Consider the following 1,016,589-nt stretch of genomic DNA (forward strand, 5'->3'; position numbering starts at 1 on the left):
AGATTCCAGTGTATACAGACACCGTTCCATGATGGCCGCTGTATTTGACACCCTATGTGGGATTCCGGCCATGCTGTCCAACTTAACTACCATACTCGTTTTCTAAGGGTTACTTAGACTTGAATGTACATAGACACCATTCCAAGATGGCCGCTGTATTTGACACCCTATGTGGGATTCCGGCCATGTTTTTCAACTTAATTACCATACTCGTTTTCCAGGGGTTACTCAGACTTGTATGTACTTAGACACCATCCCAAGATGGCCGCCGTTGTCTGACACTCTCATGCGAGGCTTTGTCCATACTCACGCATTCTACAAACTTCCGGGTACTAGACACGCCCTCCGCTAAACGATTCAGCCGGTATATCTGTTCTGGCACCACACCGGCCATCAGTATTCCCGGGTCGAGTGGCGCGAGGGTAGGTTGATAGCCCTTCCTGCAACAACCTCTAAGTAAGTAGATCGGCGATATGACTGCACGCGCTGAGGCTATTGACTGGTCAGGTGAGTGGTGTGTTTGCGCTGTCAGCATTGATTGGGATATCTTTTGGTGATCTTATCTCCGCCGCCAAACTGACAATACATGACTTTGACACAATGTTGTCAGTGCCTGCTCCATTCTAGATTCTGTCACCATATCTCGCTAGTGAGTGACACGGGACACATACTATGGGCGGAATTACGCGTCTCGCTCGATACTGGGGAGAGCTGGTGGTTCCTTGATATTTTGCCGATTTACACTCACGGCAGATCCGGACTTGCCCCGGACTCTCCGAGTGGTACGAGTGAGTGTGAATTGGTGCCATTAGTCAACGGTCACGCGGTTTCTACTGGCTGATACCCTGACCGGCTGGGCATTTACAATTGTTGTGACTTCTTCTTTATCTTTAAGTTGGCTCCGCGGTGTTATCCCATCATCTGATCACCTCCAGCGGCCTGAGACTCGCATCACAGCAGCTCATGCAACAGGACCACACATGGGCTTTAGAGTTGATATTTATATTTGCCGTAAATACTTGTCGGACCAGTTGTTGTCACCCCTTATATCACTTTGTTTTTCACTAGGACACCAGAGTCTTGGTGTCCAGGTGGCGCCACGGCCACGGATAGGAGTATGGTACTAAACCATATTAGGTGAGTGTCCCATGAGTTTCACCTTGAGCCTCTAGAACACCTTAGTCACTCTATCCTAGTACCGATTTGGATAACATGTGAATTACAGTCTTCTGTTTTAATTTTTAATTGGTTTTTAATTTCACTAGCTGTGGTCTATCACTACTTACTGTATAGAGTCACTGACACATGGTGAATATAGAAGTCATGTTAGATCATTTAGTCAATAGGGGGTTTATATCACTTTGTGAACTAGACCTGTGTAATACATCCACTTTTTACATTGCCTCTGCTTGGGATGCCTTGCTTATGATCTTCTCTTCTTTTAGGTTTCCCTAGGCAGATGGCGAGATCGTTTCCTAACAACAGGTAGTAGGTAACAGCTGTACTTACCACCCAGTGTAGATTACTGACAGCTTTTTTAGGTCCTGAGGAATTGCCACGGATCAATAGGACCATCAGGCAAGAAACATGTCGACCAGCGCAGATGAGCATAGCCAGACTGAATCTTAACATCAGTTAGCTGCCATTCTGCTCCCACACATTTTTATTCAGGTAGAGAGCCATCCCCAATAAAATTATTTTTGGACTCTCTAACTTGTTTTAATTCACTTACCTGCACTCACATCTACACCACTAGGTCCCTCTCACACACACTGCATCATACGGCCAGGAACTGAAGATCTCCGCCAAAGAGCCCCTTTTAGGGTGCCCGTCGGGCATTGCAGCGCCGGCCCGACGAGGAGCAGGTCCATATGATGAAGCATGACACCTAGCTTGCTGGGTGTGTGAGGACCCTAGTTCCGAATAGAGGTATTCCTCTGCTTTACGGTCTCTTCTTTCCTTTGGCACCCCCCCGCCTTTTCTTTGAGGAACTGCATACTCTTTAATATTCACATGATTAACTGGGCATGTATGCTGGACCTCCTTTAATAAAAGCCCATCAGTCCCTCTCTTGTTTACATAGCATTTACATAATTACAATTGCGTTATTAAATTGAATACTTTCAAAGCTAAATATAGATGACAGATTAGGAAACGTTTCCAAAACAGTGTTTTACAATGTTGCATTCTGGAAAACTATAATATGCTGATTAGTCTCAAACTCTTAGTACTCAAGATTTTACCATAGTTTGATGAAATAACTATTTTCTTTTCCATTCTATAAAATGTAAAATGCGTTACATTCAACCTTCTGTTTCACACTGGTATTTTAGTCCTTTTATTATCACACCTCTGATTAAAACAGCCTGAAAGCAAGGGACACAGAGTATCATTTTATGTATATGTAATAACATACAAAGCAAGTCAGCATAGATCTGTGGCCAAAAGCCATACACCATAATGCATAATAATGTGTTTAATAATGACACCATCAAATCTAAAATGACTCGGAGTCTTGCATAGGAGCCTTCCACTTTACCTTACAATTAAGATGAACATGTCTGGAGGCCAAGGGTCTCTATAAAGTGCTGAAACGTTTCTAGTGGAAGCCCGGGGTCTTCAAAAAAATTAGCACTTTGTCTTCCATGTCCTGGTCATACAGCTAGAGTCTGGAACTGACTCAATCCCTATCCGTGCATTAATATTTCTCCTAAAATGTTGAAGTACCTCAAATGTCTTCTCTTTGACACATAGTTCCAAACTGTATCCATCCAAGTACCGATCACTTGATTTTCTGACATTTTACCGTGGGGCAAACACAGGCACTCTCGATGCTGGTGTTTGACACGTGGTAGTTTTTTTTGTCATTTATTTTTATTTTCTCTGGGGTTTCCTCGCTCCCCATCCTTTGTATGGACATTTCGCCACCTCCAACTACAGCACTGCTTAATTAGGCATTGTGGTGCAGGCAGCAAAATATGTCGGTAAAAAAAAGCGGAACAAAGTGCCTGATCAATACTATCATCTTTCTGTTCTGTTATGTTCCTTCACTCCTATACTTACCTCTTCTATAATTTTCCTTCACTTCCTACTGTTTATCTTCATTCTGCTCCCCTCGTAATGGTACTAATGAACAGATTAGTTATAGATTCCTTACCTTAGAATTACCCCCAGGCATCAGACTGGATCTGGAGAATTTTTTGTCAGCAGTACCCCTGTGTGTCGAAAGGTGGCGTCGGTCAGCTCCGCATTCGTCGTTGGCGTCGTGGTCGCCGGATGACATCGCGGTAGCTACTTAGATGTCGCCATCGCACGTTGACGTCAGTTCTTTTACATGACATTGCACGCCAGAAGCGCAAAGCCATGCAAGACACTGACCACTGGTGCACAAAAACTAGGGCCCTGAAAGGAATTCCCTGACCCTAGAAATCCCTTCGTAGAACGTGAAGGATGGGTGGGGCGGTAAGGAATCTATAACTCTCAATTAATCTCTTACAGATATATGGTTACCAAAGGTTAAGTAACTTGTTTATCTGAAAAAGACAATTAGTTATATATTCCTTACCTTAGAATAGATACCCCAGCAATACCAATTCCGGAGGTGGATCTGCGAACTAAATTCACACCAGAAAGTCCTGGAGAATAGAACGCCCAAAGAAGCCGTCTCTCCGGACTTGACTGTGCAGGTAGTAGTGTTTGGTGAATGTGTGCAGAGATGCCCACGTAGCTGCCTGACAGAAGTCATTAAGGGGGACTCCCCGTCCCAAAGCAGTGGTAGCTGCCCTCGCCCTGGTGGAATGGGCGTGCACTGGAGGCTCCTTCTTTGCCAAAAATAAGCAAGCTTTGATGCACAAAACGACCCACCTGGAGATGGTCCGTTTGTGCCCCGCCCGACCTTTTTTGGTGCCCACGTAGCCAACAGAGAGCTGGTCATCCACCCGCAATTGTTTGGGGCGATCCAAATAAAACAAAAGCGCATGTTTTGGATCCAGACGGTGGAGCCTCTCTTCCTCCTTAGAACGATGCGGAGGCGGAAAGAAGGTGGGCAAAGGGATGGGTTGACCAATGTGAAAAGATGCCTTGGGAAAAGACACCTTGGGAAGAAAGGACGGTCTAGTTCTGAGGACGACCTTGTCCGGATGAACAGCCAGAAAGGGAGGCTTCTAAGAAAGTGCTTGAAGGTCACTCACCCTGTGAGCAGAGGTGATGGCAACCAGAAATGCAGTCTTTAAAGTAAGAAGTCTCAGAGGACAGTTATGAAGCGGCTCAAAGGGAGCGCACATCAGGTAGGTAAGAATGAAGTTCAAGTCCCACTGAGGCATTACGAAGGGAACAGGAGGAAAAAGATGAGTAATGCCCCTAAGGAAATGATTTACAACAGGAGACTTGAAAAGAGAAGGTTGATCAGGAAGCCTAAGAAAGGCTGAAATGGCTGAAAGATAGCCCTTAAGAGTGCCCAGAGCAGAGCCCTGCTGGGCCAATGAAAGGAGGAACAAGAGAACCTCAGAAAGAGGGGCAGAAAGGGGATCCACACACCATGCCACAAATTTGTTCCATCTGCAGGCGTATACCGTCTGAGTGGAGGGACGCCTGGCTGGCAGGATAACATTACAGACTTCGGGAGGAAGGTCAAAGGCTGTCAACTGTCGTCGCTCAATCTGCATGCAAGGAGGTGGAGGCTGGACAGGTTCGGGTGGAGGACCGTCCCCTGCTTCTGCGACTGAAGATCCTCCAGAAGAGGCAGTCGTATCAGAGGATCGATGGCCATGTGTAACAGCTCGGGATACCAGACTCTTCGTGCCCTATCCGGAGCCACAAGGATGACTTGGGCCTGGTTGGGCTTGATTTTCTACAGCACTCTGCGCAGAAGTGATATAGGCGGGAAGGCATATAGAAGACCGCAACTCCACTCGCGATGAAAGGCGTCACCTAGCGAGTGCTGCCTTGGAAATTCCAACGGGCAGAATCGCTGACATTGCGCGTTCTCTTCAGAGGCAATTAGATCTAACTAAGGCTCTCCCCACTGCTGAAAGAGACCTTGCACCACCTCCGAGTGAAGATGCTAGTCGTGATCCATCATGCACCTGTGGCTGAGTTTGTCCGCCCTGGGGTTCAGTGAACCTTAGATGTAAGAAGCAAGCTACAAGACAAACAGATCATTTCCTAACACATAAACATCGTGCAGAAGAAATGAAATGGACGGTTTTGGAACAACCCTTTATCCCTCCCCATGTGACAGATATCTCTAAATTCCTGTTCGTGAAAGAACAAAAATGGATTTTCAAACTTAAAAGTGACATCCAGGGGCTGAACGATGTTATACCGTGGACTTCACTGTAGGATTCAAGATTGACTTGTCAAACCACCGTAAAATGAATAGATGGCTTTTTCTATATCATAAACCCTTCTTTTCACAAACTTATTAATCCAACTCTGACACCAAGGGCGAGCGCTTCTAGTTTCTTTTCTGAATCATTTGAAAGTATTGACTCCCACTAAAAGGGCTATTTGGCCATGATGCTGCCTCGAAAACACCAATATGAATATGCCCTGATCACAAGAAAAATATGTTTCCGGAAAATAGCTCCTGTCTCAATCTCAAGTTGAGAGATTCATTGAGAGAGTCGTTTATTATTAGATCAGAAACTCCATTTCTGAAGTTTCTAACCTAAAAATGGCATAAGACTGGCTTTGTAAAAGACATGTCCCGCATATATATTTATCCATGGTGCACTACAGCACTTATATTACTAGATATGCTTTTATAAACACGCCGTTAAGGACATGATTTCAGAGATGCTGCATTGTTTGCGCAGCATTGCCATTGTAAAGATGGGCAGTTTTGAAGTAAAAGAAAAAACGTTGCTTTAACTACATTTCCCATGAATCCACAGGCTTTTTGTAGTTTAACATCCTCCTGCATAAAGTATCTTGACAAACGTCACAAGACCTGCTGTATCTAGTATTTAAATTGGCGTTTCACAGTCCGACGGTTACCTCCGGAACCAGCTCATGTCCAGACTGGGGTACCGACGGACAGGTCAATCTTAGCACACGCGGTCGCGGTTTCATGTCTCCGCTGCTCTCCCTTATGTTTGTTATAATCATTTGTTAGGCAGCCATGCTGTGCGTTTTTGACATCACGCCGTTAATTATTTTTTATTTTTTTTTATTTTTTTTGGAAAACCTTTATTAACCGCAGTTGCATCATTTTACAATGTACGTTCACTAACCAAAGTGTCGGATCAGCGAAACAAAACACACATGTCCAGATGGTGAGACACAGCCCTTCAGCCGGCAACCCGGAGGTCCTGCGGCGATATACAGGTGGACATTTGTATAGGAATCAGGTGCGTACATTGGGTAAAAGTGGTTCTATGGTGCTTTTCTGTGTTTTGTCGTGGTGCATCTAAAGCGCATTACCTGCAATAGAAGACGGCGCTGTGTTCCAGCCCACATTGCGGCGCCTTCGGTTGTCACCCAGGCCCGTAGGGGGAGTCTCATAAGGCACCGAGTTTACCCCCAAATGCCAAGGTCTCCAGGCAGCGGAGCACTGGTGTCCTGTTCATGGTGCAGGCTGGAGCGCGACAAGGAGGTTACAGTATAGCTCACAAAGACATATATGTCAGCATTGATATCCAACGAGCCCAGTGTGCAGCTTCGCAGTTCAGCTCTATATGCGCGGTGCGTGGCGCGCCATCGTCCCCCTAGCGGCGTGCTCCCCAAGCCGCCGAGTGCCTGAGTATGTCTGGTATGCAACGTTGCGCGGTTCGAGTGGGATCGTTCCGCGTTTTCCGGGCGTGACCGCCACCCGCGCGTAGTGCGCGCCATTGCTGCCTCATCAGTATTATTCAGGGCACGCTAGGTAGGGCAGTCCCTCGGGGGCGCCGGATAACACTCCCAGCAATTGTTTTCTGTGGTTGGATAGGGATGCGGTCAGGGAGCATAACCAACAACCAAACTGCTCCCTGTGTGTGTGGTGCGATGGGAGGGATCAGGATTAGGGTCATAAACTTGGGTGGGGTCCAGGGTAAGGGGGGAGGGGGGGAGGAGATCATTCTGCGTTAGAGTAGGAGAGGACAGCAGCTGCCAAGTGGGGCACAGCTGGGCCACATGAGAGGCGCACTAAGCAACAGGTCGGAGGGGGGGGGGGGGGGGGGGGGAGAGAGGACGCTGTCAGAAAGGCCGAGAGCCCGCAGCGCCTGCGTCCGCGGTCTTTTTCCCGTATGGATAAGGCATTCCTCTGTGTCTAGGAGGGAGCTTCTGAGTAGGGTGGAGTGATCATATCATATCTTCCCGTTTGAGCCCGTATCCGGGTACTGTGCGCGCTGCTTCAGGCTGCGGCAGCAGCAATCCCCACGCGCGCGCCATGGTCGCACCGCAAATGATGCCCGGCAGCAGTCTCCTGTAGGACATAAAAAAAAAAAAATGAGAGGCGCTAGGGGGCAAGCAGAGGGGGCCGAGAGCCAACTCTGTCTTGATCTCAGGGACGTCGCCACCCAGCTAGCAAGGCAGCGACGTCCTCCAAAGACTCAGGTTATCCCTTGGTCCGGCAGGCCACCTGAAAGGCTGTGAGGAGGTCGTCCCAAAGCCGGGCGATGGGGAACTTCCGGAGCCCTGCAGTTTCCTCACGGAGTAGTACCGCTCTCTCCGCCTGTGCCCAGTTAGCGAAGGAGGCCTTCCAATGTTTGATGTGCGGGGGGATCGCTGCCTTCCAATGTTTGGTGAGCAAGCGTTTGGCCGTTATGAGACCCACGTCCCAAAAGCGCGCCTGTGCTTTGTTTGCTTTTGTGCGCTTATATAAGCCTAATATGCATGCATCCCACGTGCGTGGTAGTCGGCCATCAGCACCGCGCTCAAGTAGTGTCAGTACGCTGTTCCAGTATGCCTGTATACCAGGACAGTGCCATAGCATATGTAAGAGGTCCGCTCCCGGTAGCGAGCACCGCTGGCAAAGTGCGTCAGCCCGCAAGAAATATCTGTTAATCTTTTCAGGTGTGAGATATGCACGCTGCAGGATGTAATATTGTATAATTTTAAAGCGGGGATTGCGTGGAATGTTTGTCGGGCTGGCCAGTATCATCGCCCATTCCTTGTCTGTCCAGTCTCTGCCCCTGTCCGCCGCCCAGCGCTCCCTCAGTGCCAAGGTGGATGGTTGCGAGTGTGCCTGCAGCGCCTGTGCTAGCCAATGTATGACGTGCGCGCCATTGCCCATAACGTGCAGATATTGGATGAGGGTATGCGTCGGAGGTTCCACCGCCATGTCGCCCCAGGAAGTCGTGAGCGTGTGCATGAGGGAGGCATGTAGGAGGAACTGCCCCGCCGGGAGAGCCGTATCTTCAGCCAGGGCGGCGAACGTAAGCAGGTCGCCATCTACATACGGATCGCTTAGCGTGTCCACTCCCGCCTGTTCCCATCCAGCCAAGTGGGCCTCCGTAAGCGATTCCATCGGGCCGGGCATGCCCAAGAGTGGCAAACCCGGGGCGTATGGTTTAGTCGCGCGCGTGAGGCGAAGGCACCGCAGGAAACATCTGTGCGCCACCGCCAGGTAGACCTGGGAGGGGCAGGGCGTGCGGGTTATTGGGTGGAACAGTGTATTAATTTGTGTTCGCGTCCAGGCAGCCGCATGCGAGGTAGTGTCCTCAAGCTGCTTGCCGCATAGCCATCCCGCCACCCATTGCATCTGTGCCGCGAGGTAGTACAGCTCCATATTAGGGACTGCCAAGCCCCCGGAATCCGTGGGCATGTATAGTTTAGCCAACGCCACTCGCGGTCTCCCCTTGTTCCAGATGAGGCCGCGCAGCAACACCTCCAGGTCGCGGAACAGCTTGGCGGGAACATACAGAGGCAGATTTGCAAAATAATACAGTAAGCGGGGCAGCACTATCATTTTGGTCAGTGCCACCCGACTAGGCATATTAAGGGGTAGGGTGTTCCAGAAGCCAACTTGTGCTCGAACAGATGCTATCGCTCTAAGGAGGTTCCCATCCAAAACGTCTGCTGGGGTTCTGTAGATTCTGATCCCCAAGTAGCGGAAGGTGGTGGGATGCCACTGCAACCTGTCTCCTCCCAGCCGGACGTCGCATTCAGGCGTCATTGGGCCAAAGGGATAGGCTCCCGACTTGGCCCAATTAACCCTCAGGCCCGACATCTCCTCAAAGGTGCGGAAGACGTCGGTGAGGGAGGCAGGGAAGGCAGTTATGTCCCTGACGTACAGCAGCAGGTCGTCTGCATATAGCGATACCGCATGCAGGCCATCCGCCAATGGAATTCCCCATTCCAGTCCGTGCGCCCTGAGAGTCGCAGCCAGGGGTTCCATGGCCAGCGAAAACAGCAATGGCGACAGCGGGCAGCCCTGGCGGGTGCCTCTGCGGACCCGGATGGCAGCAGAGAGGAGGCGGCCCGTACGGACTCGGACAGTCGGTCTGCCATAAAGTAGGTCAATCATGGCGTTGTATCCCCCCCCCAGCCGGTATTTCTCTGCAACCGCCCTCAGGTACGGCCATTCGACAGAGTCGAAGGCCTTCTCCAGGTCCAGTATCAGACATCCCGCCCGTGGCCACTGTTGCGTGGCATATTCCTGTACCCGAAAGAGGCGGCGGATGTTGTAGGAAATGTGGCGTGTGGGGACAAATCCGTTTTGGTCCCGGTGCACCAGAACGGGTACATGAGGGGCCAGCCTCCTGGCTAACGCAGAAGCTAGGATTTTATAGTCCGTGTTCAGCAGGGCCAACGGACGGTAAGAGCCCACTCGCGTGCTGTCCTTGCCTGGTTTAAGAAAAGAGACCAGTGTGGCCTCATTTAACGTTGGGGGCAAAGCAGCTCCCTCCGCCGCCGCTGCGTACATTCGCAGTAATTCCGGGACGAGGATATCCGAGCCAGCCTTGTAAAATTCAGCCGGTAGTCCGTCCGGGCCCGGGGTTTTGCCATTGGATAGATTAAAGATGGCTTCTCTGAGCTCGTCTGCCTCCAGCGGGGCTCCAAGCTCGTCTTGCTGCGCAATAGTCAGTTGCGGCATTGGCAGGGGGGAGAGATAGTCGGCTATATCAGAATAAGGGACTGATAGACGAGAGCGATACAATGCGTCATAGTGGGTAGTGAAAGCGTCATGTATGCCAATTTGCGTGTACACTAGTTCCCCCCCCTCCCCCTGTATGGCCGTCACCGGGGTTGAGCGGGCGTCCCGCGAGATCAGCCACGCTAAAAGTTTGCCTGGTCTGTCGCCTAGGTGATGTGTTCTCGCCGAGTGCGCGGCGTAGTTGACATTCCGAAGTCGATCCAAAAGGCGCGCATGCTCCGTGTGTGCCTCGTGTAATGGGTCCCTGTCCCCATCCACAGCCCCCTCCTCTCGTATAAGCAAGTCCGATTCCAGCCTAGTTAAGTCCCTCTCCAGCTGGTGTCTCACATGCCCCTGGGCATGCAGGCAGTGTCCTCGGATCACTACCTTGAAGGCGTCCCACTCCACCCTTGGATTGGTTGCCGTACCGGCGTTTTCCTCAAAATAATGCGTGGCGCGCTCGAGCAGGGCATCACGGAAAGCCGCGTCCAGTAGCAGCGCAGGCTGTAGGCGCCATATAGGCACGGGGGGGTGTGGGCGGGCCCAGGCTATGGACATGAAGTGTGGGTTGTGATCCGAGTGCATGCGGCCCATGTACTGGGTGTCTGTCACGTGGGGCAGGAGATCAGCGGACGCCATGAACCGGTCCAGGCGGACATGCAGGTCGTGGGCGCCAGAGTAATAGGAGTATGTCCGCGTTCCCGGATTACGCTGCCGCCAAACATCATGCAGGTCCCATTGTGCGGCCCACTCCAACAGCGCTTTCGTGGCTCCCCTGGTAGAGGCGTTAGCTGGGGGCGGGGAGGAGCGATCCAATGTGATGTCTAAAGTGCAGTTATAGTCCCCCCCTATGAGCCACGAAGTTGCATGCCAAGTCGCCATGGTCGCTGATAGCCGCGCCAGGAAGCCGCCCTGATCAACATTTGGGGAATAGAGGGATATCAGTGTAATAAACTGGCCATCCAGCCTGCCCTGCGCAGCTGTATATCTGCCCTCCCGATCCACTACAGTGTCAGTGGCCTCCCACGGGGTCCCTGGGCTGACCCATATCAGTGTTCCGCGAGCGAATGAGGAGTATTCCGTAGCATACAGTTGCCCTCGCCATCTACGATGGAGCGCCCGCACCTCAGCTCCGTTCAAATGGGTTTCTTGGAGCAGCGCTATGCTAACTTTATGCCGCTTTAAGTATGAGTAGATATGATAACGCCTAGCCGGTGTGTGCATCCCCCTGACGTTCCAGGTGCATATTCGTATGTTAGCCATAGCGGTCGCGTGTGTGCGCGTCTCCCTCATTCCCCCAGGGCATGGCCCCCATCTCAAGGGTCCCCCAGGCCCAGCAGTCCACTCCCATCGTGTAGCTAAATTGAATATTGTGTGCGCAGTGTCTTGATCTCCAGCGGAGCAGGGGGAGAGGGAAGAAAGGGAACATATAAAGCCGTAACATGGCAACAACAAGGTCCAGAATACCAAAAGGTCGGCTGCACAACGGGTCGCCGTCCAAACACTCGAGTGAGCTCATGAACTATACAGTCTTAGGGGGTTCGTGTGGCTTATCTCTTAACAATAATCCAAACAGTGTAGTCCTGAAAGTGCCCTGCATTCCTCCCGGGTGGGGTGTGCATGTCATTGCTGGCCGGCGGGCGTCCAGTGTCTATTGTTCAAGGCCGTAGCAGCTATACGCCCAGTTGTCAGTCTAGTGTGGGCGGGAGTGCCAGGGGAGGGCATGTCCCCTTCCGAATGGTACCTGTGGCAGCGAGCCGGTGGTTAAGCACCGTGAGGCACATTTGCATGTCTGTGAAGTGGGGGAAGGAACCACGTGCTTATAATTGGAGAATGTACTTACAGTGTCCAGCTCCATGGCGAGTCCCCCAGAGTATCGACGGTATGGGCGCAGGGGGCCCCAGGCAGGTCTAGTGGTATGAGGGGCAGCCAAGCAGGAACTCGGGTAGGCCAGTGTCACGTAACAAGCGGCAGTTCACCACCGGGCCCCCTCAGCCAAAGAGGTCCGCTGTTTGAGGGGTGACCTCCGGGGGCCCCCCAGAGCCCTGCGTGTCCGGGATGCCATAGATCGCCTCATCATCCGTTGAGGACACCGCCGGGCTAGCGTCCAGACGGGTCGACGGCGCCGGGGAGTTGCTGATTTCCGCCACCCTGCGCAAGGCATCCCGCTGTTCCTGCTGAACGAGGTCCACCGGTGGGGAGTGGCCCATCGCTCCCCGGACCGGCGGCGGCGTGGGCGACCTGCGGCGGTGCTATCGTCTTGGTCCTCTTACCCTCTCCGCTGCGGCAGCTCCCGGCGCCCGTCGCGGCGCGTCCGGCATTCCTCCATCGAGCCAGGCCTCCGCTTCCTCGGGGCTCGCGAAGAAGTATGTTTTGTCGCGCGCCACCACTCTTAGTTTGGCTGGGAAGAGTAGCGAGTACTTGAGGGCCGCTTCGCGCAGTCTTCGTTTTATCGCCAGGAAGGAGTGCCTCTGCCTCTGCACTCGCGCCGTGTAGTCCGGGAAGAACATCACCGTTGCGTTGTCAATGGTGATTTCCCCGAGGGTCCTGGCTTCACGCAGTATGGCATCGCGGTCCCTATAGTTGAGGACCCGGAGGAGAAACGGTCTAGGGTTAGAGCCTGGGGGAGCGGTCTCGTGGGCATGCGGTGGGCTCTCTCCACCACAAAATGTGGGGAAAGCGCATTGTCCGGTAGCAGGTCTCGCAGCCAGTCCTCAACCCTGCGGGCAGGATCCGCTCCTTCCCATTTCTCTGGGATGCCCACTAGGCGGATGATATTTCTTCGTGCCCGGCCCTCCGCATCTTCAGCCCTGCCCTCTAATAATTCCACCTTGTTCAGGAGGTCTTGCACCTTCGTTTCCGTCCGTTTCGTCGCTGGCTCGATATCCGCCATGGTGTCCTCCAGCGTTTTTGTGCGTGTTTGCAGTTTTTTATGGTCAGCTCGGAGGTGGGTTAGGTCTATTGCCACGCTATCGATTCGAGTCTCCAGGGAGGTGCGTGTCTGCTGCAGGGACTCTTCCATCCTCTCCATGGCTGCCAGAACGCTATCCAGTTTCGCCGCTACGTGTTCAGTATCCATCATGGGTGCTGCTTTCTCGTGCCTTCCCCTCCCCGCCGCAACTCCCGGTCCGGTGCGCGTTCGCGCTCCTCTAGGCATGGAGCCGGCGGCGTGTGCAAGGTATTCCTCCCTGTCGCAGAGGAGCAGGGGCCCGTTCCGCGCGGCAAGGCGGCTCCGCGTTGTCAAAGCCTTCGTCGTGGATCCTATCCCACTCCAAGGGAGAGGAGTGGCTCACTTCTCCACCTCAACGCAGCGCCAGGCTCTGCCGCCCCAATCTGCCAGGCCACGTGTTGTACGTCGCAGGCACCGTGGGTCCAGGGGTCCCAACCAGTGACGGGTCCAGCTGCAGCCGGTATGGCGCTCGATGACTCCCTCCAAGATGTGGGTCGCGCCTGCTTCCCTTTGCCACTTCGCGTTCGTGGCCGCTCCCCGCAGCGGCCAGAGGCGCAGGGGTTGTGCTGCGTGTGTCCAGAGGGCCCAGCCTAGCGCTCCAGCAGTGGTCTCAGGGCCCACGGGTGGCGGCAATATGTGCTGCTATGCCTTTCAGCGATGTAGCCTCGATCCAGTGCAAGTCCACTCCTTGCGGCTAAAGGCCCGCAGGAAGCCAGGAGAGGGAGGGGCGCCACAATTCAGCCGCAACCAGGCTAGAGCGCGGGGGGAAGGCAAAGCCTGTGTGTCTCTTCGCAAGCTCGATGGCAGTCTCTTACGTGCAGCAGCGACCAGGCACCGCACCCCTCCGGGTCCACCCCGCCGCTCCCAGGGCCTTAGGCATGCGACTCACTCTGAATCCGGGTGCCGCCAGCAGCGTCCTCGTGTGTCGTCCGAGTTGTCCTCAGCTCGCCGCCACCTTCCATTGGCTCTACATGGGGGAGGGGGGGCCCCCAGGTGTCCCTAACTGTGTCGTCAGCCTCGCCGGGGCACCTTCGCAGTGGTCGCGGGCCTCCACTCGGCGCCGCAATAGCTCCCCCGCAAGCCGCAGAACGAGGCCCAAGGAGCCAGTCAAAGCCGCGGGTTCGCGTAGTCGCGGTCCCCGGCCGCGCGCTGAACAGGGCGGCCTCAGTCCCGCCGTCAGGGTCGTTGCGGCGCTCCGCCGCCGATTCACTTGAAATTCAGCCAGGACACGGAGAAAGTCCCGTAGCAGGCCCGCCAGCAATAACGGGCAGCGCGGAGGAGTTTTTAGCGGATAAACGACCCGGGGCAGGAGGGCTCAAGCGGGAGCTCTACCCGGGCACGTCTGCTTCCATCGCGTGTTAAGCCACGCCCCACGCCGTTAATTATTTGTTAACGTACTTGTTTGGACAATTACAATGGTTGAGCTCTATTTTAAACGTTGAGCTCTATCATCAGCATATGCGCATTGCTCGCATAGTCATGCTATTATCATTTGGTTCTAAACTAAGTGTTTATGATTTGCTTTTGAAATTTTGAATGATTACTAATGTGATAACATCATATATCAGGACTGAAGGGACAACACAATACTAGTTATTGAAATCGTGAAACAGTCTAAAGATAAATTAAACTTACAATATTTCAGCGAATACCAAAATATGAGACATTAACAAATCTCATATAGCCATAGTTCGCACAGAGCAGGCGGTTGGTTAACGGCTACATGGGTGGGGCTGTAACATACCTATAGCCTGATCAACACCATTCTTTTCATTTGCTTGTGAATCCGACCATGATGATGCAGTTTGTTAAACATTTAGTTAGCCATATCAATAGAATGTTATATACATCTTGAAATATGGTTTCTATTTTTTAATGTTTCCTAAACAGAGCGGTGCCTCACGTCCTGAGCTGAGGCCAGGTGAGGTGAGGAGTGCACCCACAAAATATCGGGTAAGCACAATACCATGACACCATATGAGAATTATATACACAATTACGTATAAGATATACTTATTGATATCAAGCAATGATGAGATTTTGTCATTGCAGAGCATTTACGTAGTGTTAGTTTTTTTATCACATTTCTATATTCTCACTTTATCACAGACATTATGCAAATATGTGCTTTGTGTTTCCTTTGCAGGTTTCGTTCAAATTCCTGTGAATTTTCACATTAATACGAAGACACAATACAAAGTAGGTTGTATCGTATCCAACCACCTTTCATTAGAAATTTACATATCTTGTAAAAAAATATATTTATATTTTCACTTTCTTTGCAGTAGCGATTAATCTTCTAGGTCCTGAGGAAGGCCGTGGTCATAATTTGACCTAAATGGCTGAAACATGTAGACCTCGTTTTTCGGACTAATGCAGCTATTTATTTTACACTGCATACGCACTGTTTTTAGATTTGACACCAGGTTAGATTGTAATAAAGGTTTTTTTCTTCCTAGTAGCCAATTTTAAATCACTATATCACTACATGCACTGCAAACATCACCCTAGAAAACATTTGTTCTGCTTCATACACAGTGGATTTACTATATTCCAGGTCCTGACCACTTGAAAACATCCCTGAGCTCTTCCTTCCCTCCTAGGGAGGGGGTTGTAGCCCTTGGTTGCACTAGGGTTTGCGACCCAGAGGAGGTCCCAGATGATGAAGCATGCCACCTCAGTGGGTGATGGGATTCCGTCCTCTTTAAAGGAGTCCTCCTAGAGTGTGGAGAGATTTGAAGACTAACACTTTGTTGTGCTCTGTTGGCTGGTTCAAGCCTGATTGGACCCGCGGATTCCTTGTTTGGTTTTGTTCATACTGGATTTGGGGATTGAATCCATGCAGGTCAATAAACCTTTCCCTTAGACCCTCTTTGTAAAATTGTGTTGACATTGATAAGTGAACCTGCCAGGTGTTGAACCACCAGGGATATGCCCTGATGATCCAGCCATGTCCAGAGATGGAGAGCCCCTTGAAATAGGGTCCACGATCCCACCCCGCCCTGTTTATTGCAGTACCACATGGCGGTGGTGTTGTCCGTGAACACCTGCACTACTCTTCCCCAGACAGAGGGAAGGAATGCTTTTAGTGCAAGACCGATCACCTGAAGCTCCAGAAGGTTGATGTGGAGCCCGGACTTCGCCGGAGACCAGAGGCCTCTGATCTCCACCTCCGCCATGTGGCCGCCCCATCCCAGCAGTGATGCATCTGTCACCACTGTAAACTCTGGTTGGGGAAGGGAAAGGGATCTGCCGTTCACCCAATCCCGGTTCATTAGCCACCACTGCAATTGACGTGCAGTGCCCTCCGAGATCTGGACGCAATCGGACAGATTCCCCTGATGTTGTGCCCACTGGAACTTCAGGTCCCACTGCAGAGCCCACATAAGCAACCTGGCATGATCTACCAGCAGGATGCAGGAGGCCATGAGGTCCAGCAGCCTCAGGGTCATTCTGACCGAAACCCGGGATAAAGGCTGGAAGATCGGAATCATAGCCCAAATATCCCGGACTCGCTGTTCAGGAGGATAAGCCCGAAACTGCGTTGTGTCCAGAACTGCTCCGATGAACAGGAGCTTTTGAGAAGGAGGCAAGTGTGACTTCGGCGCGTTGATAGAAAACTGCAGCGAATGCAGGAGGTTCGCTGCAGTCTGGAGGTTGAAGACGACAGCCTGGGGTGAGCCCGCCTTCAACAGCCAGTCGTCAAGATAGGGGAAGACTGGAACCCCTGATCTGCGCAGATGGGCTGCGACCACTGCCATCACTTTCGTGAACATCCGAGGGGTGCTGGTAAGGCCAAAGGGGAGCACGGTAAACTGAAAGTGCTCGTGGCCTACCGTGAACCGCATGTAACGCCGGTGGGCCAGCAGGACGGGGATGTGAAAATAAGCGTCCTGCAAGTCCAACGCTACCATCCAGTCTCCAGGGTCGAGGGCAGACAGGACCTGAGCTAGCGTCAACATTTGGAACTTCTCCTTCCGGAGGAAGCGTTTGATGTTCCTGAGATCCAAGATAGGATGCAGGCCTTTGTCCTCTTGGGCACCAGAAAGTAGTGGGAATAGCAACCACGGCATACTTCTGGGACAGGAACTCACTTGATGGCTCCCTTGGCCAAGAGTCCCGAAACTTCCTGTTGGAGAAGGGTCAGATGATCCTCCGACATGTGATGGTACTGAGGTGGCATGGATGAAGGGGTAGTCTCGAAGGGGAGGGTGTAGCCCCTTCGGACTATTTGCAAAACCCACCTGTCCGACATGATGGTGCACCAGTGGGGGAGGTGATGGCGAGTCCTGCTGCCCACTGGTGATTGGTGGCCCTGAAAGTTCGGACTAGGAGGGTTTGGAGGCTGCTGCAGAGGGGGCTGTGGAGGACTGGCCCACCCGCTGGCCCCCAGAACCATGGTGGTGGTTTCCACGTCCCCGGCGGCGCAGGGGCTGAACAGCTTACGCTGGCCAGTGACTCTGGGTGGGACGTTGCGGGGCACCCCTTCAATAGCCTTAAAGGGGTGAAAAGCAGGCTGCGCAGGGCAGGTGGTGGAGAGGCCCAAGGACCTGGCCGTAGACCGAGAGTCCTTAAAGCACTCCAGGTGACGGCCATCAAAGGGCATGTCCATAAGAGATGATTGGACATCCCCTAAAAACCAGTCGACCTCAGCCAGGAGTAGCGTTGAAGGGCTACCGACGTGGATATCATCCTCCCTAGTGAGTCAGCGGTATCCAGCCCACAACGGATGGTGAACTTTGCTACATCTCTCCCTTCGGAAACTGCACGGAAAAGTACTGCCGAGGCCTCCTCCGGCACTGGGGCAGCACTTGCGCCACTGCATCCCTCACAGAGTGGGTGTAACGGCCTAACAGACATGCAGTGTTTACCGACCTCCGTCCCAAGCTGGAGGAAGAAAACATCTTCTTCCCAAGATGGTCCAGCTTTTTGGATTCCCTCTCAGGTGATGCGTTAGAGAATGCGCCTTTGGAGGTGGAGGCTTGGACCACCAAGCTCTCAGGGGTGGGGTGTTGGGAGAGGAAAGTGGGGTCGGGCGGTGACGTCGGGCAGTCATCCTATCCACAGGAACCCCTGTGTTGTGCCTCGACCAGGTTCCCAAAAGGATGTCAGTTAGGGCTTCATTAAATGGTAGCAGGAGCTTTGAAGAGCTCGCTGCCGGTTGAAGCACCTCTGTCAGGAGGTTAGTTTTGACTGCCACCGTAGGGAGCTCGAGGTTGAGAGCCTCGGCCACCCTACGCAACACCACTGTTTAAGAAGCTCCCTCCTCCGTAGCCACGGTAGGAGGAGACAACATGCCATGGTCTGGTGAGGTATCCAGACCACTGGCTTCCCCCAGTTCCTCTCTCCAGTCCGGTTCATAACTCAACTGGTCAGTTAAAAGGTCTCTAGACCATTCCCAGTCATCCTCACCCTCCTCTGGCTGCCAATCTGGTCTAAAAGAGCCAGGGTAGAACAAGGGCACAAAAGTACCCGTCGGAGCTGGATCCGACTACATCGGGGTGGAGGCCAGAGTCGACGCCGGCTGTGGACACAACCGGCGTTGGCTGCAGATGTGATGCCGGTGGAATTGGCACCGGGGGAGGTGTCATCAGGTCTACCGGCGCTGATCCGGATCCAGGTCTGGATCCAAGGGGACCCTGCGGTGCCGGGGGCCTGGAGCTGCTGGTGTCGTAGGCCCAGGACCCCCAGCCAAGTCCACGGGGCCTAAGGTGCGGCGGCGGAGTCAAGCTGCCCAAAGATGGCATGCATCGCTTCGTTAAATTGGCAAAGCTGGGCAGGGGTCGCTCCGAGTCCCCTGAAGAAGGGGAACCTGGAGTCGACCCTTCGGGGTCCGCACGTGGAGCGGCGCCACCCACATCCCTCGTCGCGTCGGCCGACCGACGGTGGGAAGTCGAAGAGCGATGATGCTTCTTCGACTTCTTCTTGTGCTTCAACTTATCTGAGGAGTGTGAAGACTTGGAAGAAGACTGGTGGTGGCGGCTCCGTGACCAGTCCCTCGACCTACCATGCGACCGGGATCTGGAACGGCGCGGAGCCGACTACCAGGCCTCAAGAAGCTTTCAGGACCGCTCCCGCAAAGACTTTGGATTCATGGTCTGGCAGTCGGAGCACAACTTGGGGTCGTGGTCGAGCACCAGGCAAAACAGGCACACCTGGTGCGGAACCGTCACCGACATCAGTCGGCTACAGGAGCTGCAAGCCTTGATACCGGGCATCCCTGACGTGCACTAGGAGTCGAAGACTCAAAAAAGGTGTCGACTAAAATCGTCAAAAAGTCAGTCAAAAAGTGACTGGAGGTACCGCTCTCTCCAGATCTGCGCTGGCTGGTGTGGAAAAAGAAAAAACTGATGGCGCGCGAGGGCGGCATCTAAGTAGCTACCGCGAAGTCATCCCGGTGACGCCGATGACTAACGCGGAGCTGACCAACGCCACCTTTCGACGCGCAGGGGTACTGCTGACGAAAAATTCTCCAGATCCAGTCTGAGGCCTGGGGGTAATTCTAAGCAATCTATAACTAATTGTCTCTTTCAGATAGATTGTTTTCTTCCCTGTTTACCTACTTCACTGGCATACTTACAACTTTAACTGCCTCCAGCCCTTCTTTCTGAAGATGAACTCATTTGCTGCTCTTTACACAACAATCCGATTTACTCGGAGCCTGTTGGTGAAATTATGTATCTGTATAGTTGTAAAGAAAGTATATTTCTCAAACGCATGCAGACGTTCTAATTTTTGATTTGATTGACAAATGTATCAATACTTCAGTTTAATACAGCTGACAAATTAGTGCGCATGGGCTACATCTCAAGGGGCAGTGATTAAAGAGTATGGAATCGGGACTGTCACTTCACCTCAGGCCCGGTTCTAGCGGGTGGGCCAGGCCCACCAAAACATGACCTTTGGCCCTCAAGTCGGCAGAAGAGGCATTGAGGACGGCCAAACATTGTGATGCTTTTTCACTTTGTTTACATTATTTATCAATCTGGTAGCGTTGTTACCTTTCCAAAAGAAATACTGGCTATTTGTTGTAGATTTAAGAGTGTTCACAGGCATGGACACGATAATAAATAGAACTATGAATAAAATTGTATGTATACATTTGCACCATGACTTTTCCGTCTGTTTTTACTATATTTAATAGTCAGGAATCTTTGCAGCTCTAGAATCCATTTAAAAGTGTTTTCCATTTATTTATATGCTGTTTGAATTAGGTACAGACAAGTGCCAGTAAAAAATCGACCAGGTGGCAACCATAGTCAGGTGAAATTAAGGAACCTCTAGAACACATTTTAAAGTGCAATGTTTTTATAAATACTGTTCAAAGTATGCACTGTAAAGGGGAAAAATGCTTACTTTGGGTGATTTTCTCTATTTTTACATTGGCTGAGACATTAAAATAATCATGTCGGAAGGAAACGGCAATGTGGCAACTGTACCTCATGTCAGAGGCAAGCTGCAGTTAGGCGTATGGGGGCAGTGGGAAAACAGTGTTACCTGCCAATGATGCAGCAGGGATGCAGCAGGTGCAGTGGCACCGGAACCCAGAGCTGTGAGCGTCCTTTTGCACCTCAATTATCTAACATAACATGTATTTGTACAATTCACGTTCACCCAAGGGTATCTTGGCACTGAATAACAGATGTTTATTGTTACCCAACGGTACTCACTTTATTGACTTCATTGACTTCAGAAGGATGAAAGGCTAAGTGGACCCGTTGGGATTTGAACCTGTGACCATGAGGTCGAACACAGGCCCCCTACAATGGATGCTTTAGTTCACCAGTGTGTGGATTCTGAAGGTGTTTATGTATTTTAGTCTGTGTATGATGCACACAGTAATATACTGTAGGATGTTGCATACATAATAATATTCCCATAGTGGCAGTGCATGCCTCATTGCATAAGCAGCCACAAGGGAATAATAAATGTCCGACCATTATCTAAGAATAATTGTGGAATTATCCTCTTCAGATGAACACACAATTTTTCATGTAAAACTAAGAAAAACGCGTAATCTCCTTTCATATGACATCAGCACCCTAATACAAGCGGTATCTAAAACAGTCATTTTTCAACGTTCTGTTATTGTATTAGCTTTATTATGGCTTTTATTATAACTTAAGCGATGTCAATTATTGTGATGTCATAAGGATTAAGGTCATGTGACATCACTTTGTAGGAAGATTGAGGGTTAAAGGTCAAATGATGTCACTTCTTGTGATTTCATTAAGATCAAGGATGTGTGATGTCATTTCCGATACCCCTGGCATTTTGGTGAATCGACGTCCATGTGTAACTCTAGGGCTTATAGTCTACCTTTAGAATTGTTATAAATTTGGCCGCATTGGCCCACCCAAATACACCCTTCGGCCGCCCACATAAAGATTCCTGTAACCAGGCCTGCTTCACCTAATGGGATCCCCACTCACCCTTCCTTGCTTTTCACTAGACAGAATCAAGTTACACTCCATAAACTCTACAAATAAAAAAATGCCTGTCACTGCAGACTATTGAAGACTTTTGTTTCCGTAGATGAAATAACTTTTTCCATCATGGAGCCCTGTGGCCGATAGGATCCTGTTCTATTATGAATGCTAGGTCATGACATTTAACGACTTGTTTTGAGGTGACATTGATCAACAGCAGCACAAATTCGCCATGCTTCAGTTTAAGATGTTGGAGGGAAAGATACCTGGTCAGATTATGCCGTACACGATAAAAGGTGCAAATTATACAGTCTATGGTAAAATGCTTTGATTACGTGTCCTGTAGGGAAAATGTAATCTAAAACAGGAGCACAGCGCCCCCACTGAATAATTCCTTTTCCAAATCTCCAAATTCAGTGTAAGACGTCTTATCTTTTAGAAAAGCACTTAAGTCTCACTGTTCCTCACTTCTGACATCAAACTGGAGATGTGCTTCAATTACTTACTTAATCGCATTACTCTGAGTGGTCTTCCTTCACTTCTGTTCATTAGAAGGAGAGGATGTGGCCTAAAGTCTAGAGCGGTGGAGCTCGAAGCTGGGGAACAGGGTTTGAGTCTCGGCAGGGACTCTCAACATCCTGTGATTCTGGACAAATCACGTAATCTCCCCGTGCTTAACAAAAAAAAAATTTCCATTTGTAACGCAACTGGTGCTCATGTAAAGTGATCTGATACCTTCTGGTCTAGTTCTTACTATACAAAACTGCAACAAAAAGAAAGAAATTGCGACATTGAGGCAATCCTGCCTCACCACACACCATACCATGTGATTTTTCCATGAAATGAAAAGACCCTTCCCCATCCAGTACTCCTGTATATCCCACGCAACACAGGCCATGGTTGGCCTGGACCACATGGGAGGGAGGGAGGGAGGAATGTAATGAATAGAAGCGAGGGAAGACGACTCAGATTACCGATAAGTAATTAAAGCATTCATCGTTGCTTTTCTCACTTCCCTTCATTACGACATTGAGATGTACAAAGCCAAACAGGACAACTAAATGGGAATGCACAAACCCATGTCCATGAAACACAAAAGACAAAGTAATGAACCACTAATAGACATAGTGGCCAACACCTTGCACCCAAACACCTGTGACAGTCCCAGCTCCCAAACAAACCAATAAGGAGAGGCAAAAGGCCGATGAACAGGGACTGCCGCACAGAACACAGCAAAGGATGCCCCCTGCAACTCAGCCCATGAGGCAGACATAGACCCTGAACCCCTAAAGGATAAACCTAACCTGAAGCCTAGGAGGCCAGTGAATCAATGTCAGAACCCACCGACTCCAAGAGGAAGTGAGCGGCTACAACCCCTACACAACAGGATATCGGAACACTGGATAGAAGCTGAGCTATCCAAAGAAACAAGAAGAAACCTCCTGACATCCATATACTGCAGCTGCATACAGTTCCCAGAAGGAGACTAAAAAAAGTAGGGCAAAACCCACTCCGGGTCCACATGAAACCGGGAATCAACCTTAGAATGAAAAGAGAGAAAAGTCCTCAACATTCTATCAATGGTTCCTGACAAAAAAGGAGGTCTGAGAGGGGCGTGGCTTGCAGCCGACAACGATGGCCGCAGCCTGAACGAGCTCCCGCATCCCCGCTGGCTATCCTGCCATAATCCTGTGCCAACACTGCTGGATTATCGGGTCTGGGTGTGCAGCTGAAGTGAGGACCCCCTGGAGGGGGCATGTTCCGAATTTGGGCCCGATCGGAGGTTCCTGTATGGTGGTGTAGACGGAGGAAGGCCGCTCCGAACATGGCAGCATCTCAAAACCCGCAGATCGTGTCCGGCACCTGACGGAGCGATTTTCGGCAGAGGCGGGCAGTGAAAGGCAGCGCGAGATGACGGACGGTGTAAATAAGGAGGCAAAGGGGGCTGTACGATGTGGAGCAGGGTCGTGGCAGCCCTAGAGTGAGGTGGTGTGCACCCCGGGGCGGCTCCATCTACGCGAGGCCCCGGCTTCAATGAACCGGCTAGGCCCCGACTGGACTGCGGGAGCATTCTTCAGAGGCAGGGGGCAGAAACCAGCGGCAGGACCTACAGATCTACAGGAAACAAGGCCCCGCAGATCATAGGCCCCCCCTTGCTGGCGCTTCCGGTCCGTGAGGCATAGTGGTTCTGCCCGGTAAGGTGTGGACGGGTGCTGGCAGAGGGCCCTTATAGATCAAGACCCCGGCTGCCGGAGGCCTACTAGGCCCCATTCAGCCTTTGAAGGAACACACCAGCAAGTGACGACCCGGGGCAGAGGAGGAGGCCGAAATCCTTCAGGGGATAAAGGTGCACACTAGAGCAGCTGGAGGGGACATCCAGGCGCCTTCTCCCCCCCCCCCCCCCTCCCCCGTGAGGCACACCTTCCATGGTAGAATTGAGCAGGACACATGCGCAATCACGTAATGACATGGGGGCCATAGGTGCCATCGATGGACAAAGTGCATCCTGACTCGGAGACATCCTGTCGACGTGTACTCTGGGCTGTATACTGGAGACCTGGGGCGCAGTGTGGCTGTGTTTAGACACCTGGGAGTGCGTGGTGGACTGGGAGGTTGCACTGCACGGGATGGCGGCACCTTGGGGCAGGCACTGGATTATACCCTGGAAAGAAGGGCTTACCAGAGAGCAGTCCCTTACAGCAGCAATTTTTAGTGACCAGAAGCAGGGCCTGACGCACCCGCTCCCCCTTGCCCTCGCCGGCGGGACCGCCCAGGGCCTCCGAAAGGGTGCAAGGAGGTGGCGACTGAGCTAATGATCTGGCTGAGCAACCTTACACACCTTACCTAACTCGAGAAAGCATGTGTTGGGAGAGTAGACGGCCCTGGCCTTTTCCTGGTTCGTGTGTGGCACCCAGCTACTGTGGAGAGCACTGAACGGCGAGAGGTTTGCATCTGGTGAAAGGTGAAGGTAAGGAACCAGGGGAAAGCCGACAGGCCGGCGGCGAGTTAGTTTGACTCGCCGGGAAGGTGGCAGAGAATACCCCAGGTCCTTTTCGATTCCTATATCGACCTGTAAGGCGTCGCAGTGTACCAATGGCAACTGGCAGGGGGCCCAAAGCCAGCGCGCAGAACAAACTTGAAAAATTCGCCTGGACCAGGGTGGGTCAGGACAAAGGCACACCTTCAATGGAGAAGGCCGAAGTACAACCTACCCCTGCACCGGGGATGGAACCGACGTTACACAACGTTATGGCAGCAATAAACGGAATGCGTACATCGCTGGACTCAGCTACCGTAGAGATTTCATTGATCAGAGCAGACTTTCGTAAAATGGACGACAGAGTCAAGGATCTCAAAATTGTTACTACGGCGTTCCAAGCTGACACATCCCAGCTTCAACAGCAGGTGGCAGACATGTAGACGAGACAGGATAGATTGGCGCAACAACTTGATGATTATGAAGGTAGGGCACGCCGTAACAACATAAGAATTTTGGGAGTCCGGAACGGGCTGAAGGGCCAGCAGCGGATTTGTACGTGGAAGAATTGATAAACTATTTGCAACCCAAGACCCTCTCACGCTACTTCTCGATAGAAAGAGCGCACGGAGTGCCAGGAGGTAGGCCGAAGCCAGCCCCCCCCCCCCACGTGAGACCCCTCATCGCCCTTGTTTTCAACTATCGTGACAGAGATATAATGCTGCAGGCGGCGAGATCCAGCCCGCCACTGAAGGTCGACAATAGTGAGATCACCTTTTTCCCAGACTTCACAGTGAAGGTACAGGCTCAGCGTCGCAGCTTCCAGGCAGTGAATAAGGAATTACGAGACAGAGAAGTGAAACACGCAATGCTCTTTCCGGCGAAGTTGAGAGTGGAATCTGATGGTAAAACGTGGTTCTTTGCTTCGCCGGAGGAAGCATGGGATTGGCTGGAGGGTTGGAGAAGTGTGGGTGGCCAAAGAAGAGACCATACCAGCGGACCTAGACAACAAAGGGGGACCATGGACAGATCATTGATGGATGACCCAGCAGACAGAAGTGAGAAGACACCGGAGAGGGAATAGACTTTCAGGAAAAGGGAGATCGTCCGGAACTCTGCAGAAGCGCAAGTATTGCCAAGGGGGGTAGTATGTTATTAGGAGTCATGCACATTTACGGTCACTTGGTTAATTGCTAATTGCTCATTGATAATTTATTTGATGTTTTGGTATTTGATAGATGTATGCCTACATGTTTCACACCTCACTGGGGGAGGCCCTCCTGGGACACTAACTAGTTACGGACCGAAGTTCAACTGTGACAGGCGAGATGTAAAGCAAGACTTGCGGGAATGGGGATCGGCTAAGCCCGCGCTCTTTCGAAATGTCAGGGGGGAGATAGGCACTCTGCCTAGTTGGGGAGTGGGTAGTTTTGCATCCACGGGCAGGGAAGCAGGGAGGGGGGTGGGGGGACGGGAGGGGGGAGGAGTGTTCATTGGTTCAAGGTTTTGTCGTATTGTTGTGTACGATTTGTAAGCTGATTTATGCCGATTTCTACACTGGTCTCAGAAGTGGAGTCAACACACACAGAGTAGTTACTCATGTTCAATTGGTACTAAGTGACAAATATCCACTACCATCAATCTACTGTATTATATGCTACATCATGTTATGAGATGGGGACTGATAAAGACCGGGGTACCATCTATTTTATCCTGGAATGTTAACGGGATGGGGGATAAAATAAAGAGGTGTATTGTCCAGCAATATTTGAAAAGGCATTCTCCAGACCTTATGTTACTTCAAGAAACTCACTTAGTGGGTAACAAAAGTAAAGCCCTCACTCGATGGGGTTACAAACTCCTGGTGCATGCGGACTACAACACTGGCTCTAGGGGTACGGGAATCTTGCTGAAGAGAAGTACTCCCTGAGTTGTACTCAAAACATGGCCGGACCCCGGGGGACGATTTGCTGTACTGGAAGCCCAGTGAGAAGGGAGAGCTCTTAATGTTCTCTCATTATATTTGCTGCCGACTTTGGGGAAGACAGCCCTGGTAGACCTTGGCAACGTATTGACTGGCCTCCCGGAAGGCACCTTGATTATGGGTGGAGACTATAATATGACAATGAATGATAGGCTGGACAGACACTCACAGAAACCTGGAGCTAGACCGAATGAACTAATGGCGGAATTCACCACGGCACTAGGGCTCACTGACGTGGGGCGAGAACTACAATCGACTGATGTACAATACACGTATTTTTCCAGCGTTCACAACAGTTTATCCCGTATTGACTATTTTCTAACATATACAGCCTCATTGAGTAGTTTTAGGAACTTCCAGACCCTGCCCAGAGGTATTTCAGATCACTCCCCAGTTAGACTTGAGTTCACATACGGGGAACACCAGCCATGCACCACTATAGTCCTTAGCCCGTGGCTGCTGAAAATACCAGATATTAAGGAGGAACTGTGTGCACAACCAGGGAATTACTTTAAAGAGAATGTAGGTTGACTCTGCCCAAACGAAATGGGAAGTGTGTAAAGTGGTCCTGAAGGGGCAGGCCCTGTCCCTGAAAACCGGACATGTCAATAAGAGGCGACAGTTACTAGCTCAGATAGAAAATGACCTACACAAACTAGAGGAAGATCAAGCACGTAACCCCTCAAACGACACGCTTCACCAACTGACCCTGAAGCAAGACGAATATAGAATTATAGCACGAGAACACATGATGGCCAAACAGCGCAATACTCAACACAGACTATATGAACTGGGTGACAGGGCGGGTAAGACCCTGGCGTGGTTGGAAAAGAGAGCGCAGGGTTTGAGGTGGGTGACCAGATTGCAACTATCGGAGGGAAGGATACTAACACACCCTAGAGACATTGCGGAGGCATTTGCAGATCACCTAGAGATGATCTATTCCCCTTCTACCACCTACACAGCTTCTCGCGGACAGTAATGTACCGACTCTTTCGGATTCTGACAAAGACTCCCTGGAGGGAGACCTGACAGCTGAGGAGATTCAACAGGCTATCGGTCATATTCACACCGGGAAGGGGATGGGACTAAATGGCACCCCCATCGAATTTTTAAAAGCTATGACCTCCCAGGTAACCCCGCACCTACGCACAATGTACGAGGAGAGCTACGAGAAGGGACTATTACCAGCTGATCAACGTCTAGCTACCATTGCGGTTATTTGTAAGCCCGGGAAACCGGCTGACAGGTGTGGTTCCTATAGACCGATTTCGTTGATCAATGTAGAAGCTAAAATCCTAGCGAAAGTTCTCGCTGCACGGCTCATGACAGTGATCTCATCCCTAGTTCACCCTGATCAATCGGGATTTATGCCCGGGAGAAACACGGCCCTTAACATACGACGTCTACATAATGTGTTGGCGCGTAGGGACTTTTTAGAGGAAGATCTTGTCTCTGGATGCCTCTATGGCATTTGATTCCATAGAATGGCCATACTTATTTGAAGTCCTTGCCAGAGTAGGACTAGGACCCAAATTTATTGGATGGGTGAAACTGTTATATATGGATATCCAGGGACAAGTTAGAGTGAACAACTATACGTCTCGCGTGTTCACGCTACAGAGGGGCACCAGACAGGGGTGCCCCCTGTCCCCTCTGATATTCGCTCCGATGTTAGAACCCCTGGCGGCGTGGATACGTCGGGATGCAATGATACGAGGCTTGCGATGGACGAGAGATCAAGAGGACCGAATATCCCTGTATGCAGACGACATACTATTATATCTCGCATCCCCCTATAAATCAATACACAGAGTCCTGAACATATTTACAAACTTTGGGAAATACTCTGGGTACGCGCTCAACTGAGGCAAATCAGTGTTGTTCATACTTCAAGGGCGGATCCCCCGTCTTCCTGCAGATTGTCCGATAGAAATAGCTAAGGAGGGATTCAGGTACTTGGGAGTTTTTGTTACATTAGACCCCACCCTTTTCCACAATTATAACTTGGCACCCCGTTGGCTAGGCTGAGATCAGATGTAAAACACTGGAGGTCTCTGCCCCTGTCCTTGGTGGGACGAGCTGCCCTTTTTAAAATGCTGGCGCTTCAGCGTTTTCTATATATTCTTCAAAACTGGCCACGTCACGTTCCAGACACTTATTTCGCAGCCGTGGATAGTGAAATCCGTACGCTGCTCTGGGATGGGAAGGCCGCTAGAGTGGCACTGAAAAAGTTGACTAAAAGTTGGTATGACGGTGGTTTGGCATTACCAGACCTTAAGCTTTATTACTGGGCCTCAAAACTAGCGGCGGTGAATCATTGGGTGTACCACCCACCCACAGACCCAAAGATTGGCGGTCGACTCTTCTGTCCCCTCACGCTCCGATTTAGGTTAATACAACTTAGGATTCTGCATAGGTCCTATATGACCAGGATTACCCTGGCCAAAATAGGCGCAAGATCTGATGACCTTTGTCTGAGGGGTTGCCGACAGCCAGCCACCTTTTACCATACTATCTGGGAATGCCATCTATGGGAAGAAGCCACCAACCACATACAGACCGCAGTAGGTAAAGAAGGGATACTGACACCGACACTGGGATTGCTGAACATATGGGCAGTAACTGACCTTACCGAAACTGACCAACAGTTTGCGACGTTAGGATACACATTGGTAAAAAAAGAACTGGCAAAGGGATGGGGGACAGAGACTCCACATTCTATTGTTCAATGGGCGAAAGAATTTGACAGTTGCATGGTAGCTGAGAAGGAAGATTTCATAACCCTTGGTTGCACCAAGAAATGGGACAGAAAATTGTACAAATGGAAAACCTATCGTGGTGACATTTGCATATCCCCAATGGTAGAGTTGGAATTACGTAGAAACTTGAACAGAGATGTACACAATTAACATGATTGATTTGATGACCTCTGTAAAATGTATTAAAATGTATTGATGATGTGAGTAACCAATCTTTTGTAATCGGCATATTTTGGTAATTGCTAAACTAATAAAAAGAATAAAAAAATTTGTTTAAAAGGTCTGAAAGATAAAGCTCCCATCTCACACAAAACATCTAACTGAAGAAACAGCCAGCAAAAAGAACGTTGAAAAGGACAACAGCCACAAGATAGAACCCAAAAAGAGAAAGCTGCCAAGGAGAAGGAAGAACAGTCTTCAAACCCATAAACAAACAATCTCCCATACCATCAACATCTGCCAGAGTGGGCCAAGAAACTCCAAAAGCCTCCAAAGCAGCCCATTGAAGCAGAAGGGTGGCTCACATGCAACCCCAATGAAGCACCAGCTCGCAGAAACACCATCACAGCAAAGAAAGAGGAAGAAGTAGGATCCAAACCGGTATCTTGACGCCACTTGCCAAAGGAATGCCAGGGCTGCAAGTAAGATTTAACAGAACATGGGCATCTAGAAGTGTGCAGAGCTGGAGTCAAATGAGCCGGAACCCATATGAAGCAAACCGAGCCCTCACAGCGAGTGCCACAACTGGCAAGCAGAGGAGCTGTTAGTATGCCGACCAAAAGAAGAAGACTATGCTCCTCAGCCAAGGGGAAAATCACCTCCAGCTGAAAACCCCCCAGCCCAGACCTGGAGAGCCCCTCAACAACACACGCTGGAATCCGAGGACAGCAACACCGGGACCGGAGGGAACAAGAACCACCCCCACAGCGAGTAGGAGGGCAGCAGCAACGAGCCCAGGACCCTCGGGATCCCATCTGCCACAGGCAGAAGGCAGGACCAATCCTGGGCCAAAGGAACCCAGGAAGTCAAAAGACCCAAATGAGGACAGCGAGGGGCCACCAAACCACGTGGCACCCAGGACACCATGGCAGCCAGAATGCCTACACCGCCATCCAGAGAGACACAGCTTGAACAGATGCAAACAACAGACCACAGATACGACCAACACTGAAACAGCCTCAAGGCTGGAATTGCAACAATGCCGAGAACTGGGCTACAATGAAAACATGAACTAGAAGAACAATCTTAGCCATGAAGACTCCTGGTGACACAAGCAGACTGTGCCCGTTCCAACCATAATGCAGTCCCAAAGAAGCCCTTAGAGGACATGCCAAAACCAAGGAATACCTGGGAGAAAGGCCCTAGAGACCAGTAGGGCAGACAGCAAAGCACAGCTAGACACTGGAGCCCACATCCCAAAAGGTCGGAGCAAGGCACCAAAGGCTGACAGGGATATACCATCATAGGTGCAAGGAGTTGCTAGAAGTCCAATTTATAATCCAAATGCTGATAAAGACCAACAAGGAAATAGACCACTGTAATCTCCTAGGTGAAATGAAGTGAAGAAATAAAATCCCAAGAACAACTCACAGCTCACTTATAGGCTGTTGTCCCGTACGTCGAACAACTAGTTCTCAACATACAGAGCCTTTCAGGGTCCCAGTGGCACTGTCCGCCAAAAGTAGACACAGAAAACATAGTAAGACACCACTGTAGACTGCCCAAAAAGGCTCATGCAACTGAGAAACTGAAATATAGCACCAAGACCCGCCAGTGCTGGGAAGCCATTGATGCAGCAGTAAACATGCCCCAAAAACAGCAGCAACTGCAAGTCATGCAGCAAATTGGAGCTAGCTTGCGCTCACGGGCACTGAAAAATGAGACCATAACTATTGGCCTGCCATCCGAGTGCCTTTTCACACCAAAATAGAAAAAACAAACATTTGTAAAAACAACTGGGTAGTCTGTGGATACCAAGAAACTCCTGCTACCCCTAGACAATCTGCCTCAAGCAGGACAAGCGCACAGGCCGACACAGAGAACCTTGCAGGCAAATCAGCTGGGCATCGAGGAGACACCTAAACCCCAAAAACCCAGACATGCCCATCCCATCTGGAGGAAGGCACCGCAGACCTCCGGCCAGACAGCATAGGTTGAATCCCTGCCCTTGGTGAGTCTGCCGCACATGCAAGCAGATACCAGACACCACCTGAGCCCCCGGGACATAGCAGTCCGCAGCACACAGATGCCCTGAAACATGCAAGAAGAATCAGCAGCTGAACCCCAGCAATACTCAATAGGGGAGCACTGGAGACACCACTCCTAAACAGCAGAACAACCTGCTACCAGCCACCGAGGGGCCATCTGGCCCAGAGGCACAAGAAAGGCGAAGGGAGGAGGCACAAAAGCCACCATACTGCTGGCGGACACCTCCTACCCCAAGTACTCACCATATACTCTGCTGGTTTCTGCAATTGTCCTTAGTCTGGCAGCACTCCTCAACACAGCAGCACTCCCTATTACGGCCACACCGCAGGGCACGAGGATCAAGTAAGCCTAAAGAAGCCGGCACCCGGAAGGACAGCTCCGGCCACCACGAGCTGGTAAGCACCGTCTAACCAGCATGCGCCCAGCGCGCCGTGAGGATCGCACTTTGGCATCCCCTGAAGCAGGGCATCTTGGCTGACAAGCTGATCGGGCCAGCACCGCAGTGCCGGACCAGCACATTTGCAAACTCTTAACTTCCATGAACAACTAACAGTCTCAGCGCCGCAAACAGCTAGTGCAGTATCACGCAGTCAGGTAAGACAAAATTAAACAGGTGTGTTGGAGGGGAAGGGTCTTTTTATTTCAAGGAAAAATCACGTGGTATGGGTGTCTAGTGAGGCAGGATTGCCATAATGTCATAATGAAGGGAAGCGAGAGAAGTCACGATGAGGTAATGGCTTTTTTGATAGAACTCCCCTCTTTGGAACATGGGGAACCTGACCTCACCTCAACATGGTTCCCATGTAAAGCACGGTTGTACAGCATTATAACGCATGGTTTTACCACACATGCCTTTACTATGCATTTTGTTTTACAACTCGTGCATTAACCACGCATCTGCCTTTCCCATGCAAGAAAGAATAAATACGGTAAATACATTATATTTATTTTTATTTATTTATATCGATCGATCGATCGATAGATAGATAGATATAGCTATATGTATATTGTATTTTTTGGGTGGGAGACTCCCACAAACCCCCCATTTTTCCCCAATAAATTAATTTTATTTTTATTAGGGGGAAGAAACCAAAACCCCCCTTCATTACTTACCCTTACCACCCTATGCACCTGCCCACCCCAAACCCCCAAAATACCCAATGTCTACTCCCAACCCCTCCTACCTGTGAAGCAATTACTGGATTCTGGATGTCCTGATGATGTTGGAAATACTTGTGTGGGTATAGTCCATATGTCCAGATATGGATCTGAATGTTCCTTGGGAGGGAATTACACTGGTTGTGTTAGGGACCTAATAAGAACAACAAACACAAATCATTTCAACCGCTTGAATCTTAAAACATGTCCTCTTTCCACCATCCACACGTGTTTCCACCAAGTTCTGGTAAGCGTAGAACGTGAATCACGTGGAGTGCAGTGACCGCTAACCTTTGTAGGAAATACAGGAAATTGTAGAGTACTGCGCTGGCTACCTGTTCATCCATACAGGCACACAGTGGTAGAGATCCCAAGTTGCACCAGTTAGTGCCAACGGTAAAGCCCCAAGTTAGTGTGAAATGTTATTGAGCAAAGTAACTCCCAAGGTTAGCGCCAAAAGCTACACGAAATGTTAGTGTCAAAAGTTAGTGCCAAATGTAGTGCCAAAACTAGTGCCAAGTAGCCAGTATTTTCATAGGTTATAGGGATTAGTAAAGTAGTCCCTGCCACTATTCAATAGGCATGGTAGCGCTTACTTGCATAGGGTACATTGCTGAATGCCGCTGATGTTGCAAGCAAAAGACACACAATTGAAGGACGGAATGCAGAAAAAAATCAAAACATTCACCCCAGTCAAGAGATCTGGGTTAAATCCATCATTCTTTTGCTCACCATGCCACCCCAGTTTAGACCTGGCCATATGCAAATCAGACTTGACCCTGTGCCTCATGGGAACAGTCCAGCCCGAACTGCCAAGCCAGGTCCTTCCTGGTCCAGAAACAAGCATCCTAGAACCGGTTTCAGGGTTTCACCCCTCTTCAGCCAGGATAGCTTGATTCCAGTGGCACAGTGAGCCCAGGACCCACATCTGGGCATATCTGGCGCACATAGGGCCCTCAATTGTGTGTCTTTTTCTGCAAGTCACCAATCGCTGAGAAAGGAGTCTGGTTTCTTCTCACGGTTTTATGTCTTTTTATTTTGCAGGCAGTCTTCGAGTGCTAAACTGAGATGATCGTTGCCATGCGTCCTTTGGCCCTTGCAGGGGAGTCTGGCGGTATGGTCCGGAAAGTGAACAAGACGCTGCAAGAGGTGTGAACAGAGGATGACCTGCTGCCTTCATCATATTACAAGGCAAAGTGTCTTCCAGAAGGTAGACGCAGAGACCGCACCCATCACTGCTGTTGGAGTCTGTCAAGATCATGTGGGATCCTTGTAGAGTCCGCTATGAGCGGGGCCTCATCACTTGTGCCGGGGAGGCTAAGACAACAGGTTTCTTCATGAGTTGTCAAAAGAATGGCTTCACAGATTGGAGCAACACAAGAAAATAACATAATACATTCATAACACACTCACAGAATACTGTCAAACTAAGCACTCTGTTCTGAACAATGTGATACAAAATACATCAATATGGCTATGCTGGCTGCATGGGTGAGTGGGTGGGTTTTCATGATGCAATAGCCTCTTTGATCACCTGAGGGCCTACACATGTTGGGGCCTATGAGGATCATGACACCACTCAGCACCCCTCCCCTTTTAATTAAAAAACAAAATGGCCCTGGCGGGATGGGGTCCCCAGGGCTCAATAATGCTTGGGAAAGGAGCCACACCCACCCCACCCCTTTAATAAAAAAAAACAAAATCGACCCAGGGGGACCCATGGTCTAATAAGGCTTGGGGAGGTGGAACAAAGATCCCTCCCTTTTTACAAAAAAAGCATAAGGTTCTGTGGCCAACCCACTGCTGTGCATGGCTGAAAGCGTAGGGTTAACTTTATGGTAATAAAATATTATGTTACGTTTAAAAAAAACAAGTTTACGGAAAAAAACTAAGGTTAAAGTAACATTATGATGAAGATGATGAAGTATTTATAGAGGGCAACAAATACCCTAAGGTGTCTAGGCACTACTCTTAGAATATGCGGATCCGACTAGAGTCAAATAGAATTTCCACTCGTTATAGGTAGGTGTGATTGAAAAAAGATCTGTTTTTGTTTAAAAAAAAATAAAAAAAAGCCTTTTAAATTCACTGAAAAAACAAAGGTTAAAGTAATGTTATATATAAGGTGAATATGTCGGTGACAACATTAACGTTTTGAGCTAAAAGAAACACAAAAAATCATCTGTAATAGTTAGCAGCATAAGCAGTGCATGGCTTCCCCGCCATGCACGGCTTATGACCTCACATTTTACATCACTCTTGACATGATCTGTGACATCATTTATGACATCACTGATGACATAAGTAATGACATCACTGATGATATCATCTAATGAGTGTGTTAGTTTGTTTTATAGTTTGCATAATAGTTGATAATTCTATAGTACTGCTGTCCCTAATTTGTTTACAACCTGCGTCTAACTAATGGGTTTAAATGTTTACAAAACGTATGTGCTCCAAATACAGAATAGCTGTGTAGAGGTATTGAACACATTATACATCTTTGCATTGAAGAATATCCCTGTGTGCAGTTGACAGTTGAAGATTTGAGTTCATTATGTTTAATACAAGTTTTTTGGTACTGCAGACAAACGTTCCTGCGGGGCAACGATTCTATATACTCCAAACTGAGTATTGTAAACAGCTTTGAGTTAAATAGATAGAATCGTCTCACCATGAGCATTTCTTCTTGACATAGATTACTGCATGCACCAGGTATTAACCTATGTACATGGGCTTTTTTTGCTTTAGAAGATGGGCTATCTGTAAAGTTTTCCCTACAGTATGAAGGCTGCAGGTAGTATGACCTTAAGCACCTAAAGGCCTTGGTTATTTTTGTCATCGGTTTAGCCACATGTATCCATACAGTGTCTGTCTTTGCTGAGTGGCTGGCATTAGGAAATTCAAGTGTAGCTTATTTTGCCAGTTGTGAGAATTCCCATCTCCCTGTAAGTAGAGCTGGCTTTTAGCATGGGATAGCTGGGCCTAGGCCCAGGGCACCAATATTCCGAGGTGCATGGAGCTGTGTTATGCCAACAGCTGCACCCCTCTCTTCTTGCTCCAGTCTTGCCTGTGTCTCTACATGTTCATTTATGTCAGATTTGGCAGTTTAAAGTAGTTTTAATCCTTCAATTGTCATACATTGGTCAATGTTTTTACCGGCCTATTAGCTGCCTTCCTTGTGATCCCTTCATCCTCTGTTGACACACACCAAAAACCTTCATCAGCATGAGGCAGCTAAACTATGGGTAATTTAAGTGAGCTGGGGGAGACAGAGAGATATTTGTGTTCAAAGGTCAGTCACTGCTCAACTGGGGACTGACCAGTGAACACAAAAGGGCACCCCTGCTGCCTCACTTTTAGATTTCGCCTGCACAGCACTTGCGCTGTGCTTGTGAAATCTATTGGTTTTAATATATCTTAACAGGGACTTACATCCCGCCTTTACTTTTTATTGGTCCATATGCTTGCCAGTTCACTTTCCTCCGATTCTATTGATGGTAGCCTGTTCTCCCTTGTGTCTCTCTTATCAGTTTCCTGTGGCCTAACTACTCATTTCCATCCACAGGCAGTCACAATTGTAGTTACCTTGCAATTAAAAGGGCCTTGATTTAAATGGTGCAGTGGGTGCATTGGCAACGGGGCCTAAACGTTCTAGGGGCCCCACTTATCACAGATTATTGCTAAATGTTAATTCTTAGCAGACAGTCACAAGGGCAGTTATCTAGCAGGAACTAGGGTCATGAGTACAATGGTGCAGCAGGTGCAAAAGCGCTAGGCACACCACTAAACTCCTACTATTGCTAAATGTTACTACTAAACAGGCAGCCACTAGTGCAGTTACCTTACAGGCAATAGGGTCATGGTTGAAGTGGTGCAGCAGGTGCAGTGGCACCGGACCCAAAAGTTGTCAGAACTCCTCTAAACACCAAATATTGCTGTATTTAACTACTAAACAGGCAGTCACAAGTTCAATTACCTTTCAAGCACTAGGGTCATGATTTCAATGGTGCAGCAGGTGTAGTTACACCGGGGCCCAAAGCTCTATATTGCTATATTTTACTACAGGCAGTCACATTTGCTGTTACCTTGCAGGCACTGGGGTCATGATTTGAAAGGTGCAGTGGCACTGGCCCCAAAAGTTGTCAGAACTCCTCTAAATGCCAAATATTGCTGTATTTAACTACTAAACAGGCAGTCACAAGCTCAGTTACCTTGCAAGCACTAGGGTCATGATTTCAATGGTGCAGCAGGTGCAGTTACACCAGGGACCAAAGCTCTAGGAACCCCTCCAAACACCAAATATTGCTATATTTTAATACTAAGCAGGCAGTCACAAGTGCAGTTATCTTGCAGGCAATAGGGTCATATTTTGAATGGTGCAGCAAGTGCAGTGGCACCAGGCCCATAAGTTGTCAGAACTCCTCTAGACTCCAAATATTGCTATATTTTACAACTAAACAGGCTGTCACAATTGCAGTTACCTTGCAGTTAAAATGGGCAGGTGCAAGAGCTCTAGGGACCCCACTAAACACAGAGTGTTGCTAAATGTAACTACTAAGCAGACAGTCACAAGTGCAGTTATCTAGCAGGCATTGGGGTCATGATTACAATGGTGCAGCAGGTGCAGCGACACCTGGACCAAAAGCTCTAGGCACACTACTAAACACCTAATATTGCAATATTTTACTATTAAACAGGCAGTCACAACTGCAGTTACCTTGCAGTTAAAAGGAGCATGATTTGAATGGTGCAGCAGGTGCAGTGGCGCCATGGTCAGAAGCTCCAGGGACCCCACTAAGCACAGATAATTGCTAAATGTTACCACTAGACCAGGCCCATAAGTTGTCAGAACTTCTCTAAACACCAAATATTGCTATATTTTACAACTGAACAGCCTGTCACGATTGCAGTTTCCTTGCTGTTAAAAGGGGCTTGATTTAAATGGTGCAGCAGGTGCAGTAGCACAAGGTCCAAGAGCTCTAGGGACCCCACTAAACACAGATGAGCTGAGCCAATTAAGGACTGTTCCTGATGGCCCCATGATGTGTTCCAAGTGGTCTCGTAGGTTGTCATGCTTGACTGGGTCAGATGCCGATGATAGGTCCAGGAGGATTAGGGGACAAGATTGGTTCTGATACAGCATTTTAATATTTTACTACTAAATAGGCAGTCACAAATGCAGTTATCTAGCAGGCACTAGGGTCATGATTATAATGTGCAGCAGGCGCAGTGACACCGGGACTAAAGTTTCTAGGCACCCCACTAAACACAGAGTATTGCTAAATTTTACTACTAGACAGACAGTTACAAGTGCAGTTATCTAGCAGGTATTAGGGTCATGATTACAATGGTGCAGTAGGTGCAGTGGCACGGGGCAAAAGGTGTCATACCTCCTCTAAACACCAAATATTCCTATTTTTTTACAGTTTTAATTACATAGTTTTTTATAGCGCGAACCTGATCCTCGCGGGTATCAAAGCGCTTTACAGATTTACAGTGAGTAACACAGTGATAGCGATAAAATCAGTATCAATGTATAGATGTCAACCAGGCAAGGGAGAGAATGCCATACAAGGTTCATGAAGTAGAGGGGAAACATCAATAAAAGCCAAAAATAACATTAAGTAAAAACTATAAGAATAGGCAATGTCAATAAACGCGATGGTAGCATCCGGGCTGAGGAAGATGAGAACCAGGAGGTCGTCGGTGCCAGTAGTCTAGAGTGTGGTTGAGGGAAGAAGGGTATCCTGGTATCTAGAGAGGAATTTGTTCATAAGGAGTGCTTTGACTTCAGTCAAGGTGTTTTAAATTCTTGGGGCCATCCCAGAGAAGGATTGGTTTAAGTTTTCTTCTTGCGGAATCTCTGTGGTTTCAAAAGAAGGGTGTTGGAGCTTTTGGAGGATCTGGTGCTGCCAGAAAGTAGGAGCTTTTGAGCAAGATACCTGTGTGTATTGAAGTGAAGGGCTTTATGTGTTGTGCAGACAATGTATTACTGAATACTTGATTTGTATGGGAGCCAGTTGAGGGATTTCAGATCAGGGGTGATGTGGTTGTTTCTTTCTGAGCCGGTGATGAGTCTCGCAGCATCATTGAGCAAGGCCCTTAGTGGTGCCATTATGGATCTGGGCAAACCAGAAAGGGGTAGCACTTCCATAGTCCAGCTTTGGAATCACTATGGCTTGCACTGCCTGCTTGAAATCATTGGAGAAGAGGAAGAATTTGAGTTTTCATAGAGTGTTTATTTTGAGATTCGCTCCTTTGGTGACGGCACTGATGTGCTCCTGCATGTTGAGATTGTTGTTGAGAATTATTCCGAATAATCTCGCTTAGTCAATGACCTGAGGAATGCAGTTGAGGGCTGTAAGGTTTTTAAACCAGTCTTCAATGACAGGTGACTGGTTGGGTGGGGTGATTAGGAGGAATTTGGTTTTTCGAGTGTTTAGTATGAGGTGATTGACTGCAAGCCAAATCTGAATTATCTGTAGAATTGTGTTGAGGAATGCCTAATGTGACCGGAGTGGTCTGCAATAGTGAGTGATTAACCTTAACTCTTTGAGTCCTGTTATGGAGGAAGGAGCTGAGCCAGTTAAGGACTGTTCCTGATGGCCCCAGGCAGCGTTCCAAGTGGTCTCGTAAGTTGTCATGCTTGAATGCGTCAGATGCCGATGATAGGTCCAGGATGATTAGGGGACAAGATTGGTTCTGATACAGCATTTTTATACTTTACTACTAAATAGGCAGTCACAAATGCAGTTATCTAGCAGGCACTGGGGTCATGATTATAATGTGCATCAGGTGCGGTGACACTGGGACTATAGGTTCTAGGCACCCCAATAAACACCGATTAGTACTATATTTTACAACTAAACAAGCAGTCACAAGTGCAGTTATCGTGCTGGCACTAGGGTCATGCTTTGAATGGTGCAGCGGGTGAAGGGGCACTGGGCCCAAAAGTTGTGGAACTTTTTTCTTACATTAAGGATGCACAGTATTTACTGTTTACCGATACTTATCTTTCCCTGGCTGCACACAACTAAAACGTTTAACCACTTTTCACATTCTTTATGATATTGTTCCCGCAAATAAAATTGCATTTTTTTCTGTCATGTTTTTTTCTAGTAAAATAGTTTTTTTTCTGTTTCATGTCTTTGTTGTTGGCGCATTATGTAGCAGAAACCTGAACAAAGCGATTGTATTGCTTGACAGGAGCACGGTCCGGGGTGCTCTGAAGGGATGTTTTAACCTCCTTTATCTGTTGGGACAGTTGCTTTATAACATTACAGCGCCAGACAACTGCAGCAGAGTCTTGGATTGTAAACATGGTCATGTGCCTGTTCTAAAAGTATTCCTCGAGTTTTGTGATTGCAGCCTGTTACTTCTACTGGCTGTGAAGGGCGGCTGTACACCTTCAAGAGCAGTGAATTCAAAAGTTCCATCTGCTGTGCATTGTTCTCGCAGTGCATCAAAGCTTATCTTTGTGAGCATGTGTGTTTGGTGACTGTATGGGATTTGTTCTGCAGTTCTATTTTTTGGAAGGTATCTATTATGTTGGAATACTTTTTAATAAAAAAGCCTGTTTTTTTCTTCTTTGATCTGAGTGATACTATGTAAACTGAAGCAGGAGTTATTTCCTAATAATATGAATTTTGATGTTCATCTTTCCGTTGATGTAAAATGTATTCATATTTATTTGCATACTTTTGACGTGTGATATTTTAGCTTAATAATTGCTAAAAATAGGTTGAGTCCTCCAAAGTAATTTAAACAGCCTCCTGAATTTTCGTTGTTATGTAAAGAACATAAACTGCACAATCTTAAAACAGGCGAAGGCTTTGTCTAATTTATGCCTGGTATTTTAACTTAATAATTGCTAAAAAAGGGTTTGAGATGTCCCAAGTAATTCAAACAGCCTCCTGTATTTTCGTTGTATATAATATAAAGAACACCAACTGCACGTTCTTAAAACAGGCAAACTCCAGTTATCTAGCAGGCCCTAGGGTCATGATTTCAGTTAAAATGGGCTTGATTTAAATGGTGCAGTGGCACCGGGACTTATTATAACAAATGCCTTGAAAAAAATACAGTATTTGTTACAACATACAAACTTCAAAGTATGTAGCACAATAATTGAAAATGTCACAGTGTACTGTGTAAATGAAGACAAATTATAAACCACAAGTAACACCATGCCAATGGCAATGGAAGTGCAAATATTTAGTATATACTCCTTATTGTTTCAGAGCCTATATTCATGTTAAAGTATTTTTGCAATAATGAAAAAATGTGCAGTGCAAAATAAAAATAAAACTTTGTAAGAGCAATCAGCAACAAAAAAAACGTACCCATCTCAATAAAACAATAATCTCACTTTCAGTGCGTTTCTTTCACTTATATTGCACAAATGCTGCTTTGAAAAATGTAAAGTTGATTTTCATTGATCTTAACAATGGACCATAACCAAACAACACCTTTTCATCTATTTTTCATAATTTTGTTTTTTTGGATTTGCAAAAACAGCACTTACGGTGTACTTGTTTGGTTTTTCATCCACCCTTTACCCATGCTCCCCATAGCTGCACCACTTTCAAGCCTACTTATCAGGTAAGTGTTTTTTTATCATTGTCCTCCCCGATTTACCTAATCGCCTCACTTTATAAAAACCTTAGTAAGCGCACAATATATTGCCTTTTTGTTCATAAACAAGTCATAACACTTTAAAAGATTTTCTGTAACTTATATTGTACAACTACTCGGCAAGCTACAACTTACAACAACCAAAAGCTTATTATTAATGACATAGGCGAAACCTAATGCATTTACTAGTGCTTGTTTTATTCACTAACAGCAAGGGCGCCAAAGTTCACTGCACCCAGGGCGCTATCTTAGCAAAGGCCGAATGTGGCTGCAAGCCCGCTATACCGGTCTGTATGTCCAGTGGCGGTCACAGATATCATTAGTGCATTAAGGCGCAGGGGTGTGAGGGACCCACCATACCACACTTACCAATGGCCTTTGCTATCCAAACTTGGTTGGGGGATGACAGATAAAATATTCTTGCTTGCATTACAGCCAACAGCCCTTGCAAGAAGACAGTGCATATCATAAAACTAGCAGAACAGTACACAATGTTGCCCAATATTTGAACCACCCTAGTAAATACTTCTTTATTAAAAGCTACACAAATGTTAAAAGTACCACTCGGAGTGAAATGTCATTTAAGCTACTTGAATTCAGTGCGCCATAGAGCGTACATGCATCCGGCATGCATCCGGCGAGCCCGTGATCTTTTGCCCCCTCCTGGCATTTCAGCGGGGCCGTGACATCATCATGGCACGAGCATGCTTTGAACGGCATAGGAACAATGTTGACATTTCCGCCTAATTAGTAGCCCCCCACTTCGTGATTTGTCTCGCCTGTTTTCGGTTGCTGGCCAAGCAGTTTTTCTATCCCTTTGCTCATCAGAGCCTCGTTTTAAATGTCAGCAGTCGAGTGCTTGTGTAATTGGCTTTTTGCTTGCTTCGTATCCCCCGCCCATCCCCCGACTCCTTTCTTCCATTTCCATCATTTATAAACATTTTATTTCGGTCTCGCAAGTCTTTGATCACAAACAAACGAGTGAAAAGTACTCATTTCAGTCGGACTGATTGCCAAAGATTGCATTCGGGTAAATAAATGTGCTACATATTTTCGCACAATTTAGTGGCAGTTAGAGGCAGTTCAAAGCGTCGACAAAATGGGTGAAAATCTTCTAAGATGACTCTAAGGTGAAAATGTATGAAGAAAACTCAGGCAATTTACTGTAAAATGGGTTAAATGTTTCTTTTAATTCGAAGCCAACATTCCCTAACTAGAGTACATCAAACTGAGTGCAGTGTTTATATTTTGAACATTTTCAGAAAGTAAGCCAAATGACATTTTATGAGTTTCCCTTGCTCACTCCTTTCTTCAGCTCCCTTTGAGCATAGTCATGGCTATTGGAATTATGTGATGCTATGGCGTTTTCCGCATAATTATGGATTTGCCACACATTAAATCATCTGCTGAAATTTTAACTAAAAATAGTTTCTAGCTCAAACACATCAAATGTTACTGAACATTGCAACGTTTTCCTGCGGCAGTAGAAGTAAACTGATCATCGTTTGTGTCATAACGAAACTTGAGGTACCCCCCTGCAAAGTACATGGAGGGGGCCCCCCTCCGGACTCATTCAGGGCGACTGCCTCCGGAATCTGGGGATCACGGTTCGATCCCCGGCGCTGGCAAAAGATTAGCCCAGCACCATGTGACTCTGGGCAATAGCTTGCTTAATCTTCCCAACGGCCCCCAGCGCCTAGAGACCCTTACGGGTGATTGTTCGCGCTTTACAAATGTGGATTATTATTATTATTCGGGAGCTCTTAGCCCAGGGTACTGTGCTGCGGGAGCCCCCCGGAGCCCCCCGGACCACGGAAACAAGCTTCCTAGGACCGGTTTCTGGCATTTCAGCCGTCTTCAGCCAGGCTTGCTTGAATCCAGTGGCAAAGTGAGCAAGGGACTCATGTCTGAGCATACCCTGCCAACTTATGGCGAACAAAGCAAAAACCAAAGGAAATGATCGACGGAGTGTTGAACATTGCAAGCACTGACCCCCAGTCAACTGATCTGGGTTTAATCCATCACCGTTCTTTAGCCCACTCTGCCACCCCAGTTCAGACATGGCCATATGCAAATCAGTCTGACCCTGTGCCTCATGGGAACAGTCCAGCCCGAACTGCCAAGCCATGTCTTCCCTGGACCGGAAACAAGCTTCCTAGGACCGGTTTCTGGCATGAGGCACAGGGTCAGACTGATTTGCATATGGCCATGTCTGAACTGGGGTGGCAGAGTGGGCTAAAGAACGGTGGTGGATTAAACCCAGATCAGTTGCCTGGGGGTGAGTGATTGCAATGTTCAACACTCCGTCCATCATTTTCTTTGGTTTTGCTTTGTTCGCCATAAGTTGGCAGGGTATGCTCAGACGTGAGTCCCTTGCTCACTTTGCCACTGGATTCTAGCAAGCCTGGCTGAAGACGGCTGAAATGCCAGAAACCGGTCCTAGGAAGCTTGTTTCCGGTCCAGGGAAGACATGGCTTGGCAGTTCGGGCTGGACTGTTCCCATGAGGCACAGGGTCAGACTGATTTGCATATGGCCATGTCTGAACTGGGGTGGCAGAGTGGGCTAAAGAACGGTGGTGGATTAAACCCAGATCAGTTGACTGGGGGTGAGTGCTTGCAATGTTCAACACTCCGTCCATCATTTCCTTTGTTCGCCATAAGTTGGCAGGGTATGCTCAGACGTGAGTCCCTTGCTCACTTTGCCACTGGATTCAAGCAAGCCTGGCTGAAGACGGCTGAAATGCCAGAAACCGGTCCTAGGAAGCTTGTTTCCGGTCCAGGGAAGACATGGCTTGGCAGTTCTGGCTGGTCTGTTCCCATGAGGCACAGGGTCAGACTGATTTGCATATGGCCATGTCTGAACTGGGGTGGCAGAGTGGGCTAAAGAACGGTGGTGGATTAAACCCAGATCAGTTGACTGGGGGTGAGTGCTTGCAATGTTCAACACTCCGTCCATCATTTCCTCTGGTTTTGCTTTGTTCGCCAAACACATGGCCCCATAAAGATAAGAAACCTTTTAGCAGGCGAGGCCTGGTTTTTTTTGCCGCCGCGTGCACATCTTCTGTCCCTCCCCTTTTGTGTAATGTAACTGTCTGGTCCGGGTCGAGTTCGCAAAAAAGGAGGTAATGGGGAAAAAATAATCGGGGGGTATGTATTTTCTTTACCCATTACCTAACATTGGAATAAGGGCACTATTAGGCAGGAGACAGTTACAATAAAGACATATCTCGCTTTAAAAATATAGTCTCCAGTCTAAATCGAACATGGTAGAATGTACGGTTATGAAGTGACATGATCAGTTAAGCTCCCTTTCGTATCACTTGTAAGAATCAGCGAGTACCATAACAAATGTAACCATGCTCACGCTCTACGATGGCCGCCCTTGTTGCTCTTCGTAAAAGTAAAACCACAAATGAAACTGTAAATAAATGGCCGCCGCTTGCAAGTACGGGACTTTTAAAAGAGGTACTGACTTTTATCCTACAAATTTTCTTAAACGATTATTGATACGGATGTTTCAATTCAGCGAAATTATGTGAACATCCCATTCTAAAATTACCGGAATACCCCGCCCATCTCTTCTCTACTCTATAGGGGTAAATAACTTCTCCCTAGCGAGAGCCCATGGTCTCGGCCTTTAAATTGTTGAATCCTCCCAATGTATAATGTCCCCCACTATTACTTTGCTTGTGCGAACCAGGCGTAACGGAAGTACATCCCATATGTGAGGTCGAGGCTTGACTCACATGCGCTAACACAGTGTTCGGACTGTGAGTAAAGTCATTTGGTTTTGCCGCAGAAAGATGGCGGTTACCGGGTGCCTTAGCGCAGATAACTTGAGAGAAAAACTGCAGCGAGAGCTCGAGGCCGAACATGTGGTAAGAAAGTTGTTATTACTAGGGTCTCATGGTCCAGTAAGAATGTGGGAGTAATTTGACTGGGGCGAACAGCCCCTTTTACCGGTAACCAGAAATTCCAAATGTCCCATTTCCATTCATCTTATTGTTTTAAATGCATCGTAGTTGTTTACGTTTTTCACACCAAGACAAACGTACTTAAAGCAATTTCAATTGGGGAGGGGATATGGTCCGTCGGCTAGACTGCCGACTTTGGTGCTGGAAACCAGGGATCGAGCCTCGGGGTCGCGTCCACATCCTGTGATTCTGGGCAAATCACTTAATCTCCCCGTGCCTGAATGTGTAATGTTGTTTTGCATATTTATATAGCGCAAACTCGACCAGAAGATATTGGAGCGCTTTACATGAGCACCATATTTACATTACACATTCAGGCACGGGAAGATTAAGTGATTTGCCGAAAATCACAGGATGTGGGCGCGACCTCGAGGCTCGAACCCTGGTTTCCTGAACCAAAATCGGCAGTTTAAGTAAATCAGTTTAATGTAAATACGGTGCTCGTGTAAAGCGCTTCAATCCCTTCGGGTCGAGTTCGCGCTATATAAATCTGCAAAAAAAAGCAAAATACATGGTGTTATTTTATGAATAATCCTATGATGTGGTCAACTCGACAAAATCTTATAATCTAACAAGCATTTGCAATGCAGCAAGTCTCGCATCTGTATAGACAGAGCATTTGGTGTTTACAAATGACAGTGCGGTGAAAATCTGGGTCTGAGGGTTGTTATGAATTGGTAATTAGGGTGTGTGTGGTGTATGTGGAAAGCTTGCTGACGGTGAGGGATGTTTTAAGGGAAAACGAAGTAGCGCAAAAGCGCTTTTATGTATACAGCGGAAGGGCCGGAAGCAATTTGCTGCCTGTCCACTCCCCCCCCCCCTCCCCTCCCCCAGGCTAACATAAGAAACAAGCATTGAAAATGCAATAGGTCTCGCCTTTTATTAAGTTAAAGCCATTTGCTTCGCTATACAATACCATTAGCAAAGCAAATGGCATTAACTTAATAAAAGGCGAGACCTATTGCATTTTCAACGCTTGTTTTATTGTCTTCGCAATTTTACTATATTTTCCTGTTGCTAACCAGCCCATGAAATGTATTGTGTTCCACCACTTCCTCACAGTAGACATTTAGCTAAACCAATCTTTTTTTCTTTGAGAATAACAGTAGGTTTTATTAATTAGAAAATAATGTTTATTTACATGTGTTTAAGTTAGGGTAAGTGGGTCGCAGCGTTACATTACTGGGCCAATGTCTGTTTGCCCTGATAACTGAAAACAATGTGGTTTTTAAGATTGCACGCCTACTACCGCCATGTTTTTTTCCTCTTCTATGTTTTTCCTTTTCATAAAATAGTTGAAATTGTATTCATTTCATGGTGTTGTTTTCTTATACCAGATCAATCAGTGGGCCTTAAGCGGAAACTATGTGAGATGTTCTCCTATGTTGCAAGGCTGTTTCTACAGCAATTGTATTCCCATATATTTTAAATGGTTTATTATTTAGTTTTCTTCAATAGTTCAATGTCATGTCATTTCCCTTGTTTGTAGCGTAAAGGGTGCATTATGTTTAAGTAATTTAGGCAGTCCCTAAAGAAGCCTTCTTTATGTACGTTTTTACACAATGTTAATTGATTTATGTCATGTATTTTGCTAGTACCACTTCTTTCAATGTCGAGAGTGTTGTTTTCTACTCATTTGAAACTATAAAATATACCTTTCCTGGGATGTGTTCCTGACTTTTTCTTTGCTTTGATACTGAGCAGTTCCCAAGTTGTACTATTATCTAACTTTATAATTACACTTTTAAATTGAACTGACAGTTTCCACAATAGATTGTTGATTTATTTATTTCTTTTGACATATGAACTGAGTAGATTCATGCTAGTTAATTACTGAACTGTATTTTGATTATGGCTATTTTCCTTATGTTACGATCTCTCACAGTTGGCTTTGTGTTTGTGGATTACTGATGCTCATTTGAATGTAACTATGTTTTGTGTTCTGTAATGGTTCCTAATTCTGAATGAACCTTTATGGTTTTGACTTTGAATATTGTCCTGCATAGCTTTTCTTTATTTGCTCTAGGGCCTCTGTCCTTTGGAACTCACACAGCACTTATCCTGCACATTGGCCCTTCGATTTTATTGGTGCAAAGTGCTGACAGGAACAATGTGTTTTCATCGTTGGAGTGACCACCTCTCTTTAGGTGATTTTAGACTGTTGTTGATCTTGGACTTTTCTGTAGTAGCCTGATGGATTGCAGAGGTAATAGTCTTGTTTTGGTTCATTTGAACTAATTAGGCTAACTAATCCCGATAACAAAGATTTGTAGGTGAAAAGTTCTGGACTGCATACAGTGCCAGTAATAACCTGGAGTGAGGTGGTATTCCTAATGGTCATTAAAAAAGTTTGTGAATATTCTTATGTTTGTGATTGTTCATGCATTCGGCACTGCCACTCCCCTGATTTCCTCCTTTCCCGTCCCTAATCCCAAAATTTATTATGGCATAAAATTCGCCATTATTGTTTTTATGGTTGTTACTGTGTCCTAGAAATGAATTAGATTTTCAAAAAGTGATTGACTACCAAACGTCTGGGCATGAAATTGTGATTTCCTTTCCTAGGAAGTTAAGTGAAGCGTTGTTCACCTCCTGCCTCTGCCCTTTCTGATGATTGCTATGGCTGTTTTGGGCAATAATAGAGATTATTGATATTGATATTGATATACAGCTATTCCACTTTGAATCAATAGATTTCGAGCCCTGTGATAGTTTGCATGTGTTTTTAATGTTCTTTTCATTGTTTCCATTTTTCTAACAAAATTCAAACAGAGAGAGGACCAGCTATGCTAAGGCAGGGCGAAAGCGTTTGTCACTCACACTGCTATCTGCTCTGACTGGTTCACACCTGCACAACATTCTAACTGCACAGGTGCTATTTGAGTTGTGTCTGTTCCCAGTACTATAGACGCCGCCCAAGATCTGTGCACTCAGTAACCCTGTTAAAGTCATCAAATAATGCGATACAGTCCCTGTTTATATTTCAAATGCATTTCTTTAGATTGCATTCCCTATGAGCATTTACTTTTAACACATGTTGTATTTACACATGTTGTATTTCCATAAGGATTTTCAATGCAAAATATGAACCTTTTATAGCGCAGCGCATACTGTGAACTGAGCCACCTCAAAGGGGCAGATTATCAAAAAAGTTAAACAACGCAGTGCAGACCCCAAAGAGGCTGCATTGTGTGACATGGAGGGAGCAGGATAGCCCCATATCTACAGAGAGATGGCTCTCTCCTCCCCTTTCCCTAGTGTCAGCATTCATTTCAGCTGTAGAGCGCCACACACACACACCTTAGTGCTATAGCGCTAAGGTGCGTCGGTGATTCTAGCACAGGTCTTTTACTGGGATGGTTATTGATTGATGTTTGTGGTTTACCTTGACTAGGATTGTGTTTATTATTTAAGTGGGGCTTCCCCCCCCTCTAAACTAATAACCCCATTTCTTACATAAATCAATGCACCTTCTCGATAGGCATTCGCAATGCCCAGTGATAATCAAAGCACTGCTCAGAGGATTCTCACCATTTCATTCGATAAAAATAGTCCATTGTTTCCTTAATTATCTTTTCTTACTTTGTCCTCCCTATCCTCTTTCTTATTTAGCTAGAGAGAGGCCTGCAAATCTATTAAGAGAAATAGAAATGGGTGGGAGATAGGAGAGGGACGAAGATGACATGAGAATGGTATAATAGCAAAGGGAAAAATGAAAGGTAGGAAGAGCAAAAGAGGTGAATATAGGTTGGATTTTAAAAGGAGATAAAAAGGGCTAGAGACAGGGAAAATTACATTTAGATAATGGGACATGCAAAGAGCACAGTGAGATGTGAATAGGGCCAAAAGGACACAAGTTATAGCAAGCTGGGTCAAGTGAAGAGAGAATCAAGGAAGAGTGAAAGAGATTTTTTTTAAAGAGAAATAGGAGGAGGTATAGAGAAAAGAAATGAAGAAGAGAGATAGAAGTACAGTAGAGAAAGAGATGAGATTGATATAGAGATATAGAAAAAGTGAAAGAGTTGTTTAAGTAGAAAAATAAGATGTATACAGAGAGATGAGGTGGAGACTTTTACCACTCATCGGCATACCTGGCCTACCACCCATCCATCCTGGAGACTCTCACTGTTGGTGCTACACTCACCACTGTGTATCATGCTCAAAGCTCCTGCCCCCGATGTACTAATTATCAGGTCAAGCACCTACAGGCTCCAACATGTCTGTGGGTGAAACCTATTGTTTTGTTGCATGACATTTGTGGCCAGGCAGGTGAAAGTATGCTGTCATCCAGGTTGCTCTAACATTTCTACCAAATTCCTAATGCTTGGAACCAATTGCGATTTGAACATAAGATCTGGACCACAAAGCCTTATTCTGCCTGACTGTAAGCTAAAAGAATCATAGGTTTTGCTGTGCTGCTCAGAAAGTGTATAGACCTTGTTGGGCCTTAATCCTCCACATTATCTTTTTTAAAGCAAACATGTTGGTACAAGTGAGCAGTTAGATTCTGAAGCTCTTAAAATTTTAGTAGACACTTCCAAAGCTTCCAGTTCTACAGGAATCAAAATCTGCATCTACACATTTTGGTCTCCAGCTGCTTTATAATAGGAGAAATGTAATGTTCTAAGGTTGTTAGACATGATTCAATTTTCACTTCTCCAGCATTGAATGATCCAGCTATTTGCGTAAAACCGTTATTGGTAAATTTTCTTGGAACTTAGTTGTCGGTACGTATGTGGTCTAACCTCATGTAATTTTTTAAGAGGGGTTGCAAATATTTGAGTTACGTCAGCCTGAATTCTTTCCTGAAATGCAAACTTATGTATTTGTCACTAGAATAATACCACCCTATTTTGGTCTTTACCCAGCCTTTGATGTGGGAGATGTGAAGTCTACTTAACAGTTCTCAACTTCAGAGTTCTCTTGTGTGAGAGTTTTAGCAAAGGGGTTCCATCACACCTGCTTACCTATAGTCAAGCTGAAAGCCTTAAAGTATGTCATGTATGTTTTTGTTCCTATTTGGTCTTTTATCACCCATTAGAAGTGTTTTTAAAATATATTTAGAAATGGAGGCACTTCTTTGCAAAATGTAAGGTGTGTTTTATTAATTTGTTTGCCTATCGGGCAGAGCAGATGAGGGACCCTTTGTAGCGCCATCTCACAGAGTCAGCCATGAACACTTAGTTGTATTCTCAGACTCCCGTGCCACCATGGTGATTGTCATTAACATTTGAACAGAGAGAGAGTTGTGTTCCCTTCTTCTCGGTCTCTGCGGCAGCTACTTGTTTGAGCTTTCAGGATATCATTTCATGTCCTCTTGACATGTCTTCTCTTCTTGCTTTTGCAGGATTTCGCTAAGATGGTCACATTTATCTAATTTGAAAGAGTTTTATTCCCATGCAGAAAAACACTGATTGATCTTCTGTCCACTTTGACAGTCATACCTTCTTTTTCAAGCTTCGTTCATTATAGGATAAACCTCAGGGATGAGAGCAGGGAAGGTTTGTTCAGGATGGAGATAGGCAAATCTAACATCACCTCAATTCCAGTTGCCCCAGGTAATCCCTCTCAAGCCAATTCTGGAATTGAACTGAAATCCAAATGCTATTTACTTTTAAATGACTTGTGGAAGATATGTTCTCTCTGGCTATATTAGGCATCCCTTTCCTTGCCTAAGAAAAAGTGTCTCTCTTCTTACTTCCGCTTAGTCTTTCTTTCAGCCTCAATGAACCTTAAGTGGACACTTCTGATGGTAAAACGAGCTTCCAGCCACCCTTTCGCAATAAGCATGAAGTGCACTCCCTTCCTCTGCTAGGACATAAAGAATACCCTTCCGGTGCTCTACAGTACCTCATATTTACAAATTTGAAGACCCTCCAGGCCACCCAAATAAGATGCGGTGATGATAGATCCTTTCCATAAAACTCAAGAATTCATATTTATGAATACCTCTTCATAGGGTTTCCAAGTGACATATTGTCACTGGTTACTAACCTTCAATTGCTGTCCTCATCTACAAATTATTGATATTAGATGTGTCTGTACAAAGGTTCATTGGAACCCAACTGAGACTGCGACTCCCAGGCGGTACTGATTTGTGAGAGTGGTGACCCAGCTATATGAAATCATCTTGTAACTGTATATTTATGTGGCTCATAGGCAAAATGTAATGGCTCTGGGAAAATGTTGCCATCCCTAAAATCATACTGCTTTGTTTGGGTCTATCTGTCCCCCTTTATAAGCTGATATTTTCTCATAATTCCTGCAAGGTCGTTGAATGATCCTATTAACATAGTAACATGCAGCTAGTGTTGGGGTGATAGGAGAAATGCTTGCACTAAGTTTAACCACTGGCAATCACTCAGGGCATCGTTCAAACCCATTATTCTTTTGCGCACCATAGCACCACAGCTTGGACTCCATCAGATATGCAAATCAGTCTTGACCCTACTCCAATAGGAACAGTCCACCCCAAACTGCCAGGCCAGGTCCTCTCTGAACCGGAACACAAGCAAACAAAGACTGGGCAAAACCAGTCTTGGATTGCTTCTGTTCCTGTTCAGGTAGCACCTGGCTTGACAGTAGGACTGGACTGTTTCTATTGGAGCATGGTCAAGAATGATTAGAGGGAAAAAAAATCCAGTTTTGCTGTTATAAACCATGTGTCTGTCTTTAAATATTTTTGAAATCCGAAGTATTTTGAAGAGCTTTTGTAATAAATCTAAATTATTCCGTTTTAATCTAGGAAACCTAGTAACAGCCTATGGTGGTGCAGACTTGTGGTGTTTTCTATTGGGCGACCTATGGTACTTTAGTATCCTGCTGCTCATTCTAAGGAGGCCTCACATTGGCAAAAGAGTTGGCGTTAACATGCTACCATATGCAAATAACATTTGTGCATGTCTATGCTGCATGCATTAGTGCATTAAAGCTACCTAGCTACAAGCTTAAGCCAGACCTAAAAGATGTAGTGCTACTTATGGGAAATATGCCAGGCATGATTTACAGAATCATTTACAGAAGAGTTTCTAAAAAGATCCTCCTAACAGAATAAATAGCAAAGAATAGGTGGCTGAAATGTATCCTGGAAAGATTAAATTAAGATGTTCCAAATACTGCTGTGTTATTTCATTTTATGTTGCACTTCACATAGTGCATCACTGCAAACAAAATTACTTTCAAGTGCTTCTTGAAGGTGATTAAAAGACCTATAAGCAAAATATAGCCATGTGATTTATAAATCCATGGTTTACACTTGTATTATTTGTATTTGTGTTGTCTTGCAGGTTTGAAACTTGATTGGGAAGACCTTCCCCTCATTCTTGAAAAATGTAGAGGCATGTACTGCAGGCCACAGCCCAGAAAGATACATTGCCCCAAGCTACTTCTCACTAAAAGGAGTACACAAATCAGAGAATTCAGAGAAGGTGAGTTTATGTTCTGTTGCTCAAGTGATAGTGGTTGGTCTTGGTGCAGATGTTCACAGAGGGCTTGTTCAATGATTTGAAAGTTATGGGTCATATCATTTATTACATGCTCACATTAGCTTTTCTTGAAGGAGTTAACTGGATGTCTCTTGCAAGAAAAGGATCAGTGACTTCTCTCAAAGAGATCATTGGACACTCTTACCCGACTTGCTTTGTTATGCAAGCATCTGGTATCCAGCAGAGAAACCCCACCATCACTTTCTTTCTTGCCTATTCCTTAAAGTGTAACTCAATTTTCCTGATCCAACCATTTTTTCTCATTTATAGTGGAAGAGTTGTCACAATTTGTGAACCATGGATCCCTAAAACCTTTTTCAAAAACACAGATAGTACCTAACCCGCCTTGCTCATCCTCTCAATTTCACTGTTATTTTTCTTACATTAAAGAATGATGCTTCAACACGAGTACGCCTTTCTTCTTGGCTCGCTTTGTTGAGGAATCATTTAAAAACTTACCTTTGTGAGATTGCTTGTCACTCATGAGATCTTCCTGTGATCGCCACTTGACTGTATTCATTACCTGTACCAATATTGTGTACTGGCATCCTGAAAAACAGTACTATATGAAATTCAAATAATTACAGAACATGGTCAATGATAAGGGGACTTAAAGCAACATAAATCTGGAAAAATGTGTATTTCAAGACACACCAGGATAAAGGAAAGACCATATATAAAGAAAAAAGCAGCTCATTTTATTTTACTATACAGGACATATTGTGAAACAGTTCTTCATCTGATTTAAATAAAAAAGCTATATTTTATTTAAAAAAAGGAATTCGAGTTTCAAACCCTACTAGTAACATCAATCGTCAAACTTAAAGCAGATGTCTTCATTTTATCACAGATATTGAACACAACGGTGTAGCAGGCACATTAATAAAAACATATAGTGATTTGCATTGCACTGGAAAGACAAAACAACAATTGTTGAAAAATCCTTTAATCTACACATTGGCACAGGTTGTAAAACTCTTCTTGACCAAATTCAGTCTCCTTAATGCAAAACATTAATTCAATAACAAATGGTACAAAACAGCCAATTGAGGCACACAGTATTCGCTACTAGCATCACACTTTAAGGTGGGAGTTGATTGCTACATGATTTGTTTTTCACTTTCACTGTTCTGTCCTACAACCCTGACTATTATAAAGTAGTAAAATGGCAGGGACTTCTGTTTGTGCACTATGGCAACATTGGTAGCCCTTTTTTGGGGGGTTAGGGAGGGTGTAACATTCTCTCTGTTAGTTTAATGTTTCAAGGTGCCATTTAGAGCCTGGTGGCCAGCCTGGCCTCCGTCATCCTGCCAGAGGACTGTCAGTTGTACTGAGATATTCCCACCTGCCAGACTGAGATCTCTGCCCTGTGAAGGGACCCAGCACTGAACTGTCCAACTAGCACAATGAGTAAATAAACATGTTTGATATGTATGGACTTTCTCTCAACACTTCATATCGTTCATGTGGCCCAGATTTATAAATCTAAACAATGCACCACATCTACTAAGAAATGACACATTGTCATCTCCTACCACACTGGCATACTTTTGGCTACCATGCTTCGGTGCACACAACCTTGCATCATAGTGTAAGAATGTGTACCTTCTCTAGATCATAGGTTTTGTACTGGAAGGTGACCCTTTCAGTAAAAACACTATCCTTTAAAACCTTTCCCACTTGGTGTGCTGTACAATGCAGCACACATGCAAACTTGAAAAAATAGGGAGAAATTAAAACTTTTTTTTTCGTTGCGCCTGCTTCAACGAGGCGTAAGATATAGTTGCAAATCCCGGTCTATAAAATTTGGTAGATCGGGATTTGCGTCCAAACCTGTGTGTAGTTGCAATGTCTGTGTTCCACCCATGGAACTCCCCCTTGACTCAAAATAGTACATAACGCAACTTTACTCTACTTTGGGGGTACATTCCAATGCAAATCCTGGTTTGCATTAGATAGTAAATCCTCTCTAAAACTTTGCACCGGGTTTGTGCAATGTTTGTGACGGATTCCCGACACAAAGTGTTATGAAATCTGAACCTATGCATTTTCTCTGCCTGTGTTTGCTACACTAGCATGGCAGACTAAATGAATGCCAGCTGCCTCAATAGATCAGCCGGCCATTATTGTAACCTGGCCGTCTAGAGAAGAGGTTTGCATTGGCTGAACCACCAGATGCTCTGCTGGTGAAAACATGGTCCTTCCTCCCCCTGACTGTCAACAGAGTGGGAGAACTATAAAATTGGCAACTGAGTCATGCACCTTTTTTTTGGTAGATATATTACATATACCAAACCCTAAATCTGCCCCTAAGTTTGGAAAAAGCGGTCGAATGACTTGGATTTTGTAAGACTTTTTTCACCCTAAATGATTGAGCCATAGCAGTTATTGGTGCAACAATTTGAATACTGCACTTCCTTGCATATAGAAGATCATTGATGGTTTAGAACCAGTCTCGATAAACTGCAAAGGTATGCGGTCAAAACCATAAATTTGAAATTGGGTCATATATATTACCTATCTTAAAATAACTGTACTGATGACTAGTTAACACTTCTTAAACTTTTTGTCATGGTCTTTATTCACAATGTCTCACTGCAGTTTGTTTGTAAGATATAGATGCTTACCAATCCAGAATTCCATCAGCATATGTATTTAGGTCAAACTTATTCTAAATCCCCTTAAAGGAACAGTGTAGCTATAGCCAGTCTGATAGCATGGAACGCTCTCCCAATTGTGCTTAGATCAAGTGACATTTCTTTTCTGATTGATGGATTTCTCATTCTGAACAAGGCTTTTTCATCGTCATCACGAAGACCACAAAAAGGATTTTCTAGAGACTGGACCTGCAGAAAAATAGACCACTAGGAGAAAGTTGACCAGGTGTACTGCTCTCCAGGACTGCCTGCCTTAACTGTGAGTCTACTCTTCAGAGTTTATCAGCAGCATAGAATGCATTATAAAAGCATTGAAATAAATAATAAATAAACACGACCTTCTGGAAAAAAACTGAAATATTGTCTTTTTAGTGCCTCATTTGTTCTCATGCTCTGTTCCTTTGTCCAGATGTATTCATTATGCTAAGGTTTTAGTGCTGTACAAGCTGAAGAGAAGCAAAAGTACCACAAAGGATGAAAGAATTAATCAGTGAGACCTTAAAGAAGGTGAACATCACTCACATATTCAAGAGATTGAATTATGGTGCCTGTGATTTTCAATCATTTTTTGAGTCAATGAAAATGTTATTTGGTGGTAGCAGAGGCAAGTAAGGTGGAAGTCTTTTCATAATTAATGTTAAGTACAATATTAAGTTATAGGAGACAGACTACAAGAACATAGAAAAATAAAAGTATTCAGCTAAGCAGTAAAAAAGAGGAAAGAGCATGTGGGCTCAACAGAGTGACTCGCTAAATGATGGAAATATAAGATCAGTTTTCTGTCAGAATATTGTAGGCAAAATATAGATTTATTAAACTACTTGGACCTAAATATCAGCAACCATGTATGAAGATAGGAATAGACTTAACTTCATATCCATATACAGTGACGATCTGTATATCAGCAAGATACCCATATGTGGGGTTAAGTATCGAAAACCTATACTAGTCTTCATGATGTTTTGGTACTTGACATTTAGGCTAGAGTGTATTTTATACCAACATTTCCCCCACAATGTTCTGTATGTTAACATAACAATAGGTTTCACTGAGGCACTGAAAACCATTGATCAAGCTAGAGTTTAACATTTGATGGTGATTTGCTTTATTGCTCTTCTAGACACACCTGAAGTTTTGATATTATTTGGCAGAGCCGAGGTGATCATGGAACGTTTTCTACTTGGCACGGCGTGGTTTGACCAAAAGAAAGTGACGTGAAGTCGGTCCAATGGCACTAATGTCTTGGAGGAGGTACGTACAGACTTGTCTAAGCCTCACTCTTGTCTCTAGATGAGCCTCTCAACCGGAGGCGGTTGCACCATATTCCACATCTCCACTCTGGATCCCTCCTTCTCCTGTCGGCTAGGGCTGTAGGTCCCCTGGTTGGCTCTCATACTGGCAGCAGTGACGAAAGCACAGAGTCCAACACAGAAGATGAAAAACAAGGCCACTATTACCACAGCAAGGGCGGTGAAGACCCTCGACATCATGGCGTCTGTCAGCTGGAAGGATGAAAACAGGTTGGACAAAATTTACATAACCATAGAAGTAAATCAATAGAGCTGCCATGGTATGAAAACACTGGTGAACCTTATAAGTATGAGAAACATGAAACTATCAAAATAACGTGGAAGCCGTTTTGTTTTGAAGAGTTGTATGTTTTCTGATGTGAATTAGTTATCTTTTGCCCTATGATTAGTCTCTCTGTCTCCTCAGAGTGATCCCTAGTTATCTTCTGGATTGGACAGTTTGAAACTCGTCTCTGATCTTACCCACCAGCCTTGCATTTTAAATTCTTATTTTAAGATCCCATTGTTTATTTCCGGCTCATGAGCTCAGTAAGATGATGTCCAAAAAATGAGTGAGTTGATGAAATGGGTACGCATGGGATGTTTGCTTTCATTTGTAGTTGGTGAAACCACAGGGGCTCAAGTCTGCCTTATTATGATGTTTACATAAAAATGCTATACATTTATTTACTTGTGGAAACAGACAGCAAATACATAGACTCAAAAATATCTGCAACCACACTATCTATCGTACATAAATATTTCAGAACAAATCGTGTGAACTGTGCTAAATCCATAAATCCAGCAGAAGTCATCCCCACCCATGGCAAAACTGTGTTCATTTACTATTCTGATTCCACTGTTCTCAGATATGTCGACAGGTTCTGAGGGTGAAATGTATATTTTTTTACAGTATATTTTTTTCATGTTGTTGTGCCTTAATACTGCAGTCCTGGTAGTATGGTGTTAAGCTTCGCCACATCACTGCCAAAATCTCTGCACACACATTGGCTTCAGGGCGGAAGAAGAGAATGCTGTGACCTCCAAGTGTTCTATGTATACCTTACAGCCTTATTCACACTGCCAAGACACGCCCAAGACATTAAAGTATCATCTTTACATTCATCCAGTACGGTAGTTTTAGGGGACATAGCGGGCCATATTCATAAAGGAAGGTGTACATTCTGGAAAGCGTGGCATGCGTCTAGTCATTGAAACGTGTCATGACTGGTTACCTGCATTACAAACAGCAAGGTGCGCATTAGGGAAAAATTATGGTTTCCCAAAGTACCTGCAGTAGATTATATGCTGTATCTATATTATGGTATGGATCTGTTTTCAGAAATACTATCCGTGTCAGATACAAAGTATCAGAACAGTGACAATTTCCAAATATAATTTAAATCACATTTCGCCTGATAAATTGAAAATATGTATTTTCTATGAGAAGTTGTACATTTTTATGGTGGTTAAGTTCAGGGGGAGTCCTGTGGGCTATTGTATTAGTCACTAGGGGTCATGTTTATCATAAATTCATACAACGCCGCATGCCACCTTGCTGCACTGCGAGAAAGGGGAAGGGCAGGAGTGAACCATATTTACCATTATACGGCACATTCCTGTCCTTTTCTAGCACTGGCGCACTTTTGAATACTTGGCGCCAATGCAGACACCCTTGCGTCATGTTGCAAGGGTGCTTGCAATGCAGCCAGGATTGTTTTTGTGCATAAAGAAACCCCTTCCTGCACTAAAACAATCCTCAGATTGCAGCACACTCAGAAAGAGGTACAAAGAGGAGAAATAAAGATTTTCTTCTCGTTGCGCCTCTGGTGGGGAGGCATACAATTCTGATGTCTATCATTGTTGGTAAATCTGGGAATATGTCAGAATCCATGAATGGATGCTTAGGAAAAGCCATACTCCAGCTGTGGCACACCTCCCTGCTGCACAGTAATTCAAAAAGTGGTTTGCATTGCCTTGCGTTCCTCTGGCTTTATCAAGCCAAACAGGGCCATGCATGGTGGCCTAGTGTGGCTTGATACATCTCCTTTAGGTTTGCATCGCCCTTGCGTGGTGCAAGGGCAACGTAAAACCTTGATAAATATGCCCCTAGATTTGTTAAGGATGTGATCCCTGGGAATTGGAGCTGTGGAAGGATGTTCTAGTACTGAGCCTTCTACCTCTTAGGCCCACGTCAATAGAATTCCCTCCCGCCATTTATTCCTACTATTACCTTGTACCATGAGTTCCAAATTATACTGAGAAGACACTTGCTGCATCAACAAACAGAGGATGGATATCCACCCACTCTGATATATATCTGTAAATTATGTGTATTTTGCATGTACTAGGACTACTACATGACCTTTATGTTCCTGTAGCTGGTGACTGATTAAGTTAATTTGTTATGTGTTTATCTTCACCTGTTTGACTCTGACATCTGTGCAATTCACCAATACCTAGAACAAGATTCACAAAGATTTAGTAAGTTTTACTTTTTTAACGCACACCCAAAGCTACACCTGTTTGGGGATTAACAAACCAACACCAATTATTATTTGTGTTGCTTTGTATGGAAAAGTAACATAAAGCAGCATGAAATTCTGCTTTACATTACTTTGTGTCAAGGGGGCCTTACATGGGTGGTACATTGGCATTTCCATGCAACCACCCATGCTTTTTGATGCAAAACCCTATCTACTAACATTAGCACCAGAAATTAACTCTGCTGGATAGCAGGCGTTAAAAGGAAAAATGTTTTCATTTCTCCTTGCTTTTCCGACTTTGCACGCTTGCTGCACTGTGCAGCACACATACAGAGTAGGAAAAGCTTTAAAGTGTGTCTAAGCATAGTATTTTGTAAACCTATGGTAGACTCCGGCAACCAACCTAGTTCTATAGCGCTAAGGTTTGTGTTTGGCGTGCAGTACCTAAAATCAGCGCCGGTGGTAGGGAGAGGGTAGGAGAGAGGCATCTCTCTGTATATAAGGTGCTCTCCTGCTCCCTCTCTGGCACACAGCACAGCAATTGTGGCTGTTGCGCGACGTTCCATGATTCATTTGAGAATCTGGGCCCTAATCTGCAATTTCCTCAAACAGAGACATTGAGAGATGAATCCGTACCCATGAGGACAAAGCTTCGGCTTTACAGGCAGTCTGTACTTTCACACAAGTTCGTCATAGGAACAAATCTCGATCCCCTCTAAAATCTGCCTCAGATGGAGAATAGGCTTTGATGTTATCTTCTTCTTATTACAGCCTTGTCCTTTCATAACGTACTTTCATGAATTTCCTTAGGCTCCAGACAGATAAGTACTGTCCAAGATCTTTATATATACTACTATTCTATCTCTGTTCATATTAGTACCTATAGTCACTTCTCTACTTACATTATATTCAGGATTTATCAGTATATTTATTGCATAAGATTTACAGTGGTCTAAATTACATTGATATCGTCCTTTCATGAATTTCTTTAGTTTCTAGGATAGGTAAGTATTATTCAAGGGTATTTTTTTTATTTAATTTTTTATATACATTATTATATCTTTGATTATATTTATAAATCACCTACACTTGTACTCTATTTAGGATATATTAATATATTCATTGTATAAGATCTACAATGAGTTTAAATTATATGATTTTTTTATAATATTGGGGGCGCAAAATATTATTTACTATTTTGCCCTCTATCATACAAGTCATACTTGGAGATAAATTGCGTTCATTCTTAAATTTACCTCTTTTGAGTAATAACTTTTAATAAGGTCTGTTTCATTCTATAGCAGATATGTTTATAATCATTATTATTTGCATGAATACTTCACTTTTTACTATAAAATTGCATTTAAGCTTATATTATTAAATGTTATGTCTTATTATAACACATACTATTTAAAGTTATATATTTATTATAATATGTTTCAATTTCTTGAATTTATATGAATGTATTGACAATTTTATACATGTTTTAATGCCAATATTTTACATTCATAGGTCTTCGGGATCAAATCTTTTTAAATATATTCTAGTTTTTGCCTTTAAAGTCACGGTTTTATTCTCTTGAAGGAGTTCTTACCCGTGGCAGCACTCTAGTGAGCCCAGACCCGCGGTTGAAAGTTAGAGGTATACTGATTCCTTAGAATAGTTTGACCTTCTTAATATACTTCTATAGGAACTTTCTTTTACCTTTCTTATATCAACCTTTATTGTGCTAGACGATATTTTGTAGGTGTTATATTGTTTCTGTTTTTCTATCACGTTTCTTTTCCACAAGTCAATCATCTTTGCTTTGTATACTAAACTTCTTACCTTTATATAAAACTCTTATTCTCTTACACTTTTCTATTACATATCAGCCAGAGTGCCCCCCCTTTCCCTTCCCATCCTGCCCTATTCCCTCTCATTGTATTCCCATTCATTTATCATTTCTCTTACTCTGACTAAAACATTGATTCCTGAATTCTTAATCCCTTTTGACCGTATCTAAGCATGGCAAGCACTCATTCACTATCTACCATCATGTGGAATGTCCATGGCCTCACTCAATACATTAAACGGAAGAAAGTACTTTCTTATCTCCAGTCCAAACATGTAGACATTGCTTTACTACACGAAACACACCTTGATGCGCTTGAATCTGACAAACTCTGCAGAGATTGGGTGAGGAAGGTCATTCACAGCAGCATTCAAAAAAGTGAACCCACAGATACTAGCCCTGTCCGCAAATGTGGAGTTGCAATTCTTATTCGGAAATCACTCCCAGTCACGATCTCCAATACCTGGTCGGATCCTGATGGCCAATATGTATTCGCTAAATTACGTATTGGGAATTTTTACATTTGCCTGGGATCAATCTATGCTCCGACTGGCACTAAAAAGTCATTTTTCCTTCAATTGAATTGTCTTCTCACAGAGATTGACGCCTCGCAATACCTTATTGGTGGGGATTGGAATCTGGTAGGAGATCCTATCCTAGATAAAACAGGTACGTTTGATTACGTAAATGCAGCGGATAGAGCTATTTTAAATGATATACTCTCGGATAAAGGTTTGGTTGACCATTGGCGTCTTGGCCATCCACAAGAGACAGAGTATCCGTTCTTCTCTCCCTCGCATGGCACATTTTCCTGCTTAGATTATTTTCTGGTATCACACAAAGCGGTCCAGTTGGTTACAGAGTCTCATATCCTAGAGGCAGCCTTGTCTGCTCATTCTCCTGTCCTTTTATCTCTAGATCTAGGTCTGTCTTGACCAGGGCGTAACCCATGGCGTATGAGCATTCAGCGACACAGGTCACCCAAGGTTAAACTTCAATTGCAATCCCATCTCCAAGATTATCTCTCTATTAATCAGGGCTGTCACTTCCAGCAGGACGGTGTGGGCGGCAGCTAAAGCCACTATTAGGGTCAGTTAATGCGTGTCTGGTGGCTCAGTGGACTAATGCATCCAATGCAGGGGCCTGTGTTCGACCTCATGGTCACAGGTTCAAATCCCAGCGGGTCCACTCAGCCTTTCATCCATTTGAGGTCGATAAACTGAGTACCATTGAGTTGGGTAACAACCTACAGCTGTTACTCAGCGCCAAGATACCCCGTTGCAGGGGTGAACGTCCGCTTTACAAATACACATGTTATGTTATGATGCAGCGCTCACTAATAAGCATAATTTTGCAAAGCAAGCAGAATTAGAACGAGACATTCAATCTTATTCTCGCCTATATACATTAGCTCCTACCGTGCATAATCGCAAATTATTAGAACTAGCTCGCATGTCCCAAAATAGTCTCTTTACTTCTAAAGCTGAATATGATCTGCAAAAAATGAAGGGGCGACATTATGAACAAGGGGAGAAGGCTGGGCGGTTTTTAGCTGCACAACTATGTCAAAAAGAGGCAGCAATGGCCATCCCAGCTATTCGGTCAACTCAAGGTGACATACTCACAAAACCTCAGGAGATAGTTAATGAATTTGCCTCCTTTTATCAATCCTCATATACGCCAGGCAACCAAATAGACCTAGATAAGATGTCATCTTTTCTAGCAAAGGTGAGTCTTCCTCGTCTTTCTGATGATGGTAGAGCTCTACTTGATGGTGAAATTACAAGAGATGAGATCTCTAAAGCCATTGCTGCTCTGCCTTATCATAAAGCTCCTGGGGAGGATGGATTCTCTGCTGAATTTTATAGATGGGCAGGACATAATATTATTGATACTCTGCATGCTGCATTTCTTGAGGCAGATAAAGAATCATCACTGGGACCTCTTTCTAATAAGGCAGTTATAGCTGTTTTACCTAAACCTGGCAAGGACCCACTCTCATGTAGTAGTTACCGTCCCATTTCTTTATTAAACTGTGATATTAAAATATTAGCCAGCATCCTAGCGTCTCGACTCCGCAAAGTCGTACCCTCCTTAATACATCATACTCAAGTGGGCTTTGTCCCGGGGCGTTCCTCTCGGAATCATCTCTGTACATTGGCCCATACATTGTGGCCTGCTAAACATCTTTCAGAAGATGCCTTGGCCCTTTCACTTGATGCAGAAAAAGCGTTTGACCGCATTGAGTGGGAATATCTTTTTACTATAATGCAACAATTTGGATTAGGTGATCAATTCATAACTAAAGTACGCTTATTATATGATAATCCCTTGGCCCAGGTGAATTGTGGTGGATATTCGAACGCATTTCCAATTCAGAGAGGAATGCGCCAGGGTTGACCATTATCCCCCCTTCTTTTTCTTTTAGCAATGGAGCCACTTGTTGCCACAATCAGTCAATCTGATGAAATCATAGGTGTCCCCCTCCCAATTGCACATTCTAAAATCTACTTATATGCAGATGATATCCTTCTTACTCTTACTAATCTTCCTCGATCTCTCCCGTCCCTCCTTCAAATTATTAATGATTTCTCCTCCTTTTCAGGTTATAAAATAAATTGGGACAAAAGTGAAGCCTTACCCATTTCTGCTGGCACTACAAAGGCAGCGGTTTACGGATTTCCTTTTCATTGGCAGTCTTCACATCTCAAATATCTAGGATTTTTAGTCAATAAGGGCTTGGAAAACATGGTTGCAAACAACTCAGCTCCTCTATTTTCTCAAATGCAGAGGGATTTTCACAAATGGAAAACTCTAGGACTATCTCTTTGGGGTAGAGTTCAAGCTATCAAAATGGTCACTCTTCCGCTTTTCATCTATATTTTAAGTATGCTTCCCCTCCAGATCCCTTTAGCTACCCTTAGATCAATAGATTCCAAGATCAAGACCTTTATATGGGTTTCAGCTAGACCACGCCTTGCTATTGCAAATTTAAAGGCCCATCAGTTATATGGAGGTATGGGTCTTCCAGCCATCGAACACTATTCCCTTGCTTTACACATCTCCCAATTCTATTATTTTTTGCCAGGAACTAAAGATATTCCGCAATGGGTTTCCATTGAGCGTCACCTCTTATCTCTGGATTCAGGTCTTTCTCTTTTATATGGTAGTGGCATTAGTCGTTTTGATCGAAAAAATCCGATTTGATCAGTCATGCACAAATCTTGGCAAAGAGGGCATTGTTTATTGGACTCACACTCACGTATTTATGTTAAGGCTCCCCTGTAGAATAATTCAGCTATCCGTATCAATGGTCGTACTTTATCTTGGCCTTTATGGCAAGCAGCTGGCATCTATTCCCCAGATCATCTCCTTCATGATGGTGATTACAAACCCTTTTCCCAACTATGTGAGGAATTTAATCTTCCTACACAACATTCCTCTAAATATTCTCAACTTCAACAATGTTTGAAGAAACATTTGGGATCTCCCCCTTGGTTGCTCCAAGTATCTCCAATATTATCTCACCTAAATTTGTGGGGGAAGCATAAAGGAGTGACTTCTGGCCTTTATAAAAACCTTTATGCTTCCTCTATTTTTACAAACCCTCTCTCATACTCTTCAAAATAAATGGCAATCCCGTTTATCTATTTCCTATACGGCTTCTGAATGGGACCAGATATTGGAGGGATTACATAAAGGAGTACGTGAAGCAAGGCTTACATTTTGTATATTTAAAATTCTTCATGACTATTAAATTACATAAAGCTGGACTACTTTCACACACTAATTGCTGGAGGTGTTCCGCCTCTGGTTGTGATATAACCCATATAATTTGCAAATGCCCAAAAACCCGGTCCTTTTGGGTCTATGTTGGTAAAACCTTATATTCCACAATGTCATTACACTTACCATTTACCTCTGCCACCATTCTTTTGCATGATTTACGTAATTTTCCAAAGCTTTCCAAACTACAAATTCATCTCCTACATACTGCGTTAGCTACAGCTAAAATTTATATTTTGCGCCATTGGAAGTCATCATCCCCACCCTCACAGGAAGAATGGCTGGTGACAATGATGCAGACGGCTTTACATGAACACAAAATCTATAACCTACAGAATCAAGCTGATATTTTTCTCCAGACTTGGTCTCCATTTTTAAAAGCTGAAATTGAGAATACTGTTAACCCTGCTATCTCTCCTAATGCAAACAACCAAATTAATTAATTCACTATTTTCCATCCTTGTATATTAAGCTTCCTCCACCATTTCTTGTTTTATTTTCATTTCCTTCCTTTCTTTCGCTTCCCTTTATCATTTCATTTTCATTACCCCTCCCCCCTTCCTTACTCTGGCTCTATTCTTTCACACTATTCTTTCATATTATTCTTCAAGTTTATCACCTTTCTCTTATTTTCTTCTTCCTTTCCTTTTCCATACTAACTTTATACTCTTCTCCAAACATTTGCGTCCTAAACTCATCAATATAACTATCTCCTATAAAGTTCTTGTCTCTTGTTTACATTTAGATTCATTCATATGTTATCTATTAATACTATATGCAATATCAATCTCTTATTCATGATATTTCTACTATTTATCTATTGACTTATTTATTTATCTATTTAAATATTTATATATAATATGATTCCTTATATATTCTATTTATTCGTCCATATTTATTATTACTAATATGTATTTCATGTTTTTCTTATTGCTATAAAATTTCTTAAGTATTTATCAACAATTCATTGTTTTTACCTATTTTGTATTACTATGTATTTTATTGTAAAATCCAATAACAAATTTCAACACAAATAAATAAATTACTGTTCTGATCACATCTCCAGATCTTTTCTGAATCCTTGCTCCACAACTCCTCACAGAACATCATGGAGATGCTTCTCTTACTCAATCACTCCATTATTTCCCATGACTGTGAAGGTAAAACTGCAATAATATGGGTGGTCCAGTGCTTAGATACCAATGCCCAGATTTATAATTCTTTCACACAGCGTAGCAGTCACCTTGCTGCGCTGCGTGAAAGGGCAGGAATGTGACATATTTAGCATTATGCATGCATTCCTGTCCTTTACCATCGCTGGCACACTTTTGGCTGCCTAACGCCAAAGCAGGCACCCTTGCTTAATGGTGCAAGGGTGCCTGCATTTTGGGCAGGATTGATTTTGTGCAAGAAGCGATACCTTACTACACAAAAACAATCCTAAGAGGCAGTTTCCTCTTTCTGTGTGCATCACAGAATGCAGCACACATTGAAAGAGGAATAAACAACGAAAAATTAAGATATTTATCCTCGTTACACTTCACCTGTGGATGCGTAGCATTTTATCGCATTGCCCAGTCTACCACTGATGGCAAATCTGGGAATACGCAAATCCATGGGTGGACGCATGGGAACACCCATGCTCCACCCATGGAGTGCATCTAAGGGGCAGATTAACAAAAAGCAGTAATTTGCGCTGCCTTGTGATATTCTAGATATTTCAAGGCACGCAGGGCCACACCCAGGGGCCCTGCGTGGTTTGATAAATCTCACTTAGGATTTGCGTCAAAGGGGAGCAAGGGGGATGCAAAACCTTGATAAATATGGGCCCTAGGATGAGCAAATTGTAATGTTGTGAATTTAAAGCCACCCCCCTACACACACACAATTAAAACATTTCAGCACTTGCTAGATTGAAATATGGTTCTTTCTGATATGTACACAGCATATATAGTCAGAGGTGGCCCACTGACACACAGTAAACTATTCTCCCACCACAATTCACAATAACAGAAAGGTGGTCCTTTACTATTTTTATTACATCTCAATTATCAATCATTTACTGCATTTAGGTCATGATCAGTAAGGAATTTTGTAGAAAAATACAAACATTGGCAAAGTGAATGGTTCTAGGCTGTTTATGGTGAATGTCTTTTTTGTGAGGGCTGGAAGTTATGTGATAGGCGTGAATGTACAGTTCCAAGTGTAAACCCTTCTACATATGTGACAAACTGGTGTCACACGTATAAAATAAATGAGAGAGATCGGACCTCAGTCACTTATTCTGTCATGCCACACAAAGTTGTTAAACAACCAAAAACAAACATTGCACATTCCATCTCTTCATAGTAATCAAGGAAATACAGAGGCCCAATGGGCGAACACCAGCAAACATCCTAGGGCATGGAGGAAACTGGTTGTAATGAATGAGCCACTGGGATCCTCAGTTGTCGTCTTGAGCTATTCTCTCAAACCAGCCAGCAATTATATTGTCTTTGCTTTTGCTTCAGATGTCAAAAACAGGTCATTTACTTCTTTCTATCTGTGACAGAAGTCCAGGTTGAACGCCATCTATGTAAAAACACATCTTGACGGTTTCATAAACAAAACATTTAAGGAAGGAGATGACTGCATTTGCCACTTAGAAAAAGAAAAGGAAAACACACAAAACACAGTAGTAGCTAAAATAGAAGAGAAAATATTGAAACTTATTAAAAAAACGAATTGGTTTTAATTACTTTGAGAATTTGACAAAAGAATTTAGAGGAATTAGGAAAGGTATTAAGTGTTTCGTATGTCTAGAACACCATATGCATCACGGCCTGACAAGTTTTGATTAGGTGGCACATGCACACTGGACTCTGAAGACACACTAAAATTGATGTGAAAGGTGTCCACATCGAAATTGCTTCTTGAGTAGTTTTAAGCTTGACCGTGACTTGGTCTTTTGCCTGTCTCCAAGATGTGGTGTATTGCCTTATTCAACAGTGGATGAAAATGGCCATGCAAGACCAGGCAAAACCTTTTGCCTTCCTCCTCCCTCCTCCACTTTTTCTGACCTCGGTTTTGTTGGCTTTAGGACTCTGAGCACTTGACCTATGATACCCAGTATTTAAGTGCATGTAATCTCTCCTCTAAACATGGTAACTTTGGTTCACAGCAATTGGCATATTTAATTTGCTCATAAGCCCTGAGTAAAGTGCAGTACATGTGCCCAGAGCCTGTAAAGTAAATACTACTAGTGGGCCTGCAGCACTAATTGTGCCACCCACTTAAGAAGCCCCTTAAACTTATGTCAGGACTGCCACTGCAGAGTCTATGTGTGCAGTTTTAAACTGCTGAACTGGCAAGCCTTTAGCCAGGCCAAAACCTTCCTTTTTGATACATATGAGTCACACCTAAGGTAGGCCCTGGACAGCCCAAGGGCAGGGTGTAGTGTATTTAAAAAGTAGGACATGTACTTTTACGTTTTACATGTCCTGGTTGAGAAAAACTCTTAAATTCGTTTTTCACTACTGCAAGGCCTATCTCACCCATAGGATAACATAGGGGTTAACTTATTACATTGTATAAGTGGGACTTCCAATTGGGAACAAAGAAGACCTCCAGGTGTGGTGTCTTTGGAATCACAATTTAAAATCGCAACTTCTGGTAGAATCAGATTTTAAATTGCAATTCTGAAAATGCCACTTTTAAAAAGTAAAGAAACTAGGACAATGGTCATAGATTTCAGGTACACTACTTGTAAGCACTTTCTTAATTTAGCCATTTGGTACCTGCTGCCTGTCTCTGATCACTTGTCTTGGGTGACAGCTGAGCTTTGTGAATTCCCTCTAGAGAGCCACACACAATAGGAGTTTAGGTGCGACTTGATTGGCCATCCTGGGAGGATGGGAGGAAGGAGCCTGGCACAGCTTCACACTTACACCTGAATAGGCTGTGTCCTGTCCCAACACAAAGGGCTGCACACCCCCCTGTAGTGAGTCTGGAGCCAGGGCAGGAAGGGAGGACCTAGGTGCCCTTCAAAGACCCTTCTTTGTAGTCTCTCTCACTTCAAAAGCACAATTGGATATAAGTACTGAACCTTTGACACCTCCACCTCAGTACAGTTCTGGACCTGGCTGTAACCACTCTGCCAGGAAAAAGACTGCTGTGCTGAAGATTGCCACTCTGCTGGACTGCAGTTCTGGATGAATTGCTGCCTTGCTGTGTTGTCCTGCTGCTCTAACTCACCTTGGTGATAAAGACTGTCCCTACATCACTTGAACCCAGAGTGACTCCAAGGGCTAGTTGACTGGCCTACTGATCTGAAGTCTCAGGGACATAAAAGATTTCCAACCACACTGTTACTGCACCTGGACCATTGGAAGTGGGCCTAAGGTGCTTGATTCCGTGGAACCGACTCATCCTCTGCTGTGAGAGCAGAATCAAGCCATCACCGCTGTTGCAGAAACAGGACCGATGCATCACCTCGGAACCAGAGCATGTCATTGGACCCGTTGCTTCGGAACCAACGTATTGCCACCACTGTGCGGAGAAGTTCAACACATCACCTCTACGGCATGGAGAAACCTGGTGCATCACCTTGGGAACCAACGCATCGTTGCTGTTGCATGGAGTAAATCGACACATAATCTCGACTTCATAATCAACACCGACACAAGCTCAGCTGCACCCCGCATCTTCATAATCGCAACCAGGATTAAAGTGCTTTGTAAAGCGGGCCTCACTAGGTCCCTGAATCCGGCCCATGCTTCATCACGGTCTGCCAAAACATTTGACTTTGTGCCAGTGCGACGCAACCAGATATCCCAAGTAAGAGCTTACAGATTCGAAGTGCTATTTCAGAGTATATTCTTTCAAAATTTTCACCTCAAGTTCTACTTATTGGATTGTTGTCATTTGGTCTTGTTTTATTTATTAAATTAAGAGCTCATTTTCTAACCTGGTGTGGAATCTTTTTGAATGTTGTTTTCACTGTTTCACTGTTTGGAGTGTTGCACAAATACTTTACACAATGTCTCTTAGGTTAAGCCTGACTGTTTTCTGCACAGCTTCCAGAGGGTAAGCACAGGTTAATTTACGGCGTGTTTGTGACTTACCCTGACTATCATTGAGGTTACTGTTTGACCAGGGCTTGCCATCCCCAGTCAACCAGTATCCCAATTACTAACACACAGCTTGTTAACATGTGACCATGCTCAGCTGTGCTAAAGAACCTTTTCATACAATGCATAAGGGTTCCCTCCAATAAAACACAGACATGTGGTGCGTTTGGCTGTGGGTCTCTTTCCACATGCTGAAACCTCTCCTCTGCCATTACTTTAGGGCCACATGCAGCAGTGGGAATTCACAGTGGCAGAAGTGAGCCATTAGCCAATGGGAAGCTTTAACAGGGGAGGCTAAAGTACATTGATGCACTGCATCAATGTACTTTAGTCTCCCCTGTTAAAGCTTCCCATTGGCTAATGGCTCACTTCTGCCACTGTGAATTCCCACTGCTGCATGTGGCAAAGGGTGCTTTCCTGTAGACTAAATTGGCAGGTTCACCTGCTGGAGAACGAAGACGACAGTGTAGGAGCTCAGCAATGGGAGCAATTTCCTTCCAGTGGAATCATTAAGTAGCCATGCTTTGCTGGATTAGGGCCTAGGTTGAATGAATCCTGTCCATTAATATGGTGCCTTTTTTGTTCATTTTACTTGCACAGCCACTCATTGTCTGTGGGTGTCAAACTGTTGTCTAACAAGTCCTTGGAGGACTCATGTGCAATGACATATTGAGAGGTTGGAGAAGGTCTCCTCTGCTTTTCTTTTTCCCACTTCATGAAGCAGGCTCAAACGGGCCAAAATGCATTCACTCAAGAAGACTGACTACACTGTTTCTGAATGGCTGTCCTGTGGGCTGGTCTGAAACGTGAATGACTGCAAACAAAATAATGATTGAAGGAAGATAACCCATTGCCTAACTCTGTCTGACATTCGTTGGGCTGATTAAATATATGAATGACCCTTTTAACAAAAAACAATGGAGGTGCTTGGCCCAAAGCCATTGTATATATTTTTTCCAATTATGAATTACTTACAAGAGCTCTTTGAAGCAGCTAAACTGTCTCCCCGAGACGCAAAAGAGAATGAACTCAATCAACCAATCAATCAGGTGAATTATAAGCGCACTCCTCACCCATGAGGATCTCAAGGCGCTGGGGGGGGGGGGGGGGGGGATGGGCAGGTGCAGCAGTTCCGTTTCAATCGAAGACCCAGGTCTTCAGAGCCTTCCTGCAGGTGTTCAGGGAGGGGGCATGTCTGATGTTGGTGGGGAGCTCGTCCCATGTCTTGGCCGTGATGTAGGAGAAGGATCTTCCCCCTGCTCTGGCTCTGCGGATCCGTGGGGTTTCGGCGAGGAGGAGGTTGGTGGAGCGGAGGTTTCGTATGGGTATGTGGAGGGTGATTCTGTCCTTGAGGTATTGGGGTCTGGTGTTGTGTAGGCATTTTTAGGCGTAGGTGAGAGCACTGTGGGCATATTATCAAGACAGGCGATAAAATTATCGCCGCTTTAGCAGCAGAAAACTGCAGCTAAAAGGGCGATAATGGGGTTGATAATATGCTCTATGGAATTCCAATTGAAGCTCAGGTTAGATGTCCTTCACATTTAACATGGGCTTCAATTGGAATTCCATAGAGCATATTATCAAGCCCATTATCGCCGTTTAGTGGCAGTTTTCTGCTGCTAAAGCGGCGATAATTTTATCGTCTGTCTTGATAATATGCCCCAATGTCCTCTATATTATAGGTGACTCAAATATGGACATTATTGCTTTACTGCTCGGCTTTATATATGCTAATACACTGTAGTATAAATGTGCAGACATCTAAGCAGAAATAATTGTCAAAATATATTCTAAAATTGCATCAGACTCAAGAGACGACTGCTTTAAAAGGTCATCTAGCAGGATGCTTCATTGAGGTAAAAAAAAATCTATGTATGACACGAGATCACAAGTATAATCCGAGGTGAGGCCTACCCAGCCCCTCATTCTTCCTAAATTGAAAACGGAAGTACAGTTAAATTGGATGATAGCAACGCCTTGTTTTTAGCACTCTTAGAAATGACGAAACTGCTGTAGTGGCTCTATATGGAATGTTATCATTGTCTGAGTATGTTACAATTCCAATGGCATGTCTTGTGGTTTCCACGACTGTTAAAAGTTAAAAACAAAGAAGCTCACATGTTCACATTTGTCTGCTAGCGCGTTACCCCTCATTTCAAAATGCCATTTGTCACACTCGGCGGAGTGAGCACGTCGAACCACGGAATTCCTTGTAAAGCAAGGGCCGAACTAGGCCTACCTTACCTCAGGAAATTGCTTTCTTTTTGCAAACGATAAACTATCTGCTTGTAGTCACTGATTAAATACAGCACATTTTTTAACTGCAGGTTTGCACCCAGTCACCTCCCTCAACGCTTGAATAAACATGGCCATGCAAGAACTCTGCTAAACTGAGAAAACAATTCACTGAAGGCGGGGGTGCCCTATAGCGATGGATAATGGTCGAATACAAACCACATTTTCAGTATTTGTACATGGGACAATTTGCAGAGATCGAATATAAATGAGAATGAATACATAATTACATACACTGAAGTCGTGGAATGGACGCTGCTCTAGCCCACCAATCCTGGACGGCTTTGCTTTAAGAAAGGGTTCTCCAAAGTCGGTCCTGGAGGGCCGGATCTATGCCAGATTTTTAAGGTAACCGCATTTATCTAAATGGGGATATGGTTTAAAATCTGGCATTGATCAGGCCCTCCAGCACCGATTTTGGAGAACCCTGTTTTAAGGTAAACAGACACCATAATGTATCCAACGCTCTTTAGAAAATGATGGAATTGTTGCAGGACCCCAAGTGGAGCATTAGCATAAACCTATCTGCATATCCTATTTACCTAACTTTCTAAACTCCTAGGATGACAAATCTGTTTTAAAAATGAAATTTAAATTTTACACATTAAGAAGAAAACAATTTTAATACAATCACTGATATTAGGTAGTAAAAAATTAGAAAGTACATAGTCTTTATGAATAAAGACAAGTTTAAAGCTAGAACTTTACATACACCTGATTGGCAGTGTTCAATATCATGCTATTGCTGTCAGCAACAACCCACAGCTATCTACTTGGTTGGTGACGCTGTCAATAAAGGAACCTGCATTTAGCAGGCAATGAGCTTCCAATGACCCAGTTTGACAAAAGACGGCAAATCTCTTCAACACACTCTGTCGTAATCCGGGACTGTCTACTGTGCTAGGCCATTGACAAATGTCTTCTAGCTGTAGACAGCAAACAACCATAGAGAGCAGAGGGATAGACATGCCAAAGGGGTAAGTGACGGGTGCAGATTAAGATAGCGCTTTGGTGGCTAGCTAATAGTAGAAGCGCTATGCAATTGCTGAATGACATAAGGAAGATGTTCCAGCAACGTATGTAGTACCCTTGGCCATCACATGACAATGCAAGGTATGCCGTGTAATAGTGCTGTAGTTTGCCTTCCTGTGTGTAGGTGATGAACTTATTAGATCCAATAAAATTACTTCGATTTGTTTTTATTGGATTTCTCCTTTGCAGCTGTGTCACAGACTGGTACTCCACCCATCAGTTCGCAGCCAGTCATATCAATATTGAGAAATATTTTTCATGCTTCATTATGTAATCAGTTTTCACGTTAATGAGGGACTGCTCTAAATGCAAATGTGTGTGCAATGATATCTAATTTTGCTTCAAATCATAGTGTGCCACATGCAGAAGTCTTCAGAGATTGAATTTAAAAGCATATTAATATAACCAAAATTACAGCAGGGGCCTTCATATTTCAGAGTCCCAAGTGCAAGAGAAAATGAATAGAAATCAACTCCCTGAATAGATCGTGTTTGTGGACATAATGACCCCGGAAGGAATTGGACCTGAAAGGCACTTTCCATGTGATGTTCAGAGCAAGTGACAACTGAACTACTGTATGCACTAGAGGCCACCCTTGCACAACAAACTGTTTAAAAATAGTGAGCTGGTGAAGACATTTCAAGGAGTGAGGGTGATTACAGGAGCTAGAGATAAACAGCATCAAAATAGCACCCTCACATTCAGTAGTCTGGTCAGGGGCGGCTCCTCCGCTTAGGCGATGGAGCATCGCCCCACTGCCCTCTGAGCAGTTAAAATGGTAAAAATAAAATGATAATAACGCAATGTTATTATCATTTTATTTTTCCGTACTTGCTCAGCTGTAGGTGCAGGCGGCGGTGGGCTTGGCTGTGCAGAAGGAGTGGTGTTCACTTTCTAAGTGCGTGTGACAGTTTGGCCGGCCAAACAGTCATGCACACTTTGCATGTTCTCCACCGGTCTGTAATGCACAGCCTGGGTGGATAACATGTACACGCTCATAGCCCCCCTCTGCGCGCCGAACCATGGCGCTCAGACCAATTACGGCACTACTGTCATGGTAACAACAGCATGTGATTGGCTTAGGTGAACCTGTGTGCTTCGGACCAGAAATCAGAGGAGACGAGGAGAGGCGGCAACCGTACCCAGGTAAGTGTTTGTTTTTTAATTCCTTCCCCCGAACCACCACCCCCGCTGCGCCCCACCACCAGCTGCCACGGAGTCTGGTGTTATGTGCTTGTAAAATAATTACCTCTAAATACCTTACCCAAGCCAGTCTTTACATGCTTCGATTATCTCTCAATGTACCAGTGGCGTAACACAAGCCTCCCAGTCCCTGCAGCACGGGGGTCCAAGCTCCAGGGGGCTCCCTCACACAGTACTCTGGCTTGCTGTTGATTGAGTCTGGAGGGGGACCCTCCATGTACCTTGCAGTTGGGCCCCCTCAAGGTTTGTTACGCCAGTGCAATGTAGAGGCCACCATAGGACCACAGTTGAGTGTACAAAGTGGTGCAGATGTCATCTCAGGCTTATATTTTTGTTCCCCTAGCACTAAAATTTCATCTGGTCTCAGGGGTCATCAAGGCAATGCTCAATGAGTTGGGGCACCTGATTTAGAAAACCAAAAACCGGGACATTACACAAACATAGAAATAGGACTACAATTTTGCGCTGAATGAACAGCACTGAAGAATTAATTAAAAGCACCCAGCACAATAGAAAACGCAGACATTGAGGAACTAAGGGAAATAAAGTGCAACTTTTACATTTAGTACCATCTGTGTTAACTACATTTCTTTCTGTTAGGGTCTGCTAACTAAGTCTGCACTGGAACACATGAAAACGTCCAGTGCCATATGTAAAGGGCGCACATTAAGAAATCGCTTTGGCGCCATGCTAATGATACAAGGCGCTCTGCAAAGACGGATAACATAAAGTTGATGTTGCAGCAACACATGTAGTGTCCTTAAAGATCACCAGTCAATGCAGGATTATCGTGGTATTCAGTGCAAGACTGCAGATGTTTGCCGGTTTGTGAGTAGTTGATCAACCTATTAGATCCCATAAAATGCCTTCTATTGGGCTTTTTTGATTTCTTCTTTGGAGCTGTGGTACCGACCGGAAGCCCACCCATCAGTTTGCAGTCAGAGTCATTTCAACCATGAGAAACATTTGTCATGCTTAATTTTGTCATAATTTTGTATGTAAGCAAGGGACTGCCACTTATTTAGCTGTAAAAGCAAATCTGAGCTTAATTGTATGGAATTTTGCCTAAAATGACAATGTAAATGCCACATCGAGAAGTCTTCAGAAATTGATTTTTAAAGCCTATTAATATAACTACAATTTTAGCAGAGGTTTTCACGTTTCAGATTGCTAAGTGCAAGAGAAAACGATAGAAACGGTATCAACACGCTGAGTAGATTGTCTTTGTGGACATAATGACCCCGGAAGGAATTGGACCTGAAGGCAGTTTCCATGTGATGTTCATAGCAAGTGACAACTGAGCTTTTGTGTGCACGTGGGCCAGAGGCCACTCTTGCACAACAGACTGTCTGAAAATAGCGCGCTCTAGAAGACATTTCAAGGAGTGTGGGTGGTCACAGGGGCCAGAAACGCACAGCAGCATCCCATTCCAAAACAATGAGGCCATTCAGTGGTCTGTGATTGAAAATAATGACCTCTTTATACCTTACCCATGCCTGCCTTCACAAATTTCGAATATCTCTCAAAGCACATGCGACCATAGACAACAATTATACGTATAAAGTGGTGCAAATGTTCGCTTTGGTTTGCATTCTGGATCCCCCTGCGCTGGCATTTCGTCTGGTCTCTCGGGTCTGACAGACAGTGGTCAGTGAGTAAGGTGATCAGAGTTAGAAAATCAAAAACCGAGATATTCCACAAACACAAAAATAGGACTACAATTTTGTACCGACCAAATGACACTGAAGACATAATTGACAATACTCCACAATATAGAAAACAGTTCTTTCTTTTATGGGCTGCTAACTGCACTGGACACATGAAAACCTGCTTCCCAATATGTTCAGTCAAGCCTCTCTTACAACCGGACCATGTACTACATTTATTGACATTTGCCACGACTGATGGTGAAAACCCTGGGACTGTCCCAGCAAATTGCAATGCCTGGTCACCCTATCAAAAATATACTGTTAATAGGGTAAGTGTGAAACGAGGAGTCAATGCAGTGATGTCATCAACGGTTGGTCAAAGTGTACACGATTGTTCAGTTAGCCATGCTAGGAAAAAATGCTTCCATGTTTTTTACTGTATTAAATCTGCATAATGGTTAAATAATTGGTAGTCCAGAGCAAATAAAGTCCAAAAGTTCTGGCAATGTGTTCTGGTTAGAAACTCAAGTCCTGGAGATCAGTACACATGTTCTAGAAAAGATGTTGACCAAGGTAGGGTGTTTAAAATAAGGTCAAATGAGAAGAAAAACGGGATTGATGGAGGTCTAGACTCCCTTCACATAAATGGCAGTAGATGATGGCCAGCAGAAGACATTTGTTGCAGCCAGCCGCCCATTGCCACAATCCACAAAATGCTGGGATGCTTGTTGTGCTGGACTGGGTTTGTGGATTTGCATGTTGGCATTCCTCATACAACTTACCCACTCCTCCTCCCTCCTCCAGAGCACTGATTCTTTTCTGGAATGCAGAAGGGAGGGCAGATTCACCATACTCTAGACCATCCTGGGATGGTATGGTTTGTAGCAGCTCTACAGAAAAGTAGCTTCAATCCTGTGGGGTATATGTTGGGCAAAGATGTATCAGTCATTGGTGCAGCAAGTGCAGTGGCAGCAGGGCCAATAGGTGAGATGTACCCACTGCAAGCCTGGTATGATCTTTTTAATGCCAACGTAGATCATCCGGTTCTATTGTCTTTGGTGCTATGGCACCCATGGTACCTTTTCTACTGCTAACAGGAGTGCGGGGAACAAGGGGGTCAAATACAGAATCAATGGTAAGAGCCACTTGGACACATTTTGTCATCTGTCTTGTTAAAGACGGAATTCATTTTGTAATCGTCTCCAGGGGCTATTCAACGGTTAAGGTAGACCATTTAGCGCCACCTTAATGTTGCTGTACATTCTGTCATTGAAAGCCTTGGGGCATATTTACCATGAAAGGGCGGAGTGTGGCGCTGCGGCAAATTTCGCAGCGCCATGCTCCACCATTTCCAAAACGCAGAGATGTACCATATTTACAACAACACAGCAAACCCCCTGTGTTTTCCCTAGCGCTGGTGCTAAAAATAGCTGTCTAGTGCCAACACAGACATCCTTTCTCCGTAGTGCGATGGTGGCTGTATTCCAGGGAATGATTGTTTATTTACAGGAAGGTCTCCCTTCCTGCACTTAGACAATCAATAAAGGCGGTTTGTTACTTCTGTGTGTGCTGCATCATGCATAGAAGTAGCAAATTATCATTTTAATGATTGTTTATGTACAGGAAGGGACACCTTCCTGCACATATACAATCATTAATTGTGCTTTACTCTTTCTATGTGTGCTGCAGAATGCACCACTTTCCTCAAAGTCCTAAGGAGTAACAGAGAGAAGGGCAGCTTGTCAGTGAAGCGCATTGTTGTCTACCTCATCCATAAGGGCCTATAAACCACCCAGAGTAAGTGAACTGGAGGGACCATTCTCCTACACTTCATTGGGACAATCACCAAGTTTTCGCTTAGTGGAACACTTGCCTCCTTCTTCTGACTTTATTATCTGTGTGATAAAAATGTTTATGAAAATTCTGCTTCAACCTCTAAACAAGTCTGAAAAGTAGAGAACATGTATTGATCCAGCTCTTACTATACACATAGGTTAGTGTGAAAGTTTATACCCATGCTTTTCCTTTTTAAAAAAAAATCTTTATTTGACATCCCACAGATACATTAAACTTAAAGTGAAAATACAGTTATACAATAGACATTTCAATACAAATGAGCAGGATGTCTGTTATTTGTCTTTTAACCCTCCCTTCCTACTAAACTAAACTACCCCCCCACCCGAGCCACCCCCCACTCTCTCCATGAAACCAAAGAGAGATAATTTAGGTTACACCTATAAGTGCTCTAACCAAAGACTTTAAATTACAATCAAAATCAAATCATGATAGGAACTAAGTAGCTAACCTCCTTACTTTTGCGTTTTCGCTACAAGCTAACAGACATGCATTGATAATATCAAACTGTGGGCTCGATGACCCAATTAGTTATTGGAGCCCAAATTTCAAGCCCCCTTTTCTTGGATTTTAAGCCGGATCGTGCATATATCGCTTTCTCCCACCGATGAATGGCTAACAGTTTTCCCAACCAGCAATAAACTGAGGGGGGTTCTTTATCTAAGCAAACAATAACCAGACATAACCTCAACACCGCCATCGCCGCGAAGAGCATAGCTTGATTTGGGACCGTCATAACTTGCTTATTTACTCCCAGCACAATGACTTGCGGCGTAAGGTCCTCCTCAAATCCCAACATATGTTTCAAATAATTGCCCACTTCTCCAATCAGACTTGACAATTTTGGACAGGTTGCAAACATATGCACGCTATCTGCAGCATGACAGCTGCAGCATGAGCAATGGGTACCAGTAGAGCCGCCCCATTTAAAGATCCGCGCAGGGGTAATATATAGATTCATTCAGGTTTTAAAACATTGCACTTGTAAGTTAGCCGAGAAAAATGCAATCTGACTTAATAAGGAGTGGAGTCCTCACATTCCCCTACCCCTGCTTGTAACTGATCCTGCCTACGATCAGTATGTTTCACGAGATCATCCTCCTTTAAATTGCTAAGTAATTCATAAAATTTAGAGATTGATGCAGGAGCCCCGAGAGCAAACTCCAACAAAGGAACTTTATGCCCCCTAATTACTTTCCTAGATAGAAAGTCTCTGACTTATAAAAACTTAAAGAAATGATGGTTTCCAACCCCAAATTTCGTCTTAATTATATCAAACGAGTGTATTGTGTTATCCGCCATAAGGTCACTGATATATCTAATACCCTTGTCTATCCATATTTTCATATACCCGTCTCGGAAAATTTCTGGTAATAAATCGTTATCAGCCAGAGGGGTATATCTGTGTATCCTATTCATTTTTAGTTTTTTCCTTACTGCAGTCCGTATTTTGAATGCTCCCAGCAAAGTCTTAAATCACACTCTTTTAAAATACACAAAGTCAATATGTCGCATAAAACACCCTTGGGCCTATTGCAGCCATCGGGTCTCCTGACACTTTTGTATAGTCGAAAAGCGTAATTATACGACGGATATGCTCAGTTGTGCCCCTTCCTGGTACAAACCCATGCTGGGAAGGGGAAACTAACTTTGTAATAACTGTGGCTAGCCTTTCTGCTAAAATGTTTGAAAATATTTTAACGTCACTGTTCACCAGTGTGATTGGACGATACGATCCCGATTCCATGGCTGGTTTTCCTTTGTTAAGAAAACCTATAATATTAGCATTATTACAGGAGTCGGGAGAAACCATATCTAGTTGTGCTCTGCGAAATACCTCCAGCATTAGTACCGATAGTTGAGACTTAAACTTTTTATAAAATTCTCCAGGAATTAAATCAGTGCCCACGGCTTTACCTGATGGAATAGAATCTATAGCTTCAGTTACCTCATCCAATGTTATTGGCTCATCAAGACTGTCTCTCTCCTCATTGGATAACCGATCCAGGCTTAACCCCTTTAGATAATCCTCAATTTCTTGATTCCCGGCCTGAGTATCCTCCGTATATAATCTTTGATAAAAATTTTGAAATGCACCGAGGATAGCTCCCGGTTCGCTAACCAAACCGACAGCCGGATCTCTAATTTCCCTGACCTGGGTTTGGACCATCTTTTCCCTGGTACGTATAGCCAGCATATTACCCACTCTCTCACTATTCTCATAGACCCTACTTCTCCAGGACAAATATTTCCCAGCCGATTTATTAAAAGAAATCTCAGTAATCGCAGATCTAGCCGAAATAATCTTTGATTGAGCCATCACCGGATCACCCCCTGCCGTCAGAATCTCAATTAGCTCATCTTCTGCCTTAGCCAAAACCTCATACAAAGTCTGTAGGAGCATTTTGTCTTTTTTTTGGACCCGCCAGCCATACTGCGATGTTTCGCCTCTGGCCTCTGCCTTTAATGTATCCCAGACTATGTCTAAGTTAGTACTTCCTAAATTCTCTTTAATAAACCTAGGGATCCATTCTCCCAATTCCTGTATATACCCTTCTTCAGTTTATAGAGCCCTGTTAAAGGACCACCGTGTCTGTAAGGGTTAGGTCCTGATATCAAATTCTAACAACAGGGGGTTATGATCTGACATAACTTTTGGGAATTTCCTTATTGTACAGTCACTTAAAAGCTCATGTGACACTAGAAAGTAATCCAATCTTACAATGCGTTTGGTGAGGTGCAGAAAAATACGTAAACCCAGGTTCCAACTCCTTTTTTGCAGCCCATACATCTACTAGCCCATGCAATGACTTAAGTTGTGCCAGTGATTTAAAAACTCTGGGTTTATGACCATGATACATTTCCCTGCGGGTGGTGACCTGGCAACTCATCTTAATATTCAAATCCCCGCATAGGATCAGAGGAAGAAGCCACCCCACGAGCTCCACCTTCAACCAATCAAAAAGTGCAGGATCATCCAGCACTGAGCCGTACACTGAACAGAGAGTAAGCATTTTGTTATCAAGGCTAAATTGCACAATAGCCCATCTTCCCATTTTATCTACAAGTGTACGTGGAAAGCTACCCATTCCCTTTCTAGCCAAAATTGCCACTCCTTTAGTCCGGGTATCTTGTGTTGTGTTAGCAATAAGATAGTAGCCCACCATCTCTAAAAACCCCTTCCTACAGCCTTCAATGTGAGTTTTCTGTAGACATAATATATCCGCCTTCAAAAACTGGGTATCAAAGCTAATTCTCCTTCTTTTTTGGGGATCGTTTAGCCCATAGATATTGATAGATGCAATTCTAATTTTACTCATTACGGAATAAACAGTAGTTCCCACATATATAACAATACCATAAAGACATTTACCAAGCTAAGAAATCTCAGTGCCCCCCTTCATACAACAATTTCCTCCCTCTCTTTGGTTTCTACCCCCCCACACCCCCTCCCCTACCCCCTCAACAAGGCAAAAAAGGTCCACGGACCCTTGTGATGCCTCCTGCATGACGATGCACCCTTGGTCGCCTCCCACCACCTATGAGAAAAACCAAAATATGAAGAGAAAAAACAGCCATATTTGTAAACGTTTTGCAAGTTTCAAGCATAAATCAATTCTTTGCAAGCTCCTGTAAATATTCCTGAGCCTGAATCTCTGAAGAAAATTCTCTAATTGAGCCTTTGCAGATAACTTTTAGTCTAGCCGGGTTCATTAAAACGACTTCACATCCTAGCTTCTGAAATGGTGTAATTATTAGATGTAGTCTCCATCTCCTCTCCACCGTGGTGTGGCAAAAGTCCAGCCGAGCAAAAAAAGAGTGACCCGCTGCCGCCCTCCTTGAATCAGGTCTAGCCTTATCAAATATAGATTGTCGGAGGAGGAAATTGCCCAAAAATATGAGAATAGCTCTTAGTTTCTCATCTTGACCTACCTTCTTCTTAAGCATCATAGGAAACCGATGCACTTTTTGAACCTCCGACTCCCAATTCCAAAGAGCTAGCTCAGGAAAGGCCTCTTTAAGCAGCCTCAAAGTAAATCCACGTATATATCGTCCCCCTCTGCTTTTTCTGCAATCCCGAGGAGTCTGAGGTTATTCCGACGCTGTCTATTTTCGAAGTCCTCTAGTTTCCATAGGACATCAGTCATCCTGCTTTCGTTGGTTGTGGAAAGTTTTTCCGAGGTTTCCATACTGGCCTCCAATTGAACAATGCGTTCATTCAGCACAGTGGTGCGTTTTGAGATTTCTGAACAGGCCTTATTCACCTTACGCACCGCGCCCTGTAATTTTTTGGTGGCTAAGTGGGCCCTCTTGTGCTCCTGACGTGCTTCTGCCTGCACCTGTTTCAGTGTAGCATATATTAATTCCATCGATGGTTGCGGAGCCTGTCCCCCACAATGCCACTACTTTCTAAGATGGCTTCAGAGGCCTCTGTTTGAATTTTAAGTTGACCTCCATTCCTCCCTCAAAATGGGTATCAGAATAGTCTCATTTCAGCTGACCTAATTGGCTATTATCTGAAGTAAAGCCCCTGTCCTTATCAGACCCCTTGAGCTCTTCTTCTTCCTTTTAACTGGGATGAGTTTTTGGGTGTCAGGCTTCACAGGAAGGCTACCGCTATCTTCCACAGTAAAGTCATCATCTGATCCATCTTTACCGCTATTGTTGGATAGCTCCGATTTATCAGTCAGCGAGTAGAATTTTTCACAGTCAGCTGTGCCTAAGGATCTGCCATCCACCTGGTTGAAAACTCCTTTTCGCACTTCAAAAGTTGCTATATGAGGAAGCGCCATTAAACTTTGTAACAAATCATTATCTGCCTCTTTCTGAAAAATGCTCTTGTCTTGAAGCACCTGCTCAACTAAGCCCTGAATTTCCTGATCGTTCTGAGAGGTAATAACAGGTTCAATATCTGACTTAACAAATTCCACTGTCCCTGAGGGATTCTCACTTGTACTATAAGTATTAGTGTTTGCCGCCACTCCCGTCAAAGCCACTATTTTGGAGCAATCACTGTTAGCTTTAGAGATGCCGCTGCTTTTACCTTTATTCGAGTTTTTCTCCCCCAATGTGCTTGGAGGCCCGTGCCCCGCAAACATCCCGGGTACTGTTGGCATTTTGGGTCTGGTAACCCTCTCAGGCCTTTGCTCTCTAACTTCAACTCCCCCAAATTCACTTTGGAAGAACTAGCCTTGTTCAGGCCGGCCTGTAAATTGCCGCTTGACCCCAGGCTGCGATTCAGGCTTTTTGCTTCCGTGGCAGCACGCCGATTCTGCGATGTTCATTTTGCTCCTCCGGTCGTGCTGAGATCTTTTCCAAGCACTTTCGTTTTTGGCGGCATATCGGCTACAGCGGCAATAATGTTCCCCGCGGGAGAGGCAGACGTTCTTTTGGCCGACACAATGTATCGGCGTGCCCCTTGAAACCTCAGGAGCAACTCACGTTTGACATCGGATGCCGTCAGTTGAAATTTTTTTAGAGCCCTCGCAGTCCGAATAGCTATCTCCGCTAGAAACCTCATCAGCTTTCCGTCCGAAGTATCAGGGCTAATTAGATACGTTTTCCAACCATTTCAGTCCATTATCATGCTTATCGCACTTTTCCTCTTCAAATTAATTCAAAAGGCAGCAGTGGTAGGAAGGCGGCATCTGCAGCGTTTCACGCAGCCACCATCTTGCCTTTCACAGGCGTCCAGGGACCACACATGCTTTTCCATGGTGGAAATAATGTTTGCTCAATTTTGTTTCACAGCATGAAATAGATGGTGCAAATAGATTTGCTCTTATTTTATTGCACCAGTGCAACTTTTCTATGATAATGCCCCAAGGTGTACCACTGCAGGACTGAAGTAGCACCAGATGTGCCTTGGAGAGCAGACCCCAGACAAGAATTGTTTGTGTTAATTGGAACTACAAGGCCATTTGTAAGGATAACTCTCTGTATATTCTATTGTTTGTTTTGTGTTATAAACATAGGGCATCATTTTAAGTAGGGGTGTGTGAATTTGCCTTATTGGCTTTCAGGTAAATATGAAATCTTTTGGGAAGTAGTTATGCAAAATGCAAACTTTTTTTAGAGAGAAATTTGTCCATGCATCAATTTTTGAGGAGAGGACGAATATCATGCTACAAAAGTGGCATGAAAAACACAATTGCTGTGAACAACAGATGCTTGAGTTGTTCATGGTGTACCTGTGCTCTTTTGGTATAATTTTGCCTTGAACAGCAGAGTTATTGAAATTTCAGACACAATAGTGCATTTCTCTTGCAAATATTGTTATTTTACACCCTACCGTGTGTCACCGCCACATTTTCCCGGTTACAGCTACATAACAGCGGTACAAAAACCACGAGATTTACATGTGTTTTTTCATGAAAGCTGACTTTCTATTTGTGTGTTTGTCTGTATTGTATCTGTGTTATCTTTTCTTACAGGTATCTATCACAAGAGGAATTCCTTCTCCTACCCAAAGCGCACTTTAGAGAGTGCGTCACATACTTGGTCATATAAACACTATCTGACCCTGTTTTATTCACTCTTCACATTTTTCACGTTTAGAGGTCCTGATGAAAGCCAGATTAATATGCGGCCTGGCTGAAACATGTTGACCCCAGTGGATGAGGGAGACCATAACACTCTACAAGCACATCTGCCGCTTTGTTTTTAAACACTGCCAAAGGCCCACCAATAAAATAACCCTCCTGGGTAGTGGGACCCAAGGACAGTTTTTTTAACCTACACGCATACGCTATCACTGCACACTCACTCATCAATACCCGCTCCGCTGTAAACAGACGTTGTAGCATACCCGGGGCACATTTGGTGCCACCAGGTGGGGCCCGATGATGAAGCATGCCACCAACTAGGTTGGTGGGTGAGGGCTTTCATAAGAAACAGACATTTCCTCTACCTGAGAAAACACACAAACTGCTTTCATCCTTAAGCTAGTTCTTGTTGATTACTTATTTATCTTTAGGGGAAGTGAACTAGCTCTCACGCTCCTCTCTCTTACTTTGATACTTACGTAATTAAAAATTTTGCCTAGGCTTATTATAAGGTTTCACATATTAGTGGCGTGGCTCAAGTTCCACACAACTCATGGTTATACTGCCCTCTTTAGAGGTGGGGGAGTGCCAGGTTTACAATGATAGAGCCTCAACCGGCTCCTTCTGCATAACCTCTGACTAGGCGTCCCAATTGCCCCTGGTCCACCAAGTCATAGTAATGATGGCCGAACCAGCCAATATGGAGAAAGCACCATCAATAGACTTCCCAACCATGGATCCCCACACGAGGCATGATGGTCCCCAGAAGCAAAATCAACAATTATGTGCTGGGCTAAAAATTCCTCCGCATCAGGCTCATTGTTTTTATTTTCAAGAGCAAACTTGTTTCATTAAAACAAAAAACCATTCCCTAACTGATATTACAAACATGGCACAAATGTCCATCTCTTCTGTAGAACTGCCACAGCGACAGCTCTGCTCAAGACACTGAAATCCTTGTTTGCTTGGCAGGTATCTTTAAAGATGGCAGGGTTTCTTCTGCCAGGGTAGTAGAAGCCATATCCTCTCTGACCTAGCAGGCTACCTATCTGGGTCTCATTGTAATGATGTTTATAATTTTTTTGAAATAAGACCTTTTTGTCTTATTGTCTCCATTGGGCTTTGGCCCAAATGTTTGCGCATGTGTTCTTTTACTATATGAGGGACCAAAAGCCAGAGTTAGGGTGAATGGTTGTGTCTCATGAGCATTAGAATTGCAGAGGGGCATGAGACAAGGATGTCCCTTGTCCACCATGATCTTTACATTGGCTCTGGAGCCGTTGGCGACTTGGGTCCGCTGCGATCCGTTTATACGAGGAATAGCAGTAGATGACAATTGGGAGGAAAAAATATCGCTGTACGCAGACAACATTCTGTTGTATGTAAGCAAGCCCTATACATCCATTCCGAGAGTTCTACATATTTTTAATCTTTTTAGGAGCTATGCGAGGTACCAAATCAATTGGGATAAATCCAAGATTTTTTCACTCACCCAGGGCCCCCTGGCCTTACCGAATAGGTACCCAGCCCCAGTAACCACAGAGGGGTTCAAATACCTAGGAATTTAAATAGTTAGAGATGAAAACCTTTTCCTGACACGCAATATTGTCCCCCAGATTGATTGCTTTCGAGCGGATATGGACCATTGGCGCACACTCCCTCTCTCGCTGATGAGAAGAGCGGTCCTCTTTAAAATGATGACCCTCCAGAGAATCCTATATGTTTTCCAAATTACGCCATTCCAAATCCCAGATTCTAATATGAAACAAATTATTGGTATCTTGCGATCCCTGTTATGGGATGGGGGGTGGCACGAATCTCGCTGGCAACACTGCAGCGGGGAGTCTATGATGGTGGTCGGGCGGTGCCAGACCTCAGGACCTATTACTGGGCGGCCCAATTAGCTGTTGATAACGAATGGGTGTTTGGGGATAGACAGGAACCGGCATACAGAGTTGATTGCCTGGCCATGGGATGTAGGGACTACCCGGCACTCCTCTATTGCAGGGAAGGCCAAAACCGGCTTCCACCTCACACGCTGGCGGTTGTAAGAGCTTGGAGGACAGACAACAGATGCTTGGGATGGGAAGGGAAGCTTACAGCAGAAACCCCACTATGGGTCGGCAACGTGCTAAGCGAAGTCAAGAAATTGAGAGCATACACGAAATGGCACATGATAGGAATTGAGAAGCTGGGGCATGTATGGAGGTTAGGCACTCTGGTTCCTTTCGAGGCACTAACGGCTGAATTTGACCTGGCACAGACAGAAATGTTTCAGTACCGACAGCTACAACATGCCCTAAAAAGCCATCTCCCTGAGGGGGAGACGATTCCTGAATTCTCTCCCCTAGAGGACAGGCTGCTATTAGATCCGATGTCCTTTAAGGTAGTATCCCTGACACATAAAAAGATTATAAATAATATGCCTGACAATCTTGGCTCGCTAAGAGAAGCATGATCAGCCAACCTGGGAGAAATAGACAACGAAGAACGGAGTGAAGCACTTCAATGCCCAAGAGAGGTAGCGAAAAGGGCTAGGTTCCGACTAGTGCAGCTAAGGATACTACACAGATCCTACCTGTCCAGGACAAGAGTGTACAAAATCGGTTGGATAGACTCGTCCGGCTGCCCCAGGGGATGCGGGGAGCTGGGCACATTTTTCCGCACACATTGGTCCTGCCCTGTCATACAAAATGATTGGTCCAGAATACTAGCAAGAATGAGAGAGGTGACAAGTGTGCAAATACCATTTGAGGCTAAGTGGCTATTGCTGGGAATGTCAGTAGAGGTAAAGTGGCCTAAACACGTCAATACTTGGATGGGGGTGGCGGCAATAGTGGCAAAGCGCAACCTAGCCAGGCTATGGGAAGCAGGGAGGACTCCACTAATAAAAGATTGGAAGGAAGACCTGGACTGGTGCCAGCAGGAGGAACAGACAGCCTACCGCACCAGGGGTATGCCTACGCAAATTCCAGAAAATATGTGGTCATTGGATGCAATATTGGGGGGTGCTTAATCAAACTGGGGAGGGGGTGAAATGTACTTGACGCGTTGGGAGGGAGGTAAAGGAATGGGAGTAGTTAGCCGTCAATGATGACTATGCAGAAGATTAAAACAGGCCAGAACTGACATTGTAAAGGAGACCTAGCCCCCTGCGAGGGGCCTACAAAGGGAAAACTGATCCATATGATTGCTATGTGTAATGAATCAACTGTTAAGTAAAAAGATGTTATATAAAAAAAAAAATTGAAATAAGGAACTAGAAAATCATCTTTGGACCCATAACATTTTTTGCAGTTAAGAACATGAGCATCAATTCACCAAAATGCCAGGTGTAGCAGAAGTGACATCACACGCCCTTTGACCTTCAGTTTCACTCATGCACACATTCTTATACATACACACACATTTACACTTACACACACTCTCTCTGTCATGTAAACGCACACTCATTCGCAAGTTCGCACACAACATACATTTAAAAGCATTTTTTTTTTTTTTACTTATCTCAGTTACCAGAGGAGGTCAGCTAATCATACTTAATTTATTATTACAATAATGGTGACTATTGAAGCATTCACTTATAGTGTAATAATAATTAGAGAAAACAAAGAGAATGAAGCCCCAACCGACGCCCATAAGGACCGGCTGCCACTGTGTTGCTGGCACCGAGTTTGCCACCTCTGAAGCCAGGGTTCGCAGAGGCAATGCCGAGGTCTCAAGGGGCAAGCCAAGGGTCACAACCGCGACCCCTGATGACCCCTAAATGACATCCATGGTTATGAAGCAAGCACACCCATTTCTTGAACCCTCAACAAATAAAAGTAATTTCATGTTTGGGCGCTACTATACAATGCAATCATTTTAGTCATTTTATAAATAGTGTGCTCCCTCTAAAGACATCATCGTTACTGATTTGCCTAGGACACCCTTGACACATCCTGGATTTACAGTGTTGCTCCAGCTAGCGGGCATGTCTATTGCACCATTTTCACTTGTATAACATTGAAATGGACGTGCTGGTTTTGGTCCATATGCATTAGGTTTAGCTACAAAAAAAATAATAAACCAAACTAATTATGCATTGGTGTGCTATGTTAATAATAGGCAATAGAGAAAACAAACAAGTTCACCCCCTTTTGAAATGTGGAACTAAGTCTGAGGCAAAATTCATTTGCGCCATTTCTTACTGCATGCAAATAGTGCAGTATCAATTTGCTCCTTTTGTTAAGCACGTTTATGCATGAACTCAGTTTACCTTGTATAAAGAGATCACTGCTTTGAAAGTGAAATGGCATACATTTCAATAAATGTTTACCCGAAGCAAAAATATTTATATAATAGGACAGAGGCAAAATATATGTGATCTATCTCGGGAAAGCAGAAAGTTGAAAAGTTATGCCTTTTTTTTTGCCCAAGTGAACATTTTGTATGAGATGCTCTCAGAAACAATAATAAAAAATAAATGGCTTTAATATAGCACTTCTTACCACACTTCTACCCTTTCGGCTACTTTTACATAATGTAATAGTACTTGGGATGCATGGAAAGTGAGTCAGCGTTGCTGCGATTAAAATTCTTGGCCTGCAGATCACTGAGCATGTCTGCATGGAGCTTTCAACTCAATGAGCCATTCTGGCACGTGATATGAGAATATATGCTCTTTTTATCAGTAAATACTCTGCTTGACTTGTCTTAGCAACAGTAAAGCCCTTCAAAGTGCTCCACTAATCTTCATACATAAAATGTCAATTGTTGCCAAACACTTTGCATTCATTTTTGGTTTTCTATCTAAAGCAAATTTGGCCCAAGGAATTTTGAGAGCTTTGCATGAGAGCCAGACGCTACCCATTTGTTCTTGTTGGGCATGGGGAGGTTATGTTATTTGCCCAGAATCACAGCATGTTGAGTCAAGGCCAAGACTCAAACCTGGGGCCATAGATACAAACCATTTTTGCAGACGGTTACGGCCCGATTGGGCCATTTCTGACCCCAAAAATGCTTTTACATATGTACAAAACAGAAATTGCGAGTCGGTAACATCTCACCGAATTGCAATTTGTGTTTGCGATTCAGTATTTGGACAGGGCGTGTTTAGGGCGTTCTTCCAAACACCGAATCCGAATGGGATGCATGAATGTTTTGTAACTGAATTACGGTTTCAAAATATTCATATTTTACTGACTCCTTGAAGGAGGTGGTAACTCATTTGCGAAGGGGTTCCCACTGGACCACTGCCTACTGATACAAAAAATTCAACTTCAAAGTTAATTTTTTTTCTTTTTAAATGCCGCCTGTTTTTGGGCTGCATTTTTAAAAAAAGATTGCTTTATTAAAAAGCAATCACAGACATGGTAGTCAGCTGACCTCAGCAGACCACTATCACTGTGATGGCTGTGATTCCTAAAAGGTCCCAAACTTCAATCTACCTCATTGATATTCATGAGGTAGGCCAATTTGTGACCCAATCAATATTGCTGAGAAGACTGAGGTCTTGGTTTTTGGTAGTGCAAGTTGCTGGTCACATTCTTGGTGGCTGAACTGTTTGGGCACATGTTCTATCCCAGTTATGAAGGCGTGGAATTTAGGTGTCCGTTTTAACTCCAAACTCTCCTTCAAACCCTATGTCAAGAAATTGACAGCGGCTTGCTTTTTTACTACGAAAACTCTAAAGAAAATTCCCTCTACCATACCACTGGCATATGAACCGTCACTCATGCAAGCTCTGATCTGATCATCAGTAAATTGAATACTGGCATGGGCTATATGTTGGCCTTCCTGCCTACTTAATTATAGACTTCAGCTAATCCAAATTCTGCAGCAAGATTAGCATTGGGCCTTTGTAAATACAATAGTATATCAGCTCACCTTAAAACCCTACAGTGTCTCCCTGTCCAGAAGAGGAGCCTTTTTAAAGCTCTTTGTTTCTGTCACAAGTTCATGTTTCCTACTCACCACTCTACATACACTTATATGTTCATTCAACACTGACTTGTCAGACTGCTGCGCTCCTCTTCCTCCAATCAGGTGGTTGCTCCCAAGTTTCGTAAGGTTAGATGTGGCAGACATGCTTTCTCTGTCATTACAGTGCAAGCCTGGAATAAACTTCCACTTGGTTTTCGAGCAGAACCCAACCTGTTAAAACTCCTTTTTTTGTTTCAACAACTCTCATAGTCATTTGTCATTATCTAGGACTATGATCTTCTGCATACACAAACTTTTATTTTTAGTTCCAGGACACCTTCGGGTAACGGTGTGCTTTATAAATTAAAATAGAAATAGATGTGTATGGTCTAGTGGCTAAGTTACTGACCTGGTACGCAAAGGGTGGGGTTCTACCAGCCTGACCCTCGGAATTATGCTATTCATGGCAATTGACCCAGTCTTTTTGTGCCTCTCATTGTAGAGATTTGTAAAGCAAATGCAAAAATAAAAACTGTTAAATAATATAGCTGGTTGTAATATCCCACTTTACACCTTAATGCCCTACTCTACATCAGACCTTGGTTTCTGTCACCAATCACAACCAGATCCAAACACCATATTGTTCTCTGCACAGCAACTCATTTTGGTGATATTCTTGCTACAATGATGATGTTCTCTCTAATGCTCTCTACTGCTCCTTAGTGCTTGGAGTGTGGTATATGAACTTTCAAAAATTAATTAAAATAAAATCGTCAAAGGGGTTGAATATATGTTAACATTTTAGTCATTCATTTTCAAGAGTTTTATAAATAATATTATCATAACTATCCTAAACATGACAATTTATTGGGATGGCATTTGTGCCAATGTGGTAGAACTGCATGAGGGACATCTGTAGGCCTCTGGGTCCATTCCTGTGGCTCCATGCCTTGCTGTCTCTCATTTCCCTCCTGCTATTTCCTGTCAACTCTTTATTCTCCTCCTTTTTGTATCTATATCACCCTGCTTCTTTCCCTTTGTGTTCCTTGTCACCTGCTTGCCCACAAGCTACATGTATTCATCCCTCTCTTCTTCCACTATGTGCTCACTCTCACGTTCCTCCTTCCAACTTTCTATTTCCTTAAAGAAAGTCAGGTTGTGCTGAAAGGTTCTTTGCCTTCAATACGGCCTTTTTCTTTTTCTGTGCCAGGATTGCAAGGGAACCTTCACTATAGTCCGTACTTCATTTTATGCTATAGAAACTAAGTAAGTACTTTAGTCAAGGTTCCCTTGAGATCTGTCCTTTATTTTACATAGAAACAAAAAAAAGACTGTATCAAAGGCAAGAGATCTTTAATATGGTCTGTCTTTTTGTTTCTCAGTCTGGCTTTAATATGCTTACACTGCATGAATTAGCTCATTAACCCCATACCTATTGGCAATGCATTGCTTGTTAAAGATTGCCATCTGTTCCTCACAGTCAATGTCAGAACACTGACCTTTCACCAGTTTCATAGGCGATGTAGAAATAGTCCACCACCCTATTTTAATGGATATAGTGATCATCAGTAAAACAAGTCCAATCATCAGCTAAGCCCTTGCCCCATTAACAACCTTTTGTTTGACTTTACCCTCTGTATACGCATGAAAGATGCTCCTATAATCCAAAAGTTTAGAGGCAATGGGAACTTTGCAGCTCCTGAACCTCAACTATAAGGTCTTGTCTTCAACCATTTGAGCATCTTATGACTTTCAACTTGCTTCAAATTAATCCATCAAAACCGCAACAAATATCTGCACTAACAAAAGGCATCTGTGAAATAAGCCTCACTGCATAAGGGGACATTGTCACCTGTCAACCTCCTCAGCATGTGGCCACAAAATTGTAGTAGATAAGAATCCACACTGTAAGACCTGGGGTCACCGGGCCCTAAGGGGGGTAACGTGACTCGAGCGGCTGGGCACCCGAAGGCTTAAGTGTAAAGCGACCATACAACACACTCATCCCCCTGAAGCAGGAAATGCACACAATAATGGACGCCACACAGTAGGTTCAATGAAAATCAAACAAGTTTATCTAAGCAGTTAGATGCAAACGCAGTTCATGAGATGGCTATGGGCATTACTTGAACACATTAGCATTAGAGTCACCAGCATTTCATTATGGTCACATAGGCAATACCTGAATACCTTTGCGTCGGATTCACCAGTAATTCGTTATTACGCAGTAGGCCACACCTGTATACCTTAGCGTCAGATTCCAGGGCGCTTCATCATAGCTCCAGTGGCAATACCTGGCGAACCTGGGGGAGTGGTAACTACAGCGGTGAATCGGAGCGCTGCGCCCCTCCCACCACTAGCGTTTCACTCTGCCGTGGGTACCACGCGCGGTGATTAACAATTATTAGCGCTTTGAAATAGGGCTGGGAAACTTAGCGCCACCTCAGAAAACTAATAGCGCGTCAAGGCAGGACTCGCAAGCATATCGTTACCCCGGGCTTTACTAGCGCTTCGGAGCAGAACTTGAGCACACAGCGCTACTCGTAATCACAAGGCAGTAGGCACTTCAGAGCAGAACTTGAGAACACAGTGCTACTCGTGATCATAAGCATTAACCACTTCAGAGTAGAAGTTAAGAATACAGCGCTTCTCGTAATCATGAGACATTAAGCACTTTTGAGCAGAACTTAAGAACACAGCGCTTCTCGTAATCCTGAGACATTAAGCACTTTTGAGCAGAACTGAAGAACACAGCGCTTCTCGTAATCATGAGACATTAGGCACTTTTGAGCAGAACTTAAGACCACAGCGCTTCTCGTAATCATGAAACATTAAGCACTTTTGAGCAGAACTTAAGAACACAGCGCTTCTCGTAATCAGGAGACATTAGGCACTTTTGAGCAGAACTTAAGACCACAGCGCTTCTCGCACTCAACAGGCCTTAAGCAAGCGGTCCCCTTTTACGCGGCAGTCTCAAGGCAAGGGGGCTATCCCACGGAGGGGAATCAGAGTCTCGGCCGGCACCGGAGCGGTCGCCAGACGGTGCGGTGACGCTCCCGATCAGCAGGGGGCGCACCGGGTCCTCCGCAAGCCTCCCGGGGAGCAGGGGGGTGAGTCCCAGGCCTCCACACGGGCACGCTACCTCCCAGCCCCCAGGGGTTACCTTGATCTCGGCGTCCTGGTCTCGGGAGACACTCGGGGGTTCCTACGGCTTCAGGCCCCGCAGTCAGCGTGCTCAGCGGCGGGGGCGGCGACGCGCAGTCCGCCCTCGTCACGTGGGGCTGTAGACGGCTTCACGGCCTTCCCAGGCCTTCCGCGACTCACTCAGACGCTGCGACGGCAGCGGCGGGGCCCCAGGCTTCTCCGCGGGCCCCGACCCGATGAGGAGCAACTTCTGGTCCCTGGGCCGCGGTGGTGAGCGCGCTTCCGGTCCCCGCGCCAGGGGGGGGGCGGTGATACAAATTAAGCGGGATGACAGCGAGCTCAGAGCTCAGCGTGGGACTGACTCGGGGGTTCCCAGGCCAGGTCGGAGAGCGCAGGGGTCACAGCGCTAGTACCTGGTTGATCCCCAGCAGTCCAGCAGTCAGTTGCAGTTTAGGTTTCAATAAGGAGCTTCAGCATTAGATCTCAGCATTCAGTTTCAGCATGAAGTTCCAGCGTTTAGTTTCAGCATTCAGTTTCAGCCTGAAGGTTCAGCATAAAGTTTCAGCATTCAGTCTTAGCAGTCTTACTGGCGCAGATGTCTCTGGCGCCCTTAGGTGTTCTGTTCCTTGGGGGGTAGGGATTGAGTTGGTGACTAGTTCCCTCCTAGTCAAGCTTGGCAGAGGGTCCCTGGGTTCTCCTACCTCTGGGCTAGATCAGTGGGCTGTACAGGATCCCTCACTCACTTAAAAGGCAGTACCTAAGTCCTGTCACTTTCAGAGGCATAAGTCCCTGGCTAGGCCCTACCGCCTAAAACTCCTGCGTGGATTCCCCAGCTCTGCTTTACCCCAACTGGCCAACTAACTAGAAAAAGTTCCCTCCCTCACTTAAGTAGCCCCAGGTCAGGTGACCACTATCCAAGGCGGCAAAAGTAAAAACCACACCTCCCTTCTAGAAGGTTCCAGCACATTCCAGGAGCTTCCCCATTCTACCTATGGGACAAAAAAGGCGGGCTGGTGTCGCAACATTGTTGTGGGGTTCCAGCCAGCTCCTGGCAGCTAGGGTGCTATTAATGAAGACCACTCTGCAGTAGCAGGGGCCTGTGGCAGCCATCTTGGGAGAAGGGAGCACCTGCACCTTAACACTGATTGGCAATGAAAAGGCGCCCGGAGACCTAAGTCCAACATAAAAATGAGGGTGGAAAAAATGAGGCACGAAAAAAAAATAGAGGGGGAGACCACCCTAGGGCTGACAGGTCTAACACACACCTTCCTGCATAAGTCAACTGTGCAATCCACAACAGATTTTTCCAATTAAATATGTTTTGCGGATACCCTGATTTTTACTTTCTCGCTCTGTTTATTGTGAATGTAGTCTAGTCCCTAGGCCATAAGTAACTCGACGCAAGGTAACCCCCTCCTATTCTACCCTCAATGCATCTGTTTTCATTTTCATCAGAAAGTGACAGTGGGTTTCTGGAAAGTACAATCCTAGGCTTTACGCATCCTCCATTTTGCGTTCTAATGTCTGCATCCCCTTTTCACTGTAGAAAAAGTGTAAAATATCTTTCATCATTTCTATTTACTCTGCAGGCTAACAGTAGAGACCACCATTGCTGGTGACATGTCATCTCCTTGCGACCACTAGCAAACTAACACGTTGCTGACAAACGTTAAATAATATATACATAATATATACATATATATATATATATTATCTACTGGCGGTCGCCAGTAGATAGTTATAGTTAGGACCGAGTTTCCATAGGAAATCTGAAAATTCTATTTTGAATAACTTTGGCGCCAGTTGACGAATCCTCGCGAAATGTTCAAAACTAATGGGGCGCTTCGCTCAGCTCCTACCCTGAAAGTCTCAGGGTGATTCGACAAGCGGGGGCTGAGAAAAAAGGGGGGTCCCAAAACGCATTTTCCCCATGCATTTTCCCATAGGACCTTTAGTCGAAGGTACAGCCCGAACGGCTGAACAGAATTAATTGAAATTTGGCAAAGAGGTAGTCCTCAGGTCAGGCATGTGCCTTTTGGATATATGGTGTCAATCTGTTCAGTAGTTCCTGAGAAAATTGCAGTTAAAAGTACATAAATATCTATGAGCGCGCACCGTGCGCGCACCGTGCGTGCACGGTGCGCACACCTTAACGTGCGCGAGCGTAATTCTGATTGGTGGTTACATGTCAGTCAACATTCGAATCGGTCGAAATCAGGAAGTGTCGGCCGCCATTTTGTGTGTGACAGTGAAAAAGAAAGGTGGAGAACGTGAAAAGGGGCCAGGGTAGAGAGTTCCTGACCCCCTAGCCTTTGTCAGGGGGTCCCTGAAGGACCCCGAAGGGTGACATTTTTTTTATTTTTTTTTCAAAAAATCGCGGGGTGCGCACACCGTGCGCGCACCATGAAAAAACCTTAAAAAAAAAAAAACATTTTAAACTGTTTATAAGTTTATAGAAGATATTAAGTATGCTGTTCAACTTCATCCAAATAAAAAAAAAAAAAAGCTGAGCCATTCCATATTACAGGATACAGTCAATCTATAACTATATACATAGGTAGTTTATTGTAAAATAAATATATAAAAAATATAATAATACATACATAAATTAGCATTTAAAAAACCTTACAAATTCACTTAAAAAACCATAGGTTTCACACACGTTATAGTTAGGAATTAGCATTTAAAAAACCTTGCAAATTCACTTAAAAAACCATAGTTTTCACACATGTTATGGTTAGCTGGACATTTCACTCGTAAAAAACCATTGAAATTCTCCCGTTAAAGTTAGTTCAGATAACTATAACTCGCGCGACCGCCACTCTATCACAGGGATGATGTCATCAGTGATGTCATGAGTGATGTCACTGACCATGTCATGAGTGATGTAACATGTGACGTCATCAGCAGTGGATTGCGGTCGCGCGAGTTATAGTTATCTGAACTAACTATAACGGGAGAGTTTCAATGGTTTTTTACGAGTGAAATGTCCAGCTAACCATAACATGTGTGAAACCTATGGTTTTTTAAGTGAATATATATATATATATATATATATATATATATATATATATATATATATATATATATATATATATATATATTCATTGAAAAAAGCAAAGGTTACATGGACGTTATAGTTAGGCTCAAATTTCACTCATACAAAACCAGTGAAATTCGGCAGCTATTGTTACCTGGGCTAAGTATAACTTATTCCCCTGCAATGCACTGTAAGAGTTTATGATTGTTAAACATTTATACTAAGGTACTACAGAAGTTAAATTAGTATACTTGGTGTACTAATGAGTATCATTACTTATATATTATGTGTGTGGCTGTGTGACTGTATGTATCCTTGTGTGTATGGGTGTGTGTGTGTGTTTTTTTGTTGGTGTCCTCATACCACCATTGTTTGCAAAGTCGAGCCTGACATCCGACCTGTACCGCTCCAGGCTATTTGCAGTATCGCAATAATCCTGCGTACCAGCCCGCCCAGTTTCCTGGGTGCTAGTTCCACACAGGTGTAATCATACGACACGAGGGATTAAGTTCTTATTGTATCATTCCAATTCAAAAATTCCTCCCAGATCTTAGAATGTGTACCGGTCTCGAGTCCCATGTCCGTTTTGCAAATAGTTTTAACCGCCTAGAGCCAGTCCGACCCTGAGGCGGTACAGCATCTGTCCATTATAAAAGAGTAGGGCCCGCCTGTTCGTCGATATGGGCGAGGTCGGCTGATCCTCCAACCCCATCATGATCAACGTTAAGCTTATTTTTATATTAGTGCAGAGAATCTTGTTTATTACTTTCTCGATCAAAGACCAATAATCCTGTAACAGGGGGCATTCAAAAAACATATGCCGATCATCCGCACTTATCATACCACATCTGTGACATCTTGGGGCTACAGCTGTTACGAATCTTCCCAATTTACTTGGTGTCCAATATAGCCTATTGACTGTGAAAAAATGTTTCCTTTTCAAATTTGCTGGCTTGACCACCTTATACAGCAATTTAAAAGAAAGTAGCCACATTCTCTGTGGCTCCGTCATCTGAATAGCACCATCCCAGATCTCATGTGGTGCTTTCAACTTATTTTCTTCGGAGAACACCAGGGTCCAGTACCAGTCAGTAATTTCCTTCCTTTTCGGGGCCTTGTTATGGAATTTCTTTTCGAACTCCCAAGTTTCTCCGATCTCTCTCCTATTTGCCTCCCCCCAGGATAGCTACTGCAAGTATGGGTGTGTGAGTGGCTGTATGAGTGTATACATGGGTGTGTGAGTGGCTGTATGAGTGAGTAAGATGCTGTGTGAGTGGCTATATTGGTGAGTGAGTGCGGTGTGAGAAGCTTTATGGGTGGGTAAGTGGGTTTGTAGTGGCTGTATGGGTGAGTGACTTTTTGAGTGGGTGTTTGCTTAAGTGAGTTGGTGTGTGAGTGTCTGTATTGGAGAGTGTCTGTGTGAATGCCTGTATCGGTGAATGAAAGGATGTGTAAGTGCTTGTATGGATGTGTAAGTGCTTGTATGAATGGGAGAATGGGCATGTAAGTGACTGTAGGGTGTGTGAGGGCTCTTGTATGGGTGAGTGAATGGCTGTGTTGAGAGGCTGATTGGATGAGTGAGTAGGTGTGTGAGTGACTTTGTAGGTAAATAAGTGTGTTTGTGAGTAGCTGTATGGGTGAGTGTGTGGTTATGTGACTGGCTGTATGGGTGAGTGACTGGTTGTATGAGTGACTGTATGGGTGAGTGAATGCTTGTGTGAGTGGCTGTATGAATGAGTGGGTATGTGAGGGGCTCTGTGGAGGAGTGAGAGTGGGTGTGAGTACTGGTATAGGTGTGTGAATAGGTATGTGAGTGGTTGTGCAGTTGTGTGAGTGGACAGACAAGAGGTTGAATGGCGGTGTGAGTGGATATTTGAGTGGTTCTGTGGAAGAGGTCCTTAGTGAAGTCATCAGTAATGTCACTGACCATGTCATGAGTGATGTAATATGTGAGGTTATAAGCAGTGCAGTGCGTAGGCATAAGTTATACTTAGCTCACGTAACAATAACTGCTGAATTTCACTGGTTTTGTATGAGTGAAAACTGAGCCTAACTACAATGTCCATGTAACCTTTGTTTTTTTCAGTGAATTTCTAATGTTTTTAAAATTCTATTTCCTAACTAAAACATCCCTGTAAGCTTTGGTTTTTAAGTGAATGTCTATGTTTTGTAACTGGTAGTCTCATTTGCAGAGTGGTGAAGAAAGGGGGCAGGCCTCCAACCCGCTCTCAGGAATCCTGGTGTGTCAGACTTACTGGAGGTAACCGGAGGACTTCTGGGCCTCCAAAAGCCCTCAGCATCCAAGAGGACTTCATCACCCAACCAGCATTGTGCCAGGAGGTGCTTTTGCAGAGTGGTGGAGGCATGGCCTCCTAAGTCCTCTCAGCAATCGCGCTCTATGGCACTTACTGAAGGTAAAAGGAGGGCTTGTTGACTCCCAAGGACCCTCAGCATCCAAGGAGACTTCATCCCCCTACCAGCAGTGCGCCAGTAGGCACGTTTGCAGAGTGGTGTAGAAAGGGAGCGTGCCCTCCGAAGTCCTCAACAATCGCGATTTGTGGCACTTACTGAAGGTAACAGGAGGGCTTGTTGGCCCCCAAGGATCCTCTGCAGCCAAAGGGACTTCATCCCCTAACTAGTTGTGCTCCAGGAGACACGTTTCCTGAATGGTGCTGTAAGGGGGAGTGGCCTCTGGTGACTTGCCGGTCTTTTTTTAATTCTTTTTTTTTATTAGGGGGGGAGGGCCGCTGGCCCCCCTTCCCTTGGCTGTTTTGGGCCCAGTGAACTCCATGCCTGGGGACATGCCTTTTTTTTTTCAATGGGGCAAGAGTTCTGCGTGGCTCCTCTCCCCAGGGCAAGTAAAGTAAAAGGGAGGGGGAGGCCGAGCGGCCCATCACCTGTGGCACAGGCTTTTTTTTTAATAATGGGAGGAGGGCCCCCCGGCCTGTAGTGTGGGTGTCCTGGTTCCACCCAGGGCACCCACTTTGTACAATTAGGAATTGTGAGTGGAGCCTCAAGGCCCAGCGGTCCCTGCCGACTCCCCACCTCATGCGGGAGCCAGCATTGCTATGACACAGAGGGAGCTGCTAACATGCAGCTCCCTCTCTGTTAAAGCAATTGTGCTCCGCTTTGAGCAAGCGAGAGCAAAGTGCTCTCGCTTGCTCAAAGCAGAGCACAGTTTGCTATGTCTTGGCGGGAGCGGTAAAACTCCCGCCAAGCCATTGTGAACAACAATGTCCCGGGCTGGGCACCCCAGGACAGGAGCCAGCCCTGGGAGGTGGCGGTCCCAGGGCCATGTATGACTCCAGGAGGGGGGCCATGTGCCCCGTCCTTGCTTCAATTCTGCCCCGGGGAGGTGACAGTCCCCTGTGCTGCAGGGGGGTGAATGCAGCCTCCACATTATTTCAAATTAAACCCCTGGGGAAGAGGTGGCCTCTGGGGTGGAGGGGGTCCACATGCCCCCCTGCTTTCTTTACATATAAAGCCCTGGGGAGGAGGTGGTCTGCGGGACATTAGTAAGCCCCAGGAGGAGGGCCCATGTGCCCCCCTCCTGTAATATGCAAATGCCCCCAGGACCTGGCCCACGCGGGAACCGATTAATATCAAAGCGCAGAAGACCATTCTTCTTTGGCCCTTGGGGGTCCCTGTGGCACCACCCTGCACCCTTTTATTTATTTTTTAACGTTTTTTCCTGTGACTCGGTTCAACCGAGTCACAAGATGTCGGACAACACTTCCTAGTTTGGAGTGTTGGCAGCCAATCAGATCTCAGTACATCGGGAGGGGTCACAGATCCTCTGCCTGCCCAGATATAAAACTCAAAATTTCTTTACATTTCTCAGCAACTACAGAATGGATTTACACCAATTTACAAAAATTTTGCTTTCTGGACCAACAGCTACCTTCCTGCCATATTTGATGTAATTCCGTTCAGCAGCTCGGGCTGTAGCCTTGTTTAAAGTTCTAGGCCCCTGCTTGACGGATCACCCAAAACTTTCAAGACAGCAGCTGAAGTGAGTGTTGAACTAATTTAGACATTTTTGCGAGGATTCATCAAACTGCGCCAAGGTTATTGGCAAAACAAAAAATGATCTTCCTATGGAAACTACTTCCTAACTATAACTACCTACTGGCGACCGCTAGTAGGTAATATATATGTTATTTAATATATATATATTTATATATATATATTAATTGTATTAATGACCAGACCTCTGAAACTCCCACCTGATGTAAGTCCATTTCAGTTCTCTCAAGGAAGTTGAAGGTAACTAGGGACTACAATCAGGGCAATTCAAGTGGAGCTGTTTGGGACAATGGGGGTGCGAGAAATATTTTTAATTCACAGTGATGTACATAATTTATAAGCCCTCACTATTGCATATTTCGCCATGGCTTCGGAACACTGAATAAACGACTTGCTGTTTATATAGGTCAACCAAAGAAGACCTTTGCCACCTACTTTGCATCTGCCCTAAACTCCTAAGGAATAGGTGGGACCTTTTGACAGTGCCTTTCAACCAACGGGGCATTCGTTCATACAGACAGTAGTCCTTGCCTGTTTTATCTCCGCCGACACGATCTGGAACTGTTGATTTACCATATTTTTAGTAAAGGCTACCCAAAGACGTGACGTTTTAACTATATATTAAACAGAATACAGACTTCTGTTGCCAGTAACAGCTGCCACACAGGGTTCAAAGCCATAAGTCTATTTTTCTTATTTTATGCTTGGTGTTCTACAATTTCATATTTTTACTATGGTGATTTAGTATTGTATGTAGTGATTTTTACAATTTTATAATTTTTGTATGATGACCTGGCACTGTCTGGAATGATTTTAATTAATGAGGCGTAATAAAATCACTTACATACATTGAGGAGAGGGTCACTATGATCCCTAGGTAGAGCAGAACAAGTGTGTTTTGGAAGTTTTGCTGAATTTTAACTGTTCTGGTTTTAGGTTGACATTAATACTCTAATATGACATCACCATCCTATTTTGCTGTGAAACCTGCTAAGTGAACACCTTTTTGTTTACATATTCTTTTGAATACTTAGATTTGAATGAGGACATTTGTTCCATACAAACATGATGGGTGAATGTTTTTACTGCCAGTGTCTCTGCCATTTTAATACAAAATTATTTTTTTGGAAGGCAATACTTTTTAGGTAAGAGAGATGCCAATACACACACCACATTTGGTGCTTCAGCACACAACAGGCCATTAATTATGTGTGTCTCCAAGAAAGGAAGTGCCAAATAGTTTTCTGATAGTAATTCCCAATAACAATTGAGTCATGCACCTATTTCTAGCCCAAATAGAGGGGAAGCAGGACTCAGTCAGTTGATTTTTTTCCCACACTTTGAAATACACAAAAGTCAGTATATATGATCTAAAAAGAGATGCTAGTTTGTACTAAGCACTGGAAATTAGAACGCATATGTGTTGGGAAGGAAGCCGTGCTCTGGAAGGGCCAAACACCATTGGCTTTCATTTTGATTGGTGAAGATTCAAAGACATCAAAGACCATAAGTGTTAGACTAGATCTCGAAGGTTGTAGTAATTTACAAAGATGATCAGGTTGAAAGTTGAAAGGTTCCTCATGAGAATACCAAGTATCTAATGGCAAATGCATGGTGATAGAACACATGGTTCAGTGCATTAGTAAAAAATAACGAAGCATGGCTACGGAAGAATTACTATTCAACGTTTACTGTCTTATTTAGAGATTGTAGAAGAGCTTCCTTGTGAAGCAGATGGGGTAGTTTGGGGGGGAGATACATACGTATATACCACTAGTCAGTGTGGGCTCCAGCTCACTCTTTTGTCAACCAAGGGATATCTCAGGATAACTCTTGCTAAGCATCATTTACTGCAGGCTAGTCCTAGACGGAGATGATGATTTGTGAAATATTGTATGCTTTACCTCAGTTGTGACAAACATATGCCAGTAAAAGTGTGTCCTGTGGAGCTGAACTGTAGGAAAGATCATGGAATAAACATGTTGTGCTCATAATTGGGGGGTACATGATTGAACAGATAGATTGTGACTTTAAATGAGTGGGCATTTGTTTTGTAGGAATCCCAGTAATACAACATAAATATGATGAAGTTCTTTTACAATGTGTATCTTATGTTAGAATACCCATGGTCATAGTCTCAGTCAATGTGGAAAAAATGTATTAATTTTGATGTAGATAAGAAATGTTCTTATGTAAAGCGATATAGTGGGCAAAAGGATGGTGGCATACCATCCTTGAGTAAACTGATTTATTGAGTGAATTAATAGAACCCTACCTGAATGTGCACAGTTGATGGTGATGAAGTGTTTTACTATAATAAACTCTGTGTGCAACATATGGTTCACATCACATTTCTACAGTACACACTCCTTTTGAGTTAAATGGAAGACCAAATATCTTGTTGATGCTGGGGTAAATGAAGAACTAGGCAAATCAAGTGTTCATTTAAAGTCATTGAGTACAGTTGGTAAAATGTTCACTACCAAATATCTCAGACTAATGGAGCATTTTGTGGCTTAAATTAAAGTCCGAAGCTGACATATTGACATGAGAGATGTTGTGCACTGAAAGATGCCATGACACATCAGCACAATAGCCTGAAGGTCAGAAATAGCACAAATGGACATTTACAAGTTACTGTTGGCATGCTGAATGGCATGCAGAGTGTTGTACCATGTGGCCTAGAACATCCACACGGAGAAGGGTTTAGTCAACTGGCTACTGGGACTTGGAATATTGGAGTATAGTGTATATTTTGTTTGGGAATTATTTCCGTTTGCTTTTGTGCTAAGTTTCTTGTTTCTTTAAACATGTGGATTTTATGCTTTAGCAGAGGTTGCTTGTGCACCATTCACCTCGTGTATGTTGGTCATGATATGAAAGATCTGTAATGTGCAAACTAAAAAATCTGTTCTTCCAGTGTGTGTTCCATTCTGATTTTGGAGTGATTACGTTTAAATGAGGATCGTTGCTCCAGAAACATTTGGGAACAGATACTATGGTGGGTCATTTCTCCAATAGAGCATTATATATTCCTATATGTATTACAATGCGTATTATTTAAAATCACCAAGAACACTGTGTTAGTATCAATATCAGAAATGTTTTATTTAATCATGAATAGTGGTATTATTCTTTGATATTTACAATTCAAATAGATTAGTCTGAGTGTTCTTCTTAAAAGCAGTGTTTTAACTGCCCGACTGGAGCAACCATCCAAGATGCTCTTTCATTTTCATGTATATATACACCCAGCACTGTCGTACTTTCTTCTTCTCTAAAACATTTAAGGCATTTGCCCTAGATTGCTGATATATTAGATCAAAGAACATTTTGTGATTTTTATTTTTCTATTATAACATATAAAAAAGCTGTGACAGGTTTAAACTAATTTGTTTATGTTATCGTCAGTGCACTTTGGTATACAATCTCTCTCTCTCCATATATATGTATATACACCCCTCAAGATGAATAGAGTGCAGCGCTTGCCCTCTTAAATGATGCCACCCTGAATCTAGAGTGAGCGATGCATAGCAAAATATAACCAAGGTCTTCAATCGCCATAATAACACATTATAGTACCATATGATGGCGTCCATTGTCAGCTGAGCATCATAACATTATCATTAAGGATTAGTTCCAAATACATTAGTGATATTTCACAGATGGTGATCTTCAGTTTTAGTGAGACAACGCTAAGCACGTTGATGGTAAACAAGATTGTGTGAAATAACTGCTATGTTTGCGACACCACTGCAGTCCTAAAACCATTCTTATGCAAAGAAACTTCCCAAATTAATCTATCACTAAGCACGTCAACCATAGCATTTATGTTTTTACATTACACATGCAGTAAATCTTCCTCTGCATGCGCACCATTACATAAATAAATAAAAGCCTATCTCAATGATTAAATTCACAGTAAGGTAACTGATGCATAGAAATGTTCAGTGTATTTCTTTTCTCCTGTAAGGCATATGTTTATTGCCAAAGGGTTACTGGGTCGACTCCAGATAGTGAAAGTGTTCACTTAAGGGGTAGTTTAGAGCGAGAACAGAACATCTACCAAAAACTGGTGGATATCCCCTCTGCCCCACTCATTTCCCCCGCCTCATTTAAAAAATGTAATACTTTCTATGGACTGATTTACACAAGTTTGATTCGTTGTCTCAGTATAATGTATGTGTGAGATGTAAAGTGCTCTGAAATCCTAGACTGGTAAAAATAGAGATAGAAAACAAATTAAATGCATGTGAGAAAGGAGCTATGCAGACATAAGTGGCACTTCTGGAGTATGGTAGGGAGGGAATCCATGGAGAAGTAGGTCATGGGGAGGCACCAAAAAAGAATGTTGCACCGGGCGCCACAAGTGCCAAAGCCGGCCTTGCCTGGGATATGTTATGTAATTCAACCCAAAGAAAGCTGGCATGAAGTTTGTATCTTGTATTGCTAGGGTAAGAATATATACACATATACGACAGAACGACCGGCAGCGGAGTATGCCTGCCCATTTTTATAAGGCCATGTAAAGTCACCCTGTGTGACTTTCATGGCCTTCTAAATATGGGCCCCTTTCACACATTACTCTGCGTAAAAGGGGCATTCCATGGGTTTCAATGTGGGTGTCAATGTGGGTGTTACCACGCAACATCCATGGAACCTGACACATTCCCAGGTTTATAACGTTTTGTAAAGTTGAGAATGTTTCAGAGTCCTATGCCTCCCCAGGTGAGGCATAGAAGTGGGGCAACGAGGAGAAATACATTTATTTCTCCTAATTTTTTCCTCTTTCTATGCGTGCGGCATTCATAGAAAGCATAGAAAGAGGAAAATGACATCAATTATTGTTTTTATGCAGGCACAAAATCAATCATCCCCGCAACGCGGGCACCCTTGCAACATGACGTAAGGGTGCCTGCACTGGTGCATGGCAGCCAATTGTGTGCCAGGGGTATTGTGGTTAATACGATGCATTTCTGGTATTTGAAATGACGCAACTCTGCAAAGCAAAATGGCTTGCCGCACTCTGTCAGTTTTTTGTAAATGAGATCAATAGTTTTTAGAGATGTGGACAATTCAATGAATTTAGCACATTGAAAACCAATACACTATTCACTCAAATTCTGAATAGAAAATAAGGCATTTGCTTTACATTTTTATTTACCTCTGCCGATCACGTGCTATGTTCTTATAACTATCAGTGTGCTATATAAGTATGTCAAAGCTTTCAAATGCACTTTAGTTAATTTGTAAAAATGTTGAACTAACAACCCAGAGCCTGCTGTGTGTAAATTGTTTATAAGCAGTGAAGCACAGTAATTGCATTGCTGGCAAAAACATGTGCCTTTGATTTACCACTATCATCTGTTTATTCAATTATTTTGCTTCTAATCGTCCACCTATTCTACCTCTTGGGTTCCCTACTATTTATCTTGGGTAAATATAATAACTTAATTTTTGGACAGTGCTTGATATAGTAATTTAGCCACTTTGTGGTGCCATAAATAACTACTTTTCGATTAGTGGTACTTGTTTTATTGATCTCGAATAGGTGAGAGGGTTGGCCAGTTTGTTTCTTCTTTAACATTCTGTCTTGAAAGGTACAGATACCCTGGGAGCAAGTGCTAAACTCTCACTGTCATGTTTCCAGTACAGTTTTATGCTACCATGTTATTGTTAGTAGATAGGGTTTTGCATCAAAAACCAAGGGTGGTTGCATGAGAATGCTCGTGTACCACCCATGGAACACAATCGGACACAGATAAAGCAAAGCAGTTTTTTACCTTAGATTGTGGCAACCTTTCAGCATTGGAAAGTAAATAAAAAAAATTATTTCTGCGCACTTTTACGACACAAACCCAGTGCAAAATGTTTGTAGGTCTGGGCTGGTCTGTTGTTTCTATATTAAACTACTTTTAACATCTGCTTCTCTACATAGAATGAAGCTTTTGAATATCGATAAATGTTATGATAGGCAGATTTTTTGATTGCCATTGCTCACAGTTAATAACATCTAGTTGTAAATGTTCGCTAAACTACTTTCAAGGCTTTCCCCACAAATGTCTCCCATTGCTTCACGTCTTCCTCCATGCACATCTAAGAGGGCTTCAGTTGGTGATTCCTAGGTGAGCAGATGAGATGTTCGCGTGATCATTCTCTCTTGTGACAATCAGGTGATGACTGCGGACAAGTGACAACAGCAGGAGTGCATAATGGTGCTTGCTAGGCAGAACAAATCCATGGCAATGGGTCCAAAAAGCCATTTCACAACAACCCGTTTCCCCCGCTACTCCGTCAAACCCAGAATGTCATATCAGACGCTCTTCCGGCGGCACCTTTGGAACACTGTACGCCATTTCCACTTGAGATGCAGTTTGCTCCATGCCCCTGGGATTGAACTGTCCTTCTGCCCTCTGCAGCTCGAGGAACTTTACGATTAGCATCACTGTTACAATTCCTATGACTATCGCCCCTCCAGTGACACATGGCGCAATAACATATGCCAAGCCAACTGCAGTCCTTGTTGCCGCAGTCTGTGGAGATAACATGCACACAAAAACATATTTATACAGAGGTTTGGAATAAAAAAAACACAACCAAAATAAAAGTGAACATGATAACCCCATGCAATACTACTTGCTGTGGAAGCAAATAGGTACATAGCTAAGGTTACATGGAGCAAAAATCCAATACAATATATCTATTGAAATGGATCAGTCAGTTCAATATTCATGGCTACCAAGTAAGTATGTCATGTACTATGCGCTAAATCAGGCATATTAGGCACCCCGCTAATGCCAATAGATTGTGAATACAGCACCAGCATTCAGTAGTTGTACAATACACAAATAGTCTCTGTTTTGCTTAAAAGGAGTCGTATTTAATGTGATGTCCTTGAATTTGATTACCTCAGATAGGGGACCTTGTATGAAACAGTCCATGGGAAGTAAGCACTGCACGACCTGCATCTGGGTATGATCTCACAATACTTGATCAAACTTTGTGGTGTTGTGAGGAGAATGAGTTGTGTGTAGCCATACTCCTATATACTGCCTTTTGGAAGAGCATAGGTAGTAGAAGGGGAAAGATTGAATTCTATTAGGGACTACAAATGCAAACATTTGTTATTATTCTAGAGACCTAATCTAGAGATGCACTGTGGATTAATATAATTAAGTGGGAATATATTATAGCAAGAAAAATGCAAACTACTTTGGCAATAGTAATCGTAGACCGGTCAATGAAATATTCCTTTGGCAGTTACAGAAAGATGTCATTCTGGGCAGCCTGCAAAAAGTACCTTGGAGAGAGCCCAACCTATAAAGAACCAGCTTTACATCTGAGAATCGAGAACTATTTTGCAAAGAACACTTTGGGGCATAGTGAGCATCACGAAGTGTATAATATGCAAAGAATTGTGCAAAGATGTGGGGTCCCTGCAAGGATGCAGTAGCACGAAATGAATCTTGAATGGAGCAAAATTAATCATGGAAACAAAAAAACGAAACCACCCTAAGAGGTATTTAAAAAAGGACAAATAGAAAACAAATAAGTGAAAAGGTAGATGGAAACATAGGGGTATAGGGAATGATGCAGACCTAGTAAACAACACTCATATAGTAATTAAGTAAGTATAACAAATGATGGAAATCATAAGCTATAGAAGTGAATTTGGACAACCAGAGAAGGCAGTTAGTAAAGCAAAAAGCCCAGATATATCATACAGGTAGACAAGAGCCTCACTTTACAAAGTAAAATTTCAAATGGTGGCAGTTGAAGAAAGTGCATTGGTAGGATTAGACAAGTGAGAGGCGAATGAGAGGTGCATATAGACAAGGACTCCAATAAATAATCACTCACGTTGTGTGAAAAATGTCCTGTGTGAAATTATGTTTTACGTTTTATTTATCTCCTTTCCTCACCTGGCTTTGAAACGCAAAGACGTGTGGTACAAATCAAGAGCGTTCCAGAGATGAGAGTTAATTTCAATTTAAATATTCTATTTCTATAACACATCCATATAACCTTTATAATAATGTTAAAGGTTCTTTTTTATATTGTAAATGATATGTATATAAAATCAATAGACCTAAAACCAAAACTAAATTACTATGGGAACGAGATTTGGAACATATGGGTCCTATTTCCAAATAGGACAAGATATGGTCTACAATCCACTTAACATCTCATTCTGTCAGCACAATTGAACTGTAGCCCAGATTTACAAGGAATTTGCGCAGCATGGGACTCAAAGTTGCTGTGTTGCGTGAGAGGGCAGGAAAGTGCCATATCTACAAGGATATGGGGCTATTCTGCCCTCTTCGTAGGGCTGGTTCGCAATCAGACTGCCTAGTACCACACAACACCTTTGTACTGTACTGCAAAGGTGTCTGTGTCATACCTAGCATAGGTTTTTTATTGGAAGGGTACCCTTCAAGTACAAAATACTATGCTTAGACTTACTAATAAACTTTTCCCTCTCAGGATATGTGCTCGTATACTGCAGCAGTAAAAGCATTTCTCCTTAGTATGCTTGCTTCAAAGTGGCTATATGTTTTGGTGAAAACAAACCTGTCTACTATAGTTATTAGTCCGGGTATTGCTTAAAAAACAATGGGTGATTGCATGGGAATGCTAATGCACCACCCATTGAACGCACCCTGGACGCTGAGTAATGCAAGGCCTTTTTTTGCATTATTTTGTGGCAACCTCACAGCACTGGAAAGTAAATTTAAAAAAACATTTTGTAAATCTGGGCCCATGTATTGTTTATCTAGTAGACTACTTTTAATACACATGTATCTCTGCATAGCATGAAGCTTTTGAATGATGATAAATGTTATGATAGGCAGATTTGTAGACATTTTAATTGACATTGCTTACAGTTATAGACATCTAATTGAAAAAGCACCATAAACCACATTCAAGGCTTGGTGGTACTTGATAGGCTTGGTGGTACTTGATATGCACCAGCATCAGGCCCGATAGTGCGCTACTTCCGTCTACAGAATTTCCAATCAAAAGAGATATGCTAGGGAGGCCAATGACTTCCTATTTATATTTATCGGATTCAGTGGACAAAGTACAAAAGATCTATGAAGGTTTTGAACCTCTTTAAACAATTAGACTTGCTTTGGGAGTGTTTTTTTCTCATATGGTTCTCAGCTATGTTAATATTTCCTTATCAATATCTATTTAATATACATTTTCTACAGTATGGAATCAAATTTTTATAAAACAAATATTTTTCTTCTCGATTTCCACATCTAATATTTTTGTCAATTACTCTTTTTTTATTTATTTATAATCAAAAATAAAAATGCTGTTTATCCTGCAACATTTTCACATTAAATGACAGAATATTTGCAATGATCATTACTATTCATATAGTCATATTTTTAATATGTGTCACTGCTGTAAAATTCACTGCTATTTTTAAATATATTAACTATTTGGTAATTATTGTTATAACCTGAGGTATTTGTCTGTAGCTTCCTTAATAAAAAAGAGATGAGAGTGATTCGTAAGTGGTTTACGGGTGATAACATAGATCAAGAGGGGGAACTGAGGGACTACACTAGGTGCAGAGTTAGCAACACATTATAGTTGGGAAGTGGACTGTGCTGGAAGGATCGGTGAGAAGAATGAGAAAATGGAGAAGAGTGGTGATGAGGTTCTGGATAGGAAGGTGATTAGGGGTGATTACGGAGTGTTTAAAGACTGATAGTAGTGGTGCTTCTCGAAAATCTGAACGCATGATATGTAGAAAAAACTTTTACCCTGCTGGGGATCAAATTTCAAAGTACTGGGGCTTAAACCAAGAAGGCTTCTCTGGTGATTTATCTATTTACATTTATGGAGCTTACATTCAGTGTGGAGTGGCTTCCCTGTGTTGTGGAGTGCATCATTACATCCTTTTAACTATTGCAGCTTGCTTTGAAACAAGCTTGTCGATGGTGCCAGTATAGTTCTGTGTGTTTGTGGGTTGCATGTGGATAGTTGCATGGTTCTTTCATTATTCAGGCAGAAAATGGGAGATGATCTTTATATCTGTCCAGGTGAAACCTTAGATGCCTATGAACAGGGTATTTCCTCCATTTATGTGGTATAAAGTTAAAGTATGAGCAATTGTTATGCAGTGGTTTCTAGTAAGAAGGCTTTTATCTTGTGTAAGAGGGATCATTGATATTCATGCATTTTGGGTCCTCTTGCTAATTGAGGATTTGCTAGATGGTGGCTCTGGAAGATAAGTGATTTGGAACAGGATGTCCCTGCAGTATCTATGATTTTATTGGATGAGAAGAGCAAAGTAGGGTGTGAAGAAATCCCACACATCAACTTAGGAATGTCTGGAAAGAGAGAACAATGTTAACCACAGAAATAACACGAACAGAGAAGTTTTGCTCTCCTGTTACGGAACTCTCTTTGACATAATCTCCACTGATCCCTCTTACTATCAAAATGGAAATCAAGGAAACTATGTCCCTAACCATGTTAACAACTATAGAAGACGGATTACCAACTTCTCGGATACAGGGTCTTCTGACTCTGACAATGATCATTTTCAAGATATGGGGGAGCCCAATACAATCCTAGACCCTATAGGGGTAGACAGACTCAGCACTCTTACCATGGCCAGGGTTTTTTACCGAGAGGCCAATACAGGGGGAGGAACATCCGTTGGCAACAGGACAGAGGGGGACAACATTAGATGAGCCCTCAACCTCAACAGATGTATGTAAAGACCCAAATTCAACAGTACTGGTGGTAGATAGTACAGCTACTACCAAAAAGTCTAATGAAGGAGATATATTACCTATCTACAACTTATCCAGAATGGATTTAAGTGTAGAAGAGACTTCAGGGCTTAGTCATGGTTTGTCATTTGTTCCTAGTACTCAACTCGATAAATTTATACTCCATGAGGACTTATTTGCCTTTTTTTAGAAAAGTCAGACTGAAAAAATTCTTCATGGACAGGCCGCCTAACCAACAGGACATAAATCAGTCAAAGTGCAAACCTCCCTCAGTATTCACTGCCACACTAGATATGGTAGGTCCGGAGGTTAATATTTTTGAACAAAATGTCCCGAAAGACATTGCTCGTATTGGTAAACATCCGACCAAACCACGTTTTAATCTATCTAAGAATGACAATATAGCCCTTGAGAGAATCAAGTCTAATAATGAGCTTGTAGTGAAACCCTGTGACAAGGGAGGAGGGATCGCCATTTTAACGACACTGACTGTAATAATAATATGTTGGATATGCTGGCAATAACAGAGCATTACAGGACGGCACAACCGAGAGAACTTACTAGATTAAATGCACATATTCAAGAGATGACACATGAGGCCTTGGCTGATGGGCTCATTTGTGAAGAAGAGTGCAGCTTTTTGAACAAAATGTGCCCTATAACACCAGCCTTATATGGCCTTCTGAAAACGCACAAAAATAAGGAAAATCCACCGATGCGTCCGATAATTTAAACCATTGGTTCGAGTACTGAGCCATTGTCAAAATATGTGGACTCTTATCTATGTCCACTGACTCAGAATTATGCCTCTTTCATACGTGACATAGGTGATATTATCGGTAAGATTGAGGGGGTGCCCTTCAAACCAGGCTCTGACATATTGGTAACGCTTGACATTGAGGCTTTATATACAAACATTCCTCAGTGTCAAGCATTACAGGCAGTGGCATCCCTCTTACAGAGGTCTCCTGGGAATAGACCGGGCGGTTTTATATTGCAGTGCCTGGAGACAGTACTTTTGAACAATTTCTTTGAATTTGATGGGTCCTTGTATAAACAAATCAAGGGCACAAGTATGGGTGCTTCTTGCGCGCCGAGCGTGGCAAACACCTATGTGGGCGAGTGGGAGTTGAGAAATGTTTTTAATGAAGCAGCACCTTTTTTTTCAGACTGTTTTTTTGTGGAAACGTTTTATTGATGATATTTTTTTAATTTGGAGAGGTGATGTGGAGAATCTACAGGAATATATACTTTGGCTCAATGCGAGTGATAAGAACTTGTAATTCACTGCAAATTTTAGCTCCAGCCAAGTGGAATTTTTGGCTATTATGATCAGTGGTTCAAGTGGTAGTTTACAGGTTTGCCTTTTTAGGAAGCTTACGGCCAAAAACACTATACTGCAATATTGTAGTTTCCATCCGAGCTGCCAAAAGGATTCAATTCCTTTCGGTGAATTCCTTCGTGTCCGTCGGAATTGCACGAATATGGAGGATTTCCATAAACATGGGGATGCGCTGAAAAAACGGTTACTATGTCGAGGATATCCACATCGCCTTGTAAGACATGCCTATAAGAGGGCAAAATATTATGACTGAGACGCACTCTTACAAGGCACAAAACGTGCACCGCGTGACCAAATCACATGTGTTATTAATCACTCAGCATTGAATTTTAAAATAAAAAACATGATTAATAAAAATTGGAGGATTCTAAATACAGATGAGAACTAGATCCAACTTCCGCGACCACTAGTGGCATATCGTAGGAATCGGAACCTCAGAGACCTTTTGGTCCATACCAGAAACAAAACTGTGACGTCCAAACATCAAACGACCATCACTGGATTGCCTATGGTACTGGGAAATCACAGGTGTGGCTCATGCCATGCTTGTGATGCAGCATTAGTTACTGAATCCTTCAGTTATAAAGATGTAAATGTCAAATTGAGATATCTCACTAATTGCAGGAGCAGTAATGTTATATACATACTTTTCTGCCCATGTGGGCTTGCATATGTAGGAGAGACCGGACATGTATTCCGTTTTAGATTCAGTGAGCATAAGTCCGCTATAAGGACAAGGAAAACTACTGCACCACTAGTACAGCATTTTCTGGATAAACAACATTTAGAATCAGACTCAAAATGGTGCACAGTAGAAAAGGTACAGAGTAAAGCAGACCAACTCACAGAACTAACATGTAAGAAACGCGAAACCTTTTGGCTCTTTCATTTGGACTGTATTCGGAAAGGGTTGAATGAAGACATAGCATGGCATATCACCAAATCATGACCTGTCTCTTTCCTCAGTAGTAGAACATCTGATGAAACATGTAACATATTGCGGGTGTCTATATATATAGACACCGGAGAACACTACAGAGATTGTAAGACCTTAGGGCTCTAAGGTTGCCGTATGTTAGAACAAGTATGATTCCTTGATTTAAAATAAAGATATAGTATACTGAATCATGATGTATAGTATACTGAATCATGATGTATCTGCTTTTCCTGCAGGAAGGGACTTGATAAAATATGGAACATTTTGGGTATGTCTGTAGTTAGACATTGTAAAATACGTGGAGATAGCAATGACTCAGAGCTCTGAGTCTGATTTATGCTAGAACAAGTGTGACTTGTCTATCTAAAAACATAGGGTTAGCCGCAACCATCAGGAACTATAACCTCGATCTGTAGCAAAGCAAGTATAGCTCCTGTGTAAACAGTACTGGACTTTGTGCTCTGGTCAGCGATTCCCTCATTGTGAATCCATGCTCTATACGATAGGGGAAAATAAATGTTGAATATGCATCTCCTTTGTGACTATGTCATGTAATACCCTAGCTCCTTTTAACTTGAATATATGTCATTTGTGAACAGACATTATATTGTGGTATGGGTTATTTATATAGGCTTAGTCCTATTTTTATGAAGATGATTATTCACCTGTGTCGTCTTCTTAATTACCCGACGTTTGTATCTTAATTTTTCAGCCTTCGTTTTCTCCCTTTTTTCTACTCTGATAGACTTTATCATACATTACAATATGGCGCCCACTTTTGGCTGAGTCCTATTTCTATGGAGACGACAACAAACCTTAGTCGAAGTACGTAACGTTTCGCGCCTTTTGTAACTCGAATACGGGGCTATTTAAAGCCCTTGGAATCCGTGACAACCGAGCGTACTTTGATTGGAGAGCCGTGGGCCATTGCGTGGAGGGAACCGGATTTCATAAAATAGGTAAGCGCTGTAGCTGGGGGTCCGATCATCTATTTCCTCCTCTCCTCTTATAAGCAGGTGGGGGACTATGTTAACAATAAACTCCTTCTTTATTGAGGAGAGAGATGTTGGAAAGCCGGTATAAACGGAGTCGGGACTGCCTTAATTTTCTATGTGGGGAAGAGCACTGTACCCGTGTTTAATTTAATCACTGTCATTCGCTGGCAATACCATGTTTATAAGTAGTGGGGGTACTATGTGAATGATAAACTCCTTCTTTATTGAGAGGAGAGGTGTTTGAAAGCTGGTATATCCGGACTGCCTTAATATTCTATGGGGGGAAAAGCACTGCACCCGCGTTTAACCTAATTGCTGTTCTTCACGGATGACAGCACTTACGGGAGGCAGGTAGTTATGGAGACCAGCAAGAGAGGTATATTATCTATTACCCAGCGAATAGAACAGGAGTTGGGAATGCGAAGAAGAGTACTGCACCCGTGTCCCATTAAATCACTGTCGTCTGTGTACGACCGGGTATACGGGAGGCAGCTAGTGATTTAGACAAGTAAGAGATGCATATTATCACTAATCTATGAGCATAGAATATTGTTAATTTTATATGGCCACTAGATAAGGCCAGACTGGGGCCTGTGATGAGGAAGCTAACTGGCTGCCTTTCTCTTAGTTTCCTTTCATTTTAATGGAACGTACAAATCGTCTGAGCAAAAGCCATAATATTGATGTGGAACAAAGATTGATGCATAAGAACATAGAAGATTGGTCAGAGTCTTACTTCCCTAAAATAATTTAGGTTAGTATTTGTGGCAATTTGTAAGACATTCACTGCTACCAGAGATAGACTAGTTGTACTCCGTGAATCTACTTTGAGAGACGCAACATGACAATGTGATGTTTCCCTTTTTCTAGGACAAGCCTGTCCCTTTAGCTCATTGGACCACAGGACTAAGAGATAGAATAAGTACATTTTGATTAAGGAAACTACCTTTGGTAAGGCTAACAGGGTTTGTAGGTTACACTTATACCATGTGTAAATCCCCTCCCAGGTACTTTTTCCTAATGACTTATTTTACTATTTATACAGACACAGAGGCAGCTTTTGTCGAACATAAGGGAGCATTCTGTCTCTGAGCAAGAGATTACATGAATAGCTGCTGGCTGATAATTTCTAAAAAATCCTCCCATTCTTTGATCCTTTGAGTAATTATGTGAATTGATTTAACAAATGGCCACAGAATTGGATATATTGACTATAAAGGACAGGGTTCACCCTAGCTCTTTCTCTTCTTTTTGGAGACACGTTTGATCACAGTATGATGGTGACCGTTATCTTCAAAACTGGTGGCTGGTACTCTTGAGTCTTTCCATGTTCACATTTTTCTAAACACCATTCACATTATGGTATGTCTAATAAATGTTGGTATGAATGATTTGTTTTGGGCCCCCATTTGTAAGTAGTGGGAGCAGTAAATCTGTATGGGTGGCTTATGACCGACAGTATCTACTGTGTGCATGTTTGGTCCAATTAATTATTTAGTAGCGCTTTAAAATTAGTATTCACAACAGTGACTTTCTTGTATGTATTTTAGGTCCCCTGATTGCTGTGATATTGATGTGGGTATCTGGAACGGTCCTGATGAAGGTGGTCTAACTACCCTTCTTACAGCACCGAAATGTGCGTCGACCCTGTGCTGAGCCTTGTGCTCTGAATATAAAAATCTATTTGGTCGCAGAGGTTCCTTTTGTCACACATAACCTCTACCTTGTACAGATGCGGATTGTATGAATTTTTGTGAGAGTATGGATGTGTTTGAATGGTTGTGGTATGGTTGTATTTATTGAAGTCAATCCAGGGGCTGTTTTTCTATTGAATGGATTTGTTTATATAAAATTGTATGTAATGATTGTGTTGATTTTGTATTTTGTATGAACTTTTATGATCAGTTTTGTCACTTTGAATGAAGAAAAGATATACATTAAAAAAAAGAAAATTGAATTGTCATAAAATATATAAAGCAATGAAATAATAAAAATAATGAGAAATTCAATGTCAAGTGTCGCTGTTGTGAGTAAATGTATGAGATAATTTGAGAAGAACTAAGTTTTGAGGAACAGATAGGCTACGAGGGAGTATATTCAGTTGTTTATAATCTCCACTGAGCCACAAGGCGGTCCTCATATTATTTTATGTATTTCACTCCTAGATGCTTGACGAAGAGCTGAGAGTAATACTCTGTGGAACATGTTGTTTAAGGAGGTTGCTGACTGTTATGTATCAATATCATGATTGAATTTTCTGTACTCTTTCATTGATCAATCTTTTACCAGGCAACAGGCCTGTCTTGCTTCTACCACTAAGGATGTCTGTGGTAAGAGCTACTCTCCCTGGCTTACCCTGATGTGCCCATGGCACTGTTTATGCTAATCTTAGACATGTGGGTCAAAAAAGTAGCACTAGAAGCAGAAAGTAAACCAGATTCTAGTAGCCTTGTTTACCTTGTCTACCACTTTGCACTCAACAACAAATAGAAACCTGGGCCAAGATTTAAGCCTTTGCATCATGCAAGGTGATGCAGGGCAACGCTAAAGCTCATTTGGGATCTGCAAACCGAACAAGGCCTGATTTGCATCCCCTTATGTGGCTTAGTAAAGGAACAATACAACGCAGAAGCTTGCACTGCATTGCGTTACAGTTCTTAGTGGTAGGCATTCCATGAGGGGAGCATGGAGGTTCATGTACATCCACCCATGGATTTCAGGCAGTTTTATATTTACTAATGTTTGTAAACCTGGAATTGTGTGAAATCAGTACGCCTACCGAAGGAGGCATAACTAGAAGAAATATGTTTATTTCTTCTCGATACTTTCGCTTTCTTTGCTTTCTGGATCATACATAGAAGCGGTAATATGCCTCTTTGGGTTGTTTGGCATAGGTGCAAGGGTGCCTCTGTTGGTGCAAGGCAGCGCTGAAAAGTGCTATATCTTAGTATATATGGTGCTCCTCAGCTCTCTCCTGTTCAAGCAACGCATTGCCCTGCATTGTGTGAAAATTTGATACACATGTCCCCCTAATGAGGGGCTAAGGAGGGGAAAAGGAGCTAACCATATGATGGTACTGCTAGCCAAAAGGGACGTGATATTCCTTCCACTGCCCCTAGCAATTTGTTTAATTGAAATCTATGTGCATCAATAAGAGCCAATATAAAGGGAGGAAAGAGACTGACTATTTGAGGAGACAACCTCAACAGCATTGGAAAGGCAATTGCTCAATTTGTGACAATTATTTTTCCATATGATAGCACATTAAAGATTGGCTTAATGACTTTACCAATGCTTGGTATGGGTATTATTATTAGTGTTGGTGGTGATGGTACTGGTAGCAGTGTTTGTGGTGTGGTTGCGGTGGTAATGGTAGCATTAGTGATATTTATGATGTTAGTATTGGTGTTTGTTTTAGTGTTACTATTGATGTTGTGTTTGTGGTGATGGTGGTATTTGGGAGGGGTCTGGCATCAGTGGTTAAATTAGTACGTGATGGCTTTGGAGGTTGTGGTATTGGTATTAGTGGTGGTATTGGAGGTGGTGTTATTGGTGATATAGGCGATGTTGGTGGTGATAATGTTGGTGCTGGTTTTGAAGGTATTAGTGGCGATTGTATTGATGTTGTTGATGTGTTGGTGGTGGTAGTGTATTAGTGGTGGTGTGGTTGTGGTATTGGCAGTATGATAATCAACAACACAATTAGGAGACCATGCAGTCTCACATGCAAGGAGACGTGACAAAAGCATTGAAAAAAATGCCTGCTGCAGCAAAAAAGAAAATAATTGCTTTCTGTATGCATGGGACACAGAATTGCATGTGACAATGTGTGATGATTGACTGCACATTTTAGTGCATTGTAGTGCTGGCAATCCATGGGTGGGGAATGATTTACCAACAGCTAATAGCACAGCGGAGAGAAAGAAATCTTTTAGGTTGATCTAAGCAGCGGCGTAGGAAGGGGGGTGCGGTGGGTGCAGGCTACCCTGGGTGTTATCACTGAGGGGGTGACAAAATGGCAAAAATATGTACGTATTGAAACTTTTTAGTTCAGTCAACAAACGCAATGAAACGCGGCTGAACTCGACGCTGAGGGGGTGACAAGAAATTTGCCGCACCTGACCTTGCTACGACACTGGATCTAAGATTGACACTACCTCAAGCCATTGGCTAATAGAGGCTGATCCAAATGCACAAAAAATGGATGAAGGGTTCAAGCGCAGTGTTCGCTCCAAGGCCCTGGATATTTGTGGAATGTAGTTTTCTGACTCCTATTCAAACCTCTGCTGGAAGTCCTCACCCCCTCCACCCCCCCCCCCCCCATCTCCGATACGTTCATGATCACGTCCTATGTACATTGGCGGACTTGCATCAGCTGTGCTGCCGCCTAGGCCTACATAGCTAAGAAACAGATCTTCATTATGTTGCTGTGAACTAACCTAAGTGCTAAAATGGTCTCCCCATAAAAGGGTCAGCGTGTGAGGCTGGAATAAACCTCACATATGTAATAACTAAATAAATTAAATGAAAAAGAGAATTCCATTGCTAGCAACGACTGTCATACTGAATATAGGCATTTGACTTCGAAATAGGAATAATTCGAAACCAGCAGAATAAAAAAAAAATTTCGATAGGTGTATTTAGTTGATGAACAAGACTTCAATAAAGGAACTTAACAAAAAAATGGGGGGGGGGTGCATATGCATTAAGGAATACTCAAAAGGAAAGCGATACAGTTCTGAGTTGATTAAAAGAAAGGATGGCAAGAGGAAAAGCTGCTGATAGGAAGAAGGACACGCCTTAAAGAAGTGCAGAGGACGAGCAAAAGGCATAAGTAGGCCAGAAAAAACTCAGAAATTGCACAAGGTAGTGGGGTGCCGAAAGACTTGTTACACGTGCATAAAAGAGTGGAACAAGTTGAAGAAAAGGTAAGCGGACCTATGGAACAGTACACAACAAGATTAATCAGTGAGGCTGTGATGATGGAGAAACACACAAACTGCAGCAAAAGAGGCACGCGGGTCCAGAAAAGGGGTAAGAGACAAGATGAACAGGACCGCAGGCCCTGTAAAGCTCGAATTGATGGTGTGGGAGGCCAGACGAGATAGGAACGTGGAAGTACAGGGTGAAAAAATACAAGGTACAACTATTAAAAGCAAATGAGCACTCCGAGGCAGTCAAATGGGGGAGAAGGGAAAACTTACAACACATAAGGTACATTTGCTCAGTAAAAGCAAAGCCCATTTAAAAATTGTAAAGTAACCTTCAAAATGTAGGAGTGTGCACACACACACACACACACACACCCCAAAACTTTCACTATCAAAATAAGATTTTTTTTAAATACACTTACTGATGTGTTTGGTGTCTGTGTATATATTTTACTTTGTTTCAGTGCTGAAAAAAATACAAAATGAGCAATAAATCTCCAAAGAACCATAATAACGAATCTTATTTATCTAAAACAATTACACCTGTATGTGACTGTCATAATTAAACTCTGCAAAAATACTGTTGTCTGATGAGACTGCTTCAAGGGAATATCCCAATTGTACTAATATATGAATGTACGTTCGTGGTATTTCTATAGGGTGAACCTAGGCGAAAAACAGAGGAGCGCTGTCTATGGTCAAAGTCTGGAATAAAGTCAACGAGCATTTGTAAAGGTAGCTGGTTTGTTTGGTGACTGGTTTGTGCAACTCTCCTATTCTCATTCCATCAGTGTTGCTGTTGCATTTGTATTTAACCTTCGTTTCACCTTATTTAGTGCATGAAATAATTGAAAAGTGAGTGAGTGTAAAACATGGTTTAGTGATGCATAAGTATATTTGTGTTCCTGTTTATTCATGTCAGTTGTGAAGGTAAACCTTGTTTAACTTGCATAATGGCCACTCTCAAAGAAGCATCCATGGTAAAACAAACAAAGCAGTGCTTATGACAAGGTATGATGAGGTTATGCATACATGTCATTCACAGATTGTTGTCCAAATCGTTATTTAAAATTGGCCCAACCCTCTTTGACAGTTCCTGTCAGGGAAGTCCCCTGACAATTTGAAAACGCAGATTAGAATTCTATCCCCTTCTCCAGTACCCAATTGCTTGATTGATATATATTACTGGATCCTTACTGTGGTCTCCTTTACCGCTCTGTTGTCCTATATTCTTTATATGACTGTTTGTGAATCCCACTTTACTTTAGTCATGTACTTTTTGTAAACTTATTCTCAAAACATATAAAGAGCTCTGATACCCTTGGGCCTAGCCAGCACTATATAAAATTCAAAAATAAATAAATAGTTTATATAGACATAAGTTTTGCTCCGATAATGCAGCTGTCTGTGTACAGAACTTTTGTGCAGTTGCACGAAGTGCAGATATTTGGTGAGGGAGTTAAGGATTTATTTGTCCTACCTATTCCTAAAACACTCCATGAGATTTTTCATTATATGTTTTAAGGTCTTCTGCTGCAGGGCAAATTCATGCTGGATAATATTTATTTAAGCCTTACATGTGTAACTTTTAATGGGAAAGAGTTTAGAACCAGATCAGCAGCACATATTTAATCTGATTTAAAAAGACTAGGGGTGAAGTTGAATTATTATTGCTTAATGCCTTTATATCTTCTTTTAAACATGAAATATATCTTATCTGAGCTCAGCTGGAGTGCATTCCAAATGGCCCATACATTGCTCTTTGCATTCACACCTCAATGATCCCTTTGAAGCCAATTGCCAAAAGAAACACAGGAAGCCACCTGCGGCAGACGGGACATTTGTTTTTAATAGATCCAGGATGATCCTTTCATATTTTTAGAAGATGCAAAGGAAGAGTCATTATTGGAGCCTTGGACTACCTGTTGGCTCAGTGATGCAGAGTTCATTTGAAGTCCAATGAGATGAATTGGGAGGTCCAAAGTTGAGAGCGGATGCAGGGGAGTATTAGTTACAATTTTTAGGTCTTGGAACTCCAAGATAAATTTGATGTCACAAAAATATGCCATAAGCAGATGCCGCACCATTTTTCAAACAACTTTTGGGGAGGAAGCCTGGTAATTTCTGCAGGATTGTCAAAGGCTTCGTCTCCAGTGCCTGGTCTGTTTGCCCTCTAAAATACCCGGCAGAACGTACTCCAAGGATAGAATTGGCCAGGACCTTAAGAAGAGAGAATTTTTCCAGGTTTGTATTAAAATATTCCTGCTGGTTAGTCAAAATAGTGGAAAGTATTGTCTCTAGCTCTCTTGAATATCAACCGATAGCACTTTGCTCCAGGACATGTTGCATCAGTTTACTTCTAGCACACAAAGGCAGATTTACTAACAATTTGCGATGGATTTGTGTAAAAAAAAGTTTCAGGAAACTGTTGATCTGGGATATACTTCCTTGTGTAAAAGTTTGTTTACACTGATAAATAGTCCAAAAGTACCGCAAAGTGGCACTAGCGCTGCTTTGTATCAAGTAGGCTTGCCCAGGCAACCACCTATGGTTTTCGATAAAATATCAACTCATATTTGAAGACAAGGCTTTGTGCCAAAAGATTATGCCTCTGAGGCTGGCGTTAACTTGATGAACTTATTGGTTCATGGTACAGTGGGAGCTGATGTTTTCGGCCGGTGTTTGTTCTGTAGCACCTCAACGGTTGAGTGGCGTCTATCTCTTCTAGGGGTTGTCCTGGCTTCAGCTCTTTCCCCTGTGGTTTCCTGGGGTCTGCCTGCCTTCAGTCATTCGGGAGGGTGTGTGCTTTCCCATTCCTGTTAGTTCGTGTCTTCGGAGGCTCTGTGGTTCTCTGTGAAGTTGGGCCATTCCAGTTCCAAGTCCTTTCATTTGGCCTGGAGTGCGCTCCATGGGTTTGTGCCAAGGTGTTGGCTCCCCTCTTCCCATGTCTGGACGACTGTTGATCACTTGGGCTTCTCTTCCCCTGTATTGTTCACGTGTGCAGACAGTAATGGTTCTTCTGTCTTCTAATGGCTTGTGTGTGACTGCACTATAGTCGCAACTGGTTCCCTATCAGGATCGTGTTTTTGTGGGGGCCTGGTGCCAGTCAGTTCTGGGCATTGTGTGATGTTGCCAGGACTCAAGGATGCTGTTGATTCATTCACTTCTAGTTGAATCTCGGATCTGCTCCTGTTCAGGTGGTCTCACTTTTGATGGGGTTGCCTTTTTCCCTGGGTGTTTGCTCCTGTTTGTCCATTTTGGGGTTGGTGAACCTGCCGTGTCCTTGACAGTTGGTCTGTTCGCTTCCCTTCGTTTCTTTTGATCCAGAGGTATTTGTCTATGGTGCAGGGGGAGGGCCTTAGATTGTTCTGGTGGCTCCAGCATGGTACCGCTCTCTATGGCTTCCTCTGTTGCTGGTGGCAACGAGGGGTTTGGGGTGGTGGCTTCTGTTGCCTCTGTCTCGCTTGATGTTTCCATGACTCCAAGTGCAGTCCCTGGCGTCCCTTGAGCTGGAAGCCTGGCTGTTGCAGAGGGGGTTTGGTGTTCGGCCTCTTTCTCCTCTTCTGTACTGGTGTCTGGGCAAATGTTAAGTGGTCTTAAGCTTTCGGTTTCTCTGCCTCAGGTATTGGAGTTCTGCCACTCTTGCTGTGCTGTGGGCTGAGATTTCGGCTTTCCGGTTCCCCGAGGAGGGGGGTGGTTGGGTCAGGTGGATGATTGGGGTCTGGTCTCCCGGATTGTTCTTCAATTGGACCCTAGCTGTGTGCCCGAGGTGAAATCTCGGTTTCATTGTCAGCAGGAAGTGCTTCTTCCAGTGTTTTTCCCTGCTCTTCAGCATCCTGGGCATGTGGCGCTTTGTTCACTGGATGTGCGAAGGGCTGTTTTTTCCTTTTTTCTTTTATTTCTTCCTGAAATGGGTGAAGGTGTTCCGGGTCTCCTTTGCTTTATTTGAGTGCTTTTGTCCTAACTGGAAGGGGGATGACCCTACCCCTCAGACCATGAGCATGTGGCTTGGTCCGTGATTGTGTTTCCCCTATGAGCAGTTTGGTTTGTCGTCTCCTCTAGGGATCCAGGGAGGTCTCCTCGGGACTTGTCCGCTTCCGTTGTGGGGTTTCAGGGTGCTTCTTTGCAGGTGCTCTGTTGGGCTGCCACTTGGGTGCTGCCCTCTACCTTTGTGTCCCATTATCGGGGCTTTAGGGTCTGGAAGTTCCAGACTTGTTGGGTTCCAAGGTTCTGGCTTCTGTGTTGTAATCAGTTTTTTGCCTGTGGCTTGAACTTGTCTTCGTGTTTTCTGTGCCATTGTCCTGGTACATCTCACTGTGCGATTCATCATGGCGAGAGGGACAAGGAGGTAATGCTGTGATTACTTACCGTTAGTGGCATTACTCTGAATCCTTCTCTCACCATGAAGGATCAGGCCCTCCCTCCTGTCCTATCGACCATTCCAACTGTGTAGTGTTTGGACTTGGTACGGGACAGGAAGCGAGGAGGAGGGGTAGGGTGTTTTATATGTTGGGAAGGGATTGAGAATGGAGGCACAGGAGCCTCACGATTTGATTCTTTACAGCGAGAGAAGGACTCAGGATAATGCCATTACCAGTAAGAAATCACAGCATTGTTCCTCATCAGGCATATCTCCCATGAAAACTTAAATCAATACAATCAATCATCCAGGGGCAACGATGCACAAGTCAGTGGCATAATGGAAAATGACAGGTCCTACCTGCAGAATGTGATGAGGTGCCGCTAGTATCCCATGTCGCAAGAATATTGGCATTGGGCTGAACAGGGGCTCCCTGAAAGGCTGGCATCCCCTTTAAGGGGTGGTGCATCCCCTGCGCCATAGGGGCTACTGTGGCTTGTGTTATACTTCTGGCACAAGCACCAACCCATACGTACAATAGTCTTTACTACAAGCAACGGTAGAAATCCATTTGACTGTCTGATATTCTTTAAGGTTGAGACTTATTTGACTCAAGACGGTTGACAACGTAACACAGTCTTCTTTCCAGGAAACCCTCAGTGCTATCTAGCAGAATGTTCACAATAAAGAGCTCTACCAGTTATATTAGAACTAATGTTTACTCCCAATAAAATTACATTGGTTTAGGTCTGGACTAGAAGCTAAAACCAGCCTGGGAAATGTTTTAATACCAGTCACATATTGCACTGAGCAAGCCCAACCTAATCTAGCGTTTGTGTTTTTCAGGGTTGGCTTGCTGGGTGGAGACTTGTTCTTTAAAAAGTTTTGAAATGCAATTTTTTTATATTCTGATGTGAATAAATTGGTTAAAATGTTATAGTTTTTCCGGGCCGCTATGAAAGGGAACTCAATATATTATCCATTATGTCTGAGTCTTGCACATTACCCAGGAGCAAATCCTGTATGCACCTAAAAGAACCTCTGAGATGTTACCTCAGGGCTGCTTTTGGACGCTAGATTAAGATCGCTTGACCAATCCAGCCCTAAAAGCAGCCTACTGTTCTCTAGCCCCCCGCCAAAATAGAATTATTTTCCACTCTGGATATATTATCCAATAAATAAATAACTTTCCAATAAATAACTTTTATTCCAAAGTTCTATAGCTCTATTTACCCTGCTATATTATATGAAACGTGCTGCTCCGTATATCTGTTTATAAACCAGATGGTGATTCAGACACCAATGGGTGCTATACACGTGCCAGCAACATTCTCATTTTATGTTCTGAATATTTGAAATTTGATACCAGATCCACTGCACTTCATTACACATTTGCTAAGTCTAAGTAAACCTTTAAACATGTAATGTGACAGAAAAGTGCATAGAATAATGTGGTCCATTAATCTAATTGGGGTTGGTCTTTTTAGCTCACCCGGTTTGTATGGCAAACTGGAAATATATTCTCACACATAATATAGCAAATTTCTATCTTTTAAGGCCCTGATTAAGAGAAAGTATGAAAATATGAGTCGTTAATTGTATAAAGGAAAATAGCTATAGTGATGGTACAAGGACTGGAGCTTTCAACATGTAATGCATATTTCACAACTTAAAAAAAACCTCCTGCTTCTATATGTGTAAACACTGTGCATTTTATTTAAAATGTTGCATTGCCTTCTAATGTGATGTGTGCTACTAGCTTTCGTTCTACCCCAGTTAACCCTTAGTTCGTGAAATAAAAATGGTTGCAGTTAAGAAAAGAAACAGAAGTTACCTTTTAGGTCGAGATCCACCGTATGAACTGCAATCACCATCACTGTTAGAACACAGATCCCAAGGAAAGGTAGTCGATCCATTGGTTACAAAAGGGATCTGCAACAATCTCCGGTCAGTGAGTATCACAGTAGTGGATCGCAGTAGCGGCTGAGGGGAGGGAACAAGTTGTTCCTTCTCGCAGTTGACCCTGCGGTTCCTGCAAAGACGTGCACTGTTGCAGGCTTTCCTCCAGTAATGTGCTTGCCCTTGAAAGGTCGAGCCAGTTCTCTGGATCACTTGTACTTGAAGTGAATGACTTCCCTCTCACACACCTGTAACTCACTTTTTCCATTTCCTTCCCTTATCTCCTCCTGGGCATCGCCCATGTCAGGTTACACACATTCCTAATGACCACAGAACTGGAATGATCGTGATTTTATCAGTCCAGTACTTGGTGCTTTAAGAAACATCCCAAGGCTCAAGTTAGTTTTTGCCCTGCTTCTGAGGTTTCAACAATGATGTCTGGTTAACACCCTTAAACCGTGTGAAAAAGTCCTAACATTGGTATTCTGTTTTTCAAAGTTTCAGTGCTTCACCGAGAGTTTTTCTTTTTGCATGCTTGCGTTTTTAGCATCATAATAGTTTTCCATCTTGCTTTTTGTGTGGTAGTGCACCCTTGTCGAGAGTTCTGCATACACGTGTGGGAAGGCAAACTGTAAAACCATACTCTGACAATGAACGACCAATGTGAGCCTGGCCATTCCCAAATTTACAAGCTATTCTACACTGTCTGCCTTTGTTTTTCGTGTTTAGTCAGAAAACGTTTTGTTTTACAGAACTATTTAATCCAATCCGTTACTCCCATAATTGTAATAAACACAGACCTTTATAAGGCTGTTGTAACGCTGATTCTCTGTTACCCTGGCAAAGCTTTCTTATTCTCGCACATATGAATCTGTACTTGTGATCTGTGTCATGGTTCTAGGGGCAGGCATCATGATTAAGTTATGTTTTTAAGATTCTAGTATGCTGTTTACGTATAACCTGTTGGTGCTTTTCAGGGTGCTTGGTTCAGAGGGCCAAAATGGCGATTCTGAAAGGCTCGTGCCTTTTAGAACCGGAACTGGGCTTACCATAGCCCAAGTAGCTGTAATGAAAATCCATATTTACATAGAATGCATTGTATAAGCCATCTGATGCCAGGATGTAGCCATATTAATTTCCAGCAAATGTTACTTTAAGTGGGAAGGATTTATATCTCCACTGTTGACGGCATGCCATGAACAACAAAAAAACATTGTTTTATCACAAGACAGTCTAAGCTGGTAAAGTATGTATTGGAAAGGTGATGTGGCACAAATGGCGAACAAATACGGTCTATTTCAGGCATACGTAATTGACTGGCCTCTTCCCTGCTGCTTTATAATATCACCTAAAACAGGGCACCAGTCCTAAAAAAAAAGGTGGTGGACTAACCAAGTTCGGCAGTATGCCAGTGACATCATGGCACATGACATCATAGTGCGGGACCTCAAGGTACATGACAATGCACATGGTATCACAGGAAGTGGCATCACTACCCATGACCTCACAGGAAGTGACATCAGATCGTAAGACCTCACTCATGTGTTTATCAGGTCTAGCATGAGTACATTTGTGTGCATTATAATATTTAACAAATTAGATTTTGCGTCGGGTTTGTGCCAAAAAAGTGATGCAGCCGACACAAAATCTGGGCCTCAACTTATACATTTACTTTTTAAACCCTGCCACAAAAAAATTGGCAACGAGGAGAAAGATGGCAGTAAATCTGTTCTGGTTAATTACTTGCAACGTCTGCATTTCAAAATACCTTATGTTGATAAGGCACCTGCTGCAGAGATCTTTGTGTGCCAAATAAATGTCAGGAAAAATAATAATAATAATGGTAAGATAACTCTGGAGGTTAACCTGTTGGCTTGAGAAAGCTGTGTTTTGTCTAGTCCTAGTTATGAATCAAAGTAACAGAGTGTTAATATGTCTCCAGCAAAGCACATTATGCAACACGCAGATGACAGATTTTTTATGTAAATGGGTAAAGTGGGTTACAGTTTTTAACGTAGAGATCCTTTTAGTACTTGTAATTCATAAATTGTCACTTTTAATGTAACACATCTTGCACATTGATTTACACAATTGTCAATGTATAATGTGTACGCGTGATGTAAAGCACTCTGACAACCTACATTGGGATTAGTAGGGCTATAAATGAAATAAAACAAGTGTTTTTTTTGTAATTGTTATTTGTGTAAAATACTGGGACAGACCAACACCGCTGACATTCCTACATTCCTCCTTATGTGAAGGGACTGAACAAAGTCAGAAGCATTCCTCTCTTAAGTTAGCGGACCTAACAAGTCCCCCTGGTTCTCCCCAGAATTACGTACTTTAAAATAGCATTGCAAAAAACTGGAAAGGATTTGGAGGAAAGATTTCTCACTCAATAAGAAGCTGGAATACAGGGAGGCCATTGGCACATATGAGGCAGAAATTTAAAAAATCCCAGGCCGCCTACTACGAGGAAAAGATCTCATTAGCTGCGAATTCCCCTGGAGAAACTTTTCTTATTGCAAAAAAGCTACTTAAAGCACCCGCCCCTCCGGCCGTACCAGACAACTCGGGTCAGTGCTACAATGAACAGGCAGAGTATTTCTCCACCAAAGTACAAAACATCCTCAAGTGCATGCTCCAGAAAGATAGTGACACCATAATCGAGCGTAAGGACTCTGGTATGCACATAATTGAACATTCCTTGGAGACTTTCGCTCTACTGACCCAAGAAGTACTTTAAACTTTTCTGTCCTCAGTCAAAAGTGGGTTGCCTTTAGATCCAGCACCACCCAACATCTTCAAACTGGTAGCACCAACAGTTGCCCCCTTTGTCACCGACCTGATCAATACCTCACTTTCCACAGGTACGGTTCCCCTTAAGTGCTACTAAAAAAAAAACTTGGATCTTGCCGACTTGGGCAATTATCGCCCCATCTCGCTCCTCCCTGGAATCAGTAAGATCACGGAGAAATATGTCAACCACATGCTCTCCGCCTTCCTTGAGTCCCATGATCTGCTCCACACCTCTCAAATGGGATTCCGCCCGCGCTAAGGCACTGAAACTGCCTTGTTGGCGGTGGTGGAAGAATCTAGAAAGATTCTTGATTCAGCAGGGTCTTCAGCCATAATCCTCCTCGACCTTAGCGCAGCCTTCGATACGGTGAACCATGGTATTCTGGTTCACCGTCTCAGGAGCGCAGGAGGAACAGGTACAGCTTTACTATGGCGTCAATCTTTTCTAGAAGAAAGATCCTTCCAGGTATTTGAAGGCGATGCCACCTCAAAACCCATCTCCTTACAGTGTGGAGTCCCCCAGGGCTCATCGCTGAGCCTCACCCTTTTTAATGTGTCTATGTCCCCGTTGGCAGATATTGTAGCCCCTTCAGGATTCACATAGTGACATATGCTGATGACACACAGCTGGTTGTAGCGTTGAACCAGGCAGACCAGATCTCCAATGGCCTCCACTGCTGTCTTGAGGAAGTTGCCAAGTGGATGAGTCTGTCACATTTAAAACTCAACGGTGAGAAAACCGAGCTCATGATTCTCGGCAACCCTGTAAGCTTCAAATCAAGCACTATGTGGCCAGCCTGCATGGGCCCCCGGTGCGTGCCCCAAAAACCAAGATAAAAAGCCTGGGCATCTGGCTAGACCAGAACCTCACCTTCAAAGCTCAAGCCAGGAAGATTGCTGCTTCATGGTATGGCTTGCTGAGAATGTCCCGCAAAGTACTTCCTCTCCTACCCTTTCAAGCAAAAAAACTGCCAATTCAAGCACTAATCCTCTCAAGGATAGACTATGGCAACGCTCTATATTTAGGTGCCCCAAACTCAGTGGTCGCAAAAATTCTAACTGCACAAAACTGTGCAGCAAGACTGCTGATGGGGACCCCCAATCGTTGTTCAGCAAGGCCCCTGCTACACTCTCCCCATTGGCTTCCAGTGCAGGAGAGAATCAGCTTCAAAGCCTATGCGTTTTCTATAAGTCTCTGCAAGGGAGCGGGCCACCGATCAACACTGCCATGATTCACCCCTAGAAGGCAAACAGAAAATTGCGCTCTGATGAGCTCCACCTAGTAGTGGTGCCCAGGATCAAGAAAGCCAGAAGTGGAGGCCGGCTTTTTTTGTATAATGCCGCCAAGCTCTGGAACACCCTACCACTGTATCTTCGCAGGGAATCCAACCATCTTGCCTTCCGAAAGCAGCTAAAGACATGGCTCTTTCCTTAGGTTGTCTTGTCTGCTCTAGTTACCGCTTCAGCGCTGGGATGCTCCTGGGTTAGCATGCGCTATACAAATGCCATTTCATTCATTCATTCATTCATTCATAAGGTGTGTGCCTTTGTTTCCCCTCCAATATACTTAGGTGTGAGGCTCCCAATAGCTCCCAGCCTTGATACTCCAACAAAAGGAGGCTGGATGGTACCTTTGTTATGGGCCCAGCTGGAAATTGATAAGCCCCCTCTCTGCCTGCACATTGCTGCTCCGACTGAAAGAAGACAGCGTGCAGGCACTTTTGAACGTGTCCCAGTGTCTGAAAATGACACCAGGACACGTTTAGCATATTTTTGTGGGGCCCTATCACTTGCTAGAGTCGACGGTGTCCACCCTGTGAAAAGAGCGAGTAGACGCCGTCTACCTGTGTGTACTCTCGACTTGTGCCCTGACCTAAAAGAAACAATAAAATAGTCAATACAGGCCACAAAGTGTTACTGGAGAGACCTTCACCATTGATTTACTTTTATAAATCCTTCCTCTAATATACAAGTCTTCTAGCATTTTCATTTTTGCACAGTTTTTTTACTCCTGTGTCTGTACATTACACTGTGGCAGTATCATTAAGAATCTCTTAATCAGTGTGAAGTAATTCTGTTTATTTTTGCCACAATTTGTCTGTTTAATTTTGTCCTTTAAAAAAAAAAAATTATGGACTGTACTTAAGTGTTCTAGCACCTCTATAAACTTGAACATTATTAAAAAAAGGAAGCCTACTGTATCAAAGAGTATTACCCACTCTGTCTCTGTAGGAAATGAGTTTATACATAAATGCTCCCATTTCATATTGGCAGCCTCTATTTATGTTGCCTTTGCTAGGTTGTTGGCCACCTCAGCTTTCTGTAAATTGAGCATGGCCAGGAAGGACACTTCAGTCTCCTCCCTCCTCATGGGATAAACCCTTAGCCTCAAAAGCATACTGTGCCCACTACTGTTGCTTAGCCACTAGCCTTGAATATTGATAGCTGCTGGAGAGGCGGCGCTTCATGAGATTTTAATCAATACTCTTCTCTGACTTTAATACATTTTGTAAGAAATCAAACTAGCTAAACTTTAAACATTATATCGTTCGTCCATTTTTGTTTTTCAATGTTCAGTTGGACACAAGCTCTGTTTGTTACACTTGAACTATCTTGAGCCCTTCTTTCCCACCTTGAGGCGCTTCAGCCTCGATTTCCTCTCCTTCAACACATTAGTCTCAAAGTGAAAGGTTAATCCAAGTACTATTCAACAATTTCTTTCTTCAGAGCATTATGTAAGTTTGTTCTTCTGTTTGTCCTTTAATGAACTTATGGCAAGATGGATATCTTTTTAACTGCGTGCAGTACAAACTTGAAAACAACTTGACTGTGACAGCTAGGCATCAAAACATTACAGCAGATTGTATTTGAAGTGATGATAACCCGACCCTCCCATATGTGCCACTCTAGAGCCAAAAGAGGTCCATCATTATGCAGCCCCCTCACCCACTATCACCCATGCTAAGTTTTTCCTTAATCTGTGAATGTACCTGGAAATTCAATTAATAGATGTTCCCCCTTCACCTCTACGCCCTACCCTGCTTTCTATGAGATCTCCCACTGTCGATGTCAAGTACCACGGGTGTTCGACGGCCATAAGCATGGATCCACATGCTTCCAGGTCCTCAGGGATTTTCACGTCCTTACGTGAGTTTATGTGGGTCTCCTCTGCCACTACCTATTCCACCATATCTCACACCTACCTGTCTATCGCTGATCCTCTGGTTCCCAGCCACCCCTTTGCCACCCATTTTTTTGCCCCAAAAAAGTACCAAATTAAGACATTTGTGGTGCAGTTTGCATTGCTTGGGCTGCTCCATTAGCCCAAGAAAGGATTGTTTGGGGGAGGGGCCCAATGTCAAGCTTGTCGAAATCAGCCGGCCACTGCGCCCAGTATGTTCTGTTCGTCCCATAGTACCATGACAGTTGTGTGAAAGATGCTCTCTCTTTACCACATCAGGGGTATGCTGTGGAGCGGCCCGGGTAGATTCTGCCCAATTTTATGGTTGTGAGATATGTGCAGGGCACGGAATTGAAATGTATTAGCTTCAAACTAGCATTCCTTGAAACCCGCCATGTCAGAGAGCATGAATGTTTCCACTCACTGTCAGTTAGAGGTAACTCCATATCTTCACCCCTGGCCTCCCTGCCCCACAATGGCTTTTGGGGTCTGTCAGCTTAAGGGCTTTATATATCCAAGACTCCAGGGGCCGCATTATACAAAGTGCACGCCTCAAGGCACTTTGTTATTACAGAAGGGGCCGCAGACACCTGTTCGGCCCCTTCTGTAATACAGATAGTGTTGGCTCACATATAGCGCCAGTGCCATCATCAGAAGGCGTTCCTTCATTATAAGGGGTGTGGCCCCATGCAAATGAGGGAATCTCTTTGCCTCTGCACTGCGCAATATTATAGACGCGGGTGCAAAGGTAAAGAATCTGTCGGGAGGCATGCTGACAGTGCGCCACCTAAAAGGCGCTGTCCGTGTGCCCCCCTAATGGCAGCTTTCTTGAGGGGCTAAAGGGGGGTTTTATGGATCCCTGGACATCCCCTTGCAGGCAGGTGCAGTCACTCACTGCACCTGCCTGCAGGGGGATCTCTTACCCCTCTTAAAAGTGCTGGCGGATTGCCGCCTGCATAATTAAATACAGACCAGCCACTTCAAAGATGCTCCATATTTTACTTGAATGTGCTGCCCCCTAGGGAAGCACATGTTCGCGGCTGCAAATCTAATACAGCGCACTCTCCTTGTTTGCCCAGAGTGCACCTTTTGAAAAGTGTGCCCAGTGCAAACAAGGAAAATGCACCAAATTTCTTAATAAGGCCCCAGGTGTCCCCTGTCACCAATATTCAGGAGGGACTGGAGGTTGGAAAAATGGATTTTACTTGTATTGTGGCAATGAAGGTTTTAACAAATTTTTGAATGCGCTGGCTTAGTTAGGCACCTTGCTGTTGGCAAAATATTCCCAATCCTTCTGACCTCACCCACAAGAGACAATTTCCTGCTGCAGTATGTCCAGAGGATGGCATGGCTTGCATAAGGGAATCACAGTATCTGTGACTCTCCAAGCCTCTCGGACTGTGAAAGTACAAGGTGCAAAGTAGGGGTCACTCCACAAGAGGTCTGGGGGTATTTCAGGGGAAGGTGTGATAGCAGGCAGTGCTCCACAAGAGGCAATGTGTCAGTGTCCGGGCACAGCAAGATCAAACTGTGAACAGTAGAAATTGGGCTCAGGGGTCTGGATTTTTTCTTGGGGCTGAAGGACTTAGTGACGGGGAAGCTATCAAGCCACCAGTGATCCTCTGCAGCAGTTGGAATGGTTTCATGATGTGAAAGACCGTTAAAGTAGCCTCTATTGTTGAAAAGAGTCTGTGAACTTTGTACTTGAATCTGTATGTGTGGCCATTTTAGATTTCCAGGCTTTCAGTAATTGTGAGAGTCCACAAGTTTCTAGAAGGCTCTCAGATTTATTGGTATGAGTGCAGTGTTAGTTTCAGTTTTTCAGGCTTGCTTCTAGATTTGCAAAGAGAGTTCCTGAAATATTCCCAAGTGACACTTGTATGTCATTTCTTTCAATTTTTTGAAATTGTGATTGTTTTGAGCAGATTGAAAAGCTCTGTAACCCTAGTCTTCATAGTTGGTTTTACGTGGAGGAATAGTGAAACCGAGACCTTTCACATTGCAATCATATCCATAAAATATCTTATTTCTGTTACAGCGTATTGGTGGTTTGTTAATGCTAGAGACATCTTTAGTTGTGTGCCAGAGCTCATGCAAACAACACAAAGAAGAGACTTGGGTCACTCCGTCAGTCCTTTTTTGTCTGAAGTACCTTTTACTCAGTCAGGCCACAACACTGATATTGGGAGTAAGGACTTTCAACAAGAATGTAATTTATTTCATGGATAAATACTTTTGACAGTTTCCTTTAGCAAAAGAGATCCTCTCTGAGACCACTACTGATGACAGAGAGGGGTACCCACACTATTGCCAAAGTACTGGTGTTTAACGTGGAGGCCATCTTGGAATGTTATTAGCATTTCAAGATCATCAACACGTTTCAGTATCATTGCAGAATGAGGTGGCCATTGGTTTTGTACAGCATCAAGAGCAACAAATATTGGCAGCTAGGGAGTCTATTACTACATGTGAACATGTATGTGGCATTCCTTTGGAACACCTTCATGCCAAACACGGTGAATCAAAATAAACGTTACTAAGGATTTCTGAGAGACTTGTGATTCTTGGATGCTCTTCAGTCTTCTACGTTTTTTGTTCCAGGTGTTCACAAATACAGAGACGTGTTAGCATGGAACAGACATTTGCAGTCTCAGTGTTACGCAGTTATCTGCCCATACATGGTTAAATTTATAGGTACTGTCCAGAGGAAGCCTATGGCTAAGCAAAACACATTGGCTGTGCTTGTTTGTCTATCTGAAGAAGAAAAGAAGAAAAAAGAAAAACTCGAGCAAAAACCAACTTGTCTTGTTTCCCTCTTCAGATGTCAGCAAAGGATTTGCCTGTTATTATTTTGAAACTTTGGTTGCTTCTAATTTTTTGTTTTAAAAGCATCAAGAGCAATACCATGACTGCTAAGGTCATTTGCACAATATCTGATAATCAACAGTGTATACATGACTGAGCTATCATTCCAGAAACTGTGAGTATGCTGTTATGCCTCAGCATTACAATGATTGTACCCTTCCAATATGGCCGCAGTTGGTACTACCTGGGAAAACACTCCTCTTCAAACATAACCATCACAGTTTCACTCCTCATGATGGCTGTCCCATGGCAACATGTGTCAGCACTTAGCTTGGCTGCACCAATATTTGCTGAGTAGGTGCATCCCTCATGTTAGTGAAGGAGTATGGGATTGCTTTCCACTGTCTCATTTGGGCATCCAGATTCCCTTGTACAGACCCTACTGACATCCAGGACACAAGTGAGCCCCACCAATCCACATAAAACAACCACATGCCCCACTCAGTCATCCTGAAGCTGTGGATGAAGTACATGAGCATAGTGAGGATGGAGGAAACCAAACCACACCAATCACTTCTGGCTTCAATGCTCTGAGAGGCGTAGAAGGACACCATCTCTCTACAATAGTTATCTTGGCATCACACAGGCCTGCTGAACGACTGGTGATGCACAACGGACCTTGAAACAGGCTAGTCTGGACAGCTTTGTGGGCCAGCATACCACAAGGAAGGTGTGACATCAGATGTTCCATTTTGTTAAACAATCAAAAGGATAGAATGTAATTATCATTTACATTGGACCCTTAGTGTGTATTGAATGTTCTCTCTAAATATTTCTAACTGTGTTTGAAAAACTGCTGTTCCCTATGTTAAGCAAACACTACCCTGCTCTTCATACCTTAAAAAATGTCACTCCTTTCTTATTTAATGTCATCCTCCTTCCTATGTGATAACCACTGTCCTTTCTCGTGTGTTGAACACTTTCTTTGCTGGTTTAAGAATTGTCTTTTCCTGATGTGTTAAACACCATTCCCCATGTATTAAACATTGCCTCCCTCCCATTCTTGCATGTTAAGCCACTGCCGTAGCTAGACCTTATGCCGCCTGTGGCGGTTACTGCCAATGTCTCCCGGCTGCCGGCAAGAGCGGGGTGGGAGTGGGGGCTGACGTTTCCTGTGTGACCCGCGAAGGCTGCAGGTAAGAGAAGGGGAATTGGCTATGATTCTTGCGTGACACGCTACAGCCCAGGTAAGATCAGGGCTGGCGATTCCTGCCCGACCTGCAATGGTTGCAGGTAACAGCAGGGGGGAGGGGCCGCTGCTCCCAAAACTTGTGTCGCACGGGACAGACCATCCCCCTTGCTATGCCAATGTGTTGAGTACAAAAGTAGTCATGCTTGTTGAACTTCGGCCCACCTTCTTTGAGAACCTTCTCGTCCCTACTTCTAACACTGCCTCTCTGAGTGTTAATCAGAGCTCATCAACCAGCCCCTTTTGCTCTGCAAAAACTCTAGGATGTCTGGGTGTGTACATGTGAAAATATAAGTTTTGTGTGAAATTATACCACATGTTATTTATATTTGTTGGTGCTCCACAGTGCCCAGTGCTTCTCTGTGCAAATGCATGTCCTCGAGCCAGCTGCCCCTTTTATGCACCAGACATGGGGCCTGAATGTCTTGAAGTGTAAAGATCAGGCCTTTGCATTGTATCGCAGGTAGCTTACTAACGCTAGCAAAGTCAATAGGTGTGACTTAAATGTACTAACACAAGGAAATAACTATTTGTGCTGTATCTCTGTGGCAACCTGCCTCTTTCTCTGCCTCCCATGTATGAGCCATTTTTTATTCCCCAACCATGTGATAATTCCCAGGGAAAAAGGAAGTGAATCACAAAAAAATGACAATAGCTCTGGAAAAGGCACAGTTTGAGGGTTTAAAATTCTGGAATGTTCAACCCTTCATCCCAAGCTGTTCATTGCTTCATAGCACTATGGCACCACGTGAGGTCTTCAGCTTGACAACCAAATAGGCAGTGTCGTAACAAAACTTGAAGGGGCCCCCCCCTGCAAAGTACATGGAGGGGCACCCCATCCAAACTCACTCAGGAGCTCTCAGGCCAGGGTACTGTGCTGAGGGGGGCCCCCTGGAGTTTGGGTCTCTCGCACTGCGGGGGCCTGTGTTATGCCACTGCAAAGAGGTTACAATACAATTATGGGCATCCTGATGGATAGGGAAGGCAACCTTGAACCGTAAGGACACAGTTAGACAGGCCCAATGTGGTTTTAACACACGTTTAACACAAACATCTTTGCGACCAGCCTGGCAACTGCAACACAATAAGTATTTTTTTCCTTAAGGGAGTCTTTCATAGAGTGAAGTCCAATCTATTTTTGTTTTTACATTTGCTTTCCTAAATAGTGTGTGGCAGATTTATTATTCTTTCATGCAGCACAATGCAGCAAGCCACCTTGCTGTGTGAAAGGGAAAGGTCAGGAATGCTCTGTATTTACCATAAAATGGCACATTCGTTGGCTGCCTAGCTCCAATGCAGGAAGGGACACATTCCTGCACAATAACAATCGTGAGAGACATTTTCCTCTGTCTGTGTGTGCTTCAGAATGCTGCACATGTAGAAAGAGGAAAAATCATGGAGAAGTAAAGATATTTCTCACTGTAAGCTTCACCTGGAGAGGCATAACATTTTGATGCATTCCCAGGACTACCACTAATGGTAAATCTGGGAATGAGCCAAAAACTATGGGTGGATGCCTAGGAACACCCACACTCCACCCATGGAACGTCTTCCTGCCTCAGAGTAAGACAAGGTAGAAATTAGTACTCCCTTGCATTACTCTAGATGTATCATGCCATGCAAGGTGCAAGCTTGATAAACCTCACTTGTGGTGCCCTGTAGAAGTTTTTTCTGACCTATTTACTTTAGTTATAAGCAAAGATAAAAATAAAGCGGGTAAAAAGATAAGAAAATTGCTCTCCCTAAAACAATGGAAAAAGTAAAGATCAATGTCTCTCCCAATATTAAAGCAAAACCAAAGGGGATGATGGACGGAGTGTTGAACAGTGCAAGCACTCACCCCTAGTCAATTGATCTGGGTTTAATCCATCATCATTCTTTAGCTCACCCCGCCACCCCAGTTCAGACATGGCTATATGCAAATCAGTCTGACCCTGTGCCTCATGGGAACAGTCCAGCCCGAACTGCCAAGCCATGTCTTCCCTGGACCGGAAACAAGCATCCTGGTACCAGTTTCTGGCTAATCAGCGGTCATCAGCCAGGCTAGCTTGAATCCAGTGGCAAAGTGAGCAAGGGACCCACGTCTGGGCATACCCTGCCAACTTAGGGCGAACAAAGCAACACCAAAGGGGATGATGGACGGAGTGTTGAAGATTGCAAGCAGTCAACCAATATTAAAGGCCTCTTTTTACCATCCCTTTCTTGTAATGCACAATTCATTATCCTCTGAGAGCACAATGTCTATGACAAATGACAATGTGCCCTCAGTCTTCAATGCAATATTTTCCATAAGGGCTCCCTCAGTGCACAACCTCCCATTTAGTTCCAAAACTAGTGGGTCATCCAGCAGGATCTGCTTCTCAGACACGGCTTCTTTCCAGCCTTTAGAGCCTATGCACATATCAAGACTGAAGCAGATGGGAAGCCGGACCTCCATCTTGAGTGTTGGGTTTACAACGAAGTATGACTGAGATATCTGCAAAGTACATTTGGAGTCTTAAACTGGAATAAATGTGTGCTGTAGTTCTATATGGATGCATTTTCATTGAGCTATGTTTGAAAGTAACAGTCCTTCCATAGAATGTATGCATATCTGTCTCCTGCAGTGTTCTTCAGGGATCCCTTGCCTCCTTGCATTTTTTATATAGTATGCACTCATGAATCGTCATTGCATGTGGCTGCTTGCAAGACGCGTCAGACACCAGCACTGCTCAACTTCTTCTTTAGTTGAATGTTCATCAGTCAACATTTGACAATGTCTCTAAGGGCCAGGATAGAAAATAAGACTAAACAGAGGCTAACTTACTATGAATGTAAAAGAAGTCATTCTTTTTAACAGTCCAATCAATAGTTATTTGGACAACATTCTTTCTATAGACCCCCCCATCAACAATGTAATGAGCAACATTATGCTCCATATGGATAATCTCTGAAAACGTATTTATCTCGTTCCCTGAAGGCCTCAAACCATCTCTTGTTAGGTCTTAACAAATTCCTGTTGATATTAGTAAAATATACTCCATGACTCCTTATAATCATGCAGGTCTGAGGGGTTCACCTCAAGTACGGCCTAAGAAAATGAGATTATGCGACAGTAGAGAGGCTGCAGATCCTGCATTCGCTGCCAGCAGAAGCCAGAATTAATTTTAAATGTAAGTGCCTGCTCCACTGGTGCCGCTACGGTCTAATCCTCCAGAAACCATCTGTTCAAGACTAAACCCTATCATTTCTTCAGGCTTCGGTGATCTCTGACAATTACGTTTTAAACTCTTATATACAGATGGATGTCATCGGGGTTTCATATGAGGCCACCTTGGAGATCTCTCCTGAACCATCCACCTATAGTTCAAATATTTGCCTTTCAAGTGCCTGTTAAAACCATATTTTCTAATGTGGCCTAGCCGCCAAAGCTGCTGACTTTGAAGCTGAGGAACCGGGTTCAAGTCTGGTGTTGGCTCAACATCCTGTGATTCTGGACGAATCACTTAATCTCCCCGTGCCTACTAAAAACCAATGTGTCCTTGTGTTATGTAACTGGTGCTCATGTAAAGCACTTCAATACCTTCAGGTCGAGTTTGTGCTATATAAAACTGCAAAAAATACAAAATAAACAGATAAACCGTCCTGAAATCTAACAACTACAGGCATAGTGTCTAGTGTATAAGTGCACTAGACAAATTTACCTATTTTAATCTATGTGCATCAGTAAAACTGTGAGTTGATGCACAAAGCTTAGAAAGCAAATGGTGCTGTGGTGTGGGAATGGCATGGTTGTGTGAGGCAGGCAATACAGGCGTAAGACATTGTTATTTTTAAAGTTCACTGCCAGAATGTTTATGTTTGCGCATAAGTCTGGAAAGAATAAAGACTTATATATATGTTTGTACTGAGGTGCATTGACAGAGCTATGTTTATTATGCAAACATTAAATTGAAGGGACTGAAGATCTAGATTTAGGGGTACTGCTAGTTGTGTGATTCAATGCAAGTACTAAAATAGAAGGCGGTGCTGCTGACAACATTCAGGTGCATTGACAGAAGTCTGTGTTTGTTTCAGTAATGTAACAACACTAGGTATGACAGAGAAGATTGAGATGCATTGTTAGACCTGTGTGCTGGCCCTACAGTAGAAATGGTAGAGGAACCACAAGAAATTATGGGAGTGGGCAGGCAGAGCTATACACAATTCATCTATGCTCATATGAGCAAGAATTGAAAGCCAAGGAGCCTCTTTAACATCCACCATCGGTATGCCTTATAAGTTCAAGGTGATGGCAGACCCAGCACCTTTACTTTTCACACACCCCATCACCAGAGAATGGGTTGGAGTAGCTCACCACTACGAATGACACCAAATTCACATTTTTAATGGAAGATATCCTGAAGCAGCCATGAATGGCTAGATGCCCCCATACAATAGCAAAATGCAGCATGGATTCTGATACTAAGCCTTCATATTTACAGATTGGTGGGAAGTACTTTCATTCCATCAGGGCAGCGGAGGCATTTACTCGCTGCTCTAGTGGACTACAGACAGCCATATTTAGAGATCTCCACTTGCATAGAAGAGAAGTCCAAGCCTTCAGAGGCATGGCCATTGCAGCAACTGCTCTGAAAGCAGTGTACGTTTTCAAAGTGAACACCATGTTTCATACAACCTAAAGCAGGAGTTTCTTTTTAAAAACACAAATTCATTTCCCTTGGAGTTTGCTTCCATGGTGTGGGGTTCATTTATATATTTTTTTCTTTTTGGGACCACAAGGGTTTTACTAAAAGTTTCCAACAGGAAATAAGTACATGAAAACATCCCCTCTAAACATGGTGGACAGTCTGAGGTACATAGACCAATGGCCTGGTGTTAGTGGAACTGCTGGACAAACATTTAAGCCAACAGGGGCTCCCCCGATGGACATATGATGGTCCATCCATATCCAAATAGAGCAGGTGGACGGGGTACTCCATAACATTTATGCTGTCCACCAAATGCTAAATAACCTCTTAGGTAATCCAAATAGGAATTGAGGAACAAATGATTTCTTGATGTCATGTTTTATAAAAATGTCTAATGCCACACTAGCTTACATCTTGAATAAAATGTGTATCTTGTGTGCATGCCAGTTTATGGTTGGGGGGGGGCATACTGGAAGATGGGTATCCAAGGTAAGTTCTTGTCAGGGAAGTATTGTAGCTATTGTCAAATAATGGAGAAAATACTCCTTTTACTTATTTTGAATTTGATTTAATCAATTCTGTCAAAAACCCCAACAACATTGTCCCTTGGTGACATGCCCATGGTCTCAAACTCCAACATAGTGTTATTTCTCTTGGGAAAGCCTTTGCTATTTTTTCAGTGATCCATCAAACACATGCAGCTTCTCACAAACAACAACTGTTTTTAAGTCACCCCCACACAGATGTAAGGTAACTTTGGATAGCACTATTACAGGAGTGCTCCTTACATGCGTTTTCATGTCTTTGTTAAATAGCTCCTGAAACCACCATCACTCTATAAATAAAAGTGCAAACATGACACTACTCTTTTTATTCGTACTAACTATATATGAATATTTCCTAAACAGCTAATTCACAAAGGCATGCAAGGGACATAAAAGAGCATGATAGGAGTACTACTTTACGAACTCCAAAATGCCTTTGTGAATTAGCTCTGATATGTTCAAGTCCCAAAACACTCTCGCTTTATAAGTAGGATTTGAAATATATATTTTTGTACGTGCACATTAAATCTTTCTTCCTCAATTAAATGTTTTTCTGACAGTTATGAGACCCTTTCCCACTGGATATGTCGCATATGACTCACCAGTGAATGAATAATTGTGAACGTTTTGCAGCTAATGGCAATTATAAATCATGAGGTGCCAAAAACAACTGAAGGTTTTTTTACAAGCAGAAATGAAGAAAGTAGACAAAGAGACAAAACATAACATTAGCTTTTAATGTACAAAGGATGGAGCGAAAGGAACATACAATACAGATGAAATGTGTCAAAGAACGTACAAAGATGAAAGTGAGGATTTGTAAAGAACAATCGGTGGAAATTTTAATGATGACATGAGAAGGAAAGACATTATCAACTCCACACATGTAAGTGACATTACCAATAACACACATAACTCGGTAAAATGTAAAAAGTAAAATAAATCTTTGTTCTGTTATATGAAATATCAACTCATATGTTATTCTGGGCTTTTGAAGAAATCCAGGCTTGCCTGAATATTAGAGATGGCTTATATTTAACCTCTGAGTGCTGGAATATTTTAGAGTGTGTTAGAGTTTTGAGCTTCTCAGTAATATCCCCAATTTCCATGAGATTATCGGTTAAATTGAGTTTACAGTTGTCAGAAGAAAAGTAATTTTCAATATTGTGATACTGACTACTTCTGGTAGAGAAGTTGAATGGGATCAGAGTCAGAGAAGGTGGACATGCAGCATAGGTTCCACCTGTTTACAAACATGGATGCAAGAGGGACCTTAAGGGTCCCTTGAGAAATAAGGAGTTAACATAGAAATGGGAATTCCGGTCACGATTAGGCCGCTAACTTGAATAGCTGGCCTAATTCAGAAAACTGGAGACCTTGTAATGAGACTCTCTGTGCACACAAGGGAGAGGGGTTAGCCTAACGGCTAGGGCGGTTAACCAGAAATCTGGGGAACCGGGTTTGAGTCTCGGCAAGGACGCGCAACATCCTGTGATTTGGGGCAAATCACTTAATCCCCCTGTGCCTAACAAAAATAAATGTGTCCTCATGTAACGTAACTGGTGCTCGTGTAAAGTGCTCTGATACCCGATACCCTCGGGTCAAGTTTGTGCTATATAAACCTCTGTAACAAAAAAAAAACAGGCCAAGCATTACAATGGCATTTTTTAGAGACTTGCTATTTAACCTTTTTCCCTTCCTTTTCACATTTTTTGATGCTTATCACAGACTAGTCACTGGATTCTGGACACATTTCAATAGTTTCTTGAGTCAGCGACATGCTTGGTAAGTAGCTGGGAAAGTGGTACTGGTATCGGCGTATGACCTGCAGGCTATATGGTACAATCCTGATAAGGCCAATTCAGAATTACATCCTTCCAATATTGATAATTGCATGCAATCAATTGTAATTCTTGTTGTTTACAGCCTCTAGAACATGCAATTGAATTATTAATCCATATATAAAAATACATCTAAGTTAAAGGTCTTGACTTTCACCAGCATGAAGCTCCTACATCAGTGACTTAGGGATAAGAACTAAATGTAAATAGTAACTACGCAGAGTATTTCCTTAATGAAGGAGGCTCATATACACCCTAGAATTATTCCAACCAGTTATATGGCTATGTAATTATAGGCAGCCACTATATGTTTTTACACAAAAAAGTAGATATATTTTGAAAAACGTAGATGCATTGTAATAAACAATACCTTAACAATGTATAAAAACACAATATCAAATTGCCAAAATAATAAGAAGTTCATGTTTTCATACCAGGACAGCTCTTTACGAAACACATCACAAAACATATCTTATAGCTTTAAACCACATTTGTGTACTGTGTATTATACAAACGGTTAGAAAAATAAAATATATGACATATATAGAAGAAAATGAATTACATATTATATTGCGATACATATGTATTATCCACACACATGCCACAAAACAACCGTTTTTTTGTAGGACAAGAGATATGTTTGTAAAATAGATAGATGAACAGATTACTAAATTACTGGCCTTTACCTTAAAACACTACCTTTAAAAAATATGTGCAATTTGAAAACATAGGGGCATATGTATCAACATCACCATTTGCGATTCTCAAATAGCGATTTTTAAAGAATCGCTATTTGAGAATTGCAAAACGGGATGTATTTAAAAAATTGCAAACTTTTTGCGATTTCTTAAAATTCCTTAATTGCGATTAGCAAATTGCGAAATCGCAATTAAGGAATACCTGCCCATTCATTCCTATGGGCCAGGAGACCCATAGGAATGAATGGGAAGTAATTCTCAAATAGCGAATCGCAATTTGCTAATCGCAATTTGAGAATAATTTCAAAGGTGCAAGGGTGTCATGATGACACCCTGATGCACCCCTGAAATTAGCATGTGTGTGCATATGGCGCACATACATGCCCTAAGGGCATGTATGAGCGCCACTTGGCACTTTGTACAATTCAAAAAAGTGCTTTTTGAAAGGAAATCGCAAATTACCACCAACTTGAAGTTGGTGGTAATTTGCGATTTCTTAAGGATAATTCGCACAACTTGGGTGCTTTTTACATCTCATTTAAGAAATCGCAATTTGCGATTTCTTAAATGCTTACGCAAAATTAAGAAATCGCTAAATTAGCAATTCCTTAATTTTGCGATGGGATTTGCCTCATACATCCCGATTACCGATTTTTTAATCGCAAACGCTGTTATTTTGCGAATCGCAGCGTTTGCGATTAAAAAATCGTTTGATACATATGCCCCTTAGAGCTTTAAATAGATATTACATTTCTAGAAGTTGCATATTAGTTCCCATTTCATGCAAGTTATGATGTTAATTGGTTGTACAGAGCCTACAGAAACAAATGCACAGCATTCACAAGAGTAAATCTACCTGTGCACATACATCTCCGTGTAAGTAAATTTACATGCACGTTGGGTATAAATCTCCACTGAAATTAAATTCCCTTATTCTTGGAGATTTTCCCTAATATAAGGAACCTGTGTCAATACACCGTTACATTGAGGAAGTGGAAAGACATACAACTCAAAATACAATGGTAAAGGTGTACGTTCAGGCATAACGTATCCCAATGTAGTTCTATATAGTGGAAGCGAAGATCTCACCTCTCTTATGTAGAATTACGAATTGAAAAGAATTGCAAACAAGCACCAACTTAGGAAAATAATGCGGATATGACTATCATCACAAGCAGATAAACATAAAAACAGCCAAACCTCTGGGGTCTGACCTCTTTCACTTGTGCTATGAGACATAGCGTTGCCAGTCATCAGCGACTACTGCGCTGTTTATCCTTGTGTGTTTTTGGAACATACAATGTTGAATGTGTGAAGAGTAAAGCTAGATGTGAAATAAATTGTATATTTTTACATTTGTTTACAATATATATATTTGTATTTTTTTAAGTATTTGCATCTATATATTTACATTTTTTACAACCTGTTTTGTATAGGTGTCAGCAATGTCAAAGTTATAAGGCTATTTAAATTAATTTTATTTAATATTTTTTATCATATTTTCCATTTTCTTTTTTTTTTCTTTTAGGTTTCTGTTGGATTCTTTTGCACTACAGAACTAATACTAAACATACTCGTAAATGTCTTTGCAAATTGCCAAGATAAATTTTTAATCCCTTAAATGTTTCCCACCTCCCTCCTACACTGAATGTAAACCGCCCTCATTTTTTTCCCCTTGGATCATCTATTAGCAAGAGGTTATGTCACCTGCAGCACATAGTGGTTCTCTTCCGGTTCACTGCATGAAGCATATGAATAGTTAACGCTCACGTACACTGCAGGTCAGCGTTACCAAGGCTGATTTTCAAGATGCCCTTTTAAAGTATGCAGGCAATCCAAATAGAACTCATTTACATTAAATTGAACCTGAAAATAAGGTGTGGATTCTGCCCTACTGGCCCTATGGTGGACTCAGCTGCTGTGGAATGATACTTAAAACTAACTATAACCTATTCTCTTACTAACGCATATGAGATGCATGAAATTTCCCCATCCCATACCCAAGCATGTCCTCCAGTCATGAATTTTTCTTTGCACTCTGGTACTTGTAGTCCTGAATTTATAATGCCATAAAGAAGTCTGCAAGCACCAGAATGCAAAGGGAAAAATGACTGTGCACTATCCAGGCCATAAATCTAAAAAATCTGAGATCGCTCCAGCAATCCCTTGTTTTTATCTTAATTTTCAACCATGTCGATCTACAGTTTATCCGTGATCATTGGTTTGGCTGTGTTTTTTACAGCAGTTTTGAATGAGATGGAGACAGTGTGTGAATTGGGATGGCGACGTCCTCGTCCCAAAAGGTTTGGCTACACTGAAAAAACTGTGTTGAGAAGCACTAAAAATAGAACAACTCATTTTAAAAAGGAACTGCATTGTCATAGGGCAACCACACAAATGCATGTGTAACAACGAGTAAGAGCTCATATGCAAGAGATAGGGTTTAGGCCTTTAGTGCCATGTTGGCTTTTAATAAGTTCCAGTACTCTAGCATCACTACAGTTGAAATGCTGTAGCAGGAGGCTGTTGTCATTTTTTCACTGAGCGCTTCTAAATACGGGGAGAAGGACTTTAGGAGGAGGATTATATTGCAGAAGCCTGCATGTCAGTTATTAGAGGTTTTTTTTTTTAATAGTTAATGGTTCCAACAGTGAACTTCACAAGCATAATGTAAGGAGTGCCCTTGAAGTTGCACAATCTACTTACCGGTGAGAGTTCTCCAAACTTGCCTGCTTTCATCAAAGTTCCTTATTTGGTAATGCTCGCTTTGGGCTCACTTGTCAGGATAGTTTAGGGTATCGCTAGAAAGTAAGGGAATCAAGAAACTCCATATTTTCTAGAATTTAATAGGAGCTGTTAGAAAGTTTTTTTGAGGTGTTCCTTGATGCCGCTGCTTTGCTCTGAAATAAAGTTGCAAGTAGGTCATCACCCTTTCTTTCGTTTTTTAGGTCGAGCCGAGCAGCAGCACGCATGAGCTGCTTGCTCTGCGAGGCATGCTGAATTAGGGTATGCACTAGAATCCACGCCCACTCTCCGCCCATATTTTTCACTGGCTTTGTGTCATTATCCTTCTTAAATGCTGGCTTCTGATTCGTAAATAGGCTTGTTAGTCCCTCCTTGGTACCGTTTTGTCTCCATTTCTTACCGCCCATAAGGACTGGAGCTTTTACTCGTCATGTTACACAATCTGCTTTATCTTTGCTGTAAGCACTATTTTGTTTAATGTTTTTTTTTTCATTTGCAGCGCGATCGGCTTTCCCTTTAGCTACCGCGCTTCTTTACTTGCATGCAGTGTGGTCCGCTTTCACTTTAGCGGCCGTGCTAGTTTATTTAATTAATTTGCAGCGCGGTACGCTTTCACTTTAGCGGCCGCGCTTCTTTACTTAATTAATTTGCATGCAGCGCAGTCCACTTTCACTTTAGCAGCTGCACTTCTTTATTTAATTAATTTGCAGCGCAGACAGCTTTCCCTTTAGCAAGCGCACTTATTTATTTAATTCATTTGCATGCACTGCGGTCCGCTTTCACTTTAGCCGACGGGTACAGAAACTGGCTTAATTTGCATTCTTGCTGCCAGGCTGAGTGAAGGGAGGAGGAAGGAGGCTTGGATTCACCTCTTTTTTTGGCAACGTGGAAAAGAAGGGAAAACAACTTAACACACGGCTAGGATAAAACTTACCAAGGTGGAGCTGCCAGGGCCCCCCTCGGTTCCTACACCTCATGCCAGCCCCACAGCTGTGCGCTTGTGCCTCCCTCTGCCCCTGAATCCCCATCCCACACCCCTAGTCCTCCCCTTCCTTCCCGACCGGGAATCAGTCACCCGGAGTCTGTGCCACCCCCAGAAAGTTCATTTGAGGGGCACGGCCGGGGCTAGAGCCAGGCACCTCACGCGAGATTGCTGCTTGCTTCTGTTGTGATAAAAGGCAGGCACTTTTACATAAAAACGCATTTGCAATGCAGTAGGTCTCGCATTTACGCGAGTTTGAGCTATTGACATTGTAAATGACAATGCCTTTTATTTTTGTTTTCGTTTCTAAAACATAAATAAAACGCATTGTCAATTCCAATTCCAATAGCTTAAACTTGCATAAATGCGAGACCTATTGCATTGCAAATGCTTGTTCTTTAACATGCTAGCAATAAGTATTTGGTGGAAATTGAATTTTACTGTCTGCGTGAGTCTGCTAAATACAGTGTGGTCTCGGGAATTTACAAAAGCAGCGAAAAAACAAATGTAGCCAAATATAGAAAGGAGCCAACCTGTTGGACTAGCTTCTGCGGAGGACCCACAGTGAAACCAGAACGGCTTAAATTTAGGATAAAAGTGATGCAGAATTGAGTGGCTATATAAAAGGTGTAGTGATTTGGAATAAGCATATAGGTAAAATTATTTGCTTACTGGCACAATGGACCTCATGCTGCCTCATTCCCTCCTCTGCCTGCCCAGGACTAGCTTTTGTAGGCCAGGGCTCTATCACTACTTACAAAGAAAACTGCACTGGTGACATCCTCATATACCTATGTCAGCGCGTGTTTTGCCACACTGACTCTTCACTGTTAGTCCTTTATGTGTATTGAGAACTTGAGGAGGGTCCTAAGGACAATAGGGTTTATTTCTGTGTATGGATAATCTCGGGCCCTACAACACATGATGGGCTGTTGTTTCTCTCTGACGTAGTGTTGAATTCTAGACAGCAGGTGATTGGCACACATCTGTGATATGATGTGAGGGCTGTTTGCTGCACTACTTAGAGGTTCTTAAATATGATCATCTCCTTACTTAGAGTCATTGTCCTAATAAAGTTTCTCTTTTTGCGTATTTGCGTCACAAGAGTTTCTCAAGGTTCATTTCAGCTACACATGGGTTCTAGATGGCACACCATTTCTTTGTCCTGCATGTACATGTCTCACTTTTAGGCCCAAGCTGCATGGTTTACGTGAATCCTTATAAGAAACACTTCCACCTTTTCATATCTTCGTACGAACTTTAGAATATTGCTGCTGGTGAGGTGCAATGTCCTGACATTGTATTTATGTATATTTAAGTTGTACAGAGACTACATTTCATCTTGCCTAGTCTGCATTGTATATGTGTTTATGCTTGATCTTCATATGGTTTACTCTTTTTGACTGGTTTCTTGATCCTCAAAGTACTGGCTAGGCCATTTGGTGTGAGATTCACAATGGCATTGCACCACCCCTGTTGTACATAAAGGTGGTAAGGACTGCACATCCGTCTACCCAACGTTATCAAACTTAACCCCTTTGCCGCGGGGGTAATTCTCCCACGGCGCAGGGGGGCGCACACGGCGCTGCAGTGCTCGTGACGAGCCCAGCTGAGCTCGTCACGACCCCGCCCACTGATTGATTCTCCCGCACAGGCGGGGAATCAAACACGCTTGGGCGGGCGCGACCGTTATGACGAGCCCAGCTCGTCATGAGCACAGCTCCACTGTGCCTCATGACGAGCTGGGCTCGTCCTGATCACGGAAGCGGTTTAACTACATTTATCTCTGAATTCTGTTTGTTTTAGAATCCCAAGAAAAGAAGGCCAGTTAGTTTTGGTGACTGAATAACTTGTCAGCGGTCATGTTATATAATGTATTGAGTGCCTGAAAGATTTGTGAGTGTTTGATTGAGTGTTTTTAAATGTTATGCTCTCTATAATCTTAGGCAACATAAGTGTCATGATGTTTGCATAACTTTGCCATTCAAATGATGAGTTACTAAATACAGTTCACATTGAAAAATATACAGGTTTGTGTGTGAAACAATACATGCTATCCTGTCTAATTGCCACTGAATGGCTTAATTTAATGGTTACGTGTATCGCAATACATAGAAATAACAGGACATCTGGTACATGTAAATATCCGAGGGATTCTTGAGGGAGAGCTCGCAGATCCACTATTTTTTATGGGCCTACCTGATGCCCTGTTGTACTTAGTCAGTATTAAGAACATACTTAGTTGGTTATAAAAATACGATACTTCTAGCATTAAATTCTCTAGGGAGCTTGACAAAATTCTTTAAAAAGGTTAAAAACTTGTATTACTAACGACATACGTCTTATTCAAATTTACATATGCTACACATTCTATTTTATGTGGATATTACAAACTGATGTCTAAGGCCTCTTTTAAGGTTAGTAGTTAAATCAGGAGACATTATAATTTGTTCCTATTTGGCGGCACATTTTACCATCCATGTAGGGTGGTGCAAGCTCCCAGTGAGCTAACATAATTTGTGTTCAACTCGCATAAACCCAAGTGTTAACTGGGCACAAAATTGTTTGCACGCAATTTAACATTTGGTTCCAGGCTAACACGATGCTCCAACAGTGTACCATTTTTGCAGAACGTGATGACAATGATAAGGGAGTGCCTAAAGACACCCTTGCAAGATCAGAGATTAAGTTTACTACAGATATACATTGTTAGGGCTGCATGAGTGACCTGACTTTGCTGCAATAAATAAATATGCAAAACATTTGTATCCGGCTCGTACAGTGGTAAACTTGGTCTGCATAATGAGCCCGTTATTTCAAAACGCATGAATATTTAGGGCCTTGTTTAGAGTTTGATAGCTGGGATACTCCATCATAAATGTGACATATCTCGTCCACCTTATTACGTGTGCATTATATCCTATAACACTTATAATCCAGCGAATGGGATATCCATCACGTTTGTGATGGAGTGCCCCTTCTCCAAACTCGAATTCATGCCCTTAGTTTAAGATGTTGGTAATTGGCTATAGAAAAGGAGGAGCATTAGAAATTTTAAAAATTGAAGTGATCCGTCAGACTCAATAGTCTGTGCTGTTATGTTCAAGGCATCTCCTGAAGGTCATACTTTATTGCAAGCTACATAAGGTCTTCAGGACTAGTATTCGTCCTGCTCCCCCCACTCTACGGCTGGCTCATCATCCATTCGCAATATGAGGTAGGACAGAAGCTGGAATAGGTTCTGCCACAATAACATGGACACGTAAAAGGAGAGGTCGCTTACATCTATCGCACAACGCTCGCCAGCAAAATTTATGTCGCAGATGCACTGGAATCTGTTGGGCAGGTTCTGGCAGAGGCCACCGTTCAAACAAGGATCAGATTGACACTCATCAAGGTCAATTTCACACCTGAAAAAAATATAAAATATTAGATCATTTGCATTTCATAACCAGAAAAAATATTGCAAAGATAGAGCAATAATGAAGCACAGAGTTAGTCTGGTATGTCCAAGCTGGCCAGGCATGCGACTCCCATGTAGCCTCCAGCACTGAATGAGGGGATCTGAACCACACACAAACATCCCCGCAAATAACAAAATGATATCACCAGGTGACAATCTAATAGAAGAGGTCGGAAAAAAAACTCAGTAGGGGCACATGGAGGTGGGAGACTGCTTCTTTGCCTGGCGATGTGCTGGTTCTGTAACTCACCTCAGCATACACCAGTGCCGGTGAGATGCCTTTAAAATGAGCTAAGCTAGCTACTTAGTAATCTATAAGGAGATATTGCATTGTGAATACTGAATTGTCTTTTTCTGCACATAAGCCCCTAGTCACAAAGGAAAATGTGGTCATAAACTAATATTTATCACCAACTGTACCTGTTCTGAGTCTGCCAGGAATTCAGATAGGGATTTCTGGCAGCCATTAGCTGGGGGTGGAGATCTTTACCTTGAGTGTGGAGCGCTTCACAGCCATCCACTAAAAAGATGGGGAAATGTTTCAAGGCATGGCTTGGAAGTTTGGGAATGCCAACAAACATGGAAGTTTGTCGGCATTCCCAAACTATGATTCAACTCATTCCCAACCTAGAAAGGGGAGGAGACGTACTCCAGCAAAGATGTGATGCAACTCTCCCTTGGTGGGTACGAGAACGGACCACCCCCACATTTGGTGGGGGGAGGGGGGGGGGGGTGTAGCTGAAGAGATTTCTCCAAGCAGAGAAAAAAAATGTAAAACAAAGTACATTAGCATGGAGTGCTTTTTATCGAGATGTCCATACAGATGGGGTGAAAACAAAAGTTAGAAATCTCTTGATTCCTGGTGGATTCCGCATGACATCCTGTGCTAATTGCAGCTTTGAATGCGGATTCGAATAGGAATTGGTGCATTCCAAAAAATAGTAAGTCTGCACTCATACACAAGTAAATCTGCAGAAGTATATTTATTACCTTTACTACTCTTTTCGTGCACAAGGCCCATAGTGATTACAGAGAACACAAACTGTCCATTTGATTCTAATGTACTCACATATGTCAATAAGCAGACTATGTCATATTTATAAGATAGTACAGATACGCTCCGTTTCTTTTTGTAGCGTTCATTTCGGTTTAACAGACTAAGAATCTTCGTTTTTATTTTAGAAAAAATGTGAACATTCTTTTTCCACTAACCACACTTCGAGCCAAAAAACAGACACAGAAAAAAGGAACAAGAACCTTACATATACACATGGTGTTAAATAGCATTCTAGTGGAAATTACCAAACACAAAAAACATACGGAGTTTACATCAACCAGCCTCATGTGTCAGTTATAGAAATTATTTGAGTTTGTGTATGCAAACCATTAATATTGTGGGAATGCGAGGTTTTTTGTAAGAACCACTTTCGCGGCGTCAAAATATTTACAATATTAACAATCGTTTTACACATTATAGGGTTTGCCCTTTTGTAGCATTTTGGTGCAAAATAATTTACATTGATATTTACGTGCACATGTGCATACATATATTTATCACCATTGCACGGTACTACTAATGCTGAATTGTAATATGACACATTTACCTTAGCAGCTATAAAAACATGAAACAAGTGACTTTTGAATACAAATAAAACCTTCGAATACAATTTCTGTTCGACAAAATGAATATGGCTATCACAGGAGCCGATTCCAAGTTGTTTGGTCTGTGATGTAACAGGTGGGAAAGATAAATGGTTGAGTTACATTTCAGGTTGAGTTTAACTGAATATTCAGTCTGCAGTATCAAAAGGTGGACTGTAGTTTCATTTTTACTCAAAATTATGTTTTTTCATTAAATGTCACTGCAATTGAATTTTCAGGGAAATACTCATAATGCCTAAATGGAAAGGAGGCATTTACTGCACCCTTTACATACCTGATCCAGGCTGCAGTTAACATCCTACCTAATTCACACTCAAAATTGGGCCAATGTATTTTAGACTAAGTTTGGGTTTATTCTTGAAGGATTGGTTATTCATTGGCTTCATTATTAATGTACCCCAGCGATAAAGAAATTATTGTCAATAAAGGTGCTGCTAGTGTCCTCGTTATTCAATGTTTAAATAAATAACCCCAATGCAAGTTTGACTGCATGTTATGGTTCTAAGATGATCAGCACCCAAGTTCCTATTTTGTTATTTGTCGATTATGCAATACTGCTTGCCTGCGATTCTGCTACACGCTGTTGAACTAGGCATTAAACCAACTATGTAAATGTAAATGTTGTAGACTTGTAAAGCGCACAGCTACCCCAGCAACGGGGCGTCCCGGCGTTGTAGACCGCTGGGGAACCCGTCCTGGCTATCCCTGTGAGATGGTCCCTTTCTGGGTATCTCCAAGGTGAAACCAGGCATCCCCGGCGTCTGTGGGGGGCCGTTGTAGAGATGAGGCAAGCTTAATGCCCAGAGTTGCCGAGTGTGTTCCAGGTTAGAGTAGGTACCGAGGCGAGAATTATCGAGTCCGTTTTGACCCTGGTCCACGACCCTGCTGCGTCGGGAATTGAACCCTGGTCCCTGGCCGATTCTCTGCTTATGGGTCTGCCGCCTCTAACTAGTGAGCCACACCTCTCCCTATGGAGGGAGTTTTATGAGCATTAGAATATTTAAATAGGTTGAGGCTCAAACCTAAAACAGATCTTTATAGGGAACGTGTTAGGTAAATCAGTGCCCCTAATGGAGAAAGAAGTCTTCCCTGGCATCCATATTTTACATCTCATGTACGGCAGCTGAACTTGTGATTTATGTGTGGAGCACCAAAAGATAAGAGATCTTGTAATTGGTCGAACTTTACCATGGGAACTGGATTAGCAAGATTTAAGGGGGCATTATGTGGATGAATAGCAATATATTGATTCATTACTAGAGAAAAACTGAAAAAATATGCATATGAACTGACATCCATAGAACCTATTGTGGACAGAAGAGGACCAGCCATTGAGTAGTGTGAATGCAGATACATCTAGAGCTCTGTGCCAGAAAAAATGCCAAAATGAAGCCACAAAACTGCATCTTCTTTGGGAAGGCTCAGCACCATGACCTAGTTCTACAGAGACGAACATTTTCTATGTCCCAAATTTCACAAATGTTCAATAACTCTGGTTTCTTGATACAAAAAGATCACATCATCAAAAAGTGTGGCTTCTAAGGCACAGATCCACATGTTGCAGTTATAATGGGGAACCCCCACAATTCCAGTTCAAATTCAGAACAAAATCTCTAATTTTCACTGATCTTTGAAATTTCTTTACAGTAGCACCAGTTTCCATTATCAATATGATGTTCTGCACTCTGCAGGAATAAGAGAGGAGTAGTATGGGCCGAGGAAAGAGAAATGTTCAGTTGTAGCTTCTCTACAGTTATCTTCAGGCTGGCTGCAGCTTCCTCCCTTCAGGACCTTTTATACTCTCATAAGTCTAGGGCTAAAAGCCATTACCAGCTTTCTGGCCCCAGAAGAGAAGATAAAGGCAGAGCTGGTGTCATTTATTTCCACATTCCAATGTCATATCGGAAAAAATCCTGTAGTGCAGCAAGCATGGAAGTCTATTCTTTCAATTATAATGCAGTTGTGGGGTGTGTCAAACAAGGTTCTTTAAGTGGTGAAACATATCAGATATTGTTGAGGACCCCTACGAAAATGGGGCTAAAGTTCCCTAATTTGCCACGCAGTTCCTGTTCTAGGTCTATGCTTTCATGTAAAAGATGTCACAATCTTTTTCATCACAGATATCTCAGATGTTGGATTGTTCGTTCCCTTACACTGAGCTCTCTTAGCTCCACACACACAGCCCCAGCCTAGTTATGCCTACCGGGTTTGAAGTACAACCAAGATGGCTGACTATTAGGAGCTACAGCCCGGGTGCTCCCGGTCTAGGGATTTCCGTATGGCGTAAATCCTGGGAGGGAGCCCTCAAGCTAGACCCCCGCCCGTTGGCAGCAACCAAGGGCACCGACACTGCGGACACCTCATGATCCATTACAGGCGGGTGACACCTCGGACCCCTGGAATGATGCGACCTGGTGAGACGCTTTTTTAATCTGGTGGTGACTGGTTGAGAGGTGTCCCTAATGTTGCTCGACTGGCCCCGCTGCACCAGTGCCGAGTGGCACATCGGACTGGGGGGTTGCTGTGGTTGGGAAGAAAGAGGCGGCAGTCTTCCCTCTATGGAGCCCGAAGCCGCCTCATCATGGATGATGAATACAGGCCCCAGCTAGGCCCGTAAGGCACAAGGGTTCGCTCTCCTGTAACAGAATCTATAAGGAAGTTGGCACGGAAACTGCAAAGTACAAAAACAGCATTTATTAACCCTTAAGGGTGGTCCTACAATCCACACAACACTCTTCAGTATTGCATGGAGTAGCACACAGAACATTCGTACACAGTCCCCTTTTATACACAACAGAGGGGCTCATAGTGGGTGGATACAACGTAAGGCCGAAGAACATTACCGTTTATGGTCATTCTCGATACTGAATCAATACATGGGCGGAGCTAACACACTCTTTGAGCCCGCGAAAACACATGGTCAAGCAAAGCTAATTATAACAGATGTGGTCAAGTCTGGGCATGCGCCAGATGGACAAGAGGGAGCTATTTATAAACTGTTGCTAGGCAGATTACAAGAGCAACTAACACAGAGGTCGGACTCTCCTCGTGGTGAACACATGGCAGCATGTCAATACAAAATGGAGTCCGGACTTCGGTCAACATAACGAAGAAAACATGATCTAAAGGGAAAGCATTAATGTTTTCAGTAAATGCTTAATCACATTCTGCCTTAATTTACAACAGACGACCCTTTCAGCATTTACTGAAGACATCCGGTTTCCAAGAATAATCATCATATATATCAATTATCATCATTCCCTTAACCTCTTTAGCTAGACCCTTCTGGCGAGCAACATCGGCAATAGCTTTCTTATCTGGAATGCAGAATGAAATGCATACGGAACAGCACAATGGTCCACATTGAATACACATACAGAAAAGGAACAGAACTGCTATAATAATGCAGAGACCAGTTAAGACCTTCCATCCCCAGGCAGTAACCAACGCCCAAAACCATCCAGAAAAGGACCAAGTGCCGTTTTCTGTGTGGATTTCAGCTGCTATTTTATGCAGCTTGTTAATGGCGTTATAAACGGATGGCGTATGATCAGGGATGAACACACAGCAGCTACTTCCAATAATTTTACAGGCTCCACCTCGATCAGCTAGCATTACATCTAATACCATACGATTCTGCAATGCAACAATCCTAGTTATTTGTAACTCTTCCGTAAGATTCCCAAGAGCAGCAGCAGTCTGATTGGTCACAGCTTCTACCACTCTTGTTAATCTTCGGATCTTCCTACTATTCAAAGCGGCTCCTACAAAGAAAAACAGTCCTAAGTTAAAATCAATATACTGTTGCAAGCTGGTATCGGTTTGATCCACATCATCAATTGATAGAGTACGTTTGTATCTATTTACAGTCACATTATTCAAAAGTTTCAAATCCTTATGATATGACGCGGGTGCTAGGAATACAGGAGGTAATAGGAATGATACATAGCATACCCCAGACCACCCAGCCGGCAAACGGTAATAACCTTTATTTCCACACACAAAGTAGGTATTATGGGACGCTAGGAAGGTACTGTCATTCAACCCGTCAATGTTCAATACGGTTATGCAATCACTGACACCAACAGGGATAAAACCCACACTCTGGACACACAGGTCCGCTTGAGCTTGTGCTACTTGGATTACGAATTTGTCCTTCCCCACAGTGTCTCTGGTGTTCGTGAAGATATAGGGAATGGATTCATTGTCCGGTCGGTACTCTTCCCATTCCCAAATTGTCCCATTCGCTTGTGGATACCCATTCTTGTCCTGATGGCATTCTTTATTAAGTCTAAAAAGCAATCGTCCCACTGTCGGTTTCCGAGTGGCAAACAGCAAAGTGTACCATACTCTACAAGAGCCATTATGAGAGAAAGGAAGTGGTATGAATGGCGTACCTCCTTTCTTCTGATGGGCTGGCATCATCCCACATATCCAACAGTTCGTAGCGTTAGTAGCAACGTGGGTGTGATGCAGCATCTGAATGAAAGTGTTATTCAAATAGGATTGTCGATGCTTCAACTCTTGATACGGTAATGTATAAAAGTAGTGCTCCTCGGGCACCGGAGTTGTCAACACAAGTGTTTTCCGAGCAGGAGTTACCTCCTCCACAAACCATGTGGTTATCCCAACAATAGCTACTGTTAGCATGAACCCCAACGCACAAAGGATTTTCTTCTTCTCCATGTCAAAAGAAACAATACCCTGATATCTTCCTGAAACTAAAAAGTCTGTCAGAACTCTTCCCCTTGGGCAGCGGTTGATTTCTTCACCAGCGGGCCAAGACGGGTGTCGCTACACTAATGCAGGGCTGATCCCCCCCCCTTGCCTCATCGGCTCTCCGTTTCACTAACCCAAGGGCCGTTCTGACAGTATGTCCCGGCACTGGAAACCTTACTTCCTTGGTCGAAGATGATATCGCCTTCCTCCAGAAGTCGTGTGGTCCGAAAAGAGCTCCTCAGTGTCTCGTGGCTCAGCAGCACGGCCTGTCTCTGCTGCTAGGATTTCTCGTTGATCGGTCAGCACGGCAGACTCCACCAATCCGGGCGGTACCTTTCGACAGTGCAAGGAATGGATCCAATTCTTTCGGTTCGAGACTCGCACAGCCGTCCTCGTTGCAAGGAGGACTTGTTCAGGTCCTACCCATCTCGGCTCCAAACTGTTCGTTCTGTCGAAGACTTTCACCATAACATGATCTCCAGGCCGGAGACCATGTCCTTCGCCGGTAGACCGATCAGGGAGCGCCTCTCGGACCTGTTGATGAATAGAAACCAAGTTATCCGTTAACTGTGCCAGATAATCGCTCATCATTACACAAGGTACATCATACACAGCCTTAGGCCTTGGTGGACCCCAAATGTTCATTGGGCGTCCGAATACTATTTCGTATGGCGTAAGGCCGGTTCGAGAATGTGGCACTGACCTAATTGACAATAACGCCAGCGGCAGGGCGTCTGGCCAAGTCAAAGACGTTGAAGCTTGGATTTTGGCGATCTTAAGCTTCAGTGTACCATTATATTTCTCGACTAGTCCTGCAGACTGGGGGTGGAATACGGCGTGGAACTTCTGGGTGATGCCTAGGCCCTTCAAGACATACTTTATAACATCCGCTACAAAGTGAGGGCCATTATCACTCCACAGAAGTCTACAGACGCCGTATCGAGGGAAAAACTCTTTTAGCAGTAGCTTCGCCGTGGTCATTGCAGTATTGTCTTTCGTAGGGTACGCCTCAACCCATTTACTGAAGGCGCAGACCACTACTAGAACATACTTCAAATTGTTACAGCGCTCAAGCTGGATGTAGTCCATCTGCAGAACCTCAAAGGGTGCAGTGGGCGTCGCAAATCCTCCTGCTGGAGTTCGAGTGCCTTTCCCTGGGTTATACTTCAGGCAGATCATACAGGTCTGCACCACCCTCTTTGCTGTGCTAGCAATCTCTGGATGCTCCCAGACTTGGGTAAGCAATTTCACAATTGCGGAAGCTCCAACATGTGCTAGCCCATGTGCCATCTGAACCATAGGTTGTACAAAAGCCGTGGGTAACTTCCATCTATCCATCTGTTTATTTCTCCAACAACCCTCATCATCCAACTCTCCCTCGCTAGCCCATTTCTCCCGCTCTTTATCAGAAGCGGTCCTTTGCATTTCTCGCACTTCCTCCTTCGCATCACGCCATCTCTCCACCTGTGATTTTACTACATACATGGCAGTAGCGCCGGGCTGCATCGCAGTCTCCCGTGCTACTCGATCCGCTAACGCATTCCCTTCTCCAACTTTATCAACCACTTTCCTATGGGCGCTACACTTAACGATAGCAATTTTCTTTGGGTATGTCAATGCAGTTAAAAGATTATGAACTAACTCTCCATGCATTATCTGTACTCCATGTGACGTTAAAAACCCTCTCTCCTTCCAGAGTAGGCCGAAGTCATGCGCTACTCCGAAGGCATAGCGGCTATCTGTATAAACATTCACACATAATCCTGTACTGAGCTCACATGCTCGTGTTAATGCTATCAGTTCCGCTGCTTGAGCTGATTTCTGTGGTGTGCGTGCTGTCTCCACTATCGTGTGTAATGTGGTAATTGCATACGCTGCTGAAGTCGTACCATCTGGTAGCTTCAGACATGATCCGTCTACCCACAATTCTCCATCTACATCTGAAAAGGGCGTATCCTGGAGATCAATACGACCCTTTGTTTGTTCCTCAGTCACAAGAATACAATCATGCGCTTTCTGCGCCTCAGGCTGGGTCTCGGGGTATGGCAACAATGTGGCCGGGTTTAATGTCACGCACCTTTTCAACGTAATATGAGGAGCCAAAAGCGTCAGCTCATATTCCGTTAAACGGGCACTGGTCAAATGCTGCGTCTTTGTTTGATTAAGCAGGGCATCCACAGCATGGGGAACTAACACCAACAATTTATGGGACAACACAATTCCTTCACTTTGGCGTATTGACACAGCTGTCGCCGCAACCGAGCGAAAACACCCTGGCAATGCTCGGGCGACAGGATCAAGTACAGCCGAAAAGTATGCACAAGGGCGTTGCTTATCGCCGTGCATCTGCACTAAGACTGATAATGCGCATCCATCTTTCTCATGCACATACAACGAAAAGGGTTTTGCATAATCAGGGGTCCCTAACACTGGTGCTGAACAAAGGGCCTGTCGCAGTTGCTGAAAAGCAGCATCACACTCATCTGACCAAGGGATTGGGATAGGCGTGTCTTTTGTCAAAAGAGCTAGTAATGGCTTAGCTATGTGTGAAAACCCCAATATCCACTGTCTACAAAAAGAAACAAGGCCCAAAAAGGCACGCACATCCTTCTGCGTGGATGGTCTCGGTGTGTCCAAAATTACTTGGATACGATCTGATGTGAGTGCACGTCCCTCCTTAGACAAAAGGTGACCCAAATAAGTCACCTTTGGTCTACAGAATTGCAATTTCTTCCTAGAGACCTTGTGATTGTGGGATGCTAAAAAGGAAAGTAAGGATAACGTGCTTTTCTCACACAACTCCAGGGTGTCAGCCGCCAACAAGATGTCGTCGACATATTGAATGAGGGCGACCCCCTCGAGTAAAACAAAGGAATCCAATTGCCGTTTCAAAGCCTGACTGTAAATACTAGGGCTTTCTGTATAGCCTTGGGGAATTCTACAAAAACGATAAGATCTATTGTTTAATGTGAACCCAAAAAGAAATCGGCTATCAGGGTGAATGGGAATAGAAAAGAAGGCATTTTTCAAATCAATCACTGAGAACATGGTTGCCGTAGGCGGGACCAAGGTAAGCAACGTCGTGATATCAGAAACCACCGGGTACTGAGGTATCACGATCTTGTTTACCTCCCTCAAATCAATTATGAACCGATAGACCTTTGCATCCGTGTCCTTTTTCAAAATTGGGAGAATCGGACTGTTACAGATATTATAGGGAACTTCTTCCACTACCCCTACTGCTATCAAGTCTTGCACAATCTGTATGAGAGCCTCCTCGCCCTCCTGGGAAATACGATACTGCGGGAGGCGTGGTAGCACCGCCCCCTCCTGGACGCTAATGTGGACCGGAGGAATCACCATTTGTCCCACATCTGTGTCCGAAGTCGCCCATAAAGCTCGGGGGAGGGTAGCCAACAACGCATCCTCTGATATCGTACACATCCGCCCAGACCGGGGGTGGTTGTCATTCAAGATCACCCTCACACCCTCAGGGGAGCAGCGGATTGTAGCCCTAAAGTACTTTAACATATCAAGGCCCATAATGTTATCCGGTGTATACGGAGCAAGCAGAAACGGACAGGGCGCAGAAAAAGAATCAACCTTAAATGTAAGGGGCTGTGAAAGAGGGCTTCGGGAAAGTGTACCGTCAAACCCTACCGATGTAACCACTGAGCCGGATGGGGGAGCCCCCGGAACCAAGTACCTAGACAATGCACTACGAGTCGCTCCTGTATCTACTAGGAACTGATCAGTAGAACCTAAAACCTCAGCCGATACATAAGGACCCGTCTGATCGACCGGCACCTCGACTGATTCAGACCCCCATCCAACGCATTCCTATGCATGTTGAGAATCGTGATATCCCGATCGATCGATGTCCGATACATGATACTGGTGCTGGCGATCAAAAACATTTGAGCTATCTCGGTGCTGCCCAGCAGTATCGAAACGGGCATTATCATTAGAATTCCCTCTAAAGTTCGAGGAACCCCCTCTACCTCTCGGACCACCCGGAGTATGCCCCTGACGGGAAGCGCGCAACACTGGGCAATCCCTGGCCCAATGGCCCAATTGCTTGCAATACGCACACTGGTTCCTATTCAAATCAGATCGGCCCGGAGGGGGACCATAAGATCCGCCCCTTCCTCTATTATTACCCCGTCGGGGCGGGCCATATACTTGTGCTAACATCACCTTAGTCTTGAGGTCTTTCGATTTCTTCTCTTCCTGGCCCTTCGCCTCATGCTCCTGACGCTCATAATACTGAGCGATAGTCAGAAGGGCCGTCGGCATCGCGGAGGACCAGGAACTCTCGCTCGCTTTTAACCGGGCCGCAACTGCCGGTAGCAGATTAGCCACATATTTGTCCGCGAAAAGGTGGCGGCCCGTGTCGTCAGTAAGCGACTGGCCACTAAAATCATGAAACGTCTCCTCAAAGCGCGTAAAGAAGTCCGCAACTGACTCGTCAACTTGCAGCTAACATATTCCAGTCAATCTTTTTAGGGGGGATAATCGTCTTCAACTTAGTCACAATAGCAGCGGGGAGATCTAAAATATTCTGGGGTGGTTTCTGTGCAGGCTTCCGTTCCCTATCCTCATCCTCAAGGTCAGACCACCGGGCCTTAAAGGCAACCGCATCATCTACCTTTCGGACAGAGCGCCACGTATCCGGCGGTAGGATAAGGCCAAAGAACAGGTCTATATCCGCTAAAGTCATAATGCAAGAATTCAAGGCCCCCTCGACTTCTTCATAGAAGGCCGCTGGATTCTTGCGGGGGTCAGGCAACGCATTCTTTAGTGCCATAACATCGGCCCTATGCCATGGAGTGTAAACCCAATTATATACAAAATATCCCCTTGCATCGGCGGAGTTAATATCCGAGCTAGTCCCTGCTCCCTTAGGAGGAACATACAAAGGCGCCGCCTCTCGCATTGGTTTAGCATGCACTATGTCATCCTTATCTGACTGGGAGGCGGATGGGTGGCCCCCTGCTGCAGACGAATCCAACTGCTTCTCCTCCTCCGTTTGTTGACGTGCTTTCTCTCTAAGGGCCAGCACCTCGTCCCGCAAAGCGAACAGCCGCCGAGCCGCCTCAGGAGCCTTAGGGGGAGAAAAAACACCATTACGTAATGCTCCGGCATCCGAAGACACTTCGTCAGGCTCAAGGACACTAGAATATTTTCGGAAAGCAGCAATTACTTCATCCGCGAAATGAGACAGAAAATACACCCTCTCTCTATCTTGCCACGACCCCCAAGTATGGAACAAGTCCTCCTTAGATATCTTGCCCTTAAGGGCACGGAGGGAAAGTTTCCGAAGCTCAGCCATATGCTCGGCCGATAACATGGACCGTGTGTCTACCTTACCCGGAGCCGGGCCAGAATCTTGCGGCCGCGGAGCAGATGCGCCAACATAAGGGGGCGGAGAGCGATCTAGCAAATAAAAATCATCATCAGGATTATTAAGGACAGGATAAAGTGGCCCGACCCGAAACCTGTAGCCTACGCTCTTTCTCTTGTCTGTCCGTTTGCTCTTTGTCCTCCCGACGCTTCGCTTCCTGCGCTCGCACATGATCATTCTTCCGTTGTTCTTTATCAAACAGCGCTTTCTCACGCTTCTCTCGCTCACGCACTTCCTTCACCCATAATCGCACACACTCAAACATATCCTGACGAGCACGCCGCTTACACATACACTGTTCCACATACTCAATCTTACGTATATCAAACGATCCATACAAAGGCCATCGCAACTCAGGATCCTTCCTCGTGTATTTCCTCCATAACGTGCTGTACATTATGGAAGAAAGACCATGCTTCACGTACATATCCCTATTAGGAGTCCCCTCTGGGGGAGCTGGAGCAGATTCCTCGAGGTTCAACCGATTTCCAAAACAGCAGCACCACTTACGGAGTGCGCTAAAAGCAGGCATGCTAGAAATAATGCAAAATATGCAATATTATAAGGAAAAATGGCACTTAATCGTTGCGCCGTTCAAAGTTTACACAGCTCCTGGAGAAATCTCTCCACATTACCTGCCTATATGTGTTGCAACGCATATATTTTCACAAAGACAAATTCAAAATATGACTAGTCATCATCAATCAAACTCAAATAGCCAACCCAGGCTTCAAAAACTCGGAGCAAGTACCGTACAACGGTTCTTACCAATCAAGAGTCCAGGTTCCAACTGCCAAGCTCCACAATCGCCCAAACGGCTCTCACGGCAGGACCGACAGAAGAGGTCTCAGTCGATGACCGGCGCCACCCAGACGGTCAGCTCGGAAGGGAAGGAAGAAAAACCTCGGGATGCCAGGGCTAAGACGCCGCTGGCAGTGATCACGTCCCCGGCCAAACTCCTCACCTTCGTCGCGACCAGTCCTTCGAGCATCCGAGTCGCCGATGAGCCCCACGTGACGGGCGCCAATTGATGAATACAGGCCCCAGCTAGGCCCGTAAGGCACAAGGGTTCGCTCTCCTGTAACGGAATCTATAAGGAAGTTGGCACGGAAACTGCAAAGTACAAAAACAGCATTTATTAACCCTTAAGGGTGGTCCTACAATCCACACAACACTCTTCAGTATTGCATGGAGTAGCACACAGAACATTCGTACACAGTCCCCTTTTATACACAACAGAGGGGCTCATAGTGGGTGGATACAACGTAAGGCCGAAGAACATTACCGTTTATGGTCATTCTCGATACTGAATCAATACATGGGCGGAGCTAACACACTCTTTGAGCCCGCGAAAACACATGGTCAAGCAAAGCTAATTATAACAGATGTGGTCAAGTCTGGGCATGCGCCAGATGGACAAGAGGGAGCTATTTATAAACTGTTGCTAGGCAGATTACAAGAGCAACTAACACAGAGGTCGGACTCTCCTCGTGGTGAACACATGGCAGCATGTCAATACAAAATGGAGTCCGGACTTCGGTCAACATAACGAAGAAAACATGATCTAAAGGGAAAGCATTAATGTTTTCAGTAAATGCTTAATCACATTCTGCCTTAATTTACAACATGGATGCCTGCAGACTCCCTCGCTCAGCCCCTGCTGCGCTAGTCGCAGGCGAGCAGTGAACGGAGTGTAGCGACTACCGCAAAGGGGGGGGGGGGTGGGGGGGTCGACAAAGCTCCCTGCAGTGAGCCTGCTGAACCCTCACATTAACACTGGGCTGAAAGCAAGAACATCAGCAATGGAGACAAGATAATGCTGTGTAAATATGTAATATATATTTATCCAACCCTAATAGCTTTAACTTTTCTTAAAATGTAACCTTGAGTGAATTTTCAACTTCTATATATGGAACTCTAACCACTAGTATCTGTAGTAGACTTATGTACTTACCACCGTTCTTATGTACATTTAGAGTTTATCTGTTTGTATCTTTTATGTAATTCATGTACTCTGAAGTCCTTGTGTAATGTAACTGCTTCTGTTGTAAAGTGCTCTGAAACCTAGGGGTAAAGTTTATGCTACATAAACACATAAATAAATAAAGGCAATCCCCTCCAAACCCCAGCTCTCTGAAGGGGATAGGCTGCAATATTCTATTGCTGTTCCCCAATGTCATTGGGAAAGAGTACTAAATGGGTTCTTTCCGGCAGATGTGACTCGAAAGGGACTGGATGCTACTTTTCCCCACCCTGCCTATTGTGCAGGCGTCCTCGGTTATACCATTTGCTGGGTCTGGCTACTGTCGAGGCATGAATTGCATGAGAAGACAAGAGCTCAGCCGGAAACATGAATGCTTTTTGTAAAGTCCTCCAGCTGAGTTTTTGTATTCTCACATTGAATTATGCAACAACACCCTATCGCACGTTTTCCTAATTAATTACCTATTCAGGGTTAATTTAGCTTTGTTAATTCTTGCCTATCAAATGTTGCCACCTTAAGGTTTGTAATCATTTTTTTTATATTGGGAATATGCCTTATTGTCTTTCTGAATAAAACATGCATTTTTTAGGCATGTTAAGCAAGGTATATTTGAAAAAAGTTTGGCTATAGCCAAGGGACACAGGGAAACGCCAACTTCAAAACAAAGTACCCCAATATCATCAGGGAGGGAGATTGTGCAACTAGACACCTTAATACCTCATCTCCCTTAAGAGAACAAAAAAATCAAGGATCCTCAGGCAGGGCCAAGCAACAGGAGTAATAAGAACACCCTTGAAGCCCTGGGGAACGAGGACTATGAGGCCAGCTTGTGTGATATAACAATCAAAGTTCTCCAAGAAGAAGCAGCTCAGGTGGCAAAGGTAGAAGGGGCAGTGGCAGGGGCGGAAGGCCCATTGTCAAGGAGGGCCATGAAGAAGCTGAAGAAACAACAGAAACAAACTAAAATTACACAAAGATGATCACTACAAGTAACAACATCGAACCTTGGCGGCAAGGAGACTACCAACAACTCAAAACCACTCTTTCCTATTTTCAACCTCAGAAAGTCAACTAAATTAAAAACAACAAGTGAGGTACATATTAGGTCAGATGAGGATCAAAGCCGAGAGAACTCCCCTACACAGGAGGGCCCAAAATGAGCAGAGCAAATAACACTGGAGACCTGAGAAGAGGCCGTTCGACAGCCTATACCTCAGGAGATGGCAGGTACTCAAACAAGGGCCACCACCTTTCCGGGCTCAGAGCCCCAATACAGTGTGATGCAACATCCTACAATGAATCAGACAGCGCAGAACACCGATCATGTACAGGTAAGGTCAGCCTATATGGGCAGCAGATAGACTGCAGGCAAGTGATACCCATAATAATCAACTAAACCTGTACCGCCAGGGGCCCACGCTGTGGAAGGACGTCACGACCCTGTGCACCCTCAATACCAACAACGACCACGCAATCTATGAGGTGCTGCTCACCCCCAGATATAATGCCAAAGGCTCTTATGATATTTTGAATAGGTCTAACATCCTACGGCTCCTGGATGACCTTGACGCTTTGGCATCGATCACATCAACTGGCCGTCCATGGTGAAGCTCTACATCTTGCAGGATGGGGAATCAAAGTTACTGCACTTAGCATGCCAAAATACCCTCACATTCTAATACCCAAACATGTTCAGGGGGAATCTACATCAATCCTCAAAGGCACTACGAACAAAAACTTGGGTGAGAGAAAGTTAGTCGACCAAGAACACCGATAAAAATTAATTTCACGCACAGGGATATGCAGCGCAGAGTGCAGCCGCTTTAGCTAGAGCAGGCCCACAAGGTGGAGTCTTGGCAACGGTGTACCTAACCAAAGAAACATGAATGCCAGTAGAGGACGTCCAACCCCATGTACTGGAGAACAAGATAACCTAACTATAATTTCATGGAACATCGCAGGGATAAGTCCAAAGCTCAATGACACGGTTACACAAGACTATCTCGCAAAGGGGGACATTTTGTGCTTTCAGGAGACCTGGGCCAAGTCGAATACCCCAATAAGTGGCTTCTATGAACATTACAAACCTGCTACTAAAAAGAACATCTTTGGTCGTCCGTCTGGTGGTCTTTCCATATTCCTTAATCATGCATGCAAATTCAAAACGACAGCCATAAAAGTAGAAACACCAGACCTCCAAGTTATTACAACTGAAGGGCTAAGAAAGGGTCCACAGCCCCAGTTTTTACTACTAATTAATTGTTACATTAATTGAATAAAAGTTTAAACTCAACAGGCATTGGAATCCTTCATTAACATTTTGGAAGATATACTCATAAGATCTGAGAAACGCATCGTGATAATTGCGGGAGATTTCAACACGAGGGGTCTAGAGCAGGTCCAAGTGTTACCCAGCAGTGGTAAGAAGGTGGGCTTGCTGCACTCTCTTCTCAAAAACTTTAAGCTTCAATCCACTCGCGAAATAAAAAAAAACTGTTGTCCCGCATGGAGCCCACTGCCAACTTTCAGGAATGTATCCACCATAGATGATATTTTAATCAAAAGAGAGGAGGCACTCAAACTAAGCGACTTTGCAGTGGATGAGAGACGAAAGCAAACATAGGCTACTTTGTGTCATTTTCAATCTGGCCCCGGAATCTGCGGATGTCCTAGAATCAATTGGTGCATCCTTAGGCGAAGAACGACATCTGGTACTTAAAAGACCAAAATGGACCACTAATTTAAGCTCCAGCCTCCTGGAGTATCTAGCCAGAAGGCAAGTGGCATTCGAGACCCAACAAACTAAGAACATTGTTGAACTCTGGGAAACGCTGATAATGGACCTACAGCGCTACCTAGGAAACACCAATGGACCAAATAGGAACCGTAACCCTATTCAATTGGTGTCAGAATATAGAGCACCGAAATGCTTGAAACTATGCAAACGTGAACTCAGTAAGGCTATTAAGGCAAAAAGGAATGGTGCCTCTCTGTCACAGTCGACTTCAATCTCAGCTTTGCGAACCGCATATAAAAAGAAAGTGTGGGAGCTGAAGAGGTCCCACACGGAAAGTAACTGGCTCAAAGTGTTTGCACTAATCAAAGGGAAAGACAACGGCAAGCTATGGAGCTTCATCAACAGCCTGAGCTCTTGCAGCCCGCCCAAAGAAAACAACATTGCGGGCCACGTGTGGGAACAGATAGTGAAGGTGCTGTATACAGGCGTACACACCAAGGAGGGCCCTTCCAGCTTAGAGTGGGCCCAGGTCGCAGCAACAGTTAACAAGCCACAAAAGGCACAGGGAGAACCTATAGCAACCAGTCAGCTCGATGTATATACAGATGGTGAGATTGCCAGGACTATCAAGGCTACCAGAACCAATGGGGCCCCATGACCAAATTGCATTCCGGCCCAAGTCTTTAAATCAGCTTCAGCCTTTTTTGCTTCCACCCTCTCCCCTCTATTCAATCACTCCTATCTCACTGCTACAGTTCCACAATCCTGAAAAGACTCCATTCTGTTTCCTATATACAAGAAGGGTGATCATCAGAACCCTTCCAATTACAGGCTCATAGCCCTGCTTGACATCGAAGCAAAGATCTAAGTCCACCTACTATTAAGAGATCTAGAAGACTGGGTGAACAAGAACGGCATCCTCCCGCCTTACCAAACTGGCTTCAGGGAAAACAGCTCCACTATGGACAACATCTTAGCGCTATCCTACCTCTCGAAGCAAGCGGTAGCGAGCAACAAGCTGTCTCTGTTTTGCTGCTTTATAGACTACTCCACGGCCTTCGACAGAGTTAATCGCGATCGAGTATGGGCAAAGCTTGAAGCCTGGGGGATCCAATCCTCCCTTTTAAAAGCCATAAAAACCCTCTATGAGGGGACATGGGTTCGGGTTAAACTAAGTCCAACATTGGTGACTTCAAGAATCAACACTAACACTGGGCTAAAGCAGGGTTGTGTTCTGGCCCCTCTTCTATTCAATCTGTATACGGCAGATCTGGGGCCCTCTTTGAAAGGCGCTTGCTTAGTACCTCCAAGACTGGGCCAGATGACTTAGGGCAACCTCCAATATGCAGATGACACTGTGATCATGGATCACACAAGGGTGGGGCTCCAAAGAGTATTAAAAAGTCTGGCAGTCTACAACCAGACAAATAGTCTGCAAATTAACGAAAACAAAACAAAGATAATCATCTTTGATAAATACCTCCATTAAAGGCAAGCAACATGGTCCATTGGCGAGCATTGAATTAGAACATCTACTGCCTACAACTATTTGGGGGTATGGTTAACAGAGCGGGCCACAGCATCCAAACATATAAGGGAGTTAAGGCCGAGAATTAACAAAATAATTCTGGCCCTAAGATGACTACGCCATCGTCTAGCTAGTCCATCGATAGAGCCCATGCTGACTGTACTCAGGGCCAAACGAATGCCCGCAATTACTTATGGTCTTTTAGCCTTTCCAGGCACCCTAACGAATGTTATCAATGCAGCTCAGGTAAAAGCATATAAAACAGTACTGCAGGCACCCAGACATCCTAGAAACAGCAGGCCAAGGCTGGAGAAAGGCCTAAACAGACCGGACTTGGTTCTTCAGGTGGACCTAATAAAATATTACATTGGAGCATTGAAAGCACCATTAAACAATCTCAAACACTCTTTAAAGCTGATCTTTAGGTCCAAGGGTTGCCCGTGGCACGTTAAGCTGGACCAAGCCATACATCGCCTGGAAATAGAGGCAGGGAGCATGCCCCTCCATGAAATCCCATATTCCGCTTGGGCTAAAGCCGTGAAGTGCCAAGTTCAGACCCTCTCCTTTGTAATTGATCAATCCTCACTCCGGTACAATTCTTTCGCATTACATCACAACTCATACACTCTCTGGAAAGCTCAACCTTACATGCGCGATTTGCTCTCAGCTCAAGCCAGAAGGAAAATTTTGTTTTTTCGTCTCACCGCCCTCAGGATCCTGGTCTTCAACCCAAAATGGGCGCAAAAAGACAATAATGTTTCTTGTCGGTTATGTAATTACCACAGGGAATCCTGGCTATACCTTCTATGCTGTTGCCCAAAACTAGCTGCGGACCGTCATCGTCTGTTGCGCCCAGCTCTAAAGGACAAGAGCTTGAGAACGTGCAGGGATGCTTCGGACTGGTGCTTTTCGGAAACAACTACTTGCCTACTGGCTAGAATGGAGAAGTTTACTCACTAAATAAGAATGGCACTCGCCTCCCAGCTACAGGCTGCAGACCCGAGGCTTAATTACTCCAGTAATCAAATCAGCTGGCACCCCAACCATGGTGGAAGTTACTTAACTTAGGGGCCTGCAGCGTGGCCAAACAGACTATAGGAGAGAGCTGGTCCTCGAAGGGGGTTCAATTAGACCTGGTAACAACGACTGATGAATTCTATGTAAACAGGGATATTTTACAGGTCTAAGTAAATGTTGGGGAGAACTGGAGCATATATATACATAATTTTGAACTCACTGTAACGCAGTCTCTTTCAGGAGCATACTGCTAAAAACTGTGCCCATGCAGGAATGGTGCACCTTGTTTTATTTTACCTATTTAATGTGTTTTCTGTAAAGATTTTAAGTAATCGTACGGGTAATAAAGAATTTACTTACCTGTTAAAAAATTATATATATATATATATATATATATATATATATATATATTCAGAGAAAAAACCATAGGTTTCACACACGTTATAGTTAGCGGACATTTTAATCCTAAAAAACCATTGAAATTCCCCCGTTATAGTTAGTTAAGCTAACTATAACTCGCGCACCCGCAATCCACTGCTGATGACGTAACATATTACATCACTCATGACATGGTCAGTGACATCACTCATGACATCACTGATGACATCTCAAATGACATCACTGATGACATCATCCAGTGAATGTGTGTTTTTTTCGAAAATTAAATATGTTTTATATATGTATATCTCAATGTCGATGGAAGAATAAATGGGTATATAAGTGTCTAAAAGGATGATTTGTTTTTGAAAAATTGATTGTGTAACTGACTGATTAAGTGTTTCTTAGTGAATACATGGCTTAATGAGTAATGTTTAAATATGTAATTTTCTGTATCAGTCTCTCACTTTGTGTATAAGTGTCTGCATGGGTTGGTAAGTAGCTATATGGGTGTTTATATTGGATTTTAGGTTGAATTTTGAGTATCAGTCTGAGTGTCTGCATGGTTCGGTGGGGGGTATTACGTAGTGCATAGGTGCATGAATGATTGTCTGTCTGGTTGTATGTTTTGAAGACAGCATGTGTGCATGACTGTATGGTTTGATGAGTGTGTGTATGGGTGTGTTAGTGAGTGAATGACTGTCTCAATAGTGTCTTTATGAGTTACTACATATGTTTAAAAGAAGTATATTTGACTATTGTAGTATATAAGTGAGTATATGTGAGAGTGAGAGATTGAAATAGTTCCTGTATGAATAAGTATGTGTTTTTATTAGTGATTATTTAAAAGAGTAAGTATGTTTAAGTTTCTGTAGAAGTACGTGTTAAGGTGTGTGTATAACTGAATATGCAAGTAAATGGATGTTTGATTCTTTATTGGCATGAGTGACTATGTGTGTGAGTAACTCTATGGATGAGTGGCAATGTGTAACAGGATGTTTTGTTGTATGAGTACATATGATGAGTGAGTACATGTATGACTGACTGTACAGGACTGTTGGTGAATGAGTGGATGTGTATGTGGATCTAAGAATTACTGAATAGGTTAAAGTAACTGGTATTGGTATGTCCTTTGTTCTGATATTTGTAGTCTTTATTTTTGAATGTGTGTATCAAAGGTTATATTAGGGTGAGAGGAGGTCTACCACTCTGTCACAAGGATGATGTTATCAGTGATGTCATTTGAGATGTCATCAGTGATGTCATGAGTGATGTCACTGACCATGTCATGAGTGATGTAATATGTTACGTCATCAGCAGTGGATTGCGGGTGCGCGAGTTATAGTTAGCTTAACTAACTATAACGGGGGAATTTCAATGGTTTTTTATGATTAAAATGTCCGCTAACTATAACGTGTGTGAAACCTATGGTTTTTTCTCTGAATTTGCAAGGTTTTTTAAATGCTAAATTCTAACTATAACGTGTGTGAAACCTATGGTTTTTTCAGTGAATTTGCAAGGTTTTTTAAATGCTAATTCCTAACTATAACGTGTGTGAAACCTATGGTTTTTTCAGTGAATTTGCAAGGTTTTTTAAATGCTAATTCCTAACTGTAACGTGTTTTAAACCCATGGTTTTTTCAGTGAATTTTTTATGGTTTTTTAAATGCTAATTCTTACCTATAATATGTGTGATTTCCATGGTTTTTTCATTGTTTTTGTATGATTTTTTAATTATAAATTCTTTTATTAAATGTGTTTTTTTTTTTTTAAAATCACGTTTTTTTTTTTTTAACTTTATATTCTCTTAAAACACTGTTTTTTTGTTAAAAAAAAATCTGCAATATATTAATTTTTCTCTTTTTTTTTTACCACACGGGTAAGATATATTATTATAACATAGAAATTCTTTTTTTTTTTTTTTAAGTGCGCGTACGGTAAGCTTACGGTAAGCGTACGGTTTGCGTGATGTTCGTATTTTTTCTGCTCTTTTTGCGTATAGTTACGCAATTTGCGTAGCCGTGCGTACTGCGTATGGGGCGCGTAAGCGTGTACGCTACACGCGCACGTTACGCGGAAGTGTTGGGGAGTGCCTGTTATGCGCATGCGCGCGAGCGCGTGTCTTTTTTACGCGCATGCGTACTTTTACCGTAAGCGCTCCGTAAGCGTAACGTACGCGCACGGTGGGTCATGTGATCATGAAACAAAGCATTTGATTGGTTCAAAGTAGTTTCAGTTCTAGAACTCTCCAACACCACACCATTCCCCTCATTTCTGCTTGTGATCCCTTAGGAGAAGGAGCTGACTTGTCTTTGTGATACGATGGCAGACCAGCACTCTTCTGCTGAGAGTGAGGCTAGCAGCACCACCATCAGGCAGAGAAAGAGGAAACAGAAGAGCTCTTTTATATGGGAGTATTTTACGTTTCCAGAGGGTGAGAAAAAAGTCAATGCTGCTTTGGTGACTTGCAAGCTGTGCCAGCGTGTACTTTCAAGAGGAAATCCCAACAAGAAGTATTCCTTCGGGAATCACACTATGTTGAGACACCTTGAGGATGTGCATCCTAGGACACATGCACGACATACTAGAGGCAACCCTTCAGTAAGTCGAGCAAGCACATCCACAGCAGCTCAGCCGAGTCCTTCTTCGGAAGCTCAGCAGAGCCCTTCATCTGTGGGGGCAGATTCACCTTTTTCTGATCCTGTGGAAACGAACCATCGGTTTGCGAGGGTTACTATGCGGTGTTCATTTTGCCATGGTCTAATTGTTCATAGGGAGACCAGTCTTCCTCTCATTAACAACAAAATAGACCAGCACATTTGTCCTACCAGCTAATGTTCCCATTCTTCCTTTCCTCTGTCCCTGCATGAACACAACGGCTCTTTTAAGAGCCAACCTTACCTTTCAACTTTTTTTTTTCTTTAAAACTTTTTTTTTTTTTTTTTTTACCGTAAGCGTATTTTTTTTTTTTTTTTTTTTAAACAGTAAAAATCAATTACCACATCTCAAGATCCTTGAGGAAGTAATAACTAAATACTAAAAATCTGTTTGAGGAGAAGTGGAAGAAAGGGACCATCTAATTTCTGACTTACCTGACCCACCCAACATTTTAATTTTTAATTAAAATTTTATTGAAATTACTTGAAAAAATGGTTGGTTTTTTTCAACAATTTTCTTTTACAATCTGAAAAAAAAGAAAAAAGTATTAATATTTAATAAATCATTATAATACACAGTACACGTATTTACATATTTTTTACCCAAAAATTTTTTGCCTTTTTTTTGCTGTTTTCAGAATATATTGCATTTCACTATAAATCGTGAAAGCAATTGCATTCATCACCTAACAGCGGGCAAAAAAAAAATAACAATCCCAAAGATTGTTTTAAAAAAGCCCAGAATCTCTTCTCACTTAAACATAACATTATAGAAATGCATAATATTCTAAAAAAATATCATCTAATAACATTAACTATTTCTAAAAAATACCGTCTGACAATTTTGTTACAGAAGCATAATCTCAAAAATAATATATCTCAAATAACTCCACAATACATCTGATTACATTTCCTTTAGGCCAAATATTAATTTTAAAAATCTTTTTTGATTAAATTTCCAATGGTAATCTAATAAAATTCCCAAATTTAAATTGTACAGATGTTACCGATTCTCTCTAACATTTTGGTTTCCGAAAGATTAATTAATAATTAAATAAGTCCACAATACAATTGGTTACCTTTCCTTATGGCCAAATAGTAATTTTAAAAATCTTTTTTGAAGAAATTTCAAATGGTAATCCAGTTAAATTCCAAAATTTAAATTGTACAGATGTTACCGATTTTCTCTAAATTTTTGGTTTCCGAAAGATTCAATAGGAATTAAATAAGTCCACATTGCAATTGTTTACCTTTCCATTAGGCCAAATGGTAATTTGAAAAATCTTTTTTGATGAAAATTCCAATGGTAATCCAATAAAATGGAAAAAATGGTTTTGTACAGATCTTGCCAAGTCTCTCTAAAATTTTGGTTTCAGGAAGATTAGATATGAATTTGCTAAATCAAAAGGCAAACGTTGCTTGAAAATCAATTGGGAATCATTACACAGTGTCCAGCCTTTTTCACATTTAAGATAAACTGTGTAATGTCCAGAAGTTACAGTAGGTCCTTCATGGAAAATTATTGCAACTGTGACAAAAGTTTTTCCTGAAATTGATAGTTGCTGTCCTGTAAACTTCTTTATTAAAGTATCCAATTTTGTTCCATCAGCTCTACAACGTTGCATCATTAAAATTACATACTGTCCATATTTCTTTAAAAGTAAGGTTGAAAACATGTCAGATTTACATTCACAACATTCCATGCTATGATTAGCATCTTTAACTAATTTAGCAAAAGTGACTGTTTTACTGTCTGGCATTGTTAAATAAATAAACCTTTCAGAATCAACATTAGAGCCACATGTATTGTAACAGTTTTCACAACTATGTTCCCATTTATAAGAGACACCAAACATATTTTCAATTGGCACCCCTTCTTCTTCCAGTACCTGAAGAAAATACATCAAGAATTCCTGTGCGTCTTGCTGTACATTTTGAGAAAACTGTGTTCGTCCTGAACATACATCTAAAAGTTTTCTAATTTCAGTTGCACTTTCTATTTGAGTTTTATCATTACTCAGCTTTTGAAAAAGGAGACTCAACTCAGAACAGAATCTTTTTCTCTGATTTACTATTATCTGCTCTTGCAAACTTTCCAGATAAAATGCAACATTCAGCACTACATTAGCGTAGCAGTTGACACCAGAGCTATTTTCAAAATGACATCCTACAACCTCTTCTTCATTTTCCTTTTTCTTTTTGCTTGCAATTACATCACTCCTCTTTTTTTTCCTCCTCTCTACATCCTCATTACAGATATTCTCAATTCTCCTTTTACGAGAAACTACACGTTTCTCTAACACAGGATACTGACCTAAATGAGGAGCATAGGTTCTTCTTAATCTATTATACTCCTTTACACATTTTGTATCAGCACTAACTTTTGATTCATCAAAGTCTATCATGAATAAACCAGATAATGTTTTCACTCGTGACAAAGCAACATAAGCCATACCTTCTTTGAACACAGTTGAACCAATGTTTACAAATGCACAATCTACAGTTAATCCTTGAGACTTGTGAATAGTTACAGCATATGCTAGAGAAAACGGAAACTGTTTCCTTTGTACATATGTCTTTCACAAGCATGAAACGAACTGTACAACGACAAATGTCTATAACTTCTTCTATCTGATCAAATTTTATTTTTAAACATTCAATTCCATCTTTTTTCTGATAATTAATAAAACCCACAACTCTTCCCATAGCTCCATTAACTAAACCTTTTTCAACATCCAAATTTCTCCTTAAAAATACTCTACAATTCATGCAAACAAATAGATTTTTTTCTAATCCAGCAGTTTTGGAAATGTTCTTCTCTAGTGAATCCAATTTATTTTTCAGTTTGCCTGTTAATGTGATAGTAATTCTTCCATCCTGTATTTTGTCCACTGCTTCCAATTTCCTGATCTCTTCCTTTTCCAATTTCAAAAGCTCCTCATTGAATATTGAGCATTCACGTAGAGTTGGCATTAAGCAGATGACACTTTTCTTTTCTGCAATGTTCTTGTATATCTTCTCTGCAACTATTTCTTCCTTTGGGAATAAATTATGTAGCAACCGACTCTGTAATGCTTTCGTGCCAGCTTCAGTGAGTAGTCCAATTCTGATATCTTTCAGAATACTTCCATATTCTTCATCGTTTGCTTGCCTCATATTAGTAGTAAGTTCCTTGTACTCAAAGAAGGACCAAATATTTGCATTACCAATGCTTCCCAATGACTTCTTTGTGTCTTCATGTGTCACAGTATTAAACACTGGTTGTCCTTTAACTGAAGTAAGCTGTAGAAGATCCCCAAAAACTATGACATGTTTTCCACCAAATAACACGTCATAGTCTGTCCTTAGAATTTGCTGCATTCGTAAATGCACAAAGGCAAGCATTAAGTTTGATACCATGCTCACCTCATCAATAATGAGAACTTGCATCTTCTTCAATACTCTTGAAACTTCCAAGCATGCTTCTCCAGTTAGCTTGTGGTATTGTATTTTGTTCTCATGCTCCACTGGTAACATTAGCAAACGATGTAAGGTGATTCCTTTTATGTTATATGCTGCTAACCCAGTTGGAGCAGTAACCACACAAGACAAAGTTGATTCCGTTTTTTGCTGTAGGTAGCTTCTGATGACTTTTATTAAGAAACTTTTTCCAGTTCCAGCTTGTCCGCTTACATACATCCTGATTGGATGAAATGATGTGCATGAGCACTCTTTTTTTTCATGTAGTAATCCGTGATCAATTTTGTTTCTGATCTCTTCATAAATTTGTTGCTGCTCTTCATTCAGTTGTCTTTCCAAATTTGGTAAGTCTATAAATTCTTCTTGAGCTTGATTCATAGCCGTTTCCACTTCATTCATGGCTATTGCAGCTTCATTTTCAACGATTGGTTGTCCTAGGGGATCTTGACTGAGTGTTCCAGAACTTTGACTGTCTTGAGAACTGTCTCTAGCTACTTCAGCTGCAATTGTAGTTTCCTGTTCAATTTCTTCATTTAACATTTGCACATAATTTGTGAAAGTACTGCATTGTATGGTGTCTTTGCAAGCATTAAATGAATCTTCATAGCTTTGAAATTCTCCCAGTAGTTCATCCTCTGTACGCCATGGTTTAAACAGCTGTAAAAGAGCCAAGTAGTAAAATTCCTTTTTGTCAGTAGTGTCGCAACTCCGCTTCCTGTGATTTATCAAACTTCCTTTTGTTTGCTTCACCAAACATCCTTCCTCTTCAATGACTTTATATTTTCCATTGTTGATATCTTCTGTGGTTTTCCGTGAATAAATGTAGTTCTGCAGCACTTCATAGAGACACATGTTCTCTAGATGATGACTTCTCTTGGGATAATATGTGTCCAACATGTTTGATTTCAAAATATCTGTACTTTCAGGGTCATTCTCGGCCAAATATTCAATTTCTCCAACAGATTTCAGTACCCGATTTCTCATTGCTGCAAGGCCTAAACTTGCCCAAATTATTCTTCTTGATTTCGAGTAGAGACTTGCAGAAGATAACCTATCTGAACATTCGTAGGATCCAATTTCTCGATGCGATAACATCTTTAAACTGAAACTGTACAGCTTCTTACTGACAGTCTTTTCGTGAGAAATCTCTTCCCACATTTCTTTCAATTCAGTTTTTTCTGATTTAGTGATGTAAGACGTTACATATCGAGCAACAGCAATGGAACTGTCAGCTACATACTGTATATCCATGTCAGCATTCCACATGGATAAAATGACTGGGTTGTAGTCATTTATATTTTTAGATTCTTCTTTTCTTTTAAGGTTGTAGGTATTCTTAGGTGATTTTCTTGTAATAGTATGTCTCACAGCTGACATAAAACAGTTTACTCTTCCATTTGAAAGAACAGGTCTAGGAAATCCAAATCGACATTTAGTGTAGTATTTATCTTTGCTCTTGTACTTCCGTCGACAGTATTTTCCACACCGATGACTTTGGAAACGTAAAACTTGCTCCTTTAACTTTTGCTCTTCTGTGCTTTTTGGTATAGCACATGTTGCATATTCTTCAATGAAAGATAACACTGCTTCATCAGTATCTGTTCCAAACTTTGGGGCATCCTTGATCCACAACAGCATATGAATATGAGGAGCACCTCTTGCCTGGTACTCTTTTCTCCAAAAGAAATCCACTACTTCTCCAAGAGGTGGATTTTTTTTATTGCAGATGAAGGACATCATAGCCTCAAATCTATGATTGAAATATCTGCAAACATTAACCGGATCCAATGAGCACAGTTCTCCTGCTGTCTTGTATTCGATGTTTTTAATGTTTGAATTTGCCTCTCGTAGAAAATCCAGTAAATCATCCCAAGCGTACTCAGCACAGCTTAGGGTAAGGAACCATGTTGGTGTTCCTAAATTCCATAACATGCATTTTAATTCACCATGGCGTCGGTACCAATATTCATTTGTCCCACGCTGACAAGCCATCAGATTGATCAGTTGTGTTTCCAAATGATCATCTCGGTGCTGCACTTTCTCCATATAATCCTTAGCAGACACATTTTGTAAATGTACTCCACTTTTTAAAATGTGATTTACTGCATATGATAATGCAGACAAGTCGCTTTCAAATAAAAGATGGAACAAATAAGGAATACTTTGTCGAAATCTGGGATCTTCTGCATATAGTCTTGTAGTTCGATACTCAGAAGCTGGAATCTGTTCTGGGCGTTCATCGTATCGTCCACCTTTTCCTGTAGGAAACAGCTGGGGAAAACATCGAGCTTCCAAGCTCTCCTCCCATACACTCACAGGAGTTCCTTTTGCTTTCTTCATCTGAAACAGATCAATATTGTCTCCCATAACTTCTTTTGAATGAAGAGGATGTATGCTAAAATGTTCATAAATTTCTTCTTCCTTTGACTTGTCCACTTTTTCAATTTGTCCAGTTGGTGTTTCTGTGTCTTCTTGTAAATCTTCTTCTTCTATATAAATTGATTCATACCATTTGTTATTCCTTTTCAAATACAAATTTGCTCTTTGTACTTTCCGTACATCTACCAGCTCCTGCCAAATCTTCTTATTCTTTGTAGGTACACCATTAACCAGAATAACTAATGGTTCAGTTTCCAAAGTATCTGCATCAATAGTTTCCATATTTTTCTTCAAATCCAATGGCAAATACACCACTCTTCCTTTTAAACCTCTCAGTAAATCTGAAGGAGGTAATTTACCAGTTTTTGGCTCCATACGTACTATGGTCTGGAACGGATGAACACATTGAATAAGTATAGACTCATATGTATTTAATTCAGAAAGTTCGGCAGGAATAGCATCCAATTCTAAATTATTATGTACAGCTCTGGTCGGCATTCTATTTTCCTCTAACTTATTGTAACAGTATTTACAAATACGCTGATCTTCACCCAATTCAAAACAATTTTCAAGAAATATATATGTTGCAAAATCCTTCCACTTATAATTATCTTCATTTTCACTTTTTCTGTAGAGATCTACATTCCTGGTTTGTTTTCTATAATGAGTTCTGCGGCAACAAATACAAGTAATATTTGGTCTTTCATTAGAGATTATTGCAAATTTTGTTATGTGATCATTAAATGCCTTACTTACAGAGGGTTCTACATTCTCTTCCACTTCTTCCTCATTTACTGTGTCCTTTTCTGCACTTTCTTGTTCTGGACCAAAGTAACAAAACTGAATTTCATCAGTAACCTTCTCTACATCTGATACCGATCCACGGAACAGAGCCCTATTTAATTCATCTAACTTTATTGCTGGACTTTTTGCAAAATACAACCGTCTCACAAACTTTCTCATTTCAGTATGATGAACAGCCAGCATCCTAAAATGATGAAAAACACTTTTACACACTTTTCTAGATAGACAAGCCAGAGAATGTCCCTGCAAACCAGTATTCTCTCTCACTCTACATGGATCTAGACTTTGAAGCACCTTAATCTTCTGTTTAACACTTTTTTTACTATATTCTCTAAGAAACTCACGAAATTTATCAATAGATTCCTGACGCACAGTGCAAATACTACTACAATTCCAAGTGTACACTGGGGCTTTAGGACGTCTCCCCATAGCATCATCCGCCATCACTTGTACCTCATCTCTTGGAACCATTTTCTCCTTCTCCATCATACAACCATTTTTCACTTCATAAGCACGACCTCTGGTGTCAACTGCATGCAGCAAACTATTACTTTGAAAATAACTCTCTTCATTAAAAAAAGGTTCACTACTTGAACTATGCATCCATTCTCCTAAAAACACTTTACAAAAGTTTGTTCTTTTCACTACTCTTTTCCTTTTGCTTTGTGATTTCAGTACATTAACCATTTTATCTAATGTACGCATCCTATTCAAAATTAAAATGAATAGTTTCCTTTTTAATTCTAAAGCCTTTGCTGCAATGGCTTCAATTTCTTTTTTTCTCTTATAAAATTTAGCTTTTTTCTTATATTTCTTCACATCCTTTATCAAATTGGACATAACTCTTCTCTGAAACATTTATCTACGTATCTCTTTAAACGCTGTTTTTCTTTTTAAGTTAATCTTTATTGTTTCTGAAGGTATATTTGCATTAACTAAATGCTCAATTTTTTCCTGTTGTTTTTTATTTAAAACATTCTTTCCAGTACAGACATTTTGTACATTTTTCCTTTTTTTGAAGATGTTCTTTAAAAAAATCTTTTGTCTGCTTACCAGAAGACTTTCTCTTTTTCCCAACATGAGCATCTCCAACTATCTTAGGTCCTCCAGTTGTCTTCAAATATAGTTTTTTTTTGTGGTTTTTCCTTAGTCTGGATTTTGTAGGCATCTTAAATTTTGTTCACTGCTCTTCAGCAATACCTGAAAAAAACTAAAAAAAAAATCCTTTATTTTATTTAAATATATTACTACATTTTTTATGATCTTTTCACATCTTAAAATACTATGTACCCCTTTCCAACAAGTGAAAATCACCATAACACCTTCACAAATTAAATATGTAAAAACAATTCCTGTGTGCACACAGAGTCATGGTTTGAAATTAGGCAGAAGACTAAATTTCTTTGCCAATTGGAAAGCACACTTCCTACTCTTTTTTTGGCAAGTGATAAGTACTTTTACAGTCTGACACATTTTGAATCCACTTTTCAGATTCTTAAAAAAGCACATGTCCAAACAGGTTTTTGAGACCAGCAACATCTGTAACCTGGATGACTGACTACACTCCAGCAAGGGCAACCAGCCTTAGTGATGCTGAATGTATTTGCATTACTGACTGCAACCTCAAACCCCACTCGGTTGTGAATACTGTGCATGATTCCACAGGATAAGCAGCTGGGTGTTTGCTAAGAGTCTGGTTCTGCAGAAAAAAATAGCTCCCCCTTTCCATCTAATGCAAATGTAAAATTACCACAGCAATACGCAATAAATCTCTGTCTGTAATTCCTCTTTGCACACAGAATCATGGTTTCATATTAGTCATAAAATGAAATTTTTTTGCCAATTTGAAAGCACACTTACTACTCTTTTTTTGTGCAAGTGATAAGTACTTTTACAGTCTGACACATTTTGAATCCTCTTTTCAGATTCTTTTAAAAGCACATGTCCAAACAGCTTTTTCAGACCAGCAACATGTGTAACCTGGGTGACTGACTACACTCCAGCAAGGGCAACCAGCCTTAGTGATACTGAATGTATTTGCATTACTGACTGCAACCTCAAACCCCACTCGGTTGTGAATACTGTGCATGATTCCACAGGATAAGCAGCTGGGTGTTTGCTAAGAGTCTGGTTCTGCAGAAGAAAATAGCTCCCCCTTTCCATCTAATGCAACTGTAAAATTACCAGAGTAATACGCAATAAATCTCTGTCTATAATTCCTCTTTGCACACAGAGTCATGGTTTCATATTAGTCAGAAAACGAAATTTCTTTGCCAATTTGAAAGCACACTTACAACTGCTTTTTTTGACAAGTGATAAGTACTTTTACAGTCTGACACATTTTGAATCCACTTTTCAGATTCTTTTAAAAGCACATGTCCAAACAGCTTTTTGAGACCAGCAACATGTGTAACCTGGATGACTGACTACACTCCAGCAAGGGCAACCAGCCTTAGTGATGCTGAATGTATTTCCATTACTGACTGCAACCTCAAACCCCACTCGGTTGTGAATACTGTGCATGATTCCACAGGATAAGCAGCTGGGTGTTTGCTAAGAGTCTGCTTCTGCTGAAAAAATAGATCCCCCTTTCCATCTAATGCAACCGTAAAAGTACCAGAGTAATACGCAATAAATCTGTCTACAATTCCTCTTTGCACACAGAGTCATGGTTTCATATTAGTCAGAAAACGAAATTTCTTTGCCAATTTGAAAGCACACTTACAACTGCTTTTTTGACAAGTGATAAGTACTTTTACAGTCTGACACATTTTGAATCCACTTTTCAGATTCTTTTAAAAGCACATGTCCAAACAGCTTTTTCAGACCAGCAACATGTGTAACCTGGGTGACTGACTACACTCCAGCAAGGGCAACCAGCCTTAGTGATGCTGAATGTATTTGCATTACTGACTGCAACCTCAAACCCCACTCGGTTGTGAATACTGTGCATGATTCCACAGGATAAGCAGCTGGGTGTGTGCTAAGAGTCTGCTTCTGCAGAAAAAATAGCTCCCCCTTTCCATCTAATGCAACTGTAAAATTACCAGAGTAATACGCAATAAATCTCTGTCTATAATTCCTCTTTGCACACAGAGTCATGGTTTCATATTAGTCAGAAAACGAAATTTCTTTGCCAATTTGAAAGCACACTTACAACTGCTTTTTTTGACAAGTGATGAGTACTTTTACAGTCTGACACATTTTGAATCCACTTTTCAGATTCTTTTAAAAGCACATGTCCAAACAGCTTTTTGAGACCAGCAACATGTGTAACCTGGATGACTGACTACACTCCAGCAAGGGCAACCAGCCTTAGTGATGCTGAATGTATTTGCATTACTGACTGCAACCTCAAACCCTAAAAGTATTCCTCATTTATACCAGTACACCTTAATTTATGGTGAAAACATAGTCCATATTATTTTACATGTTCCTCACATTTTAATTTCTCCCATATCACAAAACGATAAACACAACTTCAACTAAAGGAATTCCAATTCTATTATTCATTTTTTATTTTACCATATACATCCCCTCTCAAACTCATAACTCACCTTTAAAATTAGTTAGTTGTGAAAGAAATGTGGCACTCAAACAGCAGATTATCAGAGCCAGGATCTCTGTTCTGTACACCTCTCTCCTCTCAGCCGAACCAGATAATGGCAATGTTTCCCTCTCTTTTTCCACACATATACATGTTAATTTCAAATCTCAGTGCTTCCCCCTTTTTTTCAAATGTAATCACACATTTCTATTGGTTGTAAACCAACCCTTTTCCAAAAGTACCCTTCTCCCAACTTGACTTCAGCCTAGTACCCTTCCCCCAACTTGACTTCTGCCTGCTACCATAGCAACAGCTCTTGAAACACTGCTGTGTAGAGTTAGGTCAGAAGTTCACCACACAATGTTTCATTTCCAAAGAGCAGGAGTGCTTGACTTTTCAAACCTAACAGCAAATCCATAGTACTGTTCTTTGGTAACACATTTTTCTGTACCAATACAAAACATGCTTCTATAATTTTACACATACAGCCTAGTTTTTAGTGTAGAATGGTATGAAACAGCCAATCAGTTCTTTTTAAAAAAAAAAAAATATGTATGCCTCCATTTCCAAACTGTCTTTCATTTTTTTTCCCATTTTACTGAAAGACACCTCCTGAGTGCATCCAGATCTCCTTGGAAGATGTTCACAGTGTGGATTGTAGGGCACAGCTATGTCTTCTGGAGTGAAAAGTATGCAGAGAAAACAGGTATGGTGAGAGACCTTGCTTTGCCAAATGTAGACATTAAATGGATTGGTCAGAGAGGGTTAAAGTGGCACCAATTGATGCCTTTGGTGAAATCCTTCATGCAAATCCAACACCCTGACCTCATAATAGTGCACTGTGGTGGCAATGACCTAGGCACTTTGACTGGGGTAGGTCTGGAAATGCTTATGAAGGAGACCTTTGCACAACTTTTTTCACTTTTCCCTAAAACTGCCTTTGCGTATTCTAACATATGCCAAAGGCAAAAATGGAACTGGTCCAATCATTTTTGTCCGCAGATTGACAAAGCAATAAAGCACGTCAACAAATCTGTTTCTGCTTTCCTCCGAGACTATGGTATGGGTTCCATTTACCACAACAACTTGCGTTACGACATGCAAGACATTTATAGAGGAGATGGTGTACACTTCACTGATGAAGGGAACAGAGTCTTCCTCTTGAACCTTAGACTCTGCATCGGTACTTACTTGTAGGTACCACTAAAAAATCAAATCACTTCATAAACACAACGGCTCTTTTTAGAGCCCCCTAATATCTAAACACTTAAATCTGAATTTTATTTATTTTTTTATTTTATTTTTCTACCGTAAGCTTACCGTACGCGTACCCCGCGATTTTTTTTAAAAATTAATAAAAAATTTTTTGTACTTTTCTGTCCTTCTTTGACCCCCTTTCAAATGTTAGGGGGTCTTTATCTCTCTTCCTTGCCCCCTGTTTAAGTTATCACCCTTTTTTTTTCTGAGTGAAACACACGAAATGGCGGCCGCCGCTTCCTGGTTTCGACCGATTCGAATGTTTACTAAGATCTAACAGCCAATCCTAATCGCGCTCGCGCACGTCACCGTACGCATACGGTAAGCTCACCGTAAGCTTACCGTACGCGTACCCCGCGATTTTTTTTAAAAATTAATAAATGTTTTTTTTGTACTTTTCTGTCCTTCTTTGACCCCCTTTCAAATGTTAGGGGGTCTGTAACTCTCTTCCTTGCCCCCTTTTCAAGTTATCACCCTTTTTTTTCTGAGTGAAACACACGAAATGGCGGCCGCCGCTTCCTGGTTTCGACCGATTCGAATGTTTACTAAGATCTAACAGCCAATCAGAATCGCGCTTGCGCACGTCACCGTACGCGTACGGTAAGCTCACCGTAAGCGCACGGTAAGCGCACCGTAAGCTGCCACAGATATATATTGATTTAAATGCTATTTTCTCAGGAACTACTGAACAGATTTACACCAGACCTACAAAAGGCACTTCCTTGACCTGAGGACTACCTCTCTGCCAAATTTCAAGTAACTCTGTTCAGCCGTTCGGGCTGTAGCTGTGTCTAAAGGTCCTATGGAAAAATGCATGGGAAAAACGCGTTTTGGGACCCCCCTTTTTTCTCAGCCCCCGCTTGACGAATCCCCCCGAGACTTTCAGGGTAGGAGCGGACCGTAGCGCCCCACCTATTTTGAAAATTTCGCGAGGATTCGTCGACCGGCGCCAAAGTTATTCTAAATAGAATGTTGCGGATTTCCTATGGTAAGAGGGTCCTAACTATAACTACCTACTGGCGACCGCCAGTAGGTAATATATATATATATATATATATTCAAAACCACAGGTTGCCCAAAGTGGAAAAGCCGCACATGAGGGGGTATACACACAGCTTGCTGCCGGTAGCAGAACGACAGCCTGTCAAGCCCCATTCCATTCTCGTGCCAAACGCGTTTCGGGCGTCATCCCGCCCTTGATCACTGGCTAAGCAAATGAAGGATCCGGCATATTCAGACACACCTGTTTTTATTTTAAATTCATGTCCCACCCACATAGGTTGTAGCTAGGCATTGTGGTCTATGTAGTGCAAGCTACAGGAACTTCAGGGTGTCTCAACCATGATCGGTGCCAAAGTCCTTGCAAAAGTTCAAATGTCAAACCCAAGTGGGTGAAAGGAGGCCAAAACATCACCATCACGATGCCAATATATGCCAGCAGCTCAGGCCCCCCTCATTCTGATCGCCGCTCTCGTTGCTTGAGCAGCACAGATCCGCCAGAAGCAGCAGCGGGGCTTTTCCGCGACCCGGCGAGCCGCAAAATTTTCAAAACCACAGGTTGCCCAAAGTGGAAAAGCCGCACATGAGGGGGTATACACACAGCTTGCTGCCAGTAGCAGAATGACAGCCTGTCAAGCCCCATTCCATTCTCGTGCCAAACGCGTTTCGGGCGTCATCCCGCCCTTGATCACTGGCTAAGCAAATGAAGGATCCGGCATATTCAGACACACCTGTTGTTATTTTAAATTCATGTCCCACCCACATAGGTTGTAGCTAGGCATTGTGGTCTATGTAGTGCAAGCTACAGGAACTTCAGGGTGTCTCAACCATGATCGGTGCCAAAGTCCTTGCAAAAGTTCAAATGTCAAACCCAAGTGGGTGAAAGGAGGCCAAAACATCACCATCACGATGCCAATATATGCCAGCAGCTCAGGCCCCCCTCATTCTGATCGCCGCTCTCGTTGTTTGAGCAGCACAGATCCGCCAGAAGCAGCAGCGGGGCTTTTCCGCGACCCGGCGAGCCGCAAAATTTTCAAAACCACAGGTTGCCCAAAGTGGAAAAGCCGCACATGAGGGGGTATACACACAGCTTGCTGCCGGTAGCAGAACGACAGCCTGTCAAGCCCCATTCCATTCTCGTGCCAAACGCGTTTCGGGCGTCATCCCGCCCTTGATCACTGGCCAAGCAAATTAAGGATCCGGCATATTCAGACACACCTGTTTTTATTTTAAATTCATGTCCCACCCACATAGGTTGTAGCTAGGCATTGTGGTCTATGTAGTGCAAGCTACAGGAACTTCAGGGTGTCTCAACCATGATCGGTGCCAAAGTCCTTGCAAAAGTTCAAATGTCAAACCCAAGTGTGTGAAAGGAGGCCAAAACATCAACATCACGATGCCAATATATGCCAGCAGCTCAGGCCCCCCTCATTCTGATCGCCGCTCTCGTTGCTTGAGCAGCACAGATCCGCCAGAAGCAGCAGCGGGGCTTTTCCGCGACCCGGCAAGCCGCAAAATTTTCAAAACCACAGGTTGCCCAAAGTGGAAAAGCCGCACATGAGGGGGTATACACACAGCTTGCTGCCGGTAGCAGAACGACAGCCTGTCAAGCCCCATTCCATTCTCGTGCCAAACGCGTTTCGGGCGTCATCCCGCCCTTGATCACTGGCTAAGCAAATGAAGGATCCGGCATATTCAGACACACCTGTTTTTATTTTAAATTCATGTCCCACCCACATAGGTTGTAGCTAGGCATTGTGGTCTATGTAGTGCAAGCTACAGGAACTTCAGGGTGTCTCAACCATGATCGGTGCCAAAGTCCTTGCAAAAGTTCAAATGTCAAACCCAAGTGGGTGAAAGGAGGCCAAAACATCACCATCACGATGCCAATATATGCCAGCAGCTCAGGCCCCCCTCATTCTGATCGCCGCTCTCGTTGCTTGAGCAGCACAGATCCGCCAGAAGCAGCAGCGGGGCTTTTCCGCGACCCGGCGAGCCGCAAAATTTTTAAAACCACAGGTTTCCCAAAGTGGAAAAGCCGCACATGAGGGGGTATACACACAGCTTGCTGCCGGTAGCAGAACGACAGCCTGTCAAGCCCCATTCCATTCTCGTGCCAAACGCGTTTCGGGCGTCATCCCGCCCTTGATCACTGGCTAAGCAAATGAAGGATCCGGCATATTCAGACACACCTGTTTTTATTTTAAATTCATGTCCCACCCACATAGGTTGTAGCTAGGCATTGTGGTCTATGTAGTGCAAGCTACAGGAACTTCAGGGTGTCTCAACCATGATCGGTGCCAAAGTCCTTGCAAAAGTTCAAATGTCAAACCCAAGTGGGTGAAAGGAGGCCAAAACATCACCATCACGATGCCAATATATGCCAGCAGCTCAGGCCCCCCTCATTCTGATCGCCGCTCTCGTTGCTTGAGCAGCACAGATCCGCCAGAAGCAGCAGCGGGGCTTTTCCGCGACCCGGCGAGCCGCAAAATTTTCAAAACCACAGGTTGCCCAAAGTGGAAAAGCCGCACATGAGGGGGTATACACACAGCTTGCTGCCGGTAGCAGAACGACAGCCTGTCAAGCCCCATTCCATTCTCGTGCCAAACGCGTTTCGGGCGTCATCCCGCCCTTGATCACTGGCTAAGCAAATGAAGGATCCGGCATATTCAGACACACCTGTTTTTATTTTAAATTCATGTCCCACCCACATAGGTTGTAGCTAGGCATTGTGGTCTATGTAGTGCAAGCTACAGGAACTTCCGGGTGTCTCAACCATGATCGGTGCCAAAGTCCTTGCAAAAGTTCAAATGTCAAACCCAAGTGGGTGAAAGGAGGCCAAAACATCACCATCACGATGCCAATATATGCCAGCAGCTCAGGCCCCCCTCATTCTGATCGCCGCTCTCGTTGCTTGAGCAGCACAGATCCGCCAGAAGCAGCAGCGGGGCTTTTCTGCGACCCGGCGAGCCGCAAAATTTTCAAAACCACAGGTTGCCCAAAGTGGAAAAGCCGCACATGAGGGGGTATACACACAGCTTGCTGCCGGTAGCAGAACGACAGCCTGTCAAGCCCCATTCCATTCTCGTGCCAAACGCGTTTCGGGCGTCATCCCGCCCTTGATCACTGGCTAAGCAAATGAAGGATCCGGCATATTCAGACATACCTGTTTTTATTTTAAATTCATGTCCCACCCACATAGGTTGTAGCTCGGCATTGTGGTCTATGTAGTGCAAGCTACAGGAACTTCAGGGTGTCTCAACCATGATCGGTGCCAAAGTCCTTGCAAAAGTTCAAATGTCAAACCCAAGTGGGTGAAAGGAGGCCAAAACATCACCATCACGATGCCAATATATGCCAGCAGCTCAGGCCCCCCTCATTCTGATCGCCGCTCTCGTTGCTTGAGCAGCACAGATCCGCCAGAAGCAGCAGCGGGGCTTTTCCGCGACCCGGCGAGCCGCAAAATTTTCAAAACCACAGGTTGCCCAAAGTGGAAAAGCCGCACATGAGGGGGTATACACACAGCTTGCTGCCGGTAGCAGAACGACAGCAAGCTTTGGGCAACCTGTGGTTTTGAATATATATATATATATCTAGACTAGACACCAAAACAGATTGGCTCAAAGCAAGGAATGGATTTTACAAATGTGCCAAATGCAAGGCGTGCAAGTTTGGGGTCAACACCCGCAGCCTAAGTTTGCCTTTTAAACACACTCCTTTCGAAATCCGCAGCAATTTCACTTGCAAAACAGAGTTTGCAGTGTATGTTCTCAAGTGTACCTGCGATAAATTGTACGTGGGCAGTACCATCCATCAGGTACACGTACGAATTTTGCAACATCTACGTGCAATAAATAGTGATGATCCATCCTACCCTGTGGCACGTCACATAAACACCATACACAGGGGTAGAAGTGAGGATCTCACATACTTTGTGATAGACAGTGTCCCCAAAAATATTCGAGGAGGGAACAGATTACTATCTCTGCGCAAACTCGAATCTAGATACATTTTGCTACTCAATAGCAAGATTCCGAATGGACTTAACGCGGATGAGGCCCTAAGTGTACATCTGCAAGAATAGAGCTTAACAATATGCAACATAGTACATATAGCATTGAAGCAATACTATACTGTGTGTTTATTCATTTATTTTGAAAGACTTCTTTTTGTGTTTTTTGCTCACTCTTCCAAAACACAGGTTTAAACCTCTGGTACAGCCAAAATGAATACTAGCTTGTTTTTCCTTTATGCGGTATGAAGCTTTATTTCGGAGTCACAGGTAGCCACTACCCACTTGGGTTTAATCGCTTGGCTAGCGAGTTAATTCAACTACATTTAAGCACATGTTTAAAATGTTTATGGTTTATGTTTGACAATGGAAGGTTAAACGTTTATGCAATCAGTATCACTTGTATATACACTTGTTTGTTTGAAAAAATACTCGTTACAGAAGAAGTGACTCTTTCTATGTTCATGAATAACCGCTATAGGTTAACAAGCCAAAGGTGTATTTAAGCACTGCAAATATGTCTTACCTGTGTTCAGTGACCAAGGCGGCAAGTCCGTCGAAACGCGTTTGGCTTTGGTATGAATAAATAAATACTTTTTTTGATGGATTTCCCACGGTGTCAGCGCCTCTTCAGTACCGCTTGAATTTGATTGTTCAATATATATATATATATATATATATATATATATATATATATATGTATATATATATATATATATATATATATATATATGTTAATTGTAAAGCTATCTGATGCATTATTGGCAATAATATTCTATAAATGTATTTATATAAATCAATATATAAGCAGGTATAGCTTTAACTCGCCATGAGTGTATTTCAGAACACTCTTAGAGAAACCGCCCTTCCTTACTACGTTCAGTTTCCTGAATTTCCTTTTTTTTTTTTTTCTAGGATTCTACATTTTCAGTATGGAAGGTACTGCAGACCTTTAATATCATCATGCTGAGGCCCGAGGCGGGGCTGAGGGTTGCATTTCTTGTAGAATGGGTGGCGCCATCTTCAATACACCTCCATTCTTTTAATGGAACTTTTCAACTAATGGAAGTGCCTCTTTCGTATCATTCGTACCGCAATCAACCAATAAGAAACAATGGCAGCATGAAACGCACTGGTAAACATAAAACCCCAAATATGTGCAAACAACGACTCCAACCTAGCAAGAGTTTTGTTTCACAGATTCGTTGTCACTCGAAGAAAAAGCCTGAGAAAAGAACATTTTTATCTGAGCATTCATAAAAACATATTGAACAATTATTTCATACGCTTACCGTTCTCCCATGAAGCCAGGGAGGCAATTGCAGTGGAGATCATTCTTGGTCTTGGTACAGTTGCCATAGTTGAAACACGTGAGGTTTTTCTTTTCATTTCCACACACTGATGTGGGAAGTCTGCTGTGCCTGGATGGAAGACAGCAGAACCCTTGGTAAGTGGAACCGTCTGAGATTCTTTCTGACTAACACTAAGGATTTACTTCAAAGAGACATATTCCTACGGGTATCATAGAAGGTCAAGTTTGACACTTCCATGTAAGCAAAGGGTACATCCAAGCTCTGGTTACCCCATGAAATGTAGATTTATAATGTATTCTCTCTATTAGGTGTTTGTGTGCATGTTTGTATAGCAAGATTCAAATTACACTAATTATCCAGCAAAGCTGTGCATGGGCAGAGAGTGAGCACTGGTTTTCATCCATGAAGCAGTAGCTTAGCTGGGGGAAGAGCGGTCCACCCTGGGCGGCACTCTTTTTGGGGGCGGCAGAGGTGAGCAAGTCATGCCTGTCGACTAGCACCATCCCCCGCTCCCCGAGAACAAGTTGTCCGTCTGCCGCCAAACATCCCCCCCCCCCCCACACACTCTTACCGGTACCGGGTGGCAAACTTAGGGGCCGATGTGGGTGGCAGTAGGTCTAGCTAGGCCACTGCCATGAAGTGACAGGTTTTTTAACACAATGCCATTCTCCCCTGTTGCCTTCAGTACAGTAGCACATGGGTTGCACGAGGTTTCTGTTTCACAAATTCAGCTTGTAGCTGGTGAGAGAATCGAGTACAGTGTGTTCTATGCTAAAAACAATTGCCTGGTTTTAAATACTCTGAGGAGAGGGCAATTATTTGAACAGATGGTTTTGTGGTTGATAGTGGATTATGCATGGAAAGCAGAATGTATAAGGTTCCACTGTGGGTGTATGCCATTTAGCAGTTTCTATCATAATCCATTGTAGAATTGAAGGGGCATTTTGGATTTTTTGGAATAAACTCCTTGAAAATGTATTACTACTTCTGTAATTACGACAGGCTTCTGTACAATTCTTCAGCATTAACAGGAAAATACGTTTTACAAGTTTAGTTTTGCTTTGTGTTAATATACAGAGTAGTGGTTACTAGAGAGACGTTTAGGCCTGAATTATGGATCAAAAAACGAATTGGGAATCTCAGGCAGTGTTAAAAAAAATAATAGTAGAGAAGGGAAGGTACCACATAGAATGTACTCTATTTCGGTGAGATCATTGTTTCAGAGAAAATGGTTTTTATGACTTAGTTTAACAAATACTTGGAAGAAGTTGCCATTGGTCACTAATACAATTTTGATAAATACGATAAAAGTTCCTTACAGGAATGTTCAGATGAGTGTATTTGAGATCAGGGGAAAAGCGTTTTCACCTTCCCTGAACAAACTCGTATGCATTCTCCGAGAGCTTATTGGTTTTGCTCATTTTGTGACTTTACGCGTTAGTTATAGGTATGAGTCATAAATCTTTCACTGTCTTGCGCTAACCATTTCCAAAATGTGCCTGGAGTAGAAAACATGACACTGAAAGTGTGCCTGCGTTAGGTTCATTCACATAATATACATTTTAACTATGTGCTTAAGCACTTTAATTTTAGGGCCTGATTACGACTTTGATGGTGCTGAGGTCAGACCATCTGTCAGATTAGGAGATTACTCCTGTCTGGCAAGCTTTTATTTTTTGAGAATCCCATGGCGCTGCCCTGGAAATGGGCCCCGCAATGGGAATGCCCAAAACAGTTCCTGCGCGGCATGGAATGAAAAGTCTATGCTTTGCAGGAACTGGCATGCACACAGGGGGGCACATGTTTGTTTCCTCTTTGCCTCGGTTTTCATGGATGAGGAACTTCCATGACACCACCTGCGGAAAGGAAACTCCTAATGTGTCCTAATGCTGTTGTCTCACAAAGCATAGTGCAACCTTGTGTCCACCGCCAGGGAACAGCGGTTCCCTGGTGGCTGTGGCGGGCTGCGGCCGTCCGACAGCCCATATCATAATAGGGCGGTCAGGGGACCGCCGGGCACCCAGGAGACTGGCGGTCCATGGACTGCAAGACTCGTAATTGGGCCCCTAGTATGAACACTGCAGAGCACTTTCATGGCAACCACTGTTGTTTAGAGTGCCTACAGCCTTCTCTCTATTAGGTGTTTCTACTCTATACTTTATCCTAGGCGACATCTGTGTGAAGGTTTACAAGGGTTATTTAAGCTGCTACTTAAACACACAGATGCCATGCATGGGACTAGATAAAAATAAATGTTATCAAATGTCCAAATGCAGTATGTCGTAAGTTTATAACACTTCAAGCTCAAACAGAACTTTATTTCCTATGACGCATGAAATATGATATAGATTTATGTAACTTTAAATTGCGTGTGACTTTGCCGGCAGGAGGCCCTTGTGAGGATACCCTTGGAATGATCTGTGTTAATGACAAAAGAATCTTGAGAGTGTGTTAGTGTGCGACTCTATCCACCCCTCTGACCAAGCAGCTCAGCCTAGTTCTTCAGCACTCTGAATGTTGTGTTATTTGCTGACTGACTGCCGCAGATAAGGAAATTCCTAGTGCACTACAGTTAAGAAGCAAAAGTGTTAAATCTGCCAGGATAAAAAGCAGAACAAAAAAAAGTTCACACACTGGCGAAGACACTTGAAAAGAGCAGCTGGACAGTGATACATACATTCTTACCACACTGAGAGGAGAGGCTTCAGGCAAGGAATACACACTGTGAAGGGCGATCGGGAATGAACCACGACAGGAACAATGCATTAGTGCAATAAACACAGACAGTATTTTCACACACACCAATGCAGTGGGTTATGAGTGTGAGGGAGTATTATCAAAAGGGCCTCGTGGGCTCAACAGGGACGAGGGCACGTGGATGACAGGAGAGGGTGAATTGAGACTGAATACTTTTTGTGCAGACACACACACACATTTAGATTTTCACTCAGTATGAAAAGAGCAGAAGACAAATAGGTCACTTTGGGGCACTTGCACCAAGCATTTTTGTCTTCGTATACGGGCCGATCGGCCCGTTTGCGAACACAAAAAATGCTTTTCAGGTGCAGGAAACCCTATTTTGCGATTCGGTAACCTGTTACCGAATCACAAAATGGGATTTGCATTCGCTATTAGGAAGGGCCGTGTATACCAAATCGCATGGGTATGTAGGAATGTTTTGTGACCGAAACATTCGCATTTACCACCTACTCTAAGTAGGTGGTAACCCATTCGCAAATGGGAAGGGGTTCCAAAGGGACCGCTTCCCCTTTGTGAATGTTTGTTACAGCATTTTTTAAGAGAATTTGCAGTGGTCCCACAGACCACTGCCTACTCTTAAAAAATGAAAGTAAACTTTTCATTTTTGTTTTAGAAACTAATCCCGTTTTCCTTAAAGGAAAACGGACTGCACTTAAAAAAAAAATTGCATTATTTAAAAGCAATCACAGACATGGTGGTCTGCTGACCCCAACAGGCCACCAGCCCTGTGATTTTTGTGATTCCTAGGGGGTCGCAAATTGCGATCTACCTAATTAATATTCATAAGGTAGGTCATTTACGATCCCCTAGGAATCGCAAAAAGTGTTCAACACACTTTCATGCATGCTGTTTTGTGATATCCTAATTACGAATCACAAGGATTTGCAATTAGAAAATCGCGAAACGGTTTCTTCATGCATCTGGCCCATAGTGCACATCGAGTCATAATTATTTCGCTTATTCAAACAGTGCACAAAGCGACAAAGGTGGGTGAACTGGATTCAGAACATCACTGGCAATATGGGCACTGATGGGTGGAACATCTGTGATTCCGTGTAATCTGAATTTAAAAGCACAGTATAGGAATATATGAGCAGTTGTTGAGACACTGTACTTTGTGTATATTAACAAACATTGACTCCACTTATAGCTATCATGTTGTGTATCACACAATCTGCAAGACATCAATGACAGAATTTCATACATGTCCCTGTAGCAGTCGGAGAAACTTTTAAATTGTATTTATGTAGCACTTACTACCCCATATGAGGCATTGAAGTGTTTTGCGGAAGAAAGCTCGCTACTCCTGAGCCCAAGATTTCAGGTTAATAGTTAGTAGATTAGTAAGCATTATTTGACTTGTTTGTGCATCAGTTGTGTTAGGTTTGTGCTCTTGATTTCTTGCGTGAGGTAGAGTTTAGAGTAGGGATAGAATGAAGGGAATGGATTTGAAAAGGGAAATGGTAAATTGTTTTTGCAACTAGTGGTCATCTGTTAGTTGGATGTCCTGGGTGAAAAAGGAAGGGAACCTTGAGAAATATGTTTGGGGCTTCATAGTAGTCAGAAAGGGATGGGACAAAGGTGGAAATGAGGAATTGTATTTATTTATTTTTTATTATAAGAAATTAACATATACACATGACACTTTGTAAGGTTGTTTTGGCTGGAGTGAAACTTCAATATAAATAATCCGATGTGCACAGCAGCAGCAAAATTTAATATACATTTTCTCTCCTTCTTGTATAAATCCGCCTGTAATAGGAAGCATAGTTCAATGTACAATGAAACATAAATAACAACAACTTTATGTCTATACCGTGAGAAACATAGTTGGTCATGTCTGAATATATTGTAGTGGTCCATCGTTGCCTTGTGAATATAGTTGGCATGTGAGGACGAGGCAGCTCTAGAGTAATCCTCTGAAGCTGAGATGGTTATCAGTGGATCTCGTGTGTGGGCAGTTAATTCCATAGTTGAGCAGCTTGAACAGAGAAAGATGTTCCATCTATATTTGTTTCTTGTATGTAGGAACATTCAGGGAGCCATTCTCGAGCATAGGTTCCTTTGGTATATGTATGTGTTCATTTTCTTCTTGATGCAGAGTGGTCCTTTGCCATCTATTGCTTTGTGTGTGATACAAAGCAGCTTGAAGGTGGATCTTCTGGCAACTAGTAACCAGTGTAGGGCCCTCAAGCCAGTGCAGATGTTTGCTTTTGACTTTACATGTAGTAGGAGCATAGCAACAGCTTTCTAAATTCTCTGTAATCTTCTCATAGTTGACAGAGGTGAGCTGTGACACAGATGATTAGGATAATGCAGTTTAGATAGTACAAGCAGCATGGTAGCCTGAACGGTCTGAGGGAATCCTAGTGGTGGGAAGATGCGTCACAGTGTTTTCATTGTGAGAAAGCTTGATTTGGCTACCATGTCTACTTGTGCATTAACTATCAGCTTGGCATCCATTGTAATTCCAAGGTTTCTTACCTCCTTAGATTTTTTTGGTGGTGGTCCTCGATCATCAGGCCAGGCACAGAGAGGGTCCTAGGTTTTCCAGTCAATACAGGTGAGTTTTTCTGTTTTGGATGAGTCAAGTTGAGGTGTCTCTATTTCATGCACTGGTCAATGGCCTGGAGGCAATTGGAGATTTTTGATGTTCCAATGTTGTTTGAAGTATCTGTGTGTTAACGGCATAGTTATAGCAGGTGAGGTCAAATCAGTTGATCAGATTGGTAACACTTTTATATAGATGTTGAAAAGCATGGGTGAGATGACTGATCCTGAGGGACTCCTGGTCTAATGATGTATGGTTTAGAAAAAAAATGAGGAGCATGTATAATATTTGTTCTATTGTATAGGTACAATGTGATCCAAGCAAGCACTGTACCCTCTATTCCAGCTTCCTCAAGTCTTTGGATTAGAGTGTCATGATCCACTGTGCCAAAGCTGCAGAAATGTCCAAGAGAAGAAGGGCAGCAACCCTGTTCTGGTCTACTGTATCTTTTTGGTCATCCCAGAGATATTGGCCGATTCAGTACTTCAGCCTCGACAGAATATCAGTTTGGAAGTCAGTATGGAATTTTCTAAAAATGAATTATGACATCTGGGCAAAAGCTGCTTTTCTATAAGTTTGCCCCTGAAGGGTATGTTTACTGCAGATCTGTAATTGTCAGGGTCTTCATTTTCCAGGATAGTTTTTAAAAATAGCATGCATATGCATGCCTTTTTAAAGTCTTCTAGAAAAACTCCTGTAGTTAAGGAGTTGTTGAGGAAAGGAAAGGAGTGTTCTGACTGGGACGACCACAGAAGTATACAGTAGAATGCTTTTTAAGATTTGAAGTGGACAACGGCCTGCGGGGCAGCCTGCTGTCTTGCTCGCTTTGACAAGATCCAGAAATTCAGTTGATGATAGTTCTTTGAAGGAGCCTAGAAGCTTGATATGCTTTTCATTGGAGAGGTTCATAGGAAATGGGTTGGGGCAGTTGATTTTGTGTTGCTTAAATAAGAATTGAACATGTTTGCTTTAGTTGTGTAATGATTTGCCAGTTTGCTATTGAGAAATGGGGTGTGTAGATTATGTACATTTTGGGTTATGGAATAATGTGAGTATTTTATAGATTTCTTTATTAGCACACTTTGCATTTTGGACATGGCTTGGTTAGCATATTTATTTGCCTTTTTGATTGAAGACTTGTATATTCTGTTGTCTTTGTGTAGGCAAATCTTGTCTTAAGGGTTGTTTGTTTTGAGCCAGTTGCGTTGAAGCAATTTGTTTTTTGATCTATTTTAATTCTGTATTCATCAAAGCTGTATGTTTTCTTCTGTTCTGCTTAGATGTTTTCAGTGGAATTTGGAGATTTGAGGCTTTCTGGAACCATCTAATACAGTGTATCTACAGAACTGTGTTTGAGGTAAGCAGGTTTTCAAGTTGCTTCAAATTTAGCTTGTTCCAAGGTTGATAGCTGGTATAGGGCAAGGTGATATTAATTGGGTTAGGTTTTGGCAGGCAATGATGTTGAGGTCTGACCAAGTGACTGGAGTAATTGTTTGTAACGTGACTAGGTCTAGGCTGCAGAAGTGTTCCATCCTAGTTCAGTTCCTCAGCAGAATGTATATGTGCCTCATCTCACCTTTGTTTTGGCTCCTTCATTGACTTGTGTTCTCTCAGAAATAGAAAGAGACTTGGTCAGCCTTTAATTATGGTCAAAGACACTGTGCCATATTTAATTCAATCTGGATTTTCCGATAACCAACCTCAAGTAGAGTGTCTCTTTTTACCTCTCCTCAACCCTTTGCCCCTATGTGCGGGTCCTCTTCAACAAAACATATTCCCAAGGGGGCAAGTGGACCCACCAGGGGAGGAGGAGGAGAGATTGACCTTGAAATTCTCACCTTCAACATACCGGTGGCCTATAACTCACAACTCAGATTGCATCAGGACTCTGAGAAGAAAAGATTTCTTTTGGAGGGTTCCTGTTTGAGTGGAAAAGGACTGAGGACAGTCTCTGCTTCTTCTCAAATTTATGACTTTATTTTATTTTTATTTTTGTTGTAGAAGGGAGTTTTCGTAGGGTTTTAGGCTAAATTAACACAATAGCTCCTAGGAGGTTTGTGGGGTTGTAATAATACACTGCAACTATACTACCCACTATAGTGTCCACTCTCTTTAGAACTACATGGCAATTGCATTTATTACATTTATTCGACTGATCTTCTATGTATCAGAGAAATTAATGAATTCAAAGATTCCATGCATATTGGCATGTCGATGCCTTCTCCAAGCCTGGCAAACTTTCACAATGTTGCTATAGTTATAAATTACAGAATGTTGGTAATGATGAAATGGACAGCTTCCTTTAAATGATAGCTTCCCATCAAAACAAGTTGTATTTTCAGGTGCATACTTTTTAGGTGCACTTCTTAGGGTCTCAGAACACGTGTATGAATCTATAAAAGCCTATCATAACTTTTACAGAAAATGTCTCGAATCCAGACGTTCCTTAAATTCCCCAAGCTGAGTTTAGGAGAATGGTTAACACAGCATTCTTTCTGCAATAGTTTTTTTGGAGCGGTCTCTGAGTCTGGGCAATGTTTTTTTTTGCTTTCAGTATCTTGAATCTCCTCTGCTGGTATTGTTTCAGAATTCAATGATGTATCTTGTAAAGGGAATCTGAAGTTGGTATTAAATTTGACATCTTTACCATGTGTCATTCCCTTCATATTTGTTACACATAAAGTAAGCCCCATAGACACTTGACAAAATATATCACGTATGTTCTGTGACATGTAGTTTAGTGATTTAGTGTAATTGTTTTGCCTGTATGTGGCTGGAGAATCTATTATTTCCTTTATCGAAATGGAATTTGAACAATTTAAAGAAGGGCATGTGGCTTTCTATGGTACTGAGAAAGCAATGCCCAAACTTCTAATTGCTTTCTGCTATTACAATAATACCACATATACTTTTGTATAGTATACTGATCAAAATATAATTTTATCCTCGTCCTTTGTATTTTTCAAAGATAATGGTTGTTCATGAGTTAACATGTTTATCTTGTCTCCTGCTTCTTGAAAATATCTAGCAAGTAAACTTAAAGTTTTCGTAACATATTTTTCTATGTTTGTCGTAGCTTTTAAGGTTCAGCTATAATAATTTTTTCATTCCTCGTAATGGCCTAAAATAAAATCCACAAAATGTATTTATTAAATGTAGATATATAGGGTCCTAGCCACAAAAACATAATGTTTAAAGTATGGCCGGTGATTTATAGAGTAACTTGAATATACTTTTACTTTTCTTCGTGTATATAATCATTCAGAGAAGTACACCTGGAAAACTGTGGCAGGTGCATTTTTCCAGGAGTACGTTTAACAATGTCACATGACATTCACAGGGCTTCTATTTGCACTGTGTGCAGGTAGAATACAGCCTCCTATACAATTGCAAATGTTTTCTTCCTCTCTGTGGGGAAACCATTTTTCCTCGTTTAGAATTCCATCTACTACACCCCCAACAGATCTGGGTGTCATCCATTCCCCTTTTCATCGGGAAAAGGGAAAGGGGTTTTCCAACTATGTCCAAAGTGAAAGGGGATGGATTTCAGTATACAAATGTTTAGAAACATTCAAGTTTGTGGGAGTTCAGAAACCTACAAACCCAACCTTTCTTTGTAACTCCCACTTCCTACCCCTTGAGTGTGATTCACTACCTCCGATTTCTCCACACTCATGGTTGAGAACTCTGTGGCAATATGTTCATTTCCACCTGCTAGATAGCCTTTTGTAAATTCCTGGCATGTGTAAATTGGATATTATTGGCTGCAGATGTAGGTTTACTGTCATAAATACCTTTGTCAATAGCACAATGTTGTATTCCATGTTTTTATAAAGAAACTGTATCAAGATTTGAATTTTTATGATGTTTATTATGTAAAGAAAAGTAATTTACTGATTTACTATCAATTGCTATGGTAACTTTTATATCAGCAATATTTATTTTGAAATCATATTGGGTGTTTTTCAACATGTCATGATATGTTTTTCAGAACCTCATCAGGGGTCATATATTTTGGAAATAATGTTGACCATTAATGCACAGTAATATTAATATAACAGACCTAGCATACCTTGCTTTAAAAATAGGAAATTTGTCCAGATGTTTGAATTTTGACAAAGAATTATTAATCTCCACAAATGTTTTCGTTATATGGTGTCATCTTCACTTGTGGAAAAATGGCATCCCAGTTAAAATATTTTAATGAGAACATGTTTAAGATAGTACTAGAATGTTTTCCTACAAGGAATTTGCTACGTCTGGTATTTACAGAACGCAATATCTGAAAAACCTCAGACACAAATAATGTATGCCTCTCACTGAGCCTATATATTCATATTTACAGCAGTAAAGTATCTGTGCTCTGTTATTTCTCTAAATTTATGAAGAGCTAATATCCAGCAAATCCTCACATCTGTAGATTGTGATACAAAGACTGGTCCTTGTTAGACGGTGAGGGTAAGAGTATTAATTTATTCATCAATTTGTTCACATCTTTAATAAATTGCAGATTGTCATATAGCTACAAGTTGTACATGATATAAGTGCCAGATAAAAATGATCATGACTTCCTGAATCATTTTCTATGTGGATGTACGTCTGAGTGTCAGTGTACATCTGGATGAGAATCCCATGCTGGTCTACTTGCAGAAACAGGGGCTACACATAGCAATTAAACTGGAGTGTAGAAAGAGCAGAGCCTATGGGATACTGCAATGAGAACAACAGGATGAGGATTATTAGGGGCCCAAGTAAACATGCTTAGTACAGCCTTGATCAAAAGCACAGATCCCTATTTAAAGAAGATCCTGAAATTGAATAAAAAGAGTTTGTTGTCTGTATGGTTTCGTGTAATGATAAACAGGGTGACATGTAGGTGTTGAACAGGGTGGGGCTGAGGGATGAGCCTTTGAGGATGCTGCAGATGATGCTCTTGGGTTCTGAGGTGAAGGGTGGTCGGCGGATTCTTTGGGTGCGTCCTGTGAGGAAGGATACAATCCATTTGATGGGGTCTCCCTGGACGTCGAAGTTGTGGAGTGTTTTTTAAAGGTTGTGATGGGATATTATGCAATAAATGTAATATTGGTAATATTGGAGAGTATTGTATTAGGAAATACATTGTTGATGTTTTTTTTAACCATTATCAACTGCGTCTTTTAACACAATCTATTTTTTAGTTTTCAAAGAAAGATCTTTTGGAATCCCCATGTAGCTTACATCCTCTTTAATTTGTTTTAAAGCCTCCCTATCACAGTGTTGTCTATCCCTAATAACAACAGCTAAACCTTTCTTGGTAGAGGTTCTCTCACTTTGGAGTATTCGGTCAATTATTTCAAAATATTTAATAATTCAGTATTATATTTGATCTCACATGTTTGTGTTTCCACTGTACTTTTCACAAATCTTTAAGAACCAGTTAATTAAGGCTAAAGGATCAAGCCATTATATTTAAAATAAGCCAAATTATGATAAGATATTTTCTGTTGTTATTGATAAAACTTAAAGTACAATGCATGATAGGTGCGTTTTTATCACATTGAAATCTTAGTAGACAGAGTGCATCTCATAGAATATAAAATAAGTATTTTAGGTTCTTGAGAGTGTATACATGTGTCACTAACTTTTCCCTTTAGAGTTATTGTATCTTCATGTTGAATATATGATGTGTCTTATATTTCTACATTGTAAGTAAGGCATGACATTGTTAATGAAAAATGTATATTCACTAAATTGTGTGTGGACTCAATGCAGTCACAATCAAATTTCACCAGACTTGGTGTTTCCGACGATAATGGCACACACCCTTCAATTATGACCTATTGGTATACTCATGAACAGTAATTGAGGACTTTCCTGTTACTGTATAATGTATTTCACTTTCAGGTTGACTTTTTTCTGAATAATTGAAGGAGAGTCACTGTGAGGCACATTTTGCCAGAGAAAATGCTGTTACTATGAACAGGTATCTCTACATATATGAAGGTCTAACCCTGTAAAGTAGACCCCAAAATATAATTTGTTGTACACATTGTTAGAATTTGTTCGCAAAGAACACAGTGATACCTAAACATTTTATTAATTTCATGTTACCTGTAATTCGGTTTCAGGAGAAACACAGTGACACCTTGTAATTCCGTTTCACTTTATGAAAAATCACACTATTTATAGTTATTTTATTTTTCACAGTTACATTTCTGATGGAATCCTTTATGAATAACTAAGTAAACACGAAAATGAGCTTCATATTGAAAAATAAATATTTTCTGAATATGGTGGGGCAGGTTCACAACAAAGCCTTAAATGTATCAGTAGGCCCACACATTCAAGTCATTTGTTTTCTTTCCAAGATTCAGAAATCTGGAACTAGTCTGTGTGGAAAACGAACAATTGATGTTAGTGATAATGCAGATTACAAATCTCACAGACGTTTGCTTGTTTTTGTAACTCTTCCGATGGTGAGCAAATATTGTATGACTGTTGAAGTACAGGATTGGGAAAATTATGACATTTTAAATTTTTCTCATCAATTACTTGTTTCTTCATTAAAAAAATTCCTAAAATAGCTCCACTTTCTAAACAAAGACTATGATAATCTGTATATCGCTGCACTTGTCAAATATTTCTTCAACTCTTGCACCTCAAACTTTCAAGCATAATAGGAGGCTTGAAGATCAGTGTGAGAAATGTGTTGGATAATGTTTCTGAACACCCGCATTGTTATGACTTTGATCAATGATAACCATATTTGCGTCTCCTTTTTCCAGTCACCTATTCACAAATAAAATGGATTTATGAATATTTTGCTTACACATACTTTTTGTAAGTCATGCATATGTGACAGACATTTTCTCCTTTGTAAATCACCACTTAGATACGCATGCTTTAGTTACACCTTTAGTCATGCTTAAATCACAGTTGGGTATGAGACAAGTAAGTGCATTAACCACGCTTTAATCCTGCTTATTATACAAAACTGTTGAAACGTTCATAGAGCATTTACACTATTTCAGTGTTGAATGTTGTCAACAAGCATATTAACTTGTCACAATACGTTCTAGTTTTAATATATCCTTTGACCATGCGTTTACTTTACATTAAGTATTCAAGTGTTTGAAAATTGGATCTAGAAGTATTTGAAATGTTGACGTATAAATGACTGTAACACCTTAGTATATGTTTTTGATCTCACAAGTACTCTTATGATATGGTGAAAAATTTTAGGTTCAGGGAGTGTGATACCCTCATATACAGGATCACGAAGTGGATGGTCTCTACAAGATTATTTAATATTTTTTTTCTTTGTTTAGAAAAGCTTTTGGCCATGTTGGATGGCCACCCGTATGAAATCACCCAAGATTATTGGAGAAGGATAACATTAGAAACAGTAACGGTTTTTTTTAATTCTCAGATGTAAAGAATAAAGTAAAATCTAACAGGGTTTTGATGAATCACATCAATGAGCTCTTGGCTTTTGCTTAAATTGCGCATTTCTAGTCAATAAGCATCATGAGTGCCATCCGTATTATTTCCTCATCCAATAGTCGTGGGTTCTATATTTCCTTTTACATTATTATCGTTTTGTTGTGCTTGTTTCAAATAATGTTGAATCCCTTATTGTTTTCACTTCCACGGCTTACTTTGAAAATTCATGATCAACACTCTTCTTGTGAGCAACAACACTATTTCAATTTACAACACCCCCTGACAAACCTTGCCTCCTCTGAATTAGGCTGTACAGCTCAGTTTCTACTGGACAAACGCCCGATTGGCTTCCATGTTTAGATTCCCTGGTAGCCTTAAACCAAACGTGGCATGTGCTTTAATACTGTTCAGATCCACACTTGGCCTACCCACTCCTTGCAAGTTAATCTGGCTTGGCTACAAGCATAGATGATTTAGGGGTCGCCAGGGATACAGCTGTGAGCCCTGGAATGCAACTTGCTGTCCCCGACATTGCTTTTACTACCCCTGGCCTCAGAAATTGAAATTCTGTGCCAAAAACATAGGAACAGCTCTCCCGTATGGGCGTAGAGCGCCATTCACTTTGTTTTTTAATTATAATACTTATAATTGTCTATTGTTCAACATTAGTTTAATAAAAAAAAGTAAAAATGAAAATGCTTTTAAGTGTATGCAGTGTGCATACATGTGGATGACAGTATGTTTGTGTGAATGAGAGCTTGCAGGTGTGAGCAACTGTGTGTGAGTGACAGGTAGTGAGTGAGAATAAGTGTGAGTGAATATCAGTAAGTGAACATGAGTGAGTCACGGTAAATGAGAGCAAGAGTGAGCTGTGAGTGAGAGTAATGAGAATATAAGAGTGAGAATAAGTGTGAGGGAGTTTTAGAGAGAGTGAGAGAATGAAATTAAGAGGGAGTGACAATGAGCGACAGTGACAGAGAATATGTGAGTGTGTGAATAAGTGACAGAGTGAAAGTGTGGTCTTATGCTTGAAAGACTGACATTGACCTGAGCATACTGAAGGTAATTCTTAGCTTATAGATGCAACCATGGCAAAAAGCTGACACCGGCATACTAGGAGGTAACACTTTGAATGGTGACACACGTGGCACCAGGGGAAAATGCTGGCATAGGCATACTGGAGTACATTTTTGCTATGGGGCCACCCATGGCACAATGGTGTTAGGGGAAGAGTGAAGGTATTTTTTGGCATAAGGGAGAATAACATTAGCATTGAGGCGGGCTCAACTATCACAAAATGCTGGCCTTGTCGTACTAGAGGCAAGTTTTGACATAAGGGTAACCTATTGTATATGATGGCATTAATGACAAAATTCTGACACTGTCATATTGTTAGTACTTATTGAACTTAGGGAACCCCATGGCATTTGGGGACACCCATGACAAAATGCTGTACCTGGCACAATGGAGGTAATTTTTAACATATGGGACCACCTACAGAACAGTTTGATAAAAGGTGGTCAATGTCTGGAGAGTGTTGGGTGTCTTTGTCTTGGTACTCCATGGAAGTATTTAAATATTTAATGGTACCCGTTTTAAACCATCTGGAATTTGAGTAAATATACATGATACTTGTGCTTTTAAAAACACTATTTCACCCTATTTTGTAACACTTATCTCAGGGAAAGAACTCCCCTCAAACCCACCCTAGAGATGGTGGGGCTCACTTGCTTCACTCGCTACAATTCAGGACAAGCATCATACCAACTCACTTTCAAAGATCATCGGCCATCACTCAAGAGAAGGATAACACTACCTTGGTGGGCACTGGTTACTTACTGCAGTTCCGCTTGGGCCAGAACGTTACGTTTTCAGCATTGTAAAAGAAATACATTCAGGAATTTAATGCACACTGTTCTCATTAAATAAAACAAACGAACCCAAAACCAAACATTTTAACAAGTTGTTCCCATACCTCATAATTGTGAATACATGAAAACAATGTGTTTAAATAAAAACTTCACCGCTGTGCTTCACACGAGTGATAGTGATTTGCAAATTATCATAATTTAAAAAAAATATTAAAATAAGAAATAATTTAAGCTAAGAAAATAGTTTGTATCCAATATATTGTATTGTAATTGAATTTATATAGCGCTTACTACCCCTGACGAGGAGTCTAAGCGCATTTTTGGCGAGTAACACACTACTTCGGAACCCCTAAAGGATTAGTGATGAATTAGTATAGTGAAATATGAAAGTAATTTTAGTGGTGGATAGGTTAGTCAGTTATTTGGAGTGAGAAGGATAGCGGAGGTATAGAAGAGTGAAAAAGGTTTGCATTTATATAGCGCTTGTTAACCCTGATGGGGTGTTGAAGCGCTTTTTTTGCCAAGTAGATATGGTGTAGATCGATTAATTACATGTAGACCTATCCATTTTCTGAAATTTCTTTTCTATCACTATGATTTATTAATACATTCCTCGTTGCAGTATACATTAGGGGACCTATAGAATCATAAAAATATGTGGTATAAATATTTTTTCTTTCTAATGCTGTTCTGTGAACACATTTTTTCATGCAACAACGAAAAACAACTAATGTAGCACTGTAATATAGTGGAAATCTACAACGGAAATGTGTATGTGCAGAGCTGGTATAATAATCATTCAGTTATTACGGAATTCAGTAATGCCACTTATTGTTATATAATCACTGTTATGGTCATGTGACCACTTTCTGGGAAGATTCGGGCCAAAGGTCATATAATGTCACTTTCCAATATGTCATAAATGTCAAATGGCACATTTTGTCACTTCTGCTACCCCAGGCATTTTGGTGAATTGTCGCCCATGACTGCAAGTGGTTGTGGCAGGCTTTGAGGTGGGGCTAAATCCTGGCCACTGTTTGGAATGTGAAATACAACAATAATCAGGGTTCAGTGGGCCCCTCTGGGCCCCAAAACTAATGGAAGCTATGCACCTGCTTAGGAAATAACATTTAGTACAATAATACCTAATGGCAAATGCCATTTGCGTTGTGTAGCTTCCAAATTCTGTGCCCAATTCACACTTCTGGAAACAATTGGGTATGACTGGCGCTAAAAGATTCAGAAACTCTTTTTTGTCTGTTTATACTGTACTTTCTCTGTTGACACTAAGTTTTAATGGCAGCCTGGAACTGCATTAAAGACGGCCACCAGAACAAGCACAACAAGCATCCAACTATAACTTGGTGTCAGTGCAAAAAAGGCACAAAATCATTTGCACCCTTTTTGCGTTAGCTCATAACTAATATGGCTTTATGAAGATATGCATTTACTCAGCCTGTGGTAGGCTTCTTGCTGCTCTCCTTCAGGTACTCCAGTTAGAGCAGGGGCAGCGCCTCCATTAGGGCGGCGAAGCGTCGCCCCACTGCTTATTCGCAGTGCGAGAAGCAGAAACATAAAATGGTATTTGAAATCCCATTTTATGTTTCTGCTTCTCGTGCTGCGAGAAAGCAGAAGGCAGGGTATGCCTGGTTGGGGGCGGGTGGGAGGGTATGCCTGGTTGGGGGCGGGCGGGTAGACTGGTTAGGGAGGAGTAGCTTGCCCACTGTTGTGGCCCCTGACTGTTTGGTCGGCCCTCTGGGGCTGACCAAACCAGTCATGCGCACTCTACATTTTCTCTATGTAGGCTGCATGCAGCCTACATAGAGAAAATGGCCTCCCTACAGGAGCCCGGCTGGGCGCTGTCCGCACCAATCACAACGCTGACATTGCAGCATTGTGATTGGCTAAGGGAGGGAAGGGAGGATGCATGCTTGATGGTTCTTGTTCCAGGAAACGCAGTAGTTGGGTCCCGGACAGGAGCGGAGGTGGCGCGGGACCCGGTAAGGTACGTTTTATTTGTTTTTTTAACCCCCCCCCCGAACCCTCGCGCGACCCCCAGCCGCGAGTCATGTGAGCCACGACTAAGTTGGAATAGAGAATCCTGGGAATTAGCAAGTAAAAGAGTGGATGTGTAAGTAAAGTATGGCATGCCAAGACGAATTGACTGCACTGTTGTGGCTAGTTTGTAAGATAATAGTACTAATTAAGGAGGCATTTTCTAGCCTTATGTATTACCAGGGAAATTTTATCAGGATCTTGATGTTACTAAGGAATTTGTTGGGATCAGGAGACTATCGCCTTTCCGTCTTATCTTTGGGGAGCAGTTGAGGCACTAATGAGGGGATTTCATGTTCTGATGCCACCATGATGGAAGTGGCACTTCATTGTGGGATTCCTGTGATTATGGTAAAATAGGTGCTTTTTCTGGTAGAACTGTATATATTTTCTGGATAATTACAATGCTAGGGACGTAGCCCTGTAAAGAGACACTACTGTGTAATTTTTTTACCAACGCAATAATCGATGCATTTCCTATAATCATGCCCTGAGAGAGGGTATTCATTATAGTTGCACAATGTCTATGAAGCACGTCTTGAGTGACGGAGAAACTTCTTGGGGCATTGTTACAGATCAGGACATTAAAGGAGAAGTTAGTGGTGCAACTACACTGTTATGGGAGATTTTACCAGCATTCCTTTGATTATGTCATTCATTCAGGACGTTTTGGGGTGTGTGGATTTATGGGTTCCTCCTCTTGGGGTCCTCCTACTACGGGGTGCTGTTCCCAGATCGAGAATCCTACCGGAAACATGTTATGATTGTGTACATCTCTAGTTTGTACATTTTCTCGATGATTTTCTTAAGCTGTTTGAACTACTGGGTACATTTCACTTGAACATTGTAATAATGGGTAATTTGCTAGAATAATGGAACCACTGTGGCTAACTTGTCTGGCCTGATACAATTAATAAGAGGCTTTCCTGGACTAATGGCTTATCATGTACGTGTGTGTATTTTATACCTGGAATGTGAGGATTGGTTTCATTAAACTAGTGATGTTAATGTTCACAAGAGCTGACCCCACAAGGAGCATTTCGTAGGTTCAGAGCACTGGCTTAACATCTCATGGACTGATTAAGACTAATTCATGGCTAGTGAATGAGCAGCCATTTAAACAGGTCCATGGCATTCGGGAGGAACATTTAATTCATTTATGGAGGCACAATTGTGATGATTGTGAGGCACTATAATGTGTATTTGAGCACTGTCATGTTAGTTGTGGGGGGGGTCGCCATAACTTTTGGTGGTGTTAGATGCTGCTTGTGAGGACAATTTATGCTAGATTTAGGGCACTGTCTTGTTTGCTATGGATGTAACTGTAAGTGAATATGAGAGCTATTCCACTGATTTTGTGTGGGTCGAGCAGTTTTGATCTTCATTGGTCTGTTTCTTGGGAGCTTGCACTGATTTGTACTTGTTTGATTCTCTCTTGTAAGGGTGCAGTGGAACTCAGACAAAGTGATCCAAGGTGGCTCACTTGGTATTCCACTCACGGCTTCCAAGCTGGACTTCCACACAATCCCAGCGCAACTTTAGTAATTTAATTATCACATTACCCAACTTCCTGGTCAATGTCATTTGTTACTAGAGGGGTGTTCTATATTAATCTAGGAGGGATGTACCCATACCATATTACATCGATGTCTACGTAAATGATTTGCATATTATAGATTTATAGTTTGTAAATGTGTCTTTTTTGGATATAATAAAACTCTGACATGGATCTCTCTCAGTATACACTGGACACTATGTGTTAGTAATAAAACACAGTTATGTGTGTAGCAACCCAACACTGCCAGTGGACAAAAACTTGAAAAAAGAATAGGATCTGGTCTTAGGTTAGATGGGATTGAACAAATTCTGCTAAACCAAAAAATAATTATAGAGATCTTCAAATTCCAAAAAGGTGACCTGTTTTTACTGTGCTGGATCTAATATGTGTCAGCAGGGGCGTCTCCTCCACGTGGGCGGAGGAGCATCGCCCCACTGCTTTCTGGCAGTGTGAGAAGCAGAAACATAAAATGGTATTATGAATACTATTTTTTGTTTCTGCTTCTCGCACTACGAGAAAGCAGTAGGCAGGGTTTGGTTGGGGGCGGGCGGGCAGTCCTGCTCGAGTGCAGGGGAGGCGTGGCTAGCCCACTGTTGTGGGCGTTGACTGTTTGGTCTGCCCCAGGGCCGACCAAACCAGTCATACGCACTCTGCATTTTCTGCATGCAGCCTACATAGAGAAAATGGCCTCCCCATTGAGGCCTGGGGGGTCGGCTTCCTAGCCAATCACAAAGCTGCCATTGCAGCTTTGTGATTGGCTTAGGGGAGGGGAGGGAGGCTGCCTGCTTCCTGTGTGGAGAGGAGCGAGCAGATGCGACTCGGGACCAGAGGCCAAGGTAAGTTAAAAAAATGTTTTTAAAATTAAATTAACCCCCTCCCTGGGCGACCCCTCCCTCAAGTCATGCCGGCCGTGACTGAGTGTGTGTTTAGCATTGACCCATCACACTCTTTAAACCGTGTGCCTTTGTCACTGCTTTATAGATTAACTTTTAATACGCCCCTTTATCTATCTGCTGTATGTTTTTTATTGTATGTTAAGCACTTGTACCCATGCTTTTCTTTACTTTGAGGATTATATTTGTTTCTGCAGTGATCTCTTTATACTCCGCATATTTCATTGCCTCTTAAGAACCCCGTCTGTGACACGCAGTGTTTATCAACCTCTGTCGTGATTACTTTTTCAGCGCGCTGTCTTGCGATCTTCCTTTTGAGCACCCTATAAGTTTTCATATTGAGCCGTTGCTCCGTGACTAACATGCGCTTGGAACACGTGTTATTATATTTTGCTCAGATTTTCCCTTCACTTCATGTTTTGTATACCGTTGTCTTCGAGCAACTTAACTCGGTTTGGCTTATAGTACCGGTTTGTCTTCAACTGACACTCGGTGATGGCGGCAGCGTCTGGTCTTTCACTTTTTTCACTCAACAATAACAGTCCCAGATCATCCCTTTGTTATATGGGGTCTGACTAGGATTTGAGAGACATTGTGCCACCATTTAATATACGGGGCCCTTAAAATTACAGCCATTATTATTAGCTGTAACATTCCATCTCTCTTCATACAGAAGCCAAAACAAATATTCACCTACTAAGAAAAGTCTGAAGCCCCTGCCTCCCAATATAAATGACAGGGCTTCTTTTCCCTCAAGCTCTAAGGCAACTCTAAACATTGAAATATTTTATTTTCAAGAGTGTAAAGATTTCCAGACACTGAATTTGCATGTGCTGCATAACTGCAGAGAGTCTGAGGTCGGATCCCAGGTGGGTGGGGAAGCTATTTTCAGCTGGATTTTCTAAAGCAGGTTGTCTAGGTTTGCATATCCCTTTCATTCTCGAATCAGGGATGTAATTCCTCATTATGTGTGTGTTCTTCTTACCATGTTTGTACTCTCCATGTTATCGAGGCCATGGCTGTCCAGTATAGGCCTGTTGGGGGGGGGGGGGGGGGGGGGGGGGGGGGGGGGTTCTATGTCACATTTACAGGATAATCACTCACTAGATTAATCAATCCCTTACAGGTTAATTGTACAGTGGCTCCCCCCCCCCCCCCCCCCCAACTACCTGGCTGCAATGTGTTCCTTGTTTGTTAGGAGAGCTGAGAGCCAAGTGAAAAGTTAAATCTTAACTAAGTCTATGTCATTATCATATGAAATCTCTGTATTTATGTCATAACTATAACTACACTTTCACAATTACTTTATTAACCTTCTTGGTTTCTTCAATATGCTTGAAAATGCACCATTTTCCCACTCTTTTTTCAAACTTTTCTCGGGGGATAAAACCCCACGAACGAAAGTTTAAAAGACTGCATCTGAGATGAGCAATTATACAACATTATCGAAATTGCATGAAATCGGGTAAATACACCAACGCACTTCTGGTTTTGCACAGAAACAGCCTAAAGTCATGTTTTGCCTCTTGCACGTTTCATATGCGTGCATTACTTACTTGCAGAACCTCCCTGTAAAGTTTCCAGGACACACACAGGTGTAGCTGTTGATCCCATCAACGCAGGTAGCCCCGTTGGGGCATTGGTGGCCCAGGCAGTCGTCAACGTTCCGTTCACAACGGACACCTGTGTAGCCACGCTCGCACCTGCACACATAGGAGTTGATTCTGTCCGTGCAGTTGCCATGGACACAAGGATTGGAAAGACATTCATCAAGGTTGGTTTCGCAGTGTGTTCCGGCCCATCCTTTAGGGCAATTGCACCGGTACCCGCTGTACAGATCTTCGCAGGCCCCACGATGGAGACAGGGGTCAGACTCGCAGGAATCAGTCTGCAAGCAGCCTGTCGTGACAGGGCTGGGGGACGTTTTGAGGAACTGCTCATCCTGCGGTTTTTTCAGGTGGAGGGCAGAATTTTCGATGTAAGGAAGATGAATTCCACTCAGCTCCACCGTGCTGAGGCAGCCCGCGAGGCAGCCGGTTAGCTCAGCCACGTCGCCGGAGTCTCTGTCACCCAGATAAATGTCTGTATCCTCTCTTAAAAAGTTCAGATTTCCGGTGCTGACAGAGCTGGTGACAAGGTCCTTTTGCCCATCTATCTCCATGCGCCATCTTGATGACTGCGACACGGGATCTGTCATGGAGAGTGCGGCTCGGTGCCACCTGCCGTCGTTCACGCGCTGGGGGCTAGCAAGGCTCAGGACGTAGATGCTGTTGCCGCTCTGGAGCTGCAACAACAGTTTTGAGTTCCGGATCCCGATGGTGATGAATTCAGGCTCTTTCTCAGCATGCAGTAGAACCACTTCTGTGTCCCGAGTCCGAAACCCAAAGGTCACATTGGTGAGGTCCCGGGTAATTTTCCCATTGCTTCTGTACGATATTATGCTGTTCTTGCCATTAAAAGCTGCATGAGTGATACCTGTGGAAGAAAAAACATTTAGCATATCAGAAATAGTTGTTGAAAACTTTTTGTGCATACCTGGTTTCAAATATTTGAATGCAAATTAGTCCTTTTCCAACAGTGCTGTGGAATGGAATTCAGAACCTATGCTTGAAAGCAGGCAACATTAATATTGTGGCACGCACAATACAATAGGCCTGACACGGAGTGCTATCAACAATAACATTGTGCTCTATAATCTGCACTCGATTTTCTACTCAAGATAATACATGGCACGTGCTGAGTTTAAAAAACATGGCGGCGCGCAAACCTATTGAAAATACCCATGGTGGTGGAGATAATCTCATCCACCCTGGTTAGTAGCATCCAGCATTGCTCGCGTTTGGTGGGGCGGGCGCGAGGGGTTGCAGGGAGATTCACGGGGGTGTCGCTGGGGAGATCGGGGGGAATTAAAAAAATAAATAATTAAACTTACCTTTCCGCCGCGCCGGGTCCCGCGTCTTCTTGGCTCGTACTCTCCTGCCTCCAGCAGGAAGCCAGGCTCCCTCCTCTAAGCCAATCACAATGCTGCAAGCAGCATTGGGATTAGTTGGGACGTCGCCCAGCCAGGGGCTAATGGGGTGGCCATGTTCTCCATGCAGCCTGCATGGATAGGGGCAGAGTGCGCATGACTGGTTTGGGCAGCCCAAGAGGGCCGACCAAATAGTCTTCGAGCACTCAGAAGTGGACAAACCACTCCTCCCTTGCCCTGCTCAAGGAGCAAAGCAGCCCCGCCCACCCGCCCGCAATGCGCAAAGGAAACATAAAATGGTAATAACTTTTAGTTATTACCATTTTATGTTTTGGCTTTCTCGCACTGCGAGAAAGCAGTGGGGCGACGCTCCTCCACCCTCGTGGAGGAGCTACCACTGCCCTGACCAGACTACAGCCATCCACATTAAGAGAAGCAGCCACCATGGCAGCTACTCTGAAGACTTGCTGCATGGCTGCTCTCTTTTAGCCAGCCGCATACCCAACTTTTTGTTTTTCACAAACTCCGGAAGGGCTAGTTTTGTTTCTGAAGAAAAAAACCAAATAATCTCCTCCATAACCCTGGGAGTCTTTTACCAGGGTGTGTGGGGAACCATAATTTTTTCCTCTCAGTTAAACCAATATTACTTTTAATATCAAAACTAAGTGACTTCCCTGGTCAGCACTTACTCATTGGTACTCACTACTCGCTCATTCTCATATCACCCACACTCATTATCCTTCATTCTTTCATTCTCCTGCACTGTCCCTCACTCTTAGTCACTGCCACTTGCACTCACTCCTACTCTCTCACCACTGTTCTTCATTCAGTCTCACTTATTCTCACTCACTATCATCCATTTTCAGTTACCCTCTCACTCTCTTGCTTTCACTTTGACTCTCATACAGGTGCTTATAGGCAGTCACATATACAGACACACAGGCACATGTACACATGCTCGCTCTCTCACAGACACACACTACCCAGCACATGCAAAAATGAAAGCACTTGTTTACTTACCTCAGCTGCCTTCACAGGTCCTGTTTCTGCTCCTAATGCTCAGTTGACCCATGGTGCAGGCACACAGTTCCTTTTTACCTTCTCCCTGTTTTTCCTAACTCTATGACGAGTTCTGAAACGGTGGGGTGACAGACTGATTGACATGTACACACAGGCACTGCAGGGCCCAAGCCTTAAGGATCTGAGGCCACCTTTACAAGTGACACAGCAGCGTGTCACACATGAGAAAGATGTAGAGGTGTGGAAGGCCCCTGGCACCAGGCCTGGGACTTTGTTAGCACAGGACATTCTGGAAATCTGTCTGATGGCTGGTGTAGGGCCTCTATGGACCTTGTCAGCCGTCTGACAGAGGTCACTGCCTGCCTCAAACTGCTGCTTGACCTTTGCATCGTGAGGGTCTGCATTTTTTATTACATTAATAGCCTATTACTCACTATCTGTAAAATAAAATAGGGGCAAATAACAAAGAGGGTAGAGCCACACACCCATAAGAGCGAGCCGCTAGACCAGAAAACTTGTCCTGACACCACAGAAAATATCCTGTTGATCCTGAGGTCCTAAATATCTACTGTCCTCTCCCGAATTTAATAATAATAATAATAATAATAATAATTTGTTTCCTATACGCATTCTTCATAGAACACTCTTGCCACTTCTAAGCACTTTAGGTGTCCTTGCCAGAATTTAAATTTATCACTTGTTGATCCCTACATATCTTGATGGCGAGCATTTAACTGACTGTGCTACCACGCCAGCCTAAATCTGACGTCCACTGGAAAATTTAAGGAGCTTCCTAACATTTGATTACATATCTGACACTGTATTGCTAGAAACTATTACCTCTGGTTTGGGTCACAGCCTCAGTAATGAGACATCTACTTTGACGAGAAGGTATGTCGCTCTTTGCATTCTGGGCTGTCAGGAACCATGAGTGATAATGGATGTATGAGCCACTGTTATCATTTTATATTTATTTTATTTTCTTTATAAAGTTTTATATAGCGCAAACATGACCCACGAGGGTATCAGAGCACTTTACAATACACAGTAATTAAACATTAGACGGTTGAGGTAGTATACATACATTCAGTATTCCCCCATTCAGTACAAAAGAGGTAGACAGTAGCATATGGATAGCATATGTGACTAGTAGTCATCAAAGAGTGATCCACGAGGGAAACAGTGTGCTTTGCAATACACAGCTATTAAACATTAGGTGGTTGAGGTAGTATACATACATTCGGTATTCGCACATCAATAAAAAAGAGGTAGACAATAGTATGTGGATAGCATAGGTAACTAGTAGTCATCATAAAATTAAAGTCTTAGGATGTGAATTTGTTTGTTAGAAGCATTTTTACTTCTTTTTTGAAGGACGTAAAGGAAGAGATTCTGCATACCACTGGAGGTAGGAAGTTCCAAATCTTCGGTGCAATCCCTGAGAATGCTCTGCAACCAGTTCTTTTTTTATGGAAGGATTGTGGTTTCAGTAGTAGTGAACTCACACTTCGCAATTGTCTGCATCCTCCTGATCGCTTTAGCTTTAGTGCTAAGTAACTGGGGGTATTGTTATGCAGGGCTTTATGAGTCATGCAGGCGATTTTTAGGTGTATTCTTGCCTCGTCGGGTAGCCAGTTCAGAACTTTCAAGGTCGGAGAAATGTGGTTATTTCTTTTTGTTCCTGAGACCAGTCTGGCCGCAGCGTTAAGCGATGCCCTCATTGGGCCAGCTTCTATTTGGGGAGACCACAGAGTGGTGCTTCCATGGTCCAATCTTGGTAACACTGTGGCTTGTACTGCCAATTTAAGTCAGTCTGTGGGAGGAAGGGTTTAAGTTTCCTTAGGATGCTCATCTGATGATTAGCTCCCTTGGTGGCATTATTGATTTGCGCCTGCATGTTCAAGTGTTTGTCTATAGTGACTCCCAAAGATTTCGCGGAGTCAATGATGTGGGGAGCACAGTCATCAAAGGAAGTTAAATGCTTCAACCATAAGTTTATCTTAGGTGTGTGGTTGGGTGGGGAGATGAGAAGGAATTCCGTTTTTTTTGTGTTAAGCATGAGGTGGTTGCCAGTGAGCCAACTTTGGGTGGGTATTATGTAGAATAGCGTCGAGGGAGATGAAGTCTTCTGGTGAGGAGATTTTCATATACAGCTGAGTGTCGTCCGCATATAGGTGATATAAAATGTTCGCAGAGTTCAATGTGTTTGCCAGGGGTTCCATGAGTAGATTAAAAAGAATGGGTGAGAGTGCTGAGCCCTGTGGAACCCCTATGGTGACCATGGAGGGTTGAGAGAGTGAATGCTTCATCTTGATTCTTTGTGTTCCGTTATCTAGGAAGGAGGTGAACCATTGTAACACTGGGCCCTTTAGACCCATCCTTCGTTCCAGTAGGGACAATAAGTTGTCATGCTTAACTGTATCGAAAGCGGAGGATTAGTCAAGAAGTATAAATAGGCATGATTTGTTGTGGTCTAGCATTTTTAGTATGTCATCCATTATGTGGGTGAGTGCAGATTTAGTGTTGTGAGCTTGACGGAAGCCAGATTGGTGTTTGTCTAGGAGGTTGTAATTCTCGATGTGGTTGCATAATTGTATTTGTACACATTTTTCCAGCAAATTCGCCAAAGTGGGGATGTTGGATATAGGGAGGTAGTTGTTGAGATCTGAGGGGAGGGAGTCGGATTTCTTTAGTATAGGTGTGACCTGCCCTACTTTAAGACAGTCCGGTATGGAGCCTTGACTCAGAGAGGCGTTTACAATCTTTGACCATAGGGGGAGAACAGAGGTTATTATCATTTTGAATAAAGAAGGAGGTAAGGGTTCAGAGAAGTGGTTGGAGGAGTTAATCGCTAGAAGAATGCTATACATTTCTTGTTCAGGGATTGGAGAAAAGGTGTGCCAAGAGGCATTGTTTTTTGGGATTTCCCTCGGAGTACTAAAATGGACCTTGATCTTAGAGTAAAATTTAGTATCATGAGCAATAGTTTGTGGAAGGGTCTTCTTAGATTGGATGTCGAGTTAAATGGATTTTATCTTTTCTAGGAAGAAATTGGCAAGCTCATCACAGTTAGGTGTAGCCGAATCGCTTAGTTTCATAGAGTTAGGCATGTTGTGCGCTTGTTGTTTGACGATTTCGAATAGCTCTTGGGGCGGTTAATGGCTTGGTTCAGCTGGGTTTTGAAAAAGTCTGCCTTAGCCTTTAGGATCTCCCTGTTGTATGAATTCCTCAGCACTCTAAGGTGATATAGGTGATCAATGGAGGGTGCTGATTTCCATAGTCGCTCTGCTGATCTTAGCTTGCGCCGATCAGAGTTCAGGTTCTCATTGAACCATGGTTTGGAGATTTTGGAGGAAACGTTTTTTTGTTGGAGGGGCGCTGTAGAGTCAAGAATTTCAAGCATAGTGGAATTGTAAAAGACTGAGGTCATGGACGTCAACCATGTCTGTCGTGGGGATCAGGGACGAGTTGCATCGGATTACCAGGGCAATAGGGTTGATACTTTGTATATTCCTTTTCCATTGTTTTGTTTTTGTGGGTTGGCCCCTTTTTGGAATTTCCTCAATATTGATGGAGAAGAAAATGCTGTAATGGTCCGTCCAGTCACATGGGGTGATGGATTCTAATGATACAGTGTTCATTTTCGCTAGGATGAGGTCTAATGTCTCTCCCTTGTTGTGGGTTGGACTGTCACAGAATTGGGACAGATCCTGATCTGACAGAAAATATTTAAGACAGCTTGCACCATGATCGCTTGAGTTGTTAGAATGGAGATTGAAATCGCCCAGGAAAATCTGTGGCACTTGTCGTTGGATGTAATGACTTCCATGAACTCATCAATGAACGTCAGAATAACACCCGGGGGGTGGTAAATTATGTGAAGTTTGCTGGTGAGGCGCTTGTCATCGGAGATATTCGTAGGAGGAGAAAGAGATGGAGTCTGCTTGATTGACTGAGATTGTGTTTAGATAGATGCAGGCTAGCCCGCCACCGGGTTTCACGTTTCTGACTAGGCGTATTAAGTCATTACTAGGAGGTACCAGTAGGTCTATGATGGGAGAAGAGGAACTATTTAGCCATGTTTCAATAAGGACGATAATGTCTAGATCATTCGCGAGGATGAGGTCGTAAATGTCAGGAGCATGTTTGCTAGCAGATCTGCAATTGATGAGTGCACACTTCATCTCGCTAGTCGAATGGGAGAGAGTAGTCTGCACTATGTTGATATTTGTAAGGTTTTCTCTATTACTGGATCTGAAGTTGTGAGTGGGTTCTCTGAAGGGGTTGGTTTGAATGGACTGGATAGTGGCACATCGAGACTTACTGTTGTCTGTCGATCTGGCATAGGATATGAGGAGGTCATCTATGTCATTGTCAGATAGTTCAACAGTTGCCCTCCTAGGACGAGATGGGTCATTGGGGGTAGGTATCTTACTCTGTCTAGTGTCCTCAGGGTGTGAATTCTTGGTGATGTATCTGCTAGTTTGGTGACTGATTCGGTTCACAGTGGCACTAGTGGCTCTGTGTGTGTGATTAGGAGTTCTTTGGTGATGGTTGAGAGATTTTGCATCTCTACCTTGAGATGGGATAGGCCAATGGCTAACTCATTGAATTGTGCAATCCAATCAGAATTGGGATAATTAGTTGTGTGTGTGTAGGAGTGTGTTCAATGATAGGGGGAGGTCTGCAAGTAAGGTCTGGTTGCATGGGGATCTCGCTATCTGGTTGCCTGGGGATATCATTATTAAGGATCAATGGGGTTAGTTGATCATGGAGGTTTGTTGGAAGGTTTGTTGGAAGGTCCGAATCATTGTGGGGATCCGAATCCTTATTAGGGATCGATGGGGTTAGTTGATCATGGAGGTCTGTTGTAAGGTCTGAATCAGTGTGGAGGATGGCCTTGAGAAGTAATAGCATGATAGGGGCTGATGCATGTGATCGGGGGGTAAGGTCGTTGAGTGGTGAGTTTGGGTGATCGGAGTGAGCATCAAGGGTGTTAGGAGCCGATCAGATATTGGGGTAGACGGTACGTCATGGGGAGCTTTGCATGCCAGCTCAGTTGTAGGTGGGGAGAGAGGGATGTTGTGGGTGGAGTCCAGCTTGGACATCAAGGATATCAGTGGTGTGTCTGCAATGGGGTGGCCGGTAGCTAAAAGTATCCCTGTCCCTCCTGGGCCATTGGACCCAAGTGTGATTGAGACCGATCTGATGGAGGGATGAGGTTCATTGGGGGTGTGGAGGGATTTCGGTTCAATTGAATTTGTTATGGGATTTTGTAGAAGAGTTGGGGTATCATCCGGATAATTGAGATGAGTAGTGGCGGGGGGTGTGATTTTCTTGCGGTTCGCTGCTTTCTTGAGAGTATGGAAGATCTTCTCTATGGTAGCGAGATTGGAATTAGAGGCTTGTATAAGGACATTACCATTGTTGTATATTGATATGGTAGCTTTCGAAGAGCAGAAGTCCGAGGCAGTTACCGACAATTTGAGGGCATGCAGGGTTTTATTGACATTGGAGATTCGGAGCATGGAATAGAAGATATTTCTCCACTGAGCACGTTTTTTGTGTGGAAGATGAGGTCACTCGATAGTATGCCTTTACTGATGCAGAAGTAGGGATCTGAAATAAGAGTCTCGGGGTGAGTTTTCCTGTTCTTGAACTGCTTTGCTGCATTTTTGGAGAGATTGGGAGGCTAGGTAATAGTGTAGGCATGGAGGTCTGAGGGTTCTAGGTTTTTATCCATTTCATTTTTTTTTTACTTCCTCTCTCCTCCTTCACTTCTTTATTTCCTTATTTCTTAGGGGTTTCCTTTCTGGTTCCTTCCTTCACCAATTCACTGGAAGCATTATTTACTTTCTGCCATGTTTAGAATTGTCCTACACTGTTTCCTTGACATCCTCTCTGTTTAGAATTGTCCTACACTGTTTCCTTGATATCCTCTCTTGTCTGGAGACAGCATTGTTGAGGGTTGGAGCCTTTCCAAGATGGACGCCGCTTTTTAGCTTGCAAAGTAGGTCCTATTTTGCTGGCCATAAGTGTGGGAGGTGGGCGCCATCTTCCGATGGAGTGCTGATGGAGTTCGAGGGGAATATCTCCCCAAAATGGAGGCTTGGAGGCTTTGGACACCAGGGGTATCTTAAATCTGTGGCACCAACTGAGTATCTGCCCCTAGTAAGTTAGAGTAAAGTTAGTTGACGGGCTAGCACGCTTAAAACATGATAAACATGAATGATTTTGAAATTTGAAAGATTTGGTGTGCACTCTCTCACTATCTTTGAGATGAATGCCGGCTGCCATTTTAGGTCCAAGCAATTTTTCGGTGTGCGAGTAGATTGGCAACCCTTTACCTTGGCATCAGGCGGGGTGAGGCAGCTATCAGTGCAGTCACTGCCCATCTGTAGCATTGGATGGCTGTTTACAGATATATTAAAAAGTGATTGCCACTATTGCGGGGGTTAATTGCCAGCCGCCATTTTAGGTCCAGGCAGTTTTATCGGTGAGCGAGTAGATTTACAGACTGCTTATCGCGGCATCAGGCGGGGTGAGGTAGCTGTCAGAGTGCAGCCATTGCCCATCTGGGATCACCAATGAAACATAGACAACAACCATAATGGTGCCTTTGATCTGTGTATAGAACTTAAGGGTGGTTACATGAAATTAAAAGACACAGGGAGGTCGCAGAATGATTTTTAAATTGTGGGTTGTCACGTTTGCCTTTTACGCAAAAAGTACATGACTTACAATTCTTCACTTTTCATGCCAACACTTTAATTTGGCTCAGGACATTGTTGCTAGCAATTTTCAAGTATAAGTTGTTGTTCAAAAGATATGAAATTAATTATTTATTCGTTTATTTACTTTTTTTGTCTAATTAACATTTAGAAATCCAGCGAAATTGGTTGGTGCACTTTAGTGAAACCAGTTGGTTAAAATATATTGAATTTGAGAAAATAAGCACTGCAACTACATAATTAGAGTGACTATGTAATGTGAGAGACTACTGGTATTTTTGCCCAGTGGTACTGCTTTTTTATGTGCCCACACTATGGGTATACAGATGCAAAGTTTTAGAGCAATCTGTCATTATACAAAATTCTAAATCGAAGAATGCCAGCCTGACAAAGCTGTATAGAGGCAAAGCAAGGAAACAGCTAAGGGATATGAGAGGTAGATGTTTCTCGGAGCGAAGCTGTAGAATTACTGCATCCTGATGCAGTGTTCCTGAAAGAGGTGTGGGTTCATCTCTTTTATAAATCGAAGCTGGGCTGGGACAGTCCTGATGGATGTAAAGGATTTAATCCTACATTCTGGGTGTATTGATGGAGGTCTGTTGCCTGTTTTTTTTACTTTTTTGCACCTCATTCACTCCAGTCCTATGGGGTCCTGGCATTGCTGAGAGCCACCTTCGATTTTGAGCTTGTCGACCAGATAGGTAGGTGTGACAGTCATGAGGGGGAACTGAGATCAGTGATGAGAGACTAAAATTGCCAGTTTGCTAAGAGTTAATACCAAAAAAGAAAACCTCAATGATTTGAAGTGCTCATTATTCATTCATATATATATCGCTACTACTAGAGCTCTTTAAAATCTGCCATTATTAAAAAGGTTCTTTGCCAGTTGTCAACATCTGGAGATCCTCTACACCTAGGGTTTTGGAAAATCATCTTGTGTGAGCTCATTGACAATTTGCAGACCAGGATCATTGTATGTGAATGTAAGACCTGTGACCTTTATCAACTACACAAAACTTCCACTATTAAAACTGATCTTGTCCAGGACTTCATCTTGGTCCTAGACGAGGACATGCCCTGGAGAGGCACTTCTGCATACCATTATTGGCAACATATATCACTATCCATAGACCCAATCCTCCAAGTTTCTCAGTGCATTCAATAAACTATCATCAAAAAAATGTCATGAACAGTTGTAATTCATGTTGTTGTACTGACACTGCACGCACCTTTTTCCCTCTTGAGGCGGAAGCCGGGAGGTCTCCTGTCTATCACTGTGCTTTTAATCGCTTTTAACTCGTTTTTACTAGCGTTTGTATTGGTACCTATTTTTTGCTCCATACCTGATCTTTGAGGTGTGTTGAGACCCCCCAGCGCCCAGCAGCACCCAGAAGTCTACTCTCACCCGTCCTTGCTGTTCCGGTCCTGCTCTCGGCTGAGAGCACCGGACGCTGGTTTTAGCGGCCATCTTGGGTCGGGCTGGGTTGGGGACGCCATTGATTGCACTATAAAAACAGGCAGGGATGACTCCGCGCAGCGGACGCGATCAGCGGGCGCGCCGGATCTGCGCCGGAGTCGTGCCAGAGTCCTGCCCGTCTGCGCCCGTCCGCGACACGGCAGCGGACGGCGCGGCGGCAGGCTCTGGCCATAGGCTTACCTACTCTGCAGCGGATCTACTCTCATGTAACCTTAATACCACTACCTGTCGGTATGTCTTTCCTGGCCGATTCAAAGGTAAATGCTGCTGTCCAGGTTGTGGATGGTATCCCAACATATACCGGGCCACTGAGGGTTCCCGTCCGCTCCCTCCCAAACAGTTTAAGTGCTTATTGCTTAACACCCGTTCATTACATAGGCACGCTTTGGACATCTTTGAGCTACTTACCTCTGAGAACCCACTCTGTCTCTTGCTCACAGAAACATGGCTCTGTGAGTCGTCTAATCCTGACATTGCAGCAGCCTTTCCGCCAGAGTATATTGTTTATAGACAGGATAGGACAGTGGGTAAAGGTGGTGGTGTTGCACTTGCAGTCCTTAGATCTTTTGCATGCACAATTATTCCATCTCTGCCTATTTCTGGCTGCGAATCCCTCGCCTTTTCCATTGCACTCTCCCCGCATCAATCTTTTTCTGGGCTTGTGGTCTACAGACCTCCAGGTCTGCGGGGTTCCTTCTTTGACGACCTTCAATCTGCTATTACTGCTCTTTGCTTGAAGGTGGAAAACTGCATAATGTTAGGGGACTTTAATATCCATATGGACGTTGAGTTGGACAGTGAAGCGGTCAAAATCAAGGACATCACTGTTCCTCTTGGTCTAATTCCTTACATCTCAAGTGCGACTCATGATAAGGGTCACACGCTTGACCAAGTGTTCTCCACCTTTCCCCTTATTATGTCCCATCCCACCCCTGTTCTCTGGTCCGACCATTCTTTGATTAGTTTTTTAATTCAGGGCAGAAGTAAAACATCTCATATTAACCCAGACCACCTTAGGCACCCCAGACGACCTTTGCATAAAATTACCCTTGAGAATCTTGCTCAAGCGCTTCACGATTATCCCTGTATCCTATCCGGCCATCTGGAGAGGGACCTTGAAACTTTCCAGGAATGGTTAGTTGAAATGCTTGATGATCTTGCTCCTCTTTCTACCCCCTCTTCATCTGTCAAGCGCAGTTCGGCTCCTTGGTTCTCTAAGTCACTTGCTCTGGCACGGCGTAACTGTAAGTTAGCCGAAAGACTCTGGCGGAAGCAATATGACCAAGAAGCCAAGTCTGCCTATAAACTATCTATTAAATCCTACCACTCTGACATTCTTGAGGCCAAAAAGAACTATTTCGCAAATAGAATTGAGTCTGCATCAAATTCCAGTAAAGAAATCTTTATCATTGTTAAGGAGTTTATTTCTCCCAAATCCAGCATAGTCCAGCATAAGTTCTCCGAATCTTGGGTAAAGGAGCTGGCCATTTTCTTTAATACGAAAATCAAATTGATTCAAGAATCTTTTCCACCAGCTGCCCCAAGTGCTTCATTGCATGACTCCACTCTGATGACTCTACCTCCTGATTCCTGCCCCATTCTATCGGAGTTTCCTCCTTTATTGGAATCTAATTCTCTGGATCTTTTACTCAGGATTAAATCTGGCTCTCCACTCGATCCGTGCCCGGCGAGCTTTTTAGTCAGGACTGCCAAGATTCTGAACTCCTTAATTTTTCCTGTTTTGAACCTATCTTTGTCCAGCGGCATTGTTCCGCCAGCCTGGAAGAAGACAATGGTCGTTCCCCTTCTTAAAAAACCAGGCCTTGACCCTGAGATACATGCTAACTATAGGCCCATTTCTCTCCTGCCCAGCTTGGCTAAGATCATCGAGAAGCACGTCCACTCTGTGCTTTCTTCCTTCCTTGAAGATCATGGGTTACTCCACTCTACCCAATCTGGCTTCCGCTTCAACTTGAGCACTGAGACCGCTCTTTTGGAAGTTAATGAAGCCATTAAGGAAGTTCTCGACTCAGGCGGACGAGTAATGCTGGTGATGTTGGATCTGTCGGCGGCCTTCGACACCGTCCCGCATGAGGCCCTCTTGAGAAGACTTCACGAGATCGGTCTCAGAGGGACGGTGTTGAGCTGGCTGAGATCTTACCTAGCGGGTCGTCGACAAGTGGCCTGGGCCCCCCCGTACTCCGCCAAGGTGCCGCCTATGAATGTCGGAGTCCCACAAGGGTCGGTGCTGAGCCCGACCCTTTTTAACATCTTCATGACTCCATTGGCGGTACTGGCGGAGTCGATGGGTGCCCAGATCATATCATACGCTGACGACACCCAGCTCCTCTTCACCTGCAAGAAGGGCATGGAGTTTGACGGGGATAGCATCCGTGGTTGCCTTGGGGCTGTCTTCAACTGGTTTCAGAGGAGCAGCCTCAAGTGCAACCCTGATAAATCCGAGGTGCTCTTCTTCGGCTGTCAGGCAGAACCGCCCTGGCAGGAATGGTGGCCGGTTTGCATGTCCCCCCCTTCCTCGTCCTCTTTGGTCGCTAAAAACCTTGGGGTCAAAATCGATAACACCCTGGCTCTGAAAACACAGATCACAGGTCTCACGGGTACCTGTTTTAGTCTGCTTAAAATGATGCGTAAATTTCTTCCTTTGCTCCCTCTAGCCCACAGGAAGCTGACAGTACAAGCTCTGATCTGTTCTAGGCTTGACTATTCAAATGTCCTCTACCTGGGTTTGCCGGATTATCTCTTGCATAAACTCCAGGTTGCACATAATTCTGCGGCAAGAGCCATCTTCGGCCTACCCCGGCATGCCAGATCATCTGAGTTGCTTTCCTCCCTTCACTGGCTTCCTATCAAGAAGCGAATCACATTCAAAGCTCTTACACTGGCCCATAAGGCACTTCATTCGGTGGGGGCCTCCTACATTCAGAAACGGCTTTCTTTCTACAAACCCACCAGATCTCTCCGGTCGGAAAATCTTGGCCTGGCAATGGTGCCTCCCATTAGGAAAGTCAGAATAGGTGGACGTTCCTTTAAATATCTCGCCCCCAAACTATGGAACTCCCTTCCTGTTGATCTCCGCCGCATTCACAACCTGTTTGCCTTTAGAAAGGCCTTGAAAACCTGGCTTTTTAATCAGTAATTCTGTTATGATTCTGTTGTCTTTTCCCTTCTCTCAGTAATGGGTCAGAAAGCGCCGGGACACTCCTTGGAGTAGCCGTGCGCTATATAAGTTACCCATTAACATAACATAACATACTGGATGGGTAGAGGATATTGCTGACCAAGAAATTAATAATATCTGAGTAGTAGAAAGACCAGTGTTCAGATTCTTTTGTGCACTGACACACCCAAAGATAACATAATAAAACCCCCCCAAAAATGTATTATTTCATTTTGTCAGGTGCATTATTATGGGGCTATGCAGAATAAAACAAAACATTTCCAACATTTCTCTTCAGTGTGGCACTTATCTCTTTTAATTGAACCCACCCACTTTTCTCTTTAGTATTTTTTATTTTTATTTTATTTATTTTTTTACATATTTTGGTCATGAAACTCTATATTTGCGTCGAACATTTTTGTGGAAAATGTTTGAGCAATTTTATACTAAATTTCTTGGAAAGCCCAGTCTCTCTTTTTGATATTCCATTAATAAGTAAGGTGTAAGATTCATCATGAGTACATCCTTATCAACCTATTTCCCAATCGGACCACATTTGATTGTAAATACTTTGTTTCCATTTAGGCAGTTTTTGGGTAGATTTCTACTTTTTGGGTTTGACGATTCCATGCATATTTCAAAGTCCAGACTGATAGATTGTCCCTCTGTTATTGTACAAATGCAGGAAAGAATTTCACAAAGTCAAGGATGTCAATGGTGTCAGCAGAATGTTATGCAACTGGACTGTTTAACTGTTCAACTCTGATAGAGTCGAGCTTAATTGAAAGGTCCCGAGTCATGGAATCAGGCTCTTCAAGCATTTATTTTCGCAAGGGGAGTTAAGTGCTTTAGATCATCTACAGCACTTTTGGAAGTTCTACAGCCATAGCTTTGGAGACAGGGTTAGAATATCAATTGTCACTTATCATTGATAAACTGAGTGCTGCACTACTCCAGATTGCTAACTTAATTGTTTAACCATAAAGGGCAGTCATTGCTGGGCTAGCTTGAATAGGAATAAACCACAACAATTGCCCCCTAAGAGTGAGGACTTCTCTCTGTGTTAGATACCTTTTGGAACTTGTTAAAAGGTATGAACACTCACATTCTGTTCCAAACTCTGTTCAAGTCCAGGCCCCATTAAACATCCCCATCTTGGGTACCGTTGACAGCAGGCCACCTCATACATTTCGCTTACCTAAGAAGGTGGAATATAATAGCCTTAATCAAGTATCCATTGAACCTAAAGTTACTCCCTTTCTAAAACCATCAGATCCTCTGAGTTGTGTGCTGCACAACTTTGTGGGAGCCGAGACCCAATATTCATCTGAACCCCAATAATTGATCACCCCCTAAATTACCAATAGTTTTTTGTCTCCCAAACTCATGTTTGCTCTAGCAGTTAGAAACTGCACTCCTCATCAGCAGAGTTAAAGAGTGTAAAATACGGAGCATATAAAGGACAGAGTTCTAGATCAAAAATAGGCAAAAGCATTTTATTACAGAAAAGCTAAAAGGTGGTACAAAGCAGTATACGCAAAAAAAACAATCATCCTAAACAATCAGAGCAGACTACCAGAAAATAATGCAATACCGTAATTTCACCTTGGCATATTTTAAATGACAAAATTCTAAATGCCACACTCAGAGTACTGACAGCATAATAGGGCATCTAAAAAATAGCACAGTATCTCAAAGGAGCTCTTAGAGAGAGCATACGGCAATAAGGCAGATCCCAAAAGGCAAATGGCACAGGAAGGACGAAAGACACTAGAGCAGCGCCAGCATCAGCACGAGTAATAGCCAGCCAGCCCCCCAAGTACTGGAGCACAGAAGGTTTTATAGCCAAACACACAATTCTATCAATAGAGTATGCAAATTCAGCACATCGTGATTCTGGTGAGGGTCGCATTAGGCAAATCAGAAACAACAACATAATAATCAGGACTTAAGAAATCAAAAAAACATTGACCCATTTCTTAAGGTACGAAAAATCTTTCATTAATTCCTCAGCAACTGCACTCAGAGATTGTACAACACAAATGAAACATTTCTTGAACAATGGCTCATAAAACTCACAGGTCTCCTCCTGAACTTCCACTGGAAGTCCTTGAAAATAATACTTTGAGAATGCTCAGTCACAATGCTATCAGACAAAATATTATCCATGTCATGCGCTCAGTTCGCCCCGGAAGAAGAGGAAAGATGGTTTTGAAGCTGGAAACCGATTGGGAGGGGGACTGAGCAGGAGCAAGTTGGACAGCACACGGAAACAGCATCCATTTTAAAATTAATAGTGTACAAGTAAATGTGGCCTGCCTCATTCATAGCTTAATTTATACTTCTTATACGACCTAAAAGATTTGTTTCAGGAGCAAACTTTTCCTTTTATCAGTTGCGACTCCACACACCATTAAAACTATACCATTTAAAAAACAAATGTTGCATATTTTGTAATACGTTCAGCAGTTGAGCATTGTTTTGAGATTTCTGACAGTATTGGTATTCTTGACCTGGACATTCTAGTTCTTAGAGAAACCCAGGTCAAACACCATCCCAACATATTTTCTGGTACTCCCCTGTATTCATTACTCAATTGTCTGTTTTGATTGTGAAGATAGTTATGGAGATGGAGCAGCAATTATCCATAAGAATATGATCCATTGTAGAACACTTCCCACTGACCAATACCCAACCTTTCATGGTCTATATATTTTTCTGCTCTTAACGCCTCTTCAGTCAGAGCAAACATTATGTAAAGTCATTCACTTTGCATTGATTCTCTAAGAGTAACATTTTTACTTAAGGTCAGAAAATATTATTACAAACTTACATTCAAATCCACGAGGAACCGGCTGACACCGGGTCTCGGAGGGACATGGACTGAGTTCGCACCACTTCACCTGTTCACAAGCTCGTCCCGCCGTATTCGGAGGGCAGGTGCAGGTAAAGTCATCCCAGAGAGAGTAGCAAACACCACCATTTTGGCAAGGATTGGGCTGAATTGAGTAAAGCAAAGAAAAGATGAGCTTGGTACAGTGGGGGAAAAATGCAGGTGACTATGCAGTGCTTACCAGCTTGATCACCGCCCACGCTTGAGAGGGGTAGGAAGGCTGGTTAGACATACAGAGTGGAAGAAATCAGAGTCAAGAAAGCAATCGACAATGCCCTATAGTTTCATATAACTCATAACACAGACCTCATTTTTGCATTAAAAAAACAACTGAACTGCATACACTGAAGGCAACACACGTAGAAGAGATTATTTACATACATTGTAGGTTCTAATGATTTAAGCATGTTTTGAGTTTTTGCAAACTAGCTTTACTAGCTACCTTTTCATTATTCTGTTTGTGTAGGTGTTTGATCAGAGAGACTAATCTACAGGTTTTCATTTGCATAAGTAGAATTACCCATTCCTTAATATAAATAAAACATGTTGTTTGAAAATAAGGAAGGACATGAATGAAATGATGTTATCCCAAAAATATTTACCTTTATTCTTATGCATGGAGGATGCAAAAGAGAATTTCACAGACTCGTGTTGTAGTATGGGGTAATATCGATAACCCCTATTACCCCAACGTCAACTGAGCAGTTTCCAATATATTGCTGTTCAGGCAGAAAAACACGATTTACTTCCATCGTAGCCTCTCCTTTATTCTAAGGTGTTGAATTCTAGACTCCGAAGTACTATTTGGAATGGTACTGCCACTGACATGAAAAGGAATACCACAGACACTACCCTAAAATCTTTTTCCAGAAAGTCAGGCCCTATTTTCTCCCTAAATGTTGTTGGGCTTGCAGAAGACATGACCTTCAGAAGTCTTGCACTGCTGCCTAAGCGACGCATGACAACTCCTGCTTCTTTGACAAGCTCCAGGTTCTCACCTGACCTATCTCCAGACAGATTCTCCCACTAGGTTTCATGCTGGAAATATCTCTTCCGGCACCTTAAATGGTTAACATTTAAAGTTAGGCTCTCTCGCTCAACAGCTCTTACAACTCTCAGAATGTAGTTTGCAGAGTGCTTCACATTAACCTAAACTCGCATTTTTAATTGCTTGAGATAAAGTAAATGTAAACAATCTATACCATCCTTAAGGCAACTTTCTAACTTGAAGAAGACATTTTAAATGAGTGAATTAAATTAAATGCTAACAATCTGCACCATCCTTATGGAAAATGTTCCCATCTGTTTCAAATGCCTGCTGAGCTCTCAAGAAGCAACGGACTAGCATCATGACAGTGATAGATTCTATTCTCACTTTCGAAATCCATTTCCCTGTACACCTGAAATCACTTACCTACGATATTTCACTTTGATATGCTGTCCTATCCTATTGTCCTCACACATCACACAGCCCTATACGTACGAAGACCTCATCACTTCTAAAGCTGTTGCAGTTTTAAGGGATTCACTTTCTGTTTTTAAATCTTTTCCTCTAATCTGTCAAATATTTCAGTTTTGCATTGTGCAGGTTGGGGACCATTTCTGACCATCAGAATTTCACCCACAGTTAGAGAAAGAAAGGCATAAATGGGTAAAAAGAAGGAGGAAGAAAAGGATTGGAAAACAGAGATAGAACGAGACCGCGGATAAAAAGAGAACCTGCAAGAGTGAAATAAAGAAACAGAAAGTGCTGGGGGTGGAAGAGGCATGAGGTATAATCAAGACTATACAGCCTTAATATTTGACAACGCCGGCACTCAGCAGTGCTGGCAAAGATTTTCTTTAAACCAAATTAAGCTCTGTATCTACCCAATTATACCTGAGATCTCATGTCCCTCTGGATTGCCTGAAATCTGATTTTTTCATCTTTGATATAGACAATGCTGAATTAGTTAACTCATCATTGTGCCCTAAAACAATGTTGACATTCTGATAATGCTCAACCATCCCCATACTAGTGAACGATTGTCAATGGGCAGCAATTACTATAAAATTTGGTGCACACGTCAAGAAACAAAGGGGCATATTTACAAGCCCCTATCCCCACTGGTGCGTCACTTTTAGTGACGCTCCGGTGGCATTGTGGCATTACTCATATTTACAAGGGGCCACTAAGCCACTTAACGTGGCTCGACGTCACCATGTAAATATGCCCCTTTCTTCCTCGGACCTCTGCGCCAAAGGGATGTGCAATAGGTGTTGCTGTGGGCATTCCACCAGAACACCCATTGCTTTATGACTGCCCCAGAATAACAAGGCTGGGGCAGCGCCAAAAGAACAAGTTACTTACCTTCGGTAACTCTTTTTCTGGTGGATACAGTATCTGCCTGTGGATTCCTCACCTTGTGAATATCCCCTGCGCCAGCAACATTCGGAAACTTTTGTCGCAGTCCACGCCGATGAGGTCGAAGACGACGTCACAGAGACACGGCTCCGCTCGCGACTCTGCTGACGTCACCGGCTCCATAAGAAGACCTCGTCGGCGTGATGACGTCAGTTCCGCCCTTTTTTTCCGTGCCTTCGAGGCACACGGACGGACTGACAGCAATATATACACAGTATACACAGTACATAATATACAAGCAACACACACAGTGTGGAGAATAAATAGAAAGGCAAAAGAATTAACACACTGCCTTTGACAATAACAAATACATTTTGAAACACCATCATATACTGAAGGTATACAAGGGTGGAAAACGGGGAGGCGGGTGGGTCAGTGAGGAATCCACAGACAGATTCTGTATCCACCAGAAAAAGCGTTACCAAAGGTAAGTAACTTGTTCTTCTGATGGATACATCTGCCAGTGGATTCCTCACCTTGTGAATAGATTTCCACAGCACTCCCACTCCCGGAGGAGGGTGTCCACCCTTCTATAACAGAAAGTCCTGAAGGACGGAACGAGCAAAGTGTCCGTCCCTCCACACCTCAAAGTCTAAACAATAATGTTTTGCGAAAGTGTGGAGGGAGGCCCAAGTTGCCGCCCTACAAATGTCCTTCACAGGAACACCCCTAGACAAAGCAGAAGTGGAAGACTTAGCTCTAGTAGAATGGGCCCTTAAACTCTCTGGAGGTTCCTTACCAGCTAAAGAGTAGCATATCTTGATGCACAAGACAATCCATCTGGAAAGGGTGCGCTTGTGCACCGCTCTGCCTTTCCTGCAGCCAACAAAGCCCACGAAGAGCTGGTCATCAACTCTAAAGTCTTTTGTCCTGTCCAGATAGAAGCTCACCGCCCTCTTAGGGTCCAAACAGTGAAGTCTCTCCTCCTCCTTGGAAGGGTGAGGGGAGTATAGAAGGTAGGAAGGGTAATGGACTGCCCCAGATGGAAGGGAGTTACCACCTTAGGCAGAAATGCAGCCCTGGCCCTGAGTACCATTCTTTCAGCATGAATGGTCAAAAACGGGGGTTTTGAACTTAGAGCTTGAAGCTCACTTACCCTCCTTGCCGAGGTGATTGCAATGAATAAAACCGTCTTAAAAGACAACAGTCTCAAGGGACACTTGTGTAAGGGCTCGAAGGGAGAACCCATAAGATAAGTCAAGACAAGGTTTAAGTCCCATTGAGGCCCAATAAAGGGAGTAGGAGGAAACCTGTTTGTAAGGCCCTTTAGAAATCGTAGAACAATATGTGATTTGAACAACGACGGCTGATCTGGCAAGCAAAGGAAAGCCGACAAAGCCAATAAATATCCCTTAACAGTAGCCACAGCGCATCCTTGCTGAGCAAGAGCAAGGGCAAACTGCAGAATGTCAGATAAACGAGCCCTCAAAGGATCAACTGACTTCTCTCCACACCAGATTACAAATTTAGACCAAATATAGGAATAGATAGATTTGGTGGAATGACGTCTAGCAGACAAAATTACATCTACCACATCAGGCGGGAGAGAAAAAGAATTCAGGTTGCCCCGTTCAATCTCCAGGCATGAAGGTGTAAGCTCTGGAGGTGGGGGTGTAGAACCTGCCCCTCCGATTGCGAGAGGAGGTCTGCCCTCAGAGGGAGACGGAGTGGAGGGCACGAGGAGAGGTGGAGAAGATCTGTGTACCACACCCTTATTGGCCAATCTGGGGCGATCAATATAACTTGGGCCCGGTCTTGGCGAATCTTCCTCAGAACCCAAGGAATTAAGGGTATGGGAGGAAACGCGTAAAGGAGTCGTGAGCCCCAACTCAACTGAAACGCGTCCCCCCACGCCCCCTGCATCGGAAACTGGAGACTGCAGAATGACGGGCAGTTCGCATTCTCGCGGGTGGCGAATAGATCTATCTGAGGAGTCCCCCACGTCCAAAAAACGTGACGAACCACCTCCGGATGGAGCCTCCGCTCGTGGTCGGCGGAGAACTGCCGACTGACACTGTCCGCACGTACGTTCAGCACCCCGGCCAGATGATTTGCCATCAGACAAATCTGATGGTCCTGAGCCCAGGACCATAGACGCAGAGCCTCTCTGCAGAGACAAAGAGACCCTACTCCTCCCTGCTTGTTAACATACCACATCGCGGTAGTTTTGTCCGTCAGGACTTGAACCGACTGACCGCGAAGGGAAGGGAGAAAGGCCTTGAGCGCCAAACGTATCGCCCGCAATTCCAGAAGGTTGATGTGAAGCAACCTTTCCTCTGGAGACCAAAGTCCTTTGATCTCCAGATCCCCCAGATGCGCACCCCACCCTAAAGTGGATGCATCCGTTATCACTGTGGCCGATGGAGGTAGATGGAAGGGCTTTCCTTGGGACAGATTGCCCTCCACGCTCCACCAAGACAGATCCGCCGCAGCTTCTCCGGAGATCCTCACAGACTCCCTGAGATCACCCTTGTGCTGATACCACTGCCTGCGGAGGCACCACTGTGCCAGCGTGCATGGTTGACTAACAGAATGCAGGAAGCAAACAGACCAAGCAGACGAAGGACCTTCAGGACTGGAACGACCGCTCCATTGCAAAATAAAGGAATCATTTCCTGTATGTCGACAATCCTTTGAGGAGGAGGGAATGCCCGACACACAGTAGTGTCCAGTACCGCACCTATAAACAGGTTGCGCTGAGAGGGCACCAGGTGAGATTTGGGCACGTTTATCGAGAAGCCCAATTTGAACAACAGCTGAGTGTTATCCTGCAGATGATGTAGCACCTTCTCTGGCGACTCCGCTTTGATCAGCCAGTCGTCCAGATAGGGGAAAACGGAAATCCCCGACCTTCTGAGATGGGCTGCCACCACTGCCATCACCTTCGTGAAGACTCGGGGTGCAGTGGTAAGACCAAACGGAAGGACCGCAAACTGATAATGATGCGATCCTACCGTAAACTGGAGATACTTCCTGTGCGACTTCAGGATGGGGATGTGGAAATACGCATCCTGCAAGTCGATCGACACCATCCAGTCCTCCTAATTCAGCGCTTGAAGAATCTGCGCAAGGGTGAGCATCTTGAACTTCTCTTGCTTCAGATAAAGATTCAAAATCCTGAGGTCCAATATCGGACGCAATCTGCCGTCCTTTTTCGGAATCAGGAAATACCGGGAGTAGCATCCCTGACCCCTCTCCTGTCGGAACCACCTCTATCGCACCTTTCTGTAGTAACTTCAGGACTTCCTCCTGTAGGAGAAGATGGTGGTTCTCTGAGCAAGCCCCTTGAGAAGGAGGGTCATTTGGAGGGAATTCCCGAAAGGGAAGGGCGTACCCATTTTCTACAAGATCTAGAACCCAAAGATCTGTAGTAACAGATTCCCAATCTTGTAGAAAATGGGTAAGCCGGCCCCCCACAGAACCAGCATGATCCAGAATGGCGGATCTAGGGCTGCTTTGCGGTGGTGGGAGGGGCTTAGGAAGAGGAGAGCTGACGGCCACGTGTGCGAGCCCTGATCCTGCCCCTGTCCCCCTTATACAGAGAGCTCTGCTGTTGTTGCTGCTGTTGCTGCTGGGTCTGCCTGTAGGAACGAAAGGTCGCCCTTCTGAAGCCCCTATATCTTTTAAACGACCCTCTAGACTGGGATTGAAGGCCCAAAGACTTAGCCGTAGCCTTGCTTTCTTTAAAACGTTCAAGAGCAGAATCAGCCTTTTTACCAAAGAGTTCAGAGCCATCAAATGGCAAGTCCAGCAACGTTGACTGCACATCAGTGGAAAACTCTGAAGACTTGAGCCACGCACCCCTCCTGGCAACAGAAGACCCCATGACTCTTGCCACCGAATCCGCCGTGTCCAGACCACTCTGTATCACCTGGCGTGCTGCAGCCTGGGCATCCGTCAAAACCTCATTAAAGCCAACTCTATCCTCCTCAGATAGCTTTGGAGCCAGTTTCTTTGCAGAATCCATGAGCGCATGAATATAGCGTCCCAAAAGGCAAGTGGCATTTGTAGATTGAAGTGCCATACTGGCCGATGAAAAGACCTTCTTGGCCGACTGATCTAGTTTTTTTGCCTCCCTGTTACTCGGGACCTGAGGAAACGCACCCTTAGATTTCCCTGAACAAGCAGCCTGAATCACCAGGCTCTCAGGCGAGGGATGTGATGTTAAAAACTCTGGGTCCCCTGGAGCCGCCCTATACCTTCTGGCAACTGTCTTGGAAACTGCGGGAGCAGAAAAAGGCTTACGCCGCACCTCCATCACAGGATCTATAATAGCCTCATTAAAAGGCAACAATAGCTCTGAAACCGTAGTAGGAGAATGCAGTACCTCTGTTAGAATGTTAGATTTAAATCCAGTTGTAGGCAACTGCAGATCCAACAGCTCAGCTGCCTTCCTTATGACTGCATGATATGGAGCCACATCCTTTGATGGTTCATCCGAAGGTGGGGTAATTTCCCACTCAGGAGATAAATCCAAGCCACTGGCCTCCTAAAGTTCTTCAAAAACCTCATCCGACTCTACAAGCTCTCCTTCTTCCGCCTCCTCCAAAAGGTACCTTTGTTCATCAAGCACCCTTTGAGCCTCTCTCCTATGCCGGATTCGAACAACCGGCGTCGGCGGCGCCGTGATCGAATCCGACGGCGCCGGTGCCGGCGTCGAACGTGGATCCACAAGAGCAGCAGGCGTCGAGCGAGGTAAAAATGGCATGAAAGGGGCCTGCGGATATGCTTGAGGCACTCCCAGACTGAACGCCATGGGACCCGAAGGTGCACCAGTGGAGTACATGGCTCTTGAAAATACCCCGTAAATCGCATTTAAATAATGCGAGGGGTCATGACCTGGTCCAGGGAACGCAGGGTACTGATCAGGCATCACCGGACTCGGGCCAACCGGCGCCGACGGTGGAATTTGCGGTGTCAAAGGCTCACCGGGACCTGGAAGCTCCTCAACCGGAGCCGGGGACGGAGCCAGGGATGGAACCGGCGTCGGAGATGGAGCCGGCGCCGCAGATGTAGCCGGAGCCGGAGAATGAACTGTTGAATCCACTGGAGAAGAAGGACCAGCAGGTGAATCCGGAACGGGTGAAGGAGACACAGAGTCCTTACGGCGTCGAGTAGGTGACCTCGACTTCGGAGCCGTACTCTTGTCAGAGTGACGTCGAGAAGAATGTCTCCTCATCTTTTTGTGCTTCTTGGATCTTGAAGCATGCCCCGAAGTCGACTTCGAAGCCGACCTCGACCGTGACCTGGTTCTCGACTTCCTCCTTCCTCTCTTCTCTTTTTTCATCCTCGCGATGAAGAGTTTCGCCTCTCTTTCCTTGAGAGCTTTGGAGCTCATCTTGCGATGCATCCATCCACATCATGGTCTGAAGACAAACACCATACACAGTCATCATGTGGATCCGTGAGCGACATGTTTTCCACATTCCCGACAGGGCTTGAACCCCGATTTCTTTGTAGACATTCTCACGAAAAAGGACAGAGAAATCCAGAAGAAACACAAAGTAACAGTGAAGCTAGAGATAAAGATTCCCGAAATCCGTTGGTGTCGACGGCGCGAAAAAAGGGAACTGACGTCATCACGCCGACGAGGTCTTCTTATGGAGCCGGTGACGTCAGCGGAGTCGCGAGCGGAGCCGTGTCTCTGTGATGTCTTCTTCGACCTCATCGGCGTGGACTGCTACAAAAGTTTCCAAATGTTGCTGGCGCAGGGGATATTCACAAGGTGAGGAATCCACTGGCAGATGTATGCATCAAAAACTAAGGCCAGGGAATACCTGGTTTTACGATGGCTATATGAGGTGAAATTACTAATTTCTCCTCTTTTTTTGCAATTTCTTTGTGTGATGCATTCTGCAGCCCACATAGAAAGAGCAAATCGCTATTATTGTTTATGTGTAGGAATGTGTCTCTTCCTGCACATAAATAATTGCCCCTGCAGCGAAGGCACCCTTGCAACACGGCGGACGGGTTGCCTGCACTGGCACTAGGGGAAACACAGGTGTGAGCCATATTCTTGTCTATACGGCGCATCCCTGCATTTTAAAAATGTTGGAGCACGGCATTACCAAATTTGGCGAAATACCACACTCCGACATATTTTTGTAAATATGCCCCAAAAACTGGTATTAAGGCAAAAACAAAAAAATAAGTGGCCACAATCAGAACACCTTTGTGAATTTGGTTCTGAGTAAGCTCTTATGCAAGTTAAGCATCTCTCTAGCTGTTTATATGTCACTCAGACCCCTCTATGAAAAACATCTCTCACTATTACACCTGTGAACAATTGAATTCTAAATCTAGTATTTCACTGCTATGATGTAGCACGGGGGGCGGGATAACACAGATTGTTAGCAGCGGTTCCTACATTATAAAAGAACCAGGTTTCTCTGGCTGGGCTCTGTGATAGCCTGTCAGAGCAGCACTGGAAAACAGGGATGTTAGAAATGGGGGTCTCTAGTTAGCAGAGGTAGGTACCTTTGTCCAAATAGGGACCCTTGCTTCTAGTCAGGGTAAGGGGGATACACTTCTAAAATAACCTCTGCTCACCCCATTGGCACGAGCAGACAGGCTTATCTCAGAGGCAGTGTGTAAAGCATTTGTTAACACATACAGTAATACAGTGAAAGCACTACAAATGGACACCACACCAGTTTAGAGAAATAAGTAATCTTTATCTAAACCAAAACGAGACCAAACGAAAAAAATCCACAATACAGTAATAAAAATATGATTTTCAGATGGTAGAAATAGTTCAATTCAAAGCATATTGCAGATACGGCACCTATCACACAAAGTACCTGGGAACAATCAAAACGGGCCGCAGGGAAGATGATGCGTCGGTTCCTTGCTCCGAGGGAGGTGATGCGTTGGTTCCTTACTGCTGAGCAGGGGAGGTGATGCGTCGGTTCCTTATCGGAGAGGAGGTGATGCGTCTGTTTCTTACTGCTTGGGGAGGTGATGCATCGGTTCTTCCATCTCCCAGCAGAAAACAGTCTTTAGAGGTCCAACACAACAGCAGTCGCCTCTTTGCAGGTCAGAACTCTCAGCAAGGAAGCTCAGGGGAGCTGGTGGTGAAGTCTTTGTGTCCCTGAGACTTCAGAATAGGAGGCAAGCCCTTGGAGATCTTCCTCAAGCAGGGGATACAGCAAACAGCAAAGTCCTTTTCTCCTTTCCTTGGCAGCAAGTAGTCACTGCAGGCCAACCCCAGATATCAAACAGCACAGGGGCAGTATTCCTCCTCAGCTTCTCCGGCTCTTCTCCCTGGCAAAGGTTCCTCTTGATTTCCCAGAAGTGATCTAAAAGTCTGGGATCTGGGCCCCCCTTTTTTATACCCAGCAAGCCTTTGTTCTCTGAAGGCAGAGAGTGTCTGTACCCAGCTAAAACCAGTACTGTGAGGCACTTTGCAAGTGCACAACAACCTCCATTGTCAGCGTGAGCCCTGGCTCCAGACACACCACAGAGGGGGCAGAGCCATCATTGAGGAAGGAAGGCACAGCCCTATTCAGGTGCAGGTGCTACTCCTCCCACCACTCCAAATGCAGCCCAGCCCTGACTTATCAGGCTCTTTAGAGCCACTGCTCCTCCCCAGCCCTTGTCATCCAAAAGCCAGACATGCAATACACAAACCTAGCAGAGGCACACTGGATGCTTAAGCAAGAAAATACCTACTTTCTAAAAGTGGTATTTTTAAACACAGAATGTAGAACTCACCCTTAATACAAGATGTATTTTAACATTCTGAGTTCAGGCATATCAAACTTTATTTTTCAACCTTGTTCCCAGGGGCAGATATGATTATAATATGTTATAAACAAACTCCCCATTCTATCCTATGGGAGCAGGTAGCCTTGCAATGGTGAAACCCGAAATTGGCAGTATTTCACTATCAGGACATGCCACACACATCACAGCATGTCCTACCTTTCACATATAATGCACCCTGCCCACAGGGGTACCTTGGGCCTACCTTAGGGGTGACTAAAATGTAAGAAAAGGGAAGGTTAGGGTCTGGCAAGTATGTGCACTTGCCAAGTCGACATGGCAGTACCAGACTGCACACAGGCTCTGCAATGGCAGGCCAGAGTTCCACTTTGAAGGCTGCTTCTGTGGGTGGCACAACCAGTGCTGCATACCACTAGCAGCATTTGATTTACAGGCCCTAGGCACACACAGTGCACTATACTAGGATCTGACTAGAAAATCAAATATGCCAATCATGGAATCACTGATCCATAACAACAATGTACAAAGGGAGCACTTGCACTTTGGCATTGAACAGCAGTGGCATAGTGCCCAAAGCATCTAGACCAGCAAAACGGAGTCCAACACACAGCAAAATCAAAGGAGGCAAAAGCAAAACATGCAGGGGAGACCCACACCAATGGTGCCAGGTCTAACAAGGGAGCACAGCTTTTGGAGGTGAGGGGGGAGGTAAGGCAGGGCACAGAGTGTATGAATAAAGGAGAAAGGAATGCTTTTTTTTAAAGTCCTGTGTCACTATAAATACCTATATTCAATTCTCAAAATGTGGTGGTGAAGTGATTTATTCCTGGGGGGTAGGGAGGGGTGCCAATTTCCCAGAGTAAATGAATCACTAAGTTAGAATGTGTCCATGCAGCATACCAACGTATAATGCTTAGGTTAGTACATACAAAAATGTATTACTATAGCGTGGTTACACAGACAAAGTCAGACCACATTAGTATAATGTACATTGACATTAATTCTATCATCATTTTTCCGAGTTGTCCAGTTTCTTAATCTCAATATGTACCTCTAGAAAACAGATCTGTATCGAGAAATGTGTTTATGGGAAAACAATAAGGAATGCACAGTAGACCCTCTGTGGTGTACAGGCCTGCTGCCTTTTCAAGGCTTGGTTGAGGACAGCAGCGATTCTATGACGTCCACGTATGGCAAGCATAGATTCAAGAGGTGGCATTTGATATGTTCTACAGTGAACCTGTGTATCATAACAGGAATTTCCTTAATATGGAGCAGTATACATAGAGCTGGCAGCGGGTGAGAACAACAAATACAGGACAGTTAACTGCAATTCATAAGACTGAGATCAGAAAACAGGAAGCAATATTGACAATACTGAACAGCACAAGGTAATGCTTTTTCGTCTGAGCTAGAGACAGCTTTAACTCTAGATTTTTCCCAGATGTATTCTATTGACAACTGTATATACAAAAAATGTGGTATGTAATGTGTACTACACAGTCTTTACCATGCAAGATGTTACAACCCAAGTATGTACTGAGGTTAAGAACCACAAAGGTCTTTTGCAGGCACTTTACAATGCCGTGCTTTACCACACAGTTTCTTTTAAATAAATAACAATATTTATGTCTTTAAAAAAAGGGAGTTTAAGAGAAGGGATATTTAAGGGTTCAGAAGCCGGTAATGGGTGATGAGAAGTTTTTAGGAATTTGGGGCTGGGTAGAAGTAAAGGGGTTTTAGGGGTTAGGAGCAGGGATTGGTAAAGGGAGGAAAGGTGTTTATATGGTTCAGTGGCGGGTAGTGGTATAGGGGTTTTTAGGGATCAGAGAAGGGTAGTGGAAAAAAAGGAAGTAGGGAACTCTGGGTAATTGCCAAGTTTAGGTGGAGACCAGCTCCTTTATATGGAGGACCTTAAAACACCACCAACACTCTGAATCTGCTCACCTCAAATGCCTGTTTCTCTAACTGAGTTTTTAAGCATAGGAATAGCACAGTTCCATCCACTCCGAGCTAGAGAGTGACAACGCCTTTTGCCATTTTGACAGCAAAGTCTTAAGCATTGGATTAGCTAGACTTTGTCAATCTCTAGCTCGGTGTGGATGGCACTGTGCCTATTCCTGTTGCACAGGATTCTATATAGCATAAATTTCCACATAGGGAGTCTCCTGGGCAAACACGTTTTTTTTTTCTTTTTGTGTCTCCAGTAAATTAGGGATAATCCAGTCTCGTCCCCCATCCAAGAATTGGAGTTTCTGCAGCCTTGGCTGGAGTAAATCTCTAACCATTTCCAGGGTAGACAGGGGTCAAACTGGAGTTTATGAATGTCATGCAGAGGAAGGTATCACTAAACTTTGTAGCCGGGTACAGCAGGAGCGATGATGCTAAGCAACCCCTTCCCCTAAAGGGCACTACCAGTGAGCGCTACGCAACGCCTCAGAGATAGGGTCCTGCTCGGGGAAAGGGAAAAAAGGGGGAAAAAGAAACCAAAACACTGCAGCCCGTAGGTCAAGATTAGGGATGTCGTCAGGTATTTTGGGAAACTCTCGTTCCTGCACTCCACCACAACCTGCCCTGCAAAGGAAAGACACAACACCATGAGATAGTTGCCTTCACTACCAAGCCCCTTGTGAACCCTTATGTGTGAGTACTTACTGGACAGGCAGCTGCATGTAGTCCTTGTGAGCCCCGGCTGAGAGCTCACTGAAAAGAATGAAGGGTATACAACGTTTACAACGCAACTTTTACACCGCACTACCATTACAACGAAACTGTAACAACGCGAAATCTGTTACAACGCATGCCATTACAACGCATGCCATTACAACGAAATGCACTAGATGGCGTGCTAACATTAGAAATAGTGTAGTTTTACTATCCAAACACCTTCCCTACTGCAACGTGGACTGGAGTTAGAATAGTAAATTATACATTTCTAATGTCAGCACTCCATCTAGTGTACGTCGTTGTAAAAGCATGCGTTGTAAAGGCTTGCGTTGTAACAGATCTTGTGGTGTAAAAAATGCGTTGTAACGGCATGCGGTGTAAAAGCATGCGTTGTAACGTCATACATCCGAATGAAGTATCAAAGCAGTACACGTAGTTAAATCACTAAGGTACTTATCTGTCCACTGTTTCTGACCCTGGACTGGACCTTCGGGATGTTTTCTCGTTCCGTTCCACCAGGGATATACCAGGGTATCACACTCCTTGAAATCAGGAAGCGGAGAGAATCGCCGTAGGGCAGAGAGCTATCTCGCGCTGGTTATGGCCAAAAGGAAAGAAAAGCGCAGCCTTGCACCTCTGTAAAGCTCCAGGTTAGTCCGCTGTGGGCCCTAGCGAGTGTCAATGGTTCAAGCTCGGAAACGAAGGAAGATTCAGGTCTGGTGTAAAGTCTTGCCGCAGTAACCACTCGAGGCGCGGCTGCGGGAGAAGTGGCTTCCTCTCGTGCCGCAGCCAAATACTGTAGCGTCTTCCGCGGGAGCTGGGGGACGCTACTGTTGCAGGCTCTGGAGACGCGCATGCGTGGTGCGGGGAGGAAGCCGGGAGTAGGAAACCGATCAGTCGGGAAATGTATTGCATTGCTGGCCAAGCGCGCCGCAGGTACGCAAAGCTTGGAAAGTTTGTTTGAGGATGTAGAAGGATGACGAATATCTGATCAAGCTGAGGAGCGAGGGTGAGCCGGCTCCTCCGATGGTCTTCGTCCACACGTAAGCGCGAGCACGTCAATAGTGACAAGCCCTGAGCCGAGCGAGGGCGTGGTTTAAATAGTCTGTTACTGGTCGCTCTCGGGCTTGTGGGAAACGTAGTGCCTTGAGTACTTGTCAAGCGGGGTTGGGTTTTCTTGCTCTTGGGACTTGCCGTTTCCGACTCATGACAATGAATGCCCAAAAACGTGCATTTAAGCATTCCCAAACTTCAAAGGCAATCCAAACCTTGGAACACTCCCTCCCACCTTATAAGTGGAATTTATGACTAGCTTTCTCCACATTTGCATTTGATTTGTGGTGTAGAAATCTGCATTATTAAATCAATTTATGCCCACCAGGAATCCAATTGTGAATTCCTGGTTGGCTAATGCAATATTGTCAAACATAAACTAAAGTTTATGGCTGAAAATATTCTTGTGAGTAGGCCCGATTATGTCCACCCTGGTGGTCCATATATATATAAAAAATAATGTAGGAAACTGTAAAAAATTATCATATTTGAATGTGAGTGTGAAAAATAGTTATCCTTTTTTTAATACAGTGTGAGGTAGGAGCATACACAACTATCAAGTACAGTGGCGTAACACAGGCCCCCGCAGCCCCCACGGTGCAGGGGGCCCCCCTTAGCCCAGTACTCTTGCCCAAGAGCTCCTGATTAAGTCCGGAGCGGGGTCCTCCCCATGTACCTTGCAGGGAGGCCCTCAAGTTTCATTATGCCACTGATCAAGTAGCTGTGCTAGTGCAACTGAAACCTTGGCTAGTCCTGATGTTTTAGCAGAGTCCTTTGTACTCTGGGACTTGTAGTTGAAATTTTCCCAGGTATGGGATACCCATTAATCTTACTGGGCTACTGTCAATACTGATGGCTGCAATAAAGACTCTAGGGCCCATCCATCACCAGTTCATCTACGACTGTTTTAATGTGTGTAATCATATTTGCTCCTAAATTAGATCGCTAATGATAAACACATTTCTAATCTGTGTTGTATATTAAAACTGTGCCTCAGAAGCATCCTCCCAGTCTGCAATATAGATAAATGCTGCAGCCCAGAGACACTTCTACCTCCCGGTCCTCCGCTGTATTAAAGGACCAAATCAAAAATTATTTCAAGATGCACTGGACTGGCACTTCATGCCAAGTGGATGGAGTGAAGCAAGGAGGGTATTGAGGATACGTTTTGGCTGCTTGGGCGAAAATGGAATTGCTGTGGGTGAGAGAGCATGGCAGGAAACAGGAGATGTGGATGCCAGCTATGGGTGGATGTGTGCAGTGAAGCATGATGTTGCTATCAAACTTTCAATGCTGATATGTAAACAGGTTATCATCCTTAGAAGGTATATAATCACCTCTATAGGCACAGGCTCACATAAAGCTAGAGAGGCTACTTCATTGCTTACTAAAACAATTAGCTGCTCAGTGGCCCATGTCATGGGCGCACCTTGTACCGCCATAAGAATTTAAGGCAACAATACTTTGCTTGCTGGGAATTGTAAGTGTTAGACATTGAGTTTCTGGTTGGCAGAGGTATGCACCCTGTCAAAGCAGGAACCATAATCCTAGTCAGGGTAAGTCACAACACTCCCTAAATTATACCCTGCTGACCCTCTGGTAGCTTGGCACAGAGCAGTCGGGTTTAACTTAAGAGGCAATGTGTAAAGTATTTGTGCAACACTTCGAACACTAACACAGTGAAAACACCTCAAAAAGACTCCACATCAGGTTAGAAAAATAGAGCTTAATTATATAAACAAGACAAGACCAAAATGACAAAAATCCAACAAGTAAATGTTGAGATATGAATTTTCAAAGAATAAATTTAATATAGCGCTTAGAAATAAACACTTGCGTGGGGTAACTGATCATGATGGACCGGGGCAAAGTCAAGAGATCAGGGCGACTGCAATTGAGCGCCTGCCAGAAACAGGGACCCACTTGGGCCCACTGAACCAAAGTATCTTGATCTGGGATGCGTGGTAGATGACGAAGATGCGAGGTGCAGCCAAATCGACGTGTCGATGTTGAGCCACGCAGTGGAGGACATGCGTCACTTTCTCCACACAACTGCAGCGATGCATCGGCTCCAAGTGCGAAGCTCGGCTGCTGCTCCTTAGGTACGCAATCTGTTAATTCCTAAGGCAATGTGCCGGGTCTCCTCCATGCAACGAACAGCATGCGCTGGTTCCGACTCACGCAAAGGCAAAGATGCAACGGTTCCAATTAGAATACATGGGTTCTTGATGTAGAAGCACTTTAGGCCTCAGTTCCAAGGGTCCAGGTCTGGGGATGTCACCACTCGGCATGGCAGACTCACAGCTTGCAGAGTCCAGATGCAGGTAGTTGAAGTCTTTGATATCCCTCAGACTTATAACACGAAGCAAGCAAACAAGCCCTGGAGTCCCTCAGGGTTCAAGTGATGCAGGTACAGTTCTTCTCACCCAGGCAGGAGAACAGCAGGCAGCAGGGCAGCTCAACATAGCAATAGCACAGCAAGACAAGAGTCCAGCAAAGCAGCAGTCCACTAGAGTGGCAGCCCTTTCAGCAGCACACCAGTTCTTCTTCCTGGCAGAGTGGTCACAGGACCAGAAGTTTAAAGAAGTCATAATAATAATAAGAATGGTGTTAGAATTCCAGTGCTTATACTCAGTGCCTTCTAAGTGGGGGGGATTTGAAAGAAAGCGTAGAAATTCATAGAAGTCCTCCCTTCTGCTCAGGCTCCAGACTCACTAGAGGGGGGTATGCAGCCTTTTGTGTGACAACAGGACACATCCTATTCAGCTGTAAGAGTGAGGATGTCCCCAACTACTCCCTCCCATCTCCCAGGAAGGCCCATCAAGAAACACCTCAGCATCCTTTGTGAGTGGTTGTCTAGAGGAAATACAAAAGCCCAGCTGTCACCCAACTAAGACTGAACACAGAAAGGCAGCAGGCATCAAATAACTAGAGCATATAAATGCCAACTTTAAATTGTGAGTCCAGTGGCACCAAACTTGGAAAGTCCATCTCTTCACAATCAGGACGTGCACATTAAAATTGTAATAATGTAATCCCAATGTTAACCATTGGAAGAAAGTAGGCTGCAGTAGTAAAAACAAAATTGGGAAATCTTTTACTAGCAAGACATGTAAAACTTATTTAAAAAAAAGTACACATCCTGCCTTTTCAATACATTGCACCCTGCTCTGTGAGTCATACAGGGCCTGTCTTAGGGGTGACTTATATGTATTAAAAGTAAAGGTTAAGGCCTGGCAAACAAGACCACCCCAAGGTTGTCAGGTCTAACAGTAGGCCGACACGTACTATTGAAAACAATAGAACTACAGGCCCAAGAAAGGAAAGCAAATTTGGAAAGTGTGTGTAGCAGCTATATGAATGTTCCAAATGTGTAACTGATAAAAACTACATTGCTGACTTCATAACAAACATGTTTTTCCTAAAACCAGAACATCATGACGTTTTCTGATATCAGTGGTGGACACATTGTGTTACTATGTATATACCAGAAGGGTTTGGCTGGCAAGTGGCCCCTTGTCATATGTGACATTGTCAGCCGGCTTGCCTTTATATCTGACTCAAATTTGTGTGCTGGAACTTTTGAAACCCCAGTTATGTTGAAAGTGAAACTCCACTGTGCACTGTATTCCTTGATAAAAATATTAGGACTGGGTGAAGATTTAATGCATTATATGAGGTATACACTAGTGATGATGGAAATATTTCCTTATAATGGATAGATCGGCTGTCTAGGACCATTGCCTTTTCTGTGTTTCTCAGAGATAGTGTGCCGTCAGTGGTCTTGGGCTGGCAAATCTCAGATACTACAGTCCTAGATATAGTATATTACCTACTGGCGGTCGCCAGTAGGTAGTTATAGTTAGGACCTATTATCCATAGGAAATCCACAACATTCTATTTGGAATAACTTTGGTGCCGGTTGACGAATTTTCGTGAAATGTTCAAAACTCGTGGCCCGCTCCGGTCTGCTCCTATCCTGAAAGTCTCGGGGTGATTCGCCAAGCAGGGGCCGAGAAAAAAGGGGGGTCCAAAAACATGTTTTCCCCATGCAGTTTTGCATAGGGACTGTTAGTCGCAGCTACAGCCCGAACTGCTGAACGGAATTACACCAAATTTGGCAGAAAGTTAGACCTTGGTTCAGAGTCGTGCCTTTTGCTTAAATGGTGTAAATCCGTTCAGTAGTTCCAGAGAATATTAAAAGTAAAATCACATATATATCTGGGCGGAGCCTAACCACACATCTCATCGTGAGATCTGATTGGCTGTCAGCACTTCATCCAAGAAGTGTTGGCAGCCATCTTGGGACCAATATACATGATAGCACCTCATTAAAAAGCATTGCAGTTAATAGAAGGTTTTAAGACTTTAGTTACATTATAAATCATTTGTTGATGGTACTATACTCATTTTAGGAATTGTGGTGTGTTCTAAGGTGATTTTACCATGTGAAAAAGCCTTCTGCTGGGATATCATGAATTATGTTTGAGAGAAAACTATTTTCTCATGCTTTTCCCACAGAGTTTTGGAAGGTGATCTATAAGCTAAACTGAGAGCATATGTTCTGTAAATGCACATTATCTTTCTCAGTCATGTGAGAATGAAGTCTGACATTCTCAGTAAAACATGTACATCCGACAAGGGCAGAGACTGTCAGTTGATTCCTTTGTGTTCTACTGCAGCTTCCCAGAGTGTTCTAAAGAACAACTAGAGCGCTAACAGTCCTACTTATGACAAACGTATGGCACACCTGAAGCCATCTTGATTGGGAAAAAGTGGTAACTCTTAAAACATTTAATTTAAAAAGGAACACAATGAGGGGGTTCATTTTGCCATAGAAAGTATGATTAGTGCTGCAGAAAGAAAAATTAGGGCACATTTTGAGTGACTTCTCAAATCCTCTTCTATTTCATTAAGAAATTCTGACATACAGACTGAAACTTGCACTTTCAATTTCAGCAGCAGACTTCCCTGGTGAGCAGTAGCTTTACTACAGTGATCTATTAAGCAACTAGAGTGCTAACATTCTGAATTTATGGCAAATGTGTGACACATCTGAATGCCTTCTTGATGGAGTCAAAGTAAAAAACTGAAAGTATTCCTACTGAGGAGACTGTGGTAAATGAGGAAACTTCATAACAAATAAATCTCCCAAGATGGCCACCAGAGACAAAAGAGCCCAAATGTAGCACAAATATCACCCAGATGTAGCCCAAGTATAACCCAATGACGGAATGTCCCAGAGTGTTCTAAAGAACAACTAGAGCGCTAACAGTCTTACTTATGACAAAAGTATGGCACACCTGAAGCCATCTTGATTGGAATAAAGTGGTAACACTTAAAACATTTAATTTGCAAAGGAACAAAATGAGGGGGTTCATATTGCCATAGAAATTATGATTAGTGCTGCAGAAAGAAAAATTAGGGCACATTTTGACTTCTCAAATCCTCTTCTATTTCATTAAAAATTTCTGACATGCAGACTGAAACATGCACTTTGAATACCAGCAGTAGACTTCCCTGGTGAGCAGTAGCTTTACTACAGTGATCTAATGAGCAACTAGAGTGCTAACATTCAGAATTTATGGCAAATGTGTGATACATCTGAATGCCTTCTTGATTGAACCAAAGTAAACAAGCATTGAAAATGCAATAGGTCTCGCCCTCGTTTAAGTTAAAGCAATTCTGTTTGTAATTAGGTGGCTTTTTAGCTATGCTTTTATTAGTGTTTATCAAACTTTCATGTACATAAAATGCATATGTATGCATATATGTATATGTATGCATGCATTTATATTTGTATTTATATAGATATGCAGATTAAATATATGTTTATATATGTATGTATATATATATCAACACATACCTATACATAAATGCATATGCATAGATATGTGCATATGTGTGCGTGTAGAGAGAGGTAGAGAGGTAGAGGTGTAGAGGTAGAGGTGTAGAGGTAGAGCGGTAGAGAGTAGTAGAGAGTAGCAGAGTGAGTAGTGAGTAGAGAGAGAGTAGTTGAGAGTGAGTAGCAGTGAGTAGTAGAGAGTAGTGGAGAGTGAGTAGTAGAGAGAGAGGAGTAGAGAGTAGTAGAGTAGTAGAGAGTGAGTAGTAGAGAGTAGTGGAGTAGTAGAGAGTGAGTAGTAGAGAGTAGTAGAGAGCGAAGAGTAGAGAGCAAGTAGTAGAGTGTGTAGTAGAGAGTGTGTAGTAGAGAGTGAGTAGTAGAGAGTGAGTAGAGAGAGTAGTAGAGAGAGTAGTAGAGAGTGAGTAGTAGAGAGCGAGTAGTAGAGAGTTAGTAGTACAGAGTAGTAGAGAGTGAGTAGTAGAGAGATAGCAGTAGAGAGTGAACAGTAGAGAGTAGTAGAGAGCGAGTAGTAGAGAGTCAGTGTCAGTCAGTCAGTGTCAGCTAGAGTAGCTCTGTCTGCTAACCTGGTTCTCTCCTCTAAAGCAGCTCTGATGACCTGGTTCTCTGCCTCTAGAGCAGCTCTGCTGACCTGGTTCTCTGCCTCTAAAGCAGCTCTGCTGACCTGGTTCTATGACTCTAAAGCAGCTCTGCTGACCTGGTTCTCTGGCTCTAGAGCAGCTCTGCTGACCTGGTTCTCTGGCTTCAAAGCAGCTCTGCTGACCTGGTTCTCTCCCTCAAAAGAGCTCTGCTGACCTGGTTCTCTGGCTCTAAAGCAGTTCTGCTGACCTGGTTCTCTGCCTCTAGAGCAGCTCTGCTGACCTGGTTCTCTCCCTCTAAAGCAGCTCTACTGGCCTGGTTTGTCTGGCTCTACAGCAGCTCAGCTGACCTGGCTCTCTGGCTCTAAAGCAGCTATGCTGACCTGGTTCTATGGCTCTAAAGCAGCTCTGCTGACTTGGTTCTCTGGCTCTAGAGCAGCTCTGCTGACCTGGTTCTCTGGCTCTAAAGCAGCTCTGCTGACCTGGTTCTCTGGCTCTAAAGCAGCTCTGCTGGCCTGGTTCTCTCCCTCTAAAGCAGCTCTGCTGACCTGGTTTCTCTGGCTCTACAGCAGCTCTGCTGACCTGGTTCTCTGGCTCTAGAGCAGCTCTGCTGACCTAGTTCTTAGGCTCTAGAGCAGCTCTGCTGACCTGGTTCTCTGGCTCTACAACAGCTCTGCTGACCTGGTTCTCTGGCTCTAAAGCAGCTCTGCTGACCCGGTTCTATGGCTCTAAAGCAGCTCTGCTGACCTGATTCTCTGGCTCTAGAGCAGCCCTGCTGACCTGGTCTCTTGGCTCTAAAGCAGCTCTGCTGACCTGGTTCTCTCCCTCTAAAGCAGCTCCGCTGACCTGGTTCTCTCGCTCTAAAGCAACTCTACTAACTTGGTTTCTCTGGCTCTACAGCAGCTCTGCTGACCTGGTTCTCTGGCTCTAGAGCAGCTCTGCTGACCTGGTTCTTAGGCTCTAAAGCAACTCTGCTGAACTGGTTCTCTGGCTCTAAAGCAGCTCTGCTGACCTGGTCTATGGCTCTAAAGCAGCTCTGCTTACCTGGTTCTATGGCTCTAAAGCAGCTCTGCTTACTTGGTTCTCTGGCTCTAGAGCAGCTCTGCTGACCTGGTTCTCTGGCTCTAAAGCAGCTCTACTGACCTAGTTTTCTCCCTCTAAAGCAGCTCTGCTGACCTGGTTTCTCTGGCTCTAGACCAGCTCGCCTGATCTGGTTCTCTGGCTCTAAAGCAGCTCTGCTGACCTGGTTCTCTCCCTCTTAAGCAGCTCTGCTGACCTGGTTCTCTCCCTCTGAAGCAGCTCTGCTGACCTGGTTCTCTGCCTCTAGAGCAGCTCTGCTGACCTGGTTCTCTGGCTCTAAAGCAGCTCTGCTGACCTGGTTCTCTGGCTCTAAAGCAGCTCTGCTGACCTGGTTCTATGGCTCTAAAGCAGTTCTGCTGACCTGGTTCTCTCCCTCTAAAGTAGCTCTGCTGACCTGGTTTCTTTGGCTCTACAGCAGCTCTGCTGATCTGGTTCTCGGCCTCTAGAGCAGCTCTGCTGACCTGGTTCTTAGGCTCTAGAGCAGCTCTGCTGACCTGGTTCTCTGGCTCTACAACGGTTCTGCTGACCTGGTTTCTCTGGCTCTACAGCAGCTCTGCTGACCTGGTTCTCTGCACTCACAATGCACGCACCCGGATTCGTGAAAATATATTTAAAAATAATATTATTATAAGTACAAATATATTATTTTTATGAATATCTTAGAAAATCTCTTGCCCTAATATGTATATTAAAGACACATACATATCATTTTGGAACATAAAATATTTTCGCGGGCGTTGCGCACCCAGCGCGCCCCAGCACGTATATGACGTCACGCGGGACCCGCCACCGCGCAAGCATCTCGTACCGTAATGCGCATGTGTGGCAAATGCGCGGGAGCAGGAGACACGGACTGGTCGCATACCAATCGCGCACATCACGTAATATTAACTCTATATGATGTTATTTAAAAACACGCAGCCGTCGCACACCATACGCGGATCCTTCACGACTTTTCTAAAATGGCGGCTAGAATCCGCGCACCCACCGTGATGTGTACGCTTTGAGTGCGCGACTCCGAAAAAAATTTGGAAAATTATCTAAATATATTCTAATAAAAAATTAAAACAAAAAAGTAATCAATATTTCAGTTTGAATATGTTTTTTATTTTTTTTGCAATTTTCAGAAAAAAATATGTTATTTAATGAATAAACTATTTATAAATAAACAGTTAAAAAACAAAACTGTAGAAAATCAGTACAAAAAATAGGTATAACTACTATCGCACTTAAAAATTGGCATTTAAAAAACCTTTGAATTTCGCTGAAAAAAACCCATAGGTTTCAGAGACGTTATTGTTAGAAATTAGCATTTAAAAGACCTTTCGAATTCACTGTAAAAACCATAGGTTTCAGAGACGTTTTAGTTAGAAATTAGCATTTTAAAAACCTTAGAAGTTTACAGAAAAAAACCATAGGTTTCAGGGACGTTATAGTTAGCTGGCCATTTCACTCGTACAAAACCATAGAAATTCCTCCATTATAGTTAGTTCTGCTAACTATAACTTGCGAGCCCGCAATGCACTGCTGATGATGTCATTAGTGATGTCATTTGAGATGTCATCAGTGATGTCACTGACCATGTCATGAATGATGCAATATGTGACATCATCAGCAGTGCATTGCGGGCGCGCGAGTTATAGTTAGCAGAACTAACTATAACAGAGGAATTTCTATGGTTTTGTACGAGTGAAATGGCCAGCTAACTATAATACCCCTGAAACCTATGTTTTTTTCTGTGAATTTCTTGTATATATACATATATATGTATGTGTGTGTATATATATGTGTGTATATATATGTATGTGTGTGTATATATATGTGTGTATATATATATATGTGTGTGTATATATATATGTGTGTATATATATATATGTGTGTGTATATATATGTGTGTATATATAGATCTGCGTATACATATATGTCTGTGTATATATATATATATATTCACTGAAAAAACCATAGGTTTCAGGCACGTTATAGTTAGAAATTAGCATTTAAAAAACTTTAGAAATTCACTGAAAAAACATAGGTTTTAGGGAAAGTTATAGTTAGTTGGACATTGCACTCGTACAAAACCCGTGAAATTCCCCTGTTATAGTTATTTCAGCTAACTATAACTCACGCCCCCACAATGCACTGCTGATGACGTCACATATTATATCACTCATGACATGGTCAGTGACATCACTGATGACATCTCAAATGACATCACTGATGACATCATCCAGTGACTGTGTGTTTCTGTAAAGTTTAAATATGTTCAATATATATAGGGAAAGGCATACTGAAGAATGAGGGGGTGTATAAGTGTCTGAATGGATGTTTTACTAGGTGCGTGACCGACTCTATAAGTGAGTGCTTGAACATATCTTACTGAATGCATGGGTTAGTGACTAAACTGTGTGAATTTCTGTATCCGTCTGTCTGTTGGTGTGTAAGCGACTGCATGGGTTTGTGAATAACTACATAAGTGTCTATATGAGTTATTGATTGGTTTCCTGAGAATCTGCATGAGTGCCTGTGTGTTTGTTTGTGTGGGCGGGGTGTGTGTGACTCTGTGCATAGATGTGTGAGTGGGTGATTCACTGGGTGCATAGTTTGAAGTGTGCATCTGTGATGGACTGTATGGGTGGGTGAGTGTGTGTATGGGTGTGTTAGTGAGTGAATGTATATCTCATTGATACATGTGTATGGTAACTACATATATGAAAAGTAGTATATATGTGTATTAGAGTATATAAATGGCTATAAGTTAGAGTGTGTGGTTGTGAGAGTGGCTGCATGGATGACTGTTTGCTTGTATCAGTGATTGTATAAGAACTTAAGAATGTGCTAGTATTTGGATGAGTAAGTGAGCTGGTGTGTGTATAACTGTATAGGTGAGTAAATGGGAGTGTGATTAATTATGTGCATTACTAACTAGGTGTGTGAGTACCTCTATGGATGAGTGGCGGTGTGTGAGTGTCTATATAGGTGTATGAGTGCATATGAGAGTCCTGTACTGAGTAAGCGTGGCGCGTTTTAAGTTGGGGGATTAAGTCCCCTTGAATCCTGAGGGTCCCTGGGGTCCAACTAGCCCACCAGGTACCTCCAGTAAGTGCCACAGAGCTGTGTTGCAGAGAGGTGTAAAAAGGGGCGTGGCCTCAGACCACCTCTCAGCAACGCAGCCCTGTGGCGCTAACTGGAGGTACCTGGTGGACTAGTTAGCCCCCACGGACCCTCAGGATTGTAGGGAAATTAATTCCTCAGCTTAAAACGTGCCACAGGGCGCGTTTGCATAGTGTTGGTGGGAGGGGCGGGGCCTCCGGCACGATGCCGACTTTTTTTACTTTCATTTTATAGAAGGGGGGTTGTGTGGCCCCCCTTCCTTTCCTGTTTTTTTGGGCCCTAGGGACCCCATCCCACAGGGCCTGACTCCTAATTTATTTATTTTTTTTAATTCGGGAAGGCCATTTTCAAGGAAGGGGGGATGCGTGGCCCCCCTCCTGAGCCTTCTTTTAGCCCCGGGGAGCCATCCCCCGGGGCTCTAGCTCTAGCTTTTAATTTTTTATTTTTGGGGGGAGGGGGGCCACGTGGCCCCCCTCCCGGGCCACTTCTAGCCCCGGGGACCCCATCCCCGGGGGCTGGCCATCTCCGTTGGGGACTGTGGAGGGAGCCCCCACGGTCCCGCCGGCTCCCGGCGTCCTGCGCCGGCATTGCTTTTCCACATGGGGAGCTGCTGACATGCAGCTCCCTGTGTGGAAAAGCAATTCTGCTTTGCTTCATTGAAGCGAGAGCAGGTTTCCCTGCTCTCGCTTCAATGAAGCAAAGCAGTTTGCAGTGACAGGGCGGGAGCCGCGAGGCTCCCGCCCTGTCATTGCAAACAGCAGTGTCCCAGGGGTGGGCACCACGGGACACTGCAAGAGCCGGCCTTGGGGGGTGTCGGTCCCCAGGACCACCACTGGCTCCAGGAGGGGGGCCGCACGGCCCCCCTCCCACCATTGGCAAAGCCCCGGGGAGGTGGTGGTCCCCGGGGCTTGGGGGTCCGTCACATACTTTTGAAATATTTAAATAATTAGAGCCCCGGGCAGGTGGCAGTCCCCAGGGCGTGTGGGGGGTTCGAGCCCCCCACACAGGTATTATTAAAAAAATAAGAGCCCCGGGGTGTGGTAGTCCCCAGGCAGCGGGGGGGCCATGTGCCCCCACAAATTTATTAATGAAAACCCCGGGGGTGGCAGTCCACGGGGGTTGGGGGGGGCTTAGAGGCCCCCACACATAAAAAAACAAAGCCCCGGGGTGGCGGTCCCTGGGGCAGTGTGGGGGGGATTGGGGTCCCCCCACACATTTTTTTACATGCCTGCGCTTTGTTTATTTTATATTTTCACGCCCGGATCCGCGGATCCCGCGCGCATCTAAGCGATTTAAAGAAAATGCTTTTTTGGGCCATGGGGGTCCTTGTGGGACCCCCTAAGCAGGCCTAGGGGGTCATGGTGTTTCTACCCAGCTCCCTTTTCTTGTTTTACGTGTTTGCTTCCCTGGTAGGACCAAGGCACAAGATGGCTGCCAACACTTCCTGGTTTGAAGTGTTGACAGCCAATTAGAAATACAGCTCGTGATCGGAAGGGTGCGCTGATCCACCGCGGTCATAGATATCGAAACTTTTATTTTTAGATTTTCTCAGCTACTACTGAACGGATTTACACCATTTAAAAAAAAAAAGGTCTCTTTTTGAGCCAAGGGCTACCTTTTTGCCAAATTTGGTGTAATTCCGTTCAGCAGTTCGGGCTGTAGTCGTGTCTAAAATATGGTAATTAACATGGAGAAAACACGTTTTGGGACCCCCCTTTTTCTCCGCCCCCGCTTCGCGAATCACTCCGAAACTTTCAGGATAGGAGCTGACCGGAGCGGGCCATAAGTTTTGATGATTCGTCAACCGGCGCCAAAGTTATTGGGAAAAGAAAAAATGCTTTTTGAATAGAAACAAGGTCCTAACTATAACTACCTACTGGCGACCACCAGTCGGTAATATGTGTATATTTATGTTTGTGTATATATATATATATATATATATATATATGTGTGTATATATATATATCTGTGTGTGTGAGTATATATATGTTTGTATATATATGTATAGATATATATACACACATATATATGTGTGTGTGTATATATATAATATATATATGTGTATATATATATCTTGAACTCCACTTTCGTCTTTTAGTCGTGCAACAGATGGAGCGTGGACCACACAATCAGCGAAATAAAATATTTATTTTTCCTCAGCAAAATGTGAAGCAGCCATTACGCGTTTCAGCCCCGTAGGGCCTTGATCACATGATGCGCTCAACGTGAATCACATGATTTTTCAACCATTTTTTCCCCAGTTGATTTAAAGTGACAGTGCTTTATGCCCTTTGAATGCCCTGACAACGGTACAAATATCTAGAATAGATAATCTCAACAATTCCACTAACCCGTACTGTTCCATCTACGTTTCTAAAATTAGACGTAAATTCAATGCAGCCAACAATGTGCAAAATAGCAAAACTAAACATATCAGTATAAATACCTGTGGAATGTACTGTGCAAAGATGGCAAACATATCTATTTAATGTTGTTTATCCCGGCTTAAATGCCACCTGAAATACCGGATTCTGAATTTTCTCTTAAAATTGGTTTACATTAAAAGGTTATCCAGAATAGTGCTCATTGTCCAAGAGTTACTTTAAGACCACATTTGATAATCAAAAATGTGCAAATTGAGCATAATATTACTGGTTAAAAGATATATGGTATTGATACTTGTCAAGGTCGTGTCAATTTTGTGTTGTCAGAGCAATTATGGACTGTAGGGCATTGTTCATTACCAGATAAAAGTGCCTTATGAAAATAAGTGCAAGTGCAAAATTCTCTCTGTTGTGTACGTGAGGAATTGTTTAAAAAGAAAAAAAGGATTAAAAACATGGTCATTGTATATAAGAACCCTAATAGTTTTAATTTTAGGTGATCTTCAGACGAGCTGCTTGTATGTTCGAAAAAGTTGCCTATTGTTGAAAATATATTGATGGTATAATACCCTGATATATACTTTAGTAATTTTATTCCCTAGTTGTTCTAAAGATAAGTGTGAAGATCTTCAGTCATATTAAGGCCACCAGGGTGTTTGGAGTCTAACTCCAAAATATATCTGGTTTCCAACCCGCGCAATGCTTTCTCCCTGTCACCACCTCTTTTCGTGTTGGGTATTGCATCAATCATATAAAATGTTAAAAACTTAGGATCAGATTGATGCCTATCCCTGAAATGGCGGGCCACTGGATATGTTTGATCGGCGTTTTTTATGGCCCGGATATGCTGTAATATTCTCTTATGTCCCTGGAGCTTGGTGCTTCCCACATATGTCAAACCGCAGGGACACTCGAGAACATACACAGCATGATCCGTCTTACAGGTTAGGGCCTTGTCAATACTGATTTCTTGTGAGCTGAAAGGTGTGATGTACGATGTTTTATTAATGCCAACTTGGCAGGCCTTACATGTTTTACATTTTACAAAGCCCTTTCTGCTTGAGAGCCAATTACCCTGTGGTTTTTCAATTGGATTGTTCTGCACTAGTTCATCCTTCATCGAAGGTGCTCTACTGTATGTTATTATCGTTTTTTTGAGCAGCAAATTACCTATCACAGGATCGTTAATGAGAATAGGCCAGTTTCTTTTGATAATTTGATATATCTCTTTTTCTTGTTTGCTGTAACCCAGAATTATCCTAAAAATGCCTATTTGTTTGTTGACGTTTTGGCTCTCTATTGGTATCGATTGGCAAAGGCTTTACTGATAGTAGTTGAGCCCTGGTATGTTTCATACTTTTTTTGATTGCCATCTCAATACATTTTTTGGAGTAACCCCTCTGTAAAAACCTTTCTTTACTTTCTTGCTGCGCAGTATATATATATATATTTTGTGGAGACGCTGTCACGGGAGGTAAGTCTCTGATGGCAAAAGAGGACTGCAGTTAAAAACAACTCTGTGCATTTCATCTTTATCAACCGGCTCAACGCGTTTCAAACAGTGTGTCCTTGATCATGAGCCCAGCAAATATGACGATATGAAATGCAAAGAGTTGTTTTTAACTGCAGTCCTCTTTTGCCATCAGAGACTTACCTCCTGTGAGAGCGTCTCCACAAGGGTTACCTTTTTGGATGGATATTAGCGGCCTGGCCAGTCGCGGAGATGAACCTCTGCATCAAAGCGGATCTGCAGTAGCTGGAAACCCGGCTGCTGCTCTGGAACATCATAATTGTATTGGTTTTAATAATTTTACAGTTAATAAGATGTAAATCATTAGAATGATGGCTTTTAAATCTATGAATCAGTAGACTTTAAATATATACAGGTTTTACATCTGAGATACGGTATTTAAACTTTAATTCTGTATGTTCTCCAAAGGAATCATGAACTACAAAAATGAATATTTTTTCTATGTCTAGGACTGTCTCATATATGCAGTTCACAATTAGCACATTGTCACTTTAAAAAGGAAGAAACTGACCGTAATTTCATGTGAACAAGACTCCTTGTGAGTTGAAACGCGTCATGGCGGCATCCTAATAAACATCCAAAGCAATTTTGTGGTCAGTGTCCGTGCTTTCCTTGGAGTAATCCGGAGTTTTTGGCAGATATATACTGTTTGAAACGCGTTGAGCCGATCGATAAAGATGAAATGCACAAAGTTGTTTTTAACTGCAGTCCTTTTTTTATCATCAGAGACTTACCTCCTGTGAGAGCGTCTCCACAAGGGCTACCTTTTTGGATATATATATATGGGTGTGAGCAAGACTGTGGACACAGGCGAAACGCGTTACCAAGACATCGAAATATAAAATAAAAGAGAATCTTTGATGAAAATGCGACCATAATCCTTGCGTTGTTGTCCAGGGAAACGGAAAACTGGAGTTGGTGTGTATATATATATATATATTGGTTTTAAAGCATCACGACATCCTGCAGCCCGCATAACCAGTCGGTTGCCCTCACATCACTTATCCGTTTAAAACCACTGCATTCTGGGACTGGTAGTTCTAAACATTTGAGAACTGCTTCAGGTGAGCATTTGAAGACTCTAGGGCAGAGCAGACTACAATCCAATCCGGTGGTGGCAGGACATAAATAGTCGTGTTGGCGCCTAAACCTCCTGTTTATTCCCGGCGCTGACGAAGGCTACACAGCCGAAATGCATTTGCCGCACTGTTGCATACTGGAATAAAGACCCTCCATGATGTTCCCTAATGTGGCCTCTGCCTTTTCTTTGAGGAGGTTTCCAGGTGATGACATGCATGTTAGCCAGAGAAATGCTACAGAGGCCCCCGCATGCTAAGCTGGCCTGGTCATCACTGGCTTTGCTATGGCGAACTTTGTTTGGTTCCAAGGTATTGGAAGGACTAGTGCCCCCACTGCATCCGGGAGGAGAGGAGGCGGTGTTGGGGTCACATGACTCCAACCTGGGCGAGGACTATGGTCTACTTTGCCCCCGCCAAGAGTACACCTGGATGTGATGGTCAGCGCGGTCTGGGGACTCAAGGAGGTTTCAGCATTCTGCGACCAACACAGGACATTGGTTTTAAAGCATCACGACGTCCTGCAGCCCGCATAACCAGTCGGTTACCCTCGCATCACTAACCCGGTTAAAACTACTGCATTCTGAGCCTGGTAGTTCTTCTAAACATTTGAGAACTGCTTCAGGTGAGCGTTTGAAGACTCTAGGGCGGAGCGGACTACAATCCAATCCGGTGGTGGCAGGACATAAATAGTCGTGTTGGTGCCTAAACCTCCTGTTTATTCCCGGCGCTGACGAAGGCTACACAGCCGAAATGCATTTGCCGCACTGTTTCATACTGGAATAAAGATCCGCCATGATATCCCCTAATGTGTCCTCTGCCTTTTCTTTGAGGAGGCTTTAAAGTTAAGTTCTGAATTGACTTGCACAAAACCACAGAAATTCAGCAGTTATAGTTAGCTGATGTAACTATAACTCACGCCCTGCCATGCAGAGTTTTCTCCTCAATAATCTTATTGTAAGTGTTACATTGATATTATCAATGATGTTATCAAAGACTTCATGAGTACTGTAATATGTGGGGTAATTAGCAGCGTATGGCAAAGGTGCAGGTTATAGTTACCTTAGGGCACGAGTTATAGTTACTTCAGTTTACCATACCTATAACTGCTGAATTTCTATGGTTACGTGCGAGTAAATTCAGAACTTAACTATATCATTCCTGTAACCTTTGACTTCTTTTAGGTGAAATTCTATGTTTTAAAAAAAAATATTTTCTAACGATAAAGTACCTGTAACCTTTGGGTTTTTTTTCAGTGAATTTGTATTTTTTTTAACGAGCAACTTTACTTTATGTTAATCCAGCCACCACGACACATGGTCCTGCAGCCAACCCCCTATAACCACCCAACCCCACGCCACTCATGAGGAACTTCTTTCTTTCGTGGAGATGTGATCATATACCTGTGCATCAATAAAAGGTCTCTAAAATCATTGTGAAATGCGCTCAGAGCATCCTTTTAGTATGCTCCACATCATCTTCGAAAATGGTGGGAAAGTACTGCATACCACTAATGTTTATGGGGTGAGGCCAAAAGGGCGGGACTTCTTGCCCATTTTACATACTTGGAGTATTTAAAAGAGAGGACACCATCTCTGGTTTCAGCAGTAGAGGACAAGAAAGAATCCATTAGTCATAGTAACTACATGAGATATCGCACTTGAAAAAAGCAAGGATGCAAACACCTCCATCAAGGTTTACGGATAACTTTTCAAGATGGAAAAGCAGAGAAAAAAACACTTGCTTTGTCTTCACCATGCGCAAAAAATTAGGATGATTAGTACTTTACAGAAGTGGATCTTTAAATTGGGACCTGCTTTGTTTATATATGTAAATTCTTTCCATTGAGGTGCAATTTCTGTGAAATGAGCATCGTGCCAGAATGAATCCTGCCCTGCGTATTTATCCTAGAAGAGGCCAGCCTTTTGTGCAGTATGCCTACCCAATTGGAGTACTTTCTACTGGCTAATTAGTAAGTGCTGCTTCGTTGGGTAAATGTATAGTGGATCTCCTACATTGCAGCAGTGTAAAGGACATTGAAGTAATGTCTCCAGTAACCTTGTATGTCTCTAATGTTGTCAATGTAATTGTTCCTCAAGTGTCTTCATCCGATAACTTTTCAAGGTTGAACTACAGAGTAAACACGTTTGGATGATTTGCACTTTACAGAAGTAAGTACTTCATGATGGGAACCGTGGGGGGAACCTCAATGCGGTCACCTGTGGGAGCCAGCATTTTTCCTGCACACAGGGAGCTGCTGGAAATGCAGCTCCCTGTGTGCGGAAGCAATACTTTTATCTCTTTCCCTGCCCAACTGTGTGCGGGCAGGGAAAGAGATGACAACTTTACTTCCAGCAAGCGGGAGCATTGTGACAGCTCCCGCTTGCTAGAAGTAGAGTGTTTGCTTTTGCATGGCAGGAGTGCTCACAGCTCCCGCCAAGCAAAAGCAAACAGCTATCTCCCAAGGGTGGGTACCTTGAAAGGTAGCAGGAGCCGACCCTGGTGGGGTGGATGTACCCAGGGCCATACATGGCTCCAGGAGCGGGGCTGCGCAGTCCACCTCCTATGTTCTGCACCAGCCGACCACGGGGAGTGGCAGTCTCCAGGGCTGTATATGGCCCAGGAGGGGGCAGCGAGGCCACCCTCCTTTTTAAAAAAAAATGAATTGTCCCCTCTATAGATATATATTTTTCTTTATAGTCTAGGGGAGATGGTGGTCCTCAGGCCCATGTGTTTCTGAGTGGCCCGCTTAATTTTGGCATTAGACCCGGGGAGGTGGCGGTCCCCGGGGCATTTTTAATCCCTTAGAGGGGGGCCCCGTGCTCTCGTTCCATTTTTTAAAATAAGCTCTGCATGCCTTGAGACCTGGCCACGCGTTTGTTTTTTTCTTCTTCAATTCACAGCGATATTCGCAAAATTATGATAAAAATGATTTTTTGCCCTGGGGAATTCCAAGATCAAGGCTAGACGGTTAGGTTATTTTTACCATGCCAGTTTTCTTTTTTTGGGGAGACGGATTTGAATAAGTGTCCCAAAATGGCTGCCAACACTTCCTTGTTGAAGTGTTGGCAGCCACTCGGAGCTCTGCAGATCTCTGCAAGAGCTCATCATTATTCTCTCATGTTTTTGTACTTTAAAATCCATCTTTAAGACCTATTTTCCTTTTTCGCAGTTATTCGGGGAGTCGTGACGACGCCGTTAATCGTGACGATCGCGTCTTTTTCATAAAGTGTAAAACAAATATTTGCACACATATTATAGTATTTTACAAACTAGGGGTTTATTACTGTACACTTCAAACTCATGTTTTTGTAGTGTATTTCTAAAACGAATTTCTCTAAAACCTATTTTTCGTTTTCGTGGCGAGGCCAGAGATTGCAATGGCGCTGGTAATTGCGATCCCCATGGATTTGGCACGGAAGAGGAAAGCAAAAGCAGGAAATCAATAGCCACCACAACATAAATAAATTATAGCTATATTATTAATTCTAACCATCACACTAGATAAATCACTATCTAAATAACTTTATAAATATATTTAACAGAATCTGAATATAATACAATGTGTATTAATGATTCACTGATGTTTTTTATATATTTCCACCAATATTCGTGGTGTCGCTGCAATAATCATGACGTACCCGCTGCGGTACACTGGGGTGTCCGTGCTGGCGATCGAGTCGTGGTGGTGAATATCGCACACAATTAAAAAAAAATCCATTTTGGAGACATAACTTGTGTCACTAACACTTACAATTCTGAAACATGGGGTCAGAGTACCTCGACACCGACTCCTTATGTCTGCGTTCACAGGATATTTTAGCCCAGGGGACGGTTCCGGATAGATAAAATGGCGGCCACAACTTTCTGTTCAGGTTGCTTTCAGCCAATCACAGCATTCCTGTTGGCATGCACAGTCGAGATTAATCACAAAATCGTCCCAAAATATCAGCGACCAGAGATATCACTATAATTTTCAACTTACATTTCTCAAAAACTAATGAACAGATTTACACCAAATAAGCAAAAGACACTTCCTTGCACCAAAATCTAGCTCCCTGCCAAATTTGGTGTAAGTTGTTCAGTGCAGGCTGTAGGTGTGGCTAAAGGTTCATATGGGAATTAACATTACAAATGCACCCTTATTTCATGCCCCATTTTCTCAGCCCCCACTGCATGGATCATCCCCAAACCTTTCTCAACACACAGAACCTACCCTGACACTTATTTTGGAAACTTTCATGAATATTGGTCAAACAATGCCAAAGTTATTGCCAAGTCAAGAAATGCTTTTCCTATGGAAACTAGGGGCCATATGTATCAAGCAAAATTGCTATCGCAAACGCCGAAATTCTGCGAATTTCGGCTTTTGTGATTGCAGTTTTGCTAAGTGGTATATATGAAGGCAAATCTGTGTGCAAAATAAGGAATCGCAAAATTTGCGATTCCTTATTTTGCAATTGCATTTAAGGAATCGCAAATTTTGCAATTCCTTAAATGCAATGTAAGAAGCACCAAAAAAGTGCAATTTGGCCTTAAGGAATCGCAAATTACCACCAACTACAGGTTGGTGGTAATTTGCGATTTCTTTCAAAAATGCAAATTTTTGCATTTTTCAAAGCGGCATGTGGCGCACACATATGCCCTTAGGGCATGTATGTGCACCCATGCTCATTTCAGGGGTGCAACAGGGTGTCCTTTTGACACCCTGGCACACTTGAAATTGAATTATCAATGTGAGATTCTCTAATTGAGAATCGCAAATTGAGAATGTCTTCCCATTCATTCCTATGGGCCTCTAGGCCCATAGGAATGAATTGGGAGGTATTCTTTATTGCGAATTGCAATTTGCAATTCGCAATTAAGGAATATGTAGGATTCGCAAAATGTATTGCAAATACTACATACATAGCGTTTTGCGATTCTCAAGTAGCGATTTCCAAAAATTCGCTATTTGAGAATCGCAAAACCTAACATTGATACATATGGCCCTAGGTCCTAACTATAACTACCTACTGGCGGTCGCCAGTAGGTAATCTATCTCAAAGGTTAAAGTAATGTTAAAGTTAGGTGAATAAGTCAGTGACAATATTAATGTTTTGAACTAAAGAAAACACAGAAATTTACCAGTTATAGTTAACAGAGATAACTATAACTTGCACTCTTTGCGTAGTTTCAGCGGCACAGCCTGAAATGCAACTCAGATAAATCTGAGCTGCTCTTTTTCGTCTGTGCCCCTGATCCGGGCTGGAAGTCATGGTGGCCCCAGGACATGTCCCCCCCAGAGAAGCCATCATCCCAGGTAAAAAATCTCGGAGTGGTGTTTGACGATGATCTATCCTTTCGTCCACACATCCTGGGATTAGCAGGGAAATGTTTCAGCATCCTTAAGATGCTTAGGAAATTTCTTCCCCTACTTTCACTGCAGTATCGTAGGAAGGTAGTCCAGGCGCTTGTGGGCTCCCGCCTGGATTATGCAAATGCTCTTTTTGCAGGCCTACCTAAGTATTTGTTATCTAAACTGCAGATTGTCCAGAATTCGGCGGCCAGAGCTATCTATGGGTTGCCTAGGAGAGCTAGTGCCTCTGCGCTTTTGGCTAGGCTGCACTGGCTCCCAATTTTGGGGAGAATTAGATTTAAACTCCTCACTCTGGCATTCAAAGCCCTTCATGCGATTGGCCCTTATTACCTGAGGAAGCGTATTGTCTTCTATGTGCCGCGGAGGCTGTTGAGGTCGGCGGACCTGGCTAAAATGGAGGTGCCTATGGTCAAACGTGTCCGGATGGGAGGTCGCTCCTTCCAGTACGTGACAGCCTGCTTGTGGAACGAGCTCCCACTTTCCCTTCGGAAAGCGAATAATCTTCTGGCCTTCAGGAAGGAGTTGAAAACTCTGCTTTTTATTAAGTAACCTAGTGTGACGGTAGTAGGTCGTTCCCTTTGGGTTTCGTGTTCCTTTGGGTCACTTTGCCAAAGCGCCGGGACACCCTTCTGGGGTAGCCGTGCGCTCAAAAAGTGCGGAGTAACATAACATAACCCCGCAAAACTAATAGAACTAGAGAGTGATATCGTCAATGATGCCATTTGAGATATCATCATTGATGTTATAGAACATGTCATGAATGATGTAATATGTAGGTAGTTCATGGTGGGGATGCAAGTTATAGTTAGCTCTGCTAGACATAAATGGTGAATTTCTGTAGGCTTTTTTAGTTCAAAACTTTAAAGTGGTCACTGTCACCTAACTATAACATTACTTTAACCTTTTGTTTTTTCAGTAGAATTACAGGATTTTATTTTTAAACAAATACAGATCTTTTTATCACACCTTACTATAATGTTACTTTAGCCTTTGGTTTTGTCTAGTGCATAATCTACACTACAGTTGCGTAAAGAACCACAAGGTAATGTCTCCAGTGTAATTTTGGCGATGTGGTTGTTGCTCAAGCATCTTCATACAAAAATTTGTGACAACATAAATTCTCGTACTGAGAAGATGACGAGACTACACACAAAGAGTTGAATCTCCACCAAACAAGGGTACTTCCACATAATTATATGAAGTAAGTGCTTCTTTGTTTGGTGGAGATGTGCTCAAATTCCTCTGTATCAAGTATGCCCCATCACAATCGGCGGAAAAAATGCTCAGTCCCTTTGGTAAGTTGAGTTGTCCATCTGCATGGAAAATGGCAGGTACACCATTTTTTATTTTAAATTGGAGGCTGAGCCTATTATGGCCTGGGGACCCCATCCCCTGGAGCTGAACTTAAAATAAAATGTGGACCTCCCCCCCAGGTGTTTTTTTTAGGTAGAAGGGGCCATGGGCCCCCGTCCAGAGCCATTATAGGCCCTTGGGAGTCCACCCTTGGGGTCGAAACATACAAAAAGGGGAGGAGGCATGGTTGCCTCCTCCCTGAGCCTTAAAATGTCCCTGGGAACCCATCTTTCAGGGTTGTGTACTTATTAAAGGGGGAGTGCGCAGCCCTCCCTTACCCCAGCCTATTTTGTCTCATAATAGGTGGCCTACCCAAGACAACCCCAATACACACATTGGGGGCCACAGGGGGGAGTCCCAGGGCCCCGCAGCCTCAGCCGGCTTACCCGCATGTTGCAGGAGCTATCATTGCTCCTTGCCAAAGAGAGCAACTAATAATGCTGCTCTCTCTGCTCTCTCTGAGCTGGAGTAAATTCTGGATCTTTATTGCAGGCAGGGAAAGAGATGAAAAGGCTGCTCCCTGCTGGCTGGAGAATTTTTACCCAGTAGTGACCACTACTGGGTAATTATGCATACATATATGTATATATATATATATATTCACTGAAAAAACCATAGGTTTCAGGGGCGTTATAGTTAGCTGGACTTTTCACTCGTACAAAACCATTAAAATTCCCCCGTTATAGTTAGTTCAGCTAACTATAACTCGCGCGCCCGTAATGCACTGCTGATGAAGTCACATATTACATCAGTCATGACATGGTCAGTGACATCACTCATAACATCACTCATGACATCTCAAATTACATCACTAATGACATCACTGATGACATCATCCAGTGAATGTGTGTTTTTCTGAAAATTACATATGTTTTATATATGTATATCTCAAGGTCGATGGAAGAATAAATGGGTATATAAGTGTCTAAATGGATGATTTGTTTTTGAAAAATTGATTGTATAACTGACTGATTAAGTGTATCTTAGTGAATACATGGCTTAGTGAGTAATGTTTAAATATGTAAATATCTGTATCAGTCTCTCACTTTGTGTATTAGTGACTGCATGGGTTGGTGAGTAGCTACACGAGTGTCTATATAGGTTATTAGTTGGTTTTTTGAGTATCAGTATGAGTGTCTGAGTGGGTGTGTTAGTGAGTGAATGACTGTCTCAATAGTGTCTTTATGAGTAACTACATATGTTTTAAACTAGTATATGTGACTATTGGTGTATATAAGTGAGTATATGTGAGAGTGAGAGGTTGGAAAAGTTCCTGTATGAATAAGTATGTGTTTCTATAAGTGATTGTTTAAAAGACTAAGTATGTGTAAGTTTCTGTAGAAGTAAGTGTGGTGGTGTGTGTATAACTGTATTTGCAAGTAAATGGATGTTTGATTCTTTATTAGCATGAGTGACTGTGTGTGAGTAACTCTATGGATGAGTGGCGTTGTGTAACAGGATGTATAGGTGTACGAGTACATATGATGAGTGAGTACATGTATGAGTGACTGTATAGGACTGTTGGTGAATGAGTGGATGTGTATGTTGATCTTAGAATTACTGAATAGGTTGTTGTAACTGATATTGGTATGTCCATTGTTTCTATTTTTGAATGTGTGTATCAAAGGTTATATTAGGGGGAGAGGAGGTCTGCCACTCTATCACAAGGATGATGTCATCAGTGATGTCATTTGAGATGTCATCAGTGATGTCATCAGTGATGTCATGAGGGATGTCACTGACCATGTCATGAGTGATGTAATATGTGACGTCATCAGCAGTGCATTGCGAGTGAAAAGTCCAGCTAACTATAACGCCCCTGAAACCTATGGCTTTTTCAGTGAATTTCTAAGGTTTTTTAAATGCTAATTCCTAACTATGCCTATAGAGACAGGACATGTAAAGAAAGAAGAAAAAACACACAAATTAAAAAAAGAAATGCAGAAAGAAGCAACAGAAGTCCTCAAAGACGAAGAAAAGTGCAGGAAGAAGGATAACGTGCAGAAAGAACAAACAGAAGAGCAGAAAGAAGCCTTGTTGCAAAATCTTCCTGTACCCTCAACTTTTTCAGACGGATACTGGTGGTAACTGAGTCTGACTAACCAGTCCTAGAGCCAGTGCTATGTTAAAAGACACTCAGAATACAGTCAAAACACCTACATACACTAGGGAACACTATCCGTTGGGGTCCCCCTGTGATCAGCATGACCTCCTCTGTAAGCCCCTAGTATATAATAGGGCAGGGGATTAAAACTACCTCTTAAAACACGCTACAGGGCGTGTTTGCACACGTCACCTCAGGCCCCGTCCCCTCAATTCCCCACTGTGTAAACACGCCCTGTGGCCGTTTTAAGTTGGGAGATTAAGTCCCCTTGAATCCTGAGGGCCCCTGGGGTCCAACTAGACCACTAGGTACCTCCAGTAAGCACCACAGAGCTGCGTTGCAGAGAGATGTAAAAAGGGGCACGGCCTAGACCACCTCTCTGCAACGCAGCGCAGTGGCGCTTAATGGAAGCACCTGGTGGGCTAGTTAGCCCCCAGGGGCCCTCAGGATTGAAGGGGAATTATTTCCCCAACTTAAAACATGCCATAGGGCGTGTTTGCACACGTCACCTCAGGCCCCGTCCCCCCCCTTCACCACTGTGTAAACACGCCCTGTGGCCGTTTTTTAAGTTGGGAGATTAAGTCCCCTTGAATCCTGAGGATCTCTAGGTGCAAAAAAGCCCACTAGGTACGTCCAGTAAGCGCCATTGCAGAAAGGTGTAAAAAGGGGCACAGCCTGCACCACCTCTCTGCAACGCAGAGCAGTGGCGCTTACTGGAAGCACCTGGTGGGCTAGTTGGTCCCCATGGTCCCTCAGGATTGAAAGGAATTTATTTACCCAACTTAAAACGCGCCACAGGGCGTGTTTGCACACGTCACCTCAGGCCCCGTCCCCTCCCTTCACCACTGTGTAAATGCGCCCTGTGGCAGTTCTAAGTTGAGAGATTAAGTCCCCTTGAATCCTAAGGGTCCCCAGGGTCAAACTAGCCCACTAGGTACCTCCAGTAAGCGCCACAGAGCTGCGTTGCATAGAGGTGTAAAAAGGGGCGTGGCCTCAGAACACCTGTCTGCAACGTAACTCCCTGGCACATACTGGAGATACCTGTTGGGCTAGTTGGCCCGCAGGGACCCTCAAAATTGAAGGGGAATTAATTCTCCAACTTACAACTGGCCAGGGGGCGCGTTTGCAGAGTGCTGCAAGGAGGGGGCGTGGCCTCCGGCGCGATGCCGGTCTTTTATATATATTTAATTTTTTAAAGAAGGAGGGCTGTGTGGCCCCCCTTCTTTTTCTAATTTACTGGCCCTGGGGACCCCATCCCCCAGGGCCTGCGCCCTAATTTTTTTTTGTTGAAAAAAATAAATTTGGCCCTCCCAAGGCCTTAATCGGCCCCGGGGACCCCAACCCCCGGGTCATGGCCTTTTTTTTTTATTATTCTTTAGGAGGTGGCTGCGTTGTCCCCCTCCTCAGGCCACTTATGGCCCCGGGGACCCAATCCCCCGGGGTCGGCCTTTGTTTTATAATATTTAAAAAAAATATATATTTATAGAAACACCTAGGACATGCTGGACAAACCGTACGTACCCATCAAAATGACGATTTGCGTGATATTCATTAAAAGGCGACTATGCATCGAATGAATCCACATGGAATGTATTTACACCGCTAGTGAAGCTCTGACGTGTCTGATGCCCTACCGTGCCTAATCCCGGCGCCCCCGCCGGTGGGTACTCTCCATGTAGACACCCTTGTCGTTTATTTATACAAACATGGATAGCTATTGACGAGCACATTTACTATTCACGCACGCCAAGCCATTCAAAGGGGATTCGACAAAAATTCAACCAAACTATGAAAGAAACCCCCCTCACGGTTAATAAAATACACATCCACCACCGGATGTGTAATACTTTTTAGTTTACTCTCTGGAAAGGAGACAAACCTCACTTGAGAGTCACAGCGTGCTCCTGGCTGAGCCCAATGCTGTGTTACACCCACCAGTGCCCGCCGAGTGCCTCACACCTCTGTGTTGTATTCCACCAGCTAGTGCGTATGCTATGACACTCTCTAGCCCATGTGCACTGTAACACCACCCCGTGAATATGTCATGCCACACTTGCCTTCGCACGGGTTATATTGCCCCATCTAACGTGCTTTCCTCGATGCCTATGTTATAACGCACAGCGCTATGCCATACATATTACAATCTGGGATCCATATTTTTGTCACAGTGCATATGCAACGTTACACTCCCCAGCACATATTTTATATTACAACTTTAGAGACTAGTTAGGTTACACAACACTGCCCTGTGCATATTACACTCCAAGGGGCATATCGCATAGCACGAGCTAGTGCCTGTGCTATCTCGCGCTCTCCAATGAATCTGTCATTGCGCACAATGTATTGCATATTATATTTCACGCCCCGGTTCATCTTATATCACACTTTTTGGTGCATAGTTTATACTATATACTATATCTAGTTTTCATTTGCAATTGTGCTCTCAGGACTATGTTCTATATAACACTGCGTCCACCTACCCTTTTCACGGGCATTACATTTTGCGATGGGGGGTGGAGGGTCAGGGGGTGTTTCTGCCAAGTGAGCCCAGAGTCACAGTCACAAACGTCCTCTTCTTCCTGAATAAAAGTGAGATTATGCAGCATACTTGTTCATATTTTAAGTAGTTCGCACAGACACACATTTTAAAAACAATAAAGTTCCTAATACCCACCTTCTCTGAACAGTTAGCTTGCTGCCCCAGCCACCTCCTCCCTATCCTCAGTTGTCTGAATCCATAGACTAGCCTCCTCCCTCCTGCCATGCATGGTCTGATGTGCTGCCACTGCCCTCCATTTAGCATGATGTACCAGTCCACTCCTCCTGCACTCCATTGCCCAATTCTATGGCCCATCATTGACCTCCTGCTTAGCCTCTGTGCTTAGCTTGCTGCCCCTATTCTCCTTCCCCCTGCCCTCCGATGTCTTTGTGCATGCCCCTGCTCCATCCTTTTTGCCCACCATGTTCCATGGACCTACCACTCCTATCTACTCTGAGTGTTCTGTTGAGCTGCCACTCCCCTCCCACCTGCCTAGCATTGTCAGATGACTGTAACCTGTCCCTGCCACCTCCACCCTGCCTGTCCACATGCCATACCCCTATCCCCTTCCTCCTGTCCTCCATGGTCCATTTTACTGCCACACCCTTCTGCCCTCCCTGGTCTGTTGTGCTGCAACTGCTCCTCCTGCCTGCCCCGCGCGGTCTGTTGTGAGGCCCCTTCCCCTGAACTGTCTTGTCTGTGCCTAGGTCCTGACCCTCCCTTGTATCCTCCATGGTCCTTTGTGCATGCCCCTGCACCCTCCTTCTTGCCCATCATAGCCATTGTGCTGCCACTAACCCTCCCGCTTGCCATGCATGGTCTTCTGTGCTGCCATGGCCCCTCCCACCTTCCCTGTGTGGTCAGCTAGCTGCCCCTGACCCTCTCCCACCTTCCCTCCATGGTCTGTGTGTATGCCATCATAGTCTCATTGTTGTTCTCCATGGTGTGTCTTGTTTCTAGTGTCCATCCTGCCTGACCTCCATGGTCATCTTGCTGCTCCTGCCCTGCCCCCTTCCCTCTGTTTCCATGTGCAGACCCCTATTCCCTCCCTCCTGGCTTGTCTGTTCCATTGTAATGCCCCTGACCCGTCCCTCCTGCCCTTTATGGTCTGTTATGCTGCAGCTTTCTCTCCTGTCTGTCCATTATGGTCAGCTAGCTACCATTGCCTCTTTCCCCTCTGTACTCTGTTGTCCATGTGCATGGTCCTGTCCCCTCCCTATTGCTTTCTATGGATTGTTGTGCTGCACTCCTGTCCCGCATGCGCTGTGTGGTGTATTGTGCTGCTGCAAACCCTGATGCCTGCCCTGTAGGGTCAGTTTGGTGCACCTCTCCATGTCCCTCCTGTCCTCTGTTATCCGAGTCCATGTCCCTACCCCAGCTCCTCCTGCCTACCATGATCCAATGTACCATACTTGCGAACATTTTGAACTTGGTAAGAGGGAGATTTTGAAAAAAACTGGGGTATTGATTTTCCCCTTTGAGTTACATTGAAAAAGAGGAGATTGTAGACAGGAGACAGATCAAATAAAGCCCATTTGAGCTTTAAAACATTGGACGTTTCCTGGCTGAAACGGGTCTGTTGGCATGTATGGTTGTACTACCACTGCCTCTTCCTTCTGCCCACAATGGTCTATTAAATTGCCACAGCCTCTCTTGCCAGTCCTGTATTGTTGGTGTGTTGCCCCTGCCCCCCTTTCCACTGCCCTCCATAGTCTGTTGTGCTGCCACTGCCCTTCCTGCCTGCCCAGTGTGGTAAAATTGTTGCCTCTGCACTCTCCTACCTGCCTTCAATTTTCAGAGTCCGTGCCCCTGGCCTCTGCCTCTCAACAGTATCCCAATGAAGAACTAGATTGCTAACATTCTATATTTATTACAAAAGTGTGGAACGCCTGACGTCATCTTGATGTAATCAAAACTGTAATACCTAGAGTATAACCTTTAGAATTTACATATATGAGAGGGTCTTATTTGCATCAAAATTATGGTTAGTGCTCTAAAAAATTAAAATGAGGACATATTTTCTGAGTTTTCAAATAGCGACAAAGAACTTTTAAATTATTTGTAATCTTTATGTTTTTTTATCCAGTTGACCACTTGATTAAATGTTGCAATTAGGGGAGAGGATGTGGTGTTACTTCCAGAGCTGCAGACTTTGCAACTGGGTAAACAGGTTGGAGTTTCTGCTTCAGGTCAACATTCTGTGATTCTGGTCAAATCACTTGATCTCCCCATGTCTACAACCAAAATGAATTTGATCTTGTGTGATGTAACCAATGCTCATGTAAAGCACTCCAATACCTGACAAGTCTGCACACTTCTGTCATTGGGGTACATGTGGGCTACATCTGGGTGATATTTGTGCTGCATTTGGGCTCTTTTGTCTCTGGTGGCCATCTGGGGATATTTATTTGTTATGAAGTTTCCTAATTTCCTCATTTACTGCAGTCTCCTCAGTAGGAAATGCTTTCAGTTTTTTATTTTGATTCCATCAAGAAGGCATTCAGATGTGTCACACATTTGCCATAAATTCTGAATGTTAGCACTATAGTTGCTCATTAGATCACTATAGTAAAACTACTGCTCACCAGGGAAGTCTGCTGCTGGTAATCAAAGTGCATGTTTCAGTCTGCATGTTAGAATTTGTTTATGAAATAGAAGAGGATTTGAGAAGTCACTCAAAATGTGCCCTAATTTTTCTTTCTGCAGCACTAATCATACTTTATATGGCAAAATGAGCCCCCTCATTTTGTTCCTTTTTAAATTAAATGTTTTAAGAGTTACCACTTTATTCCAACCAAGATGGCTTCAGGTGTGCCATACGTTTGTCATAAGTAGGACTGTTAGCGCTCTAGTTGTTCTTTAGAAGCTGCAGTAGAACACATAGGAATCAACTGACAGTCTCTGCCCTTGTTGGATGTACATGTTTTACTGAGAATGTCAGACTTCATTCTCACATGACTGAGAAAGATAATGTGAATTTACAGAAAATACGCTCTCGGTTTAGCTTATAGATCACCTTCCAAACCTCTGTGGGAGAAGCATGAGAAAATAGTTTTCTCTCAAACATGATTCATGATATCACAGCAGACGGCTTTCTTTTTCACATGGTAAAATCACCTTAGAACACACCACAATTCCTAAAATGAGTATGGTACCATCAACAAATGATTTATAATGTAACTAAAGTCTTAAAACCTTCTATTAACTGCAATGCTTTTTAATGAGGTGCTATCATGTATATTGGTCCCAAGATGGCTGCCAACACTTCTTGGATGAAGTGCTGACAGCCAATCAGATCTCACGATGAGATGTGTGGTTAGGCTCCGCCCAGATATATATGTGATTTTACTTTTGATTTTCTCAGGAACTACTGAACGGATTTACACCATTTAAGCAAAAGTCTGAACTGAGGACTACCTCTTTGCAAAATTTGGTGCAATTCCGTTCAGCACTTCGGGCTGTAGCTGCGTCAACAGGTTCTATGGGAAAATGCATGGGGAAAACGCGTTTTGGGACCCCCCTTTTTTCTCAGCCCCCGCTTTACGAATCACCGTGAAATTTTCAGGATAGGAGCAGACCAGAGCTGGCCAAAAGTTTGGAAACTTTCGCGAAGATTCATCAATCGACGCCAACGTTATTCCAAATAGAATGTTGCGGATTTCCTATGGAAAATAGGTCCTAACTATAACTACCTACTGGCGACTGCCAGTAAGTAATACACACACATATATATATTATAATGGGTTTAGTTAATATACACGTTAGATTAAAATTGCCTAATTTGCACGGGGTTGAAATTTGCACCAACACGTGTTTTTACTAGCTGCAAGGTCTACAAAAAATATTGTTCATATCAATAGTACTGTTTTCTGCACTAGCACTTTAAAAACTATCCCTGCCCAGGATAACTAGTTGACAAAGTTACAAATAACGGTATTTAAACCGGAATATAGATGTTAGACAACATTTAATGTAGAATCCACCAAAACTATGTACGGGGTTTTCAAGTTTAACATCATCAGTACTTCTGATTTTACGGTCACGACGATTTGAATTGTATATAGTTTTAATATATCTCAAATGCATTATTGTGGTATTTAAACCTGAATGTATATATGTTAACTATAATTTCAAATCATGTGTAGATAGGCAATGTGTTTTCTATTTCAATGCTTGTCCTTGCACAACTATAGGCACTTGTCACTTTAAGGCAAATAGAAAAAAAAACTGAAAAAATGCAAAACAAATGGTATATAATCCAACCACTTAGCGTGAAGCGCGTCTTGTGATCAAGGTCCTTAGAGGGCTGGAATGCGTTATGCTGCTGTTGTTTGTTTGAGCCAAATAAAAATTCAAATCTGATCCTACTTCTGGCCCGTGCTCCTGTCCCTGAGAGAAGGGCGGAGTGCATATATTATATATATATATATATATATATATATATATATATATATATATATATATATATATATATATATATATATATATATATATATATATATATATATATATTTTGCATTTGGCCATTCACATGTATCACACAACCACACAACCTACAACGATTCCAACAAAGAGTATGTTTACCTTAAATATCCCAGCCCTATTGACTTTGGCAGTGCTGGCTTCTAAATACATATAAGATTTTTTTGGGACATATGCCAAAACCAGGATTAAAACCATGGTCTTCAGATTTCAACACAACCAACTAAGCATAGGACCACATGTGCTTTTGAAGCAATGGCTGTTTAACTTCAAACTATCAGTAGGGGTCTAGGCCTCGTTAGCTATTTCAGAATTCTAGCAGGCAGGTAAATAAGCAAAATTAATGAGCTTGCTGTCCTTATCTGCGTTTTGTTCTAGCAATAAATGTAATTGATATGGAAAGACCTCACTGGAATATAAATATTTAGAAAATGTTAATTTCATTTGTCTTGTAAAATGTGATTTAATCAATCAATGCTGCTACATGAATAAATGCATCTCTGAAACAATTGCTTCAGACCAATGCAACATCTGCTATATTTTATTTTACACTTGTTTAATGTGTATTGATAACAGCAAAACCAAGTCTGGGATTGAATTAATGGAGAGCAGAGCTAAAAAACAAATATGCATACAGCACAAACAAAAATGAGGTTTTGTTTTCATTTTCGACATATTGAAATCTCACAATCTATTGACTTTATTGTACTTGTGTATGTAACTGGTCCTTGGTTATACCACCAACAAACGGACACTAGAAACACAAAGGTGTCATTTAATATAAATCATAGGGAAAGCAGAAGAGGCATCACACTCCAATGACACTGATGACATCACAGGAAATGACAGTGCTACACTTTAAGATCAAATGACTGCCCACTGACATTTTTCAAGAAATCTTAAAACCGCATCATATTAAAAAACAGGGAGGAGTAAATCAACAATCAAATTGACACCTCTTGCAATCACACTCCATCTTAGTGTTTTAGATTTTATATGAGGGCTTACTTACTCTTGTTGTGAAACAACTTTTATTGTTCAAGTAAAATTAGCTTTTTGCCTCTCCAGTACTCCCCATACTGCTCAAGAAAATCTCATTTTCAGGCCTTAAATTGTATTATGAAGCCCCTACTAGATCTTTCCTGAAAATGCTTTACCTATCCTCATGGAAGTACTCCTCTTGCCCAAGTACACTTAATAAATAAAAACTATTTATTATTCTCCACAGCATTCCACTATGTTATAATCTAGGGTCTGATTATGATCTTGGCGGACAAACCGGATGATATCTCATCTGCCAAATTGCAATTCCATTATATTCTATGGAACTTGTAATTTGGCGGAAGGGGTATCTAATCCACCAAGATCGTAATTAAGCCCCCAGCTTCCAGATGGTCAATAACATTATTTCATGAATCACATTAATGCTATTTTTGTTCATGAATGCATGACTGGTGTCATTAGAGATGTCATCAGTGATGTCACTGACCATGTCATGAGTGATTTAATATGTGAGGTCATAAGCAGTGAATTGCGGGGGCGCAATTTATACTTAACTTAGCTTATTATAACGCTGAATATCTCTGGTTTTGTATGAGTACAATCTGACCCTAACTATAACGCCCCTATAACCATTGATTTTGTCAGTGAATTTCTATGCTTTTTAAAGTAGTAGCCACATTTGAAGAGTAGTGGGGAAAGGGGTCGGGCCTCCGACCAGCTAACAGGAATTCTGCTTTGTACGACTTACAGTCTTGGCCCCCAAAGTCCCTCTGGAGCCAAGGGGACTTCATCCCCCAACTAGTAGTGTGCCAGGAGGCACGTTTGCAAAGTAGTGGTGAAAGGGGGCGTGCCTCTGACAACTTCTCAGCAATCCTGCTGTGTGGAGCTACCCCTCCTATTACCTCCAGTAAGTCCCATACAACAGGATAGCTGAGATCTGATAGCAGGCTACGCCCCCTTTCTCCACCACTCTGTTAACGCGCCTCCTGGCGCACTACTAGTAGAGGGATTAAGTTCCCTTGGCTATTGAGGGCCACCTACCCCTTCTGTTACATCCAGTAAGTCCCATACCGCAAGATTGTTGAGATCTGATAGCAGGCCCCGCCCCCTTTCTCCAACACTCTGCAAACGCGCTTTCTGGCACACTGCTGCCTGGGGGAAGATGTCCACTTTAGTCCTAAGTCCCTCAGGAGGCAAGGGGATGTCATACTCCCACCAGCAGTGCGCCAAGAGACACGTTCGAGGAGTGGTGGCGAAAGGGGATTGGCCTCTGACCACCTCTCAGCAATTTCGATGTGTGGGGCTTACTGGAGGTAACAGGAGATCTTCTTGGCCCTTAAACCCTTGTATGCCCATGACGAGCTGGACTCGTCATGGAGCACAGTCGCGCTGTGCCCATGACGAGTCCAGCTCGTCATGAGGCATACCCTAGGGAATCCCTCTGGTGCGGGCACCAGAGGGATTCCCTTTGTGCAAAAATAGCCTCGGGAGCTGGGGAAGAGCTTCCCCAGCTCCCGAGGCCCCCCCCTTCACTGTAATGACGATCGGCGCGCACATCGCGCCGACGTCATTACAGTGAAAGTGAAACTGAAATGAGCCAAGAGGCTCATTTCAATTTCTCTTTCTACGTGCTCAGGGGGCTATCTCAGCCTCCTGAGCACGTAGAAAGACGGGAAAGGTATCATTGGAAAGGGGAGAATCTCCCCTTTCCAATGGTACCCCTCCCCAGTGGATCCCTGCTTGGGGATCGCCACTGGAGGGCGATCCCCAAGCAGGGATCCACCCACTAGGCACCAGGGAGGGGGGAGCGGCCCCTTGGGCAAGGGCCTTTGCTCCCCCCATGAAACTTTGGCAAAATGTAGTCTTTTTGCCCCCCCTGGGGGGAAGATGGGGGCATTAGCCCCCAATATGCCCTCCCGGGGGGGCAAAAAGCCCACTAGACCCCAGGGAATTTTTTTAGCAATAAAAATAGGGGTGGGGGCTGCCCAAAAGGGGCAGGCCCATGCCCCCACCCCACCCCCCAATTACTACAGTCTTTCTGCCCCCCACAGGGGGCAGATGGGGCATTGGCCCCTAATCTGCCCCTTCGGGGGGGCAGAAAGCCCACTAAACACCAGGGATTAGTTTTTAGTTTTTTTTAGGGTGGGGGCTGCCCGCAACAGGCAAGCCAATGCCCCCACCCACCTGCCACCATTACAGCCTTTCTGCCCCCCCTGGGGGGCAGATGGGACATCAGCCCCCAATCTGCTCCCCCGGGGGGGCAAAAAGCCCACTAGACACCAGGGAATTGTAAAAAAAAAAAAAAATAGGGGTGGGGGCTGCCCAAAACGGGCAGGCCCATGCCCCCACCCCAACCCCCAATTATCACAGTCTTTCTGCCCCCCCGGGGGGCAGATGGGGCATTGACCCCTAATCTGCTCCTTCGGGGGGGCAGAAAGCCCACTATACACCAGGGATTTTTTTCAGTTTGTTTTAGGGTGGGGGCTGCCCGAAAAAGGCACGCCAATGCTCCCACCCACCTGCCACCATTACAGCCTTTCTGCCCCCGGTGCCTCACTCGTGTGGGAGCCGTGCTAAATTTGAGGTTTGCAGGGCATTCTGGGTAAGGAAACGTTGGGGGATCCACGCAAGCCATACCTCCCTGGAATCCCCCGGGTGTCTAGTTTTCAGAAATGTGTGGGTTTGGTAGGTTCCCCTAGGTGGCCGCGAGCACCGGCCTTGCCTGTCGCGGGTACTTGGGCCTCCCACACGAGTGAGGCACCGTTTTTATCGGGAGACCCGGGGGAGCGCTGGGTGGTGGGAAATTTGAGTGAGCCCGGTGATGCCACAACTTTCCCACACAAAAATGTGTGAAAAATTTGATTTTTTCAGCTAAAATTGAGGTTTGCAGGGGATTCTGGGTAAGGAAACTTTGGGGGATCCACGCAAGCCATGCCTCCCTGGAAGCACACGGGTGTCTAGTTTTAAAAAATGTATAGGTTTGCTAGGTTACCCAAGGTGCCCGCAGAGCTAGGGTTCAAAAACTACAGCCAGACATTTTGCCAAAAAAGGGTCATTTTTCACTGCGAAATTGAGGTGTGAGCACGTTGCGTTTTGCGCCGTTTCCTGTCGCGGGCACTAGGCCGTCCCACACAAGTGAGGTACCGTTTTTCTTGTAAGACTTTGGGGAACGCGGGGTGGGTGAAAATTTGTGGATTCACGCAGATTCCGGAACTTTCCACCACAGAAATGTGGGGAAAATGTGGTTTTTTTGACAATTTTTTAGGTTTGCAAGGGATTCTGGGTAACAGACCCTGGTGGAAGGCAGTCAAGTCACCCCATCCTGGATTCCCCTGGGTGTCTAGTTTTCAAAAATGTATAGGTTTGCTAGGTTTCCCAAGGTGCCCACAGAGCTAGGATTCAAAAACTACAGCTAGACATTTTGCCAAAAAAGGGTCATTTTTCACTGCGAAATTGAGGTGTGACCACGTTGCGTTTTGCGCCGTTTCCTGTTGTGGGCACTAGGCCGACCCACACAAGTGAGGTACCGTTTTTCTCGTAAGACTTTGGGAAACGCGGGGTGGGTAAAAATTTGTGGATCCACGCAGATTCCGGAACTTTCCACCACAGAAATGTGGGGAAAATGTGTTTTTTTTGTCAATTTTTTAGGTTTGCAAGGGATTCTGGGTAACAGACCCTGGTGGGAGGCAGTCAAGTCACCCCATCCTGGATTCCCCTGGGTGTCTAGTTTTCAAAAATGTATAGGTTTGCTAGATTTCCCATGGTGCCCGCAGAGCTAGGGTTCAAAAACTACAGCTAGACATTTTGCCAAAAAAGGGTCATTTTTCACTGCGAAATTGAGGTGTGACCACGTTGCGTTTTGCGCCGTTTCCTGTCGCGGGCACTAGGCCGACCCACACAAGTGAGGTACCGTTTTTCTTGTAAGACTTTGGGGAATGCGGGGTGGGTAAAAATTTGTGGATTCACACAGATTCCGGAACTTTCCACCACAGAAATGTGGGGAAAATGTGTTTTTTTTGACAATTTTTTAGGTTTGCAAGGGATTCTGGGTAACAGACCGTGGTGGAAGGCAGTCAAGTCACCCCATCCTGGATTCCCCTGGGTGTCTAGTTTTCAAAAATGTATAGGTTTGCTAGGTTTCCCAAGGTGCCCGCAGAGCTAGGGTTCAAAAACTACAGCTAGACATTTTGCCAAAAAAAGGGTCATTTTTCACTGCGAATTTGAGGTGTGACCATGTTGCGTTTTGCGCCGTTTCCTGTTGTGGGCACTAGGCCGACCCACACAAGTGAGGTACCGTTTTTCTCGTAAGACTTTGGGGGACGCGGGGTGGGTAGAAATTTGTGGATCCACGCAGATTCCGGAACTTTCCACCACAGAAATGTGGGGAAAATGTGTTTTTTTTGTCAATTTTTTAGGTTTGCAAGGGATTCTGGGTAACAGACCCTGGTGGGAGGCAGTCAAGTCACCCCATCCTGGATTCCCCTGGGTGTCTAGTTTTCAAAAATGTATAGTTTGCTAGGTTTCCCAAGGTGCCCGCAGTGCTAGGGTTCAAAAACTAGAGCTAGGCACTTTGCCAAAAAAGGGTACATTTTCACTGCGATATTGAGTTGTGACCACGTTGCGTTTTGCGCCGTTTCCTGTCGCGGGCACTATGCCTACCCACACAAGTGAGGTACCATTTTTATCGGGAGACTTAGGGTAATTCAGATTTGTAAAGGAACTGTTATTATCTATTGACTTTCTGCCTTCCAAATGAAAGATATTGTGTAAAAAAGAAGTCGTTCTAAAAAATGACTGATAATTCTCATGCTAGTAGGAGTATTCCCAATTTCAGAAATGTGCAAATATCTACTGTTTCTAAACTCTATATTTTGTTCCCATTTCAGAAATACATAGGTGTCTTTCATACCGATTTTTCCATGTACACATTTTTACAGAATAATTACTATATACCCGGTACATAATAAAAAACCATTGCAAGTTGCTGCTCAGTTTTTGGCTCTGGGTTCGTCGGGTTCTTGGTGAACCTACAAGTCCTATATATCCCCACAACCGGTAATGTCAAGCGGATGTAATGGTATATTGCTTTCAAAGAGCTGTCATAATTAGAAGAAGTTACAGGTGAAAACGTTGACACGAAAGGCTTTTTTTTTTTCAACTAATTTTCAAATTATCCTATATTTAACTGTTAGTTTCTATAAAAAAACCTTGGTGGATCTACACAAATGACCCCTTGCTGAATTCAGAATTTTGTCTTCTTCTGGAAAATGTATAGCTTTCCAGGATCCATTATTGCTTTTGTACCCATTTCTGCCATTAACTGGAAGGAGGTCAAAAGCACAAAAAATAGCAAAATTAGGCAATGTCCCAGATAAATGCCAAAACTGTGTAAAAAATGTTGGGTTTCTGACAAAAGTCTGGTATCCCCAAAAAGCTGGGAAAATGGTGATTTCAACCCCAAAAAAACCTTTTTTGATAACATTTGCAGGGAAAAACCCAGAGGCTTTCATTTGCAGCCCGTTTTTCAATTTTTCCAAAAAAACCCAAAATTGTGCTGTATTTTGGCTCATTTCTATGACCCCTCTAGGAGAATCCACAAACCTTGAGTACCTTTAGAATCCCCATGATGTTGGAAGAAAAGGACGCAAATTTGGCGTGGATACCTTATGTGGTCAAAAAGTTACAGGGGCCTCAGCGCGCACTACCCCAAATAGCCAAAAAAGGGCGTGGCACAGGAGGGGAAAAGGCCTGGCAGCGAAGGGGTTAAGGACCATCAGCAGTCAACGCTACTCGGTCACCCAAACAAGAGCACGCCAGGCATTTGCAGAGTAGTCGAAAAAGGGGGAAGGCCTCCCACAAGTTGTGCTTTTTAAAAAAATATCTTTTTTTTAGGAGGGAGGGTGGCCGCGCAACCCCCCCGGCCAATTTCCGCCCCAGGGACCCCATCTCCTGGGGCCCGGCCTTTATTTGTATTTTCTTTAAAGTACAAAGGGAGGGGAACCGAGGGGCCCCCATCCAGGGCCATTTTCACCCCGAGCACCTCATCCCCTGGGGCATGCACTTCTTTTTTTAATATAAATCAGAGGGGGCCATGTGGCCCCCCTCCAGAGGCCGATTTCGGCCCCAGGAACTCCATCCCCCAGAGTCAGGCCTTGATTTCATGTTTATTTATTTTTACAAGGGAGGAGTGCCGCACGACCCCTCTCCCCAGGCCTATTTCAGCCTTGGGGACCCCATCCCCCAAGGCATAGCCACCAGGTTGGGAACCGTGGGGGGAGCCTCAAGGCCCCAGAAGTCCCTGCGGGAGCAAGTATTGCTTTTGGACAAAGGCAGCTGCAAGCATGCAGCTCCCTCTGTGCAAAAGCAATTCTGCTCCGTTTCATGGAAGCAAGAGCATTTTTACTGCTCTCGCTTCCATGAAGCGGACCAGAGTTTGCTATGGCTCGCCAAGCCATAGCAAACTGCAATGCCCCGGGGGTGGGCACCCCGGGACATTGCTGGAGCTAGCCCTGGGGGGGGTGGAGGTTCCCAGGGCTATATAAGGCTCCAAAAGGGGGGCCGCATGCCTCCCCTCCGGCAAAAATTAAGCCCTGGGGAGGTGGCGGTCCCCGGGGCTGTGGGTGGGCCGTGTGGCCTCCCCGTTTTTCAGTAAATTAGCCCGGGGAGGTGGTGGTCCCCGGGGCTGCATGGGGCGGCTTGAGCCCCTCCATGCATTATTTGTAAATACAGCCCCAGGGAGATGGCGGACCCGGGGCTGCAGGGGGGGCGTGTGCCACCCCGCATTTCAGTAAATTAGCCCCAGGTGGTAGTAGTCCCCGGGACTGCGTGGGTGGGGGGGTGGAACTCCCCGTGCCCTATAATTTGTTATAGTCCCAGAGGGCTGGCATTCCCCGGTGCTGCGGGGGGGCCACATGCCACACACCACACTTCCTTTGTTTTCAGCCCCGGGGTGGCGGTAGTTGTTTCTTTTTTTTATTATTAAATCCCTCCACAGGGACACAAGGGGGCAGGGTAGAAACACCCTGACCCCTTTTCTTTTTTAAAAATCTTTCTCTTGTGACTCGGTTCAACTGAGTCACAAGATGGCTGCCAACACTTCCTGGTTTGAATTGTTAGCAGCCAATCAGATCTTAGGCACATGATATGGAGGGGTTGCAGATCCACCGTGGACACAGTTGTATGTCTGAGAAATCTTTACATTAACATTTCTCAGCAACTACTGAATGGATTTACACCATTTAACAAAAAGGTCACTTACCAAGCGGTACCTTTTTGCCAAATTTGGTGTAATTCTGTTCAGCAGTTCGGGCTGTAGCCGTGTCTAAAAATTAACATGGAGAAAAAATGTTTTGGCACCCCCCCATTTCTCAGCCCCCGCTTGACAGATCACCCTGAAATTATCAAGACAGCAGCTAAAGTGCCTGCCCCGATAGTTCTAAAAATTTCACGAAGATTCGTCAAACAGCGCAAAAGTTATTGGCAAATCAAAAAATGCTCTTCCTATGGAAACTAGATCCTAACTATAACGATCTACTGGCGACCGCCAGTAGGTAATAAATATACCTTCCAAGATACCCGAATGTAGAGATAAGAATACTAAATCTATACTTACCTATATGCACTTACCTTTTCGATGTTTTGCTCACTCTATTCCGGTAACACAATATTATTGAGATGATATTTTGATGCCCAATTGGGGGATGAGGTGTGGTGGTACAAAGTGAAAGCAAGGAGAGTGTTAGAACAGTGCAGAGATTATAACAGGGGACTACTTTAATCTCCATGTAATCCTCCTCAAAATGTTATTCAATTAAGGACAGCCCACCAAGCAAATGGCAACCTTTAATGGAAATTGTACAAGCCAATGGCTGATGCTGGCTGATCTAAAGGCAACTCTTTTTCTGTACATACGGTTGTATGTAAGCAGGCATTTGTATATTGTTAATATGAGGCAGTAGCGGTGCGTCCATTAGGGCGTTGGGGCGTAGCCACCCGCCCGCAGCGTCGGCGTCTTTGAACTTAAGTAAACTGAATCAGTTTACTTAAGTTCAAAGAAGCAGAGGGAGAACTGACAATCAGTCAGCATGACGTCGGACCGCCCACCCGCTTCAGAGTCTGAAGGGGGTGGGCGGTCCGCCCTCATGTTGACTGACATGATTGTCAGACAGACCAGGCAGGGGCAACAGGCAGCAGCACAAGTGTGCATGATTGGGGAAGGTGAGCGAATTTTCGCTCCGTACCCAGTCAAGCGGACTAGTGTCTGCTGTGGTTGACGCATGCCCATTAGGAGACCGAGGGTTGAGCAAAGGCTCAAACCTCAGTCTCCTAATGGGCAGGCGCGCGAGCAGTAACCGTGCCCTAAGCCAATCCTGGCGCTGCTGGCAGCGCCAGGATTGGCTGAGAGTCTGAGAGGGGCTGTAGGCGCCAACGGACGGACCCGAGGCGGCGCGGACGTGCTCAGGACCTCAGGTAGGATAAGGATTTTTTTAAATTTATTTTAACACTCCTCCCGGCTCCCACCCCCGCAAGATTCCCCCCCCCCCCCCCCGCACGAGCCGCCACTGCATCTTTGGTGTCCTTGGGTTGGCATATATAATTTGCTCTAGGGAGAGGAGTGTTAATTTCAAATTGCATCAGCATATAATTTATTGGAATTCAAAATATGTGGATCAGTTCTATCACAATCACCGTATAAAAATGTGAATGGTTCTGACGTGGTTATTTGCATATATAAAATAAAGCTATATCAGAATATGTTTGCTTTAAGTCGAAGGTTCCGCTTCGCTTCATTGTAGTGCTTGGTTTGAACTTCTGTGATGGTGAAGTCATGAAGTGATACAGTGCTGCAAATGAAGTGGTGTGGGTCAAAAAATGTTTTAGGTGAGTGTACTAATTCGATTTTGGTAAATAGGATTTCTCTTAAATCCATTAGGTCCCTGGGGCATTGCGTACCAGGAAATGCCTGCCTCTGAGGTCATTATTGCTGTTATAAACCATAAAGTAAAGAGAATCGATGTATATGTAAATAGTTTGCTTAGTGGTTTTTTGCCAACTTCATCCTGATTTGCCCTGGGTATCTGGCCTTTGTCGCTCACTAAACTTCTCTTGCAATGAGGTCACTTTGGATGGATCTGCCCACTCGGAATCTGCAATTCATTATTTAGGTTTCTCCTAATGGATACCAAAGTGCCCTTGTAAGCATTTGTAAGGAGGTGACTGAAGGGGAAAGTTCGATGTTTCTATGTAGCGGCAAAGAGATGTCTTTAATCTTTGTCTGTCTTAAGAGAAAGTGGATATCAGACTAACTTCTTGTGGACGGGCATTTGTGAAAGTTAGAATAGCTCACAGTGCGTCCCTATTTAAAAGAAAGGGGGAAAAAAGCAGTTGCCAGTTTCCAAAATTTACCTGAATCCGCTAACTGAAGGGCATACCTACAGGCTCATATTAGGGGTGTGAGCAATTTGCAAAATTTGCTTTTGTGTAATTAAACAAAATTTGGGGAAATTGTGTGAATATATTTGCAAAATGCTAATCTGTCACTGTTTGCTATAGTTTACCTACATTTCCTCTGCAAATGGCAGCATAATTATGTGACTACATATTGGTGTAATATCAGTGTAACAAGCTTAATGCAAAATTTGCAAAATTGTGCAAGTTACGCTGGTATAGTTCAAAATGTGCCCAGGCTTGGATCATATGCCTATATCAGCTTCAAAATTATGGAGTTATGTAGAAATACCACCTTGTTCAGGCCCCTCCCTCCACCCTGCAGGCCCAACTCATTAGCACCCATAGAAACAATCCATAACAAGGAAGCAATTAGAATTACTGTGCATAGGGATGGTATTTTCATGTGTGCTCTTTAACCACATTGTACACATACTATTAAATCCCATTATATTTTGGTACATATTAGTGTGTACTTGATGCAGACTATTCACTTTTATTGCTCAAGTGTTGCCACCACACCGCCACTTCTACCAGTCTGTATGCAGAATATCAACTTAAACTTTTTTTTTTAACTGATTGTGTCCTTTGATCAAAGCTGGTGCATAGAACATAAGTATCTTTTCTAACTCCAAGCTATCATATGCAGACTCCAAAATGTTCACATGATTGATGAGAATCCATTTCACACATCTGTCCTGTTTTATTCACTGCCTTTCAAATGCTATAGTCTGGACTAAGAGTGGACCTATATGAACGGTATAATTAATTTTGAGCTCCTACTTAGTTCTTTATTTTAAATTTAAGGTTTTTTCGGTCTCTTACCATGCTAACATGCCACCTTTGACCACATAGCTGCACTGCAGATACACTTGAATAAGAGATGCATAAATCTGGATTTATGTGTTTTTACGTGAAAAGGTTAATGCGGGCCAGGCAGTTAATCAGCTAGAACTCCAACCTATGTAACCTACATATTCTTGCAGTACTTATACCCGTGGCCCTACTAAATGATCATTAGATATGGTGTTGATTACCCACTGGGTACCTGCTTGATAGTTGCATTTGATCACTGAGACAATCCTCGTTCAGAAGAGCCATCTGTCGGGCCCTTGTGGAAGCTGTGATTAAGGGTGTTTGGATGTTCAAGGCAGTCTTACAGTCCAATAGGCGGACTTTCAGTAGCACATTAACTGATGGATTGTCATTATGTGGTACATTAGCTAGGCAGTTAGTTGGTACAGCCTGATGGGTAAGCATTCTGTGCCAGAGCTTCTGATGGACGAGCAGTCTGTGGTACAGTAATCGCGGTCAGGTTCTCTTGCACAGTAATTGATGGTCTTTTTGGCTCTGACAAGTATGTTTATGTAGGCAGTGTTGTACATGGTCCTGTACAATATAAACCTATTTTGAGAAAACTGATTTATCATCCTGCTCAAGCACATTTGATCCTCATCATATCTCTTGGCACAAGTTGATGGGTTTTGTTTATTAGATTGTATTTTAAAGCACACTGTTGGCCACCGAGTTTCCATAGAGTTAGAACCAACTTAGAGATAGAGGTGCTACATCATCCCAACTCTTACATCTGGGCAGTGGCTAAGAGGCAAAGGTGATCTGAGCGTAGCGCTTCGCTTAGGTATGAAAATAAGCCATCAGTTTAACTGTTAGAAAGAAGTGGCTAGCACCACACGTTGTCAGATGTGTCTCACAAAGTGTATGCTAGTAGTAACGTGAGACCATCTTAGGTGATGGAGTGGTAAGGCAGCATCAAAACGGTATGCTCCACATATTAAATGGGTGATACATTCTTGCTTACCTGGAAGTGAAACCCACCTAAATGGGTCAATGGTAATGAAATGCATTCTTGTGTTGTCAGTTAACAACATGGTACAGGCCTCAAGATTGACAAACCAAGGTGACGAGACTGCATTCACCCGCCTTTGCTTGCTGTTTAATTTAGTCAACCCTGCCGCATAACTAGGCTCTTCATTGCCACAAAATTCCAGTGACCCTTCTTCAGGCACGCTGAATAGGCATAAACAGGCCGACAACACACCCTTACTTAGTTCATAGAGGTAGAAGGAAGGGATTCAGTGTGATCTATGAAGTTAACAAAAACATCCACTGGCTGGATATTGGGGATCCAAGAGGGGGCATTTTAAAATGGTCCCCTCTATTTAAGGAGACCAAACATTCTACTGTTTCTGAAAGACAGACTGTCCCCCACTGAGTCATAACTGTGGTAATACGGACAAGCAGGCGCGGTGCATCCATTGGGGCGTTGGGGCATTGCCCCCCCGCCCCCGCCTACAGCTCCCTCGGCATCTCTGAACTTAGTTTACTTAAGTTCAGAGACGCCGAGGGAGAACTGACAATGCATGTCAGTCAGCATAACGACGGACCGTGGGCGGTCCGGTGTCATGTTGACTGACATGCATTGTCAGACCAGGCAGGGACAGGTAGCACTGCAGCACAAGTGCGCATGAGTGGGGACGGTGCGCAAATTTTTCGCCCGTGCCCAGTCATGCGCACTTGTGTTTTCACTGACTTGCGCATGCCCATTAGGAGCCCCTCGGACTCCTAATGGGCAGGCGGCGAGCGAAGAGTAAGCTGTGCCAGGATTGGCTGAGGGGTTGCCACTCCAGTGCTGTTGAACTCAAGAGGCGCCATTGCCAACGCGGAGCAGAGGCGGTAAGGTAAGTTTTTTTCATAATTTTATTCTCCCTCGGGACCCCACCCCCGCACGAACACCCCCCCCCCCCCCAGCAAGATGTGCTCTGTCGTAAGTCACTGCTTCAGTCCATTCCCCTACTTTCTTAAACATGCCTCCCCCACGGCGGAATTTGCCAAGGGGCATGGCCGATGGTTAAGGCTCGGCCTTTGGGGACGGGTGAAACGGGCAGAGAAGGAAAAGAACTCTGTCTTTTCCTTCGTGCCCAAAGAAGACAAGGACAGAGTCCAATTCTCCCGCTGCTGGCAGCTGGCCCCCCTCCTTTGTTCCCCCTCTTCCCTCTCTGTCTCGCTCCTCCTCATGTAGTTAAAACTGGTCCGAGACTTCAAGAAACAGGTATTACCTTCTCTTTCCTCCTTTCGTTTATTTGCTTCCTTGTGAAATGGATCCAAAAAAAAAAAAACACTTGCTGGAAACGTAGTCTTTTGCTGACATTTTTCAATTTCTAAGTGCAGCCTCAGAGTAGAGAGAAATAAAACATTCAAAATATGACAAATAACTAACTAACTAAAGCAAGGTGGCCATATTGATTTATTCACACCTAAACACATTAGCGCCACATTACAGTGTTTGCCAGTGAAGCCCTACTTTTGTCGCCTTCTCGCTCTTTGAACAACCATGTTTTCCCTGGGTGGGAAAGCACACTATTCCTGAAGGTACTGAAATACCTGCTTGTTGGGTGCGTGCATTGGAAAACAAAATGCATACTGCGGCTCTGTATTCACAAACGTAGTCTTTTGAAACCATTCTGCTTTCGTTTTATAATGATATAAGCAATGGGCATTAGGTCAGCTCCGTTACTCTCACACGTTCCTTTCTGCACCCTCGTTCCCTTATGTCACTGTTTCCTTCTCTTTCTATTCCCCGGTTAACTGACTTTTCTCTCTTGCTCTGGGGTGAAGGCCGATGATGAGAAATACGCCCCGGACCGGACGCCGGACCTTAAATGAGTGGCAGCGCTAAGCGCCCACCACCTGCAATCACCGGTACATATTAGGCGCTATAGTAGAGTCTAGAGATAGTTCATCCGATTCTTGTGTGAGATGTGCTCTGTCGTAACTACTTGTCATTTGCTATGACGGGGGAATGGAGGTGCGGAGACAGAGAAAGAGACGAGGGAGGAAGGGATACTGAGATGCAGGGAGGGATAGCAAGCAAGATGGATGTGACAGCAACAAGATAGGAAGAGATAGCAAGATAGGGAGAGGAGAGCATGGGGGGTTGCGAGACAATGGAAGGGGCAGCAAGAGACAGTCACCGGGCAGTGTCAGCAGCACTCAGCCAGTGACAGAGGAGGGGAGATGCTGAGATAGCGAAAGAGATAAGGTAGGAAGGGATACTTAGATGATGGGAAAGTGAGAGTGTCACTGGAAGAGAGTGACGCCGAAAGAGCAGCTCGCAGCCACTTACAGGTGAAGGTGGTGAATTCTGGGAGAGAGATAGGTAAAGAGAAAAGTGACAGTTCACAGAGGCACTTTCACAATTGCTTTATTAACCTTCCTGCTTTCTCAAATTTGCTTGAAAATGCACCATTTTCCTTCTCTTTTTTTCAAAATTTTCACGGGAAGAGAATCGCAACGAACCCCCCTTATGGTGGTTCGGGCTCGCTCGCTGTGCTCGCTCGCAACGGTGCAGTATGCCAATTATTTTACGCCCCACCACTTTCAAATGTCACCAGCCGCCCTCTCAGTCACATTATGTTATTTCCGTTAATTGGTAGACCTTCGGGTGTTCAATCCATGCAAACTGTGCCTGGATTCCAGAAATACTCGTATACGAGAAAAACTGTAATGTATTTGAACTACAAATAACTGAAGTTTTGTTGAGCATGAGTGACCCATGGTTCTCTATTCCTGCATTTGTGTAGGACTTTGACTCGATTGACATGCTCGCCCTAAAATTCAGTTGTATACTTGAATAATGAATGAAAGGAAAAATTTGGAAACTTGTCTGACAACAATGGTGGACGTAAACATCGCAGGAATCTGGTCCATTTCTAACCGAATGAGCTTTATTATTTTTAATAATATTCCAGTTGTGGAACTGTGCATTTGAAGAAGGGCAGGATCTGAACGTTGGCATATGAACGTTTCATACGTTTGCTGTAATGCAATTGCAAACATTACACAAACAGGAAGTATTTATTGAATGGCCTATTAAACAAAGGAAGGGTGATTCATTAAAAGTATGTTACAAATAAAATGAAAAAAATACTTAATAGGTGGTTAGTTACTAGTATTAAATTGCTTTGAATTAGATATACACCAGTGCCAAGCTGACGTGATGAATATCATTCTAAAACAGTGTCCTTGAATGTGTCTTACACTTATGTAAATCATATATTCTTTTAAATACCTGCTTATGAAAAACGTTATATTTGCCAAGCCCCTTGTACAGGCTGGTCAGCCCATGGCATAGTTGAGGAAGTCATGTTTTAAGCTAAAAAACAGAAAATATCACAAAGCTACACTGTAAGCTAAAAGCAGACCTGAAAATTGTACTAGCTTTATGGACAGCGGCTGCAACCCTCTGCATAAAGGTTTATTGGGGATATTGCATCACAGCATAGGGACACATTTTGCAGCATACTTTTAAAATGATTTTAGATTGGGGAGTTGTAAAGAGAAATAGCATGAAATAGTCCCATATTTAAGGGTCTAGTACTGAACCCAGCATTATTTCTCAACTGCAGCAAATCATTCCTTTTCTGGGGGCTGAGTACACTCTACATCATGGCTGCTATTTATCAACTGCATCAACAATGTAATGATGGCTGTTTTCAGAGCTGCTAAAACGAAGGATACCTTACTCTAAGCAGCACCGTGGGGCCAAAGGCCATCAGGTTTTTTTTTAAATCCTGAGCCCATATACCCAGTGTAGCTTGGCCCTAGACATTTCTACATGAGATTTAATTTTTAAGAGGACAAAGAAAATGCAGCAATAAACTCTAAGCAAAACACAGAATGTACTTGTGAGTTGAATCATACGTTCGTACCTTGCAGAAGTTGTCACTGGAGCATCCACGTGCCACGTTGAAGAGCAGCCTCTGATTGGTCGACTCCTCTGAAGAAGAGAGGGGAAAGAACTCCAAGCGCGTGCTGTTCAGTCTTACGTCTTGGATGCAGCCTTTGAAGTACCCCCCATTCTGATCCGTTTCTTGCTGATCTGGCAGCCCACCGATGTAGAGTGTGTAATTATCGTGGACTCCGTGAACGGGAATCCAGGCACGTCCCAGAGTTTGAGAAGCTTGGATCAGCTCTGCATGGTTCTGTTCTATTTTTAAACTTATCAAATGGAAATCCCCATCGTTAACTTGGTGTTCGCTCAAGAGTTTGAGGTTTTTGCGTGTTGACAGCGCGAGCCTGCCTTGTTCTAAACAAACCCTGAGGTACACGGATGTGCTGTTCTTCAAAGCCAGGAGCACGCCCACAGATCTGCGGGTTCGAACAAACATTGATATTGTGACATTCTCAATGTCACCAACGAAGAATGATGCGTATCCTCTTGAGTCTTCTTGTCCAAATCTGCCAGCGGTGTACTCTATGACAAAAACACATTTCATCACTACGCTGAGCATCATTCTACAAAAAACTGCTAGTCTCAACAAATTTTTACACAACTACAGACATTCCAGAAACAAATTTGGTTAGAGTAAGCCAAAACATATACATATATATATATAAATTCACTTAAAAAACCATAGGTTTCACACATGTTATAGTTAGCTGTACATTTCACTCGTAAAAAACCAATGAAATTCCACGTTATAGTTAGATCAGGTAACTATAACTTGCGCGCCCACAATAAACTGCTGATGACGTCACATATTACATCACTCATGACATGGTCAGTGACATCACTCTTCACATCAATGATGACATCTGAAATAACACATTGTGGATTGCGGTCGCGCAAGTTATAGTTACCTGATCTAACTATAACGTGGAATTTCATTGGTTTTTTACGAGTGAAATGTACAGCTAACTATAACATGTGTGAAACCTATGGTTTTTTAAGTGAATTTGCAAGGTTTTTTAAATGCTAATTCCTAACTATAACGTGTGTGAAACCTATGGTTTTTTCAGTGAATTTGTACGGTTTTTTAAATGCTAAGTTATGTATTTATTTTTTATTTTTTTTTCTGGTTTTTCACCGTGCGCGCACCCTGCGCGCACGGTGCGCTTCGCGCACCGTGCGCACGCTGTGGGCACTCGAGCCCCACGTTGCGCAGTTCATACCGTGCGCGCCTCGCCTTTTTTTTACACAGTAACAATTTTTTTTTCTCCCTTGCGGGTCCTTCAATTTATTTAATAAATGTGATTGTTATTTTTATTTTTTTTATTTTTTTTTTTTGCCGTGCGCGTACGGTAAGCTTACCGAACGCGCACTCCGCGATTTTTTTTTAAAATTATTAAATGTATTTTTCGTACTTTTTGGTTCCTTCGTGGACCCCCTGACAAACACTAGGGGGTCTGCAACTCTCTTCGTTGCCCCCTTTTCACGTTATCCACCTTTGTTTTTCAGTGCGAGTGCGAGAGACAGAAAATGGCGGCCGACACTTTCTGATTTCGACCGATTCGAATGTTTACAGTCATGTAACCACCAATCAGAATTGAGCTCGCGCACGGCACCGTACGCGTACGGTAAGCTTACCGTAAGCGCACGGAGCGCGCTTACAGATATATATATTGCTTAAAATGCTTTTTTCTCAGGAACTACTGAACAAATTTACACCAGACCTACAAAAGGCACTTCCTTGACCTTATGGCTACCTCTCTGCCAAATTTCAAGTAATTCTATTCAGCCGTTCGGGCTGTAGCTGTGTCTAAAGGTCCTATGGAAAAATGCATGGGGAAAACGCGTTTTGGGACCCCGCCTTTTTCTCAGCCCCCGCTTGACGAATCACCCCGAGACTTTCAGGGTAGGAGCTGAGCGGAGCGCCCAATTAGTTTTGAAAATTTCGCGAGGATTTGTCAACCGGCGCCAAAGTTATTCAAAATAGAATTTTGAGATTTCCTATGGAAACACGGTCCAAACTATAACTATCTACTGGCGACCGCCAGTAGATAATATATATATATATATATATATTTGACCATGTATTGCGTTTTGGTATTCAGACCATAACACTTGCACGTTTTTGCACTTAGCAGTATTTTGCACAAGTAGTACTATGTTTACATTACACAAAAAACTGTATTTTCAATAATAACAAACATGTATTTATACAGTTATTAACCCCTTGCATGCCCGCCCCTTTCCCCGCCCAGTGCCGCGCTTTGTATTAGCGGGCGGAGTTCATGACGAGCTGGACTCGTCATGGGCACAGCGCCACCGCAGCCCATGACGAGTCCAGCTCGTCATGGGCACTGAAGGGGTTAAGGGAACTGCGATACATCAGTAAAAGATGTTTTTTATGTCTATTACTATGACGCGGCATAATCAGCCGTCCCTTTTAGTGTACTGTCTCCTTAAAAGGTGTAATGACAATCATGTGGTGTATCATGTGATCAAGGCTCGTGTAGAGCTGAAACTCGTAATGGCGGCGGTGCTGGGCACGAAATAAAATCTTCATTCACAGAATCTGGGTTCGCCTCGTCTTTCCAACATACGGATTGTGGGCGAGTTGTGGCGATATTTTACCGAGTGGCTTCATCGGTATTGGCGAACCCCTCCTTCATTTCTGGGTCAAGCGGCAGGAAGCTATTATTCCGACTTTTGGCGGGATTTACACAATCTTCAGCGAGGAGAAACCGCGGCACCCCCGGACGGCGAAACAGGAGCACCGACGGTAACGCAGCTAGGAGCAGGGAATCGGACGAATCCGGCTCCGGAGGCCAAGCAGTACCAGGAGCTGACGCAGTGTCCGGTGAAGGAGTGTGTGGTGCTTAAAGGCAAGTGATATTTAATCACGTACCCCCAGGCACAACAAAATTTTGCCCCAGTTAAGTTTGCACCATGTCCGCTGATACACTACGAAGCAGAGAGGCTGCGGCTTGTGATATGTTCAATGACTCACCAAGCAGTGAACCTGTATCAAGATTTGTGGCTCACAATACACCTAATGAGAGCAACAATGTACGAGAGCTTTTCAAAAAATTGGAGAAGCTGATGAAATCAGAACAATCAAAATGGTGGGAGCACAAATCCCTCAGTAGATATCTTGAAGTAGGACGCATACCGAGGGGGCTTCGTATAATGCTTGCCCCTAGCTATGAGAACCCTGATCCTAAAATGCTTTCCGAATGGGCTGAGTGCAATCTTGAATCTTCACGAAGGTTGGTTATTCTCTTGGTGAAATATGCAGAGAGTGATCGTGAAAGAATCCAGAAAGAGATTGACTTGCTCAATATGGAGATTAATAAAATAGAGGTGACGGACATCATTACAAAATATAGAGAGGATATGATTGGCAGACTTGCACGAGAGGAAGAGATAATAAAGAAAAGGAAAACTTATAAATTTCAGAGGGATAAGCTTGATTACGAACATGGTCAGGTATTCACGTTCGCCAAAAGATATGATAACGTGAAAGCAAGAAACAAAAGGGTAGCACTACCAGTATCAGCCCCTAGTAGTGCAACTAATGACCCGGCTCCCTCAACCTCAATCTCTGACTTAAGCTCGGCTGTTGACAGCGAGTCCGACAATGAACTCACGAGGGCTCAGAGGTCGGGGTTTCAGAAATTTTCTCTGGGGCAGGAATTGGACTGTCTACGCCAAGACAGAAGACAAACCCTACGCCCCCGTGCTCAAGATGCCAAAGACGGTCCGGACGTAACTTCAAAAGAGGGGAAAGACGAAAGAAGTGCAAACAACGTAGGGAAAAAGCACTACAACAGGAAGGCAAAGAAACAATGGGTGCGCAAGTAATTACTGACAAGGATGACCAAACTATCGTCAATCTCTCCAGCGTTCCTCTAACTAACAACGAGCGATCTATATTGTCCTTGGGGTTGTCTTTTAGTCCTAGGAGTGACTTCAACTATGCAGAATGTCGTATTGACATGTTTAAATTTGTACGCAAATTGAAACTGCGTAAGTTCCATTTACTACAACCTGCAAAAAACAGACCTGTTGGGGCTTCTGATAACAACACACAGGCCTTAACAGTGGGTGATAGTGATCTGATGCGGGACTTATACGATCTACAACAAGAGTCTGGCGATCGTATATCATCATTCAGCCAAGAAATAATGCGACGGGATGTTGGGGCTTTAACAACATTCAAACCTAAATCAACATTTTGCCCCATCATGATCAAGGACAATATCGACCTATTCCATGATAAGGTCACACAGGAACTGAAATGTCTGTATAAAAAGCAGGGGTCCATCAAAAAGAAGTACACTGCACAAGACAACCAGTATCATTGTTTAGTAAAAAAACTCAAGGACAACAAGGACATAATCATCCGACAATCAGACAAGGGTGGTAACATCGTTCTTTGGCCACGCAGTATGTACATGACAGAGGCACTTAACCAACTTAATGTAACTGATTGTTACAGAAGGAGTGATATGATCACGGTCAAAGCCTTTTGGAAAGTATTTTATTCAAATCTACTGGCATGGAAAAGCAAGGGACTACTAACATTGGATGAATTCCGGTTTCTTAAAAATGACAACCCTGTCATGCCAGTCTTGTACTTTATACCAAAGGTACACAAAAACGCCCTTATACCACCTGGGAGGCCAATCATATCAGCCCGCAACAGTATCTTAGAGAATGCAAGTAAATATGTTGATTTCTTTCTACAGGATTTTATGAGACAGTTACCTTCATTTATCTTAGATACGGGTGATCTCCTGCGCAAGTTGGAGGACATTGTATGGCATGATGATTATCTGCTCATCTCTTTGGATGTCTCTTCGCTATATACTAGCATCAACCATAGAGACGGACTCCAAGCTGTAGAGTTTTACTTGAACAAACGCCCCATTTGTTTTACTGAACACAACAAAATGCTGATGTCAATTATCTCTATGTGCCTAGAAAATAACTATTTTTTATTTCAAAAAATTGTCTACCAGCAGATTAGAGGCGTTGCGATGGGGGCCTGTTTCTCCCCGAGCTATGCTTGTTTGCATATGGGGCTTTGGGAGGAGCGGGTCCTCATGGCATCGTTTCAAGAGGTTGTTCACAACCACATAATCCGTTGGTACAGGTATATTGACGATCTTTTGATTATTTGGAAGGGCCCGGAGATAGGGGCTCTTCAATTTATTGATGACATCAACAGCAATGATTTGAATCTTGAATTTTCAGGTCAAATAAGTTGCAATAGTATTTGTTTCCTTGATGTTGAGCTATTTGTCTATGATAACCACCTACATTCTAGACTCCATAGGAAAATGACTGCTGGAAACTCCCTTCTACATGCAACTAGCCATCACCCTGCACACCTGATTCACAGTATCCCCTTTGGGGAGATGCTGCGCATCAGAAGAATATGTACCACTGATTTGGATTGTTTCAAGGCACAATCAGAATGCCGAGAACGGTTCTTGAATCGCGGATATACCACAAAAATGATAGATACAGCTATATCTAAAGCCAATAATCAGGGCAGGACTAAGGCTCTAACCAAAAAACCATCCAGGGATCAGATTATTGACCCTAACACCTCAGAATCTCCTAGACTAATTCTGACATATAGTCAACAACAGCAGACTATAAGAAGAATTGTAACTAGAAATTGGGCGTTGGTCAAAAGTGACCCCATTTTGGGAGACACATTGTGTCGATCACCCAACTTGACTTTTAGAAAGGCACGCTCCATGAGGGACCAATTGGTCAGTAGCAGCCCTGAATTGGTAGAAAATACATCGTGGTTATCAGCTAGCAAAGGTTTCATTAAGTGTGCTAGTTGCAAGGCTTGCAAACATGGGATTAACAAATCTGAATACACCACACCATGGAGTGAGAGGATGACTAGAATTGATAAAAAACTCACTTGCAAAACAGAATTTGTTATTTATGTACTGGAATGCCCATGTGGCTTACGCTACGTGGGCAGTACAAAACTACAAGCACATAAAAGAATTCTGCAGCATATTCAAGCCATCAACCATGGTGATTCCAGTTACCCAGTAGCCCGTCATTTTGATGAAATGCATTCTAGGAGATCTAGTGAACTTAAATATTTTTTGATTGACTCAGTCCCTCCTCTAAGGAGAGGTGGTAATCGTGATTCTTTATTAAGGAAACTTGAAACACGATACATAATCCAATTAGACAGTAAGATCCCAAACGGTTTGAACTTCAGTGAGGATTTTTATACTCACCTGTGAATATTAATTCTTATCGACATTCAATCCTGCTGTCTATTGACCACTGAATCACTAGCGCTCCCCCTTCTCTGTGTTCTTTTTTAACCTATGATAAACTTAAGACTTTCTTTACTTTACACATACAATTTTATGATTTATGTTATTTATTGCACAATTTTGCACTTTTAGGTTACCCTACACCTTTTAAAGATGACATCGGGTAGATTCCAATTTTAATGTGCTACTGGTGTTTTGCTACGTGTAATTATCCATTATGGATACCAACTATACAACAATGTAGCTTGTCTTCAATCATGTGTCAATAAGGTTATATATAGATGGTTTTTTCAAAACCACTATTTTATGCATTAGGATTTTTTTATATATAAAAATATGAGTGTTTATTTAAACCCTGTTTTTTTAAAAAATCCTGTCTTTTAACCATATGTGAATTTTTAATGAATATATTTATATATTTATTTATTTATTCATATCTCATTTGACCATGTATTGCGTTTTGGTATTCAGACCATAACACTTGCACGTTTTTGCACTTAGCAGTATTTTGCACAAGTAGTACTATGTTTACATTACACAAAAAACTGTATTTTCAATAATAACAAACATGTATTTATACAGTTATTAAGGGAACTGCGATACATCAGTAAAAGATGTTTTTTATGTCTATTACTATGACGCGGCAGAATCAGCCGTCCCTTTTAGTGTACTGTCTCCTTAAAAGGTGTAATGACAATCATGTGGTGTATCATGTGATCAAGGCTCGTGTAGAGCTGAAACGCGTAATGGCGGCGGTGCTGGGCACGAAATAAAATCTTCATTCACAGAATCTGGGTTCGCCTCGTCTTTCCAACATACGGATTGTGGGCGAGTTGTGGCGATATATATATATATATATATATATAGCTAGACTGCACGCCATTTTTCATAATCACATATACACTAAGTAGCATTCACTTCTAAAAAAGAAAATTATCGCATGTGTGTGTGTTGTGTGTGTGTGTGTGTGTGTATATATATATATATATATATGCTAAACAACATTTAGTTATGTGTAGGTTGAATAACATTTATCCTATATACAGCAAGGCTAAAGTCGAGATACACCAAACTACAGTTTAGATGGAAAGGCTGAACATTTTACTCGAGAGAACAAAGTTAAACAATATTTTCTACAGGTTGGCAAATATGTGTGTTGGTGGAAATGGAAAAATATCTTCAAATTCATGGAGTGTGGTTTGGTAGTGACAGCAGTCAAGGGGAATAGACAGGTATGGTGGAGTCATGAGGGGCAGAAGCAGTAACAGTCAGTCTATGATCTAGTTTAGAGCCATCATTTTTACAAACTACTCCATAGAATTGACAACAAGCAGAAATACAGTAGTTGAGCTAATCAGACTCACTTTATTAGTCACGCGCAAACTTCATGTTAAGATAGATTACAGTGGTAAGGTATGTGCTGTAGGGGTCTGTGGCCAAGATGGATGCAAGTGCAGATGTGCATTACTGAACTCTGAGAATCCCGCATATATCCTACATCACCCTTTATCTGGTATCCCGGAGGCCCCCTACCCCTCTTTGATTGGCTTCCTACAAAGCGGCAGGGGGTTCCTGAGCACCTATTGGTGATTGCGGGGCTGCCTTGCTGTGCCTAGGGAACCTGGGCCTGATGGTGACTGCGGCTATGAGGCAGGTGGGAGTTGCAGCACCTCCAAGACGCTGAGGAATTGGCGAGTTCTGCGGCAAAAGACTAACCGCCGCAGATGGAGGAGCGTTCTGGCCGGACAGTGATGATACAGACCCCATTGGGGGTGACTGCCAGAAGGTTCCCAGGAGTGATACTGCGGCGCGTGTTCCTTATGGAAGCTGAGGTGCTGGCCGAGAGAGGACCAATGTTGGTGCACAGCAGCAGCATGAGTGACTGCATATCTGTGGACTGAGGATACACTACGGGCTGTGGAGGATCATGTCTGACAACACAGGTGGATCCCCAAGAGCGGCTGATTGTGGGAGAGAGGTGGCATGGGCTTCAGCTTGCGGTTGGCCGGAAGGATCGCTGTGGATCTGGGGCCCCCTGCCTTGCTCCTGGTGTGGTGTCCTGCTGCCCCCCATTTTGTGTGGGCCCACTAGTGTGCATAACCAGCGCCAACTTCCGGAGTGGAGGAGAGGTGGATGGGGCATAGCCCCTTCGCAGGTGATGCATGTGGAAGTGCTGTGAAGGACAACAGACATTTGGGCCCTTCTTGGCCCTCCCGACTACCCGGACTTTCTCCCCTGAGGCGAGCAGAACAGAGTGGGGAGCTGACTGATGGCACCTTCGGGGGCACCAGGATGCAAGGGAGAGGGTACTACGGAGACCCAACACTTGCTGTAGTGAGGCCTAACACAGCAATACTTACCTGCATGCCAGGATGGTGAAACCAAAGCAGTCCAGGCCACCACAGTCAGACACCAAATAAATATTGGACTAAATGGATATGCCATCACAGAGAAGGGACGCCTTGAATCATCTGGAAACTACTCTAGGAAACCACACAGAGCAGTTTTAAAGAATACTTCAGGCGTTATAAGACACCAAAGGAAGGCTGAAGACCAAAATTGACAAGGTGTCGCTGGAAGTGACCCTCTTGAGAGCTGACTTTCAGAAATTATCAAAGAGGGTTGACGACACGGAATCTGCTCTTACAGAGATGCATCCTACCCTGTAGGAGGTGCAATCTGAGATACAACTTATGAAGGCTGACATCAAGCAACTACAAATAAGAGTGGAAGACGTTGAAGGAAGGCCATGATGGAAAGGATTGAGGGCCCAAATATGGAATTGTTTCTCAAACAATAGCTAATGGTCACAGTCCTGGTAGGGAGGGTCCCCAAATTCTTCTCCATCGAGAGGGTCCACTAGACTCCAGGTTGGCCCGCACAACCTGGAGCGGCCCCCCACCCAGTTATTGCATGCTTCTTGAATTATAGAGACTTAATCTTGTAAGCATTCAGGGTCAAAGGACCATGGCACAGTGAGGGTGCCACGGTAACTGCCTACCCAGACTATACAGCGGAGGTGCAACAATGGCACAGTTACAACACAGGAGTCAAGCAGCAGTTACGACAGATGTGCCTCAAATACACACTATGCTTTCCCACCAGACTGCGAGGGGTGGAGGTTTAGACAACACACTTCTATCAGATGCCTAGTCCTGGATACTTGCGACAGGAGGAAGGATCAACAATGGTGCCGACCAAAAAAAGGGTGCAGGGAGATGCAGAAATCAAAAAAACAACGCAACCACAACCCCCCGAATCAACCAACCAATGGACAAGCAGCCAAGGAAAGGCCACGGGTGGTGAAAGAGGTCTAATTTCACAGCAGGAATTCCTTCACTGCCCTGTCGCTAGATAATGGCTCAGACACTGAGACTGGCACAAACAGATCTGGCATGTCAGAGGATGGAGAGACCAAGGGGCTGGCCCTGTTACGAAGCACCAGCAGGTGGACACAGGCCCTTTTGATGCGGTCTTAGACTGAGCAGTTGGAAGCTGAGGGATCCGGGATCCTATTAATGGCTAAGGGGTTCGACAGACCAGGGAGCAGTGCAGACTTTACCATTCCCCTCTCTGGGCATGGACAAGATGTTAATTGATGTTTACTTACATAGATGTTGGTTTGACATTGTCAGCTGGCCAAGCAAATTGAAATTCACACTATGAGGCATACAGCACTATAGAACTTTAGGGGGCGTTTAGGGAGCTTGTTTCTCCGATACGATGCAGTGTACACACCCCATATACGTCATCCAATTCACTTAGCAGTGTTACAGGAAACACACCTGGTGGCCATGGAACAGTGCAAAAAGCAAACATGTCGGAGGATGAATATATATGGCACAGCCTTTTCGGGCTTCTCCTGGCGAGTACTGAACTGGATATCACCGGAGGTCCTCTACCTGGAGCTCTCACACAGAATAAACAAAGTATTCATATTTGTAGTCCTAGAGGGATTGTTGGAAGGGGACCCACTCACACTAATAGCGATATATACACGTAATGTAAACCACCCTGATTTCTTAGGCCACTTAACGCTCATTCTTATATGTAACCCACAGACACTGACTAGATAGGCAGGTGATTATAACTGTGTGCCGGACATTGAACTAGATAGATCCACTCCCCCAGTGGGCATAGCACTGAGCCGCACAGTGACACAGCATTTTCTACATTAGATAGATAACATGAGATTAGATGATGTGTGGTGATTGAGGCACCCGAATACCAGAGAGTACTGTTAGACCTGGCACCATTGGCATGGGTCTCCGTTCCATTTTTTGCTTTTGCCTCTTATGTTTTTGCTGTGTGTTGGACTACGTATTGCTGGTCTAGATGCCTGGGTCACTTTGCCACTGCTGTTCAGTGCCAAAGTGCAAGTGCTCCCTTTGTAAATTGATGTTATGGATTAGTAATTCCATGATTGGCTTATTTGATGTACTTGTCAGACCCTAGTACATTGTGCTATGTGTGCCCAGGGCCTGTAAATCAAATGCTGCTGGTGGGCTGGCAGCACTGATTGTGCCACCCACAGAACAGCTTGTAAAATGTGACTCAGGCCTGCCATTGCAGAGCCTGTGTGCAGTCTGGGACTGCCATGTCGACCTGGCAAGTTCACACACTTGCCAGTCCCTAAACCTTCCCTTTTCTACATATTAGTCAACTCTAAGGTAGGCCCAAGGTACCCCTGTGGGCAGGGTGCATTGTATTTAAAAGGTAGGACATGATGTGTGTGGCATGTCCTGATAATGAAATACTGCCAATTTCGTTTTTCACTATTGCAAGGCTATCTGTTCCCATGGGACAGAATGGGGAGTTTGTTTATAACATCTTATAAACAGAACTGGCCCTGGGAACAAGGTAGAAAAATAAAGTTTAGTATGCCTAAACTCAGAATGTTAAAATGCATCTTTTAGTGAGGGTGATTTTTACATTCTGTGTTTGAAAATACCACTTTTAGAAAGTAGGTATTTTCTTGCCTAACCATCTAGAGTGCCTCTGCTATGTTTGTGTATTGCATGTCTGGCTTTTGGATGATAGGGGCTGGAGAGAGTCTGCGGCTCCAGAAGTCTAATGAGTCAGGGCTGGGCTGAATAGACCTGGGCTGCATTTAGAGTAGGGGGAGTAGGTTTCCTTATCACCTGAATGGGCCTGGTCTACCTTCAACAATGATGTCTCCACCTCCTGCCAGGAAGCGGCACCAGTAAGGGCAGAACTGGTTTTGGCTGGGTACAGACACTATCTGCCTTCAGAGAACAAAGGATTTGTGTGTATAAAAAGTGGGGCACAGACCCCAGACTTTTAGATCACTTCTGGGAATCAAGAGAAACCTTTGCCAAAGAGAAGAGCCGGATAAGCTGAGGAGGAATACTGCCCCTGTGCTGTTTGCTGTCTTGGGTTGGCCTGCAGTGGCTGCTTGCTACCAAGAAAAGGAGAAAAGGACTTTGCTGTTTGCTTTGTCATCTTGAGAAAGATCTCCGAGGGCTTGAAACTGAGCTTGCCTCCTGTTCTGAAGTCTCAGGGACACACAGATTTCACCACCAGCTCCCCTGAATTTCCTTGCTGGGAATTCCAACCTGCAAAGAGGTGTCTGCTGCTGTTTAGGACCATTGGAGACTGTCTGTCACTGGGAGCTGGAAAATCGATGCAACATCGAAGAAGTGTGACGCATCCGTACCTGTTTCCGATGCATCAATGAAGAAACTGTTGCAGCGCCTGCTGCGGCTCGAGAAATCGCCGCACGACGCATCAGGTGTAACGATCTCCGATGTCCGAGATCGCCGCACAGATTCCGACGCAAGCCTTCTGTGCGGCTGCATGAAACCACGAATCGTACCGTATCAACGCATTGCATCAAGGTGACAAGACTGTTGCATTGTTGGGGGCTGCAGTAAGAAACAGATGCATCAACTCCCCACGCAGTAAGGAATCCACACATCACCTCCCCTGCGCTGCAGTAAGGAACCGATGCATCACCTTCCCTACAGCCATTTTGTTTGTTTTGGTTGACGCATCCAAGGTACTTTGTTAGAAAAGTGTTGCATTTACAACTTGCATTGAACTGAACTATTTCTACCATTTGAAAGCCTTATTTTTAATACTGTATTGTGGATTTGTGTCGTTTGGTCTTGTTTTGTTTAGATAAAGATGACTTATTTTTCTCAACTGGTGTGGTGTCCATTTGTAGTGTTTTCACTGTATTACAGTATGTGTTCACAAATGCTTTACACTCTGCCTCCGAGATAAGCTTGTCTGCTCTTGCCAAGCTACCAAGGGGGTGAGCAGGGGTTATTTTAGAAGTGTATCCCCCTTACCCTGACTAGAAGCAAAGGTCCCTATTTGGTACCTACCTCTGCCAAATAGAGACCCCCATTTCTAACAAGTACTAATTTTACTACCGGGTACAAGACGTACACACATGACTGGACCTCTTCCTTTGATGTGAAGCAGTATGTCAGTGCACTTTGAAGGTAGAATACTTGGAACATACCATCTCCGACTATTGCCGCTGCTACTGGGGTAGGGAGAGAGCAAAACGTCTGACCTGGAGGCTGCACACGGCTTCATTCCGTGACACCATAGCGACATGCATTACACAGTATGTCGAAGTAAACACTGGCTCCGCCATGACCAGGGGCTTAGAATGGGATGCTTACAAAGAGGTCAGGCCGGGCCATTGCTTTAACACTACATGGGGTGAAGCAGACTCTGCATAGGGAATTATTGACTGCAGAGGAGGAACTACACCACATTGAAAATGACATTCCAGCTCAGCAGAACAGGGCGGGACATCTCCGAAAGCTTAGGCGCATGCACAGTGAATTAGATTCGAAAATCTCGAAACTGGATCACAGAGAACACATGGCACATCAACACAGGGAAGGGGGAGCAATCCTGTAAGCCTGTGTTGAGCTGAGGGTCTCGGCATCTGTTTGTGGTTTCCTTCATGTACTGAAGGATTGCCGCTGACCGCGGCCCCCGCAGGGGGCCACTCGGCGGTCGGCGCCTTAGTGGCCCCGGGGCCCCGGTCACCCCTCCCCACTCCCTATAAGGTATAAGGGATGGTGGGCAGGGGCAAGAGTCGCCCCTTGCCCATGGTCACGCGCTGGCAGTGAGGTGCACTCCTGTGCCCCAGGTTAACTATCTGAGGGGACTGTACAAATGTTAAGTAACCCTTCTCGTCATAATAGTCAAAGCGGGCAGGCCCAGGATTGTGAATAGGTGTAACCTTCCCGCTGGGGGGCGAATAGTTATCGCACATCTTCACAGGCCCCTCTATTTCAACAGACCCCATCCGATTGGGATAGCGTCTAGGGATTGGGGACATAGATGGGGCCATCTACAATCCAGGAGCTATAGCTCACTGGTATGTCTTGGGCCTGTGGTTATAAGGGATCTCACAGGGTTTGAGTCCCGCCCAAAGGGGTTTGGGCTTTATTCGCCATGAGATGATCCGGGGGAATGTAAAGGGGTACTTCGACTTGGATGGAGTACACCTCTCCCAAAGAGGCATGGATCTGTTTTATTGGATTTAAGCGAAGCATTGGTGAATAGAGGGTGCAGGTAAAGAGCTAGGTTGGTGGGGGGCCCTGGCTGCGACGGTTAGCCGCCTCCAGGGCTGTGGCGGAGTTACAGGGCGATCTGGAAGCAGGCCGGTACAAAGGGTACCTCTGCGCGGCACCACGTGGTGCCTGAGCCAAAACGAGGAGCCTCCAGAGAGGTCCCGGAAGCCGGTCGGCGCCCCGCTAGGCCTGTGGGCGGTTGTGGGCCTGAACAACCGGGGGCTTGCTATGCGACGCTCCGCCCCGAGAGGGGGGGTGTGAGTAGAATCTCAACGGCACGTGATCGAAAAAAGAATCACTTGGGGGGCAGCACTTGCGGGTCGTTCCCGTGCTGCCCGGCTCATCAGGCGGGGCAGGTGAAGTAGATGGCCGCCTGCCCTTGGATCGCCCGTAAGATAACCCACCTATTACATATCCTGGAATTATGTAATAAATCCTGCAGCATTTGTTACCCAGTTACAACTGTTTCTTGTGTCTTCTTTGGGTAACCTAATTTGGGGGAGGGGGGAAGCGGGGTGCCCTTGGGGGTACTATGCTTTGTGTCAACTTTAGGCTGGACTGCACCTTTTCTGCTGCAAGAGAGGCTTGCTCTTCATATCCCCTGCCACGGTGGATTCTCCTGAGGAAGACCTGACGTCCTATGTAGCATATTGCTTATGACCAGGATCCATATGCTAGAATGACATTGGGTTATGAGTTGCAGCCAGCTCTGCGGTGAGTTGCGAAAGACCTGTAGGATTCACATGCTGTCCAATAATCCTCTGCCACCCAAGTGAGATTAAGCCCTCTGATAGCTTTGATTTCAGCTGGGAGTAGGGGAAGCATGGTTAACAGATGTTGCGCTATAACCCAACCTGCCTACTCAAGATAGCTTACAGCTGGAGTTCAAGGTCTATTTAATTTGCCTCTCAGACCTTATTATTTCCTCTTGAAAAGTGAAATGAGGTATTGGAGCCACAGTGCATGAAATAACGTACAATTCAGAGGTCGCTCGGATCTGTTTCACGTCATCACGGGGGAAGGACATGCAGCCAATCAGCAGCCCTCAGCTATCCCAGACTCCACCACTTGCCCTCTTTCAAAAGGGAGTTAGTGCTCAAATCCGCCTTCATTTCCGCTCTCCATCTTTCAAAGTTGTATCGAAATGACTGATCTCTGCCATGTATTACCTTGTGCTAGTTTCGCCAAGACCCCGGCCGCCGCGGAGACTGCATGATGCACTGTGTCGAATTAAATATTGCTATGTTGCTATATTGGATTTTGTTTGGCAATCCTTAAGACTGAGCAATCCGTCTTCATCAACATTCCTCTGACTGAGAGGCAGACCGCCACCACATGTGTGCGGTGGTCCGACAGCACAATGCGTCTCGCACACTCTGGGCCCTTGTTATGGATGTGTGACGTGATTTTTATTACGATTCACCAACATATAGTTTATTGAATTGCATGACGCAGTATCACCCGTCTGCTCCCTTGGAACGATATTTAAAGTTCAGGCATGTTTAATAACGCACTCATCATCACAACAAATAAGGTAATGTAGAGAATCGTTGATTATTGCCCGTTTGGAGGGAGTACGTTTAATTTCTAATTGAGGCATATTCTCACCTGTGAAATAAGCGTACGCTGTTTTTGTATTCCTGCTTCTTCAGAATTTACCACATTGCCCATATTTGGGAATTTCCCTATTAGGTCCCGTACAAAAGGATTTAGTGTTGTCACCTAGGGGGGGGGGGGGGAGGTGGATGGGATGTGTTTTTATTTTTTCTATTTTTGCAGTTTTATATAGAAAGAACTCGACCATTTACATAAACACCAGTTACATTACACAAGGACACATTCATGTTGTTTGTAGGCACGCAGAGATTACGTGATTTGCCCAGAATCACAGGCTGTTGAGCCGACGCCGAGACTCGAACGTGGTTCTCCATCTCCAAAGTCGGCAGCTCTGGCCCTTAGGACAGGGCGGCCCACCTTGGAACTGGGGAATCAGGTTTGCCTCCACATTCTGTGATTCTGGGCACCTCCTCACGCATTAAAAACACAACATTTGACCTTGTGTAATGTAATCTGGTGCTCATGTAAAGAGCTCCAATGCCTTTCGGCCGAGTTTGTGCTATAAAAAAAATGCAACAAAAAAAAACAGCACTCTGGGGCTCCCACAAGTATTATTTGGCTCAAGAAAGAGCTAGCCTGGCAGCCAAGATTATTTTTCTCTTAAGACCTCGTTATGTGCACTCCCAGTGTCCAGTGCATTAATTTTCGCTCACAATAAAATCTGATCTAAAAGTGCATTTTATTATGTGTGGTAACTATTACAAGTTTTGCCATCAAAATGGGACATATATCTGAATTTTGGGGTTTACTGCACCCAGTACCTCCCCGTATTCTCCAGGCATATATTTCCAGTGTGTTTTGGCAGGTTTGGCCTTCAGAAATGTATCCCGGATGCGGATTTTACCATAACTTTTATTTACCTAGTGTGATAAAATCCCCACTACTCATACTTCTAAACAGAAGTTACAGCACATATCGGTATCATACAGGGCACTCCTAAGGAGGCTCTGAGAATCGACCATATGGCAGAAAGTGAGTAATGGAAAGATAGGAAAGCAGTTACAAAGAAAAACAAGCATTGGCATAGCCAATAGGTCTCGCCTTTGGGAACTTATAAGTGTTTAGCCACGCAACAGTTGATGTTGTTGCACCAAGGATATTGTGCTGGATAATTAAACATTTATAAGGTCCCGAAGGCGAGACCTATTGGCTATGCCAATGCTTGTTTTATTGGGGGCTGGTTTTGCAGCGTTGCTGCCATATCGGCCTCCAGTAACCAGAGCAGCAGGGGGAAATTGCCAGAGCTGGTTTGGGTTACCAGTCCAGCCCTGTCCTCAGAGATGCCCAGAGGTATTAAGCCTAGTCAGTACAGTTTGCTTAAGGTTGTAGACAGTGCTTTAAATGGGCCGGTACTGCCCGGTACGGAGTCCCAGCACTTTTTTATTTTGAGAGGAAGAGTACTGGTACTTTTCAAAACCGACATAATACTTTTAATTGGGGAGAACCGGCACCTCTCAGAAAACAAGAAGGTACTCGGCTACAGAGTACCTGCACTTCTATTTTATCATTTCAAGCACTGGTTGTAGAACGACAGACAATTTGGGCAAAACGTGTCTCTACTTGCTCATTATCTTTGATAAATGCTTAGCTATGCAAAGTCGTGCTAAAAATGGCACGACCGCTACATTGCTGTATTCCAAGCTTTCTTGTCAATTATCTGCATACATTAGACTGCTTCATGCACATTTATTTTGGGTTAAATATAATCCATAAAAAGTTCACCGAAGAAAACGTGTAGATTTTTCCGACGTGTATGTATGTCCTACTCCTAGGCATTGTCTGTTGCTATGCGCAATGCAAACTTTCCCAGGGGAGAGAACGCACGAATGTTCAATTGTCGAGGGTTGAGGGAAATCTAAAGGAAGGCGGGTGGGGGGCGGTGCGTGGCCTTGTCAGTGCGTGAGTGCATGGGTCTTAAATGAACCCAGACTTTTTTATGCACATTTGTCACGCACAGAGACTCACTCACAAATGAGTGTCCCAAACATAACTTAAGTGTGTGTGGAAAGTAACGCTAGGAAGTGGGGTAATTTCGCCTTTTTTCGACACTTAAGAACCTTTCAGTGTTTGCATCCCGGAGGAAGCCTAAAGCAGGTAACGAGCTCTGAATTGTTCGTGATCCGGGGCCGGTGGCCGCTTTGTCTTCCCCAGTTCTCGTGGGACGCTGCTTTCCTCCGTCTGTAACGCGAGCTCCCGGGCTTCTCTCTCCCTTTTGAGTTCAGGTCCAGAACGCTTTCCCTTCAAAAGATTTACGGCATGTGTACTCAAGTGGAAAGAAATTACCATGCTTACTCCACCAGAAAAAAGTTCTGTATATAAATAGAAAAAAATGTGCCCTTACTTTAGGCTGAGCTAACAAGTTCTCGGTTTACTCACAAGTTTACACACATCCTTTGGGCTTACCATACAGTGTATCGGTTCTGTTATTCCCCAAAACTTGACTGTTTTTGTATCAGATTTTCTTAAGTGTCGACATGTTCGTATGTGTATTCATGCCACCTGTACTGGCGGTAAATATTAATTTGTGTCCATGTTTTTGCTGTTGCCTTTAGAGCGCTTTGGCCACTGCCGTGACTTCGCAGTGCTGGAATATTCTCTGATTAGAGACAGCCCGGGGTGGGTCGCTCATGTATGTTTTGCTGTCGGCTTGGTCTGGGGTTGTCGTAAAGGTGGGGGTTGTCATGCATCGGCGCGCATGAGATTTTGAGGGCGCACTGAACATGTAGAATAGCTCAGTGCACAGGCATGGGAATGCGAAGATCATTTGGCGGATACATGTTTGCACAGTTTTACTTAACTCGTGACGTTCAAGGAGAGAGTTGAGGGGTGTTAGGAATGACTTATTTGGGTCCACTAAATGTCGTCCCACCCTGACAGGAGTGCAAAGAGAGGTAGAAAAGGTGACAGATACCGCTTTACATGACAGTGAGTCCAGCCCACTGGCGTAACGCAAAATGATGGGGCCCCTGCAGATTTGATGAGGGGCCCTCGCGTCTCCCGTACCACGCAGATATGCATTAGCCTGCATGGGGACCCCTGAAGAGTGGGGGCACCTCTCAATAGTTGGGGTCACCCCTGCGCCCCTTGTCAAGGGAAAGTACTGTGTGGTGGTTGTGTTTGATTAAACGTGGAGCCAGAAAGTGACACAATGAAAGAGAGAGTGCAGCTCCGATTGTATTGGGTGTGATGTTAAACCACGGGCCATCAAGCCTCAACAGGCCAACCCTCAGCATTCTCGAGTGCCTGGGGGCTGTAGTTCTGGATAACAAGCTGACGTCTTTAAACATCCGCCTCAGAGTCCAGTGAGGTGAATGATCACAACTTTACCATTGGTTGTAGACAGAGATTGTCTATAATGGCTGCAGTAACACGTACCTGAGCTTAACACTCAAAAGCCAAGAATCTGAGCATGAGAGGTGCAGATCTGACAGGTCGATAGTGGCAGTGTTTCCCAAACCGAACCTATTACAAAGCATTTCGTACACGAAGAACGCCAACCCTGTAACAGCCTATTGACTGACCACCTCTGTAGAAGTTGTTCAAGCGCTTGTTTACATCACACTACATTTTAGGACACCAAGCACCAGTGATGGTGGGGATCTGTGGAAGGAATTTTAGAGTTAAATTTGTTGAGGTAGTATTTGAGGGCATGTCCTTTTGTGGTCGAATTATCTATCCTCTGAGACACGGATAAATATAACAAGCCCGGTAGTGGTGCGCGCGCGCGCTGTAAAAAGCCAGGGTCAGCGCATGCGCCATCGGTTTCCAATTAACGCGAACACGGGCGCGATAATTGGAAACAGATGGCGCTGATGCTCGCTCTCACAAGCCGTGGGCGGATGCAAAGGTGGGACATGCACCCGCCTTGCTGAATTGCATGCTGTCTTTCTTAGAAAGACGCACGCAAAGGCCAATAGCTGTGAACAAAAAAAATAACACACACACAAGCGTGTGTTCAGAGTTTAAAGCCCTTACTAAAAGCCTCGAAGAGCAGCGCATGCGCACTGGCTCAGGTGAGACCTAAAAAGGGAGATGAAAAAGGAAATGCAAGAGTTTGATAGAGAGACGAAGTGCAGGGTCATGGTAGAAAGAGGCACAAGTTGGACTCGTGACTAGGCAGTTTATTTTCTGGCAAGCAAGACATTTGGCAGTGCCAGCTTCGGGATCCTACGAATTTTTTGGGCCACGCACTTGATATTTGATCAAATTAAGCACTGCTAAAACATATCGGTATCTGTTTTGGGGTAAAAATGTTATCTCCTTACAAATACGAGAGTTAAATACTAGCCCTGGGCCTGAAGGATCTAATGAACGAGCAAATAAAAAGTGATCCTGATACACTCACTCTAAAGAGGACTCAATCCCTTCTTCACTTGCTGGTGCTTGACGCTTCAGAATTTCTCATTCATGTTGCTCCTGAGTTGTTGCACTGTGCTCTGGCACATCCAATACAGAGACAGCCTCAGCAGATGCCATCTCACTCTTCTTCACTAAAAGCCCCATTCTTTATGTCTGTGGCAAATGCTGGATAGACTTCTCCTTAACAATCCAAAATTTCAGTTGCAAGCCAACAGGGGCGATCCACTTCAGTTAGGTTGCAAGCAGTGAGTACAATGTGCACCACCTATTTCCGACTTGCCTGCCACTTTGTACTGTGGCCTATATGTACTATTAGGATGTTTTACAAAATGTCGATTTGGAGAGGTTTCAAAACGGCCTGTCTTAGACAGGTTGTCCTTTGCAACTCCTTGCAATAAGCTGCAAACACAGATGGTGGCCTGCAAGGTAAAGTACCCCTGTATCCCAGCATTTGCATTTCCAAATGGGAAACATTATTTCTAAAAGCAGCCTATATCCCTTAACAGGACAGATTCCACTTTACAAAAAACATGTTTCCGATTTGGGAATTCATTGGGGGAGAACGCAGTCATACTCTGGACCACTGTCAGATTCCTCTTGGTGTGGTTCACACCTCGCCTCCTCTGTGATAAAGGTTGGTTCCTAGTATTCCTTGGGCTCGTCAACGCTTCCAACTATGAGGAGACGGGTAAGGAATTCCTTGACAGCTCTACTGAGACCTTCTGTATTTACCTGTTGTTTATCATTCACTATACTTATCATGTGTTCTTCTATTCTGGATGCTGTGTGCGTCATAGAGGAACATTACCCTGACACTTTTGAGTTCTCAAGTTGTACCACCTCACAAGTCCAGACCAGCTTTTCCCCCCTCCCCTTCAACGGGGTTCTGGGCTGAAGCTCTGGTAAACATGATTGCTCTCTGATTTTAGAGGAAAGCAGGGATTAACTCAGGATCTAGTGGCAGTATACCAGTCTCCTGAAAACCCTGAGGCACCCCGAGCAATTCTAAAGGGGATGCGTCTTACTAGGTGAATCAGATATACCCCCATCTTAGGTATTGGTATCTGATCAATGGTTTGTGAGTGCAATTGCGTTCAGACAAAAACAGGAAATGAGCCACAAAGAAGCAGCACAATAGGCGACAGTCACCCTCAACAAAATCTGACATAATGGGCCTCACCCCAATTGGATACTAACGTAAGTGGTGTGATAGGCAGGGGATCTGTACCAACAGATACCACAGGCACAATGAAAAAGAGCAGGCCGGCACTCGGAAACTAATGAGAATGCAAAAAAGGTAAACAGGTGGAAGAGGTAGAAAGGCATTCCAAGAAAGAATGAACACCAATGCGCTCAACTGCAAAGAACTCTTCGCCATCGTCAAGGAGCTCGCCAGGGAGACCACAGACGTCCCACCCTCCCAAGACCTCTGCAACAAACTCAGCGCCTTCTTCCACCACAAGATCAGGCAGATCTACGACAGCTTCGACACCCAAGACCCCACCATTATGCCTACCACCATAGCATGCAACCACGCCGAACCCCAACAGATCGTACTCAAATGGACTCCGCTCACCACAGATGACACACTCATAACCATGAAGAGCATCCACTCAGGAGCTCGATGGATCCTTGCCCATACCACATCTTCCGCAGAGCAGCCGCCGCAAACACCCCCCAGACTTGCCATACCATCAACTGCTCCATCGAAACCCTCACCTTCCCTGACTTTTGGAAATAAGCAGAGTTCAACCCCCTGCTGAAGAAGCCATCCTCAGACACGACAGGCCTCAAGAACTTCAGACCCATCTCCCTCCTCCGCTTCCCAGCCAAGGTTATTGAGAAGGCCATCAATGCTCAACTCTCCAAGTTCATCGAAGAGAACCACGTCCTGGACACCTCCCAATCCAGTTTCTGAAGCAACCACAGCACAGAGACCACACTCCTCGCTGCCACCGACGACATCCGTTCCCTCCTCGATCAGGGCGAAACCACAGCCCTCATCCTATTGGACCTCTCAGCCACCTTCGACACCGTCTCCCACCACACCCTAATCATGAGACTCCACGACGCCTGGATCCACGACAAGGCACTGGACTGGGTCCACTCCTTCCTGACCGGCCGAACACAGTGAGTCAGGCTACCCCGCTCCTCTCACAACTTACAGAGATCAGCTGCGGAGTGCCCCAGGGCACCTCTATGAGCTCCACCCTCTTCAACATCTACATGGCTCCCCTCGCAGCCATCGTTAGAAGCCCCGGACTCAACATCATCTCCTACGCCAACGACACCCACCTGATCATCTCACTCACCAAAGAAGCCACAGCTGCCAGAATCAACTTTCACAACAGTATGAAGGCAGTTGCTACCTGAATGCAAGACAGCTGCATCAAGCTCCACTCGGATAAGACCGAAGTACTCACCCTGGGACCCACCTCCTAAGCCTGGGATGACGCCTGGTGGCCTGCCACAGTAGGAACTCCTCCCTACCCAACAGACCATGCATGCAACCATGGCATCATACTGGACTCCTCGCTCTCAATGAATCGCCAAATCAACGCAGTATCCTCATTCTGTTTCCACACACTCCTCTTGCTTTCAAAAGACATTCAGATGACTTCCTACAGAACCCAGAAAGATGGTCACTCACACACTCATCATCAGTAGATTTGACTACGACAACTCACTCTAAGCCGGCATCACCCAGAAACAGCTCAGGAAACTACAGAACATCCAAAACGCAGCAACCAGACTGGTCCTCGACATCCCTCTCTGCAGCCACATGACACAAGATCTCAGACAACTCCACTGGCTCCCTTTCAACAAGAGAATCACCTTCAAGCTCCTCACACATGCCTACAAGGCTCTTCATGATGCAGGACCAAATTATCTGAACCACAGCCTCGTTATCCACAAAACCGCCAGACAACTCTGCTCCACCTAACTTGCTCTGGCCTCCGTCCCACGGATCCACAAGGAGGAAGAAGATCCTTCTCCTATCTCGCTGCCAAGACCTAGAACAACCAGTCTCTCCACCTCAGGCAATCCGCGTTTCTGACCCAGTTCAGGAAGGACTTCAAGACCTGGCTCTTTGACTGAACCTCCACACCCAGATGGATCAGCAACCCGCCCCTAACGCCTTGAGACCCTCACGGGTGAGTAACCACGCTTTACAAACCCCTGATTGATTGAAAGGCACAATGGGTATTCAGAGTGAGGGAGAATTCAGAGAGTTTTCCACAAATGTAAAGCCTGTGCATTCTAGAGCAAAGAGGCGGGTACAGAGTTTGTAGACAGTTGATTCAGTTATTTCTGGGTTGAGCTCAGAGGGTTGCTACCTTACCAACTTTACATCAGGTAAACATGTCTGATGTAGGAACAGAAAAAGACGGTCAATCAGAATGATGGTGGTCAAATAGTAAATCAAATCCCTCCATCCATGGACAAAAAGGGAAAAAGAGTCCACCAAAGATACTTGCAGTGTACAATATTGATGCAAGGGCCAACAAAACATGCCTGGCAGTAAGTGTCAAGAAAAAACTGCATGAAAGTTAGTTAGAACATTTTTCTGGGATCTGGATTTTGTGATGGTGGAAGAGACAAAAACTGGTTTCAGGATTTGTGGAGGTATATTATTGGGCATCCCTATATCCTCCCGGACAGAAAAGCAGCAGGTGCTGCCTAAATACCCAATAGTGGAACAAAACAGCAAAGAGAGATCATTAAAGGGCCTTGCAGAACGGGTGGATAATATCAAGAAGGGAGAAAGGACACTTTAAAAGGGACACTTTAAAAGGGATGCGAGGAGGAGAAAGTAGAATGAGGACATGGCAATCGCAATAAAGAAGAGCACAAGCATAACAGAAAGACTGCTCCACTCGTTGTTAGTTGGAAACAGCCACCTCTTCAAGCGTCCCAAACTTAGACAGATTTGATTCTAGGTGGTAGTATTGACAGGGAGTTCCATTTAGTGACAACCGCTATGGAGAAAACCGTTACAATGTCTTTAGTAAACAAGCATTTGCAATGCAATAGGTCTCACATTAGGAAAGTTTGAGCTTTTTGTATTGTAAATTAACAAATTTTTTATTTATGTGTTGGTATTGAAAATATTGAAATTACTAGCTTTCTCATGTACAATGTCAATAGTTTTAACTGTTGCAAATGTGACACCTATAGCATTTGTAATGCAATATGTGTTGTATTTACGTGACTTAGATGTATTGATATTACAAATAACAATGGCTTTTAATTTTTGCAAATAATTAATACTTAAATAAAAGTTAATGTAAATTATAATGGCAATCGTTTAAACTTTTGTTAATAACTCTTGTGAAGATTAGGTTTAGTGTATTTAATGGCGCCTAAAATCCAAGAACAGAAGTTAAATATTATCATTTTTTTGGTGCCATTTGTAATAAAGCCTAAATATTGAGAGAACATATTAGAGCCAGTTGTTGTTGAATGGTTGTACAGATTGATACTGTGGTGGCGGTGAGTGATGTTGTGGTGGTGTCGAGTGATGCTGTGGCGTTAATTGATGCTGTGGTAGCGCATAGTAATGTAGTGGTGCCCTTGAGTGATGCTGTGGTGGTGCTAAGTGATGCTGTGGTGATGCGATAGATAGATAGATTGAGTGCAATAGATAGATAGATAGATAGATAGATAGATAGTGAGGGCAATAGATAGATAGAGTGTAATTATGTAGAATATAATTATGTGGCACTGAGTGGTTTTGTGTGGAGTGTATGTTGATTTTAGTGGCGTGTAATTATGTGGTATTGAGTGTTATTTTGAGTGTATCTTGCATTGTTTGCATTGTAATTAATTGGCACTGAGTGTTATTTGGAGTGCATGTGGCATTGAGTGTAGTGTAATTATGTGGTGTGTAATTATGTGGCGCTGAGTGGTATTTGAAGTGTATGTGGCATTGAGCACTGTGTAATTATGTGGTGTGTAACTATGTGGCACTGATTGGTTTTTGGAGTGTCCGTTGTATTGAGTGCATTGTAGTTATGTGGCATGTAATTATGTGGCTCTGAGTGGCATTCGGAGTGTATGTTGCCTTGCCTTGTATTTCTACAGTTCCTTAAACCCTTGGAGGCAATTCTTTTATTTTAACTAAAAGGATGGTAGTTAAATGGTGTTTACGTCAGGATGGTCGTTAAATGGTGGCTACGGAGAAGCTGTGTGCTGAAAGGCAAAGAGAACACGGGCATGAAAGTGAAAGCGAGGATGAAAATGGAATGAGTGTGGCAGGATGGTTGTTAAATGGTGGCTACGGAGAAGCTGTGTGCTGAAAGGCAAAGAGAACACGGGCATGAAAGTGAAAGCGAGGATGAAAATGGAATGAGTGTGGCAGGATGTTAGTTAAATGGTGGTTACGGGGAAGCTGAGTGCTGAAAGGCAAAGAGAACATGGGCCAAAGCTGGAAGAAAACACGAGATGCGAGAGGCATGTGTGTGTGGCAAACACTGGTGGGGCTCAGAGCATTCTGTTGCTGCCTTGATGCCGGTGTGTGTGAGCAGTGGGGCTGTGTGTGTGAAGTGCCTAAAGTTGCAAGAAAACATATGGGTATTTAAATCCTTAGACGCAGAATTAATGGAGCTAATGTTATCGACCTTAGAAGGATGAAAAGGGAATGAGCGCGGCATATGTTAACTTTGTAAGCGCAGAAAGCGTGCAGGGCAAACTTATTATTTTGGTTGTTTGAGACTCAGATCTGGGCAAAGCTGCAAGAAAACACGGAGGGGGGAGGGCGGGGGAGAGATAGGCGAGAGGCATGTGTGTGTGGCAAACACTGGTGGGGTTCAGAGCGTTCTGTTGCTGCCTTGCCTTGTATTTCTATGGTTTCTTAAACCCTTAGAGGCAATTGTTTTATTTTAACTAAAAGGATGGTAGTTAAATGGTGTTTACGGCAGGATGGTCGTTAAATGGTGGCTACGGAGAAGCTGTGTGCTGAAAGGCAAAGAGAACACGGGCATGAAAGTGAAAGCGAGGATGAAAATGGAATGAGTGTGGCAGGATGGTCCTTAAATGGTGGCTACGGAGAAGCTGTGTGCTGAAAGGCAAAGAGAACACGGGCATGAAAGTGAAAGCGAGGATGAAAATGGAATGAGTGTGGCAGGATGTTAGTTAAATGGTGGTTACGGGAAAGCTGAGTGCTGAAAGGCAAAGAGAACACGGGCCAAATCTGGAAGAAAACACGAGATGCGAGAGGCATGTGTGTGTGGCAAACACTGGTGGGGCTCAGAGCATTCTGTTGCTGCCTTGATGCCTGTGTGTGTGAGCAGTGGGGCTGTGTGTGAGAAGTGCCTAAAGTTGCAAGAAAACATATGGTTATTTAAATCCTTAGACGCAGAATTAAAGGAGCTAATGTTATCGACCTTAGAAGGATGAAAAGGGAATGAGCGTGGCATATGTTAACTTTGTAAGCGCAGAAAGCGTGCAGGGTAAACTTATTATTTTGGTTGTTTGAGACTCAGATCTGGGCAAAACTGCAAGAAAACACGGAGGGGGGAGGGCGGGCTGTGTGCTGAAAGGCAAAGAGAACACGGGCATGAAAGTGAAATCGATGGATGGCAATGCGTCCGTGAGACTAGCCCTGTGGTGGGGGAGGGACAGTTGTGATAGGCGCCATGAGGAAACAATCTCTCAGCATGCTGTGGCGGGGGAGCGCATTCCAGGCGGGGGAGCGGACCCTTTGAAGTATGATGCCAAGGCTGTGGCTACACGTGCACGCGCCTGTGGGCTGAAGCGCTTCCCCAAACGGATTGCATGGCGGCACGATGCACGTGATTGTGCGCGTGCTCGCCATGCAATCCACTTTTGGGAGCACTTTGAAATGCCCCTCTTACTAGAGTCTCGCATTGCGATTGCGTAAACGCAATAGCTAGGCGAGACCTAAAAACTAGTGATGTCCAGGGGATATTTATTTTAAACATTTTTAGACGTTTGGGATAATACCACCAAAACCATTGGTTTGATGGTGATAAGTGATTAGTAAAGCTGAATTAAATGGAACTATAGATCTGATGTGCTGGTAAGTTCAGTTCCTTTAATCGAGGCTAGCTGACACAAAGGCATTCACAGTACCTGAACCGTATGAAGGAAAGAAAAAAAAAAGATAGATAGATAGAGTATTTTAAGTAGTGAAGCTGGAAAATACAAGACCTCGCCACAGTTGAAATCTGATCATTCAAAGCCAGAGACAAATACATTTTAATGCCCAAGTTTTTTACATTTCACATATGGGAGGGAATAGACCTCAGAGCACTGAGCCAGAAGGGAAGTTCCCCTAAAGGAACCCGTTTTTTAGGACAAAGAATCTCTTGTTTGTCACCACTGAGTTTTACGTTGTTAGTGCTCATCCATTGTTGGACGTTGGAAAGACAATCACAGAGTCAATCGGCAGTGTGACGATCATCCCAGATTAACTTTACAATGATTTGGGGGTCATCTACAAAGAATAATACACTGAACACGAATACGATCATGGCGGCAGAGACATTTGAATCAGCACTATGCCATAAGTCGTTCAAGGCGAACAAACCATCAACTCCAAGCCCATCCAGGCAGAGTAAATAAGTTGATTGGTCTCTGCAAACTTGGAGAGCTGCTGAAAAACAGTAATATGGTAGCTGTGAAACAGGCCAGAAAGCAACCAGATTATCTGGGCAAAGAGCGGGCTCTTTTAATAGAGGAATAAAACAAGCCAGTTTAAGAGAATTATGAATCTTGCCAGAGGATAAAGAGGCATTAATGATGGCTCATGGTCATCTTGAGAAAATATCAAATAGCTTGGATGAAGTCTAGGAGGCAAAGGGGCCAAAGGCAAGCCAGAGTATTTGCTGAAATTAACTATCATTGTAAAATCCACCTTGCTTAAATAGTGAAAGTGAGAAAAGGGACAGGCTGGGTGTGGAAGAGAAGCAGGTGGGAGCATGGAATGGGGGCACTGATCATTCCTTTTGTAATTTTTTTTTATTGTCTTCATACCACCATTATATGCAAATTGCGGCCTGCCAGCCCTTCTGCACCTCCCCAGGCTTTTTGCGATATCTCAATAGCCCTGCGCACGAGCCCATCCAGTGCCCTGGTTGCACGTTCCACGCAGGCGTTATCATAGGACTGATAGAGTTAAGTTTTTAAATTCTTATAATGCCATTCCAATTCTGAAAAGCCTCCCAAATCTTAGAATGCGTATTGGTCTCTAAACCAGTATCCTTTTTATAAGTACTTTTTACCGCCTGTAACCAGTCTATCCCAAGGGGTGGGGCAACTTCTAGCCATTTTTTACAAATTTCTCGCATGGCTAGGAGAACCAGATAAAAGAGCAAGGCCTGCTTATCCCTAGTAAGTGTCGAACTCGGCTTATCTTCTACTCCCAACATTATTAATGGTAAGCTTATTTTAATGTTGGCACATAGGATTTTATTTATAGCTTTTTCCACTGTGGACCAGTAATCCTCTAACAGAGGGCATTCAAAAAACATATGTCTGTCATCAGCACTCAGCGCACCACATCTATGACATCTTGGGGGAACAGCTGTTACAAACTTTGCTAATTTAATCGGTGTCCAATAGAGCCTGTTAACCGTAAAAAAGTGATTCCTTTTTAAGTTCGATGGTTTAACTGCTTTATAAAGCAACTTAAAAGAAAGTTGCAAAAGTTTCTGTGGCTCCGACATCTGCATCGCTCAATCCCAAATCTCATAGGGTGCTTTGATTTTTTTCTCCTCGAAAGACACCAATGTTTGATACCAGACACTTACTTCCTTCTTCATTACAGTTTCATTCTGTAGTTTTTTTCAAACTCCTCAAATCCTTCAGTTTCATTCCTATTTGCCTCCCCCCAGGACAGCAGCTGTAGATACTTAAACCTTGAGAGGGCTCCCCCTGTCTTTGCCTACAATATTTCCCATGGCACCACCTCTTTCATCATCATAAGATCCCCCCAAGACTCTATTCCTGCCCTCCTAAGTGGAATACTTAATTGATCTTGCAAACATTCCGGCGTGCCTGGTGAATCCCATATTGACGCCCCCCGAGTAGTATCCAATTCCTAGTGTATTTCTAATTCTGACCTACAGAATTAGTGCGGCCTTTAGCGTCTTTAATTGTACTTGTTTTTTAAATTTCTTTGCCCCAAATTTAAACAAAAACCCTTCTGCGCCCCTCTCTTTAACCATCTCCTCAAGCAACCCACCCCACACCCTGTGCTCGGTGTACGTAATAGCACTCTACAGTTCTTAAACTGGAATGCCACGCAATATAACCTTAGATCTGGTAATGCTAGCCCTCCATCAGCCAATTTCTGGGCCGCAGTTTCTTCCAGGACATACTTGCTCCCCTGTCTGCCCACACAAAACTGCCCAATTTGCCCTGTAGCTTAGTAGCTTATCTATTAGGCCGCTCGGAAAGGTAAGAGGTATACAGTTAAAAAGGAATGTAAGCTTTGGCAATAACACAATTTTTATAAGATTGACCTTTCCATATAACGTAAATTGGAGATTCTTCCACCTGGTTTGTACTTTCTCAATATCCTTAGCAACCCTCTCTAGGTTATGTTGTGGTATATCCTGCAATGTATTGAGAATACTAATTCCCAAATACCTAATCTCTCTCTGGACACTCACCCTCCAATCTGGAATATTCCAGCACATAATCCCGTTTTTTTCCATATTTACTAGGTATCCTGAATAGGCCCCATATTCTTCTGCTAATCGTTCTACTCTTGGTATTGTGATAGCTGGGTCTGCTGTGTAAACAATTAGGTCATCTGCATACAAAGCGATTTTCTTTCCTAAAGCTCCCACACAGAAAGCCTTGACCTGGTCATCTTGACGGAGCGCCTGGGCGAATGGTACAATGTATATATTAAACAACAAGGAAGAGATGGGGCAGCCCTGTCTCGTCACTCTAAAGATCATAAAACTCTTTGTAAGAACACCATTAAGGAAAATCCTTGCCATGGAACGATGATATAGGGCTTTTAGTGTAATTAAAAAAGCGGGCCCAAACCCCATAATCTCCAGAACAACCCATAGATATTCCCAGCAGACTCGGTCAAATGCCTTGGCAGCGTCCAATGTGACCACCGCCAAAAGCACTGACCTTGCTGTAACTATATCAATACACCCTATTAATTGCTGGGTCAATTCATGCATTTGTCTCCCAGGGATAAACCCATTTTGGTCTTCATGTAACAACTGAGATACAACTCTAGACAGCCTCCCTGCTAAAATGCTGACAAGGATCTTATAATCTGCATTTAGAAGGGATATCGCGATATGATTCCACCTTTACCGGGTCCTTAGCAGGTTTTAAGATCAGAACTATAGAGGCCTCCCTTCAGCATTCTGGGACCTGCGCCTCCCCTCTATAAATCATATTAAACAGACCTTCCCAGACAGGTGATATTTCTTCTATTACCATTTTATATACTTCTGATGGGACAGTGTCGAGCCCTGCTGCCTTCCCATTTTTAGATCTTTTAATTGCTCCCCTGATCTCTTCTTGCGCTATTGGGGCTTCCATCATTTCCTTCCCTTCCTCATTCATTACCGAAAGGCCAAGTGAACCAAGCCATCTTCTTAATTTTGGGGAATCAGGAATTATATTTTCCTTATAAAGCTGCGAAAACAGTGCTACTATATGTTTCTGCATAGTTTCCCAGCTGTTCAGCTTCACCCTTGAATCACTTCTTAACTCCTTTATATCATTTCTTGATCTTTCAACCCTGGCTTTCCAAGCTAGCAAGGCTCCTGCTTTCTCGCCATGCTCAAATTCCTTCATATTCGCTGCTTGCCATCTTGCCCTACACTTTCGTTCCAGCCTAATTTTAAATTCTAGTCGGACCTCTTCTAGCCTCCTTTCGGTCTTCTCCCTTTCCTCTCCCGCACTTATAGTATGCAAAACCTCCCCTAGAATCCCAACCTCCTTTTCCAAATCCGCTAGTTCTGCCCGATCTTCTCGATTTTTTGCACAGGTGAGGCTTTTTAGGATCCCCCGCATATATGCCTTAAAGGCGTCCCATTCAATTCCAGAGGAGGCAGTATCTTTGTTGTAGACAAAATACTCTGTTGCTGCTTTCTTCAGAGCTGTCTCTACCCCTCTTCTAGAAGCAGGGCACGCTTTAGCGACCATCTCTTAGGTGGATTCTGTCCTAATGCTTGTAAGGTTACTATTACAGGTCAATGATCTGAGATGTGAGCAGGGAGGTGTTCGATCTTTTTGATATTCGTTGCGAAACAACTATCGACTAAAAAATAATCTAATTTAGAAAAGTGATGGTGCTTTTTACTGTGATACATGTAAACCCTCATCCTCCCTTTCAGATGTCTCCAAACATCCAATAAATCAAGGCCCCGTAGCATACTTTTAAGGGCGTTCCTCATTCTAGGGACATATACACTCTCCCTTCTTGTTGAGCGGTCCAATACAGGATCCATCGGTACATTAAAATCCCCACCCACAATTGCAGGAGCTGGAATTCCCGCCAGCCTCAGTTCTAAATCTACAATATGCTGTGGCTTGTCCTCATTGGGCCCGTAAAACCCCACACATAAGAAATCCCTATCCGCCCACTTTAAACGGGCTAGAGCCCATCTACCCGAGCTGTCCGTACTCAACTCTTTAAGTTCTATTCCACATCCACTCCTAACTAAGATTGCAACTCCCTTACAGCATTGTGGTTGATTTGAAGCGATGGAATTTTGGACCCATCCACACCTGCCAAACAGCTCCTTACTTTCATTTGCTACTAGATGCGTTTCCTGTAAAATCATAATTTGAGTTTGTCTATTTTTTAGATATTCCATCACTTTCGTCTGTCTGTGTTTATACCTAAGGCTATTCACATTCCATGTAAGAATGTCAATACTCGGAATGTTAACCATAATGCTTCCCAAGATGTTCTGTTCCTTAATTCTCTACTATGTTATTGGAATTCTCCTGCATAAAAGGTTGAGGACTTTTTTTTTTCCCCCACTGTTCCCCACCCGTGCTCCCCCCACCTTCCCACCCCACCCTCCTACACCTACCCTGGGGAACCCTCCCTGTCTTTTTAGGCATAACAATGCTTATGGGCATACCATTGGGGAAATTTCTCTAATACATTCAAACTTTCAAGATCTGGAGAGCGGTCTATCCTATAGCCCTATCAGTCATTTAGCAATATCTCCTGTAGGAGAGTAGGATCTGCACTTATGTTGTCCCCACTTTTTTCTGATGTTAACACTGGTTTCTGGCTATAGTCTGGCTGGGTCCCCGCTAATCAGGGCCCCAGTCTCTCTGTTCTCTCCAAACAACTTTGAGTGCATACTAAATGCACTAGTGATTGGATACTGTGGTACCTTATGAGCCCCTAGTATATGGTACCTTAGGTACCAAGGGCATAGGTACTTCACAGGCCTACCAGGGGATGAAGCATGTATTATGCCACCCCTGGGAAGCAGGCTAAATCTGGCACCACAGGCCTGCTAATGCAGCCTGCGTGAGGTAGTGTTAGCACTCCTCACTGAGGTATAGGTTCCTATATCTCACCATACACACACATATAAACATATCAGTCACCCCTAAGGCAGGCCCTATCAATCCTGAGGGCAGGGTGCTTGGTTTACAATGTGAGGAGGTGCCTCTGCATGAGCAGGGCCCCTCTGCAGCTGGCAGAGTCTATTCTCTGTGGCTGTTTGTGGATGCGGTCAAACCATATACCCTTAAATGCATTATAACCTACCGGTAAATGGTAGCTTTGGAATGACTGCATCAAAACATGTTGTGTATGGTGTCAAACAACTTGGAATCATACCCCCACACGAGTAACTGGTGTGGGAGTATGATCCCACCCTTCTAGAGGGGACGACATGTACCCACTGTGGAAACACGGTAGAAATCTGAAAGAGCCCTGGCATCACAAAATGGATGCCACCAGCACAAACACTGGGCTGCCCTCCTGCTGCTGACTGAAACTCGCAATGGAGGAGGCACAACAATAGGAATCCTGTCACAGGGAGGTGTCACCACCTTCCAGACAGGATTTAGTGTATTGGGGCTGGGTGGGTTCACTCCTAGAGTGCTTTGAAGTCCTGCACTGGGGGAGCAGTAGGCTCCTCTGTGCATATGCCAGCTCAAACCGGTTCAGGGGCTACCTGTCCCTGCTCTGGCACGAAACTGGACAAAGGGAAGTGGGTGTAACCACCCCCTACCCTGACCCTCCCAGGGGAGTGGTCATAAAGCTAGTCCCTCCCTTTCTTTTAGTATAAGATAGGGAACCCTTGCCATTGCAAAGTAGATATCCCTGGACGACGTTTTACAAGAAGAATCCTGGTCCTTCGACATTCCACTACCTTTGGAAGACGGACGAATCTCCCTTGGAGTCAAGGAGTGACTCCCCTGCTTGGCAGGCACCAAAACTTTGAATCAACGGTCGCAAACTTTCCCGCTCCCGCTGGAGCCCGAAGTCCCTGGAGCCCCAGAAGCAGATTTCCTGACTTCTCGACGGCCATTGTGAGGCCCCAGCAGAGCTGAGGCGAGTGGACCCCACGAGTGACGAGGAACAGCAATACCCAGGTATCGTGCACTATTGTCGAGTGCCACCCCTTCACCACATTCTACGAACTTGTGCTTTGGAGCATTTGTGGCCCAAGCCTCCAGCAGGTTGTGCACCGGAAATCAGAGGCCTAACCTATCCCGAGTGACTGTGGGCTCCTGTGAAGCATTTCCTCATGAGGCATCTTCATGATCCCTTGCCCGTTGGCTTGTGGGTCCCCTGAAGACTTTCTGATCAAACCAAAAGGCTCCCCTGTTTGCTCCAGGTTCGCCCTCACTTACCCTCGCTGGGGGAGTCCCTCAGACCTTGCTGGTCTGCACCATTGACTTAATTTACTTTCCATGAGACTTGCTGTTGCCAAGGCTTGTTGGCTCCAATCTGGTTGCCGACACCTCAGTAAGCTGCAGGTGTCATGGGACACTCGGAATCCAGCTGCTGGTCATCGTCGATGCATCCTGATCCTCATGAGCGAAGAGTCAAAACACCCTTGATCACCTGAAATCACCCGACTTCCGTGGGCATCCATCTTCCCGGCCCCGGGTCACTGGCAAGTGACTGTGAACACTGTCCCTTCTGCTTTCAGGTCATATTCATCTTAAATCCAGCTTTGGATTCCACTGGACACTTCTCCAGTCTTCGCAAGCAGCAAATCTTCTTTGGCTTCCATAGAAAACAGCGACGCGACCCGACACCAAAAGACACCTATGCACCTGGCTTCCCTGGGTGAGGTAACTCGTGCACTCCGGTGTCCTAGTGTGTGTTGGCCCTCGAATTACTTACCTTGTAAGTGGCTTGCTTGTAGACTTCCTCGAAGTACCCTAAAACTTTAAAAATCCAACCGTGACTTGCTCCATTGAAATCAATAGGGAACCAGCGGCTGTGTTCTCACACTGCACGCGTCTCCCGTGGGTCTTTTACTTACCTGCCTGGGGTGAATTAGTGAAGCCCCAGCGATTCTACAGGCCCTAGGCCTTGTTTCCTTGCAAGTCGACTTTCCTAAACCTCTTTTTTATTATATGGTCTGGTACGCCGCTAGGGCCCCAGCCATATTTGTGCTTAACTTATTGTGAAACGTTGATATTTGAATGTGTTCCTGACTTCTAATCTCATAAAGAGATTAGTAGAGTGTGTCTAGAAATAAATACATATATATTTGATATATATACCTGTGTGATGTCCTTTCATTTGGTAATTCAAGAGATTATAAGGTAAAACAAGCTGCTTTACATTTCTCAGAGACTTAGCCTTCAGGATGCTCTCCACAGCTACCACTAGGATAGCTTTCTTTAAAAGGTTGTCTTAAACCTATCTACCATAAGAGTCGAATTGGACTGGTGCAAGGTGGCCACTATAACTAGTGACCAGCATATGCCAATCCAACTTCTCACATTGGTGGGCAGCGTGTGGGATTCCAGCTTGCCATTGTTTTACCAGAATATCTCTATTTGAATTACTCACTGAAAACCACTAAAGGTACTCAAGTTACATATAAAAGTCAAGCTTATTATCATTAAGTTCTACTGAACTTAGAGTTGTTTGTGAAGGGATAGCACACCCTTGCTACAGCTCAAGCTAGGATCAGTAGGCCACAAACTAGTGTAGGTAGTGCAACACTACATAACACTAGAATGTCCTCAAGGGATGGAGCCAGTGGGTCCACCCAGCCTCAGTATAAGGACATGGCCTTCTTTGACCTGAAGGCCATGTGTGTTGCAAGACACCTGAAGCTAGGACAGAGTCCCTTCACACTAGGCCTGATAGATCTGCTGACAGCAGATGATCTGAGGTTGGCTCTAAGAGCTAACAGATCTGAATCAGGGAGTGGGTCAATTACAGTGTCTGGGTCAGATGATGAAAATCAAGACGTCCAGGACTCTGTGATTGAAGGGCCAGATCCAGAAGGGTCTGAACAGAACAGAGGAATTCTTCCTAAGAGATCTGACAGAGTAGAAGATAGGGTTAGGTCCCCTTCAAGGGAATCTGACTACTCATATCACTCTGGAAGAGAATCTGTTCATCAGAGGAGCTCATACTTTACTAGAAGAGAGACCTCCACTAAAAGAATGTACAAACTGCTACAGTATGAGGAAGCAAGTTTTGCCCTTAAGGCCAAGCAGTTGGCATTAGATAAAGAAGCCTTGGAGCTCCAGAGAGCTTCTAGGAAAGAGGGGTTAGAAACCCCTGGTGGCATCAACAGTGTCCCTAGAATCAGAGATTATATCCCAGACCATAGGAACCTATCCAAGGTTGTTTCTCCCTACCAGAGTGGGGATGATATCCACAAATGGATAACTGCTATGGAGAGGGCCTGTAAAGTTCAGCAGGTCCCCCAGAAACAGCGGGCAGCAAACTTGTGGCTCTCCTTTTCAGATAAAGGTAGAGACAAGCTCCTCACTGTTGATGATTATGATGTCCTGAAAAGTGCATTAATAGATGGGTTTGGCTTAACCACTGAACAGTACAGGTTGAAGTTCAGAGACACCCAAAAAACAAAGAATCAGGACTGGACAGACTTTGTAGATTGTGCAACCAAGGCTCTAGAGGGTTGGCTGGTTGGTAGTAGAGTTACTGATTTTAAGGGATTGTATGATCTTATGATGAGAGAACAGATCCTTAATAATTGCCAAAACCAGTTGTTGCATCAGTACCTGGTGGACTCTGATCTGACCTCTCCGCAAGAACTGGGGAAGAAGGCAGACAAATGGGTCAGAACCAGGGTGAGGCAGAAAACCCAGAACCAAGGGGGTGACACTAAGAAGCAGGATCCTAAAGGCTCAGAGAAAGGTGTGGATAAGTCAAAAGACCAGAAGTCTTAACAAGGGCCCCAAAAATCTTCATCTGGTCGGGATTCACAGTCTACAAAGGGAAAAGGCCAAAAGAAGCCCTGGTGCAAATTCTGTAAACAGAAAGGGCAATGGACTTCTGATTGTACCAAGTCCAAAGACCAAACCACCACCACTCAAGCCCCTAAGGCAACTGTTTCCCCTAGTACAGCTACTGGTGGAGTTGGTAATCAGAATAAGGGTGTAGTAGGGTTGACCCTGGGTTCTGATGTGGACTCTGGCCTAGTCAGAGCACCCACTCAGGCATTACTGGTTTGTGAGGGAGACCATGACATGTCCTTCCTAGTGAGCCCCAGTAACCTGGGCAAATACAAACAGCAGCCTATAATAAATGGCAAACAGGCTTTGGCATTCAGGGGCACAGGTGCTAGTGTCACCATGGTGGCAGAGGATCTAGTGGACCCTGCACAGATCATCCTGGGTGAAATGTACCAGGTAACCAATGCAAGCAATGTCAGGACCAACCATAGTCTGGCAGTTGTGAATTTCTCCTGGGGAGGGGTAACTGGCCTCAAAAAGGTAGTAGTCAGTGCAGACCTCCCTTTCGAATGTCGATTGGGCAATGATCTGGAGACTTCAGCCTGTTCTAAAGTAGAGTTATGGACTCAGGCTGAGATGTTGGGCATACCTGCAGAGGTATTTGCTGTGACCAGGTCACAGGCCAAAATGCATAAAGTTGAACCAGCTCTGGATCCTGAAACTATGTACCAGATGCTACCCAAGAGGAGGAGCAGTAGGGTTAAGGCAGTGCCTTCCCCTCGGTCTCAGATCTCAGATTCCCCTCCTGAGGGAGGAGAAGCAGATCCTGAAGAAGGAACTGCCCCAGAGGAACTTGAGCCTAGTCAGGTTGAGTTCCTGGGGGCAGGGGGACCTTCCAGGGAAGCTCTGAGTAAGGAGCAACAGTGCTGCCCCTCTCTTGGACTCCTCAGACAGCAGGCTGCTGCTGAGGCTGCTGGAAGTGCTAGTGGGTCCCATAAAGTTTATTGGGACGAGGAACTCCTATATTCTGAGGCTAGAGATCCTACCCCTGGAGCCACCAGGAGGTTGGTAATACCTCAGAAGTTTAGGGGGTTCCTCTTGACCTTAGCACATGATATCCCATTGGCAGGACACTTGGGCCAAAACAAGACCTGTGACAGGCTTGTTCCACATTTTCATTGGCCACATATGTCAGAGGACACAAAGGAGTTTTGTCGCTCCTATGTCACTTGCGAAGCCAGTGATAAGTCAGGTGGCACTACAAAGGCACCCCTGATACCACTACCTGTGGTAGGGGTTCCCTTTGAAAGGGTATGGATTGACATTGTTGGTCCCCTTGACCCTCCAACAGCATCTGGGCACAGGTTTATCCTGGTGGTAGTGGATCATGCCACCAGGTACCCAGAAGCAATTCCCCTCAGGACCACCACAGCCCCTGTGGTGGCAAGAGCCCTCATTGGAGTTTTCTCCAGAGTGGGTTTCCCTAAGGAGGTTATATCCGACAGAGGTACCAACTTCATGTCAGGGTATCTAAAAGCAATGTGGAAGGAGTGTGGTGTAAACTACAAGTTCACTACTCCCTATCACCCACAATGCAATGAGTTAGTTGAAAGGTTCAACAGAACCCTAAAGGGAATGATTAAAGGCCTCCCAGGAAAGCTTAGGCCAAAATGGGACCTTTTACTTCCCTGCCTTCTGTTTGCATACAGGAAGGTCCCACAGAAGGGGGTTGGCAACAGCCCTTTTGAACTTCTGTTTGGGCACCCTGTAAGAGGTCCATTATGTTTGGTGAAGGAGGGCTGGGAGTTACCTCTCAAACCTCCCAAACAGGATGTGATGGACTATGTACTTGGTCTCCGCTCCCGGATGGCTGAATACATGAAGAAGGCAACCAAAAACCTGAAGGCTAGCCAAGAACTACAAAAAGCTTGGCATGACCAAAAGGCTGTACTGACTGTCTATCAGCCAGGATAGAAAGTGTGGGTGTTGGAGCCTGTGGCCCCAGCAGCTCTCCAGGACAAGTGGAGTGGCCCCCATACAATTGTTGAGAAAAAGGGAGAAGTCACCTACTTGTTGGATCTTGGAACTCCCAGGAGCCCCCTTAGGGTGCTCCATGTCAACATATGTGGATAGGGCTGACATGGGCTTGCTCATGGCAACTGATGAGAACCAGGAGGAGGAGAGTGACCCTCTCCCTGACCTGCTCTCACAGAACCCTGATGATGGGTCAGTAGATGGTATTGCTTTGGCAAGCAGCCTCACTGATCATCAGCAAATTGAGTGCAGACAAGTTCTGCAGCAGTTCAGACATATGTTTAGCCTGACCCCTAGTCAGACTTCCTGGTGCACCCATGAGGTGGACACTGGAGACAGTCTGCCTGTCAAGAGTAAAATCTACAGGCAACCTGACCATGCCAGGGATTGTATCAGGACTGAAGTCCAGAAAATGGTGGAACTAGGTGTGATTGAGCCTTCAGATAGCCCTTGGGCTAGTCCAGTAGTCCTTGTGCCTAAACCTCATACCCAGGGTGGTAAGAAGGAGATGAGGTTTTGTGTTGACTACAGAGGCCTCAATGCAGTCACCAGGACTGATGCCTATCCAATTCCCAGGGCAGATGAGATCATTGACACTTTGGCCTCAGCCAAATATCTGAGTACATTTGACCTAACAGCTGGCTACTGGCAAATCAAGTTAGCTGATGATGCCAAGGCCAAAACAGCATTTTCAACCCCTGGTGAACACTACCACTTTGTGGTGATGCCCTTTGGTTTGAAGAATGCACCTGTCACTTTTCAGAGGTTGGTGAATAAAGTTCTGACAGGTATGGAAACTTATTGCTCAGCTTATCTAGATGATATTGCTATCTTTAGTTCCACCTGGCAGGATCACCTGGTCCACCTTAGAAATGTTTTGGAGGCCTTGCAAAAAGCAGGCCTCGCTATCAAGGCCACTAAGTGCCAGATAGGGCAGAGTCAGGTTGTGTACCTGGGCCACCTTGCAGGTGGAGGCCAGGTTCAACCATTGCAGAGCAAAATCCAAACCATAATGGAATTGGTAGCTCCAACAACCCAGACACAGGTTAGAGCCTTTTTAGGCCTGACTGGGTACTATAGGACGTTTGTTAAGAGATATGGACCCCCTTAAATGATCTTACCTCTAAGAAAATGCCAAAACAGGTTCAGTGGACAGCTAGCTGACAAAAGGCATTTGATGACCTGAAGCAGGCCATGTGCACTGCTCCCATCTTACAGAGTCCAGACTACACAAAAAAGTTAATTGTCCAAACAGATGCTTCTCAGCTGGGTGTGGGAGCTGTACTGTCTCAACAGAAGGATGATGGTCGAGACCAGCCAGTAGCTTTTATAAGCAGAAGGCGGACCCCTAGAGAGAAACGTTGGTCAGCTAAAGAGAGGGAGGCCTTTGCTGTGGTGTGGGCACTGAAGAAGCTGAGGCCATACTTGTTTGGCACTCACTTCATAGTTCAGACTAACCACAAGCTCCTCCTATGGCTCAAACAGATGAAAGGTGAAAATCCTAAACTGCTAAGGTGGTCCATTTCCCTACAGGGGATGGACTATACAGTGGAACACAGACCTGGGACCCAACATGCCAATGCAGATGGACTCTCAAGGTATTTCCACTTAGAACACGAAGACTCAACTGGTCAAGGTTAGTTTAGTGTCCCTGCGTTTGGGGGGGTGGTTGTGTAGGAGAGTAGGATCTGCACTTATGTTGCCCCCACTTTTTTCCTGATGTTAACACTGGTTTCTGGCTATAGTCTGGCTGGGTCCCTGCTAATCAGGGCCCCAGTCTCTCTGTTCTCTCTAAACAACTTTGAGTGCATACTAAATGCACTAGTGATTGGATACTGTGGTACCTTATGAGCCCCTAGTATATGGTACCTTAGGTACCAAGGGCATAGGTACTTCACAGGCCTACCAGGGGCTGAAGCATGTATTATGCCACCCCTGGGAAGCACGCTAAATCTGACACCACAGGCCTGCTACTGCAGCCTGGGTGAGGTAGTGTTAGCACTCCTCACTGAGGTAGAGGTTCCTATATCTCACCATACACACACATATAAACCTATCAGTCACCCCTAAGGCAGGCCCTATCAATCCTGAGGGCAGGGTGCTTGGTTTACAATGTGAGGGGGTGCCTCTGCATGAGCAGGGCCCCTCTGCAGCTGGCAGAGTCTATTCTCTGTGGCTGTTTGAGGATGCGGTTAAACTATATACTCTTAAATGTATTATAACCTACCGGTAAATGCTAACTTTGAAATGACTGCATCAAAACATGTCGTGTTTGGTGTCAAACAACTTGGAATCATACCCCCACACCAGTAACTGGTTTGGGAGTATGATCCCACCCTTCTAGAGGGGACGACATGTACCCACTGTGGAAACACGGTAGAAATCTGAAAGAGCCCTGGCATCACAAAATGGATGCCACCAGCACAGACACTGGGCTGCCCTCCTGCTGCTGACTGAAACTCGCTGTGGAGGAGGCCCAACAATAGGCATCCTGTCACAGGGAGGTGTCACCACCTTCCAGACAGGATTTAGTGTATTGGGGCTGGGTGGGTGCACTCCTAGAGTGCTTTGAAGTCCTGCACTGGGGGAGCAGTAGGCTCCTCTGTGCCTGTGCCAGCTCAAACCGGTTCAGGGGCTACCTGTCCCTGCTCCGGCGCGAAACTGAACAAAGGGAGGAGTGGTCATAAAGCTAATCCCTCCCTTTCTTTTAGTATAAGATAGGGAACCCTTGCCATTGCAAAGTAGATATCCCTGGACGACGCATTACAAGAAGAATCCTGGTCCTTCGACGTTCCACTACCTTTGGAAGACTGAAGAATCTCCCTTGGAATCAAGGAGTGACTCCCCTGCTTGGCAGGCACCAAAACTTTGAATCAACGGTCACAAACTTTCCCGCTGGAGCCCGAAGTCCCTGCAGCCCCGGAAGCAGATATCCTGACTTCTCGACGGCCATTGTGAGTCCCCAGCAGAGCTGAGGCGAGTGGACCCCACGAGTGATGAGGAACAGCAATACCCGGGTACCGTGCACTATTGTTGAGTGCCACCCCTTCATGACGTTCTACAAACTTGTGCTTTGGACTATTTGTGGCCCAAGCCTCCGGCAGGTTGTGCACCGAAAATCAGAGGCCTACCCCGTCCCGAGTGACCGTGGGCATACTTGGAAGTACCCAGAAAAAAGATTTAAGTGAGGGTGTAATTTTAACTCTGAAGGGTAATGCACCATTTTTTTTTGTGCCTTCCCCTCGTTAATTTTCCCACCTATTGACTTCCCTGACCCCCTACCTTGGGAGCTCCCTCCTTGTCGCCCCCTCTTTGCCTTATTGATAGTTTTTACTCCTTGTGGCAATTCTAGCAATGCGTCTGGTGAAATAGGAAGGAGGTTTGCCTTACCTCCTATGTTCCTGGTCCTTAGCGTGTACCTGGAGGGAGCCCCACCTTCCTTATTATTTCCTGTCTCCATATGCAAGTGTCAGCCTCCACTCCTACTCAACTCTCCACACTTCAGCTGCTTCTGCTGTTTTGCCGCTCTGCTCCAGCCCCTCGCCTCGGCCTCCACCTCCTCGACATACCGCAGGCAAGCTTTGCTTGTTCTAACTCTGCCTCCAGCTCTAATCCCAGCCTGCCAGACTCGCTGGAGATTTCCTGCTACCTCGCTCCAGAGCGTCCCTGGCGACCCACACATCAACCTCCAGTGCTCTCCCCACAAAAAACACACCGAACTCTGGGACCATCTCTGGTATTTAGGAGCACCGTAAGTATAGGCTCCTTTTTCCGCTTTTTTCCCCCGCCGGTTTCGAGTTCTGTTTAGCTGCGGATCTACCACTCTCCCGACATTATTTCCCTGTAATGGCACCCGCAGCCGCTAGCGTCTAGCTAGTAACCGCCATGTTCCCCCCCTTCCGTCTCCGTCTGATCATTCCTTAAAGTAGCTCAAATATTAGAAATCTTATTCACTGAAGAATATGTGATGAGGTTGAATCTGTCTGGTGAACTCTCACATTCCCTTATATCTGGAAAGATTGCTGCTGATAGATTAGGTGCATTAAAGATTTTATTTGAATAGAATGTAAGATTAGCTTTTTTAATCACACACTCATAGATATAATTAGTTAGATTTTTGTCTTTCAATTTGGGAGCTGGATCATAATCTCATCACCAACGGCGTTCCACGCCACGTAGACAGTTCTTAAGTGCAGCGAGGTCTTGGAAAGAGCCATCTGAAAGAGGGGCAAACCTTTTTACTCAGTCTGCTTATGGGTGGGGCTAGGAGGTTACCAGCAATATTAAATGATTTGTAATTCTCATCCAAAAGAATTGGCTAGTCAGCAGGGGGCCGCGCTGGAACTTTTTCCATTAATTGACTGAAAAAACTGTCTGCAGTGATAAAATTCCATCTCCTAAACTCAACTGCTTGCCAGGGTGCACCATCAACTGTAATAGACTGTTTAAATTCACAGAAGAAAGGGAAGCCAAATTGAGCAGACCAGGCCAACTGGGCATAATTAATAGTGTTGACACTGTGGCACGCTGGAACAAAAAATGTCCAAGGTATTGTGAGGGAAGCAGGAGTATAACCTTCAAATCAAAGTGGAAAATAAATATAAACACTTTTCAAGCAAAGACATACTCTGGAGTTCAAAGTGAGTATTCAAATTGCCTGAAATGACCACCTGTAAACCAGCACTGCTCCCTTGGACTAGCACAGACGCCAGGAGTTTATAGGCCTTTGTGCCCGCTAAAAGTGGTCTGTATATCAAAGTAAGTGACAAAACAACACACGTCTTTACATGTAATTGTCAATGAGTCTAAAGCAGTACATGTAAATGGTCAACAAGGGGATTATATACATAAATTTTAAAGATTACTTTTTCCGATTCATTCAGTTAACTGAGGTAAGCCATGCCTGAGATCTTGCCTGTTGCTCTAGTTTTAATACTTAAATGCACCTTTGAGTACTTGCATTGTTTCACACTTTTAGACAATGTAGGACATACGAGTTTAAAGTCATTTTAAATTCGAGCTCAACCCACAAGTGTTCATGTAAGTACTGGTGTTAAACCCAGATACAAATTTCTCAAGACCTCTTGGCCACTCTTTAACTTGAACTGTTAATGTTTTGTAGACCATATAGTTCCAGATTGAGCTGAGCGTTTTTGGGTCTGGTAGGTATCCATATACCTCTTTGTATCTCACTGTTATGGACACTGATTTGACAAACCAGTACGCAGTGCAACACAAGCGTTTTTACATTTGCTGTGTCACGGGCCCTTAATATGCAGATGTACAAGTCAATAAACATTAACAACTTGTATGTTTATCTTATGTAGTTCCTTCCTATTAAGGATACATACTATGTTTCCTGTAGCTTAAACAGTCCTGAAGATGGTCTCGCATACTGCGGACACCTGAGGCTGAAACCATGACGATGCATCCACTTCTTTGTAAAGCAACCTTCTGGATCCAACATCCATGAATCACTTGTTTAATATATCGGACTAATTCCCTATATAAGAGTGGACTGGTCATTCATTGATCTAGGTATCCAACAGCATTCTAAGGTTATCCCTTACAGATTAATGTACGATTGTTTTCCTGACTATGTCCCCCATGGTTTTCTTTTCATATCATATAAATACTTATCACTTTCAATGTCTACACCTAGTCTTTCTTACAGATAGAATCTCTGATATGTTCCTGTTATTTTGAATGACTGAATCAATTTCATTGTTTTGCTCCATAATTGGTCCTACATGTCACTCTTTAGGAGATATAAGTGCACCTAAGCAATTGTTAACCTTTTCGTACATCATCTGTGTGTTGACAATTTACCTGTACTTTATTTGATCTCAAGGGGTTATTGGATTGCTCTATTTGTTTCAACCAATAAATGGGTCTAATGCAGCATCATAGAAATACTAAAACTTAGCACATTTTAAGTGTTGATGACTAGAAACACAAGTCCATTATAGCAATGAGCTTTCAGTAAGGTATAATGTGGAGAATTTTATAAGAACACGGAAGTAAATGGGAATGGGAATCAATAAAGCAGCAAGAAGGGAGAGCTTTAACAGATGGAAACACATGAAAATAAGAAGAATGTGGAAACAAAAGTAACAGGAGAGAAGGTAAAGCTTGCTGATGAAATGGGATAAAGCCAGGATATGGGACCATGGGGGTTAGGTCCAGAATCTTCTTGAAATTCAATCAACACCTACTGAATTCTGTGTAGTCTGTCTTGGATAAAGACAGTCCTGAATGCTCTGGGCGGTACAGAGGATTACTTTCTATGCTTGATTCCCAGTAGATTGTCAAGAGAATGATGAATCCTGAGTGGGGAATGAGGAAGTAGGAGTAGATCCAAATATGTACCCTCTGCTGAATGCCATTCCAAGGTTTATTGAGAACTGACACATGAGGTTTGTGATCATGGCCACCATTCTCACTGAAGAGTCCCGCAGTTATCAAAAGGGACCTTTGACTACTGGTCTGATATAACAAGAGGGTGCGTTTTCAAGACTTTTGCATTACATGCACTGACAGCATACCATAGAAAAGGTCAAAATGAATATCTCAAGGGTAACGGCATCCAAATACTACCCCACTGTACCCCAGAAACCCGTCCAGGCCCTTGTCATGAGAACACAACCTAATAAAAATTAGTTGACAGTTAAAACCTATCATTCCTTACAGAAGAACTATTGTACAACCTACCCTTCCACATTGGGTTAAGACAGGGACACCGTGTTAAAAATAAAACACATGAAACATTTTGAGATCACAGCTCCCAACTGTGCCTCCTGGAGATTTAGGTAAAGCATAATTAAATAGGACATACTGGCCAACAAAATTAAATGTACACCTCTCTCTGCACCTCTCAAATACCAGACTTCAATGATTGTCTGCAGCAGCACTTGAACAAACTCTCAAACAAGCTGCCTGATCCCTGCAGCCTAAAATCTCCAAGCTACAATTATTTCAACATACATCTCTCTCTCTCTCAAGCCTACACATGACAACACTCTCTCTCTCTCAAACCTGCACATGACAATTCTCTCTGTCTCTCTCTACCAAGCCTACACATGACAACACACTCTCTCTCTCTCTCTCTCTCTATCTAGTAAGCCTACAAATGACAACACACTTTCTCTCAATTAAGCATAAACATGACAACAGGCCCTCAAGAAAACCTTAATAATATCCCCGTGACCAAAAACCTAAATCATCCCCAATTCAACACCATTGCCACTCTCCCCATCATCAGGGACAAGAGAGGCTCTTAAAACATGACCTATAGCCCCAATGGACTGAACCCCAAAACACACCGCCATCTCCATGATCTATAAAACCATTTCCATGAACTCCACAGCACAAGGGACTGAAACACACAAGTCACTGTCATGTTTGTGATCTATTCAGAGATGCCCTAAAGGAGGATTTCCTTTCCTGTGACCTAACCAAGCAACAGACACTAAGCCCTCAAATGCTGGGTTTTTAGCAGTGTCCTCAAAGAAGCTCATTACTTAACACACATTTTCAAGACCATTACAGTAGAACTGGACTGGTTCCAAATACAACCTCTATACCACATATACTAGACATCGTAGAACATGTCAAGAGTGATGTAATGTGGAGGTCATGAGCAGTGCATGGTGGGGGCGTGAGTAATGTTTTTTAGCCCTGCTAACTTAAACTGGTATTTTTTTTTATTTTTTTTAAGTTCAGAACTATAATGTTGTTACCAGTGCTTGAAATGAAAAAATAGAAGTGCAGGTACTCTTTACCAGAGTACCTGCTTGGTTCTGAGAAGTGCTGGCACTCTCGAATTAGAAGTATTGCATTTCTCTTGAGAAGTGCCGGTACTCTCTCTCTCTAAATAAAAAAGGGCTGGTACTCCGTGCCGGACAGTACTGGCCCATTTAAAGCGCTGGTTGTTACTAACATACTCAACTAAATATAACGTTACTTTAACCTTCGTTTTTTTTTTAGTCAGAGGTTTTGCGAAAGTGCAAAAAATAATTTGTTCCATGTGCAGTGTTTAATTGAAGCCTTTGGTTGCAGGTGGAGACCAGAAAAGAGAGGAGAGGATGAAAGAAGGAGGAAGAGAAAGATGGGAAAACGGTTAGAACGGTAGAAAGCAGGGATGAAAAGGTACCTGCAAGAATGAGATAAAGGGATAGCGGGTGCTGGTGGATAAAAGAAGCATTGGCAAACACCCGTTCCCACTCTTCACGCCCCATGAGGAATTTTAATACTAGCTGTTTTTCCAGGAACCAGATCACTGCCTTTACTGGCATGCGAAAAAAATAGCATTTAATGTTTCCTCTCATCATTTTTCCTTGGTTGTTTTAGGTCATATGCGTGACTTCCAACAAAAACCACCATGAACGAATATGCTGTTGCTTCAGCTAACATAATCTATCTTGTAAGCTCTGTCAGTGAGTGAAACATAATGCGTTCGATGCGTGTAGCTTTCCCTTACCTCTGGAGCAGTCCGGCCCCTCGTAGGGCCGATGGCAATCACACTGATAGCCCAGCCACAAGTTGACGCAGCGTCCCCTGTTTTGACAAGGACGGCTTTCGCACCGCTCCTCTCGGTGACATCCTGTTTTGACGTTTAACGATCGTTCGGTGGATATGGCCAGCGGGGTAGTGACGCTGGAATCGATGTGAATGTCCTGAAGACAACCGACAAGCCAAGACTCAGGTTGGAAGTTATCGGTCCGAGGGTCCGGCTCATCACTCACCCCTCCTGCTGGAAACCCCCCGAAAAATGTGCTCTGAAAGGCAAGTGTCAGTGGGTGACTGGCCACCGTGGCGGCAGATGTGTTTGCACATTTTTCAATGCAAGAGCTGTCAAGTACTTTGAGAGTAACGGCTCTAGCTAAGGTTACCTCTACTGCATGCCACTCTCCATCACTGACATTCCGCGCAACATGTACGAGCGCCTTGAGCTGCGTGTAGACATAGAGGGACACGGATAAATAGCCGTTCCTAAGCTCCAGCCTTAGAAACGTTTCTGCAGTCCCTCGGTGAAATATCAGTGATGTGCGCTGCACAGTTTGTAACCTCAGTGTAATGTTGTAAAATATTTCCGTTTCCGCGTCTGTAGTTTTGGGGACATGAAGTAAAGCGCGGCCATCAAAGGAGAACGTTGTAGTTGTTTCGCAGTTCGAGCCTGTGTACCCGGGGATGCATCGGCATGTGTAGTTATGTTCACCATTTTGTACTTGAGGAAAACAGGCGCCGCCATTTTGGCATTTATGATGCGTGCAGCCAAGGAGAATGTCAGTGCAGTTTGAGCCACCGTAAAATATCCCCACCTGTCCTTCAGCAGGGCAGTGACAGGTGTAACTTCCTGGCAAATTTTCACAGGTCCCGCCATGTTGACAAGGCCTTATGTCGCATTCGTTGATGTCTTCCTCACAGTGGATACCTGCAATTTACAAAAGAAGACACATTTCTAGGTTTTCACAGAGACAATTAGAGACAGCATGTTAATTGTTCTTTTTTTTTAGTTGATAAAGCCATGGCTGTGAAGTCCAAGAGAACGAAAAACGAACACTAACAGAGCCAATATGTACTCTTTGGATGCCAATCTTTTGGCTTGGTCAATGCTTGTTTGTCATAGTTTCTGCCAAACTTCATCGTTGAGAGACTCAGGGACTCGCCAATAAAAGGAAACATAGACTAACGTAGAAATATAGAGACTGTATGCAGTTGTGCTTCTTGTGAAAGAACTGAATGCTGACACTCACAGTTATGTTATGGACAGTACTTATTTTTTGCCTTTTTATATTGTATGAGTTATGTTGAAACTAATGATACTACCTCAGTGAAGTTAGGCAGTGTTTGAAGTGGGCTGCCCCATTGTCCCATGCAGTATGCTGTAGTGGGCGGAACAAAAACATGAATGAATGAGGGCTGGCTGAACGCCCCCAATAAATAATTATATTATATGTAGAATTGTAGTAAAATCAAACGGTCTGGACTAACACCAGACTTAAAAATCGAAATTGTTTCTGCGTCTTAGAAGACGTTTTTATGCAATATAAGTCCCTCCGTATCATAACAACTGGAATACGGTATCTTTATCAACATCCACTTTCAGAAAATGTTAGGAGCATTCCATATAAAAATGCGCTTAATATGACCCCATCAATATGCATGAAACCTTTGAGTAATTTTTGATATGGTATAAAAAGCGTTGACTGATTTTTAACAATTCTCATTAAAATTGTTAACTCATGATTTTTCTCCTCACATTTTTAAGGAAAAAAATTCTGTCATTTCATTCCCAATGACTCAAGTTCTTTCACGTGTGCCTTTTGGCCTCTTTTCTTCATGTTGGCATTTAATGAAAACTTACAGTATTGCAATTACGTCTGTCTGTCTAGCCCCTTACTTTAAGATAGCATGATGAAAAGTGAAGTATAAAAGATGTGATCTATGTATTGATTGTTGGTGTGGGACAAAAGGACGTGAGTAAATAGGTTTCTGTAGAAGGATAATCAATTAAATAATTTTAGTGTCTTGTTTTATATAGGTTTTTGCTGGTTATTAGCGCTGTAATTATAGTTGTTATTGCCACTGTTAATGCTGTTCAATGTAGTGACTTCAGAAGGATGAAGAGCGTAGTTGACAATGTGGAGACCCTAAGCTGTACTGCAGGTCACACCGGATGTCAGCAGTGAAAACTGGTAGTACTGACAGTGTGGTGTACAGTCGCTGGGGCAACAACTGTTGTGCATGTTTACATCTCTGAGATACAATCCACACAAGCCTCAAACGAAGCAATGCAAGGAACTCCAGGGCCCCAAGAGGGCCTGGTTCACTAGGGTGACATACCAGTGTTGACATGTGTGTGCGAGTCCGGGTGAGTAGGTGCACGAATGGTGCAATAAGGGAGACTTGCACTTGTGCTTAAATGTGTTGGCATCAGTGCTATTTACATGTTAATATATACAATGTTCTATGTGCAAAACGATTGTGAATTGTGTCCACAGGATTGGGGGCAATTGCTGACGTTACATAGGAGCCAGTGAGATCACAGCAAAACATAAGCAGCTTTCCGGGTTTCTTGCTCTGCAATTAAAGGATTTCAATCTTCTGACCGCGCTTTCTTTAGACACATGAGCACTGTTACCTCCCACACTATTTAATGTGCAATTTCGCCTTGGGTTCGAGTCTTTCATATTATGAATGATTATCCGTCGTTCTATTCACGCGCATTTGCACAGTTTTACACTACTGAGTATTGCCCACAATCACACCATGAAGACCAACACCCACAGGCCACTTGTTGACATAACAGACTCCCAGGCCAGGGCGTCACAAGGTCTTATAAGAGGAAGGGTTGGCCTGGAGTCCTCATCTGACCGCACTGATCCTGTTTGTGCACTCTCTACTCGTGCACACGCAGGTGTCGATTAGAAACAACATCTTCACTTACAGTCCCACGGTGGCATGTGCTTGCTGCTACCACCCAGGATGGTGGCAGCAGCATCTTACTGCTAGACGGAGAATCCAAACATCATTCTTTACAGTACTTTCCTTATGTCGTTACTTTTCCTTACCCAGGACCATCTCTTTACTCCACCAAAGGTCCCTTTTCTCACCCAATTGCTGCTCATTGTTCCCTTTCCTTACCCATCACTGCTACCTTTCCTTACCCAATCACTACTACATTTCCTTACCCCATTACTGTTCACTTTCTTTACACCATCACTGTTCACTTTCCTTACACCATCACTGCTCACTTTCCTTACACCATCACTGCTCACTTTCCTTACCCCATCACTGTTCGCTTTCCTTACCCCATCACTGTTCGCTTTCCTTACCCCATCACTGTTCGCTTTCCTTACCCCATCACTGTTCACTTTCCTTACCCCATCACTACTAGTTTTCCTTACCCCATCACTATTCCCTTTCCATACCCATCACTGCCACCTTTCCTTACCCCATCACTGTTTCCTGTACTTACCCCATCACTGTTCCCTGTACTTACCCCATCACAGTTCCCTGTACTTACCCCATCACTGTTACCTTTTCTCACCCCATCACTGTTCCCTTTCCTTCGCCCATCACTGCTAGTTTTCCTTACCCCATCACTAGTCCCTTTCCATAACCATCACTGCTAACTTTTTTTATTTTACCCCAACACTGTTCCTTTTCCTTTATTCATTACTGCTACTTTTCCTTACCCCACTACTGTTACCTTTCCTTACCCCTTCACAGCTACGTTTCCTTGGCACCTCACATCATTGTTTGCTTACCCTGTCGCTCTTGCCTCGCCTTACCCTTGCATTACTGGTCTTTAATTACCTTACCAAATTGCTGAGCTATTCTACCAAAGAAGGTGCTTGATTCAGGTTAGGAGGAACTGCTCCAAGACGGAATGTCCGGCTATACATCTAATACAAATGCACCCAGTGGTTATTCTGAAAACTTGCCCTGGCCCTGACACTTTTGGACCAATTCTGGACACCCCAAAGGAACGCACCGATTTTTCTCCACTTCAAAAATTCTACTTTTTCCTCCTTCTGCTTGCATTCACTGTGGTAAGCAGTCCTTTTGCAAAGCAACGGTGCATCGCCACAGTGTTTGGACGAATACGAATCAGCATCAGAAAGCAGCCTATTCGAACAGTGGATACATGAATGAATGAAATAAATTTGTAAAGTGCTCTTTTACTCAAGTAAGGGTATCCTGGTCCTAAAGAGAGGTGCAGAGGCAATACTAAACAGGAGAGAGCCTTGTTTTAATTCATTTCAAAAGGTCCCAAGTGTGGGATGACTGAGAATCTCGAGAGGAAGGGTGTACAAATGCCTGGAAGACAGGTAAGGAAGAAAACAACTTAAGTGCCTTCTTGAAGGAAGCTGGGAGAAGGAGGTGGACCAGTGCAGAGTGAAGATTTCTTATAAAAATGTAAGGAATAAATCTGTCCAGAAGAAGGATAATGCCAGTTCTGTGCAGGGTGACTTGAAAATAGACTGTCTCACACTGCCTCAAAAACACTCACTGTCCAGATATGTTGTTGAATAAACACCACCCACACGGTCTTAACACACATTTAGTAGACAACTGCCTGGCTAGTACATTGAGCTATCCTATGCTCTCCAAAGCCGCACACAGATTCTCAACAAAGGCCTGTCAGTATTATAAATATAATGCAGACATATTTATCAGTATGACTGAGCTTTAAGGCACTGTTACAACAGACACAGTACCTGAAGTCATGGTAGCTATAATGAGGTAGGTCCACAGCCTCTCTCCCACCATGTTGGCCGCCACACCGCAGGAAGAGCCGCTGCATGGTCCGGGCGCTGCGCCTCAGCTGGGTTTGAACCATTTCCAGGAGCGCCCGCGCCTTTTGCTAGATTAGCTTTTCCCACATATGTCTGGTGGCCGATTTAGCCTCACAGTGCATGTTCTACTGACTGGATCAGCAGGGCTTAGCCTAATACTCATTACCCTGCTTACGCAATGCCGCGTCTTACACCGCCAGTCACCGACCAGCACATATTGTGCAAATCCCTTAGAGAGAATGGCAATTACTTAGGAAAACATACACAGCCATTTCTCTGCTATGTGGTTTCTCAGACTGCTCTTTTGGTTGCATGGTAAGCTTAGTTAACAGGATAAACCTACTCCAAAACGGAGAAGAACTCAAGACATACTTTGAAAATTCTTTTGTCAGCTGCAAACTCAGTTGTGGCTCATATCAGGGTAGCAGGAGACAGATCAAGATCACTCATGTTAACTGGGGATTTACATTCTTGAATTATGCAATAGCACAATTTCATTGCACACATTTACATTTTAGGCAGAAGGAGACAGTTATGGGGTTTGCACATGTTCACATATTCACATGATTCTCTGTCGAGGAACCAGGCTGGCATTAGTAGCCAGAACTAATTCCAAACTTAGCCACTAGACTACATCTTGAGCCTCCTGCTATGTAGCATGGCTGGATTGTAATGTGAGATTGTTGAAGTCTAACCACTAGCTTAATCCTGTGAGGAGCTCAACTATTTAGAAGGAAGGGGAGTGGATCGTATGCTTGTGGAGCAGCGTGTGCGCTACTTGTGCCAGATGTGGAATTCTACAACAAATTTGGGGGGGAGATGTGACCTAACAGCTAGAGCAAGCGACTTTGGATCTTGGGAACGAGGCTCGATTCCAAGCCTCCAATCACCCGCCTGTGATTATTGGAAAAACATTTAATCGACTAGTGCCCAAAAAAATTGAATAAGGGTGTGGCATAGTCTGGGTCTATTTTTAAGCGCTCTAATCCCAGTGAGCCACGTTCAGGCTGTAAATCCGTGGATCTTATGTTGGGGGTAAAGAGTTCCATAGTTTGGCTGCTTGAACACAGATGGATGTGCCTCCCTTTGTTTTTTTCTTGTACATTGGGATTTTGAGGCGAAGTGCCACTCTAGGGTGGAGGTTCCTTTGTTGAATGTATTTGGTGATTTATTCCTGATTAAGAGCGGTCCTGTTCAATGTATCGCTTTGTGGGTGATGCAAAACAGCTTGAATGTGGATCTTCTGGCAACCGGTAACCAATACAGGGCTTTCAAGGCAGGGGAGATGTGGTCTTGCGGTTTTATATGTAAGAGTGGTCTGGCTGTCGAGTTCTGAATCCATTGTAATCTTTTCATGGTCGTTAAAGGTGATCCGTGGTAGAGGCTATTGGCTTAATCGTGTTTGGACAGAAAAAGGGAGATGGTAGACTGGATCTTGTGTGGAAATCCCAATTGGGGGAAGTATTAGTCGCAGAGTTTTATAGTAACAAAGTTTGATCTTGCTGGTTTGTCCACTTGGGCATTCATTGATAGCTCGGAGTCCATGGTCATTCCGAGGTTTCTTACTTCCTTCGATACTTTAGGTGGTGTTCTCAGGTCATCAGGCCATGCGGCGAGCGGGTCATAATGTTTCCAATTGCTACATGTGAGCATTTCAGTTTTGGAAGCATTCAATTTGAGATGGTTGCACGTCATCCATTGATCCACGGCTCTGAGACAACAGAAAATTTGCGAGTTTCCAATGTCTTTGGGCATTCCAATTGAAGGAGTATTGGCGTGTCTTCTGCATAGTTATAGCACAAGTTGAAATTGATTGATCAGTGCTTTTAAGGACTTCATATAGATGTTGAAAACATGGGCGAGATGATAGAGCCTTGAGGGACCACTGCTTTTGTGAAGTATGGTTTGGTTGAGAAAGGGGGGCTATAGATTACATTCGTTCTGTATTGAATGTAGAATGTGATCCAGTCTAGAGCAGTCCCCTCTATGCCGGCTTCGTAGAGTCTTGATATCAGAGTGTCATGGTCAACTGTGTCAAAGGCAGCTGAGAGGTCCTAGAGCAGTAGCGCAGCAACCCCGTTGTGGTCAACTGTGTTATTCAGGCCATCCCAGATGGCAAGGAGGGCAGATTCTGTGCCTCTTCCTGGACGGGTACCATTTGGAAGATTGAAAGTGTGGCATTATCTTCAATGAATTATGACATCTGGGCGAATGCTGCTCTTTCTATCAATTTGCCCAGGAAAGTTCAATTTATAATCGGTATGTAGTTGTCAGGGTTCAGTGAGTCCAAGTTTGTTTTCTTCAGTAAAGGGCGTATGTATGACTTTTTGAGTTCTTCTGGAAATATTCTGGTAGTTAAGGAATTGTTGATTCTTCTTCTTACTGGAGTGGCAGCAGAGGATGCTAGAATATTGTCTTGAAGGTTTGCGGTGGACACGGATCAGAAGGGCTGCCAGCAGGGCTGCTTGCTTTGACCAGGTCCATAAATTAATTGACTGAAATGTGTTGGAAGGAATGGAGAGGCTTAGTTAGAGAATTCTTGGATTGTTGTTTTGGAAAAGGGTCAGTTCTGGTGCTTTGTCTTTGATTTAAGTATGAGTCCAACGTGACTGCTTTGGTTGTGTAATGATTTGCTAGTTTGTCTGTGAAATCTTGAGTAACACAGGATGAGCTCCTTCTAGGCAATTTGATTTACGAAATTCATTGAGAATTTTATAGAATTCTTTATTTGCACATTTAGCATTTTGAATTCTGTCTGAATAGTATTTTTTCTTAGCTTTTTTGATAGCTATCTCATATGATGTTCATTTTCTGTAATCGACTTTGTCTTGATTGGTGTTTGTTTTGAGCCAGGCACGTTGCTGCTTTCTAATTTGATATTTTATCGCTTTTATCTCTGTATTTCTCCAAGTTGCTTGTTTTCTTTTGTTCTGTTGTATGGTTTTTAGTGGTATCAGGATATTCTCCTCCCCTAAACATGGTAACATTGGTATATGCAAAACTGGCATGTTTAGTTTACTTGTAAGTCTCTTGTAAAGTGGTATAACATATACCCAGGGCCAGTAACCCAAATGCTACTAGTGGGCCTGCAGCATTGATTGTGCCACTCAGATAAGTATCCTTTCAAACCTGTCTCAGGCCTGCCATTGCAGGGCCTGTGTGTGCCAGTTACTGCCACTTCCACTTGGCATTTAAAACTACTTGCCAAGCCTTAAACTCCCTTTTTATTACAAATGTCACCCCTAAGGTAGGCCATAGGTAGCCCACAGGGCAGGGTGCTGTGTAAGTAAAAGGTAGGGAAGTTACTGTTATGTTTTGTATGTCCTGGTAGTGACCCAAATTCATTTTTCACTACTGTGTGGCCTACTTCTCTCATAGGAGAACATTGGGAATTCCTTAATACACTTTTGAGTTGTAATTCTTGATTAGAAAGGAGAAGCTGTGTCATGTTTTATTTCTTTGGAATGGAAATGATAAATCCTCTTTATTGGAAAAGTTGGATTTAGCATTACTATTTTAGAAATGACACTTTTAGAAAAGGGGAAATTTCTCTGCTCTTACCACTCTATGTGCCTGAAGCCTGTCTCCAATACACATTAGGGTGGGTGACAGCTACACTTTGTTCATTCCCTCTAGATAGCCACAAACACAGGAAGGGTAGGCGTGTCTGAATACTCATCTGCATTCAACTGCATTTTGATGGCTCTTCCTGAGCAGAAAGGGAGGAGGGAGCTGACACCCCTGAATTGGCAGTGTCCTGTTTCCCACACAAAGGGCAGATTACCGCCTATTGATAGACTGGAGCCATGGCGAGGAAGAAAGGACCTGTGTGCACTTCAAAGACCCGTCTTTGGCGTTACACCCACTTCAAAGGTACAACTGGGTATAAGTAATGGTTCTCTGACCCTACCAAGACAGTACACTACTGGACCTGTGAAGAACCCTGTCAAGAAGAAGGACTGCTGTGCTGCTACATGGACTGTCACTCTTCTGGACTGTTGCTCTGGAAGAGCTGCTTTTCTGCTCTGATGTGCTGTCTATTGCCAGCTGCTTGCTACCATTTGCCCTGCTGAGGAAAAAAACTGGACCCATCTCACTTGAACCCAGAGTGACTCCAAGGGCTTGCTGGCTTGCCCCCTGTTCTGAAGTCTCAAGGCGAGCAAAGACTTCCTCCAACCCTGCAACAGCAACTGGACTCTACCATCTGTGAGTACTGCCTTGCCAAGTAGTACCAATCCAGTCCTGGGCCCTTGGAAGGGCTTCTTTCTGTGCTGACCCGGCAGAACCCACGTATCGACGACTTTGCGCCGATCAGAACCGATGCATCGCCCTTCGAAGTCTATGCATCTGCTGCCCAAGACATCGTTTCAACAGACTGAGTGGCTCGACGACGACAGACTGCGAGTCTTAACAACTAGACATTACCTGAATCGAAAAGGGGGTTGTCAACTAGGCTTCACTGACTGTGCGGATCAGAACCGACATATTGCCTGCATCCATGGGATTGACGACAATGCCTCGCCTCCTCTAGTCCCGGCATCAGGTCCTCGACATCGACGCGTCCTCCACCAAGGTAGCTGGCCTGCCCTCCATCGCGATCAGCCTGAATTTTGGATTTACCCCAGTCTAGTGAAACCAGATGACCCCGGTTGTCATCTTATGATTCTAGGCACCATTGTTTGATTTAATCTTTTAAAAAATCATAACTCTGGTTCTACTTATTGGATTTTTGGAGTCTTGGTCTTGTTTTATCTATAAATATATCATCCATTTTTTCTAACCCTGAATGGAGTATTTTTGTTGTATTTTTAATGTGTTACTCTGTGTGTGTTAGTGTGTGTGTTGCACAAATACATTACACATTGCCTCTAGATAAGCCTAACTGCTCTGTGCCAAGGTACAGGAGGGTGAGCACAGGTTATCTTTAACTGTGTATCTAGCTTACCCTCACTAGAATGGTGGTTCCTGGTCGTACAAGGGGCATACCTCTGCCAATCAGAAACCCCATTTCAAACACTTTGTATAGCATTGCTCTAAATAATTTAAACACTCTGAGAATGCTTTGACCAAAGCAATCACCCTTGCTCTCAAAGACCTGCGATGGCTTCCCTTTAGCTCAAACAATACATGTGAAAACACTCTGCACAAAACATTTGGAATCCAAGAGAACTTAAGAATCAGACTATCCCCAACACCCCGAGTGCAAGCAAAGCAATGCACCCAGACTAGATTTAAGAGGAACACTTGTACCTTAGACCTTAGAACACAGATAAACCTCCCAGCATCCAAAGGAGTCTAGCCTCTCACTTAGATCAATTCAACATTGGGGCCACTCACCCCGACAAAATAGATCAAGACCCACAAGCAAGTGGAATCAAGATAAGGGGTGTAAAAACTTCATATAATTTCCTTTTGCGTAAGCTTGCAAAATTTCAGATAAATCACATGAAATTATGTAAAATAGTAATCTGCTATTTTTGCTCAACATTTTAAATACACCCTTGTGTCCATTTTTGATGGAAAGATGCATTTTGTACTTAAAAAACAAAAAGTGAAAGACCAGTGCCCCAAGCAACAGCTACTCGCGTTCTTGTCGTCCAGGCCTACTCAGGACTATGCCTAAAATGTTCCCTGAAGTCTATCACAGGGGACTTCAAAGCCAATGACTTGCATCTTCAAATGTGGCTAGAGGCTTGGTGGTATCTTTCACACCAAACAGGTATCTAGTGCTATAAAATCACCAAATTTAAGCAAGCTATACTATACAAAACACTGAAGCCGTTCTATTTCATAGGGTACCCCAAATATAGGCTTGAGTAGTCCCCTAACTCTTCACCTATATTTACCGTACTATTACACTACACAAGGAGTTTTGGTATTGACCTTTTACCTAGTTAAGCACTGCATAAATGTTGTGTGGTTTACCCCGAAAACTAGCCTCATTACTTATGCATGAAGATTTTCAGAATCACAGCAGGATTACCAATTTCTGCATAATAACTATGTAGAAGGGTCATCCCTTCCGTCATCCTTGACCGACATGATACAGCAATGTAGAATCCCCTGAGGGTACCTTTTGGGTATTTATACACAATATCTTTGCCAGGGCAGGCAGAGAGAAAGACTTCCATGCTGACACACTGACACAAGACGCTGAGGTTCCTGCACACAGACACTCCAGCTCGCAGTGGTCTGACATCCCTTGAGGAGTGTCCATCTCGAGACCAAGACGGGTGCCACAGTTTCTCACTTCAGGTAATGGGGTTAGCTTCAGCCTAGGGGTATTTTTGGCTCTACACATACATACATGCTAGGTACACTTAGGTACATCTAGTTGGGGTTGCATCGTAGGAGTACGCATTATTATTGTCATGTATTTATATACTTGCATATATTCGTTGTTTTAGCACTATGGTAGGAATCTACCATCCATTTACTCTATTGGTTCCTATGATCATTTAAATCTGTTTCTGTCTTATGGTTGTTTCAACACACCTATTTTACACTAAAATGACGCTGGTTCAAGAAATGCTTATTGTAAAACGTCCACATAGTTTATTCTGTGTATCTCTCTGAGACAAAGTGAGCACGAGTGACTGAGTGAAAAGTATTGTACTGTTTCCACAATCCCTGATGGGACAGAGTTGTCATGTTCGATAGCTGCCAAGAACTATTCTCTACTTGGTAAGAGGAGTTTATATGGCACTGTGAGCCAGCTGGTATACAGGTTAATATACCTGGTGGGGGTGTTTGAAATCATTCTGGACACCACTCCCACAGTCTATGTTGTCTAAACGTGCAGATACTATATAGGTTTATAGGAACTACATGACAAAGCAAATTAACTTTTTAAAAGTCTGTAATGTAGACCAAAAGGAACAGTAAAGACAGCATACTGCTAGAAGTAGACAAAAGCCCCTTAGAACGCAAGGTAATTTTACCAGGGAAAAGGAACCGTAATAAACTACTTTTAATTGCGGGCTAGATCTTAAGTGTGCATCCCTCGAGGGGGAGTGGTACGGATTCTCTAATCTGAAAAAAGCATGTGATGATTTCCATAAGTGACTATGAGAACCTACGCTATATAACTAAGGATTACAAATTAATTTTGTTTTACATATTTATATTCTAATCTATCCGAATTATCCACTTCCATTGTTATTTTCATGAATGATGGGCGCCCTATTTTTTTTTCAGCTGCAGTTATCCAGTAACCATCCCCCTCAGAATTTATCCGGTAACCCTTACACATCAAATGTTGGACTCTTGTTTTCTGTAAAGTGCGTTGGATTTGCACTAGTTTGCTCAAAAGAAACTAAAGCGATTTTCTCCAATCTTAGCTAAAGTGTGAATGTTCTAGCCTGACCCAAATGTCAGGATTAGCACTATTATGCTGCCTATAGTAAGCGTATAATAGATATATTTTATATTTAAAAAGCAGTAGGAATACCCATTTATGTTTTTCATCAACTAACGCGCTCTTAAACGTTCTCTGTATTCAAATAACAAATATATGTGAAATAAAACTGATTGAGATGCAACCAATTTCCTTTGTGATTTGAACTTTTACACCTTTTGGTGGATGTTCCGTAGCCTGCTACGGTGTGGGGCTTATCAGCCCCACAGCGAAGAGTCGGAGTCCAGTGGCGGCCCCTCCATTAGGGCGAAGGAGCGTTCCCCCCCCACCACCACCCGCCAATAAAGCGGGTTTTAAACCCGTTTTATTATTGTTTTATTTTAATCCCCCTGGACCTGCCCCCAGGACTCTGATGAGTCTTGGGGGTGGGTCCAGGGGGATGACACTGTGGTGGGGGAGTGGTGGGCACTCCCTTCACTGTGCATGAGTGTTTGGCCGGCTGTCTCAGGCTGGCCAAACCCTCATGGGCAGTGACGCTTTCCCCAGCCCCAGCTGCGTTGCTGGGGTTGGAGAAAGCAGGCACAGGCTCCCAGTCTGCCTGGGAGCGCAAAGTCCCAGTGCTCGGGCCAATCCTGACGCTGCTTTCATGCAGCGTCATGATTAGCTGCAGTGCAGTCTGGGAGCCTGTCCCAGAAGCAGGAAGTGCATGATGGAGCGGACGGCGGAGGCGATCAGGTAAGTTTATTTATCTTAACATTTTTAATTTCGTCCCCCAAACTCTCCTATTTGCGAGGCTTCTCTGGAAATGCAGAGAAAAGGAAAATGCCCGCCAAAGTGGGGCTGTGGGGCTGAGGGTCACTCCGGAAGCTGCCCACTACCATCCGGGGCAGCTGCCGGAGACATGTGGTGACGCCGACTCGGCTCCTCACCTTACTTCTTTACTATCCTATGGGCAAGGGGGAGAGCTGCTTCCCCCGTGTGGTGTGACAAAAGAAATCTCCTGCTCAAAATGTTGTGGCGTGTCCGGGATCCTTCAGGTTCCCCCAGACTGCTGTTTCCAGGACCCCATAGGAAGGACTCGGGTGCCTCTTCAGCCACACTGAATGCCTCTCCTCCTGCCAGGCAACGCCTGACTTAAGGCGACGGGCATGTCCTGCCCTATGCTTCTGCTCTCGCTGTACGGACCCCGCCCACAGTCAGGCAGTGTCTCCGCCTGACTTCCGGCCCGCAGCTGATCTCCATCAATCCTGGAGAACCGGCGCGTCTCTCTCATCTGCGCCTGCCGGGCGATCATGCCCACGAGCTCCCTCCTCGAGCTCAAGCAATAAAGTTCCAAAAGTGCCCACCACTCGCTCTTGGTGCATGGGAACAGCACTAAGGGACATAGAGAGGGCAATGTGCTCCTCATGCTCCAGGGTGGTGCAGCAAGCACAACACTCACCATGCACTGCTGTGGGTCGAGCCCACGCAGGGGCTCAACACCTAGGACTCTGGCAGCGCCTCAAGTCTGCTCACAGGGCCCTCAAGCAGAAGAGCAATCCCTCATGGTGGTTCCTCTTGGCGCCCAGCGGTCGTTCAACAACACAGCTTACAGCAAGTGCAACCACATGGGGTCACAGCCCCAGTACTTCTACCATGTCAGTCTTTGTTCTGCCCTGGCACAGGGCTTGGGACCCAGTTCAAACCAGTTCTGGGGAGCACTTGACAAGTGCACAAAAGTCCCCGTTGACAGTGTAGGTCCTGGCCCCATACACACCACATTGGGCGGAGCCAGCATTGTACAAGGCAGGCACAGACCTATTCAGGGTCAGGGGCTTCTCCTCCCATTACTCCAAATGCAGATCAGGCCCATTCAGCCTAGCACTGACTCATCCAGCCCCTCTGGAGCCACTGCACCTCCCCAGTCTCTGTCAATCCAGAGCCAGACATGAAATACACAACAGGCAGGCACAAAGAAACATAGAAATGCCCACTTCTAAAAGTGGCATTTCTAAAATAGTGACAAAAAATCTGCGAACACCGTTATGCAGTATTTATTACCACTATTCCAAACATACCAAACTTGATCATGCTACTCCTCTCATATCAGGAATTACCACTGACACACATATCAGGGAATCCCCAATGCATTCCTATAGAAGAGGGTAGCCTCACAGTAATGAGAAAACAAAATGGCTGTTTGTCACTACCAGGACATGCCACACAGTTAAGGCACATGTCCTACCTTTTACCTACAGCGCACCCTGTCCTTAGTGCTATCTAGGGCCCACCTTAGGGGTGACTGATATGTAGTAAAAGGGGAGTCACAGACGTGGCACCCACTTTATGTGCCACGTCACAGCTGCAGTAAACTGCACGTGCAGGCCCTGCAATGGCAGAGGCCTGAGACAGGTTTGAAAGGCTACTTTGGTGAGTGGTGCAAGCTGCGCTGCAAGCCCACCAGTAGCATTTAATTTACTGGCCCGGGTATATGAGATACCACTTTAATGGGGACTTATAGGTAAATTAAATACGCCAAACAGGAGTAGCTCAATCTTACCATGTTTACCATAGAGAGCACATGCACTTTACACTGGACAGCAGTGATAAAGTGCCCAGAGTCCTAAAACCACCAACACCAGGTCAGAAAAAATACCAGGAGGAAGGCCAAAAGGTAAGGGAGGACCCTGCAAAAAGGGCCAAGTCCAACAGGGTTGATTGGGTGACCCGAATATTATGACACACAGCAGATTAAACATAATTTTATTAAGTTAAGGACAAAACTACCGTCCAAGGTAGGGTAAAGACTAGGACCCTGAGTCAGAGTTTGGTGGTTAGGGGACATCTGCCAAAAACTGGATGACACTCTGTCACCCTATTTAGTGTATATAAATGTAGACACCATTGTGGCACTGTCCAGTTTGGTTTTTCTGAAAAACAAACGGGCCCCTGGAAATAGGATACAACCCTACCAAGGAAAATACTAATTTTGAAAAGAAAAACACCGGTCACAGTTCTTTTTACAAATAGAAGGGCATGTGTACTCTAGATATCTAATTATTTGAACTCTTGATCAATATACTCAAAAAAGAATAACAATTTGATCATTATATTTGTATTTATTCTTTTTTTATATATACAAATTATTTATCATATCAAAATAGAAAAACCTTGATTTGTGAGAATTACATAAATGAAATTGATAAATACATGTTCCCAATGATAATAGTTAGAACCACATTTGTAATTGCATCTAATCCAAAAAAAGATATTAGACAACCAATTAATTAAACATCCTAGTGCAGTCAGTTGGCAGAGTATAATGATACAACATTCCTGATAAATCTATTGCCAACATTTCAATAACTTGCTTGCACAGTCTAAACTACTACAATACAATGTGCAGAGATTGGCGACACATGTTTAGGGCGGCAAGCGTGTGCCTGCTAGAAACTTGAACACGCGGTCCAATTACTTAAATATATCGGGACAATTGACCAGGATAATACCAACAGGAGAATTTGAAGAAGAGCCAGGCAACGCGTGAACCACCTCGGCACGAACCCACTGGATCAGGTGCGGGAGACCTTGAACGCCATATGCGGTCTCCCGCACCGGTTCCAGCGGGTTCGTGCGGGTTCATGCAGAGGTGGTTCACTCGTTGCCTGGCTCTTCTTCAAATTCATCTATTAGTATTATACCAGTCAATTGGGCATATATATTTAAGTAATTGGACCACGTGTTCGATTTTCTAGCTGGCACACGCTTGCCGCCCTAAACTTTTTGATTCCCCTGTGGGGCTTTACCCCTTTCTCTGGAAGCAGCATCAGTCTCAGGCATATATTTCTATGTCCTGATGATGATCCCGTCACCCCATGTATGGGATCGAAAACGTCATCGACTCCTTGATACCTTGACACTAATATACGTAATATTGAATTGAGTTATGGTATCTTCCTTCATATGTGCTTGATAATTTACTGAAACTTTTTTCAAGCTCCCAGAAATGCCTGAGCCTCTCTTCTTGTTTTAATTGTCGCAGGGTTTGTGTTTCCACTTTATTGTTCTGTTTTCTTTGAGTTAATAAAACATTAAATATTTTTGTCCCGAGGGCCAATGCAATATAGATCTCATTGTATTTCTATATCAACTCTTTCGCTATTATCCTTCTTGTGAGTGACCACTGTTCATATATAATCCTTGCTCCCAAGGTCCCTGATCAATCCAATTGGGTTCCCTTGTTCATATGTAACATACAATGCCATGAATGGCACACAAACGCATTGCTTCAAACAATCATTGGCAAACGCCAGTAATTCTAGTTGTTTTAGAAGTGAAGTTCCATTTTCACTGCTTTGTGAATTTATGTGTGTGACTCTATTGATGGGGCAATGGGTGAATGTGAGGCTCCGTCAACAGCTGGATTAATGAGTACATGGATGGATGGATGAATGAGTAATATATTGATGTGTTGTGTTGGAGTGCTGTATTCTGTTGTTTTAATGTTTTGTGTGTTCATTTGGTGTGTTATGTTGTTTTTTGGTACCGTGGAATAGTTCTGTTTTTGCTATGTTAGTATCTTGTGTTGTGTTCTGTATTCTTGCTGATGTTATGTGCAGAGATTTGATATTGCGTGGTTTTGTTGTGTTTGGCTATAGATTGCTATGGTGGTGTTGCTTAATTGTAATATAGTGAATTGACCTGATTTTGGCGTATTATGTGGTATTATTATGTTGTCATGTCATATTACTGTTTTGTATGTGTTTTGTAATGTAGCACGCTATTGTGTTTATGGGTAGTATTTTTGTCTTGTATTGTTGTGCTGTGAATTCTTGCTGGTGTGCAAACACCATTTGTGCCCGTCTGTGTTTACATGTGTTAGCACATTAAAGCCAGTCCTATTTGCTTTGCTCATTCTAGTTCTTTGAATCCCAACCAGTCAATCTCTCAGTCTACTTCTAAGGAATCCGGTCTCTCACCACACTGCCATATCCTAACCAAATACAGAATAAGTTAAGTCTATCAGTGATGCCCACTTCCGGTCTGTTTCTGTGGGGCAGGGAGAAGTGTCGAGCGTCTCGCATCTCTGACTCGACGTCAAGTCTTAAGCTCTTCGCTACAACATGCCACTAGCAATGATGCCATCCCTAGCAGCACTATCGCCCGAGCAGGTAGGGAGGGGACTGCATAGCAGCGGGAGAAATTAGGGAGGCTGAAGAAGCAAGCAGTATTGATTTACGTAACCAAAGACTTTTCCTAATTTTTGAAAATGTATTCAATTAAAAGAAAAATGGAACTTCGACACAAGTCATTTTGTGCACGTGCATTTTTTGTTGGAATGTGTGTTTTTTCAGACCACTGCTCGAGTCTTTAATAGCACTCTGGGATAGCCATGTGACACTGTCCCGTTTGCTTCTGTTTTTTGCACGAGCGCGACAGATCCTCCGCACTCGACGGGAGGAGCTACAGTGCACATTTCTAAGGATTCCGTTTTCATGTCTCGTGACATTAAATCCGTAAATCCTTTACCAGATCTGACACGGTCGCCTCGGGGTGAAGGCAGCAGCAGCGCTTAAGCCCCTTTTTCACATTTAATATTTCTTTGTACTTGCTGATATGGAACAATAGGTGTCTCTATCATTCACTAGGCGCAGTCCCTTTGGATTGACCTGACGTCTGAAGGATGCAAGACTTTATCTGCTAGAATAGAAATGTAATCCTTCCATAGATGAATGAGATCAGATCCCCGGAAGTAACGGGGTCAGTTCCAAAAAAGGTTTTGGCGTCATTTAGATGTGAATTGCTTCGTCAGTCCTACACCGTTGTGTGTGTGCTGGTTTAACCAGCCACCCGTGCTTTCTGCGCCATAATATGCGGATAGATTTTAGTGAGAACATATTAAAGATGGAAGTGTTAGGTGAACAGGGTGCTCGGAGGGTGAGCTTTTCATTGGCTAAGGAAGGATTATGCGAGTCTCCCATGCTAGTGATGTTGTGTACCTGGGGTGTCCAACGAAGGTCCAAGAAGTCCCCTCCATGCCAGATTTTCAAGATGTCCACCTAAAACAAATGTACATACAATGAATTTGGATGAAACACATCTACTTAGTAGTTATGCAGAAAATCTGGAATTGATCTGTCCTTCCTTGACCAGTGTTGGGCATCCCTGTTCTATATCATGCTCCTCATTTAGTGTCCGGAGTATTATGGTAAACATGGGCAAAGGAAGATCCCTCCCTTCATGATACCTTGACAATATAGGACTGATAGAACAAGATTAAGGAGGGGACACGTTTAGAATTTAAAGAGGAACATTGCAGGTCTGCTGAACAAGACCACACCCTGCCCTCCTTGAGAATCCTCATGTCGTTGTACAAATACACATTTCTTCTTGCTCCAGTATTCACAAGTGCTGGGGTTCATGCTCTATAGTCTAATTCAGTATTTATTTGTAAACAGTTACAACCCTGAGCACCCATATGCTTGAATCTTGGACTAGGAGGCTACTGAACTTGGATTGCCCTGGTTCAGCTTGCAGGGGCCTGCAAAATGAGGCGCTCATTCAACCCACCAATTTTCAGACTCCCTCACTACCCAGATCCCACTACCCACTCCCGCTGTATGGTCGACACTTGTCCCAGCTGTGCTTAATTTGCAAAAAAAAAAAAAAACGTAAGTGCCAGCGCTCTCGTTAGGAAGCCTCTCTAAATAAGCCAGACAGCGCCATCTTGTGGCAGACTGGCACAAGCCCTGGTGTTGACAATTAAGTTCCAGTGCCGAGCACGGGAAACCACCGGCTCAAATTAGACACTGTCCAGGTGTAAACTTATTTGTCCATATGAACTTAGCTCCCTCCATCCTGAAAATAAAGTGACTGCCCTCTTCCTAACCACCGCTATTCTGTTTAAAGGACTTTTCAGCAGTGAATAATTAACTGATTTTGCCACTATTTCTTCAGTTTGAAAGTGTTTCCTTGATGTCTTCACATATTTAGAGAGCTTAATTTGGGCTTTCAGGCTAAATCGACTGAACTGACAATTGGCACCAAATGTAGTGTTTTCAACTAACAATGAAGAACAATCTTCGCAAACGAATTTTGAACTATTTTCGTTTTACACTCACTTTTACCACTGGCTTACTGCAGGCAGTACATCAAAGAGATAAGACAAGCAACTGCGATTTTAACGCAACTGTCAAAATGTGGAAAATGTATACATAAATGCAAATGAAAATACAAATGAAACAAGCATTGGCAAAGCCAATAGGACCAGCCTTGGTAAGTCAGTGTCACGGTTATATATTTTTTGGTTACAAGCAGATGCCAAAAAATGGGAAAAAAAAGCAAGCCAACCAAGTGTTTTGGCCATAGACTTGAAAGAAGCAAAATGCATTTAAAATATAATTAACATTGAATATCATTTAAAACTAATAAAAGGAAATGAAAAAATCATTGGCAAAGCCAATTGATTTGTCTTTAAAATGGTAATGCATGTTAACACAGGCATGCTGTTTGCAATTTATGGTTATCACATTAAAGGCTGCCCTTTGTGCTTAGCTGAAACAGAGAAAGTGATTGTTTTCCGTAAATAATGCATATAGGAGATAGAGAACTGGATGTGACCAACAACATGACGATTAAGAAGACTTTTCAGATGCCTTCATACATTCCAATGGAAGCCTCGAAGATAGAATGACACCCCATCTCTCCAATTGCATGAGGTGAAAGGGAAGCACTCCTCTGGGTTGTGTCAAAGGCATCTCCATGTATATTTTAAATAATTTGTAACAATTTGTCTTGCAGTCAGTTGTGCTGTCAAGCTAGACCTAAAAAGGACAACTAATGGAAAGAAGAAATCATTGGCAAAGTATTAGCCCATCAGCAATGGCACTGAAGTGCATATTTAATAGGGGGATGTGCTGTAATTACAGTGCAAGAGAGTCAAAGGCTGATGTGGGATGACCTATTGTGGCATGTTCTATGCTATGGTGAACTCGGTTTGTTAGAAAAGAGAGTGGAAACAGCTTTTCTCCTCTTCTTAGTTATACTGTCCAATTTTGCTAACTATGTCTGGTGTTAATATTGGTGGGTGACTTCTTCCAGCCCCTTTTACAGTCTGCATACTTTTTAATGTGCCTTTCATCACACTTTTTTAACCCTTACTTCTTTAATTAACACCCCAAGTAGTGGTAAGCTTTAATGTGCCTTTCCTGCTTATCTTCCCATTTCAAGTTCAGTTTAGAGGGGTTTGTTTTCTCTTGTTCATTCTTACTAGGTTTCTCGTTAGGCAGCCCAGGCTTGCCTTGCACAGCAGTGCTGAAACAAGTCTTTTCAGTCAGCAGGCTAGAAGCTGAGTTAGTTTTGGCTGAGCTCAGGGTGTTGTGTCTTTTTGACTTGTCTCATGTCACTTCAGGTATTGATGTCCATTCTTCTTTACTCTGAGCATCCAGGTCGGTATTGTCTGGGGGCTTGCCTCTATTCCAAGTCCACCTACCTCTAGAGGTGGCCTCCAGGGATCGGGTCTGCATGTTTTCCCAATCCAGCTTTGTTGGTACCGAGAAAGATGAGAGAGCACTAACCTCCTTCAGCAAGAGTCTACTTCCCGTGGGAGTCCGTGCCTTTACTATCAGTCCCCTTAGGGAGCTGTAGCGGTTCAGCCCCCAGTTTCAATGAATACTGTTGTCAGTTCTATTTTTTAAGAGGTTGAAATGAGATTGATATTTCGGGCTTGGTTTTTTGTCTGTATGCCAGGTAGCTAACATGCAATTATGCTTGTTAATTAATGGACCTGCACCTTTTTGCTGGTTTCTCCCCAAACTTTTTGCCTTTTTCCTCCTGTTTTTTCTGACCTTTTTTTGTTGGTTTCAGGACTCTGGGCACTTTACCACTGCTAACCAGTGCTAAAGTGCATATGCCCTTTCCTTAAAATGTAATGATAATTGGTTTCTCCATGATTGGCCTATTTGATTTACTAGTAAGTCCCTAGTACAGTGCACCATGTGTGCCTAGTGCCCTTAAAGCAAATGCTACTAGTGGGTCTGCAGCACTGAATGTGCCACCCACCCGAGTAGCCTTGCAAACATGTCTCAGACCTGCCACTGCTGTGTGTGTGTGTGTGTGTGTGTGTTTAGTTTTGAACTGCCATTTCGACCTAGCAAATGCACCCACTTGCCAGGCCCAAACCTTCCCTTTTACTACATGTAAGGCATCCCTAAGGTAGGCCTTAGGTAGCCCCATGCGCAGGGTGCAGTGTATTTAAAAAGTAGGACATGTACTATTGTGTTTTACTTGTACTGGTAGTGAAATACTGCAAATTTTGTTTTTCACTAGTGCAAGGCCTATCTCTCCCACAGGTTAGCATTGGAGCTGCCTTGTAACATCTTACAAGTGAATCTGCCAACTTGGAGCTGATAGAAAATGGATGTCTGGTGTCTCTGGATTCACAATGTAAAAACACATATTTTAGTGAAGTTGCTTTTTAAATTGCAGGTCTGAAAATGCCACTTTTAGAAAGTTGAAATGTTCTTTCTTTAACCATTCTGTGCCTCTGCCTGTCCCTGAATACACATCTGGGTCAGGATGACAGTTGCACTGTTTGTGCATTAACTCTAGATAGTCATACTAAGAGAGCTGAGGTGTGCCCTCCATATCCAGGCGGATGGGCCTTCCAGAGCTAGAGTGGTGGGAGGAATGGACACTGACACCTGAATAGTGCTGTGCTTATCCTCACAGAAAGAAGTCTCCAACCCCTGTAGTGTGTCTGGAGCCAGGGCAGGGAAAGGCAGGGTCGTGTACACTACAGAGACTTCCCTTTGAAGTTTGCCTACTTCAAAGGCTGAAATGGGTAGCAGTACTGGGCCTCTGACACCAAATACTCAAAACACTTCTGGGTTGAGGACATTCTGTCAGGAAAAAGAGCTGGGTAGATGTCTGGGGGACTGCCAATTTGCTGTGTTGGCCCGCTGCTTCTGTCCTGGGAGTGAAAGGACTGAACTTTGCTTTCTACATCCTGCTTCCAAGATTTTCCAAAAGCTTGAGTTGAGCTTGCCTCTGGTTAAGAAGTCTCGGGGCCTTCAAATGCTTAGCCTGCACCCCCTGGGCCCCTCTGCTGAGGAGTCCTACTTGCTAAGTGGTACCAATTCCAGTTCCTGTGCCCCTGGGAATGAGTTTGGGGTGCTACTACGAAGAAACCAAGACATCAACGCTGATCGACTTTGGAACTGGTACCTGTCTGCAACCCTGTTGCCGTGCCGCTGCCTGCACCGGAGCCGTGGTCCCACTAAACACATCGACCAAGAGTTGCACCGCAGGATCCGACGACACAGCACCTCCGAAGCTCCACAACTACACAAGTCTCGAGCACCACACCACCGAAGTCCGTGGCACACCGCTCCCACTCCGATGCCTGTGGCCTGGCTCATCATCAACACCGCGGATAGCGAAGCCTCACAGCTTGACTCTCAACACCTTATCGATGCCGCTTCACAGTAAGACATCAAGGAGGGCGTCGCCAACTGGAGCATCACCGCCCCTGCAGCAGTAAGGAACCAACACATCACCTACCCTGCCTGGTAGTAAGGACCTGATGCATCAACTTCCCTGCAACAGTAAGGAACAGATGCCGCATCGGCCTCCACAATGCCTCTCCTCCTCCTGTGTTTTGCATTGTCTTTGTTTTTCATGACTCCTCCACGGTATTGTACTGGGGTATGCCCAACTCCGTAACCAGCCCTCACTCCATCAAAGTCAGACTGACTTTGTGGAGCCATCGACACTGACCGTGATCAAATAGCCCTGGTTAAAGCTATTTTTTATTCCTAAGAGCTATACTTGATTTACTCTTTAAAAAGTGATATCTTGCTTTGTGTATTTTGGATTTTTGTGGTTTTGGTCTTGTTGGATTCAGATCAATATTGGCTATTATTCTAAACTGGGGCGTGTGTGTGCGTGCGTGTGTGCGTGCGCACACAAAAAACTTTACACGTTGCCTCTGGGACAAGCCTGACTGTCTGTGCCAAGAGTAGGAGAGTAAGGTCTGCCTCTTATGGTTACCCCCACTTTTTGCTGATGTTTCACTGTTTTTCGACATTAGTCTGGCTGGGGCCCTGCTATTCAGAACCCCAGCCTAGATGCTTCTTCTGTAAATTGATTCCATGTACCTTAGGTACACCACAGATTGGATTCTGAGGTGCCCTTATAAGTCCCTAGTATATGGTATACTATGTACCCAGGGCATAGGTACCCCAGAGGCCTACCAGGGGCTGAAGCATGTATTTTGCCAGCCCTGGGAAGCCCTCCAAAATGACACCACAGGTCTGCTACTGCAGCCTGGGTAAGGGGTGCATGCAACCCTTACAGCGACATAGGTTCACCTTATCTCACCTATAACTGCACACAGAAACCTATCAGTCACCCCTATGGCAGGCCTTATCAATCCTGAATGCAGGGTGCTTGGTTATATGTGAGAGGGGGCCCATGCATGAGCTGAGCCCCTCTGCAGCCTTTGGAATCTATCCTCCGGGGTTGTCAGTAGTGCAGCCTGACCATATACTCTTAAGTGCATTATAACTAAACGGTAAATGCTAACTTTGGACTGGCTGCACGGAAACATATCGTGTTTGGTGTCAAACACCTTGGAATCATACCCCTAAACCAGTAACTGGTGTGGGAGTATGATCCCACCCTTCTAGAGGGAGAGACATGACAGCACCGGTATACCTGGTACCAGTTTAACAGAGCCCTGGCATCACAAAATGGATGCTGCAGCCACGGGCACGAGTCTGGCCTCCTGCTGCTGACCGAAACTCTGGCAGAGGAGGCCTGGACAATAGGTTTCCAGTCACAGGGAGGTGTAACCACCTCCCAGACAGGCCTTAGTGTATTGGTGCTGGGTGGGAGCACTCCAAGAGTGCTTTGAAATCTGCACTGGGGCACATTTGGTGTCCCTGTGCATTGTCCAGTTCAAACCGGTTGCAGGGGCTACCAGCCCCTGCTCTGGCATAAAACTGCACAAAGGAAATGGGTGTAGCCCCCCTCTTTCCAAACCCTCCCATAGGTGGGTCCCCTGAGTTAGTCCAACCCCTTTCATAGGTATAAGTAAGAAACCCTTGGCAACAGAACTTTAGATATCCCTGGACGAAACTCTGCAACTGAATCCTGGAACTTTGACGTTCTACTGAAGATTAGAGGACTGAAGAAATCTCCCATGGGGTCAAGGAGTGACTCCCCTGCCTGGCAGGCACCAACGAAGCAATTGCCGGTCTGCATCTCCAAAGCTCCCGACGGACTCCGAAGTATCTGCAGCCCAGGAAGAGGATTTCCAGACTTCTCAGAGGCCGACCCCAAGTCCCCAGCAAAGCTGAGACCCGCAGCCCTCGTGAGTGACGTGGAACTGGAACCCCTGGACACCGTGCACATTTGCAAGTGCATTGACTTCTCGACGTCTCTTGAAGTTGTGCTTTGGGTTATTGGTAACCCAAGCCAGAGCACCTTTTGCACTGAAGATTGTGGGCCTGCACTCCACGAGTGTTCCGTGAGCCCGTTTCTTGCATTTCCGCTCGAGGCCCCTTCTCGATCCCTGGTTCTTCGACTGGTGGGTTCCTGTGAAGGCAACTATGATTTTCCTTGGGCTTCCTTGGTTGCTCCAGCCGTGCCCTGACTCCCCACCGCGTGGCGAGTCCCTCAGACCTTGCTGGTCTGCACTGAAGCATCTTTCTCCTTACTGCGTGGGTTGCTGTTGCCAAGGCTGGTTGGGTCCAATCCGGGCACCGACGCCGCAGCACTCTACATCCTTTGTGGGACAGCTCGAATCCAGCTCCTAGTTCTCCTTGACGCCACCTGGTCCTTGTGGCTGAAGAGTGAAGCTTCACCTTCTTCACCTGAAACACCCGACATCGGTGGGCATTCGTCTATCGTGCCCCTGGTCACTGGCAAGGGACCCAGACTCTGTCCCCTCTGCTTTCAGGTTCTTCACATCTTCGATCTAGGCTTGGATCTCTTTGGACACTTCGCATCTTCCCGGCAGCAGCACTTCTTTGCCAACTTCCACTGAAAACGACGACACGACCCGACACCATTTGACACCTATGCACCCGGCTTCCCTGGGTGAGGTAACTCAAGTACTCCAGTGCTACCATGGGTGTTGATCCTAGAACTGCCTAAGTCCAAGAGGGTTTGGTCCTAGTCCATTTCTAAGTGTCCCTAATCTTTAAAAATCTAACTGCGACTTTCCCCATAGAAGCTAACGGGAGCTCGCGTCTGTGTTCTCACACTGCACACGGCCCCCGTGGGTCCCCTGTGTCACTTCCTTGGGTGGTTCCTTGGGGTCCCGGCGATTCTACGGGCTCTAGGCCTTATGTCTAGTTAAGTCGTGGTTCTTATACCACTATTTGAGTATATGGTTTGGCTCGCCCTAGGGCCTGAAGTGTAATTGTGCTATTTTACTGTAATATTTGAAGTGTAACTTATGTGCTTTTGCTTCTAGCCTCATAAAGAGACTAGAGGGGTGGGTTTAGTAATAAATACATATATTTTATATATATACCTGGTGTGTTTCCCTTTCATTTGGTCATTCAGGAGATTATAGACTGGTAAAACAAGCTGCTGTACATTCCTTCAAGACTTAGCCTGAAGGCTGCTCTCCATAGCTACCACTAGGATAGCTTTCAATAAAGGTTGTCTTTAACCTATCATCAATAAGGGTTTGTTTTGACTGGTGCAAGGTGCCCACTATAACTAGTGGACAGCATCTACCAGGCCAACCTCTCGCACCAAGCTATCAAGGGGGTGAGCAGGGGTTATCTTAGGTGTGTAACTTACTTACCCTGACTAGAGTGGTGGGTTCTGCCTGGCTTAGGTGCATGCCATAGCCAACCAGAAATCCCATTTTTAACAGGAAGCAATAAACTATGCTGGAACAATCAATTTACCATTAGCATTATGGTTATTGGATGGAGGAAACACATTGGATGTAGCAATTGTGGATATTTGTTTAAAGGGTTGATCCCAATGAGCTTTCCAACTTGATGAGAGGAAGCACTAAGTAAAAAATATGAACAATCAACTGCAGATCAAATAATTAAGGGGCAATGTGTAGGTACAGCACCAATAAGCAGGGGGGAATGACAGGGCTGCTCTCTTTTGAGAACATTGTTTGCATGTTTTATAAAGACCAGCATGCATCATTGGTAAAAATAAAAATAGAGCAAACCCTGATCCCGAATCTTCAATAACAATCCTGCTCTATGAAGATGTGGAACTATTTTGGATCCTGATTCAGTAAACATGTGTATTGTATTTAGATTAATAGACAGATTCTCACAGTTATTCAGTCATAAGATAAAACAGAAGCTATATTAATGAAGTATAATGAAATATACTCATACTGTTCACAGTATTTACATTGCTAATGAGCCTAAATGTTTCTCAATATCTAAGCCGGACTAGTAGTAAAAGTCTTTCTGTTACAAACTTCCAAAGCCAGCTGAAGCAGCATCATGGGTATGGTTTGATACTGGAACTTACAGTATGCTTATATATTGTTTTCTTTTTCAGTTGCTGTAGGGCTGCCATGCAGGCCTGAATTGGCCTTCTTTATGACCACTCTGTCTGGATCTGGTCACAGGACATTTCCACTGCCTTGCTTTTCCCACCCCGCCCCCCCCCAAAACCTTTCTCCCTCAATGCACAATTTTGCAGGGTTAATATCGCTTGTTGGAGATATCCCATTACACCCCCCTCATTGCCGCTATGAAGCTCCTCCTTTCAGGTACTCCAGTTAAAGGATGGGAGGCTAAGGATGACATCCTGCAGAGACTTTCCTTTTTTCCCTTGTAGACGCCCAACAGGTTCGATGGGCAGACCTCCTGCTTATATTCCTCTCCACCTTTCCACCAGCCAGAACCACCTTAATACCCTCATCTATATTCCACATAGACTTTAAAATGATTTTTTTTCTATGGAAGATGTATCTTGCACTGGGTTGCTTACTGTCACTGGATGAGCCACACATCTGCGTACAATCCAGTTTTTTTTAAAGAAGCCAAGACTTCTACTGGTCTGCACCTGCGTGGACCCCCACAGCCTCTGGTAACACTGGTTTCTTTAGAAAGGTGCATTCCCCAATAGTTGTGTTGCCTTGGCTCCTGGAAATAACCTTTAATCGCTCATAAAACTGGCTTTCACCTAGCTACTCCCTGTCACCAGGTGTGTAAGTAAGTAAGTTTATTATGCATGATTATTAAAAACCGTTGCATGCACTGTCACCAGGGGTTGGGCAATCTATATGATATGGTAAGATAGGTAGTACCAGGAAGCTGTGCCATCTAATGGTTGCTCCGTGTTGTACACATATTTGATAAATCAAATCGTTGTTGTAATGATACCCCTCTACATCGTTCTTGAGTTACACCAGCAGCGGATACCAGCTTGGCACCATACCCCGTTCAACAGGATGCCACTGAGCACAGACAAAGTGGTCCAAGTCCATTATCTTGAATGTTCTTTGGTTCCTTAGAACACTCAACCCTCATGATACTATTTCCACTGCTTAGCTCACCTCTATATGCAGAACCTTGTTATCTTTCATTTACTGGATACAAGTCAGACGGCTTCTACTGAACCCGCTATACCAATTACACAGCCTTACAGAGAGAAAACAGATTTTAAAATATTAATTTAAATAAACACTGATGGAGTATACACACTGCTGCTGGAACTGTTCTGCACCTTGTTTCTAAAAACAATTCAAAAATATGTTTTTTCCTTAAATCAATTAATGAAGGACAAGCAAAAAGAATATGGGTCAATCTTGAATCCAGCCTGGATTACAAACATCGCAGAGCTGCAGATCTTTGGGGAGTTTCTGCCATACACCCAAGTTCCATTTATCAATCAGTTATAATTTGCATTATAGCTCCGGCAGATTGAAACAAAGGCAAGGGTAGAGCAGAAAAATGTCACAGACAATAAAGGAGTGTTTCAATGACATAGTGCTAAGTCCGACTCAAGACCCTTTCTTATAAAAACCGAATTTATCAATTTTTAACTATCAGTTTAGATCTGAATTGTCGCCATATGTCAGTATATACGTCCAAAGTATCAGAATGTGATCAAACTGTTTCTTGATTGTCCCATTAGACTAGTAGAGCTCCAAATAATTTCGATTTCTTAACTAGTCTCCTGGGACATAAGCTAGCACATGTCTCTATCAAATAATGTGTGCATAACTCTTAACAAGCATTTGAAAAGCCAGTAGGTTTCTCCTACGCAAGATCCATTAGCTTTGCCAATGTCTTTTCGCCATGTTGTACAGCAGCGTGGAGTAGAAGAGTAGAGTGGCATGGCACAGCGTAGAGTGGCATAGAATAGAGCGATGTGGATTGGCATAGAGCAGAGTGGCGTAGAGTAGTTTGGATTGGGGCAGAGGGGTGTGGATTGGAGTAGAGGAACGCAAAGTAGAGGGTTGTAGAGTAGAGTGGCGCATAGTTGAGCAGAGCAGAGTGGCAAAGGATGGAGTGGCATGGCATGAAGTTGTGTGGATTGGCGTAAAGGGGTATAGAGCAGAGTGGCGTAGAGTACAAGGAGATAGAGTAGAGGAGTGTAGAGTGGCACTGTGTGGAGTGGTGTAGAGTGTCACTGTGTGGAGTGGTGTGGTGTAGAGTGACAAAGTGGAATGGAGTAGATTGGAGCCGCATAGAGTGGCATGGGGTGGCATAAAGTGGTGTGGAGTGGCATAGAGTCACGTGTCAGAGTGAAGTGGTGTAGAGTGCAGTGGTGCACAGTAGACTGGCGTATAGTGTAATGGGTAGATTGGTGCAGAAGCATAGAGTGGTGCAGAGGCATAGAGTGGTGCAGAGAAGAGCAGAGTGGGGAGGAGTGCAGTGGGGTAGAGTGGTACAGAGGAGAGCAGAGTGGCGTAGAGTGCAGTTGCATAGAGTGTAGTGCCATAGAGTGAGGAAGTAAGTTATGTTAAGATAGAAAATGTCTAAAGCGCAACCTGTAGCCCAGGGTGTCTTGGCGCTAGCTCAGCAGAGAGCATAATAGAGGCTATAAGAGAGTCAGTAATTAAAGAGCTCGGTTTTAAAGAGTTTTCTGAATACCTGTAAAGATGTAATTATTTATTTTTTGATTCATTAAAATCATTACAATCACATGAATACAACAGTATCATTTAAAACATAGCTTAAAATACATTGTCCATAAGATGCTGGTCTGACAACGTGCAATATTACTATAAGCAGCTTTGGAATGCAAAATAAGTTTTTTCAAAATTCCAACCTGGCGGATAAGTAGACCAAATGTAAATCAAGAAAGTGCAAAACTATATGGCAACGGACAGGTAAACTAGACACTACTTAGCAGCAGGATTAAAACCAGTGGCTTAACAAATTGTACAAGTTGTCTGCTGTTCACATAGTCAACTGATTTCTAAAGTCCAAAGCTTTAAGTTCACTAAATTGTAACCAGACGATGCTTAGCAGCAAAACATACAGTCACAACCAACAGAAATTGCCATGGTACTAAAATGGAAAAAATTAATTGATAAATACCAATCAGGACCTACTGAGCAGGTCAACGGGCAGGTGGACCAGACCTTTCTTAACAGAAGAAAAGTGAGACAGTTGATGAAGGATTCTGGTGTTATGTTAAAGAGCATGTAGCCAATTAATTTTGTCAGTCCAAACCTTTAAAGCCCGTAGTTAAAAGGTTGTGCGGAAGTGCGGAAGTACATATTCAACCATTGAATAACACAGAGATCCGACTGAAAATGCAGTGACTTAAAGGACCTGGGAGTTAATTATTTCAGGTAATCCGCTATTAACAAGCCAACAACAAAGTCCTCCGGAAGCAGGTTGAAGTATAAGGCGAAACACTTACTGCCGTGGCTCTGAGACTTGTCGGTTTCGGCCAAAAACTTGACAAACCGGCAGAAGAGTGGGATAGAGTTGCCATATATACATCAGATCAGAGCTTGACGGTACATTCTTATCACTGCACTGTAACAAGTACCACAGACCCTAGCTTTTATAAGTTTGACTCTCGTATTTGAGAGACAACGTTTGAACTTAGGATATTCTCCGCTGCACCCAGGATAATTTTGAAGCTTGTGCTGTCCAAATTCCCCAGTACATCAAGGGGATTTGAACCTGTCTTGAATTTAACAATTACAAACAAAAAATTCATAGTTGAAACCTTCAGAAAGTCGTCTCCATGACGAAACACGTGTCGGCTGTCTGCATCTACTCTCCAACTACGTGTCAACTAATCAATAACTAACTTAAATTTGTATTTACAGTTGGACTATATTATTCTGTCCACCTTGTTTTCCTTGGTGTATTATGGCAATTAAAATTAAAATTAAACTGACAACAGAGTCAGTTTTAAATTACCTTGGTGCTGTGCTCTGAACTGTATTTTTGATTATGCAAGTATATGGAAAAGTTATTTTCCCTATGCACTGCTTTCATTGAGCACACTTTTACATTGGCCAGATAATAATTGCAAACACAACGGAGGTACTGACTATTCATTTTTTAGCACTGACATCTGTTTCTAGTGTGCCATTTTAACCACTTCGCTGCTAGGCCTTTTTTCCCCCACTGTGCTAAGCCTTTTTTTTGGCTATTTGAGATCGTTCACGCTTAGGCCTCTGTAACTTTTTGACCACATAAGGTATCCACGCCAAATTTGCGTCCTTTTCTTCCAACATCATGGGGATTTTAAAGGTACCCAGGGTTTGTCGATTAGCTAAATATTGTAAATGGGAAAAAAGGGCTACAGATGAAAGCATGTTTTTTTCCCTGCAAATGGTATCAACAAAAGGGTTGTGGTGCTGCAATCACCATCTTCCCAGCTTTCAGGGACAAGCAGACTTTTGTCAGAAAACCAACATTTTTTACACAGTTTTGGCATTTTTCTGGGATATAGCCTATTTTTTGTGCTTTCAACCTCCTTCCAGTTAATGGTAAAAATGGGTATGAAAGGAATGATGGATCCTGAAAAGCTATACATTTCTGAAAAGTAGACAACATTTTGAATTGGGCAATGGGTCATTTGTGTAGATCCTTCAAGGTTTTTGTACAGAAACTAACAGTTGAAAATAAAAAAATTGAAAATAAAAAAAAATCAGCCATTTGTGCCAACGTTTTCACCTGTAACTTCTACTAAGTATGACAGATGTTTGAAATCAATATACTGTTACATCCACTAGACCCTTCTGGTTGTGGGGATATATAGGACTTGTAGGTTCACCAAGAACCCGAGGAACCCAGAGCCAATAACTGAGCAGCGTCTTCCAATGTTTTTTATTGTGTACGAGGTATATAGCAATTCATTTGGGAAAATATAAACAGGGAAAAGTTGGTATGAAAGTCACCTATGTATTTCTGTAATGGGAACAAAATAAAGAGTTTAGAAACAGTAGCTATTTGCACATCTCCGAAATTGTGGGTACCCATACCAGCATGTGAATTATAGGTCATTTTTCAAAGTGGCTTCTTTTTTACACATTGTCTTACATTTGGAAGGCAGGAATGCATTGAAAGTCAATAGGTAATAACAGTTGCTCTACAATTTTGTGCTTCCCTAAGTCTCCTGATAAAAATGGTACCTCACTTGTGTGGGTAGGTGTAGTGCCCGCGACAGGAAACGGCCCAAAACACAACGTGGACACACCACATTTTCACAGTGAAAACTGACCCTCTTTTTGCAAAGTGCCTAGCTGTAGATTTTGAACCCTAGCTCTGCCGGCACCTAGGGAAACCTAGCAAACCTATACATTTTTGAAAACTAGATACCCGGCGAATTTGGGTTGGAGTGACTTGTCTGACTCTTACCAGGTTCTGTAACCCAGAATCCCTTGCAAACCTCAACATTTGTCAAAAAAACACATTTTCCTCACATTTCTGTGGTGGAAAGGAAAAATTGTACCTAACTTGTGTGGGTGGGTCAAGTACCCGCAACAGGCAAGGGCCCAAACACCACACTACACCACACATCACAAAAGGATCTCACATCAAGTTAGAGAAATAGAATGATTTTTAATAAATAAAACAAACAACAAAAATCTAATCTGTATAACTGGATATATTCAATTTGAACGATTTCAGTAAAAATAAACATAATTTAAATTAATTCATCACAACGTTTAACAAAATGTAATATACAAGATAAAATGTTACTGTGGAATTGTTTTGAATTATTCTTTAAGAAATATTATTATTATATAAGTTTAATAAATATATATTTGATTCACAGAGGAGCGCATCCTGGCTTTTGGGAGACTTGTTCTCTCTGAGGGAACTGGTGTGAAATGAGGAGAGACCTTTGTGGTGTTCTCCAGAAGAAGAAGAGGCAGGAACACCAGTTAAAGTTGGGTACGTAGATTTATTCACCTCATCCACCAACAGCCCTCTTCAACTGTCTCTCCCTAGAATCTTCATCTCAACGCATCATGTTATTCTAGAGCAGAACATCATCACAATTCCAGCTTCTAGTTCTGAGTTACATGCAAGTGGAAGGGAGAGAGAGATCAACAATATCACACATCTTCCCCCTCAACAATAGAAAATAGCAAATTAAAAATCAAAAATGAGTCAAGGATAAGCAAAAACACATTTAAAAATAACTAAATATCATGCATGAAACAGTACTAGAAAATGACAAGATAAATTATGCATTGTTCTTCATGTGCCAAGGTAAAATTATACATAGTCCTTCATATACACAGGAAGTCTCCGCAACCTTTGACTTCTTTCTCTAACACACCTCGAAACACCAGACGAGCCAGAGGAAGAAGATGAAAAATTAGATAATTTGGAATATGAGCCAAGTCTGTTATCACCAGTCTGATCAGGTGAAGCATCAGAATTTACAACCACAATTCGACTCTTGTTCCAAATCCTCCCATCACTAGTCTTGACAGCATTCTTGAATATTTTAACTACCGGTCTGGCATTAGTATATTTTGACCATGGTTGACAACCAACTGGAGCATTTATTTCGACCAGATCACCAACTTTTACCGCCTGGAATTGGGCACATTTCCTTTCATCAAAATAAGATTTTCTCAAAGACTGTTTGGCTAGCTCTCTTTTCCTCCAATCCCCTATCTGATTATCAACAAAACCCTTGTTTAACTTCATCCAACCAGGACATAATAAAGTATTGGGGATTCTCCCTTTGAAGAGTTCAAAGGGAGATCTTCCAGTGGTAGAATGGGGAGATATACGATAAGCCGTGATTCTGTCTTGAAGTGATTCTTTCCAATTCAGACCGTTGGCTCTTGCCAGTTGTATGCTTTCTTTAAGAGCTTTGTTAACCCTTTCCATTGCTCCATTCGTTTCAGGATGATAAATCGCACACCTTTGATGAAGAACACCACAGTTGTCAAGGAAACGTTTAAACTCCTTCGAGCAGTATTGAGGCCCATTGTCAGAGAGAATGCTGTTGGGAAAGCTCTCTCTCTTGAAAATATCCTGTAAAAATGTAATTTCACATTCTGTGGAAATTTCCCTAGCAGCACACACCTCTATCCACCCGGAGTAGAGATCTAAAACCACTATCAAATAGGGAGTGTCACTCACACCATGTAACGGACCAATAATGTAAATTGAAATTTCATCCCAAGGATGATTGGGTAATTTTCTGCAAACCATGGGAGTTTATTTTGTCTTCAAAATTTTATCGCTAGCACAACATTCTGCACACTCGCGAACCAACCTCTCAATCTCAAGATCCATGCCAGGCCACCAAAACTGCAATCTTAACAATTCTTTAGTTCTAACAATCCCAATATGGCCAACATGGGCAAAACGGAGTAACTTCTTTCTTATGCCCTGCGATGGAACCAACTTCGTCCCCCTAGCAAGCATCCCATCAACAACTGAAAGCTCATCAGAAACCAGGCTCCACGGGTTCTCCAAACACTTATTATTTCTCAACATCCCAATTACTTTCTTTACCTCATCATCCTTGTTAATCTCCACTTTCCAATCATCCTCAGTAACAGTACCATCTGTGATCTCACATACATTAATAACCTCATCCTCAGAAACGACATCATCCTCAACGTTCCCACTGACATCAACCAATCTAGAAAGACAATCAGCAGATTTATTGATGAGCCCTGGAATATAATCCACATCAAAATTGAATTCCTGAAGAGAAATAATCCATTTGTTTATTCTAGAGGAAATTGAGTCAAGACCTTTCGTCGAAAACACCTCCTTTAAAGGCTTATGGTCAGATAAAACATTAACCTTTGTTGTGCCCTAGATGGGGAGCTTGACAGATTCCCCCCCAAGGCGGATGCCAAGCCCCATGTCAGAGAGGCGATGAGCCGCATGTTAGTTAATTATGGCCTACTGGATGTGTGGCGCCACCGCAACCCTAGTCGCAGAGTGTACTCGTGCCACACACCTGCTGCCAACACTTTTAGCAGATTAGACTACTTCTTCATTCAACAGACGGCGATCCACCGGGTAACGGAGATGCAATATCTAGCCCGTTATTTGTCAGACCACTCCCTGCTCCTGATCACATACTCGCTGGCCCGACCGCGATCAAGGATACCACTTTGGAGGCTCAATACTGAAGCCTTGGGTGACCCGATTTATAAAGACGCTATTCTGACGGGGTTGACTGAATATATGGAGATCAACTGGGGCTCCGCCAGCACCAGATCGACCGAATAGGACGCAATGAAAGTGGTGGTTAGGAGGATATGTCGGTCCACGGAGGTGGGGGTCAAAACTGTGCTGGAGCGTGACTTGCGGCGGCAGGAGGTACGGTTGGAGGAGTTGGACTCGGAACTCCCCATGTATGCGGAGAGGTTGGCTGAAAGGGACGCAGTGCGGCGGCGGATAGGAGACCTATGGGACTCGTTGGGTAAATATGTTAGAACGGAGAGTAGGTGTCGCTGGTACACAGAAGGGGATAAGGCAGGGCGGTTGCTGGCGCGCCTGATTCGAACAGAGACTCAGCCGCACCCGATTTTGGCCCTTAAAAACGATCTGGGACAGATGGTGTATACCCAACAAGAAATAAATAGCGTATTCGTGGCCCACCTACGTAAAGTATACTCCGAGACGCAGTCTCCCTCGGCCCCTGAGGAGGTGGAGGCCTTTTTGGATGGGATGGACATGCCCGGCATAGATGTGGAAGACCGGGACGCCTTGGGAGGCCCCCTCAGGGGGGAAGAAATACAGGCAGCTATCGCCCACCTAAAAACTGCTAAATCCCCGGGAATGGACGAGTTTAGTGGATTGCTGGTCCCCAAATTGCTGGAAACCGCGTTGGAGGCCGGGACACGTGGTGTGCTCCCGGACTCCATGCGGGAAGCACTGATTGTAATGATCCCCAAACCAGGGAATGATCCCCTCCTCCCCGGCTCTTACAGGCCCATTTCCATGCTGAATGTGGATCTTAAAATCATCAGTCAGGTGTTGGCGTCCAGGCTCCTCCCATATCTCCAGCGACTGATCCATGATGATCAGTCCGGCTTTATACCGGGTAGAAATACTTTGAGGAATATCCGACGCCTGGCGCACATTATGCAATCCGTGGAGGGCCGAGCTCAGCAGAACACTTTAGTGTTCCTTGATATCAAACAGGCGTTCGACTCCATCGGATGGATTTATCTGTGGCAGGTTCTGCTCCGGATGGGTTTGGGGGCAGGATTCGTCAACTGGATCAAGTTATTGTCTGCTCGGCCGTTGGCGCGGGTCCGCACGGGTCGATACGTGTCGGGAGGCATTTACCATACAGAGGGGAACGCGGCAGGGCTGCCCGCTTTCCCCATTGCTGTTCGCCCTAGCAATGGAGCCGTTGGCGCGCCATTTGCGCAGGGTACTCGAGGGACAGGGCATACGGGTGGGAAACTCGGAGCATGTGGTGTCACTGTACGCCGACGATGCGTTGATATACGTAAGTCGACCGACCCAATCACTGCCGATATTGTTAGCAGCGCTGGCCAAATTCGCGGACGCCTCCGGACTCTATATCAACAGAGCAAAATCACAGCTATACTCGATTGAATCTAAGATCGATTGGGAGGCAGACCTGCGACCAGCGCTGAAACTTCCTTGGGCGGAGGACACGATCCGCTACTTAGGGATTTGGCTTGATAGGTCCGCGGAAGGGTTCTATCAGCGTAATATGGGGAGGATCGTCCGGGGGTTACAGGGTAGTATTACCTTTTGGAACACCCTTAATCTCTCTCTGATGGGCAAGATCAGGCTAATAAAGATGGTGATCCTGCCCCGGTGCCTCTATACCATGCAGGGGTCTTTCTTCGAGATCCCACACCGGGTTTTTCGGAATTTCGACTCGCTCCTGATCCAGCTGCTATGGAATGGGAAGCGATGTAGGGTCAGCTTGGAGGTCCTGAAACGAAGCTGGGGTAGGGGAGGTTTGGAGATTCCGGATCTGGAGCTTTACTAGTTTGCATCGCAATTGCAACATGCCATAGCCTGGTTGGACGCGGACCCCTCTTGGGAGAGGTCCCTGCTGGCGGGCACGTACGGGGACCGACAGCTCGGGGCTTTGCTGTGGCGGGCTGGACCCACCCCTGGTGCAGCTTGGGGCTGCAATTTGGAACCGAGTGATACGTAAAGGGATCCCAGATAGACCTTTTGCCCCAGAGGCGGATCTCTGGCAGATGCCACCATTTGCGCAGATTGAACACGTAATATCAACGGAGGCGTGGAAGTCAGGGAGCTGCTTGATGTTGGCCGACCTGTACCCAGATGATAAATTTATTACGTATCAGGAGGCAATGACCGCCTTTGAGTTGGGTGCAGGGCAGTTTCTGCAATATGCAAAAATAGCAGCAACAGCACGACAATTGTGGCCTACGTTTCCGGCGGCTCCGGGGCACACTCAGACTTTGGTCACAATGTTAGCCATGGCGGGAGGGCGACATTGCGTTACTCACCTCTATAAGGCGTTGCGGGACGACAGAAAAACCGACCCCCTCAAAATAGAAGACAAATGGCAGCAGGTGTGCCCACAGGACCTTACACCACGTGACTGGGTGCGAATCCACGAAGGTGTGCGGAAGGTGGCAGTGAGCAATCGCTTTAAACAAATCCAGTACAACATAATACACATGACATATTTATCCCCTAGAAGGTTGCATGCCATTGATGGCTCCAGAGACCCCCACTGTCCAAGGTGTCGTGGTGCCCCAGCAGATTTTCTGCACATGGTATGGACGTGCCCTACGATCCAGACGTACTGGGGGGCGGTTATTGCGGAGCTGACCCGTATAACCGGCTGGGCGATTGCATCGGATCCCCGTGTATGTCTGCTGGGCCTGATTCCGCGAGACCCGAAATGCAAGATAAGTAGGCGGTTTCTAGTCCTGGGGCTAGTGATAGCCAAAAGGCGCATAGCAATCCACTGGTTGACGCAACAGGGACCTATGTTGGCGAAGTGGAGGTCGGATTTCCGGGAATGGGTCCTAGCCGAGGAGGGGCACATACGGAGCACCAGGAGAGACCCCAAGTTGCCAGAGGTGCTACTAGCGTGGGGGGTAATGATGCAGGAAATAGCGGGACAGGCCTCCCAGATCACTGTATCCAGTACGGCTGACATGCCTGTCGGAGGGGGGGGGAGACCACAGACCGAGAGAGGGAGATCGTTGATGACCGCGTGTGAATGCGTAGAGAAGCGAACCTTGAGTTGCAGTGACCCGGCAGCAGGGGGGGGGGAGGGATTGGGAGGGAGGGGGGGGCAGTTGGGTGGGGGGACGCGGTTGGGAGGTGGGAGGGGGGAACTGTTTTTTAAATTGGTTGTGAGATAGCGAATTCACTGTGACATCGATTGTAAATAATGAAGATAATGGTTGCTCCACGGTGTTGCACCCACACATTGAGGCTCTTCGAGACTGGTATGTTGAGGTTCCTCACCTCCACGGAAGTGGATTACCTGAGGGACAGCTGGCTGAGAGGGGTGTGGCACGGTTCCGGGAGACCACATACCAGGATTGTGGATGTTGCAGCAAATGGTCCACTTCCGGGTGCCGCGTGCTAGACTGTTCCAGTGGTAATCTGTAGGGACTTGTCTTACAGCTTCCGAGGTAGCAGCCTCGTTGGAGCATCTGTCGATATTACTTTGTTATGCAGTGTTTTGTTGCTGACAGACGTTGTAATCTTGTAATCTTGTGGATACCAATAAAAAAAAAAAAAAAAAAAAAAAAAAAACCTTTGTTCCCCAAAGGTGAATCCTTCCAGCCTGACCTTATCTGTGGTAACGGGGGCGTTATTGTATTAAATGCTATGGCCTTTTGACTTATGATGAGCGGGGATCCTTTTATGTTGCTTTAATTATGCGTAATGCTGTCCTTGTTGAATCGGTCTCTATATGATGGACGATCCACAGATACGAATGGTTTTATTTGTGAAACGTGGTTTCCTGTCTGGTTATAAATGGCATATTTGCCCTATGACCGCCTCGTTACTGTACTGAATGTGATTGTTTCTGATTTACGATGAATGGGGATCGTTTGTTTTCTCCTCAAGTATGCGTAATGCTGCTTTTTTCGAAACGGTCTCCATATACTGCGGGGTTTTTAATATATGTGCACAGGTTTGTTTGTTACACGGGGACTCTCGGCTGGCTCCAATTGATTAAGTGGCTTTTATTTGGAAAATGCCGGAAGAGAACACCATGAAGAATTTGCTACCTTTGTCTTATGACATGTCAATTTTATAAAACGTACATTAACCACACACTCTTAAATCTGAAGACAGGTTATTTTTGGTTTTTATAAATTAATAATTTCGCCGGTACTGCCTTGAGGAATAGTTATGTGTTAACATGCACATTTACAATCACCTTTTTAAATTAGAAGACAGGATACATTGGTCTCTGATGACTTAATAATTTTATTTGCACTGCATTGATAAATAGTTGTGGTGAGAATACTTTCTCTTTTTCCATCAGATAATTTAGTCCAACAATGGATTTCTTATTATTGTGAGTGAACATTTGTTGCAATACATTAATTTAAGACCGTCAAGTGGTATCGTCTTGACCTTCATATCTGAAGGTGAGTGTATCTCAAGGTGATTTCTGATTTCTTAATTAAATATTAATGCTGTGTACTTTACGCTTTACTCATGATGCCATTGGTTTTTTGTGCACCCATGATGCTATTGGGTTTCTTACATTTATGTTTTAGACGTGTTTCCATACACCGAATGTGCGATACCTTACTGTGATCTGTGAATATTCTGAATCAACTACTATGGAATGAGCTTATTCTTATGTAACCAACTCCATGGTGAGCTTTTCCTCACACTTTTTTCTTTGTGTTAACCCTGTCTGTCTTTATTTATTCATAGTTTGTGGTTAGATGTTTGTTTGATTTTGGTACATATGAAATGGACCTGCTTCTTCTTTTTTCCTTTATCTTTTGATATTAGCAATTGTATTTGTGACTTTGAGATATTTTCTTTTGTCTCCTTCTTTTCTCTCTCTCTTTCTCCCCGCGCTATTATTCTGATACATATAGTCATTATATATAATTTGTTTCTTTTTTGAGATAGAAGATTTCAGATCAGAAAAATTCTATGCACATAGAATTTTAACACAATGATACGTGTGTATATATAGTTATGTCTGTTAGGTTGGTCTTGTTATCTTTGGATTTGTTCTTAATGTTGTAAATGTCAGTCATTTTTTATATGTTGTTTTTTAAATGTATTGTAAGTATATATGTTGTTGTTTATACATGTTGTTCTATATATTGATTACTGCCCTGAAGAAGTTCCTGTGTTAAAGGAACGAAACGCGTTGGCTGTCCACTTTCTTTAATAAATAAGAAGACTAAGAAACTCTTTGGAATACATATCGATCTGGACTTTGTTATTTGAGTGCACCTTCCGTTGTGTAAAAATTCTAGTATTGTTTCGCATCTAACAACGACGGATGTTGGAAGTTGCTGCACCACGTACACAAACTTAGTGTACACTATTGAGAAGAAAAATATTTGGAATTTAAGTGCTTAACCGTGGTCCGTCGTTGGGGTTGCTTTGTTTATGCATGCAGATCGGTGTTGAGGTGATGCTACGCCTGCTCGTCGCCAAATAAATGTGGTGTTCTCCAGGAGAAGAAGAGGCAGGAACACCAGTTAAAGTTGGGTAAGTAGATTTATTCACCTCATCCACCAACAGCCCTCTTCAACTGTCTCTCCCTAGAATCTTCACTCTCAACGCATCATGTTATTCTAGAGCAGAACATCATCACAATTCCAGCTTCTAGTTCTGAGTTACATGCAAGTGGAAGGGAGAGAGAGATCAACAATATCACAACCTTCCTCTGCTGTGGTGGTTCAGACTTGAAGTCGCCCAAAGCTGTAGATCTCTGGGAAAGTTTGTTTTAATTTGACAGTAAAAATATTGCAGACGAGACCCAAGAAGAGTGACAGACCGATTTACAAGAAGAAACTAAACATTATTATAGTAAATAGAGAAAATCACTGTTCATTGACATGCAGTATAGAGTCATTTCTTTAGCCCTTTTCCTCATCTTGCCAGGCCCCAAAATGCTTTCCAGTTTGCAGGAAAAGTAGGTTTGGCTTTGGTAGTGTCATTTGTGTAACTTGTCGTCTTTTACTGTCCTGCATAGGACCAGGGCTTAATTTGTGCTGGTGTTTGCAGGTACTCTGCACCAGCACTTATTTTTAAATATCAGCACTTGTTTAGGAGAGTACACCACATAATGGTGTTCTCTGGCTTTTGTTTTAAGCACATGAGTATTTAGCAATACAATGTATTAAAACATAATAAAACATTATCTTATGCACAGCCTACACCCCCTCCCTTTGATGTCTTCTACTGTTCCTACTGTGTATTTATTCCGTCTACCTCTGTGTACCTATGTCAGCAAAAATGTAATAAAATACTTAGTACTTAATTTTTTTTATAAAACATGCACACCTAGGCCACCTGCAGTGGCCCAAAATGTCACACTTTTAAGTATGAGGACTAATAGGTAATGTTGGCACTGCTATTCGGAAACAGAGGCAGGTAGTGCTGACTGCAGTGGAATGCATTTGGTCCTGACTCTTATAGTTCTACAAATTATATAGGAGTGTAGCCTTCACTCGGTCACATGTCTTTCTGTCTTAATCTGTTGTTGTATTTCTACTAATGGCGGGCACCTCATTTCCTAAATCACAAGCTCTCATTCTTTAAAACTATACCCCTGCAACTTAACAATACCTAATCTCTGCCAGCCTGTCTGTTCATCTCCCCTACCGTTTGCATTAACACACATAGCCCCCATTATAGATCAGACTTAACCCCTAATAATTCAATCTACTACAAAGAAAGTGGTGTAAATGCATGGAATGGTAACCAAAAGCCACTGAATTACCTACTAACCTTTGGTTCCAGAAAAGTGTGGTACTCGCCGAAAAGCACTTCAAAGCCGCATCAGGGGTAGTAAGTGCTACATATATTACAGTACAATACAGTGCAACTTAAATTAATTAATATATATTTAATTGGAGAAGATAATTTTCTGAAACATTTTATCTTTTTGTTCTATGTTAATAATGCATGTTTACATTATTTTATATTTATATTTTAATTTAAAATACTGTTAATTTGCAGTAGGTGTTTAAGTGTGTCATCAGCTTTGTGCTGATAGGGCATTTACCCCTGTGAACAAAGGTGACAGGGTGGGGTTAAAAGGAGTAGGGGTGCATGTCTCAGAAAAGTTATATGTTTTTTCCTGAATTGCAGTTGGTGTGAGTCATGGTGGAGCTCCATAGTTTCTGGGATATATAGTTTGGCCTAATGGCAAAGAAGCATTTGTCACCTCAACTTGTGCCAAACAAAATGAGTGGAAGGCGTGAAAACTGGTTAATATTGTAGACTAAACTTCCAAGTGTAAATTTATTACTAGTAACTTTTCACATGTACATGGAGATCTCCACACGCATAGAGGAGAGTTACCTATGGAAGAGTCTACAGAAAGTTATTAAAATGTATTAGAACATTGGAATGTTGGGAGCTCCTTTGAAGACAATTGAGTGCTTCCTGCTTCTATAGGCCGGTAAACGCCCGCAGAGCAACATTCCAATGTTTTAGAAAGGCCTCTCGGAGCTCGAGGGATTTAAATCCTCTCGAGCTTCGAGAGACCTTTGTTTTATTTGTTAGAACATTCTGCCCTCTAGTGGCAGAATGTTCTAATTGCCTTATAGCCCTTCGTAGCAGGGCTATACCGGCTATTAAAGTACTACTCCCTTGTTAAAGTCCCTCGCCTTCAGCGCAGGCCTTTATTGTGGGAGTGGGCCTTCAATAGCTGGTATAGCCCGGTACGGTGGGCTATAAGGCTATATTATTCTTCAAAAGAAATTAACAGTATTTTAAAATACTCGGGGCTGTCCAGGGCCTACCCTAGGGGTGACTTATATGTATTAAAAATGGAAAGTTTGAGCCTGGCAAAAGGTTTATTTTGCCATGTGGAAATAGCAGCTTAAAACTGCACACACACACTGGCTACAATGGCAGGCCTGGGACATGTTTAAAGTGGGTGGCACAATCAGTGTTGCAGGCCCACTATTAGCATTTAATTTAAAGGCCCTGGGCACAGGTAGTGTATTAGCCAATTCTACAATGTTTTAGTGAGAGAGCACAAGCACTTTAGCACTGGTAAGCAGTGGTAAAGTGCATAGAGTCCTAAAGCCAGCAAAAACCAAGTCAGCAAACAGGAAGGTTGAAGGCAAAAAGTTAGGGGGTAAACCACACCAAGGATGCCAGTTCTAACAGTAGATTACATGACAAGTGTCATAACGGCTGAAGAGTTATATAATGCCATTGGTCCTGGCCCTTCTTACGTGTGAATGCTTCTTGGAACGTAGATTTGTACTGCTGTATATATACTTCTTTCTGTATAAAGGCTTTCAAAGAAGCATTTTTGGCAAATACATTCAGGCTCTGATAAAACCACATAGTACCGTCAAGATATCGACTTATTGAGCTAGCATTCATAAATATTCACTCACAGCCGTTTCCTTTGGTTTCCATGACGGGTTGGTTACATTGGCTATAAAAAGGATATATTGTTCCTTTTTGAAGACAAGAACTTAAAGTGCAAAAAAACTAATCAACCGAAAATAATTATGCAGTGTCTAAAAGGGCAGGGATCAGTCTGAATGCTTGCCACAGTGTCATAGCACCGTACAGCTTCATGATCGATAGTGCACATCAGTTAAAAAGGGCAATGCAGTTGAACTTTTACCTAATTGCCTTCCGACTGTATTTTTGAATGGTTGCTGTGTATGACACAGGAGAATGTCACTGGAACCATAGATCACAATTAAAATGCATGAAATCTTGCTTTAATTAGTGCATAAGCTCTGTGAAACTCATGATTGGAATTGTTTAAAAGCAACTTAAACTACCCTTCATTCTCCACCATGCATTTATTTCTGTACATTAGGGTTTGTGCAAAGCGCTGCAGGCTTTTATAGTTAACTAAAATACTTTGTGGCAGGAGGGTTTTTCTAAACAAAGGCATATTGGCAATACTGTTCTCCATCGCTGAACTCCAGACAGCGGGGGTTAAACTCCAGTTGAGTAGGTCTATATAGTATTTGGTGCAATCTTTTCTGAATTTGCCACACACAGAGTTATAAGTTTCAGGCAATGTTGATATTATGTCCAGGGTGCTTTAGGAGTTGGCCTACAGATTGGCGGGTAACTTTAGCATTCCCCTTGACTACCAGACGCTCTGGATGGAATGGCTGTCCTAATGTGGAGGCCAAGCACAAATCATTATGCTGTGAAAAAGAGAGAGATTTTTCATAGCTTCTTTGCTTCTCTCCGTTCATGGGTTTGGCGACATTAATTTACTCGGTTTCCTAAATTGCGATCATGGATAAAATGGGCATCTTAGTAGGACTATGATGAAGCAAATTAGTGAAATCTGAATCGACAGACCTGCCCAGGCCAACTGGGATCAATAGGGGGACATATTAGATGTGGCATGAGAGTAGGAGTTCGGGGGATTAAGAAAACATTATTTAATCCGAATACATTTGCCAACTGTTGTACCTGGAGATGTCAATTCATGAACTGTGTGGCTAGGCTCATCCTCTGAGCAGAGCGGGAAGGGAGAGAGCTGAGCATAGCTAGCCAAATCAATGACCTTGAAAGAATTGAATAAGGCCCACGGGTACACAAAAGGAGCATCGAAAATAAGGGAATGGAGAATCGAGGAGCTGACAATGCCACACCACACGGGCCAAGTGGGCTGTAAGGCTGAGTGCGCATGTGTTGAATACCGAGGTCAGCAAGTCAAGCATAAACAAAAGCGAGGAAAACGTCCATGCTATCATGTCAACTTATGTCCATGATGAGCCCAGTGAGATGTGGCTACTCAGCACACATTAGTATCACTCGAGGCCTTCTTCCAATTGGCGAACAAACGGCGGCGGTGCAAGATGCGACATTGTGAAATGCATCTTAACTACATGTTCGAAGCATGCTGGTGGAAAGAAATAATTGGCATTCCAGACCAATCTAACTGCTTTAGAAGTAAAGCTGCATGTTTCACTCCTTCAAGTGAGTGCTGGGAAAACATCTTCCACACGAATTGAGTTGCTATTTCACTGAGAGATTGGCTGAGATGGCTCTTTTGCGTGGCTAGCAGTTGTTTTGCTGTGGAGATTCCAAAATGCTTAATATTGCAAGTCAACCTAAGTGTTAGGTTCTACATAAGTGATGGGTGTTTGTAAGCAATTCCAATTTTGGTGGATAAGTACATTAAGCCAGATAAAGTATTTTTCCAAAGTCAACGAAATTTTTGATCAAGTGAGCAAGTTGGGCTTAGAGCCTAAGAGACCAATTCCCAAATTCATTTATGAGTTCAGTACGTAATACTACAGGAGTACTCTTATGTACTCTTATATTCCCCTAAACGTCTAACTCTTTATTAGTAAAAGTTCAAATAGGGCACAATTATTTCTATTTTATACTAATTGTATATTCAAATTTGAGCTATTTTGATGCCAATTTAAAAGAAGCATGTACATCTACATAAAAGATTACTACAGAAGCATTGATTTTGTTACTCCAAAACGTCTCCACAGTAATTACTTAGACTCTGATTAAGAGTCTGGAGGTCCACAGAACGCCAGACTCGTGGGGACGCTACGGCGGTGGTCTCCCCACTGCTCTATCACGAGATGGGCTATGGGACAGCCACAGCTCTGACGCAGCCGCCAGGGAAGCGCTGTTCCCTGGTGGTTTTGCAGGAGTTTAGGGACATCTATATACTTGGCAGGACCACCGCGGTCCCGCCATGCATATCAGCAGTTTCATCTCTGCCAAGGTTTTCATGACGGTTCCTCCTCCATGTAAACCCTGGCGGAGAGGAAACCTGTAGGGCCCCCTGGTGCCTCTGCGCCCTCTGGATGTATGTGCCCACCTGTGTGCATGCACACCAGTTCCTGCACACATAGGCTTATCAGTCCATGCCGTGCAGGAACTGATTTTGGCATTCCCATTGCAGTGCCCATTTTTAGAGTCATCGCTGTGGGAAAGCCCAAAAAAGCCAGCCAAACAGGAGCCGGCGGCCAGGCCACGGTATTAGCGGTACAGCGGCAGGGCGGACCCGGTGCCTCACCCCCAAAGTTGTAATCGGGCCCTAAGTCATCAATTCACAGTGCATTATGCAAGGTCATTATAATCTGTGTACTGAGAGGTCAACTGAGACCCCTATCCTTTCTTTATCTTTTCCACAGTACCAAAAGGTTGCTATGTTATGTACTTCTCTATTTTATTACTGCATTCATGAGTGTGAACCTTAACAAGAGGCATTAGAGTACTTTACAAACAGCCTGCGAGTTATAAAATCAGGGGGAAAACAAATCTAAGTATAAATAGCCAGGCAATGGAGTCATTGAAGTGAGACATTTAGGGCCAGATTATGATGATAGTGGGACCGCCACCGACAGCCCATTGGTGGCCATTCCACCGCCATCAGAACTATGATTTCCGCCCTCCATATTACCAGGGTAGGCGGATAGGTGGCGGTCGGAAAACCCAACCGCCTCACATCCGGCGAGCTCTTCGAGCTTGCAAGTGCGTTGGAGGGGAATCATATCCCTACAATTAGGTGGTGCCTACCAGGCACCACCATAGGGATTATGATGCCCCTTTCCGTGCACCTTTTCATGACAGTTAACCCACCATGAAAAGGCAGGCGGAAAGGGACCTTGGGGGCGCGTAGCGGTCCCCCCTTCCCCCTTTGTTTTGGGTGTTGGGTGTATGGTGCCCCCTACATATTCCTACACCATGTGGCAGGCACCGCATGGTGCCTTCCATGTAATGCAGGGATATGTAAAATGTCCCCATTTTGCACTGCATCAGGTGCTGCAGCTAGCAGCACCCGTCACAATGCAAAAGATAGGCAGTGCAGCTGCCTTGGTGGCAGTCGCATCAAAATGCCTATGTCGGGACCACCGACAGCCTGTCGGACGGTCCCGTTTTCTGATAGGGTGGTGGACGGATGTAAGTCCACCCGCCATCCTAATTAGCCCCTTAGTCGTGACTGTCAATAAGTGAGCCAACAAGGGACGTGCATGCTGATGCACAACAATTTACACCAAATGTTTTTTTAAACCAGACCTTTGATCCCGAGGACCCTAACTCAATATCGGATAGAGGACATACTGCATCTAACATCCTTCCAACCATACACTTCGAAAGGGTGCACTGCAACCTGATGCCAAATAGATTGCTTCAAACCTTGTGAGGGGTATGGAGCGCAATACAAATGCAGCAATACAACATAGCTCCGTGAACAATGTAGGAAGAAAACACAACTTCGAAGAGAAATCTTGCCAATCTCTCAAACTGCAGATCCAACTGCTAGAGTTACTGTGTGATTTTAAAATGTTCGAGACCCATTCATTATCCAGAAAGTGTGACTAATGTAGATCTTGCATGCCCAGCAGCTCAGAAGAAAGTTGATGGCACTATATGTGCCGACAGTCGTGCTATAAACTACATAATTGCGAAATCTCTTTTTCTCCTATTGTGTATGAAACAAATGTCCTCATTGAAAATAGTTTTTCAAGATTAATTTTGAGCTTTTCGGTAAAATTACAACTTTTGACAGCACGTATAAGCAAGCATGGGCAAAGCCACTATGTCTAGTGTTGGCTGGCAACTTTTCGGCTTTGTCAAGGTTTTTGTTTTTCTAAAACTTTGGCCCTCATTTGGAAAATGGTCAGTCGGACCACCGACTGCTATTGCGGCGGTCAGGAGACTGCCCGACAAACAGTCGGACATCCGACCATCACATTATGATAGGAGCGCTATGCTGGCAGTTTTTACATGGCGGCTTGTGCTGCAGCCCAGAAAAAGGGCTGCAGCACAAGCCAAAGTGTAAATGAGCACTTTGTGCACATCCATGCACAGCGTGCCATGTACAATGTGGTCCATGGCACATGGTGCATAGAGGTGCAGGAGGCATTACATGTGCTCCCAAGACCACTTTGCAGTGGCCCACTAGGGACAGGGGCCCTGTCTGGGACCCCCAAAGTCCCTTTCCGACAGCCTCATCAAAAGGCGTCTGGGAAGGAACGCCCTAATCCCGACGGTGGTGCCTGCCTAGGCACCGCCTCCAATTGGGATAAGGATTGTGACCACTGCCCTGTCAGAATCACTGATCCTGGCAGAGGCGGTGGTCCGTCCCCCTACAGACAAGGGTCCGACAGCCAGCATTGTAATGTGGCAGTTGGACCGAAGAGCTGTCTGCGATGGGACTGCCTTGGATGTATTGTCGGTGGCTGTCCCACCACCATCATGTTGAGGCCCTTTGTGTTTTTAGTAGGTACAGGGCCCTTGTCAATCAAAAAAAATCAACATTGGCTAAAAAAATACTTTTTGCTTTCATAAAGCATACTTTGCTATGGCAATCCTGGCTACTAATGGGAACTACTTTGTGTGGATGTGCACTTTCTGTTTCTGAAATGGCACAATGCCGTCACTCACAGTGAAGCTAGCCTATGGTCGAAGTGCACTGACCCACAGCTCGATACTTTAGTGGATTGAAAAATGTGAATCACAACAACAATACACCAATGGGTGACGAGGGCTGACTGAAAGCTCCATTAGTAAGCGTATTCAAAAAATAATTTTAGCAAAATTAAAATGTTTTGGTTCATGCTAAACCTAAACATTACCATTTTGTTTTTCAAAACGGATTAAGGATTGTTTAAGGCTCACCAAGACTGGCTGCTAAAATATGGTTTGCCTAGTAACTTAGATGGAGTCCTTAGGATCCTTCACTGAGATTTCCAGCATTTATATGAGTCACTCCAGGCGTGTACCATCCACACAGCACAGATACAAGTGTTTTTATGTCACCCCTCTCAAGGACAGGAATCTAATAAAACTGACCGCTCGGGAAGTGTGGTTTCTAGGCGCGCACTACATTTTTGTCATGCTCACCTGAGGTCCCGATAGTGAAAATAACTACTTATTAGTTCTTTATAGAGATTTGTTTTTGTAGCAGTACATATCTCAGTTTATTTTTTAGATTGTTTCAGGTGCGGGCCACATAGAGATTATTAAATAAAACCAGGAATAATCTCCAGGGGGTGTCATCCCAAACACGGCATAGAGATAAAAATAAGGAGATAAAAAAAACTTCATACCTTATCGGCTGCCACTAGTTAAAAGAAAAAACAATATTAACTCTGCAGATATCTGTGAATCCCGCTTGAATTTCATAGCAAGCTTTTTCACTCCACAGAAAATGTGCAAACCTTGAAGGCTCCTAGATGTTTCTGGTGATGGCAACAGAACGTAGCTGGCCATTGGTCCCACTCAGAGTTTAATTTAAGCCGGTGGTTTCCAGTACTCTGCACCAGCACTTTATTGTCAACACTGGCACTCATGACAGTTTGCAAAAAGCTATGAGCCTGCACACCAGTTTTTAAAGTTATTCTCGCAGTATTGTCAATTAATTAAGTGGTGAGGATGTTTGCAAAGCGTGCTGCTATGTATTGGGGTTATAGCCCTAAACCCTGTGTGAACAATGATAAGCAGAGGAGGACTGGGGTGACCCAGACCTACATAGCGCACAGCTGAGGAACTATAAAAGTTTCAAACTTGTTTTAATTTTCAACTGAATAGTTAAAGCACAAAAGGAAAACACTTAAACTGTGCCAATTGTTAAAGGTAAATACCAATATACCAATGGTTACATGAAAGTAAGTGACAAATAGAAAGAACAAAACATATAAGTTCAGGCGACTTGTTGATGCACAAGTTATATGAATTAAACATGGTCAATGCTCATTGTAAAACAAAGTCCCAATGCATTTCGGGTTGTTCAACACTTCTTCAGAGGATGCGAATGAACGAGATTAATATCCTGAGAGTCCACCGTAATGGCAACTACAACAAAACAAAGAGCAGCAATGGGTGTGTATCCTTGATACATAAAGAAAAATCAAACTAGGATTTGCACTCAGTGAGAAACATAGTGGATTGAGAAGCAAAGAGACCTCCAGTGAACGCGTTGTTCAGTGAAGCCACACCGGTGTGAAAAAAGTATAATGCATATCATTAATTGTGTAAAGATAGTAAATATAAAGGCCCAAGTGTTGTACACGTGAAAAAAATTATAAAACATGATTAAAAGCGTGCTCGAAACAGAACCTAAGTTGTGAAAGAGTTCCTAGTGAGTACGAGAGCCAACATGGCCAGTAGCTATACCCGTGTAAATTTGATTACTCACATAGAGTTATACTCTGTTAGGAGTAGCGCGATGTTGGGTATCATGAAATCTGTCCTCTAAAAATAAGTAATGAACACAAAGTAAACGCGATAAACAAAGTGCCTGGTCGTTCGCCCTTGATGAGAAAACCTTAGTGTTAATGTGCGCTTACCGGAAAGGGACGAAGTTTATTCCCAAATTTTTAGTGAGACAATTTAAAAGTAAAAATAAAAGTAAAACGAAATTACCTTGAGCCGGAGTCACGATGGTGACCCTTAAAGATTCGAATGCACAAAGGTAAAAAGTTTCAGACGCTTACCAGCGGATATACAAAAAGTGCAACGCGATGCGTGTCCCGTCACGGTTTGAAGGCGTGCGTAAGGACGTGTGTATTACGTGTTGAAATTTAAAGGGGCCACGATGTGAAGAAGAAAGTAAAAGAAAAAAAGCTTTATTGACAACTGTGCTAAAATGACAGACAATGAGTCTTAGGGGCGTGAGAGTAAAGACTAATAATAAAAATAGAAATAGTTTAAACAATAAGTGAAAGTGAGATAAGGAGGTGAAATGAAAAAGTGATGGTTAAAATCATGTAAGCAGCTAAGTTCAAAGGGAGTGCAAATCCTTTACAAATTGCAGTATTTCACCGACATGTGCATGTTCATGGCGGAGCTGTACAGATCAAGTTATGTGGATAAAATGAGGCATTCAAAGTAAGCATAAACTAAAACATTCAAAGAAAACATAGGAGCTCCACATGATCATTTAACCCGCCTGCTATCAAAGTACCAAGCTTTTTTATCCAAAAAGTTTCTTTTCGAGCTAAGTTGAGGTTCAAGTCTATACCTGGAGTGGATGAAATTTTTTCTAAAATAGTGAAACGTAATTGCGGTATGGTATGTGAGGTGTTGTTCCAATGTGTGGCTAGGCAAGATTTGAGATTTTTGTTACGTATTGTGCTTTTATGTTCCACTATTCTAGTCTTAATTGTTCTGTAAGTCCTGCCTACATAAACTTGCCTGCAGGGACAGCGAATCGCATAAATAACTCCCTCTGTGTTACAGTCTGAAGAGTGTCTCAATTTGATTTTTTCACCCGAATGGGGATGAGAAAAAAGTGTTCCCAAGAATAACGTTGCCACATTGTCCACAATTGTGGCATTTGCTCATTCCTTTATAAATTTGTCTGGTGGAAGAGTGTCGCCGTTTCAATATTTCTCTAATGTTCTTGGATCTCGTGTATGCGAATAAGGGAGGCCCTCCGTATAAATCTTTGAAGTCTATTTCTTGAGCAATGATCTCCCAACGTTTATGGACAATTTTTCTTAATTTGGGAAGCTTGTGTAGAATGTTTTAAGACAAAAACTTCTCGTTGAACCACTTCTTTCCGTGATGGAAGTAAAAGATCTTCACGTTTTTTACCAGTCAGTTTTTTCAGCCTCTGTGAGTAGGTCCTCAGGGTATCCCAGTGCTAATGACAGTTTGCCATATGGTGGCGCTCTTAATCTAATTTAAAGGTCAGCACAACAGCTGTTTTATTAATTCAATATACATTAAAAATGACTACAACCTGCCCCCTCCCAGGACATTTTTATAGCTTTGGGACTCTGAAATAGTCTAAAATGTCACACTTATAGGTGTTTGATGTTTAGTAGTTGTGTTGATACTGTCATTGGCAGCGCTGGTAGGTGCAATGGGTGGTGCAAGGTGTGGTGGCCTCTTGGCGAGCGCCCCAGCACTTATTTATTTACAAATTAAGCACTGATGTACCTGCATGAGCACACTGAACAAAGTAAAGAGCATCAGAGCCTATTAAATTCTAAAGTTGCCTTGGACCAATCGACTGTTTTTTTTAATTGGGACCAATATTATATTGAATTATTGTCAGAGATTATAAGTGGGCTCTGCAAAAAAGCCTATACAATGAATAAAACAATTATACATTTGTAAATATAGCGTTAAAGGTTTGAAAGAACATTGACAGTGATTTGGGATCACTGACACAATATCATGGTAAACAATATCGTTGCCGAAAATATTGTGTCAAAAACATTGTTTACCATAATATCATGCTCCTATGCATATAATGTTAAGTACAAAAATATCATTGACACTAATATTGTAAGAAAATAGATAAAAATATTGAGTTTAAAGTAGTAAATGTTAAATATTTTCATATATAAATGTAAAATAATGTAAACTAAATAGATTTCACTAAAATGTAATACTATATATATATATAATATGTATATAACTATATACTTATACAAACACATATGTTTGTATTTATACAAATAGACATATAGGTGCCGATTACGATCCGGTAAAAACCGGGTACGAACCGTCGGACGGAGCAGATTTTCCGTCCGACGCGTACCCGGTCGTCAAAATATACAAACATGGAATTACGATTCGCACGGAAACTCCATTTCCGTACGAATCGTACAAAACCCCGACCGACTAAAATAAACATACAAATGCGATCCGGGAAAGCGCCGACGTAACGTCGGGACGCACGTAGCCTGCCATTCACGAACCAAGAATCACGATTCGCACCGACGTCATCCCGCACGGTGAATATTTTCCGGCTGCCAAAAACTGCCGGGAAATCAGGACGACGCGAACAAGGAGTACCTGTACGCGACGGACAGACATGGACCCGAACCTACGTGTCATCCCGGCCCTCATAGCAGTCAACCTCCTCTACAGGTTCGGACGCAGACGCCGCAGAAGGTCAGAACAACAAAGGGAGGGGAGAAGGGGGGGGGGGGGGTGGCAGGACCAGGGGCAGGCCACAAAACCCCCACCAAAGTCACACAGCACACATGCCCTGGACATACCTGACCCTCAGGCCCTGGTCACTACGAGGGGGTGGGGGCGTGTCCAGCAAAGCCAGCGACCGCCACAACGGAAGTGCTTGACGACGCGAACCGGCAACACAACAATACAGGTACGTCCCGTACCCACGCCTTAAGAGCGTAGGTACGAGTTGTACCACGCCTACACCTACGTCATCCCAACAATGGTGGGACGGCTGTACCCACGTGGCAAAGGCCTGGGTACGGCCCGCACAAGCATCACATAGCGTGGGGACGCATATGTACGGACCGTACCCCCACCCCCGTATGCATGGAGCGTACCCCCCACCCCAACAGTGTAAGTACGACCCGTACCCTCACCCGCGGACGTATGGAGCGTACCCCCATGCCAACAGTGTACGTACGGACATTACCCCCACCCGCGTATGCATGGAGCGTACCCCCACCCCAAACGTGTATGTACGAAACGTACCCTCACCCGCGGACGTATGGAGTGTACTCCCCACCCCAACAGTGTAAGTACGACCCGTACCCCCACCCGCGTACGTATGGAGCGTACCCCCCACCCCAACAGTGTAAGTACGACCCGTACCCCCACCCGCGTACGTATGGAGCGTACCCCCCACCCCAACAGTGTAAGTACGACCCGTACTCTCACCCGCGTACGCATGGAGCGTACCCCCACCCCAACAGTGTAAGTACGACCCGTACCCTCACCCACGTATGCATGGAGCGTACCCCCCACCCCAACAGTGTAAGTACGACCCGTACCCTCACCCGCGGACGTATGAGCATACCCCCCATGCCAACAGTGTACGTACGGACCGTAACCCCACCCCGTATGCATGGAGCGTACCCCCACCCCAACCGTGTATGTACGACACGTACCCCCACCTCGTATGCATGGAGCGAATCCACACACGTGTATGTTCTAAGCGTACAGATCGTGAAATAGGAGGGGTGTGTGCAGAGTCCTCCCAGCAGTGCCCAGTCAGAAGAGGGGTGGGTGCAGAGTCCTCCCAGCAGTGCCCAGACACAGGAGGGGTGGGTGCCTAACACTCACAGCAGTGCCCAGAGACAGGAGGGGTGTGTGCAGAGTCCTCCCAGCAGTGCCCAGAGACAGGAGGGGTGGGTGCAGAGTCCTCCCAGCAGTGCCCAGACACAGGAGGGGTGGGTGCAGAGTCCTCCCAGCAGTGCCCAGAGACAGGAGGGGTGTGTGCAGAGTCCTCCCAGCAGTGCCCAGAGACAGGAGGGGTGGGTGCAGAGTCCTCCCAGCAGTGCCCAGACACAGGAGGGGTGGGTGCAGAGTCCTCCCAGCAGTGCCCAGAGACAGGAGGGGTGTGTGCAGAGTCCTCCCAGCAGTGCCCAGACACAGGAGGGGTGGGTGCCTAACACTCCCAGCAGTGCCCAGACACAGGAGGGGTGTGTGCAGAGTCCTCCCAGCAGTGCCCAGACGCAGGAGGGGTGTGTGCAGAGTCCTCCCAGCAGTGCCCAGTCAGAAGAAAGGTGGGTGCAGAGTCCTCCCAGCAGTGCCCAGACACAGGAGGGGTGGGTGCCTAACACTCACAGCAGTGCCCAGAGACAGGAGGCGTGGGTGCAGAGTCCTCCCAGCAGTGCCCAGACACAGGAGGGGTGGGTGCCTAACACTCACAGCAGTGCCCAGAGACAGGAGGGGTGGGTGCAGAGTCCTCCCAGCAGTGCCCATGGAACGCAAAGGGTGGAGTAGCCACAGATACAATGCCCACAAATGTCAGTCAGGTGCACTAAGACCCTGCAGTACATGTACCACATGTGTGCGAGGCTGGGAGTATACACATGCATGGCGCCGAAAAGAAAACATGTCCACATGAAGTCATGTCAATAGTCTACATACACAAGTACAGTGACTACCAAGGATGCCACGAATGATGCAGGTGGAGACATCGCTCAGCATGCATGTGCAAAGTTGAAGGAGTCCGTCACACACCCAGCTAATGTACACACAGCTCAGCGCTAAATATTGGGAACACCCTGCAGGGAAGATGGCATGGCACACAGAGGAAGGAATACACCTTGGGACAATTTCACCATGCAGTAACTGCTTACATGAACAGAGAAACCTAGCTAACACCTTGTGATGGCACATAGATACCAGGGTCCCCCCTATGACCAGCACACTACTACATTTCCCACACACCCAACACATGATCACCACCCAAAATCATGTAGCAGCCCCACCAACAGCAATATCAGAAAAGCAGTAGTGTTGTAAGGAAACAAAAAATGGCTTTAATCAGCATGATCAAAAAAAGTTTTCGCGGAGAAAGTTCAATATTTACAAAGCCCATAGGGCAGTCCATGAGTCACAGCTGGATGGGGGACACAGTGGAACGCGGGTCCCCTAGCTTGCCTGCACATTCAGACTCCTTCGTCTTCCACAGCGGGGAGGGCATCATGTGGGGGGGAAGGACCAGGCACCGCAGGGACATGAGGGCGAAGGGTAGGCGTCGTGGGTGCAGGGATGGAGGACTCCACCACAGGGGGTGGGGCAGGGCCAAAGGCGGAAGCCAGGATCTCGCTGCACACCTTAGCAAGGTCCTCCAGTGTCTCCCCTGCACCCGAAGGAACCACATGCCCCAAGGAGGGGGGGAGGCGGAGGGATGGGTCGCAGCGCCACTGGGGGAGGGTGCGGACAGGGGGGGGACTCAACCACCCTGACCGGGGACTCCCTTGACCGCTTGCGGGGTGGTGTCACAGTGGGGCTCAGGGACAGAGCGGCCATGAAGGAGTCCTTGCCGGATATGTGGCCAGGAGAGCTGAGGGGAGGGGATTTGGAGGGTGTGGATTGGGTGGAATGCGGACTCCCACTCTGGCTGCATGACTTACGTTTGCCCCCCGACCCAGTGGGTATGCCTACTTCACCCTGTGTGTGCGTGCCAGGAGGAGTGCGCATGACCTTCCCTGCTGGTGTGGTGCCTGTGTCTGTTGTGGTGGGTGCATGCTGACGTCTGGGTGTATGTGGGACAGGCATGGGAGTGGGAAGTGTGGATGGGGCAGGGGTAGGGGGTGGGACGTAGCGCTGCAGGAGACCCACTGCTGCAGTCAGTGTCTAGTCGATGGACCTCAGCAACTGCCGTTGGTCAGCCTGCGATGAAAAAATGCCCTCCAAGTATGCCTCCATGTTGTGCAGCACTTGGCTGTGGCCATGGAGGACATTAAGGATCGCAGCCTGACCAACCTGCAACTGCCGCTGGATGTCCACAGACTCAGCATTGGCGGCAGCAGTGGAGACAGGGGCAGGGGGTGCGGTGCCTGGCAGGAAGGAGACATGTGGTGACCGGGCACGCTGGGAAGGGACACGAGCAAGTGGGAGGCGGCTGATGGCAATGGAGGGGGCGGGGTGCGATGTTGTGCTGCTGTCAGCTGGTGGTGCAGCCTCCGCCCACTCGGAGAGATCATCCTCGGACCCGTCAGCTTCATATTCTGTCGTGCCAGTGGACAGGTCCTCGGCCTCACTCTCCTCCGCCTCAGTACCACTCAATGTGCCAGCCACGATGTCAACGCTGGCACTGGTGCTCGGTCCCTCCGCTCCGTCTGTGCTCATGTCTCCCTCCGTGTCCCCCGACGATGCTGTGGGCAAGGTGAAGAGACAGCAATTAATCACACACCTGTATACATATGTCACATGAGTCCAATCTACATAGGTTACAGTGCATAGCCTGAAAAGAAAGATCAGTAACATCTACAAAACAAGGTACAGATGTAGGGCATGCAACACACAGTTGGTTGACCCACCATGCCAATGAAAATCCATGGAGAGCATGACACAATAGCAAATGACATGAAATGGAGTTTGACATAGGAGCCAGGCCCTGGGGACAATCCAGCACTGCATCTGCACCACACAGCGTTGGTGAAAATAGGGATGAGGAGGGACCATATCCATTAACTTGAGGCACATGCTGCATAGGTAATACGGAAAACATGCCCACCATGACTGGCTCACTGCACCTTGAGTGTATGTCCAGACAAACATCACACACTGGCCAGACCTAGCAAGGAGAATTCTGGTATTGACATGTAGGCTTGGCCCGCACCAACCACCCCCTACATGAGACAATTTGTTGAGACACAGGTGGCACTTACATCTCTTAGTCTGGTTGAAATACACAGGGGCTGCATAAATGCAAGATTGGACGCCAAATTCCCAAGGTGCGCCTGTCCAAATAATCATGTACAAATGGTCATCATCAGATGATTGTAACAAGACACACAGGCACTGGCCACTGTGACTATGAACAAGGAAAATCAGGTCAGGCTGTACAGTGGACACTTGTACTACATTTTACGTTAATATACATGGTGCCAGGGGACAATGGCACAGAGCACAACCTATGCTGTAGACACTGAGAGTGTCCACGTTTTGTGATGACACACATGACACCTATGAACATATGCCCCAGGGGACAGCAGTGGCCACACAACTCCATGGTCCTGAATGGGAATGACTGCAACACACGCCACCATCCCTGCACTATGCGTATCGCACACTCATGCACATCATGTCACAGGCCACAACATAGGACATGCGCGCTGTAAGGCCTGACACTTGAGAGACTAACACCCATGTCTGGACTCAGCATCAGTGCCAACTGACATGGAACCCACATGTACTGAACTGGACAGGGCACAGGCAAGGTCCCCAAACCTGTTAGACACCATCCCCACACATGATGCTACAGGCATAGTTCACGTGGAGAAAGAGCCAGCCTACATTACCTTGTGAAGGAGTGACTACACACAGACCAGGGAACACATTGCAAGGAGGGGAAGGGAGGCAGGGGAGCACAGCTATACTGTGGGTTACTGGATCTGCACAGCACCTTTAAACCCTGGCAGTGTATCCATGCAACTGTGCACTTACAAATGCTGGTGACACACAACAAACACACATGTACCTACCCCCTTCCTGCTGCTGCTTCTCCTGTAAGCGCCTCTCCAAGTCTGGAAATACCACCGCCAGCACACGCTTGTGGATGTGGGTCAGACGGCGGCGCCCCCGGTTCTTATGGGTCTCAGGTGAGTCCCCCAGCAGGACCCGTGCGATCCTCCGCGTCCAGCACCGGATATCCTGCCAGCGTTTCCTCACCTGGGCCAGGCACCGCTTGCGACCATCCGCACCCCTCACGGCACTGACGGCGGTCAGCCATATCTGCTTCTTGGCAGAGGCGCCTACCTGTGAGGATGAACAAGTGACACTACATCAATACACCAGGCACATGTCACAGAGAGACATATTAGAACAAATGTGCTGTTTACAACAAGGCATAGTATGCATCGAACGCATTGCACCTTTGTCATAGGGACATGATCCTCTGGGGAAGGGCAAAAGCAGTACGTGCCATTGAAAGTACACAGGTGGAATGAGGGCAACGACACAATCAATGATCCAGGCTCACACTGTGCATCACAAGCTACACCAGGATAATGTGCAGCACCTCTAAGCAGTCACATGCCACAGGCCACTGACGCTACCGCAGCAGAGTACACAGACACACACAGGCACAGGACATTCACCTGCCATTGCCAAATGCTGCGACAAACCTCACTCTGCACATGTGCCACTAGCCGGGGGGGGGGCTCACAGGTGTGGGGCTGGCTCTGCACGTCAGACACACAGCACTGCTCCCTGCTCACATCACATGGGCAGGGTATATCCATCCCTCATGCAGCTGGGGTGCTACACTCCACATATGTACCCACCCACATGACAGGGGACTTACACACACACCCATGTCCAGGGTACGAACACATCATGTGGACACTCTCAGCAAAGGTACACAGAACTAACACACATCTGTGGGTACAGTCACCTGTCACACTGGGCTGACCACATAATCACATGAGGACTGCAGAGGCTACATTCCCCGGAGGACAAGACAGGCAGAATGTGGCATGCACCATGCAGTGATTGTCACAGTAAACACAATGCAAGTGAGGACGGCAGACATGCACCACAGCATGCACTGGCTGGGAGACATCAGGCATTCCCCCCCCGGGACCCCCCCTACAGTACATAGCATGTGTGCCACACCTGGACACAATGCCAGAAGTCACACTCACAAAAAAGGGACACAGTCTGTGCTGGTGGACTCTGCACTCACCTGATACCCTGGTCGCCCATACAGCATGGGGTACTTTGGGAGGATCACATCCAGCAAAGCCAGGTTCTCCTCCAGGGTGAAGGGCTGTGACCTCTCCACAGACCTTGACATGGTTCCAGGGAATCAGTAGCAGCAGCTGGGTCGTGGAATACAAAGATGTGCAGGCAAGTGCTCCCTCATGGGACCTGGCTGCCTTATATCTGCCTTGCTGGCCTGTTTCATGCACAGGAGTACAGAGTGATTGGTCACTCACATTTGCATCCTATGTTTCCTCCAATCCCTTCAAACCTAGCACAGTCAGTGGGTTCTCATTGTGGTTTTTTTCTTCAGCATGCTGTCAACTCCTGAAGCACATTGCAACAAAGTAGATTCATTCAAACGGACTACTGCTGTGCACCTGCTTCAAAATATTCAAACTTTAAACTTGGTCTCCATGACAACCAGCAGGCATGTAGGCCTTTATACTTGTCCCTCATGTGTCCCCTATGTAATTTGGAGCTTCACACACAGGTACGGTGCGTTTCGGGGCCCTAGGGCACCCCAAATGCATAGCAACGGCCCGTACAGGCGTGTGTACGGTCCGTATCACTATGGGTGTGCTCGCGTATGCGTACTCATAGTGATAGTGAGCGTACAGGCGTGTGTACGGTCCGTACCACTATGAGTACGCATACGCGAGAACACCCATAGTGATAGTGAACGTACAGGCGTGTGTACGGTCCGTACCACTATGAGTACGCATACGCGAGAACACCCATAGTGATAGTGAGCGTACAGGCGTGTGTGCGGTCCGTACCACTATGGGTGTTCTCGCGTATGCGTACTCATAGTGATAGTGAGCGTACAGGCGTGTGTACGGTCCGTACCACTATGAGTACGCATACGCGAGAACACCCATAGTGAGACGGACTGTACACGCGTGCGTACGCTCACTAACACTATGGGTACACATACGGCAGCACTCCCATAGTGATAGGGAACGTACACAGGCCCTCTTAGCGAAAGTACGGTGCCTTTCACACATCACAGTGGTGACAGGCAGCACACAGGAAGGAATAGGGCTGACATACTTGTCCATGGATGGACATCAAGGCATTGTCTGGCCAGTACTACATGTGTGGGGCACAGGTGTGAAAGGCTGTGATGTGGCACATTACTCCTGAGTGGAGAAGGCACCAGATGTATGATGAGATGTGTACAGATGTTATGTGTGACGGTGCAATGTGTGCCAGGCATGCCCTTGACTCCTTTGACATGTGTGCATGTCGTACTGCACACTTGGGATGAGCGTCACTGGCATGGCACGGTCAACAACACACGCAAGTGTCCCCTGATGCCCGCTACAGGGGTTACCACACCAGACAGGTCACTAACCACGGTGCACCATGTGACTATGTCATGTATGTGTGGGGGGTTCACATTGGGTTGATGTTGGTGCTCCCTCAAAAGCATCAGCTGTTGCAGCAACCAACATGTGTCTGTGTGTAGACATGGCACACTGTTCCGCACACCAGGCCACATGTGGTATCGGATGTGAGGTGCGTATGTATGCATGGGACACAGAGTAGCGTAACAAGGACATGTCTGCATCCTCTCTATGAATGTGTGGTGAGTCATCACATGTACACCTTCATGGCAAGGTGTGTGGGCTGTCCTAGTGTAATGTCATGTGACCTGTGGCTCTAGTGTTCCACTACCAGTCTCTGCAATCGACATCCTACTTCTGCTGATGTGTGGATGTATGTCACTCCTGTCTTGCGTCTAGCTGTTCACTTACACTGGGACACAGCTAATCCCATGCCATGGCATGTGGAGGTTCACAATCTCCGTGTGTAGCTGGGTCTTGGTAGGAGTGTCACCTGGCAGCCATACGTGTCCAGGGCATGTGGCACATACCTGACTCCGTATGTCGCATATGTGTATTGACAGATTGACATGTGCTCAGTACATATAAATTGTTGTTGTAGTGCACTCACTCTTCCTTGTCACTTCCAGATTACTGCAGAGCGCCGCCTCTTCCCCGACCAATTCCGGACTTGGCTGCCATGCGGGAGAATGTCTGTATCCGGTGCTACCGCTTCCCCCAACCGTTGATTCTGGAGTTGACGGCGAGACTGGCACCACACCTGCAACCGCTGCACAGGTATCCTACAGCACTGACACCCAAGCTGAAGGTAATGGCAGCCCTACATTTTCTGGCCACGGGTACCTTTCAAAATACCATAGCTCATGTTGGTGGCATGTCCCAGAGCATGTTCTGCCGTGTGCTGCATGATTTCTTAGAGGCCATGTTGCTTCACCTGGATGAGTTCATCCATTTCCCAACCCCTGAAATGTTGACTGGGGTCAAGCGTGGATTCTATGCCCTGGGAGGGATGCCCCATGTCAATGGGTCCATAGATGGGACACATGTGGCTTTGGTACCACCATAGTCACAAGATGTAGCGTACAGGAATCGCAAGCACTATCACTCCATCAATGCCCTTGTGGTGTGTCTGTCCAACATGGTGATTTCACATGTCTGTGCTCGTTTTCCAGGATCAGCACACGATGCCTACATCATGAGGCGTAGCAGGGTGCCTGAAATGATGACGCAGCTGCGCAATGAACGAGCATGTGTTGTTGGTGGGTACAGTCTGTCTGTCCTGTATTTTGCGTAGACTTCCAGCACGACCGCTTCTCCTGTCCTACTTATGTCCATGTGCTTTCCATGTAGGGGACGCTGGCTATCCCAACATGCCATGGCTGATCACACCTCTCCGCAACCCCATCACGCCGGCCCAGCTCCGCTAAAACACCGCCCATGGCCGGACAAGGCGAGTGATAGAGAGGACGTTTGGCCTCCTGAAGAGCCGATTCCGATGCCTCCACAAGACCGGCGGCGCCCTCCCATATGCCCCGGCGAAGGTCTGCAAAATCTTCATGGTCTGCTGCATGCTGCACAACATGGCAGTTGAGAAAGCTGTGCCACTCATCCTGGATCAAGATGATCAGGACCATCCACCCGTGGAGGACGAAGGGCTTGGCAATGGGGCTAGTGATGTGGAGGACGTGGTTCCGCAAGAGGACATCCGGACTCGGCTCGTACGCGACTTCTTTGCTTAGTGGTGAGTACCAGTGTCTGTGTGTGCACGCATTGGTCCCCGTGTGGCATGTGTTGCGATGTGTGTGTCCATCTGCATGTATGGCACGTGAGTCAGAGGTGTGTGTGGATGTGTCACTCGAGTGATGGTGGCAGTGATGAGTATATTTCCCCTGTCATAATTGTGACCTGGCATCCTTACATGTGTCGAGTACATGCACATGCAAGTGGCTGTGCTTTTTGTGGCTGACTTCTTGTGTGTCTCTCATCCCCAGGTACTTGCGCATGCCGTCTGCTGGTTGCATTGTTGTGGCACTGCTATTCCTCATGGACACGTCATCGTGTGCTGACTCAGCGTTACCCGCACGGACAAGTTTGGAAGTCTCCTTCGGGTAAGGGATGCATCAGGGGTGTATTGGGTGTGGCAGTTGTTTACGATGTATGCACACTGCCCCTGTCGCTGTTTGTTTCCTCTGCAGACATGTCGCATCACCATGGTACACATTACATGCAGCTGGGTACACCTGAATAGATGGTCAGACTTGTTGACAGTCATCAGTGATGGGATTGTGGAATGTGATGATGGCATCAATGTGTGTTACACTGCCCTCGGACACATACGGTTTGCATTGGCTTGACATGGTGTGGGACTTCCACATCAGCGGATCAATGGTGTATGGCAGTCTCTCAGTGAGCAGCAGGGGGTGTTAAGCTGTTAGCCGACACTTGTGTGCCAGTTCCATGGCTATCACGCATTTGTGCTGCAGAAGGGGGGTGCCAGTGTTGGACCCACATGTTACTCCACATGACACGTTCATGTGTACTCCGAGTTGCCTCTGCAATCCCGAATACATGACTAATAAAGGTGTCCCTATGCCTCCAAGGTGCCTCTTCTCAGTCAATGCTGGTGTGTTGCCACGGTGCATCCGGCATGTCTGGCATGGTTTTCCGTGATAGTGGCTATGTGTCTATGTGTAGAGTAGCAAGATGCAAGCTGTTTGTGTGGGATTAGACTGTGTATTGTGCATGTAGTCCATGACTGTGTGGGTATTGTGACATGTGCCATCCCCATGCATCCAACGTTGGCCAGGCCACCATTCTCTGCATCCACCTGACTCAAGCTTGCAGGACATGGTTCTGCCACCTGTCCACACATACCTGGGTGCCCCCCAGGACACTCCACATGATCCCTGACCTCTGCGCATGGCTGTCGCTGTACTCAATATGTCTGTCGGCACGGTTGTGCGGCCACCCCCTCAGCTGGTTGGGCCCATCACGGGTGTGTATGGTGCTCCATGTCTGTCTTGTCTACTACAATGTGACCCTGGTGTGTCGTGTGTGTCCTGTGCCAGACTTAGGCCCCAGGGTGTGGATGGTTGCAGTCAAATGAGAACTCAGGCATAGTTAGACTTTACAAGACACATGTAAGCTAATAATGCAATCAGTAGGCATCTTCTCTTTATGGCGTGACTTTTTATTTTGGTTGGGGTGGGGGGGGGGGGTTTGACATGAGGGGCTTTCCGGGTGTGTGGAATCCAAAGTTCACTAGGGGAGTTGGTGTCCTTGCCATTTGAAATCCTCAGAGTCCATGCCACAGTCTTTGGCAACATTGGTCAGACAGTGACCAGCAAGTCCATGTGGCAGAGAATGTCTTTTGATGCTGTGCTGCTGTTGCTCCAGTGGGCCAGGTGCCAGGCCAGGTGTCCTGGGAGATGGTGCTGTTGCGCCGACCCTCACGGTCTTTTCCGTGGACGACCCGCCCTCCTGCGGGGACCCTCAGAAGCAGGCCGTGACGATGTTTGGGATGCTCCGTCGGATGTCTCCTCCTCCTCCTCATCCCTCCCTGTGGGTGGTGATGTTCTACGCCTGGTGGCACAGGGAGGGTTGCCCATGTTGTCGGCCATCCGACGGAGTGTACTGTGAATTCCCGTGAACACCGTCACGAGCTCAGCCGGTCTGTCCTCCATCCGCCGTTGGTGTTGCAGTAGACAGGCATGTTGCTCTGCATGTTGCTGGGCCTGCTGGGTCTTGATCCCCTCGAGGATGGACACAACCTGGGCCATGCCCGTGGTGTCCTGCCGGTATGTGTCCAGGATGTTTCAGACATGGGAATATACCGGTTCCCCAGCCAACTGGTCAGGCTGGCGCCTCCGCCGTCCTCCACTCCCACCACCCCTGCCCACTTGCACCTGGCCTGCCCTTGTGGGCACATCGGGTCTCCGGGACCCCTGAGGGGTGGCATTTGCGTTGTCGCCTGCCTCCTCCTGGGTGCCCGGGACACCGTGTCCCTCCTGGCCAGCCTGGCTGCATTGTGGTGGTGGGGCAGGGATCCTGGGTGTCTCCTGGGATGTGGCAGGAGTGGGGGTGGTGGTTGGCCCAGTTGTACCTGACGCAGGTGCTGCAGGTCGTTGGACACCAGAGGGGCCAGGTTGGTCGGGGTCGGGTTCGTCCACAGAGTAGTGAGAGTCGTCGCTGCCGGTGGCTCTGTCATCCCGCCGAGCCGGGTCCTGTGAGTCTTCCACCCCAGTGTTGGGGGGTGATCCACGACGTTGACCTGTGTGTGAGAGAGATAATGTTAATTTTGTTCCATGCAACATCCATGTTTCATTGTTTTCAAAGTTGGCACATTTCCTCTGGGAATTTGGATATGTCTTGCATTCCACTCACAGTGCACTTGTGCATGGGTATGTCCCTTGGCCACAGCTTTTGCGACTTTACCTATGTGTGGCACAGTCTTACTTGCTGCGTCAATTGTGACTGCAGTCAGCAGTGGAGTGGGCAGGTGTGGCGAGCCATGCATTGGCGCCTTCCGTGTAGCACTGTACGTGTGCACATGGAGTGGATCCACACACTTATATAATGCAGGTAGCTGTCGTTGTGCTCGTGCACAGGTTGTGACATGGCCCTGTGTTTTGCCATGGAGAAGAGGGGGGGTTCTGGCACTGGCCACCCTTGTCTACATGCACGCAGTCCACCTGCTGACGAGCAGACATTCCCACACCCCACAAGACTGATTTGCTCTCCCTGTGTGTCTCTTTCTCGCTCCCTCTCTGTCCCCCTCTCCCTCCCTCTGTGTGTCAGCCTCCTCCCTCTGTCCGTCTCCCTGTGACTCCCTCCCTCTCTGTCCCCCTCTCCCTTCCTCTGTGTGTGAGCCTCCTCCCTCTGTCCGTCTCCATGTGTCTCCCTCCCTCTCTGTCCCCCTCTCCCTCCCTCTGTGTCTGCACTGCTGCTGTGGTGGTGTGTGCTGCCACTCTTTCATAGTGTTGGCTGTTCATTAGCTGCTGTCATGTGCAAGAACGTGCCGTCACCCCCATGTGTTGATGCAAGGCGTCCGCCATTTGCTGGCGAGTCTTTCCTGTGTGGGGACACACTGTTTGTCTGGCTGTGACCTAGGCCATATGGGCAGGGGGGATTGTTGTCTGCTTCTGATTTGCACTATGTGATTTTTGGGGCCCACACTCCCGCCATCTGGCTTACCGTGTCATGTGTTGGTGTTTTCTGTGGCCTGTGACTTGACATTGTCCAGCTGGGTGCATGGGGCATGGTGGCGCCAGTGGCATGTGCGTGTTCATGGAGTGTGGTTGAGTCATGCGATAGCTTGGGGTGGTTGCGTGCCTGTTTGTGAGTTTGGTTGTGGATGACGTTCCCCCCATGTGAGGTGAGTTGTGTACTCACCCGGGTCTCGGAGTCCGTCTAATCCGTCCACTGCCACCACCGGCAGTATGGCCATCACCCTCTCCTCCCAGGGATGGTATTCTACGCGTCTGCGGGGCGGCCCTCCTCCAGTGACGTTGGCCTGGTTGTGTTCGTCCGTCATTTTGGCTCGGACCCTCCTCCGCAGATCGTACCACCTGGCTTGGCATTCATGCCTGGTCCTTCTGGTGTCCGCAACAGCATTCACAGCATCGACGATGGTCTGCCACATGGATGTTTTTTCTGAAATGGTGGTCTGTCTTACCATTGTTCCAAAGAGGTGTGGCTCAACTCTGAGGATTTCATCGACTAGGACCTCCAGCTCTCGGCTAGTGAACTTTGGATTCTTGTTAGTGGGCATGATGAGGGGTGTGGGTGTGGATGGTGGGGGGGGGTGGATGGTTGTGGGTGTGTGGGTGTGGTTGTGCAGGTGTGGGTGTGAATGTGATGTGGGGGTGTTTGTGAAGGTGTGTGTGTGAAGGTGTGCAAGTATAAGGTGTGGTAAAGGTTCTAGTATGGTGCTGTAGGTTGTCTGTGGGGTCTGGCAGCAGTGAGTCTGTTGCAAAGGCTCATGGTTTGTGTGTGTGGGCCCTTTTTATTGGTCCATTGGTGGGTGTGGCTGTGTTTGAACTTTGGGTGGGTGTGTTATAAGGAGTGGTTGTGTTTTGGGCCTCTGTTTTGGATTTTGGCAGTTGCAGGTCAGTGAATGTGTTGTTTTTGTGCTTGTTGGACATGTTTTGTGCCTTTGTGCCATTCGAATGGTGTATTCTTGTGTTGTTTTGCTTTGTCCTGGTTGTGTACGTGCGTTTTTAGCGTGTGTACAGTGTGTACATGGGCCATTTTGTTGTACAGTGCTGTCCTTGTGTCTGGCTTGGTACGACTCGTACATGCGCGATGTTGTGTGAAGGTGGTGATGTTGGGGCCTGGGGTACGCTCCATACGTACGCGGGTGAGGGTACGGGTCGTACATACACGGGTGGGGGTACGACTCAAACATACACGGGTGTACATACAGGGGGGGTACGCCACGTACACGGGTGTACATACACGGGTGGGGGTACGACTCGAACGTACACGGGTGTACATGCACGGGGGGTACGACTCGTACACGGGTGTACATACACGGGTGGGGGTACGACTCGCACGGACACGGGTGTACATACACGGGTGGGGGTACGACTCGAACGTACACGGGTGTACATACATGGGGGGTACGACACGTACACGGGTGTACATACACGGGTGGGGGTACGACTTGAACGTACACGGGTGTACATACACGGGTGGGGGTACGACTCGAACGTACACGGGGGTGCATACACGGGGGTGCGACTCGTACACGGGTGTACATACACGGGTGGGGGTACGACTCGAACGTACATGGGTGTACATACACGGGTTGGGGTACGACTCGAACGTACAGGGGTGTACATACACGGGTGGGGGTACGACTCGAACGTACACGGGTGTACATACACAGGGGGTGCGACTCGTACACGGGTGTACATACACGGGTGGGGGTACGACTCGAACGTACACGGGTGTACATACACGGGTGGGGGTACGACTCGAACGTACACGGGTGTACATGCACGGGGGGTACGACTCGTACACGGGTGTACATACACGGGTGGGGGTACGACTCGCACGTACACGGGTGTACATACACGGGGGGTACGACTCAAACGTACTGGGGCTGGGGGGGTGTTCGGCGCGTATGCGGGCACATGTCTCCATGGTTGCTATGGGTGTTCGGTGCGGACGGTGTTTTTTGCATACGGTTGTAACATCGGACGCATGGGATGGATCATGATTCCGCGGTCGGACTTGACTTTTCACATTTGTACGGTAAATCGTCCAGGGACGTGACGGACACAATTTCCGACCCGAGGACGTGTGGGGAATTGTTCCCAATGCGATTCGTATGGTCTTTTTCCCATGCGAATCGTAATTGGCAGTTTGTACGCCACTTGTACGATTCGTACGGTAAAAAGACCGGATACGAGTCGTACGGGCTATTTTTTTACCGGATCGTGATGGGCACCATAGTGTAAGATAATTAATACAAATATTTATTTCACATTGTTAACTTTTTTATATTTTGAATGTATTCATATAACTACATACAATATAATTAATAAAAATGTTTATTTTCACTATATTGTTATCAATATTTTAAATGTAATAATATGCCTATACGTATATATATATATACACACACACATATGTATATATTCATAGATAGTAATGCATTTAAAATATGAATAAAATTGATATATAATGTAAAAGAAATATTTGAAATTATGATACACTATATATGTGTGTGTATGTATAATATATACATACATATATACACACATATATTATCTACTGGCGGTCGCCAGTAGATAGTTATAGTTACAACCTAGTTTCCATAGGAAATCTCAAAATTCTATTTTGAATAACTGTGGCGCCGGTTGACGAATTCTCCAGAAATTTCCAAAACAAATGGGGTGCTCCGTTCAGCTCCTACCCTGAAAGTCTCGGGGTGATTCGTCAAGCGGGGGCCGAGAAAAAGGGGGGGGTCCCAAAACGCATGCATTTTTCCGTAGGACCTTTAGTCGAAGGTACAGCCCGAACGGCTGAACAGAATTACGTGAAATTTGGCAGAGAGGTAGCCATAAGGTCAAGGAAGTGCCTTTTGAAGGTCTCGTGTAAATCTGTTCAGTATTTCCTGACAAATAGCATTTAAAAGCATATAAATATCTATACGCGCGCACCGTGCGTGCACCCTGCCGTGCGCGAGCGCAATTCTGATTGGTTGTTAGATGTCGGTAAACATTCGAATCGGTCGAAACCAGGAAGTGTCGGCCGCCATTTTGTCTCTCGCAGTCTGAGGGGGTGAAAAACAAAGGTGGAGAACGTGAAAAGGGGGCAGGGTGGACAGTTCCTGACCCCCTAGCCTTTGTCAGGGGGTCCCAGAAGGACCCCCAAGGGCAAAAAAAAGATGTTATTTTTTTTTCGAAAAATCGCGGAGTGCGCGCACTGTGCGCGCACGCTGAAAAAACACGTAAAATTTTTTTTTTGTTTTTAACGGAAAATTAAGCGAGGTTCGCGCACCGTGCGCGCACGCTAAAAATCCCATTAAAAAATAAAAAATACATACATAAATTAGCATTTAAAAAACCTTTGAAATTCACTGAAAAAACCATAGGTTTCACACACGTTATAGTTAGCTGGACATTTCACTTGTAAAAAACCAATGAAATTCCCTCGTTATAGTTAGTGTAGGCAACTATAACTCACGCAACTGCAATCCTCTGCTGATGACGTCAGATACTACATCACTGATGACATATGTGTCTTTCTGAAAAATAAATATTTGTAATATATGTATAGCTAAAGATTAATGGAAGGAGACATGGGTAAATAAGTGTCTAAATACAGTGATGTAATATCTGACGTCATCAGCAGAGGATTGCGGTCGCGTGAGTTATAGTTGCCTGCACTAACTATAACGGGGGAATTTCATTGGTTTTTTACGAGTGAAATGTCCAGCTAACTATAACATGTGTGAAACCTATGGTTTCTTTCCAATTTTTAATGCACTTAAAAATCATGATTTCAAGCACTAGCACTTTCATGAGTATTAAGGGAGCACTCAGCACTTTATAGTGTATTATTTTTCTGACCAACTATGACAGTGTACAAAGTGATTACAAGCGATATATGAGCATAGTATATGTTTGGTCAAATATTACAACTACCAATTGATCAACACATCAGTTACAGAATTGTGTGACACTCACTGAAAATCCATAATGGGTTTTAAGCATTTATGCAGTTATAGGCACATGTTGCACTTTATGCGCTTTAACAATTTTAAGCACATAAATATATTTTAATAAATCTGTTGTTTACATATATATATATATATATTTATATTGATATGTATTTATAGCATTTAATTTTGGGGTTTTAATCAACCAGAATTTTAGCAAACAGTTTTTGTTACTATTTAAGTTAAAGATTGATGTATTTATACAGATGAGATTCACCCAAGCAGCTGAGTGTTTGAGACAACAACATACGTTAATGTGCATTTATTGTTGGTCACCACTAAAATACAACGACAACATGATTACGTTTTGTCAAGGGTATTGATGTACAATCAACGTGCGCAACTTTGGATACACGACTGTCAGATAGTGTTTTTTTCATGTTTAGCACAGGTGATTTGTTAACTAAAATATAAAAAGAGAAAGCGGACTGCGTTTCCGCATGTGATCAAGGGTACGCTGTATACCCGAAACGCGTCATATGGCTTAATAATAAAATAAGTTCCAGCCACGAAACTTTGGGTCCGTGACTCTGTATTTCATGTCCAGGAGTCGCTTATGCAAATATATATATATATATATATATATATATATATATATATATATATATATATATATATATATATATATTCACTGAAAAAACCATAGGTTTCACACACGTTATAGTTAGGAATTAGCATTTAAAAAACCTTGCAAATTCAGTGAAAAAACCATAGGTTTCACACATGTTATAGTTAGCTGGACATTTTACTGATAAAAAACCATTGAAATTCCCCCGTTATAGTTAGTGCAGGCAACTATTACTCACGCGACCGCAATCCTCTGCTGATGCTAATACTGTATTTAGACACTTATTTGCCCATGTCTTCTTCCATTAAATTTTAGCTCTACATATATTACAAATATTTATTTTTCATAAAGACACATATGTCATCAGCAGAGGATTGCGGTCGCGTGAGTTATAGTTGCCTGCACTAACTATAACGGGGGAATTTCAATGGTTTTTTATCAGTAAAATGTCCAGCTAACTATAACATGTGTGAAACCTATGGTTTTTTCCACTGAATTTGCAAGGTTTTTTAAATGCTAATTCCTAACTATAACGTGTGTGAAACCTATGGTTTTTTCAGTGAATTTGTACGGTTTTTTAAATGCTAAGTTACTTTACGCCATTCGTGGCGTGCGCGCCCACTTAACGCAGTTCGTTCCGTGCGCGCGCGGTGCGCTTCGCGCACCGCGCGCCCACTTTACGCAGTTAGTGCCGTGCACGCACGGTGGGCACGCGGTGCGCTACGCGTGCCCACGTTACGCTAGATGGGCCATGTACGCACGATGCGCATCACGCACCGTGCGCACATGGAGGACATATTATGCGCTTCGTTGTGAAAGGTAATCTTTAAATTTTTCTATAAAATATTATAGCCCATGCACAAATGGTGCCCGTCGGGCACAATTTGCACACGGGGTGGGGAGAGTATGGATAATTTTTTTTTTAAAACAAATTTTTACCGTACGCGTACGGTAAGCGTAATCGGCGAAATTTTCAAAAAAATTAAAATTGCCTTTTTTGCCTTGGGGGATCATTGGTGACTTCTTCAACATGGCTATGTGCTTAGGAGCTGTCTAAACAGCCCCTTTTTCATGTTTTTGGGCTTTGTTTTTCAACCCCCCCTCAGAGTGCGAGAGAGAAAATGGCGGCCGCCGCTTCCTGGTTTCGAACGATTCGAATGTTTACTAAGATCTAACAGCCAATCAGATTCGCGCTCGCGCACGGCACCGTACGCGTACGGTAAGCTTACCGTAAGCGCACCGTAAGCTGCCACAGATATATATATTGATTTAAATGCTATTTTCTCAGGAACTACTGAACAGATTTACACCAGACCTACAAAAGGCACTTCCTTGACCTGAGGACTACCTCTCTGCCAAATTTCAAGTAACTCTGTTCAGCCGTTCGGGCTGTAGCTGTGTCTAAAGGTCCTATGGAAAAATGCATGGGAAAAACGCGTTTTGGGACCCCCCTTTTTTCTCAGCCCCCGCTTGACGAATCCCCCCAAGACTTTCAGGGTAGGAGCGGAGCGTAGCGCCCCACCTATTTTGAAAATTTCGCGAGGATTCGTCGACCGGCGCCAAAGTTATTCCAAATAGAATGTTGCGGTTTTCCTATGCAAACAGGGTCCTAACTATAACTACCTACTGGCGACCGCCAGTAGGTAATATATATATATATATATATAATTCCAATTACCGACGATGAACGTCACAATTCCAGAATCACGAGTGGACACGGACCTTCGTTAAAGTGCGTATTTATTTCGTTGGGTTTGCCGTCATAACGTTTCGGCTCAGCAGAGCCTTGATCACATGACAACGCAAGCTCTATACAAGATCCAATAAATAGCAAGCACATAGAGTTCAAAGTGCATAATTGTAAACATGTGACCTTTGGTATCATGAACATAGAAAAAACACTACTCCACTCACATAATAAAGTGCAGAATGCAATATGACTTGATCCTAAAATTTGATAGGATTAAACCGTTAAATTGTGCAAATTGTCGCTGTTTTTCAAAATTAAGACAATAAATAGATAAATAAGTTAATAAAAACAAACAATCCATTTATACTGTACATTTCCCCCTTCTTGATTTAAAAAAATATATATATATACATACATAATACAACCCAAAAATATATAAACAATTGAATAAGGAAGATATAATAATTAATGTAGGGAATAAATAGAATATTAAAAATTGAAAAATCCTGAAAAAACATTTACAAAAAAAATTAAAATACATTTTAAAAAGCAATATATATATTGAAAAAAAACTACTTGAAGCTCTAAAATCTACTCCACCAATATAATGAAAACTATTGGAGTCTAAGAATAATAAATATTCTATTCCCACTCTCGTTTATGGAACACTGGGGAAAGTATTGGACTTCGAAGAAGTTAGATTTACTATTCCTACTCCAGTCACCAAAATATTAGGGAAAGTGTTGGGCAAAAGTAGGCAAAGCATTTGATTTCAGAGTGGTCAAATTTACTATTCCCACTCCAGTCTCTTCAACAGTAGGGAAAGCATTGGATTTCGGCAGGGGGAAGTTTACAAATCCCACTCCAGTCAGCGCAGCAGTAGAGAAAGTGTTGGACTGCTAAGACATTCATTTTAGTATCCCTACTGCAGGCTAAGCAAGAGTAGGGAAAATACTTCACTTCAAGCACTTTACATAAAGGAGTAGCCCCATGAATGTAGAAAAAAGAATAAACTATTGATAACAAATTATTCATTAACATAAATATATATAAATATATGCATTAAAAAAACTAAAAACAATTTAGCAATTTACATAATCATATTTGAAAAAGAATTATCAATTAATAAATAATGCTATTCAATTACTAAATTTCCAGCCTGTACACCCACAAAACTAGCAGTCTGCACCTAAATATAACCAAAAAATAACTATTCTATAACTTCATAATTAAAATAAATTAAATAACAATTCATTGTTAATTTATTATTACTTAATTACCTTCCCACCCTATACCCCTACAAACCCAGCAGCCCACACCTAAAACAAAATAATGTAATTATACAACTAACATAATTAATAATCAATTTATTAATAGTTAATGAAATATTCCTTAATTAACTTCCCGCCCTACAGTCCTACAACCCTAGCAACCAGAAAATAGAAATAAAATAAACCAGTATTACATAATTTATATAATTAATACCTATCACATAATTTAAAACATACTAATTATTAGTTTTTGCTTAATTAACTTCGAACTCAAAACCCCTACAAACCTGACAACCCACTACAACACTATAAATTACTACTAAGAATTACATCAACATTTCTAAGTCACTTAAAATTACAAATGATATTTTAAAAACAATAACAATCACACAAACATTACTAATCAAATTAATATATGAAGTAAAACATATTGAAATAATTAAGTAAGGATATTTTGACAACTATATTGTTCTTTTTTTATATAAACAATTTTTATTGAGCAAAAGAAAGGGTACAGTACATTGATAAATCGATAGCTGGGTCCAATGTAAAAACATAGCAATACAGTTTGTATGATGCAATTTAGATATAGTCCACCCCCACTCCCCCCCCCCCGCAATTATAAACTGACAGGACTGTAAGGCAGCAAACAATTCCAAGGCTCACAATCCCATACAATAAGCGTCTCAACCCTTTAGATGACCTATTATGAGGACAGTGTGGTGTTCGCATCAGGGTGGGAGTGTCATCAGGGTCTGCTACCTCAAGCATGGAGTGCCATTCCCTCCGTAGTTCAATGGTGGGGGACACACAAAGGTCCCCTCTATATTTATTCCATCTCCCCACTTGTGGTCCCACTTTTTGGGGCATCCCCTGTGTTTGAAGACGTCTTTCTCGGCAATCATTGCCCTACCCATGTCTATCGCCCACTCTCTTCGGCTCGGAACCTCCTCAGCACCCCATTTCTGCCCATGCCTGTTCTGCTTGCGTCAGATCCATGGCATCCCATATGTTGAGTAGACAGAGCTGGGAGGTAGCCTTCAAGGATTTGCCACAAGCATTCCCACAATATATGAAAGAAAGTGCCCGGCTGATTACAATGGCGGAGGCACAGAGGGTCTGGTCGTCTTCCCATTTTAAACAATGTTCTAGCGTCAAAATAAACACGGTGCAGGATTTTTAGTTGTACCAATCGTAGGCGCAAGGGAATGGTTACCTCTCTAGGGGACGCTAGTGCGTCTCGCCATAGAGAAATACGGTCTTCATGATCGTCGGCCCATTTCAGCCCTCTTATCATCAGGTCTCCCCTGATCCAAACCGCCAAGGGTTCAAGAACCAGAGCGAAGAGGAGGGGTGAAAGGGGGCATCCCTGCCTGGTACCCCGCCGCAGCGGAAACTTTTTGGACACCCGGTTGTTTACTACTACCTGCGCCATCGGTTGAGAGTACAGGAGCCGAACCCATTTGACAAATTTGGGGCAAAGCCCATCCGGGCCAAGACCACAAATAAAAACTCCCATTCAATGGTGTCAAAAGCCATTATTACATCCAATGATAACAAAATGGCCTCTTCCTGTTTAGTGTCAATTCGCCCCAAAACCCCATTCAGACGACGCAGGTTTAAGGCAATGTTGCCGTCTGGAATGAATCCGGACTGGTCAGGGTGTACTAGTCCGGTCAAATGAGGGAGGAGCCTATTGGCCACTACTTTAGCCAGAATCTTAGCCTCCGCTGTTAGAAGGGATATCGGACGATAGGATTTACAGTACGTTGCAGGTTTGCCTTGTTTGTGAATTACGACTATGGAGGCCAACCTGACCTCGGAGGGCAATATTCCTTTGTCAAAGCTCTCCATATACATGCTCACCATGTGGGGAGAAAGCTTGGACGCCAGTGACTTGAAAAGCTCAACCGGGAGCCCATTAGGCCCCATGGCTGTACCTGAACGCAGGTCTTGAATGGCCTTCCGTACTTCTGTCTCCATGACGTCTCCCTCGAGAGAATCACTGTCCTGTTGGGACAGACACGCAACCTTAATGGTTGATAAAAGCTCTGGAGACATGGCAGATTGCAAGTCCTCGGCCGGCGTGTACACCGAGGAGAAATATTCCGCGAATGTGTTGGCTATGTCTTGGGGGTCAGTGAAAAATTCACCGTCCCTTGAAGTGAGTGTATCCACCTGGATGCACGTTCCTTTCTCTCCAACCAGGCCAACATTCTTCCTGTACACTCGCCATGTTCGTATATTTTATGTCTAATTGCTGTTGAAGTAGTGGTCAGTATCTTTGAGGAGAGTCTCTCTAATATGGGGCACCTTAAGCGCCCATGGGTTGATTGGGAGCGTGGAGCGACTCCTAGGCTGTCCTGTGGAAAGCGTCGTCAATATTGGGGAGTGATCCGAAATTCCCCGGGCTAAACATTTGGAGGTCACAAAAGACTGAACATCCTGGGCCAGTGTGAATATATGGTCGTTGCGAGACTGACTATTGTGGGCCACCGAGTAATAAGTAAATTGTGTAGTGGTAGGGTTAAGCCAGTGCCACACATCTACAAGTCCCAGGGCCGATGCAAATCCTGACAATTGGGACCCCCCTTGGGGGTCACCCCTGGGAGGGAGGCGATCCAGAGATCCATCCATTGCAAGGTTGAAGCCCCCGCCCAACACCAATATGCCTATCGGAAGTTCAAGCGGGAGTGCCCCAGTATCACGCAGTGTCTGCCGTTGAAGGCCAGGAGGGGCAAACACAGATAAGAGGTTAAATACCCGTCCCTCCCAAGTACCAGTGAGAGCCAAATATCTGCCCTGGGAATCCTCCCAAGTTTTATTCACAATAAATGGACAGCCTCGCTGCAGAAGAACCCCTGTCCCTCTCGAGCCAGAGGAGAACCCAGAGTGTCCGATCATACGGTAACCCCACCTATTCAATGCCCCACATGAATTGCCAACCAAGTGTGTCTTCTGAAATAATACAATGTCCGGCGTTTGATGTACTGGAGAACCACCCCCGCTTAATCCCGTCTCCCAAACCATTAACATTCCACGTTAGGATCTTTAACACCAAGTTAGTCCCCATGAGTGAAGGAAGAGTGGCGAAACATCGTGCTGAGGAGCTGGTGCCTGACACTGTACACAACTGACGTGGTCCCCAGGGAAGAGGAAGTGTAATGAGTGGGCGTATGAAACCATAGTGTGCCGGGGCTAACTGCCGCGTACCTGGCAAGACCCCCCCCCCAGAAAGGAGATCTCAGTCCAAGACCATAGGGGCCGAGACCAGTCGTGGGGGTGGTGAGATGAGGCTGAATAGGTTTGTGAGTCAAACCAAGTGGACCATCCAACTCATAGTACTGTAATGCTGCCTGCCCGGAGTAAATGGTGTGGGGTTGATTGACCCTAGTCATACTGTAGCCATACCAAGTTAGGGCAAACCCAGCTATGCCGTGTACGGATACAAAACTTAAAAATGCAAAAAACCAAAAGACACAAATTCCCATTACAAAATCCATAACCCCCCTCCCCCAACCCCCCAAATCAACTCTCCCTTCCCTCCCTGCCTCCCTACTGGACGGGTGTTGAACCACCCGCCATCCCCAACTTGCAGAGTGCCTGTCGCCCACCCAAAACATTGAGGAACATGATACAACCCCATTCCCTAAAGCATCTATGAAAGCAAAAACAGCGCCTGCCCTGGCCCACCAACCCCATGGCAGCTATTAAAACCAAAGTCCCAGATCCAGCTGCCACAACCGGACTACAATATCACCCCTTCCGCACCCAGGAATCTCTCACTCTGTCGGGCCCCATCTCACCCCCCTCACCAGTATTCTACATTACGGAGCAAACAGAGGCCAAAAACGTTCAGTAAAGGGTAGTCCATGCCTAAGGGTGCAGAGCAGTGGGAAACTACGGTCCCCCCTCGGTGGAATTTATACTTGCAGTTCTGAATGAGTCACCCTTCCGGACCACGAGTAGTTGAGTCCTCCTTCGTCGGGGATCCCTGTCGACGTCCGTGACCACAGGGGCCCCCCGCACTGCTCGCAGACCTGTGGGATCGCATGCCAACGGTTCTCCACCCCTCAAGCCAGTCCCATGCCTCCTCCGGCCTGGTGAAGAACCAAAGTTTTCCATCCGACTCGATGCGTAACTTGGCTGGAAACATCATCGCATACTTAATGTCCTGATCCCCGAAAGCTCGCTTCACTTCCAGGAAGCTGCGCCGCTGTTTCTGGACCCGCAAAGTGAAGTCGGGAAAGAAGATGACCCTGCTGTTCTCGATGACAATGGGTGGGGCCGCCCTTGCTGTCTGCAGGATAACATCTCTATCTCGGTAGTTGACTACCCGTGCCAGGAGAGGTCGAGGTGGTGCACCAGGCCAAGGCCTATTCCCCAGGCACGCGGTGAGCACGTTCAATTGAAAAACATTTAGAGAGGGCCCGAGGCTGAAGTTGCTGGAGAATCAATTCCTCCACAAAGAGGTCGGGAGCCGGCCCCTCCGCCCGCTCCGGCACGGCCAGGATGCGGACGTTGTTTTGTCTCATGCGGCCTTCGTAATCATCAAGTTGCAACGTAAGCGCCTCCTGCGTAGTTTGAAGCTCAGCCACTTGGCGCTTGAAAAGGTCTGAATCTGTTTTGAGTTCTTTAGTGGTGGACTCAACCACTCCAACTCGCTCTGATATCTTCTGCATGTCCGTTCTCATCAGGGACACCTCTGTGGCCACCGTGGCAATACTAGCTTCAAGGGAGGTGCGCACCGTCGAAATCGCAGATAGGATATCCTGTAGCGTAGGCTCCGGGTGCTCTCCAGGGGCCTTCGGGTTGGATTGATCACCATCCTGGGTCGTTTGCCATACGAACTTATCAATTTTGGGTTGAACCGCGTTGCGGCCGCTGCGGCTGGACGCTATCTTGTTAGGCGAGGGCCCCAATTCGTACCGGAGAAAAAGTGGTGGGGAAGGGACCAGCCCTACTGGCTACTCGCCGCTACCTGCCGTGGGTTTCCACCCACACCGGCTTGTCGGGTTTTGCCTATCAGGCACCCCCCCAGATGTGTTGTCAAGGGCACGGGTGGCACGGCGAAGACCAGTGTGGCAACCCAAGCAGCAGAAGACCCCTCCGCATGACTTGCATAAACCAGAAGCGCTGGCCTCAATGGTGTAGTCCGTGAATTTTAGGAGCGGAACGATGCCACCCCCAGCTGCAGAAACCGGATCCGCCTTACCGACGCCGTTGATCACAGCAGAAGTGTGTGTCGTCGCGGCGTGAGCGCAAGCCCAGGGGCATCAATGTAGGGGCCTTCCACTGCAGCCGGAAGATCGATTGTGTCTCTGTACAAGCAACGGGTGCAGAAGGCCGCCGCAGCCACGGATATAGGCCGTTAGCAGCCACCAGGGGATTGCCGGTATTTGAGGGTGCACACCCCAGCCATTTATTGTACTAACCGTAGCACTGTCATAGCCTGCAACCGCAGGCGGTAGAATTACTTCTGGGTCCTGTCGGCGAAGGTTGCGGCCCACATGCTACACCGCGGCCCCAGCATCGATTTTCGCATGCGCCCAGGGAAGAGTTGGGCTTGTGTCACGACTCCGATCCCCACAGCCGAGCGAAGCCCACCTCTCCGCTCACACGCACCAGAGGTCCGTGAAACTTCACCCAAGCATCGGGCCGGGGTTCATGTGCGGCCTGGTGAAGAATAGGGCGAAGGCGGCCGGGGCAGACAGAGATTATGCGGATATATGGGGAATGGCGCAGTGGAGCACAGCTACCGTGCAGCCATTTCCCTAGGCAGTTGGCCACGCCCCCGACAACTATATTGTTGAAAATGATATTAAAAACAATGATATTCTTAAAAGCCAGACTGGCGGGCGCATCCCGCATTTTAAACATTGCGACGGGCGGTGCTGCAAGCAGCACCTGCCGCAAGGTGTAAAATGCATGTTGTGCACCGCGCGGTGCCTGCCACCTTGTGCATTCAAATGCAGGGCGGTACCACAGGTAGCCCCCACACCCCTAACACCCTGGGGGCCCGCAATGGGGCCCCGAAGACAAAACCGCCTGCCTTTCCATGGCAGAGTCTCCGCCATGGAAAGGTAGTTCACCGCCATGATGATAATATGGATGGCAGTGCCTGCAAGGCACCGCCACCATATTCATGGGCTTTTCCTCCCAGTAGGCAATCGGGCGGATTGCCTACCGGCGGAAAACTGGCGGACTGTCTTCGCCCGGGTCCCCCCGCCATTGTAATGTGGCAGGGGGAAAAGTCATGCGGTTGGTAGATTTTGGCGGGCGGATCGCCACCGCCATATGGGCGGTGGCCATCCGCCCACTATCATAATGACCCCCATAGTTTATTGCTAGCCACACCATGCAAACATTCCTTCAACTGCGTCTCCACCACAGCATCCATTGTTGGCCACCAATACATTTCCCTGACTATGGCCTTCATTAGCATACTGCCAAAGTGGCCCTCATGCACTACAGTACTATTTTTTCACACACTTGCTCTGGTGGCACTAATCTACCATCATGCCTTAGGTTCTCTTTAAATATCCATACTTGAGACAACTGTGAGTATTTCTCAAGCTGTATAGTGCCAAGCTTGTACGATGTAATCACCTTACTATGGTACACACTCCCCCATTGTTTATATCTCCTGGCCCTTCATCTTCCTCTATGTGTAGAGTCGCCCCTATACTGGCCATGATACTTGGATTATTTATGGCGCAAATGCTGATGCTCTGTTTGACATTTTTTTTATACCCCTGTATGCCTCTTTGTTCCCCTCCCCTTCTTTTGTTCTTCCTCATTTGTCTTTTTTTAAAACATGCCTTAGGTTCTCTTCAAGAATGTTCAGATTCCTCTTTAAATTCCAATATTTTTTCTTACTTCTGAGGAATTTCTTCCCACTCTGTGCAGCTCAGCTCCTTCCGCACGAAACTCCTTTTTCCTCACTCTGTCCCTTTGTTACTTCTCCACCATCAGTTGGTAATCTGGACAAGCAGGCTGCCTCTCCATTTCTTAATCCTGAAATATACTACACTTAGAAATTATACTACCTTGCACCATCAATTCATCCTTCTATCCGTTTAGTGGCAGTTATTGAGACTTTACATGAAAAAGCTTGTACTAGGGGTTTATTGTCCATTCTCACCACAATATGTATATCCAACAAGAACTTCTTAAACTGTTCAATGGCCCATCCAAACTTCAGTCTCTCTTTCAAAAAAGGAATAATTCACCTCCGCACCTTAGAGGGCCGTGGAGGTGAACACTATTTACTGACTTCTTGACCTCTAGTGCCAGTGAAACTGACATCCATGGTTACAAGGTTTTTCTTATTGACATAATTTGAGGATTTACTGTTGAGCGGAAACAGCAATTACAACGCAATCTGAACCACGTATGCCAGTACAACGAAAGCTTAACAACGCTGCCTGGTAAGCGTCCGCCATCACTATGTCAATGTTTGCTTAGTTGTTAGTTTTACTTTTGCGTGACATGCCCTCCTTTTGAACATTTGTGGTCTCCATCAACCTCCATCTGGTGTGGTTTCAGCAATGGTCCCTTTCCAGTTTAAAATGCCTGGGTGTGGGAGGAAGAGTTATTAAGCCACACCTAGGTCCCCATGAACATGTGCTGCTGCACAAAGGTCAAGTAGAACGTTGCCATGCATGCTAGGAAGAGGTCAAATAGGTCCTGTGATGCGATAGTGTGTGCCATTGTCAGTGGGCTAACACCTTAGTTGGCCTGAGGGTAATACCACAGTCTGCCTCCCTTTATTTCTGATGTTTCCCTCCTCTGGACAAGGAGCCATTGACTTGTGCTTGCTAGGGCCCCCAGGTCATGAGCAAGATATCCATTTTTCTAGGTACCAACTCATCCTATCCCTAAACAGGGAAATAAGTGGAGGACATGGCCCCATGACCTGTGATTGCAAGCATTGAAATGCTTGGGCCCAGATTTACTATGACTTTGCATCAGGGATGCATCACTTTCACGGTGGAACTTCCCTCCAACGTAAAATGCTTTTTGACATTTTATTAAGTTAAGCAAAGCCACTTTGCGTGATTTAATAAACACAAAGTACACAAATACAAGCGCTTACCACTACCTTGTGTTACTTTGCATTGGGTAGGCATTACATGGGTGGAGCATGGGCGTTCCCATACATCCACCCATGCATTTTGACAGAAACCCAGCTTTACAAAGACTTGTAAACCTGGGTTTGCGCCAAAATGGTGCACCGACCAAATAGAGGAGTAACAAAGAGAAATATATTTATTTATCCTCATTACTTCCTCTTTCAATGCTACTTCATTCTGCAGCACACATAGAAAGAGGAGTATGCCTTTTAAGGACTATTTTTGTGCAGAAAGGTGTCCTTTCCTTCTTAAACTTGGAGGACCATTCCTTCTGTATTGCACTTGTAAGAGCGGTGTTGTTCTGCACCAAGTATCAAACTTTACTCCATCTCCTTTGAACTAGCTCGTCAGTGCTTTTTTACAGCTAACCAGAGAGACTCAAGTAAACAGGGACGTTGGTCCCTTGCTCGCTGTGCCACTGGATTCAAACTAGCCTGGCCGATGAGGGGTGAAACCCCGAAACTGGTTCCAGGATGCTTGTTTCCGGTCCAGTGAGGACCCGACTTGGCAGTTCAGGCTTGACTATTCCCATGAGGAGCAGGGTCAGGACTGATTTGCATATGGCTGGTTAAAACTGGGGTGGCGTAGTGAGCAAAAGAACGATGGGTATAACCCAGATCGCTTGACTGGGGGTGAATGTTTGTTTTACTCAGCATTCCGTCCCTCATTTCTTGCTGGTGCACATAGTAATTTACTTGGGCATTAAAAAAGAAATACCCCCATTTATCTTGCCTATAGCATGGGTCTGTAGTACTTCATTGTTTGTAGTGATTTACTGTTTTCACACTGTAGGTGATAGCTGCACCAAAGTAACAATTTCCAGAGACATGACAGAAAGAGAGGTTTAATGTGTGCTTTGATAGGATCACAAAGTCACTGAGTGCAAATAGAGTATTAATTTGCCCATATTTGCACTTTTTCCCTTACTGTGGCTTATGACCATATTACTCTGAGTAAGCCCTTTGAACTACCCTTCTGGGTCAATTTAATTACTTTACTGGCCAGCAGGTATTTCAAAGCCTCTCCTACACAATAGGCCCATTATGAAGGCATTACGTCTGTTCCTCGGAAAAGAAGAGGATGCAACACATCTGCACAGGTTAGCTGCATTACTATTGACATATCTGGGCATTCCTTGAGAAACAATAGAGGAGAAGCCATACGTATGTCTTAATTCTGTCCATGAGGTCCTTTTGAAGTTTTGGTCGGAAGGAACCAGTTTGACATTGGTGGTTACAGGCAGGCTTCAAGGTCTCAGAAAGCTGTATCCATTGACCACTCGAAATAGCCATCTTGAAAGGTCTAAAGATGCAGAGCAGGAGGAATGGCACACAGGTGGAGCGATGAGTCATCTTTGGATTGGGTGTAGGTGCCACCTTTGTGGAACTTTCCATCCTCACTTAAAAACCCCTGAACAATAGAGAGTCCTTGACTAGCAGGGGAATCTGATGAAGACAAGGATGGCAGGACCCTTCATGGATGAACACCTATCTGGAGTGGTAGGACACTCAGTCCTTGTGCGGCCTTAGACTCTGTGGACCTGTTTTGACATGCAGTGGCACTGGAATCCCCCCCTCCCTCTGATTGACAAGCGAGTGTTTGCCTTGCTGAGGACCCTGCAAGAAAGGGTTAGTCTGGAACTTCTGTGGACTGGTCCTGGAGGGAGATACTAATAAAAGAGGTAATGGTAATCCACTGGCTCCTGTTGGGCACACAAGTGCCATGCAAGTAGCCAGGACCCTGTGAAGCAAGTGAGTACAGGGAGGATAACATGCCCTGAAGGCCACACAGTGCTGCTGAGGAAGTCCTCGGTCCAAGTACCATGATCCCAGACAGAGGAGCAGGTTTTGAGTAATGCCAATAAGTTTTAACCAGCAGTCTAGAAGGAACCAAGAAGTGGGAGAGTAGTCCCTGGCCACTACCTAAACAGAGCCATTAAAAAACAGATCTCAGACAACAAAAGTTTAGAGGACAGGAGGCCTGAACTAAACACTCCTGGTGGTTGGAGCCTGCCACAGAAGCAAAACAAGCCAAACCATATATAAAATGTCCAATGAGGGTCAGAGAATTTCAGATTTGTTGGGCCCCTGCCTGGGGAAGATGGCCTAGCCATGGCCCAGTGCCACCCAGCCAAAGAAACCGCTACCACTCTAAGCAGTTTATTGAATAGTGCCAGAGGGAGGCCAGGGCCCCAGCCCAATATGGGGCTGTTTCTGAGGTTTACAGATGCTATGGATGGCCTGTGCCCCACAGGCAAGTACAGCTGCTTCTAGTTCATCGTGCACTACTTTGAGTCCCTGGGGGATCCCAGCACCCGAGCCAATTTGTGGAGTGCCTTTGCACTCAATTGCACCAGGCTTATGCAGAGGGCCAGATCCCCAGAAGCACAGATGGGTGATTCTCCTGCTCCCCATGCCTGAGGAGCACGCTGTGCAGGAGTTTCTGCCTGCATGGAAAAGCGGGAAACTAGTTCCACTGCTTGGCCTCAGAGGAATACACTGGGTGTGAGAAGGAAGCAACTGTCCCTGCCCACCCCACCCACCACCACCAGCACACCAGGAGTTGAGTGCCGGGCAGATGGCTAGGACCATGAAGACCGAGGAGTTCCCTCAACCCCTGAAAAGAGGGTTGTGGGAACCCGCTTGGGTCCAGTCACCAAATTCTGGAAAAGCAACACAACCGAAAGCAAATGAAAATCAAATGGGAACTATGAATCCTCTGCCCCCGCAGAAGAGTACTGAAAAGAAAATAACATGCTGTTATTATAATTGTATTTTTCCTATGGGGTGACGCTCCTCTGCCTTAGCGGAGGAGCAGCCCCTGGCCCTGGGTACAGCGAGTATCACTTTACTAGGGACTTATAAGTAAATTAAATATGCCAATTGAGGATAAATCAATATTACCATGTTTTAGAGGGGAGAGCACAAGCACTTTAGCGCTGGTTAGCAGTGGTAAACTGCGCAGAATCATAATATCACCAAAAACGAGGTCAGAAAAGAGGGCAAAGGCAAAATTTGGAGGGAAGACTACCCTAAGGCTAAAGGTCGAACACCTACTGTACATGTACATTTGTGTGTAGTATTTAGTGGTGTGTGTAACAAGGAAATTTGACTATTTTTATAAGAAAAAGCACCGATTGGACAGAGATTTATTAGGTGTTGTTTGTTACTTTGTTGAGTGGCAAGTCTCTGGCCCACAGCACATCCTCTGAGTAAGCGTTGGACTGCTCGGCCTCGCTAACCTGAGAGGCCAAGTGCTAAAAAGATGTAGTTGGTTCCCAGTTAGCGGTTCCAAAGTACAGAGGCTCCAGAACACCAGCAGGAACCTATCGGGACCTCGTACGCCCTGCCCGCTCATGGACCCTATGAGGCAGATTCCTGACAATCAGTATTCGAAAATGGCCGAGCGCCAACAGGAAGAGACAGCCTTATTCCAGCATGTAGGTTCCATGAATAAATCTGGGACCCACATGGAGGAGAAAACTGCTTTTTGCAGATGTGCATGTTCAGATTCAGGACTCTGCCCCACAGACTCGTCTCCAGTAGAGAGGTCTTTCGCTATAACTAACGGGGTGTGCATGATGAAATTTTATTCATGTTTCTGACATCCCATTGCAGCTATGGCTCTGCAACTCAGAATAAATTAGCCCTCACTACTCAAGCCTCTGGGGCCATTTACGAATGTTTGCTCTTGCACAAATGCAGCTGTTGGGCGCGCTTGGGCCAGATCCAGGCCTTGGCGTAAGCATTTTGCGTTCTTGTTTCTTTTTGGCTGCTAAGCCTCTTTTAATTGATACAGGCCTTCTTGCCATTGTGCTGTCTAGTGTGAAACTGTTCTTAGACTGCCTGTTGCCCAGGGAGATAGCAGCTAGGAGAAATATTTCAGTATTTTTTAAAGAATTGCCGCTTGGCAGAAACAAATAAGAATTCACGATGCATAAAAATGTTTGCGTCTGTGGAACCTCATTGTCAGTCTGCATTACAATGAATTCAGAAAGCCAGCAAGCTAGAAAATGATAGGTTTAATAGGGCATTCCTACTGTGGTTCAAAGGCTAGGACCGCACAGTTTAAAAGATTAGTCTGTGCCACTCAAATGAAATGGAATATACATTTAACTATAGTTCCCGCAGACAACACTTCCTTTTTTAAATGGCTTAGAAATGTAAAATAAGATATACGCTTCAAATCGTGATTGGATAGATGATTACACACATTTATCTCTGAATATTTGTTCATAGTTACCATATTTATTTATATATATATATATATATATATGTGTGTGTATACATATATTTATATAAATATATATCTATACATAGATAGATAGATAGATAGATAGATAGATAGATAGATAGATAGATAGATAGATAGATAGATAGATAGATCATTTGCATTTTCATTCTAAATGTTTTATTGGCGAGCTTTACTTTTTACAATGGTGTCATCCAATGATTAAAACATGCTAAAGCACTACCATGAATTAATTGCTCGCCACCCGACTTATGCACCCTGAACCAAATTTGTATAACACCAATGATTGACAATAACCTTGTGATAATGTTCTACATAATGTACATGAATAATATCAGCAGGAACTATTTTACAGTAGCAGGGGTTTAGAAAAGGTTATTAAAAAGCTAAAATAAGATATACTGCGCAGTCACTTTTCATTGGCTGGTCGACCTATGTTACATCGCATGTTTCCGAGCTGTGGGAAGCAGGTCTTTACTGCCAATTATTGTGTTGTTTCTTGCACACAGCAGTATGTTGCAGCTAGGCATTCCTGCAGAATTGCTACAACATATGTGAGGTTAGGGCACTGTCAATGCGCATTTTCTTTGTGGATCTCTTTGTTGAGGGGGGTATCAAAAAAAGGTTACAGCCCTAATCTGTGATGCTCATGTTACAGTGGGTACGAGCCAAACGAGAGTCTCTACTTTACCAAATGAGGATATGGGTACCACTAGTATCTGTAGTAGTCTAACGTACTTACTACCATTCTTATGTGGATTTAGAGTTTTTCTGTTTGTAGCTTTTCCTTGAGTTAATTTGAAACTGTTATATATGTAACTCTAACCACTAGTATCTGTAGTAGACTTTTGTACTTGCCACCATTCTTATGTGAATTTAGAGTTTTTCTGTTTGTATCTTTAATGTAACTCATATACTCTGAAGTCCTTATGTAATAAAACTGGTCCTTTTGTAAAACGCTCTGACACCTTTGGGTAAAGGTTGCGCTATATAAAATCCCATTAAATAAAACAATAAATGGACAACACCTAACACAGAAATATGCTCGTTTTGTAGGCAGCAAAGATGGACGTTGTCGTTAAAGGTGGGTTCAGCTCTATATTATGCATTATATTTATCACTTTAAGATGGAAGCAATTGGGGCTTCGGCTTATTGTTAGATTAACTTTATGCACCAGTCGGCTTTTCATTCACATGTTCCTTATGACAGGGCTCAAGCCCTTAGATGTAGTTGTCAGATAAGTTACTTCTAATTTTGATCTTTTATTGTATGTTGTTTAGTTTAGTTAGCTTATTCACTTGCACAGTGCCAACACATCCAGCGTGACCCAATGCCAGATGCAGGAAACATACCGAGTGCCAAAAAAGCTAGGATTTAACCTTTGATGAATCCATAAATAAACCAGAGAAAATACTACTAGAATAATAATCCAGAGGGATGTAATGGGGGCGACAGAGGCTAAGAAAGGAGCGCTCATAAACAGAGTTGTAGTTGCATATAGAACTTTCTTCAGAAGCAGTTTTGGGACTTGGCCCTCTGTACAGGGTCACCCCAGACATTTTGCCTTCACCCCTGCTGTTTTCTGAACCCTTTTTTGTTGACTTTTTGAACTCTGTGTGCTTTACCACTGCTAACCAGTGCTAAAGTGCTTTCCCCTAAAACTTGGTACAATTGGCTTACACCAGATTGGTATATTTAATTTAATTTTAAGTCCCTTTTATACAGTACAACGGGTACCCAGAGCCTGTAAATGAAATGCTAATAGTGGGCAGAAGCACTCATTGTGCCACCCACTAGAGCAGACTTTTAAAACTTGTCTCAGATCTGCCATTGCAGCCTGTAGAGCAGTTTCAAACTGTTAATTCAACCTGGCAAAATAAACCTTTTGCAAGGCCTAAAGCTTACTTTTCAATGCATATAAGCCACTGCTAAAGTAGGCCCTAAACAGCCCACAGGGATGGTGCATTGTATGTAAAAAGTAGGACATGCGCATTTAAGTTTTGCATGTTTTGGTAGTGAAAAACTCCTAAATTCGTTTTTCACTACTGTATGACTTACCTCTCCTAGGATAGCCTTGGGTTACCTTATTTACATTTAACAAGTGCTAACTTTTGATTGGGAGCAGGTAGAAACATCATGTTTGGACTCAAATTAATTGTAATTAGAAATCCTCTTAAATGGTAAGGTTGAAGTTTAGATTACAATTTTGAAAATGTCACTTTTATACATTTGGCATTTTCCTGCCCTAAACTTTAAGGCCATGTAGGAGATTCCAGCTGCCTAGGCCTGTTAATCGCTCCACCATCAGGAATGTGTATTGGGTCGAGTCAGTGAACAATTGGACCTGGGTGTAGCTGTGAGATTGCCACCCTGACAGGATGGGAGAGGCGAAGGTGTTCACTGCCCAACTTACATGTCAAAGGGCTGCCCCCAGCACACTGACTAAGGAACTTGACACCAGCCTTTTTCACCGTAGGGCTCTTGGATCCTGGGCAGGGGAAGGAAGGAACTTTCCAAATCAGATGTAGGGACGGGCTAGAAGCTACCCCCACTTCAAAGGATGGCACCAAGTATAATTATTGGACCTCCATAGCCACTCATCAGTACACCCCTGGACCTGTAAAAGACCTCAGAAGCACTGCCAAATCTTGCCTGTTGTTGGGGACTGCAAGTCCCAGGAACCTGTGCAGTACGAAGTAGGGGCAGTAGGAGGAGGGCCACCGATGCTCCCAGTGCTATAAGCGCTAGTTACCCCCACTGCACTGGACATCTGGCTTTTTTGGGGGGACTGCAATTCCCAGGATCCTATTCAGTAAGGAGGTTGGGCAGAGGAGGAGGGCCCCTGACACCTCCAGCGCTAAAAAGCACTTGCTTCACCCATACCTCGCAGGATGTTTGGCTGTTGGGGACTGCAAGACCCAGGATCCTGTGCAGTAAGGAGGAGGGGCAGAGAAGGAGGACGGCTCCCGATGCTCTCAGATCTATAAAGCACTGGTTTCACACCTGCTGCATGGGGCACTTGGCTGTTGTTAGGGACTGCAAGTACCAGGATCCTGTGCAGTAAGGAGGAGGGGCAGAGGAGGAGAAAGGGACTGCCATATTCCCATCACTATCAAGCACTTGTTTCAGCCCCACTGTGCAGGATGCGTGTGAGCCACACTGGGGCAAAGCCCAGTCCAAGGGTGGGCCCGTCTTTGCCAATAATCAGCCCAGAAGAGGCTGGACTGGGCCACCCCTCTTAGCCTTACTATTTGACAATCTCCTGTGATTTGTGAACAACTGTACTCTTGCTAATAGTAAGGCTGTCCACATTTAAATTCTACTTTGAGGAACCATCCAATGTTACTGTGTAGGTGGGTGACTCCCAGTGTATTCTGCTTTGCCTCAGAGGAGGAGCTGCCTTACTGTCAAATTGTGTCCATTTTGGAGGATTGTAAAGGGATGTAAGAAGAAGTGACTGAGTTTCCTCTCCATCATAATTTGTGAACCAAAATCAATTTTTGCTTAAACGGGTAAGAGGAAAACTGTCGACAGACCACATGGGGCAGGAAAATCTAAACAAAAAACAGTGGGACATGCAGCTGGCAATTGTACGATTGATGTAATAGACGATTTAATAAAAGAGATGGAATCATTTTTATATCCTGAAAAGTCCTCAAAAAGTCCTTAAGTTTGCTGAAATTTTCGCCAAGAGTAAGACAATGGTCAGTAAACAAATCAGTGGTGCACACACGGGTCACCGCAAGTGGGCAGATTCAGGTGACCCTCAGCACGCGGCTAGTTGTTTAAAGCTATCTCCTGTAGCTTTAACAAATAGCATCATTCTCCCTCCTGAATTGGCTGGAGGCTAGTAATGGACGCTATTTATCTGACCTAAATGCTATGCATACTTTTAACAGGGCTAAGTCCACAAGTAATATTGATTATATTTGTGTTAGATTTACAATTATGGTCGAACATGAGCGACATGGTTGTTTTAGACAGATGACAGTGATCATAATACCCTTTCTCTCACTTTAATGAATATCCTGATTGCAGATCCTTCAGTACAGGATGCCCCAGCATTACTGACTTACTATTCTAATAATAAGAGGAGCATTAAAAGGTCACACATCATTGAATGTCCTAATAAATATGCTAACATATATTCACTAGTAGCTACAGTACTAGATCCTTATTTTAGTACCCCTGTTAATAAGATTCCAATAATTCACCATACTATGACTGATTAGCTTCAAAAACAATTTTCTAAGACCGTCCCAGTTAAGAAGTGTAAAAACAAAGAAAGCCTCTGGTACACTATTTTCTGTAGAAAGACTAAGGCCAAACTGATTAAGGCTCTTAAAAGTGGTTATAAGGATCTACTAGTGGCCTCTAGGAGAGAATAAAAGGATGTACAAAATGCTAGTAAGAGAGAGTAAGAGGAGTGTGAGAAGGTGGCCTGATATATGCTGTCCACTAGTTCTAGTGGGCACCTTGTATCAGTCCAAACAACCCCTTATGGTGAATGGTTAAAGACAACCTTATATGAAAGCTATCTTAGTGGTAGCTATGGAGTCTTAAAGGAATGTAAAGCAGCTTGTTTTACCAGTCTATAATCTCTTAAATGATCAAATGAAAGGACAACCACACCAGGTATATATTTAAAATATATGTATTTAGGTTAACACACACCCCTCTAGTCTCTTTATGAGACTGGAGTTCGAAGTACTTAAGTTACAAGTGAGCAAGTATCAGTGAAAGCACAAATACATGTTTGGGCCCTAGGGGCGTACCAACCATATACCAAAAAAGTGATATAAGAACCACGACTGGAACAGGCACTAGGCCTATTGCCTCTAGAATCACTGGGACCCCAAGGAACCACCCAAGGTAGTGAATCAAGGGACCCACGGGAGCTGTATGCAGTGTGAAAATAAAACCGCGGGTTCCTATTATCTTCTATGGGCAATGTTGCGGTTGGAAATTTAAAGATTAGGGACACTTCTAATCGAGTCTGAACCAAACCCTTTTCGACTTAAGAAGTTCTAGGGCTAGCACCCACAAGAGCACCGGAGTACTCAAATTACCTCACCAAGGGAAGCCGGGTGCATAGGTGTCTTTTGGTGTCGGGTCGCGTCGTTGATTTCAATGGAAGCCTGCAAAGAACTGCTGCTGCCGGGAAGAGGAGAAGTGTCCGAAGAGATCCAAGCCTGGATCTAGGATGTAAGGAACCTGAAAGCAGAGGGGACAGAGTCTGGGTCATTAGCCAGGGATCGAGGGCAGGATGGACCAATGCCCACAGATGTCGGGTGCTTCAGATGAGTTGATGGGTGTCTTGACTCTTCAGCCACAAGGTCCAGGAGGTGTCGACGAAGTCCACGAGCCGGATTCGAGCCGTCCCACAAAGTCTGTTGAGTGCTGCAGTGTCGGTGACAAGAATGGACCCAACAAGCCTTGGCAACGGCAAGTCACTGGAATTCAGAGAAAGGACTGCGGTGCAGACCAGCAAGGTCTGAGGGACTCACCCAGTGAAGGTAAGTCAGGGCACGTCTGGAGCAACCAGGAACGTCCAATCAAAAAAGGAGTCGCCTTTGTGGGGACGTGCTAGCCAACGGGCTAGTGATCGCGAAGGAACCACAAGCGGTCGCACTTGGAGCTGACCCACGGATCACTCGTGGAGTGGAGGCCAACAATCTTCGGAGCAGGATGTGCTCAAGGCTGGGGCTACTCGGAGCCCAAATCACAACTTCGAGGAGGACCAGGAAGATAGTGTTGCTGCAAAAGTTCACAGTGTCCAGGGGTCACGGTTCCACGTCACCCACGGGCCTCAGCTTTGCTGTGGACTCAGGGTAGCCTTGGAGAAATCTGGAAATCTACCTCTGGGGATGCAGAGACTTCGGCGTCCGGCAGGAGCTTCAGAATTGCAGACCGGTCAGTTGCTTCTTTGGTGCCTGCCAAGCAGGGGAGTCACTCCTTGACCCCAAGGGAGATTTCTTCAGTCTTCTAGTCAGAATAGAACGTCGAAGGTCCAGGATGTACGTTGCAGAGTTTCGTCCAGGCTAATCTAAAGTCCTAGGGACTGGATTCCTATACTTATAGTAAGTTTAGGGGATGGACTAACTCTAAGGCCCCACCTATGGGTGGGCCAGGAAAGAGGGGTGGTTACACCCATTTCCTTTGTCCAGTTTTGCGCCAGAGCAGGGGCAGGTAACCCTGCAACCAGTTTGAACTGGAGTATGCACAGGGGCACCAAGTGTGCCCCCAGTGAGGGACTTCAAAGCACCAGAGAGTGCTCCCGCCCAGCCCTAATACACATCAGCCTGTCTGGGGAGGTAGGGACACATCCCCTCGACAGGAAACCTATTGTCCAGGCCTCCCCTGCCGGAGATTCGGTCAGCAGCAGGAGGCCAGACCCGTGTCTTGTGATGCCAGGGCTCAGGAAAGTCCTACCGGGTTTAGCCAGTGTGAACATGTCTCTCCCTCTAGAAGGGTGGAATGCTACTGGCCGGGGGGTAGTATTCCAAAGTGTTTGACACCAAACACAACATGTTTTGATGCAGCCATCCCAAAGTTAGCATTTACCGCGAGGTTATAATGCACTTAAGAGTATATGGTATGGCTGTATCACAGAACAGCCATAAGGAAGTATTTCCGAAAGCTGCAGAGGGGCTCAGCTCAAGCACTCTGCCTTCAGGATTGTCAAGGCCTGCCATAGGAGTGGCTTATAGGTTTATATGTGTCTGTATAAGGTAGTGATATAGGTAGCCTATACCACTGTAAGGGGTGCAAGCACACCCTTACCCAGGCTGCAGTAGCAGACCTGTGGTGTCATTTTGGAGTGCTTCCCAGGGGTGGCATAATATATGCTGCAGCCCCTGGTAGGCCTCTGAGGTACCTATGCCCTAGGTACATAGTATACCATATACTAGGGGCTTATAAGGCACTCCAGAATCCAATTAGATATGTACCTAATGTACATGGAAACCATTTTAGAGAGGAAGCAGCTAGGTTGTGGTCCTGATTAGCAGGGCCACAGACAGACTAAGGTCGAAAAACAGTGAAACATCAGCAAAAAGTGGGGGTACCCATGTGAAGCAGATCCTACTCTCCTACAAGGAGGACAAATGGCGAAAGGTAGTCACTACATTGAAAACCAATGATAACAGCTGGTTTTGGCAGGTTTTCTACCATGGCCATCAAGGACAGCTTAGGTAAGAATATTATATACAACCTGAGATATGGTCACAACACTTTAAAGATCTCTATAATGCTCAAGATGGAGATTTCAAGTTCTCCAAAGGTAGTGCCCAGTGTTTTCCCACAAGTAAAGAAAATTGAACATACCGCACATACCTTTTATTGGTTGACACTATAGCAGCTATAGAGTCCATGAAACTGGGTAAAGGCACTGGTTTAGATAAGATTACTATGGATCTTTATCGCTCTGACCCAGCCATCTGGGGGCATTATATCAATATGCTGACAAATGCAATTGGACCATTACAAACAATGGGGAAACCCAAACAAATCCGTAGAACCTGGGTAGTATATGTAAAGTAACACAGGTGGTCCTAGCACAGAACAAAACATTCTTCCAAAGGGACTTATGTTACTTTTCCCAAACAATTTTTTATATATATATACCCAAGCATAAACAAAAAACCTATATGCCACTAGGAATTGGATTTCAATTTTTCTTTTTATATGTTAGCAGTTTGTTATTCAATTGGTACATTTAAGCATGAAAGTAAGCATAAAATAGACCAATTTGAGTAGTTGCTCCAAGGTAAGTGCAAGGGGATAGGTGGTGGGTTGAGTGCTCGTGAAGTTTAGATAGAGTTGAAGAGGTAAGAATACAAAGAACTAAATCAAAACAATAGTTTACATATCTCTAAGTCTAGAACCTGTCTGGAAATTAATGACACATTTCATATGGTCCACACTGAATTACAGACTCCAAATTATTGTCTAAAGAGAGGGCCTAGTTCCAGTACAGGTTGGTATATTAAAGATGTCGACATTTCAACCAAGAGTGTATGGTGAAGGCCAATTGTTCCTTGGAGAGGGGTCTTCCTCAGGACGAAGATAGGAGCACCCTAGTAGATAATTCAAAGGGAACCATAAGGTACCTAGTGATTTATATACAAGGGTTGGGTATATACGGTGAGAACACAGGGCTGACCTCGGGAACACTGTGCAGAGTTCAGTGCTGATGGGAACGGAGAGAAGGGCCCTTAGGCTCCAATTCAGGGGAAAGGCAGAGAACAATTCTACGGTCCAGTGAGGATTCGTAGCGGTGTCATAGAACTGGAAATTAATCAAGAAACATTGGGCTTAGAGCGATAAAATCGTGAAACAAAAGGATGAACAAGGAACACGTAAGGGAAGGAGTACTCACCCATCCGTATCACTGGGGAAACATTTTACTTGGTAAGTAGTGTTCTTGGTTTGATGCGAATGAAGGTTAAATTAATCAGGCAACTTGTATCTAGGACCAAGATAGTCCGAGAAGTATCTTGTATCTAGGACCAAGAGAAATTATACTCGTACATTATGTTTGTATAAAGTTGCAGAAAAATTTAGGTCTAGGAGGCGGCTGTAGGGTTACCTTAATCAAGCGTCTCTGTGAGCAGTGGATACAATGTTATCCCTGGTACGATAAAAACCGAAGGCCGAGTAAATCAGGCACAAGGATCTAAAAAAGAAAAGGTTCAATTACCGGCTTAGTGCCCAGATAAAAACATTGGGTGGGCGATATGTTTACTACACTGAATAGTTGAGAAAAATTATTTAAGATAGAATGGGGATCAGTATTACTTACTCGGACGGTCTCCGGCAGGCATCTTGCAAGAATATGAGTGCGCGGGAGAAAGCGTCTGTAATTGAAGTCCCCGGGAGGAAAACGTGCACGCGGCTCTCCTAACATTGGGGGCGCAGCCATTGGATGCTGTAGTATCACATCACCATTGGAGTGTGACAGCGGGGTTAAATGGTATGCACCCTCTCGACAGTGGCTTGCATACAATGATAGTCATTAGAGAGGCTGACATTGAATAATGAGGAGCTGAACCACTCGATAGTGCCAATGATGGAAGGGGGTAAAAGAAGAGCCATCCTACATTGATGGTGATTGAACAAAGCCTATATACATAGAATTACGGGGACAAATGCAATTGTGACAGGTGTCGATATCCCAGATAGTTGGAGAGGAGCAACGATTATCCCTATACATCAAATTATAGCCCAATTAGTCTCATTGATAGTATTCAACAGATTGTTTGCAGACAAATCCTAGCTAAAGTACAGGAACGGATACAGGGATCACAGGTCATATCTCATCTACAGGCTGGTTTTAGGGCCAATACAAGTACTATAGAGCAGGCATTTTGTTTTACTTTATTGATTTGGAAACCTATCTTTGTAAAGCGGGAGCACTTGTATGTGATCTTCGTGGACCTCAGGGCTGCTTTTGATCTGGTGCCTGGGAAAAGCTGTGGTCTGTTTTGAGAAATATGGGAATACCGGCGCCCCTCTTGGTATTAATTACACGCTTGTATAGTTAAAACTATGTGCAAGTAATTTGGGGCACAAGGGGAAAGCTAACAGACAGTATCCCTATAGAAAGAGGGAAAAGTCCACCAAAGTTGTGTTTTAGCACGCATATTCTTTACACTTTATATAAATGGGGTAATTAACCATCTACATAACTGCACCAACCATTCACCTAAATTGTGTGGCCAGGAACATACCTGCTGTCTTATTTGCAGAGGACACCTTATTACTATAGAAAACCCTCATGGGTTTGAAAACTTTGATTGATAAAGTTTTTGTAATCAGTATGGACTAGAAACTAATTCACGAAAAACAAAATTCAGGGCCCTTAAACCCCATAGATCCTTCAGAAGAAATATATATCTAGGGGAAACTGCCTTGGAGGAAGTAAAGGAGTTTGATTATTTGACGGTACGACAAGCTAACTCGACGACATGGTCTGAACAGATTTCTAAAATCTACCTACTTTTACAACATAGAGCATGTGCAATACGAAGAGTCAAAAATGAAATTTGTTTGCCCCATGTTAGCTGCCTTACAAATTTACCACGCTAAAGTGGCTGGGGTTGAGTTATACAGCTTTGAGAATTGGGGATTTTGTAACTCATCTAAACTAGCAATAGCTGAAAGCAGATACATGAGATCCTTTATTAGCCTTCCACAGAATGCCCCTCTGGCAGCACTACTCTTGGATCTGAGCCTAAAGCGCCCTAAAGTTTATGTCACAAATCTCAAACTTTTATTATACTGGGAAAGACTTTGGTCCAGCAAGGAGGTACATCCATATAAGTAGGCACTCATTGAAATAAAAAAATCTGGATCTGGAATGTAAATCTCCCTGGTTTAATTATGTCAAGTCATGGGTTTATAAATTAGGCATAGAAGAGGTGTAGAAAACTCCTGAATCCATTATTAAGGGAATGCTGGAGCAGCTGAAAGCAAATAATTGGCTGTACGTTAATGAAAGATGGCTCACCAAGATTAATTTTGGAAGCCTGACAGTAAAGTTTCTTAATGTCAAGTGCTGGTTGAGCTTTGAGCAGTTCTTGACAAGATTGAGCCACCTGAAGCAAGATCTTTATTTCTAAAATTGAGATATGGAATTTTACCTGTCAATTCCTTTTGCAGTAAGTGGTGTCTAGTGAATAAAAAATACATCCATTTGGCCAGCCTGTAAATTGACACATGAAATAGACGAATACCTGATATTTCCTTGTCCAGTATATGCTAATACTAGGAGATCTTGGCTGTTACCTATTTGCCGTAATCTGAGTGTAAGGCAATACAAAGGAGCACTTAGGATCATCAAGTCTGATAACAATGAGTTAATTGTGGTTGAGGTGGCCAAATGCTTTCACCACATCTGGTGGGTGAGACATAAATTAAGCAGAAGGCTATAGGACGCTTATGGGCTCCTCTACTATAGATCTGGCTTTTAGGATGTTTTCATTATGATGATATAGTATTAGAGTATTTTTAGTGTGTTTTTATTTCATATACATTTTATGATGAAATTGTATACTAGACACCAGTGATTATTTTTGGAAGTAGAGCAACCCCTTGGGCAAGAGTCTCTCCCCTTGGGGGATAACAGTTTTATGGTATTCCGTCCCCCCAGTGGGCAGATCGGCTATTTTTAAGCAGATCTGCCCCGGGGGGCAGAAGGCCACTAGACACCAAGGAATATTCTTTAGAAGGGGAAATTCCCCCTTAGGCAAGGGTGGCTTCCTTTGGGGTGCTATATAGTTTTTCAATTCTGCCCCCGAGGGTAGATCAGCTGCTTTTTGGCCGATCTGCCGTCTGGGGGGTGGTGGGCGGAAGCCCACTAGACAACAGGGATTGTGTTTTGAAGGAAAGTGACCCTTGTGGACCATTTATTTTTTTTATTCTGCCTTCCCCCCTGAAAGCAGATTGGACGTTTTTAGGCTCATCTGTCTTCTTGGGGGTGATGGAAGCCACAATACACCAGGGAGTCTGTATGGGAACTTCTCTTTGGGCAAGGGTCACTCTCCTTAGGATCCAAATTATTTTTTAATTCAACCCTCCCCCTTGAGGGCAGATCTTTTTGTTTTTTGGTCTTTTTTAGTGGATTGGGCCTCAGGATGGGTGGTAACACTTGAGCCTCCTATTAATAGGGTTATGTATGTGGTGGGGGGTCTGCTTCTGAGGTAAAGTTTGCTTCCACCTGATGGTGGCTCTTTTTGCTTTATTACACCTCCTTTCAGGGGAATATCAGTGTCTTTTGATTGAAAGTTTATCATTTTTATTTGTGTTTTATTTTTTATTGTAGAGCCAATCGTTTCCTTTGTCTTGGTTATGAATACTGTTAGCGGGTGCAGCTTTGGCAGATCTGTAGTTTGTAGAGTTGTGGTTGTTAAGCAGCTAATTTTATCATCTTTTCATCTAACGTGTATCCTTGAACTGTTTGTATCATTTTTCTTTTGGACTGCTGTACTGATGTTTGAATCTTTGGATTTTTGTGTGATTGTCTTTCAAAGTAATGTATTGACTGCACACACAAAAGCCTGCCCTGTGATATGTGTAATGTGTTTTTTTTGGTTTTTCCTTTTCAGGAGGACTTCTTTAGTGCTTGCTATATCAACCTCTGACCCTGGTTCTCAGACTGAATAATCATGTGATGCAGAAGACGAAGTCCAAGATTCTGGCAGTAAGTTTTCTGTCCAAGAGAACTCACCTGATGATGAAGCCCCTATCTGTGTGATGGAAGTGCCTTTATTAGAGGCGGAAACTGATATGCCGATAGTGCACCAAGAGGAATCTGGATTGCAACCTGGGGCAGAAATGCTTTCCATTGGAAGTAATGAACTCTGGCTTGCCCCAAACATGGAGCAGCCAGTGTTGCCTGCCTTTAGTGGTGTCGCATGATGTAGAGTCAATACTGAAATCTTTTTGCCTATACATTTTTTTCAGTTGTATATGGACAATATATTTTTAGATGAGATTATTGACCAGACTAATTTGTAAACTGAACAGTATTTGAGGGACAACAGTGCCAGACTTAAGTCCCACTCTAGAGCCAGCCGGTGGACTGCCACAAATCTGGATGAGTTGAAGAAGTTATGGGGTTTAACTTTGTTGAAGGGATTGATAAGGAAGTAGTCACTGTGTTCATGTTGGTCTACCAGTCCCTTGATGATAACTGCTAAATTTCCTGCAAACATAAGTTGGGATCAGTATTTGCTTCTGCTTTGAATGCTGCATTTTGTTGGTAATGCTTCAGCATTGCCAAGGGATCCACCTTTGATTGTGACCGTCTCTTCAAGATTACGCCTGTCCTCAATTATTTTGTAGATAGTTTTTTAGAGATCTATGTTCAAGGGAAAAAAATAGATAGCTGTGGATGAGTCTTTGGTCCTGTTCAAGGGCCGTTTGGTGTTTAGGCAGTACATTCCTAGCAAGAGGGCACATTATGGAATCAAGATGTATATGCTGTCTGAGATTAGTACTGGATATGTCCCCTTCCCTCCCCGGTTGGCCATCCACTTTTGGAGTCAGTGAGAAAATTGTGTGGTAACTTGGTAGAGGACTCTTTAACAAATGTCACAATTTATACATAGATAACTTCTACACTGGTTTGCAATTGTTCAGGGAATTGTTCAAAGTGGACACTGTTGAATGTGGCATAATCTGCTCTAACCATAAATGTATTAGAGCTTGTATGTAAAAAACTTCAGAGGGGACATTGCACTGCCTTGTGTAGTGATGAACTTCTAGCTGTGAAATTTTCTGATAGGAGAGTTGTTCACATGCTGACAACCATTCATGAAGATAGCACTTTACCTGTAACTGTTTAGGGTCAGGATGCTGAAGTGCCCAAAACTGCATTTTAGACAACAATAAGCACATGGGTGGTATAGATAGAGTAGATCAGAGGTCGGAGCCTTGCAGTGTGGTTCGTAAGTCATACATTTGGTATAAGAAGTTGGCTGTTCATTTGTTTCATTTGGCAACCTTCAATGCTTTTGTTGTATTCAAGAATGTTCTCCAGATTCAAAGACGACTTTTGTTCAGTTTCAGCAGTCTGTAATAGGCAACCTATGTTCTATGCAGGCAAGTGTTCTTAGAGTTGGAGAGATGGAGGATGTGGCTAGGTTGAAAGATTGCTACTTTCCTATTTACATTCCTCCCACACCCAAAACAACTTTCTCTGTAGGAGATGTAGAGTCTGTGTCTGAAGAGGCGTGCAAAAGTAGAGTCGTATTTACAGTCTTGAGTGTCCTTCTAATTCTGGGCTATGTGTGTCTGCATGTTTTAAATTGTACCCCGCACATCTCAAGTTTTGGGAGAAACCGTGAAAGTAAAAGTGAACTGACTGCTCTGTATCGTTTTACATAGGAATCCACAAAATTCCTACCACCCAGCGTTTCTCCACTTGTCCCAATAAAAATGCTGCCCCACTTGTGTGGCTGAGTGCTCGTGACAGGAACGGATCAAACTAACATCAAGGGAGTTCTCGCAAAGAGTCGTGGGCGCTAGGCTCAGCCACACAAGTGAGGTACCATTTTCATAAGGAGACCTAGGGGAATGAGAGGTGGTATGAAAGTAGTTGCTCCCTACAGATTACAGAACGTTCCATCACAGATGTGAGGAAAATATGTTTTTTGGTCAATGTTTTTGGTTTGCAAGGGCTTATGAGAAAAGAAAAACACCCAAGCACATTAATTTCTCAGTCCACGGGTACCCTGAGTACTTTTACAATCCCCAGGATGCTGTAAAAAAGGACAAAAATTTGGAATAGATAGCTTATGTGGAAAAAAGCAAAGGAAACCCAAGCGAAAACTATCCCAAGTAGCCAAAAAAAGGCTTGGAACGTGGGGGATGGGGGTTGTCCCGGGGGAGTTCGCAGCAAAAGTATTAAGTGGAAGGCTACATGCACTTACAGGGTCATCTATTATTGACACCTGTTATCTAGGATGCTTATATCATGATGAAATAGTATTGTATGGATTTTATTGTGTTTTTACATCCTGTACATTTTATGATTAATCTGTAATTTCACTGTTTATGGATAAACATGTAATGAATTTGAAATGTTTGACTGTATGTGTTTTTAAGGGACGTGTTCCCGAAAAACAATTGAAAGACTACTTTGTATTTCAGAGGAGTGCCCTGCTGCCTGATGCCTGCCTTGTGCTTCAGAAGACTGCGCTGCTGTTTGACACCTGGCTTGTCGATTGAAGAAGAGAAGACCATCTCTTTGAACCCAAAACTACCCGAGTGACTCCAACGGTCAGTTGGCTGACTTCCTGCACTGAACTACAGGGACACAACAAGCTCCAGACACCTCCCTGTAATTGTCCAGCTGACCTGCTGCAACTGGCCCTGTCTCGACCGGATACTGCACCTGCCCAGAACTGCAATTGGACCTGCCCTGTTTAAGTGAGCTCAAGATCCCAAAGAGGTGCCACCCCAGGTCAAAATCCCACAGAGGTGCCTCCCCAGGTCCTGGACCCTTGGCTGGCATCAGTTGAGCTCCTCCTTCAAATTCCTCGAGATAACTTTTTGCTATTCTCAAAGATCTATCTTCCTTTAGATAGAACAGTGGCACCGGCCTACAGTTCATAGGAGTTGTGTAACCAAATTGCCGACTTTTTTGCTGTAAAGGTATCAAAAATGTATGACACCTTCCCGTATGAGGCTCGCAACGGCACTGACTGTCAAACTGCATGGATCCCGGAGTGGGGGGGGGGGGGGGATGTCTGTCTCTCAGAATTCTCCCTCCCCTCCCTAGAAGATCTGAAAAAGGAAGCTTTAAGCATTAAATCAGACAGATCCAACCACGCCAAAAGTCATCAGCGTAGGGCTAGACAGAATACTACCCTTTGTGCAGCAGCTGCTAGACACCTCCTTTCAAGAAGGGATGGTCCAGGACACGTGGAAGCAAGCAATCATTCTCCCCCTGAAAAAAAACCTACAGCAGATATGAACTTACTGGAGAACCTGCGGCTGGTCTCACTGCTTCTCTATTTCTTGAAAGTAGCAGAAAGGGTGGTAAACACGCAATTGGTGGCTCACATCAAACAACACAATCTATTCCACCCCTCCCAATCAGGCTTTAGAGCAACATACTCGATGGAGTCTGCTTTACTCTTTGCTACAGAGACACTATTCATGCAGGTGGATGAAGGCTTGACTACTGTACTGGTCCTTCTGGACCTTAGTGCAGCTTTCGATACGGTTTCCCATACATTACTCCTACACCGTCTCAGACTAGGTGGACTGGATGGAGCTGCCTTTAATTGGATGACCTCCTACCTGCAGGACCGCAGCTTTCAAGTTACACAACCCCCACACACCTCCAAAAACATTGGTTTATCTTAGGGGGTGCCCCAAGGTTCAATTTTGAGCCCCATTCTTTTCAATCTTTATGTTTCCCCCTTAGCGGAGATTGTGGAAAAACACGGTGTCACCATTGTGTCATACGCAGTTGACACTCAGCTAGTATTCACCCTGTCTCCAAATTCAGTGAAGGCAGCCAACAAGTTTACAGACTGCCTAAAGGACCTTGCCTCTTGGATGAAAAGCATTTGCCTGAAATTGAATGGCAGTAAAACTGAGATCCTGGTAGTAGGGAAGTCTCCATCCATCTGGTCTTCAGCCTGGTGGCCAACAATTTTAGGAACTGTTTCTAACCCTAAAACAGAGATGAAAAACTTAGGGGTCTGGTTGGATTCTACACTCTCCTTCGAGACACACACCAGGAAAGTTGCAGGCAAGTGTTTTGGAACCTTGAAAATGCTAAGGAAAACCTTGGACATTCTCCCTCCTTCCGCTAGGAAAACCTTGGTCCATGCCCTCGTGACATCTCAATTGGACTATGGAATGTCCAATATCTAGAGGCAACAAAAAATGCCTCCATAGGGTACAATGCATCCAGAACACAGCAGCTCGCTTAGTTTTAAATCTACCCAGGACAACCTCCTCAAAGAAAGCCCTTGCGTCGATACATTGGTTATATATCAATAAAAGGATCCTCTTTAAGGCCCTGTGTTTCTGTCACCAAAGCTTGCAGGACAAAGGCACGCTCTACCTGTGGGACCTTCTCATCCCTTATAACCCAGGTCGGAACATCAGATCTACCAGGACTTACCTGGTTAAAATTCCGAAGGTAAAAAAAGCACGAATGGGCGCTCACTCTTTTAGCTACCTGGCAGCTAAACACTGGAATGCTCTACCTCCGACTATTCCTGCGGAACCCTCAGAGAACCTCTTCCAGAAAAGGCAAAAAACTTGGCTTCTCCAACTGTGAGCCCTTCCACCTTTTTATCGCAACTCCTGCCCCTCTCTGTCCCCTTCCTCTACTTTTACCTTTTTATCTGAAAAAGCAGCTCAGTGCGGGGGGACACCAGTTGGTGTATCCAGACGCTTTATAAGTGATATTATTAAGTGATATTATTATGTGCCGGACTTTGAGAAGGTAACTGTTGGAATGACAATGCTTCAATTTGTAGAAACAATTATTATTTCTGCCAGCACAGCACAACCACCTTCAAGGCAGGCGGTCAAAAGTCCACTGTCCTGAGTCGGCATTCTATGATAAGACATTCCATAGAATATAGCATACAAACTAAACCTTAACAGTAGCATGCGCAAGTGTAGACATAGAAAACAATGCAACATATGATCCTCTTGTAAAAAAAACCAACAAAGCCAAACACACATTAAATAACAATAAAAGCATAGAACTATATACAACATAGAATCATAGCTAGATGGAAAAACCATGTTATTATCACTAACCAAAGAGTTGAAACAAATACATTATTTAATATATTTATAAATTGTAACAGGAGGTTACCTGAACCTACTCCCACCTTTGACTCTTGAAGCCACAGTATCTTCCATTGTTTCACCCCCCATGACTTGACTTCTCATGGTATCTTGCAGCATGGAACTCTCATTGTTCACCCGTTTGAACACCCTGGTGAACTCTTGCATTAGTTCTGACAAGAAATCTTCTATCCTTGTTGTTGTAACGCCCTGAACGTCTCAGGATCGTTTAACAGACACGACAATGAGGACGCAACCACTTGTGAAGGGTTAGTTCTTTTAATGAAGGCAAATAAAATACAAAGAACAAACAAAAGTTATAGTCACTGGAATCCTCCAGGCTAAGTACGTTACCAGCCCACAGCACGGATGGTCCTAACCGTCCTCTGCATATACGCCGATCCCGGCGTATGCCAACAGAGGGCAGAAATGAAATGGCCGACAATGCCAATCGGTAGGCTGTGAGGGGCACGAAGAGTGTTGGGGAGAATCGAGGAGTCAGGGAAACACCCAGCCGGGGTCTCTACCTGAAGGGAGCAGCCGCTCAACCTCTTCCTCAGACTGCACCGGGACGCGGAGTCACCTCCTGGTGATGCGTCACCGATACCCCAATCACAAGCAAGAAGACTGAACCGAGAGCAGCCGCTCGATCGATCCTGTGGACTTCCGAGTCTGTAACGCGGCAAACACCTCCTGGTGTGCGTTACAGCTGGCAGTCCCTGTGTCTCTGGTCGGGCTGGGAGTTACGACTCCAACCAGCAAAAGCGCCACTGCGCTTGGACTCAGCCGAGTCAAAAAGCGAAGCTCAATGGTTGACCGGTAGAGCTTCCGGGTCCTTCACAGGTGACGATGGGGCAAGACACGGCCCAGGGAGTAACGACTCGACCTACCTCCGTTCTTGCCTTACTGGAGCACCACTCCGGAACACTGCTCTTCACGAAGCAGGTACGTCGGTGTAAACACAATATCCGACAGCCTTGTACCTCCCGGTTCCTCCCTTTATAGGGCGTGTTTTCCTTGAGTTATGTAACAGCTCTCCTGTTTACATAAGGGCGTGTTTCCCTTGAGTTATGTAACAGCTCTCCTGTTTACATAAGGGCGTGTTTCCCTTGAGTTATGTAACAGCTCTCCTGTTTACATAAGGGCGTGTTTCCCTTGAGTTATGTAACAGCTCTCCTGTTTACATAAGGGCGTGTTTCCCTTGTATGACAGGAATTCTTGACAGTTGTCCACAATATCCTCATCGCTAACAGGCAATGGCCCAGTGTACTTGGTCACCCTTTGAACATTCCTCACCTTCCAATCCTGAGTCACCACACAATTTGTGAACGCTTTTACTACTTTCATGGTCTTGCCAAACTTGTAAACACTGTTTTTTCCCTAGTGCTAGTTTAAGAATTGTAACCCAATCTCCCACTTTGATCTCATGTGCTTTCACATTTTATTTCGCATCATACCATTCTTTGGCTTTATTTTGCTTCTTTTGTCACTCTTTCTGCTATTTCCTCTCAATCACACTTCTTTTCCACTCTACTGCACCTTATTTTGAGCCACCATGGGCACAAACTTGAGACAGAAAATCCACCTTTGACCAACTTCAAAGGGCTGACTTCAGTAGTGGTTTGTGGAGTTATATGGTACATCCACAACTCCCCCACCCCCCCCCCCCCCAAGGAATTCTTTCAATCAACTCCACCCTCATGTGCTTCAGAATGCACCCTTTCAAAAAACAGTCGAATCTCTTGACTTAGCTGTCCTCATGAAGTTCATAGAGTGCCATAGTAACATGCTTGATTCCACAATGTTTGAGGAACAATTCCATTTCAGTGGGCTACACTTGTACACCATTGTCAGTCACTAACACAGATGGGCAACCTTTCCTGGCAAACAATTCTTTGAAAAATTAAATCACAGCATTAGTCGAAGTTTGAGACACCAATTTCACCTCCAGCCATTTAAAATGGTAATCAATAAGAACTAATGCAAACCATACGACTATAGGAAGAAAATTAAATGGACCAGATATATCAAATACAATCTTTTGCCATGAAAACTTTGGCCACTCCACAGACTTTAGAGAAGCAGTACTAACCTTCAAAATCTTCTCACTGCTGGTGCACACTCCCCACTCCCTCCCAGTCCTGACAACCATCATGTCCATGCCAGGCCGCCAAAACAGTTGCTTACAAGACGTTTCATAGCCGACATCCCTGGATGCTCTTTATGGGCCAACTTGAGAATCATCTGCACATTACTCGAAGGAACTCACTGCCCATTTTTCAGCAACAAATCCTCCTCAATTTCTAACTCCTCTACCACCTTGAATATAGGTAAACATTTTGGCTCAATCTCCCTGTGTTTGGGCCAACCCTCTGGCACACATCTCTTGGTAGCCTGCCACACCACATCCTTCCTCTGACTTCCCTTCCAGTATTCCTCTGAAATGCCATCAAATTCACTTGACACTATGTCCTGAATGGTGGCCACAATATCTCATTGACTCACAGCACTTCTTTCATCACACTGCTGAGGCGGCAACCTAGATGAAAAAAAATCCGCAGTCACAGGTCTCTTCTCTGGCACGAATTCCGTATGGAAGGTATATTCCTGCAATCTTGAAGTGAGCCTAGCAATGTGCGCTGTGGAATTCCATCCCCCACCAGGAGACAAAATGTTGACCAATGGCTTATGGTCTGTCCTTAGGACAAATTTTCTGCAACACACATAGTTCCTAAAGTGTTCAATTGCCCATACACATGCCACCAACTCATCAATCACTGTACACCTTCTTTCAGTGTCATTCAATGTATATAACACAAATGCTACTTTCCATTAATTTTTACCACATCTCCGGAACAATATACCACCCACGCCATAGATACTGGCATCTACAGTACTTATACATTCATTTCTCTTGCAAAATGGCTTCAGTGTGGGAACTTCCACCATATCATGCTTTATGTTTTCAAATGCTAACTGCTGTCTTTTCAACAAAACAAAATCATCTTTTTGCCTCAATATCTCCCTCAACTGTACCACTTTGGTAGCAAAATCCTTAATAATTGCTATAGTACTCACAGATGCCAGCAAATGGCAATAGTTGCTCTTTGTTAACAGGTGCTGATGCCTCAGTAATAGCTTCTACATTTGACTTCTTTTGCACCACTCCATCACCCGACAATGTGTAACCTAGATATTTCACAGATTTGTTAAACATTTTACATTTAGATGGCTTCTATGTCAGGCCATGGTTCTCTAATATATTGCACACCTCAGAAATGTGTTGTGTGTGTTCTTTCTCTTTCCTAGAAAATATCAAAATGTCATCTTGGAAGCATTTTACAAAATCGTTTACATCCCTTAAAATGTGAAATATGGTACTCTGAAACACAGAGGCTGCTGATGCCAGTCCAAAAGGCATCCTATTAAATTGGTATAGACCTTATGGTTTATTGAACGCTGTCAAATGCTTCGTCTTGAGAAAGTTCAACTTGAAGATACGTTGACCTGAGATAAGCTGAAGAAAAGACTTTCCAAAATAGACACTACATCATTGATATTAGGTAGCGGGTGACAATCCACTAATATATTAGCGTTCAAAGCCCTCAAATCCATACATAATCTCAACTTCTGGTCAGCTTTGCGAGCCAAAACCATGGGAGAAACCCATTCCGGTGACTATCGCTTGTATTATCCCTTCTTTCACTAAATCATTAAACATTCCGCTCAACTCCTCCCTGATATTTACAGGTATTCCTCTCAACTTCTGTTTTACAGGGACAGTATTGCTTTTAATTTTGATCTTCTGTACAAAATCTTTCAGTTTTCCTAACATCACTGAAAACTTTGGGAAAACAGTCTCTTACCCAATTTACTTCCTTAGCTTTATCAATATATACGTGTTCTTCTTCAAACAAGTACACTGGTTTACTACTTCAGGGATTCAAAATAATTCTCAACTTCCATTGATCTCTCCATCCCAACACATTTCACTCCCTTTACCGCTACATAGAATCTGACTTGAGCACATTTTCCCTTGAACTCCAGTTCCCCAGAAACATACTCATCCATCTAAATGTTCTGCGCTATTATATCAGAAGGTTGTAATTGATTACTACTTATGACACCTTCAAACTTTTGCAGGAAATACTGTTGAATATTATTGACCAAGGAGAACCAGAATCTGCCATACGTTCCAACCCCACTCGAGAATTGTGAACCACACTAGGATGGATTCTTGCCCCCTTGATCTTTTTCACCTTAACCACCCTCTTGAAAAGATAGCACTGTACCCCTTCCATAATCTGTGACCTTTCCATACTCTCAGTCAAATTTGTTCTCAACCACTTCCATGGCATCTGACACTTTACACCGCATCTGCCCAGGAGTCTTCTTAGGATCCTTGCACACATGAATAAAATGCCCTATGCGGCCACATTTCTTGCATTCTTTATTGATTGCTGAACACCAAGTGCAAGAAGCAATATGTGTTTTGCTACAACATCTATAACATGCATTACCCTGCTCCAGTTTTTCATTTTCTTTTTAGATTGCTAGGATAATTTGTACGTGAAGCAATCATGCTATTACCATCCCTCAATACACATCATGACGTTTCACCACACACACATATCTTCCGCATTTCCCACTTGCATACTAGTGTCTTTGACGGTAGACATCCATTTGACTGATTTTTCCAATGCCTAAGCAGTGGATATTGCATCTTGTACCTTCGGGTCACCCATGATCCATAATTGTTCTTGAGATTTTTGTTTTTTACATGGACTATACTTTGATCCCTAATCATTTCGCCTGTCATGGGACCAAAATTACAAGTCGTGGATAAAGCCCTCAAAGCAGTGAGAAATTCAAAAGATTCTCCATCCTGTGGCGCCCTCGTAAAGAAATTAAATCTATTTAAAACAATGTTGGTAGTGGGCTTAAATCTAATTTCCATCCTTAAAAGTGCCTCTTGATACACATCCAAGTCTCCCTGACCAACAGAAGGCGTTACTTGGGGTAATGTACTGAAAACTACTTGACCCCCTGATTCAAGACAATGTAGCAAAAAAAAATGTATTCCGCTCAGCTCTCATCCTTTCGCCATCAATAGCTTTCATATAAGTTATAAACTCCTCCTTCCACCTCATCCAAGGTATTGGAGGCTCCCCTTTGCTTTGCAAAAATGTTGCTGGTGGATCAAACTTCATGTTGTCTCAAACTAGTACCTCAGTGTTTATTTAAAAAAAAGTTTTCAAAAGAAGATTTGTAACATTTAAAATATTTTTAAAAATAATTGTGCTGACCATAAACACGATGGGAACAGGAGCACTGATAAGAACTCCAAATACTATTAGTACTGACCCGGTAGAAGCAGGAGCAAGATTTATTACCAGTATTTCTTAAAATGCTGACAAAAACCGGCAGCTGAGGGAGAAATAAACATGTACCACTGGCACATAATCAAGTTCTTCCCTATTTAAAATGGCTGCCCACCTTAGCACAATGACAAAGTGCGAAATTTGACTTTGTGACCTTACCTGCCCAACATAATGATGTGGAGCTCAGATCTCTGCAGGATCGCTTTGTGTTCCTTCATGTTCCTTTCCTATTTGTGCGATAACGGGGAGCCCAGATCCTCTTAGGCTCGCTCTGTGTTCCTCCCTGTAGTGTGCAGGGTCCACGCTCTGCCTTCTCCTCATAATTAAAAATGGACAACTGCTCCAAACCACTGCATCTACACAGCAACAGCTCGAAGCAGCGCGCGACTACGGGCCACGAGATGAACCGGCACTAGTTTCTGTAAAGCCGACATTATCGGTAAGAACGGCAGCCTTGTTTAAATATAAATACTGATCCAAGAAGTGTGAAAACAATACTCACAATCCAAATTTTCCATTATCTTCAAGTTCATGATGTAAATCTGTTACACCAGCGTAGTCAGTCGCTCCACATAACTTAGTTCTTCAAACGAATATTAACCAAATCTAATGTCATTCATATGGGCACTCGTTGGTAAATCCGTTGCTGTGCTGCTTCCTCATGACAAGATAACTCTGCTGCTCGTCGCCATTTGTTGGAATGATGACACTTCAAATTGTAGGAAGAGTATTTATTTCTGGCAGCACAGCACCCCCACCTTCAAGACAGGTAGTCAGACACATTCCGTAGAATACAGCATTCGAACGAAACCATAACAATGGCATGCGCAAGTGTAGACATAGAAAAAAATGCAACAGTAACTTTTACAGTGGACTAACCTGGTCCTTTTATCCGGCCCACACTCAATCAGGGTCAGCATGACTTGTGACTCTGTCCCAGTCAAACGTGACCAGATACCCACAGTTAGCGTTTTCTCCTTCTTGGCGCTATTTTTACTTAAACCTTTAAAATCGCTTATCTCCAGTTCTCCAGATGATATTTTTGTCATTTTGGTCTTATTTTATTCATTACATTTTACTCTATTTATCTGAATTGTTGTAGGACACCTCTTGTATTGTGTTTTCACTCTATTATTGTTTGTGTGGTGCATAAATAGTTAACACAGTGCCTCTAAGTTAAGCCTGGCTGCTTTTGTGCCAAGCTCCCAAAGGGTTAAGCACAGGTTAATTAAGTGACTTGTGTGATTCACCCTGACGAGGATTGTGGTTGCTGCTTGAGAAGGGTTTTCACCCCCTCAATCAAAAACCCAATTTCTTACACAGTTATTTTCGTTGAATCATTGTGGCTGACTGTTTGTTAGCTCACGTCAGGACTAGGAGATCTAAAGGCATTTGAATTTCTCTAGAAGGCTTTCATCTTTGATTGCATGGCCAGACTGTAGTGATCATAATGATCTAGTCGGAGTGTATTTTATTTTAAAGCTGGTGTGCTTTCCAGAGGTATTTCACTGTGTGAGAAGTTCAGCACCCTGCCAGTTCCCCTGTGCTCCACCTTTGTCTTTAACTACACCTTCATCCTCCACCACACAAGCCGCTTTGGCAAGCCTCTAGGCATCCCACTTGTAGCATTAACTAAAAGTGCATAGCAGGCTGAGTCTGGCAAGGAGGCATAGGAGTTAAGAGAGAAGAAAAGGACAGGAACTTGACTGAGCATAGATGATCACCAAATGTGGCCTGGTCATATCTTCCACTGGGATTGTGGTAAACTGACCATAAATAAAAATGTATATATAGACAAACCATACTAACTGTGCAAGGGTGTAACTACACCAGTAATTGGACATATTGATGCTGAGAAAACCTCTTATTAGATATGCAGAAACTGGCTGTACCTATTACTGGTCACAATTAACACACTTTAATACCTATAAATGGTACCTCGCAACAAATAAATGTAGGTAAGGGCTAGCAGGAGCGGTATTTTATTGTAGTGAAAATTGGTGAAATCCTGGCACGTTGATCATGTTACATGTAAATTGATGCTAAAGCCATTTATGGACAGACGCCATTTGTTCCTAACAACAAGATTACATCTGTGCGTCCCCCCTCATATTACTTGCCCTTTGCTTTCATTGCTCTGACACCATAATCCCCCTTAGTGACTTGTCTCTAACCCACTGCAGTCACCATGAGAAGTGATTTGCCATCCCATTCCCTTCAGTGCCACCTCCATCCTTGTCTGTGTTCTACTCCACACCAGCCCAACCACTTTCAGAGAATTCCTTTGCCCTAACAGGGTCAGACTAGCCTATAGGAGGAACATCTGGCAATGCCAAAGGGCTGGTCTGACAGGCCAGCATGTTGGCAAGTTTTTGGGCTGTTTGTGGGTCTGTTTTATGGCCTGATGGACATAGGTTTACTCATGATTTCCGTAATATTCTCAGAAATATAGCCTACAACAAGCACAAATGCATACAGTCTCCCATACCTTGCAAAATACTCATACAGTGTGCATTTACAAGTTCAAAGCTGAACCAACTACTATATGTTATTAGTTATTGCAGTCCTCAAGAGAGCTGCAATACACTTTAAAGAGACATTACCAACACTACAGGCAAGGATTGATTTAAGATTATGTTACACTTTAAATGCAAAAATGCCAGCACCTTTCTGCAGGGCTATCAGCCTCTCTGTCAACCCCACTACTAATCCTCCACTGCAGGCTTTGAGCTCCTCAGCTGCCCCCTCAAAAGAGGTGACTTGTGTCCAATGTGTGTGCTGTAAGCTTGCACTGCTGCCATAGTGGTTTCACCAGCTTCGAGAGTGAATGAAGCTTGCACCGCTGACCTTTGGTATTTCAGCCTTATGTCTGTGAGGACGTCTGCACTGCTGACGAACTTGTTGTGCACTTGATCTCTGGGGGCATAAAGCCTACAATGTTACTGCTGTCAATGCTGTGCACTTGTCTGGTGTGAACGAGAAGCTTGCACGGCTACTACCAATAATGTTTACCCTGGGGTGTTTAAGAACGTGTGTTCAGATGTGGGAGCAAAACTCTACCCAAAAATTCAGACACCCCAAAGTGTACCTCCATTGGTTCTCCCACAGATTACTGGATTGAAGCGGGTGTAAACCTCAATTTCATGAGGCAATATGTCCCCAGGGAACGGCACCTCCCCAAACATCAAATTAGCAGGGTAAATCAATGTATAAAGTAATGGGGGGGGGGGGCACTCAATAACTGACTTCTAGATTTTAAAAAAGTTAAGGGGTTTTATTACAAAAATTCAAAGTAAGAGATACAAAGTCAATGCCATAAAGACCCTCAAGTGCAGAGCTATACACAGTGAGCAAAATCAGAAATTAATCTAAGCCCTATTGGCCAGCAAAACTATTGGGAAAACAGACACCATCCCTAGAAGCAACAAAGAAAGCTAAAAACATCTCTGGCTCACACTCAAAATCAAGTGTATTTTATACATAATTCTTGCATAGAATACTAGCAGTTCTGCAGTCTCATCACAGTGTGAGCAAATGTATGATTTCTTTAGCAAATCAGAACACAAAAAAAGAAACTTCATTACCTTATCACATAAGCACTATTCCATTTTCTCTAATTATCACCCTCTATGCTAATATCATCCGGAGATGTTCAAATAAAAATGAAACATTTACAATAAGACCTTCTTCTATTAGAACTGGTAAAGAACAGAAAATCTAGTTACATGCAACAATATTACATGCCACCATGGAAGATTCACTGTGAGCAGGACAACAACAGTGGAAATAAACTATTCTGACATCAGCTTGACTATGTTCTGCAAAGCCTGTGTGGAGAGAATATGTGAAAGGGCGGGAATCAGGGGTGAGTGACAGAAAGGTCTTCTATCTTTTTCAAAAAGAGGTTTTACACAGAAATGTGGCCGAACTGAAACACACTAAACGTTCTAGAGAGTTTGTTTCAATTGCAATTATGTTCACTCAGTCCATATATGTAGAATCATGCATTACTAATATACAAAACCATAAACCCAAGAAACACTTTTACACACAGATGCCAAGTGTATCATATGTATTCTGTGTGGAAGGGAAGCTTGCATTGCCACAGGAGTGTCGTACCATTTCTGTGTTATGTTAAAGAAGTATTGAATAGTCTTTTCACAACACAGATGTCAAAATCGTTTATTCGTGTGTAGATTTAGAGGTCAAAAGCGCAGCGCAGGTCAAAAGCGCAGGCAAATCCAAGGGTTTACAATTTAAACCACTGTGATTTACTTCTCGAGCTGTGCACAGCCTATTAAAATGTCAATGCCAAGTTAAACAATCCAGTCTAGAGGGCTAGGTTTTTAATAAAACACGCTATGCACTTGCATAAAATAGAGACATTTAAGCCCGTTTTGTAAATAGCTGAGACCAAACAGCCACGTTTTTTGCACTATTGGGTTCTGCAACTTCGGCCCCTATGTTTTTAATGTAATTCTTCTTCTACGCCATGTCTCTACAAGGAATTAATCTCTACACACTTGCTTTGTCCATTTTTCTTCTCTGTGCGGCTGAATTTACGTCATAAATGCCGTTGTGAATCGGCCCCATTGCATATATGGATGTCCTACAGAGGTACAACTACTGTATAATGAGAATGAATAATGAATCAATATCCAATATTTGTTGAGTCAGTGTCCTTTGTCTACACCCAATCATGTGCCTGCAATTTCTCTTTCTGGAATTGGAGCTTACATTGCGAATGATTTGTGAGTCACAGTGAAGCAAACGCTAATTTGAAGTTATGTTATGTTAAGGTAATTTATACCGCGCATGGCTGCCCCAGCAACAGGGCGTCCCAGCACTAGCCGGAAGAAATGACGCTAGATGGATGTGAAAAGCCAGGTTTTAATCAGCTTCCTGAATGCCCTGTGGTCGCGAGTGCTGCGGGCAGCCCGTGGGATAGAGTTCTATAATGCAGGGGCCAGAGCTTTGAAGGAACGACCCCCTGCTCTACATCGGCGGACTCGTGGGATGCATAGCCGATGAAGATCGGCGGAGCGTAGTGCTCGGGTAGGAACATAGGCGGTGCAAAGTTCCTGCAGGATTTGGGGACCCTGGCCGTGCAGAATCTTGTGAGTGGTGCATTGGGTTTTAAACTGAACTCTTTGTTTAATGTGCACCAATGAAGACGGTGAAGAAGATTGGAGGTATGGCACTGCCTAGGTAAAGCAAAAAGAGTACATGCCACTGCATTCGGTACTCGTTGGAGTCTTGCAGTGACTGTTTTATTGACGCCGAGCAGGAGACCATTGCAGTAGTCTAGGCAAGATTGGACAACAGATTGCACTATCAATTGACGGGTGGGAGCATAAAAAACAAACAAAATGGGCTTGAGGCCGAAACAAGTGCCAGCCACTTTTTTGCATGGGGCTCAAAAGAGAGAGCAGTATCAATCAGAACCCCTAAATCTTTGACAGCGTTTTTCGGTTGTGGGGGAGAGCCCAGGGTTGCGGACCACCACTGGTAATCCCATTTGTGGGTGTCAAGGCCTACCAGGAGCAACTCCGTTTTGGCAGAGTTCAACTGTAGGTAGTTGTTTGTCATCCAGTCTGAAATGGCCAGAACATCTGCACGGAATTTCAGTTGGTCTATTGCCGGGTTGTTGGAAAAGGTGAACACCAACTGGGTTTCACCCGCATAAGATACCATTTTGATGTTACGTTCTTCGGCCAGGAGAGCCAAAGGGCGGACGTACACGTTGAACAACGTGGGGCTCAAGGCAGAGCCTTGGAGAACACCGCAGCTTAGAGGGTAGATACTAGACAGATATGTGGGGGCGTGGACCTGGAAAGAGTGCTCTGATAGGACCGAGGCAAACCAGGCCAGAGCCCTGCCTTTGACCCCGATCTCCTCAAGCCGTTGGAGAAGGATCTTATAGTGGAGAAGTGTAGCTCAATGGTGGAGAAGTGTGGCTCAATGGTTAGAGCGGCAGACCTTGATGCAGAGCACTGGTCCGGGACCAGGGTTCGATTCCCGTCGCGGCAGGGTCTCGGGCTATAAATTCCGCGGACCGGATATTCTCGCCTCAGTGCCTATTCTAATCATGGGTCCCACGCTGCAACTCTGGGCAATAGCTTGCTTAATCTCCACAACGGCCCCACAAGTGCTGGGATACCTGGCTTCACCCTGGGGATGCCCAGGAGTGGACATTTCACAGGGAAAAGCCAGGAAGGGTTCCCTAGCGGTATGAGTACAGCGCCGGGAGACCCCGGACCGGGGTAGCTGTGCGCTATATAAGTACAAACACATTTATGGGAGACCGTATCAAAGGCCGCACTAAGATTGGGTAGAAATAGTGCCGACGTATTACCCTCATCTAGTGTTGCCCACAGCTGCTCTCTGACCACCATGAGCGCTGATTCCGTGCTATGTCTGGCTCGAAACCCATTCTGAGAACTATCCCGAATTTGATTGGACTCTAGATATTTAGTCAGAGTGATGTTAACATGGGATTCCATAATCTTGGCCAGAGATGGAAGCAAAGATATAGGTCAGAAATTCTCCGGCAAAGATGTGTCTACAGTGGGCTTCTTTAGCAGTGGAACGACTTTGGCATGCTTCCAAGATTTAGAAATCGCTGCCGACAGGAGGGAGTCATTGATAAATTCCCGGCCCTCCATCATAAGGCAGTTGTAGAATTTCCTGAAGAGGTGGTTTGTTACAGTCTGCATTGGATAGTAAAAATGGCTGAACAGCGAAACCGAAAACCAGCAAAGAGAAATTCAACTCTGCTTTGGTGTGATACCATAGTACGAAATTAATTAGAATCACTGCTCTCCGTTACATATGTAGCCGAATTTGAGCTCAATGAAAACTTCAGCTTCCATTGTTTCCTGTCAAAAAACACCATAAATAACTCAACAAGTTTGCCCTATTATCCTAACCAAGGATGTTGATAAATCAGGGTTTTCCTTTTTTAAACTCCTACACAAATATAAATTAATTTATCCAAATTATATTTGATTGTAATTATTTCATATTCTTATTACCCTGCGTAAAAGCAGTTTATTTAAAATGGGCTGGAAAAAAATCTGCTTGCTACATTTTTCATGATAAGACCTGCAAAAACAGTGAAAAAGATCATATCTGAACCAGAAAAATGTATGTCGTTTCCTACGTGTGTTTATGTATTTGTTTGTTTATTTTAGTATTTCATGTAGTCATAATATTGTGCTGTGTAAATACAGAGCTCTGAAAAAGAGTTCTCCTGATGCAGAACGAAAAAATGGGTGGGTCCATTCCAACTGGATCTGAGGTGCACCAACAGTCATCCACTATTATTCGTGCACTGGCTTACGGGATCCACGTTTTTAAAATAACCCCATTTTAAATTGAAATGGTTCTGCCGTCAGACTGGGACCCTGGACACCCAATTATTTGCCTCTGTCTCATACATCTGAATAACTTCTGATGGATTAGCCACATGTTGACCAGATGTAGGTACTTTGCAGGGGTGGGAAGGTATAGTGGGGACCTTGGGGCAAGTTACCAGTGAGCACCTTTGGCAAAAGGGGTCCTTTGACGTTTTGGCCTTTTTAACGCTACCAAGAGCAAATAACCGACCTAGTTTACAAGACCAGAAACAAAATCAGTGGGCCATAAGACTTCCAATGACAACCCTCGCCCAAACCCACGCCCCCCATCCTTATGCCCATCCCTTAACTGTGTTGCACGCACGGCTCAACGCCTGTTGGTACGAGAACTATGCAGTAATTTGGAATTTGAAATTTGACACCTTTCCATCTTGGACCTTCTATAAAAAAAGAGCAAGTGTCTGAAGCCTTGCCCCGCATGCCATAGCGCTTTCACACACTTCTGCTCACCTGCTTCCAGATGACATGGTACTTTGAAGGCATTTTTCACACATACTTGCCAAACCTTCTGACTAAGCAATAAGCCACTGCTTTTTCAGTGGCACCACCGCCTATAGATTTGGTAGAGTCAGACTCCTGCTTTTTACCTCAAGGTAGGCAGTGGTACTCCCTACCTTGTGTGAGGCTGCAGAGTCCTGGGTATTAGCCAGTCGTCCAATACCTGGGTCTGCTAAGCCTCTTGGAGGTGAGGAGGGGGCAGGGTCTAGTCACCTGTCACTCATACTGGCAAATTAAAATTCCTACACTTCCCATACTGCCCAGGCCACGTTCCATTACAGGGAAGTGACTTCATTATCTCATGCTCCGCTGCCTCACGCCCCCACTTCCTACATCAGGAGTATTTCTGAAGAGCAGCATGGACAGGAGTCACAGTCTTTATGCTATGTTAAATGTAAAGGCAATGTAGATGAGACCCAGGAGGTAGGTTGAACTTGGGTTTTAGGTGTAAATAGGCTTATACTGTGCCACACATGACCTGTGCTGTGGTGAAAAAGCTTCTCCACAAGAGAAAAATGTACCCCCTCTAGAAAAGAACAATATAAAAAAAATACATTCCCAAAGCAAAGAGTGGTGCCCCCATGCTGGGACAAAATATGACACAATATCTAAATCTTTGAAGCCCTTTACTTACTCTCCACCTACCACCTCCAGAGACAGTATTTTTTCACTTCCACTATGCATGGAGACAAAAATACAAGACAAGTCACATTGGGAAACACACTATTTTTGCACAGTCGAATTATTGTTCTTCACCCCTGTAATAGCTTTTTTTAAGTGAGCAAATGTGTAATTTCGATTGTAAATTATTTTTAATAATTGATGGTTTTAATGATGCATAGAGTCGTAATGGATGATTTGATGATGTTGCACTTGAAACTAATTTACTATGTCGCTTTGAACTGTAACTAATACTGTGAAGTAGGCATGCCACATTTTCATGAACGGCACAATTTATTTTAATAAGGATGCAGTTTCTGGTGTAATGCACATCCCGGTCCTCCTCATTCACCCTCCCCATCAGTGTCCTGCTGCAAACCATCTTTTCTCTCATTTCCAAGAAGCACCAAGTGAATGACGTCAAAGATTCATAGATGAACAGCTGTGTTAGGAAGTGTGTGTTGTGAATCAAGGACTTACGCTGAAAGTTCAGTTTAAGGCTTGCTTGTTCTATGAGTTATTGTTTAAGAAATGTTTCATTTTGTGCTAAACACTTCTGGAGTACAATTGCTAAGGGAGTAGATTGAAGATCTCTCTTAACTTAAGAAATAGGTTACTACTAAAGATTTTAAATATTACATTGCTGTTTCTGTCTTGCTAGTGCGACCCTAACCATGATCACAGGGCTGGCTTTCGAGCTGGTGGCACCTAGTACGTCAATCTTTTTGGCGCCACCCCCCATGGCCTCCTCCTCAGATTCCCTCACTACCACCCGGCAAAAGTGCCCCTCATCTCTCCATAGCCTCACTTACAAACATTTCATTTGTTTCAAAGGGCTGGTAAAGGCTGACTTTACTAATAAATTACTATTCACATAAAATATAGATCTGTTCTTTACAGCGGGCATATCAACACTCTGCGCTACTTTATAGCAAGGTAAAACACCACTAGACAAAATTTTGAGCTCTCACTCTCTAACAGGAACATTAATTACAAGAGTTATCTTAACAGTTTTATTGCTGCCTGAAAGCACAAGGAACTTTGCGGCAGGTGCTTTTAAATTGTAGCTTATTGCTAAACACATTGCCCTTGCTCCCAACCCGAGATTAGCACCCAGTGCGGTCGTACCAGTCGCACTGCCCTAAAGCCAGTCCAGCATGATCATCATATTCTGAACTTGCAGAATTTATTAATAGGTTGTGTGAATTGTATATAACACCTCTTGGGTTGTGGAATTGGGAGGGTCATTTTTATAGTTATTTCTAGGGCTGCAGTCGCACCAGCTGTTGTTGGGGTGTATTTTTTATTTTTTTAAGATGATGTCCATTTGACTTAGATTTTCTTATGGGGGTATCCAGTCTTTATGAGTTTGACGTGGGGTTTTGCCAAGACTTGTCTAATTGGGGCTAGGTTTTATGACTCTGTATTACTGTATTTGGCCTTTGTGACAATTTATACATTTTTCTCGCAATTAATTCTGTAATGCTTCCACATTCATTTTGTTTGATTCTACTAAAATGTATATTTTTTATGATGAGTGTAGTCTCTAACCACAAGATCTATTAGAGATTTTATAGCTGCATTAATTTAGTATATTTCGAGGTGTTCAAAATATTGCAGTTTAGGGGATTTTCGGGGTTCTGCTCCCACACATCCCTGACAAAGCACTGCACATTTCTTCACCTCATGTCTACCCAGGGAATAAGAAATAATTAATTCTTAAAGTTATAAAGAATGAACGGCAGGCCCTGCACAGCACCACACAATACAACTGAGTTCTCCTGATATACATTTATCCACCCATCTACCAGCTAGCCTGGCTGTTATCACAGAAGGGGCAAATTCTGTAATTCCAAAATTGTGCCCAGCCCAAATGGTAGAGATCTTCTAGTTTTAATGAGTATATCTAGGGTAAACCCCTAAAAGCTCATTAATAATCATGCGACTTCACATGTTTGCTCCACAAACTTAGCAAGTTTTCACAATTTTGAAGCTATATTGAGTTGGTCAGTGGGTTGGCTATGATAATAAGTGCCTGTAACATCTCTAGCATCCCAGCCCTTCTATTTGCAAAGTTTTATATAGCGCTGGCTAGACCCGGGGGTATCAGAGCGCTTTACATGAGGATCAGTGATTTACATGTTAAATAATTACATCAATTACAGGAGCCAAGTATAGACATAGGAGAAAAACATGAGATTACACAATAATATGGGTAATTAGCACGTAGTATAGCCAAGACACACGTCTTATGGGGAATGGAAGGTAGAGGGGAAATGGTAAACGCCTAAGGAATGCAGATAGAGTCAGACAGACCGGCAAGGGGGAAGAGTAATTCAGGGGGAACAAAGCAGTCAAGATAAGAGACAAAAAGAGCGGAGAGACGAGGAAAACAATGTCAGATGTCCGGCTGGGTAGGTGACGGCTGAGGGGGTGAACCAGAGCCAAACTCCTCTATAGCTGCATGGTTGCTCTGGATCCACGCTAAGTACGGACAGTTAAGGTATCCACCCAGGGGGCATCATCATAGTTCAATCGAAAGCACCGGTCCCGGCTCAGCTTAACTAGACTGTTCCTGTGCAACCAAAGCAAATTATTACGTGACGATTCCGAGTGAGATCAAGACTGGCTCTGCCCTTATTTGACCCCGGCTGGGGCCCTCCTTATGGGAGGAGTCCCCTTCCCCTTCCTGTCCGTCCCCAGGGGGATGGGCCCAATGTCACTGAAGAAAGCTTATGCAGGAGGCCCGGCTGCCATTAGTATGCCTACCGCGGAGCACCCCCTACACCCAGGTTTGTTACCCCCAAGGGCCAATGCTAGGTTATGTCCAACTGCGCATGCGCGGGTGGCTGCTAGGTAAAGGACTGCGTCAGCGACCGCCCAGAAACCCCCTGCGCCCCGGCCACCTCCATCGTACCTGGTGGCAGCCCCCCGTAGGGTCCATGAATGCAGATGTCAAATTTTTGAAAAACATGATGGCGTAAAAAGGAGCCTAAGTGTCCCCCCCTTCTAGTCTGGAGAGCATGAGTAAGTTCCAAGCTCAAAACATAAGCCATCATTTAATGTTCTTTGTGAAAACATGCTCAAAGTCAAGTTACTAAGAGTTTCATAATATTGTCACTAACAAATGTTGATGTTCGCACAACTCCAGGTTGAGATATGGGCAACAGGGTGTGTACTTACGGTTTCCTTGTAAAAGGTGATTTTTATCTTTGCACCATGTACCTTTGGATGGCAAAGGCAGCAGCCAAGTACGAATATATTGTGAAAAGTAAAATAGCGACAAGTCTTTTGCAGTCTTTGAAATTTAGACCAAAGCCATTCTTCAAAAGTGCAATAAGGCCTCACTACAACAACGTTTTACACACTAGCCAGGGACATTGTGATCTCACTCAATGGACTTTCCGGCCCTTCAAAGAGCTGATTATATATTACCTTATCCTTTGGAAGACTAAAAACGAGAAATTTCAATCCCCTCCCACCCCCCAAGTTCCATCACAACTCTCTTCCTCAAGAACTCGGGTACCAGGAAAATCTGCTTCAGTTCAGGCATCTCGCCTTTGGTACATGTGTAATATTTCTTTGTTATTGCAATCCTAAAAAGAGGCAAAACAGAGCTAAAAACGCTAAAGAAAATAATCACCACATGCCTACATGTAACTACAAGTGCTTACCTTGTCTTACACAATGCTGGTAAGTGCAAGATCACTAACATAATCAGCAAGTTGTTCAGTCATTAATGGATATAAGTGCAGATTACCAAATGGGAGGTCCTAAAATATGTGCTAAAACTCTTTTTTTCTCTTATCTCTTTTACAAGGAAAAACCCATCCGCCTCCTATTTGAGATCTATAAAGGAAAATATATCCCTATTCTAACTTAAGGAGTAGTGGTACGAGAGCTACAGGGGTGTGGGCTATATTCAAGTGGAAGAGAATAGAGTCTGACAACGCATTTTGTGGGTTCTCTTGACAACATCTCATTTAGCTGCTCATCAAGAATTAGGCCTGGACTACATTGAGAATATGGTCAAACTTGACCCCCTGCTTCTGTGGTGCTCAATCTGGAGTAATGAGCAGGCTGGTTTAAACAGAGAAATAATCTTAGGCTGCCTCTCCTGTGCATAAGGGAATAGAATTCCCTGGCTCAAATATATCAGAGACACAACTGTCTCCCTTGACTGCCCCCCTATTTTTGAGAGCCCTTCTAAAATTAGTAAAAAGTATAAAGGGGGGCTTCCGCATCTCCTCTTAACAGATAGGAGGGCTGGGGGCAGGAGGAGCAGAGAACTAATGAAGCCCACAGTGAAAGAATACTGTCTGGTACAAACTTCGCTGGGGGTGGCTCCCTACTTGGACCTGGTCCGCGGTTCTTGGGAGCGCATGCTGTTGTCTCGGTTTAGGCTGGGCTCCATCAGATGAGTATTATGTTTTCCTCAAGGTCAATTCAAGTCCTCCAATATATGTATTTGTTCATGTGATGAGGTCTCTACCCAGTCTTTGCTGCACTTTGCTTTTTTTTACAAGTTCTATCTTCCTTTTCATCAACACTTTTTATTGCCTCTTTTATGGAAGCACACATTTCACAAGTGTAGAGTGGCACTGCCCTATTTGCAGCAACTTGATTACCTTGAAGTAAGCACAGCTGTGAGCTCTTTTTTAAAATCCGCAATATGCTCTCGTAATCAATGATCTTTGAACCCGAGTATGTTCTAAAGTTTGATAACGCATGTTTCAAACATTTCTAATACTTTTTGTGGTGGATTTTATATTTGATAATACTGGCATACATGGTGTTTTTATATCTTTTATAATCTGCTTTTAAGTGATTAAAAAATACAGAGGAACCTGCTGGATGCTTGGAGACTCTGTAATCCATCATCATGAAAATATACTTTTTTCTCCCCACCACACCAATCACAATCTAGAATAGATCATCTCTTCATTTTACACAATATTTCCCAGTCTCTACGCTCAGCTGACATTGGCCCCATAATGATTTCTGACCATGCTCCGGTTTCAATCAAACTGGATAGCTTGCATCAACCTGTATCACCAAAAAAGTGGCATTTTTAATTCCTTGCTCTTAGATTCCAGTTTCACCACCTCTTTTGTCTCTTCCTCCCATGAATTTTTTTGAATCAATCAAACAGTTAACCTTCCCTTCTATACAATTTGGGATGCTTTCAAAGCAGCCGCACGTGACTTCATTAAAAGACATGTGTCAGCAAACGCAAAATTTCCCGAACACTAAATAATGAACTGCTCAAGAAAATAAAGAGATTGAACACTCCTTTTACGCCTCTAACTCAAAAGATTGTTTATCAGAACTTATAAATGCCAAAATGGATTTCAATAAGGTCTCTACTGAAAATGCTTCTCTTTATTTATTAAAAACCAGTGCAAACTTTTATGGAGGCCAAATAAATCTGGTAAGTTGTTAGCCAACTACCTAAAGATTAAGCAAAATAGGCTTCAAATTGAATCCATTATCAATGATAATCAAATACCAAAACTTAAAGATTCTGAAATTTTGAATGAATTTATGAAATTTTATAAGTCGCTATACACACCTGAGAACATAAGCACAGATGCAGATATCACTCACTATTTTTCTACAATTCAACCTCGTGCTAAATCCCCAGTGAATTTGGATTTATTAGAAACTGATATCACACAGGCAGAAATGTTAAATGCATTGAAGACCCTGCAAAAAGATAAAGCCCCAGGCCCTGATGGCTTTACGTTTGAATTGTATTTACATTTTGCCCAAATACTTCTTTTCACAGCTGCACACTCTTATTTCCTCTTTCATCACATCACGTAAATCCTTAGGCTCCTTCTTAGAGGCCTTAACCTGTCTCATACCATAAAAAGGCAAAGATTTAAGCTATTGCAAAAACTATAGGCCCATATCCCTAGTTAATGTGGATTACAACATTTTTTCATAAGCATTAGCCCTTCAACTGAAAGCATATCTCCCTTTGATACTTTGTAAAGAGCAATCAGGTTTTGTTAAAGGACGTAATATCACTGACAACACACGTTTATTTTTGATATTTTAACCAAAGCGTCACATTACTCCGATCCTTAGGCAGAAATTGCCCTGGACACAGAAAAGGCCTTTGATAGGGTATACTGTCCTTTTCTTTTTCACACGCTTACATGGTTTGGGTTTGGCCCAAAAACTGTTTCTCTAATTGCCTCACTCTATTCTGAACCCAAAACTGACATTTTTGCTAATGGTCTAACATCTCCTTATTTTACTCTAAACAGAGGAGTTCGCCAGGGTTGCCCTTTATCCCCCTTTCTTTTTAATTTAGTACTAGAACCATTTTTAACCAAAATCCGACAAACTCTTTCAATAACATGATTCAAATCTAACAGTCAACAGATTAAATTAGCAGCATATGCAGATGACATTTTATTTTTCATCTCTCAACCAAAGACCTCACTTCCAGCATTATAAATTGGTGTCTGGCTATAAATTAAAAAACGAAAAATGCGAAATACTGCCCTTAACTAAATGCACATTTAAAGAGGATTTTGCAATCTCTAATTTCACATGGGAATCTCAAAATATTGAATACTTGGGTTTATGGTTTTCTCCATCTATTAAGACATCCATTTCTTTAAACTTTGATAATTGCCTAGATAAATTAAAATCACTTACTACGAAATGGCATCCCCTTTTTCTATCCTGGTGGGATCGCCTGGACACCATCAAAATAATACTTAACCTTATCATTCTTTATCTTATATCTAATATACCAATATCTATACCAGCTAAGTTTTTTCATAAAATCAACTCCATACTTCTTTTTTTTTATGGAATAACAAAAAATCAAGAATGTCATTGCAGAAATTGATGCGCCCAAAATCGGAAGGTGGAGTTAACTTTCCTGATTTTTTTTAAATATCACAAAGCTTTTCAATTGAGGCAGCTGTCGAAATGGGTGTCTGATTCATCTAAGGATTTCCCATTATGGCCTGATCTCGAACTTTCATTCATATCACCCTTTTCTTTTCAGGAATACCTCTCCTTTACTAGTAAACCTCAAAAAACTTCCACATCAGTAGATAAACTCTCCTGTAAGATACTAGACACTCTTCTCCATACTGCACCACATGACCTTGACACCTTCTTTGCTTCCACAATCTGGTATAACTAATTTATACTTGTCAACAACAAACCCCTTTATTGGAAAGCATGGAGAAATAAAGGTTTAATTTGGGTGTACCAGCTATTTGAACAAGGCACACTTATCCCATTTTCAAAGGTGTGTTCTCTTTTTTTTTTTTAACCGCCCTCTTTTCAGCATAGATTTTCAGTCCTACGATCCGCAATACTGGAAGCCTATTCTCACTTTCAATCTATGACCCCATCTCCCCTGATTGATCCTACATGGCGTAATTTCCTCAGCTTGAATCCCAAAGCCTCTAATATTTACTCCTGCTTAACACAATCTCCAATCACCAGAGAGAAAACCAGAACAGAACTTTCTTGGGAATCTGACTTCGACACAGTTTGGCCCATCTCCTTATGGAATAAATTATAGACCAAAATCAGGAAATCATCTAGAGCGGCCAATACTACACAAACCTTTTTTAAAAATTTATAATAGACTTCTTTTTACACCCACATATATACACAGAATACATGGTGAAATTTCTAGCACTTGTTGGACTTGCTCTCGTGAAAACGCTGACTTAAAACACTTGTTATTCACTTGCCCATTTGTGCTTAAATTCTGGAAACAAGTTTGGTCTCAAATGAACATTATTTTTCACAATACAGCTCCCTTTTTCCCCTCAACATTTTTTGGGGGAGCTTGTCCCTCGATTGGAATATGAAACAATTGCAAATCATAGACCTATTGTTAGCGGTTGCCTTTCTCCAGATAACAAAAAATTGGAAGGATACAACTAAATTATCGTACCTAACTTGGTGGCACGCTGTTTGTCATAATCACAGATTGGACACAACCTTTGTATATCCTATATCTCTTTCTAAAAAACGTCTACAACTATGGTCCCCTGTTACACACATTTTTGATGATTGTGCAAAAGAATCCTTTGCTCCCACTCCATTATTACAAGAAGTTGCTCAGCCTCTCTGACTTTTCTTATGTTATCAATGAAACTGTGTCATATATTGTTATAATTTTTAATGTGATTATATATTATTGATTTACTTAGCTTTCCTCTTATTCCCTATTACATTAAGATTATCCATAAACCAGATTTTTATAATTTTTAGAATGCATTTTATTTACAGCTTACAAATTACATATGTAATTGCTCTATTCGTATATATGTAATATCTGATGCTTTATTGTGTGAAGTATTTATATTCAGTTAGTTCTTTTCTCTCTTTTTTATCTTTCTCAATAAACCTGTTCTTGAACTTCAAAAGTGATCGAAAATAGATTACTATTTATAGTGTGCTAAAACATATGGAAATACCACTGCTGCATTGCCACAGTTTTACCATACTTTTCAGAAATGCACTTACAGTCAGGAGCAGCCTGTGTAGGTAAGAGCGGTGGGGCGAGTCGATAGACGATGACGAGGGACAATTAAATTTAAAGAGACAGAAAAACACTTACCTTGCGCTAGCTGCATCGCCGACTCGGTGATGCGGCGAGCGCAAGGTGAGTGTTTTTCTTTTTGGTTTTTTAATTTTCCCTCCCTTTCATCTGTCGACTCCCCCTCCACCCCCGCCCCACCACTCCTACCTGCACAGGCACTCCTGCTTACAGTGAAAATCTAATATAGGGACATTACCACACCATTGAAAGAAGGAACATTAAAAAGGCATTATGGTATTCATTAAGGAATTAGCGCAAGCTTGCACACTAGGATGTCTACGTCTATAACAAGCTCCTTTGGCACATCATATGAATACAGTCACAACTGGGCAGTGGAGCGACTGTCATGTGGAAGGGATATATGCAGGAAGCACAAAAGTGAGAACAATGCACATTGCTATTAAGCAGCGGACATTTTCTAATATGAGTAAAGGCACACAAATAATATCATTAGAAAAAAACAAGAGAAATATTTGATAGTAAAGTACAAATCTGACCTTTCTATACCGACAATAGTCTGGGGATTCCCCCACATCGACCTGGCAGAGCTTTCACGTGCAGACGCTACTATAGGAGAGGGGAGAAGAAGCTTAGCGCTGCGTTTCCTGCTTATCGATAATTCCGCCTGCAAGGCACTGCGCCTGCTATTGATTGCAGTTTGTCTGGCACCTTAATCCTCTGATTAGCTCTCCTGCACAGTACAGTGTGCATTAATGAGGCATGGGAGCAGAATTTCTAACAACGTCTCCAGGTGCTTCGCAGGTTTTTGGTTAGCTTGAGTGCAATGCAGTCAGAAGGAATTGTAATGTATTTCACATGTGTAATGAGTGTCTGGTGGAAGAGTTACACACTCAAACAATTCAGAGAAAGATGTGTATGGGATGTTTGGTTACACCCTTGTTTTAGGATTGCATGTCTTACCTGTTACATAGAAGGTCTATGGACATCAGTGGTCCTTAAACAGTGGGATGGTCCATCTCAGGAGCTCAGCTACCACTGTTGCAGCAGGAGCAGTGGCACCAGGGCCCAGAGCCCTGATGGTGCTATTGAACCCAGACTACGGTGTGTCTTACTACCCCAACAGCAGTCAAAGGGGCCTTTTTCTTTGCTTGCACCAGGGCCCATGGCATCTTTGCTATGCTTCCTGGCCAGTTCGGGGTGCACATACATGGGGCTGAGGGAGTTAGGGCGGTGGCCAGCAGAGCACCTAGGCTGTCCCTGAATAATGTAGGCAAACCGCGCACTGAAAAAGGTACTGTGACATAACTGAAGAAAAACAGTGGTCTGAGCTACTCCAAAATGGGAGATAAGTAATGTCTGCTATTCATGTCATGGTTAGGAGCTGGCACCAAAGAAGGGGTTTCAAATTACCTATCACCCCTCATTCTTTCATTCTCGTAAGAATCACACAGTGGGTATTTTTACGGTGAACTGTCTGCCAATAATATGTTTGCAACATGCTCTTGAGTGCACCTTTACAAGTGATAACTGAATATAACTGTAATGTGTGAAATGTTAGCTATGTTCAGAGATGCCAATCAACACCATGTCTGCTGTGATACCTTCAGCCAGTCTTTAGAGTTTTTGACCAAGAGTGCATTGCAATTTTGAGACTTTTGGGAGTTTTCCATTTAACATTTTAAATATGGACTCAAAAACCTCAGCATGCAAAATGCTTGTGGCTTAAAGACATCACTGCCCAAAGGTTTCAAACATGACAGCCAGCTGAGTATGATAAATGTGAAAAACACATGACAAAAGTGAACATCAATTTTTGTCAAACCTTTACTGCATCCATCTAAGTTCATCACATTTCTTTTGTTTCTTTGCTTACCAACTACATATGGGATTACTTGTATCTAAAAAGTGACATAAGACATTGCTTTTAGATACATTTTTCCTATGGCTCTGTTTTGTCTGAATTTCTTAGACAGCATGCCAACAAAACCTCCCTAAATTTTTCATCTTTATTTTATCATTGAATATATGTAATAAAATATATTTGTCATTTTGTGGGCCCAATTCCATTATCCTATAAGAGGGAAGTGCAGTATTAAAAAGTCTGAAGGTCAATGATGATCATCCTGGTAGAGCACAGACACATACCACATCCCTGCCTTTCCATCTGTAGCTTGAAATTATCTCCATCATGCATAAACTGGCCTTGAAGGTATACATCTTAAAAAGAGGTCCAGCATTCGTTCAAAAAGGACAGATCTGTGCCATTTTTTCAGAACAACCATTGACTGTATAAATGATTCTCACGAATATGAATTTATTCAGAGAATTTTGTATGTTATTTGATTCCATGAGGATATTGGCAAATCAGTGTACCTTGGCCTCCCGAAAAAGAGAATTAGCAAGTTTCAAAATATACAGATGCAGGCCACTGGAGCGCTGCTTCATCTGAACAAATGTTACCACATATCAGACAATCTCTGGTAGGTACATGCACATTCAGTTACGACGTAGATCTTGTTCACTGTTGGCTGCTTGATACTTTTTGTCTTTTGTGCATGTAGAACATCTTTTCTGAGAAGAATATTTACAAAGTACACTCCCCAAAAAAGTCTGTGGTCAGAAAACTACCTTCTGCTAGAAATTCTGTAATACAAGCTGAAAAAACGTGGCACTGTGCATTTCACATGCAGGAGGGGGCATATTGAGGAATATCCTCACAATCCTATTAGGAACTAAAGCATTGAATGTTATTTGAAGTTTGGGGGAATGGGTACTCTGTCAAAAAATAGAACATGTGCCATATTTAGAGTGCCATTGACAATAACACACTTGTAAATCAGTGGACTGAACATCTGCATGTTTATGGAGGAGTACCCTCTCCAACAAACTGTAAAGAAGGCTAACTGTTTCTAAAATATCATAAAAAGCTGGAACCCTAGCCCTTTCATAACCATCTTTGATTGCCACCTTGGCTTCTCATTAGATCCAAATTAGGCAATCAATTCGCACCAAGAGACTCCATTAGTGGAAATCTGCTCTTTACAAATATCTCAAAATGAAATAAAAAATAAATTTAATGAACAGATGGCTCTTGTGGTTAAACACCCCTGTAAGTGATAAGGAGATTGCATAATAGCACTCATTTAAAGCAACTCTAAGAGCCATCCCCTCCCTCTGTGAACCATTTTATGTTCAACTGGCAACCTGTTTATTGGACATAACCATAATTTGTTTGGTATTTCCCCAATTTTTTGCCTTCAATTTCTGAACCAGTTTTTATTGACCATAGGACTCTGACCACTTTACTCCTGCTACCAGTGATAAAGTGATTTTGCTCTACCTTTTAAACTTGGTAAAAGTGACATAAACCCAATTGGCACATTTAGATTTAATTACAAGCCCATAGTACGTTGTACTATATGTACCCAGGACAGTAAAATAAATGCTACAAGTGGACTGCAGCACTCACTTTGCCACTGTTAGACCTGTCATCCTTAGGGTGGTCTTCCCCCTCAAAATATTCTGGCTTGCCTCCTGTTTTTGCCAATTCTTTTTGTTGGCCTTAGGACTCTGAGCACTTTACCACTGCTGACCAGTGCTAAAGTGCCTGTGCTCCCCTCTAAACATGTAACATTGGTGTATACCCAATTAGTTTATTTAATGTAGGTGTAAGTCCTGTGAAAAGTGGTATACCATATACCCAGGGCCTGTAAACTAAAAGCTACCTGTCGGACTGCAGCACCGATTGTGCCACCCACACAAGTAGCCTTGCAAACCTGTCTCAGTCCTGCAATTGAAGGGCCTGTGTGTGCAGTTTACTGTCACTTTGGCTTGGCATTGAAAGCTACTTGTTAAGCCTTAAACTCCCCTTTTATTACACATAAGTCACCCCTAAGGAAAGCCCGAGGTAGCCCATAGGGCAGAGTGCTGTGTAAGTAAAAGGTAGGGCATGTACTTTTAAGTGTTGCATGGCCTGGTTGTGACAAACACCTACATTTGTTTTTCACTACTGTGATGCCTACTCTTCTCATAGGTCAACATTGTGAATTCCTGAACACACTTAAGCTGTAATTCCTTATTAGAAAGGGAGAAGCTGGGTCATGTTTTATATCTGTGGAACGGTAATAATAAATACTCTTTACTGGAAAAGTTGAATTTACCATTGCTATTTTAGAAATACCACTTTTATTAAGGGGACATTTCTATGTTCTTACCGCTCTAAGTGCTTGCAGCCTGTCTCCAATCACGGCTAGGGTGGGTGAAAGCTACACTTTGTTAATTCCCTCTAGACATCCACAAACACAGGAAGGTTAGGTGTGTCTGAATACTCATCTGCATTCATCTGCATTCTGTTGCCTTCTTCTGGGCAAGAAGGAAGGGAGGGGCTGACACTCACATCTGAATAGGTAGTGGTTGACCCCACACAAAGGGCTGAGTACCCCCCACGGATAGTCTGGAGCCAAGGCTGTGGAAGAAAGTATGCTTGTGCACTTCAAAGACCCTTCTTTAAAGTCACTCCCACTTCAAAGGCGCATTTGGGTATAAGTACTGGTTTGCTGATCCCACTAACTCAGACACTTATGAACATACAAAAGAACTCTGTCAGAGGAACTGCTGTGCTGCATCAAGGACTGACACTCTGCTTCACTGTTGATCTGGTAGGCCTGCTTTTCTCTTGTTCGGACTCTGCTGAGGACAGCTGACAGCTTGAGACTCTGGGATATCAAAGTCTCTTCCCCTCTCCTGTGCCTGCTTCAATGGAAGTGGACCCGAATACTTGCATCACAGAAATCAATACATCTCCAGTCAGTGTCTAGAAGAACTGGCACATAAATCCAGTTGTGACGGTATGCATCACCTAGAGAGCCCGACGCATCGGAACCGCACATCGCGGCGACAGCAGTCTGGAGAGATCGATTCTTCCTTTGACTGCGTGGAGAAATCCAGCGCATCGCACTTCAAAACCAACGCATCTCAGCTTGGCGATTTGTCTACGGAACCGACGCATCCCCACCACTGCGAGTTCGACATTGATGCAGCGCTCGACGCATTGCTTTATTGCGCCCTGCATCTGACTTGTTGCAACCAGGATATGGTACTTTGTTCGCCAGGGCCTGTGTGCGTCCTGTACCCAGCCTGTGCTTCATCGTGGTTGGCCCAAACTATTGACTTCGCCCCAGTCCAGCCCAACCAGAAAACCTCCATTGCTGCTTATTGCTTCTAAGCACAGGAACTCTTTTTATTCTTTAAAAATTCATAACACAATTTCTACTTATTGGATTTTTGTTGTTTTGATCTTGATTTATTTATACAATTCTTGTCTATTTTTCTAAATCAGTGTGGAGTCTTTTTGTGGTATTTTCATTGCGTTACTGTATGTGTATCTTGCACAAATACTTTACACATTGCCTCTTTAGATGTCTGACTTCTCTGTGCCAAGCAACCAGAGAGTGAGCACAGGTTATCTTTTAGTGTGAATGTAGCTTACTCTGACTAAGATTGTGGTTCCTGCTTGGACAGGACACATACCTCTGCAACCAGAAACCCCATTTCTAACAGCCACCCACTAAAGTAGCACTGTAAAACAGGTCTCTAAGACTGCCAATGCAGCCTAGGTGCGGAGTTCTAAACTGCCATTTCTAACTGAAAACATCAACCTTTTGCTATGGCTAAAGCTTTCTTTTTAATATTTATAAGTCACCTTAAAGATAGGCCCAAAATGCCCATGGGGTGGGTGCATGCTATGCAATACATAGGACATGTAAATTTAATGTTTTACGTGTCCTGGCAGTGAAAACCCTCCAAAGCTGTTTTTCACTGAGGAAAAGCTGACATTCCCATAGGGAAACACTGCGTTACACTATCACCCCTGGTAACTTTTACCCCATTGGTTAGGGGGTGGGCAACAATTTCCACCACCAACAGGCTGGCACTGTACATAAATGTGGCATCCCCACTACACTCCTCAGAACATCCCGGGCCAGTTGAGATTCCAAAGGAGGACTCCTGCTGTCTGTAGAACCTGAAGGAACAATCGCTTGTCCCCTGCCGCACAAACCTCTATAGTGTTGTGTCCCCCTCCATATGGTGCTTGTTCATACAATTCAGGCTGGATTTCCCCTTACGAACCCTGTGTGCAATACCAGAGATGAGCTAACAATATGGAGGTCCAGAGGTCCATACTAGTAGATGAATTTCAATCCATTTCGATCCATCCATTTTTGGATGTGGGGGAGGGATGTTCAGACATGGGTTCTAAACTCACTATCAGTAATTTACTGCAAGGTACAAGGACAGGTGTAGGGTCTGTCTGGGCTGCAGCTACTAATCTGCCTCCTGTGGAAACAATATGTCCTCGGGGAGTGGTGCAGAGTGGTTTGGGACTGTGCAAGTGTTAAAGTTGGTTTCCACATTGTATGGCTAAGGCAAGGTCAGAGAACCCTTTCTATGTTTCACAATGGGTGGTCGCACAACGAAAACCGTGTGCAGAGGGCAATGAGTGAAACATAAGATCTGTGCCACGAGGGGTTGACCCTCAAAGACCAAATGGAGAAATTGATGTGATCATCTTAATTACCTTCTAAAATGAAGTGTGCGTAGTTCTCAGTGTCTTACACCTATACTTTACACCCCAGAGTGAGGTGAAGGAGGGCCTGTGATTCAGTTTCAAACACCCAACTCATTTTTCGAAAACATGAGAATTAACGTGTAATGAAACCCTGTGCCAGACAAAAAGGTTTAGCTAGAATAGAGGCTGCAGACTATTGTACACTAATTTGTATGTTAAAGTATGAGCTAAATATGTTGCCAATCGACCTTTCCATCGCATCTAATAAAACAGCATGGCCTGTGTCTCTGAATACAGATTGATGTCAGCACTTTTAAATCCAAAGCGATGCCTGTGCTTACGGCATCATTATGCAAATGACCCATTTTATCTTGCGCTGATTGAGGCGATCACCTTCTCCGTGCACAGCAAATGGTTTTTGGAGCAGTTTGAGCCTTCATTTGCATATTTATTCCTTCTCTTCTCTCCTCCCAGAACCTCATCGAGCCGTCAGAACAGCTGAACAATGCAAGTCTTAGCTCATTACAACATCCAACAGAAATATTTACTTCCTGCAGAGCAAACGAGGCAATGGAAATATGTAAAACATTAGCCATCATATGCTTATTGCCAGCATATATTCAGTAATTAACAGCCGGTTCCCCCGGGGGGCAATTTCAGTGGAAAACAAGAAAGGAAGTACTGTGCTGATTTACTCAGTTAATTATATTCCACTTGTAAACTATCTGTGTATGACACGTGCCCTGAGCCCACTAGAGCTGTGACAGGGTCGAACTGGGGAGGAAAATGGGCCCAGGCTCTAAAATAAAAGTCGTCCCCATTAGTGAATTTGAGGGCTAACATCGAATTGGGGCATTTTTGAACGTGCAAAGACACACTGTATATCTGTTTTGGAAGGTGTGGAAGACTGCACGCATTTCTTCTTGCAGCAGGCAAAGTTTGTGGTAAAATCAGGAAAATCAACATGAAAGACTGGCCCACCAGACCATACATCATGGTCACAGACAAAAAACACAGCTCACGCACTGACCTCTCAGAACAGCCCATCTGGCACTGCCCGATTGGTGCATAGGTCAGTCCAGCCATGAGCTTTGAGGAAGATGGCACAGAACCCAAAACCGACCTAAAGTTTGGAGATCAAGGAAAGAACAGTGGCCTAGAGTTGTGGTCTAGTGGCTGAGATGTCGACTTTGGAACCTGAGAGCCTTCTGGCAAGGGTTCTAGATCTGTCTTCGACTCATCCCTGGAATTAGGAGGGGCCTGACAAATCACAGTTTCTCGAAGTCAAAAATTGTGAAATGCCTAACTGTGAGAAAATTATAGTGTGTATTTCACAGATGCCAGTCTCCCACTTGATGTACACGATCATTCTCCACCCCTCCTCATAAATTGTACGGTTGTCTGCCATAGGCCAGATAGGGTCATGGTAATGAATTCAAATCTTGTGTCACAAAGGTTTTAGAGGCTGCATATGCCTTTACATACCTTCCAAGAATGAGTGTGTGAGTGATTGAGTGTATATAAAACCTGATGGGCCAGAGGGAGCAGTAGCAAATAAGATGATAAAAATTCTAGGAGGGATTCCAGGGACCTTCTCATGAGCAGGTGTGCAGAGCTGAGCCCATGCTTTTATGAGTTTGCACCGTCTTTAGCGCATACATTTAACCAGCCGTGGTCCGTGCAGGTAACAGCGGTGGGGCTGTGTAAGGGGGGATTTCGAGGGACGATGCAGAGGGAATATTAAATAAATAATACATTTTCCCTCGGCATCGTCCCTCGAAATACCCCTTTACCCGACCCCACCGTCCCACCACTGTTACCTGTATGGACAGCGGCAGCTTTTAACATGGAATCTCTCAGCGTTAGTTTGTGATTTTCAGAGATCATAAGTCAGAAACAGCGAGCTGTGGTTGCCCCTCTCTGTTCTAACCTGTACAGTCTGCAGCTCATGAACTATCTCAGAGAAATTCTGAGTTAAGTGTATGTGCAGAAAGATAAAAGCAGGCGCTCGGCTTGCCCTGAGCCAGGACACCAATTCATAATCTGGCCCTTACTTAGACTTATCAAAGGTTATAGGTGTTTTTTAGGATGTTGAATCATCGGTATTCTTGAACGTGCATTTTTACCACTACACTTAAAGTGCGTTTTGGGGCGTGGCTTGACCGCCGAGCGCGATGGCTGCGAGGCGGTAGAGCTCCTGACGCCGATGGCCTACAAACGCCTGTATATCCGTCACATATCCGATTTGCCCCCCTCCAAACTGTTGGAGGGGTGTGTGTGACACCTCTGCTGTGGTGCCGAACGCCGGAAAGTGCTTGCGCTGAAACTCCTGGGCAGAGGTGGGACAGAGTGACGATCGGGCCCCGAATCTCCGGGTCGAGTAACAGAGTGGCTGGCCGGTGTTGCAGTTAGCGCTCTAGCGTTTAACGCTAGAGCGCGTAAGTTACTTGCGTTGTGCGTACGCCACGACGGTGGCGTACGCGGGTATAAAATAAAGGGGGCGCGTTTTCACACCATTTTCGCGCCAACAGTAATCCCGAGTGTGGTCTCTGATTATTGGCGCGCCGGCGACATGTCCCATTAGTCAGTCCAGCGCGCGGCGCAACAATGGCGACGAGAGCGGTCTGAACCACCGCATGTTGAACCACCTGCAGCTGCACGTCGGCCCGCTCGCGGCAGACCCGCGACCGAAGTCCTGACGGCCCTCCGGACTGCATCCGGTCTGCTTCATCGCTGCCTGCAGCTGATGCCACCACAGGCCTCCCTACTCTACGGTGAGCCCATGTGTACACCAATCACGTCACCCAGCAGCAGCGGATGAAAATACCCGTTTATTCTGCCGGGCACCTGCCTCTCATCGACGTCCTCAAGCCTAGCCCTTGGTGTTTCGACTCCTGCTCTGATTTCTGCCACCCCTGAGTGTGCCCCCACGTGCACCCCTGAGCCGTCTCCCAGGGAGTTGATGGGCGATAGCTCTAAGTCTGAGACTCCGCAACTTTCTGCACCAGCCGCCTAGCGCCACATCACCCTCCTTGTGCCATGGGTGATGACGCCCGTCCAGCACCGGCCGGCCCATTTCACCCGCCAACTGGCGTCCTGCCGCCGTTCAGCGAAACTGCTGACCCCGCCACAGCCGCCCCACGCTGGCAGACATGGATTGGCCGGCTCAACAATTACTTTACTGGGTCCAGAGAGACTGATGGCACGGTGAAACGGTCGCTACTGCTTCACTATGCAGGTGAGGAAGTTTACACGCTCTTCAAGCACCTCCCTAACACGGGGAATGCGGACAACTACGACGCGGCTGTCGCAGCACTCAACGCACATTTTGACCCCCAGATGAATCCCGATTTCGAACACTTTAAACTGCGACAAGCAAGGCAGAAGGAGGGGGAGTCGGTGGATGCTTTTCACGCCCGACTGAGGGTGCTAGCCTACACGCACCTCGCAGGTGACAGAGCAAAAGAGGAGATCAGAGCGCAACTCATATGCGGCATCCGAAGTAAGAAACTGTGAAGCCTCATCCTCCGCCAACCGAACATCACGTTGGCCGACATCCTGGTGCTCGCACGGTCCCATGATCTATCTGACGCCCGGGCAGAAGAAATGGAGCAAGCAATCACACGGAGCACGGGATCAGGAGTGCCCGTTAAGGTGGAACGAGCAGACGCAGTGAAGACGCACGAGGGGGCACACCGACAGACAGCTAGGAAACCGTCTCAAGCCCAGTGTGGATACTGCGGATACGAGGAACACCCAGGAAAAACATGCCCGGCGAGAGGGAAACAAATTGCGGCACCCCAAACCACTTTGCCTCTGTCTGCAGGAAGCGCTCCACGAGGACAGACTACAGAGGGAAAAGGCCTGCAAGAAACATTTTGAGGCAATTGTCCCAGCTGTCCCTGTCATCCCACGCTGATGCGGGACGCAGGCAAACGCAGGCTTTGCGTGAAGACGACTCCGAATCCGATGATGAAGGGGAAACATACCTAGTCTCGTTCACCAAAGCCCTCAAAAGCACAAGAAGACCACAACCTCGGTGTCACATCATGGTCGCAGGGTCAAGAGTGGACGCCGTGATCGACACTGGCGCATCAGTCACCGTCATGGGAGTGCAGCAGTACAACCGCCTCAGGCCGAAACCCGAACTCAAGACGTCGAAGGCCCGAATCTACGCCTACGGGAATGACGTACCCGTACCTCTCATGGGAAAGATGAAAGTACCAGTGAGCACGGGAGAGGCGGAAGTAACGATCGACATACACATCATCAATCAAGAGGTAGACACGCTCCTAAGCAGACACGCTGCCGAGGACCTAGGGCTACTGGCGTTTCTCCGAAAGGTACAAGACACCCAAACGGCCAACCTACTGGACCAGTTTCCGGAGCTGTTCACCGGTCTGGGGAACATCAAATGCCCACCAGTCAAGCTCCACATTGATCGCGCTGTTGCACCCACGGCACTAAAACACAGACGGATTCTGTTCCACTTACGCCCACTAGTGGAAGAGGAACTTAAGAAACTGGAAGAACAAGGGGTCATAGAAACGGTCACCGGGCCTACCCCCTGGGTGTCCCCCATGGTAATCGCCGAAAAGCCCCGTCAACCAGGCAAAATCCGGGTGTGCATTGACATGAGGCTGCCCAACAAAGCCATCAAGAGGGAGAGGAACATCACGCCTACCATGGACGACATCATTGCCGATCTCAACGGGGCCCGGTGGTTTTCAAAGTTGGACTTAAACGCTGGCTATCACCAGTTGACACTAGCCAAGGAGAGTAGATACATCACCACCTTCAGCACACATCTGGGGTTACGACGATATCGACGGCTCAACTTTGGGATCTCCTCTGCGGCAGAGATCTTCCAGAACACCATTCGTGACATCTTACAAGGCCTGCCCGGAGTCATGAATGTAAGTGATGATATCCTGATCCACTCCACAACAGTAGACGAGCACTACCAGCGAGTCCGAGCCACGCTGACACGACTCAAGGAGTATGGGGTCACACTCCACAAGGACAAATGCCAGCTCTTCCAGCAACGTATCGAGTTCTTTGGCTACACGTTTACTAACAACGGCATCCAAGTAGACCCGAGGAAGTCCCAGTCCACCAAGAACGCTCCCGCACCGGCCTCCGCCTCAGAGGTACGCAGCTTTTTGGGAATGGCTACATACTGCGGGCGGCTCATCCCGAACCTGGCAACGATTGCCGAACCGCTCAGACACCTCACGAAGAACGACGTCCCGTGGCAGTGGGGACCGCGTGAAGACCAAGCGTTTCAAGCCATCAAAACTGCGCTCCTCGACCAGACCACACTGGTCTATTTTGACCCAGCCAGGAAAACCGAGCTGCTATTCGATGCCAGCCCGGTGGGGCTCGGAGCAGTTCTCACCCAGGAACAAGAGCCGGGGCAATGGGCGATGCTAGCATACGCGAGCAAGGCGCTCACAGCAACCGAGCAGAGGTATTCCCAGATCGAGAGGGAAGCACTGGCCATAAGGTGGGGCTGTCGACACTGCCACCTATACGTCTGTGGACACCCATTCACAGTCGTGACGGACCACCAGCCGCTAGTGCCCCTCTTCAAGGGGACAGCACCGCACCCACCACCGCGTATAGAGCGATGGGCCATCGGACTGCAACAATATCATATGGCCATAACCTATCGACCGGGCGCCAAGAACCCGGCCGACTTCCTGTCGAGGCATCCAGACAAAGAAGAGCCCTACCCTACGGGAAAGGAAGAAGAAGACGATGCCGAAGCGCACCTCGACCTCCTGGCTGCTTTGACCTGCCCCCAAGTGCTGACGCTCCAAGAAATCATGCGGGCAGCCGAGCAAGACACTGTAATAGCAAAGACCCGAGAGGCTCTCCAACAGGGGTCGTGGACAAATTTCATACAATCAGCCAACACGTGGACGGAGGACGAAAGGAAAGACCTGCAACAAATCTGGCGGATACGGAACGAGCTCAGCGCGACTAGAGAAGGAATCATCTTGAGAGGGACCAGGATCGTCGTACCAACGGCGTTACGCCACCTAGCCACGCTCCTCGCCCACAAGGGGCATCAGGGAACCGAGAAAATGAAGGCCCGGATGAGAGAGAAAGTATGGTTTCCAGGAATGGACAACTTAGTGGAAGACATAGTGAGGAACTGCCCAGCATGCCAGATGACGAGCGGACCCGAACCTCCAGCCCTCATCGTGACTGAAGAGCAAGGGAGACACCCCTGGGACAAAGTCAGTGTAGACTTTGGGAGTCGCCCAGACGGGAGAGTGACACTAGTAGTCCTCGACAGTTTCTCCAAGTATCCTCTGGTAGAAGCGCTACCATCCACGGCATTCACGTTCGTAGAGCCAGCGCTAGAGAAAATGTTCAGTATGTTTGGGCGTCCCTCAGAGCTGAAAAGTGACAACGGACCTCCGTTCCAAGGCCACGAGTTTCGAGAGTTCCTCGCACGTCAAGGCATACGGCACCGGCGGATCACCCCTCAATGGCCCCAAGCCAATGGCGAGGTTGAACGCTTTATGCGGACACTAAATAAAGTTCTACGGATAGCTAGCGCTGAACACCGGGACCCGGAGCGAGAGATCCAACGGTTCTTAGGAGAATTTCGGAGCACACTCCACTGCTCTACCAAAAAAGCACCTTGGGCCCTCATGCTCAACGGGACTCGCCATGACGGTCTCCCCACGGCCCCAGGGTGGGCCCCTCCATCATTCCAGGAAGAACAGGCTTTTCGACGGAGGACACATCGAAATCAACAAGTGAGCCGGTCGCGGGGTAGTTAGAAACGCGCCCTTGGGCCGGGAGACAATGTCCTCATAAGAAATCGAAGACCCGGCAGAAAGTTCAAACCCCGGTATGAGCCAGGGTGCTGGGTAGTGGAACGAATGCGTGGGACAATGGTAACAGCAAGACGAGGAGCGGAGTCTGCCACGCGCAACATTTTGTGGTTCAAGCGAATCCCAGAAGCCACCGAACACTGCCGTGGCACCTAAGGAGATGATGAGGAGGACACTCTGGTCCCGGCAACTGAACCCCAGTCACCCCAGGTCAGGCACGAGTCAGTACCATGGCCCGAACACCCAGGCCCCGGGGTCCACGGGGCTGATGGTGGTCACCCAGCAGACTCCAACACCCGAGCGACCACCAGGTACGGACTAAGGGGGAACCCTCCACCGAGTAGCCGCCTTAGAGACTTCGTTTGCCAAGTAAGTGAGTGACTGTTGATGTCCAGAGCGGAGTTTCGTTATCCAAGTTGGAGAGGGATGTTGCAGTTAGCGCTCTAGCGTTTAACGCTAGAGCGCGTAAGTTACTTGCGTTGTGCGTACGCCACGACGGTGGCGTACGCGAGTATAAAATAAAGGGGGCGCGCCTTCCACGGCATTTTCGCGCCAACAGTGGTCTCTGATTATTGCCGCGCCGGCGACATGCCCCATTAGTCAGTCCAGCGCGCGGCGCAACAGCCGGGATCTCCATGAGTGGCGGCCGCGAATGCTGGGTGGATGCAGCACCCCGGAAGTCTGTGTTCAACATCTCGCACTAGGCTTCCAATAAGCACAGGGGGCCTCTGTAACACCTTGCTGGTCAGCCTCCCACCCCCCCTCCCACCAGCTGAAGCCTTACGGGTGCTGTAGCTGTGAGGACCAAAGGCATATCAGCGGTCCATGGCGCTGCTCCACGTTCCCTGACCTGTCTGCCGCCCAGCGGCTCTGTCGGAGGTTAATGGGCAGGGCTGCGAATTGGTGCGCCGATTGTTGCGGAGGGCGCCCTTTGGAAGGGAAGACCGGGAGCTGAACGGGCGAATCGGCCCGACAACTAACAAGGCCGACGGCTGGGAGCCATGTGGCGACAATCCGGCATGGTGGCTTTGGAAGCAGTAAACTCTGGCTCCATTCTTACACACCTGTGTGTGGTGCACGTCGGACCCTCTCCACTCCCGGCGACGCATTGGATGCCGCTCTGGCCTTGTGAGCAAGGAAGCCAACTGTCTTCACCATTGATGGGGCCCTGCCTCACAACAAGTAAGAAACAGACGCTGAAGTGGGGTTGGAGGAGTGCTTCACTGTTGCACATATGCACAACTTTATTAGAAGACTTTGGATCAGGTGTGTTCTGCCAGTGGTGCCTCGACTGGGACATCAGTAATAGCGGAGAAGGTGACCTTTTCTGGAGCTATGGGGGTCAGTGAGTAGTACGTTTGACGGCCCTGGTGAGGGGACGCCCTGGCAGCCCCCTGAGTGTTTCACTTGGTGTGCTGTGGGTAGCAAGTGAACCGCAGGTGCACATTGCTGGTGGGCGGTACTCTGCTTGCGCCGCTGCACCATGTCAGGACCGAAGGGGCAGAGGTCTACACTTCAAACGAAGTTGGATAAATACACAACTCACAAAGGAGGCGAACAGGAAGGGGCAACTAAAGGAGAGATGGAGGAATCGACGACGTCAACTAAAGGAGAGCCAACGCTGGCGGATGTAATGGCGGCCATAGCGGGGGAGTGTACCTCGCTGGAGCACCAAATGGACACCATTTCAAGCGACACGGCATTGCTACGGACTGATTTGAAAAAACACAAGTGAAAAAGTGAAGAACATGGAAGGGGTGACTAAGGACCTGAGTAGCGACACCCAACAAATGGGCAGGGAAATCAAAGATCTCCAAATGGTGCAGAAACGAATGGATGCCCAACTGGATGACTACGAAGGTTGCACAAGGCGTAATAATGTAAGAATTATTGGCGTCCCTAAATGAGCAGAGGGGCCGGCCATGGACCTGTTTGTGGAGGACTTAATCATGAACCACCTACGTCCCATGTCGCTGTCCAAATTCTGTACGGGGGAAAGGGCACACAGAGTGCCATGGGGAAGACCTAAGCCCGGTGCCCCTCCAAGGGCCATCCTGGCACGGCTCCTTAACTTCAGAGATCGGGACAATGTTCTACAGACGGCACGTGCTAACCCCCCTCTAAAGATTGAGAACAGTGAACTGTCCTTTTTCCCGGATTTCACCATAGCGGTTCAGCGCTAATGTTGCACCTTCCTTGATGTCAAGAAACGGCTGAGGGATAAAGGTATGCGTTATGCCATGTTATTCCCACTCAAGCTGCGTGTAGAAGCAGATGGCAAGACCTGGTTTTTTGACACACTGAAAGCAGCGCAGGAAGGGTTGGAGTGCTGGAGACCAGCAAAGTCTCACAACGGTAGATGAACTTTAGAAATTGGAACTGGTATGTGATTGTTTTGCCATGCCGGACACTGTTGGTACAGAGACATCTACGTCGCCCCCACTTCTAATGACACGAGCTGAATTGAGACCCTGAGCTGAGCACGCCAAGAGAACTTTTTCTGCATTTTTTGCCTATATTTGTATATGATGCATGTCCATATATAGTTATTGGGGAGTGTACAATAGCGGTGAAGGGTCCATTGGGCGGGAATCTACTGCCTCTTCCCCCTTCAATTACTAGTTAGTTTATTAGTTAGGGCGACAGCCACTCGGCACTATTGGGGTCATGGGCAGTTCCGAGCCCAGAGTGCGGAAGAGCAGGGTGGGGGGGGGAGGGGGTTGGGAGTTTTGTTCTTGTGGGTCTATTTTTCGTTTGTGACAGAATTGTAATTAGCGAGCCTAAGCATGGGAAACGCAGTGACCAGGAACTTGACATTAAAAACACAGCGGTTCACACAGGGATCTATTGTCTGTGGATGGGTTCTCCAGGGACACAGCTGGACGCCTGCCCCCCAATGGTGAAGTTTAGCAGGAGCTATGGGCACTGCGAGTAAGAAGCAAATTAAGTTGTTATCCTGGAATGTGAATGGCCTGCGAGACATAGATAAAAGGGGAATTGTTTTGCAGTTTCTTAGGCGCCATGCACCGGAAGGGGTATTGCTTCAAGAGACGCACCTCACAGGAAACATGTGCAAGGACCTAGCTAGAGGGGGCTATCAATTGGTGCCTCGCTATGGGTTCACAACGGGCTCCAGAGGAGTCGCATATTGAAAAGACGTGCTTTCCCAATGGCAATAGAACAGGTTTATACTGACAATTTGGGGAGGTACGCTGCGGTATCGGAAAAGTGGGCGGGCGAAACCGTGACGCTGCTGTCATTGTACCTGCCACCGGGATTGCAAGACACTACATTCAAAGACCTGGGGAGGGCACTACTTACGTTTCCCACTGGTAGAATGATAATAGGAGGCAATTTAAACTCAGTAGTTTCTGAGACACTGGATCGTTACCCTCCTAGAGATATGCCTCCCTCACAAATGCACCTCCTGGAAGCTATGGGGCTGGCAGACGTGTGGAGGGTAGATTACCCTGCAGAGACACAATACACGTTCAACTCTGGGGCCCACAAAAACTTTTCCCGCCTGGATTATATCCACATTCCGGTGACACAGGTAGGCTATGTCAGGGAAGTACGACACCTAGCTAGGGGAATATCTGACCACTCCCCAGTTTGGTTGCACATGGTATATGGGAGGGGAGACTGTACTCGGGTTGCACCGATTAGCCCCTGGTATCTTCGGAACACTGCAGTTAAATTAAAGCTAGAACAAGAGATTGAACACTACTTTTCTGAAAAAACGATGGCACGGTTGCCTCGGCGCGGGTCCTTTGGGAGGCCTTTAAAAAACAGTGATACGGGGCACGCCCTGTCTCAGATCTCTGGGACGAAAAAAGATAAACACGCCACACTTCTCTGACTGGAGGATGAAATTCTTAGATTGGAAGAAGGCCTCCCTACATCCGTAGACCAAGACACAGCACACTTTCTCCACTTGAAGCAAGAGGAATATAGGTCTGACGCAAGAGAAGCTGCTAACACCATGCTCAGTCACAAACTGGGGAGAGTATACGAGCTAGGGGACAAGGCCGGGAAATTATTAGCCTGGTTAGACAGGAGGGAAGTAGAGAGCCGACTGGTCACAAAACTTAGGGCAGCGGATGGGGAAAAGCTCACTGACCCACAGGATATCGTGGACGAGTTTGGTCGACACTATGACTCGGTCTACACTTCTAGGGCCCTCAGACAGGAGGTAGAAACTAAGGAACTACTGGCTGAAATTCATCATGCCGGTATTGGCAGACGCTGATAGAGCTTCACTGGAGGAAGACATCGCCTCAGACGAGATGGCGCAGGCTATTCGTTCCCCTCAGACAAGAAAGGCAATGGGCCCTAATGGCCTCCCGATCCAAATGTACAAATTGAGACCTGATAAGATCGCCCCCTACTTTAGAGCAATGTTCATGGAAAGTCTAGAGGAGGGATCCCTTCCCCAAGACCAAAGATTGGCTACCCTGGTAGTGATACCTAAGGAGGGGAAACCCAGAGACAGCTGCATGTCGTATCGATCCATAACGCTATTAAATGCTGAGGCCAAAATTCAGGCCAAATTACTTGCCACCCGCCTGACTCACGTTCTTCCGGAGTTGATCCATCTGGACCAATCTGGCTTTATGCCATCGCGTAACACATCCCTGAATTTAAGGAGGGTGCATGGCATTCTGGGAAGGGCTGACACAATTTTCGAAGATGCAGTGGTGGTGTCTCTGGACCCCACTATGGCGTTTGACACCATAGAGTAGCCATACCTGTTAGCCATCCTGGAAAGGTTGGGATTCGGACCTAAATGTATTGGCTGGGTCTGACTTTTGTACACTGACCCCACTAGCGCAGGTAGTGGTCAATAATAAAAAATCCGCTATATTACACCTTCACAGGGGAACTACACAGGGGTGCCCACTGTTCCCCCTGCTGTTTGCTCTTACACTGGAACCCTTGGCCTGCTGGATCAGACGCGACCCCATCATAAGAGGTCTGCGCTGGGTTAATGACTGGGAGGACCGGATATCGCTATAGGCAGATTACATTTTGTTATACTTGGCTTCCCCCAACAGATCCCTGTGTAGAGTCCTTAACATCTTCACCAATTTTGGTATGTACTCCGGATACACCATTAACTGGTCAAAGTCGTTAATTTATGTGCTTCAGGGTAAGCCACCAGTCCTACCAAGGAAATATCAACTCAAGATAGTGACGGATGGATTTAAGTATTTGGGGATTTTTGTCACCAAGGATCCCAAATAATTTTACAGTACTAACCTCTCACCGCCGTTGCAGCGACTGAAATCGGATGTAGCACATTGGCAATCTCTTCCGTTGTCCCTATTGGGGAGAGCCACATTGTTTAAAATTATGTCTCTACCCCGGTTCTTGTACGTCCTACAGAACTCGCCTACCCTGATTCCCGCATCATATTTCAGGCAGGTGGAAAGTGTGCAGCAGGCGCTGTTCTGGGGGAATGGTCGGCCACGCATCGCGTTCTCGCGGTTAGTGCAGGGCTGGTATGATGGGGGATTGGTTTGCTTAATATTAAAAAGTACTACCGGGCAGCACGCCTAGCTGCTATCAACCATTGTATATACCGGCCCACTACAGATCCTGACTACGCCATGGATAGGGGGCTCCACCCCGGGGGGGGGGGAGGGGGGGAAATTACACACAAGCATTGTATTCTAAGCTGGCCAAATATCCCCTTACGGGCCCCACAAAGCACTCTGTACAGGTTTGGCACCAGGTCCAGAAAGAGATGGGATGGGCGAAAACCATAACGCAATTTACCCCAGTATGGGACTCTGAACAATTGGGGAATCTCTGGAAAATGAAGGGGTTTGATAGATGGGATACGATAGGGATCTCCCGAGTGGGCGATCTCTGGGAGGAAAAAAGGAGGTAATGCCATTCACAGCCCTCCAACAGAAGTTTGAACTCGCGGACACTGAGAAATTCAGATACATGCAGGTGCGGCACGCGCTATACACTGTTATCCCGAGACCCCTCCTGAGGCCTCTCCTCGCGAGGATAGGCTTCTGGACGGCTATTTGCCCAAGAAGGCAATCTCCCTGACTAAACTTATAAATCGAGTGATTTATAAGTGATCTCCTCCTTCAGCTCCGTGCAATGTGGTAAAGTGACTTAACAAAACTTGATGAGGAGAAGTGGATGGAAGCGCTGGCATTCCCGAGGGGGCAATATCCTCAAAGCTAAAACTGGTGCAGCTGAAAATATTGCACAGGATATATGTTACCGGCCCGGCTGTGGTCAATATGGGGTATGGAACTGACCCTAATTGCAGATGGCGGTGTGGCCCGGAGGGCACCTTTTTTCATATACTGTGGGAATGCCCTGGCATAGCGAGATATTGAGGGCGGTCACCTCAAGGATGGGGGAAGTTCTGAGGCAAACAATAACAATGGAGGCCAAACGGTGTCTCCTCAATATATGGGAACCGACTGACTTAAACAGTAAAGAACAAACTTCAGTAACGTTAGGCTTAATAGTCGCTAAAAGGAACATTGCTAGGAAGTGGGGAGTCCACATGGCTCGACGCTGGGGGAATGAGAAAGGGACAAGGATTGGTCCATGTTCCGAGAAAAAACGTTGTATGTCACAAGAGGATGCCCTAGGAAATGGATACAAATATGGGGGAAATGGAACGACTATAGGGGTTCCATATGTGAGCCACCTGCGTTACTGACACAGCCGCCCCTGGAGGACTTAATACCCTAATGGTCTATGTTAGACTTGGGGGTCTCTAGTTGCAACAGGTATGCACTTGTGACAAATAGGGACCCTCTCCTCTAGTCAGGGTAAGGGGGTACACTCCTAAAATAACACCTGCTCACCCCCTTGGTAGCTTGGCACGAGCAGACAGGCTTATCTCAGAGGCAGTGTGAACACATACAGTAACCAAGTGACAACACTACAGATGGACACCACACAGGTTTTATATCAAAAATAAGTATTCTTTATATAGATTTACCACAAGACCATTAAACGACAAAACACACAATACTGTTACTTTAGATGGTATAATTTTGCTTAGTTCTCTTAAGTTCTTAGATGCAACACTTTAAGTCAATGTACCTTTTAGATGCGACACGCAGGGCAACGAAAGTGTTGCAACGATGTTGATGCAATGAAGTTTTTGGTGCAAAGAAATAAAGACGTGAAGATCTTCCAGATGCGGTACACTACTCCGATGTTGCGAGAAGACTCGACTCGATGCTTCAGCTACAACACCCTTTACGCGATGCGACGACAGCGGCCTTGGCAGTGGCACTCTTCTCCGACGTTTGCGAGACGCTTCCACTCGATGCGATGCTGCAGCGGCGACACCCCTTTACGCGATGCGACGACAACAGCTCCGACGGCGGCACGCTTCTCCGTGGATGCGAGGCGCTTTTCTTGATGCGGTGCAATGCGACAACTACGATGGCTGCGATGGCGACATGCTTCTTCCTCGATGCGAGACTCTTCTCTTGATGCGGTGCAATGCGTCAGCTATGATGGGTGTGATGGCGACACGCTTCTTCGGCGTTGCGAGACACTTCCTGGATGATGCGAGACGCTTCCGCTTGATGCGATGCTGCAGCGGCGACACACTTTATGAGATGCGATGACAACAGCTCCGATGGCGGCACGCTTCTCCTTCTTGAGTCGCGCTTCCAGCTCCTTGCGACACGCAGTCCCTCAGAAGGCCCAACAACAGCAGCAGGCACTTCCAAAGAACTCTGGGGAGCTGGGGGGTGAAGTCTGTTGTTCCTGAGACTTCAGCAGGAGGCAAGCTCTATTCCATGCCCTTGGAGATCCTTTACAAGTTGAGCAAAAGTACACACAAAGTTCCTTTCTCCTCTCTTTGGCAGTAAGGCAACCACTGCAGGCCAATCCCCCAGGTTCAGGGATAGTTTCCTCCTCAGTTTCTTCTGGTTCCTCCTTCAGCAGAGGTTCTTCTTGTTTTCCCAAAGTGATCTAAATTCTTGGGATCAGGGTCCCAATACTTATACCCCAAAATCCTTTGTCCTCTGAGGGCAGAGGGGCCTTTGCCCAGTTCAAACCAGTTCCTGAGCACTCTGTTTACCAGACTTCTCCTCTTCTTTCACAGTGTAGGGCAGAAAGATCAGACGCCCCACAGGAGGTGGAGCCAGCATTGTGGAAGGCAAGTACAGCCCTGGAGCACTTTGTTGACAGGATTCCTTCTCTTCATTCACTGTGCAGGGCAGAGACATCAGCCGCTTCCCAGGAGGAGGAGCCAGCATTGTGGAGGGAAGGCACAGCCATATTCAGGTCCCAGGTGCAACTCTTCCCACCCATCTAGATGCAGATCTCTCTATTCACCCCTGGGGCACCTCACCCTGTCTCCTGGAATTCCCCAGCCCGGTCACTCAAACTCCAGACAAAGGAATACACAGCCTAGCAGAGGCAGGTTTGAATGGTTAGACAAGAAAATGCCTACTTTCTAAAAGTGGCATTTTGAAACAGAGAATGTTAAAACCAACTTCACTAAAAGATGTAATTTATCATCCTGAGTTCAGGCATACTAAATTCGAATTTCTACCATGTTCTCTGAGTCAGTTAGGATTATAAAATGTAATAACCAAACTGCCCATTCTGGCCTATTGAGAACAGGTAGCCTTGCAATAGTGAAAAACGAAACTGGCTGTAATTCACTATTAGAACATGCCACACATACCAGGGCATGTTCTACCTTATCCTTACAATGCACCCTGCCCTTGGGCCTACCATAGGGTGTCTGATATGAAGAAAAGGGAAGGTTTAGGGAATGGCAAGTGGGTGCACTCACCCAGTCAGCATGACAGTACCAGACTGCACGCAGGCTCTGCAATGGCAGACCTTAGACACACTTTTACAGGCTGCTTCTGTGGGTGGCACAACCAGTGCTGCAAGCCCACCAGCAGTATTTGGATTTACAAGCCCTGGGCACTCCTGGTGCACTGTATTAGGGTCTGACAAGTAAACCAAACCAACCAATCATGGAATCACAAATCATACATCAATTTACAATAGGGAGCACTTGCACTGTGGCACTGGACAGCAGTGGCGCAGTGCCCTGAGCAACTAACACCAGCAAAAACATATGAGGCAACAGTGAAAAATGAAAGGGAGACCCACGCCACGTGTCCCCTCCAGCTGAAATGTGGGGGAGAACTACCCTACCTCCTGGGAGTTCTCATCACTAAGGCGGAAAAATCTGGACAGACCATCAGCATTGGCATGTTCTGTACCGGGACGATGTTCCACCGTGAAATCCATCCCCTGTAGGGAAATGGACCACCTTAACAGCTTTGGATTCTCACCCCTCATCTGCATCAAACATCTGAGGGGCCTGTGGTCTGTCTGAACCCGGAATGGATTCCCAAACAGGTAGGGTCTCAGCGTCTTCAGTGCCCAGACCACAGCAAAAGCCTCACGCTCAATAGCACTCCACCTCTGTTCCCGTGGAAGTAACCTCCTACTGATGAAGGCTACAGGTTGATCTAGGCCCTCCTCATTCATCTGTGATAGAACAGCCCCCACACCATGCTCTGAAGTGTCTGTTTGCACTATGAACTCCTTGGAGAAGTTGGGTGCCAAGAGCACGGGTGCTGTGCACATAGCAGTTTTTAAGGCCTCAAAAGCTTCCTGACAGGTGTCAGTCCAAATCACTTTCTTTGGCTGCTTCCTGGAAGTCAGCGCTGTCAAGGGTGCAACAATGTTGCCATACCCCTTGACAAACCTCCTGTAGTAACCCGTGAGTCCTAAGAAGGCTCTCACCTCTGTCTGGGTTTTGGGCGGCTCCCAAGCCAGGATGCTTTCAATCTTGGGCTGTAGGGGCGCCACCTGGCCGCTCCCTACCTGGTGTTCCAAGTACACCACGGACCCCTGCCCGATCTGGCACTTACTCGCCTTGATCGTGAGGCCTGCCCTCCGCAGCGCCATCAACACTTCCCAGAGGTGGCGCAGATGTTCTTCCCAACTGGCGCTGAACACTGCGATGTCATCCAGGTAGGCGGCACTGAACGTGTCCAGTCCAGCCAACACCTGGTTGACCAACCTCTGAAAGGTGGCAGGGGCATTCTTCATCCCAAAGGGTATCACCCGGAACTGGTCGTGCCCATCTGGTGTGGAGAATGCTGACCTCTCCTTTGCCCCATCGGTCAAGGCGATCTGCCAGTATCCAGACGTTAAGTCAAACGTGCTGAGGTACCGTGCAGCCCCTAGCCGATCTATGAGCTCATCAGCTCTGGGGATGGGGTGTGCATCAGTCCTGGTGACTGCATCGAGCCCTCTATAGTCCACACAGAACCGGAGTTCGGGTGTGGCACCCGGCGCGGCAGCCTTTGGGACCAAGACCACTGGGCTGGCCCAAGGACTGCTAGAGGACTCAATTACCCCTAACGCAAGCATCTTGGAGACCTCCTCCTTGATGCAAGCTCTCACCCTGTCAGTCACTCTGTAGGCCTTGTGCATCACAGGTGTACTATCCCCAGTGTCCACCTCATGGACGCACCAATCAGTGACACCAGGAACCAGGGAGAACAGATCAGAAAACTGTCCCAGCAACTGGTGACAGTCATTCTGTTGCTCAGGGGTCAGGGTGGAAGAGAGGTTGACACCATCCACTGACCCATCTTGCTCTAAGGCTGACAGGAGGACAGGAAGAGGCTCGGTCTCCTCCTCCATCCCAGCATCTGTTGCCAAGAGCATGCCCACTTGGGACCTTTCCAAGTGGGGCTTCAAGCGGTTGACATGCAGGACCCTCAAGGGGTTCCTGGGAGACCGCAAGTCCACCAAGTAGGTAACCGGACGCTTGCGCTCCACAACCTCAAAGGGGCCGGTCCACTTATCCTGGAGCACACAGGGCTCCACTGGGGCCATGACCCACACCTTCTGTCCAGGCTGAAGCTCAACCAGAGTGGCATTCTGGTCTTACCACCGCGTCATCTCCTCCTGGCTGGCTTGCAGATTCGCCTCAGCAAGTTGTCTGAAACGCCTAGTCTGGTTGCTAAAGGCCAGCATGTAGCTATATACATCCTGGGAAGGTTTCTTGGGAGATTGCTCCCAGCCTTCTTTGACCAGACTTAGAGGTCCTCTTACGGGGTGTCCATAGAGAAGCTCAAAGGGACTGAACCCTAGAGATTTCTGTGGCACTGCACGGTAAGCAAAGAGCAGGCATGGTAAGAGGATGTCCCACTTATGCCTCATGGGTTCCTCAAGACCCATTATCATGCCTTTAAGGGTTCGGTTGAATCTCTCAACCAACCCGTTTCCTTGGGGGTGGTAAGGAGTGGTGAACTTATAGGTTACAGCACACTCCTGCCACAGTGACTTCATATACTTGGATATGAAGTTGGGTCCCCGTCAGACACTACCTCGCGAGGGAATCCCACTCTGGAGAAAATTCCCATCAGTGCTCGTCCCACCACGGGGGCCGTCACTGTCCTCAAAGGTATGGCTTCCGGGTACCTGGTGGCATGGTCCACCAAGACCAGGATGAACCTGTTGCCCATGGCTGTCTTGGGGTCCAGTGGCCCCACAATGTCAATACCCACCCGTTGAAAGGGGGTGCTGACTACAGGGAATGGCTGGAGAGGACCCTTGCGCTTCCCCCCACTCTTTCCACTTGCCTGGCAAGTCTTACATGTCCTGCAGTGAATATCTGAACTCCTGCCAATGGAACATCATGAGCCAGCCCCAGTAGGAAGGCTCTGAAGCGCTGGGGTACCACCAGCACATGGGCTGACCCAGGCTCAGCAACCTTAGGCTCTGTATACAGGAGATCATTCTCCCAGTAGATCCAATGTGATCCAGACTGATCACCTGCTGCCTGGTCTGCAGCCTGTTGCCGCAGACCCACAAGACAAAGGCATTCTTTCTGTTCCTTGCAGAATTCCTCCCTGGAGGGTCCTCCTTCTTGCTGCCAATGGGTCAGCTCAGGCAGGTCCCCCAGTTCGGCTACCTGTTCCCCTGTAGGCTCCAGGGCATCCCCCTCAGGGTCTGCTCCCTCCTGGAACATGGGAACTTCGGGGGCCGGTTTCCTGCACCCCCTGCCTCTACTCTTGACGGCAGGTACCTGGGCCTCCCTCTCGGGCTCCAGGTCCTCTTGAGCACCTTTACTAGCTGCCATGGACCGGGTGGTCACACACGCCCAGTCAGGCATACCCAACATTTCTAAATGTGCATTCCGCTCCACCTTCGCCCAAGGTGAGCTCTCCAAGTCATTCCCTAACAAACAGTCAACAGGCATGGCGGGCCTCACAGCTACCTGAAGAGTACCAGAGACCCCCCCCCCCCCACTCAAATGGAACCTGAGCCACCTTGCAGTGACTCTGTGTTGTCAGCGGCAACAACTGGGTAGCATGCTCCAGGGACAACCTGCTCTTGAGACACCAGGTGACACTTGACAGCTGTCACACTGGCCCCTGTGTCTCTCAGAGCCTCCACTCTATGGCCATTGATGGTCACCCACTGCCTGTATTTCTTAGTGTTATCAGGCAGCTGGGTCCTGGGGCCCACCTCACAGTCTCCTAATGAGACAAGGGACATCTCTGCGGGACCCCACCCACCTTGGGCACCCATCTCCTCACCCAGGGCTACACTAGCCATTTGCCGGGGGGGCTGCACCAGTGGGTGCTGGATTTCCAAACAGGCAACACTTGGGATCATTGGCAAAATGACCCAGTTCTCCACATTTGTAGTATCTCTGGGGCCCTCTTTGAACAAGTGGACCTGTCGGGCCCCTGACGGTTTCTTGGGGGGAGGCTGAGAACCTTTCCCTTGGTTCCCTTGGGGATTACTTTGGGGCCTCTTATGGAACTCCCTCTGTTTACCCTTGTCCCCCCCACTCTTCTGCTGGGGACCCTGCCCACTCTTGGCTGAGTCTCCCACGTGACCCTTGTGGACCCTGGTACTGACCCAGCGGGACGCCTACTCAGCAAGCTTCCTAGGATTAGTCAGCCTACTATCAATCAGGTGCTGGCGTAGCTCAGGAAAACAGTTACTTGACAAGTGCTCCCATGCAATCAAATCAAGCAGTCCCTGAAAATCATTGACTTTGCTACCCTTCACCCAACCATGCAATGCTCTGCAGAAAAAAGTGACATATTCAACATAGGTGCTGTTTGCTATCTTTGTGCAACCCCTGAACCTCTGCATGTACATCTCAGGGGTCAAACCATATCTAGACATCAATGCATCTTTCATGTGGGGATAGGAATTATAGACATCAGAAGGCAAGTCTAGCAGTGTGTCCCACCGCTCACTAAGGAACCGCCCCCTCAACCCCGCTCCCCATTCCTTCTCAGGGACTCGGTGGGAAGACATGGCTACCTCATAGGCCTTGAACCACTGCCCAATATCATCATTTTTAAAAAATTCCTTCACTACATCTTTAGGGATGTATACTCTAGATTCCACAGGCATTGACGGTGTGCTGCCACCAGAGGGAGTACTCCCTAAGCTCTGGGCTTTCAACTCAAACTCCCTCAAAATATGTTCATGTTCAAACTGTAGCTTCTTTTCTTCTAGGGCTAACTTTCTACTTTGCATTTCAAATTCAAACTGCCCACTTAACTTGAGCTTGGTCAGCTCCAATTCGTGCATCCTACACTCTTTTCTATCTGCCAGCTTCTCTGGAGATAGACTTTTACCAGAAACACTGCTACCAGCAGGGGAAGGGGTTCTCCTTCCTCTTGGACCCACTGGTCCATCCAGCTGCTCCTCTGCATTATCATCAGTGGCATTCCTTGCTTCTACCCAGGCCCTCAGCGCCTTGTAGAACTCTGCCTTATTTTTGCATACAGTAGTCGATACATTGATTTTCTTGCAGAAGAACTTTAGCTGTTTTACTGGGTAGCTGTCCAGTTTCTCTTCTTCCCATTCCCATTCATTATCTATACAGAAACTATGGATGCTGCTTTCTCCACCATGGTTAAGCGTGGCAGTATTCAAAAATAGAAAGTCCCAAAAAGAAATCTACCAACAAGTATTGGTTGCGTTAAGGTCTGCACTCACTAAGTAGTGTTCACCAATCACTGTACATGAGTCACAAATGCAAGTCCAGAATCCTCACCGCTGACCACCAATGTTAGACTTGGGGGTCTCTAGTTGGCACAGTTATGCACTTGTGACAAATAGGGACCCTCTCCTCTAGTCAGGGTAAGGGGGTACACTCCTAAAATAACCCCTGCTCACCCCCTTGGTAGTTTGGCACGAGCAGACAGGCTTATCTCAGAGGCTGTGTGTAAAGCATTTGTGAACACATACAGTAACCAAGTGACAATACTACAGATGGACACCACACAGGGTTTATATCAAAAATAAGTATTCTTTATATAGATTTACCACAAGACCATTAAACGACAAAACACACAATACTGTTACTTTAGATGGTATAATTTTGCTTAGTTCTCTTAAGTTCTTAGATGCGACACTAAGTCAATGTACCTTTTAGATGCGACACGCAGGGCAACGAAAGTGTTGCAACGATGTTGATGCAATGAAGTTTTTGGTGCAAAGAAATAAAGATGTGAAGATCTTCCAGATGCGGTACGCTTCTCCGATGTTGCGAGAACACTCGACTCGATGCTTCAGCTGCAGCGGTGACACCCTTTACGCGATGCGACGACAGCGGCCTTGGCAGCGGCACTCTTCTTTGACGTTTGCAAGACGCTTCCGCTCGATAGGATGCTGCAGCGGCGACACCCCTTTACGCGATGCGACGTCACCAGCTCCAACGGCGGCACACTTCTCCGTGGATGCGAGGCGCTTTTCTTGATGCGGTGCAATGAGTCAACTACGATGGCTGCGATGGCGACACGCTTCTTCCTCGATGCGAGACTCTTTTCTTGATGCGGTGCAATGCGTCAGCTACGATGGCTGCGATGGCGACAGGCTTCTTCGGCGTTGCGAGACACTTCCTGGATGATGCGAGACGCTTCTGCTCGATGCGATGCTGCAACGGCAACACACTTTACGAGATGCGACGACAACAGCTCCGACGGCGGCAAGCTTCTCCTTCTTGAGTCACGCTTCCAGCTCCTTGCGACATGCAGTCCCTCAGAAGGCCCAACAACAGCAGCAGGCACTTCGAAAGAACTCTGGGGAGCTGGGGGGTGAAGGCTGTTGTTCCTGAGACTTTAGCAGGAGGCAAACTCTATTCCAAGCCCTTGGAGATCCTTCACAAGTTGAGCAAAAGTAAACACAAAGTTCCTTTCTCCTCTCTTTGGCAGTAAGGCAACCACTGCAGGCCAATCCTCCAGGTTCAGGGATATTTTCCTCCTCAGCTTCTTCTGGTTCCTCCCTCAGCAGAGGTTCTTCTTGTTTTCCCAAAGTGATCTAAATTCTTGGGATCAGGGTCCCAATACTTATACCCCAAAATCCTTTGTCCTCTGAGGGCAGAGGGGCCTTTGCCCAGTTCAAACCAGTTCCTGAGCACTCTGTTTACCAGACTTCTCCTTTCCTTTCACAGTGTAGGGCAGAAACATCAGACGCCCCACAGGAGGTGGAGCCAGCATTGTGGAAGGCAAGTACAGCCCTGGAGCACTTTGTTGACAGGATTCCTTCTCTTCATTCACTGTGCAGGGCAGAGACATCAGCCGCTCCCCAGGAGGTGGAGCCAGCATTGTGGAGGGAAGGCACAGCCCTATTCAGGTCCCAGGTGCAACTCTTCCCACCCATCTAGATGCAGATCTCTCTATTCACCACTGGGGCACCTCACCCTGTCTCCTGGAATTCCCCAGCCCTGTCACTCAAACTCCAGACAAAGGAATACACAGCCTAGCAGAGGCAGGTTTGAATGGTTAGACAAGAAAATGCCTACTTTCTAAAAGTGGCATTTTCAAACACAGAATGTTAAAACCAACTTCACTTAAAGATGTAATTTATCATCCTGAGTTCAGGCATACTAAATTCGAATTTCTACCATGTTCTCTGAGTCAGTTAGGATTATAAAATGTAATAACCAAACTGCCCATTTTGGCCTATGGAGAACAGGCAGCCTTGCAATAGTGAAAAACGAAAATGGCCGTAATTCAATATTAGAACACGCCACACACACCAGGGCATGTTCTACCTTATCCTTACAATGCACCCTGCCCTTGGGCCTACCATAGGGGTGTCTGATATGAAGAAAAGGGAAGGTTTAGGGACTGGCAAGTGGGTGCACTTGCCCAGTCAGCATGACAGTACCAGGCTGCACGCAGGCTCTGCAATGGCAGACCTTAGACACATTTTTACAGGCTGCTTGTGTGGGTGGCACAACCAGTGCTGCAAGCCCACCAGCAGTATTTGGATTTACAAGCCCTGGGCACTCCTGGTGCACTGTACTAGGGTCTGACAAGTAAACCAAACCAACCAATCATGGAATCACAAATCATACATCAATTTACAATAGGGAGCACTTGCACTGTGGCACTGGACAGCATTGGCGCAGTGCCCTGAGCAACTAACACCAGCAAAAACATATGAGGCAACAGCATAAAATGGAAGGGAGACCCACGCCAATGTGCCAGGTCTAACAGTCTCTTACAAACTAGACTGTATACTTAGCAGGATAATGTGAACTGTGTGTAATGTATCTCTAACTACCATGCCTTGTGTTTTCTGTCACTGTGTATACTGTGACAATGTTTTGATTGACAATAAAAAAGTTCTTTTTTTTTTAAAGTGTGTTTTATAGGTTGCTTTGCAGGTGAATGGCTGTGAAAAGACGACAGGAAGCAATGTGACATATGAGGGAAATAATTAAGATTGTATTAGGGATATATTCTGTGACCAGAATCTCCATACCTGTTTGGCCCTAAACTTAAGGCTGAAGTTTTGAATCAAATTCTAATGTTAATGCCTACTTTAAAACCAGTCTCCCACACATTTAAGCCTCAAATTGACCGCTTGCTGAACCTCAGTTCAATCTCTCAGGTTCAGCTCAGGGTCAATTTGAGTCCAAAACTCAGTCCTGGATGAAGTCTAATGGGAATCCAAAAACGAACAAGCTATTTTCCCTGGCCCTAAAACTAAAGCTAACCACACATGTATTGGATTTAAAAAGAATAAGACTTTTGTTTCCATTTTTAGCTATTTCGGGTAAGCAAGTGCTTACCATATATTTTGGACAAATTATTTCAAAATTAGAGTACTATATACTATATTATATCCCAAGACTTCTTATGGATTCAGATACATCTGACCACTTGTCTTTGTCTGCATAGTTTCAGGAAGACTCACACTGCTGCTCCTGGATAACAGAACTACTAGCTAAGGGATTTTCATCTCACCACATGTGGACTAGCATCCATTGTTGATGCAGTGATGACATTCATAAAATTAGTCTACAAAACACCATTTTAAGATGCAAGTAATATCATGGCTTCTGTAACTCTCCTGTCCCCTTTATAATTTAGGATATTTCTAGGCAATTCCTATTCTGACATTGAGACGATTACAGAAGAGGCTGAAGGAGGACATGGACTACTGTTTCGATCACCTGTCTCTCACAGAAGCAAGTCTTTATGTGGCAGTGGGCATGATTTCGACCTGATATTTTTGAATAGTTATTGACATTGGTTCAAAATATGTTATGGCATTTCGACATTCAGCCACTTTGCCTAAGGTCTACTTCAGAATAAGGACAATTTCCTTTATTATACTTGTTCACTGTGTGTTTTTGTTCTGATTATGATTGTTCCCACACTTTTATGAGATAGATCTGTCCTAGTCTGTTCTTCATAACAAAGTCATGAATTGCAGATATTGACATTATATTTTACAATTCTATAACATATGTAAAAGTGCTTCTATGGTTAGATTTCACTATGGCAGTTAATATTTCATGTCTCCCAGTGTCAGACTAGAGCTTTAATTTTATGTCAGGGCAGTCTTACACTTATAAATCTTCAATAACATAAGGAGAGAATCCATTTTACAGTGACTGCAGCACAGGTCAAAATCGAGGGGGCTTATTTACAAGCCCCTTGCACCGCTTGTGCACCACATTTTATCACACAAAAAATGACGCAACGGAGGCCCAAGGGGCTTTTAAATAATCCCCCTAGGAGTCTAGAAGGTAAAAGAATTGGCCACACAAAGGACATCATGGAATTTCCTATAGGATGACAATATTCGCCTGACTTGAATAGCTTTATACAACTGTCAATGGTATCTCTGCTATATTTTAGACCTTTGTTTATTTTGTGTGATTTTTAAGATTACATGATTAAAAAATTGAAAGTGACAATCTAATTGAAAAGGCCATTATTCAGGTAACGTGTATATCAATATTATGTATGTTATGTTATGTTATTATAACTTCTATAGCGCATGATTACCCAGAGGTGTCTTGGCGCTGAAATGAACAGACTCTGCCTGCTCCTGCATATCTTAATTCTGGAATAGCCACGTCTTTAGCCTTTTCCTAAAAGCACCCAGAGAGTTGGAGGCTCTTATTTCCTTTGGAAGCCTGGTTCAGATTTTAGCTGTACCGTAGGCTATGCTTCGGCCCCCCCAGCTCGCTGTTTAAATCCTGGGAACTACCATCAGCCTGGCATTGGAGGACCTCAATTGTCTGCCTGGGTTATACCATGAGTATAGGCTTTTCATTGAAGCCGGTCCTATGTTATTCAGGGCCTTGTAGGCTAAGCAAAGCGCCTTGAACCTAATTCGTTTTATCACTGGCAACCAATGGAGTTTTCTGATTTCTTCCTTAACTGATGCAAATTTTGCGCCATCTGAAGCTTTTTTAGATGTTGTTTTGTAATTCAAGATAGAGACCATTACAATAGTTCAGCTTCGATAGCACCATGGTGGTGACCACTGTTCTCCTGGTTTCAGGGGGAATCAAGGGGAGAACCTTCTTTAGTTTTTTTATCAAGTAGAAAGATGCTGAAACTGTTGAATTCGTTTGTTGGGTGAAGAAGAGTTTACTATCTATCAGAACCCCTAGGTTTTTGGCTTTGTCTACTGGTTTTGGTGTTTCTCCAATTTCTGTTGGACACCAGTGAGCGTCCCAGCACAGCTGGAGGTTGCCGAAGGTTACCACTTCGGTTTTGTCCGAATTCAGCTTGAGGCAATGTCTTCCCATCCATGCGCTGATTTCTCTCATACATTTTTTAAACTGAGTTGCTGGGGAAGGAGAATTTTTGTACGCCGCGATCACAATCTGGGTATCGTCTGCGTATGATGTTAGATTGAAACCAAAGTTTCGAACTAACAGAGCCAGTTCGGATACATAAATATTGAATACGGAAGGGCTCAACGAGGAGCCCTGGGGAACCCCACATGGGAGCACATAGGGTGTTGCTTCGAACTGGTCAAGAGTCACTGTCTGTCTTCTGTTTTTCAGAAAAGATGATATTAGAGACAGTGCCAGCTCCTTGATCCCTAGCTTATCAAGGCTCTGGAGCAGCGTGTCATGATGTATGGTATCGAAGGCCACTGACAAATCCAAGAGGATAAGTACCGCCGCACCTCCTTTGCCCATCACTGCTCTTATCTCCTCTGTTGCCTTAATCAGTGCTGTCTCCGTACTGTGACCTGGACGGACACCGAACTAAGATGGATCGAGTAAATCGTTTTGTTGTATGAATTCGGTTAACTGGCCATTCATAATTTTTTCCACTGCTTTTGCTGGGTAGGGCAGCCTAGCAATTGGCCTATAGTTGCTAGTTGATAATGGATCCAGGTTAGCTTTCTTTATTAGTGGTAAGATAGCTGCATCTTTCCAGATATCCGGGTAAGTGCCTGAGGCGAACATGTTATTAAATATTTTGGTTTAATGTGGGGCCCACCTCCCTTACAATGCAGGAGGGCAGGGATCAAGTGGGGATCCTGATTTGATTCCCTGGATCAATTCTTCTACCTGCTCGTTTGAAACCTCTGAGACGTTAGGGAAGATATTCCTTTCGGTTTCATTACTCAAGGGATCCTTCTCGGTTTATTTGGTGTAGTCAACCTGAAGATGTTATATATGTCATCCACTTTATTTCTGAAAACACTAGAAATACTATCACAGAGAGATTGACTGCTCCCTGAAGCTTTATTTTTGGGTGCTGTGGTCAGTTTCTCAATTACCCCAAAAAGTTCTGTGGTTGAGTTTTTTGCTTTATCTGTTGAGAAAAATAAGACCTTTTCTCTGTGATCAGTAGTGATTTGTAGTTAGATAGAGCGAGTTTATAGTTATTTTTATCCAGTGTCTCATATTTCAATCTCCAGCATCTTTCCATTCTACGACAATTCTGTTTTTCTAGGCGCAGGGCTTCAGTAAACCAAGGGGCAGATGGTTGTGTATGCTTCCCTGCATTTGTGCATGTGGGCACTGTAGTCCTAAAGGCATCATGATGCTAAAGGCATCATTGAAAGTTTTCCCATACTTGGGTCATAGTCTGCATTTCACAATTGTTGTTAAATTAGAGTAAACGAGCAAAGAGTTTGGCGAAATTTTAAGTGGAAAGATAGCAATAAAGCATGCCCATGAAGAGGCAAGCGGAAACAATAGTTTTCAGATGAAAAAGTCACTATGACAAAATTAACAAGCATTTGTAAATGCATTCAGTTTCGCCTATGTGATTAATAATATTTTTTTGTAGTAAGTTTGGTGAATATTTGTGCAATATAAGATTTTGAAATTCTGTGTAAGGAGTTGTTTTTAAGAAAGCTCATATATTGTGTTGTTACTTGTTTTATTAAAAAGTAGGGACATTAGGCAAATGGAAAGCAGGGGGTCGGGATGTAAGATTTAAATTAAATACAATAGATTCCTAAAAATGGTTTGGCGTATCCCAGGCTCGGTGCTGCACCACTTCAAAATGTTGAGGGCCACTAGTGGCTGTGCAAGAGTTCGGACTCATGATGCAAGGAAGAAAAGGAGCGAGTGGTAATGAGGTGATAACATACTGAAAATAAAAGAACAGTGTTACTGGCGCAACTTGAGTCCCCTGAAAGTCTAATTCTTTTCACCAAAAGCTACTCTAAAAACAAGTTGAAATGTTGCTAATAATATGCAAATATAAATCATATTTCATTCTTTACATCAATTATAAATCATTGAGGCACAATAAAATCTAGATCATTTGATTTTCACACTGTCGATCGTTCAGTATGTTTTGTATAAATGATAAAAACAAAGGGGTCAATTCACTAAAAATATATATTGTTTTTTAACTTCACTTTGTGTTCTTTTCCTATTGTATTAGTTAGTGTGCAGGGAGAGAAGGAGTTAAGCAGTGGCCCAAAGTGGTGTGCATGCTGGAAGTTGTAAGACTGAGCTTCCCCCCTGTTGCTTCCTGCAACGGTAGTCACTGCTGGTAGTATAATAATCATGTGCTTTTTGAAGGATTGCACAGGCGAGCTTGATGCTGAACTTGGAGAGTATTATATGCATAAATAAAAAGGTGACCGTCGATGTGCAGCAACGGAGTTAAGATAGTGTTTTGAGTGCTTGGCAATTATATTAGAAAAAATGCAAGAAATAAATGGTGTACATTTACTGAGTTTTTTTTCTTTGCTGGTCTTTTAGCTCAAGCAAACGTGCCACATAAACAAGAGGAAAACAAAACCTAGTGAGTTGGCAGAAGAGGCAGGAAGAGAGGGGAACATCCCATACACCGAGGGAGAGCAGGGTGAAGGGGCAGTGAGTCGAGAGAGCGCCTGGTGTGGAGATATGATGATTGGCAGTCGAAGGGCAAGGAGGCATCATGTGGAGAGACTGTTGGAGAGAGGCAGGTGTGGCAGTGTCGGTAGTGATGTAAAGAGTTGTTACCAACAGTGAATGGCAGATGAAGTTGATATCTTATAATGCAGGTATTAAAGATTGGGATGCATATAATTTATTTTTAATAAACCAGGATTTCAAAATTGCTCACATTTTTTTGTTAATCAGATGTGGTTGTATAAAATATGTTAGACCTGGCACCGTTGGCGTGGGTCACCCTTCCATTTTTGTGTGTGTCTCAATGTATTTTTGTGCTGGTGTTAGCTGCTCAGGGCACTGTACCACTGCCATCCAGTGCCACAGTGCAAGTGCTCCCTATGGTAAAATGTATTATGTGAATTGACTTCCATGTTTGGCTTATTTGGTTTACTATCAGTCCCTAGTAGAGTGCACCAGGGGTGCCAAGGGCTTGTATATCCAAATGCTGCTAGTGGGCTTGCAGCACTGGTTGTGCCACCCACAGAAGCAGCCTGGTAAAATGTGTCTAAGGTCTGCCATTGCAGAACCTGCATGCAGTCTGGTACTGTCATGCTGACTGGGCAAGTGTCCCCACTTGCCAGTACCTAAACCTTCCCTTACCTTCATATTAGTCACCCCTATGGTAGGCCCTAGGGCACGGTGCATTGTAAGGATAAGGTAGGACATGCCCTGAGGTGTGTGGCATGTCCTAATAGTGAATTACAGCCATTTTCGTTTTCCACTATTGAAAGCTACCTGCTCTCCATAGGCAAGAATGGGCTGCTAGATTATAACACTCTATAATCCTAGCAGGCTCAGGAAGCATGGTAGAAATTCGTGTTTAGTATGCCTGAACTCAGAATAATAAAATACATCTTTTAGTAAAGTTTATTTTAATATCCTGTGTTTGCAAATGCTACTTTTAGAAAGTTAGCATTTGCTTGCTTAACCATTTTGCTTAACCAGTGTAGCTTGAGTGACAGGGCTGGGAAGTTCCAGGAGACAGGCTGGGGCTGCCAGGTGGTGAATAGAAAGATTACACCAGGATGGGTGGGAGGAGTGCACCTTGACTCTGAATAGGACAGTGCTCTGCCTCCACAATGCTGGCTACACCCCCTGGGGAGCGTCTGATGTCTCTGCCCTGCCTGCTGAAAGAAGAAGCCAGAGTCTCCACAACAAAGTGCTCCTCACTGAAAAGAACTGGACTGGGATCATGCAAAGGACCCCCTGGCCTGTAAAGACAAAAGAAACTTGGTATAAATGTAGGAGCCCTGCTCCTAAGAAATCAGATCCTGATTGAACCACGAAGGAACTCTGCCTGACTAGAAGAACCTGGAAGAAGCTGAAGGAGGAGTAACTTTCCCTGACCTGGGGGATTGGCCTGCAGTTGGTGCCTTGCTGAGAAAGGAGAGGAAAAGACTGAAAGAGACTTTGTACTTTTTTTTCATCTATCTCCAAGGGCTTGGAAGAGAGCTTGCCCCCTGAACTGAGTCCCAGGACCATTGGACTCATCTGCCTTCAAAAATGAGTTGCCTGGACAATTCTTGCTTGTTTCCCGCTGGATTTGGCCCCAGTACGCCTCGTACTACATCCTCCGCGAAGCCGTGTCTTTGCCGCCCGGCACCGTGTGTCTACGCTGATCCAAAAGCATTAGTATGCACCGTATCCCTCCCGGCTGCATTGCACCTAACCTTCCCCGCCGATTCGAGACGTACATCCCTGGCTGCCGAACCCTGTACGCCGGACTCAAGCTTCACTGTCCCGCAGGTACGGTCCGTACGCTGCTAACGTACTGCACCGTGCCGTACTCAGAGCCGAGAAGCCGCAGTACGCTGATCTTCCCCGTACGCTGTACGATGCCGAGAAGTGTCGCCACTGATCTGCACGGAAGGTACGGCCCGAACGCCGATGCCACGGACTCTGCAAGTTGATCCGGCTCATCCGCCCGTACCCCTGAAGGTCCCGTACCAACGCCGCGTCACGACGCCGCGACCGGACCAGACCGAGTACGCTGCCGAACTACGACCCGGACCCATCAACTTGTCCCGCACTGTCCGTCACGGACCCCACAAACTAAAGGTACTTTGTTCAGTTCGCACCGCAGTGTACACGTCCCGGACCCCGGAGTCCGCACCGATTGTTTGACTCGCACTTTCTTTGTTTTTAATGCGGACGAGTCGTACACCCAGGTACGAACCGTACAAAGCCTGAAAAGAAGCAGAATTGAGTAAAAGAAGCCTATTTTTGCATTTTAAGCCTTTTTGCAAGAACATTGAACTTTGAAATAATACTGTGGTCATTTCTAAACGTTATTCTGGTCTTGTGCTAAGCCTTATATAAAGAGAACTATTTTTGATATAACCTTGACTGGTGTCCATTTGTGGTGTGTCATTGCATTACTGTATGTGTTCACAAATGCTTAACCTATAGCGCCCTGAGAATAGTCTTGACTGCTTGCGCCACACTACCTAAAGGGTGAGCAGGGGTTATTTGAAAGGGTGATCCCCTTATCCTGACTTGGAATTGAGAGTCCCTGCTTGTCACAAGTGTATACCTGTGCCAACCAGAGACTCCCATTTCTAACATTGGTGGTCAGCGGTGGGATTTGAATTTGCATTTGTGATTCATGTACAGTGATTGAGTGAACGCCACGTAGTGAGTTCAGACCAATAACGCAGCCACACAGTATTGATTTTTGTTTTGCTGAAGAATCTCCACTTTAAGAAACCATGCCTGGCTCAGTCAGTGGAGGCGGAGCGTCCTCTATATTCTCTGGAGTTGATGACATAGATTGGGAACAGGAGGCACTGAGGAAGTGCACAAATGAAGTCTTGAAAGGATATCTCTCCAAGTACAGAATCAAACAAAGCGGATTGACAACCAAGGATCAGTACATAAAGGCGCTGAAGGCCTGGTACGAATCAAAGTTCCCAGAGAATGCACGGGAGGTGATACCCCCAGAAGGTGTTTCTGAGCCTAGCAGAGGCCTGTCGCCAGAGGAGACGGCCGACAGGAGTGCCGCACGAGCACATGAAGTGGAGATGGCAAAACTTCAAATGGAAATGGAAAGACAAAGGCTGGCCATGGAGCATGAGGTAAAAATGAGGGAGTTGGATCTCAAGGCCAAAAGTTTAGACCGCTCTCCCTCTGGTGGCAGCAATACAACAGAGTCAAGGGTGCATATTCCTAAAGATGTGGTGAAAGAGTATTATAAGCAGGATGATATTGGGCAGTGGTTCAGGGCCTATGAAGTAGCCATGTCCTCCCACCGGGTCCCTGAGAAAGATTGGGGAGCGGGGTTGTGGGGAAGGTTCCTGAGTGAGGGGCGGGACACATTGCTAGATCTCCCCTCTGATGTCCACACATCCTATCCACACATGAAGGAAGCTCTGATGACAAGGTATGGGTTAACTCCTGAGTTGTACAGGCAGAGATTTAGGGATTGCACCAAGAAACCTGGTACCACTTATGTAGAATATGTGACTTTTTTTTTCCAGAGCACTAGATGGTTGGGTGAAGGGTAGCAAAGTGAATGATTACCAAGGGCTGTTTGATTTAATTGCATGGGAGCACTTGTCTGATAATTGTTTTCCTGAGCTACGCCAGCACCTGATCGATAGCAAGCTGACTAACCCTAGGAAGCTTGCTGAGGAGGCGGACCGCTGGATCAGCACCAGGGTCCACAAGGGTCCCATGGGAGGCCCCGCCAAAGGTGTTCAGGGTCCCCAGCAGAAGAGTGGAGGGGACAAGGGTAAACAGAGGGAGTTCTACAGAGGGCCCCAAAGTAATTCCCAAAGGAACCAAGGGAAAGGTTCTCAGCCACCCCCACCCCCGAAGCAGACTGGGGCCCCGACACGTAACCCTGTTCAAAGAGGGCCCCCCAGATGTTACAAGTGTAACAACCTGGGGCACTATTCCATGGATCCCAAGTGCCCCATGTATGGTAAACCAGCACCCTCTGGTGCCCCCCCCCCCCCCAAGCAGGTGAATAGTGTAGCCTTTGGGAGGGAGGTAGATGTCCAAGGGGCGGGGATCCCGTACAGATGACCCTAGTCTCATTAGGAGACAGTGAGATGGTCGCTGAGGCCCAACTGCCCCCCAATACTCAAAAGTATGGGCAGTGGGTGACCATAAATGGCCGATGGGTGGGGGCTCTTAGAGATACAGGAGCCCGTGTGACTGCTGTCAAGCAACACCTGGTGTCTCAAGAGCAGGTTGTCCCACATGCATTCTGCCGTGTTGTCAACGCCGACAACACAGAGAGTCAGTGTCCAATGGCTCAGATTCCCTTTGAGTGGGGGGGGGTCTCTGGTACTCTGCAAGTTGCTGTGAGAGAGGCCATGCCTGTTGATTGTCTCCTAGGTAACGATTTGGAGAGCTCCCCTTGGGAAAAGGTGGAGAAGTCAACTCACCTGACGATGGTGGGTTTACCTGATTGGGCGTGCGTGACCACCCGGTCGATGGCAGCCAGTAGGGGTGTTGAAGGGACCCTGGAGCCTGAGGGAGAGGCCCAGGAACTGGCCTTAGGGAGAGGGCACAGGAGGCACGGGAATCCGGCTCCTGAAGTTCCCACGGACCAGGAGGAAGCAGACCTTGAGGGGGATGCCCTGGAGCCTACCGGGGAACAGATAGCCAAACTGGGGGACCTGCCTGAGCTGACCCAGTGGCAGCAAGAAGGAGGCCCCACCAGGGAGGAATTCTGCAGGGAGCAGAAGGAGGGCCCCTCTCTAGTGGGTATGCGGCAGCAGGCTGCAGCCCAGGCCAATGGTGATCAGTCCGGTACTCACTTGATCTACTGGGAGAACGACCTCCTGTACTCATAGCCTAGGGTTGCTGAACCTGGGTCAGCCCGTGCGCTGGTGGTACCCCAGAAGTTCAGAGCCTTCCTACTGGGGCTGGCTCACGACGTTCCGTTAGCAGGGCATTTGGGGCAGGACAAGACCTTTGAAAGGCTTGTCACCCACTTTTATTGGCCTCAAATGCGCAGGAGTTCTGACACTCACTGCAGGACATGCCAGATGGTGTCAGAAGTGGGATCAATTTCATATCGAAATATATGAAATCCCTTTGGCAAGAGTGTGGTGTAACCTACAAGTTCACCACCCCTTACCATCCCCAAGGAAACGGGTTGGTTGAGCGCTTCAACCGAACCCTAAAGGGCATGATTATGGGTCTTGAGGAACCCATGAGGCGTAAGTGGGACGTCCTCTTACCATGCCTTCTCTTTGCGTACCGTGAGGTGCCACAAAAGTCTCTGGGGTTCAGTCCCTTTGAGCTTTTGTATGGCCACCCAGTACGAGGACCTCTTAGTCTGGTCAAGGAAGGCTGGGAGCAATCTCCCAGGAAACCTCCCCAGAATGTATACAGTTACATGCTGGCTTTCCGGAACCAGACTAGGCGTTTCAGGCAACTTGCTGAGGCAAATCTGGAAGCCAGCCAGGAGGATATGAAGCGGTGGTACGACCAGAATGCCACTCTGGTTGAGCTTCAACATGGCCAAAAGGTATGGGTCCTGGCCCCTGTGGAGCCTTGTGCCCTCCAGGACAAGTGGACAGGACCCTTTGAGATTGTGGAGCGCAAGAGTTATGTCACCTACTTGGTGGACTTGCAGTCTCCAAGGAACCCCTTGAGGGTCTTCCATGTCAATCAATTGAAGCCCCACTTGGAGAGGTCCGATGTGGGCATGCTCTTGGCCACAGATGATGGGACGGAGGAAGAGTCTGAGCCTCTTCCTGACCTCCTGGTAGCCTCAGAGCGAGACGGGTCAGTGGATGGAGTTAACCTCTCACCCACCCTGACCCCTGAGCAACAGGATGACTGCCGCCACCTGCTGGGGCAGTTTCCTGACCTGTTCTCCCTGGTTCCTGGTATCACAGATTGGTGCGTCCATGATGTGGATACAGGAGACAGCTTACCTGTGAAGCACAAGGCTTACAGGGTAACTGACAGGGTCAGAGCCTGCATCAAAGAGGAGGTCTCAAAGATGCTTGCTCTTGGGGTGGTTGAGTCCTCCAGCAGTCCTTGGGCCAGCCCAGTGGTCTTGGTCCCAAAGGCTGCCTCGCCGGGTGCCACACCCGAACTCCGGTTCTGTGTGGACTACAGAGGACTCAATTCGGTCACGAAGACTGACGCGCACCCCATCCCCAGAGCTGATGAGCTCATCGATCGGTTAGGGGCTGCACGGTACCTCAGCACGTTTGATCTAATGTCTGGGTACTGGCAGATCGCCTTGACTGATGGGGCCAAAGAGAGGTCCACATTCTCCACACCAGATGGGCATTTCCAGTTCCGGGTTATGCCATTTGGGATGAAGAATGCCCCTGCCACCTTCCAGAGGTTGGTCAACCAGGTGTTGGCTGGGCTGTCCGAGTTCAGCGCAGCATACCTGGATGACATCGCAGTGATCAGTGGCACATGGGAAGAACACCTGCGACATCTCTGGGAAGTGTTGATGGCACTGCGCACGGCAGGCCTCATGATCAAGGCAAGCAAGTGTCAGATCGGGCAGGGTTCCGTGGTGTACTTGGGACACCAAGTAGGGAGCGGCCAGGTGGCGCCCCTACAACCCAAGATAGAAACCATCCTGGCTTGGGAGCCCCCAAGGACCCAGACGGAGGTGAGGGCCTTTTTAGGACTCACTGGGTACTACAGGAGGTTTGTCAAGGGGTATGGCAGCATCGTTGCCCCCTTGACAGAGCTGACTTCGAAAAAGCAGCCCAGAAAAGTGATATGGACTGACACCTGTCAGAAGGCCTTTGACACCCTGAAAACTGCCATGTGCACGGCGCCCGACTTCTCCAAAGAGTTCCTGGTGCAGACCGATGCATCAGAGCATGGTGTAGGGGCTGTTCTCTCACAGATCACTGAGGAGGGCTTTGACCAACCCGTAGCCTTTATTAGTAGAAGGTTACTTCCCCGGGAACAAAAGTGGAGTGCGATTGAGCGAGAAGCATTTGCGGTGGTCTGGGCATTGAAGAAGCTAAGACCCTACTAGTTTGGGTCTCACTTCCGGGTTCAAACAGACCACCGGCCCCTCAGATGGTTGATGCAGATGAGGGGTGAGAATCCAAAGTTGTTGAGGTGGTCCATTTCCCTACAGGGGATGGATTTCACGGTGGAACATCGCCCCGGTACAGACCACGCCAACGCTGATGGTCTTTCCAGATTTTTCCGCCTTAGTGATGAGAACTCCCTGGGGTAGGGTAGTTCTCCCCACATTTCAGCTGGAGGGGACACGTGTTAGACCTGGCACCGTTGGCGTGGGTCACCCTTCCATTTTTGTGTGTGCCTCAATGTATTTTTGTGCAGGTGTTAGCTGCTCAGGGCACTGTGCCACTGCCATCCAGTGCCACAGTGCAAGTGCTCCCTATGGTAAAATGTATTATGTGAATTGACTTCCATGTTTGGCTTATTTGGTTTACTATCAGTCCCTAGTAGAGTGCACCAGGGGTGCCAAGGGCTTGTATATCCAAATGCTGCTAGTGGGCTTGCAGCACTGGTTGTGCCACTCACAGAAGCAGCGGGGTAAAATGTGTCTAAGTTCTGCCATTGCAGAACCTGCATGCAGTCTGGTACTGTCATGCTGACTGGGCAAGGTAGGCCCTAGGGCACGGTGCATTGTAAGGATAAGGTAGGACATGCCCTGAGGTGTGTGGCATGTCCTAATAGTGAATTACAGCCATTTTCGTTTGCCACTATTGAAGGCTACCTGCTCTCCATAGGCCAGAATGGGCTGCTAGATTATAACACTCTATAATCCTAGCAGGCTCAGGAAGCATGGTAGAAATTCGTGTTTAGTATGCCTGAACTCAGAATAATAAAATACATCTTTTAGTAAAGTTTATTTTAATATCCTGTATTTGCAAATGCTACTTTTAGAAAGTTAGCATTTGCTTGCTTAACCATTTCAGTCCACCTCTGGAGGGGAGGGCTATCTTCTTTGTGTGTAGCTTGAGTGACAGGGCTGGGAAGTTCCAGGAGACAGGCTGGGGCTGCCAGGTGGTGAACAGAAAGATTACACCAGGATGGGTGGGAGGAGTGCACCTTGATTCTGAATAGGACAATGCTCTGCCTCCACAATGCTGGCTCCACCCCCTGGGGAGCGTCTGATGTCTCTGCCCTGCCTGCTGAAAGAAGAAGCCAGAGTCTCCACAACAAAGTGCTCCTCACTGAAAAGAACTGGACTGGGATTATGCAAAGGCCCCCCTGGCCTGTAAAGACAAAATAAACTTGGTATAAATGTAGGAGCCCTGCTCCTAAGAAATCAGATCCTGATTGAACCACGAAGGAACTCTGCCTGACTAGAAGGACCTGGAAGACGCTGAAGGAGGCGTAACTTTCCCTGACCTGGGGGATTGGCCTGCAGTTGGTGCCTTGCTGAGAAAGGAGAGGAAAAGACTGAAAGAGACTTTGTACTTTGTTTTTCATCTATCTCCAAGGGCTTGGAAGAGAGCTTGCCCCCTGAACTGAGTCCCAGGACCATTGGACTCATCTGCCTTCAAAACTGAGTTGACTGGACAATTCTTGCTCGTTTCCTGCTGGATTTGGCCCCAGTACGCCTCGCACTACATCCGCTGCGAAGCCGTGTCTTTGCCGCCCGGCACCGTGTGTCTACGCTGATCCAAAAGCGTTAGTAAGCACCGTATCCCTCCCGGCTGCATTGCACCTAACCTTCCCCGCCGATTCGAGACGTACATCCCTGGCTGCCGAACCCTGTACGCCGGACTCAAGCTTCGCTGTCCCGCAGGTACGGTCCGTACGCTGCTAACGTACTGCACCGTGCCGTACTCAGAGCCGAGAAGCCGCAGTACGCTGATCTTCCCCGTACGCTGTACGACGCCGAGAAGTGTCGCCGCTGATCCGCACCGAAGGTACGGCCCGAACACCGACGCCACGGACTCTGCAAGTTGATCCGGCTCATCCGCCCGTACCCCTGAAGGTCCCGTACCAACGCCGCGTCCCGACGCCGCGATCGGACCAGACCGAGTACGCTGCCGAACTACGACCCGGACCCATCAACTTGTCCCGCACTGTCCGTCGCGGACCCCACGAACTAAAGGTACTTTGTTCAGTTCGGAACGCAGTGTGCACGTCCCGGACCCCGGAGTCCGCACCGATTGTTTGACTCGCACTTTCTTTGTTTTTAATGCGGACGAGTCGTACACCCAGGTACGAACCGTACAAAGCCTGAAAAGAAGCAGAATTGAGTAAAAGAAGCCTATTTTTGCATTTTAAGCCTTTTTGCAAGAACATTGAACTTTGAAATAATACTGTGGTCATTTCTAAACGTTATTCTGGTCTTGTGCTAAGCCTTATATAAAGAGAACTATTTTTGATATAACCTTGACTGGTGTCCATTTGTGGTGTGTCATTGCATTACTGTATGTGTTCACAAATGCTTAACCTATAGCGCCCTGAGAATAGTCTTGACTGCTTGCGCCACACTACCTAAAGGGTGAGCAGGGGTTATTTGAAAGGGTGATCCCCTTATCCTGACTTGGAATTGAGAGTCCCTGCTTGTCACAAGTGTATACCTGTGCCAACCAGAGACTCCCATTTCTAACAAAATAGCAAAGCTCTGAAAGCAGAAGAGCACCGGTCGTTGTTTCTCCAACATACTTTGGCATGCTGACAGACTCACAGTCTGCTTTATAAAGTGTTACCGAGGCAAACATATTTCTTGGGTAGCGCTTTGATTCCTGCTAAGTGGTGGAGACGAGTCTGACTTTTGCACAGCATAGGAGATATAATATAGGGTGGCTCAGCTGGTGAGACGAAGGCAGTAGCATGTGAGGCATGGCTTGTATTAAGCAAGCTGCTAGGAGGTCGGAAGGTGCGCTGGCCTGCAAGGCAAGTGGGTAGTACCACGAGTGGATCTCATGAGATTGGCTGGCCAGTTCTTTGCCTCCCTGCAAGCGAACATGTAACCTGCAGAGGCAGCGGTGATGAAAGCAACATGGAGAGTGAGAGAGTGGGGAAGGGGAGCTAAAGAAGAAACAAGCCTTCTTATCAGCCATCAATTGATTGAGTTACATATAGCTGACAACGGAGGAAGCAGCCACGAGAGAGAAGAATATCAAGCATTGTGCATGCAAAACCTTAAAAAAATAGTTCCACAAAAGCGGATGGAAACAGTACTTGGTCACTGGGAAACTGATAAGAGAAGCACATGAGGAAAAATGGGAAACCGTATTCTACAGCCAATAGAAATGTGGGAAAAGTAAGTGGCAAGCACAGGTACCAATGAAAAGCAAGGAAAGCAATGGGGCGGAATGTAAGCCCCTTTAAAGATTTATATTAAATACAATAGATTTCACAAGCACAGCACAAGTGCTGTGCAGGTGAAACATAAAAACCACGGCTGGGAAATTGTGTTTTAGGGGGTATGCCAAAAAAGACCAGACATTCCTCAAGCATCCAATTCACAAGCTGATCATTGCAGAAAAGTCTCTCCAAGAATAGGAAATGCTCTTCCTTCTCTGGATAGTCCTCCAGAACTGAACTACTACCAGAGAGGACCTGTTTGTAAAAAAGACTAGCAAATAATGCTTTCTGTGGGGTGTAATACTTGTGTGTGAGCGCTATAGGTAATGAGATTGGAATGGTTTGACTGCATAAAAGGCAGATCTGAGGGTAAATTTCCAATCACTGAAAGTCACTGAAGTGATACTGAAGATGAGGGATGATGTGATATCTGTACCATAAGTTTGGGAGCAGGCATGCAGCTAAATTCAGAAACCTCTACTGTTTATTCAGCTGTTGATTAGGTAAATTCTAAAGTTCCAGTATTGATATAAACATTGCAGATATGCCAATTAACTGGGCAAAGGAGAACGGAATGTTCTTTGCAACTTCTTGGGTTATGCAATCAAAGAAAAACAAAAAATGGCAAAGCCAATAAGCCGTCTACTGGCTTTGCCAATGCTTTTTTGCTGATTCGGTGTAACAACAGCAAATATAAATGGTAAAATGTATGCACATGTATGTATATATATGCACATGGATGTCATGTGAATTGGGAAATACAAAAGGCAGCTGCCAGTCCAATCCAAAAAATAAATGTAAAAAAAAAATGTAAAGGACTGAAAGGCATACAGAGAATTACAGAGAAGTGGTTGGGAAAGCGCGTGGGGGGAAAAGTAGCAAGGAGTGGGTGGGGACGAAGAAGCAATAGAAGCACTTGAGGCTGGGAGCAGGGAAGGACATTGAAATAAATAAATAAGGAAAATCCAGTGAGAGTTTGGGGAAAGCATATGAGCTTGGGGAAAGGATGGGGGAACAAAATGGAGTGCATAAGAAGTGGATATTTAGGGGAAAGATTTGGGAAAGAGCTAGAAAACATGTACGCTCATGGAGTGGTGAAAGACAGAAATTTAGTTCCCGAATGTGAACAGTGGAAGTCATCCAGTCATAAGGATGGTAAAGAGGCTATGCTCCAGTGGAATGAAAAACACAAGAAGAGGAACTCAAGCAGTTGAATAAGAAACAAGCAAATGAGAGTTACAATCAATCTAATCAATGATGAGCAATGGGGGGACTCTAGATCCATTATCTTTTTTAGGTATGGCCCACAAGAGGAATTTCGCAAATAGATAGCTAATAGCTGTCTGGTATGTGAAACCTAAAAAGACCTTGTTATTTCCAACGGTTCTCTATACAATTCCATGCTAAAAAAAAGTAATTATCTTGTCTATTATGCATTCAATTTGTAAATATATTTTAAATAGTATCCTCAAGTAACTCCACATGGTTTGCCATTTGTAACAAATATTCTACAGTAATTCTATTTCATGCATATTGATACTAGGCTAGACTATCGTGTCCTCTTTGTTTCCAAATAAACATTTAACAAACCAATAGGTTTTCAACCCCCTGATCTACTCCTCTAGGTCCACCACACTTCACCAGGCTTAGGTAATTACCATCACATGGTTTATAGAACTTTGCAGCTCCAGGGAAGCAAAGTAATATCTAGAGTAATCGGATATTGTTGTATCATTAAGAATCAATAAGTTACCTTAGTTCACAGATCTGAGATACAACGACCTATCTTATCAAGGGATATACCTAAGAATGCTGGAAGAGAGAATTTAAGAAAAGAAGGAAAGATTTTTTTTTTTTTTTTTTTTTTTTTTTTTTTACAGCTGCAGTGATTAGAAACCACATTTTTTGATCTGCAACTCGCAGTTTGGTTCACCAGTTTCTGGCCTAGTACCATATTCGGGAATCCCCGGATCTCAAAATGACAGTTTTATATAATTGAACCAGATCATCCTCAACATATTGTCCAACTGCAGGCACGCTCTACCATCTAACCGTGAGGGTGCAGCTAGGCACTGCGAAGAGGCCTTGATCTGGAGGTTTTAAGGCGCCCTCGTTGCCGAGGGGTGGCTGGCGCGGAGGTGAGAGGCCCGGGAGCGGTGGGAGTCGCCCACACAGCGCCCCGGCGCTGGGGCCCGCGGCGCTACCTGCTGTAGGGGGCGCGGCGCCCTGCCTGAGGAGTGCGGGTGGCAGGGGCGGCGCCTGTACAGATCGACGACCGGAGCTGACTCTCGGAGCTGCGGAGGCGCCTCCCCCCCTTTTTGATTGTGGCAGTCACATAATTACAGCGGCGGACAGAGGAGCCCGAAACCGGATTGGCAGCACGTGTCTCTCCACACGGAGGAGCGGCCTTAGCACACGACCCTCGGTATAGCCTAAGTCTGGGGCCATTGGAGGGGGCCTGAATCCGTGGAGCAGACCGGGCCCCCGGTGCCGGCAACCGGCCCCAAGATACCTCAGCACCAGGATTGGGCGGGGCTACTGAACTCAGAGGGCGGTGGCGGGGAGCTTGCTGCACGCCCCGGCGGGGATGCAGCGCTGTGGCGGTGACGGATTGTAGGCCGCGTTGCGGGGCACTCGGGCCTTGCTTCTGCGTTCACCCTTGGATGTGCCCCGGCGACCTGGGACCTAACGGGCCAATCCTGAAGTGAGACAATAAGACCCCACAAGACCTCACCCAAGTGTCGCAAAGCCATGATTGATCTCTGTGGCCCATACGTCTAAGACCCAGGTGCGGAAGGGGAAAGGGGTGTGTGGCGGCCTACGGTGGGGTGTGGGAATTGAAACACGCCCGGAAGCGAATGCGATCTCCTGCACAGGCCTGGTAGAGGAAGGGGGCCCGAGAAGAGTGCATCCATTCTCCCTGTCTGGCTGCCGGAGTACACACAGGGTGCAGGGGACGGATGAGAGCGACCGGGTCGAAACACAACGCGCCTTCTGATTGTGGTGAGGCCCGGTGCTGTGGGCGGCCGCAGCCTTTGCCGAGTGCCGGTGGGACCCGAGGAGGGGGGCAGCCCAGATATATTGAGGAGTGACGAACTGCCGGACGGATAAGATTGCCGCCTACATGTGGGTCGGTGCAGGGCGAGTGACAGGACCACGGCATACCCTGGTAACCGGTGGCTCTTACGAGAGGGCCACAACATGAAGCCTAAAGGGGCAGCGGGGGCCCAAATAAATAAGCTTGATATGTATGCGGTCCCGAGGTCAACCCCTCAGACCAAGGGGGCAGCGGGGGAGCCTCCGGCGCTGGCAGAAACCTTCCTTGGCTTCCATATTGGCAGCTATACAAAACCTGGGGACTACCCTGGAGACTAAAATAGATAAAGTGTCCATTGAAGTAACTCTTTTGCGCGCGGACCTCAACAAAACATCGGACAAGGCCAGAACTAACGAAACGGATATTAGGGAGCTTCAGGCCTCTTCTAAGAAACTCGAACAGAGGGTTAATGAACTTGTCCACCAACACCGGCAGGTGGCCCTGAAGCTCGAACATCAGGAAGGGAGGGCCCGACGGAACAATATCCGCGTGGTGGGAGTTCCAGAAGGTTCGGAGGGGCCTAGTGTAGACCTATTCCTCGAAGAACTGATCCTCAACAACCTGAAACCTAGATGGCTCTCTGCCATGTTCTCCGTGGAAAGGGCGCACCGCGCGCCGATCCCGAAGCCTAAACCCGGGGCCCCGCCGCGAACTATCATTGCGAAAATCCTCAACTATAGGGACCGAGACGCCATCCTGCAAGCCGCGAGACAGAAGGGGGACATACAATACGAGAATGCAACAATCAGGTTCTTCCCGGACTTCACACTCAAGGTGCAACGGGAGCGACGATCATTTGATGGGGTTAAAGCGGTGCTCCGGGAAAAGGGCATCAAATACATGATGTTCTTCCCAGCGAAGCTCAAAGTAATCGATGGAGGCAAATCCCTCTTCTTCACCACGCCTTCGGAGGTGCAGGATTGGCTAGACGGGGGTGCATTGCAGCCGTCAGCAAACACTACGGGGGACGACTGGAGAGACACCCGGGCCAAGTCACCAGGATCCCTAGGTGGAAGATCCAACGTGGGCAGAACGAGTCAGCGCTCCTGGCGATCGAGATCACGCAGCCCGGACATGGATGGAGCTCAGAGACCTTAGAGACAATGCGGGGATTGAGGGGCGGTGTCCCCAGATGGCAGCAGAACAACCTGTAATGTATAATCTTTTCTACGATATTGGAGGGAGGGCTTGCCCGGGGGGTGCTGGTGGTGCTGGGGCCGTTTTTTTGATGCTCGGAGGAGGATGAGTCTGCATGGGAGGGGCCGGAGACATTATTTGACTTTCAGAACTTGCGCAGTACAGGCGTACCGCACGACTGGACAAGGAACATTGAGCAATATAATTGGTCGGGGAGCGGGAGGGCACTGCAGGGGGCATGGGAACCGATATGTGATGTGCATACATATGTTGGATCATTTATTGCAAATATGGGGACGGGCGCCCACCGGCTGGAGTTGGTGCTAGCGCACTCCCCACTTGGTTGTTCGTAGAGGGGAGGGGGGGTAAATTTCTCTCTCCTTCCTTTGTTTAGGGCGAAAGGCGCTCTGCTAGTTGGGGATGTGGGTAGTTGTAAACCTGCATGGCAGGGTAGCAGGGTGGGGAGGGAGGTGGGGGGGTCGACGGTTCTAGTGTTGTTTAAGGGTGGTGTGTGATGTTCGAAGGGATGACGGGGGATTCAGTTGGTCATGTAGGAAATGTCTTTTGGGGGGGGCGCGGTGTTGCAGGCACTATAGACAATGTACTTCTTTAGCCTTTGGAGCTGACTACAAGGTGGGATAATAGCCTGAAGATCCTAAGCTGGAACGTTAACGGGTTAGGAGACAAGCTTAAACGAAGTATAGTACTCCAATTTCTCAAACGGCATCTCCCAGACATAGTCCTTTTGCAAGAAACGCACCTTATGGGGAACACGTGCCGAGCACTTAACAGATGGGGGTACTCACTAGCCACACATGCCGGCTTCACCACCGGATCCCGCGGGGTAGGCATTTTGGTGCGCCGCAACTTTCCAATGGTTATTGAACATACAGAGACGGACCCGTTGGGCCGCTATGCTGTGCTCACGGGAAAATGGGCAGGTCGCACACTTAACCTGGTGACTGTGTATATTCCACCCGGTCTCCAAAATCAATCTTACCAGGACCTCAGTAAACTCCTCCTCTCCTTCCCTGAGGGGCAGCTTCTGGTCGGGGGGGGGGGACTTCAATGCAGTGGTGTCGGGAGAACTGGATAGACACCCGCCTCGGCACAGTGCGACGGGGCAAATGTGGCTCTCCAATCTTTTGGAGGCATTTGGACTAGTGGACCTCTGACGACTGCGCCACCCAAATTTATTGCAGTACTCATTCTTTTCAGGACCGCACCACACATTCTCCAGGATAGACTATCTCCTTACTCCGTTGCAGCACAACACTACGGTTCAGGAAATTAAACACCTGGCTCAGGGTATATCGGATCATTCCCCTTTGTGGGCACACTTTACCATTGGGGGGAAAAATACTGGATGTGTGGCGCCCATAAACCCTTGGTTCCTGCGCAATCCCGGGATTAGGAGGGAGATCACTCGCTCTATAGATCAATATTACAATGACAATGTTGGGACAGTGGACTCCCCTACTACCCTTTGGGAGGCATTCAAGACTGTACTAAGGGGTGAAGCCCTCTCCAAAATTGCTGGCCAGCGTAAGGAAAGGGAGGCGCAAATGCTCACCATTGAACAGGATCTTCTTGCGCTGGAGAGGGAGGTGCAGGTGCACGGAACCCCAGAGGCCCAGCATCGAATGCAGTTGAAAGCAGCTGAGTATAAGGCCGTAGCTACCGAGGCCGCTAAAAACCTAGCGAGGGATAGAGGAGGCCGACTCTATGACCAGGGGGACAAAGCGGGCACATTAATTGCCTGGCTAGACATAAAGCAGATGACGCAGAGGGTAGTGGCAGAGATTCGGACCAAGGGGGCCCCCCCCCTTACTGAACCCCAAGAGATAGTTAGCGAGTTTGCAGCACACTTCAACAGAGTATATAGCAGAGGGAAGGATCGTTCAGAGGAGGATTCCTCCATTCTCTTAGCGAACATCCAGCTGCCCACACTTACTGAGGAAGATCGTGAGTCCTTGGATGGCGAACTCACCGCTGCTGAACTGGCAAAAGCCATTCATGACCTGCAGCCCGCGTAAGCCCTAGGCCCCAACGGCCTCCCTATTGAGCTGTATAAACTCAAGCCTGATTGCCTGGCCTTGCACCTCAAAAATATGTTTGAGGAGAGTAAAACTTTGGGGAGGCTACCGAGAGACCAACGTATCGCCCCTTTGGTGGCTATCCCTAAAGAAGGGAAACCTAGAGACCTTTGCTCCTCATACAGGCCGATATCGTTATTAAATGCGGAGCCCAAGATACTGACGAAGCTCCTTGCAAATAGGATCAAGCCAATCATTACCAAATTGGTCCACCCAGACTAATCGGGCTTCGTACCTGTTAGAAATGGGATTTCTGGTTGGCTAGGGCTTGCGCCAAAGCCAGGCGGAAACCACCACTCTAGTCAGGGCAAGGAAGTTACACGCCAAAGAAAACCCCTGCTCACCCCCTTGGTAGCTTGGCACGAGCAGTCAGGCTTATCTCTGAGGCGATGTGTAAAACGTTTGCGCGCGCACCCAGCAACAACACCCAAGGCCCACCACAAAGGAAACTCCACACAAGGTATTCTATAAAAATAGCCTTTGTATTATACCAAACACATTAGATAAAAACACACACTTTAGAATGTGCCAACAGGCACGGGCAGAATTTACAAGGGATTATATGTACAGGGGACAGGGCCACCTGGACCACTGTCAGGAATTAGCACTTCGTAGAAATTAGCACTTAGAACATAGGAATAAAATTACTGTAGCACAAAATAACATATATAGCACACAACCAGTAATTACTGGTATCAGGTAAGTACCACCTACGCCTGTAGGGGTCTAAGCATATAAACACATGATGCATAAAATACATTCAGAGGTGCAAACACAATTTAGGAAAGAAAATATCATGAAGGCATTGCGCAGGCGCAAAAAGTACATGTATGAAAATCACCAAGCGCCCTAGGGGAGGGCACAACACAAGATAACTGTCCACAGGCCAACTGGCCTCTCAGGATGCAGAAATACCCAATATCCAGCGATATCAGGGAGCGACTACGCAGGCTGCGCAAGCCAGGCGCACAAGGCACAACCTAAACGTGGCAGCTGCCCACTAAGTGCTGGGCAGCTGTAGGGACTGGGGCCTGGGCACCTCTGGGCCCTTAGAACAATCTGTCGCCCTTGGAGCCTCTCTGGGCTCTAAAACAATGAAATGCCCCCTAGAGCCTGTCAGGGCTCTATGCAAATATTGCCCCCGTCGTTGGAGCGTACTCGCGCTCTGGACAACCACTGTCCCTTCGTTAGAGCGCCACTCGCGCTCGAGAAGAAGAATGTCCCCAACCGTTGGAGCTACACAGAGCTCGAGAACCAACCAATGCGGGCCTTCGTTGGAGCGCACCAGCGCTCTAAGCCAGCATGCACACGGACTCCCCCCCAGCCCTTCCGCACTCACCGGGCTGTTGCACGGGGGACTCCCGCGTCGCCTTTTCTCTCTCTCTCCGGGGCCGGCAATCTTCCAGGGAGGCGGGGCCTACGGGCCCCGTAAACGATGGCAGCTCGTCCCAGTGCGGGGTGGGCTCCCGCCTGGGTGGGACGTTTCTCCTCCGTGTGAGGGCACCGGGGCGCAGGGTAGGCTCCTGCCTGCTCCGGGACCTCCAGAACCAGCAGCGAGTCCTCGGTGGGAGGCGGGGTAGGCTCCCGCCCTCCTACTTCCTGTTCCTGTTGTCCCGGCGGGCCACCCCCGGCCCGCCTGACTTCCGGGATGTCCCGGCCCGGGCTGCAGCGGTGATTTTTAAATCTCGGCAATAAGAGGGGTAGGCTCCCTCGTGATAATAAAACACTATCCCGCGGGGTGGGCACCCGCTTATAGTTACAGCAATGTCCCTGGCAGGGTGGGCACCTGCCAGGAGACTCCGGACTCGGCGAAAACGGGGCAAACGCCGGGTGGGCACCGGCTAGCAGAAATAAAGCGCTCCTAGCGCTACGGCCAAAAGTGAAAGCGCTTCCAGCGCTGAAGACAAGTCCAGCGCTCCCAGGCGCTTAGAGAGGGAAAATAAAGCGCTCCCAGCGCCTACAGGAGGATTCCAACCAAATCCAGCAAAGTTCTCCCCTGCATGCAGCAGGGCAGGGGTGGGGGGCAAGGCTGGACCCAGAGCCAGCTCACTGGGCCTCCAGGCAGGGAGGTAGTCCAAGTGGCGGTCCTCTGGTCCAGCGGCAGCAGCAGCAGCCCCCCTCAGGTAAGATCCTGGCAGAGAACAGTTTCTGTGGGGCCACAGCCCCATTTTTATACACTAAAACCCTTTGTTCTGGGTTCAGGGTGAGGGGGAAAACCAGTCGCAGCTGGTTGGGGAGCACCCTTGATGTGCTCAGCCCCTCACTCTATTCACTGGCAGGGCTAGGGTCGTCAGTCGCACCACAGGGAGCGGAGCCAGCATTGTGTGGGGAAAGCCCTGCCCTATTCAGGACCCAGGTGTACTCCTCCCACCCATCTAGCTGCTGATCTCCCTATTCACCACCGGGTGACTCCTCCTGACTCTGGGGAATCCCTAGCCCGTCACATGACCTCAGCCAGCCAATCACGCGACAAGGCACACATTTTACACTGCACACCGAAGTGCCCACTTCTAGAAGTGGCACTTCCACACTAGGTACATGCACGCCGCACACATCATCGCGCAGCATTCAATCACACGAGTCTGCACATACCAAACTCGGGCCTGCACACCCCACGCATCAGGAACTACTAGGGACACATACATTCCCCATGCATTCCTATGGGAGGGCAGGCCTATCTCACCACATGCACTCAGAGTGTGCAAGCACTTTACCCTGGGACACAGGGAAAGTGCGCAGAAACCAAAAATCACCACACCAAGTCACCAATAAAAAGCAAAAAAAAGTTCAGGGGTGAACATGCCAGAAGGGCCAAGTCCAACAGTGCCGCACCGTAATACAGCGCTCAACCTGCGACGACTCCACGGCGTGATGGGTCGTTGCCACATGATTCAGGAGGATGCGGTTGTGGTATCGTTAGATGCCGCTATGGCATTTGACACCCTTGAATGGCCTTATATGATGGCGGTCCTTAAAAAATTGGGCTTTGGGCCTAATTTTATCGGATGGGTGTGCCTCCTCTACACTGAACCCCTGGCCCAGGTAGTGGTGAACAACAAGAGCTCTGAAATTTTCACATTGGGGAGGGGGACGCGACAGGGCTGCCCCCTCTCACCCTTGCTCTTCGCCCTATGCTTGGAACCTTTGGCGGCCTGGATGAGACAGGACCCCTCGATACGAGGGCTCAGATGGACGGACGGGTGGGAGGACCGTATCTCGTTATATGCTGACGACATCCTATTGTACCTAGCTTCCCCCTCTAAATCCCTCCGAGTGGCCCTAGATATCTTCACCAGTTTTGGGAAAAATTCGGGCTATAGCATCAACTGGGGGAAATCATTACTCTACATACTACACGGTTATTGAGGCCACTCAGAGAGACCTACTCTGGAATGGCACGCCACACATCTCATTCCTCAAGCTTACATTGGGGTGGTGCGATGAGGGTATAGCACTGCCGGACATCCGCAAATACTGCTGGACAGCACACCTCTCAGCTATTAACCAGGGCACATACAGGAGTGGGGATGATCCCGGGTATGGGATGGACAGGTGGCTCCTCCCCAGAGGGAACTTTGAGGCCGCACTTTACTCAAAACCAAATAAGTTCCACCTTACAGGGCATACAAAGCACTCTGTCCAGCTTTGGCACATCGTAAGCCGAAAACTGGGATGGGCTGACAAACTCACATTAGCAACCCCACTCTGGGTCTCTGAGAGGCTTGGTTCACTGGGTCGTACCAAGGGATTTCGAAACTGGGATTTGATAGGGATATCCAATACAAGGGACCTATGGGGGCCCAAGGGGATGGTGGCCTTTGCCTCCTTACAACGCACTTACGACCTGGCGCAATCAGAGTTTTTCCGATACATGCAGATCAGACACTCACTCCAATCAAACATTCCACCAGGAACAACGCTACCGGAATCCTCCCCCTTAGAGGACAGACTGCTTGACGGTTACCTGCCGGAGAGGGCGATCTCCCCAACATATAAAAAACTCATACACTACACACCGGATCCATTACTTACACTCAAGAGAAAATGGGAAAGTGATGGTCTAGAGATCGACGATGAGGAATGGAGGGAGGCACTGTCATCCCCCAAAGAGGTGGCGATATCGGCAAAGCGGAGGCTAATACAGCTTAAGATACTACACCGGATATACATCTCAGGTACACGATTGGTATTGATGGGACGGAGTGAGGATGGGCTTTGTCAGAGAGGATGTGGGGAGTTAGGGACATTTCTTCACATCGTGAGGGAATGCCCTCAAATACAAACATATTGGGTGCGAGTGCACAAATGTATGAGCAAGGTCTGGGGGGTAAAATTAAGACCTGAAGCTAAAAGGTGCCTCTTGAACATTTGGGAGCCCACGGACTTGTCTACAAAAGGTAAAATATGGGCAACGCTAGGGCAGGTAATTGCAAAACAAAACATAGCGCGTCTATGGGGAGCAGAAACACCCCCACTGATTAGCGCATGGCAGAAAGACATGGACTGGTGTATGCTGCAAGAGAAGACAGTTTATACGGCAAGGGGTGCCCCAGGAAATGGGTAGCGGTGTGGTCCAAACGGAATGAATACCGTGGAAACCTGTGTGAACCACCCATGATCCCTTCCCTTGACGAACCGTTAATGCCGTGATCTTCCGGCACTGATTTAGGCTTGAATATTATTCCACACAGAATGATAATGATCTATGTTAGCATATGGATGCAGCACTGTACAACCCATAAGTGTAATGATACAATGACCAACAAGTTACATGTTTCATTAATAAAAAGATTCTCAAAAAAAAAAAAAAAAGAATGCTGGAAGAGTTATTCCTCTTCCTTGACTAAGAGGAAATGTTTGTAGCTGTACTGATCATTGCTTGCTAATCCATTTAGCCCATTTCTCATGAAAGGAACATATATCAAATGGGGTTGTCTATTTTACCAAGTCCTGACCTTCTCTTTTGCATACAAAGCCATCAATATTCTAAAACAGAAACAGGCAAGCCATAACATCTTTAAAACTCATGGAGCTAACATCCCTGGACAAGATTGGCCCAGTCTGTGCCCATCAATATCAAGGAGGTGCCACCGCTTCATGTAACTATTGTTTACAAGATTGAGCAGACTAACATCACATGCAGCTACCGCAATGTAGTGTCTATATTAAGGGAATTATGAAGTTTTATGTATGGGTGAATAAATGGGGAAGGCCTTGGATTATATAGGTCTCCCAAACCAGGCTCTCTTAACAATAACACATTTCTGCTGTTGTAGTGGGCACCATCTAAATATGGACTCTTTCCTAAGAAAAATAATCAGTGGTTCCATACTGATGAAAGACTGATGACATTAATCATTGCAATTACAAAGTCCCAGCAAGAGTAGCTGTTGTCCATTCTAAATGTGAGGCACATGTTTAACAAACTCAAATAAGCATGTTTCAAGACCAATTCCCATTCTGGGGTAAACTTGTGCTCTAAATATCCCATCTCTTCCACAAGGAAGCTGCGTCTATGCCACCATAAGGTCATCATCCTCAGCATTTCCTGCATGCTCTTGAAAGTTGCATTATACTCAACAACAGACTACCCAGAGATCAGGAAGTCCTCTGGACATATGCTTTTACTTTAATTTTATTGGACAAAATGTGAATGAGATTTATGAACACTGAGGTGGCGGACGTCAACCCAAAAGAAAATGTAAGATGCTATAATGTTCAGCCCAAAAATATAAACGTGCCAAAGGTCTAGACTGTGGAGCAAGTTTGACTCATTTATAAATATCTCTTAAATCAGACTTGGAGATATATCTTGCCCCACTCAGCCTGAGCCTGGTCAGCATTTCCTGTAGTACTGTAGGATAAGCCAATCTACTAAAACGTTTTTCGTGAGTCATCCAGTTGACACAAAAATGCTATTTCGAAGATTGTTTTAGGTGCAGCGTTTGGAAAAGGGTAAAATGAGGACTCAACTGGTTCAAAAACGTTATATCTGCTGAACTATTCTAAAAAATGCGATAACTCATCCCAAATTCCCCACTTTGTGTTTGACTGAATTTGTATCCCTTTTCAAAATTATTTTGTACATTATCGCTTAACACCATTCAAATGATCCTACACAGCAAACAGATGACTTAGGTTCTGTTCCTTTTTCTCCACATGACCAAAAGGTTGTGGTCCTGCTTTTATCTCACTTTTCGTGGGTCAATTGTTCCATTAGTATTTTCAAACAAAATGAAGATATTCTTATATTTAGCTTCTGCTGTATATTCTAATCAAAACGTTTTCCAAATATCTTATTTCATCGACTTATTAAGCTGCTCCCACATTAATAAAGAGTCTTCCATCCGGGATATCATGGTGGCGATTAACGGAGTGCGCACCTCTCCCGAGTCCCGTATTGACACGGTGAATGTAGAGGTCTCCCTTATCAGAGCGAATCTCAAGAAAATGGATGACAGAGTAAATTAGGTAGAAGAGGCCACCACTGAACTCCATAACGATAACGATAGCAGCTTGATGATTATAAAGGCAGGGCGCAGCAAAACAACGTGCGCATCTTAGGGGTACGGGAACGTGTGGAAGGCCCTGCAATTGACCTATTTGTGGAAGATCTAATACTAAAACATCTCCAACCCAAGAGACTTTCAAATTATTTCTCTGTGGAACACACTCATCGAGTTCCGGGAGGGAGGCCTAAACCATGTGCTCTCCCTCGCCCAATAATTGCTAGAATCTTTAATTTTAGAGACCGCGATGTCATCCTTCAAACACCAAGGGCTAACCCACCAATCAAGCTAGACAATAGTGCCATCTCCTTTTTTCCTGACTTTACGACAAAAGTTCAAACTCAACGTCGCAGCTTTATAGCGGTCAAAAAAGCACTACGGGATAAGGAGGTGAAATATGCTATGATGTTTCCTGCGAAGCTTTGAGTTGAAGATGGAGGCAAAGTCTGGTTCTTCTCTACACTGGAGGAGCCTTGGGATTGGATTGATGGCTGGAGGCGGGTGGAGAAACCCCAAAAAGGAAGATAGCCAGGACAAACACACACCATTCCAGCCCATCTTCGGAGGCCTCAGAATAACTCACAGAGTATGGAAACGGACTCGACATTAGGCAGCTAAAATAGAGAAGGCCCAGGAATATGCAGTGGACTTCGTAGACTACAGATAAGTGACTCTGAGGAGGTCAGATGGGGGATATTTATTGTATCTAGATCTGGCTTCACTGTTACTGGTATAGGCTTGGCTGTCCCTACTCTGTGTTCCCACCTGCTGAACATTTGTTGATGGTATGCGGGGGCCGGGGTTCCCACTAGTAACTCATGTCTTAAGCAACAATAGATAGCTTTGTGTCGGGGAGGGCTAAAGGCTGTAGTCCAGGCACTCTCAAATGAGTGAGGGGCGACAGGCACTCTGCCAAGTTTGGGAGTGGGTAGTTCAACAACAACAGGCAGGGGGGCTGGGAGGGGGGAGTTGGGGGGTAGGGGTGGTCTAAGGGATGGGTCCCCCGCAGCTGCCGGGACGTTGCGAGAAGAGGGTGGGGGGCTAAAGGTTTGTGGGGGTTCACAAGTCACAAAGTGTAAAAAATCGTACAAATGTACAGCTACTTCTACCAGTCACATAGGAAGAACAGTTACGGTGTCTTTTATTGTCTATGCACTCAAGTGTCCGACTATATGTCTACATTTTGTGCAAGAACTGCAGGTACAGGGGGTGGGCCCTGGAGACACTCGGACTACTCCTGATTTCTCCACCCAACACGCCAATGATTGACAATAGGAAAGAAACATCACTCTCTGTTTTGACATGGAATGTAAATGGGATGGGAGATAAAGTTAAACAGGGTATAGTGCAGCAATATCTCAAGAGACAAGCCCCCGATCTCATATTGCTACAGGAGACATATTTAGTTGGCAACAAAAATAAAGCCCTTACTCATTGGGGATATGAACTTCTAGTTTACGCAGATTATTCTTCAGGATCCCGAGGGACTGGTATCCTAGTTAAAAAAAGTATTGCACTCACACCGCTGCATACATGGGGTGACCCGCGGGGAAGATACGCAGTTTTGGAAGCACAGTGGGACGGGAAAGCGCTTCATGTAGTCTCGGTGTAAGGTAAGGTAAGGAGGCACTTGCAGACCTGGGGAAAATCATAGTTAATCTACCCATGGGCACCCTTGTCCTGGAGGGAGACTTTAATATGACAATGGACGATCATAAGGACAGGCACCCGCAGCGCCCTCAGACACGACCTAATACATGCATGGACGAGTCCACGAAAGCCATGGGCCTGATTGATGTTTGGCGCTCCCTACAACCAGATGGGTCCCAGTATACTTACTACTCCAACACACAGAAGAGCATGTCCCATATTTTTTTTTACACATTCAGTAGATCTTGGTCACTTCTACAACCCTCACGCCCGGCCGAGAGGCATTTCTGATCACTCCCGGTGTGGGTCAAGCTCACATACTATAATCAACGTTCACGGGGCACTATAATCCTCAACCCTTGGTTGCTTGAAATCCCGGACATTAGAACAAATTTGCTTATGCAGACCGTTAACTCTTTCAAGGAAAACGTCGGGTCAGTGGACTCAGCACAGACCATATGGGGAGGCCTTTAAGGTGGTTCCCAAGGGACAGGCACTCGCGCTCAAAGTGGGCCATATTAAAAAATGACAACAACACATCAAGCTGTGGGAAAGTGAACTCCGGCAGCTGGAAGTGGACCATATCAGATCCCCCACTGACATAGCCCTACATAGCCTAACTACTAAGCAGTTGGAATATAAGTCTTTAGCTAAGGAAGACATGAGGGCCAAACTATTACACGCCCAGCATAGGCTGTATGAAATGGGGGACAGGGCCGGGAAACTGCTCGCCTGGCTGGAGAAAAGGGAGCAAGGAGAGAGATGGGTACCCAGACTGACCCCCCATGGCATGCAGCAAATCTCAGACCCACAGGACATAGCGAACGCATTTGCGGATCACTTGGAGGCGGTATACACCTCCCCAACAACATACACAGTAGACGACTCCCGCCAACTATTAACAAATATCCGTTTGTCTAGATGAAGAGCTCACGGATTACAAAATCCGGAAGGCTATTAATAGTATCCAATCAGGGAAGGCGATGGGGTCCAATGGGATGCCTACAGAATTCCTTAAAATGGTCACTTCCCACGCTGCGCCACATTTGAGGGCCATGTATTAGGAAAGCTATGATAAAGGAGTCCTGCCAGCAGACCAACGGCTGGCCTCTATAGTAGTTATCCGTAAGCCAGGGAAACCCGTCGAGAATTGCGGTTCCTACAGGCTGATTTCTTTAATCAACGCTGAAGTGAAAATCCTCGCTAAACTCCTTGCCTCACGCCTGGTCTCGGTGATCCCCTCTTTGGTCCACCCCGACCAATCTGGCTTTATGCCGGGGAGGAATATTGCGTTGAAAATCCGTCGCCTTCACAATGTCCTTGGGCGACAGAAATATATAGAGGAAGATGCAGTGATACTGTCCCTAGACGCCTTAATGACGTTCGATTCTATAGAGTGGCCTTATCTCTTTTGAGTACTGAGACGCCTGGGATGTGGCCTGAAATTTTTGGGTTGGGTAAAACTGCTATATACAGATTTGTGGGGCCAGATATGGGTTAATAACCATACGTCCAGAAAATTCCAACTGAGAAGAGGCACCAGGCAGGGCTGCCCTCTGTCCCCCTTAATTTTCCCTTTAATGCTGGAACCTCTGGCTACCTGGGTAAGAGGAGATGTAATGCTTAGACGGTTGAAAGGGGTGCAAAGACATGACAGGATATCGCTCTATGCTGACGATATCCTGCTTTATCTCGCGTCCCCATACAAATCGATACACGTAATCCTAAATATCTTTACGAATTTTGGGAAGTACTCCGGCTATACGATCAACTGGAGCAAATCGGCATTATTTGTTCTTCGAGGCCCTGTTCCCAAACTTCCCCCGGGCTGCAAAGTAAAGGTTGCCCTTGACGGATTTCGTTACCGCTGGGTTTTTATAACCCCAGATCACCAACTCTTTTATGAGCGGAACCTAGTGGCATCCTTAGATAAACTGCGCAAAGACGTCAAGCACTGGAGATCCCTTTCCCTGTTGGGCCGAGCTGTCCTATTCAAGATGCTAGCTCTTCCATGCTTTTTATACATCCTTCAGAACTGTCCAAGTAAAGTCCCTAATGCTTATTTTACAAGTGTGGAAGGCGAAGTTAGAACGTTAGTGTGGAATGGAGGTTCACCCCGCATTGCGTTGCGGAAATCGACCAAGGGGTGGTATGATGGGGGGATCGCTGTCCCTGATGTGAGACTTTACTACTGGGCCTCGCAACTTGTGGCAGTAAACCACTGGATATATCGGTCCCCGGTGGACCCAGCCTACATGCTCGACAGATACCAGATGGGTCGTGAGGGCTGCATTGGGGCTCTCTATACGAAAGTCCGGAAAGGACGATATATTGGCCCAACAGCCCATACAGTAAAGATTTGGCACCAGGCGACTAGACGCCTTGGATGGTCGAATGTAATGACTGAAGCCACACCACTATGGTCTTCCCAAACACTGGGACTGCTATGCAATCAGCCTGGGTTCGATAAATGGGATACTATCGGAATTTCTACTGTAGGGCACCTGGTGAAAAAGTGCAAAATCCTTAAATTTGGGGAACTAGGGGAGAAATACGACCTGGTTCAGGGGAGGTTTTTTGATACTTACAGATCCAACATGCACTAGCTGACACACTCCCGGACATGAGCAAGTTGCCGGAGTAGTCCCCTCTTGCAAATAGGCTGCTGGCCGAGCCACTTTTAAATAAAGCAATCTCATTAATATACCGAAAACTGTGCAATAACCGGCTAGACCCGTTTCAGGCGCTCTGAGAAAAATGGCAAACTGACCTAGGACCCATCGAAGATGAGGACTGGCAAGCAGCTCTGATGTCCCCAAGGGAGGTGGCTTTCACCCTCCGTTTTCGATTGATACAACTCAAAATCCTACACAGAACGTATCTAACAGGGATCACGTTAGCGAAAATAGGTTCGAGACCAAACTCGCTGTGCTTGAGGGGCTGCCGCCAAGACGCAACTTTTTTCCACACTATCTGAGAATGTCCGATTGTACGACCCATATGGGACGGGGCGACAAAACATATACAGGATGCACTAAGGAAGGAACTAACCCTTACACCACCACTCAGGCTCCTCAACATATGGGAGGCGACTGACCTTACGGAGGTGGAACAACAACTGGCTACGTTGGGGTTCACCCTAGTAAAACGTGAAATATCTAAAAAGTGGGGAGTGGCGGAGAGGCCATCACAGAGAGTATGGGCAATGGAAATAGATAAGTGCATGATCGCCGAGAAGGAGGTTTTTAAATCGAGGGGATGCCCTAAGAAATGGGCCAACAAAAGGGGCAAATGGAATGTGTATCCGAGGAATCTGTGTATTTCCCCAACTGTAGAAATGGAAATACGGCAAAATAGGACTCAAGCTTGTGACTGATAACTGTACATTCCTTGATATTATGAAGATACTCCACGAATGGCTGTACTGTTTATTTCTTAATGTCTGTGACTTTCAAAGTTTGAAATCAATAAAAATATATATAAAAAAAAATAAAGATCAGCTGCAAAACATGAAATTAAAGTATTGGGAACGAAGAGTATTCAGCAAATCCTCTACAGGAGCAAATGTGCAAAGTAAAAGGTTGGATCTGTTCTTATTTCCCAAAAATAAGTTAATTTGAAATAAATATTTGTTTTAATAGGAATAAATTGCCCAGTGTTGTACAGTGATTTTGCCCAGGAGACCACAACCTTAGCATTGTAGTGCTTAGAAATATTAAAGAAATTTGAAAACACTAATGAGTTAACTAACTTATAGAAATCAGTGTTCCTGAATCTAACACAGTGATAATCAAAATACAAATCCATAATTATCCAATGGTTATTAATTTAAATAATTATTGTAAATGTTTTGTTAGTAACTTCGTTTGTTTTTTTATAGTTAGTATTTTTTTCTAAAGACAATATATTTCTTGTATATTTATTTTGATTTTGTGTCTCCGCATACTTCACTTATATTGCATTTTACCTGTTTCTCAAACTGCTCCTGCAATCTACTATCAAATATTGGCTCAAAGTCATCAACCATGCACCTCATCAAGAAACTTTACTCCCAAATCATAAAGCTGGTTAAGTCTTCCCTTTTTGAGATAACCCCTCTCTAAAATATAACAACCTACTGAATCAGAATCAGAAAAACTTTATTCGATTGTAAGCAAAAACAATCATAAAAGTGTACATAAATAAAAATACAGCAATACATGAAAGTCATAAAAACTTGGGTTAAGAAGAGCATGATGCCCAAAGGTATTCAATAAAATACATTATAAGATCATCCTTTTTCTAATAAAAAACACTTTTTTCAAATAAGAAGTGACTGTTGCAACACAAAGGTGGTTATCCAAACATTGGATCTCATACAGTGCACGGCGACATTGATGATGTCCAATCATCTTTAGGAAGGGCAATAATATAGTTCACCTATCATGGATATAATAACGACAAAATAATACAACATGCATGGTGCTTTGAGGAGAGATTTCATCACAGGGGCATGGGGACAAATCATGAGACCAGTCGTTGATTGTGGGAAAGCTGACCAATCTGTGAAAGATATTAAATCTAAAACGACAGAGTAAGAATCGGTCAAAGTTATTTGGTACATAAGTCAAATAGGGTTGAATATTAAAAGTAGTCAAAACTAATTCATGTTGAAGGACGGTTGGTTTTAAAACCTCCACAGCACATCTTAAGGATTCTAGGTGTGTCAGGCATTCTTTTTTAAGATCCTTTCTGGTAATAGCCGAGGTAGTAAGCGGATTTAAAAAATACTCTAATTTGCCCATATCAGATAGAAAATTACGTACATATCTGAGCCATGGTATCCTCATGTATCCATCTAACTTAATAACATCTGACAAAATATCTCTATTAAGCTTAGGTTCTTCTTTTAACCATACCCTGTGCCATAACAGTACGGGTTCTAGCTTAATAAGGTCAGATATAAAAGAGAGACCCAGTTCAGTGTGGCAATTACAACAACCTACTGAATTCCTGACCTTTCACAATGGTTCTCCTCCTTGAAAAAGGAATTGAAAAACTGCCATTTAAAGATAACCCCATCTCTCATGACACTTAACTCTGCCACTTCTAAATTGGGTTTCTGCACAGGAACAGTCACTGCATAGTTATTTTATCATGAATTCCATCCATTCCACTGGATGCTGGTGATTAATTCTAAAGAAATGCATCTTGGCTTTCAACACAATTGACTATGGAACACTGCACTGCATTTTCTCTATATAACTGCTGATCGAAGGCAGAATTTATTGCTTCTCTGGTTGCATTATTTATCTAGAAGTAATTAGTGAGACCTCCCTCTTCAGTCTAGTGTGTGCTGCTGGATTCAATCCTGATGTTTACCTTATACACACTACTACTGGTTGAGCTACAGCATCACATGCAGAATTCTATTGAAATGTGCACTCATGAGACAACTTTGGGGTGTTCTCAGTGGAACCCCCCTAAAACCAGTTTACTGCCAATTAATTCTTCTCGGCTCACCTCAGAATCAAAGACCAGCTATTGATAAACTGTCTTACCATATCCCTTATGCTCATTAGAAAATAATGTAGATTTCTCTTTTACTCCCCCTTTAACAATAAATCCCACGTCATCAAAATTGGAAGATCATGCCTCTTCTTCCGAATTCCGCTTTTTTAGATCTTCTTTTTTTTTTACTTTTGTACAATATTCAATCTTGTACTATCTGTATGATGAACTTCCTTTTAAGTCTGCATTCCCACACCTTAGCCCTCCCAATACTGAAGCAAAATTCAAAGAGGGCAAAACCCTGCTGCCAGCTGCCTTGTCTTACCAGGATTCTCACCTCTGAAGAGGAGCTCCCATTGTACAAGCACTGTGCTTATGACTCGTGCTCCTGGATAAGCAAAGGTTTGATTCAAAATCCTTTATCTTGTAATTAAAGTCATATGTAGCTAAGCACCCATACCCTACTCCCGGTAAGGGATCACTAGGTAGGGCAGGATGGGCGGGTCAGTCTTGTGAATGACAGTCTCGTTGAAGCAGAGTGCTTTGAGAGGGATCTTTTGTTTTTGGAGCTGCCAGTTTAGATTTCGTCTCAGCTGTGAGAAACAAATGAATTTCTTGAGGCCTTTCACTAGTCAGATGCCTATATTCTGAAGTTTTTGCATCTTTGAGAGGGACTGATATGAGAGACCCAAGACAATAGTGTAGGTGTGATAAAACACAAGACCACACCACCTGCTCAAACCTCTCCTCGGGCATACAGAGAACTTGATTGTGAACTTGTGATTCATTGTTGTGCTCATGTTCTTTCTTACCTGTTTTGGGGCATGAAAAATAGAAAATATTAACTGAACCACTCTTAATCCCAATTTGAACTCTACAACATTAAATAGTAGGGACAATTGCTTCAAGGTAATACACTAACAAGTAATTTTGCCCCATATGTTAATGCTAAATTTGTCTTCAAAAGGATTTTTGTATGCTTCAGCACTTGTGCCTAATAGGAGTCAATCAGGGATTGCACACACCCCTGTTTTACGTAAGGGGTTTACAAGAGAAGAAATCACATAGAATAAATGTGTGTAAAATATAAAAAATCGTTTGCTCATGTTAATCTCTTGTTTTCAAGACTTAGGTGTTAGGTGCAAAAACATTTATCAGGCACAAATTGTCTTTACAACCAAAAGTCAGTCACTGGTGGAACATGGCTCACCCCTATCTAGGGAGCGATGTTATTGGACAGAGGCCACAGCCTGAGAAGATTAATGCAGGCATAGCTCCTGAGCCATGACAGAGACAGTTATCTCTGAGGAAGGCATGTATGATGCCACCTAATGCCCTCATTTCAAGTTTGTTGGAATAAAGTGGGGTATTTACCACATGAGGTAAATATTATTACCCCAGAGTGAGGTGTTTACCTCCAGTCAGTGCTTAATTTGAGCCGGTGGCTTCTGGTGCTCAGCACTGGCACTTAATCATCAACACTGGCGCTTATAGCTCAAACTCGACCCAAAGCACTTTTCATGAGAACCAGTTAAGGACACATTCATTTTTGACAATCACTGGGAGATTCATTGATTTGTCTAGAATCACACGATGTTGAGCCTACGCGAAAACTCGAACCTGGTCCCCCAGCTCTGAAGTGTGCAGCTCTGGCTATTATGCCACATCCTCTAACAGCTTGTAGGATTTCATGGTTAGTATTTGGCTCTGTTTTAGGCAGTTCTAACAGGAGAAAGGAGCTCCTGACGAGAGCCCCGGCACTTATTGATTTTTACAAATTAACCACTGCCTCTAGTGATAAATACCTCCTATTCCCAGTCTTAAGCAGGAAAACAAGGCATAACACACAGAATCGTTTTCCCCATATCCTGTATGCTTTACCTTTTTTAAGGAGGCTTTTTCCCCCTGATACATTTTGTCAGGTTTGCCACTGGAGTCTATCCAGAGAAAACAGCGAGGGTGTGATAATTGTCACACAACTCAGTAATTGCGATCACGATGCAGATAAGCGTTTGTGCAAGGCTGGAAATGTAGCCCCGAACTTGCAATGAGGGCCAACTAGTTTTAGGAGTAGAATGAAAGTCTGCTTCCAGAATGCCCGAAAACACAAAATTATCCTATAAGAGCGGCAATCAAAAATAATATGTTAAAAACTGTTGGTCTATTGACGCTCTGGAAGCTGCAATGAAATGTGACATGAGCTGATGACATGGCAGCCCAAAGGTGTCCGCGCGCACAATACATTTCCAAAGCCACTTCAAAGCATGGCGCTCTGTGATCCCGCCCGGCTGGGCCATTCCATTAAACCTACCTTAAGAATAGAATTTTCTTTAATCCTAGATATACAAAAATGAGACCCCAAAGCGGTTGCTTGGAAACAACATTTTCAGTGGCCACCAGAGGAGTCTTTTGTGAAGTAACACCTTTTATTTCGCTCACAATTGAATGCGCAGTTATTTCAGTAAAGGTCTGTCACTCAGATGTCCCTCGTGTTTGGCGGGAGCAGTACCTGTAAATCCCGGCCGACAGCGACACGCGTAGCCCGCTGCTCGCTGGTATTTGAATTCCGGTGGCTGCTCCGGGGTCCTGCCAGAGCTCTCTGCCCGCGACAGCTCCACGCATTCGCCCCCAGCCAGGCAGGGGTTGCTGAGGCATTCATTTATGTCGGTCTCACACAGTGCACCTGTGTAACCTGCAATGCAAAATGTACTAGGGTGAAGCTGGTTTTTAGTTTTTTAGTATGTCGATTTGTATTCGAATCGTTCACCTTAGATCCAACATCAACTTTTCGACAAAATTAGAATTTTATACAGTCGACGTAAGCGTAAAATAATTCATTTTAAGGTACTTGGCCATAAGGCTTTATTGCTTTAAGAAAATAAAAGCTGGCATTATCCATCTTCATTCACTTATTTAATTAATGCTTTCGGCATCAGCCTTTTGCACATAACAAGCGTAAAACTATTTCGAAACAATGCAATACACAAGTAATAAACATTTTTATACACATTTTAAACCAGATTTAAAATATCAGCCACTAGTCTTTCTCTTTATTTTTTCTCTTGGGGGGCCTAACATCCTCAAAGGGCCTTGAGGAAAGGACTAGCAACCAGAATCAGCCCTGACAAACATGTTCAAATTGGCCCCATACTGCAGGAGGCCATGACTAGAATGAGGCCATGACTAGAATGGGACTAAGGGGACATTCATGGTTCGGTCATGGCTCCCATTCAGCTCTAAAAGCAGTCCCCTATCCTCCAGCCTATCAGGAGTGGCAGAATGGCCGGTCCGGCCTTGACCACGTATGCCTTCACACCTTAGTCCAAGTGGCGCGCCACTGCCAGGCGCAGCAAAGAAAGGAAAAGGTAATATGATAATAACGGAATGTTATGATCATTTTAGTTTTTCTTCCTGCTACGGCACTGCATGAGGGGGTGGAGCTAGCTACAGGGGACGAGTGGTAGACACCCCTGTGCACAATGACTGTTTGGTCGGCCCTCTTGGACTGCCTAAAACAGTTATGCACAGCCCCCTGTTCTCCATGCAAGCTGCATTACAGCCTACATGGAGAAAATGTCCACCCCTCCAGCACATGGCTGAGCTGCGTGTCACAACGGTCAGGCCAATCACAACACTGCATTGCAGTGTTGTGATTGGCTTAGGGGTGGGAGCCTGGCTTCCTGCTACCTGTTCCAACCTGGAGTCAGACACAGGCAAGCAGGAGAGAAGACGCAAGACCTGGCGGCAGCAAGGTAAGATTTTTTTGTTTTATAGCAGCCCGCGCCTCCTACCCTACTCTCCCACCTGCGAGCCGTGCCGGACGCCCCTGCTTAGTCCCCTTTGGCTTTTGTTACCCTATATCAGTACTTAATTTGCAGAAGAATAAGTGATGGTGCCTAATGCCTTGCTTAGAAGCTCCAGCCGGTAAAAGTGCTCCAAATACCAAGGCTAGAATCCACAACATGCCTCCTTAATCGACAAAAAGACACTCCCTGCCTCTTTATCTTGCTCTTACAGACACCTGCTGTCTCCCTTTGTGACAGTTTTTCCTTTTTTTCTCTTTCGCCTTCTTTCCCCTTTGTGTGTTTCCCCTCTTTTGCTCTCTGGTAATGTCTTAAGAGGAAAATAAGTGCTGGTGCCCAAAAATAAACCACCAGCTCCAATTAAGCACTGCTCTATGGCAGTGTTTACACAGAATATCAGAACCCAAAATATCTTGGGACAAAATATTGTGACAAGAATATCAAGGACAAAAATATTGTGAAGGTAAGTTTTTATAGGTAAGTAACGTTTTACTATATATAGTTCCACATATATGTACCTTGGCAATATATATATGTTCAAGATGCAAAGATGTGGAGTTAGGAATTGTAAATCTATACTTACCTATTTGCACTTACCTTCTCAATATTTCGGTCCTTAATATTTTTGATACAATATTCTGTCCACACAATATTTTTAATCCCAGTGATTGTGTCATTGATCTCCCTATGGCTCCACCACATGTCATTGAAATAAATGGAAACTTTAAAAGTTGTAAGGTTTCCTACAGGGGAGAGAAAACAAATGTGACCATTTATGCTATGTGTTAGACCTGGTATCCTCGGTATGGCTTCCTCGGACATTTTGCTTTCTGACCTCCTGTTTTGCTGACTTGCTGGCTTTGGATTCTGGGCACTATACCACTACTAACCAGTGTAAAAGTATAGAGCACATGCTCTGTACCAAAACATGGTAACATTGGCTTATCCACAACTGTCATATTTAAATTACTTGCAAGTCCCTAGTAAAGTGCTCTATATGTGCCCAGAGTGGTAAATTAAATGCTAGTACTGGGCCTGCAGCAATGATTGTGCCACCCACGCCAGTAGACCTTAAAAATGGCTCAGGCCTGACGCTGCAGAGCCTGTGTGTGCAGTATTAAACTGCCATTTCGACCTGGCAAATTAACCTACTTGCCGGGCCCAAACCTTCCCTTTTATTACATTTATGTCACCCCTATGGTAGGCCTAAACAGACCTATGGGCAGAGTGCAGTATATTTAAAAGGTAGGACATGTACATTTGAGTTTTACCTGTCCTGGTAGTGAGAAACTGCTGAATCAACTTTTCATTACTGCAAGGCCTATCTCTCCTATAGGTTAACATTGAGATTGCCATAAACTCTGTCTCTGAATACACGTCTGGGTTAGGTGACAGCTGGGCTTTGTGAGTTCCCTCTAGACCTTCCTGAGGTAGATTGGGTGGGAGGAGCTGACACTTGCATCTGAATAGAGCTGTGCCTGTCCTCACACAAAGAGCTGCATACACCCCTGTAGTGAGTCTGAAACCAAGGCAGGGAAGGCAGGGACCTTGTGATCTTTAAAGGCCTCTTTGAAGTCTCCACAATTTTAAAGGCACATTTAGGTATAAGTACAGGACCCCTGACACCACCAGAGGAGAACTTTGCTGGAACCAAGGACATTTTGCCTGGAAGAAGAGCTACTGTGCTGTAGAAGGGACTGGCACTTTGCTACCTGCATTGCTGTGTTGGCCTGCTGACTGCTGATTGCTATGCTTTAGCAGGGACTGCGACATTGCTACCTGCTCGGCTGTGTTGGCCTGCTGCTTATTGCCTGGGACTGAGAAGGACAGGACCTGTTCTGCGCATCCTTGAACCCAAGTATCTCCAAGGGCTTGTCGACTTGCTTCCTGTTCTCTGAAGTCTCAGAGTCACAAAAGACAACTCCAGTCCTGGGCCTCAGAAGTGGAATCTGCAGCTGTTTTCTGCAAAAATCAAGACAGTGACCCCTTTTCACTGATCAGAACCGACGCAGTGCAAATTCGATAATGACGTGGGTCTCGACTATGAGGTTTGACAAAGACCCAGCACTGATCTGAGTCACCGCTGCGAGGCTGGACTTTGACAAAGTGCTGATTCTTCGACACCAACTGCGAGTCTTGATGCTGACTGCGCAAATTGTTGTTTTGGTCTTGTTTTACTCAGATAAGTTTTCTCTATTTTTATAAACTGGTGTGGAGTCTTTTAATGGTGTTTTCACTGCTACTGCATTTTAAGTGTTGCACAAATACTTTACACATTGCCTCTTAAGTTAAGCCTGAATGCTTTGTGCTAAGCTACCAGAGGGTGACCACAGGTTAATTTAGGTTGTGTATCTGACTTACCCTGACTAGGATTGTGGTCCCTACTTAGACAGGGTGAAAACCTCTGCCAATTACAGACCTAATTTCTAACATTGTTGATCAGCGGTGAGGATAGGACTTGTGTTTGTGCAGTACCTTACAGTAATCCGGTGTACACTACTATCCACATATAGACCAATTCGAATCAATTGTCTCTGATCCCCATTGGCATTTTTCTACTCTCTTCAACTGGCATTTTTCATTTTTCAATTCTCCTTGATTGGCTTTATTGCGTTTTCCTAAAATCATGACTGATTGTGGTTCTGCATCTGCACCTGCAAGAATGGCATTTGAGCTGACCAAACTTGAGGGTTACACTATGGCCCAGCTCAAGGACTTCTGCAGGGCTTCCTTTATTTAAAGAGCACTGCCAGGCAGGTGTGAGCTGTAAAAGGCACTGAGAGCCTGGTCAGAAGCCCATGCTGCATTGAGACCCCAGAGGAGGGTGAGACTGATGAAGAGCTGGATGAGGAGGATGAATTGGGCCAGGGTCTAAGAGGAGGTCTTGTGCTACTGTCTGTGGAAAAGGAGGGCAACTTACTTCAAGGAATGGGGGTTCCTTCTGGGGCAGGGAGCAGTGTGTCACCTAAAAGCCTGTCCAAAGAGGAGCTGGATGACTGGGGGGAGGATAGAAAGTTTAAATTGGAGCTGTCGAAGCTCAAATTGGAGAAGGAGAAGGCTGTAAAGAAGAAAAGGCTAGCATTGGAGATGAAAGAGAGCTAAAAGAGATTGGCTATTGAGGAGAAAAAAAAAGTATGTTGGCTCAGGAGCTGAGCCAGAGAGAGCTGCACACCAAAGCCAGGCAGGTTGAGTCCAGCAGTGATGGTGGCAGCCTTTCTTCCAAACCCCCAGACAGGAGGGTCCATATACTCAAGAGTCTGGTATCTGATTTTGTGGTGGCAGACAACATAGACAGATGGTTTGAGGCCTATGAAATTGCACTCCAAATTCACAAGGTCCACGAGGCAGATTGGGAGGCAAGTCTTTGGAATGGAGGGACACTCTACTGGCAGTAGAAGGGAGTGACAGGATGAGGTATCCCCCATGAAGGAAGCATTGATTTATCCCCAGAGAAATGTAGACAGAAATTCAGGGATAGTCAGAAGATTTTCCAAAAGGCCTGGGTGGATTGTGTTGGTTCCTTATGCAAGGCAATTAATGGTAGGGTGAAGGGCAGTGAGGTAAAATATTACCAGGGGCTGTATAATTTGTGTGCAACAAAGCATATGTTCAATCTTTGCTTTTAAGATCTGTGTCAACACCTTGTTGATAGTAAGCTCACTGACCTTAGAGAGTTTGCTAAGGAGGCTGACCGCTGGGTCTGCACCAGGGGCCACAGGAAGGTGGCTAGAGGGGATCACCACAAGGGTAGGCAGGGTAGTCACCTGAATAGACAGGAAGAAAAAAGAGTAAGGAGTTATCAAAGGGGCCCCAAACCTGTTCTGTGGGTCAGGGTTTGCTTCCCCCTGTTGATAAAAAGAAGTAATGGTTCCATGAGAGTAAGTCTGCAGGGAAGGCTCCTCTGAAGTACTATGAGTGCCAGCAGGAAGGGCGATGCCAAGTGTCTTAAGCGAGCACAGCCCTCAACCAGTGAGCAGACATTGGGGTTGGCTAGTGTAGCGCTTGGGGAGGAGATTGCCCCAGATAGTTTTAAGGGGAGAGTGTAGCATTGACCCTAGTGTCCCTGGGCAATGGAGAGATGGTACAGAGAACCCACATGCCTGACAATACTAGGAAGTACAGTCAGTGGGTGTCAATCAATGGGCAGAGGGTGAAGGCTCTGAGAGACAGAGGAGCCAGCATGACAACCATCGGGTGTCATCTGGTGTCTTTAGAGCAGGTAGTCCCTAATACGGTCCACCAAGTTATTGTTGCTGACAACGGTGATAGCCACTATCCTGTGGCTCTGTTCCCTATGGGGGGGTCTTAGGTCTGCTGAAGATAGGTGTGATTTCGTCCATGCCTGTGGATTGTCTTGGAGATGATGGGGTTGCCTGAGTGAGTGTGCCTGACCACATGGCCAATGGCAGGTCGTGAGGGTGGTCAGAAGGAACTGGAGCTTGGAAGAATAGCCCAGGTACCTGCCAAAAAGAGGAAGGGCAAGGGGCGTGGGAAACCCACTCCTGAAATCCCCATGGTCTGGGAGGAGGCAGAACTAGAGGGGGACGCCCTGGTACATACAGGGGAAGAAGTGGCTGAACTGGGGAACCTGCCTGCGCTGAGCAACTGGCAGCAGGAGGGGGGTCCCTCCAGAGAAGAGTTCTGCAAAGAGCAGAAGGAGTGCACTGCCATGTTGAAGGAGAGAGTGTGAACTATAAGTTCACTACTCCTTACCACCCCCAAAACAATGGGTTTGTTGAAAGGTTCAACTGTACCCTCACGGGCATGATAAGGGGTCTAACTGAACCCATTAGACGAAAGTGGGACGTCCTCCTGCCAAGCCTTTTGTTGGCCTACAGGGAAGTTCCACAGAAGTGGGTAGGCTTCAGCCCTTTTGAACTTCTATATGGACACCCTGAGAGAGGACCTCTCAGTTTGGTTAAGGATGGAGGGGTGCAAGCTCCCAAGAAGCCAACCCCAGGATGTAGTTTGCTACATGCTAAAGTTCCACAACCTAACAGCCTGCTTCCGGAAGCTCTCACAGGAGAACCTGAAAGCTAGCCCGGAGGACATGAAACAATGGTACAACCAGAATATCACTCTGGTTGAGTTTCAATCGGGTAAAAAAGTGTGGGCAATAGAGCCAGTGGAGCCCTTATGATCTTGTTTATATGGGCATAGGACTGTTTTGAGCCCTCGTGAGACTCTTTTGAGCCCTGACGAAGTTCCTATGGAACGAAACGCGTTGGATGTGGTGGAAATTTTAAAAAACTAATTTATAGAATAAAGGACATTTTGAATAAACTTGAGGCTTTCCCTTGACTTCGTTTCTGGTGCACCGTCCTCACCCTCATCACCAGAAGAGAACTTTGCTGGAACCAAGGACATTCTGCCTCGAAGAAGCGCTGCTGTGCTGTAGGAGGGAGTGGCACTTTGTTACCTGATTTGCTGTATTGACCTGCTGATTGTTCTGTAGGAGGGACTGCCACATTCCTGGGACTGCACCTGTTCTCTACATCCTTGAACCCAAGTTTCTCCAAGGGCTTATTGGCTTGCTTCCTGTTCTCTGAAGTCTCAGGGCCATAAAGACTTCTTGCAACTTTGCTGGCGCTGCTGGACTCTGCATCTGTGAGTCCTATCCTTGCCTGAGGTGCCCCGTCCAGTCCTGGATCCCAGAAGTAGGTTCTGCAGCTGTTTTCTACAAAAATCAACACTGTGACCCCTCTGCGCCGATCGGAACTGACGCCGTGACAATTTGACCGACAACATGGGTCTCGACTAAGAGAATCAGCGATGAAGCAGCATCGATCCAAGACGCCGCTGCGAAGCTCAACTTCGACACAGCGCCAATCCTTCAACACCAACTGTGAGGCTCGACTCCGATGCATCGACCCACCTTCGTGAATCTTAACAGATGCATCGAGTCTTCGACTTTCGATACTTGCTCCATACAAAGGTACTTTTTTGCGGGCCTAGCGTGGGTTCTGTAGCTGGCCTGCCCTCCCATCACAGTTGGCCTGAACTTTGGATTTCCCCCTGTCTAGTGCTACCTCAAGTAACCTTTAAGTGCTATTGACGTCTGAGCACTGCTTTTAATCTTTAAAAATTCACATTTCAAGGTCTAATTATTTTATTTTTGTTGTTTAGGTCTTATTTTACTCAGGTAAATACTCTCCATTTTTCTATAGTAGTATGAAGTATTTTTGTAGTGGTCTAACTGTGTTACTGTAATGTAAGTGTTGCCCAAATACTTTACACATTGCCTCTAAAGTTAAGCCTGCCTGCTCTGTGCCAAGCTACCACAGGGTGGGCTCATGTTAATTTAGGTTGTGTATTCAACTTACCCTGACTAGGATTGTGGTTCCTACTTGGACGGGGTGCAAACCTCTATCAACTAGAGACCCAGTTTCTAACACAAGATAACCATATCAATACAATGATGGGGAAGTCAAAGCGTAAATGTTGTTCAATACTTGTTACCTGTCCAAAAAAGATCATAAATAGTGTCTGCGTAGTTTTGATGCTCTATGTCAATGTCGGAACAACTATCTAGCCAGTCAACATACAGACCGGATATTAAAAGCCATTTCCGGCACTGGTGCTAATGTTTGCTAGGGAAGCCTCATCTCGCTTTCGGAGGGTAGGAGACATCATTTCATGGAACTGATCTTTGTATAAATGCAGAAAAGATATTAAACACTTCACAAATTTTAAAACTTATCGGGAGTCTTACAGAAGTGCTACGATCATGGACTACGGGGCAAAAAAGGGGAGGAGGAGGTTGGTAGAACAATAGCGTGACCAGATTTTGAATAATAAATACCAGGACATTTAGCAAACATAGAAGGACTACACTTTTACATCAGCCGAGAAGCACAAAATTCACAAAATTACTTAAATGTTAGTGCACATCAACATAGAAACGCAGACAAGAGGCAAAAAGGAAATACATTAAATGCAACTTTAAACCCAGCCTCATGGATGTTAATTAAATTGTGTTCTGATAGGAGCTGCCAACTCCTCCTGCCTTTTAGCACATAAAAACCTGTCTCCACCTGTTTCAGTGGATCATCTTTAAAAACTGGGAATTGAACTAAGTTTGTCAGAATCTGCCGGGACAGGTGGTGGAAAACCAGGACTGTCCCGGCGAATCCGAGGCACCCGGTCACCCTATAGAACATGCCTGATGTTTTGCCGGAACAAGGGTGAAATTTGTCAGATGGGGACATATTTGCGTCAAGAAGTTGATAAAACAGATGTGCATTCCACTAACTATCCTTTTTTATTTATTTTGCATTATTTGATCTAGGTTGGGAGTCTGCTATGTGCTATCTTTGTTTTGCTTCTTGTTTCTCTACAAAAAGACTGATTTATAACAAGAATTGGCTAAGCCAACTGGTTTCACCTATTGGCTATGCCACTGCTGCTCAGCATCAACAAAAATAAAAAAATGTTTATTGCAGATGCTGAACGGCATCATCAAAAAAAGGTACAATAATGTATATGTGCATATGCATCATCACAAATATGCAATTTGTATGCTTCATTATGAGGCTACGGCAACCCCTGTGTTACGATGCAGATGTGCATCGCAACACATGGGTACACATTGCTCCATGATGCAGCCGCCATTTTCTTTTTAAAGAATTGCCATTCCAAGACATGTGATGCTCATCGTGAAATGATAATTAAAAAAATGAATAAACTTTGCGCTAAAGCAAATTTTTACAAAGGAGCCACATAGTCACAAAGTGCAGCTGCTGGGATCTCGTAAAAGGTAAAAAAAAATGAAAAAAATAAACAGAAAAGTGAGGGAGCAATGGAAGAGTGTGAGGTGGGAGGTATCAAGTTGCGGCGGTAGGCAGGGTATGGCAGGGAATAATAGAGGGGCCTGTTTAGAAAAAAAAGTAGAGTAGGACAGGAAGGGGGTGGAGGAAGCAACAGCTGCACTTGGGGGAGAGCAAAGTGGAACGCATGGGGCAAAATGATGAGAGGGAAAGCAGCACACAGGAAAGAGACCAACATATACATATGGACTGCCATTGAATGCTAACAACAAAAGAAACAAGTAGTTCCTTGACTGTAAACAGCCATAAAACGCAAGTCATCCAATCAAAAGGATGGAAAATGAGCTGTGCTCTATGGGAGATACAACCGTAAGAACAGAACTGAAAGCCACTGAATCAGAAGCAAGCAAATAGATTGACAAGAAAGTCAACCAATGGCAAGCAAGGAGGCGCTGGTCCTGCTGGATTAGGCATCTGGGACAATCTGTTAATTGTAGTGAATATTATTTCAATTATACATTAAAAAAACACAACTACTGGGACATTCAAGGGTCGTACTACATAAAGTGCCCAGAGGGTGTAATGGGGATATGCACCCAGTTTCAGCGCCTTGGAGGACGTTGGTATTACAGAAGGGAGCACAGACCCTTGCAAAGACTATTCAGTAATACAGACTGGGCCGGTGCACCTATAGTGCCGAAGCAATTCTAGCTGTGCATTCCCTCATTAGAATGAGGGAATGGCCCCATGCTAAAGAGGGAAATGCGTTGCTTCTGCACCCTCGCTGTATTATGGATGGTGGACGCTGCGGCAAAGAGACTGCCAGGAGGCACACTGACTCTGCCCCACAAAGAGGTAGCGCAGTCAGAGCCCCCTGATGGCGACCCCTGCAAGCGGGGAAAGGAGGTCCCATGAACCCCGCCCCAGACGTCACTGTGCAGTCGCTCACTGCACCTGCCTGCAGGGGGTTTCTGTTCTCCTTTGAAGTGCAGGTCGGGGCTGCCCACACCATGAAAGATGGAGAGGCTGCTTCAAACAGCTGCTCCACCCTTCACTAATGCGCTGCCCCCAGTTGGCATCTGCCCTGGGGCAGGACAATGACTAATAGAGAACACTGCCCTGATCTGTGCCACGGCAAACACCATAGCAGTGCTCCCTTTTCATACAGCAGCCCTTGGTGTTTGCAAAGTGCGTAGTTAATGTCCTTAAAACAAAGGGGCCAAGGCGCTGCCATGAATAAAGAGCTGGGAGAAGCCGTCGAAGCGTTTGATTCGACTAAGCTTGCACATTAGTAAAGCAGAATGGGGAACTCCTCATTTCCAGCATGTTTAGGGCACTTCGTAGGATCTGTGGGATTTGCATGTAATGAAGGTATCTTCCTTAAATTGCATTAGACAAGCCCTCTGACTCCACCTGGGCCATCTCAGGAAGGTCACTGACGCATCGCGTCTAGTGATGAACAGGAGATCATGGAGAGGGGGTTCAAGGCTGCCGGAGCAGCCCGTGTGATGAATAACTTGCTGCCATGCTCAGTGCAGTCTGTTTCTCCCACGAGCGCCCGCTAATCTCCTGCCGGCCACCGGGCCAGTGGAAAGCAGCAGCCCAGGGACATACTCAATGAGCCAATCATGGTTGTCTAAGGCTGCCATGGCCGTGAGTAATGTACCTTGCCTGCCCATATTTATTTTGCTTTTTATGTTATTTGTTGCAGACAAGAAAGCAGTATACAGCGTCAACACATTCCCCAGTGTCACAAAGGCAACACGCCGAGTACAGCTAAAAATAGTAAGTGATGAATGAGTGAGACACAGTGCAAGCCACAAAACAACCACTGGTATTAAACCTATGGGCCCTCTGTCCCCAGGACAAAAGTACAACCAGATACTGCCTTCGAACGTCAGTCGGACTTATAAGGAATTCCGCCTACTGCATGGAATCAATTTATAGATAGTAGAAAGAAACCAAACCTAGCGACGAGGAAGTCCAGCTAGTGGGCTGTTTTTCATTGCTTAGCTGATGTACTCTGGCTGCGACTGAAAGTTGCGTGGAGGCTGAGGACATTCCTGATTTTACCACAAACATTGTCTGCAGCAAGCACAAGTGAATACAGTCTCACAACGCTTGCAAAATGCCCATACAGCGCATATTACAAGTTCAAAAACTGGCCTGATTGGCAAAGTGCGCCACTTTGTTAAGCTAGCCGGGTTGCTAGTGAGAGCCACTCATTTTGGTTTTCGGGTCTCTTTTTTGTCCCAGTCCGACCCTGAAGAAGTCCTTTGATGATTCAGGTAGTATTTAAAAATGAAAAGCACAATTTACATCTTTGCCGGTAACATAAAACTAATAAGGTTCGAAATTTAAAGTGGACGTCATCTCCGAAATTAAGAAGATATACTGTACAGTTTTTTTCACATTTTTGCAACGGTATTGGTTTATTTGCCAAGCCTCTCGAGCAGAAAAGCTAAAAAGAGTTGACGTCTTATTGTAGCCCACTTTATGGTGGATGGCAAAAAAATATGAATTAAGCTTCTCATTGAGACACTAAGATATAATCACAATTAAACATGTGGCACGATTACATGACCTGTAGTGGAAGGTGAATTGTTCTGTGTGGGTCTTTGGACATTTCAAAGAGTATAACACGCTAAAGGGAGAAAGACCTTGGCACTTGCAAGACTGCGTGAAGTATTTGACTTCATAGGTCAGGCCAGGCGTTTTCATAGAGATGGTCCAGGCATGGTAAAGCGTGGCTTGGTGCCATCTTAAATCCACCTTATAGGACAAAAGGTATTTAACTGGAGCTATATTGTCAGGTTCTGGGGGTGCCATCAAAGACAATGGTTTAAGTACGAATATGCGATGTTACATCGCACGCGCTACAACGCATGCGATTACAACGCGGTCGTTGTTACAACGCAAGCCATTACATCACAAGTCGTTTCTATGACTTGCTGTAGGGGGCACGCTGGACTTAGGAATAGTATAATTTACTATTCCAACACCTTCCCTACTGTTGCACATGCTGGAGTTGGAATAGTAAATTATACTATTCCTTAGTTTAGCGCATCCCCTACAGCAAGTTGTAGAAATGACTTGCGATATAATGGCTTGCGTTGTAACAACGTGGTCATTGTAACGACCGCGTTGTAATCCCATGCAATGTAGCGCATGCTAAGTAAACGCTGTTTCCCTTTGAGTATAGCCTACGTCATGTCTCCGCTCGCAAAGTCATGTGTATATTATTATGACTGGCCTATCACCCTCCGCGCCCAGGAGACAGAGGTGGATGCACGCTAGGCATAAATCTGGGATCTTTAAACCTGATATACGAGGCCACACCGTGCCTTCACACGCATGGAAACATGTGGACCTCATGGACGTCCACTTAGATTTCAGTATTCCACAGTGAGCACCACACGGTCCTCTGAAAGGAGCAATCTAATATCCTTAACGTACTGGCTCAGTTGGCCAAGGATAAATCAGGTCGAGCTTGGAATCATTGTAATAGTTGAAAGTATATTTCATGGAATGACTGGAATGTATATCTTGACATTCCTAAGATTTTAAATACAATTATTTCTGAAAAATAAAAAAGAAGCTAGTGAGACCACATTTAGTAAACCGTATCCAACGTTGGACACAATTGGCTCAGCTCACTATCAAAATTACAAATATCAACCAACAGGTGTTCGCTTGGGTACCCGATTTCTTCCATTTTAAAATTCATAGCGTTTTCCAAGGTTATAACTTGAAACGTGAGAGGGTTGTAATATTCCTGGCGCACTCCTAAAAAGGCTTTGTGGATGTGCAGCGGTCACTAGTCAAAGGTATTTTCCACATGTTCAATTGTACATAGAGCACAATTACACCTGGGATAATAGCACCACATTTGTGCTATGACACTTTTATAAATATTTCTTTTAACGGAAGGGAAATCGTTTTTCCACAGAGAAACCCATCCCCCAAATGGCCACCGATTTAGGGATATTCCCCGATTCTCCCTTCTCCGAAATTCCCATTTGAAGCCCTCTTTCACCCTGAAAGTGATATCTGCACAGGGCTTATTTAGTATAAAATGAAATGTTGGGATCTAATATTTATACCACTCCCTCACACTGCTAGGGTGGCCCCCTTCTACTACTAGCACTTCCTACTACACTGTGGATGCTGCACACTGTGTAGTACCACAAACCTGCCTGCACCCAGTGACGGCTGGTGAGCTCCTAAAGTGGTGGCAGATAAATACCTGCCTCGTCAGCAAGTGAAGAATACAAGCCCAACATTTTCTTTTATGAGGATTCAAAGCGGTTCTTCCCTCAAGAAAGGGAAGTGTGTTGTTAACATCCCTGAAGCTGGAGGGAAGAGACCAGACACTGCAGTGGGGAAAGAGGAGAGATTCTACAAAGACCTTTTGCTGAGGGGAGCTATCGATTAGTCTTCCTGAGCATGACCATTTGGTGGATGGGGTGTGTAAAAGGAGGCACGGCAGTTTCTGTTTTAAAGGATGACAATGGTCCTTTATGTGAGGCCAGTCTTTTGACTCTTTCCAGATCATCATCAATGTGGCTGTTGACGAGCTAGAAGCAAGAAACTCACTCCTCTTTGTGCCTCTTCCGTGGGTACTCCAGGCTGTGAAGAGCATCACTTTGCATAAACGCTGTGTCTGTAAAACAGCCTGGGAGAAAAGATGAAAAAAGAACCCCTTACAGCCCAAAACAGGATCTAAAAGTGCAGACAGCGAGTCCAAATCCCAGGTCTCTTTGACTGTATAAAAGTCAGACCCACTGACCCACTTTTCTTGTTTTCAGTTCTAAATTCTCTTCAACCAAGAAAGTGAGTGCTCCATTGAGTACTCGGGGGACTACTGTGCAACCAGAGCTGGTGTCTACCTGTCAGTTAGTCTCCCAGAGGGGAAGGGACATCACCTGGAGTATGGCCTTGTTGGAAGAACTTGAACCTCTTACCTGAAGTGCCCTGAAGCAAACCTGTGTCGAGGGAAGGAGCAGATTGATTCTAATGATGGTGATCAAGAGTATTTCCCTTGTGGCAGATTTATTTGCAGGTGTCTTTGCTGTAGTGCCCAGGCACCCTATTCTAGTAGTAGAGTGAATAGGAGGGAAGGGGTTGAGTCCCATTGACTCAAATATGGAAGACTTGCTTCTGGGCCCGAAACGTATGCCTAAGTGAACAGGTTCTATCATCTGTCCGTACTTTCTTTCATCACATGATCTCATTCGTTAGGTCCTCCAAGAATCTAGGTGTTCTGAATGTCGTGATTTCAGCAAGAAATGTCTTCAGAAGCTCACTATCTCCTTTCTTCATCAACTTAGATAAATCAATCCATTTACTTCCTAAAGTCTCTAAAGTATCCCACATCCTAGTTTGAGAATAGTAGAAGTGAGCCAATACCATCTTTGCTGGGCTCCTCAGGTACCAGCTCGATTGTCATCAACGATTTAGTGCAGTTCGTCGGCTGAGTGAGCTCTGTCTTATTGTGACTTAAGTTTAACCAGTTACGGTTCACATGGTACTTGATAACTATATTTTTTTTTAAAGTTACTGGGAACTGCATAGTGAAGTAGTGATCAATGGTGCTTTATGCAGTGGCACCACAGCTCAAGTGGCACAACAGCCGTTTGACTATTAGTAAACTAATGAACATTGGGTTGATCGAAGCCATGTACTTCACTATCTCTGATTCGGCTGCCGTTATTCTGGCAGGCATTTTAGTATATAACCCCCCCAAGGCTTCAGCCTCTTCTCTGTTGCCACTGATTCATCAGATAGCGGATCTTTCCCTTAAACACCCGCACTTCATAGTTCTCGGTGATTTAAATCTACATGTTGATAACCCGTCCTGCTCCCAGGCGACTCAGCTATTAGACACTCTACAGGGTTTAAACCTGACCCAATTAGTCCAGGGCCCGACGCACGTTGCAGGTCATACTCTTGATTTAATCTTTTCTAATCATCCTGCTATCACTGTCCATTCCCCCCTCCCTCTCACCTGGTCAGACCACTATTTCATCTCATTTGAACTCACCTTCCCCGCGACTTCTGGTCCGGGGGCGCCTGACAGGGTGTATAGGAGAAAATGGCATAAAGTCACCTGCTCGGCATTGGATCCTTTTTTTACATATCAACCTGACTCTCTGTCCACAGATGTCGATGCTAGTGTGGCTCAGCTCAATTCTGCTTTATTGCTGTCCATCGATGCTATTGCTCCTATTCAACCTATTACTTCCGCCAGACTCCGCCCTGCTGCCCCCTGGTTTTCCCCTGCCCTTCGTGCTGAAAAGAGTCGGTGTAAAAAATTAGAACGTAACTGGCGGCAAACTTATGATCCAGAGGCAAAAATTGTTTATAAATCTGCTTTAAAAAACTTCTCTAAATTAAAGAAATCTACGATGAGAGATTTCTTTGCCCTACAAATTAAGAACGCTGACAACTCGTCTAAAACCCTCTTTAAGATTGTAAAGGACTTTGTGAAACCCCCTGCCATGGTGCCTCAGAATTCCTCTAGCCAGGCTTTGTGTAACGGTCTGTCGGATTATTTTCAAGATAAAATCGCCAACATTACGTCTGCCTTCCCTACGGTGCTGACCCCCTATATCTCTGGTGTCAACGACACTCCAAGACCATCGATGATGGCTTTTAAAGAACTTACCACTGAGTCTGCACTTAGTCTGCTTACCCAGTGTAAGTCAGGCTCCCCTCTTGATCCCGTCCCTGCTAAAATCATGAGCAATCTGGCTCCTTTGTTGGTCAGTCCATTTCTCTCTATTTGGAACTTATCGCTGTGCTCGGGCCAGTTCCCGTCTGTTTGGAAGGAGGCCCTATTAGTTCCCATTTTGAAGAAAGTGGATGCGGATCCGACACAATTTTGTAACTATCGCCCAATTTCCCTTCTTCCCAAACCGGCGAAGGTCCTGGAAAAGGCTGTGCAGTTACAACTAGCAGAATATTTAGAAACCAACTCATTGCTGCATGACTCACAGTCAGGATTTAGAACTGGTTTCAGCACTGAGACTGCTCTATTAGAAGTATCTGATACGATCCGTGAGTGTGTGAATAGGGGCGAGGAGGCCATGTTGGTCCTCCTCGACCTATCCGCCGCTTTTGACACGGTATCCCACGAAATGTTACTGGATCGCCTGTTGCAGTTTGGATTGGGAGGCTCTGCTCTATCTTGGATTGCCTCCTTCCTTACCGGTCGTACTCAGAAAGTTCTTCTTAAACCGTTTGAATCAGAGGGTAAACCCCTCACATGTGGGGTGCCTCAGGGCTCTGCACTCAGCCCACTATTCTTTAATGTTTATCTTGCACCTCTGGCTGAGTTAGTGGAGTCTTGGGGTATTAGGGTGATCTCCTACGCTGACGATACTCAGCTTATGTTTTCTTTTAGAGATCACTCAGACTCCAGCTTCGCCAGCTTTCGCAAGTGTTTAAGCAACATATGTTCTTGGATGTCTGTTAATCATCTCAGACTCAACACTGATAAGACGGAGGTCCTATTCTTTAATCAGAAAACCATCCCTTCTGCCACTCTGTGGTGGCCGTCTGTGCTCAACCCCCCTCCCTCCCCTGTTCTAACAGCGCGTAACCTGGGCTTTCAATTTGACAACGCTCTTTCCTGTAAGGCTCAAATTAGTAAGGTTACGGCAGCCTGCTTTGGGAAGTTGCGTATGATTAGAAAGATCTTCCCATACCTGCCTTTGGATGCTCGTAGAACTGTCATTCATGCCCTGATCACATCACATCTGGATTACGCTAATAGTCTTTATGCCGGTGCCCCCATGTACCTTATTGAACGTCTTCAGATTGTTCAGAATGCGGCGGCAAGACTAATTGGTAATATCCCCTATCGTCAGTCGGTTGCGTTCTATCGAAAAAAGTTACACTGGCTCCCCATTTCCCGCCGCATCCAGTTCAAGATGCTGACTCTTGCCTTTCGTGCCCTCAATGGGTCAGGCCCAGGTTACTTGAGAAAGAGACTCGTGCTTCTCCAATCAGCCAGATCTTTGCGTTCAAATAATCTACGCCTTCTCACGGTTCCTCGCTTCCGTCGCTCTAGAATGGGCGGCAGAGCTTTTACCGTAATGACGGCCAAACTTTGGAACAGCCTACCACTTGATCTTAGGTTTCTTCCTTCAGAATCTCTTTTCCGTAGCAAATTGAAAACCTGGCTGTTCACCTCTTCTTAACTGTTTCTCTCTGAGCATATGGTCTACAGCGCCGGGACACCCCCGTTGGGGGTAGCCGCGCGCTTTATAAGCTTCTTAAATAAAATAAATAAAATAAATAAAAGGGGGTAAAGAGTTCACTGCCCCGACTACGGCTGACTTTACTATTCAACCATGAATTAGGGTGTCCATTTCCTGTTCTCGCATTAAGGCCCAAGCTCCCACTACACCCACGATACTGCAGTTGAGTTTCAGCAGCACAGGTCTGAAATCCTATGCTGAACAACAAGAGCAAATCAGGAAGGTGCTTCAAATACACGCCCACTCAGAGTTGAACAGTAGTAACTCTTCACAGTCACAATCATTACGCTTCAGCCACCTATACATATGTCCTGTAACGGTTTTGTTTAAATGTATCCAATTGTTTTGTATGCACTGGCTTCTGGATAGAAACCACTTCGCAGCACTAGTTTGATGCAACATATCAAGTCCACATTAGGAGTCACTCCATGCCTGGCGGTGAATGCAGGTGGACCTGGGCGAAGCGTCCTCTGTAACATCAGTCACAGCTCTGTTAGAGATGTGACTGCATATGAACGGTCTTTCCTAATAGTAGTTGTCCAGCGGTTTAGGCCAAGACAGTTTTGTCATATAACAGTTATGTTACAGAATGGCCCACTTGGTCAAAGCAAATGTCTAGCCTGACATTGACCAAGTGGCAAAATCTCAAAAACAATATGGGGCAACCAGGTGTCCCTAGGAACCTGGGTGAATATCCAATATACTGAGCAGTAGTTCCCTTGGGGGAAACTCCAAGCTTACGCTTCGTAGGCAACAGTAAAAAAGTAATATGGTTGATTATTATGAAAAGCAATTGTTTTATGGTTGCACATAGATCTATCCATATATGTATATATATATATATATATACTGCTTCCCACTCCAAACGAAGAGGTAGAGGCCACTCGGGGAATGATGCTGAGAAAACTTTATTCAGTACAGCTCACGCATAATGCATTTCGGCCGTCATGGCCTTCCTCAAATGCCGCTGTGATCAAGGTGCAGCTCCTCCCCCGCTTTTCAATACTCAGAGGTCACCCCCATTGGCGGAAGTCCATTGACCGGTGGTCACTGCTAGCAACTGAACTGTGGTTCTTGAAAAATACTACAGTTCCCAAGATGCTGTTTTTCGGGTAAGTGTTGCTAGGGGGGACTCTCGAAAATAAAGCCTCAGTAGGTGCCAATAATTGTAAGAAAAGCGTTTTTAGAGTTCTTGAGCCCTTGACAAGTTGAATTCACAATTTTCCTTGCATCCCCTTCAATGCTCCAACCAAGTCCTGCAAGTGTCTGCCGGGCCGAGAGTCACGATTTCAGTAAACCTGACAACCTCGTTAAGTAATGATCCGCTGTGCGCAGCAGCCCATGGCATGATTAGCAGTTCCTGGCGGGCCGGAGTGAAGTCAATACCTTGACAAAAAAAAAATACTGCCGTAGCAGACGATGCCAGTGAAAACTCCAGCCTCTTGATGGAACAGAGCCTCCAACGCGCCTCTGGCAGGCACGACAACATTAACTGCTTCCCACTCCAAACGAAGAGGTAGAGGCCACTCGGGGAATGATGCTGAGAAAACTTTATTCAGTACAGCTCACGCATAATGCATTTCGGCCGTCATGGCCTTCCTCAAATGCCGCTGTGATCAAGGTGCAGCTCCTCCCCCGCTTTTCAATACTCAGAGGTCACCCCCATTGGCGGAAGTCCATTTACCGGTGGTCACTGCTAGCAACTGCACTGTGGTTCTTGAAAAATACTACAGTTCCCAAGATTTGTTTTTTGGGTAAGTGTTGCTAGGGGGGACTCTCGAAAATAAAGCCTCAGTAGATGCCAATAATTGTAAGAAAAGCGTTTTTAGAGTTCTTGAGCCCTTGACAAGTTGAATTCACAATTTTCCTCGCATCCCCTTCAATGCTCCAACCAAGTCCTGCAAGTGTCTGCCGGGCCGAGAGTCACGATTTCAGTAAACCTGACAACCTCGTTAATATATATATATTATCTACTGGCGGTCGCCAGTAGATAGTTATAGTTAGGACCGAGTTCCCATAGAAAATCTGAAAATTCTATTTTGAATACCTTTGGCGCCGGTTGACTTATCTTCGTGAATTTTTCAAAACTAATAGGGCGCTCCGCTCAGCTCCTACCCTGAAAGTCTCGGGGAGATTCGTTAAGCGGGGGCTGAGAAAAAAGGGGGATCCCAAAACGCGTTTTCCCCATGCATTTTCCCATAGGACCTTTAGTCGAAGGTACAGCCCGAACGGCTGAACAGAATTACTTGAAATTTGGCAAAGAGGTAGTCCTCAGGTCAGGCATGTGCCTTTTGCATATATGGTGTCAATCTGTTCAGTAGTTCCTGAGAAAAGTAAAATCACATATATATCTGGGCGGAGCCTAACCACACATCTCACCGTGAGATCTGATTGGCTGTCAGCACTTCATCCAAGAAGTGTTGGCAGCCATCTTGGGACCAATATACATGATAGCACCTCATTACAAAGCATTGCAGTTAATAGAAGGTTTTAAGACTTTAGTTACATTATAAATCATTTGTTGATGGTACCATACTCCTTTTAGGAATTGTGGTGTGTTCTATGGTGATTTTACCATGTGAAAAAGCCTTCTGCTGTGATATCATGAATCATGTTTGAGAGAAAACTATTTTCTCATGCTTTTCCCACAGAGGTTTGGAAGGTGATCTATAAGCTAAACTGAGAGCATATTTTCTGTAAATTCACATTATCTTTCTCAGTCATGTGAGAATGAAGTCTGACATTCGCAGTAAAACATGAACATCCAACAAGGGCAGAGACTGTCAGTTGATTCCTTTGTGTTCTACTGCAGCTTCCCAGAGTGTTCTAAAGAACAACTAGAGCGCTAACAGTCCTACTTATGACAAACGTATGGCACATCTGAAGCCATCTTGGTTGAAATAAAGTGGTAACTCTTAAAACATTTAATTTACAAAGGAACAAAATGAGGGGGTTCATTTTGCCATAGAAATTATGATTAGTTCTGCAGAAAGAAAAATTAGGGCACATTTTGACTTCTCAATTCCTCTTCTATTTCATTAAAAAATTCTGACATGCAGACTGAAACATGGACTTTGAATACCAGCAGCAGACTTCCCTGGTGAGCAGTAGTTTTACTACAGTGATCTAATGAGCAACTAGAGGGCTAACATTCAGAATTTATGGCAAATGTGTGACACATCTGAATGCCTTCTTGATGGAACCAAAATAAAAAACTGAAAGTATTCCCACTGAGGAGACTGCAGTAAATGAGGAAATTAGGAAACTTCATAACAAATAAATCTCCCAAGATGGCCACCAGAGACAAAAGAGCCCAAATGCAGCACAAATATCACCTAGATGTAGCCCACATGTAGCCCAATGACAGAAGTGTGCAAAACACTTATTTTTTGTGTATTTGCAGTATTATATAGTGCAGACTTGTCAGGTATTGGAGTGCTTTACATGAGCATTGGTTACATCACACAAGATCAAATTCATTTTGGTTGTAGACATGGGGAGATTACATGATTTGACCAGAATCACAGAATGTTGAGCTGAAGCAGAAACTCCAACCTGGTTCCCCAGTTGCAAAGTCTGCAGCTCTGGAAGTAACACCACATCCTCTCCCCTAGGTGCAACATTTAATCAAGTGGTCAACTGGATAAAAAAACATAAAGATTACAAATAATTTAAAAGTTCTTTGTCGCTATTTGAAAACTCAGAAAATATGTCCTCATTTTAGTTTTTTAGAGCACTAACCATAATTTTGATGCAAATAAGACCCTCTCATGTATGTAATTTCTAAAGGAAATACTCTAGGTATTACAGTTTTGATTACATCACGATGGCGTCTAGCGTTCCACACTTTTGTAATAAATATAGAATGTTAGCAATCTAGTTGTTCATTGGGATACTGTTGAGAGGCAGAGACCAGGGGCACGGACTCTGAAAATTGAAGGCAGGTAGGAGAGTGCAGATGCAACAATTTGACCACACTGGGCAGGCAGGAAGGGCAGTGGCAGCACAACAGACTATGGAGGGCAGTGGAAAGGGGGGCAGGGGCAACAAACCAACAATACAGGACTGGCAAGGGAGGCTGTGGCAATATAATAGACCATTGTGGGCAGAAGGAAGAGGCAGTGGTAGTACAACCATACATGCCAATAGACCCGTTTCAGCCAGGAAACGTCCAATGTTTTTAAGCTCAAATGGTCTTTATTTGATCTGTCTCCTGTCTACAATCTCCTCTTTTTCCATGTAACTCAAAGGGGAAAATCAATACCCCAGTTTTTTTTCAAAATCTCCCTCTTACCAAGTTCAAAATGTTCGCAAGTATGGTACATTGGATCATGGTAGGCAGGAGGAATTGGGATAGGGACATGGACTCGGATAACAGAGGACAGGAGGGACATGGAGAGGTGCACCAAACTGACCCTACAGGGCAGGCATCAGGGTTTGCAGCAGCACAATACACCACACAGCGCATGCGGGACGGAAGTGCAGCACAACAATCCATAGAAAGCAATAGGGAGGGGACAGGACCATGCACATGGACAACAGAGAACAGAGGGGAAAGAGGCAATGGTAGCTAGCTGACCATAATGGACAGACAGGAGAGAAAGCTGCAGCATAACAGACCATAAAGGGCAGGAGGGGCGGATCAGGGGCATTACAATGGAACAGACAAGCCAGGAGGGAGGGAATAGGGGTCTGCACATGGAAACAGAGGGCTGGGGGCAAGGCAGGAGCAGCAAGATGACCATGGAGGTTGGGCACTAGAAACAAGACACACCATGGAGAGCAACAATGAGACTATGATGGCATACACACAGATCATGGAGGGAAGGTGGGAGGGGGTCAGGGGCAGCTAGCTGACCACACAGGGAAGGTGGGAGGGGCCATGGCAGCACAGAAGACCATGCATGGCAAGCGGGAGGGTTAGTGGCAGCACAATGGCTATGATGGGCAAGAAGGAGGGTGCAGGGGCATGCATAAAGGACCATGGAGGATAGAAGGGAGGGTCAGGACCTGGGCACAGACAAGAGAGTTCAGGGGAAGGGGCCTCACAACAGACCGCACGGGGCAGGCAGGAGGAGCAGTTGCAGTACAACAGACCAGGGAGGGCAGAAGGGTGTGGCAGTAAAATGAACCATGGAGGACAGGAGGAAGGGGATAGGGGCATGGCATGTGGACAGGCAGGGTGGAGGTGGCAGGGACAGGTTACAGTCATCTGACAATGCTAGGCAGGTGGGAGGGGAGTGCAGCTCAACAGAACACTCAGAGTGGATAGGAGTGGCAGGTCCATGGAACATGGTGGGCAAAAAGGATGGAGCAGGGGCATGCACAAAGAGGGCAGGGGGAAGGAGAATAGGGGCAGCAAGCTAAGCACAGAGGCTAAGCAGGAGGTCAATGATGGGCCATAGACTTGGGCAATGGAGGGCAGGAGGAGTGGACTGGTACATCATGCTAAATGGAGGGCAGTGGCAGCACATCAGACCATGCATGGCAGGAGGGAGGAGGCTAGTCCGTGGATTCAGACAACAGAGGATAGGGAGGAGGTGGATGGGACAGCAAGCTAACTGTTCAGAGAAGGTGGGTATTAGGAACTTTATTGTTTTTAAAATGTGTGTCTGTGCGAACTACTTAAAATATGAACAAGTATGCAGCATAATCTCACTTTTATTCAGGAAGAAGAGGACGTTTGTGACTGTGACTCCGAGCTTACTTGGCAGAAACACCCCCTGACCCTCCACCCCATCGCAAAATGTAATGCCCGTGAAAAGGGTAGGTGGACGCAGTGTTATATAGAACATAGTCCTGGGAGCACGATTGAAAATAAACTAGATATAGTATATGGTATAAACTATGCACCAAAAAGTGTGATATAAGATGAACCGGGGCGTGAAATATAATATGCAATACATTGTGTGCAATGACAGATTCATTGGAGAGCGCGAGATAGCACAGGCACTAGCGTGTGCTATGCGATATGCGCCTTGGAGTGTAACATGCACAGGGCAGTGTTGTGTAACCTAACTAGTCTCTAAAGTTGTAATATAAAATATGTGCTGGGGAGTGTAACGTTGCATATGCACTGTGACAAAGATATGGATCCCAGATTGTAATATATGTGGCATAGCACTGTGCGTTATAACATAGGCATCGAGGAAGGCACGTTAGATGGGGCAATATAACCCGTGTGAAGGCAAGTGTGGTATGACATATTCACGGGGTGGTGTTACAGTGCACATGGGCTAGAGAGTGTCATAGCATACGCACTGGCTGGTGAAATACAACACAGAGGTGTGAGGCACTCGGCGGGCACTGGTGGGTGTAACACAGCATTGGGCTCAGCCAGGAGCACGCTGTGACTCTCAAGTGAGGTTCGTCTCCTTTCCAGAGAGTAAAATAAAAAGTATTACACATCCGGCGGTGGATGTGTGTTTTATTAACCGTGAGGGGGGTTTCTTGCATAGTTTGGTCGAATTTTTGTCGAATCCCCTTTGAATGGCTTGGTGTGCGTGTATATTAAATGTGCCCGTCAATAGCTACCCATGTTTGTATAAATAAACGCCAAGGGTGTCTACTTGGAGAGTACCCACCGGCGGGGTCACCGGGATTAGGCACGGTAGGGCGTCAGACACGTCAGAGCTTCACTAGCGGTGTAAATACATTCCATGTGGATTCATTCTATGCATAGTCGCCTTTTAATGAATATCACGCAAATCGTCATGGTGATAGGTACATACGGTTTGTCCAGCATGTCCTAGGTGTTTCTATAAATATATATTTTTTTAAAATAATAAAAAGCAAAGGCCGGCCCCGGGAGATGGGGTCCCCAGGGCCATAAGTGGCCTGAGGAGGGGGGCAACGCAGCCCCCTCCTAAAGAATTAAAAAAAAAAAAAAGGCCATGACCTTGGGAGGGCCAAATTAATTTTTTTCAACAAAAAAAGTTAGGGTGCAGGCCCTGTGGGATAGGGTCTCCAGGGCCAGTAAATTAGAAACAGAAGGGGGGCCACACAGCCCTCCTTCTTAAAAAAATATAATAAATAAAAGACCGGCATCGCGCCGGAGGCCACGCCCCCTCCTTGCAGCACTCTGCAAACGCGCCCCCTGGCCAGTTGTAAGTTGGGGAATTAATTCCCCTCAATACTGAGGGTTCCTGAGGGCCAACTAGCCCAACAGGTATCTCCAGTATGCGCCAGGGAGCTGCGTTGCAGACAGGTGTTCTGAGGCCACGCCCCTTTTTTCACCTCTATGCAACGCAGCTCTGTGGCGCTTACTGGAGGTACCTAGTGGGCTAGTTTGACCCTAGGGACCCTTAGGATTCAAGGGGACTTAGTCTTTCAACTTAGAACGGCCACAGGGCGCGTTTACACAGTGGTGAAGGGAGGGGACGGGGACTGAGGTGACGTGTGCAAACACGCCCTGTGGTGCATTCTAAGTTGGGGAAATAATTCCCTTTCAATCCTGAGGGACCCTGGGGGCCAACTAGCCCACCAGGTGCTTCCAGTAAGCGCCACTGCTCTGCGTTGCAGAGAGGTGGTGCAGGCTGTGCCCCTTTTTACACCTCTCTGCAATGGCGCCTACTGGACGTACCTAGTGGGCTATTTTGCCCCTAGGGATCCTCAGGATTCAAGGGGACTTAATCTCCCAACTTAAAAAACGGCCACAGGGCGTGTTTACACAGTGGGGAAGGGAGGGGACGGGGCCTGAGGTGACGTGTGCAAACACGCCCTATGGCGCGTTTTAAGTTGGGGAAATAATTCCTCTTCAATCCTAAGGGCCCCTGGGGGCTAACTAGCCCACCAGGTGCTTCCAGTAAGCGCCACTGAGCTGCGTTGCAGAGAGGTGGTCCAGGCCGTGCCACTTTTTACACCTCTCTGCAACGCAGCTCTGTGGCGCTTACTGGAGGTACCTAGTGGGCTAGTTGGACCCTAGGGACCCTCAGGATTCAAATGAACTTAATCTCCCAACAAAAAACGGCCACAGGGCGTGTTTACACAGTGGTGAAGGGAGGGGACGGGGCCTGAGTTAACGTGTGCAAACAAGCCCTGTGGTGCGTTTTAAGTTGGGGAAATAATTCCTCTTCAATCCTGAGGGACCTTGGGGGCCAACTAGCCCACCAGGTGCTTCCAGTACGCGCCACTGCGCTGCGTTGCAGAGAGGTGGTCTAGGCCGTGCCCCGTTTTACATCTCTCTGCAGCGCAGCTCTGTGGCGCTTACTGGAGGTACCTACTGGTCTAGTTGGACCCTAGGGACCCTCAGGATTCAAGGGGACTTAATCTCCCAACTTAAAACGACCACAGGGCGTGTTTACACAGTGGGGAAGTGAGGGGATGGGGCCTGAGGTGACGTGTGCAAACACACCCTGTGGCACGTTTTAAGAGGTAGTTTTAATCCCCTGCCCTATTATATACTAGTGGCTTACAGAGGAGGTCATGCTGATCACAGGGGGACCCCAACGCATAGTGTTCCCTAGTGTATGTAGGTGTTTTCACTGTATTCTGAGTGTCTTTTAACATAGCACTGGCTCTAGGACTGGTTAGTCAGACTCAGTTACCACCAGTATCCGTCTGAAAAAGTTGAGGGTACAGGATGATTTTGCAACAAGGCTTCTTTCTACTCTTCTGTTTGTTCTTTCTGCACGTTATCCTTCTTCCTGCACTTTTCTTCGTCTTTGAGGACTTCTGTTGCTTCTTTCTGCATTTCTTTTTTTTCTTTCTGTGCGTTTTTTCTTCTTTCTTCACATGTCCTATCTCTGTAGGCATAGTTAGAAATTAGCGTTTAAAAAACCTTTGAAATTCACTGAAAAAACCATAGGTTTCAGGCACGTTATAGTTAGGAATTAGCATTTAAAAAACCTTAGAAATTCACTGAAAAAACCATAGGTTTCAGGGGCGTTATAGTTAGCTGGACTTTTCACTCATACAAAACCATTGAAATTCCCCCGTTATAGTTAGTTCAGCTAACTATAACTCGCGCGCCCACAATGCACTGCTGATGACGTCACATATTACATCACTCATGACATGGTCAGTGACATCACTCATGACATCACTGATGACATCTCAAATGACATCACTGATGACATCATCCTTGCTGATAGAGTGGCAGACCTCCTCTCCCCCTAATATAACCTTTGATACACACATTCATAAATAGAAACTAAAATTTTCAAAACAATTGACATACCAATAGCAGTTACAACAACCTATTCAGTAATTCTAAGATCCACATACACATCCACTCATTCACCAACAGTCCTATACAGTCACTCATACATGTACTCACTCATCATATGTACTCATACACCTATACATCCAGTTACACAACGCCACTCATCCATAGAGTTACTCACACTCATAGTCACTCATGCTAATAAAGAATCAAACTTCCATTTACTTGCATATACAGTTATACACACACCACCACACTTACTTCTACAGAAACTTACACATACTTAGTCTTTTAAACAATCACTTATAGAAACACATACTTATTCATACAGGAACTCTTTCAATCTCTCACTCTCACATATACTCACTTATATACACCAATAGTCACATATACTAGTTTCAAACATATGTAGTTACTCATAAAGACACTATTGAGACAGTCATTCACTCACTAACACACCCATGCACCCACTCATCCACCCATACAGTCCTGCACACATGCTGTCTTCAACACAAACAGTGAGTCACTCATTCATGCACCTATGCACTACGTAATACCCCCCTCCGAACCATACAGACACTCAGACACTCATACTGATACTCAAAAAACCAACTAATAACCTATATAGACACTCATGTAGCTACTCACCAACCCATGCAGCCACTTATACACAAAGTGAGAGACTGATACGGATATTTACATATTTAAACATTACTCACTAAGCAATGTATTCACTAAGATACACTTAATCAGTCAGTTATACAATCAATTATACCCATTTATTCTTCCATCGACCTTGAGATATACATATATAAAACATATGTAATTTTCAGAAAAACACACATTCACTGGATGATGTCATCAGTGATGTCATCAGTGATGTCATCAGTGATCACTGACCATGTCATGAGTGATGTAATATGTGACGTCATCAGCAGTACATTGTGGGCGCGCGAGTTATAGTTAGCTGAACTAACTATAACGGGGGAATTTCAATGGTTTTGTACGAGTGAAAAGTCCAGCTAACTATAACGCCCCTGAAACCTATGGTTTTTTCAGTGAATTTCTAAGGTTTTTTAAATGCTAATTCCTAACTATAACGTGCCTGAAACCTATGGTTTTTTCAGTGAATATATATATATATACACACACACATACATACATCAACAATATAAGTAATACAAAAGTACAAAAATGTAGGTGCTCCAAACAGACGGCACAGTGATCTTGATCGTGATTGGTGAAGGATAGTGAACAATAGTACACAGTAATACATAAAACCAGAAATGATGACTTAAAGTCTTAATGTTCTTTCGGAATCTAGACTCATAATGGCCAGACAGGTTAAAAAAAGTGGCAACATTGTCCAACCTAAAGATAGTCTCCTTAAATGTTAAAGGGCTCAACCACCCAGTCAAAAGGAAAAAAATACTGCACTACCTAGCTAAAACTAAAGCAGATATCTTCCTCCTGCAGGAGACCTGATTATCCCTTGACGATGCAGAACGGATTAGGTCGAGATGGGTTGGACAGATGGCCTGCTCTCCAGCTGTAGGGAAGAAACGGGGTGTGATCACTCTGTTAAATAGGAACTCCAAAATAAATATAGAAGACCAAGATAGCGACGATGAGGGGAGAATACTGTTGACACACTTGAAAAGGGGGGAAGTAAACATCCATGTACTCAACATCTACGTTCCAAACGCTGATGACTCCTATTTCTGGGTGAGCATCTCTAAAAGGTTGGAGGCAATCCCACAAAACGACCTAAACAGGGAAGGCAGGTGACTTCAATTTGGCGCGAGACTACACTTTAGACAGACAATCTCAGTGCCACTCACTCCCCCCAAGCGCACACAACATACTACGGAATTTATGTACCAGATTTAATCTTAAAGACACATGGCGGCTACAACACCCGGACACAAGAGACTACGCGTTTTACTCCAACCCACACAATTCATACAGCAGAATAGATTACATTCTAATCACAGGAACACACACCCACTTAATAGAACACACGGACATAGCCACGAGAACTGTCTCAGACCATTCCTGCATTAGTCTACTGTTGTGTGGGCGGCACAATGAGGACCATCCACGTAGATGGAGATTTAACACTGATGTCTTGTCAGACCAAACCAACAGAATCAAAATAGAGGAGGCCATTAAGGAATATATTAGCTTTAATGACACTGTAGGCACCGATCCTAAAACCATGTGGGACGCATTAAAAACCACAATTAGGGGGACAATCATGGACATTAAAGCCAAGATGAACAGAAATGCGAAGGCACAGTTGCGTCAACTAGAGAAGGACATACAAAGATTAGAGGCAATCCATATCTCAGACCCAAAGAACGTAGGTGCACTTACAGAACTCACAAAGAAGAAATATGAATTCAAACAAAGTTAAAGCAATAAACCTATGCAAAGCTAATAAAGCGGGGAAGATCCTGGCCTCTTACCTAAAACACAAACAGAGACAGCATACCATCTCATCAATCACAGACTCACAAAATATCTCACACACAAGACACACAGAAATACTTCGGACATTTAGTGAATTTTATCAAGACCTCTATAAAAAAGACCTAACGCTAGAAGAAAATGGCTGTACTGAGTACCTAAACAGACTAAATCTCCCAAAGTTAACACCAGAAGAAACACACACCCTAGATAGGGAGATAAGCTCCACTGAAATCGAGATGGCAGTCAAGTACCTTAGAGCTAACAAGGCACTCGGGCCAGATGGATACACAGCCGCCTTTTAAAAGACATTCTTAACTCACTTACAACCCACTATGAAAAAAGTTTTTAACTACTGCGAAGGGGCGGGGATGGTCTCACAGACCATGTCCGAAGCTAATATTATAGTTATCCCCAAAGAAGGCAAAAACGCTCAGTTACCCCAAAATTACAGGCCTATCTCTCTGATTAACGTTGATTGCAAGATATACGCAAAAATCCTGGCATCAAGACTTAATAAGGTACTGCCTCAATTGATAGGTAACTCACAAGTTGGCTTTCTCAAGACACGCACGTCACATGATAACACCAGACTCCTATGCCATATACTAGATAATGCCGCCAAGTCCTACAAACCAGCTGTGACCATCACACTAGACGCAGAGAAGGCATTTGATAGGGTATCGTGGCACTTCCTAGAACAGTGCATGCGGGCCTTCAACCTGGGGAACTCCTTCATGCGGAAAGTAATGGCACTATACGTAAAGTCCACTGCCCGTATCGTAGTCAATGGGGCGGTCTCAGAGCCCTTCACCCTACAGTGAGGTACAAGGCAAGGTTGCCCCCTGTCCCCCTCACTGTTCCTGCTAGCTCTTGAGCCTCTGATTAAGGATATAGAGGCCAATGAAGAGATGAAAGGGATCACCATCAACGAGGCCACAATCAAACTAGCCGCATACGCATATGACATTCTCATTGTCACAGAGAGCCCTAAATCCTCTATCACGGCCCTCATGGACTCCATAGACAGGTACTCGGTCCTCTCAGGCTATAAACTCAATAAAAACAAGTCAGAATGCAAACCACTCAACATACACATCACAAAAGACATACTGGGGGACTCGGGCCTTGCCTGGCAAACCAATTTCATAAAATACCTGGGTATATACTTTGGGACTGATCTTAAAAGCACACTAGAACAAACTGAAAAACTAATGTTGGACAAGATAAAGGTGCTGCTGGAAGGCTGGTCACCCAAATTCATTACTTGGTGGGGAAGGATAGAGCCAGTAAAGATGATGGTCACCCCTATGGTCAACTACCTGGCAAATATGCTCCCTCTAGTACTCACAGACGATTTCCATCGCAAAATAGACAAGCTGCTGAATAACTTCATCTGACGAGATAAAAAAGCAAGGATAAGCCTTAAAAAACTAAGACTGGGAAAAACTCTGGGGGGGTTAAACCTAGCGGACTTTAAAACCTTCCAAACAGCCTTCTTGGCAAAAAAGGGGAGCTACTGGATCCTGCCCGACCAGGAGTACACTCCAGTATGGCTGAGATTGGAGAGAGCCATACTAAATAACCTTGCGCCCTTAGCACTATTAACAACCAACAAACATTCACTAACAACAAACCCAATACTCAAAAATACCAGAAACGCTCTACTAAAGGTGGACCAGAAGAAGGAACACAGCAAAAAAAAAAAAAATCGAAATGGGAATCTCTGTGGGCAAACGTTAGAATAAAATACAGGTGCAAGCCGCTCTCGATCAACTTGTGGGGGAAAACGGGGATCTCCCACCATATACATCTTGAAGAGGGAGGGAATCCCATCACTTTCAATATGCTAAAAAACAAACATAATCTACCAGGCATAGAACTATATACTTTTCTAAAAATCAAAACAGCACTGACCAAAGCGAAACTTTCCAATACCAAGCCATCAATCTTCCAGTATATGTCCAACCTTAATAAATTAGGCCACCAGGTATCACACCTCTACAGACTCCTAAGGTCCAGCCCAACCAAAATCAATGAAAAGACACGCAAATACTGGGAGTCCCAGCTTAGAGAATCACTTAGCAAAAATGAGATTCAGACGCTATGGTCCTCCCCCACACAAAGCAAGATATCCCCGGTACTATCACAGACAAAGTACTGGACACTACACAAAATCTACCTAACCCCAGCGCGTTTGGCGGCCCTGGGACTGAACCACAATGACCAGTGCTGGAACTGCAACAATGGAAAAGGGGACCTGGCCCATCTCATATACTATTGCCCAAAAGTCAAGGCATTCTGGGAGAAGATATTTGCCTTTTTAAACAATATGCTAGGTTGTTCACTTAAAACTGAGTTTGCCACCCTAGTAACTGCTTTCATTAGGACAGATGCAGACACCCAACAAGACAGAGACCTACTCGACCTCCTTCTAACTGCAGGAATAAAAATGGTACTCAATAACTGGAAAGACACCTCCAAGGCAAAGTTTAAAGGATGGCTCAACTGGGTGACATACCTTAGGGGAGCGGATACAGTGGCCCTACGAGATTCACCATGGAGACAGCCCGACAGGAAAATGTGGGCAACCCTGGACAAATACCTAGACCCGTATGATCCGCCCTGAATAGGACCAGTAGAACTATCCGGATAGCAACCCACATTAGACAATAGCGAACACGCTAACTCTCACTCTATGCCATCCTCTCTCTCTCTTACTCTGGCCCCCTGTCCCTATCCCTCTCTGTTCTTTCTATGAACCATAAGAGTGCAGTGGGTGGAAGATAGCCAAAATAGGCTAATTGTAACTTAACCTACACAGCCAAAGTGGGCGACCCTGTAACAACAAGCGATGCAGAGTGCATGTTAATCGATTAATTGTTTTATGTATGTGTTATGTTATATGTTATATGTGATGGGTTTTGGGGAGAAAAAACAAAATCTTAATTAAAATCTACTGAAATAAAAAATAAAAAAAAGTGGCAACATTAACCAAGAGTTCACAAAACGCTGTAACATTAGGGAAATGTAAAGTTATCCATCGAGTCAAAGGATTGTTAACATACTGTTTGAGTCTTTTTTAGGCTCACCTGTGAGAAGCTCAGCCGGAAAAAAAAACAGTTTAACTATGCTTAGTATGATAAATGAAATCATATGTTTTTGCTGTGCTAACATCTCGTGGGGAAGAGTTGTCTTCCCAGTGAGTCATGGCTTCCCTTTGACTCTGGTAAGCCCAAATGATTGTACTCAAGGCCGCTCTTGCTGGTGTTGACAGAATGGCTGGCTGCAGGATTTGCATTGTGTAATCTTGAGAATAAACTACTAACATATGTTTCATTCTTAACAAACTTAAAGGGCTGAATTTAAGGGCCAGCAGACAGCTTTTCCTGGACTTACCCACTTTATAGCAAAGCTGAGTTAACAGGGTGTTAGCATTTTGCTCGGCGAATCTGGGGCAATTATATCTTACCCTGTATGGGCAACAATTAGCCTTACTTTCTTCTAATTGCCCTGGAGTTACAACGCTCAAACCCTGGAGTGCATTGTTGTGTTTTCTTTACTTATACCTGTTCTTCTGTAAATGCTTTTGACCTGACTGTGTGAAGCTGTGCGCTATTGCTAAAAAAAAATCCAGGCATTTTATGGCTTGCCTCATAGAGAATGAAGCCAACATGTTTTGCTCCAATCTCGGCCTGCAATAGAAGAAACTTTGCATTAGTAAAAGTGCAAAGAGGGCACTGGCCTTTCTATTTATACTAAACGTATATGAATATTGCATGACTATTCCCCTTGTATTCCCATTTTAGATATTTCGGGGCCAATTCTTACAGGCATGTAAGAGTACATAGTAGAGTCGTCTAGGAGTACTCTTTTATGTACTCTTACATGTCAGAGTACTCCATGGGTACTCTTAAACGCGCTTTTATGTGCTTTGTGAGTGTCAGCTTGTCTGAGTTGACCATGTGATAATAGCCACACAAGCTGTAGTGCCTGTGATGTCACAGGAGAATGTTGAGGCTGGTGGAAAGAGTCGCATGAATCTGGTAGTGAGAGAAGCAGGAAGCGCAGGACTTGTCTGGACACTTCTCATGAGAAGGCCTTCCTGCAGAGAAACTACTCTAGAGTAGGTCTTCTCTTAAAGGACTGTCTTTGAGGCTCCAATGGTTAGCATGGAATAGACACGAGAATGCTGCTGTCACACCTGAATAGGTAGAGCCACAACGCTACATTGCTAAGTCACTGATGTGAGAAGGAAACCCTATTATCTAAGGATTTTAGGTACATTACTAAGATCCATATAAGCATTACTGTTCTAATGAAAACACGAAGAGCCTGATTACAGGTTTGGCAGATGGGTTAGTCCATCACAAACGTGACAGACATCCCGTCGCCGTATTAAGAATTCCAAATATAATGGAACTCGTAGTAGGGCAGACGAGATATCCATCACGTTTGTGATGGAATAACTCATCCGCCAAACTCGTGATCAGGCTCTTGGTGACAACAACTTGCAGCAGGTAAGATAGATGGGTGAACGAGTCTGAGAGCTCTACTAAAGGAACGGTGAACCATAGTACCTTATGCAGAATCAGGAAGGGCTTACAAACAACATTATTTAGATACTGCACTAGCAAAAAGGTAGCTCATAGGAATGGTTAGGTACATTCTAAAATATCATGCAGCTGGTAAAGATAGCCTTCCATCTGTTCTACAATAAAGCAGACTGCCCTGTGACAAAGAGGGACAATGTGATATTGCATTAGGGCGTGCCTAGTCCCATTCAATATATGCAGAAAACGTAGTAACCTCCTTTCCCCCACAGGTTAATGGCAATCATGATTTAAAATGCTGAAAAAATCAGGAGGTCTCCTACCCTGTGGTACGAGTCCCCACCCAAGGTGCAGGAAGTCAATATTTGAAGAGTTGGAAGAAGCATGATGACTTTCGCTGGGCCACAGTGGAACTGGCAACGTGGTTTGATAAATAATAAAAGAATATTTACCAGATCATGATCGAGTGATTGTCCGGTATGGCGCTAGCCAGGATCTTTTGATTTTGCTAAAATTATATCTATAATGTACTTACTTCAAAGAACTTTCAGCTATCCCTCTTCATCTATTGGCCCGTTATTGTGCCATTCACCTTTTATTTCCATCAACTACAGCATATGGCATGAGCAAAGAGTCAGCCTACTTCCATCATTGCCTAACTTCACTGGGAATGTCAGTTTTTTCCAATTTGCAAACACATCCACACTCAAAGTAGTTCCCCTCTGTGCCAGGGGCTACTATGGCAGTAGGGGCTTTCTGAGACCAAAAACATATTTTTTCTATTAACTTACATATTATTTTGATTGACAAGGGCCCAGCAGCTTTCACAATAATAAACTTTTGCAACAAGCATGACAAAAAAAGCACTGAGAAAGCGCGAAGGAATGCCAGACCTGTTGGCTTTGCCAATGCTTGTTTGAAATGGTTCGAATAGCCCCAGACTCGCAAAGATATATAAAATCATACCGGTGTAAAGTTCACTCTGATGTCCCGTAAATCATCTTAAAACCTGATCGGTTGTTAAGAAAATGTGAGTGTAAAAAGTCCTCTCCTGGTTTCAATATAGTAGTGAGGGGCCATTCTGTCATGGCAGCCATACACCAGAGAGCACTGTCCGGACTAATATCTGTGAAAATTGAGATGGTTAAAGAGAAATAACGAAAAACAATGCAAGGCTGCATGCTGCCCTGAGACATTGATGCACATAAAAACATGATTTAGTGCAAAATCTACACCCATTCAAAAATCTCCAAGACCGATGGGGGGGGGGGGATGGCATGGATTGGAGGCTTATGAGCTGAAATGTATGGTTCTAGTGAATCATGGCCCAGCAGACCAGCTGTAACTGGTTTACATTTAATCAATGAACTAAATTGCAATTGTGTACCTAACGCGAAGTGTGGCATTATCTGTGGCCGAGTTTGTATGCAGCAGAACTGTTAGTGGGAACGGCTCTGGGCATTCAGCTACTTGTCTTAGGCAGAGTGGAGGCACTAGAAGAAACACATTCAATGCACACTCATGCTGTTTCAAGTAGCTGCCATGTGGTGCAGCCATGCAAAAAAGGCAGCACTCCTGTTATTTAGTTGGAAGGGCACTGCAAGGGGCAATACATTTGAAGAAGTCAGGTTGCTAATCTTTACTTCTCTGAGAATGTTTAAACCCCCTGTGATGAAGTTCCCTTCGAAAACGACACCGACCATTCCAAGATGGCCGCCGCCGAAGAGCAACCCAGAAGCGAAGTCGACGCTATAGCGTCTGGTCGGGGCTATGCGAACGAGCCAGTTAAAAGACTCGTACAACAGGTGAAGGGCGCCCCAGGAGAATCGGAGCCAGAGGAGGACGCGGCCGAAGCCGAACAGGACGACCGGGGAAACTCGACCACTTGGAGGACGACGGGAGGAACAGAGGAGCCGGAAGCCGGAGGAACCGATCAAGGACCCAGCGCCGGGGACACAGCAAGGGAAAACAGCTCCAGGAGCTCTGCGCCCGGGACCACTGCACTCCCCGACGAGAAGGCTTGGTCTCCCAACACCACGGCCCTGGAGGGTCGTGGCCCGAGGCAAGTACCTACAATCCAGTCGGGGCTTGTTCAGGGGCTGTGGGCTCGTCTAAGGGGACGTCACTAAAGGTCACCACTTGTTTCCCCCACGTTAGGCACAAACACTAGGGACTGATGACGGTACACTTGCCCCCCCCCCCCTTTTATGCTGCTTCATACTTGTAGAAGCCTAAACCCAGTTTTGTTCTCCGTTTCTTTTTTTGGGTCCACGCTCACCTATCACCAATCGGAGCTGGGAGGAGAGCAAGAGAGAGAGACGAGGAGTCTGACATGGAGGACCCCACACCTGTGTTATTGCCACACTCTGTTGACCTATTGCCTAACTTGTTGAACCAATAAACAAACGAAGAACAACAGCAACCCATAGACTACCTGGGAGTACTTTGAGGATAAGGATGGGAGGGAGTAACGGAAGGCCAAGGGTTCCCACACCACACCCCCTTCTTCTGTTACCAGTTCAGTACTGTAGCATTTCATGCCTGACACAAAGAAAGAAGAAGGACAGTGCTTTAAACCCACAATACCCATCACAGGGGAATACTGAATGAGTTCAACTCCATCTAAAGAAGGGGAGGGGAAAGGAAGGGAGGAGAGGAGAGAAGAGGGGAGAAGAGGAGAGGGGAGGGGATGCGGAGGGCAAGGGAGGGGAATTGGGAGGGGTGGAGAGAAAAGGAGAGATGAGATGAGGTTTAGATTTAGAGGTAAGTGAGAAGAGGATGAGGCCTAACGGCTAGAGCGGTTGACCTCGGAGCTGGGGAACCGGTTTCGAGTCTCGGCAGGGACGCTTGACATCCTGCGATTCTGGGCAAATCACTTAATCGCCCCCAAAAATTAAATGTGTCTGTCTGTAACGCAACTGGTGGTCATGTAAAGCGCTCTGATAACTTCGGGTCTAGTTCGCGCTATATAAAACTCCCCAAAAAAGGGGGAAGGAAAGTATTGAAACAAGGGGGTGAGGCTAGGCGCTAATGGAGGAAGCAGTACCAATTAGTTTATACAACTACATTTTTGTACATGCTGAAAACATACCTGGCAGGCACTGGCATGTGTAGTTCCCATTGGTATCGTGACAGGTTCCATTATTGTAACATGGCTGTGACCAACACAGCGGTATTAACGTTTCACAGTGCAAACCCATGAATCCAGTACTTAAACAGTCACAACTGTACCTGGAACAAAAATAAACATATATTAAGTCGCATAGTAAAATAACAATTACTCATAAATACTTTAGGCCAGTGAACACGTTTCTATCAGAATCCTTTATACCACACAACAATTACCTTCTTGAATCACAAACAATTTAAAAATGTTCTTTGGTAAAGTTAACTCTTTTTTAGAGCGAATTTCAGAATTTTATGGATTTCAAAAATAATTCTAGCTTTCAAGGAGTACCCATACACATACACCTTAATACATTCAGAAATATTAAAATTGTAAATTTCCGAATGGTAAAGTGTAATGGGTAGGTGCATTTGCTAACTTTCTTTTGTGCCTTAAGTGTTTTTTGAATACCTTAAAACTTGTGCATTTATGGTAGTCCAGAAATATTCTTACATTGCCCCAACCTGGTGGGCCAATGGACAGTCCAGTTAATGACATTGTATTTTCTAGACTGTCTGTTGCTGACAAAATTGGGGTTTGAAGTAATATTAATTTGTGTGTGCCCTGACTCAAAATTCTGCTCTTCTCCGCAGCAGCAAATACTGTTCAGTGGTCCCTTTTGCCAAAGGGGTATCCAGCCTCATGGAACTCTTGTTGAGTACAGCCTCCAGGTTCGTCCTGCTGCTGATTTTCAACTTCCAAAAACCAAAAAAGAGACTAAGTCCGAATGTAGAAATCTTCACTGCAACTTCATCCAGCCGCTCCCTTACGACGATGCCTACTCCTCGGACACCATCTTCAGCCATCCCCACGGAACTTTACCATCTCAGACAACTTTTTTGCTGACATTTATTCTAAGTCCGAGGGTAAGCACCGACAGGGCCCAATCCACCTTTCGTACCCAATCTGCAATATTTGTTGACTTTGACTTGGTTTTACATGACTAGATGTCCACGGTTGGAGCTTTGATCTTTTAGGTGCTAGTTTTCACTTTAAACTTCAAAAATTCATAACTCTGGTTCCACTAATTGGATTTTTGTCAGCTTGATGTCAAATAATGGAATAAAATGTACTATATTGTGCTAAATTGGTGTGGCATTTTTGTTGTGTTGTCTTTTAACTTTATTTCTGCTTGTGTGCTGCATAAACATGTTACACATTGGCTCTATGTTAAGCCTGACTGCTTTGTTCCATGCTACCAGAAGGTTAAGAGCAGCTTAATTTAGTGACTTTAGTGGTTTACCCTGACAGGGTTTGGGGCTGTCGCTTGAGCATGGATAACATCCCCCTCAATCAACAACCCGATTTCTAATAGGAGGTTTGCGCTTTTTCCCATTCCTGAATCCGATGCATATAAGTGGTTGGTTTTAGTACTTCAGTGCTTCACAACCACAGTCCTAAGAAGCTCTGTTCTACTGGGAATCTTTGCAACTCTTGCTTTGTAAGACAACCCAATGCAGTCTCAAAGAACATCTATTTGAAACCTTCTGTCCCAGAGGACCGAAGTCTTCAATCTTCGGCCCCTCAATTTGGGACACTACTCAGCTTATGCAGATTGAACTTTGTTCAGCTGCAACTTTTCTGACAAAAAAGGCATTAACCAAGTTGAATCTCATCTTCTCTCATATCTTTGAAGAGGTGGCATGGCCTCTGAACCTCCCCATGCACAACATTTCAAAAACTAGAGAGGACTTGAATGAAGCTCAGCATTCCAACGTGTCAGCATGCCCCAGATATTTGTACTCTAGCAGAATGCACTTTGAATCAGCGTTCACCCCTAGAGTCATGTTAAGACCAATAAAATAGTCATTATCAGTGGGAAATCACTGAATAAAAAACAATGGTGATGTATGGCATGCTTGGACAAGTCACAACCACAAGGAATCACTCATCCCCCCCTTCACATCAATTGTATTTTGCCCTCTAAAACGCAGACTTAAAAGTTTAGAACACTTTGATCATGGTCTTCTTAAGAGTGAGGTTGATTTTCAGAGTCAGATTTCATTGAAAGGCAATCAGTTCCTCAACTTGTTATTCCTCTTGGCGTCAGATTCCTTCTTGAATCACTTCAAAGTCAAACTGAAGCTCATAAAATTGTCTCTTCTTTGCTCGATGGATTAACTCTGGGCCCTCTTAATAATTTTGTAGCCAGTTCTGGCAGTGGCATAACAAAACTTGAGGAGCCCCCCGCAAAGTACATGGGGGGGGCCTATGCTCCAGACCCAGTCAGGAGCTCTTAGGCCTGGGGTCCACCAACCGTGCACAGTGCCGGAGGGGACCCCTGGAGCTCGGGCTTCCCTCAGCACCTCGGAGGCTAATGTTACGCCACTTAGTTCTGGAAATTGAATCCTATGACGTTGTATTTTGAAGTGCCCGTGAAGCAGTGCTTAATTTGTACTGGTAGTTTCCGATGCTCAGCACCGGCACTTAATTGTCAGCACCGGCTCTAGTGACAATCCACCACGTGGTGGCGCTGTCTTTTTTTAAATTTTGAGATGAGCACAACAACCGTGTTTATTAAGTCAAAATACATTGGAAATTAATAGTACTAGCCTCTCATCCCATAATTATAGCTGTGTGTGGCCTGAAATAGTTGGAATTGTCACACTTGCAGGAGTGCAATGGTTAGGTGTTATGTTGGTACTGCCATTGGCAGCGCTGGCAGGGTATGTTATGTTATGTTAGGTTGGTTTTATAAGGCGCACAGCTACCCAACAAGGGTTTCCCAGCGCCGGCCTGAAGGAAAGAAAAGAAGCAGAGAAAGTAAAGATTACTGATTAAACAACCAAGTCTTTAAAAGTTTACGAAAGTTTGCATATATTGTTTCACAGCGAAGTGCTATGGGGAGAGAGTTCCACAAGGATGGTCAGTAAGCAAACAAGCGACCTCTAGTCCTCGTAAGCTTGACTCTGGGAACTAAGAATTTTCCCTGAGTAGAGGAGCGTAACAAACAGGAGGGTTGATAGGGCTGAACCAGATTTTGAAGGTATTGAGGAGCTGTGCCGGTCTTGATCTTGAACATATATACCAAGGCTTTAAACTTGGTACGGCTTTCGACCCTAAGCCAATGCAGATCTCTCAGGGCACTAGAGGTGGAAGATGTTTTAGGAATCTAGCAAAGCAATCTAGCGGCTGAATTTTGAACCACCTGAAGCTTCCGTATTCCATCCTTACTAGCCCCCAAGTAAAGGATGTTCCCGTAGTCCAGGCTGGAGGTCACAAGCGCCTGGACTACGGTTTTTTCATAGGGCTGGGGAGCATCCAGATAATTTTTTTCAACCATTTCAGAATGGTAAAGCAAGTGGCTGCCACCTTCACCGCCTGCTGTTTCATCAATAACTTGTCATTGATGATAAATCCTAAGTTGCGAACTTGATGGGTGGGCTGGGGTAGGGTACCCATTTCGGTAGGCCAGCACTGACCTGCTGTGTGCATCGGGCCGTTATTGCAGAGTAGCAAATTCATAGCTGCAAGGTCAGAAATCAGCGGACTGCTGGTTAAACATTCAGGGTCCTCAAGATGAAGATTAAGGTCACCCAGAAGGGAGGTAGATGTGTAAGATTTATTACAAATTACAGCAATGCCACGTCCCCTCCCAAGATCTCTATCTTTTCTAGCTATGGCATAGTTCGTTGGTAAAGCAGCTGCCACATCTGGCCCTGAGCTCATATGCAACCACATTTCAGTTAGGAAAATGGCATCTGGATGTTCACTGCTTAGAAGATAAAATAAGTCCACTTTATGTTTTGGGAGAGAGCAACAATTCATATTCCAGAAAGTGAAAACCTTGTTAGAAGAATTGCTACCTTGGGACAAGCAGTGGGCTTGTGAGCAAGGGGCAGTGTCAGAAGTTACACTGCTCTGTTCTAAATGTGAAATTACATCAGGGGCAGCTTGTGGCATCCTCCAAAGGCTGAAGTAAGATACAGCCGGGTTGGGAGGAGCCACGATGTTTCAATATTTGTTCGGAAGAATAGCATAATAAGTTATGGGAATATATAGAATTTTGGCCAGGATTCGTGGCCCCTGGTCCCGGGTGCAGACGGGCTTGCCTTTGGCGCGCCCGCTGCACGCGTCCGCGGTGCGTCCATTCTGTCACAGGTTTAAGTAGGGTGTGCAGCATGAGCAACTAGCCCGCTCACCTCCCGGATCTCTCTAAACACACCGGAAGTGTGGCAGAAACCTGAAGCCCTTCAACGCCCTCCGTGCAATCGGCACTTGCCGTGACGGACCGGGTATGGGTATGGGTGGTGTATACTGTAGTGGCCTTCCGAGAAGGGCCCCGGCACTTAACTTTACAAATTAAGCACTGCCGTGAAGGCTCTTCAAGTGCTGTACATTAAGAAACGGGCTACTCTGCCAGATAAGAGGGTTACTGACACTGGACACAATTAGCTTCTCCAAAAACATTTACTCTGTCTTAGGAGCCCTAGGGTCTAAAGCTTATGAAGAAGCTCTTAGAGAAACACATTTTGTCAGCCCATTATTTCGAAGAGTCTGTACAACAAGAACAAAGGCCCAGATGTACAAAGCTTTTTTAAGGTCGCAATCCGGGTGCTTCGTAGAATCGGGCCGTTTCAGCCCAAAAAAAGCTTTTTACAATCTACAGAATCGCAATTTGCGTTTGCTACCAAACACCGATTTGGAATTTGGAAGAGGCGTCCCTTCCAAATACTGAATAAGAATGGTACGTATTAATGTTTTGCAACCAAATTCTGTTTCCAAACAGTAATACTTTACCACCAGTTTAAAAATGTTGATAACCCATTCGCAAAGGAAAATGTTAAAAAAAAATGTTTTAAGAGCAGGCAGTGGTCCCAAGGACCACTGCCTCCTCCTAAAAAATGAAACTGCAGTTTCATTTTTTCTTTTTAAACATACACCGCTGTCCTTTAAGGAACAAGGACTGCTTTTAAAAAAACATGTTTAAAAAAAAAATTGCTTTATAAACAAGCATTGGTAAATGCATTAAGTTTCGCCTTTGTGATTAATAATTAGCTGTGTTTTTGTTGTAAGTTGTAGCTTGCTGAGTAGTTGCACAATACAAGTTACAGAAAGTCTGTTAAATTGTTATGACTTGTTGATGTCCAAAAAGGCAATATTTTGTGCTGTTACTAGTGGTATAGTGCGGGTACGTAATAGCAAATTTTTGAAAAACGAAATGAGAGAGGGAAATAATATCATTAATTGATGTAATAGCAATATTATATGTTTAGGGGAGTTCTGGCAACTATTGGGTGCGGTGCCGCTGCACCATTTATGTGATAGCCCTAGTGCCTGCAAAATAACAGCATTTGTGACTGCCTGTTTAGATTTAAAATATATCAATATTTGGTGTTTAGAGGGGTCCCTAGAGCTCTGGGCCCCATGTCACTACACCTGTTACACCACGGAAATGATGACCCTTGTGCCTGCACGTTAACTGCACTTGTGACTGCCTATTTAGTAGTTAAATATACTAATATTTGGTGTTTAGAGGACTTCTGACAACATTTGGCCCCAGTGTTACTGCACCAGCAGCACCATTGAAATCTTGGCCCTGGTGCCTGCTAGATAACTGCCTGTTTAGTAGTAAAATTTAGCAATATTCTGCATTTATTGGCGTTTGAAGAGCTTATGGCCCCGATGCTACTGCACCTGCTTCACCATTCAAACGAAGTCCCTTTTAACTGCAAGGTTACTGCAATTGTGACTGCCTGTTTACTCGACAAATATAGTAAAATTAGGTGTTTAGAGGAGTTCTGACAACTTTTGGGCCCGGTGCTACTGCACCTGCTGCAACAGTCAAATAATGACCCTGTTGTCTTCAAGATAACTGAACTTGTGACTGCCTGTTTAGTAGTCAAATATAGCAATATTTGGGGTTTAGTGGAGTTATGAGAACTTTTGGGCCAGGCGCCACCACACATGCTGCACCATTTAAATCAAGGCCCTTTCAACTGCAAGGTAACTGCAATTGTGACTGCCTGTTTAGTAGTAAAATATAGCAATTTTAGGTGTTTAATCTGGTGCCTGGAGCTTTTGGTACTGGTGCCACTGCACCTACTGCACTATTCAAATCATGACCCTGTTGTCTTCAATGTAACTGCACTCGTGACTACCTGTTTAGTTTTAAATTTTAGCAATAATCTGGGTTTAGTGGGGTCCCTAGAGCTTTTGCCCCCCGTGCCACTGCACCTGCTTCACCATTCAAATGAAGTCCCTTTTAACTGCAAGGCAACGGCAATTGTGACTGCCTGTTTACTAGTCAAATATAGCAATATTATGTGTTTAGAGGAGTTCTGACAACTTTTGGGCCCGGTGCTACTGCACCTGCAGCATCATTCAAATCATGACCCAGTTGTCTGCAAGGTGTCTGTACTCGTGGCTGCCTGTTTAGTAGTAAAATATAGCATATCTCTTGTATATTAACTTTTTTAATGTGCAATGATTATTAAAAATGTAGAATTTGATCACAATGACCAAATTGATTAAGTTAAAAAAATCAATCCAATAATGCCTACAAAGTGCAAGGAAAAGTACCGAGGCATGAATAGAAAATGCCACAAAAGTTCTAAGGCTAAAGCATTTGCTTTACACAACTAAGTAATAAAAAGTAAGTATTCCAGCATACTATTAGAAGCTGTCTGCCTTTTCCGATGGAAGAGATCTTATCTTGACAGCGAATGGGGCTTAAACAGTGTGAACAGCTTTAGTAGAAGTATTGTAAATGCCTGCTGCAAGGGGGAGATTAACAAAAAAGCAAATGAAGACAGTAATTCAGCTATGGGATCTGATTAGAGCCCCCTTTTAAGATATAATAATACAAGAGATTTCACAAGCAAAACGCAAGCGCTGTGCAGGCGAAACCTAAAAAGCAATCACAGACATGGTGGTCTGCTGAGCTGATCTCTCTGATGGCTGAGATTCCTAATGGGTCGTAAATTGCGTTCTACCTCTTTAGTATGCATGATGTAGGTCTATTTGCAACCCACTAGGAATCGCTAACGAAACTCAAAAGAGTTTCAAACATTAGGAATAACAATTTCCTAATTTGAATTCGGAGAGAATCGCAATTTAGGAAAACGGTATTCCTAATGTTTGTACATCTGCGCCAAAGTTCCTAACATGAAAATCTATTAAGGGCAAAACTGCATCCTCTCAAATAGATTTGGAGGGCAAATATATTGAGAGGTATGTAAATAAAATCTACCAGTAGTCTTTCACTCAGGTAGCTTAATGCCAATGGGTTTTCGATGAGCTATGGTTTATTCCTGTGACACAAATTCTACTGCTGTGCCTCCTTACTCCTTAAAATGAGAGTCCCAGAACAAGAAGAACCTCATCTCCAAATGGAGAAAGTATTTCATTAAAGATAACCCGACACCGTCATTGACAAACTGCCATCTAGGCAGTACCCGCCAGACCTTGGTCCTCCTTCTAGCTGGACAAGACTTTTCAGTATTTTAAGGCAAGTGTCACTTTTCCAAAAAAAGTCTCTAGCTGATCCATCTCTTCCTCTGCCTTGACCTTATAAATAAGGCAAGGTACTTCAAGGGGAAACCAATCTGGCTGCACAGGATTGATCAGAGTCTAATAAGTCCCACATTAGGATATGCACATCGTCCCAGATGGCAAACTCAGTCTCTACATTACCATCTGGGGACTGAGATTTTCAGTCATTCCAGGCTGGTGCCAGTTGTATAAAACAGCGATGCACACCAGCTGGTGCTATAAAACAAGGATGCACGCCAGCTGGTGCTATAAAACAAGGATGCACGCCAGCTTTGGTAAAGATAGACATTTAGGCCGCAATACAGATCTGAGTCTTTAAGTAATTGCAGACTCCAGTAGCAGCTTTTCTGTCGCTACAAAGGGTCCATTGCCACCTTTCCCTGAATCACTAACTTGCTTAATTGATGCCGGGCTAGATGAGAAATATTTATGAATCACCCAATTACAGTCACTGCAGGGTACCATTTTTAGATGAATCAGGACATGGGTTCATTGCTGCTACAAGTGTTCCTTAGCCTGCCTGAAATGCCTCAAAATCCTATTCTGAAATGCATGGACTACAGCTCCCACAATGCAGCAGATGTAGTTCTGAAAACATGGAGAACTCTGTGCACCTTTCTGATATGTATGATCCCCATGGATCTACGTGGCCTGCTTCTCCTTAAGGACCCACAGATGAAAAACTAACACCCCTACCACCGTGGCTCTCCAGGTACAAGCTCAACTATTTTTCATTCAGGGTATTTCTTGTTGGTAGAGTGTCTCCAAGTAGCACTTGCATTGAGCCTGTTCTTGATGCTTATGCTTCTAAACAATATCCAGCTTGCAAAAGTTGCCGTCTCTCCAGTGCTTATTCCTTAGCTCTTGATTTCCTGCTTTGTGTATCTGATGCAGCATTTGTTGAGATTTCCTTGTAGTGTAGGTCTGTGTGTGTTTTATTACCACCAGTGCTTTATATATGTACTTTTGTTCGGAGTCTAACTGCTGGGATCTCCACTAGACACCCTCTTTTCCCTTGCATTGTCTTGTACCTGCATGTGGTCTCCTGAACACCGTCCTGTTCGTGCTGAACGCACATACAATATGGTCTTGTTTATTCACTTATGCCTCAGTATGGAGAGATAGAAGTATTTTCCTGCTGCTTCTTTCCATGAGCTGGCAGGGTTTCAATGTAGTAATAGCTTGCTCAAAAGTGCCTACATTTTTCAAAGCAAGCCCTGGAAAATCTCGAGTGACTTGTGTGTGTACCCGCAGTGTGTCCACTATAGTAGTAATCCCTTGCAAGTTTCTACAGCTTCATTGGTCGGTTCCAATTTACATACTGATTCTTGTTTCTGCAAGCTTTTTTTTTCATTGTTTCTAATAGTAATCTATAAGCTCTTGTTCTACGAATCCCTAAAGCAAGCACTTTTCAATTAGGGCTATTTTAAACTAATTATGCATGTTATAATTGTGAGGAAAGTGGTTTTATTATATGGTGTGGCTGTGTGGCCTCACTGTCATTAAAAAACAATTCCATATCAGGCCTAGTCAGGTTCATTTGGAAAACCTTAGCTTAGTCATAGGTCGCTGTGGCTCAGAGAAATCAGGACTTTGCAAGGGAACAAATATAAAACATTAAGAAGCACCAAATCAGTTGAATAAGAAGAAAACGTTAAGGCAATAAAAATCCCAAAACAATTTTTAAAAATAGGTTGTATTGTTATGTTTAAATAGACACCTCATTGACAAAAATCCATAGGGTTCCATAGACATGATTTTTTTAAAGAAACAATAAATCACTGGTTTTCACTAATGTACTAAATCTACAGCGACTCAACGGCTATGAGGGCACTCTAGTGGGATCCAACTCAGTCACAGTGACCAGTCAGGTCCAGTTGAACAGTTACCTCTTTGAAATAACCTGGAGACTGCTTAAACCAAGTCCTATGGACGGACAGCCATATCAATCAATGGAGTGGTCCTGATGCAAGGGATGCAGGATGCTGAAGATGTTTAAGGATGCTGAGTGGTGTCTGAGGTCTTTCTGTGGCCGGCCCTTGGTACTTGAGCACGGGGTGGCTTTGGCCTCAAGACTCAATGTCCCATTAAGCCCAGTTGAAGTCCAATACCAAACCAGTTGGCACTGGTCTACAGGTATCCATTTACCGCAAAAACAGCTGTTCTCTTTAAGTTATAGCAACTTCCATGGTGTGTGATCAAGCAGTACTCTGATGACTCTCCAGTGTCCAGCAGATTCGGATGCGACTTTTGAGGGTCAGCACTCAGTATCCCAGACTGCATCTTGGTGTCCAGCAGCGTTCAGGATTCTTGGCGCTGGGTTCTCAAGGGATTCAGCATTTATGGCACTGTGGATGGAACAGGGAGGCAGCTGATTCTTGGAGTAACCTTCTTCTGAGCCTCGTAGACAAATTTTCCATGAGTGGGGCACCACAGGCACAATCCTTTCTTTGCTAGTCCACGATGCAGCAGGTGCAATCCAGACATTGGTGCAGCCTCTCCTTGTTTGGTCCAGGGAACAGCAGGGCTCTACTTCTTTGGTCTTCTCCCCAATACAAACATGATCTGAGGTTTGGGTGTCAGGGGTGCCACTTTTATATCTGCTAGAAGCCTCTAGGGATATGGTGACTAACTAGCTAATGAAATACCCGGTCCCTTCCAGCCAGATGATGACTTCCTGAGAAGTGTGGCATTTGGCTAGCCCAGAATGCGCTATTCTGCCCACTCAGTATGGCAGAACCCTTCTCTTGGTGTGAGGAGCTCCCTAGCCCAATTTAGGTTTATGGCTGCCTGAGGGCTACACTCCACATGAAAAAATGTTTGACAGCAGCTTCTCCCTCTCTGCCTGTGATGCTAGCCGGTCTGTCAAAACAAAAGAGCATCCTCCATGTGTGACTAACATTTGCTCTTCAAAAGTGGCTTCCCATCTTTGAAATTCGCCTTTTAAGCTCACACCCACTCTGACCATCCTACCAGGAGGAATTCACACCTCTTCCCTCATCAACTCCTTGTTCCTCTTCCTGAGAGTCTTTCTCAAATCTCCCTAAGACAGCAGATGGCTTTCTTGAGGACAGCAGCTTGTGTGATCTCAGTGGCGGCTCCTCGAGGGAGTGCTGCGGGGCGATGAAGTGGGGCGGGAAAGGGGCAGGGTGGGGAGTAGTAAACTCCGGCATATGGCCGAACGGAGTTAAGTAAATAAATAAATAAATAAAACGATTTACATCGCGCGCGCTGCATCGCCGATTTGGCTACTCTACTGGACTCCTGCTCTTCTGTGCTGACCTTCTGCCCACTACCCTCCTTCCCGGGGTGAGAAGGACTGGACCTACACAACTTAAACCCAGAGTAAATACAAGGGCTTGTCTCGTTGCCTACTGCTCTGAAGCCTCCGCAACATCAAAGATTTCCACTGACCCTGCTATAGCACCTGGACTCAGCCATCTGTGAGTCCTGCCTTGCCAAGTGGTGCTAATACAGTCTTGGGCACTTAGAAGTGGGTAGAAAGTGCTGCTTCAGCAGAAATCCACGCATCAACACCATTGCCTCGCTTGGAACCGACACATCTCCAACAACGCATTGCTGCAGCAGCAAGGAGAGAAGACATTGCATCGTCGACCGCTCGGTGCATTGCATCCAGTTCTCAATACATCCTCAGCTTGCGTGGCTTGAGGACAACGCATTGCCCTACATCTTGGGGTTAAACAAGGACGCATCTCTGACTTGCACAGTTCCGAACCAACGCTTCACCTCCATCCAAAGGGATTGGCGACGAAGCATCGCCTCCTCTGCTCATAGCATCTCACCTCGAAGTAAACGTGAACCAAGGAACTGTTTGAGCAAACCAAGGCTAGTGCATGTATCCGACAGGCGCTCCATTGCGGTCAGCCTGAACTTTTGGACTTGACCCGGTCTAGTGTGACCAGATAGCCCCGGTTGGTGCTTTAAGTTATGATGTACTATTTTACAAGATATTCTTTAAAAAATCATAACTTCAGTTATACTTACTGCAGTTTTTTCATTTTGGTCTTGTTTTGTTCAACAAATTAGTTTCTATTTTTCTAACTAGGCGTGGTATCTTTGTGTGGTGTTTTAACTGTTTTACTGTTTGAAGTGTTGCACAAATACTTTGAATATTGCCTCTTAAGTTAGCCTGGGCAGAGTTTGTGCAAAAAAAACTGAGCCGCTACAATGGAATGAGTTCGAAAAAAAATCCGTTTATGGTAATTTTCAGCGCCAGGTGTTTGTACGCATTGTGAAATTATCAGGAACGCCACCATGCACAGCGCAAGCGGGCACTGCTTCCTTTCTGCCACTCGGGTAGATTTTCTACTCGAGCGGCAGCTTCCTCAATGCAAACAGACGGTTTCTCAACGCGAGCAGTAATACGCGTCCCACTCGCAATGAGAAATCCGACTGCCCGCGTTGAGAAATCTCACCGGGTGGTTGATTTCCCTTGCTTGCACTCGCCAACTTGACATTGGCGAGCATAAATGAGGAAAAATCTTGCCGGGAATGGGATTTTCCTTGCTCACATTGCTAACTTGATGTTGATGAGGGAGAGCGAGGAAAAAACTCCGCTCCATGGAACTCTGCGAGCTCCGCGTAACGCTGACTGCCGAAAACTCACAAAATCCGTGAGAAGAGCGGAGTTCAATGCACAGATTTACTCTGAGGTTAAACCTGTGCCAAGCTATCAGAGGATGAGCACAGGTTAATTTAGGGTGTGCATCTGACTTACCCTGACTGGGATTGTGGTTCCTGCTTGGACAGGGTGCATACCTCTGCCAACCAGAAACCCAGTTTCTCATAGTATTCATCTGTTTTCTGCCCTAAAGAAGGAAACAACACGAATGCATTGAGTGTCTCAATTTTGCAGATGAACTGCTACAGATGCACGTCCCCCTGGACTGGTCAGCTTCCATCTAGATTTTCAAGCAGGATGTTCATCCTGACCGTTAGCTAGCAAAAAAATGAGTCTTCAGCCCATCAAGAGAGTGGTTCAAGTTACTCCACATAAGCAACAGAATCAAAACTTAGCAACTTCACCTCCAGCACCAGTATTTTAATTTGCAGAGGGCCATCGGGATCCCTTTCTCACCCTTATGATGCATAATTTAAATATGTAATTGATCAAGGTTTAGTGGCCTTAGATTCTATATCTTCTCTTTCGCTGATAACACAAAGGTCTATAAGTGTGACTATGGGCCACCAAAATGCTTTGCAGTTTTCTTTCACACCCAAATCATATAGGTAGGCACAACCTCAACATTATGTGAGCCTTTACAGAGCTCCTGCAGCTATCTTATCACAATATGCTATCTTGTTTGCGCCTATCAAATAATACAGCTCCCACACGATGGTTCAACACCCGGCGCAGCAAAAGACTTTAACACGAAACAAACAACACCTTTAGAAAAGGGTTTTATCTTACAAAATTCAAGGACTCTCTCTTAGAATAAGGCTTGGGGTTTTATTTTACACAATGCTCTCTAACAGAAAGGCTTTCCCTGATGCCAAATACACAAGATTCAAATACACAAAGAGATATATATGTTTATATCCAAGCAATAATAACACGCTTGGTAAATATAATGCATGAATAATACTGATGTATAAACAAGCAGCAAATAATATGAAATAAGACTCAAGCAAATCTACTGGACCTCCTGCAAGAGATCAAAAAGATATATATATACACATCAAATGATTAATTTGGAGGTGCAAACACAAGGAGATGACGGACGGAGTGCTGAAACTTTTCAAACACTCACCCCCAGTCACAGATCTAGGTTGAATCCATCATCATTCATTAGCTCACTTTGCCACCCCAGTTCAGACACAGCTATATGCAAATCAGTCTTGACCCTGTGCCTCATGGGAACAGTCCAGCCCAAACTGCCAAGCCATGCCTTCCCTGGACCGTAAACAAGCATCCTGGGACCAGTTTCGGGCTAACAGCCCTCTTCAGCCATGCCACTGGAATCAAGCTATCCTGGCTGAAGAGGGGTGAAACCCCGAAACCAGTCCTAGGATGCTTTTTTCCAGTCCAGGGAGGACCTTGCTTGGCAGTTCGGGCTGGACTGTTCCCATGAGGCACAGGGTCAAGACTGATTTGCATATGGCTGGGTTCAAACTAGAATGGCATGGTGAGCAAAAAAACGATGGATTTAGGCCCAGATCTCTGTACTGGGGTGAATGCATGACATCGTTCTGCATTCTGTCCATTAACTGTTGATTTTACTTTGGAGATGCACCTTGACTCAGTCACACATCACAAAGAAAATACATCAAATTATCAAAGCCACTGGTCAAACATCACAATGGCAATAACCAAAACTCAATACATCACCTGGTGCAAACACTACATCTCACCCACTCCTGACTGGGGAAGTTAAACAGCCGTGATTGAGAGCCTCAGCAACCAGGGTCCCACACTCTAAGGTAGACGTGTCCGTCCCCACTCAGATTCCAAACTCTCGGTTTCTGAATCAACAACCCTCAGCTTTATGATCTCAAAACACACTAGAAGGTTCGGAAGAGACCTCCCCCGCGCCAGAGGAATCTTACCAGAACTGGGCAGGTTCCAAGCAAGCATTCCCATGGCATGAAAGAGTTCTCACGTCCCCTTCTCCAAATCTCGCATGTTCCAGCCTTTATCTTGACAAAGCTCACAAAGCCTTCCGGGTACATCCAAACAATCTCTCACAAAAACAAAAAGACCTTGAATGTGATTAACCCAAACAACTTGCAAGCGCTGCTGTGCATGCAGAAAAGCTGAAGCAAGGCAAAGTCAGAAAAAAGAATGACATGAGGCCATGTCAGAGCCAATAGTAAGAACTTCACAATTCTCATCAATGTACAACACAATGCACAATTGTGCACAACTGCTTATAGATTCACATACTTAATCTCTCAATGTACAACACCGAGCATATGTGTGCATCACTGCCCACAACTCTTGCACTTCGAGACCAAAAAGTACATTCCATAACTCGCTCGCCCATTCACGCTTTCAAATGCACATCCCACACATTCTGTTCTTGGCAAGGCGGTCCTACTCCGTGACAGCTCCCACTGAAAGACAGCAAGATTACAAGAAAGAAACTTTTAAGAGAAACAGGCATATGCATGACGTTGTACATTCAGGCTCAGATAAAATAACACACTAAAGTCAGTTAAAATAATAGTAGTAAAAGGTCATCACAGGGTGTGAAACCACAATAGTGCCTCTAGCACTACATATGCTTATGTACCTCAACTCCCTCCCAACCCTCAATTAATTTTCTAACATTTAATTGTCATGGTGAAGTTCCTTAAAATGGTGTAGCTCTGCTTGAAAACAATCTAGAAAAGAGGTGTGTTCTTGCAGTCCATACAACACATTCCTCCTTTAGATCACTTCTGAAATTGATGTACATTTTTAATATTTTAGACTTCTATGTACTTCCAAATGACTAAGATAAACACCCTTTAGACCAACCTTCTTAAAAAATTGGAGCACTTGCAGAAATTACAAAACATGAACTGACATGCTGAAGTCATCAGCAGTGACACCAAAGATTACCTCATCACAGAGCCAAAAATGAGTAAACGGGTGGTTCTTGACAAAGGCAGCTCAGCACCCAAATTCCTTGGAACAGAATCATGGTTTGTGATGACTGTTTTCCTGTCCACCCCTCCTTCAAATGATAATTTGCCAATGTGTTGCATAGGCATCCAATGAAAATCAAGAAGGAGCCAGTCATAAGCGGCTATAAGAGCAAAGCAGAAGCAAGAGGTGGAGAATGCCAACCCCACCCCTTAAAGTGGCAAATTATGTATTAACTACCTTCTTCTCACTGGAAATTTCCAGCTGTATGCCCATATTAGCCAGTAAAGGACAAAGCAGATAAGGACTTCTATTGCTTCAATACCAGCTACGAGAGAGTCTCAAACAACACATATCCCTCACATTATTGGAATTTTACTCCTACTTTAAGCCATTTCCAAAAGAGCAGCCCTGTGTTGCTTTACTCTTGGCTGCTACTAGACTCTCAAATTCTTTAGAACCCAGTAACTTTATTATACATAAGTTTTAAAGGGACATATTGTGATAGTATTGAATTTTAACCGCGATATACTAGCCATCGGTCTTTACATTATTTGCCTCTATTGCAAGTAACAGATGATCAGTATGGCTAAGTGAAAGGCTACTATTGGCAGCTACTAGACTCTCGGATTCCTTTTATAACTCTGTAACGTTATTATATAGAAGTTTTAAAGGGACATATTATATAGTTTTGAATTTTAACCGTGCTAAACTAGCCATCTGTCTTTACATGAGCATAATTTATTTTCCTCTATTGCAAGTAACAAATGATCAATATGGCTAAGTGAGAGGCTACTTCTAGTCTCTCTCTTCCAACAAGTGAGAAAAAGAATGCTAAAAGAGCAGCTAACTCTTTTGAACAATTTGCCATGCTACAGCTGCCACAGATGAATGTATTTATAAAGCGGCTCCCCAGATAACCTCACAAAATTGGCACATATCATTTCAGCTCAAGATTGGAAAGTAGTTGTTTGATTTCATGATAGCCGATGTTGTAATAAATATATATTTAACATTTCTAACACTTATCAGACACCTTCTGCTGAATCACATGTTCTTCGACATCGCTTGAAGATCTTTTCCTTCACAAAAATGCCATCTGCCCTGCATATACTGGATTTCTGGAGGGAACTTAAGTGCTAGTTGAGGCGGTAAAAGCCCTACACGTAAAGTATTATTACTTTTGTCAATATATTCAGTAGTACTCTTTTTGGGTAAGCCTCACAGCTTTGGGTAAGGAATCAGAGAGTATAGACCAGCTAAGAATCTTCAGTGCTGTAAGTTTCCTGGTGCCCATACCAAGTGCCTATGCCTATCATCCCGTCCCTTTCCACAAATTTCCCTAAGTCAATTGTTTTTGCATACTGCTACTTGACAATTTGTGTGTATGGTGTCACCACCTAAAATACATCTCCCTCACTTGCCCAAGTCCCTTGATCCAGTGGGAGGCCCATCCAAAAGTGCTAACATCCATGAAACTCCCTGTGTAGGATTCCATGCTAGAAAAGATGTGCGGGTATCTTCTGGGGGATGCATGATTGTAGTGGACAAGCTACATTATTGAAGAGGATCATACGCATTTTTACCATTATTTCATCCATTAGCGACCCGGATGATTCCCTCAAAGTCATTCATGTAGCAATATACACATGTAGGTAAAGATACTACACAGAAGTACTTTGGGAACATTAAAAACTCTGCAATCTCCTTCCCCGAGGCAAATCTATTATTATTCAAATCTACTATTGTTGATTGAGTAGGAGTGGAAGGTATGAATGTAAATATTTTCTAGACACCTCTCTTTCTTATTGTGAAGTTTTTTTCTAGAGTCCTGGCTACAGGAGAGGATATCCTCATATGTCTTTTCCAAGAGGCACAGTCGTAAATGCCCATGCATGTTAATAATTATTTAACATACTTAGCAAGATGAGCTACATGAGCGCATTCATTCGTAATCACCGGAGTATAAAATTATCCTCCAGACACAATGTGTCTGATTCCCCAAACATTATTTAAAATTTACGCCAGTAGATCCACACAACAGTAGTCCTAGAAGTTGAAACAGCTGCATCATACTAACATCTGTAAACATTTATAGATAAAAATAGGATGTGCAATTATGATGTGAAAATGCTTAGCAGAAAAAAGGCATTTGCACTTTCCAGGTTTCATTATTAGTTAAACACTGAAATTCACCAAATAGAGCTGGTACTGTCATCTTGACTTTCACTTTTAGATGTATCAAAACATCTCAACAATATGACTCTAGGATATGGATTATCTAAAAATATTTGATGCAAAAAGTTTGCTGTCATGAAGCATGTTTAGTGGGTCAACTGCAAAGCTGAAGCATTGGCCTGTTGTATACTTATGGAGTTATGTCCTCATTTCCATTGCTGTTCACAAGGGAAAAGGCTATGATTTATGACCATCACGCATATGTAACTTTAGGATATGAATGTGTAATGGAGGACAAAGATTTTCACAACACTTTATATTGATTTTTAGTTTTGATAATCATAACGAACAATACAATGTGGCATATATGCTTACTCTTGCCCACTTTACACTCATTTTCAGTATAGTAAACATTCATTATCGATAACAATTCAAAATTCACTCAAGCGTCAGGACTTCAAGAAGAGTCTCATCATTCTAATATTTCCCAGGGTCATCCTCTCCACTTTGATAATGGCCCCCAATAATAATCATGAAAAATTCTTTAACTTTGTAGGCCATTGTATTTGTTCCATTTATAATATTTTTGTGAATTTACATGGCCACCCCCTAATGTTATGAACCTTCCTCTTGACCACCAGCCACCAACACATGTAAGTACATCTATTCTGAAACTCGGAAGCCAACCCTGTACCCCACAGTCACCCAACATGTCACCTAGCCATTATCTTTCCAATGTCACACAGACTGTTGCAGTATTTTCAGGATCAATGGTTTCTGCAAATGCCTAACAGCATGGTTCGGGCATCTAAATCAACCTTAATATCCAGCCCTGCTCAAAAATATTCTCCCCTTTGTTACAGAACTCTCGTATCAGGGGACACTCTCACCACCTGTAACAACCCCTCGAGCAACTAACCAAATTAATCATACCAAATTACATCATTTAGATTGTGTGTAGTACACATGGTGTAATATTTTAGGTCATACTTATCAAAAACCAGATCTAATAGCCAACTACCTGGGACCATCTTACACAGAGTGCCCCGGGGGCGCAACGGGCATGTGCACCCACTTTTTGCACCACCTGGGGCACTTTCGTATTACAGAAGGGGCCGCAGAAGTTTGTACGTGGATGTAGCCCCATGCAAATGAGGTAATCACTTTGCCTCCACACCCTATTATGGACGTAGGTGCAAACATGCTTTAGGACATGGGTACTCACAAACTTTCTCTCGAGGGCCAAATTTATAGTGTGGTTTGTGTCCGCGGGCCGCACCGGTGGGGGCACGGTAAGTGGGGGGGGGGGGAGGGGACGAGCAAAATAAAATAAAAACTGTGACCATGAGGTTGAATACAGGCCCCTGCAGCGGACGCATTCGTCCACTGAGCCACCAGACCCGGCATACACACATCTATCTATCTCTCTCTCTATCTCTATCTATCTCTCTCTCTCTTGCTCGGTCTCTATCTATCTCTCTCGCTCTCTTTATCTATCTCTCTATCCTCTCTCTCGCTATCTCCCTCTCTCTCTATCTATCTCTCTCTCTATCTCTCTCTATCTCTCTGTCTGTCTCCATCTGTCTCTGTCTCCATCTTTCTTTGTCTCCATCTGTCTCTGTCTCTCTGTCTCTATCTCCATCTGTCTCTTTCTGTCTCTATCTGTCTGTCTGTCTCTATCCATCTCTGTCTCTATCTGTCTGTCTCTATCCGCCTCTGTCTCTATCTGTCTGTCTCTGTCTCTGTCTGTCTCGGTCTGTCTCTATCCATCTCTGTCTCTCTCTATCCGTCTCTATTTGTCTCTGTCTCTATCTGTCTCTCTCTATCCGTCTCTATTTGTCTCTGTCTCTATCTGTCTGTCTCTATCCGTCTCTATCTATATCTCTGTCTCTGTCCCTATCTGTCTCTGTCTGTATTTGTCTCTATCTGTCTCTATCTGTATCTGTCTGTCTCTATCTGTATCTGTCTGTCTCTATCTGTATCTGTCTGTCTCTATCTGTATCTGTCTGTCTCTATCTGTCTCTGGCTCTATCTGTCTCTGGCTCTATCTGTCTCTGGCTCTATCTGTCTCTGGCTCTATCTGTCTCTGCCTGTCTGTCTCTGCCTGTCTCTATCTCTATCTGTCTCTGTCTCTATCTGTCTGTCTCTATCCGTCTCTGTCTCTCTCTATCTGTCTCTATCCATCCCTGTCTCTATCTGTCGGTCTCTATCCATCCCTGTCTCTATCTGTCGGTCTCTATCTGTCGGTCTCTATCTGTCGGTCTCTATCCGTCTCGGTCTCTATCCGTCTCGGTCTCTATCCGTCTCGGTCTCTATCCGTCTCGGTCTCTATCCGTCTCGGTCTCTATCCGTCTCGGTCTCTATCCGTCTCGGTCTCTATCCGTCTCGGTCTCTATCCGTCTCGGTCTCTATCCGTCTCGGTCTCTATCCGTCTCGGTCTCTATCCGTCTCGGTCTCTATCCGTCTCGGTCTCTATCCGTCTCGGTCTCTATCCGTCTCGGTCTCTATCCGTCTCGGTCTCTATCCGTCTCGGTCTCTTTCCGTCTCGGTCTCTTTCCGTCTCGGTTTCTATCCCTATCTGTCTCTATCTGTATTCGTCTCTATTATTATTATTATTTATATGGCGCTCGAATCATCCCCAAGGGGATCTCTCGGCGCATGGGAGGCAGGCATCTACATGCAGAGAATTTCAGTTAAATAGCCAAGTTTTTAGGTGTTTCTTAAAGATAATCAAGGTGGGACACAACCGCAGATCTTCTGGTAACGCATTCCAATATTTGGGCGCCAGATGGGAAAAGGCTCGACCACCCATCTTAACTTTTTTAATTCTCTGCGTTTGAAGGAGCTTTTGGCCACTGGATCTTAACTGTCGTACCAGGGTATACCATTCTAATTTCTTCATAAGGTATTTAGGTCTCCGTCCATAAAGTGCTTTAAAATCAGGCATAAAAGTTTGAATACTGCTCTTTTCCTAATAGGAATCCAATGTAACTCTCTCAATAACGGTAGGGATGGAGTACGCGCTGGTTTATTTAATGCTAGGCGTGCCGCCGTATTTTGAACGACTTGTAGCCTAGAGAGCAGGTCCTCCCTCATCCCCACCAGGAGAGCATTTCCGTAATCTAGTCTACTGACTAGAAGTACCTGTATCAAAACCCTTCTAGTGGAGAGAGGAATCCAAGGAAAAATCTTTTTTAAAGTGTGCATCAGTCCAAAACACTTGCCTGATAGAGTCTTAACATGCTCCTCCATGGATAAGTTATTATCCATTAAAATGCCCAGATTTCTTACCCATTTTTTTGGGGTGGTAGGTTCTCCAAGTTCCCCAGGCCACCACTCCTCTGTCCACAAATCCTCCGCTTTACCAAACAATAGGATCTCAGTTTTGTTGGAATTAAGTTGCAGGTAGTTCTCTCTCATCCATGTGGCTATTTTCAGCATACAACTCTTAAATCTGTCTCTGGTCACCGTGGGGTCCTTCTCTATGGGGACTATCACCTGCGTGTCGTCCGCATAGGAGATGGTTTCGAACCCACAAGATTTTATAATGGTGGCCAGAGACGACACATAGATATTGAACAGGGTGGGGCTTAAAATGGAGCCTTGAGGTACACCCTAGTCCACTGATGTAGTCTGGGAAACAAGGGTGTCCAGTTGTACACATTGAGATCTATCCGATAGGAAACTCTGCAGCCACTTCAATGCCATTCCTGTGACACCAATCTCTCGCAGTTTATCTAACAGGATTCAGTGAGAGATGGTGTTGAAGGCTTCTGACAGATCTAAAAGGACCAACATTGTGGGGGTCCCTTCGTCTAGCAACAGCCTGATAGTATCTGTTACCTCTGTCAGGGCAGACTCCATGCTGTATCCAGCACGGAAGCCCGACTGCGAAGAGTCCAAAAGATCATGCTGTTCCAGATATTCTGAAAGTTGTCGGTTGATTAGGGCTTCCATTATTTTTGAGCAACCAGGAAGAAGAGAAATAGGTCTGTAGTTTTGTAAGTCGGCGCAGTCTGCTGATGGTTTCTTGGGCAGAGGTTTAATAAATGCTCTCTTCCATTTAGATGGAAAGGAGGAGGTTACTAAAGAGAGATTGCAGATTTCACTAATTGGATTTACTAACTCCACTGCTAAGTCAGACATAATGTGGGGGGGAGCTACATGAGACGGGGAGCCTGACTTGATATGTTTCAGCAGTGGTAGGACTTGCTCCCTAGTGATAGTTGCAAAGGTCTCCAGTCTCGGTAGGGAGGATTTATCTGAGATTAAGATTTCTTCCCTGTTCTCCGATACCTGCTCAAAGGAGTCATAGATATTGTCTATCTTACTTTTGAAATGCTTGGCAAGCTCATCGCAGAATTCCTGTGTGGGGGGCAGGCAAGATTGCCTACTCTTGGGCTAGTGAATTCCCTAAGAATCCTAAAGAGTTCTTTAGAAGAACACTTTGCCTCATCTATTCGAGTGGCTAAAAATGTTTGTCTTGCTATGTTGCAGTTCTTAAGGTACATCCTACGTGCTATATTATAGGCCAATCTGTCTTCCCCTAATTTTGATTTCCTCCATTTACGTTCTCTCACTCTGCAAGAGGCTTTCTCCGCCTTTAAGCTATCAGAGTACCATGGAGCCGGGCTCGTTCTACCCTGGATTGTCGATGTTTTGTTCGGGGTGATAGTGTCAAAAGCCCTTATTATCTCTGACTCCAATTTGCATAAAGCTTCATTGATGTCATTACAGTCCTTAAGTAGCGGAGGAGAGAATGCAGTACTAAAAGTCTTTGGAGTTATTTTCCTCCATTTTCTCCGCGTAACTTTCCGCCCTTGCGGCTGACCCAAGCATTTAGGAGCCGAAAAGGAGAAGCTTATGGCCATGTGGTCCGACCAGCTTACTGCTTGAGGTGGTTCTATAATCAGGCTGGAAATATTTGTGAAAATGTTATTAGGTGTATGACCTGCTATATGTGTCGGATTAACTACTCTAGGAAAGAGGTCTAACGTTTCCATAACTGCCAGCAGATCGACTGTATCAGTATTGGTATCAATATCAAAATTTAAATTAAAATCACCTAAAAGAAAGAAATATTCTGTCTGCAGGACATATGGGGCAAGTGTTTCTAATATTGAGGCACAAAAGGCCTTATTTTCCCCCGGAGGGTGATACACTACTGCTCCTATTACTTTATAGCCCTGGGTGGGTTCCATGGATATAACCATCAACTCCATACCAGGAGATGATCTTGTGTCCAGAACATTTATATTCAAAGTGGGGCGAGTCGCTATGGCCAACCCTCCGCCCCTTTTGCCTATTTTATCCAGTCTTACTAGCGTATAATCTGATGGAAATGCGATAGCTAGAGAGGGAGAGGAATGTGTATGTAGCCATGTCTCTGTGAAAAAACAGATGTCAGGTTTCCGAACATCTAAAAGATCCCAGACTTCCATGGCATGCTTAGATATGGACCTAGCATTAATATATAGCCCTTGAAACGTAACATCTTGCGTCTTATCTTTATTTGAGCCTTCCTTAAGGGTCGGATTTATAACCGTTTGCAGCCTAGTAGACAGGTTATTCAAAAGGCCAGCTACTTTCTGGGGCTGACTTACTGCCCATTTAAAACAGGGACAGCAGCCTGTAGAGGCTCCATTATCCAAGCAAAGCCAGCCTTCACATTTCATGCTAAACCTATTTGTCCCTACCTCCAACAGCTCCTCCCTTGAATAGATTTGGGGCGGCATTCTTGTGGATGCGTAAGAAGGCAGTGTTTTCTGCCAGCTGGCAGCGTTCTGGCATGGACGGGCGCAGAGGGGGGTCGCCCGCGAATGGGGTTTATTTAAATGTCTAAGGTGGTGGATCACTAGAGCGCTAACCGCCCAAAATAGCATCCGTTAGTATCCCTCTGAAACATGGGTTTCCTCTCTCCACTCAATCGGTCAGAAGCAGGACCGTGGTGGACCGGAGAGCCCCTCTGACTAATTACAGACAATGTGCCCCAGCAAAATCACAATCTTCAATAAAAACATATGCCCCCCGATTTTCGATCAGAAGTCATAAATTTTAAAAATCGATATATTCAAGTGCATCAAACAATTAAATTAGAACACATGCTACAATGCGGCAGTCTACGGATAAGCGCGGTTTCCAGCGTGCTGCATGAATAAGATGCCAGCAGCTCCGCTGCGCGCCCGCTAATGGGGTTGATTTAAATGTCTAAGGTGGTGGATCACAAGAGCGCTAAACGCCCAAAATGGCGCCCGTTATGTCTCTATCTGTTTGTCTCTGTCTCTATCGGTCTCTACCGGTCTCTGTCTCTGACTGTCTCTGTCTCTATAGGTCTCTGTCTGTCTTTCTCTCTCTCTCTCTCACTATATCTCTGTCTCTGTCTCTCTCTATCCATCTCTGTCTCTCTCTGTCTCTATCCGTCCCTGTCTCTGTCTGTCTCTATCTGTCTGTCTCTATCCATCTCTGTCTCTATCTGTCTCTCTGTCTCTATCTCCCTCTATCTGTCTCTGTCTCTCTGTCTATCTCTGTCTCTATCTGTCTCCATCTCTATCTGTCTCTATCTGTCTCCATCTCTATCTGTCTCCATCTCTATCTGCCTCTGTCTCTATCTCTGTCTCTGTCTCCATCTGTCTCTGTCTCTGTCTGTATTTGTCTCTATCGGTGTCTGTCTCTATCTGTATCTGTCGTATCTGTCTCTATCCATCTCTATCTCAGTCTCTGACTCTATATGTCTCTGCTTCTGTCTCTATCTTTCTCTGTCTCTATCTGTCTCTATCTGTCTCTATCTGTCTCTATCTGTCTCTATCTGTCTCTATCTGTCTCTATCTGTCTCTATCTGTCTCTATCTGTCTCTGCCTCTATCTGTCCCTGCCTCTATCTGTCTCAGTCCAAACAGGAAGCTTCCCAAAAGTCCCTTTAAAAGTCAGCTGTGGAAGCGTTAACAGCTGACTTTTAAATGGCCTTTTAGGAAGCTTTTTGAGGGTGCTGTGAGGTCACAGAGGCCAGCAGTAAACACAGAAGATGGCTGCAGGAGCATACGTAGTGAATACCTATTTAGTACGTAATCACTATGTATGCTCCTGCGGTCATTTTCTGTGCTAACTGCTGGCCTCATTAGAAAAGTAGACATGGCAAGGTAAGGTCCGCGGACCGCCAATGAAGGCCTGCCGGGTCGCTGGCAGCCCGCTGGCCGTACTATGAGTACCACGGCTTGAAGAGGAGCACCGAAAGTGGTCTACAAAAAGGTGGCACACTTTCAGTGCGCCTCCGAAACGCAGACCTGTTGAGAGGAGAAAGAGGATCCCATGTGTCCCCCCAGATATCCCCTTGCAGGTGGGTGCAGTCACTCACTGAACCCACCTACAAGGGGATCTCCCTCCCCTCTTGAAAGTGCAGGGTGGTGCCGCCTGCACAGTGAAACACAGAGCAGTTTTGAAGCAGCCGCTCCGTAAATCCCTTGAATGTGCTGCTCCCAGTTCAGCACAAGTTCGTAGCTGACCTGGGGGCAGTGCTTTCACTGTAAAAGGGTACACTTTTCCTGTGTGAGCCTGGCACACCTGTATTAATGTTCGCTGTGGCGCAAACAGGATAAAGTGCACCCTTACCGTAATACGGCCCTGGGTGCCCAATTGCCTCTCCTCTCTCTAGGAGTCCTCTAATGGTCAAGGTAAGATCTTAGAGTTGATCATATGTGTGTTTACAAATAGAAACAGGTTTCTTTTTTAATGGTGCTCAATATTATTTTGAGATATTTCATTTTGGTTTATTTTCATTTTTGAAGAAGAAATCCGTATTTTTATATTATTGGAATGATATGATTTGGATTGTTTGAATATTAGGTAGGCAGTGTGACGGGATGTGGGATTACAATTGTTCACATCGCATGAGCTTAGAAAAATGTGGATTTATAACTGACCGATGTCACAGAATGGAACACCCAGATAGGGACATCTTAAGGATTCCAGGGGCTGCCGTCTAAACATAATTTGGAGACCCTTTTTAGAACAACTTTGAATATATGATTCAGTTTCAGCTCTTTCATGCCTTCTTTGGCCAGGTCACTGACAGAGCACAGGCAAATTGATCTAAATTCTAAATGTGTTTACATCTAGCATTCCAGGATAGTGACAAGTTTTTTCAATATTATAATAGAGGAGTAGCTTACTAATACAAACAAAATCCTGAACTGCGAAAATAAAACAAAGGACATTTTTGAGACGATGTATTCTAGAACTTGTTATTCCTCATAGACTATCTCTACCTGTGCTCCCACTCAAACTCTCTGTGACGAACTGAATTCGTTTTTTGTTGAGAATATAAAACTCATAACAAATAGTGCTCCATCTACCTCACAGACTTTTGATATCCTACCAGATGACAGAAATCATCTGACACTGTTTGCCTTTCCTGCCATCAGTAAAGAGTATCTCTCTGAGCTGATGGTCACAATCAAGAAAGACTTTCCGAATGACATATGTCCCCTTCACATCCAAAAAAACAATTTTCTCATGCTTTCCGGATATAGCCACATCTTTTCTAAATGTATCCTTCACTCAGGACAAGGTCCATCATTAGTTCAAGGAGGCTGTAGTGCTCCCCTTTTTAAAAAAAACCTGGGATGACCGTACAATACTAAAGACCTATAAACCAATGTCTTTGCTTCCCTACTTAGCTAAGCTATTAGAGACTCATGCAGCTCAACATCTTGCTCTTTTTTGGAGGAATCAAGCTTTTTCGACTCCCATCAGGATGGTTTTTGTCCTTTATATTCAACTGAGTCAGTTATCCTCGCTGCAATGGATAATATCAGGAAGGAGGTGGATCAAGGAATTAGTCAGTTCACTGGTCCTTCTTGATCATTTGACACGGTTGATCATGCTCTATTGATTGACCGTGCCAGATCGTCTCTAGTGTAAGTGACAAGGCCCTCAAGTGGTTGGCCTCCATTCTAAAAGATCGGGCTCAATCAGTTTCCCTCCCCGTTATTGCTCTGGTAACGTCCCTTTAGATTGAGGTGTACCACAGGGATCCTCTTTATCTCCCTACTTGTTCAACCTTTACATTCGACCACTCATACATTTCCTTCAGGAGCAAAACGTGAAAATATACAACTATACTGACAATATGCAGCTGATTTTCACCATTGACAACACTATGGAATCCTAGGCATTTTACCAAACACCATGTTACATATCTGAGACTGGAAGAATTTTCAGCATCTTAAGCTAAACTCGGATAAAACAGAAATCGTGGTTACTAACAACTAATTGACCCATTGGAACCCCTCCTTCTGGCCCCCTGACTTGGGTCCTCCACCCTTGCCCAAGGAAAGCTGTGAAAAGCCATCGAATTCTCATTGATGAGGATCGATCTCTCAAGTCACATATAGGAGCTGTGTCATCTTCCTGCTTCTTCCATCTTCGGAGAATAAGGAAAATTCGGAAATACTTTACAGACAAAGCTGTTATTCAAATTCTTATTGCTTTTGGATCGACTATGCCAACGCCCTTTATCTGGGACTTCCTACTGGCCTACACATCAGGCTGCAACTAATTCAAAATCAGGCAGCTCGGCCGGTCTTTTGTCAGCCTTGTCACTGCCACACTAAGCCTTTAATGAAAAAGCTTCATTGCTCCCAGTAGCTCAGATTACAGTTTTTAATACAGCCTGCATTATTTTTAAGGCTCTTCACGGCAAAAGCCCTTTCTTTGTGTCCTCCTGAATCCGGTGTTACATTCTCAATCACCATATAAGATCGGCTTACCATAACTTACATATGGTGCCAAGAGGAAATTGGCGAAATTGGCGAAGAGGGGCCATCTTTTCTGTTCTGCTCCTGGCACATGGAACTCTCTCCAGGGTTGTATGACGGAACAATGCATGGAAATACTCTGCATGCCTTTATCATGCAATTTTTCCCCGCAGTTTTTAGATCGCATATGCTTTTACAGAGTATGCCTTTACCACACATTGTTTATATATATAAACAATGTATTTGTAAGGGGAGATCCCACACCCCTGAACTTATCTTAAAACCATGGTAAAGTTATACGTTGTAAAAGCATATGCGTTCTAAAAACATGCGTGGTAAAAAATGAGTGGCAAAGGTACAATGTGGTAAAAACCTGATTGTAAAGGCTATTTTCCCCAATAGTCGATCATCTCCTACCTAGAAATCTTTTTTAAAAACCTGTTTTTTCCTTCACGATTATGTCTGATCTAAATATTAGTTGGTGTCTTTTGTTACCCTTGCGCCAAGAGACCTTTTGGCGAACGTGCACTGTATAAGTGGCCTATAACATACCATATTACAAATAATCTTGATGATCCCTTCCAGTTTCTTATATGTGAGGTTCTGTTTGACCTAAAAGAAACCTTTTTAAGGATGTTGCATGGTCCGCACCCGCATATATTCCTTTGTTGTGTTAACATTTGATGATTAGAAGGTGTTCAGTAATAACACGTAAAAGTGTAAATGGTAGGAAAAGTGTTGTGCCATGCAAAGAGACAAAGTAGCATTATGTTATAATATCGTAAATCATAAAATTTGATGTATTTATCTAACGGAATTGCTCACATGAGATGCAACGCATTCTGATTTAAATGTGCTTCATATAAAAGTTGCACTTCGATGCCATTAATTATGCTTAATGTGTAGGATTTCATAAGTTGTTTGTAATAAAATGAATTTGATGTCCTTTTGCAATGTAATGATGTAGAAAGGCCTAAATGAAATGCTCACTCATGTGTGTATTTGAAAGGCCTATGTGATTCACTCTTATGTTGGCCGATTTTTGTAGGGGTGAAATGTATTTTCCCTGGGGGCTGAGGAATAGGGCTGCTAGTGAAATTCATGTGCGTGTTGAATTTGTTCTGTTCTCACGTTTCTGCTGCAGGATAAAATCGTCTTTGTTAGTTAGAATAATGTACTTGTGTTTAGGAGAGTTAGGCTCGGGAGCATGCGATACAAATGAGCGAGGAGCGCTGATAATTGGGAGACGGTGTTCTTTCTCATTGAGAGAGGCCTGGGAAACAAGATCTCCAAGCCAGGTGTTGGGAACTCCGAAACCATGTGGAAAATCACCTATGGAAAGTGTCCAGCGAGAGGAGGTGATCTGTGGGCATGTTTTATGATTTTGTATTAGGTACAGTATCATGGGGTGGAGTTCGGAGATGAGGTGAGGAGATTGAAGGGAAGAGAAGGAGCATCTTAGAACGAGCTCCATAGCTTTGGCTACTTGACCCATACAACGTGAGTGTACTTCTTAGGAATTCTTCACGCGCTGACACCTTTTCCTGATCTTGCCAGGGGAATGCTAGGTAGGGATGTCACAATAGTGTTAGTGTAGGGACAGACTTATGTTCTTTATTCATTCACAGATGAAGAAGGATCTTGACGTGGGGGCAATTATCGCCTGCGTGTTGCTTCTGGAAATTGTCATTCTGTTTATGATCCATCGCATAGGATTATCTCGTAGGTTCAGATTTGTATTAGCACCCATGTACTTCTCCTACCTCGTAATGAGGTGCTTGTACATCCAGTTGTTTTTGGCTTTGTAATAAACCCACTAACTTAGGATTCAGAGTCTGTGATTCTTCAGAGTTATGGTTCTTATACATTGTGGTCATGTTTAACTGAGCTATTTCTCCTCTCTACACTTCTCAGCAGGCCACAAAGGTCCATCGGCCATGAGTTGCACAGAGTTTACATTGCATGCGGTACAGCACATGCGATTACAACGAGGTTGTTACAACTACTGCGTTGTTACAATGCTAACCATTACAACGCAAGTCGTTTCTACGACTTGCTGTATGGAGCGCTTTAAACTAAGGAATAGTATAATTTACTATTCCAATACCTTCCCTACTGTTGCGCAGGCTGGAGTTGGAACAGTAAATTATACTATTCCTACGTCCAGCGCACCCCTACAGCAAGTCATAGAAACGACTTGTGATGTAATGGTATGCATTGTAACGACTGCATGTAATTGCATGCGTTGCACCGCATGCGATGTAACATTGCATATTCATTCGACAGTAATTTGGTAGGGAGCAACTTGGCCATTTCAGGGACAACATGGTAAAAACCTCATTGTAAAGGCTGTTTTCTCCAATGGTAGATCATCTCCTATCTCCGCGAGTTTTAGAAAGCTTTTAAAAACCTGGTTGTTCCAACACGCTTATGTCTGATCTGAATATTACCTGCTGTCTTTTGTTACCCTAGCCCCAAGAGACCTTATGGCGAACGTGCACTGTATAAGTGGCCTATAACCTACCATATTACAAATAATCTTTGTTATTCCCTCCAGTTTCTTATATGTGAGGTTCTATTTGACTTAAAAGAAACCTTTTTAAGGATGTTGCACGGTGTTGAAAAAAATCATATTTCACCTACATAAAAAGTAAATTAAAGGAAAACGGCATTTAAAACAATCTGTTTGTTTACAGCAAATAAAACAATCTGTTTAAGAATCGTTCAAGGTCATCAGGGCACGACTCTGCACAACAGAGCCGGATCTGTCAGGGGCCCCCTTGAAAGGCTGGGGCCCTGAACCAGGGCCCACATTGCCCATGCCTTACAACATCTCTGCACCCAGATCCAGTTAAGCGTACTGCTGAAAAAATAGGATTATTTATGTGTGCATGTTAGTAACAGTGTTAATTTTTACCCAGCCTCTTTTTAGATGTGTTATATTTTTTAACCCTTCACTAAAAATGTCCTATATTGCCTCATATAACATTTTGTCTTGGATCTGACATTCCTAAGAAAATAAGGTATTCCCTTTATTTGTGTTCGAAAATACAATATGCTTGTAGTTTTGTGTCTTTACTATTTAGGCTATTCTGCTTGCTTTTTAAGTTCTTTGATGAATAATAAGTGTGTTGTAATGTATTTGTGGTACGCTGCTGCAAGAATGTGTATGACTGTGCCCCCAGAATGGATATGGCTTTCATTCCTGATATTAATTCTTTCCTTCGTACGGGTTACTGTCTTTATTTAGCCATTATATAATGGTTATTAAAGGCCCTGAACTTAAATAGGGCGACGGACTTTAACAACTTGTATAGCCCAAAGCAGAAAGGCTATAATGATATTAAAACATTCCACCCACTGTGCATAGAATATTCAAAATTAAAAACAGAGTAATAGAAAGACACACATTCGCATGCTAAAACAGAACATGTGTAGCCCCCATGATTGTCCCTGGGCTACTCTACTGTCATCAATGGAGTTCCAAACATTCCAATGATCCAATTTATCTTCCCAGTTATCTTAGATGTTGACCTATTAATGAATTCCATTACACGTAAAGTCACAGTTCATTCGGTATGAACTCTACAACGGTGGCTGTGATACCCCCAATCTGCATATCCTTGATTAAGCATAATAGATATTTATATTAGCGTTCAAGGTCAGACTGGGGGAAAAAATAGGCCCGGCAACTAAATAAAAGTGCCCCCTACCCCCTAATAGAGAGTTAGATAGTTAAAAATGTAGCCCATGTTAGCAAATTGGGCAGTTTTGAACTTGTAAAGACACGCTGTATAAGTGTTTTCCAAAGTAAGGAAGACTGCATGGATTTGAGCTTGTTGCATTGCAATGCTTGTGGTAATATGGAGGAAATCAACTTCAGCCCATAATATTATTTTTATCTGTTGTCGCGGGGCCCCTAAAAGGAGAGTGGCCCCTTGGCAGTGTCTAGTTTGTCTATTTGGTAATCCGGAACTGGGTATGAGCTTCTTACTGGAGGCTTGCATCCTTACTGGTTAAACTCACCCAGCTCTTTCCCTCTTTAGGTGGCTCTCCCAGCATAATTCTCTGTAGAGCTCTTTTCAAACTGAAGGCCTGACGTGGTGGCTTTGCCAATGCTTGTTTCTTTTAATCAAAATAATGAAAGAGTTAATGGTAAAAAAAATATTTCTTTGAAGCAGGGTGCCAAATGAATTGATGTCTGTTTGTGTCAATCATTAAACATGAGGTTGTCCAAGGGCTTTACTCAAAGCTTGGCGGATGGGATACGCCATCAAAACTCGGCAGATAGCCAATCTGTCGTATTACAAGAGGTATAGGCTATGATGTTATTGTATTATGGAGGACGGGACATCCACCATGTTTGGGGTATTCTAGGCACCAAACTCTAAATGAGACCCTAAGTATTTTATACCAAGATTCCAGTATTTTAAAAGCAGAAATGAACATATCGGAACTTGATTAGTTATCACTTATCACAACCCGATGACTTTGTTCCACTCTTTATCATGTTTGTTTATGTGCATGGTTCTTATCACAGGGGACTGAGTGAGCAAATTTTGTAGACTATGGACTTCACAAGATACTGGGTGGAGACATCCCCGGCAAGGATGCAAGCAGAACTACACAGAAGGTCCTAGAATATGCCACACAAGTGAGCTTTGGCAAACAGCCACTTCTTCAAGAACTCCTTTCCTAGTGAATATTCACCCTCCACTTCCCTCTAAATTTTGCTGATTTAGAAAAAGTCATTGTGATATTGATAGTTTGCACCAAGGCTACTGGAATCAGGTGATTCTGAAGTTGCAGTGTTTTCAGAGTAATTCTGTAATTGCCACAGTTGCCACATAATCCCTCACCTTGTGCATAATGTGTATTACAATGACAAAATAGGCAATAGTTGCGAGACGGAGTCACATCATTTGACTTTTTCTGCCTCATAATTTAGTCAGTGCTGCCGCATAATTTAGCTATCCATTGCTGCACAATTCACGTAGCGATTTTATGCATACACTCCCAATAGTTTCTGTGGATTAGTGCAAGGTTTAAGTGAGAGATTGTGGAGTAAGGATACATACCCGTTGGTGGCATCTATGCACTGCCCTCCTTGCAGGCAGGGCTGACTGGCGCACTCGTCAATGTCAATTTCACAGAAATCACCCAGGAATCCAGAGGCACAGGTACAGAAATAGCTGCCAAAATTATCCTGGCAGCTTCCACCATTCAGACAAGGCTGTGACAAGCACTCATCAATCTCCAGTTCACAGTTTATACCTAAAAAAAAAAGAGAAAAAAGAGAAGGATTCGACATTTGTTAAGTGTTGCAGCTGTGGATTTGCGCAAAGAGTCATCTTGTCATGAAACATGATTCACGCTCCTTTACATCATCAATTTCAGCAAATGGCTTTGCAATGTCACCTCTCTCCGAGATGCGAGCTTCGTTTTCAGTCTTTTTTTTTAGCAAGGCGCAAAAGTGTCATCAGGGAAAGCTGTAACTCACCAGATGAGTTCTGCACGTCAGTCAACATGTCAGGTGGAAGAAATGCTAAGCAGGAAGTGGCCATTTCATTTTCACAAAATATGCAGTGCTCACGCATTTGAATCATAGTACCTGTGCGGCGAATGCTTTGCTTGAGTTTGGTGTTTTTCTTCTAAAAGCACGTTGTATGCCAGCTTTCTGGAAAATGGCGACATTTTCCCTATTTCGATGGTGAATAGCCCAGGCTGCAGTGTTTCCAATTGGTGAGGGCCCATAGCTGATTTTCCTATGTTTGGCCCTTGTGTGTAGTGGCGAAGTGAGCAAAAAACAATGGAATGGAATGCAGCACAGAATAATTAAAAGAGGCTGACATCAATTCAATCATTTCGCCAATCCCTTCTTTGTGTTTTTCCAATGTCCTTGAAAAACGACCAAAGTGGGAGCATTTTCCCCTCATCTAATGCAGTATTGGCGACTCCTTGGAGGATTTAAGAATTGGAGCAATGTGATTAGCTAGCAACAATTGAATTTTTTGTTGCAGTGTCTATTACAGTATGCCAAGCGCCAAAGCACTTTTTTCAGGCATGCATCCTTAAAAAAGTCATTGATTGGGGATAATGGGGCAAGGGGAGCATCCCCTAACTTCAAGCAGGGTGTAAGGGGGTCCCAGAAGGGCCCAAACTGCCCCAAAACCTTAAAAATAACTATTTGTCTCACAGGATTCATGGATCTAATTCCAGGTCCTTAGATGCATGAATTAGCTGGTAGATCGGGAAACGTGTTGAAAATTTTGACGTTTTTTGGGGGCAAATCCAGATAAAAGTTATCACAGCATAAAACATTTACAGCACATTAACGCATTGCCAAACCCATACAGAGTTTGCACTCTGAACAAGTGAGCTGGTTCAGGACCTGGCCACAAGTAGGGGTTGGACCACCAAAAAGGGTTGGGAACAGGCCCAGCAGCCTGGCCCTACTGAGAGTTGTGTGCAAAACATGGCAAAAGGCCAGGTACTGCAGTCAACGCTGCTGCACACGGTCAATGGACATGGACAGCCGGGGCCACTTTCATAGAAGATAATAATAACAATAAAGCACCATTTCTGAAGAGCATGGCTACTTCACGCGAAGTATCCCAGCACTAGGAGGCTGAATATGTGAAAGAGTTGTACATAGACAGGACAACCTAGCTGGAACCAAAAAGCCAGGTTTTCAGATTTTTTCTGAAGATCAGTTTGGAGGGGACTAGTCGAAGTTCCACAGGGAATGAGCTCCAGATTTTAGGAGCAACGTGACTGAAAGCACAGCCAACAATTCTAGCGTATTTTAAATCTGGGAATGGAGGCCAATTTGGTCGTGGCTGACCTCAGATTTAATGGCGAGATCCTTAAAGAGGATTCGCCGTTTCACTGGTGACCAATGCAGTTACTTCAGAGTGGTGCTAATAGAGGCTTGTCTCGAGAGCCCAAGCAGTGTCCGAGCTTTTGTATTTTGCATGCGTTGAAGCCTATTCAAACACGATAAGGTGACACCCAGATACAGAATATTGCAGTAGTCCAGGCTGGATATGGCCAGTGCCTGGACTACTGTTTTCTGGGCAGACTCAGGAAGGAGGTGAAAAATTCTTTTGAGGGATCTCAATATTCTGAAGCACTTTCCAGTGAGGGCATTAATCTGGGCATCAAAAGAAAGCTTCTCATCAAACCAGATTCCCAGGTTATTAACCTTGGGCTTGGTAGATTGTAGAGGGCCAAGGTTATCTGGTCACCAAGCATTGGACCAGATGTTGAAATGCTTGCCGAATACCAGAACCTCAGTCTTCTCAGCATTCCGTTGTAAACAGTTATGGTCCAAACAAATTGTAAAATCCACCTGATGTGCACAAAGGGAAGAGGCCATCTGCTCACTATTGTGTGTCATCAGCTTATGAGACAATATTAAAACCATACTGCTCAATGACCCCAGCCAATGGGCTGACATAAACATTAAAAAGAGTTGGACTCAAAGCCTAGCCCTGAGGAACTCCTTGCTGCAGAAAGCGAATCAATGACTGAAATGGGTTTTGTGACATCTGGAAAGTGAGTCCCTGCAAGAATGAGGTCAAGCAGAACAGTGCTGGGGAAATTAGATCTGTGGGAAAACCAGATTTGATGATGGAGCAGGGGGAAGTCAAATCAGTAGTGGAGATTGGGCTGATTTGCTGTAAATAGACATTGGTGGTGGCCGGGTCAAACCACATTTTCAACTGCAAGTGACCCCTGTCGTCTGTAGTAAAGGAGGTATGGATTTTCTCTTCTTTTTCAAGAAAAAAGGATGTTAGGGCATTGCAACTATCTTCAGAGGGCAAAGAAGAAGGTGAGAAAGGAGGCAACGAAATGAGAATTTTTATAATTAAAAAATGTCATGCAGAGATTTATTAGCAGCTGAAATCTTCTGTGAGTAGTATGAACGCTTGGGCTGAAAGATAAGGAAGTGGTATGCTTTCAGTGCCATCTTATAATTCACCATACAACAAGTGTCATACTTCTTTTCCCAGAGGCGCTCTTGTCTCTTTCATTCTTTTTTAGAAGCAAGAAGTTCATCGTTAGACCACCCAGCTCAGGGCTTTTGTGTCCTAGCAGCTTGTTTGACAAGGGGGTCAGTTTGGTCAAGAGCTTCTCTTAGCCAGCTATCCAGTGCAGTGCTGGCTTTATTTGTATTATCATCCAGACTCAGTGAAAATGTTCAACAGCGGCCCTGGGGGATGATAGAGAAGCATTACCGATGGATGATGTATATACTCAAGAGGTCCCATAAAACCTCTGAAAATAATTTTACAATTATGACTTCTTTTGCTCATAACACCTCAATAATTTATTTTATAAAATCCTCTGAAATTTCTTTGGAAAAATGTCAGTTAAAGTGCAGTTCTGGTTTTGAAATAAAACAGAAAACCCCTCAAATTGGGCAGTTATAGTTAATTACACAAAACATAACTCACACCCAAGACATTAAAACCATAACTCACCCACTAAATGCACTGCCTAGGCCACACAATACTGACACCAATGTTACTACAGTGCAAATGTCAAATCCCAGTGTAGAGCAAAGTTCTGCCAACTGTGACTCCCCTTCCAGCCTCCTCACCCCCCCCCCACACCCCCCCGGGGTCCTTTGTTGCGTTCCCCCTCGGGGGTCAGTGTCTGCATTCCCAGAGGGGGCGCAAATGTCCCAGTAAGCACTTGGTGATTTAGATGGTCTGGAAGCGCAACAGCTTATATTTAATGTTTCCAGACCATCTTCATTTACATGAAGCATTTAAGTGCAGCTATCATTTACCCCTCCTCCCCCTTCACTCTCAGGGAGAGGCACCTCAAGGTGCCCATTAACAACTCTAAAAAAAGTAGCACAAGTAGGCAACTGTGATCTTGAGCACTGTAGGGGCGGGGTCAAAGATGTGGCTCAAAACAATAAAATAATCTGTAAGAATGTTGTTGTTTTTTCACCTCCAGGCAAACAAAAATAAATTACTAATTAGTAGGAAATTCTATCTTTTAGGTTATTGAACCTCAGTTGGTTAATGCGATCACTGCAGATGTTAGTTTGTGGGACCAGAGAGTCATAGAATTGAATCATGGTTAGCACAGTGCAGATTAGTGACTTATGTATTCAAAGTGCCATGAGCAGAACCACTGGAGTTATGCAGCAGAGGAGGACCAAATTATGCGGCTAGGTTGACCAAAGTAAGCAACAAGAAAAAGTAAATTATGTAGCCTAATGAGGCATATTTTGCAATTATATTACTTCATTATTTTGACATTTTTCCCCATGATAGCACTGTCTGGGCAAAGATTTAACCTCATTTGTACCGGTTTAACAACCAAATGCAGCAATAAACTACTGAAAGATGACTAGTGAGCTTTTGCAAAAGAGCTACCATTGCTCAGGAACACAGGTTGCCACGTTTTTTGGTACCTTTTGATTCGTTTGAGCGAGAATAGTTTTTTGTTAACTCATGCAGAATACGTAGGAGATAATTCTTTGTGAGGCAAAGGTGGCAAATTCATTATTATTTGTAAAACCCATGGCCGCAGAATTGCATAATTCCAGTGGGACTTGCAATGAGGTCCCATGCTGTAACAGAATGCACCATGGATATGCAAGTCCTTATTTTAAAATTGCATTTGACAGTATGAGATAGACTGCAACATAAGGATTTAGTGTTTAAGCTAAAATAAAGCTTTTTAAAAATACATATTAGTAATAAGTAGCCAGACAGTACCTGGTGCAAACATTTTTACAAGTCCATTAAAAGGACACTTTCATAAACACTGCACTCTTACATTACCTTCAAGTGACTCCAAAAAGTAAAGCCTATACTTGCTCCCAGCCAGCCTTTACATTTGGTGATTATCCTATTGCACTGATTTACATTTCTTTCAAGTACTAAATGGCCCAAAGAAGGGGGAGGTCTATGGGGACTCATTGTTTTCTTTTACAAAAATAGACAGAGACCTCTTACTCAGAGAGACACCCTAAGGAAGGTGGCAAGATATGCGCACAATTTCTTTTTTAATGAAGATTCACTACCATTAGTGCAGCAGGTGCAGTGGCACTGGGGAAATAATAAGAAAGGTGCACTACACCCCAATTATGGCTGCTACCAGAAACAAGGAGGATGGGAGCCATTTTAATTGCTAGCATTGAGGGCCAGGTCATTCCTTCTGTGCTGGGAACAAAACCCAAGCAAAAGTGGGCCGCGATGTCCCCCTGTTACTTGGGACCTTTTCCCCTTTTTGTTAGGGACAAAGTCGCAGACCGTCAGTTTTTAGGAGTGATGGCCAAGTGGTGTGGGCTGTGGAATATGGATTATTGGTGCTGCAGGTGCAGTGGAACTGGGGCCATGGAGTGCGAAGTCCAGTCTAAAACGCAATTATGGCTGTTTTACTATGCTTTCTTGCCCTAGGGCACAGTACACACTTGCTGTGCAAATGTATAGTTGGGCCTCAGATCAATGGCCTAGGAGAGGGGAGAATTGAATCACCTTAGCTTAGGCCTCAGAGATGGCAGAGTGGCGGATGGCGCAAGATGAAGGCCCATGTTTTACCAAGGGGCAGAGTAGGCTGCCTGCTTCACAAGACAGTTGCTCCCTTTATTGAAATAGGTGCAGTGGCAGTAGGGTCCAGGAGTGTGAGGGGCCACTGCCTCAAGTACTACTGATTTACTTTTAAAAAGATGCGTGGGGGCTCATTATCCATGCTAGCATTTGATTTGATTTATTAGCTTGTATAGCGCTTGAATCACCCTCGGGAGGGTATCTCAGCGCTCTGGATATGCAGTGAAGCAGTGACCGGGGCTTCAGGCTAGAACAGGGCAGTTTCCAGGATTTTCCTGAACTTCCAGTGGTCAGGGCATTGTCTTAAGGCGAGAGGAAGTTGGTTCCAGATGAGAGGGGCCTGGTAAGACAAAGATTCCTCCCGTTCTTGATTTTTTTATCCTGCGGATTTTGAGGAGCGATTTAAAGCTAGAGCGCAGAGTCCGGTGTGGGGTGTAGTGATGAAGTCTCTCCACCAGGTAGGAGGGTCCGTTTCCCCAAATCGCTTTGTGTGTAAGGCAGCATATCTTAAATTTCACGCGTTGTCGTGTGAGCAGCCAATGTAGCTGGTGAAGGAGGGGGAGAGAGGCTGAACTGTAGGGGGCATTTAAGACCAGGCGGGCGGCGGTGTTCTGTATCATCTGCAGGCGGTCTAATGAGGACTCGTTGGCTGCAATCAGAAGGGCATTGCAGTAATCTAGCTTACTCAGTACCAGGGTCTGAGTCAGGGTCTTTCTGGTAGAGTAGGGGAGGTAGGGAAAAGCTTCCTTAGAAGGTCCAAGATGTGAAAGCATGAGCCCGCTGTGTGTGTGACGTGTTTCTTCATGGAGAGGGTCTGTTCGAGGTACACTTCGAGGTTCTTGACGGTGGTAGCCGGGGTTGGGGGGGTGCCTAGTTCTGGAGGCCACCAGTGAGTTGTTCAGAGGAGAGGGGCGTCTCCGAAGAGCTAAACCTCCGTCTTCCCGGCATTCAGCTGTAGGAAACTGCTTTCCACCAGCTGAATGCCGGGAAGACGGAGGTTTTGCTCTTCGGAGACTGCCCTCGTGGCATTAGGGCTCAGGGCATCTTGCTACAAAGAGGAGGGCAACATGTGAGAGCTCGTTTTTTTCCTGACATAGGGTCTGTTCCAAGATTGGAGTGATGGCCAGAGATGGGTAGAAGGGGTGAAAGAGGCAGAGGACAAACCCTGCTACTCAGGGCTGCAGCTATCATTAGTGCAGCATGCGCTGATGCATCTGGGAATTGAAGTGTGGGGGTCACACATCACCCGAAACATGGGGAGTAGAGTTTGTTGGTCAATTTATGTTTTTGTTTGATGTATTTGCTCTTTTATATGCCTGGCATTTAATGAGGCTCATGTGCTACAAAAACGCACCCCTGAAAAGATCTAATAAGCCCCAACCCTCCTGATCCCCCACATCTTGCCATAAAGTTTTGTAAAGGGGCTTCAAAACATTTTGTTTAAGGGGGGTAGGGCTCAGAGCCAAAAAGTGTAAAGACCTTTGGAGTAAAGTGAAATTGACATGAGAAAAACATACAGCTGAGTGCTTCACAGACTGCATGTTATGAGAACTTCAAACAGGGAAACTACATTTATTTGCACAGTTTTTTCAAAGTGCTTTCACCTCAGAGAACAAATGTAAACAAGCCCTTGCCATCATGATTTTGGTAACCACCCATTTAAAAAAAGAAACATGAAAAATGTCATGGGATAATCGATCTATGCAGATATTGCACAGTGTAATGTGTTATATATTGCTATTGTTGAAAGAGGGAAGTACAAGAGCTTCATTATTCACTCGAAGCTTTGACTTTTATGAGTCAGGGCCCGCCCCACACTCATCAATGTTAAGAAATAGAATATTAGACTGAGTGCCTTCGCATGCATACGGTTTATATATGTATGAAATGTACATATTTATTTTCGTTCAATGGCAATAATATGAGAGATTATGGTAGTGAAACACAAATGCAAACCAATTCGGAAAAGCCAGCATGTTTGGTGAAGCTTTTATGTCTAGTGTTTCTCTTCATTATTTTACAGCTGCCTGCCACATGCCCTAAAAGATGTTTCCAGATGGTACATCTAATCCTCCTTAAACCCAGTATATGTTCTATTACTGACTCAGACGTCAATTCAGATCCCAGACTAGCTTTTTTACCTTAGAGTTCAGCATCGAATGCAACATTTGAGGTTCTTTGTAAGAAGGATACAAGAAGGCTCAGAACTCTTTTAGGAGCATGCATGTAGAATCAATCAGCCAGGCTGAAATTCCCCAACCAAATTGCAGTTTGACGTAGACATTCACATTTAAGGGGCGCATGCGATTCTACTCTTTCTTCCCAGCGTTTAAAGCTTACAGCCACTTAGTGACACCGGCTGAGAATTGTGTCATCAGACTGGAATAACGATTGCTGCCATAACATAACATAAGCATTTATAGTGCACGTTCACCAAATGGTATCTTGGCACTGAATAACAGATGTTTATTGGTACCCAACTCAATGGTACTCATTTTATCCACCTCAGAAGGATGAAAGACTGGGGTGTACCCGCAGGGATTTGAACCTGTGGCCATGAGGTCAAACACAGGCCCCTTCAGAGAATGCCTTAGTCCACTAAGCCACCAGACCTGGCGGGCCATGGCTGTCTAAAAAAGTAAATGCAAGCGTTCACCAGTGGGGAGCCATGGTGTAGTTATCCAACATTCAAATGAATTTGAGCACAAGTGTAGAGAATAGCCAAACAGCCAAACAATACCCCTTGTAAAATTACTAAGCGGTGCCATAACAGAAGGTAGTTATAACTATGACTTACAAAGCGATCTTTTCTGATACCAGCATGAAATGCATCTGTTCTGCTTGGCATCCCAAAAGGGAGCATTATATTCCAATGTATTCCTAGAGTGGGCTTTGGGTGAGCAATTGTTTGTGGGCTTTCTTGTATATTTCATCTCCCTGCTGCTCCTTATTAGTTTTCCTCCCTATTCTTGTATTTGTCCCGCCCCTGGAGTTGATCCTGCTTGCCATAGTTTCTGATCCAATAAGTTGTATCCTTCCACTGATTGAATGAGGGAAGCATTTTCTTCTTGCTTCATGGGAGTTCATTGCTTAACTCATCACATTTGTCTCTCTCTCCTAAAGCCCCCACACTACACCCCACCCCACCAAACGGCTCATCTGATTATTTCCCAATATCCTTTTTATTGTTGTGTATTTTGCGCCTGTGCTCTTGTCCTACTCTGCCCAGTCCTATCCTTTGGCCGCCACTTTTATTTAAATAGTTTTTGTGAGGGTCTGGCAGCTGCGCACTGCTCCCTGTTTAATCTCCTCTCTTGATTTGCACAGCTTCTCACACATTGTTTTTGTTTACTTGACTAAAATGGCAGTCTTTGAAGCGTAAATTAGCAATGAAATACAAAAAACATCAAAAATGACCACTGGTCTAGCAGTACGCATGAATGACATCTTGGATTTTGTCAGAAAGAGGGAGCAATCCATTACAAGATGGCAGCCCATGCATCGCATACATGATAACACACCAGTGACCATTTTGGAATAATAAAAATAAGAATCCACACCAAGATGGCTATTCATTTGTGGCTTAGTAAATTCAATAGCTCAGTGCCTGCTTACTACAAGTGAGACCAATTGCTTTGCCAATGCTTGCTTTCATGCATCACCCAACTCATATCCTCAATCTCTACTTGGTAGAATGTGGTTTAGGGTATTTGGATCCGTGCGGCATTGCACTGCATTCGAAAAATAACTGATCTAATTCCAAAACGGGAGTAATTGTAGTGCTTCCAGTAAATGGGAAATGGCTCTAGTAGTAGGATACGCCCCAGATCTAATTCCAAAACGGGAGTAATTGTAGGGCTTCTAGTAAATGAGAAATGGCTCTAGTAGTAGGATACGTGCCAGATCTAATTCCAAAATGGGAGTAATTGTAGGGCTTCTTGTAAATGAGAAATGGCCCCAGAAGTAGGATACGCCGCAGATCTAATTCCAAAACGGGAGTAATTGTAGTGCTTCCAGTAAATGGGAAATGGCTCTAGTAGTAGGATACGCCCCAGATCTAATTCTAAAATGGGAGCAATTGTAGGCCTTCTAGTAAATGAGAAATGGCTCCAGAAGTAGGATACGCCGCAGATCTAATTCCAAAATGGGAGTAATTGTAGTGCTTCCAGTAAATGGGAAATGGCTCTAGTAGTGGGATACGCCCCAGATCTAATTCCAAAACGGGAGCAATTGTAGGGCTTCTAGTAAATGAGAAATGGCTCCAAAGTAGGATACGCCGCAGATCTAATTCCAAAATGGGAGTAATTGTAGTGCTTCCAGTAAATGGGAAATGGCTCTAGTAGTGGGATACGCCCCAGATCTAATTCCAAAACGGGAGTAATTGTAGGGCTTCCAGTAAATGGGAAATGGCTCTAGTAGTAGGATACGCCCCAGATCTAATTCTAAAATGGGAGCAATTGTAGGGCTTCTAGTAAATGAGAAATGGCTCCAGAAGTAGGATACGCCGCTGATCTAATTCCAAAATGGGAGTAATTGTAGTGCTTCTAGTAAATGGGAAATGGCTCTAGTAGTGGGATACGCCCCAGATCTAATTCCAAAACGGGAGTAATTGTAGGGCTTCCAGTAAATGGGAAATGGCTCTAGTAGTAGGATACGCCCCAGATCTAATTCTAACATGGGAGCAATTGTAGGGCTTCTAGTAAATGAGAAATGGCTCCAGAAGTAGGATACGCCGCAGATCTAATTCCAAAATGGGAGTAATTGTAGTGCTTCTAGTAAATGAGAAATGCCTCTAGTAGTAGGACACACCCCATTTCAGAAGATGAGAATAGCGGACGCCAAAACCACTCTGCTGGATTAGCGTTAATGTTGCACTGTTTTAAAAAGTTAATGCTGGTGGTAAATGCATTACCTATGACTTAACGTTAAAGGAAAGGTCATCAGCTACAAATGGTAACATATTTCACCAAAAATATGACCATCCCTCAACTGGACTTTAGTAGTTCCAGAACAATGACTGACTGCTACTACTTGAAGTGAAGGCTAGATGTGGTCATTACACACGAGGTAATGACAGGGAAGAGGATAGTGCCACAGACCTGCTGCCACTTTTACGGGGGGGGATTTTCGCCACTCGGTTCTAATCTGCTGAAAAGTAGAAAGTGACCTGTTCTACTGCTGATGTTTACTACCAGTGGCAATATACAGTCAGTGGCATCATAGCACTGATGGCCATGCCATACCATTAGCAGTGTTATGAAATGCCAATACCACAAGCTTTACCAGCTGCCATACAGATACTCTTGAACTAGGGGTTTACCAGCCATGGTGGTTCTTAGTAAATAAGACCTCAGGGATTCTGGTACCCTTTGCTTTTTCAGTAACAATATTTAGGAAAGAAAAGACGTTGCTGCTGAGCTCTTAGCTCAAGATTGGTGCTCACTCACCAGCATGGCCCCTCCTCCTCCTTAAAGATGGGGGAGGAGGAGGTGAAAAAGGGTTGTGTCCACCTCTGGGGACGGTATTCATGAAGACAATAAAGACAGGACAAACATTACTCCTTCACAGTAGAATAGGACTAAAGAGGAGCTAGTCCGTCACTCTAGGAAAAGAAATGTTTGGGCTCTGACTGCATGTTTCGCCATCTCTAGTCTAAGGCCGCCTAGACTCTAATCCTAGACTCTATTGATGTTCTTAAGCTTGTGCAGAATATTTTGGTCACTTGGATTGGCTGAAGGGAACCAATTAATGATACGATGTAACGCCCTGCAAATGTCTCGTATGGAAGTGCACCAAAATAGAGTAGTGAAATAGTCCAGCATCTGATATTCCTTCTCCAAAGGCACTGAGAAGTTAATTGCCCCTCCTTCTTGGCAGTTCCTCCTATAAGCAGGGCAAATGGAATTATGGCCATGGCTTTTTTCACATAATTATGGATTTGTCACATTTGCACATAATCCATTATCTGCTGCATAACATGCAGGTTTTAACAAAAAAATTGTTTCTAGTTCAAAAGGATCAAAACTTACCAAAAAGGTGGCAACATAGGTTTGCATGCAATTGGGAGGACCTTTACACAGGTTAACTTGTCATCTTTCAGTTGCTTTTTCTGTATTTGATTGTTAAACCGGTACTAATGAGGTGAAATCTTTGCCCGGACAGTATTACCTGGTGTAAAATTTACTAAATAAGGAAGTAATAGTATCAAAAAATGTGCTGCATTATGGCACATAATTTAGTCAACACTGCTGCATAGTGGGGTGCTCACCTGCCGCATAATTTCAGTGGCCCTGCCTTAAAGATATTAGAAGGTTGGCAATCAATGTCTAAGTGGTCCAAGGTGACCGTACCAAGTGCTGCATCCATTTACCCCATTCAGTGTGGCCCTTTTTATATTGATGTGTTGTCACAATGGGAAATCATGAATTGTAAGTGTGAGAGAGTAGTGTGGTTATTTTTTACGAAGTCGCGTTAATCCTGTTGCAACCGTTTTGCACATACATACATACAAGATGCTCCAATCAGCTTCCAGATCACATTTTCCAACAGGAGTTTGATACCTAGAAAAACACATGCAAGTATGGTGCTTATTCTCTTAAGCTCTCGTGGGTAAGGGTCAGGATGCGGGGTTCTGCCCTTTCCTCAGGACCACTGCAAGACCCTTGCATGCTAGACACTGGTCTACAGTACATCATGCAAGAGAAATGTGGCGTCGGAAGGGTCTAAGCAGCCCCAGGGATGGTCCCACATCATCTCAGGGTCTGGGGTTGAGGTGCAGGGCTTAGTAAAGAAATGTAATTGGAGTCAGATAGAAAGACAAAGGTTTGGCACTGGGATGGAAGTCCTGGGTCTGGGATGGACTGCCTTGGAATGGCATGTGGTTCGGGTGAAGCGGCTGAGATGGAGAGATTGCAATGAAATAAGGGCACGGGCAGGATGGAGGGTCTGTGGTCTGAGCCAGTGGCATAGTGCAAAACGATGGGGGCCCATGCAGAATGTGATGAGGAGCTCCCGAGTCTTTGATATCTCACAAATATTCATTGGCCTTGTGCTGAATGGAGGCTGCCTGGTGAGCTGGAGCCCCTGAATGTTCAGGCTCCTCTGCCGCAGGGCCCTGTGTTATGCCCTTGGCGTGAGCTAGCGGCCTGTAGCCAGTGCTGAAGATATGTGACTGCAAAAGTATGTGTTCAATATTAAAACAATACTGTTAAAGTTTCTTGTGGGCAGTCATATAAGGTACACCAAAGTGGCCTGCCTGTACTTATCACGAACTGAGGAAATGTACAAATATTTTATACTTCGTATGTTAAATAAGTCTACAATTAGGACATTTTTGGGGGCGGGTAGCTTTAAGTCAAAGGTGGGCTAAGAAGTCAGAAAAGGAGCGCTAAAATGTCAGTGCGCACTGTGCAGCAAAACATCTTCACCCGACCCGGTCTTTCCCATAAATTATCATTTTACGAGCACACTTGTTGGGAGCTGTGCAAATTAAATGTGTAGTAGAGAATAAGCAATTTCACGGTGTTTCCAGTTAATTTAATAAGCGTAGCTGTCATCCTTTGGAGAGAGGCTTTGTCTGTGTCGAGGACACAAAGCCTCGGCTCAGCAGGATCGCTGCATCGTCGCGAGCTCCCTGGGCGCGCTGCTCAGTGATCGCGAGCTAATTAAAAATGTCACAAAGCAGCAATACCTTCTGGGGGCTGTTAGGTTTCTCTAGTGTGAGACCACTGCGGTTTCGGAGCAAATGTCGAGTAACTCTCCCTGCTTTGTACGTGTTTGTATTTGTTGAAAGCCAATGGTCAGGAATCATTTTCTATATCAATTGTAAAGGCGCCAATGAATTGCAAAAGTGAGAGATTTTCGTATAAAGAAAACGGGATAGACATAGAAAGGGGACTATAGATTGCCACTGCAGTCCGTTGCTGCTGGAGCGACCACATTAAAAACGAGAATGGCCTTTTTTCGAGTATGTATATTACAGCTAAAAATAAAAATGGCGGAGTGAGTCGAACTACTGGTGGATGCGGAGCCCTACCGAAATGTACCGGAGACTTCCTAGGGCAGTGATGGCCATGGTTTGAGACTCGTGTAGTATCTATGTATGTTATGGTTGGCGCTCACTGCACAGACTCGTGGAACCTTGGCACTATCATGCAAAGGTTTCACATGAAAAATAGTTTTGAATCTGTGGCAGTTGGTTTTCACTTGTGTGCCCAGGGCCGGACTGGCCATAGCCCCCCCCCAGGGCATAGTGCCATTATCAGCAACTTCCCCACCCACAGTCTGAGCATGCCACGCAGAGGTACCCTTACGAGCATGCCACGCAGTGGTACCCTTACTGTACCCGTCTGCTTCCAGATCACCCTGTAACTCTGCCTGCAACACAAAAGAAAACATTCTGAGTACCCTGTCCACCAGCCCGTCCGCCGGGTAAGAGGTGGGATGGGAGCCGGCTTGGCTGGTGCGACAGAGACCGCCAAGAGGGGCGGGGGGCATATACACCCACCCCCCACCTCGGCGCACCGGATGTGACGCCCCTATGGCGCCTTGGTGAGTGGACTCCTACAGGAGCCCAACCACTAGAAAGGGGTGAGCTGGTGCCAAATGGCACTAAAGGGCCTCCCTCTGGAATGGCCCCCTGCGGGGGCCGCGCAAGCCGCATAGTGCCTTTATCGGCAACTTCCCCCACCCGCAGTCTGAGCATGCAAGAATAAATAAATAAATACAAAAGACAACTTTTGTTCTGGGAGACTATTGCTGCAGGTTTATTCCATACAAAAGTATGCAACATGGTGGGTTATCTTACGGGTGATCCAAGGACGGGCAGCTGTACCAACCTATGCTGCCCCCGCCCACCTGATGAGCCAGCACTGTGGGACACCCAGACAGTGCTACACCTTTTGGTGATCCTCTTCCGGATCACGTGACACGTTGGTCTCTTATTACTCACGCCCTTTTCGGGGCGGAGCGTAGCAGGGCAAACCTCCGGTTGGTAAGGCCCCCAACCACCCGAAGGACTAACGGGGCGCCTTCGCGGTTTTCCAGGAACCTGCCCTGAGGCTCCTGGTCTTTGGCTCTGGCACCCCTACTGTGCCGCGCAGAGGTACCCTTACTGTACCAGTCTGCTTCCAGATCACCTTGTAACTCCTCCACAGCTCTGGAGGCGGCCCCCGTCGCCGCCAGAGCTACCCCACCAAAACAGCTAATTTCTGACCTGCAACCTGCTTTCTAGGGCCTCGTGCATGTCCAGTGGAAAGTGTCCATGCCCACCTGTGACAATTGCACCCCATGTTTGTCAACCTAACCTAGGCGTACGCCTGGATGGCAATGGTGACAATGGACCCCATCTTTAGCAAAGTAGCCTTTAACATTAGCCTGAATCAGCTCGTGTCTGATGATACCCAGAACCCTCTGGTCTGCGAACTTACGCCATGAACAGTTCCCTCTTACAGGGATGTTCAACAGCCTCCTGTGACTTAGCTCCATGCCACCTCTGCGGGGGATCATCTCAGACCACCAGAGCTCACATTGACCCATGTAGTTGCTGATCTCACCAGAACAGCACATTTCACACTTGCAACTGCTCATTTCCAGGCCTCCTGCAAATCTAAGGGAAGAGATCCCTCCTTACTGGTGATAGATGAACCCCATCTATATTACAATAGCCCTTGACGTTAGCCTGGATCATCTAGTGTCTGATGAAACCAAAGAACCTTCTGGCCTGTGAACCTGTGCCAAGAACTATTCACCCTCCTGCGGGAAAGTTCCACTGCCTCACATGACCTAGCCCTGCGCCAACTCTGGACGGGACGAACTCAGACACCAAGGCTCACATTGCCCCATCTATTTGCTCATCCCACCTAGCTGCCATCCTTCTAGCACCATGTGTGCCTGAACCCCTGTGTCCCCCATTTATGGGACAGCAGCCCACTTGCTAGGTAACCGCTCCCACCCCCGCCTGCCTACTTTGGCTATTCGGGCGAGGAGGATTATGCTTAACCTTTGTACAGCCCCTTTGCTTTCTAAATCATGACGCACAGGAATGTTCATAACTAGAAGTATGTGACAATGAGCAAGGGAAGTAGTAGTAAAAATACTTTATTGCATTAATCATTTGATTACAATAATAGAGCAATGATGCCCTCCTGCACTTGCTAGGCATCCCTTATTCCTTATGGGAATTCCGCCAGCTCAGCTCCCTCTATGGTGAAACCCCCCAGGCATACCCGCTAAGAGAATCTGACTGATTTAATACAGTGCGCAATGTTTGCGATATGCTGCCTAACATTAAGGATTGACTAAGTCCTAGTTACCCCCATCCTAGAATATTCCCGAAAAGGGGGGCAGTGGCGTTCACACTTCCCACCCTTGGGCAACCCCATCGGTGGAAAATTATCTGCTCCGTTCGATTATAATCATTGTTGATCACTGGACGTGCCAAATGTTGTTACATAGTAGCCTTTTGTGCTTGACACCTTGTTTCCCCATTTCTTGGGACGGCAGCACACTATGTTGGCTGACAGCGTCACCACCCAGCGAGGCTACCATAGCAAACTGGGCGGGCATTTGAGCGTAACTGCAGGAGCATGTCACCTACCCTTGGTTCTGGGGTGCACTTACTTCCCCCGTTGACCAGACGGTTGCACAAACCCTGGTGAACACCTTAAAGGTATCAAAGATGGTTTGAAACAATACATGTCTTGTGCCCACTATTGGAGACACCTCACCCTTTCGTGCAATTAAAACTTACGCAGCGCACCCCGCTTGCATAACTGCCGTCGGATCACAGATGCACAGTACCTACTGTCCATCTCCGACCCTGGATGCTTTAAACCTGCCAAAGTGACGGAAACCAAGATTCCCAGTTCCCTGTTTAGCTGCAGTACACCTTCAGTGGGTAGGCTAGGAGATACCACAAACCGCATTGGTCATGTGAACCTTAAGTACACAATTTTTGCCTGGGCGTACCTCTAAATGATACAGGCTCCACACAGCTGTAAGGCCAGAGACACACTGTGGTGGGGTATCGGTGACAGAGTTGGCAACCAGACCAGGATGGTGTAAGGAAGGTTTTATTTTGTACAACACTTTCTTTTGTCGGGCTGCCCTTCGTGAGGCGATAGAAGAGGGAGAGTCCGGTTGGCCCCTTCTTGGCGACTCCAGGCTGAGAGGGTGGGGGTCGTAGTTTCACCGCCTGGTACTCTGTGGACTTCGTTCTCTTCTTATGGCTCTCGTGGTGGTTCCGGAGCGGTCGACCAAGGATCCCCACGTGGAACGGCACAGGAAGAAAGGAAAAAGAAACCAAGGATTAGGACAATCGTCCTGTACTCTAACAACAGGGGCCGGGAGTGAGGGAAACCGAGTGCGCCAGTGCTTTTATCGCTCCGTTTAGTGTAAGCGGGGTTAGTGCTCAGTGGGGGCAGGGGGATTTGCCGGACCACACGATATGTACAACCACTGGCTCGATATGGGTGCTCAGAGCGTAGGCGGTGTCCTTCTTCCCACCCAGCCCGCTACCCGTCCCCGTACCTGTTCGAGCCACGCTCCTCCCGTGGGAACGTGGCGGGGCGGCTCGAGGAGTTGTTGGCCTCCTGGCTTGTTGGGGTCTTCTCCACTCGTCTCCTCTTCCAGCGCGTCGATCTCTCCTTCTCTCCACTCCTCACGGTTCTTCTTTCACCTCCACTCCAGCTCTCCTTCCGCCTCCAGGGAAACGCCGTCCGTCTTCTTCTGGGATTCCGCCGTCTTTGTAAAACCCACCAACGTGACGTCAGCAGGGGGCGGGGTCTCGTCGTGCTGAAAGGCTGAATTAAAGAAACCTCGTTCCGTTTCTTGTGTCCAGTCTTGTGAACGATAGGGGTACCACTCGTCCGTCGTGCAGGGTACCGCTGGCCGCTGTAGGGGAAGAGAAGGTGGCTCAAGATCGCCTTTTGAACATGGGTTCCATGGACTCGTTGCTGCCTCGGATACGTTCTCCGCCTCGTCACACACACATATATGTATTGTGCCTACTATTGGAGACAACTCACCCCTTCTTGGAGTGACAACTACACAGGTGCCTACACAAGTCACCCAACAGACAAGTTGGCCCTGACTACCTTGTGTTCTGGTGCCAGATTTGGAAAGCGCCTTGCCTACACTTGCTGCCCCCTGGGAACCACCCAATGGCCGTACTAAGACCGCAACGCGGCGATGCCCTCATGTAGCATCGAACCCCTGGTCAAATAAGAGTGCCACTCCAACTCCTTAAACCTACCCCGTGACCATGGGTGGAGTCTAGCTCTCCCCAGACTTCTGCTGGTATAACCCTAGGGCACCCCTCCTGTTCAGTTTAATTTAGTAATTCATGGCACTGACAACCACAAGGGCCTACTACTGGGCTGTGTAAATGCGGCCCAGGGTGACCTTAAACAATCGGCTTGGTGTGGATTGGTGCTAACATTACCTGGCTGAAGTGCAATCCCTTTGACAATCACTCCTGAAAAGATGTGCCAATGCAGGTAGAAGCAAGAGTTATCCAGCCCGCCTTACTTCCTGTCCCAGTTATCTGAGTAAATTAGTGAAAGATGCACATTTGAACTGGTAACTGATACTGTTACTTACGCCTGCAAATGCTCTGCTCAGAGCAGCCCGCTAGACAATGGCTTCCATTGAAAGGCGGTGCCAACAGACCTCCTAGCACTTAAGGCGGTACCTCCGAGTAGGGCTCTAATCTAACAGATGCCCCTTGCATCGGATACCGCCTCTGGCTGTAAGTCGCTCAGTGCTACTGATGCCTTGGTGCTTACTGACCCACATCCAGCTCACCCTGATACAATCCGCTCGTGACTGGGACTCAACAGTGCGGCGAAAGCACAAGACATCCTAGCCTGACCGTACCTCTTCACCAGACTCCCACTACCTTGTGGCCTAAAACATTCGCCCTGTGGGGCGGTTGCGAATAGACTGCAAACAACTCCTAGGCATTCTCTACCAATGTTGTAAATGGAGTTTCTGGTTGGCTAGGGTATGCACCTAAGCCTGGCTGAACCCACCTCTCTAGTCAGGAGGAGGGAGTACACACATAGGCTGACACCTGCCCACCCCCTAGGTGGCTAGGCAGCCGCACTCCCACAGTGGCACACTACAGAAGAGACTCCATACCAGGTTATTTTGATTACCCTTCGTATCGTCCATCCAAGAGAGACTTAGTACCATCTGCCGCTATTACCCTGTGCTACCAAACCTCATCATGACATCACAGGGATTACATAACTCACTGGCTCAATTGGGCCACCGTCCTATAGCTCTATTAGCGCAACCCCGTAGCTGCTATACTTAGTATAACACAGCACAGAGTAAATGTAAAATGTACTTTCCCACAATTGGGCTGGTAACCGACGGCCCAAAAAAAAAAAAAAAAAGACAGAACCTGGGCATGAGATCCCAGTTTCCTAGAGTAAAACAATAATTATCCTGCACCATTAACAAATGTGCCACATGCACTCATGCCCTATCCACCTGTTGCTACAGTGGGCAGCCAACTCCCTGGAGGCAGTGGTCTGTCTCATCTATGGGGGCTTCAGATAATCTCAGATGTGAGAAAAATCTTTCTAATGTAGCCAACTGACAGTTTATACGTAAGTGACTGGCCCCCATTATGGTACGACCAAACCAAGGCGGAAGCAATAGGAGCATGAGTTTAAGCAACAGGTGTCTTTGTGTACAGGAAACATTAATTAGCCACGCAAAGAACCATGGACATCCCCTAAATGCGAGTCACCAGATCGTCAAAGAAATATTGATGGATTTGAGACCTCTGCGCCATCCAAACTACTGAATTAAAAATTGGGGAGAATAGTTCTTTGAAAGAAAAGCATTGAATGAATCGCTCATCAAAGACAAAGGACATGTCAAACCGGTTTGGTCTACCTTGCTGAGAAGGATGGAGCAATGCCCATTATCGGTATTAGTGAATGAAGACATTATTCATTCATGTTTAGCCAAAGTGAGAAACACTGCCCCCAAGTGGCATTCCCACTAAAACTGATATACTGTTTTGCCCCACCCAGGGCACTCTGTCCGGGTACCGCCAATGCAGACGCACAGCAATGCCAACTGAAGGCAGAGTAAAACACATAAGTTCTGACCTAGAGCTGTTCACAGCGACACATACATAGAGACGCCAAATATTGCGCGAAACTAGAATCTGCATATGCCCGCGCTACATGCAGCAAGGCAGTTCTACGGAAAACCTGACACTTGTGCCACTATGTGCCAGGACTCACGTCAGGCGGCCACTTCCTTTTGCACCACACCTTGCTTCTGCCGTGCTGCCAATAATTGTAACACCACAACTACTAAACCTGACACTCGTGCAAGCGTGACAATTCCGCCTATTCCAAGCCCTCAAAGCTGTAAGAATGGCTTGGGCAACAGGCAATAGTGATTTTAATGTAAATTGGTATTTTGTCAAACGCAGACAGATGCCAATATCTAAAATATCAGCCCCATCAAATACTTTGTTGATTTTGGCCAATGCCCACTCATCTTCATGGCCCACTAACAGTTAGTGTCCAATGCTCTCACAAATTTATGCTAGTCTGGCAACATGCTCCTGATCGTTCAAAATGATCTTACCAAAATCATGAGTTACACCGTCCAACTTTAGGAATTTACCTCCATGGGTGTATAGGTTGTTCGTATCAGGGAGCCTAGCCAAAAGACAGTTTTCCTCTGCACCCTGCCACGTGATTCATGTGAGAAGGGGGTGCCCCTCTGATCATGGCACTGATCATGGCATCTGTTCCTGCACCAGGGTCAGAGCAGCACGATGGCGCTGTGCCACACTCTCTCCCCCATTGCTCTTCCTGCAAGAGTGTAACAGTTGATGCCATTTCCCCAGCTCACACCCTCCTCGGCATATAGGGGAATACTTGTAGTAACCTGGACCAAGGCCCCTCCTTGCAACCGTGGAGGTCAGACCATGCCCTAGCTTCTGGAGCATTGCGTGATTTACTCGACCCAGAGGTAATAGTGTGCTTTGCCATGCAGAAGACACGTCCATGTATTCGTTGTCCTAAATGAACCAGCTGCCCGTGCCGCATCGAAGAGTGGCCTCGCTGGTAAGCGACGCTAAGGGGTACGGGGTGCAGCAGCCCCACTACCCAGCTAACTCTCATTCCTCTAACAGGTTTCAGTCTTTCCTGTTGGCTTTATATGGAACGGGCGTGGCCTCTGCGGCTCGTGTGGCTCCTGCAGTCAGCGCCCAAGTCTTTCCCCCTTTTTCAGGGTCAGGGTCACTCTCTGACTTTCCATCCGAGCTCAGGATAGAGAGCAGGTAAGCAATAATATTTGCCCATGGGGGTGGGGGTGACCGCCGGTGTTTCCATTTAACCCCCAATGGGGGTTGTGTCTAAATGATTGCAGGTAGTACTCTGGGTGATTGCGTGATCAGAGCGGGGCAGCCACATCCATGTCTACAGGCTCTGCGTGCTTAGGCGGCAGTCGGCAGACTTTTAGCAATACATGTGATACTTAGTATCTTGTCCTTTACGTTTCCTTTCTCAAGTACTTCTATGTTCAGTACGAGCCACCGGGAATGTTCGGCAGCGGATGGGGAAGGGCTGTGACGCTCCCGCCCTCCCCTGCATATCTCGCTATCCCGGCGAGGCCCCTCCACAACGCAGCAACAGGCCCATGCGGGCCCAGGCCCGGAACGCGCCCTTAGTCACTGCACAAAATGTCGATTTTAAACGGCCCCACGCGGACACTGCACAAATGTGCCCATTTTAACCGGCCCCCGCGGGCCAAGGTCCCGGTGTTCTCGCTACTTGCAGGGGGCCGCCTCACCCCAGACCCATCATTGCCACCACAGGCCCCGTCACGTGGCGGGGGAACCACCCCCCGCAACAAACCACAAACAAATCACCCGGGCACAGTAGCACAGCACACGGCTGGGACATGCCAGTGCATCCTAAATCGGGTATCTCCCTAGGCAGGAACCTATTGTGATGCCAGCTGAGCGCAGGTTCATGCTGGGGATCCATGTACTATCTGGCCTCTATCCTTGGGCACGGGCCTTCTCCCGGTCAGAGGACCTCACAGCGCTCCATGTGATAGGGCTCCAACCCAACGGGGGGGGGGGGATGACTGCGTGCAGGAAGCGGTCCTGAATTTGCTGAGCCTTCCCTCCCGGCCTGGGGCAGGGAGGTGGGGGCAAAGAATGGCGGCCCGCTCACCGCCCGCGCAAGCTGATGAATGAATGAATGAATGAACCAGATTTGATAGCGCATGGCCACTCAGCAAAGAGTGTTCCAGCGATAAGTTGCTCCCACACGCTCAAGTACGCTCGCTGCCGGCCGCCCCCTGGTAACATTCACCATGTGGAGGGGGGATGGTCGCTACGCGGGCCTCCCCACGCGGTGGAACTGGGCAGTGCCTACAAATCATATCATACCCCGGGACAGCACAGGGCACAGGAAGGGAGTGATATAACCAGCAACAGAGCATGTAGCGATCGCCGAGGCTTGGCCAGGTTCCTCAATGCCTACGGTCAGCAGCCCTGGCTGCGAGGCTATGCCCTCTCCCCGGGGACATGGTGACCAGGTTGAGCAGCATACCCCACCCCGCACATATCCCTCTGGGTCCCGCTACGCCCTGATGACCACGCCTCCTCCCCCATGGCAGCGCTACTCGCTCGGACCATTCCATGTTTCCTGGGGTACCGTACAGCCCTTGCGTTGACCAAGCAAATTATGCCACTCCCGCCGCAAGTGCGTGCAAGCTGTTTCCCCGCTACTCCGCACCGGGGGCTGATTGTCACCCTACCCTGATGTGCACCGGCCGGCTTTTGCCCGAGCCCCAAATGTGCATCCGCCTGGGCTGCTTTGGGTCGGACCGAGAGACAGCACCAGGTCAGTCGCACAGCCCAAAACCTAGCAGGGGACTGGGGAGTGCCGTGACGAGAGCTCCTAACGGCAAAAGCCCACGACCCCCAACCGGAGTGCCAGGCCACAGCTCGCCAGCTGTTCGGCCTTCCAGAGCCCGCACCCTCCAAGGCCACCTACGGCGCCAGTGATATTTGGTATCAACCGGAAGGAGGGGGGTGGCTGTAACCTGGATGACTCACCAGCAATCTCTTTCGGCGCTCCAGCAGCCCGGTCCCAGGGGTCAAAACGTGCACGATGAGAGATGACAAGTCGCGATGGCGTGGCTGGTGCGACAGAGCCCGCCGGGAGGGGTGGGGGAGGCATATATTCCCTCCCCCCACCTCGGCACAAGGACTGGGGACGGTTTTGGGCCCCTGGGGGGCCGTTTTTGTTACCGGGGGCCGGCAATATCCGCCCCCTGTAACAAAATCGGCCGAGAAAACAGCTTGGCGGCACCCCCCTGCCCTCCAGGAGGACTGGCTGAGCAGTTTGCCAGGGCCAGTTTCGGTTCCCAGTCCGGCCCTGTGTGTGCTACCAGCTGCTCGTCTTCATCCAGTCCCAGATAAATACCACGTGAAACTTATCTTTGGTCTCCTGCGTCCTTCAGCCACCAAATCTTTTTGGCGATGAGCGAGTGACGAGCTGTTGACATGGACCCTTTGTGCCAGTGTTGAGATTTCTTGGAACGACTACGTTTCGGCATTGAGATTTCCTTCAAGTAAGACAGGGCAGCAACGATCATTGTCGCACACAAATGCTACCAGGGGTATTCCCATTGTCAGCGGCTGTGCTTTGGTGAGGCATTTTGGTTAAATTGGTGTAGCACACAGGCGGCTCCTCCACTGGGGCAGAGGAGCGCCAACCTCACTGCTTTCTCGCAGTACGAGAAAGCCAAAACATAAAATGGTAATAACTTTTGGTTACTACTATTTTATGTTTCTTTCTGCATTGCGGGCAGGCGGAGGCCCTTGGGCCGACCAAACCAATCATGCACACTCTGCACTTCTCCATGCAGGCTGCATTGCAGCCTACATGGAGAACATACCTTCCCCTACAGCCCCTGGCTGGGCGGCGTCCGACCAATCACAACGCTCCACTGGAGCATTGTGATTGGCTATGGGTAGGGGAGGGAGGCTGCCTGCTTCCTGTTCCTGCCAGAGGCAGGAATGCAGGAGCAATGAAGACGCGGGACTTGGGCCGGGAGAAAAATAGGTTTTATTTATTTATTTATTTAAATTATTGACCCCCGCGCGACCCCGCACCCGCAAGCCATGCCAGCTGCCATTAGTGGCGCATATAAAGGGTATCAACTGAGTGACGCAGCTGCTGGGCCACAGAATGCCGAGTTGTTTGCTGAAATGCATATGTGAAAGTGACACGAGAGTAGCGCATTGTCGTCCTTTCAGCGTCTCATCTACAGAGTGTCCACACTGTGATGTTTAATTTCACTAGTTGAGATGGACATTTTCAGGCAGCTGGTGCCATTGTGGAAGCAAAGTCTGTTTCGATTTTCCTTTTGCGTCATACACTCGACCGCTCATAACAGTGATCACATTTCCCAATTTCAGCGAGACTAGCGGATTCAGTCCATGTTTTTCTTTACATTAGGTCACTTTCTGCCTTTTATTCTATTATATATTCAGTAATACAAGTTCAAGAATGCAAAAACATACATATTAAATGAGCTAATGTAGCATGGAATAAGAACATTTCAGAATTCTGCTAATTATGGTTTCTGCTGCGCTCCAAATGACAAGTCTAGGTTTTTGGACAACCTAATAATTCTGGGAATTGCCATCTTAATTTGCTTCCATTAGACCAACACATCCAATAACCTTGATTTACAGGCAAGGGTTCTGTGTAGTTTGTGAAATATCTGATGATGACTTTGGACCTCATGTACAGAGAGGTCTCTAGTGTTCATATTGCCTCCCAAAACAACCCAATCCTCCACTCCGGATTTGGTAAATCAGATTATTTGCAAACTCTAAAACCCTTCTTCAAATCTTATAAACCCAACTAGTAATTCGGAAAAGGTTTCAGAAATGGTTATTTGGAACGGGCAGGTTTTGGGCATGCCTTCCAAATAGCGATTCTGACATCGATGTACCAATATTTTGCAACTGTAATCAGGTTGCAAAACATTGAAAAGTTACCTACTCCCAAATTGAGGCCTTCCCCCATTTTGAATCTTGAAAAAAGTTTCGGGGAGAGTAAGTAGTGGTTCCCAGTTCCAATTCCAACTCTCAGTGTAACCTTTTACAAAAGAAAGCTTTTTGTTTTAAATGCAATCTTATTTACTTTAAAGCATTAAAAAATATTTAAATACAATCACTCACATGTTGGTCTGCTGACTGTGATTTTGAGTAATTGAAAGGGGTAGCAAATTGCGACCAGCGCAACGAATAATAATTAGGCAGGTCATTCTGCAACCCCCTGCAGCTCAGTATTTCGTGAACGGAACTATTCCTACACAGATCAGTTCACAAAATACAGGACACTATTGGAGAATGGTGGTGAGGGAATTCATGGAGAGGAGGTTATGGGTGGGGTGACAAAAAAAGACTGTTGCACCGGGCGCCACGAGCGCTAAAGCCAGGCCTGATGTGAGTTAAAACACTTCTCATGGCACAATTTTGCATCAAGAGATTGACAGGCATGCATCAGCAATTGATAAGACACTTTCAGCCAGGCCAACCTTCCATAGTTGTTTTTTTCCGCATTTTTATTGGCAATTATAATATACACTACATGAAGGTGAAGACACGTCTGTATACCTGAAACATCAAGATCTTGGCATTCTATTAGGATTCAAGAATTATACAAACAGTTGGCATCCGTGCAGGTTCAGTGGTAGTAGCTCCCCATGTGGGACAAGGATAGTGAGTAATAACTTGGCGGTCTTACAACGGAAGCAAGGTAACCCATTGTAAACTACCATAGGTGCATTCCACAAAGCTCGATGTTCCATCCCCTTCCCTGCAATATCCCCTTCAGAACCTGGCCAACCCCGCTATTTATTCAGTGTCTCAAGAGTCACGACTGTCTATTCCAGACTACAAGGTCTCACATACAACGCTCAAGAGCACGATAAAGGGAATTCATAGAGGCCAATGTATAAAAACTTGGATACCAAAAAAACAATCCAACTGTCTCAGGAATCGCTCAATCTAGTTAGTGCAAAGAAATCAGGATATCAAAAACTGCGAGTGCAAATGACCACGCCGCAGCCAACCGGGTGCGGGGGCTTAATTGTGTGATTGGTAGGCAGGAATCCAGGCAAGGGGGGGTTGCAAAGGTGTACGTCCTACAGGACTATAACCATAGTGGGGGTAGTGCCTCAGCTGGGGGGTGTAGCCGTCCATCCCTCCTAGTGTGAACCCTTCCTCAGCAGTATCCCCAGAGGAGTCATCTCTGTCGTTAACCTTCCACAGTTTGGTAAAATGTGAGTTAAAACATCTCTAAGTGAGTCGCCCTTACATTCTGCATTATTCACCAATGCCTCAAAATCTTCCTTGAAATTCTGGGACTAAACATCGATATAATATAAAAGTCCACTTTACACAAAATTGGTCTATAGCAATGTATAACAGCTATTCAACATGGATACATTCCCAGACAGTCACAGGTGGCTACTTTGTTGTGAATAGAAAGATGTAGCTTTTTTCACAGAGTTTTATATAACAAGCTTTGGCTTCAAGCCACAACCTATTTGAAACATGCCTTTGAACTCATGCTCAGTCTTTCCCTAGTTTGATAAATAGTACTGTTATGCACCAGAAGCTTTGCTGATTGGTAAACTATGACAATTGAACTTTCACTATGCACTACCATATTTGGCTCCAAGGCTCACACTATCACCATTCTATGCACCAATGGATGTATATACAGTAATGCTGTACACGACTATATGCCCTCTAATCTCAACTTTCTTTTTCACAATGATATAAGGATTTATGGAGTAATGTGAGTAGCAGTATCATGAATGATATCAGCAATGGCACCTGATGTCATTTGAAATGTCATTAGTTATGTCATCATTGTCATTTAACATGTCATGGTAGATGCAATATATGAGGTGATAAGCAGTGCATGAGGGAGGAGCATGTTATAGTTAGTTCGCTAAATCATAACTAAATGTTAGTTCTTATCTCATTTTAACACATAAGTATAACATCACTTTAACCTTTTTTTCTTTGTTTATTTATGTGTTTTTTTAATAATATTCTAACTTAATGCTACGCCCAACAATCATGTAACGGCCAATCCCTGCTGTGCATGACCTTTGTCCATGTCCCGCACCCAAACTGCCATGAGCATTTACCCCCACTGCACTCAGCCATCAACTAGGCCCTGCGCTCAACCTGTCGCAGGATGCCTATGCACAGTGGGGGCTGACTGCAGAGACAGCGTCAAGCACTCACGGAGTGGCCAACCTGGCTGTGCACGGCCTTTGGCACTGCACAGCAGGGTTTGACTGTTTCCATAACCTGGCCTACAGCCATGACCGGTGCCCAACCCAACCCGGGGGCAGGCAATTTGTTTTGTTAATTTTATTTCCAATACTGAGAGTATCGCATTAATACCGCAGTATTTCACAGGCGGTCCCACTGTAATACCACAGAACCCGCAAGAAAAAACATTTTATTTTTATTTATTCACTAGGGGTGTCCCCATGGGCCCACCAATAAGGACCGGGGGTCAGGTTGTGCTTACTCAGCCATATATGCCCTTCTTATGCTTTTCTAATACTTAGACGCAAATTCCCCAAGCCAAGAAATGGCGGCTGCAACATTTTGTCCTGATGTTGTGGACAGTCAATCAGGACGCTCCAGCCACAGTTCCTTCTCAGGAACCGTGGTACCAAATTACCTGACTGGAAGAAAAGCTCTGTGGACCACTCAGGCTCCAATATATATATATTTTATGTTTTGTAACCGCGGCATTGGTACCACAGAACTCCCATGAATTAATGCTTCAGGTATCTCTAATAAGTCCTGAGTATTAACCACTTCATGCCCAACCTGAGCCCCCTTTAAGCGCCAAATTCTCAAAAACAGGTGAACAGATTTAGACCAAATCATGAAAAGTAAGCTTATAAAATTCTAATTTTGTGCCAGAGTTGGTGTAATTCTGTTCATCAGTGGCATAGCAAGAAGGGGGTGGGGGCATGAGTTTTTGGGGGCATTACCTCTCCCCCTTACCTGCGTTCATCGCGGGAATCGCCAGCACCCTCCCAAAATCCCGCTGCTCTCACCAGAGGTCATCCGGGAATCGCTAGCACACCGCATGTCCCCCCCCCCCCCCCCCCCCCCGCATTTTTCCTTTTTTTTTTTTTTTAAATACATCTTTATTAACCTTTTAAACATACACGTTGTACAGCCATCAGCTTGCACCAAGACAAAGGTATATCACATTACTCGGGCATCTTACAGATCTCGCAGATCGTAACCCACATACAGCAGCGGTAGTATACAAACTTTTTCTTTTTTCCTTGTATGCATCTTCTGTATAATGCCTCAGTTATGAACAACCCTAGGCTTCTGTGCTACAGATCAATTACCCTGTTTTCCATACCACCCCCCTTCCCCCAACTTAACTCCCCCCCAGCTCCCCATCCATGTCTGGTGAAAAAACCTTTTATAGCGTACCCTTACGGGCCGAATCTCTCCGTGCCTTTTGCCCCTTCTGGTATAACCATACTACCCAGCATCTCTCAACCCTTCGCCACTTCCCGACTCCCGTTCTGAGTGTACGCTCCCCCCTGTTATGTCGCTACCTGTTCCGTTCGTACCTGCGGTTACCAGCTCTGCCATCATAACCCTCCAGGCCTGGACGTTTTCTTCTAACTTCTCATCCCTTCTGGTCCGCTGCATTCTAATCACCTCAACAGTCTCACACTCCTGCACATCCCGCACCCACTGTAACACACTGGGCGAACGGTGGCCCATCCATGATATGGCATTCCGCCTCTTTGCAAGCACCAACCCCAACAGGACTAGCTTTCGACTGAGATTTTTCTTCTTGGACCGCGGCAACAATCCCAACAGTACCACCCGGATCTCTCCTGCTATCTTCCAACCTGTCGCTCCCCTCAGTACCTCGAGAACTGTCGCCCAGTATCTCTGCAGCTCAGGGCATGTCCAAGCCATGTGTAGGAACTCAGCCTCCGCTTCTCCACACCGGGGGACACTGCCCGACCGTTCCAGGTAGATCCTGTGTAACACCTTTGTGGTCAAGTAAGTTTGGTGCACATAATTAAATTGAAATAATTTCAACTGCGCGTTTGCACTCACCTGTTTGACCCCATCATGGATCTTGCTTGACCAGTCCCCATCGCTAATATTGTCCCCAGTCAGCGCCTCCCACTTTCCGTGAATCGGCAACTCCCCATTTACATGATCATCTCGGATCGCCCGGTATAAATGCAAAATTAACCTCCTGCCTTTAGCCATTATTAACAGAGTCTGTAGTGTCCGGGAGACCACAGGTTCATCCGGGAACACAGGCCAAAGGTCCCTCGCCACCTGTGCAATCTTTTCGTATTGTAAGAATTGCCCTGGACCCAACTCGAACATATCCCGAGCCTGTTCATGTGTGATGTAGCGCACGTTATCATATAGGTCGCCCATGGTCAGACAGCCCCCCTCCCGCCATTTCCACACCGACGTTGATGTGGCAATCTGCCCAAATGGCTGGACCACTCACAGGGGCATGTCCGGCGCGTACAGAGCCCTCTTTAGCACCTTCCAGACAGTCACTTCCCACAACACCGCCACATGTCGCACTATATAGGGGCATGTCCGAGGCACCCCTGTCCCCATCATCAGTAATTAAGGTAGCTCCCTTTCACCGGCAGAGTCTTTTCCCAGTTGTCGTCCCCCTCTAACCAGTGCACTGCATGCTGGAGCTGCGCTGCGATGTAGTAATATTCCAAGCAAGGGACCTCTAACCCCCCAACCTTCCATGTCCGTTGCAGAGTGGCCAAACTGACACGCTTGCGCTTGCGTTTGGACCCACATAACAAGTCAACGAGAAGCTTGTCTAATTCAACAAAAAAGGATCAGGGGCAGAACCACCATTTTCATCAGCGCTATCCTCCCCATAAGGGATAATGGCAGCTCCTGCCAAAAGCATACCGAGCCTCTCACACCCTCCACCACCCTGCCGATATTATGCGCCAGAGAGTGCACTGCAGAATCTGCCAGCCACACCCCCATATATCGCCATGCGGACCAGACACATGGAAGACCCACCCCTGGTAAGTCCTTGTCCAGGCGTAGGGCCAATCATCCCAACGGAACCAACTTGGATTTCCCCTGGTTGATCCGCAAGCCTGACACACTCCCGGACCCCTCCGAAGCATGCAACAGCACCGGCACTGCCATTCCCGGGTCCTTGACGTATACCAGGGTGTTGTCCGCATACATGGACACCACGTGGTTAGAGTCACCCACCCTGATCCCAAAGGGTGCCATCCTCGTTCGGAGGTCCACCGCCACGGGCTCTATCGCCACAGCGAACAGTAATGATGATAGTGGGCACCCCTATGCTACCGGAAGGCCCAAAATACCAACCGCCCCACTCTAATCCTAGCACACACCGCCGAGTACAGCAACTGTACCCACTGTAAATACCGACCTCCGACACCCATTGCCCGCAAAACCTCCCAGAGATAGGACAACCCCACAGAGTTGAACGCTTGTTCGATGTCGAGAAGTACTAACGCACAGTCTTTCTGCTGGAGCATGGATGAGTGCCAGACATGAGACATGTGTCTGAGGTTCATGGCCGTGCTACGCTGAGGGATAAAACCTGCCTGACCCGAGTGGATGAGCCCTCGTAAGTAGGGTTGCAAACGCGCGGCATTGACCCCGCTGAGGATCTTCATGTCGAGGTTAAGTAGGGAAATGGGCCTGCATGACCCTGGAAGTTGATCGTCTCTATCCGCCTTAGGAAGCATCACCACCCCCTTTCTTACATGCCGTTGCGGGTGGCAAACGCAGGGACCACAACGGGTGGCACATGGGCTAGCTAAACCACTGCTGTTTATCCATATTTTTCTGTTTCGCACTGCAAACTTTCTTTCCTATGGGATTCAAAATGAGAAATCGCACTTTTGCCCCTGACCCCTCCATTTCTGTGTCCCCATCAATGATAGATCAGCTCCAAATTTTCCATGGAGGAGCCAACGTGGAGGAGCATGTAAAGTTTTGTGCAGATTTGTCAAACAGCACTAAAGTTATTAGGGAACTAATAAATGCCTGTCCTATGGAAAATCTGACTTCACCATAACTACGCTGTCTGAATCATACTGGTATGTATGTATGCTTTGTTTATTAACTTCAATGCAATGATATTGTACGCTTTAAACTTTCTAAACCAAACAAAGGACCAGATGCATCAAAGGGTTTTGCCCATTCTGTTTCTATGGGAAAATGTGTTCATGCATATGGCCCAAAAAGTAGACAAATGAATGCTGAATAATCTCAGTGAACATACAATTATCAAGGTTGACCAGCATCATAAAATGCTCGCTTGATTCTTACCGGTGTACTCCTGCTGGCAAATGCAGACGTAGCTCCCTATTTTGTTGATACACGTAGCCCCATTTTGACAGGGTTCAGAAACGCATTCATTCACTTCAATGTCACAGTGTTTGCCTTGAAAACCGGGGACACAGAAGCAGGAGTACCCGTTGACGCGGTCCAGGCACACTGCGCCATTGTGGCAAGGATTGGACAGGCACTCGTTGATGTTGATTTCGCAGAGCGCCCCCGTGTACCCGGCCGCGCAGTCGCAGAAGGGGCCGGCTGGCCCAACCACGCATTGACTTCCGCCCCAGCAGTGGTTAGTGTCGCAGAGTCTGACAGCTCCTTGACAAGCATTGCCGGTGTACCCAGGGCCACACTGGCAGGTGTAGCTTAGATTCCCTGCAGTGCTGAAGCAGGTAGTGTTCTGTGGGCAGGGATCAGAGGCGCAGGGATCTCTGTCACACTTTATTACCAAAGCACCATTTGATGTTCTTCCGCAGTGACAGGTTCCATCTTCTGAGCCTTCCTCGCAAATAGCGTTCTTTTGACAGAAGTCGCCCAGGCACCTGGAGTCATTTCTCACACACAGTGTTCCTACAAGGAGAAAAAAAACAATGCTCATTAGGGAGAGGGTAGAAGTGCCTAACAAGCAGTTTTACGAAGAAGCGACGCCCAGGAGCTTTTAGTACAGAAAACAATAAACAGATATGTGTAACTGAGATGTATTATAAATGTGATGCAAGCAAGGCCAAGAGTAGGGAGTGTGCAACGTTTGTATTACGCAAGTAACAGCATGCATAGATCCGGAGTATTGGCCTACCTGTCGTTCGTGCTTTCCTACATCTACACCCTGACATTTCTTTCAATGTAAACAGGCAATACATCCTCACGAGTGCTTGTTGGCACGGAAAAAGGATGTGATGCTGACTTGTGAGTTAATTATAAAACTGTTTGTCTTGAGATTAGGAAAGTGGTTGGGTGTTGGTGATATTTTTATTTGTCAAAACGTCAGAGGGGCGCAACAATCCACATTTTCTTGTTGGGAATGTATTCCCTCTGTACAGTGTTCCTCCTGGTGGAGTACTTGGTACAGATGCACATTTTGTTTCTCTGCTAGGAAAATATTTTAACTCGGGGAGAAACTCCTTCAAAATACAAATACAATATTTATTGTTTCAGCCGATCAGGTCACAACAATTAAAATTCAGTATACAACTCAATTTTTCATCAGCAATTTCCACAGACAAAATACTACAATGCAATTAATAATCCTTTACAAACTGTATAGATGTTTTAAAATCATTTTAATTCCTGTACTAAAAATGTTGCTCCGGTTTTTCACAGGGATAGAAAACATCTACCACTCTTTCCTTGATATAAATAAAACAATAGGTTTTAAGGACAGGCTTCCTTTTCGCTAATCCAATCCTTTTATCGATGCACATACTTTCAACAAACTCCTTCCACTACAGCCTAATCAAGTATGGGATCGGTGCATTTCTTTCTCATCCTAGAGGGGAATTTATGGGTGCAGACCTCTCCACACTTGTTTAGGGGAGATCTCCCGGATTCGTCAGGGACTTACGCCTGCCAGAAATCTTTTTGGAAATTCCTGTTAGCCATAACTCAGGCAAATGCAGTCGTAAACATCTGTTTATGCTGAGTTTACCTTTGTGGACACACCAAAGTAATTGAAGTATTAATGAAAATTACTGTCAAATCACAAAGGATTTCAGCAAGGTGTTGTGCAGCACAAGTACTACATTTATGAACCTTGAACCACACATTACGAACTTGAAAAGGTCAACTGCGTGTGTGTCTATCTGTCCATGGTGCTTAAATGGCCACACCATGTCTGGACTCCATGATGAAATTGAAAAGGGTCAATCGCAGGCACTGGAAATTGTCACCTATACACTGAAAGACAGCTTTGAATGCAGGCGATTACAATCAATCTCAAAAGGGTCTGCCTACATCAAGAGGCTCTTTGATATTTTCATCTGTTTTCATTACATCCCCTCTGTGCCATGTCACTTTCCTTTGCACTGACGGAACCTTCCGCGGCTCAATTCACAGAAGGACGTTTAAATTACACATGCATATTGTTTGAATTAGGAATGCAGATTTACACTGTTCACAAGATGTGAATTTACCTTGCCAGAGCCATTTATTTCCCTAGAATATTATGTGTGAGTAAACATGCTGTCTTGGGTGGGGAGTGGCCTTTGCAGAGAGGGTATGTCTTGGAATGTTTGTGAATACCAACAAACTTGTGAGTTTTTGGTCTTTCACAAATTTATCAGCCCTTTCCAGTATGGAAATGGCCACTGATTTACTCCTTAAGGGCAGGAGCAAACCAGTTCTCAGGAAGGGAATGGGCGGGGAACATTCCCTCGAATTAGTGGCTGATAACTCAAGGGCTCCATCCATGGGGAAGTATTTCCCTAGAGGACAAAAAAAATTAGCAAGTGCAATTGCACTTTGGAAAGAATTTATGCGTATGTAATTGAATGCTAAGTGACATTTATGCATGTGTATGCTTGCGTTTATGAGCACTCTTGGAAAGTGGAGACACTAAAAGCTTCTGTTAGACCGTCAGCCTTCAAGTTGTCTTCACCCAAACTTATTTGCCTTCACTCCTCCTATTTATAGTGATCTTGTTTTCGTTGGCCCTAGGACTAACTAATGCTAAAGTACTTGTTCTATCTCTAACCTAAACCTGGTGGAATTGGCTTGTACCCAATTGTCACACTTTATTTACTTGTAAGTCCCTAGAAAAGTGTTACCCCACATACACAGGGCCTGTTAATTAAATGCTACCAGTGGGCCTAAAGCACGGATTGTGCCACCCACTTAGGTAGCCCTGTAAAACTGGTCTCAGGCCTACCATTGAAGCCTGCGTGTGCAGTATTAAAAAGGGAACAGCATTTACAACATGGTCGGCACCATGCATGCCATTACCACGCAAACTTTTACAATGAATATGCCTTTACCACGCACGCCTTTACAACGAAAATTTAAGTATTTTACAGGTAAGTGTATCATATATATATATTAGGGTGGGTTTAGGTCTTTAGGTGGCAAGAGTATTTTAAGTTTCGGGTTGGTGTGGGTTTAGGGGTGGCAAGGGTATCTTTAGAGGCAGAAGAAGAGGTATTATATTTAGATAAAGGTACTTATAACCCATTTATTCTGCTAGGCCCGGTGGTGGTTAGTTATCAGTTCTAGTGCAATGAATCCTTCAGGTGATGTCTGTGCTCTGTTTGCTTTCATTCGTTCCTCCAACAGATAAGAACCGGAGTGATCACTACTTTCATTTGGTGCTAATCCATGGGGAACAACATGCTCAATGTTATCTTATTTTAATTGAAACACGTGACTGTGGGTGAGAACGCATTCCAGCTACACCAATCGCATCCTTTGATAGCCTAGTAATTGTGACGGTCAACAACACTGTATTCATTTATCAGAACCAGCCATTTAAGCAAAAATGATCTTTGATGTTTGAGAAAAGCCTAATCTGATTACTTATTTAAGAGAAAATTCATAGCAATACTTCTCATAAGTGATACTGGAGTCCCAAAGGGGGAAAATGATTGTGGGATGTAAAGCAAGCAGACATTTGGGATCCAAACACCAAGTAAATTGGAGAAGCTAAGGAGAACATTTACATTGTTTTAGAGATGCTTGTGCTGTGATCATTCTGGATCACTGTCCTCTATATGCCTTAGCCTGAAGCTCCATTTCCCTCCAGTCTGGTTTCATGTCTAAACATAGATGAGTCCATCTCTAATGACAGTAATAACAATAGTCAGTGGAGGGTGAGGGCTCTTTACAATCCACAGCGACTGCTGGCTCTGACTCATCTGGATGAGCCTTCGTTCAATATTAGATTCTAAGCATCCACACAGCTCTTCAGACTCTTGTGAGGACAGGGATTTTTCTTTTCCAGTCATCTTTAAAGCTATGTTGGTGGATTTAGATGGTTCCGCTTAATTGTGAGCTGTGGGTTTCAAAGAAAAATACCATCCCCTTGTCACGCATGCAGCGCAACGCAAGCTAGTTCAGTACTGATCCCTGTCGTGCAGCCTAATGTGATTGCTTCTTTCACAGACACGCCTCATCTGGGATGGGACAGTAGAACCATTTCAAAATTCACAGCCAGATATCACTTTACACTTGCATAGATGTTACACTATTTGCTCTTATAGCAGGTTAATATGTTTTTCTCAAATTACAATTAGCATTAGTAGATAAAGGGGATTAACTGACAAATCAATGAGAAAAAAAAGCCTTGCACAAACAAAATACAGCCCATCAATCAAATCTCAATACATTCCTCCCTCTTAATTTTAAATCTTTTTTGGTGGAAGCAGCCATTCCATCTAAACTTATGCAAACTCCCTCTACCTTGGCCTACCAACAAGCTCCAACCCATACAAAGCAAAGCTACAAAGTACATACTCAACTTGAGCTCACCAGAGTCAACCAGCAAACACTGAAAGAGGTCAAGGGTTTGCCTATGGGCAGATTACATTCAAATCTCTTTGCACGACTCAGATTTCTTCATCGTAAGGGGCCTTCTTATGACTGCTTCTGGATATCAATTGTGCACTGCTTCAGCAAATCAAGGCACTTCTCGCCACCACGTGGTAGTTCCAAGATTTCACTGGGAAAGCCATGGTGGGTAAAGCTTTTTGCACCAGCCCAAACTCTATTGATCTCTCTATAAATTACTTTATGTGACAATCATAATTTCCAAAGTTTCAGGAAATAAAACGAAAATGCATACATCTGTATTCATGTCACCAATATACAACAGAGCTACCCAGACCGTAAGCTACAGAATGTTGAAAGAGCTGATATTTGAATGTGGAGGCAATTGCCGCAGAGAGGCGAACATGATGACTGCTCTCTGAGGAGTTCATAAACACACCCTTGGAAATATTATTAATTACTGATGTGGAACTCATTCTTACACATTACAGGAGATGACCTACTTTCAACCAACTTTTTTTGATGTTTCTTCGGATAACTTTAGTTGTTTGCAATAGGCAGCAGTGTAACAAATACGTTTATAAACACTTAACGTGGGATTTGTGTCTGCCCATGACTGGATAACTTTTCTGTCTATTTCAAGTGCCGGTTTCTGATTTAATGGATTTCCTCCTTATACTTGTGGTTGTTCCGCCTTTGGACCACCTAGGTGTCACTCTTATTTTCTCTTCGTTTCTCTTCTTTTGTCCCATTTGTAGTTTAGCACTCAATTTAAGTGGGTGTCTTGCTCCTCTTTCTCCCCTCTCTTTTTCACTTGCGCATTACTAGCTTGTGTTCTTTCCCTTGTTATCCCCATCTCTTTCTCCCCAACCTTCAGTCATCCTCTGTTCCTCTTGCTTCTACAACAATGCCTCAATATTATTCCCTCCCAAGACACCAAGCACTGATGCAGCTTAGTGTCATCCACATTCTATCCCTCCTCTTGTCTGCCATTCTACACTCTCAACTAATGGCTTTGCCAGTGCTTGTAAGATTGCACCAGCATTGGCTAGCCTACAGAAGTGGCCAGACATCTTAGAATGATATTTTCTATAATTCCAAGATGTCACCATATGTGGTGTCGATAAAACACAATGCCTATCTTGGAACTACAAAAAATAACGTCCAGGTCACCTTGGCGTGTTTTTATATATATATGTATTTCCAAGATGGCTGCCACATTGCACTTATGTGCAAAATGGAAGTCCCCCTGGATTTATATTTTGTATATTTCCAGGATGGAACTTGAGACAACTTGTATTTTATTCCTTATGACACATGCGTAAATTTCAGCCCTGTCATCTTCAGCCTTTCATAGGTTTTTAGCCACCGTCTCTTAGCATTCGGAAACACGTCACTACTTCCATTGCATGTGTGGGGTTAACATTCCTAGCCTCCACAGTGCTGCTGACGAAAAGGCCAATAATACTTACTAAAGCTGTCAGACATGCAAGAGGCCACTTGGCCGATATCGCTTGTTTGGGGTTTGCCCTCCTTTTCACAGGAATCATTTTTTTCGGTCTATTTACAGACATGTATTTATTTTTTGATACCCGCCAGCAATCACACAATTTATCCAGAAGACAGCGTCAGGTTTAACTTTTATTTTTCACCCCAGGGCTGCTGAACACAGACAGCATGCAAGGCTGGCTTACTCTCTTCCCTCACCTAACGTCATTAGTCACCTGTACTGTCCTCTAGCTGCGATGTAATTTTTTTAGTACAGATTACTTCTGACATCACAACATATCTGAAGTATGGAAAAGATGTAGGAAGTATTAACAGATGATATCAGTATTCATGAATAATAATAACTATAATATGAATAGTAACATATCGAATATTTTTGTCAACGTGTACGACTTCACACCTTACAGCCATTTAGCACAGTGACAAAGGGATACTACTTTGCAGTTTATTCGTATTTATTAAGTCACCCTGTAAGGATGAAAGGCTTTGTTGGCACTTACAGAATCCAAACTTTCAGTCTGCAAACATACTTCTAAAAAAATGTATTCACACACTGTGCTATTCTAATTCCTACCTCTGAAGCTCATAAATGTACCACACACAGGCCTAGAAGGTACTCCAAGGTGGCCCAACTATGTAGAATATGAGAGATGTCTTCTAGGATGAACACGTGATGAATTAGAAACTGACCGAAGATATGTGTAGCCACGCCGCCATATTGATTTCACGATTTTGTGACGCGTGAGTCAAGCCAAGTCAAGAGTCAGCATTCTTCATTGACATACATAGATGTGCATGCCACTGAGAAACAGTGGACGGGGTAGTGGTGGTATGGTTGTTGTCCAAGATTTTTCTGTGGTGCACCCTACCCTAACCCCTTAACTGCTGACCACAGTGCTGAGCACATTTTGGGCAATTGTGGGTATTGACTCTTAGGTCTTCTTAACTTTTTTTTCACATAAGGTATCAACACTAAGGGGCCGATTCCGATTTCAGCCGGAAGGGCTCCGAACGATGGTCGGAGCCCTTCCGACCGAATCGGAACGTGTCGGACGGATTCCGTTCCGACCGAGCCATTCCGATGGGCTCGGTCGGAAAGGAATCCGACTCGGATTTCCGGATGGCTGACGACAGGCTCGGAGAGCCCGTCCGCCGTCCGGAAATCCCTCAGTACTCCCCCAGCCGCCTCTTTACGACCGAGGGAGTACGATGGCAGTTTATCACTGCCTTTTCGTGCCGGTCTTTCTGGCACGAAAAGGCAGTCGGAAACTGTCTTTGGGGCCCCAGTAGGACCCCCTTGGGTGCGAGGCTGCCGAATGGTGGCCTGGGGGCACCTATGGTGCCCCTCTGTGGATCCCTGCACCCGGTGGCAGGCACCTTGGGGTGCCGGCCACAGGGTGCAGGGATGAACTGCACCCCTGCTTTTCACAATGCAAGCATGCATTCTGCTCGGAATGCATGCTTGCATTGTGAAGTATACGAGAGCAACCGAACCCTGTTCGGTCGCATCGTACTTGCAGGGCCGCAACCGACGACAGCAGGTCAGACAGTTACGGCGCCTGACCCATGTCGGACGGACCTGAGTCCGTCCGGCATTGGAATCGGCCCCTAAGTTTGTACCCTTTTTTCCCCAACACCATGGGGATGTTAAAGATACCCAGACTGATTTGCCCCATCAGGAGTAGGGGTATAGGCAATGTCAGAGTGCAACACATGCACCCTTTTCTTTTGTTCTAGAAGCAAAAACCCTGGTGTCTAGTGGGCTTTCTAATCCCATAGGCAACCCATTTGTGATAAACCACTATCTGCCCCCGGGAGGGCCTGAAAGACACTATTGCCCCTTACTGGGGTGGGGGTATGGGCTGATGCCAGGGTAGGCCATCACATCCTTTTGTTTGTTTTGGTGGCATTTTGAAATCCCTGAGGTCGATTGGGCTTTCTGCCCCCCGTGTGGTGGCAGATTCAGGGTAAACCCTCCTACGCCCCCACAGGGGGCAATAAGTCTATTGGACCCTGGGGTGGGAGCAACACATACCCATGTCCAGGAGAGTCGCTACCCCCTACAACTTACAGCATAAAAGCAGTCCATGGTGTCTGGTGGCCTGTCTGCCCCTCCCCGAGAAGACCGATTTGGAGTGAATACCCTGCTCCAGTCCACGGGGAGAGCAGAAAGTTTATTAGACTCCAGGGAGGGAGCAACGGTCCATGCCCAGGGAGTGCACTCTCCCAACAAATGCTGCATAAATCAGTTAATACCCCTAGCAGAAAGTTTCTTGGGCCCCAGGAAGAGGGCCAGGGGGGCAAATTGAGGGTGAATACACATGTCCAACCTCCAGGGTGCAGAAAGTCTATTGGGCCCTGAAGTGGGAGGGAAGCATGTCTATTGAGCCCTAAGGTGTGGGTGTGGGGGGCTGGGCCATGCCCAGGGTAGCCGCTTTCCCTGAAAATATAAAGCTTCAATGCAGTCTCTCTTGTCTAATGGGCTTTCTGCCCCCCAAGGGAGAGTGAATACCCCTAGTAGAAATATGTTGGGCCCCAGGAAGGGAGCAAGGGGCCATGCTCAGGGGGGCCACTCCCCCCAAATAATACTCCATAAATGCAGTCCCTCATTTCTAGTGGGTTTATGCCCCCACCCAAGGAGACTGATTTGGTGTGAATACCCCTATCCACCCCCCAGGGTGAGTAGAAAGTCAACTGGGCCCCGGGGATGAGGGAGCCATTCCTTGCAACAATACTGCATAAATGCAGGCCCTAGGTTTTAGTGGGCTTTCTGCCCCACTCCAGAGGTGCAGATTAGCGGTGAATACCCCTATTCACCCTCAGTGGTGCAGGTGCGAGGGGAGATGGGCCCATGCCTGAGGGGTGCACTCCCCAAAAATACTGCATAAATGCTGTCCCGCAGATTGGGGGCGAATATCCATATTCACCCACCCCAGTCGGGGTAGAAAGTCTATTGGGCCCCAGGATGGGGGGGTGATGGGCCCATACCCAGGGGAGCTGCTGTCCCTAAAACAGTACAGCATAAATGCAGTCCCTGGGGGAGTGAATACCCCTATCCATCCCCGGGGGGGAGCAGATAGTCTATTGGGCCCTGGGGACGGGGGAGCAAGGACCCATGTCCAGGGAGGCACTCTCCCAAACAATAATAATAATAATAATAATAATAATAATAATAAGCACATTTGTAAAGCGCCTGGTTACACTCTGCCAGTGTGTCCCCGCGCTGCGGTGCAAAAAACTGCCTCGGAACTACACCCTATCCTACCCAGGCATGTCTATCCAGGGGGGAAATGATACGTTTTCAGATTTTTCCGGAAGGTACCCTCCGAGCCCTCCAACCAGAGGCTCATGGGGAGCATGTTCCATTGCTGTGCCACCAAAAAGCTGAAGGAGCGGCCGCCCATCCTAGCTCTCTTAATGGCAGGGGGGCACACCTGACCCGTCCCCCATGATCTTAGTTGGCGTGTTGGGGAGTAGAGAGTAAGTAAATCAAACAGGTAGGATGGGCCCGTCCCGTGAATGATACTGTGGCATACGCACAGTGCCTTGAACAGGACTCTCTCCCTAATCTGCAGCCAGTGGAGGGAAACCAACGCCATCTTCGAGGAGGCCCTCCTCGGAAGCATAAGAACCAGCCGGGCTGCTGCGTTCTGCATGACTTGAAGTGTATGCATGCATTTAGCAGTGGCACCCAGATACAGTATGTTACTAGAATCAAGGCGTGATGTCACCAGGGCATGCACCATGGTCTTCCTGGCTGCAGTAGGCAGCATGTCCAGAGTTTTCCGAAGGCCCCTCAAGACTCCGAAACAGGCCCCTGCTACCCACCTGGTATGGTACTCAAAGGAGAGCTTAGTGTCCAACCAAACCCCCAGGTTCTTAGCCTGAGCGCAGGGCGTGGGGGTGGGTCCCAGACTCTGGGGCCACTATGCCGATGACCACACCGACGGGGCCTTCCCCACCACAAGCACCTCGGTCTTATTGCCATTCAACTTCAGGCAGTTATTAGCCATCCATGATGCAAGATCTTGCATGCATGCCACGAAGTTGGAGGCTGCCGTATCCTGTGCTTGTGTCAGGGAAACCAACAGTTGAGTGTCATCGGCATAGGACACAACCCTGATCCCAAACCCATCTGCAATCTCCGCTAACGGCGTGACATAGAGATTGAACAGGGTCGGGCTCAGGGACGATCCCTGCGGCACCCCTTGTTTCACTTTGATGACTTTGGAACAATGAGAACCCTGCCTCGCCTGAAAACTGCGCTCAGACAAGTAGGATTTCATCCAGCTCAATGCACTGACAGACACCCCTCCTTTCCTCAGACACTGCAACAAGGTATTATGGGCAACAGTGTCAAAGGCGGCACTTAAATCCAGCAGGATTAAGGCCGCGGTCTGTCCCTCGTCCACATATTTCCTAATGGTTTCAGTGGCGAGTAGCAGGGCTGATTCCGTCGATTGGAGGGCCCGAAAACCCGACTGAGGGAGATGCAGGAGATTGTATTTCCCAATATGCCCAGTAAGTTGCATGTTTACCACTTTCTCCGCAACCTTTGCGAAGTAAGGGAGTAAGGAGATTGGACGCAGATTCTCCAGTTGATCTGGGCTGATGTGCGGTTTCTTGGGTAGCGGAAGGACCACTGCTTCCTTCCATCTAACTGGTACTATTCCTGTCCTAAAAGATAACTCCAAGAGGTGTCTAATACATGGCTCAAGAGTTGCGATGCTCCTTACCAGCACTTTAGGGGAAGCAGGGTCTCTTGGAGAGCCTGATTTGACACTAATACAGATTTTAGTTAACAGCTCTGGAGGGGGAACGGTAAATCTACCAATGCATTCTATCTCTAGAACGTTCCCTGCTTCCCCCGCGGTCTAATGGCCTACTCAAGCAGAGTCCGGGAAGGTGGAGTACATTTTCTCCAAATTATCTGCAAAGAAATCCGCCACACGGTTGCACGACTCCTCTGAGCCAGTTGCTGGTACTGCCGTTGTTGCTAGGGAGGATATTTCCTTGTAGACCCTGAACAATTCCCTTGCCGAGTTTTCCGCCGCCCCAATTCTCTCCTGGTAGTGGGCTGCCTTAGCCCTTCTAATGAGCCCATGATAGCTCTTCAGAGTGACTTTATACTCCCTCCTAACCTGGTCCGAGAAGTCATTCCTCCACCGCTTCTCTAGGCGTTTACAGTCTGCTTTAGCAGTTCTCAAGGTGGTGTTATACCAGGGAGCAGATTTTTGTACTCTTCACCGCATTTTTTGTGACCAGGGAGCGGTGCTGTCCAGTGCCTCCAAAATGCGGTCATCCAGATTTTCGCATGCGCTTTCGACATCTAAGGCCCCCGGCAACCCACCCAGCGAGAGAGCACTGTTAAACCTATCTTGAGAAATGCCAGCCCACTTCCGGCATGCTATTTCCCTCTTGGATTTCTCCTGTTCCTTTAACCCCGGCAACATCCCCCGGCAACATCCCCCGCCCCCACATTCTTTGCATCATCAAAATGCATATTAAAGTCGCCAAGCACTAAACGTTTTTCCTATCGCAGTGCTAGTTGAGTGTGATATTCTATCAGGCTAGGGGAGAAGCGGGTGGGGGGTCCAGGTGGTCTGTAAACCAGCAGCCCTTTCAAGATGTAATTCATGGCCACCCTGATAGTAAAGAGACCAGCCTCGCTATCTGAAATAGCGACCGGCTCTAGGGAGCATTGGATGGTGTGTTTAAATATAATCGCCACCCCACCCCCTCTCCCAGAGCTCCTATCAATCCTGGTGATTGCGTAACCGCTGGGTAGTGCCTCTAGGATCTCTGGCGCAGAATCCTCATCCAGCCAAGTCTCGGAGAGAAACATCACGTCTACTTGGCCATCTAAAAGCTGGTCATGAATCTCCATTCTGTTCTTCCTAAGTGATCTACAGTTCAGTAGGCAGCAATTCAAAAATGAGCACGCCTCCTTCGCCTCCCACCCAGCGCTAGACGTAAACCTGCAGTACCTGCAGTCCCAGTTCTTACATCCTCCTTCAATGCTGTGCCTGCACAAGTCGGCCATTGCGGGGCAGAGAGCATGTAGTTCTTGGGAGCTATACTGTAGCCCTGCTCCAGAACCACAAGGTGTTCCGGCGCGGGCCCCGACCAGCCGCAGATGGGCCTGCTGCGCGCGACCGCTGTGCGGCCGCTGATGCATGCGGCTTTTATTTCTGCAAGCTCCCTGCAACTAGACCGCTAACCGGTAAAAGCGGAAGTGCCTGGCCCTCCCTTCCCTGCCCTCCATGCGCAACAGTACTGGTTAATGAGTCGGACCGAGGCGGGAAGGAGTGAAGACTGAGCCCAGGCTTCCGGGAAAGGTAAGACTGCAAAATGCCACCAACACTCCCCCCTCCAAGAAAATGTATGCACTAATTATAAAAGAACCTTAATGCCAGCAAAGTTTAAAAATATTAAAAGAAATTGCCCACACACTGCGTAGCGCCGAGCAGTTAAGGGACACTGCCACTGCCCCACTCAATACTACATATATACTATCCCTGGTGTCTAGCGGGCTTTCTGCTTCCACCCCGAGGGGGAGTGAAGACCCTAGCCACCCTCTGGGGGGAGCAGAGAGTCTATTGGGCCCGGAGAGTGGGAGCAAGGGCCCATGCCAAGGGAGCTTTGCCCCCCAAAATAGTGCATAATGCAGTCCTGCAGATTGAGGGTGAATACCCTAAGCAAGCTCCAGTCATGGCAGAAAGTCTATTTGGCCCCAGGGTGGGGGGGGGGGGGTCACGGGTCCCTGCCTAAGCGGCTCCCTCCCCAAATAATACTACATGAATGCAACCCATGGCGTCTAGTGGGCTTTCTGCCCCCGGGGTCATATTGGGGGAATTGCCCATATCTGCTTTCTGGGGGAGCATAAAGACTGCAGTGCCCTTATTTTGAGGTAAGGGTATGGTCAAGCCAATGGTGGGCAACCCGTATGTTTTCTTCCCTAATATTTCAATGGTATCTAGTGTATTTTCTGCACCAAGGTAAAGGCAGAAAGACTGTTTCACCCCTAGCCATGTTGTTTTCTATCAAATTATTCCTGCTGTCTAGTGGGCTTTCAGTCCCCCCTCCCCGGGGGGGGGGGGGTGAGGCAAATTGGGGGTAATCACCCTAATGCACCTCCCAGTGGTGGTAGAAAGACTGGAATTTTTGGGGAGGTGGGGAAGAATACAAGTCCTTGCCTAAGGGGCCACTCCCCCATATCCCTGCTGTCTAGCGGGTGGATCGCTAGTTGGTGATCGCTGTCCTGAGATTCTCCTCATTCCAGAGATACCTGCCCCACCTCAATCAGTGCTTGAGGGGGCTGAGGTATGCCCCCTGAGCAATGATGCAATGAAAGTAAAACAAGCCTATCAGCTCATTTTACTTCCACTTTTCAGAAATTATGTCAGCGCGCCCGGTGTCCTGATCGTCATTTTAAAAAAAAAAGCCTCCAACTGAGCAGCCCGAGCTAAAAATAAAATAAAGGAATCCCTGTGGTGCAAAGAATCAGATTGTCCTTTATACCCCTTCTCAGTGTCAGCCAACAGCAGGAGTGCAGGCATTAGCCAGTGGCCAATGCCCACAACTGCGTGATTAAATGAGAATTTTTCTGTGACCACAATGTTTCCAGATAGGTGGGGAGGGACTGAAGTACATTCTAAGACATTTTCTCTGGTCTTGGGGACTGTGAGTGGCTGGTGAGCAACATTTGTGGTGGATATGGCAGTTCTTTACTGGTGAACAAATGCTGTTTAATTTCAAATGAATAATCACATTACACCATTTCTATATTTGACTTTACAAGGTTATTGATAGCGAACAATCAAGATTAACTCCAGGAGGCTGCTCAGGCACAGTATGCCACAGAAATCATACTCCATAAACTCAATGGCCAATCAAAGAGACAAGGGGCTTAATTTAGAGGAGTATGCTATGGAATTAAACCCCCCAAAAGCACTACATTCCTCATAGTCCCCCCACAAACTTGCACATTTATTCTACTACCTGCCACCAGCAATGAAGCTCTTAGTCGCACCCTATTTCATAATTTTTACACTTCAAAAAGTTTGTGTCCCCATGATATAGCTGGGCCCTTGGATTGGAGTTCAATGAACAGACCTATAGTGCTAGTGATGTTTCATGGAATCTTAGACTTGATTTCCTATTTCTCTTGAGAATTATGTCAATGTATCCGTCTTCAGTCAGTATCATATTGATTATGCAATGCCTGTTTGTTAGAACGCGTTTTCACCGCACTCATATTTCTTTATAGAATCGTTATCCCCTGATGAAGGGCAACACCAGCCCGAAATGCATTCGGCTGATCTACATTTGTGAATGAATCTTCATGCACATCACAAACTAAAAATTGCTAAAGTGAAACAAAGAGAAATGATGAAAAGTTGGGACGGATGGAGATAACCCAACAAGAATGTATTATTTAAATAAATAACATCATTGAAAATCGATCAACGTGTTGAACTGGTGATTAATGTGAACACTCCCTCTTTTGGGAATATTGGCAGTGCATTAAGGGGACGTTCCCCAGGGAGAGGAACTCTATAATTTCCACAGTTGAAATTTCTGCCATGATACTGTGCTCATAAAAAACAGCTTCTTTTTCTAATCTGACAGCTGAGAATGCTTAACATGGGGCCAAATTTACTATTAATGGATTCAAGGCAGCATCCAAATTTGCTGTGTTATATGAAGGGGAGAGAGCACGACAGTGCCATATCTTATGAGATATGGTGCTCCCCCTCTCTTTGCAAGCGCAGGCACACAATTTGGCTGCTTGAATCACACGCAAACCTTTGCGCCATAGTGCAAAGAGGTCTGCACGAGTCTTGCATGTGTGTTGCTTTGGAAAGGTAGCATTAAGTACAAACCATATGATTTGCCCAATGTTAACATTTTCATCACTCTGTATGTGTGTTGCACTATGCGCCGGCTCAAACTGTTGATAGATCTGGCCCTTTGTGTGCATGCCTGGCCTGCCCAACCTTAACTCTCACACTCTCAAGCAACTGGTGGGAATTAAATTGAAAAATAATATTTGTGTCACTTCACTCTCCTCTACTTCCTACCTCCTCTCTCTTTCTCTACAGCTCTATGTACCTATATCCTCTTTCTTGATCTCAGCCCTATTTAACACACCTTTGTCTACCTCACCTCTCTCTCAACTCCATCGTTTGCTACCCCTCTGCTTTGATTTTTCCTGTCAATCTCTATACCTACCTCTAGATGAATCAGTCTCAAAGCCCTCTCTACCGCAGCTCTTTGGACAACATCCCTCGCTCTGTACCTCAAAGCACTTTTTCCATCAGACTGCTTGTATCTTTCCTCCATCTACTTCACTTCTCACGCAACTGATATCTATCCTCACCCTCCCCTTCTCTATTATCTTACCCCTTGCATCCTATATCTAATGTTTCTCTACATCACCTCTCCCCAATCTCGCATTTAACTCTTTCCCTCACACCTCTCTCTCTGCCTCGCTTTTTCCATCCCCAGCTCTCTCTGACTTGGAGACCTTTCATTTTACCTCGCCATTAGTTCACTACCTCACCTCTCCACCACTGCTTTCTTTCATTCATACCTTTGTTCCTTTGCCTTCCCCTCTTTAAATAAATTACTCTTTTATGGCTCCGCTGTTACTCTACTTCTACCTATTTTACGCTATAATTAACTCTTCTCTCACATACAAACATAATACTCTCTGGACCGTCTTCTCTGTTTCAGCTCACCCACTCCACCTCATCTACCTTCCACTATCTCACTGTCTCTTCATCCTTCTCCATCACACAACTTTACTTACCTCCTTATAACCTCGCCTCTTCCTCTATTTCAGATGTCCTACAAGTTCCTGTTTTTGCTTTATCCTTCACCACTCTACCTTTTTTTCTTCCTCACCCCTCTCTTTACCCGACACATTCCTCTACCCCTTCTCATTTTGCTCTCTTTCTACCTTACATCTTTCTTTTTTCTCAAGTTTCTGGTTGTCCACCTTTACTTATCTCTGCGTTTATCTTTCCCTAATTCCCCTCTTTTTCCACATTAACTCTCTCTAGCTCACTCCCGTAGAGTAGTGCTGTACTCCTCTGCCTCCCGCTACATTCAGACTTGCTACACGAGTAGTCAGGGACGGCCCTAGACTCACTGCAGCAAGGGCGGCCCTAAGCGATTCATGCATTGGATGCCCCAAAGAAGCTGCCACAAGGGCACATTTTAACATTTTGATTGTATTCCTCCAATTTGGTGCCCTACTTAACTTGGCACCTTAGGCGACTGCCTAGTTGGCCTGGATGAACGTGCCGACCCTGTAAGCCGTTAGCCATCACTCTCTCGTTCACTGGGAATACAGTTTTAGTTCACACTGTGGATGCACGTGCATCTTGGCCACAGACTGGAGGCAAACGACTGAGTCGTTGCACAGCTAACACATTAGCATGAGTTAACATCCGAGCACAGTGAAGTGTGAACATTATGGCCTCGGGAATGCAAATGTCGAAAAAGTAAGGCGAGCTCTACAAAGAAAGGTATGCAGAGAGTCAGCTGGAGAGCAGGGAAAATATGAGAACCCAAGCAACATATTGGGCTCTTAAAGCCGCGAAAACATGGATTATTGAGCGGACAGCAGTGCACAAACACCCCAGTGACCTGATGTGCGCCCAAAGGCTGCACTGATGAAACGATGACAAAAATGGAATGATATAAAAAGAATTAATGTTGCCCAGTAATTAGAGAGAACACTATAAAATTGCAGTACTTATTTAACAAAAACTATGGATATACGACGTTATACACAAAAGCACACATTTATTTTTTGGGGTTCCAGATGTTGACGGTTGTTAATTCAGTTTAACTATCTAATTATTCAGTTTCATAGCAACACACTGGATTTGACTGGGAATCAAAAGCAAGCCTGCAACATTTTGAAATAAGAGCCATATATTTATCAGAACTGACTAACTAACTGATGACTTTGAAAATATGCTACTAAGTGGTGCATTTTACAGTATAATTTTCCAAATACTAGGATTAAAAATGATAGGATCTGGAGCCAGGCCAGAAAAGAACTACTGAAATATATATTTTACTTCCTCGCACAATTTCTAGCATCATTTTAGAAGCATGCGTGTGTGTGTGTCTTTTGTGTGCACCTATATAAAACGTGGGCGCATTTTACAAAACCTGTGTTCATCGCAGATAGATATTGGCACCATAAGAATCCATCTCCCCACCTTACAAAAGGCACAGTTTGTAAATCAAACATTGACTTTTCAGTATTCACGCAACTCCAGTATGTATAGCCAAAGTTTGAAGTATGTTTAATACCACATTTACCAGGGTATAAACCCATACTAGTATTCACCTTCTCCCCTGTACAGTATGTAAAACACCCATTGTCATTGCCAGGTTACTGGCCAAGGGGTCGATTAGGATGGTGGAAGGACTGCCACCGCCACCAATGAGGTGGCGGTCCTTCCGTCCGCGAGTTTCCCCCCGCCAAATTAGGATGGCGGGGGGGGATCGTTTACTGACCGCGGCGGATGGAAAGACCGTCCGCCACTTGTCCGCCAGAAGCAATCATTCAGATTGCCTGGCGGACGGACCAGGGACCATAAAATGGTGGCGGTGCCTAGCAGGCACCGTCCACCAAATTATGATGATGGATATTTCAAGCCTTTCCATGGCGGCGATGCCGCTGATGGAACAGGTAGAGCAAACTTTTGTATACCTCCTCTATTTGCATGTAAAGTTTAACTATATAACCTACTGATTATAATTTTACTAACGGTTTGCTGTGTGAAACTAACTTAACCTTTGCATTCACAAATTACACGTGGGAAATTGCTATTTGCATGGCAAGATAACACAAATAACTAAAATACGTACGCATATTAATATGTGGTAATTAGATATCGCATGATTTATATTGCTTACGTGATGTTTGCATTCTAGGTTGGATCCAAAAGGTAAATATTATTGCTTTAAATGTCGCTATAAGCTAGGGAAATGCTAATACATAAAGGGATTAGTGAGGGTATAACATTAGACGCATCATTTCTTTGTATTAATTATTCTTTTGTGTTTGTTTCGCTTAAGTTAGCATTTGGGCCAACCACAAAATGGCGGCGGAAATCGAGTTCAGAAGTGGCCACCGTCTCGTGAGCACAATACCTATTGCGCAGACTCGGATGGCTCCGTGAACTTCCTAACGAACCCTGTACACCATAATCCTCTGGCAAGGATAGGATCTTGGTGGACTGCCAAATCCTCGGACAGTAAAAACCGGTTTAAAATGAACAATTGGATCATACAAGCAAACCAAGAAATATTGTTACATAAGGATGTCATCTCCGGCAGTGAAACAGCAAAATCCATGGGAAATTATTATGAACAAATATCGGACGTTTGCGATTAGCCAATCATAAACTTTCTCCGCCAAAAAAGGTTTCATGTTAGCCTGAAATTTATTATAAAAAGAGTAGTAAAATAGGGAGGGGTTGGCATTCGGCGGTTACTATAACTGCATACCCTCTTTGACACCACAGACGATGACTGATGCTTGCACGACTTCTGGTCCATTGTCGATCTTTGGGACTGTGACGTGCTGAGCAAAGAACTTTTGGACCTTAAGCTTTGGCCTGCTTATTTGGACAATTTAACGGCTAATTTGGTTATGCAGAGCCAAAGAAATAGAGAAATCCAGATAGCCAGAATAGGTAAATATAATGTCCTGTGATTTAAATAAATTGATCTAGAAAATTCTAAAACTTTTGATGAAACCATTGCTAATATTATTTGCAATGAAATTTTAGATAAACAAATATTGATTAACAGAAATTATGAGTTTGTGGTCTTTCGTTAAAGAGAATAAAGGATTCTGAGTCTTAAAATGTGTTTTAGCTGGTTCTAAATCACCATCAACCAATCCAACTAATTGGTCCGTCGACCAAGTAGGTGGAGTGCCTTGATGTTTGGGATTAGGAATCTATAGGTGGCGAATGTTAATGTATATTATGTAAAATAACTTTTCTTTCCCTGCAGGTTATAAGGTACCCCCCTGTGTGCAGACTTGTGAGTCAGAGACGTGGGAGTGTTGGTGTTATGGGCCCCACCAATGACTGCATGAGTGAATGAGCTAGTGTGAAGTTGGGTCTGCGACGCAGGGAGGATAGTTATAGGATTTCCTTCTTTTTCTCTCTCCGGTCTCACACTGGATCAGTTTTTCTGGTAGCAGGATGATGGTTTTATTGCATTGGTTTGGTGATTATTGCTTATAGATTTCATTATTGCTTATTGATTTTCCTATTGATTATTGATTGTGGATGTTGGATAAGTATTGGTTTATGTATTAACACTCTATGTTGAGCTGCGTTGTGTTCCATGTTGTTTGACGACTTCTGGGATGTAGGAAGTTTGTAACGATTCCATAGTAGGACAGACTGTTCGCTGTTCTCGGGAAAGACGGAATTATTGTTGTACCCTGTAGGTACACAGGGAAAACGTTTGACGATTGGAGTTGCACGACGCATTGTCTGGGTTCGATTTGGTATCATCGTTGTGTGTTGCCATTAGGGATATTTTCTGTATGAAAGAAGTGTATGGGTAGCGAAGGCCACCTGTGAAATTTTGGTCTTAAGTACCAGGAGTCCAAAAGGCACTCTGATTACGCTTATCACTGGAAAGGTAATAGGTGTTCCCTAAGCTTGTTAGAAGGATAAAGTAGAGGGAAGTACTACTTTATTAACGAGTGTAACAATCCTGTAGCAGGGCAGATTGTTCGCTGCTCTCGGGAAAGACAGGATTGTGTGCGAATGAACTATATTTTCCGTATTAATGTGTGTAAATGAAATAGCATTCAGGTTAATTGTGAAACTCTGGTTTTAATTCTCAGGAGCATTTGGTCTCCAACAGGTGTTTTATTTCTAGAGAAACGGTTAGCTAATGCTTGCTAGAAGGGTAAAGTAGAGGGAAGTGCTACTTTATCGGCGAATGTAATAATTCCGTAGTAGGGCAGAGGTAAGCGCTGCTCTCGGGAAAGACGGAATTCTTGTGAGAAAGGTCAAGACTATCTCTTTGTTAGCGAAGCAGACAATGGTGGAGTTTCTTATGTCGTTACTAACAGAATTTTAGTTAAAAAGTGAATGTTAAAAAGTTTGCAGATACATTTTGTAAAGGAGGGGTCAGCAGAAGCAGGAGTAGCGAGAAAAGCTGACGTCAGAAAGACCACGCTGGGATTGGACAGTCAGTAAGAGACGTAAGACGCTCTGGATTGGTGCGTTAGTGTGCGCCGCGCTAGGAGTGGAGAATTACAGGGTGACGTAGACGCCCCTGATTGGTGCGTTAGTGAGAGTCGCGCTGGGATTGGAGAATTGCAAAAGTGACATAGACGCTCAGGATTAGTGCGTTAGTGTGAGTCGCGCTACGATTGGATAAAACAAACAAAATAGTCGTAGAAGAAAACTAGCGATACAGAAAAGAGAAAATGATATATTACGATCCACCAGAGAAGGAAAAAAGTCCTGGTTCGGTAAAATCAAGAACTTATTTAACAAGCATTTACAATGCAATGGTCTCGGCATTGGTAAAGTTAGAGCTATTGGCATTGCTTATGGCATTATTTTTGTTTATGTTTTTGTTTTCAAAACATTTAAATAAACGACATTGTTAAAAACAAAAACAAACAAAAATAATGCCCTGAGCAATAGCAATAGCTCGAACTTTAACAATGCCGAGACCGTTGCATTGTAAATGCTTGTGTCATTATTTCTTTACAACCCAAAAGACTTTGCACTGAATTGCAGTTCTATTTGCAACCTTGGAGTAACTCGGAATCAATGGGAATTTTTTTTGTCTGGATTAGACTGTTAACTACCTAATCAACAGCTAGACTTCAGATTGATTGTGTGCTTTTGCTCCCCAATAAACATAATTTGGGGATGAGGCAAGTATGCACTCTGCTCCTCATACTATTCGTACTTTTAACAAAGTCGCTGGCTTGTACACTCTGCCAATACTACTGGGCATGTGGGTTAAGTTTCGGGAAATATGGAATTCCGCTGTCTGTCAAACATTTCACACTGCATGTGCACACTATTTTATCGAAGCAATATACTCACGTAAAAAGGAATCTCAAAACGACGGTCTCCCCAAGTTGAATAATCGAGTACCCATGGGAATCAAAATCAAGAGCAAAAGTCCTTCAGTAAAGACCTTTATAAGCAAACATCACAAAGATTCCCAACAAGATACCGCATTGCCTATTTGATCCATTGAGCACACAAACCATTACTAACCAATATTCTAAACGAAGTTTCTCATATTTAAACACCGCTACAGACAATCTTGACCATAGTCAACGCTAAGCAGAAAGGGCGCACAGACTCCAAAAGCACCGCAGAATCATATAAATGGTAGGAACGCACCACACAAATGCTGGCAACGTGTGTGCTGGTTTGTTGTTGTTACAACACATCATTCTTGTAGTTGCTTCCTGTTTATACTGCATCGGAAGCTCATGTGTGGTGGCTGCAAAATATACAAACGATCTCTTAACTCAATTTGTTACCAAATCTACGGAAATATTCAACACATAGGTTAACAGAAACCGGTATATTTCAAAGGTCACTCTAGATCAGTGGAGGTAAACAATGTGGTTACTAAAGTAAGTGAGATGGGCACAGCATTGAAACACAAACGCAGGCAGGTACCTGTCATGCCATTTGTATAGAACTCCTTCCATCCTTCGCGTCACACTCGTCCTTCGCGCATCTTTCCGGCGATGCCTGCAGCCTTTCCTCCACCTACTTTGTCCTAGTCTCAGCTCTGTCGGTCTGTCCCAGTCTCAGGAGGTCAGACAGAGGTGAGTAGGGAGAGGGGTAACAACACTACCACCTCCCCATTTTGCCCCAGGTTTCAGGGGCTACCGGAAACCCAGTTTCCAGCGTAGGCACGTCAAGTCATAACAAGCTGAAACGTCCCTAAAAACAAACCGAAATCTTAAAACGACATGAAAAGAGTACACAAAACAACGAACTACAACCTTAATTCGCCAATCCTGAAACCAAATATTCCACTTTGTTTTAGAATATGTGGCTCTAATTGTCTTAAATAACTCTGTTCGAGGTATTATAGCACAACCATATCGTGTGATTATAAACTCTAAAAATAAAAAAATGACTGTTTACGTCTCTTCAACAAAAGTGTTACAATTAAATTGATAGTTTTAACAAGTATGTATGTTTTGGGGGGTTTCTCCTTTCAGCAGCGGCAAAATATGGGAAAAATGACCATTTCAATATGGCTGCCAAACGTATGTCATCGAGTCGTTTGTTGATATTTTTGTATATTCTATGTCGTGCTGGTACAGTTAAACCTCGCGCATTTGACCAATGCAGTTTTGGTATATTCTGTGAATCTCACCTTACTCGGGTTGATATTCGGTAGTATCTTGGCTCTAGGAGATTACCGGTGCTCCGTGGCTTTGCGTCTCCCAGCGTTTTACTTTTGAGGGGACAATTGGCCTTTCGTAACAGAGGACGCTTGTGCGAACGTTAAGGAGGTTAGCGAAGATGGACGGTTCAGAGTAGAGGTAGATTAGTTAACATATTACCAGGGAGTACCGAGTTGAGGATTTCTTCCTAAATGCTCCTGCATGTGCAACAGAGACGTAAGGGAATCGCCCTGAACACCACTGCCTTTCTCCGAGGCGAAGCAGAAATGCCTCGGACAAACGCAGTGGCGTTTTCGGATTGGGGGGCGTGTTTCTTTTTCTCTCCTCTTGCCATTGGCTGGAGGAGAGAAAAACACGCCCTGCGAAAAGCAACGAAAAAACACGCCCCCCAATCCGAAAAAGACGGGGCCTGTTTTGCGCGACAAGCCACTTCTCCAATGGCTGGCCAGCATTTAAGAGGCCAGCCAATGGAGAACAGGAGAGAAGAGGGGCGGGTGCAAGCCCCTCTTCTCAAAGACATTAAATCTCCGGACTTCCGGTCTGCCGACCGGATGGTCCCGAGACCTAAAAAGGACAAACCGATTGTGACTAGAGAGGGACAGTTGCTTCCTCCAGCGAAATCACTTGCATCTCTTATGGTTGCGAAACATGGCTATCATACATGTTTCTGGTTAGACCAGCGTTTCCCAAACTGTGGGCCGCGGACCCCCAGGGGTCCGTGACACATTCCCAGGGGGTCCGCGAGCTGGATCGTATTATATTGAAGCGCCCATGCGCTACTTCGGCTACAAGCACTGAATGACAGGGCAGGGGCGGCAGGACCAAAAAAAAATCGGGTCAATCACCATTTCAGCTTTGGGGTGGAAGCTGAAGGGTGATTGGCTTATTATTTTATAGGCGCGCACGCTCGCGCACGTTCGCACGGCAGTGCGTCTTCCCTCACGTTTGCGGCCAGCCCAGGAGCATTTTGCCGCCCAACGCCCTGTCTCTGCTTTCGCATTCCGGCATCTCGGACCACTCGAGGAGCATGTGAGTGTTTATTTTTTAATTACATTTACAGCTAGTGGGCAAGGGTAAGGCCAGGGGAATTCGGACGCCGTGTTTATTGAGGCCGGGTGTACTTACCCATACATGCCAACATTTCAGGAGAGCAAAGTGGGCGATTCTGTAAAAATAATCGGGAGAATGGGGCCTTGAATCGGGTTACTGTCATGTATGGGCCTTGGAAGTGTGTTGCTGCAGGATCGGACATTTAAAACGCAAATGCACGTGTTTTTCTTACCTGTTAGAAGCATGGAGCGCCAGGGCAGGCTTTAGGGCGGTGAGACCGGTGCCACCTTCCTGGGGGCACGGTGCTTGAACGTTTAGTACGCTTTTGAAGCACCTGCTGCAGCGTTTCTTTCCCCGGCAATTACCAGGCTCACATAAATGTCACAATAACTCCTGTGATTAATTATCGTCCGAGAGAGATCAGCATTTTGCATAGTTGAGGTTTTGACTTATGTGAAGTTAGTGAAGGGGGTTAATATGCCTTCTGCAAAGAACGTGTACCAAGTGATTACAGAGTGCGTATGTACAGATCAGCAGGTTAATGCTTTCAAAAGAAACCTCCTTTTATAACTTGCAATTTATAACTTTAAGAAGCATGGAGCGCCAGGGCCGGCTTTAGGGCGGTGCCACCGGTGCCACCTTTCTGGGGGCGCCGTGCTTGAACGTTTATTACGCTTTTGAAGCACCTGCTGCAGCGTTTCTTTCCCCGGCAATTACCAGGCTCACATAAATGTCACAATAACTCCTGTGATTAATTATCGTCCGAGACAGATCAGCATTTTGCATAGTTGAGGTTTTGACTTATGTGAAGTTAGTACAGAGGGTTAATATGCCTTCTGCAAAGAACGTGTACCAAGTGATTACAGAGTGCATATGTACAGATCAGCAGGTTACTGCTTTCAAAAGAAACCTCCTTTTGTTACTAGCAATTTATAACTTAAATTCCTAATATAGAATAGTGAGCTATTGACTTTCATCCCAGAACTGCATACACACTGCAAAGAATACATTATTAGAAAATTGATTAATGTTGCAAAAAGGATTAATTTGGCTAGAAATCGATTCTTATTATTAAAGAGAACTCCCAACTATGCAGTTTCTTTTTCGACTCTGAGTTTGGGCTTCTCCACACCAAGTACTCTTAAACTATACTGCCTACCAGTATGGATGACATGTGACTCCTACACTTTTAGTCTTTTGGCTTATGTAACCTTTCCTATACACTGATTTACACACGTATGATTGATTGTCTCTGTGTTATGTGTGTGTGATGCAAAGTGCTCGAACACCCTGCACTGGTATGAGTGGCGCTATATAACTAATTCAATGCATCTGAGAGAGTGTGGTTATGGAGACTTCGTCACTGTTAAAGGGTGCTAGTGAGAGACTCCCTGGTGGAGGTGGTCATTGGGGGGGCGCCAACAAACATTGTTGCACAGGGCGCCACCAGCACTAAAGCCGGCCTGTTTTAATTTTTTGACATTTAAATTGTAAAAATTGCTTGGGGGTCCCCGGACTCCAGTAGTGATTCAGTGGGGGTCCTCAGGAGTCAAGAGTTTGGGAACCACTGGGTTAGACAATTGGGCAAAGTATACAAAAGATGATGGAGTTTTGGCATTTCCGGAACATGGTTCATTTAATTTAGCGGTTTTGAGAAATTTGAGAGAAAGAATGATGAAATTAGAACCGAGACCTAGACCTACACATTTTGAAGCATTGACAGAATGGGAAGATGAGATGTATGACAGAGAACGGCAACGCAGTGGCGGAAGATACAGATATATGTTTGGTAGATCATATGGACAAGAGAATCATGATGATAGAACGAAGAGATGGCGAAGTGCAAATATGACTGATGGGTTGTTTCCTATGAGAAATTTTGAAGAATTGCATTGGTTTGGTGATTATTTCTTATAGATTTCATTATTGCTTATTGATTTTCCTATTGATTATTGATTGTGGATGTTGGATAAGTATTGGTTTATGTATTAACACTCTATGTTGAGCTGCGTTGTGTTCCATGTTGTTTGACGACTTCTGAGATGTAGGAAGTTTGTAACGATTCTATAGTAGGACAGACTGTTCGCTGTTCTCGGGAAAGACGGAATTATTGTTGTGCCCTGTAGGTACACAGGGAAAACGTTTGACGATTGGAGTTGCACGACGCATTGTCTGGGTTCGATTTGGTATCATCGTTGTGTGTTGCCATTAGGGATATTTTCTGTATGAAAGAAGTGTATGGGTAGCGAAGGCCACCTGTGAAATTTTGGTCTTAAGTACCAGGAGTCCAAAAGGCACTCTGATTACGCTTATCACTGGAAAGGTAATAGGTGTTCCCTAAGCTTGTTAGGAGGATAAAGTAGAGGGAAGTACTACTTTATTAACGAGTGTAACAATCCTATAGCAGGGCAGATTGTTCGCTGCTCTCGGGAAAGACAGGATTGTGTGCGAATGAACTATATTTTCCGTATTAATGTGTGTAAATGAAATAGCATTCAGGTTCATTGTGAAACTCTGGTTTTAATTCTCAGGAGCATTTGGTCTCCAACAGGTGTTTTATTTCTAGAGAAACGGTTAGCTAATGCTTGCTGCTAGAAGGGTAAAGTAGAGGGAAGTGCTACTTTATCGGCGAATGTAATAATTCCGTAGTAGGGCAGAGGTAAGCGCTGCTCTCGGGAAAGACGGAATTCTTGTGAGAAAGGTCAAGACTATCTCTTTGTTAGCGAAGCAGACAATGGTGGAGTTTTTATGTCGTTACTAACAGAATTTTAGTTAAAAAGTGAATGTTAAAAAGTTTGCAGATAAATTTTGTAATTTTGTTAGTGAGAGTCGCGCTGGGATTGGAGAATTGCAAAAGTGACATAGACGCTCAGGATTGGTGCGTTAGTGTGAGTCGCGCTACGATTGGATAAAACAAACAAAATAGTCGTAGAAGAAAACTAGCGATACAGAAAAGAGAAAATGATATATTACGATCCACCAGAGAAGGAAAAAAGTCCTGGTTCGGTAAAATCAAGAACTTATTTAAAAAGGACAAACCGATTGTGACTAGAGAGGGACAGTTACTTCCTCCAGCGAAATCACCTGCATCTTTTATGGTTGCGAAACATGGCTATCATACATGTTTTTGGTTAGACAATTGGGCAAAGTATACAAAAGATGATGGAGTTTTGGCATTTCCGGAACATGGTTCATTTAATTTAGCGGTTTTGAGAAATTTGAGAGAAAGAATGATGAAATTAGAACCGAGACCTAGACCTACACAGTTTGAAGCATTGACAGAATGGGAAGATGAGATGTATGACAGAGAACGGCAACGCAGTGGCGGAAGATACAGATATATGTTTGGTAGATCATATGGACAAGAGAATCATGATGATAGAACGAAGAGATGGCGAAGTGCAAATATGACTGATGGGTTGTTTCCTATGAGAAATTTTGAAGAAACTATTAGTAGAAAATGTACAGAAAAGAGGAATAATGCAGGAGCAGAAGGTTATAAGTATGGTGTGCATGAGTCAGAGGATGATGTACTTGACGACATGTTTTATAAAAATCCACCCCCGTATCAACCTAATTCTACATTATTGACACCAAGTGCCCCAGTAAAAGAATCACCACAGAATATAACATTTGAAACAGTACCACATGAGGTAGGAAGAAATAATCTCATCAGAGAAACAGAAAATACTCAACCTAGTAAAATGGCAAATGAAAATTCAGCTGAATTAGCTAGAACTACTTTAGAATAAACTGAGAAGATTAGAGATTTAACTAAAAATATGGAAGCTGTGACTGTTCCAGTAACAATAGGACCTGTAATGCAGATTTTTGACAATCAAAAGGATGGTGAGCATTGTCTGACGATTCCTTATAACGGTAACAGAGAAAAGGAAATGCAAAGAAGAGATACAAGAGAAAATTCATGGGGACAAACGGTAGGAATTTCCGAACAAAGTACTCCTAAAAATTTGACAGCAAATCAGAGTCTAGTAAATCGAGCATTAATGACAACAGAGTCAGTACCAGGATCACCAAAAGGGTTAGAACAGACACAAAATGAAATGATTCCTGCAGGTCCTACTTCTGATGAATTAAGTGAATGGCTAAGAAGTTTACAACAAAAAGATGCTGAGCCTAGACCTTTAGATGTGTCCAAATTAAAAATAGTGTTGGAAGAATTAATAGTAGGGACAATTCCTACGAAAAAATTTAAAAACTATCAGGACGAAGAATTAATGTTTCTATGCAAAAGTATAACATGGAGAGCCAGAAATTAACATGAAAGACTAGAAGAAGTACCAAATGAAAAGGGTATTGACTTCGAAAAGGTAAAGTCATTACAAAAACCATATAGAGTAGATTTTTCTGAGAAAGACATTAAAAATTTGAATACGACAGGACGAAAAACTCAGATTAAAGATTTATTCATATTACTGAGAAAATGGGGCGATGTAAAAGTGGAAAATTAGATGGTTTCGAAAACGAGACGATGCAACAGATAAAACGTTTACAGCTTACCCAGTAAGAGAAAAAGAAAAAGTAGTAACTGAATGTCCCATGAGAGAGATTCCAGGTGGAGGCAATGTACCTGTCCCCTGGACCAGACAAGATATTTTGTCATTTACCAATGATTTTCCACGACTACGCGAAAAGCCAGTTGAGTGGTATAGGCAGGTAGACAGGTTTGTAAAATTATCAAAAGTTCTATGGATTGATTTGAATGGTCTTTTTGACATAATTGTACCAGCAGATTTATGGACAGAATGTAAAGTAATGATAAGCTGGCCTACACAAGAATATCGTAGAGATCCAAAAACAGGTGCCCCGGATCCAGAAGTAATGAGAAAATATGAACAAGTAATTATCTTTCTGAAAAATAAAGTACCTCCTAAAGAAACTGATGGGGTAAAGATTGATAGAACTCATCAAGAAGCGAAAGAATCGGTACACGATTATTACGGAAGGTTGATCCTTGCCTTTAAACAATATAGTGGTGATGAAAAGATTTGAGTCATTTTGTATATCGATTTGTGTATGGGTTATGACCTGAAGTAAGTGAAATGATTAAACAACATACAGTAGATTGGCAAAATAAAAAGATAGATGAAGTACTAAGACATGCAAAATATTTTAGTGATGAAATTGAAGCAAGCAGCGTAAATTAAAAGAAAAAGCCATGTGGGCTCAAGTAAAAGTGGCAGAAAGACAGGAAGCTCAATTGATTGAACAGGCAAATTGTACAGGTATGAAACCAAAACTTAATATTGGAAAAGGGAAAGGACAATTTAATATAGATTAAGCCAAAAAGAAATGGCCATGTCATAATTGCGGAAGGATAGGGCATTGGAAATCCGAGTGTAAATTTCCCCCAAGTGCTAATGGTGATAATGCATCATTGAATCCACAGATGCAGAATGAGGTGAGTTGTCAACCGCAGAGACAGCAGCAGGTTGTTGCCCAACAGAATCAGGCGCCAAAACCGCCTTTTCCACAGAGCGTAAATCCTCAGAAATACAGTAATGAGACAGGATTCTACAACAAAGAACAGGTAACTAAACTGCCGCGTGCTAGTGCTGTTTCACAGTATTGGCTACAACGCAATGAGAGTGAGTCAGAAGAAAGTTATTGACGGTGCCGAGGGGAGGAAGAGTGCGTACTTGGCGCAACTCTAGAAGTAGACCAGACAGGCCCATTTGTGGATGGAAAGGTAAATGACGAAAACATTACTTTCCTAGTAGATACTGGTGCTACTCGTTCAACTGTTAGGTCAGGTGACGTTAAAAATATTCCTCTCTCGGACGAAACAATCCAAGGAGTTGGAGTATCCAACAGACAGATAAAAACATATCTCACTGAACCAGTTAAAGTTAACATAGGGACATTTTCTGAAATGCACCGTTTTGTCGTGTGCGATTTAGGCCCTGTAAATTTGTTAGGGAGCGATTTGCTGTGCAAAATGAATTGCACCATATTTTGTACTCCAGATGGTATAGCATTTGTGACTCCTAATGAGGATGTACTGTATTAAATGACTATGGCTAATATGGAACCTGAGATTACCGAGGCATTTGCTGTATTTGACCCCGAAGAGCTGCCTCAAGAGTTGAAAAAGACAGTAAAAAATGAGGTATGGGATTTCACAGGAGAAGATGTGGGATTAATGAAAAATGTAGATCCTGTAAAAGTTGCTGTAAAAGAAGGAGTAAGTTACCCAAATATTCCACAGTACAAATTGACACCCAAGATAATTGCAGGAGTTACTCCTATTATAGACAGAATGATTACACAAGGTATTTTGAAGGAAATAATGAGCTGTCCATGTAATCACCAATTATGGGTCTGAAAAAGCCTAATGGAACATTTAGAATAGTACAATATCTGAGAAAAATAAATAAAATCGTTGTATCATGTTGTCCCATTGTACCGAATCCATTAGTGATTTTGTATCAGATTCCTCACGATGCAGAATGGTACACAGTAATTGATCTGTGTCATGCTTTCTTTTCCATTCCATTGTACCCTGACAGCCAACAGATTTTTGCGTTCCGGTTTGGCGAACGTATTTTGGCATGGTGCCAAATCCCATAGGGGTACACAGAGAGTCCCTCAATATTCAATCAGATATTGAAAAAGTCCTTAGAAGATTTAAAAATGCCCGAAAGTTCAGTTCTGGTCCAATATATAGACAACCTGCTTGTGGCATCAAGAACTCGAGAAGCTTGTGTAGTGGATACCATTGCATTGCTGAATCATTTGGCAGATGGAGGACTTAACCCCTTTAGTGCCCCTCCCTTTCCCCGCCCTGTGCCGGGCGTTGCATTAGCGGGCGGGGTTCATGACGAGATAGTCTCGTCATGGGCACAGCGCAACCGTGCTCCATGACGAGACTATCTCGTCATGGGCATAGAAGAGGTTAAAGTATCCCCATCGAAATGGCAATTCTGTCAGAAAGAAGTACAATATTTAGGCCACAAAATTGAAAAAGGACTGAGAAAAGTAACTGCAGATAGAATCAAGATAATAAAAGGAATGAGAGCCCCAATGACGCAAAGAGAAGTGAGAATGTTTCTTGGAATGGTTGGATATTGTCGTCAGTGGATAAGTAACTTTTCCCTGATTGCAAAACCTTTGGTACGCTTGACGAGAAGTGATGTAAAAGACCCCATTGAATTAAATAAAGAAGAGTTATCAGCCTTTAAACAATTGAGAGACAGTTTGTGTGAAGCACCAGCACTTGGCATGCCTGACTATGAGAAAGACTTTGAACTCTATTGCAGCGAAAGAAATGGATGTGCACTTTCTGTATTAATACAGAAACATGGAAAAGTGAGGAGACCAATTGCATATTTTTCAGCTATACTAGACCCTGTAGCTGTAGCATTGCCTGGTTGTTTGAAAGCTGTAGCAGCCACTTGTAAGAGTCTGGAACAGAGTGAAGGAATTGTGATGGGGTATCCTGTGAGTGTTTGTACCTCATGATGTAGCAATCCTTTTAACGAGGAGCCACACTCAGTTCATGACGCACAGTCGTCTGACTAAATATGAGAAAGTCATCCTGGGTGCAACAAATGTGAGCCTTGTGAGATGTCTGAATGTGAATCCTTCAACGTTACTGCCTGATGCTGAGAATGTGGAAGTCAGAGATGATGTGGATCATGACTGTTTGGAAGTGCTTGACTTCTGTACCAAACCACGACCGGATATAAAAGATGTACCCTTAACAGAAAGTGACTATGTGATGTTTGTGGATGGATCATGCTTGAGAACAGATGAGGGAATTCTGAGTACAGCATATGCGGTATGTACGGTAGCAGCTGTATTGGAAGCATCTTGCCTAAAAGGAGTAAAATCAGCCCAAGTTGCTGAACTTTTTACATTAACAAGAGCATGTAAGTTGGGAAAGAATGTGAGAGTAACTGTGATAACCGATAGTCAATATGGCTTCGGTGTAGTGCATGAATTTGGGCAAATATGGTCCCAAAGAGGGTTTTTGACATCGAGTGGAACTCCTATAAGGAATGCTGAAGTGGTTGGAAAATTGCTTGAGGCGATACAGCTGCCTAAGCAGTTAGCGGTTGTGAAATGTGCAGCTCACACGAAGTCAAATGATTACGTATCAGCTGGAAATCAGTTTGCCAATGATCTGGCCCAATATTGTGCACAAAATCAGAATTCTGTGAATCGGGGAAGAGAAAGACAAATTAATTCATGTCCCTTGTTGTTTACTAACACTGTGAATACATGGGAAGAAGTGAGGCAGTTGCAGGAAGAAGCAGGAGATGAGGAAATGAGACAGTGGGTAAAAGTAGGATGTGCACCACGGGAAACAGATCATGTGTAGGTTTATCGGGATGGAAGACCAGTTATGCCTGATAGCATGGTTTCTGCCATGGCACGGATGTATCATGGACAAGAACATGTAGGAAGAGATGCTATGATCAGACTTTTCAAACAGACATGGTATAATGCGAAATTTAGACTTGTAGCTGGAAGTCTATGTCAAAGATGTCTTATATGTCAGCAATTCAATCCTGGAAGAAAAACAGTGATAAGTCTGGGAACGATAGGTCGAGAAGGAGGGCCTTTTACCAGAATGCAGATTGACTTCATTGAAATGCCTCCCTGTAACAGGTTAAGGTATGTTCTAGTGATGGTTTGTCTGTTCTCCCGATGGGTGGATGCATATCCCACAAGAAGAAGTGATGGAATTACAGTAGCTAAGCTATTATTGAGAGAATTCATTCCTAGATTTGGTTTTCCAGTTACGATTGAGTCAGATAGAGGAAAACATTTTCATAATGAAATCATGAAATTAATTTGTGAAGCATTGAATGTACAACAAAAACTACATTGTGCCTATCGCCCAGAGGCTTCTGGTGTGGTGGAGCAAGTAAACGGCACCATTAAAAACAGACTGGGAAAAATGTATATAGCCACAGGTTTGAAATGGCCTGATGTCTTGCCTCTGGTACTATATTAGATCTATTCCAGATAGTGATACAGGTTTGAGTCCCCATGAAATCGTCATGGGAAGAGCAATGCAACAGGTTTTCATACCAGTCAACAAGCTATTGCCTATATCTGATGACTTGGTGTTGGATTATTGTAAGGGGTTGGCTGATTCCATTCATTCTGTGTTACATCAGGTTGGATCGGATGCCACCACTCTTGAAAAGAAGCCAGCTCATGATCTGAGCCCAGGTGACTGGGTGAGAATAAAAGTGCACAGAAGAAGAAACTGTTTGGTCCCACGTTGGGGAAAACCACGTCAGATGATTCGGACCACGACTACAGCTGTAAAATGTGCAGGAGTAAAGAACTGGATTCATGCAAGTCACACCTTGCGAATTCCAAATCCAGTGGATAACAAGGAAGGAGAATACTCTGAAGAATCAGATACAAGTTCTGAATCAGATACTGAAGATATAAGAACAAGACAAACTCCTGAAAGGGGGAAGTTAGAACCAAGTCCAGTTATTGCACCAGAGAATCTTCCTCCAAGGAGAAAATTACAGATTTCTGACACCAGCTCAGAATCAGACATTGAACCCGTTCAAGCACACAAGAATGAGAATAAAAACAGTGAAGAGACTGTAAAAGAAATTCTTGATAAAACAGTCCCAAATGAAAATTCAAGAGAAATTCCACCTGAAATAACAAAATTAGATGGTAAGGTACCAGATTCAGAGAGTGAGGGAAAGATTTTTGCAGAAGACCCCCGAGGAGTTGTAGGGAAATCACACATCCAGGTAGAAGAAGGGACAGTTAGTCAGCAGGAAGATTGTGTGGAAGAACCACTAGGAGGGACAGAAGTAGGTAAAAAGAAGGAAGTGGTGGAAAGAAAGACTACTAAAAGTAAAGGACAAGTTGGAACTGAATCAGAGGACAGTGACGAAGAAGTACCAGAAGGTCGAGTCCTGAGAAAAAGAGCTTGGAGAACTGAAAGAAATGAAAAAGGAAGTAAATTGAAAAGGCCAGCAAGGGATGAAATCTGGCCAAACAAGATAAAAAGATTAAGATACAGATTGACACGAGTAAATCCATCTAGAGCTGAACAGGTGAATGAGGTGTCTAGCCAAGAGAAATCAAAAGACGTGAAACAAACACCAGCAGAAGAAAGTAAAAGAACGAGAAAACCTAACCAGAAGTATAAGTCGCCGGAATGGTCATATGTGGCATTGCCTGAGGTAAAAGAAGAGGCAGATAGCCAAGGGGATCCAGAGGTGACTGTACCAGAAGTGGTTGAGGAAGACGAAGAATCGGAAATCCTGAGAGTTATCTTGTCCGACATAGGAGAAGAGACAGATGTTCAGGAAGTTCTGTATCAAGATTGTGAAAGAAAAGTGAAAGACGATCAAATGCCAAACTGAAGAGACCAAAAGTGCTCTAAATGGAGAAACAATAAATTACCGGAAAAGACATAATCTGAAAGAACCAAGTAGGTGCTTAGAACCTTAGGTTAGACAAAGCTAGTTGTGAAGTAGAAGACGCTAAGTCAAAAGACACTGATCATTTTTCGAAATGGCAAACACAGAAAGTAGAAAATCTAAATGTGTGTTCCTTAGAAGATGGTTTAAAATGTGTTGTTGTACAGGATTATTAATGCTTCTTTGGAGTGCGTTAGCTTTAATGGTTTTATTTAAGGTTACATTAGAAACAATAGAAGGACATAGTGAGAATAAGACTAATGTAGAAAAGATTCAAAAGATTTACCCGACTAAAATAGATAGAAATTATTTACATAAAGAGAGGTCTATAACTGATTTTTCTAACAATGTTTTTTCAAAATTACTGTATGAATATGTAAAGACGATGGACGTGAGGGATTGCTACGTTTGCATGCAGTTGCCTGCGTCTGTATCTGAGGGAGTGACATACCATCACCTCCCAGTAACATATGGAATAACATGTAGTGTATTAGCAAGTTTGTTTTTACAAAATAGGGAAATTAGAATATTATTTCTCAGATGTAGATAATATATTTTCACAAGTACCTTGAGTTAACAAGCTGAATTAAGTAAAACCTGCTAAAGTGTTAGGTGAATTTTTCTTAGAAACTAAAGAATTAACATTAGAATCAATATTTAGAAACAATTTAACTTGCAGTTTAAAGAAGGAGGAGAAATTTTTCTTAGATATGGTAGAAGAAAGGAGATTAAAAATGCAAAGGAAAGTACCTGAGGGAAAAGAAGAAAAGACAGTCTGGGATGTTGAAAGAGAAAAACATTTGAAAGTAGAAATTAGTCCAACAATGGCTCTAGATTGGCCTCAGAAAGGGAAGTTGTGTATTAGAATGAATCAAACTGCTTATTATAATTATTTTGTAGGCACAAGTGATTGCCATGATACTTATAGAATCATGGGTGGATGGGGATTTAAAGGAGGAAATGATCCGGTTTTTCCTGGACTATATTTTATCTGCGGGAACAAAGCATATTATCGATTGACAGATCACTGGTATGGCACATGTTATCTAGGCCTGGTTTTCCCAAAGATATTTCTTGTGGGAAGAGGAAAAGAGGGTGCAGATGAGATAGGTAGACAACTAACACGTAGGAGAAGAGAATCTTGGTCAGAAATTGTAGGAGACATTTTCGGAGCGTTGATACCAGAAGTGGGAATATCTCTGAATACACACAAAATTAGAAAACTATCAACAGTAGTGGATCGCTTGTCAACAAGCACCGCTGGAGGATTTTTATTGGTAAATACTGAAATGGTTGCCATGCGTGCCATGGTAATGCAAAATCGACTTGTCCTTGATATAATTTTGGCAAAAGAAGGTGGAGTCTGTGGAATGCTGAAGTTTCAACATTGTTGTACTTACATTCCTGAAGAAAGTCACATTTTGAAGACGTATATTAAAAATATAACTGATTTGCATGAGGAGATTGTTCCACTGGAGGCTGAAGGTATTTTGGAAAGGATTGGAAAAAAGTTTTCTACTATTAAGAACTTTTTATTAAAATTTGGTAGTACCTTTATTGGTAAAATTCTATTTCCAGTAACATGTGTGATTATTTTAGTATTAATTTTAAAATTAGGATGTCTATGTAGCAAAAGAAGAAAATTACGAAATAGCATAAAAAGAGAAACTGTAAAGAAAAGAGACAAAGAAAGTTTGAAGAAGTAGAATTAGAGGAGTGGAAAGACAATATGTATGGAAAAACAAGAGACAGGTGAAACAGAAATGTGATCTAACAAAAAGTTAAGAGAACTGAATTCATTTCTATTTACTACATTTTTCCAAATTTAAAGGTAGTGTGGTGATGTTAAAAATCACCAAAGGGGGGATTGATGGAGCAGGTAGAGCAACATTTTGTATACCTCCTCTATTTGCATGTAAAGATTAACTATATAACCTACTGATTATAATTTTACTAACGGTTTGCTGTGTGAAACTAACAACCTTTGCATTCACAAATTACACGTGGGAAATTGCTATTTGCATGGCAAGATAACACAAATAACTAAAATACGTACGCATATTAATAAGTAGTATATGTGGTAATTAGATATCGCATGATTTATATTGCTTACGTGATGTTTGCATTCTAGGTTCGATCCAAAAGGTAAATATTATTGCTTTAAATGTCGCTATAAGCTAGGGAAATACTAATACATAAAGGGATTAGTGAGGATATAACATAAGACGCATCATTTCTTTGTATTAATTATTCTTTTGTGTTTGTTTCGCTTAAGTTAGCATTTGGGCCTACCACAAAATGGCGGTGGAAATAGAGTTCAGAAGTGGCCACCGTCTCGTGAGCACGATACCTATTGCGCAGACTCGGATGGCTCCGTGAACTTCCTAACGAACCCTGTACACCATAATCCTCTGTCAAGGATAGGATCTTGGTGGACTGCCAAATCTTCGGACAGTAAAAACCGGTTTAAAATGAACAATTGGATCATACAAGCAAACCAAGAAATATTGTTACATAAGGACTATGTCATCTCCGGCAGTGAAACAGCAAAATCCATGGGAAATTATTATGAACAAATATCGGACGTTTGCAATTAGCCTATCATAGAATTTCTCTGCCTAAAAATGTTTCATGTTATCCCGAAATTTATTATAAAAAGAGTAGTAGAATAGGGAGGGGTTGGCATTCTGCTGTTACTATGACTGCATACCCTCTTTGACCCCACAGGCGATGACTGATGCTTGCACGACTTCTGGTCCGTTGGCGATCTTTGGGACTGTGACGTGCTGAGCAAAGAACTTTTGGACCTTAAGCTTTGGCCTGCTTATTTGGACAATTTAACAGCTAATTCGGTTATGCAGAGCCAAAGAATTAGAGAAATCCAGATAGCCAGAATAGGTAAATATAATGTCTTGTGATTTAAATAAATTGATCTAGAAAATTCTAAAACTTTTGATGAAACAAATGCTAATATTATTTGCAATGAAATTTTAGATAAACAAATATTGATTAACAGAAATTATGAGTTTGTGGTCTTCGTTAAAGAGAATAAAGGATTCTGAGTCTTAAAATGTGTTTTAGCTGGTTCTAAATCACCATCAACCAATCCAACTAATTGGTCCGTCGATCAAGTGGGTGGGGTGCCTTGATGTTTGGGATTAGGAATCTATAGGTGGCGAATGTTAATGTATATTATGTAAAATAACTTTTCTTTCCCTATAGGTTATAAGGTACCCCCCACATGTCCAGCGCGATATCGTCATCCCTCCTGTGTGCAGACTTGTGAGTCAGAGACGTGTGAGTGTTGGTGTTATGGGCCCCACCAATGACTGCATGAGTGAATGAGCTAGTGTGAAGTTGGGTCTGCGACGCAGGGAGGATAGTTAAATGATTTCCTTCTTTTTCTCTCTCCGGTCTCGCGCTGGATCCCCTCCATGGAAAGGCATGTGGGGATTACTTAGGGGGGCCCGTTGCGGGCCCCCATGTGTTGGGGGAGGTGAGGGTGCACTTGGGGGTTGCCCATGGTACCCCCCTACATTTCATGGCACTACTTGGTGCCTGCCATGTAGTGCAGTGAAATGCACAACATGGTTTTTCGCTTCGCGGCGCGTGCTGCTGTGAGCAGCATCCGCCACAATGTAAAATCGAAAATACGACCGCCATGGTGGCGGTCGCATCCTTATTTGGTATGTGGGACCGCCGCATATATTGCGGACGGTCCCGGTTTACCACAGTATGGCGGCTTCCTAATGACCCCCAAAGTGTGTAAATTACAAATTGCAATACAAGTATCCTCTTTGTCAGCTTCTACATTTCCATGGCAAGCAGTTTTACAGTTCAGTTACAGGTAAAGTTCTATTGCTATTTCAGTAGCTGCATTGCCTTCAATTATATAAAGCACTATAGTACAACAAAGTCTCTGGTATGTAAAGCATCAGTTGTGAGAAAGACCTCTAAACTAACCCTCTTAATTTAGCTACAGGCTTAAATTAAACTAAATTAAGAGGGTTAGTTTAAAGGTCTTTCTCACGATTTTCTTTTTTCCCCCCTCCTCTATAACCCAAAAGTACATAGGGGGTACCTTTCTCTTATAGTGAATGTAAAGCATCAGTGCCTCACACATTTTCACATTACCCCTGGTATCTGAGGTACATTCTGTTAGGAATGCCTCTTCGTTGCTTTGCAGTGTGCGAAGAACCATTGCCCTGCCAGTATCCAAATTAACTCTATTTTTAAACCACCAATGTTACATCAGTGCCCACACTGGCAATTATGTAAAGCTCTACTGGTGTTCCACCTGAATATCGACTCAACAATATTGTTGACAATGCTTTTGTTTCTGACATATCATGCTGCCTAGAACATCATGAGACATAATATGAAAATGTAAGCGTAATAAATATCCCTCTTTTGTGTGATGTACCCCCAGATTTTTGTCCTATCCATTTCTGCTGGCTGTAAACCTCTGTGCACTTTACCTCTGCAGACCAGTAGTTAAGTGCTCCCGCTTAACATGGCTAAATTGGCATAACCCTAACTGGCATATTTAGCTTACCTATAGGTACATGGTACAAAGTGTACCCAGGGCATTTAAATTAAATGTCACTAGTGGACTGCACATCTATTGGGCCATCCACTACAGTGGCAGTGTAAACATGACTTCAGGTCTACCATTGTAGACTTGCTGAAGTAGTTTAAGAACTGCAATGTGGCCTGTCAAAAATCAACCCTTTTGACAAGTCTAAACCCTTTTAAAAAATATTAATAAGCCACCCCTAGGTAGTCTTTATAGCCTACAAGGCAGGGCGTGCAGTATTTAAAGGTAGGACATGTAAATTTAATGTTCAACATGGCATTACAGTGACTAGCACCTAAAAGCCATTTTCCCTGTTTCAAGGCTGGCTGTCCCATAGAGAAACGTGGAATGCATTGCTAAATTTAATACTGCTATCTCCGGATAGGAAACTGCTAGGAATTACATTCTTGGACTCTTTGTAATATTTATGAATTACCCAATTCACTAGTGATGTCAGATTTTTAATAAGTAATGAGATAAATGTACATTTAGATAGTTACAATTTCACTGCCTAATTTGCATTAGCCTCCAGCTGCAGCCCTCAGGTTGCTCAAGCCCTGAATGAGGTGTGAAAATTGCTTCCAGAGCAGTGACGGAGACCTGGGTGTGGGGAGGTGTTTTCTATTCTTCTGGCAGGATGGTCATTAGTGCAGTGCCCAGAAACATAATTTACTTCAAAGGGGCTTCCCTTGTCACAGGTAGATGTCATATGACGCCTGGATTGGCCCCTTCTTTGTTTTAAACAGGTTATATTCTTTTTCTATGTATTTTTATCTTTATGGTTGATGGGTTTGCAAGGAAATATGGTAGAAGTGTTTGAAATGAAATAATTGTAAGATGTATCATTTATTTGTTTATTATTTAAGCAAATGCTGTATTTAAAGAAAATATATGATTTTATATAGGTTACTGGTTTTATGGGGGAATAGGGTGGAAAGCTTTCAAACATTTATATAGGGATTTGTATAAGCTATTTTAATTATTGGTTAATTAATATAAAGTAGATTATAAAACATTAATTTTGTTGCTTTTTTATTGTTGGTGTGCTTGTTGGGGAGGTGTTCAACTGAATTAATATTTATTTTCTAAATGTTAACAGTTTAGTGATGGGTTATTTGTTTAATAAATTGTGTGTTTATAAAGTTAAAATGCATTGTATGTAAAATTGCATTAATATATTTCGAATTATTTAATGTTCATGTAGAAATATGCATTTTATACATATTTAGACTGTAGTTAAACATTGTTTAATTAATTTTCAATTAATTGGGGGAAGTTTTAATTTTAGTAGTTTTTTTTTAAATAAATTATATTATGTTAGTTTTTGTTAATGTAAATTTATATATTTCATATGTTATTAAGTACTATTAATAGATGCATTCTATATCAGGATTGGTGTGTTTTAATTGAAATAGTTTGGGATTTTTCACTTAAAAAAATGTATGCAATTGTTTAGATTATTACATTCTTACATATATTTTTAAACTAAATATATTTGAAATGTAAAATTAATATAATCTAGTAATGCAATTACATTTTAGCATTTTTAAAAATGAATGCATTAAATTATTCTAAATTAAGTTATTTTCAGAAAGGCACAAGTTTGAATTTTAAATTGTAAATATGCGCTCTACAAAATAATAAAGTTCCCTCAAAGGTAATTTGGTTGGAGTGACAGCAGGAAGCACGCATGCTCCAAATTTTAAAGCCTTTTTCCACTGGTAGTAGTCTTGGAGATAAAATAGTTAATACTAACTCCCCAAAATTAAACGCTTTTGCCTGTGGTGGTTGGATTGAAACAAAATAATAATTCAGAACTCCCCAAAATAAACACTGTCCTCATTGGTAGCTGGGATGGAGTGATAATAGTACATCGGTACTACTCACCAAACCAAATTTCCCCAATGGTAATTGGATTGACGTACTTGAAGTAGGTGTTAAATTGGATTAAGATTATTAGTATGTTTAAGGTTTTTCTAATGTGTTTTATTTTGGGTAAATTATATATATATATAAATATATATTACCTACTGGCGGTCGCCAGTAGGTAGTTATAGTTAGGACCCCTTTTCCATAGGAAAACCTCAACATTCTATTTTGAATAACTTTGGCGCCGGTCGATGAATCCTCGCGAATTTCTCAAAATAGGTGGGGCGCTACGCTCCGCTCCTACCCTAAAAGTCTCGGGGGGATTCGTCAAGCGGGGGCTGAGATAAAAGGGGGGTCCCAAAACGCGTTTTTCCCATGCATTTTTCCATAGGACCTTTAGAACGAGCTACAGCCCGAACGGCTGAACAGAATTACTAGAAATTTGGCAGAGAGGTAGTCCCTAGGTCAAGGAAGTGCCTTTTGTAGGTTTGGTGTAAATCTGTTCAGTAGATTCTGAGAAAATAGCCTTTAAATCAATATATATATCTGAGCCCGCTTACGGTACGCTTACCGTACGCTTACCGTAAGCGTACGGTGGCGTGCGCGAGCGCGATTCTGATTGGCTCTTAGATCTTAGTAAACATTCGAATCGGCCGAAACCAGGAAGCGGCGTCCGCCATTTTGTCTCTCGCATTGAGAGTTATTTCTCAAACTTGATGCCCAAAAACATGTTACGGGGCATTTTTGACAACTCCCTCCCACACAGTCATGTTGAGGGAGTCCCCAAACATCCCCCAAGAGCAAAAACGGTTTTATTTTTTTTTCGGCAATTTCGCCGAGTACGCTTACCGTACGCTTACCGTAAGCGTACGGTAAAAAAAAAAAATTAAAAAAAACACTATCCACACTTACCCCACCCCCTGTGCTTTTGGTGGCCGGAGGCCACCAAATGTACAGGGCTTATTAATAGGTAAAAAAAACTAAATTTTGGCAACATGAAATTATAAAATCGAAATAAAAAAAACACTATCCACATTGACCCCACCCCCTGTGCTTTTGGTGGCCGAAGGCCACCAAATGTACAGGGCTTATTAAAGTTGATAAAAACCGTGCACGGAACGAACTGCGTTAAGTGGGCGCGCACGCCTCGAATGGCGTAAAGTAACTTAGCATTTAAAAAACCGTACAAATTCACTGAAAAAACCATAGGTTTCACACACGTTATAGTTAGGAATTAGCATTTAAAAAACCTTGCAAATTCACTGAAAAAACCATAGGTTTCACACATGTTATAGTTAGCGGAAATTTTACTGATAAAAAACCAGTGAAATTGCCCCGTTATAGTTAGTGCTGGCAACTATAACTCACGCGACCGCAATCTTCTGCTGATGACATATGTGTCTTTATGAAAAAAAAATATTTGTAATATATGTATAGCTAAAAATGTATGGAAGAAGACATGGGCAAATAAGTGTCTAAATACAGTATTAGCATCAGCAGAGGATTGCGGTCGCGTGAGTTATAGTTGCCAGCACTAACTATAACGGGGCAATTTCACTGGTTTTTTATCAGTAAAATTTCCGCTAACTATAACATGTGTGAAAACTTTGGTTTTTTCAGTGAATATATATATATATATATAAACATATCTAAACATTTCTAACCGTTATTATTAATATATGTAATGAAATGAAAAGCCTTAAAATAGTATGAAAAGTAATACTTAAAAGTGCATTTAATATGAAAGGAATATTTTAAGTAAATGTAATACACTTAGAATAAATTTGATACACTTCAAGTATTATTTTTATTAAATATATTTAGATTTTACGGAACCATTAAGTACATTTTAATAAACATTAAAATCAGTAAAGGACAATTTTCACATATTTGATTTAGTAATTCAAGTAGAAACATATGTACATAACAAAACAAAACGTTTTTGTTAATAGTCAAGATACAAACTAGCCTTAATACTAGAATTAACATTTACATATTAGTAAATACTGTTAATACATTAGTCGTTAATTAAGCAGTATTTAAGATATTTACGTTTTAATTTGTTATGTTCATAATTTCTTAAACAATAATTACAACTGCTAAAACATTTCAATGATAATTACAACCAATATATCTCCATCCGAACCACATCTTGACACACAACACAATTGGAGACCTTTGTGACTTAGACCAAATACACAAACTGCAGTAGATCGAGACCGACCAATACATAAGGAATACTTTCTACCCTCGAAGATATACCCTGATCATCCTTGAAGCTACCAAATAACATGCACAGATCCATCACTAACGCTTAGTTGTTGTTCCAAATTCTAGTATATACCTCAATGTACAATGTTAGGAAGCTTTTAAAAAAAAAAAAAGCCCCAGAACTGTGCACCAATGGGGAAAACTTGTTCGTAAATGTAGATCTTCACGAGTTATACCAAACGCACAAACTGCTGTAGATCGAGACTGACAAATGTGCAAGAAATATCTTCTATACTGGATGATATATCCTGCCCTCACAGGTTCCTAATGAAGATTCTATCCTCGAAGGTACCAAAGAAAAACATGGATCTAGCATTGATGCTTAATGGATGCTCCAAACCCAAGTATGTACCAGACTTTAAACAGCCCACCATGAAGTTAACGTGGGGGTTCACTGTATTTTATATGGATTGAATAATCTACAGTTTAAATAGGGTTTCACAATAAAACTATTTTTTGTTGTATCTTGTTTCTATGCACTAACGGTTGTTTACGTCTTACCAAGTAAATATAAATATGGACACCTTCAAACCACAACAGTTCCCACGAATGCCTTTTTAAATAAACCTAAAATAATATCCAACTTCTCTCCTCTCCAGAGAATGAAGGGGGTCAAAAAGCGAAAGGGTAATGACAAAGTTCAAGGAGACATATAATACCAAAGAAATACATGAGAAAAAGAGCGATAAAAGATTATTAAAACTGTGGAAACAATGAATACATTTGTACAGTATTTCTCTCTCTCTAATCCTTATACATTTGTTCTGTGGCATCACAGCTTCAAACCAGAGTTAGCCTGTGGTCTTTTTTGGACCATATTTCTTAGTCTTCCTTCTCATGCCTCATGTGAACCATACTTTGCCATGTGCTCTTGGGTTTTAACTATGGTCTCTTGTTACATGGGGTCCATCCAACAGCCTGCAAATGAATTCTTGCTAATAAACACTTTCTTACAGGACTACTAACTAATGTGCATGAGCATGATTGCTAGCTAGCTGCTGGCCATTTCATATACTCTGGGTGTTGGATGGGATTGCAATTTAATACCGGTTATAGTCAAAGGCAGTGAAAAAGAACCCAGTCATTTACTTTGTTTGGGTATTAACAGAACACTTGCCAGGTAGAACTTTAGAGCTCCATCCTGGGATGTGACCTATTCCTCAATGTGCTGTACTAATGATTCCACAACTCACTTGGCTGGTAGACTGGGAGCCTTTAGTGAAGTCTAAGGGTACAGAAATTCGTGAGTATAAAGTTTAGATAATTCTAGATTCTCTTCAAGAAGAGGTTCTTATATCCATCTAAAAGCTAGAGCACAACTGTTGTTACATACTTTAATGTGCATCGCTGCAATGCTACTTGGGAGATCAAAACAAGATTGTCATCTTATGTCTTCAGGTTTCAGTGGAAGTCTTGAACACTTGGGAGAGAAAAGGTATATTAGCTGTACACGGTCTTCAGCATTTGCGGGCAAATCTCCAACAATTGGAAACTTGTTGTGATTAAGTGCCTCAAGCGGAGCAAGGCTACAGTACAGCTAGCTCGCAGGGTGGAAGGCGTAGGCTACAAAAGTGTGACACCTTGCGAGGGCTAAGATTTCAAACAAGAATGTCCAATGGATGTGGGCTTGACTTCTGACGAAGAACATCCTGTAATAGTAGTTGTTGCTACAGAGTTCAGAGCCCTGGAAGGCTCAAGATACAAGGTATATGGATTGCAAAGTTTTGAAAAGAAATTCTAGATTGTGGTCAAGGAAGAGATTATCTGTTTTCTCTCAGTGCTGGAGCACAGCTATTGTAAGAATCTTGCTGCGCATGATTGAAATTCTACTCATGAAATGAAGGAATACTGTGCTGGCAGTTCCAGCCCTCAAGGGAATACGTTGAAGGCTTGGGAGCATAGGCACCTCTCAGCTCTATCCCTGTCTTCAGGGACTGAGAATGCATCTCCAAGCATCAGCACAAGTGCTCGTTGTGCAGGATATGTCCCAAATGGGAAGGCTTTCACAGTCTTGCTCCCAAACATATGGATTAAATTGATCCAGCAAGAGGGAGACATTTTTCAGAGACTAATATGTTGAGAACATCATTTGAAAGTAACACATTGTCTAATGTGTGCCTGACTAACACTATGTGCCAAAAAGGAGTATCAAGCAATACAGCCAACAACCAAACACCGCTTCTGCAATGCAGGGTGAGGGTGGTCGCTTGTCATATTAATGTATATATTTACCCAAAAATGTAAAGCACCATTGTCATGCAGGTGTATATACTATCCAGTATATAAAGTAACTTTGCTGTGCTAAAAGCCACATTTCTCATCTTGCCCAGAATAGTGCATAGATGCTGGGGTGGCCGATCCTTTTCTTTCACCACTACCAAATCCTGGAACGCTTTGCCTGTTTTTATTAAATCTTTGGTCAGCCATAATCAATTCAGAAAGGCTCTGAAAACATGGCTTTTTATGGCTTAGTCTTTTCTTTTGAGTACCCCACTCTTTTATGGCTTCTACTCATGACCTGTTGGCCACTTAGCACTAAGACACCTTCGGGTATTAATGTGCTTTATAAAGGATTTTCATTTAATTTCACCTTGCTGTCAAAGTCAGGCCAGGGGCCATTGGCAAGTATTAAAAAAAACCAATGGGGTAAAGATGATGCCCTACAAGACCCGGCGCTCCATCGCTCAATTTTAGGACTGCTCTGCAATGGAATGAACAAGTGTCAGTGTTTTGGGCACAGCCAGCTCACATTCATCTCAAAACATGGCTTGAGGGCATCACAAGTGTTTGATAAATACACATGCTCTATTGTTTCTGATTCTTCCAACAATGGCACTGTTCTAGATACAGCCTGCATAGGTTGCATATGGCGGGTGGGTGATGCCAGTGGAAGCTGCCAGCTCCTCCTAGCCCCTGCCTCCCAGGAAATCACAGTGTCATGGCTGGTCGATCCATTCTAAGAAACCCCTTGTATCAGTTATGGTATGGGTCTGTTTTCAGTAATAATACAAAAAGATGTACCACTTATTCAGAACATATAAAAAATTAAGGCACAAAGGTGAATTGCAAAAAGTTGCTGATAGAGGGAAAGTTGGATCTGCAATGCTTTTTTTATGTCTAAGGTGTGCAAAGTCTACATCCGAGGGCATTTCAAATCTAGCAGGAACTGAAACCTCATCACTAACCAGCATCTACTCTGCTTATGGTAATGTGGACTTTAGTAAAGTTTTACAGTAAACATACAGCCATAACCCTTGAATTTGGTGATCCTGTTTCAAAGGACATTCTGTTGCCAGTGAATTGCACCTCATGAGAATGCTACTCCTCAGGGAGGTCATTAAAGTGACCGTGCAATTCGGATTTACTGGTGGCAATATTGCATAACTGCAGGGATAGGGTATCAGAGTGTTGCCACCGGTGGGCCATGGAAAGATGATGCAGTAATACCGCGTAGGGAGTTAGGAATACAACAGGGTCCCGTTTTTCCCCGGGTGTGCTCTTGCTGCATCATTCTGAGATCTGTAGGTTGAAAATGGAGGATTGAGTTGTGAGTTCACATGATTTATCTGTTCCCAGCTGCAAAACCTGTAACCATTTTCCCTGCTCAAACTGGCCGGGTTTTACAAGGCAGAATCTGTGTGGAACATTGTTGGCTCTGTGCAGTGTTTTTGACCTAAGTCAGCATTACTGCAGTCTGTGAAATAAGGGCTCGATGGTCTAGAGAAAAACTATTGATGAAGTATCCCCAAGCTTTAGAACCATCTTTCTTGGAATACGTGCGCATCTTTCTTTTCTGTAATAGCCTGGAGGGACCCACATCAAACAATGGCAAGCAAAAACATACTTTTCTTCTATTTAAACTTTTTGAGTGTTTGGATTGATGCCCGGGCATTGGTGCCTCAGGGCTGCCCAGCAGCACGACACAGAATGGAAACTACAACAGTGAGAACAGCCAGAGTAAGTTGGTCAATAAAGGAATACTCCCAAGCCTCCTCTACATTCGTACCAAAGGGGATGATGGACGGAGCACTTGAGCAAACCAAACACTCCCCCTCAGTCAACTGATCTAGGTTTAATCCATCATCATTCTTTAGCTCACTCAACCACCCCAGTTCAGACATGGCCATATGAAAATCAGTCTGACCCTGTGCCTCATGGGAACAGTCCAGCCCGAACTGCCAAGCCATGTCTTCCCTGGACCAGAAACAAGCATCTTGGGACCGGTTTCGGGTTCATAACCCTCATCAGCCAGGCTATCTTGAATCCAGTGGCAAAGTGAGCAACCCCGAAACTGGTCCTTGGATACTTGTTTCCAGTCCAGGGAGGACCTGGTTTGGCAGTTCAGGCTGGACTGTTCCCATGAGGCACAGGGTCAAGACTGATTTGCATATGGCTGGGATGGCATGGTTAGCAAAAAAACGATGGATTTAGGCCCAGATCTCTGTACTGGGGTGAATGTATGACATTGTTCCGCATTCTGTCCATCAACTGTTGTTTTTGCATTTGTCACCCTGAGTGGGAAGGGTATGCTCAGATGCGAGTCCCGTGCTCTTCATGCCATTGGAATCAAGCTATCCTGGCTGAAGGGGGGTGAAACCCCGAAACCGGTCCTAGGATGCTTGTTTCCAGTCCAGGGAGTACCTGGCTTGGCAGTTCGGGCTGGACTGTTCCCATGAGGCACAGGGTCAAGACTGATTTGCATATGGCTGGGTTCAAACTGGAATGGCATGCTGAGCAAAGAAAACGACGGATTTAGGCCCAGATCTCTGTACAGGAAAGCTTTGAAGTCTAGACAGTTTAATGTCCATTAGCTCACTTAGCTCCATCTTCGCTGTCCTTCTCACACTTCAGCGCCAAGACGCCTTTTGGCATTCGAGAACTTAATAAGCTTCCTTATACTTATACCAATGTATGACATTGTTCTGCATTCTGTCCATCAACTGTTTTTGCAATCCTCTACATTCATGGCACACACAATGAGTACAAGCATGCACACCTATCTCTCAAACTCTCATGTGGCTTTTCTGTCAATCATTGCAGCACCGGCCCATAGGTCACGCACACGGTAGGGGTAGTAAATACCGGTTAGAACCAGGGTTCATCTGCTGCGCAGATATAACACGTGTGTGGAGCAGCAACCAGGCGCAGCCGGCACAGATAAGAGCAGTGGGGCAGGGCATGGTGGGGGGGCAGGGGTGAAGTCGGCAGATGATGGGATGGATAAAATTAAATACAAAAATAAATAAAACCAATCACCTTGCGCTCGTCGCATCGCCGAGTTGGCGATGACCCTGTGGAATATAACTGGCGCTTTTGTAAAGCTCTCCAATACCTTCGAGTCAGTCAAGTTCAGGCGCTATAAAAATACCTCTGGGCGAAGCAAGACTACGAGGAGGTCCACAGAGTTGGGAACAAACTCTGTGGAACTCCGCTCCACCACCCGCCTCCAACCCCCTTTTAAAAATTAATTAGACATTAATTAAAAAAAACAAAAAAACACTTACCTGTACTGCATCATCCCCGGGCTGCCTTCCTCTTCTTCCTCGCTGTCTCTCTCCTACGTTGGGTGATAATTGTGAAAACTGCGCATGCACGCGCGCCTGCGCAGTTTTCGCAATGATCAGCCAACGTAGGAGAGAGACAGGGAGGAAGAGGAGGAGGGCAGCCTGGGGACGCCGCAGTACAGGTAAGTGTTTTTTTTATTGTTTTAATTAATGTCTAATTAATTTTTAATGGGGGGTGGAGGTGGAGGCGGGGGCTGGCCAACTCCGCTCTGCTGCGGAGTGTGCGGAGATTTGCCTACCTCACGTTCCACAGAGAACGCAGAGTAGGCAAATCTCCGCACACTCCGCTGGCAGGGCAGAGTTCTCCACCTGTGCCTATATAAAAATGCCCCTAAAAATTAATCTGGCCCAATGTAATGTAACTAGCAGTCATGTAAAGCGATCAAACACCTTTGGGTCTCTCGAGTTCACCTTATATAATAAAAAATGTCTTGCATTCCCTGGGGAGCTGCCGTGAATGTGCTTTGAAATTAGAGCTCTGAGAGGAGGATGACAGGAAGAGGCAGCAGAACGGGCAGGCAGTGGTGTGGGAGGGACAAATGCTGCTCTTAATTGTTAGGTAGAGGGGAAATAATGAATAAACAGGGGCAGCAGCATCACTTAATCTCAGTGGCATAGCAAGGGAAGGGGTCTGCCCCGGACGGCATGAGTTTTGGGGGCAGTTGCCTCCTGCCTTCATACCTGCCGTCTAGGGGGTGGCAATCAACCTCCCCCCGCTTTAAATTGCAGCCATCGCGGGGCAGCAATCGGTGCAGAATCTCGCCAACGCCTCCCACCCCAGCTCTTTAATGCAAATGCAGGGACCGCCACAGGTGGCCATAGGGCTAGCTACGCCACTGCTTCATCTACACGCACATACAAATTTTAAATTAACCTGACCTTGTGCAATGTAACTGGCGTTATTGTAAAGCGCTTCAATACCTGCGGGTCAGTCAAGTTCACGCTCTATAAAAATGCCCCCAAAAGTGAATCTGACTTTGTGTAATGTAACTAGCATTCATGTAAAGCGCTCCATCACCTTTGGGTGGCTTTTTCCTTTTTTTTTTTGCAGAGTTTTATATAGCGCGAACTTGATCCGAATCAAACCAGGTATCAGAGCGCTTTACATAGCACCAGTTACGTTACATGAGGACACACATTCATTTTTTGTTAGGCACAGGGAGATTAAGTGATTTGCCCAGGATGTTTAGCATCATTACCGAGACTCGAACCAAGTTCCCCAGGTCCGAGGTCTTGCGCCCTAGCTGTTAGGCCAACTCCTCTCCCCACATTTTATAAACAAGCATCAGAGAAAATGCAACAGGAATTGCCCAAGGTTGGGCTGCTGAAGGTCCGGTGACCGAGGCTTGCTAAAGCAACAAGCAGTGAAAGGTGTGGGGGGGGGGGTTGGGATAAATCCTGGCACTCTGAAGTCAGAGAAAGGTGCCAAAGCTGAACCACCAAAGATGGGCAAACAGTGACACGAGTATGGAATCAAAGAAAAAATTAGTCCCCCCAAATCAACACATGAACACAGAAGCATAATGTTAACAGTAATTGTGCAGGGCTTTATGGGAGGAAACGAAACACAAAAAGGAGGGACAAAGAGGAAGGATTAAGCACTAGCAAGCAAGCATTTTTGAACAACAATCAAAAGGACTAATAAAAAAGCAGTGGGACGGCTGAAGAGACAGTGAATGCGCTACCTATGCTCAACCTAAAAAGTACTGGTCGTGGAGTGCTACTGGCATCCGCACCTAGAATAAAACATTAGGCCTCAGTTGGCTATCAATAGTAAAGGCATTGTTGTCAAACGAGAAAGTCCAAAATTGAACTTATTCTGTTGCCAACAATGTGTGGTGACAATTTGGTTTCCTTACAAAACATGCCCAGCACCTTGATCTACTATTCAAGGGATTCAAAGACTATTAGTAAGCGTCACATTCTTGTGTCCAAAAGTGCAGGAGCATCAGAGGCAGCACAAATTATTTCCACAGTCAATACACAGTGATCACATTGGCTCCGGATCCATGGCTCAAAGAATGCTGAAAGTCAGGTCTCATTGTTCCTAAGAATAGTCCAACCAAATTCTGCAAGTTTTCATGCTTTAAAAGGTGAATGGCAAAAATAGCTCTTACTTTTAAGAGGTAGCACTCCTGATTTGTAACCCCCAGTAGATATAATTTGCAAAGTGAGGGTCAAATCGCTGGCTGTTTCTGGTTTCAAGCTAAAGGAACAAACGTGGACTCGACTTGGCACAGACCAAACTACTGAATTTGTCTTCAGGAGACTATCAGTAAAGATCATTTGCTAATGCATATTTTCATCCTTATCATAAACAAAAGGAAGACGTTTTGGTGAATTCATTACTTTCCATCTGGGGTAAGCAGCCAGATGCCACAACACTGTTTTAAATGTCATTCTCTTCAACAGCAACTCCAGAGCTAAAGATTACAACAGTAATATCCAATGAGCTAGACAGTAAAAAAGCTATGTATTTTGGACATATGCTTTGGATGATATTGGTGTTACAACAAACAAATGATGGACGGAATGCTGACAATGCATGCATTCTCCCCCAGTCAAGAGATCTGGGTTAAATCCATCGTTCTTTTGCCCACTACACCACCCCAGTTTAGACATGGCCATATGCAAATCAGTCTTGACCCTGTGCCTCATGGGAACAGTCCAGCCCGAACTGCCAAGCCATGTCTTCTCTGGACCGGAATCAAGCATCCTAGGACCGGTTTCTGGCTATCAGCCGTCATCAGCCAGGATAGCTTGACTCCAGTGGCGTAGTGAGCACGGGTCCCACGTCTGGGAATACCCATCCCACTTAGGGCGAAAAGCGTTACAACAAACAAATGATTGACGGAATGCTGACAATGCATACATTCTCCCCCAGTCAAGAGATCTGGGTTAAATCCATCGTTCTTTTGCCCACTACACCACCCCAGTTTAGACATGGCCATATGCAAATCAGTCTTGACCCTGTGCCTCATGGGAACAGTCCAGCCCAAACTGCCAAGCCATGTCTTCCCTGGACCGGAATCAAGCATCCTAGGACCGGTTTCTGGCTATCAGCCGTCATCAGCCAGGATAGCTTGACTCCAGTGGCGTAGTGAGCACGGGTCCCACATCTGGGAATACCCATCCCACTTAGGGCGAAAAGCGTTACAACAAACAAATGATGGACGGAATGCTGACAATGCATACATTCTCCCCCAGTCAAGAGATCTGGGTTAAATCCATCGTTCTTTTGCCCACTACACCACCCCAGTTTAGACATGGCCATATGCAAATCAGTCTTGACCCTGTGCCTCATGGGAACAGTCCAGCCCGAACTGCCAAGCCATGTCTTCCCTGGACCGGAATCAAGCATCCTAGGACCGGTTTCTGGCTATCAGCCGTCATTAGCTAGGATAGCTTGACTACAGTGGCGTAGTGAGCACGGGTCCCACGTCTGGGAATACCCATCCCACTTAGGGCGAAAAGCGTTACAACAAACAAATGATGGACGGAATGCTGACAATGCATACATTCTCCCCCAGTCAAGAGATCTGGGTTAAATCCATCGTTCTTTTGCCCACTACACCACCCCAGTTTAGACATGGCCATATGCAAATCAGTCTTGACCCTGTGCCTCATGGGAACAGTCCAGCCCGAACTGCCAAGCCATGTCTTCCCTGGACCGGAATCAAGCATCCTAGGACCGGTTTATGGCTATCAGCCGTCATCAGCCAGGATAGCTTGACTCCAGTGGCGTAGTGAGCACGGGTCCCACGTCTGGGAATACCCATCCCACTTAGGGCGAAAAGCGTTACAACAAACAAATGATGGACGGAATGCTGACAATGCATACCTTCTCCCCCAGTCAAGAGATCTGGGTTAAATCCATCGTTCTTTTGCCCACTACACCACCCCAGTTTAGACATGGCCATATGCAAATCAGTCTTGACCCTGTGCCTCATGGGAACAGTCCAGCCCGAACTGCCAAGCCATGTCTTCCCTGGACCGGAATCAAGCATCCTAGGACCGGTTTCTGGCTATCAGCCGTCATCAGCCAGGATAGCTTGACTCCAGTGGCGTAGTGAGCACGGGTCCCACGTCTGGGAATACCCATCCCACTTAGGGCGAAAAGCGTTACAACAAACAAATGATGGACGGAATGCTGACCATGCATACATTCTCCCCCAGTCAAGAGATCTGGGTTAAATCCATCGTTCTTTTGCCCACTACACCACCCCAGTTTAGACATGGCCATATGCAAATCAGTCTTGACCCTGTGCCTCATGGGAACAGTCCAGCCCGAACTGCCAAGCCATGTCTTCCCTGGACCGGAATCAAGCATCCTAGGACCGGTTTCTGGCTATCAGCCGTCATCAGCCAGGATAGCTTGACTCCAGTGGCGTAGTGAGCACGGGTCCCACGTCTGGGAATACCCATCCCACTTAGGGCGAAAAGCGTTACAACAAACAAATGATGGACGGAATGCTGACAATGCATACATTCTCCCCCAGTCAAGAGATCTGGGTTAAATCCATCGTTCTTTTGCCCACTACACCACCCCAGTTTAGACATGGCCATATGCAAATCAGTCTTGACCCTGTGCCTCATGGGAACAGTCCAGCCCGAACTGCCAAGCCATGTCTTCCCTGGACCGGAATCAAGCATCCTAGGACCGGTTTCTGGCTATCAGCCGTCATTAGCCAGGATAGCTTGACTCCAGTGGCGTAGTGAGCACGGGTCCCACGTCTGGGAATACCCATCCCACTTAGGGCGAAAAGCGTTACAACAAACAAATGATGGACGGAATGCTGACAATGCATACATTCTCCCCCAGTCAAGAGATCTGGGTTAAATCCATCGTTCTTTTGCCCACTACACCACCCCAGTTTAGACATGGCCATATGCAAATCAGTCTTGACCCTGTGCCTCATGGGAACAGTCCAGCCCGAACTGCCAAGCCATGTCTTCCCTGGACCGGAATCAAGCATCCTAGGACCGGTTTATGGCTATCAGCCGTCATCAGCCAGGATAGCTTGACTCCAGTGGCGTAGTGAGCACGGGTCCCACGTCTGGGAATACCCATCCCACTTAGGGCGAAAAGCGTTACAACAGACAAATGATGGACGGAATGCTGACAATGCATACATTCTCCCCCAGTCAAGAGATCTGGGTTAAATCCATCGTTCTTTTGCCCACTACACCACCCCAGTTTAGACATGGCCATATGCAAATCAGTCTTGACCCTGTGCCTCATGGGAACAGTCCAGCCCGAACTGCCAAGCCATGTCTTCCCTGGACCGGAATCAAGCATCCTAGGACCGGTTTCTGGCTATCAGCCGTCATCAGCCAGGATAGCTTGACTCCAGTGGCGTAGTGAGCACGGGTCCCACGTCTGGGAATACCCATCCCACTTAGGGCGAAAAGCGTTACAACAAACAAATGATGGACGGAATGCTGACAATGCATACATTCTCCCCCAGTCAAGAGATCTGGGTTAAATCCATCGTTCTTTTGCCCACTACACCACCCCAGTTTAGACATGGCCATATGCAAATCAGTCTTGACCCCGTGCCTCATGGGAACAGTCCAGCCCGAACTGCCAAGCCATGTCTTCCCTGGACCGGAATCAAGCATCCTAGGACCGGTTTCTGGCTATCAGCCGTCATCAGCCAGGATAGCTTGACTCCAGTGGCGTAGTGAGCACGGGTCCCACGTCTGGGAATACCCATCCCACTTAGGGCGAAAAGCGTTACAACAAACAAATGATGGACGGAATGCTGACAATGCATACATTCTCCCCCAGTCAAGAGATCTGGGTTAAATCCATCGTTCTTTTGCCCACTACACCACCCCAGTTTAGACATGGCCATATGCAAATCAGTCTTGACCCTGTGCCTCATGGGAACAGTCCAGCCCGAACTGCCAAGCCATGTCTTCCCTGGACCGGAATCAAGCATCCTAGGACCGGTTTCTGGCTATCAGCCGTCATCAGCCAGGATAGCTTGACTCCAGTGGCGTAGTGAGCACGGGTCCCACGTCTGGGAATACCCATCCCACTTAGGGTGAAAAGCGTTACAACAAACAAATGATGGACGGAATGCTGACAATGCATACATTCTCCCCCAGTCAAGAGATCTGGGTTAAATCCATCGTTCTTTTGCCCACTACACCACCCCAGTTTAGACATGGCCATATGCAAATCAGTCTTGATCCTGTGCCTCATGGGAACAGTCCAGCCCGAACTGCCAAGCCATGTCTTCCCTGGACCGGAATCAAGCATCCTAGGACCGGTTTCTGGCTATCAGCCGTCATCAGCCAGGATAGCTTGACTCCAGTGGCGTAGTGAGCACGGGTCCCACGTCTGGGAATACCCATCCCACTTAGGGCGAAAAGCGTTACAACAAACAAATGATGGACGGAATGCTGACAATGCATACATTCTCCCCCAGTCAAGAGATCTGGGTTAAATCCATCGTTCTTTTGCCCACTACACCACCCCAGTTTAGACATGGCCATATGCAAATCAGTCTTGACCCTGTGCCTCATGGGAACAGTCCAGCCCGAACTGCCAAGCCATGTCTTCCCTGGACCGGAATCAATCATCCTAGGACCGGTTTCTGGCTATCAGCCGTCATCAGCCAGGATAGCTTGACTCCAGTGGCGTAGTGAGCACGGGTCCCACGTCTGGGAATACCCATCCCACTTAGGGCGAAAAGTGTTACAACAAACAAATGATGGACGGAATGCTGACAATGCATACATTCTCCCCCAGTCAAGAGATATGGGTTAAATCCATCGTTCTTTTGCCCACTACACCACCCCAGTTTAGACATGGCCATATGCAAATCAGTCTTGACCCTGTGCCTCATGGGAACAGTCCAGCCCGAACTGCCAAGCCATGTCTTCCTTGGACCGGAATCAAGCATCCTAGGACCGGTTTCTGGCTATCAGCCGTCATCAGCCAGGATAGCTTGACTCCAGTGGCGTAGTGAGCACGGGTCCCACGTCTGGGAATACCCATCCCACTTAGGGCGAAAAGCGTTACAACAAACAAATGATGGACGGAATGCTGACAATGCATACATTCTCCCCCAGTCAAGAGATCTGGGTTAAATCCATCGTTCTTTTGCCCACTACTATCAGTAAAGATCATTTGCTAATGCATATTTTCATCCTTATCATAAACAAAAGGAAGACGTTTTGGTGAATTCATTACTTTCCATCTGGGGTAAGCAGCCAGATGCCACAACACTGTTTTAAATGTCATTCTCTTCAACAGCAACTCCAGAGCTAAAGATTACAACAGTAATATCCAATGAGCTAGACAGTAAAAAAGCTATGTATTTTGGACATATGCTTTGGATGATATTGGTTGCAAATGCAAAAAGAATTTGCTTTGATCCTTTCGCTGTTCAAAATTTTAATGGTATAAAACCATAAAGACCTCTTTTCTGCTATTTTTTTGAGGAGAGTGTTTTTTTCTATAAAAGTGCTAAGCGGGTTGCCTCCAGAATAGTGTGCTATACATAAATCACAAGCCAGCTGGTAATATTTGAGAACATAGCAGGGTATGCCCAGATGTGGCCTGGCTGATGAGGGGTGATACCCCGAAACTGGTTCCAGGATCTTTGTTTCCAGTCCAGGGAGAACCTGGCTTGGCAGTTTGGGCTGGACTGTTCCCAAGAGGAGCAGGGTCAAGACGTATTTGCATATGGCTGGGTCCAAACTGTGGTGGCTTAGTGAGCAGAAGAACGATGATGGATTCAAACCAAATCTGTGACTAGGGGCGAGTGTCTGAAAAGTTTCAGCACTCCATCCATCATCCTACTGTGCTTGCAATATTTGAGAACATCCATCTCTCATGAAGCTATAACGTTTTTCATGCCAGTAACCTGAAGCATAGCTTTTCTGTCAAAGTGCTGAATATTTCAGTTGTTTATAACTCGATGGATGGTGTTACTGCCATAACCGATGCCTGTAAGATATAGAGTAACCCTACAAACCATCCTACTCTCATAGACATGGCCTGTGAGACTCTAACGTGCGGTATAGCTCTGCCAAATGCATTAAGTTTAACATGGGTGGAAAACCATGACCTGTACAGTAAGTGTAATCTGGAAAGCTGGGTCTGGTGGCTTGTGGACTAATGCGTCCACTGTAGAGGCCTATGATTGACCTCATGGTCAAAGGTTCAAATCCCAGCAGGTCGACTCAGCCTTTCATTTTTCTGAGGTCGATAAAATATCACCATTGATCTGGGTAGCATTAAACATCTGTTATTCAGGCCAAGAATCCCTTGGGTGAAAGTGTGCATTACAAATACATATGTTATGTTATGTTTCACTGTCAGATAGGGCTGAGCTGGGGCACATGAAAAGTGAGTGATTTGACAGAGGGCTGCTATAATGAGGACCAGTTTTTCTGCTGCACGGGAATTTTACTTCAGGGTAGCTAAACAGACTATATCATTTGAAATACCATAAAGGGACCTCCAGAGCTGTACAAAGCTGCCAGCATGCTGAAAACTATAAAACTGCATGTTTGTCTCTCACACCTCATCATCCAACACACTGCTATGTGATGCGTCCCATTACAAAATAACCTCACCTCTGTGGTCATCACACACGACATGGAAATACTTCCTACAGAGGTTCAAAACAAAGACCGTACACAGTGTAGCATGCTACTCATGTAACCAAGTGCTTCAGAGTCCCACATAGGGGTAGTAAGTGCTAAATAAATTCGGCAAAACAATACAATAATGGTAGACCATATAAAAAAACACAGTGTTTGTCCCAAACCTCTGAATACATTCTTTTCGGAAGAAGTGTTGGATGGGTTATTATTATATTATTAAATGATGCTTGTGGACATGAGATCAACCCTGCAATCAATAAATGATTTTACAAGATGTGCATCACCTGGGGAATAGCTTCAGTGGCTGGGGAATACCTTCGCCACCAGAAGGCTGTGCCTAAGAGATCTCAGTATACAAATATTGGTTTTCTCTATGAGGCAGTAGCATGGAAGATTTGATATTTTTGCACTCCATTGCCTGAGAAGTCTGTGTAGCAAGAGGCAGCATGCTGTCTGAAAATGTGCAATGTTTGTACTCTCCGATACAGAAAAAATGGCTGAACAGAATTGCACCAAATTTGGCACAGCGTTAGAACTGTACTCAGAAAATGTGCTTTTAATTCTTGTTTTTTTCTGTTTAAACAGGTACTTGGGTTGGGCATGAAGGAGTTAACCTTCAGAAAACATTAATATGATCTTGTCCGATTGCCCATTTTAAAGTGGATGAGTCCATCTGGATTAGCGGGCCACAACATGATCAATATCAATATGATGAATCTTTTATTTGTGGAACCAAACTAATTTTAGGAATTATGGTGTGTTCTAATGTGAATTTACCCTATTACAAATGCTGACCCTCCGCTAGGATTGTGTTCAAGAGAAAACGTTTTTCTCTCATGAATTTCTCATAGAGGCTACAGAAGGTGCTCCAGAAGCTAAAATGAGAACACATTTTCTATAAGCTTGCACTACCTTCCTCGGCCGTGTGAGAAAAGATTCTGATATGCTGAGTAAAGTAAGTACTTCCAGCAACAGCATCTGTCGTTTGATCACCCAGTGTTCTACTTCAGGTTCACCACAGTGTTATGATGAACATCTATCACGCTTACATTTTGTATGTTTGACAAAAGTGTGGCACACCTGAAAGGTGCCATGATGGAATCAAAGCTGTCAAATTAAAAGTGTTTCCTACAAAGGATAAACGATAAATTATCAAAACGCAGGATTTTTTGTCATAGACATTATGGTAAGTGCTCTAGAAAGCTAAAATAAGGGGACATTCTCTACAAGTTCTCAAAAGTCTTTCTAATCTATGTCAGTAAAACATTCTGACATGCACAGTAAAACATTTACTTCCAACACCAGGAGCCGTCTACCAGTTAACTCACTAGTGATCAACTGTACCTTTACTACAGAGTTGCAATGAACGACTAGAGCACTAACATTTTGTATTCAATAGAAAAGTAAGGTACTCCGGAACGCCACTTCTTTGGATTTGGTACTATTGAATTTAAAGCCTTTCCTGCAGAGCAAGTTGAAATAAATGAGCATCAAGATGTTAATGCAGAGATGAAAAACAGCTGGTTAAAAATGCGAAGGGAGGTATGGGTTTTTAGTAATTTGAGGCATAATTGGATTTTTTTTATTAGGGGCTAAAAATAGTTAAAGACAGAGCTGTCTGCAAGAATACAGAATTCTCTTTCTACATTGGTTTATCCACCCTACCCATCTTCTCAGTTGCTTGACAACTCCTGAATTTTATAATACCACTTTGGTAGACAAACTTTGTGCCCAGCGGGGGATGAATGCCCATGCGGGGTTGGGTAATGGACCAATTTAGAATATGAACAAAATCCCCAGACATTCACTTTACAAAATGGTTTAAAATAGGTTATAGTGAAGTGCTAAGACCTTAACTCACCTTAGACAAAACTAGAAATTCACCTAACAAAAGTAAACATTAAAGTGATGTCATAGTTAGGTGTTGAAATGAGACAAAACATAATGTTAAAAAAGCACTGAAAACCACCAGTTATAGTTTAAGCAACTAACTATAACTTGCAACACCATCATGCACTGCTTATGACCTCGCATATTACAAATACAAATGGGAAATCATACTTTTGAGATCTCCCCCCAATGTAGAATGTACAAAGATCTGGGTAACGTGAGTGATCATTTTGCTCTCTAAAGATTGCTTTCCGATTTTTTGTAACATAGCTCTACGCTCCAAATTTTGAGCTTATTACATTTCTGTTGAACTTAATCCCCATCAAACTCTAATACTAACACCCAACGGGCACACTGCACGCCCTTATTGAAACCTTGGTCTGCCTCCATACGTGTATACCCACTCAAACCTCCATGCCAGATTGATTTATCAACACTTTACACCAGTGCAAAGTCACCAAAAGTGACACAAAGCTTTGATTTTATTTTTTTTATCTCCAGTGCAAAACTTGTTTTAATCTGGAAAGTTGCATAAAAGTAACACAAAGCAGTGTCTTGCATTATTTTTTGTCAGTAGAGGATACAAGGGCATTCCCATCCAACCACCCTTGTGTGTTTTTTACGAAAAAACCCATCTTCTAAAATGTATAGACAGGGCTTTGCAGCAGAAAATACACGTTAGAAGAAGGAGGAAAGGAAAAAGGTTTTCTTTTCTCCAATCTTTTCTTTAGTACAGTACACATATACAAAGTGGGAAACGTTTAAAAGTGGGCCTGATCATACTATAATGTATTGGCAACGTAACCTTCCAGTACAAAACCTATGCTAAACTCACATAACTATCTTTGTACTATCATGGAAAGGTGCGAGTGTGTGAAGCTGCACTGCCAGAAAGTGTATAAGTGCTTATGAAGAGAGCAGCAGTACCACATCTGTGCAGATGTGCCAATGCTCTGCTCTCTCCCTTACACACAACGCGGAAACTGTGGTTTCTGCGCTATGTTGAGTGAAAAAAGTGAAAATGTGCCCCTGTGTGTAAATTGCAGTACAAACGCCTTTAAAACACAAGTACTCTCTAAGTGTTTTCATGGGCATTAACAAACTGCAAGCCGAATCAACGTAACCATAACCATGTGAATTCTTACCTTCTAACTATAACCAACAGGTTTCCTTTACTCTAACCCCATGATTCAATTCAGCTCTGCTGTGCACTTGTCCCAAGTAATCTAACAGTGCTTTCTGAACATTGTTTAGAGTATTCTATAGGTTTCTAAAGCATTTCTTAGCTTTAAATGTCCCTGAAAGAACTGAGATGTATCCCACAATTAAAATTAGATAAAAATCTGAAACATAAACAATGTAGCTTTTCTTCTTTGTATGCTCGCTCAAAATCCAGTCTGTTTTTTTTGTCTGCGTAATTTCAACCATTTTTGGGCAGATAAAAAGAACCACAAACTTGTCTGTACCTAGTGAACAAAAAACCCTTATAATGTCTTTCTACACATTATTATCTTTGATTGATTGATTGACAGACCCCAAGGACAAGAAAACAACATCTGTAGCTGCCTGGGAGGTGGTGAGGGGGATTGAAGCACCTTCTCTTTGTACTTGCACCAACGCCTTTCCTGCAGTCCGGTATCCGTGTGTGAGGTCACTTCCTTGGTAGGCAGAACATAGCACACAGAAGCAAGGATTAAAAACTAAAGAAATCAGTCCCTCACAGATGTGGAAATTGGTATCATTTTGGGTTTCCGTGGTAATATGTAATATAAGACCCCAATATTAGCCGGTGGCTACAGTATCAATATATCAGAAGCATCTGAGAAAGAGCCGCGTAGGCAAAGATGAAATACTCTGGATTTAGGATTAAGATAAAAGCACGCGCTTTCTGGTAAATATACATAAAGACAATCAATTACGATTCAGAATTATTTAGTAGCAAAGACCGTTGACCGGGAACTCGCACTGCGTGTTCGCAGTACCGCAGTGCCCTCTAGTGGCTTGAAGACGGCACGGCAATTGAAGAGTTTTTCATAATTTGTCTGCGATACCCGCAATTACCATCCCAAAACGAAGAGGAAGCTGGAGCTGACACTGACTGTGGCAATCATTTCCAGCATCTACTGAGCTCTCACGCATTGCCATGTGCTGCAAAATAACTAGCAATACGAAGGGGGGGGGGGTGTTTTTAGGAGAAAATGCACAACTAAAACAGCATTTGAGTTCAGGTTCAGTTGTGCCGAATAGAGAAGAGACTGCATTGAGAAAGCAAAACTAATGTAATTAAAACATATGTGAGAACATTCAAATTGAAATTACTTCCACTAGCTGACATTCAAATTGAAAGCCACATTCTTTATTAATAACTGGAAAAATAACTTGCTTCTTTCCCTCACAAGACAGGACGTTTTGGATAGCGTTGCTCGTTTCTTGGGGCCATGTCACTGTACTGTGGTAAAGACTGCCATCTACTGGCTGTAGAGAATAGTGACAAATATATTTTCACGTTCTTATGGAGCTGGTCAAGTTTCTAAACTTGCTACAGACAGCAGTTGGCGAACAAAAGAAGGCTTTGGCTGCATTTTGATTGCACCGGAGAGGAATGCTGTATTGTATTACATATTCAAAGCAGATACCGCGTATACCCTCGTTTCGAGGCTACAAGCACACACCTGACAGCTCTCTGTGACTGTGGCCAAAAATAGTAGTATTTGACAGGTTTCAAACATACTAATTAGCATAATGATGACATCATAGGAAATTTCGTCACATTACCACTGACCTGATGAGTACATTACAGGATACCATCCCAGGACATGCGAGTCAGATGAGGGAAAATAACCACATACCTCTGACAAGGTACAGGAAGTGGCCACTAGCCTCTTTCCATAGCCATAGAGCCATAATACTAAAGCATTCCCTGACTGCAAAACCATTGCAGATAGCGCGAGCACAAATCCACAGGGAGTAATGTATGACCATTTAGGGAAGCCAAAAGAAATCAATCTGCCACTATTGATGCATACAAAAATAATGCATGTCCATATTTGTCAGCAGAGGATCTATAGGGGAAGACAGTAGCATACGTGGCAACATTTTAGAGCAGGCAAGTGGGAGATGTAAAAAAAAAAAAAAAATAGTCTGGTGTATTTTCTCCTCTGACATGTTGAACCAATCTGCCTGATTCGGTTCTATTGGTATGTGTGGTGGCAGACGGTCAGCATTTCATGTTTGGCAGTAAAAAAGTTCTAAACACGGTTTTTCTTTGCGCTGTGTAATAAAACCAACAATAAAACGATGAAAGCGGTCACATCCTCTAATCTCCTCTTCCAAGAATTAAGAACAAAGCATTAACCTTTGGTGTTAGAAGTAAGTCTTGGAGGGGAAAGTGAAACGTGCATGACAGACACCAACATTTTATTTTTGGTAGTTTTAATAAACTCCTGAATCGAGTTCCTGGATGCAGGAATCAGGAGGCGGGAGTCTCCTGATCGATAGTCTCCTTCCTGATTCGGGAGGCTTGGCATGTATGCTGTGGGTGTGCCAGTGAACACAGATAGCACATAAATGTTTATTGCCCTGATGTTCAGGTCCCAACCAGGCAGCTCGTCCCAGCACAGGTAAATAACTGCCTGGTGTCACGTGTAGGCTGGCTCTGAGACTTCCTGATCATGACTCGGCAGGCACTGGGTTGTACTTCACGACCTGAAGAGATTCTGTGAGGCCAGGGCACCCAAATGGCTCGTGATTATTTAGACATATAGTATGCCTCACCGACTAATTATTAATTTCCCCGCCGATTTAGAATCTTACAGGAATATTTATGTCATGCAGTTGATTCATACTTCACACGAGTGATGCCTTCAGTCAGTTCTGTCTTTCTACCAACACTACTTTCATGTGTGTACTTTTGAGTCCAGTCATAAAGTGGAACTACAAGTCCCGCAATGCAGTGTTCTATCCGTTTAAAAAAAGATAGGGCTGACTAACGTTGTCGCTCACGATGTGGGTCCATTCGGCAGCAACGCTGGGGCTCCTTTGTAATCCAGTGTTTTGGCTAAATACATGGGGGAAACAACCATTCTTGCTGTGCACCTGTAATTGTGACTGGACAACAGCAATATTTTTGTTTTGTTAATGAAAACATCGAAAATTAGTGTTTCTATGTTAAAAGGGGTGCATTTGAAACAAGCATTGCTTTTTTTCTGCAAACCCATGCAATTAACACGGGACGTGTAAGAGTGATAGAAAATAAAGGCAAATGTCTAATGTTGGTGGCCGGATGAGAAAAAAAAGTCCCATCAAAAAGCTAAAATAACACACATGAAATGACTGCGGAAATTAAAGCAATGTTTGGCCTACTAGCCCAAACACTGAAGTGGACTCCTCACTAGCCAGATATGCGCGTGCGCAAGAGCAGAACTCCACCACTCACACTAAAGAATACCAATGGCTAAAGTCGACTGACACCTCCCCCCACCCATGCTGTAGGGTGTGCTGGACAGAAGAAAAAAGTGAATGACGCTTGAGCAGACCAATGGTTGAAGAGGGCTGAATGAAAGCTCTTCTGTATGTCTATACCTGTATGTATTTTTAATATTTTTTTTGTTGGGAAAACATTAGGCTAGTGAGACGGCTAAGGAAGTCTCTAGGCCTAAAAGTAAGAGGTGCTAAGTATATACTAATGGAGAAATGTGTCAGGGTGGTGGGAGGCTGAGAGTGAATGGAGAGGGGTTTAGAGCAGGGAGAGAATATATAGAAGTTTAGGGGCGATGGGTGGGTGGTTGGAGCCACAGGGAGACATTAGGTTTAGGATGGTGGAATCTCATTTGGACTTGAGGTTTTCTCACACATAGTACCTGCAGGTTTAGATTTGCATCTGTTCTCATGGATAGCTTACAGGTAAGAGCATGTTACCAATTGTAATTCTAGTAAGTGCCATTCCAGCTTGTGTATTCAGAGATTTGTGACTCTCTGAAAATACGGAGCTTGCTTGGCCAGTGACAAAATGGAAAATGAGGACCGCGCAGAGCCAAGTTGAATAAGGTCACCGAAATGTAGAATAATGCAGTTTAAGGTGGGCTCTAATCGAGTGCAAGACAAAAGTAGTGATGCAAGAAGTTTCCAAATAAGCTCGCTGTGCAACTCCAAACACAGGCTGGTGATCCCCTTTCTTCAGGGGCGTAGCTCTGTCAGAGAGATTCAGGGGGTGTGCATCTCAAATTTCCAAACGAAAAAAATCAGTGGACCTGAGGTTGAATGTGACCAGGTTAGGGATGGACTGCTCCCATGAGGAGTAGGGTCGGTACTGATTTCTCTTAGGCAGGCCTTTGGGGCTGATTTTGAGTTTAACGGACAGTTATTCCGTTGCAACTGAGACAAAGTACTTTTCTTGCCAAACTCAGAGTCTTCCTGCCCGATGTTAAGTTGAGCAGACTGCAAGTTTTTCGTTGGCAAGTAAAATGTACACTGTCCGTGTAAAACTTTAGGCAGCCCGATGGAGTAGGTGCCATCGGAAGTAAGTCGTTTGTCTGTCCACCCTAATTAGGGTAGATGGTCAGATGGCCCATTTTGTGTTCAGTATCAGTCACCGCCAGGCAGATCCTGACAGTGAGGTACAGTAATGAAACAAAAATGACCCCACAGCATTTGAGAAAACTTGGGTGGGGATCATTTGAAGAAGAAAAAAAAAAAAAAGACATTCCTACCCTGAGAGTTTGGTCTTGTTTCAAATCTCATATAACACCATTATCAATAAAACAATATATCAATATATAAAGAACTTGACGGATCCTGTCAATACACTTCTAGTAGCCCACGGTGACCCGAGTGGTCTTTTCACAGTGCAGTGGTTATAGGCAACAGCAGCGTCCATTGAGTCCCGGCAGATGCTCCGTATTTCAAAGGGTATCTATTGCTCCTGAGCAGATAACGTGGGACATTAAGACCATACCTCAACATACAGTATGTAAAGTGGCTACACCGCCCAGGTTGGGAAATGGGCTGCAATCTAGAGGTGGGATTCCATTTATGTCACATAGAACATCATAGCTAAATAAAAAGAGAGAAGAAAAAAGGGGGAAGGCAGAGGGGAAGAGGGGATGGGGCCCGTGAAGGTTTCGCTTAGCATCTGGCCATATTCGAGGGGGGACATGAGTGTGTAAAAATGGGAGCAGAGAGGTTGTAGCAGTGGTATTAGGGGGGCAGGGGTGAAGGAGGGGGTCCCTTGCCTATGCGAAGGTGGGCCACTTTATTATGGGGATTGAGCCCCGCGAGGCAGAAGATTATCGTCAAAGAGTTGCAGAGCGCAAAGGCTATGTTCTAGTTTGGAGAGATGATCTAGTAGTGGTTGCCATTCATGCATAAATTTGGTTTCAGAGTGCGAAATTCGACGAGTTAGAAGCTTCATTGCCATAGTGTGCCATACACAAGTGAACCATAGCGGGGTAGGTGGGGTCGTGGGCTTTTTCCATTGTGAAGCGATAGTTTGTTTTGCTGCCCCCAGCATGTGCGAGACAAGGCACCAGTCTGTGTGTGTCATAGCCTTGAGAGATTGGGGCCAGATCAGCAAGATGGTTACCTGCGGCATACTCGGTATGGAGAACCCTACCGTGTCTTTGATGTAACTCAGCACCTCCTTTCAAAAAAGGGTAACAAGGGGGCAGGACCACCAGATATGGATGAAGGAACCCATGACGGAGTTGCATCGCCAGCACAGAGATGAGGAGGTGGAGAACATTTTCTGTAATCGGGCTGGAGTATACCACCAGCGGGTCATAACTTTGTAAGCTGGGAGACGTTTCTATATATTCTAGGGATGTCGTGCCAGAGCTGTTCCCACTGCTCCGGGGAGATGCCGTCCAGGATGTCTGAGTGTCACTGCGCTTGGTAAGGGTGAAGGGGCATAGCATTGGAGTGCTGCAGGACCTGGTATGCACGCGAAATAAGCCCAATGAGCTGTTGAAGGAGCGGACAAGTTTTTCAAAGAAATTGAGCTGGCGTGTGACCCCTTGGGTATTAGTGGGTGTGAACAACCAAATATTGTAACTGTGGCGGGGAGGTGGCAGTCTTGTGTGCATTGATCTAAGGTCTTAAAGGTTTCGCCTTCAAAGAGGTCACTGATTTTGCGACATTCCGCTTTACTCCAGTCTGGGAAGGAATGGGGTTCCGAGACAACGCAGTGATAAGGAAGGGGAAGGAAGTGGGACCCCTAGCGACTGCAAGCTTGTCCCATATATCCAAGACCATTTCTGTAGGGGTAGCAATGTAGGCCCTCGTGGTCTTAGTCTTTTCAGCTACCAAGCCAGGTCCCAAAGAGGTCTGCATGCCACCACCCTGTCCATATGAAACCACCTCTTTTCGCTTTCGCAAACCACCCATTCCGAGCTATAGAGGAGGTGCGCCACCCAGTAGTACATGAGCTGATTGGGGCAGGCAAGTCCCTCCCAATTTCGGGGTAGCATGAGTATTTTATTGGAGAAGTGTGGCCAACCTTTCCCCCAAATAAAGGAGTTGATGTCCCTCTGAAGGCCATTGATGGCAGTTTGGGGAGGGAGACATCTGTTACAACGCGGTCCTTACACCGCAATACGTTTACAATGTGGCCATTAAAACGCAAGCTGAGAGTGGGCATCCTTGTCGGGTGCCCCTGCGGATGTGTACCGGGGTGGAAAGAAGAGCATTGTCCTGGATCTGCGCGGTGGGGGCAACATAGGGTGCCATTATCTGGGATATCTTGTTGGGTCCAAGCCTGATCTTCAACAGGACTGCTCTGAGAAAGGACCAGTCCACCCTGTCAAAAGCTTTCTCAGCGTCCAGGGATAGGAGGCACGCTGGGATATCCCGTCATTGGACCTTTTCCACCAAGAAGGCTAGGCGCCGAATGTTGTCTGCTCCAGGTCGTTGACGAATGAACCCAACCTGGTCGGGATCGACCAGACCGGGTACCTAAGTTTCCAAGCAGTTTGCCAGGAGCTTGGTGTAGATCTTGGCATCCATGTTGAGGAGAGAGATGAGGAGGTATGATGCACAGAGCCACTGGTCCTTTTCCGGCTTGGGTATTAAAATTATCTCGGCCATAGTCATCGTACGCGTGAGGCTAGTCTTGTCGGTGAAAGAATTAAAAAGATTAAGAAGGTGGGCCTGAATTTGGGGCAGAAATAGGCGGTAGAAGGACACTGTGAGCCCATCCAGGCCCGGGGTCTTGCCCATTTGCAGGTCTTTCAGTGCCTGGCGCACTTCATTTAGTGTAAAAGGGGACTCCAGACTTGATGTATGGACCTCGGCCATGGGCATGAGGCAAGGAAGGGGGCCACCTCCCTCGGGGTCGTATCCCCTTGGCTGTAGAGGGCAGAAAAGAGTCTGTGAAATTAAATGCCGATTGTTTGTCGGTTTCGGAGGTGCCCCACCTACCATGCACATTTTTGACCTTGGAGATATGGGCTCGAGAAATTCGGGTACGGATTTGACGGGCCAAAAGGGAACCGACCTTGTTTCCTCCTCTGTAATATTTTTGTTTCAGTATGAGAAGTGAGCACTTCGCTGTGTTCAACCTCATCGCCCGTAATTGGCCGCGCAGTAAAGCTAACTGCTTATGTCACCTCGAGGGGGAGGCATGGTCTAAGCACTCCAGGACTTTGATGTCCCTGGTTTATTCAGTTTCCATCAGCCGGGCTGCCCGAGTGCGGGCGATTATGAGCGAAGTGATAGTGCCTCGCATGGTCACCTTGAAGGCGACCCACAAGGTATGCCTATCAGTGTTGGAGAGGGCATTAGCCCCAAAGTAGGCCTGAATTTCTTGCCGGATCTCTGCAATATTGACCGAATAGCATAGGATATGAGGGGGGAGCCACCAATGCGGTGTAGAGGGGACGCCCTCCCAATGCCAGTCAGAGTTATTTCAAGGTGTGCATGGTCCGAGATAGATATATCAGAAATGCTTGCCGACTCAAGGAACCGGATAAGGGAGGGTGATAAAAGAATAGACTATACGCAAATACGAGTGGTGGACATGGGAGAAAAAAGTGCAGTCTTGTGTATCATGTGACTTGTAATACCAGGCATCTACCAAACCCAAATCAGTAATGTCCCTCTTCAATGCTGCCGACATCGCCCTGCACCCTGAAAGGAAATCACACTGCGACCCATCTCCGGATCCCATACCAAATTGAGGTCCCCCCAAATATTCAATCGCTTGCCTTCTTGTGGGGCTACGTCCTTAAGGAGGTGTCTAAGGTATAAATTCTGTGCTTGGTTAGGGGAATAAATAAATATTGATCAAGGTAAGGGGTCTATTGTTGATCTGGGAGTGAATTTTAGGATAGCGTCCCTCCCTGTTTCGTGCCACTTGTGCCCCTTGTAAGCTAAGAATCACCTTGAAGAGAATGGCCACTCCCGACACTTTTGTTGTAGAGGATGCCCAATATTGAGTGGGGTACTTGGGATGTGCCATACGGTGCGTGTCTGAGTATAAGAGGTGTGTTTCTTGCAGAGAGATAATATCTGGGTCTTGCAGCAAGAGATATTGACAGACCTGCCTGCACTTGTTGGGGGCACTGAGACCTTTCACATTTTGTGAGAGAAGTTTATTCCGTGCCATGATTATTCGCGTGGAGCATGGCGATGGGCAGTGCGCAAAGCTTTATCCAACCATGGAGCACCCCGCAGCCCGCAAATGTAGGAGTGGGAGAAGGGATGCAGTGTGCTTGAACCCAGTCGCTCAACAGCATGCAATATAACATGCCCCCCCCCCCCCATGGTGAGGGAAGGTAACAAAGAGAGGGTATGACGATCGTCACACCCCGGGGCCCCAGGGTCAAAATAGAGGAAGATGGAAAGAATTAGACAACAATAACAAGTGCAAGAAGGCCAACGGGGCCGTAGAGAGCCATTCAAGTCCTGGAATGGTCCATTGATGAGACCTAGGTCCATTCTGAGGAAGTCACTCCCCATGGGGACATGTTGAATGGGGGTCGCGAGGAGATCTTCTTTGCAGGTACTGACCTCCAATCCCTGCAACCGGCCCGTCCACACAGGAGAGGAAACAACCTCTCTTGGACCCAGGAGAGCGCTGAATCAGTTCCGTGCCTGGATCGCTTCGAGAATGGGAGAGGAGAGCTAATGAGTAGCCCCTCAGGGTGGGCCCAATCCCAACCAGAGGCCCGCCCCGCCCTGACGCCTGGTCTGTCAGAGATCGGTATCGTGTCTTGTATATCAGACATTTGTGTGTGGTGGTGAGGAGGCCCCCAGGGCAGGTGTCCAGGGTCGGCTAGTACACACCAACAAGGAACTGCCGTAATCGAGGTGTGTGTGGGAGAGATACCACAGAGGGTGAAGGAGAGCGAGTGGGAGAGTGAGCATCATCCATGGAGCGTAGGTGCTGTATGATGTCCTGCTTAGCCTGGAGAGTCGATGTTCTCTTGGCCTGAGACTTTTGCCTTGAGCACTCTGGACGCATGCAGTCTCTGTTCTGTATATGACACTGGTCCGAGCTGGTGGGGCGAGAGTCTGCCGTGATGTGGAGAAGTTGCTGAGTCTCCTGCAATGATCGAAGTGAGCTGAGTTTGCCTTCCCATGTACAGATCAGGGCATAGGGATAGCCCCATTGACATTTAGCGTTGAGCTCTCATAGCTTGTTAGTGACCGACCGGTTTAAAGTCCCTGCGGCATCGAAGTGTCACTGCAGAGAGATCCTGGAAGATCTGAATGCAGTGGCCATTGTAGGTCAGCTCTGCCTTGTCCCTGACTGCATGTAGGGTTGCTGCTTTCTCCATAAAGAATTGCACCCGGGCGAGAATGTCCAGCACGAGGTCAGGGCCGCCGTGTGGAGCCGCGACCTGGTGGGCTCTGTCTAAGGCAGGTGGAGAGGCATTGTTATCTCCTCTAATTGCCTGGAGGAGGTCTGCAATGTATTTCATAATGTCCGATCCCTCCGTGCCCCTGGGAATCCCCTAATACAGAGGTTGTTCCTCCTGCGTCTGTTTTGCAGGTCTTCCTGCTTTATTTGAAGCTCTATATGTTGCTCCTCCAAAGTGTTCATCCTACACCATAGGTCTTCTTGGTCCTCCATCCGTGAGTCCAGGATACGTTCCAGGTCATCGACCCTGCCACTGATTTCCACCACATCTCTCCTGAGGTCGTGGAGGCAAGCTTTAAAGTCAGACTTTTGGGAGCAAATCTCTTCCTTTATTTCCTGTAGGAATTTAGCAATGAAGGCCTGCATGTGCGGATTCAAAGCGGATTCCCATAGGGAGGTCCGGGGTGGACCAGAGGAGCACCTGCCCCACTCAAGACCACCCCCGCCATCAGCTGCAGTGCAAGAAGATTCCTACAAGTTACAGGTCCACACTCACCCCAAACCATAGCGGGGGGCAGCAGCGAGAATAGGCAGGAGGCCACCAGCTATACAGTAGGAGTGAGAGCGGAAAAGGGGGGCCAGAACAGTCTCTCTGGGTGTTGTAGATAGCCAGGCAGGCCCAGGCATCAAGAATGTTTAGCCTCAGTCACTCAGGGGGTGGGGGAAACACCCGCTGCCCAGTAGTGCAGCCGATCACCCCCCAGCTTCCCAAACAGATGTAAATATATTGGTCCAGGAATTGTCTCACCTCAATGACTGCCCCACCTGAGTTTGATGGCAGTCTCAAATGTAGAACAGCAGGCTGCCGACAGGCCCACTCCCAGGGCGCACCACTCCTTGACACTCATGCACCCACCCGAAGGACAGATGGGCCCACTGTTGCTCTCCGGGCGTGTTCCAGCCCAATAACTGCAAAGGGAACCGCCGTCCAAGTCGCCCTCCAGGGCCTATGTAGACAAGCAGTAAGGGGGTCTGCCGCAGGCCCCCCCGGGCCCAATCTGGCCCCCAATGTCACACCAGCAGGAGGCGAGGCACCAAACCCCGCAGGGTCCGCCCGCCGAGAGCTCAATCAAAATGGCGGCGCCTGCCTCAGCCTGGGTGAGCTGCCTCTGTGAGCCAGAGAGGCGGCCTCAGTGAGGGCCCACTCGCTCCCAGGCACCAGCAGGTGAGGCAGCCCCCACCAGGGACCCAATGACCCTCCCCCCCCAGAGCCCATCTCCCGGCCCCCGGGAGTCCACCACCTCCACTCTTACCTGACCCTAAAATGGCAGGTCCGGCCTATCCCAGTTTCCAGGGCTCAGCGTCGAGACTGTGTAGTCCACCCCCAGGAGCCTCCGGTACTCACAGAAGGCAGCTGTTGGCAAGTGGCAGGTCAGAAGAGGGTCCGCCACCGAAGCCCGGGTTAGGATGCCTTAAGGTAACTTTAGGCCAGCTGCGGGAGAGCGGAGCCACCGCGAGGTGAGTCCTACTCCATCGGCAGCCCAGACACGCCCGGGAGTTTGTTTTACAAAAACAATTTTTTACGGCCACCAGTCATGTATGATGGAGCTATTTGTTAAACTTTTCTTAGATTGGTAGGAACCACCATGACGGCAATTCCTGCCAATATATACATATGTCTGCCAAGCTGACAGACATCTATAAATGAGGCGGGAAGAGTAAAGACAGTCTTCCACCACCTGTCTGCCTATTCTCCATCTATTAAATCCTAAATCAGGCCCTCTGTCTAGAGTGGCTCAGTGGGTGAAAAATAAAAGTTTGGATTGCTACTAGAGGGATTGCGAGTGTTAAGACTATTTGCAAGCATTCATCTCATCATCATTTTGGTGTTTGAAAAGCATACCCTTAAACCTGAGACTGGAAAAGCTTTCCAAGTCGGTTACTGTCAATATTTGTGAATTCTAAAAAGCAGTACATTTGCATTCATTCAAAGAGTACTGCTATGAGTGCAGATTCCCTGCTTTTTTGGTAGATTGGTCACTAAGTGACATATTTTCAAAGAAGTGACACCCCGGAGCACAGCAAGCATTTTTGCTGCGATGTGTTGCATCACCTGAAGAGAGCAGAACAGCACCATATCTTCAAGAAAATGGTGCAGTTCTCCGCTCTCCATACGCAGGGCACGTTGGGCTGCCTAATGCCAGAATAAGCACCCTTGAATGTAACGCCCCCTTTGCACCCATGGCCCCACAAACTTATTGCCCGCTTGTTCTGCCCCTATGAACTTTAATTTCAGCATCAGCTTCCCTGACTTCCATCACTAGGCATAGCAAGAGCAAGCAGATTCATACTATTCACAGGACTCAAACCACCAGAGCTAGGAGTCATTGACAGAGGCGTAGTCCCACCGCCCATTGGCTGAAAACCTGTGTAACAGATGATTGGTTGCTAGGACTGCTCTTTCAGGCAGCTTGTGTTAGACTTCGTTGAATCTTGGTTTTATTTTTTACTGCATGCGGGCAGCCATCTCTAAGCCCTGCACTTGTGGTAGTAATGGAGGGGTAATTCGGTAGGCAGTAAGGCTAAATTGATAGAGTTGTCAATTATACTAGCCTTGCAATCATGACCATAGGCCTCAAACTAGTAGCCTTCACTATTCTATGATCCCACTGGTTTCCACAGTGATTGCAATTAGAGGTGGTGCAAAGTTTACTTCAGCAGTTAATTACGTGATGTGGTAAAAATCTACATTTCCACAGTATATTACAGCAGGTCAAACCTGTCAGAATATAACGGAGGGTAAAAAGCCCAGAAAATAAATGTTTCCCCTTTTCGTGCTCCTTCACGTGGAAAAAATGATAGCCTTTAAGTGGAGAAGTACAGATCTGTGAACACCATAACATGATGGTGTTTGGGGCAATTATCCACACTAATACCCCCAGATATTCTTACATGCAGAAAACAGAGGTCTAAAAGTGCACCACATAAAAAAAAAAAAGCACGGTTAAATATTTGTGATTGTGTAAAGAAGTCCAGGAAATTTTCAGTAAGCTTTAAGTTTATTTAATCAGGATACATGTTAAAGACCACCAGCTCAGGCAGCAGCTAACATCCAACTGCCAGAGATCCAGTCACAGAAACAGAACATTCCGTTGTCAAGTAATGACACTTGGAATGTAGAGACACATTCCAGCAACAGGGATAGAAAGAAAAGAAGGGCAAGGCACGGATATGGAATAAAAGAGAAAGAGAGAGGTAAGTAGACCACAACACATCTCTCTCCCCTACAATAGAAAAGGAAAATATTGCAAAGTTACAGTAAACTAAATTGAAACTGCAGAGAAAACAAAATACACAATATTACAATCATAAATATTAAGAACAATTTCTTTTTGAAGTGCAGTGAGAACAAAATGCACAGTATAGCAATCATAAATATCTAGGACATTTCATAGTCTTTATGCCAGGTCGGCCTGCATCTCAACCTCTGATAACTTCCTAGATCAACAGGATCATCACATGCAAAATCAGAACACTCAAGCCCACTTGAAACCAAACCCCAATCAGAACCATGAGCATTGGAACCAGGTTGCCATTTAACTAACCTAGACATGCTCCATACCTCACCAGAATCCAAAACAACAACATTCTTTCTGACTTCCTTGATGATAAAGGGCCCCATAAACCGTGAGCGACCTTCTTAAAAAAAACAAACAGGATTCCTGATCAACACCTCATCACCAACACACCACCGCTTGAGAAAAGAGGATTTTTTTTTTATCAAACCTGCTCTTGTATTTTTCTTGATGCTGTCTCCGTCTAGAAACAACTTGCTCATTCATCTCCACATCAGTCACTCCAATCTCAACCAAGCAGGACTCAACTTGTCATGAGGTTTCCTGCCTCTCAGAATTGAAAAACGAGAAACTGAAGTTAAATAATTGGGGGTGTTGCAGTGAGCCCACCATGTCTCTCTGAGCATTTTTTAAAGAGAAGACCTAGTCTGCAAAGCCCTCTGAGTACAACACTTGATCAACCTATTCATTCTTTCAGCCAGACCATTGGCTTGCGGCGAGTACAAAGCCGTCTTGAAGTGAGTGATGGATAATTCTTTTAGGAATGTGCTCATCTCATGCGAGACAAATTAGACCCCATTATCAGTGATGAGGTGCTTGGGAATACCTTCTCTGGAAAACTCCTTGGAGAGGAATTTAATAACAGTTCTAGAGATGACGACAGGCACACATTTGGTAACCACCCACTTGGAAGTGTAGTCCACCAACAACAGCACATAGCGCTCGTCACGAGCAAACAACTCAAAAAGGCCCGGCAATGTCCAAACCCAACTTGGACCAGGGCTCAGAGGGAACTTCCACAAGCGAGAGAGGTGCAGTGCGAGTCTTTTTGCTCTTGTCGCTGTTTGCACATTCCCAACAGTCTTTGACAGCCTCTTCAACCTGCCGATCCATGGTCGGCCACCAGTACCACCCGCGAACCCTGGCCTTGGTCAGATTCCTCCCTAGATGTCCCTCATGAGCTAAATTGATTAACCTGCACCTAAGATCATGAGGAGGTATCACTAGATTACCCCTCAACAATTTCTCATCAAAAACACACAGCTCATCCTGGACATTAAAGAAGCATTTCAAGGATTCAGGTACATCCTTGTCTGCAGGCTAACCCTTGACTGAAAACTCTTTGACCATTTCTAAATCATTGTCACCACGAGAAGCAAAACACCACTCATTGGAATTGACAGCAGACTCATGCACCCATGCCACAAGAGAGTTTTCCACTTCCACACCAGATTGATCCCAAGGTAACCTGTAAAGGCAGTCTGCAATGGTATTCTTCAGTCCCCGGCACATACTCAACCACAAAATTGAACTTATATAACCCTTCCATCCAACGTTTGATTCTGGGAGAAATATTGTCAACTTCCCTGCAAGTGAAAATTTGGCACAGGGGGCTATGGTCAGTTCTGATAACCACAGGTAAACCCCAAAGATAAAACTTAAAATGGTGGATAGCCCAGAAAACCGCCAACGCCTCACACTCAATCACAGAGTAACGCTCCTCAGCACCCCTGAGTGAGCGAGAAGCAAAAGCAACAATCCTGGACTCTCCATCCACCACCTGTGACAAGACCGCCCCCAACCCGAGCATGCTGGCATCTGTGGACAGTACAGTTTTCTTGCAGGCCCCAAAATGCCCTAACGTAGGCATACGACCAGTTATACTCTTAATGGAGTTGAAAGCAGAGGAGCAATCATCAGACCATGAAAATTGAGCTCCCTTCTTGAGCAGCAACCTGAGAGGAGAAGAAACGCAAGCAAAATTCGGAACGAACTTGGAGCAGAATTCTGCCAACGCTAAAAATGATCTAACTTGATCTTTGTTAACAGATACAGGGGCTTTTACAATGCTTTCAGCAAGGTCCAATTTAGGACTGATCCCTTCACCAGAGATAGTATGTCCTAAATAGTTTACAGAAGACACACAGAATTTGCACTTTTCTTTTTTGATAACCAGACCTGCATCTTGGAGTCGCTGTACAACCTTCCACAACTGCTTGTCATGTTCCTGTTGATCCTTCCCATAAACAAGAATGTCATCTTGGAAAATGAGAACCTTGGGTAACCTTTCAAGGACTTTATTCATGACCCTCTGGATGCAGGCCGCAGCAGATGCCAGGCCAAAGGGCATGCGAACGAATCTGAAAGCCCCCAGAGGTGTCACAAACTATGTCAAATGCCTGGAGTCCAGATGAAGTAGAACCTTGTGGTAAGCAGAAGACAAATCCATAACTCTAAAACATTTAGCATCTTTGATCAGAGCACGGGTCTCTGAGATGTTTGGCAAAGGTTGCCTGTCAACCCAAATATGTTTGTTTAAACTGCGTAAGTCCACACGCATGCAAATCCCCTTGCCCCCATCTTTGGGTGCCCAAATGATGGGGGCCAACCACTCAGAACATTCAATTTCTTCAATGACACCCACAGCTAACAATCTCTTAAGCTCCTGATTTAAAGGGTCCATCATCATACGGGGAACTTTTCTTACTTTGCTAACAAATGGTTGGGCGTTCTGTTTCAGAATAATTTTATGCTCAAAATTTTTGAGCAAATCCAAACCATCACTGAAAACCTTGGAGAACAGTGAACTCACATCATTAGCTAACGAACCAGAAGACAGAAACAACACTTTCTCAGGTGATTTGGGATCCAAAGTGATCCCCATATCTCTCTGGTGTCTCCACCCAAGAAGATTATCTCCCCTCTTTGACACATATAACTTCCCAAGAGTCTCTCTGTCCTTGAACCGAATTCTTTTGACTATGTATCCCAAAACATCAATCTTGACACCACCATAACCAACAGGGTTGATATCTGGAGGAGATAGTTCGACTTTGACAAGACCAAAAACAGTGTCCCAATTAGCATCACCAACCATGGTATAAGGTGAACCCGAATCAGCCAAGACAGGAAATCGTTCACCACCAATTAACACCTCACACTCGGGCATATCCAGCTTATCACCGTCCACAAATCTGCCCTCTTTGACACTACACACAAACTTTTTCTCCTCCTCAATACAACGCACCATCTGGTTCCTGGTTTTATAGCACACACGTGCGTAATGACCCTTTTTCCCACATTTATTGCAAATGACAGATCTTGCAAAATAATTGGAGCTGTTAGGCAAATGTCTCTCACTCCCACACCTAAAGCATTTAAAACCAGGCCTGTTGTTCCTGGACCCGGTCTGTTCCGAATCAGAAAACCTGTACTTAGAACTTATCTGTTCCGAATCAGAGGACTTCTTATCTTTCTCACCAGGAGTCCTCTTCTATGCCCCTTTTGAGATCATCCTTCTTGGGATCATCTTTCTTAATCTCATGAATTGCTTTATCATCAACTGAAGTATCACTGCCTTTCTCTACCCTCATCTCTCGCACCCACATATTAGAATTCTCCATGCTTTCCACAATAGCCAATGTCTCTTTGAGATATGGGTTCTTAGCAAGGAGCTTAGGCTGAACTTTTGTATCATTGGTGCACCTGATCTGGTCCCTAACAAGAGAATCTGTGAGTTGTTCGAACTCGCAAGTACGAGCAAACGTCTTCAAAGTAGCCTCATAACTTCCAATCTTCTCTTGCTTACCCTGGACCCTAAAAAAGAATTTGTGACACTCCAAAACCACGTTAATCTTAGACCCAAAATGTTTTTCAAGCATCATAACAGACATGTCGTAAACATTTTCAGGCTCACCCTCTCCACGTCCAAGAACAATCTCATCCAAACTGTCGTAGATATGTCTACCTTCTACTCCCAGGTTGTGCAATAATGTAGCTTGCTTCCTTAAAGCTGAAAACTTTTCTACCCCAATAGCTAACAAATATGAATCAAATCAGGGCTCGAGTCGGGGTACCACGCGGGTGGACGGCGTCCCTCCACTTATTTTACCAGGTTTTTACCGGGTGGACGCCGTCCCCCCTGCCCAAAAGCTGGACTTCACTCTTTGGCCTCTCTGGAGCGAGATCAGAGCTCATTCAGAACGTCTGTCTACCTGCATTCACTGCGGGGGGATTAAACGCAGCCTCCGCGAGGTAGGGTGCAGACCACCTTTCATCTAAAGGCATACGAATACCCAGGATATTCCTGTTGTGACGTCACTTCCGGTGACAGCGTCCCCCCACTTCTTTTTTTAGGACTTGTGCCCTGAATCAAATAAAGGCTTCCATCTCTTCCAAGGCAAGATGGGATCACCTATATCCGAAAGGAATTGCGGTGGTTGAGACATGCTAGAAGAAGCCATGTTGGAGAAAACACAACAAATGAGTGTGCATGTAAGAAATAAAGACAATTGCAAGTAAAAATACACAATCACTGAGTTTCCACATACAGTTCTAAATTAACAGTAGAGAAGAATGATGTGCCAAATATAGAGGTCTGAAATAAAGAATTCCAACTTGCGCAAGTATCTGTAACATAAAAAAAACAAGTACCTGAGACTTTAAACCAGCGGAGGTAAAAAAAAAAAACTGAAGTAAAAATGGTGTGCACATCACCGAACACGCACCAACTTGTGAATAATTTGTGTAATTACAAGGAAAGTGAGCGCATCACTGACACGCTGAAGGGAGAAGTTACTCCAACACTGTTGAACTCGTGAAAGTAAAGTGTGTGCATCACTGACACACAAAGGAAAGAAAAATCTTGCTGGTGAAAACGGAATTTAAAAGCATCCCAATGCTGTGACTCTCGTACTGGAAACGTGGATGGCAAGAACAGACTGTGTTATGCAGTCAAAGCATGGCGGCATGTTGCCAGCGTCTCACCGGGTGGCTCACAGCACGTAAGTGCGGTATGGCCTCAATGAGCAGGTCGTGACTTGGACGTCATAAAGATCCGCTGCCAGCAACGTGGAGATTCCTAGAAGAATCAGATTCCACCTCCCGAAGACAATGAGGTAAAGAATCTTCTGTGCGTGCGAGTGAAATTTGAAAAAATACAAAGACAGTTTAGCTGGAACCGGCAGATCTCTGGATCAAACTGTCCATGAACCAAAAGACAGCAGCGTCACAAGTCTGAGAGAAACACTCTCCACTGTCAACACGAAACGTAGGGCAAACCTCCAGAAATAAGTATACGCACTCTAGAACCACTCGACTGAAGAAACAGCTTAAATTGAAAAAATCCCAAAGCGTTGTTAAGGAAATGTGCAGAGTACATTGTCCACGTGGAGGTTTTGCCAATAATTAAATATTTGTATACTAGAATAGTTGTACAAGTAGCGCAGAGGTTTTGCCAAGTTTTAAATCTTGAGTACGAGGCTAAATTGCACAGGTGGCGCAAGCAAACTTTAGTTTACAGTGAAGACTTCCAAAAGGTATGAGCTGGACTCAAATTAGTACATCAATCCAAGGTTAAATAGTACCTGAATCTCCGTAGTCCAAGGAGATTTCAATATAGAAGCAAATAACGCTGCAGTAGAGAAAATGGGTTCGATGGGGAAACTTGTGGTCATCAAAACCTGTCCCCACACAGGTACAACTCGTCTTCAATGTAAAGAAGTCCAGGTAACGTTCTGTAAGCTTTAAGTTGATTTTTATCAGGAATACATGTTAAAGATCACCAGCTCAGGCAGCAGCTAACATTCAACTGCTAGAGATCCAGTCACAGAAACACAACATTCTGTTGTCAAGTAATGACACATGGAATGTAGAGACACATCCCAGCAACAGGGATAGAAAGGAAAGAAGGGCAAGGCAGGGATATGGAAGAAAAGAGAAAGAGAGAGAGGTAAGTAGACCACAAAAGATTGTTTGTGACTATCGTTATGACTTTGTCACTATTCACTGTATGGCATTCTCATACGGAAGTCCATTTTCTGTGACCCATCCACACCCAAGTTTTTCATGAAATTCGGCCTCTTGATGAATATTCCACAGTGGTAATATTTTGTGAATCGGAGTTTGAAAAGTGCTGAAAAAGATTTTCGGAATAGGTTCCCTTAGGCAAGTAGCCAAAGCACCTTGCCTTTACATCTACAATAGACAACGTTGCCAGCCACCTTTTTGAGCTAATCCAAAGCCAATATTTTTGGCTTGAAAAAAACGCTCTGATCTGTTCTATGATGTTGCTCAATGGATGAATAGTGAGTGGGTTGGGTGGCTGACTTCAGTATATCAGATAAAATAAGCCTTATAAGACATAATTTACATAATCCTTTATTTTCTTTCAGCCACTAGAGTAAACAGTGGCAAACCTGATTTGCTGAGGGCATAATTAACAGAAAGGTAAAATTAGCAGCTCCTAACATATAACAGCATGTGGCAACAATGCTATTAACACCGTTCCAAGATTTAGACCCAAACCAAATATCCCACTGTCCCGGTCTGCTGCTCATTTCTGTTTCACTCTCACCGAACATGAAATACATTTAAAAAAAGCAGCCATTAGTAGCTTTTGAAGAATTTTGATTGGCTGAGCCAACATGACCATACCCACAGATTGCTAAGAGCAAGACAAATAACCTAGATGTACTAAAGTCTGTTTGCAAAATACCAGTCACAATTTGCAACCATTATTTTTGTAACCAGAGTGCTATTTTGCCAACCAACCTATGTATTATCAGTTTGTTCACTAGTTACCGATTCCTAGTGGGTTGCACATCGACCAACTTCATGAATATTAATGAGGGGTGTTAGACCCAGCAGTTTCCGGTGGGTTGGGGCGCATTGAAGCCAGTCAGACTCGACTGTCCTAGATAGGATGAGTACGATACACATGTCTCATAACCTGTGCTTACCATTGGGTAGCTTGGCACCGAGGAGTCATGATTCGCCACAAAAAGACTCCACACCTTATGTATAAAACACTGGTCTTTGTATTACACAAACATTGAATCAAAACGAGATACACATTATAAATACACTTTACAGTTATATGCGATTGTTCATCTTTCTCATTAGCAGCAGAATGGCATGAACATATACACCATATTCAGAGGTATTCATCCAACACAACATTCCCCAATATCGCATGCACCCAACAGTTGCAATAGTCAAGCAATCACAGGTCTTTGAGTATGCCTCGAGACCCAGCCCCTCACTCACTCAAGTACACCAGCCGATGATACACGTTGCCCCTGCTGGCACCGCTTTAGATTGTCAGAACAACCTAAAACAGAATGAAACAGTTACCTAGTTTCATCCATCTGCATTAGACCTCCAGGTGCTCAGCAGCACCTGCACAAGTGAGGGATCGCAATCCCCCCATAGACAAAAGGTTGTGACCCAAGAAGCTGACGTGCTTCTAAGTCTGGTAAAATGTTTACCCTCAAGGGAAGGTGCGAGCCGCTGTACATCCCGGCAGCCACCCATAGGTGCCCCCATGGCACAATAAAACCCCTCGGGCCCCCTCACGATGCTCTCCACACCAACGTACCTTGTGGCGTGGGTCCAGAGAGAGGGGCCCAGCGACCTTGGACAGAGTCTGTTATGTCAGGCACTGCCATCCTACCGATCTGGAGGTCAAAGGCAGTCTCAGTTCCCAGCTCAGGTCCCCCAACACACCTTGGACACCACACACTCTGGAGTGAAAGTTAGCATGGGTCTCCTGTTTGCAAGTATGGGTCTATCAGACTCTGCAAGCTTCCCCCCCACTCCTCAAACTCCTCATGTCCTAGCACCTCAGGTGGGCTGCTGATCTTACAAGCACATTTCTCCACACAGTGTTATGACTGTGTACGTCAAAACGGTCCTTGTCCCAATGGATGATCACTTCCACCTTTTTCCACCACACCCTGCGTGGTCCTTATGATCTTGTGGAAAGTGAAAGATACATTGTGTCCCTGTGATCTCGTGGATCGGAGACGTTGAGATAGCCGAGCACAACATTATTAATAATGTACATATTTTTAATTGTAAAAAAATTAACATGATTCTTCTCTCATCTCTAACACTACTCTAGAGAAAATCAAAGACATAGGACACTCCATGTCACACACAGATACACATATAGTGACACACATCACAACTGTAGGTGACGGGATCCTTGACTTCTCGTAGAACATGAGGAAAAGTGCAAATCCCAAGGAAAGGGCTGACTACATGTAATTTTTGTGTCTCCACTAGCAATGGTTATCAGATTTGCATTATTTTCCGGAGATAATTCTGGTCTCCCAATTGTTTTATTCATAGTTCTATGTAGGTAAGGCAGAGATCTCTGGACTATTTACAACTAACATATGCCTATAAAGTTACTAAAGTAACTCAGTCACATTCATCTTTGTACATGTCCCTGCCACCTAATATAAGGGGGGGGGCTTAATTCTAAGGTATAAACCCCTGCACCAGAGTGAATGAATTGCATCTAGATGGAGATTTACACCTAGGTGCACAGGAAAGCCAGCCAAAGATTTTCCTTTTGCAAATTGGCCCCTAAGTAATTTCCTTTCCTATTCATTTTGGCCACTATAATGTAGCCACTCTCCCCAACATGCGCTGTTTATTACCCCTCTCTCAAAAGGTAGGCAACCTTGAGTGTGGAAGACATGTGTCTCCAGGTAGAAAACTAGAAGGTATAGTGAAATCATATTTCTTTTTTTCTCTTTGCAGGTAAAACTATTATTCAACTGTGCAAAGAAGACATGAATTTCTCACGTGCTACTGGGTGGTTTCACGTAGATATCGGAGCAGCCACTCCAATGTTATGTTATACAGTTTTGCAGAGCACAACATCACCCGGAAAGGTATCATGGTTCTGAGCAGGTTTGAGCATAGCCAAACCTAGGACCTATTGGGAATAATCGAAAAGCCATGTCTTCGGTTTCTTGCAGAATTCAAGAAGTGAGGAGGAGGGTCTTATGTGTAGTGGCAGCTCGTTGCAAAGTTTAGGAGCAATGTAGGTGAATGCTTGACTGGTGGATATAGTTTTTCAAATGCATGGGATGTGTGCAAGGATGAGTCTAAACAAGTGGAGGTGTCTGGAAGGTTTGTTAAAGCAGATGCAAATGTTGAGGTATCCTGGACCAGTGTTATGTAGTGTCTTGTAAGTGTGGGTCAGGAGTTTGAATTATGCTCATTTGTGTATGAGAATCCTGAGGAGCTTTTTCAGGAGTAGTGTGATGCGAGTGTGACGTGAAAATTTTAGGGTGATTCTGGCTGCCGAGTTCTTAATAGTCTGCAGCCTTTTAGTGAGTTTTGTTAGTGATCCCCGCATAATGGGTGTTCCCATAGTCCAGCTTGCTTGTGACAAAGGAATGCGTGATGGTTTTCCGGGTGCTGATTAGGAGCCATCTGAAAATTTTCTTCAGCTTCTTAGGGGTATGGGAAAATGAGGCAGTGATGACATTGGCTTGGCCGGTCATGTTGAGTTTGCTGTGGATGATGATTTCTCAGTGCTTGGCGTGGGTGGTGGAGGTGGGTCTTGGTTCTAGCCCTGTTGTACATCAGGAGGAGTCCAAAGATGAAGTGCTCTTCCTAAAGATCACAATTTCCGACTTGTTGGTGTTCAGCTTTAGATAGCTGGTCTTCATACAGTCATACAGGTATTAAACTTGATCTGGGTACTGGGCGTTTTCTCTGTGAAGGAGAGAATGAGTTGTAATCAGCATAGGAGAGGATGTTGATGATGTGAGAGTAAATGATACTGGCTAGAGCGATCATGTATCGATGGATGAGGGTTGGGCTTGGGTAGGGTCCTTGCAGAACTGCACAGAGGATTTTTCAGGCATCTGAGGCTTATGGTGCCATGCTGAATGACTTGGATTTCCAGTCAGGAAGAAGCAGATCCACCGGGGTGCATCTCCTTGGACTCTGGTGTTGTGTAGGTGTTGGATGAGGATGGGGTGGGAGACCTTGTCAAACCCTGAGGAGAGGTCCTGGAGGAGGAGTACCACTGTGTCTCCTCTGTCCAGATTCATGCAGATGTCATCTGTGGTGGCAATGAGGGCAGTTTTAATGCTGTGGTTGGGTGTGAACCCAGACTGAGTGGTGTTGAGGAGTTGGTGGTCGTTGAGTATTCTTCCAGTGCCAATACTTTCAACACCTTTCTTCCAGTGACATGGCTTCCCCCCACCACACAGGTAAATTAATTTTCAGAGGTGAGCAGAGTGAGGATAGAAGTGGAAATGCATAATGTGATGTGGGAGAGAGTTTAACCACACTTGGAGATTCAGAAAGTAACCCAGGATCTTCTTTAAACACAAATGGCCAAGATGGCACAAAGGTCAGGTAGGATGCCCTGCAGACTATTAGCCTGGTGGCACCAGGTGATATTCATTTAGAATGTGGAAGATAAGTAGCAACTTCATTCCTTTTCTCTTGCTTGTCAAAAGTCGTCACTCAGAAATTGCTGCAGTCATTATTCTGATGAACTGCAGAATGGATCATATCCCAAGGAAGAAAATGGATTCAAGCACATGTCCCTTTAGAAAGAAATCTCAATTAACATCCCTTTCTCCAAAATGTAGTGGTGTAGCTTCTAACCACACTGTACAAACATATGAAACGCTCTGAGACACATTCTCTCCCCTGAATGGCTGTACCAGCTACTTCCAACTGTTCGTCCTAAAAACTAAGGTACAGTCATCTTTCCGCTACTTCCCATTCTACTTGTTCCTCCCCTAGAAGTATCTATGAGACCCCTGTGCGGAGGTCTGCAGTTAGGAGCCATACCACAACAGGTAATATCTCTGTTGACTAGCAGAGACAGTTAGTAGAGGAGTGATGGACAGAAGGTTGGTTGTGCCTAAGGGAGGAAGCCACTGCCCATGATACTCAGGACAACTGAGTCTCCTTCTGGGCCAGGTGTGGAGGATTCCCCGATTGATAAAATTGAATCCAAGAGGAAGCATTTCAAGTTCTAAAAGGGTTAAGAATTATTGACCCACCTTCAACAAGATCTGGGTTTCCCAGGGAAAGGCCAGTCATCACATCTGCAGAAGCCACTGTGTATAATTATTATCTATGCATTTGTTATAAAACACATGCAACCCGCAGTACCACCACACTGTACATGAAACAAGGGGAAACTCTGCTTCAGCATTAGACAGAACATGAAACTTTTCAAATGCTGTTTAATCAGCCAGCTGCCACTTTGTGACCTCTCTCTATGCCAATGATCATGAAAAGGGATTTTATAGACATAATTTATCTATCAATACAACCACAAAATATTCCCTTTCTTTCATTTTGAATCTAGAGATGCTACTGTGAAATCTTAAGAAGGAACGCATACCCAGTTGTTGCTGTATCCAAGATGTAGCTTTATTTACGAGATGAAGTTTTTACAGGATATGTAGCATTGTAATCCAAAGTAATAAGGTATACGATGAAAAGCCCCACCGGGAGCAGCAGCCCTGGTGCTCAGCCTCCAAGAATAAAATGACAAATACACTTAAACATACACAGAGGCAACATTCCATGACATCACAGAGACTGGCTGAGCAGCAGAGGACAGTACTCAGAGAAAGGACAGGGTAGTGCAAAAGGCAAGATACCACAGCTACAGATTGATTATCTTCAATCAAGCTATGCAGGCAAAAAAAGAACTCTAAATACATAGGATGCATGTGTTTAGGATGTATTGGCAAAAAGGTAGAATACTCACTAATGGAAGCTTACAGAACATCAACCTTAGCCCTCCTCATGGACACATAAGACTTTGATAAAGTTCAGTCTTTCATTAACTGTTATCAAGCTCTTTTGAGTTCCCCAGAAGATGATGCAGGGGAATGTCCTCCAGTATATAATAGAAAGAAATGCAAGTAATTTCAGAAGTGGTATTTAACAGACTGAATGCAACTAGCCAACACAGGTTCCGGTAGGCGAATACTGCATGTTCTGGCTCAAGACCTGGAAGACCACTCATGCCCACAAGACCGTGACTCTGATGTCCTTTTTTGGTACAGAAACACTTTTAGGCAAGATTTGAAGAGTTTATCAAATAAGTAACTGAAAACAGCACACTGCTTTTCACCTGTAACGCAAGCTTATATGCTGTCAGACGAGTCAGCCCTTAGTGAAACGTAAGTCACTTAGACAGGCTCATGTCATCTGCCTCAGTTCTAACATTGAAGAAGGATTAGAGCACCCATTAATTACACTCACCAATGATAGTCAGCATTCATAGCTATTCAATACCCTCCTACACAGAGTAGTCTTCCTATGGGAAGAAATAAGAAGCTTGATCCAGGTGCCTTTCTGTTCACTGGAAGTTAATAAGAAGTGATTTGATGGATGAATTGGCTTCAGGGATTGTATGTCAGGGATAAAAATAAAATTCCCTAGTTTCTTTCCAGACTAAACTCCCCTGCAGTTATATGCCCTCAAGAGACGAATATAGAAGCATCTTGTCAAGGGGGGCATCAATTCAGTCTTCTGGGACGACCGTACTGAAGAACCTGAGCATTTTCCATTCTGTCACCCATCCTAAAGACTTCAGGGGAGAACAGCATACATACCATGAGTTCAATCTTCAGGATAGAGACATTTCAGGGCATCATCCCAGGTTCTCAATTTTACTGGGGTGAGATGTGTTGCCTCAGTTCGAAAAGTTTCCTTTCTCCAACTTTAGCATCAAAACTTCCATCTCAAATTCAGCTCTTCTTATTGGTGTCCACTATTCCTTCTGGTACAGTGTCTTCTGATTCAGGGTGATATAGCATCTTGTCTCCCTGTAGTCTCTAGGGCTAAGATTCACTTATAACACCTACTCTCTACCACTGGAATTCGAAGTTAGGGCTCTTCTATATCCCTATATCAGTGAGATCAGATATCTCCCACGAGTAATAGTGGTGGCTAAGCTTAGATAAACTGTCCAGGTGAATCAACATGTATCCTCCACTGGGCATGAATAGGTGTTACAAATATTTGCGGGCAAGTCCACTACAAAACAACAGCCCACCAGAAATCAGAGTCAACCAACGGTGTGGAACTTAAAGCCATTCTGAGCAGCTCCTTCTTCTTCACATCAGCTTGGAGTATAAGCTTTTTTTTTTAAAAACAATTTGCACTGGATCGAAGCACCATGCACAAGAGCACAGTTGAAAAATGCAAAAGGTACCAATGGCTCAAAACATCAGAAAACGACAGCACAGCGATTGCCATACAGACACAGTCGAACAATAAACAGTCATTGGTATGGAGCGCACAAGATTCGGGGGGATGGGGTCGGCTCTGCTGAGAAGGAGAAGAGACAAGGAGGGGAGGCTGATAGCTATCCAACACCGGTGGCTGCAGCTGGCAGGGAGCGCGGGAGAGGAAGCCAGGCGCTGGGGGCAACGAGCCAGGAGGTATGACACAAGGGGTCCCCATATGTCAAGTGGGCGAGATCTAGCTGGCATAAGGTCTCAGAATTCAGAAAGTAAGGTCTGGCAGCGCGATGCATCCTCCAGCCACTGAGCGAATTTAGGTGCAGGTCTGCGACCCCAGGACATGGAAACCCTAGGCCGTGCGAGGACAAGCAGCATGGCGATGAGGCGGCGGGAAGAGAGAGGGCATAATTTAACAAAGCTGAGGCGGCAGAGCAGGGGATCAGGCTGAACCAGCGTGAAGGTTATCTCTGACACAGCAGAGCAGACCTCGCGCCAAAAATTGGCGACCCTGAGGCACAACCATGCAAGATGAGCGAAATACGCCGCTGGAGCCGAACAGCGTAGGCATCTGTCACTGGGAATAAGTCCCAGCTTATGCAATTGAACGGGGGGACGATAGAGTCTATGCAAGTATTTAAAATGGATATGGCGCAGACAATAGTTGAGGGACAATCGCTTAGTTTGTTTACAACAGTATAGCCAATCAACTTGGGAGATGTCTATGCCTAGGTCCTCACCCCATGCCACTCGAGCGCGATCAGTGTAGATGGAGGTGTCCGCTAGCGTGAGGGTGTATACTTTGGTTAGCAACTTCAGAGAGGAAGAAGACGAATACAGGAACTCGAGAGCAGACATCGAGGCCGGAGGCAGAGGGAACCCAGGGTGCAGCTTCCTGCAGATAGCCCTCAGCTGGTAAAAAAGCAGAGTGTCCATGGGGCCAGAGTCCTCAGCCAGGGAATAAAACGTACCCTCAGGATAGAGATCCGCGACCGTATGCAGCCCCAAGCGAGCAGCATGTTTAGCCATGCCGGATGTTTGGAGAGGAGGAAAAGCCGGGTGCCGAACTATCGGCATTGAATTTGTCGAAAGCAAGGGGGCACCGGAAAACCGACGTAGTCCCTCCCAGGCCCAGCGCAAGGTCTCAACTCTGTCTATTTCAGTACGTGGGAGTTTGGCCGGGGCAAACAGGGCAGTGGTGAGCGGCCACAGGGCAGCCAGATCCGCCTTGACTGCCACGTGTGGTTGGAAAGGAGTGGGGTGAAGCCAAAAGTGAGAGAAACTGGCCTGAGCACACATTGCATAGAGCTTGAAGTTAGGGGTGCCAAGGCCGCCACATGACATCGGAAGGGTGAGAACGTCATGCGCAATTCTTGGTTGCCTGCTGGCCCAGATAAGAGAGATGATCAGCGAGCAAACCCTGCGAAAAAAATGGGCGGTGAGGGGAACAGGTATGTTCAGAAATAAATATAAGAATTTTGGGAGGACGACCATCTTGGCAATGGCTATTTGACCAGCTAACGACAAGGGCAGCTGGCTCCAAAGGGGGATCTTGAACTCAAGCCAGTCCACGGCATGACCGCAATTGTCCCTCCTTAAATCATCCACGTCCCTGCTCAGCCAGAAACCTAAATAGCGAGAGACAAAAGGATATTCAGAGGTGAAAGAAGTGGTGGCGTCCGTGAGAGGGAAGAGGATCGACTTGTTCCAGTTGACCTGTATGCCTGAGTAGCCCCCAATTTTTATGATCTCGCGTACTAAAGGACTAAGATGTTCCTGGGGGTGACGGACATATAAAGTGATGTCGTCTGCATACATAATAACCAGGAGGGCGTGTGCCGCAAACCCGATGCCCCTCTGGGTGTCGCGTTCTCGAAGTAGGGCCACCAGAGGTTCCATCGCAATAGCGAATAGCATAGGTGAGAGCAGGCACCCCTGGAGGGTGCCACGTCCGATAGGGATAGGATAAGATACTATGCCATTGATCCGTAGACAGGCGGTGGGGAGAGCATACAATAATGAGACTTTACAAATAAAAACGGAACTAAAACTGAGACATGGGAGGATGAGAATAGGAAGGGCCATTCCAGGGTATCGAAGGCCTTGGTGGCGTCGAGCAGGGCAGCCACCGCAGGAAGCGCGGGGTTGATTTGGTGCAGGACAGAAAAGATGGTCCGAAGATTGTGGGAGGTCGCACGTATGAAGCCGGACTGATCTGGACGAGCGATGAGCGGCATGAGAGGGAGAAGACGCAAGCAGTTTGGCAAAGATTTTGTTATCAATGTTAATGAGGTACAGGGGGCGATAGGAGTCGCGCAGCTTGGGGGATTTGTCCGGTTTTAAAAGAAGGGTCACCATGGCCTCACGGAGAGAAGGTGGAAATTGGCCACTCTCGAAGGACTCATTATACATGGCGGCCAGATGCGGCACTGGCACTGGAGCGAACGTCTTGTAGAAAGAAGCAGGCAAGCCGTCCAGACCAGGGGCCTTGTCACCAGGCATAACATTGATGGCGGCAAGTATTTCCTTTTAGAGAAGGGCTCGTCCAGATAGTTCCGGTGGTAGTTTTCAAGCCATAAGAGCTCGAGGGTATCGAAATACTGGTCAAGGATCTCACGCGGGGGGCGGCTCCTGCAGTTTACAATTGCGAATAAAAATCAGTGAAAAGTGTCTTGATCTCCTCAGAAAAGGTGGTACGAACTGGGCCACCGTCCTGAAGCGCCATGATGTAGGAAGCAGCACGAGCCGGACGGAGAAGGTTGGCCAAAGTCTTACCTGGCCGGTTGCCCTCGCCGAAGCGGCGCGCCCGAGCCTCTCTGCCAAGGAACAATAGCTCTCTGCTAGCCTCCTCAGCAAATTCAGTATGTTTCTCACGAAGACGGGTGAGTGTGTCGGGGCTACGGGCAAGAGCGTGAGGGGCGTCCAAGCTTTTAATTTCGGACTCCAGCTTAGTAAGACTATTGCGGATGGAACGTAGGACCCCGGACTGTTTAGAAATACATGCGCCGCAAATGAAGACTTTGAAAACCCTCCCAGAGAGTGGAAGGGGAGTCCACAAAGCCCTCATTGAGCTCAAAGTAGTTAGTGATCGCGGTCTGGATCTCATCACAGAAGACAGAATCACGCCGAGCATTAGAGGGTAGCCGCCAGGAGAAAGCATGTCGGGGGGACAGGGGGAGGAGGAGATCTATGGAAGTGAGCAAGGAGATAATGTCAGGAGAGGAGATCCAGAGATACAACCGGGACCAACAGCCATAAGTGCCGGTGACGCAAGTGCCCAAGCGGGCCTCGGGATGTGTGTCGCACCAAGCGTTATGCAAGGAGTTCTCGGCGAGGGTGGAGTTTAGGAATGCTGGGGCACGAGGGTGGGAGGCATGGGCGCCAGATCGATCTAAGATGGGGGACAATGTAACATTAAAGTCCCCACCCCAGAGGAGCGCAGCAGGGCCTAGGGATGAAATGTGGTGCCACCCTTGCGCAAACAAATCTGGGTCATCGTTGTTGGGGCCATAGATAGCAGCTATCGTGAAGGGTTGGGCCTGAAGGGAACCGTGAAGGATGACAAATCGCCCTGCGGGGTCGGTTATAGCGTGGGAGGTTTGTCAAGGGAGCCCCCTACGTATGAGGATAGAGACCCCCCGAGAATAGTTAGAATAGTAAGAGGAGAGGAATTCTCCCCAGTGTTGAAAGTGTAGTCTGGCAGCCGACACAGGAAGCAGGTGGGTCTCTTGTAGCAGACAGATGTCCACCCTATGCCGGACAAGATGCACATGTACAAGTCAAGCCTTGCGGTGGTCATTAATACCCCGGATGTCCCATGTCCATCAGATAATGTCAGTCATTCAGATACGTCGTGGAGAAGAATCAGCCACAGTATGGTGAGTATGGCCTGGCTCTTCATGCGGGTGCATATGGTGGTGCCATGCGGCTGAGAAGGCGATGTGTGATGCATTAGCGAAGGGGATAAACAAAGACAGCTGAGAGCCTGCCACAACAAATATCTGGGCTGCAAGGTGGAAGCGCAAACATTAAACCCCTGGAGGAGGACGCTGATGAGTGTCGAACCCAGGAGCAAGGACCTGGGGCAGTGCACAAAGCAATGCAGTATGACTAAGCAGAGCCAGTATAAATTGGCATCACAGGACAAGTGAAAGGACAAAGCATTACAAAATAACCAAAGCAAGCATGCCCCAAAAGGAGGCAACACATCCCCAAGGATCCCCCCACAGAGCATCCAAACCAACCCCCCGAACAGGTGGAATGCCATATCCAGAAAATTGTATTAGCCGTGTAAGCGAGAAGTATAGTGTGAATGCCAAGGAGTGTGACAAAAGTGGCCGGGGCGCCGGTGCAGGTGAATAGGAAAGTGTCTGGCGACTGGGGAGAGGGAGAGACATGTAATAATATGAGAGGTGCTGAATGACAACCAGTGAACCGCCATGGCAGAGATTTGGGCCTCGAGGGGGAGCCCGTATACACAACACAGGAGGAGAAATGGCAGCAGGTGCCCTGCGCAGGGGCGTGGCATCAGAAGAGCAGATAAGGCAGTGCAGAAATGTGTATCGAATCAGTGCTGGAGCAGTATCGCCAAACGCACAATATATCAACAGAATGCAAAGTAACAAAAATAAATTAGCCTCAGAGGGAGGCCGCAGCACCCTGAGAAATCCCCCCACATACCGCACACACCAACCCCCCAATCAGGTTGACAGACCACCCAAACCCGCCCTAGGGAACCCCAACTGGGAAGGGAGAAGTCAGTAACCAGTGTGGGAATCATCCTGCGGGGGCATGGCAGCGTTTGGCATACGCCCCTGTCAGAAAGATAGGGTGGCCAAGCCAAAAATTAACAGCAGATAACCAAATGTGTAGAGACTTGCAAAGGTCCAGCTGGTCCCGGTCCCTCAGCAAACCACAAAGAGCCGTGTGGCGTCAGCTGAACCTGGTGAAGACTCTGGTCAGGAAGCCAAGGTGGAGAGCAGAGTGCAGCTAGCAACAAAGAGTAGGATGGAGTCAATCATTGTCACTTAAGACACCGGAGGCTGAGTCCTGAGAAGGGGCTGGAGTGGAACGGTTGGTGCGGTCGAGCTTCTTGGCATCAGGGAAAAATGGGAAGCAAGCAGTCCAGTGAGTGACAGCAGTCCAACGGGACCACAGAAACAGGAGAAGAGGCAGCCGACATAGTGCAGCATAAACTGTCAGAGGAGGACAAGCGCGCTCGAACCACAGGCGCTATAGCAGGCGACACACAGTCTAGAGAACTGAGGGGGAGAATAAGGTCCTGAGATGTTGGTAGGGACCAAATCAATCATTGTCGCTAAGGCGGGCCGAATCTTAGTCCTGAGAGTTTGCTGGGGTGGAGCGATGAGTGCGATCGAGTTTCTTGGCAAAGGCAAGTGCATCCTTTGGATCCGGAAAGATCAGAGTCTTGGAGCCCTGCCTGACTCGCAACTTGGTCGGATAAGCTAGAGAGTACGTGATCTCATGTTTTTAGTAGGATACGCTTCGCAGGCAGAAACTCACAGCGGGTGGCCTGCACCGCAATGGTGTAGTCCGGGTAGAATGACAGGGAGTTGCCTTGGTGACAGATGTTGCCTTTTTCTCTTGCCGCACGGAGGATTGCGTCGCGATCGCGGAAGTTCAAGATTTTTGCAATGATTGGGAGAGGAGGCAATCCGGGGGCCGGGCGAGGACCAAGAGAGCGGTGAGCCCTTCCCACAATAAAGAACGGGGAGAGCACATCACCAAACAGTTCACGCACCAATTGTTCCACAAAGTCTTCCATTCGCGAAATGTTGATGGACTCCGGTACTCCCGTGATGCGTAGATTGCTCCTACAGGAGCGTGCCTCCAAATCCTCGTTCTTAGAGTGGATGAGTTTTAGGATTTTATCCATTTGGAGGAGTTTTTGATGGTCTTGAGTGGCAGCATCCTCAGCGTCCGAGACCCTCGATTCAACATGCAGCAAACGGTTGTTGTGGGAGTCCACCCGGGTCTTGACCGCGTCGAGGCAAAAAGACAGCTGTTCCAGCTGAGTGGCAATGCCGGATACGGCCGATTTGACCTCCAGCATGATGGATTTAAGATCATCTTCCCGAGCGATGGCCATCTCAGCAGGGAGTGTGTGGTCCCCCCCATCGACGTTGGCGCCCTCTTGACGCGTCTGTCTGTGCTGGTCGAAAGTGAGCCGAGGTTGTTTGGGGTCAGCTTTGCCCATGGTGTCCACCAGGCAGAGGTAGCTCTCCGGCTATGCTCAGCCGAACAACTGTGTGATGGTCACCAATGTAGGAGCGGCTAGGTAGGAGGACGAAGGAGCAGAGGGTGGCACCCTACGAGGTACAAGGAGCCCGGAGATATAGTGCCAGGAGTCGCACCAGTCACCACACGTCCTGGAGAGCGACGGCAGGGGCCCTCGGGTCGAGGAGGGGAGACCGCCAAGGGGAGCATGCCTCCACATCAGCAGGGCAGGCTGAAAGGGTGGGCCCACTGTGGGAACCCACGACCTCATCCCGGGTGAGTTATAAGGGGGAGTGCAGACAGTGGGGAGAACGCAGCAGGGATACACGAGGGCACACAAAGCACCCCCACAGGGCCAGAACCACCAGGCTGAGAGTGGGAACAGTGCCAGTAAACAGGAACAGAGGCCCCGTGGTGTGCGCGTGCGCCCCCAGCCCAGCCACGCCAAACCCCGGAGCGCCCGCACTCACCCCAAACTACGAAATCCGGCCACTGCAGGCATGTAGAGAGAGGTGGGAGTTCTTCAGGAAGAGCAAATAATCACAAATGTAGAGGCCTTGTCACGACAGCAGTGGGAACCGTCAGCCAGCAAGTGAGCCCAGGGGCAAAGTAGTCACAGGCCTTTAAGTCTCGGGAAGGCTGCTTCCCTCAGCAGGCAGGCCCCCAGTCAGATGAGGCAGTTGAGAGTGGGAGGACAGCTCGGTGGCCTCAGGTGATCGCCGCAAGGGAACCGGTGGGCCGCGGCGGGAGGGGGGAGCACGCAGCGAGGAGCCATGGGGAGCGCGCCACCTCCGTCACCAGGCCCGATAGATAGAGGCCCAGTCGGCGGGCGCCGGGGTCGGAAATGCGGCGCCCGCGCGAGGCCAGGCCGGGTGGTGTGACACACGCACTCCCAATCCCTCTGCGGAACGCCCCCACAACCACAAAACTCACCGCCACTGCTGTCGGTACTGCAGACTGTAGGCCACAGGAACGGAATGCCGGATGGGCAATGCAGAGCCACGGAGGTCGAGCCAGGCCGGGACTGCCATTATGGGAGCCAGGGCCCGGGACACAAGTGGTGCCGGAGCTCATGGCAGCGGGGGCGTAGAGCAGCCGAAATCGGATCAAACAGCGCCCCAGGGTCCGGGAAGTAACAGGAACAGGAAGCCAAGTCACGATGAGTGTGTCATCTGCAGGATAATCAGCAGATAATGAGATTGGCCGGCAGAGTCCACTAAAGTGCGGCCATCTTGCAGCCGGCCAAGCCATGCCCCCCAGCTTGGAGTACAAGCTTAACCTCATTAGGATGGACATTGCAGTGCCAAAAGAATACATGAACATGAAGGGGGCTCCAGCACCTGCCCCTTGACACTGTTGCCACCTTCCCTCTGCAGCTGTGCAGAAGTCCCGGTAAAGTCCATCTGCCTTATTTAAACCTACAAGTTTATTCTTCTCTCTGGATTAATCACACTCTCATATCACCTTTTAGCTGATTTGCATGATATTTAAGCCTTATTACTGTTATTCACCAAGCACTATTCTTCTCAATGATCCAGAACTTCAAGGTTTGGGGAGAGTCCATATTGTCCCTAGACCCAGAATCTTCCTCTCTGCCTTCCAGTTTCCCTTGATTAACAGGGCTCTTCTCAAGATTAGGTAGGAAGAGATTACAACGTTCCTGGATGGAAAAATTCCTAGTTCCCTCTCCTACTTCAGATGTCCATTGCAGGGAAATGGTTCATGCCCGTTTTCCTGTCACTGCTGCATCGGCCTGTCCTGATAAAATGATCAGTCTCTGAATTAAATCAGATTGCCGTGTAGCTGAAATCTTTGAAATTCCGAAACAATGAATTTTAACTTCAAAACTAAAAGGCCACCAGCAGTAAAAAAAAAAACAACAAAAAAAAAAAACTTTTCCATGACTTGATCTTATATCCATGTAATGCGTGCAATAAAGTACATCCACAGAAGAATCCTTTTTTACAACAAGAGTAGTTTATTCCAATATATTGGGGAATGCACGGTAGTGTGTCCTTTGCCAACGAAGATCACATTGCATATGGCTGCAGTTGCATTCTGAAACTGTTGAGAACGAACTGTCCCATGAGTTACACGTTTGATCACAAACATGTTATTGACAGTAGGCGCCATCCACGGGAACATGCTTACAGAATGAACATTGTTTTACATAGAATGTGAACATAAACGAAATACTACAATTTGTATGAATGCAAGTAACACTACAGTGAACCACAAGAGGGCTTTTGCTTCTAGAGTTATGACAGAGACATAACACAGGCCCCCCCGCAGACCCCGCCGAGCGGGGGTGGCCCGAGCTGCAGGGGGCCCCAGACCTGAGAGCTCCAGATTAAATCCGGAGCGGGGGGCCCTCTGTGTACATTGCAGGGGGCACCTTCAACTTTCATTACGCCACCGAGTTATGACCCCATTTGTGATCCTCCCCTGTTGTATCCCAACAAAGAGAATAGATTTCGTCAAGGATAGGGTTCTCCTGTGTTTCCAGTATCCTCTCTACAGCTCACAGATGTATGGCCTTTAGAGGGTTAGGGAGATTGGATGAAGATGGTTTTGATACAACACTTTGCCAATACCTTATAAAGAATTTTTAACAAGCTCAAACCAAAGGAGACCCTCCCCCCTTGGGTCCTCATGAGACCTTCCTCTCACCCTCTATGCTATTAGGGGAACTCCCTTCAAGCACACTTCAGAGTTCTAGTTGGAGTTTCTTTTTGCAAGATTCCTTTTATTGGTGGCTGCCCTATCTGAATGATGCATTTGCAAGCTAAAAGGCTGTCATGTGCGAAACTGTACATCAGGGTTCTTCTATAGGGTGGGTGCCCCACCTTTCTCCATTTTGGTATCAAAAGGGTATTCGATTTTCACTTAAACAGGATATCTTATTTCCGACTCCTCCCCAGTGACTGGATATTGCAAGGGATGTTCCTATTACTGCATATGTGAGGTCTTTGAAAAACTACTTTAACTATATTACATCCTTTAAGGAAACCAACTCCCTGATTATCCTTGAATCAGCTAGAAATGGGTAAACTCTTCCCCACTATCAATGACTGGATCAGACTGGCCTTATTTTTGGCATCTGACCAGGTGACTGTCAACAAGCCAACTTTTGTTCCAATCTTTCCTACCAGTGGTATTAGGATAGCTTTGGTGGTAAGTATGGAGACCCCTATAAATGGCATCTACAGAGCAGCCTCCCTGGGCTTTTGCTCATTTTTCCACAAAAACAGTCATGGAATGGGGAATTCTGTTCAGCTTCTTTTTGGTAGCACAATCATACACTTAGCTGCCACCTGAGCATTCTATTTTTACACTACCAATAACATCTCATGATTTAGGTTTCAAATGAGTTGCTAGAATACTTTCTGATCACTGTGTTCACTACATTCCTCATTCTCAAGGCATAACAAATTTGATTCTGAAGAAGGAGGTTAGTGATAGTGATGTGATTACATTCTAGTTATATTAATTATATCGAATTCAGTTCTTCATCATCCTAATCCAGATTCAACTTCAATCCACCTAGGTTGGCAGGGGGTATCATTTATCATGTACATGTGATATAATTTTTCTTCTGTTGTGCTTTTTATTCTAAATCAGACAGTTATAAGTTATCAAAAATGCTGCATTTTGTTTAGCTCCTAACTTCTCAATATCTGCCCTGGAGATTCATACCTAGCACCTGGCACAAGCCTCATTATAGTTTCAAGCCACATATCATGGTGTTCTTTCCAGGACAGCTGCTTGTGAACATCAGAGTTCTAATAAAGAACTAGAATGCTCACTGGGAAATATGCTGCTGGAGAAGACTACTTTACAAGATTACTTATTGAAAAAATGCTTTAAATAATTAACATTGAATGCTGGTATTTGTAAGTTATACAGAGCAACATTTTTATAGACCATAAATGTATATTTTTTTAAATATTTCTCAAAATGAACTATTGGCAGCCATCTTGGGACTCGTCTGAGGCCCCCGTCTAAAAAGGCGACAGAAAAGAAGGGGGCAGGGTAGGAATAGCGTGACCCCCCTAGGCTTAGTGGGGGGGGTACCTAAAATCTTTTTTTTTTCCAATTTTGTTAGAAAACAGCAGAGGATGTGCAGATCCCAACAATATTGAAAAAACGAAAATAAAAGCAAGCGCGGTTGCCCACGCTTGATTTTCTTTGCACCCTGACTGGGCAAGATCCCGGGGGGGGAAGTATATTTTATATTCGAGGGGGAAGGGCATATGCGGCCCCCATCTCCATGCCGATTTCAGCCCTAGCGTTCCCCATCCCCGGACCCTACTGAAAAGAAATGGGGAAGGGGGGCGCATTCAGCCCCATAGACCCCAACCCCCCGGGCCCACCCCTGGATAGGAAAGGGAGAAGGGCTACAGGGCCCCCCCTCCTGGAGCCACTAATGGCCCTGGGGACCCCATCCTGCTATTATATCTCAGGGTGCCCACCCCAGGACATAGCGTGATTTCTCTTGTGTAGCGGGAGCAATTTTAAAGGTTATCCTAAACAAGAGCAAATACTAAGTACGCTCCCAGCGGGCGGGAGCATGTAAAATGCTTCCACCCACTGGGAGCGGACTTTCCATCCGTTTCCCTGCCCACTGTGAAAAGTGCAGGAAAACAGATGAAAAATTGCCGGGGCACTTTTAAGATCAAGGAGGGGGGCATGTGCCCCCTCCTCTTTAATAAGCTATCAGCCCCAGGGATGGGGTCCCTTGGGAGTCTTAGAGGCTTGGGGAGAGGGGGTCATGTGCCCCCCTTCCCTTAACATACACCAAGCGGCAGGTCCCTGGTTGATCCCAGGGGGGTAGGTTATCGAAACAGGCAGAAACACGCTGAACCTCCAAATTTGCAGCAACATTTTTTAAAACATTTTGTGCCAAGGTACAATACCTCAGGGACCCCCCTTCCCCCCAAGCCAGCCCTAGGGGGTCAGGATATCCCTACCCTGCTCCTTATGTTTAAAAAAAAATGTTTTTCTTAGGACTCAGGACTGAGTCCCAAGTCCTAAAATGGGTGCCATCTCATCATTGTTGATGTGGTGGCAGCCAATCAGATCTCAGCTTGAGATCTGTCGGGTCTGACGATCCCCCGCTGCGTGATATATACAAAGATTTGAACATTATTTGGATTAAAACTGCTGAACAGATTTACTCTTTCTGGGCCAAGAGATTGCCTTCTGCCAGATTTGGTGTCAATCTGTTCCGCGGTTTGGGCTGTAGCTGCATGTAAAGTTCTTATGGGCGCCTGTTGCGCCCCGGGGCACTTTGTATAATACGGCCCCAGATATACAAATACAATTAAACCTTCATTTCTCAAATTCTACAGAACATAATTCACACAAAGCACAATCTGTGGACCAAGATCTAGCTTCCTGCCAATTTGTTGTAATTCCGTTCAGCAAGTTTTGCGATAGTGCTTCTTACAGACATCTATGGAAAATGCTTGGGAATTTTGCATTATGGGACCCCCTTTTCTATCAGCCCCGACTTGAAGAATCACCCAGACACTTTCATGTACAACCTAGTCAAAAAGTAGCACCTTTTTGGAAAGTTTCAGAAAGATTCGTCAAATTGAGCCAAAGTTAATAGGCAAACAATAAAGGCATTTCCTATGAAAATGCTGACCTGACTAAATAGCCGCTGGGTGGGTGGTCGGGTTGAGAGATAGAGAGATAAAAATTAAAGTAGATATGATCAATATCAGTTAAATAATTTTAGAGGAAACAGTTAACACAAGCATTGGCAAAGCGAATAGGTCTCACCTTTGCGAGATGTTCTATTTTTGTTTTCGCTTTTCTGCAGTAGTTGTGTGGATAGTAAGTGTAGATGGTTTGTGTTAATAAAATAGGTTTTAATGTGACCGATCTCAAAGAGACCATGATCGCTATGCACTCACAATATTACACCATCAAAAAGAATAAGTTACACTTTAAGTAACTGATCAACTTGACTACCCAACCCGGATGCTTAAATATCATGGGAGGAAAATATAGCTATGCATAACTCTACATCCAGACAGTTATGCTTTTTAAAATATTTCACCGAGGTATACACTCTATCCAGAAAACATACAAAACTCAGACGGCCGGGCAGGCAGCTGGAAGGCAGATCAGAGCCAACCGCTAACAGATTTGCATGACCAGCACAGGACAATTAATGAAGGTGATCCGAAATAGCACAAGGGTTGCAAGAGGGGTCAAAGCAATACCAGATTACTGTCGCTCCACTGAATAAACTGTGTTTTCAAGAGAAGTTGTGAGGGAAAATAAAAATTGAATGTAACATTTCTGGCCAGGAAAACATTAAAGCATTACATTTTATTGGATTTCAGCACACTACAGCAATATTTAAGAAAGCGTTCAAGGCTGTCTAGTTAATAGGGTGATGCTAGTGGATGCCATGAAACAAGTAAATGACAGGAGATACACTTCTGTCGAAAAGTGTTATTTTCAAACTTTTACTGGTTGCTATGGTTGCAGCAGTGTGCAATACAATCAGGATACATGAGAGACTAGTGAAACAGTCAGGGCGCAGGTATGTCTTTAGTTTACAGTGCAGTTTGCGGTAGAGGAAGTCTCTGGCTCTAGGCTCTGGTTGAACTTTAGTCCATAACTAGATTCATTTATTCGCTTGCATAGCTTTAAAGTACTTGTCATGTGGAAAGAGCTACCAGTATCCAAGCAATCTCTGGTCCGTAAAGACCATTGGTTAATTTCAATTGCACGTGACGATTCATCACTAGGGTGTGGAGCTAGTGGAATGCCTGGGTTGTCTCGCCTAGATATTAGAACTGAAATATTTTTGCCATAGTTACTGTTCCTTTTCCTCACCTATCCCATTGCAAGGCATTCCTACTTTGGAGGCAGGTACTGCCCAGCACAAAAGACATTATTGAATTCGGATGCAGCAATAGAAAACAAGATGGCCGGCGCAGATTTGTAATGCATAATGGGACTTCATTATAATTGTGCATTCTAAAGGAGTGCCACCCATCTCATATGCTGATCTCAAGGGGAAAGAGGATGTGGCGAAAGGGCTAAAGTGGCCAACCTTGCCGCTAGAGTGATTAGTCTCGGTGGGAGGCTAAACATCCTGTGTTTCTAGGTAAATCACTTAATCTTTCCATGCCTGTTAATTATATGTGCTTGTGAATGTGTCCCTGTGTCTAATGCCACAGGTGCTCGTGTAAAGCCCTCCAATACCTTCGCATGGAGATTGCACTTTGTAAAATAGCAAAAAATAGCACATTAATTACAAAAACACTGTCAACACATGTAAGCCTTGCTAAACAAATAAAGCACACTTAATTAAATAAAATCTTAGAATGCACCTCCCACAGGATTTAGCAACACGACATAAGAAAACAGAACCTTCCTAGAAAATTGCCAACCTGCAATGAAAAATAGTGCAGAAAACAAGATGGCTGGTGCTGCCCTGGAACGCATAGTGGGAATGCATTATAATTGTGCATTCCAAAGAAGGGCCAGCCATTTAATATATGCTGATCTTGAGGGGAGAGCATGTGGTGTAAGGGGTAGAGTGGTCAACCTTGCAGCTAGGGCTAGATTGGTTTGAGTCTCTGCAGGAGACTCAATATCCTGGGTAAATGACTTAATTTATCCCTGCCTGTTTCTTCTCCATGCTTGTAAATGTGCCCCTGTCTAATGCAACTGGTGCTTGTGTAAAGCACTCCAATACCTTTGGGTGCAGTTTGCTATATGTAAAATTGCAACAACAAAAGAATACATAAATTACAAAAACACTGTTAACACGGGAAAGCCTTGCTAAACAAATAAAAGCACACTTAATTAAAAAAAATGTGAATGCATCTCCCACAAGCTTTAGCAACAACACTTCATAAGAAAACGAAAAATTCATAAAACACAGGCACTCTGCAACGAAAAACACTAAAGTGAAAAGATATAAGTAGTAGGCCAACGCTCCATGGGGGGGAGCAAGACATAAGAAGAAGGGACATAGAACAAAGATGAAGCACTTGGAAGCATGCCTTTGTGAATAACAGTCTAATTATTAAATCAAAAGCGATGGGATGGCTGTAAGCCCACAAAGTGAATACAGCATGTTGCGAAGACAAAGTGCATGCGCTGCCTAGGTGAGACCTAAAAACATGCAGCAAGTACAATAAGAGACAGAATGGCGTAAATCAATACACCATGTAAACATACGGACTAACAAGAATCTCTTCTACCGAATCCAGTGTCCTAACATTGATAGGCGACTACTAAATGTTCCTTGACTCCAGATACAAATCACATTTCAAATCTCTTCTTAAGGAAATGCCTAATACACTGTCTTTGAGTCGCTCACTCTAAGCCTTCATGTATCTTTGCTGCTTGTATCATTCTGCACCTACACACTAGTCTCCATGTGAATTTACAAAAAAAAGTGTTTATCTAATCTTAGATTGCTTTTTATTTAGCAAATTACACATCTCGCAGTATTCCATCCTGTGTTGAGTCTTCAAACTATATTCCATCATCACATTTTACAGCTTAACTGCTAAATGTTCACCCAGCGAATTCTTGGACCAGGGCCTGTTGTATTTCCATTGTCTCCTTCTAAAATAATGAATACTTTCATAGAAGGAAAAACAAAAAAGTTGAAATAAAGAGATGGAACAAAAAAGAGAAACCAAATATAAAAGCATGTGAAAATTGATATACAGGAAAAATCTGCACTGCCGATTAAGCATCAAGTGACCAAAGGATAAAATAATTCATTACTAGACATTCTGCACAGTGTTAGCATTCATGCATTCTGGAGAGAACAATCCAAGTTCGGTAATCTAATAAACATTTAGCTCTCAGACTCTATCCAATCACTGATGACTACTGTAGCCATGAGTTTACATCATACTTGATTGCACTGCTGCTAAACTGCAGCAGAAACCAGGCCTATCTCTTCGTGGATGGATGTGAGCCTACAACCTGCTCTCTTTTTCATCTGCCTAACACGTACCCTGTGCCCTTCTGTAAAATCATGAAAATTCTTCACCGTGAAGTGTAAACCAATATTGCTTTCTGTGTCAATTGTTGCAATAATGTTACTGAGCAGTCCTTCAGCCTTTTATCTTGCATATCCTATTTTTTCTCATTCCTCAGAGCATTGTGAAGATGGTACTGAGGATATCAAGTAACAGTTTGCTGCAAATTGCTATAAAATGGACAATTGGGAGTTACCACATAAATCTCCTAACCTGCATCCAAGGATACAGACCCTAGAACCTGGAATTAATATTAATAATTTATCAATCAACCTCTGGTAACAGTGGTGTAGGCGCAGACAATTCCCCAGAGAAATTCAACTTAAGTTCAAGCAGTGCCAACAATTTTAAATGTCAGAAATCAGCAAAATCCAGCATGCCAACCAATTTAGAAAAAGTGAGGAAATTTACTGAGCATAACAACGCCAAGATCATTAAAAAATGGTAAAGGGAACTTGATATATATATATATATATTCACTGAAAAAACCATAGGTTTCAGGGCTGGTCTAGTTAGCTGGACATTTCACTCGTACAAAACCATTGAAATTCCTCCGTGATAGTTAGTTCTGCTAATTATAACTCGCGCGCCCACAATCCACTGCTGATGATGTCACATATTACATCATTCATGACATGGTCAGTATCATCACTGATGACATCTCAAATGACATCACTGATGACATCACTAAAATACACAAGGATGTTCATACACCACCAGGCAGGCCAATAATTTCGGCATTTAACAGTATTATGCAGAATGCCAGCAAATATGTTGATTTCTTTTTACAGGAACATGTGAGGTCACTGCCATCCTTTGTACTTGATACAGGGGATTTGTTATGTAAATTGAATGACGTTGTTTGGAATGATGATTTTTTTGCTTATATCTTTGGATGTCTCGTCACTCTATACGAGCATCCATCATAGAGATGGACTAAAGGCAGTAGAACATTTTCTAAATTCATGACCTATTTGCTTCTATGAACACAACAAAATGTTATTGGCCATCATATCTGTGTGTCTGGAGAACAATTATTTTTTGTTCCAAAAACAAGTGTACCAGCAGGTTAGGGGTGTGGCTATGGGGGCCTGTTTCTCCCCTAGCTATGCTTGTTTGCATATGGGGCTGTGGGAGGAACAGGTCCTCAGGCCAGCTTATTATGAATAACCACATAATTCGATGGTACAGATACATAGACGACTTGCTCATTATTTCGAAGGGCTCGGAGTTTGGGGCCCTGCAATTTATTGAGCAAATCAATGAGAATAATCTACATTTGAAATTTACAGGCCAGTTGAGTCGTGAGGCAATCTGCTTTTTGGATGTCGAAATCCTGATAAAAAACACACAGTTGCACACTAGATTGCATAGGAAGGCGACGGCAGGTAACTCGCTGCTGCATGCAGCAAGTCCTCATCCAGCTCATTTGATCCGCAGCATCCCCTTTGGGGAAATGCTGCATACTAGGAGAATTTGTAATACAGAAGAAAACTGCATTAGAGCACAGACTAAATGCCGTACTAGATTTATTACACAAGGTTACATCCTTAGTGTAGTGGACAAAGCCATGGCCAAGGTAAATGAGCAGGGCAGATCCAAGGCACTGACTAGCAAAACACCTAACGACAACTTACCAGAGATAGTACAGCCCTCAAGACTTATTCTGACGTATAGTAATCAACATCAAACTATCAGAAAAATTGTCAATAAGAACTGGGAATTAGTAAGAAATGATCCAGTGCTAGGGGACAGACTAACAAGGTCCCCCAATCTAACATTTAGAAGAGCCCACCCAATGAGTTGACACATTAGTCACCAGTAGTCCTGAAGTATTACAGAATACAACTTGGTTGACGGCCAGTCCAGGCTTTCTTAAGTGTGCAGTCTGTAAAGCATGCAAACATAGAGTTAGCAAGACAGAGTACATTACACAGTTTAAGAGCAGGCCAACCAAGATTGATAAAAAAAAGTACCTGCAAAACTGAGTTTGCGGTATATGTGCTGGAGTGTCCCTATGGCCTGCGCTATGTGGGCAGCATGAGGCTGCAGGTCCACAAGAGGATACTCCAGCACATACGGACAATTAACAATGTGGATAAGTCGTATCCAGTCGCCCAACACTTCAATGAATTGCATGCCAACAAATCAAGTGAGTTACGTTACTTTGTGGTCGACTCGACTCCACCATTAAGAAGAGGTGGGGATCGTGACAATCTTTTGAGAAAACTAGAAACGAAATACATTTTAGATATGGATTCAAAACACCGAATGGGTTAAATTCCAGTTAGGATTTTTATACGCATTTGTAAAATGTAATTTCCTCAACTGTTAAATAGAAATGCACCCATACTCTCATGCTGCTGCTACCTTATGATATGTTTTTAGATTTTAGGTTTATGTATAATTTTTGCACATTAGGGTTTTTTAAGGGATTTCTAATGTGACACTCTCTATGCACTAGCACTTTAGTCTAAGACTTGATTTACAGGAATCATTGCCCACTTGGGCTTTATATATTGTGTGTTGTTTACTCATGGTATTGTAACATTGTTTACAGTTTACCATTGTGCAATTTGATGCTGAGATTTTTAATGCTGCCACATCGAATAAGATGAAAAAGGTTAATATTTTTCCTTTTTTAAGGCTTATGTATTTTATTAACAACTGTACATATATTTATATTTGGGTATTCATGTATGTTATTTCAGTTGTAATATTTCTCGTTTAGCATCCCCCTTCTTTTTTAATGAGGGTGTTAATAAGGGTTGGTTTTATCTGGTATTATTTCCGGGCTAAACAGAAAACCTAAGTGATATTTATATTTTTATTACTTTGCGTAATTTTGCACAAAAGCTATATTATAAGAGCTGCTTTGCTAAAAACAATTTGCGACACTGTACAACAATGTTTTTTCTATGTCTATGAGGAAGTGCTGGTTTGATTGAGTACTGTCACTTTAAATGTGGAGAGTGTATCTGGTAACATGTCATGTGATCAAGGTCCCACAAGGATCGAAATGCGTAATGGCGGCGGTGCTGGGCTCACAATAAAGAAAAGAAGCACTGCAATTTTGGGTTCGCTTCGTCTTTTCCATGATAGGAAGTTAGAGCCGAGTCTACAGGAGATATATATATATATATATATATATATATATATTACCTACTGGCGGTCGCCAGTAGGTAGTTATAGTTAGGACCACGTTTCCATAGGAAAACCTCAACATTCTATTTTGAATAACTTTGGCGCCGGTCGTCGAATCCTCGCGAATTTCTCAAAATAGGTGGGGCGCTACGCTCCGCTCCTACCCTAAAAATGTCTCGAGGGGATCCGTCAAGCGGGGGCTGAGATAAAAGGGGGGTCCCAAAACGCGTTTTTCCCATGCATTTTTCCATAGGACCTTTAGAACGAGCTACAGCCCGAACGGCTGAACAGAATTACTCAAAATTTGGCAGAGAGGTAGTCCCTAGGTCAAGGAAGTGCCTTTTGTAGGTTTGGTGTAAATCTGTTCAGTAGATTCTGAGAAAATAGCCTTTAAATCAATATATATATCTGAGCCCGCTTACGGTACGCTTACCGTACGCTTACGGTAAGCGTACGGTGGCGTGCGCGAGCGCGATTCTGATTGGCTCTTAGATCTTAGTAAACATTCGAATCGGCCGAAACCAGGAAGCGGCGGCCGCCATTTTGTGTATTTCACTCTGAAAAAAAAGAGTGAAAACAAGGAAAGGGGGCAATGAGGAGAGTTACAGACCCCCTAACATTTGTAAGGGGGTCAAAGAAGGACAGAAAAGTACAAAAAAAACATTTATTGATTTAAAAAAAAATCACGGGGTACGCGTACGGTAAGCTTACGGTAAGCGTACGGTAGAAAAAAAAAAAAAAAAAAAAATGAAAATCAGATTTAAGTGTTTAGATATTAGGGGGCTCTAAAAAGAGCCGTTGTGTTTATGAAATGATTTTTTAGTGGTACCTACAAGTAAGTACCGATGCAGAGTCTAAGGTTCAAGAGGAAGACTCTGTTCCCTTCATCATTGAAGTGCACACCATCTCCTCTATAAATGTCTTGCATGTCATAACGCAAGTTGTTGTGGTAAATGGCACCCATACCATAGTCACGGAGGAAAGCAGAAACAGATTTGTTGACGTGCTTTCTTGCTTTGTCATCGCACCGCGTGCCCACCGTGCGTGCACGGCACTAACTGCGTAAAGTGGGCGCGCGGTGCGCGAAGCGCACCGCGTGCTCACTGTGCACGCACGGTGCGCGAAGCGCACCGTGCGCGCACGGAACGAACTGCGTTAAGTGGGCGCGCACGCCACGAATGGCGTAAAGTAACTTAGCATTTAAAAAACCGTACAAATTCACTGAAAAAACCATAGGTTTCACACACGTTATAGTTAGGAATTAGCATTTAAAAAACCTTGCAAATTCACTGAAAAAACCATAGGTTTCACACATGTTATAGTTAGCGGAAATTTTACTGATAAAAAACCAATGAAATTCCCCCGTTATAGTTAGTGCAGGCAACTATAACTCACGCGACCGCAATCTTCTGCTGATGACATATGTGTCTTTATGAAAAAAAAATATTTGTAATATATGTATAGCTAAAAATGTATGGAAGAAGACATGGGCAAATAAGTGTCTAAATACAGTATTAGCATCAGCAGAGGATTGCGGTCGCGTGAGTTATAGTTGCCTGCACTAACTATAACGGGGGAATTTCATTGGTTTTTTATCAGTAAAATTTCCGCTAACTATAACATGTGTGAAACCTATGGTTTTTTCAGTGAATTTGCAAGGTTTTTTAAATGCTAATTCCTAACTATAACGTGTGTGAAACCTATGGTTTTTTCAGTGAATATAGATATATATATATATATATATATATATATATATATAAAGACAAAGTCCTGAACTCCCCAATGAAACAAAGGGAGCTGAAGGCAGGTAAGGACCTCTCCACCATGCACAATGCTGACGTCCAAAAAGTAAAGACAGCAAACGATTCCAAGATTTCAATTCTGACGTTTAATTCATTTGTCAGACAAGTGTCCGCCTCAGACGCGTTTCGATCGCCTCCGCGATCTTGATCACCTGACGCGCTGGTGCCGGACCATCCAATTTAAAATCAGATTCACCCAATCCTGATGCTCAGTGTTGATAGACATAACTGAAATACTACAACTTAGAGTGTGTTTTCTTAAAGGAGTGCCGAAAATCAATCAGAAACATAAGTAACCGGGTTAATGAATCAAATTGATACATAAAATGCAACAAAGCAGTTCATAGCAAATAGAATACAGGGCAAGTGCCCCTAAGTGCTGAAATGCTGATTTACAAATCATAACCACGGCTTGCATGTTTCAGAAAGAAACAACAACAATAATTCATTTCTAGAATCTAAACATAACACACTCTTGATCATTAATTGTAAAGATAAGACCAACAAAAAAGGAGCAATGAAAGAAGATAAAAGAAAAATTAAAAGTTAAAAAGCATGAATAGGGATGAAAAAAATAATAAATACAAAAAGGGAAGTGAAAAAAAGAGAGACTAGAGCAAGAAGCATTGGAGTGAATACTCAAACTGTAAGAAACTGCCAGTAACAAAAACACCGCTAGTTTAAAGTTGTAAGTGCTGTTAGAATAACTACATTCAGAGTAAAGAATAAAGACCACAATGAAACATATTTTTACAGAAAGTTATGCAAATCCTCACTCGTGTTCATCCCACTTGGCATCTTGGTATCCAATAATAGGATGAAGGAGGATTCTAACTGGCGTAGTTGTTTTTCTCTGTTACCCCCCCGAATTGAAGGTGGTACCGCCCCAATCACATAATATGTTAAGTCACTGACCTTGTTGGCATGAATAGCTTTAAAATGACGGGCAACGGGATATGTGGGGTCCGAGTTGACAATCGCACGAAGATGTTGTAAGATGCGGTTGAAAACCGGTAGTTTAGTGCTCCCCACATATCTCAAATGACAGGTACACTCTAACACGTAAACCGCAAAGTCAGTGCGGCACGTGAAATGTGGTTTAATTTGTACCGGAACATTGCTAAATGCAGTGCAATATTCGGAAACATTAATTCCGAATTTGCACGCACGGCATGAGGCACATTTGAAAAAGCCAAAACGTGTTAGCCACGTGATCTTTTCCGTGACTTCAGGATTAGATTTGACCAACGCATCCCTCATTGAGGGTGCTCTCCTGAAAGTGATGTTGGGTAGATTGGGCAGTAAAAACTTCAGAGTCATATCGGTTAAAACAATAGGCCAGTGTTTGTAAATAATATGTCGCAGGCTTTTGTGTTGTTTACAAAACGTGGTAATAAGTCTGATAGGTTGAATGACCTCTGTGTCCACCTCCAAACTAAGATTCATGGTTTGAGGCTGTCTGGTAGTTAGGCAGATTTCCCGAGAGCAAAGATTAGCTTTGTCAAGGGCTTTATATATATATATATTCACTGAAAAAACCATAGGTTTCACACATGTTATAGTTAGCTGGAGATTTTACTCATAAAAAACCAATGAAATTCCCCCGTTATAGTTAGTGCAGGCAACTATAACTCACGCGACCGCAATCCTCTGCTGATGCTAATACTGTATTTAGACACTTATTTGCCCATGTCTTCTTCCATTAAATTTTAGCTATACATATATTACAAATATTTTTTTTTCATAAAGACACATATGTCATCAGCAGAGGATTGCGGTCGCGTGAGTTATAGTTGCCTGCACTAACTATAACGGGGGAATTTCATTGGTTTTTTATGAGTAAAATCTCCAGCTAACTATAACATGTGTGAAACCTATGGTTTTTTCAGTGAATTTGCAAGGTTTTTTAAATGCTAATTCCTAACTATAACGTGTGTGAAACCTATGGTTTTTTCAGTGAATTTGTACGGTTTTTTAAATGCTAAGTTACTTTACGCCGTTCGTGGCGTGCGCGCCCACTTAACGCAGTTCGTTCCGTGCGCGCACGGTGCGCTTCGCACGCCCACTTTACGCAGTTAGTGCCGTGCATGCATGGTGGGCACGCGGTGCGCTACGCGCACCGCTTGCCCACGTTACGCTGGATGGGCAATGTACGTACGATGCGCGCACCGTCCGCTCACGGAGGACATATTATGCGCTTCGTTATGAAAGGTAATCTATTAAATGTTCGATTAAATTATATGCCATGCACAAAAGGTGCCCTGCGAGGAACCTTTTGAACACGGGGGTGAGAATGTGTGGATAATGTTTTTTTTATAATTAATTTTTACCGTACGCGTACGGTAAGCGTAATCGGCGTTTTTTCGAAAAAAAATTACATTGAATTTTTTGCCTTGGGGGTTCTTTTGGGACACCTTAATCAAGGCTAGGTGGTTGGGAGCTGTCTAACCTGCCCCTTTACATGTTTTCACCCTTTGTTTTTCCTCCCCCCCTCAGAGTGCGAGAGAGAAAATGGCGGCCGCCGCTTCCTGGTTTTGAACGATTCGAATGTTTACTAAGATCTAACAGCCAATCAGAATCGCGCTCGCGCACGGCACCGTACGCGTGCGGTAAGCTTACCGTAAGCGCACGGTAAGCGCACCGTAAGCTGCCACAGATATATATATTGATTTAAATGCTATTTTCTCAGGAACTACTGAACAGATTTACACCAGACCTACAAAAGGCACTTCCTTGACCTGTAGACTACCAAATTTCAAGTAACTCTGTTCAGCCGTTCGGGCTGTAGCTGTGTCTAAAGGTCCTATGGAAAAATGCATGGGAAAAACGAGTTTTGGGACCCCCCTTTTTTCTCAGCCCCCACTTGACGAATCCCCCCGAGACTTTCAGGGTAGGAGCGGAGCGTAGCGCCCCATTAGTTTTGAAAATTTCGCGAGGATTCGTCGACCGGCGCCAAAGTTATTCCAAATAGAATGTTGCGGTTTTCCTATGGAAACAGGGTCCTAACTATAACTACCTACTGGCGACCGCCAGTAGGTAATATAATATATATATATATATATATATACAAACAAAATGGCATGAAACACACCCAACAGTGGAGCCCTCTATAGACCAGCACCTAATCTGCTATCCCTTGTATATCTGTATTCCCACGTGGTTGCTAGGGGTATGTGTGCACACTGAATCGCACCCACTGTAACCATGCAAATCCCCTAAGGGGACCTAACAGTTTCAAAACACCAGCAAAGGTGCACCTTTGCTAGTGTTTTGAATATATATATATATATATATATATATATATATATATATATATATATATATATATATATATATATATATTTTCGCTCATTCCTCATTCCAAGAGACGGACGACATTTTAACAATACGTCAATGGTCATGTGATACCAACTAGGCCCTATAGCCGATACACGGCGTGATTGTATTGACCACAACAAACTGAAGTCGGTAATGTTACGGAACATATATTTTTTGTCTACTAGTAATGTGTTTCACACATTTGTGAGAAACGTATACACTGTATACTGTATGCTGTAAATAATTCAGCGAGGTTTGTTGTTACATACTGCCCTAATGGAGATTCATACACTCCAATATGGCGCTTGTATATGGGTGGATGGTGGTCCTTTTTCTGTTTTCCACACGGAAGAGTATCACATGACCATTGACGTATTGTTAAAATGTCGTCCGTCTCTTGGCGCGAAACTTGAAAACATTAGATTAAGGCGTTAGCCGAAACGCGTCATGTTTCAAAGCGGATAGAATAAAGAAATACGAAAGATAACCCCTGCGAGTGCTTTCCTTATACCAGATGGCAGAGAGGGATGAGCGAGTATTTTAACGCGGTTGCACCTCCGCGTTACGAAGCACCCGTCCGTGAGTGCGCTGGTCCAAGGTGCAGTTGGAGCCATTATATATATATATATATATATATATATATATATATATATATATATATATATATATATTAAAAAAAAAAAAACCTACTGGCGACCTCCGCAACATTCTATTTGGAATAACTTTGGCGCCGGTTGACGAATCTTCGTGAAATGTTCAAAACTGGTGGGGCGCTCCGGTGCGCTCCTATCCTGAATGTCTCGGGGTGATTTGTCAAGCGGGGGCCAAGAAAAAAGGGGGGTCCCAAAACGTGTTTTTCCCATGCAATTTTCCATAGGAACCGTTAATCGCAGCTACAGCCCGAACTGCTGAACGGAATTACACCAAATTTGGCAAAAAGGTAGCCCTTGGTTCAGAGTCGTGCCTTTTGGTTAAATGGTGTAATCCGTTCAGTAGTTCCTGAGAAAATCAAAAGTAAAATCATAGATATATCTATGGGCGCGGTGGATCCACACACCCTGCCGAGCACAAGCTGTATGCTAATTGGCTGTCAACACTCCAAACCAGGAAAGGTTGGCAGCCATCTTGTGCCTCGGTAGAACCAAGGCACAAGAAAACAGAAGAAAAAAACGCACAGAACGCAAAAAGGGGGCAGGGTAGAAACACCCTGACCCCCTAGGCCTGCTCAGGGGGTCCCACAAGGATGTCACTGACCATGTCATGAGTGATGTAATATGTGATGTCAACAGCAGTGCATTGCGGGCGTGCGAGTTATAGTTAGCTGAACTAACTATAACGGGGGAATTTCACTGGTTTTGTACGAGTGAAATGTCCAACTAACTATAACACCCCAGAAACCTATGTTTTTTTCAGTGAATTTCAAAGGTTTTTTAAATGCGAATTCCTAACTATAACGTGCCTGAAACCTATGTTTTTTTATGTGAATTTCAAAGGTTTTTTAAATGCTAGTTTCTAACTATGCCTACAGAGGTAGGACATGTGAAGAAAGAAGAAAAAACGCACAGAAAGAAGCAACAGAAGTCCTCAAAGACGAACAAAAGTGCAGGAAGAAGCAGGACGTGCAGAAGGAACCAACAGAGGAGCAGAAAGAGGCCTTCTTACAAAATCATCCTGTGCCCACAACTTTTTCAGACGGGTACTGGTGTTAGCTGTCTCTGACTAACCAGACCTAGAGCCAGTGGTATGCTAAAAGACACTTAGAATACAGTGAAAACACCTACATACACTAGGGAACACTATGCATTGGGGTACCCCTGTGATTAGCATGACCTCCTCTGTAAGCCCCTAGTATATAATAGGGCAGGGGAATAAAACTACCTCTTAAAACGCGCCACAGGGCGTGTTTGCACACGTAACCTCAGTGCCCCGTCCCCTCCCTTCCCCACTGTGTAAACACGCCCTGTGGCCGTTTTAAGTTGGGAGATTAAGTCCCCTTGAATCCTGAGTGTCCCTAGGGTCCAACTAGCCCACTAGGTACCTCCAGTAAGCGCCACAGAGCTGTGTTGCAGAGAGGTGTAAAAAGGGGCGTGGTCTCTGAACACATCTCTGCAACACAGCTCCCTGGCGCATACTGGAGGTACCTGGTGGGCTAGTTGGCCCCCAGGGACCCTCAGTATTGAAGGGGAATTAATTCCCCAACTTACAACTCGCCAGGGGGCGGGGCCTGAGGTGACATGTGTGTAAACACGCCCTGTGGTAAGAGCGGCGGGCGGGTGGGACGGGTAAGTCGACAGACGACAGGATCGGTATAATTAACTAAATAAATATCTATTCCGTCGTCTGTAGATTCCCCCCGCACTGCACCCCGCCCCACTGTGCTTAACTGTGCCAGTTTCCGCTGGTGCAAAATGCCTTATACTACAAGAAGTCACCATGGTATTTCTCTGTGTGTGTTTAAAACGTTTCCTTTGAATTTGTGTAGGAAATTGGGTTATTAGTTGTGCATGATGTGAAGCTGGCACAAGTAATAGGTTCACAATTTCCCTTTAATGGAATCCAAGCACACCACTGTAGCACTTGATTCTCACAGGGTAGTGAAGCAGAGCAGTCCAAGACCTACTCAGGGAAGGTGGTGTCGGCTAGTAATAGCCATTTACTGGCAGCAATAACAAATCTTATGAAATGATTGTCCAGGCAGTGCTTTTTCTTTAAAAAAAGTAAAAGAAAATTTGATGCACACACACTACTAAACACTATGCATGAATTTACAGATATATTCATCAAGCAGATTGAAAATGCCATAGATGACATTGCGAAATCACATTTGCCCCTTACAGGGTCATCACATTGCCAGACAACAAACCACATATTAAAAACATCATTGGTTTGTACTGTAAATACAATCTTAAGTAACCAGGTGTAAATGCACTTAATCATTTTAATAAACAATAGCAACCTTGATCAGTAATCACTGTCAACATTGTTATATCAATAAAACATTTTAAAATTAAACATAACGTGTCTGTGTGCTTTTTAAATACTTTCAGGTTAAGGGAAGCAGAACCATAAAAGCAGCCACTAGAGGGCACCACTTTCTGATCACATAAAATGAAACCATAGATTCAGCCCCTAGAGAGCATTGTACTACCAGCTGTAGAGCAAACATTCCAGTCTTTGGAGTGCTTTAAAAATTAAGTAATTATATTTCAACGAGGGAGACCCAAGGATCACCGGGGACTTGTGATAACAACTATAACAAAAAACACATTGGTCTCTAGTAACAATACTTTAGATTCAAAGAACCAAATGGCTAATAAAATGTATTTAAAGGAGTTTATGAAAAACAATTTGGAGACGCATAGCGGCACAGTGAATGTTGGTGCAAAATAAACGTGCTTAACACTCTCTGTTAGAGGTGATATACTCAAGTGATAAATCATGATCAACAAGTGCATCAACAAACACAAGAACAGCACAGCTCATTACAAGTTCTCAACAATCACATGAGGTCTGTGTTTTTAAAGTCAATGGCGTGTTGATGCCAGTACAAATGGCAGGGTCATCAACAAGTCTTGGGGGATACAACAAGCCAGAGAAAAAGCTGAAACAATAACAGAGAAAGGGTGATCAGAGTGAGGCTAAGAAAAAGAAACGTGAACCAGTACAGGGCATAGGCAATACTCACAAGACGGTACTCACATTATAAAAAGTAACTGCATTTGCTAAAAGAAGGGGTCCCTGGTGACAAGTCTCTGGAACAGGGTGGCTGCGAATGACCTCCATAAAATGAAATGGAAAGAGGAGCTGCTTAAATCCCTTAAAATGGAGAAAGAGGGAGTGTGCAGTAGTACGAGAGGTTGAAAGAACTTCATACTGCCTGTCACCACTACCGGAGCATTGCAATTTTTTGGCTGATTCAAGCCCAATGAAGGAATCTGGCACTCAACTTTAAGACCCAAACGCCATGGTGCAATTCCAGCACTGGGCTGATTGGAGCTTCCTCTGGGTATTCCGCATCTCTCCAGCTCCGGTCAGTGCCTCTCATACTACTGCACACTCTCGCCTTCAGACTTGGGGCCCAAAACGTTGTTGGTAGCAAGGGGATCCTCCAAAGCCATACTGTCCCTAGGTGCATTTGAACTGGAGCTTCTTAGATTTAGCTATGTTTAGCGCTTATGGCTTTAGAAAATAAACAGCAATCATACAATCACAGAGCTAGGCTTCAAGGCCTGTTGCTATACCTAGTTCTGTAACAAAAAAATGACCAACTGGCTCTGTGTGTGCAACTTTTTGACTAAGTGCTTCACTCAGATCAGTCATACAAATACACAAGAAGGGAGAAAAATCGAATCTGGCTTCAATAGGCTGGTCTCTCAGCAGGAATGTTTACATGCTTGTTACTCGAATGCCTTGATGCATGGGAGGAGAGCACAGCCCCACTCTATGGGAAGTATGTCAGCCCTCACCCCAAACCTTCATTAAAGATAAGCCCAGTAGCACGTCACACAGAGGGCCATAAGTGATAGTAGTGGAAAGTTTTTTGCTTATTTTGTCGACATCCAAGTCTTCTTTTGGTCTGTTTCTTGGTTTGTAGGTACCACTTTGACACTTCACTGGGTGTCGTGAATGAACAAGTGGCAGGATGTAGTGAAATGTCTATTGTATTCAGAAATGAGGTGGTCAGTTGGTGAGAGGTCCTAGCAGTTAGCTCTTGTGGAGGATGGAGACAGGGCTGGGAACTGGCCATAAACTAGATTGCTTTTTGGGGGTACTGGCTAGAAGGTAAGGGATTGTGTCTCAATCACTCCTGCTTCAAGGTGCTTGACCATCTCGCTCAGTTAGTAGCCAACTTGGAGTGTGCGTCACGGATGGGCTCGGACCTCAATGCCAGGTCAGATCGCTCGTGCTGCGTTGCCCCATTGCTGATGAACAGGTATCTTTTTTCCAAACCCATAAGGAGACGGGTCAAGTCTTTATACCAAGGTACTGCATATACTGGAAGCCAGAACAGATGGTTTTATGCATACTTTAGACCTTCTTTCTTCCACCATCTCAGGCCAGGAGATCAGGTGGAATCTATAATACCAGCAATGCATGGGTAACCTTTTCTGAGACATCCTATGACACTGAGATGTAGAAATCTATCTAAATGCTCACAGTCCTAACAAATTATACAGCACGCGATTTGTGATTTTTTGTGGCAGGGGTCGATAGGAAGATGCACACTGCACAGTGTTTTAAGTGGATACAACAAAGTGCTGGTACTCACTATTAACCCCTTCCCCGCTCATGACGGAACCACTCCGTCATGAGCCACGGTTGCGCTGTGCTCATGACGGAGTGGTTCCGTCATGCTGTGGCCGTTGGCGGCCGCTCCGCCCACGCGGCGCTAATTCCCCGCCTGTGCGGGCGATTAGCGCAGTGGGCAGAGACGTGACGGAACCACTCCGACGGAGTGGTTCCGTCACGAGCACAGCGCCACCGTGCTGCCCCCAAACCCCCCCCCCAGCGCCGCGGCGGAATTCCTGCCGCGGCGAAAGGGTTAAGAGTGCCTATCCGCTTCTGATAAGTGCCGGTACTCTCCTATTAAATGCATTGAAGCACCGCTGGGAAGCGCCGGACGTCTCCCTTTCAAATTAAGGAAGTGAAGGTACAGTACCGGTTCATTTTAAGCACTACGCACACCTGAGGAAATTACCTAGACAAAGCAACATTGCACATTTGATAATCTGGAACCATGTGCACAAAACCTCCCCTCCATCTAAAACCGCTGAGCCTCCCACAAGCCTGTGGAATGGGCTGACAGGACCCATCTTTCTACAAGTCAACCTTGATTTAATTAGTGGTGAATCGAGGGCGGATGTAGAACGCGCTTCATGTTCCGTCCATTCACCTCAACTGCTTCACAAAGCATCCTCTCCTGCTCCCATAGAAACCAGTTGCATCGTTTCAATTTTGAATCAAAGTGGTTTCCATGGCAACACCCAACAAAAAGCAAGCAGTTATACAGGAGCATCCAGGTTCGTTCAGGAAAGGCCATTTAATGTTGTTCTGTGTTTGTCACGGCAAGCTTGGAAACAAAGCACTGGGTATTTCTTTTATTGAAGCGGCAACAATAAAGCAAAGGGGTTTCACCCATTTACGCATTCTTAGCTAGGCCTGCAGATCACCCCTCGCCCTCACTCTCCAATAGACATTGGACCCTGCACCAGCTGCCAGTGCACTGCAGGGAGAGGGCGCTATACATGAAACCTGAACTCCCATTGTACACAGATGAAAACCTGTTGAACCCTCGGAAATAGTTTGATATTTCAACATGCAACGTGTTCTTGCACAATGGCGCCTGGGGATAAGTATTGCAAGGGCAATGGTTGGAAAATGAAAAGCAAGGTGTTTTCCCCTACATCTTCTGCTTACTTTTCTGAGGAATCTTGTACAAATATGTGAGGTCTTTTAACTTGCATAAAAAGTGAGTTTCTGCTGCTTTGTTACATAGAGCAGAAAATCAATGGGTCTTGTATTCCTCTAAAATAAATAAAAAAATCCATTTGTAGACAGCATTTGTAGAGACTATTCCTATTGTGGACGCGGTGTACTCCTAAATTCTTACACCGCTAAAGACACCTCAATAGTACGCCCATGGGTGGGTGGGACCGGTACAGTGTTAAATCTCATTTTCATAAAGAAGCATTTCCCAGAGACAACTGTATTTTTGATGTGCTGATTTTTTATCGTAAGTAAGACTGACTCAATTAGGAAGTTCTAGGGCAGAATTAGACAATATAAAAAAGATTCATTAAAGAAATGTCAAAGTTACAATACAGAAATTGTAAAGTGCAGATGCATAAAGTCCTTCCCATGAAGGCTCTCAGTAACAGGGCATACAGAATAACAAGCTAAATAAAAAAATAGTCTATTTCTCCTATGGGCAGCAAAATCGGTAAGAAATCAGACATCACCCCTAGTAGCATAGGAAAGGTCTCTGGCTCACTCCAAATTCAAGGGTTAATAGAAGAAATCTTCTCAGAGTATAATGCAAAGTGCAGATTCATTATAGTGTGAGCAAAGAAATATATTTTCTGCAAATCAGAGTATTAGGTATGAGAACCTCATACAGCCTTACCACCTAAGCACTCTCCCACTACATGAATGTGGCTTTAGCCCCCTCTGAGCTAATGTCAACAGAGGTCTGAGAACAAACTAGTTACAAGACAACAGTGAAGCAAAAAGAATGGATGCAATACTGCGTGCAGATGCAAGAACCCTGGAGAAATGTTACGTTAGTGAGCCCATGCTAGAAAGTCTTCTTAGAGAACATTGTAAATCGGAAATAAAGAATCTTGACTTGCTTGACTACGTGCAGCCAAAATATTAAACAGTGAATGCGACATCCATTTTAGACAAGATGGAATTTAGCACTTGCTGAGGCCTAAGTAGCATAAGCCAGGAAAATCAATTTTAACGTCATATAAAATTTGTTTCAAAAGCATTAGCATCATACAAGAGTACACGTGAATTTGAGTGTAAATTACTACTCTGCTCATTATTAATAATGCACACTTTTGGATTAATGCACAAACGCTTCTTCAATTTCACCACTCTAATGAGGGGCTCTGGCTGACAGTGCATGCGTGCAGGGCCGGGCCCTGACAGACAGGACACTTAGATGTGACCATGTAAATTTGGCCGGGCATCTTAGGCCGGCCAAACAGATATGCACAGTTCTATTTCTCCAACCCAACTGTGTTCACAGTCGGGTTGGAGAAAACCCAAAGGCTCCCAGGCATCAGAGCAATGTAGGAACTGCTCCTTGCAGGAGTACCAGAGGATGTCATAAAACTGAGTGGTGACCAGAACAACCAAAAATCATGTACCACTCCAAATCCATACTGGCTGTCTAGGGAGCAATGCTCTTGTCAGAGCAATCAATTCCGCCACTTGTGCCGATATTTGGTTGTGGCGTGGTACACAATTCTGTCACAGCAACACAATCTTGGTCAGTGGTCTCATCATTTTCATCATTAACTTAATTGTGGTTTGAAACCAGTAGCAGCATTGCAGGATTTAAGGAATTGCACTTTCTGTTTGAAACATTTTCAGCTGGCAGTATGATTTGCTGACACGTTGCGGTATGTCAAATGTTGTGTCCTGGTGCAAGTTAACATTTCAACTAAATGCGGAACAAACATGGTGCATGACCCATAACAATCCCTACACTTTGTTCTATTACAAAGCAAATAGCTGCAACTGCCGCCAGACAATCAGGAAGTGCAACAGCTACAGCATTTAACGTAGCAGAGAAGTAAGCAACAGGTCTCAAACCTCCATGTTTTTAAGTTAGTATTGAAAGAAAGGACCCACTCTTCTTGTGGCAGAAAAGGTAAAATTCCTTGTCCTAGTGAGGCACTCCAAGGGCAGGTGTACTACATAGATTTTCACGTATTCTTGGAAAGCCTTCATGCACTGGTCATCAAATGGTGTTGAATACTTAATATCACTGTGAGTAAGTCCAGGAAAAGTTTGTTATCCATGGACTACAGTAGCCATTTATTCACAGGAACATTCTCACCTCCCTCTGGGTCACTGGAGGATTAATTTTCAGGATTATACAAATGTGTTCGTTCTTTTGAAACTTTCCTTGCCCTCTTCTCAATATGATGACCAAGATAAATTACTTCTTTCACATTATTGTCAGCAAGATGATTGTTATGTGCAACTGGATCTAGTTTACAGTTTTTTTGTCCTTGGTTCCACCAGTAGGTCATCATTGCTTTGCATTAAGACAGAGTTACAGAGTAGCTGCAAACTTTCCAAATCTTGCTTTGAATCCGACTAAGAATTGAGAGACTTTTAGTATACCCTTGTAGGATTCTACACCACACAAGGACTTTATTTTGGAACTACAATGTAAAAATATATAGACTATCTTAATGCACAGGAATGGAAAATAATTCTTGGCATGTCAATGACTATACCGTTCTGCATCCGCAGGAATCTGGAACATTAAAGCAAGATTTGCTACCATCGGACAAGATAGGATTACAATTTGATTAATTTTCCAAGGGTTTTGCACAATCCTCCACTTACCACTCATTATTTTTAATGCCAATCAAGCAATAGAATGCTTTGTTCAGTCATTTTTTTCTATGCTGGGATGTATTCCTTCTTCTGCTTCTCATGAAAGATTATATTGTCGAATTCTAGGGTAAACGGCATTTAGTTTGAGCTGTATTCAAACTCGTTCTGCGCTTTCTCACTAATAATCACCTTCACTTTCCTCCCTGTCTCTTTAGTTTTCTTTTTTGTAGTAGTTTTCTGTTCTCTAGTTCTCAATTCACTCAACTAAATCTTTAATGAGAGCTCACAAAGTTGATAAACCCATCTCCATTATTTTTGCTTCACTCCTATCCATTCATTAATTCCTCTGTAAATCCTTTGTCTTGCTTATATCAACCTAATATTCTTCAGTTAAATATTCAAGCTTATTATGTCTTTCATTTGCACACCTTGCTGCTCTAATAATCAGACATTTCATTTAATCCACATTATATGACATTATTCTTTTTAAATCAATCGTTTCTTGTAAAATTTCTCTTTGCAAAATTATCTCATTCTCTCTAGAAAGTACAGTAGGCTCATTAGAAGCAGGAGTAAACAGAGTAGCCAACAGCATAAAGATAGCAATATCTGTACTCGTACCAGGCAAAGCTATCAAGGTCTTATCAAGCAGAGCACTTGCACTCGCCGTTGTACTCACACTTGCTTCTGTAAGCGTGGTCAATTCCTGTGCACTCAATCTCAGTTCACCCACTGCACCTATGTCTGGTACAAACACCGAGGCCACTTGTACATGTGACTTTGTGCCACCTGTGAACACAGGAGGTCTAGAACCCAAAATGTCATTTAAAAAATGTTATCCTCCTCATCTAAATCGTTTACTCTGTCTTGTTTTTATCTATCATCTACAGAGATATTAGTTTTCTTTCTGTATGTTTCATTCATTACTGCAAGAAAAATTCTCACTCTTTCTACCATATCCTCCTTTTAAGAACTTTCTTGAATACCGCACTTCGTTTCTAACTACCAACTAAATGAACTCTTAAACTGATTCTTCATTTTCTTTCTCTCTTTCTCTGTAGCCATTCAATTCCATTTATTCAATGTTTCAAATTGTGTAGGTCTATGTAGCTGCTGTTCTTCTATTTTTGTATGTTTCAAGAAATCTAGCTTTCTAATATTAAAAGCATCCTCTAAAGAAAACTGCAAGGCCTTGTCACCAGAAGTATACTTATACCAGTCTCAAAATCATATATACATATTATTGCCCAACACTTGTCAACATTTTGTGTGCAGGCACACCCTCTGGAGGTATCTTCTCTCCTGCCGTATGCTATGAGCTTTAGGCTTTTTCAACAGAACACTCGTGATTCTCAGTCCAAATAATCCAAACACCTCACACAATAAGTAAACCAACAACAACCAATCCCAATGTGGCTATGTCAAAAGTCAACCAATCACAGCAAGACTGCAACAAATGAAAGCACAACTCTGTGGTGACATGTCACAAAATCCTAGTTTGACTTCCAGCTTCAGCTAACCAACTGCAGCAAATCTTTCCTGTGAATGGAAAAAACAATACACAGCTCTTTCCGTCACCAAATGCACACAAATAAAATAAGCCTTGTCTGCACAACCTAAACAGGAGAAAATCAGCAAGCTAGAAAAAAATAATATTGCACTCAATAGGATAGGAACAAGACCAGTGCCTTCATGGCACTGGAAAATTCTGTGTACAGAGAAAAACATAGGGACACAATGCCATTTTTTAAATTAAATCTTTTTCTAAATATTTTGAGTGTTAGAGAAAAAAACAACTTGCATCCACTGGCTGACAGGAAAGGTACGAAGATTGTTAATCTCACAATATAGTTTCACTCAACAAATGTTGAAGACTTCCTACTCCAAATCCGTTAATGACAACAAATCCTCTAGAACTAAGCTTTGTGATGAAACATATACATTAATTGAATCTCAAATGGGTTCCCATCTGACTATTCCATGCCCTTAACACTCCTGGTAATTGCAAGGCTTCTGGAGGAAGGAGTTTTGACATTAGGATGGATGGTGAGAACATGGATAGAAAAAGGCATACCAATGTAGGCTTTTGAATTGCAAAACGTGTGATCACTTGTGAACGACATCTGAAATGACATACAACGGGTTGGTGCAAGCAACAGCGAGGATCCTATGACTACATAATATATGTAGAATAAAAAACAGCCTCCAATTGTTGCAATCACCTAGGGAAATGTCAAATGGAAAAAAATGGCAAGACAGAACTGTGAAGTGCACAGCTTTTTAATGCATGAAACAGGAAGCATAGCTCTGCTGTATGACAAATCTAAAAGTGGAAAGTATTACAATATACATGTTGGACACCCCACTACGAGGAAGAAATTGACTGGTCAACTGTAAGACTTAACTGCCCTGGGCCACACTCATTCCACAGATTTATCATCGCTCAGCCAGAATAAGCACGTAGATCACAGAAGGCTTTAGGTGCAATGCAAGGTACTCACAATAATAAAAGAGAAGACAAAGGACCAATTACAAAAACGAACAGTACCTTTGCCAACCTTTACACAGGGAGGCACCAAGGTCCTGCTACTCAGCTGCCAATTCCAAAGCAGAGGTGGAAGCAGGCATGGGACCAGATCGCATGATGGCTGTCCCCATCACTAGCCGAAGCTTGCCAAACTCCCAACATGTCAGGAATGGGTTGAACCATCCTCAATCAAATTTTGCATGCTCTGACAAGGTGGTATGATGGCAGTGGGGTGGCATTTGGTTACACACGCACAGAACTGACAGTGATGTCTATTTCCCCATACCTGGGGCTCTGGGAAAATACCAGCATGCCACATAAGTGTGATGGGTTGAGGGTGGAAATTCTGAGGATTACCGGATATTCAGGTCTCCCTGCACCTCAGACAAACTTGATAATCCCTAAACTCCAAAGCTGTGTGTGTGCAGCCCAGGGAGATAATGATACACACCATCAGTTTGCCTCAGGGCATTGTAGTCCTCGAAGAATCTCGATTCTTTAGTCCATTCTGAGTTCTTGGACAATTCCAACAACGGAATCATCAGCAAGTCTTCAAGATCCATGGATAGAGGAAGTCTGGGATTAGAAAGAACTATGAAAAGCATCAGCCAGCCATCCATGTAGTAGGGTTGGAAAGGAGGAGCTAGCGATGACTAGATTAAGGACTTTAAAACAATGAGGGGATGAATAGCTAAATCCTTAATGAGGTACTACACCTACGCTCCTCCTAGGTTAATGCACTTCAACACATTGACTGGAGTAGTTCCTCTCTTGAGAAAAGGTGGGGAGCCCTAAGTTCAGTGGAGTCAAAGACCCGGTAAAAGGGATTCTCCGGGGATATGAAAAATGTGATCTTGGTGCCGTCACACACCCAGTAGGGTGTCATGCTTCATCATAGGGCGCTCCTCGCCAGGCCGGCGTTGCAATGCTTGATGGGCATGGAGGCTTTTTAGCGGAGATCTTTTGATCTGTAACACTGTTCAGATGAGGGCAAGTGAGGGGTTATCGCAATAACTAGGGTGGTGAAATAGTGAAGATCAAGAAGAAAAGAGTCTAAGGGTCCAGGGGTCCAGGGGCGAATTTGTATGGGGTAATGGTCCCTTGACACAGTATAAACAAAGGTTCTACCCTAAGGTCACAATGTACCCTGATAGCTGTAGTGATAAAAATAAGGTGGGGTTGACATGTTTCACGCCAATAATGCCGGGAGGGTCAGTCGGCATTTCATTACAACCTAAATCAACTTACTCCTAACCTATATAAATCTGTGACGCCAAGTCAATGTTAAGGGTACCCACCTGAACAATACATACTGCACCTGATGGATGCAGTGGGGGTAATTGCACCCAAATATCTGGATAGAGATACCCCTTAGGTAAAGCAGAGGTCGTCCCGAATACACTGAGATAGAAACTGGTAGAGATCAGAACAAAATAGACAGTATTAAGTTGCTGTCCTAATAGACAAGGCACAGTGATAGATAGGGAAACAGCGAGAAAGTGTCAAACCAACTTTAAGATAAAGTTACCCACATGAATTTCGTGGGAGAATATCCCTGGACCTACCCTCCTCTGCTGGCGTGTAGTTGCAGAGTGGAGGGAAGTCAGGGGATATATACCATGTCGATGAACATCACTGATGTTATATATGAAGCCGGTTTTTTAAACCCGGTCAAATCGTCCGAGTATAGAACAGTCTCTGACAAAGTGATTACTTTCTTAGATCTCCTGATCACAATCAATGACGGATACCTAACCACCACCACTTTTAAGAAGCCGACAGGCTGTAACAACCAACCAAGGCACTTCGGGATAACCTCCCATTTGGTCTATTTTACATCTACGTCGTAACTGTAGCTTATCCCAAGACTACGAGAAAGAAGCAAGGACACTGAGCAAAAATTTGGCAGCAAACATGTACCCTCCACATGTTATCAAGAGGGCACATAAGAGGGAAAAAAACAATCACAGATAGGCCCTCTGCGATCCCAGAATCAGACAGGAGGAGGAGACCACTGTCACCAGCGTAACTACATTTACACCCAACTCAAACCGTATCAAGAGTATAATTTGCAAGCATTGGCGTATCCTACAATCTGGATCTTTAAACATCCCTACACCACACTTCGCATTTAAATGCACTTCCAATCTCAGAGATCTTCTTGTACATACCAGACCATGCGTAGGAACAAAACCTTCTCAGAGAACCTTATGCAATACACCACCAATTACTGGACACTTTCCATGTGGCCAATGTGGCATGTGCCAGTTAACAGACCATCTAAAATGATTACCTTTGATACCTCTCACTCTTGGATCCCAAAAAACCCACACCAACTGTAATACCAGGAATTGCATCTATTTAATAGAGTGCCCATGCAAACTTTGTTACATTGGCATGAGGACCAGGCAGGTGAGAACACCAATTTCTGAACATCGCAGCAATATCCGCTGTAAAAGGGGCTCCACCAAGATGAGCTTCCACTTTGTTGAGAAACACCATACCCAAGATGACATGAGATGGACCATCTTGGAGGCAAGTAACCAGCGGAGTAAAAAACCCTTTTCCTAAAGGAACAACGCTGGATTTTCCATCTTTCCACCAATGTGGTTTAACTCAATGATAAAATCACATGGAATGACCTTGATCAGTAACATAGTTCACCCCCATGTCCGCAACATGAACGCACACTGTTGCTGACCGGATATGTGATGGGGCACACTCCATTTGCTTGAGTGGGGATCTACCAAGTCAATTAGATTAAAGAGTTGGGCTCATATAACAACACCTGATGCACGCTGCCCACATCCTAGTATATGCACCCCCACTGGTCTCATCGACTCATGGATCCGGTTTTCTAGCTGACAAAGTCGATTTCTCATGAGTAAAACACTCACTGAAGCTCATAGTTATTAGCAGCCCATGTTTTGTCCACTCTCCCCTTTTAAAAAAAAAACCTGTCCTTCACTGACAAAAACCATGACAAATCATTTCATATGAGTATAGCACTCCTTAGGATTGATAACCATTTACAGCCCATTCTTGAAATCCACACATACTCATGCCCCTGATGGGGTTCACAAGAACGGAGTTATACTTTATTGAGTAAAACAAGGACAAACAAATACCCTTCAAAGATGGCCGCCGTCTTTTCTTTCTTGTTCCTCTAATCCAAATATCCACTGGGTAGGAGTAGATGCGAGCCGATGACGCGCCCTTGATGAGTATTGGCAGCAACTTGTTCCCGGTATATCTAATTGAGTGAAAATATGCTTCCCTTCTTCTCCCCCCTTGTTAAAATAAAACTAAATTCTAGGACTAACTTGACAAGGGCCCTCCCGACCCTACTGGTGAGTCAAGGTGATGCCTCTCTATACCTGCGACAATCAGAGCTCGTTTAAAAAACTCATATCACGTGATGTTCATTGACATGGTATATATCCCCCCGGCTTCCCTCCGCTCTACACCTACAGGCCACCAGAGAAGGGTAGGTCCGGGGATATTGTCCGACAAAATTCATGTGAGTGTAACTTTATGTTAAAGTTGGTTTGACACTTACTTACTTTTTCTCTATCTATCACTATGCCTTGTCTTTTTGGATAGCAACTTAAAAATGTCTGTTTAGTTCTGATCTCTACCAGTTTCTCCCTCAGTGTATCGGGAGGACCTCGGTCTTACCCAAGGGTATCTCTGTCCGGATATTCGGATGGAATCAGCCCCACTGCATCGATTCAGGTGCAGTATGTATTGTTCAAGTGAGTCCCCTTATCCTTGAGCTGACCCCACAGATTGATATAGGGTAGAGGCAAGTTGATTTAGGTCCTGATAAAATGCCGATTGACCCTCCTCACAACATAGGCGTGAAACATGTCAACCCCACCTTACTTTTATCACTGCAGCTATCAGGGTAAATTGTGACCTTAGGGTAACCCCTTAGTTTTTTTACTGGGTCAAGGTGACAATTACCCCATAGAACTTCCCCACTGGTTCATTTTGGCTTTTTTACTCTTGATCTTCACTTTTTCACCACCCTAGTTATTGTGATAACACCTCACTTGCACTCATCTGAACAGCGTTAGGGACCAACAGACTCCAATAAAGAGCCCCCAGGCCCATCAAGAATTGCAGCGCCAGCCTGATGAGGAGCACCCTATGATGAAGCATGACACCTTACTAGGTGTGTGAGGACACCAAGATCAGATTTTTAAGATCCCCGGGAATCCCTTTTGCCGGGTCTTTGACTCCACTGAACTTAGGACTCCCCACCTTTACTCAAGAGAGGAACTACTGCAGTCAATGTGTTGAAGTAGATTATGGGCTGCCCATTACTTATGTGCTCTGGCACATGAGAGCCAGTGCACACAAGTATATATGGGGACTGTATTTGCCCCACACGTTTTGTTGTCAGAAATCGGGAGGGACAGTGTGCTTAATTTTTTTCCAAATCCTGACTTTGACAGAAACCTAGGCCATAGACACAAAAAGTGTATGTTTGTGTTAACTCTTACTAATCCCTTGAGTGGATATTAGAAGTACTAATGTGCTTCAGATAGAAGTAGTGCAAAAAGAACTATTGATGGACAGAATGCAGAACAATGTCATACATTCACCCCAGTACAGAGATCTGGGCCTAAATCCATCGTTTTTTTGCTCACCATGCCATTCCAGTTTGAACCCAGCCATATGCAAATCAGCCTTGACCCTGTGCCTCATGGGAACAGTCCAGCCCGAACTGCCAAGCCAGGTCCTCCCTGGACTGGAAACAAGCATCCTAGAACCGGTTACGGGGTTTCACCCCTCTTCAGCCAGGATAGCTTGATTCCAGTGGCATGGAGAGCACGGGACTCACGTCTGAGCATACCCGTCCCACTTGGGGTGACAAATGCAAAAAGAACTATTGATGGACAGAATGCAGAACAATGTCATACATTCACCCCAGTACAGAGATCTGGGCCTAAATCCGTCGTTTTTTGGACTGTTCCCATGAGGCACAGGGTCAAGACTGATTGCATATGGCCATGTCTAAACTGGGGTGGCATGGTGAGCAAAAGAATGATCGATTTAACCCAGATCTCTTGACTGGGGGTGAATGTTTTGATTTGTTCTGCATTCCGTCCATCAATTGTGTGTCTTTTTCTTTCTCGCCCTAAGTGCGCCAGGTATGCTCTGACGTGAGTCCTGGGCTCACTGTGCCACTGGTATCAAGCTATCCTGGCTGAAGAGGGGTGAAACCCCGAAACCGGTCCAGGGAGAACCTGGCTTGGCAGTTCGGGCTGGACTGTTCCCATGAGGCACAGGGTCAAGACTGATTTGCATATGGCCAGGTCTAAACTAGGGTGGCATGGTGAGCAAAAGAATGATGGATTTAACCCAGATCTCTTGACTGGGGGTGAATGTTTTGATTTGCTCTGCATTCCGTCCATCAATTGTGTGTCTTCAGATAGAAGTAGTTCTCATATCAGAGATTTTTCTTAGGATTTTGGTGAGAATTATACCTTCAGTAACACATGTTACAGCCATGTTCATCTAATGACATACGAGTGAACTCCCAGATTACAGAGATCTTGTGTCTAACATTAGAGCTTTTCCTCAGGCTGTACATAGGTTTTAAGAATAAATAGCTGTTTGTACATGTCATATACCTGGGGTTTCCTTTGCCTCCTCATCCTAAGTGAGGATTCATCTGTGCAATGTATATATATCATGTGGCCATGGAGAAGTTGGGAGCTTAGTGGTTGCGTGGTGTCTTTGATGCTGATACTATCATCATCCACCAATATCCTGGTCATGCCTGCTTGTAGAGTTAAGCCTCAATTATAGGGGCAGCAGGGTTATGGAGCAAGTATGGCTGGGCAGACAGCTTGGTGGGGTAAGCTCCACTGTTCCTATGTGCTTGTGTTCAAACAATGGCCTTGCAGGGCCATATGGCAGGAGTGTGCTTTATAGGTTGCCTGAGCCTTTGCATCTCTCTAACCCTATACCAACCGTGGGCAAACTATGCATATCATGCGGCTTTGTTGCTTACAACTCTTTAACCAAGGGTAGATCGCCCTAATTCATGGGTTTTACCCTTCCAGCTGCTCTTTGGCACTATCTGTCCTAGACCTTCCTACTGTCTGAAACTCATAAACCCCTCTACCGACAGAGCACAGGCCCAGTGTTTAATTTGTAGAAGAGCAAGTGCCGGTGACCAAAGCTCTGCTTAGAGGTCTGTGCGCCGCATACAAGGCTGCCTTGTCTTTAAACCACCTCCTGCCTCTTTACTTAACTATCAGACACTCTTTTTCCCTCTACCTCACTCTTGCAGGTTCCTGCTTTCTACCTTTGTGATGGTTTTTCAGTCTTTCTCCTTTCCCTTTTGTGTGTTTTCCCTCTCTTGCTTTTGGGAAATGTCTGACGAGTGGCCCTCACCAGCAACCACTGGCTCAAATTAAGCACTGCAACGGCCCAGCCACTGGATGGCACACTACCTGCAATGTTCTAACCTACTCAACCTTTGCCCTCACAATTCCTGCACACATCTATTTTTTTTCCTACCCCTCCTGCACCAAACCTCAAACCAGGCCTGGTTTATAAAGGTTCTGGGGATTGGAGCAATGTTCTGGTAATTTGAGAATTCTCAAAGAATTCCAGGATTAGTCATGAGAATTTATGTTTTAGATTTCCCTGGATAGTCAAAAAGTGCTTACAAGTATTTCACGAAGCGGAATAGTTAAGCAGGTGTGCAAATGTACATATAAAATCGAATACAATCTTGCATTTACCTTTTTTGCATCTCCTTGGACACATCTACTTATACATGCTTTTGGGGATGTTCTCTCTCTCCCTCTAAAAAAAGTCATTACTTTTAACTTACAGGTGCAAATTTCCAAATATTTACATGGTATAAAACTACCTGCATATAATTGATCTATACCTACAAACATGCATGATTGTGAATGTTCAACAACTCCTACTGGTGGACTAATTGAGAAACAAACACAATGTATCTCCTATCCCCGTATTTACATATATGGATATTCCACCATAATAATGTAATTACCATATTGCTGGCTCTCATTTGTGAGGGCAAAAGTCCACAATTCATTAAGAATGGGAATTGTATATTAGGACACACCCAAGATAAATTCAGGTGCGCAAAAACCATTCAGTGTCAGGACCGCTGTGTGAGCATTGATACTGGCTCCAGCCCTGGACTACACACCGCCTTCAGTGCCAACAATGTGACTTACAGTACAATCCCTTTCAATACAGATTTACAACATATATAAACACCCAATACAAATCCTTCTTTAACAATTTCAACTATGTTGACTCTTGCATGAAGTCACCTTGAACCACAGTTTATAGCCACCCCAGTTCTCAGAGCCCTTCTTTCAGCTTCTTCAAACTCTTTGTAGTGTACATTTCTGCATACCCTACAGAAAGGTCAAACCTATGATCTGCGCCAGTACTTGTTTTTACATAGGGATTTATGAAAATACGAGGATAAAGAGAGTTGTCATTAAAGACTAGACTAAGCACTTTCATCAGTGGTATAGAACGGGTGCCATGGGCCCTAATGCAAGCAAGAAAAAAAATACATGTTAGGCGATGGATGCGAATATATTTTTATCCATTTCCATAATCCTGATTTTTCTCCCTCCCGTGAAAATAATATGTATATACATTTGATAATCCTCTGCAGACTTTCTGGATAACGTCTACAGAGGCTCAAAGAAAAAGCATCCCACAGGCCCAAATGCAATTGAGTGCACGCAGCGCCTGCTAAAGGTAAATTCATTTTCTTCCAATCTGCATCTCATGCGCGTTACTCGAGGCCTAAAGAGCCCTTGGCTGCCTCTAAGTACCTTGATTATTATGCACTGCAAGGCCTCATTTTCTCAAGAGTTTTATTTCCCTGCTAGAAGAATTAATGTGAATTAGGGAGGGATAAACTTTGTTTTCTTCAGCTATCTTATGATAAACCTGATCAGTCCATTTAATATATTGTAGATCAAGCAGGATTCCAAATCACTGACCGTGTGAGTGGTCTTTGAATCTCAATGTAATCCTGCCCGAGCCTCATTTTGATTGTACGGGTGTTTTGGGCAGTGATATGCCATCCGGTATATACCAGTATTGTAGGATATTACCCCACCATTCAGAACTTAGGATGAGGGTGTGGTACTAGAATGTGCTGTCAGAATATTGTCTGACACAAATATTGTCTTCTGCAAAACTTTAGCACTGTTAATAATATTAAGAGAAAGTGCATTCTAAATGGGACGATATTTTTGTAAACGATACATAGGACACAATATTTGTATAAGATGATATTTACTTATATAATATTCTGACATACAACGCAGAATTATGCAAACATGCAACATCTGCAAACATCTGCACACACAATTACTCTAGTTTTTGCTACTTTGTAACTATTTTTGCTCAGACAAATTTTGTCATGCTTTTCCTTTAAAAATAGGGACAACATTGCAGATGTGTGGTAATGACCATAAAATTGGAACTGAGTGGGTACATTTTTGATTCACGAGGGACTTCGTGCTTGATTTACATGTTGCCGAAGAGGGAACTTCTTTGCAAAAGTGACGGCGTTCCCTCCTGCCAACATAGAGGTCCACCCATCTGGTTTAGATAAGGATGGCCATACGTTTGTTTGTGGCAGTGCCCACCCCATCCCGAAAGGCATCAAACTTCTCCGATGGCCCCTTGGAGAGGGGGTCATCCGAGGATTTGCTATAGGTCTGTCTGTCAAATTAGGATGGGCAGACATATAGCTGTTTTATTATTGTCCATCACCTCTGGGCAAACCCTGGCGGTGAGGGACAGTGAAAAATAAATAATGCCCTCTTCACCATGGGAGAAGACTCCCATGGCAAAGGAGCATTGTGTTTTTTATGTTTTTTTTAAAAAAAGCCCATTTAAGGATTTTCGTTTTGAAAATAAAAAAAGAAAACGGTTTGGTCAAAGGCTCTGTCTTGTTGAAGGAATCCTGCACCAAAAAGTGAAATGCATAGACATGTACCACCTTGACAGCGGTTCCTACCAATGCTTAATAAATGACCACCAGGTTGGAGAATGAAAGTCAGGCCACCCTATAGGATATATATGTGCCAAGAGACAGAAAGGGGCACGTTGCCATGGCAGCAGCAAGAAGGCCTAGGGCGGTGGAGTGCCACGTGGCGGGGAAACAGGAAGGACAAAGTGAGGAGGAGGTAGCAAGCCGGAATGGCCAGGGCAGTGGAGGGAGCTGGCGCAAGGGTGCCTGCACAGGGGAAAGAGCAGGCAGGCACATTAAACCCGGCATGCTGGGCCTCCCCTTTCTATTACAGGATCATCCATGCAGCGGGCAAGCAGACTCGGGAGAGTCATATCTGGCTCAGTGACCCCGAGGAGAAGAGATGGCAGGGTCTAGTGTGGCCAGCTAGATTCCAACGTGGGATGGCTACACCGCTGCCACACATAGGTCTTGGGTGGCCTCAGCAGTGCATCAAACTGGATGGCGCAATATGAGGCAGAGCGACAGGGGATGGGGTCGCGGACAGGGATGTGTACTACGGGCCCCTGGCATCACGGGAAAGGTACTGAAGGGTTGGCACAAAAAGCAGAATGCAGGGTGGAGGCACAGGTTGTGGTACCCACAGGGTTGTGGGACATGGTAAATGATGCCACACACACCTAGATTACGACAACTGGAGCATGGAAGAAAGTGAAATAGTGGATGATGATGCGCCTATAGAAGAGGAACACAGGTGGTGGAAAAACGGTGCATGCGGGGTGGGGAGGGGGTTCCAATAATATGGCTGTTCCTAGTATGTTACAGGATCACCGGAAAGATGGGCAAACTAGTATCCAGGCAGCTGCGGTTGGAGCCCATTCACAACTGGTTAGGCGGCTGGATCTTGAACACCTTTGCACCAGGTAAGAGCACTAGAGGTTCAGAAACACAAAAAGGTGGAACACAGAAGGTGTCTATGGGGGTGAGGGCAGGGGGAGATAGGGGCAGTGGAGAAGTACGAATGAGGAAAGGTTTGTATGCTAAAGATACAGGGGTGGCTACTGAAGCGCAGCTGGCAGTCAAGAGACTGGGTTCTGTCAGGTGCAGGTGGAGAGGGTAGTGGGATGGACACCGCAGGTGGAGATTGTGGACACAAGGGTAAAAGGGGAGTAGGCCCAGCAGGAGGAAAAATGAGACAGGGCAGATGGGCAGGACAAGACAGGAACACAAGAAGACAGAGCAAAAAAAAGTAAGTTACTCAAAATTTTAAAATTGTCCAATATGAGGGTGACGTATCCCCTGAGTGCGCACTTAGTTTTGGCAACCAAGGAGAGGATATGAAAGAGGGAGTATGTTGAGATGCTTCAAATTGTCAAAAACGGCCTACAGTGACGACGACAATAGAGAACTGGAGGATGGTTTTCTAAATTATCGCTATTGTATATCGCAAAAAATAACCAGAAGGGTGTGTGTCATTATTTAAATACATGGATGTGATCAGAAGAGCACAGACCACGTATGGGGCTTACACTTGGTTACATTACGAAAAGGAACTTTGTGTGCGCGTTTAGCGTGGGGTCCGGAGGCAAAATAGGGAGAGATTGATACGGACCTATAACAGCAGACAATGGGTTTGGTTAAGTTTGGAAAGACCACATTTACTGCAAGTGGTGTACCGGCCCTTTCAAACCCGCCCCACCCGGGGCCTCTGTACAAGAGAATATTGTAAATTCCAACACGCGTGCTCCAAGTATGTGGGCAGATACCCTCTCATGCAGTGCTTCAGGGCTAAGGCCAGTGGACAAGGGAAGCAGACAGGGCAATAGAACCAACACAACAGTGGTTACAGTGGGCAGCAAGGAAAACAGACAGCAGATGGCAAGGAGGTCGTGGAGCACATGGGAATATGGGCACAAGCTCATAAGCCGGTTGGCGTACACTGTCTGGATATTTGGCTGACCCACTATCCCAACAAGGAGGATGGAAAATCGTTGGGTGATGGATTTTTGGGAGGGTTTCAGGCTGGGGTGAGACGTCCAAAGTTGCGTAGGTGGGCAGATAATTTAAGGTCAGCAAAGACACGAACAGGTGGTGCAGGGGAAACTGCTGAAGGAAGTCCATGAGGGCCAAATGGCAGGGCCATTTAATACATTGCCAATGCCAGATTTGATCAGATCACCCATTGAGGTAGTGCCAAAAAGGAGAAGGGTCAGTTTCACCTCATACAGCACTTGTCTTGGCTGAAAGGATCTTCCATCAATGATTTAATATCAGACTAGTTCACTTCTGGTGATAGAACAGGTGGGGAAAGGAGCCCAAATGGCAATGTGTGATATCAAGTCAGCTTTCAGGCTGTTGCCGGTACATCTTTCAGTTTCAGTGCATCTTTCAATTGATGGGAATACAGTTTAATGGGCAATGGTACATCAACAAAGCCTTACCCATGGGGTGTTCCATCTCTTGTGCCCTTTGTGAACATTTCAGCTCATTCCTACACTGGATGTTCACATGGCAGACGGGCAAGGGAACGGTAACACATTACCTTGATGATTTCTTCCTGGTGTGTCAACCCGGTTCAACAGACGGTCAACAGCAGTTGACAAGTTTTTTATGAGCTCATGGGTGACCTAGGAGTGCCTCTGGCTCCAGAAAATACACAAGGACCAAGCATTGTCCTGTCATTTCTTGGTATTGAACTGGATTCAGTATCCATGAAGGAAAGCCTCCCAGTTGACAAGAACCTGCTTATGCAAGGGTTGCTGGACAATATGTTGGTTGAAGCCCAAGGTAACCATCAAGGAGGTACAGGTTCCACTAGGACACTTCAACTTTGCCTGTAGGGTAGGGAGGATGGGGAGGACCTTTTGCGGGAGACTGCGCATGTCTCTAGCTGGCCTCTCACTGGCTCACCACCACGTGCTATTGTCTGCGGGCACACATGAGGATTTACATATGTGGCACAGGTTTCTGGAAGATTTCAATGGCATACCAATGATGGCCAAAAAAAGAATGCGATCAGGATGTACATATGGTCTGATGCCACAGGGGGCATCAGTTTCGGGTTGTACTTGCAGGGCAGGTGTTGTGCGGAGGAGTGGCCAGCGAAGTAGAAGCTTGGGGGCAGGAGCATTGCTTTCCTAGAATGTTTTTCTCTTGTGGTAGCAGTGACACTCTGAGGGCAAGACCTCTAACACCAGAAGGTGTTGTTTAGAATCAAGAATATGGCTGTGGTGCACGTGGTTAACAAACAGTCTGCGAGGGATGCATAAGTGCTTAAGCTGCTGCATGTGTTCATTATCGGCTGTTTGAGACATGATGTAACATTCAAGGCGAGACATGTGTCAGGGGTAGACAATGACATTGAGGATGCTTTGTCTCATTCACAGTGGGAGAGGTTCCATGGGCTGGCCACAGAGGCAGACAATAACACAATGCCTGTGCCAATGGACATGTGGACTAGAGATGAGAAAAGAGGCTTCAGTTAGTGGTAGGGTCTTTAATGGAATCCACCAGAAAATCATATATACAGGCTTGGCAGGAGTTTCTATCCAGTAGGGCCAGGGGAGATCGGAGGTTTGGGGCAGGGAGGAAGATGTTGTTCAGTTCATTCTAGCTTTGATTGAAAAGGGTTTATCTCGGATCATGATTACAGGGAAGCTGGCAGGGATTGCCTTCATGTGCAAGCTGTTCTGGGGCTATGCACCATTGGCAGGGGAGCTGGGGCGAAGGATTCGGGAACAATGGCGAAAGAAATAAACCAGTCGGTCGCAGGTAAAGAGGCCGTTGTCCCGTTTTTTTTGGCAGAATATTGGGGGTGCTGCCAGTGATATGCAGCGATCGAGGGGAGACAGTTTTGTTTTCAACGTTGATGTCATGGATGTTCTTTGGGGAGTTTAGGGTGTCTGAGCTGTTGAGGAGGAAAGGAGTACTGGTTTTGGATTGGGCGGATGTAGGGGAGAGTGAGTGGGGTAGCATTGAATTGCACCTACGTCAATCTAAGATGGATAAATGATCCAAGGGGAAGAAAATGGTACTACAGACATTTCCCTCTGCAGGACAGAGCACTAAGTTGAAGGCAATTAGTGATACAAATTAAGGCGAAAAGCGCTGGCACAACTGGGAGTAGCCACAGGGAAATACGGAACCCACTCGTTCAGGATTGGCATGGCCACCAGGCAGGGATGGGGTAGGGGCAGGATCATGCTGTCAGGGCGTTGGCAATCAGAGTGCTTCTGCCAGTATGTAAGGCTTGGAAAAAAGGCATGTTGATGAGTACGTCAATATGGTTGTCTCTGACATATGTGTTCTTTTCAGGTGCAGTTGCTGGGCCGAATGCAGGTGAATTGTCTATTTGAATCATAGGACATTAGTTTATAAAATGGTCCGAAAGGCATGAAATCCAGAAAGGTCAAGGAGTGAATCTCGGGCTCAACAACAGTTTGTTCAAAACTAGCTGGCATGGGAAAGGTGGTATGAGATGTTGAGAGTTGTTGCAATGTATATATATATAAAACATTTATTGAAGCGGCATAGATGCCTGGATGTATTAGTAATACACTTAGGGGGAAAATGACTTGGCGGGATGCCAAGGATTGGCCTTGTTAAAAGAAATGACGAGGAATATGCTGTAAATCACGCAGCCTTGGTCCGGATGCCTCGTCTGTGGATGGAATTTAATCCGAAGAGGCAGTGGAGGGGGCCTCGAAGCCGTCTACCAGTGACAAGGCCAGGTGCAAAATCAACAGAGCGATGCGGGTCTTTTGCAGGGATGAAGGTTTTGGTTGAGTGGAACATCCTGTGCTGAAATATAAAGCTATGGATTTCTTTCGGGGTATGGGTTTCACTCGTCTCGCTACAGGATGGAGTTCCATTTGATGCACTTATGGGAAGAGCTGGACAGGACACTGAACATTAGAAGGTATGATAGTGGTTCATGGGGGGGCCTTTAATACCTGCGAAGTGGGGGTCTGTTTCTGACATGATTACAGGTTAAGATTATGGTTGTGAAGAGAGGTGAACCAGGACAATGGAGGGTGGCAATATAGTTACACTGGGAGGAACTAAGAAATTCAAAGTTAAGATTTAGGATACTGAGTTAGGTCTTAATAGATGTAGGTTAATGGTTAAGAAAGTTAAAGGTCAACAGTTAAATAAAGAGTAGGAGCTACACAGTTGCAAGAAAAGGATGTAAGGGGGAGAATATTTGGGGTGGGGAGTAAGTAAATGCAGCTGGCTAGTTTCACAGTGAGGTTTAGTTTTGTAAGGCAAAGGCCTAGGTCTACTGTTGTGATGTGCACCTTCTTCAATAAAGCAGCCTTTTTCACACAATATAACGGGGACGTGGTCTGTGATGCTCCCCTTTGGCCCAAATAACTCCTGAGTTGTTTCTTTAGCATTCAAAAAATGGGTTACTTTTGGAGTTGCTGTGAGAGTGGGATTTGGAGGCACTTTCAGAGGTAACCTAGTTCTAAGTGCTCCTTAACTGTTTCTACTTCAAAAAGTTGTTGGCTAGCAGCCCTCTGATGCACTTTGTGCAATGTTTGTATTCAATTAGAACTGTAGCCTAAATAGAAAAAGGTAACTAGTTAGTGGTAGTTTTTCCTTTTGCATCACCAGCTAGCGCTGAGGAGGAGTGTAGGAGGTGTCATGGGGTAAGTGGCTGGAGAGAAAAGTGATATATTATTTAAGATCTATTTTAAGATATTAACTGCTTATGTGATAGAGACTTTTGCAGTGACTATGCTTTATATGTCGTTCATAAGAGTTCCTGTGTGTCCCGCGGAATGCAGGGTTTTTTTAGCCAGTTTTTTCTGGCTGTTTTGAGGATTTATGGTCATTCCAAGTATGAACATAGCCATTTTACTAGCACATATAGTGGAGTTAATCACACCAGGCTATATAAATGTCATAAGGTCTATCAGTGCTTAGTTTGTTGAAATAATACGTGGAGGAACCCAAAGTTTTTCTTAAGAACCTTTCATAGGTGCTGCTGAATGTTGGAGTTACCAAGGCTGCCTACTGTTGATTCCTCTTCGTCCACCACTATAGAGTTCCTGTCTCTGTATCTCACTCTCCTTTTCATCCTTCCTTTCTCCCTTTGTCCCATTTTCCTATCTGCCTCTTCCTCGTTCTTTCTCCTTTTTCTGAATTTCTCTTGCTTGATCCGACGCATGTGTCAAGCACCAGGGTCCATGCATTTGGGAGGTAGTGGAGTTTTTGGAGTATCCATAACTCTAACTCTCTAGGTTGTAATACCTTTTACTGGATTAACGGAAATAAGGCACCTAGATGGTAAAATGCGCAAGGTTTCACAATTGCAAAATTATTTAAAATGTAAAAGCGAGAAATATAGCAGGATAATGAGTGACTTTGGGTATCAACTTCTTACATGAAGTGACAAATGTACATCAAGTTGTTGAGCGGCCACTTGACTTGGGCAGTTGTCCTTCATAGGGTGCCTCAAACTATGTGAAAACCAGCCTAAGCCTTTTTTGGAAAGGAGCTGTTCCCATCCAATGTCGCAGTCTCTCCACCTGTTACATACATCATGGCGGGATAGGGTGATATCAAGCCGTTGGAGTTTGGCTTCCTGCTGCTGTCACCGCTGGACTTACATTTAGGAATACATTTGGCTGATGTATGGATGAGAAGGTGGAAAATACATTTCTGCATACTCCTGGCAGTGCCACAGAGCTGCTGTTTTTACATCTGCAGGACATTTGGCAACTTCATTATTATATGATGGTCTACTTTTAAACTGGGAGGCTACCATTCCATCGCTTTTGTATATTACAAATAGTTTCTTGGCGCTGGATGTCCCAGAGTTTTTCATTAGGCCAAACTCCATTAACAGTGTCACCAAAGCAAGGGTAAAGCAACTGTTCATGAAATACTGAGACATAAGATCCCTGCAAGAATTGAATAAGCCCAAAGTAAGACTCATGTTGCAATATTTCTGTCAGTTTGGATGGAACCCCATTTTTCACATTTAAGTATTCTCTGGCATAGATTTTAATCTGAGATGTTGTGTTTAGGATTCAAAATGGTTTATTTTCTAGGATCATTTCCCCAATATGGCTTCTACAATTTGGAGCATTCACACTGCCCTTATGACCTGAAGTCCATGCAAAGCATATTGTGCTTTATATATTGTTCTGTAACTTTTATGTGGTACCCAGAAAACATTTTCTATTGCTAACCCGGTGTTCCTTCAAAGTGAGACAGTGTAGACCTGCATTTCGTTTACTGCAGGAACTGGACACTGATAACTGCATATATATATAGGGATTCCCCTGAATACTCAGTAGAGTTCCTAGCCAGGGACTGAAAGACCATTGTACAAAAAATGCTTAGGCAACTATAATTTACAAAGCTATATTTATAACTGGGGCATTCATAAGAAAGTCCCGTAACCCAGAAAGGAAATTAAATATAATATATTTATTATATCAAAAATACATACACTAACATCGATGATACAATTAGTTCAAACATGATTTTTTTTCCACAGCATAGTAATACGGTACCCCCATGGTTCATTCATGCCTCCTCATTCATCCTGCTGTTGGAATAACAGTGTTTACATTTTTTTTATCTAGTGCAAACTTGCCTTATTTGTTTTGGTATATAAACTTTTTCCTTATTATTTTACTCAATAAACATTTGCTGCTTTAAAGCTTGCAATCCAATCCAATTCTTATCTATCATGGCTATACATTCCTATTATGATGATGGGATTGTATAGCCATGATGGATAAGAAATGTTAATTTATCATTATTCAAAACAACCCTACATTCAGTGAGAAACAAGAAAATCATCTTACGAATCTTAGTGTCATGAATTGTCACTACATGCACTATAAAAGAATATGTATTCATTGCAAGATTTAAAACAGCAAATATTTATTGAGTAAAATAATAAGGCAAAAGTTTATATACCAAAACAAATAAGGCAAGTTTGCCCTAAAAAATGAAAAAATAATTATTCCAACAGAATGAATGAGGAGGTATGAATGAACCATAGGTATGCCTTATTACTATGCTGTGCAAACAAATCATGTTTGAACTAATTGTATCATCGATGGTAGTGTATGTATTTTTAAGAATTTCTATTTTTGATATAATAAATATTTGATATTTAATTTCCTTTCTGGGTTCCGGGACTTTCTTATGAATGCCCCAGTTATAAATATAGCTTTGTAAATTATAGTTGCCTGAGCATTTTTTGTACAATGGAACTTGACACTGATGCGATTTGTTTGGCTGTAAGAAATTGTATTCAAAATACACTCAAATTTAGGAAAGGTTTTAATTAACTGATTGCATTCCTACAGCTAGTAGCATCTGACAGTAGGCCTTGAACTCAGATTTTCAGTTTTTTAATTAATGAGGTTTTAGAAGTGATGTGATTTTAACTGTTTTATTGTGATGTTAAGTATTTGATGGGCTTTAGTTATAGAGCAACTTTGAGATGCAATTTTTTGCAAAACTATGTCAACATCGACACTCCAACTAAAACATGCAAATGCAAGCCAAAGTCTTCAGCACTCTGGTCCACTAAAGACCCTGCTGACAATAAACGCTCCATTCACATACAGGAAAGAAAATGGAAAAAACAGAACTCCCAATGACCTCATGCTACTGAAGTCCCTCTGTGTAAAATGCTCAGACATCTCATCACTTCATCTAAAGCAATGTACAATACAACATCATTATTGAAGTCATCAACAAAAGCAAATTACTTTTCAAGACAATCAAGCACTGCTTCAACCCCCTGCTAGACCAACCTGTTCCTTACTCCACAGACAAATGCAACCAACCTCTTCTTCAGTGAAGAGCTCTTCCAGCACATCAACAAACGCAAGACCACTTCTACCCCTAAACCCACCCATTTTTGGAGAATCCCACAATGGTCATACTTCAAAGAGCTGCCTCTTTCAAACCTCACTGACACACTCAACTCAAACTCAAAGCCACTCCCGATGAAGATGACTCTTTGCCCTTTTCCTTCATCAAGGCTCTCTCACCCCTACTTACCATTGTCAAGGTCTCCCTTTGCAGCTTCCCAAAAGCTGTCAAGGAAGCCCAGATTCTCCTACGCATAAAGAAAGCGTTACAATACCTGCATAACCTTGCCAACGACCAACCCATTAATTACTTAGCCTTAATCTGCAAGATAATCAAAAATAGCAGTCTACTTTCAACTGGAAGTTCATATTAAAGCTAACCATCTCATGCATCATCTAGCAATCTAGATAAAGACTGCAGCAGAAAGAACCTTACCACACATATCATTGTGCCCGTCTGATTATAGATGAAGATGAGCCCCGACTCCTGATGTTGTTGGACCTTTCTGTTGCTTTTGACACAATTGCCCATTCCACCCTCATCCACACCATAATGTCTTGAATGGGATTCACTGGCAGTGTCCTTCACTTGTCTCCTCCTATGTTTCCAACAGACACCAGTTCATTTATGTGGGCACCTACATCTACTATAAGTTCCCTATCACCTGTGGAGCAAAGAGTTCGATACTGTCCACTGTCTTCTTCAACCTCTACATGAAACCCCCAAGGGCTCTGCTCACAGATAACAGCATCAAAAAGCAGCAATATGTCGACAATGCACAACTCTACTCAAGTCTCCAGATATCCAACACCTCAAACACTACCTCCAACTCATCCAGTCCTGAATGTCTTTGAATACACCGATTGACGATTCCTCTTGTTTGCGAAACACAACAAACACGTAAGAAATAGTCCAAATCTGGCTCAATGACACGAACCTTAACAGTTTCGAACACCAACTTTCACCACATGCCAAGTCACTTCCATTCACCCTGGACACCAAGCTCAGCCTCAATGAGCACATTGCCTAAATAACAAAGATGACCTAGTAACAGCTCTCACTTCTACAGAAATTGACAATTTTGCATTTGGATGGTGGAAACATTGAGCTCCATGGTGTCCCAGCTCACTATCTAGTTGGATCGCAGCAACCTCGAAATATGAAGCATTATTTACAAAGCTATCATGACGAGTACCTCCACTTATCTCACAGATCGCTGGTGGCTCCCTCTATGCCCGCAGCTGGGAGACTAAGAAGCGTTAAAAAGAAAAAAAACAAGAAAACAAGGCAGCAGGCCTTTTCCATGTATGCCCCCAAGATATAGTGTAACTGCAACAAATGATGGACGGAATGCTGAACGATTCAAAAATTCTCCCCCAGTCAAGAGATCTGGGTTAAATCCATCGTTCTTTTGCCCACTACGCCACCCCAGTTTGGACCCAGCCATATGCAAATCAGTCTTGACCCTGTGCCTCATGGGAACAGTCCAGACCGAACGGCCAAGCCAGGTCCTCCCTGGACAGGAAACAAGCATCCTGGGACCCGTTTCGGGGTATGTCACCCTTCATCAGCCAGGCTAGCTTGAATCCAGTTGTTTTTGCATTTGTCACCCCAAGTGGGATGGGTATGCCTAGACGTGGGTCCTGTGCTCTCCATGCCACTGGAGTCAAGCTATCCTGGCTGATGAGGGGTGAAACGCCGAAACCGGTCCTAGGATGCTTTTTTCCAGTCCAGGGAGGACCTGGCCTGGCAGTTCAGGCTCGACTGTTCCCATTGGGTGCAGGGTTAAGACTGATTTGCATATGGCTGGGTTCAAACTGGAATGGCATGTAGAGCAAAAAATTATGGATTTATGCCCAGATCTCTGTACTGGGGTGAATGAAGGACATTGTTCTGCATTCTGACCATCAATTGTGGTTTTTGCATTTGCACCACGGATATAGAACACCCCCATATCCACCAGAGCAGTCCAACACTGCTTCATTTATGGTATGAGTTGAAGATACCACCCTTTAAATAACACTTCTTCACTGTGCAGTAACAGTAGACTTCTACTCCCAGAATCCAGCTATTTCTCCTGTTAACTTTATGCTTTCCTTTGACCCCGTACCTCATTTGCCTGCGTTTTTGCTTGATTCATATTGTACTGATACTGCATATATGCATGCATACATACTTAAATGCAGGAAAAGAGGGTAAAAGTGAGGAATTTTCAAAGAATTAGGGTTTTGAGCCACTCAATGTGACCATTGTGCATATCGAGGTGGGTATTGTTCATGATAACATGGTGGTTACTTATTCAAATCAAGTATTAACCAGTTTAACAGCTCTAGTTTGATTAGTGGATTAGGGTGAATAGGTGGAACACAAGATGCATATTATGTAGGTGCCTGTATTGGAGCATTAGAGTTATGATGGGTATTGCTGGAAATCATTTTGTGGTTTCTGTCTCGAATGCAGTGTTGTTGAGAGTTGGCATTTGACCACCATTAATAATTTTTTTTAAGAGCAAAGTTGTTCCACCTCTCTTTTGCAAGTGATCTTTTTATAGTGTAAAGCGCTTGCAGTAATAACAACTGGTCTGACACTAACCTGAGCTAGGTTTTCGATAAAGCAAACAGCTTTTGTTCATTGAATTCTATAATGGTGCGCATATCTGTGGCATAGTCAAGTAGGCATCTCAGATGTCCAAGAGGTAACTGTTCTGGGTTTAAATGGTTTATAATGTGTTCTATAAAGTTGTGCTTGATTAGTTGATGTGGGGACTGATTTTTAACAAAGGAATTGCAAAGGATATGCTTGGTGTACCTCTGCTTGTGCTTTTTATGAAATTTGGCAGATCCATTGTGATTTTGCATTGTGTAATGTGGACATTTGCTGTTGGCCATCAAGTGAGCTAGTAATATGACTAATGGGATGTTTTAAAGGTTTTGAGCATTTGAAAGTTTGATTATGCATATTGGTGGGATCTGAAATGGACGTTATTAAGTCTTTATTATGTGTTTTCTATTGTATGTGTGTTAAAGATCTGATACACATTAATTTGCTCTCTGAGGCTGTAGATTCTGCTCATTTTACTGGGCAAAGCAATGCAACTGGTGTGTATTTTTCTAATAGAATGGTGAAGGGTGATGGGAATCTGTATGTTGGTGGGGTTAAAGAAATGCCATATATGTAGTTGGAAGCGAATTGATAGAATAACTATGATGGTTTTGTGTATGGCGTGTGTTCGTTTCGGGTGTATACTGTAAGATGTAGGGCAGGTGCAAAGGAGTGCATGTGTTTTGGGTAATGGGACATACAAGCTGAAACTCTATTGTGTTTTGTGAGCAGATGACAGTTAATGGTTTAGTGATTTGCATTTTTCTTGAAACATATGCATTGAGGAGTTTGAGTCAAACTACAGTACTGTCAGAGCCATCCTATTTGATTGATCCTATTTGATCCCTAAGCTCAACAACTTCTACCACAGCATATCATCTACTCTACACATGCCACTACCAGCCATCAGAAAGCCCAAACTGGGCATCAAATGAAGCCCAAAATGGAACAAAGGCTCACAATACCTCCACTTGTGATTCTACAAGTGTCTAAAACATGAAGAAAGATCCTCGGTTGTTCGCCAGATATTGAAGCATAATTACCAATACCCTGAGATATGAACCTAATCATAAGTGATTCAGGAAGCTTCTGAAATGGAACTGTTCACACTCACCTTCAACTGAACTCTTTTAGCAGAAATGAAAGATGTTGAATATGGAGTTCGACCCACCCAACTGAACTGAGCTGTAGCTTACCTTCCTCTAATAATCATGTATTTCTGTCACCACTTCAGTGCTCCATACCAACTGAAAGGTGACAAGTAAATCATTACAGAATCCCTAAACTAAGAAATAAAATGGTGCTAGTCTAAACATTCATGTTCCGTGCAATGGGATGTTGTGGCTTGGTAAATTAGATGTCCCCATTTTTCTTTAGCTCCTAGAGAACAATCATACACATGTGTGCGTAGCAGTGTAGGTGGCTAGTCAGATGTTCAACCTATTAAACTCTCCTCCTTGGCTCCCACAATTTAACTTTGTAGGTGCCTGTGTAGAGACATTCCTAGTTACTGGGACCCAACTTTCTGCATTTGAGTGCTGCCCGTACATAGGTGTTAACGCCATCTTTGGCTCTGACATTGAGCCTCGATTGCTTGTTTTTCACAAGTGTGACTCCTAGTAAGCATGTGGAATACTCTCACCTTCAACAATTGGACTGTTATTAAAAGAGAGAAACTATGTCAACATCAGAAATGTGCGTTTTGGTGTAAAAGGAGTTTGCATTTTTGGAAGGTAGAAGCAGTCTATTTTTTAATGAATAAATATATTTGAGCAAATATAACTCCTACATACCATTACCTATAAACTGCAACATGAATTGTAAATGTATACAGAATTACAGCACAGATACGCATGCCCATTGGCTTATAATATATAGATCTAGGGTCTCCATATGAGTGCCAAGAAAAACTCTGCAGCACGTAAGCAAACAAGTGAAGAGTATATGGAACAGATTATATTCAGGGACAAATATACACATTTTATTAGCCATATGATAGACTACTGTAAAACAAAAATGCATTGGGGTTGTAATACAAAAGTGTGTGCTGACACTTTTCTCTCTCCATTTACTCAAGGATTGCATAAAGTTGTGCCTAGCGAAAAGTAATATAATTCAAATATTTGATATTTTGAGAGGATTTCAAAACTGCAATCTGCTTTACAAGACAAATCCAAGAGTCACATATCTGCAGAGATATAGCCATTAAATTGTAGATTATATATCCTTCACCTATTAGAGGAAAATGTCCCTATTCAAATATATCAGACACTTCTGTTAGTAAAGCTCTAAGAGTATCTTCATAAGAGAAATGCTGTCCTTAAGCCTAGTACCCTTTGACTGTAAATACTAAAATCTATTTTCCTTTCCATCTATCACCCATTTTCCGTTCTCACATCTTTCCAAGATCTAGAGTTCTAGAATGAATGGTTTTGTTGCGGATGTTGGGTGATGTTTCCTGAAATTGGTATATGTTAGATTGTGCATCCGAGGCATGGTTTCACCATGACCTCTTTGCTTTCAGACCTCTTGTTTTTCTGACTTCTTTTTTGCTTGCCTTAGGATTCTGAGCACTTTCCCACCACTACCAGTGCTAAAGTGATTGTGCTCTGTCCTTCAAACATGGTAAAATTGGCTTATACCCAATTGGTGTTTTAAATTTACTTGTAAGTCCCAAGTAACATGGCACTACCTGTGCTTAGGGCCTGTAAAGTGAATTGCTCCACCCACTTAAGTAGCACTTTAAACATTTCTCAGGTCTGCCACTGCAGCCTGTGTGTGCAGGTTTAAACTTCTATTTTGACCTGACAAACTAAACCTTTTTCCAGGTCCAAACCTTCCTTTTTAGGTCTCGCCTGAGCCAGCGTGCATTCGCTGCTCTGCAAGGCTTCTAGTAAGGACTTTCAACTCAACCACACGCTTGTGAGTATGCTATTTTTTTGCTCACACGCTATTGCCGTTTGCGTTCGTCTTTCTAAGAAACACAGCACGCAATTAGCCAAAGGCGGGTGCATGTCCTGCCTTCTCTTTCCCCTGGCCTAGGGAGCTCTGGAGCGAGCAGCAGCGCGGTCGGGTGCCAGCTGCATACCTCACATTCCTTGCAGTGCGTGCGCACCGCGCTTCCAGTTCCTGCCTTACACCGGTAGGCACAGCTGACCCTGTGACTGCCTTTGCTTTTCTACATTTCTTTGTGTCGTCATTTTTATCCAATCACTGTTTAAAGCCGTCCCCGCCTGATCTATTTTTGGATCAGGTATTTTTTTTCTTTCTTTAACAACGGCATTTGACATGTTTCCACAAATCACATTTTCTTAAGTTACTTTCTTTGAATGCCAGACATTATTAAACATTACATGTATTTGCATGTTTATTCTAGCTTTATTTGGATTTAGGTTTTTTTACCATTGGCATTTTGTTCCACATTCTTTGTTGCAATTCACGGACTCTTCAAGCGCTTACAGTGGAATCCGTGCGAAACGCTTTGAAGCAGCCACCAGCTGACACTGTTCAAATCGGTGGAATACTGTTCAGCGCCGTTTGATTAAAGTGCTCCAGAAGTGAAAACATCACTCGCAGTTTCTCGAAAAGGACCTTCTGATGTAGCCTGTTCTGTTGCAATGTAACCCATGGGAGGTCTTTAAAGCAGCCTCGGGGGACCGCACCCCTTATTGTAAAATAACAAGGTCCGGTCACGTGGCTGCTCGGGGCAGAGTGCACTTAAATAAAACAAATACCCTCCCTTGGCGCATTACATGTATGTGCATGTTTATTCTAGCTTTATTCGGATTTTGGTTTTTTTACCATTGGCATTTTGTTCCACATTCTTTGTTGCAATTCACGGACTCTTCAAGCGCTTACAGTGGAATCTGTGCGAAACGCTTTGAAGCCGCCGCCAGCTGACACTGTTCGAATCGGTGGAATATTGTTCAGCGCCGTCTGATAAAAGTGCTCCAGAAGTGAAAACATCACTCGCAGTTCCTCCAAAATGGACTTCTGAAGTAGCCTGTTCTGTTGCAATGTAACCCATGGGAGACCTTTAAGGCAGCCTCGGGGGACCGCACCCCTTCTTGTATAATAACGAGGTCCGGTCGCGTGGCTGCTCGGGGTACAGTGCACTTAAAAAAAACAAATCCCCTCCCTCGGTGCACTTCACTCCAAGAATACAAATACACAATTCCGTAAGTGCTTTTTTCACTCTTGCATTGCGACCGGACCGTGTAAACAAGAGCACGAGCAGGCCGGCTGAGTCACGGTTCACCGAGAGCAGGCTCCAGCGTTGAGAGAAGATTTGCCCGCCCCCACCATTCCTCTTTGTGCCAGAATCGGGATTGACCCTGCAAATCAGGGACGCCTGGTCATCATTCACTTCTGCCTCTGCGCTCCTGTTCGTGAAATGATCCCAAATTGGTCTCTGTGCGTTGTCTTCCGGCCCTTGATCTCGGAGTACCTTTGAGACAGACTTCTGTTAAGATTTCAGAGTGGGTACGCCTGGCAAAGTTGTCTCTATAATGTGCTGCACGGCTAAACACTTATGCGGTCCCAAAGGCGAGACCTATTGGCTATGCCAATGCTTGTTAATACATAGACATGGTCCGGTGGGGGGCAAAGGGTGAGGTCACTGAATCATTACCCGTTGACAGAGGAGTGCGCCAGGGTTGCGTGCTTGCGCCTACCCTGTTTTCGCTCTTCGTGAACGGGGTGGCTGATTTCCTCTTGTGCTGGCGAAAGAACACATACCTATCCTCATGTTCGCAGACGATACTCTGATAGTTTTCAAGACCCCTAGTGGCTTACAAAAAGCCCTTAGTAGGTTTGAGGACTTTTGTTCAACCCGGGGTCTAGTAATTAACACAGAAAAGACAAAATTTATGACATTTAATGAGCACAAATCCTTCCGGGGCAAGGTATTTATAAATAATGTTCCTCTTGATAAAGTAGACGCCTTCACGTATCTGGGGGTTACGCTTCAGTCAGACATGAGCTGGTCTAAACAAATTAATATAGCTACCCTAAAGCATAAACAACAGGCTGGGATTCTCGCAGTTAATTTTAACACCTCTTTCTCCAAACCAATTAGCCCATTGATGGAGATTTATGGTTTGAAAGTCCTAAGCTCCACTCTGTACGGTGCGGAGCTATGGGGGTTCCAGAACCTATCTACCATAACTGCTGTTGAAAACTCTTTTTTGCACAAGGTCACCGGCGTCCCAAAAAGTACTCCAATGTGCCCATTATTGCTTGACTTGGGAAGGAAAACAGTAAGGGATCTGGCTAAACTTCGCCCTCTTTTATATTGGCGAAGATTGTGGTGTACGGTTGAACTTTCACATTACGCAAGAGGGTTAAAAGATGTAATGGACACAGATTGTTTCCATAGGATCAAATGGCTAGGGGAGATAAGGCTGTTGTTGGTGAACCTAGGTCTGAGAGAACTTTGGGATGATCCCCAAAATGCTCCTTTTCCATCAAAGAAGATATTGAAGGAGAAGTACTGGGACATGATAATGGCATCAACACGAGCGAAGGGTGCAGTAAAACACCTGTCAGGCCGGTTCCTTGAACTGAAGATAAAACCTGCACTAGAACATTATTGGGACTCTATTGAGAAACCTTTAGACAGGAAGTTATATTTCCAAATGAGGATTGGTACCCTACCCGTTAGATCATTCACTGGCAACTGGGTTGGGGTTACTATGAAAGTCTGCCCAAAACGCTCAGATAAAGAAGAAACGGTTAGTCATTTGTTGTTTTTCTGCCCACTGTATAAAAAACCTCGGGCTATGTTGGTCATACCCATTTGTAAGCTTCTAGGCTTCAGGAAGCATGATGAGGCCCCAAGAATCCTCACAACGGACTCTTCGCAGCCAATAGCAATTGCAATGGCTAAGTTTCTAGGCTGGGCCTGGTTCATCAGATCTAGGGTGTTGCTCCAGGTTAACTGATTTTAATGCTCCCAGTTCCGAAGATAGGTTGAACCATGGTATGAATTGTTTGGGATAATTTGAGTGTATATGTATTTTTATTCTCCAGAATCAATTTACTCGGCAGTATTCATTGTTTAATTCGTTTTTAAATGTTTTAGATCTAGAATATGTATTATCTTAATATATATGTTGTAATGTATGTGTTTTGCTTTTATGACAAAACTGTCGAATAAAGCTATTTTGATTGATTGACATAGACATCACCACTAAGGTAGGCCCTGAACTGCCTAGCTAGTGGGCAAGGTGCAGTGTATTTAGAAAGTTGTACATGTACTTCAACGTTTTACATGCCCTAGCAGTGAAAAAAACTTTTCATTATTGCAAGGCCTACCTCTCCCATAGGACATTGGAGTTACCTTATTACATTTAATAAACTGTACTTTGCAAATGGGAACAGCTAAACAGTTCATGTTTGGTGTCTTATGAATTGTAATGAAAACCCCTACCTTATAGTGTAGTCAGATTTTAAATTATAAATTTGAAAATGCCACTTTTAGAAAGTTGGCATTTTCCTGCCTTATCCATTTAGTGCTTGTTGCCTCTCTCTGGTCACATGAATAGGTGAAGCCGACAGTTGGGCTTCATGTATTCCTCCTAGACAGCCATACAGAATAGAGAGCTTAGGTGTGCCTGGATGGGCCGTCACTGTCAGGATGGGTGGGCGGAGCTATGCAAAGCCCTACTTACACTTGCATAGGATGTGTCCCGTCTCCACACAACTGGCTGAATACCTCAGTAGTTATTCTGGAGCCAGGACAGGGAGGACAGGATGCCTGGGTACTTCAAATGGAATTTCTAGAAGCTGCTACCCCCTTTCAGAGTAAGGGCACCAGGTATAAATATTGGACCTCATACACCAACTCTTCAGTACACTTCTAGACCTCTGGATACTCTGCCAGAAAGAAGGACTGCTGTGCTGCTGAAAGGGCTGCCACTTTTTCTGAACTTCTGCTCTGAAGGACTGCTGCTTTGAAGCACTGCTGTCCTGCTATGCTGAACTGCTGCCCTTGGCCTTGGTGAGGAACACTGGAATTTGAATTCTGAACCCAAGATCCTAGAGTGACCCCAGGGGTAGTTGGCTGGCCTCCTGATCAGAAGCTTCAAGGACATAACAGGCTTCCAACAACCTTGAACGCAGTACCTGGACTCTGCCATCTGCGAGCACTGCCCTCTCAAGTGGTGCCACCCCAGTCCTGGACCCTGGAGGTGGGCCTAGATGTGCTCTGCCAAGCCCAGCTGTGGTCCTCATCGGAACCAGCGTAAAGTGATGCGATAGCCGGCAAAACCTCGCTGAAGCTAAAAGCCTCATCAGAATCGACGCAGAGTGGCGCATGACCCAGCAGAGCCCCGCCGCACAGCTGTCAGCTCCATCGGAACCGATGCAAAGCTTCACCACATAGCTTCATCTGAACCAACGCCAGACGATGCAAGGTCTTGCATAGCAACACTGAGCAGACCGCAAACCAGGATTTAAGGTACTGTATTCAGCAGACCTAAGTGGATCCCTGTAGCCGGTCTGCACTTCCATCATGGTCAGCCTGAACTTGTGACTTTGTACCAGTCTGGCACAACCAGATAAGCGCATTTGGCGATCGTTGCTTTTTGGTGCTATGTTCACTGAAGTCTATAAACTTTAATTTCTCTGGTTCTACTGATTGGAATTTTGTCATTTTGGTCTTGTTTTATTTATTACAATGTATTCTATTCTTCTAACTTCGTGTGGGTTCGTTTGTGTGGTGCCTTTCATTTTATTACTGTTTGAAGTGTTGCACAAATACTTTGCACATTGCCTCCAAGTTAAGTATTGCCAAATCGAGTCAAGCTGCCAGAGGGTTGAGCACAGGTTAATGTGGGGTTTGTTTGACCCACACCCTGGCCATGATTGTGGCTGCTGCTTTAGTATGGTTTCACCCTCTCAGCCAGTTATCCAATTTCTCTCAGCATACACTTTTGATTCATCCATTGAAATCTTTAGGAAGCAATTCCTTAATTAGCTGGGACTTGCCCTCATTTCAAACTACAATTAATTTGTGACCGGAATGTCAAAACTGTTATTTCAGGTCAGTTACTGATACATATGAGGTTCTTACATGTTGTGCTACTTTGTACTGTGGTCACTTCTTTTTTGTTTAATTTCATTGCAATATTGGTTTCAACCTACAATTTTACATTTTTCCTCATTTTTCACAGAAGTTGTATGGGTTTGGAAAATGCATATAGTAGACCGTCTGCTCTGCATTCCACCAGCATACAAACCTCTCACATCAATCTAGTGTAATATGGTGAATTTCTGTTCTACGGCCCAAACTCTTCTGAAAATGCAGACAAAGAGAAGTAGATTTGGCTCAGAAATATACTTGTCCTATCCTGACAGTATTTAGCACAGGGGCTTTACTTCTTTCTCACTAAATATCAATTGGAGTAGCCCTTCTATGCATGTGAAATAACATAACAATGAGACTTATTTAGAGTTTGGTGGATGGATACTCTGTCACAAACTTGGCGAAAGTTGTGTTCGCTGTGATACAAGTGCATGATAGCTTATGGCACTTGTACTATGGCGAATGGGGTAGCCACATGTTTTAATTGCGCATTCGGTATCTTAACTTGAAATAAGGCCTAAAGACTCATCTTTTCTCAGACATGCGTAGTGTAGTCTGATGACTACCAAAGCGCCAGTGTCCAGTGCATACTTAAAGGTTAACCTATGAATTCTCAGCTGTGAGATTTATTAAGTTCGCAAAAGCTTTGCTTTTGCACAATAAAAGGGATTGAACTCCTCTTTAAGGAAATGGTGTAAAACAGGTTTTTTCTTAGGGAAAATGTAACGCCGTGCAAAATTAAAAAAAAGTATTCAAGTTTTACTAAAACTAAGCTTTAGTAAAATATAAATGAAATTTGCCGCATGAAAATAAAAACAGCAAAGCTCTGAAAAATAATCACGTATTTACTAAAATGCAGTTTCTGGCAGCACGCTATTCCAGCATATCAGCACTAATTCTTTATTAGGCACAGCTGCAGGCCTCACAAAGCATTCTGGCATACACTGTTTTTTATTTTTCTCTGTACAACACGATCAAAGCAAAAGAAAGGGGCTTCATCACACAGTCATTGTGAAATATGTATTTTCAAAAAAATCTATGCAAATTTGTCATTCTTATCCAGTCGTATGTAAATCCATCCAGTTTCGACTGATGTTTCTGATCTAGTGTGCTTTGAAATACAGCCTTTCCAAAACATTACTTATAGGTAGAAATTCGCACCAGGGTTACAAAAACACATGCAGTTCAATCTGTTTTAAAATGCATCATTTCTAAAAATTATTTGAGCAGAAAGTAGAATACCCCAAAAGTCCTCTAGATTGGTCTTAAAACAGTATCCAATTTTAAACAATAGCACTTGTGTGTCTTGATTTAAATGTATCAATGTTTCCTTTGAAAGCCCACTTGCGAATGTTCTGGTGAGCCCAACTTCTTTCCGTCACAGACCAATCAGATGGAAATTCCTGTAAATGCCCATACTCATATTGTTCCCTTCATTCCTTAGAGTATTCGTTCTATGAAAAATGCTCACCTCTTGAATGACCTGCATTCCCTTTGAAAAGCTGGACATTACTATGACATCATCATCCCTGGTGTTCTTCGCTTCATACATCTTTAAACCCTCTTCTCTAAGACATTTTGGTGCACATGCCCCATATTGTTTACTCAAGTTCTATTTATTGAATTTTCCGAAAAAGAAAAGTAACAGTAGAGTGTAAATGCATTTGAAGATAGAAAGACCTTCAGTAGATAGTCACATTGTCGTAACATTACATATAGGATTCTGCGCTATTGTACCTTTACAAGTGCCCCATATTGTTATGCCCAGTCAAAAGGCGTTCACACTAGATAGGGGCTCCAAACCCTGCTTATTCAGTGGACTTCTGGTGTCATGACAGTAATGGAAACGGTGTTAAGATCCGCCAGTCTGGATTGCATTCAGTGTCTACTGAAAATTGAAATCCTATTGAAATTGCCAGTAAGCTCATTTGTAAGACAAATTTGGAGCATTGCTGACAGCGGTGGCTTAAAGTAAAAATACCCCAAGTGAATCAATAAGAGGCGCAGTGTACAATTTAAGAACGGCAGGTGTGTGTTTGTGTTCATTATGTGCAAATTACGAACCCTAAGAAATATTGTGCCGCGAAATTACACCCTACTGATACGGTGTGTCGATGCAGCGAAGGAAACGCAGCAGACTGGAGTTCTCTGTCTTCAAGAGGACATTTCTTCAGAGTGAAATTAAATCCAGTGACCATGACCTAAACCAGATTAACACTTGGGCCAAGATTTACTATTTGGGCAGCAGAACTTTCAAATTAGCCGAGTTGTGCAACAATAAAACACAGTGCCGCGCCAGATCTGTACAGATGTCCGCCCCTTGTGCTCACACAGCCTTGGACAATGTCGCAGAGGCGAATGTGCGCTGTGTAGCATAGGATTTGTACTGGAGTAATACCAAAGCAAACTCAGACGGTCTCCACACTCTGCATGAGTGCTGTGCGCTGCAGCACATGCGCACTGCATCGGTCTGTTTGAGAAAAGAACACATTTCCCCCTGTTTGAACCTTCTTCAAAGAGGTTGTAGCTTTTGATGCAAAGCGCAGCCTGACTATGTTAGCAGATCAGGCTTTGAATCAAAAATGTTTAATGTGTGCGCTGATTCACCACAGTAACGCCCTCATGATGAGAAGTGGTCTTTGCAATATGAAAAGATCCCCTTTAAATCACAATGCAAGTTTTGTACTGAACAGTCAGTAGCATGCTCTACTCTGTGCCGCTTTCCATGCACTAGCTCTGGCACATGTCCTTTGGAGAGTTCATACCTTAACGCGTAGCTTTTTAAATAAGCATTGGCAAAGCCAAGAGGTCTTACCTAAGCGAGATCAAGTCAATTTAATAAGGTTTTTTTAAAGTTATGTATAGCATGGCCGGTCATTGTATGGATGTTTATTGTACAGTACGGTATGGATTGCTAATGTATATTATGGTTTGGCCCGTTATTGTAAGGAATAGTATGGTAGGGCCTGTTTTGCTATTGTGTGGTTTGGCCTGTTTTTGTTTAGTATAGTGTATGGTTTATTATTGTACAGTATGGTATGGTATGGCTTGTTGTATAGTATGTTTCATAACACAAGGATAACCCTAGGATCCATATGGACCTGGGTAAATTAGCACTGTAAGAGACTGCTGTTTCTTGAAAACATTACTGTATAGCATGGCATGGTATTGTATGGTATTATCTGTTACTCTATAGCAGCCGGTCCATTGGGGCTGAGGGGTCACGCCCCACCACCTTTTGCTCCTCATGAACAGTGTCTGTCAGGCAATACAAAGGTCAGCCTGACAGACACTGTTCATTTCAGGCAGGCAGCCAGGAGCCAGACGTGTTAAATGCCTAGGCTCCTGCCTGGACTGAACTTTACTGGGCTGAGAAAGTCACAGCTCCTGTGGGCGTGACCACCTCAGCTCAGCAAAGTTCCCTGAGGCCCTCCCCTCAGTGAAAAGGGGTAGCGTCACTGATTTCCTCGCACCTGGCCGCTTCAGTTTTAAGCCATGGAGCGCCGAGGGTCGATTGTCAATCAGTGACACTTCATCAAAGAGTGGGGTGGGGTCAGCAGTCTCACTGACCCCATCCCACTCTGTGATGACATTGGAACTGCTGCCTTCCAATGAGGGAAGGCAGCAGTCCCAAGATTCCTGGAACCTCCGAGACAGAGCTTGCTGCAGGTAAGAGTTTTTTTCTTTTAAATTAATGTTTGGTGCGTGCATGTATGTATGAATTTTTGGTAAAGAGTGTTGTGATTGGATGTGTTTGTGTGTGTTTGTGTGCACGCGCAGGTGAATGCATGGCTGTGAGTGTTATGTGTATGTGTGCGTGTGTGTCCCATCCACCCCCCTCCCTCCAAAACTTACCGCCCGTTACTGCTCTATAATATTATATGGGATTGTATGGGCTGTGATTGCATAATATTAGTATGTAATGGGTTGCGATTGAATAGTACAGTATGTAATGGCATGTGATTGTATGGTATGCTGTGTTATGGCCTGTCATGGTATGGTATAGCATGGTATGGTGTGGTATAACTTACCATGATATGATGTGAGCTGTCATTGTACAGCATGGTATGGTCTGTTCAGGGCACAAGTCGGGGTACCACACGGGTGAATGGCGTCCCCCCACTTATTTTACAGGGTGGACGCCGTCCACCCTGCTCATCAAAAGCTGGATACTCAGCCAACCAAGCTTTTCCAGGTGATTGCGTCTGAATCCGGAATTTCTCGGTCTGCCGGTCACCATGCCCCTGCTCTTAATTTTCTTAGAAGGCATAAATTGCTTGCCCACCCATCTCTCTGTGCTACCTATCACAGCTCTTGCCTGGCATTTTTAACCTGCCGCAATCACCTCGCATCCTTGCCGGGCTGCTGCTGCTGGTCGCAGGGGGGTGCACGCTTCGCTCCCTCGCCCCCCATCTGCCGTCATTTACTGTTCCACTGCTGCCGGTCCGATCCTTCCTACCTTTTGGTGTTCGCACCCTGTATTATGCACTGAGATTGTGCACCAGGAGAGCTCATAGGGCTCAAAGGGCTTCATATCCCCCGTCATGTGTGTCAGCCCGGGCTGAGACAGCTTCCCGGGCACACACAAACGAAGACGGCTTATGAGCTGCTTTAAGCTGGGTGGTCGGGCGTCAGTCTAATTGTAGCCGCACCAGAGTACTTCACAGGTCTTTAAAAGACACCAAAATTTGGCTCTAGTTGTGCCTCTGCGACCAGGTAAGGATGCGAGCCGGGGCTGGGTCCCTGCGCTCCCCCTCAGCAGAATCGGGCCTGCCGGCCACCTCTAGGGCAGCAGCCGCAGGTTGACTGCTATGAAGCAATGGATGGAGCGTGTGGTGTTTATAGTCTATCTCGAATTAAATTCTGCTGGTGTCAGAATGAAAGACTCCGATGACGCAGGCCTATCCTGAATTTTCCATGTGTGGCGCGTGCATGTTGTGATGATCTGTGCTCATTTCTGTACACATACCGGAGTCCCTTCCATTTTACAAAGTGAGGAGGGCGCCAACGGTGCATGAAGCAGAGAAGCACTTCTGGCAATTCAGCCGGCCTGTTTAACCGAGAAGCCCCATAGACTGATTTAATGATTGGTGTTGATGCCAGGAAGCCTGGCATGTACATGCTTCTCTGGTCCACGTTGTTAGATGTGTAGTGCAGTTGCTAAATGGTGGTAGCTCCCACAAAAATAAACATCTTGTGTGGTTGCCTCTCAATGAACATGGCTTTGAAAACGGTATGGCAGTGGCTGGAATTGTTGCCTTTCCATAGAATCTAATATACCATATCATATTCTTGCAAGAGCAGGTACAGTGAATGTAAAGGTATTTCCACAGCCTTGCATGTGCCACATAGGTAGGTTATGTAGATAATGTGTGTGTGTAATGTGTAGTGCGTGTTTTTACAGGCGACACCCAGCAAGTGTGGCCTTGCTCTTGAATTGCTGCAGGTTCAGCTGTTTAAAATGACAGAAGGGCTTCCAAGCAGGTGCCTTGGTAATGTCTAACTCCCTCCTACTGCTATGAACTCCCAAACAAAACTTCCTAGACCTTTCCCTCTTCTATCCCCCCAGTATTCCTTTTCAATCCAACTAACAGACTAACATGTCCACTGCTCAAATTAATTTCATATTTCCCTATCACTTCCTGTGATGTCACGCACCGTGATGTCACTTCCTGTGATACTACCTAACTTGGAGAGTCCCCCCACTTCTTTTTTTAGAACTTGTGCCCTGGGTCTGTTATAGTACAGTACGGTATGGCCGGTCATTCTAAAGTATAATAAGGAATGATATGGTAATGTATGGTTTGTCACGGTCTAGTATGACATGGTATGGCCTGTCTTTGTATGGGACGGCACAAACATCTTTCTGAGGCTACAGTGTTAGAGCGGAGGAAAGGTACATTGAAGATAAACATGCAGTCTCACATGAAAAGAAAATGCTTTTAAAATATTAAGTCTCTGGCCCACAGTGTCACTCTGAAAGATGTAAAAGTAATGCTGTAATTACGGTTGCATTTGGACAATGAACAAAGTATACTTAAACATCAAATAAGTCCAAGGCTACAGTGTTAACGCAGAGAAAAGGCATAGCAGGCAAAAACATGTGATGGCATAAACTTATTTTTGTAACTGCAGTGTTAGCAGGGAGAAGAGGCTCAGCAGAGAAAAATATGCACTCCACAATCTGCTTTAATGGAAAGGCAAACCTGCATGTTAAAAGAAAAAAAATGCTTTTAAACATGAAATAAGTCTGCGGCTACAGTGTCAAAGTATCTCAATGCGAGCAGCAAAAAGACATTATTAAAGCTGGTCCTGAGGTTCTGTAATTCTCGAGTCTGACTCCATTTTGTTCTGTGCCACCATTTTGTGTTGCCCTCACGTAGGCCTGTGAAGGTAGCCTGGCGAATAAAGTGGCCTGGCCTTCTTAGTTCATGTATACATTAACTAGGTTTCTTTTTGACTCTGAAATTAACTGTAAGAAACTGACCTCTGCACCTAACACTGACCCCGCAAAGCCAATTTCCCTGATCGATCTTTGTCTGAGATTGCCAATCAATGTTCAGGACATCGTTAACTTTTAGTTTCCTTGCACATGCCTTATCTTGTTCAGCATCTGTTACCGTTTCTTTTTTTATGTTTCTTCATTACATGGGTTATGCTTTCAATTATAGGTTTGTCCAGCTTGTGGAGATTGAATTTGGGACATTCCTAATAATTAACTTTTGGGTTGGGATACTGTAAATTGAGTTTTTGTTATGTGACACTTTGTTTCAAAATGTACCTTATTGGCTAGAATTTTGTGCAGTGGGTGTACAATTATAATGTGAATATTGGGTATAAAAGGAGACGTCTCGCCTTAGTAAAATGAGCAGTCTCCTGAGAATTTACACCGTGATGTATTTCTAGGATCACTGTTACTAGCTGCAGCTAATAAACTTGGTCTCTGATGCCATCCAGAAGTATTCTGTGTCTCTGTATACCAAGACAGGTGAACTCGAAGATCTTAGGCGTGCCCCTGACGCCGCTGGGTTAAACCCCGGTTCTTCAACTGGTGCCCAACGTGGGGCGACTTCAGCGGTACTGGCCAAGCCCGAAGATTGTGAGGAGCCCCGTGAGGAAATTCTGGAGGACGGCCGCCACTACATCGACCCCTGCATGTCGCCGTGGACCGAAGGTTTTTTTTCTGCGAGGCTTTCCCTTTCCGACGGCTGCGAAGGACTGCTGCCCTGACTGTCGCCCTGTCTTGGACCCTCTTGTGATGATTTGTAAGGCGAGACGTTAGACGGTCTTCTGGTGGCGTGACAGACATTTTGGTTAAGTATAAGTGGGTTGCTCCCACGACTTTGTTTTGTTTCTTGGTTTTGATTCGGCCATTGCAATAGTCGAAGCCGGGGGGTTCGTATATTTGTGAGTGTATAATTTTTGATAACCCCTTGAAGTTTGAAGCAAGACTAGTGAGCTAAAAGATGCCTGGTTTTAGCAAATTTAGGAAATGGTTTTGTTGTAGTTGTAATAGGGATTCCCGATTCGAGGACTCGTGTCCGATACCTCCGGTTGGAACTCCAACTTATGAGCTCTATTCAAAGCATGGTGTAGGTCCCATTACCTTTAATGAAGTATGGGTCCGTTATACAAGGAAAGATGGTGTTTTACGATGGCCCCAACATGGTAGTTTTGAATCAGATGTTTTAGATAACAATTTAAGAAGAAAACCCGGCCGGCGTTGTTGGACTCTTTCCGCCTTTGGCGTAAGGAAGCCAAACAGCGAGAAATTAAGCAAGCTAAGAGAGATGGGAAGGAAAGGAATATATCGGTAATGCAAGCTGCTAGGCAGTTTAAGGAAGATGAAGAAGATCGTGCAATTGAAGTGTCAGATAGACAACATTGCATGGCCATTGACAAATGTTACCCGGCTTTGCCACCTCCCCTTTCAAATGTGACTGTAGACCCTGAAAAGGATCCTTTGATGTCTCATTTACTGAGATTACCACCCCCTTATGTGCAGGGTGCTACTGCACCTCCGTTACCTCCAGTTGTTGCACCCCTTGTTGTCGTTCAACCCCCTGTTGTTGTTCAGCCACCCGTTGCTTCACAGGTGGTTCTTCCTCCCCCGGCGCAGCCCCCTCCAGGGCCGCCAGCCTTGCCACCAGCCTTGCCTCAAACTCCTTTGCCTTACACTCCTTTATCTTCGACTTCTCTTATTTCTGTCCCTACGTCTCTGTCACCTCAAAACACTTTGTCTCCTGTCCTCATGTCAACTTCTTCTCCTTCTGCTCGGCAACGAATGACTGAGACTGTCACTAGTCTTTTGTCTCCTTCCTTTGGGTCACTGAATATGACCCCTGTTTCTGAACGTAAGCAGAAACGTAGTCAGCTCCCTGGTCCCGAAGAGCGGGCAGTGTCTCCTTGCTCATAGATGGGTTTCAAATACCTCCAAGTACAGTCCACAAGTGGTTATGGATATCTTCCTACAGTGGGAGGCACCAAAACAAAGGTATGTTTTTGATGTCATGTGTACCTTCCTTCGTCAGGAGTGGGAAGATAATGAGTTGGGTTCAATTCCACTGGAATTGCTTAATGTTTAGTCTGAATTTGCTAAAGGGACGATAGTGGGTTCCGATGTTGAGGAAGCGGTAGAGACACTACTCACTTTTAGGTCTAGACTTCCACCTCATTCATTGTTCGAACCTGACCCTTCTATTAGGAGAAAAGTGAAGCAGTATCCTATGAGAGAGGTTCCCCCTGTATGGAGAGAGGCAGTTTTGGCTGATGCCGCTCATGGTATTGCGGCTGCACCGGCTCATTTTTAGTGAGTGCGGGTGCATGTCCCTTGGAAGAGAGCTGAGGTCCTGGCTCTTAAGCAGACTTTGCCTGACCCCCATAAAAATCCTGCTGGTTATTATAAGGAGTTGTCTCAGACAGTTGATGCGTGTGGTATGAATTTAGCTGACATAGATATGTTGATGGGTAATGTAGATCCTCAACCCTTGTGGGCGAAGATCCGTCACGAGGATCACGCGCCAGAGTTAGGAGATACGTGGGTTAATATTACTGCTGCAGATGGTCGGCAGGTAGGAGGTGCCAAACCTTAACCCTTAGTTGCAGAACTACCTGGTAGGATTATTAATTTAATGAAAACTATGAGGCCTCCTCTGCGGGTGAATTGGGACAAGTTAGCAGCATGCAAACAAAAGAAAGATGAGAGTGTGTCTGATTTCTTCACTAGGTTTGAGGAAACATTCATTGATCATAGTGGTCAGGATATGAGTACAGAAGGTGGTCAGAGGTTGTTTGTAGATAAGTTTGTTTTAATTTACTTCCTGAACTTTCTAATAAGTTAAAGGACTCTGAAAGTTCATGGGCTGTTTCTTCTTCGGCTCAGATATTGGCTACTGCACAATACTATGAGAATAGAGATAAAGATGAGAAGGATAAAGTAGAGAAGAAGACTAGATGTCAAGAATTCCTGTCATACGAGGGGAGGAAAACGGTAACCAGCGAAAACGGACTACATCTCCCAGGATGCTTAGCGGTTGAGAGGTTATGTAAACAGGAGAGCTGTTACATAACTCAAGGGAAACACGCCCTTATGTAAACAGGAGAGCTGTTACATAACTCAAGGGAAACACGCCCTTATGTAAACAGGAGAGCTGTTACATAACTCAAGGGAAACACGCCCTTATGTAAACAGGAGAGCTGTTACATAACTCAAGGAAAACACGCCCTTATGTAAACAGGAGAGCTGTTACATAACTCAAGGAAAACACTCCCTATAAAGGGAGGAACCGGGAGGTACAAGGCTGTCGGATATTGTGTTTACACCGACGTACCTGCTTCGTGAAGAGCAGTGTTCCGGAGTGGTGCTACAGTAAGGCAAGAACGGAGGTAGGTCGAGTCGTTACTCCCTGGGCCGTGTCTTGCCCCATCGTCACCTGTGAAGGACCCGGAAGCTCTACCGGTCAACCATTGAGCTTCGCTTTTTGACTCGGCTGAGTCCAAGCGCAGTGGCGCTTTTGCTGGTTGGAGTCGTAACTCCCAGCCCGACCAGAGACACAGGGACTGCCAGCTGTAACGCACACCAGGAGGTGTTTGCCGCGTTACAGACTCGGAAGTCCACAGGATCGATCGAGCGGCTGCTCTCGGTTCAGTCTTCTTGCTTGTGATTGGGGTATCGGTGACACATCACCAGGAGGTGACTCCGCGTCCCGGTGCAGTCTGAGGAAGAGGTTGAGCGGCTGCTCCCTTCAGGTAGAGACCCCGGCTGGGTGTTTCCCTGACTCCTCGATTCTCCCCAACACTCTTCGTGCCCCTCACAGCCTACCGATTTGCATTGTCGGCCATTTCATTTCTGCCCTCTGTTGGCATACGCCGGGATCGGCGTATATGCAGAGGACGGTTAGGACCATCCGTGCTGTGGGCTGGTAACGTACTTAGCCTGGAGGATTCCAGTGACTATAACTTTTGTTTGTTCTTTGTATTTTATTTGCCTTCATTAAAAGAACTAACCCTTCACAAGTGGTTGCGTCCTCATTGTCGTGTCTGTTAAACGATCCTGAGACGTTCAGGGCGTTACAAAATATCCGACCTTAATAACACTAACTGTCTCCCGGTCGATAACAGACATGGCAACACTTGATGATGTGCTGGCTGCTTTAGCGGCCATGCAAGTTGAAGTGGCTGCCTCTAGGCAAGAAACAGCCGATGTAAAAGCCAGACTGGATGCTATCCAATTGGACCCGCTCACGCCCAGCACCTCCCTCACGAACCAGACCCCTGCGGTAGTAGTGGAAATGCCGGTAGCCATCCCCTTGGCAACACCAGAGAGGTACAGTGGGGATCCTAACACAGTGCAGGTATTCCTCACACAAGTGGCGCTACATTTATCGTGCAAACCAAAGGCGTTCCCCACGAGTCAGGCTCGTGTGGCTTTCCTTATATCCTATTTGGCTGGAAACGCGGCACAATGGGCCGTACCTCTGGTGAGCAGGGACGACCCCCTCTTATGTGATTGGGGTGCTTTTCGCGAGGAATTCCTGAAGGTCTTCGACAGAAGGGCTGACTCGTACACGGCGGACCGTGAAATGCTTGAGTTGAGACAGGGATCCAACGACCTGGTGCAGTATCTCAACGCGTTCCGAAGGCTGGTTGCGGAAACCAAGTGGCCTGTTGCTAAACAGACGGCGCTCTTCCATCAAGGGCTGTGCGATGAGCTCAAGGACGCCGTGGCTCATATTGACCCTCAACCCAAGACATGTGAAGGCCTTATCAACCTGGTATTACGGCTGGAACATAGGCTAAGTGAAAGAAAGGGGGATCATGGGAGAAATGGAAAATCCCTTCCATCCTATGTGACGGTGGGAAGTCCTGAAACTTCCACCGCATCCAAGGGAGAACCCATGGACATCAGCGCAATACGAGCGAGCCTCACAGCCACGGAGAAAGAGTCACGCCGTAAACAAGGATTGTGCCTATATTGTGGCAAAAAAGGCCACTACGTACGTGAATGCCCTGCCAAACCGAAGACGTCACGTTATCGGGCCAACCGGTCGGTAACAGCCGTGGTGGACATACCGGCGGAAAACTAGAGGACTCCAAGACCAGAGAAGGGGCATCTCGGAGTCACTCATCCATCCCTTCACTTTCCAACTCGGTCACTAAGGGACAACGACACCTGTTTATCACGGTGCACGTGGGAGTGCATGACCAGTGGATACCCGTTGTGGCCATGGTGGATTCAGGGGCCACTGGCATGTTTATGGACCACAACGAGGCATGCAGGCTAGGGCTAGTGCTTCTTCCCAAAGCAGTACCCGAAGACGTCTATGCGGTAGACGGAAGGCGATTGGTGACGGGGCCCATCGGACAGCACACGGGGGTCCTTCCGATGAGATATGGGAGGAACCATTTGGAACAAATCGATTTTAACATCATCCGAGCGCCCCAATATGGCGTCATATTGGGATTGCCGTGGCTACAGAAACACAACCCCTTTGTGGATTGGCCAACACATCGCATCGAAATGACGTCACCGTATTGCATCCTGCATTGTGGAATAAGAACGGAATCCCTTGACGCAGATGAGAGCGGGAGTCAGACGGTGGCTACAGCGGCAGAAAAAGATGTGGCTCTCCCCCAGGCTTATCACAGTTTTAAGGATGTATTTGATGAGGTGAAGGCGGAAGTGCTACCACCACATAGACAGTTTGACTGCCAGATCGACCTGGTGCCAGGGGCCAGCGTTCCCAGCGGCAGGCTGTATGCCCTGACGGAGCCTGAAAACGTGCATCTCCGGGGGTACCTGGATAAACTCCTCAAGCTAGGATTCATCCGCCCGTCCAAGTCTCCGGCTGCCTCGCCACTCTTCTTCATCCCGAAGGCTAATGGGGAGCTGAGAGCCTGTGTGGACTTTAGGGCATTGAATGCGATAACCATAAAAAATCGGTACCCCTTGCCTCTCATCAGTGTACTTCTGGAACAGGTCAAGAAAGCTCGTATCTACACCAAGTTGGATTTGAAAGGGGCATACCATCTGGTGCGCATGAGGGACGGAGACGAGTGGAAGACCGCCTTTAAGACCAGGTTCGGCCTTTTTGAGTACCTCGTCATGCCGTTCGGTCTGTGCAACGCCCCGGCAGCCTTTCAGTACTTTTTGAATGAGGTATTCAGAGAGGAGTTGGATATCTACGTGGTCGTATATATCGACGACATCCTCATCTATTCGTCCAGTGTGGAGGAGCACGTACACCACGTCAAAGCTGTGCTCCAAAAGCTGAGGGAAAACATGCTGTTTTGTAAACTCAGCAAGTGTGACTTCCACGTCACATCCGTGGAATTCCTCGGAGTGATGCTGAGTCCAGAGGGACAGGAGATGGCAGAACGAAAGATCAAGGCGGTGAAAGAATGGCCGGTGCCCCAAAGCGTGAAGGACGTCCAAAGTTTCATTGGCTTCGCCAACTTTTACAGGCGGTTTATAGAAGGATTTTCAGGAGTGGTGGCCCCAATCACACAGCTACTGAGGAAGTCCAAGGAGTTTGTCTGGTCCCCTGAAGCGAACAAAGCCTTTGAGGCCCTGAAAAGCGCCTTTGGTAAGGCGCCGGTGTTGGCTCACCCCGATCCGGATCTCCCCTACGTGGTGGAAGCGGACGCGTCGGATGTGGCGCTGGGGGCTATCTTGTCCCAACGCAACCACGACACAGGGGTGCTTCATCCCGTTGCGTACATGTCCCGCAAACTCAACGACGCCGAACGCGACTACCATATTGCGGAGAAGGAGCTTCTCGCAATCAAGGACGCCTTCACCGAATGGAGGCATTGGTTGATGGGGGCAAGACATGTGGTATCGGTGTACACGGACCATCGGAACCTACAGTTCATGACGGCCACTAGACACCTTTCTCCCAGGCAGCTGCGGTGGATGATCTTCTTTGCGGGGTTCAACTTCCGCATCACATATCGGCCGGGGACAGAAAACCGGAAGGCGGACGCCCTGTCCCGTCAATCTGCAGTTAAGGAACCATTGCCTGCAACCGAGCGTTCCATCATTTCCCCGAGGATGGTATTGGGGGTTATCCAACCGGATACTTTCCTGAGGGGAATAAAGAGAGGGATCAGGTCATTCGCATGGCGGAGGTGGCTCCTCAGTCACAGAGAATGGCAGCTGAAGGACGGGATACCCCTGAAGGGCAGGTGCCTATTGATACCCACGCCTAGGCTAAGGAAACAAGCATTCATCTGGTGCCATGACTCTCCATGCGCAGGTCATTTGGGCTTTGAAAAAACGGTGGCTAGCATGGGACGGCATTTCTGGTGGCCAACCATGAGAGTGGATGTCAGGAGGTGGGGACAGGAGTGTCCTACGTGTGCTACCATGAAGGCCGACCATGGCCGAACCCAAGGGCTCTTACATCCACTTCCGACCCCGGATAGACCATGGGATAGCATATCACTGGACTTCGTGGTGGGCCTACCGGTAGACCAGGGGATGACGGCAATACTGGTGGTGGTGGATTACTTGACGAAAATGGGGCACTTCATCCCCTGCAAGAGAGTCCCTACGGCCGGGGAATTGGCGTCACTACTCCTAAAGAATGTGGTACGACTGCATGGATTACCTGGGGTGATCGTGTCGGACCGGGGGTCGCAGTTTACTGCGCAATTCTGGAAGACTTGGTGCACTGCGCTGCATGTTAAGACCGCCCTGTCCACCAGCTACCACCCTCAAACGGACGGCCAAACCGAGCGCCTGAACCAAACACTCAAACAGTATCTGCGATGTTTTGTGGACCAGGGCAGGGAAGAATGGGTCGACTTGCTATGGGTTGCAGAGATAGCCTATAACAACGCCACTCACAGCTCCACACAGTCATCTCCGTTCTATAGCAACTATGGCCAACATCCCAGGTTCTTGCCATTTCTACATCCGTTCAGAGAGGACAGGATTCCCGCCACAGCGGACAGGGTGGCACACATAAAAGACACGTTGATGCGCTCAAGGGCTGTCCTAATAGAGGCCAAGAGAAGATACAAGGCTGCGGCAGATAGGAAGAGAAGGCCCGGGCCACTGTACCGCACTGGAGACTACGTCTGGATATCCACAAGAAACATGAGGTTTCGAAAGAACAGTGTGTTCCATCCCAAGTACATGGGCCCCTATCGAATTACCAAGTGTATGGGTCCCGTGAACGTGAAGGTGTGCTTGCCCCAGTCATTGCGGATACACCCTGTCTTTCATGTATCATTGCTCAAACCAGCACCCTCCAAGCCGTCTGGGACACCTAGGCCGGTATGCGTGGAGTCGGAGGTGGAGTATGAAGTGTCGGGCATACGGGCGTCCAAATGGCACAGGGGGAAGCTGTGGTACCTGGTTGCGTGGAAAGGCTATGGCCCGGAGGAGCATTCATGGGAACCGGCTGAAGGGGTTCATGCTCCGCGCTTGGTCTCCTTGTTCCATCGGCGTTTTCCTGCCAGCGCTGGACCCGTGGGGAGCCGCTGAGAGGGAGGATGTACTGTCAAGAATTCCTGTCATACGAGGGGAGGAAAACGGTAACCAGCGAAAACGTACTACATCTCCCAGGATGCTTAGCGGTTGAGAGGTTATGTAAACAGGAGAGCTGTTACATAACTCAAGGGAAACACGCCCTTATGTAAACAGGAGAGCTGTTACATAACTCAAGGGAAACACGCCCTTATGTAAACAGGAGAGCTGTTACATAACTCAAGGGAAACACGCCCTTATGTAAACAGGAAAGCTGTTACATAACTCAAGGAAAACACGCCCTTATGTAAACAGGAGAGCTGTTACATAACTCAAGGAAAACACTCCCTATAAAGGGAGGAACCGGGAGGTACAAGGCTGTCAGATATTGTGTTTACACCGACGTACCTGCTTCGTGAAGAGCAGTGTTCCGGAGTGGTGCTCCAGTAAGGCAAGAACGGAGGTAGGTCGAGTCGTTACTCCCTGGGCCGTGTCTTGCCCCATCGTCACCTGTGAAGGACCCGGAAGCTCTACCGGTCAACCATTGAGCTTCGCTTTTTGACTCGGCTGAGTCCAAGCGCAGTGGCGCTTTTGCTGGTTGGAGTCGTAACTCCCAGCCCGACCAGAGACACAGGGACTGCCAGCTGTAACGCACACCAGGAGGTGTTTGCCGCGTTACAGACTCGGAAGTCCACAGGATCGATCGAGCGGCTGCTCTCGGTTCAGTCTTCTTGCTTGTGATTGGGGTATCGGTGACACATCACCAGGAGGTGACTCCGCGTCCCGGTGCAGTCTGAGGAAGAGGTTGAGCGGCTGCTCCCTTCAGGTAGAGACCCCGGCTGGGTGTTTCCCTGACTCCTCGATTCTCCCCAACACTCTTCGTGCCCCTCACAGCCTACCGATTTGCATTGTCGGCCATTTCATTTCTGCCCTCTGTTGGCATACGCCGGGATCGGCGTATATGCAGAGGACGGTTAGGACCATCCGTGCTGTGGGCTGGTAACGTACTTAGCCTGGAGGATTCCAGTGACTATAACTTTTGTTTGTTCTTTGTATTTTATTTGCCTTCATTAAAAGAACTAACCCTTCACAAGTGGTTGCGTCCTCATTGTCGTGTCTGTTAAACGATCCTGAGACGTTCAGGGCGTTACACTAGAGAATAAAAAATGAAAGTTCTTCTGCAGCAGGCTTATCCGCCTCGCCCTAATCAGCGTCAGTTTCAGCAACCTTCCCAGTTTCAGCAACCCCCACAGTTTCAGAAACTGTTGCAGAAGCCTGAGTCTTTAGCTTCGCGACTCCCGCAAGGCCCTAATCAGTGTGCTTAATGTAAATAAGAAGGTCAATTCAAGAATATTTGCCCGATCTTGCTACAGCGTGCGAATGGTATGTCTGGTCTGAGAGGTCGTGGTGGTTTCCAACAAGTACCTAGGGGTAGGGGACGTGGTACGTTTCCCCAGAATGAACGTTCCTTTTCCTCTCAGAATTCTATGAATTATTTTGACCAACAGAATGTTCCGACCGTCCAGTACGCCCAGTACTACACTGATGATTATTATGTTGGAAGTGAGAGTGCTGGTTTTAATGATAGTTAGGACAGCCATGGACAAAGGGAGGGAGTAGTGTCAGTTCCAGTAGACCAGAGTGGACCTTATGTTGAAGTGATTACATTTGGCGTGGCTCACAGTTTTGGTCGCTTGTGGAAAGAGAGAGGATTTCTTACTTCCCATGGTATGAAAATTCAGCATGGACAATTAGTGAGTGAACTTCTTGAATCACTTACTTTGCCGACCCAAATTGCGATAGTGAAGTGTAGTGCACGTAGGAAGGTTACAGATGATGTGGGTCAAGGGAATGCGTTTGCAGATGAAGTAGCGAGAGAAACGGCGAAAGATGTGATGAGTCAGATGTATGTTGCAGGTCCTGCCAAATGGGTTGTGGAAGGAGGAATGTGTGAAGATACAACAGAAAGTATGAAGATGATTCAGGCAGAAGCTATTGAGAAAGAATGGAGTATGTGGAGAGAGAGTACGGTAATGTTGGATTCAACAGGCTGTTGGGTTGAGTTGTCAGAGCACCAGCGATGGTTGTTGCCGGATGCATATGTGCTTCCGGTGGTTACTATGGCTCATGGGTTGGCTCACATTAGTTCAAAAGAGATATGTAAGTTGTTGGCTCCGGTATGGCAGAATGGTGGAATTCCTAAGTGTGCTGAGAATTTGGTTGAACACTGCATGATTTGCTTGATGCATAATCCTGGAAAGGGAACCCCAACTCCAGCGGGTCATTTTGCTCCTCCAACGTATCAGTTCGAGGTGCTGCAGATAGACTATATTCATATGGAAAGATGCAATAACTTGAGGTATGTCCTTGTGCTTGTTTGTGCCTTTTCCAGATGGATAGAGGCCTACCCCCTAAAGGATAATACTGCCTTGTCTACAGCCAAGGTTTTGCTCAAAGAATTCTTTCCCAGATATGGCTTGCCGAGGATGGTATGGAGCGATAATGGAAGTGAATTCGTGGGTCAGATAATGAAGAAAGTATGTGCGGGTCTGGGTATTAAACAGAAATTCCACGCTGCGAATCACCCCCCAGTCAGCAGGCCTGGTCGAGTGCTATAATGGCACTCTGAAGCTGAAGTTGGCCAAGGTGCAAGCGAGCTCTGGTCCTACATGGCCCGATGCCTTACCATTGGCACTTTTGTCCACGAGAACGACAGTACATTCTCGCGTGGGACTTAGCCCATACGAGATTGTTTTTGGACGCCTGGCGAATGTCTGGGGTGTGCCGAGGCCTAAGAAGTACAGTGATATCGAGTACCCTATGTTAGTTGACTACTTACATGATTTGACTGCTAAATTGCGTGTTCTTCACCAACAGGTCCGTGACACTTTGCCTTCAGTTTCTGTAGACGCAGGCCACACGATTCAACCTGGCGACTGGGTTCTAACCAAGAATTTCCAGATGTCAAAGAACTTGGAACCAAGATGGACCGGTCCATACCAAGTCCTGTTATCAACTCTGACTGCTATTAAGGTGTTCGGCAAAAAAACTGGGTACATGGTACCCATTGTAAGAAGATACCTTTGCCCTTACCGTACGATAAGTGGGTCCGGGAAGGTGTTGCCGATTCCGAGAGTGAAAGGGTTCCGAGATTTGTACCTTTTAGCGATGCACATCTGGAATGGACTCAGTCAGAACGTGCGGATGATAAAGTCTTGCAAGAAGCTGTGCCGCCGTGTTTGAGACTTGATACTACGCACCCAGAGACACTCTTTCAGGATCAAACTGTGCCTCGTAAAGAACGCTACAACTTAAGGTGTAAAAAGGACAAATAAAATTTGAGGTTTTTTTGTGAATTACACTCTTTCAGACAAGAGACTATTTTTCTTTTTCGAACCACCATCCGGGTTCAGCTGCAGGGTCGCGGTATAAGAACTTAAGGGGTGGCCCGCGTATTGACGAAAGGTCTGCGGTTCTAGGGACGTCTAGGACGCCTGGACGCACACTTGAGTGAAGAAGGAAAATTGCCGCGAGCAGCACGTTAGAGGATGGAGTCTGTTGTAACTGAAAGAGATGTTGAGAGAATAGATCTTAAGATAAGATTTTGTACATTGATACATAGCAAATGTTTTACAATATTGTGCTTTTTGATGTTTTTAAGTATCACATTAGCTTGTGTGGGTTGGACTGTCTATGCTACACAACAGACCTCTGCACCCACCTCCCAACCTATGCTTTCTTTCACTACTGTTTCTTTGCACCAGTTTTATACGTTGCCTGAACATGAACAGACAAGGAGATCAGAATTTGTCAACAACTCGTTTATACAGTTGTTGCATCAGCATCAGTTAGTAGTAAATACCACTAATTGTTGGGTTTGTGGTCTTATGCCTCATACGACAGATAAAGGTATGCCATATTTGGTTTTGCCTTTTTCTTTTAATGGGTCTGTGTGGGCTTTTCAGACCATGTTTATCTATGCAAATGAGGTACGCCCCTTACGTTCCCTTAAAGATAACTCGAGCAATAGTGCCTTAATAAGGGGAATAGTAGCTATGATCCGAGATATTGATGCATATAATGCTATCCCTAAGGATGAGGTGCAGGCTTACGTTGGTTGGAACGTGACTGGATATAGTACCAGTTTGACAGAGAAGGAGAGTCGAAAAATGTCTCCTCCTATTTGGATTGTACCCCACCGAGGCCACTTTTGTTTTCAAGGTAATGGTCGGAATCTGAAAGCTCAGCTAGGTAAGAGTGTGTGTGCTCAAACCTGTGTCTATTCATCTCAGACTTCTCCACCGTTTGTGCCAGCTAAAGGCACATATTTTGTTTGTCATGACAGAGCCTACACATGGTTGTCACCTGATTTTTCAGGAACGTGTTATGTGGCATTTCTACTTCCCCCTACATACACTACTGCTTCATACTATCATAGAACGAGATATGGTAGAGGTGTCTTCAATAAGGAAGATACCGCAGCACACGAAGTAGGAGATTTCTTCAAGGGCTTCTTGCCCTTTTGGGGTCCTATGATCAATAGTAGGCATATTCGACAGATTGTCCACGTTGTTGAAGCTACTATTAAAGAGACAGCAGGTGCTCTTAGTAATGTTACAGCTGAGCTTCAAGCGGACCGTCTTATGACTTTGCAGTATCATACTTGCAGATCGAGGAGGAGTATGTAAATTGATTGGATGCAGTTGCTGTGTTTACATACCAGATAATGCCCCTACAGTGTACCAAGCCATCTCTAGGTTGTATAAAATCTCGGAGTCTATCCATGTAGACGAAGGAGACTGGTCATTGACGGGATGGTTTTGGGGACTGCTGTCCAAATGGGGATGGAAGATTTTGACATTCCTTGGTATGGTTTTAACCATCCTTTTCTCTTGTTTTCTTTGCATCCAGTGTAGTCCCGCCATTTGTAGTCTTTGTGCTACTATGTGTGTTCGGAGACCTGTCCCGAGAGAAGTAGAGAATAATAAGATGATGCTACAGCAACACCTTGATGACCTAATGAATATCGACATAGACCTAGATTCAGATTCACATGAGTCTTAGGTTATTGCCTACATAATGGCAAAAGGAGGGTCTGAGGTTCTGTAATTCTCGAGTTTGACTCCATTTTGTTCTGTGCCACCATTTTGTGTTGCCCTCACGTAGGCCTGTGAAGGTAGCCTGGCGAATAAAGTGGCCTGGCCTTCTTAGTTCATGTATACATTAACTAGGTTTCTTTTTGACTCTGAAATGAACTGTCAGAAACTGACCTCTGCACCTGAAACTGACCCCGCAAAGCCAATTTCCCTGATCGATCTTTGCCAATCAATGTTCAGGACATCGTTAACTTTTAGTTTCCTTGCACATGCCTTATCTTGTTCAGCATCTGTTACCGTTTCTTTTTTTATGTTACTTCATTACATGGGTTATGCTTTCAATTATAGGTTTGTCCGGCTTGTGGAGATTGAATTTGGGACATTCCTAATAATTAACTTTTGGGTTGGGATACTATAAATTGAGTTTTTGTTATGTGACACTTTGTTTCAAAATGTACTTTATTGGCTAGAATTTTGTGCAGTGGGTGTACATTTATAATGTGAATATTGGGTATAAAAGGAGACGTCTCGCCTTAGTAAAATGAGCAGTCTCCTGAGAATTTACACCGTGATGTATTTCTAGGATCACTGTTACTACCTGCAGCTAATACACTTGGTCTCTGATGCCATCCAGAAGTATTCAGTGTCTCTGTATACCAAGACAGGTGAACTCGAAGATCTTAGGCGTGCCCCTGACGCCGCTGGGTTAAACCCCGGTTCTTCAGTCCATGCTCCATTAAAGAAGCAACCACACAAAGAAAGTGAAACCGGCACAAACAGACTCATGAGAAGCAAGGAAATGTGAATGTTGATAAAGAAAACCATTGGAAAGTGATCAGCGGGCTCTAATCCCCCCCCCTAAAGTTTAAGTTAGAAAAATGTTATTGTAAGTGACAGCGCATGTGCTTTCTCAGGAGAGACCTAAAATAGTTTGAGGCCTAGTTACCTGAGATTCATTGCCCGGAACAAAAGGGCATGCTGGAGACACAAGGTAAATTGTATAAATTAGTGTATGCTAGGGTATCCGTTTACTGAATGTTTCAACCACTAGCCATGTTTGGAATTCCATTAGATCTTATGAAAGATACTACTGGTGTTGTGCACTGTTTTAGCTCCTGTTTGGCTGTGCTTGCTGTATATCGCCGTTTACTACCATGCTGCAAAGTTGTTTCTGTTTCAATAAAAACAGATTTAAACAAAATGTACACTTGCCTTTGAAAGTTGTTTGTTATCCTGTTCACAATTTGCACAAAATGCATTTCTGGATCTGTGTGATGATGTTACATGTGGTAAAAGAAATACTAATACATCAACAAAAAAAAAAGCTTGTGTAGGCGAGACAGACGAAACATAACTGGAATCATTGAAACAAGAATATTTTTACGAGACATTTTAAACTCACAACTGATTTGAAGTTTTTCCCCCTCAACTAGATAAATGGGGCTCTGCTCCTAAACAATGCCCGAGGGCCAAAAGATATCAAGAGTTGTGTCCCTCTTAACCTGGTATTGTTCATACGCACAAAGGCATCTCCAGGGCATGTATCACATAGATTGCACCATGCCCTACACTGTTGCACCATCATTTGCACTGACCAAGTATAGCAAAAATACTGTATGCACTGACCATCTGGGGTACAATTGTCCACTACTGATTTACTCAAGTCAAGAAAACTCTATTTGTCTATAAGGGCTGTAGGAAGCTATTGCAGGGCCGGAGTACTTTACCACTATATACCACCACCTAGTGTAGCATGAATTTGCCGAATTTTGCAATATCCAATGTTGCATCACTTTAACAGACAGATGGCATTGAAGAGGTCATTTCTGATGAAACGCGTGTCGGCTGCCTGTGATTTGTAATAAAGTTCTCAGTCAAGTCTTGCAAAAACTGATGAACGCTAAGAAGACGTAAATAAAGATTTGGAACGTTTGATACTCTCTGCGGCTCATTAGACTGTATATAATTTGACCTACTTATTGATCAAGTGCTTCGGGAGAATCATTGAATCTTGGGGTCAAGGGTGGCTGTTCTTGAGTTTCTATACACCCCATGGTGGCCGGGTGTACTTACCTTGTCAGCACCTATTTTCAGATTTGTTGTTCTATAGATACTCAACCCTTACAATTTAAGTTGTTTTGGATGTGTGATTGCGGTTCACAGCCACCACTTTGTTGCTTTTGTGATACGTTCATACATTCAGCAATGGCAACGCAGGACTCTAAAAAGAGTGGAAACTGGGCCAAACCACATTGGCTGCTTCCCCTTTTTGACAGCCCAGCTGCACAATGGCTTTCCATGCCACCCAGCCTCAACAGTTATAGATAGTATGAGTGACACAATTAAGTTTTTCATTGACGATGAAATTAATGGCAAGACTTGTATCCACATGGTGCAGCAATTTCAGCAATAGACTAGTGTGCAGAGTAAAACAGTCCAGTTTTTCAGTGGTGACCAGCCTGAGGAATCTGAAATGCATTTTGTCATTCAGTCTTGGTACCGTCAAATAAGAATATGTTAATCCAAAAGTACATTCAGATATCTGAAGGTTAGGAGACTTTGCAGAGATAAAGGGTGATTGAATTGTAATTCCATTTATATCACGTTTACGGCCCCTGTTGAGGCCCTTCAATGCTTTATGCCGGGCAGCATGCTGCCGCACAACCCAAGGTTAGTGGTTAGTCCATTCTTATTGGTTACTGTTGGTTATTGGGATTCGTTTTATATGCTCAAGCAAACCATTCCATGCATTCACACTAGTTTGTCTTGAGTAGATTACATTAATAGGAGTTAGGTGTTGTCATTAATGGGTTGGGAAGCATGGGAGTTCATGCAGATCTTTGGTGGGATTACCAGATGAGCTAGAAGAGGTTGGGCATTATCAGGTTCGAGAGACTGTGATCGTTGATATGAGTTGGGAACAAGCTGCTTCTGTGGTGCAAGGTGCAAGGGACTCTAGGTGAGGCCCGACCTTTTGCCTCCCTTGGTCAGCTGTGGCTGCTGGACACCAACCTGCAGATCAAGACTAAACTCTTCAGAACAGCTTATACTAGACTACAAGGAAGGAATAGTCATTTACTCCTCGCCTGTGTCCATACGTCATGAGTTTTGCATCGTCACAGGCACAGATCCTCCCCATCTTGTCCTAAAACCCACCACAGCAGTTACATGAAGGAAGAACTGCCCCACCGACACTTCATCCTTCCCGCTGGAGGGGCTCATTATAGTGCTTAGTGCCTCCCCCCACCCCCTTAACCTGTTCCCCCCCCCCACTGTTAAAGTCTGTGTGATCATGGACACAATTTGATTGGGGGACTCTGTGCTGGTTACCTTGTATTTTTTCCTGGTGTGGGACTCGAGTTTTCACTTGTGAATACAAACATATAATACATGTATCGGTAAACCTCCGCAGGAGGACAGCTGTGTCCTCTCGAACATTCGAGGGTACATTGGAAGTCATGAAACCCAACAGATGCCGGGAGCGCATCGAAAGGCAATCAACATTTCACTTAATGTCCATAGTCAAAGGTAAATCTAGGTGAAAAGTGTCACATTCCAGCTAATGGTACTTCCGTTTTTAATACACTAATAGTGAACAATCTGATATTATACATTATTAATGTAATTTAAAAAATGACGGGAAACGAGGAGAGCGGAGCCCCACCAAATGTCCGTCACCACGAGCTGCTCCCGTGTTCCTGGCACTGATTTTAGCACCTCGGAGGCCTGGGGTCGCAAGGGGCAAGCCGTGGGTCGTGGCTGCGTCCCTGGGTGACCCTATATGACGTCGATGAGCACTGCTCTGGGTTTTCGGGGGCATGTGTTTTTTGCTTAGAACAAACGCACGTTTCCTGATGGAAGTCGACGAACTGTACAAAAAGGCAGGGTTGGCAATTGACACATGGTTACTGGATACACGTTTAAGTGGGCAAACGCAGTCTGTATGCCATTGCAGCAAGCGACACTGCTCTGGAAAACATACCAACTCCGACAATGAACTTTCATTTGAAAGGAAAAACTTCCACCGCCATCTGTCCACGTCAGCCTGTCTGGACGAGCCTGGCTCTATCCAGCCCGCAGCCAAAGGTCAGAAATGGCACCAAACAGGAAATACAGGGGCGTGCTCCGCGGGGAGGCAGTCGGCAAAATCGCCAGGGCTGCTTTGGATTCCCAGCCCGGCCCTGGCTTGCTCCCTTGGGGTTCGTTCTCCTCATGGGCCTGTGTGATGCCCGAGGCTACCACATCATGGGTTGTTCTGCTGCGGGCCCTCGCGCAGATACTTAGGCGATTATATCCTAGTTAGGTTTAACACGAAACGTTTGTAGAATGTGTCTATTTTCTTACAATCAATAAAGGTTATAGCGAGATTCTGGAGATAAAACTGCACCCGAGATGTTGCCTTTTCTCGTTTGTCTTCCATCTCTGCCCACAAATTGCATTCAGACCCGGAAGGGTTAACAGAATGATGTTTTAAATTGGCAGGTTAATGTGTTCAATTAAGCCCATTCAAGTCAAAGAATTAGGCTGACAAAATGTGAGCAATCAGCTGTAATGTTAGGTTATAATGGGAGCCCAATCACTGCTGCTCGGCCGCGCTGCTCGGAGTGTCAAAGGTCCGGGTTTCATCTGCTAAATTGTCCAGTTATCAGCGGTGCGATTACCCATGAATATTTTCAAAGTAGCTTTACAATTAATCTGTGCACACAGGAAAGACAATATTATCTGGCATCTAATAAAAAAGATAAACACATTTATTAACCACGTATAAAGTGCTGAGGTGTAGAAACAATGCAAACGACATTAAACGGAGCGCTGTGACAAACAACCACAATGAGGTGCATACATTTTGCTGCCATATAAAAGGAAACACAATAGTTCATAAATAGAGATTATCAAATGATGTTCTACAGCTAAGCAAAATGATTCTCAAAATTCAAGGACAAATACTTTTATAAGTTACATTGTAAAAAAATCATATTGGAAGTTATTAGCATCACAGTTAAAGTGCGGGCAAAGTGCAGCATTAAGTAGTATAGGATATGAGCATCTTATCCCAAACATGGAGATATATTCTGGTCTACTTGGCATGTAATTTTATGCGCTTATTTTATCAACATAACCATCAGGTTCATATGAGAATATATGTAAGTGCCATCAGCAGGCGACAGCATAAAGTGCAGCATTGAGTGGTACCGGGTATCTGGTTAATTTGTAAAATAAAAAGTTCCAGGGCTCTTCTCAGGAGGCAGCGGTAACAAAAGAAACTGCCTCCAGACTAGAGCCCCGGCACTTATTATTCTGAAGCGGACTTGGCCTAATGGCTAGAACTGACGATTTCAGAGCTGGGGACCTCGGTTCGAGTCTCAGCATGGCTCAAAATCCTGTGGTCCTGGGGAAAATCACATGGACTCTGAATGAGTGTGTCCTTAACTTGTGCTATAAGCGCCGGTGATGAGGATTAGGTGCTGGTGCTGAGCACCAGAAAGCACCAGCTCAAATTAAGCACAACACCTTCTCTCAAAGATGGTGATACATTATGGTCAACCAGGCATGTCATTTTATGTGGTTATCCTATCAACATGACCATCAGGTTCATAAGAGAATTCATGTAAGTGTCACCAGCAGGTGACAGCATAAAGTGCTGTATTGCAGTTGAGAGCTGTAAATGAGACCCTTTCCCTTAGAAGTGCCAGCAGGTCATGACAAGCAGAAAATATTGTCAGAGCTAATAGGTATGACATAACAGGTGCGATATTTTAAAACTTTTACTGCAAGTATTACTCACAACAAAGTAAACATGTCGGCACCGCAACGTGACTGACATATATCTTACAATAAAAAAACAAGCATTGGCATAGCCAATAGGTCTCGCCTTTGGGACCTTATAAGTTTTTAGCCATGCAACAGTTGATGTTGTTGCACCAAGGATATTGTGCTGCATAACTAAATACTTATAAGGTCCCAAAAGCGAGACCTATTGGCTATACCAATGCTTGTTATGAGAGCAATTGCTGCATGGACCCCTTAAGGGGGGCACATCTCTATCCCAGAGGAGTGCTTCCTGTCAATATATAAAATTGACTGCAGCCCCAGCACTTTCTCAGAACCATGAAAATTCCCTGGACATGCTCCCTCATCCGTAGAAATTACCTAGTCAAGCACTTTCGGAACCATGGTAATGCTAGGGGCATGCTCTTTGACACCTGTTGAGATGTAGTGGACGTATTTAGAGTTCTTGAGATGTGGCAGGCACGGTCCTTCCATAGCCATTAAGATGTTGTGAACATGCTCGGTAATCCAGTAATGTTGTTGAGCTGTTCTTGAAGCCTTTGAGATTATAGTTGTGCTCTTGGAACCACTGGGATGCTTGGAGAAAGTCTTGGTGCCATTGAGATGCTATGGGCATGCGCTTGGAAAACTTGAGATGCAAGAATTCTCTTTAAGTGGGCCATTCACCCTGGTGGGTGAGACACTCGAGAGGCGAAGGGTCCACCTTCATCAGCCAGGGGGTGATACACTCGCATATTTAAAAACTGGACTGGGTAGCCTGTCACTTTGTTTGAAAGTGCATCTGCCATCACTGAGAATCCTGTCTAAGCCTTTAGGGATGCAGAAAGCATCCTTTCTGAACCATGACAATATAGGATGCCGTAAAAACCAGGAAGATGGGGACTGCTGCATGAATAGTCACAGGTTCATTACACTGGTTGCCCCTGTTTTGTGGTACCACTTGACTGCCACCTACAACCTAATGTCCACCTGGCTCCTCTTTACCCTGTTCTACAGAGTGCCTTGTAGCACTGACTGCTCTTCCCACATCCCTCAGATCAGAGGCCATGGAGGTGTGGCAGCACAATCAGTACTACAGGGGTACACTGTGGGGTTTTCTAGTGGCGCCTTAGTGCAGGCCTTGGATTCGTGCTAGTGAGAGTTGTTGGTGGCGCACCTGGGTGCCAGTCGAATGTAAACTGAGGCCATGAAAACTCGATCTGGCCTGCGACTCTACTACATTGATTTAAAGGAATAACGCATTTTTAACGTAATTTTACATAAAATTAGCGCCAAGGAGTTGCAGTCGGATCCGGTCTTTTTCAGAACAGACCGCATCTATAACAATCAGCGCCAGGTAATTGGGAACACTGCACAGCAGTTGCATCGGCTGCCTTTACACCGTTTGTCATAATTTCTTTATAAAAGGCCCCAGATGGCAGGTGAAAGGGGCCACAACCTTCAGCTCGAGCCGTTGGTTCCGGCGCCGGCCAGCTGGTGCCCCAGCAGCAGGACATGGGGTTTCTTGAGCCCAGATGGCGGCAATTAGCGCACTGCACCGGAGCCGAAGAGCCACGTAACCTGCCGACCTCGGTGGCCTTGGCTCGCGGTTTACACTTCTCTCATCTCATGACGCGTTACGAGTCTTTTCAATTAATGTTCCTCCGTCTCTATCACAGTACACCCGGAACAGTGCGAGGGGTCTTTAAATACTGAAGGACATGTAAGTGGTAGACTACAGAAACTGTACTTTGTAATGTTTCCGAGGTTTAAATTGTTTGTGGTTTTTATTTTATTTCTTTTTTAAAGATTTTTAAGCTCCCAGAAGTGAATGCAAAATGCAAAAGGGGCTCGAGTGTAAAAGTGAAGGAATCAGGTAGGGACGAGTGAAGAAATGGAGAGAGGAAGGGAGGAAAAAGAAATTAAGCAGATGGTCGAGCGCTATCAATTGACCGCTTCAAAGCTTTGACAAAACAAGCGTGCGGCAAAAGTGAAAGCATTGGTAAAAGTGAACGCGTTTCCCTTGCGGGAGCGAGCAGCACCAGGAGCAATAATTGATAACACATGGCGCCAAAGCTCGCTCTTGCAAGGGAATCGCCAAATGTGCACGCGTTGCCATTGAAAGCAATGCAACGCATGCACGTTTTTGCCCGCAAAGCTGTGTCGATTAATAAAGGTCTTTTTCCTATGCAACGCATGCGCGCTGCGTAGGCGAGACCTAAAAACATATCCTAAGAGGCTGTTTTGCTAGTGAAGTTTCTAAATAAGGAGCCGTTCAGTGGTGCCATGCATTTTATCGTTATTTGTGACGCAGATGAGAATAATCACCTAACCATGCACTCAAATCGCAGTCACCTACAATGTAACACTGTCACTTAAGCATTTCATAACAGAAACTTTAACAAGCCACGGCAAAGCCAACAGGCCCTGCTTTGACTGGCATTAGCCAACATTTTGGTTTTGCCAATGCTGACCAAAGGAAGAGAAAAAGGATAGTGCTCCTGATGCTGTCCCATTTTGGTAACAAGCATAGGGAAAGTCAAAGAGTCAGCTAACACCTTTAAATGGAAACTAAAAACAACCATAATGTCTGGCGTCCTGGGAGGACTTGGCCTGGCATTTCAGGCTGAACTTTTCCCATGGGGAGCAGGGTCAAGACTGATTTGCATATGGTTGGGTCCAAACTGGAATAGGATGGTGAGCTAAAAAAGATGGATTTAGGCCCAGATCTTGGTCCTTGGGGTGAATTTTTGACAATGTTCAGCATTCCGTCCATCATCTTTTTGTGTTGCTGTAGTCACCCTAAGTGGGAAGGGTATGCCTGGATGATATGGGGTGAAACCCCTAAACTGGTCCCAGGATGCTTTTTTCCAGTTCAGGGAGGACGTGACCTGGCAGTTCGGGCTGGACTGTTCCCATGAGGAGCAGGCTCAAGACTGATTTGCATATAGCTGGGTCCAAACTGGATTGGCATGGGGAGCAAAAAAATTATGGATTTAGGCCGAGATTTCCGTATTGAGGGCGAATATTTGACAATGTTCAGCATTCCGTCCATCATCTTTTTGTGGCTTCAGAATGTCTGGCGTCAGCATGATGAGGTGTGTGCACCACCATGCCATCTTGATGTTGTAAATGAAGTAGATAAATGGTGCTCGAAGTACATTGTGGAAGAAATCGCAGCTCAACAGCAAATTGATGGTGCCTTGCCCTCTAATAAATGTAAAATTTTTGTATTTTTTAAAAAGGGATGGGGAGGGCTGACCGAGCTACTAAATGCTGCTCAGTAGAATCGCGCAGCACAAAAATCAATCAGGCAGACTCAGAGGAGAATCACAGGTGCTATGGAGAGGGGAGAATTCTAAAATTAAATAAAACCAAAAAAGCTGATAGGGATGAAGAAAGGTGAGGAAGCATCAGATGCTATGGGGGAGGGTTAGAGCAAAACCAAGAACATGGGTAAGGAATTGGGGGCAGTAGCACAAGGGAGAGAGCAGGAAAACACATGATCTTGCATGGAGTGCATAGAGCAACAAGGAAAAGTAGTTCCTGAATGTCCACCATGGACAGATACAAGTCATTCAATAAAAAGGATGGTAAAGAAGTTATGCTCAAAAGGAGGGACAACACAATAACAAGGAAGGAAAGTAATTAAATATGAAGCAAGTAAAAAGAGATCAACAAGAATGGCAAGCAAGGGCAAGCAAAAAGGCTATCCCTAAACCCACTGTAATTACTGGCATTGTAAACAGTAGTCTTTCAACACCAGTCAGCTAGAAGCTGTCTGTAGGTGAGACCTACAAAGGCGACTGAAAATAAAACCACAATTCTATTGGAGACACGAAGTGCAGGCAAAATAGACAGTTGGTATTTTAAGTTGTTTTTTTTTGTTTCATGTATTTTTAATACTGAATATGAACTAGCTTTGCCATGGAAGAGAATAGAACCATTTTTAGGAGAATGTGAACAATGTGCACAGGCACTTTGTAGTCACTCAAAGTGAAGGGAGCCAATGGGTCTGTAGACTGGTCCATTGGCAGATGCTGAATGCGCTGATGGGAAAAGAAAATGTGCATGACATTTTAACAGACCAATACATGTAAAGCATCACAGAGAGACAAAGGATGGGGTGGAGCTATAGGAGATAGAAAATGAGGAAAGTGACCCTCATACATGAGATGGCCACGCAATGCTCTTGCTCATATGCATGATTTAAACCGATTGGTCTCTTGAAGTCAATGGAAATTCAGATGATTTATTTCCTGTTGCACAGGAGGTAGGTTTTATCCTCTATTTACTACAGTTGAAAACATAAGCATGACTCCCTTCGAGTCTTGTTGCAGACTTACAAGCAGTGCCGGATTAACACTGGGGAGGCCCCCTAGGCAGTTGAAGTTTTGGGGGCCCCCTGGCAAATTATCTCCGAATACATTTGTAAATTTTCCAACCAACAATTTTAATTAACTAATTTTATTACACAAAACTAAACATTAACAAATATTAATATTATTAAACAAAAATGAATTGGAAACAGTTTAAGAAAGCTTGTTAGTAATTTTCATTCAAGATCAAATCAATATTATTTTGATCCGTTGTCGCTGGGCCCCTAAAAGGAGTGGGGGGCCATAGGCCGGTGCCTAGTTTGCCTATTTGGTAATCCGGCACGGCTTACAAGCATCAAGTTAGTAAAGGTGCTGGATTGCGATGATTGGCTAGGGTTATAACGATTCACCTGTGGCATTTTACATTTCTTAATTTGTCCACAGTAGAGTCTACGTTCAACTTTGCGCACTTCCAGTCACAGATCACTTGTGATTTACTTAGGATTCAAACAAATCACTCTTTGTGCCTCAGTCCACTAGCTACAAATAACAGCACATGGAACCCAGAGATGGTGATTTTCTTGAGCAAAGTAAACAGACTGACTGACGGAACTTGCTTTTATGTGTTTGAATGAATACTGGGCAGTGGCGGCTCCTCCACTAAGCGGTGGAGCATCGCCCCACTGCTTTTCAGCAGTGTAAGAAAAAAATAAAAGGATAATAACTCAATGTTATTATCATTTTATTTTTTCTTGTTGCGAGTGCGAGCGCGGCCGCTTTGCGAGGCGGAGCTGGACTGCTCTGCTGAAAGAGCAGAGGAGGGGAGGAGTGTTTTTCACTCCCCACGTGCGCATGAATGTTTGGTCGGCCGTCTCGGGCCAGCCAAACATTCATGTGCACATAGCATGTTCTCCACCAAGGCTGCATTACAGCCTGGGAGGAGAACATGCCCAGGCACCAAGTCCCCATCTGGGAGCCGAACCATGGCGCTTAGACCAATCCTAACGCTGCATTGCAGCGTTGTGATTGGCTCAGGGGAGCCTGATTGGCTCAGGGGAGCCTGGGTGCTTCCTGCGATCTTCCTGCTTCCTGCGATCTTCCTGTTCCGGAGTGGAACAGGAGTGAAGATACGCGATGAGGAGGATGCGCAACGCGGACAATTTTTTTATCTACCCCTACCCCCACCAGCCCCACTTCCACGCCCCCGATCAATGCTAGCCGCCACCGATACTTGGGTGGGATTTTAGCACATGATTACATCTCAAATGATATCCTCCCGAGCAGTGACAGCTTCCATGGACTGCCTACCACTGTCCACGAATCATTCTTGTGGGAGGAAAGAGTAACACATAACAGTGCAGAGTCCATGCTAAATACCTAGCCTCATTGAACCTAGAGGCAAGGCTACCGATTAACGTTATTTGCAATGATGTTATAATGTTATGTTGTAATGATTGTGGAACGTGTATTCATTGTGGTTTGATGGAGAACACAAACTCACTTCTCACAGACCACTAAATAAGCTCGCACGGTTAATGGATTTAAAGTACTGTTGATGGATGGATTGAAATCAGAGACCTACTGCTGCAAACCTTCACAGGTATGTAGTTTCTACATCTAGTAAAATGACAATGTAAAGACATTTAGCTCCACAGCCACCCACACAAGCGCTGCACACAGCCGCGGCCCGTCTAGGTAAAAGCGGTGGGGCCGTGTGGGGGAAATTTCGACGGATGCAGACGAGGGAAAATTAATTATGTATTTAATTTTCCCTCGTCATCGTCCCTCGAAATACCTCCCACATGGCCCCACGGCCCACCGCTCTTACCTGGATGGGCCGCGGCTGGCTGCACAATTCCACAACTATGCCACCCACTTCCACCATATGTGCCAAACACGTTGTTCGATACTAGCTGCAGAGATGGCTAATTGACTCTTAATATCGTGGGGCAGAAATATCTGCTTTGTGTAGGTGGGTGTGAGAGAGCAAGTATGATTTGTTTATGGGAGTTTGGTGTGTGATTCTCCCCTAAGAAGATGTACTCAAAAACAGCGTCAACTGAAACATTTTGAAGCACAACGTGCACAGAAATGTATTAAAAATACAAAGGTACTAACGGTTCTCTAATAAAATGCTCAAGTAATGTTGTGGTGTGCCAGGCAAGCCTAACCCTCCCTGAGGATTGAGGCCTGCACCCAAAACAAGCCTTGAAATAACTGGTGGCCAAACAGTGGAGTTTCAGCACAATTTTACCATAAAAAAACTTGGCTGAGAAGCTATAAATCGTGCAGGCAACTACCAACAAAAAAGAGAATTAGGCCTAAAATGCATGTTTTGTGTGGGATCAACACATGGCTGTAATGAATCAAGGAGACTGGGCAAGTCTACATGATACATATTGGACCATTCCGAAATAGGAGGTCATCACCAGCTTGCAGCAAGGTTTCATTCTCCGTCCAAAATGCATCAGGGACTGCTTCCAGGCAAACACTCAGCATACAGAGATCACTTTTCTCCATGGACATGTTCTGGTCTCTGCTAGTGTTAATTATTACCAAATCCCAAGGCACTCATGTCATCGACCTACACACAGCTCCTTAAAGCGAATGCATTAGCTCACTGCGCTATTTTTCCTGCTCAGAACCCGCTTTTCATTTTTAGGTTTCCACTTTAAAGCTCGGCAAGAATATGTAGTCGCTACCAGATGGTCTGGTGTTATAAATGCGTGCATTCTAAAATCTAGGCTCTGCTGTGATAAAAGGAGCTCTTTATGCAGAATGAAGCATTAAGTATTCGATTTTCCCAGCATGCAATGAATAAAAGCACTAATTTCACAGAGTTAAGCAGACGCCCTGCCATCATCACTGAATAAAGCATCGCTAATCATTGCCCAAGAAACTGCAGGCAAGCTTGCTGTGCTCGCCACAGCCCATGCATCCCGTAGGACAATTATGAATCCGTTTGAAATACCAACTGATCGTGTTTACAAGAAACATAATTAAATGCATTAAGTCCAAGCCAAACAAGACATATTATGTTGTATACATTTTACATTTTTGCACATTAGCACTATACAGCTGGTTAGCAAATTGGTTTCATCATCAATTGGTCTGTGAAAAAAAGGAAATATTTTGATTTCGAGAAATGTTTATGAAATGTGCTGGGTGCACTGGTTTCTTGCAAGTGCGAAGTGTTACAAGATGTTCAAGCAGAATGTGGTGGTGAATTGTGTTTTTGACATTATAACAAAAAAATCTCATGCAACACACAATCCAACAAACAAGATACTGAATGGGAAGGGAGAAGGGGACACAGAAAAATGCCCCTATAAAGAAATTCCACGGATAAGAATCTATGTGAACAACATTTGGTGGACATTCTGCTCAGATTAATAAGAAATGTGTGATATGAATTAACTTTGGTAAAGCCCAATACTTTTTTTGTATGAAAAAGGGTGTTCTGTCCAGATAGGCAACCTAATTTGGTCACCCGCAGCAGCATGTGTAGTGGGGAATCAAACAAAACACAAAAAAGTGATTCTGGAATGTCGATTTCAAGGTTCCTCAAGAATGCACGTTTTTCGCATCTAGTCTAGGGTTGCCACCGTGTTTAGGAGTTTGTGGATTTCATGTCATTTGCTTTCTTGTGATTACGCAAAACTACGCAAAATGGAAATCTGTCATTCTTGCTATATTTTAGTATTAGATGCATCCTTGCATCAATTTTGGTGCAAGGGTGCATTTATACTTGAGCAAAGCAAACCGCCTTTCGTTTTCTGTTGTTACCCTGCATTCACAGTACATTTTGCAGTAAACTTTTACCACAGATGGCTCCATTTACAGTACATTTTCACAGAAAACGCAGCACATAATTACGAGAAGTGGCATAATTTTTGGGAATTTTGTGTAACGAGCACAATACAAAATTCCCAAAACTACTTGAATTATACTGGCATAATTAAAAAAATTAAACTACTATGGATTGTATATTATGCACCACTAAATCATATTTCTATTAAAATAGCCGACTTAAGGAGCTGATTTAGTTGTAATGGGCAGTTACTTAGCGGCAATCTTCAATTCTCCTACCTCAGACCTCTCCCGTCCCAGTCCTCTTAAACTTAACTGTTGACACAGGCAGTTTTGTTGCCCCCGCCCTGACCCATTACTAAATACTTTTTCACTTTATTTAACAAAGAATAGTTCTATTTTAGCTTTTCCAGCTGCTGGGACACAATGCCTCTACCCATAAACCCTCCCACCCCCCTATCATTACAGAGAGGCCTGTGAATGCTAAGTGCTGGTGGTAATGATGCACAAATGTGTGGTGAGAAAGCCTGGTGGCAGGTCTACAAATCTCACATAAGCCACCTGAGCTTCAACCTAAGCCATAGCCAACCCCTTCATAGAGTGCCTTATAATGCCAGCCGGCACTTTCTGACCCAAGGACTCATAAGTAATGACAACGGCAAAGTCGATTCTAAGAGTCACTGTGGAAAGTGACCAACCTTTCCCTCCCCATCCCAAATGTAACCAACAAGAAATAACAGGACCGGAGCGATTCTACATTCTGGCCATTGTAACTAAATAATTAAGGCAGGTCACACATCGAATGTGTTTGAAGCCTCTTCCTTAAAGCGTGAATAAAGAAATCTAGATGTATGATTTCCTAAACTAAATGAAAACAGGAATGGACTTTACGTAAAAGCAGTGGTCCAGGTCTCAAAAGAATCCATTCAGGCAAGATCTTGAGGTAAGGGGCTACCACCACTAAGGACACTATATCTCACAGACAGAGCTGATGGGATAACTAAAGAAAACATACTTTAGCCATCAAACAAGGCAAGACCACTTTAACTAAGGGATTAAAAGGTTTCCCCTGGAAACTCTTCAGGACCAATGGCAGATCCCATGATGGTAGGAGAGAATGCACAACTGAAAACCTCTGAGCAAAGCAAGGAGTACACCACCCATGTCGGACTGTCTGACCATGCACCCTCTTCCCTCATCAGTTGATGTAGATCTGTGCTACCCAATTGTCAGTGTGGATCAGCACGGAGGAGTGAAGGTTTTTAATGGTAGTCAAACAGCTGACCACTCCTGCCTAGTTGAGAAAAGCAGAGTATCCACTGGAAAAATTCACTTTGCACCGTCTTGACTCCCAGAATACGCCCGATTCCATGGTACTGGTATCTGTGGTAACAAAAGCAAGAAGTGGAGTCAGAAGTACTCATGTCAGCAAGTCAGAATGTATCAGTCAAAATGTCAGCTCCTGTCGAGGGTGAAAAGACACCGGTATTCCCAAGCCATAAATGGCAGGCTCCCGAAGAGGCAACCGATGTTTCACAAGTATCTTTAGGTGTAACTGCGCCGAGGGCATCACAGTTGTGGGGACTGACATATGCCCTTGAACTGCAAGTTCTCCGCAGTTACAAACTTCATTGTCAAAAATGCCTCAAGAGAAGAATGAAGAGATGTTAGAGGGTCCCTTGGCAGGACAACCTTCTCCAGGTCAGTGCATAAATGAGCCCCCAAAGAAGGGATGATTCTGACCTGGAATGAGCTGTGACTTCCCCAGATTGAAGAGTACTGCACACCAACGCTGTGTCTTCCCGGGCCTTCATCAAAGTATGAACACAAATTAACCAACCATCCAAGTGCAGAAACAAGTGAATACCTTGTACCTGAAGAGAAGCAATAACAGGTGCCAATACCTTTATAAATATTTGTGGAACAGAGGACTAGATGAAAGACAAGACTATTTTCAGGGATGTTTCCCCAACTGCATAAATTTGTGAAGAAGGCATGAAAATAAGCATCCTGTAAGTCCAGGGTGGTTACGAAGTCATCAGGTGCTGCCAGGGAATGACGGGTTGGACAGACACCATCTTGAAAGATATTGTTGAGAGAAACTAGATTTCTCCCTTCAAGTCTAGAATAGACCAAATCTCTCCTGATGTCTTCCTTACTACAATCAAAATGAAATGCCTGTACTTTCTCATCTTGAAAATACTTGTGCAAATGCCTTTCCTTCTGGATGTTCTTGCTGAGACAGGATGCTAGCCAAAAAAGTGGTGTAAGACATCAAAATTCAAGCGGATATCCCTTGGACAATACTTACAGTGGCCACTGATACTGGATGTGATCGTCACTGATCGGCAAACGGCAGCAAAATACCCCCACTAAATAGGGCGGAACCTGGCATAATCAGGCCTTGGGAGGCTGCAAAAGTATGGTAAATGGGGAGAGTTGGAATTTTGCAATAGGTGGCCCTCTACATTGTAATGAAATGGCTGCCTCTACTGCTGTGAACGCTGCTGTTGTGGTTGCACAGTATGAGGAAACGAAAAAGAATGATGTTTTGGTGGCGGATTCCGAGAAGTATCAAGTTCTTGACTTCTGCAGAATGCTACAGCAACTCATCCAGCTAAGGCCCAGAAAAGCATAGGTCCCCAAGAATGCAAGGTAGAAATAAGGGATCTTCTGGCAGCATTTAATTTTCAATGCCTTTTACAAAGGTGCAGTAGCACCAGAAGCAGTTGTCTACAGTACACAAACTGTCAAACATAGTGTTAACAAATACTTTATTGCATGATTAATTAAAACGGTCACAAAACTAGTCAAGAAAGACAGAAGCAAACCTAGAGCAAAATCTTCCTGTAAACAATTAAAACGATGTTTTCTTTGCAGTATTATTACTAAGAAGTAATGTATTGTCTAAAATACTTTTAGAAAAGATGCACACAAATAGAAATATCTAAAAGACAAATCTCTATATCTAAATTGAGAATCAATAAAATAATTAAAATAGTTATGTTTCTCTGAAAGTTCAAATTCCAGTCCACATACTTTGAGAGAAGAAAAGATTCTTCTTTAAATTTTCTGTCGTTTATTACAGAGTGGTATTTGAAGATCTATTTTTTTAACATTAATTATATAATAGCCAAATCCATATATTTTACAAGCCATAGCAATTGAGAGTTTAACCCTTACAGGCCTGCTGAAATTTGCTTCAGCAAATGTACGACTCCAATTTTGTTAAAACATGGCCTTAGCAACCTCTTGCGTATATCCATTAGGTATGGGCACGTGCAAAGTACATGCCCGATCGACTTATTGTGATATCCACATCCTCTGCAGTGTATGCATCCTATTTGTTTGCTTTTGCAGCTTATTGCAAGAGTGGCTGAATTTCAGGGGAACTAAGAAAGACCCCAAGCTCACGTACTTTGATCTGACGGATTGCTTCGACTTGAAGTTAGATAAATCGGAGGACAATCAGTAAGGAATTTGTTGGCAGCAGTAAATGACTTTTAGATGAATTTGCCAATTCCTAATATTCTTTCCAAATGATAGTACAGGCTAACAATTTGATTGGAAGTAATCAGTGTTATTGTTCCATACCTTAATCAGAGCCACGTTTTTAAGAATTCTATCTAGATTAGGAATGCTATTATTTATGGTGGTGGATTGCATACGTGGAAATTCATTAAGTTCATTCCAGATCAAAATTTTCAAGGTGTCTGACAAATTGGCTTTGAGGTTAGGCATTATACCGCGAACTGAAGATCTATGGTAAATGTCAGATTAAGTAGGCCAAATTCCTATCAAAGGCGTGTCACAGGAGTGCTGCTCAGAAGACCAAACAATCCTTATTGTTGCTGAAATATTTTTTTTCCATAACTCTGTGTAGTTTGTTGCCATACATTACTGGTTGAATACATTTTGGCCTGATTAACTGCAAAACGCACGTACCCTTGGTAGTAATTACATTTCTAAACAGTTTGCATATATGAAATTGCAAACGGCTCGCAGAGTTGTGTATGGGTTGCATCTGAGTCTTTAAAATTAATTCTTGCTCTTGCCACACTCCGAAGTATAGGTATGAATCTGTTGTTGATGTCTTTGCTCCGCCAATCCTCCACATGTTTGCACTATCTTAAGTGCACTATCTTTGTTTTCAGCTGGTTCAATTTCAAATAATTTTCCTCATTACAGATATGCAAATTGTTTAGTCCCTATTGTAGACAAATTGGAGTTTAGTCTAACAGTACTGTATTATTTGCACATTGAAGGACTGGTACCTGGAAAGTGCTTAGTTTAACCTAGTATTTGACAGAAAGTGGACCATCAACTTCAAAGTGACTAAAAGCTCAGTACCATTTTCACTCCTCTGTACAAAAGCATAAAGAACTTGAAAACTTTTCAAGGGGGCATGAGATGTATTAGTAGCATAGGTTATTGTATAAATGGAAAACTTGGAACTAAAACGCTGGATTAAGAACCCTTTCAACTTTCTTGTCCACAGTCAGCCAGTAAATAATCCTCCATAGCCAATGAGGAGGGCATACTGGCAAGTGAAGCATTTACTGTGAGGATGGAAATTCTAGTGTCAAAATCTATTGGAGGATGCAAATGACCCAGAACTCTAGGAAACCCTATTTTATCACTTTCTTCCATCCACGGGTTAAGATGCTTCTTGCTGCTAATAGAGTCTAAACATTAGTATGACAAACTAATTAATACAATATTCTACATGTGCCATGAAAAGTGGAAACTTAACAATGAACAGAGACGCATTTAAAGGTGCTAATTCGCAGTAGGCAATCATTGTTATTCATGTAGGCCGCAGATACATTCCTGACAAGTTTTAGCTAGTTAAAAAGAAGTTTGATATTGCTGAAAACGTGCACAATGTGATTTAGCCGCTTGACCTTAGAGTGATAGGCTTAGGGATGTTCTCATAAATGCAGAATTTTCTCATTTAACAAAAGGTATTGGTTTACTATGCACATTTATTCTCGAATGTCGAACTTTCCATTTCTTAATGTTTCATATAAGAATTGAATAAACTAGCTGATTTGTTTAAACAATAAATAACAGTTGTTTAGATTTAAAGAATGTATTACTTAACCTCGATTTGCATTTCAGTTAGTTGTTCATTGTACTCGCAGTGAAACAAGAAGAGATATAGAAGATTGATGGATATGAAAGGTCTACGGGAACTATGCCCGATGTTTCCAGAATCTAACCTCGCAAGACTGTCTGTAGCTAATAATATGATAAAGGTTTAATACACATGTATTTCCCTGTGAATGGAGAAGCTGAACTTCCTTACCAAAGAACTCTGCCTTCTTAATGGCTCATGGAGGAGAAAGCCATCAACAATGTTTTAGATATGTGTTCGTGACTTTTATATTAGTGCATGTTCCTAGATAGAAGCAGCGCATTCTCTTCTTTTCTTGGAGATTTATCCAGACCCTTGACAGTGGTAGCTACTGTTTCCCTTCTTTACATGACTTCTCTTGGATTCAACAGTTTGCTACTGCAACTCTATGCTGATCTGAGACTCTGCAGAGTCTTGCGAAATGCTTGTTATGGTTAATTCTGCTATTTAACTTGATTTAGAAGCTATATGCTCCTTGATTTCACTCTTTTCGTTTGATTTGCAACTCTTTAGGGGTCCTTAAATGAACTAAACTCCTGATTTATAGAATAAGGACTTTATTTCCCTTCATAGAAAACACTTAAATGTATTGAAATTGATGACGGACCTGTTCTAACCAACTTTTCTTTAGGATGACATTTCTGCAAATGTAATTGATTGAAAAACGAACTGTATAAAGATAAAAAATAAACAAATCCTTTATGAATGACAATACAACTCTCGTCATTGACTGAGCTTAAAGTGTTATTTATTTCAAATGTCTAAATTGCTCCTTGACTCCTAATACACAATTGAAAGGTCCAGAACAGAAACAGGAAATATCATATTGCAGGGATGGGGCCTTAGCACTGGCAAGTGATTATCATTTTGGTCCATTACCGCACTATCACTGCTTTGTGGATGAGTAAAGCATTTGAAACTGGCAGACCATGGGATCCATTGCTGGTTAAGTAGCCAGTAAACAATAGGATCCATTGCTGGTTAAGTAGTGGAAAGCATCACCCAGCCTGATGCTACAGCAACCAAAACAAGGCAGCTGGATGGAAGCAGAGTAAAATACAGCAGTTTTCTATAGAAAGGCATGGAAAATATATCATAGGACGTTCATTTATCTCAAAGGTGCCAAGTAGAACTCTGAACTTCTGACTCAGGCTGCCAAGTTCAGGTACAAGACACTGCCCGTCTCCATAGCAAGACAGGAAAAAAAAACAGCTCTGTATTACTGTAGGATACTATGAGGCAACACTGAGATTAGACTATGCTTTAGCGATGTAACAGTGCAGCAAATGTAAACAGCTTGTCCAATGCAAAGCAGAAGAAAATTATTCTGGTGCAAGCACCAAAGGGATTTTCTTTTTTTAAAAGACGAGAAATTCAGAACGAAGGAAGAGTTTCCTCATGTTCTGAATGGTTTTTATGTCACTGTGACAACCAATGCATGCAGCGCTTTGGGATCACAGTGTAAAAAGTGAAAACATTTGGCGGAAATTACTCGCAAATTGTTTTCACTTCGATAGGAGCGTGGGAGCGGATAACCTTGCCCCCGAGCACCGATAAACACAGGAGAGGGGCTGCTGGAAAAGGGGACAATGTCCACTTTGCAGCGGTACCTCTCCTACTGGATCCCTGCTTCAAGCAGGGAGGGAGCCCCAAGCAGGATCCAACCACTAGACATGGGAGATCCTTTTGGGGTAGAATGGACACGCAGCAATGGGCAAGTGCTTTCCAAGCGAAACAAACAGTCTTCTGTCCCCACGGTGGGTGATTGGGAGTGTATCCCTGTTTCACAACTGCGGGGTGGGGGTTACAGCCCAGTGAATGCCAGTGGCATAGGTTTGTTAAAAAAAAAGAGGGGTCAACCCACCCAGGCCTGAGACAGTGTCCCAACCCATAATGGCCTCAGTAGTCTTTCTGCCGCAAATCTGCTGCCCATGGGGGAGGGGAGGAGCCCACTACACCCACTGATTATTATTATTTTTTAATTAGAGAATTTACTTTTTACCTGCCCCTTTTGGGGTGAGGGGTAGAAAGCTGTCTGGATGCCAGGAATATTAATAAAAATGGGATTGGAGCCCCACCAGGGCTTTCAGCATCCCTATTCCATGGCAAGTGATGGAGCTTAGATTTCACCTATAAAATGTATGCATTATTATATGACAAAAGGTTGCAGACATGAGTTCTAAAATGGCACGCAGATTGTGGCGCAAACAAGATGAAAACATAGGACCTGATCAGAATGCTTCAGTTTGGAGGTGCCTTCATGTGAAAACATGCTTAATTAGTTGAACAACCATGTTTATATGTGATTAATCCGTATGTAATCTCATTAAAGAATGCACATTACTTTAGAAAATGTATTTGTACTTTCAAAATGGCATCATGTATTTTTGCAAGAGTAGAAATGTGCTGAATTGTGTTTCACAGTGTAGAAAACCACGTGATTTTAGTTTGCTTCAGTGGACTCAATTTTCTCTAGGTTTTTTTTTTTTTCTTGCCCTTGGACACTCAGAATGGAATGTACTCCTCTTTGCTAGCAACTTTCAATGAAAGGGCTCTGTTAAAAAATCCTGCCTCCAGTTTCCTTCGACCTTCACTATGTTGCATATTTTTGTAGCCTGTTTAAACGTGGAGAGAATAACACACTTTTTTTCATAAATCACAAGACTGAAATTTGAACAGGAACAAGCCTGATTAATGACGTATCTAGTCAGCCCATGGGGAGATGATGTGTCTTGAAGTTCTGATTGGACCAGCTATGAGGACTGAGCATGTGAACTATTACTTGAAATATGGCTTACAAGTGGGAGGAGTGCTTTTTGCCTCCTCTTTTTCCCATTTTTTTTGAGGGCCAGGCCCAGTTTCTGTGCTGGACACAGAAACAGGGATGGGCTGCATTCTGTGGGGGCTATGGTGCAGCTTGAGACAGAGACACAGACTAGCACAGCGAAGCAGAGGCAGAGAGCAAGAGCTGAAAGGATCAGAACAGATTTAGATTTTAAGTGATAAACTGCATTTATTTCTCTTTATGGGATATTTTTGCCATTATTAATTATTGATTAACCTTGTCAGACTTACTCTGTTTTTCTTAGAAACTCTTTAAGAGTGTTGACTGACAATTTGCGCCACATTTCCCTTCCTTTATGTGATGCTTATATGCAGACTGTAATATGTTCTGTATTAATGCTATTTTTCCTATTTGTCAATTCTGTAACCTGATTGATATTTGACTAATGAATAAAGAGTCAGAGAACCTTAATTTTTAACTTAAAATAAAACCCTTTAAAATAACTCACCACTCTCACTATTGCCTCTAATATTGTTTGCATTTAATTTTCATATATATGTAAAGTCTCCTGTTTGGTGAAACACGGTCATCAAAAGATCCATAATTTTCACCCTTTACAGCGGTAAACCATAGGTAATGAGGTTTTGAATAGGGAAATTACCAGGTAATTACTGCTGGATCAGTTTTTGGTAGCAGAGTTAAGGTTAGTGCCATCACCAAAAGGAGCATAGTTAGTGTAATGCCTAGTGCTAGAAAATAATTGCCCAAGTTAGATAAAGTCCTGATTCCTGTGTTCAAAACCTGAAGACTGGCAAAGCAGTACTGGAAAGGTGATACAAGAAGGAGATTGCTGGAGTGGTGCGAGTATTAATAGGGTTGTGAAATGTAAATGTGCTTGCAGGTATGTTTTTGAGGTGTTGAAAAATAGTAAGGGTTTTGACTGTGGATGAGAGTTTGCTCATTTTGACTTGATGTTTTTTATTTTGTTTTATTGATTGAATTGGTAATTTCATAGGACAGATTTATTGATTAATGATTTATGTACTAACATTCTATGTTGAGTCGCGTCGCGTTTTATGTTGTGTTAACTTCTGGGATGTAGGAAGTCGGATGTTTGTAATGATTCCGTAGTAGGGCAGAGGTAAGCGCTGCTCTCGGGAAAGACGGAATTATTGTTGCCCTGTAGGTACACAGGGAAAACGTGTAACGATTGAAGTTGCACGACGCATTGTCTGGGTTCGATTTGGTAACATCGTCGTGTGTTACTGTTAGGGACTTTTCTGTATGAAAGAGGTGTATGGGTAGCGAAGGCCACCTGTGAAATTTTGGTCTTAAGTATCAGCAGTCCAAAAGGCACTCTGATTACGCTTATCACTGGAAAGGTAATAGGTGTTCCCTAAGCTTGTTAGAAGGATAAAGTAGAGGGAAGTGCTACTTTATTAACATGTGTCATAATTCTGTAGTAGGACAGACTGTTCGCTGTTCTCGGGAAAGACAGAATTCTGTGTGAATGAACTACATTTTCCGTAGGAAAGTGCGTGAATGAAATAGCATTCAGGTTAATTGTGAAACTCTGGTTTTATTTCTCAGGAGCAGAGCGTCTCCAACTAGGTGTCTTAATTCTGGAGAAACGGTTAGCTAATGCTTGTTATAAGGGTAAGGTAGAGGGATGTGCTACTTTATCAACGGAAGCAACGATTCCGTAGTAGGGCAGAGGTAAGCGCTGCTCTCGGGAACAACGGAATTCTTGTGAAAAAGGTCATTAACTATACTTTGGTTAGCGAAACAGATAATGGTGGCGTTTTTATGTCGTTACTAACAGATTTTGAGTAAAAGAGAATGTAAGAAAAAGATTGTCGTAAGATTTTGTAAAGGGAGGGCTAGTAGCAGGAGGAAAACTGACGTCCCAAAGGGCCACGCTGACACTGGACGAGACAGTGGGTGTGTGGTGCGCCCTGTCAGTAGCAGGAGTTAAACAGACTGAAACTGTCAATTGTGGCAGGATTGGAGAATATAAATTGCATTAAAATTTTGCAGAAATGGAATTGTTTAAAGGTTTAAAGAAGCTGTTTAGAGGTAAAGTGAAAAAAATATTTTTTGTTGATGATGCTCCTGAAGACACACCTGTGCATTTTATGTCTACCAATTTGGGACAAAATTCATGTATGAGGGTTCACCAATGGTACAAGATAACTGAAAAAGAGGGTCCTTTGAGGCTTCCAAAAGATGGTACTTTTGAATTGCAAGTTATTGACAAATTAAGGGAAGTGTTATGTGAAAGAAAGACACCATCTAGAGCTGCACAATTTGAGACCTTAAGCATGTGGGAAAAAGCAGCAAGAGACAAAGCAAGTGAGGATAAAAAGGTAAAGCACCAGATGCAGGAGAAGGGAATTAGTGATGATAAAAAGCTTCAAATTAATAATGATACAGGGGATGAAATAATGGATGCATTGTTCACCGAGTGTCTGCCACTTTATGTGGTTCCCATTGAAAATACTGATAATAGTGTACCAGTAAGTACTACAGTGGCTACTGTTTCTGTTGAACAGAGAGAAATACAGAATGAGAGAAATGTGCAGACATTTCCGATTGACCAACTAACTGTTGATTTAGCACTGACAGGGATACCTCCAGGTGTTACTGCTTTAAATGTGACTGATTCAGTTAAAAAACTACAAGCTGCAGATGCACAGACAGTGCCTAGACAAATTATGACTGTTCAAATTAATATGGGCCCTACTCAAAAGGTTCAAAGAGTTGTAGAAGGAGTAAATATGTCAGGGTTTATTCCAGAAACTCAGAATTCACAGATTATTGAACAGAAATGACCCCAGACAGTCCAAGCATTGAAAGATGGGGAAAATTGTGTTTACAGCACCCACAGCCCAGGATAAAATGAATATATTTGAAGATGGGGTTTTGCAAACCTACTTTGAGGAAGCAGCAGTAATTAAAAAGATAGAAAGCATGGGGGAACAAATTAACCCAGACCCCGAAAAAGAGAAACAGCTTAGTGTTTTAAATTCAACATTTGAGCATGAAGAAACTAACTGTCCTGGCAATTTAAATCATGAAAGTATGAACCAGTGTCAGGAAAAAGAATTAATTTCCCTGAGTAAGGAAACAAATACATGTGCAGTAACTACACATGGTAGACTGACCTATTTGGCTCAAAAATATGAAATTAATGTTTCAGGAAGTTTTCCATTTCAGAAAAGCTTCAGGGTACACATGAATGGAGAGGCAAATGAGACAATGTGTTCTTCAGGAATGCACATTGCAGTAACGAAATATATTTTTAAATGCAATGGGTTTGAGAAATTAGGAGACAAGTGCACAAGAAAACACAAGAAAAAAAAGAAACCACCAGACCTAGCAAGGAAATTGGATAAGAAAAAGAAACCACCAGACCTAGCAAGGAAACTGGATAAGAAAAAGAAACCACCAGATTTAGTTGAGGAAAATAATAAGCAGAATGAGGGAGAAGCTTTTGCTTGCTCATTGAGAAAAATAGTGGGAGAAGTGCATGTTCATGTGCCACGGAACAAAAGTGAACTTGTAGAATTTCTGAACACATTCCTGAAATTGAGAGACAAACTTATGCTGTGGTACCCACAAGTTGATGGATTTATCGAAATTTTAAAGGAGTTGTGCATTAATTTGGAAATGATTTTTGACACTGCCATGCAAACTGAATTATGGTTTGAATCTAAAGTTGCGGTGCAAAGGCCAGATGAGGAGACAGTGAAAAATGTTTGCATGAATGCACCATCATTTTCTCTTGTTGTTGAGAAAAATGAAGCAGTGATTACTTTTCTCAAGGGCAGAGTGCCAGGAAAATATGTTAATTGGGTACAGATTAAAAGAACAAAACAGGAGCTAAAATTGGTTCATGAGTTTTGTGAAAGTGTGTGTTTAATGTTTCAGCAACACAGTGGTAGAGTATGTCCAGATGCCACTAGCATAAGATCCTTTGTGACTCAGTTGATTGTTAGTTTAATATTTTCTGATCAGATCAGTGTGCACATACAGCGAAAGCTGATAGAATGGCACCTGAAAGATGAAGGTTACTATTGTGCTGAACAGGGAATGAAGCCAAAAGAGTTTGAAGAAAAACCTATGATGGTACAGAGAAGGTTTGCACAGAAATGTTTTCAGAATAAGCTGTTTGCAGAGAATAAAATTGTGGTACAGGGTGATGTTTCACAAGCAGAGGTAAAAGGTGCTCAAGAAAGATTTGGTGTTCCACAGGATGGAAATAAAGGTGTTTTGGTTTGTGCAAATTCAGGTATGGATGTTGTACTGCTGGAAAAAGTGTCCTTTTGCCATCGTTGTGACAGATTTGAGCACTGGAAGAAGAAATTTAAATTTAAACATGATGCAGGAGTAGGAAATGTGCAAAAACAGAGAGAAATGCAGGTGCAAGAGGTGCCAGCTAAGCAAATGCAAATGTCAGTTCAGAAACAGGTACCGATGGCGGGAATTTTTCAAGCCCAAATGGTCCCACAAAATATGGAAAATGCGAAGATAAATTTAAAAAAGTTGTCCAGAGCAAATGTGAATTATTTCCAGAAACAAGGCCTGACAGAAAAACAATTGTTTTGCAAATTTAACAGCACAGATTACTGTACACCAGATAATGTTAATTTTCAGATTCCTGATGAGGATGTACATTTTAAAATGGCCCAACAAGAGACAGCTGTAGCATTGTTTTCAGAAAAAACAGTTGAAAAATTACCTTCTGATTTGAAATCAATAATAAAAGCAGAAATAAGAGAGTTGACAGGGAAGGATGTCAGATTAAAAAAAATGTGCAGAGCAGGTTTTATTCAAATTAGAATTAGATTACATGTATTCAAGAACAGCATCAGTTGCAGGAATTTTACCAAAAAAAGGATTTTTGATGGAATTGATTGGAAGTTTATGTAACTTTCTGATCACAGGTACACGGAAACTAAATGAAAAGAACAGATTAGAGCAGGAGATTAATAGCATAATTTTTCCATGTTGTCCAGTGGTACCGAATCCATCCAATATATTTTTTCACATTCCATGTGCTGAAGAATGGCTTACTGTTATTGATTTTTGCCAAGTTCATGTCACAGTGCCATTGCATGAAGCTAGTGAGGAGTACTGTCAGAAAGAAAATGAATGGCTGGGACACATAATTGGAAAGGGAGGTAGAAAGGTGTCACCAGAGAGAGTGGAAATAATTTACCAGATGAATCCACCTCAAATTCAGAAAGAAGTCAGGCAGTTTTCGGGAATGGTTAGCTGCTGTAGAGAGTGGTTGCTAAACCTTTCCCTAGTGGCTAAGCCTTTACTGAGGCTGACACACAAGGATGTGTCTGATCCGCTTCCATTGGACAACAATTGCACAAAAACATTCCTAGAGTTGAAAGAGAAAAGGTGTCACGCCCCGGCACTAGGAATGCAAGTTTATTTAAAAGAAAATACACTGATGTGCAGTGAGAGGGAGGGCTGCGCTCTCTCAGTGCCTGTTCAAAAACATGAATTTGTTAAAAGGTCTGTGACGTATTTCCCAATGACCCTTGACCCCACCGTCACAGAAATGCCCAGCTGCCTTAATTTACTAGCTGTGGTAGATGTCAGTCATAAGAAGAGCGAGTTTATAATAATGACATTTCCAATTATTGTAATGGTTGCTTCCTTTGTAGAGTCGTTTTGGGAAATTACTGTGACCAAGAAATGTCTAAATTCAAACGTATTTAGCTTACTGCCGCCAAAAGAAATTGTTTGTGATCAAACTGAACCTAAATGTTTAAATATCATGAATTTCTGCCTGAAACCAAAGTTAGACTTTAATGATGAACGTCTGATTCAGCCCAACCATTTTGTAGATGGACCATATTTGAAAGGTAACAATGACACATTAAGAGCAGCACATGCTGTGCTTCCTATACATTATGTTGTCAAAGTTTCATGGCTGTCAGCAGTTACTTCAGCCCAAAATTCGAAATTTATTGCCCTTACCATAATATGCAATATAATTTCTCAATTGGGAGTCACTGTTGTCCTGGGAAAGAGAAATGCTAATTCAGTTGCACAATATTGTATCCTGTTAGTCTCAAATGTGTTATTGCAAAAGCTGATGCTCAGGTATAGATTGCCAGTTTCTCTGAAATCAGATCATAATGAGGTCTCAAAGATGATGAGTGCAAAACCACAGACTGGACAAGAAGTGGATTGTAGCTATCTGCCTGAAGTTTCAAGCATAATAAAGCAACACAAAGGTAGCACAGAGTTACACTTTGCAAAAGACTGTTTCAGCATCACCAAAGTTGCTTGAGTATTTACATGCAAATGCACTTGTGAAAACAACTAATGAAAAGACTAGCCATTGCCGTGAAGGTCTGACTGATGTGGAGTGTGCAGTTTCTCACCAGATTGCAGCTGCTTTACAAGATCTACATAATGAATGGTGCCAAAACTTTGATCTGAGAGATGCTGTGAAATGGAAAGGCCCGTTCCAAATGATCCTGGCAAAGACTGTTGTGAAATGTAGTGGCCTTCCAAATTGGGTGCATGCCTCTCACACATGTATGGTCCTGTGTCCCCCTGATAAAACAGCTCCTCTTCAAGAAAAAATGCCAGCAGTGGTCAAAAGTCCACAGTGGAGGGTGAGTCAAGCTGTATGGGAACACACAGAGTTTAAAGCAGCACTAGAGAAAACTGAGGTGGCACTGGAAAAGCAAAAAGTGGAAACTGACTCAGATGAAAGCGGTGTCCAAAGGGTGAAAGAGTCAGATGCAGCCTCTGAAGAAGAAGTTAGTGCTGTGGGCCTACGAGTGGAGGAAGGAAAAAGCTGGCTGAAAGGGAATCCAAAACGTTTGCAGTGGTCCCTTGAAAAATCATTTGCACCCATAGCTGAAACATCTGAATCTGATCAAAGTGAAAATAAAAGTGAAAGGCTTGGATTGGAAAAGTGCACGGAATTGATGGAGTTTTTCAGCAACTGAGTGGTCAAATGCATGAAAATAGTACAGGATGCCACACTGTTTGAGCCACCCTGAATGCAAGCAAGTCACAAGGAGCCAAAATTTGCTGAAACAATAAATGAGAACTGTCAAACTGTTCCAAGAAGCTACTTACAGAAATCTGCACAACATTTGAGCTTGGCCATATATGATGTGCTTTCATACCAAATTCGTGTGGCCTTAGAAATAGAGGTAACATTGTTACATGCTCAGCTTTTGTATTAACAAGTAATAAAGAACATACTAATTTAGTAGGGTTTTCTTTTAGATACCTGTGTGAATTAAGTGTGTTAATCAACACTAAAAATGAGTGGTAATATTTTAGGTACAGAAAAACATATATTTGACTCAACTAATGATGTGTTTTATTTAAACAAATGTAACATGTGAAATTAAATAAGTGTGATAAATTTCGAAATCATTTGAGGTACAATGATTTGATATTTATCAAAAGGGTGAATTGATGGAGCTTGGATTTCACCTATAAAATGTATGCATTATTATATGACAAAAGGTTGCAGACATGAGTTCTAAAATGGCACGCATATTGTGGCGCAAGCAAGATGAAAACATAGGGCCTGATCAGAATGCTTCAGTTTGGAGGTGCTTTCATGTGAAAACATGCTTAATTAGTTGAACAGCCATGTTTATATGTGATTAATCCATATGTAATCTCATTATAGAATGCACATTAATTTAGAAAATGTATTTGTGATTTCAAAATGGCATCATGTATTTTTGCAAGAGTAGAAATGTGCTGAATTGTGTTGCAGTGTAGAAAACCACGTGATTTTAGTTTGCTTTAGTGGATGCCGTTTTCTGTAGTTTTTTTTGTGGTTTTTTTTTTGCCCTTGGACACTCAGAATGGAATGTACTCCTCTTTGCTAGCAGCTTTCAATGAAAGGGCTCTGTTAAAAAAATCCTGCCTCCAGTTTCCTTCGACCTTCACTATGTTGCATATTTTTGTAGCCTGTTTAAACTTGGAGAGAAGAACACACTTTTTGTCATAAATCACAAGACTGAAATTTGAACAGGAACAAGCCTGATTAATGATGTTTCCAGTCAGCCCATGGGGAGATGAAGTGTCTTGAAGTTCTGATTGGACCAGCTATGAGTACTGAACACGTGAACTTTTACTTGAAATATGGCTTACAAGTGGGAGGAGTGCTTTTTGCCTCCTCTTTTTTTCCATTTTTTCTGAGGGCCAGGCCCAGTTTCTGTGCTGGACACAGAGACAGGGAGGGGCTGCATTCTGTAGGGTCTATGGTGCAGCTTGAGACAGAGACACAGACTAGCACAGCGAAGCAGAGGCAGAGAGCAAGAGCTGAAAGGATCAGAACAGATTTAGATTTTAGGTGCTAAACTGCATTTATTTCTCTTTATGGGATATTTTTGCCATTATTAATTATTGATTAACCTTGTAAGACTTACTCTTTTTTTCTTAGAAACTCTTTAAGAGTTTTGACTGACAATTTGCGCCACATTTCCCTTCCTATATGTGATGCTTATATGCAGACTGCAATATGTTCTGTATTAATGCCATTTTTCCTATTTTTCAATTCTGTAACCTGATTGATATTTGACTAATGAATAAAGAGTCAGAGAACCTTAATTTTTGACTTAAAATAAAACCCTTTAAAATAACTCACCACTCTCATTATTGCCTCTAATATTGTTTGCATTTAATTGTCATATATATGTAAAGTCTCCTGTTTGGTGAAACACGGTCATCAAAAGATCCATCATTTTCACCCTTTACAGCGGTAAACCATAGGTAATGAGGTTTTGAATAGGGGAAAATACCAGGTAATTACCGCTGGATCACAAGCAAGAATAAAAAAAAAATGTTTAGGTGGGTTAGGGAATTTGGACATAGGCAAGCAGAAAGGAGGTAAATTGCGATTCTCCTATTAACATGACCAGAGAATCTGGATTTCATTAAAGACACGGAGGCTATCATTATGCATTAATCCTTTTAATGCGTCACACAGACAGCCGCACTACATCATAAACAAGAAGGTTCTAGAATGTAGAGAGTAGGGTACAAGTGGCATGAGGCACAAACAGACTGCCTCTTTTAAATGCAAACGAGTAGATAAAGTCCAGAGATGAGATCCAGGATGAACCAGAAGATGAAGGCAACAAGAGTTCCGGAGCGAAGAAGGCTGGAGAATGGAGATTATCCAGAATTATCTAAAAAAGAAAATAAATGTTAAAATGCTAAATAGAAAGCAAACGAAAATTGCAAAGCATCAACTGATATTAACATATCAAAATGCAGATTATAAACATACAAATCGTAAATGAAACCCCAAAGGGTGTGGCTAAGGGCGGGATAATTATAGCCTCCGTGTCTTTAATGAAATCCAGATTCTCTGGTCATGTTAATAGGAGAATCGCAATTTCATTACAAGACCGGAGGCTACATTATGCATGTTGGTAGCCACGAAGTACCACATCAGACATATGTTCCACAGGTTTACAGTAATGATGAGCAAAGGTTGAAGCATTAGACCAATCAGCAGCTTTAAGAATATCATCCAATTTGCCACCGGACCAGAAGGATTTGCTTGCCATAGCGCCTCTGAGAGAATGAGCTTGGAATTTAGAGAGATCAATGCCGGCCAGATTCATAACGGACTTGACCCATCTAGCTATGGAGGAGGAAGAAACTGGTCTAAAGGGTTTAACAAAAGATAAAAGGAGTTGTTACTTGGCATCTAAAGGACGAAGGTCTTTCATTCTCAAGTCATATTCTCTCATGCAGTCTATGACGCACAATTTCTTACAAAGGTCGAAACGAGGATAATAAATCGAATCAGACATAGTTTTAGTCCTTCTGAACAAGTCAAATTTAACTCCAAACATATCATAGGATCTATAAGAAATATCAAGGCATCTCACATCTGAAACCCTACGACAAGAGATTAAACAGAGAAGGGTAGCAAGCTTAAGCGAGTGATATTTCCTGTTTAGGTAGGCGTTATCTGGCCAAGAGGAAAAAAGGTCTAGGATAGCTTTCACGTCCCACATGTATTGGTACTTAGGTCTGGGAGGTCTTTTAAGTCTAATACTTTTCATAACTCTACAAACAATATTGTTCTTACCTACCGTCTTACCGTTGACAAGGGAATGTCCAGCAGAGATAGCTGATCTGTAGCAGTTAATGGACCTATAGGCTAATCCTCTATCGAATTGTTCGACAAGGAAATTAACTATATTGACGATAGGAGCCTCCATGGGATCCAAATTCCTTTCCATGCACCAACAAACCCATTTTTTCCAGATGTTGTTATACCTGTAGTGTGTTCCGGGAGCCCAAGATTCCCCGAGGAGAGAAAAAGCTGACGTCGAAAGGCCAGACAGTTCGTTAGATTGCCTGACACTTTCCAAGCAAGAAGGTTCAAATTCTCTAAAAGGATTAGGTGGTGATCTTCTCCGTCCGCGTTGGTGAGCAGACCTTTGTTCGCAGGAATGAGGAAGGGAACGTCGCAAGAAAGTTCGAGGGTGGTCGGGAACCATGCTTGAGACGGCCAGAATGGAGTTATCAGAATCAGGGAACACTGGTCCGATCTGACTTTCTGAAGGACTCTTTGAATCATGGCAAAGGGAGGAAATGCGTAACCCCGAAGGTTCGACCAGCATTGAAGAAATGCGTTTACTGCCAGAGCACCCGGGTCTGGCATCCAACTGAAATATTTTGGGAGTTGGAACGAAAGTCTGCTGGCGAACAAATCCACATCTAGAGGACCCCAAAAGAGAGAGAGAGAATTGAAGATGTTCGCATTGAGTTTCCAGTCGGTCCTGTCTGAGAGGAATCTTGAATTCCAGTCTGCTGAGAGATTCAACTTCCCAGGGAGATATTCTGCCTTCAGAGAAATCTTGTGTTCTAAACAGAACATCCAGAGTTTTTTGGCTAAAGCCGACAAGTCTGCTGATTTCGTACCGCCGAGGCGATTGATATAAGATACTGCGGAAACGTTGTCCATTTTGAGGAGAACGGACCTGCCCTGCAGAGATTGTTTGAAGCTCATTAGGGCGTATAAACCGGCTGTAAGTTCTAGGAAATTTATGTGGTGGGAAGATTCCGCAAGCGACCATGCGCCACCAGTGTCTTGATCGAGGAGACGAGCGCCCCAACCGTGGAGGCTTGCATCTGATTCCAGGATGAATTCCGGGGCAGAGCCAAAAATCGCTCTCCCGTTCCAGGCGTCGAGGTTCTCTAGCCACCATGAAAGTTCTGATCTGCCTTCTTCGTCCAAGGTCACAAAGTCCTCGTACCAGAGACCAGAATTGAGAGCTTTCCCTTTTAATCTCTGAAGTGCACGGTAGTTCAGAGGGCCCGGGAAGAGAGCTTGAATGCTGGAGGAGAGGAGGCCTATAAGGCGGGCTAACTCCCTCAGGGTTAAAGAATCTTTCTTTAGGACATACCTGATTTCCTTCCTGATTTTGGCGATTTTCTTGGTAGGGAGAAGGAGGAGACAGCTGGAGGTATCCACCGTGAATCCAAGAAATTCTAGGGATTTTGAGGGAGTGAGGATAGATTTCTCTCTGTTTAGAATAAAACCGAGGCTCTCGATGAGATGAATGGAGACATTTAGGTCTTTCTGAATTTGGGAAAAGGATTGGGACATTATGAGGATGTCGTCTAGGTAAATAATAAGACGAATACCTCTCTCTCTGAGGATAGAAACGATAGTCCTCATAATTTTGGTAAAGCACCAGGGGGCGGAGGAAAGTCCGAAGGGAAGAGCTTGGAATTGATAGAGAAGATCTTTCCAGCTGAATTGGAGAAAACACTGGTGTTCCGGTGCCATAGGAATCGTAAAGTAAGCGTCCTTGAGATCTAGTTTCACTAACCAATCTCCTTCTAGAAGAAGATCCCTTAAGAGGTGAATACCCTCCATTTTGAAATGTCTGTAAATTAAGTATTTGTTCACCTCTCGGAGGTTTATTACTGGTCTCCAACCTTTGTCCTTCTTTTGAACTAAGAAAAGGGTACTGATAAAGGTTTTTAAGGACCAGGGTACCTGTATAATAGCTCCCTTCGTGAGCATTGAGGAGATTTCCTCTTCGACAATTTTTTCGTGATCGAGCGAAAGAGATAGGGGTTTTGGAGGATGAGATTGGAAGGGAGTCTCTATGAAGTCTATTTTGAAACCCTGGACGGTTTCGAGAACCCAGGGGTCTTGAGTTAGTGACGCCGAAACGTGGTAGAAGAGTTTCAATCTGCCCCCAACTTGGGAAGAAGAGGAAGAGGGGGGGGAAGACTTACTTGGAAGGTTGGAGGAGTTTGGGTTTCCTCTGGACCTGAAGCCTCTGTTGCGTGGTCCTCTTGCTCGATGAGGGAAGAATTGCTGATTTGAGGGGTAGAAGCCTCTACCGGAACCTCTGTAGGACGAGAAGGGCCGCTGGTTACTGCGGCCAGAAGAACGGCCCCTTCTTCCGGCCTGTCCAAAAAAGTTTGTGTTAAAAACACGCCTCATATTCGATTGAGCCCTATCAAGGGCGGTAAAGGTGGCAACATATTTCCCAATTGATTTGATGACGTCCTCGCCAAAGAGAAGGCCTTTAGGATTGTCTGAAGGTTCTTTAGCCGCCAAGTCACTAAGCTTTGGGTTGATCTTAGAAAGGATAGTCCTCCTCCTTTCAGTATTTAAGCTCGAATTGGCATTCCCGAGGAAGACGATAGCTCTTTGACTCCAAACGCGAATGAGATTGATGTCAAGAGGCGTTCTTGAAATATGAGACTCCTCAGCCAGGTCAAGGATTCTGGTGAGGGGACCTAGGACATCCAGAAGGCGGTCCTGGCAGCCCTTAAGTGCTCTCTCCAGACCTCTTCTGGGGTCTTTGCCTAGCTTAAATAGGAATTTAATCAAGTCCGGATCAAGGTTGGGGGTTTGGGAGACCTTTTTGTGAATGGTAGGTCTCGGACACTCTGATCTGAGTGTGTTCCTTGTCTCCCTTTCAAGAGAATTTCTTAACCATCTTTTAATAAACTTTGAAACGTGTTCCTGAGGGAACCATTTAGAACTATTAGGGTGGGAAAGAGTTAGGGGAGAGAACATTTCTTCTCCCAGAGGGTTCAGTATAATATTGTCAGAGGAGGAGGGAGATTCTCCTTCACCGGGAAAGTTAAAGTCTATGTCTTGGTTCGGATCAACTAAGTCCAAGACGAATTCGTCAAGGGGGTTATCAAACTGTTCTTCCTCTGAATCAGAGTCTGTGTCTGCGACATCCTCAGTAACATAGCGGCTTGAACCGCGGAGGGTATTAGTCAAAGTTGTGCCGCCATGGACACCGGTCAGATTCGTGCCGCGAGGGGCAACGTTCTCAATCGAGGCGCGAGGGCCTCCCAACGTAAATGAGGTGCTAGGACCTCCCATGTCAACTGAGGTGCCACGACCTCCCATAGATAAGGAATGTTCGCAGTTTTTGTTTTTTTTTACTTTTTTTACCCTCGGTTACAATGTCGATGGAACGACCATCTAGGTCAGAGGGAAAGGGTCTTTTAGTAGACATCACCTCTTTAAGAGTTAAAAGCATGCAGGAACGCATCTCTTTCTGCAGGAATTCTTTAAAGTTGTCATTGTTATGGAGGGGGGAGCTAGCTGTGGCATCGTCAGAGTCAAGGTCTGACATTGTGTAGGAAGTGAATAAATAAATAAAAATTTAGAGAATAATATATATTAAAATAAGTCAATCAGTATAGATAAAGATTCTATTTCCCCTTTTTTTTATTTTTTTTTTTTAGGGATTAATATGGGGCAATAATATTTTAAGTCCTAGCTCCTCAATATTCTACCTCCTTATTGTATTTTAATATTTGGGATTAAAGTTGGCAAGAAAAAAAAAATAGAAAAAAAAAATATATATATATATATATATATATATATATATATATTAGGGGATACCAGGGCTTGATTGGGGCAAGCTAACTAAAAGACTTTGAGATTTGACTAAAAAGCTCAATTGAATAAAATGGTGAGGGTTTTGTTAGAAAAAAACAGTACGGACGCGATCTCCGGCAACAGCTGACCGAGCGGAGTAACTGACGCACTCCCTCGAGCTCAGCTGATGCCGGGGAAGCGTCAGATTAGAGGAAGAAGCCCTGGGGGATGCCATTGACGCGTGCACCGTTGCCAGGGTGCATTCTTTGAAGTTCGTAGCGCGCTCGCACGGGCTAGGCGAGCGCGACGAACAGACACAAGGGGCAGAAAAGTCAAAAACGAAATGAAAGAGGTAACGGGGAATTAATTAAATAAATTCAGGAGCAGAAGTTATAAAAATTTGCAAGTTCGCACGAGTGGTGTTGAAATTCAACAACCTTAATAGGAAGTCGGTGTGAGGGGTGAAAATGAAGGGGGGGGGGGGGGAGGCCCATATACAGACACCCGACAGTACAAGAGTACGAAGAAGCGTTAAATTAAAAGCTGTGACAAGGGATAAGTTGAAACAAGGAATAGAACAGTAGAAGTAGAAGAAGGAGAGCAGTAGAATGTTAAGAACAAGGCAATAATATCAAGCTTTCTCCTTCTTAAGGCTAAACATTAAGAAAAAACGACCTTAAGACAGTGAATAAGGACATAATAAAATGTTACTTATCTGCCTGTGAGCCGCATTTAAAAGAGGCAGTCTGTTTGTGCCTCATGCCACTTGTACCCTACTCTCTACATTCTAGAACCTTCTTGTTTATGATGTAGTGCGGCTGTCTGTGTGACGCATTAAAAGGATTAATGCATAATGTAGCCTCCGGTCTTGTAATGAAATCCCAATTTCCTCTCACTTGCCATTAGAATCTCATGTGGTGTGGCTTGTGTGGATCCACATGATGTTTCCCTGCCCAAAATACCCGGGGGAAAAAAGACAACAGTCAAGCGTTGGCTACATTCACACCATGGTCTCACATTTCTGTGAGGAGAAGGCAAGGGGCATGTGAGGGTCCACTAAATTCCTACCATCCAACATTCCCACACTTCTCATAAAAATGGTACCCCACTTGTGTGTTACACACAACTCAGTAGTTTTCTGAGTCCTAATTCCCAAGCATTAAGAAATAGGAAGTAGTGGTTGTTCAACAGCTAGTATTGTCTTTTCCCACTTCTATTTAGGGCAAAGGAGCATACAGAGTGGTAGGAGGGTAAGCATTTCGCTGAAGGCACTTCCATCTTGGGCAGGACCTGCGGTTCCAAGCTGAACTTCACCTTGGCAAACTCAGGCTATGATCTGTCTGTGGTTAGGGCAAAGGTGCATGGCTTTGGTAAACTTTATTATCACCCACACCTAAAAGAGATGTGACCTTTACATGAATGTGGTGGTGAAAAGATATTTGGGAGCATCCCCCTCCCATGAAAAAAATAGCGGGGACAAAGTGGTAATTACTTTTTGGAAACAGGGTCTCGGTAATGTTTTCCCTGGTAATAGAGTACCACTCTACTTCTAATTTTCATCTAACATTCAAAAACATCATGCTTTTCCCCATTCATGTACAATAACTTTCTGGGATCCATTGCTTTAAACATTGCTCATGAAGCAGAATTCAGTTTACATAAGTAAATCGGGGTACATATTGTTCTTGTATAGGTTGAAGTGATATATTTGACTGGTTGACCAGCAGGGGATTACAGGCAGAGATCTGACTGTGCTCTCCATTTAGAGGTACAGAGAATGATAGAAGATAGGGAGAGAGGGACAGTCAAACAAGGGCTGCGTCAAAGAGTAAGGAAGAAATAGCACCGGATAGGGGCTGAGAGGAAGGCCTGAAGGAGGCGGACAGAGAGTTGATTCAAATGTATCTTTGTATTCATATTGGAGATCAAAGATAATCCTAATACATTCTATGCCAAAATAGCTAATTAAAAAAACAATATCAGCATCATGACCACAACACGATCAAGTAGGCCATCCCACAAACTAGTTGATCTGGGTTTAGACCCTTAATTCTCAGCACCTTGGCATAGGTTTTTGATAATCCTTTCTTGGATGATATGGAATCCAATTTAAGACCTCAAATTTCAAGTACATATCATTATTTATATGCTTGCCCAAAAAATGCATAACTTCGGGTGATTAAGAATTTTAAAAAAAGAGAGAAATGAATTCTGACACCCACAAACTCACTATGGGCTTGCTGCAGTTAAGGAAAGGCTGGCAGTGTATCCAGGGTGTCAGTGCTGTCTACCAAAAGGCTTCAAACTTGTGGAAGGTGTGTTCTGCAATGCTTTAATGTTCTACAAGCAGTGATGTAACTAGGCACTTTGCGCTAAAGAGCGGGGGTGCTGGTGATGATTTGTGCATTTGCCGCTCCAGCCACAAACTCAAGTAGAAGCATGACCCCCAAAACTTGTTCCGCCGTTGGCGGACCGCTCCCCCCCCTCCCCCCCCCCGCTAAACCACCGACTACAAGTTCCAGAGTTCCTAAACTTTCATCGTTTTCACATGGCTGCGTCCCTGGTAGGCAGTCACGTTCATATGTTGTTGCAGCCAGGACCATAGTTTTATGGGTTTATGATTTATGTTTTAATATTTGTTTTACTTTACAGATTGCAGAGGGCAACAACTTTTACTGTGAAGTATTATGGAAGTCAACTTGTTTTGGGAAAACAAACTTTGAACTAAGCTTATTAGACAATCAAACTTCTGCTTTGTTGTGGACATTTAAAGACAATGACTTTGGGACTGTTAGTGTCTTTTGAACTTGAATAGTTTCTTGAAGATATTCTATTGTGAAGGCACCTTTGAGTTTGTTCTGCACATACTACGTGCACTAAGCTGTACCAAGGGTTATCATAAAAGGGCCAATTAATTGCAGAAGGGTCACATGTATGAAGTTAGGGGTAATTACATTTTTGAAACAGAGGGAGTCGAGCTAGCATTATAATTGTCACTTATGTCTGGTTACAATTTAGTTTCGTTAAAAGTCTGCTTCATATTAAGGGACATAGAGATGGCTACAAAGAGATATTGGGTAGATATTCCCTCCCTCTGTTAAAATTAGATAGAATATGTTAATGACTGGTTATTAAATACTTCATTATTTGACTTTGGAAAGCGATATCTAGTGTATGTCCTATCCCATTCTCTTTCACCACTTCAACTATTTATCACACATATATCGTACGTGTGGTCAGTAGGGGTTGTGATGAAGGATGGAAGCTTACATCACTTGCACTCACATTAGTCCAGAGTATAAGGTTAGTGCTTTTACCTAGAAGTAGAATAAGATTTTAGAATTTTGACCTAAAATGTTCTCAACATTCGGTGATTAAATTCCGACAATATTCTAAATCACACTTTATTAGGGACTTGGATGTTAATTAGACCAATGAGAAATTTTAAATCACACTGGCATAATTTGTGTAGTGTCTAAATCCTAAAACTTGAAATCATTTCCCAATTCGTGTAATTTTTACATTCAAGAGACTTCTTCCCAAGGAAAATCTCTTTCCAAAAGACTTTTGCTTGAACCGTTCTCTTGCCAGTATCTCTCAAAACCTTTTTTTTTTTCACAAAGTGTGCAGTCACAAGAAATCCACCATGCAAGATACTAGTGTACTTTCTAAATTTGTATGTAATTACACAACATTTCATATATTTATATATTATGCAATTTTGCCTACTCTTGGAAGAACTAAATAAAAAACTATTTCAGTGATATATAGTGTTAAGATTAGAATCTCAAAAGGAGTAATGGTTCAGCAGAGGAAGCGAGTGTCGATGGACCTTGTTCTGTTTGAGGAAGCATACTAGGATCAGGCCTTGGCATATTATGGTGAAGTGGCCATACATTCTTACCGGAGAACAAAACAACTTAAATTCCTGGAAATGGTATAACATTATAGAGCCAAATTACACAGAATAGTCTCATTTATGGATCCTACATATGTTAAGTGTGGAAAATGTGTTGATCACCTTTACCATACGATTTAGGAGTGCACAGTGATACAAAAATTCTGGATTAAAGTGCATATTGAATTAATGGCCATTTAAGTGATGCAATAGAACCTTTCTAAGAATGTAGCTATTCTTGGAGTGTAAGGGTGAAGTAGACCTGCTTAAAATTCAAAATAATTTGTATGCCCTATGGCCGATGCAGGCAAGGGGAAACATTACACCATACTGGGTCCCTAGGATACAAGTGTCATGAAAATAATTTATGCATCGGTATAGACATTGCTATATCTGAAGTGAGAGGATATCCAAAGAAAAAAAAACAGACGAGATGTGGTCAATGTAAAAAAATGCCTCCAATTTATTTTGTGTTGGTAACATTTACACTTGTAGTTTGTGTGAAATGCTTGGGAGGTGTGACCAGATGAGATGAACACCACACAGATGAGATAGGCGATTTTGCTTAACGAGCTATGAGGCTAAAAGGGATGGGCCCTGCCGATGGAGGAAGAATGCTACTGCCATATTAAATTATGATTGATGTTTGAATGTAATGATAAACTGTTTATCAGTTTATGTAGATTTGTATCTTTGTTGTTTTTTTAAATTCAACAGAAAGTTTAATAAAAAAAAGTTCAAAACAAATTACAGAATTGTAAGCAATACAACGAAGTAAGAAAAATTAGAAAATATGTCTCAAACCCTAACAATAGCTAAAAACCAACTGTCTTCGTATAGGTACGAAGAACATTAAAATTGCTATTCTTCCAAAATAAATGATCAAATAACGAACCTTTAGGTAATTTACAAGACGAGCACTAACTGTAGAATGCCCAAACCAAGAGTGACTATTTACACGAAAATCACTTATTCTCTTAGTAGCTGAAAACACTTTTGGATGATTGGAGCAGCCAGACAGGGGTTTTATCCAGGCAATTCACACACCTGCCAATTTACAAAATAACTTCACAGTGTGAGGACGGGACGGGCGGGCCTGGTGCTGAGAGCTATTGAAGAGGCACTCTGCCCGTCCCGAAGTCCCCCACCCCTCCTAAAAAAAGCCCAAAACAAAGGGTCATCGAGGCTGCCGCCGATGCCCTGGGGTGTTTTCACACCTTTTCATGGACAGCGGCTGCTTAAAGCCTTCGAAAAATCCAAAATCGTGTGGCAGGTATGAATTCAGCAGAACTAGAAAAAAATATTGGTGACCTCTTCCGTCACTCCAATAATATAACCCTGGTGTTGCCAAGTGAACAAAGTCTGCATTTTACAGGTCTGCAAAATCTAAACGCTTACTGCAAAATTGCAGATACTTGGGAGGGTTAAATTACGCCTTTATTAAAAAATGTGGTGACTTGCAAATATTTTGGTAATGCAAGTATAAATTCACAGATAAAGAGTAAGTTCTAAAAGTACAATTAAGGTTAGACAAGTCCCTGTACCCACATGAATGGTGGATGAACAGTGGTTTAACAAAAAACTCTCCGAGAACTTCTATACCCCTCATGAGCCTGCATTACCCTCAAGACATCTTGATTGAGTTACAGAGCACTCCGCACGAAGTTCCCCGCTCCTTACCTGGACCCCGATTCAAGAGAACAGCTTGCGCAGTGGGAAGGGGCGTGGGGGGCAGTGACATCGTTACATATGTACAATGGGTTTTCCAGAACAGTATTTTTGGTGCCATCTTACAGCCCCCACAGTACAACGTGAGCGCGGGCTAAACATGGGGAACAACTGGTGGTTCGTTGATATGCTGTGCCAGTTTCTGCACCTCGGTCCTGCAGCGCAATTCGGAGGGGAAAAGTTATAGTGGCACAAGTATTGCAATACAGTAGCCGTGTTTAATTATGGGACCCATGAAGGGCCCATGTTTATATATCATTCTTGCTTTCTTTTGTATCAAACAGTTGGGAACTATAGTAAGAGAATGCAAACCTGTTAAAAGTATTGCAGCCAGAACTCTGCCCATTTATATCTGATTAGAATATTGCTGAAGGCCAACATATTGCTGAAGGCAAACAGACTGGACAGAATTGATAAGACAGGGGGCGTATCGCCTGCATACACCGTAACAATATCTCAGTAAACAGATCCATATCCCCTGTATTCTCTTCTTGCAAATACATATGCTTCGACATCACTAGTAATGGCAAACCAGTATGCTCTTTGCACACCCTCTATCACCCACCAGGTGACAACTCACCTTTACTGAACACTTCATGGATATGGTCTCTTCTAATACCGGACATCAAAACACCCAAATATTCCTCGGAGACCTCAATCTCCACTGGAACGGCCACCATGACGCAGTGGTCAATAGTCTCAAAAACGTGCTCGCTGTACTCAACCTCACCCAAATTTGTAACAGCCCAACACACGATAAAGGCTCAATCCTGGATATTATAATTTCTAAAATCGACTCCATTCAGTTAGATACGATCCATCCTTGTGACTGGTCAGACCATCATATTATCACCTTCTTTATCAATGAAACAGTGAAACTTAACTCGGTTCAACCCGCAAGACCTAAAGTATGGAAGAGGGATTTGAATAACATTAACCCTAACATAATCCCATCTTCCAGCTACAACCTACTTCTGCCCCCTGAAGGGATTTCCAAAGTCCATGACCTCACCAATCACTACCTCAATTCCATGAACTCGATACTGAATGAGGTAGCCCCCCTTCAACTAAAGAGTCTCCACAAAAGATTCTAAGCCCTGGTACAATGGAATACTCAGCAATTATAGACGATCTCTCAGAACAACTGAACGCATATGGAGATCAGCTCCATCCGCCAATCACCTCAAGATACTAAGGAAGAAGAGAAATTCATATTGCAGAAAGATTAAGCGCACTAAAGAAGACTTCTTCAGCTACCAACTAGACTAGGCAAAAAATCGTCCCCAAAAACTTTTTGAATTAATCAAAACTCAATCTAAGGATGCACCTCATCGTCCGCTAGATAAATCATGCCCACAACCCAATTGTGAAGAATTTGCTTCCTTCTTCACTCAGAAGAGTGACAGCATCAAGAAGGACCTTCTCAGCGATCTATTCTCACACTCTGTCTCACATATGAACACTTCCCCATCCCTTCCAATTGCACCACACCAAATCTCATCAAAGTTCGACCTAAAAAATGACGCATCCTGGTCGTCCTTTGCTACCTACAGTGAAGAATCTATTCGTAAAATGCTTAGTGTCCTGAATCCTGGTAATCTCTTCACCGATCCTCTCCCCGCAAACGCTGTTAAAGACCTAACCCCACTACTTCTACCTCTCTGGTCCAAGATCATAAATAGCTCACTACGACAAGGCTGCATCCCGGACACCCTCAAAGCCGGGCAGGTATCCCCCATTCTAAAGAAACCTACGGCCGACCCTAGGGACTTAAACAACTACCGCTCGATATCCAACATTCCTACCTTGGCCAAATTATAAGAAAAATGTGTACACCTCCAGCTGATAAGACATATTGATCACTTTGGCCTAATTAACAAATACCAATCAGGTTTCCGAGCAGGTCACAGTACTGAATCAGCCATGACACATATATTTGACGATGCTCTACAAATTCTAGATCAGAATGGAGCCTGCCTACTCATCTTGCTAGACCTCTCCTTAGCTTTCGATACGGTCAAACACGAGAACCTGATAGATCTTCTGAAACACAGAATGGTTTACCTCGTTCCTCCAAAACAGATCACAACAATTCAAGGTCAACCACTCCCTGTCCAAACCCGTCCCAGTAAATTTAGGAGTCCCGCAAGGGTCCTCACTATCCCCGACACTGTTCAAATCCTGTCATGGAACCACTCACCAAAATATTCTACGTGTCTAACATGCAATATCACATGTACACTGATGACACACAACTATACCTTAAGATCCATACCCTAGAAGACATCAAATCGCTTAACAGAACTCTCGGAAAAACCCAGACATGGTTGGCAGAAAAACATCTCAAATTGAATGCTCTAAAAACCGAATTCCCCCTAATCGCTCCACCCGCCCAAGTTCCCATAATGCAAGACTGGATCAAACACCTTACTGCATTCAACGGCCAACCAATCATCGTTGAATCATCGTTGACTCAGCAAAAATCGCTGGGAATAACACTTGACAGAAACCTCAATATGCAAAAACACATCAGCAACGCAACAAAAGGAGCACATTTTCAGATAAATACATTGATGAAGCTGAAACCTTTCCTGTCAGAAAAGGACTTCAAGCTGGCAGTACAAGCTCTAGTTATCCCAAGAGTGGATTACGGGAGTGTCTCTCTCTGTGGCCTGCCCAATGCTACAACGGCCCCTCTAAGAGCTTCTATCAATGCTGCAGCGAGACTCATCACTCGTTCTAAAAGAAGCTCCCACATTTCCCCGGACCTAAAATCCCTGAATTGGCTACCTTTTGAAGCCAGAGTTCATTTGAAACTAGCATGTGTGACTCATAAAGCCATGAATCACAAGGCACCCAGCTATTTGGCACAGAAACCAACGCTCTCTGATGGTGTCAGATCCTCAAGAAGTGCAAAAAACTTGTTATTAAAACCGCAAAGATTCAACAAGAAGAAAACATATAACCAAACCTTTTCGGGGATGGCGCCCAGAATCTGGAATGCTCTATCCCCAGAAACCAGACTTAATACCTCTACTGTATCTTTAAAAAAAGAAGTGAAATCGCTTCTCATGGCTAAATTCACCTGAGCATGGATTAAAGAAATTCTGAGACCAAACATACCCTCGCTACTGAACTTTATTATGCCCATGGACCATCCAGGTATCCTAGATAGCAGATCTACACCTTGCCTGATATACCAGGAAAGTTTTGGTATGGACCTTATTACTTTGCCTTTATGAGTGATATGTATACGCGCTTTGACTTGCATTTAACCCGATGTGTAATTAACTGTACTTTGTAACCTAGACTCTCACCCTGTAAAGCGCTCTGATATCCGCAAGGGTCTTGTTCGCGCTGTATAAAACTTTCAAAATAAATAAATATAAAAAGCATTGGCAAAGCCAATAGGTTTCAACTTTGTGAGAACTCTTGGGTTTGTCAATTTTTTTACCTGTTGCCCAGCTGCTGTGTAACATGTGTAAAAAACAAATTTTCAAGGGGTTAGGTGCAAGTAACATGAGGGAGGAGGGCAGGATGTTTAAAAGAAACCACGGACAGTGGGAGGAAGGCGGGTGAGGAGTAAAACTACAGACAGCGGGAGGAGTGCAGGGGTGAGTAAACAAACCAGGGACAGCGTGTGGAGGATGGGAAACAAGGACAGTGGGATGGAAAGTGGGAGAAAGCAACACAATGGAGCAGTAACAACGGCGGAGGTTGGGGAGGGAGACGGACAGCAGAGACATGCACGCTACAACAGTGGATGTTAGAAAGTGAAAATAATAGTACCTGCAGGAGTCTGAGGCTAGTGGAAGGACACCGGCCGCAGACACACAGCTGTTCTTGAACCATGCTCCACGGTAGGGATGCAGGACACACATGAAGCCCCAGGAGAAGCCAGGCGAGGAGGAGGGCTGATCAATAAGAACCATGGCAACGAAAGTGACATGGGAGCCAAGCAATGGTAAGTAATAGTAAGCAATGGGTGGGCGGGCTCAAAGCCCATTTTAAGCTTCCTTTTTTCATTATAAGAGGCTGTCCTAACCTAAAATGGAATGTGACCTTGCTTCTCACATCAGCGTTACATCTGGAATCTGGCCCATGGTTTCTGAAATCAGAATCTCCAATGGTACTGCAAGATTGGAAACCAAGAGCTGAAAGAAGTAGAAATATAGCACTGGAAATCTGGGCTAATGTCAGGGCATTTGGCACTTCGTCAGTGGGCTGCAAGCTAGAGAGCTGCATTTAGGGTGGATATGCTGCCTCGACCCAGCTCTGAAAGCACTTAGCTAATATTTTTCAACAACTGTGTTGTAATGTACATTTATTGGACCCATTTTCATTTCATCACACCGTCTAATTTAGTGCTAGTTTAAATGTTTTTGTCAGAGCTGATATTGGATCTCAGTCTAGCACTGAATATGATCCCAGTCCATGTCCAAACTAGCACCCCTCTTCCGCAAAGAAATAATGACACATTGCATCACACAGCAGCTTTCCACTGCTCTGCACTCCAATACTCCACCACTCTATTCATGGGCAATAACCCTAATTCGTTCACTGGACCAAAGTTGTTTGTCATGTTGAATTTACTCTGACCTCCTGTCCTGTGAACCATGCACGGTAGGGTAGACCTTACTTAATGCATGAGGTACAAAGTCTACAAAAGTCAGATTACAATGAATTCTTCCCTTCATCTCCATACTTAATCTTATCAATTTTGGTTCTAGAAACTACGCTGCTTGCAAATTTCATAATAGAATTTTAAGTGTTTTTTTTTTTAGTTTAAGAAGCTTTATTGACGTATTGTTCATCATACAACATAGGGCAAAAGTGGAACAATGTTTGAGATTAACCAACATATGAGATAAAAATATGCCATAAGACATAGCAGAAAGCTTTTTACAATGTTTAGGGTTTATATAAGAAAAGACGAGGAAGGGAAAGATAGGGGAGAGATAAGAAATAATTTGCAACTGAGGATCAAATAGCAATAAATACCCATTAGAACAAAAAGAGATACAATTAACATATTTTTCATATACATTTTACAATGTTGAATGTTATTAAAGAGAAAAATAAGGCAAAGAAGTGGAAACTCATGGAGGCTGGAACTCAGAACGATTATTGGAGACCTGAGAAATAGAGATCTTATTTAAATAAACAGTCAGCAGTAACTTAAAGAGATCTCTATTTACCTGTGGATTGCAACAGGAGGCAAAAGCAGTAGTCAACCTATGATAGTAGCATACAGTATTCCACCAAGACTTGACTGAGAGCTTGGTTGAGCATTTCCAATTGAGTGTATTCTGTTGCTTTTTAGCAGCCTGATCTAGTGTACTTTCTGCCACGTGTGACCTTAACGAATGAGACGGACTAATATATTCAGTGGTATTGTATTGTTCACTCACTGGTCGTGTGCTTGGACATGTGGGTGGGGCTGACCACCCATCACTTGCACTGTATTTGTGGTGCGCTGCCATCACGCAGCTGTGGAATATTATAGAGTAGAGAATATTGGGATACCATAACATGTAGCCAAAATTTTGAAAGGTAAGTGCACAAAGGGAATTATAGTTTTGCCATTTTAAACATCACATCTACATACACATATATTGTCATCATCATCAATTATCTTTATTCAGCTATAAATAGCCATAAAAGCACATTCAATATAGAAATAATGTAACACATCACAATCATATGTTAAATCAAAAAAGTGATAAAATTTGCATACAAACAATAACAAGCATTTGCAACGGCAAGTTTGAGCTATTGGCATTGAAAATGAGAATGCCTTTTATTTATGTTTTGGGTTTTAAAACATAAATAAAAGGCATTGTCATTTGCAGTACTAATAGCTTAAACTCTATCAAATTCGAGACCTATTGCATTGCAATAAAGGGCCTTCTCGACCACTTGTTAGGTTGTAAATATCAGAGGAAGAGAACGGCCTGCGACGTCTTCAAAGTAGTGATAAATAGTGCAGTGAAGAAGATGTGAAAGTGTTGTCAATTACACAGATACAAAGTGTGAAGTGAGAGTTACATATGATAGAAGCTATAAACACTAACGAAGCGCTCCAACACCTTTTGCTCTGTGATTACACTGTCGTGGCTCTCCGTGATTTGAGTGTGCAGTGCGGCATTGCGCAATGTAATTGCTATCTTTGGCCTAATAAAAACACTCCAGCTGTAGTTGGGCCCTGGCATCACCTCCTGGTGCAGGGTGGGTTGTGCCATACGGCAGGCATGGATGGAGGGAAGGATGGTCTCAGCTGCAGTTTTGGCCTCTTACAGTGCCCCCTGCCATTACTAGTGAGCGAGAGGCGTTGGGGTGGTGGTATTGGTGGTGGTGGTGGTGTTGGTGGTATTGGTTTTGGTGGAATTGGTGGTGGTATTTTTGGTGATGGTGGTGGTGGTGCTGGTATTGGTGGTGGGGGTATTGGTGGTGGTAGTGGTGGTGGTATTGCCAATGGTGGTATTGGTATTGGTGGTAGTATTAGTGGTGGTGTTATTAGTATAGGTAGTGGTGGTATTGGTGGTTATGGTGGTAGTAGTGGTGGTGGTATTGGTGGTGGTGGCGATATTGGTGGTGGCATTGCTGGTAGTAATGGAGGTGGTAATATTGATGGTGGTACTGGTGGTCTTGGTGGTGGTGATATTGGTATGGATGGTGGTGGTGGTATTGATGGTTGTGGTGGTATTAGTGGTCGTGGTATTGGTGGTGGTTGTACTGGTGGCGTTGGTGGCGGTGGTATTGGTGGTAGGGGTATTGGTCGAGGTGGTGGTATTGGTGGTACTGGTGGTGGTATTGGCATTAGTGTTGGTGGTGGTAGTGTTGGTGGTGCTATAGGTGATGGTGATATTGCTGGTGGTGGTATTGGTGGTTGTGGTGGTATTGGTGGTTGTGGTATTGGTGGTGGTGGAATTGGTGGTGGTATTTTTGGCGATGGTGGTGGTATTGGTGCTGGTATTGGTGGTGGGGTATTGGTGCTGTTGGTATTGGTGGTGGTACTGGTATTGGTATTTGTGGTGGTGTTATTAGTATAGGTGGTGGTGGTATTGGTGGTGGTGGTTTTGGTGGTGGCATTGGTATTGGTGGTGGTGGTATTGATGGTGGTGGTATTGGTAGTGGCATCGGTGGTATTGGTGTTGGTATTGGTGGTTGTATCGGTGGTGGTATTTGTGGTGGTATTGGTGTTGGTTGTATAGGTGATAATGGTATTGGTGGTGGGGGAGATGGTATTGGTGGTGGAGGTGGTTGAGGTGGTGGTGGTGGTATTAGTAGTGGTGGTATTGTTGGTGGTAGTATTGATGGTGGTGGTGGTTCCGGTGGTATTCTGGTGGTAGTATTGTGGTGGTAGTAGTAGTAGTTGTGGTGGTGGTGGTATTGTTGTTGGTGGTGATATTGGTAGTGTCGATATTGGTATTGGTGGTGGTGGTATTGGTAGTGGTCGTATTGGTCATGATGGTATTGGTGGTGGTATTGGTGGGGGGAGGTATTACTGACGAGAGGCAACTACCTCGAAACACGTGTCCAGGGATGGCTAACGCAACACATACTGTTCTTTTTACATATCGTGGCATAGGCGTACCCGCCGTCGCCACTACATTTACCACAGTCCTTTGGGGCAACTTGCTGGTGTGACGAGCAGTGTGCGACCTACTTTTGCACAATTTATTACGGCTCCCTTGAGCCAACGGGCTGACGAGCCTTGGATCTGCACCTGCGCGCCATGAGAGGTACTTGACCTGTTTTTAATTACATTTTGGCAGTCCACACGGCACCCCCTTACACTGACCTGCTCCCTGCTGACGAGAGGCAACTACCTCGAAACACGTGTCCAGGGATGGCTAACGCAACACATACTGTTCTTTTTACATATCGTGGCATAGGCGTACCCGCCGTCGCCACTACATTTACCACAGTCCTTTGGGGCAACTTGCTGGTGTGACGAGCAGTGTGCGACCTACTTTTGCACAATGTATTAGTGGCGATATTGGATTGGTGGTATTGGTGGTGGTGGTATTGGATGTGGTGGGGTAGTATTGGTGGGGGTTGGTGCTGGTATTTGTTGTGTTATTGATGGTGGTGGTGGTAGTTGTATTGGTAATGGTATTGGTGGTGGTATTGTTGGTGATATTGGTGGTGGTATTGGTGGTAGTAATAGTGGTGGTGGTATTGACGGTGGTGGTTTTGGTGGTGGTGATATTGGTGATGGTGGTGTTATTGGTGGTATTGGTGGGTGTATTGGCATTGGCATTGGTGGTGGTGGTGGTGGCAGTGGTGGTACTTGTATTGGTGGTGGTGTTATTGGCAGTGTTGATGGTATTGGTGGTCATCGTATTGGTGGTGGTAGTGTTGGTGGTGGTAGTGGTGGTATTGGTGGTGGTGTTGGTATTGGTGGTATGAGTAGTGGTAATGGTGGTGGTGGTGGAATAGGCGGTATTGGTGGTGATGGTATTGGTGGTGGTGCTATTGGCAGTGGTGGTCGTATTGGTGGTGGTAGTATTGGAGGTCTTAGTATTGGTGGTGGTGGTGGTATCGGTAGTGGTGGTGGTATTGGTGGTGGGGGTGATGGTGTTAGTGGTGGTGGTATGAGTGGTGGGGGTATTGGTGGTGGTGGGGTATAGGTGGTGGTTAATCATTTATATATCCATTTTACTTGGGGGGTGGGGTTGAAACAGACTCGAGATAATGCGGGGTTAAAGTGATTGAAAGCAGGTGCCCGTGTTACAGGGGCGGCAGTGCTGCTTAAAAAAACCACAATTGTTTTCAGCTGAAGCAGCGCTTGTCCAGCCTGCAGTAAGAGAAACTCAATAAAGAAAAATATTGCTTACAGACTAAATAACAGGTCCCGTAAAACAACTGAAGTAAAGGGGCCAGTTGCCATGGGAGGGTTCAAATGAAGACAAGGCCTTACTCAGGGGGGACTAACAAGCCTATTAACGAATCTGAAGGCAGTATTTACGAAAGACAATGACACAAGCCAATGAAAAATATGGGTGGAGAGTGGGCGCGGCTTCTCTCTCATACTCTAATACAGCAGTCTCGCAGAACGAGCAGTGCATGCGCACAGCCGCTAACCTCAACCTAAAAACATAGCACCCTATTGTGACACACTTGCTATAGTAGATGCTACCATTCTTCCTCACAGGTTTGTGGCCCGGTCAAGTGAAGCTAAAAACAGACTCAATTGATCTCTCAATGCGATGGGCCTATGATTTGACTAAGAATTCTAAAGTCATGTTGGAATAGAGGGGAACACCCGGGTGTGTAAAATGTTGCTCTTTAGTTATCTCAACCCCTCCTTGTTGGAATCTTTGTTTTGATATTTTTTTGCTAAATTTGAATGGTGCGAAATCACACTTCACAAGGGACATTTGTAATACTATAAATAAGATGAGCAATCTTTTCAGACATTCGTCAGAGAATGTGACCCCTTAGGGTAGCCCAAATTCCCACATGTATTCTGCAACAATCTTATATTTGAATATGGTCTCAATTACATTGCAAGGAAACACAAGAGTGAGTGTAAAACCCCACTCTATCCGACAGTACGATTACCCATCAATAATATGATGTCGTTGAAAATAGTCTTTCATGTCTACCAAGTTATCTAGAGCTTTAATGATGCATCTGGAGTCATTTTATTTTTTAGATTGTTTTGATTTTGTCTGAAGGAGCTCCAGTGTTCCACAGAGGAGTAGGACGAGTAGCTTAGATACTACCAATCAATCGAATAATCAACTATTAACATCCAAGACAATGTTCCTGACAAAAGGGGTTATCCTGTTTGCACACAAAGCGAACCGAAGCATTAACACTCAGTGCTCAAACATGTATTAGGACCCTGCTTCGCTGCATGCCTTTGCTTCTATAACATGAATGATCTTTATTTGACTAGTAGCTGGTCTTAGCTTAAACGGTTTGGCGGTGACACAGAGTTGGATGGTTTTGGACTTTGCTGGAAGTGAACCCCTATCACGTCAGGTCCCACCTAGCATCCCCCACAATAAAGAAACTACTTCTTTTGAGTTTTGGGAGGACACCACCCTGAAAGTACAATCAATGTGACACTTTGAGAAGAGAAACATCGACTGCCGTCAGCTGCCGGTCCCCTGCTGGGAGGTTGCTCTGCCGCCGAAGCCCCTGGGCCACCCCCCCCGCCTGTGAAGTACATCGAGGGCGAGGACCGGGGAGGGACTCCATTTCCCAGTGAGCCGAGCAGCACGCCTGCCATCGACGTCACCGCACGCACCAGGAGGCGCATAAGTGCCAGCAAGGGCTCCCGCAGCGCGGGAGCTTCTCTCTTTCGTACCTGCCAACTAACTTGGAAAACACTCTGCACCAACAGCTGCCGGTCCCCTGCTGGGAGGTTGCGCTGCCGCCGAAGCCCCTGTGCCACCCCACCGCCCGTGAAGTACATCGAGGGCGAGGACCGGGGAGGGACTCCATTTCCCAGTGAGCCGAGCGGCGCGCCTGCCATAGACGTCACCGCACGCGCCAGGTGGCGCATAAGTGCCGGCAAGGACGTGCGCGGGCATGCCCGGGCCGTGCCCGGGCAAAGCTCGGACCAAGGGCAGGCCCGTCTGCACCCGTCAGAACCCAGAGGAGGCCGGGCTGGGCCACAACATTGACAAGTGAACTGTAAGCTTGTGTTACATACATTATATTCTGCTTGAGTATCGTTGATAAGCCACATCTGTGTATTTTGACAGGCCACGGTTCTGCAAATATGAGTAAACGGAAGTTGGGTGGTGGGGTCGTAGGTACCCTAGAAGCATTTTTAAGTAGGGCAGAATCCGCATTGGTGCACGAGATTCAATTGACGGAGCGTAGGCTATCACTTGAACCTCTGATTCCAACTGGTAGCTGTAGTTCCACAGTGCAGCCTTCCCAACAACCAATAGGATGCACCACCGACTCTGAAATACATATAGTATCCAGCCTCACATGACAAACGCTGATTCAGTGCCAACAATCCCTGCCATCCTACACAGACAGGAAAGCCCACTAAACACATCCATGGTTACCACCAGGGGAAAGAAGCTCAATGGGGGCATGGGCGGGGAACCGCCATTAAAAAAAGAGGAAAGGCCGCGGACCACTAAAGCTAAATCCGCCAGCCCCAAGAACCGCCAAATGCAAAGCAGCTACCACTGGTAAAACAGGAGTTTATCAACCTGTAGTAAACTCAACCGATAGTACAGCAGACCATGCAACTAGCACAGCCCACCTAGTTTATACATCCCCACAGCTCAACTTAGATGAGCAATGTTCACTGATAAAAGTGAAAATTTCAGCCATGATCGACCCTTTACTCAAAAAATTGTTCTCAGTTGATGATAGATTAAAGAGGATTGAACAGGGTATCTTCGGTACAAGTCAAATAAACCCTAATCACTCTAATGTACAGGAGAATGGTGGGATAATTAATCAACAGGTGGGGGCACTAGATACAGTGCAAATGGGAATCCCGGTTAATGTTTGCAACAATTCAACTTCCATTGCAACAGCCACAAGTTTTGAGCACAACCGTTCCGTTAATGTAATTAATGGTACATCTTTGACAATGCAGCCGCAGCAAGGGGAGAGTGGCATTAGGAATAGGCCCATAGAGATACCTGAGGCAAGTGATACGAACCCACATACTTCTTTGCATCTCCCACCGGAAGCCACTCCGTACACAGTGGTTCTTGCTAACGCTCCCTACTGGTGCCCGGTAACATTGGTCAACGTTAAAAAATAAGGCTTTATATTTGCTGGGCAACAGAACAGGGATAAGAGACCATCTCTTCTCTGAGTTTAAAATGATACGTAGAATCCCCAGGTGACTGCGTGGTCCTTAGTTTCACATCACCAACACTGGTTCAACACATACTGGAAACGGCTGGGCATTCATTTACCAAAGCAGATGATGTAAAAATCCTTCCATTGGGTTTTTTTCTACAAACCGCAGAGCACATCTAGGTTCAACGAGTGGCGGGGACCTTGTAGAAAATACAACCAGAATGATTATCCAGTACACACAAGTAACCGATTTGAAATCCTCACCTCTCTAGAGGAAGTTGATTGACTGGGAATAACTAACATCCCCCAGTTACCAGGTCTTAAGGCATACATGGGTGAAGAGGAGGTCGATATGAATTTGGGTTCTTCCACCCCTGTCGTGCTGTCTAAATCTGAGGAAGTCTGTCAGGGTAAACAGGCTTGCAGTTCCACCAGTGTAGGTGCGGTGTGTTCGCCCCCATTGAAAATAAGTTCTAGTGGTATGGTGAATGCAACTCTGAAAAGATCATTAGTATGTCCCCATAACACAACTTGCAATCTCAGCTATGGCTTACCGGAACAAGACCTGGTATTTGATGTCGAGGTAACCAGTGGTCGTGATAATATGATTAATAGTCTTTCAAAGACTTGTATGACCATAGCTTCCTGGAATGTCGCAGGGTTAACCGCGTCAACAGACTGGAGTTCATTTATTGATGGTTTTTATGTCTGGATATTGCAGGAGCCCTGGTCCTTTTCAAAAGCCGCTACAGGAGGACAGAGAGGAAGACCGATTGGTGGGCTGACCTGTTGGGTTAGACAGCAGGAATAAGGGTGGATGAAATATCTATAGACAGCCCGGACATTATGGCCATACAAGTTTGTTCGACCTATGGTCTTGATATATTGATTATTAATGTTTATTCAATAGGGCAGCCGGGCGGCAGGGTATCCGGTGTGGTTGCTGCTCTTGATAATTTATGGGGTACCTGCAACTTGATCATAGCAGGTGATTTTAATTGTTGTTTTGAGCCCCTGGAGGACCAGGAGGATGAAAATCTTAGGGAAGAGGAGGACGCACAATGGAACATCCCTCAGCTAGAATTAGGTCCCATTAAAAAATGGACAGAGGCCGCATTACAACTGAAGGGCTTTTGCCTGGAAAGGGGAATGAGGGCAGCAAATGGGAGGACAAAGTCAGATAGGCAGGGTGCAAATACCTTTGATAACGGATTAAGAAGTAGCCGGATAGACTACATTTTTATCTAGGTAGAATTTTGGTCATCCGTCGTGGATATGGAGGTCCAGAAGCGGACCGAAAGCGATCACAATCCATTGGTTTTAAAACTATACAATGAAAGTTTTTGTTATCCGAACACTAGGAAAAGTGTGTATAGTACAGAAAAGGTCACATTAACCAACGATATGAGGGGAGTCCAATGGGCAAGGATTGCAAATAACGAGGGAGAGTTGGAACAGATGAGGGTTTTGGTAATGGGTTCAACAACCAAACTTCTTGACTGTGACTCACAGGAGGATGCTAATCTCATTATTTTCCATGTCCATGATGAGCTTTTTAAGAATTTGGAAAAGTTTTTTATTAAAAGTAGTATCCCTAGGAAGAAGAGTACTGCGAAGGCAGGCTCTTGGTATAACAGCTCTTGCAGAAATGCTTACAAAACTTTATCGAGGGCCATTAGATCTAAAGATTTGGTTAACATCAGAAAGGCCAGAGCAAACTATAAGAAAGTGCAGTTGCAAGCAAAAAAGGAATGGGACGAAGACCGATGGCAAGATTTGCTGTTGGCATGCAAAGGGAGGAATATGACACAATTTTGGCAGTTAGTCAAATGGGGTAGTAGTGAACTGAAGCAGATACTGATCAACTACGTCGCCCCAGTTCAGTGGGTTGCACATTACGAGGCGCAGTTCCAGTCCTCTAATTGTAATTAAGAGATCCCCTCATGGCCACTACCCAGTGAACCCCTGTGTTTCACAAGTTTAGAGGTTGAGTCTGTTTTAAAACTAATTTCGAGAGATAGGGTCCCCGGTCCTGACTCCATAACCGCAGATTTGTTTATAAAGGAAAAAGAGCTGTGGGTACCTTATATTAAGTTATTGGCGCATGCCATAGCCAGTGGTGCCCCGATTCCTGATACTTGGTCAGGTGCTGAAATCCTACCGATATATAAGAAGGGTGATCGTTCACAACCAGGAAACTACATTCTTATTAGCCTGATAGACTCTGTTCAGAAGATTGTAGCCAGACTAGTACTTGGTAGAATCCAGGCCTGGATAGTTGATACAGACATTCTGACACCCTTACAGGCGGGGTTTCAGCCACACACAAGTACCCTCGACCAGGTCTTCAGGTTTGTGTTAATTTACTGGTGGGTCGTTATTATAGGAGGGGGCACAATCTATGCAGCCTTTGTGGATTTAAAATCCGCATTCGACCTAGTTCCCCGTGTGAAAATGTTGAGTACCTTGGTGGAAATGGGGATGCCTCCGGAAATGGTGGCTATTCTAGTAAAATTACATGACTCAACATATGCGCAGGTCCGCTGGGGTAAGCCGGGGGAAGTCACAGAGAGGTTTCCTGTTTCCAAGGGGGTACGTCAGGGGTGTGTACTAGCTCCTACACCGTTTTCTTTATTTATAAACAGGGTAGTTCAATATTTTATTAACCACCCCACTGACGCTCCAACATTAGCAGCTATGAAGATACCCTTGCTCATGTTGGCGGACGACACCTTGATAATATCCAAGACAAGACAGGGCTTGCAGGCCGCTCTGTCACGGTTTGAGGTGTTTTGCCACGACCATGAGCTAAGGGTTAATGTGGAGAAAACAAAGTTCATGGTGCTCCATAAATCTAAAGCCATCACCGGGAGAGTATACATGAACAACGTGCTCTTGGATCAGACTGACGTATTTACCTATTTGGGTATTACATTAAGTAGAAAGCTAAGTTGGAAACCTCAGGTTGACATGCTGGCCCTAAAACGTGCAATTAGCAGGTGCATTGGTCAAAGTACATAAGCTCTCCCAAACTAAGCCTATTGCCCCTGTTCTGCAAATATATAACTAAAGAATTAGCCCCGCAATATTATACGGTGCCGAATTGTGGGGCTTTGATAATCTAACCCCCCTAGCACTAGCACAAAACAAGTTTGTTAGATCACTAGTTGGTCTTCCGAAGTCCTCTCCACTTATGCCTCTCTATTTAGACCTGGGCTGCCACAACATCTAGGACGCGGCACGCTTTAGACCATTGGCATTCTGGAGAAGACTTTGGACTACTCCTGAGCTTTCACTGTACGCCAAGGCACTACTTGAAGTAAGGAGGTTGGGTCGACTGCATGAGATCCCATGGTTGACCAATATTAAAATCACATTGTCCAACATGGGGATGAGTACCCAGATGCTACAGCATTTCCTCTTAAGAAGATCTACAAGGCAGCATATTGGGATTTGGTTAAAATTAAGAAGTTTTCATCGATCACAAGGCCGACATTGTCCAGGGAATTCCTAGAAGTAAAACATGAGCTTAAATTGGAAGCCTATTGGGACCTCATTTATAGGCCGCTTGATCGGAAATCATACCACCAGTTCAGAGTAGGTTCTTTACCAATAAGAGCGTTTACAAGCAGCTGGCTCTTATCAGTGTGTGATAAATGTATCTTTTGCCATGGTCACATTGAGACCGTAGCCCACATTCTATTTGTCTGACCAGCTTACCATCTTCCTAGGACTAAATGGCTCAAACCTGTCTGTATGAATTTGGTTATAAGGACCGCAAAGGAAGCTTTAAGGATTCTAAGGTCAGATACAACGGACCTTATTGTAGTTGGTATGGCAAAAGTTTTGAGATGGGTGTGGACTATTCGAGCCAAGAAAATGGGGGTAGAGTAACCTCTAGTGCAAGAGGGACCAGACACTAGGTTAAGAATGTTTAGGAAATGATTATGCGTTGATTTTCTGCTGAGCTAAGGTTTTTGTCAAATTGGTGGTAACTTGGTGTTAGCCCATGTGATATGATTATTGTTGAATGTCATGTCACATTTTAAAAATTAATTTTATTGTTGATCATGTACAATAATGTGTTTTAATAATGGATATATATTTATTAATTTTTTACAAAGATCTATGGTCATTGTCGGTCTTATTGTTTATTATGGTTTGTAAGGTATTGAAAATAAAAGCATGATTTCCCCAAGGCAGTAATGAGAATAATGAACTGAAAACAACTTAGTCATACGTTGATGCATGAATCAAAAGCAGTAATTTTATATACAATATGCTGAACATTCAATTGTATAATGTATAATCACTTCCCTATGGTGATAGAAAAGTCAGATTTAATGTGCTCATTTAGACTGTCATTTAGACTGTGGTGGGCTGTACCTTGTTCCTCCAGCCCATCAAATTTAGAGATCTCTGCCTGCCTGATGGAGATCTCCATGCCTTCAGTCAAGGCAGCCATGATGGATATTTTAAAGGGCACTGAAAGTTTGCCGCAAGGCCTCCATGCTTCATGCAGCTGCTCAGCAAACGTTTTTTGATTTACAAAAGCAAAACTATCAAACGGGAGATTGGTTTTACAAAACAAACCAATGGCGCTAATATTGTGGGAGCTTCGAATGACACAATATGTTGGAGCTTTCTCCTAGGGTGTGGGGTAATTTTCTTTCAGTTTGGAACCTAGAGGATTTTCCTGGTTTTCAGGAACTGAAACAAGCATTGGCCATGCCAATCGGTCTCGCCATATTAATGTATTTTGTGAATTTTTCGTTTTATTAATATATTATAGTACTAATACAGTATGTTAGACATAGTACTTTTTAATAAATGACTGAGTGCTTTAGTATTATGAAGACTTTTATTTTAACTGCAAGCGTTACTGTGTTTTCTTTGGTAAAGTATTTAAACATTATTGGAACATAAATAAAAATTCTACAGATAAAATATGCTGAATAGCTGCGGTTAGCTCTACTGGGCCACAAGCGGTGCCTTGTTTCTTTTAGCCTTTAGGTAATGGGATTTTAATGTAGTATATTAGAAGACACCCAGCCCCCCGAGGTAGGTGTTTGCTAAAAAGATGCCATCAATTTAGAGCAGCTTCGCGCAAACTATGGGGGTGGTATTCTGAGACCTAGTCGCTAGTCCAAGACGCCTTAAAAACATACTGTGTCAGCTTTCCAAATGCGCAGTTGTTGCAGAGCGAGTTTACTGTGTACACAGACCTGTGGCAAAGGTTGGACTCTGGCAGCAGTGTGAGGAGGTGCCAAGTGTCACTGTTTCAAGGCCACTAGTGATGTGCGCCTATTTTTCAGGAACACTACAGCCACCTGCCAGCAACACCAATACATACACACAGTCTGCAGAGTAAGGCAGTGACTAGCAAGGAGGGGGCACACACAGATACAACAGCCAAAATAGTCTAGTCAATTTTGAAGACGTGGAGATCTCGCTGTATGTACACAACTCATTGACAGACACCCTGCCAAGAACCCTACTTAGCCAAGGCCCAGCACCAGAGCCCGTACCATCACTACGGACAAAAGAGCACACTGGACGCTCCCACCTGCACCCTAACAGACTGGTGCAAATGTACCAGCCGTCCCCACCACTTATTCAAAGCCTCTGGACTGAGAAATATTGGCAGTCACAAAAGTGCACAATACACTCGCCTTCCCATCCGCCCTCCACCTGCTTGCTCCAATTAAAATTACTAAACTACCCACAGCTCCAACGTGAGTACTCCCAGAAGAAGACACGAAGACAGGAGCAACAAATCGTAAGTTGTAAACTGACATGGGGTCGACTTATTACTTCTGTACGGGGCGCGTGTTCTGGGGTGGGTGGTGTCCCCAAACAGCACAAAACCAAGTACGCTCCGACGCCAGGTAAACAGCTTGCATACACTCACAGAAATGGAACTGATGCACTGACTTCCAGTGGGTCCAGGCTGGTGGCCGATGGGCTTTCACCCAGGCAGTGGAGCCCACGTGTTTACACAGCAGGCTGAAACCCCGAGGGCTACTCTATGGGAGCTTTCCGCCGCCCTCGCGTAGAGCAGCCGGATTAAAAATAGGATTGGCAATAACGCCACGGGCTACCACCTCAGTGAACTGCATATTACAAAAAACAAACACAAGGAACATGAGGAGAGGCCTTCACAGGTCACCAGGCAGGGCCCCGTTGGGGAGGGAGGGGGGTGGTCTCTGACACCTGATGTGAAGCGCAAGTCCAAGATGCGGTGAGACATGAAGTGTGTAATTTGACTGTATGTAGTAAAAAGTCAAGCCTGTTTGAGACATGCAGTGTGGTGAGACAATCTGGGGTAGGTATGCAGTGTGTGTTCATAAACACATTGTGTGACTAGTGATCCGAGATTGTGTGGTGAGACATGCAGTACTTCGTAGAACATGCAGCAGTGGTGAAACATACAGCACTAAACAGCTGTCATGAGACAGGCGGTATGCGGCGAGATGTGAATTACTATGCAGCTGTGGTGAGACAGGTAGTGTGTGGCGAGTCGGATAGCTAACACACGCTGTGTGTATTGAGATATGATGTGTTCACACCTGCAGTGGTGAAACAGGTAGCATTGCACGCGGTGCACATTAACATCAGATGAGGTGCTCGTGCTGCAGGGAGCAGTTACTATATTTAAATCCCCATCACAAACCGCAGCCCTCCGATCACACTCACCCTGTGGGAAGGGGTTGGGCTGCAGCATGTACAGGAACGCCTTGATGATTTGAAACAGCAGCCCGATGGCCCCGGGCTTGTAGTGCGCGCTGGTCTCATAGGTACCCGCAGGTACGAAGCCAAAATCCAAAGTTGCAGCAGTGGCGACGGCAGGAGATGTGGTCCGGTGCACGGGTTGCATGTCGCACACAGTCTTCAAAGCCCTCAAGCCCAGAGCAGCAGCAGCAGGCAGGGCCTCGCAGCCATGGTTAATGTCTGCCATGGGGCATAGGGTGCGGGGAATGGAGCGGTGGGCTCAGCAGGCGAGCTTCTCGGGGGCTCCTTTGGAGCAGTCGCGACTGCCTCATCAATCGGCGCTTGGATGCAGCTCTGTCCTCAAAGACCGCCGTGCTGCTCACTGCTGCTACCACTATTTTAAAAAGAAGCATTTGCAATGCACTATTCCAAGTCACACAAAGCCCTTCACTCAAAGGAGGCCACAGACAGCGCCCGGCACTCATGTTCACAACCGAGTAGCGTCTGCTAGTGCCTGCTTGCGCATGCGAGAGAAACAAGTAGCGCATGCGCTGCAACGACAAATGAATGCTAATTCACCCACCAATCACACAACAAACAAGCATTTAAAATGCAATAGGACTCGTATTTACGTGAGGCCTATTGCATTTTAAACAGAGGTGCGTGCGTTAAAAAAGGCACGAACGGGAGGGGGCGGAGGGGTGGTGGTGGTCCGAGAAGTCATGGACTGCAGGAGGGAACAGGGGAAGGCAGGGGAACAAAACTGTTTTAAAAGTAAAGGGGCCGATAGCCGTGGAAGGACAACAATGACGACATGGCCGTCAGGAGGCGGGATTAAGTTGTCCAAAACCAATCAGATTGCAGCATTTAGAATTTCGGCCAATGAAAAAGATAGGCAGAAAGTGGGCAGAGCTTCCCCCGCTCTACTGTATACAGCATCTCTCGATGAGACAGCACATGCGCTGCCTAGGCGAGATCTAAAAAAATAAATAGGAAAATGGACATCATTCAGCCTTATAAGGAGTTTTGAGGCTCCGCCCCTGCTTCCCCATTTACTGCACTGCTTTGTAATTCTTTCTAAAGTTTTATCACAGTCAGTGACATGTCATCACTCTGACCCAATGGTAAGGCCTTTTCATAGGACCATGAACTTAAGCACACCTACCCGTCGCAGATTATGCCGGGCTTCTCGAATGTCAGCCCTGGCCCCTTGCAGCTTGTGATGCTGCCCACACTCACTTGTGGGTCACAGCACCCTCGCTGATTGAATCCCGCCTGGGCACTTTAGGTATCAGCTCTGTTTTTCCCACAGCTGGGTGTCAATCAGCGATGGTGCACCTCTCCCCCTTCTTGTCACAGGGTGGTGTGTATTCAGCAATCCTCGCAGACAACACTTCACCCCTTAATAAGCTGGAAAAGAGGTGGAAGGGCTCACACGGCCCCTGGTGCAGCCTCTTACTGGAGCCCCAGGCTGAAGACGATTCGACAGGTCAAGGGTAAAGGATCCAGAATAGATGCAGACCCTGACACAGCACTCCCCAAGAGCTGCTAGAGGTGCACAGCCAGGTAAATTAAGGAGGGGGGCTATTAATGTGCAATATTTTGATTTTACTGCAAGCTAGGAAGTAGTATGCTAGCTCGTGAAATCGAGAGCCTGCAGTAATAATCTCATGCTCCAAGACTTGGGTTAGAATCATAGCGTGATTAATAGTGTTTTTCACTATGGCTTATTGTTGATACCATTTCTGTACATTGAAGATTTTGCCTTTCTGTTCTTGTGAGGCCCAACACTGGCCCAAGTGATGGGTTAGGTTTTTGTCCGTGGCTTTAAAATAATTGTCGGCGCTTTTGTTTCTGTTTCCTTACCAGACATCAGTTGTAAAACTTTGCCATGGCGTGCCGCACTCACAGGCCCTGTGGTGATGATTATGTGTGAAGAAACGGAAATTCGTAAGGCGCAACACGACAAATTATGGCTTCTTTATTCTCACACGTTTACATTTGTTAACACTGTCTGTGCATTGGTTTCACCCCATTAGCACCAGTTTAACGAAACGTAGCAATAAACTTCAGAAAGGTGACCAGCCAACCTTTGCAAATTTGTTTTTTAGGTCTTGCATAGTGTTGCAGTGTGCATGCCCTGCTCGCTCTGCGAGACATATTGTGGAGGAGGAGATTTCAGAAGAAGACTGGAAGCCCCGCCCACTATTTTAATTGGCTGGCGTCATCATGAATGCTAAATGGTGGCCTCCCATTGAAAATGAAGCTTCTTTGGTTCCTCCCTGTCTCCTTCTCCTTTTGGGACGGCCCATCCGGACTGTATCGTTTGCTTGACGGCTGTCGTGAGGGTATTTCTTATCTTTAGGAGGCGTGTAGTGACGGATCATGTTCCTGAAATCTTGTTATTATTCGCCTTTGGCAAGGGCGTCCGCATGTTCATTTTTACATCGCGCTTTCACTTAAAGTGAAAGCGCGATGCAAATATAATCAAGCGGCTACCTTTGCGCAATGGCAACAGCTTGTTTTCTGCTCGTTCCTTCGTCTTTATCTATTTCTAGCCTCATCCTAACCCTGTTTCGTATTCCACCTCATCCTCATTGCCTCCTCTCCCCCACCCCTCTTCTCACCTCTCTCCTCCTCTCCTTTCTCCTGGGCTCTCCCCCTCTAGTCCCGGCCGGTGTTCTCCCTGGCTGCCGCTAGGCTCTGTGTGTGTGTGACGTCGCTTCCTTCCAACATAGCGAGTGCAGGTCGCTGCTAACCGTGTGCCATTAATGCCCCGTGTAGCCCGGGCAGCAGAGGGTTTGACACCGGTGTACGCGCAGTCAGGGATGGCCCAGGGTGGGCGGTAAGGGTAGCGAGCGCCCACCTTCTGTGGGTGCGAATGGAGCAGTCGCAGATCAAGGGCAAGGTGCCGGGAAGGAGCCCAGCAACCGCAGCCTCACCTTGCCTATGCATAAGGGCAAAAACACCAAGAACATCTTCCTGACCCACGCCCTGCAGAAGATCCTTGCAGACAAGGAGGTGAAGAAAGCGTAGCCCTCACAGCTGCGGAAAGCCTGTGAGGTGGAGCCAGGTAAGAGAAAGAGAGAGGGTCGGAGGGACTCCACTCATACCCTGAACAGGATCACAGTCCAGTACTGTCACTACTGGATGCCCCTTCAACACTTCCTCTTGTCAGCACTGCTCCCGATGAACCCTCGCCTCTATCTGTCCTCTCCACACTCACCCCACATGTGCCCTTGCCGACCCGTCACGTGTATAAACTTAACATTTCTATCCTGACCGGAGCCCCGTCAGCTGTCACCACTTCTTCCACGCCAGACTTTCAATTCTCACCTGTGCATTCCTTCCTGATTGTGTGTTTTTACAACTTTTCCACCTGAACCACCTGCCTGCCCCTCACCCATCTCTTGTCTGCCACACCACACAACTCATTACTCGGTTACGTATACCATCACCTGTTACCACTCACCTGCTACTGCCGTCTCATCCCTAGCTGATTCTCACCTTTCAGGTGTGCACTCTCACCCATGGTCTGTGTACCCTCACCCATGTCTCCTGTCTGTCCTTACCCATGTCAACTTTTTACCTTCGCCACTAGCAACTATCTATGGAGTCCTCACGGTCTCCCACCTCTCCTGTCAGTGGAATTCTGCTCAGCACACAATACTTCACAATCTCCACCTTCACCTAACTCCCATTTGTCAACCTCAAACCCTGCCAAGCTACTTCCGGACTTAGTATTTCTCTCTTCCTCCTGTTCTTTCTCCCTGTTAAACAATGGCCAGTGCCATCTTTCCTACGTAATAGCCATACTCTGCAATATCCCGAACACTGTTATTAGAACCACACGCCCGTTTGATGCCTCCCTTGCTATATACACTGTGTTTTTCCCAACCGCAGTGAACCCAGCTGTGGCTCTTTTACCCGTTTGTGCCTTTTCTTCCTCACCTGTAACGCCAAACCTGGCCTTTCTGCATCTTTCCAGGTCTGTCGTTTTCGCTCTCTGTTTGTCTTTTCACACCCAAATTGCTCTTATCCAGTGTACCCCTTCTACTGTGTTTCCTTACACCTGGTGGACTTTCCATTTGCCTATCTGATGCCCATTCGTTACACACCTCCCCCATTGTTCTGATCTGTGGCCTGTGCTTAGTGTGCCACCTTCTCACTTACACCACAGGAAGGGCACTGTCTGTCGTTGTCCTTCCCCACTGTCAACATACTCCCTACCCCGCCATTCATCTCCTCAATGACTTCGCCTGTCATTGCATTGTACTATCTGCGCGTCACACAATGGCTAAAACAATGGGGCAGTCATAAAAGCACGTTGTAGCGTAGGGCCTGTTGTATTCGGTCAGTTTACTGGTGTGAGGTTTAGTTGTACAATTGTTCTAGATTTTTTCTCTGGTGTGGATATTTCCCTGTTCGGAGTGTAAGTTGCTGCTTCTCAAATGCTTCCGCTTCTTAGCCCCAAGCCATATGTTTGCCTTGAAATGATGATGCATTATTCTCTCAGACTCTGCGTGACAGTCGCCCAGACCTGCCCAGTAACCATGAGATAATCCGAGCATGCTAGAGGCTTGGCCCACTTAAACCCCCATGGATGGGTGGCAGTGGCTCCTGCTTGTTTTTGTTGATGGTTGAGTGTGTGTCAGGCAAGCGTGAGGCAGCTCTTTGTGGGATGAGGAGGAGGAGAAGGAGAAGGATGGCAGTCACTGCTAGGAGGCACCTGCTGGCACTAAGTATTATTTCTAAACCTGCTATGTATCAGAAGGGTTGCATTCGTTAGCGTGTTAGAACGTTAAGGTTGTGTGATATAATTTTGTCTTTTCAGCAAACTCATTTTGTATCAAGCAAATTGTAGAGAGTGACACAGTAATTTGTGGACATTTGTTTGTAAGCGATAAGAGGCTGCCTTTGCGCAATGGCAACAGCTTGTTTTTAATGTATTTCATACACTGTATTAACTTACGTACGATGCGTGACTTCACTATGTAAAGTGCCAAGCTGCGTGCATGTATACACTTATTTACTTATTTTTCACTTTGGCGGCACCCGCGCTTTACTCGAGTTACCCGCGCTTAACGAAAGTAAAGCGCGGGTAACGCAATTGTTGAAAAAGTAAACAAACAGTTTTTTTTGTACTATTTCTTTACTTTTGCAGCAACCGCGGCAAGCGTGCTCTACCTTTAACAATGTTAAAGTAAAGCGCAGGTGCAGCGATTTTAGCCAAACTAAACAAATAGAAAAAAAACAGGCAGGCCACTGTTTTTTGTTCTATTTGCTTACTCTTGTTTTTTAAGACACCAGTCTCTAATAGGTGCTTAGCGTTGACTCCAGTCAAAACATTATCATTTACAATGTCAATAACTCTAAATAATGTCAATGCGAGACCTATTGCATTGCAAATGCTTGTGTTAAAATCTACCAATTGTACCACAGGTGATTAATTACATGGCTTTTGCAACGGGCCCATAATTATGTGAGAAACACAGCTGCTATAAACATGCATATTTCTAGTGACCCTGACCTGTGCAGAGGAAATGCATTGCTCTTGGTTTTATGGTTTAAACTGCATGCCATTGGCTAGCTCATTCAAGAGCACCGCAGCTCAAATTGAAATAGGTAAGTAAACGCTCGTTGGATCGATAGTAGATGAGGTCCAACTTTATGAACCAATGGCTCTGCCACCTAGACGCAAACTGCAGGTCTAGCATTGATTTTTTTAAACGGTCTTGTGACCCACCACTTTTAAGTTTTATCAGCTGCCACTCCATTTAGGGACTGCCAGGGGTCACAGGTGCAACTCCCAACTTGTTCCTTCTGTTAGTCCGGTCATCCTCAGGGTGGTCTTTCCTTCAACTTTTTGCCTCCCATTTTTTCTGATTCTCTTTGTTGGTCTTAGGACTCTGAACACTTTACCACTGCTAACCAGTGCTAAAGTGCATGTGCTTCTTCCCTAAAGATGATGACATTGTTGTACACCTGATTGGCATATTTGTTGTACTGGTAAGTCCCTTGTAAAGTGGTATACCATATGTCCAGGGCCTGTACTTCAGATGCTACTAGTAGACTGCACTACTGATTGTGCCACCCACCCCTTTCAAACTTGTCTCAAGCCTGCACTGCAGTGCTTGTGTGTGAAGTTTACCGCCACTTCGATTTGGCATTTAAAACTACTTGCCAAGCATTAAACTCCCCTTTTATTATATATGTTACCCCTAAGGTAGGCCATAGGCAACCCTAATTGCTAGGTACGAGTTGCGCTACTCGTGCCCAAGATGATGCTCGCCACTTGCCAGCATGCCACGAATCCACACAGCACTTCCTGAGCTCTAATGGGTTGGCCTGGGGGTGAGATGGGGAATTGCACTCCCCCTCCCCTTGTTGAATGCTAGACTCATATGGCTAATACACAAGCTAACACATGTGTTCCCCAATACCACATCATTACCTGGAATGTGTGGGGCATCGCCACACCGACAAAGCGTTACCGCATTTATGCTTATCTCAAGAGGCAACATGTCCACATAGCCTTTTTCCACGAAACACATCTTACTGCCACTGAAAAACACAAACTTTGTACTACATGGAGTGGACAGGTGTATGGCACCATGGCCTCCTCCTTTGCCTGTGGGGTGCTAATATGGATTGCGCCAGGAGAACCATATGTCGTGACCACACAGAAGGTGGATATGGAAGGTAGATATGTGGTACTGGAAGGTTAGCTAGACAGCTCACCCCTAGCATTGGCAGTGATATATGCTCCTAACACCCAACAGAGTCAGTTTCTCGATACCCTGACACTGAAGCTCCTTAGCGACCCGTCCTCCCCTGTTGTCGGGGGCAGCGACTTCAATTGTGTTCTGGATGTGGTTTTTGACCGTTCCATGCATCCCCTCCAAGCAGCTGCCTCCAGATGTGCCACTCAACATCTTCGCCAGTGAAGGACCCCCATGCGACATCAAGATGCAAGGCGGCTCATACCTCCGACAGACCTTGAATATTCCTTTTATTCCCATGTACAGGACGTACACACCAGAATTGACCTCCTGCATGCACAGCCCACCTCAGCACCCAGCTGGCCGGAGCGGAATTCCAGGCATGGACCCTGATCACTGCCCATTGAAGCTCACCATACAATTGGTGCACTCGCATGCCCTCAAACCCACTTGGAGTCTACAAGTGGAAGCATTGTCCAACCCTCCTTTTACGGCCGAACTTGCCCAATGCATAGAGCAATACTTTACGTTCAACACTGGCACTGCGACCTCGCGAGCCGTTGGGTGGTATGGCCATAATGTGATGGTACGTGTCCATTTCCTGTCAACCTCATGGGAGATACACAGGAGGTTATGAGAGGACCTTCTGACCATTGAACGCGACCTTTGCTCCCTTGAGATATGGACGGCCAATCAGGCAGCCACAAGTGAACAACTCCAACGACTGTGCAAGCAGCACAGTGAAGCGGAACAGACTTTGAGCAAGCACGACTATAGGTAGTGCATGGCCCTGCAGCATTCTGAAGGTGACCACTCGGGGAAATTGCTATTGTGGCTAGTATACAACGACCAACAACACACCCCCATAGGTGTGATACGCTCGGCCGACGGTGAGCTGCTGACTGCACAACTGGATATTAATGGGGCCTTCTGGGATTACTACAGTGAGCTCTATTCTTCCCCGGCCACTTCATTGCCCATAGCATGCTACATCTGATGCATCTAAATGCCTTACAACGGGCTGAGCTGGATGATCCATTGGATCTCACAGAGGTGCATAGAGCCATATCCTCAGGTACTGATGGCTTACCCGTTGAGAATATTACCACTTACCTCACACAGACCACCCAATCTTCAATGAGGCCAAGGAGCAGGGTCATATGCCGTATTCGCTCCGCAAGGCCCTCATAGTAGTCTTGCTCACACCCCATAGGGATCCCATGGACGTCCGCTGTTATTAACCACTATCCCTGGTCATTTGGATTGCAAACTCCTGGTGAACCGTCTTCTACCCATCATACAATAACTGGTCCACTCAGATCAATCTGGGTTCATTCCAGGTCGCAGCACGTTCCTGAATGGGCCTCCTGCACAGCACTCCATCGGATGTTTGAGCTAGGGTCGCGGTGTCAGATATAGAAAAAGCATTCGACACACTGGGCTGGAACTATCTATTCTCAGCCCTCATCAACATGAGGTTCGGCCCAGGGTTCCTGAAATGGGTACGCACCCTCTACACCGACCCGGAGGCCAGTGCCAAAACGGGACAGGTGATTTTGGATAAGTTCACCATCTGCCGAGGCACAAAACAAGGTTGCCCCTTGTCCCCCCTCATCTTTGATCTCGCCATGGAACCCCTGGCCAGTCAGCTCGGCCACTGGACAGTGGACTGGGGCATTTGTGAGCTGTACATGTACCACATGATCTCGCTGTGCGTTGACGATGACTTGGTCTTCCGGTGGGACGTGGGATTATCCCTTGCGGACCTAATGAAGATCCTGGATGACTTTTCCGCGATCTCCGGCTTACAGGAAAATTGGCCTAAATCGTGCCTTTTTTCCCTGGCACATGTACCAATCAACGACCGGCTGGCACCACTGGAATCTCACCTGCATTGGTGCTACAACACCTTTAAATACCTAGGAACAGAGATACACAACACCAAACGTGACCTCAACGAGGTAAATCTGAATAAGGCTATAGGATCCATACGCCGCTCACTTCCCTTCTGCCGCTCCGTTCCATTATCCCCACTAGGTCGGGTTGGCAATTTCCAAAATGCTTCTACTCCCCTGTCTGTTATATTTTTTCGCAGCCCTCCCCATTGTGCTCCCTAGGAGCTTTTTTGCAAACTCCACAGTCTTTTCCTCAAAGTGTTCTGGAGTACGGGCCGCCGTAGTGTAGCGCTACCCGTCTTGCAGTGCCGGCTCACTGAGGGCAGACTGGGGGCACCCAACTTTAAGCTTTATTACCCCATGCACAATTACAATGGCCTATGACCTGGCTGGGATCCCAAAACACCCTGAATCATCGATTGTATGTGCAGGACTGCAGGGAACACACACTTATACCGGACTGTCGATGCTACCATCCGCCCTGCCCGTGACTTTTTAAAAATAATGGTTAGCTTGCTCCTGCTGGCATTGGTACTACACCCAAAGGGCCCAATCCTTTCCTATTGTCCCTCAATCTCCATTTAGGACTTGCTGTTGCTATGACAGACACAAAGGTGTATTGACTCGCCACGTGGAGCTGTGTGGTAATCAAAAATATAGGTGATCTCTACAATGAGGGTGCATTCATGTCATTCCAGGAAATGGTCAAGACTTATGGATTGAGCGCTGGTCAGTTCTTCACATATTGCACTGTAAAATGGGTTGTCCGCGAGACATAGGGTACGGGGAGACGGAGCCACCAACATCACAGGCCTTAAACACACTGTTGACAGCTAACAGCACACAACATGCCATAAAATTCTTGTACTTGGCCCTCAACACCACCCCACCTGATCCTGAAGTGAGGGCGCATGCCAGGTGGAACACAGAGTTACAGCAGCCACTCTGATTCAGCTTGGGTTCGCTCCTTACAGATGGCAAAGAGCGTTTCCCGCAACACTAGGTTCCTCTTAACTCAGTTTAATTGCATTCACTACACTTATCTCCCCCCTGGCCGTATTCAGTGCATGCTCTCAACGCTTTCCCCGGAATGTCCCCAGTTGATATTGCAGAATGCAGATTTCATACATATGGTGTGGGCAGGCGCACCATTATCATTGGCGTGGGAAGAAGTCACCACAACAGTGGCGGAGTTGTCTAGCCACCCCCTCACTCCCACCCCCGAATCCGGCCTATGGGGATTACTACCCCGGGCAAAGAGAGACAAACACTTGCATCGTTTAATTGACTTGGCCTTCGTCCTGTTTAAGCAAAACATAGCCATGGTTTGGAAATCTCCTACTCCTCCGTAGATTTGAGAATGGCTATGCGTGCTGCTGACACGGACCAGAGCTGAGGCGCACACTCTCAGACTACTCCGCATGAGGGGCGATTTCCACATGGGGGTGAATGTTGGGAGACTCATCTGGTTGCAGTTGATGCCAAAACAAATGAACGGTTACCGTGAATAGACAGCACAATGCATACCCTCACCCGTGGTACACCGACAGGTGACACAATGACGACCATAGTGTCATTCCTCTCTCCACAATGCTCCTTAACTCTTGCGGCACTCTCACGCATTCCCTGCAAAGGCCCACCCCTTTGCGCGGCTGCTGGACCATACAGTCCATCCCCAGCGACCCAGTCACCCCCCTCTTCTCTACCTGTGGCATGCTTGGTGACTACCAGACCCCCATTTTTCATATCACCATGTAGTGGCACGCATTCTCGTTTACATGATGTACCGGTCTTCACAATGAATGTGTGCTGATTCAGAATTTCATAATCTGTTACTCACGAACCTCAGAGCTCTCAAATTGTTGAATTTTTGTTCTGTTCTTTTATTCTTTTCTCTTTCTCCCCCCATCTCTCTCACCCTCCCCAGTCTCTTCATAAAAATGAAGGCTGCATTTATCATAAATAGTACGTTGATATTTGGCATCTCAATTCTAAATATGCACCTTGATGCCTTAATGTACATGCACATCTTATGTTGAGAGCTCCACTGTTATTCACTGCAATCTGCAAATTGTTCTGCTAATAAAAACCATTAAAAACAAATTAACTGCAAAACATTAAATAAATTACCAGATTAGATATAAAAAACACATTTACTAAAAATAATATTAAAAAAATAAACAAATAATATAAAATGAAACAAATGATCATAATAAAACATTTGTAAACAATATTAGGAAAAGCATTGAAGTCTGGGAATAATAGATATACTATCCACGCTCCAGTCTGCGCAACAGTAGGGAAAGTGTTGGACTTCGGAGTACTTAAATTTACTATTCCCAATGCAGTCTGAGCAACAGTAGGGAAAGGGTTGGACTTCCAAGGTGTTACATTTACTATTCCCACTCCAGTCTGTGCAGCAGTAGGGATATTACTTTACTTCAAACACATAACATATTTGAATAACCCTATTAAGTTACAACAAATATAACACTCTTAATATGAACACTATTAACCGGTAAAAAATAATATATAGACAAATATGTACATGATTATTAAACATTGAACTAATGAATCAATAAACATTTTCTTTTTAATTACCTAAACTACCCACATTATACTCCCACAGACATAGTTGCCCACACTTTGTTATATTTTAAGTATAACACAATTAACATAATTATTAATCAATTGAAAACATTCATAGTTGTTAATTATTACTTAATGTTCCACCCTATACCCCTACAAATCCAACAGCCCATATCAAATATATAACTAAATAATATACTTTTTACACAATCAAATAATTAATAATAAATAAATGTTAATTACATTACCACCCTATATGCCTACAAACCCAGCAGCCCACACCCAATATATACCTAAAAGAATATAATTACACAATTAGCTATTAATAAATTAAAAATTAAATGTTAATCATATTAAATAAATTCCCACCCAATTGCTCTGCAAACCTAGCAACATGCTGTGACATTATAAATTACTATTAGCAATGAAATGAAAAATGTGAAATCACTTAAAATGTTAAACTATATTTAAAAATATTTTTAATAAATATTTTCTATCACAATATTTTTCCCCCAATATTTCTGTAACTCGATATTTAAAAATAAATATTTTGTCCAAATACCTAATCTTCACTAAACCCCTCAATTCACTGCATCCCGGTTTAATTTGTTGGGGGCTGATTAAAAGTGGCCTGATGATAAGACACAGTAATATCGCACATGAGGTTACCAATGCTGGGCAGCATTACCATGTCTTTTCAGGGTGATGCAATATTGGAATATCTGGAATGAGGCATTACATAGGTTTTACATCTTATTTTTAAGCATGATGTTCTGAATTCTGTCCAGTTTTCTCTGCATCTTTTCAACTGAGTTTCACATTTGTTACATTTCCAAAAAATACCAGGAAACTTGTAATTCAGTTTCTCATAAAAACATTTTTGCTGCAAACAGGATTACTGGGTGACTGGGACCCAGACCCTTGATGTTCTTTTCCTAGTGCTCTAAAGCACCCAAAGAGTGGAGCAGTACCATAGCAAACTAATAAAGAACTTAACAAATTAACAACAAAATTAAAGCATGCAAACTTAACAGCAATTTACATGCTTTTCAGAATCCTATTTTAAAATCACTAACGCCCAAATACCTTGCTGATAACATTTAGATGTCTCTATGCTCATCAGCCACGGCACGTCCATATGGTCAAGGGAGCCACGCCCCCTAACCTTTTTCCAGAGAAGAAGAGTGTCTGTCAGGCTGAGCAATTGTCACCGTGACAGGCAGCCCTCTTGTTCAGGTCAGGCAGCCAGGAGCTTGACATGCGCTAAATGTGAAGGCTACTGGCTGCCTGAACAGAACTTTGCCAGTCAAAGTGGGACTGTAGACATGACCTCCTCAGCCTGGCAAAGGTGCCTCAAGCCCTCCCCCTCGGGACGAGAGGGGGAACCTTACTGACTGCCTTGGACCTCTGCGCTTCAGTTTTAAGCCTGAAGTACCCAGGGCAGAGTGTTAATCAGTGACACCTTCGTTAGAAAGTGGAGCAGGGTCATCACTCTGGGATGAGTGAGGGACTGCTGCTTTCCTTCTGAGAGAAGACAGCAATCCCAACCCTCCTGGGAGCTCCAAGGGTCTCCTCTCTGGGAGCTGCAGGACAGGTAAGGTTTATGTTTTTTTAAGTTTGGTGTGTGCATGTATATAGAAATGGATGAATTGGTGAGAGGGAGGGGTGTGTGTTCAGTTTTTAATGCATGGGTGCAAGTGTATATGTGTGCGTGTGGCCCCACCCACTACCAACAAAAATTACCAGCCACCATTGATGGTCATCATGTAAATAGGTAGCTGAAAGAGCATTCGTCTTTTGGGCTATCTGCATAATTATAATGCGAAGATCCATATAACTTTGGTGTAAATAGATGCATTGATTTCTTCTTAATCACATAAATTCCCAACAGACATGATAGAGGACACATGCTTCTCTCCTTATTTCTCTGCCCTACCTGGGGTATCTTCAAGGTTGTATATTCATGACTAGTTCTTGAGGTATGAAGAACATGTTGTTTTCCAAGTGGAAAATACCACATCTTTTGCAGTTTTGAAAAATTGGTCACGTTTCCAGCAGCGGCCGGCATGACTCGCGGATGGTGGGTGGGTGGGTGGGCTGGGGGAGGGTTGGAGGGATTATGGGGGGGGGGGGGTTCGCACAGGAGGGGGGGTAATTTATAAAAAATAATTACCTTCGCCTCTGGTCCCACGTTGCATTTCCTCTATCTGCTCCGAGTCCTAGGAAGCAGGCAGCCTCCCTCTCCTCCCCTAAGCCAATCACAATGCTGCAATCACAGCGTTGTGATTGGCTGGGACGCCGACTGCACAGGCGTCCATGGGGAGGCCGTTTTCTCCATGCAGGCTGCATGAAACCTACATGGAGAAAACAGGAGAGTGCGTATGACTGGTTTGGTTGGCCCTGAGGCCGGCCAAACAGTCAGCGCCCACAACAGTGGGCAAGCCACTCCTCCCCTGCCCTGCAGCAGGACCGCCCACCCCCAACCAAACCCTTCTTTCTGCTTTCTCGTAGTGCGAGAAGCAGAAACATAAAATGGTATTCATAATACCATTTTAGGTTTCTGCTTCTCGCACTGCGAGAACGCAATGGGGCCAAGCTCCTCCGCCCACATGGAGGAGCCACCGCTGCACATTTCGGACTTTGAATTGGCATAAGTATTTAGGAGGGGGTACACTGCTTCTCATACGAATTAAGATTCTTATTAACATTATTAGGGCATGGATATGACATCCTAAAAGTAAGGTGTTCTTCTAAGGAATATCCGGATATAGAGGTCAATCCAGACGGTTGCATTTCAAAGCGCCCCATTCTCTGAGCAACAGGGAGCCTACCAGGAGAATTAAACAACAGCTTTAAAGCCCCTACAGCCTTTTTTCATTTCTTAAATCTCTATTCTAATCTTTTGAACATTTATCATAATTATACACTCCAATGTTTGCAAAAGTATGCATAATGGGAACTGTAAGTTTAGCTACAAGTTATTTTAAAAACCTCTTTATTAAGGTTTTACATTATGTTATAAATCGAGGAGCACTTCAAAGAATTCAGCATTACAGCATAAGTGCAGGAGACATCTATATCTCATTAGAACCAGTATCTAACCATATTTAACAGATATCACTTATTCACTTTTTTAAAAAAATTTAAGAGAAGGAAAAACACACAAATATTTCAAACTTAGACCTCCTTAACATCAGGCATCATCGGCCACCAATAACCAATCAGTATATTCGTTGAAGATCAGAGTCCATAGCAAAGAGCTCACGTGCAGTCAGTATAATCATCATGAAGTGTTTCAGCATTGGAAGCATCCACCAAGACTCCTTTGATTAATGTGTGATAGACACATGTATTCTCCAGCATTGCACACTTGTTGAGAGTCGGTTCTTCCACACTACTCTAGCCTCTCTGCTCACGAGTCATCTATGCCATTTTTCATGGAGGCCTACCACCAGTTTTGGCCTTTATAGATAGCGATATAGTTTCCCATTCTGTGTGGTTCACACCTCTCACATGTCCTCTGTTGTATAACAATAGCTACTATCTCCACTCTTGTCCATTGCTTTCATCTTCCAGCCTAGCATTAACTCCTGTCCGGCTTTCCACGATATGGGGGTTTCTTTTGGAAAGCATCCATGTTAGTTCAAGAAACGTACGTGTATGCCTGTTAGCCTTTGGTCTATGCTTCTGACTCAGTATACAAATGAGGACATCCTGCTCTAGTCTCCTACCCTTCGGTAGCAAAGCATCTGTGCTCCAAGATTGTGCAATGATCCCAAAGTCCCATACCACATGGTGGAAATTAACCTGTGGGGCAAAACATCACAGATACTGGTCAACCGAACACGTAAATTTTTGCTATATTTTTGGGTGTCAATTATGTTTTATGCAGAAAATGATACCGAGTACATTTAATTCCGGTATTTCTTTGTATACCTCAGGATATTTGACCATTCCTTTTCTCTGAATATCTGCCCAGCTTTAATATTATCTACATTGGAGTAAAAAGTAGGGGTTAATGAATTAGAAAGGGTGCACACTGGAAGCCCACTAGTGCCAAATGTTAGCAATAGTTAAAGGGTGGCAACCATAGCAGGTACGTGGTTTTCTTCTCCCCATTTTCATCTGGACACCCTTAGCAATATATTGTGTGTGATCAAATGATCATCTCCGAGGTGTCCCAGAGTCAGCCATATGTATGAAGAGTACCAGTGGAGGTCAGATCCCCTGCAGTCACTTTTGCAGCCTCAGTCCATGACTGGGTATTGTAGGTCTTTGTTAGCGCTTTAAATTGTGGGAGACACAATAAAGAAATCGCTGGAACAAAAGCTACCAACAATCCTAGTGGCGGTAACCACCTCCAACAGTTTCCTGGTATTTTGAGAGACTTCAGGTGATGTTTAGCCAGGGGACATTTCCTCAGTGCAGCTTCATGTATGGTGATGTTCCTTGAAGAAGCCACAATTTTATCTCGTTATGGGTCAGATGCACCTGAGAACCATCTCATAGGCCATTGTAACCAAGCAGCTAGATAATAAACCTCTACGTTTGGGGGCCATATTCCCCCTTCCTCTAGCAGTCATGTGAGATTAGCCAAAGCCACTAGTCATCTTTCCTTACCCTATATCAGTTGAATTAGCAGGGAGTTCATTTCTCTGAAAAACTTTCCTAGTTAGTGGAACTGGTGGCACTGCAAAGCAGTATACAAGTCTGCGCAGGAGCACCCTTTTCTGTATGGCTACGTGTCCTATCAAGGAGAGAGTAAAGCTGCACAAATACGAGAGACAGTATCAGCTATTACCCAGCCAATAATCCCGGGATGAATAGGTTTTCGCCATGGTATACTTGGATGCCCAGGTGTTTAAATATGTCAATTTCACATTTCAGTGCATAGTGACTAGCTCACAAGCACTCTGACTGGCTTGCTCCAGCTGACCTGAAGGCCAGATATGAGGCCCAAATTAGTTAATAGTGCCATTACATCTGGCAGCGAGACCTCTGGATCTCTCTGATATAAGAGGGTGTTGTCTGCATCTAAGGAGACAAAAGGACATCTACATTGTAACCTAATCACCTCAGGTCCTCCTTCCCTTGCAGTGTACAAGCTAGCAGCTCCATGGCTAAGCAAATAAAAGTGTTGAAGGGGCTTTCTTCCCATCTGGGCCGTTGTATGGACCATTGCTTTGAAATCACGCGTCTTGTGTGGACCATGACTAAGGGCTGCATGTACAAAGGTTCCACCTTAGAGTATTCTGCACCAGCCCATCTTTGTAAGCACTATAAATAAGTATGGCCATAGTAAAGTATCAAACACCTTTTCTACATCATTAAATGCAATGGCTACGAGTTTATTAGTGTGAGGGGAGGGATTTACCCATAACATGCAACAGGCGTGAGGTTAGAGAAGGTGTTATGACCTACAATGAAACCACATTGGTCAGAGAAAAGGAGCTTTCAACAAATCCTGTACTCTCTTTACTAAAAATGTGCCTAAAATGTTACATTCAAAGTTTAAGAGGGACAACGGTCTGTAGGAATGTAATCTGTGGGATTTCATCCCCTTTTAGGCAGTACAACTATCACCAATTCCCTGGTAGACTGTGACATAATCCATCGATTAAATGCATCTGCATATATATTTAAGAGATGTGGAGGTACTTTTGAGTTAAAGGAGAAATAGAATTCCCGAGGTAAAGCGGTCAGGCCTGGGTGTTTAAAGTGTACTTAGTTGAGCCATTGTTTTAATTATCTCATCTATGGCGATAAGTTCTACCAGGGCAGCAATCTGGACAGCCGTAACATGTGAAAGTGGGGTGGGCACGAGAAACCCGGTCGTATCTGAGACGGATAGTTCCCGGAGAGATTGGGAAGTGTATAGAGACAATGCGATTGGCAAATTCTGTATTAATCTGTCTTTGGGTATGTACCAGTTCCTCACTGAGATTGTGAATAGCACTTATTGGTGACAGACTCAAACCATAATACTCATGGCAGTGGGTGCCCGGCTCTGTATCCCTCAACCTGTTATCAAGCAAAATATTCCAAATTATCCACACTTATGAACAGGTCAGTAAGCATATCCACTTTGTAGGCCCAGCTTCTTTGAGGTCTGAACAGCCCAAAGAGCAAGGCCAAAGAAAAGGTGGTAAGAGCACACACTTTGTGCTATGCATTTTTAACTCTAAAACTGATGTGTTTTTCTAAGCTTGACTTTAAATGGCTTTCCTTGTTTTACCTAAAACTGTACTAAGTCTGATAGAAGCCAACCCAACCCCCTAATCGAATCTAAAAAAAGAGGAAGGGAAAAAAAAAAAAAAGAGACGTTGCTCATTTCACATTGTAAAACTACTCTCCCAAAAAGAGCCCAAAACACAGCCATATTCTAAAATATACAACAATCAACTTCAGCGGTCATCCTAGTAAAACATTTGTCATCAAATCCTTAATGACAGACGTTTTTTCTAGAAGACCTGAAAAGGCATGCATACACCCCCTTTAAAAAAAAAAAAAAAAACTAACCTGGGCAATCTAGACCTCAACAGTTGCAGACCTATAGCAAATGGACCAATCGGGGAGAAACTTTCCATCTTTCAAACTTGTTTTTATCCAGAAAGAGGAACGGAATCAGCCCTAACCTGGAACTGGGATGACCTTAACTACGTTCTGGGGCCAATGACCTTTCAGCGGTCTTTAATACAGTGGATCACTAAACACTACTCCAAAGACTTGAGGAAGTCAGAATAGAGGGCACAACTCTCATTTGGATCACATCCTACCTACACCGTAGAACAAATATTATATTATGCACACCCCCATTCTCTTCTAAACCAAACAAAAATAAATCAGGAGTCCCTTAAGGCTCACTCATCTCACCCATGCTTTTTAACATCTACATCAAATCACTACTAGATCTGATCAATGTGTTTGACATCGCCTTCTATAACTTTGCAGAAGACACAGATACTTCTGAAACTGGAAAGCCCAAAAACACATTAAAACATCAAAACTCTCCAATTGCCTACTGGCTGTTGACCAATGGATGACATGGAGCCACCTCAAATTGAATGCCTCCAAAAAGCAAGACACTCACCTGTGGCAACTGGAAAACAGACAACCCTCTTTGCGCGCGCCAGACCTGAAGTTCTAGGACCACCTCCAAAAATATTTAAGGAGGTGAAAAACCTTAGTATTACCATGCACATCAAACTGTCAATGGATCCACAAATGTATAAAGGCAGCCAAATCAAGCTTCCTCACAATAAATCACTGCACGCATCTTCCTGCATCTAGGATTCCCACACAAGGTTCAACCTACCATCCCTTTGTCCTATCAAAATTGGACTATTCTAATGATCTGTATCATGGCTAAACCTTGTCAACTATGAGAAAACTACATAGAATTCAGAACACTGCCCTGAGACTCCTCCTTCATGTAAAGCCACAAGTACACATCTTTCCTGCCTTGAGGGTGCTACACAGATTACCAGTTGCCAGAAGATCCCCCTTAAAGCTACTGTGGATCACACACAAAGCAATACATGGTAGCAAAGGACCACTCTTCAGCAGGAAGAAAATCAACAAAAACAAACAGCAAAGGAAGCTATGCTCAAGAATGACTCCTCGCCCATGATTCCTACATAGAAGGAAAAAAAACATGTACAAAATCTTTCTCTGTTCAAGCAGCCAAACTATGGAATTCCCTACCCCCAAACCTAAGATCCACAGACAACCATCTCCACTTCGGAAGATTAGTCAAAAGCTGGCTCTTCCCCACATGACAAGTATACTCACGACTCATGAAAGTACTACAACAGAAGACTCAGACATGACAAACTATACTTCTCACTGTACAGAAAATAGTTCTCGTTATACAAGTACACATCATTGTACTTTGAACTATGCCACCTGCTATAAACAGATACATTTATATAAGGGGAAAATGTTATATTACACCTCAGGATACATCGGTATGTCAGACCATCAAACTTGGTGATTATATGTAGATATAGGTGCATATATGAAGCGTTACACCTGCTTCTAATAACTACAATAAGTGCCATGTGTAGATTTGTCTGTACAAGTTAATTGCAGTCGTTTGACACCATAAAAAATGGACCACATGATAAAGGAGGACAGCAGACCACGTAAATATTCCTGCTTCAATGTACATATGGGTATTTATATAGAGGGATTTAATCAAAATCGATCTAGCTAAACTTTACCAACATCATGTGTATAGATATACATGTAGAAATTATTTACATTTTACCATTATTAAAAAAACTTCTGTCCTTTACAACTAACAAGCACACACCCTCACTAATTCCAAAAAAATCACAATTTTCCCTTTTCTAACCCACTCCTGTCATTCTATCTCTACCCCAAACTCGAATAAACACACAAGAAATCAAGAGCACAGCCCTAACGCAGCTAATGCACAAAAAATAAAAACAATAAATACATTGTACTAACCTACTAATTACTAATCTTGAGTTCCAGAGTAGCCTGCTACTCGCCACAAAAAGTGCTTCAATGCCTTGCCAGGGGTAATAAGCACTATATAAATACATTTACAATATCATATTTCCTTTGGGTGGCAACAAGTCCAGGTCTGTAAACCACACCAAATGCAGCCTCGGCTTTATACAAAAGGAGGTCTATATTCAATTGGCGAGTGTCACTACCTTAAAAGCATGCTATTCAGTGGCCACACTATCAGCAGCACTGTCATTCTCATGGAACAAATGATCCATGTGCTCATCAATTGCACACAAAATGGTGTGCCCCTAACGGTCACTGCCTGTAGGTGCCATGTGGGATTGCGGGGGAGGGGGAAGGTGGGAGGGGGAGCCTGGAGGAAGTCAGCAATAACCAGTGCTTTAAATGGGCCGGTTCTGTCCAGTATGGTGTACCGGCACTTTTTTATTTTGAGAGGGAGAATCCCTGCACTTCGAGAGAAATGCAATGCTTTTAATTGGAGAGTACCGGCACTTCTCAGAAACGAGCAGGTACTCTGGTACAGAGTACCTGCACTTCTGTTTTTCCATTTCAAGCACTGGCGATAACAGCAGCAGATTGTGATGCAATACCACTCGTAAGTATTCTATCTTAGCCACTTCATCTGCATCCCCCAGAAAAAGATCTAGTCTGAAGAATAAAATAAATACTGCCCATCAGTTCCAAACTGCAACAGATATCTAATAATGGTCTCTAGAGGACTCCTCTCCTAGGTTGTGTACTGGAAACAATGGGCTGCACCAGGCAGCTATAGCAAAGGCTTACAAAGCACTACACATGGTGCCATGTAGTGGCAGACCTTTTGCAATAGTTACCTGGTGACCTTTTAGTTATGCATTGCCTTATTTAGGTGTTAACTACGTACTAATGAGGTCAAACGTTTGACTAGGTAGTATTAACGCGTGTTAAAAGTGTTTAAAAAAAAAATATCTAATTTGACCCTTTCCTGCCAAACACTTCAAGTGGCCTTGAACATAAGCAATAGTAGGGACAGCACCTAGGACTTGTCAAGAAGGAAAGCACTCGTAATGTAAATATATATATATATACACATATATACATGGACACACACACACACACACACACACACACACACGTAGCTTGGAACAGATATATGTAGCCATTTACAGGCGTAGAAGTGTTTCAATGCTAACATAATAATGATATTAAAGTAAAGAGGGCTAATGTACTTGAGGGATGTTTTCACTTTTCCAAATTACATAGACTATACTAGTCCCGGCACAGTTTTTCTCCGGCAATTTCACACCTTAATAAGTGCAATAAGCAATTTGCTCCAATTTCCAGTGCAGAATTTCACGGCTGTAATCTACTAATCTGATCTATTTATTTTGAGGTTTTGTGTTTAGCGCAGACATTAAATTTAGGCATTTTAATGTGCAAGCCAAGAGCATGCAACTCCCTCATATTCTCCTTAGTTCAATTAAGTCAGTTTACCTAGCCAGGTGTTGCTCAGGGCATAAACTAATATAACTCTCCTAGCGCCAAGACACCACACACTTGATGACTGGGCGCTTAACGCATGACATAGCATTGTAAACAAATGACTGTTGCCTTGAAAACAAATAAAATAAATTGGCAGCTAACAGCCACACTAAAAAAAAAAACCTCTTAATTCGTTCACTGTCCTTCTTGTTACTCCTTCACTAGATAGATAGATAGATAGATAGATAGATAGATAGATAGATAGATAGACAGACAGACACCAAAAGGCATATATTTGATAAGTATGTCATTGCGTGTGGTTTGTCGTGCACTGCTGCTTATTTGCATAATCAAGCAGCGGCCTACAATAAATGATGGGGAGCCGTTACAAAATATGACGGTGTATCTAATAAGAAGTCCCTTACACTGACCACTCCAAAGATATACAAAGAGTTGTGGGTTCCACAGGGCCCTCAGAGGGGTTGGGCCTCTTGCACTACAAGGAGGTACGTTACACCCCTGATAACACGTCGCAGTCCGTAAAAGTTTCCTGTATCTGCTCTCCTGCCGGCCTCGGATTGTGAATGTCAGATTTGTATCAGCAGACGACACGCTGCAATCTAGCCGGCACAGCGACAGAAGGTGACCTAGATTAGACGGCATTGTGCGCTCGCGCCAAGTGCTCCGGTTGAATGGCAGCTGTTCCCGGCTCCGGCGCATTCATATTCAGATTCACCACCAGCCTCAAATCACCAAAATCACGGGGAGGGCCGCTCCAGACAGACAGACTGCCTGCCGCCGCGCGCCCCTGGCCGGGGCCGTAGACAAATCCTCGCGTGCGTCCCCAGCTGCGCCCACTTAGCGCTTTCTGGTGGCGCACACTTAACTCCAGCAGACAAAAGCGCCCAGCAAAGCAGCACGTGCCTTTCTTTTCCACACCACCACAATAACTACGCAACTTCACGGCGAGCGTCCAAGACGCCTTCAGCGGGGTCTGACGTTTTACTATTTACTATAGCGGCCGTGTCTTTTGTTTATAATGGCAGGCTGCAAAGCGCAGGTTTTGGACAGCGCCAAATAAAACCATGATGCGCATGTTTGTTTCTGGATATGACAAGTAAGTTTGCATATGCAAATAAACAAAACCTGAACAGCTTGTGCGCAGAAAACAGCAAATGAAACCCTCTTTTCTTCTCGGGAGATAATCGAACAGGGAACGTAAAATAGTAACTTCCTTGCAATTTTCCACTTGCACCATGCCTGCGGAACTACACAATACGATTATAATTAGAGATCATATAGACCTCTTTAACCGGACTGCATCGGCCCCACTACAATCGCATTAGAAACTTTATTTGCAGCAAAACGATGTCTATGCAACCAGGAAACGGACTTTAGAATGCAACAACAATTAATAATAATACGATCACGCCCTGAAATCAAAGCCCCTGCTTTGCGCAACAAAAATGCTGTGCTGACTCATCACATTTCGGACGCGTTGAAAATATTTAATCTGGCTTCAAGGAGCAGCTGAGCACTTTACATATAACATTTTTATTGTAGCAGGAACATCTCAATATGGAACAGAATGGTAAAAACAGGTATTCTTGGGAAACGTGTAATCGAAACACATTCTAAAGTTTTTGATTACATTTGTGCATTACACAAAGAAACTACCAGATTGTATGATATGACAATGTACGAATGCCAGATAGACTCTTCATTCATCTCAAATCGATAAGGTAAATTGGCGCTAATCCGGCCGCTCTAACAGCCTTCCGCCAGATACGCATCGCAGACACCAATCCCCAATTGCAACAGGTGGGAAAGTGCAGCTTACTTTTCAAAGAGACGAGCAGCACCAGGTGGAAGACGAGCAGAGCGCTGACCGGGGCCATGTCCGCCCTAGGAGTTCATCCTCCGCGGCCGTGGTCAGGGGTCCGGTCCCGCAGTGGCCCGCTCCTCATCCCGCCTCACCTCAGAGAGCGGAAAAGGCGCCGTGCCCGCCGCATACCCTCTCTGCGCGGAGGCAATGTGCACACTTTGGTTCCAGCGGCTGCTGCGCTTGTTAAGATTCTATTAGAAAAGGCCCGGGTGATCTTTCAAACACGGCGCAGACTTGTGGGTCAGCTGGACCGGAGCGCCTCTCGCAGCTGGCTCTGCCGACCAGCTGGAATCCAGCCGAACTGAGGATGATGCGCGCAGTCTCTCCACAAGTGTTCTGCTCGTTGCAGGAAGGGTCTATTTGACTAGTATAGTATTTTATCAGAATATGTATTCACGCATAGTACTGAAAAATGTATTCTCTCTTTTTAAATGTATTTGTATTGATTGAACAGTTTTGAACTCTTATCTCCATATGTGCCTTGAAGCTTAGCACAATTTGCATTTTAGCGCTTTATACAAAAAATAAACTATTAGAAACTGCATAGCTGTAGGAACATTGTCAAAGGAGCTTTGTGTCTCCGAGTCCTGACACAGCCACTACTGCCTGAGTTGGTTGTATGTCACTTTACCAAGGTCGACAACATCGTCCTACGAAAATATCGCATCGGGTAAAGTGCCCATCATTACATCATGTGATATTCTTTCATGCAAGAAATAGCCAGTGATATAGTTAGGATATATGTATACCCGTTAGTCTTTGACAGGGCCACTGGAATTGGGCGGCAGTGGGGGACCAAATTATGCTGTTGACTAAATTCGGTGGGTAGAAAAGGCAATTTATGTGGCATACGCTGCACATTTTGTGATTGTAATATTTAGTTATTTTGACACAAGCAAACACTGTTTGGGCAAAGATTTCTTCTCATTAGTGCCCGTTTACCAAACAAATACAGCAATAAGCAACAGAAAGGGGATTAGTCAACGTTTGCAAAGGGCCCTCGACTGCGTGGTAACGGGTCTCTGTGCTTTTAGTAACTTTTGATTCATTTGTTCTAGAAACAACTTTTTATTACAATTTTCATATTATGCAGCAGATTATGGATTATGTGGCAAATGCAGCAAATCTGTAACTGTGGAAACACCACAATCACATAATTACAGTGGAGTGGTATTTTGCAATATAATGTAAACCGTGCACATGTGGTGCTTTGAAACAGCCCCTGGGTTGGTGCTCATCACCTGCACAAATTAAGCATGGCAAGTAGGGCTAGTTATCTGAATGGCGATGGTGATTAGACAAGCATTGGTAAATGCAATACGTTTCGCCTATGTGATTAATAATAAGCTGTTTTTTGTTGTAAGTTGTAGCTTGGTGAGTAGTTGTGCAATTTTAAGATATATATATATATAATTACAATAGATTTCACAATTGCTATGCAGGCGAAACCAAAGAAATCACTGACAAATATTAGTACTTCAGTCTTGGGAAAGAAGTCTATTTCTTCTTAGGCAAGTGCATTCATTTAATCAAGCGTCATCACTCACAGTGGAAAAGAGCCCGAGTCTGAAGTTCCTGCCCCACTGCCCCATGCAGTATGCTGTGGTGGGAGGAAGAAACATTTGAATGATAGTTGAATAGACCAATGGATGACGAGGGCTGATCCAAAGCACCTGTGTATTTATAAATACAGGTCTGGTTTCTATTTATGATATTTTTCATTACATGAAGCATGAAGCAGCTATGGCTGTCCTTAGACCAGACCTAAAAATGCCCTGTGAAGACTAGGGCAAGTTTACTAGGCAAGCTGTACTTGGATTCTGCATTGTTTTACAAGGAACACCGGAGCTTCTTGTCGCAAAGATATAGCAGAGTTCAGTCCAGAGTCCGAAGATTTACCGGACATCAAAGTTCATGTGAGACTAAGAAAGGATCACTCAAACATAACTTACAAAAAAGCACGTCTCCAATAGTCATTTCTTCTGGTTTCAATGATGTACAACTTATCCTAGCGTACATAGCACCACAAAATCTTCCTGTGCTTTACGGGGTTCTATAACAATTACCTAACAGCATTAATAATAGGAATGTAGGGTGGATAACAAAAATATAAAGGCAAGCTGGTTTGGGGACAAGCTATTCAAACATGTCAGATCACGTCCACACTGTGGACATATGCTGGTGACAAACCCGAATCCTGGGAGGCCAGTTCAGGCGTTCATCTTTGGAAGGTCTAGAGTGTGAGAACTGGTGAATTGGGTAACACTAAGAGACAGCAAAACTGTGAAATGATCGATACATAAAATAAGGATCATCTAAAACAACTGCAAATGGAAGCTAACCAATTCAGAAAGATTAACAAATAATCAACTGTAAAGTAGTCTCACTTGTAAAATATAGGAAACCAGCTACTTACTTTAAGATTGAGACAGGCCAGGTTTGGCTTTGTTTTGTACAACATTCTTTCCTGAGCGCAGCATCTGATCACACCTACAATTGCTATGGGGTATGCCTCACATCAGAGAAAAGAAAAGTCTCCTGTGTGACTTTGATATTACAGTTTTAAGCAGTACTACTATAGAAGGGGAACAGGATGCCAAAGGGCCTCAGTTTCCCCCTCAAGAATGTCGCAGATGTCGTCGATGCAATCAGATACCTTATGTTCTTGTTCCTTAAAGTGAAGGAGGCAAACCACAGAGTGAAAACATTATACTGTTGGTTTATTTTCTCCTACAATATCCCCCCTTTTATTAAAACAAAATAAGATGGCCGGCGGTGCTTTGAAACGCATAACTGAAATGCTTTTTAATTGTGTGTTCCAAAGGAGTGTTGGCCATCTTACATGGTGAGCTCAATGTCCACGCAGAGGAGAGACGATGTGGCGTAAGGTCTAGAGTGGCTGATCTTCAAGCTGGCGGACCAGGTACAAGTCTTGGCAGGAGGCTCAAAATCCTGTAGTTCTTGGCACATTAATTATTCTCTTTGTGACTGGGAATGTGTCCTATTGTAATGGAACTGGTGCACATGTAAAGACATCCGAGAGTTTGCGATATCTTAAATTGCAAATATTAAATTAACAAGCCCGCACCACAGAGAGATTAGGTTAAAAACTGAGGACAAACAAAGCAAGCACTGTGAAGGCAAAACCTTAAAAAAAGAGTTCCACTAAAGTGAATGAAAACAGTACGAGGGTCATGAGAGACTAATAAGAGAAACACACAAAGAAGAACAGGAAATAGTATACAACAGCAATAAAAACAAAGGAAAAGTAAATGGCAAGCACACCAACCAATGAAAAGAAAGGGCAGGATGTAAGCTCCTTTTAAGATTTATGTTAAATACAATAGATTTTGCAAGCACAGCTTAAGCGCTGTGCGGGTACAACCTAAAAAGAGGTCAAACTCAAACCCAGAAATTATTTATAGATGAAGCACAATGTTGATTCATCTGTTAGTTGCTGAATTCAGACACATAAACCCAGAAATTATTTATAGATGAAGTAAAATGTTGATTAATCTGTCAGTTACTGAATCTAGGAGTTCATCTTTCCTGCCAGATTAAGGGCTACAAATGAAGGGAAAATATTTGTGTTTTGCTGAGATTGCGGATGCAAAATAATTTCCAGGGAATATCATGCATGGAAAAGGAAATTGTTGAATGTGGTGTGTGCCCAGCCATGCTTTGGTGGTTGTCGTGCCGCGATGGATGCTCTCCATGGCCTCAGGTGTATCTGGTTGAAGCTTTTTTTGTATATTGTACACCAGCGCGTGGGCCCTGTGTGCCAATCTCGTGCTCGGCTTCCATGCATTATTGCTAAGCCCAGGAGCCCCCTCATCGGCTGGCAGGGTCTTCACATTTTCCGCAGTCCTACATCTCCTGCAAGACCTGCTCGTGGGAGGCGGGAGGAACTAGGTCAGGCCGCTTTCTTTAAGTTATGAAGAGAGGAGCACATGAACCCCTGCAGTGTGCCTGCGGATGCTGCTCGCCGCCCTCCCCTGCACCTCCGTTATCAGCTCGGTGCGCGCCATTATTGTGGAAATAGCCTTTGAGCGAAGCAGAAAGAGTTGGGTTTCATAGCGAGGCTTGGTGCATTCTCACGCCGAGACCAGTGAATAGCAGAGAAGCCGAGAGCTCAGGGGGTACAGCGCTCCAGGGTGTAAGAGGCTAACAGCATCATATATAATACAAGCACGGTCCGCTTTCACTTTCGTCCCTTGTGAAAGCTTTCTTGCCTTTATGGGGCTATGTGTTTGGAACACATGGCCCCATAAAGATAAGAAAACTTTCACGACAAAAGGAAGGCAGACGAGCCCGTCCACATGGGACGGCTCAGAAAGCCGAGCAAATATGTCACCAACAGCTCTTTTTCAATGGCTGGCCACCGTTTAGCATAAACAGTGACGCCAGCCAATGGAAAAGAGGGGCGGGGCTTAATGCCCTTTACAGAAAATACCCCTTATCATTGAAACTCGCCAGCGAGACTGCGCATGTGCGCAGCCTACGTCAGGCAAGACCTAAAAATTACTGTGAGGGCTATCCAGTGAGAAAATGCATTGAGGAGTTGTGTAGTAAATGTTTGTAACGCCCTGAACGTCTCAGGATCGTTTAACAGACACGACAATGAGGACGCAACCACTTGTGAAGGGTTAGTTCTTTTAATGAAGGCAAATAAAATACAAAGAACAAACAAAAGTTATAGTCACTGGAATCCTCCAGGCTAAGTACGTTACCAGCCCACAGCACGGATGGTCCTAACCGTCCTCTGCATATACGCCGATCCCGGCGTATGCCAACAGAGGGCAGAAATGAAATGGCCGACAATGCCAATCGGTAGGCTGTGAGGGGCACGAAGAGTGTTGGGGAGAATCGAGGAGTCAGGGAAACACCCAGCCGGGGTCTCTACCTGAAGGGAGCAGCCGCTCAACCTCTTCCTCAGACTGCACCGGGACGCGGAGTCACCTCCTGGTGATGCGTCACCGATACCCCAATCACAAGCAAGAAGACTGAACCGAGAGCAGCCGCTCGATCGATCCTGTGGACTTCCGAGTCTGTAACGCGGCAAACACCTCCTGGTGTGCGTTACAGCTGGCAGTCCCTGTGTCTCTGGTCGGGCTGGGAGTTACGAGTCGACTCCAACCAGCAAAAGCGCCACTGCGCTTGGACTCAGCCGAGTCAAAAAGCGAAGCTCAATGGTTGACCGGTAGAGCTTCCGGGTCCTTCACAGGTGACGATGGGGCAAGACACGGCCCAGGTAGTAACGACTCGACCTACCTCCGTTCTTGCCTTACTGGAGCACCACTCCGGAACACTGCTCTTCACGAAGCAGGTACGTCGGTGTAAACACAATATCCGACAGCCTTGTACCTCCCGGTTCCTCCCTTTATAGGGCGTGTTTTCCTTGAGTTATGTAACAGCTCTCCTGTTTACATAAGGGCGTGTTTCCCTTGAGTTATGTAACAGCTCTCCTGTTTACATAAGGGCGTGTTTCCCTTGAGTTATGTAACAGCTCTCCTGTTTACAAAAGGGCGTGTTTCCCTTGTATGACAGGAATTCTTGACAGTACATCCTCCCTCTCAGCGGCTCCCCACGGGTCCAGCGCTGGCAGGAAAACGCCGATGGAACAAGGAGACCAAGCGCGGAGCATGAACCCCTTCAGCCGGTTCCCATGAATGCTCCTCCGGGCCATAGCCTTTCCACGCAACCAGGTACCACAGCTTCCCCCTGCGCCATTTGGATGCCCGTATGCCCGACACTTCATACTCCACCTCCGACTCCACGCATACCGGCCTAGGTGTCCCAGACGGCTTGGAGGGTGCTGGTTTGAGCAATGATACATGAAAGACAGGGTGTATCCGCAATGACTGGGGCAAGCACACCTTCACGTTCACGGGACCCATACACTTGGTAATTCGATAGGGGCCCATGTACTTGGGATGGAACACACTGTTCTTTCGAAACCTCATGTTTCTTGTGGATAACCAGACGTAGTCTCCAGTGCGGTACAGTGGCCCGGGCCTTCTCTTCCTATCTGCCGCAGCCTTGTATCTTCTCTTGGCCTCTATTAGGACAGCCCTTGAGCGCATCAACGTGTCTTTTATGTGTGCCACCCTGTCCGCTGTGGCGGGAATCCTGTCCTCTCTGAACGGATGTAGAAATGGCAAGAACCTGGGATGTTAGCCATAGTTGCTATAGAACGGAGATGACTGTGTGGAGCTGTGAGTGGCGTTGTTATAGGCTATCTCTGCAACCCATAGCAAGTCGACCCATTCTTCCCTGCCCTGGTCCACAAAACATCGCAGATACTGTTTGAGCGTTTGGTTCAGGCGCTCGGTTTGGCCGTCCGTTTGAGGGTGGTAGCTGGTGGACAGGGCGGTCTTAACATGCAGCGCAGTGCACCAAGTCTTCCAGAATTGCGCAGTAAACTGCGACCCCCGGTCCGACACGATCACCCCAGGTAATCCATGCAGTCGTACCACATTCTTTAGGAGTAGTGACGCCAATTCCCCGGCCGTAGGGACTCTCTTGCAGGGGATGAAGTGCCCCATTTTCGTCAAGTAATCCACCACCACCAGTATTGCCGTCATCCCCTGGTCTACCGGTAGGCCCACCACGAAGTCCAGTGATATGCTATCCCATGGTCTATCCGGGGTCGGAAGTGGATGTAAGAGCCCTTGGGTTCGGCCATGGTCGGCCTTCATGGTAGCACACGTAGGACACTCCTGTCCCCACCTCCTGACATCCACTCTCATGGTTGGCCACCAGAAATGCCGTCCCATGCTAGCCACCGTTTTTTCAAAGCCCAAATGACCTGCGCATGGAGAGTCATGGCACCAGATGAATGCTTGTTTCCTTAGCCTAGGCGTGGGTATCAATAGGCACCTGCCCTTTAGGGGTATCCCGTCCTTCAGCTGCCATTCTCTGTGACTGAGGAGCCACCTCCGCCATGCGAATGACCTGATCCCTCTCTTTATTCCCCTCAGGAAAGTATCCGGTTGGATAACCCCCAATACCATCCTCGGGGAAATGATGGAACGCTCGGTTGCAGGCAATGGTTCCTTAACTGCAGATTGACGGGACAGGGCGTCCGCCTTCCGGTTTTCCGTCCCCGGCCGATATGTGATGCGGAAGTTGAACCCCGCAAAGAAGATCATCCACCGCAGCTGCCTGGGAGAAAGGTGTCTAGTGGCCGTCATGAACTGTAGGTTCCGATGGTCCGTGTACACCGATACCACATGTCTTGCCCCCATCAACCAATGCCTCCATTCGGTGAAGGCGTCCTTGATTGCGAGAAGCTCCTTCTCCGCAATATGGTAGTTGCGTTCGGCGTCGTTGAGTTTGCGGGACATGTACGCAACGGGATGAAGCACCCCTGTGTCGTGGTTGCGTTGGGACAAGATAGCCCCCAGCGCCACATCCGACGCGTCCGCTTCCACCACGTAGGGGAGATCCGGATCGGGGTGAGCCAACACCGGCGCCTTACCAAAGGCGCTTTTCAGGGCCTCAAAGGCTTTGTTCGCTTCAGGGGACCAGACAAACTCCTTGGACTTCCTCAGTAGCTGTGTGATTGGGGCCACCACTCCTGAAAATCCATCTATAAACCGCCTGTAAAAGTTGGCGAAGCCAATGAAACTTTGGACGTCCTTCACGCTTTGGGGCACCGGCCATTCTTTCACCGCCTTGATCTTTCGTTCTGCCATCTCCTGTCCCTCTGGACTCAGCATCACTCCGAGGAATTCCACGGATGTGACGTGGAAGTCACACTTGCTGAGTTTACAAAACAGCATGTTTTCCCTCAGCTTTTGGAGCACAGCTTTGACGTGGTGTACGTGCTCCTCCACACTGGACGAATAGATGAGGATGTCGTCGATATATACGACCACGTAGATATCCAACTCCTCTCTGATTACTTCATTCAAAAAGTACTGAAAGGCTGCCGGGGCGTTGCACAGACCGAACGGCATGACGAGGTACTCAAAAAGGCCGAACCTGGTCTTAAAGGCGGTCTTCCACTCGTCTCCGTCCCTCATGCGCACCAGATGGTATGCCCCTTTCAAATCCAACTTGGTGTAGATACGAGCTTTCTTGACCTGTTCCAGAAGTACACTGATGAGAGGCAAGGGGTACCGATTTTTTATGGTTATCGCATTCAATGCCCTAAAGTCCACACAGGCTCTCAGCTCCCCATTAGCCTTCGGGATGAAGAAGAGTGGCGAGGCGGCCGGAGACTTGGACGGGCGGATGAATCCTAGCTTGAGGAGTTTATCCAGGTACCCCCGGAGATGCACGTTTTCAGGCTCCGTCAGGGCATACAGCCTGCCGCTGGGAACGCTGGCCCCTGGCACCAGGTCGATCTGGCAGTCAAACTGTCTATGTGGTGGTAGCACTTCCGCCTTCACCTCATCAAATACATCCTCAAAACTGTGATAAGCCTGGGGGAGAGCCACATCTTTTTCTGCCGCTGTAGCCACCGTCTGACTCCCGCTCTCATCTGCGTCAAGGGATTCCGTTCTTATTCCACAATGCAGGATGCAATACGGTGACGTCATTTCGATGCGATGTGTTGGCCAATCCACAAAGGGGTTGTGTTTCTGTAGCCACGGCAATCCCAATATGACGCCATATTGGGGCGCTCGGATGATGTTAAAATCGATTTGTTCCAAATGGTTCCTCCCATATCTCATCGGAAGGACCCCCGTGTGCTGTCCGATGGGCCCCGTCACCAATCGCCTTCCGTCTACCGCATAGACGTCTTCGGGTACTGCTTTGGGAAGAAGCACTAGCCCTAGCCTGCATGCCTCGTTGTGGTCCATAAATATGCCAGTGGCCCCTGAATCCACCATGGCCACAACGGGTATCCACTGGTCATGCACTCCCACGTGCACCGTGATAAACAGGTGTCGTTGTCCCTTAGTGACCGAGTTGGAAAGTGAAGGGATGGATGAGTGACTCCGAGATGCCCCTTCTCTGGTCTTGGAGTCCTCTAGTTTTCCGCCGGTATGTCCACCACGGCTGTTACCGACCGGTTGGCCCGATAACGTGACGTCTTCGGTTTGGCAGGGCATTCACGTGCGTAGTGGCCTTTTTTGCCACAATATAGGCACAATCCTTGTTTACGGCGTGACTCTTTCTCCGTGGCTGTGAGGCTCGCTCGTATTGCGCTGATGTCCATGGGTTCTCCCTTGGATGCGGTGGAAGTTTCAGGACTTCCCACCGTCACATAGGATGGAAGGGATTTTCCTTTTCTCCCATGATCCCCCTTTCTTTCACTTAGCCTATGTTCCAGCCGTAATACCAGGTTGATAAGGCCCTCACATGTCTTGGGTTGAGGGTCAATATGAGCCACGGCGTCCTTGAGCTCATCGCACAGCCCTTGATGGAAGAGCGCCGTCTGTTTAGCAACAGGCCACTTGGTTTCTGCAACCAGCCTTCGGAACGCGTTGAGATACTGCACCAGGTCGTTGGATCCCTGTCTCAACTCAAGCATTTCACGGTCCGCCGTGTACGAGTCAGCCCTTCTGTCGAATACCTTCAGGAATTCCTCGCGAAAAGCACCCCAATCACATAAGAGGGGGTCGTCCCTGCTCACCAGAGGTACGTGTAACGCCCTGAACGTCTCAGGATCGTTTAACAGACACGACAATGAGGACGCAACCACTTGTGAAGGGTTAGTTCTTTTAATGAAGGCAAATAAAATACAAAGAACAAACAAAAGTTATAGTCACTGGAATCCTCCAGGCTAAGTACGTTACCAGCCCACAGCACGGATGGTCCTAACCGTCCTCTGCATATACGCCGATCCCGGCGTATGCCAACAGAGGGCAGAAATGAAATGGCCGACAATGCAAATCGGTAGGCTGTGAGGGGCACGAAGAGTGTTGGGGAGAATCGAGGAGTCAGGGAAACACCCAGCCGGGGTCTCTACCTGAAGGGAGCAGCCGCTCAACCTCTTCCTCAGACTGCACCGGGACGCGGAGTCACCTCCTGGTGATGTGTCACCGATACCCCAATCACAAGCAAGAAGACTGAACCGAGAGCAGCCGCTCGATCGATCCTGTGGACTTCCGAGTCTGTAACGCGGCAAACACCTCCTGGTGTGCGTTACAGCTGGCAGTCCCTGTGTCTCTGGTCGGGCTGGGAGTTACGACTCCAACCAGCAAAAGCGCCACTGCGCTTGGACTCAGCCGAGTCAAAAAGCGAAGCTCAATGGTTGACCGGTAGAGCTTCCGGGTCCTTCACAGGTGACGATGGGGCAAGACACGGCCCAGGGAGTAACGACTCGACCTACCTCCGTTCTTGCCTTACTGGAGCACCACTCCGGAACACTGCTCTTCACGAAGCAGGTACGTCGGTGTAAACACAATATCCGACAGCCTTGTACCTCCCGGTTCCTCCCTTTATAGGGAGTGTTTTCCTTGAGTTATGTAACAGCTCTCCTGTTTACATAAGGGCGTGTTTTCCTTGAGTTATGTAACAGCTCTCCTGTTTACATAAGGGCGTGTTTCCCTTGAGTTATGTAACAGCTCTCCTGTTTACATAAGGGCGTGTTTCCCTTGAGTTATGTAACAGCTCTCCTGTTTACATAAGGGCGTGTTTCCCTTGAGTTATGTAACAGCTCTCCTGTTTACATAACCTCTCAACCGCTAAGCATCCTGGGAGATGTAGTCCGTTTTCGCTGGTTACCGTTTTCCTCCCCTCGTATGACAGGAATTCTTGACAGTACATCCTCCCTCTCAGCGGCTCCCCACGGTCCAGCGCTGGCAGGAAAACGCCGATGGAACAAGGAGACCAAGCGCGGTTCCCATTAATGCTCCTCCGGGCCATAGCCTTTCCACGCAACCAGGTACCACAGCTTCCCCCTGCGCCATTTGGACGCCCGTATGCCCGACACTTCATACTCCACCTCCGACTCCACGCATACCGGCCTAGGTGTCCCAGACGGCTTGGAGGGTGCTGGTTTGAGCAATGATACATGAAAGACAGGGTGTATCCGCAATGACTGGGGCAAGCACACCTTCACGTTCACGGGACCCATACACTTGGTAATTCGATAGGGGCCCATGTACTTGGGATGGAACACACTGTTCTTTCGAAACCTCATGTTTCTTGTGGATATCCAGACGTAGTCTCCAGTGCGGTACAGTGGCCCGGGCCTTCTCTTCCTATCTGCCGCAGCCTTGTATCTTCTCTTGGCCTCTATTAGGACAGCCCTTGAGCGCATCAACGTGTCTTTTATGTGTGCCACCCTGTCCGCTGTGGCGGGAATCCTGTCCTCTCTGAACGGATGTAGAAATGGCAAGAACCTGGGATGTTGGCCATAGTTGCTATAGAACGGAGATGACTGTGTGGAGCTGTGAGTGGCGTTGTTATAGGCTATCTCTGCAACCCATAGCAAGTCGACCCATTCTTCCCTGCCCTGGTCCACAAAACATCGCAGATACTGTTTGAGCGTTTGGTTCAGGCGCTCGGTTTGGCCGTCCGTTTGAGGGTGGTAGCTGGTGGACAGGGCGGTCTTAACATGCAGCGCAGTGCACCAAGTCTTCCAGAATTGCGCAGTAAACTGCGACCCCCGGTCCGACACGATCACCCCAGGTAATCCATGCAGTCGTACCACATTCTTTAGGAGTAGTGACGCCAATTCCCCGGCCGTAGGGACTCTCTTGCAGGGGATGAAGTGCCCCATTTTCGTCAAGTAATCCACCACCACCAGTATTGCCGTCATCCCCTGGTCTACCGGTAGGCCCACCACGAAGTCCAGTGATATGCTATCCCATGGTCTATCCGGGGTCGGAAGTGGATGTAAGAGCCCTTGGGTTCGGCCATGGTCGGCCTTCATGGTAGCACACGTAGGACACTCCTGTCCCCACCTCCTGACATCCACTCTCATGGTTGGCCACCAGAAATGCCGTCCCATGCTAGCCACCGTTTTTTCAAAGCCCAAATGACCTGCGCATGGAGAGTCATGGCACCAGATGAATGCTTGTTTCCTTAGCCTAGGCGTGGGTATCAATAGGCACCTGCCCTTCAGGGGTATCCCGTCCTTCAGCTGCCATTCTCTGTGACTGAGGAGCCACCTCCGCCATGCGAATGACCTGATCCCTCTCTTTATTCCCCTCAGGAAAGTATCCGGTTGGATAACCCCCAATACCATCCTCGGGGAAATGATGGAACGCTCGGTTGCAGGCAATGGTTCCTTAACTGCAGATTGACGGGACAGGGCGTCCGCCTTCCGGTTTTCCGTCCCCGGCCGATATGTGATGCAGAAGTTGAACCCCGCAAAGAAGATCATCCACCGCAGCTGCCTGGGAGAAAGGTGTCTAGTGGCCGTCATGAACTGTAGGTTCCGATGGTCCGTGTACACCGATACCACATGTCTTGCCCCCATCAACCAATGCCTCCATTCGGTGAAGGCGTCCTTGATTGCGAGAAGCTCCTTCTCCGCAATATGGTAGTTGCGTTCGGCGTCGTTGAGTTTGCGGGACATGTACGCAACGGGATGGAGCACCCCTGTGTCGTGGTTGCGTTGGGACAAGATAGCCCCCAGCGCCACATCCGACGCGTCCGCTTCCACCACGTAGGGGAGATCCGGATCGGGGTGAGCCAACACCGGCGCCTTACCAAAGGCGCTTTTCAGGGCCTCAAAGGCTTTGTTCGCTTCAGGGGACCAGACAAACTCCTTGGACTTCCTCAGTAGCTGTGTGATTGGGGCCACCACTCCTGAAAATCCATCTATAAACCGCCTGTAAAAGTTGGCGAAGCCAATGAAACTTTGGACGTCCTTCACGCTTTGGGGCACCGGCCATTCTTTCACCGCCTTGATCTTTCGTTCTGCCATCTCCTGTCCCTCTGGACTCAGCATCACTCCGAGGAATTCCACGGATGTGACGTGGAAGTCACACTTGCTGAGTTTACAAAACAGCATGTTTTCCCTCAGCTTTTGGAGCACAGCTTTGACGTGGTGTACGTGCTCCTCCACACTGGACGAATAGATGAGGATGTCGTCGATATATACGACCACGTAGATATCCAACTCCTCTCTGAATACCTCATTCAAAAAGTACTGAAAGGCTGCCGGGGCGTTGCACAGACCGAACGGCATGACGAGGTACTCAAAAAGGCCGAACCTGGTCTTAAAGGCGGTCTTCCACTCGTCTCCGTCCCTCATGCGCACCAGATGGTATGCCCCTTTCAAATCCAACTTGGTGTAGATACGAGCTTTCTTGACCTGTTCCAGAAGTACACTGATGAGAGGCAAGGGGTACCGATTTTTTATGGTTATCGCATTCAATGCCCTAAAGTCCACACAGGCTCTCAGCTCCCCATTAGCCTTCGGGATGAAGAAGAGTGGCGAGGCGGCCGGAGACTTGGACGGGCGGATGAATCCTAGCTTGAGGAGTTTATCCAGGTACCCCCGGAGATGCACGTTTTCAGGCTCCGTCAGGGCATACAGCCTGCCGCTGGGAACGCTGGCCCCTGGCACCAGGTCGATCTGGCAGTCAAACTGTCTATGTGGTGGTAGCACTTCCGCCTTCACCTCATCAAATACATCCTCAAAACTGTGATAAGCCTGGGGGAGAGCCACATCTTTTTCTGCCGCTGTAGCCACCGTCTGACTCCCGCTCTCATCTGCGTCAAGGGATTCCGTTCTTATTCCACAATGCAGGATGCAATACGGTGACGTCATTTCGATGCGATGTGTTGGCCAATCCACAAAGGGGTTGTGTTTCTGTAGCCACGGCAATCCCAATATGACGCCATATTGGGGCGCTCGGATGATGTTAAAATCGATTTGTTCCAAATGGTTCCTCCCATATCTCATCGGAAGGACCCCCGTGTGCTGTCCGATGGGCCCCGTCACCAATCGCCTTCCGTCTACCGCATAGACGTCTTCGGGTACTGCTTTGGGAAGAAGCACTAGCCCTAGCCTGCATGCCTCGTTGTGGTCCATAAACATGCCAGTGGCCCCTGAATCCACCATGGCCACAACGGGTATCCACTGGTCATGCACTCCCACGTGCACCGTGATAAACAGGTGTCGTTGTCCCTTAGTGACCGAGTTGGAAAGTGAAGGGATGGATGAGTGACTCCGAGATGCCCCTTCTCTGGTCTTGGAGTCCTCTAGTTTTCCGCCGGTAGGTCCACCACGGCTGTTACCGACCGGTTGGCCTGATAACGTGACGTCTTCGGTTTGGCAGGGCATTCACGTACGTAGTGGCCTTTTTTGCCACAATATAGGCACAATCCTTGTTTACGGCGTGACTCTTTCTCCGTGGCTGTGAGGCTCGCTCGTATTGCGCTGATGTCCATGGGTTCTCCCTTGGATGCGGTGGAAGTTTCAGGACTTCCCACCGTCACATAGGATGGAAGGGATTTTCCTTTTCTCCCATGATCCCCCTTTCTTTCACTTAGCCTATGTTCCAGCCGTAATACCAGGTTGATAAGGCCCTCACATGTCTTGGGTTGAGGGTCAATATGAGCCACGGCGTCCTTGAGCTCATCGCACAGCCCTTGATGGAAGAGCGCCGTCTGTTTAGCAACAGGCCACTTGGTTTCCGCAACCAGCCTTCGGAACGCGTTGAGATACTGCACCAGGTCGTTGGATCCCTGTCTCAACTCAAGCATTTCACGGTCCGCCGTGTACGAGTCAGCCCTTCTGTCGAATACCTTCAGGAATTCTCCGCGAAAAGCACCCCAATCACATAAGAGGGGGTCGTCCCTGCTCACCAGAGGTACGGCCCATTGTGCCGCGTTTCCAGCCAAATAGGATATAAGGAAAGCCACACGAGCCTGACTCGTGGGGAACGCCTTTGGTTTGCACGATAAATGTAGCGCCACTTGTGTGAGGAATACCTGCACTGTGTTAGGATCCCCACTGTACCTCTCTGGTGTTGCCAAGGGGATGGCTACCGGCATTTCCACTACTACCGCAGGGGTCTGGTTCGTGAGGGAGGTGCTGGGCGTGAGCGGGTCCAATTGGATAGCATCCAGTCTGGCTTTTACATCGGCTGTTTCTTGCCTAGAGGCAGCCACTTCAACTTGCATGGCCGCTAAAGCAGCCAGCACATCATCAAGTGTTGCCATGTCTGTTATCGACCGGGAGACAGTTAGTGTTATTACGGTCGGATATTTTGTAACGCCCTGAACGTCTCAGGATCGTTTAACAGACACGACAATGAGGACGCAACCACTTGTGAAGGGTTAGTTCTTTTAATGAAGGCAAATAAAATACAAAGAACAAACAAAAGTTATGGTCACTGGAATCCTCCAGGCTAAGTACGTTACCAGCCCACAGCACGGATGGTCCTAACCGTCCTCTGCATATACGCCGATCGCGGCGTATGCCAACAGAGGGCAGAAATGAAATGGCCGACAATGCCAATCGGTAGGCTGTGAGGGGCACGAAGAGTGTTGGGGAGAATCGAGGAGTCAGGGAAACACCCAGCCGGGGTCTCTACCTGAAGGGAGCAGCCGCTCAACCTCTTCCTCAGACTGCACCGGGACGCGGAGTCACCTCCTGGTGATGCGTCACCGATACCCCAATCACAAGCAAGAAGACTGAACCGAGAGCAGCCGCTCGATCGATCCTGTGGACTTCCGAGACTGTAACGCGGCAAACACCTCCTGGTGTGCGTTACAGCTGGCAGTCCCTGTGTCTCTGGTCGGGCTGGGAGTTACGACTCCAACCAGCAAAAGCGCCACTGCGCTTGGACTCAGCCGAGTCAAAAAGCGAAGCTCAATGGTTGACCGGTAGAGCTTCCGGGTCCTTCACAGGTGACGATGGGGCAAGACACGGCCCAGGGAGTAACGACTCGACCTACCTCCGTTCTTGCCTTACTGGAGCACCACTCCGGAACACTGCTCTTCACGAAGCAGGTACGTCGGTGTAAACACAATATCCGACAGCCTTGTACCTCCCGGTTCCTCCCTTTATAGGGCGTGTTTTCCTTGAGTTATGTAACAGCTCTCCTGTTTACATAAGGGCGTGTTTCCCTTGAGTTATGTAACAGCTCTCCTGTTTACATAAGGGCGTGTTTCCCTTGGGTTATGTAACAGCTCTCCTGTTTACATAAGGGCGTGTTTCCCTTGAGTTATGTAACAGCTCTCCTGTTTACATAAGGGCGTGTTTCCCTTGAGTTATGTAACAGCTCTCCTGTTTACATAAGGGCGTGTTTCCCTTGTATGACAGGAATTCTTGACAATGTTCCAGAGTTGTAAAGGAAAGAAAGTTCCTTGGAGAGGAAGCAACACACCAGAGGCTAGATGTAAGAGTTTATGTGGCTCCAAACCCTGGAATTCACAAATTCGCACGTTTTGTGACTGCAAAATACTATTTTTAAATTTACTAACTCTGTCTTGCGATTCAAAAAAGGTTTTTGGAATCACAAAATGGGGTTACCATCCGTACCGAATTGCGATATCGAAGGGATGTTTCTTCCAAATTGAGAATCTTTTTGAGTTATATTCCGCCAAGAATCCCTGAAGTACGGGGACCTACAAATAAAGTTGAAGCATTACGTACTGAAACCGCTAACAATCCAGGGTCAATGCATAATAAACACCTTCGTATCGACATACCTCTCGCAGCTCGTACCACCCGATTACAGGTAAACGTGTACCGCCGCCATAATTCTACTTCCGTATATACACGGTATAAAAATGAAAGAGGTGACTTACCCCAGAAATATCTCTATGGGCGCCATATTTAAAAGGAGTTGAAACAGACATGTCATGCCTTGTAAGTTATGATTAAAGAACTAAAGCCTCTAACTGATACAATATCAACATGGTAAAGTGCTATCATACCATATATTTCTAATCATTGTAGACACCCAGTTACGGGTGAATGTAAATTACTATCGTGATTCAAATTTCAAATAATCGAGGCATGAGCAACGAAAAGATCTTTATACCCCTACTTCGTCTCCACATACATCATTTTTTAAAAGGAAGTTCAAGTTATAAAGCACGCTTCACATAAATGGTAATACTCCCGTAAACACAAAATGTAAAAATCAAAGAGGTGACTAACCCCAGAGATACCTTTACGGGTGCCATTTTTAGGATGTCGCCTGACCGAGCGCATGCGCTGGTCTGGCAAGACTTTTTGAGAGGGCTCCAAAAAGTGCTACCAGGCCAGTCTAGACCTACAGTGCATGTGAGAGGGCGCGCGCGCCACGCTTGACCGCGATTACTTTCACTTTCGCGGCCGCACGGCTGCTTTGATCACGATCACTTTCGCGGCCGCACGGCCGCTTGGCATACCCAATAGGTTTCGCTTTTGGGACCTTATAAGCATTTAGTTATGCAACTGCTGCATGGCTAAACACTTACAAGGTCCCAAAGGCGAGACCTATTGGCTATGCCAATGCTTGTTTTAAAAGAGTTAAAGTATATAAGCTACACCTTGTAAGATTCAATGGTTTGAAAACTAAATCCGCTAACATATACCCAATCAGCATAAGGTAAAACACTATTTTATGTCCATCATAAATCTACTCATTTTAACCACCCAATTATGGGTAAATATGGATTTCTGCCGTGATTCCATGTTTATGATACTCATGCATAAACATCAAAGAGGTCATTATACCTCTATATCGTATCTACATGCACCATTGTTTAAAAGAAGTTCCAGTGTATAAAGCACACTAACATAAGTGATGATACATCATAGCAACAATTATCGTATAAGATACAAATTAGATGCATAAGAAATTATAAATTAAAAATAAATTATATCAATCCAACTTTAATCAGACCAGCTAGACGAAGTCAGGTGTAAGTTTAGGTAAATTATATCAAATAAGTAATAGTCTGTAATATTGAATAATTCAATTTCAATATGCCCACATGTGACAAATGTACCAAATTAAATTATTCGTAATTCCAAATATACACTCGATATATAAATTGTCAAGTTGTCTATCACACTAGAAGGTTTATTTCACAAATTCTCGTGACTTAATCACCTAAAAAGTATTGTAGCTCCTGGTCAAAGTTGAGACCATCTTCCACGGCCCTCAAATGCATGATCCACCTTGCCTCATGTCTGCGCAGTTTAAGCTCCCTGTTTCCACCCCGTGGATCTAGTTTCACATGTTCTATTATAAAAAATTGGAAAGATTTAGTTGGACCTTGCGCATTACAGTTATAAACATGTTCTGCAATAGGGTATCTCATATCATTATTTTTTATTGCTCTCATGTGTTCGCTAACACGGTCTTTCAAAGCCCTTATTGTGCTGCCTACGTAAATTCTTTCACATTTGCACTTAATAACATATACAACATATTTAGTACTACAATTAATATTAGTTAAAATGTCGTACGTTCGGCCTTTGTTATCTCTAAACTGTTTTGTTTTGTCATTGGCATATTTACACATGCCACAATGTCCACACTTAAAAAAGCCTTTAGTAAACTGCAATAACCATGGTTCTTGCCCCTTATTGGAAGGGTTACTAGGTCTTAACATTGTTCCCAAAGTCCTACCTCTACAGCAGTGGTTCCCAAACTTTTGACTCCAAAGGACCCCCATTGAGTCACTACTGGAAGCCGGGGACCCCCAGGCAATTTGTACTATTTAAATTTCAAACATTTACACAGTCATTTGCAAAAAATACACAAAGAAGTGCACACCAAACAAATACTTGAATGACTAAAGATGTTATTATTTTATATTGAAAATGTTTGCAAAAATCAAACATTTTTAATGGGAAGGTTGGTGCTACATCTTGGCGACTAACTTTTCAATGTTTGGTTTTATTTCGCGGTGTGAGGCTCCTACTCCTGCCATGGCCAGACTGGAAACCCAAAGCAGGCCTGGTAAATGTTGTCAGACCAGTCCCAGTACGGTGCACACCAAGTGCAGTGAGTGAGCCTGACCATTACAAAAGGGGATTTGGAGGCCTCTCCCCCCAAGAACATTAGGGAAAAAAGGTGCATTCTACAACACATTTGTCATTATATATTGAATTGTATTACATACTGTGCACCAGGATATGACAATCTTTGTTGGGGCTCTTCAATGATTCCCTCACTATCACCCTCCAACGGTGACTCTTATCTCTTCATAGAACCTCTGTCAAATGTATTTCATTTGTTTCATAGCACCTCTCACACCAGTGTAGGGTGTCATAGCACTTTTCACCACATACATAAAGAAACAATGAATCATACGTGTGTAAATCAGTGTATAGAGAATGTTACATTAGATAAAGAGGACTTCAAGGTGTAGGATTCACATGTCAAACATACTGGTAGGCTTTCCTTAAGAGCGCTTGGTCAGGAGAAGCACAAACTCAGGATTCAGAACATAACACAGTGTTTATCACTGACTTTAATAATAAGGATATATTTATACCCAAACAAACCTTTTTTTAGCAGCATCAGGATAATGAAAGACTGGGAAAAAAAACATAACTTGCTGACTTGTACCATACAGTTTGCATACAGCTCTTTGATGCCAGTTTACAGCACACTATGCTAGATTACGATTGTAACTTATTAACTTCACAATGCCAACAGACTCTCAATAACAAAAGCAGTTAATCACTGAGCTATGCACATAAAATAATGTTTTTGAAATGCATGGTACACGTTCTATGCAGCAGTCATATTCACCCTCCGCGCTACCTTAGATGACTCAAAGCTGCCACTGGACAAAACTCCCATCTCTCTCTAGAAATTACATTAATCACCGGAGTATTCTTGACACTTTTATTGTTGCCATAAAACTGCTGATTGTATAATGAACTTTACAGCTGCTGCCTGCGGACCCCCTGGGAATGTGTCACAGACCCCTGGGGGTCCGGGGACCACAGTTTGGGAACCACTGCTCTACAGAATGTAATCTGAGGCTTATCTGTTAGAAATTCCTGCAGTGTCCTATCAGCTTGCAAAATGTGGCAATGCTTGTTTAGGCTTTTGCGTAAGGTCCTACTAATGGGAGTATAGTCTGTGATCATTCTAATAGGTGGTATACTTGATGTAATAGTTTGACTAGGCTTCAAGGTGGATGATCGTTTGATCTTTAAAACCCTTTGTTTGGCAGAAACAATATCTTGTTTTGAATAACCCCTTTGGATGAATCTTCTTTCCATATGCTCAACACATGTAACAAACTGTACATCTTCACTGCAATTGCGCCGAGCTCTCACCATTTCTCCAAATGGGATTGCTTTTATCTGGTGTAGGGGATGTGCACTATCTGCATGCAAAATAGCAGTGCACGACATGGGTTTACGGTACATGTTACTGTGGATCTTATTGTCTTTTATGTACAATTCTACATCCAAAAATACCACTTTTGTGGAACTTGCAAATGATGTGAATTTGATATTCATCTCATTATTGTTAAGATAACCGATGAATCATTGTAACAACTCTTCTGTACGTTGTCCATATCAGAAGGCAATCATCTATATAACGTCCCCAGTAAAGGATATGACCATTCCAACTGCAACCTGATGAGCTCCAAATCACCCTCTCCTCCAGTCTGCCCATGAATAGATTGGCATATGCGAGTGAAAATCTTGAGCCCATGGTCACTCCTTGAATCTGCTTAAACCATTCTTCTTTAAAAAGAAAAAAGTTATTACATAGTATCAGTTCTGTCATAGTAAATAGCATTTGAGTATGCTCCCACTGACTCGCCGGTCTCTTAGACAAAAAATAATGAATTGCTTGTAAACCCAGGTCATTCCGTATACTGGGATATAATGATACCACATCGAGTGTTACTAACATCATACCTGTCTCCCAGGAAATATCTCCTAGTATGATTAGAATATGCCTCGTATCTTTAATATAGGAAGGCAGATTAGTAACCATTGGTTGTAAAATTAGGTCTACAAATTGGCATAAACGCTCTGTAGGTCCCCCAATTCCGGATACAATTGGCCTCCCTGGTGAAAATGGGAGGTCCTTGTGGATTTTCGGCAAAGTGTACAAACAGGGATAACGTGGGCGATTTACTTTCAAATACAAAAATTCATCATCATCCAAAAGGTGATTATCATACCAGTTTTTCAACAATCCATTAATCTTAGTTACAAGAGAAAACATAGGATTATGTGCAATTCTTTCATAACACTGTGCATTATTCAATTGTGAATATATTTCTCGTTCATAATCAATCCTGTTCATCACAACAAGTTACCCCCTTTGTCCACTTTTCTAATAATCAAATCAGGGTCATCAGCTAAAGTTCTAAGTGCCTGACGTTCATTTACCGTTAGATTTTCTTTTTTGATCTCTAAAAGGGGATCTAGTCTTGTTGGTAACCTTATCCAGGTCATTAATGACCAATGTATGAAAGATTTCTATATTATTACCACTGACAAGATTCGGAGACCATTGGGATTTTTCTTTCAGTCCACTGGATAGTGAAAGGTCTCGGCTAATGTCTAGGTCTACAAGTACCCTCCCTATCATAACTAGATCCTCTTCCAATTCTGTAACTGAAAGTAGTGTTGCAGTATCCTGAATATCCCTGATTGATAATACATTAGACAGTGAATTGCATGTTGGTAATGTAGTCTCTTTATTGGGTTTAGGATTCAAAGCTAAATATTTTTTCAGTTTTAAATGTCTGACAAATTTGAATAGATCAATTTTAGTATCACAAATGTCCCCTCTATAATTAGGACAAAATCCTAAACCTTTTTTCAAAAGTGTGATAATTTCCTCTGTCAGTGTACGATCTGATAGGTTAACAACTTCAACTTCTCCTCCTACTAATATTTTTGGTTCTTCTTGTCCCAAGATCGCGTTTTCATTCCTGTTCGGTCTTCTTCTCCTGCCACTCCTATTGCCCCTCCTTGTTTTCTTATATTTTCTGTTCTCTTGATCTGCTCTCGGTTCCCCCTTTTGATGCGATTTACTTCCTGTAAGAAAGATGAATTCCCCAAAGGGTATGCCTGTCTCCCCTCTATTCCCGACCCCCCTTCCACATCGCTACCACTGGTCGGTACTGTATTTAAGGAGGTATTACTTGAACTGGTAGACTGTGGTTCAGGAATCTGTTTGCTCTTGTCCAAAGGGATGAGATAATCATATTTTTTAGAGAAAGTGAAAACTCTCCCACTATTATAATCTATCTTCATCCCTCTTCAGCTTACGTGCCTTACGTTGTTTGACGTCATTTTGATGATTTGAAAGTACTCCTTTAAGGATTTCATAATTCTTAGCTGCCACTTCTGGCAGATTAAGAGATACAATCTCCCCTTCTAATTGTGCAATTTCAGCCTGCAATTTCTTCACTTTCCTTTCTGCGATTTCAAATAGAATTTCCATTAATTTCATAGAGCTAGAGGTCAATTCTTTTTCCCAAATCACAAGGAGGTCTTCGTCCAGGTCATCATATGTCGGGATGATCTGGGAACGAAGACCCCTTGGGATTCTGTTAAGTTTCATGTACTGTTTTAGTGTGGCGCCATCCCACCACTTCGACATCTCCGATCGTTTAAGTCTTTCAAGTTTGATAAATTTATCTCACAATCCTTCATTTTTCGGCTGATTAGTATTTTTAACTGCCTCTGTGACTGTACTTCCTCTGCACAGGTTGTCAAACAGTTCTGCCGCTAATCTGTCTCTATCAAGATTATCACTCATTCTACCTATTTGAATATAATGTGCTTGTGGTGCTGCCTGAGTACTGAGTTGGAATGAAAACACTGGGGTTGGGTGGGGGGAGGTTGGAAGTTAGGAGGATAGGGGAGGAGGGGGAGCAGTGAGAAAAAACAGTTGCTCTAATGCATTCCAATGAAGGTCTCACATCAGCAGTTGAAAGATACACAATTCAATCAGAATACCGAGAGACCGAAATGCTGCTGGGTGGGACAAACGCGAGAACAAGGAGGAAAGCCATATAATCAGAATTGCCAAAAAAGCCATCAAGCCACGAGCAATGAGATGGACCAAAGCCAGCTTTAGGAATATATATGATATTGGAAACAATACATCTTGCCAACACATGCCTAAAGCTGTCTGTAGTCTAGACCTAAAAAAGGTGATTGTGTATTCTGAGGGATATTCATGACCCCTACGCTCCCCACCCAAACGTTTTTAACTATGAACTAAACAAGCATTGGCATAGCCAATAGGTCTCGCCTTTGGGGCCTTATAAGTGTTTAGACAGAGCTATTGGCTTTATTAATGTTTTTAATATGTGTTGTAGAGCATTGTGAATGTTGTGCAGCATATTTAAAAGTTATAGGTTGTAATAAAAAAGTGTTATACCATTTTTGTCACCTTATATATAACCTAGAAAACATTATATACAACTGAAGTACCCCATCAAAACCAGAATTAACACCAAAAATGTGTTCTAGTTTTTTTGTTTATGTAACGCTGCCAATTTTTTCCTGCCTGTTCTAATGATTTTTTGTTATAGTTTTTATTGTTAGGTGGGGGCAGTTCATCATAGTAACATTACATAACATGTATTTGTAAAGCACACTTTCACCCTCAAAGGGGCATCTTGGCACTGAATACAAGACGTCTATTGGTTACCCAACTCAATAGTACTCATTTTCTCAAACTCAGAAAGGATGCAAGGCTGAGTGAATTTTCCGGTATTGGGACCTGTGACCATGAGGTCGAACACAGTCCCCTGCAGTGAACACAAATACATGTAAAACCCGGGAAACATGGTGTAAGTTGAGCAGAGTGCATGTGTGTATAGCACAGAGTAAGCGTAAAACACAGCATATACACCATACATGGAGCACATGGCAATATGTTGTAAAATATATGCACAGCAGAGTTCACAGTAGGGCAATCCATACTTAGAGCTTAGTGTACGCAAAGCGCGGGGTAGAAAGGGTGCATGTAAAACACAGGTAAGAGGGTGGTAGATGTACAGCACCGAGACCACAGAACAAGGCAGGCCATGAAACACAAGGTTGTAGTATATTGCACAGAAAACCTGCCGAGCACAAAGCACGCACATATGACTGCCACACAGCACACAGTACATGTACAGTATGCAAGTTCATCGCCCTCATGATCCCTTTTCACTGTTTTGTTCACCAGCTGACACTCTCCCACAAGCCCTGAAAAGTGCCCAAACGCCTGGGAATCACTGTATACATGCTTTGTGCATAAACTGCTTCAGAAATACACTTCGCTCTTTCTGTTTACAGAATCTTGCATAACCGCTGACAGAGAGACAGAAAGACATGGAGAGGGAAAAATGTACGGACAAGCAAACACAGATAAGCACCATAGAAAATTGTGTATAGAGACAGAGAGAGCAAGACACGGTCAGTGAGACAGAGACAGGCATAGATAGATCTGCAAGCATAGACAGGGATAGACAGAGACAGAGCGAGACAAGGGCAGTGAGACAGGCTATACAGATAAGTGAACAGAGACAGTGAAAGGCGGACATATAGACAGAGACAAAGAAACAGAGACACAGTGAAAGACAGACAGATGCTGAGGAGGAACATGGCATAAGACAGTTAATAAGACAAAGTCATAGAAACCATGAGACCGAGGGGCGGACACAGAAAGACACAGGGAGAAGCAGAGGCCACAGGAGAGAGAGGCCTTGACAGAGGGTGCTGACGGTCACACCGACATGCACAGCGGCTAGAGGCAGCAGGCGCCAGGAGAGAGCGCTTCTGCACACCGTGTGTGCAGAAAGCAGCCCCTGCTTTAATGTCGGTGATAATCTGCACTGTTAACATCGCATTATCCCCGGATACACGGGATCACCAGTGTCTTTGTAACGTAGGCAAAACATCATGTACTGTAAGTAAATATAACAGACAGTTCCGTTCCTGGTTTTCATGATGAGGAGATGAGGCTATATTATCACAAAGCTGATATAAGCATTGTATGTATGCATTTTCATGTCTAAATGTGTGTGGCTTACCTTTGATTCGAACTAGTAAATAAAATAGTACTGTGGAAAATCTGCTGCGCAAATAAATCGACCTCAAATAAACAAAGTGGTTCTACTCAATGTGATATAAAAATATTTTTGTGTATTTTATTATTTTAAATGGTGAATAAATAAAGCAGTGCCATATGTAATGTCAGATAAAGGCACTAAATGTTTGTTAAAATACCCCTCACACACTATGAATTCCCATAGTGTCATGCTTCATCATGGGGGTCTTCCCGTCCCTCTACGGGGCGGGGCGTGCTTCGACCAATATGTATATAGGAGCACTGTTGTTAATTGAAGGAAGAAAACTATGTGTAAAGTGATGGTGAGTGAGATAGGGTTAGTGAGTGAAATACAAAAAATTAAAAATCCTCTAGCTAGTGGAAAAAACAGACTTTATTCAATTCCCTAGCTGAGAATGTTAAAAATTGGGGTTGCGTAGGGGGTGTATGTCAATTAGATACTCCCTACTGGGTCAACATGTTTCGTAAGCAGTCCCCACTGCTTTACTCATCAGGACCAAAAAATATATATGTCCCTACTACACTCAAAATGTTGATAGGATTGTATGCCTATTCGTTTGTTTTAAGTCCTCCAAAATTGGAGAATAATTAAAGGTACATTAACCTTTCTTGATTGAAAATAGCGTTTCTTCGGTATCTGTAAAGATAAAAGTATGAATGAAAAACAACCCATGAGTTGTTCATATAAACACATCTCCATACTTTGCATTGTTCTGCTAGCTGAAAAAGAAAATAGTGATATATTTTTCTTTTGCTGTATTTCAATGGTTCATATTACACTGGTTATTCTCGCTTTTTATTTGGCCAGCACATGTGTTTACACATTTGCATTCTTTCTTATTTCTTTGCCACGAAGCGTGATATATTTTTCTGTGGATAAATGCTGGGTATTATTCCACCAACAAATTATCAGAGACCAACTTGCAATGTGCAAAATATACTCGTTCTTTCATTCTTAGTAGCCAACACACACAATCATACACCCACTTTCAATAAAAATCATCGTTATAATGGTAGTCATCTGACTCTGTTGTGGTAAAAAGAAGTTACTTTGCAAAACTATTAGCTTGTACGAGCTCGCAACCAAATACGTAATGACATTCATGCTGTACTTCATAAACCTGTCATAGCCGGTTACGTGTGGTATATTTACGAAATATATACATACTTCATTGGGGATGATTATCCAATTTCATGAGCTGGCATCGGAGAAAAGGGGGGGGCCCTGCGAGGGGGAGCACAGGGTGTCTGCCCGTTTGCAGCTGTGCTTGGGCTGGCTTTAGCTTTGCTTAACATTATGCCGCTTCAGACTTAACAGAAGAGATTTATTTGTATTATTATTATTAAGGCACAGCAGCCTTGCAGCGAACTGGTTTAAGCAGCTGCATTGTATAAACGCGCAAAAAAGTTATTATTGTGTCTGTTTAGAAGAGGTTAGGTGTGGGGAGTAGGGGAGGGGGCAGCCAACTGATGTTAATGTCGATTGTTGACTTGCCATCTGCTAGATGAGATAAGGAATGCAGCTGGCACCCTGCACGCCGCTGCTCGCTCCCGACAGCTGGATGCCGTGAGAGTGAACAGTTAGAGAAAAGGTGGGACATGCACCAGCATTTGGCCAATTGCATGCTTTCATTTTTGAATGACACACGCAAAAGCCAATAGACTGTGTGGAAGTTAAAAATCCACACTGAAAAGTTTCGAGAAAGTCTGGAGTGATTCCAAGTGGCCTCCCCATAGAGCAGCGCATGCAAGCTGCGCTAGGCTCGACCTAAAAATGGTGCCTCGAGAGGTATACAGAAATGTATAAATTTATCACATGCCAATAAAACAACCGCTAATTCTCTTGATATCATTGAGAAAAAATACCAAGCGACAAGCTGGGTTTTGGTACCGCGCATGTAGATCAAAAATGTCAAAGGAGAAAGGTTTATTATAAAACCTATAAAGAGAATGCCTGTTTGGACACTCCTTGTCATTAGATTAAAACCCTTGGTGGTGGCGTGAGCTTTGAGCTCCCGAGACCCTCGTGCCCTCCGTCGACTATCCTGTCTCTAATCCTGTGTGCATGCATGGCATCGTGCAGATGACTTGTCAGGGAGGCGATTGATGCTACCCGCGGTCGGATCGCCCACCGGGAACCGGAGTTATGCATGGCGGAAGATTGAGGCCTATCTCCGAGGGATGCCAGGGGCTAGAGTTGGCAGGATGCCCGACCTCTAATTGAACAACAGCGGCCAGGCGAGGTGTGAACTACCGGACGGAGGTCCCCATCCTTTCACTTTCACTTTCTCGCCCTTTGTTGGCCCTGCCCAGGGAGTGCTCTCGGCTGCTTTATTATCATTTGGACGCTCTGCACGCTACTCTGGCGGCCCATCGCAGGACTGCGCACTCCTGCCTCCTTTCACTGAGAGAGGGTCGTCCTGTTTGAACCGACCTGCTTGAGCCAACCATGTCGGGCAAAGCAGAGGTGGATCGGCTGAAGCCTAAGGCCACCAGGCGGGGAGCCTATACTCAGGCCAATAATATGGACCGCAACGCCCAGCAGAAGGGGTCACCGGGTGGACCGAGCCAGTCGCCGGATGCACAGAAGACTGCCTCACCCTTGGCCCCGGAGCTCTCGCTCCAGGATGTCATGGGCGCGCTCGAAGGGCTGCAGACTTCGATTGGGAGACAGTTTGATGCCCTGGCGCACAAAGTGGATGCCATCTTGGTGGACGTTAATCTGATCCGCACGGATTTGGGCAAAACGAACGAACGAGTTAAAACCCTGGACCTCAAGACCACGGGCCTCGCCGATGATGTCTCGGAACTACAGACCGAGGTCTGTAAGTTGCGGACCGAGAGTGATCTCGCTGCCCGTCGGCTGGAGGACTTTGAGAGCCGGGCCAGGCGCAACAACGTGCGCGTTATCGGGGTCCCGGAGTCCTCGGACGAGACTTCTGTAGACCTGCTAGTGGAGGACTTGGTGCTTAACCATCTGCAGCCTAAGGGTCTTGGAAAGTTTTTTGCAGTTGAGAGGGCCCATAGGGTGCCGGGTGGTAGGCCCAAGGTGGGAGCCCCACCGAGGCCGATTGTCGCCCGGCTCTTTCATTTTCGAGATCGGGACGCTATCCTGCAAGCATCGAGGGTGACGGGCCCGGTCCCCTTCCAGAACGCGTCGGTGAATTTCTATCCTGACTTCACCCAGCAGGTGCAGAGGCAGAGGCAGGGCTTCCTGGGGGTGAAGAGGCGGCTTCGGGAGAGGGAACTGAAATATGCCATGCTCTTCCCTGCCAGACTACGTGTGGTGTACGAAGACCGAACATTCTTTTTTGAGTCGCCTGTCATGGCCGATGAATGGCTGGACGCTCTGCCCCGACGACGGACGGGAGAGGACACTGCCGCAGACGGGGACAGTGGCCGGGATGAACAAGGTTGATGTCTTCGGAACCGGACTGACTCGATTTGACTCTAGCTAATGACTTGAACAGAATGCAGTAAATACGGAGGGTTGTGGGAGGACGAGGGGAGCTCTTTCCTCCCTTAGGGTACTTTTTGTAGATTCTGGGTTTGGTAGGGCGACAGGCACACTGCAAGTTGGGGGGGCTTTGTCAGCTGCAGCAGGGGTGCAGGGTGGGGGGGATAGTTGGGATTTTGGGTTTGTTGTTGGGGGGTTTGTTTCTGCAAGGCGTATTGATTATTTTCAGGACTGTTCCATGGTGGCTCTTCGGGTGTGGGGTGGGCCTCCTTACGTTTGGGGATGGGGGGTAGGGGTTTAAGTGTTATTAGCTGGAATGTTAATGGTTTGGGGGATCACATTAGCGCGGGATTGTTTTGCAATTCTTGAAACGGTCATTGCCGGATGTCGCCCTACTGCAGGAGACGCACCTTATAGGTAACACGTGCTATGCTCTTAATAGGAAGGGTTATAAATTCATAGCTCATTCGGGATTTTCCTCTGGGTCCAGGGGTGTGGGCATCCTAGTCAGAGCCTCGCTACCATTCGAGGTGGACTCCACCATTGTTGACGATAGGGGGAGGTTTGTGGCGGTGGCGGGGCGGTGGGAAGGAAGAACTTTGGTTTTAGTTTCGGTTTATGTCCCGCCGGCCCTGCAGGCCTCCACGTTTACAGATCTGGGTAGGGCCTTGCTGGATCTCCCGGGGGGTATGCTTGTGGTGGGGGGTGATTTCAATGCTGTCGGCTCTGGGCTGCTGGATAGATACCCGCCCAGAGACACAGGGGGGGCTCAGAAGTGGCTTCCAGACTTTCTTGACACACTTGGCCTGATAGACTGCTGGAGGCTCCGGCACCCCACACAGAGCCAATACACCTTCCACTCCGGAGCGCATGGTAGCCTCTCTAGGATTGATTACCTGCTCACTCTGGCTGCGCACGCCTCAATGGTGTCCGAGGCCAGGCACATGGCGCGTGGTATATCGGACCATTCGCCAGTGTGGGTCAGGCTGGATGTTGGCCGTGAGGGAGGGGGAAGGGTGGCTCCTATTAACCCTTGGTACTTCCGAGACCCCAAGATGCGCAGCGCACTGGTGAAGACAGTTGATAATTTTTTCAAGGACAATCAGGGATCCGTGGACTCGGCAGTGTCGCTGTGGGAAGTATTTAAGACCGTACTGCGAGGGGAGGCCCTCTCCCTTGTAGTGGCGGCCAAGCGGCGGAGAGATGGCGAGGTTATGCAGGTTGAGGTTGAGGAGGATATCGTGGCTTTGGAGGGAGCGCTAGAGGAGGAGGTTACAGAGGCCTCACTGCATGAGCTGAGCTTGAAGCAAGCCGAGTATAAGGACCTGGTGACGAATGCCGCTAAGACCCTCAGTAGGGATGTTGTTGGTGACAAGGCCGGGAAACTCCTAGCTTGGCTTGACAAAAAAGAACGGGTTAATAGAGTAGTGCCGGAGTTGACGGGAGAGGGGGGAGAGGTGATTGTGGAACCTGAGAGGATTGTACAGTGCTTCACGGACTATTTCCGTATGGTTTATGCCTCAGTGTCGGATAGGCCGCCCGAGGACTCGCGTGACCTCTTGCGTGATATCGCTTTGCCCTGTCTTTCCGACGTAGATAGGGACGATCTGGATGGAGACATAACGGTCGATGAGGTGGCGGGAGCTATCCGCGCGCTGAACTCGGGCAAGGCCTCGGGCCCGAATGGCTTGCCAATTGACCTGTATAAGCTGTTTCCGGATAGGGTTGCCCCTCACCTGCGCGCCATGTTCGTGGAGGCGCGGGGGAGTGGGACCCTCCCGTTGGATCAGCGACTGGCGACAATTGTTGTTATACACAAAGATGGTAAACCCCGAGATAAGTGTGCCTCATATAGGCCTATCTCACTTCTTAACGCCGAGCCGAAGATTCTGGCTAAAGTCCTTGCGGCCCGATTGATCAGGGTACTTGGAGACCTGATCCACCCGGATCAATCCGGTTTTATTCCGCATCGTAACACTGCGTTAAACCTTCGGCGCCTTCATGGTGTAATCGCCAGGGCGGGCACGCTGCGGGAACCAGCTGTTGTGGCGTCTCTCGATGCCACGATGGCCTTTGATACGGTGGAATGGGCATATTTGTGGGCTGTGCTGGCCAAGTTCGGCTTTGGCCATGGTTTTGTGAGCTGGGTGAGGTTGCTGTATGAGGGACCCCTTGCGAGTGTGGTGGTAAATGGCCGGGCGTCGACTCCGTTTCAGCTTGGGAGGGGCACTCGGCAAGGTTGCCCCCTGTCGCCATTGTTGTTCGCCCTCGCCCTTGAGCCACTGGCGGCGTGGATACGCTGGAACCCGGATATACGGGGACTTAGATGGTCGCCCGAACACGAGGACCGCATTTCGCTATATGCTGATGACATCCTGTTGTATCTTGCCTCGCCCAAGAAATCACTGATAGTGGTCTGTGACGTTCTTACATCTTTCGGTAGGAATTCGGGTCTCGTCATCAATTGGAGTAAATCGTATTTATATGTTCTGAGTGGCGAGGTTCCACCGATCCCGCGAACTTGTTCGATCCAGATCGCTCAGCAGGGCTTCGTGTATCTGGGGATCTTTATCTCCACGGACTCCGCTTTGCGGTATGAGAGGAACCTGCTCCCCCCCCCTAGCGCGCCTGCGGCGGGATGTAGAGGGCTGGCGGAGGCTGCCGCTCTCCCTCATTGGGCGCGCTGCCTTGTTCAAAATGATGTCTCTTCCCCGGTTCCTCTACGCATTGCAGAATACTCTAGATTGGGTACCGGCCAAATACTTTCGGGAGATCGAAAGCCTCCAACGAACGTTGTTGTGGGACGGGCGGCCGCGAATAGCAATTGCTAAGTTGACGCTTCCATGGTATGATGGGGGTATTGCGCTTCCAGACATCCGACGCTACTATTGGGCCACCCAGCTGAGCGCGATTAATCATGGTCTCTATGGCCCTGCCCTCAGCCCTGGTTATGCCATGGATAGGTGGTTGCTGCGTGGTGGTAACTATCACAGGGCGTTGTACTCGCGGTCCCTGGACTCGTCCCTCATGGGGCCCACTGGGGTGGCGGTGCGTGTGTGGAAGATGGCAACTGACTCGCTGGGCTGGAAGGATAGGCTCACCCTCGCTACCCCGCTGTTTGAATCTGAAAGATTGGGTAGGCTTTGGCATACAAAAGGTTTTGATAAATGGGACCTGATCGGCATCTCCAGGGTCGGAGATGTGCTGATTAAGGGGAGGGTGAAGTCCTTTGAAGAGTTGCAGAAGGAGTATGAGCTGGGGACTTCCGAGTTTTTCCGCTATGTTCAGGTGCGTCATGCCCTCCGGTCAGTCCTCGTGGAGGGTGAGAAGGTGCCTGAGTCCTCCCCTTTGGAGGACCGGATCCTTGATGGCCATATGCCTGAGAGCACGATCTCGCTCATCTACAAGAAATTGATAAACGTCCGGGCGGATACGCTTCTGGGGCTGCGGGACCAGTGGACTAGGGATGGACTCGAGTTGGATGACGAGGATTGGCAGTCTGCTGTTTCCTCTCCCAAGGAGGTTGCGATCCCGTCGCGTCTGAGGCTGGTGCAGCTCAAAATACTGCATCGAGTGTATGTGACGGGGCCAAGGCTGGTTCATATGGGATTCTCTGAGGAAGGCCTATGTAGGAGGGGATGTGGTATGGTGGGTACTTTCCTGCATATCATCTGGGAATGTGGTGTCATCACGGAATTCTGGAGGAGAGTCCATGCAGTGATGGGGGAGGTGACGGGCATTGCTATGCAGCCGGAAGCGCGGTGTTGTCTCCTGAATGTCTGGGGGCCCACTGATCACGATGCGGCACAGACCCAATGGGTGACTCTGGGAAACATGGTCGCTAAGAGAGACATCGCGCGATTGTGGGGCTCCGTGGGGCCCCCCACACTGACCGCGTGGTAAGAAAATATGGATTGGAGTATGCTCAGGGAAAAGACAGTATATTGCGCTAGAGGCCGCCCTCGGAAGTGGCACGCCATCTGGGGGCGGTGGAATCAATACAGGGGGGGAATATGTCTTGCCCCTGATTTGGATCCCCCCGAGGAACAGCTTTCTTCTTGACATTCTTTCCAGCTCAGTATATAAGATGTGATGATTAATTGACTACTTGGGCCTCTGCTGTCCCCCTTCTTCCTCTTATCATAGTACTGTGACTGTTAGATGATTGGGGTCCGGCCTCCCCTGGGGGGCTATCACCATGGGCATTCAGTGTTCTTGCCTTGCTGGGGTTTGTTGTGTGTTTGTGTTTACTTAAAAATGGAATCTTTTCACTGCTCCTTTAATGTAATGTGGACGCTTCTTTGTCCTTCTCTATCGAAGCTGCCGAACCTCCGGGTTGTCGGCTGAATAGCTGTGTCCGGACTCTTGGAGAAATAAAGGTTTATTAAAAAAAAAAAAAAAATAACCCTTGGTGGTAATTTGTCGCCACTCCAAAAGATGCACTCGGTAACAAGACTCCCATTACAAATTACCTAAAGTAATATACTCAGGAGACTGGTGTGTGTGGATCCAGCCAGGAAACACCACACCCAGCTTTAGTGGATGTAAATTCACACTCAGAAAAAATGTGGCTGGGAGAAGAGCTGGGGCTGTGGGTAATTGCCCTGTCTGTCACACACCTACTCTCTCCAGTACTGTGGGGGGAACGGAACATGCTACAGCCTTCCTAGCCCCCAGATGCTCTTCAATTACACCGCACCAACTCCACTTGACCTGCAGAGCCTCCCCACAGATACTAACCGCCTGCTCTGAGGTGGTGGTAAATATCACTGTTAAACTACCTGGAATTAGGTAAAAACTGCAATATATAACATTGTAATTCCTGATCTGGCAGGTTTTTCTGTCATTCAAGTGAGTTAAACCAGCCGCGGCCAGTACGAGGTGGGGTGGTGGTGCCGGGTGGGGGGGATTTCGACAGATGATGACGAGGGAAAATTAAATAAATAATTCATTTTCCCTCGCCGTCGTATGCCAATATCCCCCCCCCCCCCCACCCGGCCCTACCGCACTCACCTGCACAGGCCGTGGCTGAGTTTAACATGTGATCTTGTTGAACTCACAGGGTGATACAGGTCCTGTATTCCTGTACCTCCCTGTGGAGTTAACAAGGAATTTGTAATGGGGGCATCATGTACTACAGTAGGTCCTACTATGACACATTTACCCAGGCTAATATATATATCATACCCATGTAGCATGTGCATTGTGTCAGTGTATAAATGGTGTGTTTGAAATGACGCCTGCCAAGCTTGAAAAAAGACGGTCTTGTGGCCGAAACACGTTACTTGACAAACTGTTTGTGAGAATAAATAAGTGCCATGGGATTCCGTGCAGTGTCTTCTATTTCAGGAGCAAGAATGGGAGGAATACACACACACACACACACACACACGTGTGTGCGCGCGCGCGCACTCACACACACACATACTTTAATAGTGCAAGTGGCATGTGTTGTGAATTGTTTTCACATCTGGCTAGTTCACAATGCAGCTCTATTTTGTATGGTACAATCCTGCTAGAGATCTGCTGATTCATGGCAGCAGGGACTGCATTCTATTGTTATTGATACAGCTGTTCCCACCCCTGACACGATCACTAAGACTCACCTAAATCCTTAAAGAACGATACAAACAGGGGTGACTAATGTATACCGACGTGTTGTTCACAAAAAATGTCTCTTTGTTAATCATACAGAGATAGACTAAAATATGGTGAAAAGATAAAATGGTTTTAGATTTAAAAAAGTGAAAATAGATAACTTTGATATTATGATGACTTTATTCACCATTCCTGACTTAAACGAGAAATAAAACTAGATGTGCGACGGGCAGCACTAGTCACACTTGCTGATGCTCTCTCTTAGTTCTCCTGATCCGCTAAGGAAAATGTTGTTTTAAAAACTCAAAAAGGCAGGTCAGAACAAAAAAAATTCATTCACTTACAGCAGCAATAAACGTGCCATGATAGATCATCGGTGCCCTTTTGTGGGATTCGAAAGGCACATATGCCCACAGATGCAAGAATCAATAACACTCAGAAAATAATGAAAAAAGCAAGAAACTAAGAGGTGGCTGGATAGGTGCGCGCCCACCTGCTGTGATATCTCCAAGAGACTAATGTGGGTACAAACCATAGGGTCTTCGCTATGGGAAACCACGCATCCAGTGTCTTTAATTGGAACCAATTACGAACAATGATTTCTGTCGATTTTGAATATCACAACACAAAAAAATGCATTGCACTCTAATGGTGATTACAATGTGGTATCGTTATTGACCAACACAAATAATATCGGAACACTCATTTCCTGGAAAAAATATACAGAAAATAGCAAGACATTAAACATATAGTGCACTACAAAGGTCAGATTCGAGTGACTTGAATCTATGAGGCAGTAAAAACGCGTGCTACGGTAATAATACCGTAGCACGCACTTTTACTGCATCATAGATTCATAGATTTCATGTAACAATTACTTTACAAAGGGAAATAACTCTCCTATTAGACACTATGGGCCAGATGTATGACCAGCAATTTTGCGACTCGCAAATTGCGTTGCGATTGCAACTCACAATCGGTGAGTCCCAAAACTAGGTGTACAACAGTGGGCCAGATGTACGACCATTTTTACATGCGTAAACGGGTTTGCGAACCTGTTTGCGCATGCAAAAGCAGCATGGGGAATGTACAAACCCTATTTTGCTAGTTGCAATTTTTAGTGACTCGCAAAGTAGGGTTTTGCGACTCGCTATTAGTAAGGGGCGTTCCCTTCCTAATAGCAAGCGCAATCCTATGTAAGAATGTTTTGTGTCCGCAATTGCATGCGCAAAACAATCACAAATTACCACCCTCTTCAAGAGGGTGGTAATGGGGTCGCAAAAGGGAAGAGGTCCCCAGGGGACCCCCTTCCCCTTTGCAAACGCTGGGGAAAATATTTTTTAAGGGCAGGCAGTGGTCCCAGGGACCACTGCCTGCCCTTAAAAAATGAAACGATAACGTTTCATTTTTTCTTTTTTAAATTCATCCCGATTTCCTTTAAGAAAATAGGCTGCATTTTGTTTTTAAAACTGCTTTATTTAAAAGCAGTCCCAGACATGGTGGTCTGCTGAGCCCAGCAGGCCACCATACCTAGGAGGGCCTGCCATTGCCAATGGAGTCGCAAATTGCGAGAGGCTCATTAATATTCATGAGCCTCTCTATTTGCGACCCCATTGGGAATCGCTAACAGTGTGTTACACACTGTTGTGCATCCTAAATAGTGCCTCGCATATAGCGATTTGCAAAAGACTCGCAATTTGCGAGGCGCTATTTCGGCCATCGTACATGTGACTCAGTGTGTTTAACACTGTTTGCGATTCCCGATGGGGTCGCAAATTGCGAGGCTCATGAATATTAATGAGCCTCACGCAATTTGCGAGCCCATTGGGAATGGCAGGTCCTCCCAGGCATGGTGGCCTGCTGGGCTCAGCAGACCACCATGTCTGGGACTGCTTTTAAATAAAGCAGTTTTTTTTTTAATGCAGACTGTTTTCCTTAAAGGAGAACGGGGTGCATTTAAAAAAAAATTTTTTTAATGTTTTCGTTTCATTTTTTTAAGGGCAGTTAGTGGTCCTTGGGACCACTGCCTGCCCTTAAAAATATTTTCTGAACCTGTCACAAAGGGGCAGGGGTCCCCTGGGGACCAGTTCCCATTTGCGACTCCATTACCACCCTCTTGAGGAGGGTGGTAATTTGCGAGGGTTTTGCAACGGCAATTGCGGGCGCAAAACATTTGTACATGGGTTAGAGAGTCGCTATTTGGAAGGGAACGCTCCCTCCAAATAGCGAGTCTCTAAACACTTTTTTGCGAGTTGCAATTCATTTGCGACCTGCAAAATTGTGTTAGTACATGGCCACTCCAATTGTAGATTGCGCGAACGGGTCGCTAACCCGTTTGCGCATGCTAAAATTGGTCTTACATCTGGCCCTATATCTCTTCATTGAGATTTTACCTTGCTGAGTGTTAGAACTAGGGGTCTCTAGTTGTCAGAGGTAGGTACCTTTGACCAAGTAGGGACCCTTGCTTCTAGTCAGGGAGAGGGGATTACACTCCTAGATAACCCCTGCTCACCCCCTTGGTAGCTTGGCACGAGAAGACAGGCTTATCTCAGAGGCAGTGTGTAAAGCATTTGTGAGCACATACAGTAATACAGTGAAACACTATGGATGGACACCACACAGGTTTTATAAAAAATAAGTATTCTTTATATATACTCAACACATGACCAAAACGACAAAAATCCACAATACTGTAATCAAAAATAATACTTCAAGATAGTAGAAATAGCTAAAAAATAGGTTATTTACTTAAAAGTAGTCTTTAGCAACAGATAACTCCAACTGGAGTTATCACAATGTCGAGGTCAAACACATCCCAAAGTACGGCGCCGACCGTGAGGTGTGCGGCGTCGGGCCCGGAGTCAAAACAGACCCACAAAGAACAGTACCTTGGAAAAGCGAAAACAAAGACAGCTCACGGCGTCGGGGTGATGCAGTGTCGTTGGCGCTGTGCGGTGTCGGTTCCTTGCTTCGGGGGCGATGCGTTGGGTCCTCGATGCTTGCGCAAAGCAGGGGAGGTGTCGGTTCCTTACCGGAGAGGAGGTGACGTCACGATGGCGCAGAAACCACGGTTCTGTACGATGTCACGATGTCTATGGATTCTTGACCACTCACGTCGAGGATCGGCTCAGCTGTGGTGTCGGCTTTGGAGTCTATGCGGCACGGCAGCCGGCATCGGGTCTACGTTGTAAGACGGAGCAGCGCTCACGGCTTCGATGCAGAGTACGGCGTCGCTCGTCGGTTTCGGTGTAGCAATTTCCTTCTGTAGCAACTAGAACAGCAAGTTCCAGATGCAGGCAAGTAGAATGTGCGACGTCTTGTATCCCTGAGACTTCAGGAAGGAGGCAAGCTAAAATTCAAGCCCGTGGAGAAATATTCTGCAAGATGATGAAAGTTTCTTAAAAGTTCCTTCTCCTTTCCTTGACAATGAAGAAACCACTGCAGGCCAACCCAGTAAACAGCACACTGGCAGATGGGCAGTCCAAACTCCTGCAGCTTCCTTGGTTCTTCTCCTTGGCGAAGGTTTGTCTTGATTTCCCAGAAGTGATCTAAAGTCTTGGGGTCTGGGCCCCAATATTTATACTGTTTTTCTCTTTGTTCTTTGAAGGCAGAGGGTCCTGTGCCTAGTCCAAACCAGTTCTGGGTGCATTCTGCCAGTGCACACCTTCTTCCTTTGTCAGTGTGGCCAGTGTCATCAGACGCACCCCAGGAGGTGGAGCCAGCATTGTGGAAGACAGGCACAGCCCTATTCAGGCCCAGGTGGTAGTCCTCCCACCACTCCTCATGCAGATAGGCCTATTCAACCTAGTGATGACTCACCCTGTCTCCTGGAGCCCCCCAGCCCCTGTCACTCACAAAACCAGACATACAATACACAAGCTAACAGAGGCTGGCTGGATGGTTAGGCATGAAAATACCTACTTTCTAAAAGTGGTATTTTCAAACACAGAATGTTAAAACCAACTTCACTAAAATATGTATTTTATCATTCTGAGTTCAGGCATACTAAACTTGAATTTCTACCATGTTCCCTGGGTCAGTTAGGATTATAAGATGTTATAATTAAACTGCCCATTCTGGCCTATGGGGACAGGTAGCCATGCAATAGTGAAAAACAAAATAGGCTGCAATTCACTATCAGGTCATGCCACACACATCAGGCCATGACCTACCTTTTACATACAATGCACCCTGCCCTAGGGGTGTCTGATATGTAGAAAAGGGAAGGTTTAGGGACTGGCAAGGGTGTGCACTTGCCAAGTTGACATGGCAGTACCAGACTGCACACAGGCTCTGCAATGGCAGGCCTGAGTTACACTTTACAGGCTGCTTCTGTGGGTGGCACAATCAGTGCTGCAAGCCTACCAGCAGCATTTGATTTACAGGCCCTCGACACACATGCTGCAGTATACTAAGGTCTGACAGGTAAATCAAATAATCCAATCATGGAGTCACTAATCAATACATGAATTTACAGTATTTCTTATTCATCCCTGGGGGACCTGTTGCCAGGTAGGCCCTATCGGCGGACTAGCCACATTGTTGGTAAGTGTATCACAGTACTTAAATATACCCGCCTGGAGGCAGGGCATCACTGATGCATCCACTTTGCTATAGGAGCCCCCTGACATAAGATACTGTGGGCTCTAAAGGAGGGAGAGCCCGGTGCTTATTGAGCATACCCAAGATCAGAATCACACTCCCTGTGCCCATGTCTGGTGGAATCAGGGAACAAGGAGCTGCCGGCTCCCCCGACTGCACTGGACGAGTAAGTGAGGACTGTAGGCCAAGTGGCTGTGGCTGCCTGGGTGTCCCCAGGAAGAGGCGGTAGCATCCTTGACCCAAAAGTGATTTTAGCATATTAGAACCATACCTACTTGAAAAAGTCTGTATGCAACTGGTCAGCCAGTCTTTCTACGCAACCGTTGTTATACATCCAACTTACTCAAACCAGTTATCCTAGGAGCCGAATTGTATGTCACTGTTCTATGGGCAGGAGTAATCCAAGAACTAGTGGGTGGAAGTTCCTTTTTCCACAGAAAATTGGATAACTAAACATAAAGAAATGTGGCAACTAAGTTTGATGAAAAAGGAAGGAAGCACCCCAACTGATGACCAGTCAAACCCAATTACATCAGCCATTTGGAATATAGAAAACTGAGCAACCTAGCCTAAACAACATAAATATGAACAGCATAGTATGCCCTATTAAGATCCTGTGATGAAAATGATAACACTGCCTCACCCTCAGGACAGACCAATCAGTGATAGTGCAAGTCTATTGAATGGTACCTGGAACACAACTCAACAAAAATGAAACATCCTCTAGTGTTTATAACTGGGATAAGGCTAACTTAGGGGATGGCACCATGGAGGTGGGGAAACCCAAACATGTATTAGTCCAGTGACTATTTTTGCCTGACATCAATGCTGAAACTGAACATTATTAGAAAGGTGTCCAGTCTGACAGTGAAAAACTAGAGATGCCACTCTAATGCACTATTGCAATCCAACGTCTACTGCAACTTATCAGGGTGGATGCAGAGAGGTCTATTGAACTATCTGGTATAGGGCTTCAGTTCGTGCTGGTCACAGCTGAACATGCAATCACATTTCCTGAAGCTTTTCCCTTGAGTGAGACAACTGATTCCCATGTATTTGACCAGTTGATACCTTAATAAAGAGAGTCATAGCCAACCAAGGAACCTATGTAACTTTTCTTACAATGGAACAAGTTTGAAACATTTCAGTACGTCATCCACAGCCAGACAGGGCAGTGGAGGAGCATAAACAGACCAGCAAACAGATGTTAAGAAAAGCCATACGCTGGATGTCAACGACTGGGATATGGAATTGCTACTACTATATGGGTCCCACAATGCAATCCAAGCCGCAACCAGAATCAGTTCTTTCAAGCTCCTGTTTGGTCAGCAACCTCACAATATCCTCAGCTTATTCCATGAAGAATGGGAAGGAGAAGTAAAACGCACCACTTCACTAGAGCAGTATGAGCTAGCACTGCATGATCGACTAGAGGCAATTACAGAGGTGGTCAAAAGTAACATGGAAAAGAAAAACAATACATCAACTCTCCAGCTTGGTGATAACGAACTTGTTCTCTTATCCACCTCAGAACACAAACAATTGAGTCCAAAGCATGGACCTTATATTGTGCTGGAAGCCCTGGTAAAGGTTACATTTTGAACAGAACTGCCTGATAGGAAACCCACATACAGACTTATCACATAAATCTAAACGAGAAGGGTACCAGATCTAACCGGCTTGGTGAATATAACCATCACACCACCGTTAACTGTTGATGATATGTCGCCTATAATTCCATTCGGGACCTGGCTGGATTTATTCAATGGGTCGGATACATTCTATCTGACAAAAAGGTCCATTCAATCTATTGCATCAAATAGGTGATGTGTAGTACACTACCTGGCACAACAAAACTGGTAGAACATCAGATCAACACCAAAGAGGACCTTAAAGTTAAGATATGACTCTACAGAATACCCAAAACTAGAAAAAAACTATGGACAAATATATATAAACCATGTGACATTTTAATACTACAGAACCATCATTTAGCAGTCAGCTGTGATCGATATTCCAAGTACAACAATTAGATAGATCACTGTGGTTCTGCATTAACCTTTGACAAGAGAATTGCATCTAAGAGTCTGATACTGAGACAAGGCAAACTGGTAGAACTAGAAACAGCAGTTTTGATCAGAAACCTTATCAAGAAAGTCTACTGGCAGGTACCACTGCATTCCCAGGACTTCTACACAACTGTTTTTCAAACTCTAGTGATCTTCATCAAATCAAGCTGCAGTCACGCTTGGTGCAGGTAAGAATGGTGGGTCAGGCGCGGGGCGGGCGGGTCGGGGACAGTATAGTCGACAGACGACGACGAGGGAAAACAAGAAAACCACTCACCTTGCACTTGCAGCATCGCCGACTCGCTGGTAAGTGGTTTTCTTGTTTTTAATTATTTTATTTTCCCTCATCGTCATCTGTCGACTTAACCCCCCCATCCCCTGCTCCGCCCCAGCCCCGCCCCACCGCTATTACCTGCACCGGCCACGACTGTCAACCTGCTTCTTTGACATCTTCTCAATGTTCCAGAGACCTATGGACAGGGCCACTGGAATTATGTGGCAGGGGAGGGCCAAATTATGTGGCAGGGTTGAGTAAATTATGCGGCAAGAAAAGCCAAATTATATGGCACATTTTGGGATAATATTACTTCATTATTGTATCACTTTTAAACTTGTTACGACCGCCTGGGCATTAGTTGCACCTCATTAGTATCAGTTTAACACCCAAACACAGCGATAAGCTACAGAAAGGTGACCAGTCAACTTTTGCTAAGGGCCTTCCACTGCATGGCTACACGTGTCGCTGCGTATCTCTTGTACCGTTTAAGCTAGAAACAAAATAATTTTTAGGTTAAAATTTGCAGATCATGCAGCAGGTGATGGATTATGTAGCAAATGCTGTAAATTTATAAGTATGCAAAAATCACAGCACAATCCCATAAACCAGTGGCCCTGCCTATGAATATTCCCTTCATTCACATAGAAAATAGGATTCAGCGGAGAACCTTGTAGTTTATAGCATGACCTAGAAAATATTTCGAGGCTACTTCCACTACTTTTAAATGCAGAGGTCTCACAGCCAATCCAGCAAAATGTCAGGAAAGCAAAGTCCTAGATAGATTATTTGAGCTGGGTGGGAGGAGGAGTTTTTGCACTGACTAAAATTACCATCAGGCCCTGAGCTACACACACCTTCCCACCCATCACAAACAGACCACTTGGAACTCTGCTTTCCTGACAGTGAGTGGAAAACTGCCAGCAAGATGTCTGACAGTGGTGCCTGCTGTCTGAGCTGAACACAACTCCCATCATGGCCTTGTGGTTTGAATACCAGTTCCCAGTGTCAGCCATCTTGCCATTCCATTTCCCGTCACTGTCAGGAAAGCATATTTCCAGTCAGGCTTTTTGGGCAGGGTGGAAAGTGTGTGTGTAGTACATAGCTTAATGCAAGATGAGGCCCTGGCTAATACTCCTCCTCCCATCCAGCCCAAACAGCCCACCATGAAGAGGGGTGTTCAGCCAATCAGGGGAAGTGTACTCTCAAGATGTCTGACAGGAGTTCCGGTGTCTGAGTTGCCCACAAATTCAATCCAGGCTTTGTGCTCCAGACACCAGTCACCAGAGTCAGCAATCTTGGAAGTAGATTCCCCCTCACTGTCAGTAAAGCAGAGTTACAGCTGTGCTGGTTGGGCTGGGTGGGAGGAAGAGTGTTTGATATCACTACTTCTCCCATCAAGCCCTGTCTTGAACAAACCTTCCCACACAGCCCAAACAGCACCCCTGGTACCCTGCCTTGCTGACAGTGGTTGGGAATGTACTGGCAAGATTACTGACACTGGGGACTGGTGGCTGGCTTGATCAAAACTCCCATCTTGTTCTTGTGCTACAAACACCAGTCCCCGGTGTCAGCCATCTTGCTACCATATTTCCACTGACAGTTAGGAAAGCAGAGTGCCAAGTAGGCTGTTTGGGCTGGGTGGGAGGAGGGGTGTAAGTTACACAAATAGACCATACGCACTCAAACCTCAGCCTCGGGGATCTACGCCGTGAAGCAGCTGGTGCTGATGATGATGAGCACCCAAACCTCTCAAGGGTGATCAATGCCTACCAGGCTTACCAGGGAGAAATGGGCCAGGCTATAGGGATCCTACAAAACCTTGAGTTGCAGGCAGGCCAGAACTAATGGCTGGACACTTTTAATCAGAAAATCAATGATATTACTAGGGCGCTGCGGCTCATTGGTACCAGCCTCCGCCAGATTGCAAATCACCTAACCACACCTCCCTGTGTGCCCAGAACATCTGGTGCGTCAACATCTGCCTAAGCCACAGGGAGGGATGTGGAGTCTGGCGGAGAGTCCACAGAACCCCAGGAGCCTGCAGCTGAGGGTCCTCCCACAAAACGTGGGAAGGGTCGTCTGAGGAAGAATCCCTGAGAGTCAGATGGCAATGTACCACCCCCAGGAAGTTACAATGTGTCCCTGATATCCTCCAGTGTGTGCTGACTACCTTCAACAACTGTTCCACATTGGATGGAGGGTCAAAGTTGGACTTTGGACTCAAATAACTGTGGCTTTACCTTGGAAGAACTCATCTACAAACACTATCAACTCTTATCTGCACGATCTGTTTTTTCTTTCTGAGCACACCACCATTGTATGGCTTTATTTTACCACTTTATGCACAAAAATAAAACACTTTACACCCAAATACTTGATCATGTTGTGACTTTGAATTCAAAATGTACATATTGTAATGACCCACTAAATCACAAAGAAGAAAGTGTCAACAACATTGGATAGCAAATGACTACCAACAAGTAAACTAAGGGCTCATGAGTAAATGGACCTTGGCACAGCATGATAGATTTACAAAACCAGGTCATCACACAACCCATACTAGATGGTACAGATTCAATGGAAGCCTATTGTCTACAAAACTATCACAATTTGCTAGCACAATCAACAATCATTGTTAGCCAACCAGCTCATCATGGTCAAATTTTTATTAAAAAACTCTTTGAATGTGTGATAACAGACAAGGCACCTCAATGTGGAACTCAGGTTTATTCTCATGATACAAGATGGTACCTGAACACAAAGTCAAATCACATCACACAGTACTGAAAGAAACAAAAAACAAAATCAACTGTCTATCAGATATGAAGGAAGTGCGTGCCAGGGAGTTAGGCAACAGTTCCAAGTCAGAGTCTATCACAGCATAATGTGTCAGGCGAGGTCACACCTTCCAAGTCCACTCTGTGGATGACATGGCAAATTACCCTGGTAAAAAAGCATAAAAAACAGAGTTAGGAAATCAGGAATAAGGTAGCACAAATCTGCAAACTATGTCATCTGAAGCACAAAAATGTCAGTATGACTTCCAGGCAACACTGTACATGTTAATCTGCCCATTTCTAAGACCCATATTAAGAAAAAGCCCAGGACAAGTATCAAACACTCACAAGCATACATACACATTGTCCACCAGTAATACAACAACAAACAATTGGGGTTAGTCACCTCCTCTCATTGCATACTTACAGTCATGTGAAAATGTTGTGGATAAGCTGTTGTCTCAAATCCCCGCCATCAGCATCATCTCCGCTGTCATCATGGCCCAGGCCTGGATCCTCCCTCGCTGGCACCTGCTGGGCTCCGTCGTCCAGTATGAGAGGTATGCCCTTACATATTGCCACACTGTGTAGCATGCAGCTTGCATTGATGATCTGGCACATCTTCAATGGGGCATGGGGCATATTGGAGGGCTCCTACCATCCGATCCAGAACGAGAAATCTTGTCTTCAGGAGGCCAAACGTCCGCTCCACGACTTGTCTGGTCCTACCATGGGCCTCATTAAAGCGTACGTCTGCTGGGGGGCCTGGGTTGCGCAGTGGTGTCAGTAACCAGGGCTGGTTGTGATATCCAGAGTCTCCTGCATTGAACACAGAAAATACTTGCGTTGTCTGACAACAGATCACTATCTGACATACAACCAACGCACGCTGCAACATACACATATAACATCACCTACCGACAAGCTAGGCCCGGTCAGGTTGCAGTTGAGACATCAAATGGGGTAAGATGCTGTTTCGCATGATGTATGCGTCATGTGCCAAACCAGGGAAACAGGCGCAGGCGTGTGAGATGGACATGTCAGCCAAACACACCACCTGTACATTGATAGAGTGGTAATGTTTACGGTCGCGATAGACCTGTTCATTGGCCTGTGGTGGGATCAACGCAGTGTATGTGCCATCAATAGAGACAATGGCATGGGATATCCTTCCTAATGCATAGAAGTCACCCTTAATGTCAGACAACTCTCCAGGTTTCAGAAACTGTATGTAGTGGTCCAGGTAACGGAGTAATGCCTGCAACACATCCCGAAGGACATTACTGAACATGGGTTGGGACATTCCACCCGATGTTGCCACTGTGTACTGGAATGTTCCAGTGGCAAAGAAATGCTATGCTGCCATCACCTTGGGGGTCAGTGCCATAGAATAAGTGCGACCAGCCTGCAAATGAGGTGACAACTGCTGGCACACCTCTTCAGTTGTTCCCCTTGTGAAATGATACTTCTTGATGATGTCCTGTTCTTCCATTGTTTGTAGGTCAGGGATGGGCCTGTCCACTGAAGGCTGTCTGCGATACCTATGTGTAAAGTGTAAACACAGTTGGTGTTAGTTCACAATGTCCCAAGCAGCATGCAATTCCACAAACAGCAAATCAGAATTGACCACACCTAAAACTGGATGTCAATAGAAATACACATTTCAATGAATGAGGATGTCCTCACATACATATCACAGCATTCTAACCCTTGCTGGACATGTTTCCAAGGCATGGTGACACAGCAATTACAGTGCAGTAGTGTAAACCTCACTAGTGTCTGTCACTGTTCATGTAAAGCTAGCATGGCTTACTCCACAACTCACAAGCAAATAAGCCTAGATATAGTTTTGTGAGAACAATCACATGCTTCAAATGTACCTACAATAGGATCATGTAATGCCTGATATGTGGGGCACCACATACACACAGCATCTCACAATGGTAATTTTACACGCTACTGTCACAGGGTGAACACTGTCATGTTGTCATGTCTGCATTACACAAACAATCACATTCACCAACCATTAACTATGTAGTAGTCTCAGATAATGCGGTTGTCCAGTTAAGTGTGGGACACAAAGATACACTAGAAATACACATATCAAACATAGGTTTATGTGGCTGCTTAATGTCATTCCTTCATAAATGTATTATCTAGGACTTGTAAAACACACCACCTTTCCAGTCTCACATCACACAGATTGCACACTGGGCCACACTGTCCTGTAATGCAGTGACTAGGTAAAGACTGAACTTGTACTGCCCAAACAACGCTTTGCGGCTGTGACCAAGCGTAAGAGCATAAAGGGAGTTGTTGTTTCTCAGTTCTCATTAGTCTCCCAATCAGTGTAACATGCGCCCCTCAAGGTTAGGACATCAAGGGAGTGTGAGCGTTTCATTTAGATGTCCTTGTGAACAGTAAGAAGCTGCAACCAGCCATGGATCTTCACAAAATTACAACATTTACAAAAGTGTCCGCCCTGCCAACTGATTTTCCAAAGTACATGGTAGGTGCATCATGGTGACAGACGCGGGTTTCTATTCAAAGGACGCAGTAGGCGCATCATAACAGATTCAGACACAGCCATTGGCTGTTAGTTGTTATGGTGACAGATGCGGCTTTCAGAATATGCCCGCATTGCGTGGAAATCGACTGGGTAACCTCCCATTGCCAATGTATCAAAGTCACTCGCGGTCCAATTATATTTTTTCTTACCGCTCGGTAGGCATGTTGTCTGCAAGCAATGTAATGCATGGACCGATTCGGAAAATGCGACTGACACAGACCAATCACTTTGGACGCATGGACTGAAGACCGCCTCTGCGGTTTATATATAAGTCTGTCTGTTCCCTAGAGACTTTACCTGCCTGTACTACCTGCATTATTCCTCCACCTCTCCATCTCTCTGCTGCTGTGTCCACATCCTCTGGGAGCTACTATGACACGTACAGAGGGCAGGGCCCCAGCCTTCAGCCATGAGGAAAACCGGTTGCTGCTGGACAGCCTCCTGCCTCTGTACTGCCAGCTCTATGGCAAACCAGAGGAGCAGGTGAGTGATGATCACACTGCATTGCCATTTGACATGTGCAATAGCCATGCAATACTGGCATTAGGAATCTCATAGTCAAAGAGGTAAACTGTTTTAATAAAGATTTCAAAGTGTGTAGATAACTGTTCTGGCAAGCACACTGCTGTAGATATGTGTGTACTGGTGTAAACATCTTATCACTGTTCTCATGGGATGGAGTCATCATTGAATACAGGTAAACTGCACATAATGCCACTTGCCTACCCCAAATACATTGTTGCCAATCTGACCATGACCTATGTGAACCAGTTTTTGACTCAGAAACATGTTGCAAGTTTGCTGGGTTTGTCACCATGTCACCCTCACAGGTCACCCCTCATCAGAAGGCCAAGCTGTACAGGACCATTGCCCGGAAGGAGCACTCCGTGGGGGTCGCCAATTAGCACACCGAACATTGTCAGAAATGTTGGCAGGACCTTTGTGTTCGTGGCTGGACCAAGAAGATCGCAGAAGTCCAGTCGGGCCTGTCACCTCCAGGCAAGAGGGGTGCGCATCGGATACTGACCCCCCAACATGCTCCGCATCCTAGCGGTGGTCTTCCCTGACCTGGATTGGAAGTTGAAAGCCACACAGCAGCAAGGAGGGGGTGAGTATTAGCTTTTTTACACAACTTTTTGTTTGACCATGCACGTTAAAGTATCTTAGCTGCTGGCCCTTTAACAGGTTGTGAGACACCCCAAACCACCGTTCAGTGTTAAAAGATGCATATGCACATGGATAAATAGGTGCCTGGTTATGCCCCTTTCATCTAGAACATGTGAGGAAAAAATGTTCAGGGTAGTGACAGTAGTGCCATGCTCATGTGAGCTGAAGAAATGACAACAACATGTGCATGGAGATAAGCTTCAGGAATTATGTAAATGCTCAACATGTATCAGCACATTGACTAATGTCTGAACTGTTCTCAGTGTGGTCACACCGAATCTGTGAAGTATGTAGTTGTTGAAGCACTCATGTGTGAAAAGCCCATACTATGCATCCCGATAGCAGGTGATGTCTATGTTGAGGCCTTGGTGATTTTGGATTGGTCAGTGTGCCAATATTAGGTCCCAGCCCTGGTGCTCAGTGTATTCCAATGTCTCCTATGGGCTACTTACAAGTTTGCTAACTCAGATCACCTGCCACACTGGCCTTTCCCATGATTGGGTGTAAGATTACATTCTCTCCATTCAAAAGTATGAGTCCATGTGTCTGACTCTGCAATGGTGATGACATATGCCATCCTATGGCAAACAAAGCTGCTTACTGGTGGAAACCGGGTTGGAATTGTAAGGTATAATGTGAGATACACATTCAAAATGGTTCACATGTGTGTAAATACCCTTGGCTATTCATACTTGATGCCTTTTTAAACCATGTGTTCGATACATCACTGTCCGATTCAGAGATATCACATGTGCATCATTTGAAAGTGATTAAACAAAATGAATTGGTAAACCAGAGCAATTTAAGCTGTACAAAGTGTGCATAACGTCCAAAGATGTGAGGGACATTCAGACTTGGCCTCTACAAATGTGGACTCATGCAGTCTTGACAGAATGGTACACAGTGTTGACTTAACTCTTAGAGAATAGATGTTCATTAGTGATAGTCTGTACAGACGATGCACCCAGACAGCCCAGCGGCATAGCGATCCACCTGGAGCATTGTGAGTATGCAGTTATTGAACTTGGCAGTGTGTTGAGCATTGTTCACATGTGACATTGGTGAGATGTTTCCAATGTAGACAACATTCTGAGTCATCTTCCTGACACTGTGCATAGATTACACAAGACTATGGGACACATACCTCTCACCCTATCTATGTCTACTACCTTGGTATCTCCACAATAAGTGTTAGATGTGTGACCAGACAGTAGATAACTTAAGATACAGGGCAAATGAGCACAATCACTTTTATCTGTGTGAGATGACTTATGCAATGACTACTCCAGCTTGATGTATAAAAATAAGGTTATGTGACCTGTAACATAAGACCCAATGGTTCCCAAATTGATGACTAGGGATTGCAGATTGGATACCATATCTCAATTCAATTGTATGAATCCCACTCCAATTGAGAGGTCTAAAGATCCCTTGCATTAGATGTGACAGGTATGTCATGACACAAGGACGTCAGTACCGAAATACAATACATCAGCTGGTACATAGTGAATTAGTTGACATTGTGATTGTGTATTTTGATATTGCTACCCCCAATGTCACTGACAACATCATGTGTGAGGGCGCATAGGTTATCTGGCATACCAACAAGAGCTATTTACATGACAGTAACAAAATAATTCCACAAGTGATGAAGTTGGTTGTTCTGTGAAGATTTGTGATGATACCTATGTGTCAAGTACATATGGACGACTCATGTGATTAATTTTCCTTCTTGCTCACAGCATCAGAACCGGCCAGCGGAGGAGGCAGCACCACGGAGCAAGGGGAAGCAGCTCACCAGACTGGTTCCAGTCCTGAGTCTGAGCAGGAGGGAACCAGTGGCACAGAGGGTGAGGGGAGCCTCACTGAGGGCGCATCGGACGGAACATCAGTTGGATCACCGACCAGATCGATCTCCAGTGAGGACTCCCAAGTGGTGGTGGATCATCCAGGAACAGAATCATCTACATCTGAGTCCGGCACCGCCCATCCATCTCCAGCCTCCCAGCTGCTCCCAATTCCACTGTCCATTGCCACTTCCCTAGAAGCGGAGGTGTCTCCTTCGTGCCAGGCACCTCACCCCCTGCCCCTGTCTCCCCTGCTGCTCTGAATGTGGAGGCCTTAGATATCCTGAGGCAGATCTCTGTGGGATAGACATCAGTGCTGAATGTCCTGTTTCCCCTTTTAGTCTGCGAGCGGCCCTGCCTAAGCTTTGACTCATGGAATAGGATTCCTCTGAATTACGGGATTCATTTCCGCTTCCCTAAAGATTCCAACCAACTGGTGGATTACGCGTCTACAAATAAGACGTCAAGTGGTATCCCATACCACCCATACTGGCTGTCCCCCTTGTCCTGAAGAAGACCCTCCGTGACTCTGTCGCAATCACGCACTTCTCTGGGTCGAAATGTTGGCGTGTCCTGACAATCCATACCCTACGCTCCCCACCTCACGCAAAAACCACCTCACGCAAAAAACAGAATTTGCAATAGGCGTATTGGAGATTCATGTGTTTAGGGACGGATGTCTATTGATCTTAACGTTTTAGATACTTCTTACACAGCACTGTATATATCTTGTTTACTTATAGCACTGTGTCACCCCCAGATCACCTAATCACTTACAAGTCATCCCTTCGTCGCTTTCAATTATTTGTGTTTGCTTGTGACAGCCATACTGTGTTATAACAAAACAAAAAAAATGGAATAAGACGTCAATATATTGATTCTGATTGGTTCAATCCAGGTGTGATCCCCTTTCTTTTTGTACATATATTGATAAAACTGTAAAGCAATTACTTACCCGACAGAAACAATTGTCGCACATATTGAATGTCCTCTAGGTGCATACCACTTATCTAACTCAAATGATATCATTCCTGGAGGGCATTCACTCTGATATATCTGCCCTACATAGATCCAGTCAGGCTCTGGCCTCCACTCTGACAGCAGCAGTGTCCCAGCTCCCACTGTCCCACCCCCTCCTGCCTGTTCCCCATCCACAGTCCCAACTACCCTCCCTGGCCCAAGCACATGCAAACATACACATGCATCAACCTCAACACACACAGACACAAGGACAAACCCACAAGCATGCACACTCACAAGACAGACAGCACGCTCACCACCACAGTCATACCACCAGCCCACACACATGCAACCACCTCACGCAAAAAACAGAATTTGCAATAGGCGTATTGGAGATTCATGTGTTTAGGGACGGATGTCTATTGATCTTAACGTTTTAGATACTTCTTACACAGCACTGTATATATCTTGTTTACTTATAGCACTGTGTCACCCCCAGATCACCTAATCACTTACAAGTCATCCCTTCGTCGCTTTCAATTATTTGTGTTTGCTTGTGACAGCCATACTGTGTTATAACAAAACAAAAAAAATGGAATAAGACGTCAATATATTGATTCTGATTGGTTCAATCCAGGTGTGATCCCCTTTCTTTTTGTACATATATTGATAAAACTGTAAAGCAATTACTTACCCGACAGAAACAATTGTCGCACATATTGAATGTCCTCTAGGTGCATACCACTTATCTAACTCAAATGATATCATTCCTGGAGGGCATTCACTCTGATATATCTGCCCTACATAGATCCAGTCAGGCTCTGGCCTCCACTCTGACAGCAGCAGTGTCCCAGCTCCCACTGTCCCACCCCCTCCTGCCTGTTCCCCATCCACAGTCCCAACTACCCTCCCTGGCCCAAGCACATGCAAACATACACATGCATCAACCTCAACACACACAGACACAAGGACAAACCCACAAGCATGCACACTCACAAGACAGACAGCACGCTCACCACCACAGACATACCACCAGCCCACACACATGCATCCACAGACAACTCCACAGATCTCAGAACCCTCTGCCTCCACAACCCCTACCCTTGCCTCTCCTGTTCCCCCCTCAGCCCAGGTACTCAATCTCTTTGCCCTTGAACTCTTCCCTACCCAAAACTACCAACCCCCTCCCAAGAAGAAGAGAAAATCTACCCCCACTGGCCCAGCCATCTCCATCTGCCCCACAACCCCACCCACAGTGAACAAATGAGTCCTAAATCACCCCCCTGAAAAAAATCCCCAGGGTCTCCAAAGTCCAAAGCCCCTCCAGGAACCCAAACTTCCACATCCCAGCCCAGTATCTCCACACCCACAAAAACCCGTCCCAAAAAGCCACATCCCCTCCCTATTCCTGTTCACACCATTGAAAAGTATATGATTCCGAAACTTGTCAAGCTCAGCCCATCCCCACCTCCATCTAGCCCTCCCACTGCAGTTATCCCACCCCCCTCAATCAGAACATACAACTGCAGTTGACCAACCCCCCCAATCTGACCCTACTACTACAGTAGCCTAACCCCCACCCCTCAATCAGAACATAATACTGCAGTAGGACCCACCCCCTCCTGATTCCATGCCTCCCCAAACAAAAACCAGTCCTTCCTTGTTTTGTCCCTTTGGTGCCTGGATTTCCCTTAGATGCCCCTCCTACAGGAGATGTCCCTTTGCCGGACAAGTGCAGGCAAGCAATGAAGGGCCTGATATTTGTGGCCCTTAAAGCCAAAGACTAATTTAGACTGGCCATTGGCCTTTTTCTTCAGAGAGTGAACTATTAGTTTTGCTGAATAATGCTTTTACTATTTATTTTTCAATATTAATGTGTCCTCAAAATGGATTTCTGGTTAATTGTCATTCATGTGTAATTTGTGATGTAAGTATACAATGATGTTACTATGCCGTGGATTGCATATTATCCATGGAGTACAAGCACTAGGTTAGTATGTATCCTAGATTTGTGTGCCTACTTTGGCTAGATGTCAATGTCAACCTTGGTTTGGTCTATGAGTGTGACATGAATTCACAAAGGTTTCTGTAGGAAAATACAGTTCCGCATGGTTCATGCTTTTACATGTCAACAAAGTGCAAGTGTGTCAAAGTACAACAGTTTGGGAGAAGGATCCTGCATATGTTTATGATGTGGAGAAAGACACCTGTCTCATCAATTCACGTGAATACATATGGACTTTGAATACATGCCAGTGACTTTGTACACAACCATGTACACAAAGTAACGGTACAATACTTGTATGTGACTTGATAGTGGTGGACTCACGCTTGTGTCTTCCATAGATCTGTTAGACTAGTAGCAATGACAACCTTGCCACAGGTGGCAAGCCACTGTAGGTCAATACCCTTGAAGGTTGTCTACCCATCTGATACATTTCCTGTGCCCATGGTGAGTGTAAGGTAAGCATTATTCTGACAGTGTTCCGACCCTGTTGCCTCCAAGAACTCCACTTTCTGCATATATTCCTGTTAGGCAAGGTGTCTGTGGTCTTTAATGTCTAGTGCCTTTAAATTCAGATGTCAGCTATTACATGCTGCTTTTGTTTGGGTACATCATGTGGATGGTGTGTGTCCAGGACATGTCTCAGGACGTTACAGTGTTTTTCTGTCTTTACAGGGACACAGTTGTTGTATGTGTTAGTTGAATGTGTATACAGTGTATGGTACATTAATGTTTGTCACACAATTGAAATAATAGTGATGACATGCTGTGATTGCAAAGTTGTACAGTAGGTAGTGTTGTAATGTACAGCTCATTCTGGCCTTATGCTACAATTATAGTGTGAGAGTCTGGGCATTTTCCAATTCTGTGAAGTGGACATAGGCCCCATCATGGTCATGTGATATTCAATTTGATTCTGTCTTTGTGTACACATGGCCGTGCATTTGCTTGTACAACCAGAAAATGATGCACCAGACCAGACTACAGTGGGGTTAAGATTGCTCCCTTCCTGTCCTGAAGAAGACCCCACTGGAAGGTTCCATTGACCCTCCCGCCCTTTAGGGGTCGAAACGTCCACATTTTTATCTCTATCGACCTGGACTGCAAAAATTCCTCCACATTTAGATAAACACAGAATTCAAATTGCGTATCTAATGACTTGTGGAAAATTTGATTAGAGAAAGTATCTTCAGCCGGTCTTTATTTGAAATAATGTTTTACACTGTATATATTCTCACTTGTAATTCCTATCTCCTTCTTATCTATTCATGGGCACTCTTTTTTTTTTTTTTTTTTTTTTTTTTGAAACCGTTTATTGCAGTTTGTAAAAGTTACAGGTATGGGCCTACAACCACCAGGCCGGCCGCTAGAGTGACAAAAGCATATTGCATATATACAGTAGTAAGTCTCTCGGCAGTGCAGAGTAGTGAAACAGGAGTAATCAATGGTGCAGGCCACACAGCTCCATGCCCACAGTACGGTTCCCTTTTCTTAAAACAAAACAACACTAAAAAACCACACCCGCAAGGCAACCCGCGATCCAAAGTGACAGCACGTGCGCCATAAGTGGGGGATCCAAACCAGCAGCAGAACTCTGAAGAGGGGAATGGGAGTAGATCAGGGACTAGGGGACCGCGCGCCCGCGGCTGAGGGAGGGGGGCCGTCTAGGGAGACGGAGCAGGCGAGGCAGCCGGTAGTAGTGGCGGCTCACAAATACCCCCGCGGTAGGCGTTCCAGGGGCCCCAGAGTTTCACCCACGCCCCAGGCTTACCCCTCGCCACATACACCACCTTTTCACGAAACATACACCAATCCATATGCTCTTTCCAGGCCGACACCGCAGGGGGCCTCTGGGATCCCCACAATTGAGCAATATCACGCTTAGCTATCATATATCCCAGAGTCACCCACCGCGTCTGCGGGACCGAATAGTCATTTGGTTCCCATACATTCAGCAAGCATCTCCTCGCTTCAGGCAGCAGCGCGACACGCGTAACCACACGCAGGACCTCATGCACACCACGCCAGAATCGCTCCACCTTCGGGCACTCCCACAGTATATGCATGAAAGTCGCCAACGCACCACAGCCACGCTTACACATTCCGTCACCAGCAAAACCCATACGTAGAAGCCTTGGCCCCGTAACGTAAACCCGGTGAAGGATCTTGAGCTGGACGAAACGAAGGCGAGCCGGGATGGCCACCTCTTTCGGAGAGGCCACCGCGGAAATCCAATCCTCGTCGTCCAGCTCCAGCCCATCGGCAACCCAAGCCTCGCGGAGACTGGTCAGCAGGCACGATCTATCGTTGATCAGTTTTTTGTATATGAGGGAGATCGTGCTGTCCGGGACATGGCCATCTAGCACTCTGTCCTCTAGGGGGGAAGACTCCGGAATGGATGCGACATCCGGGAAGACGGAGCCCAGCGCATGGCGGACTTGTAGGTACCGAAAGTACTCCTTGCCCTGCAGCTGAAACTCCGCCTGCAGCGTCTCAAAAGTTTTGAATCCCCCCCTCGTCCAGAGATCTCCCACCGTGCTGATGCCGATCGTGTCCCACTTCTCGAAGCCCTTCGACGTCCACAGAGAGCCCAACCTCTCAGACGCATACAGCGGTGACGCCCGGGTCAAACGGTCCTTCCACCCCATAGCTGCATTGGCCGCGTGCCAGACACGCACCATGACACGCGTCGGTCCCGTCAAACGGGAGTCGGGCGCGCCAGAGTAGAGCGCTCGATTGTAATCGCCTCCGGGCAGGAGCATCTTGTCCATCTCAAACGCCGGGTTCAGGGCGGGCCCGTAGAGGCCATGATTAATTGCAGCTAGTTGGGAGGCCCAGTAATACCGTTTAATGTCCGGGAGGGCGACCCCTCCATCGTACCACGGGAGCGTCAATTTAGCCAGAGCAATGCGCGGTCTCCCGTCCCAGAACAGGCGCCGCTGGAGGCCCTCCACCTCACGGAAGTAGCGTGCCGGGACCAAGTCCATAGTGTTCTGGAGGGCGTACAGGAAGCGCGGCAGGGACATCATTTTAAACAAGGCCGCTCGGCCGAGCGGCGAAAGCGGCAGACGCCGCCAGCGCACCACGTCCTCCTTCAAGCGCTGGAGGGGGGGTAGCAAATTCCGCTCATAGCGGGCCTCCGGGTCGAGAGTGATATATATACCCAGGTACCGAAAACCCTGGGAGGCAATCTGGATCGGACAGTCCCGTGGTAGGACCGGAGCCTCCCCGGAAAGCACATAGACACAGGATTTCGCCCAGTTGATGACCAGGCCTGAGTTGCGGCCGAATGAGCGCAAAACATCAACCAGGACGATCAGTGATTTACGCGGGGAGGCGAGATACAGAAGGATATCGTCCGCATAGAGGGACACGCGGTCCTCATGCTCGGGGGTCCAGCGGAGACCACGGATAGAAGGGTGCCACCGCAGCCACTCCGCCAGGGGCTCCAGGGCCAGGGCAAACAGGAGAGGCGACAGGGGGCAACCTTGTCGCGTGCCCCGCCCCAGCGCGAATGGGGCCGAGACTCGCCCATTCACCACCACCTGCGCCAACGGGCCCGAATATAGCAATTTGACCCAGCTAATGAAACCCGGGCCAAACCCAAATTTCGCCAGCATCGCCCAGATGTATGGCCATTCAAGCGTATCGAACGCCATGGTGGCGTCCAAGGACGCCAAGATGGCCGGCTCCCGCACAAAGGGGACACGTGCGAGCACCCCGTGTAAGCGCCGCAAATTGAGCGCCGTGTTGCGGTGTGGTATAAAGCCAGATTGGTCCTGGTGGACCAAATCGCCCACCACGCCAACCAACCGGTTGGCCAACACCTTGGCGAGGATTTTGGGCTCCGCGTTCAAGAGCGAAATCGGTCTATAGGATGTGACCCGTTCACGGGGCTTCCCCTCCTTGTGGATCACCACAATTGTGGCCAGACGCTGGTCCGGCGGGAGGGAACCCTGCGAGTGGGCCACCAGGAACATCGCGCGCAGGTGGGGCGCCAACACATCCGGGCGTAGCTTGTATAGCTCGATGGGAATACCGTTAGGGCCCATGGCCTTGCCGGATGCGACCGAGCGAATAGCCTAGGCAATTTCGTCCGAGGTGGGAGGGGCGTCCAGCGAATCCCTGTCCTCCACCGTAAGGGAGGGCAGTGCGATGTCCCGAAGCAGGGCATGGGAATCTTCCTCCGAGCAGGGGGAAACCGGGGAGTAGACGTCGCGGAAATAATCCGCGAAGCAGGAGACAATGGCTTCCGGCTCGGTGACACACGCACCATCCACACTCTCAATCAAAGGCACCACGCGGCTCGCTCTCTCCCTCTTATCCAACCACGCTATCAATTTGCCAGCCTTATCCCCCACATCATACAATCGCCCCTGCTGCTCTCTACTGAGGCCCCTGGCCGCCCCCGTAACGAGGGCCCGATAGGCCGCCTGCTTTAAGTGTAGAACATGCAACTTGGCGTCTGTTACCCCGCTCCCCAGGTCACCCTCCAGTTCTGCAATCTCGGCCTCTACCCGGGTCACCTCCTCCCGCCCGCGCCGCCGGGCATGGGAGATAAAGGAAAGGGCCTCCCCTCTAAGAACTACCTTAAAAGCCTCCCATAGGGAGATGGCCGAAGGAACCGACCCCACATTCTCGTCGAAATATCGCTGTAAGGATTTGATCAAATCGGCACGAATGGTGGGGTCGCGCAAATACCATGCATTGATTGGGGCCACCCTGCCATCCCCCCTCGGGAAGACATCGAAATGCAACAACAATGGGGAGTGGTCTGAGATACCCCGCGCCAGATGGCGCACCTCCCCCACCCTCCCTGCATGGGCCGCCGGGACAAGGATGTAATCAAGCCGCGAGAGGCTACCATGGGCACCCGAGTGGAAGGTGTACTGTCGCAATGCGGGATGCTTTAATCGCCAGCAATCCACCAGGCCCAGCGTGTCCAAAAGGCCGGGCAGCCATGCCTGTGCCCGGGGGAGGTCCCTAGGGGGATGGCGATCCATAGACCCAGAGGCTACCGCATTAAAGTCCCCTCCAACCACCAGCAGGCCACTCGGAAGGTCCAGAAGGAGGCGCCCCAGGTCCGCAAATGTGGTGGCTTGTAACCCAGGCGGGACGTACACTGATATAAAGATAAACACTCTACCCTCCATTCTTCCCACCAGAACAGTGTAGCGTCCCCTCTCATCATGGCGCACCTCGTCAATCTCCAACGGGAGCGAGTTCTTGATCATAATACCCACCCCCCGCGAGCCCGAAGTGAAGCCGGAATGGGCCACCAAACGATACCCCCGCCGATTCATTGCATGAAAGGAGTTACCTATAAGGTGCGTCTCCTGCAGGAAGACAACATCTGGAGAAATACGTTTTAAGTACTGCAGGACCACACCACGCTTAATCCTATCCCCCAGGCCGTTAACATTCCATGACAACACAGTCAAATCCCTACCCCCCATCATACGTCAAAACAATCGGTCGTCCCCCACCGAGCATCTTAAAAACAACAACACAGTAGCGGGTTTGCCTTGCGGTACGAACAAACAACACACCCCCCCCACCCCCCGGTCCCAACAGAACTCCCCCCTCCCTGCACCCCTGCATGAGCCCAGACAGCCCCCCCAAAGTGCAGTGTGCCTGTCGCCCCATAGCTAAATACTAACTAGTCCCCCAGAGGAGGAGGGAAGCCCCCAACAGACCCCGCACGACCTCCATAGGAGGGGAACATACGCAATCAATAAATGGTGAAGGAACAACGTCCAGAGCAAGGCCTATTCAGTCACCCCTCAATTCTGATCCGGCGGGCCCTCCTCGCCAGCCGCGCCCCCCCCACCCCCCCGGCCCCGATCTCCAGGCAGAGTGTCCAACCAGTCCCCAGCCGCCTCGGGCCGGTCGAAGAAGTGCGTGCGACCATCCACCTCTACCCTCAGCTTAGCTGGAAAGAGCATTGAGTACTTGAGGTTCAGGTCCCTTAGGCGACGTTTAACACCAAGAAAGCTCTGTCTCTGCTTCTGGACCGCCGGAGTAAAGTCTGGGTAGAAATGTACCTCCATGTTGTCAATCTTGACCGGTCCCTGTTGCCTGGAGGTCTGGAGGATAGCATCTCTGTCCCGAAAATTAAAAATCCGGGCAATGAGAGGCCGCGGCGGGGCACCGGTCTTAGGTCTGCCCCCGGGGACCCGGTGAGCACGCTCCACCGCAAAAAGCTTACTCAGCCCCCGGGGCTGGAGATGGGTCAGGATCAAGTCTTCCACGAAAAGATCCGCCGCCTCCGCCTCTCGTCCCTCCGGCACCCCCACAATACGGACATTATTCCTCCGGGCCCGACCCTCGGAATCCTCCAGTCGCCGGTCCATCAGGGCGCTCACCTGGCCAAGCCGGCGCACCTCCTTCTGGAGGGCCACCACGTCTGTCGTGAGGCTCGTTGTGGTGTGGGCCAGGGAGTCGACTCGGTCGTTCGTTTTGGACAAGTCTGCCCTCACAAGGCTCACATCCACCAGGACCGAGTCTATTTTTTGCGCTAAGGTGTCGAAACGCTGGTCCACCGAGGCCTTCATCTCCGCGATGGCGCCCATGACGTCCCGGAGGGTCAGATCCACCGGATGAGCAGATGCCTCCGTCGGGCCCACCGGGGATGCACGCGATGTCTCCGGAGAACCCTTCTGGAGCGTGTAGCGGTCCGTACTGTTAGCCTGGTGCGCCGTGCCACGGCGGGTTGTCTTCACCTTCGCCCGGTCGCCATCTTGTTTGGTGGACATGCTGGCTCTTCCACCGTCGTGCCAAGCTCCCCGAACGGGCCGCTATACCAAGTCGCTGGTGCCAGGGGGGGGGCGGGGGCGACCACCGAACCGCAGGTCAACCCACCGCCGGCAGGTCAGTCGGGCTCCTGGACAAGACCACACCGCCGCACCCCGCTCCACAACCCGACCCCGCTTGAGAGCAAGGAGGGCGCAAAAGCGAAAGTGAAAGTGCGGGGTACGCGAGTCGCCCAGCCCTGCCCGCCGCTGTTATTCACTTCGTCCCCGGATCGCCCCACTACTCCAATCCGGGGGGCCGGCGAGGAGAAGGCCGCAACCCTCGATCGATGCTCCCACCGGTGTTCGGGGTCCGATTCGAGCCCAAAAAGCGGGTGGCGCCTCAGCTCGGGTTCCCCGACACAGTCCCCTCAACAAGGACAGGATATCGCCAGGATTAATTCAGGAGGTCGCGGAGGTCCTCGGGAGCCTCGCACCTACGCGGCCATCTTGGTTGCGCGCTAGGCTCCTCCCTCTATTCATGGGCACTCTTATCTACACTGACTTTCCACTCACTGTGGAGCAACTGTGTCACATGAATTAATGAGTCTTGAAGTGATTAATGAATATTCTGTATAAACAAACTTAATACCAATGTCTTTTGAAATTTGTGATATCGGGTACTACTACATAATTTGAATAATTCCAGTTGAGACCAACTGTTTTCTGTACCACAGACTATGGTAAGCAGCAGGATGGGGATGTATGGTCTATCCCAGGCTGATGTTAGTTGCAATATGTTGTCCAAGTTTAACAATGAGTATTTGTATGATCAGTGACTCTGAGTGTGTCTACGTGGCCAGAGAGGATGTGTGACAGGCTAACTGTAACCAAGACACAATGTGTGGCACTTCAGGCTTTTGGTTTTGTTATTTGTTCAACTTATTTTTTTTGCATTGTAATAAGCTTTATGTTGTTGATTCAATGAAACCTACTGTGTATCCTGGTTTCTCGGGCTTGTTTGTGTGTCGTCATAGGGATTTTTTGTCAAGAGTACGTGTCTAGCTTTTCAAACCTAACTGAGCAACTTGCTAGTGTACTTCACATATGGACACAAGTTCTAAATGTTGTTTCAGGCAGATGATTCAGAGATGGGATATGACACACCTAACATTGCACCTAACATGGTAGACAGTTAGTATCTGCCAAAGGCTGCAATAGTCATATCAATTAGGTGACACACATGTGACTTAGCTACGAATAGATTAGGAGTTGTCACAATACTGTCAGGAGTGGATTGTGCTTGTTGTGTTCAAGAATTTCACCTACTTGTTCAGGGACAATGCTGGGTGCTTCATGGTCTTTGAGTCTCATTTCTGTTTCATACATTTAGGGAAAGTCTAGTCATTTCAAAGTCTATTATTGGTGTCAATCTAATTGTCCAGTTGTGAATGCTACGCAATGTCAAATCCTGTTGGTGCATTTATAGTGATCGACATTTGTGTGTGCTTGGTCATCCAATGCCCCTTCAAGACCCCTCATGTGACACAGCTGAAGGTGCATCTTTCCAGCATGACAATGCCCGGCGACAATTTCCTTCTTTGTTCAATTCATGCAAGCAGTCTGAACCTCAGTTGTTGGTAACAGGAGTGTTCTGGAGTGGATTTAGTTGAGGTTGGATGCTGTGTGCCAGTCGGGGCTGACGCTGCCCGTGGTCAGATGCCCAGGGCATCACAAATGCTAATGACTACAGAGCCCAACAACCGAGCACTGCCTTTAGTGTGCAGTCACTGTTACCAGTTACAGGTGGACAGACCCCTCCCTTGGGTTTGCACCCATTGTGCATCATGCTGATGCAGAACACCACCCCTCACCTAGAACACTTAGGAATGTGCTGAGATGTCAATGTGTTTGGCACAAGCACACCTTCCGTTCACGCCCTGGAAAGTATTTTTTATTTAAATTGCGCTGGCTTTCATGCCACACTTGACTTGCTGTCACCACACACAGAGTACACAATGCATTGTCATCATTATGGCATGTGGCCACATCACTTGTGAGTGCTATGGAAGTGACTGCAACCTGCCCCTGCCTGGATGAACATCGTGATTCCTATTTTACACCGCCACAACTGAAGTCTGCATAATGTAACCGTAGCAATTTGTGCACTGCTCAACAGGCGTAAGTGCCGAATGTAAAGATTTGAGAATCGTTGTGATTATGTATTTTACACTCTTCAACTGACAATTGGAATGAATGGAGAGGTATTCCTCAATTGCGAATCGCAATTTGCGAATCGCAATTAAGGAATATGTAGGATTCGCAAAATGTATTGAAAATCCTACATACATAGGGTTTTGCGATTCTCAAATAGCGATTCGCAAAAAATGCCAAGTATGGGAGTGGTGTTGTGTACATAGTGATGAAGAGCGTTGTTGTGAATGTAGGTGTGGATGTAAGAAAGGCAGTGCCAGTATGAGATTGTGGGAGCTGGGGTGGAAGAGTTAGAGTACAAGGCTGGAACTTGGAGGGCAGGCATGGTTTTCCAGATAGCTGAATCAGAGGGGGATTATGATGAGCTTGTGTATGTAGGATAGTTTGAGAGATAAGCATGTACTTTGAGGTGGATGTGAGAGGGGTCAGACCCGCACAAGTAGAGATTATGCAGGCCAAGAGGTAATATTGAAATGTACACATGTGTAGATTATGTGGATTTAAGTATGCAAAAACAATTGCCAGATGAAAGAGGATGTAGTATGTTTGCTGCAGCTTGCTGTCTGCCACTGATTGTTCATGACAGATTGTTTAAATGGCCGCTTTGAGTACACTGGCTTATGCAAAACCTATTGGCATCACAGGACAAGTTGCCTCCACCTAGCCTTGCCTTCTCTGAGTTGAAAGTGGGCATAAGTGCCAAGTTACCCTTTGTAGGTAGATGATGTCACTGATTGCTCGTTCTTCCCCTTGTATATCCTGCCCTGGGATGGAGATGTTGATTGTTCATATTGTACTGTCATGAAGCAGAAACATTATATGGCAGTCCATTGCTTAGGGGGACCTAGCCTCCCCCCAAGTGAGAGGTCAAGGATGTGTGTTGTGTGGCCACCTGGGGGCAGACTACTCCTGAAATACATCCCCACACTTCCAAGTACACTACACGCCCATGGGTACTAATGGCATTCTGACTTTGAATGTCAGAGGTATGGGGACACCAAGGAACACAGACACATTGTAATGATATCTCTGGTTGTGCTGATGAAAAAACATTGCAGTTCCATAAGTGTTTGCATTGTCAATATTTGTTCCTCCTCTAATCGGCTTTGGCGAGGGTAGCCCTTGTGTGTCTCATTTACCCCATTTTGTGCCCTTGTGTGTCTCATCTACCCCATTAAAAACTGCCACAGAGCCTGAGGGCATTATGTCTTTGTAGAGGGTCTCCTTGAGGTTTTCAAATATTAGGGGTCTGTGCTTCAGTGCCAAATATGGACAAAGCAAGCTTCAATGTGCACATATCCCTCATCCTCACAAGGTGTACCCATATCCCCTGGCTTGAGGTTGGCTATGTCAACTGTGTCCGAAAGCCACAGATTAGGCCCGCCTACTCCTCACCCCCCTGCCCGGCATACTCGCCAGTGCTGGCAGCTTATTTTACACAATGGGCTGCGCACTGGTCCCTCCAACCCTGTTGGTGGATCCTACGTCCTGAGACTCATTAGTACACCTACTACTCTGCAGTACACAATCTGCATATGCTGAATGGTATTATTTCATAGCAGCTCACACTACAGCCTGAGGAGGTAGTTGCTGAATACCTGTGAATGATATTCTCAGAAGATGACCCAATACACATACAGATTGGGTGTAGTGAGCAGCGCCCCCAGCCCACACATAGTAACTGCACTCTACAATGTTGTTGGCCCATGCATTTTTCTCATTCCTGAGAGATTCCGTCTCCAAATATTTCACTGACGACTGGGACACAACAACATCTAGGTAATTGGAGTGGGAAACACTGAAATCAGTACTGAGTGGCTGGGTCTAGGGACTTGTGTGTTGTCTTGGGCCAATATCCCCAGGGATTTGCTGTAGACAGAGGCATCAGTAGGTCATTATTAGACTGTGGTTCAGTTGCAGGCTGTGATGTTAGCCATGCTGACAGATGCTCAAACACACCACACCCATCTGATTGAGCAACTGTGTTGCTTTTACTTTGCAACATGACAAGCTGGAATACCCACGGAGTGAGATAAGTCAGGGCAACTCCTGTCCTGCCTCCTCTGTTGCTTAATAACAACCCAGCAGATGTTGATGATTATGGATCACCTACCCCAGATGCACACTAGTCAGGAAACCATCCACAAATCCTTCATGATGTATTGTTGTGGCCTATACATTCTCCCTAGTCTGACCACAAGGTAGATGTTTCCTGATTGGATTGAATCTACCTGTACTTGATCTGGCAGCGCGTGCAGTGATCAACACCCCGTTGGCTGGTACAAATATACTCTGAGTGATTCTGCGCACTGCCACGTTGACCACTCATGAGTTGGACAGCCTCCCCCCCAGTCTCAATAATGCCTATTAACTTGCACTTGAACACAGGTGACTGTACCTCTCTTGGGCCACCTTCAGTGATTTGAGAAACCCACAGTCCACGTGGCAATTTCTTCAGAGTACATTGTTCAAACCCAATAGGATTGGGTAGAGGAATTGGGGAAAGGAGTTGGCCTAACGGCTGGGGCGGTTGACCTCGAATCTGGGGAACCAGGTTCGAGTCTCGGCAATGACGCTGAGCATCCTGTGATTCTGGGCAAATCACTTAATCTCCCCGTGCCAAACAATAATGAATGTGTCCTCATGTAATGCAACTGGTGGTATGTAAAGCGCTCTGATACCCGATACCGGGTCAAGTTCGCGCTATATAAAACTCAGTGAAAACAAATATAAAAATAAATAGTGACCTAGCTGAGCCTATGGCCACAAACTCCTTTGACCATGCTTGCAAGGAATTGTTAATCCTTAGTATAGTTGTGGCAACTTGCCTGCTGGTACACCAACGGCATCTAGTGCATGGTGTCCAAAAGGATTCTATTCCTGATAGATCCATGATGCTTGACATTCTTATGCAAAATAGAGTGCTGTAGCTGGTCCTGTTGATTATGTATACATGTTTGCTACTCTGTCAAAAGTAGACATGGCAGGGCAGCTGCAACAACACACGTGTTATTGATGCCAAGCCAACTGCCCAAGTCACTCTTTTAAGTTGAGCAGGGGGACTCGTCGGGTGGTCCCCTTTCCCAACTTCTCATTGCCCTGACAATGTATCTGCTAGCCAACAAATTTGTCAGGGGTGTTAATAAAGGTGAGTTCCACTGGGCGATGAGGTAAATGTTGTATCCATTGATGCAGATGACAGGCTGCTCTGTATTTGGTCTATCTGCAGGGTCATTCCATATATTTCTGTGAGACAATCAAATTTGCAGGGTGTCGAGTTTGTGTGTTAAGTGGGCCAAGTATTCTGTTTTGGCCCTTTGTGTGGATTATCCTCCACAGGAGGTGATGGCGGATGAGCAGAGTGTGATGTGTGACCTTAATGTTTATTAGAACTTATGGATCTGTAACTGAGATGCAAAGTATCCCATTGTGTGAATCTTAGCAAGGCCATATCCTCATTACATCCAAAGATGTTTTCTTTTATCGCTCTTCCAGTTACAGGCCAAGGCTGTTTTTCACTTCCTGAGGAGATACTGCTCCCCTGCTTCTTGTGCTTTTGCCATCACCATACAGTGGATGTGCCTGGTGCCACCTCCCGGGAGTTTGACACCATGCTGCGAGTGTTGATCTGCATTAGTGGCATGATATGTGTGGCTCTGTGTAGGCTGCATCTGGCAAAGCAAAGGCTGGCTAGGCTGTGCATTTGAAAAGCAATGTTATGTGGCTGTACTACTGCAATGGCAAGTTGCTAAGTTTGTTTGGTAGGCAGTTGTACAAAGTGAGCATGTTTTTAAAATGCAGAGCACATGAGATTGTGTGATCAACAATGTTGCTGTCTGAAGCACAGCTCCCCTGTGGAGCTGAGAGCCTGGTGAAAGTGTGTGTTTGGGGTAGTGGGCCATTGGCTACTGAGGTACAGGATCCCGTACTCCCCATCTCTTATTCTGCACGTCCTCGCTCATTTCCATAGAAGCATTGTTGTGAAGGACTGACAGCATGGAGAGACACAGGACTGAGCTCAGTGGGGGAACTAATCAGGGTCCGGGAGCACATAACCTTTATCCAATTGCAGGAAGATCCTGACATTGCAAGGATCAATTTCTTGGCACATGGTACACTGATGGCTGAGAAGGTACACATGTGTAGAGTGACAGACATTGATTCTGCACATTGGCTCCTAACCCACGGCCTGCGCATCATGGGTGGAGTTTGGAGACTGGTGATCTTATGTGTTTGTACACATGAAGAATGACCCACGATCACCTGCTCGCTAGCTATGGGACAGTGATATATTCTGAGTCCTCCACGGCAGAGGAGTATGAATACACTAGGCACTCCCGATGTACATTATCTTGTGATGCCAAATTCAAGTCCATTTAATTCAACATCTGGCACAGGGCATGTCTCACTTCAGCTATCTGACCCAGAAAGTTGGTGTCCTGCCCTTTGTACACACAATGTAAAGCATCTATTTTGAACTTGATACATATGCCCTAGGCATGGCTGATTGCTGCAAACCTGTGTTGAGTAGTTACAGATGTACTGGGCCTATTGAGAGGTTGGTTCAACTACCTTCCATTGGAGTGGATGCAGAGAGGGAAATTCCTTATGTTTTTAAAGGTATCCATTGAAAGTATGGATCTGTAAATGCTCATAACATGCGAAGCCATTTGCATGCATTGTTAGGCCACTGCAGTCCCAACAACACAACACTTGTGCAGAGCAACTCACTAATGGTGTAGGGCTGTGGCTACTGCGCAGCACAGGGAGTGAGTTGTGTGCCTCAAGAGGATTGCAATAGTTAAGCTGTGAGACAATTTGTTACGTGAAGAGCCACTGGATGGGTGTAGGACTTTGTAGGGTGAGGGTCAGATACACGTGGTCATGGACCTATGAGAGGTGTTCCGGACATGGTTAGAAGAGTCAGCTGCTCTGTCATGTGAGGCAAACTGTCTGCATGACATTTCCTCCTTTGTTCAAGTGTAAGGGTGTCTTTTAAAATACACATATGCTACAATGTCAACTGTTGAGAATGGCTATTGTATTAGAGGCCCCGGTCTCACCCCCCCCCCCTGTGTGTGCAGTGAGGTATGTGTGTTGCTGACCTTCTACATACACATGATCCCTCTGTGCTGTTCTATCTTGTTATGTTTACCATGTTGTTCAATTTTGTTCCATATGCGCCTGTTGTGGTATGCTTGACTCATTGCTGAATGTTTGTTCTGCCCATCTGACCAGATCTGCATTTCCTGCTTAATGAGAGATGATTTCCCATCCATCCCAATTTGTGTCCAGGAGACGATAATGAGCTGATAGTGAGGTTTAGGTTTTGATGTTGAAGTGTCTTGTGATTTGTGTGCAGGGACATTCATTGTGCCATATGCAGCAAACACATTTCCGTGTGTCTCTCTTTTGTATGTGATATATTGTCTTAGTTTGGAGGTGTGTGTCTTCCTTCATCCAAGGTTTTGGATGATGAACCATCCTTTATGTACATGCAGATCTGATGCCTGCTCTGTGTGGACAGTTATCACTTTGTCCCTTTTTTGAGTGCTGTGACTACAAGTGGGACATTTTGATACCCTGTCCTATCTGCACAGGTAGGTATCCTATCCCATGCCCTGCTGGCTGGCCTGAGTGAACAGAGGTGGGTGAATGGCACAGGTCCACCAGGGGCGTGCCAACCTGGCCTGCCAAAGCATAGGGTGGCCCAAGATAATTGTGTCCCAATGTATTTGAGTGCAGTGTACATACTATCTGACCTGTATGCATGGTAGGGATTGTATGTAAGGGATTCATCTATCTGAGTCCTGCTCTGAATCGGTGATGGATCCTTCACATGTTATTATTCCTGACACATCCTACATCCCATTCTGGTTGTGTCTCCCTATGATGACCTGCCTTCGTGCCCTGCGGTGAGGCTAAGATGAAGGTGGGCGTCGGCTTTGCGGGATACCTGCTCTGACACTGCTGTACTCATCAGGACACAGGATGTGGGACTGTGTGATGGGCCTGATGGGGGAGTGGCAGTCCAGGTTGGGCTGTAGTAGTCGATTTGTTGTTTGTAAACATGTATTGTTCTATGAACAACTGGTGCATAGGGGAAAGTGAGGTGTGAGATAGTAAACAAGCTAGGCCTAGGTTTTCCATCTGCTTGGGGGGATGTATTGTATTGCTACTTGGTATATCAGTTATAGAGTGGATAATGTACTTCTGCTATGGTGTGTTGTAAGTGGCAAGGTAATTAGGATGAATGGAGTCACTTCCTGCAATGTGACTTCCTATGACATGAGATGTTGTGGTCTTTGCATGCATTTCGGATATCTGGATTTTGCCTGTGGAACTGATGCATGTAGGTGTGGGCATGGTACCAGTGAATATGTCTCTTTGGACATACTTTTGTGAGTACATTGAAGTTCTGCTGCCCTGTGATGTTTTGTTGTGTGTTGTAGTGTACTCATGCATTTACTTTGTTATACATACATATATGTGGCTATGGGCCTTCCTGTTCCAAAGTAAAATGTGCGTTTCTCTCAGTATTTTGCGGTCTGAATGGACCTACCTGATGAGGACATTCCCTAATTTGACATAAACAACATGCTACGGAACCAGGGTCGGATTGGGATCACAATTAGGATTGGGCACTCTAAAAGAAAGTGGCCCACATTCCCTGATCATCCCTTTCATTATAGCCTCTCCACTCTTCCTATTCCTTAACGCTCCATATTACTTTTGCTGCCACAGTGTGAGAATACATTTCCTGAAAAGTAAACTTAGGCTTTGTGTTTTTGCAGTTTTATACAGCTCAAACTCTACTCAAAAGTATTGTGGCGATTTGCCTGAGCACCAGTTACATTATTCAAGGGCACATTGCAGGATGTTTTAGCCCCCACCCCTAAAATTTGGCTCTAGTTGTGTCTCTGCTTTCTACTGTATTGTCTTTTGCGGGGTAGTTACGTTATTCTGTAGGGGTAGGTGTCTAACTTACTGTCGGCATTGACAGCGTCGGTTGGGGTTGTAATATTCATCGTAGGAGTGGAGTAGAGGGATGACATGCATGATGGAATGCATAGCTGCACAGTCTCGGTCACAGCAACCGTGTTGTGACGAGATCTGGAGTTTAAATACTCCCCTTCTGACTGCTCTGACGAGGTGGTTGGTCCAACAGATTCGGCACATCAGAAGTACGAAAACGAGTCGGTCGGACGATCCGACTCTGACAGGCTTTCGGATGCCCTTCCTGTGAGAAGTTGGCCTGGTATATGCTGACCACTAATTAAAGTGGGCACCTTGTACCAGTCCAAACAACCCTTATTGATGATTAGGTTAAAGACAACCTTTATAGAAAGCTATCCTAGTGGTAGCTGTGGAGAGCAGCCGTCAGGCTAAGTCTCGAAGGAATGTAAAGCAGCTTGTTTTACCAGATCAGAACCTCCTGAATGACCAAATGAAAGGAGAACCACACAAGAGATATATAAAATATATGTATTTATTACTAATCACTCTCTACTAACCTCTTTATGAGATTAGAGCACAAAGCACACAATATTAAATCACTAGAACGACAGTAAATTGCACAATACACAGCGGGCTCCAGGGGGAGACCGAACCATATACTAAGAAAGTGGAATAACAACCATGACTTAACTAGACACAGTGCCTAGAGCACGTAGAATCACTGGGACCCCAAGGAACCACCCTAAGTAGTGACACAGGGGACCCACGGAGGACGGGTGCAGTGTGAGAACAAAGGCGCAAGCTCCGTACAATCCTATGGGAATGTCGTGGTTGGAATTTTAGAGTTTAAGGACACTTCGGAGAGGACTTTAAGCAAACCCCTTGGAACATAGAAGGTTCTAAGGCGAGCACCCTTGAGAGTACTGAGATACCCGTCTTACCTATCCCAGAGGAGCCGGGTGCATAGGGGTCAAGAGGTGTCGGAAACCTTTGTCGTTTTCAATGGCATGATGCAAAAAAGTGCTGATTGACTGACTGATGTATTTATAAAGCGCTCAATTGCCGAGGCATCTTGGCACTAAGATTGGTTCATACTACTCCGGATGTTTACTTATTCAAGAGCGTTTAGGAAACAGCCAGGTATTAACCTGTTTCCTGAAGATAGCCCTGTTGGATTGCAGTCTCAGCTGTGGGGGGAGGGAGTTCCACAGCTTTGGGGCTAGATAAGAAAAGCTCTTACCACCCCATCTAGCCTTTTTTAGTCTGGGCACGAGTATCAGCCCTGTGTTGGCGGATCTCAGGCTTTACAGAGTATTGTACCAGGAGGATAGCTTTCGGATGTCAATAGCACCACCTCCACATAGCACCTTGTGCACTAGGCAGAGGGCTTTGAATTTTACTCTTTCCGGGATGGTAAGCCAATGGAGCTGTCTGATGCAGGTAGACGTGGGATGGTATTTGGGAAGAGCGAGCAGCAAACGGGCCGCCGCATTCTGTAGGGATTGTAATTTTGCAATTTGACCTTTGTCTATACCTAGGTATAGTACATTCCCAAAGTCGATTCAAGAAAGTACCAGGGCTCCAATTACCGTTTTCCTTAGAGGGAATGGGATAAACGGCAGGATTTTACGCAGAACTTTCAAAGTGAAAAAGCAAGCAGAGGTTACTTGGTTGATTTGCTTCCCAAGCTTTAATTCACAGTCAAATGTGAAGCCTAGATTCTTAGCCTTCATCACCGGAGTTGGACAACGCCCAGCCTCCACAGGCCATCAAATTGATTCCAGATTGAGGGGCCCTTCCCAAACTGAATAACCTAGGTCGTATCAGTATTAAGTTTAAGGAAGTTTGCGTTTATCCAGGCCATGACTGAAGTAAGACAGCTACGGAACAGGGCCGCTGTAATGTCCACCCTCTGCGAGACCAACACCACTATCTGGGTGTCGTCAGTGTATGACAACAGATTAAATCCATGCTGTTTAATTAATGTGGCAAGAGGGGTAACATAGATGTTAAAAAGCGTTGGCAACAGAGCTGACCCCTGTGGGACTCCACAGGGAAGGCAAAGGTTTGCAGACTTCAAACCTTCCCAGTGGATCAGTTGTTCCCTAGAAGCCAAAAAGGATGACAGAAGTGCTAGAGCCGTCCCTCTAATACCTGCTGTCTTCAGCCGCTGCACCAGCACTGTGTGATTCATGGTGTCGAATGCTGCCGGTAGATCTAGCAGGATGAGGACGTCTCTGCCCCCCCTCATCCACCACTTTGCAAATTTCATCTGTCGCCATTATCAAGGCCGATTTGGTTGAATGTCTTGCTCTAAAGCCGTGTTGGGAGGAATCAAGAAGTAAGCTGTCATCCAGGTAATTCATAAGTTCTAAGTTGATGGCCTTTTCTAGAAGTTTAGATAGTAAATGGAGACAAGATATCGGGCGGTAATTCTTTACCTCAGAAGAATCCAGTGTGGCTTTCTTGATAATCGGCCTGATGCAGGCCTTTTTCCGTAGCTGAGGGTAAACTCCGGTGCTAATTACCTCATTCGAGAGAGGGGTAATGTGTATGCTGATTTGGTCAGAAACCAGGTGCAGAATTGATGGAGGACACGGGTCCAAAGGCGCTCCAGATATTGTGGAGAGTAGTAAGTTGTTGACTTTCTCTGCCGCTAAAACAGAGAATTCTAACAGACTACTCTGAGAAAGGTTATCTGCCAGTGGATCATCATTGTTACCCCGTACCATTGGCACAGTCTTCTATAATTCATCATATACAGCCTGTACTTTATTTTGAAAAAAGGAGGCGATTTTGTCCACGGAGGTTTGGTCCGGTTTGAAAAGGCTATCCTGTGGACGTTTAGCTAGGGCTGTGACTGTTTTAGAAAGCTCCTTCGAGGAGTTTTTAGCGTAGAATATTTTGGTTGTTTAAAAGGTCACTTTGACATGTTTAATGGCTTCCTTATATTCCTCTAGGGCCAGGTTATAGACTATTTTGTGTTCCCCACTATAGTCCGTCCTCCAAAGCCATTCAAGGCGCCTGCATTTGGCTATTATGTGTCAGGGCTGTTCGGTTATTTCAGGGACAAGTTGGTCTATTGATGACCTAATCCAGTGATCGTAATTGCTTGCCGCAGCATCAGGGCCAATCCTAGTTTTAGGAGGATTAACTGCCAGCGTGGCTGCCAGTTGTTTTTTTTTGGATATCTTTCCAACGGCGGAACTTGACCAAAAGTGGTCTGTTCCTCTGATCTTTACTGATGCTAGGGTTTGCAGTGTTAAAACATATTACATGATGGCCTGACCAAGGTATGAGAAATACACTTGACAGAGCTAAGTCCTGGTTATTCGTAAAAATGCCATCTAAAGTGTGGCCAGCTGAGTGTGTGGACCCTAGTACTATCTGTTTCAGCCCATATCCAGCAAGATTGCCCATCAGCATATCTGTTTCCGCATCGTTATTGGCTTCTAAATGGAAGTTAAAGTCCCCTAAAGTTGTGAACGTCAAAGCATGACTCGAGAAAAGTCTGAAGTGCCAGGCTGAACAGGGGCCGCGCCCCAGGGGGACTATAAATAAGGAGCCCCAGAAGAAGCAATGTTTATTCCTTTTGATGCTAAAGGTCATTGCCTCCGCTTCCACTACAGTCACCAGCTCTGTCCTCACTATGAAGTGGGACCTGTGTAATATAGCAATGCCCCCCCTTTTTTCCCAACCCTATCTACACAGGTTACCTGATAGCCAGTGGGTATAGCAACGTTCCAATCTGGTTCAGAGGCATTGTTGGCCCAGGTTCCTGTTAAAAAGATCACGTCAGGTTTTAAGAGTTGTACCATAGCTTCGATTTCATATTTGTGTTTCCCCATTGATCTTGTATTCAGTAGAATGCACTTGATGCTGTCATTAGTATCGGCCAGCAGTCTCGTAAGTCCCGCCTGTATCTGCCGAGGGATGTTGTCTCCAGAAGGTCCTTGGAATCCCCCCCCTCTCAATGGCACTACACTGGTGAGTTTCTGGTAGGGGTAGAAGGATATTATCCCCACTTTCCCTGGCACTTATATATTTACTGTTCTGACACTGGGCAACTAGACTGCAAGAGTCACATCTCAGTTTATAGTCAGAGTTTCACTCAACCAGTAATTTGGGATTTGGGCACTCACCCTTATTTAGGCTGATCAGTTCCTCATGTGCATACATTTTTGGGGTGAAACATGCAAGGGTCCTTGCGCTGGGCGCGGTCCAGGCGCGGACGGGCACAGACGGGCTTGCCTTTGGTGCGCCTTTGGCCCGCCAGTGGCGCGGCCGCGCTGCGGCAGTGCTTTTATTTCCCCCATGGCCCAGCATCCGGCTCGAAGCCCCTGCGCCCCTGAGAGCACTTCCTAACAGACTGAAGTGCAACAGAGAGATCTGCCCCCAATTGCCAACCTTAAGAGATGTAAATGCGGGTGACTGAGGTAGGATTTTCTAGTCTATTTAAGATTTAGAATAGGCTGCTGCCAGGAAGATTAAAAGTGTACAGTGGAATCCAAGCCTGGATCCGAGGTGAGAAGAACCTGAAAGCAGAGGGGACAGAGTCTGGTCCACTTCAGGGTGACCCGGGGCATGATAGACGAATGCCCACCGATGTTGGGTGCTTCAGGTGAGAAGATAGGATGCTTGACTCTGCAACCACGGGGAAAAGGGGACGTCGACGATGACCGAAATCTGCAGGTGAGCTGTCCTACGAAGGATGTCGAATGCTGGGGGGTCAGTGTCCGGGTCAAACACCAACAAGCCTTGGCAACTGCAACCCACACCGGCAGAGGAATCAAGCTACGGTGAGGACCAGCAAGGTCCTGGGGACTCTCCAAGCAATGGAGAGTCATGGCACGTCTGGAGCAACCAGGAAAGCCCAAGGAAAGTCAAAGTTACCTTCACAGGGACTCACATGCCAATGGACCAGGGATCACAAAGGGACCTCGAGCTGCATCATCAAATACCAGCCCACGGAACACTTGTGGAGTGTAGGCCGGAAATCTTCGGTGGAAATACTGCTCGGGGTCAGGACTACACGTAGCCCAAAGCACAGCCCCCGGGATCGCCAAAAAGCATATGCTGCTGCAAACGTACACGGTGCACAGGGGTTCGGGTTGCATAGTCCCCACGAGGGATACTGGTCTCAGAATTGCTGAGAGAACAGATCGACCTCAGAGACCTCAGGAACACACCTCCTGTGATGCAGAAATCTTCAGAGTCCTCAGGTGCTCGGGAGATGCAAACCGGTCAGATGCGTTAAGGTGCCTGCTGCTGCAGGGGAGTAACTCCTTTACTCCAAGGGAGATTCTTCAGTCGTCCAGCGAAGCATAGATTGCCGAATTGCTTGGTTTCTGTAGCTGAGTTTAGTCCAGGTAAAATCTTAAGTCCTGTAGTCAGGGTTCCTACTTTATACCCAAGGAAGGGGTGGGACAAACTCTGGGGACCCACCTATGGGAGGGTCAGGACAGAGGGGTGGCTACACCCATGTCCTTTGTTCAGTTACGTGCCAGAGCAGAAGCAAATGGCTCCTGCAACCGGTTTGAACTGGACTATGCACAGGGACACCAAATGTGCCCCCAGTGGAGACTTTCAAACACTCTCAGAGTGCACCCAACCAGCCCTAATACACCTCCCTGTACAGGAAACCTATTGTAAAGCCTTCCCCTGCTCGAGCTTGGCTCAGCAGCAGGAGGGCAGACTCGTGTCTGTGGCTGGCATCATCTAATTTGTGATGCCCAGGTCGAGAAAGCTGTACCGGTGTTTCACATAAGTCCCTGTAGAAGGGTGGAATCATACCTCCCACACCAGTTACTGGTGCAGAGGTATGATTCCAAGGTGTTTGACTACAAGCACCAGCATGCTTTTCACTGAGCCCACCTAGGAGCAATTTACCAGCACGTGCGCTATAAGTGCTTGGTGCATCATTTTTCTGTTTCATTGTGACTTTCCTGTGAAGAAGAAGCCGTAAGGCTTTGAAACGTGTAAGGAATGATGGAATGATGACTCTGGACTGGGCATGGTGATTCAATAAACTTGTGGTGAAAGCAACCCTGCCACAGGCTCGTTCTCGCTTCAGGACAACTTTTTGATGGATTTGTATGCGGCAGCCTGGCCGCAGAGAACCTGCCACTATGTGTGTTGTGGGGCCTGACGACGGAAAGAAACTTCATGTCAGAGTTAAGGCGCAGCAGGGTATGAAATAGGAAAATACCAGCTTTCTCATCCCGGAGGCCCATTTGGGTATTTTAATGGACTTTTAATGTCACACATCTAATAGAACCCACTGGGGTAATACAGTGCCCTTTATCATGCTTTTCACTGAGCCCACCTCATACTGGATTCCGGATTGACCATGAAGAACCAGGTCTCCGCCATGGTGGGAAGCTGTATCGGATTACTGCGCCAGCTCCGGAAACTATCGGCCCTTTTGTCTTTCACTACCATGCAAACGGTGGTAACTGCCTTAGTATTGTCTCGGCTTGACTACGGAAATACAGTTTACATTGGGCGCCCAGGATCACTCCTGAGGAAACTCCAGGTAGTCATGAACGATGCAGCTAGACTGATATTTAAGCTGCCTCGTAAAACGCATGCCACTCCTTCGCTGCAGCGCTTGCATTGGCTACCTATTAAACAAAGGGTTAGCTTCAAGGGCTTGTGCATTGCACACAAGTCCCTGTTTGGCGAAGCCCCCAACTACATCAAAGATCGCTTGAAGCCCTATGTCCCCGGTCGTCATCTTCGCTCTTCGCAGGCCAGCTTTCTTACCTGCCCTCGTTTTAGCTTGTCGACACTTGGGGGTCGTGCTTTTTCTGTTTTTGTCCCGCAGCTGTGGAACAAACTCCCTGAGGATCTGCGTAAGGACACAAATCTACTTTCGTTCCGGAGGAGGCTGAAGACCATGCTATTCTCGGAGGCCTTTGTGTAGGCTTATGGGGATTGGGCCAACATCAGCGTTCTACCCTGTTGTGTCTGTTGTCTAAAAGGAAGCGCTTAGAGACTTTTGGTGATTAGCACTATACAAATAACAACAAACATAAACAAACACCTGGGAGCAATTTACCAGCGCATGCACTATAAGTGCATAGGGCAGCATTTTTCTGTTTCATTGTGACTTTCCTCTGAAGAAGAAGCAGCAAGGCTTTGAAACGCGTAAGGAATGATGACTCTGGACTGGGCAAGCTGATCCAATAAATTTATGGTGAAAGCCACCCTGCCGCAGGATCGTTCTCGCTTCAGGGCAACTTTTTGATGGATATCTAACTATAACTATCTAACTATAACTCGCGCACGCGCAATCCTCTGCTCATGATGTCACATATTACATCACTCATGACATGGTCAGTGGCATCACTCATGACATCACTGATGACATCATCCTTGTGATAGAGTGGCGGTCGCGCGAGTTATAGTTATCTCAACTAACTAGAACGGGGGAATTTTTTTTTTTTTTTTTACGAGTGAAATATCCACCTAACTATAACATGTGTGAAACCTATGGTTTTTTAAGTGAATTTGCAAGGTTTTTTAAATGCTAATTCCTAACTATAACGTGTGTGAAACCTATGGTTTTTTCAGTGAATTTGTATGGTTTTTTAAATGCTAAGTTATGTATGTATTATTATATTTTTTATATATTTATTTTTCAATAAACTACGTATTACATTTTTTTTTTTTTAATGGTTTTTCTCCGTGCGCGCACCTCCGCGATTTAAAAAAAAAAAGAATTAAATGTTTTTCTCTGCCTTCGGGGTCCTTCAGGGACCCCCTGACCAAGGCTAGGGGGTCAGGAACTCTCTACCCTGCCCCCTTTTCACGTTCACCATCTTCCTTTTCCACTCTCGCACTGAAAACAAACAAAATGGCGGCCGACACTTCCTGATTTCGACCGATTCGAACGTTGACTGACATGTAACAACGATCAGAATTACGCTCGCGCACGTTAGGGTGCGCGCACGGTGCGCGGCTATAGATATGTATGTGCTTTTAACTGCAATTTTCTCAGGAACTACTGAACAGATTGACTCCATATATGCAAAAGGCACATCCCTGACCTGAGGACTACCTCTCTGCCAAATTTCAAGTAATTCTGTTCAGCCGTTCGGGCTGTACCTTCGACTAAAGGTCCTATGGGAAAATGCATGGGGAAAAGGTTTTTCTCGGCCCCCGCTTGACGAATCCCCCCCGAGACTTTCAGGGTAGGAGCTGAGCGGAGCGCCCCATTAGTTTTGAAAATTTCGCGAAGATTCGTCAACCGGCGCCAAAGTTATTCAAAATAGAATTTTGAGATTTCCTATGGAAACACGGTCCTAACTATAACTATCGACGCACTCCGTCTTTAAAGCTCGGAGGCAGTAGATAGTTATAGTTAGGACCCTGTTTCCATAGGAAATCCGCAACATTCTATTTGGAATAACTTTGGCGCCGGTCGACGAATCCTCGCGAAATTTTCAAAATAGGTGGGGCGCTACGCTCCGCTCCTACCCTGAAAGTCTCGGGGGGATTCGTCAAGCGGAGGCTGAGATAAAAGGGGGGTCCCAAAACGCGTTTTTCCCATGCATTTTTCCATAGGACCTTTAGACACAGCTACAGCCCGAACGGCTGAACAGAGTTACTTGAAATTTGGCAGAGAGGTAGTCCTCAGGTCAAGGAAGTGCCTTTTGTAGGTCTGGTGTAAATCTGTTCAGTAGTTCCTGAGAAAATAGCATTTAAATCAATATATATATCTGAGCCAGCTTACGGTGCGCTTACCGTGCGCTTACGGTAAGCTTACCGTACGCGTCCGGTGCCGTGCACGAGCGCGATTCTGATTGGCTGTTAGATCTTAGTAAACATTCGAATCGTTCGAAACCAGGAAGCGGCGGCCGCCATTTTCTCTCTCGCACTCTGAGGGGGGGAGGAAAAACAAAGGCAAAAAACATGTAAAGGGACTGTTTAGACAGCTCCTAACCACCTAGCCTTGATTAATGTGTCCCCAAAGATCCCCCAAGGCCAAAAATTCATTTTTATTTTTTTACGAAAAATCGCCGATTACGCTTACGTACGGTAAAAAAAAAAAAAAAATTACAAAATTATCCACACTCTCCCCACCCCGTGTGCAAATGGAGCCCGAAGGGCACTATTTGTGCATGGCATATGATTTAAAAGAAAATTTAAAAGCTTACCTTTCACAACGAAGCGCATATTATGTCCTCCATGTGCGCACGGTGCGCAAAGCGCATCGTGCGTACATGGCCCATCCACGGCACTAACTGCGTAAAGTGGGCGCGCGGTGCGCGAAGCGCACCGTGCGCGCACGGAACGAACTGCGTTAAGTGGGCGCGCACGCCACGAATGGCGTAAAGTAACTTAGCATTTAAAAAACCGTACAAATTCACTGAAAAAACCATAGGTTTCACACACGTTATAGTTAGGAATTAGCATTTAAAAAACCTTGCAAATTCAGTGAAAAAACCATAGGTTTCACACATGTTATAGTTAGCTGGACATTTTACTGATAAAAAACCAATGAAATTCCCCCGTTATAGTTAGTGCAGGCAACTATAACTCACGCGACCGCAATCCTCTGCTGATGACATATGTGTCTTTATGAAAAAAAAATATTTGTAATATATGTATAGCTAAAATTTAATGGAAGAAGACATGGCCAAATAATTGTCTAAATACAGTATTAGCATCAGCAGAGGATTGCGGTCGCGTGAGTTATAGTTGCCTGCACTAACTATAACGGGGGAATTTCATTGGTTTTTTATCAGTAAAATGTCCAGCTAACTATAACATGTGTGAAACCTATGGTTTTTTCACTGAATTTGCAAGGTTTTTTAAATGCTAATTCCTAACTATAACGTGTGTGAAACCTATGGTTTTTTCAGTGAATATATATATATATATAATCTTTCAGGCATAAAGTGAAGAATAACTTTTGCAAAAAAGGAAGCAGAGAACTCTGGGTAGTTCTCAAGTTTAGGTGGAAAGCAGCTCCTGTATAGAGCACTCTCAACACCAGCGACACTCTAAATCTGCTCACCTCAAATGTCTGCTTTTCTATCAAAGTCTTTAAGCATAGGATTAGCACAGTGCCATCCACACCGAGATAGAAAAGGACAAAGTATTTTTCCATTTCTACAGCAAAGTCTTTAAGCATAGGACTAGCACAGTGCTGTCCTTGCCGAGCTGTTAAATGACAAAAGCCATTTACCACTCCAGGCACAGTATTACAGCTTTGAATTGGTAAAATACCAACCAAGCCAACCTAAAATGAGTAAAAGCAACCCCTGACACAGTGTTTCGCTCTAATTAGAGCTCTTCAGAGAGGTATAGCTTTGTCCAGACACAAGGGAGCACCCAGTATAAGTTAAAACAAAAACCTTTTCAGGCATGGAGTGATGAATAAATTATGCTAAAAAGGAAGCAGAGAACTCTGGGTAGTTCTCAAGTTTAGGTGTAAAAATAAAGCAGCTCCTGTATAGATTGGTAAAATACCAACAAAGCCAACCTGAAATGTGTAAAAGCAACCCCTGACACAGTGTTTCACTCTAATTAGAGCTCTTCAGAGAGGTATAGCTTTGTCCACCTTTCTCTGCACCAAGACATGCTAGCTATAATGGCAGTTTGCATGAGCTTGGTGAGGGGGTCTTTAGGGTAGTGCAATTCATGCTGCAGCCCTAAGGGACCCTCTTTAGTTGCAAGGTCCTAGGTACCATAGGTATACAGGGATCCTAAAGGGGTGCCAATTGTGAAACAATGGTATAGTTTAGGGTATAAACATGAGTACTGGGGACCTGGTTAGCAGGAACACAGGCAACTTTTAGTCAAAGTTGCATCAGATACCAGGCAAAAATTGGGGAGGGGGTTGGGGATTACTGCAACAAAAACCCAATTTCCTGCAATTTGGGACAGGTTGTAGAGACGTAAACATAAGTGGGAGCGGCAAAGCCCTTTTTTTTTTTTACCATGCTTCTCTTCTTTTTGCCTGCACCATAGTGTGTGTCCTAGTGTGGTTTGAAGAACATTTCTGGCCAAATTTATAAAGGATTCAAGCAAGACATTGTAGCAACCAAAGTTGCTACGCTATGTTGTTAAGAAGTAAAGAAGAGTGCTATATCTACTAAGATATGGCACTGTTTTTCTCTCTCCTGCAATGGCGGTCTTTAGACACTTTTATATCTTAGTATGTCTGCTGTAGAATACAGCACACATACAAAGTTAGAACAGTTTTGAGAAATTTAAACTTTTCTCTAACCCTTTAGCCTGTATTGGAGAGGCATGTATTTTTAGTGTAAATCCTGGTCTTCCAATGTTAGTAGATAAAACCAATGAGTGTTTGCAAAGGACCGCCCAGGTACCACCCATAGGTCTCTCCCTTGACACAAAGCAGAATCAGGGAGAGCAAAGTGCATCTTGCATTACTTTGTGGCGGGTTTAAAGTGCAAAACATGTTTTCCTCTGGAAAGTAAATCCCAAAATCAAGTCTTCTCTAAGGTTTCGGGCACTGGCGGAAAGTTTTGAAAAATGTGGCCATGCCTGTCCTTGCCTTTCAGCACAGCTCTGTACTAAAAGCAGTAAGATTCTGAGGGGCAGCGGGAGTCTGAGATGGACAGGGGTCATGAATTGCAGAAAGTAAACATGGCCTGAAGGAGCCTGTTTGTTAGGTTTCGCCTACGCAGCGCTTGGATATGGTATAAAGCTCCGCCCACTTTTCGCCCATCTTTTTAATTGGTTCCGGTCTCTGTCCTTTGTTAATGGTGGCTTTTTTTTATCAATAGGATTAGTAGTCCCTCCTTAGTACCGCCTTGTTCTTCTTCTAACGTCCCATGAAGACACCCCCTGGTACATGTGTTGTTACTCCCTAAGTTTTAATTACAGCCTCAAAGCACTATTTTCTTAAAAGGCTTCAGGCAGGACACACACTTGGACCTAATCTAGTCTGGCAGTGGTTACTTCACTCACTAGAACATCTCACATTTATATGAGACCGTCTGTAAATTTCCCTTCATCTGCTCCACAGAGTACAACCTAATGCAAAATTAATGTATTCATTATTTTGTCACATTTCATCGCTACCAATTGAATATATGGACATAGCTATTTGAATGTATTCGTAGTACTGTCTTGCATGCAATGCATGATGGGTAGGGTGGATTTACCAAATCTTCTGCAGGGTGCAGTACCATATGTGACCAAAAGAGGTCGCGTTTTGGCCACATATGGTACTGAACACTGCAACATGGCTAGGTGAAAAACATTGCCATTTATAATGCCAATAACTCTAACATTGTAGACATGCAGTGCTGGTGCCTTGATCACTAGGGACCTCTTAGTACTGCACCTAGACATGCAGTGCTGGTGCCTTGCTCACTGGGGACCTCTATGAGCAGTTTGCAGTACTTCACCTAGACATGCAGTGCTGGTGCCTTCCTCACTAGGGACCTCTAGGAGCAGTTTGTGGTACTGCACCTAGACATCCAGTGGTGGTGCCTTAATCACTAGGGACCACTAGGAGCAGCTTGCGGTACTGCACTGAGACATACAATGCTGGATCCTGGCTCACTACGCAAGCATTTGCACTAGGTCTCGCATTACTGAAAGTATGAGCGATTGGCATTGCATTATTATTTGTAACACCAATACCTCAAACTATCAGTACTGCGAGACCTATTGCATTGCAAATGCTTGTTTTTCTTTTACTGGCAGGGCCACTGGGATCCAATCAGAGGATGTTACAATGGCAGTACCAGGAATATTTCAACTCAACCTGAAGGTATAGAGCAGTTTACATGAGCACCAGTTGCATTACAGATGGACACATTCATGTTTTTTCGGGCATGGGAAGACTAAGAGATTTGCCCGGAATCACAGGATGCTTGAGCCTCTAGCCAAGACTCGAACCTGGATCCCCAGCTTCACAGGCGGCCGCTCGGACCGATACGCCACATCCTGTCCTCTGAAATGCAAGCAGTGGTTACTCTAACCAGTAACAATCCATGATATCGTCGCAGACGCTTGGGGAAAGGTAATAATAGTCAAGACATTTTACCGGATATGGGAACTAGAAGAAGCACCCTCCCATGTGTTGGGCACTCTAAGAAGGTCCATTTGGAATAAGGACAGGAAAGTGTTTATTATTCACGGTCTAAACTCATTTATAGGAGGAAACCACCGCCTGCACCATTGCACTCTTCTTTCTGAATGCTGTTATATTAATATATTGCATAATGTGAACGTGGTGAGTGGCTTGAAAGACACAATGCCACAGCTGTTGCATATCAGTATTTATTTACCAAAAAAACACCAAACAAACATGCATATAAAGGACAATAGATATCTGTAGTAAAGAAATAAATTGCACAAATGTAAGCCCGTTCTTGTAGGTTTTTAACCGTATTGCAGAAATACTTTCCGACAAAAGACATACATTCGATCAGCACTTTGAAACCTGTGAGCCAGCACACATCTGAGGCCTGCCCTCGCCTGCCGAGGTGCTAATGAAGCCATCAGGGCACAGTAATGGGAATCTCCGGGACTTTGAGGGCAACAGGAGAAGGTCGCCAGACCATGCCAATGACTATACTTTCTATAGCGCATTGTCTGGATTTAAAATAAAATATCAAATCTGAAAAATCTGAACCGGCCCTGTCATCTGGAAAAAACTGGAAGGTACACTTGAATGGTGGCCTGCGACCCGAGGCAAGCACACTTACAGATGACAGGCAGTACAGCGAAAAATTAAGAATTTTGTATTGTTTTTTTCCCTTCCAAAAAGAGTCAAAGGTGTTCCTGGTCCGAATACATCAGCAGAACCCAAGTAACTTTATAGGGCACAAAACTAGCTAGGAACCAGCACAAACAATACTGTAACAAACTGTAGCTATGCACGTTTGCCATCAAGGGTCCCTCAGCAATAAAACACCTTTAATGACCACTAGCACGGGTATCAGTAATTCCAGAATGCAGGAATATCGCTATATGAATGAATGAAAGGATCATACACTTCTACAGCGCAAAAAGTAATCCAATGAAAGGTCAGATTTTAATAACATTAAAGAAATGCTTTCATGCAGCCTCTTTCTAAACAGAGAGTGGCAAGTGACCCTCTTCGTCAGGGCACACGTCCTAAAACACATAAGTGGGGGGACTAACCTAGTTCATCAGTATGCAAGTGACATTATGGAGTGTGACATCACAGCACGTGACATCACAGGACGTGGCATCATAAGAAGTGACATCAGATCTTAAGCCCTCACATATATGTTTAACATGTTTATCATGAGTACATTAAAGCACATTTCGAGTATACAGGGAAACCCTCCTAATTTAGGCAGAAGATTCACACTTTTGTAAGCTACACATATTACAATGTTGACTTTTGTCAGCGTGTACTTCTTCTACCCATAGTGCTTTTCAAGAAAAAACAGTAATATTTAAATTATTACAACGCCTCGTCAGGGGTAGTAAGCACTATATAAATGCTATTTATTTTGTGTAAATTCTGGGAAAGACTAACACATCTGACAATCTTACAGCGCATGCCTAAACAGAGCCTGAACAAAGTTAAAAGCTGCCTCACTTATGTATGTATGAAGTGCTAACAAGGTGTGAGCCTTTGTTTCCCCTCTGCTGCATTTGCTTCTAGGTGTGGGGCTCCTGACTGCTGCCAGCCAGGAGACTCCAACAAAAAGAGGCCTGATGACCCTTCGGACTGAGCCTTTGTTATGGGCCCAGCAGCAGTCTGCACTAAGAGAGCCCCCTCCCCACCTGCACTGCACGTTGTTGCGATCGAAAGCAGACAACAACGTACATTCCTTATTGGATTATCAAGATCCAGTAATTATGGCTGGGGACTTTAATAATTGTTCTTAATCCTCAGTTGGATAAATCTGCAAATAATAGAGCTAGGACTCCTTCCAAATCTCTGACATATCTCCATGCTATGATGGCGCAGACAGGACTCTGTGATATATGGAGGGACAGATCTGGCCTTCAGTTAGGTGTTTCATATTATAATAGTAAATATGGCCACAAATCAAGGATTGATTATATCTTGGTCAGCCATAGTTTGAGGGGGACATTGGTTATTTGACACCCCATCTTTCTGACCATTCTGGGGTCTGGATGGACCTGGATCTGGATGGCAGGCAGAACATCAGGGCATGGACTTTCGATTGCACCCTGCTTCTTGACAGCTCTGAGATGCAGCATCTATCTCAAGAGACAGAGAGAGCTTTTTGGGTTACAACATAGGATCGGCTGTGACCCCCGTTGTTTGGGACTCGTTGAAAGCTTTCTTAAGGGGCGAGATCAAGAGCAGGGTGTGTTTTCGAAATAAAGAATATAGAGAAGAGGTGGCACATAGGGAGGCAGAGATGAAGGCAGCAGAGTTGAGCTTAAATTCTGAGGTGAATTCTGAGAAGCAGAAGGGAAACCTTGAAAGGCTGAAAGCACTAAAAGAGCAGCTAGATACCATCCGTCAGACTAGGGTCTTACGCAGGTGGAAGGCCAGTAAGCTTGCCCACTTTGAGTATGGCGAGGGTGCGGGCAAGCTGCTGGCCTGGAAGGTCAAGGCAGATAGGACACGTAACCTCATTAAACAACTCAATTATACAGATGGGGTCACGGTCCTGTCTACAGATGAAGAGAAAGGGGGAGCCATCCTCGATTTCTACCAAAACATATACCGAGAAGAAAGGGTGGTAGATAGATCTGCGGCTTTGGAATGGTTGAAGGGATGCACACTCAGCCCCCTGAATTTAAGACAGCAGGAAGATCTTGAGCAGGATATCACACAAGAAGAAGTTCAAAGGGGGTAAAGCTGCTGGCCCAGATGGGCTCCCTATAGAGCTCTACAAATCCCTGGGGGAAGTGGTGGTTCCCATCTTGACACAGCTCTTTAATGAGATTCTGGGTGCTGGAACAGACATGCCAGTTTCAAGGGGAGAGGCATCCATCACCCTGATTTTGAAAGCGGTAAAGAATCCAGCGAGCTGTGGGTCGTATAGACCCATCTTGCTGTTGAACGCAGTTTATAAAATCTTTGCCAGGATCCTGGCGGGCAGGTTGGGATCTGTAGCAGGAGATATGCTACACTCTGATCAAAAAGGTTTTGTCAAGGGTAGGAACTTACACAATCTTACATATGACTTTATAGGTGCCATTGATCTGGCCACAACTTACTCGCTTCCCCTCACAGCTTTGACCCCTGATGCCACCAAGGCCTTCGACAGAGTCAACTGGGTGTATCTGTCAGCGGTCTTGGAGAAATTTAATTTGGGTAAGAAACTCCGTAGAGCCGTCCAGATGATTTATCAAGATCCGCCAGCTAAACTGCTGGTAAATGGAAACTTAACCAGCTCTTTTAAAATCACGAGAGGTACCAGGCAGGGTTGTCTTCTATCTACCTTGCTCTTCGACCTGTATATTGAGCCATTTGCCCAGCGGCTAAGGGAGGATCAGAACATTCGGCCATTTAAGCATGAGGGATGGGAGAAGAAGGTGGCCCTTTATGCCGATGATATCTTGGTTCTCTCCTCCGATCTCTCTATGGCCCTTCCTGCAGTTATAGAGTTTGCGCAGAATTTTGGTCAGATTTCTGAGTATGAGATTAATGCAGAGAAGACCGAGGTAATGGCATGGATTTTGGAGGCGAACCAGCATCAGACCAAGTATGATATGAGGTACCTCGGGGTCAGAAAAGTTCAGGACATCAACAAGATTCCAGAGACTAATTTGTCTAATGTAGCTAGGGAGTGTCAGAAGCTCATGAAGTCCTTGGTTCACCTCCCTCTTTCCGTCTTTAGTAGAGTAAGCTTGGTCAAGATGGTGGTACTCACCAAAATCACCTTCCATTTTAATACCATCCCACTACACTTTGATAAACCACTTATAGTTAAGCTTCAGCAGGCCATTAAATCATTCGTATGGGCTTACAGGGGGACCAGGATCGCCTGGAAGAAGCTGAGACGCAGGAGGGAAAAGGGAGGGATTTTGTTGCCAGACCTACAATGTTATGCCTGGGCCTTTCAACTATCCCATTCTAGGATGCTTCTAAAGACACCGGAAAGTGGTGGAGTCAGTGCAATGTTCTCCGCTATGTTAAAGGGCTCTAGCTTGTCTCAGGAGGGCTTCCTGTTTAAATTTAGAGAACCCAAACTCTTTAAAAAGATCAAGCTAAAGGTCCTACAGGGAATGGCAAAAACATGGGCTGAGATCAAACGGTTGACAGGTTTCAATTACTTCTCGGATCTAGCCCCCCTGTGGGACTCTCCCGGTGCACCGGAGTGCCTGAAGGACAGACTAGCACTACCACGGCTGGGTTAAAGGTGTGGGGGGATCTGGCTCAAGAGGGCATCCCCTTATCTTGGCAATCACTTCTAAACATTACGAAAGGGAGTCTATCTAAATTTAAATACATCCAGCTACAGAGCTGTTCCCAAAATTTGAAAATACCCATTGGCACAGGTAACACAGAGGATCAGCTGGTGATCAGACCCACAAGGAAAAAGGAGGTCTCCACTTGGTACTGGAGCATCGAGGACGCAATTGATGGGGATTTAAATTGGACATGGAACTGTGGGGTGACAGCCTACCAAATGAACCCTGGGAACATCTGTGGCAAACATCCTTTTGTACTTTGTTTGCCACTGTAAAGCCAGCATGGCTGCGAAGGAATCATGTTTTTACGGTTCATAGGGTCTATTTAACACCATTAAGACTGTCAAAGATGACGGACGGTCCCCCAGTCAGCTGCAGGAAATGTGGTTTGTAGAGAGCCTCGGACTTACATATGTTTGTGGAGTGCCCATCTACTGTGGATTTCTGGGGGAAAGTAGGTAAAACTGCATCAGATATTCTTGGCCTACAAATCCAAATAAATTCGACCTTGATAATTTTTGGAATAACTAGTGAGGTTATAGGTTTGGCCAGGTATTTCCTCTTCTATGCTGTACTGTTGGCCAGGAAGGAGATATGTAAAAAAATGGGTAGAAAGCGTACCTCCTATGCATGCTGAGTGTTTGTCCTCGGTGATCTCAGTGTCCAAGTTAGACCTGACCCTTACCCAGAGTAGGAGGAAGAAAGCAGTTTGGGATCGTCTATTGAAATGGTCGAAGGCCCAGTCGCGCGAGTCTGGATGATACTTTCTTTTTAAAATCATAGTTCCTATGATTATGCCTCTTTGGATCTCTCCTAACTGCGTTGGGCATTCTCGTTTCCTCCATTGCCAACATTAACTGTCGCCAAGGTAACCTGGACTACATGGGAGTGTGACCGTGCCCCTTTCCTTTGGGTCAGTGTTGTTCTAGTCCACTGAGGTACCAGAAGCGGAGGTGTTTATTTTCTTTGTCCCTCTAGCTTTCCCGTGCACCAGCCTATGCTTCTCCAATAACGTGGAATGGTACAGGTGGCTAGTATGCTCACTGTGGTCTGAGGCGAATGAGAAACAAAGAAAAACCACACACAAAAAACAACGTGCAGTCCTGCTGAATGTGTCTCGGTGTTTGAAAATTACACCAGGACGAATTCAGCATATTTTTCAGTGGGGCCCAACTTCTTGGCAGGGTGGACGGCGTCCACCCTGCGAAAACAGTGGGTGGACTCCGTCCACCCTCGTGTACCCCCAACTTGTGCCCGGATCCTGGTGTTAACTGGTAAGATAGCCCAAAGCTTCACAGCTAGAAAGGAAAAAGAACGTCTGACAACTAATATGGCGACGAGGAGGGGAAAAAGAGAGCACAAAATCATAAGCACAAAACTCATGCATGAGGTAAATGGTGCTGGTGGGAGAACAATGCAAAGACGCTTGAAGATGATGCGTTTCTAAAGTGAAGCCAGTGAATGTATTTAGGACGGGAAGATACTGAAAGCAGGCAGCGGAAAAGTCAGCATCAATTGAGAGCAGGCCGGCTCACGCCCCAATGACCTCCTCCTCCACAATTCCCCTCACTGCCACCCTCCAACAGTGACCCCCATCTCTCCATAGCCCTTGTCCCACATATATTTTGTTTTACAGCACTGTGCATACCAGTGTAGGGTGTTAGAACACTTTACATCACACATTAAACAAGGACAGTGAGTCATACGTGTGTAATTCAGTGTATAGGAAATGTTACTTAAAACATTGAGGATTACAAGGTGTGGGAATAAGGTCATCCAAAATAATAGGCAGTGTATTTTAAGAGTGTTTAATCTGAAGAAGCACAAACTCAAGATTCAAAATACCACAGGGGTTGGAGTTGTTCTTACTAATAAAAATGTATTGCTACCTAAACTAAGGCTTTTTAGCAACATTAGAATAATGAAAAACGGAGGACAAAAACATCACTTTCAATCATATATAATGCAGTTTGCTTGCCGCTCTTTGAGGACAGTTAATAGCTCACTGTGCTATATTAGGGTTGTAATTCATAAACTGCAAGTAACAATAGCATCTCTCAGACAAAAGCAGTAACCCACTGAACTATCTACATTATATGCCCATTTGTAATCTACATGGCATATATGTGCTTTGCAGCAGGTATATTAAACCTCTGTGCCACTTTATGATCAGTCAAAACTTCAACTAGCCTAGGGTGACCATATTTTGAAAAGGTAAACCCGGGACAGGCCAGCCATAAAAACAGGACTAAAGCCTTTAGCCTTACTTTTATGTCTGGCCTGTCCCAATTTTGCATAGCCTTGTAAATGTGCACACACATACACATATATATACTGGATGCTGGTTTAGTGATTCACGAAGAACAGAAAATTGCATACAATACCGCATTAAGAGAATCATCAACATCAAGGGGAATGATAGTGTAGAAGGTGGGGGGAGGGGGAGGGTAACTTGCCAGAATCTTGCGAACACAAGGTACAACTACTTTATCAATGAGAATGTATCTCTTCATCATAATTCAAACCATTAGGGAATTTGGTGCCAGCTTGTAAGATGAAGCATGCGTAGTGATGATAGCCGGTTGCCACCTCTCCGATGTAGAATGACTGTTTCCAGGCCAAAGTAAGTACTTGGCCTGGGTCCAATCCCCTGAATGTTTTTCAGAAAAGTGTTTAGCTGTACTATAGCTTAAACCTCTATTTGTAATAGCCCTCCAGTGTTGTAATAGTTTTTTTTACTGGAAAGGTGGTCGAGCCAATATACCAAAAAGTGCATGGCCTTTTATGGCATATACTACATAGTCAGTACCACAGGTGATAAATTTGGGGATTTTCCATCTGGTTCTATTCTTTCAAGGGTAACTTCGGTAGTATTTTCACTGTGCTTTACAGTTTCTGCATTTATGCAATCCTTTGACACGTTTCAGCCAATTTGTTTCCTTACATGAGAGATGACTATGGACAAGGAGGTCCCTTAATGAGGAGGCAGTAGAGGGAAGGAAACACAACAGGGAGACTAGGAAAAAACTATGTCCAATGTCCGGCCGGGTAGGTGACGGCCGAGGGGGCGAACCAAAGCCTAACTCCTCTATAGCTGCCTAAACGGCTCCATCGGGCATCGGCCATCTTGTACGGTCTCCGCGGTGAGTCTAATCTTCATGGTTTCCGCCCAGGGGGCACTTCTAAAGGCTGTCTGACAGGCACCCAAGTGAAAAATATGAGTGATGAGTGAAGAGTGCAATACAATATAGAAATGTGCAAATAAATCGAGAAGGACCATGGCGGTAGAACCATCTTAAGCCAACATCGTTCTGAGATCATCTGCAACAGAAGGGGTGATTCGGTACTGTGAATTGGGCAAAAGCTGGACTGCACATGGTCAAAAATTGAAATGGCGTGCAGACAGTTAAAAGGCTGCTAATTTCCTACCTAAGAGATAGGGATATAGTAGATAAGTACAGTGAGGTCAGAAGTATGTTTTTTCTTAGAAAAGGGACGACCAGAGCATGTTGCCAGGTACCTCGAACAGCAGCAAATGCAAGAGATCTATTAGCAACATTGACTAGAACTGGATAAATGAGCGTAAACTGAAGCGGGTATAGGGTCCAGTTGACCATTCGACTTAATGAAGGTACTGAAGGTGGGGATGCTTAAAAGACAATTATAAGAGCAAGAGACGATTCACTGGGTACATTAGAAGGAGAATTCAAGAAACAGAGAGAATCAATTGGTGGTTCTGGAGCAAACCCATATAGTCTTTTTTTATACATTTTATCCTGAAAAGAGTTAAGTGCAGTATTCCTGTGTGTGGATGATATTGTTATTGCGAGCCGAGAGATGATGATAACTTCGAACAATAGATACAAATTCTCAAAAGGTGTAATTAAAAGGCTCCATATTTCTCAAAAATTATGTGTAGCAGGTAAAGAGACGGTATTTTTGATCACCTCTTCAGAACTTTTTTTTTGCCTCTAATTCATAAGATTTCCTCCAGATACACTGCAGTGTATTTTAGTTGCACTTAGACTCAAGTAGTTGCTTCCATACACCAGGAAGCAGAGTGAGATTTAGGACAAGGGTGATGGTGCGTTAGAGGGGTGAGAACATTGGGGCACTGGAGATCCAAGCATTGAAATTAGTAGCAGCGAGTTGGCATTGGGCGCAACTGTTAGCGGTGCTAAACAGAGGTCTGAGTCCAGATCAAAAGACTTAGTCTTCGCACATGCATGCTTGGTGCACACCATCATTGGAGAGGTCTTAGAAATCCTATTTTATGTGAGGAAATTTGAAATGTATCGCAAAGTGGTCAGACTACGTGAGGGGAGGCAGTGGAAAGGACTTAAACCAGTGCAGTAGTGAAGATGGGGTCTAAGATGTGCCCTGCCAAATAAGTGAGGGGAGGCAATAATTTGTGAGCGAGCCAGGGTACTAAAAGCCTCAGTAAGATATATTACAAATGTTTCACTGAGTGTCCCCTGATAAATTGGCAATGTCGGTGGAATTCAGAACACCACACCTACATTCTGCAGTTACTGCACATTTTTAATTCATGTTCACTCAGAGACTTCAGCAGCATTTAGTTGATAAAATATTCACAGGTGCATAGATTTACCAGGAATTCAGTATTCCCTGATTCCTTGTATTTTCTGATTTGTATGGAAACTTATCGAATTGGGAATTATAGAGGACCTTGATGGACCAAAATGCTTTCAATGCTTTCAAGAGCTCGCTAGTGTTTATTTAGGTGAAGGTGCGCTTACCTGCCAGTTCAGTGGTAGCCCGCCAGGTCAGCAAAGGCTCTTGCCTTCACTCCACTGTCAGAGGACCACCTACCATAGATAGAGAGCCCCTCCTGCCTTGCAGACAACTCTGGGCCTTCAGTTCACCTGTTGGTGCAGCGGATACACTGAAGGTCTAGACGAATGCGTAGTGGGTGTTACGATTGTTTGACTCCACTCAGCATTCTTTTATGCTTTAATGAATCGACGACAAAGCAGAAGTTGGTTTTAGTAAAACAAAAAAAACAATATTCATGACACTCAGGTAATTGTTTCCCTGGACTTCAAGGCCATTGAATTTGTTTCTCCGCCAGGGTCCACCAGTCTTTTCTTGACATACCCAAGCAGGAACAATCAACGATGGTCAACCCGCTGTCAATAGGGCATCATAACTGTCCCTGTGACCTAGCGGCTCAGAGGCAGAAGAAGCACTAGGTCAATGGTTTGCAACAGCAGAGCCAGCTGAGACTCAACTGTTGGAAATCCAATACGTCCCTCTGACTCTATACGAGCCTGGGGAGTCATGACTTTAGTGGAACAAGAGCACAGCCAACGTGTGGTCCGCATCCATGCTACCCAGCTCTAAATAATAATACTTTAGTTACTAAAAGCCAATTTTTTACACTTAGGAACATAATGGAACTCGTAGTAGGGCGAACGGGATATCGGTCATGTTTGTGATGGAGTAACCTGTCCGCCAAACCCGTAATCACGCCCTTAGTTTACTGACCTCAGAAGGAGGGAAGGCTGAGTCAGCTTTGTTAGGATTCAAACGTGCAACTTGCAGATCACAGTATATGGGAGTAAGCATTTAACTCACTGAGCCATCCTGCCAGCTGTACGGATCATGAGAAATTATTTAGCAAGCTGCACATGTTAGACGAGTGCACAAAGAGAGAGGAAGTTGAAGGAAGGAATGTCTCTTTGGGTCTGGGTCTATTAGCGGAAGCAGCTGAAACTTTAGCACACTGACAGCACTTTAAACACTGCATCACAAGACTGCACCTTCCTTTCAGGAGAAAAGCTTTAAAAAGTAAAATGTTTTTAAAGTTTAAAAATCATTTTTCAATACTGAGAGGCAAGGTTAACTTGAAGGCGCATGCCTCTATCTGGAAACTATGGCAAACAACAATAGATGCCTTTCGCACTGTTGGGGCCGTGCGGATGATTTTCTAACATCGATTCTGTATTATTCTGTATTGGAAGTCATGCAGCAGTGGCAAAGCACATAACTAGGTTTCCAGACAATGTGGGCAGCACACCAACTAGAGTCTTTTAAGTTTTAAAAAACACCTATATAACTGCAATTTCTAGGTGACCCATTATACAGTGTGGATCCAACTGCAATCCGCACCGACGTGCTTTACAAATAACATAATTTTAGCAGAAAATGCCAAACATGAAGCGTTGTACATAGAACAGTATGGAGTCTGGGGTCCAGCTAACTATGGATTGCAGAACCTAGGCTATGATGGAGAGAGTGGGTAAAAACATTGCTACCTGTTGAGCTATCTCTGTATCTTAAAATCTTTGCACAACTCTGGGAGAAAGAGCTATTTCCCTATGTACACTCTTTAATCAGTGCTGTTTGCAGGTAGGGGGTGGCAGCACTCACATTTGGAGACTGAAACTTATTTTTCACCATCAAACTTTGATCCAGAGCAAGAGAGCCAAAAACAAAAAAGGGGGAAAGAAAGATGAACAGAAAAAGAGGTGGGACCAAAGACAGTAACGGGCATGAAAGAGGAAGGGAGGTTTGCTTTCCACTACTGCTCGGGCACGTGGTGACTGAAAGTGGGGGGTTGAACCTCACATATAAGTATTGAAAGGACAAACGGTACTTGTACTAATACAAACTACTGGGAAGCAATCGGTGCATTGCACATCCTCAATAACCATCGCAACTCCCAGAGATCGAGGCTGTGTTACCATCCCAAATCACTATGAGGTAGTCTGCATCACCATTACAAATGACTGGGATCTATTCTGTATTCCCATCGCAAATCACTGAGATGTAAGCTATGATACTATTACCAATAACTGAGATGTAGGTCGTGTTTCCATTGCCAAAAACTGGGATGTAGGGTGTATTAGCATCACAGATCACTTGATATAAAACCTTGGGGCCTATAACTTCTGATGCATTTCTTAGTTCAATGAAGCAACAATGAATTAGAAAGCCAGTTAGACCACAGCCCTGACACTAACCTGCAGAACAATCCTGTGCAAGTAGTAGATTCAGGTTACTCTCAGTCCATCTAGAGGAGTTCAAGGACACAGTGGTACTCCAATCAGTCTTTCTTTTATGAATAATGCACTCACAGATAGCACTAAGAAATTTGGTTTAAAATGTTTATTTTAAAATTCTTAGTCTAGTGTATAAAATATACATGGAAGCCACAAAAAATAAAAAGATAAAAGCAGTTTCTAGCAAATAAATGTTTCTAACATCGCTAGCAAGTTTCTGACATTCAAACACCCTAATGCAATTTCTACACGTCATGCTAAACCTCAACTACAGCATTAAATAGTAAAACCTGCCTTGCAAGCTTCATAGGATGGATCACATAGCATAACGTTTAATAGCTGGCTGAATACCTGGCTGCAGCTATTCCTTATCAAAGCTCTGCAGGATGTGTGCTATACATGAATGACACTTTCAACAAGGCTTCTGGAATCAACTCTCTGAGAGCAGGGTGCTCGGCAATCAGGAGTAATCTCTGGTGATAGTTCTGACTCGAAGAAATCTCACAATCAATAGCCAACTCCTGGGGTTTTATACATTTGACCACTGGTTTTATCTCATATTTACAAAATAAAACAGGTTTCAGAGACACAAAGCCTACCGTCAGACTAAGCTAACATGGCCCAAAATGCATCATTTCGATCCACATGTTGATATCAAGCATCCATCTTTGTAAACAACATGCTTACTCTCTAAGGTGCCATATTGTAAAGGCTGTGGCCATTCATATAAACAAAAAACATCAGCCTACAGAGTTGCCAACCATGATACAAGAATTTTTGCGTGTGCTGTAAGAACTCACATTTTCTTATTAACGATAAAGAGAAGCTCACAGAAAGCACGGTATAAAAACAGACTAACAAAGTTAGCACTTTCACATTTATCACGACATATTGGGCTGTGTTACCATCATAAATCACTAGGGTGTGGGTTGGATTATCATCACAGATCACTGGGAGGCTGGCTGCATTAGCAATATAAATTACTGAGAGTTGGGTTGCATTACTATCACAAATACTAGGTGGAGAGATGCATTAACATCATAAATAAATAGGAGGTGAGTTGCTACCATCACAGATCACTGAGAGGTGGGCTATTACCACCACGAATTCCAGTAAGTTTCGAAAATATTTGTAATGCTGTGGAGCAGGCAAATGTCCAATAGCGGAGTTACTGGTTATCTACACTTTGTAGCATTACCAGCAGGTCTCAGAGACCACTTTAATATATTGTTACAGCTAGACGAACAAGTTACTTACCTTCGGTAACGATATGTCTGTAAGAGACATGTATTAGTTATAGATTCCTTACCTTAGAATTATCCCCAGGCATCAGACTGGATACAGAGAATTGTCATGTCCATACCTCAGACAAAAATTCCATTCTGCTTGATATTACCTCACAGTGGGGGCTATGGAGGGCTCATATACAGCTGTTCACTACGTATGGAGGGAACTCCACAACTGGCCCCAGGGATATTGGGGAGATGGGGGCTTGTGCCAGGGAACAAAGGTATTACCCCGTCACCAAGGATCATCTCCTAATCGGTGTCAGGAGTTTTGCAAGGTCAGTGGCTATTCTATTTGTGATCCACTTAAGGCTGTAACCTACCTCTTCAGTTTGGGGAGTTGTTTTAAATTTGGCATGAGTTTATGAAGTCCAATTTCAGTGAGCTACGTTGTGGGTGATAATACAAAAATGTTGTCAATAACTGTTTAAGTAGCTCCTTTTTTTGTATCTTTTTTGTTTGGAAATACCTACTAATGGATTGTGAATACTCAATTCTGTAGGTAAACATTTGTTTCCTTTGCAGGAGCAGAGAAGTTGAAAATGTTATATAAAAAGGGACAAGTTATAGTTACCTTAGTGCTTAAGTTATAGTTACTTGAGATAGTAACAACTGGCAAATTTCGGTATTGTTTTTGAGATTAAAACATTACAATATTACTGAAATTTTCCCTTAACTTGAACGTTACTTTAACCTTTGTTTTTTCACTATATTTCTAGGGTTTTTTAATGTAAAGTAACATTTTATTACCGTATGTAAAGCCAACTTCCCCTACCCCACCGTGCATTGCCTTTGTCTGTGTGTGGCGTGGTGTTTGCCCAAGGGCCTGCCTCCAATCTCTTGCAAATGCAAAAAGAACAGTTGATGGACAGAATGCAAAACAATGTCATACATTCACCCCAGTACAGAGATCTGGGCCTAAATCCATTGTTGTTTTGCTCCCCATGCCATTCCAGTGTGAACCCAGCCATATGCAAATCAGTCTTGACTCTGTGCCTCATGGGAACAGTCCAGCCCGAACTGCGAAGCCAGGTCCTCCCTGGACTGGAAGACAAGAAACCTAGGACCGGTTTTGGGGTTTCACCCCTCATCAGCCAGGATAGTTTGACTCCAGTGGCATGGAGAGCTCGGGACCCAAGTCTGGGCATATCCGTCCCACTTGGGGTGACAAATGCAAAGAGAACAGTTGATGGACAGAATGCAGAACAATGTCATACATTCACCCCAGTACAGAAATCTGGTCCTAAATCCATCGTTTTTTTGCTCACCATGCCATTCCAGTTTGAAACCAGCAATATGCAAAGCAGTCTTGACCCTGTGCCTCATGGGAAAAGTCCCGCCCGAACTGCCAAGCCAGGTCCTCCCTGGACTAGAAACAAGCATCCTAGGACCGGTTTCGGGGTTCCACCCCTCATCAGCCAGGATAGCTTGACTCCAGTGGCACAGAGAGCACGGGACCCACGTCTGGGCATACCCGTCCCACTCGGGGGTGACAAATGCAAAAAGAACGGTTGATGGACAGAATGTAGAACAATGTCATACACTCACCCCAGTACAGAGATCTGGGCCTAAATCCATCGTTTTTTTGCTCACCATGCCATTCAAGTTTGAACCCAGCCATATGCAAATCAGTCTTGACCCTGTGCCTCATGGGAACAGTCCAGCCCGAACTGCCAAGCCAGGTCCTCCCTGGACTGCAAACAGGCATCCTAGGACCGGTTTCGTGGTATGTCACCCTTCTTCAGCCAGGCTAGCTTGAATCCAGTGATGCAGTGAGCAAGGGGTGGCGTAGTGGGCAAAAGAATGATGGATTTAACCCACATCTTTTGACTGGGGGAGAATGTTTGCATTGTCAGCATTCCGTCCATCATGTGTTTGCTGTAACTCCAATATCTTGCAGGCAAGCAACCCTAGGCTGTGCAATGCCTTTGGCTGTGCGCGGGCTGGGGTTGGCCACAGGTCCGGAGTCCAACCCCTTGCGAGCAGCCAATCCCACACCACACACGGCCTTCTGGCATGCACAGCATGCGGTTGGTCTAGTAGGTCCTGGCCACATTCAGGTAGTCTTACTGACACTGTCAAAACACCAAAATATAAAAAGTGAGCCTTTGGCTTTCTCAAGGGGTGAGCATATAAAGATATAACAAGCATTGGCATAGCCAATAGGTCTCGCCTTTGGGACCTTATAAGTGTTTAGCCATGCAACAGTTGCATAACTAAATACTTATAAGGTCCCAAAAGCTAGACCTATTGGCTATGCCAAGCAGCCGCGAAAGTGATCGCGATTAAACATCAAAGCGGCCGCGAAAGTGAAAGTAATCGCGGTCAAGCGTGGCGCGCGCACCCGCGTATATGCACTGTAGCTCTAGGCTGGCCTGGTAGCACTTTTTGGAGCCCTCTCAAAAAGTCTCGCCAGTCCAGCGCATGCGCTGGGTCAGGCGAGACCTAAGAAGCAGATCTATCATCTTTCTCCAAAAAACACCAATATATTTATCTAATGTATATTTCAGTAATTCACACAATGCAATGTTTATTATTAGAGATTACTATAAATAATAATAAAAAAACATATCTTTGAGTCTTTAATTTAATATAGTTTTAATTATTATATTTTGTGGACTGAAAACTGTTAAAAGAATGAATCAGATATTCAAAGAAAAAACATGTCTTTGAGTCTTTCTTTTAACATTTTTTAGCCTACAAAATTCGATCATAAAAACAACCACAAGGAACCCTTGCACTCCAGCTGCAGAGCATAGAGCTCTAGTTAAGAGTACGTTAAAAAATATGGTATGCTGTCCTCGTGTCATGGATTTAATGACCCAGGAGACTTACTGTTTCTTTTTTTTAATGTTGCTGGGGTGCTGCTGCTCTTCCTGCAGCAGCCCTCCACAACATTAAAAAAGGCTTGATGATGCCCCTCCCTATTCTAGGGGCCCAACCAAGCTCCAAAAAATATATACATAAAAGCCCTTGCAGGGCATTATGGGGCGCTCCTTCAAGGAGCAGTGAATAATAAATGAGCGGCTTCTTGCGTTCATTTGTTATTCATTTTGGTGTCACTGTGCTCACCAAGGACAATTTTTTTTTCAATTATTGGAGATAAGGGCACGTGGCCCCACTCCCTGAGTGGTTACGGCCCCACGGACCCCAATCCCCCAGGGCATTTCCTTTTATTAAGAGTAGAGGGGGCGGCCACACCTCCCCAAGCCTTTACGGCCCGGGGGCATTCTTCTTTTAAGTGGAGGGGGTGTACAGCCCCCCTCCCTGAGCCCTTACGGCCATGGGGATCCTACACCCCGGGGCCTTTCTTTTTTATTAAAGGAAAAGGGGCTCACGACTACCCTCCCCGAGCCAACACAGCTGTTTTTGCATGCTCCTACCAGGCCGTAGTAATCTGAGTTTCCCTGTTCGCAAGAGCGTGGGCAGGGAAAACAAATGTCTGCTCCCACCCAGCAAGAGCATGTTTAACACTCCATCTGGGTGGGAGATGACACGTTTCCCTGCCCACACTCTTGCAGTTATGGAAACGGAATCCCAGAGATTGGTACCCCCGCGACACCATAGTAGAGCGGCCCCAGAGGATGGGGTCTCTAGAAGACTGGGTTGTGCACACCCTCCCTTTTTTTGTATATATTGGCCACAGGGGATATGGTACCAAGGAACTGAAAGGCATGTGGAGCGGTCTGCACGCCTCCTCCCCTATAAAATTAATACGGCCCAGGGGAAAGGGGCCCTAGGGACCGCAAAGGCTCAGGGAGGGGAGCTGTGCCCCCCCTCTCCTATAATAATAATTTAGCCCTGGGAGTCGGGGTTCCCAGGGTCTGAAAGAGGCTCAGAATGGAGTGTTGGCATGCCTGCCTCCCCTTTCTTTTCTATGGCAAGCCCAGCGGGATGGGGTTCCCTGTCTTGAAATGAGCTTGAGTAGCAGGGTTGTAAGTAAGCCCTCTTCCCCAGATATTGTTTTAAATTGCCCAACAGGACCTAGCCCACTCTCTGGGTAATTTAAAAGTTAAATAAAATGACAGCCGCCTTTTTGTTTTTTCTTTTCTTCTTCGATCCCATAGGAATACAGCGGGACTGCGGTAACAACCTTGATTTTTTTTTTGTACCTGCCCCCTTTGATCTTTTATTCAGTATTTTCAGGACAGGGGACTAAGTCCTGTAATGGATGCCACACATTTTCTTTCGTATTACAGCCAGCATGTCCTGCGGGAGCAAGGTGGTTCAATGAAATAAAGACCCCTGGGCCAATCAGAACACCATTTTTTTTTTAAGTTGAGCTCCTGGGACTCTCCCTCAAACCGAGTCCACATATACAAATATTTTTGTACCTTAATTTCTCCTAAAATACTGAAAGGATTTACACCACATCACAAAAAGCATGCTTCCTGGACCAAGGTATAGCTTCCTGACGGCATTGGTGTAATTCTGTTAGGCATTTTCACCATTGCAGCCATTCAAGGGCGGCTCCTCCGTTATGGCGAATGAGGGTCGCCCCACCCTGCTGAAAGCCAGCAGAGGCAAGGACACATTTTTATTATCATTTTATTTTGCGTCCTGTAGGCTGCATGACAACCGAGCTAAGAGAGAGGCTGGGACAGCCACTGTGACGCTGCAGCAACCAATGGGAAGGAGGGGGGGGGGGAGTGGTGGGCACTGCTAAGTGTGCATGATGATTTGGCTGGCACCAGAGTGCTGGCCAAACAGTAATGCACACTTACCCTTTCTCCACCTAGCTGTGTTGTACAGCTGGGTGGAGAAACCAATACAGGCTCCCAGTCAATGTCTGAGCGCCACAGCGAAGCGCTCAGACCAATCCTAGCGCTGCTCACATGGTGGGAATTGCAATCCCAGCATGTGAGCAGCACTGAGATTGGGAACTGGGAGCCTGCGCAGTGTGTGTGCAGCAGTTCTTGGAAGGAGGCGAAGATCAGGAGGAAGACGGCGGACGTTGGAGCAGGTAAGTGCTTTTTTATTTATTTTTCTATTCTGTCCTTTTTTGTGTCCCTCCCTTCCCCACCACTTCACAGTACTAGAGGCCGCTACTGTAACCATTCTCAAATCTCCTGTGAAAACTACATGGGGATTTTGCATTTTGGAAACCCCCTTTACCTTGGCCCCCACTTGATGGATCAATCCAAAGCTTACCATGAAGAAACTAGACAAAAAACAGCACTTTTTAGGTCTCGCCGGAGCCAGCGCATACGATGCTCTGGTGAGACATTTAGTGAGTGGGCTTTCAAAAGTCCGCCCGGGTGGCATAGAGCGTGCGGTTACGCGCTCAATGACGAGCAGAGGCGCCATCTGGCTTTCCTCTCTCGTTATGGTGAGTGCACATCGCACACCACTCGCCAGCCTGCTTTGACGCCCAAGCGCACGCGCCTCGCTTCAATGCCCCTCCCTCACCACAGAGCGCGTCTCGCAGCTTGTTGTTCCTTCGACTCAGTTTGTGAAAGAATGATTGTCTCATTTGTAAGACTCCCTCTCAATGACTAGCTTGGATGCACTCGTGTAGTTGTAGGGTGTCAGAGTCTTTTAATCTAGTACTGACAGAAAAAAATCTTCACTTAATTACACAACTGGAAAATCGGGAAAGGCCATGGTTTCCTTGTGTGCTGCAGTATCTCCATTAAATCATCCCCTTGAATGTGCCTGCCTTAATGTCTGTCTTTTCAGTATTCTGCCCATCATGATCAGACGGGTGCATTTTCTTGGGACGGGAGGGGTTCGCTCTTGTTTTAAATGCTGCAGCCACAGTCATTCCAATCCTGTACTATATATGTGCCACAGATGGGACTAACTCAGGTGAGCCCTCCCTCTCTGGGTAAGCATTATTACCCGTTTCCAAAAGGCGCCTCTTGTCAGCACACTTCTTATGCTGCTCCATTTTCTATATTAACGCTGCCACAATCGCCCGCACATTGCGATGTTTAAATACGAGTGGCTTCTTCCTTGATTGAGGTCGCTAACAGTCCTAGCTTTCATGAGGTGCTGCCATCACAGAGTCTGGCGGTGGCACCCGTGTAAATGATTAATCCTCAAATAATTCCCTCCAGCGGAAGCTCTCAATCTGCCAAGGCAGCCTCTTTCCTCCGTGGCTTGGCTCTCCCTGCCTCCACCTCTCTTGCGGTTCAGGCCTCTGTCTGGAAGCGTGGCTCATGGTCTCTAGTCCTATTAACGCCTCCCCCCCTCGGTTACCGTAAGCTTAGGACCGAGGCGGAAGCAGGGCCGGAGCCCACCTTTCAGAGAGGACCGCGTCCTGAGCACAGCTGAAGCACGGAGCTGTGAGTGACGGCAAGGAAGCAGTGTCTGCACATATATCCAAGGCTGCTTGCACCCTTGAGTAAGAGCACCAGACGCCTTCGTGTCAGGGGCTCCTAATTCCAGTCTCGTCACCACTGCTACAACACTATTTTCAAGGGATTCTGTCATTTTTTCCTCTGGACTGCAACTCCCAGAATGCACTGGAATGTTAAATTGTTGTGTGTCCTGAAGGTGGTGTTCTCGATTAAAGGAGTGTGTTTTACACTATTAGACAGGGAGACCTCTGCACCCTGAGAGATGTACTCTTCCTAAGGGATGCTTCTGCCCCATGACGTTATGGGTCCTTCCATATTGTCTCTTGCATTTACTCTCCCCACCCGTTTCTTTTTTTCACACCCTCCCTCCGTGTGCCTCTTCCTTAATCCACTCCTCCATTTGTTTCTTTTTTAATGCCCAGGCCACATCGACACTTTTCAAAAAAATTGCTCTTTTTTAATCCTGCTGCACAACAGACGCGGTGCTAAACACTTATAAGGTCCCAAAGGCGAGACCTATTGGCTATGCCAATGCTTGTTTGGAATGTTATGTGAAGATTTGTTAAAAGGTGCCAAAGTTATCACCAAACCAAAAAAGTCATTTCCTATGGAAACACGGACCTAACTATATCCCACTAAAAAAAAAAACACACACACACACACCCCCTCTCCCTCTTCCCCCCTCCCCTCCCTTTGGCCTTAGGTCCAATTGTAACTTTTTCTTATTTTGGCATCATGGTAGCTCCCAAGCTCTCTTTTCAACATGTGTAAAACGATAATGACGCATCATTACATTTATGTTCTAGTCATACAGTGCCAATGCTGGTGAAACACTGCACCAGTACAATGTTATGCAACCTGGCATCTATATGCATTATAGCCTTTTAGCCTGCAACAGACGGCTATACCAATTGTTAAAGGCCCTGAACCTCTGGCTAGAGGGGGAGGGTTTTTAACAACCACTATAGCTGAGGAAAAGAGCCTACAAGGCTATTAGAATATTCCACCCTCTTAAGGTAGAACGTTCTAAATTAAAAAGGGAGAAACAGAAAGACGAACATTGGAATGTTTGAACAGAAGGCTTATACCAGCCCTTATCAGCCCTCAGCCACTCCATCGCCTTCAATGGCACTCCCAACATTCTTATGTTCTAAAGGATTACACAGTAAATAACATGGAGATGCGCAAAGGACATTTGGAAATACAAGACCGCAAGCAGAACAGGATAAACCTCCGTTTTTTTCAATCATGTGTATGCTTTGAAAACATTGTGCACATTTTGAAAAACAAACTAAGCAGTTTAAGAATAAAGTGGAAAAAACCTGTAATTACATGCAAATGAAACCACAAATTACAGAGTTGGTTATAAACGTCATCATACCAAGCGGGAGGCAAGGCGTGTAATCTAGAAAGAGTCATGTATGTCTGTCAGTACACATGAGACCGTTAATCCGCGAACACTGCCGCACGGTCCATTATGGTCAGTCTGTCCTTTGCTGGAGCCTGCTTAGGACCCACTGTGGAATCAGCGGACACGGGGCACTCGAGACACTTCTTACCGCGGTCACTATGGAAACGGATGCACTCAGGCCTGCCGCCGCACATCCACCTCCTCTCACAGGCATTTAAATCATGAAACTGTAATCATCGTCATTTGCCCAAGTATCTTTTTCCATTTTTGGCGCGGACAGGTCACCAAACACATCTTATAGAGAGACTGGGCTTAAAGGGCTCTTTTAATGAGTCTAGACAAGAGAGCCGCTTATTTTTCTTGTGGGTTTGGGGTTTTTACAAAGTAGCCCAAAGAAATTGTGTTTAATCCCCCGAATAATATGTTTTTGCGGACATTTCTTTCACCACTTCTTTTTTTAACACTTTATTTTCATTTTTTAATTGAGGAGCAGAAACAATAAAAACAAGGTGCAAAATAAGACACAGGTAATCGGGGAGGAACGTGCTTTAAGAGGTAAGACATAGGAGGATCCTTCAGTGTATAGGCTAGGAGGGTCGACATCAACTGTGTTTTTCTTTGCATTTAGCTCGAAATGTTCTATAGCAAGATGAGGGTAAACGCTAGTATCACCAGGACACAGAGTTTCAGCCTACTAATGAAAAAATACCACATAAGCAATTTAAGGACAAAGCAAAGTTAAACTTTCTTTCGAATTCTTCCCCACCTCCTAAATCTCCCTGAAACAGAAGGGGACATTTGGCAATAATAGTGGTGGTTAAGCAACAGAGAGACGAGTTTAAGCCTGTGGAAATAAAGGCAGTGCATCTGCTGTGATGTCCCATTTGTACAGTAAACAGGTAGGATAAGGTAGTTTGTTATTTCTTGGAAAAGAGGCTGAGTTATCTCTGGACCTCTTTTAATACTGAGACCTAGCATGATATCTCAGTAAGGGTGTGCGTTATATCGCTCATGCTTCCCACAATTCAGATTCTACAATGACTACCCCAATTGTCAAAAAAATTCTGTATGCACATTTTCATTTTAGAATCAAAACTCTTATGACCCTTCTAGGTTGCAGTCTGAGGCATGACCATGTAGCATTGGTGTAACTTGTCTTATTTTGTAAGTTCTATGGAACTAAGCAGCAGCATTGACTTATGAGGCTCTAGGATTTGTGCAGCTCTAGTGTCTGTGGACTGTGATTGTGACTTGAATTACTTCTGATGTTTGTCATCCAGCTCTTCCAAAGTAGTAACTCACAGATAACATATGGGTGACATTCTACCCCGAAGAGGCAAGGTGGGATAAAAATATGCGAGGAAAGAACTATATATACATTGTGAAAAATAATAGGCATTGTACATTGTAACACATTTATTATTAGCCTATTCTTAGGGAAATTATGCTGTAAAATACACTATTTTGCTGCTATGTGTTACCAAGTTCTTTACAGGGGGTAAGGCTCAATACCCTGTGTGAGGGTAAGGATTGCCCGCAACACCACAAAAATACCGGAACAGTTATTTAAAACCTCTGAATATTTAACCAGTTTCTGTAAATGTTATAATGTAGCGTTCACCCTGTTTCAAAAATGTCATGGGGAGATCCGAAAAACCTTATAGAGGGAGCCAGGCTAAATCTTTCTCAAGAGACATATCAATGGCCCACCATTTTCACAATTTACCAGCGGCCACTGCAGAAACCTAACATGGCCACTGTGTTTCTCCGTGGTGGGCATGTATTCAAAAGATAAGGTTTTGCACAACAGACAGCATTTACCCTTTCAGAAGAGTCATCTGATTAGGTTTCGTCTAACAGACAGGTTTTAGCTGTTTTTAGCTGTCAGTAGGTGAAAGTCTTATGTGAACCATGCCAAAAACTTATAGTGGGCTTAGAGCTGCCCATTGCTTACCACTGGTTGACTTTATTGTCATTCTCATTCGCTTGTTACTTATTCAATGGTGCCTTCGTCTTGTATTCGTCCCTCCATGCAATTACCACCTATTGAATGGCCACCATTGGATGACCTGTATTTTTTCACTCCTCACATTCAGGAACTACCTTTTTTCTTGCAGCACATGTTTTCTGGATCTTTCCTTTATGTGTGCTGCTTCTCTCACCCCAAACACCTCCCCTGTGCACACTCTCCCTGTTGCTCCATCAAACCCCCACATGCTTGTCTAATGCTTTCCTCACACCCTCTCTGGCTTTTTTCTTTAACTTGTTTTGTTCTGCCCACCGGGCCCAGCCTCAAGCCCCTGCATTGCTCTCCCTCCACACCCACTTCTTGTTGCATCTTTACAACCAATGATCCTTTCATTTTTTAAATTTATTTTTGAAGGGCCAAGCAGCTCCCATTTGCTGCCCGGTGGCTTCACCTAACCAAAAAGCAGTTTTACTCAAGCCAATTTAATAATGTTATTACCGATTCAGTGGCATCCACAATCTTGGATCAGTAAATAAAAAAATGATTCACATCCTTACGTAGTGCCACTGGAGCCAAGCTATGTTTGACTGATGAGTCCTAATAGTGGAGAAACAGGTCCTGGATTACTTGTGTTCCAGTTTAGGAAGGGCCTAGCCAGGTAGTTTGGGCTGGACTTTTACTACTGGAGCAGGGTCAAGACGGATTTACATATGCCAAACTAAAGAGGCTTTGTGTGCGAAAAAAGCTGGATTGAGATGCAGCACCGAGCAACTAGCAGTGTTTGAGTTTAATTCAAGCATTCCAACCATCGCCTTATTTTTGTTGCCCCCCACATCATTTTGTAGGCACGCACAGGCATGGTGATACATGTACACAGAAGCAGCTGCTACTTTCTTTTAGACAATGCTGCCCAGCTTGGGAAAAAATGCATTTAGACAAACAGCATTGGCAAAGCCAAAGAGTCCACAAAGCGAGACCTACTGTTCAAGTTGAAGTTCAAATAACTTTATTCGATTGTAAAGTTTAACAATCATAAAAGCACAATACATGAACAAACATTTCACAAATAAATTGCATAAAAAGTTTAAAAAGAAATGTCCAATACTTTTGTATAATAGGCGAACTGTGTAAGCAATATGAGTAAAGGCAACAAGCAGGATAAACAGGTTAAGAATATAAATAATTTGTACAAAGTTAAAAATCATTAGGGAATAGAACAATAATAGCAGCATAGTTATCCCTCCATACTTTTCCTGAAAGTGATAGCTAGTTTTAGAAAGCTGCTTACATATAAAGTGCAGTCGCAGTTCAAAAGTTGAAGGAAGTAAAGTGCTGGTTTAATCTGTGTGAATTTTAATTTCTTTAAGCAGGGCTTTAGGTATAGCCTTCGAGGTACCGAGTAATAAGAACAGAAAAATAAAAAGTGCGCCAAATCTTGCGGAGAATTTCCGTCGCAGCCGCAAGCAGGCAGCACTTGTCCACGATGGGACCCTCTTGGTACTGCCAATAGGAGGTGGAACAGGTCAAAGCGGAACCTTGTCAACAAAAAACGATCATAGCCAGATATAGGCCATGAAAGATATGGTTCCAAATGTGAACATGTTTTAAGTAAGGCGTGTTTCCTGACACTGCCTTTCACAAACTCGCCCTCCTCCCGGGCAAAGTACCTGGTTGTAGAGAATGCTTTTTTCACGAATGTGACATCAACTTTGGTTATAGTGGATGGGGTTAAAAACAGGGCTGGCCATCCAAGTTCAGTGAGGCAATCTTTTATATATTTCAACCATGGGACCTTGAGTCTACCATCCCAAGTTAAGGCTTCTCTTAATATATCGTGGGTAAGGGGTATGTCATTATTCAACCAAGAGTTCAACCAACAAAGTATGGGATTTGCGGCTAGTCTATCGCTAAGAAAGGGCACACCTAATTCCTCGTGAACCGAGAAGTTTCCAGTGCCCCTTGGCAGCCTTAGAATCTTCTTTAAAAAATTATTTTCTGTAACCTCTAGGTCTCGCGTCTGACTGTAGCCCCAGAGCTCGCTACCATAGCAAGCAACGGCGATGCTCTTTGCTTGGTATAATTTAAGCAAGGCCGCCACCGGGCTGTTGCCCATTTTTCTCGCAAATCCAAGTATGGCTGCGTTAACACGAGTCATTTCGTCCTTTTTTTTAAGGACTGCTGGGCCCCAAGATAATTGGTCATCGAGAAGGACGCCGAGGTATAAGAAAGTTTTAGATGTTGGAATTTTTTCCCCATTTATAGTAAAGGAGTTTGGTTTTCGTGAACCATGGCCGATTTTCATGACAAAGGACTTAGAGTTATTAATACTAAGGCCTCGAGACTCCATAAAAAGATAGAATGAATTTAGAAGTGTCTGGAGACCATTTGCTGTCCTTGAAATCAGGACAGCATCATCTGCATAAAGCAGAACCGGGACTCCTCTTCGACCTACATAGGGATAATCCGTACCTGTTCTCAACAAGTAGTCCTCTAACTCGTTGATATACAGGTTAAAGAGGAATGGGGCCAAGATACAACCTTGTCTAACACCCCGATTAATTCTTATGTCCCCAGTCACTTTCAAATCTTGGGTGTAGCGAACGTTTGCTCTTGTGTCAGAATGCAAATCAGCCAATAAATGGATTAGGTTTTGCTCAACACCCATCTTTAACATGATGTCCCATAGTTTACCCCTGTCCACACAATCAAAAGCGGACGATAGGTCCATGAAAGCCATATGAATAGTTCCCTTCCGGGCCAAGGTGTATTTACCTGTAATCAAGTATAGATTCAGGCATTGGGTTACTGTTGAGTGTCCAGGTCTGAATCCATATTGTATTGGAGATAGAATTTTGTTCTCGTGGGCCCATGTTGTTAGTCTAGTCAGGATTACACCCCCCACTACCTTTGCTACCGAATTTATCAGTGAAATTGGTCTGTAGCATGATGGATTGCTACGGTCACCCTTTTTAAACACGGGAACTATAGTCGAGTGCCCCCATGTCTTCGGACAGCCCGAAATCGTAGCAGCATTTATTACATTAGTAAGTACGGGGGCCCAAAGTGAAATGCAAGATTTAAAAAGATCCGGAGGTAGGCCATCCGGGCCTGGTGCCTTATTTCCAGTTAGCCCTTGAATGGCCTTTTCTACCTCGTTGACCAGAAAACACAGAGGGTTCACCCTTATAGTTAAAAAATCATATTCTGCTTGTTGCTTATTACTTTTAAAAATTGCACTAAAATGATTAATCCAGGCCTCCTCTGGGATATTAGTTCCTAGGGCAGTATCACTGGGATTATCAAAAAGAGGTTTGTTAATAATTTCCCAGAATTTACTGCTGTTACCCAGAGTTGAGGGGTCAAGCAGAGATTCCCAGGTAAGGGCCTTAATTTCCTTTTTACGTCTAGCAAGTGCTTTTTTATAAGTCGCACGAAGATTTTTAATTAGGCCTGAATCTCTAGGTTTAATTTTCAATGCTTTTCTTAAGTCTTTGCTTGCCTTGGAGCAGGTGTGGTCAAACCATTTAGGGTTATTTCTGGTTTGTCCCTTCGCTGGAACTAGCAGCATAGAAGCTACGGTGGACACCACAACCTCAAACGTGGCTATGGTTTGTTCAGGAGAAATAGATGTTGATGCACAAGCCGCAAGTTCCTGGCCACATAACTTATTGATTTCATTCTACAAATTTTCATGATTTACTAGATTCCATTTCAAACAACGTTTTCCATTAATACATTTTAAGGTTCCCCGATCTTCACAATACCTGCGCGTTTCAAAAACTCCTCCACCCAGTTTAATAGTTAAGGGGTTATGATCACTATAAATATTCGAATGAATAGTGAAACTAGAAGCCTGGGTGATAAGGTCTGCGGATAAGAATATATGGTCTATAAAGGACCCGTAGGCAGAACCTTTAAATGTTGGTACATCATAAACCTTGTCCTCCGGTACCAAAGACATAGCTACGAACAAATTGTTTTCATTTAGCAAATCATTTAGGAGAAGTCCACACCTAGTGTGGTTGAAATGAAAACCGTTCACATTGTTACATCCCAGAGACCCCATAGGAGTATCTCGAGGATTACCACAAGGGTGCACATTAAAATCTCCTACTATTAATAAATTACATGACATTACACCTGCGCCTTCTGCCAACATTTCTTTCAAGGACAATATATTACAATCCCCTTGACTGGATGTAGCATTATAAAAGTTAATCAAAGTCAGATCACGTTTACCTCTCTTTAAATCAAGTATTTGGACATTTCTGTTTGCGTGCTGTCGGTTACATATACGGCAGGAAAGAGCCAAGTTTATAAAAATAGCCAAACCCCCCTTTGCCCTACCACTAGCTGAGGGAATTGCTGGACTAATAAAACTTTGATATCCTTCAATATAAGCGCTATTATCTTCCAACCATGTCTCTTGGAGACATATGATGGTATATTTTTTAACAAATGCCAACCAAGCAGGATCACTTATTTTATCAGCCAATCCTGCTACGTTCCAGGAGACTAAAGACACGTTATAAACATCATATGACTCAAAGCCAGGGGGAACATCAATAGAAGAAAATTCTAGTGAGCAATATGATTGGTCAACATGTGTAACTCCCGGATTTTCCATGGTGGAAGAATTTGATTCTACAAGATGTAGATTAAAAGTATCAGTCAAATGATGTGGTATACTATTGTGCTCATATTCGGCTAGTGCAGAGCTGTCTCTTGGAAGGACTATGTCTGGCTCAACATAGCTATTAATGACTGGTTCAGCAGTTAAAGAGGGAAGGATTTCTGCTTGTAATAACCTGATTTTATCATGGATAGAGGTATTAAGCTTATAGTCGGTATATCTGGGTATGACTGTTATCTCATACTGTCAATCAACCCCCTCCATGTCATTCTGCTCGTGAAAAACATCAAATCTGTTTGAAATAGGTACGTTGTAACCGATGTCAAGATGTTTATTTTGGGAGTGATTACGGTGATAATACATACCGTGTGGGACCTCCCAATTTTCATAATAAAATGTTAAATAATCACTCTGTCCAAGCTCCCCTGATGCATTGGTCGTAAACTGCTTATAGTTTCTTGTAGTGTAAGGAGCATAACTCATTGGAGTTACAACATTATGATATAAGTTACGGTTACCATGATTTGACTCCTGTTCTCTGTTGGGATTAGAAAGTAGTTTATTAGAGCTGTGAGCACTTGGGGGATAGAAATAACTTAGATCCATGGTGCGGATCAGGCTATTAATCGAGCCTACCCTCCAACTGGTGATGTGCTTTACTGCACGGGTATCCATAAAAGTGACAACGATACAGTCACCCTCGGTAGATTTATATCTTTGACCCACCCAATCAACCCTCCTAACGTTAGTAATTTTACCACTGATATGGCGAGGGATCGGTCTATGTGCAGTAAGCCAGTGGCTAACTTTATTTTTCAAATCCCCGTATCTCTCAACCTTGCCCTTATCAAGTTGTGGGACACCTATCATTACTATGATATATGGGTGAGATTCTGGAGGGAGATTAATATAGATGGGTATTTTATTTTGTTGTCGCATCGTGGAAGGTTGCGCTGGACGAGTAATAGTAGCTGGATTTTCTATTAATATGGGCCTTTCAGGTCCAGCCAGGACAGCAGGTAGGGCAGGAGGTAAACCTTCCGTAGCCCATTCACTGTCTTCGCTATCCACTAATGGGTCGACTAGAGTGGTCGATATAGTCGGCACCACTATTATTCCGTTGTTTTCACTTGGGTGTAAATTTGGTTCATTGTGGCCTATTTCACCCAAGGAAAAGGGAGGTGACGGGTTAGAATCGCAGATTTCTACGTTGTCGATCTGTGTGGATGTTGTCAAAGATTTAGGCATGCTTATGAAGTCCTTGCTCAGAAATTTCTCAAGCTTCACGAAAAGTTGTTCAAAACTACATAATTTATCTCTTATGGGTTGGAGAAGGGAACAAAGTAGCTGCTCCAGATCCGTTAGATGTAGTTCCTCTAACATACCCATCCTCGCGGTTTGACTTGACTGGTCTATTTGGGTTTTAATATTCTCATGTTGTTTTTCCTTAGGATGTAATACATCTTGTTTAGAAGAGTTTAGACTTATATTAGGAGTATTTTTAGATAATTTGGCCAGTCTAAAATTTTGCCAGACATCTTTTGCTGAGGGCTTGTGATTTCCTAGCGGTCTATAAGTTTTCCGCACAATTGATTTGGTTTTTTTACCGTAGCGCCGTTTCAGCTTTTTTGGGGGAGATGAGATGTCTACAAATATGCTGTTAGTTAAGGGAGAGCTATCTAGAAGTGCTTCCCCAGGGGAATTTGATGGTAAGATACCTGGGTGAGATAAGCATAGGTTTTCTCCGCTACTAATGACTGGTACGGGGCTTCCTACTGTACCAATCAATGGCATAGGTGAGTTTGAGAGTGTGTTATTTAAGCAACTTTTAGTGGTAGGTAGCCCGGTAAAGGAATGTGCTAAAAGTGAATCCTCAGTATCTGAAGAGGACTCCAAAGTTATATTATTGGCAGTTGTGTGTAAGTCAAGATTTGGAAAGCACAAATTTGGTGTTAATGAAAGACGCCTTTCCGTGTTATGAATGGCGTCAGCAACTACACCTATGGTTTTTTGTAACATTACATCTATTGCCGTAAGTGTTGGTAGTGGTGTAGAAGATACATTTGTATTTCTGGTGATTGATCTTGTTGCTACCGGGGTCTTTCTTAATTTAAACATTTTATACGGAGACACCAGAGAAATAGCTATCGCACTAGACGAATAAATGATTATAGCACCCCTTTAAACAAGTATACGGTCCTTCACTTAACCTCCTGTGACCTATCACAGGATTACCACAATCACCTCAGAGTCTCGGTCCATGCTGGGGGGCCTCGTTACAGGGAGGTGGCCCGTCCCGTCTCCTTTGGTCCCCTGAGGGCCACAGAGGGCCCGTCCTTTGCCCGGGCTTAGCCCGGCGGAGCCCGCGCGCGAGACCGCGACGCGGGGAGTGATTCAAGTTTTAAAGCGCCTCCTGGCGCAGCTTCCGGGATGTTGGGGGCCGGGGAGGCTGGGTAATGTAGTTTCTTTCCCCCGTTTCTCCACACAGCGGCCACGCAGTAAGCAGCGCGGCGGCGGGAGAGAGGGGGCGCCGAGGTGAATGGTCTCAGCGCCTCGCTGACAGGCACGAGGTAAGGCTCAACACAAACACCCAGGAACACTGCAGATGACGGCACACCCGCTCCACCGGGAGTGATTCAAGTTTTAAAGCGCCTCCTGGCGCAGCTTCCGGGATGTTGGGGGCCGGGGAGGCTGGGTAATGTAGTTTCTTTCCCCCGTTTCTCCACACAACGGCCACGCAGTGAGCAGCGTGGCGGCGGGAGAGAGGGGGCGCCGAGGTGAATGGTCTCAGCGCCTCGCTGACAGGCACGAGGTAAGGCTCAACACAAACAGCCAGGAACACTGCAGATGACGGCACACCCGCTCCACCGGGAGTGATTCAAGTTTTAAAGCGCCTCCTGGCGCAGCTTCCGGGATGTTGGGGGCCGGGGAGGCTGGGTAATGTAGTTTCTTTCCCCCGTTTCTCCACACAGCGGCCACGCAGTAAGCAGCGCGGCGGCGGGAGAGAGGGGGCGCCGAGGTGAATGGTCTCAGCGCCTCGCTGACAGGCACGAGGTAAGGCTCAACACAAACAGCCAGGAACACTGCAGATGACGGCACACCCGCTCCACCGGGAGTGATTCAAGTTTTAAAGCGCCTCCTGGCGCAGCTTCCGGGATGTTGGGGGCCGGGGAGGCTGGGTAATGTAGTTTCTTTCCCCCGTTTCTCCACACAACGGCCACGCAGTAAGCAGCGCGGCGGCGGGAGAGAGGGGGCGCCGAGGTGAATGGTCTCAGCGCCTCGCTGACAGGCACGAGGTAAGGCTCAACACAAACAGCCAGGAACACTGCAGATGACGGCACACCCGCTCCACCGGGAGTGATTCAAGTTTTAAAGCGCCTCCTGGCGCAGCTTCCGGGATGTTGGGGGCCGGGGAGGCTGGGTAATGTAGTTTCTTTCCCCCGTTTCTCCACACAGCGGCCACGCAGTAAGCAGCGCGGCGGCGGGAGAGAGGGGGCGCCGAGGTAAATGGTCTCAGCGCCTCGCTGACAGGCACGAGGTAAGGCTCAACACAAACAGCCAGGAACACTGCAGATGACGGCACACCCGCTCCACCGGGAGTGATTCAAGTTTTAAAGCGCCTCCTGGCGCAGCTTCCGGGATGTTGGGGGCCGGGGAGGCTGGGTAATGTAGTTTCTTTCCCCCGTTTCTCCACACAACGGCCACGCAGTAAGCAGCGCGGCGGCGGGAGAGAGGGGGCGCCGAGGTGAATGGTCTCAGCGCCTCGCTGACAGGCACGAGGTAAGGCTCAACACAAACAGCCAGGAACACTGCAGATGACGGCACACCCGCTCCACCGGGATTGATTCAAGTTTTAAAGCGCCTCCTGGCGCAGCTTCCGGGATGTTGGGGGCCGGGGAGGCTGGGTAATGTAGTTTCTTTCCCCCGTTTCTCCACACAGCGGCCACGCAGTAAGCAGCGCGGCGGCGGGAGAGAGGGGGCGCCGAGGTGAACAGGCGCGGTGCGTCCATTGGGGCGTGGGGGCGTAGCCCCCCCGCCCGCGCCGCGCCCGCAGCTGCAGCTCCCTCCTCTGTGACTGTCCGCAACCGCAGCTCCCGAGTCCTCCCTCTGTGAATGTCAGTCAGCATGACGTCGGACCGTGGGCGGTCCGGTGTCATGTTGACTGACATCATTGTCGGACGCCTTTGGGAAAGGCAGCACAAGTGCGCATGAGTGGGCATGGAGCTTAATTTTTTACTCCGTGCCCAGTCATGCGTACTTGTATTTTTGCTGCCTTGCGCATGCCCATTAGGAGCCCCTCGGTCTCCTAAATGGGCAGGCGGCGGGCGAGGAGTAGGCTGTGCCGTCAGCCAATCAGTGGCGCTGCTGCAGCGCCAGGATTGGCTGAGGGCCGGGTTGCGTCACGGGGACGTGGTGTTCTGGATCGTTTGAAGGGGCAGTTGCAGAGAGGCGCCAACGCGGGCCTGGACATGAAGAAAAGCGAGTAATGTAAGAATTGGCAGCACGAGCGGAGTGTGTTTAAGGAGCCCTCATAGGGAATGAATGATGGCCGAGAACCAGGGAGAGGACGGAGGCAGCCGACAGGTAAGTGAACTTTTTTTTAACCCCCTCCTTCCTCCCTCCCCGTCCCACTACCACCTCCTGACTAGGCAATGCACTCAGCTGGTTTGGATGTGGACGTATTTGAAGATCATAGTGAGAAACATTCTGGCATAAATTAGATCTCATTACATGAGCGTTCTGACAGTGCTCAAAAATCATTGCAGAAATTATGCTAATGAGCTGGAAGACGAAGGCTGCGCTGGTATGACTATTGCAACTGGAAATATGAAACAATAACCGGCCCTGTTTACAAGCATATTTTCAAGGCTTCTCGAGGCCCTGGGCTAAATTGGCCACTCCCAGTAAAGAATCGAACTCACAAGGTCGTAACTATCAATAGTGACGCAAATGCAGCGGCCCCGGAGCTCTTCGTTGTGAGAGGCCAATTGCCTCCCCACCCCCAATAATAGCTGCATTTTAATACCCAGTTGACGGCTCCGTATTATTTGCTTGCATTAGCTTCCACGGTTCACTGCATCGTCCTTAAGGCGTCAAGAACAGCAGTCCAGTTTGAGGGCTGCGCTTTAATTCGGTTTTTAATATCAGTGTCTACTGCAGAGGTGCAACACTAGAGCCAAATTTCGGGGGGGGGGGGGGGGGGGGGAGGTCTACGAAAAATTTCGGGGAGGGGAGGGGCTGACTCTTCCAGCAATATGCAGAGTGGAGATGCAGGGGCTCTAAGAAGGGGTGAAAAGCAACAAAGCCTCGTTAACACATAAATGGTCTTTTTAAAGACCTGTGAAGTGCTCGGGTGCGGCTGTGTGTGTGTAGCCAGGGAAGCTGTCTCAGCCCAGGCTGCCACACTACGGAAGGGGGGGGGGGGGGGGGGGGGGTTAAGCCCATTGAGGTATCTGAGATACCTCATGCTGTACCATGTACCTGTTGGTTTGTAGTTTTTAACATACAAGCCAACATTAGGATAGAGGAAAGGGGGAATAACAGCCAGTGAAAGAATTAATGAGCAAAGGACAGGAGAGCGGGCAGCCAGTGACAGTATTAATAATTGCCCGGCGAAGTGGGCATAACGTTAGTCAGACTCTCTTTGTTAAGTGGGGAAACTGAGATTATAATGTTAATGCATTTTAGTTTCAGCAGGACTTCACCTAAGAACATACCCTCTGCAGTGGGCTCTATGTGTGTTTGCAGCTCTAGTCTCTGTGCTTCTGAAATTTGCTTGAAAATGCACCCTTTACCCACTTTTTTTTCAAAATTTTCTCGGGGGGAAAAACCCCCCCGAACCCCCTCTAAGGTGGTCGAGCTCGCTCGCTGCGCTCGCTCGCCACGGTGCACTCCGACAGAAAGTTTACGCCCCACCACTTTCAAATGTCACCATCCGCCACTGGAGGTGAATGGTCTCAGCGCCTCGCTGACAGGCACGAGGTAAGGCTCAACACAAACAGCCAGGAACACTGCAGATGACGGCGAGACCTACTGGCTTTGCCAACACCTATTTTAAAAGCAGCCTAAAGCCTGGCATTTGGAGGTTGGTTTTAGTTTGTTCTGAAATGGTGCATTGATGGTCAGATCGTGCCACAAAACCTTTGGTGGAAGAGTGCTCTACAAAATAAATAAATGAATAAAAGGGCAACACTTGTGACTGCCTATGCCACTTTTTCCTGCTAAATATCTTATCACTAGGATTAGATTGCTGGGTGAAACACTTAGAATCTGAGAAATCTGTTCAGAACATCTTCTGTTTTTTCAGGAAGGAACTGATGTGGATTCATTTTAAGTTTCGTGAAAATGTGTCAAACGGTGCCAAAGTTATCCACAAAACAACTAAGTGGGCTGAGCCACTGCCCCATGCTGTATGCAGTGGCAAGAGGAAGCAGAGAGTAAATTACACCTGAACAGACCAAAGGATGTCGAGGGTTGACAAAAATCCTTATATCTATGTATCATATATAATATTCTTTTTCTTTCTTAAAAACAATAGCCTGGTTACACAAGTTAAGCTCTATTTATGACCAGACCTAAAACAAAGAGAACACATAAAGAAGAAATATAAATGCTTGAATGTGCCTTAATACTGCCATTTACAAGACAAAAACCCATTTAGCCGAGGATGAAGACGATTTAATTCATCCAATGTTTTTGCCACAGCATATAAAACGTAAATAGGGGCCTGTCATCAATTACCTCAAGGTGAATCACTCGAAGTTAAATTCAAAATAATTATTGGTGCTGGTAAAAAACACACGGAACCCTTTCGTGAACCCCGAGGGAGAGGATGATAGTATTCAGCATGTCATCAAATATGCATCTTTAGGTATTTCTCGTTCACTTCCTCAAGATATATGCAGTGACCTTTCACTTTTTTTTCCCATAGAAAGTGGACAATATTAGGTCGAGAATTAAGGCTGATTACACCCGTTGCGCTTGGAGTCTCTCAGGGCTTCCTACTTCACTTTCTCCATCATTCAGATTAAAAAAGTGTTATGTCAACTGACCCAGAGATCAGAGGTTTTAACGAGCCCGGTCACCAACTGACTCCTGCCCTCAACTTAAAGGGCGTGACACCATCTAATGCTGAGATTCATTCGTCTCTATACAACACATCCTTTGCTGTGGCACTGCCCGTCTGGAAGGCTGTGACTGTCTCTCCGCTACTTAATAACCCCAAAAATCTGAGCAATTACTTGCTAATCTACTTGCCCATTTCTTATTTCAAGATCATAGGAAAGGCAGTAATTGGAAGGATACAGGATATTTTAAGGGAAATTGTTTGCTACACCCACATCAGGCACTACACAGGTGGTGCCCTTATTCTGGACAACGGTGGCAGGACGTGGATTTTGGAGTTCTGGTCTAAATTTGCTCGATCTGTCAGCGACTTTCTAAACCAATGGCCTCCCCGGACCAATTACGATGCCATTTTTGGTTCCCAATAAGCTGGCTAAAATCGTTTCTCACAGGGGCTAACTCAAATGGCTGCAATGTCCACATTTCCCATTTTCCCATGAGAGTGCAGGTAGGATGATCCTACCCCCTCATTTAACAACTATGTACCTGCTGGTGACTTCTGCACATTCTGGAAGAGCACTGTATGTGTATACGGACAACATCCAGGTTACACTTATCGATTATGTATTCGTTTATAATCTTTATATAGGGCTAATGTGAACCCTGAAGGTGTCAGTGCTTTACAGGTAACAAAAAGAGACAACAAGGTGTCTGAGACAATCATGTGAACACTGCAGGAATAAGAACAAGAAATCTCAGAACATAAATGTCCATGCTGCCAGTGTGATGTTCAGCATATCTAGCAAAGGATAGTTCGCCCTTCCCCGAAAGTGAGTCAGTACTTCCATTTCATGACCTGCTTGGAGGTGGTGCGATGATGGTTGTTGGTCAAAGTTTTAAAACAATATATACTAAAGCTTTATTAATCAATCTGTTCTCACCTCCTCCCTTTGCCTTCCACCATTGGAACGCTGCCCACAACTGCCAAAGCTGTGCTCAACTTGGGCATTTACCTCGACCAACATATTTCTCTTGCTCTACCATCTGAGAGTCCTGTGCTGCATTCTGCCTTTTGTGTATTCCAGCCTTCATTTGACAGAGTTCAAGGCCTTGATACACTCAAGGTCTGACTATGGGAACAGAATCCACCTCAAAGCACCGAAGACAAAGTTTGATATTTTCCAGCTTCTGCAGAATGCAGCTGTAAAACTTCTCACTGGTCCTAAGAGGTGAAAGCACATCTCTACCACTCTGTGTTCACTTAACTGCCTACTAACCCAGAATAAAGTAGAATTCAGGTTGCTCACAAGCTTTCACAGTACAATATACACACACAAACTCTGGACTTCACTGCATCCAATTTCAACTGGCATAATTAAATCAGCTGGTTAGCTTAGATGAACTAATTAGCCTTTCTTGCGGACCCAGTTCTCAAACAGTTAAAAATTTGCAAGCATTCGTGACAAGAATTTTCAATTCTATTAAGGACAAGGAGGCGAGGATTATGCTTTCTCATTTCTTTACTAGAAATGCTCAGCAGCCAATAAAAACACAGTAAAAGTAATGAAAAACCACAATACCCATAAACACTAGGGTATGACGTATATAACCATAGAGTCCACAGTATAAAAGGTAATATGGCCAGAACAACATCCTCTTTCTTTGGTGAGGAGAACAGCTCAAATAAAAGGGAACAGTTCAAGAGTCACGATGACCAACAGGAGGAACAACCATCAGGAATCGCAGGAGTCCATAAGAAAAAAGGACGCAGCACTGGAAGTCCACAGGACCCTGGTAGCAGAAGGCCATCGGATGCAGAGGAAACCAGAAGAAGCAGTAACATCGTCACTTCGGGTCAGAACCTGAAAAGAGACAGACTGCCGTAAAAAACATCCCATATATAATAAAATATAGACAGAGGGGGGAAAAAAATATATATACCAGAGAACATTGAAATTTTTTAGAAAATATATAGTACATATGCAAAAACATCAGTATGAATGCAAAAAATACAACAGAAGAAACACAATGGGTGGGATAATCCTCGCCTCCTTGTCCTTAATAGAATTGAAAATTCTTGTCACGAATGTTTGCAAATTTTTAATTCTATGTCATGACAGGAGGCTCTGATTATGCTTGTTCAAAGCCTATCCACCACTACTGAAGCCACATGATCAATAGGTTTATAATAAAAAGATTTAAACATGGAATCAGAAGACCAATCTGCGGCCTTCATAATGTCAGACAAGGTAACACCCAATGAAAAAGCCTTAGAAGCCATAGCTCCTCGTGCCGAATGGGCACCAAAAATGGACACATCAATGCAGGCCTCAGACATGAGCCAGCGAACCCAACGAGCTAAAGTAGCTGGGGTAACAGGGCGAAAGGGCTTCTGCAAAGCAATCAACGGTTGAAAATCCGAACGTAAAGAAGCAGTACATACCTCATAATCCTTGACGCATTGCACCACACAAAGGTTGGGATGGAGAGGAAAAAAAGGATAGGAAATCAAAGAAGTATTTGTTTTGGTACGACGAGAGAGACGAAAAGTGACACCCTCTGGAGTAAAAGAACGACCAGCCAAGTCTAATGCCCGAACGTCAGACACCCGTCTGCAAGAGACTAGGCATAACAACATGGTCAGATTGGCCGACAATTGTTTGCGGGAAAGCAAGGAGTTGGAAGGCCAGGCGTCCAAAAACTTCAAGACAATGGAAACATCCCATAAAGACGTGTATTTAGAACAAGGGGGAGTCGACAGACGTATACCCTTTAGCAACTTAGTAATCAAAGGATGTTCACCAACGGGTTTACCCTCAAGAGGTCTATGGCCTGCCGAAATGGCAGAACGGAAATTGTTAACCGTACGATAAGCTAAACCGGAAGAGGCAAGAGACGCAAAAATATTAATAATTAGAGAGACATCCGCTGTAGCGGGATCAGCTTCCCGTTGAACACACCAATCACACCATCGTTTCCAAGAACCTGAGTAGCGTCTGTGAGTGTTGGATGCCCAAGAGTTACTGATGAATTTGCAAGCGTCGCCTGAAAGGCCTGGGACCGACCAACGGTCCCCGAAAGTGGCCAAGCCAGGAGATGGAGAGAGCCTGACTGGATCAGGGGATGCGGATTCCCGAGAGGGTCCAGCAAAAGATTCCACTTCAGGGGAAGAAGGATCGGCACCGCACAATACATTTCCAGGAGAACTGGGAACCAAGCCTGAGCCCTCCACAGAGGAGCAATCAGAATCAGCTCTGACTGATAACGCTTTGTGCGAGCCAGGACTCTCGGAATCAACATGAACGGAGGAAAGGCATAGCACAGAAGGGCAGGCCAGGTCTGGAGAAATGCGTCCGTGGCCAGGGCTTCCGGATCCGGTCTCCAGCTGAAGAACCAGGGAAGCTGCGTGTTGAGGCGAGAAGCAAACAGGTCGATGTGACTCTGCCCCCAAAACCGAAGGAGGGAGCGAAAGATGCGAGGATGAAGCCTCCAATCTCTGAAATCCCGAAGATGACGTGAATGCCAATCCGCAATCAGATTGTTGCGTCCTGGAAGATACTCGGCAATAACAGTGATCTTCTTCTGTAGACAAAAATGCCAAAAATCTTTGGCAATCTCTGCCAAGATCTTGGACCTGGTGCCGCCCAACTTGTTGACATAACGAACCGCGGACACATTGTCCATGCGGAGAAGTATGCAACAGTTGGACCGAAGAGGCGTGTAGCAACGGATTGCAAAGGAGCCCGCCAGGAGTTCCAGGCAGTTGATATGAAGAGACAACTCCTGAGGGGACCAGCGACCCCCCGTTGAAATTGGACCGCACCGGGCTCCCCAGCCCCACAAGCTGGCATCGGACTCTATCACCATCTCCGGGGACGGACCGAACAGGGCTCGCCCATTCCAGGCCTCCATGTGGTCCAGCCACCACTGCATGTCGCACTTCGCCTCCTCCGAAAAAGGAATCTGATCTGAATAGCGAAGACCCTGCTGGAGATGACGGATCTTCAACCGTTGTAATGCCCTGTAATGCAGCGGACCCGGGAATATCGCCTGAATTGAAGACGCCAAAAGACCGACTACACGAGCTATAGATCTCAATGACACAACCCGTTTGGAGATAATCGAAGCCAACTCCCGTTTGATGTAACGAATCTTCTGATTGGGTAAAAGAAGCTGACAGGTCAAAGAATTGATCTGGAAGCCTAGAAAGTCCATCACCTGAGAAGGAATGAGGTCAGATTTCTGCGGGTTCACAAGAAATCCCAGAGATTGAAGAAGATCGATCGTCCAATCGAGATGCAAGATCAATATGTGAGGGCAATCTGCCATGATCAGAATGTCGTCCAAGTAAACAATCATGCGGAGACCCCGAGCGCGTAAATGCTCTACCACTGGCTTCAGAAGTTTTGTGAAGCACCAGGGAGCCGACGAGAGGCCGAACGGGAGGACTTGGTATTCGAACCAGTTCCCTTTCCACTGGAACTGGAGAAACCGCCGATGTGGCTTGAAGATTGGGATTGACAAATAGGCGTCTTTGAGATCTAGACGAACCATCCAATCTCCCTCTCGGAGAAGGTCTCGCAAAAGATGGATCCCTTCCATCTTGAAATGGCGGTAAATCACACCGCCGTTGAATTCTTTTAGATTGAGGACCAGGCGGGATCCGCCCCCTCTTTTCTGAACCAGAAATACCGAACTCACAAATCCTCTTGGATGGCGGGTAGTTTGAAGAATAGCCCCTTTCGCAAGAAGGGAGACGATCTCCGAAGAAATGATCTCCCGATCCTGAAGAGAGAAGATCAACGGGGTTGGAAGGAGGGATTAATGCATGGGCTGATAAAATTTTATTTTGTAGCCCTGAACTGCTCGAGAACCCAAGCATCGTTGGAGATCAACTGCCAATTGTGGAGAAAAAACTGGAGCCTTCCCCCCAAAACCACCTCGGAAAAAGGAATTAACCTCACCTGAAGTGTTGGAGTCATGATGACCCCCTTGATGTCCTCCGAAGCGACCCTTCCGGAACTGTCCTCTCCCTTTACGGGAGGGGTAGAAATTAGAACGGGTGCTGAAGCCGGATTCTTGTCCTCCTCCGCTGTGGGACTGAAAACCGCGCTGGGAATTCTGCTGGGATCCTCGGCCGAACGAACGTCCCCTAAGACGTCCGGCCTTTGCAAAAACCGGCCGAAACGCCCGCCGTAGCGAGGCTTGGGCCTTGTCAAGGCCACTGAAGGTGGCCACAAAACTAGAAAGCTCTTGGAGGAATGGCTGACCAAATAAGAGCCCCTGAGCCAAGGGACCGGCCTCTGAAGAGGAGAGCTCCGCCAGCCTGGGATCCAGGCGAAGAAGGATGGAGCGTCGTCGTTCGCAGGAAAGCGCACAATTAGCATTGCCCAATTGACATATGGCCCTCTGAGCCCATTCAATGAGTTCATCCGGATTTACAAGAGCTGAGGACTCCTTAGCAAGAACACCCAAATCTAAAATCTTTGTGATTGGGCCCAAAAGATCCAATAATTTATCCTGGCAGGAACGCCAAGATCTGTCCAAACCTTTTTTGGGGTCTCTGGCGTATTTCTTAAGGTAGGTGACCATGGTAGGTAGGGTCAACCTCCGGGGTCTCAGCTAAATGGTCTGCCAGATCTGGACGGGGACACTCAGATCTCAAACGGGCCCGAACATCTTTATCAAAAGGCTGGCGAATGTGTGTTTGCACATAATCCGCCACCGCTGGAGATAGCAACCAAGAAGAAGAGTGGGGATGCATAATTTCAGATGGTTGAAAAGTTAGAATGGGAGGGTTGGAAGGAGCGTCTACGAAATGCTCCTTGCGAGCCTTTTTACGAGGAGGTGGTTCAAACTCTGAAGAAGAGGAATGCGCATCGTCAGCATCAGGATCATGGAGGGAGGAATATGAGGTCCCAGCCGACCCCTTAGTAGAAGCCATGTCTGAAGACAGTGATTTAGCCAACCTCTGAAAATCAGACTTATGAGGGTTGACAGGGGACTTTGACGCACGTGCAGGCGGTAACCAACCCTGCTGCTGTGCGTAAAGTGATAAATGCCGTTTCAAAGGATTACTAGCGCGCACAAGCGCCTTATTCACAGAGTGCTGCACCCCTTGATCGAGTGCCTCCACCAAATCATGCTCCAAAGAGCCAGAAGGATCCTCCTCATAATAATAGTAGTCCTCCTCATAGTATTCCTCCATGTTGACACAGAGTGTAACAATATTCAAAGCCCACAGGAATGATAAATCAATAGTGGCCAAAGGCACAATGCAGGGGGAGTGAAAAAAAACCACAGCAAGCCAAAGTGTAGATTAGTAATCTGAACACTCAATAAAATAATTGCAAAATGTGGAGGGAGGGCTTGCTGTCAGTAAATCTAGCACTCTAGGCAATGCCTATGCAAATTTATACCACCCAAATGTTTCAAAATCAAATGGCCGTCAAAATGGGGCAAATACTCAGGCTGTGGGCTCAGGAAGCGAAGCGACCGGTCTGACAGGCGAGAAACACCTGATTCGAACAACAAATATGGCCGCCGCGCATGCGCGGTAACGACCGCCTGGTATTTGTAAAGTTGGAGCACTCGCCGCGTTAGCGTTAGCGCAAGCCTCCCAGCCCCTGTCTCCCTCTCCACAAGTAAACAAACAAAGACGCGAGCGCGAAGCGCCCGACTCCAGGAGGTGAACCACACGCTCCCCGCACGATAAAACATAAGCGCGGCGAGCGGTAACGGAAAAAACAATGCGCATTCAAATTATCGCCATGGCAATGTAAACAAACATTTAGAACGCTACCAAGCATTAGAGCCGATAAAGCAATACGCTACAAAATATCATGCAAATATAACCAGCAAATGTATCAAGTAAATGCATAGAATAAAGACAGAAGCACTTAACTGGCCATATTACCTTTTATACTGTGGACTCTATGGTTATATACGTCATACCCTAGTGTTTATGGGTATTGTGGTTTTTCATTACTTTTACTGTGTTTTTATTGGCTGCTGAGCATTTCTAGTAAAGAAATGAGAAAGCATAATCGGAGCCTCCTGTCCTGACATAGAATTCATATTGGTTGAGAAAGCTTCTTCAGTGGTGGCTGCAAGTATGTGCATGGCCCTCCCACTTGACGTTCACACTCAGACCTCAATTCTAAAATTTCAAAAACGTTTAATAACTCGTCATTTTAGTCTGTAATTTTACTCAAGTCTCTTTTAGATCAACACTTGTCCTGTTCTTCTAGATCCTTTAGGCAAAGTATAAAATAACGGGAAAGTTGACGAGGAGCAGCTTATCATGTTCCCTTCCACCAGCAGCAATCCTGCAGCACCAGGGATCTCAGAAGCTGCTTGCCCGAAGCAGTTCTAAAGACAGCGTCTACTGCCCTAAATACATAATTTGCAGCCCCTTCCTAAGGCCTGGTGGTGCCCAGTGCTGTCACTTGCCACCAGCTTACATCACTGCTATCCTCCACAGCCTTAATGTTGTAATGTATTGACCATATTTTGCACTCACAAAGACTTTAAATGACTTCAGTTGCCACCAACACCCCGCAGCATCAGCATGTCTAGGACTTTTCATGTAATCTCATTGCATCCTGAGCTCCTACACCTCTTGCAGTCCCACTAATAATCATAATCCTATGCACCCATTCTGTAGTTTCCGCGTATCGAGTCCTGTTCCATCCCTGCTAGCTGTCAGGTGGATCAGTGCCATGCAAAGCACCTACAGCCAGTCATGGGTAAGGAGCTAGCAGCACTTTGCACACTGGGAGTTTGGTACAAAACTGGCAATATTAAAAGTGAAATGAGAAGTAGTAGCAGAGGCAACTTAAGGAGTTACACATGAGATGGGTCGCATGGCAGACCCATCAACCATATGGTAGATGTTCAACTTACAGCACATAGTTTATGATTTTTCAACCAACAGACAAATGCCACGGTTTTCTGCATTCCTAGTCTTCAGACAGGCCTTTGGATTAGTTAGCTGCTATGGAGCAAACTAAAGAGTATGGACATACATCTAGATCTCCTGGAAATCCTAGAAGGATTGGTCAAGGACTCTAAAGTCTAGGTCCAGGTAAGTGTAAATGGAAAAAAGACAGAGAAACTCACAACAAATAGAGGAGGGAAACAGCATTGCATCTGGCTCCACTTCTTTTCAACCTATGCACAAATGACATGCACAGCGAACACACGGGAGCTTCTGAAGATGTCCGGGGAATATGCAATGTGAACTTTTCGGAAGAGTTGTATGAGGATGATTCAATATTATAAGCAAGCGCAGTCAACACCCTACATCACCAATTAGATGTCATAAAAAATACTGTGCCAAGAATGTCTAATTATTAATCCATCAAAATTGAAGGTGATGATTTGAATTTGAGGCCCAAAACCAAAAAGGACACTATAGAGACCCGCTATACTGTGTAACCAAAACATCAAGCATTGCAGCACATTGAAATGCCATGGAGTAACAATGACGACCAGCTATCGTGAAAAATCCAACTGAGGAACAGTCTAGCAAAGGCACAAGGTCAAATCAAAGGTATAATCAAATCTGCAAGGAGACTTGGCAATGTGGACTCAAAACTCTAGGAAACATTGAGCCAGCCCAAAATGTGGGGCAAGTTATACCACAGAGCAGAACTTTTGAGTAATGTAATTAATATATCAGCAATTAATCATCTCAAGCATTCAAAAGAAAAAAATCGTGGTCTCCTACAATCATCAATAAAGGCTGCTTTTGAAGGAAGTACTAGGGTATGCGCCGATTTAAGCAAGAGCTGCACATGACCACCTCTTCTACGCCATAATGGCACAGTTCAACACACTGGACCAGAAGATCAACTGCGTATGGCTGGGAGCTATTACATCTAAAATCCCAATTATACTCAAACTGTGCCGAGCACTTACAGATCTAAACACGGAACATCTACATGACCGCAGAGAAAATGATGAAGCACCGCTTACTAGGGAAGAGAGCAATAATATACATCGAAAGACTACAATCTAAAATGAGTATCATATGGCCAGAACTCTTCAGCCCTAATGCAAAAAGGACTTGTCTTTAAACATCCTACTAACAGAAAAGACTGTATTTCATGATACGCAATAATACATTATCACTACACGAACTCCAGGAGAAGAGAGGCCAATCCGTTAAACCCGCAGGTGAATTCGCCAGTTATCGCACTGAAACTTTTTACACACTTCATTCTTCTATGCAGAACATACCATCAAGCCCACAATAGGATGATTTGGCAACCACCAACGAACTCAGGCATACAGACCATTGGTCCAGCAATATTATTAATCTTGTGAGGGCAGACAAAGGAAGTGACCATCAGCACTTGCTGATTCCTAGATGAAGTCTCGTGCCTCCGAGAGAAAATCAAAAAAACCCTAACAAAAATGGAGCATGTCGTACTCCCTCCCTGCACACACAAAGAGCATAATATCCTTAATCTTCGCAGTCCCTGAGATTTCTCAACCCTGGTCCCATCTAAGGGTCAGTTTGTGATTACCCCCATTTATAACTAAGGAGCATGGTGCTGCCCATTCCATCCCATCACAGGGATATTGTTTACTTATTCATTCAGCCATGCACTCATTTGCACAACTATGCCTCACCCACACATTTATCAAGCCATGCTTTGAGACACCCATATATCCATGAATGCATTCCAATGAAGAGTGAATTAATAAGAACAAGAAAAAGAACACTGATGTCCAGATGGAAAAGGTAGAATACAAGGGAAAGGTAAGGCGGAGATTTTCAGTAGTTGAGAGCAGCTTTAGAAAAAATATGAAACAAAACAAGCAGGAAAACCTTACTGAATTGCAACTAGAAAGATATTTTATGTGTGTTCACTGAAAAAAACAAAGGTTAAAGTGATATTATAGTTAGGAATTGTAATAATATCTTCATTTGTAATTTTAAAAAACCTTAAAAGGATGCTATAGTTTGTTATAAATGTCAGTTAAACCATGCTTTTTTAGACTAACATCCCACTAAAATTCACCAGTTATAGTTATCTCATGTAACTGTAACTTGTGCCCTAAAGTAACTATAACTTGTGTCCTCACCAATCACTATTGTCATCAATGATGTCATTGCAGATGTTGCAGGACCAAATACAGTGAGCCAATGGTTAGAAGCTAAGTGGGCATGCAGAGAAAAGCATGGAGAGAAGACACAATGTTTGGTGTAGGTTTACTTCCTGCAATAATTAGTGAGACAGACAAGAAAACTGAGAAGAAATCTGATGAATCTAAAAGTGAGAAAAGGAAGAGGGGCAAGGAAAATCATTCTGACATGTCCAATGATAAGGATATGTTTTTAAAGGATCTATAAGACGCAAGACCTCCTCCTTACACTGATGATACACAGCCACTGAGACTGCCACTACATGATACTGATGCAGGTGAACCAAGAACGTGTAAGCATGTAATAACTGTACACCGTGCACCACCTGAGTGTACCAGAACCATCTTTACCTTCTCCTAGTGGGATTACTGTTACACCTACTGTTGATACAGTTGTTCAAGTTGTTGAGGCTGCTGTTAGTACAGTGAAGCTGATTGAACAAGAGAGGAAAGAAATGAACATTAGGAATCTGAAGTTTGGATACGTTTTTTAGGGTACAACTGATCCAGAGAGACTGTGTATAATGTGAATGAACTGAGATATCTGATAAAGAAAGCAGCTAGGTGTGCGTGTAAACACAATAAGCTTGAAAAACTAGAATATTAGATTGATTTATACAAAAAGAGGAGTTTGCTTAGAAACCTTTGAATGGATTGGAGTGAAAACGAAAAATGTGCAAGATCGAGATTAAAACATGAAATGATATTCATTATATTGAAAAGATGCCAAGGGTCACCCTGCCCCACATACAAGCAAACAATCCTATTTTCTTTGTTTTACTCTACAATATGTGTATTTTATTTCTATTCTCAGCCCTCAAGTGCTAACTTCATATCTATTGGCTTTGCTAAAGGTTGTTTATGTTTTATCATACTGCAATTTGATCTTGAAGCCATTAACCAACAGTGATGTAACAATAGCCCCCGCATCCCTGCGGTGCAGGGTGTTCCCCGGGATTAAGGGGTCCCCTCTGGCACTGTGCACAGGCAGCTGCTGAGAGCATCTGACTGGGTCCAGGGCGTAGGCCCTCTATGTACTTTGCAGGGAGGACCCCTAAAGTTTTGTTACGCCACTGAACCAAGACTAGGGAGCCACCTTTCCTAGGCAAAAATATTGGCTATTTCCTCAAGTTTTAAGATTCTGCAAATACAGGAATGCGATTTTTTAAATAGGAATTTATGCAAAATCCTCTAGGTGTTTATTTCTAAAATAGCTTTCCTGTCCCTGTTTACTTTACACTTTAGTACGTTTTTAATTTGTATTCTTCTTGCATATGTTTGTCAGGTCTCGCCTACGCAGCGCGCATGCGCTGCTTAGGAAAGAGACCTTTAGAAACCGGTCCGGTTTTGAAGGCAAAAACGTGCACGCGTTGCATTGCTTTGAATGGCAACGCGTGCACGTTTGGCGATTTCCTTACGGGAATTGTTCATTAATATTTGTTAGCAATTATTGCGCTCGCTCCTGCAAGGGAAACGCTGCCTGCTCTCTGCCGCACTCCCCCCCACCCCCTACTTGCGCAAGGTGCGTGCGCTTGTTTAACTTTGATGCCCTGAATGAATTATTTCAGCATTGACAACCCTTGCTGCTAGCAGACAGGCGTCCTTCTCTGTCACGCTCCAATAGGGCAGACAACAAGGGCAGCAGTGATGCATATTCTAAAATATGAGGGAGCGGTTTTTATGCTGCAGGAAGAAGGCACACATCAGAAAAAAGAAACCCTGAAAGAGGTTTATTGTCTGCTCTAAAGACTCTGAACTGCAGCATTTCAATCTATCTTGTGCTTTCTGTCCAATGTCTTCAGCTATATGTTTGTTACAGTCTCTCATGTTAATACTGTAAAGTGCTCAGGCATAAAAAGACAGGAAATGGCATGGGGACAAGATGACTGCGTACAAAATAATTAATTGTGCACGTAGAAAGCTCACCATGTACAGTTACCTATTTTATATGGAATACTTTCGAAGTCCTGTGATCCTCGGTATTCTGTGGCACGTTTTTATGCTGCCAACAATCATAATGACACCTCAATATAGGATCAACGCTTCTCTCAAATTGTACACTATTTCTTGTTTAACCTGTTGAAGGCATGTGAATCACATCCGGCTGAAGAGTCGAGTCAATAGATTTCAATAACCAATTCCAATTGTTTAAAGCCTAATTGGAATGAGATAATGCATTCAGCACCTCCCCTCTCATCTTTGACCTCCTTAATTCGTAGTCAAACTGACCCTTTACATTCCCGATAGCACTGCAGACCCCAAATAAGTGTTCCTCTCTGAGACTTTTCTGGACATCTGCATGGCTATCCTACACACTCACTCCTGTTTCGCCATTTTAAAGTAGGCCTCGCCTGGAATCAAGCAAGGAGCATGCAGGATATACATAGACTCCAATGGATAGGATGGCTCAGCGAGTTCTACTACAGCATGGCTGACTCGGCTTTCCATCCTTCCGCGGTCGGTAAGTTGTTTACATTAAATAGAGCAAAAGTAAAATCTGTCATTTAAGTGCTTAAAAGTGGCAAAAGTGAAGACTGATGTGCTATATAAAAATATATTCAAATTAATTCTGCAGCTTTCACCCAACCCACAGCGCGATTGTAACAGACTGGCGCTTCAGGTGCACTTACATTGGCGAGTAATGTGCAAGTACACAAATGTGTGACATGCAAACAGTCAAATCTCACCCCAGAAACGGTGGCTGGTCCAATCTACGCTCTCCTTTGGCTGGCGAGGTCTCCATTGGCGCCCAGCAGCTCTTCCGAGTATGAAATATGTGCACGTCTTCCAGGGAGGGCCTGTAACCAGTATAGTGGCCTTCCTTTAGCCATAGGTTCACCACATGTGAGCAGCACTGTCCTCGTCTCCCCACCCCGAGGGGACCGCAGCCGCCATGCCAACACGAGCCGGTTACCTGGAAACCGCGGAGGGGATCTGTGTCACTTCCTGCAGAACCGGTGTGCAGGCTGAGCCTTAATGAGCTGCTTAATGCTACAGGAGACACACACACAAAACAAAGTGCACTCGCCATTTACCAGCTGTCTTGTGTTTAGAGAACATACAGTGTATGTAATGCAGACCATAGATACGCACATGGTAGGCTAGAGGGGCGCTCCTCTGCTGCTCTCGCCGCCTTCCCCTATGGATGTTTGCTCTGACAGCTATTTTTATCTTCTCGGGGAACATGGCAGTTTAGACCCTGAGATACACCCAGGCCTTGTCAGCTGGCGTAGGGCTGTGCGAGCCCACCATATCTGCCTCCCCCAGTGTTTCACCCCTTGGCTTTCCTTTTACAACACGTATTCAGGCGTGTTAGTCCGGTTGGTTCTGTTTAAGCAGCGGTGTCCAACTTAGGTCCAGAGGGCTGGTTCCACGCCAGATTTTAAGGATAACTGCTTACTGCAAATGGATTCCATCTCCGCTTGTTGTATTGAATTGGATCCTATGTGGCTATCCCGGAAATCTGACCTGAGACCAGCCCTCCTGGACTTTTTAGGGGCACTCCTGCGTCAAAGCAAGGCGCTCCCTGCCGAGAGCCTACCATGTCCCATGTTAAGTGTGAGTCACACATGCACCCCCACTCATGTTTTCCTTAAATTCTGGCACTTGAAAGTCGTCTTGCATTTTTTAAGATGAAAGGACACATTCAAGTACCAAAAGAAAACGTAAAGGTGATGTATGTTCAGCTGGCAGAGACAAGTTTTTAGGTACCCGCTAATTATCTTCATTTCATCCCGAAACAGAAGTTCACGTGACTTGCCCCAGAATACATAGGATGGCTGTTGAGAACGTGACACAAGCATGGAAGTGTCTGACTTTACCTAACTCATTGGCAGAAACATCAGATGCAGTTCTTAATTTAAAGGGAAAACAAGCATTGGCATAGCCAATAGGTCTCGCCTTTGGGGCCTTATAAGTGTTTAACCATGCAACAGTTAATGTTGTTGCACCAAGGAAATTGTGCTTCATAACGAAATACTTTTGAGGTCCCAAAAGCGAGACCTATTGGCAATCCCAATGCTTGTTTATCTAAGTATTCATGAGGAGGAAAAATACCAGCTTATAGTCATTTCCTAACTTTTTTTACTGGCCTGAACAGTAAAATACTGTACGTAGTCATAAAAAAAATTCGAACCAGGGGTTACTCCATCAGACACTAAGCCATTTCCCGGCGATTAGTAGCGCTGAATTCAAGTAGGAGAGAGCTCCGCTCCGGCGCTCCTGCTTGTGTGAAATAAACGCAGTGCACCACGAACACCGTGTATGAGTGGTTCTTTCTGCTGGGACAACAGGAGGTACATCTTTACAATGGCGACGAGGTGGTGAAGGGGTGACCCTCAGGCACTCTGGACCCGAGCCCCAGAGAACACGAGAGGACCCGGCAGAGGCCACCACGTGCACGACGCGGGAGCGCGGCAGAGAGGCGGAGGAAGCGCCATCCGTCGCGGGCGGAGAAGTAAGCGTGCCAAGCGCACCAAGCTCCTGCAGCAGGCGAGGAGGGCCCGCCGAGACAGTCAGCGCGCCCCAGGAGGGGGAAAGAAGGTACGGGGTGATCACTAGGCAGGCAAGTGGCCAGCACCCTGGAGAACGTCGGCGGCAGTCCCGCGGCGAGTGGAGAATCCAGCCAGGAGGAGGAAGAGAGGGGCAGAGACACCCAAGAGGAGGGGACATCGGGCACGTCCACACCGAGAGGGAGACGAGCCGGCAGTGGAAAGAAAATGACCTCTCAGACATTCTCTTTAACAAACCCAGTGCCCTTCTTGGCTAAAACAGGGGAGCCCGAGATGCCGTGGGAGGACTGGAAAAGGTACTTCCTAAACTACCTCGCAGCCCTGGAAGAAGAGGGCGACACCCCGTTCACGAGCTTGCGGCGGAAGAAGATTCTCCTCCACCATTTGGGCCCAGCAGGGCAAAGAGTGTACCAAGACCTGGTGAAGGAAGATAGGGCAGCAGCAGGCGACGACGTGCTTCAACATGCGATAGACGACCTGGACGCCCATTACCGCCCGGTGGTGTGCACGGCAATAGATCGGTATAATTTCTACCATAGGAAACAGAATAAAGGAGAATCCGTCGATGAATACGTGGCGGCCTTACAGAAACTGTCCCTAACGTGTAAGTTCGGAACCCTGCAGGAAGACCTAATAAGGGACCAAATCATCATGCACACGGTGAACACCGCAATCCAAGAAAAGCTGTGGACGAACGGAGACGTACCGCTGAAAACCGTCGTAGCCTTAGTGAAGAAAGCAGAACTAACGAGGAGGTGTGCAGAAGCGGCCAAACGCGAAAACCACCCGGAGCAAGCGGTATGTAAAGTGGAAGACCGGAAAACGCCAGACAGCAAACAACCGGTGTGGCAACAAGGCACACGGACCCATAAAAGATTCAATACCAGGACGACAAGACCACAAGGGCAAAGACAATGGAACAAGACGGCCTGTTACAGGTGCGGCAGCGGCACCCACGCGGCCAGCGACAAGGGTTGCCCGGCATTTGGCGCCAAATGCTCGTATTGTGGACTCATAGGCCACTACGAAAAGGTGTGCAGAAGGAAGTCCCCGAGGCAAGAGGTGAAGTACGTAGCGCAAGGGGCACGCGAAGAAGACGAAGAAGTGGACAAAGAGGAGGATGACGAAATCCTGATAGTGGAGGAACAAGTGCTGGGAATAGAGAGCTCGGCGGACAAAAAGCCAAAATGCGAAATGACGATTGGCGGCATAAGAGTCACCATGGTAGCGGACTCAGGTTTGCCCTACACAATCATACAACGGAGGATATGGGAGGAAGACTTTGCAGCAAGCACGGCGTACTACTTGAGACCCACTGACATTCATCCGGTAACGTTCATTGGGGAACCTATACCCATGGTGGGATATTGTCCGCTGACCTTCGAATTCCGAGGCCGTACATGTGAAGGAAAATTGTATGTGGCGGAGAAGGGGCCATCGGTATTGGGCTGGAGAGACCAGGGAGTGTTGGGCATGAAGCTGAATCCAGGAGGGCACACGCAAGTCCTCATGACCGAAGACGGACCGGATCAGGACGCCCAGCGATGGAAAGAAGAATTCACGGAGGTGTTCAAAGATTACATTGGCCGCATGGCGAAGTTTACGCACAAGATACAACTCAGAGCGGGAGCTCAGCCGGTGTCCCACAAGGTGCACAACATCCCGTTCCGTACAAGGGCTGCAGTGCAAGAAGAGCTACAGAGGTTGGAAGACAACGGCGTGATAGAGGCGATCGACAACGCGGAATGGTAGCACAGAAACCCAACGGGAAGGTGAGGCTATGTGTCGATCTAAGGGAACTGAACAAGAACATCGTGGTGGACAAGTTCCCACTTCCCAGGATCAACGAGATGTTGGCAAAAACCCAAGGGGCGCAGTGGTTCTCCAGTATAGACTTGACGTCCGCCTATCACCAGATCGCCCTACACCGGTCGTACAACCACCTGACGTCGTTCATTACGCCGTTCGGGTGCTACAAGTTCCTAAGGATGCCGTTCGGACTCGCCTCGGCGGCTGCAGTCTTTCAAAAGTTGATGCACAAGTTGTTCCACAGGAAAACAGGCATCCAGTACTTCCAGGACGACTTCTTGGTAATGGGAACCTCCCGAGAGGATCATAACAAGAAGTTAGTGGAAGTCTTGACGGTGCTGAGGCAGAACGGGCTCACGGCCCAATGGGACAAATGCAAGTTCGGTATGAACATAGTCACGTACTTAGGGCACGAGATAAGCCGGCACGGCATAGAACCCAAAGCGTCCAACTTCGCGGCAATCAAGGAAGCCCCCACCCCATCGAACAAGGAAGATGTACGAACCTTCCTGGGGATGGCGGAGTTTTATAGCAAATTTGTTCCCCATTTCGCTTCCAGGACCCATCAATTGAGATTGCTCCTCAAAGACAAATCCACGTTCCTATGGACGGGGGAGCACCAACGAGAATTCGAGGAAGTGAAGAGAAGCATCAGCGAGGCAGTGCCTATTCATGGATACGATCCAAATGCCCTGACCACGTTGACCACGGACGCCAGTGACCGAGGACTGGGGGCGGTGCTAACGCAAAGGCCTTCAGATGGGGCGATAGCCACGATAAGTTTCGCGTCCCGAGCGCTAGCCCCGAACGAGAGTAAATTCAGTGTCATCGAAAAAGAAATGTTGGCGGCAGTGTGGGCGATGGAGAGATTCCGGCAATTCCTATGGGGCGGACGGTTCCTGCTACGCACAGACCACTAGCCATTGGTGAAGGTCCTCACGTCATGTGGGCATGAGCATGCCACGCCACGAATCGCGAAGATGACGCTCAGGTTACTGGACTACGTCTATGATGTAGAATACCTACCAGGGCACAAGAACAAAGTGGCGGACTTCCTGAGTAGAGCAGCATCCAAGGAGGTCTCGGAAGTCCAAGACGAAGGCGGATGGGAGGACTATGCGGTAGCATTCACTGGCGACCATGAAAGAGCAATAAGTGCCCAAGAATGGGAAGAGGAATATGGAAAGGACGAGAAGTTGAGTGCCATAAAAGCGTACGTAACAAACGGATGGCCGGAGAAGAGATTGCTGGAAGAAGAGTTGAAACAGTATTGGGAAGTAAGGGAAGAACTGTCCGTAGGAGACAATTCCTACTGCGTGGCAACAAAGTGGTTCCTCCGTCCTCGTTGAGAAAACGCATAATAGCCATCACACATGAGGGTCATCTGGGTATAGTGAAGACCAAAGGGAGAGCCAAGGAGGACTACTGGTGGCCGGGGATGGACATGGCAGTGGAACGCCACGTAAGAGAATGTGAACAATGTAGCAACGCGGATAAGACTCAAAAAGTGTTGAGGCCACCCCTGGGCCGATATGCATGCCCGGAGAACCCATGGGAAGAGATCTCCATTGACGTCCTGGGGCCCATAACGGACACTAACGACATCCAGAAATATATCACAGTAGTTGTAGATCGCTACTCCAAGTGGCCGGAGGTCCACGTAGCGGACAACGCGGAAACAGAGACAATTCTGGAACTCTTGACGGAAGTCTTCATAAGGGAAGGGATTCCTAAAGGGATCCTGAGCGACAACGGCCCGCAGTTTACATCTAGCAAGTGGGAAACCTTCATGGACAGGAATGGCATCACAGTTAGGCACACCCCAATATATCACCCCGCCAGGAATGGTGCAGCGGAAAGGTTCAACAGAGTGATTATGGGGTCGGTGCAAGCAGCGATCAGCCAAGGAAGCAATTGGGAGAAAGAGTTAAAGCGGCTGATGTGGGCCTATCGGATAACACCCACTTCAACGGGGTACAGTCCGTTCCGGGTGCTAAGAGGACGAGAACCTTTCACAAGGGACAACGTAGCCTGGAAACGCCTCACGGTCCAAAGCCATTGGTCCCCAGCAGTAGTGCGCAAGAACCTGGAGAAAGCACAGACAGTATACACAGAACACTATGATAGGAAGCACAACACAAAACAAGTCGCACTGGAGAAGGGGGAATGGGTAAGAGTCAAGCTACCTATCCAGAGGAAGAAAGGAGACAGCAAGTTCACCCCCCCTTTCCAAGTGTTGGAACCGTATTCGAGGTCAGCACTTCTCAGTGACGGGAAGATATGGTCGCAGGACCGCATGGCGAGATGCAGGCCCACGGAGGGGAGGAAGACACCGGAAGTGTCGAACCAAACAGGGACACCCAACGTAAGGAGGAGCCCGGTGACAGATCGGGAGAGTCCCCAGGGAGGAGTAGAAAGGAGTCCTCAGGCGGGAACAGGACACGGAGCCTGTGAGGAGAAGAGTCAGGAGGCAGACACCCAAGAGGGGACTGTGAGAGATGAGGGGGAAGCAGCAGGATTGGAGAGCAGTGAAGGGGCACCCAGCCCAGGGGGCGCGATCACCACCCCGAAAGCTGGGGAAGCCAGTAAGTGGACACGGCGAGGAAGAAGAATCGTAATGCCCCGGAGGTTCGGGGAATTCAGCATGGACAACAAGTAAGACTGTATATATTCCAAGGGGTTACAAGTTTTGTGTTGTTATAAAAGGGGGAGATGTGGTGTAGCGGTCTAGCGTTTAGCAACGCGCGCCGCGTGACGTCACAGGACGTCCGGCGGTGGCCATTTCCCGGCGATTAGTAGCGCCGAATTCAAGTAGGAGAGCTCCGCTCCGGCGCTCCTGCGTGTGTGAAATAAACGCAGTGCACCACGAACACCGTGTATGAGTGGTTCTTTCTGCTGGGACAACAGGAGGTACATCTTTACAAAGGGTACATAAAGCAAGCAGCACTGAGGGGAGGTTGCTAAAACCCGGCACAAGTGTTGTCAGAAACAATGTCAGTAAATTCAAATACACAAAATCCCTCAAAATTCAATCTATTAAATTATTCTTAGGGTCCATTCTTCCTAATATTTTAATCTCGAAATAAGCGCAGTTATTTTCTCAATTAGGCTATGTTTTACACAAACTTAAAAAAAAAACTACGTGGGCTTGAAACGTTACTTTCTTTTATTTTTTGCTTGACCTACTCAGGCGTGTGCGTAAAAATGACCTTATGCTGAAGTTCAACCCACTGTGAATTTCACAGCCATTG

General features: G+C 44.8%; 1 protein-coding gene across 4 annotated transcripts; it reads right to left on the bottom strand.

Moving 5' to 3' along the window:
* Positions 1 to 53,354: 53,354 nt before the first annotated feature.
* CRB1 (crumbs cell polarity complex component 1) lies at positions 53,355 to 881,977 on the bottom strand. 4 transcript variants are annotated; one of them, XM_085601839.1, is made up of 12 exons: positions 881,617 to 881,977; positions 628,904 to 629,482; positions 597,952 to 598,147; positions 565,788 to 565,927; positions 529,188 to 529,370; positions 336,148 to 337,101; positions 289,389 to 289,933; positions 227,845 to 228,010; positions 211,194 to 212,112; positions 190,507 to 190,635; positions 150,492 to 150,618; positions 53,355 to 56,779 (listed from the first exon to the last, which is right to left on the bottom strand). In XM_085601839.1, the coding sequence occupies exons 1-12, from the start codon at positions 881,672 to 881,674 to the stop codon at positions 56,564 to 56,566; spliced, it is 4,212 nt and encodes a 1,403-aa protein (XP_085457965.1). In that variant the 5' UTR covers positions 881,675 to 881,977; the 3' UTR covers positions 53,355 to 56,563. The 4 variants fall into 4 exon arrangements, with proteins under 4 accessions (XP_085457965.1, XP_085457964.1, XP_085457963.1 ...); XM_085601838.1 differs by lacking the exon at positions 53,355 to 56,779 and adding an exon at positions 103,607 to 107,005 and having other exon boundaries at positions 565,788 to 565,921; XM_085601837.1 differs by lacking the exon at positions 53,355 to 56,779 and adding an exon at positions 103,607 to 107,005.
* Between the last annotated feature and the right edge of the window lie 134,612 nt (positions 881,978 to 1,016,589).

The sequence above is a fragment of the Triturus cristatus genome, chromosome 4_2 (genome assembly GCF_964204655.1).
Source record: "Triturus cristatus chromosome 4_2, aTriCri1.1, whole genome shotgun sequence".
NCBI lineage: Eukaryota > Metazoa > Chordata > Amphibia > Caudata > Salamandridae > Triturus > Triturus cristatus.

Bases quoted from the DNA above. Each gene is read 5' to 3' on its own strand.
- CRB1 (XM_085601837.1), bottom strand. From the start codon at position 881,674: ATGGCCCCGGTCAGCGCTCTGCTCGTCTTCCACCTGGTGCTGCTCGTC. The intron at 289,934-336,147 runs GTAAGGGAAAGC...TTTTTGTCATAG, and splicing joins GGGGCCGGACTGCTCCAGAG to AGTACACCGCTGGCAGATTT. The intron at 107,006-150,491 runs GTAAGCGACCTC...TTATCTCCACAG, and splicing joins GCGAGCGTTGTGCGATAGAT to ACTGCGGCAACAAGGACTGC.